The sequence below is a fragment of the Hyperoodon ampullatus genome (assembly GCF_949752795.1).
Source record: "Hyperoodon ampullatus genome assembly, chromosome: 13".
Classification (NCBI taxonomy): Eukaryota; Metazoa; Chordata; class Mammalia; order Artiodactyla; family Ziphiidae; genus Hyperoodon; species Hyperoodon ampullatus.
In genome coordinates this window covers 21,861,712-22,949,536 of record NC_136926.1, presented here as the reverse complement: position 1 = coordinate 22,949,536, position 1,087,825 = coordinate 21,861,712, and the positions used below count along the sequence as shown (strand labels likewise).

The 1,087,825-nt window shown below is 42.6% G+C and overlaps 8 protein-coding genes and 1 long non-coding RNA gene across 21 annotated transcripts; 5 read left to right on the top strand and 4 right to left on the bottom strand.

Annotated features, from left to right (window-relative positions):
• The first annotated feature begins 58,902 nt into the window (after window positions 1-58,902).
• On the top strand, window positions 58,903-64,370 carry XBP1 (X-box binding protein 1). Its single transcript, XM_079717124.1, is given in 6 exon segments — window positions 58,903-59,260; window positions 60,346-60,442; window positions 61,582-61,710; window positions 62,534-62,593; window positions 62,596-62,679; window positions 62,986-64,370. Coding segments are annotated over 6 exon segments (1,179 nt in total). The 5' UTR covers window positions 58,903-59,009; the 3' UTR covers window positions 63,544-64,370.
• Window positions 64,371-69,757: 5,387 nt separating this feature from the next.
• Window positions 69,758-79,995, bottom strand: CCDC117 (coiled-coil domain containing 117; the record flags this gene model as incomplete). 3 transcript variants are annotated; one of them, XM_079717996.1, is made up of 5 exons in its annotated part: window positions 69,758-69,995; window positions 72,481-72,618; window positions 73,091-73,315; window positions 79,077-79,127; window positions 79,814-79,995. In XM_079717996.1, the coding sequence occupies 5 exons, from the start codon at window positions 79,993-79,995 to the stop codon at window positions 69,758-69,760; spliced, it is 834 nt and encodes a 277-aa protein (XP_079574122.1). The 3 variants fall into 3 exon arrangements, with proteins under 3 accessions (XP_079574122.1, XP_079574124.1, XP_079574123.1); XM_079717998.1 differs by lacking the exon at window positions 73,091-73,315; XM_079717997.1 differs by lacking the exon at window positions 79,077-79,127.
• A 3,799-nt stretch (window positions 79,996-83,794) lies between these two features.
• Window positions 83,795-116,979, bottom strand: HSCB (HscB mitochondrial iron-sulfur cluster cochaperone). 7 transcript variants are annotated; one of them, XM_079718227.1, is made up of 6 exons: window positions 116,741-116,979; window positions 115,542-115,638; window positions 115,102-115,191; window positions 114,351-114,495; window positions 111,159-111,206; window positions 83,795-83,919 (listed from the first exon to the last, which is right to left on the bottom strand). In XM_079718227.1, the coding sequence occupies exons 1-6, from the start codon at window positions 116,959-116,961 to the stop codon at window positions 83,873-83,875; spliced, it is 648 nt and encodes a 215-aa protein (XP_079574353.1). In that variant the 5' UTR covers window positions 116,962-116,979; the 3' UTR covers window positions 83,795-83,872. The 7 variants fall into 7 exon arrangements, with proteins under 7 accessions (XP_079574353.1, XP_079574352.1, XP_079574354.1 ...); XM_079718226.1 differs by lacking the exon at window positions 83,795-83,919 and adding an exon at window positions 101,967-102,113; XM_079718228.1 differs by lacking the exons at window positions 83,795-83,919; window positions 115,102-115,191 and adding an exon at window positions 101,967-102,113.
• Window positions 116,980-119,752: 2,773 nt separating this feature from the next.
• On the top strand, window positions 119,753-157,867 carry CHEK2 (checkpoint kinase 2; the record flags this gene model as incomplete). Its single annotated transcript, XM_079717416.1, has 14 exons — window positions 119,753-120,074; window positions 129,672-129,796; window positions 129,915-130,062; window positions 132,496-132,586; window positions 135,214-135,322; window positions 138,162-138,215; window positions 144,148-144,209; window positions 145,748-145,847; window positions 147,521-147,607; window positions 148,390-148,553; window positions 148,998-149,113; window positions 150,137-150,222; window positions 156,644-156,724; window positions 157,568-157,867. The coding sequence occupies 14 exons, from the start codon at window positions 119,753-119,755 to the stop codon at window positions 157,655-157,657; spliced, it is 1,635 nt and encodes a 544-aa protein (XP_079573542.1). The 3' UTR covers window positions 157,658-157,867.
• A 4,768-nt stretch (window positions 157,868-162,635) lies between these two features.
• TTC28 (tetratricopeptide repeat domain 28) lies at window positions 162,636-779,312 on the top strand (the record flags this gene model as incomplete). Of its 2 annotated transcripts, XM_079717072.1 has the most annotated exons (23): window positions 162,636-162,737; window positions 196,339-196,617; window positions 473,479-473,626; window positions 483,136-483,408; window positions 484,306-484,436; window positions 607,550-608,057; window positions 666,407-667,748; window positions 669,018-669,541; window positions 673,133-673,242; window positions 674,923-675,052; window positions 677,179-677,397; window positions 679,592-679,769; window positions 741,208-741,348; window positions 752,468-752,612; window positions 762,569-762,748; window positions 764,404-765,124; window positions 767,703-767,827; window positions 770,084-770,315; window positions 770,909-770,985; window positions 772,506-772,529; window positions 773,109-773,238; window positions 776,361-776,468; window positions 777,685-779,312. In XM_079717072.1, 23 exons carry the CDS (start codon window positions 162,636-162,638, stop codon window positions 779,310-779,312), a joined length of 7,455 nt encoding a protein of 2,484 aa, XP_079573198.1. The 2 variants fall into 2 exon arrangements, with proteins under 2 accessions (XP_079573198.1, XP_079573199.1); XM_079717073.1 differs by lacking the exon at window positions 772,506-772,529.
• LOC307061772 (uncharacterized protein) lies at window positions 771,754-783,458 on the bottom strand. The gene is made up of 4 exons (XM_079717074.1): window positions 783,359-783,458; window positions 782,615-782,738; window positions 779,582-779,652; window positions 771,754-772,506 (listed from the first exon to the last, which is right to left on the bottom strand). The coding sequence occupies exons 1-4, from the start codon at window positions 783,415-783,417 to the stop codon at window positions 772,449-772,451; spliced, it is 312 nt and encodes a 103-aa protein (XP_079573200.1). The 5' UTR covers window positions 783,418-783,458; the 3' UTR covers window positions 771,754-772,448.
• Window positions 783,459-787,891: 4,433 nt separating this feature from the next.
• Window positions 787,892-833,785, bottom strand: LOC307061782. The gene is made up of 2 exons (XR_013811201.1): window positions 833,751-833,785; window positions 787,892-788,282 (listed from the first exon to the last, which is right to left on the bottom strand). It is a non-coding gene; the product is annotated as an uncharacterized lncRNA (long non-coding RNA).
• Window positions 833,786-834,028: 243 nt separating this feature from the next.
• PITPNB (phosphatidylinositol transfer protein beta) lies at window positions 834,029-893,429 on the top strand (the record flags this gene model as incomplete). Of its 3 annotated transcripts, none has more annotated exons than XM_079718081.1 (11): window positions 834,029-834,097; window positions 838,751-838,781; window positions 841,560-841,705; window positions 851,462-851,553; window positions 852,223-852,230; window positions 852,754-852,828; window positions 854,386-854,469; window positions 873,818-873,895; window positions 886,684-886,794; window positions 888,591-888,713; window positions 893,379-893,429. In XM_079718081.1, 11 exons carry the CDS (start codon window positions 834,078-834,080, stop codon window positions 893,427-893,429), a joined length of 819 nt encoding a protein of 272 aa, XP_079574207.1. The 3 variants fall into 3 exon arrangements, with proteins under 3 accessions (XP_079574207.1, XP_079574208.1, XP_079574206.1); XM_079718082.1 differs by lacking the exon at window positions 893,379-893,429 and adding an exon at window positions 892,097-892,144; XM_079718080.1 differs by lacking the exon at window positions 834,029-834,097 and adding an exon at window positions 835,466-835,590.
• A 46,903-nt stretch (window positions 893,430-940,332) lies between these two features.
• Window positions 940,333-983,397, top strand: MN1 (MN1 proto-oncogene, transcriptional regulator; the record flags this gene model as incomplete). 2 transcript variants are annotated; one of them, XM_079717676.1, is made up of 2 exons in its annotated part: window positions 940,333-944,077; window positions 983,216-983,397. In XM_079717676.1, the coding sequence occupies 2 exons, from the start codon at window positions 940,333-940,335 to the stop codon at window positions 983,395-983,397; spliced, it is 3,927 nt and encodes a 1,308-aa protein (XP_079573802.1). The 2 variants fall into 2 exon arrangements, with proteins under 2 accessions (XP_079573802.1, XP_079573803.1); XM_079717677.1 differs by lacking the exon at window positions 983,216-983,397 and adding an exon at window positions 944,713-944,825.
• Window positions 983,398-1,087,825: the final 104,428 nt, after the last annotated feature.

The following is a 1,087,825-nucleotide window of genomic DNA, read 5'->3' as shown; positions in this document are numbered from 1 at the left end:
CCCGCTCTCCCCTCCCTCTCAGCGCTCGACCGCCTCTGCTGCCGGGGGGAGAGGGAAGGCGGGGCGGGCGCGCCTGCGGCGGGGGCGGGGCCGGATGGCCAGGCACGCCCCCGTGTTAGCCACGCCCCTCATCCCAGCCCCGCCTCTCGCCCGCCGTCTGCGCTCCTCCCCTTGCTGTCGCACCTCCCACCGTCTCGCTCCGCCCCCTCATCCTCGCTCCGCCCCCACGCTCTAGCTCCACCCCTTGGGTCGAGCTCCGCCCCCACCGCGCTCCGCCCTCCGCGGCAGACGTTTCTCCTCGCGGTTGCTGAAGTTCGGCGGGAATGGGGACCGCATTCTGCTCTGGGCCGATGTGTGTCCTCTATGGAGACCCCACGCCTCCTGCTCCCATGCAAGATTTAGATTCTTGTCCTTCCCGGCTCCCCCTCCCCAATCTGCAGTTCCTGGGAGCGGAGCCACCGCACCTGGTCCTCCACCCCCACCCCCACCCCCAGGATCGAACGGGAACGACTCCGGCGGTCTGGGGAGGTGTGCCGCTGGGCCATGACGGGGCGTGTCCGGTTCTTGCACTGGTGTCGCTTAGACAGTTACTCTCAACTGTGTGTGTAGGAGGGGGGCGGGGGTGAGAAAGCCATTAAGTCATTTGGACTCTGATGGAAATAATCTGTCTGCAGCCCCAGAGGCTGTAACTGAAACATCCCCCTCGATAGAAGTTCTGAAACTTTGTCTCCTGTGCAGGAGTCCAGAGGATTCCAACACCATCGCACTTTATGCGCAGAGGATAGATGCTAAATTATCATACCAAAGACACGTGCTCCAGAGCCCAGGGGTTCCCAGTCACCCAAAAGATAAACTTTGAATTCTCTTTGGAACATGCCTTTTCCTTCCTCATCTATTCCTCTCTGAGAATCGAACCTTCTTTCAAAATCCAGATTCAATTCCCATTTTCTCCGTGGAGTCTTCCCTGTATGACCAGAATGACTTTGTTCAGATATTTGCAAATAGTTGGTTAGGATGATCTGCTTCTACTTGCTACCACACCCAAAATATTAAAAAGAAAACTCATTGCAAATTGTCTTGGGTAAACGACTTACCAAGGTTTACAATTTAAAGTAGAAAAAATGTGGAATAGAAAATACACTTGAAAAAAACCCACAGGTCTGTGTTGCCGCATTTGGACCACCCAGAGCTACTGCTCAGGAGGGAGGCACCTGGAAAAGCAGGGTTTTGAGTATCGTGGCTTTTTAGTTTCTCCAGAGCCAAGCCTAACCAGTGCTGACTGGACTGGGCAACATCAGTCCTGACAATGGGCTCCCTCTACATGGCACAGTCCAGTCCTTAACAGGGAGGTCCATCACTACAGCCCATCCGTGACATTCCGCAATATTTAAAATTCAAGGTCACCATCAACTGATGAATGGATAAACAAAATGTGGTATATCCATACAATGGCATATTATTCTTCAAGGAATGAAGTACTGATGCATGCTACAACATGGATGAACCTTGAAAACATGCTGAGTGAAAGAAGCCAGTCACAAAGGACCACACAGTACATGATTCCATTTATATGAAATGTCCAAAATAGGCAAATCTACAGAGACAGAAAGTAGATTAGTGGTTGCCAGGGACAGGGGGGAGGCAGGAATGGGTAGTGACTGCTAATGGGTTTCTTCTGGGGGTGATGAAAATGTTCCAGAATTAGATAACAGTGATGGTTGCACAACTCTGTAAATACACTAAAAACTATTGAATTGTACACTTTAAAAGGATGAGTTTAATGGTATGAGCATTATATCTCAGTACAGTTGTTCAACAAGTACAAAGTCATTAGTGGTCTTTTTCATGCAAACATACACATAACACACAAGATACTGTGTAAGGATATTCTGTGTTCTTTGAAGTCTTAGCTCAAATCTCACACCCTCAGCAAAAACAGCAGTATGCCCCCTGTCCCCCCAATCCCAACCTCCTTTGGCCTGCTCATCCCCCCACCCCGTAGCATTTATCACCTCCTAACATACTAAATAACTTGCTTATTTATTTTTGTCTCTCCTCCATGCCCCATAAACACACATGCTGGAGAACAAACTCTATAATGGCAAGGATCTTGTCTTGTTCACTGACTTAGGCTGAGGCTGCCTGGCCCAGAGTCCACACTCAATATAAATATTTGTTGCATGAATTAATGACTAAATGAATGAGTGATAAGCTCATTGTTGTGTAACCCTCTCATTTTGCAGGCATTTGGGGCAGCTTGTTAACAGCTGTTTAGGAGCACTGGGCTTCATGGAACCAAAATAAACTCTGAACATGGAGAAGAGCAACAGTCTTTCCCTCAGGGACTGTGATGAAAACCCAGTCAAGCGTCAAAAAAGAAACCGGTTTCGATTTTTTTTAATCTGCTTAAAGAAAGGTACAGTTAATAAGACACAGGTCATCAACACAGAGGTAATATTATTCATCTCAGCAGTGTAAAGCTGTTTAGAAATGGAGGTGTTTGCCGAGTAACGAAATGTCACCAAAATCTGCTGGGCAGTAAGGGAAGATAGAAGATAACTTCAAATAAGAGGGAAGACACATAGGCCAGGAGCAAGGGCTGGCTCAGCAAGCTGGATCAAGTGATAGGAGTGAAGAGAAGCAATGCACATTCACTATCCTTCAAGGCACATCCCTAGTCATCCCGAGTATAACTTACCTTGTTCCTTTCTCTACTTATCAGACACAGCTCAGATGAAAATAACGGAGAACAGGTGCATCAGCATCAGTTAAAGCTGCCAGCCAGACCTTGAACAAATCTCACTGACTTAGGCCAGAAACCACACAAAGCTTCAGGAAATTTTCTGCCATCAAATTTCTATTTACATGACCAAATAGCGAAGTTTGGGGATTTCAGATCCATAAAACATATGCTTTAGTACCTAAAGAGACTGTATCTGTTATAGAGAACAGACTTGTGGTTGCCGGGCGGGAGGTGGGGAGGGGAGGGAAGGAATGGGAGTTTGGGATTAGCAGAGGCAAACTATTATATATGGGATGGATAAACAACAAGGTCCTACTGTATAGCACAGAGAACTATATTCAATATCCTGTGACAAACCATAATAGAAAAGAATATGAAAAACAATATATATATGTATATATTACTGAGTCACTTTGCTGTACAGAAGAAATTAACACAACATTGTAAATCAACTATGCTTCAATAAAATCTTTAAAAAAGAGAGAGAGACTGTGTCTGCTTAAATCAAAACAGACATGGATATTCACAGCAGTATTGTCTCCCCTCTCCCTAACCCCAAGCCTTGGCGTGCGGGATCTTAGTTCAACAACCAGGGACCAGGGATCAAACCCACGTCCCCTGCAGTGGAAGAGTGGAAGCACAGAGTCTTAACCACTGGACCACCAGGGAAGTCCCACAGCCATATTGCTTTTAATAATAAAAGACAGGAAACAGTCTAAATGCTTATCAATAGGGGATTAGTTAAATAAATTCTTTTATGATACATCCATTTATTATATCATGGAACACATATTAAATAGTCATTAAAAAGAATGAAGAAGCATTCTATGAACTTTCATAGAATGATCTCCAATATATATTGCCCAGTGAAGAAGATGTGCATATGGTATTCTACAATGGAGGGGGGTGGTGAGGAGGCAACAGATACGTGAGGTATGAACTTGCAAACATGAACAATGTGTGGAAGAAGCTATAAGAAATGAATAAATGGTTGCCTCTGGAGGCATCTGGGTGACTGGGAGGCAGGGAAAGGAAGGAGATGTACTCTTCCCTGTATACCCTTTGAACGTATAGAATTTGTTCCCTGCACGTATATTACCTATTTAAAGGTAATAAAATAAAATAGAGCAACCAACCCGCTAAGTCAACAGATAACATTCATTTTCCATATGCAAACATATTCATTCAATAAACCTTATTTAAAAAATTTTTTTTGAAAGTCTTTACTGAATTTTTTAAAATATTACTTCTGTTTTATGTTTTGGCTTTTGGCCACAAGGCATATGGGATCTTAGCTCCCTGACCAGGGATTGAATCTGTACCTCCTGCATTGGAAGGCAAAGTCTTAACCACTGGACCACCAGGGAAGTCCCCTCAAAAAACTATATTGAACACCTTCTACGTGCCACTGGAATATGAAATGGGATTGGCCTACAGTTGTGGAAGGTGTTAGCATTAGTGGAATCTAGGTAATGGGAACATGGGACCTCTCTGTACTATTTTTGCAACTTCTTCTTCTAGTTATTTACAAGTAAAAATTAAAATTTTAATAATGGATTGGCCACGGGACTTCCCTGGCGGTCCAGTGATTAAGCCTTCACCTTCCAATGCAGGGGGTGCAGGTTTGATCCCTGGTCAGGGAGATAAGATCCCACATGCGTCGTGGCCAAAAAACCAAAACATAAAACAGAAGCAATATTTTAACAAATTCAATAAAACTTAAAAAATGGTCCACATAAAAAAAAGTCTTAAAAAAATCAATTGGCAAGTCCCCATATTCAAGTAGCTTCCTTCCTTTTTCTTTCCTTCCTTTCTTCTCTCCTTCCATCCTTCTGCAAACATTGATGTCTCTATGGGGCAGTTAGAGAAGTCATAAAAGATTACAATAAAGTCTACTTTATTTTACAAAGTAATTTTAAGAGTTTGAATCTCATCTTGTTTCTTTAAGGTGATTCAAATTTAAGACATGCTAGCATTCTTCCACAGTATTTATATCTATTTCTGGAAACTTTAATTTATTGTATTTAAAGATCATATAATTCTCTTGAAAGGTACAATAGATGTTACACGGACAAGTAGCGGCAGTTCTTTCAAAACTCTTAGAAGTGTCTCTTCCGCCTTTGAAGTATACCATCAATCTACGTCTACTTTGAGCCTTGAGGCAGAAGGCCAATCTGGGCCCGATTCATCAGTGGTTTAAACCCTGCTTCAACCTGTCCCTGATTTGCAATGGCCACCCAACCAGGAGTCACAAACTCAAACAATGCTCCAGGGGCCAGGCAGGGAATGTGACTGAGTGAGGTGGGCCAGGTGTAAGCAAAAATAACCAGCAAGTAAGAAGGTAAATGGCAAAGGGGCCTCAGGCAGGAACACCCTTGGGAGTGGTGGCCTGGGAACGCATGGCCGGTCCAGAGGGCCACTCCTGAGCATCATTGCTCTGGGGAACGTGGGCCCAGGTTCACAGGTCTTCCGAGTTGTTCAAAACAAGCAAAATTCCAAATGTATTTGTAGTGTCTCCTGGTTTTAAAATGTTTACAATAGATTTAAAATATTTATATTGCTGTGTGGGGCCAAATAACACACCTACAGGTCCAAAAAGCAACATATTTTGCGCTCAAAAGACACAGACGAGTGACAAAGCAGATGCTGATTGGACCAGGTCATGAAACTGTTGCTTCTAGGCTGCTAAGTTAGAAGAAGAGGAAGAAACCCCAATATCTGAGAAGTATAAATGCTGCACTATATAAAGGAGATAGCTGTATGTGTGGGCTGCACCTCTGACCACAGGAGGAACCTATCTTCAGGATGCAATATTTAATTGAGGTGGAAATGTAATCACATACCTACTTGACAAAGAAAGGCTGATAGCAGATAAGGGGGTCATTGGAGCTTTGAAAGATAGATGAGTCAGGTGGCTTTAACACTGATTATACCTCTATTTGAAGGTAAAAAGGGATTGAGTGAAAACACTAGAAGAAAGTAAAGGCCAATCACTTGTTTTTCTCCAACTGTATAGGACAAGGTGGCTTAGAACAGAGGTGAGAGAGAGAAGAGGGATTGGGGTGAGAATGCAGAAATGTATTCTCCATTCACCCTGGCTGGAAAGCCCCATCAGCTTGCAGAGAAGTGGTAATGAACAGGAATTGTTGAGTCAGCACCTCTTCCTGTGGGTACCCACCTCTTCCTGGCCCATACCATCTCTCTGGGGCTGTCAAACACAGGACTCAGCTCCCCAGCTTAGGTGGGCATGTGGCCCAGAATGGCCAGAGTACTCCACTCCTCTAGCTACAGTGATTGGTTCAGAGGTAGGCATGTGACCAAAGCAGGGGCAACCAGAGTCTTCCCTAAAATTTGATCTTTTTGGAAACTGAGGGAGAGAAGGTCTGTCTTCCCCCATGGGATCTCAAACCCTAAGAATTATGTAAATTTAAGGTATTTGTGGCCATTTTCCCCAACCACAGAGAAGATGCTGCTACTGTAGGAGAAGAAAGAGAAACAGAGGCAAGCTGAGATGAGACAAACAAGAATAAGAAGGGTACTGGCTGCATCCTTTGATCCCCTGGATCCATCCCTATGACAAAAGACTCATAGGATTTCCCTGGTGGTCCAGTGGGTAAGACTCCTTGCTCCCAATGCAGGGGACATGGGTTCGTGCCCCAGTCCGGGAAGATCCCACATGCCGTGGAGCGGCTAGGCCCGTGAGCCATGGCCGCTGAGCCTGCGCGTCCAGAGCCTGTGCTCTGCAACGGGAGAGGCCACAACAGTGAGAGGCCCGCGTACCGCAAAAAAAAAAAAAAAAAAAAAAAAGGTGCCTAGTTCAATGATAGTTGCAGCAGCAGCAATAGGAAGTAAACACACACACACACACACACACACACACACACACACACACACACATACCCATAAAACCAAAGAAACTCTGAGATTGAGGTAGATTGAGAAACCCACATTTTGCTAAAAGCAATTGAGTCAATCAGTTTCATCTTGAGATCTCTAGTATCTATCACCCCCCCCAAATTTTTGCAAGTCGAGAAAAATGAAAGAAAGAATTCCAAAACAAAAGATCTAAAATAAAGAAGTGTTCAATATATTAACTGAGTGGATGAATGAATGAATGAATGAATGAGTACATACTCAGACTAGAGTTCCTTGTCATTTCAATTTGAGAAAACTTGGAGGAAATAGCTCACTACATAGAAAACAACAAAACTGTAATCTCCAAAATGTGACATGGAATTCAGAGAGGCCTCCCATTTTACTGCTCAAAGGCACCTTAGAAATCATATAAGTGTTGTTTGTTTGACAGATAAGAAAACCAAGACCTAGAACCCACAGCAAGCTAATAATGGACACAAATTATAGAGTACAGCTTTCCCCAGCCTTCGACATCTCCTCATTTATGTACAAGTGCTGTCTGGCAACAATTAAACACTGGGCACAGAAGTGCTGTGGAAGAGAGAAATCCCACACTTCTGCTTTATTTGTTTGTATGTTTGGGGCACTGGCTTGCAGCAGTGCCACCTTCTCCCGCCCTGGTCAGCTGGAGCCTTGAGGCTCTTGGAAGCCACAGCCCTCAGGCCCCAGGGAGCTAACAGTCCTTTCCCAAGAACAGCTTTATGAGTGGTCTTACTTCTGCCTTTCATACTCTTTCTTGTCTCTGGGCATCTTTCCTGTTTTCATCTTAGATAGAAGGAAGAAGAGAAAAATCAAGAAACAGCAACCTGAAATGAATTTCTCATTATTGAATGAGAAAGAGGTTTAAAAGATGCCAAAGAACTGGACTTCCCTGGTAGTCCAGCAGTTAAGACTCCATGCTCCCAACACAGGGGGCCCAGGTTTGATCCCTGGTCAGGGAACTAGATTCCGCACGCCACAAATAAGACCCGGTGTAGCCAAATAAATAAATAAATATTTTTTTAAAAAAAGATGCCAAAGAATTGATGATGCAGAGTGGGAACTGGGGCAACCCCTTTAGGAGACAATCTGGCAAAATCTATCAGAATTTAATATTCATTTGCCCTTTGGATCAAACAAGCCCACTAGTGTAAACTTATTCTACAGATTCCCTTACACTTGCTGTAAAGATTTATTTATAAGGATGTTCACTGTAGCACTGTTCATAGAAGCCAAAGAGTGCAAACAACCTGTGTTCACCAATAGAGCGCAAGTTATGGACAAATGATAAGATAGCCAAGATTTGCTTCAAAATAATGCACTGGGGGAGGGAGCAGGGATAGGGTACAGATGAAACAAGATTGGCCAGATGATGATAATTACTGAAGCAGGGTGTTGGATACATGGAACTCCCTTTTGCTGTTCTCTTGTATATGTTTGAAATTTTCCATGATAAAAATTTTTAAGTATTTAAATTATGATATGTCCATTAACAGAATATTTTGTAACAGTTAAAAATTATATATGATGTGCTATATGCACTGATACAGCAAGAGTTCCAAGACATATTGTTACATACAAAATACAGTGTGCATTATAACATACACAGTATTTTCCCAATTTATTTTTCTCTCTGGTCCTCAGGTATATAGAATTAAATTAGCCTTGGCACACACATTATTGGACACATTATTGGTCCATATATGGCCCACTTTTATTTAGTTAGCTAATTAGTTTTAATAATAGAATACCACCCATGATCCCACTGAATTTCATTTTGGATGAAATGAAAACTAGGACCTTGAAAATAACCTATAGGCTATTGTATAATGTGACATGAATTATGTTAAGAGAAGCATTACTCACAAGAGCAAAAACTTGTGAGATAGCCCAAATGCACATCAACATAAGAAAGAAATGAATAAACTCTGACATATCTATGCAATGAAATATTATACCAGTCAAAACAAGTAAACTTCAACGACTTAGAACAATATGGATGAATACTAGCAATATAATATTAAGTGAAAAAAGATCCGCAAAGATTATATTCATTGTGATATCCTCTTATAAAGTTAAAAGTAACTAATTTGGGAAAAAACTCAGCATTATATATAAATGCAATTAAAGTATATAAAAGGAAAGCCAGGGATTCAAGATGAATAACTCAATGGGGGAAGGCAGGGTCATGAGATGGAGGTATCTTACGGTTAGATATTCCATTTCTGTAAAACAAACAAACATATATGTATATATACATTTTTTTCCCTGGAATGTACAGAAGAAACTTATTCAGAATTGTTTGAATAAAGGAAAAAATTGTAAGTCTGGGATGGGAGAGAGGCTAAACATAATCCTTTCTCTTATAACAGAAATCCAACTCAAACAGGCTTAAGCAAAAAAAAAAGGGGGGGGGGGCGGGTGGATTTAATGATTCACATAACCGCAAGGTCCAGAGATAATTTTGGTTTCAGACACAGCTGGGTTTAGGGGCTCAAAGGATGTTATCAAGCACCTTCTTTCTCCAGCTCTCAGCTCTGCTTTCTTCTATGACGTCATTTTTCTCGGTTTCTACTCAGCAACGCCTGTCTTCCAGGCTCACATCATCCACGTTGCCAACACTCCCAGGGAAGGCAGAGCTTCTTTACTCTCGTTTCCACCCCGTCATAACTTGACTATCATTGGCCAGAGCTGGTTTACGTACACCTCAGTGAACCAATCACTATGGCCAGGGGGATGGACTATGCTGATTGACTAGGCCTGGCTCAAGGCGCTCTTTGGCGCTGGAGAAGAGGGTCAGTCCTTTCCAGCCACAGGGACTGAGATTGACAGATGACTGGAGGGGGAATGGATGCTGTGCAGGCAAAACCCACAAAAGCAAAACTAGATGCCATAGTCACCTCCTCCTTCCCCGGCTCCCTACCCCTGCATGGACAGGTGTTCCTCCCCTGTTCTCCTGGCACCTTAAGCAGATCCCTTTTAGAGTTTCGATCACATTGACAACATTCCTCCATTTGTGTGTCTGTTTCCTCCTACTGGACCATTTAATTCCTTGAGGACAACGACTATGCCTTTCACTTAGGCGGTAATTCCTGCCAAAATGCCTTACATACAGTTGGCACATTATAAATATTTGCTAAATGAATGAATGGCTCTTCAGTCTACGCCAAAATAAAGTCCTGACATTCAAACCATCCCTCCTGCCTCTTCTGCGCCTTCCACAGCCTATAGGTCAGCAACCACCTCTAAGTCTTCATCCTGCTACTCCCTTGGCCTGATTGCCCTCCCTCCACACCCAAAGGGTTCACAATGGAGGGATCTGGAAAGGTTGACCAACCAGTTTTCTGACCACAGGATCTTGCAGTTGAAATTTCTGTAATAGAAACCTTTTGACTATCTGCTCAACTTCTCATCTCCACTTTTCTTTCTTTTTTATAAAGTATTATTATTATTTTAAATTATTTATCTATTTATTTGGCTGCTTCGGGTCTTAGTTGTGGCAGGCAGGATGCTTGTTGCAGCATGCAGGTTCTTCATTACAGTGCACGGGCTTCTCTCTAGTTGTGGCGCAGGCTCCAGAGCCCGCGGGCTCAGTAGTTGTGGCACGCAGGCTTAGTTGACCCACGGCACGTGGGATCTTAGTTCCCCGACCAGGGATCGAACCCATGTCCTCCGCATTGGAAGGCAGACCACCAGGGAAATCCCTCATCTCCACTTTTCTTAAAGCTAATCCACACTCACTTGAGACTGTTTGAACAAAAGCACCCTCCCTTGCGATAGCTAGTTCTCTGACTGAAGAAGTCAGGACCAGGTGCTAGTGAGTTGATGGGCAGTGTTGGAGCCGGGAGGGCTGGGGAGGCTGTTTCCTTCCATGTGAGATGATAAGAGCAACTCCTGTTTGTTGAGCATTTATTATGTGCCAGGCTTTGTGCCAAGGGCTTTGCACATGTTATCACCTTTGATCCCTCCATGGGAAGCACAACAACCCCATTTAGTGCTGGGGAAGTGGCATGCGTGCCTGAGGTTGCAGAGGTAATAAATGGTGAGGCTAGGATTGGACCCAGCTCTGATGCTATCACCCTTGCTCTTAACCCAAAAATAGAGGGAGGAATAAAATTAATGTTCAGTTAGAAGTAGAGTTGGGAGACTATGTAATCCCAGAAAAAGAGAGAGAAGGGGACAGTGGCCTCCTGGCCTCCTGATGGCTTTGCTGGTCCTGGCCCCTATCTTTTAAGAGGCCCAGCTATGCTTGCTGCCCTTAATGTCCTAAACACACCCTGAACCTTAATTCATTCCCCTTTTTGCTAAAGCCAGATCTGTTGTTTTCCCCACCACTGATAAGCTGTGTGACCGGGCCAAGTTCTCTCCCTCTCTGGGCTTGGTTTTCCTGGTCTGTGAAATGTGGGCAGTCCTCACCCTACCTCAGAGGGTTGGCATGAGGATTAGATGAGATCATGATGGGTCGTGGAGGGCACGGTGATGGCATACCCATGGTGGCACGTGGATACCCGCAATGGCTGCGAGCTCTGGTACCCCCAGCTCTGAGCTGAGGGCAGATTTTGACTGTCCATGCCTCTGTCCGCACAGCACCTGCACTGTGACTCCTTTGTAGAGAAGTTGCTCAGAAAATGCTCCCACCAGCCTGTGGGAACCTTGAGTGGCAGCCTCTCCTGAGAAGTGGGACTTCTTAACGTCCAGGCGGCTCTCACGTCCTCATGCTGGTGTGGCCTACGCTCCTGTTTCTTCAGTGAGTTAATGATTTACCTCCAGTGTTTAATTATGTTTAAACAGACATGACCCTGTTGGTGCCCAAGGCTCTATCTCCACCAAAGTGGCCCAGGGATCAAAGAAGCTCAAAGACACAGCGAGCCTCCCACTGCCCCGTCCTGGAATTGTCCTTTAGTCTGCAAGCATCCACCTCTGCACTGCTGCCCCCTGGACCTTACCTATTCTGCCGTTAGCTGCGCACTGGTTAGCCCTTAGCCTGTCTTTGAGACTCGTCTGCCGCTCTCTGGCCCACTGTCCACTCCCTCACTGCCCCATGCTCCCTGGGCCTCCCTGGGGTCCCTCCTGCCTCTCTCCTCTGTAGGTGAGGTATCTCAAGGGGTCTGGAGTGGATTCATTCATTTCACTGGGGACACTGGGAGCCAAGTTTCCTTCCATTGTGGTCCTGTCACTCACATCCTCTCCCTGGCCACTGTGCCCTCTTCCTAGAAGTGAGCGAGTGGACTTCCTCCTGGCTGGGAGTTTGGACAGGCTGCATCCTGCTGCCCACCTCATCTTCTCCAGCCCTCCAGCCTGGGTTCCCCATCCATCAGGCCCCCCCACTCCAGCTACCCACCCGTATGAGTCTTCTAGGGCTGCCAGAACAGATTCCCACAAACTTGGGGGCTTACCACAGCAGAAATATAGTCTCTCACAGTTCTGGAGGCCAGAAGTCTGAAATCAAGGCGTCCCCAGGACTATGCTCCCTCCAGAGACTCTCGGGAGAGGATCCTTCCTTGGCTCTCCCAGCTTCTGGTGGCTGCCTGAGTTCCTGGGCTTGTGGCTGCTTCACTCCAACTCTGCCTCCATCTTTACACAGCCTTCTTCTTCTCCCTGTGTGGCTTTTTGTCTTCTGTCTCTTATGAGGACACTTGGCATTGGATTTAGGGTCTACTAGGTAATCCAGGATGATCTCATCTTGAGATCTTTAACATTATTACTTTTGCAAAGACACTTTTTCCAAAGAAGATCATAGTTACGGATTCTGGGTGGATGTATCTTTTGCGGCGGGGGGGGCACCATTCAACCCACCACAACTAATATTAACTGAGACCAGAAGAATATGGACATGCTAGGTAATGAGAACAAAACCAGTGAGGGCCCGAGGTAATAGAGAGCCTGGTCCATGTGGCTGGAGCACAGAATGGTGAGAGGTGAGGAGGGAACTTTGCGGGGGGTGTATGTGCAAGACCTTGCAGACTGAAGCAAAGAAACTGGGGCCTCTCCTCATGGTATGGAGAACCACGGAAGGGTTTTAAGTAGGGGAATGACATTAGCCAATTGTCATTGATTATTGAACATCTGGTGAACAGACAACTTGTTATCCAAATAGAAAAATGAGGGGAGGGAATCCCTGCATCACAACATCCCCAAAAATCAATTCCAAGAAGATTAAATTGCTCAACTTAAAAAGCAAGACTTCAAAAGGCGAATATTGTTTTGACTCTGGAGTAGGAAAATATATCTTAAACAAGTCACACCATAAAGGAAAAGAGAGACAAATTAAACTTTAAATCTTCTCTTCAACAAAAGACATCATTAAAAAGGGAAAACACAAACCACAGATGGGAAGACTTTTGCAATATGTAATCAACAAAATATCGGTATCAGGAAGACCTAAAGAGCATCTATGAACAAATAGGATAAAGATAAGCATCCAATAGAAAAGTGGGCACAACACAATCAGGCAAGCCACAGAAGAGGCAATGTGAACGGCCAGTAAATGTGTGAAGAAACTCACTGATGAAAAGGGAAGTGCAAATTAAAACCATGGTGAGATCCATTTCATGGCCATCAGTTGGCAAAAGTTAAAAAGGCTGACAATAACAAGTGTTGGTAATGATGTGGAACCACAGAAACTCACACTGCTGGGAGCATGTAAGTTGGCATGGTGGGTTTGGAGAGTAATTTCATAGTATCTGGTAAAGCAAAAGATGTGTGCCCCAAACCACCTCTCACTCACACGCCTACATGCATATATCTGCAAAAAGTCGTGCTCATGCACACAAGGAGGTGAGTCAAAATGTTCAAAGAGCATTGTTTGTAATAGCAAAAAATTGGGGAGAAAATGTCTATTAACAGAAGAATGGATAGATGTGGTTCATTCACCATGAAACAGCATAGAGCAGGGGAAGTGAATGGACTAAGCTACATGCCTCAACTTGGTTGTTTCATAAATGCTAAATAAAAAGGTGAAGACACACTGCATGATTTCACTTAAATAAGCTGTACAAACATGCAAAACAATACTACTTTTTGGTAGGGCATACATATAGATGTAATATAGTTATAAAGAAATACATGGGAATAATAGACATCAGGCTTGGGATAGGGTTCACGTGGGGGAGAAGTGAATGGGAAGGGATGCAGAGGGAATCCTGCAGCTTGGAGAATGTTTTATTTCTTGAGCCATGTGGTGGAAATACAGGTGTTTATTGTATCATCCTTTATATATTTTGGCACATCAAATACTTTTTTTTTTGCGGTACGCGGGCCTCTCACTGTTGTGGCCTCCCCCGTTGCGGAGCACAGGTTCAGGATGCGCAGGCTCAGCGGCCATGGCTCACGGGCCCAGCCGCTCCGCGGCATGTGGGATCCTCCCGGACCGGGGCACGAACCCGTGTCCCCTGCATCGGCAGGCGGACCCCCAACCACTGCGCCACCAGGGAAGCCCAAATACTACATACTTTTAAAAGAGGGGATACCAAAGAAATAGATAAATGGCCAACAAGGTCATGAAACGATTCTCAATGTCTTTAGCCATCAGGGAAATCCAAATCAAAACCACAGTGAGATACTACTTCACAGCCACTAGGATGGCCATGATTTAAAAAACAAAAACACAAAGTAACAAGTGTTGGCAAAGATGCAGAGAAATTGAAACACTCTGCATTGCTGGTGGGAATGGAAAATAGTGCAGCTTCTATAGAAAACAGTTTGGCAGTTCCTCAAAAAGTTAAATATAGGGGCTTCCCTGGTGGTGCAGTGGTTGACAGTCCGCCTGCCGATGCAGGGGACACGGGTTCGTGCCCTGGTCCAGGAAGATCCCACATGCTGCGGAGCGGCTAGGCCCGTGAGCCATGGCTGCTGAGCCTGTGCGTCCGGAGCCTGTGCTCCGCAACGGGAGAGGCCACAACAGTGAGAGGCCCGCGTACCGTAAAAAAAGAAAAAAAAAAATTCACTGTGACTTCCCTGGTGGTCCAGTGGTTAAGGCTCTGCACTTCCGCTGCAGTGGCACGGGTTCAATCCCTGCATGGCCAAAAAAAATTCACCAAAAAAGTAAAAGGATGGGGACTTCCCTGGCAGTCTAGTGGTTGGGACTTCACCTTCCAAGGCAGGGGGTGCAGGTTCGATCCCTGGTCAGGGAGCTAGGATCCCACATGCCTCCCGGCCAAAAAAACAGAACATAAAACAGAAGCAATATTGTAACAAATTCAATGAAGTCTTTAAAAATGGTCCACATCGGGGCTTCCCTGGTGGCGCAGTGGTTGAGAGTCCGCCTGCCGATGCAGGGGATGCGGGTTCGTGCCCCGGTCCGGGAAGATCCCACATGCCGTGGAGCGGCTGGCCCGTGAGCCATGGCCGCTGAGCCTGCGTGTCTGGAGCCTGTGCTCTGCAACGTGAGAGGCCACAACAGTGAGAGGCCCGCGTACCGCAGAAAAAAAAAAAAAATGGTCCACATCAAAAAAAAAAATCTTAAAAACAAAAGTTGGTATTAAGCTATTTAAAAAATAATAATAAAAGGATGGAAAAAGATATACCAACTAAATTCTAATAAAAAGAAAACTGTAGTGACTGTATTTTTTTTAAAAAGATACTATAGCAAAGTGACACAGGGTTGAATCTAAGCTAGTTATCACCAATATTTGCTTAATAAATATTTTATTTAAAAAATGTAACTCTTTAAAGTTTCCGTGTCGGGGGCATATACATTATTTTATCAAAGATTAACCTACTTGCAGAGAAGTGCAAAAAATCATAAACGTGCACCTTGATGAATTTTTACAAAATGAACACATCTGTGTAACCAGCTACTAGATCAAGAAACAAAACATTATCCTGCCCCACCCAGAAGCCTTCTTAATACCTACCTTTCCCCAAGAGTAACCAGTATCGTGACTTTCATCACCACAAATGAGTTTTGCCTGTTTTTGAACTTAATATAAATGGAATTACATGACACATAGTCTTTTGAGTTGGCACTTTTAATTCAACATGACATTTATAAGATTCCTCCTATTGCAGTAAGTAATTTTAGTTCTTTCATTCTCACTGCTGAATAGAATCCCATTGTGCAAATATACCCGTTTATTTATCCATTCTACTGTTGATGAGCTTCGGGGCAGTTTTCAGTGTTTGCTGCTGTTACAAAGAATGCTGCTGTGAACACTCTGGTCCTTGCTTTTTGGTGCACATATGCACACATTTCTGTTGAGTGAATACCTAGGAGTGGCACTACTGGGTCATAAAATTTGTGTATATTGCCAACTTCAGTAAACAGTTTTCCAAAGTGGCTGTCCCAGTCATCACTCCTGCCAGCATCATGAGAGAGCTCCAACTGCTCCACATCCCCAACATTTGGTATTGTGTGCCTTTTTCATCTTAACACATCTTAATCTAGTGGGTGTGTGACATGCACGTTTTTGGTTTTTTGGGGTTTTTTTTGCGGTACGCGGGCCTCTCACTGTTGTGGCCTCTCCCGTTGTGGAGCACAGGCTCCGGGCGTGCAGGCTCAGCGGCCATGGCTCATGAGCCCAGCCGCTCCGCGGCATGTGGGATCTTCCCGGACCAGGGCACGAACCCGTGTCCCCTGCATCGGCAGGCGGACTCTCAACCACTGCGCCAGCAGGGAAGCCCCATGCACGTTTTTAAAAGGCTTTTGATTCATGTTGCCCAGTATATCTCTGGAGAGCTGCTCTGATTTTGTTTCTGCCAACAATGCATGAGAGCTCAGAAATCTGGCGTTCCTTTACTGAGTCCACAATGATAAATATGACCTAAGTGTCCATCAACAGATGAATGGATAAAGCTGATGTGGTATATGTATACAATGGAATATTATCTCACCATAAAAAAGAATGAAATTTTGCCATTTGCGGCAACATGGAGGGACTTGAAGGGCATTATGCTAAGTGAAAGAAGTCAGGGAAAGACAAATACTGTATGATATCACTTATATGTGGAATCTAAAAAAATACAACAAACTAAAAAAAAATACAACAAACTAGTGAATATAACAAAAAAGAAGCAGACTCACAGATATAGAAAACAAACTAGTGGTTACTAGTGGGGAGAGGGTGAGGAATGGGAGGTACAAACTATTGGGTGTAAGATAGTTTACAAGGATAAATTGTACATGAGGAATATAGTCAGTATTTTGTAATAACTGTAAATGGAAAGTAACCTTTAAAAATTGTATTAAAAATTTTTAATGTTTTTAAAGTAGAAAGAAGAGCAAAAAAAAAAAAAAAGGATGATAAATATGTCCCCAAAATTGTCCCTACAAAAATCGATATCACGTTCCCTTGGACTTGTATGGTGTATTTGCCCTTTGCAATGTAGTTTCAGGTATATGGTCTTTGACCTTCATAACCTGAGATAGGTAAAGTAGGTATAATTATCCCCATTTTATAGGTGGGGAGACTGAGGTTCTGAGACATTTAGTCATTAGGTTTATAAATAGTGAGGCCAGGAACAGAACCCAGGTCTTCTGACTTCTAGTACTAACAGGACACATTTACTTGCATCCGGTTTTAAATGGATGGTGGCTACATCATACAATGGACATATCTTTCAGGAATGAAACCCTAGTTAATTCCAAATTTCCTTAGAGGAACCTGATATTTGTGCCTAAATGTAGCCACATTCTGTACCTGGATGTGAAAATTCCAAGCAAAGTTCTGAAGGTCAAGGGCAAAGTTGCGTACATGCTCTCCTCGCATTCAGGCTGTGGTTCTTCTCTATGCATGGCCTCAGTGGACTTTCCTATCACGTGCTGGTCTTATCGGTACATCACAGCAAGAGAGTACCGCTAAACTGTTTTCTCTTCTAAACAAAATCTCAGTCTACACCCTAGTGTTCCTCCTTCTGGTTGTCTGTTTGTCATTCACAGGCCATTTATCACTCACATGCCTTCCCTCCAACTACATGTGTGATCCATGACAGATAGAAAAGTGATGAATCCAAGATTCATGGGCAATTCAACCCTGTTCCCTTTGATGGAAGTCTGAGTCTCCAGCCATCCCTGTAGAAGGTTCGGGTTTGTGAGCTTAAGGTTTCAGAAGAGGTAAGGGAACCAAAGCAGAGAGCAATCATCTTTCTGCATCAACCCCTGCATCTAACAGCACGAACTGCAATAGCAGAATGCGTTCCAATGTTCTGACCGCCCCCTAGTGCTAGAAACAAGAACAGCACACTACGGGGGTTGTAACAATTTCTAGCTGCAAAAAACTGCCCTTAGAGATCTTAATTCAATCAAAACCCTTCATTTCAAGTCTAATAAGGACACTAATCCTATTGGATTAGAGAGGAAGTTGAGGAAGGCAAGGCCCACAGAGGGAAAGGAAATCATCAGGACATACGGTAACTTAATGGTGAAGCCAGGACTAGAACCACCTCCTAAACTTGGACTCCCATATTCTGGATGCCTACCATAAAGCGATAATCCAAGAAATAATTTTCTCAAAAACCCAATATAGAACATGATATAAGACAGACAAATTCACATAAATATTTTTCTCGTTTTAGAATGCACATTATTTGAAGGCAAGAACTTTGGGTGGTGTACCCCGAGGATTAATGACAATGATGGTGGCCTTACTACCTATTATGCTATGTTCCAGACACTGAGCTTAGTAGCACTAGGCTGCTGTGACCACCACCCCATCTTCCTTCTTTCATTCACTCAACAAACACTTATGGAGCTCTTCCTCTGTACCAGGCACTGTTATTGGTTCTGGTGATGCCAAATTGACCCAAATGGAGTCCCTGCCTTCAGGGAGACTAGATTCTAATTTGGAAAGATGGGTGGTAAACAGGTCAATAACCAAACACATGGCATGTTGGTGTTATGGACTGAATGTTTGTGTCCTCCCACCCCAATTCCTAATCTTGAAGCTCTAAGCCCAGTGTGACTTTGGAGAGAGGACCTATAAGGAACTAATTAAGATTAAATGAAGTCATAAGGATGGGGCCCTGATCCAGTAGGATTAGTGTCCTCATAAGGTGAGACCCCAAAGAGCACTTGTTTGCTCTCTGTCCCCTCATGCACAAAGAGGTCATGTGAGCACACAGTGGGAAGGCAGCAGCACGCAGCCAGGAAGGGGACTCTCCCCAGAAACGGAATCAGCATGAGCCTTGAATCTCAAACTTCTCAGCCTCCAGAACTATAAGAAAACAAATGTCTGTTGTTTAGGCCACCCTGTCTGTGGTACTATGTTATGGCAGCCCGAGCTGACTAAGACAGTTGAGTAGTCATAATTACTGTGAAGAAAAATAAGACAGTGCCACAGTATCAGGATGTGGGGAGGCAATATACTACTTCCACTGAAGTTGTGAGGAAAAGTCTTTCTGATATGGAGCCAGTGTACATATACCATACTTGTGGAACATCCATCCAGATCAAGACGTGAAACATTTCCATAAATCAACTATACTTCAATTTTTTAAAAAGATATGAAATTTCTAGCACCTAAACACACTCACTTGTGGCCCCTGACAGTCAGTACCCACCTAAGGGTAACTTTTTTTTTTTTTTTGGCCGTGCCTCTCGGCTTGCAGGATCTTAGTTCCCCAACCAGGGATTGAACACCGTCCTGTCAGTGAAAACACCAAGTCTTAACCACTGGACCACCAGGGAATTCCCGGGTAACCATTATTCTGATTTCCATCATTGTGGATTAATTTTGTCTGTTTCTAAACTTTATACTAGTGGAATCTTACGTTGATGGACATTTGGGTTGTTTCCAGTTTGAGGTCATTATGAATAAAGCTGCAGAGAACATTCTTGAACATGTCCTTTGGTAGATGTAACACTCACTTCTGTTGGGTATGTGCCCAGGAATGGAATTGCTGGGTCATGGAGTATACATATATTTAGGTTTAGTAACTACTGCTGAATACTTTTTCAAAGCGGTATCAACACGTTCCCGGTATCAACACGGTATCAACAGAATGAGAAGATTCCATTGTTCCTCAGCAACACTTGGTATGTCAGTCTTTTTCACTTTAGCCATTCTGGTGAGTATACTGTGCTAGCCCTTTGTGGTGGTAATTTACATTTCTCTCATGAAGACGGTGAGCAAATTTTCATGAGTTTATTGGTCATTTTGGTATTCTTTTCTGTGAAATATCTGTGCAATTCTTTTGCCCATTTAGAAAATTGGATTGTTTACCCACAGAAGGGGAGGTGCAAATTATATATAAGGGTCTAGTATCCAGAATATATAAAGAATTCCTACAACCCAACAACAAAAATACAAACAACCCCATTTAAAAATGAGCAAAGGACTTGTGTAGACATTTCTTCAAAGATATGTAAATGGCCAACAAGCATGTGAAAAGATGTTCAACATCATTAGTCAATAGGGAAATGCAGATCAAAACCACAATGAGGTACCATTTCACACCCACTAGGATAGCCATTAGAACAAAATAATAATAATAAAAATAATAAATATGCAGGGAATTTGGAACCCTCACACATTGCTGGTGGGAATGTCTAATGGCGTAGCTCCTGTGAAAAACAGTTTGGCAGTTCCTCAAAAAGTTAAACATAGAATCACCATACGACCCAGAAATTCAACTCTCAGTTATATCCCAAAAGAATTGAAAACATACGTCCACACTTGTGCAAAAACTTGTACGCGCATGTTTATAGCAACTCTATTAACAATAGTCAAAATGTGGAAACAACCCAAGTGTCCATCAACTGATGAAGGATAAATTAAATGTAGTGCAACCATATAATGGAATATTATTCAGCCAGAAAAGAAATGAGGCACAGCCTAGATGAACCTTGAAAACATTATGCCAAGTGAAAGAAGCCAGACCCCAAAGGCCTCATGTTGTGTAATTCCATTTATATGCAATATCCAGAAAAGGCAAACCCATAGAGACAGAAAGCAGATTAGTGGTTACCAGAGGATGAGGGAGGGGGGAATAGGGAGTGACTGCTTAATGGGTATTTGAGGTAATGGAAAAGCTCTGGAATTAGATAGAGGTGATGGTTGCACAACACTGTAGATGTCCTTAATGCCACTGAACTGTACACTTTACAATTTACAATGACGAATTTTATATTATGTATATTTTACCCCATACAAAAAAGTGGGTTGTCTGTCATTTCTTATTCATTTGTAAGAGGTTTTTTTATATATTCTGGATATGAGTCTTTTGCAATATATATCTATGATAAATATCTTCTTCATCTCTGTGTCTTACCTTCCCACTCTCAGTGTTGTCTTTTTTTTTTTTTTGGCCACACCACGCACCATGCGGGATCTTAGTTCCTCGACTAGGGATCAAACCTGTGCACCCTTCAGTGGAAGCACGGAGTCTTAACCACTGGACCGTCAGGGAAGTCCTCAGTGTTGTCTTTTGATGAACGAAAGTCCTTAATTCTGATGATATCCAGTTCATCAGTCTTTTATATTAATAGTGCTTTTTGTGCCTTATTTAAGAAATCTTTGCCTATCCTAAGGTCATGAAATATTCTTCTGTATCTTTTTCTAGATGCTTGATTTGTTTCAAGTTGAAGTCTGTGATTATCCCTAATTAATTCTTGTGCACGGTATGAAGTATGAGAGAAGGTTCATTTTCTTCCATACAGAAACCAAGTTCACCCAGATCATTTATTGAAATACCATCCTTTCCCCACTGCACTGCAGTGTCACCTTTGTTAAAATCTGGTGATGAACTATGTGAGGGTCTGTTTCTGGACCCCGTGTTCCATCTGTTGGACTGTTGGCCCACCTGGCACCAGTACCAAATTATCTAATTGGCAGCAGCTTTTTACAAGGTCTCAATGTCTGGTAGTGCAGGTCTTCTAGCTTTGTTCTTCTTTGCTATTACCTTGGTTATTCTAGGTCTTTTGCATTTCCATACAAATTTTACAATCAGTTTACCAATTTACACACACACACACCTGCTGGGATTTTGACTGGGATTATACTGAAGCTATAGATCTATTGGGGAAAGGCTGATAGAAAGCCAAGAGGCCATCCTCAATCTTTCTCTCCTGCAAGCAGGCAAAGATCCTGCTCCATCAGGTTGCCATGCCTCCCCATACTCCTCTCCTCACCTTCATGTCATCAGCAAGTTTCCACTAATGCGACTTTCTCCCAGAAATGCTTGCTTTCTTCTCTGAAGTTCCACAGAAAGCTCTCCACATCTTTCTATTGTATCTCAGCACAGTCCTACATTGTGTTAAAATCCTTTGGTTATCTGGTTATCTGTGAGCTTCTAGAGAACAGGGAACAACATTGGATTCCTTTGAGAGTGGGCGGGGAAAGCAGTATGATGAAGTGGGAAAGGTATAGACCAGCACGTTCCAAGAGAACATCTGTGATGATGGATATGTGCTCTATTTGCTCTGTCCAGTCCTATGCCAGTAGCCAAGTGTGGCTTGAAATGTGACAATTGTGGCTGAGGAACTGAATTTTCAATTTTCCTTAATTGTAATTAATTAAATTGAATTTTGGAGAGGCAACTGATCCCCCACTTACCACTTACAAGCTGTTACCAAGACTTGTCCACTCTGCTTCCTGCGGGTGTTCCAAATCCACAGCCTCCTCCGCATCCCACTGTCAATCTGACTTACATCACAGCCAAAACCTGGTGCAGGTTGCTCACCTGCTGCTGCCAGACTGATCTTTTGGACTGAAAATATGATCCTGCCCCTTCTTTACTGAAAATACTTCAGTGTCCCCCACTAATAAGAACTGCTTCTGAAACCAAGAGCTAATGATGTATTCTTGGGGCTCCCTGAGCTGTCTGTGATAATTTTCTCTCTAAATCTCAAACCCACAGAAGAGTGTCAAGAACAGTCTATATAGCTTTCATTTAGAATTACAAATTATTAACCTCCTTCCCTATCTTTCTGTTCCACTTTTGCTGAACTATTTGAAAGTAAGTTACAGATATGAAAACATTTTACTCCTACACACTTCAAAATACATCTCCTAAGAATAAGGACATTTTCTTATATAACCACAATATTTTTATGTTTATGACCATTTTAGTGTTCTGTTTTAATAATATAAAAAACTTGATATAAACGTATTCTGGATCATCCAGATGACCTCTTTATATTATAGCATTGCCACTCAAATTCAGTGCCTGGATTAGACAGGTTAGATTATACTGCAGTAACAAACAGACTCCAAACCTCAGTGTCTTGCAACAAAGTTACTATCTTTATTACTATCTTATGCTACATATTCATTGCATGATGACTGGTGCTTTGTTCCACACCACCTCCCTTCAAAAGCCAGCATAATACCAAAGTAGCCCCCATTTTGAAAGTTGCTGGTTGTCATGACAGCAGAAAATAGAGCTCTGAAAGCTCTCACACCAACAATGAAATATTCTGGCTCAGTTCACCTCTCATTGGTCCATAGGTGGCCAGAAGTCAGAGAGGCAGAAATTTAGGTGAACAGAGTTAATGAGCAACACAATGCTCAAGTTTTTGTTTGTGTTTGATCCTCATGGAGATGAGACAGCACTGCCTTAATTGTCATGGGCTAGTAAGGAAAGAAAAGAGTTGGACTCAATGCTTAAAATTTATGCTTGCATCAAGCAAAGGCTGGTGATATCCCGGCAGGGTGAACAGTGGAAGGTTTCAGAGCCCCCATCTCCTCCTTTCCCTCCACCCCCTCTGCCTCCTAGCACTTCTGCTGTCACTAATACAAGCACTGTTCTAAGCATCTTACACAAATTATTTCATTTTGTTATCCGTATGAGATAGGTGTCATCACACCATTTTATTCCTGAGAAAACCATGACTCAGAGAAGTCAAGTCATTTGCCCAAAGCACATAGCTAGTAAGTGGTAAGAGTCCGGGTCTACCTCGGGCAGCCTGACTCCAGAGCTCACATTACAAAGACAAGGTGGGGTCGATACTCAGAAAAGTCGTGGGAAAATAGCGTCAGCCTGACCCACTGGACTATAAGCAGGTCACATGTAAAGAACTGAGCCATTGCAGTCAGCATCACCTCCTTGTTTTGAGTGGTAATACAGTTTGAGCAAAGCAACACCATCTGGGGCTTCCCTGGTGGTCCAGTGGTTAGGACTCCGTGCTTCCATTGCAGGGGGCACAGTTTCGATCCCTGGTTGGGGAACTGAGATCCTACCTGCTGTGAGGTGCAGGCAAACAAACAAACAAACAAAACAACATCATCTGTCACATTAGATTGTTGACAACTAATTTTTATTTGCAAATTTGGTTTTATAGCTCCGTGAGGAGTGTACAGCTAGTGCTATGTTTCTGCATTATCATAAAAGCACTTTCAGTGAATACTATGGCAAGGAGAGGGCAGGAAGAAGTATCTTCCTTTTAAAGAAGTCCATTTATACATTATCCAGGTTTAAGGAACAGAAGCCTCTGGGATAAAGCCCAAATCCCTGGGCAAAACATCAAAGGCCCTTTGTGATCTGGTCCCTGCACATGTGTCCAACCCCATCATCTCTACAGCCCCTTTTCTCCAGTCCCCTGAACCACTTCTAGCTCCGCAGCTTAACATATCTTGCTCTCTCAGGCCTTGAATAAACTAGGAATTGGTTTGGCTCCATATAACAGAAAGCCCAGCTTATGGTGGCTTAACCAAATGGGGGCCTTATTCTTCTCATGTAACAGAAAGCCCAGATTTGGGCAGCCGAGTGCTTGTTTGTGGCTCCTCGATGCCAACAGAGACCCCTTATTGAAGCATAGTTGATGTACAATGTTGTGTTAGTTTCAGGTGTACAGAAAAGTGATTCAGTTTTTTATATATATATACACACACACATATATATTTTTTGATGTATATATCTTATATATAAGATATATACATATATTCTTTTTCGGATTCTTTTCCATTATAGGTTATTACAAGATACTGAGTATAGTTCCCTGTGCTATACAGTAGGTCTTTGTTGTTTATCTATTTTATATATACAATAGTGTGTATCTGTTAATCTCCTAATTTATCCCTCCTCTTCCTTTCCCCTTTGATAACCATAAGTTTGTTTTCTATGTCTGTGAGTCTGTTTGTTTTGTAAATAAATTCATTCGTATTATTTTTTAAGATTCCACATATAAGTGAAATCATAGGATATTTGTCTTTCTCTGTCTGACTTACTTTTCTTAGTATGATAATCTCTAGGTCCATCCATGTTGCTGCAAATGGCATTATTTCATTCTTTTTTATGGCCGAGTAATATTCCATTGTATATATGTGCCACATTTTCTTTATCTATTCATCTGTTGATGGACATTTAGGTTGCTTCCATGTCTTGGCTATTGTAAATAGTGCTGCTATGAACATTGGGATGCATGTATCTTTTTGAATTAGAGTTTTCATCTTTTCTGCCCAGGAGTGGAATTGCCAGATTATATGGTAACTCTATTTTAGTTTTTTAAGGAACCTCCATACTGTTGTCCATAGTGGCTGAGCCAGGTTACATTCCCACCAACAGTGTAGGAGAGTTCCCTTTTCTCCACACCCTCTCCAGCATTTATTATTTTTGATGATGGCCATTCTGACTAATGTGAGGCAATACCTCATTGTAGTTTTTATTTGCATTTCTCTAATAATTAGCGATAATGAGCATCTTTTCATGTGCCTGTTGGTCATCTGTATGTCTTCTTTGGAGAAATGTCTATTTAGGTCTTCTGCCCACTTTTTGATTGGGTTGTTTGTTTTTTTGATATTGAGCTGAATGAGCTATTTGTATATTTGGAAATTAAGTGCTTTGACACACAAAAGTTTTAAATTTTGATGCTGTCCAATTGATCTATTTTTGCATCTTGCTTTTTACCTGGCCCTTGACTCTGATGGACTTGGGCAAAGCTAGCACTGTAAGATCCTCAGGAAACTATGTTTCTTATCGACTTGCAGCTTTTTTGTAGGACCTGCATGAATTTTTCTGCCTTTGCTATAGCCTCTCTCACTTGGAGTGCTTTCTGTTTTTGTTTTTTTTAATATTTATTTATTTGGCTTCACCGGGTTTTAGTTGCAGCACACGGGATCTTTGTTGGGGCATGTGAACCCTTAGTTGCGCCATGTGGGATCTAGTTTCCTGACCAGAGATCGAACCCAGGCCCCCAGAATTAGGAGCATGGAGTCTTAGCCACTGGACCACCAGGGAAGTCCCTGGAGTGGTTTTTATATTGGGCAAACTTAATTTATTATTAGGTTCTAGCCAGTCACAACTCACTTTTTCATTTAATCTTTGTTGCTTTCAACATGCCACCTCAACCATGTCTAGATTTGGCCACCAGGTTCTGAAACGTTTGCTTACCTGCTGGCGGTGACTGTCAGTTTCTCCGGTGAAGCTGAGAAAATGGAAAGGATTTCCACATCCTGGACAATGGCTGCTTCTACTGCAAAAAGTCCCCCAAATACACATGCGTTTGTCACATTTTCCAAGAAGGAGATGGTGAGATAGGCTTAGACGTGGGAGAGATTTATCGGAGAAACAGCTGTGGATGTTAAAGGGGAGGAGACAGAGAAGGAAAGGAGAGTCTTTAGACCTCCACACAGGTCTCAAACATGTGAAAGGGAGGGGCCGGAAGGAGGGCTGGCTGAGAAGACTCTCCGATGACCATGCAGTTCTAGTAAAGTTTCAGCCAGGCCAACGGGGAGGCCTGGAGCCAAGGCTGCCTGTTTTAGGTGTCCCAAGTCTCCTAGGAATGGGCGTGCACCAGTAACCCCACTTGCTGTGTCACTGGCTGGGAGGTGTTGGTGTGAATGTAGGCTGGACCCAGGGGGCAGCACCTGGGAGGCCAGTCAGTGATGCTTCCTGAAGCAGAAGAGCTGAGCGACGCATCTTCATGACGCCATAAGCTGTGTTAGATTTTTGGATTGAAGGACTTCTCAAAATCCTACTTCCATGATGCCTGCAGAACCAAGTCTGAAGTTCAAACTCATGTCCTGAATGTCCTGGCCTCTTCTCCCCTCCACCCAGGGTGGAGGAGGAGTCCCTTTCCCCCCTCTGTGTGTGTGGAGTTCCCTGCTAGGTAAATCTTGGAAGAACACTCTTCCCATCCCAGAAGCCCCCAGCCCCAGATGCCAGCTTGCCCTGCACCCCCAGGCAGCTAGGCTTGGCCATCCTACTGTTGGCAAGTGAGGCAACAGTACTTCGCAGAGTTGCTTTGATGACTAAATGGGGTAAAAACAAAATGGCCCCAGCACATACTTGACCCTCAATAATTGTTACTCCCTCGTCCCCACTGAGAAATGTGGAGAAATGTGGATCACCACCTCAGCCAGGTGATCAAGGTCAACATCAACAGTGATGACTCATGTTGGAAGTGTGTGCCCTGGACTGGATGTGATGAGAGTGGCACTTTATCTCTGGAGTCTTCCTCCTAAAAACTCATAACTCTGGTCTAATCGTCAGAAAATTATACCTGACCAGGGCTCCTCAAAACTGTCAAGGTCATCAAAAACAAGGGAAGTCCGAGAAACTGTCACAGCTAACAGCAGCCTAAGGAGACATGATTACTAAATATAATGTGGTCTTCCTGATGGAATCCTGGAGTAGAATGACATTAGGTAAAAACTAAGGAAATTCGAATAAAGTATGGACTTTAGTTAATAAAAACATATTGTTATGGGTCATTCATTGTAACAAATGTACCACATTGATGTAAGATTTTAATATAGGAGAAAACTGGGTATCAGGTGTGTGGGGACTCTGTGTACTATCTTTGAAATTTTTCTTGGTATATCTAAAATTTTTCTTTAAAAATTACGTTTATTTTTTTAAAAATACATATCGTGATCAGAGTTAGCAACAAACATAGAGTGGTGTGAAGTTGTCACCATAGTCACTTGCCTTAAGACGTCACCTCCTTTTCTTTTTTTAAAATACTTATTTATTTTATTTATTTGGTTGTGCTGGGTCCTAGCTGTGGCTCATGGGCTCCTTAGTTGTGGCATGCAAACTCCCGGCCACAGCATGCATGCAGGATCCCACTCCCCGACCATGGATCAAACCTGGGTCCCCCACCACCCCGCACCGGGAGTGCAGAGTCCTAACAACTGTACCACCAGGGAAATCCTGCCTCCTTTTCTTGAAGGCTAGTATATTTGAAAAGGGGATCTATGGAAAGCAGAGAGCTTAAGCTGATTGCTCAGGTGCTCCAAGGGCAGGTTTAAAGTCACAAAACAACCCCAGAGAACTGCGGGCTAAAGAGAGCTTGATAGCTTCCTTTTACCGTAACTGAAAATTTCGATTCAATTTTTAAATACCTATAGGCTGTGGTAGCCCAGACTAGCCCTGCTGCATTGAAACCTCAAGTGGGTTTAGTAGGGCAGCGAGAAATAAAATGCAGAAGTGACTGGTGACTGGGGCATTTTGAACTTTGTAAGGAATTTTGAACTTACCAATATCAGGCTCATGGCACAGTGGCTAACCGAGGTCCCTCTTCCAGAATAAAAAGAGACAAATGCCCCCCACCAGGGTTCTACACCACTCTGGTGGGTAACATTCCTCTTCCCACTAGGAAAGCTGAGGCCACTGGATTTCGGGTGCACCTCTGGGGACTAGGGGTATAAATCCATGGCCGGGGGTACCTTCCATCTCACTATCTCCTTCATGCAGCTCTTTGGCAGCTGGTCCAAGTCATCTGCCTCACCAGTCCTTGAACCTGGAGAACGTCTGGCCTAGCTCATAGTCTCACCTAGTTATGGGTGGTCACAGACTACAGAGGAGGAAATGGCTTGAAGGGTGAGATACCTCTCCAGGCAGAAGCCCTGTGAACACGAAGCATGTAGTAAGTCAGAAACGGTCACCGTCACTTTTCCCTTTACAATGCAATTTGTCACGCGGATGTTTTTAATTTTGATACAGTCAAATTTGAGAATCTTTTCTTTAATGGTTTGCACTTTTTGCATCTTATTTAAAAGGTCCTTCTCCACTCTGACATTCCAAATATATTTGTTAAAATTTTTTCTAAAATTTTAAGGTTTGGGGACTTCCCTGGGGGCGCAGTGGTTAAGAATCCGCCTGCCAATGCAGGGAACACAGGTTCGAGCCCTGGTCCGGGAAGATCCCACTTGCCACAGAACAACTAAACCCATGTGCCACAACTACTGAGCCTGCGCGCCTAGAGCCTGTGCTCCGCAACGAGAAGCCACCGCAATGAGAAGCCCGCACACCGCAACTAAGAGTAGCCCCTGCTCGCCGCAACTAGAGAAACCCCGTGGGCAGCAACGAAGACCCAACGCAGCCAAAAATAAATAAATAAATTTATAAAAAATAAAAAAATAAAATAAAATTGTAAAGTTTCATGTTTCACCTTTGGAGCTTTAATGCATCTGAAATTCATTTATGGTCTGATGGGACGGAGGGAGCCAATTCTGGTTTTCTCCAAACAAAGAGTCTGTTGTCTCAACACCACCCCTTCCATGCTGACCTGCTGGTCTGGCACCTGAGTCAAAGTGGGCCAGTTCAGCAGCTGCAGGGGAGGCCTGTCGGAGCAGCTGCCCTCTTGGGCGCTGAACTTACAGCCAACACTTTAGAAGCTGCATTGATGAAGGAGACACCTTTTATGGTTTTTAGAAAAGTTGCTGTTTAAAACTCTAGAAAGTATGGGCAGAGAGTGAAGAGTACTCCAAGGTCATAGTTACAGACCCAGGGTTTAGAGTCAGGCAGATTTAGCATCAGCTCCCACTTTCCCTCTCACACGTGTTTCCTCCTGGTGCTCCATGGCTGCCCCTCCTGGGCATCCACTGCTCCGACCACAACATCACCCCCCGCTCTTCCCTGGCTGCCTAACTCCACGCCCCCCCCACCAAGTCACAGATGGCTCAGGTGGGCTCTGGACAAAGGGAGTCCACTCTCAGAGGCTTAGGTTGGGTTCCCTAGAAGCAGAGCCTGGAGCAGGCAGGGATTCTAGTGCAAGTGATTTATTGAGGAAGGACCCTAGGGAGGAACCTGTAAGGAAGTGAAAGAAGCAGGACAGAGCCAGGGAGGAAGCCGAGAAAATGTGTGCTTTCAGGAGAGGTCTAACCACAGCCTGATCCCAGAGGGAGCGGGGTGGGGGGGGTGGGTATTTATTACACTGCAGAGTCTGTCCCGCCTTGAGGCCAGGGAGCTGGGCTTTATATCCCACCCTGTTAGTCAGCCATTGGCCATGGGCCACCCTGGCCAGTCGTGTGTTGTAACCTCCCAGGTATCTTCTGGCAGGGCAGATCCCATTAGCTAAGAGAATCCTCCAGAGAAGGATGGAGCCATGAGCTTTTAGAGCAGCTAGGAAGTGGGTGTACCAGTGGGCAGGGCACCAACAGCATCTACCCCAGAGACCAAATCTCCCTACACGCTGCAGTTCAGTGTGAATTAGAAAGAAATAGTCTAAGCAGAGTCTGAGGATGTGCTGATGGGAAAGGAATAGTGAAAAATATGTACATGGACATATCTTCACAAAGCTTTGTCTGAGAATGATCTATTTTATTGTTTGATGCTTGTTATGTTACGTTGGTTTAATTAAATCGTCCTTTGGCTTTATTTTTTCTGATGACAAAAGAAATCTAGGTTCATGGTAAATTATTCAGATGCTAAAGTAATTTAAATCTTAGCAAGTAATGTCATACAACCTCTCTCCCATTCTGAGAGAACCACTGTTAAGAGTTGGAATTATATTATCTCAGTTCTTATCTATAGGAGTCACCATTTGGAAAGGTCTAGAAAGCAGAAGACATCCCATTAAACCTGACCCTCTGGAAACCTTTAGCAAATATACTTAATGGTAACTTTGAAAGCTCTCTTTCTGAGATGGGGAAGGAGACCAAGTTATCTGCTCTCACCACAAATATTTAGCATGGTCCTTTAGGCCATTCAAGGGGCAATAATTAAGGCATAAGGTATGGACAGACAGAAGTAAAACTACCAGTATTCAGTAGTCCCATGATTGTGCATGTAGAAAGCCCAAATGAATCTAAACATAAACTGTTAAAATAAAGACATTAATTTAGCAAATTCGCTAGATACAAGGTTGATATAAAAGATGCATTTCTACACACAAGCAACAATTATAAAATGAAATGTAAAAAAGCACCGTGTATAATGGCATCAAAAGTAAAATACCCAGAAATCAGTATTAAAAAGCTGTATATGATCTCTTTACAAAGACAAACAACATACATATACTACTATATATAAAATAGATAAACAAGGACCTACTGTATAGCACAGGGAACTCTACTCAATATTTCTGTAATAACCTATATGGGAAAAAAATCTGAAAAAGAATGGATACATGTATATGTATAACTGATTCACTTGGCTGTACACCTGAAACTAATACATTGTAAATCAACTATACTCCAATATAAAATAAAAATTAAATTAAAAAAAAGACAAACAAAAAGCAACGAACAGCATCTATAAAACATTATTGAGAGGAAGTAAAGGATTTCTGAGACAATGCTTGGGCTCTTCATAGTGAGCCTTTTACAATACTTGAGCCTGTTGGGTGGATTTGTGTCCCTACCTGGGCTATGCTGTCTTTCTATAAGTACTGAACAAATTAATAGCAGAAGTTTACTTGTCAGGAACAGTGGCAAATACACAACATGTACACTTTCCTTTGTCTTCAGAACAATCCTGTCCACTGTTATCTCCATTGTGTAAGAGGAAACTGAGGGTCAGAGAGTTTGGGTAACTTGCCCAAAGTCACCCAGACAGCAAACTCACCCAGGCCTGTCTGACTTGGGTAACAGTGCTCAGAATCACCATTTACTGGCTGGAAACGCAATCTTCAGATTTATTCTGAGGCGATAATTTTAAGTCTAAGGTTGTAGGAACGTTTTTAAAATGAATTTCAGAAATTCCACAAAATGACCAAGGTTGATTCTCATGCCAGAAACCCTGAGGGGGGAATTAACCTTTGTTGGGAGCTGTGGAATAGTTGTCACTTGCACATACAGTGAGAACAAATGGCCACTAGATGGCCCTGCAGTTCTTTGCGGTGTCACCGCCCTCCACCTTGGCCTCTGCGCTCCTGGTGGCCAAGGCACAAAAAGAGCAGAGAAATGAGAAAAATATGCACAATGTGGGGCATTTTTCAAAAAGTTTAATGTACTAAATTTAAAAGACCTTTCTCTATTCTGAGATCATGTCCTTCTTACTTTGGGGGATGGTAATAGATGGTCATTCCTTAGCAAATATTCTTCCTTGGCAAAATTGACCTGCTGGAAAGTCTGGGATCAGTAAAGTACTAGCTTCTCATGAAAAATGGATCCAAGTCAAATATCTTAATACGGTTTAAAGATTCTCAGCCCTCCAAGGAGCGGCCCCTGAAATAAACAAGCTACAGTACCTGAGAAATTTCAATACAGTCACGAACACCGTATTTAGAGGCTTTTTAAAAAGTGAAATGAAGAGATGTTGATAAAAGAATCGTAAAGTTGGGCTTCCCTGGTGGCGCAGTGGTTGAGAGTCCGCCTGCCGATGCAGGGGACACGGGTTCATGCCCCGGTCCGGGAAGATCCCACGTGCCGCGGAGCAGCTAGGCCCGTGAGCCATGGCCAATGAGCCTGCGCGTCCAGAGCCTGTGCTCTGCAACGGGAGAGGCCACAACAGTGAGAGACCCACATACCGCCAAAAAAAAAAAAAAAAAAAGAGAAGAATCGTAAAGTCAAGGAAGTTCAGAGTCAGTAGGAATTTCCCAAGGGAAATATTGACTCAGTTGTTAAATAGGAGGAGTGTCAGGAAGGTATCAACAGAAACATACGTGGAGATGGTTCTAGAGAAAGTAAAGCAGCAAGCCTTTTATCACATTGCAGGTCAAGACACAACTGAGAGGTTGGTGAGAAAGCTCAGACCTGCCCAGGGTTGGGGATGTTCTGAAATGGAAGGAAGGGGAACAGGGAAGAGGAATCCTGGATGAACACAGGCTTCTGTTTTGCACTTAAAGATGGTGAGTCTTGGGCTTTCCTGGTGGCGCAGTGGTTGAGAGGCCGCCTGCCGATGCAGGGGACATGGGTTCGTGCCCCGGTCTGGGAAGATCCCACATGCCGCGGAGCGGCTGGGCCCATGAGCCATGGCCGCTGAGCCTGTGTGTCCGGAGCCTGTGCTCCGCAATGGGAGAGGCCACAACAGTGAGATGCCCGTGTACCGCAAAAAAAAAAAAAAAAAAAAAAAAAAAGATGGTGAGTCTCTAGGTGTGGCCAAATGGCATCAGAGCCCTGGGGATGGATGTAGAAGACCATCCAATTATGCACACAGCTGTTGTTCTGTATGTTTAGGTTTTTTCTTAAGAACTGTTAAAATCTGAGACCCTCACTCAGCTTGGCCTCACTTCCAGAAGTCTTGGTTGGCTCTGTCCCGCTGCCCACGCACTCACCAAAGCCAGCTGTCTGCTGCTGTTTCTTGGCCTGGCTAGAAATTCTCCTTCAGTGTTTCTTTGGCTAATAATTTCCTTAGGCCCACTCTGTGCCAGTCACAGTTAGAATTGCTGTACACCTTGAATCTTCACAACACAAATAATCTCTCCCAAGTTACCAGTGAGGGGTCTGAGACTACAGAGAGCTGTGGTGATTCTCTAGATGTGACTTTCCCTCTTGGTCATGCAGGTGGATCCTGGATTCTCCCTAGGCCAGACCTTCGGGAGCCGGGCTGGGTGCGGTTGGTCTGCAGCTGTGGGGTGTATGGAGGAATTGGAGTCTGAACCCCAAATGCGGAGAAGCAGGCAAAGTCCCAAGTGTCATGTTTAGAAAAGTAGGTTTTGGGCAAGGTCAGCTAGGAAGCCAAGATGGTCATCTGAGAGCAAGCAAACTGAGCCAGCAAGTCTGGGATGCAGTGCTGGGAAGATTCCCATAGACACAGGGATTGATGAGCAAGAACATTCTGGGGGCAGGGGTGGGGGGTGAAGGGGTGGGACTGTATGGCACCTGGAATCCATAACCTCAGAGGGAGAAGGGCAGCAAGAAATGAGGCTGGCCCCAGGAGTTAGACACAGCTGGAGGTGGAGGAGAGTGTCCCTGCGTGGGGCAGCTCACCTCCAATTCTTGCATTTTCCCCTCCCTCCTCCATTTCGGTGCTCTGAGCTCTAAAAGTAACCCCCATTTTCCTAAATAGGAAATAGGCATGCAAAAGTGTTCAGTAGGCATGCAATTTGATCATTCTAATTCTAGGTTTCCCTTTTTAAACTACATTCTAAGTAACATGTGCATATAGCTTGTTTTGGTTTTAGTCAAGGCAGACTTAAAAGGCTTACAACAAAATCCAGGTTGCCTACCCTACCTCTCCCCTCTCCCGAGTCTTACCCCTCAGAGGCAACTTCCTTGCCATTACTTCATGTTATGTCATGGGTTTATCTCTATTTCTGTAAATAATAACCTTATATTGTTCTATTTTGCTTCCTTAATTGACTTGCAGGTGAGAAATTCATTCTCTTTTTACCATCACCCCCCTCTGCCCCTCATTCTTCTGATATATATTTTATTTCACCATTTTTATTAGTGGTGTGAGTTATTATGATTGTTATTATTAGTCACAGCTGAGATGCACAGTCTATGATGATTAGATTTCCTTTCTTTCTGGAACTTTTTTGTTTTCCTGTACTTGATAATAACCTTGTTTTTTTCATTTTCTTACTTTTCTATGTAATTGTTGCTTTTAAAAAAATTTTTTTAACCAAATGCTCCTGTGGATTTTTGTTGTTATTGTTCCTATCTAGAGCCTTCCTGCTCCAATGTAGACTGTTTGCTTCCTTAGCCTGTGGTACAAACTTCCTCCTCAGATTCTCTTCACCGGCTCCTGCGTGGGAGTCCTTTATTTTCTGGATCTCATGACTTCCTCTTTCTTGGACACATTCTTATTTTCCTGAAGCACATCTGGCCTGTAGTGTCCTAAACATATGCAGTGGACATCTTTACATATGGACATCTTTAATTTACATAAAATTTACATACCATACAATTAGTCCATTTAAAGTGTAAAATTCAACGGTTTTCAGTATTTTCACAGAGTTGTGAAATCATAACCACAATCATCCCCACACCAAAAGAAACTCCATACCTTTAGCTGTTACCCCCAGTCCCTCTCACTATTCTACCACGCCAGCCCTGGGCAACCACAAACCTATTTTCTGCCTCTATGGATTTGCCTGTTATGAACATTTCATATAAATGGAATCACACAGTACATGGTTCTTTGTGACTGGCTGCTTTCACTTAGCATAAAGTTTTCAAGATTCATCCACGTTGTAGCATGTATCAGCACTTTATTTAAAAACTTTAATTATGGTAAAATACACATAATAAAATTTACCATCTTAACCATTTAAGTGTACAGTTCTGTAGTGTTAAGTACATTCACATTGTGTTGTGCATCCAGTCTCCAAAACTCTTTTTTATCTTGCAAAACTGAAACACTATACCCACTAAACATCTCCCTATTTGCCCTCCCCCTAGTCCCAGGCATTCATTGTTCTACTTTCTCTATGAATTTGATTACTCATGGGGACCTCATGTCATTTGTGACTGGCTTATTTCACTTGCCGTAACATCCTCCAGGTTTATCCGTGTCAGAGCATGTGTCACAATTTCCTTCCTTTTCCATTGTAGGTATAGACCACATTTTGTTTATCCATTCATCCATCAATGGACACTTGGGTTGCTCTCACCTTTTTGCTATTTGTGAATAACGCTGCTATGAACATGGTGTGCAAGTATCTTCAGTCCCTGCTTTCAACTCTTTATTGCCAAATATTATTCCATTGTAGAGATAAGCTACGTTTTATTTATCTACTCATCAGTTGATGGGCATAAGTTGTCTCTACTTTTTGGCTCTTATAAATAATGCTATGAAAATTTGTGTACAAGTTTTTGTATAGACATGTTTTCATTTCTCTTGGATATGTAACTAGGAGTGGAATTGCTGGGTCATAGGGTAACTCTGTTTCACATTTTGAGGAAACTGCAGACTGCTTTCCAAAGCAGCTGCACTATTTAACATTCCTACCAGCAGGGGGTGAGAGTTGATTCCAATTTCTCCACCTTCTCATCAGCACTTGTCATTTTCTGTCTTTTTAATTAAAGCCACCCTAGTTGGTATAAAGTGATATCTTATTGTGCTTTTGATTTGCATTTCCCTAAATGACTAATGATGTTGAACATCTTTTCATGTGCTTGTTGGCCATTTGTGTATCTTCTTTGGAGAAATATCTACTCAGATCCTTTTTCCATTTTTAATGGCTTGTCTTTTTATTATTAAATTATAATAGACTATATATTTTAAATACAAGTCCCTTATCAGATAAAGGATTTTCAAACATTTTCTCCCATTCTATGGGATGGCAGGATACTTTTTTTTTTTTTTGGCTGCACCACACGGCTTACAGGATCTTAGTTCCCTGACCAGGGATTGACCCAGGCCCACAGCAGTGAAAGCGCCGAGTCCTAACCACTGAACTGCCAGGAATTCCCACAAGATACATTTTTTGAGTCCTGGAATGTTTGAGGAAATTCTTTATTCCATCCTAACACTTGACTAGTGGGTTTGGCTGGGTTGTGAAGTCAAAGTTGAAAAAAATTTCCTCAAAATTTGAAGACGTTGCCCATGACTTCAAGGTTTGAATGTTGCTGTTGAGAAATTCTATCCGTTATGATTTCCAGTCTGTTGTATTTGATTGTTTTTTTTTCTAGAAATGTACTACTCTCTCTTTATTCATGGTGTTCTGAATGTAAAAATGCCTTCCTGTGGCTCTTTGCATTCTCTGTGCTGGGTAGTCAGAAAACCCTTTTAAAGATAAAGCTTCATGGCCTCTACTTTGGGGAAAATTTTTTTTTGTATTACTTCTTCAATAATTTCCTCACTTCCATTTTCTCTGTTCTTTCTTACTGGAACTTCTATTAGTTGGATATTAGAGCTCCTGGATTGAGCCACCAATAGGGAATACTTTTTTCTCTCCTATTGTCCATCTCTTTGTCTTTTTGTTCTACTCCCCCAGGCATTTCTTTGTCTCTACCTTACAAACTTTCTGGGGTTTTTTGTTGTTTTTTTTAAATTTTAGCTATCATACTGCTTCATATCAAGAGCTCTTTTAAAATTTTGTTCCTTTTTTTTAAAAATTGAAGTATAGTTGATTTACAGTGTTGTTTATTTCAGGTGTATAGCAAAGTGACTCAGTTATACATCTATATATATTCTTTTCCAGATTCTTTTCCATGATACGTTATTATAAGATACTGAATATAGTTCCCTGTGCTATACAGTAGGTCCTTGTTTATTTTATACATAGTAGTGTGAAAATTTTGTTCCTTTTTCATAACATCCTGTTCTGGAGTGATGGCAATATTTTCCCTACCTCTCTGAGGATAATGACTCTAGGTTTGGGGTTACTTGTTTATTACTGTTGTTGTTTTGTTTTCTCATAACCCCTGCATTGCTTCTGTTTTCTCAGGTTCGTTTTTCTTTTTATTTTGTTCTCAGGCTTTCATAGTGAAGAATTTCCTCAAATGTCTAAGGATCCTTAGCCATCGGTTCAAAGTTAAGAATGGAGGAACTGGGCTTCCATGGTGGCGCAGTGGTTAAGAACCTGCCTGCCAATGCAGGGGACATGGGATCGAGCCCTGGTCTGGAAGGATCCCACATGATGCGGAGCAATGAAGCCCGTGCGCCACAACTACTGAGCCTGCACTCTAGAGCCCACGAGCCACAGCTACTGAGCCTGCATGCCACAACTACTGAAGCCCACACGCCTGGAGCCTGTGCTCCGCAACAGGAGAAGCCACCGCAATGAGAAGCCCGTGCACTGCAACGAAGTCAACGCAACTGAAGAAAGCCCACCTGCAGCAACGAAGACCCAATGCAGCCAAAAATAAATAAATAGATAATTTTTTTTAAAAAGGAAAGAATGGAGGAACTAGAAACCTGATTCAAGGTTCTGTATTTGTTGGTGGGGGGGGGGCTTGTCAATCATTTGGTTTTCCCTGTAACGTGATCAAGGGAAAGCCCGTCTTTTTCGTTTGAGGGCTCCCAAAATGACAGGGCGTATAAGTCATTTATCTGGGACAATTCAGTTTTTCTGGAGAAGAACCTCCGAACTCCTGTTTTGGGATAAACTGTCTGGGACTAGGAGAGAGAATGAGGCCTGGAAGTCTAACCATTTGTTCTGAAGACTTTCCATGAATCCCTTTGTTCTTAGTTCAGAGTCTTACTTCCATCCTCTGCTGTGCCGGGGTCCCCAAATCTAAGGTCTCTGAGGCTCAGTTTTTCCAGAATCTAAATTTACCTCCACAGGTGAACTTTTCAGAGAATGAATCTGTTTATTTTTCACCAGATATATCATTTCATTTTATCCCTTAATGATGACAAGGCTTTCTATAATGCCTCAAACATAGGGTTGCCAGATTTAGCAAATGAAAATACAGGATGATCAGTTAAATGTGAATTTCAGATAAACAGTATGATATTTGATACATGCTTTGTATTAGTCAGCTTGGGCTGCCATAACGAAATACCATAGATGTGGGGGCTTAAACAACAAAAATGATTTTCTCACAGTTCTGGAGGCTAGGGGTCCAAGATCAAGGTTCTGGCTAATTCATTTTCTAGTGAGAGATCTCTTCCTGGCTTGCAGATGGCAGCCTTCTCACTGTGTCTTTACAGGATGGGGAGAGAACAGAGAGCAGCTTTCTGGTGTTTCTTCTAAGGACACTAAATTTATTGCATCAGGGCCCCACCCATCTGACCTCATTTAACCTTAATTACTTCTTCCAAATACAGGTTAGGGCTTCAACGTGTGAATTTGGGGGATGGGGGCAAACACAAACATTCAGTGCATAACACTGATATGCTAAAGATTATTTGTTGTTTATTTGAAATTCAAATGTAACTGGATGTTCTACATTTTACCTGACAATCCTACTCACACAGCCATGCTTTCTGACACCTTTTCCTGTGCTGGACTCTGGGATCAGCTGGCTCAGTCCTCAAGACAGTGCTGCTAGGGGGGCTGTTATCACTCCTGCTTTTACCCCAGGAGGAAGGCATGCCTTGAGAGATTAAGCAACTTGCCCAAAGTCACACAACTACCAAGTGGCTGAGGCAGATAGATGAGGCAGGGTCAAACCCAGAGCATCTGACTACAAAACAAGGCTGGTGACCACTTCTTCTTTTTTTTTTTTTTTTTTAATCCTTTGGCCGTGCCTCGTGGCATGCGGGATCTTAGTTCCCAGATGGAGCCGGCGCACCCTGCATTGGAAGCACGGGGTTTTAACCACTGGGCCACCAGGGAAGTCCCCAGGTGACCGTTTTTTCAAAGCCCCTCTCCAGAGAGGGCTAAACCTACTATTGTGCTCAGGACCCGGCTCCATTAGCTCAAAGCACATAGAGTTCTCCAAAATGAAATTATGTGTGTACAAAAGCCACATGCCCACAAGTGAGTAATAACGCAACCTCTTCCCCTCCAAAAACTGTACTCATAAAACAAGCAATGAAGTACCAGCAAACAGTTCTTCAGGGCAACACCTTTAAAAATGGATAAATTCCTACTGTATAGCACAGGGAACTCTACTTAATACTCTGTAAGGACCTATATGGGAATAGAATCTAAAAAAGGAAACTCTACTTAATACTCTGTAATGACCTATATGGGAATAGAATCTAAAAAAGAGTGGATATATGTATATGAATAACAGATTCACTTTGCGGTACAGCAGAAACTAACACAACATTGTAAATCAAATTTACTCCAATAAAAATTAATTTTTAAAAAATGGATGAATTGACTCCAGGGAAACTTGTCAAATCAAATATTGCTGGGACCAGGACTTCCCTAGTGGTGCAGTGGTTAGAAATCCGCCTGCCAATGCAGAGGACATGGGATCAAGCCCTGGTCTGGGAGGATTCCACATGCCGCGGAGCAGCTAAGCCCGTGTGCCATAACTGCTGAGCCCGCATGCCTAGAGCCTGTGCTCCACAAGAAGAGAAGCCACTGTGATGAGAAGCCCGCACATTGAAACGAAGAGTGGCCCCCACTGGCCGCAACTAGAGAAAGCCCGTGCGCAGTAACTAAGACCCAATGCAGCCAAAAATTAATTAATTAATTAATTAATTAAAAATAAATAAATGTTAAAAAAAATTTCGCTGGGGCCTCTGTCTTTTCTTTTTTATTTGGCTGCACCACGCGGCTTATTGGATCTTGGTTCCCCGACCAGGGATTGAACCTGGGCCCTCGGCAGTGAAAGCTGGAGTCCTAACCACTGGACCACCAGGGAATTCCCCACCTTTTCATTAAAAAAAAAAAAAATTTTAATGAGGTATAATTAACATCAATAAAATGCACAAATCTTAACATACAATTCAGTACTTTTGGACAATTGTTTATACTCTGTAACAATTGCCCAAAACAAGATGCAATTTCCATCACTCCAGAAAGTTCCCTGTGCCTCTTTCCAGCCATGCCCTTTCCTCCCCCGCTACCCCTGTTCTGATTTCTATCACCAGACACAAGCCTGTTCCCAAACTTCAGATAAATTGATTCATGCAGATCATATTCTTTTGTATCTGGCTTCGTAACATTTTTTGTTTTTGGTTGAGGTGAAATTCACATAACATAAAAGTAATCATTTTAAAGTGTGCAGTTTCATGGCATTTAGTACATTCACAATGTTTTGAAACCACCACCTCTATCAAATTCTAAAACAGTTTCATCACTCCCCCAAAGGAGACCCCGCCCCCAATAAGCACTCACCTTCCAGTCCTTCCCCACCCCCAGCACCTGGCAACCATTCATCTGCTCTCTAACCTTTACTTTTTATGGCTCATCAATCCTCAACCGTCTGGTAAAATCCCACAAGTAGAGAGGAATTATTAAAAAGGGCTCCAAGGAAGGGAAAGCAGGAGGACAGAAGCAACACTAGGTAAAGTAAAATTAAGCCACATGATCGAGCCACGAAGAAGAACAACATTCCTAACACCAGCAAGAGAAAACCTATTCTTCATCTTGAATGTAAGGCTCCTGCTCCAACCAGTCTTAAAGGCTGCTTGGTGCTATCTTAGCAAGCGGTGTTTATTTTCTTATCAACAAAGCACAATTCAGGGACAATGTTGAAACAGAAAAGCCCCGCAGCTGGCTCTCTGTACAAAAGGCATTGACATAAAGACCAAAGTAAATGTTAGCATCCTGGAAACAGCAGCAGGTGTTTTAAATACAAGAATAGCAGCCACTTGGGAGAATTGTGACCACCTGCTAAGTAGCATCTACTCAATCTAAAATGGTTATCACAGGGATGATTTCTGACCTCTAGGTGCTTTCTGCTGTTGGTCTCTTTGCTCGGTCTTTCTTTGCAGGGGATTTCTGGATAATTTTGATGTTTTCTAACCAGATTCTTGCTCACCATCATGTGCTTAGCACCTAATATCTAAGATAATGCTTGGCACACAGCAGGTGAACAATAAGACATTTTGGAGTGAAATAAATGAACTGTGCTACTGATTGTAAAAGTGGAATCATAAAATCACCGTACTTTAGACTCAGCAGAACTAGAGAGAAGGAAAACAAATGACCTCCCACAAGGGACTGTGCAAGGCAGTTTCCATACATCATCCCACTTCATCCTCACAATTACCTTAAAAGGTATCATGATGCCAACTTCACAGATGAGGAAACTGATGGTCACAGAGGCACCCTGCTATCTCCTGAAATAGCAAGTTCAAGGCTTTCGTTTGGTAACTGAGGAAACTCGGGCCCAAGGCAGTCAGGGGTCTTGACTCAGGTGACAGAGTCAAGGCTGTTTAGTTAGCAACCTACCTGGAATGTTCCCAGGTGTTGGGCTGCACCTGGCAGGCCTGAGAGCCTTGTAGTTGCCCAGCCTTGAGACCAAAGAAAGAGCCTGGAGACAGCGACAGAGACATCAATGACTTATTGGACAGAGGATCTTACACAAAGGGTCCTGGAGCTATACTGCCACCATGTACAGCAGACAGCAGGAAGGACGTGGCAGTAATCTTCCTTGCTTGGAGGAGGAGGCTGCCTTTTATAGGGGGAATTGACATCAGGTGGGCTCATCAATAAACAGGGATTAATGAAGCCCTATAATGAAGAGGGTTGGGTAGTCATGCGAGTGAAGCAGGGACTGGTAGAGCAGGGGGATGGACAGAGAGCAAGAGAACATCCATCTTGAGTGGGCAAAACTCATACCAAGTCTGTTAGCTGAAGGCAGGATGTACTGATCCTAGAAGCAAAAGGACCATTGTGTCTAGGCATAGAGTTTCCAAACCTAGTGCTTGTTTAAAAAAATAAATAAAGACCACCAGCCTCCTGGGCAGGTTTTAGGCAATTAAGCCTTTACTGGTTACACTAGTTACACCCATATCTCAGGAATCCCGGGGGATGATCATGGGTGAGCAGCAGCAGGCCGGACACTCAGGAGGCAGGCGGGCTGGGCACTGGAACACCAGGGATTAGCCAGTGGGTCCCGGCCAAGTCCCTTTTTCCTTTCTGTGCCTCAGATATGAAACAGATTAGGGATGTGCTGAGTGCCTGCCAAGCGCTCTGCCAGAAAGGGCAAACTCAGTCAAGAAAAATTACTGAGTGCAATCAAATGGCTCAGGGACACAAAAGTGCATAAGATCTGGTCCCTGCTTCTTTCTCTGATAGGTGACCAACCATCCTGGTTTGCTGGGACTCTTCCAATTTAAGCACTGAAAGTCCCGCCTCCCGGAAAACCCCTCAGTCCCTTGGCCGCCTCTGTGCGGTCTCGGTGGCCAGAGGAAAGCACACGCATGATAATGACAGCACCAGAGGGAGCACGTGACGCCATGTGTAATACAAAGACCCCAGTGGACACAGGGCAACGGTGCTGTGCCAACCTCAATAGAGCATGCAGCACAAGGAAAAACCAACAACACTGATCCGAAACAGACTCACAGACCTATAGAACGAACTCATGGTTACCAGGAGGAGGGGTGTGGGGAGGGATAGATTGGGAGTTTGGGATTGACCCGTACACACTACTATATTTAAAATAACCAACAAGGACCTACTGTATAGCACAGGGAACTCTGCTCGATATTCTGTAATAACCTAAATGGGAAAAGAATAGATACTTGTATAACCAAATCACTTTGTTGTACACCTGAAACTAACACAACATTGTTAATCAAGGATACTCCAATATAAAACATTTTAAAAAACAGTAACAAAAGATGGGATACTTTGTTCATCACAGATTTCTTTTGCAGCAATTTAGATTTTTAAAAATATTGCATCAGGGCTTCCCTGGTGGCGCAGTGGTTGAGAGTCCGCCTGCTGATGCAGGGGACATGGGTTCGTGCCCCGGTCCGGGAAGATCCCACACGCCGCGGAGCGGCTGGGCCCGTGAGCCATGGCCACTGAGCCTGTGCGTCCGGAGCCTGTGCTCCACAACGGGAGAGGCCACAACAGTGAGAGGCCCACGTACTGCAAAAAAAAAAAAAAAAAAAAAAAAAAATTGCATCAAAGTATTCTTTATCTTGACTACTAAATTTCTCTTGAATTTTGCACCTGAGGCAAGTGTCCCTCTGGCCTCATCCCTGTCCCAACCCTGCAGGGCAGCCTTCAGTGCTAGTCACCAGACCTGGGACAAATCACAGGTCTTCTCCGTCTGAATGTCTTCATCCACATGCAGAGGAGGGTGGAATACACAGCCCCTAGGGGCCCTCCAGGTCCAAATTCTTTGGTTTCACGACTAGATGTGGGAAAACTGAGAGGAGCAGGAGGTAGTGGGTCCTGGGGGTGTCAGGGAAGAGAAAGGGAAGAAGCGTGTCTGCTTGCCTCCCACCAAAGAAACAGGACCAGCAGGAGGGATGAGTCATATACATGTGTGTATATAGATAAAGACTCATATATGTATATGAATTGGCTTATGTGGTTGTGAGGCTGGCAAGTCTGAAGTTTGCAGGGTAGACTGGCAGGCTGGAAACTGGGCAGAAGCCAGTGCTGCCTGAGAAGGAATTTCTTCTTCTTCTGAGTAACTTCAGATTTGCTCCTAAGGCCTGTCTTTGATTGGAGGAGGCCAGCTCAGATGATTCCCCTTTACCTGATTGCAGATGTTAATCACGTCTACAAAATATCTTCACAGCAACACCTAGATTACTGTTTAACAGACTAACTGGGTATTATAGCTTAGCCAAATTGACTCATAAAACTAACCATCATAAGAGGAGGAAATCATTCAGAGAAGTTATGTAAATTGTCCAAGATTATCCAGCTGACCGGTGTCACGTCGGGACTGAAAACGTGCTATGGTGACCACAAAGTACACATTCTCCCCTGAGTCTTGCTGTGTCTGGGCCTCCAGAGAAGTTTCTGAAGCATCAGGGCAGCTTCCTTATCCTCTGCATGATGCTGTTACTTCTGTGTCATAACCATTTGGGCGCATCTCCTGCTGACAGTGGGTTCTTTGAGAAAAGGTCCGTGTGTTAATATCTTCATATCATCCATAGAACTAGTAAAGAGCCCTGCAGGTGCCAGGCATTCAGTGAATATTTGCAGAATTAGGGAATCACTAATAATTCCCAACATCTGTTTCCTAGATACCAGCACTGAACTAAGTTTTAACTCTAAGTGGTTAACTCTTTTTTGGTTTGTTTGTTTGTTAACTATTGCTTGAATTGAATCTCAGTTTCCACGACAACAACAAAAAGCCAAAGGAAAGAACTCTTGTAGCCAGGATGGAATATTCTCGAATTCTGTTGTGCATTCTGACTCTGATTTCTTGATAACCCTGTGAGGTGGGTCCTACTATTATTCTTGGAGGAATAATAGGAAAACAGAGGCTCTGAAAAGTTAAGGACTTGTCTAGGGTCACAGAGTTTGTAAGTGGTGAAGCTCACACTTGAACCCAGGGAGCTGGATTCTACCCTCCGCAGGCCTACCCACCAGGCCGCACTGCCCAAGGCAATCTGACCCCTGCAGCCAGATCCCTACATCATTGAGTTGATTTCCTCCACTTCCAGATGAGGGACAGAGAAGTACAAGTGGCAGCACCAGGACCAGCGCTCCGGGCTCCCGGCTCCCAGCCCACAGACCCCTTCTCCTGTTTGCCTCTCAAAATGAGGCCTCACTGGGGACCTTGCGTGCCCTGCCTGGGCCTCCAGGTGCTATTTACTCAGCTAGGTGTGGGCTCTGCCTGGATCCCAGTCTGCTGTTTGCACAGTAAATGTCACCTAGTCTATACCCCCAATGATGGAGGGGAACAGGGACCGAAAGGAATATTCTTTTGCTGGTTTCAGACGCCTTGACTTGGGTTTTCAGTTTCTTAGATACAATGCAAATCACTGAAGGTGGGGGTTGCCTCAGAAGCATCTTGTCCTAAAAGCAATAGGCCAGGCCTGGGTTCTTTCCATGCCTGTGCAACCTCCAGGAAATCGGACAATCTCCGAAGTCACAGGGATCTAAGTTTGAATCCCAGTTCTACCACATGACCTTGGGCTTAACCCCTCAGAGCCTCACCTTCCTCTTCTGAGAAATGGAGCCAATTCCTACCTTACAGAAATTAAAGAGTAGATGCCAAGGGCTCTGCACAGTTCCTGGCTCACGTCCTGTACTCATTAGCTAATGTTCCTAATACTGACTTATTTCACACATCCTCATGCTGGTTCCTTTGAAAATAAAGGGAGTAAGGAGGATACAAACAAGGCTCACTGTTCTTTATTATCCCGATTTCCCATTACCTGGCTTCTTCCTGGAAAAGCGTTCCAAGAACTTTAAGAAGTAGAGAGTAAACAAACAAGGCAGGTTTTAATCTGTGAAAGAAACATGCAGATTCTGCCTTTCTCAGGAAGGCCACTGCCTGAAGCTTGAAGCAGATCCACTAATTCAGTAACTTTACCCCGATTGATTTCCAACCAGCGGTTCCGGCTTTTGAACCAGGATGTGCAAACAAGAGCACTTACTGGAAGGGAGGTTTCGAGGCCTCTGGATTTCGTCAGCTGCCCACTCTCCCAGGAGAGCAGGTGGGACCAGTCAAGCTAGCGGCCAAGGCCAGAAAGCAAGCTGAACGTTTCAAGGTCTACGAGGCCTCTTCCTTTTGAGTTTTTAATTTCAGTGGGATACGCGTAAGAAATGCCAAGGAGGAAACAGGGTTAATTCATGGTTGCCAAACCAAGTGGGGTGCAGAGAAAAAAAAACAAGATGCAATGGAAAAGGTCAGCTACCTCATTGTACAAAGTGAGGAGAGCTGCAGGGGATGGGGGGCACAGCCTCCGGTCCTAGGACCCCGGGTTCCCACCGGGTTCCTGACCCCGAGAGATAACCCGTCCCTGGGGCTCGGGAGAGTGACAGCACTGCCTGAGCTCAGACACCCAGAAGTCCCTTCTGGCTCCTTTAAGGAGAGAAGCAGAGCAAGGAACCAGGGAGAGAGTGACTGTGCAGAATTTAAAGCCAAACAAGGGAAGGGTGGGGAGGATGGGAGGGAATCCTCTCTCTCTCTCTCTCTCACTCCTGCCTCTATTTTTAAAGAAAAGTTGTTGGTTAAGACAAAAATACCAAAGAAGTCTTGAAGGAGACTAAGGATGAGAGTAGGAAAGGGACAAAGGATGTCCCAGGAGAGCTGAAATAAGTATACAGAAATCCGGAAGGATCTTCTTATCAACTTAGTCTCAGGAATAGTAGCAGGTGTCAAAGGTTGAATACATATATGTTGTGTTAGTTTCAGGCCTTTTTTAGCCCCAGGTGAACAATTACTGCTTTCTTGAGATTCTAGCTCAGGGTCCAGGTGGCATCTAGCTCTAGCAGGGAGAAGTGGCAAGGGAAAAAGTAAAGCTAAATTCTATGCAAACTCCTACTCATCCTTCAAGGCCCTCACGAACATTGCCTCCTCTACGAGGCCTTCCCTGACGGCCCTAGGTCCTCGCTCCTCGGTACCACTCCTAAGGGCTGGTTACAGTTATACCACATTAGAATTACTTATTATCTTTCTCCTCTTCTAGATTCTGCTCCCTGAGAGAAGATAAAGGTGGCACAGCTTTCGGGATGAATGAATGACCCCAAATCAAGGTTTTCTGGCTGTGGTTCTGATCATGATGCTGGAAATATCAGTTTATTGCACGTGGACACATAAATTTTTAAAAATCCTTGAATGCAAACGTTTGAGCACAGGCAAAGGGTGGAAATTTTCAGGAGAACCTCAAGTCAGTACAAACTGCTCTCCTCGCTCTTGTCCTGGTTCCTGGAGGGGTGGGGGACATTTGCTGATCAAGATCAGGGGAGTCCCTTTAGAAAACTGTTTTCAATTCCCCCCCCTGCCAAATTTTTAAAGTGACACTTAGACAATCCATTTCCTGCAAGCCTGAACAAATTTGATTTTTTAAGACACTGATGAAACACTTCAATTGAGAAATGTTTATTCCCATTCAAAGCTGTACCCAGGGCCGCTATCTTCTCACCCCCTTTCTCTGTTCCAGAAGGTAAGAAAAAGTCAGACTCCCAGGCCCTTCGAGTTATAACCTTCTAACCTTCCCAGGTTACCTGGTCACCTGGAAAGTGACTCTAGAGGACTCCTGTCCCCCAGTATGTATCTTTGGGATGTCGGAGAATCTGTGTTTGTTCCTTCCGTGGATGCACCTGTCCCTGGACAGTGCTGCCCTGGATGGGGGTCTGAGGCTGGTGGGTGAGCACTCTGGTCACCTGCACTTTGTTCCCGGGTGCCAAAGAGGCCATTTGTGGGCAGGGGGAGTTCAAACAGGGGGTTGTCTCTGCTGCTGTCATCCTCCTTCAGATACCAAGGCAGGGCCTCCCAAGTGAAGTGAAGAGGCTCAGGCTGGGATGGGCTGCCTTTGCTCTGGAGCCTGGAACTAAATGCAAGAAGCTCCTTCCTGTGTTGAAGGCACTCTCCTAGGTTGCTTTCATGCACACTCCTGTCTTTTCTAGTAAAACAAACAACAATGAAAAAAAAAAATTTTTTTTTAACATCTTTATTGGAGTATAATGGCTTTACAATGGTGTGTTAGTTTCTTCTGTATAACAAAGTGAATCAGCTATACATATACATATATCCCCATATCTCCTCCCTCTTGCATCTCCCTCCCACCCTCCCTGTCCCACCCCTCTAGGGGGTCACAAAGCACGGAGCTGATCTCCCTGTGCTATGCGGCTGCTTCCCACTAGCTAGCTATTTTACATTTGGTAATGTATATATGTCCATGCCACTCTCTCACTTCGTCCCAGCTTACACTTCCCCCTCCCCGTGTCCTCAAGTCCATTCTTTAAGTCTGCGTCTTTATTCCTGCCCTGCCCCTAGGCTCTTCAGAACCACTCAAAAAAAAAAAACAAAACAAAACTCTTGAAGAGGTTCATGGTTTATTCCAGGTCACCCAGCAGAGTCAAGCACTAACCTCCACCGTCCTGTTCAAGTTTGGTGGTCGGTCCCCCACCTCTGGCACAGACCATGACAAGGGCTTTTGGGAGCACGTTGTGGGTGCTAAGGACTATAATAAACTCTGTAATTCTGGAACTCTAGGCTGGAAATTACAACTCATTTCCAAACAAAATGATTGTGTTTAGTAGGAAACAACATTTCCTTTTTTAAAATTGGAGATCCAACCCTCTTCTTTCCCAGATCCTGCAGGCTGGCTCACTGTTCTGTGAAGAGCAGCTCGCATAAGCCCCCCACCCCCAGGGATGGCGTCATCCAGACCCTGCCCCGGAATCTCACCGGAGGTCAGGGGTCTGTGTACCCAGGAAATGTTTGCTGCCCTCTGCTGGGAATGGTGTCCTAGGTCACACTGACAGAGCCGGTCATCAGCAGCCCATGGCCAGGTCCAGTCCACCCAGGGATCAAGTGGGCATTTTGTTCTCTGGTTGGGGGAGGGAGCAGCTGGCGAAAACTCACCTGGTGTCCATTGCTATGACACATCTCCTGCTTCATGGACCCTGTCCCTGCTTGTGACCAGTGATCAAATTTTATACTCAGACATATTTTAAAGATTTGGACCCACCATTGTCCTACTTAACCTTCTGGGACCTGTCAAACTTCCTGGCTGCCAAATATCAAAAGACAGAAGAATGGATGAGATTAATGGGGAACTAGGAAGATTGTGGGAATGGTACTTGGCATTAAGGTGGATGGCCCTCGGTAACAATAATTCTTAACATGCATGGTGTGCTTTCTCTGTGTCATGAACTGTGTTTAATACATTATCTTGGTCAACTCTTGATTCTCATTTTTCTGACAGGGAAACTGAGGCTCAGAGGGGTTAAGTAACTTGTCCAAGGTTCCCTAACTAGTGCATGTTAGAGCCGAAAACCTGCCTGATGTCCATCCACCTGTGTCACAAGCCCAGGCTCCCAGCACCTAGGTTGTAAGGACTGTTCTTACAGTGTCTGGAAATGGAAGATGGATGGTCTCTGTCCCAATATTCTCGGAGGCAATCACAATTCTACTCCTCTGCTCCCAAAGCTTTTCTCTTCTCGTATCTCCTTTATTCAACAAACCAGAGTTTCATCTATATTTTACCCAGCTGACTCTTGGAATCACATAAATCCTGGATGTTTTCATGAAAAAAAAAAGTTTATGAGACAACAGAATATGTACAGCTTGCTGTCTTTCCCCACAGGAATATCAGATGTACAAAGTCAGCTATAAATATGAGAGGATTTTTTTTTTTTTTTTTTTTTTTTAATGTTGAGAGTCCCTGGGCCATTCTCAGGAAATCTAGTCTCCTACAAGCCAGGTCATGAAAAACCTCACAGCATCACCTAAAGGCAAGGCCACCTCACCAGTTGGGGAGGGATTCAGTTGCTGTTATTTTGGAGTCAGAGCCTCAGGGTACGTATGTGTCTGGGAAGGCTGCACTTGAGTAAATCCAGAACTTCAAACAAATATCATTTACTGAAATTAGTCATGAAACATTTTGCAAAAATAGATGTTCCATACAGAAGCTAAGTAATCAAAACCAAGGCAGGATCCTGGAACAGAAAACAGACTTTAAGAGGGAAACTGTTGAAATCCAAATACAGTCTAGAGTTTAGTTAATAGCACTGTGTCAGTGTGGTTTCTGAGTTTTGACAAATGTACCAATGGTAGTGTAGGCTGATAACGTTAGGGGAAACTAGAACCAGGTTGGGGGTTGGTAGCATATGGGAATTCTCTGTACTGGCCTTGCAACTTTTCTGTCAATCTAAAATTACACCAAAAAAAAAAAAAGTTTATTAAAAACGTTTAAAACTGGTGAACTGATGTTTATTCTCTTAGTACTAATGGGGCCTACAGCGCTTAAACTTCTTTCAAGTAAGATAAAACTTGCTTCTCTTGCCACCTTTGAACCTTGGTGTCAATAAAGGTACCGACAATGCAGAGTTTGTGCTTTCTTTAAGGAGACAAAACCAAATGTTGAGCCATTTACTGCTGTGGGTCAATGCCAAGTGCAAAAGAGAGCCTGCAATATCTTTTCACTTTTCAAACGAACCTTTTTCTTTTGTTGTTGTGCCCTTTTAGGCTCTGTTTAATTTACCGAGCAAATGAACTACAGGGTTTTGTGGAAGCCAAAGGAGTACTGAATTTCTTAGAACCCTAATACACACAAATGAACTTCAAGAAGTGTTGCAACTCTTCTCTAGAAAGGGGTGGGCAGCCGCAGGATTGAAGGAAACATCCGCCAACACCACCAGGAGGATTTCCTGCCCACGCATTTGGCGTCTCAACGTTACTTAAACGGTTCAAAAATGTCCGCCTTTAAAAACACAGTCATGAAATTAAAAGCGCTAGAATCACTAGTCCTAGCAAACCAAAAGACTTCATCCATCTCTCGAGAGTACTGAATCCCTGTGCATCCAGGTCGGTTTCTTAGTTGTGACAAATGTACCATGGTTGTGTAAAAGGACATCAGGGGAAATCGGAACTGGGTGAGGGGTGTACATAGCACTTTTTGCAAGATTAAGATGCAACTTTGATTCCATTAAGGAAACAAAAATAGTAATATATAGACCTTTGCTCTTTCCCCTATCGTTCAAGGGTTTTTCATTTCTCCTTGTGAGAATATGAAAAGTTGTCTTACAGTTTTTTTAAATAAGCTTATTTATTTATTTTTGGCTGTGTTGGGTCTTCATTTCTGTGCGAGGGCTTTCTCTAGTTGTGGCGAGTGGGGGCCACTCTTCATCGCGGTGCGCGGGCCTCTCACTGTCGCGGCCTCTCTTGTTACGGAGCGCAGGCGCCAGACGCGCAGGCTCAGTAGCTGTGGCTCATGGGCCCAGTTGCTCCGCGGCATGTGGGATCTTCCCAGACCAGGGCTCGAACCTGTGTCCCCTGCATTGGCAGGCAGACTCTCAACCACTGCGCCACCAGGAAAGCCCCTTACAATTTTTGCTTTCCATTTCCATTTCACTTGTGTTTAGAACAATGAGCAACGTAGCGCTTTCCTGCTAGAATATTGACTACAGCGTGGGAGCCTGTAAAATATGACATCAAGCAAAGGCGTGGGACACAGGAATCTTTAAGAGTGAGTGTCAAAATCATGGCATCAAGGAGCCAGGATTCCTGAAATCTATTCCCATTCTTCTCCTGGACCATTTAAAAATCTATTTAGTAGATGAGCAGGGGGATTACAAAGATGAGCCAGATGCAGTCGCTGCCTTCAGGGAGCTCACAGTCTAATGTGGAGATCAAGACAGGTGGATTGTACTGCCAAGTATCACAGGTGTGTTGCTGGAAGTCTGTGCAGGGGCACAGTAGGGTGATGTTTGACACAGTTTAGAGCAGTGGATCTCAGCTGGGGGAGGTCTTGGCTCTCAGGGATATTTGGCAATGTCCAGAGACAGTTTTGGTTGTCATAACTGGGAAGAGTGGCGGGTGCTCCTGGCATCTTGTGAGTACGACCTGAGGTGCTAGTAAAATTTACAATGCACAGGACAGCCCTCACCCCAGAACAAAGAATTGTCCAGCCCGAAATGTCAGTAATGCTGAGGTTGAGAAACTACGGTGTAAACAGAGAGAGGAAAAGGGCATTCCAGGAAAACCGTAGTACTGAAGTATGGGACAGATAGATAAGCTGGAAAGGTAATCTACAGCCTTAAGATGATTATTTTGTCCCTTTGAACCTCAATTTTTCTGGCCACAAAATAGTGATGCTAATGCTAAGTGACGCATCTCTTTTCCTGGTGTCAGAAGAAAGTGCCACTGATAAAAATTATGTCCTTGGGATCCACCTACTTCCTGATGCCATACTTAAGCATACTAGTTCCTCAGCCATGCTAGTAGCCTGTTCATGAGAAAAACAAAGATGGTATTTGGAAAATCTAACTTAGGGCAGTATGGTAAGTGCCTGTAAAAGTGAGGATTTTGTTGTATGGCATGTAAGAAAAACCCAGCCACCATGATATTTCTATTTGTCACATAACTTGGGATCTGGAAGTGGGCAGTCTAGAGCTAGGTCAGGGCTAGATGGTCACTCCATGATGCCATCAGGAACCCAGACTCCTTCTGTCTTTCCCCTCTGACATCCTTAGCTTGTGGCTTCCTTCCTCATGCTTGCAGGATGGCTGCTGAACTGTCTCAACCTTTCGAACTTTCATCAGCATTTCAGGCAAGAAGAAGCACTGCCTGGGGGAAACGGGCAACAGGAAAAAGGTGAAAGGCATCCCAGTAGAGTCTTCTCCATTTAACAAGCTTTCCTGGAATTCTCTCTGCCTAGAACTTCCACTTATACATTGGCCTGAACTTTATTCCACAGCTACTCATAATTTCAAGGGAATCCAGAAGCTGAGTGTTTTCAGCTAGGCACCCTGAACAAAAATTATTATTATTATTTTTAATAAGAAAGTAGAATAGACACCATGTAAGTAACTAGAAATATTGCCTTAGTGCCTTAAAATGAGCACATTCCAGGCTTTAGTAATAAGTCCAAGATAGACCAACCTTGTGTTGAATTCTGCTTTCAAGAAAATGGTATTATGTAGCAGTCTGCCAGAGTAATTTAAAAGATGTTCTGTCTTTTAAAGCATATTGCAGACAACCTAAGTTTAATAATCATTTAAAAATATATTTATTCAATGTCTAATGTGTACTCAGCACTATACTAAACACAAAGAAGTATAACCCATGCTTCTGTTTCTAATGAGCTTTTTGAAATCCAGTTGGAAAAAAACATAGCAACATAAATGAAAAGTTGGGTAATAATGAAAGAGTTAAATAACAATCTGTTATAGTAGTCTAAGAACGCCTTGAGTTGCTGGTGGAAATGTCAAATGATAAAACCACTTTGGGAAGCTGGCAGTTTCTAAAAATGTTGAACATACACCTACCTCATGATCCTGCAGTTTCCCCACTGGGTATTGAATATTTACTCAAGAGAAATGAAAATACAAAGATTTTTTTCACACAAAGATTTGTACACAAGTGCTCACAGCAGCTTTATTCATAAAAGCTAAAACTTGGAAACAATTCCATTTCTAAACCCTGAAACACAAAGATCAATCTCACTCTGCAAGAGTAAAATGACATCAAATGTTGTGAATGTTCCTGGTGGAGAGGAAAGTTCTCTGTGAGATCACATTTGTTAATTGTGCTGTTCACATCTTTCCTGTCTGCTCTATTGGTTGATTCTGAGTGAGGTGTATTCATCTCCCACTATGATTGTGGATCTGTCAATTTCACCATTTATTTTCAGTTTTTGTTTTATACATTTCAAAATTATGCTACTGTTTATAAAATGCATGACTCATAACTTGTGCCTTTAATCAACATGAAACACCCTTCTTTGTGTTTTTTAAATGCTTTTGTCTTAAATTCTATTTTGTCTGATACAAATTTTGCTCCATATGCTTGTTTTCTGTATACATCTGCCTGGTGAGCCATTTTCCATCCTTATGCTGTTTTGTTTTATGTGTATTTCCTATAAACAGCATATAGCTGGAATTTGGATTTTTCACTTAAACCAGAGCCACCTTCTTTTATGAAGGGAATATAATCCATTCATATTTATTTTTGATTATTTATATATTTGGACGTAGTCCTACCATGTTATTTCATGTCTTCTCCTTACCATGTTTCTTGTGTTTTCCTCTTTTCTTATATGTTTTGGAATGATTGTTGTTCTCTGCCTCTCACTGGCTCACTGGCTCACTCTTGTCCTCTGTTTCTCTCTCCGAATGGTTTGGTTCTATTCTTCTGCTACAATGGTCTTAAAACTTTTTTGTTCACATGGTCCCTAAAATAATTTAGTAAAACTAGATACCACATTTTAAATACACCCCACATTTTAAACATCTAAAATTTCTCATGATAAGCTTAAATATTAGTTGCAATGGATATCATTTCTAATGCAACTGGGAGTATTATTTTAAAGTAAAACTTTTGTATCACTCTTTTAGCTGTGTTCAATGGAATCGAAATACCACAGTTATTTGCCATCCGTCATCACACATTTGGAAATATGAGTCAAGGATTTGGCTAAGAATAGCTGGCTGGGGTGAGGGGGTTTGCATATTCTGGGGCCAAGGATTCAACCAGCCATTGCCAACAGATTAATTACATACATTTGTATACATGAGAATTTAATGGGCATCTGTTTCCTTATTGTCAGAGAACAGAGTTAAAATCATGAAAAGAGGGAAGGCTAGAACAAACCCTTTGGTGTTGAACTGGAGTTGGAGTTATTGGTGTGCACTCATGAGTTTTTAATACATAAGATAGATCGATATAAAGATAGGTATAGACATACAAACATCTATATATTTCTATATCTTTTTATGTGGGTATGTATACACATATATATACAAATATTATTTCCTAGTTCTATCCACTGAGACAACCTAGAAGCAATGACACCCCAGTAGCAATAAGCACACGTAGTGCACAGATCTTTGTCACTAAATATCATTCTCCATGAAAAGGAGCCAGAGCTCCTTGGAGAAATGGCCCATTCAAGGGCTGGGCCTGGGAAAGAGTAGATGAGTCTGGAATATCTTGCTCTACCAGAAAATAAGTAAGTGGTCAAAGAATGATTGGGACATGCCAGAAAGGACGCTCGTCAGGAAGAGGCTCTCATACATGCTACAACGTGGATAACCTTGAAGCTGTTATATTACGTGAAATAAATCATACACAGAGGGACAAGTACTGTATGACTCCACTTACACTAGGTACCTAGAATAGGCAAATTCATAGAGACAGAAAGTAGAACAGAGGTAACTAGAGGCTGGGAGGATGGGGGAGTGGAGAGTTATTGTTTGATGGGTACAGAGTTTCTGCTTGGGATGATGAGAAGGTTCTGGAGATGGACAGTGGTGCTGGTTGTACAACAATGTGAATGTACCTAATGCCACTGAGTTGTATGCCTAAAAATGGTTACTGGTAAATTTTATGTTATGTATATTTTACCAAAATTAAAAATGGAGGTCGTTAAAAATGGAGACCAATGGTCTCCCACTGGTCAAGTCTGAGACAATTTGAGAATCAAAATAAATAATGTAGTAATAGTTTTTTTAAACCCACTGAGTAAAATAGTACTCTGTGAGTTGATATCGATATGAATAACTAAATAAATAAGAAGGGAAAGTTCTACCTCACAGTAGAATTCCAAGGAATAAATGCAGAAGGAATGATAGAATTAGGAAATCACTATTTGGAAATCACTATGGTAAGAATTAATTTAGGCAAGAATCGTCAATGGATCCTAGAACTGTGAGTGAAGATCTAATGAGGAACGGGATAGGTAGATATCTTAAAATATCCTTCTATAAAATAGATATTATTAATAAGTACAAAAGCTACTAATTAACTTTAGGAGACAGCATCTTAACCAATTGATAAAAGTTAATATCACTGGTTATGGGACAAATTGACATCTCCTGCCTCCTGATATGCACCGAGAAGAAAACAGCATCACTGTGTGGTATTCCTGCCCAAAACACATAAATCATGAGGTCACATCAGACAAACCCACACTGAGGGTCATTCTACAAAATAACTGACCCATACATTTCAAAAATGTCAACATCAGAAAAGACATGAGGCAGGCTTCCCTGGTGGCGCAGTGGTTAAGACTCTGCCTGCCAATGCAGGGGACACGGGTTCAAGCCCTGGTCCGGGAAGATGCCACATGCTGCGGAGCAACTAAGCCCGTGAGCCACAACTACTGAGCCCACATGCCACAACTACTGAAGCCTGCGTGCCTAGAGCCCATGCTCTGCAACGAGAGAAGCCACCTCAATGAGAAGCCCACGCACTGCAATGATGAGTAGCCCCTGCTCACCACAACTAGAGCAAGCCCACGTGCAGCAACGAAGACCCAACGCAGCCAAAAAAAAAAAAAAGTCTGGGTGAAGAGTCTGCCGAAACTCTTTGTACAATTCTTGCATCTCTTCTGTAAGTTTGAAATTATATCAAAATCAAAAGTTAAAAAAAAATCAACAAGCTCTTTATTAAGAACCAGAAAACTTACCTTATTTCTTTTCTTTTTTAAGTTATATTTCCATTCTACTTTCCTTACAGACTTTTATCTCAATGTAATATGGTTTTATGTTTAAAAGTCTACTATTGATTACTTAATAGGCTACCTTGCATAAAAATATACACATTTAAATATTTTAAAGCTTTCTTCAAACCATAAAAAAATTACTCTACATGGAGCTATCATAACAATTAAAATCAGTACAAATTTTACAAAGTTTATCAAAACAACAAATATTCCAAATTTTGATAAATGATTATTAAACGTAGAGAGTAAAATAATATTGGAAATGTATCTTTGCACCATGTATCAGTTGATTAATAATACTTATTGCTATAGTGAGGCAGGATTCAGCATTAATTTTATTCTTTTTTTTTAATTAAAAAAAGTGCCCCAAAACATTGTTCGTGTAACTAAATGGATGGGGAAGGAAGGCATTTTGTTATAACGATGTCCTTCAATTGTTTGAACATCTTTTAAGTTAGAAGCCAAGTCACATAATGACCTATTATTTAAAATTATTGTATTCCAGTCCCAGCTGACAACTCAATCTTGTCTTCCATCAATTTTGTTGAAAACAAGGAATTAGAACCAATGGAGGTGGAAAGGGATTGATACTCAGTGATGAGGGTCATTTCCTTTTTCAATCTCATCACCAATAGCTTGACCGGTCTATTTGTTCGAAGCCCCAGAGATTTTTCTACCTCAGGGCAGTGCAACTTGGGAAGATTAAGCGTGAGTGATGTGAGTGAAGAGTGCTAGAATGGAGACTGTGAAAAAGACAGGTGGGAAAAAGAATCAATAGCCACCTGTGGTCAGTGGCTACCATATTAGAGAGCAGTTCTTGAATTTTAGTTTCAGATTGCTACTGGGTTTGGTGTAGTTCTTTTACTTATTTAGACTTAATGTTCTACTGTTTCTTGCATTTCACAAAGACTAAGAACTTTGTATTTTATACATTTTATAGCTCTTATCACAAGTGCCTAGTAACTGTTTTAAAATATTACTGGCATCTGATGCAAGAATTATTAGAGAAGTGTTACAGAGAGGATATAAAACTGTTCAAAGGTTTGGACACGAGTGTTCACGATTCCACAGACAGCAATCTGCACTGGGCCCACTTACTGTTTTTGAGTATGATTTAACATGTTTATCAAAAAGATGAAAGCCTTGAAAACAAAGCTGGGGGAGTCAATTTCAACATTCCATTTCTACCCAATTAACCAAGACTAAAATGCAATCCACTGGCTTTTTCTCCTCTGCCCCAGCATCTTGTACCTTCTCCTTATGGTTACTCATTTACACCATGATGGACTAATAGAGGCCTCATGCATTTTCTTTTTATGTCTAAATGATTTAAATTTCTTCTAGTTTCCCTGAGATTTCTTACACAGTGCCAGACGTTCTTTTGGCATTCTCAAATATTAACTTAAAGACTGCATGACAATTACGTGACTTTTCTCAGAACCTCTTACAGCTTTCCAAGGTCCTTTAACAGGAACGAATAGGTCTCAACCACAAGGTATTCTGAAGAATTCTCCCCAAAGGTCCCAGGGCCAGGAGTGAGTCTCCCACCCCTGCAGGCACTTTAGGACCCAGCTAGCTCAAGGCTGATGGGAGTTAAAAAGGAGGCAGGCTGTTTTGTCCTGGTCTCTGATTAGCCCCCATCTCTTTCCCAGTCCACAGAAGCAGCCTGTGTTCAGGATGGCCTGAGCTAGGCCAGTTCAGTTTAAGTAAAGTCATTGATTTAACTCTTGCCAATTTGGAGAAGAAAATATTACGAGGCTCACAGTCCAGTCCTGGGAATGACGGAAACTATGCCCTTGAAAGGGCCTATATATCGAAATCCTGAATTGCTTTCATTCATTCCTTCTTCCCATACTGTTTTCTTCCCACCAAAATATAATTGAAGAGCTTACCTGACTTAGTAACACCGAAGAATTACTGGCAGGGTTCTATCTTTTCACTTTTTGTATATCTTCCAACCACCAGCTACGAGATTTACTCATCTCTGCATCCTTAGGACCTAGAACAGTGCTGAGCATAGAGGAAGCAGTAACTACTTATTAAAGAACGTATTGCTTTGTAATTCTAGGGAACTTAACATTTTGTAATTTGCTTCAAAAAAAGTGAAAATGCCCGTGTGGGGTGTTTCCTCGGGTTTCTCCATTTTAATATTCCCGTGTCTAAACTGGTCCCTAGCTACCGTTCGGAGGCCCCTCTTTCACAAGTCCCCCCCCCACCCACCCCGCCCCTTTGCGCCGCAACAGGCGGGCAAGAGCCCTGAACCTCCCCTCATGTCTTGTACGTGGCATTTTTTTTCATAATAATAATACTGTACGCTCATATAGCAGAAAGTTTAGAGATGCAAAGAAAAATGAAATTACACGTATTCCCGCCACTCTGAGAGAACACCACGTAAGGTTTATTAAGCCTTCACTATGAGTTAAACCTAGTTTTAAAACGCGCGATCTCATTCCCTAAAGACTTATTTCGCGGAATTTCTTTGCAGGCTTTTTTCTAACCCAAGCCCCGATTCGCGCTGGTCTTTCGATTTTCTGCTCAGCTCCGGGCCCTAAGTGGCGCACAAGATACAATTCTGTCAGGGGCGGGTAAAAATCTGTTCGTCTCAGTAAAAATTGGTCTGGAAATCTCTCGGTTTGGAAGTAAACTCTGCGTCAGCCTAGGGGGGAAATTCCATTTATTGAGGAAACTCCGCCTGGCTCCGGACCCTTCCTCACGAGCACAGGGCTTCCCTAGACCCGGCACTCCGGTGCCCCACACCCTCCCAGAGCCGAGTTACGCCTACCGGTCTCCCCGGCGAAAAACGCCCAGCACCGCGGCCGCCACGCCGGACGCCCTGGCCCCACCCCCTCCGGGTCGGCAGGACCAATGGGTGCCAAGATAGGCCTGCGTCACTCGGCGCTAGCCAATCGCGGAGGGCCACGATCGTTGAAAGGCTGGGCGCGGCGGGACCGGCCCGCTCGGCGGCGGGGGCGTGCACTCGCGTAGATACGCTCCGGCTATGGTGGTGGTGGCAGCCGCGCAGAGCCCGGCCGCCGGGGCACCCAAAGTTCTGCTTCTGTCCGGCCAGCCCGGCACCGCCGCCGCCGCCGCCGCCGCCGCCGCCGCCGGAGCCCCGGTCGGCCGGGCTCTGCCGATCATGGTGCCGGGCCAGCGAGGGGCCAGCCCGGAGGCGGCGAGCGGGGGGCCGCCCCAGGCGCGCAAACGACAGCGCCTCACGCACCTGAGCCCCGAGGAGAAGGCGCTGCGGAGGTGGGCGAGGGTCGAGGCGCGGAGCCTGAGGGCGAGGGCCTGGGGTCTGGGACCGAATCCGAAGGCGAGACAGGGACCTGGGGCCGCGCTGCCCGTCCGCAGCGCTCAGGCGTTGGTGGCCGGGCCAGTCCGGTGCCAGCGTGGCGCGGGGCGGGGCAGGAAGTCTGGACTAGCAGATCCACCGCGCTGGGTGTAGTCCAGCGCGCAGGCCTTTTTTATTTACTTCCTTTCTATCTCATTAGAGATAACCAGAGCTGGGTATAAGGGTACGTGGGTTCCAGGCCCTCTAGCTGTGACCACAAACCCGTGGTCAGCTTTTCTGAACTTGGGCTGTGACATGAAGCCAGTTGGTTAACCTACTTTTTTTGGAGGCGCACGGAACTGAAATGTCAGCAGTTGAAGGGGGCTGGGAGCGCTGTAAGGCTCACTACTCAAACTCAGCCTCTGCATCCTTAAAATGGTATCTACTTCATCAGGCTGCTGGGGAGATTGAGAAATGCCTAGTACTTAGTCCTCCGTAAATATTAGTTCTCTTATGATCGTTGTGCTTTTTGTGATTTATGAAGTGCCTCCTGGAGTAGACACGGGCCTAGGCTTTGAGCACCAGGGCGAAAGTCGCATCAGCCTCTCCCTCTTTTGAGTTGGGTTTAGGGAGGGAGGGTTTATGTCCTAGCGCGATTGCAGCCTTTACTAGATTTAATCAGTCCAGGTTGGATCCTGTTTGAGGGGATTGGAGTCAGGAAGCAACGGGGGAGTAGAAAGGGGAGGAGGAAATAGCTTATGATGCAAGGTGAATAATATTTGTGTCCAGCCTCTGTGCTGTGACCAGGGATGAGATGGAGGTGGATGACTCAGTATGGGGGAGAATAAAGTAGGTCTTCAAGCTAGATCCACAGAAGGCTGATTTTTTTTTTTTTTTTTTTTTTGGTTTGGTTTTCTTGAGGGGAGGAGCCTGAAGTGTATTTTACCATTAGTCTACCTTATACTGTAAATTAAAATGAAAGCACCAGGTGGCCAAGTTTTCAAATAAAGATATAAATAAGGTTTGAGATGACTCAGTGTGGTATATCTCTTTCTGTTCTCAGGAAACTGAAAAACAGAGTAGCAGCTCAGACTGCCAGAGACCGAAAGAAAGCTCGAATGAGTGAGCTGGAGCAACAAGTGGTAGATTTGGAAGAAGAGGTAAAAATACTTAAGGCCAAACTCGTATCTTTGATCCATTGTATATCTTTCCTTGGTTAATGGTTGCTTCATCTCCTTTAGAATACAATTGGACATATAATTAAAAGTTAAACTTTTAGTTAATCTAAGTTAGGGTAGATAGGTAGTTGGTTAAGTGGTGAAGCTTGATGAGAGCAGAAGTGATTGACCCTCTTGGCATTTGGTGCTAGCTCTATCTCAAAGCTGGTGAATTACAACATTACAACAATGTTTTATCAGTTAGTACTAAAAAATTAGTAAAAGCAGATAGGAAATCATTGCTTAAACTTGAGACCTTTTCTGGCTTATCCAAAAGTCCGCTAACGGTTCCCTTCCCCTTCTAGGGTCTACTTGTTACCTAAACTTAAATTGTTGCCAGTTACACATCTTGAATACATAAGAATTATTTGTGTTGTTCTTTTTTTTTTAACATGTTGATTTTACAGTCCACCACTACCACTTTTATTATTACCCGCCAGTTCAAGATAGGATTTTTTGGGCTTCCCTGGTGGCGCAGTGGTTAAGAATCCGCCTATCAATGCAGAGGACATGGGTTCAAGCCCTTGTCCGGGAAGAGCCCACATGCTGCGGAGCAACTAAGCCCGTGTGCCACAACTACTGAGCCTGCGCTCTAGAGCTTGCGAGCCACAACTACTGAAGCCCGCGCGCCTAGAGCCCATGCCCTGCAACAAGAGAAGCCACCGCAATGAGAAGCCCGTGCACCACAACGAAGAGTAGCCTTCGCTCGCCGCACCTAGAGAAAGCCCGCACGCTGCAACAAAGACCCAACACAGCTAAAAAAAAAAAAAAAAAAAAAGATAGGATTTTTTTAAACATCATATCTAAATTAAAGCCACAAGTCACTCTTTGTTGAAGTCTCTATTAGTAGTTGGGGGCATTGTGTTATATGTGACCCCGTGAGATGGCACTTCCTAAATAGCTTTTTTTTTTGTAATTATAACCTTGCCTTCTAATACCCACTGTGAACACATTCATAAGCATAGAGTTTTCCAAAAGACCCAGGAGAAGGAAAGGAAACCTATTGTAGTGAAACGCTGTCAGGTGGATTCTTAAGTGAAAGAATTAGATGTCTTAATAGCCTCTTCTGAACTTTCTTCCAGAACCAAAAACTTTTGCTAGAAAATCAGCTTTTACGAGAGAAAACACATGGCCTTGTAGTTGAGAACCAGGAATTGAGACAGCGCTTGGGGATGGATGCCCTAGTGACTGAAGAGGAGGCAGAGACCAAAGTAAGTCATGTCCTTTATTTGGTGCCGTATGTGAGAACTGGTTTTAAGTGACATGACCTCTTTCTTTAATGATACTTATTCATTTTTCAAGAGTGTAGTGAATAGTACTAGGTCCTAATAATTAAAATAAGTTACATGACTCTCCAAGAGCAAGTACTAACAAATGCCAGTAGTCGACAAGATATATATCTACCATGCCAACATTAAGGAGAACCAGGATAAGAGAGCCAGTCAAACCTGACTTTGAATGCTACTAAAATTATAGTGGTTCTTTGATGAATATGATTGAGAAGAGAAGGGATTCATTGTGATAGTGACACCTTTCTGATAGAAGAGTGATGTATGGGTTTTAATTTACGAATCATGGCAAATTCAGTGATAATATTTAAGTGGGCTAAGGTTGACAGCAGGGCAGTTCTACTCAGAAGATAATGTTCAGGACAAACTTTTTAAAAGATTACTATCCAAAAAGATTCTGGGCCTAAATTCACTATAGAACTTTATTACTAGGAACGTTATTCTTATTGAGAATATAAGTAAGATATTATTTAAGAATATCGGTCCTGCCTGAATCTGCTTGGGGAAGAAAAATGTTTCATTATACAGAAAATCACAGTGAAGTTAGTCTTACCCTCCTTTTCTTATCTCTTCTTGAGGAGGGCTCAAGAAAATGGAAATAACAAAGGTTTAAGGGAAAGATTTCAGCTCTAAAGAATAGTTTTCTAGCTTTCTTGAAAGTCAGGAATCACAGCTTCCTGGCAAGTATTTCCCTGGGGACTCTTAGCTGTTGGAGCTGTTCATTCACTTTGGTCTTTCCTCCCAGGGGAATGGAGCGAGGCCGGTGGCCGGGTCTGCTGAGTCCGCAGCACTCAGACTACGTGCACCTCTGCAGCAGGTGCAGGCCCAGTTGTCACCCCTCCAGAACATCTCCCCATGGATTCTGATGGTGTTGACTCTTCAGACTCTGAGGTAGGGCTTATTCAGGTTTACTAAAGAGGTGTATAACTATTTAATTCCATTTGTTTGATGCCTGACATCCCTAACCAGACAGATGAGGGCAGAGAAGATAGTTTCGGTTGAGTTGGAGGTGAACATTAACTACCTTCCTATTTCCAGGTGGTTTAGGACATGGAGTGGAGTATAGATAAATGGGTCTGGTGGGTCCTGGAGGTCATCCTATAGCCTAATGATTAATTTACATTATGGAACCTAGCACTAAGGTAGATTCTCAGTGCATTCTAATAGTTGAACTCCATTTAATTTTTCCTTTTACAGTCTGATATCCTGTTGGGCATTTTGTTCAACTTGGACCCAGTTATGTTCTTCAGATGTCCTTCTCCAGAGTCTACCAGCCTGGAGCAGCTCCCAGAAGTCGACCCAGAAGGACCCAGTTCCTTACCCGCACCCCCCTCTCCATCCCTGGGGACGTCATCAGCGAAGCTGGAAGCCATTAATGAACTGATTCGTTTTGACCACGTATATACAAAGCCCCTAGTCTTAGAGATACCCTCTGAGACAGAGAGCCAAGCTAATGTGGTAGTGAAAATTGAGGAAGCACCTTCCAGTCCCTCAGAGAAAGATCACCCTGAATTCACTGTCTCAGTGAAGGAAGAACTTGTAGATGATGACTTCATTCCAGAGCTGGGTATCTCAGATCTGCTTTCAACCAGCCACTGCCTGAAGCCATCTTCCTGCCTACTGGATGCTTATAGTGACTGTAGCTATGAAGGTTCCCCTTCTCCCTTGAGTGACATGTCCTCTCTGCTTGGTGTAGACCATTCTTGGGAGGACACTTTTGCCAGTGAACTCTTTCCCCAGCTGATTAGTGTCTAAGGAGTGATCCAATACTGATGCCCTTTTCTTGACTATTACACTGCTGGAGGATATAGCACAGAAGCCTGTGCTTCATTCAAAAAGCCAAAGTAGAGGGTGTATGGTCCTAGAGAATTCCTCTAAAGTATTTGTTCAAACCTCATAGGTCACCCCAAGTATTGTCTTTTGACATTCAGCAGTCCAGGGTACACAGATACATTACTATAATCCAGAATTAGAGATTCTGAGGTTGTACCTTTATCTAAGGGCAGTGGTTTGCCCTAAAGTATTTACGTAAGCATCACTAGAAAAGTGTCTTAGACATGGAATTAACGAATGGCCCTTTATCATTTCTCTTTACCCATCTTGGCATCCCAGGCTTGCCTCTGATCTTAGGTCCTTTAGTTTGCTTCTGCAAGCAGAGAGAACACCTACCTGAGGGGGCTCCTTTTCCCTCATCATGTACAGTTCAAGTAAAGATCAAGAATCTTTTGTAAAATAGAAATTTACTATGTAAATGCTTGATGGAATCTTTCCCTGCTAGTGTAACTTTTGGAAGGTGCTTTCTCCATTTATTTAAAACTACCTGTGCAGTTAAAAAGTACAATGCAGTGTCTTTGTTCTTTGATTCCTTCTTGAACCTCAAGTCTTATTGTTGTTATTCTCTCTCAGTTTTCACTGTATGCCATGGTAGTGATTTATCCCACTTCAGTGAGCATGCCACTTCTTAAAGTGACTGAAGGCTTTCCCCCCTTAATTACCTCCTGCTTCAATTCCTGGCTGCCTGAAGTAAACACTCTGAGCAGTTACTATATTTGAGACAGTTTCTTCAGCCTAAATGACCAATATTACAGCTAGTAAATGGCAGAGCTAGAACACTTAACAACTTTTGCTATTAACATGTTAGAGAAGGACATGCCATTAAATATCAGTACTTTTGCTATTATTATAGAGATTAAGAGCATTTTCTAGACTCAAACTCCCTGGGTTCAACTTTGCCACCAGTTCATCTGGGTAACCCTGGGCATAAATTACCACTTATTTCCTCATCTGTAAAGGGGTATAATAGTATTTCTAAAGGCTGCTAGAGGATTCAAAGAGACGATGCATTATAAGCACTTAGTATATGCCAGGCACCGTCCCAAGCACTCAAAAGTTAACTGTTATCTCCTAATCCACTTTGGAAGGGTTTTAATCTCTTACAGAATTATATACACTCTAGGACATGTTTCACAAAAGAATGAACCTGTTACAACCCCCAAACTACAGACTTGATAACCTCATCATCCAAGGTGCATCTTTTCCTTGGGAATCCACTTACAAGATATTAAAGGAGTCCCCTAATTTATAGAAATTATTTTACCCGTGCCAGCATTCTATGCCAGTATTTACTGACTACCTCTGGGGTGGTCAGAGTGAGTGAGCAGACCAAACGAGGTGGGATTCGAAGAATCCCCAGCAGCAAGGCAAAGCAAGCTATGGTTCCAGCCAAGTACAAGGGAATGCCTTTGGTGTGATTGGGGGCGTGTCCACAAGCATACTAGTAGGCAAGAGAGCCTAAGGTCCCTGGTTGCTGAAACCAGAGCCCAATCCTAGTACTTGGCAATGCAAACTTGCTTAATCTCTGAGTTTGTTTTGTAAGTGTAAGAACAATCCTCCAGCTGCCCCACAATTAAAAACCTGATCACCAGATTTTCTAGAACTGAAAACTTAAGTGCTGAGAATCTATTTAGGGATTGTGTAGGCAGATGTAATTACAGATACATTTTCGCTTTCAACATAGAACAAGCATCTGAAGACTGGGGCTCAACTAATTTACATTCAATGACATCACGTGAAAGAGACAGCTGTACAACAGGAATAACACACAGGATACAACCTGTGTAGAGTTTTCATTTCCTGCACAGATGGGTGAAAATTACTAAACACTCAGGATATCCTGTCTTCATACTGAAACACTAAATGGAATGGTTAGAAATAAAAACATCTTTCTCTGCAAAACCAAAGCAAGATTTCTATTAAATGCAGAAGGTTGTCCATAACTCAAAGAAGCAGGTGACAGGTACCTGTACACCATTTCCCTGGGCCTTGTAACACCAGTGTGTGCTTCTCTGCTTTTCTACTAGGTGTGCTAATGGAGCAGGCAAAGTAGGGATAGAACTGTAGGCAGAGGTATTTCATTTATCAAATTCTAATCTTCTAAGATTGAACCTTTACCCTCTGACTTCTAAAGTTAATTAGAGACAGGAAGACTGGCTTGTTTACCCACTAACCAGTTGCTGAAAGACAACATTCTTGTCTTGCTGGAGCTATAGTCCAACACCACGTAACTGCATGTAGCTCATCTCTCAAATGCCACTAGTAGAATATTTGAACCAAACTGATACATACAAAACTATATTCCCTCAAGGAGTTTAAAGTTACACTGCCTGAACCATACTTTATTGTAGATTATTTCAATGAAACCTAAACATGTTAGGTATGTTAGGTATTGCTGTAAAAAGACCACTGGTCAAGTAGGAACCCTGGACCTGGTGAATTGGATTATTATACTAAATTATTATACTAAATTGTCACTATCTACTTAGGCTTAGTTTCCAAATCTATAAAAATAGATAACTTTTAGCTGTGATTTCCAAATTTTGGTAAAGAAAACAATATCCTGAGTTTTCTATAGCCGCAACTCAAACTCTGCCTGCCCACAAATTAGGGATCCACATTTATCAACTAATGGTTGTAAATATGCACCCAATACCGCCACCCAGTGACCCATCAACTCAAGAAAGGAATGACCATGTAATTGAACATCAAGAGGAATTTTCCTACTATTTTTTTTTTTTTTTTTTTTTTTTTTTTGCGGTATGTGGGCCTCTCACTGTCGCGGCCTCTCCCGTTGCGGAGCACAGGCTCCGGACACGCAGGCTCAATGGCCATGGCCCACGGGCCAAGCCGCTCCGCGGCATGTGGGATCCTCCCAGACCGGGGCACGAACCCGTGTCCCCTGCACCGGCAGGCGGACTCCCAACCACTGCGCCACCAGGGAAGCCCCTACTCCCTATTTTTAAAGGTCCCAAACTTGATTTCATTTAAGTGCAGGAACACAATATCTCAAATAGTCCAAAACACTTAAGAAGTTTTATTGAAAACAAAATAAAAAAACACCAGATTCTCATTTTAAAGTAAAACTAACAGCATCTTCCACAACTTTCCAAGTACTCCACCGTCCTTATCACTATTAAAAAACAAAACCAAGTTCCAGATCCAAAATAATTAATGAACCCACTGGTGAACATTTTTCTCATGGTTCTAGCTTCCACTCATTTTTTAAATATTACATTTGCACCTTTTCAAGAATGAGTAGCAATTTTTATTTGATTAATATCTGTGAGAACCACACTTTCTTCATATGAAATAAAAAAAAACCACACACACCCTAATCAAACTCAGAGAAAATACACATTTGTTCATTAAAGCTCACCTGCTTTAGATAATTTTTTCTCTTCACACATTAGCATAGTAAGCCAATGTTTGATCCATGCTGCAAAAGCTGTACAAAATGAAAAGACCTGTTAATTCCCTAGGGAAACCTTAAGGCAAAAGCAAAAGCCTTACTGTACAAAAGAAAAACAAAGCAGAGGCATGGGGACTGTGGAGACGGCTCAGATGAGTAAGCACCACATGGATGAAGAAGACAATTTCTGTACAAACATATGCAGGATAAAGTTTAAAAAGGAGCATTGAACGTCCATGTTTCCTGCAGAAATAATGATTATGTCAGGTAAAATGACTCCTGAAACAAGTTCTGCTTGGATCTTAATTAACAGAATCTTATTAGTTCTCTCCTACATATACCCGTGGTATCTGAGCCTTGTTTCAGAGCTCTTCTTTCCTCCTGTTCACTGTACAGACCTGGATCCCAGGCCTGCCCAACAATCCCTATAGAAGACAGTGTTAGTGTGCTTGGGTCCTTCTTTGGAAAGCTGTCACCTCTCCTTCACGTGAACACTGGGACTAACTCCAAATTCCAGGCAGTCACTTCATGTTTTTGAGCTGTAGCAGAACAAATGCATGGAGGTTTCTTTAAGGCTACAAACTTTACAAGTTGGTCCCATTAACAATTACCTAGAGGCAGGAGTTTTTTAAACGGCATGAATCAAACACTTGCACATTTCAACAGAATACAGTTTACATTCATCTCTAAATCTGAGATTAAGAAACTATTAGCTGGTTTCCAACTGTTTCAATACTGGTTTGAAGTTTGAATAATTTTACTGTGTAGACATTAAATATTTTGTTTAAATATTAAACATTAAATCTTTTCCTGACTATCCAGACAGAAATAGAGAAAGCAGGAACAACAGGCAGAAGAAACAGTCTAGTTAACAGACTTGTGACTTCTACGCCATCTGTAAAAAGGGGAGGGACTTCGGCATGGGTTTCAAAATTGCCTGGGAGCTGCCTCCTAAAGTCACCTCTACTTGGCATAAACCATGTTTTCTACACAAGGTATCTGATTCCAACAAAGGCGAAAGAAACCCAGAAAACAAAACAGAAAGAACTGGGGTGGTCTCCCATTGTCTGATAAAAGAGCTAGTATTACACTCAATAAGTTATAGTGGATATTCTGTAGCACTAAAGAAATTGTCATTTTACTTCGTACTACTGAGTCCTTGCCACGCAGAAAAGCTCTTCCTGAGAAAAAACTTCAATCCTGGTTACCCTCAGAGGACGCCTTGAGCCTGGGTAAGGTCCTCAAGATGAAGATTTCCTGCTAGCAGGAAGCTATTCTCTACTTTTTTTTTTTTTTTTTGCGGTACGCGGGCCTCTCACTGTTGTGGCCTCTCCCGTTGCGGAGCACAGGCTCCGGACGTGCAGGCTCAGCGGCCATGGCTCATGGGCCCAGCTGCTCCGCGGCATGTGGGATCTTCCCGGACCGGGGCACGAACCCGTGTCCCCTGCATCGGCAGGCGGACTCTCAACCACTGCGCCACCAGGGAAGCCCTCTACTAACTTTTAGGCTTACTGCACCATAGTTGAAACAATAGGCAAATTGGCTATTTCAGTAAATCTCAATGTCACTTGCCCATATGTGCTCAGCTAATTATTCAGTCACTGTCTTCTAAATTAACATTAAAAAACTTGCTTATACAGGCACAACTTTTTTTTTAACTACAGAAGTTATATGCTGGGCTTAGCTGATACAGCACTGCCCCAGGATTACCTGAGGGATGCTTCTCCCAGAGCCAATTCGCACATGGTTTACCTCACCACCTTTTTTTTTTTTTTTTTTTTTTTTTGCGGTACGCGGGCCTCTCACTGCTGTGGCCTCTCCCGTTGCAGAGCACAGGCTCCGGACGCGCAGGCTCAGCGGCCATGGCTCATGGGCCAGCCGCTCCACGGCATGTGGGATCTTCCCAGACTGGGGCACGAACCCGCGTCCCCTGCATCGGCAGGCGGACCCTCAACCACTGCGCCACCAGAGAAGCCCTACCTCACAACCTTTTAAACTATCACTCAAAGTTAATTAAGCTGTAAACATTACTGAATAACTGGGCTTATGGATTATGCAAGGGAAACCAAGGAGCAACAGTAGCACAAGGCAAAAGAGCCTCAAAGGAAAAACCTTTTCTTTGTATTTTTCATTGCATTTTCAGAGGCAAAGAGGGGAGCCACAACGCTACTGGCTATTTAATCAATATAGCTACACTGAATTGACAACTAATATACAGGTTTCAGAGCCTCTGTTAATTTCCCCAGCATAGGCTTAAGCTACTGCCTCCTTCCTCCTTCTCCCCGATCATATATAGTCACCACTGTAAACAGAGCTCATATCTACAGATGAAGTTGTGGCTCGACTGTCAAAATACACATAGTAGGAGAGCATCCTACTTTCTTAATGCATCTTTTTCAACTCAAGTATCTGAATGATATAGACAATGTGACAGATGACTTAAAAGTCATGCTTACACATATAGCTTCTATACTTGACTTTGCAGAATGTACTCCTTATTCCTTTAATAAGACCCCTAGAAAACTGCTTTTCTCTTGAGACAAGTTTCCTTGGCAAAAGTTGAATTCAAGAAATGGCTACCCAAAATGAGAGTCCCACCCCAAATCACAGGTGGAGATATTACACCCGTTTCAAAACTTTCAAGTCCCTATACTGTACAAGCAGGCTCATGACTGAACACATAAGCCTTCTAAAATTTGACAACTTTAGTATAGAAACTGGTGTCTAGAGTTCCATCTCTTCTTCTGTGCAAGCAGCTGTCTCCAAACTAGTGTAAACAGGCAACCCTGTTTGCCGAGGTTCCAAGAACAGTTCAGTTCTTTGAGGGAAGGCAGTGCCAGCAGCTGCATGCTTAGTTTGGCTCTCTCCTGTGTAGTTCTTAGCATTAGATGACAGCTTTGGCTTATCAGAAAGGAGTTCAGGGAGAGGTTTCCAGAGCACAAGCTCCATGGAAGGACGGCTCCTAAGACATAAAATACAGATTTTTATCAATAATTTTGTAACATGAAAATAAAAGACGTACATTGAAAAACTATTGTTTGCTACCTAACATCTAAAAACTGATGGGATTAAATAGGAGATTTATGACAATCCAAATTGATCTTTACAAATGCCACTCAAGTACATTAAATTTTACAGTTCTGCATGCATTTTTAAGCAAACCAACTGGTTGTACAGATGCTGTGATTAGAATATAAACATTCAACATGAAAAACAGAGGCCCTTGATTTATTATAGTTTTTTCTTAAATTGTGGTTAGTATTAGCAGATGTGAGCTACTATCTTGCACTAAACCATTATAAACGAAAAAGAAACACTGGCCAAACACACTAAAAATACCTCAGCATGCCTTTTGCTTAGTACAGCTATGAAACATAATGCTTTTTGCAATAAGCCACTGTCTGTGCCTACCCCCACCCCCTCGCTGCCCTCTCCATCTAGTGATGGTTTGATGGTTTCTGGGACCCAAGGGCAAGTAAGGAAAAATAAAACACAATGAAGAACACACCCACACACACACAAGGCTAGCTTCTGGAAAACTACCAAGAGCAGAAAGTGCTATGTTTTAGGCTGGAGGGCAATGTGACCTGCTTACTCTTGGCTAAACTATTTACCCATCCTAAGGGCTGGGTAGTCAGAATTATAAGCTCAAGCTAGGAGGCTAATGCAAAACCCTTGTGAGCTAACATCGAGCAGCAGTGGAACCCACTGTGTCTAAAGACAATACTGCCTCATCTACCTGGCATCAGTGGGACTGGTATCCTAAGAGAGTTTTTCAGATATCTGACACTTACCCTCACTGAGTACCAAGTCCATCTGAAGTCTTTTCTAGGCAACATCTAAATGGCACTTTATAACTTGCCAACTACAGTTGGCCCTCCGTATCTGTGGGGTTTTGATTCAGACCATTTTATTTTTTAATTAATTAATTAATTAATTAATTAACTTATTTTTGGCTGTGTTGGGTCTTCATTGCTGCGTGCAGGTTCTCTCTAGTTGTGGCAAGTGGGGGCTACTCTTCGTTGCAGTGCGTGGGCTCCCCATTGTGGTGGTTTCTCTTGTTGTAGAGCACAGGCTCTAGGCGCACAGGCCTCAGCAGCTACAGCATGCGGGCTCAGTAGTTGTGGCTCAAGGGCTCTAGCATGCAGGCTCAGTAGTTGTGGCACAAGGGCTTAGTTGCTCCGCGGCATGTGGGATCTTCCCAGACCAGGGCTCAAACCCGTGTCCCCTGCATTGGCAGGCGGATTCCTAACCACTGCGCTACCAGGGAAACCCCAGACCATTTTATATAAGCGAACTGAGCATTCTTGGATTTTTTTTTTTGCGGTACGCGGGCCTCTCACTGTTGTGGCCTCTCCCGTTGCGGAGCACAGGCTCCGGACACGCAGGCTCAGCGGCCATGGCTCACGGGCCCAGCCGCTCCACGGCATGTGGGATCCTCCCGGACCGGGGCATGAACCCGTGTCCCCTGCATCGGCAGGCGGACTCTCAACCACTGCGCCACCAGGGAAGTCCAAGCATCCTTGGATTTTAGTATCCGCAGGGGGTCTTGGACCCAATCCCCCCATGGATATTAAGAGACAACTGTACTTTACAGAGTCGGTAATGACCACTTGAAATCATCTAAGCTCAAGGACTACAAGAATTACAGGGCTATCATTAGTTCTTATGTAAATGGGCTCCAGGCTGCTTTGCTTTTCAGGTTCTTATGTTTGCTTTCCAGTTGCCTCTCCTGTTCTCACACTGTACTGTCACTATTCACTACTATGAGTTTGTCTGTTCTGCTGTTTTTGTGTTTCTACTCTGATGATGGAGGAAACCAGATAACTGAGCTGATCAAACTGGGTCTAAACTAAGTGCAAAATGGCTCTTAGAGCTAAAGGCCTGAGGGGCTACACACTATGAGGTAAGAATATGAGCTGTGGATTGTGGCCTTTGTGATAACTTTTTTGACTGCTGGGAGACTTTTGTTTCCTAGGTCCTAATAGTGGTCCTAGATAACTGAGAGAGCCAGGTAAAAGGTACTTTTGAAATGTGGTTCCTACATCCTATCATAGGAATTTGAGAGAATGGATTTTTTTTTTTTAACATCTTTATTGGAGTATAATTGCTCTACAATGGTGTGTTAGTTTCTGCTGTATAACAAAGTGAATCAGCTACACATATACATATGAGAATGGGTTCTTTCTTGCCAATCCTCCCATTTCTAAATATTAGACTATTAGTGCATTTTAGGGCTTCAAAACAACCCAGGGCTGAGTACACAAGGCAGCCAACTCCTGCTTGCACAGCATTTTGCTCACCCCAATGAACTAAGAAAAGGTCTCCAACCTGGGCTAAATACAAAACGTACTGGGCTTTCACTTGGTTGGCGATCAGGAAGTGTTTAGAGACTGGGTTTTCCCTCCAAGATCATAACTGAATGGAAACCAGAAACCAAAACTTACATGGACTCAATCATTTTCTTTGTAAAGACTTCATCAAATTCCCTCTTCAAACCTGTTTTCATGGTATCAGAAAGGACGAGGCTGGGAAGATGGTTAATATTTCTGTCAGCTTCAACTTCTTCATCTTCGTCAATTATTCTAAATAAAGACAGAAGCGAAGGAAGAAAGAAAAATTATTTAGTTAAGCTATTATATATTCTATTAATTGGACAAAATTTAAAAAATAAAAAAAGGATAAATGCAACAGGTGCTACAGCAAAATATCAAGTAAAATGAGACTATATCTGAGAGAAAGAAGTAGACACAAAAGAGTTGTTCAACATTTAACCAAAATGTTTTACATTAGAGGCAATCGAATTTGAAGAATGTGTCCCTAAAAACCCTCATACCAAAAATTAATATTCAGAGATAGTAAGTGAAAATATTTAGTACAGTTCTATGAGACGAGCTTACTTTAACGTTTAAAGTGTATACTTCGAGCTTTCTGATTTTTATAGTCTGATACATTGAGAATCAAGGATTCACCAAATGATGAATTAGACTAACTTGAAAGAGTAGAGATGTTACATAGGAACAATAATACGCAGCTAGATATATGCTGCCCATTTACCTGTCCTCAATTTCCTGAAGCCTCCTTCGGGCAACTTCACACTGTGGTTCTCCCGTTGTCTGATCCATCTCTTCACAAATAACATCTAACATGTCAGGTGCAGAAAGCCCACTAGTGCACGGATTTACTCCATGACCCTCTATATCCTGATGTGCACAAAGAATCCAGTCATTAGGACCAGCACAGAGCCCTGCTTCAGTTAGCCTTTTCTTTCTTAATGGACAACTGGAAAAAAAAAAAAAATCAATGAAAATCCTGGCTAATATAAATGGAATGTGTATCATCCCCATCTCTAATCAAATTCTTCTACGAAAAACCTCTGATTTTTGACAGTGTGTGATTACAAGATGGAAAATCACACATTTTCTTTTCGGTCATTCTCACAGCCTCCCTGAGATGTTTCCCTTCCCGACATTTGTCAAATTAGGTTGCAACTGCAAGAGTTTTGCCTTTCCAGATTAGAAGTGTTCGATGTGGGAATTTAAAGGGAATTTAAAGTCGTTCTTACTTATTCAGCCCTGGAAAGGTCAAGTGAGAAGAATACAAAAATCACAAAGTAGCAATTCAGTGCCAGCCATATTTTTTCATATTGCTGCTGCTCTATTACACTGGGCATATGAGGAGGTAATCTGCAGGCATCCTATATTCTCTTAGGGCAAAAATATACGCTTCATCAGGTCTGCAGCAAGTACTACAGGTGCAAATGATATTGCTGATTTTTTCGTTCTCTCCAAAAATGGCAGAGGCTGCCATTTGCTCTATGGGTCCCTGAATAATAATGGGGTGCACTTTTCTCCTGCCTTGCAACATAAACTATCCTCACTTCCTAGAAATTTTGTATTTCCTCGAGACCTTAGAATTCATCAAATCCAATTTCTTTGTTTGGCACATGTGGAAATTAGGACCTCGAAAACTAAAGTGCTCCCTCCAAAGTGTCACGTAAGGTGAGTTGTATTGATATTTTGGGTACCAGACCCCAGAGACAGACCCTGAATCCTACCTCTATGCCATTTTCACTAAAACCTCCCGCCTTGTTAGGGAAATTCAACTGTTCAAGCTCTTACCACGAACTAGTATCTGCAAGCACTATGACCTGCCTGGTGTTTAGCTGAGACCTGTCCTGAAGCAAGTTAAATAGACAACCAGCCCTGCTCTATTTGAGTATTTAGACCAGAAGTACATTATTGGTTGGGCATCACCAAGCACAATCTCAAGACCAGAACACAGCTCTGCAACCAAAAAATTCATTAATGGCCACCACAGCTTCTGATTCTAAACTAAGAGTTAAAAGAAGAAGCATGTATTTTAGAGAGAAATTTCTATCTCATGTCAAGACTATGAAAATCAACATTCAAGTCTCTGGCAATATAAAATCTGACAAGTAATAATGCTCTCTTGAACCTAGATTTTTGACTGGAATCAACTATTAAATGAGATGTTTAGTGTATAATTATTTTTAATTCCTAAGAAAGTATTAAGAATGTCTATCCATAAATCAAACATTTCTGTAGTATTTGGATAAAGTACGTGATGTTTTCAAAAGCAGAAGAAAAAGTTATAGACATAAGAAGCCATGTTGGACTTCCCTGGTGGCTCAATACTTAAGAATCCGCCTACCAATGCAGGGGACATGGGTTTGAGCCCGGTCCGGGAAGATCCCACATGCCGCAGAGCAACTAAGCCCGTGCGCCACAACTACTGAGCCTGTGCTCTAGAGCCCATGAACCGCAACTACTGAGCCTGCGTGCCACAACTACTAAGCCCACATGCCTAGGGCCTGTGCTCCGCAACGAGAAGCCACTGCACCGCAACAAAGAGTAGCCCCCACTCACTGCAACCAGAGAAAGCCCGCGTGCAGCAATGAAGACTCACACAGCCAAAAAAAAAAAAAAAAAAGTCATGTAAGAAAAAGCAGAATAAATCTAGAAGGAACAGGTAATTTCCTAGCATATCTAACAATTCAACTATTAAATACAGCTGAGGGACTTCCTTGCTGGTCCAGTGGGTAAGACTCCATGCTCCCAGTGCAGGGGGCCTGGGTTCCATCCCTGGTGGGGGAACTAGATCCCGCATGCATGCCGCAACTAAGAGTTCAAATGCCGCAACTAAAAAATCCTGTATGCCGCAACGAAGGCCTGGAGCAGCCTAAATAAATTTTTTTTTTTTTGAAAGATCTTTAAATGCAACTGAGTATCAGAGCTGGGTTCTGATCTCTGATCTCCAACATAATTTGGGCTTAATTATTTCATGCCTCTAGGTCCACTTTGCAAATACTTAGAGATCAATGATGAGTAAGTCCCAAACAAAATGGGATATAAAAGACTTTAAAGTTCTGATAAGAGCTACGGAAGTGGCAGGCAGGCAGCACACTTTTAGGTATTTGACATCCAACTGTCCAGTCCCAGGGCCTCAATCTCTCCACGTGTATATTAAAGATGGTTAACATTTAAAGCTAATTGTTTGTACACTTCAAACTTTTTATTTATGACACTGGAACCCTTTATTCAATAATCTCCTATAAGGAACCCCAAAAGATAAAAGCAAAGAGGTCCCTGTGTATCTACAGTGATCCCAAGGCTAGAAAGAACATAAATATTGTCTGGTCCAGAGGTTTTTTATTTTATTATTTATTTATTAAAAAAAATTTTTGGCCATACGCCACAGCATTCAGGATTTTTAGTTCCCCAACCAGGGATCAAACCCATGCCCCCTGCATTGGAAGGGGAGAGTCTTAACCATTGGACTGCCAGGGAAGTCCCAGAGTGTTTTTAAACTGAGACAACTTTCAAATGTACTGTCTCATTAGTGTATGTATCAACCAGGTGAGAAAATTCAAAGTTTCTGCCGGCAAAAAAAGGAAAAAAAAAGATCATACACAAAGTTGAAAGACAAACAACAAATCTGGGGAAAACAAAACATATATAATAAACTGGCTTCCTTAATAAAATTTCTTATAGATTAACAAGAAAAAGACCAATAAGCCAATAAAAAATTTGCAGAAACATGAACAATTCACACAAAGTGAAACACAGATGGCTTAAAAGATGTTCAACATCGCCTATAATTTACAAAATACAAATTAGAACAGTGACCTAATTTAATTATAAAATGCCTACACTTATAAAAGTACATACAATAATTATGAAACAAAAATCCAGGGGCTTCCCTGGTGGCACAGTGGCTGAGAGTCCGCCTGCCGATGCAGGGGACACGGGTTCGTGCCCCTGTCCGGGAAGATCCCACATGCCGCGGAGCGGCTGGGCCCGTGAGCCATGGCCACTGAGCCTGTGCATCTGGAGCCTGTGCTCCGCAGTGGGAGAGGCCTGCGTACCACAAAAAAAAAAAAAAAAAAAAAAAAATCCATGAAACTAATATTCAAGAGATAGACTGCTGCCAGAATCCCCAAAGGGTACTCTACTCCCTCCTCCCTGTAAGTAAATACTGTCTTTTATGGTAATCACTTCATTTAAAAAAAAATACATGGTCAAGTATGTAGATATGCAATCTTCAAGGTTTTAGTTTTGCCTGGTTTTGAACCTTATATATAAGGAATTATACTGCATACACATACATTCTTGTAATGTTCCTTTTGCTCATACTATAAGACACATCTAGGTTGATAGATGTGGGTTTTTGTTTTTTTTTTTTGCTGAATTGAACTCAGCAAAAAATTTACTTTATCCATTGTACTGTTCAGAGACATTCCAATTTTGAGCTATCATGAACAAGGATGCTATGAACTTTCTTGTACACATCTCCTGATGAGCACATGTACATACTCAAGAGGAGAACTGCTGAGTAAATGGGTATGTGCACCTTCAACTCATGCGATAATGCAAAACTGTTTCCCAAAGTGTTGTAGCAATTTACATACTCATCCATAGTGTTTCAGAGTTCCTGGTGCTACAGAACCCTCCAGTATCTGGTGGTGGAGTACCTTATTGTGCCTTTAATATGCACTTCCCTAAAGACCGATGAGGTCAAACATCTTTTCATTTAGTTGGTCATTTGGATATTCCCTTTGGGGAAATCTTTTACTCATTTTTTTTTAAGACTGTCTGCCTATGAGATGCAATTTTTTACCTATCAGTTAAGTGGTGATCAAAAAGTTTGAAAATACAGTTCTGATGAGAAGATGGAGAAACAGGCATTCCCACGGTAAAAGGAGTATAAATTGGCAACAACTTTTTCCAAAATTCAACCAAATTGTCCATCAACAGATGAATGAATAACGATGTGTCCCATATATACAATGGAATATTACTCAGCCATAGAAAGGAACAAAATTCAGTTATTTGTAGTGAGGTGGATGGACCTAGAATCTTTCATACAGAGTGAAGTAAGTCAGAAAGAGAAAAACAAATACCGTATGCTAACACATATATATATGGAATCTAAAAAAAAAAAAAGGTTCTGAAGAACTTAGGGACAGGACAGGAATAAAGACGCAGACATAGAGAATGGACTTGAGGACGTGGGGAGGGGGAAGGGTAAGCTGGGACGAAGTGAGAGAGTGGCATGGCCATATATACACTACCAAATGTAAAATAGATAGCTGGTAGGAAGCAGCTGCATCGCACAGGGAGATCAGCTCCATGCTTTATGACCACCTAGAGGGGTGGGATAGGGAGGGTGGGAGGGAGATGCAAGAGGGAGGGGATACGGGGATTTATGTATACATATAGCTGATTCACTTTGTTATACAGTAGAAACTAACACAACATTGTAAAGCAATTAGACTCCAATAAAGATGTTCAAAAAAAAAAAGAATGGTGGTCATGGTAGATTTGTTAGTAATAACAAAGATTAGAATTAACTTAGAAATCCATCACTAGGAGACTGGTTAATTATCTGTACCTAGCCTTACAATAGAATTCCACTCACCTGTTGAAAGAGAAATTAGGTAGAACTCTATGTGCCCATATGCAACAAGCTACAGGAGAGTAAAATGAAAAGATCTGATGTGTTGCAGTGTGAACAGTATCTTACTTACAATGTAAAAAACCAGAAATATATACAGTTATAAACTTGTAAATTTTTACATTATCTTCCTTGGGAGACATAGGAAACAGGCAACAAGGGTAACTCCTGGGGAGAACAAGCAAGAAGTGTAAGACTTTTCAATACGTAGCCTTCTGCGAATTCTTTTATTTTGTGCATATAACAATATTCACATGGCTCAAAGTTCAAACATTCCGATCGCTTATATATATATTTTAACATCTTTATTGGAGTATAATTGTTTTACAATGTTATGTTAGTTTCTGCTGTATACCAAAGTGAATCAGCTATACATATACATATATCCCCATATCTCCTCCCTCTTGCGTCTCCTTCCCACCCTCCCTATCCCACCCTGTAGGTGGTCACAAAGCACGGAGCTGATCTCCCTGTGCTATGCAGCTGCTTCCCACTAGCTAGCTATTTTACATTTTGTAGTGTATATATGTCCATGCCACTCTCTCACTTCGTCCCAGCTTACCCTTCCCCCTCCCCATGTCCTCAAGTCCATTCTCTACGTCTGGGTCTTTATTCCTGTCCTGCCCCTAGGTTCTTCAGAACCATTTTTTTTTAGATTCCACATATATGTGTTATCATGCGGTATTTGTTTTTCTCTTTCTGACTTACTTCACTCTGTATGACAGACTCTAGGTCCATCCACCTCACTACAAATAACTCAATTTCATTTCTTTTTATGGCTGAGTAATACTCCATTGTATATATGTGCCACATCTTCTTTATCCATTCATCTGTCGATGGACACTTAGGTTGCTTCCATGTCCAGGCTATACAATTGTTTACAGAGTGACAAGTTTCCCTCTGACCTGCCCAGCTCCATTCTCTAAAACCTAACCCATGTTATCAGTTCCTTGGACCTCCTTTCAGACACCTGATGTTTCACCCTTTCACTTAAAAACAAAGTTATGGATATAAAACAGGTTAAATTAAGTGACCATTAAGTGAATAAAAGGCACCTGAAACTTACTCATCCTCCTCCTCCTCTCGCTTGTGTTTCTTTCTATGGTGAACTGAAACACTGTTGAAACAAACCAGAAAATCAGTCAGTTGAGAAATTTATTGAGCGGGTGCATTCAGCATCCACTTTCTGGCTCCGATAATCTTGCCCACCCCATTCCCACCAGCTGTCCCCTTCCTTGCCGAGTGTAATGGATATACAGGTCACAAGGTCAGTCAGGTATAGAGACTGAAATCTAAACTTCTCATTTGGTCAAGACCGGGGGAGATAAATTGAGGGGGACCACCGTAGGGAAAACGTATCGGGGCAGGCACCGGGCTAAGCACTTTATTTTATGATCCCACTAGGAGGATCCACTTTTGTCCCAAGTTGCGGATGAGAAAACTCAATGTCCGAGAGGCGCTGAAAGTTAACAGTAGCGGCGGCTCCGCCGCGGTCTGGAGGGAGCGAGGCGAGTGCGCGCCCAGGGCAGCTCCAGGCCCGGCTCGACCCGGCTCGACCCGGCTCCCTTCCTCGCACGCCCTGGGCGAGCTCGGACCGTTTCCTCACTTCCCGGGACGCAGGGGGGCCAGGGTCCGAAGCGGACCCCCGCGCTTTGCTACCTCAGATGACTTACGGTAACCGACTGTGGGGCTCAGTATCCTCATCAGCAACCTGGGGCTGAGAAGCCCCCGCCGAAGGTCGCGGGGAGGGTCAAGTAGCTCGCGCCCGCCCGCCCGCCGCCCGCCGCCCGCCGAGATCCTCACCGTCCGCGCGCCGCGCTCCCACCCGGGCTGCTCAGGGCGGCGCGGGGTTCCCACCGCAGGGCCAGCTCGGTGCCGTCCGCCCCCGGCGGGAAGGCCCGACCGGGGAAAGCCGGTGGCGGCTGTAGGAAGTCCGAGCCGCCTCTCAGCGGGAGGCCGCTGAAAGGCCGGCCAAGCGCGGCCATGGCCGGAGAGGTGAGGAGGCTGCGCCCGCGGCCCCGGCCGCCCGCGGCCCCAGACCCGGCAGCGGCTGCCACAGCGGATGCCAAGAGGCGCCAGCTTCTGAGCCCGCTCCCGACCCCACGTCACGCCTTCTAGAACCCTCCACCCCAAGCCGCCCGGGGCACGCCGGGATTTGTTGTGTGTGGAGAACTGCTGACGCGAGGTCTGCCGGGAGTTGAAGTCCTTGCGGACTACAAACAAGATGGCTGCTTGTCCCAGTCTCCGGGGCTGGGGGATGGCCCTGGCCAACCTAGAATATGATCTAGGTTTGAATCCTCACTCAGCAAGTTATGGAACCTCTGTACCTCAGTTTTCTCAGCAGTAGTACGTATGTTCATAAGACCGATGGGAGAATTAAATGGATTAAAACATCTAAAGCCCTTAGGACACTTCTTGGCACATAATACACGTTAAAAATCAGCTACTAATCCCTTCTGTGTTTTAATGTAAATGAAGTTGATGATGCCTTAGAGGGAACAGCATGGAGGATGAGGGAAAGCTTCAGAGCTCTTGTGAGAGGGACTGGCAAGACTTCCAGGCTCTATCTGGGGCATCCAGAGACAAAGTCTTGCTAAAGGGCTAGCAGAATTTGTCACCAAAACCACTGATCACAATCATTTTTCCCATCTCAGGAAATGGCACCATCATCTAGTCTGAGTTACTTATACCAAAGTCAATGCCCTTCAGCCAAAGACCACCAAGAACACACCCGTAATTGACCAAAGATGGATTTATTGACTTACTGCAGTCAGGGAGTGTCTCAGTAAGAGGGTGTTAGAAAAGGCTTCCTATAGGATTTCGGTGTGTCATAGGGGGATTTGGGGGCAGGTCAAAGAAGCAGGGCTTTGCTCTGGACTTAATACTGTCAGGAAGCAGAGATAATTCTATGGTTATCTTAGCTAATCTTTTCTAGAAGGTGGGGGGAATGAAGGGAGGCTAAACCTACAGTTGGTAAAGAAGCAACAGTCCTTGCATTAGCCAGGATGGGAGATGTTTGGTCATTTTTGTGCTTTGGACAATGTTTAGGATTGGGTTACAGACAGGATTACAAAGGGGTCTTGCTTTTATCTTGATCCATAGAGGTCACATCTCAGTCCCTGTTTGATGTTGATGTTCTGTGAAATTGTTTAACAGGAAACACCAGGGTCCACCTGATAGTACCAGGCCAGTTTCAACTGTCAGAAGATGCTTTTCTCTTTCTAACCAAAACCCTAAGCATCATCATTGATGCCTCTTTTTTGTTCACCGCCCCCCCCCATATTTAATCAGTTAGCAAGTCCTATGGGCTCGTGAAAGGCCTCCAGATTTCTCTTCATTTTTCTCCATCTCCATTGCCTTCATGGTAGTCTGGGAAAAAGTAAATGGACCCCTTTGTCTAATGTAATATGATTGATTCAGTTTAAGTTTTCTTACTGACATTTACAATGCAGTTTTGCCTCCTTAAGGTAACACCCTACTTACCTCAACTGGATATAAAAGATATTCTCCTGGGTCACTTCTACAAATGGCCAACTCATTCCTCACATGAAAAAAAAAATCCTTCCAGATGATGTTATATACACATAGACATACAAATATACATTTATAAAAGGGAGTCCTACTCTATATATTATTCTGAAACTTCTTTTCCACCTAATTATATTTCCTGAATGTCTATCCAAATTCATTCTTTTATCCTTTAATTCACAATTCTATACTAAGTTGCATGCCCCTTATCAAGCAATGTATTAGAATTAATAATTTATTAGGTACTTCCTATTTGCAGGTGCTCTTTACCCAGATAAAGTCAAGTATTCCTCATAATAATGCTATATTGCATGCTTTTATGCCCCCATTTTACATATAAGGAAATTGAGGCAGGTTATGGTTCCCAATTCCCTCAGCTATAAGTGATGGAGCCAGTGTTCAGCCCCAGGTCTGAGACCCTAGATCCTGCCTGAAACTTCTAGGCTTTGCTCCATCTCATTGAATTCCCTGGAAAAAGTGCTTTGGGGGAATGAGTGAAAGCCTCAGTATAATGTGTCTGAGAGAGACTACATGGAGCTTCGGACCCCTGGAAGAAAAAAACAGGATCACTGTGTACTGTCTCCCACACTAGCTTGGGGAGAGTGGCTATGGAACTTAACAGTGGCCACTGAGAGCATCTCTTCTTTTCAGTGACAATCCAGGCCTGCCTCCTAGAGGTGACTTCTGGATCACCTCGCATAGGATTGGTGGGTCAGAGACATACAGACACTTAGACAATCCGTTCCTGACTCCTTTTTCCTGGTGGCTAATCTTATTTATCTTTTTATTAAAAAAAAAAAGTTTTCTGGTTTTAAAACTAACACAGGGGCTTCCCTGGTGGCGCAGTGGTTGAGAGTCCGCCTGCCGATGCAGGGGGACACGAGTTCGTGCCCTGGTCCGGGAAGATCCCACATGCCACGGAGCGGCTGGGCCCGTGAGCTATGGCCACTGAGCCTGCGCGTCCAGAGCCTGTGCTCCGCAACGGGAGAGGCCACAACAGTGAGAGGCCCGCGTTGCAAAAAACAAACAAACAAACAAACAAAAACTAACACAGGTTCTTAGTAAAAAATTAGTTGAAGTGGTGATAAAAGGTTAGAGAAGCAAATAAAAATCACCTTAATAACATCCCATTAGAAGCATGATTGTTATGAATATCCTTCCAGTCTTTTTTCTTATTTGTGTGTATGTGCACACTCATGTACCTGTGTGCTAGTGTCCAATACACACATAAGAGCTCTGCACTATCGCAACTAGACCACAGATACTCATATGACTCTATATAAAGACAGCAAAACCAAACTTAGAGAGGGTAATTTGTCTACATAATTAATAGTCGTTAGTTACTAGGGCTTAGCAAGAAACAACCTCGTCAGGATGTTAATATAAAAATATTAGGCTTCATCCCCTCTGGAAGAAAAGACACCAAACCAAAATGTTGATGGCAATACCAGAACTTACACTTTCTGGGTATAAGCTTTTATTCTTTTCCAATGAATATGTACTATTTATTAGGCCATAAAGGATAAATGTTTTTGAAATAAACAATTGATGAGGTACAATGGACTGAAACTTTGTGTCCCCCCAAATTCATGTGTTGAAATCCTGACCCCCAATGTGATAGTATTAGGATAGTATTAGGCCTCTGGGAGGTGATTAGGTCATGAGGGTGGAGCCCTCACAAATGCCCTTATAAAGAGACCCTACGAAGCCCCCCTGCCCCTTCTACCATGTGAGGACACAGCAGAAAGATGGCCATCTATGAACTAGGAATGTGTTGTCACCAGACACTGAATCTGCTGGCGCCTCCATCTCAGACTTTCCAGCCTCCAGAACTGTGAGCATAAATTTCTGTTGTTTATATAACACCAAGTCTATGATATTTGTTATATCAGCCTGGATGGACTAGGACACGAGGTTAAAAACAAGAGGCTGAAGAAGCAAACACCAGCAGCAGCATGCATTTATTGAACACTTACTATGTACCAGGCACTGTGCTGAGGGCACTATTTCATGTTGGCTCCACAACAACTCTGTACTACGGTGTTAATATCACCACTTTGCAGAATTAGAGGCTAAGATTCAGTGAGGTGAAGGACCAATCTCAAGGTCTCACAGTTAGTAATGATGGTTCTGGAAAGATTTGACTGATTCCAAAACCAGGAATATCATTACCGCTTTCCACAAGCAAATAGAAACTTTTTTTTTTCCTGCTGAGGATCCTCAAATGCATATTCGAGGGAAGATCCTTGCATTAGTCAGGGTTCTGCAGAGAAACAGAAACTACAGGATATACAGGGATGTATATATAAGAGGAGACCTATTACAGGAATCGACTTACTTGGTTATGGAAGCCAGGAAGTCCCACCATCTGCCATCTGCAACTAGAAAACCAGAAAGCCAGTGATGTAATTGAGCCTGAGTCTGAAGGCTTGCCAATCAGGCGGTTGATGGTGTAAGTCTCTGAGTACCAGGAGGACCGACATCCAAGGGCAGCAGATGGATGTCTCAGCTCCAGCAGACAGAGAGAGCCAATTTGCCCTTCCTCCTCCTCTTTCTTCTATTAGAGCCCCCAGTGGATTGGCGGGTGCCCACTCACATCGAAGGGCCACCTGCAATACTCAGTTCCCCAATTCAATTTCTAATCTCTTCCAGAAACATCCTCAGAAGCACACCCAGAAATGATGTTTTACCAGCTATTGGTGCATCCCTTAGGCTAATCAAGTTAATACATAAAATTAACCATCGCAATTCCTAAGGAATTAATGCTCCTGCTTAAAAAAGGAGAACGACCTTGGCTGTCAAGGACAGAGTGAAAACTGTACGTTCAGGTGTTGCCAATGACATTCCAAATAGAGGAGCTCTTTCTCAAAAGCAGCATTTGTTCTCAGATCATAAAAGAATTGGCGTATTATGCCTACAGGCATGGAAAAAAATGTGTGCGTATGAGGATAAAAAAGGGTGTAATATGTAAATAGGAAATACTGTGTTAGGGCACGGGAATTTTTCATGATTATTTTAAAGCAAATCCCAGAATTGTATTTTATCTGTAAATGCTTTAACATTTATCTCTAACAAATATTTAAAACAAAACAAAACATAACCACAATGCTTTTATCACACCTAAACAGAATTAATAATAATTCTTTAAAATCATCTTATCTGTATTCACATTTTTCCAAATGTCCCCACATGTCTTTTTTCTGTTGGTTTGATGGCATCACAGTTCAACCTCGTATTAGGTTTGCCTGTCTCTTTTTTTTCTTTTAATTCTTTTTTTCATTTCTAATATACTAGTGGTCTTTAAAAAAAATTATTTATTTATTTATTTAATTTTTTTGGCTGAGTTGGGTCTTCGTTGCTGCGTGCGGGCCTTCTCTAGTTGTGGCAAGTGGGGGCTACTCTCTGTTGCGCTGCGCAGGCTTCTCATTGCGGTGGCTTCTCAGTGCAGAGCATGGGCTCTAGGCATGCAGGTTTCAGTAGTTATGGCACACGGGCTCAGTAGTTGTGGCTTGCAGGCTCTAGAGCGCAGCCTCAGTAGTTGTGGCACACAGGTTTAGTTGCTCTGTGGCATGTGGGATCTTCCCGGACCAGGGCTTGAACCCATGTCCCCTGCATTGGCAGGCGGATCCTTAACCACTGTGCCACCAGGGAAGCCCTTGCCTGTCTCTTGAGTCTCCGTTAGTCTAGACCTCCCGTCTGCTTTTTCCCTTTTTCATCATTTGTTGACTAATGGGTCATCTGGTCATTGGCATTGTCCTGGTGAGCACTGATGGCGGTGATGAGGTATCTTCACATGGCTTCTCGGGTTGACATCAACAAGGGAGCCTGGAGCAGAAGAGGAAGGAAAGGGCAGATACTCCCACCTGCCGGGTAAGCACAGTCCCAGTGGATGGCAGCTTCCTCGTGCAGGCAATTAGGATTTTGCAGAAGAACTGGGATATCAGTATCGCCATGACTCCAGAGGCTCTGTTTTTCTCTTCCCTACTGGAGCCTCCTAGCTGGTCTCCCTGCTCCACTCTTGCCCTCCAGCCCGTGAGCCACAGAGATATTTGTCCACCATGCAATCTTGATGTGCTCCTCCCCTGCTCTAAACCCTCTATGACTCTCTATTACTCTTAAGGGGGTCCAACCTCCTTACCAGACTCCACATTCCTTCAGGTTCCCTCCCCTTCCCACCTCCTGAGCTTTATCTCTATCCTCACCTGATGTCTGCATCCAGCAGTTTGGATTTTCTTCAATTTTCTATTGACTTCCTCTTGCTTCTTCTCTCTCACCTCCAAACTTTTGCATACATTTTTCCTTCTCCCTGGTGACAACTTCCTTCTTTTGCATCCAAACCGACCTATCCAGGATATCAGATGTTTGTGATGCTTTCGGAGGCATAAGAGGGGAGGTACTATAGATTGCAGGCAATGACAAGTGGGCCTACTTGAAGCTCTTGGAGTACTCTGGAGAATGTATTCTGCCAGGGGTAGGCTTGAAAATAGGAAATGAAGGATTTTCACACGGCTCTTTGGGGTTAGCATCAATGAGAATGCCCAGGACCTTGGTTGGTTTCCTTGGTGCCCATGACTCAGGCAGAATAAATGGGCAATAGGTGTGGGCTATGAAGCAACAGCCTTGTTTCCACATTGTCCTGAGGAACAATGGAGGAGCTCCCATACTCATTCTTAGCTATTCATTATGTGTTGTTCTCATAGCTCTGATATGTATTTAAAAAAATAAAACTGAATTTATTTATAAAGTTTTATCTAGAGATATTTTCCTATGCATTACACTGTGATGTGACCTGCAATTTTCTTTCTATTATTTCTCCACAGACTGTGTGATGGAATGTTTGTGTTGGCATTGGTCCACCCCAGGGCAGGTATGTTCCTCCCTAACCACAATACACACTCCTGGGTGGCAAGGAGATTCAATTAAAGGCAACTCTTACAAGTGCTTCAGCTGTCTTTCACTTTTCTGAACTCTAGAATTTCTGCTCATTAACATTATCAATGTTGAAATCAGTTTTTCATTGATAAGATGAGTGGTGTTTAAGACATGGACTAATTGGAATTACTTTGGGGGTGTCTTCATCCTGGCATTAATAAGGTATAAAAATCTAGTGAGCCCTTCACCCTCTTGTACTCAAGATAGCATTCTTGGTTTGATTCTTAACTAGTCCTGTGCTCCATACTAGTGGGGAGGGTTCTTGGTCATACCCTGCCACTGGAATACTTTTTCATTTGCCTCAGATGAACCTTTTGTGTAATGAATTTTGGAGAAACAAAGAGGAACAGAGCTGGGACTTGGAGATTCTAGAATAAGTCTTATCACTATTTTGTGCCTGCTTGCTAAATGTCCTTACTGAAAGAAGAATTTTTTGTGAAACTTGCTTTCATTAAAACCTAGTAGAGGGCTTCCCTGGTGGCGCAGTATGGGAAACAAGGGTTCAAGCCCTGGTCTGGGAAGATCCCACATGCCGTAGAGCAACTAAGCCCGTGTACCACAACTACTGAGCCTGTGCTCTAGAGCCTGCGAACCACAACTACTGAAGCCCCCGCACCACAACTACTGAAGCCTGCATGCCCTAGAGCCTGTGCTCCTCAACAAGAGAAGCCCCACTTGCTGCAACAAGAGAAGCCCCACTCGCTGCAACAAGAGAAGTCCCACTCGCTGCATCAAGAGAAAGCCCACACGTAGCAATGAAGACCCAACACAGCCAAAACTAATAAATAAATAAAATAAATAAATTTATTTTAAAAACCTAGTAGAAAAAGAAAACAAAAACCAAAAACCCTAGTAGAACCAAAGGGTGAAAAAGAAATCCCAGGGGAAACTGGGAAATGCTTTGAGATGAATGAAAACAAAAATACAATATACCAAGACTTATGGGATTCAGTAAAAGCAATGCCTAGAGGGAAATTTAGCTATAAACACTTCCACCTTAAGAAACTAGAAAAAGGAAGAGTAAACTAAATACAAAGCAAGCAGAAGGGAGGAAATAATAAAGACTAGAGCAAAAATAAAGAAATAAAGAGTAGAAAAAAATAGAGAGAAATCAAGGAAACTAAAAGTTGATTCTTTGAAAAGACTAACACAACTGACAAACTGACAAAGCTTTAGCTAGATGGATCAAGACACAGAGAGCAAAGACTCAAATTAATAAAATTAGGAATGAAAGAGGGAATTATAAGGGAAAATCATAAACAAATTAGATAATTTATATGAAATGGATAAATTCATAGAAAGACAAATTAAAACTGATTTGAGAAGAAATAGAAATTTTGAATAGACCTATAATAAGAGACTGAATTAGTAATTAACAATCTTCCTACAAAGAAAAGACCAGGTCCACATGGCTTCACCAGTGAGATCTACTGAATATTTAAAGAAAAATTAACAGCAATCCTTTACAAACTCTTCCAGCAAATAGAAGAGGAGGGAAAATTTCCCAATCCATTATAAGAGGCCAGTGTTACCTTGATGCCTAAATCAAATACTAACTAAAGAATGTCACTCACCAGCTTTATAAGGATTAGGTCATTAGCCACTGCAGTAGCTGACTTTCAACACACTCTGAAAGGAGTTCTGGGCAGAGATCAGGAATGGGGCACTCTGCTCTGGGAAATCTGGCAGGTGTGCAGGTAGATAGATTTTTTTATTTTATTTTATTTTATTTTGACTGAGTTGGGTCTTCATTGCTGCATGCGGTCTTTTCTCTGGTTGCAGTGAGCGGGGGCTACTCTTTGTTGTGGTGTGCGGGATGTTTACTGCAGTGGCTTCTCTTGTTGCAGAGCATGGGCTCTAGGCATGCGGGCTCAGTAATTGTGGCTCTTGGGCTGTAGAGCACAAACTCAGTAGTTGTGGCACACAGGCTTTGTTGGTCCACGGCATGTGGGATCTTCCCACACCAGGGCTCAAACCCGTGTCCCCTGCAGTGGCTGGTGGATTCTTAACCACTGCGCCACCAGGGAAGTCCCTGTTTGTAGACTTTTTGATGATGGCTATTCTGACTGGTGTGAGGTGATACCTCATTGTAGTTTTGATTTGCATTTCTCTAATAATTAGTGATGTTGAGCATCTTTTCATGTGCCTCTTGGCCATCTGTATGTCTTGTTTGGAGAAACGTTTATTTAGGTCTTCAGCATAGTTAATATTTTGATCTTGTTCCTTTCATTAATTTCTTAAGTGCAACCATCTTCACATAATTGAGATCATATTGTCTGCACAGGTTTGTATTTTGGTTTGTTTCTTTTTTTCTAAATTTATTTATTTATTTTTGGCTGTGTTGGATCTTCGTTGCTGTGCATGGGCTTTCTCTAGTTGTGGTGAGCGGGGGCTACTCTTCGTTGTGGTGCACAGGCTTCTCACTGCAGTGGCTTCTCTCGTTGCAGAGCTGGACTCTAGGCGCATGGGCTTCAGCAGTTGTGGTATGCGGGCTCAGTAGTTGTGGTTCATGGGCTCTAGAACGCAGGCTCAGTAGTTGTGGTGCTCAGTAGTTGCTCCACGGCACGTGGGATCTTCCTGGACCAGGGCTCAAATCCGTGTCCCCTGTATTAGCAGGCAGATTTTATTTTTAATTAATTAACTAACTAATTAATTAATTAATTAATTTTTGGCTGCATTAGGTCTTTGTTGCTGCGTGGGCTTTCTCTAGTTGTGGTAAGCGGGGGCTTCTCATTGCATCATTGCGGTTCACGGGCTTATTGCAGTGGCTTCTCTTGTTGTGGAGCACTGGCTCTAGGCACGTGGGCTTCAGTAGTTGGGGCTCACGGGCTTTAGAGCACAGGCTCAGAACTTGTGGTGCATGGGCTTAGTTGCTCCATAGCATGTGGGATCTTCCTGGACCAGGGATTGAACCCGTGTCCCCTGCCTTGGCAGGGGGATTCTTAACCACTGTGGCAGGCAGATTCTTAACCACTATGCCACCAGGGAAGTCCCTTTTGGTTTTTTCTTAGTATAACTTTAAATTGCCAAGGAAAAGCCTGAGTACATTTTTGCATTATTCATTCATTCTCTCAATCAAAATATACATGTATAAATATGTATGTTTATAACTATATGTATATATGTGAACACACATATATATATAGTGATACATTTGTATTTAAGGTACTATGTTGGCTGCTTCTTGGAAAGTTTATTGTCTTTCACGGCACAAAAGTTAACTATAATATAAAGCAGACTATGAAGAATGTCCATGTTCTCTTGTAATTCAGACAAGGAACCTCTCTGGATTATCTAAACGTTGTCTCACAAAGTTTCTTTGTTTGTAGATTCCTCTCTTTGGTGCTAAGACTATTGGCCGGAGAAGTCCCGATGGACTAGTACTGAGCAAAGCTGAATTTGTTGAGAAAGTTCGTCAGAATAATCAGGCCTGTCATGATGGAGATTTCCACACAGCTGTTGTTCTGTACAGTGAAGCCCTAGCTGTTGACCCTCAGAACTGCATCTTATACAGCAATAGATCTGCAGCCTATATGAAAATCCAGCAGTATGACAAGGCACTGGATGACGCAATCAAAGCCCGACTTCTCAATCCCAAATGGCCAAAGGTAGAAATTTCATTTACTTTCACAGAATCTTTTGTGCTGATTTCTTATTTTAATGTAAACTTTATTGACTGAGTGCAATTATTAATTTTTTAATAGTCTGTACTTCAGCAAGATGTGGAATGGCTTCATTGAGCTGGTACACTAGTGAATAGCTTCTTTTTTTATGCTTTGGAAATATACTTTCCATATCTAAGTTTAATTCTTTTCCTGTATGTTTGAGATATAAATTTTTTTTTCACTCAGTTTATTTTTTATTTTTCTTTATTTTTTTATTTTTTGCGGTATGTGGGCCTCTCACTGTTGTGGCCTCTCCCATAGCAGAGTACAGGCCCTGGATGCACAGGCTCAGCAGCCATGGCTCACGGGCCCAGCCACTCCATGGCATGTGGGATCTTCCCGGACCAGGGCACGAACCCGTGTCCCCTGCATCGGCAGGTGGACTCTCAACCACTGCGCCACCAGGGAAGTCCCACTCAGTTTATTGATAGGATGCGTTCTAGTTATTTCTATAGGTTTTGGACATCTCTTTTTTGCACAGATGTTTTAGATGGAGTATTATGATCAGCCACATACAATTACTTAACATAGTTCCAACCCTGTTATAAATTTTGACTATTCAGATCATATAGAAAAATACTTAGGACTTCCCTGGTGGCACAGTGGTTAAGAATCCACCTGCCAGTGCAGGTGACATGGGTTTGAGCACTGGTCCAGGAAGATCCCACATGCTGCGGAGCAACTAAGCCCGTGCACCACAACTACTGAGCCTGAGCTCTAGAGCATGAGAGCCACAGCTATGGAGCCCATGTGCCACAATGAGTGAAGCCCATGCACCTAGAGCCTGTGCTCCGCAACAGAGAAACCACCGCAATGAGAAGCTTGCGCACTGCAACGAAGAGTAGCCCCCACTTGCTGTAACTAGAGAAAGCTCACGTGCAGTAACAAAGACCCAATGCAGCCAAAAGTTAATTAATTAATTAATTAATTAAAAAAAAAAGAATTTGGTCTTTGTCTCTGGTTCCTGGAGGGAGATTCTAAAGCCTTGGAATTTCTTGAGTGATAGGTGTGTGTGTTATTCATGAGCTCCTCAGATCACTACTGAGTTTATGCTAATGAATGAGGTGACTCCAGATGGGGGCTGGTCACCAAACAGACTACCCACGTGATTAGAGGACTGTGGCTTTGAGCCAGCCCAGCCCCCAGGGAGAGGAGGGAGACTGAAGATTGAATCCAACCACAGGGCCAATGACTCAATCAATAATATTTGCACAATAAAACCCCAATAAAAACTCTGGACACCAAAGCTCATTGGCGCTTTCTGATTGGTGAACACATTGATATACTGGGAGGGTGAAACACCCTGAATCCATGGGGAGAGGGCATGGAAACTCTGCACTCAGGACCCTACCATACCTTGTACTATGTGTCACTTCATTTGTATCCTTTACAATGCAACTGTCATCATAAACATAACTTTTTCCTCAGTTCTGTGAATCATTCTAGTGAATTATTGAACCTAAGAGGTGTCACAGGAACCTCCCGGATTTGTAGCTGGTCTGTCATAAGTATAGGTGACCTGAGGACCCCACATGATGCTGGCATCTGAAATAAGGGAAATCTTGTTTGACCTAATCCTGTGCCCTTAAACTTGTGGAGTCTGATGCTAACTGTAGGTGGTTAGTGTCAGAATTACACTGCAGTATTGCACTGGTGTCAGAACAGCAAGGGACCCAGAAAGCCAAATGATCTTAAAAAAGAAGAACAAAGTTGGTGCATTCAACCTCTCTTCTGCAGTGAGAAAAACACACAGAGCTCTGAGCTGCTGCCCAGGCATTTTACAATGTGATAACCTTGCTCACATCCAGAGTCTGAACATCTAGATAAGGACTTGAGTTTAGCATCCCCACTGTTAAGTTCCCAATTTGCTTTCCCCAGGGCACCTCTTAAAGTAACTACTTGAGACTTAAGCCTGTAAAAAGTTAGTCACCTCTGCCCCAACTACCTAATAAGTAATCGGTGCTTACTACCCTGCTCTCTGTCTCCTGCTTACTCCTGACCTGGGATGGAGGACTGCCCTTCCCCCAGCTCATTGTAAACCACCTCTCTTTCTGGGATCTATAAGTAAAAATTCTTGTGACTTTACTTCCTTTGTGTGGGTATATTGAAACTTTGCCTTTAATCAAAATCACCCCGTGGGTTTCACTTCCCCAAAGTGGGAGCTCGGATGCTGAGGGAACTACCTGGGGATCCCAAGTGGGTGGTTTGTGCCCCCTTATTCAGCAGGTCATAATCTGCATATTCTTAATTCAATACACCGGCTCCAGCTTCTCAACACACTTTCCAATTTCAAAACAGTGGGGGACTGGTATAAGGATAGACATATGGATCTATAGAATAGAATTCAGAATGCAGAAATGTACTACATTTATGATCAGTTAATTTTCAACAAGGGTGCCAAGACAATTCAATGTTGGGGGGATGGACTGTTCAACAATGATTTGGGGACAATTGGATAGTCACTTGCAAGAGCAAGGTTGGACCCCTGCTTCACATCATACATAAAAATTAACTCAAAATGGAGGAGAACATTTAGAAGTAAATATTTGTGACCTTGGGTTAGGAAATGGCTTCTTAGATATGACACCAAAAGGATAAGAAAAGATTTATAAGTTGGGCTTCATCAAAATTTTTAAAAAATGTGGTTCAAAGGATATCATCAAGAAAGTGAAAAGACGGTTCACAAAATGGGAGAAAATATTTGCAAGTCATATATCCAATAAGGGACTTGTATCCAGAACACATAAAAAAAATTCTTACAACTCAGCAATAAAAAGACAACCCAGGAACTTCCCTGGTAGTCCAGCAGTTAAGAATCCACCTTAAAATGCAGGGGACGCAAGTTTGACCCCTGGTCGGGGAACTAACATGCCACGGGGCAACTAAGCCCGCGCACCACAACTAGAGAGAAGCCCGTGCACCACAACGAAGAGCCTGTGTGTCACAATTAAGACCTGACGCAGCCAATAAATAAATAAATAAATAAATAAATAATAAAAAGATAACCCGGTTTTAAAATGGGCAAAGGATGTGAATTGACATTTCTTCAAAAAAGATTTACAAATGTCTAGTAAGTACATGAAAATGTATTCAACAACATTAGTCAGAAATGCAAATCAAGACAACGAGATACCACTTTATACCTACCAGGATGGCTAAAATTAAAAAGACAGACAATAACAAGAGTTTACAAGAGTGTGGAGAAATTGGAACCTTCATACACTGCTGGTGAGATTGTAAATGGTACAACCACTTTGGAAAACAGTTTGGCAGTTCCTCAACAGATTAAACACAGGGTTACCATATAAAATTCTACTCCTAGGCATATGCCCAAGAAAAGTAAAAAATATATGCCCACACAGAAACGTGTACATTTATGCTAAGTGAAAGAAGTCAGTCACAAATGACCATTTGTCCATTATGTGAAATGTCCAGACTAGGCAAATCTACAGATTATTATGTGCCTAGGGCAGGCGGTAGGGAGGGGAAGGGGAGGTGGGTTGGGAAAGGTACAAACTCCTTTTTGAGATGACAAAAACGTTTCAAAATTAGATCCTGAACTTCCCTGGTGGCACAGTGGTTAAGAATCTGCCTGCCAATGCAGGGGACACGGGTTCGAGCCCTGGTCTGGGAAGATCCCACATGCCGAGGAGCAACTAAGCCCATGCGCTACAACTACTGAGCCTGCACTCTAGAGCCTGTGAGCCACAACTACTGAGCCCACATGCCACAACTACTGAAGCCCTCACACCCAGAGCCCATGCTCCACAACAAGAGAAGCCACTGCAATGAGAAGCCAGCGCACCGCAGCGAAGAGTAGCCCCCGCCTGCCGCAACTAGAGAAAGCCCATGCATAGCAACAAAGACCCAGTGTAGGCAAAAATAAATAAATAAATAAATAAATTAAAAAAAAGAAAATTAGATCCTGGTGATGGTTGCACAGCTCTGTAAATAGGCTTAAAGCCATTGAATTGTACACTTTGCATGGGTGAGCTTCAGGGTATATATATCTCAATGCAACTTTTTTTTTTTTTTTTTGCGGTACGCGGGCCTCTCACTGTTGTGGCCTCTCCCATTGCGGAGCACAGGCTCCGGACGTGCAGGTCCAGCGGCCATGGCTCACGGGCCCAGCCGCTCCGCGGCATGTGGGATCTTCCCAGACCGGGGTACAAACCCGTGTCCCCTGCATCAGCAGGCGGACTCTCAACCACTGCGCCACCAGGGAAGCCCTCAATGCAACTTTTTAAAAAAACAAACCCAGTAGAAAGGTAGTGGGGGAATAGCCAACCTCACCTATCTTATAGTCTTGGTGGTTTCTTACACTTACTGAAAGGAACCCTATAGTTATGCATGAGCGAGTTGGCTTAGGTCAGTGTGTGTTACAAACTACCTTGCTTGTTACTGGTATGTTCTAATATATATATGTATACCTAATATATACCAAATTTCCTAGGGAATTTGGTAACTCTTGTGACTAAGAGATCCATAGGTGTTATAGTGAGGTTTCCTCTCCTCTGAGAATTTGAAACTAAGGAAGCCAGACAAAATAGAAAATATTATCATAGGGATGAAAGCAAACATTATAAAAACAGCATAGAGGGAAATGATGGCTCCTCAGCCAATACTTGCAATATAATTGGTGGTCAGGATCACATTTTCCTTCTTTCTTTTTTTTTCATTGTGGTAAAATATATATAATATAAAATTTACCATTTTGACCCTTTTTAAGTGTACAATTTTAAGTGCATAATTCAGTGGCATTAAGCACATTTGTGTTGTGCAACCATCACCACCATCCACCTTCAGAACTTTTTCATCTCCCAAACCTACACTGTGTACCAGCTGCCCATTTTCTGAAGTTAGTGACCTGAGTTTGATTTTCCCCCAAACTATTACTATGTGAACTTGGAAGAGCTCCTCTGCTCTTCAAAGCCTTAGTTTCTCCATCCATGAAATGGGGATGATAGTTCTTGCCTGAAAGGGCCCATTTGAGGATTCAGTGAGAAGCGCAGTGTAACGTGCTTATTAAATGCCCACCCACCAGATCTGTGTCTCCTGCCCAGTCTTCCTCAGCTACAAGCCATCCTCCAGGTGCCTATCGAACATCTACAGGAAGTTCCAAGGTCACAAATACAACCTGCCAAAGTGGAGCTCAGCGCTCCCCCACCGCAAGCTGCAGCCCCTCTTCCTGGGTCAAGGCCTCTCCATCCCCCCAGTGCTCACACCAGACACTTGAGTCCCCTTAACTCAGCCCTCATCAGAGCCCTATTAGCTGCCAAGTCCTAATGGTCCCATCTCCTAGAATGCTGTTGAATCTGTCCCCTTACTGTCCCCTTACCATAATGCTGCCTTCATTAAGAAACCATCAGCTCTCAACTCTACCGAAGTCCCCAGATGGGTCTCCTTTACTCCAATGTCTACACTGCTTCTACTGATCTGGCTGCCTCCTTCTCAACAGCATCTCTACCCCTTCCCACTCCCACCCTCACCCTGTTGCAGTAAGATTCTTCTTTACTTGCATGCATGCCATTTCTCCTGCTAACCTACTTGAAAATGCAAATGCCTCTAATCCTTCAAGATCTAGCTCACTGGTCAAGGTTAGGGACCCCTCCTCTCTGCCCCCAACTCATTCTATGCTTCCCACTAATATTTGCTGAGTGTACTGCCAGGTCTTGTGCTGAGCACTCTGTGTGCATTATTTTATATTCTCTTCCCTCCCTATGTCATATCTGTACTTTGTCATGATTGAGGTTGGTGCTATGGTTATCCTTGTCTTACAGATGAGAAAAATGAAACCTAGAGAACTTAACTGCTCAAGGTCATACAGTGAGAGGAACTACCAGATACAAAAACCAATTCTGTCTGATTCTCTGAAATCTGCAGTATCACAAATATAATTTGTAACCTAACTTCTTCCTTCCTTGGTTCACTGGGTGAACTGTCTCATTTTTTACCCTACTGCTCTCATATCACTTCCTCTGCAGCCCTTTCTCACCTCTCTCCTTTCCCCAGCTGACTTAGCTCTTTCTTGCTTGGTGTTTCCATGGGCAGCCCCAGGGAAATTTCCTGTTAAAATCCCAGTTCCAGCTTCTCTTGAAACAATCCAGAGATTGTCAACACATCTGAATCTCGCCATGGCAGCAATTACCAGGGTTGAGTAGCATCTCCCGCCTCTTCCCCAGCTTTGAGATGGGGCATGTGCTCGCAATTCTTCAAAGACCTCAGCCCTCTCTGATAGCAGCCACTTCCGCCACCATCACCCGTGTGTGTTTCCTCCCTGGAGCCCTCACCCCTCTGAACTCTGCTGAGTCTCTCTTGCCTCCCAACAGTGATTCCTAGAAAGGAAAAGATGGTGTCTTCCCTTTATTTTTTCATCTGGCCACATCTGATATATCCAACATGTTATCAAAAGTGACAGGACCAAAGGAATTCTTTGTCAAAGCAAAGCTTTCGGTCTGAGTCTGCTGCAGCTATTTGTCACTTGCTGCTGAACACACTATGTGGCATGACTGCTTTGTCCACTCAGCAGCATCTTTCTCTTTGCCTGGTGGAGGCCACGGAGACAGGAAAAAGCCCTTTTGCAACGGAGGTGCTTTCCTCTCTGATTACAGATTACTTGTTATATAATTCCCTCAACTGTGACAGGACCGCCCCTTGACTTCTGTGCAGAAAAGAGTTAACCCAGCAGCCCCAAGATTGCACATCCTTATAAAGTCCTGCTTACTAGGTTGGCCCTTGGCTGGTGTCTGGGAACTTGGATTTGGGGAGGGTTTCCCTATTTCCAGAACTGATAAGAGTGGCTCAGTCGGGCTTCCCTGGTGGCGCAGTGGTTAAGAATCCGCCTGCCAATGCAGGGGACACGGGTTCGAGCCCTGGTACGGGAAGATCCCACATGCCGCGGAGCAACTAAGCCCGTAAGCCACAACTACTGAGCCTGCGCTCTAGAGCCTGTGAGCCACAGCTACTGAAGCCCGCGCGCCTAGAGCCCGTGCTCCGCAACAAGAGAAGCCACTGCAATGAGAAGCCTGCGCACTGCAAGGAAGAGGAGCCCCAGCTCACCACAACTAGAGAAAGCCCGTGTGCAGCAACGAAGACCCAATGCAGCCAAAAATAAAATAAATAAAATTTAAAAACCCAAAAAAACAAAAACTACCTAACCAATGATCTGTTAACAATTTATATTTTAAAAAAAAAAAAAAAGAGTGGCTCAGTCTGCCTAAATTGTTTGTACAAACAATGTAATTTATGCTGAATACCTGTTTTCTTTCTTGGAGTCTGGAATTTTGGCACATGCTAGACAAAGAGTGCTTATGTGACCAGCACCAAAGAAAAACTCTGGGTACTGAGTTTCTAACGAGCTTCCCTTGCAGACAGCATTTTCACACGTGTTGTCACAACTTGTTGCTGGGGAATTAAGTGTGTTCTCTGTGATTCCACTAGGGAAAGGAGCCTTGGAAGATTGTGCCTGGTTTCCGTCAGACTTCACCCCATGTGCCTTTTCTCTTTGTTGATTTAACTTTGTATCCTGTTGCTGTAATAAATCATAGCCATGAGTAGGACTATGTACCGGGTCCTGTGGGTTCTCCCCTTGAGTCGTTGAAATTGGGGGTGGTCTTGGGGACACCTGACAGTCTCTCTCTGCTTGTCTAGATGCCACTTCCCCTCTTCCCTGAAGACTTCTTCCCTGGTTACCACACCTGGGAGTGATCTTTCCCTGTGCCCAGTGAAGCTGTATGTGTAAACTTTGGAAACAGAGACTTGGATCAAATCCTGCTTTGGCTTGGCATGGATCAGGCCCTGGTAAATGGCCCCTCTTGTAAAGATTGTTTAGTCCCCTTGGCTGGTACTTAATCTTGGCCGGTTCAGCCTCCCTAAGAGCAGAGGCTTTGCAGACAAGGCCTGGGTTTGAACCCCTGCTCTTGACTCTCTTACCTTCTGGGAGCTTGCTTCTTCATCTGTAAAATGAAGAATTGGGTTTACTTTGGTGGAATTGGGTTTACTTTGATGGAATCATGCAAAGTACTGCCCATAGTGCCTGGCACAGTTAGTGCACAGCAAATGGGAACTTTTATCATTGTTTTGGTTATTGGTGTAAAAGTCTTCTCCCCCAATAGACAGGGAGCATCTCACTGTTCTGTGTTACTCTCTCAGGTTAGAGCATTCTTTTACACAAAGTAGGTGCTTGAAACTTTGTTGAAAGGAGAATATTTACTCTGCAGTGAAAGGCATGACTTTGTTGCCAAAATAAAAACAAAAGTAGTCATTACCATTTAAAAAATCACATTTGAGTGCTTATGTGCCATGCACAGGGCTAAACAACTTGCATAATTTATTCCATTTAATCTTCACAATGACCCTGTGAGTGTGTTACTGTTATTATTATCACCATTTTAAAGATGAGGAAATGAAGCTTAGCACAATCATGGACTTACAGCAGATTAGTGGCAGAGCTGTAATTCAAAACCAAGTGTAGGGGGTTCCCTGGTGGTGCAGTGGTTAAGAATCCGCCTGCCAATGCAGGGGACACAGGTTTGAGCCCTGGTCCAGAAATATCCCACATGCCGCGAAGCAACTAAGCCTGTGCACACAACTACGGAGTCTGCATGCCACAACTACTGAAGCCCACACACCTAGAGCCCGTGCTCCGCAACAAGAGAAGCCACCGCAATAAGAAGCCTGCGCACTGCAACAAAGAGTAGCCCCTGCTCACTGCAACCAGAGAAAAGCCCGTGTGCAGCAATGAAGACCCAACGCAGCCAAAAATAAAATAAATTAAATAAACAAACAAATAAACAAAAAAACCCAGGTGTATTAGTCTGCTCAGGCTGCCGTAACAAGATACCACAGATTGGGTGTCTTAAACAACAGAAATTAATTTTCTCACAGTCTGGAGGCTGGAAGTCCAAGATCAAGGTGCTGTCAGGGTCAGTTTCACTATCCGTTGAGGGGTCTCTTCCTGGTTTGTAGATGGTAGGTGTCTCCCTGGCTTTCTCAAAGGGCCTTTCCCTGGTGCATGAGTGTGGGAAGACTGAGCAAGGGTGTCTTTTCTTATAAGGACACTAATCTATAAAACCAGGGCTTCATGTTTACAACCTCATTTATCCTTAATTACTTCCCTAGAGGCACCATCTCCAAATACAGCCACACTGGAGGTTAGGGATTCAACATATGGATTTTGGGGGGGACACATTCAGTCCGTAACACCAGGCCTATTTGACACTGGAGCAGTCACAAATTAGTCAAAACTTCCGACTTGTTCTGATGCCATATTAAGAACGATGTGGGGTTAGGAGGTGGGTGCTTAATTTCCTTCACTCAGAAACTTTAACCCAAGTAGGGCTGCTAACCCTTCAGAGGTCTAGAAGCATCCCTCCCATAGGGCTTTGTCAGGGAACACTTGAAAGGGTTCCTGGATTTAGAAGTCCAGCTAAACTTGGAGTTTAGATTAAAAGGGAAAGAATTTGGAAGAGAGGGGAAAAATAAGTAATTCCACTGCCTCAGAAGCCATGTCTCAGAAATAAAGTCTTTTTTTTTTTTTTTTTTTGTGGTACGCGGGCCTCTCACTGCTGTGGCCTCTCCCGTTGCGGAGCACAGGCTCCGGACGTGCAGGCTCAGCGGCCATGGCTCACAGGCCCAGCCGCTCCGTGGCATGTGGGATCTTCCCGGACCGGGGCATGAACCCGTGTCCCCTGCATCGGCAGGCGGACTCTCAACCACTTGCGCCACCAGGAAAGCCCAGAAATAAAGTCTTTTTAATTTATTCCCCCAATCAGAAATGTTTGCTCAGGACTTCCTTGGCGGTCCAGTGGTTAAGACTCCGTGCTTCCAATGCAGGGGGCATGGGTTTGATCCCTGGTCTAGCAACTAAGATCCCACATGCTGTGCTGTGCAGCCAAAAAAAAAAAGAAAAATAAAAGAAATGGTTTGCTGGGAGGTCCAGTGGCCTTTCAGCTGATGGCAACAGGTAAGGGAAAGTTTCTTTGAAGTTCCTCCAAAGAAGTTGTTTGAAGCAAATTTGTTTATCTGATTTCTTTTTGTGGTCAGATTGTTTCGGTTTTTATCCTTGTTCGAAGGATGGAAGACTGCCTACAGGCATATTCAAACACTACTTTCATTTTCTCCTTCTTTTCAGAAGCACCCAAACTAATCAGGACATTTGCTTGCTTTGTAATTATTTACTTAAAGGACTCCGTGTGTGTGTTCAGACAAGTTAACTCACTCTTCTTGTAAATTGTGAGGGGGCTGGAGATTGTACTGATATTCCCCAGTACCATTAAGCCAGACAGCTGCTGTGGTTCATCTGCCTTCAGAAGATCCATAAATCCTGAAATGTTAACTGAGTATAACTGGATCAGGATTCACAAGATATAAATTCTTAGACAATGACAAGGGAGGATGCAAAGCTCTAGGAGTAGTATTTAAACCTTGGTTCAGAACCCTGAATTTTTTCACTTATAAACAAGCAATTTTCTCTAAGAATTTGAAGGCTGTTTCTCAGAATTTTTAATCCGAATTTTCTATTTTAATCTTCCTTGATCCAGAGACTTAAAAAAATTTTTTTTTCTTCTGGAAATGAATCAAGAGCTTAAACTGAATTTCTGAAGATCCAAAAAGGGAAGGGAAGCTGCTTCCGGTGACAGGAGAGCAGCTGTTCAGAGATAAATTAAAAATGCTCCACTCCACCAAGGTGGAGCTGAACATGTGGTTAGTGTTTAATACCAGACTAATTCATTTTTTAAAAAAAGTTACTAACTTTTTAAAACTAACTTTTATTTTTGGCTGCATTGGGTCTTAGTTGCAGGCACACGGAACCTTTCGTTGCGGCACGTGGGCTTAGTTGCCCCGTGGCTTGTGGGATCTTAGTTCCCTGACCAGGGATCGAACCCGTGTCCCCTGCATTGGTGGGCGGATTCTTAACCAATGGACCACCAGGGAAGTTCCCAGACTAATTCTTGATAATATTATCTATATTTCATGTAGATAAAATGCATTTATGTATTTAAGTGTAGACCAAAGAGACCCTTAGGCAGCTTTGCACGGTTGCCAAACAGAATTCCTTGAAGAACACACTAACAAGACTATCTATTTGTGAACATCATGCCATTGGAAGGAAGATGTGGTTCTACAGCAGAGGGTGGCAAACCCATGTCAAATCTAGCCTACTGCCTGCTTAGTAAATAACGTGCTACAAGGGCAGAGTTTATTTGCAACAGAGGCGGTATGGCCCACAAAGTCTAAAATATTTACTACTGGCCCTTTGCAGAAAAACTCCCCTCCCCTCGAGGGCCTCAAATTGGCCTTGTTTCCAACTCCTCATCCACAGGCCTAGATGAGGAACATGGTATATCAAGTATCCCATGAAGAACCGATCACTCAAACCCTGGCTGGGCTGTGCTTCTGCTGACATGACAAGCTTTGCAGTCCACTAATGCTTGAGCCACAGGTTTAATTAAGATGGTCAAAGCGGGCTTCCCTGGTGGCGCAGTGGTTAAGAATCTGCCTGCCAATGCAAGGGACACGGGTTCAAGCCCTGGCCCGGGAAGATCCCGCATGCTGCAGAGCAACTAAGCCTGTGTGCCACAACTACTGAGCCTGAGCTCTAGAGCCCGCAAGCCACAACTACTGAGCCTGCGTGCCTAGAGCCCATGCTCCGCAACAAGAGAAGCCACGACAATGAGAAGCCCACGCACCGCTAACGAAGAGTAGACCCTGCTCACCGCAACTAGAGAAAAGCCTGCGCACAGCAACGAAGACCCAACATAGCCAAAAAAAAAGAAAGAAAAGAAAGATGGTCAAAGCGGTTGAAATACCTCTACTCTGAATCAGCAGAGTCCAGAAAAGAAATAGGTAAGAACTTTATTTTTAAAACTTTAAAATTAGCAACAATTAGAGGGGAATCTTCTTTAACTTAATCTTTTCTTCAACGTTTGAAAAGTATCTCATCTTTGTTAAAAGTTCCTTGGCTTTTTCAAAATCATCTGAAATAAAGAGAGACATTAATGCGAGGCTTCATTTCAAGCAAGAATAAAATCACTCTATTATCCAAGGCAGCTGGATCAAAGCTAAGCCCCGGGCTCTGGAAGGCTGATCAATTACTCAGTAGATTTGAGAAAGAGAAAACATCTGGATTGTTCAGGGGATAAAGGGCTTAACCAAAGGGAGCAAAAGCATGCTTCTTCACAGGATTCAGAGTTTAAATGAGAAGCTGCTCTTCTTCTTCAGGACAATACCCAATAACTAAGTTGTGTTTTAAGAGTTTTCCCCTGTCATACACGGTGGTCTAACCCTGACGAGGATGTGGAAGCACCTGGTGCTTCCTCTGTGCCAGGTGCTGCGATACAGAGCTGCCCCCAGGAGGCTCGCAGGTTCAGAAGAGATGCCCTTAGACCCGTGGTTCTTGACTGCAGGTGATTTCTCGCCTGTGGGGATGTTTGGCAATGTCTGGAGACGGTTTTGGTTGTCACCCTGGGGAGGTGGCACTGACATCTAGTGGGCAGAGGCTAGAGGTGCTGCCAAACAGCCTACAGTGTACAGGACAGCCCCCCACGACAAAGAATTATCTGGCCCCAAATGTTGGTAGTGCCAAGGCTGAGAAACCCTGACTTAGATTTATGTGTAATAAAATAATACACCGTTATATTCATATATGGTTAAAACTACCAAGAAAAGCAAGGGAATGGTTAGTACAAAAATTCAGGAGAATAGTTGCTACCATGGAAGGGGAATGCAATTACAAAGGGCCTACCAGGGGCTTGAAGGCAGTGGTCATCTTTTATTTCTTTATTTCATGATTATTTTTTTGTATTTATAAATATTCTTTTAATTATGATAAAATATACATGACATAAATTTACCACTGTGAACATTTTTTTTTTTTCCGTTACGCAGGCCTCTCACTGTTGTGGCCTCTCCCGTTGCGGAGCACAGGCTCCGGACGCACAGGCTCAGCGGCCATGGCTCACGGGCCCAGCCGCTCCACGGTATGTGGGATCTTCCCGGACCAGGGCACGAACTCGTGTCCCCTGCATCGGCAGGCGGACTCTCAACCACTGTGCCACCAGGGAAGCCCACATTGTGACCATTTTTATGTGTAGAACTCAGTGGCATTAAGTACATTCACAAAACTGAAACTCTACATATGAACAATAAACTTGCTATTCCCCACTCCCCTTTGTCCCTGGCAACCACCATTCTACTTTCTGTCTCTATGAATTTGACTGCTCTAGGGACCTCATGTAAGTGAAATCATACAGTGTTTATCTTTTTGTGACTAGCTTACTTCACTTAGCATAATATCCTCAAGGTTCATCCATGTTGTAGCATGCATCAGAATTTCCTTCATTTTAAAGGCTGTATAGGGCTTCCCTGGTGGCGCAGTGGTTGGGAGTCCGCCTGCCGATGCAGGGTACACGGGTTCGTGCCCCGGTCTGGAAGGATCCCACGTGCCGCGGAGCGGCTGGGCCCATGGGCCGTGGCCACTGAGCCTGCGTGTCCGGATCCTGTGCTCCGCAACGGGAGAGGCCGCGACAGTGAGAGGCCCGCGTACCGCAAAATAAATAAATAAATAAATAAATAAATAAATAAAGGCTGTATAATATTCCCTTGTATGGATAGACCACATTTTGTTTATCCATTCATCAGTTGATGGACAGTTAGGTTGCTTTCACCTGTTAGCTATTATGAAAAATTCTATGAACGTTGGTGCTGACAAAAATTATCTCCTTCACCAAACTCTAGCCAGGCTCCTCTGAGCCCTCTTCTTGACTAGCCCTCCACCTTGGCCTATAGGGACTTGAACAAACAATAACATAGTTACTTACAGCTCAAAGGCGGCATCCCTAGGATGACCCCAGCCCCACCTTAAAATGCCTGCCTGAGAACACAGGGCTGCCAAAAGAATTTATCACAGTTTACACCCGAAGCTAGGGCCCGTCTCCCAGGGTCTGTGGGAGGGTAGGAACCTAACTTCAAGAAGTGCCTGTTAGCAAACCCAGATGGGTTTCACATGGTCCAACTCCTGCTTCCCACTTTTTGTACATTTTCACTTCCTTGGCCCTGTGCGCCACCCCACCCCCCACCGCCCCACTCCTTCATTCTCCCTTTAAAATGCCCAGTCACACATCGAAGCTGAGTTCAGTTCATGCTGGACTATTCCCCTACTGCAATGGTTATTACTGATTAGAACCTATCCTTAGCACTTTAACTAACGTCTGGCTTTGTTTATCTTTGACAGTAATCTAGTGCCGTGACTTGGATCTAGACTGGAAACACCATCAGGCCCTCAGACACGACAGCTGGACTTTTCAGTGAGCATAGAGACCTTGGTCTCCTCTCCGGCCCACCTGCTTGTTTGGGAACCTGGGGTGAGTCTGACTCCTGCTCAAATTCTGCAGACACACCTCTGTTGAAGCATGGTGAGGACAGATTTGGATTCTCACGATTCTGAGTATCCTCTCAGAAGGATAGAGTCCCAGCCTTCTTTTGAAAGGTAGCTCCAGGCTGGAATTCTTTCCGGCTCCTTGTTTTTTTTTTTTTTTTTCTGCGGTACGCGGGCCTCTCACTGTTGTGGCCTCTCCTGTTGCAGAGCACAGGCTCCGGACGCACAGGCTCAGCGGCCATGGCTCACGGGCCCAGCCGCTCCGCGGCATGTGGGATCTTCCCGGACTGGGGCACGAACCCGTGTCCCCTGCATCGGCAGGCGGACTCTCAACCACTGCACCACCAGGGAAGCCCCGGCTCCTCGTTTTGAGTAGGGATTTACTCCCGGGCTGGACATTTTCTTTTTCCTGGCTCCTTGAGAGGCCTCTACGCTCTATTTGACCCTGCTCCTCCCATGGGAACTTGTCAGTCCTCTGAAACCTCCTTCTTGAACTTCTACTGACTGTGTGTCACCATGGTGATTGGTCTACCTCTTTTCCTGTTGCTGTGACTTTATAGGCAGATCTTGTTTTATCACGCTTTGCAGATACTGCGTTTTTTACAAATTGAAGGTTTGTGGCAACCCTGCGTCGAGCAAGTCTATGTATAACATTTTCCCAACAGCATTTGCTCACTTCGTGTCCCTGTGTCAGACTTTGGTAATTCTCCCAATTTTTCAAACTTTTTCATTATTATTATATTTGTTCTGGTGATCTGTGATCAGTGATCTTTGATGTTGCCACGGCTAAAAGATTATGACTCACTGAAGGTTCAGAGGATGGTTAGCAATTTTTAGCAATAAAGTATTTTTTAATTAATTTGTTTTATTAGACATAATGCTACTGCATACTTAATAGACTACAATTAGTGTAAACATAACTTTGACATGCAGGGAAATAAAAAAAAATTCATGTGACTTGTTTTACTGCAATATTTACTTTCTTGTGGTGGTCTGGAATCAAACCCGCAGTATCTCCATGGTCTACCTGTACTTAGGAAAAATTGGAACTTCTCTGGCTTCTTTGGGAAACTTAAGATTCCCCACACTGACTCCTTTAAGACCTCTCGCCTCCTCCTCCCTCCTCTCACCACCTTCCATATTCCCTTCCGCTCCCTCGCATCCTTTGATATGCCCCCCTTCGAGCCCCTACCTCCTCAGTCCCTCTGTCCATCATACCAGACCTTTCCCTTCCCACTCCCGCCCCCCAACTCCCTACAAGCAATGGACTTTCGGGCTTCCTGTCCCCATTAGGGGCTTGCAAGGACTCAGGTACCTCCAAAAGCAACCACCTGAAGCTGAAAAGAAAAAAAAAGCTAACTGGAAGCAGATATTTAGTCCACAGACTCCATAAGATTATATATCAGGACAAAAAAACCCCGCCCCAAAACAAAAAAACAAACAACCAAACCAAAAAACCCTTAAAAAAACCTCTACAACTCACATTGAGCAGGCAACCTTTAAAACATGCTCCATCTGCCAGAAACTCAATTCAGATAAGTATATAAAATAGAGCAAAAATGAGAACTACCCATATAAACTAGAGTTTAAATTTTTTTAATTTCCCAGTTTTACTGAGATATAATTGACATAAAGTCATATTAGTTTTAGGTGTATAACATGATTTGATATATGTACATATTGCAAAATGATTACCACAAAAAGTTTAGTTAACATCCACCACCTCACATAAAGTGAGTTTTATATTATCTTATTTGTGCCTGACTTATGGCAGAATTTTTTAACGAAAACTGTAAGATCTATTTGCATCTGTCTGTATATTTATGTATCTATACATATACATAAACATATATTTCCCTACCTTCAGATGGTATTATGAAATTAATTTATAAAATCCTTTGAAGGAACTGTATCCTAATTTGCTTAGAGAAAAATTAGTACTTACATAAATTAAATCTTCCTAAAACTTTCAGAAATATAAGAACCAACTCAAATGTTTTCAATTTCATGTAATTTGGGTAAATCTTTGGTAAATAAAACTAGTGTGATGTTCTTGGTTTAATAAAATGGATATGTCTTCAGAGTTGTTAACATTAAATATAATGCAAGCATACTTTTTTTTTTTTTTTTTTGCATTACGCGGGCCTCTCACTGCTGTGGCCTCTCCCGTTGCGGAGCACAGGCTCCGGACGCGCAGGCCCAGTGGCCATGGCTCACGGGCCCAGCCGCTCCGCGGCATGTGGGATCTTCCCGGACCGGGGCACAAACCCATGTCCCCTGCATCGGCAGGCGGACTCTCAACCACTGTGCCACCAGGGAAGCCCCCAGTTATTATTTTAAAATGTGATATGTCACAGAAACAACCAGATTTCCTTTGTGTTATTTTTATAATAACCTCTCATCAGATCTTTAACTACGGCCATTTTAAGTCTTTTGCTATCCACGGAGGGTTGTTACCTTACTCTGATGCTTTCCTAAAAGCTCTTGCAACCAGCTGTAAGCCAGAGTACTTGTGATCAATAAACAGGTACTGTACCAGGTACTCTGTGGTACAGGCTTCTGATGGCATTGCTTACATTACTGAGTTCAAATCAGTCGACTAAGTCAGGATTTCCAAAACGCTAATGAAAAAGCCGATGGGTTCATGAAACTGCTAACCCAAGATCAAGCAGAACAAAATTAACTACATAGGACTGAGTAAACTGATAAGTTGATTATAATTTTTTATTCAAACTATTGCTGGCTTTTAAATGTTCTATTTTCTAATACGAGGAAATCCCCTTTCCTTTTCTCGTAAGCTATCTATGACTCATTAACAATCTAGTAAATTATACACTTTTGTAAACAAAATTAAAACTTCTTCTTCTCCCTGCCTGATCCCTCAAAAAGTTAGAAACTATTATTGAGTATTCTTGTTTTCACGGCAATATAGTTATTTGCATAGCTTCAGTAAGAATCTGTCCTCTTTGTGATAGGACATAATTAAAAATAAGGCTTTGAAGGGAATGTCATATTTGAAAATGATGCATAAAGTCATCAATTTTAAGGAAATAAGGTTGATTTTATAGAGATAATGCTTTCAAAGCCCTGTTGCAAAAACTGGCCTGGTATCTGGTTTACAGGGTTCCCAGCCTTACAGGTGATTAAGGGCACTTGGCAGGCCCATGAATCTTAGAATATTTGGGGGATGTTGGGAAGAGAGGAATTCACCTGAAACTCTAGGTAATGCAGGTGAAGAATTCTGATGGAGAAATCTTGGCTTGACTTCCTAGCAGAGAGGTTTTTCAAATCTAATCTGAGATTCCAGGCAGATTCTAATCTGAGATACAGGCAGACCTCAGAGATACTGGGGGCTGGGTTCCAGACCACTGCAACAAAGCGAATGTTGAAATAAAGCAAGTCACACAAATTTTTTGGTTTCCCAGTGCATATAAATATTGATACTGTACTATAGTCTATTAAGTGCACAACAGCATTATGTCTAAAGAAACAATGTACATACCTTAATTAAAAATATTTTATTGCGGAAAAATGCTAACCATCATCTGACAACACAGGAGTGCTACAAACCTTCAATTTGTAAAAAATGCAGTATCTGCAAAGTGCAATAAAACCAGTTATGCCTGTAAAAAGTTCCATTAGGAAAACTTAAAAAGGCCTTTATGGTCAGTTACCATTCTTGCTGCACTTAATAAATAATCAGGCCAAATTTCATGAAACTAAATTTATTTTGTAAACAAGAACAAAGTTACTTTATCTTTGATTTAAAAAAGGGGGTGATTGTGGAGAGAAATTTTATGTTTCAGTGGAAAAGAATAACACAACCTTGCGAGTTATCAGAATCCCGTCCTGTTCATTGTCTTTAAGGTTTTATTATCTACTTGTAAACTGAACTGGATCCTTACACATTTTGTTGGCCCTCAGCAAATCCTCAATTCTTCTAGTTTCTTTCAACATCTGGCTACAACTTTCCAAACCAATGTTTCCAATGTTCCTCCCTCCCTCCTGACTTACTGTCACTAAGAACTAAAACCTGACTGCCCAGATCCTCAGTGGGACTCAGGTTGTCTTATAGCTGCCCCTTTCCTCCAGGATCTGGGAAAGTCCTGCAAGCTGAAGCTGGAGGACTTGATAGAAACTTCAAAGAACTCATCACAACAAATCACGGGCAACCTTTGTGCCTGGAGCTGCTGGTACACGGGCCACTCAGAAAGCGCGCACCTTCCACACTGTGCTCTGGGGAATAACCATGACTGTGATGCTGATGTCTCTGCCATCACCACAAACATTCAAACTACAAGCCAGGAGATGCGTCAGATTGCCTCTGCTGTCCTCATGCCACCACCTAAAGACACTTAAGTGGTCAGTGTCTTCTCAGGTGGCTGCCCTCTGGACTCAGAAACTGGGGTTATAGTCGGCTCCAGACATTGACCTTTGTTTTCCTTTTCGTTTCCATAGAGATGCTCCTCATTAAATGCACATTTGCTCACGTCATCCCCCAAATATCCTCTACTATCAGGCCTCAACAGATGGCTCAGCTAGTCCTTCATAAACAAAAGACGATTGAGTGAGAAATGGACTTATGTCGTTCAGAGGAAAGAAGGTCTCTTCTGTCTCTTTCTTGCTGTTTGTTCCAGTCAACACCTGATGATAGGGCCTGTCTCCAGGCTCTGTGCGAGGGTGGGAGCCTAACTTCCATAAGGGCCAATTAACAAACCCAGATGGGTTTCATAGAACCAACTCCTTCTTCCCGCTTTTTGTAATATTTCACTTCCCCAATTCTACTGAGCCCCTCTGCACCCCCGCCCTACTCCCTCATTCTCCCTTTAAAATGCCCAGTTGCCTCTGTACAAATCGAAATTGAGTTCAGTTCACGCTGGACTCTTTTCCCTATCACCATAGTTATTACTGATTCAAATCTGTCCTTACCACGTTAACTAGTATCTGGCTTTGTTTATCTGTGACAGTGCATCTCTCTGAGTTCCTGCTGTCAATTCTTTAAGTGTACACCCAGAAGTGGAATTGCTGGATTGCACCGTAATTCTATTTTTAATTTTTTGAGGAACTGCCATACTGTTTTCCATAGTGGGTGCACTATTTTACATTCCCACCAGCAGTGCACAAAGGTCTCTACATCCTTGCCCACATTTGCTATTTTCTTTTTTTTTTAAATAGCATCCATCTTTATAGGTGTGAGGTGGTATCTCACTGTGGTTTTTGATTTTCATTTCCCTAATGATTAGTGATGTTGAGCACCTTTTTTCTATTTCTTAACCTGAGTGGTGGGGACACGGGTGTTTCTTCTGTTGTTATTCTTCCATTGTACTTATGTACTATTCATTCTTTAAGAAATTGCATTTTATAATTAAAAAAATAAAAGCCCACAAAGGTATAACAGGAGCTGGGGGTGGGCCTTGGTGGAACATAATCTGACCATCTTAACCAGTAGGCTGGGGACATGGATTTCGGCAGATACGTTGGGCCACGTTCCTGTCTTTTCTGCTATTAATCTATATTCCTCCCCATCTTTTTAGAGACACCCCTCCCTCCCCGCCACCTTCTGCCTGCTTCTCAGAATAAACTCCTACAGTCCCTACAAAGTAGGCAGTACACTGTGCAAGCTTATCTCCTTGGCCCTCAGTGATCGGACTGGAGTGGACATCTGACTCAAACTGGGGCAATCAAATCCTCCCTCCCAGGAATCTAGATTGGATCTAGAAGATTCTAGTCAGATGGTAAAAGGCCCTGTTCTTATGAGGTAATAGACCAAGGAGGACTGACGAGTCATCCAGTGGGGGAGGCCAGTTTGGAGCACTGTACACCAATAAGGAAGCAGACGGAACTGGTGTATAGCGGTGGGGAGAAGGATGGAGTGGCCAGCTAGGCCACCAAGTTCAGGACCACAGTCTTGGTTCCAGACTGCTTTCTGGTTCCCAGGTCTTGTTCTAGAAAAGCTCTTATCACACAATACTATGCTCATCTCAGGGACTTTGGATTCTGAGAGACACCCCTGATTCCTTAGAGTAACCTCCTTTTATCTGGGTTAGTATGAGTTGCATTCTCCTTTCTGTAGTCAAACGATCCCTAAGCCAAAGGGCTATTAATCTCCTATTTAAGGAGTGGCACAAGTCAGGATGGAAAGAAAGGCTGTTCTTGCTTAAAAATAGCTAGAAATAGATCTAGTCTCTTTAGCCTGAGAGCCAGGAGCAGTGGGGACAAGGATGAACATGCCCTATTTGCAATCTGGGCACAGCTCGGCCATGGGATTCTCCTCCTGGGCTTTGCAGAAGAAAGGGGTGTGTGGGCTTTGCCAAATGTTGACTGTGCAGCCTTGCCCTCAGAGTCTGCCTGTGTTGGCTTCAGCCCACATCCCTCACCTTATCTTCTCCTACTTGCTAAAGGGGAATGGGAGCACTTTCTCTCATCTCATCTTCAATGGGCATATCACTGGTTTTGGCACACCCCTTGTTTCTCTAGCAAGACTGTGAATCCTTGAAGGCAGAAATGTAGACTCATCTATATTTCATAGCTCCCATGTACCTGTCATAGGATGGGCATATAATAGCTACTTATTGAATGGATGGTTATACCTCAGTGCTTACAATTTCTTTCCATATTTAAGAAAGTCAAGAAATGAAGGAAGTACCTCTTTCAAAAGCTCTGTTCACATTGTCAGCCAATTCTTTCTGTTTAGCTGAAAAAGAAAAACATTATCTTAATTTTTCTACTTAAATAGACTCATAACATGAAGACAACACTTTGTCATTTTGTTGTGAACACAACATAGCAGGGAGTTTGGGTTCAAGGGTAAGGCCTCATAACCTCTGTCTCTACAGTTCCATGATGGCAGCTCCTGCTTAGTGCAGCTCTGGCTGATCCTAGTTACACTGTTTTTCTATCCATGAAAGGTCTGAGGGGCAATCACCAAAGCTCATAAAATGGCTATAGAAGCATTAAAAAAAAAAAAAAAAAAAGACAAGGAAGTGCCTTAGATTATCTCCACCAAGCACTCTGAGTCTTCCAGATTTCAGCTAGGAGAAAATTAACAAGCGGGACTTGCCTATCAGCAGGGCATTAGAGTGTGTCAGGCAACTACTAGCAAATTATACAGCCTCTCAGGAAAATGAAACATTTCGATCATATTGTACCACCTTAAGAGAGAAGATGCCAGATGAAGTAAAGCAGCAGCTACCTCACATTTTTATTGTTTCCTCATAAGAAAATTGTATGATAAGTGCCTTTTCCAGATACAAACAGTATCAATCATTTATATGGTGCCTGCTTTCAAAGCACTTTCAAATACATTATATCCCCATGGTAAGCAATGACAGGTACTGGGAGAACGTATATGGTCACATGGTTGGTGAGTGGAGGAGCTAAGAGCAGACCCCAAGTCACCTGACTTCTGGTCCAGTGGTTGGAAACTCGCTTCTCAGGTAGCAATGTGGTGTTAACAAAAGGACACTGGATTAGGAGTCTGGAGGCTCTGAAGTCCTGACCCCAAAACTATCTAGCTCATGCGCTTGAACGTTCACATTACCTGGGCCTTAGCAGGTAAAATGAAATTTAGGAATTACTCTAAATGAAGGTCAGTGACCTGCTCAAAACCAGATGTTAACTATAGAGCTAGAAATAACCCCCACCATTCATTGGGAACTTACCACGGGCCAGGTACTGTGTCAAGTGTTTTACATGCTTTAACTTAATCGTTGCAACAACCAGTACTAATATTATCTCCATTTTACAGATGAGGAAACTGAAGCTCAGAGGGGTGAAGTCACTTTACTGAAGGTCACACAAAAGGTCAGTGGCAGTGTTGGGACTGAACCCAAGTCCACCTCACCCAGAGCTTCATGGACCTCTGCCTTCCAAAGCCGTGCAGCTGGGTCTTTTGACGAAAAATCCCGAGTTTCTCTTTTCCCAACACCACCCAGCCCTAATGTTGCTGGTACAACCCTAGCTGACAGCTCCCCCACCACAACTTCTATTTTACTTCTTTTAACTTCTTTGTTATTTATTCACTCACTTGACAAATATTTACTGAGCCCCTATTATACTCCAAGTACTACTGCATGTGCTAAGGATGTGAGGGAAGCAAAAAGAAGACACAATTTCTGCCTCTATAGAACTTCTGGTCTAGTAGGGGAGGCTGATATTGGTCCAGTAATCTCACATAAACCAGTGATTAGTCCTACAAAGGAGGGGTACCCACAACCAAAAGGTATAGACAGAGAGGTCCTCTGCGGATTCTCTGAGGAAGTGAGGACTGCCCCCAGATCTGAAGGAGGAAGAGTTAAATAGATGGGGTAGAGGAGAAGAGGGTTTCGGGCAGAACAAACAGCATGCGCAAATGCCCTGGGTAGGGAGGTACAAGGTACAGATGAAGAACTGGAAGCAATCTGTGTGGCTGGAGTGGAAGGAGCAAATGGGAGGAAGCAGAGGCCAAGCCATGCAGGTCTCTTTAACCTGAGGTGGGGGGCGGGGAGCCACTTTAAGTTTTTAAGCAAGGCCAAGGGTGATATGATTAGATTTGGGTTTCAAAAAGACCACATATGTGACAGTGTAGGAATATATCAGATTGAAGGTAGAGACGGACCAGTGTGGAGTTACTCCAGTTGTCCGGGTGAGAGAGAATGGTAGCTTGGGACAGGGTGGTGGCAACGAAAAATGTATACACGGATCTGAGACACATTTAGAAGGTCAGCTTTTCAAGACTTGGTGATGGACTGTTTATGGGGGTAAGGGAGAATAAGTTGTGAAGGACACCTCCTCAGTGTTTTGGACTTGTACAACCACAGAGCGTCATTCACTTAGAAAGGGAACATCAGCAGAGGAGCAGAAGAGACACGCTCATGACTTCCACTTGGGACACACTGAGTTGGAATATATAAACTCCAAGAAGGTCCAGGCCATGTCTTTCTTGTTCACTGCTGTATCCTCAGTGTCTTGCACAGTGCCTGATACAGTAGGCATGCCATAACATTTGTGAAAGTTCGTATCTGCATACAATTTGAATGAGAAACCTGGAGCCTTTTCTATATGGCATGGTTAATTTTATGTGCCAACTTGTTTAGGCTGTGGTGCCCAATTGTTTGGTCAAACACTAGTCTAGATGTTGCTGTGAAGGTATTCTGTAGATGTGATTAACATTTACAGTCAGTTGACTTTAAGGAGATTATCTTTGATAACATGGGTGGGCCTCATCCAATCAGTTGAAGGTAGTAAGCAAAAACTGAGGTTTCCTGAGGAAGGAATTCTGTCTCATGACTAACATAGAAGTCCTGCCTGAGTTTCCAGCCTGCTAGTCTATCTACATATTTTGAACTTGCTAGCTCTCATAATCACATGAGCCATTCCTTAAAATAAATTTCTCTCTCTCTTTCCACATACACATACACTACTGATTCTGTTTCTCTGGAGAATCCTGACTGATACACTATGGAATAAAGTGGAAAGTAAAGCAATATGAGATCATAAGATCAAGGTTTCAATCTTTGCTCTGCTATATCTGCTGTGTGACCATGGGCATTCCCATGAACTTCTGAGGCCTGTTTTTCTTGTCAGAGATAATATTATTATCCAAAGGATGTCATGGGTGGGAAGGAGCACAGCAATCTGCAAAATACTATTACATTCTTGGTTTAAGCCCGCCTGCCAGAGAATTAGGAATTTTGCAAGTCTAACCTCTAGACAAAATGGGTTTCAGCGTAATCAAGAAAAAAAAATTCCCTGAATCATTATGAAGGCCAGTATGTACTCTTTATATCCATTTTTCACTTAGCCCCTACATGTACTCAAAATAGCAATAAAATGCAGTCGGTGGTATTTTATGTTTTACCTCTGACAATAGATTCCATCTCTTTCATGGCAGTTTCACCTTGAGCTTCTGCAAGTTTTTCATTGATTTCCATTATTTCCATGAGGAATTGACTGTCCATTTCATAATCTGTCCCTTCGGGAATCTCTACTCCACAGAGCTTTAGCTATTGGGGCATAAAGCAGGGAAAATAAGTTTAATTCAAGAAACTATGGCCAGAGTCATAAATCCTCCTCACCATTCAGAACAGAATGCCACTCACAGGGAAAACTTGAACTGTCCCAATAGTGAAAGTGTGAGGGTAGGGTGCTGGAAAGTTAGACTGAGATAGGAGTGCTGGGATGGGATCACTCTCTGCTACCTGGAACTACGTGACCCTGGGGGAGTCATTCTTCCACTTGGGAAAAAGTGGAAGGAGGTTGAATTAGATATTTGTAAAAATTCTATTAAATCCTAAAATTCTAAGGTGCTCACTTCTCCCCCCCCAAAAAACAAAAATTACTCTTCCCTAAAAGCCAGCACCATCTAATCCTTGAAATTTATAGAAAATGGTAAAAAAAAAAAAAAAAAAAGAGGCAATTGGGCAAGTAAGATTTACAGAGATACTCAGAGAAAACTATACTCATGTAATAGCATCTTTGAGGTTAATTATTGTTGGGTCCCTAGATTAGCTCAGGTCTCAAGCACTCTTCTGTTGAACACAGGGGAGCAGCTGTCCTACAGAGCAATGGGACCAGGCTGTCATGATAGAAGGGTGGGAAAATCACCTTACAAGGTATAGTCCCCTGCTCAGGGGGGCCAGAAGGGTCTTATAGGCATCATTAACAAGGGTCGAATGCTTCTCTGAGAAATCCTTTTCAGTCTGTAAGTGGAAATGAAGATAGTCATATTACCACGCAAATAGGCCATCTTACATTCACAAACTGTTTCATAAAATACTGAAGGGCAAGCACATAAGGAAGTGACCAAAGGAGAACTGGTATGGGATAAGCTGTTTTTATTTTCAGGTGATGGGTTCTAATTCTGCTGGGAAATCAGGTAAAAGTTCTGAGTGTAAGACAGGTCCAGCGTCTGGATGGCTGGGGTCAGGCTGCCTCAGGGTGAAGCTGGCTGTCCAGCTCTGTCCCTGATAATCACATAACCATAAGGACACTGCCACCCACCCAGGGTACACACGTGTTTGGGTGTGATTATGGGTGGCCAATAGGCTACCTGAGACCTCTGGCTGAAGAAATCTGGGTGGATAAGACGCTGTAGTTGCTGGTACCTATGCTGGAGCTTCGCAGTGTCAACTCTGAAGGAGCGGTTGCTGGAAGGAAATCAGGAGATGAAATTCATGCATCAAATGTTTATAGATTTGTATAGTATGGGCCTGGTTCCTGTTCTCATGGGGGATGACGCAATAAACATATAGACAGAGCTATTTCAAAAAGTGGTAGGTACTGCAAAGGAAAACAGAATAGGATCAGAGAATAGTAGATGTGGTGGACAAAGAGATGACATTTGAGCTGAGACCTGAATGATGATGAGGAGTAATCGAAGATCACAGGAAAGAGTCATTCAGGCACAGGGAACATGCAAAGGCCTTGAAGTGGGAACAAGATTAGCGTGCTTGAACAACGTAAAGAGCAGTGTTACTGCAGCCCTTCATAAGTGCTCAGTGACTGGTGGGGCCAGAGCCCAGAGTTAAGGGGAAGAGGCATTCCTGAATCCCACTCTATTTTTCTAAGGCCCAGGTCCCTTCATCTTTACCTCTCACTTTATTTTAATCGAATCCTCTTCGCTTTCTATTCCCAGAGCGTGCCCTATCTTATTAGCTTAGCTTCGCCCAAACTTCACCACCTCTCCAAGCTCCTCAACCTTCGGAGGTAAACAGAAAAAACATCTATTTCTCAGACCTTCCAATTCTCACTTTTCCCTTAGACTCTGCCCACAGCATTAAGTTTTTCTTCGCTCTTACTCTCTCATTTTGGATAACACCTCATTATTTCTTTCTTAAAAGTCTCAACCCAACTTTAAACCTCTGAACCTATTCCTCAAGACTCCATCCGCCAAGGGCCGCGCAAGCACCCTTCCCTCAGGCCCCACCTCTGAACTTCCTTCTCTCAGATCCCGCCCCTCAAGTCTCCCTCCACTGCAGGCTCCAAACCTCAATTTCCCCTAATCACACTCCTCGCCCCACCAGTCCACGCTCCACTCTCGTCACCATCCCACAAAGCTTCGCCGCTCAGTCCGGCCCCTCGATTTCCTCTCCCGACACATCTCACCCACCTTCTCCCAGGCCCCACCCCCAGCCCCTGTTCTCTAGGGCTCCGCCCACCCATGTAACTGGTCCCACCTTCTCCTCCCTTAGCCTGACCCGCCCTCCATCTCGCACTCCCCGACGCATTTCCCGAAACGGCCTCTCGTACCAGTCCATGAGGCTGAAGTAGTCTCGAGTGGGGTCAGGTGGCTGCAGCGCGCGGCACTGAGGGCAGAAGAACCGGTCCCCCCGCAAGGGGCCCCCTAGGCCGCCGCAGTTCCAACACCCCGCCAGTGACGCAGCACTGCAGTTTAGCGGTCTCCTCCTTAGCACCCCTGTCGGCCATAACCCCGACACCCGGAGCAAGGCCCTGGTCCTTCCGCACCACATCTGGCCGGCGGCCGGCCTCCCCGCGGTCACCTGTGGGGGAGAGAAAGTGGTCAACCAGACTGGTGCTGCTGATTGGCCGGGAAGCTGAGGGGGCGGGACTACCCAGGGGAAACCTGGATTCTGAGTCCCGCTCTGCGTTTTAAACTACAACTCCCAGAAAGCATTGAGGCTATGTGGGCCGCCACATCCGCTGTTTGTCATTGGTCCGGCGGGGCCGGAGGGGTGTTTTGATTGGCTGAGGGTGGAGTTTGTATCAGCGGGTTTAGCGCCACTCCGCTGGCTACGGCTGCTCTGAGTGTGCGGTTCTAGGTGGGCTTGCGGTGAGTTATAGTGGGAACTTTTCTTGGGTATTGAGGGGTTCGAATCCTGTCCTCAGGGTCTTTTTGCGAGCTGAATTTCCCGAGCTTCCGTTTTGTACTGTGTTTGAGCTTGGGAAGGGGGAGAGGAATGCGTGGGCGACTCTCTTCCTTCTTTGTAGATAAATTTCGAGGTGAAGGTCACTTCCCTTGTAACTTTAAAGCTGAAACTGGCCCAGACGTAAAGGATAAGAAAGAACAAAGTTGTCCCCTTCAAAATGAGAGCGAAGTTGCTCTGTAGAGAGTTTTATAGGTGTTAGTAATTATTTCCATATTTAGGTTCAATCTGGAAAATGCTGACTGAGAACCCATTCTTAGCTGCAAGGCGCTGCAGGAACTGGAAACACACCGACTTGTATAGGAAGATGCTCTGCGAGTGTTCCTAAGGAAGTGTGGGGGACGGGGTGGCGAGGGGAGGGTAGGAGGGCACCAGTCTTCCTTGGGAATCAGTTTCTCTATTGGAAAAAAAAAATTGTGTTGCACTTGTAAGGCCTTTTCCTGCTTTCAGATTCTTTGGGCCTGGAATTCCCAATTATGAAGCATTACCGAGGGGTGGGGGGAGGAACGTTGATGCATCATCTCATTTGATTCGCAAGCTCTATCTACTTTTCTGGGTTCAGAGAGGTTGCGATCTACGTAAAGGTTGTGCAAAGAGTTGACTTAGACATCTGACTCGACTCCAGATCTGTTTGCTTATAACCTCTCCACTATACTTTTTCCTCATGGCAGAGGCCAATGTAGTCCTGGTCTGGTGGACCCTTTTTGTCATGAACGATGATAGCAGCTACCTTTTGACATACTGTCTTTTGCCAGTTTTCAGGGCAGAGAAGTCTTGCTCAAGAAGCTGCAGGAGGACACAGCTCGGCTGAGGTGGTATTAGAGCAGCAGGTCCTGAAGTGGCGGACCTAGCTCTGGCAACACCTACCTCCCTGGTGTGCTTTCAGGAAAACTCATCAGGACCTTTGCATCTGGAAAGCTGTGTAAATGCAATAATCAGTGTGAGTCATGTTTGCTATATTCTCCTTGAGGGGTAGCCTGAGTGTGGGATTCAGGAGAGAAAGCGCTTTTTTAAAAAAAAAATCAGATTAGGGATTTAAAGTTAGGGATTGAAAGTTACTTTGACTTTACTGTAGGTTCTGTTATTGGAGTTTAACTGTCCATCAAATGAATTCTAAAGCTGGGGTGGGAACCTCTGTTATGGTCTGTGTCTCATCATGGTTTTCTTCAGGCTTCTGTTGGGCTGGGAGGCCATTTAGGATGCTGAAAAGATGAGCCCCCTAGTTAATTAGAATCACAAAGGGATAGGTGGAGTTGTTTAGAGCAGTCTTTGTGTTACGCCTCTTTAAGTGGCCCAGCTCTTAGTTTGGAGTCAAGGAATCTAGAATGAACTTAGGTCCTACCCTCCAGGAGCTGGTTTGGGGGAGAGGGGGCATCAGTGACATTTTATATATAAAATAGCCACCCCTGGGGTGATGCAGCAAATTTCTGTAGAGTTTCTTTTAGTCTATGCCAAGCCACCTGACTCTTCCCTTTCTTTCTTTTTCAAAAATACATATGAAGTTTAAGTGTAGTGTTGATTGTATTAATGACTACATTTTTAGGTTCTATTTTTAATTTTTTTTTTTTTTTTGCGGTACGCGGGCCTCTCACTGTTGTGGCCTCTCCCGTTGCGGAGCACAGGCTCCGGACACGCAGGCTCAGCGGCCATGGCTCACGGGCCCAGTCGCTCCGCGGCATGTGGGATCTTCCGGGACCGGGGCACGAACCCGTGTCCCCTGCATCGGCAGGCGGACTCTCAACCACTGCGCCACCAGGGAAGCCCTCTATTTTTAATTTAAAAAAAATTGGATGAGGGCTTCCCTGGTGGCGCAGTGGTTGAGAGTCCGCCTGCCGATGCAGGGGACACGGGTTCGTGCCCCGGTCTGGGAGGATCCCGCATGCCGCGGAGCGGCTTGGCCCATGAGCCATGGCCATTGAGCCTGCGTGTCCGGAGCCTGTGCTCCGCAACGGGAGAGGCCACAACAGTGAGAGGCCCACATACCGCAAAAAAAAAAAAAAAAAAAAAAAAAAAAAAAAAAAAAAAAAAAAAAAAATTGGATGAGTGTAAGCTGTTATGAGTCTCTCCCCCTCCCCAGTTCGGTTTCATTGCTTTTTACTTATTTACAGCCTTCAAATAATTTCTTTGTTTCTGTCCTCTGTGGTTGTGGCTGTCACACAAAAACTTGTCAGGTGAAAATGATGTGATGAAAAGCTCAGCCCAGAAGAATGATAGGTCTAAACTGTTAGAATTTTAATTTTTGCAGAGCATGCGTATCTTGGATTTTTTTTTTTTTTTTTTTGGCTGTTGTAATATACCTATCCTTTACTCTTGACCTTTATGATGTCTTGTTCTTTGAAATTCACCTTACTGTTGGACACTTATTTTTGAGGTGGTGATGTCTCGGGAGACGGATGCGGAGTGTCATCAGCCCCATGGCAGTGCCTCCCCGCAGTCCCAAGGTGGCTTCTCGCAGTCCCACGGTCCCTCCTCACAGCCACACGGCTCCTCTTCACAGTCCCAGGGCACGTCCAGCTCCTCCACCAGCACGGTGCCCACGTCCAGCCAGTCCTCTCACTCCAGCTCGGGTACGCTGAGCTCCTTGGACACAGTGTCCACGCAGGAACTCTATTCTATTCCCGAGGACCAAGAACCCGAGGAGCCTGTCCCTGCCCCTTGGGCTCGATTATGGGCCCTTCAGGATGGATTCTCTAATCTTGGTAAGACCCTTTGTAATATTTTGTTCAGAAAAACAGTTTTAGAAAGTTGTTGCAACAGACAGCTCAAGACACTCCTGGAATGATTCTAGAGTTTGAAAGTGATGAAAAATGGAACCAAGGAAGCAGTTTTGGGTTGTGCACTGGCTCTTACTTGCTGTAGAGCCCCTTCATTTATACTTTCAACAAACATTAATTGGGCGTCTGCCATGTGTTGTCCATCTGAAGAGGGTTGTGGATCTTTTCCCTAGAAAAATGCTGATTCATGCAAGCTTGCAAACATTTGTCTTCTAATCACAGAAACTTCACCACTTATCTCCTGCTGGTGGTGCAGCAGTTTCAGAGCATCAGTTTTACAGTTTCAGAATGGGGAAGGTTATTTGTTGACTCCCTGTTACTTATTTTTATCTCAAAATAGCCAACCTTGCTGTTTAAATATACTCATCCTCTCTGACACCTGGTTCCAACAGTAAGGCTTTGCTCTCGGTATGTTTTAAGTAGCATTTTTCCTCTGTCCTGAATTAAAATGACCTCTTCATTACAAAAAAAAAAAAAAAAAAAGAACTTGACATTAATGGAATAGAAAATAATAATGTAAAGAAATGAATGGCTAATGTACCGTTTTGTACCTTGTCACTCACCCTTCCCTTTTATGTCACGTGCAACTTTGATGACTTGAAAAAACAGTGAAAAATGGAGAAATAGCAATATTCATACATACAACTTTAAATTTAGAAGTAAGCATTTGAAGCTAATTTTTACTCATTTAAGCTATATATTTAAGCTAGGCTTAGGGCTGATGTATGGTGAGTGGGACACAGAAATGGTGAGTTAGGGTGAAGTTGGGTGTATCTCCTTTAAACTTAAGATTACATACACAAAGAGCTTGTTAGGGAGACCAGCATAAAGTAATTGCTCAATAAAGAGAAGCTATAATATTTTATTGTTATTATTTGTTATTGATTCACACCTATCTTTTTTTTTTTGTGTGTGGTACGTGGACCTCTCACTGTTGCGGCCTCTCCTGTTGCGGAGCACAGGCTCCAGATGCACAGGCTCAGTGGCTATGGCTCACGGGCCCAGCTGCTCGGCGGCATGTGGGATCTTCCCGGACTGGGGCACGAACCCGTGTCCCCTGCATCGGCAGGCGGACTCTGAACCACTGCGCCACCAGGGAAGCCCCCACACTTATCTTTTCTTCTAAATAATTTACAGTTTTAGCTCTTAACCCTTTTGAGTTGATTTTTGTACGTGGTATGAGGTATTGTCCAAATTCATCCTTTGGCATGGGAATGTACAGTTGTCCGAGCACTATTTCTTTTTTTTTTTTTTATAAATGTATTTATTTTTGGCTGCGTTGGGTCTTTGTTGCTGCACGTGGGCTTTCTCTAGTTGTGGTGAGTGGTGGCTACTCTTCGTTGTGGTGCATGGGCTTCTCATCACCGTGGCTTCTCTTGTTGTGGAGCATGGGCTCTAGGCATGAGGGCTTCAGTAGTTGTAGCACGTGGGCTCTAGAGCGTGGGCTCAGTAGTTGTGGCTCGCAGGCTCTAGAGCGCAGGCTCAGTAGTTGTGGCGCACGGGCTTAGCTGCTCCGCGGCATGTGGGATCTTCCCGGGCTAGAGTTCGAACCCGTGTCCCCTGCATTAGCAGGAGGATTCTTAACCATTGCGCCACCAGGGAAGCGCCCCGAGCAATATTTCTTGAAGAGACTATTCTTTCCCCCTTGAATGGTCTTGACACGCTCATTTAAGATCATTTGACCATAAATGTTGGGGTTTAATTCTGGACTTTCAGTTCTGTTCCATGGATCTATGTGTCTGTCCTTATGCCAGTACCACAAAATCTTGATTACTGTAGCTTTGTAGTAAATTTTGAAATCCAGAGTGAGTCCTGATTTGTTCTTTTTCAAGATTATTTTGACTACTATAGTTCTTTACTTTTCCATAGGAATTTTAGGATAAGCTTGTCACTTCCTGCAAAGAAGGCAGCTGGGATTAAATCTGTAGATCAATATGGGTAATATTCCCATCTTAACTGTATTAAGTCTTCCAACCTGTGAACATGGGGTAGCTTTCATTTATTTCGGTCTTCTTTAATTTCTTTCAACAGTGTTTTGTAGTTTTCAGGGTACAAGTCTTGCACTTTAAAAACTTTATTCTTTAGTATTTTTTAATGTTTACTTCTTTTCATTGTGATAAAATATATATAACATAAAATTTTGCCATTTTAACCATTAAGTATGCAGTCCATTGGCATTAATACTTTCACAATGTTGTGCAACCATCACCATTATCTATTTCCAAAATTTTTTCCTCTGGTAATTTCTTTTCCCCCCTAGCTTTATTGAGACATATATAAGTGACATATATAACATTGTGTAAGTTTAAGGTGTACAATTTGATACACTTATATATTGCAAAATGATCTCCACCATAGCCTAAGCTAACACCTCCTTCACGTCACATAATTACCATTTGTTTTCTTCTAGTTTTATAGTTTCACTTCTTCTGTTTAAGTCCTTAATCGATTTCAAATTAATTTTTGTGAGTGGTGTAAGATAGGGGTCCAATTTCATTCTTCTGCATGTGGTTATTCAGTTTTCCCAGCACCATTTATTGAAGAGATTATCCTTTCCCCATTGAGTTCTTTTGGTAATTTCTAACCTATTTTCTCTGTCTTTGAATTTATCTATTCTAGATATTTCGTTTAAGTAAAATCATAATATTTGTCCTTTTATGTCTGGCTTCTTTCATGTAGCATAATATTTTCAAAGTTCATTCATGTTGTATCATGTATCAGAACTTTGTTTCTTTTTATGTCTGAATAATATATCTGAATAATAATATTGTATAAATATATCACATTTTCTTTATCCCTTCTTCTGTTGATGGACATTTGGACCTTTTGGCCATTTTGAAAAATGCTGCTATGAATATTTGTGACAAGTATCTGTTTGAGTCTCTGTTTTCAATTTTTTGGGGGGTATTTAGTGCTTAGGAGTGGAATTGCTGGATAATATGGTTAAGTTTTTAAGAAACCACCAAACTGTTTTCCACAGCAGCTGCACTACTCCATATTCCCACTACTAATGTATGAGGGTTCTAATTTCTCCACATTTCGCCACCACTTAATATCTGTCTTTTGATTTTCATCATCATAGTAGGTGTGAAGTGGTATCTCATTGTGATTTTGTTTTACATTTCCCTGATGGTTCTAATGATGTTAAACATCTTTTCATGTGCTTATTGGTCATTTTTATGTATTTGGAGAAATGTCTATTCAGGTCCTTTGCTCATTTTTATTTTATTTTTTTTTTACATCTTTATTGGAGTATAATTGCTTTACAGTGGTGTGTAGTTTCTGCTTTATAACAAAGTGAATCAGCTATACATATACATATATCCCCATCTTTGCTAATTTTTAAATTGGATTGTTTGTCTTATTATTGAGTTGTAAGTGTCCTTTTTTATATGGTAGATATAAATCCCTTACTAGATATGTGTTTTGTAAATATTTTCCCCCATTCACTTCTTTTCGCTTTCTTGATGATGTTCTTTGATTCACACACATTTTAAATTTTAATTATGTCCAATTTTTATATTTTTTCTTTCGTTTCTTGTGCTTTGGGGTCATATCTAGACAGAATTGCTTAACCCAAGGTTACAAAGCCTTATCACTATTTTTTCTTCTTAGAGTCTTATAGTTTTAGTTCCTGCAATTAATCTTTGATTCTCTTTTAGTTGCTTTTTGCATATGGTGTGAGGTAAGTTCCAACTAGATTATTTTACATGTAGATATCCACTGTCCTAGCACCATTTGAAAAGACTATTTTTTCCCCAGTGAATTGTGTTGGCACCTTGTTGAAAATCAGTTGACTGTAAATGTGATGTATTTTCCGTCTCTTAATTTTTTTCCATTGATCTGTATGTCTAACCTTTCACTAGTACCACACTGTCTTGATTATGATAGCTTTGTGGTAAGTTTTAAAATTTTTATTTATTTATTTATTTTTGGCTGCATTGGGTCTTTGTTGCTGCGTGTGGGCTTTCTCTAGTTGCAGTGAGTGGGGGCTACTCTTCATTGCTACTCTTCATCGTGCGCTTCTCATTGTGGTACCTTCTCTTGTTGCGGAGCACAGGCTCTAGGTACGTGGGCTTCAGTAACTGTGGCACACGGGCTCAGTAGTTGTGGCTCGCGGGCTCTAGAGTGCAGGCTCAGTAGTTGTGGCGCACGGGCTTAGTTGCTCTGTGGCATGTGGGATCTTCCCGGACCAGGGCTTGAACCTGTGTCTGCTGCATTGGCAGGTGGATTCTTAACCACTGTGCCACCAGAGAAGTCCTGTAGTAAGTTTTAAAACTGCAAAATGTAAGTAAGCCCTTTGTACTTCATTTTCAAGATTGTTTTGCTATTCCGGGTCCTTGCTTTTTTATAGGAATTTTAGTTTGAGCTTTTAATTTCTGCAAAGAAGGCAGCTGGGATTTTGATAGGAATTGTGTATAGTACGGGAGTTTTGCCATCTTAACAACATTAAGTCTTTCAATCCATGCACATTTACATAGGTCTTTCAAATTTTTTCCAACAATATTTTGTAGCTTTTAGAGTATAAGATTTGCACTTCTTTTGTTAAATTTATTCCCAAGTATTTTATTCTTTTTATGCTGTTGTAAATGGAATTATTTTCTTAATTTCATTTTAAGTTGTCCATTGCTAGTGTGTAGAAATACAAGTGGTTTTTTTTTTTTTTTTTTTTTTTTTTTTTTGTGGTACGCGGGCCTCTCACTGTTGTGGCCTCTCCCGTTGCGGAGCACAGGCTCCGGATGCACAGGCTCAGCAGCCATGGCTCACGGGCCCAGCCGCTCCGCGGCATATGGGATCCTCCCAGACCGGGGCACGAACCCGTATCCCCTGCATCGGCAGGCGGACTCTCAACCACTGCGCCACCAGGGAGGCCCTACAAGTGGTTTTTGAATATTGATCTTGTATCCTGTAATGTTGCTGAACTTGTTTATTTGGGCTAATCTCTTTTAGTGGGTTCCTTAGGATTTTCTACATATAAGATTATATCATTTGTGAATAGGATTAGATAGATCTGCTTCTTCCTTTTCAATATGGATGCCTTGGCTTTTCATCTCCCTCTCCCTCACTCTGTTAACTGTCCTGGCTTGAACTTCTCACACGGAATAGAAGTTTTAAGAGCAGACATCCTTGTCTTGTTTGTGATGTTCCTCTCCCCTGTCACCATCTCACCTGTGCCCCATTCTTCACTACTAGGAGAAGGGGCCCATCCTTCCTGGGGTTCTTACTCCTAATTGCCTCACTGAGAGTTTTGGTCCCTTTGCCTCCTGCCTTGCTGTCCCCGCCCTCCTCCACACATCTGCCGGAGGGCTCCTCTAATGAGCCAAGGTCAGAGCAGGCTCTTCCATGGGCAGCCTCCCCTTCCACTCTCTGTCCATCATCCCTGGACTGTTGGTGTCCTGATAAAATCTCCATGCCTTTCCTTCTCAACTGTCCCAGAAGCTCCTGGTTTCTAGTAGAAATACCATGGTTCATTCATACCTTTCCCTGTTAATAGATGCTTAGGTTGTTGGCAGTTTTTATTCCTGCAAGCAAGACTGCAATGAATGTCCTTGTCTCCTTGGTCATTTGGACAAATGTCTCTCTAGGGTAGAGCCTGTGTTGAGTTGCTGGAGCATAGACTAGGCATGGCTTTACCTTGTAATGGGTACTGCCATGTTGCCTTCCAAAGGGCTGTTCAATCTATCCTTCCTGTCTTGCCTCATGAAGCCTTTTTGATAGTCCCAGGCAGAGTTGCCAGAGCCTTGCATCTGTGCTTCCCCTGGAGAGTCTACATGCTGTATTGTTTTTGCTTCCCTGTTTGTCTCCCCACCAGACTGCAAACTCTTTAAGCGATTAATTTAACTTTTTGAAGAGGTTATATTTGCATTAGGTGCAAAATTCAAAACAGGTGCAAGGCCTTCATCCAATTTCTGTCTTTCCCCCAACTACTTCCCAGGATTGCTGATTTCTTATGTAGCCTTCCAGAAATATTTGGTGCACATATAAGCAACTAAGTATCTATGTGTTCTTTTTTCCCCCTTTATTATTTATACCAACTGTAATTTACAACACACTGGTTGTAACCTGTTGTTTATATTTAACAATGTATCTTAGACATTCTTCTATCAGAATGTAAAGATCCCCATTTCTTTTGTGGATATATAAATTTATTGAACTAGCCCCTTACTAATGGACATTAAAGTTGTTGCTATAAGAATAATGCTATAGGTCTCCCCTGGTGGCACAGTGGTTAAGAATCTGCCTGCCGATGCAGGGGACATGGGTTCAAGCCCTGGTCCGGGAAGATCCCACATGCTGCGGAGCAACTAAGCCTGCGCTCTAGAGCCCAGGAGCCACAACTACTGAAGTCCGCATGCCTAGAGCCCATGCTCCGCAACAAGAGAAGCCACCACAATGGGAAGCCCGCGCACCGCAACGAAGAGTAGCCCCCGCTCGCCTCAACTAGAGAAAGCCCGTTTGCAGCAACGAAGACCCAGTGCAGCCAAAAATAAATAAATAAATAAATTTATTAAAAAAAAGGAATAATGCTATAGTGAATAACCTTGCACATATGTCCTCATGTCCTTTCATAATACACATGATTCTATCTGTAGGATAAATTCCTAGAAGTGGGATTTCTGGACCAATGGGTGTGTGCATATATAACTAAGGAATTGAGGTGAAATTCACATAACATAAAATTAACCATTTAAAAAAATTATTTATTTATTTATTTATTTATTTATTTATTTATTTATGGCTGCATTGGGTCTTTGTTGCTGCGTGTGGGCTTTCTCTAGTTGCGACGGGTGGGGGCTACTTTTTGCTGCAGTGCACGGGCTTCTCATTGCAGTGGCGTCTCTTGTTGCAGAGCAGAGGCTCTAGGAGCATAGGCTTCAGTAGTTGTGGCCCGCAGGCTCAGTAGTTGTGGCTTGTGGGCTCTAGAGCACAGGCTCAGTAGTTATGGCACATGGGCTTGGTTGCTCTGTGGCATGTGGGATCTTCCCAGACCAGGGATCGAACCCATGTCTCCTGCATTGGCAGGCAGATTCCTAACCATTGCGCCACCAGGGAAGTCCCTAAAATTAACGATTTTGATGTGAACAGTTCAGTGACCTTTAGTACATTCACAACATTGTGCAACCACCACTTCTGTCCAGTTCTGAAATATTTTCTTTACTCCAAAATGAAACCCTATATCCATTAAGCAGTTACTCCCCATCCCTTCCTCCTCTGCCCCTGGCAACCACCAATCTGCATTTCATATCTATGGATTTACCTATTTTAGATATTTCATATAAATACAGTCATACAGTCTGTGGCATTTTGTGTCTGGCTTCTTTCACTTAGCATAATGTTTTCAAGGTTCATCCTTGTTGTAGATGTATGAGTTTTAGCATTTATTCCTTTTTATGGGTGAAAAATAGTCCATTGTATGTAAATATCACAATTTGTTTATGCATTCACCCATTGTAGGACATTTGGTTTGTTTCCATCATTTGTCTGTTGTGACTAGTGCTGGTATGAACACTTGTGTACAAGGATTTGTTTGGGTACATGTTTTCAGTTCTTTGGGGTATATACTTAGGAGTGGAATTGCTGAGTCATAAGGCAATCCTATGTTTAACTTTTTGAGGAACCACAAAATTTTCCACAGAGGTGTACCATTTTACATTCCCACTAGCAATGTATGAGGGTTCCTATTTCTTTGCATCCTTGCCAACACTTATTATTTTCCTTTTGTTAAAAATTAAAGCCATCTTCATGGGGTGAAGTGGTTGCATATGTAATTTTTTTTAAAAGTTATTTATTTATTTAGGCTGTGTTGGGTCTTCGTTGCTGTGCACGGGCTTTCTCTAGTTGCGGCGAGTGGGGGCTACTCTTCATTGTGGTGCACAGGCTTCTCATTCCGGTGGCTTCTCTTGTTGTGGAGCACAGGCTCTAGGCACGCGGGCTTCAGTAGTTGTGGCGCATGGGCTCAGTAGTTGTGGCTGGCGGGCTCTAGAGCGCAGGCTCAGTAGTTATGGTGCACGGGTTTAGTTGCTCTGCGGCATGTGGGATCTTCCTGGAGCAGGGCTTGAACCTGTGTCCCCTGCACCGGCAGGAGGATTCTTAACCACTGTGCCACCAGGGAAGCCCCTACATATGTAATTTTGGTCTTGCCAAATTAGCCTCCCTAGATGGTGTATAAATTACATTCTTACTGGAAACGTATGGGAAATACCTGCTTTTTCATGCCTCTTGCCAACACAGTATAATATGAAACTTTTTGATTTTTGTCAATCTGAAAGTTGAAACATGGAATCTTAATGTATGATTTTCAGAATTTCTTGTATTGAGTTAGCTTGGCCATCTTTTCATATGTTTGAGCCATTTGTATTTCTGTCTCTTATAAATTTTTTTTGTATCCTTTACCTATTTTCTACTGGATTGTTTGTCTTTTTCTTGTTGCTTTGTAGAAACTTTACAGGGGCTTCCCTGGTGGCGCAATGGTTGAGAGTCCGCCTGCCGATGCAGGGGACACAGGTTCGTGCCCCGGTCCGGGAAGATCCCACATGCCGTGGAGCGGCTAGGCCTGTGAGCCATGGCCGCTGAGCCTGCGTGTCTGGAGCCTGTTCTCCACAACAGGAGAGGCCACAACAGTGAGAGGCCCATGTACCGCAAAAAAAAAAAAAAAAAAGAAACTTTACAGATACTAGGGAAATAGTCCTTTGATTGTGGCATGAGTTGGTAATATTTTCCCTAGTCTGTCTTTCCATGAACATTTTGCTTGCCTACCATATGCATCGTCCTAGGTGCTGGAGCTGTATTCTTAAACTAGAGACTCCAGGCTGCCCTTCTGGAATTTGTTCTAACGGGGATGCCAGGAGACAATATACAAATAATAAAGATAATTTTCAGTTATAGAGGGAAACAGAACAGGCTCTTGTGATTATGGTGGGTGGGTGGTGAGCTGGGAGTGTGCTTATACAGAAAGCTGAGTGGAAGATGATAATTTGCAGACACAAAAGGCAAGATGGCCATTCAAATCACTGGGAATGAAGAATTCAAAGGCCACAAGGTAGGTTGAACCCAGCATATTTGGGGCAGTGGAAGGAGGCCAGTGGAGCTGAGTGTAGCGATCAAGGGGAGAGGTACAAGGTGAAGTTGGGAGGGACGCAGGGGCGAGATCCTGAGCATCTAGCCTGCCATGCGGAGTATAGATTTCATACTAAGTATGATGGGAAGCCTCAGGAGAGTAATAAGTAGGAAGTTATTATTATATCATAAGTATTTTTCTAAGTCATTAAAAATTATTTGAGAATTTTAATGACTGCTTAGCATTTCATGGCTATGTATAAACCATAATTTGTTAAACTCGTTGGAAATATTTGGTTTTTTTCTCCCCACTGATTTTGAATCTTATAAAATCTTGATGGACAAATCTATAATTTTGATTGCCTTCTTAGGCTCTTTTCCTACAAGCAGATTTTATGAGCAGTTTTTAAAGGTGTTTGATACATGAAATTCAACAGCCCTCTGGGGTGTGCTTTTGTGTTACAGAGTGTGTTAACGACAGCTACTGGTTTGGGAGGGATAGAAACTGTGAATACTGCTTTGATGAGCCCCTGCTGAAAAGAACCGATAAATACCGGACTTACAGCAAGAAGCACTTTCGGATCTTCAGAGTAGGTGGCAAATATTCATACATTTGGGAGAACTGGTCGTCTAGACATCACTCTTAGTTGTCTCCCCACTGAAACGCCCCACCATTAAAACTTTGAAATAAAATGTTTTCTATTTTAGGAAATGGGTCCTAAAAACTCTTACATCGCATACATAGAAGATCACAGTGGGAATGGAACCTTTGTAAATAGAGATCTTGTAGGGAAAGGAAGACGCCTTCCTTTGAATAACAATTCTGAAATTGCACTTTCAGTATGGAGTAATAAAGGTAATATTATTATCGTCTGGTTACTGGAATTTTTTCTTCCTGTATAAAAGGAAAAATGACATTGTGTCCTTTGCAGAGTATGGTTAGGTACATAAAGTAAGTAGGTTAGTATTCAAGATTCACCTCAATCCTAGTTGCATTTTTTAACAATCAAAAGTTCTATCAAGACAGATTTTCTAAGGTTTAATTGGTTTGATTAGTTTTATTTAAAGCCATATGTTTTAAATTATCATTTTGCTTAGTTATCATTCATTAATTGATTCACTTTTGTTACATCAGTCTTAACTATCTATGAGTTGTTATTTTAGGCCATTAGTTCATCCCTTCCTTCCCCCTCTTTTTCTCTTCCTTCCTTATTCTTCCCTTTCTTTATTCCTTTCGGTCATTAATTTCTGCATATATTTATTGAACTATTATATATAACCCGGCATTAGGCTATGGGTTTTTCTGTAACAATCTCAATTTAGACCTTCCACCTTCTTAAATATGACGTGGTTATCCTTTGAAAGTGGAGATGTTTATCATCATTATCGGGTAGTATTTTATAAGCATTTATTCCTAAAACTTCATGAATATCACATCTAAAATGAACAGTTGTCATTCATTGTGAATAAAAACCATCTACAGAATTAAATATAGCTCACAGTGATTTTGAAATCTTGGCCAAGAGGAATACCCTCATTTCTTTAATTTGAAAAAAAACTCACAGAACTTCCCAAAATTATCTGAGAGTTGAGCGGCTTGGAATGGTATGTGTTTGTGTGGATAACACCTTAAAAATATAGATTCCCAGAGGCACTGTCCCATAAATCCTGATCCACTAGTTCCAGGGATTTAAAAAATCCTGCCCAGGTGATTCTCATGCAGCCAGTCTTCAGACTGGCATCTCGGAATTATGGCTATTCTGGACGTCCTGTAGTGTATTTTATGATTGCCTTAGTTTCTCCTGTTTTCTGACTTTTATTTCCTGTCTGATAATTATAGTCAGGACAGCTGCACAGGCTTTTGCTGTTTGTGAGCACCTGGTTAAGGTGGGCAACTGGTCGCTGAAATGTGGCCTGTCCTCTACTTGACAATTGGTGTGCCATCTTTTTCTAATTGTTCTATCTGAAGGGCACCTTTTCTTATTTGAACAAAAGTGTTATGTGGTCTGAAGCTGGCCGGATGGAAATCGATCAAACTGGTACTCTGCAGACTGATTCAGCCTATTGACATTGTTTTAGGCCTTTGCTGATATTTGTGCTTTAATATGAAAATCCAGTTTTCTTTGAAAAGATGGAATATCTGGCCGTACTTGAGCATATTATCCCTAATTCGAGGATTTGCAGGTGCTAAGTAGAGGCTGCCTCCTTTAGGTGGATGATGTTTTCCTGTTCAAGTCTCCACTGCTCCACATCTTACACTCACTCCAGCCTTACCTGTGTGTATGACCTTCCTGGCTTGTGTAGGCAACTGAGTTTACAGCCCCTGAAGTAGACCTCGACACTTGGGAAAATACATCTCCAGAGCCCCTCAAATTCCCTGATTCTCAGGTGTCACTGTAACATCTGGGTTCATCAATATCAATAAGCAGGGAGGAATGGTTGTATCCTAGGTAGCCAGCAGGTCTCATTCATTAGGCAGCTGTCTGCCTTCTGGGGACCAGCCTGGATTGAAGCATGCTGAGCTGGTTCAGATTTATGCCAGAGACTGGATCTCTATGTTACTCCAGGGAGGTCAAGACCCATCACCTGAAATCTGAGAAACTCAAGGGTCTTAACAAATTTCACTCTTTCCAGATATTATAGGCAGTTGAAAATTTACCACTTTGTTGAACTGGAATGTTTGATAACTGATTGCAGGTTTGGCCCAATGGATGGTTAAATTATGAAATGAGCGGTTTTTTGGTTTTCTTTTTCTGAGTCACAGGCCGAATAATGAAGAAATAAAGGGGATTTTTTGGGAAAGCGTTATTTAGTTAATTTTACAAGTAAGTTCAAGGTGGTTTGCACTATAAAATACCAGCTAGGTAAAGGTAGAAATGGTTGAGAGAAGATAATACTAGTATGTGACCTCTGGCCTGATTTTTTGGGGATATTTACTTGCCTAGAACATATTTTCTAGATTCAAACTAATTGCCTTTTGGTTCTGGGCCTGTGCAGTTGATAACTGTTCTGAGGTCAAAGAATAAGAATAGCATTTATGTATGAGTTTCCTGCATTATAGTGAGAATGATGCTGTGTGTTTCCATTGTGGAATGAAGCTTGGCTGTCATCATTTTTCAAGGGTTTCACGACATGCATTAGCCTAGCTAAATGATTTCTTTGGGGTTAGATGTTAAATGGAATTTAGAACGATTGTCTTATATTCCATATGTTTACTAAGTTATAGGACCATTTATCTTTTCTTTATCAAATGGATTAATGAGACCTATTTCTGCCATTTTTTCCTTAGTTTTTGTATTTTTTGATCTGACTGTAGATGATCAGTCAGTTTATCCCAAGGACTTAAGAGACGAATACATCATGTCAAAAACTCTTGGAAGGTAATTTTTTTTTTTCTTATGGAACTTGCACTTAATTTCTTTCTAAACTTTTGTCATTGGCTAGTTTTTTGTTCCTGGTTTTATGGCATTCATTATGTATTCATAACATTTGTAGGGTACCTATTTGTGATAGGTATGTTATTATAACGATCAGTTGAGTAGTTTTTCTTTATAAATTTTATTGGTGATAACTTTTTAAAAGCAGTTTTATTGAGATATAACTTGCATACCATACAATTCACTCATTAAAAAATATACAGTTCAGTGGTTTTTAGTATATTCAGAGAGCTGTGAAGCCTTTACCACAATCAGTTTTAGAGCACTTTCATTACCTTCCATAAAGAAACATTTACTGCATTTTTAAAAAAAATTTTATCTTATCTTTGTCTGCGTTGGGTCTTTGTTGCTGCACGCGGGCTTTCTCTAGCTGCGGCAAGGGGGTGCTGCTCTTCATTGCGGTGTGTGGGCTTCTCATTGAGGTGGCTTCTCTTATTGAGGAGCACGGGCTCTAGGTTTGAGGGCTTCAGTAGTTGTAGCATGTGGGCTCAGTAGTTGTGGCTCACGGGCTCTAGAGCACAGGCTCAGTAGTTGTGGCACATGGGCTTAGTTGCTCTGCAGCATGTGGGATCTTCCCAGACCAGGGCTCCAACCCGTGTCCCCTGCATTGGCAGGCGGATTCTTAACCACTGCGCCACCAGGGACGTCCCAGCAGTGGTTTCTTAAACGGCACCAAAAGCGCAAGCCACGAACGAAAAAAATAGCAAAATTAGACTTCGTCAAATTTTAAAACTTTTGCCTCAAAAGACACTATCAAGAGAGTGAAACACAAGCCATAAAATGAGAGAAAATATTGCAAATGATATATCTGATAAGAATCTAGTATTTAGAATAAAGAACTTTTACAACTCAACAACAAAAAGATAACCCAATTTAAAAATGGGCAAAGGACATTTCTCCAAAGAAGATACAGAAATGGCCAAAAACCACTTGAGAAGATACTCAGCATCATTAGTCATTAGGGAAGTGCAAATCAAAACCACAATGAGATGCTGCTTCACACCCATTAGGATGGCCATAATAAAGAGATGGAAAGTGACATGTGTTTGTGAGGATGCGGAGAAATTGGCACCCTTATGCACCGCTGTTGGGAATGTAAAATGGTGCAGCCACTGTGGGAAATAGTTTGATGTTTTCTCAAAAAGTTAAACAGAATTACTGTATGACACAGTAATTCCCCTTGTTAGGTATATACCCCCCAGATTGAAAACAGATGTTCAACAAAAACTTGTGCACGAACAGTTCACTGCATCTCTATTCACAGTAGCGAAAAGGTGGGAACAACCTAAGTGTCCATCAACAAAAGAATGGATACACAAAATGTGATATATCCATAAAATGGGCTATTATTTAGCTATAAAAAGGAACGGAATACTGATACATGCTACAGCATGGGTGAACCTTCAAAACAGTCCAAGTGAAAGAAGTCAGACACAAAAGACCACATAGTGTATGATTCCACTGATGCGAGATATTCTGAGCAGGCAAATCCATAGAGAGAGAAAGCAAATTAGAGGTTGCCAGGGGCTGGGGGCAGGGAAAAAGGAGAGTGAACACTTAATGGGTTTGGGGTTTCCATTTGTGCTGATGAAAAATTTCCGGAACTAGATAGAGGTGATGGCTGCACAACATTGTGGATGTACTTAATGCCATTGAATTGTACACTTTATAATGATATAATGGCATGTAAAGCAACTAAACACCAATTTAAAAAAAAAAGAATCTTTAAGATAAAGCAAAAAAAAAACCCCACAAAACAAAAACAAAAAAAATAAAATGCGATTTTTGTTAATAAAATGTTAATAGGATTGACAAAAAAGAATGGTTACAATGGCAAATTTTATGTTATGTATATACACAATACATAGTAAAAAAGATGTCTTGGCAACCCCCTCACCCCATCCCCCAACCCACAGTGGTTAGAAAAGTCTACTTGCGGCAGGTAACGGGTGACTGATGCTTGATTAACTGTACTGGGTGTCTGTCATCCTGGGTAGCAGTCCTCGATTTTAGCATCTCAATTAATTGCAAATCTTCAAGAGCTTGCTGCAAGCAGATTCATGGTGCACTTTTGATTTCTTATGTATTCTGATTTTATTTCGGGTGCAATTCATGGCATCAACTGCTTACGCACTTCCTTTGAAGATAGAGGATAAGAAAGAAGAGAAACGGATCAGTGAAAGTAATTCATTTGCAGTAGCTGTTTACTATTGTTTCAGGCACTCATTTTTAACTTGGACTTGGTTGTATTTGGTCTTTCTCTGGCCCCTGGGATAAATCATTTCTCTCTGATTTGTTCTTAGTGTCTTTCTGAGAGTTTCACAATCTGGGGTGACATCAAGACCTAAGTCTATATCACTCAGCTCAAAAAGTGGCATTTGGAGCTGACTCGGTGTTGCTGGATGGTCCCTATTCACTTATGCCTTTGACATTTTACACTGGTGAGGTTTCTGAAAACAGAGACAATGGGCTGTCTTTAACTCGAAATGGTTGAGCCCAGTTCAGGAGTGGTGGGTCTCAGGATTAAAAACATTTTGACAGTCAGTCACTTTCTGTGTTTTTCCCTGTAGTGGCGCCTGTGGTGAGGTGAAGCTAGCTTTCGAGAGGAAGACGTGTAAGAAAGTAGCCATAAAGATCATCAGCAAAAGGAAGTTTGCTATTGGCTCCGAGAGAGATGCAGTAAGTACCCTTGTTTGTGGCTGTTTGGTCATTCTTAACACTTCTTACCTTCCCCAAATAATTTTAGAGTGGTGATTTTCAATGTCAGGAAGGATTTATTGCTCAGAATTTGTATCAAAGAACATTGAAAATTTTTGAGTATATTCAACTAATCTAAACACTTATAGATAATTTGGTTCCAAAAATATTTGGTTATACATTATAATACACATAGCAGGAACTTGTTTTTGCTTTTTTTTTCCCTTCCAAGTTGTTACAAGACTGTTTTTACAGTAAATGAAAGGAAATTAGGGAAAAAAAAATCCAGCCGTATCCCCACCACTGTAACCCCACAGCTGTTTTCAGTTTTCTCCTTCCTTCTAGTCTTTGTTCCTATGAATTTCTATTTCTAGATGGTTGAGATCATATTGTGTATACAATTTTGCATTTTGCTTTTTCACATAAGCATTAATACATATACTTTTCCCCAATATATCCTTTTTGATGATCGAGTCTCTGTTTCACCAATTTTATCATAATTTATTCAACCATTTCTCTGGTTGATCATTTAGATAAATTAGGTCATTTAGGTAATTTCTAATTCTTTGCTCTTCCTGATAACGTGGCAATGAATACCTTCATGTTTATAGATTTTTAAAAATCTTAATTAAATTATTTTAATAGTCTCTTTATATGGTAACCACTCATTTTATTACATTTTCTGTAATACACGCTTATGCATTGCTGAAGTGGCCAAGTGTATTTGTCTTTCAACACATGACCCAACAAAGTAATGTAAAACATAGCCTCTAATCACGTTTTCCTTTGTGGCCAGCTGTTTCTGGCTATTATACTCTAACATTCTTTAAAGATCAATTTCTTTTTTTTTTTTTTCTCCCTAGACAATGCCATTCTCACACAGCAAGAGGAATTTCCTTTCAGTGTTCACATTGTTATAGATCTTTCCCCTGTGATTCTGGATTTGTTTCCCATTTTTGGGGGAAGAAAATAACCTACCAGATTCTTAATGACTTGGAGCACAATTTTACTTCTTAATTTCATCTTTCAAATCCTATCGGACTCTTTTAGACCTCTCCATCATCAGAGTACACCCGGATTTGGTAATAAGTTTACCGGCTTACAGGAAGAGGCAGGTTTTTAAAATTAAACATCTGGGTTTCTTCGCTGAAGTCCATTTTACATAAATATGTAATTCTATATCCTCTTTGCTTGTGGAGGGTGTAGCCCGTGAGGTTGAATAACTCGAGTCATCCTTTTGGAATTGTAACGGAGAGCAACTTCGCTACTCTGAAACCTCCTCCCGTTAGAGTCTCAGTAAATATCTCAGCTTGCACTTGAAATTGGAACCTGGGTCTGCTCTATTATTAAAAATGTGACTTGACGTTTTCTTTACACATTTTAATTGAATACCTTCTTGTCTATGGTTTTTGTTTGTTGTATCATTTTTATGAATGTAAGCAATTCCACAGTTGATGAGACAAGCAGAGCTTACCAGGTCAGTGTGAGAACAGTGGAAACACACTTTGTTTCTGGCTGTGGGAACTGCAGCAAGTGGCTTCCTTTCTCTGAGCCTCAGTTGTTGCATCTGTGAAACGGGGATACTTTTAGAACCCAGTTCACTTGGATTATGAGGCTTATGTGAGATGACCCTTTTAAATAAAGAGCTTGGCATAGAGCTTGGTCATTATTGAATGCTTACTATTTGCCAAGCATTTTGTAGGGTGATTTTAGGTGAGTTGTGTAATTCATCCACCTCTGTGCCTTGATTTCTCTGTATGAACAGTGCTGACTTTGGAACTCAAGCAGCCTTTTCTAAAAAAAATTAATTAATTAATTAATTAAGTTTTGGCCACGTTGGGTCTTCGTTGCTGCGCGAGGGCTTTTTCTAGTTGCGGCAAGTGGGGGTTACTCTTCATTGTGGTGTGTGGGCTTCTCATTGCGGTGGCTTCTCCTGTTGAGGAGTATGGGCTCTAGGCAGGCGGGCTTCAGTAGTTGTGGCGTGCAGGCTCAGTAGTTGTGGCTCACGGGCTCTAGAACACAGGCTCAGTTGTTGTGGCACACGGGCTTAGTTGCTCTGTGGCATGTGGGATCTTCCTGGACCAGGGCTTGAACCCATGTCCCCCGCATTGGCAGGCAGATTCTTTTTTTTTTTTTTTTTTTTTTTTGCGGTACGTGGGCCTCTCACTGTTGTGGCCTCTCCCATTGCGGAGCACAGGCTCCGGACGCACAGGCTCAGCGGCCATGGCTCACGGGCCCAGCCGCTCTGCGGCATGTGGGATCTTCCCAGACCAGGGCACGAACCCGTGTCCCCTGCATCGGCAGGCGGACTCTCAACCACTGCGCCACCAGGGAAGCCCTCTTTTTTTTAAAAAATAAATTTATTTATTTATTTGTTTTTATTTTTGGCTGTATTGGGTCTTTGTTGCTGTGTGCGAGCTTTCTCTAGTTGTGGTGAGTGGGGGCTACTCTTCGTTGCGGTGTGCGGGCTTCTCATTGTGGTGGCTTCTCTTGTTGCAGAGCACGGGGTCTAGGCGCGAGGGCTTCAGTAGTTGTGGCTCTCGGGCTCTAGAGCGCAGGTTCAGTAGTTGTGGCGCACAGGCTTAGTTGCTCCGCGGCATGTGGGATCTTCCTGGACCAGGGCTCGAAGCCGTGTCCCCTGCATTGGCAGGTGGATTCTTAACCACTGCTCTACCAGGGAAGCCCCGGCAGGCAGATTCTTAACTACTGCGCCACCAGGGAAGTCCAGGCAGCCTTTACTCAGCTAAATTGAACTGTAAGTATTTTCTGAATATTGGTTATTATTATTACTAATAAACTCTAATGTTATTTTTTTTCAAAGGATCCAGCACTCAATGTTGAAACAGAAATAGAAATTTTGAAAAAACTAAATCATGTAAGTACTGCTGTAAAAAATGACCCATACTTAAATTCATTTATGTCAAAATATGGGGAGAGTGCAAAGCACTTCAGTGTAATAAAGCTAGTATTAACCTGGGTTCCTTAATTGTGTGTGTGTACGTGTGTGTTCGTGTGTGTATGCATGCATGCATGTGTTTAGCTATCATTTAGCTGGGAAGAGCTTTACCCTGAAATTTTGAAAGGACAATACTTTTTTTTTTTTTAACATCTTTATTGGAGTATAATTGTTTTACAATGTTGTGTTAGTTTCTGCTGAATAACAAAGTGAATCAGCTATACATATACATATATCCCCATATCCCCTCCCTGTTGCGTCTCCCTCCCACCCTCCCTATCCCAGCCCTCTAGGAGGTCACAAAGCACCGAGCTGATCTCCCTGTGCTATGCCGCTGCTTCCCACTAGCTATCTGTTTTACATTTGGCAGTGTATATATGTCTATGCCACTCTCTTAGTTTGTCCCAGTTTATCCTTCCCCCTCCCCGTGAAAGGACAATACTTTATAAAGATCTTTATGATTAAATAATTATGTGATATTTCTACTGAGTTAGTTCTGGACCAAAAGACACAGTAAGTCTCCTAAATATAATGTCTTATGGGTGCTTGATCAACTGATTATGTTTGTGGAGACAATGCTCATTTGATACATTTGGTTTAATTATACCTGAAATTTTCACACCTCTTAATACCTCTTGATGGTGCTGATTTCCATTCACCTCAGTTGGAATAAATCAAATAAATCCAAGGGTATCCAATAAGTATGACAACACCCTGGATGATTAAACGGTGCTTGTGGCCTCATTGAGTATAAATAGTTCTTGTCTTTTTTGTGCAGTGATGACCTTGTCTCAATGGAAAGAATCTAAAGATGTGAAAAGAGAAAGTTGTACTAGTGGGACTGATCCCATCTTCCTTTTTATTCTTTCTGTTTTGTCATTAATTCATGGGCCCCCATGCAGTCCTGAGCTAGGTAGGCACTGGAGTTAAACTTGAAATGAAACCTCCAGTCTATCCAGCTAAGGATTGTCTGATTCTGGTTCTTAACCTCCAAACAACAAAAGGTTTCTTCTCCCTTCTCTGACCTGCTCAGACCATCCTAACAGCAAATAGAAACTAAGAACAATATCACAGGGACACAGTAATTCAACAGCTTCCTTTAGAACTCGTGATGGATCTAAAAACCCATAAGAATGTGAGTGGCTGACCTTCCTGCCTGACTTTCTTCTAATGCCCTTGCAACTTCTTCCTCTTCCCTGCATTCGCCTCCTTTTTCCATGGGATCTGGAATCTCGTTAAAGAGAGGAGCCCTCTAATTTTCTGGGGTGGTGTTGCTTCAAACATTCCCCAAAGATAAACACTTAGAATCCTCAGAAAATTTTCTCTGATGTCAGAAGATCCCCAAACATAACATTTATACAAATCCAATGTCCGCTGCGGAGGAGAGGAATTTAAAACCCTAGAAAAGATCCTTGGAGGTATTTGTTGGCAATTTACAGGGGCACTTGGAAGCCCTGGGGAATTAAAGATGGGCTCATGAGTGCATTTTGATGTTTGGGGACAATGAGTAGAGCCTAGCAGAGTCCAGTAGACCCTGGCCTTTGGAGTCCGGTGTTGATTTATCAATTGTCAAATGTTTGTTGTGCCAGCCTGTTTTCTAGGCTCCGGGCAGTGAGCACAGATGGACTTGGTCATCCCTCCTCTTATGCGGCTTCAGTCTAGTGGGAAGACAGACCTGGATTTCCATCCTTGCTCTGAGCATGTCATTTCACTTTGCAGAGCCTCTATTCCCTCATCTGTACAGTGGAGTCAGTAAGATACTTACCTCAAAGGTCAGTGTGAGACTTGAATGAGATGTGCTCATAAAGGTTTCAGCACAGGGAACACACTAGGGGAATGACAGTGGTCTGTAATTCCCTACCCTTTGCCCTGTAGGACCTAAGTGGAGGGTCTGGGTTGGTGGCTTCTGGTTTCTCAGAGACACTTTCAGCTATGACAGCTGTAGCCCATGGCCCTGGAGATAGTGGGGACTGGAGACAGCCCATGCTGGCTCCATCTAGGGGGGGGGCCTGTTCTTGCTCTGTCAGCTCCCAGCCCCACCCATTCCCAGAAGGGCACTGCCAGTGATGAAGCCAAGCAGACCAAGCAGTTTCCATTCTTTCCTCTCATGTCCTATTCCTTTTCCATGTGTGTGTCTTTGCTTCTGCTTTTCATTTTATCAAAATATCACATGCATCTCCCTACCTGCATTTTAAAACTCTTTCAGCTTTTTTTTTTTTTTGCGGTACACGGGCCTCTCATTGTTGTGGCCTCTCCCGTTGCGGAGCACAGGCCCCGGATGTGCAGGCTCAGTGGCCATGGCTCACGGGCCCAGCTGCTCTGTGGCATGTGGGATCCTCCCGGACCGGGGTACGAACCTGTGTCCCCCACATCGGCAGGTGGACTCTCAACCACTGAGCCACCAGGGAAGCCCTCAGCGTTTTTTTTTTTTAATTAATTTTTTTTGGAGTATAGTTGCTTTACAATGTTATGTTAGTTTCTGCTGTGCAGCAAAGTGAATCAGTTATACGTATACATATATCCACTCTTTTTTAGATTTGCTTTCCATTTAGGTCACCACAGAGCATTAGGTAGAGTTCCCTGTGCTCTACAGTAGGTTCTCATTCGTTAGGTCGTACATAATAGTGTATGTATGTCAGTCCCAATTCGTCCCATCCTCCCCTTCCCCCCTTGCTAACCATAAGTTTGTTCTCTACATCTGTGAGTCTATTTCTGCTTTGCAAATAAGTTCACCTGTACCATTTTTCTAGATTTCACATATAAGCAATATTATACGATATTTGTTTTTCTCTTTCTGACTTACTTCACTCTCTATGACAGTCTCTAGGTCCATCCGCATCTCTGCAAATGGCACTATTTCATTCCTTTTTATGGCTGGGTAATATTCCATTGTATATATATGTACCACATCTTCTTTATCCATTCCTCTGTCGATGGACATTTAGGTTGCTTCCATGTCCTGGCTATTGTAAATAGTGCTGTAGTGAACATCGGGGTGATTTTTAAAGAATTTACCTCTGTATTTCTACATAATACACATAAACTGCTCTCTCTTGGTTTATTAATGATAATAGCTCATTGCCTTCCTGTTATATGAAAATTTCAGCTCTCCTTTCCTTTCTGTTCCTCTTAATGTAATACTACAGTGCATATTCAGTGTTTCCATTATTGTGACAATAACAAATGGTCATGCAGAGCCAAGTATACTATGATATGATCATAGGTAAGGAGAGGTGGAAATGGTTTGCTCTCAGCCTGACCCCATGGCTGTTTAGTCCATGACCAAAATGTGGCTGGCAGGGCTCACTCTCAGTGGGTGGTGTGTCTGTTATTGATGTTGATGGTATTAATCTGGCCAGCATATGGGTGTCTCCTGTGTGCCAGCTGCTCTGCTGAGTGTTGGTCTTAGAAAGATAAATAAGACTTGACTCAGCCCATGCAGTGCCTCATGAAAGGAGACTTGTCGTGGGTGTCAGTTTCCTCATGGGGCAACACAGATTAGAGCCACTGCAGGAAGTGTGGATCTCAATTCCAAGGGGGACATTTGACCTGGGGCTTGATGCCTGAGGCCAAGGGTGCCCAGAAGGCTGGATCACCAGGCCTGGAGGGTAGTGTGAGCAAAAGTGTGACACAGGGAGAGAATCTGAGGCGGGCCGGGAGTTTTGCGGCCTGGAAAGGAGGATTTATGGGACCAGCCGCAGGAGATGAGGCTGGGGTGGTGGGTGGGGACAGGACGAGGCTGGGTCTTGAAGGGCTTGCTAATCCCTGCTGAGAAGTTGGAATTTAGCCTCTAGGCAGCAAGGTGCTAAAGGATTTCTTTTTTCTTGTCTTCCTCCCTTCCTTTCCTCCTCCTCACTCTTCTCCCTTCCTTCCTTTAAATAATTTAAAATTATATAATGTTTGACACATGTAAAATAAGTGTAAATTATAAAGCAAACACCTTTGAACTCACCATTAATTTAACAACGAAAACTTTGCCCATACAATTAAATCTACCTCATACTCTTTGATGTCTGTCGAGACTTGCCTTTTCCACTCGGTATTGTATTCCCAAGATCCATCATGCTGGGGAGGCTGTGGGGCATTCATTCACCGCTGTCTAACAGTTCATCATGGGGAGGTACCAATTGGAGGATTTTTTCTTTAAGATTTATTTATTATTTATTTATTTAATTTATGTTTGGCTGCATCAGGTCTTAGTTGCAGCACGTGGGATCTTCGCTGAGGTGTGTGGGATCTTTCATTCTGGCGCATGGGCTCTAGTTTGTGGCATGCAGGCTCTCTAGTTGAGGTGCTTGAGCTCAGTAGTTGGGACGTGCGGGCTTAGCTGCCCCGCAGTATGTGGGATCTTAGTTCCCCAACCAGGGATCGAACCTGTGTCCCCTGCCATTGTAAGGTGGATTCTTCACCACTGGACCACCAGGGAAGTCCCTACTTGGAGGATTTTAATCAGCGATGGAAGTGATGAAATTTGCTTTGTAGCAAGATCACCCTGGTAGGTTTTGCTATTCTTTTAAATCTAAAATCTAAAAATCTTATGGGACTTCCCTGGTGGTCCAGTGGTTAAGACTCTGCGGTGCCAATGCAGGGGGCACGGGTTTGATCCCTGGTTGGGGAACTAAGATCCCACATGCTGCAGGTCGTGACCAAAAATAAATAAATAAATAAGTAAAAATCTTACAGCTTTCTTCTCTTTAATTCTTTTTTTTTAAAATTTATTTATTTACTTTTGGCCACGTTGGGTCTTTGTTGCTGCGCTCTGGCTTTCTCTAGTTGTGACGAGTGGGGGCTACTCTTCGTTGCGGTGCGCGGGCTTCTCATTGTGGTGGCTTCTCTTGTTGTAGAGCATGGGCTCTAGGCACATGGGCTTCAGGAGTCGTGGCACGCGGGCTCTAGAGTGCAGGCTCAGCAGTTGTGGCACATGGGCTTAGCTGCTCCACGGCATGTGGGATCTTCCCGGACCAGGGCTTGAATCCATGTCCCCTGCATGAGAAGGTGGATTCTTAACCATTGCGCCACCAGGGAAGCCCTTCCCTTTAATTTAGACATAACCACAATCCTCTTCTCTGCTGGGTGGGAGTGTATGTCCCTAATAGATACTCACCACATCATTTTTCTACCCCGACCACTAGCTTTACTGTCAGTCATTTGTACTATGAAAACAATAGGTGTGTTTTCCAAGTATAAAATCATGCTATTAAATATGCATTTTAAACTGTACAATACTGTTCTCTGTTGTTCTTCAGCAAATGCACCCAGCATTAATCAGAGGTCACAAACTATGAGCCAAAGGTGTGTGTGTGTCTCTCTCTCCTCCACTCCACAGATGTGCTGTAGAGTTCGTATGAAACTGGAATTTCCCTCTTCTCTTGGAAAATGGAGGATCTTGTCACATGGGGTCCCCTGTGGTGCCAGTTGCTTGGAGCTGAATAGCCCTGCTGTCTGGCAGGATGGCTGGGCTCCCCACCTGGCCCGCTCCCTTTATTCATGCTACCTGCTAGGCTCCCAGGTTCCTTAGGTGTCCTTGAGTCCCTGTGCTCGGGGGTCAGTGAGGAGAGGAAGGCTGGGAGGAGACTGGCCTTCCTTCCTTGGCACCAGCCTTGTATACAAAGCGTGGACTGCTCTCTTACCAGCTTGGTGGGGTGGAGAGTTTCTTGTATTTTCTCACTCAGGAGCCAGCTGTGCTGTGTTCTGCCTTCCCCTGTGCGTGGAATTCAGAGTGTCCCAAGGCAGGGGGCCAGAGGCCTGGTCTGGGCCTCCTTGACACCTTGGGTGGATATCCTGAGTTCTGCTCTTGTGGTTTTCCTCTTGGGGAGCTTCTCAATACTTTTCCTCTTTTTTCCCCTTTTAGCCTTGTATCATCAAGATTAAAGACTTTTTTGATGCCGAAGATTATTATATTGTTTTGGAATTGTGAGTAGTAAACTTTTTTTGTTTCCATTTAAACGTTTGTAAGCCACCAAAGAGCCTAATGCTGGCTTGCATTTATCCATCCTGGGGACCCTCAGTGTATGTATGTGGTGGGGGGTTAGTATCAATTCTAAAATCCCTCTAGTGTGTCCAAAGGCATGTGGATCTGAGGCTTGTGTTTGAATCTTACTCTGCTGGTGACTGACTGTCTACCCATGGGTTAGTTTACTTCACCTCTTTGAGTCTCGTATTCCCTGTGTTAAATTGGGGTAATAATGATACCCCCAGGCACAGATGCATAAGGTTCAAATGCTGTGAGGGCTGGAAAGCCCCCAGCAGAGCACCTGGCACACTAGGTGCTTAAACACAGGTGCATATTATTACTCTGAAATAACCGGCCTGGGTGGCCCTTGCTGCTTGGGATCACAGTACCAGGTTGCATGGTGGCACCTGAGTATCTTTCAGGTGCTGGTTTTCTTGCAGGTTTATTTGGTATGATTAAAATAATTTCCTGTCTCATTCCTGGAAGAGACCTGTTTTGATGTTCGTTCTGCATAAATGTGCAGTGTTTCTGGGAGTGGCTGTCATGGCAGACAGACAAGGCTTTACTCCTGAGCGGGAAACAGTGGCTCTGCTGGCTGACCATTAAGATTATAGAGTAAACAGCAGCCCCAGTCATAGCACTAGGAGAGACTGGACGGCCCTTGTACTTAAGGGAATATCTGTTGCTATGAAATAGGAGATTGTTATTTGACTGGATCTAGTTAAAACATTTTAATAATAATAGTAATAGTAATAATAATACAATAACAGTAACTGATACTAATTAAGCACTTAATATGAGCCAAGTCCTGCTCTAAGCACGTCACAGGGATTGACTCATTTAACTTTCCTAACTGTCATCCAGATTACTTACAAGTTATTGGCGAGTTACTATTTTTAGGTCCACTTTACAGAAATGAGAACTGAATTGCAGAGGGATTGAATAATCTTGCCAAGCATCTCCACTGTGCCAGGTGCTTTACCTACATCAGTTATCTCTTAATTTTTACAACAGCCATCAAGGTAGGTGGGATTTTATCCCCATTTTTTGAGGAGGTAGAAACAAGCTCAGAGAGGTTGTGTAACTTGCCCATAGTCCCACAGCTGGGAAGTGGTGGAGCTGGGGTTCAGACCCCAGTTGTCAGATTGTAGCTTCCTGCTTTCTCCTCTACACAAATCTCAGAACCACCTGGGGTGCACAATAAAAATGCAAACTCCTGGGTCCCACCTCTGATCTACTGCATCAGATTTTTAAAAAGCTCCCCAAGCGTCTCCAATTCCCACCGTGCTCTTCCTCCATCTTTCCTTGTTCCTTAGCTTCCAATGGGCACATCTTTGTTGTGGATGAGGCTTATTACCTCACTGCTTTTACAAATGGGAGTCAAGAGTGAATGAACACTTTGCTTGTCTTAATGAGTTTGCTTTGTTTGTGTTATTCTCTTCCCTCCAAGTGAGTTTCCCTCCAGGAATGAACCCCCTGCTTTGCCTGTGTGTTTCAGGATGGAAGGAGGAGAGCTGTTTGATAGGGTGGTGGGAAGTAAGCGCCTGAAAGAAGCTACATGCAAACTCTATTTTTACCAGATGCTCCTGGCTGTGCAGGTAAGAGAAGCCCTTGCTGCTTTTGACAGTGTACTTTCTTTTAAGTGTTATTCTCCCAGTTAGGCAGAAGATGAGGGACCAGGTATAAAAACCCAGAGAACAGAGTGTGTGTGTGGGTTGTTCCATTCTTGGCAAAAACATCCCACCCCTTTGACTCAGATGAGAAAGCTCTTGCTGTGAGGCTTAAGAGAGTAAAAAAAAAAAGGAAGTTAAAGAAATAAAGTCACACATGGCCTCTCTTTAGCTTGGAGGTATTTCTGGAGGGGAAGGGATCTCTACTGCTGCCTGATCCTTGCAGAAATCCCCCTTACCTCTCAAGGGGGTGGCTGGGCAGGTATGCGGACAGATCACACCCCCGTGGCACAGTGCTAGGGGTTTCTTACACATGTAGCATCTTGTTAACTGTGGCAGGCACGCGGGCAGGCACACGCTCTGCCTTCTCTTCAATATTCGGGGCAAGTGTTGGGTGGAGGAACAGCTGATGTCACCCTGCATGCTTCAGAGAACATCACCCTTTCTCAACCCAGATTTGGTTGTGGCGATTCCCTGCCAAGGCCTCTTCCCTTGAGAACCTACTGTGTGCAAGAGACACAGTGATTGGGAGCAGCTCTTGCATTGGGTGAGGATTGAGGGAGATTTTCCAGGGGCTGGTCTACCTGGGTGCCCACCCTGGGGGCTTCACCAGATCCCTTTCCAAGTGGAGGGGTCTTGGAGGATTTTTCCTCTAGGCCAGAGGGATATCCAGAGAAAATTGAAGCCCATAAATACCTAACCACTGCTTTACTCTCTTAATGGTTTTTCCCAACCTTATATTATACCAAGAATATTAAGATGAATTGAGTGCAGATCAGTGGATGTGGGAAACTTTTTTTTCCTAAAGAAATATGACTTAGTATATAAAAAAAATGAATACACAAAGAAATATCACCATTCTATTTCAGTGATAGTTTTCAAAGACTAATCTTTGCATCAAGGAATATGTTAACTCTGGGTGTTCAAACAGATAATCTACACATGTGTACTTTACAGAGTCCCTTTAAAAATATTCTCAGGGATGGAATAACCAAATATACTATTTTGGTGGAATTTTTATAGTTTAAGATGGTCTCATAATATTTTATATCACCGATTTACATTTTTATTATTGAAATTGACATCTGTTTCTGCCAATGTGAAGGGATAGTTATTATCCTGAAGAGTGAAGTAAAGTGTCTGCTGTTATAAGTTGCCTTTTTCATTTTTCTACTTTTTTTTTTTTTTTTTTTGCGGTACGCGGGCCTCTCACTGTTGTGGCCTCTCCCGTTGTGGAGCACAGGCTCCGGACGTGCAGGCTTAGTGGCCATGGCTCACAGGCCTAGCCGCTCTGCGGCATGTGGGATCTTCCTGGACCAGGGCACGAACCTATGTCCCCTGCATCGGCAGGCGGACTCTCAACCACTGCGCCACCAGGGAAGCCCCCATTTTTCTACTTTTTTAAAGTTTCTTGCAAACAAATTTGTAAACACTAATCCATTTATCCAGTGGTTTTCTATGATTTGGGGGAATATGGTTGTGAGTAACATGGCTTACAGTTTCATCCAGCTGTAAAATGTGTGTGTGTGTGTGTATGTGTGTGTGTCTCTACTCACATACTACTCCATATATCTAAGGGTCATGCCTGTCTTTCTATGCAGTACCTTCACGAAAATGGCATTATACATCGGGACTTAAAGCCAGAGAATGTTCTACTCTCATCTCAAAAAGAGGACTGCCTTATAAAGGTAAGAAATGTATGTTCTATATGTGGCCACTCCAGTAGATTTCTGTTCAGAAACTGTTTTTAAATTCATCAAGTAAAAAGTGGGAGCGTAAAAAGGTAGAGAACTTGACCTTCCCACTCTTAGCAATTCTTTCAGAGATCAGGTGTTATTGCTCCAATCCAGATGTAATGAGCATTTATTGAGCTCCATTGTGTATAAGCCACTTTCATCTTCAGAGGGAGGAAGTAGGGGTCTAGATGGGAGAAACACATCCCCTGTCTTCCTCTGTTTAAAACAGTACTTCGCAATCCTGGCTTCATTTTAGAATCCTCTGTTGATTTAAAAAAAAACCAAACAAACCATGACACCAAGGCTATGCCTCAGAATCACTATAGGTGGCACCCAGGTGTAAATATTTTCCCCAGGCTCCTCGGGTATTCCAGTTTGCAGCCAAGGTTGAGAAACTGGGGTCTAAGGAGAACCAGGAATAACTAATTAGAATTCTAGAGTGTCTGTTTAGGGTTATAAGCCTTTTGTAAGGTTACAGAAAACCCAGATCTAAGTTGAGAAAACCTGAACCTTAAAGTTCCTTGGCTCAGGAATTTTCATTTAAGCAAAATTAAATAACTTGCAGAGTTTAAAATTACCTTACCAAAACATCAGTGTGTAGATTCCAGATTAATGGCAGCATGAACCATAGGATAGGAACTGTTCTAATCTGCATGTCTTTTGGGACTGGCAGACTATGTTACTCTTTATTTTATGATGTCATTAAAAGTGATTCCCTTTTGTCCTTACTTTAGATTACTGATTTTGGGCAGTCCAAGATTTTGGGGGAGACCTCTCTGATGAGAACCTTATGTGGTACCCCCACTTACCTGGCTCCTGAGGTTCTTAATTCTTTTGGGACTGCTGGATATAACCGTGCTGTGGACTGCTGGAGTTTAGGAGTTATTCTTTTCATTTGGTAAGAAAAAGTTTTCATCTCTTCAGACTCTGGTTGGAGGTATTTAGGTGAAATCAGAAATGTGTCCAGGTCGAGAGCTTTGTTCAATTTAGGTCACTTTTTTTTTTTTTTTTTTTGCGATACGCGGGCTTCTCACTGTTGTGGCCTCTCCCGTTGTGGAGCACAGGCTCTGGACGTGCAGGCTCAGCGGCCATGGCTCATGGGCCCAGCCACTCCGCGGCATGTGGGATCTTCCCGGACCAGGGCACGAACCCGTGTCCCCTGCATCAGCAGGCAGACTCTCAACCACTGCGCCACCAGGGAAGCCCTAGGTCACTTTTTTTGACCATCGATTTAAAGCAACACCTAATTTTTCATGATGCTGAAAAAGAAATCGATATATCCGTGAATGCCACTGAGAATGCCACTTTATTTCTTTTCCTTTCTCTCTTTACCAATATTAAGCCTTAGTGGGTATCCACCTTTCTCTGAGCATAAGACTCACGTGTCACTGAAGGATCAGATCACCAGTGGAAAATACAACTTCATTCCTGAAGTCTGGGCAGAGGTCTCAGAGAAGGGTATGGATATGAAAGGGTTAAGAATTTGTGGTTTGCTAGAATGTGTGTGTGCCGTGGTGGGAATTTCTTTTCAAATTCTGTGATGTTTTCTCCTGTCAATTCTGTTCTTATTTTCTGTTGTTAGTTTTGCACCTTTTGAGAGGCAAAGGAAATTATTAGGAACTTGGGCTCCAGAGCCAGGCTGAGGTAGGCTCGTGTCCCAGGTCGGCTACTTCCTATCTGTGTGACCTTAGGCAAGTTACTTAACATCTCTGGGTCTCCATTTCGTTTATTTGTAAAAGGGGCACAATGAACCCCTACCTTAAGGGGTTTTGTGAGGGTTAAGTGTAATATGCTCACTGTGCCTGGTATCTATTTAAGTGTGCAAAATAATGGGTAACTTTTTAGTTACAAGGTCTCCTTTGAATTAGTAAGCACAGCAAGAGCTAAATGTAATTTGTATTTTAGAATTTAAAAGGGTAACTTTGTAATTCTCAAAACAAAAAGTAGAAAGCTAAAACAATGTACCACAGATGATTGTGCTAAGTGTCACAGTGTCTAAGAAATAATATTGCAATATACAGCCAGCCTCCACTTGTTGCTGGCTGTCAAGCTTTGTTTCTGCCAAGCCTGGGGTTTCAAGGAGCGAGCTCTCGCTGGCTGAGGAGCTCTCACCATCACTCTGTGGGTCTTGGAGAGAGTTGGCTGAACATCCTGAGTTTTAGAACTGGGGGAAGTTCAGCTTTAATTAGTTTGAACTTGAGTCCAGCAAGGAGAGTAGGGACGGAGAGCTAAGAGGTTGTGATGTCTGAGCAGGGAGTGTTGGGGAGCATCATGGTCATTCCTGGTGTTCTAGAGCACGTGGACAAATACAGAATGGGGAGGATTAGGGGGCCCTGCCTACCATGCCTACTGATCACAAGGACCTCAGCCCCTCTCTCCTCTTTCTGGATGTTGGCCTGTGATTCTGGCACACTCTAATTTTGTTGATTTAATGCCTTTATCCTTCTCACTGTGATTTGCCAAATTATCTTACTGCTTTAGCTCTGGACCTCGTCAAGAAGTTGTTGATAGTGGATCCAAAGGCACGTTTTACGACAGAAGAAGCTTTAAGACACCCGTGGCTTCAGGTGTGTATGGGGCAGTGCCTGCCAGCCTAAAATACCCGGGCAGCCCTGAACTGTGCCTGAGAGATGGGGAAGAGGATGAAAACATATGTTTGCTTTGTTGGGTCTGTTTAATGCAATTTTTAAAGACAGGTTTAGGTGTGTGGGTATGTGTATGTTTGTCTATGGGTCTGAGTGTGGGTGTGTCTCATGTTTGAGTGCAACCTTTACAACTTGACTTGGATAGACAAGCTCACTTTATGGCCTGTCCTGGTTCCACTTGGCTTCCCTGAGTCTGCGGTTCAGTTGTGTTCCATTGTGTTCCTTTGAGAGATTGTTCTAGCTCCAAACTTCCACCCTAGCTATGTCCTTCTCTTCCCTCAAACACCGTACCCCAGATGGGTGGGATGGGCTGCGTTCCAGCCATCTTCAACCTTAGATCAGGGAAGCAGGGGTGGGAGGAGGGGAGCAGCCTCGTTGGGGGAGAATTTGGCTATTTCTTAAGCCCAAGTGATCGGGCATGACGGGTCCCCCTTCTCGTTCATGGTGAGTAAGCATGCCGTTAGCAGATTGTCACCTGTGCCTTTCAAGTCTGCATTTCCTCTGCTGGGGGTTGTGGCTGCCATTAGATTATGTACTGATCTCATTCGAGCTGCCAGGGTTGGAAGTCCTTAGTGGCTTTGGTGGGCTAGCCTTTGGTTTTAGAATTCACTACGGCCTCGGGCAGGCTTTTTGATGGATGCCAGGTCTTCTGTTAAGTGGAGTTCCTTTTAGCATAGCCATACGCCTTTCTGTTAACTTTCATTTGGTCTCTGTTTCCTGTGGGGATGGGGGACTTAACCAGGTTGCTTGAGCTGGAGGCTCACATACTGTGGGAATTTCTAGTCCAGGAACTCCTTGGGTTATCTAGTCTCAGCACTGTGCTTCTGGGGCTCTGGGAAGAGTGTCCTCGTTCTTTCTCTCTTCCAACCCTCCACACCGAACAGTTCTGCTCAGGCCAGCTCAGGTTGAGAACAAGAAATCCTTACAAGAAACAAAAAGTAGATATATGTGTTTGGGATGTTGCCCTGGAAACAGCAGTCCCTCCAGGAAAAAATCTGTCAGATGATTTAGCACTTAATAGACCACACAGATTTGAAATTGCAGGACCCTGGAGAAAAGGAATTTGGAAATAAAGGGTGCCTTTGCATGTGGGGACTTAATTTTGATGAAAAAGAAAAACATTCCTCTTGGCTCTTTTCATGTGCCTTAATAGGGAAACTCTTGGGGGACAGATATGGAGGTAGAGGAGCTGTGTTAGTCTTGAGGAAAACAGAGCTTGCCAGTTAGGCCTGGGAACAGGGTTTACATCTGCCCAAAATGTACAAACAGGCATAGCCTATTTTTCTTGTACTTTTTGTCTCAAAATTGTTAACAACTAAGGAAAAGGTGAAATTCAACCCTGCCACAGGGGTCTCACTTGAATACTCTTTTGTCCACATTTTATTTTTGCAGCAGAAGGTGGAGTGAACATTCAGTGAGGACGAGGATGCCAAGTGCCCACGTAAATCACCTGCTGGTGACAGTTTAGGTTTCATTTTGGGAAAATTCAGTGTTTTTGAGGAAACTAAATGGTTTTATGGGTCTGGCACTGGACTGTTTGGAATGTGAGTTCTGATCTCTTTTTTGTTATTAACAGTGTCCAATTTTGGGAGCATCCCTTATATCCACCTTTGACCTCACGTTCACCTCTTTTTTTTTTTTTTAATTAATTAATTAATTAATTTTTGGCTGCGTTGAGTCTTTGTTGCTGTGCATGGGTTTTCTCTAGCCGCGGCGCGAGGGGGCTACTCTTCGTTGCAGTGCGAGGGCTTCTCATTGCGGTGGCTTCTCTTGTTGTGGAGCACGGGCTCTAGGCACGTGGGCTTCAGTAGTTGTGGCATGCGGGCTCTAGAGTGCAGGCTTAGTAGCTGTGGTGCCCGGGCTTGGTTGCTCCGCAGCATGTGGGATCTTCCTGGACAAGGGCATGCATCCATGTCCCCTGCACTGGCAGGCAGATTCCTAATCACTCCGCCACCACGGAAGTCCATGTTTACTTCTTGAAATAGAGGATTTTTTCCTGCTTAACTTGGAGACATATTACAATGTCATATTTTTGAATAGATTGTAGACATCTCAAAGGAAGGGTATTTACAGATACACATTCTATCTGTGGTATGTAATGATCTCCTTTTTCATATTACTGCTTACCGATGACTCTTTTTATTTTCATTTTTGGCCATGCCATGGCTTGTGGGAACTTAGTTCTCCAACCAGGGACTGAATCTGGGCCCCAGCAGTGAAAGCACCGAGTCCTAACCACTTGACTGCCAGGGAATTCCCAACTGATGACTTGTTTTAAATACAGGCTTAAATAGGCTTGTGATCATTTCTGTTTGGCTGTATGGTTTCATCTCTTCATGCATTCATTCATGCTTTCAGAGGACAGGTAAGGAGCTCATGTGTCAAGCACTGTTAGGCACTGTGGATACACAGTCTAGGTGGCGGCCAACCCTGACTACAGAGCAGTGAGATACATGTGGTAATAGGGGTAGGCACAGAGTATGGAGGATCCCCAGGATAAGGACTGCCCACAGGGCTTCTGGTACCCGCAAGTTCACACGGTGTGGAGACTGTCTAAGGGCAGGGTGGCCTGGGGATGACATAGCAGTATTACTTTGCTCAGACTGCCATAACAGAGTACCATTGACTGGGTGGTTTAAACAATAGAAATTTATTTTCTCACAATTCTGGAGGCTGGAAGTCCAATTTCAAAGTGCCAGCAGGTTTGGTTTCTCCTGAGGCCTCTTTCATTGCCCTGCAGGTGGCTGCCTTCTCTCTGTGTCTTCACTTGGTCTTTTCTCTGTGTGCTCACATCCCTGGTGTCTTCTTCTTTTCTCCTGAGGACATCAGCCATAATGGATTAGGGCCCCACCCTAAGAGCCCAATTTAAACAAAAAATTTATTATATTTAAGTATGGTTGATTTACAGTGTTGTGTTGGGCTTCCCTGGTGGCACAGTGGTTAAGAATCCACCTGCCAATGCAGGGGACACGGGTTCGAGCCCTGGTCCGGGAAGATCCCACATGCCATGGAGCAGCTAAGCCTGTGCACCACAGCTACTGAGCCTGCGCTCTAGAGCCTGTGAGCCACAACTACTGAGCCCGCGAGCCACAACTACTGAGCCCGTGAGCCACAACTGCTGAAGCCCGTGTGCCTAGAGCCCGTGCTCCGTCAGAAGCCACCGCAATGAGAAGCTCACCCTCCACAACAAAGAGTAGCTCCCGCTCGCTGCAACTAGAGAAAGCCCGTGCACAGCAACAAAGACCCAATGCAGCCAAAAGTAAATAAATAAATAAATAAATTTATATGTTAAAAATTGTGTTAATTTCTGCTGTACAGCAAAGTGATTCAGTTATATATATGTATACATTCTTTTCCATATTATTTTCCATTATGGTTTATTACAGGATATTGAATATGGTTCCCTGTGCTATATGGTAGGACCTTGTTGTTTATCTATTCTCCATATAATAGTTTGCATCTGCTTATCCCAAATTCCCAGTCCATCCCTCTCCCACCCCTACTCCCCCTTGGCAACCACGAGTCTGTTCTTCATGTCTGTGAGTCTGTTTCTGTTTCATAGATAAGTTCATTTGTGTTATATTTTAGATTCCACATATAAGTGATATCATACTAAATCTCTAGGTCCATCCATGTTGCTGCAAATGGCATTATTTCATTCTTTTTTATGGCTGAGTAGTATTCCATTGTACATATGCACCACATCTTTATCCATTCATCTGTCGATGGACATTTAGGTTGTTTGGCTATTGTAAATAGTGCTGCTATGAATATACGGGTGCATATATCTTTTTGAATTATAGTTTTGTCCAGATATATGCCCAGGAGTGGGATTGCTGGATCATATGGCAACTATTTTTAGTTTTTTGAGGAGCCTGCTTACTGTTTTTCCATAGTGGCTGCACCAATTTACATTCCTACCAACAGTGTAGGAGGGTTCCCTTTTCTCCAAATCCTCTCCATCATTTTTAATTTGTAGACTTTTTAACAATGGCCATTTTGACCAGTGTGAAGTGGTACCTCATTGTAATTTTGATTTGCATCTCTCTAATAATTAGCGATGTTGAGCATCTTTTCATGTGCCTCTTGGCCATCTGTATGTCTTCTTTGGAGAAATGTCTATTTAGGTCTTCTGCCCATTTTTTGATTTTTTTTGTTATTGAGCTGTATGAGCTGTTTATGTATTTTGGAAATTAAGCCCTTGTTGCTCGAATCATTTGCAAATATTTTCTCCCAGTCTGTAGGTTGTCCTTTGGTTTTGTTTGTGGTTTCCTTTGCTGTACAAAAGCTTGTAAGTTTGATAAGGTCCCATTTGTTTATTTTTGCTTTTATTTCTATTGCCTTGGGAGGCTGACCTAAGAAAACAATGGTACGATTTATGTCAGAGAATATTTTGCCTATATTCTCTTCTAGGAGTTTTATGGTGTCATGTCTTATATTTAAGCTAAGAGCCTCATTTTAACTTAATTATCTGTTTGAAGGCCCTGTCTTCCAAATATAGTCACAATTCTGGGGGTTGGGCTTCAACATATAAATGGGGTCCGGGGGGGCACAATTCAGTCATAACTCACACAGTTCAGCCATGACAATCACAATTCAGTTGCCACAGCAACGGGGGAATAGCATTTTCAACATTGATTGGGTCCCTCTGATATGGAGGCCCCTGTGCTTACTACAGTGCCTGGTATCTAAGGGTCCTCAACTGTTCACTGAGTGAATGAGGAAGGTGGGTGGCAGGGAGACACAGAGGGCATTTCTGGCGGAGGCTGTAAGCAGGTGTAGGAGGAAATAAGGGATGGACCTTTGAGAGTGGCCTTGCTGAGAAGTGAGATCCTAGAAGACAGTGTGGAGTGGAATCCAGATGAACTTCGCACTTGGGCAGTGGGGAGCTACACTGAATGATGCAATAAACAGAGTGATGGAAGCAGGTGATTCTAGCTACTAGATGTAGAACAGGTGAATTCATCCTTGAGCACTAATTTTTCTATATCCATCAAATTGCTGAATATTGAAGGCCTTCACTCCTAGGTCCTTTCTCTGCACCCACCGTGGTGCACTTGGTGTAGTGGGAGGAGTGGAGCGGGGGTTGGATGGAAAAGTACATGGGGGTTTGGAAGTGGGCTGCTCTGGGTCTGTATTCTGCACATGCTACTTGTGAGTGGCTGAGCTCAGCTTTCAGCTGGCCCCAAAGCCCACAGTCCTAGTCATGGGTGTTTCACCTTTCTGAAGGTAGGGAGGGCTGTCACCTCTCAGGGCTCCCAGATGCAGAAGTGGGCCCTGCAGAAGTGATTATCCATGGAGGTGGGCAGGAGTTTTCGGTGTACCCTGCCCCACCCCTCATTTCCCTCTCCAGCAGCAATAAACACCTGTTCACTTTTTTTTCTCATTAGCTCTGGGATATTGTGGGCTTGAAGTCCTTCTGGCAACTTGTGCAGTGCTTGCTGGGTGAATTTTCCTAGGGTGCAGGGTTGCTTTGTTAGGGCGGCCCTGGTAACTGGTCTCATTGTTGGCAGTGGGAGGGGGGACCTCCTGGAAAGATCTGGGGAGCAGCATGGAGCCAACCCCAGCCTCTGACCTCCTGATCGCCATCTCTCAGGATCTGGGATGCTGGCTCTGAAAGATTGACTACTAAGGTCTATGGTTCTCTCTGACCCACCCGGAGCTCTTTTTTTTTTTTTTTTTTTTTGCAAAATAAAATTTATTTGCTAATGAAATTAAAATATAGTGAAAACCAAGAAAATGCTCTTTCAGAAGATTTTATCATATTTCCGCTATATTCTACTGATAATAATTACTTCTATTTTTATTATTTGTATATCACCTTTCGGTTTACAAAGTCTTTAATAATTCTCTCCTACCTTAACACTAGTCAAAACACTTGAAACCATTTGAAATAGTTTGATGGGGCTTTGTGACATAGTGTAATGCATTTTCTACCACAGATTTTCAAGGATCATATAATGAAAATAAACTTATATGACAGGTTTGGATAAGCAACTATTTCTTTGCTCCCTTGTTTTCACAGATGAAATTATGTAATTCCATAAGTATATTTTAGTCAACCAATCCTTTTGTTACCTAGTTACATAATGGAAAGGTGACAGTTGCTCATTATGTTGTAGTCAGTCTGCTAGTAGTAGACATTCACCCAGAGCTCTTAAGTGTATGGGTTTGGTTCAGCCAGTGTTGACTGAGCACCGACTGCTGATTAGACTTTTCCCTTTTCTCCACATTCATCCCCATCTTAGCCTACTTCCCTGTTTCCAGGGGCATCCTAGCACTGCCTTTCAGGAGCTTTCTTTCCCTCATTCACAGCCTACTTATGTTTTTCATTTCTTCACAGGATGAGGACATGAAGAGAAAATTTAAGAATTTGCTTTCTGAAGAAGAAAAGTCGATGACTCTGCCCCAGGTTCCCGCCCAGGTATTCTGGATCTTGGTCATTAAATGTAGGCTAAGTTTAAAGAGCCAATGAGTGGAGGATAAGGAATTTGAATAGTCTCTTTAGCAGTGATTGCTTAACATTTTTTTGGTAAGGAATAATGTAGTAGATACTTTGTTTCAGCTTGATCTGCTCTGGCACCTTTAGAAGATTTAATAATGAAGAGTATGTTTAATGCATTAGAGAAGCACAGCTAGGGGTTATCATTCAGGAAGTCTCCTGTAAGGCAAGATTGGAAGACTTATTAGAGGCTCAGATTTAAATTTGTTTGAAAAATTTTAAATTTGTTTGAAAAATTTTAAATTTGGGGGAGTGGTTGATGATTTCTGATTATAATCTTATTCCTCTAAAGTTCTTTGTAGGTATCAGTTAATATCTGTTCATTCCTGTCCTGCCTTCTTTCGGTAACACTCCTCTTCCTACTGCTCCCTTGCAATTTTATAAATGGGGAAACAAAGACACAAAAAAGATTGTCTTCTCACAAAAGAGCAAGACTTGAGGCTCCTGGGAGAGGTATTGTGGTCCCTTTACATTTCCTAATTTAGAAGACAACCAAGAGGAGCCTGGTTATGCTGCTTACTTTGAATAGACATCATTGAGTGGTTGGAAGCCCCAAGGGAGAGAAATGTCAGTCCGATCAGGGTGTCTGAGTTTGGGAGGGGTGTGGTGGGGATTCAGAGTCAATGAGGACAACCAGTATTCTTGGTCCTAGAAGTTTCACCTGAAAGGCTCCAAGTTTACTGGAAGTATATAGGGAAACTTTGATAAATTGTAACCAAGCTGGAGGTTTTCTTTGAACATTTCTCCCTTTTCCTTTACTTTCAGCCTTCTACAAGTCGAAAGCGGCTTCTTGAAGGGGAAGCAGAGGATGCCGACCCCAAAAAGCGCCTGGCTGTGTGTGCTGCTGTCTCATGAACACCAGTTGACCATGAAAGAAATGTACTTTCTTGAACCCTGCTGCCATGTTCTTTAAATCTGTTTTGCATAGCTTGTATTTTCATTATGGGAACAGTTGCTTTTCCATAATCATTGATACACAGTTCAAAATGTAATGGAACCTGGGCTTTGTGATTTTGCTTGTTGGTCAGCTCTTAATTACACGCCTTTAGTGTGTGCATATTTGAAGTTGTGTGCCTTTCGTCTGATGCCTCTACCTTGGCTGTAACCAGGCAGGTTTCTTGGGATGTATCCCTGGGTGAGCTTCATACAAATTCTAAAGTTGCAGGGGTTGGGGCACAGTGAGTCAGGGTGGGGTTTGTCGAGACTGGCCAGAGTCCTTACAAGATGGTCGGTACCTTGGTGCATCTACTATTGGCCAGTTTTATTTTTTTTTAACTTTAATTTTTTAAAATTTTATTTTTCATTTTAATTTTTTTGGCTATGCGGCTTTCGGGATCTTAGTTCCCTGACCAGGGATCGAACCCGTATCCCCTGCAGTGGAAGTGTGGAGTCCTAACCACTGGACTGCCAGGGAATTCCCCCATGGGCCAGTTTTAGAGTCCCATTCTCACCCTCATCATCTCTGAAATCACAGAGCCAGGTAAGTTGTGAAATTCAAAAATTTCCTGATTTTAGGAAGAGGATCAGGCACATCAACTGTGTTTATATGTAATACCCCACTAAATCCTATAACCAAACACTTTAATATTTCTGCAGCAAATATTCACAGTAAGAGGAATAGAGAAAACTGTAAATAGCTTCATGTCACTTCAGGTCCATCTTTTCTGCCACGAGAGTTATGGAGGACTCTCCAGTTTCAGAGCTGTTTGGATTTTGGAAATGTAACTAAGGCATGTGGGCATGTCATGTTGACCCAATGATGACCAAGGAGGCCCTGTGTAAAGCGCCTCCCTAGGTTGGTCTTGTCTAGTGATTCTATGGGCTAGGTCCTCTGATCACCTTTATGTTATAGGTGAGGAACCCAGGCTGAAGGAGTAAGGTGACTTACCCAGTGTCACACAGCTAGGAAGTGGCAGAGCTGGGACCCAACCCAGGGCTTTCTGACTCAAATTCATGTTCCTCATCTCCTCCATCCCTTATTCATTCAGACTCAGGGATGTTGACTCACACTGACAAAACTCACATGAGACTGATTTCTAAATCTTGAATGCCAGTATGTTCAATCATGATGAATGGGTACAACGCCATGATCTGTGGAAGCTGGGACATCTTGATGACAAGGAACAGAGGCCCATTCAAATTACTTCATGGAAAAGGGGATCTGTTTCAGCCTTACAGAGGGCTGGGCCTGGGAGCCATCAGGAGACCAGGCAGTTCTAATGGCTGGCTCTTGTCTCTTTCTGACCCACTGATTTTGCTTCTTTTGTAACTTTGGCTGACTGATGCTAGGCCATATTGTAGCTTGCTGACTATGCCATGAGTTGAGTGTCTTGGTTCAGATGCCACTGGTGAGCCAGCCAGGGGAGGGTGAGGGGCACACAGCTGTTGCCCCAGGCAATGAGGGTGGTGGTTGGCAATGGAAATTAGAAGGGTGTGCAAGCATTCTGAGGCTTGGCTGGCCTGTTGCTGAGGGCTAGATGGGGATTTAGGTGGTTTGCCTATTTAAAGGAATGAGGCTGAGATTGCCAAGTTAGATGGATTTTAGCTCATTTGAATATTTAATGTGAAGGCTGTGGTTTCTTAGGGCATCTTTCCCTCTTGGGGTAGTCAGGGAGCCCTTCTCTGTTTCCAGAGCACTTTGTATTAGCTCTTTGATTATACCTACCATGGTAGGATGAATAATGGCCTCCAAAGATGTTCTTATCCTAATTCCCCGAATTTATGAATACGTGCCTTTACATGGCAAAAGAGACTTTGCAGATGTGATTAAGTGAAGGATCTTGAGATGGGAAGACCATCCTGTTTTATCAAGGTGGGCACAGTGTTATCACAATGTTCCTTTTAAGAGGGACACAGGAAGAGTCAGAGTCAGAAGAGATGGAGTGGTGCTCTTTCAAAACAGAGGAAGAGGCCACAAGCCACTATAGGCAGCCACTAGAAGCTGACAAAAAGCAAGGAACTGGATTTTTCCATCGGAGCCTCCTGAAGGAACCAGTCCTTTTATTTTACACCTTGACTTTAGCCAGGTGAAACTGATTTCAGACTTATGACCTACAAAAGTTAAGAGAATAAATGTGTGTTATTTTAAGCCACCCAATTTGTGGTAATTTGTTACAGCAGCCAGAGGAAGCTAATACACTCATTACTAATGGGGAGACATCAGCTGCCAATCTGGGGACACCCAGCATCCACTTCCTCTTCTTAACCTTATACTCTGGTTTTCTTTTTGGGGAATTCTTTCTCCCTATCCCATGAAGTCATAGAGGGAGGGGGAGATGGTACCTAGGTGTCTGCCTCCCCCTCCCGCCCCCTCGCACGCTATAGAAGACAAAGGGGTGCCTAGAGGCTCCTCTGGTAGAGCTCCTCTCACTGCCCACCCAGCTGGAGGTGGGCACAGGATTTTGAAATGTGAGCAAATGGAGCTGGGATGGCAACATCAGTAGTGGGAGCAATATTGTGCTAATCTGAGCTCTCTGAACTTCCTGACCTTTGGCTTTGGACAAGTTACTTCTAATTGCTGAGCTTTTATTTCCTTATCTGTAAAATGGGTGCAATAAGAGTACCATCCTAATACAGCATTTCTGAGGATTCAGTGGTGGAGGTTTCATTTAAAGTGCCTGGTAGGGCATCTGTCAGCGTTGGCTTCTATCATTAAAGGTGGGAGGGTCACATACATAGCCAGAGGGAGCCATAGAAAGTTCTTGAGCAAGGAAGTAACATCACCTGTTTACCTTTTTTGGGTTCACACAAGATGGGTGGATAACTGAGATTCCTTTGACAAAACAGATTTGGGAAATGCCAGGTCTGGGGTGGGTGGTGGGAGCAGAGGTGGAGGGGTACCACCCAGTGACTGAAGTAACTGCTAGTCCCTTTTGAAGAACAGGCATGTTGCTTGGTGGTGGACCTCCGGTGCCTTGATGATGGTGCAGTAGACAGCTGTACTTTGTGTCTGTCCTGAACCTGATGCCTCTTATGGTAATTGCAACCCTATTTTTTCTGGGGTAGGGGAATCCCTCCTCCCACTTGCCCCAACCCCAGGTCCTTCTGGCAGGGTTGACCCCACCCCCTTCCTAGAGGGGCTCCATATAGTCAGATCTGGCCAATCTTGCTGTGATTGGCTCAGGCAGGTCACATGACCCAAATGGGTCCAGTGAAAGAAAACCCAAGACTTTGGCTGGAACTGGAACTACTGGGAAACAGCTCCTGCTTTGAATATGTAAAGTTACATATTCATAAATTCTGGGGAATTAGGATGAGAACATCTTTGGAAGCCATTTTTCACCCTACCATGGTAGGTGTGAGTTAGGAGCTGCCCAGGACACTATGTGGAGAGAACTGCATGAGAATGAAGTCATCACAGAGGGAAGCAGAGCTGAGAGATTGTAGAAACACTGAGGTTATCGTTTGAGCACCTGGATCCAGCTATGCCTTAAGTGAGGTACCACCCAGGACTTTTCAATTATTCCCTTAATTGTTTTACTCCAGGTTGAGTTTTTTAAATTAAAAAAATTTTTGTTTTAAAAATTTTTGGTTACTTGTGTCTGGAAAAGGCCAGACTAATAAATTCAACCACTTAAAACTCCAGGAGACCCTCAGGCACTCTTCTTCTTTTCTTTTTACAAGTGAAAACATTCTCTGCTGTTGTTTTTGTGCCAACTTTAGGGTTTCCAGAGAGGTTTGGGGCAGAGAATGGAAAGTGAAGATGTGGGAACTAAGTCCCTCCAGCCCCAAGGTTGAGCGAGCCCCCTCCCAGCTAATTATACCACAGGGTTTGGGAGCAGAGCCCCCTTCACTAAACTTTAGGAGTCTTGGAAGATAGGGCTGGAATTATACCACTGAAGCTTGGATAGCTTGGTGTGTGCCAGGCATTGTGCTCAGAGAGGTGTGTGCCTCATCGGAAAGCTCACCTCAACCCCGTGAAGTATTACTGCCGCTCCTCCCTTTGCAGATTTAGAGATCAAGGCTCTCTGGGTCTGTCAAGCGACCTGTTCAAGGTTTCCCAGTTTGCAAGAACCGGAGGCAAGACTTGAACCGAAATGTCCTTTTTCAAGGCCCCTTGGTTACCATAAAACAAAATTACTTAAGAGGTCTTGTCACCGGATTACCATTTGGTGAGCACTAGGTGCGGTGTTGACATTTTATCTGGATTATTTCAAGTCCTCCTAACTTGCTGGACGTTCCCGATTAAGGAGAAACAGGCTCCTGGAGACCTGACCTTAATCAGGCAAAGGTGAGTGGAGATGCGGGACTCGAACTCGGATTCTCCATTGAGTCCGGCTTTCCAGGGACATGGACATCAACTGTGCTACTTAGGCTGGCGCACGTGCTCACACACCTTCGCGATGGGGCTCTCATCACCTTAGCGGCGTCTTCCCCCGGGACTTCTTGGGATAATTCCCTCTTGGCTTGGACCATCTCCTCAAGCCCAAGTAGGTGAAGCAAAAAGGGCAGTGCCGAGGGGTCTGGTCTGGCGTCGTCCGCAGTGCGGCAGGCGGCGGCGCCCAGCCCGGAACGGCGAGCTCTCTGGCCCGGCAGGACGGCGCAGAGGGGGTGGGCGCAACGCTGGGAACAGCGGCCGGCTCCAGAGGGCGCGAGGCGGGGCGCGCGGGGAGGGGGCGCGGCGAGTGCGCGCTTGCGCGGTCGGGGGGACTAGCGGAGGCGCGCGGGGAGCGGGCGCGGCGATGCGCGCGTGCGCGGTGTTGGGTGTGTGGGGGTGTGTGGGGGTCGCCGCGGCGGCGCGCGGCACGGCGGGAACATGGCGCGCGGGGCCGGCGCGCGCGCCTAGCTGGCGGGACCGTTAGCTCGAGGCGGACGCGGCCCGGGCCCCGCGGAGATGGAGCAGTCGCCGCCGCCGGCGCTCGAGCCCACCCCGGGGTCGACCCCGGCAAGGAGTCGTAGGCGGTGGGAGCCTGAGTCACCGCCGGCGCCGCCTCCGGTGAGTGCGTGAGGGGCGCGGGCCGGGAGACTTTCTTTGTGAAACTCCGTCGGTGCGAGCCGGGCCGGGCCTCGGCGGCTGACGAGCGCCCGCGAGGCGGAACCCGCCCTGTCGTCCGGGTTCGAGCCCTGCCTCGAGCCGCTCGGCAGCGGGACCCGGTCTGTTGCCTGCCCACCTCAGTTTCCGCGGGAGTGTGTGTGCGCGCACGGGGGGCCGTATACAGTCGGCGCCTAATGCGCGCGGTGCCAATCCCTTGCCTCCGTCCCCGCTGGGCGGTGGCTGCCCGTGACTCGGGCCCACGGGAGAGGTAGACCGCAGCAGCTAGGAGACAGGTGTCGGCGCAGCCCCGGGAGGCTCAGGTGCAGACAGCCCCAGGTGGAATCTAAGGCAGTGAGCTGTCCGTTCCCGGAAGGAAGCAAGTCTGTCGGTGTCTCAGCACAGAGTGATTTTGGAATGCTTTACATCCATCTCAGCGTGGTGGTGTGTTTGGGGTATTTATCGGTCAGGGTGAAGGAAGTTGAGTGAAATGGACTTCGGAGGTGTGGCTCCGGCTGGATGGGATGGGATGCCGCCGAGCATCGGACTCCCTAAACAGCCAGGGCATAGGAATAATCTGGAGCGCTTGATAAATATACAGGCGTCATAACTCACCCCAGGCCCACGGACTCAGACTCTCCAAAGAAGAGGAGCAGATTTTGAATTTTTAACAAGTTCTTGAGTGATTATATCAGGCACATTTGACAAGCACTGTTTTAGTGTAAGCTTCCTGCGAGCAGGGACCTGATCTGTTCATTGCTCACCATGGCATCCTGGTATCAGGCGCAGTGCTTAGCACATGGTAGATGGTCAGTAAATATTTGTAGAAAGACTAAATGACTTAGGGAGTTTCCAAAATAGGAGTTCTTGTATTTTCAGGAGCTTTTTGAAGTTATTATCTCTGTCACATTTACTGTATGATGTGATTTTTCTCAGTCCCAACTTAACTTTTGTAACTGTTTATAAATGCCTTGTTTTCAGTATATTTTAGGCAAAAACAGGGTATACTTTGCTTAGTGTAAACCATCAACTATGTATAATCCTAGCTAGGTTAAAATTAATTCTGAAACTAAATTCTGAATTAAAAAATTACATTTTTCTTTCTTTTCATCATTTGGGAACACTAGGCTTATAGGATTTTGTTCTTTTCAGGCAGGTAAATATTTACATTTTCATCAAAGCAAATCTGAATTACTGTTTATTCAGAAAAGCTGGCAATTTGCTTAAACCTCTGAGTATTTGTAATTTTTATGTGGTATTTTGAAATTGAGATTTATGTTTAGTTCAGAGTCAATGCTGAAGTAGAATTGTTTGAAAGTTATTTGATATTTCAGGAGCTTTTTTTTCATGTTTTTTGAATTTCAGTACTTGATTTAATTTCAGTAGTTGTTCATGGACAAAATATGAATGTATACGAAGACAAAATTTTAGGAATATGCATGTGAAGAAGAAAAATTGAAAATTAGGTGCTTTTTTTTCTCTCAGCGTTTCATTTTTGTAGTTCATGCACATGTCTTTTTAAAAATTCCTTATTTTAATTGAGATATCAATATAATTGACATGTAACATTAGTTTCAGGTGTACAACATAATGATTTGATATTTATGTATATTACAAAGTGATCATTACAGTAAGTCTAGTTAACATCCATTACCATACATAGTTACAGATTTTTTTCTTGTGATGAGAGCTTTTAAGATCTACTCTTTTAGCAACAATCAAATATACAATACAGTGTTATAGTTCTATAGTCACCATGCTGTGCATCCCCATGACTTTTTTTTTTTAAAGTGTCTTAAAAAACCCCAGCTTTGTTGAGATACAATTAATCTTACAATATGTGGTCTTTTTGTGACTGGCTTCTTTCACTTATCAGTGTTTTTGAGGTTTAGCCATGTTGTACCTGTATCATTTATTTATAGCTGAATAATACTTAATTGAACAGATATACCACATTGTATCTTTTCATGCATTGATAGACATAGGTTCCCCCCCAACACTTTTTGGTTATAATGAATGATGCTGCTATGAACATTTGTGTACAAGCTTTAGTGTGGACATATGTTTTCATTTCTCTTGGGCATATCCCAATTGCTGGGTTATATGGTAACTCTATTTTAACCTTTTGAAGAGTTGAAAAACTGTTTCCTAAGTCATTGCATCATTTTGCATTCCCACCAGCAGTGTATGAGTTTTACAGTCTTGCCAGTACTTGTTATTGGTTTGTCTTTTTTTTTTTTTTAATTTTATTTATTTTTGGCTGTGTTGGGTCTTCATTGTTGCCCACTGGCTTTCTCTAGTTGTGGCGAGCGGAGGCTACTCTTCGTTGTGGTGCGCAGGCTTCTCATTGCAGTGTCTTCTCTTGTTGTGGAGCACCGGCTCTAGGCGTGTGGGCTTCAGTAGTTGTGGCACCCGGGCTCAGTATTTGTGGCTCACAGGCTTAGTTGCTCCGCGGCATGTGGGATCTTCCCGGACTAGGGATCGAAGCCATGTCCCCTGCATTGGCAGGCAGATTCTTAACCACTGCGCCACCAGGGAAGTCCCATGGTTTGTCTTTTTAACTTAGCCATCCTAGTAGGTGTTAAATGGTATCTTATTGCAATTTTGATTTGCATTTCCTTGATGACTAATGATGTTGGGCATATTTTTGTGTGTGTGCTTATTGGCCATTTGTATATCTTTGGAGAAATTTCTGTTCAAATCCTTTGTCCATTTTGGGGGGGGGGTCCAATTTTTAATTGGGTTATTTGTCTTTTTATTATTGAATTGTAGGAGTTTAAAAATATTTTGGATACTAAATTAGATATATGATTTGCAAATGTTTTCTCCCATTCTGTAGGTTGTGTTTTAACTTTTTTGACAGTGTCCTTTGTTGCAAAAAACATTTTAATTGTGATGAAGTTCTTTTGTTGCTCATGCTTTTGGTGTCATATCTAAGAATCTGTTGCCAAATTCAAGGTCATGAAGGTTTACCCCTTTGCTTTCTTCTAAGAATTTTATGTTTTTAGTTCTTATATTTAGGTCGTCAATCCATTTTGAGTTAATTTTTGCATATGGTGTAAGGCAGTGGTCCAACTTCATTCTTTTGCATATTGTGATCCAGTTGTCCCAGCACTATATATTGAAAAGACTGTTCTTATCCCATTGGGTGGTGTTTGCACCCTTATTGAAAAATCAGCTGAATATGTGTTAGGTTTTTTTCTGGATTCTCAACCTTATTCTATTGCCTATCCTTATGCCAGTACAACACTATTTGGTTACAGTAGCTTTGTAATAGGTTTTGAAATTAAGTGTAAGTTCTATAACTTTGTTCTTTTTCAAGACTGTTTTGACTTTTCTGGGTCCCTTACATATGGATTTTAGGATCAGCTTATCAATTTCTGCCCAAGAGTAGCTGGGATTTTTATAGAGATTGTGTTTAATCTGTCCTTTCAATGATGTTTTATAGTTTTCAGGCCCAAGTCTTACATTTCTTCCAAAAATTTATCTAAGTATTTATTTTATTCTATTAGATGCTGTTGTACATGGTACTGTTTTTAACATTTCATTTCACATCATTGTTCATCACTAGCTCGTGCTAGTGTATAGAAAAAATACAGTTGAGTTTTGGATATATCTTTTAGCTTCATCATTTAGTGGTAGTCTGTTCCAATTTTCTGTTTCAGATCTTTCCTCGAAAATAGTGAGGAAGAATGGTCTTTGAAAGCTCAAGTATGGATGCAAATCCAGGTTCATATCTCTAAGTTTTGGCTCTGCTACTTACTAGTTGAGTTTTTGACAAATCTTAAGTGTTATATATCCAGTGTTCTCATATGTATAATGGGACAGTAATATCCATCTCAAAGAATTGTTAAGTAAAAGATAATGTAGGTAGATATTTAGAACAATGCCTTGCATGTGGTAGGGATTTGGTACTTTGTTGTTTATCTTCTTTTGCTAATTAACTCTATTTAAAAGCAAGCCCCAAAGCAAACAAAACTGCCAAACCAAAAAAAAAAAAAAAAAAAAAAAAAAAATCCCTCCCCCCCAAAATAAACAAACCTAAAACTCAGACCAAAACAAACAAACACCAAACCCTCCCCCCACAAAACAAAAACCTCAAACCTCAAACCTCTTCCTGTCCCCGTCACTTTTCTGTGACCCCAGAAATCCCTGTGAGTGTTTGAGGAACAGTGAAAGAGTCTTTCACACCACACAGTTGTATTGTAAAAGGCTGCTAAATCTAGGCTGCTCTATACGATATTTGACAACGTATTTGTATGTATTATTAAAAATAATAAAAGTATAACTGAAAGCTGTTTGCTCTTACCCCATAGTTCTTATTAATGTCCTGTTCTTTTACTACTTATTTTTACTAAAAGCAGAAGCAGTATTTTTTCATTAAGTTTGTTGATTACAATTCTTGCTTCTTTTGAATGATTGCTATTTTTTTTAACATCTTTATTGGAGTCTAATTGCTTTACAATGTTGTGTTAGTTTCTGCTGTATAACAAAGTGAATCAGCTATATGTATACATATATCCCCATATCCCCTCCCTCTTGCATCTCCCTCCCACCCTCTCTATCCCACCCCTCTAGGTGGTCACACAACACTGAGCTGATCTCCCTGTGTGATGCAGCTGCTTCCCACTAGCTATCTATTTTACATTTGGTAGTGTATGTATATCACTGTTACTCTCTCACTTCATCCCAGCTTATCCTTCCCCCTCACTGTGTCCTCAAGTCCATTCTCTACGTCTGCGTTTTTATTCCTGTCCTGCCCCTAGGTTCGTCAGAACCATTTTTTTTTTTTTAGATTCCATATATATATGTGTTAGCATATGGTATTTGTTTTTCCCTTTCTGACTTACTTCACTCTGTATGACAGACTCTAGGTCTATCCACCTTCACTGCAGTACTATTTACAATAGCCAGGACATGGAAGCAACCTAAGTGTCCATTGACAGATGAATGGATAAAGAAGATGTGGCACATATATACAATGGAATATTACTCAGCCATAAAATGATTGCTGTTTTTAAAAAACTCTTAGAGACAAAGCCTGATGTTTGAATTGAAATTTAATAGTATTATTTTTATTTTGGTGCTTCTTCAGTAGCTGGAGTAGATTGCTATTTTGTGCAGGAGGAAACCAGAGACAACAATATAATGCAGATATGATGCTTGTAACATATCATGTTCATTGAATGTGTATTCACTATGAACCAAAGAAAATAATTGCTTATACTGTAAATATTATTTAAACAATATAAACTTACCTTCAGAATCACAATTATAATTAAATTTATAACCCACAGATCCACAGATTGATCTCACAGACATTTCTATAAGAAAAATTTATTTATTTATTTATTTATGGCTGTGTTGGGTCTTCATTGCTGCGCACAGGCTTTCTCTCTAGTTGTAGTGTGCGGGGGGCTACTCTTCGTTGTGGTGCGCGGGCTTCTCGTTGCAGAGCACGGGCTTCTCATTGTGGTGGCTTCTCATTGTGGTGGCTTCTCGTTGCAGATATGAGCTCTAGTTGCGTGGGCTTCAGTAGTGTGGCACGCGGGCTCAGTAGGTGTGGCTTGTGGGCTCTAGAGCGCAGGCTCAGTAGTGGTGGCACATGGACTTAGTTGCTCCGAGACGTGTGGGATCTTCCCGGACCAGGGCTCGAACCTGTGTCCCCTGCATTGGCAGGCGGATTCTTAACCGTTGTGCCACCAGGGAAGTCCCTATAAGAAAATTTTATTTTATTATTTTATTTTATTTTATTTTATTTCATTTTATTTCATTTCATTTTATTATTTTTTTATTTTTTATTTTTTTTGCGGGAGGCGGGCCTCTCACTCTTGAGACCTCTCCTGTTGCGGAGCACAGGCTCCGGATGTGCAGGCTCAGTGGCCACGGCTCATGGGCCTAGCCGCTCTGCGGCATGTGGGATCTTTCTGGACTGGGGCATGAACCCGTGTCTCCTGCATCGACAGGCGGACTCTCAACCACTGCGCCACCAGGGAAGCCCAAGAAAATTTTAAATCAAAGTGTCTGTATTTAAAAAAAAACCACACACACAGCCTTTTATTATTACAAAAACTGCATGTGTGCATGGTATAAAATTAGAAAACATAAGACAAGCAAAAATACCCCCCTCCTGTAAAATTATTAATACAGTGATTACTACTATTAATACCTTAATACATAACTTTCTGGAACTTTTTCTGTACATCTTTCTATATAACAATATTTGCACACATACTGACAAATGTATATAGGTATTTTAACTAAAATAAGACTGCACAAAATGTCTTTACTTCTAATTATATTTAAAATCATCTTTATTTAGGTATAATTTATAAAAAATAAAATTTATCAACTTTAAGTGTATAGTTGTATGAGTTCTGACAAATATGTATAGTTGTATAATCACCATCACAGTCAGTAAAAGTTGTAGAAGACTTTTCCTTTTTATTACTGAGTACTGCTCCAATGTATGTGTCCTGCAATTTGCTATCCAGTCGCTAGTCGATGAACATTTGGGTTTTTTTCTGGTTTTTAGTGATTGTGAATAGAGCTACTATGAACATTCACGTACAAGTCTTTGTGTGTTTTATAAGACATACAGACAGACACACACACACATATATATATATTGTAAGTATTTAGGAGTGGGATTGCTGGATTGTATGGTGAACATTATATAGATACTTTTTTTTTTTTTTTTTTTTGCGGTACACTGGCCTCTCACTGTTGTGGCTTCTCCCGTTGAGGAGCACAGGCTCCGGACGCACAGGCTCAGTGGCCATGGCTCACGGGCCCAGCCGATCCGCGGCATGTGGGATCTTCCCGGACCGGGGCACGAACCCGTGTCCCCTGCATCAGCAGGCGGACTCTCAACCACTGCGCCACCAGGGAAGCCCTAGATACTGTTTTGAAACCCTTTTTTTCAGGCAGTGACCCCCCTCCCCACCAACTTTCCATTTAAGTAAATTTTCCTCTTAATAAATTCTCAGACAATATTAAAAATTTTGCCTATGGGGCTTCCCTGGTGGTGCAGTGCTTAAGAATCCGCCTGCTAGTGCAGGGGACATGGCTTCGAGCCCTGGTCCAGGAAGATCCCACATGCCGCAGAGCAACTAAACCCGTGCGCCACGACTACTGAGCCTGTGCCCTAGAGCCTGTGCTCCACAACAAGAGAAGCCACTGCAGTGAGCCCGTGCACCGCAATGAATAGTAGCCCTGGCTCAACGCAACTAAAGAATACCCGCACTCAGCAATGAATACCCAACACAGCCAAAAATAAATACATAAATAAATAAATAAATAAATAAATTTTTTTTTTGCCTATCTAAGAATGTTCTTTGAAGCTGTTATGTCAAAATCAGTATCTAATCCAGGATCATGCCTTAATTAATGTCACTTAAGTTTCTTTTAACGTAGCATGGTCCCTTTTTTCGTGATTCTGAGTCACTGGGGGGACCAAACCAGTTGTCCTGCAGTTAACTTCTGGATTTGTCTGGTAGCTTCCATGTGGTGCCATTTATCTTGTTTCTTTTCCTGTAAACTAAAAGACTTGATGGATCCAAGTTAAATATTTTAGCTAGATTATACCACTGGTAATGTCTACTTAATGTTGCGATATAAGGCTTGTTTTATCATTAATATTTTCTTGCTGTTGAGATACAGAAAGCAGTTATAATATCCTTCTATTCTTTAACTAGAGATCAGAGACTAGTCCCTTTTACTAGAGGTCAAAAGTAGTATTGGGAGAATGAACAAGCAGTAACAGTAACTAGAGAGTAGAACAGTAAAAGAGGGGAAGCAGGTGTCATAGTATGGCTCCAACTGCCTTTACTGTGACCACTACCAAAAACCCCCTTTTTCTCTCATGGCTATATTACCTCTAGGAGAGGAAATTTCAGTCTGGAGAACATGCATCATTTAGTAATTAATAGTGTAAGGTTAAATTGCAGTAATCTGAAATGTGAGTTGTTGAGATTCTAGCTGACAAATAACTGTTTGTAATGAGGATGTGGTACTATGTTGTGGATAAAGAACGGATTGCTAAGAAATAGCAGGTGGTCTAAGTAAAACAGCAAACCTGACTCTGTTGTAGCTTTGCAAGAGTGAAAAGAAAGTTTAGCTGTGACTGTTAAATATGGAAGGCATCTTATTGTATATGGTTTTCCTTTTCATGATTATATATCTGGCATTGCCATGCTGTCACTGGCTAAGTTTGCCATAGTAGAAGTTCAAAAATTGCCATACTAGTGTTTCAACTTACTGTGGACTTAGTTCAGAAAATGGTAGGAAAATTTTCTTATCAGTATTCTCAGCACTTCCAGAATCGCATAAAGAACATCACTTTGATGAAGATGAAACTTACTATGATTATTATTTCCCTCTGTCAGTCATCATAAAAGGAAAGTCAGAAACCTTGATACTTATATTTTGCCAAATCATGCATATAGAAAGCCATTGGTGCCCATTTTTAGATTATAGATGTAAGAAAAAATGATTTTTGAAGATGAAGAGGGGCAAGTAAGAATAGGTTAAAAGAAAAGACATTGGAAAAGAATCATCCAAATAAATAGAAAGTAGGAGCAAGTGGAGATGAGAGAAGAGGGTAATTATTAAGTTTAAAGGACAAACATTCTAAAAATTATTATTGGGATCTCTTGTGTGACCTTTCTTTCTTTTGTGATTGAACTCTGCAGCATCAAGTAAAGCTGGAATGGATTCAGTTCTTTGGGGCTGAAGGTATTTTTCTTGGTTGTTTTATTTTAGCAGTTGGACTGGGCAGTTTAAGGAATGTGGTTTTAAAATAATAAGTCTAATCTTGACATCCTAAGTTCATGGACTAGAAGACTTAACAGTGTTAATATCGCAGTACTCCCCCAAATGATGTACAGGTTAAGTGCAATACCTATCAAAATCCCATCTGCCTTTTTTGCAGAGATTGACAAGCTGATCCTAAAATCCATATGGAAATGCAGGGTACCCAGAATAGCCAAGACAATCTTGAAAAAGAACAAACTTAGAGGTCTAACACTTCCCAATTTCAAAATCTACTATAGGGCTTCCATGGTGGTACAGTGGTTGGGAGTCCGCCTGCCGATGCAGGGGATACAGGTTCGTGCCCCGGTCCGGGAGGATCCCGCATGCCGCGGAGCGGCTGGGCCCGTGAGCCATGGCCACTGAGCCTGCGCGTCCAGAGCCTGTGCTCTGCAACGGGAGAGGCCACAACAGTGAGAGGCCCGCATACTGCAAAAAAAAAAAGCAAAATCTACTATAAAGCAACAGTAATCAAGACAATGTGATACTAGCTTAAGAATAACACAGGTCAATGGAATTGAGAGTCCAGAAATAAATCCTCACATTTATGGCCAACTGATTCTCAACAATGGTGTGAAGACCATTAAATGGGGGAAAGAATGGTCTTTTCAGTCAATGTTGCTGGACAACAGACAACTGGATATCCACGTGCAAAATGATGAATTTGGACCCCTACCTCACACCATACACAAAAATTAACTCAAAATAAATCAAAGACCTAAATGTAAGAGCAAAAACAATGAAAATCTTATCAGAAAACACAGGTCTATAAGTGACAACATTTTTATAAATTTATTTATTTATTTTTGGCTGTGTTGGTTCTTCATTGCTGTGTGCAGCTTTCTCTAGTTGCGGTGAGCGGGGGCCACTGTTCCCTGTGGTGCGTGGGCCTCTCATTACGGTGGCCTCTCCCGTTGTGGAGCACGGGCTCCAGGCATGTGGGCTCCAGCAGTTGTGGTATGTGGGCTCAGCAGTTGTGGCTCGTGGGTTCCAGAGTGCAGGCTCAGTAGTTGTGGTGCACGGGCCCAGCTGCTCCACGGCATGCGGCATCCTTCCGGACCAGGGCCTGAACCTGCGTCCCCTGCATTGGCAGGTGGATTCTCAACCACTGCACCACCAGCGAAGCCCATGACAACATTTTTAATGCAAGCATGTTAACCTCCATGTGCTTATGAGATATTATGCCAAGTTGTAGAGCAGAGGAAGCCATCAACTCCATAAGACTTAACCCTGTGACCGTCTTTTACTAAGAGCTTAGTTTCCTGAAATTTTGTTAGTGCAGTTTGATACTGAAGAGTGTATATTTAATAAGGGCAAACACTTAGGTTGAAACAGTACCTTTTATTTTGGAGTTAGTTGGTCATTCCCATTTCCCTCTCAGGAATTTGCATGCTACTAATATAATTTTGGAATTCAGGCACCTTTATTGGACATTTGGTTCTGTGTGTAGTTTCTTGTCCTTGGGAAAAGTATCTGACAGGGAATTGCACAATTTCCTGAGGGTACTAAAAAAGTACCAAAAACACTGCCACAAATGCTTTTGTTCTGTATGTAATGTTTTTGTGTAGAGTGCTGTCTTGGATCCTTATGGTTTTAGCTTATGTAGAAACAGGATTTTTGAAAGTTGCTCCACTGTCAAATAATGCTCTTCTTAAATTCATTGCTTCTTTCTTTATTTTATTTTTGGCTGCGTTGGGTCTTTGTTGCTGCGCGCGGGCTGTCTCTAGTTGCAGAGAGCGGGGGCCACTCTGTTGCGGTGTGTGGGCCTCTCATTGTGGTGGCTTCTCTTGTTGCAGAGCACGGGCTCCAGGTGTGCGGGCCTCTGTAGTTGCAGCACGCAGGCTCAGTAGTTGTGTTGCATGGGCTTAGCTGCTCTGTTGGCTGTGGGATCTTCCCAGACCAGGGCTTGAACCCGTGTCGCCTACATTGGCAGGTGGATTCTTAACCACTGTGCCACCAGGGACGTCCCAAATTCATTGCTTCTTAATCGCCACAAAGATTTATGAAAGCCATTTATAAAAATTGTTCAGGAAATTGATCATAAATTCCAAATATATTTCATAAAAAAATAAAATTTTTGTTAGGTATATTTGGAAGAACCATGTAAATTATAGAGTACTGTGTGTAGGCAGTGTTCCTTCCATAAGTATAAGGTTTGTTGGTTTCAGATTATTATCAGTAACATGTTATGCTTACTATGTGTTAAGCACTCTTCTAAGTCCTTTACATAAATTAACTCATTTAATCCTCACAACTATCTTATGAGGTAGTTACTATCGTTATCACTGTTTTACACATGAGGAAACTGAGATACAGCAAGGTTACTAAGTAGTAACTTACTCAAGCTCAACAGTTAGGAAGCTGAGTTGCCCTGCATTCTAATTTAGTAGTTTGGCTCTGGAGTCTACGTTCTTAACCATTGCCCTAGACTATCTTTGATTTGAATGATCATTAAGGATATAGTCATCAATTAGAACTTTTGCTACTGAATGTTAGACTTGTTGCAGAACAGCAGTATAGGAATTCCCCTGGATATTTTGTTAAAATCTAGTTTTCATTGTGGGGTTTAAGGTTATGTTGGCACAGTATTCTGGAATTTGAGTCCCTATAATGATGATAGAGCCAAAGAATGAGTACTTGATACTAAGTTTATTCTTTCATTTTATCAATCAAAAGATAAAATTAACTACAATGTAAGCAGTTTATTTTTAAGTATTTAAAATTATAAAAGCTGTTTATTAAACTAATGCTTAATGAAGTACCTGACATCAATGTTTCTTGAATGAATAATGGGAATTAAACCAGATAATGAAGAAAAGTATTAAACGAAATGAGTCTATATAAAAATAATAGTTTTTAAGATAGTAGAGGAATGATTCTAATTTCATATGCATCTCTGAAATAAAAGGAATTATAAAATAAAATCATAGCTTGTATCTTCCTTGTTTATTGATGAAGGGAATCAGTCTTTATAATACAAATTAAAAGTTGTTAACTTAAAACCAAAGCAAAATTAATACTATAAGTCATTTATTTTATTTTATTTATTCATTTATTTTTTTGCGGTATGCGGGCCTCTCACTGTTGTGGCCTCTCCCGTTGCGGAGCACAGGCTCCGGACGCGCAGGCTCAGCGGCCATGGCTCACGGGCCTAGCCGCTCCGCGGTATGTGGGATCTTCCCGGACTGGGGCACGAACCCGTGTCCCCTGCATCGGCAGGCGGACTCTCAACCACTGCGCCACCAGGGAAGCCCTGTAAGTCATTTATTGATTCAGAATTTTAGCCCAAGGTCAGGTTTGTGAAATTAACGTATAATTTTAGTTTCCTGAAAGAAGTTTTTGATTGTTTAAAAAAAAATGGATTCCAGAAATATATTCTTCATTTGAATTTCCTGTGAGAGTAAAATGTAAGTATTTGCTTAATAAATATCAATTTTTGAGCTTTTCCTTATTCTTGAAGGAAAAAGTTGAAATAATTGAATGTCTAGACAGTTTTACACTGCTTTTTTGTTTGTTTGTTTGTTTTTGTTGCACTGCACAGCTTGTGGGATCTCAGTTCCCCACCCAGGGATTGAACCCCGGTCCCGGCAGTGAAAGCGCTGCGTCCTAACCACTGGACCACCAGGGAATTCCCTATACTGCTTTGTTTTAAGTCATGTCTCTTTGTGAACTCAAAGCTATTTAGAGAAGGATTTAAAATTTTTATCCTTTGTGAGATGGGTTGTAAACAAATTGGCAGATATTGAGAAATACGATTACTCTTCTACTTTAGAGTACATATTTATTTCTAGTTGAAGTTGGAAGAGATAGAATTAGTCGATGTGTTTGGTAGTTAATTTTTTTCAAAATGTGGTTGGTTTCCCACCATTGTCATAGCATTTTGATTGATTTTATAGAGGGAGTTGTGAAAGTGAATTTGTGTCAATTTGGCTCAGACATTTAAAAAAAGTTTTGTTTCTTGTGTGTTTTATCACTTTTTGTTCATAGTGAGTTTAGATACAGCAGTATTTTAACATTGGCCTTTAAAAATCATGACACTAAAAACACATATTATGTTTAACAATACTGCAGAAAATAAAAGTTACTTTTATTAAATTTCCACTTATACAAAGTTTGTATGTAAGACATGTATTTACTATTAAGGATAACGAACTCTTAAATTTTATATTCTCAGCCCAAGATATTTTTGAGCTTCAGTAAACAGAAACCATAATTTATAAAATAAATTGTGTATACCTACCATGAATTACCTTACTTTTGATTTCTGAATGGGACAATAGTGAAGGTAGTAGTTTTATTTTGCAGTGTGGAAGATGATTTCATTGCCTGATTTTCTACCCATTTTGTCCTGTGTGTGTTGTCAGGTCAGATGTTCTCAACCAAGAGTCTTAAAAAATCACTCCATATGTGAGAAAATTATTTCCCTTATAGCTGCAAGTCCAGATATGAACTTTAAAAAGCATGTAAGCAAGTTGTGCTTAAGTGTTGCATTTCAAAGGCTGCCTTAAATTTAGAGAGTTGTGTGTCATGGCATTGTAGCATATGTAGTGTCAAAAGCATGAGATCTGCACCTTATTGTCCTATCCATAAAGTGAGAATGCTACCGTTGCTTATTTTACAGGGTTGTTGTCAGGATTAAATGAATTAATACATATATATTATTTAAAACACTTCCAGGCACATAGTAAGTGCTAAATAAATGCTAGATGTGTGTGTGTGTTTTGTTGTTGTTATTACTATTGTTGACCTAAAACAAATAGACTGCCAGATATTTCTCCAGGAAAGACGGGTTTATTTGGGATCAGCAGAGAATTGCAGTTTGGGGTGGGCATCCATGGTGAGCATGCACGGCAAGGGAAGGAGAACACTTTTATAGAGAGGAAGTTGGGAGGACTGTAGTAAAGGAGTCCATGGCTTTTCAGTGGTTGTGTCCTTGCCAGGAAAGAAGAGGAACCTTTCCTCTTCCTGTTGGGCTCTGCTATCGTTACAGGGTATGGGAGCTCCCTTTCCTGGTCTCCCAACTCTGTTTAACTGAGGTTTCTGTTTATTAATTTTTTTTTTTTTTTTTTTTTTTTTGCGGTACGCAGGCCTCTCACTGTTGTGGCCTCTCCTGTTGCGGAGCACAGGCTCCGGACGCGCAGGCTCAGCGGCCATGGCTCACGGGCCTAGCCGCTCCGCGGCATGTGGGATCTTCCCAGACCAGGGCACGAACCCGTGTCCCGTGCATCGGCAGGTGGACTCTCAACCACTGCGCCACCAGGGAAGCCCCCTGTTTATTAATTTTTAACATTTCTCCCTTTTGATCAAGATCTTTCTCTGAAAGCATCTTTTATCAAGAGTCAGGTTTTCTAGTTTCAGTGGCTTTTTGTCCCTCAGTGCCAGGAAGGACCTTTCCTGGGTGTAGTATCTCATGTTGGAGGGAAAGTGCACAGATTGGAAAGTTAATGATGTCGTATTTGAGTAACAAGGAGGGCTAGGAGGGAAAACTCTCAGGTACTTTTAATCTAAAATCCATATGTTATCAAGATCACAGACACTGGAGATCATCTGAAGTTCTATGTTATCATCAAAGGTTTGGTGGCAAGCTTCCAACAGGCTTGGTCCAGATATCTTGGGAAAGCTGTCTCATCAGATGTCATCTGCTTCAATTCCAGGAAATCTTTACTTTCAGATCACCAGATGATGGTGCAGGTCCATTCAGGGTTTGGTGCTTTCTTTATGTGTGTCACATGAATCCAAGAGTCTGTTCCTTGAAGTTTGGTGGTATAAGGGTTGGTTAGCAGTACCTGATAGGGGCCTCTGCAGTGAGGTTGAAGAGAGCTCTTCTGGAGGTGTCTTTTCCAGTAGATGAAATCTTCAGGTTTCAAGGTGTGATGCTTAAGTATTTTGTCTCCCGAGAGTGCACTATGAAAAGATTACTCTACCAAAGCACGGTTATTTTTATTTTTATTTATTTACTTATTTATTTAATGACATGCTACTTTAAAAAAATAAATTTATTTATTATTTATTTATTTATTTTTGGCTGCATTGGATCTTCGTTGCTGCACATGGGCTTTCTATAGTTGCTGTGAGCGGGGGCTACTCTTCGTTGTGGTGTGTGGGCTTCCCATTGCGGTGGCTTCTCTTGGTGCAGAGCACGGGCTCTAGGCATGTGGGCTTCAGTAATTGTGGCACGCAGGCTCAGTAATTGTGGCCTACGGGCTCTAGAGCGCAGGCTCAGTAATTGTGGTGCACGGGCTTAGTTGCTCCATGGCATGTGGGATCTTCGTGGACCAGGGATCAAACCCATGTCCCCTGCATTGGCAGGTGGATTTTGAACCACTGCGCCACCAGGGAAGCCCAGCATGGTTATTTTTAATATAAGCAATTGTACCTTTGCAATATTGGAGTATCTCTCCTTTTATCAGTTGTGCATCAAAAGAACCAGGAGCCAAGTGCATTAGGCATCCTGTGACTATCTCAATGGGTAAGAGTTTATGAATTCCAAAAGGGGTGGATCTAAGATTTAAGAGAACCAATGGCAATGCTTCTGGCCAAGGTATTTGGAGAGCCTCTACAGATTTTTCCAGTTGAGTCTTAATAAAGCCCTTAGTGCATTTGACTAAAGCAGAGGATTGAGGGTGGTAAGCACAGTGAAAGTATTATAAAACTGGCCAAACTGCACAGACTTGTCGAAGTACCTGGCCATTAAATGGGTTCCTGGATCACTATGAAGTTTGAGAGGCGTTCCCTAGGTAGGGATAATTTTTTCCAAAAGGACTTTTTAGCCATAAAGGAGGCAGTAGCCTGTCTGCCAGGGAAGCCTTCAGTCCAGTGTGATAACATACAGACCATAACTAAAACATATTTATATCCATGAGACAGAGGAAGTTGTATGAAATCCATTTGCCAGACCTCAAATGGTCCATTAGGCAGTTTAAAATGTCTGAGAGCAGTACGAACAGGCTTCCCTGGGTTGTACTTCAGATAAATGGGACAAGTGAGGTAGGCACTTTTGGTGGCCTTATTAATGATTTCTTACAAATATTGATTCACGAAGGCTATCATTTTGTCAGTAGACCAATGGTTTATTGCGTGTACAATGGTGAGGACTGGGAATTTTAGAGCCTCTGGTAGGACTTGGTTGTTATTTGGTCCAAACCAGAGCTTTCTCTTTTTATCAAGTCAACAGTTGTTGAGTTTCCAATCTTGTTTTTCTTTTTCTGAGGCCAATTGTTGGGCTTCTCTAGCCAGTTTTTCTAAGTTATCATTTGGAGAAATATTCCTTTCGACCATGACAGAGGTTTGGCTATTGTTGGTTCCTTTAAGGGCAGCTTTCCTTGCGGAAATATCAGCAAGGTGATTTCCCTTAAATTTCAGAGAGTCAAGTTTAGAATGCCCTGGAATCTTAATAATAGCTAAAGTGGTAGGTAAAAGTATTGCATCCAGTAATTCCTGAACATAGGGGCCATTTTAAATTTTATTTCCACTGGAAGTAAGAAAGCCATGTTGCTTCCACTACATTTCAAAATCATGAGTTATTTAAGCACATCTACTCTTAATATAAATATTGGCAGTTTTGTCATTGGCTAAAGTATGGGCATACCTCATTTTACTGTGCTTCACTTTATTGCACTTTGCAGATATTGCATATTTTACAAATTGAAGGCTTGTGGCGATTCTGCATTGAGCAAGTCTGTCGGCGACATTTTTTTCCAACAGCATTTGCTCACTTCGTATCTCTGTGTCATATTTTGGTAACTCTCACAATATTTCAAAAATTTTCATTAATTTTATATTTGTTATGGTGATCTGTGATCAGTGATCTTTGATGTTAGTATTGTGATTGTTTTGTTTTTTTTTTTTTGTGCGGTACGCGGGCCTCTCACTGTTGTGGCCTCTCCCGTTGTGGAGCACAGGCTCCGGACGCGCAGGCTCAGCGGCCATGCCTCACGGGCCCAGCCGCTCCGCGGCATGTGGGATCTTCCCGGACCGGGGCATGAACCCGTGTCCCCTGCATCGACAGGCGGACTCTCAACCACTGCGCCACCAGGGAAGCCCTTGTGATTGTTTTGGGGCACCACGAATTGTGCCCACATAAGATGTAGAACTTAATTGATAAATGTTGTGTGTTTCCTGACTTGCTCCACTCACTGGCCGTTCTCCTGTCTATCTCTGTCTCCTTGGGCCTCCCTATTTCCTGAGACACAATAGTATTGAAATTAGGCCAATGAATAAACCCTTCAGTTGGCTCTAAGTGGTCCAATCAAAGGAAGAGTTGCAAATCTTTCACTTTAAATCGAAAGCTAGAAATGATTAAGCTTAGTGAGGAAGGCATGGCAAAATCTGAGATAGGCTAAAAACTAGGCCTCTTGTGCCAGTTATCCAAGTTGTGAATGCAAAGGAAAAGTTCTTGAAGGAAATTAAAAGTGCTGCTCCAGTGAATACACAAACGATAAGGAAGCAGAACAGCCTTATTGCTGATATGAAGAAAGTTTTAATGGTCTGGATAAGAGATCAAGCTAGCCACAGCATTCCCTTAAGCCAAAGCCTAATCGAGAGCAAGGCCCTAACTCTTTTTGCTTCTGTGAAGGCTGAGAGAGGTGAGGAAGCTGCAGAAGAAAAGTCTGAGCTAGTAGAGGTTGGCTCATGAGATTTAAGGAAAGAAGCTGTCTCCATAACATAAAAGTGCAAGGTGAAGCAGCAGGTGCTGATGTAGAAGCTTCGGCAAGTTATCCAGATCTAGCTAAGATAATTAATGAATGTGGCTACACTAAACAGTAGATTTTCAATGTAGATGAAACAGCCTTCTATTGGAAGAAGATGCCATCTAGGACTTTCATAGCTAGAGAGAAGTCAGTGCCTGACTTTAAAGCTTCAAAGGACAGGCTGACTCTTATTAGGGACTAATGCAGCTAGTGACTTTAAGTTGAAGCCAATGCTATTTACTATTCAAGAAATCCTAGGGCCCTTAGGAATTATGCTAAATCTACTCTGCCTGGATGATAGCACATCTGTTGACAACACGGTTTACTGAATATTTTAAGCCCACTGTTGAGATCTGCTCAGAAAAAAAGATTCCTTTCAACATATTACTGCTCATTAACAATGCACTTGTTCACCCAAGCACCCTGATGGAGATATACAAGGAGATTAGTGTTGTTTTCATGCCTGCTAACAAAACATCATTTTGCAGCCCATGGATCAAGGAGTAATTTCGACTTTTAGGTCTTATTATTTATGAAATACATTTCTTAAGGCTGTAGTCACCATAGATGGTGATTCTAATGATGGATCTGGGCAAAGTAAATTGAAAAACATTCTGGAAAGGATTCACCATTCTGGATGCCATTAAGAACATTCATGATTCGTGGGAAGAGGTCAAAATATCAACATTAAAAAAAGTTTAGAAGAAGTTGCTTCCAACCCACGTGGATGACTTTGAGGGGTTCAAGATAGTGGAGGAAGTAACTGCAGATGTGGTAGAAACGGCAAGAGAACTAGAATTAGAAGTGGACCCTGAAGGTGTGACTGGATTGTAGCAATCTCATGATGAAACTTTAACAGATGAGGAGTGTTTCTTATAAATGAGTGAAGAAAGTGGTTTCTTGAGAATCCACTCCTGGTGAAGAAGCTGTGAAGGTTGTTGAAAGTGACAAAGGATTTAGAATATTACATGAACTTAGTTGATAGAGCAGCAGCAGGGTTTGAGAGGATTGACTCCAATTTTGACAGTTCTACTGTGGGTAAAACGCTATCAAACAGCACTGTGTGCTACAGAGAAATGGTTCATGAAAGGAAGAGTCAATTGACGAGGCAAACTTCACTGTGGTCTTATTTTCAGAAACTGTCATGGCCACCCCAGCCTTCAGCAACCACCACCCTGATCAGTCAGTAGCCGTCAACACTGAGGCAAGACCCTCCACCAGCAAAAAGATTACCACTCACTGAAGGCTCAGACAATGGTTACCATTTTTAGCAATAAAGTATTTTTAAATTAAGGTATATATAGATATATTTTTGGACATAATCCTATTACACACTTTATAGACTACAGTTTAGTGTAAACATGACTTCTAAATGCACTAGGAAACCAGAAAATTCATGAAAAACGCACTAAACGCACTAGGAAACCAGAAAATTCATGTGACTCGCTTTGTTGTGATATTTGATTTATTGCTGGGGTCTGGAACTGAACCGGCAATGTTACCAAAGTATGCTTGTATAGGCCTACCACATTTTGAAAGATGTCTGGCAAAAACAATAGAGTAGTTGCTATCAAGACGTTTTTTCTGATAACAGCAGAATTGGTTAACCAGCATAACCTTTTATTCTCTGTAGCAAGGAAACCTTGATCACTGCTTCCTACTGTTTTGTGGATTCTAAGGGAGGTCATGGTTCAATTCATATGTAGACCATCTGTAGACTGAGTAAATAAAATAACTTGTTTACACATGCCTCTGTTTTTTTCAAATGTGTATAGATACTGTTTTTTTAACTTTTTAATTTAAAAAAATTATTTAATTTTTTGCTGCATCGGGTCTTCATTGCTGCGCGCGGGCTTTCTTTAGTTGTGGCGATTGGGGGCTACTCTTCTTTGCGGTGTGGCGGGCTCATTGCGGTGGCTTCTCTTGTTGCGGAGCACAGGCTCTAGACGCACAGGATTCAGTAGTTGTGACACATGGGCTCAGTAGTTGTGGCTCACGGTCTCCAGAGAGCAGGCTCAGTAGTTGTGGCGTAAGGGCTTAGTTGCTCTGCGGCATGTGGCATCTTCCCGGACCAGGGCTCGAACCCGTGTTCCCTGCATTGACAGGCGGATTCTTAACCACTGTGCCCCCAGGGAAGCCCTATTTATAGTTTTTTAAGGAACCTCTATACTGTTCTCCATAGTGGCTGTACCAATTCACATTCCCACCAGCAGTGCAAGAGTGTTCCATTTTCTCCACACCCTCTCCAGCACTTATTACAAGTTTCTAGATTTTTTGAACATGGCCATTCTGACTGGTGTGAGATGATATCTCATTGTAGTTTTGATTTGCATTTCTCTAATGATTAATGATGTTGAACATTCTTTCATGTGTTTGTTGGCAGTCTGTATATCTTCTTTGGAGAAATGTCTGTTTAGGTCTTCTGCCCATTTTTGGATTGGGTTTTTTTTTTTTTGTTATTGAGCTGCATGAGTTGCTTGTAAATTTTGGGGATTAATCCTTTGTCAGTTTCTTCATTTGCAAATATTTTCTCCCATTCTGAGGGTTGTCTTTTGGTCTTGTTTATAGTTTCCTTTGCCGTGCAAAAGCTTTGAAGTTTCATTAGGTCCCATTTGTTTATTTTTGTTTTTATTTCCATTTCTCTAGGAGGTGGGTCAAAAAGGATCTTGCTGTGATTTATGTCGAAGAGTGTTCTGCCTATGTTTTTCTCTAAGATTTTGATAGTTTCTGGCCTTACATTTAGGTCTTTTTTTTTTTTTTTTTTTTTTTTTTGCGGTATGCGGGCCTCTCTGTTGCGACCTCTCCCGTTGCAGAGCACAGGCTCCGGACGCGCAGGCTCAGCGGCCATGGCTCACGGGCCCAGCCGCTCCGCGGCATGTGGGATCTTCCCAGACCGGGGCACGAACCCGTGTCCCCTGCATCGGCAGGCGGACTCTCAACCACTGCGCCACCAGGGAAGCCCTACATTTAGGTCTTTAATCCATTTTGAGCTTATTTTTGTGTATGGTGTTAGGGAGCGTTCTAAACTCATACTTTTACATGTACCTGTCCAGTTTTCCCAGCACCACTTATTGAAGAGACTGTCCTTTCTCCACTGTACATTCCTGCCTCCTTTATCAAAGATAAGGTGACTATATGTGCGTGGGTTTATCTCTGGGCTTTCTATCCTGTTCCATTGATCTATCTTTCTGTTTTTGTGCCAGTACCATACTCTCTTGATGACTGTAGCTTTGTAGTATAGTCTGAAGTCCGGGAGCCTGATTCCTCCAGCTCCATTTTTCGTTCTCAAGATTGCTTTGGCTATTCGGGGTCTTTTGTGTTTCCATACAAATTGTGAAATTTTTTGTTCTAGTTCTGTGAAAAATGCCAGTGGTAGTTTGAAGGGATTGCATTGAATCTGTAGATTTCTTTGGGTAGTAGAGTCATTTTCACAATGTTGATTCTTCCAATCCAAGAACATGGTATATCTCTCCATCTATTTGTATCATCTTTAATTTCTTTCATCAGTGTCTTATAATTTTCTGCATACAGGTCTTTTGTCTCCTTAGGTAGGTTTATTCCTAGATATTTTATTCTTTTTGTTGCAATGGTAAATGGGAGTGTTTTCTTGATTTCACTTTCAGATTTTTCATCATTAGTGTATAGAAATGCCAGAGATTTCTGTGCATTAATTTTGTATCCTGCTACTTTACCAAATTCATCGATTAGCTCTAGTGGTTTTCTGGTAGCATCTTTAGGATTCTCTATGTATAGTATCATGTCATCTGCAAACAGTGACAGCTTTACTTCTTCTTTTCCGATTTGGATTCCTTTTATTTCCTTTTCTTCTCTGATTGCTGTGGCTAACACTTCCAAAACTATGTTGAATAAGAGTGGTGAGAGTGGGCAACCTTGTCTTGTTCCTGATCTTAGTGGAAATGGTTTCAGTTTTTCACCATTGAGGACGATGTTGGCTGTGGGTTTGTCATATATGGCCTTTATTATGTTGAGGAAAGTTCCCTCTATGCCTACTTTCTGCAGGGTCTTTATCATAAATGGGTGTTGAATTTTGTCGAAAGCTTTCTCTGCATCTATTGAGATGATCATATGGTTTTTCTCCTTCAATTTGTTAATATGGTGTATAACATTGATTGATTTGCATATATTGAAGAATCCTTGCATTCCTGGATAAACCCCACTTGATCATGGTGTATGATCCTTTTAATGTGCTGTTGGATTCTGTTTGCTAGTATTTTGTTGAGGATTTTTACACCTATGTTCATCAGTGATATTGGCCTGTAGTTTTCTTTCTTTGTGACATCCTTGTCTGGTTTTGGTATCAAGGTGATGGTGGCCTCGTAGAATGAGTTTGGGAGTGTTCCTCCCTCTGCTATATTTTGGAAGAGTTTGAGAAGGATAGGTGTTAGCTCTTCTCTAAATGTTTGATAGAATTCGCCTGTGAAGCCATCTGGTCCTGGGCTTTTGTTTGTTGGAAGATTTTTAATCACAGTTTCAATTTCATTGCTTGTGATTGGTCTGTTCATATTTTCTATTTCTTCCTGATTCAGTCTTGGCAGGTTGTGCATTTCTAAGAATTTGTCCATTTCTTCCAGGTTGTCCATTTTATTGCCATATAGTTGCTTGTAGTAATCTCTCATGATCTTTTGTATTTCTGCAGTGTCAGTTGTTACTTCTCCTTTTTCATTTCTAATTCTATTGATTTGAGTTTTCTCCCTTTTTTACTTGATGAGTCTGGCTAATGGTTTATCAATTTTGTTTATCTTCTCAAAGAACCAGCTTTTAGTTTTATTGATCTTTGCTATTGTTTCCTTCATTTCTTTTTCATTTATTTCTGATCTGATCTTTATGATTTCTTTCCTCCTGGGGTTTTTTTGTTCTTCTTTCTCGAATTGCTTTAGGTGCAAGTTTAGGTTTATTCGAGATATTTCCTGTTTCTTTAGGTAGGATTGTATTGCTATAAACTTCCCTCTTAGAACTGCTTTTGCTGCATCCCATAGGTTTTGGGTCGTCGTGTCTCCACTGTCATTTGTTTCTAGGTTTTTTTTGATTTCCTCTTTGATTTCTTCAGTGATCACTTCGTTATTAAGTAGTGTATTGTTTAGCCTCCATGTGTTTGTATTTATTACAGATCTTTTCCTGTAATTGATATCTAGTCTCATGGCATTGTGGTCGGAAAAGATGCCTGATACAATTTCAATTTTCTTAAATTTACCAAGGCTTGATTTGTGACCCAAGATATGATCTATCCTGGAGAATGTTCCATGAGCACTTGAGAAAAATGTGTATTCTGTTGTTTTTGGATGGAATGTCCTATAAATATCAATTAAGTCCATCTTGTTTAATGTATCATTTAAAGCTTGTGTTTCCTTATTTATTTTCATTTTGGATGATCTGTCCGTTGGTGAAAGTGGGGTGTTAAAGTCCCCCACTATGAATGTGTTACTGTTGATTTCTCCTTTTATGGCTGTTAGTATTTGCCTTATGTATTGAGGTGCTCCTATGTTGGGTGCATAAATATTTACAATTGTTATATCTTCTTCTTGGATCGATCCCTTGATCGTTATGTAGAGTCCTTCTTTGTCTCTTGTAATAGTCTTTATTTTAAAGTCTATTTTGTCTGATATGAGTATCGTTACTCCAGCTTTCTTTTGATTTCCATTTGCATGGAATATCTTTTTCCATCCCCTTACTTTCAGTCTGTATGTGTCCCTAGGTCTGAAATGGGTCTGTTGTAGACAGCATATATATGGGTCTTGTTTTTGTATCCATTCAGCAAGCCTGTGTCTTTTGGTTGGAGCATTTAATCCATTCTCGTTTAAGGTAATTATCGATATGTATGTTCCTATGACCATTTTCTTAATTGTTTTGGGTTTGTTTTTGTAGGTCCTTTTCTTCTCTTGTGTTTCCCACTTAGAGAAATTCCTTTAGCATTTGTTATAGAGCTGGTTTGGTGGTGCTGAATTCTCTTAGCTTTTGCTTATCTGTAAAGCTTTTGATTTCTCCATCAAATCTGAATGAGATCCTTGCTGGGTAGAGTAATCTTGGTTGTAGGTTCTTCCCTTTCATCACTTTAAGTATATATTATGCCACTCCCTTCTGACTTATAGAGTTTCTGCTGAGAAATCAACTGTTAACCTTATGGGAGTTCCCTTGTATGTTATTTGTCGTTTTTACCTTGCTGCTTTCAATAATTTTTCTTTGTCTTTAATTTTTGCCAATTTGATTACTATGTGTCTTGATGTGTTTCTCCTTGGGTTTATTCTGTATGGGACCCACTGTGCTTTCTGGACTTGGGTGGCTATTTCCTTTCCCATGTTAGGGAAGTTTTCGACTATAATCTCTTGAGATATTTTCTCTGGTCCTTTCTCTCTCTCTTCCTCTTCTGGGACCCCTATAATGCGAATGTTGTTGTGTTTAATGTTGTCCCAGAGGTCTCTTAGGCTGTCTTCATTTCTTTTCATTCTTTTTTCTTTATTCTGTTCTGCAGCAGTGAATTCCACCATTCTGTCTTCCAGGTCACTTATCCATTCTTCTGCTTCAGTTATTCTGCTATTGATTCTTTCTAGTGTAGTTTTCATTTCAGTTTATTGTATTGTTCATCTCTGTTTGTTTGTTCTTTAATTCTTCTAGGTCTTTGTTAAACATTTCTTGCATCTTCTTGATCTTTGCCTCCATTCTTTTTCCAAGGTCCTGGGTCATCTTCACTATCATTATTCTGAATTCTTTTTCTGGAAGGTTGCCTATCTCCACTTCATTTAGTTGTTTTTCTGGGGTTTTATCTTGTTCCCCCATCTGGTACATAGCCCTCTGCCTTTTCGTCTTGTCTGTCTTTCTGTGAATGTGGTTTTTGTTCTACAGGCTGCAGGATTGTAATTCTTCTTGCTTCTTTTGTCTGCCCTCTGGTGGATGAAGCTGTCTAAGAGACTTGGGCAGGTTTCCTGATGGCAGGGACTGGTGGTGGGTAGAGCTGACTGTTGCTCTGGTGGGCAGAGCTCAGTAAAACTGTAATCTGCTTGACTGCTGATGGGTGGGGCTGGGTTCCCTCTGTGTTGGTTGTTTGGCCTGAGGCAACCCAACACTGGAGCCTACCTGGCCTCTTTGGTGGGCTAATGGCAGACTCTGAGAGGGCTCACGCCAAGGAGTACTTCCCAGAACTTCTGCTGCCAGTGTCCTTGTCCCCATGGTGAGCCACAGCCACCCCCCGCCTCTGCAGGAGACTCTCCAACACTAGCAGGTAGGTCTGGTTCAGTCTCCTGTGGGGTGACTCCTCCTTTCCCTGGGTCCCACTGTGCACAGTACTTTGTGTGTGCCCTCAAAGAGTGGAGTCTCTGTTTCCCCCAGTCCTGTCGAAGTCCTGCAATCAAATCCCACTAGGCTTCAAAGTCTGATTCTCTAGGTATTCCTCCTCCCTTTGCTGGACCTACAGGTTGGGAAGCCTGACGTGGGGCCCAGAACCTTCACTCCAGTGGGTGGACTTCTGTGGTATAAGTGTTCTCCAGTCTGTGAGTCACACACCCAGCAGTTATGGGATTAGATTTTGCTGTGATTGCGCCCCTCCTGCCGTCTCATTGTGGCTTCTCCTTTGTCTTTGGATGTGGGGTATCTTTTCTGGTGAGTTCCAGTGTCTTCCTGTCGATGATTGTCCAGCAGCTACTTGTGATTCTGGTGTTCTCACAAGAGGGAGTGAGAGCATGTTCTTCTACTCCGCCATCTTGGTTCAGGTTCTGTCTTATATATATCTTTTTTTTTTTTTTTTTGGTTGCGGTACGCGGGCTTCTCACTGCTGCAGCCTCTCCCGTTGCGGAGCACAGGCTCCGGACGCGCAGGCTCAGCAGCCACGGCCCACGGGCCCAGCCGCTCCGCGGCATGTGGGATCCTCCCAGACCGGGGCACGAACCCATGTCCCCTGCATCGGCAGGCGGACTCTCAACCACTGCGCCACCAGGGAAGCCCCTGTCTTATATATATATCTTAAACTTCACATTACAGTTACTGTTTTGTATAGCTGATGTTCATTTATATTTACTCATATATTTGCCTTTACCAGTATTATTCCTTCCTTTCTACATTTCCATATTTCTGTCTAAGATCGTTTTCCTGCAGTATTTCTTTTAGTATTTATTTTAGTGTGGGCCTGATGTTGATGAATTCCCTCAGTGTTTGTTTGTTTGAAAAAGTATTTATTTTACATTTTAAAAATTAACACACCATAAAATTCACCATTTAAAATCGTACAATTTAGTGGATTTTGGTATATTCACAACCATCACCACTGTTTAATCCCAAGAATTTCCATCACCCCAAAAAGAATTCCAGTACTTGTTAGGTGTTCCATTTCCCCCATCTCTGGCCCTTGACAACCACTAATTTGCTTTCTGCCTCTATGGATTTGCCTACTATGGACATTTAATATAAATGGAGTCATACAAATATGGCCATTTGTTTCTGGCTTCTTTCACTTAACATAGCGTTTTAAAGGTTCATCCATATTCTCGTGTGTGTTAGTGTTTTGTTCCTTTTTTTGGTTCCATTGTGTGGCTATGCCACATTTTGTTTATATACTCATCATTTGATGGATATTTGTGTTGTTATACTTTTTGGCCATTATGAATAATGCTGCTATGAACATTTGTGTACATGTTGTTGTGGGGATATACATTTTCAATTCGTTTGGGTAGATACCCAGGAGTGGAATTTCTGGGTCATATGGTAACTCTATGTTTAACTTTTTGAAGACCTGCCAACTGTTTTCCACAATGGCTGAACCATTTAAAATTCCACCAGTAATGTAGGATCAATCATATTTCCACTTCATTTTTGAATAATATTTTCTCTGGGTGTAGAATTGTAGGCTAGCTGCTAGTTCAGCTTCCATCATTCCTGTTGAGTTTGCAGCTTGTAGCCCCTTTGAAGGTAATGTGTCTTTTTTTCTCCTTTGTTTGCTTTAACATTTTCTTTGTTTTTGGTTTTTAGTGGTTTGACTGTGATGTGTGTTGGTCTAGTTTTCTTTGTGATAGCTTGAGGTTGGATGAAGTTCAGTGGGTTCAGTATTCTGAGTTGATGTCTTTCATCAGTTTTAGAAAATTCTTGGTCATGCGGTATTCAAATATTGCATCTAATCCCTTTTCTTTCCTTCTGGGATCCCAATTATATGTGTTAGACCTCTTTGGCATGTTCCTCTTATCTCTTATGCACCTGTCATTTTTCCCCATTTCCTTTTTCTATTTGAGTATATTTAATTTTGGGTATTTTCTATGGACTTTTCTTTCAGTTTATTCTGTCAGTTGTGGGTCAAATCTTGTGAACCCATCCACAAAGTTCTTAACTTCATGTATTATATATTTTATATATAATACATATATTATATACCATGTAATATATATTATATATTCTACATATATTTTGGAATGTACACTGAGTTCTTTTATTATATGGTCAATTCTCCAGTGAATTTTGTCTTATCATCTATTTAAAAAAATACATAATTAATATATAGCAGCTTATCCATATTTGGCCTTTGTGTGAATTCAAGAAAGATCCTACTCCCTAGCCATAAGAATAGCTTGGTGAGTAGAGAGTGACTTTGTAAGAAAGTGGTATCTCCATTCTAGGCTTATGTAGCTCTGGGCCAGGGTGCAAAGACTGGTTTTTAATTCCCTTTCATCTTCTTAGCCAGATACCCTTAGAAAGTGAACAGATTTTGCAACCATATATGGATACCTTGATATATAAAAGTAAGCTATGCTCTGTTTTCAGAATGATTCTTTTCATGTTTTAAAAAAGTAGGTAATATATGCATATAGTAAAATATCAGACAGTACAAAATTGAAAAGTTGGTCTCCCTACAACCTCTACCTTCCAGTCCTCAAACAACTCTCTTTTGAGTCAGTTACTCTTCTGGTTTTTATATTGTTTCTGGCATAATTAATCTATAATATATTTAAGTATGCAAGTGTATGTACATGTATATGCATTATTCCTCCCACTTACTTCATAGAAGATTACATATCCCACCTCTCTGTTTTGCATCTTGATTTTTTCTAACTTTACATATCAGTATATAAAATCTACCTCATTCTTTTGGCTGGCTTTATAGTATCAATTATATAGATCTATTAAAACTAATTTATCTATTTTCCTGTTGTCCAACATTGTGGTTTTTTTCTAACCTCATGCTAATACAAATGAGGCTGTTATTAATATCCTGGTTTATGTAACTTTGTTTACATAGGTTAATGTATCTGAAGGCTAATTTACCAGAAGTAGGAAAAATTTCTAGAATTCCAAGGGTATGTGTCTTTTACATTTTTATAAATATTCCTAAATTGTTCTATAATTACATCAGCTTACACTTCCACCAACAATGTATGGGTGGAACTTTTTCTTTGTTCCCTTATTAAAGCGTACTGATAATTTTTTTCCAGTAGTATGAGAGGTGAAAAATGATATTTTGAGGTTTGATTTTCTTTTAAAATAAAAGAAACCACACATTAAAAAATATGATTAAAAGCCATATAGATTTCCTTTCTCATGATCTGTCTGTGCATATTTTTTGTTCATTTATTCCACTAGATTTTATTTTTTAAAATTTTATTTATTTATTTATTTATTTAATTTATTTATTTATGGCTGCGTTGGGTCTTCACTGCTATGTGTGGGGTTTCTCTAGTTGTGGTGAGTGGGGGCTACTTTTCGTCATGGTGTGTGGGCTTCTCATTGTGGTGGCTTCTCTTGTGGAGCACGGGCTCTAGGTATGTGGGCTTCAGTAGTTTTGGCATGTAGGCTCAGTAGTTGTGGCTCACGGGCTCTAGAGCTCAGGCTCAGTAGTTGTGGCGCACAAGCTTAGTTGCTCCGCAGCATGTGGGATCTTCCCATACCAGGGCTCCAACCAGTGTCCCGTGCATTGGCAGGCGGATTCTTAACCACTGTGCCACCAGGGAAGTCCTCCACTAGAATTTTTTTCTGATTTATTTGTAGGAGATTTTTATATAGTAAGCAAATTAGTTTTTTATCATGTGTTACAAATAGTTTTTTTTATTACTGATTTGTGACTTATCTTTTTGCTTAGTTAAAAATCATTTTTTCTATGCAGATATTTAAAACTTTTATGTTGTCAGATTTATCAGTGTTTTCTATTATGTTTTTAGGTTTTGTGTTGTACTTAGAAATTCCTTCTTCAGTTTACATGGTAAAAAATTCTGTGTTTCCTTTTAGTACTTTTATAATTTTATCTTATCTTAAACAGTTAATTCTTTGATTCCCCTATAGTTTTTTAATGTAAAGGATGATAAGTATTTTTCTTTTTTAAAATAATTTATTCTTTTTAATTAATTAATTTATTTTTGGCTGCATTGGGTCTTTGTTGCTGCGTGCGGGCTTTCTCTAGTTGCGGTGAGCAGAGGCTACTCTTTGTTGCGGTGCATGGGCTTCTCATTGCGGTGGCTTCTCTTGTTGCGGAGCACAGGCTCTAGGCACGCGGGCTTCAATAGTTGTGGTGTGCGGGCTTCAGTAGTTGTGGCTCACCGACTCTAGAGCGCAGGCTCAGTAGTTGTGGTGCATGGGCTTAGTTGCTCCGTGGCATGTGAAATCTTCCTGGACCAGGGCTCGAACCCGTGTCCCCTGCATTGGCAGGTGGAATTTTTTTTTTTTTTTTTTTTTTTGCAGTACGCGGGCCTCTCACCGCTGCGGCCTCTCCCGTTGCGGAGCACAGGCTCCGGACGCACAGGCCCAGCAGCCACAGCTCACGGGCCCAGGCACTCCGTGGCATGTGGGATCCTCCCGGACCGGGGCACGAACCTGCGCCCCCCTCATTGGCAGGCAGACTCTCAACCACTGCGCCGGCAGGTGGATTCTTAACCACTGTGCCACCAGGGAAGCCCTGGTCCATATGTTATTGACACTTCTTCTACCCTTTTAAGATGAGTTTGTCAGAGGGTGAGAAGAAAATATCAACAATGTTAATATATGTTGACATCCATAAACTATACCTATATGAAATATATGAGGAAAGAAAGAATATCAGAGGAATTAAATGAGTATTTCAGAATTTTATTTTTCCTTGTCTCCTTAAGTAGTACTGTATATTCACCCTAGTAGTCTATGAAGTTAATATGGCTGCTTGTTCCAAGTACTATATATATATAATGTGAGAAATACATGCAAGTCTTTTTTTAATCTCTCTGTATTGCCAAGTTTTTCAATTGCCGAGAAGATAGAGAAGGACTAGGCAAATGATATCCGTTTTTAAAAACCATACACAAAAATGGCTATTTCTTAGCCTCCTAAGGACCACATTGTAACCAGCTGAGTAGATACAGGCATATTTTGACAAATTAGATTCTTCTATGGACACTTAACTAGAGTGCATTTTCTCTTAAATTTGTGGGTACTTGGTGGTGATGATGGTGTTGGAGTTCTCCTCTAGTATTTATAATCTTTCTGCACTAGCATTGACTTTTCCATGACGTTTTTCTTTGCTCTCAGAGGCCTTATATTTAATAGTTTACATCAGTGTTTCAAGCATTTTCTGGTCCAGCTAGGTACTCCACCAAAAAGATACTTTGATCTCATAATGTATGGTATCTCTTCTCTCAGGTTCACAGTGTGAAAAATAGAAGCTCTTAGAGGTCTTCCACTAAAGAAGAAACTTAATTTAACTTTGTTCATCCTAGTCTCCTGAGGACCTAGGGTTCCTTGGAACGTGTTTTGGAAAATGTTCCTTTATGTTAATGTATATGGAGGTAATAGAATGCAGACTCTTTCTTAATTTGATTCTTATCTATTTTGGCATTGAACCAAATTACCCTGGGAAGCAGGGAATGCTGTAATAGTAGGATCATGTCTTTTTCACTTTTAGGCTACCTGTGAACCTAACGATTTTACTTTTAAAGGCTGCTATTGCTATTTTTATGTTGTACCCCTGAATTTTCAAGTGTAAAATTTGTTTCTATGACGTATGGCTAGTACTGCCTTTAAGTAGAGTCATGATGACTGTATTTTCCAAAATGAAATCAGTCTTATACATTGTCACTGTCTTACGTATTAGTTTGATGATGCAGATGGAATAAATAAACATCAAGGTTGTTTAGGAAAATCCTGGTTGTTTGGTAAATGTCCCATAGTCCATTCACTTTCAAGCAATATGTTTCATGATCATAATTAAAAATAAAAAACAAAACCCTAACTAGAGTACATTATTGGTCACTTCTAGTATGAGGTAGTTGAAGGATATAACTTGGGCACTGATATTTGAAACTTATAGGATATTTTAAATTGTTCTGGAAATCTAGGATATGATACCCCTATAAGCAGAGGAAAAAATCTGGTTGCCTGTGTGAGAGATTAGCTCTGCCTTCTTCCTGCTCTCTGTGAAGTCTGCTCTTTTTAATGCAAATACCTCTGTGAGGAATGTATTACTTTTGTGTATGCTGATGTGTCACATATTAGACCTATCCACTTTTTGCAGTGGTTAAGAATCTGCCTGCCAATGCAGGAGACACGGGTTCGAGCCCTGGTCCGGGAAGATCCCACATGCCACAGAGCATCTAAGCCCGTGCACCACAACTACTGAGCCTGTGCTCTAGAGCCCGCGAGCCACAACTACTGAGCCTGCGTGCCACTACTACTGAAGCCCGCACACCTAGAGCCTGTGCTTCACAACAAGAGAAGCCACTGCAATGAGAAGCCTGCGCACCGCAACAAAGAGTAGCCCCCGCTCACTGCACCTAGAAGACCGAGCGCAGCAACAAAGACCCAATGCAGCCAAAAAAAAGAAAAAAAAGATTATGCACTTTTTTTTTTTTGCGGTATGTGGGCCTCTCACTGTTGTGGCCTCTCCCGTTGCAGAGCACAGGCTCTGGATGTGCAAGCTCAATGGCCATGGCTCACGGGCCCAGCTGCTCTGCAGCATGTGGGATCTTCCCGGACTGGGGCACGAACCCGTGTCCCCTGCACTGGCAGGCGGACTCTCAACCACTGCGCCACCAGGGAAGCCCCGATTATGCACTTTTGAATAGAGGGACTGGACTGAGTCTTAAAGGAAGACACCGGGAAGGAAATCACACTTTTTGTTGTAATTTCACTTAGGGCAAGCCTGCTTGAAATCGCAAGCTGTCTCTCTTGATACTGCTGTCTTAAGCTTCTATCCTCAGGACTCTAATGCAGTTTATAATTTTCCTGTTTTAAAAATGAATAACATTTGACTCATTCACTCCCTTTCATTTTAAAGTCACTGCTATAAAGTCATAGAAAACTTAGTGATTTGGAAAAATCAACATCAAAGGCAGGTCTTAAATTGCCAAGATACAATTTACAGCAGATTTTTTTTTCTTTTTGGTGATCTCCAAAAACTGATGTTTGTCTTTGAAATTCCATGGTAGTAGCAAAATTATAGTTACCAAATTTGCCAGTCTAAAAAGATTCATTGGTACGTGAAAATTTATTTTTAAAAAGTTTTATTTTTTTTAAATTTAAAACTTATATATGCTTATTGCCCAACATTTGGGTAAGAGAAAATTTTAAGAAAATAACTCACAATCTTATATCCAAAGATAACTTAGCATAGTTTATATATATATATATTTTTTAATTGGGGGTATAGTTGTTTTACAGTGTTGTGTTAGTTTCTGCTGTACAGTGAAGTGAATCAGCCATATGTATACATATATCCCTCTTTTTTGGATTTCCTTCCCATTTAGGTCACCACAGAGCACTAAGCAGAGTTCCCTGTGCTATACAGCAGGTTCTCATTAGTTATCTATTTTATACCTTTTAGTGTATACATGTCAATCCCAATCTCCCAGTTCATCCCACCCCCCATTTCCCGCCTTGGTGTCCATACGTTTGTTCTCTACGTATTTGTCTCTATTTCTGCCTTGCAAACAGGTTCATCTGTACCATTTTTCTAGATTCCACAAATATGCATTAATATACAATATTTGTTTTTCTCTTTCTGACTTACTTCACTCTGTATGACAGTCTCTAGGTCCATCCACGTCTTCACAAGTGACCCAATTTCGTTCCTTTTTATGCCAGAATAATATTCCATTATATATATGTACCACGTCTTTTTTATCCATTCATCTGTCAGTGGGCATTTAGGTTGCTTCCATGACGTGGCTATTGTAAATAGTGCTTCTGTGAACATTGGGGTGCATGTGTCTTTTTGAATTATGGTTTTCTCTGGGTATATGCCCAGTAGCGGGATTGCTGGGTCATATGGTAATTCTATTTTTAGTTTTTTAAGGAACCTCCATACTGGCTGTATCAGTTTACATTCCCACCAACAGTGCAAGAGGGTTCCCTTTTTCCACACCCTCTCCAGCATTTATTGTTTGTAGATTTAAAAAAAATTAACTAATTAATTTATTTTACTTTTTTCTGCATTGGGTCTTTGTTGCTGCGCACGGGCCTTCTCCAGTTGCGGCGAGCGGGGGCTACTCTTCGTTGTGGTGCAAGGGCTTCTCACTGCGGTGGCTTCTCTTGTTGCGGAGCACGGGCTCTAGGCGCGTGGGCTTTAGTGGTTGTGGCATGCGGGCTCAGTAGTTGTGGCTCACGTCCTCTAGAGCACAGGCTCAGTACTTGTGGCGCACGGGCTTAGTTGCTCTGTGGCATGTGGGATCTTCCCGGACCAGGGATTGAACCTGTGTCCCCTGCCTTGGTAAGGGGATTCTTAACCACTGTGGCAAGTAGATTCTTAACCACTATGCCACCAGGGAAGTAAGTCCTTTTTGTTTTTTTTCTTAGTATAACTTTAAATTGCCAAAGAAAAGCCTGAGTACGTTTTTGCATTTATTCATTCATTCTCTTAAAAATATATACATGTATAAATATGTATGTTTATAACTATATGTATATATATATGAACACACATACATATATAGTGATACATTTGTATTTAAGGTACTATGTTGGCTGCTTCTTAGAAAGTTTATTGTCTTTCACGGCACAAAAGTTACCTATAATATAAAGCAGACTATGAAGAATGTCCATGTTCTCTTGAAATTCAGACAAGTAACCTCTCTGGATTATCTAAACTTTGTCTCACAAAGTTTCTTTGTTTGTAGATTCCTCTCTTTGGTGCTAAGACTATTGGCCGGAGAAGTCCTGATGGACCAGTGCTGAGCAAAGCTGAATTTGTTGAGAAAGTTCGTCAGAGTAATCAGGCCTGTCATGATGGAGATTTCCACACAGCTATTGTTCTGTACAATGAAGCCCTAGCTGTTGACCCTCAGAACTGCATCTTATACAGCAATAGATCTGCAGCCTATATGAAAATCCAGCAGTATGACAAGGCACTGGACGATGCAATCAAAGCCCGACTTCTCAATCCCAAATGGCCAAAGGTAGAAATTTCATTTACTTTCACAGAATCTTTTGTGCTGATTTCGTATTTTAATGTAACACTTTATTGACTGAGTGCAGTTATTAATTTTAAATAGTCTGTACTTTTCAGCAAGATATGGAATGGCTTCATTGAGCTGGTACACTAGTGAATAGCTTCCTTTTTTTATGCTTTGGAAGTATGCTTTCTATGTCTAAGTTTAATTTTTTTCCTGTATGTTTGAGATATAAATTTTTTTTTCGCTCAGTTTCTTGATAGGATGTGTTCTAGTTATTTCTATAGGTTTTGGACATCTCTTTTTTGCACAGATGTTTTAGATGGAGTATTATGATTGTGTTTCTTTCCTTCAATTTAAAATAATTTTATTCCCTGTCAATGACTGCTTATTTTCAGAATGTTATTTAATCAGAGAAACTTTTTTTTCCTAATAAATCATTGTAATTATCTATTTTCCCTTGAATAGTTTGTCTTGAGTTGTTATCTTTGTTTTGTATATGCTTTATTTTCATTGTGCCTCTTCACCTCCTAACCCCCAGTTTATTTTAGAAATGATTTCTTAAGATGTGACTTGAAGTGTTGAGATTTTTTTTTTATTGAACCACAAAACCATTTCATCCTATTTTTGGCTTTCTGTTGGGTTAACAAAGGTTAATAGAAATTTCCTAGAAGTTTAAAAAAGATTCTTACTGTCTTAATAATATGTCATAGTCATAGCTTTCTACCTTAATTCTGGTGGGTATTTTTGGCTTCATTCAGTGGTATTTCTAGTATTGCTGCTACCTTATGAGTTGTTTAGTATTCTGTAATTCCCTAAAGGATTTCTTTGATAAGTATAATTATTGTAAATGAAACAAAATCTGTTTTAAAAAATTGTTGTATGCCAACATTTGGGAGTTAGATTGCTGTTTTCAAAGGACAGACCTAGGTTCAAGTTCCTTCTCTTCTATTAATGACAATATGGTTTTGGATAAATCTCTTAACCTCTGTGGGGTTAAGATAAATGGGATGATAATACCTATCTTGTAAGGTTATTTAAGAGTTAGAGATAATATGTTACTTGTACATACTTGGTGTTTGGTGTATAATAGCTATGATTGTGCATTTTTATTAAATGTTCAAATTAGTAAATTATTCTAGCAAGGCTTGGCCTGTGTCTTCTCTTTTTCTTTCTTTCTTTTTTTTTTTAAGCCTGTGATTGATGTAATGAGCCTGATAAATACAGAGAGCTTAAATTTCAGATCAAGTATCTTCATTCCTTTTTTATTGTGGTCCACTTAACTTGTGTCCTTCTTATATTTGTGAATAGCTATAAACTTTTATCTTTTTCCTTTTTCTATGTCATTTCTACTTTCTCTTGTCAACCTCTTGTGATTTTTACACAGAAAATGGCTGAAAAGTTGCACTTTTATGATTATAGATGAAAAATCAACTTTTTTGGATAATTTCAAGTTTTAGTCTCTGATTTTTTTCCCTTATGATAAGTAAATTTATTGTATATTTATAATTTGCATTACTATTTCAACTCCATATTTGGCCTTAAGCAATCTAACTTAGGAACATTTAGAATTATACAAAATATAAATTAGGGTTTGTTATTGAAATCATGAAGGGTCTTTCTGTATAATATGATTCATAATAAAATTAATTTATAAAGAAATTACTACTGCATAAAAAGTTGCATTTTATAAAAACTTGCTTTTATACTTACTTTTCTGGGAATATACTCATTATGTAAAAGAAAGTTCATTTATACTCTCTGTCATGAAGATATGCCTGGTAAATTTTTATCAATTCCTTTTCTTTTAATTTTGACTTTTCTAACTGACTTTTTCATTATGATCCTTTCTGAAATCTTTCTCTGAAATGTCATTGTTGTCTAGTTTGATGTGGTAAAACATACCTTCCAATTTCTCTCTCTCGCTGTAAAAGTTAATTTTTTATATTAAGATGCAAGGGCTTCAGAGGTTGGTTGGAGAGTTTTTTATTCACATTTATTTTGTCTGAATGAAAGAATGATTTTGATGTTATATGGGCTGCAAAAGAAGTATGAGCAAAAGCACTATGAGAGCCCCCCCACCCGCAGAAAAGAATAAGCCCAGTCCCATTATGATACCTTATCTCCAGCTGCCTCTTAGCTGTTGTCTGTATATGTTCATATGTGTCCTGTTTAAGAAATATTTGTCTTACTCAAAGTTATAAAGTTTTTCTTATCTTTTCTTCTAGGATTTTTATAGTTTTTGCCTTTAAGTCTGTGATTCATTTCGAGTTAATTTTGGAGTATTGTATGAAGTAAGGGTCAAGGTTTATTTATTTTCCATATAGATAACCATGTTCCAGCAACATTTGTTGAAAAGACTATCCTTTCCGCATTGAATTATCTTTGGCACCTTTGTCACAAACCATTTGATCATAAAAGTATTGGGGTATTTACTGGACTCTCTATTTTGTTTCTTTGATTTATTATCTATCTTTATCAAAACCATACTATTTTGATTACTGTAGTTTTATTTTAAGTTTCAGCATCAGATACTGTGAGTGTTCTAGCTTTATTCTTCTTTTTCTAGGTTGTTTTTGCTCTTCTGTCTTTGCATTTTTATATAAATGTAAAATCAACTTACCAATTTCTTCAAAAAACCTGCTAGGAAACTAGTGGGATTGCATTGAATTTTTAATTTGGAGAGAATTGCTATCTCAAATTCCAGTCCATAAATATGGTATATCTTTCCATTTATTTAGTTTTTCTTTTATTTCCCTTTACAAATTTTTGTAGCTTTCAGGTTTTGCACATCTTTTATTAAATTTATTCCTAAGTATTTTGTTTTTTGATGCTATTATAAATGGATTTAAAAATTTTCATTTTCTAATTTTTAATTGCTAGTCTATAGAAAAAAATGTATTTTTTACTTTGTGTCATGTAACCCTGTTGAGTTTTCTTTTAAGTTCTAGTAGGACGTTTTACAGATCCCTTAGGATCTTTTCTGTACATGATCATGTCATCTGCAGGTAATGGCATTTCTACTTCCTCCTTTTTTTTTTTGCATATGACTTTTATTTCTTTTTCTTGCTTCATTGTACTGGTTAGGATATCCATTACAATTATGCGTAGAAATGGTGAGAGCAAACTTCCTTTACTCATTCCTGATCTTAGTGCAAAAGTAGTGAGCTTTTTATTGTTGATGATGATGCCCTTAATCAGATGAAGGATATTCCCTTCAACTTCTATTACAATGGAGTGTTGAATTTTGTCAAAAATTTTCTTCATCTATTGAAATTACAATACATATTTTTTCTCATTTAGTGTGTTAATGTGGTAAATTAAATTGATTTTGTTTTGGGATGTTAAGTCAACCTTACATTCATGGGATAGATACCACTTAGTCATTATGTATTATCACTTTTATATATTGTCAAATCTGATTTGCTATAATTTTGTTAAGAATTTTTGCATCTGTGTTTATGAGGGATATTGATCTATGTTTTCTTTTCTCATGATGTCTTTGCTGGTTTGGGTATCAAAGTGATACTGGCCTCATCAATGAGTTGTGAAGTGTTCCCTCTTCTTGTGTTTTCTGAAAAAAATTTATGTAGGATTGGCATTGTTTTGTCCTTAAGTATTCGATAGAATTGACCAGTCAAGTCATCTTTACTTGGACTTTTCTTTGTGGGAAGATTTTAATTATGAATTCAATTTCTTTGTTTGATATGAGGCCATTCAAGTTTTCTAATTGTTAGTTTTGGTATTTTGTTTCAGTTAATTTTTACATTTAATCTAGGTTGCAAATTTATTGGCATGAAGTTGTTAATAACATTCCTTTATTATCCTTTTCATTTCTGTAGGAACTATAATGATGTCCTTTCTTTCATTCTTGCTGTTTTTAATTTGTATCTTCTCTCTTTTGTCTCATTAGTCTGCCCAGATGTTTATCAATTTTATTTCTAGACAATCAGTTGTTGGGTTTATTGATTTTCAGTGTTGTACATTTCCTCTTTAATCAATTTCTGCTCTTTATTATTTTCTTCTAATTATTTTACATTTAGTTTGTTCTCCTTTTCATTTCCTGAGATGGGAGGTTAGGCCATTGATTTTAAATCTTTCTTTTTTTTTAATGTAATCATTTAAAGCTAAAATGTTCTCTCCAATCACTGCTTTTGCTGTATCCCACAAATTTTGACATGTTATGTTCTGATTATCATTCAGTTAAGAATATTTTCTAATTTTCCTTATGATTACTTCTTTCATCCATGAATTATTAAAGGTTGTTACTTAATTTCCTAATATTTGGGTTTTTAAAAAAGTTATCTTATTATTGATATCTAACCTAGTTCCATTGTGGTTAAAGAACATACTTGGTATGATGTTACTGCTTTTCCATTTACTGAGGCTTGTTTCATGGCCAGCATATGATTTATCTTGGTGAACCTACTATGAGCAATTGAAAAGAATGTGTATTTTGCAGTTGTGAGGTATAATTCTATGGATATCAACTTGGTCAAGGTGGTTGATAGTGTTGTTCATATCTTCTTTGTCTTTGCTGACTTATATTTGTCTAGTTATTCCATCAATTGCTGAAATAAAGATAAATAGTTTCACTTTATTCATAAAATAAGTAGTTTCATTCTTATTTTATTGTAATAACCTTTTATTGTAACAGTTTTCTCATCAAAAACTTTCTGTTGTTCCGTATTGCCAATTGGCCTGATATTCAAGACTCTGCACAAGTGGTCACATTTCCCCATTTTTTTCTTGCTACTCTGCTGATAAACCTGCTCTTGTTGTTCCAGTCTTTTCCTTTTTCTTCCAATTAAGATTTTGGAATTGGTGATTTTCCCCTTTAATATTGTCAAATTTTGCTCCATGTTTTTTGAAGCTCTATTATTAACATATGCACTTTTATTATTATTATGTCTTATTGATCCTTTTATCATTATGCAAGGTCCCTCTTTATCTCTGGTACTAATTTTTGTCCTAAAATCTGTTTTGTCTGATATTAATATAGCCACTCTAGACATCTTTTGCTTACTTTTTGCATTATGTATCTTTTTCTATCCATATATTTTCAATCTCTCTGGGCCTTTACATTTAAAATTCATCTCTTTTGGACAGCATATAATTGTGTCTTGCTTTTTAAATCAGTTTTGGAAGCCTCTGTCTCTTAATTGGATCTTTGTCCATTAACATTTAACATGATTATCAATGCTGTTGATTTTGCCTCTACCATTTTATTTTATTTTATTTATTATTATTATTATTTTTGCGGTATGCGGGCCTCTCACTGTTGTGGCCTCTCCCGTCGCAGAACACAGGCTCCAGACGCGCAGGCTTAGCGGCCATGGCTCACAGGCCTAGCCGCGCCGCGGTATGTGGGATCTTCCCGGACCGGGGCATGAACCCGTGTCCCCTGCATCGGCAGGCAGACTCTCAACCACTGCGCCACCAGGCAAGCCCTTGCCTCTACCATTTTATTTGTTTGTCTTCTCTGTTTTTGTTCCTCTGTTACTCTTTTCTGACTATTTGTTGGTTTATTTGAATACTTTTGGAATTGATCTTTTTTCTTGAGAAAGTTTTCCATTGTTTTCTGTGGTTGTTGAAGTTGTTGTTTGGCCAGTAATTCTCTTGGTCAGAATAGAATTGCATACTTTATTTCTTTAGTTGAAGCTCCAGCTTCAGTACAGATATTTTGTCTTTAGTTGAACTGCTTTGAATTTGTTTCATACATGTTAATTCAAGGGTTATCCAAAGATGTTGGAAGATAGAATTTGTGTATCCCTTTTCTGGTTCTTTTTCTTCTGGAATCCCCTTCCTCCTTGGCCAAAGGCTATGATTTCCTGTGCTTCAGTATTCTGATTCCACAGACCAGAAAGACAGCACTCCTGTTGCTCTGCTGACCTGCAGTCAGCACCTCATCTCTGCACCCTGAAAATGGAAACTCATTTCACAGCTTTCTTCCTCCAGAATCTGCCTGCTTCTTGTTACTCTCCAGTGCTTTCAGGTAGCTTCTTTTTGGTATTATGTCTAAACTTTACAGTTGTTTTCTATGTGGGAGTGGATCCACTAGGATCTTACTCAGTCATTACTGGAAGTGGCAGTGACATCTTTTCTGTGATCTAAGGTTCCTCATGGTCAGTGGATCCCCCCAACAAACTCATCTTGCTTCTTTGGACAAGGTGGCTTTCTTGATGTTTTGAATTCTCTCATTGGGGTCATTGTTCCTAGTTACCTGGTCTCATACATTTAGGTTATTTATCTCTTTTTCCTTTTTCATTCTTTCTATCAAATTGGTCAGTAACCCCTCTGCATTCTTTCTTAAATATATTTCATATATATCTTATACAGTTTATTTCCATAGTTAGTATTATAGTCCAAGTTCTTATAGTTTCATTCTTATTTTGTTGTGATAACCTTTTATTGTAACAGTTTTCTCATCAAAAACTTTCTGTTCATATTGCCAATTGGTCTGATATTCAAGACTCTGCACAAGTGGTCACATTTCCCCATTTTTTTCTTGCTACTCTGCTGATAAACCTGCTCCTATTGGTCCAGTCTTTTTCTTTTTCTTCTTACTTCTTGTTTATGCCAAGCTCTGTGCCTGGAGTTTTCTTCCCTGCTCCCAATATTATTGGGCTACATAGGATAGGTCCAGTTCAACTCTTACTTTTGTTTGTTTTTTTTCTTTGAATTTAAGTATAGTTAATTTACAATGCTGTGTTAGTTTCAAGTGTACAGAAAAGTGATGCAGTTATATTTATATACACACATACGTATATATAGATACTCATATATTCTTTTTCAGATTATTTTCCATTATAGGTTACTACAAGATATTGAGTATAGTTCCCTGTGCTATACAGTAAATCCTTGTTGTTTACCTCTTTTATATATAGTAGTATGTATATGTTAATCCCAAACTCCTAATTTTTCCCCCATTCCCCCCTGCTATCCCCTTTGGTAACCATAAGTTTGTTTTCCATGTCTGTGAGTCTATTTCTGTTTTGTAAGTTCATTTGTGTCATTTTTTTAGATTCCACATGTAAGTGATATATGATATTTGTCTTTCCCTGTCTGACTTACTTCACTTAACATGATAATCTCTAGGTCCAGCCTTGGTTGCTGCAAATGGCATTACTTCATTCTTTTTTATGGCTGTCAACTCTTACTTTTTCCTGGAAGCTACATTGAGCTTCTGTGAATATCATTCATTGTCTGTTGCTAACTTCACTTAATTATTTATATTGTTATATAAACACGTCACTTGAATGTATCTGAGTCTTAAACTAGCTTGAGAATCCCTTGAAAGTTTGTTGTTTATTTATTTTATAGTCCTGATATTTCTGTGTACTTTTTTTTAAACCTCAGAATTTAAATCAATGAGAAAATTAGGAGACATAATTGTGAGTTTTTTTCTTGAAGACTTCTAAGGATGCAAATGTCACAGACCATAAACATCACCTTGATGTTTATTTATTTATTTTAAAATAATTAATTAATTTATTTTTGGCTGTGTTGGGTTTTTGTTGCTGCGAGTGGGCTTTCTCTAGTTGCAGCAAGCAGGGGCTACTCTTCGTTGTGGTAAGTGGGCTTCTCATTGTGGTGGCCTCTCTTGTTGTGGAGCACGGGCTCTAGGTGCACGGGCTTCAGTAGTTGTGGCACATGGGCTCATAGTTGTGGTGCATGGGCTTAGTTGCTCCACAGCATGTGGGATCTTCCCGGACCAGGGATCGAACCCGTGTCCCCTGCATTGTCAGGCAGATTCTTAACCATTGTGCCACCAGAGAAGTCCCCACCTTGATGTTTAGAAGTTCTTTTTTATTGTTAGATGAAGACCTCAATAGTTTTAGTCTACTTTTTAATCAGTTCTGGAAGCAATCTAACATTTCTTTCAAATCTCCCACATTGAAGCCTTTTGTATGTTTAGCAAGATAGCATAGTATAATGGAAACAGCATATACAGGCACTCCTTGCTTTGCATGGTAGCACAGTACCATAGAAACAACTGTGCAAGCTGAAAAATCTTGCAGTGTGATCATTGTAGCAATTTTGATTGTTCTGTGACCTTTACCAGTTTTTGTCAAAATATTAAAAACTTTCTTATTATAGATTATAAGTATATAAGGAATGGAAAATATTAAAACTATATTTATTTTTTATTTTTCTATAAAAAGCTTATCCAGAGTTATTTGAACAGTGCTTACTGCCTTCTTCTCACCATGTAATTCTCAATACAGAGTGAGCAAATACCAATGACAATATGCCTTGGCAAACTCTCATACGCCTTTCTAATTTGGATCAGCTTCTAATGTTTTAATCTTTGTACTTTCAGTTTTGTGAAATATCTCTGAGAATTCCTATAATTCCAGTAATTTTACCAGCATCACTTTCTCTGGAACATTTTCAGCTTTTTTGTCAGAACTGCTTTCTTCATTTATGTCCTTAAGTTCACTGTCACTAAGTTCTTCTGACTGAATCCCTTGAACAGTGGGTGTGTCAACATTCCCACAGTCAGCTCTTTCTCCTATAGCTCTCTTTATATTTGATTTGAATTTTACCTTCAGTGTTGTCACTTTTTATTTCTTTGCTACACTCATCTTTGTTGGTCAGTTCTCTCTTTCAAAAATTCATTTTTATAAAATGTCCACTTGGGTTTATCACTTTGAGATAAGAAGGCAATGCAACTACCTCTTTGCTGCTTGTGTATGAGCTGAATAACAGATGTGCAGTGACAAATCACTGACAGACTTTGAAACAAATGATGTTTGGTCGCTAATCATGATGCACATACCCTCATGTACCCTCATTCCTAAAATACCATATCACTTTTTAGTTGTATATACTTTAGTTTGATTTCTTACCCTTTATCTTTCTGTTTTGGAATTTTCTTGAATCACATTTTTTCAGACAAGTTAGTTGTGAAGTAGTTACTATCATTTTAGTGTGAATTATGAGTTACAGAAATAGTTATATTCTTCAAAGTTACCATAGGAAGAGAAACCCAAAGGAATGATAGTCTTCATGTGGTATAACACTACATAAGGAAAAGTTTCACAGTGGGACTTACCGATTAATTTTTAAGCATACCGTAAATACCTCCTCGTTCTGTACAGCTCTTCTCATATTCTCATTCATTGATTATACCTGATGACAGAATCCTATCATCAGGTATAATACTTGATGACAGAGTATTATACCTTATTTGTCAGGTATTATACCTGATGACAGAGTTATATGTAATAAAAAATATAAGAAATACCATGGCCTCATGTTTCCTTTTGGTTTACCTAAATTATAATAGTAACAAAATATAATAGCTTTTATTGAATGCTTATTTACCAAAGTGTTGTCTGAATCCTTTTATTTGTGATATCAATTTTATACCACATTAAGCTCATGAAGTACATATTATTATCCTAACTTTGCAAAAGCAAATGTTTATACTCAGTGAGAGGTTAAATAACTTGTCCAGGACATCCAGTTAGTAACTAGAAGAGTTAGACTTTAACCCAAGTCTGTCTGATTCTAAAGAATTTTTCCTTAATCTGTATACTATACTACTTTCCTGGACAAAGGAGTTAATTAATTAAGGAATCTTAAGAGTTCAGAATTCTCTTTCAAGTGTTAACATGATATGTCCATATAATGTTGAGCAGACTATTCAATTTCAGATTCCTGTGGTATAAACCAGAGTCTGAGATTGCAATTTATTTGCCTTTTACTTGTCATTACAAGTAAAAAAAGTGTTTTAAATGCCTTGGAACTTAATAACAGAAATGCACAAAATAATGCTGCATTTTTATAGATGATAGTATGCATTTGTTATGCACTTTTGGGGTATGTGTCCTTTTTATAATTTCAATTCATTTCTTCAGCAAGAAATAAAATTGTTTATTGAGCATTTCTATGTGCTAGGCACTATTCTAAACCTCAGTGATTCAGCCAAGAACAGCGCTGTTACAGCTAACATTCTAGTGGGGAGAAGCAGAAAATAGAGTAATAAATACATATGAAAATGATTGAAAGTGACAGGTGCTCAGAAGACTTAAAAAGACTAGACTAAAGGGAAAGAGTACTGAGAAAAGAGAATGACAGAATTATGGGAGAGTTTATGGGAGGAGATGAGATTCAGATGAGACCTGAAAGAACTAAATGTGAAGATCTGGGCAAAGTGCATTCTGGGCAGAGTAAACAGCTAATTTGAACTTGGCTAATTGAAGAAAATAGCATGAAGATCAGTGGAGCACAATGAATAAGTGAGTGAAGAGGAGATAGTAGGAGATGAGGTTGTTGATGTGGCCAGGAGCCAGGTCATGTAGGACCTTGGCCTTTTAAGCCATTTGTAGGGCTGTAATATTTTATTCAAAAAATGATGGGATGTGATCAGAAGATTTTAACTAGATGGATAACATATTTAATTTATGGTCAGTCTAGTTAAAGGTTATGGGTGTGTTTAATTTCTACATATTTGTGACTTTCCAAAATTTCTTCTGTTATTTATTTCAAATTTCATCCCATTGTGGTTGGAGAACATACTTTGTGTCATATCAGTCATTTTAAATTTATTGAGGCTTGCTTTATGGCTTAGCATATCTTTCCTCAAGAATGTTCCATCTGTACTTGAGAAAAATGTGTATTCTGATGTGTTGAGTGGGGTGTTTTTTAGATGTGCATTAGGTCTAATTAGTTTATAGTGTTGTTCAAGTCTTCTTTTTTCTTGTTAATATGATGGATGGTCCTATTCATTATTGGAAGTGGAATATGTATTGAAGTTGAATTGTTGAATTGTCTATTTCTCCCTTCAATTATGCCAGTTCTGTGTCATGTATTTTGGGAGCTCTATTGTTTGGTGCTAATATTTTTATGATTTTATGTCTTCCTGAAAGATTGATCCTTTTATCATTACAAAATATCCTTTGTCTGTAGTCACAATTTTTGCCTTAAAAGCTATTTTGTCTGATATTAACATAGCCACACCATTTCTATTTTGGTTACTGCTTATATGGTATATCATTTTTCTTACTTTTCCTTTCAACCTATTTGTGTTTTTGAAACTAAAGTGAGTGTCTTGTAGACAGCATATAGTTACATCATGGTTTTGTTTAAAAAAAAAAGTATTCTGCCAGTCCCTCTCCTTTGATTGTAGTGTCTAATCCATTTATATTTAATGTAACTGCTCATAAGGTAGGATTTACACCTGCCTCTTTGTTACATGTTTTCTATATGACTTTTTCAGAGTCTTTCATACGTTTTCTATACGTCTTTTTCTCTTCCTGCACTACTTCCTTTTTTTTTAATGTTAAATATTTTCTAGTATACCATTTATGTTCCCGTGTTATAATTGTTGTTGTTTTTTTTACTGTATATATTTTTAGTTATTTTCTTGGTTTCTAGGCATTATAATTAACATTTTTATTTAAAATAATATAGTTTGAATTTATATCAATTTAGTTTCAAAAGTATACAAAACTTTGCTGTGATATAGCTTCATTCCTTTCTCTTTCTGTTGTGCTATTATTGTCATACAAGTTACATCTTTCTTTTTTTTTTTTTGCGGTACGCGGGCCTCTCACCGCTGTGGCCCCTCCCGTCGCGGAGCACAGGCTCCGGACGCGCAGGCTCAGCGGCCATGGCCCACAGGCCCAGCCTATCCGTGGCATGTGGGATCCCCCTGGACCGGGGCTTGAACCCATGCCCCCCGCATCGGCAGGCGGACTCTCAACCACTGCGCCACCAGGGAAGCCCCAAATTACATCTTTATACATTATAAGCCCTTCAGCATGATCTTATAATTATTGCTTTATGCCATTGTCTTTTTTAAAAAAATACATTTATTTATTTATTTATTTTTGTCTGCATTGGGTCTTCATTGCTGCGTGCGGGCTGTCTCTAGTTGTGGTGAACGGGGGCCACTCCTTGCCATGGCGTGTGGGGCTTCTCACTGCGGCGGCCTCTCCCACTGTGGAGCACGGGCTCCAGGTGCGCGGGCCTCAGCAGTTGTGGTGCATGGGCCCAGCCGCTCCGCAGCATATGGGATCTTCCTGGACCAGGGATCAAACCTGTGTCCCCTGCATTGGCAGGCGGACTCTCAACCACTGCACCACCAAGGAAGCCCTATGCCATTTTCTTTTAAAACAAACAATTTCTACCTCTTTATTGATATTCTCTATTTGGTGAGACATTGTACTCTGACTTTTTTTTTTTTTAATTCCTTAGACATGGTTTTCTTTAGTACTTTGAACATGTTTATAATAAGTGACTTAAAGTCTTTGTCTTCTAAGTCCAACATCTGGGTTTCCTCAGATTCTCTTGCCTGCTTTTTTTTGCAGTGTATGGGCCATACTTACCTGTTTCTTTGGGTATCTCATAATTTTTTGTTGAAAAGTGAACATTTTAAGTAACATAATGTAGCAAGTTTGAAAAAAATCAGTTCCCTTGTTGTCCCCCTTCCCCGGGTTTATTGTTGCTGTTTGTTGTTGTTCCTGCCTTTTGTGAATTAGTGGCTTTCCTGGACTAATTTTTTTTTTTTTTTTTGCGGTACACGGGCCTCTCACTGCTGTGGCCCCTCCTGTTGTGGAGCATGGGCTCTGGACGCACAGGCTCAGAGGCCATGGCCCACGGGCCCAGCCGCTCCGCGGCATGTGTGATATTCCCAGACGGGGGCACGAACCCGTGTCCCCTGCATTGGCAGGTGGACTCTCAACCACTGCACCACGAGGGAAGCCCCTGGACTAATTTTTTAAAGTCTATATTCTTTGTCATGTGTAGCCACTGAAGTTTCTGCTTGGTTAGCTTAGTGGTCAGCTGTTGATTGGACAGAGATTCCTTAAATGCCTTGAACCAATAATTCTCCCAGCCTTTGTTGAAGAGTTCTCTGTGTTGGGGCATACTATCAACATTCTGGCAACTTGCAACTCTGTCTTAGCCTTCACTTCCTGCTTGTGTAAAACCTCATGTTCAGCCAGCGGTGAGAGATTAGTACATTCTCAGTTCTTTCTTGAGCATGCACAGAGCTGTGTACATTCCTAGATTCCCAAGGATATTTTGGAGATTTTCAAAGCCTCCTATGAACATCTGATTCTCCAGATTTTTCTTCTAAGTTTTTTCTTTGGCCTCTTGTTTACCCAACTTGTATTGCAACTTCAGGCAGCTGTGATGTTAAGCAATTGCCACTGCTTTTGTTTGACACATGCCCTGAGGGGAGGGCTGTTTGCACTGAGCCATCTTTGAGTCAGGTCAAATAAAGTCCTATGACTGGAGCTTTCTTAAGAAGCTGCCAGACAGGTCAGATAGTGGTGTTTTTCTGGGGATAGCGTGCTTTGGAAAGCCCCAAACCATTATTACTCCCACCATTGGCTCCTAAACTTCTGGTTTTCACAAGTATTTTGCTTGGGAGGCTGCTTGGTTTTCACATTTACCACAGAACTGGGAGAAGGGGATAAAAATAGTATAGGGTAAAACCCCACAAACTTGTTGTTCTTTGAGATTCAGCTGTTTCTTTTGAAGAAACACTTCTTGGGCTGCTGCAAGTCATTGGTTAATTTCCAGAATTCTGAGAAAGTTGATTTTGAAAAGTTTTGCTAATGTTCTCACTGCTTTTATGGAAAAGCAGATTTTTGGAGGTCCTTACTCTGCTATTTTGGAAGTGCTTCTTCATAATTTTCTTTATGGAAAAATATAAAAAACCACTGTGAGAGAAATGGAAAGTAGGAGGGTGAAAGCAGAAGCAGGCAGACCAGTGATGATGCTAACTTGGACTAGAGTTCTGGTGGGGAATGGAAAGAAATTGAAGGACTTGGGATGAGCTTTGTAAAAACTCACTGAATGTCATAACTGTAAGGCCATCACTGATTCTCATAACAATCATCATAGGTGGTGCTGTCTTTATTTCATAGGTAAGGTGAGGTTCAGAGAGATTTAAGCAGTTTGTCCATAGTCAGAGAGTAAGAAAAAAAATCAGAATTAGAAACTCTATTTATCTAACTCCAGTTTTCTTAACATCTGTGCATTCTGTCTCATGACATTAAAATCAAAGTTACGAGTCAAATATTAAATTCACAATAAATATTTACAATAAAGTTGACCATCTTCCTTACATAATTTCTTTGCATAATTTTATTCTTGCTTTTAAGGAGGTGAGACTTTAGTTATTCAGAAGTTTTTGGTAGACAGTTGGAATGATAATCAGGAAATGGGATTTTTCATATGCAAGAATATAACACTTCCTTTAAATTTAAGTGGACTCTATATTTTACCATAAGTGAAATCCATCACAGTCAGCTGTTTCTTCTTTTAATGTTATTGATTACCAAAACAAATGTTATTACCAATTTATCTTTGGGAATAAATGGTTTCTTGTTATTAATATAGGCCAGTAATTCATATGTCTTTTTTTTTTCCTGTGTGCAAGATGTTTATTAGAGAGTGGCCCAGGAGAGACCCTATGGAAGGGAGGGGAGGAGGCAGGGTGGGCAGACAGAAGGTGAGCTGTGTTGCAGGCCTAAACTCATATGTCTTAAAACACATGATTTTATGACAGGCTTATTATTTGTATGCATTTGAAGCTATGTTTCAGGTGTTTTGGATTAATCTATAAATTGTACATTCACCCACACAATTTTTTTATTATTACAAAAGTAAGTCAAAATTACTTTTGGAAAAATCTCAGACAATAAAAATTATATTCCTCTCATTCCATTCCTCATTCCAGTCCTAGAGTTAACTGTTTTTATTCAATTTAAATATTTTTTGAGATATTTTGTGATATATGTACAACTCTACACACACATACACATATGCTCACACACATATACCTACATACTTTTTAAATGTTAGATTTATAATGTGTTTTTTTCTCAATTTATACACCTAATTATTTTAACAGCTATATAATATTCCACATTATGAATATGCCAATTTAATATTTTTAATTTTTTATTTAAGAAGAAGATAATAATCTGTAGTAAGAGATGAGGTAAAAGTGGTAGAGGGTTTCTGTATTTTCTTGGGTGCATCTAAGAGGGTACAATGTAGTCTTTGTTTCTTTGTTATTCCAGAAAAGACTACAAAGATGACGAACAAAAGTATATTTCCTAGTTGCCACCATTTGATTGGTAGCTTTTTATATTTGTTGATGAAGTGAGTTTTAAGCTCATTGGTCATTGTTTACTTATGTATACATTAAGTTTTTATTTTATTGTTGATTTTATATGAAAATCACAGTTTTTAATGAGAGGAATTTTTCTCATTAATGTGAGCCTGAAGTAATGCAGAGTCCACAGCATCTCCTTGGAAACCAGCCTTTTGTGGGATAGAACCAAGTAATTTAAGATGGGTGCTTTATCCTTAGGAAATGATTCAGGAAGTGTGGCAAGAAGGGAAGTCATGCTGTAAACGAAATTCAGGAAATAGGAGCTCAGTTATTAAAGTCTCAGGTTTGTTTGTCATAATTCATTTCAAGAATGTTCTAATGACCAAGCTATAAACACATGATAAGTAACAAGTTTCACTTCCAGCTCCCAGATGGTACGAATTTATCACTAAGGAATGTGAATGCATTGTTTTAAATGAAGTGAAAGTTTTGTTGTCATTTATACTTGACAGTTGATTAAGCTGTGGTTGTATGCTTTGTGGGTGATATTGTTCAAAATGTATTAGGTCATTCAACTTCTAAAGATTTCTCTTTGTCTTGTTCTGTAATAAAAGGTTGGTAGCATTTTTTATGTTAATGAAAAGAGAAAACTATCCTAGGGGTTTCCACAGTCATTTCATTAAAGTATTTTCCAATAGTCTCAAAGGAATGTTTCAGATTAGAAGTTATGAAAGCAACTCCAGAAACAATGGCAAAGAAGTGTTTTTCCAAAATTTTTTTTTAAATGATAAGATTGGTAGATGGCCAATATGTGTAAAAAATGAATCTTTTTTTTTTGGAAATTGAAGTATTACTACTACCAGAATTGGAATTCTTTTTACATTTGTATTACTATAGCAACACTGGAAGTCATTGAGTAAAGCTAGTCATTGATTAAATTTAGTGATTTTTTTTTCACTTATAGGAGATTAAACTGTTTCAGTTTTGAAGGAGGCTACTAAAAGCATTATTTTTATATTTATTTACTTATTATATTTTAAAAGGTAAAAAGTATTTTACCTGCAGATTGCTGTCTAGAATGTGTACATTATTACCTTCATTTGAATTCTCTTGAAGGAGCATGGTCTCATTAATTTGAGGAAAATATTTTTTCATGTTAATTGAAGTCCAGTGAGGCTTTTAGGAATTGAGGTTAGAATTGCTCCATGTGTTTATCAGTGTAGATGCTTTTTTTTTTTTTTTTTTTTTTTTGGCGGTACGCGGGCCTCTCACTGCTGTGGCCTCTCCCGTCACAGAGCACAGGCTCCGGACGCGCAGGCTCAGCGGCCATGGCTCACGGGCCCAGCTGCTCCGCGGCATGTGGGATCTTCCCGGACCGGGGCACGAACCCGTGTCCCCTGCATCGGCAGGCGGACTCTCAACCACTGCGCCACCAGGGAAGCCCAGTGTAGATGCTTTTTGAGAAGTACTATACTCTGTTGTCAAAGCATTTCATTTCTTTTGTTTTTTTACTTTTTATTTAAAAATAATTTCATGTGTTTATTACTTTAGTTTTTTTTTTTTTTTTTTTTTTGGCTGCTTCGCGTTCCATGTGGGATCTTAGTTTCCTGGCCAGGGATTGAACCTGCGTCCCCTGCACTGGAAGCACAGGGTCTTAACCACTGGAGTGTCAGGGAAGTCCCCCAGATATTTCTTTTTTTTTTTTTTAACATCTTTATTGGAGTATAATTGCTTTACAATGGTGTGTTAGTTTCTGCTTTATAACAAAGTGAATCAGTTATACATATACATATGTTCCCATATCTGTTCCCTCTCGCATCTCCCTCCCTCCCCTACCACCCTCCCTATCCCACCCCTCTAGGTGGTCACAAAGCACCGAGCTGATCTCCCTGTGCTATGCATCTGCTTCCCACTAGCTATCTATTTTACGTTTGGTAGTGTATATATGTCCATGCCACTCTCTCACTTTGTCACAGCTTACCCTTCCCCCTCCCCATATCCTCAAGTCCATTCTCTAGTAGGTCTGTGTCTTTATTCCCATCTTACCCCTAGGTTCTTCATGACATTTTTTTTTCTTAGATTCCATATATATGTGTTAGCATACGGTATTTGTCTTTCTCTTTCTGACTTACTTCACTCTGTATGACAGACTCTGGGTCCATCCACCTCACTACAAATAACTCAATTTCGTTTCTTTTTATGGCTGAGTAATATTCCATTGAATATATGTGCCACATCTTCTTTATCCATTCATCCGATGATGGACACTTAGGTTGCTTCCATCTCCTGGCTATTGTAAATAGAGCTGCAATGAACATTGTGGTACATGACTCTTTTTGAATTATGGTTTTCTCAGGGTATCTGCCCAGTAGTGGGATTGCTGGGTCATATGGTAGTTCTATTTGTAGTTTTTTAAGGAACCTCCATACTGTTCTCCATAGTGGCTGCACCAATTCACATTCCCACCAGCAGTGCAAGAGTGTTCCCTTTTCTCCACACCCTCTCCAGCATTTATTGTTTCTAGATTTTTTTATCATGGCCATTCTGACCGGTGTGAGATGATATCTCATTGTAGTTTTGATCTGCATTTCTCTAATGATTAATGATGTTGAGCATTCTTTCATGTGTTTGTTGGCAATCTGTATATCTTCTTTGGAGAAATGTCTGTTTAGGTCTTCTGCCCATTTTTGGATTGGGTTGTTTGTTTTTTTGTTATTGAGCTGCATGAGCTGCTTGTATATTTTAGAGATTAATCCTTTGTCAGTTTCTTCATTTGCAAATATTTTCTCCCATTCGGAGGGTTGTCTTTTGGTCTTGTTTATGGTTTTCTTTCCTGTGCAAAAGCTTTGAAGTTTCATTAGGTCCCATTTGTTTATTTTTGTTTTTATTTCTATTTCTCTAGGAGGTGGGTCAAAAAGGATCTTGCTGTGATTTATGTCATAGAGTGTTCTGCCTATGTTTTCCTCTAAGAGTTTGATAGTTTCTGGCCTTACATTTAGGTCTTTATTCCATTTTGAGCTTATTTTTGTGTATGGTGTTGGGGAGTGTTCTAATCTCATACTTTTACATGTATCTGTCCAGTTTTCCCAGCACCACTTATTGAAGAGGCTGTCCTTTCTCCACTGTACATTCCTGCCTCTTTTATCAAAGATAAGGTGACCATATTTGCATGGGTTTATCTCTGAGCTTTCTATCCTGTTCCATTGATCTATCTTTCTGTTTTTGTGCCAGTACCATACTCTCTTGATTACTGTAGCTTTGTAGTATAGTCTGAAGTCCGGGAGCCTGATTCCTCCAGCTCCATTTTTCGTTCTCAAGATTGCTTTGGCTATTCGGGGTCTTTTGTGTTTCCATACAAATTGTGCAATTTTTTGTGCAAATTTATTTTAAAATATGCTACACTCCATTATCAAAGCATCTATAAATTTTATTTACTTATTTAGTTTTATATTTTTAATTTTGAAATAATGTGAAACATGCAAAAAAGTTGTGATATTAGTTCAAAGGGCTCCTATATGTCCTTCATCTAGATCCCCCAATTGTTAACATTTTACCATATTTGGCTTATAATTCTTTCTTTACCTATAATTATTATTGTTATTTTCTGAACCATTTCAGAGTGAATCATGGACATGATGTCCCATTACCCCTAAATCCTTCAGTATATTGAGAACACCCTGCTGTATAACCACAGTACAACACTTAAAATCAAGACGTTAACATTGATGCAATACTGCTGTCCAATCCACAGACCATATTCAAATTTCAGTGAGGTTCCAGTAATATTTTTTATAGATGCCCTTTCCTTTCTGGTCCAGGATCAAGTACCTGGCAAGAAGTATATTAGTCTAGTTCAGATAGATAAACTGTAGTGTCAGGTCTGTACCACCTGCTTGGATTACAAGTAACTTATTTAATTGACTGGATTCTGACCAGTCTTGGGTTCCTGATTGTTATTCCCTTGATTTGTGCCCTGACTTTTGATCGCTGAAATAATCCTTATCCTTTGTTCTGGATTGTCAGCCTTTGCCCATCCTACCTAACCTGTAGCTCACTGCTACTGGTCTGGGCTTTTTGCCTGACTCTCTTGATCCTAGCAGCCAGTTCATCTCTCTTTTTTGTTTCCTTCACAGAGTAATGTGTATGGGATAAGTAATATTCAGGTGCCTCTTCTGTGTAGGATGTAGACAACATATGAAACTACTGGCATTCAGAATAATTTCATGTGTCACAGCCTGCATTAGGACTATATAAAACTGAATTACATACCTAGAACTGTGTGTGTGTGTGTGTGTGTGTGTGTGTGTGTGTGTATAGAGTATATTCTGCTGTGAATCTTAGGGTAGGCTGAACGTGCTCTGCAGTTATTTTGGATTATTCTCCTGCCTATAGGCTCTGTAATCTTAGTCTGATTGCTTTACATACAGAAACTTCTCAGATGGTAGCTTATTATTTTATGAGGGAGTGAACTAATGAAATCATAATCTATTTGGGAGCGACTTGCAACCAATTTTGGAATGAATGTTATAGACAGAATATTAACTACTCGAGAATTAAATAGCTGATATTAGTATGACATAAATTTGCATCAGTTTCCCAAAGTTGGAGGTCTGTTTCCTATAACTAAGTTTATTATGATTCTAATCATTAAATGGAGAAGCTTTAAGTTATTTGAAAATAGGCATTTTAAGAGTTGGCTAGCTTCTAAATAGTAGGTTTTCCAAGGAGAAGTTAGATTAAAAGGTGACGTACACTTCTGATTAAAAGTCATACTTTTTCTTTTATTTATTTAAAAAATTTACTTAATTTTGGCTGCATTGGGTCTTCGTTGCTGCGCGCGGGCTTTCTCTAGTTGCGGCGAGCAGGGGCTACTCTTTGTTGCGGTGCACGGGCTTCTCATTGCGATGGCTTCTCTTGTTGCAGAGCATGGGCTCCAAGCATGTGGGCTTCAGTAGTTGGGGCACATGGGCTCAGTAGTTGTGGCTTGCGGGCTCTAGAGCGCAGCCTCAGTAGTTGTGGCACATGGGCTTAGTTGCTCCGCAGCATGTGGGATCTTCCCAGACCAGGGCTCGAACCCATGTCCCCTGCGTTGGCAGGCGGATTCTTAACCACTGCGCCACCAGGGAAGTCCCTGGCAGGCAATTGTTAACCACTGCACCACCAGAGAAGTCCCCATACTTTTTCTTAATGATAAAATACTAAAATTTAAGTTTAAAATCTATTTGCATAAGGAATTTGTGTTACAAAGAGAAGCAGTGATTTGATTTCTGGAGAGTATATTGAGAAAGGGAAATATTTTCATTGCAATTGGCCTCTAGTATGTGCACGAAGACTCCTTTGTAAATCCATGTGCCTATGTAGATGATTGAGCAAATGTGACTTGCCTTTGGTTTTATGAATTTCCTAGACTTGTGCGCCCTCTTGTGTTTATTTATAGTTAAGACTGTTCTGACTTTCAGTAGTTTGATGGGTTGGGTTGGTATATGTGCATTTTTTGAAGAGATTAAAAATTTTCAAGTATAATGATAACTATTCAATGCATATTACCTAATTTCATTATTAGAAGAGGAAAGAATGTTAAGTGTCTCCCTGGTTCTGTTCCCTACATTTACTTTCACATACTCCACGTCAAATTTTATTATATTTAGTTAATGCATTTATGAAGTATATGGTTCTGAACATAAATTATTTTTTAAAAGGCTAAGAAGGGTCTTCCTTGATGACACAGTGGTTAAGAATCCGCCTCCCAATGCAGGGGACACGGGTTGAGCCCTGGTCCGGGAAGATCCCACATGCCACGGAACACCTAAGCCTGTGAGCTACAACTACTGAGTCTGCGCTCTAGAGCCCGCGAGCCACAACTACTGGAGCTGGCATGCCTAGAGCTCGTGCTGTGCAACAAGAGAAGCCACTGCAATGAGAAGCCCGCACACCACAACGAAGAGTAGCCCCCGCTTGCCGCAACTAGAGAAAGCCCGCGCCCAGCAACAAAGACCCAACTCATACAAAAAAAAGAAAAGAGGCTAAGAAGATTTAATTATACCATTATTTTTATATGAAGGTTCTATGGCTGTTGTAGGTTCTATTGGGTGATCAAGATAGTAAGTGCTTGGCACATTGTAGGCCTTCAATAAATATTTGTTGAAAGGAAGAATGGAAGTATCATAACTGATGATACTTATTGACCAAAAGATTTGAAATTAGTTGGATAATTGCCACCTTGCTGTATTCTGAAGGACAGCTTGTTGCTCTGGTTCCAAAGGCACCTGGAGAATAAGTGGCTTTTGATCTTTGGGTCAGTATTTAATTGAAGCAGGACCTTTATACCCCATGGTACTTATAATCATGTTAAAATCTCACACTATAGCCTTTTTCTAATTGACATGGAACCCCCCCCCCCTTTATCTGGACTCATCATGGACAGAATTACTGTGATTGATTTTGTTGATCCATTAGAATCAGATCAACTTCAGTGCAGGTTTATGAGCCACTGTGCCAACTGATTGTAGGAGCTTAGCAAATAGTGTCATAAACAAAGCATTCCTTTCAAAAGGGGGAGGAATTTAAAAGGTGGTTATAAAGGGTTCGCTACCAGAGGTTCAGAATTTGAGAATGCCTTGCCTGCCTACTAGATGATAAAACCCTCTTACATTTGATTTGTATAGGCAATTATCGACTAACGCATACAATTTAGAGCTGGAAATAAATGACTTTATATGGCTTTCTTGATTATATTCTCAATTTTAATACAAGTTACCTTTTAAAGAATGAGATATAGGATTTTTCATGTAAATTCCACATAGTTTTGTAACTATATAATGTCACAGAGAAGTACTTGTGTTCTTGATTTTAGTGTTAATTTGTCCTGTACAGAATCTTGCCTGCAGTTGTGCCTTTGTAATTTTCATCAAACAATCATTCCACTGATAGTTGTTCAATCTACCAAATCACCAATTCATAAAGAAAGTACTTTTGGAAAAAGTTACACATAGTATATTTTTCTAAAGCCTCACTGTTCTGTATCATGAATAACCACACCTATAATCCTGCCCCTTTTGTTCTTATTATATGCAGTCTCTAGATTTGTATTTTGATTTTCGTTTAACTTTGACCTCACCATTAGCAGATTTAAGACAGTTCATTTTCTTTGCACCAAATGGATAGAGGAAATTTTGCTGTCTCTTCATATTCAGGACACTCTATAAATTATTTGACAAATATTTCATAAATATTAATTGCATGCATAGCACTGTGTTAACTATTTCTTTGTTACAAGTGATACATTTTTTGATTTATCTTTAGACAGTTTATATATGTATAGAAGTGTTTACAACTTTCAAATTGTGTTTATATTTATTATTTTATTCTTTTCCTTGTTTCAACCTTATGAGGTCAGCATGGTAGGCATTTTTATCTCTTTTACAGAAGAAGAAAACATCCGGAGGGATTGTGACTTAACTAAATGAATTGTTGTATGTGGAAGTTCCTGATAAAATATAAAAATAAAAGAGAAGTTTATTATTGTCTATTAGGCTATTCTCAAACTTAAGTCTTTTTATTTTAAGTCCAGTGTTCATCCTTCCTATGTACTATGTATTTTTCCATATAAATACATTGTATAGTGGCCAGTAACCTTACTTCTCTATAATAATTTTGTTAGTATTTATGGTGGATTGGAAATAGTGTAGTGTGTATTACAGTGTAATTCCTGGTCACTTCTGTGTTCTTGCCTACATTTTGGAGGCAATTCTTAGCCCTCTACTATCCACATTTTGGTTTAGGAAACAGGGATGAAATTGTGTTTAAACAAAAGCAAACCAACTAAAATACCAACTCAAAAGCTTGTATACATAGTTGCTTTTGTAGGAGCTTGTGTAGTATTACAATGTAATATTATAAGTAAAAAACACCAGGAAATGATATAGAAACACAGAGTTGAATGGTGGTTGCCAGAGGTTACGGGGAGGGGGAAACAGGCAGTTGTTCAGTGGGTATAGAATGTCAGTTTCACAAAATGAAAAAGTTCTGGAGATCCGTTGTACAGCAATGTGAATATATTTAACAATACTGAACTGTACACTTAAAAATAGCTAAGATGGTAATTTTATGTTACTTTTTTTTTTACCATAAAAATAACACATTAAAAAGGTAGAAAATACATAAAGTATAATATATCAAATGTGCCGGAACCTGCTACCTAGAATGTGCAAATGATAATATTTTCTTTGCATTGACTATTTGTGAGGTTAAATTTAACTGAATCTTGGTGTTGTAGCTTGGAATTAGCCCTGAGGCTTCCACAGCACCTATATCATCTCAGGTGAAATTTAAACCTGCACTTAATTTTTAGGCTATTGCTGTATTTTGTTCAGTTAACATGGTGAGAAGTGTTCTCTCTTCTAAGTGGATATTCCTTTTTTCATTCTGGTTTCTCTGGTAAGAGGAAGAGATTTATTATGTTTAATGACACTTCCATACTTTCACTCAGAACCTCCTCTCCAGATGTCTGTCTGGCACTCATCATGAGCTATTTGGAGATCTTAGGCTTTGCAAAATTAATAAGTGATTAGCATAAGATCCTAGTATAGTCATCTATAATGTACAGTGGTTTATGCAGGAGCTCTTCAATTTCTTCCAATAATGATTGTCAAAATCTCATTATTCTAACTTCTATTAACATGTTAGTAGACACTGCTGTTTTATCCTTCAGTCTGAAGATTTAATTATAAAATAACTTTTCACTAAAAAGTAATTTATTAAAACAGAAAGACTCCCTAACCAATAGCATAGTAATTTTCCTTTCTCAGAATTAATTTTCCTTTAGTGCTACCAACTACACAAATGCAGCAATTCAAATTGGCAAATACATATTATGGAGCCTTAAAGAATTTTCTGTTTCACTCCGAATAAAATTCTTATCATGGCCCAAGAAAGCTGTGATCTGGCCCCTGCCCACCTCTCTGATTTCATATTTTATCACTCACTCATTGGCCCACTGCTCTAACCACGATCTTTTTTTCCCCTGTTCCTTGAATATTTCCATTTCTTGCCCACTTTGGCATTTGCCACCTGGAATTGTCTTTTCCTCATATAGTTATGGCTGGTTATTTTTTATATTCAGATACCAGCTTGAATATCACTGCCTAATCTATTGTAACTACATAGCCAACTGTAGTCACATTGCCCTATTTTTATTTTCTCTATAGCTCTTCTTACTACCTGATAGTTTTTTGTTTTTGTTTTTGTTTTTTTTGGTCATCTGCCTTTGCCTCCTAGAATGCATGTTCCATGAGAGTAGGGAGCTTGGCTTTCTTTTTCACCGCTGAATCCCCTGTGTCCAAAACAGCCCCTGACTTTAATATCTGGAAAATGCCTGAATGGTTCATTGCTGTGTCTTTCTATGTGCTAGACACTGTGCAAAGTCCTGTGGAGGTACAGACTTTAGTTACAGAGACTGCCAATTCAATAACCATAATACAAAAGTGTTAAGTCTTATAATAGAGGGATCTATAAAATGTTATGGGGCCACAGTTAAAAGAGTAATTTCTCCTAGAGATAGGTCATGGGGTATTAGAGATGAATTAATGTATTAATGCTTCATATTTTACATTAAACCATTCTGTGGCACTTTGCTGATTAGAGAACTGACTAGTTCTTCAGTTTCTGATACTTCACTTAACCTTGCTGTTTACTTTTCTGTAAAAAGATGGTGGTGATATTGACCTCAAGAATGTTCTAAAGATTAATCATTTAATGTTGGCTAAGTGGTTTGAAAATGCAAAATGCTTTATAAGTCCTGATGTTCTTAATCATATCAACAACCACTTTCTATAATTAAGTTTTGTTATGTACTTTGTTCCCAATTATTCTGATAGAAATAAATATGACAGTTAAAAATAGAGATTATTTAGGAAAGGCCTACTTGTTATTTGACATGAACCTTTTGTATTGTGTTTTTAGTAGAAAATAATATTTGTGTTTTCTGTTTATGCCAGTTTTCTCAGAAGGGTAGTAATATACTATAACCCCCAGGAGGCAGTAGTATACCAAGAAGATTGTGTGCTTAGGCAAGGTAAATAGCAGTGCAAGTCTGTTAGTGATTAGTGACTTGATTTACCATGTAGAGACTTCCCTTCTTATTGATCAGATAGTGAAGGCTGCAACAAATATTTTGCCTTTCATTTTCCCATAGTATTTGTGTTATCTTGTGTTTAAGAGTTCTTCCTTCCTAAAGAGAGGATCCTATCTCTTTCAGTAGTTGAAGTGTAATGATGTCTAGGGATTGTTATACACACAGGGGTACCTCACTTTATACTATACTATACTATACTATCCTTTCCTATGCTATATTATAGATTTTCTCTAAAAGTTATGAATCGATTAGAATTCTAAATTTAAATTGAATCTTACTTTAAATTTATTTTGGCAGTGAATTTCAACCTTTGTCTCTAGCCTAAAGTACTAAGGGATAAGATATATTTAAACCTCTAACAGTGACTTGCTGCTTCAGTGATTCTCAACTTATGGCAATTTTTTTTCCAGATCTTAGAGGGCTTCATGTTTCATTATATAATTAAAGACTCCTACTTCAGAGAATTAGGGTCATTCATCTTCACAAAATAAGGGATGGCAGTCATCAAAAAGAATATTATTTTAAATGCTTTACCCCTACATCCCACTTATCCTTAAGGGTTTTTTATATTAAACACCAGCAACAGTGTTTTATAAAGTATGGAAATTTAAAAGATTCTTAACTGTGGAGCATTTGGGCATTTATAGATTCTTCTTGGGGGTCCCTATGTGTGTTCCCATAATACTCTATCCTTATCCCTACCCTAAGTATTGACTGATAACACTGTATTATAACTGTTAACCTTCTCTGTATCCCTAGACTGTGAATTTCTTGAGGGTGGGAACTTTGTCTTGTTCACGTATGTGTTCCAGGTCCGTAGTGCCTGGTACATAGTAAGTGCTCAACAAATGTTGTAAATGAATACTGGATTTGTGTAAACTTGAAATATTTTAAATAAAGATACTTCATGCAGAAACAGAAAGATGCCATTTACAGAGGTCTTCTGCTGTGGAGGGTGTTTGGGAGTTGTTTTACACAATGCATTGTATCAGTGAAATTTTAGGAAATCCTGCTGGGAATACTGGTTTCAGAGCTTTCTGAAAGCACCAATGGACATTTAAAACTGGTTTTACTCCTCTGTGACAAAGATATGGATGCTGAAAGGCTAGATAATATTTTCTGAAGGTGGTTTGGCACATTGTTTCATTGATTACTAATTTTTGGAAATTACATGGAGTTGATGAGAACTAGCATTTAAAAAAATTTATTTATTTATTTATTTATTTATTTTTGGCTGTGTTGGGTCTTCGTTGCTGCATGCGGGCTTTCTCTAGTTGCGGTGAGTGGGGGCTACTCTTCGTTGTGGTGCACAGGCTTCTCATTGTAGTGGCTTCTCTTGTTGCGGAGCACGGGCTCTAGGCACATGGGCTTTAGTAGCTGTGGCTCATGGGCTCTAGAGCGCGGACTCAGTAGTTGTGGCACACAGGCTTAGTTGCTCTGTGGCATGTGGGATCTTCCCGGACCAGGGCTTGAACCTGTGTCCCCTGCATTGGCAGGTGGATTCTTAACCACTGTGCCACCAGGGAAGTCCCGCATTTTAACTTAAATTTCAAAATAGGTGTGAGGCTTGATTTTAATGTTTAGTATTAACTTTATTTATTTATTTAATTTATTTTTGGCTGCGTTGGGTCTTTGTTGCTGCATGCGGGTTTTCTCCAGTTGTGACGAGTGGAGGCTACTCTTCGTTGTGGTGTGCGGGCTTCTCATTGCAGTGGCTTCTGTTGTTGCGGAGCACGGGCTCTAGGTGCGCTGGCTTCAGTAGTTGTGGCACGCAGGCTCAGTAGTTGTGGCTGGTGGGCTCTAGAGCGCAGGGTCAGTAGTTGTGGTGCACGGGCTTAGTTGCTCCGCAGCATGTGGGATCTTCCCGGACCAAGGCTCGAACCCGTGGCCCCTGCATTGGCAGGTGGATTCTTAACCACTGTGCCACCAGGGAAGTCCAGTATTAACTCTAAAATGTGGAATGCCTGTGTAAAAGGCATTCTACATTCTCTATGGAGATACTAAGTTGTGAAACCCCTACTCTTCCTTCTGTGGTACACCAATACATGTAGAGTCAGCACATGAATAGTTTAGGCCATGCTGTCAACTCAGGTAGCTTAAATAGATCAGTGACATAAGGTACTGTTCTGTTGTTTAGTTCTAGAAATATAGTCTTTGGCTAAAGCTTGATTGTCTGAACTTTCATTTGCTTATAGTTACGATAATTACACCCTCATTACTATCATCTGTACTAAAAACTGCACAGCTTTGTGTTGCTTAGGTTGCTTTTTGTTCTCTTTGTTTCCTGAAATCCAGAACATGAGAAAATCCTTTTAAAAATACTTGAAACTCTAGAATAAGACTTCTCACTACAATGATTAGTTGTTTGGGGCTCATTGACAGATAAGTGTAAGGAACATTTTTCCCCCATTGTGATTTACAAGAATTGAAAAAGAACTTTAAAAAAACCCTGTTCTCTTCTAAAAGCCACATAGAAACCCTGAATTCCCTGGGAGAGAGATACTACCAGTTGGTAATGACTTTGGTATTGGAAGTTAGGGAAAATATTCTAATGCTTCATTTTCCTAGATTCCCCAGAATGTGTATTTTAGGTTAAAAGATCTAGTAAACTGTGGTAATTTATGTAATCCCTGATTAAAATCTTCAATTTATTGAAATTCCCAAATTATACTTCTGAGTAGTCTCCTACTTTCAGGGTTTATTAAATGTTGGAATTATCTCATAATAAGGTCAAAAAAGCTATAACTTGGGACTTCCCTGGTGGTCCAGTGGTTACGAATCTGCCTTCCAGTGCAGGGGACATGAGTTCGATCCCTGGTCGGGGAACTAAGATCCCACATGCCGTGGGGCAACTAAGCCCGCGCTGCAACTACTGAGCACGTGAGCCACAACTTGAGAGAAGCCCCCAGGCTACAACGAAGAACCTGCTCACCTCAATGAAAGATATCGCATGTTGCAACAAAGATCCAACTGCAACTAAGACCCAACGCATCCAAAAGTAAAATAAATAAATAAATATTTTTTAAAAAAGCTATAATTCTCCTTGGGGATGAGAGATGAGATTAGCTATTAATAATTAAACAATAATGCTGGAGACTGAATGGTCTCTAAAACTCATATTGTCTTTAAAGTTTTAGGTACAGTATAGATGTCTCTCATCACAATTTCCAGCACTTTATCTGTGCCTTAATTATAGCACTGGGGACTTCTTTTTTTTTTTTTTTTTTTTTTTTGCTGTACGCGGGCCTCTCACTGTTGTGGCCTCTCCCCTTGCAGAGCACAGGCTCCGGATGAGCAGGCTCAGCGGCCATGGCTCACGGGCCTAGCCGCTCCGCGGCATGCGGGACCTTCCCGGACCGGGGCATGAACCCACGTCCCCTGCATCGGCAGGCGGACTCTCAACCACTGCGCCACCAGGGAAGCCCAGCACTGGGGACTTCTTGTTTTTATCTTTGTATCTTTCAAGGGGGGTTGTTAAATATACCAGTGAATGAATGAGAAGATATCTTCTTCCAAGCTTGAGAAGCTTTGACCAACAGCTCTGTAGCTGATCTTTCCCCTGTGAGTACAAAACCTCATTCCTGAGAAGTCATTCATCCTCTCCCTATTCTACTACTCCTTCCAGCTCAGAGCTTTGAACAGTAAAACTAATAAATGACCACAGGCAGAAAAAACCTCTGGGTCCGTGGGGCCCTTAGGGGCATAAAACAATAATTATGTGGGTAGGTAACTTTCAAATAATTACTTCATTTTTGAATAGGTGATACATGCTTATAGTATGAAGTTCAAGAAGGTACAAAAGGGTATACAGTAAAAAATAAGTTTTCCTTTCATTCCTTTCCTCTAGATATTCAGTTTCCCTCTCCAAAGGTAACTTGTTACTAGGTTGTTTTGTATCCTTCCCAGGTATTTCATAGATATATAAATCTCTCCTTTTATATTTATATCTACATATAAATATACACACAACAAAAAGTAAAATTTTATATATCTATATATCTGTCTACACATAGATATATAAATATATCTGTATATCTATACCTAATCTATTTCTTTTTTTTAATTAATTTATTTATTTATTTATTTATTTTTTCTTAGTTTCTGCTTTATAACAAAGTGAATCAGTCATACATACACATCTGTTCCCACATCCCTTCCCTATTGCGTCTCCCTCCTTCCCACCCTCCCTATCCCACCCCTCCAGGCGGTCACAAAGCACCGAGCTGATCTCCCTGTGCTCTGCGGCTGCTTCCCACTATCTATCTACCTTACGTTTGGTAGAGTATATATGTCCATGCCTCTCTTTCGCTTTGTCACAGCTTACCCTTCACCCTCCCCATATCCTCAAGTGCGTTCTCAAGTAGGTCTGTGTCTTTATTCCCGTTTTACCCCTAGGTTCTTCATGACATTTTTTTTTTTAAATTCCATATATATGTGTTAGCATACGGTATTTGTCTTTCTCTTTCTGACTTACTTCACTCTGTATGACAGACTCTAGGTCTATCCACCTCATTACAAATAGCTCAGTTTCGTTCCTTTTTATGGCTGAGTAATATTCCATTGTATATATGTGCCACATCTTCTTTATCCATTCATCCGATGATGGACACTTAGGTTGTTTCCAGCTCCGGGCTATTGTGAATAGAGCTGCAATGAACATTTTGGTACATGTCTCTTTTTGAATTATGGTTTTCTCAGGGTATATGCCTAGTAGTGGGATTGCTGGGTCATATGGTAGTTCTATTTTTAGTTTTTTAAGGAACCTCCATACTGTTCTCCATAGTGGCTGTACCAATTCACATTGCCACCAGCAGTGCAAGAGTGTTCCCTTTTCTCCACACCCTCTCCAGCATTTATTGTTTCTAGATTTCTTGATGATGGCCATTCTGACTGGTGTGAGATGATATCTCATTGTAGTTTTGATTTGCATTTCTCTAATGATTAATGATGTTGAGCATTCTTTCATGTGTTTGTTGGCAGTCTGTATATCTTCTTTGGAGAAATGCCTATTTAAGTCTTATGCCCATTTTTGGATTGGGTTGTTTGTTTTTTTGCTATTGAGCTGCATGAGCTGTTTATAAATTTTGGAGATTAATCCTTTGTCAGTTGCTTCATTTGCAAATATTTTCTCCCATTCTGAGGGTTGTCTTTTGGTCTTGTTTATGGTTTCCTTTGCTGTGCAAAAGCTTTGAAGTTTCATTAGGTCCCATTTGTTTATCTTTGTTTTTAGTTCCATTTCTCTAGGAGGTGGGTCCAAAAGGATCTTGCTGTGATTTATGTCATAGAGTGTTCTACCTATGTTTTCCTCTAAGAGTTTGATAGTTTCTGGCCTTACATTTAGGTCTTTAATCCATTTTGAGCTTATTTTTGTGTATGGTGTTAGGGAATGATCTAATCTCATACTTTTACATGTCCCTGTCCAGCTTTCCCAGCACCACTTATTGAAGAGGCTGTCCTTTCTCCACTGTACATTCCTGCCTCCTTTATCAAAGATAAGTTGGCCATATGTGCGTGGGTTTATCTCTGGGCTTTCTATCCTGATCCACTCTTCTATCTTTCTGTTTTTATGCCAGTACCACACTGTCTTAATTACTGTAGCTTTGTAGTATAGTCTGAAGTCAGGGAGCCTGATTCCTCCAGCTCCATTTTTCGTTCTCAAGATTGCTTTGGCTATTCGGGGTCTTTTGTTTTTCCAAACAAATTTTGAAATTTTTTGTTCTAGTTCTGTGAAAAATGCCAGTGGTAGTTTGATAGGGATTGCATTGAATCTGTAGATTGCTTTGGGTAGTAGAGTCATTTTAACAATATTGATTCTTCCAATCCAGGAGCATGGTATATCTCTCCATCTATTTGTATCCTCTTTAATTTCTTTCATCAGTGTCTTATAATTTTCTGCATACAGGTCTTTTGTCTCCTTAGGTAGGTTTATTCCTAGATATTTTATTCTTTTTGTTGCAATGGTAAATGGGAGTGTTTTCTTGATTTCATTTTCAGATTTTTCATCATTAGTGTACAGGAATGCCAGAGATTTCTGTGCATTAATTTTGTATCCTGCTACTTTACCAAATTCATTGATTAGCTCTAGTAGTTTTTCGGTAGCATCTTTAGGATTCTCTATGTATAGTATCATGTCATCTGCAAACAGTGACAGCTTTACTTCTTCTTTTCCAATTTGGATTCCTTTTATTTCCTTTTCTTGTCTGATTGCTGTGGCTAAAACTTCCAAAACTATGTTGAATAAGAGTGGTGAGAGTGGGCAGCCTTGTCTTGTTCCTGATCTTAGTGGAAATGGTTTCAGTTTTTCACCATTGAGGACAATGTTGGCTGTGGGTTTGTCATATATGGCCTTTATTATGTTGAGGAAAGTTCCCTCTATGCCTACTTTCTGCAGGGTTTTTATCATAAATGGGTGTTGAATTTTGTCGAAAGCTTTCTCTGCATCTATTGAGATGATCATATGGTTTTTCTCCTTCAACTTGTTAATATGGTGTATCACATTGATTGATTTGCGTATATTGAAGAATCCTTGCATTCCTGGAATAAACCCCACTTGATCATGGTGTATGATCCTTTTAATGTGCTGTTGGATTCTGTTTGCTAGTATTTTGTTGAGGATTTTTGCATCTATGTTCATCAGTGATATTGGCCTGTAGTTTTCTTTCTTTGTGACATCCTTGCCTGGTTTTGGTATCAAGGTGATGGTGGCCTCGTAGAATGAGCTTGGGAGTGTTCCTTCCTCTGATATTGTTTGGAAGAGTTTGAGAAGGATGGGTGTTAGCTCTTCTCTAAATGTTTGATAGAATTCGCCTGTGAAGCCATCTGGTCCTGGGCTTTTGTTTGATGGAAGATTTTTAATCACAGTTTCAATTTCAGTGCTTGTGATTGGTCTATTCATATTTTCTATTTCTTCCTGAGTCAGTCTTGGTAGGTTGTGCATTTCTAAGAATTTGTCCATTTCTTCCAGGTTGTCCATTTTATTGGCATAGAGTTGCTTGTAGTAATCTCTCATGATCTTTTGTATTTCTGCAGTGTCAGTTGTTACTTCTCCTTTTTCATTTCTAATTCTATTGATTTGAGTCTTCTCCCTTCTTTTCTTGATGAGTCTGGCTAATGGTTTGTCAATTTTGTTTATCTTCTCAAAGAACCAGCTTTTAGTTTTATTGATCTTTGCTATTGTTTCCTTCATTTCTTTTTCATTTATTTCTGATCTGATCTTTATGATTTCTTTCCTTCTGCTAACTTTGGGGGTTTTTTTGATCTTCTTTCTCTAATTGCTTTAGGTACAGGGTCAGGTTGTTTACTCGAGTTGTTTCATGTTTGCTCTGGGTTGATGAACTAATCCCGGAATCTCTTTATTAGTTTTAAGTCTTACATTTGAACTGGCACTTTTTTCCAAGTTTTCTTGGTTCCTGGCTGCTATTTTTTGCTCCTCTTCTGCCCCATTTTTCATGTATTTGACCTCTTCCACTGGTTTGATCCTATACTCATCACCAAACACGTCTCCATTCTGGTAGTTCTTCCCTTTCTGGGCTTCCTCTTCATTTTGAACAGTGGCAACATGCTTCGCAGAGGCACAGCCCATAGTCTCATTCGGTCAGCTTCAGCCGGGCTGAACTGCAAAGCATCTCTACAGACACGGGGACATTTTTTTCTCTTTAGACACAAGGAAAATCCACCTTCTTGCTGAGTCGGTCAAAATGTGCGCACCTTGGGCGCTCGCGGGGGGGACTGAAGGTGGTAAGCCTCCCGCCCCCCGCCCGGATCCTCCTCGCTTGTTTTCTTCCTCCCTTCTCCTCCTCTTCTTCCTCCTCCCCACGTGAGTCCGGGTCTCCCTAATCTATTTCTTTATGGTTGTTAACAGTTTGGGATTGATAAGGCAAGTATCTTAGGAATATTTAAGAGATATTAATAATATTAAATAATAATAAATTATATAAACAATATTAAAGATATTTAATATCTTTAGGAAAATAAAGGCATTTATCTTAGGAATAAGAGTTTAAATCTGGGAATTAGGGCTTACATGAATATTGGAAGAGCTGAGGGAGTCAATGTCAGGGGAGTTACTTTGGAAAGTCAGGGAAGCTTCTGCAGGAAGGTCAGGGAAGTAGACACTGAAGACCTTCAGGGTTCTCAAAAGCTGATTAGGAAATTGCTGCAATCATCAAGTATCCTTTTTTTTTTTTTTCTCTTTTTTTTTGTGGTACACGGGCCTCTCACTGTTGTGGCCTCTCCCGTTGCGGAGCACAGGCTCCCGGACGCGCAGGCCCAGCGGCCACGGCTCACGGGCCCAGCCGCTCCGCGGCATGTGGGATCCTCCCAGGCCGGGTCATGAACCTGTGTCCCCTGCATCGGCAGGCGGATTCTCAACCACTGTGCCACCAGGGAAGCCCATCAAGTATCTTTGAGAATGCTTCTGTCATGTGTCTTGGGCTGCAGCAATAAAGCAGGTGATTCTCAAGCACTTGCCCCAAAGCTACTATGAATCTAACATCTGCCTCCAGCCACTCCAAAAAGTAATGTAATGGCTTCTATTCTTTCCATATCTCACATGCATTCCTTTCACTAGTACAGTGTAACCCAGATCGATATAGGGAAGGGGTTTCTGAGAAATATAGAGGAGTCTCGGAAGAGTGGATGGTTTGTGCTAGGTTACCCAGACAATGGCCAATGAGATTTTTGACCTGGGAAAACTGCTGTGTCCCAAATGGGACTGTAATTCTTACTTGTACTCTGTGAAAGCGGTCTGAGGTTTTTGATAAAAGGCAATAGATTAGAGACAACAAAACAAGACAACAAAAAAGGAGAGTCAAGGGAGTGCAGTGTCCTAAAAGCCAATGAAGGAGAAAGTTTCCATAAGAATTAAGCAGTTAATTGTAAACAGTACTGTCATGAGGATGATAAGGAGGAGGAAAAATAAATCTACTGGGTTTGAAATTGAAGGATGGCCATTAATGAGATTCAAGAGGAGTTTTTGTGGATTAGTCAGAGCAGAGATGTCTTTATAATTGGTCTGTAGCATCATAATAACAAATCACATAAATGAAGAAAAGTTTATCAAATCAACTTTGCCCTCCTTTACCATTAATCATATCTTCAAATCCCTTTCTGTTGTAATGTTTATGTTATTAAGTATAAATACCCAAAATGGAGTGTAATACTCCTATAATTATCAGAGCAAAATAGTATATACCTAGGAATTACCTCTTAGCTTATTTATGTAAATTATTTTCACTTGAGTTAAAAAAATCTTTGAATCATATTATTTGTGATCCATTATTATTCCCAAATACTATATTAAAAAGTACATTCATGGATTTGATATCATATAATACTTATATAAGATGTAACCATTGGAGGGAACCTGGTTAAGGGCACATGAGTCCTCTGTACTATTTTTGCAACTTCCTGTGAATCTGTGATTATTTCAAAATTAAAAAAAAGATATATGGACCTGGAATTGAATCTAAGAATCTACTTATTGGCAAAGTCTCCTTGGGAAATTCTTTTAACTTCTGTTAGCTTCAGTTACCTGTCAATGAAATGGGGTTGGTGATAATACATCTCTCAGGATCGATGTAAGGATCAAATAAGGTTTTTTTCTGAAAACAGTTTATAGACAGTGGAGCTCTATGTGAATCTTACTTAAAATTATATACTTTTTATTATTAAGAATATTTTTACCTATTAAGGGTCATCTTGGTTTGTTGTTTGTTTGGTTTTTTGGCCATGTCACGTGGCTTGCAGGATCTTAGTTCCCCAACCAGGGATCGAACCTGGGCCCCGGCAGTGAGAGCGCTGAGTCCTAACCACTGGACTGCCAGGGAATTCCCTGTTTTTTGGGTTTTTTTTGTTTGTTTGTTTGTTTGGTTTTTTTGCTGTACACGGGCCTCTCACTGTTGTGGCATCTCCCGTTGCGGAGCACAGGCTCTGGACGCACAGGTTCAGCGGCCATGGCTCACGGGCCCAGCCGCCCTGCGGCGTGTGGGATCTTCCCAGACTGGGGCACGAACCTATGTCCCCTGCATCGGCAGGCGGACTCTCAACCACTGCGCCACCAGGGAAGCCCTGTTTTTTTGTTTTTGTTTTGCTTTGTTTTGTTTTTGTTTTTTTTATGGACCATTTCACAAATTCAAGGTCACTTTGAAGCTTTGAACTTTAATTCTACTTTCTAAAGTAGAATTAAATTTATAATTCTTCTAAACTTGGTTTTACCTGCAAACAATGAGTTTGCTCTCAATACTACATATAGACCAAAAATCTGCAACGGGATAAGGTCCCTTTTGGACATGTTTTTATGGTCTTAGGAACAACGTGAAGCCATAATTTGCAAGACTTGTCATTATTTGCAGGGCCAGTAGGTTTATAATCTATTTGTTAGGCTAGATTGAACAGAAAGAATAGGGCGTCATGGCTCTTAGTAGTTGTGGTCTTTTATCATTCTTTAGTCACTAACAGGCCACTGGCTTATGAGTTTTGTTTCTTTCATTCAACAAATATTAATTGGGTATCTATTTTATGCTGGATAATGTTGTAGAAACCTGGGATACATCTGTGAACCAAGAGAAAAAACTGTCATCAACTGAGATGGAGCTTTCTAATGGGACAGGAGAGAAATAAACAATAATAAAAATCAATATATGGTACATTAGAAAGTAATAAGTTCTGTAGGGGAAAAAAAGCAAAGTAAAGGTAGTGCTGGTGAGAGGGTGAGAGTGAGTGTAGGTTTTATGCAAAACATAATATTTGAGCAAAGAGTTTAAGGAAGTGAGGAAGTTAACTATGAAGTTATCTGGAGAAAGAGTACTCTAAGCAGAGGGAAGATCTAAAGCAAAGCCCCTTAGGCAGGAGGTACCTGGTGCATTTAAAGAAGGAATTTCATATGGCTGGAGAGGAATGAGCAGAGAGGAAATTAATGGGACATTAGGGGGACCAGATCATGTAGGTCACTGTAGGCTATTTTAAGAACTCTAGCTTTTCTAAACAAAATGTGAGCAGAGAAGTAATAATCTAACTTACTATTTAAGAGGATTACTCTGGCTACTGTTTTGAGACTGGACTATGGGGTATAGGAATAAGAGACCCGTTAGGAGGCCATTGAAGTAATCTATGTGAGAAATAAGGGTGGAAGTGTGGAGGTAGTGAGAAGTAGTCAGATTCTGGATATATTTTGAAGTAGTGCCAACAATATTTTCTAACAATTTGGAGGAAGTCAAGGATGATTCCAAGGCATTTTGCCTGAGTAACCGGAAGGATAGATTTGCTATCACCTGAGATGCAGAAGGTTATGGTTGGAGTTGGATTGGGAAGATCAGGAGCTCAGTTTTGGACATGTTGAATCTGAGATACCTGAAGGATATCCATGTGGAAAGTTGAGTAGGCAGTTAAATATATGAGCCTGGGATTTTAGAGGGAGATATGAACTGGAGATACAAATTTGTATTTAATTGTTCAATTTTTTTTTTTTTTTTGCCATACGCGGGCTTCTCACTGTTGTGGCCTCTCCCGTTGTGGAGCACAGGCTCCAGACGTGCAGGCTCAGAGGCCATGGCTCACGGGCCCAGCTGCTCCGCGGCATGTGGGATCTTCCCGGACTGGGGCACGAACCCGTGTACCCTGCATCGGCAGGCGGACCAAATTTGTATTTAAATCCATGATACTGGATGGAATAACCGAGGGGAGATAGAAAAGGGAAGATGTCTAAGACTGAGTCTGGAAGTGTTCTACCATTTAGAGGTCAGGGAGAAGGCAAACAACAAGCAAAAAGGAGATTGAGGAGGAGTGATGAGCAATGAAGAAATAGACAAAAGAGTGTGGCATCTTGCAGGCGGTAATATAACTCATTATTGGGTCAACTGTCATTGAGCATGATCAAGATACAGGAAATGTATTCAATATATTATATCAGAAGATGCTTTGTGAATATCATTCCTGGAAGTAGTGGGTTTACTTTAAGTGGGTGTGGAAGTTGCTGATAGCATTCTATAAATGTCCTTTAATTGAAAAATTTAAAAAAATCACAGTTTCTATAATTGTTTTGCAAATGTTCATCAATCCTGCTCATTCATTGCATAAGCAAATATTTTGCATCATTGTTGGAGATTTTGGGAGTTCTTGCAAATTTGTTCTAAATTTTCCATGGAGAGGGCTTCCCTGGTGGCGCAGTGGTTGCGAGTCCGCCTGCCGATGCAGGGGACGCGGGTTCGTGCCCCGGTCTGGGAAGATCCCACATGCCGCGGAGCGGCTGGGCCCGTGAGCCATGGCCGCTGAGCCTGCGCGTCCGGAGCCTGTGCTCCGCAACGGGAGAGGCCACAGCAGTGAGAAGCCCGCGTACTGCAAAAAAAAAAAAAAAAAAAAAATTTTCCATGGAGAAGATTACTGAGGCCTCCCAGAAGACTTAGAAATTGGATGATGCTCATGAAATCAAATAGGAGGTTATAGGAATCTTTCAAGAACTTTGTTATTTTTGTAATTCAAATAGTGAGAATTGTGGGAAGTTACTGAAAGCCCCATAGATTTCATAAAACTGGATTTAAGTACAACAGTCCCTTTCAGGGAAAGTGTCACTAAGAATGTACAACAAGTTTATTTAGATAAACTAGAGGATAAACTAGAGGACTTAGGAATGCCTGAGGTAAGAATTGGAGGGACTCATTTCAGAGTATCTCAGTGCCACTTTATTTTCCTTAAGTGGTAAAAGAGAAATGAGAGCTAAGAAGTATTGAACCTAGTATATACGGAAGTTAAGGGTGATGCTCAGTGAAAGATGCATAGTTTTTTTCTCTAGTATCTGAAAACATGAACTAGATTATATAAATATATCTCATAAATTATTTTTGAGATGTTACTTTAAAAAATCATTTATTTAGGGATTCTAGTCTTTGGAGGAGAATAACTAACCAAAAGGCAGTTTCAAAATAGGAATGAACAGGTTTTCAAGAGCCCCATGAGCAGCATACATACCCTGGGTTTAGGCATTCCTAGTCAATTTGTAAAGGAGTAAGGGTACAAAAGTCCATCCAAAATGGAAGCGTTTTCTATAGCCCTGCTATAGAATGGAGTTTGATCTATAGTGCCTTGTCTGCTACTGGTGGTTGAGGGTCTTCAAGTTCAAGAAGGTATTTCATTTTTTTGTACTGTTGTGCTAATGTCAGATCTGCGGTATTTGTACTTGATGCTAGGGAAGCAAAGAGAAATGAACTTAGCTCTTTCCTTGAAGGAACTAAGAATCAAGTTGGGGAGATAGACATAAAGCTATGCCTTTTCCATTTCAACTATTGTCATTTTGAAAAAGGTCCCTTCCAGTAGTTAATCATAGTAGTTTTAAATTCCCTATGTTAGTTTAATATCTGGGTGGATTCTGTTGATTGCATTATCTCTTGACAGTGTGTTATCTTTTCTTGGTTCTTTGTGAGTCTTACATGTTTTGTTTGAAAGCAGACATGTTGTGTAGAACAGCAGACACTGGAGTCAATAGTAGTTATGCCTGGAAAGGGTCATGCCTCTTCTTTTGCTTGGCCTTTGTTGTAGGAGTTGTGTCAGGTTAGTCAGAAGCTCAGCTGAGTTTTGGTTTTGTCGTTGCTGTTATTATTCTCAGTCTACCACAGGCTTCAAATTCCTTTAGTGTTACCTTGTGCTTAGCTGGGGGGCTGGTTTACCAGACTTTTTCTCAAAGTCTGATCTACCCTCAGCTTCCCTTTGTACCTGCATGTCAGAGAGGGTCCTTTTCATGTTCTTGCCTTTCCCCCAGCAGTAGATCTGCCACTATTTGTTACTCAGTGCCTCTTAACTTGGTATTGGGGGCCAGGGAGGGGGTGTTTTCCCCTGTCCTGGTTCAGCTTCAGCCTTTGGCAGTTACTGTGTTGGGGCCTTCTTGGTGTTCATGACCCAAGTCCCCTCAGAGGTGGGAAATGGTCTGGACCTAGAACATTTTGCTGTCTTTTCCCCCACCTCAGGTCTTCTTCTGATTCCCTCTCCCAGCTTCAGTCACCTTATGGCTTTTGTTCTGTAGGGGAGAAGGGTTTAGATGGGGCTTCATGCTTTTCTTGGAGCAGCTGCTGCTTCCCTCCCCTGGGCCTGCACCACAAGGGAGGCCTTCTCTGGTTTCTCACATTGTCCCCACTCCCCATTTCCTCCCCAGCACCAGGTAAGGTCTCTAGAGAAGAACCTGTGAGTGGGTGCAAATTCCCCTTTTTCTGTGACTCCCATGGGTTCTACACTCCTAGCCCACACACTGAGCTATTAGCAATTTTTAAACAATTTTAGCCAATTTTTTTCTACCAGATGTGTAGTACCTGATATTTGCTCCAGGTAAGGAAATTCTCACCACCTATTTCTCCTTGGAGGCATCTGTCTTTCCTTAGATTTCAGGGTAGTTGGTTATCCTACAACCTTAGCTCTCTAACGGTTTCCAGAAAAGTTATATTTGTTTAGCTTATCCATTTTTTCCTTGTTGTAAAAGTGGGAGCAACTCTTCAGCATTCTACATCCTAAATTGAAGCCAGGAATTATTTATGATGTTTTAAAATTTTAAACTTTGTTTCTATCATAGCCAAGCTTAAATTTTTGTTGTGCCATGCAGCTTGTGGGATCTCAGTTCCCCAACCAGGGATTGAGCCGGGCCACGTCATTGAAAGCTGTGAATCCTAGCCACTAGACTACCAGGGAACTCCCAAGCTTAACTGACATTTAAAGATAAATTAGTTCTAGTCATTAATGACAGAAAGTGTAATGCTTTATTACTGAAGTTTACAGCTTTATATGTACTTTAAATTATATTTTACTCTTAATAACATCATATAACATCATATACATATAAGTATATTTTTTCTACTTTAAGGAAAATCACTCATAGTTAGAAATTTAAAAAGTATTTATCTTTAAATGTTTGTTTAAATTACGAGGATTCTTTTACAGTTCAGAATTTAAGATAAATGATCTGAAAAGTCTTTATAAAAAATTCAAATTGTGGAGCAAATGCATGGTTTTAGGATTAATTGAAAAATTATCAAACACATTTAGTTTCCCCTAATTTGTGACAAGTTCAGTGAAAGGTGATGCCTCATACCTTTCTATTATTTATGAAAAAATATAGCTATTGTAAATTTTATGTTGAATTATTTTACTACAATAAAAATTTGGAAAAAATATAGCTGAAAATTATGTGTCAAAAGAATTTTGATTGCACATAAGAAAACATTAGTTTAAGAATTTTCTACATATGCTTTTAATGTGTCAGCTACCCAATATTAGCTAAACATCAAGATCAAAGGACTGATATATCACTTATGTATGGAATCTAAAAAATAAAGCAAATGAACTTATGTATAAAAGAAACAGACTCACAGACATAGAAAACAAACTTATGTTTACCAAAGGGGAAAGAGGAAGGGGGAGGGATAAATTAAGAGTATGGGATTAACAGATACACACTACTATATATAAAATAAACAACAAGGATTTACAGCACAGGGAGCTATATTCAATATCTTATAATAACCTATAATGGAAAAGAATCAGAAAAAAATATGTATAATGGAATCACTTTGCTGTACACCTGAAACTAACACAATATTGTATATGAACTATACTTCAATTAAAAAAAAAAGATCAAAGGACTGATGATAAAAGAGAAGTACCTTTTCTGGTCTCACATCCATTCCTCTGTCTTCCCATCACGGCTAGATTAAACCATCATCTTTAAACTTTTATTCTCATCTCCTCACAGAAGGTCTTGTCTTCTGCTTCGCAGGGAAAATAGAGATAATCAGGTTTTACTTTCATCTGTTTTTGTCATTCCTAAGCCCCTTGTACTATAAACATATACACATTCACACTCACTTGATTTCTATCTTTCCGTCTCAGAGGAGGTGATTTTCCTCTTCTCATCCAAGGTTAATATCTCTTGTCTAGACTGAGTTCCATTTCTACCTATCTCCTACAGAGCCTTGCTCCATCAATTATTCTATCACTCTCATCCTTAATGTTTCCACCGATCCTGCTTCAATCCTGCATTTCTCTTGTCAGTTCTGTATTGACCTTTTTTTTTTTTTTTTTTTGCGGTACATGGGCCTCTCACTGTTGTGGCTTCTCCCGTTGCGGAGCACAGGCTCCGGACGCGCAGGCTCAGCGGCCATGGCTCACGGGCCAGCCGCTCCGCGGCATGTGGGATCTTCCCGGACCGGGGCACGAACCCGTGTCCCCTGCATCGGCAGGCGGACTCTCAACCACTGCGCCACCAGGGAAGCCCTGTATTGACCTTTAAGAGAATGAATTTTGGCCTGAAAAAGACACTAGTTTTATAATCCTAGCCACACCAGTGTGTCCCTAGGCAAGGTACTTAGCCCCTTTGAGGCTTTTTATAAATGGAGATGAGGTTTACTACAGATTTGTTTTGAGAATTAAGTAAAGTTAAATGGAGTAATCAATGTGAAGTTCCTCCTTTCAAATTCTAGCACATGATGGGTTCTTCATGATGTATTTTCCCCACTTCCTTTCTTCTTTCAGAGCCAGATTTCTTGAAAGAATGGTTTGTATTTGCAGGCTCTCTTTCCAGTGAGGTTTACAACTCTGCTACTCTACCATAACTTCTCAGTCTAAAATTAGCAGTGATCTCCTAGTTGCCAGATCGAATGAGCACCTTCCAGACCTTCAGCATTTGCTTTCTGTTCCCAACCCCTAAAATCATACTCCCTTAAAGCAGCCAGAAAAAGCTTTCTAAAATGTAAATTCAATCTTTTAGTAGCTCTCCATCATTTGCATGGTAAAGTAAGTCATTTCTGGTAGGGAAAAAGACACTCTTGTTCTAGATCTGTACTGTCTAATATGGTAGAATACTAGTCATATGTGGCTATTTAAAATTAAAATCAATTTAATTAGGTCCGGATCAAGATAGCAGAGTAGGAAGATCCTGAGCTCACTTCGTCCCATGGATACCCCAAAACTACAACTACATATAGAACAACTGTTTCTGCAGAACACATTTTCTACAACCAAAGATATAAAGAAAAGGCCACGTTGAGATGGGTAAGAGGGGTAGAGACATGGTTTAGTCAGAACCCACACCACTGGTGTGGTGACCTATAAGCAGGAGAAATATCACAACCATGGAGGTGCCCTCTGTGGAGCAAGGGGCCTGAGCCCCATATCGGGCTCCCTAGCCTAGGGATCCTGCACTGGGAGGACACGTCCCCATAACATCTGGCTTTGAAAACCAGTGGAGCTTTCATCCAAGAGAACTATAAGGCTGTGGGCAACTGAGACTTCATTTTTGAAGGGCTTGCGGATAAACCCACTTACTCTGAGTTCCAGCACAGAGGCAGCAGCTTGTAAAGTGCCTGGGTCCTATGAGAAGGAGACTCATTGACTAATTTAGGGTGTAAGAGGCAGGAATCTGGTGGAACTTTCTCTGGGGATTGAAAATGATATGTTGATTACAACATAATTTATAGTGACCAAGATATGGAAGCAACTCAGTGTCCATCGATTGATGAATGGTTAAAGAAGATGTGGTATATATATGCAATGGAATATTAGTCATAAAAAGAATGCAATCTTGCCGTGTGGGACAACATGGATGGACCTTGAGAATATTATGCTAAGTGAAATAAGTTAGAGAAAGACAAATACTGTATAATTTCACTTAAATGTGGAATCTAAAAAACAAAACAAATGAACAAAGAAAACCAAACAGAAACAGACTCATAGATGCAGAGAACAAACTGGTGGTCACCAGAGGGGAGGGGCCTGTGGTGTTGGGCAAAATAGGTGAAGAGGATCAAGAGGTACAAACTTCCAGTTATAAAATAAATGTCATGGGGGTGTAGTGTACAACATAGGGAATATAGTCAGTAACATTGCAGTAACTTTGTGTGGTGACAGATGGTAACTAGACTTATTGTGGTGATCAATTTGTAATGTATATAAATGTCAAATCACTATGTTGTACACCTGAGACTAATATAATATTGTATGTCAACTATACCTTGATAAAAAAATTCAAGTTAATTACAGTTGAATAAAATATAAAAAGTTAATTCCTCTGTTACACTAGCTACATTTCAAGTATTAAATAGCCACATGTGACTAATAGCTACCATATTATTGATACATTCTCATTATCGCATAAAGTTCTGTTGGACAGTGCTGATCTAGATTCAAGACATTTTAAAAAAGGGAGACAGATTGGCATTGTACCAGACCTAGCTGGGTTGAGCAAAGGAAGCAGAGCTGATGATGCTAGAGAGCTCATATTGTTAACTGGAAGAGTTAAGGCTCCTGGAGAGAAGCTGGAGCTGCCTTGAAATGTGGAATGCTTTATTTTTTATTTTATTTTTTATTTTTTTGCGGTATGCGGGCCTCTCACTGTTGTGGCCTCTCCCATTGCGGAGCACAGGCTCCGGACATGCAGGCTCAGCGGCCATGGCTCACGGGTCCAGCCGCTCCGCGGCATGTGGGATCTTCCCGGACTGGGGCACAAACCCGTGTCCCCTGCATCGGCAGGCGGACTCTCAACCACTGCGCCACCAGGGAAGCCCAGGAGTGCTTTATTTATTTAAATTTTTATTGGGGTATAGTTGATTTACAATGTTGTGTTAGTGTCAGGTGTACAGCAAAGTGAATCAGTTATACATATATCCACTCATTTTTTTTTAGATTCTTTTCCCATATAACCCATTGCAGAGTACTGAGTAGAGTTCCCTGTGCTATACAGCAGGTTCTTATTAGTTATCTATTTTATACATGGTAATGTGTATATGTCAATCCCAATCTCCCAATTTATCCTTCCCCTCCAGCCCCTTATCCCCTGGTAACCATAAGTTTGTTTTCTACATCCATGACTCTACTTGTGTTTTGTAAGTAAGTTCATTTGTACCCTTTTTCTAAAAAATAAATTTATTTGTTTATTTATTTTTGGCTGAGTTGGGTCCTTGTTGCTGTGTGTGGGCTTTCTCTAGTTGCGGCGAATGGGGGCTACTCTTCATTGCGGTGCGTGGGCTTCTCGTTGTGGTGGCTTCTCTTGTAGGGGGGCACGGGCTCTAGGAGTGCCGGCTTCAATAGTTGTGGCTCGCAGGCTTTAGAGCGCAGGCTCAGTAGTTGTGGTGCAGGGGCTTAGTTGCTCTGTGGCATGTGGGATCTTCCTGGACCAGGGCTCGAACCCGTGTCCCCTGCATTGGGAGGCAGATTCTTAACCACTGCACCACCAGGGAAGCCCTGTACCCTTTTTTAAGATTCCACATATAAGTGATATCATATGATGTTTGTCTTTCTGTGTCTGACTTATTTCACTTAGTATGACAATCTCTAGGTCCATCCATGTTGCTGCAAATGGCATTATTTTGTTCTTTTTTATGGCTGAGAAATATTTCATTGTATATATGTACCACATCTTCTTTATCCATTTTTCTATTGATGGACATTTAGGTTGCTTCCATGTCCTGGCTATTGTAAATAGTGCTGCAGTGAACATTGGGGTACATGTATCTTTTCAAATTATGGTTTTCTCTGGGTATATGCCCAGTAGTGGGATTGCTGGGTCATATGATAATTCTATTTTTAGTTTTTTAAGGAACCTCCATACTGTTCTGCATAGTAGCTGTATCAATTTACATTCCCACCAACAGTGTAGGAGGGTTCCTTTTCTCCACACCCTCTCCAGCATTTATTGTTTGTAAATTTTTTGATGATGGCCATTTTGACAGGTGTGAGGTGATACCTCATTGTAGTTTTGATTTGCATTTGAATTGGGGAATACTTTGAAAGATCACCAGGAGTGATCACTAGGAAAGGCAGGAACTACTTCTGTCATTATGTTGGACTATGGATGAGGAGTAAAAGCAATCTTATTGATTGAGAGAAAGAAATGGAATATTGCTGGAAATTATCCTTTTTGCATCAGGTTAAGCATTTATCTCAGAAGAAGAAAGTGGTGTTTGCTTTTATTATTAAGAGAAAAGAATAAGTGATTGGGAAACGTTTTCTTGGGATTTTAACCTTTTGGTAAATAATACCTCAAACCTGCTATTAACCCATCTGCTTTTTTGGCTTAAACGAATTTCTCAAGTGATCTTGCCGAGTCAGAAGAGATATATTTATCCTTAGATTCTGTAAATAGTTATCTCCAGTCTTTAGATTTATTTTCTGTTCGGCTATAGTCAAGAATTCTGTGACTGTTTTATTCCCATCTGAATAAGTTATTATTGCTGTGATTTTTAAGCTTCTGGATATTAATGTTTTAAGTTCCTGAACTTCTGCAAGACAGGGTCCATACTGAAGGAGGCAGCTGTAAAATGCAGGTGCTGACAAGCAGAAAAACAAAGAGATTTTCACAGGGAATTGTGGGTATTTAATGTAACTCTTTAGTTCACAGTTCAATAAAACCGTGTTGTTTCCATATTACTACATTCTGCATTAACCTTCTGCTGTATTGCAAAGTTAATTTTAAGGAGGAAAGATGTGTTACATTTGTTACTTGCTTCCTCTCCAGCATTTTAACTTTCAGTCCTCAGAAGGCAGGAATTCTGCTGTACCAGCACAATTTAATCTACTTAAAGTATTTTTGTACACATATTGATAAGGAAAGTTTAGTTTGTATTTTATCATGCTTGTGAAAGTGAAAATGAATCACAAATTATAAGTGAAACTGACTTTTTATTTATACTTCCTCTGTTTTCTCATTATGTCCTTTTAAATAATGATTTTGTAAAATGAGAATACTGAAATGCTATAGAGGAAGAAAGGGAGGAGAAGTGGTTGCATTGTGAGTGTGGATAAGGAAGCAGGCACTGAAATCACTAGGCAACAGGCTGTGAGAAATGTAGCATTTCTCATTTGTGTCGTCATGTAACTATGGGAGAACCACCAGAACCTAACCTGGTATTTCTTTTTAATCAAGTCCAGCTGTTGGTCATGTGAACACACTCTTTCCTCCAAGTATTAAGGGTGTGTTTTCTCCTTTCCTGTGGTATCTTAAATGGCTGCTTACATATCACCTAGAATGTACTCACATGCTCTAGGAGCCCCTGTTATACTGGTCATTTTTCTTTATGAATCACAAGTAGAATGCTCACCCCTAGTTGCATAAAAACTTTAGAACAAAGAATGTGACTTGACCACATAAGTTTTTTTTTTCTAATTTTTTTTTTATTTTTATGAATAGAGCTCTTGTTTTTAATTTGATGAGCAGGGAACTTTCCAACTGTAACCCTCCCTTTACAATCTGTCTTTAATTTGTGAAAAAGTTGCATTCCAATTTTTCAGACGTAAAACTTTTTAATGCATTTTTTTGGATTCACTGGTTCTCCAGTCATGATGGGTTATCCTGAAATTCGGCGTATACCATTTCATGGGTTTCAATCTCCTTTTCTTATTTGCACATTTACATTTACTACTTTGATATGAAAAAGTGATTAGATGGCATCTCACCTTAGTCCTCCTTAAGTAATACACAGTTGCAGCTGTTAGACTGTTTTTATAGTGTTGTTACCAACCTGGTCTTCCTTGAAAGAAGTATGAAAGCATTTTCAACATCTTGGATCATTTAGTTCAGTTTACTTATCCTCTGTGAGGCATAATCTATGTGAATTTTGAAGGCTGCTCTGTGCTTAAGTATGAAACTTTTTAATTCTACTGTATCTTCTTGGTGGCACTAAGAAACAGTTATTTTTTTCCTCTGTTTTCTGGGATCTTCGCATTGCCCCTTAGTGTTGTAGCAAATATTTAAGATATTTTAAGTCCCAACACTGGGACAGAGCTTGGTCAGGTAATCATCCTGATATATTCAGATAAAATAAATCTAAAAATCTGTATAGTAATCATCTATTCTTAGCTAAGAAAAATGGGTAGTAATTATAGATATGAACATTTGCTTTGTAGGCCACAAAATTGTTTCAATACTATTGCTTTGTTTAAAAAAAAAGACACCACTTAAAAAAAAAAAGACACCACTTAATACTGAATATTACTTAGAGATAAAAACATTGTGCTTGTCAAAGCATTCTAAATAATGCACCCTTTCAAAAATTTATAAAGCCCATAACTGTTTTAGGCCTTATATCAGTTACTTGAGATGCCACATATACCAGTGGGTTGTTTATGATGTACGGACTACTAATAAGATGATGGCAAGTAACATAGATACCTAGGAAAGTAGCCATGTGACAAAAGGAAGAATGTTCTTACAGTGATATCCGTAGATAAAAATCATATAATTTTATTTGTGAGTGGTATCCTGCTCCTGCCTGTTGAAATTACAGATTGTATGTATGTGTTTGATAATTGCTCATGGTTATTAGTTTCCTTAAATACTTTGAATAGTTATTAGACTTTTCTTCACTAAATCATAACATGTTATATATTTATTCCTTGGAGTTTACTGCTGTTTCTTAAGTCACTACCATAGTCCTATTTTGTGACATTCTAGGGTATGTTAGTTATCTCAAGTGATGATATAAATTCTTTAAAGTAAAATTTATTTCATATAAATATAGTTTTCTTAATTATTTTTGAGGAAGAGCACTGTTGCAAAATCAGACAATGATAGAATGAGAAAATTTACTTGAAGAAATGCTAATTTTCATTTATTCCAAGATGATATAGTTTGAAGCCTCTGGGACTTAAGTTACCTAAGACAATCTTTGCAATGCTTTTAGAGTGAGTTAGATAACTGAAACCTAAAGACCCAAAATGTCATGTTTTATAAATTACTTCAGGAATGCATAGCAGATTTGTCAAAGAAGAGTAGTAGAGTCAGGTGAAAATAGTTACAATTCTATATTCAGTAGGAAGAATTTTTAATTCTAGATTTTATGCAGTGTTCAGTACTTTGATATTACTGGTATTTGGTAAATATTATTTTTATAATGTCTCTAGTAAATGCTTTATTAAACATAGCTATGTTTGAAATTTGTATAAAAATGACATTATTTCGGAGGAGATAGGTAAATTCATGGGACGCCTGAAAAAATAAATTGAATACAGTTTAAAGGGAATCTCTGTAGAGAGGTAAAGAGATAGTGCAAGATGACATGGTACCTTAAACAGAGAACAGATTGGTGGTTACCAGAGGTGAGGGTCTGGGGATGGGTAAATGAGTGAAGGTGGTCAAAACGTACAGACTTCCAGTTATAACATAAATAAGTTCTGCAAATTTAGTGAACAGCATGGTGACTATTGTTAACAGTACTGTATTGTATATTTGAAAGTTGCTAAGAGTAGATCTTCAAAGTTCTCATCACAAGAAAAAAAACTGTAGCTATGTGAGGTGATGGATGTCAACTAAACATATTGTGTTAATCATTTTGCAATATATACACATATAAAATCATTATGTTGTATACCTTAAACTTATACAATGTTGTATGTCAATTATATCTTAATAAAACTGGGAAAAAAGTGAAAATATTCACTGAGGAAAAAATAAAAAGGTGGCATGGTAGATTAAGATTTGCAGAAGAGTCATACTAAAAGTAACAGCACTGTAAGAGAAAAATAGAAATAGAAAAATATCCTTTCAGCTTATATCATTACTTATTATTTGGTAGAGAAGGAATAATAAGTCAAAAACTATCTCCAGTTTGGACAGAGTGCCCCTTCTCTGTCTTTCCTTGTTATTCTGTATGTGTGCTTATCACTGTCTTTATCACACAATACCTTGAAATTATGTTTGCCTATTTATATATATGTTTTTTTAAAGAAAGAATATAAAAAGTACAGGCAAAGTTTTTTTTCAAAAAAGATGTCTATCACAGCATTATCTAAAAATAATGAAAAACTGAAAACAACCCAAAAGTCCTATATTAGGTAGGTGGTCTATAAATTTCAGTTCATCCACATGAGGGAATGTGCTGTGTTGCAAGTTTCCCACAACAGTTCCAGACACAACAGCCTCCAGAGGGTGAAGAGGAACTCTATTTTCCTATCACTCCTTTAGCAGTTGAAAATCTTTCCTGGAAGTTCCCAGCCTTATTTCTCACAGCCTAGAATTGGGTTTCAGGCCCAGGCATTGTCAAGGGTGATAGGATCTATGATGAAAAGGATTCAATTACAGTGACTGCTATAACAGTATATACAAAATGTTAAGAGTGGTTACATTTTGTAGTGGGAATAATAGGTGTATTTTATTACCTCATTTTTACTTTCCTAGAGTTTAGAAGGTTTAAATACTGAGAATATGTTGCTTTAATCATCAGGGAAAAATAGGTATTAATTAAAATATTTATCTGTTTGTATGTCTGTGTCCCCATGCCATTGGAGGGCAGTGCAGTGGACTGAGACTTCTCTGTTATGGTACTGCCAGTGCTTAATCCATGCCTGGTGCATAATAGGTTCTTAGTAGTTGTTGAACTGAATCAAGTTAATCAAGTTAATCAAATTAACTTTTAAAGTTAAAAAGAAGTAATAGGGACTTCCCTCGTGGTGCAGTGGTTAAGAATCCGCCTGCCAATGGCGGGGTCGGGGGGACATGGGTTTGATCCTTAGTCCAGGAAGATCCCACATGCCGTGGAGCAACTAAGCCCCTGCGCCACAACTACTGAGCCGGCACTTTAGAGCCTGCGAGCCACAACTACTGAGCCCGTGTGCTGCAGCTAGTGAAACCCGCATGCTCTAGGGCCTGTGCTCTGCAACAAGAGAAGCCACCCCAATGAGAAGCCCGTGCACTGCAACGAAGAGTAGCCCCTGCTTGCCATAACTAGAGAAAGCCCACATGCAGCAACAAAGACCCAATGCAGCAAAAAAAAAAAAAAAAAAAGTAATAAAGGAATGTAAAATTCTGTTACTTTTAGGTACAGTTCACATTATGAACCACACTGTTAAGTGCTAGTAGATAAAATGAAATAATTAATGAAAAAGTTATCATTTACAATAGGTTCACATTAACTGCAATACACTTAGCTCTTCTTTTTTTTTTTTTTTTTTTTTTTTTTTTTTTGTGGTACGCGGGCCTCTCACTGCCGCGGCCTCTCCCGTTGCGGAGCACAGGCTCCGGACGCGCAGGCCCAGCAGCCACGGCTCACGGGCCCAGCCGCTCCGCGGCACATGGGATCCTCCCAGACCGGGGCACGAACCCGCATCCCCTGCATCGGCAGGCGGACTCTCAACCACTGCGCCACCAGGGAGGCCCCACTTAGCTCTTCTTGATGTTTTAATGTCTTTCTCTTTATAGAATTAATTTTTCTTTACTTTTTGTGAAATACTATATAACTATACATAAAAAATATATAACTTTACATAAAATATGTTTAACTTTAAAGATTAATTATAAAGTGAACAGTTCTCTAACCACCCCCAAAAGAAATAGAACATTACCAGTACCTTAGATGCCACGTGTATGCTCTTCTCTGCACATCTCACTTTCCTAATAATGTAAACACTTCTGTTTTTTTTAATAAATCATTCTCTTACTTTTCTTTACAGTTTTGCCATCTATCTATATGTAGATTCCTAAACAATATATTACCTAGTTTTGCTTCTTTTTGAAATTTTCATATGTGGAGTGATCTTGTAATTATTCTTCTGTGACTTCCTTCTTTAGGTCAATGTGATATTTTAATATTTATCCATTTTGATGAATGTAGCCATAGCTTGTTCATTTTCACTTCTTTATAAAATTCCATTACTACAAGCATACTACAATCTATTTACGTAATTTCTATATTTGTTTTTACCAGAGGTGAGGGTCTGGGGATGGGTAAATGAGTGAAGGTGGGTTTTAACTATTATGAACAATGCTGCCATAAACATTCTGAATGTTGCTGTGAACAATTCTTTATGAAAGAGTTTCTGTTGGAGTTAAATTGCTGGTTGCAGAGGACACACGTCTTCACCATTACTATATAATGCAAAATTGCTTTTCAAAGTTTTGTTCCAATGTACCCTGCCACCAGCAGGATAAATTTTGATAGTCCTTTTTGCTCCACATTTTTGCCAATACTTGGCTATCACAATCTAAATTATTTGCCATGGATAAGTTACAATGCATTTTTAACTACTTAAACAGCTATGTCTGAGTCTTGATTTCAAAACACAGGAAATTAATCCTTAATTTTTAAACATGTTCTTAAAAAGAATGTCTTTTCTGAATTATTATAAACTTTGATTTTGTGGTATCTAAATTGCTAAGGGAGAATTTACATAATTTCATATTAAATTCATTTATCTAGATTGTTTCTCTCAATTAGAATAGATATCCAGGGCTTCAGTTATGATATAGAAATTTCAGACAGGTGGAAGAGATGGTGCTAGAGATTTACTCTGCACAATTTTATTTTACTTAATTTGGCTACTGCCCCAAATTACATGTAGCCTCATACAACTTTGCTTTGAGTAATAGGCATAAACATATTCTTGTGAGCATAGACCTATTCAGGACATATGCTTTCCTCACATGTTCATGCATATCATTTTGTATGTTGTACTTTAAGAGCAAATGAAAAGAGTAGTCTTGGACTTCCCTGGTGGCACAGTGGTTAAGAATCCACCTGCCAATGCAGGGGACACGGGTTCGAGCCCTGGTCCGGGAAGATCCCACATGCCGCCGAGCAACTAAGCCCGTGCACCACAACTACTGAGCCTGCGCTCTAGAGCCCACGAGCCACAACAACTGAGCCCACGTGCCACAACTACTGAAGCCCTCATGCCTAGAGCACGTGCTCCGAAACAAAGAGAAACCACCACAGTGAGAAGCCTGCACACCACAACGAAGAGTAGCCCCTGCTCGTTGAAACTAGAGAAAGCCCGTGCGCAGCAATGAAGACCCAGTGCAGCCAAAAATAAATAAATAAATTTATTAAAAAAAAAAAGAGTAGTCTAAATCTTATCCATACAGACAGAAGAAAATATGCAAGCTTTAAAATTTTCTGATTACTTTTTAAAATTTAGCTTTCATTTTCATCAGAGTTATCCATATAACTCTTTTAAAGGCTCAAGGGATTCCTATACTCCCCTGCAGTGCCTTGCCCCTCCTTACCCTCCCTTAACCATTTAGCTTCCCATGCTCTTTTTTTTTAAAAATAAATTTATTTATTTATTTTTGGCTGCAGTGGGTCTTCGTTGCTGCTCATGGGCTTCTTATCGTGGGGGCTTCTCTTGTTGCAGAGCATGAGCTCTAGGTACACAGGCTTCAGTAGTTGTGGCTCGCTGGCTTCAGTACTTGTGGCCCGCAGGCTCTGGAGTTCAGGCTTGGTAGTTGTGGAGCACGGCTTAGTTGTTCCGCGGCATGTGGGATCTTCCTGGACCAGGGATTGAACCTGTGTCCCCTGCATTGGCAGGCGGATTCTTAACCACTGTGCCACCAGGGAAGCCCTTCCTGTGCTTTTAGAGGCAACAAAGTACTTCTCTTAGCAATTTGTTTTGTAATTTACTTCCCATATGCTTTTGTTTCTACCTTTTTTCCTTTTTATTGTGATAAATATACATAACATAAAATTTACCATTTTAGCCAATTTTAAGGGTACAGTTCAGTGGCATTAAATACACTCACACTGTTGTACAACCATCACCACTTTTGCTGTTACTTAATTTTAAAGTATTATCTATTGTCTTCCCGAAATGAAAGATGAGGATTTAACTCTTTTGTCCCTTTCTGGCACAAATGCACACTTCTTGTACTCCTATTCTCCCAATATAATTATATCATAAATTTGTGTAGGTTAGAGTTGATTATGTTAGTGTTACTCTGAAAAGGCCATTCACAGCTGAATCATTTGGTATACTGTGATTACATTTCCTTTCTTGTTTCCTTTCCATTCCCAAATAGCCCCTAGTTCTCTAAGTCTCCTCTCATTGCACACTGAATGTTCAGTCACCTTCTTTTTTTTTCTTTTTAACATCTTTATTGGAGTATAATTGCTTTACAATGGTGTGTTAGCTTCTGCTTCATAACAAAGTGAATCAGCTATACATATATGTATATCCCCATATCTCCTCCCTCTTGCGTCTCCCTCCCACCCTCCCTATCCCACCCCTGTAGGTGATCACAAAGCACGGAGCTGATCTCCCTGTGCTATGTCAGTCACCTTCTTAATGACGTTTGTTCATCTTCTGGAGGACATCTCTTCTGACTGGTTTCAGTTAGGACTTGTTGCTCTTCCCCCACATACACAGTTGTCATCTGGAGTCTCACTTCCTCATTGAAAATTCCCTTTGCCTGTAGCTTGTGTTGAATCCTGGTTCCCAGTCACGTATCTTCTTCATTCTGCATTTATTTCCTTGTTTTGGTTGTGTACTTTCTTTAGTAGCTTCCTAAGAAAGAGTGGATAGGAGGGGATAGGAGGTAAATTATTTGAGACAGTGTTAAGTCTGAAAAATACCTTTTTCTTCTGCCTTACACTTGATATTTTGACCGGTTGTAGAATACTAGGTTAGAATAATTTTCTGTCAGATTTTGATTGTCTTCTGCCTGGGTTGCCCTTCTACCAGGCTTTCTTAATCAGAAGACATTCTGAATCCTTATCCTTGTGTGAAACCTGTTTTTCCATATGGAAGTTTTAAAGCATTGTTTTTTATTCATAGTTTTATGACATTTCTTGGTGATGTATTTTAAGAATACTGTATTGGGTCTTTGATGATCTCTTTCAGTGTGGAAACTCATGTCATCAATTCTCTTTTCTTTATTGTTGATTTAGACCCATTTAATGTTTTTAAAAAATTCTCTTTCTGACACTTCTCTTTTACAGATATCGGATTTCCTAGATTGACTCTCTAGTTTTCTTGTCTTTTTTATTTCTATGATTTTGTCTTTTTGCTCTGCTTGTAGGATATTTTCTGTTTTATCTTCCAGTCCTTTCATTGAGCTTTTTGTTTCTGCTATCCTATTTTTAATTTCTGAGAACTTCCCTCCCTTTTTTTTAAACTACCCTGTCTTGTTTCATGGATGTAGTGTCTTACCTGAGGATATTTATGATAGAGTTTTGAATCTTGATTTGTTTTTATGAAATGGAAACAAAGGAAAATGAAATGAAAAAAAAGAGAAAAAACTAAATTAGTAAGCATTGTTAGTGTAGCTGGATTGAAAATATCTCATCCTACATTCAGATGCTCAAAGAAAATACATCTTCTTTATTTTTTGTGATAGCTCTAATCTTTCTTATAAGTATCTTACCCAATCAGGTAGTGATAGGCAAGGAGAGGGCAGAGTATTAGTTTAAACTTGCCAGTTAACATCTGTTTCAATAGGTAGTTCAGCTTCTCTTAGGTATATGCTCAGTCTTTCAGATAGTCTCTCCCCCTATCCCTTTATGCTTGCTGTGCCTCAACATGCTGTTTAAGTGCTATGGGGTGTGGTCCTTAGTTGATTTTGTGATAGTGGTAGAGAATATCTTGGAATTCTGTACCAGTCTTCACTGGTATCTGCTGGGGATAGTTTCTCCAGTCTTGCCCTGGACTGATTTGACTGCTGAGATGTTTTTTTTTTGTCCTTTGGGAGTGATGTTTCTAGAGCTTATGGAACTTCTGGATCCTCTCTCTATACGTAGGCCATGGGGAGTCAGGATTATTGCCTCAAGCTCCTTTACTTGCTACTTTCCTCTGTTAAGGCTCTGCTGTTCCTTCTAACAGACTGTATTGCCCCAGGACCATCCTGCATGATGGTCTTCTCTTAGGGTTTAATGTGGGGAGCTAGGCAAAAACCTCCCACTGCTTTTGATTTTTCTCTTGTTTACATACTAGGAGAGGAAGGGGTAGGCTTTCTTTTTCTTCCTAATGTTTGGAAGAACATTATTTCATAGCCCTTTCTTTTCCAAAGTAGTATTTGTCCAACCCTCTTGACTGGAGCCATAAAGGGGTACAGAGGGAGAAATTTACCAATAAGGGAAAATCCGAAAATATTATCGCAATTATATTAACTAATCATTTCATTATATAGCAGGAGAAATTTTGTCATCTTCTAAAATTATTTAAGCACTTCTGAATTTTTTCCATCTTTAATAGTAAATATACTTTTCCAACTCTGAATCAGTCGTTCTCAGTCATGATTTGTGAGATGTAATCTCAAAACAAAATTTGAAATTAGTAAGCAGTTAGTAAAGAGTGATTTTTATATTCTTATGGCATTTCCAGAAGTTGGCTGGGATGTGCAGATTCCATTATAGCTGCCTTTCATTTGGGAACTCTTGTATCAGATCCAGTTCTTTGAAAGATGGATTATGTGAGTATTTAAGTATGTTTTAAGAGTGTATCAAATGTGTAATCAAGGAATCCCTTTTGATAGTGTTCAAGTACTTTTAGGACTTACTACTCCAAGCACACTATCTTATTAATTCTTTAATATTCCTGCCAGGTATCATAAAGTGCCTTCTTTGGTACATTTTGGAGAAATTTAATTTTGTATGAAACTTTGGTAGATTAAAATTGTTCTTAATTTTCTTTTTCTGGAGACAGAGCATAGCCAAGTATTACCCAGGTATATGATTTCTCTTGTCTTTCCAGCTGAAGTGAGTAATAGTTGTTCTCTGCTGTGGACTATTAAGTACTGTTCTGTATATGGATGAGCCTCATTGAATATAGCAAAGATCCTCATCTTTGATTGGGGGGGTCATATTCTTCTTTGAGAGTCTGATGAAGGCTATTTATCACTTCCCTCCTGGTACCTTCACCCCAAAATAGTACCTAAACACACTTGTTTCTACTTTAGTTTTTTGCATTGGAATATATATAATTTGTAGAGCAGTGGTTCTCAAGATTGGTAGCAGAGTTGGGGCAAGGTGAGATGTGTATGGGGAGAGAGGGATCAGAATGATATGGGATATTTTGAAATTTGTACATGTTCTCTTATTTGAGGTATTCTCATATTCCTTGTTAGGTAGATATGACTAGCCATTTGAAAATCTCTGTTGCAGTGAATAACTATTCTTTATGCATTGTGTACTATTATTCAGATGTTCAGAGTGTTGGGGTGGAAAAAGTGTGGAAAACTATCTCAGACAAAAATAGAACAATTGCCTATAAAGCATTATGTTAATGTCATTTGAATGTAAACACTAATAAATTAATGGTTACTTCCTTTATTCAAGTAAAACCAAATTGTCAGGTATAATGATTAAGTCTGAATAGACCATTAAATTTGTGGAGTACTCTTTGAAGTGACATCTTGTAGTTTCTTCGACATTAATTTGAGTTCAACCTTAGGTTTTGTTAAAAAATTATTTATTTCAAATATCTTACACTTAAAGATGGAGGTGAAATTAACACTATATAAAATTAACAATTTAAAAGTGAACAGTTCAGTGGGATTTAGTACATTTTAAATATTATGCAGCCATCACCTCTATCTTATTGTTCCAAGACATTTTCACCTCAAAAGAAAACCCTATACCTATTTGTAAAAAATTTTATTTATTTATTTATTTATGGCTGCGTTGGGTCTTCATTGCTGCGTGTGGGCTTTCTCTAGTTGTGGCAAGTGGGGGCTACTCTTCCTTGTGGTGCGCAGGCTTCACATTGTGGTGGCTTCTCTTGTTGTGGAGCACAGGCTCTAGGCGTATGGGCTCAGTAGTTGTGGCTCCCAGGCTTTAGAGCACAGGCTCAGTAGTTGTGGTGCATGGGCTTAGTTGCTCCATGGCATGTGGGATCTTCCTGGACCAGGGATCAAACCCGTGTCCCCTGCATTGGCAGGTGGATTCTTAACCACTGCGCCACCAGGGAAGTCCCCCCCCACCCATTACTCCTTTTTTCAAATATCTTTCCAGTTTTACTTGCATGTTTGTGTTTTGTTAAAGATCAAGATGTCTAATTTAAATTTTTTGTTGATTATTTTAGGGACTTACATTTATAAAACAATAAAATTGTATGTCAAAGAATTGATGCCTTTATAGCATTGTCTTTCTATCCAAGATAGGATAGGTCATTACATTTAGTCAGTGTTTCTCAGTAGTTTTAAAGATTTTATCATGTAGCTCTTGTACTTTTCTTGATAACTTGATTATTAGGTCATTCATCTTTTTTTTTGTTGTTCCTATAAATGGAACAGTTTCTTCCTTTATAAGAAATAGTTGTTGCTTATATATTTGAAAATCATTTTTAATATTAATTTTGTTGCCTTTAAAAAAGTTTTTCTAGGAATGCAACCATATTATTTGCAAATATAACTTTAACTTCGCAATTTTTAAACTTTCATTCTCTTATCTAACTGCATGAAGTGTTTTAGAACAATGCTAAGTAATCATGGTGATAGTGAATATGTTTTTGGCTTTTTCCTGACTTTGGTGGGAATACTTCTAAAGTTTCCTCATTAAATATGATGCTGGTTTTTAGGTTGAGATTTCTATAAATACATATATCTATTTTATTATGTTAAGGAAATAGCTATGTTCTTTCAATTTACTGAGATTTTTATTTTAATTTTTAATTTTTTTTTTTTTTTTTTTGCGGTACGTGGGCCTCTCACTGTTGTGGCCTCTCCCGTTGCGGAGTATAGGCTCCGGACGTGCAGGCTCAGCGACCATCACGGGCCTAGCCGCTCTGCGGCATGTGGGATCTTCCTGGACTGGGGCATGAACCCATGTCCCCTGCATCGGCAGGCAGACTCTCAACCACTGCGCCACCAGGGAAGCCCTTACTGAGATTTTTTAAAAATTCAAGTTTCTACCATTTTGTGTTGATTTCATGTTACTGGTATTTTTATTTATGTGTTTCCTTGCTTATTTATTTCAGTTTAATTTCCATGCATACTTTAGACAAGTGTTCAAACTATTCTCTTTAAAGCAGTCTGTTTGAAAAATGAAAAAGAAAATCAAAGCATGATTGGTATTATAGAGATTGGATAGCAAATTAAATTTATTTCCATTGGAAATAGACTGATAGATTTGCAAAATCACTAGTATAATATGAATCAAAGTATTTCTGCATCATGTTAAATATTACAGAATTATGATATATGAACTTTAAATATTTCAATTCCTTCATTGACTTTTTTAGCTAACTTCTTTGCAGTTTTTAATATGCTACTCTAGGAATTATAATATGTGTCCTTGAGATCTACTGGTACCAATTCACGTAAAATGTAAGAACCTTGCAACAGTGTAGTTATGTTTATCACCTCCCTGTCCTTGGTGATATTGTTGTCATATATATTGCACCATACACTATCAACCCCACAATACAGTGCTTTAATTTTTGCTTTAAACAGTCATGTACTGATTGGAGGAGACTAAGGAAGCATTACAATTATATGCAAAGTGGGGTCCTAGATTGAATCCTGGAACAGAAAATGGTCTATCATTTACTTAATAGTATTGCACGAATGATAATTTCCTGATTTTGATAGTTCTACTATAGTTATATAAAACGTTTGGGCGGGCCTGAATAGAGGATACACAGGAAATCTCAGTACTATTTTTGCAACATTTCTTTAAGTCTAAAATTATTTCAAAATAAAAATTTAAACATTAAAAAAAACAAAAGCTATTGTAAGCAGTCATGTGTCCTTTAAGAAATTAAGAGAAGATTTTTTTTTGCATTTACTCACAAATATATCACTTCCTGTGCTTTTCACTCTTTCCCCAAAATGTGTTTCATATGGTATTAATTCCCTTCAGTTTGAAAAACCTCTTTTAGAATTTTCAGAGGGAAGGCTTGTAGATGATAAATTCTCTGTTTTAATTTTTCTGGAAATAAGTTTATTTTGTCTTAATTTTTGAAGAATGATTTCACTGGATATAGAATTCTAGATGTGCAGTTTTTTCTTTCAACATTTAAAGATATTCCATTGTCTTCTGGCCTCACTGTTTCTTACGTGAAATCTTTCCTATTTCAAGTCTCAGTATCCCATTCTTAATCAGTGTCCTAAATTTCACATGAGAAATTTGGTGAGACTATGAATTCAACAGTTGTTGTAATTCAGTAAACCATACAATTAAATTTTGTGTTTGATTTTTAGCAAGATCTTCCCTGTGTCTACATGGAATAAAAGATTCTTTTAGGGTGGTCATGGAAGCTCTGTGAATCTCAGACCATGACTTGGGCTGAGAGTCAACAGACTTGAATTTGTCCTTTTTCTCTTTGTTAGCACTGAAATGTAGTCAAAAGAATTCATCCCATAATACAGTCCTTATAGTTGTCATTGTCATAATTTGTGAAGTACATCAGCCACTTGAGTTACCTAGGCACTTGCTTCATTTATTTATTTATTTAATTTATTTTTTTAACATCTTTATTGGAATCTAATTGCTTTACAATGTTGTGTTAGTTTCTGCTGTATAACAAAGTGAATCAGCTATACATATACATATATCCCCATATCTCCTCCCTCTTGCATCTCTTTCCCACCCTCCCTGTTCCATCTCTATAGGTGGTCACAAAGCACAGAGCTGATCTCCCTGTGCTGTGCAGCTGCTTCCCACTAAGCTTTCTGTTTTACATTTGGCAGTGTATATAGTAGTGCTACTCTCTCACTTCATCCCAGCTTACCCTTCCCCCTCCCTGTGTCCTCAAGTTCATTCTCTACGTCTGCATCTTTATTCCTGTCCTGGGTTCATCAGAACCTTTCTTTTTTTTTTTTTAGATTCCATATATATGTGTTAGCATACAGTATTTGTTTTACTCTTTCTTACTTTACTCTGTATGACAGATTCTAGGTCCATCCACTTGACTACAAATAACTCAATTTTGTTTCTTTTTATGGCTGAGTAATACTCCACTGTATATATGTGCCACATCTTCTTTATCCATTCATCTGTTGATGGACACTTAGGTTGCTTCCATGTCCTGGCTATTGTAAATAGTGCTGCAATGAACATTGCGGTACATGTCTCTTTTCGAATTATGGTTTTCTCAGGGTATCTGCCCAGTAGTGGGATTGCTGGGTCATATGGTAGTTTTATTTTTAGTTTTTTAAGGAACCTCCATACTGTTCTCCATAGTGGCTGTATCAATTTACATTCCCACCAACAGTGCAAGAGGGTTCCCTTTTCTCCACACCCTCTCCAGCATTTATTGTTTGTAGATTTTTTTTTTTTTTTTGCTGTACGTGGGCCTCTCACTGTTGTGGCCTCTCCCATTGCGGAGCACAGGCTCCGGACGCGCAGGCTCAACGGCCATGGCTCACGGGCCCAACCGCTCCGCGGCACGTGGGATCTTCCCAGACCGGGGCACGAACCCGTGTCCCCTGCATCGGCAGGCGGACTCTCAACCACTGCGCCACCAGGGAAGCCCTGTTTGTAGATTTTTTGATGATGGCCATTCTGACTTGTGTGAGGTGATACTTCATTGTGGTTTTGATTTACATTTCTCTAATGATTAGTGATTTTGAGCATCCTTTCATGTGTTTGCTGGCAATCTGTATATCCTCTTTGGAGAAATATATAATTAGGTCTTCTGCCCATTTTTTGATTGGGTTGTTTGTTTTTTTTGATATTAAGCTGCATGAGCAGCTTGTATATTTTGGAGATTAGTCCTTATCCGCTGATTAGCTTGCAAATATTTTCTCCCATTCTGAGGGTTGTTTTTTCATCTTGTTTATGGTTTCCTTTGCTGTGCAAAAGCTTTTAAGTTTCATTAGGTCCCATTTATTTATTTTTGTTTTTATTTCCATTTTTCTAGGAGGTGGGTCACAAAGGATCTTGCTGTGATTTGTGTCATAGAGTGTTCTGCCTGTGTTTTCCTCTAAGGGTTTTACAGCGTCTGGCCTTACATTTTGGTCTTTAATCCATTTGGAGTTTATTTTAGTGTATGGTGTTAGGGAGTGTTCTAATTTCATTCTTTTACATGTAGCTGTCCAGTTTTCCCAGCACCACTTATTGAAGAGGCTGTCGTTTCTCCACTGTATATTCTTGCCTCCTTTATCAAACATAAGGTGACCTTATGTGCATGGGTTTCTCTGTGGGCTTTCTATCCTGTTCCTTTGATCTATATTTCTGTTTTTGTGCCAGTACCATATTGTCTTGATTACTGTAGCTTTGTAGTATAGTCTGAAGTCAGGGAGACTGATTCCTCCAGCTCCGTTTTTCTTTCTCAAGATTGCTTTGGCTGTTCAGGGTCTTTTGTGTTACCATATAAATTGTAAAATTTTTTGTTCTAGTTCTGTGAAAAATGCCATTGGTAGTTGGATAGGGATAGCATTGAATCTGTAGATTGCTTTGGGTAGTATAGTCATTTTCACAATGTGGATTTTTCCAATCCAAGAACATGGTATATCTCTACATCTGTTTGTATCATCTTTAATTTCTTTCATCAATGTCTTATAGTTTTCTGAGTATAGGTCTTTTCTCTTCTTAGGTAGGTTTATTCCGAGGTATTATATTCTTTTTGTTGCAATGTTAGATGGGAGTGTTTCCTTAATTTCTCTTTCAGATTTTTCGTTGTTAGTGTACAGGAATGCAGGAGGTTTCTGTGCATTAATTTTATATCCTGCTACTTTACCAAATTCATTGATTAGCTCTAGTAGTTTTCTGATAGCATCTTTAGGATTCTCTATTTATAGTATCATGTCATCGGCAACCAGTGACAGTTTTACTTCTTCTTTTCCAATTTGGATACCTTTTATTTTTCTTCTCTGATTGCCATGGCTAAAACTTCCAAAACTATGTTAAATAATAGTGGTGAGAGTGGGCAACCTTGTCTTGTTCCTGATCTTAGAGGAAATGGTTTCAGTTTCTCACCATTGAGAACGATGTTGGCTGTGTGTTTGTCATATATGGCCTTTATTGTGTTGAGGTAGGTTCCCTGTGTGCCTACTTTCTGGAGAGTTTTTTTTTTTTTTTTTTGCGGTATGCGGGCCTCTCACTGTTGTGACCTCTCCCGTCGTGGAGCATAGGCTCCGGATGCGCAGGCTCAGTGGCCATGGCTCACGGGCCCAGCCGCTCCGCGGCATGTGGGATCTTCCCGGACCGGGGCACGAACCTGTGTCCCCCGCATTGGCAGGCGGACTCTCAACCACTGTGCCACCAGGGAAACCCTGGAGAGTTTTTTTTAATCATAAATGGGTGTTGAATTTTGTTGAAAGCTTTTCCTGTATCTATTGAGATGATCATATGGTTTCTATCCTTCAATTTGTTAATATGGTGTATCACATTGATTGGTTTGCATATATTGAAAATCCTTGCATTCCTGGGATAAACCCCACTTGATCATGGTATATGATCCTTTTAATGTGCTGTTGGATTCTGTTTGCTAGTATTTTGTTGAGGATTTTTGCATCTATGTTCATCAGTGATATTGGCCTGCAGTTTTCTTTTCTTCTGTGACATCTTTGTCTGGTTTTGGTTTGGGATTGTTCCTCCCTCTGCTATATTTTGGAAGAGTTTGAGAAGGATAGGTGTTAGCTCTTCTCTAAATTTTGATAGAATTCGCCTGTGAAGCCATCTGGTCCTGGGCTTTTGTTTGTTGGAAGATTTATAATCAGTTTCAATTTCACTGCTTATGGTTGGTCAGTTCATATTTTCTGTTTCTTCCTGGTTCAGTTTTGGGAGGTTGTACTTTTCTAAGAATTTGTCCATTTCTTCCAGGTTGTCCATTTTATTGGCATATAGTTGCTTGTAGTAATCTCTCATGATCATTTGTATTTCTGCAGTGTCAGTTGTTACTTCTCCTTTTTCATTTCTAATTCTATTGATTTGAGTTTTCTCCCTTTTTTACTTGATGAGTCTGGCTAATGGTTTATCAATTTTGTTTATCTTCTCAAAGAACCAGCTTTTAGTTTGATTGATCTTTGCTATCGTTTCCTTCATTTCTTTTTCATTTATTTCTGATCTGATCTTTATGATTTCTTTCCTTCTGCTAACTTTGGGGTTTTTTTTGTTCTTCCTTCTCTAATTGCTTCAGGTGTAAGGTTAGGTTGTTTATTTGAGATTTTTCTTGTTTCTTGAGGTAGGATTGTATTGCTATAAACTTCCCTCTTAGAACTGCTTTTGCTGTATCCCATAGGTTTTAGATCATCATGTTTTCACTGTCATTTGTTTCTAGGTTGGTTTTTTTTTGTGTGTTTTTTTTGTTTGTTTGTTTGTTTTGCGGTATGCGGGCCTCTCACTGCTGTGGCCTCTCCCGTTGTGGAGCACAGGTTCCAGACGTGCAGGCCCAGCGGCCATGGCCCACGGGCCCAGCCAGTCCATGGCATGTGGGATCCTCCCGGACCGAGGCACGAACCTGTGTCCCCTGCATCGGCAGGTGGACTCTCAACCACTGCGCCTCCAGGGAAGCCCTCTAGGTATTTTTTGATTTCCTGTTTGATTTCTTCTGTGATCTCTTGGTTATTTAGTAGTGTATTGTTTAGCCTCCATGTGTTTGTATTTTTTTTTTTTTTTACAGTTTTTTCCCTGTAATTGATATCTAGTCTCATAGTGTTGTGGTCGGAAAAGATACTTGATACGTTTTCAATTTTCTTAAATTTACCAAAGCTTGATTTGTGACCCAAGATATGATTTATCCTGGGAATGTGGAGAATGTTCCATGAGCACTTGGGAAGAAAGTGTATTCTGTTGTTTTTGGATGGAATATCCTATAATTATCAATTAAGTCCCTCTGGTCTGATGTGTCATTTAAAACTTCTGTTTCCTTATTTATTTTCATTTTGGATGATCTGTCCATTGGTGAAAGTGGGGTGTTAAAGTCCCCTACTATTATTGTCTTACTGTCGATTTCCCCTTTTATGGGTGTTAGCACTTGCCTTATGTATTGAGGTGCTCCTATGTTGCGTGGATAAATATTTACAATTGTTATCTCTTCTTCTTGGATTGATCCCTTGAGCATTATGTAGTGTCCTTCTTTGTCTCTTGTAATAGTCTTTATTTTAAAGTCTATTTTGTCTGATATAAGAATTGCTATTCCATGGGGCTTCCCTGGTGGCGCAGTGGTTGAGAGTCCGCCTGCAGATGCAGGGGACACGGGTTCGTGCCCCGGTCCGGGAGGATCTCACATGCCGCGGAGCGGCTAGGCCCGTGAGCCATGGCCGCTGAGCCTGTGCGTCCGGAGCCTGTGCTCCGCAAGGGGAGAGGCCACAACAGTGAGAGGCCTGCATAACGCAAAAAAAAACAAACAAACAAAAAGAATTGCTATTCCAGCTTTCTTTTTTTTTTTTTTTTTTTTTTACGGTATGCGGGCCTCTCCCATTGTGGAGCACAGGCTCCGGATGCGCAGGCTCAGCGGGCATGGCTCACAGGCCCAGCCCCTCTGCGGCATGTGGGATCTTCCCGGATCGGGGCATGAACCCGTGTCCCCTGCATCGGCAGGCGGACTCTCAACCACTGCGCCACCTGGGAAGCCCTCCAGCTTTCTTTTGATTTCCATTTGCATGGAATATCTTTTTCTATCCCCTCCCTTTCAGTCTGTAAGTGTCCCTAGGCCTGAAGTGGGTCTCTTGTAGACAGCCTATATATTGGTCTTGTATTTTTTTGTACCATTCAGCTAGTCTGTGTCTTTTGGTTGGAGCATTTAATCCATTTACATTTAAGGTAATTATTGACATGTATGTTCCTATTACCATTTTCTTAATTGTTTTGGGCTTGTTTATGTAGGTCTTCTCTGTCTCTCGTGTTTTCTGCCTAGAGAAGTTCCTTTAGCATTTGTTGTAAAGCTCGTTTGGTGGTACTGAATTCTCTTAACTTTTCCTTGTCTGTAAAGGTTTTAATTTCTCCATCGAACTTGAATGAGATCCTTGCTGGGTAGAGTAATCTTGGTTGTAGGTTTTTCCCTTTCATCACTTTAAGTATGTCTTGCCACTCCCTTCTGGCTTGCAGAGTTTCTGCTGAAAGATCAGCTGTTAACCTTATGGGGATTCCCTTGTATGTTATTTGTTGCTTTTCCCTTGCTGCTTTTAATATTTTTTCTTTGTATTTAATTTTTGATAGTTTGATTAATATGTGTCTTGGTGTGTTTCTCCTTGGATTTATCCTGTATGGGACTCTCTGTGCTTCCTGGACTTGATTGACTATTTTCTTTCCCATGTTAGGGAAAGAAATCCTGTGTGGATTTCAACTATAGGATTATAGGATTCAACTATAATCTCTTCAAATATTTTCTCAGACCCTTTCTTTTTCTCTTCTTCTTCTGGGATCCCTATTATTCGAATGTTGCTGCATTTAATGTTGTCCCAGAGGTCTCTGAGACTGTCCTCAATTCTTTTCATTCTTTTTTCTTTATTCTGCCCTGCGGCAGTTATTTCCACTCTTTTATCTTCCAGGTCACTTATCTGTTCTGCCTCAGTTATTCTGCTATTGATTCCTTTTAGAGAATATTTAATTTCATTTATTGTGTTGTTCATCATTGTTTGTTTGCTCTTTAGTTCTTCTAGGTCCTTGTTAAACATTTCTTGTATTTTCCCCATTCTATTTCCAAGATTTTGCATCATCTTTACTATCATTACTCTGAATTCTTTTTCAGGTAGACTGCCTATTTACTCTTCATTTGTTTGTTCTGGTGGGTTTTTACCTTACTCTTTCATCTGCTGCATATTTCTCTGTCTTCTCATTTTGTTTAACTTACTGTGTTTGGGGTCTCCTTTTCGCTGGCTGCAGGTTCGTAGTTCCCATTGTTTTTGGTGTCTGCCCCCAGTGGGTGAGGTTGGTTCAGTGGCTTGTGTAGGCTTCCTGATGGAGGGGACTGGTGCCTGTGTTCTGGTGGATGGGGTTGGATCTTGTCCTTCTGGTGGGCAGGGCTGTGTCCAGTGGTGTGTTTTGCGGTGTCTGTGAACTTAGTGTGACTTTAGGCAGCCTGTCTGCTAATGGGTGGGGTTGTGTTCCTGTATTTCTAGTTGTTTGGCATAGGGTGTCCAACACTGGAGCTTGCTGGCCATTGGGTGGAGCTGGGTCTTAGTGTTGAGATGGGGATCTCTGGGAGAGCTCTCGCTGATTGTTATTACGTGGGGCCAGGAGGTCTCTGGTGGTCCAATGTCCTGGAATCAGCTCTCCCACCTCGGAGGCTGAGGCCTGACACCTGTCTAGAGCACCAGGACCCTGCCAGCCACACAGCTCGGAAGAAAAGGAAGAAAAAAAAGGATTAAAAAAAAGAACAGGTAGAACCCCAAACCAAATGGTAAAAGCAAACCTAAATAGACAAAATCACACAAAGAAACATACACATGCACACTCAGAAAAAGAGAAAAAAGAAAAAAAAATTTATAAAAAAGGAAATAAATTAAAAAAAAAAAGACGAGAGCAACCAAACCAATAAACCAATCCTTCAATGGTAACAAGCATTAAAAACTAAACTAAGATAAACATAAAAACCAGAAAGAAATCAGGTACAGAAAGCAAAACCCAAGTCTACAGTTTTTCCCAAAGTCCACCGCCTCAATTTTGGGAACATTTGTTGTCTGTTCCACAGATGCAGGGTTCATCAAGTTGATTGTGGGGATGTAATCCGGTGCTCCTGAGGTTTCATGGAGAAATTTCCCTTTCTTTTCTTTGTTTGCACAGCTCCTGGGGTTCAAGCTTTGGTTTTGGCCCCGCCTCTGTGTGTAGGCCGCCCTCAGGCATCTGTTCCCCACCAGACAGGAGGGGGTTAAAGCAGCTGCTGATTAGGGTTCTCCTGCTCACTCAAGCTGAGGAGAAGGAGGGGTACAGTAGTCATCATTGGAATGTGGGCCGAGCCTGCGGCGGCAGAGGCCAGTGTGACATTGCAACAGCCTGAGGGGAGCCGTGTGTTCTCCTGGAGAAGTTGTCCCTGGATCTCGGGGCCCTGGCAGTGGCGTGCTGCACAGGTTCCCGGGAGGGTGTGGGTATTCTTGGTGGCAAGATTCTTGGTGGCACCGTTGGCAACGTTAGCATTTCATACCCATCTCTGGGGTCCGAGCTGACAGCTGCAGGTTGCGCCCATCTCTGGAGCTTGCTTAGGCGGTGCTCTGCCTTCTGTGGGCACTTGGAGCAGGAATCCCCTCTCATCACGCACCCTGATACAATGGTCTCTTGCCTCTTCGGCAGGTCCAGACTTTTTCCCTGACTCCCTCCCGGGCAGTTGTGGCTCACCAGCCCCCTTCAGGCTGTCTTCACATAGCCAACCCCGGTCCTCTCCCTGGGGTCTGACTTCCGAATCCCGAGCCTCAGCTCCCGGCCCCCACCTGTCCCGGCCGGTGAGCAGACAAGCGTCTCGGGCTGGTGAGTGCTCGTCGTCACCGATTCTCTGTGCGGGAATCCCTCTGCTTTGCCCTCTGCACCCCTGTTGCTCTGCACTCTCCTCTGTGGCTCCGAAGCTTGCCCCAGCCCACCCCCTGTCCGTGCCAGTGAAGGGGCTTCCTAGTGTGTGGAAACTTTTCCTCCTTCACAGTTCCCTCCCAGAGGTGCAGGTACTGTCCCTATTCTTTTTTTTTTTTTTTTTTTTTGCTGTACGCGGGCCTCTCACCTCTGTGGCCTCTCCCGTTGCAGAGCACAGGCTCCGGACGCGCAGGCTCAGCGGCCATGGCTCACGGGCCCAGCCACTCCGCAGCACGTGGGATCCTCCCGGACCGGGGCACGAACCCGTGTCCCCTGCACCGGCAGGCAGACTCCCAACTACTGCGCCACCAGGGAAGCCCATGTCCCTATTCTTTTGTCTCTGTTTTTCTTTTGCTCTACCCAGGATATTGGAGAATTCCTTGCCTTTTGGGAAGTCTGAGGTCTTCTGCCAGTGTTCAGTAGGTGTTCTTTAGGAGATGTTCCACATGTAGATGTATTTTTGATGTATTTGTGCGGAAGAAGGTGATCTCCACATCTTACTCTTCCGCCATCTTGAAGGTCTCGACACTTGCTTTAGTTGGCACTTTATTACAAACAACAACAGATGATGTTTTGATTAGCTGTGACACCACTGTATACTCTGGGTTATTAACATCCCATTTTTCTATTGGCAAGGAGCTCATACTTCCCTCAAACCTGAGGGCCCAAACAGACCGATCCCAGAATCTCATCTTTAGGAGTCTATTTTCTGGGGCCACACCCTGTAATAATTCTGTATCATTCTGGTTCCAGTCAGGAGACAGTAATTTAAACAGGGAAGTTTAGTATAAAGAATTATTAAGCTATGATAAAAGTGTGTCTGTAAGATTTAAAAGGACTCTCTAGAGTATCCTAAAGTTTAGGGAGAATATCCAAGAAAGGACAGACTTGGAAGGGTGTCCCTTCCCCAAGGCTGGAGACCTTATTAGGGAAGGTGTAGCTATAGCCCATTGGATGGCAGCGAAGTTTCCAGTTTGCCTGGGCCAGAACTGGTCTGTAGTTTCTAGGCAAGCAGAAGCAACTCTTGGGCACAGGCAAGCCTTACACTGGTCACCTCACTCTGGTGACCAGTAGGATGGGAATCCAGAGGGAGTGGGGGCACCAGTGCATGCAGGAGACCTAGAGTACATGGTGTCCACATAGGTAGGCATGTGGCATTGAGATGGTTGTAGGAAACAAACCTCCAGGGGAAGGAGCAAGCAGAGGGAGTTGAGGCACCAGTGTGGGCAGGAGACATGGGGCATGCAGTATGTGTGTCGAGAGGGCTGCAGGAAGGTAATCACCAGGCTGAGCTGAGGACTGTGAATTTGCTAAGGGACTGCACGTTCTTAGCACTTGGCTGGGGGCAGAGTGCTGCCAGATATCCTCATACTGACACCACTCTTCCCCTGTGCCCCAACCAGGGAAAAATCAGAGCTCCTTCCTCTTGCAGTGGTCCTCTAGTGCCCTCTACTGAGAAAGCTCTATATGTTGACTGTAAAGGAGAATTCCATTCATTATTGCGGAACAGGTATTGAAGGGTGAATTAGGAGCCGAGAGACAACTTCATCCTCTAACCCTTCGGGCCAGTAAGACTGACTTTCTCTTTGAGTTCTAGCTGCCCTGTGCTGTGTGGACTGGGAGTGCTCTCAGATGAAAAGCCATATATAAACAATTCTTGTCAGCTGCAGTTCTCTTATTTCAAGAGTTGACTCCTTTCCATCTTCTGTCTGATTTCAGTTGTTATCTTACTTTTAATAGTTATTTTGTATAGTTTGTTCACAGTTTATAATGTTTATTTTGAGAGTGTCCATATAAGTTACTCTACCATTACTGGAAGTAGAACCTGCATTTTTATTGTGGAAAGAAAAACTTAAAGCTGTGAAAGGTATTGTTAGAATAATTATATCTAACATACATTGAACATTTACCATATATCAAACGTAATGTGTTATTTTATTTCAACCTTAAAGCTAGGTAGTTATTATGTCTAGTAGTTTTTCATATCAAGGATGTTGAAGCTTAGAGAGGTTCTCATTTTACTGAGATCATATGGCAGAGCTAGTATTTGAATGCACGTGTTCCACTCCACAGTGCACGTCCCACACTTAAAGATGTAAGCATGAACACAACTTTGTTCATAGTGTTAGTATAGGAAGCCAAAAATATGTTCTATAATTAGTGTTTTGACTTGTCCATTATAATTCTAGTCTCTTAAGTGCAAAAATGGTATGCTGTCTCATTTTTGTGATGAATTCTTATAGGACATGGAGCATAGTAGGTTGTCAGTAGGTATTTAATAAATTGGATTTATTTCAATCTAAAAAGCTATACAAATATTTGTAAGTATTGTGTTATGAAGTTATTAAATAAAAATACTTTTAGGTTTTTAATAGGTCAGTTTATTCTTCTTAAATATGTATTTTGTTGGTTTTCAGATTTATTTTCATGTTCCCTTGAGGCTTTAATAAATACTCAGGATACGAGAATGAATCCTTTATTATATTCCTGGCACCTGCCCAGACTCCATTTGTAGTATTTATGTCCTCTTTATTGGAAACCTCATGGAATATAGATAATCAGACTATTTAAACAAATAAAATTATTTATAAAAGAAAAAATGCATTCTCTTGTCTAAGCTTAAATATTTTTCCCCATTCCCCAGAGTGATCCTAATTTTAGTCATCCATTAAAAAAGATGTGAATGTGTTTCTGCCTGAAAAATCTGTACTAGAGAATAACTAATAAAAACAAAACTTCGGATTAAAAGATTTTTTAAAATACAGCACATTTTAGTTGTAGATCATTTTAAAGATACATTACAAATAATTTAACCCCCAGGAGTAAGTCCAATAAACATTTTTTCCATCTGGTGTGTCCTGAGCACTTTTTCATGGCTATAGAAACTTTTGGAAAATGTGACTTAGAATAATTAAATACTGTTTCATTATATACAGATATTATAATTTTATTATGATTTATTTGGGGACATCAAGATTGTTTCCAATTTTTCCACATTAAAATAATACATGCATGAATCTGTGCCTATGATTATTCCTTAGTATAAATTCCCAGAATTAGAATTACATGGTTCAAGAGTGTTATGATTCTTGTGGCCAACAATATGTAATTCCAAATTGTCCTCCAAAAAGGTTATACTAATTTATATTTTCATCAGCAGCATATGAGAGTACTTATTTCACCATGCCTTTGCCAATGCTGGAGGTTATAATTAAAAAAAAAAAACTTCATATTTTCGTGAGGTAAAGAATGGTTTCTTTTCAATTTGCATTTCTTTGATTTCTAGTGAGGGTAACATTTTGCATATATTTACTGGCTACTATTAATTTTTTGAGGGTAAATTACTTACTCATGTTCATTCATCACCCTTTGAGAGTGACTTTAAAAATTCAATGAGATTCTATTAAAATAATTTTAAATAAGGGTAAATATTGATGAAATTGTGAATTATTCAGAATCTGTTTTTTCATATTCTTCCTCCTGCCAGGTTTTCCTACTAAGTACTATTTTGCCTTTATGTAATATTTTAAGAAGGCAGAGGAAAAGTGGGGAAAAAGAAGGAAAAGGAGGGACAACATAAGATCATGTAAAGTTGTTTGGAATTTATTAAGCACTTTACAAAAATCATTAGTATTGCCACTGCTGTTATTGTTATTACCATAAAAACACTTGTTTTCTGTTGAATTTCTTTAGGTCCTACTTTTTAAGATTTTATCTCTTTGGGTCCTAGAGTTATGCAGATCTAGCTTCAGTTTGCTGCTTTACTATTTATAGATGTGACTTTGAACAAATAACCTAATCTCTCTGAGCCTCAGTTTTCACCTCTCTAAAATGGAAATAGCGTTTATCTCATAGGTTTCTTATGAGGGTTAAATTTGAAAATGAATAATATTTAGCTCAGTGCTAGCACATAGTAAGTGATCAATGTTTGTATTTGAAAAGTTATTCTTGATCTTTACAAGGTCTCACCAATTATATGTTTTCTTAGTAAAATGGTCTTTCTGAAAATCATGCTTCCATTAAGAAGTAACTTCACTGGTGGCGTGGGATTTCAGACAATGTGGCAGGTGGTAGGGGAAAGCTTTTTGAGTAAAGGAGCATGTTTTGGTGGTGAGGAGGAAGCCTAAGGGAAGTAATTATATTTTTGAAAAGGAAGAAGAAAATTCACTAATACAGAGAAAAATTTTGTATGAAAGGTCAGCTATTCACAGGGAGATCAGCTCGATGCTTTGTGACAACCTAGAGGGCTGGGATAGGGAGGGTGGGAGGGAGACGCAAGAGGGAGGGGATATGGGGATATATGTATACATATAGCTGATTCACTTTGTTGTACAGCAGAAACTAACACAACATTATGAAGCAATTATACTCCAATAAAGATGTAAAAAAAAAAAGGTCAGCTATTATTAAGCTTGAAGCTCTCACCTTCATAGTTGCCACTGTTGTGGTGCATTTTGAATGGTGAAAATGTGTGCTCAACAATGACTGCATAGATTGATAAGAGTGGACAAAAAACTATTAAATAATGGCATCATTAGCTTTTTATTTTCCTAAAGCATATCCTTTAGGGAAGTGACTTACTAATGAAGCTAGAAAGGTTGATTTATCTTAATCTAGGTCCTGATATAATAAGTTATGATTAGTCTCCATAGTTTCCTGCTACATAGTATTGCAGGCTTAAAAGTTTTTATTGATAGTGGTTTACAAAAGGCACAGGGAGACTGCCATATAAATAATGTTTGGCTAGTTAATTCTCTTTCTCCTGAAACTCAACAGACCTCGGGCTTTGGTAAATTATAAGGAACTGAAAAAAATGAAAAATGGAGGGGCAACATCATCATTATCTCATTCCTTGTTAAATAATTATTACTATGATCTTCTAAGTAATTTGTGTTCAGTTGCTTTCACTTAAAGGCAACTTGTCCAGTTCTTTGTGATTTTGTTTGGCTTAGAGACTTATACTTTTATCTTGTTCCTTAGATGTCTAATTTGCTCTATTTATCAGCCAGCGTTTTAAATTTTCTATTTTTTTTGATGAGAAAATAATAAAAAATTAAAAACTATAGTTCTTTTTTCCTCACTTTACCTAAATTGTCTTAAGGTAGGATACATTGCCTAAATGCTTCTTAAATTTTCCTATAAAAGTATCCCTACAGACAGAGTTTATTACTTCTTGGGAGGTTTGGTCAGAGCTGGCTGCTGTGACTGGGTGAATTCTTTTTTAAACCTAATGATTCATGTGAATTTTGTATTTTACTTCATAACATATTGGTATTTGTTTTAATAACAGACGATTCTGGTTACTATCCAGTGAGCAAAATTGATACTACAGGAAGATGCACCATTTTTTTTTAATGGTTTGAGTTTCCTCACCATCATTGCCTCTTTGCCAAGAAGTTTCCATATCAGTTTGGAAAGTACTGCCTTAGAGAGTGTTGTTTCTGCCTTTTGGATAAAGCCTAAATTAGATGGAGGACCTGCTGGAAGTTTATAGATGATCCATTGCAAAGGCTTCATGCAGGACTTGCCTTGGATCATATTAGGCTGGTTGCCCTTTTTTCTTGATTCCTTTAGGTTTTCTGGAAAGAATGTGGTCATTTTAACAATAGGCTTGTCAACCTAAATGCCCATCAACAGATGAATGGATGAAGAAGATGTGGTACATATATACAATGGAATATTACTCAGCCATAAAAAGGAACGAAATTGGGTCATTTTTAGAGACATGGATGGATCTAGAGACTGTCATACAGAGTGAAGTAAGTCAGAAAGAGAAAAACAAATATCATATATTAACGCATATATGTGGAACTTAGAAAAATGGTACAGATGAACCAGTTTGCAGGGCAGAAATTGAGACACAGATGTAGAGAACAGACGTATGGACACCAAGGGGCGAAAGCGGCGGAGGGTGGTGGTGGTGCTGTGATGAATTGGGAGATTGGGATTGACATATATACACTAATATGTATAAAATGGATAACTAATAAGAACCTGCTGTATAAAAAAGTAAATAAAATTGAAAAAAACAAAGCAAAACAATAGGCTTGGCATTGAACCGTGGCTCTACTATTTTCTCTGCTAGCTGTGTGACCATGAATTTAGCCCCCAATCTTTCTGAGGGTCTGTGTCCTTGTTTATAAAATGGGTGTAATGATACAGCTCTCTGACTGTGCCATTTCAAGGCTAAATGAGACAACATATGTGAAGTGCCGAGCACATAGAAGCCTCGCAGATACTGACTTTCCTTCCTCATCCCCACCACCCCTGACTTCCCTTTGAGAGCCTGAGAGAGCAGGACTAGAGCAAGTTCGTCCTCACTGAGGTGCCCGAAGGGTAGATCCCTGTGACTGCCCAGGCTGAGCACTGGTGATTTCAGTACTACCTGGAAGAGTGTCCTCAGAGGTCAGGCCAATCCTGTCCCAGTGATGGTGGCAGCTGTTTCAGGCTCTGCAGGTTTTCTTTTTAAACAGGCTCACACCCTTTTTACTGAAAACTTTCTATTAGTAGCAGTAAGCACACAGATAACTTAGCTTTTAATAGCATGGAGTTGGAAGGGAGCAAACACACCAAGATTCAACAATGAGGTCTCCTGGCAAACAGAGTGGGAAGACCCCAGTGTTTCTGAATTTGGATTTTAGAATTGTCAAGCCTCATTAGTGCTATAGTGAGAAAAGATCTGTGTAAATCAGCCATGAGCTTAAACTGAATTATTTATTTTAAAATTAATATACTAAGTACCTGAGAACAGGGATCTTTGGGCCCCTTTTATTTTATTTATTCTTTTATTATTTAAAAAAATTAATAAAATATAGTTGATTTACAATGTTGTGTTAGTTTCAGGTATAGAGTAAAGTGATTCAGTTATACATATATATATATATACATACATATACATATATATATTCTTTTTTTTACATTCTCTTCCATTATAGGTTTTGACAAGATATTGAGTATAGTTCCCTGTGCTCTACAGTAGGTCTTTGTTGGTTATCTATTTTATATATAGTAGTGTGTATATTTTAATACCAAACTCCTAATTTATCCCTCCCTCCCACCCCCTTGGTAACCACAAGTTGGTTTTCTATGTCTGTGAGTCTATTTCTGTTTTGTAAATAAGTTCATTTGTATCTTTTTTTTTTTTTTTTTTTTAGATTCCACATATAAGCGATATCATATGATATTTGTCTTTCTCTCTCTGGCTTATTTCACTTAGTATGATAATCTCTACGTCTATCCATGTTGCTGCAGATGACATTATTTCATTGCTTTAATGGCTGAGTAATATTCCATTGTGTATATATACCATATCTTCTTTATCCATTCATCTGTTGATGGACACTTAGGTTGCTTCCATGCCTTGGGTATTGTAAATAGTGCTGCTATGAACATTGGGGTGCGTGTATCTTTTTGAATTATGTTTTTCTCTGGATATATGCCCAGGAGTGGGATTGCAGGATCATATGGTAGCTCTATTTTTAGTTTTTTAAGGAACCTCCATACTGTTCTCCATAGTGGCTGTATCAATTTACATTCCCATCAAGAGTGTAGGAGGGTTTCTTTTTCTTCACACCTTCTCCAGCATTTATTATTTGTAGACTTTTTGATGTTGGCCATTCTGACTGGTGTGAGGTAATACCTCATTGTAGTTTTGATTTGTATTTCTCTAGTAATTAGTGATGTTGAGCATCTTTTCATGTGCCTTTTGGCCATCTCTATGTCTTTGGAGAAATGTCTTTTTAGATCTGCCCTTTTTGATTGGGTTGTTTGTTTTTTTGATATTGAACCATATGAGCTGTTTGTATATTTTGGAGATTAATCCCTTGTCAGTTGCTTCATTTGCAAATATTTACTCCTATTCTGTCTTTTTGTTTTGTTTATGGTTTCCTTTGCTGTTTAAAAGCTTTTAAGTTTAATTAGGTCCCATTTGTTTATTTTTGGTTTTGCTTCCATTACTCTAGGAGACAGATCCAAAAAGATATTGCTGAGATTTATGTCAAAGAGTGTTCTGCCTATGTTTTCCTGTAGGAGTTTTATAGTATCTGGTCTCACATTTAGGTCTTTAATTCATTTTGAGTTTATTTTTGTGTATGGTGTTAGAGAATGTTCTAATTTCATTCTTTTACATGTAGCTGTCCAGTTTTCCCAGCACCACTTATTGAAGAGGCTCTCTTTGCTCCATTGTATATTTTTGCCTCCTTTGTTGATTAATTGACCGTATGTGCATGGGTTTATTTCTGGGCTTTATTTATTTATTTATTTTATTTTAATTTTTTTTTATATTTCTGGGCTTTCTATCCTGTTCCATTGATCTATATTTCTGTTTTTGTACCAGTACCATACTGTTTTGAGTAATGTAGCTTTGTAGTATAGTCTGAAGTCAGGGAGCCTGATTCCTTCAGCTCTGTTTTTCTTTCTCAAGATTGCTTTGGCTATTCGGGGTTTTTTGTGTTTCCATACAAATTAAAAATTTTTTTGTTCTATTTCTGTGAAAAATGCCATTGTTAATTTGATAGGATTTGCACTGAGTCTGTAGATTGCCTTGGGTAGTATAGTCATTTTGACAATATTGAGTCTTCTGATCCAGGAACACAGTATATCTTTTCATTTGTTTGTGTCATCTTCGATTTCTTTCATCAGGGTCTTATAGTTTTTGGAGTACAGGTCTTTTGCCTCCTTTGGTAGGTTTATTCCTAGGTATTTGATTCTTTTTGATGCATTGGTAAATGGGATTGTGTCTTTGGGCCCGTTTTAATGGCACTTATCAGCTTCACATTGTACCTGCTTTACTTTTGACATTCTTTTATGCACTGGTGATGCAACAGTGAAAAAATAGATACAGAATCTGTGATTACAGACTTTTCATATTTATATACTAGTTGAGAAGATAGATAATAAATAAAATAAGTTGTGATAAATGCTAAGAGGTAAATACATGGAGTATTAGAAAAACAGGAGAGACCTAATATAGATAGGGTGTTTAGGAAAGACATTTCTGAGAAGATGACTTTTAACATGAGGCCTGGAAGCTAAGAAGCATCCAGCTTTGTGAAAAGCCTGGAGAACAAATGCTTTGAGGTAAGAAAAATTCTATTTGTTCTCTGCACTAACAGAGGGACTCCACGATGAAGTGTAGCGCTTGGGGGCAGAGTGGTAGGAGTTGAAATTGGGCAGGTAGGCAGGGGCCAGACCATATAGAAGCTTTATTTTAAGAGCAGTAGGAAGCCATTTGATGGTTTTAATTAGGAAAGTGGCATGACCTCGTTTGCATTTTTAAAAAGTCATTCTGGAAGCTGGGAGGAGAATAGCTTATAAGGGGGCCAGAATTGGAAATGAGGAGATAAAAGACTACTGTAGTGTCTAAGTGAAATGTGGTGATAGCTTGGACTTTGGTAGTAGCATTGAAGATGGGAAGAAGTGTAGGTGTAGGAGATAAATTTTGGAGGTGGCATTGACCTGACTTGCTAATGAAATGTGGTATAAAGAAAAGAAGGCAGGGCTTCCCTGGTGGCGCAGAGGTTGAGAGTCCGCCTGCCGATGCAGGGGACGCGGGTTCGTGCCCCGGTCTGGGAGGATCCCACGTGCCGCGGAGCGGCTGGGCCCGTGAGCTATGGCCGCTGAGCCTGCGCGTCCGGAGCCTGTGCTCCGCAACGGGAAAGGCCACAACAGTGAGAGGCCCACATACCACAAAAAAAAAAAAAAAAAAAAAAAAAAAAAAAAAAAAGAAAAGAAGGCAAAAATGACTTTGAGGTTTCTGTCCTTATTAACTGTTGGGAAGGAACAGACTCAGGAAGGAGAGGGATGAAATCAAGTGTTCTGTTTAGGACATGTTAAATTTGAGATATTTCTAATAGACTCAAGGGAAATATCAAATAGGCAGTCAGATATGTGAATCTGTAGCTCAGAGAAGAGGTCAGGGCTGGAGATAGTAATCATATAAATCGTATTTAAAGCCATGGGATAGGATGAGATTATTATGGATTATGTGTAGTTGCAGTAGGAGAATAGGGCTTGGTACTGAATCCTGTATAACACCTGCATTTAAAGACTGAGCTGAAGAGCCAGCAAAGGAGACTGAGAGGAAGCTGCCAGTGCAATAGGAGCAAAAGCAGGAGAGTGTAGTGTTATCAGAACTGAGAAAGACTGTCGTTTCAATGAAGGGTGACAGTCAGATGTGTCAAAGGCAAGTGAGAGGTTGAATAAGATGATTTCAGAGAAGTGACCATTGCATTTGGCAATAGAGAAATATTGTTGGCTTTGGTAAGTGGTTTCAGTGGAATGGCGCTGCCAGATACTATATTCGCATGAGAGGAAGAGTGAAGGGGGAGAGAGGGTTTGAGAAAGTTGGAGGTTAACCAAGTTGGGGGGACAATATTTTGGGGGAAGTATAACTTTGAAGGGAAGCAGAAAAATGAGGTGATACTTAGTACTTTACATGCCTAAGCATAGTACATGACTTTATCCCAAACCTGTGAAGGAGGCATTGAAGGTCACATTTTTTAAAGCTGAACTTCAATCTAAAAGTCAACTATACATAGGACTTGTACTTCAGTTTTAGCCTTGTTGATCAGAATATGACAGGTAATACCTTCTGCTGCAATCTCTTCTGTTAAAATGATTACAATTTTATTATTAACCAAGGAGATGTTATACCAATTTGTTATAATAAACCTAGCTGGATATTCAGTTCCTCTGTGTTTTTGTAGATTTTCTGTCTGCTTGCTCTATCAGCCATTAAAAGAGGTGTATGGGGCTTCCCTGGTGGTGCATGGTTGAGAATCTGCCTGCTAATGCAGGGGACATGGGTTCGAGCCCTGGTCTGGGAGGATCCCACATGCCGTGGAGCAACTAGGCTTGTGAGCCACAACTACTGAGCCTGCGCGTCTGGAGCCTGCGCTCCGCAACAAGAGAGGCCGTGATAGTGAGAGGCCCACACACTGCAATGAAGAGTGGCCCCTGCTTGCCACAACTAGAGAAAGCCCTCGCACAGAAACGAAGACCCAACACAGCAAAAATAAATAAATAAATAAATAAACTCCTACCCCCAACATCTAAAAAAAAAAAAAAGAGGTGTATGAAGTTTTCCACTGTAATTGTGGATTTGTCTACTTTCTCCTTTTAGTTTTGTCAATTTTTTGCATTATATATTTTGATATAGTATTGTGTTATGTTAGTTGACTTTTGCTGCATAACAAACAACCTCAGGAATCTCTGTGGCATATAACAATAAACATCTATTTTTTGTTCATGGATCTGTGGTTGACTGGGTAGTTTGCTTCAGGCTGCAGATTGAATTTATTTCTACTTCATGTGGTATTGTTTTGTAGCTCCTGCTAATGGGGTAAGGCTATCTGGGTCATTCTCTTCTTGTAGTAGATCATTGAGCACAAGACTCAGTCCAAATTGTGCAGATACATTTAAGGACTCTGCTCATGTCATGCTCACTGACAGTCCATTGGCTGATGCAAGTAACCTGGCCAAGCCTAACATTAAAGAGAGTGGAGAGACTACCTTCAGTGAGATGAAGAGGGATATATATATTTGCTGAATAATAACCCAGTTTATCATATGGATATATATAGATTTAGAATTGTGATATCTTCTTGATGGATTAACTTTTAAAATTATTACTATGGGGACTTCTCTGGTGGCGCAGTGGATAAGAATCCGCCTGCCAGTGCAGAGGACACGGGTTCAAGCCCTGTTCCGGGAAGATCCACGTGCTGCAGAGCAACTAAGGCCGTGCGCCACAACTACTGAGCCTGCGTGCCACAACTACTGAGCCCACCTGCCACAACTACTGAAGCCCATGCGCCTAGAGCCCATGCTCCGCAACAAGAGAAGCCACCGCAATGAGAAGCCCGTGCACCGCAACGAAGAGTAGCTCCTGCTCGCCGCAACTAGAGAAAGCCTGCACACAGCAATAAAGACTCAACGTAGCCAAAAAAAAAAAAAAAAAAATCTTAAAAAAAAATTATTACTATGAAATGTCTCTCTTTATCTTGAATGATATTACTTTTGTTAAAGTCTGATACTCTGGTAGTTATATCAGCCTTTTGGTTTGTGTTTACATGTTGCATCTTTTTCTATCCTTGTACTCTTGATCTTTCTGTATTTTTTATTCAGAGTGTGTCCCTTGTAAGTCATATATTGAGCTTTGTTCCATTTTTTTCAATAACAGCTTTCTTGAGATATAATTCACATGCCATTATATCCTTTTTAAAATCAGTGATTTTTAGTATATTTGTATAGTTATGCATGGATCACCACTATCTAAATCCAGAACATTTTTATCATTCCAAAAAGAAATCCTACACGCACTAGCAGTCACTCTGTATTTTCCCTACCCGCCTCAACCTCCCAGGTTCTGGCAGCTACTCATCTACTTTCTGTCTCTGTGGTTTTGCCTATTCTGGACATTTCATGTAAATAGAATCATACAGTATCTGGTCTTTTGTGCCTGGCTTCTTTCTCTTAGATTGTTTTTTAGGCTCATCTGTATCATAGCATGTATTAGTACTTCATTCTTTATTTAGTATTTTTTTTCTTGCTCTGTTTCAACTTCTTTTCTTTAAATTTAATTTTATTATTATTTGGCTGCATCGGGTCTTAGTTGTGGCACGTGGGATCTTCGTTGGGCATGTGGGATCTTTTGTTGCAGTGCATGGGCTTGTCTAGTTGCAGCGCGCGGGCTCTCTAAGTTGTGGCGCATGGGCTTAGTTGCCCCGCAGCATGTGGGATCTTAGTTCCCCTACCACAGATTGAACCTGCATCCCTTGCGTTGGAAGGTGGATTCTTAAGCACTGGACCACCAGGGAAGTCCCTGTTTCAATTAATTTTCTGTTGGCTGGCTTTCTAGTTCATCAGTAGTCTACTGTTAAACTCATCTGTTAAATTCTAATTTTAGTAGTTGTTTTTCAGTTCTACTCTTTCTGTTTTATATTTTTAATATTTTAAATCTCTGCTGAAATTCTCAATCTTTTTCTCAACATTTTCCATCTGTTTCTTCATTTTTTTAAACATGTTAATTATGGTACTTTAAAAATTCTTATTTGTTAACCCTATTTTCTCAATTGCCTGTGATTCTCTTGGTTGTCTGCCTTGTCTTTCTTGGCATATCTGGTAAATTTTGATAGAAAGGTGTCTATTGTATATAAAAATTGGTGAGTCTTCAGATAATGTTTTCTTTTGGAGAGGTTCTTTCTTTCCTAAGGTAGGCACATAAAGTGGGGCTGATCATCTTAATCCAATGAGATATTGAGTTGAGGCTAGCCTTCTAGAACTTTCTATGAAGAGCTCTGTGTGTTCATCAGGGCTTCTTTCCCCATGGGTTCTGAGCTCTAATTCTTGTCTCCTCAGCATTCTGAGACTGCTGAAAACTTTTTCCTGCTTTTTGAAGGCTTTCTACTTAGGCTGTTGTCCTGCGCTATTTAGCAGATGTCTTAAGGAGAAAGCTGGCTCTGTGTCAGGCTTAGTTCTCTACCTCCCTCTTCTTTCTGGGATCTTGGCCCCTCAAGTTTCTAATTTTGTTTTACTAGTCCCAGGAGACAAGCAAAAGCTCTGCATGTTTCTGTGTTTTCCAGAAGCAACCTTTCCTCTGAAGAGGAAAGCCTGGATGGATTCTCAGCCTCTTGACCTTTGCCCAGAATTAGCAATACCCGCAGGGAAAGAGGCAGCAGAATGTCAGCTCACCTCAGTTCCTTTCTCCTCTCTGAAATCTTGGCTGCTCTAATGCTGGTTCCTTTATCAGCTCTCTCTGATGCCTTTAAACAGTTTAAAAATATGTATTATTTAGATATTTTGGAGTATTTTTGATGGGAGAGTTGGTCTGCCACTCCATCATACCTGAAATCAGTAATTTGACCTAACTGGATAATCTCTCTGCTTTTGTTTACGAGTGGGTCAAAGCAGTGTTGGTCAGAGAAACACTAACTCTTATTTTATTTTATACTAACTTTTTTTTTTGTGTGTGTGGTATGCGGGCCTCTCACCGCTCTGGCCTCTCCTGCTGTGGAGCACAGGCCCAAAGGCCATGGCTTACGGGTCCAGCCGCTCCGCGGCATATGGGATCCTCCCGGACCGGGGCATGAACCCATGTCCCCTGCATCGGCAGGCGGACTCTCAACCACTGCGCCACCAGGGAAGCCCTATACTAACTTTTATAGTTTATTCATATCTATGCAGTTGATCTCCAGTTATTCTCTGTAAGAAGGTAAAGTTTTGATGTGAATTACTCCAAACCTTGGAGATGGAGATTTGTAAGATGTGTATGTGAGACACTAGTTTGTGAAAGGCTTTTATATAATTGTGAAACACTTTCAAAGATTTCAATTCATTTGATCTGTTCAATTTTGTGAGGATAAGTATTATTATTATCTTCTTCATTTTCCAGTTAAGAGTTGAGCGTGTAAAGACTATGACTTGTCTCCTGTCTTTCATGTGCTGCTTTTGGGTAGAATTAGGTCTCAAACCCAGAATATATGACCCCAGATCTGGTGTTTTTTCTCACATACATCCGTTTGGAACTCTAGAAACTGGTTCTTGTGTAAATAAATATGTCTTATTGCCTAATAGGGTTATTATAACTGTAAAGTAGTGTCTAACTTACAGATATACTCAGAGGACACACTTTCTCTTTAATTTTTTCTAAGTAGAACATAAGCTCACAAGTAGTTTTGTGTCTTACTTTAATTGTCAGCACTTGAAAGTGATAAATTTTATTTTTCTTGTCTGTTTTTCTTCATCATCTAGTTCAGTAAAATGACCAAAGCAAAATTGAAGTGCCATAATAGAAATAAGACCCTTGAATAGTCTATAGCTAGAACAGCTGTTTTCTTCTATTCCTAACAGACTCAGATTATTGTGAGGGTTCCTGGGTCTGATTGTTAAAATATTTCAGTCACCTCCTCCTTTGTCAGCTGCCAGTTATGCCATTATCAATGGTTTGCTTCTTGTTATACCTTCCTCTTCTCTCTGTAATTGACTATTTTTGATCTGCTATTTCTCAGAAAACTAGATAACCAAGGGTGTTAAAAATGTCTTTAGGGGCTTCCCTGGTGGCGCAGTGGTTGAGAATCTGCCTGCTAATGCAGAGGACACGGGTTCGAGCCCTGGTCTGGGAAGATCCCACATGCCGCGGAGCAATTAAGCCCGTGAGCCACAACTACTGAGCCTGCGCGTCTGGAGCCTGTGCTCTGCAACAAGAGAGGCTGCGACAGTGAGAGGCCCGCGCACCGCGATGAAGAGTGGCCCCCGCTTGCCACAACTAGAGAAAGCCCTCGCACAGAAACGAAGACCCAACACAGCAAAAATAAATTAATTAATTAAAAATGTCTTTAAAAATAAGAATACCATCTTAGGACTTTAGAGGGTAGCTGAAGTAGCTTTTCTTTATTTTATACATAATGAAATTGAGGTCCAGAGAAATTAAGTGCTTTGGCCCAGATGCACAGCCAGTTAGTTAACACAGTTAGGAAAAGAAGAACTAAATATTCTTTTCTATGGACTATAGTATGGTCTTCAATTTTTCCACCATTTTTATTTGTTTAGGGCCTGAATGAGGGCCTAGAAGACTCTAATGGATAAAGCACATCATTCTTGAATATTTAGAGACCTTGTCCTTCCTTCCTAATTGATAGATGAATTCTGCCAGACATGGTGCTTCAACATGAGTTTGGTTTGTTTGTGTGTATGTGTTTATACTTATTTAATCACATATACTAATTCTTAAAAACTTAAATTTGTCATCTGTGATCTTAGAACAGGTATCTGTTATTATAAATAAACCAGTTAACATCTCAGTTTGCTGAAGCCCATGCAATTGAAACCCTATGGCAGTCTTCATTTTCATGAATCTGAAATCTCCATGCTGAAGCCAGAAAAAGCCAATGACAGGAATATTTAAAGATATCCTCTAAAAACTGCTGAGCATAATATATCTAATATTTGTAGTAGATATGTCATAGATGCTTAATAAATGTTTGAAAAAATGCTCTTTCCGAAAAACTTCAAAAAAGGGAAAAATTGCTCAACAGTCACTTTGTATGAATTCACAAGCGTTGAAGCAATGTTGAGGAAGTAAAGAGTTGAAAGCAGTCCTAATTAGAATAGTCAGAATGTTGCTCTAATAAGTATTCAACAAGTATTTTTAAGAAATTTAAATGACTTTATGAAATGTTTCCAGTCAGGATGAATTGTGGGACTTTAGGTTAACCCAGCTGTTGGGAAGTCTGATGATTGAGACATTCTGTAGCTTAGGAGCTTAAAAGAGTTTCCTTACCACAAAGATAGCCTTGCCATTGGCTTGTATGCTAGACCCAGCTGGAAGTTCACTGGCTATGATTCTGTCTCCCCTAGGCTCTGCCTCGAGTTCTCTGTCTATATTCCTTTTTGAGGTGGAGGGGAGGGTAGGTACTTGAGTATCTTTTGTGGAAATCTTCTTTTTCACTTTAGATTGCTGATTTTCTTGGGTATACCACATCTTTAATGATGCTCTGTTTTATGTTGGGCAAAAACTGATTGGAAGAAACTCTTTAGCCACTTATTTACACTAGATTGTTTTAATATTTAGGACCCATCAATTTTTACCTTTGGGAAGGCAGTTTTATCTCTTGGTTTTAGGGGACTGTTTTCCTCAAACACTGGATAACAAATAGAATGGCAGAATTTTAGAAGTGGAATGTATCAAGGAGTCCAGTAAATATTGGGGGTTGGGGAGTAGTTTGCTTAGTGTTTTGAATTACATATATTTTAATCAAATAGTTAGAATGTGCCTTTGATCTTAGTTAATAGATTTATCATTACTTTTGGCTGTCAAAGAATGCTGGAAAATTCTGCTTTTATCCTGTTTACTTTCATATTATGGAAACTATAGTTCCAGTCTCAGTCTTCTCTGCTAACTAGTCCTTAGAGAATTTGAGCTTTATACTTTTATAGTAAGTCTCTTTACATGTGGTCAGTTTCATATAGAGGAAAGCTGGGAGGCTTTAGAGTCAGTAGCACTTGGTTTGAAAACCTAGGTCGGCTTCTTACTAACTCTGCAACCCTGGGCAAGATATTTATTGTCTCTGAGCCCAGGTTCCTCAGCTGTGAAATGGGTTGTAGTGAGTATTATCTACTTGCTATTGAGTAGTGAGTTGTAGTGAGTGTTACTGATAACATATGAAAACTATTCTATTATCCTGGAGCATGGCATGGCATGGATTTTACACTTTAATCATTGATTTTTCAGAATCATCCTTGGGTCATATATTTCTAAATAGATTTTGGTTTTGAAATGCTTACACAATTCTTAAGAAGCATCATAATATCTAGTAGGAATGCTCATGCCTCTGAAAATTCATAGCATCTCCATATTAGTTTCTTATTTACATTAAAACAAATAATGTAAATAATTTGTTACATCTCTTTTGCAAATCACATGATTTCACTGAAATTTTTTGTAAATGGAGATGTTACTATCCATTTTTATAAAAAGATATAATATGTTTGTTATGTAATACCTGGCTTATTTTGTAATTTATGATATTTCAGACCTCATGTATAGTGGTTAGCCTGTAACCCAGCTCATGTGAGAAATGCTGGCTGAACAGAGATGCTGAGGCCTTTCAAAAGGGAGTGCTCTACTCGGTTGCATTGCCCAGAGATTAGGTTTCTTGACATTTGCCTTAAAACCCTGAACAGTTTGTGTTAAAAGCTCTGCTATTTGCTAAACTACCTCAGGTAACCAGCATGCTGTGAAGCAAGACCCCACCTGAAATCTTTCAACAGTATCTTTTTTACTTTAGCTTTCCTATACTGTACTTACACGTGGTTATATCATAGACCACTGGAAAAAATTTTATGTGAGTAATGTTGCTTTTTCCTCTAATTTTTTCACTGGTTTGAAAAGTAATTAAGCAGGGCCTTTAATACCTCTTTGAAAATTATTATTGAGGTTTTTAACTATCTTGAAAGATCATGAATCCATTATATAATCTTTAAAAATTTTTTTAAATGGGATGTTTAAATTAGAAAAATCAATATTGTTGAAAGCTTTTCTTTGATAAAAAAGCTGCTTTGATTTTTATTTCATAATCATTAATAAAATATCAGTTACATGAATTATGATTTACAACTCACATAGTAATTTTCATCTGTCTTCATAATAAAAATTCACTCTGTAATCTCTTGCATAAAAAGACAGTAAACAACACCTGCCAGAGTACTGTAGCAGTAAGTGCCATCAAGTGTGTATTCACTTCACTATGCAAAACAATAGTGAAAGAGTTAATAAAAGATGAATACATTACAAGATTACAAAGGTTTTTATTTATTAGGGGATAGGGAGGGTATGGAATATATGGGATGAAACATTAATAACCTCTCCATTCTGCAGGACCGACCTGTTGCTTTGGAACTACTCGCTTAGCCCCACAGGGACTGTGAAGCTGTGTTTTGGTGGTCTATAGGAGAGGTTCGACTTGGCAAATGTAGTCGTGAATGATGTCATTGAATGCATACCATATGTATCGAGAGTCACTGAATACTATTCTAACTGCCGTGCACAGGCATATGTAAGTGTTGGAATGGAAAAATCATTTTTATGAAAATACAGAAAAGTAAAACAAGAATGTTCTGTCCCGAGCCTGATCAAATCACCAGTAGCTGCCAAGTACGAATACTCCCTATAAGGTTTTCTCTTCTTAATTCTCCAGCTTCCGGCCTTTTGTTGGCTCTCAAAGCAGTCCATTCGGAAGGCCTTATTCAGCATGTTCTTTTTATTGATATGATATGAACACCAAATGAAAGTTCCATTTTCTCCATTAAGTAAAGCTGGGAGAGTATTTTAGTGTGCATGGTTTGTAGCAGATGGAAATGATTAATTGATTTAGCTAACTTGCCAAATTGTTCTCTTTTTCCCCGTAGAACAGGGTTATCTGAGAGATTTGTACTGCTGATCATTGTTCCACTTATTAATATATCAGAAAGGATATATTTGTTGTGCTTTAATTATTCTCATTACTATTATTTAAGACATTATGCTCTAACAGTATATGAATATGTCAGTAATGGATATGTCACATAAGTAAGGCAATTGATTTCTATTGGGAACTTACAACCTGTAAGATAGAATAGAAGAATACATGGAGATGCAAAAAATGTGAAGTACCCAGTTATTTTATTCATAGTGTCCTTAGTAAAAGTCCAGTGTTGTTTTTCTTAAGCTTGAATATATGCTATCTTAAAATCTTAAACTGTTTTGTATTATATACAAAGACCACCTCATAAACAGTATGATTTTAAAATCATATAAAAATAAAAGAAGGGTGGGGGGTGGGGCAATTGGATGAAGGTAGTCAGAAGGTACAAACTTCCAGTTATAAATAAGTACTAGGGATGTAATGTACAACACAATAAACACAGTTAACACTGCTGTATGTTCCATATGAAAGTTAAGAGAGTAAATCCTGAGTTCTCATTACAAGGAGAAAACATATTTTTTTCTGTTTCTTTAATTTTGTATCTATATGAGATGATGGATGTTCACTAAACTTATTGTGGTAATCATTTCATGTTCTATATATGTCAGATTGTTGCAGGAAGGGAGACCCCTTCCAGGGCCCGAGAGTGGGCGCTTGCCTAACATTTGGAAACGAATTTTCCGAGGAGACACACATGCTGACAAAGCAAGAGACTTTATTGGGAAGGGGCACCCGGGAGAGCAGCAGCATAAGGGAACCCAGGAGAACTGCTCCTCCACGTGTCTTGCAGTCTTGGGTTTTATGGTGATGGGGTTAGTTTCTGGGTTGTTTCTGGCCAATCATTCTGACTCAGGGTCCTTCCTGGTGGCGCGTGCATCGCTCAGCCAAGATGGATTCCAGCGAGAAGGATTCTGGGAGGGTGGTAGGACATACGGACTGGCACCTCCTCTGTCCTTTTGACCTTTCCCGAATTCTTCCGGTTGGCGGTAGCTTGTTAGTTCTGCGTTCCTTACGAGGGCGTCCTGTTGTAAAATAACTCATGCAAGTGGTCACTATCAGGCCTGGCCAGGGCAGGTGGTTTTGGTCAGTGGTTCCCCTAACAAAATCATTATGCTGTACACCTTAAACTTATATAGTGCTGTATGTTAGTTATATCTCAATAAAACTGAAAGAAAAAAAGCAATATTTGCCCATTATAGGGCATTAGAACATATAGTAAATAATAAAATAAAAACTATTATGTATATTTTATATATATAACAGAATTCTGTTAATATTTGATATATTTCTTTCTAGATTTTTTCCTGTGTATGTATACATACATAAATACATGAATATATGTGTGTGTATATAAATATGGATATATACTTTTATTTTTAGAAAATTTGGAAACCCTTTGAAATTAACCCTTTGAAATTTTCTTGACTATTTTTACTTTAATAGCATGAGATTTTCTCATGTCATTAAAATGTTTTTAGAAATCTCATTTTTAATGAGAATTGAGTTTTTGTTTTTAAAAGGAAATGCTACCTTTTGGAATAGAAAAAGTCAATATACCATTTCAAATAATTTGTTTGGTTTTTTTTAATTTTATTTTTTTCTGGAAAGCTCGTCCCAGCTTATCCGGGCTCTCTCTCAGCTCCTAAAATTTGAACCAAAGAAGCAGTGGGTAGGATTAAATAGTAAGGTAGCTGAAGCTATCACTTGACACATTAACTGTCTTGTTGGCTCTTTTCATTCTGTATCAGCATGACTGCTGTAGGTAAAAAGCAAGAACTAATACCTTCCTGACTTTACATCAGAAATTCAAAGTGTGGGCTGGTTAATAACCACTACTTAACTGTGTTGTCCTGAGTATGATTATTAAAGAAAAAATTTTCAGGTGAAAATATTCAAAGAAGCATGATATATAAAATTCATATGGAAAATTACTTTTTTTCAGTTAAGAAAGCTTCATAATGGAAATTTTCAAACATATACAAAAATAGAGAGAATAGTATAATGAACTAATATCAAAAATTCATAAATTATCAGCTCATAGACAGTTTTACATCATCCTTCCCCCTTCCACTGGATTTTCTTGAAGGAAACAACAGACATTATATTGGGAAAGTATTTTTTATTAAGAGCATGTCTTCCTTCAGAGCTGGGAATGGACAACCCCAGAGGCTGACTGTGAATCAGGTGTCAGAAAAATATTATGATGGAGAGAAGGTGTAAAATCCATTTAGCAAACATTCACTGAATGTTTATTATGTTGAAACACTGTACTAGGTGCTGAGGATAATAGAGATTTAAAAGACAGTGACCATGCCTTCAAAGAGGTCACTTTCTAGGAGAGGATACAGATAAATACTACATAATTATAATACAATAGAGCAAGGGTTGACATTATATATATGTGTGTGTGTGTATGTATTGTACTTTATAATGTATGTATGTTGATGTGAGGTGAATATTTATACATACTTATATGTACACATATACACACATATATACATATATATTTACACACACATATAGGATACTATACAAATACCTATGAGAAGCATATAACCCAAGATGTAAAATTACATATGATTAGTAATTGCCCTTTGTGTATCTAGCTTTTAGTTGTTTACGTATATTTTTTTAAAGTCTTTTCATGAAGACAGTTACCAGAGATACCTGAAAGAGGTTAATGGACTATTTGATTTGTATTTATTACTCAGATGAGAGGGAAAATAGTTTTTTTCCCTTACCATATTCATTGTAGAACACAGGAAAAGAAATGTGTGTTGTTTTATTGCCAGGTTTATATTAAAGAGCAAGTCTGTAAATGTAGCAAAAATAACAAATTATTGGTTTACATGAGTCTGTTGACTCAAGCATAGTTGTGAGTGAATTGGAAAAGCTCATCTTTCCACTATTGATCCACACTTTAACTGGTGTATTTGTTCATCTGAAGCTGACTCCATAGGAAATGCTTCTTTCTGAGGCATGAATTACAGTGGGCCTGCCAGCTTTCATGTGAGATGGACAGTTATTATGAAACTGGCAATCGTTAGATCAGTGCTTGGAATCTGTCATAGGCTGCTACTGACTGGAACTAATGACCACTTATTAATTTTTGCCAGATAGTTCCATTATTTATTAGCATCTTGATAATCTGTACGATTTTTTGAAGACCTTAGCTAAGATTATTAAGATATAGCTAAAGACAACATTAGCTATAATATGATGTGGAATATCCTTGCTGAGAATAATAATAAATTAACATTTTTATACAACATTTTAAAGTTTAGAGTTCACCGTAAATCCCAACAACTCAGTAAGGTAGCCTTTTCATTATCATTGTTTCATAGATATAATAACTGAAGCTTAATGATATTAAGTGACCTTTTCAAATTTACCTAGTAAGTTGTACAGCTAGGGTTCAAACTCGTTTATTTATCAACAAAAACTCATTTTGATTCTGCTTGTTAAAGGCCCTGGGGGTAAAGTTGTGAAAACTCACGGCACTTACATCTCCAGGGAGAGCCAGATATTAAACTAATCAATCACAGGATAATTATTTAATTACAATTGTGATTAATGGTCTGGAGTACAATGTAAAAAGAGAGCAAACAACAGGAAGACCTGACCTAGTGCAGAATTCCTTGGAGACACTTCATCTGAATTCTGAAGAAAGCGGAGGAGGTGGGAGGAGCAGGGGAAGAATCTGAAATTATAGGTGTGTTTGGAGCACAAAGAATGTGTGAAAAAGATGTCTGGTGAGGTAGTTAGGGGTCAGGGTCCAAATCTCATGCTTTTCAGCAGAAAAACTCAACAAACTGTTTAGTACCTACTACCTTCCATGAGGCAATGTGTGAAGCCATATGAAAAAATACAAGTGTCCAATCTAAATTAAAAAATGCAAAAATAAAAATGCTGCCCAAAGCTGGCCATGGACTTTTATGGGTATTGTGGTATTATGTGATCAATTTTTATTAACAATATATATAACCCAAGCTAGGATATGCTTGCTTTTATCCTTGTTTTGAAGGATCAATCCCTTTCCTCTGACGTTTATAAAAATTGGAGAAGATCTGCATTATCCAAGATTTCTGCATCGACAGCCTAATTGTCAGAATCTTGTGGAAAGCTCTGTAGAAGGACTTTTGGGTGCTACATGTACATTTTCCTTTATGATTTAGAAAGGGGTTTGCACAATTCTTAATGTGTTGCCAGTCACTGAGTGATATTTAGTGATATTGATGTCAGTAGATAAACATTTTCCAAGCTGCAACTCTCTCAGATGCAGGGATAACAGGGGTTTGGCCATATTAGACAGATATTGGTGCTCCAGTATAGAAACAGCAATTATCTCTCTTTTTTTATTGGGGTATAGTTGTTTTACAGTGTTGTGTTAGTTTCTACGGTACAGTGAAGTGGAGTTCCCTGTGCTATACAGCAGATTCTTATTAGTTATCTATTTTATACATATTAGTGTTTATATGTCAATCCCAATCTCCCAATTTATTCCACTCCCCGCTTTCCACCCTTTGTGTCCATACATTTGTTCTCTACATCTGTGTCTATTTCTGCCTTGCAAACCAGTTCATGTGTACCACTTTTCTAGATTCCACAAATATGTGTTAATTAATACACGATATTTGTTTTCTCTTTCTGACTTACTTCACTCTGTATGACAGTCTCTAGGTCCATCTGCGTCTCTACAAGTGACCCAATTCCGTTCCTTTTTATGGCTGAGTAATATTCCATTGTATATATGTACCACATCTTCTTTATCCATTCGTCTGTCGATGGACATTTAAGTTGCTTCCATGACCTGGCTATTGTAAATAGTGCTGCAGTGAACCTTGGCGTTCATGTGTCTTTTTGAATTATGGTTTTCTCTGGGTATCTGCCCAGTAGTGGGATTGCTGGGTCATATGGTAATTCTATTTTTAGTTTTTTTTTTTTTTTTTTTGAATTGATACAAAGTTTACTAGGTCATACAACATGGCTCACCAAAGCGATGGGAAATCCCAATGAGCGTACTGTTTCTTGATTGGTTCGTTATTTTTAGTTTTTTAAAATAGAAAAAGGAACCTCCATACTGTTCTCCACAGTGGCTGTATCAATTTACATTCCCACCAACAGTGCAAGAGCGTTCCCTTTTCTCCACACCCTCTCCAGCATTTATTGTTTGTAGATTTTCTGATGATGCCCATTCTAACCAGTGTGAGGTGATACCTCATTGTAGTTTTGAGTTGCATTTCTCTAATAATTAGTGATGTTGGGCATCTTTTCATGTGCTTCTTGGCCATCTGTATGTCATCTTTGGAGAAATGTCTATTTAGGTCTTCTGCCCATTTTTTGATTGGGTTGTTTGTGTTTTTTTTGATGTTGAGCTGCATGAGCTGTTTATATATTTTGGAGATTAATCCTTTGTCTATTGATTCATTTGCAAATATTTTCTCCTATTCTAGCAATTCTCTCTTAACTGGTTGTTATCAGATAATTTTCAAGGCTTCAGTTATAGACCATCACCAAAAATAGTAATGCTATTCTGTTCCATTTGGGAAATATGTATGAGAATACTGTATTAATTATGTAAGTCTTAAAAGATTTGGTGAAAAAACATAATGCTTTTATAGATACTAGAGAATGCTTCTAGTACCAATCACCTCTTTAACTTAAAGCATCAGAACATACTGTAAAACCCCAAACTTAATGGCAGTTAAAAAATTCATTGCATCAACAGAGAATAGTTATAAAAAAGTGAATAGGTAAGTGATAATTTTTAAAAAGTATATTTTCCAACATTGCATAAATTATGTAAAAAAGCAAAAAGAGTAGCATTAAAAAAAGACTCCTGGGGCTTCCCTGGTGGCGCAGTGGTTGAGAGTCCGCCTGCCGATGCAGAGGACACGGGTTCGTGCCCCGGTCTGGGAAGATCCCACATGCCGCGGAGCGGCTGGGCCCGTGAGCCATGGCCGCTGGGCCTGCGCGTCCGGAGCCTGTGCTCCGCAACGGGAGAGGCCACAGCAGTGAGAGGCCTGCGTACCGCAAAAAAAAAAAAAAAAAAAAAAAAAGACTCCTGGCTCATCTATTTGCATTACTGTGAAAATATGAAGTTTCAAAATTTACTTGGGAAAGAACTGCTCAGTAAGGTTCTAATTCATTTTTTTTAAATCTGGATCAACAAATAGGATTTCTTCAAATGTATGTAAAAGTTGTTCTTGGAGGAGATCTTGTTAAGAAGTAGAATATATCATATATTTCAAACTGACTTTTATCAGATCTGCAGTACAGACATTCTGAGATTCAAAATGTGAAGCTTTTTTCTACATAGAAGTGTGAAATATAAGCTATTTGTGTTTTGAAGTAATGTCCTGCTCCTATATTTATTTTGTATCCCTTATTACATCAGATACAGCATTTGCAATTAAAAAAATTCCATCTTCTGCTGTCCATTCTCACCGCCACTTCTCTTGTTCTGAACCACATTAACATGAGAAAACTCCATTTTGTTTCCATATAATATACATACAGAAAAGTATAAAATCATGAGTGTGAATCAAGAGTGAACATACTCATATAACCACCACTCAGATTGAAGAAATGGAATATTACCAACATTTTAGAAGCACATCGTTTTGCTCCCTCCTAGTCCTCACCCACTTCATTCTTCTCTAAATGTAACCACTATTCTGATATCTAGAAGAATAGATATTGACCTTTCTTTAAATGGAATCGAACAATATGTATTGTTTGGTAGCTTTTGGTGTGTTTTGGCTCTTTTAGCTTCACTGTATGTTTGCGAGATTGACTTATGTTACATGTAACAGTAGTTTGTTCACTTTTATTGCTGAATATACAGCAATTTACTTTTACATCCTGTTGTTGGATATTTGGATTGTTTCTAGGTCTTAGTTATTATGAATAATGATACTGTGATCATTCTTGGGTAATTCTTTTTTTTGTTCACATATGTGACACACTTCCTCCCATGCATACTATTAGGTTTTGTTTTTTTGGGGTTTTTTTTTGGCTGCTTTGGGTCTTTGTTGCTGCGCGCAGGCTTTCTCTAGTTGTGGCGGGTGGGGGCTACTCTTCGTTGTGGTGCGCGGGCTTCTCATTGCGGTGGCTTCTCTTGTTGCGGAGCATGGGCTCTAGGTGCATGGGCTTCAGTAGTTGTGGCTCGCGAGCTCTAGAGCACAGGCTCAGTAGTTGTGGCACACGGGCTCAGTTGCTCTGTGGCGTGTGAGATCTTCCTGGACCAGGGCTCAAACCCGTGTCCCCTGCGTTGGCAGGCAGATTCTTAACCACTGCGCCACGAGGGAAGCCCTTTAATCCATTCTGAGTTATTTTTGTATATGGTGTAAGGTAAGTGTTCAGCTTCATTCTTTTGCATGTGGATATACAGTTTTTCCACCACTGTTTGTTGAACAGACTGTCTTTTCCCAATTTTGTGGTCTTGACACCTGTGTCAAAGATCATTTGGTTATATTCATGAGGGTTTATTCCTGGTCTCTCTGTTTTGTTTCATTTGTCTATGTGTTTGTTTTTATGCTTTACTTCACTGTTTTGATTACTATAGCTTTGCAATATGTTTTGAAATCAGGAAATGTGGGGCCTCTTTTTTTTTTTCAAGATTATTTTGGCAATTAGTAGCCCCTTAAGATTCCATAGGAATTTTAGGATTTTTTTCTATTTCTGCAAAGGATGCTATTGGGATTTTGATAGAAATTGCATGGAATCTGTAGATTGCTTTGGGTAGTATGGACATTTAAACAATATTAGGTCTTCCAGTCCATGAACACAGGATGTCTCTCCATTTATTTGTGTCATCTTACATTTCTTTCAGCATTGTTTTGTAGTTTTCAGTATATAGGTCTTTTGCCTTCTTGGTTAAATTTACTTAGTTAAATGGGCTTGTTTTCTTAAGTTCATTTGCAGATTCTTCATTGTTAGTTGATTTTTATATGTTGATTTTGTATCCTGCAACTTTGCCAAATTCATCTATTAGTTCTAAAATTTGTTTGTTTATGGAATCTTTAAGGTTTTCTATGTATAAGATTATATCATCTGTGAACAGAGATAATTTTACTTCTTCCTTTCCAATTTGAATGCCTTTGCTTTTTCTTGCCTCATTGCCCTGGCTAGGACCTAAAGTTCCATGTTGAATAGAAGTGGTAAGAGTGGGCGATCTTGCCTTGTTTTCGATCTTAAGGGAAAACTTTTAATTTTTCACCACTGAATATGAAGTTAGTTGTGGGCTTTTCATATATAGACTTCATTATGTTGAGGTAGTTTCCTTCTGTTCCTAGTTTGTTGAGTGTTTTTATCATGAAAAGGTGTTGAATTTTGTCAAATGCTTTTTCTGCATCACTTGAAATGATCATGTGGTTTTTGTCCTACATTCTGTTAATGTGTTTTATTACATTGAATAATTTTATATGATGAACTATGCTTGTATTCCAGGGATAATTCCCACTTGGTCATGGTGTAAAATTCTTTTGATGTGCTGTTGAATTTAGTTTGCAAGTATTTTTTTGAGTATTTTTACATCATTTGGTGTGTAGTTTTATTTTCTTCTAGTATCTTTGTCTGTCTTTGGTATCGGGGTAATGCTGGCCTCATAAAATGAGTTTGGAAGTGTTCTCTTCAATTTTTAAGAAGAGTTGGAGGAGGACTGCTGTTAGATCTTATTTAAATGTTTGTTAGAATTCTTTAGTGAAGTTTTTGTTTGTTGGGAGGTTTTTGATTGCCAATTCAATCTCCTTACTAGTTATAGTTCTGTTCAGATTTTTTATTTCTTTGTGATTCAATATTAGTAGGTTGTATGTTTCTAGGACTGTATCCATTTTTCTAGGTTATCCAATTTGTTGACATATAACTGTTTGTAGTAGTCTCTTATAATCTTTTTATTTCTGTTGCATCAGATGTAGTGTCTCCTGTTTCATTTCTAATTTTTGTTATTTGAGTCTTCTTTTTTTCTTAGTCTATGTAAAGGTTTTTCAGTTTTGTTGATATTTTCAAAAATCCAGCTCTTAGTTGTGTTGAATTTTTCTGTTGTTTTTCTTTTCTCTGTTTCATTTATTTCTGCTCTAATCCTTATTATTTCCTTCCTTCTTTGGGTTTAATTTGTTCATCTTTTTCTAGTTTCTTGAGATGTAAATTAGGTTTTTGGTTTTTTTTTGCGGTATGCAGGCTTCTCACTGCTGTGGCCTCTCCCGTTGAGGAGCACAGGCTCCGGATGCGTAGGCTCAGCGGCCATGGCTCACGGGCCTAGCCGTTCCGCGGAATTTGGGATCTTCCCGGACCGGGGCGCGAACCCGTGTCCCATTGGCAGGTGGACTCTCAACCACTGAGCCACCAGGGAAGCCCGTAAATTAGGTTTTTATCTGAAATATTTCTTCTTTTTAAATTTATTTATTACTACAAACTTCCCTCTTAGCATTGCTTTCACTACATCCCATGAGTTTTGGTATGTTGTGTTTTCATTTTTGTTTGTCTTAAGATATTTTCTAATTTTCCTTGTGATTTCTCCTTTGACCCATTGCCATCCTTTTTAATTTTATTTATTCTTTTGAATGTGTAATGGTATCTTATTGTGTTTTTTTTGTTTGTTTGTTTGTTTTGCGGTATGTGGGCTTCGCGCTGTTGTGGCCTCTCCCGTTGTGGAGCACAGGCTCCGGACGCGCAGGCTCAGCGGCCATGGCTCACGGACCCAGCTGCTCCGCAGCATGTGGGATCTTCCCGGACCGGGACACGAACCTGTGTCCCCTGCATTGGCAGGCGGACTCTCAACCACTGCGCCACCAGGGAAGCCCCTCTTATTGTGTTTTTAAACTTCCATTTCCCTGATGAATTTGTAGCATTATATATCTTTTTCTGTGGTTATTGACCATTAGTATATCTATTTTTGTAAAATATCTGCTCAGATTTTTTGCCCAAGTTTTAATTGGGTTGCTTCCTTATTATTATTGAAATTTAAAAAATTTATGCTAGATACAAGTCCTTCATCAGGCATATGCATGAGAATGTTTTCTCCTAGTCTGTAGTGCTTGCCTTTTGATTTTTTGATGGCATCTTTCAAAGAACAAGTTTTAAATTTGGTAAAGTCGGGTTTATCATGTATTTCTCTTATGATTCATGCTTTTTGTGTTATGTCTAGGAAATCTTTGTGTACTCAAAGACTGTGAATATTTTCTTGTAGATGTTTTATAGTTCTAGATTTTACATCTGGTCCATGATCAACTTTGGGTTAACTTTTATGTATGGTGTGAGGTAAGGTTTAAGGCGCATTTTTTCCTTGTTTTTGGTATATCTAGTGCCTAATACAATGCTTGGCATGTAGTAGGTGCTGTACAAATATTTTATGAGTTTTTGCAAAAGCTCTAGAAATAGATGGAAGAATATTTTCCAGAATGTTCAGATTTCATGCTACTAAGAAATATTCCTCTGGCCTCTGAAATTTAGTCAAATAAGATACCCCATTTTTCATGTTTGCAAGCAAATTAAAGGCAAGTATAACAGAGTATTATATGTTTTTTTTTTATTCCAACCACAGAGTGTAGTGCCTCAAGTGATCTGTTCTAGTCTCTCTTCCTCCTGTCTCATTTTGTGAAATTGTTAACTAAATCTTTATTCTTTGTACAGCTTTATGAAACTCATGTTATCAGGAATAATGCAGAAGATTGTTAATGCTAACAAATAGAAATTTTTACTGCTAATGAAAGTTATGGGATTACTGTGATAAGGAATTGTCTGTTGTAAATGTTGAGGTTTCTGCATATTGTAGACTTTAAGGTAATTAGCTGTGTCCTAGCAAGATTTTATATTACTCAAGAAGATAAAACTAATCTGAATATTAAGGATAAATTGGACCTACATTAGACTACTTCTATTGTTACCATTTGGTAATTATTTTCTCTTTGTAATAATAGATCTTTCTGTAAGAAAAATAGTTTTGAAAGGTTATTACATGTATCTGACATCACTTTTGAATTCTTCCTACTTTGTGAGCAAGCTTGATAAAGCTATATGGACATAATGATTAAAATAAATGACCTTAAATGCACTGACAGTGGAATTCTAACAGCAGAACATGTGAATGGATGATATTAGACACATGCTGCAGATGTCAGACAGCTCATGGCAGTCTTTTAGGTTTAGGTGGCGATGGTTCCTTCCTGGAGACTTCTCTCACTTTTGCAGTCTCTCCAAAGGGTTAGCACATCAATTGAACAAATATTTATTCAATACATCCTATTTGTATTGTTTGGAAAGGTGGTAGAAGTAAGATATATTATTATTTTTCAGCTTTATCAAGATATTGAAAAATAAATTTCTAAGATATTTAAAGTACATGGTAGTGATTTGACATATGTATACATTGTGAAAGGATTCTCCCCACCTAGTTAATTAACATATCCATCACCTCACATATTTGTTTATTTATTTTTGGTGAGAACACTTAAGTTCTACTCTCTTAGCAAATTTTAATTATGTAATACAGTGTTATTGACTATAGTCAGTATGTTTTACATTAGCTTCTCAGACCTTATTCATCTTATAGCTCAAAGTTTGCATGCATTGCTGAAAATGTCTTTATTTTACTCTCACAGGAGATGAATAGTTTGACTGGTTATGGTATTCTAGGTTGGGAATTATTTTCCCCTCTGAATTTTGAAGAAATTGATTTAGCCATTGTCCTCTTCTCTTTTTGATGTTGAGAATCCTGATGCAATTTAAAACCTTTATCGTTTATATGGAAAATTTCTTAGGAAGTATATAGAATCTTAATTGTTGTCTAAGGAGGATTTGTTTTCATCAACTGTGCAGGACACTTGATGGCTAACTCCCAATCTAAAAACCCATGTACTTTAATTCTGGCAAATTTCCTTGAATGATTTTGTTAATGATTTCATTTTTATGGTTTTCTCTGTTTTCTTTTTTTAACTACTTTTATTCAGATATCAAATCTCATTAGCTAATCTTCTGATATTTGTCTCTCTCGTTTTCCATCTCTCTTGTTCCGTAATCTGTTTTCTGCAGTATTTCTTCAATTTTATCATCCAACCCTTCTGTTTAGCTTTTTCATTTCTATCTTATTTTTTATAAGACCTTTGTTCTCTGGTTAGTCTCTCTTTTCTTTTTAGCATCCATTCTTGTTTTTTAAATGTAATATTTTCTCATCTCTCAAAGGGTAGTTTTGAAATTTTCTCCCTCAGTTTGTTTCTTCCAAGTCATCACCACAGGGTGAGTGACTGGGCTGCTTACCTGGGAGGAACTCATGATGTCAGTCTCTTTAGGTCTCTTATCTTGGGCTTGTGAGGCTCTATAGTGAAGACTATTTCAATTTCTGGCCCAAGGGGTATTTTTCTGACTTCCAATGCTTTTGAAGTCAAGTAGGAGAAGGAGGTTAGAGAAGAATCTCAACATTCACCAAGTAAACTTTCAAGTAATTCTCATTTCATGCAGTATCCTACACTTAACTGTTCCTGGTGTCCTTTATATGAGAGGCCCAAGTGTTTTAACCTCTCCAGAGGATAAATCTGTGCCATCTTCTGCTGGTATAGGGGGAGGAGTTATGACATAGTTTGAAAATAGGTATCTGGGTAGGGGAGTATCTAACTGCTTTTTAAACTTTTCATTGTGAATATTTCAAGCATATACAAGAAGAGATAGAACAGTTTGCATGTATAGTTACTAACTCATGTCCAATCGTTTTTTATCTGTTATTTTGAAGCAGTCCTAGACATCATTATTTAATTCATAAATATTTCTATATATATCTCTGAAGGAAAAAGGCATTTTTAAAAACAAGTAGCATAATCACAATACCATCATCACACATAAATAATAAACAGTCATTTCTCTTTACAGATAGTTTAATCAGTGTTCAGATTTCCCTCATTGTTTCAGTAATGGTTCCTATTTCCACCGCATAGCATGTTTGTTTGACTCATGATCTAAATTAATATCCATATGTTGCTCTTAAGTCTCTTAATTTCTCTCTCTCTCACTTTCACTCTCTCTTTTTCTCTTGTATATGCCCTTGCTCTCTATCACTCTGGCTTTCTTGCTCTCTTGTTTTTCCTTCCCCTGGCAAATACTTGTTGAAGAAACAGAGTCAATTGTCATATAGTTTTTCAGTCTGGACTTTGTTGATTGTATCCCTGTGGTTATGGTGTCTCTTCTGTCTCCTAAAAACTGAGAGTTGGATTTAGATGCTTTGTCAGACTCATTATTACAATTTGGGGGGTGGGGAGACTACCCCAGAAGTGTTGCATAAGTCTATCGTGAGGCACTAATGCCTTGTTTTCTCTTTTTGTGTTGTTAGCAGCCACTGATGATCATTGCCTAGATCCTTAAATGAATTTGGGGTTGCAAAATGAAGATACTCTAAATAATTTTATTCCATCTGCATTTATTAACTAGAAAACTTCTATAAAGCAGTCTTCCACTTACCAGTTATTTGGTTACCTGCGATGTGGTTCCTATAGAAAAGCAGGATGAATGTTTCTTTCTCTTATTTTCCTGTTTTCACAGTTATGAATTGGTTCCTTCATGTCCTCCAAAGGAGACCAGTGAATTTTTTTTCTTTTTCTTTTTTAAGTATTATCATGAACGCTTGTACTTAAGTGGACTCAATGTGTATCAGTCTGTTGCCATTATTATCCTTGTCAGTGACCAATCTTTGGGCCTTGAAGCCTCTTCAAGTTGGCTTCTGAGTCCTTTGACATGACTCCAGTGATCTTTGAAAGCTATCTTATTTTTTGGAATGACAAGATGTTTTGTGCACATTTTGTACATTTTCTGTCTCAGACCTGGAATCAGCCATTTCGCTAGGGAATTCTGTTCCTTTTTGGGGACATGATATTTAGAGACCACAGTCTATATTCTAGGGCTTCTTACACAGATTTTCAGCCAGTCCTTCCTTTTCCTTTTTTTTTTCTTTTTTTGGCCATGCTGTGCAGCTTGTGGGATCTTAGTTCCCCGGGCCCTTGGCAGTGAAAGCACGGAGTCCTAACCACTGGACCGCCAGGGAATTCCCCAGTCCTTCTATTTTTAAACCAACCGCCACATCTTTTTTTTCAGAAGTACCTGGTGCTATTGCTTCCCAGGCTTTGGGAGATTCATTGTTGTAAATTGGTTATTTCTTAGCTTTCTCTACTGTTGGCTTAACTTTCTTGGATATGCTTAGTCTGTTACGACTAGTTCATTGACTTTACAACTTCCAAATTTTTGTTGCCCTTTTTTTCTTTCTGTTCCAGGTTGGTTCTTTTTTTTTTTTTTTTTCTTGTGGATTTATGACAAACTCTCTCATTTTAGTTTTACAGTCTTTTTTTTTGTGCTAACTACTTATATTTAATCTGTTATCTTTAACTAGAAGCCACCCATTAACTTCTTATGAGCAACAGGTTGGCTATCTTGACTTTACCCTCTTCAAACCATCTACATATTAGGATATTTTCTTAAACCAAGACAGTGCTCTCCTTAAGAGAAACTCTTAAAAGTATCTTTTATCACTTACCTTCAATGAGGAGAAAAAGAGAGACAAAGAGATAGGAGGGAGAGAAGCAAGGGGGCAGGAAGAAATGACAAGGCTGAGGATTTCATAGATCATGCCTAAAGTTCAAAAGCTTGACAGTTTTATTGCCCATGTCTTTAAAAAAACCTTCTAGACTAAAAGGGGCTTAAACTACTATATGATTGACTTTTATGTTTTAGGCAAAAAGGCATTGCTAGTGATATCAGAGGAATTTCTTTTAAGTGCACAGTATATAATGGTGATTTTTATTTGACTTCTGTCTATTGTGGTATGTCAACCATTTTCTTCTCTGATTAGAGAAACATTAAGTAAGAGGGGTAAATTACTTGGAACAGTAGAGCCCCGGATAACTGCTGCATTTACTCAATTGATAAGGGAGCCTAGTGTCTTGAAACAGTGAACGCCTGAGGCTGTTGTCAAACCCACACTTCTCTGAGACCACCTTGTGGTTCTCCACGGAAACCTAGCAGTGGAATTATTACATAAACTTTGAACTGCATTCAGTTCAGCATTTCTTTGTTTATATTGCTAATGAAGGTGAGTTGAAATAACTGTATGTGGTGTCCCTTAGTGCTGTTCAGTATTTCTGGTTCTCCGCATGCTAGGCATGTGGTAGGCTGGTACTTCCCTACTCCTTGAATTTAGGCATGGTCATATGACTTGCTCTGACCAAGTAAATGTCAAGGGATAGGCTCACAATTTGCCATGTGCCATGTTCTCTTCTGTCTTGTGATCTGTCTTGTTCTACACGATAGAAGCTCTTGCAGCCTGTATTCCTGTGTGAGGACTGTAAAGAGCAGAGCAGTGGACATGCAGGGAGGGCAGGAAAAAAACCTTCTTACTTAAAGCCTCAGTGATTTGGAGGTTGTGTTGCTGTGGTGTAACTTAGACTTTCTTTACTAACCATACTGTAATGTAGACTTAATTACTCAAAAAAAAAAAAAGCGCCATTGTTTCCCTTGATCCCTGCTTAGGCAGTTAAGAACAAAAAGATAGAGATGAATGTTTTTGTTTGTTTGTTTGTTTGTTTTTAATTTCATGGCTATTTTAAAAATCAAGCTTCAATTTATGAAGGATGAAATTTCAGGGTGAGATTTCAGTGCTTTCAAGGTGAGATTTTGGAGGAATATGTTCTTCAGATCCTTGATAGTTATGGTTGTGTCATAGGACACAGAAATAAAACATTTGAATTCTGACCTTGTGGAAAGGTAAATATCTTTTAATGTAGTGATAAAATATAGCTTTCTTTTTATAAAAAGCAATAATACACTTGGAAGTTTAAATCTGTTGTATTGTTTTTACTCTCACTCATGGTGGCTTATTTCCTTGAGTGGTTTAGTGATTTTTAAAAACAAATTCTTTGTGCATATTTGAACTTAATCTGGAGAATCCTTACGGCCTAAATTGGGGATTGTTTATTTCAGGGAGAATTTGCATTTATTTCTATCTGAAGCTAAGGATTCTATAGATCTGGGACCAGTTTAGTATCATTCAAGAGTCTGGGCTGAATTTTGAGGCAGGAGATTCTCATTCTGTTCATCCAAGTTTAGTTTCTCTGTGCCCCCTATTCTATTTCAGCTCCTTCTTCCTTTCTCCCCCTTAGAGCTTTCCCTTACTTACTTGCTTGTAAACCCAGAAATACATTAAAATATATTTTTTATAACATATCCTGATCTATTTATAGAATAGAGGAAGAGTCTTGTTTGCCATGGAGCAAAAAAGTCCTAGAAAAGTAATTCCTACAAATATCAAGAGACAGCATATATACTTGAAATGTTCATTCAGAACCTACTATGTTTGATAATAATGATATGTTACATTCATATAATCCAGGTTTACCAAGAGTTTTCACCTCCCATTGCATTTAATCTCCATAGCAACAACGTATAAAACCTTAAAAAATAAAGCTAGGTATGTTTGTTATTAAAACGATCATTTCCAAGAATGAGGAATTGGCTTTATAAATCACAGTCAGGAAGGATACTTTGATATTAGTTCTTATGACAAAGTATCTCATTTGCTGTATTATACTTAAGTTTTTTCATGCAGCAACATAGAACATGCTTACAATGGATAAAGAATATAAAATTGTATCTTTTATGATTATAATTATGTCAGTTACATATTTATATGAACAAGCATCAGAAATGGAAGTGGCAAAAATAAAAACATTTAAGGTGTTGGGATTGTGGAAGTTTTATTTATTTTAGTGTTATTCTTTTTTTTTTTTTTTTTTTTTTTTGCGGTACGCGGGCCTCTCACTGTTGTGGCCTCTCCTGTTGCGGAGCACAGGCTCCGGACGCGCAGGCTCAGCGGCCATGGCTCACGCGCCCATCCGCTCTGTGGCATGTGGGATCCTCCTGGACCAGGGCACCAACCTGCGTCCCCTGCATCGACAGGCGGACTCTCAACCACTGTGCCACCAGGGAAGCCCCTATTTTAGTGTTATTCTTATGATCTTGTACAGTTAATAAAAGACACCCAGGGAATTCCCTGGCGGTCCAGTGGTTAGGACTCCGAGCTTCCACTGCATGGGGCCTAGATTCCATCCCTGGTTGGGGAACTAAGATCCCACAAGCTGCGCGGTATGGCCAGAATAAAAAAAAAAAAAAAAGACATCCAAAACCTATTCAAAGGGTGTTACTCTCTTAGTTTTTATTAAAACCTATATATACATTTATACAGAGAAAGAAGTCTAAGATGGGGGTATGTGTGTATGTTTATCAATCTTAATCACTATTATCTCTAGGTGGTAGGATTTCAAATGATCTCAAAAATTTATTCTTTATGATATTTTTGTAATATCCAGTTTTTAAAAATCAGAATAATTTATTAATTTTATAATGAGAAAAATGATAAAGCTATTTTCATTTTGGAAAAAATGCCCCGTGTACTGTTAAATCTAGGCTTTGATTTAAAACTTTATCTTTTAGTGGGGCTGAGGAAAAAAAAGTTTACGTGTAAAGGAAAAAGAAATTTACAACAAATCTTTCCATAAGTTTACCTCTGTATGAAAGTATCAATACATAAAAATTGAAGACTAAATTTCTCAACTAAATGTCGAGTGAGAGTCATTTGGCTTCAGAAGATCACACAGTATACTCAAAACTTTGATCATTTAAAAATATATCCCAATGTTTAAATAAATATTTGCCTGACTTGTGTACTTTATTGGAGGAATTGACATTTACTAAGGAAAGAGCTAGGTACTTTATGTATATGATATTTAAATCACAGCCATCTTTAATCTCACAACATTCCTGCAGAGCTGATGTATCCTTCATTTTGTACATTTGTGAAAATTGAGACTTGAGAGATTAAATACATGACGTAGTCATTTAACTAGGAAGTGGAAGAGTCAGAATTTAAACCCAGTTCTAAGGGATTTGAAAGGCTTTGCTCTGTCCAGCATGGCCTCCCATGAAGAGTATACCCTTCCTGCTGTTTATCTTATTTGGTTTTGCTCTGTTTTTTTACCATTTCCATTTGGTACTTGGTTATTTCAACAAAGGAAGATATTGAAAATTACACGTAAAAAAGTTGATTAGTCGTAATTCTCATGAGACTTGAAGGATTTTTTTCCTACCCCACTTTGGCAGTCTTCAAATGGTTAAACTTGATGAAATACTAATAAAGAATTACAGAGTTATTTGTTTGACTTTGCCACTTGGGACACTTGGCAAATGAGACAGTTCATCTCAGTGTGCAGCTAGTCTCATTTCTTAAAGAAAATTAATTAATGCAGTTTGTCTTCCTCCCATATCTCTGATTATAGTCCTTTTATTATACCTTCACTTTCCTGCTTTACTTTTCTTCCCTGGAAATATCTGTTTTTCCAAGGCTTCCTTGTTTCTTTCAACCTGATAAGTAAAAGCAATTTTCCTCAGTATGGGAGTGTATTTGTAATTTTAGTACACTTTAGACAAGACAAAGACATTTGTACAATATCCCATAGGAAGAAAATTCCATACTAAAGAATTTCGAAAGCATCAACCCCTCTTTTAAAGTGATTTAATCAATTTTCTTTTATACTTGTCTTTATTACTCTTTGTCTTTTTTTGGCAAGATGGGTTAGTATTGTGTATGTCTTACCACAGTTGTCTTCCAGCATAACAACTCACTACTTAAATTTATTAATAACATGATTTTGCTCTTAAAACCTTTACATTTTAAGAATAATAATACTTATGATTTTGGAGCCATATTTTAGTGATTTTTGAAGAACAGGGAGTTGTTTTCTATAATTTTAATAGTTATAATCACAAATGTAATTTCTTTGCAGGAAATGGCTAGAGCAGTTTGTTACTCAGTCTCTTTGTATTTTTCTTTATTTTCACAGTGTGGACTTCTCATTTTAAAGATAAATGACTGCATGCTCATTTTCTTTCTCTTTTGATATTCATCTGAAAAAGTAGGATTTCAGAAAAACTAGCTTTTAAATCACTTTTAACATTTTTACCACCCCACAGACCCAGCAAGGAATCAGTTTGAAAGAAATAAGATTGTTATCAATCATTTCCCATACCAATGTTGTATAAAAAATTTTTAATCATGCTGGTGAGACATGGAGAATTGGAGTTTATTTAAAGCTAACCAAACGAGAAAAGATATGGGAAAGAATGGATGGAAATGAAGTTAATTAGGAATTAAGCAGATACCTCATGTTAAGATAGCAGTTTGTATTTTAATATTAAAATTAAATAAAGGCAATATAAAAGTCACTGTTATAGATTATTTTGGTTTTCAGATTATTTTATAATATATGTAGTATATTGACTTCATATAACTAAAAATGAAATGTAACGAAATGGCTTGATTCAGTCATGATACGATACTAGTTTAACAATGGAAGGATTTTATTTTTCCTAAGATTTGGTAGTCTTTTCTAATTTTCTCATCAGACTGGGTTTTAGAATTGTTGGATCACTTCATTCACTCACAACCTTTAAAAAAATGTTGACTCTATGTAGATTACAGAAATACTACTCCATTATTTGCTCCTGTGATAGCTGATATCTGGCAGTTGAAGGAATGGTAACCTTTAAAATGAAATAACCCTGTCATAATATCATGGCAGAAAACTGACAGGGTAGTAAAAATATACTGGACTTTGAGGAGCATTCTAAGGGGAGCAGTTTACAGATATTTTTATTAAGGCGATTTACAGATGCTATGCTATTCAGTGTACTTAGTGTCAAGCTGAGGAGACAGATCAGACACATAAATCATGTTTGAGGATTCTAAGATAACCCAGAAGAGTATTCAGATTTCTGAGAATAGTTGTGAGGTTTATCTGCTATTCTTTTCTCTTTACCTTTTGCTTACTTACTCTTCTTACTATATACTTTCATTGAATTATTTCGGTACAAATCTATATAATTTTGTCATTCGAGGTTCTTTTGGGCTTGGACTTATGGAGGGTTTTCCTTTCTGGCCCCAGTCTATCATGAGTTTAATATCCATGGGGTAGATCTTTGGTAGAGGACCTAGGGAGCCGGGGAAGAGAATAATCGTAGAGTCAGACATGGGGCGTGTGTGTAGGGAACATTGCTGAGGTTGTCTACCCCTTAGGCTTCCAGGGAAGGATCAGAGGAGCTCCAGATATTAAAAATGACAAACTACGGGGTTTGCCTGTTTTTATAAAAAAGTTTCAAGTGCTAGAATCATAAAACTTTCAATAAAACTTTGGGGGTGATGGGTAATGACTATAGCAGAGCTTTTGAAGAGCAAGGACAAAAGGATATTGCTTATCAGTCTTCACAAAGTTGAATTATATATTATGAAAAAACATAACCTTATACTAACTCATACTAACCTCATAACCTTCACAATTCCTGTTGTGAAGTAGTATATTTCATATCACTTTTTTATATTAGCCAAACATTTAAGAATTTTTTTTTTTTTTTTGCGTTACGCTGGCCTCTCACTGTTGTGGCCTCTCCCGTTGGTTGCAGAGCACAGGCTCCGGACGCGCAGGCTCAGCGGCCATGGCTCACGGGCCCAGCCGCTCCACGGCATGTGGGATCCTCCCGGACCGGGGCACGAACCCGTGTCCCCTGCATCGGCAGGCGGACTTTCAACCACTGCGCCACCAGGGAAGCCCCATTTAAGAATTTTTTACACTTCTTCAGTACCCTGTTGAATTTCATATTGGATCATGTACTTAATAGTAAGCTATAAACCCAATTTCTTCCTCCAGTGATTATGAATTAAGTTTCTGCTGTACAGTTCTTTCATTGCTCAAAGATCCTTCTGGCATTGCTCTGGACCTCATAGCAGAGAAAACTATTCTGGAAGGTTACTCTGTTCTAATATCATGTAATGATTATGTCACAACTATGACCTAAATAAACTTTTGGCTTACTTAAGTTTAGTAGAACCTCAAATTCTCTGAAGAGTCATGAGTTCAAACAGATAAAATGGCAAGCTTTTTCTGAGAATCCTCAATTAGCTGATACTAATATTTGTCTTGGGGAGGAATGCCTAGGTTCAGATTTCAGCTCTGCTACTTAGTAGTTGTGTTGCATTGGGCAAGTTACTTAAGCTCTTTTTGTTTAGATCCTACATCTGTAAAATGTGAATAATGGTATTTCTTATCTCACAGAGTTGTTAGGCATATCAAATCAAATGTGAATAATGGTATTTCTTTTTTTTTTTTTTTTTTTTGTGGTACGCGGGCCTCTCACTGTTGTGGCCTCTCCCGTTGCGGAGCACAGGCTCCGGATGCGCAGGCTCAGCAGCCATGGCTCACGGGCCCAGCCGCTCCGCGGCATATGGGATCCTCCCAGACCGGGGCACGAACCCGTATCCCCTGCATCGGCAGGCGGACTCTCAACCACTGCGCCACCAGGGAGGCCCCATGAATAATGGTATTTCTTATCTCACAGAGTTGGTAGGCATTCATAAAGCATTTAGAACAAGGCCTGGTATGTACTAAATGCTCAATAAATATCAATATAAGTATATATAATTAAGTATAAGTATATAATTAAGTATATTTTAAACACTTTATTTATTTATTTATTTTAAATTAATTTATTATTTATTTTGGCTGTGTTGGGTCTTCGTTTCTGTGTGAAGGCTTTCTCTAGTTGTGGCAAGTGGGGGCCACTCTTCATCGTGGTGCGCGGGCCTCTCACTATCGCGACCTCTCCTGTTGCGGAGCACAGGCTCCAGACGTGCAGGCTCAGCAGTTGTGGCTCACGGGCCCAGTTGCTCCGCGGCATGTGGGATCCTCCCAGACCAGGGTTCAAACCCGTGTCCCCTGCATTAGCAAGCAGACTCCCAATCACTGCGCCACCAGGGAAGCCCCTATTTTAAACACTTTAGAACAAAGTTTCCTTCATTAATTTTAATCTTTTTTTTGAGAACCTACAATAATACAAGGTGCTGTATAAGTTCTCTGGAGATGGAAAGATGAATTAGACATAGATTCTACCTTCAAGTTGATAGGGTAGTATAGCAATAATTTTGACTTGTAAAAAAATATTGATACTATGTCTGTTGTGTCAATATTGTTCATTTATTCATTTCTTTATTAAATATTTATCAAGTGCATGCTATGCAATAGGGATTTTTTGTTTTTGAGGTACTTGGGATACAACAATAAACAGAACAAACCAGATTTCTGCTCTCAAAGAACTTATGTTTTTGTGGGAGGAAGCTAGATAAATACACTAGAAAAATAATCCTAGATAGTGATAATGCTCTAAAGAAATAAATTATTTGATGAGGTAGTGATTTGGTCTCACTGTGGAGGTAACATTTAAACTGAGACCTGAATAACAAGATAGATTTAGCTTCATAAAGATTTGGGGACAAAGTTTCCTGATAGGGGAAAACCACAAATACAAAGACCCTGAGACAGAAATGTACTTGGTGTACTTGAGGTACAGAAAGAGCAGCATGCTGGAGCACAGAGACTGAAGAGTTATGATAGGAAATGATGTAAGGGAGTGTGGTAAGAGACCAGGTCATGAGGTTTTGTAGTAGGACATGGCAAGACATTTGGGTTTTATTGAAGTGCAGTAGAAAGCCATTGAAGAGTTTTAAGCCTGGAAGTGCCATCATCTGATCAGTGATTTGGAAAGATCACTGTGGCTACTGTGTGGATTATAGGGAGTCAGAAAGGGAGAACAGGTAAGAGGTGATTCTTGTTGCATAGATTGAGTGAGTGATGGTGGTGAGTGATGGTGGTGACTTGTTGCATAGTTTGAGTGAGTGATGGTGGTGAGCAGTAGAGAAGAAGAGACAAGGACAGATTCTAGGGACTTCCCTGGTGGTCCAGTGGTTAAGATTCTGCACTTCCACTGCAGGGGGCATGGGTTCGGTCCCTGGTCAGGAAACTAAGATCCCACATGGCATGCAGTATGGCCAAAAAAAAAAATTAATAAAAAAGAGTGGATATATGTATATGTATAACAGAGTCACTTCGCTATACACCTGAAATTAACACAACGTTATAAATCAATTATACCCCAATAAAAATTTTAAAAAAACCTTAAAAAGTGCTGATTAGTAAAAAAAAAAAAAAAAAAAAAAGAGGACAGATTCTAAATATATTTTGGTGGTAGAGCTGATAGGGCTAGGTGATAGGATGGATATGGGGAGGAGGGAAAGTTAAGAATCAAGGATGAATCCTAAGTTTTAGTCTTGAGTGATCAGTTGGATAGAGGTGCTATATATTGCAATAGGAAGATTAGAAAATGAACAGATATGGCAAGGAAAAGATAAAATTATGTCTTGTCTTTATTCAAGTTGAGATGCTCTGAAACATCTAACTGGAAACATTTTGGAGGCCATTGGATATGAGAGTCTGCACCTCAATGGAGAGGTTAAGGCTCAAGATATAATTTGGGAGTCATAACATGTAGATGATAGGACTGAATGAAATCACCTGGGGAGAGAGTGTAGGTAGAAAATATGTTATGGAGAATTTTGTTCTAAAAGATATGTTGTCTGAAAAAAAGAAAAGTCAATTAAGTAGTTGAAAGGTAGTTTTGAATTTAGAATGTAGAAATAATGGAAGCAACTTTTAGATAAAGAAACTTACAGTTGATTTGATTTTAGCTAGGATTTTGGGTTGTGTTTACATCCTAGGTTTATTAATATAAATAAAATATTAAGAACTTAGGTGAAGAATGGTATCTTCAGTCATATTGTTAAGATCTTTCACTATGATAGCAAACTTTGAGTCATTCAGTCCTGTCTGGATCAGAATCCCATTTTTTTTTTTTTTACTACGTCTGTCTGTGTGATCGTTAACATTTACTTGATCTAAGTCTTAGTTTCTCATGTGTAAAATGGGAGTGAGGATGCTTATGCATATTAGATATGTATTTCTATATATGTTCATATACATGTATATGATGATATATATTATATATATTTTGCCTAACTATACCAGGCATGTACTAGGCATTCAGAAGACAGCTTTATGATATTCTGTGCTGAATATAATTCTTTTTGCATATTACTATATAGAAGCTTATAATTCTTTCTGTATATTACTTATAATTCTTTCTGTATATTACTATCCTTCATTATATATTATGTTGATTCTAGAATTCCTTAGCAATTTGGACAGTGATCCTTGTTTTGGGCTGTAAACTTCTGATTTCTCAATTCATCTGTTTAAACTGGGGCTATTCTCTAGGTCCGATATGGATAGCCATTTTTTCACTCAACTAAATTGACTAAAGACAGCCAAGGCACAGCTGTGTTTGCGATCCTTTAGCTCCCTCTTAGAGGCTTCCAGATATACTATTCAAATGTATTTCTTAAACTTTAGACTAGAAGGGACCTTAGACATCATCTCTTGTCCCCCCACCCCCACTGCACTTCTTGAAAATTGAGATACAGAGGAGGTAACTGACTTAGCCAAGGTAGTAAAGCAGGAAGTAGAACTGGGGTTCCTAACCCTTAGCCAAGTGTATTTTCCCCACATTTGGGATTTAATACTTTATCTGAGTTATTCATAATTTGCTAGTTACATTCTTTTGGGAAATTAATGGTTTGAAATTACTATAGAGTTCTGACATTCCACAGCATTTTATTTGATGATTACCTCTAACTGTGATGATATCAGAAATGTAGGTTTGTCACCGTAGGGCATACTGGTGATCAACAAAATTCACCAGGTGGGTTTTATTTTGTGTTGTACAAAATAAATAGCAAGAATCTTTACATAAAGTTACTAGTCTGAATTAACATTCAGAAAAAAATCACAAAGGTAACATTATTCAAGCCAAAAAGATGAAAGTATTACTTTGGAAAAATGTAACATAAGAAATAATGTTTCTTAAAAAATAAATAATGTTCCACTGACTATTGAGATATTCTAAAAATATTTAATGATCTCATTTCATGTTGTTTACATCAGAGAGGCTTTTCCTGACCATCCTATATAAAATAGTACCCTCCCATAACTCTCTGTACCCTACTCTGCTTAATTTTTTCATATCACTTACCACCATCTGACATGACATTTATATGTATATATATTTACCTATATAATAAAATTAGTGATTAACTTGGTTATTTATTTTTTTCTCACTAGAATGTAAACTTCATGAGATCGGGGACTTTAATGCATGGTTGGTGCTCAGAAATGCTTGCTTGGCTGTGGGAAACAGTTTGGCAGTTTTTCAAAAAGTTAAACATAGAATTACCGTATGATCTTGCAATTTAATTCCTAGGTATATACCCAAAAGAATTTAAAACAAGCACTCAAATAAATACAGGTACACACGTATTCATAGCACTATTCATATTAGCCAATAGGTGGAAGTGTCTGTCAATGAGTGAATGGATAAACACATTGTGATATATATGTACAATAAAATATTATTCAACCATAAAAAGAATGAATATGTGATACGTACTACAACATGGATGAACCTTAAAAGCATATGCTAAGTGAAAAAAGCTAGACACAAAATGTCATATATTGCTTGATTCCACTTACGTGAAACGTCCAGAACAGATAAATCCATAGAGACAGAATACAGATTGATGGTTTCCAGGGGCTGAAGGAGAGGGGGAAATGGGGAGAAACTGCTTAATGGGGATGGAGTTTTACTTTGGAGTGATGGAAGTGTTTTGGAGCAGTGGTGGGGTTGCACAGCATTGTGAATGTACTAAATGCCACTGAATTATTCACTTTAAATGGTTAATTTTATGTTGTGTGAATTTCACCTCAGTAGATTAATTTTAAAAATGCTTGCTTGCTTGCTGAATAATGAAAGTGGTCAGTTTGTTTTGAGGGCCTGCTGTGTAGGGTATTGTGAATAAGACTGCCAATCACTAGCCCTGTGATCTGAGCAAAATGGGAGAGTGGGAACAAGCAACGATTAGGCTAAAAATCTACAGAAGTTTTTGGTTCATATGGGGGAAGGAAAATCCTTGATTGACATGGAGCACACCTAGAAATAGTTCCTAAAACCTGATGTAATATAAGGGACAGAGCAGAATACAATTGCTGGTGCATATAGAGTCTCTGTGACTGTGACGTTCACTTGTCAAGTTCAGAAATGCTAATTCTTTGGCTCTTTCCTTCCCATGAGACTGACTGCCTGTGTGACAGAGCTCATTTTGCCTACTCTTCCTTACTTTACCCTTGTTGTGGATCCTATATTACAGCTGAAATCTTTCCAGCTTGGAGGTGCAACCCAAACCCATTCTTTAATTGGCTGGAAGTATCACTGTTGAGTGACATGATTTTTCGTCCTAGGGGAATGAAGGAGAACAGCACCAAGAAATTAATCCAAATTCTGTCTCAACATTTGAATTCAGTCATTTTACCCCAGCAGTTAGAAAATCTTGCCCTTCTTCAAAATAGAACAAATTTCCTATTCACATCTTTTCACCTGGTTTCATTCAGTAGCTTTGTTGGGCTCCACAATGATTGTCTGTCACATGCACATGTCTGCATTTTGCTAATCAGAATCTAGATTAATTTGGATTATTGTAAATTATAAGCAAGTGTCCAGACTTGGTGTTTTCCATACTAAAGTATAGCCTTTTATGTATGTTCTATAATCATAAAGTGCTATTTTTTCTTAATTTACTTGTGTTCTCTTTTTTGTTTCGTATTTCCATGTTTAATTATTAACAATAGTTTCTCTATTATAAGCATCTCTCAAAATGGGAGTCTATCCAAGCAATAAGCCGAGGGTTATTCTTAAATGTAGATTATAACTGCATTTCTATGGAAATGAATAATGAACAACCAGAATTTCTGTACATGTCACCTGTCATATAAGTGACAGAAATAAAAATTAGAAACATTTCATTCTTGCAAAAGTACGTGTCTTGATATAGCTAGATTTTTATGTTGAGTAAATTTTACAGATGTAATGCAATATATAACAAAGAATAAAATAAGAGTAGCATAGTGGTTAAGGGTATAGGATTTTAGAATCAGACCTGAACGTGCATCCCTTCTCTGCTATTTGCTGACTGTGTGACCTTGGAGAAACCATTTAACCTTAATAATACTCATTTTGTTCATTTATAGAATGAGGATGATCAACCTATCTCTTTGGTATGTAAATCTCTTTAAAAAAATAGGATCTGACATGTGGTCAGGGGTGATTATTCTTTTAAATTAGTGATTTTGAAAATACAATAAGAAAATTTGCAAGGTAACTTCTCTTTTTTGCAGGTGTGAACACTTGACTGCACTTTCTTGTTCTTGGTTTGCTTTCTTACTGTTGTCTGATTCAATAGGAAACAGTCTTAAAAGCATAAAAAAGCATTAAAGGATGCTAATCTATAAATGAAATGTCCTTTCCTCATCTAGAACCTCAGTTTTTGACTTGGCTCTTACGTATGTATGCAAATGCAACACTGAAGAACTGTAGAAAGGACCTAAATAAAACATTGGTTTACCAATCATCAGATTGTTAGTATGCTAGAGAAATGTGCCAGACTGCTTTTGACAGAACCAGAATGAAAGGCTTTTTAAACAGCATGCCAAATACTAATTAATTTTCTGAACATATCAAAATTCCTACTGAGTGTATATTTCTGTCTTTCTGTAGAGTCTGTGACCTGATATTATTGCCAGAAAGTTGATGGTGAGGTCATAAGTGTAAAACTTTAGTTTTATGGCAAGATTGCTGGCATAAAACTTTAGGATCTATGTATAGCTTAGTTACAAGAGAGACAAGTATCTGAAAAACAAGAGAAAGAAAATTGTTGGATATGTTTGCAAAAATTTCCCCAACTCATTAAACAAATGCTTTTAGAATGAATGCTTATAGCAGCACTCTTGTTTCTCATATATAGCTTTTGTGAGATTGCTGTGGTAATCATTGTGACTGACAGTTCACATCTGGAGACTTGTAAAATCTGCATATTGATAACCCCCATTTGGCTTTGCCTCATTTTCTGTAATGTGAGCTTTCTGTTTGCCTTTTTCTCTCCCTCAGGAAGGAGATGCTCAGTCTGATAGGTAAAAATGATATCTTTTTATAGTTTTATTTTTCATTTCTTATATATTATTTAATAAATATTTTAAAAATGTGAATGAGTTCATTTTAATGGAAGCTTGGAGGGGAAGGGAAGAAAGAGGGGATAAAAAAAGGGATTGAAATGGGTGTGGAGGAAAAAAGAAAGGGAATGAAAGAGATAGCTTGAGAATGGATGGCAGAATGGCAAAGATGAAGAGACTGGGGTGTTGGATGTAGGGGTGGGGAGAATGGGGAGAGAGAACAAAGATGATTATTTTGAGGTTGGTGTCAGTGAGAATTTACACACTTCTCATTTTAAGCTTTGAGGTTCTGATTATCATCTGTTACCTATTGGCCTTTGAAAATGTTTATTAATTATGATTCATCAGCTCTAATACTTAAGTCATTAGAGGTTTTATTCCAAATGGGTAAATCAGAGCAGCCCACTAGAATGGAAATTGTCTTAGGTGCAACAGCAGTGACTAGTGTAAGATCATATTAAGGTCAGATTTGTCATTGTCTTGTGATTAGATAAGTCTTTATGGTCCCAAAGAAAAGAAATACTTATTACCTTTTGAATGAGAATTTATTTTGAGGATATATGTGCATAGCACTGAAAGTTACTGTAATGGGGTTGTACTCACACCTGATGCAAACAGTGGAAATGCAAGGGTTGTTATGGAGAAACCAGCCTGCTAGTAGTTAACAACCTAAGCCAAAGTGGCTCTCCTCATTCCATCTACCGTTTGTGTATTTTCAGGACAGACAGTTTGATTGGGTCAGCTTGCCACTCTGCATTGAGTACCCCTTTTGGTTGTAGTTCTGTGAGGATACCTGAGAGGTGTTTCTTCTCCCTTGTACTTAGTCTATATTCATTGCCTTAACTTGTGCATTTGAAACTTGGTTCAGTCAGCTGTGGTTTGATTTCTTTCTTTAAGCACCTACAATGAGCCAGCTGTGTTCTAGTGGCTGGAAAATCAGAACTGAGCAAGATAGGCCTTCCCATCCCACCTCACCTTCATATTGTTTTGACATCATATTATTTTATCTAAGAATATTTCAGTGTGTGTATAAAATATAAGGACTCTTTTAAATAATATGGCCAGAATATTATTATCATAATTAGAAAAAAATTAATAATGGTTCCTTAATATCATCAAATATCTAGTCAGTGTTGAACTTCCAGTTGTCTGAAAATGCTTTATCAGTTTTCTCTTGTCACAATTATGCAGTATACCAAACAACCACAAAACCTCAGAAGTTACAAGAGCAAACATGGAGTCTGTGGAACAGCTGGGTGTTTCTGTTGTGCTAAGCTGGGCGTGGAGGGACTCACTCATGTACCTGTGGTTAGCTGTGGGTGATGTAGTTGATTTTGTTGATCTTGGTTGGGCTTTTTCACATATTTAGGGCCTGGACTGGACCATCTTGATTCTGCTCCACATGTTTTTTCCTCCAGTAAGCAATCTTGGGCATGTTTTCATGGTGAAAGCAGAGAAGTAAGAGCAAAGCCCAATTGTGCCAGAGAGCAGGTGAGAATGAGTGAGTGCTTTTCAAGCTTCTGTTTGCCTCACCTTTGCTACCATTCCATTGGTCAAAGCAAGTCAGAGTGGGAGGGGACTACAAAGGTTCAGGACAAAGTGGAGTGAATTCAGGAAAGCCATTCATTGAATTTATTGACACAATCAATCTAACACAAATGCTGTAAATGATTTTCTCTTGCATTTTGTTTGAATTAGAATCCAAATAAAGTTCACACATTATGATTAGTTACTGTTTCTAGATTCTTCCTCCTTTACTTTTTTACCTTGTATTTTATTTTATTATTTTATGATTTTATTTTATTTTTTTTGAAGATGTTGGGGGTAGGAGTTTATTAATTAACTAATTAATTATTGCTGTGTTGGGTCTTCGTTTCTGTGCAAGGGCTTTCTCCAGCTGTGGCAAGTGGGGGCCACTCTTCATTGCGGTGCACAGGCCTCTCACTATCGCGGCCTCTTTTGTTGCGGAGCACAGGCTCCAGACGCGCAGGCTCAGCAGTGGTGGCTCACGGGCCTATCTGCTTCCGCAGCATGCGGGATCCTCCCAGACCAGGGCTCGAACCCCTGTCCCTTGCATTAGCAGACAGACTCTCAACCACTGCGCCACCAGGGAAGCCCGTATTTTATTTTTTAAAACAAATTTGGGAATTTCTAATAAATATTGAGAAGGCCAATGTGACTGGAATGTAGTAATGAGGGATTGAATGATAGGCAAGGTTTGGAGGGTGTAGGCTAATTCATTCAGTGTCTTGGGCAGCCATGTTGGGTTTGGAGCTGGGGAATGACATGATCGATTTATGTTTTATTTTGTTTTGGGTAAGTCCAAGGTACATTTACATGCAGTAAAATACACAGATGAGTTTTGACAGATGTGTACACTCATGTAACCATTACCCCAATCAAGGTATCAAACATTTCCATTACCGCAACAAGTGCCCTCTTGAAGCTTTGCTGTCAGTCTCTTTTCCATTCTAGTGACCACTGATCTGATTTCTATTATCATAGATTAGTTGTACCTGTTCCAGAACTTCGTATCAATGGAATCATACTAATATCATACTTTTGTATCTGTCTCCTTTCACTCAGCATAATGTCTGTACTGTACAATCATCTATGTTGTTTCAAGCATTAGCAAATTCATTTATTTTTATTGCTATGTGATATGTAATGGTTTGACTATACCACAGTTTATTTATTTACCAGTTGATGGACATTTGGGTTGTTTCCAGCTTTCTGATTATTATGAATAAAGTTGCTATGAACATTTGTATACAAATAAGTCTTTTTGTGAACATGTTTTCATTTTTCTTGAACAAATACTTAAAAGTGGAATTGCTGAATCATATGGTTTAGTATATTTCAATTTTATAAGAAACTGTCAAACTGCTTTTCAACATTGTACCACCTCATTACAATCAAGAAAATGCAAATTAAGACCACAGTGAGATACTATGTTCACCTACTAGATTTATAGAAGTGCCATTTAACACAGTTTTGCAGGGGATGATTATCATGAGGAACTGTTAAAACTTGCTAGTGGGAATATTAACTGGTATAACTGATTTTTAAAACCGTTTGGTAATATTTTGAAAGTTTAAACTTTATACTTTACAACTCCTAGGTAGAGAAACTCTTATACAAGTGTACTAGGAGCTGTGCATTAGAATTTTGTGAGTAACACTGTTTACAATAGCAAAGAGACAGGAAACTACCCAAGTGTCCATTGACAGGATAAAGGATAAATTGTGCATAGTCACACTTACAGTATTATACATTAGGGAAAATGAATGAACTACAATTATATGCATCATTGGTAAAGTTAATAAACAAGCAAAACTAAATAATATTTTGTTCAGGCATGATGTGATAAAACTGTGGCAAAAAAGGCAAGGAAATGATAAATACAGCAGTAAGATATTTCCTCAGTCAGGAGGGAGGTAGAGGGAGGTAGATGGAATGGTGGAGGTAGGTGCAAATTATTGGCAATGTTCTGGTCTTGGATTGCGTTATAACTAAACTATAATTGTCAGTATAGCTCTTGGTATATCAAAAATTTAATTGATCATACAAATTAAACAAGTACTCTGGCTTTTGTGTAGAAGAATAGATTATAATGAGGCAAAGGAAGAACTGATTTCATTCAAATCAGAATTTGTTGCAACTATTGCAGGAAAAAACTAGTTCATGCCTTTTACTTGGAAGGGGATACTGTATTTGACAGGAGTGGACAGGCTTGGCAACCAATCCTGAACACTATGGTTCTTGGGTTAGTGATTCCCCATTCATACTTCAGTGTGTAGGTCCAAGTTTCCATTAAATCGGCATTTAGAAATGTGGAAACAATTTATTTAAAGTACGTTTATAACATTAATTCATAATTTATTAATTCATTTAGTGTCTGAGTGGCATCTCCTTAATTATAGCATTTATGTTATCACTAGGAATATAAATAAGAATAAACCTTTATTGATGGATTGATTAACTAAGCCTGATTCTACACATGTATAAGAGCCAACCCCCCAAAATAGTATTTTACTTTGCAATTTAAGCCCCTGTCTCCTGCTCTCTCTTCCCTTTCTTATTTTATCTCTGCTGCATAGCTGTTGTCAGAGGATTTCCCTTTATCATCATTTGGGGAATCTATTTGCTTCTTACCTTTTTGGATCTTCTTTTCCCTGGATCCCATCATTTTTTTTGGTTTATTCTCTCATTTTGGTAGAGCATGCTCTTCAGTACCTTCCTAAGAAAGAGAGCACAAGAGATATTTTACTCTCACAATTAATTTACTTCTAGTTTAGAAATTATTTTCCCTCAGAATTCTTTTTTTTTTTTTGCGGTACGCGGGCCTCTCACTGTTGTGGTCTCTCCCGTTGCGGAGCACAGGCTCCGGATGCGCAGGCTCAGCGGCCATGGCTCATGGGCCCAGCCGCTCCGTGGCATATGGGATCCTCCCAGACCGGGGCACGAACCCGTATCCCCTGCATCGGCAGGCGGACTCTCAACCACTGCGCCACCAGGGAGGCCCCTCCCTCAGAATTCTTAAGGCATTGATTCTTTGCTATCTAGTTTTCATTGTTGCAACTGCAAAGTCCAGTACTATTCTGATTCCTGATTCTTTGTTTGAAAGCTGTTTTTGCTTATTTTTTTATATTTTTTATTTTATTTTATTTTTGCGGTATGCGGACTTCTCACTGTTGTGGCCTCTCCCGTTGCGGAGCACAGGCTCCGGACGCGCAGGCTCAGCGGCCATGGCTCACGGGCCCAGCCGCTCCACGGCATGTGGGATCTTCCCGGACCGGGGCACGAACCCGTGTCCCCTGCGTTGGCAGGCGGACTCTCAACCACTGCGCCACCAGGGAAGCCCCTGAAAGCTGTTTTTTTCCCCCCTCTCTCCTTAGAAGCTTGTAAGATCTTTTCTTTATCCCCAGCATTCTGCGGTTTTACAACAAAATGCCTTAATGTGGATCTGTTTTTTTTTTTTTTTTTTTTTTTTTTTTTTTGTGGTATGCGGGCCTCTCACTGTTGTGGCCTCTCCCGTTGCGGAGCACAGGCTCCGGATGCGCAGGCTCAGCAGCCATGGCTCACGGGCCCAGCCGCTCCGCGGCATATGGGATCCTCCCAGACCGGGGCACGAACCCGTATCCCCTGCATCGGCAGGCGGACTCTCAACCACTGCGCCACCAGGGAGGCCCGTGGATCTGTTTTGATTCTCTGTGTTCAGGTAAATTTTTACAGAACTTACAGACATGTAGTTTGACAGTTTACCTCTTTCTAGTTTTTTCTATTCTCTCTTCCTAGAATTTCCGTTACTGGGATTTTGAACCTCATGGGCCTGCCATTTAATTTTCTTAATTTTTTTTTCCTCCTAACTTCATTATTTTTTCATTTTGCTGTACTTTGTGGGACATCTCCTCTACCTTACCTTTCAAATCTTATATTGAGTATTTCATTTCTGTTATCATATTTTTAATTTCAAAAATTCCTTTTTAAAAAATTGAGATGTAATTCACATACCATAAAATCCACCATTTAAAAAATGTATAATGCAGTGGTTTTTAGTTTACTCACTAGGTTGTGCAACCATTGTCACTTTCTAATTTCAGAACATTTTCATTATTGCAAAAGAAACCCCTACCCGTGGGTCAGTCTCTATTCCCCTTACTCCCCAACCCCTGGCAACCACTAATCTGCTTTCTGCTTCTATGGATTTGCCTATTCTGGACATTATCTTGTATGTGGAATCATATAACATGTGAATTTTTATTTCCCATATTTTTCACTTAGCATAATCTTTTCAGGGTCAATTCATGTTGTAGTGGGTATATATGTCCTTTTTCTCCTGAATGTTCTTTTTTTAGTACATCCTGTTCTTGTTTCATTCAAGCAATATTTTCTCTTATTATCTTTAAGGGTATTAATGGTAACTTTTTGGAAATTTTATCTATGTGCATATTCTTTAATTTCTCCAAGTTACTTTCTGTTTGTTTTGGTGTCTGCTTTTTATATGAGATCATTTTCTCAAAAATGTCTACCATCCTTATTTTTCTGCTTAGATTTAAGCTTGAGGTACAATAATACTTAATGGAAGCTCTCTAAGCAAGGGTGAGACTGACTGCTTTTCATCACATGGTGATCTGACTAGATAGAATTCCTTTGGGTCTTTTTCCCCCTTCTTGCATGTAGTCAGATTCTCCAGCACTAGCTCTTCCATTTTTCTGTCTGAGGATTTATGTTTGACTGCCTGTTCTGAGTGTTCTGAGAGCCAAACATATAAGCCCATAATTCAACCATATATTTTTAGTATGGAACCCTCCAACCATGCCTGTTATCTCTCAGCCCAGAGATCTCTGTTTTCCTTTATCCAGGCTTCTGCCAGAAGAGAGAGGAGCAGTCATCTGGAAATGTAACTGCTTCTTAAATAGACTTTCAACCTATCTTTTGCTTTCTAGCTTGTCTTCATCTCAGCTCCAGAGGTACATGGTTCTGCTACTTCCTGAGCCTGATAGAGATTCTGCTATATATTGGCTTTTCTTAGTGGCTTAAGTTTTGGTTCTGTCAAGTCAGTTACCACTTGTGCATCTGCTTTCTAGCTTTTAAAACTTTGCTGTTTTTGCCTCATCTTCTGATCTTTTATTTCCATTGTGAGTTTATGCCATTTATAAAATCCTTTTAATGTCATTTTAGTGGAATTTTAGGAGAAAGGAGACCTAAATGCTTATGTTTAATCCACCATGTTTAACTAGTAGTAATTATTTTAGCAGAGTATTAGGAGTATTAGCTAGCTAGGGCTGCCATAACAAAGTATCATAGACTGAATGGCTTAAACAACAGAAATTTATTTTCTCGCTGTTCTGGAGGTAGAAATCCAAGATCAAGGTGTCAGTAGGATTGATTTCTTCTGAGACCTCTCTCCTTGTCTTGTAAATGGTGGTCTTCTCCTTCTATCTTCACATGGCTTTTACTCTGTGGGTATCTGGTATCTGTGTTCTAATCTACTCTTATAAGAACACTAGCCATGGACTTCCCTGGTGGCAGTGGTTAAGAATCCACCTGCCAATGCAGGGGACGTGGGTTCGAGCCCTGGTCCAGGAAGATCCCACATGCCGTGGAGCAACTAAGCCCGTGCGCCACAACTACTGAGCCTGTGCTGTAGAGCCCGCAAGCCACAACTACTGAAGCCTGTGCACCTAGAGCCCATGCTCTGCAACAAGATAAGCCACTGCAGTGAGAACCCTGCACACTGGTCACTGCAGCTAGGGAAAGCCCGCATGCAGCAATGCAGACCCAACGCAGCCATAAAATAAGTAAATTAATTAATTAAAAAAAAAAAGAACACTAGTCATATTGGATTAGGGCCCACCCATATGACCTCATTTTACCTTAATTACCTCTTTAAAGATTCTGTCTCCAAATACAGTCACATTCTGAGGTGTTGGGGGTTAGGACTTCAATATATGGATTCAGTCCATAGTAAAAATATTTTTGACATTTATTAAGTGAATTGATTTTAGTACTTTCAGCCTGTATTCCTTTTCATTAAAAAATTTTTTTTTAAATTTATTTATTTGTTTGGCTGTGCTGGGTCTTAGTTGCAGCATGTGGGTCTTTAGCTGCAGCATGCGAACTCTTAGTTGTGGCATGTGGGGTCTGGTTCCCTGACCAGGGATCGAACCTGGACCCCCTACATTGGGAGCACAGAGTCTTAGCCACTGGACCACCAGGGAAATCCCACCTTTTCATTTTTATTTCATTATAATGTAAAAAAATGTTTTATGTTTATAGGAATAATTATGGGTCACTTTCTCTTTTTATTTTTTGATTATGCTTTCCCCAAGCACAATGAGATTAGTAATGTTTTAGCTAAGGCTCTTTTGCCATTCTTTTGCAAGGATTAGACACTCACCCAAGCTAGCTTAAATAGGGTGTTTCTGTTGAGAAGTTTAAAGCCATTCTGATTCTAAATCCTTTCTTCTTGACTCTTTAATATCTTCCTTTCTCTCAAAGCTTGTAAGATATTGAGTGTTCTGAAATTTCTGATGTGATGCCTTGATGTGAGTGTATTTTCATCCATTGCATTGGGTATTTGGTGGGCTTTGTCAATCTCCAAATTAATATCCTTTGGAATTTTCTTGAATCATTTCTTTGATGATTTCCTCCCCCTGTTTTCTTTACTCTCCTTTGCTGGAATGTTTGTTATGCAGATATTGGCACTCTGGACTGGTAATTTTTTCCCTTATCTTTTGTCTCTTGCTTTCAAACTTTTTTCCTTTTCATTATACTTGTGGAGAGACTTTCCTAGGTTTTATCGTATTACTGTCCTCCTAGTGAGTCCTTAATTTTTATTATATATTTAATTTCTAAGAGTTCTTTTTGATCCTCTGTAGTGTGTGTGTGTTTTTTAAGTAACCTGTTCTTATTTCGTGGTTGCAGTTTCTCTTTTTATATATTTGGGGATACACACACACACATTTTCTTTTTGTTAAAATGTGGTAATCTACAAGCACAAAGTGTACAAAACAAGGTGTATAATTTATCACCAAGCAAACACCTGTGAAACAACCACCCAAGATAAGTAATAGAATGCAGTTTTTCTATCCTCTCCTTTTGACCTCCTATCCCCTGTAAGAATTATTTCTTCACTGCTTGAGGCTCATAACCCCCACTGATAAAAGAATAAACTATACAAGTCAGTCTTTACCATTATTCTATATAAAGAGAATAGTAGCCATTTAACCTAAGAAATGTCATTGCACTAAAAAAAAAAAAAAAAAAAAAAGAGTGATAGGGACATCAGGAAGGAAATAATCCAGGGTGGAGAATTGGAACATGAATGGTAGATATGATGTTGATATAAATTAATAAAGGAATGATAGATATAAATGTTTCTTAGTTGGTTAGAGTATGGTATTGTTTTGGGGGCTTTAATTATGTATATAGGAAAAGCAGAATCTTTGAAGAAAGGTTTTAGATATTAACTTGTGTCATTTATTTATCAAACATATCAATTATTAAGCACTGAAGACTCAAAGATGCTTTGAGCACAGTCACTGCCCTCCAGAGGCTCAAAGAGGCTCTCTGACTTCAAATGGACCTTTCTTTAAAAAGTAGATCCTAAGAGAGATCAGAACACGAAGGATTAAGTTTTTACCCTGGCAAAAGAGTTGTATCTGAGACTAGCCTGGCAAGAGATTGGAATATTATGTTAATGTTCCCGGTGTTCTTTCTCAGAACACAGAAATCACACTTCACTGATTCTAAGGTTCAGTGGATTAAAGGAAAATCTTAAACCCAGGAAGATTAATTCAAATCCTGTATTAACCTATTTGATCATTTCACAGTATTACTAGGTAATTTGTAATTAGTGACAAGCATTTAGAGTTCATGAATAATCCTGTTTGGGTGATTGCTCCCCTGTTCTGACCTTCCATGCTCCCTGTTGTTTCCAAGAGATAAATGATCACGTTAGTTATCTGTTTTTCAGGAATTCTGCTTTTTCTTCACTAAATGATACAATATCTTCCCAATTTATGTTAAGCATGTATTTTCTCCCCTAGGTCTTTTCTTTTGTCATCGACTCCTTTCTAGGTAAGTATATCTTTATTTCCCATGATTTTTAGCTGTAGCATTTCAACCTAGATTAGGTTTCTGTTATGTTAGGATTTTGTTTTTCTGCATCACTAATCAAACAGTTTCTAATGACATCTTTCTTTTCATGTGAATTGAAGATTGAATACTAGGAATTTCAGCACTACAAAGACCTATCCCATAAAGGTACTGCAAGGAAAGATAACACTTTTAGGAGAAAGAGCTATTCACACATACCATAAAAAGGTAAATAACAGACTGATAGACTAATAATTATTCACAGAAGTACAACTTTCCAAGCTTTGAAAAATGAAAGGATTGTTTCTCATTGTTGAAAATGGAAAACTACTTCTCTCATTCTACTGAAATGTAGTGATTCATGTTGGGATAGTACAATTTCTGTACTGAGCTTTTAAAATAGGTTTCATTTTTGAAGCACATTTTGGTTTCTCTGTTGATCTTCTGAATCTGTAGGCCTTAGGCTGAAATGTGGGGAAAATCTGCTCATGTCATCTCCAGGTTTTACGTCTAACCTTCTCTAGGTACCCACTTCTCTACACTGTTCTCTACTTGCTAAAGCCTTTTTCATTGCTAGTGTGTAAGTTTTTCCCACACCAACAACCAGTTCTCTGATTATCCAGACACCAACTGAGGGTCCAACAATTCATTTCATTTCTGAACTAACTGCCTGGAGTTAATGTAGACCCCACAAGGTTAAGGGCTCAGTTTCACAAAAGTCACTTCAGACACCACTTGCAAGTCCTGGTTTGCCACCTGTACTTCTGACCAATTGACTATAAATCAGGGATTCCATGACCCTTCCTCAGGTTTGATAATTTGCTATAACAGCTCACACAACTCAGGGAAACAGTTTATGGAAGAAATGCACTGGGCAAGATATGGTGGGAGGGGCACTCTCTGGGTGTGCCACCCTTATAGTACCTCAGTGTATTCACCAACCCAGAAGCTCTCAGAACCTTACCATTTAGGGTTTTTATGGAGGTTTCATTATGTAGGCATGATTGATTAAATCATCTGCCCCTGGTGATTAACTCAACCTCCAGTGCTTTTCCCCTCCCTAGAGGTCAGAGGGTGGGGCTGAAAGTTCTAACCCTCTAATCACACCTTGATCTTTCTGAAAACCAGGGCCCAGCAAACAGTCATCTCATTAGCGTACAAAAGACACTCTTTGGGAGGCATTGGAGGTTCATTGGTAGAATTTTCGCCTCCCAAAGACACTCTCACCACTGCAGAGATACCAAGAGTTTTAGGAACTTTGTGCCAGGGACCAAAGACAAAGGCCAAATATATATTTCTTATTGTATCACAGCCACCTTACTGAATTTTGCCTTTTTACATGCTGTTTTATTTTCCAGCCTCTTACAAGTTCCTTCCTGCAAACGTAACTTTTCTTTGTTCTATTTCTTTAGGGCCAAATATAAACTTTGTTACATTATTTTGTTGACAAATCCATGTTGATGTGTTCAGTTGATGCAATTATATTGGGGAATTCCACTTTCAGGTAAAAAGAGAGTTTCATTTTAAAGCAAGGCCTTTTGGAGATAAAGCTACAAGAGTGACTGCTGGGATGGAGATTTGGGACACTGTTTTCCACCTTGTGGCAAATACATTTTTATCTGGAGACCATGCATTATTGTTCTTCTCAAATTATACTGCATAGCTTCTTTTTTTTTTTTTTTTTTTTATTTTGCTTTATAACAAATTTAATCAGTTATACATATACATATGTTCCCATATCCCCTCCCTTTTGCGTCTCCCTCCCACCCTCCCTATCCCACCCCTCCAGGCGGTCACAAAGCACCGAGCTGATCTCCCTGTGCTATGCGGCTGCTTCCCACTAGCTATCTACCTTACGTTTGGTAGTGTATATATGTCCATGCCGCTCTTTCACTTTGTCAGAGCTTACCCTTCCCCCTCCCCATATCCTCAAGTCCATTCTCTAGTAGGTCTGTGTCTTTATTCCTGTCTTACCCCTATGTTCTTCATGACATTTTTTTTTCTTAAATTCCATATATATGTGTCAGCATACAGTATTTGTCTTTCTCTTTCTGACTTACTTCACTCTGTATGACAGACTCTAGGTCCATCCACCTCATTACAAATAGCTCAATTTCATTTCTTTTTATGGCTGAGTAATATTCCATTGTATATATGTGCCACATCTTCTTTACCCATTCATCCGATGATGGACACTTAGGTTGTTTCCATCTCTGGGCTATTGTAAATAGGGCTGCTATGAACATTTTGGTACATGTCTCTTTTTGAATTATGGTTTTCTCAGGGTATATGCCCAGTAGTGGGATTGCTGGGTCATATGGTAGTTCTATTTGTAGTTTTTTAAGGAACCTCCATACCGTTCTCCATAGTGGCTGTACCAATTCACATTGCCACCAGCAGTGCAAGAGTGTTCCCTTTTTTCCACACCCTCTCCAGCATTTATTGTTTCTAGATTTTTTGATGATGGCCATTCTGACTGGTGTGAGATGATATCTCATTGTAGTTTTGATTTGCATTTCTCTAATGAGTAAAGATGTTGAGCATCCTTTCATGTGTTTGTTGGCAGTCTGTATATCTTCTGTGGAGAAATGTCTATTTAGGTCTTCTGCCCATTTTTGGATTGGGCTGTTTGTTTTTTTGTTATTGAGCTGCATGAGCTGCTTATAAATTTTGGAGATTAATCCTTTGTCAGTTGCTTCATTGGCAAATATTTTCTCCCATTCTGAGGGTTGTCTTTTGGTCTTGTTTATGGTTTCCTTTGCTGTGCAAAAGCTTTTAAGTTTCATTAGGTCCCATGTGTTTATTTTTGTCTTTATTTCCATTTCTCTAGGAGGTGGGTCCAAAAGGATCTTGCTGTGATTTATGTCATAGAGTGTTCTGCCTATGTTTTCCTCTAAGAGTTTGATAGTGTCTGGCCTTACATTTAGGTCTTTAATCCATTTTGAGCTTATTTTTGTGTATGGTGTTAGGGAGTGATCTAATCTCATACTTTTACATGTCCCTGTCCAGGTTTCCCAGCACCACTTATTGAAGAGACTGTCCTTTCTCCACTGTACATTCCTGCCTCCTTTATCAAAGATAAGGTGACCATATGTCCGTGGGTTTATCTCTGGGCTTTCTATCCTGTTCCATTGATCTATCTTTCTGTTTTTGTGCCAGTACCATACTGTCTTGATTACTGTAGCTTTGTAGTATAGTCTGAAGTCAGGGAGCCTGATTCCTCCAGCTCCATTTTTCGTTCTCAAGATTGCTTTGGCTATTCGGGGTCTTTTGTGTTTCCATACAAATTGTGAAATTTTTTGCTCTAGTTCTGTGAAAAATGCCAGTGGTAGTTTGATAGGGATTGCATTGAATCTGTAGATTGCTTTGGGTAGTAGAGTCATTTTCACAATGTTGATTCTTCCAATCCAAGAACATGGTACATCTCTCCATCTATTTGTATCATCTTTAATTTCTTTCATCAGTGTCTTATAATTTTCTGCATACAGGTCTTTTGTCTCCTTAGGTAGGTTTATTCCTAGATACTTTATTCTTTTTGTTGCAATGGTAAATGGGAGTGTTTCCTTGATTTCACTTTCAGATTTTTCATCATTAGTATATAGGAATGCCAGAGATTTCTGTGCATTAATTTTGTATCCTGCAACTTTACCAAATTCATTGATTAGCTCTAGTAGTTTTCTGGTAGCATCTTTAGGATTCTCTATGTATAGTATCATGTCATCTGCAAACAGTGACAGCTTTACTTCTTCTTTTCCGATTTGGATTCCTTTTATTTCCTTTTCTTCTCTGATTGCTGCGGCTAAAACTTCCAAAACTATGTTGAATAAGAGTGGTGAGAGTGGGCAACCTTGTCTTGTTCCTGATCTTAGTGGAAATGGTTTCAGTTTTTCACCATTGAGGACGATGCTGGCCATGGGTTTGTCATATATGGCCTTTATTATGTTGAGGAAAGTTCCCTCTATGCCTACTTTCTGCAGGGTTTTTATCATAAATGGGTGTTGAATTTTGTCGAAAGCTTTCTCTGCATCTATTGAGATGATCATATGGTTTTTCTCCTTCAATTTGTTAATATGGTGTATCACGTTGATTGATTTGCGTATATTGAAGAATCCTTGCATTCCTGGAATAAACCCCACTTGATCATGGTGTATGATCCTTTTAATGTGCTGTTGGATTCTGTTTGCTAGTATTTTGTTGAGGATTTTTGCATCTATGTTCATCAGTGATATTGGCCTGTAGTTTTCTTTCTTTGTGACATCCTTGTCTGGTTTTGGTATCAAGGTGATGGTGGCCTCGTAGAATGAGTTTGGGAGTGTTCCTCCCTCTGCTATATTTTGGAAGAGTTTGAGAAGGATAGGTGTTAGCTCTTCTCTAAATGCTTGATAGAATTCGCCTGTGAAGCCATCTGGTCCTGGGCTTTTGTTTGTTGGAAGATTTTTTATCACAGTTTCAATTTCAGTGCTTGTGATTGGTCTGCTCATATTTTCTATTTCTTCCTGATTCAGTCTTGGCAGGTTGTGCATTTCTAAGAATTTGTCCATTTCTTCCAGGTTGTCCATTTTATTGGCATAGAGTTGCTTATAGTAATCTCTCATGATCTTTTGTATTTCTGCAGTGTCAGTTGTTACTTCTCCTTTTTCATTTCTAATTCTATTGATTTGAGTCTTCTCCCTTTTTTTCTTGATGAGTCTGGCTAATGGTTTATCAATTTTGTTTATCTTCTCAAAGAACCAGCTTTTAGTTTTATTGATCTTTGCTATCGTTTCCTTCATTTCTTTTTCATTTATTTCTGATCTGATTTTTATGATTTCTTTCCTTCTGCTAACTTTGGGATGTTTTTGTTCTTCTTTCTCTAATTGCTTTAGGTGCAAGGTTAGGTTGTTTATTCGAGATGTTTCCTGTTTCTTAAGGTGGGATTGTATTGCTATAAACTTCCCTCTTAGAACTGCTTTTGCTGCATCCCATAGGTTTTGGGTCGTCGTGTCTCCATTGTCATTTGTTTCTAGGTATTTTTTAATTTCCTCTTTGATTTCTTCAGTGATCACTGTGTTATTAAGTAGTGTATTGTTTAGCCTCCATGTGTTTGTATTTTTTACAGATCTTTTCCTGTAATTGATATCTAGTCTCATAGCATTGTGGTCGGAAAAGATACTTGATACAATTTCAATTTTCTTAAATTTACCAAGGCTTGATTTGTGACCTAAGATATGATCTATCCTGGAGAATGTTCCATGAGCACTTGAGAAAAATGTGTATTCTGTTGTTTTTGGATGGAATGTCCTATAAATATCAATTAAGTCCATCTTGTTTAATGTATCATTTAAAGCTTGTGTTTCCTTATTTATTTTCATTTTGGATGATCTGTCCATTGGTGAAAGTGGGGTGTTAAAGTCCCCTACTATGATTGTGTTACTGTCGATTTCTCCTTTTATGGCTGTTAGTATTTGCCTTATGTATTGAGGTGCTCCTATGTTTGGTGCATAAATATTTACAATTGTTATATCTTCTTCTTGGATCGACCCCTTGATCATTATGTAGTGTCCTTCTTTGTCTCTTCTAGTAGTCTTTATTTTAAAGTCTATTTTGTCTGATATGAGAATTGCTACTCCAGCTTTCTTTTGGTTTCCATTTGCATGGAATATCTTTTTCCATCCCCTTACTTTCAGTCTGTATGTGTCTCTAGGTCTGAAGTGGGTCTCTTGTAGACAGCATATATATGGGTCTTGTTTTTGTATCCATTCAGCCAATCTGTGTCTTTTGGTGGGAGCATTTAGTCCATTTACATTTAAGGTAATTATTGATATGTATGTTCCTATTCCCATTTTCTTAATTGTTTTGGGTTCGTTATTGTAGGTCTTTTCCTTCTGTTGTGTTTCTTGCCTAGAAAAGTTCCTTTAGCATTTGTTGTAAAGCTGGTTTGGTGGTGCTGAACTCTCTCAGCTTTTGCTTGTCTGTAAACGTTTTAATTTCTCCATCAAATCTGAATGAGATCCTTGCTGGGTAGAGTAGTCTTGGTTGCAGGTTTTTCTCCTTCATCACTTTAATTATGTCCTGCCACTCCCTTCTGGCTTGTAGAGTTTCTGCTGAGAGATCAGCTGTTATCCTGATGGGGATTCCCTTGTGTGTTACTTGTTGTTTTTCCCTTGCTGCTTTTAATATGATTTCTTTGTGTTTAATTTTTGACAGTTTGATTAATATGTGTCTTGGTGTATTTCTCCTTGGATTTATTCTGTATGGGACTCTCTGTGCCTCCTGGACTTGATTAACTATTTCCTTTCCCATATTAGGGAAGTTTTCAACTATAATCTCTTCAAATATTTTCTCAGTCCCTTTCTTTTTCTCTTCTTCTTCTGGAACCCCTATAATTCGAATGTTGGTGCGTTTAATGTTGTCCCAGAGGTCTCTGAGACTGTCCTCTGTTCTTTTCATTCTTTTTTCTTTATTTTGCTCTGCAGCAGTTATTGCCACTATTTTATCTTCCACCTCACTTATCCGTTCTTCTGCCTCAGTTATTCTGCTATTGATCCCGTCTACAGTATTTTTTATTTCATTTATTGTGTTTTTAATCAATGCTTGGTTCATCTTTAGTTCTTCTAGGTCCTTGTTAACTGTTTCTTGCATTTTGTCTATTCTATTTCCAAGATTTTGGATCTGGGAAATAGAATCTTGGATCATTTTTACCATCATTATTCTGAATTCTTTTTCAGGTAGACTGCCTAGTACCTCTTCATTTGTTAGGTCTGGTGGGTTTTTATCTTGCTCCTTCTCCTGCCGTGTGTTTTTCTGTCTTCTCATTTTGCTTATGTTACTGTGTTTGGGGTCTCCTTTTTGCAGGCTGCAGGTTCGTGGTTCCCGTTGTTTTTGGTGTCTGTCCCCAGTGGCTAAGGTTGGTTTAGTGGGTTGTGTAGGCTTCCTGGTGGAGGGTACTAGTGCCTGTGTTCTGGTGGATGAGGCTGGATCTTGTCTTTCTGGTGGGCAGGTCCACGTCTGGTGGTGTGTTTTGGGGTGTCTGCGGACTTTTTATGATTTTAGGCCACCTCTCTGCTAATGGGTGGCGTTGTGTTCCTGTCTTGCTAGTTGTTTGGCATAGGGTGTCCAGCACTGTAGCTTGCTGGTCGTTGAGTGAAGCTGGGTGCTGGTGTTGAGATGGAGATCTCTGGAAGATTTTCGCTGTTTGATATTATGTGGAGCTGGGAGGTCTCTTGTGGACCAGTGTCCTGAGGTTGGCTCTCCCACCTCAGAGGCACAGCACTGACTCCTGGCTCCTCAATTTGGGATGATTTGTTGTCTATTCATGTATTCCACAGATGCAGGGTACATCAAGTTGATTATGGAGCTTTAATCCGCTGCTTCTGAGGCTGCTGGGAGAGGTTTCCCTTTCTCTTCTTTGTTCCCACAGCTCCTGGGTCTCAGCTTTGGATTTGGCCCCGCCTCTGCGTGTAGGTCGCCGGAGGGCGTCTGTTCTTCGCTCAGACAGGACAGGGTTAAAGGAGCAGCCTCTTCGGGGACTCTGGCTCACTCAGGCCGGGCGGGAGGGAGGGGCACGGAGTGCGGGGCGAGCCTGCAGTGGCAGAGGTCGGCGTGACGTTGCACCAGCTCGAGGCGCGCCGTGCGTTCTCCCAGGGAAGCCGCCCCTGGATCCCGGGACCCCGGCAGTGGCGGGCTGCACAGGCTCCCGGAAGGGCGGTGTGGACAGTGACCTGCGCTCGCACACAGGTTTCTTGGCGGCGGCAGCAGCAAACCCAGCGTCCCACGCCCGTCACTGGGCTCCGCGCTTTCAGTCGTGACTCGCGCCCGTCTGTGGAGCCCCTTTAAGCAGCGCTCTTAATCCCCTCTCCTCGCGCACCAGGAAACCAAGAGGGAAGAAAAAGTCTCTTGCCTCTTCGGCAGCTCCAGAGTTTTCCCGGACTCCCTCCCGGCTAGCTGTGGCGCATTAGTCCCCTTCAGGCTGAGTTCTCGCCGCCAGCCCCAGTCCTCTCCCTGTGCTCTGACCGAAGCCCGAGCCTCAGCTTCCAGCGCCGCCCGCCCCGGCGGGCGAGCAGACAAGCCTCTCGGGCTGGTGAGTGCCGCTCGGCACCGATCCTCTGTGCGGGAATCTCTCCGCTTTGCCCTACCCAGGTATGTGGGGAGTTTCTTGCCTTTTGGGAGGTCTGGGGTCTTCTGCCAGCGTTCAGTAGGTGTTCTGTAGGAGTTGTTCCACGTGTAGCTGTATTTCTGGTGTATCCGTGGGGAGGAAGGTGATCTCCGCGTCTTACTCTTCCGCCATCTTACCCGGAAGTCTGCATAGCTTCTTATACTTTACTTTATTGGCTCTCTTTACATCTTAACTAAGCCTCTGGTTGACTTAAACAAAATGTTGTTTCATTGTAGTGAAACACTGGTTTCATTGTAGTGAAACACTGGTGTTTTGTGGAACCTAATGGCAAGATGTGCCAGCTAGGCCACTTGAAGGAATAATATAGGAAGCAGTTAGAACTCAGGCATCCATTTTCCCAGACTCTCTGTCTAGGGCCACATGGCTGCTGTAACAAATTACTACACACCTAGTGGCTTAAACAATAAATTTATTCTCTTAAAAGTGTGGAGGCTCAAAGGGAACCCTCTTGCACTGTTGGTGGGAATGTAAAATGATACAGCCACTATGGAGAAAAGTATGGAGGTTCCTTAAAAAACTAAAAATAGAACTACCATATGACCCAGCAATCCCACTACTGGGCAGATACCCAGAGAAAACCATAATTCAGAAAGACACATGCACCCCAATGTTCATTGCAGCACTATTTATAATAGCCAGGTCATGGAAGCAACCTAAATGCCCATCAACGGAAGAATGGATAAAGAAGATGTGGTACATATATACAATGGAATATTACTCAGCCATAAAAAGGAATGAAATTGGGTCATTTGTAGAGATGTGGATGGACCTAGAGACTGTCATACAGAGTGAAGTAAGTCAGAAAGAGGAAAACAAATATCGTATATTAATGCATATTTGTGGAATCTAGAAAAATGGTACAGATGTACCAGTTTGAAAGGCAGAAATAGAGACACAGATGTAGAGAACAAACATATGGACACCAAGGGGGGAAAGAGGGGGTGGGATGAATTGGGAGGTTGGGATTAACATATATACACTAATATGTATAAAATAGATAACAAATAAGAACCTGCTATATAGCACAGGGAATGCTATTTCACTTCGCTGTACAGTAGAAACTAACACAACATTGTAAAACAACTATACCCCAACTAAAAAAAAAAAGTGTGGAGGCTCAGAAGTCCAAAAACACTTTCACTGGGCTCAAATCAAGGTGTTGTCAGGGCTGTGTTCCCTCTGGAGGCTTAGGGGAGAATCTGTTTCCTTGCCTTTTCCTTCTTCTAGAGCTATATTTCTTTTTTTTTTTTTTGCGGTACACAGGCCTCTCACTACCGTGGCCTCTCCCGCTGTGGAGCACAGGCTCCAGACGCACAGGCCCAGTGGCCATGGCCCACGGGCCCAGTCGCTCTGTGGCATGTGGGATCCTCCCGGACCGGGGCACGAACCCATGTCCCCTGCATTGGCAGGCAGACTCTCAACCACTGCGCCACCAGGGAAGCCCTAGAGCTATATTTCTTGTATTCCTGGCTCACATCCCTTTCCTCCATCTTCAAAGCAGCATGACATCTTTCTTCAGTGGTCACATGGCCTTCTTCTTCTGTAGAAAAATCTCCCTCTGCCTCTCTGTTATATGGGCACTTGTAATTATATTTAGGGCCTACCTGGATAAACCAGGGTACTCTCTCCAGCTCAAGATCCTTAACTTGATCACATCTGCAAAGTACTTTTGGCAATATAACATAATTTTCACAAGTTCCATGGCTTAGGCCCTGGATATCTTTGGGAGCTATTATTTAGTTTACCAATCTCTAATCACTCCTGCTCTATCTGTAGCTGTTCATGCTGCTCTGTTTTTTTCTGAAGACCACCTTTCTCTGTTTTGGCCTGACCTAGGTACCAAGCATATCTAACCCACAATGGCAGCCTTAGGTCCTGAATTCACAGGAGAATCGTCCAGACTAATAGGATAGTAGGTAATAGAATTGAGTATTGATTCCAGATTCCTACAAGGTAGTTTGAAGCCCTAACTTGGTCAGATGTCCAACACTGGTCCAGCTTCCTATGGCCAGGGGGTGCAGAACAAACACAGCTTCAGACTCTCAATCCTATTGATAAGGTGCATTTCTCAGAGAAAGAAGGATAAGTAGGGTACCTAAACTGAGGTTGTTAATTTAGTTAAAACTAAAGACAGAATAATTGCATGTTTTTGAAAATCATAATTGGAGTGTTCTGACTGTACCAAGAAGGATGAATTCTAACAAGAAATAACAGATTTCTTAGTGAGTTTTATCCCTTTGCTCTCAAAACCAAATGAGAGACAATCCTGCAATTGTGACCCTCAACATAGCATAAGAGGTAAACTCTTATATGTATAAAAGAAGTAGAGGAAGAAAGAAATGATAATCCAAAGTTGGAGGAGAGATAGGACCCACAGACAGAGATTTAGATAGTTGTGTGTCTTTACTATTTATATTTCCCTGAGATTGCTGATTTCAAATAGCTTTTCCCATGACTCAAATAGGTAGGTCCTCTGGGTCTTGGGATTGCAACCCAGACCTCTCCTTGTTTCATTGTGAACCTGAAGATACCCCCCTTAACTGCTCCCACCATTTGTAGAGCAGCTGCAGGTTTGCCATGGGGATTCAGCTTCTTCTCTGAGAGGATTGTGTCTGTTGTCCCCCACCCTGCCCCACCCACCAATCATGCTCACACCTTTGAGGATATTTTCCTTTTGGACACACCATCATATTTTCGTAACATTCTTACTGTGTAGCTTATTTCTCTAAAATAAACAGGTCTTTTCTGAGCTCTTTCAGATTTCTTTCATTTTAGGATATGACAAAAATTCTAAGCTTGTGAATGCTTAAGGCGCATCTTTATTTTATATCCGCTTGTCATGTATAGTTCCTAACACGACAGTTCCATACTGAAAACTAATTGAGGATCCATTAATTGCTGGCACTTGAGGTATAAGAAAGTGACCATATTCAACAGTATATTGTTAGTCTAGAAACAAATTGCTACCACAGCTGCCTTACTGAATAGGCTCACATGATGTGTCTGGTTGGAACTAGATGCCAACAGATCAATAAGTATAGAGTTATTATAATACTTGAAAATCAGTATTAGAATTCAACAAATAAAAGCCTTGGTTTTATAATTTTTATTGAATTTTTGACAATATCAGATATTAGCGTAGATTTTTCTTTAAAAGGTGGAATAGGATTTATACTAGTAAAATATGTAACTCTCATTTTTGGTAGGGGGTGTTAATTTTTCAGAAACAGAATAAAATGCCCATTTTCAAAATTGTCTTCCTAATGTGTTCTAAGTTAAAGTAATAGTTGCCTCTTCACGTCCTCCTAATATATTACTTAGCAAGGTTGCAGCAGATGTTGGCATAGGTGGATATTGGATGTGAGAATGCTGATCATGGGAAGTGGGGAAAAATAAGAATAAAGGGGTTATGCTAGGAAACTAATGAAGGGTGAGGGGTGGGTCCTGCCAAAGCCTGGGCACCCGTAAAGTACAGAAGATGTGGGTGCTGACCCACGAGTATATGCAGAGTGCTAGTCTCTAAAACCATCTGGCTTAATGCATTTATATGAGCAAATTAGAGATGTAAATGTGGCCATGCAGGATTAATCACACACTGTGCTGCTCTTTGCTAGTCTTAGTGCCAAATCACATTTCACATTCTTGGTACTCTGTATGATTTCTTTAGATTCTTTACTTTTGTTTGGTATGCCATCTTTTATATACCATTGATGCTTTACAGTGGAATTTTTTGATGTCTATACCTGCAACATGGCGGAAAGATCTCAAGGGGAAAGAAGAAACAGAGAGCATCAAATCAGCATTGTTTTATTTCCTTCCATTGCTCAAATGCTATTTAAAATCCTTGGGAAATTTACTGCTGTGTCTAAGTTAAGAATCTCTTGGCATTCTCAATATAACCCTGTACATTCTGGTATTTTTCTTTCTTTTTTTCCCCCCAGCTTTATTGAGGTATAATTGACATATAACATTGTGTAAACACATATACTGCAAAATGATTACCACCATAGGTCACATGATTACCGTTTATTTTCTTGTGATGAGAACATTTAAGATTTACTCTCTTAGCAACATTCAATTATATAATACAGTATTATTAACTATAATCACCATGATGTACATTAGATCCCAGAACTTACTCATATTATAACTGAAAGTTTGTATGCTTTATATTTTTCTAGTTGATATTCTTCATGCCAAGAGTTGGGAGACTTTTGATTGAGAAAATGAAATTGACTTGCCTGAGGTCTTAAGTCCTGGTGCTCAGAAACAACAAAATGTGATCATCACTGAGGCAGAAATTGCTAGCTCTTCCCCAGTATTCACTTCCTTTTTTTTTCCCCGTTATTAAATGGAATAAACTCTGCCGTTATTAACTGGACCTTTGGCCACCCAGAATAAAGACTACTCAACCTCATAGCTAGTGTGTATTCATGAAACTAAATTCTGGCCAGTGGAATGTAATCAGAAGTGTCTAGTACAATTTCTAGGACATCTTTATAGGGAGAGATGTGCTTTTCTTGCTTTCTCCTTCCTGATGGCTGGGATGTAGATATGGTGGCTGGTGCTTAAGTAGCTATTTGAACTGCAGTGAAAGCCATGTATTAAAGATTGGGGGAGGCAAGATAGGGAAATGGATTCTTGATGATAGTGGACATAATAGATCAGCTGGAACTGATCTCTGGACTTTGAACTTCTGATTTCTGGACTTTGTTTATATAGGAGAAGATTAAACTTCTCTCTTAGGTAAGCCGCTGTTATTTTGAGTTATCTACTACCTGGAGCTAAATCTAACCCTGGCTAACATAATCATCCCAAGAGAAGACTTATTTTGTGCCTATTATAAACTTGGATAATTGACCATTTCTAGAATTTAGATATATAGTTTTGAAAATTAAAAGTTAGCTTCTGGTTTTCTTCTCATTATTTATCTCTGACCTATTGTATTCCTGTAATTTTCCTACATGTAGAGTTCACCCTAATGATTGTGTTTCAGTAAGACAGCTGAAGAAAAATTTTTCCCCCAAATGAGAGAAACCAAAGTTTGTAAACCTAAGTGAGTAACCAGAAATGTAAATCTATGATGTTTTATGGTTCTGCTGATTATATATGATCATTGGACACAGAGGCACAGAGTAGCAGTAAGAAATTTGGGGGAGTCTATAAAATGGAAAGCATCTGGTGTGAAGTCTATAAAAGACTACAATATCAGGTCATTTCAAATTCTTTTGTGAGTTGAAGTTTGGCTTAATATAAATGGCTTCCAAGTGGTATTGCTTCCTTCTGTTCTGGAAGAAGATATTAAAGCAGTGAAGAATGCTGTAGTTCAGTTAGGTAGATGTAAAAATCCTGGGAGGGATAACCAGGTAAGTATCATCTCTTCCAGTGTTGAACATGAAGTGATAACAGGAGGAACTTAGAGATAGTAGAAAAAGTAGAGATAAAGAATAAGTCCTGATCCTGAAAGAGAAAGAGGATGTTTCATTTTAAATTCTGTTCTAAGGAATATACAAGCCTGAGGATTTTTTTGCCTTTTGAAGTGAGCAAATGAAGACCAATAAAATCTTATCATACACAAATTTAGTCTTTTTTCATAGATAGGAAAAATCTTTCCTAAAGAAAATTGAAAGGTAAGCATTATCAACAGATTATAAAAGATATGCACATAATCAGGAAAACAAAGGTGCTGATATGGTAAATTAGCATCTGGCTTATGGGGCTACAACCATGACATGGCTTTATTTTCCTATAATCACTTCCTTCAACCACGTTCTGTCAAATCCCTCTTTCTGGGCAGATTCCCAGTTCCATAACTTTCTGTGTACTTTGGGGTATTTAAAAAATTCCAATTTAAAACTCCAGTAGTATTTCCAGTTTAAAGTTCTTCCCTTCCCCTTTCTCCAGAGCCAGTGGCCCATCATGAAATTTTTTTCCCCATCTCTTCTGGATATCTAGCTCTTCCAGTGTATTAGAAGGAGGGAAATGGAAAGAGTTTAATGTCTCTCACTTTACTGGTGCACTTGTAGCTCACTCACTGTTGATTGTTGCAGTTTCTCTGTATCTTAATATGAGAGACTAAGTTCCAGTTCTGTCTCTTCCAACCTCTCTCAGTGTCCATCTCTAGAGATATAATCTAAAGCCTCCTGCTACCAGAATCCCCTCGTCTCCAGGCAGTCCTCTTGGGTAGGGTATCCCAAGATACCTAAGATATCTTGGCAAGATATCCCAAGCCACCTTCTCTGATACCTAATTTTGGAAGTTCTTGCATCTTTGCCATGCCAAACAATGGGAGTTTAAGCTATTCCACTGTTGCCCCCTTTCTGCTAGTTCTCTCAAATTATTGGGGCAGATCAACTATTCATTGCTTAACCTAGTAGTTCTTAGAGTGTAGTCCCTAGAGCAGCAGCAGCATCACCTAGAAATTTGTGAGAGGTGTAAATTCTTGGGCCTGGTGAGGCCCATTGGTCTGTGTTCTGATGTGCCTGAACAGCTGATTGGATTATCCAAATGGGGAATGAGATTCTCTTACCACAGGTACTCTCAATGCTTAATTTTCTTTTTTTTTTTTTAATCTTTATTGGAGTATAATTTCTTAACAATGGTGTGTTAGTTTCTGCTTTATAACAAATTTAATCAGTTATACATATACATATGTTCCCATATCCCCTCCCTCTTGCGTCTCCCTCCCACCCCAATGCTTAATTTTCTTGGAAGCCCCCAGCTCCACTTTGACTAGGGGTAGAGAAAGCCATAGGACTCCCCAAGTAACTTCTTGGAATTTCTAATGTTGTTGTTAATGTTATTGTGTAGACTGGAAAGGTAGGGGTGGGGAAAGCAGCTGCAAGAGGAGGAATATTATTTGCTATTATGCTGGGATAATAATCTCCAAATCTCAGTGGTTTACAGGTACAAAGGTTCAGTTCTCACTCAGCATGAATTGCTTATTCACATTGGTTGCAGGTCAACTGTAGGCCTGCTCCACAACTTTTTCTTCCAGGACCTAGACTGGACTCAGCCCCATATCTGAGACATGCCAGTTTCATGACAGAGGAAAAGCAGGCACTTCTACTCATATGCCACTTCTACTCATATTCTGTTGGCCAAAGCTACTTATATGGCCAAGCCTGACATCACTGGAGCAAGAATTATACTCATCTCAAAAGGAGGGATTCTTTTTAGATGGGCCAGGTAGAGTAGAGCAGTGAGTATTTTGAACAGTTAACACAATTTATCACAATTGCTCAATAAATTGTAGCTATTATATTATTGCTAAAATATAGTCCCTCCCTTCAAATATAGTAGGAGAGTAAATACTAACAAATATGCAACAATCAGAGAACAACTAATACCAAAATATATACATGAATTATAATTAAACCATGGGTTTAGAGAAGAGATGTTAAGACAATCTGCATGGTGAATGATGGCTGTGATTGGGGTGGCAGGACATGAGAAGGGAGGGGGTTCCAGAACGGGGCAACAGATTAAGCCATGAGCTGAGTAGGGGTAAGCATAACTGGTGGAAAAGACAGAGAAGAGACCAAGGGTTATGGACTCAAGTGACCTGATTTTAGAGTCAGGGAGGATAGGGTTGGTGAGAGAGGGTAGTCCCAGATTATGGAGGACCTCAAAAACCAAGGGAAATATTGGATTTGATATTGTAGGTAGTGGGGTGTTTTGTTTATTTGTTTTAAAGATAGATTCAGTAGAACCATATGATCCAATTGAAAGGGAGAGCTAGATTGAGAATTATAATGCTATTTCTGCTACTTATTAGCCTTTTTTTTTTTTGGGGGGGGGTACGCGGGCCTCTCACCGTTGTGGCCTCTCCCTTTGCGGAGCCTGTGCTCCGTAACGCGCAGGCTCAGTGGCCATGGCTCACGGGCCCAGCCGCTCCGCGGCATGTGGGATCCTCCCTGACCAGGGCACGAACCCGTGTCCCCTGCATCGGCAGGTGGACTCTAAACCACTGCGCCACCAGGGAAGCCCAGCCATTTTTCTTTGGATAAGTCAATGGTCATTCATTCATTCATTCAACAAAGTAAGTATTTAGTATTATTGTGTACTAGGCACCATTACAGGTACTGGAGATATAAAGTTGAAATGATAGAGATCCTATCTTTAACAAAGTTTTAGGCAGTTGGAAGCTAACTATAGAAAATGAAATAATGACAATAGGCAAGGAGGCCACAATGAGGAACAAGCACGGTAGTGTGCCTGATACTCCTGAAGAGGCAGACTGTAGAAAAACATATCCTACCAATGGGTCAATTAAATTATTGTATTTTGAATATGATGTAGCCATTTTATTTTATTTATTTATTTTTTTGGCCACGCCACATGGCATGTGGGATCTTAGTTCCCTGACCAGGGATTGAACCTGCACCCCCTGCATTGGAAGCACGGAGCCTTAACCACTGGACTGCCAGGGAAGTCCCTAACTGTAGCTATTTTAAATTAGTGGAGGTAGCTCATGAGATGTCATATATATTCTTTTGGGTGGAAAAGCAAGCTGTAGGTCCATATGTAAAGTATTATCTCATGTGAGTTGGAAAAAATGTTTGTATATGCATACAAGAGTTCAGGGATGGGGAGGACAAGTTAAAATTTTTATTTTATATTCTTCTATCTGTTCACATTTTACCATAATATATTTTAACTTTATAATTACAACTAATTAAACAAAAAAGTATCTCACCATAATCAACCTTTACCCATGACTTTATCTCTGGACTCAAACATCCTAATCCTAAAACCTTCATGTTCACATACTTCAACTCTGACCTGGCTTCTTTCATTTATTCAACTTTTATCCTGATAATCCTAGTTGTATCTCCTTTTAGGGTCTCATCAAAGAGCTACTCTTTTCCTATATATTCTGAGGTTCACTTCTGTTATCTGTTTTGTTTTATTTTCAATTTTTTTATTGTGGTAAAACATATGTAACATAAAACTTGTTGGTATTTAACCCTTTTTCTCAATGAACATATTCTTCCACCTCCCTATTCTTCCTCCACAGGACAAGCAACATTTCCTGAAAGGACAGCCTTGAAACTGATAGTTACAGCCAAGAGGACAATCCAGAATAGGAGATACATACAAAAGATCAGAGTCAGATAGTATATAAGTAGGTATCAAGTTGTTCTTGAGGGCAAGAGCCAGACTTTGGTTCAGGTTTCTGGGTATTTGGAGACAAGGAGGAAAAAACTTGGATAAGGAATAGGTACCAAGGCATCAATTTAGGAGATTGAACACAAGATAATTGCATCGTTAATATGGAACAACAGCAGTAACAAGAAAGAAAAGAGCTTGCTAATATATACTTTTTTTGCAAAAAGCAGAAGCTGATCTTGGAGTATGGGTGGACCGACTTGACCTGGAAGAGGGAAGCAGGTGGCACTTTGAGAGAAAGGTTGGAGGGCAAGGCAGTTTGTGTCGGGTTCCACTCACCTTCTTTAGGCTTTCTATTAGAAAAAAAAGAATAAGATCTTCCGAGTAGGAATATAAAAACTCCCGAGCCACTCCTAGCACATGCACGCACACAGCGCACACACGCGCACACACACACACACACACACACACCCCTACAGGTAGGAGATCTTTTTTACTGGAATGCATGATATGCTAATGATCTGATAAAACAAGACTACACTGTTATTATTGGGGTAAATATCTCAATACTACCTTTCAGAAACTGACTTTTAAAAAAAGATTAAGCCTCTTGTTTAGGAACATATCTTTTGATGTTTCTGTCTTTACCAAATCCTGGTTTGTATTAGAACTTCTATTTCTGGGGAGATTATTGAGAAAGTTATTGAAAACCAGGCTTAGACACATCTGGAATTTTTCAAATTGTCTCACCCATTTCAGAGTGGTTTTTCGATATAAGTTTGAATGAAGTCCATACTACCTTCAAGCTAAACTCTACTAGGTTTTGTATTTCTTTTTGGATGAATTTGTTACCTTTCTTCCCTCCCTCCCTCCCTCTCTCTCTTCCTTCCTTTCATCCTTCCTCTCTCTTTCTGTGTCTCAATCCTCAGACCCAGGTTCCTTATCCATTTAAATGCATTTTATTATTATTTTGAATTGTACTCTAAGCTTTTTGAGGTAAAACGTTTAAACGGTTTCATATAAAATTAAGACAAAAATACTTGCAGGAAACATATTTTATACCTAGAAAGTCCAAATAAGTTGATTAAGATATAGAAAAAATGAGGGTTCAATAAAATAAATAGCATTACACTTAGCAGATATGAAAATTGTGACTGTTACTTGTCATTATGATCTGACTGCTTCAGGAAGCAGAGGTTTTTTTTTTTTTTTTTTTTTTAAGATTTCTTTTTCTTAAGTTGGAACTGATTCTGACACAGAATAGTCACTGTGTTTTAGGATTGAAATTAAAAAATTTTATGTTTGAAATGGTGGTGCTAAAGTTGGTGAGAATTATAAGAAACAACGTTTCCACCTACTTTTTTGGGGGCAGTTGAGAAAGGTTTGTGTGCAGTTTTTTTTTTTTTAAAGAGATTGTAGTCATAGATGAACCGTATCAGGCTAGCATATGTTGTTATAAAGATACAGATTAGTTTCATCTTTATTTGGCCTTACTAGCTTTGTTCTGTTTCATTGGTTCTAATGTGTCTAAACAAGACACCATATAGAGCTATGGTGTTCTTAGTGGAATGCTATAAAATATTGACATTTTATTATATCTTTCAAATGCTCTATAGATGATAATTACAGAAAATGGTTTTGTGGTACATACTTACAATAAATTAATATAATCAGCACATGTCCATAAATAAAATAACCCATTTAACCAAGAATGTTGTTGATCTGTTTTCTCAACTTTTCATACTGACATTAGTTTGCTAATTTTTAACTTTTGTTGTCTGGTGCTAGAAGATGAGTGATAGCTCATGCCAAAGATTTTAAAAATTATGAGAGAAAAAGTTTTAAGTAGAGAGAATTATGTATTAACTTAATTTTTCTGTGAATTGGGGCAAGCTGATCACCTTTTAAAAAAATAACAACTTTATTGTGATATTTTTCACATATAAAATTTACCCTGTTAAAGTGTACAATTCAGTGGTTTTTCATTTATTCACTAAATTGTGCAACCACTATCCAATTCCAAATCATTTTAATCTCTCGCCAAAGAAACCCTGTACCCATTAGCAGCCACTCTTCCTTTCTCCTACTGCCCAGACCCTGGCAACCACTCACTAATCGACTTTCTGTCTCTAATCGACTTTTTGCTGGTTCTGGACATTTTATATAAATGGAATCATACAGTATGTGTCACTTTTTTTTTTTTTAGCAGCAGAACATCTGAATCCAAGTCTGGAAACACCAGCATTCTTTTTTTTTTTTTTTTTTTTTAACATATTTTATTTATTTATTTATACAGCAGGTTCTTATTAGTTATCCATTTTATACATATTAGTGTATATATGTCAATCCCAATCTCCCAGTTCATCCCACCACCACTCCCCCCTCTCCCCGCCACTTTGAAACACCAGCATTCTTAACAAAGCAAATTTGAGCAAAACTTCAGTAATATTGCTAGACTGGATTACTCATCCCAGCAGGTGGGATGATACACGAAAGTGTCGATTTGATGATAGATTCATCAACCCAGTAAACAGAACATTTCAAGGAGATGCTCTTTTGTTTAGAATTATTAGTGTTGCAAGAGGGAGGAGGAATACCTGGTGGAATACCTAGTGGAAATGTGAACATGAAAACCCTTTAAGATACTAAATGAAAAAGGAAAATAATTTAAAATAGTATTTGTATATTTTGGTTAAATCTTTAACCCTGTTTTGGTAGTTATTTGCTATTCAACTTTTGTCATTTACAGTATATAGCTAACCCCAGCTACTAACATGGAAAGTCATCCTTTGCACTGTATTCTACGTGCAGAAGACTGCCAATAATTGTGTTAGATGGTATAATTGATAAGAGTGTTTCTGTGGGGGTTGGATCTTCTGAATTACCTTCCATGCAAGTTAGTTTTTGTCTTATATGTGCATTCAGAATAAACAGAAAATTCTTTATGATCTTAATTGCTATTGCTTAATTTGTAATCAGTGTCCACTATCTGACCCATTGATATACCTTTGAAATAGGAGAAAAAGCCCTCTCTTGTTTTTATATGGATGGCCAGATAGACAGCACTTTAAAAATTAGCATATGAATGTTTTGACTATCTCACTTAAGACAGCCTGTCAGTTTGGCAGCTCTGAGCCTGTTATTTCTGTGTCTTCTCTTTTCTCATTTTCATGTTTTGACAAATGAGATTGTACTTTTGACAAGTGATTTGTACTTCATCTAAGGTTTTCAAAGTGTTTTTAATTTATTTATTAAACTATCTTAAAGATCATTTTATCTACCCATTTTTGGGTTAATGTAAGATTCTCTTTAATAGAAATGAAAATAGAAAGTGATAGCACTGGAGTTCTTAAATAAAAAACATTATTGGGCAATAATTATTTTTCAGAAGATTATATTTTTTTCTATTAAGCATCTTCAGACTTAGGCCAGGGTGTAGTACTAATTTAACGGGAAAAGCCCCTTCTGGCGTTACCTGGGAGAGTGTATCTTTCAGAACTGAATGTAATTACAAGCATCCTTTGGTAAATGAATAAATGCCATGCTGAAAATTTTATTGCAAAAGGAAATTCTATGTATTCTTATCATATAACCAACATTAATTTCACTGATTCATTGAATGAGTATTTAATGAGTACTTAATATGTGCTGGGACCTGTTCTAAATACTGGACTTAACAGTGGTGAACAATACAGATACCACTCCCTAGACCTTACATTTTGTTGGGTGACATAGTGACCAAATGAGTAAATAATGCAATTTCAGGGTTTCCCTGGTGGTGCAGTGGTTGAGAGTCTGCCTGCCGATGCAGGGGACACGGGTTCGTGCCCCGGTCCGGGAAGATCCCACATGCCGCAGAGCGGCTGGGCCCGTGAGCCATGGCCACTGGACCTGTGCGTCTGGAGCCTGTGCTCCGCAACGGGAGAGGTCACAACAGTGAGAGGCCTGCGTACTGCAAAATAAAATAAAATAAAATAAAAAAATAATAATGCAATTTCAAATTGTAATATGTGGTTTGAAGAAAACAAAGCAAAGTAAGAGAGTATGTAGTCAATTTGGGGAGGGTAGTTGATTTTGTTCAGGAGGACTTCCCTGAGGACTTGTTATTTGAAAAGAGACTTGAATATTGAGAAGGAATATCTATTCTGGAGGAAGAGATTTCCAGGCAGACATAACTGCAACTACCAAGGTCATGAAGGAAACAAAAGAAGGCAGGTCTAGCCACAGCACAGTTAAGGAAAAGTATCGGGGGAGTGGGTGGAAGGGGAAGCTGGGACAAAGTGAGAGAGTAGCATTGACATATATACACTACCAAATGTAAAACAGATAGCTAGTGGGAAGCAGCTGCATAGCACAGGGAGATCAGCTCAGTGCTTTGTGACCACCTAGAGGGGTGGAATAGGGGGGGTGGGAGGGAGGCTTAAGAGGGAGAGGATATGGGGATATATGTATACATATAGCTGATTCACTTTGTTATACAGCAGAAATTAACACAACACACCATTGTAAAGCAATTATACTCCAATAAAGATGTAAAAAAAAAGAAGTATGGTAAGAGATGAGGGTGAAAGGTAGAGGCTAGATGATGTAGGGAGGGCCTTGTGGGATGTGGTAAAGGCTTAGTATTTCTATTCTTTGTGCAAAGGGAAGCCTTAAGCAGGTTTCAGACAGGGAACTGCATGATCTGATTCACATGATTGAAAGATCATCCTGGCTACACAGAGAGACTGGATCACAGGAAGCAAAGTGAAGCTACTGTAGTAGTCCAGTTGATATTAATGACAACTGTGGCTAAAGAAGAAGGGGTAGAGGTGATGTGAAGTTGCAGGATATGAATTAGAATTTGTAGGTAGAGAGCTGAGGACTTGGTATTGGATTAGATGTTGAGGGCGAGGAAAGGAGCGGAATCAGAGGTAACTGTTTAAAGTTTTTGGCTTGAGCTGCTGGAGGAATATTGATGACATTAATTGAGATAAAATAAGACTGAAGAATGACCAGATTCTTGGGGGAAAATCAAGAATTTTGTTGAGATGTCTTAGTGAAGATGTTGAATAGGCAGTTATTTATACAAGTCTGGAGCTCAGAGAGGTAGGAATTTGAGGTATAAATATGGGTGTCATCAATTAAGAGATGGTATTTAGATGCTTGGGACTAGCTGAGATCTGAGGGAGTAATTACAGGCAGAAAAGAGAGCAGAAGACTGTGCCTTGGAGCTCTCCAGCGTACAAACATATCTGTTCATGCATATATATTCATGCAAGAAAAACTTGTGTCCCAATATAAACAAAATCAAATGTGTCTGTGTGAGTCAGCCACGGTTCTTAGTTGCAAGTAACAGAAAACAACTGTGACTTCTAATCAAAAGGTACCTGGATTTCAGCCATAATGGGCTCACAGTAACTGCTGTATCCTGGTTGCCAGAGCTGGAACCACCACTGTGGCTGGATGTTGTATATGGTGATGAGCTCCATGGCACTGATGACCGTAGCAACCGGATGTTTCTGTGGGTCCTGCTAGAGTAAATTCTCTCTGTCATTATTCTTTGAGTCACTTGCTTCACTTTCAAACTTCTGGCAAAAAACTTTGCCAGAGGTATTATGTTTTTATCCCAGCTATCGGGTGGTGGATATCAAGTAATTATCTGACCTCTTTGGTTACTGTCATGAGAGATATTTCCTACATTCCACCAAGACTCAGATAATGGAGAATTCCCCCAAAACAGAGGATGAGAGTTAAGATACCAGGCAGTTCAACAACCATAAACAGGTGTCCATTTGGTGAGTGTGATCCATTTGGTTGCTTATAAATTCATAGCAACAAGTCAGTATAGTGCCTCCAAATGGACCTCAAGAATAATATTTTTTTTCTACTGACTCTTTTCTCAAAGCCTGTTTCCTGCCATAGGATTGAAAAGAGATCTACTTTTCCTGTGTTCCTTTTAAGCATAGCCAGAGAAATATAGCTTCTTTTGGTTAAAAACACACAAGTAAATAAGCCCCCAGTTCAAGCATCTTTATTAAGTAAACCTTAATGTATTAAAACATACATGTAATTACTACCCTTGCACATTCAGGATTCCTTTAAGAAGTTTAATAAACCCAAAGCTGTATATTCTGCCCCAAATATCTGACCACTGAATTTACTCCAGGTAAATTCTCTAAATTTTAACTAAAGATAACATATGCTGAAGTTTCTACCAGATTGATAAATTATGTAATAGAAAAATTACACATGCCCTGTAGCTATGGCTACCTGGTAGAGAGAAGTAACAAGATTGTAGCCCAAAATATTATAGTCCATTGATCTGATCTATATGAGAAAATTGTAACACAGTCATAGTATTCTTCAGATGGAAGATTAGGACTTCCCTGGTGGTGCAGTGGTTAAGAATCTGCCTGCCAATTCAGGGGACACGGGTTCGAGCCTTGGTCTGGGAAGATACCACATGCCGTGGAGCAACTAAGCCTGTGCTCCACAACTACTGAGCCTGCGCTCTAGAGCCCAAGAGCCACAACTACTGAGCCCGTATGCTTAGAGCCTGAGCTCTGCAACAAGAGAAGCCACCGCAATGAGAAGCCTGCACACTGCAACGAAGAGTAGCCCCTGATTGCTGCAACTAGAGAAAGACCATGCACAGCAATGAAGACCCAACACAGCCAAAATAAATAAATAAATACATTAAAAAAAAGATTAATTGCTTACCAAAGAGATAACAAAGTATTTCCAGGCTAGTACCCATGTCCTTTAATAAGCTTCATTGGAAAATGACTGAATGCTGGACTTCTTCAGTGAGTGCTAGATTTTGTTGTCTTCCTTCAAAGAGTGCTGAACTTTGTTCTGCCAGACAGTTAAGTTACTTGTAGATTAAATGTGCTTTTTTCAAGATTTGTTTTTAAGCTTTGTTAGGGTGAGTTTACAGTATATTTTAGTTAACCTCTGCTGTTAAGAAATGACTTTTCTGAGGTCTCTACTGAATGTCCCAGGTATTCCCTCCACTCTGGCTATTGGAACTTGAAAGACTTGCAGCCCTAGAGAGTTCTGACAATTGTTCTGCTTACAGCTTCCCTTCACTTAGCCTTGTGGAGTTTTGCCCTACATTGGGCAACGTTGTATTCAACCAGAACTCAAGAAGCCCCTGTGTTGATCTCTGGAGCACCTGTCCACGTAGCCCCCTTAGAGTTCATTTTCTCCGTTTCTCTACCTGGAATGTTCCAGCTTCGTTGGCTTCCTCAAACTGATCTCTGTCTCCTCACGACCATTGTGCTCTGCTTGGGATCCCCTTCCTGCTCTGTGGTCCGGAAAGTGCCTCCAGGCAGAAATCCAGGGTGATCATAGGGGTTACCTCATTTGTTTTGCTTCTCTCAAGGTTCATAATACTGTGTGCATATTGTTGTCTGAAACAGTACGCAAACAGTGTTTTTCCTGTATTTTATCCAGTTTTCTAGTTATGCCAGGAGAGTAAGCCTGGTCCCAGTTGCTCTGTTATGAACAGAAATTCCATTAGAAAAATGATTTTACCACTGAAACACATGAAGATCAGTTCTGGCAGCTTGTGGCCCTTAATATATAATCAACACAAAATCCATGGTATGATGAAGAAAGAGAAAAAAATTAGGGTTAGCATAGTAAAACAACCACAATAACAACAATGCTAAACATATAACATTATATACAGGTTATATTATATATGTGTATAATTACATATATAGTTTCATACTCCCAATAACCATACTTAGATAGTTGCTATGATTATCTCCATTTTACAGAGTTGGAAATTGAGGTACAGAAAAATGAATTAATCCAGGGTCACACAGCTAGTATATGGTGGATCTAAGGTTTGAACCAGCATTATTAGCCAAATAAAAATTGCTGCCTCAGGAAACTGGGTAGGTCTCCCACCCATCCCAACTGAGCAGTGAATTATGTTGTATTTTTTTCTTTTTACACCAAAGCTTTATACATGTCACCATTATGTGAATGACCCACAAATCTCTTTATAGCTATAGCTGTAGACATAGATATATATCCTTACCTCCAGACAATCCCTCCACCTACCTATTTTACATTCCTGTGTATCTCTTACCACTACCTCAGACCTATAAGTCTCAAACTGAATTCAGTACCTACCTGTTCTTTCTGTGATCCATATTTTAGTTAGTAGGGTATCTCTTTTTCTAAAAGCTGACGAAAAATTTGGGGATCATCTTTAAATCCTTCCTTCTCTGTCTCTTTCATGTAACAAGTTCTTAGGACCTGTTCTACTTGTGAAATGTCTCTCAAGAAGGGCCTTTTCCCGCTTATGCTGCCCTAATTCAAGACCTCTTCATCCCTTATTGATCTTTTGTAATAGAAACTTATTTGGCCTTCCTGTCTTTATTGTTCTCATATTCTTCCTCTCCTTCACAGTACTTCCAGAGTTAGCATAAAACTCAAATAGATTTGCTAATGCCTTGATTAAAACCCTGTGCCGCTCATCATTGTATTCTAAGTCAGGGATTAATAACAAGGCTTTGGAGTCTGACTCCAATTTCCTTTCTTCTAGCCATGATTCTTTGGGAATTTACTTAACCCTTTAGCCTTAATTTCCTCTTCTGTAAAATGGGCATAATGATAGTTCCTCCTCATAAAGGTGTTAGGAAGAATCAATGAATAAAAAAAAGATATAAAAGACTTCAATGCTTACTTAGCACATACTCAACAGATGATAGTTATTATTATTATTGTTAAGGTAATAGCATTCACAGCCCTCTAACCTTAAGTCCACTATGCCTTTCCTTGTGTTATATGTGTCAGATCTGTGAGATGACTTGCTAATGTGGCCCATTTTTTCATACGTCCATGTTTTGGCTCATGCTCTTTTCCTTCAGTCTGGCACATTCCTCCCCAAACATTGTCTCAGCTTGTTGAAAGGATACTGTGCCACCTCTTCTGTAAAACCTTTCTCTGTTACCACAGTCAGAATTAATTACTCTTTAGGGCTCCCATAGTCTTAATGAGAGAATATGTCATTAATTATTTCATTCTTTTTTTTTTTGCGGTACGCGGGCCTCTCACTGTTGTGGCCTTTCCCGTCGCGGAGCACAGGCTCCGGACGCGCAGGCTCAGCGGCCATGGCTCACGGGCCTAGCCACTCCGTGGCATGTGGGATCTTCCCGGACCAGGGCACGAACCCGTGTTCCCTGCATTGGCAGGCAGACTCTCAACCACTGCGCCACCAGGGAAGCCCAGTTATTTCATTCTTTTAGCACTTAGCTTGCGCTAAGAACTTGGGCTCTCAAAGTCAGATGAATGGCAAGATCAGTAGGGTTAGCTGCTATTGTTATTGTTATTGTTATTAGTTGTGTACCTGTCTTCTCCTTCAACCTCACAAGACTGCTCTGTCCTTAAGGGCAAAAATCATCTGATTTATTTTTGTCTCCTCTCACAGTACCTAGTACAGTCCCTTGTATAGAATGAGTACTCAGTCAATATGTGTTGTGTTGAATTTACAGAATTGGGCTTCAGCCTGTCTGACACTGTCTGATGTAGTGGAAGGAAGTGAGGTGGATAAAGTTAGAGGTGATTTTCCCTGGATGTTGTAGAACAGTTTACTTCCCAAGGAATGGGAGCATGGTCCTATATCTACTTTGCTGTGTGGCAGAATTCTTATGCAACAGGTTATTTTAGTTTTCTTTTTTTAGCAAAGCAAGGCCTTTAATATTCTGAAAGCACCCAATTGTGTGAAATATCACTAATGAGGCCAAATTTTTTGGTCTCAAATGTGCTTCTATTTTTGTCTCTTTATTTTCTAATATCTCTTTAGATACTTGAAAATAATTTAGAGGTCTTTGGGAAAATTAATATATTTTCCAAATACTGTTTCACATTGAGTTTAATATTCTAAAACACAATAAATGTAAATAACTACAAAACTAGCTTTTCTGAACATTTACCCTGTGATCAATGTCAGACATATCAGTCCTTAGGAAATCTTGAAGAAATTCACAACAATGAAAAAAGGTGTGTTTTCTCCATTCATTTCCTCTTTCTTGCTTTTGTTAAGATTTGAATAGACAAGTAGTTATTGAGGAAAATACTACTTTAATAGACTGTTTTACAGTATCTCCCTTTAGGGAAGTGATTTGCAAAGTGCTATGTTTAAAAATGAAGTGGTACAAATGCCTTTTAGTAGCTGCATATCTGAGAAACTGTGTTCTTACTGTTGACATTGGATCTTTGAAACAATAAACTAAATTACAACATTTTGAGCTGTGTTAGCTTGGTACCTCTATATAAATAATCTCTAAGGGAGAAAGTACACTGGTATAATAGTAATTCTATAAATATTTCAGATATAATTACCAAGTCAGTTTGGATTAAGCAAAATAAATAAACAAAGGCACAAAGAAAAAAGCAAGATGATTTAATATAGTATTCATATTTACAGGCTTCTAGGTAATGGTCTTCTTTCGAGTGGTACCTACTAAATGAAAGCTGAAACACTCACCAGTCAGCAGGGAAAGAAATGCCATATAAATAAGTGACCCAAAGGAAATATGCCTAAAAAATTGAAAACCAGTTTAAAACTTCACTTTGAAGTCTTAGATTATGTCGAAACATAAATATATTTCCTCTGTCTCCTTTCTTGTTACAGTCCACTGTTCTCAGACTCCCTCTCCCCCAATTTAAGTAACTTTGTCTTTTATTAAGTCCAACAACATCTGAGCATGGGAGATTGCTCTTCAGTCCACAGACCATGCGTGGTATGCATATGGATTCACAGATGCCCTCAAAAAACCACCCCATAGATTAGGAACCATGTAGGTCTCTTAATTTACATATGGGAAAGTGAAGCCTTGAGTGGTTAAATCAACAGTCACAAATTATGACTTGCAGATGGAATTTAGACCTACAGGCATGTTTTGTTTGGCCTGTTAGGATGCTTTAAAACTTTTGAGCAAACAATTAAAATCAGGAAAATTTTAGCTTCTCATGAAAATTTAGAGGATCTGGCACTGTTGGACTGATATTCCTGTATGACATCAATTGACTAGCATTATGTAGCATGTAGCAACTCCCTCTTTTACATGATTTATCTTTCTCCAGATTTACAATCCTTACAATTCCCTTTTATCTTACACCTGACTCTGTTTCATTTATTCATGTCATCTGCCTTGCCTTTCTGATAATTTTTGTTGTATAGCAAGTTAGAGGCAGAGTAAAAAATAGAAATTTTTATCTTGACCTCTAAGCAATTGTAGGTTCCTGCCCCCATCACTCAGGCATTGGTTTTTAAGCTTTGGATTCTAGTCCTCCCATTACCATTGACTTGCTGGGTGGCATTGAAGGGGTCATTTAACTCCTGTGAATTTCAGTTTTGATATCTATCATATCTGTCAAATGGTCATTATAAGCATTTTAATTATGCACATAATTTAAAAATCCAAAGGTTTATATACAAAACAGCCTCATAAAATCATGGTTAATATTTTGTTATATTAGATTGCTTAAAAATGCTGCTTCAGTCATGCCTCTTGACTACTACTGTTAGTACCTTTAATGACCTGCATCCTATAGGATAAAGTCCAAATTTCTTTGCCTTACAGTGTTCCCTACCATTTGGTTCCAACATACCTTGCCAAAGTATCTTTTACTTTATATGAAATGGAATGGAATTCCCCTCATTCATCATTCAATCTCTACCCTCCCTTCATTCTTTTAGCCCATAAATATTGAGCACGTCTGCTGTGCCAGGCACTATGCTGGGCACTGAGGATTACAAAGCTGAACAAGACAAAGTTTCTGCCTCTAACATTCTCATTCTTAAGCCTTATATTTTAGGCAGGTCAATATATTTTGTATCTTGAATACATCTTGTATAGGCTTGCCTCCTTTGCTCACACTAGTCTCCCTTTTCTTTTTCTTTCATTATTTCATTCAACAAATATTTGTTGATTACTTATTGTATCAGGCACTGTTCACTGAGTGTTGGTATTACATAGAGTAAAGTCCCTGCTCCCTTGGAATTTATATTCTTGGGGATATAAGACATTAAATAAATAAAATATATGTCATAAAGGCTATGAAGTAAATGTAGCAGGGTAAGGAAGATAGAAGGTAACAGTCATAGTGCTATTATTTTAGAAGGAATGATGAGAGACCGCCTTTCTAATATGATATTTGAACTGAAGGAACTAAGGAAGGGATCCAAGAGGGTATCTGGAGGAAGGGTGATTCAGGCAGAGGGTGCAACACATATATGCTTGATATATTCAAGGGACAGTGAGGTGGCCAGTATGGCAGGGGCTGAGAAAGGGAGTGGAAGAGGGGTAGGAGATGAGTTCTGAGAGGTAGGCGGGTCCAGATCCTGAAGAACGTTACTGCCTGTGGTAAGGACCTTGGCTTTTGGCTCTAGAATGAGTTGTATCTCCTCTGAATTTCTACTTCAGATTCCTTTGTGACACCTTCCTTGACCATCCCTGTTTACAATTGTTTCTCCTTCTATCTCCTGGAATGCTACTTACCACGTAATTCATTTGTTTAACTGACCAACGCAATGTCTGATTGTCCTCTTATAGGTCTTCAGCTCTGTCCTAACTTCTTTGTAACTTCCTCTAGCGTAGGGACTTAGTTTTATACCTTTCTATCCTACATGATGTTTTGCACCTAGTTGGGTCTTAATATATGTTTGTTTTGTGAGGCTCCAGCCTCAGATTTCAGCAGTAAGAATTTGAAAGCAATGTCTAAGAAAGAAGTGAAAGGACTTCGTGATAGATTAGACATAGGAATGATGTTAATTAAGGTTTTAGTTTGTGATCCTGGAAGAATAACAGTGCTATGGACAGATACAGGAAAGCTGGGAAGATAAACTGATTTGGGGGTAGATTGATGAATTTAGTTTGGAATTTATTGAACTTCCATGTTAGTAGGATATCCAAGTTAAGCTGTGCAGAATGATTTGGATATGTTAGGACATATACAGAGTATTGGTGTTATTTGTGACTGCTGCCTGCAGTATGTAATTTCAAGAGCAGGGATAGCCTCTTACTCATATTTCTAGCATCTGGAACAGGGGCTGGCAAATAATAGGTGCTTAAATCATAGGCACTTAATAGTTTTATTGAGCAGAGAGGTAAGGTTGGTGTGTAGCTATGATGCATATCATGGCTTAACTATACTTGTTAATATTATTTTGTAAAAGACAATGATTTCACCGTTGAATTTCAGATTCTTAGGCTTAGAAAAAAATCTCAAAAGTAATTTGTTTTAGTTAACTGTTTTGGGTATTTTAATGATGTTTACAGTATATCTGATATAGTTAGTGTCCAATCTGCTTATAATCATCCACATCAGCCAGTCCTGCCAATGCATTATAGAACTCTGACATTAATAAGTTAAATATTGTTGAAACAATGGAGTGATGGTACATCAGTTGCTATTATTATGTTCATCAGTTAGTATTCTAGCAGCTTACACTACCCATTAATTCCCAGCTATCAAAGTAGCCTCATGGTGAGAGAAGAATTACTAGACATGTTGGATGACAAATAATAGAATTACATTGTATTTTGTATTTGGAGATGTGTCTCCTTAAATAGGATGGAATCATTTTTATAGAAGCTGAATGAAACTCAATCTTGATAGCAATATTTTTATAATAATAAAATTAGTGCTAAATTTAGAGAAGCAGAGTCTATTCTTGATTTAAATTTTTATTTTGTCTAATATCTTAAATCTTTTTCCTTCAAGTCACACTTTTAGATTATATAGCTTTTTGGTCTAGAAACCTTTTCTATTCCTTTTTTCTCTCGATATAATTCACAAATCTAGATCTTTTGAAATGATTTCCTTATTCCGTAGGTCTATTCTGGCTCTGATTCCTTGGGAGCTGTTAGGTGCCTCTGAAACTGTGTGCTTACTTTTTGCTTTGGAACAGATGTCGTGGCACTAAGACCCAGAAACCATTTGCTCTGTGTGGCTGGAGCTGGGCAGGCTGTGCTCACACTGAAGGGAAGGAAGTCATTAGTGCAGACTGAGCTGTGGAGTTGGGTTCTTGCAGGATTTCCTTCCAGCCTTTCCCCACTAAGGTTCTTGGGAATTAAAAAAAAAAAAAAATCTAAACACACAAACCAAGTTTTCCTATTTACAGTGTTCAGGGAAGGTAGGCATTTCGGGAAGGGCAGATCCTTTCCCCAAGCTATCCAAGAAAGAAGAGAAAACAGCGTAAAGAAGCTCTGATTACAGATCTTTGGAATTTTCTTTGCTAAATTTTACAAACAAGAAATACACCCAGAATTTTGGGAATTGCTCCAGGCTGCGCGTGAGGGTTTGATTGCTTGTCTAATCTTTTTTTGAGAAGAGGAGAATTCGCCAAAAGGGGTTTGGATGGCAGGAGCCCGGCTGGGTTCGTGCAGCAGCTTGCGTTCTCCCTCTCTTCTCTGAGGGAGGGTCTTTGCAGCCGGCTTGGAGACCCCCTGCCGCAGGCTCTTTTTCCTGGCGCTGGCCTGAGGGGAAAATGCTCCGCTCTGGCAGGAGTACGCTGGTTGCTGCTGGGACTTCCTAGCCCCGTGGGAAGTGTGTTCGTGGTTTGGGGATACTTTTCATTGAACTGAAGGCGAAAAGACTGGACTCTCCTGGGCTCTTTCCCTTCGCAGTGAATATGGGAAAGAATTAGGGGGTGGGAGGGAGGCAGCATGACTTGCAGTCGCCGCTGCCCTGCATCTGTCCCCAGCCCCCAGCCAGCATCTTGATGTTCCACGTATCGGCTGTACAAATATGATGAAATGGCAGCCCCGGAAGAAGGTAAGTGTCCCGGAGTGGGGACGGGGCCCTGATGCCCGACCCAGGGAGGGGTGACAGGGGGCGGTTGCCCTCGGGTCCCTCCACTCCTTCCGTAGTTTGCTGGACGGGCAGGTCCAAGTAGCTCTGTCCCTTTAGGGACTTACACCAGTCCCTTAGGGACGGGTTACCAAGTCTGATCTGCGTCCATTGCCCTCTTAAGTTCTTCCTTCTTGGTATGCCCAGACTCTTCAGGGGTGACAGCTCAGACACATCGCTTTGCCTTAGAAGCCCAGTGGAGCCAGCCACACGATTAGCTTTGCAGGAGCCAGCCAAGAGCTGCCAGGGTCTAAGGACTCGGTGGCGCCTTGTCTACGGGGAGCCATTTGGGGTTGTATTCCCGACACATTCCAGTGTCCCCGCAGGTGGGTGTTGTAGCACCTACTTCCCCAAGGGGTTAATAGGCTCTGAGCCGCTGGCAGCCGCTTCCCCAGGGCCCCGCTGGGGGGCGAGCATCCCTAGCACAACCGCCCAGCAGCTGGTTCCTGGGCAGCGGGGGCCGCGGGGCCTCCAGCCTGAGCTCCTGGGGCCGGGCCGGCCGGGCCTTCTGCCCGCGGGGCTCCCGGGCGGCTGCGTGGGCCCGCGCGAGTGCACGCGCCGGCCATTGTCACGGGTGTGTGTCTGTGCGTGGCAGCGTGCACGGGCGTGTGTGCATCGATCTTGGGGAAGAGGGGGAGGGGGCACTTTGCTTTTTGCGAGATTATTTCCTAATATGGCTCCTTTGTTGAGAACTCAAGAAAAAAAAATCCAGTGGTTCTATCAAAATAAATTGCTATTGGTCCCAGAAATAACGTTTCTAAATGTGGGACTGGTCGCTACCCCAGGACGTTCAGGGAGAAAGACAGCTTTCTTCAAGTTGTTGGCGGCTGTAGCTTTGGCTAGGGCTCCGTTTTGCTAACTTGTCTGACTGGCGCTGTTAGGTGAACCCAGTGGTTCACTGCATAGCAGGACTTTCCCCCCCACTTCAAATACCTCATTTGGCCGTGTTTTTTATTGACATTCTTTTGAAGGAAAACAGCGAACTGAACGTGCTGTGCCTCTCCCCAGCCATGACCTGTCTCTGTTAGCAGCTGCCTGGTGTTTTACTTGAACTAGCTAAACTGACTCTTTCTTTGTGGCATGATGTGTGATACCATGTTTTACATCAGAGCTGAAATAGAAATCATGTGTGAAATGCATGAGAAGATATTGTGCATTTGTTTTATTGCTAGAAAATCTAACAAACCCTGCTTCAGTACAGCCTGGTGAATTGAAAGGTTTTCTTTGATATCTAATTTGCTATCTGAAACGAAGTCATTTCTACTGCATTCTGAAGTCAGAATCTCTCATATATTAGTTCTCATAGAGCTTCTTTCAGTGATATTGGTTTCATGTGTTTTAGTTAAGAGATCCATGCGTCTCCCCCCACCACCCATAAAAATCAGAGTTAGGATGAGGAAAACCCATAGAAGAAACCATATAATTAAGAAATTTAAACAGATTCTGTGTATTCCTGGAGCCCTCCCCCCAATTTCTTCTATATTTGTAAATTGCATATTTATGAGTACTTTTAAGATGTCTGCAAACTATACATTCATAAATGTCTGTTTTTTCTATTTTACCCAATATGCAGTAACTCATGTGGTTATGTCTGTGGAAACCCCTCTGGGTACTGGTATTGCTTGAACCACGGAAGTATTATTCTTGGCAGTCAGGTGGATTTCTGGACTCTGGAAGATTCTGTTTCAAGTGTTAGGATTCACTCTGCAGTATTTACTCACTCTGTGTTGCTTAAATTGCTATACCAGAAGGTTGTGTTTTTTCACTACATTCATAATCCCAAATCATCATGTTATCAGATATAATTCTGCAAAGTTCATACAAGATTAAAAATTAAGCTGAGCCATTAAGTACTGTGTGATTATCTGGTGGTGGCTTGAGAACAATTCTTCCTTCTTCTACATTGGAAACGGAAGCTTCCTTGGAAGAATATTCAACTCCTGTAGGGCACCAATAAGTCTTTACAAAGATTAGGTTTATTTTTTTACTCTTGCAAGAATACTCACATGATCAGATCATTGCTGTGGTTTCTGGCTGGGTCTGCTAACACATTTGTAGTGGTACAGTCACATGCCATGTGTTTTGTCAAACTGTTTCATAAAAACCATTTACACCACAGATGAAAAGTGATACTACACTGATGTGATTTTAACAAAGCTAAGAAGATCATCCATAGAATGCTGCCCCAAGCAGCATTTGCTATAGCTGGGCTTCATGGCTAGGATTGATGGTAACTTGCTATCATGGTGCCCTGTCAGCCACTACCAGTGCTGGCTTTTGTAAATTCTGGGCTCACTATAAGAGAATGACCATAGGTTCTAGGTTTCTTTGTTTCTAACTGAGCATGCAGCTGGGGTACATGATTGAAGGGGAGTCCTTTACTCTTCTTTCCTCTGCTTATTTGCTGGGTTTAACTAAATACTGAAATTCAAGATGTGGGCTCTGGAGTATTCAATTAGGGTCTGCTACCTTTTTCACAAAGAAACCACCAGAACACGATTAATCATGTTTCACTCTCAGGACCAGTGAGGAGCTTAGTTAGCCATAGCTTTGCTCCCTCATTTCTGGATACTACCACCAAGATGCTCTTCTTCCCTCCCCTTCCTGAAGAAACAGTGATTTTTATCTACCTCTGAATTCCTGGAGCATTTAGAATCTATGCCCTTTTAGGCTGATTGTCCTTTACTGATAGTAAACTTTTTTTTATCTTAGCCTCTCAGTCATTCTTCAAGCTCCTTGAGTTCAGGAACCACACTTCACACCTCTTTTATGGTGCCAGGGATGATATAGTTGCTCAGTAAATATTTATTTGATGTAAAAGTAAATAAGAACTATTGCTTTGTAAAACTTGTATTTATTTTTAGAGTGGTGTGATCTTTAAATGTAAAAAGGTTCAGAATGTTTCAGTTGACTCATAGGTATTAGACTGTAGTGGATTATTAAAGAAAACCAGAATATTTTGGCACTCACTTCTAATCTATTGTACACAACTTCAGGGAGGGGACTGCTACACTTTCCACACAGACTCCGTGGCAGTCATTGTTAAGACACACTATCAGGCTCCGGATCCACTATCATGATCCTTTTATTAACATAACCTATTGGCCTGGCAAAATATACTTTCCCATGTTTTCACGTTAATAGGCTATCATGCAGCACATTATTTTTATCTTGTATTTGCAGAAATGATAGTAATTAAAATGTTCATCTCATAGGAACATGTTTGTTTACAATTCTGAAGTGATTTTTGCTCTTTAAAATCCAAGGATTAGTATCAGATAACACTGTGTAAATAAGACTGCAGTCAAAACCTTCAGGAAAACTGCTGCTGATTGGATTTTTTCATTCCTTATCTAATGTTATTTTACTGCTCACACATAATAAAAGATCATTAATAGGAATATGTCATATAAGCTACATTAATTATGTCATTTGAGAATTATATGATGTATTTATCTTGTTCTACTTGTCACATTAATATAATGTGAATCTGGCTTCTTAAATGACTTCTCTGATAGAGCTTCATTTATTTCAAAGCTCACTAATAAGGATTGTGTCCTGTAAATTTGTGTCTCAGAATAGCTTATTGCTTTTACAAAAGAGTGTATTTCAAATCCCTGAACTTTTTCTATGATAAAGCATTTTGTTTCTGGATTAGAAAGCTAAGTCTCAAATTTTAATACAGCTATACTAAATTACTTAGTTACCTGCCTAAATGCTGTGCTAGTTGATATTATTATATTATTCACTTTGGAACACAGTTTGTTTATAGTATAAAATTAGACTTAAAAATAAGCATTGTGGACAAAAGAAGTTTTAAAGAGAAGTCTTAGAAATTTCATGATAAAGGTCTTTCTGCAGATCGTCTATATACCATTCCCAGATCAGTGCAATCTAGAGACCCAGGTTTTGGTTCTGGCAGTTCCCATGACTTGTGTCCTTGGGCATGTCATTTAATCTTTCACATCTGACTCCCCACTGTTATAGTTTAGCACCTCATTATCATTTGCTGGATCTATTGCAAATGGTATCCTAATGATTTTTCTTTTTCTTGTCTCTTTTTTCCTCTAATTTTCCCTTCTTATTCCTTCTAGAGTAATTGTTTAAAGAAACACATGTATTTATTCACCTTCTTAAAACTCTGCCATGTCTTTCCATTGTCTAGTAGATGTCTCCAAAGTGGGATGAACACACCTTGGGCTAGGGAGTGTGCAAGAAAATGACTGGGTTATGGGGAAATATGAGGACTTTTGTTTTTGTGTATTTTTTAATCTAAAAGAATAAGAAATAAATTAAGCTGTACTCTCAATACAGTTTGCCACTCTTCCCTTGTTTGTTTGGGGGCCACAAGGGGTTCTTAGTGGTGCCCTCTCATTGTTCATGCCAGTCGTTCGTTCACCTTCAGTGTGCTGTGGTGTACTTAGTTTCCATCATAAAAGATCTTGCCTTAAGTGATTAATTTTATTAAAGAGGAGAAGAAAACAGAAGAAGAGTGTAGTGTAGGTTATATAGTATAGTGATGAAGAGGATGGGCTCTGAAGCTAGACTACCTGGGTTTGAATTCCAGTACAGCCTCTTAGTAGCTGCATAGCCAAGTTATTCAGCCTCTCTGTACTTCAGATGTCTCATCTATTTAATACGAGTGGCCACCTAGCTCTTGGTGTGACTTTGAAGATATAATGTAAAATGCTTACAGAGAGTGTCTGGCACATAAAATGTGCTTACTACACTTTTCCTGTTAGTATTATGGTACCCTGTAATCTAGCTGGACACAGCTTACCGGGCTTCTGTGCATTTGTACATACTTCTTCCTTTGCATAGAATGTCTTCTTATGCGCTTCTTAACTTGCTTCCTTTTGTCACTGCTCATACCTTAAGAACTAACTCAATCTTCTGCTCCTTAGTGAATCTTTCTACATAATTGCTGGGTATAGTTGGCCACACCCTCCTTTGACCATACTTGTATGAGCCATAGTCATAGCTCTGTACTGTAACTGTCAGTATGTCTGCCTCTATCAGTGTAAGGTTGAGGGCACAGGCACAGAGTAGGAACTGAAAGAGTGAATATTTGAAAAAATGCAACATTTATGGAATATGATGGTCAGTGATCTTCAACCAGCTGGCAAGATTCTCTGACTTGCCAGTTATTGGAAATGCCTAACTTGCAAGTTTATCTCTTTTTCTTACCCTCTCAGAACACCATATTGACTATGAGTCAGGGTGATTCATTAAAGGGATAATCTTAACTCCTTACCTATTAAAAATAAAGTCCCAGTTATGAGGTGATGGCTGCACAACATTGTGTATGTGCTGAATGCAACTGAATTGTACACTTCAAAATGGTTAATTTTATGTTATATGAACTTTACCTCAAATGAAAAAAAGGGGGAAAAAGTTACAGTTATTTGTGATACATCTCACAGCTGGATCACAAGATACAAGTGCAGCAATACCATGGTTGTAAACCACTGGAGTAAATCTTTATTCCCTTCAGCCTGAAATATTTTGGATCTTGTAAAACTGGTAGGGAATGGTCATCTATAGAAAAGTACTTCCAGGGACATTTGAGAAGCTGGGAATAGTTGATAGACTTGATACGAAGTGAAAGAAGTCAATGATGAGGAAATCTGATTTGGCACCTTTACTGTTCAGGAGCTAGCCAGTAAACATTGCCATTGTGAGAGGCTACAGAGTTGAACTGGCCCAACTTCAAGAAAAGATGCCAGCAGCCACCTTCATTTTGCTGGTCAGTCACAGTGGTGACATGCTGTGGAAAACACAGCGGAAGCAAGAGAAAACCTGAAATCCCAGCCGGCCTTGTCAGCTTTAACTTCCACAGCGAATTCATTATATCATTAATAACAATGTATGTCTCAGCTTTAAGACTGCTTTTTATTGATGTGCTAAAACCATGCAGTTTTATTGAAAGCTATAAAAATTATATCATTCAACTGACATTTTTAGGATATATATGACGCTTTTGTCCTGTACTTTCTTGTTAGTGCCCCCTTTTAGATTTTTGTAGCTAAGAGACATATTCTCACATGATTGAGCCCTTTAACTATATTCCTTTTTCAGCACACTTTGTTATTTATTCTGTTAGAGTGTTCTGTCTTTGTTATTTTGAGTATTCTATTCTTTTAGCATATATCGTAAGGAAAAACATAAAATTGTATCCTTTGGCTTACACCTTCTGTGTAATAAACTTAACATTTCTGGAAAAAGTACCTGAAATAAACTTGATCTCAGTTGTTAAAGCTGCACATAAGCTTTCTGCTGGTAGACGTCTCTCAGTTTGGACTATCAAAGGACTGAAATTTCTATAGCTTACGTCTGGTTATGTAAGCCAATGTCCATTCATGAATGCACTTATATTTCCAGCATTATTTACTTTGTGGGAGGTAACATTTTGGATTTACATCAAGTTAGAAGACTGAGGCTTGTGGAAACACAGATTTTTGAGGTAGTTCTGAGTTAGAGAGCAGGTACCATTTGGCATAGGGACAAAGTGGAGTTGGGAGCCAGGAGCTTATTGCGGGAACTCATTGTGTTTGGATATATACTCTCCTAAACACACAATATACGTAGACTTGAACCTAGAAAGGTAATAGTGGGAGTAGAGAAGGAAGAAACCTTCAAGGAAACTTTGTTGTACATCCTGGGATAACTTATGTCCTATATTGACAAAACAACATTTATTATCAATAGATAAGAAATTGGGATTTTAAAATTGATAAGTGATTCCTTATTTTGACTTGTCCAATGTAGGCGTTCCTTGTTTTAAGGAAAATCAAAATACAATATTTGAATCTGAAAACAAACTGAATGCCAACTTGTTTTATATAACTAAAAACTTTGAATGTCCATTATATTTATCTGGTTCATTATGTCATTGCTCTGACAATTAATTGTTAAGCATATTTTATATTTTAAATATTTATAAATGAACATAATGGAAATGAACACACTCATTTTCAGGATTATGTTAAATTGTGGTTATCTGTGAAAAGCTGAAATGCTTAAGCCCAGATCCGTCAGATATTTTTGGAAACGTGTTTGCAGAGTTGAGATTCTCAGGCATAAATAAATAAGATTATTATGTTTTTGAGGAGTAGAAAGAAAATGTCATAGTGAGTGATGGTGGACTCATGATCATTTTGGTGGACTTTGGGTCTTTATTACTTAATAATTAGTTTTTTTCCAACAGAGGGTGGGCTGGAGAAATAAAAGATAAATGCAAACTACTTTATTGTTAATAATTTTGGTAAATATATTAGGTTGAACCATGTGAAACTGCTGATGTTTCACCATCTTTTACCTACAAAACTAGAAATTTACTTTGGTTCAATTAGTATTGGGGGGTTAGGAATGGTGGTGATAAATATTGAAATTAAGACTAAAATGTGTTTGAGGGATTAGTTATGAATTTTAATATTCTGTAGTCACCATGGTTTTTATGGAAAATCACTATGCTAATATTTATCTGTGGTGTTCTTGTGAATTTCTTGTTAACTCAAACTTAATTCATTAACTGCCAGCCCTTGTTAAATTTCAACCATTTTTTAATGTGAAATTTTCTAAAATATACAACACATTTTCTGTCTTCTTAAACAGAAGGTACTAAGCTTCTCCTGATTACTCAGGATTATTATCACAAACATGAATTATTCTACTTTGGCATAATGCAGCACTACTATAGGAGCTTTTAAGGAATGTAGAATTATTTGTTCCTATACTGACTGACCCCAGATTGTTTTTTTGTGTCTTTTAAAATATTTTTGGGACTTCCCTGGTGGTGCAGTGGTTAAGAATCCACCTGCCAGTGCAGGGGACACGGGTTTGATCCCTGGTCCGGGAACATCCCTCATGCTGCAGGGCAACTAAGCCCATGCGCCACAACTAAGCCCATGCTCTAGAGCCTGTGAGCCACAACTGCTGAGCCCGCATGCCACAACTACTGAAGCCTGCGTGCTCTGCAGTAAGAGAAGCCACCGCAATGAGAAGCCCACACACTGCAACGAAGAGTAACCCCCGCTCGCCGCAACTAGCGAAAGCCTGCGCACAGCAACAAAGAACCAATGCAGCCAAAAATAAATAACTTTATTTAAAAAGAAATACTTTTATGATGTCTTTGTGTGGTTTTTACCTTTCTTTCCATGTTGCCCAAAGTAATGTTGCTGTCATGTGCCTACTTCTTGCAGTTCTGTTTTATGTATTTGTTTCCTGTCTGTGGTGGGTGAGAAGTGCAGCTAACTGAGCCTTAGCTTGTGACTGAGATGAAAGTAAGTAGACTCTGAATGAATGAGGGTTTCTCTTATGAGTGTATGAACTTTAGAGTATGAACTGTGACTTCTATTTTGACTACTTAAGGGTTTTCGTTTTTTTTAATACTTTCTGGTTTTAGGCTATGTTTTAGATGTTTAAGATGGTTAAATAAATGACCTTTTTTTAAAAAAAAATTATTTTGGAGGGCAGACAGCAGAAGCAAGAAGAACTACAATCCTGCAGGCTGTGGAACAAAAACCACATTCACAGGAAGACAAGATGAAAAGGCAGAGGGCTATGTACCAGATGAAGGAACAAGATAAAACCCCAGAAAAACAACTAAATGAAGTGGTGATAGGCAACCTTCCAGAAAAAGAATTCAGAATAATGATAGTGAAGATGATCCAGGACCTCGGAAAAAGAATGGAGGCAAAGATCAAGAAGATGCAAGAAATGTTTAACAAAGACCTAGAATAATTAAAGAACAAACAAACAGAGATGAACAATACAATAACTGAAATGAAAACCACACTAGAAGGAATCAATAGCAGAATAACTGAGGCAGAAGAACGGATAAGTGACCTGGAAGACAGAGTGGTGGAATTCACTGCTGCAGAACAGAATAAAGAAGAAAGAATGAAAAGAAATGAAGACAGCCTAAGAGACCTCTGGGACAACATTAAATGCAACAACATTCACATTATAGGGGTCTCAGAAGGAGAAGAGAGAGAGAAAGGACCAGAGAAAATATTTGAAGAGATCATAGTCGAAAACTTCCCTAACATGGGAAAGGAAATAGCCACCGAAGTCCACGAAGTGCAGCGAGTCCCATACAGGATAAACCCAAGGAGAAACATGCCAAGACACATAGTAATCAAATTGGCAAAAATTAAAGACAAAGAAAAATTATTGAAAGCAGCAAGGGAAAAACAACAAATAACATACAAGGGAACTCCCATAAGGTTAACAGTTGATTTCTCAGCAGAAACTCTACAAGCCAGAAGGGAGTGGCATGATATACTTAAAGTGATGAAAGGGAAGAACCTACAACCAAGATTACTCTACCCAGCAAGGATCTCATTCAGATTTGACAGAGAAATAAAAAGCTTTACAGACAAGCAAAAGCTAAGAGAATTCAGCACCACCAAACTAGCTCTACAACAAATGCTAAAGGAACTTCTCTAAGTGGGAAACACAAGAAAAGGACCTACAAAAACAAACCCAAAACAATTAAGAAAATGGTCATAGGAACATACATATCGATAATTACCTTAAATGTGAATGGATTAAATGCTCCAACGAAAAGACACAGATTGGCTGAATGGATACAAAAACAAGACCCATATATATGCTGCCTACAAGAGACCTACTTCAGACCTAGGGACACATACAGACTGAAAATGAGGTGATGGAAAAAGATATTCCCTGCAAATGGAAATCAAAAGAAAGCTGGAGTAGCAATACTCATATCAGATAAAATAGACTTTAAAATAAAAATGTTACAAGAGATAAGGAAGGACACTACATAATGATCACAGGATCAATCCAAGAAGAAGATATAACAATTATAAATATATATGCACCCAACATAGGAGCACCTCAATACATAAGGCAATTGCTAACAGCTATAAAAGAGGAAATCAACAGTAACACAATAATACTGGGGGACTTTAACACCTCACTTACACCAATGGACAGATCATCCAAACAGAAAATTAGTAAGGAAGCAGAAACTTTAAATGACACAATAGACCAGACAGATTTAATTGATATTTATAGGACATCCCATTCAAAAAGAGCAGATTACACTTTGTTCTCAAGTGTGCACGGAACATTCTCCAGGATAGATCACTTCTTGGGTCACAACTCAAGCCTCAGTAAATTTAAGAAAATTGAAATCATATCAAGCATCTTTTCTGACCACAATGCTGTGAGATTAGAAATGAATTACAGGGAAAAGAATGTAAAAAACACAGACACATGGGGGCTAAGCAATACATTACTAAATAACAAAGAGATCAGTGAAGAAATCAAAGAGGAAATCAAAAAACACCTAGAGGCAAATGACAATAAAAACACGACGATCCAAAACCTATGGGATGCAGCAAAAGCAGTTGTAAGACGGAAGTTTATAGCTATACAAGCCAACCTTAAGAAACAAGAAAAATCTCAAATAAACAATCTAACCTTACACCTAAAGGAACTAGAGAAGGAAGAACACACAAAACCCAAAGTTAGCAGAAGGAAAGAAACCATAATGTTCAGAGCAGAAATAAATGAAATAGAAACAAAGAAAACAACAACAAAGAACAATAAAACTAAAAGCTGGTTCTTTGAGAAGATAAACAAAATTGATAAACTGTTAGCCAGACTCATCAAGAAAAAGAGGGAGAAGACTCAAATCAATTAGAAATGAAAAAGGAGAAGTTACAACAGAAATACAAAGCATCCAAAGAGACTACTACCAGCAACTCTATGCCAATAAAGTGGACAACCTGGAAGAAATGGACAAATTCTTAGAAAGGTATAACTTTCCAAGACTGAACCAGGAAGAAATAGAAAATATGAACAAACCAATCACAAGGAATGAAATTGAAACTGTGATTACAAATCTTCCAACAAACAAAAGTCCAGGACCAGATGGCTTCACAGGTGAATTCTCTCAAACATTTAGAGAAGAGCTAACACCCATCCTTCTCAAACTCTTCCAAAAAATTGCAGAGGAAGGAACACTCCCAAACTCATTTTATGAGGCCACCATCACCCTGATACCAAAACCAGACAAAGATACTACAAAAAAAGAAAATTACAGACCAATATCACTGATGAATATAGATTCAAATATCCTCAACAAAATACTAGCAAACAGAATCCAACAGCACATTAAAAGGATCATACACCATGATCAAGTGGGATTTATCCCAGGGATGCAAGGATTCTTCAATATACGCAAATCAATCAATGTGATACACCATATTAACAAATTGAAGAAGAAAAGCCATATGATCATCTCAATAGATGCAGAAAATGCTTTTGACAAAATTCAACACCCATTTATGATAAAAACTCTTTAGAAATTGGGCATAGAGGGAACCTACCTCAACATAATAAAGGTCATTTACAAGAAACCCACAGCAAACATCATTCTCAGTGGTGAAAAACTGAAAGCATTTCCTGTAAGATCTGGAACAAGACAAGGATGTCCACTATCACCACTGTTATTCAACATAGTTTTGGAAGTCCTAGCCACGGCAATCAGAGAAGAAAAAGAAATTAAAGGAATACAAATTGGAAAAGAAGAAGTAAAACTGTCACTGTTTGCAGCTGACATGATACTATACATAGAAAATCCTAAAAATGCCACCAGAAAACTACTAGAGCAAATCAATGAATTTGGTAAAGTTGCAGGATACTAAATTAATGCACAGAAATCTCTTGCGTTCCTATACACTAATGATGAAAAATCTGAAAGAGAAATTAAGGAAACACTCCCATTTCCCACTGCAACAAAAAGAATAAAATACCTAGGAATAAACCTACCTAGGGAGACAAAAGACCTGTATGCAGAAAACTATAAGACACTGATGAAAGAAATTAAAGATGATACCAACAGATGGAACGATATACCATTTTCTTGGATTGGAAGGATCAATATTGTGAAAATGACTATACTACCCAAAGCAATCTACAGATTCAATGCAATCCCTATCAAATTACAAATGGCATTTTTTACAGAACTAGAACAAAAAATCTTAAAATTTGTATGGAGACACAAAAGACCCCGAATAGCCAAAGCAGTATGGAGGGAAAAAAAACAGAGCTGGAGGAATCAGACTCCCTGACTTCAGACTATACTACAAAGCTATAGTAATGAAGACAATATGGTACTGGCACAAAAACAGAAACATAGATCAATGGAACAAGATAGAAAGCCCAGAGATAAACCCACACACCTATGGTCAACTAATCTATGACAAAGGAAGCAGTCTCTTCAATAAGTGGTGCTTGGAAAACTGGACAATAACATGTAAAAGAATGAAATTAGAACACACCCTAACACCATACACAAAAATAAACTCAAAATGAATTAGAGACCTAAATGTAAGACTGCACACTATAAAACTCTTAGAGGAAAACATAGGAAGAGCACTCTTTGATATAAATCACAGCAAGATCTTTTTTGATCCACCTCCTAGAGTAATGGAAATAAATACAAAAATAAACAAATGGGACCTAATGAAACTTCAAAGCTTTTGCACAGCACAGGAAACCATAAACAAGACCAAAAGACAACCCTCAGAATGGGAGAAAATATTTGCAAATGAATCAGCGGAGAAAGGATTAATCTCCAAAATATATAAACAGCTCATGCAGCTCAATATTAAAAAAGCAGACAACCCAATCCAAAAATGGGCAGAAGACTTAAATAGACATTTCTCCAAAGAAGACATACAGATGGCCAAGAAGCACATGAAAAGCTGCTCAACATCACTAATTATTAGAGAAATGCAGATCAAAACTACAATGAGGTGTCACCTCACACCAGTTAGAATGGGCATCATCAGAAAACCTACAAAGAACAAATGCTGGAGAGGGTGTGGAGAAAAGGGAACCCTCTTGCACTGTTGGTGGGAATGTAAATTGATACAGCCACTATGGAGAACAGTATGGAGGTTCCTTAAAAAACTAAAAATAGAATTACCATATGACCCAGCGATCCCACTACTGGGCATATACCCAGAGAAAACCATAATTCAAAAAGACACATGCACCCCAACGTTCATTGCAGCACTATTTATAGTAGCCAGGTCATGGACGCAACCTAAATGCCCATCGACAGATGACTGGATAAAGAAGATGTGGTACATATACACAATGGAGTATTACTCAGCCATAAAAAGGAACGAAATTGGGTCATTTGTTGGGCCGTGGATAGATCTAGAGACTGTCATACAGAGTGAAGTAAGTCAGAAAGAGAAAAACAAATATCATATATTAACGCATATATGTGGAACCTAGAAAAATGGTACAGATGAACCGGTTTGCAGGGTAGAAACTGAGACACAGTTATAGAGAACAAACGTATGGACACCAAGGGGGGAAAGCAGCGGGGGGGTGGGGTGGTGGTGTGATGAATTGGGCGATTGGGATTGACATGTATACACTGATGTGTATAAAATTGATGACTAATAAGAACCTGCTGTATAAAAAAATTATTTATTGATTTTTGGGTGCATTTAGTCTTCATTGCTGGGTGCGGGCTTTCTCTAGTTGCGGGGAGTGGGGGCTACTCTTTGTTGCAGTGCACAGGCTTCCAATTTCTGTGGCTTCTCTTGATGCAGAGGATGGGCTCTAGGCATGTGGGCTTCAGTAGTTGTGGCACCCGGGCTCAGTAGTTGTGGCGCTTGGGCTCAGTTGCTCTGCGGCACGTGGGATCTTCCCGGACCAGGGCTTGAACATGTGTCCCCTGCACTGGCAGGTGGATTCTTAAGCACTGCGCCACCAGAGAAGCCCAATAAATGACCTTTTTTTTTTTTTTTTTTTTTTTTTTTTTTTTTTTTTTGTGGTACGCGGGCCTCTCACTGTTGCGGCCTCTCCCGTTGCGGAGCACAGGCTCCGGACGCGCAGGCCCAGCAGCCACGGCTCACGGGCCCAGCCGCTCCGCGGCATATGGGATCCTCCCAGACCGGGGCACGAACCCGTATCCCCTGCATCGGCAGGCGGACTCTCAACCACTGCGCCACCAGGGAGGCCCAATAAATGACCTTTTGATAAGTGAAATATTTATTATGCTATTGATTACTGAATGTTAGATACATTTGAGGGTGCTTGGTCACAGGGACTGAAAACATTTTGAATGATTTGATAAATACCACTCCAGTTTTTCCTTTTCTGACTTTGCTTTAGTGTGTGGCTTGGCATTTTTTTTCAATAACTTGTTCAAATATATACACATAATAATCAACTATTGTAGAGGGAACTAGTATTAGTAGTTTATGTGAAGGGTAGATTTGTATATCTTAGGGATTATAGTTGATTGCCTATGAGAAGAAATGACCAAGGAATGTGGGGTTTATTTAAATATTAATTAGTTATATATTGATTAACTAAAACATTATCTCTTTAGCTACATAAATATTAATTTTAAACAACCCTTTTTGTTTTAGCACAGGCTCTTGCTAGTCAGCATTTATAATACTGAGACTAAAACATTTTTTAGAAATGAGAGGAACTTTAAGGAGCATTTAATTTTACAGATTAGGAAGTGGAGTACCAGTAGGGTAAGCTGGCTCCCTCAGAATCATGTAGCTATTCAGAGGCTGGCGATAGACCTGGGTACTCTAAGGAGAGGGCCATATCCACTGGGCTGTACTGCTTCTATCTTTGCTCTAGGAATTCAGAATCTAGGGTGGGGCTTGTTTTGTAAAAACAAAACAAAACAAAAAACAGTTATATAGATGATATATTCTGAAGACACAAGAAATCTATTTGCTTTCAGACACCTTTTCTGTGACTTATTTTCCTAAAATTCTTTTGTGCCAATGCTTTAAAAATCTGTAGTAAAATGCAAATATGACAGTAACATTTGTTTGCTGTCTGTTAGCTTTGCTGCTCTGTCACCCAGCAAGACATTCAGAAACAGGATCCTTATAACCTCTTGATATAGCTGGTAGGGAGGGATTCATGAAACATCAGGTCCCTGGTCACTGAAAGGCCTAGTTTGAAGTGGAGGATGGGATCACTTTGTTGGGGACCCTGAGTAGAAAAGAAGTAGCATTAACGGGTAGCATTTGAGGGGACAGGAGAAAAAGATAGCTGAGAGTAGAAATAGAGGACATTGACCACAAACTCCATGTACTTTGTAATTTTAAGGTAAGACCAGCTCTCGGTGGGAGTAGGTGACACAAAAGGACCAAGAGTAAGGGAAGAAAAATTAATGATCACTATCAATAAAGACAGAATAACTTATCTGAAAAGCAAACAGTTTATGTAGGTTAACACAAATATGAAATAGACCTCATTGATAATACATTTATCAGAATATACTTGTCACGGTTCTAATTATTTCTGATGATAGCTATGGTTCTCAGGAAATTTTAATGAACCATATAAATGCTACCCCATTTTTAGTCATCATGAAACAAACAATTTAGAAGAACTGGGCTATTATGGAACCAGTGTTTCTAGTATAACTATAACTGTGGGTAAATCGTCTGTATTAATTTGAACAGAACTCTCTGACTTAATTTTTAAAAGTGAATTCATAATATATTGTTGCACTCCATCATTCTGGATTAAGAATGAATGAGAATGTAAAATCCCTAAAGCTAATTTTTAAATTATTATAAGTCTACAGAATATACTGCTGACATTTAGAAGTTGATTAAAATAGGATTAAATGTGGAGAAAGTGAGTTGATTTCTTTATCTTTTTGTTTAAAATTTAAATTAAAAATTCTAACTTTAAGAGATACCAGCTAAAGGAAGGATCTTAAATTATAGGTTATTGATAGGGGCAAGATGGGAATAAAGATGCAGACCTACTAGAGAATGGACTTGAGGATATGGGGAGGGGGAAGGGTAGGCTGGGACAAAGTGAGAGAGTGGCATGGACATATATACACTACCAAACGTAAAATAGATAGCTAGTGGGAAACAGCCGCATAGCACAGGGAGATCAGCTCAGTGCTTTGTGACCACCTAGAGGGGTGGGATAGGGAGGGAGATGCAAGAGGAAAGAGATATGGGGACATATGTATATGTATAACTGATTCACTTTGTTATAAAGCGGAAACTGACACACCATTGTAAAGCAATTATACTCTAATAAAGATGTTAAAAAAATTATAGGTTATTGACTATATGTAATTACATATGCAAATATAATTAACATTTATACTGACCAAATAAACTAGGGAAGATTGATATGCACAGAGGTTATAATATCACCGTGGACGAGTTTTAAACACTAATATAAAAATGTACGATTTTTGATTAAATAGAACCAGATATTCAGAGTTTAAAAAATATATGATTTCTTAATGGACACTGTAGCCCTTTTAGAGGCTATTTCAATAATAATATTAAAAATCAAATTTCTTTTAAATGATCAAATTAGAAAGCATTTATTAAAGCTGTTGGAGATGCAAATATGAATAAAATACATTTCCTCTAGAAGGGAGGTTAAGAGAAGTGCACAAATGTCTGAAATGTGAGGTGGCATATGTTAAGTATCACCAGAGAGAGTGACTAAAGGAGAGGGCACAGCTGAGTTGGTGGAAGAAAGGGAGGGGTTTGGAGTTCGGGGTAGGAATTAGTCGACCAAGAGAGTTTGCATGGTGGGGTGGCATTTCAGCTAGACTTGGTGGGCTTACTAGAGGGAGACAAGGAGACCATTCTAGGCAGTGAGAATAATGGAGGGAAAAACAAGCTCTGAGCATGTTTTTACAACATGGTAAGGAATCCCAGTATGGCTGGAGAATAAACTTCATATGCCAGCTGAAATCCAGACAGTAATTGGCCCCAAACATGGTGAATTAGGTTTTCACATGCTTATTCTCCTCCTAATGCTTGGTGAGTAACTGGTCTTTCTCACAATTTCTTATTAAAGAGAAATGAAAAACTGAGTAGGTTGTAAATGATGGGATTTTATTTGGCTCTGCAAGGATTTTTATAAATACTACAGCAGCTGTTTACATGTTTTTCATGATTGCCCTATGCATATCAGAATGATTTTCCTCATTGTTTCATGCATAAGTCACACTTGACTCAAGTTTATATCTGAATGTTTGCCATTCTCATGTTTGTAATCCTTTGGGTAATGTTAGTTACCTGATGATAGGAATATCATAAATTTGGAATTTCAAGCCTTTCCAACTTCAGAATGTCATCTCTTTACTACACATATTATGTAGAACTCTTAAACAATCATTTTGAGGTCTGTAGCACAATTCATAAAGCAACAATCTCTCCTGTATTTCCAAATAAAGTATTTGAAGGGAATGATATTTGCAAAATGTGCTATAGTGGTAAATTTAGAGAGTACAAGATAATTACTTGTAATTATGGCAATTTCTGTAAGGGAAATCATCTTAATTTGTTCCTACCAAGGAATAGAATTGCTCTACTCATAGCATTTGAATCTTTTTAGGAGATTAATGCTGTGTGCCTTCGTTACTTTGAATGGACATTACAGCTTTTCACTACATCTGAAATTACCCCTTTAATTCACATTTCTGTTTGAATTTCTGTTAAATGCAGTCTTTACTTTTAAAAAATCACATTCCAGAGCCCTTGTCGGAGAGAACTTATATGTCCATCCTAAGCAAGTTGTGAAAGAATAGTACATCTCTACTAGGAGAATAAACTTCCAAAGAAGTCATAGTCTGTATGGTGAAAAGAGTCTTTAACTCATCTTTGGAGCATTCTCCTGTCATGCTTCTCCCTGAAGATTTTAAAAGTTAGATGGCCTTTAGGCTGATGGGTAATTGCTGTAGCTTAAAAGAAATGCTGTATCTTTGGGCATTTTTGTGAAGACAGAATTCTGACTACTTTTTTATTTTTAAGTATTTAATTATACCATCTGGGAAAGATAACGTGTATGTAGTTAAGACAAGGAGAATATTGGAGTGGAAAGAATGGGTTTACACTAGAATATAATTAATTGGAAAGAATATTGAAAAAGAAGTGACGGACATACGTCTACATAGGTGACAAAGGTGCTAAATATGGGAAATTAACTCATTGTTAGGCTGTGATTGTCTATAAAAAAGTGATTTCAGTCTTCAGAGCTGTTGGGGTGGCTTTAAAAATTCTGAGTTTTTCAATTAGCACCTATTTCTTTACCTTGTATAGGAATTTCTTTTGGCTGCAGGGAGTTGAGAATGGTGCCTTAGTGCTGAATTTTCTGTCTCTCCTATTGCCAAGTGCAGTGCTCAGCAGCAGTCAGAAGCCAGGCTTGAGTATAGCAGCTTTTAGGAAGGATCAGGTAGAGCTAGTTCTGAGATGCAAAACTCATGAGCGATTAAAGAGTTGTTCTTAGATTTTGAACTATCCTGCCCCTCTACTAAGACCTAAACTTGCGGTCAAACTTGGGTTAATTGATTGAATGATTATTTCAATATGCATTTATTGAGGGCCTACTATGTGCCAGATGCTGGCTATTTATATCATGAGGAGGAAAAATGAGTAATGTTTAATGGTGACTCCATTATACCAACATTTTGGATATTCAGTTAATCCTTATGAATGTTTGCTAAGTAAGTTAGTAATTACTGAATTTGAGAGAACCAATTAAGTTACTAACTATAAGCACTCTAATAATTTATGAAGTGTTAGATTCAGATATAATATCCCCATTCTCAAGGAGCTTACAGTCTAGACAGGAAGTCAGATGAGAAAATAAATTATTTCAATACAATATGTTAACAGTAATACCACTTATAGGGTGCTATGGGAACATTGAAAAGCAGGAGAAAGAAGGAAGGTGGGGTGATGTGAGCTAAGCATTGAACTATGTGTGGAAGTTGTCTAGGTTAATAACTACCATGTATTTTCTGTAGTATAGATTGTCTCACCACTTATCCTGTCATTTTTATTACAGTGATTTTTAAAAGTAACTAAAGTAAACTAATTTTAAAGGAGTTCCGCATTCCTATTTCATTTATTACTTCCATGTTGTAATATTGTTGTTCATAGCTTGATTTCCTCTTAAATACTTTTGGAAGGTTGATGGATTTCCTGCATATTCACCTCTAATTAGATTAGTTTTCACAGTTGGATCTTAATAAAATGAGTGCTACCTGTAGTCACCGCCCCCCCTTTTTTTATTGCCTTGTGGCATAATGTCCTCTTTTTTCCCCAAAACTTTAATATACACACCTTTTGAATGTATTATACCCATATTAAATTTTTTCCTTAATTTTTTTTCAATTTAGGAAAACAGTTCTTAAAGTACATTCTACTGGATTCACTGAGGATGAAAAAATACTATGGTTAAATAAATTTAGAAGGAGGTGTACATAGTATCTCCTTTGGCATATTGTGAGGGTTCTGAGTAGTCCTATAATTTAAAAAATAAGAATGGAGGGGAGAAGAGAGACTTCTTTACCTTTATTCAACCAAGTATTTCCCAAATATGGCCTCTTTTTTAATAACATGAAAATATATGTGTTGGGAACTGCTTTCTTAACATATCTTTGTTTTGGATTAGGTATAAGAATTCATACACATAGTCAATATGGAAATATTCTTTTCTTCTTATGGCTGAAATTAATTAGAAGGAAATAGAAGAAAAGGCAAGAGAAGGAAATAAAATGAGACGACTATAGGTATAGAGATGTGAGAAAAATACTGGTAGCAGCAGGAAGGTAAAAAGAAAACTTATCTTGTAAAAGTTAGAAAGTGTCATTAAAATGTGTTGTAGTAAAATCCACTTATCAGGTTCTTGGATTTAACATTTCCCCAGAGATAATGAACATATTGCTAAGTGCCAAACTATTTTTCTCACATTTAATTTTTTACAGTGCTTAAAACATTTCCCTACTGTTTTTCTTGAAAAACATTATGAGGGTTTCACTTTATTATTAAAGTACTAAAAATTTTAACAATATAAAGTTAGATAAGAGGGTGTAGTTCCTTTGGTGAATTTAACAATTGGGAAAAAACATTTTCCCTTCCTGACTTTTTAAGGGCCAATAAGTTTGAGGTGGTAGGAAAAGAATCTCTGTGATGCTGCCTGTGATAGTGTGAACTGTAGTAGACTGTCTTTAAGTCATGAATGAAGGTATGAATTGTTCAATTGTTTGGTTACTTTTTTTGATGGAGTGCTGTCATTCTTTTGGAGCTCTAATGGGATGAAAGGCCATTCCTGAACTTGGTTAAGGAGAGGTCAGGGAGAGTCATTGAGTCTGTTCACCTTAGTCTTCCCAGATAGCTTAGATAAGAACAGGAGTATAGTGGGAGTAGTGTGCCCTAAGCCTTGTCAAAATATTCCAGTTAGCTACTGCATGGTGCATCACCAAGTGGTCCCTTTACATCAAAGCAACCTTAGGAAGTAGAAAGTAAGAAACTTGGGAAGTTGCAGGGAACCTTTGGGGTTAGAATGTAGCTATTTTAGGAATTAGAATGACCTGATCCAACTCCTGGGGCAAACCACCTAACTATATGAAGATAGATTTGGAAAGCTGACTGTGTAAGTCAGACTTTTTAGTTAATTGAATTAGTTAAATAATTAATGAATGATATTCTCTGCTTAGTTTTTTTAACCTTGGCATTTTGAGTCTTTTTGAAAATGTCATCAGCTGTAACTGAAGAGAATCAAAGGAAGGTTTTATTATTGTTTTTCTCTACTTCCACTAGTTGGGTCTTTCACTGAACAAATGTTTGCCAAGTGCCTGTTGAAGTTTGATGAGGGAAGCAACACATCTCTTGGTGCCAGTAAGATGATGACAGCCACTATCAAAGTGAATGGACCCCAGGGGAAAGTGAGACGAAGGAGATATTGTTAGTCTGTGTTGTTTTAGTGAGGAAGAGTTTCCCTTACTCTGTCCCCAGAGTACCCCACCTCATCTCAACTTGCCCAAATGGAGCTCATTCTTCAAAACCTAATTCAAGCCTTCCTCTCCGTGAGGCTCTCTGAGACCCACTAAGTTGGAATTAATCCCTTTTTCTTTTCTTTCTTTTTTTTTTTTTTACTCTTTTACTCTTATTAGAGCAATTATTACAGTTTGATTGATTGATTAGTTTATTTGTTCAACATGTGTTTGTTGCACACCATATATCAGCCTTACAACATATCAGGAAGGGACTGATGAGCTATCTTCAATCGTATCTTCAGGGAGCTAATTGTTCATTGCCATTGCTTGTTTATATCGGTTTGTCCCACTAGATCTTAAACCCCTAAAGAGCAGTGATGGCTGTTACTCATCCTCTCCCATGTGCCCAGCATAGTGCTTGACTGTACAAGGCATTCAGCAAGTGCCTTTGAGTATATTGAATTTGTTTTTGTTTCTGACACACAGAACTGAAGATTCATGGATATTGCTTCATTATAGTTGAAATTTGTATAATAGACTTATATTGGAGGAAACCAGCATTCTGACAGCTTATTTTTTTATATAAATTTATTTATTTTTATTTTTTAAATTATTTTTGGCTGTGTTGGGTCTTCATTGCTGTGCGTGGGCTTTCTCTAGTTGCGGCGAGCGGGGGGCTACCCTTCGTTGTGGTGCGCAGGCTTCTCATTGCGGTGACTTCTCTTGTTGCGGATCATGGGCTCTAGGCGTTTGGGCTTCAGTAGTTGAGGCACGCGGGCTCAGTAGTTGTGGCTCTCAGGCACTAGAGCACAGGCTCAGTAGTTGTGGCGCACGGGCTCAGTTGCTCCACGGCATGTGGGATCTTCCTTGGACCAGGGCTTGAACCCATGTCCCCTGCATGGGCAGGCGTATTCTTAACCACTGTGCCACCAGGGAAGCCCTGACAGCTTATATTATGACGCATCCAGCTGTATGTAGCCAGTCAGTAACACGTGAATTCATATTCTGATACTTTTTTTTTTTTTTTGCGTTACGCGGGCCTCTCACTGTTGTGGCCTCTCCCGTTGAGGAGCACAGGCTCCGGACGCACAGGTTCAGCAGTCATGGCTCACGGGCCCAGCCGGACCGGGGCATGTGGGATCTTCCCGGACCGGGGCACGAACCCGTGTCCCCTGCATCGGCAGGCGGACTCTCAACCACTGCGTCACCAGGGAAGCCCTTCTGATACTTTTTATGTTAGTTTGCAAGCCACTGAACTATCGTGCCTTACTTTAGCTTATTTTAAATAAACCAAATAACTGAAGGAACTGTGTTTTAGAAATATAAATGGTAGTAGCAACAAAGGGTTGAATCTTTGTTTATATGCACAATGATTTAGTAAGCAATAGAGTCAGATGTCAAAAGGCTTTTAGGTCACTGGTTGAGTAGCATTGTGGTTTATTATTTACCTTTTGCCTACCACAAATGTTCTTCTAATCCAAGAACCCAGAGTAAATGTTTGCTAAGAGTCTCTGCAATGCCTAAACAATGAAATATTCACATGCTTTAGTGGTAGCAAAATTGAACGGCATACAGCTGCCAGCAGCCATTCCTTACTGATCTAATCCAGGAGGTTTGTGAAAGGGGAACATGTGGATAGGGGCTAACTGGAAATTAGCAAAGATATAAATGTTTGACTAAATGTGGTTATAGTTTGGTATGGTAAAGGCCAGAGGTGAGAAATCACCTCCTATCAAAGCCAAGTGGTAAGAAAGAACTTTACTAGAAACAGCTAAGACACAAACACAGAATTGGGTATGAGATGCTTTTACCTCGGACTATAATAAAAGGAAATTGCTATCAGACTATGGCTTGGGTAAAGCAATTATACTTCAAAACAGCCTAAAAAAGGCATGATCCTTGCCAGGGTGTAGTTGGGAGGCATGTATTAATATTCAATTATAATACATTGTTCTGAGTATTCTAATGGAAGTATGTACTATGGATCATGGGTTCACTGAGAAAGAAGTGTGAGGGAAATAGAGAAGGTTCCCCACACTTGAGGGAGGTGAGAGGGTTTTGTTTCAGGCAGGCCATCACCACAGGCAAAGGCAGGAAGATGTTGAACAGTAGGACACATTTATTTATTTACTTATTTATTTGTTTATTGTGGGAATGTAAAGTGTGAGGTGCAAGTAATTACTTAGAGCCTAATTTTCTTGTGAAAGGACAACCTTTCATTGCATCTTTTTATGTGCAGTTATTTTATTAGGTATTTTTTCAAGTTATTTCATAAGGTTAATTTTACATAAGTATGCCAAAGCACCTGGCATTTCCAGGTGTATTAAGATTTAAGATTTAAATTGTTCTAGTGATCCCAGAGAGTGATATAGAAATTTGTGATCTTGATAAAGCACACAGTGGCCCATGTGCCACCTGTGAGTTGCTTAGCTAATGAGTGAGCATAGCTGGCTACCCAGCAACCTTGTATTCAGCCACTTTATAAATATACCCACTTTTGGATTACTGCTAGTGTAAACTGACTTCTCCCTGCTATACAGTATCCACTGCCATCCTTCTCTTTATCATGATGGCCTATGTGCTATATAGTGGTATAGTGGCCATCATCAGCTCTTGGAAGCACTGCTCTGGTTTTGTACAGACAGGTAAGGTTAATGTAGCTACTGTAATGATGTAACTTAATGGACTTTAGTTTATTTGCATGGCAGAATTTATTTTAATGGTATCACAAATTACTTTAGTCCATTATTTATAGAACCATCAAGGGTCTGAAAAGGGTCACCTAAAAATTTCAGTCATATTTTAGTGAATTTTATGGGGGAAGGTATATGCTATAGTATCTTTTGCAAATTTGGGGTGTTAGAATGATCCAGAGATCTTTAGGAATGTCAGGGACCTATAGTAGTTTTTAAGTTCTTGACTATTAATCTGGAATCTTTTTCTTATCAGATACATGGTTTGTAATATCTGTATTTCTTCATGAAAAATACCAAACTATGCTTTCAGTAATTTGAGTGAAGAAGTAAGTAGGTGATTGGAAATAAGAAAATGGCAATTTGTATTCTTCATTGATAGGAATTGTTAATGTTATCAATACATTCTAAAAAATATATAATTGATTTTTAAAATAAAAATTTGACTTTTAGTGTTTATGAAATAAGGGCTTTCTCTCTGACTTTTAAAATGCTTCTTACTGAGGCCTGAATAAAATATAACTTATTTAATATTATTGAATGGCAAAAGGTGCAGACTACATAGACTTTAGGTATATTTAAGGTTTTAAATCACAAGTGAAAAGATGTGAGGATCAGTGGTTGTAGTGTGAGTTATGTGACTCCAAAAAAGGCTTTTGACCACTAACCTCTGAAACCCATCCATACGTTTGTCCTTTTATATATAGAACCCCTTATTGCTCATCAAAGTCATTTAGCAGGGACATCATTCAGGTATAAAGTGAGAGGTAGATAGCTTGCTTTTCATGTTTTTGAGCATTGCGTTATTACTATTACACTGTTGAGTATAACATTTTCTGCTTTGCTGACTTAACAAATGCTTATGTTCATTTACTCCCTTCCTCTTAAAAATAATCATTGGAATTTTTAAAGAGAAATACAACTGAAGACCATAACATCCCCATCAAATCTGTTTAAAGCTTATATTAAACAACATTTCTTGCTCTTTTTTTCCTTGACTAGGCATTTATTATAACTCATCTTGATTTGAAATAGTAACTGTAGGCATTTTGATAAATGTGTTTAACAATTATATAGTTTCATCATTTCTTGTGTGTTATTTCTTCTTTAAGCAGATAATCAGCCATAAATTAATAATAATTGCTAATATAGATGGAAAAAAACCATTCCTACCTCATTAGTCAACAGAGAAATATGATACAGGGTATTTTTTTTTTGCTCCTGTTTCTTTTGATGTTATGCTTATTTGTAATTTTCTTCAAAAAGTCAGTAAATTACCACGTAAAGTAGAATCAAAACAATTCTTTTTAAAGATCTCACTCTACTACTCATATTTTCCTAGACTGAGACAAATTAGTTTTCTAGGGTTGAAGTTTTATTTGTTTCATTTTGAAAGACAATGTATGTTAAGCATGCTTTTGGATGTGTGCATATAAGGATGGAACAGGATAGGATATGCCAATTCCTTTTCTATAGTTAGTGGATATAGGACAAAAGGAAGGAAGAAAGTAAAAAGAAATACTTTGAAAATACATGGGAGCACAATTTGAGGCCATAGAGCATCTTTATAGATTGCTTCGTCAGGTAAACCAGAAATGCTGTGGCTCTTTCTTGAACATCTGGTTATTGGTTAGCAAAGCACTAGCCTCTACAGGTCACGTGCAACTCTATAGCAGAGTAAGGTCTCTCTGTACTTACACCATTTTAGTGGTAAAGAATTTTTTTATTAGGTCAGCCACAAATATGATACATAGTTTTTGGATAAAATGTGGCATTATAGATTTGAATATATATCAATTAATATAAAATATAGCAAAAAGAAGGAAGACATCTACTTTCTTTTCCAGGTGTATCTCAGCTAAAATTGTGTTTAAAATGTTGACTTTCTTGGTTTTGTGATTGTAGAAACAGAATTAAAGTTGCTTTCTTTCAGGTGCTTAGGGAGAAAAAAAGAAGTTCAGAGAGTTAAGCCATGTGCACGCTCTCCCTCTCAATCTTTCTATATTTTTAAGTGTAATTTTGAGAATTATTGTAACTGCAGAGAAGAGAAACTACCAGGAAAGTACTTAACTTTCACCTGGTTGTTTCTATTTAGTAATTTCTAATTGGTATCAAAGTTAGAAGAAGAAACCTGTTTTTTCAAAGAGATACGCTTGAACTTTTATATTATATCCTTGCTTTTTTTTTTTTTTTTTACTGCAGCCCTACTTGATTAGTTAATAGTGAATTTAAAATAGATATTTAATATGGAGGGAGAGAAATAGGCAAGTTTATTACTCAAGATGAGCAGTTAGTCATCTGGCCAAAAGCTTTCATCTGTCTTCTTTTACAATTAAAACAAAATCTATTAGTCCTGTCGATCCGCAGTCATCTGGGGTGATGACAAGCACTGTACAAACAACAGTAGCAGCTGCCAAAGAATCAAAGATGTAACTTTTTACAATCAAACTTGCCTAATACAAAATAAATCAGCCTTTCATGATAAGATTGGTAACTTGGTTACTTTACTTCTTATAAATCTTAAATTAATATCCTGTAATTGGGATTTGGGGGTATTTCCTTTTACTTAATCATCTGTAGCCCTTTTTCTTGAAAATACACTGAGTCTTAGTCTCATTTAGAGCTGCAAGTGGGAAAATAGCATTCTAAGCTATCTGGGTATTTCTAATACTTGAAAGAAGTGAAACAGAGAAAAGCTGTACAACCTTACATTTAGAGTATAACTTTGAGATTTTATTTAAAGTGAAATAAACAATTTCTTTGTCATGGTCAGTTTGCCTTTAATTGAGTGCTCTGGTTTAACCAGAATGCTGACATACCATGCCTAGAAGGTGGTGGTTTTCTTATTTAGACTGTTGATTTGCTGTTTAACATCATGTTTTCAACAAGAGTCCTGAATCAGCAGTGTTTCTTAATAATGCCCCCAGACAGAAAGAAAAGACAAGTTCTCTTCTAGTTTATAAGTTTAGTTTAATTAAACAAATATGTATGGAACATGCACTGAGCAAGGAATTAGATGCTGGAATAGATATAGAGATTCAGTAGGTGAGGTTCCATCTGTTAAAGATATTAACTTCTTGTTAGGGTGACCAATGTAAGCAACATATTGTAATGCAGGCAGAACATAAGAAACATATTGTAGGACTTCCCTGGTGGCGCAGTGGTTAAGAATCCGCCTGCCAATGCACGGGACACGGGTTCAAGCCCTGGTCCGGGAAGATCCCACATACCGTGGAGCAGCTAAGCCTGTGAACCACAACTGCTAAGCCTGCGCTCTACAGCCCGTGAGCCACAACTAGTGAGCCCGTGTGCCACAACTACTGAAGCCTGCACATCTGGAGTCCGTGCTCGGCAACAAGAGAAGCCACCGCAGTGAGAAACCTGATCACCCTAATGAACAGTAGCGCCTGCTTGCTGCAACTAGAGAAAGCCACGTACAGCAACAAAGACCCAGTGCAGCCATAAATAAATAAATAAATAAATAAATAAATTTATATTGAAAAAAAGAGACATAAAGTGCTGTGAAACACAGGGGAGGGAACAATTACTGCTGAGGGATCAGAGGAGAGTTATTGGAATAAATTGTGTTTTAATTTGTCATGAATAATCTGTAGAATTTCAACAAGTAGATATGGGAAAGTATTTTTTAAAAATATTTATTTTGTTTATTTAGCCTGCGCTGGGTCTTAGTTATGGCATGTAGGATCTTTGTTGCAGCATGTGGGATCTTTTTTTCAGTTGTGGCATGCGGACTCTTAGTTGCGGCATGCACATTCTTAGTTGCGGCATGCAGACTCTTAGTTGTGGCATGCATGTGGGATCTCGTTCTCTAACCAGGGATCGAACCCGGGCCCCCCGCATTGGGAGCACGGAGTCTTACCCACTGGACCTCCAGGGAAGTCCCAGGAAAGTATTTTATTTATCTATCTATCTATCTGTTTATTTATTTATTTATGGCTGCGTTGGGTCTTTGTTGCTGCATGCAGGCTTTCTCTAGTTGCTGCGAGCAGGGGCTACTCTTCTTTGTGGTGCATGGGCTTCTTATTGTGCTGGCTTCCCTCGTTGCGGAGCACGGACTCCAGACGTGTAGGCTTCAGTAGCTGTGGCACGCGCGCTCACTAGTTGTGGCTCAAGGGCTGTAGGGCGCGGGTTCAGTAGTTGTGGCGCACGGGCTTAGTTACTCCGTGGCATGTGGGATCTTCCTGGACCAGGGCTCGAACCCGTGTCCCCTCCATTGGCAGGTGGATTTTTAACCACTGCACCAGCAGGGAAGTCCCCAGGAAAGTATTTTAAAACAATGATATTCTTTTTTTGTCAGGTAGTGAGTTTGAAAGAAGGAGATGGTGATAAAATGAGAAATTATGGCTTCAGATAGTTCTATAGAATTCTTGGTTATGATTCAATGTTTTTTTTTTTTTTTTTTTTTTTTTTTTTGTGGTACGCGGGCCTCTCACTGTTGTGGCCTCTCCTGTTGCGGAGCACAGGCTCTGGACCCACAGGCTCAGCGGCCATGGCTCACGGGCTCAGCCACTCGCTGGCACGTGGGATCTTCGCGGAACGGGGCATGAACCCGTGTCCCCTGCATCGGCAGGTGGACTCTCAACCACTGCGCCACCAGGGAAGCTCGTATGATTCAATGTTTAATAGGGGTTATTTAGATTCTTAAGAGAGACACAGTATTCACTGGTGATTTCTAAACCTAGCCAATCATCATAATTATCTAGGCCTAGGAGTCTTAAAAACTATATGTTTCTGTACTCTGCTTCTAGAGTCTGTCTCAGTAAATGTTGGGTAGGGTTCAAAATTCTGATTTTAAGTTCTCTGTGATTCTGCCCTGCCAGGTTTGGAAGATAAGCTTCTTTATGAGCTTTCATTGCTCACAGAACATACAGCCTTCCTCCTCTCATTCCTGTGTTACCAAATCAAAATAAAACAAATGGGCATGTTTCAGTCTATGCTTAGTTATTTGATCCTTGAAATTTCAATGTTCAAGTGGGGTTGGAGTTTATTGTTAGCTATAGGCACTTAGGTGCTCAATAAATATTTGTTGAATAGATGAATGTACTAAAAAATCTTAATGGAGAGTACCCCCAATAAATTCAAGAGACTCACCTTTTTTTTTTTTTTGGTCTGTTCTGTGTTTGACCACAGTGTATCATGCTCTTAGATTTTTGGAAAAGCCCTACAGGTTCCCTGTTGTGGCCCATGTTTTGAGCACCACTGATAGCTGTGTTCCTGTAACGTTATGAAGGGCAGCTAGATAAAGTGAGTCATATTGCTGAGGATTTCTATAATTTTAAGCCTCTTTTGTAGCATGTATTTTTGCTTCTTAATCAAGAATCTGTTTTCTGGAGATTCTGAACAGGGAATGTATGCTGATGAGTATTTTGAAGTTCTAAGCAGTTCAACTGCTGTCATTGGGGGTTGAATTGTGCAGTATATTTGATTTGTTGTAGCTTCTTTATTCTACTCGCTCAGCATTTTCCTGGCAGTTAATTACACAGTGGCTTTAGGGTGCATTCCATAAGATGCTGAAGACACAGCTTTGCTGAAGTCTGACACAGTTTCCTCCTTGGTTACATAGCTAATGGCCACTCTGGGATAATTAGTGAGAAGAGACTCCAATGGCCCAATTACTGTCTTCTCAAGGTTTTCCCTTTTAATTCTACTTTGCTCAAGTCTTGAGAGATTGCCTCCATTGTAGATTATGGTTGTGTGCTGTTTAAAACTGGGTTTTCTTAGTCACAGTCAGACAAAATGTCTGTATAAAGATCTATCTGTATTTTAGTGTGTTGGGAGTACTGTAAGAAGTTGATCGTACTTTAGAGAAACCATGGCGTAGTACCACTCAGAGCAAGAGATAGCTAATATTTTCAAAGCCACAGTAATTCCTGGCTTAAGACTCATACCAACTGTCCACATCTATGTAGTGAGAGGGCTTGAGGTTTCAGGCTCAGAGCTACTAGGGTTTCCATAGCTTGGCCTGATATGTAGACTAGTAATCAAATGTAGTGCCATTTTTCTGTCAGGAAGCTTGACGTGGGGTATTATAATTTACTAATGTAATGAAAATGCATGTGCATATGCCTCGGTAATAAAACTATGTGAACATGTCTACCACAGTGTTTGGTAGGTAGACAGAATCTAAATCTTGTAAACTCCTGAGTCATCTAAGTCAGCCATATGTTGTCTGCCTTTTTAGAATTTCTTTCCAACATAGAACACAGTGATTTCATTCTTTTTCCTAAGGTCCATGTCAACATAAGGTAGTCCTTATTGGAACTGCACAAGTAAGTGTCTTTTTCTGAATTTTTTCCAAACTGGGGAAAAAAATGACTATGTTAAAAGAAACTCCTTTGAAAAATTGCTTTATGGAAAGTTATTAATATTATGCCTGTGCTATGGATGTGCTATTTTCTATGAATGTGTTCTTTATATAGAGAGAAGGTACTCAATGAGTATCTGTTGATTGAATGCATGTAATGAAGTTTTATCATAGGAGTTCTAAATCTTTCCTTTCAGTGCAGTCTTCCTGTTTGGTTGAAGTGTCCCCAGCTCCTTTGCAGAGCATGTTACTATCTCTTTTGTTTCAGTGTTGTGTGCTGTGCTTTCCCAAATGGCTCGTGAGCAATGGTAGGGGTAACTTAAAACCTTGGAGTGATGAAACTTGAGCCAAGCCATTCTGGAGCTCACCCCAACTTGTCATGTTTTATTGAAGCAATAAGATTGATAGACATAAGAAAAGAATATTCTAGGAATATTACAACAACAACAGCAACAAGTTCCTTTTTACAGCCTGACAAATCTTCCTCTGGTTTGTCTCCAGCAAAGTAAAAGTTCTTTGGGTGTGGAGGTTGAGGGGAATTGTATTCAGTATGTAATGACCACATGATGTTCAAGTAATTTCCATCACTTCAGATTGATACCTGGAGGGGCAGTGCCTGTGAGACTGTTCAGAATTCTATACGGAATTGTGACTGCACCAGTAGGCTATTTTCCTCTAGTATCCTCTCAATTAATAAATATTTTTGCTAAGAGGAAATCTTTCAAAGTGCAGAGAAAAAACAACTAATCAATCCATAGAATATTGTGATCTAATACACTGAAATCAATGGAACCAGAGATGGAGAATATATTCTTTATAACCATTGATATTGGCTTCTCCAGTGTATTTTTTCGAGTTCTGTATACTTGCATAAAGAAAAATCAGGCAATTTTTATAGTCTTCTTTCATAGATAGGTAGATATTTAGGAAAATTCAAATTTTAATCTTGAAATGTTGGAACTCTTTAACATTCTTAAACTTTTTTGAAGGTTGCAAAATATAGAAAATATATGCATTTAGTGTTTAAATATTTTTAAAAAATTATTTTGGCCCTTTTAATAAGTTACATCATTATTTGGATTTTGCCCAGTTTAGAGGCTGAAGTGCCTGATAAAGCACTGAAGGAAGATTTACGTCTATAGTAGCATAAGCTTTTCTTCCAGTGATGTGATCCCTTTCCTTTCATTGGAATAGAAGTCAGCAAATTGAGGTTTGCTGGCATTTCTTCTGTGTCCTAGCTGTATGATCATAGGCACATTTTATACCCATTCAGAGCCTCAGGCTGCTTATCTGTAAAATTGGATAAGGAACCTTGCCTGTCTCAGAGGGCTGTTATGAGGATCTCACAGCATAATATATGTGAAAGCATTTGGGAAACTGTAAAGCAATACATTATTATCATTTCTGTAAAAGGGAGTTTCAAATCATATTTACTTTTTGGTTGATATGGCCTATTACAAGAAAATCTTTATTTAAACTTCTTTTTATTAATTTCCAAATGTGATTTCACCATAGTTCTAGAGTCACATTGAACATATGTTTCAATTCTGATTCAGTAAAATGATAGATTTTTCCCTTAAATCTGTGCCATATATTATTTTTTTCTAATAAAAATTATAATTGCTTATCTGCATGCCTCCAAAGAATAGTCTCCACTTTTCTATAATTGTTTCTTCAATTAAAATTTCTCTTATTTACCCCAAGGGAATTTCATTTATCTGATATTATCTTATTTTTCTCTTGTCATTTAAGGAATGTGTTAATTAAACTCAGACCCAATACTAACCCTGGCACATGCAGCAGACCCTCCTCCCGTTTGACATATTTTCCTTTATCATTTTTCTCTATCTCAGAGCCACTTTTCAATCCATCTGGTAGTGCTCATATTAGGCCAATTTTAATTAAGCTTGTGAATTAGTCTCTGAGACCCTGTCTCAGATATTTTACTAGAATGCAGTTTTAGATCATTGGTTTTGCCATAATTCAACAAATTATGCAATTAAAATATTAAAAGTAAATTGGTCAAGTCTGTCCAACCTGATTACATGTTTTTTAAAAGTTGTAAGTATTGTATTGATTATTGCTTTTTACTCCATTTATTTCGAAGGAAAATATTTCTTGAAGTTTCTATACAGAATTGGAAATTGAACTATACAGATTGTGAATTTACTGGACAATTAGAAGAATTTTGCTCCACTTTTGGTGCTTAGATCATTGCATATTCACTTTTCCTCCCTCAGGGACTGACTTACATCCCCGTCCTGCCCATACTTCTCTCTCCAATTCTTCCCCCTTCCCACCCACTAGTATAAATATTTGGACAGACAACCTTCACTTTTGAGACACTTGTTCCTGTTCCATCCTGATTGTCTACATTGCCCTTGCATCTCTGAAGCACATGCCTCTGGGTGGTTTGTCTTCAGGGAGAATGCTTTTCCCACCATAGGCCAACTCTGCTGCAGTTTTCAACTCGGAACCGATTTCTCAATATCTTCAGATATCTTGGTCTGAAAAGAGCCAGCTCCTAAGAACATAACACATTGGGCTCTCCTCACATTCTCCATCACCTTACATTATTTTAGAGGGTTGCCGTTAGTATCCCAGATGTTTCAAATATTCCTTCCTGCAGGCACTCCCCAGTGACAGTCTGATCAACTTCAGATTTACTGCTGCTCTCTAGAGAGCTATGCTGCATCTGTGCAGGGTGTTTGTTTCTGAAAGGTCATTTTCCTGGTGTGAATTCTAACCACAGGAGATCAAGCCAGAGTACAGCCTTTTTTCTCTTGTGTACTTATTTTACGTGGAAGAGAAATTAAGGTTCCATTCAGATGTGCTGCACAGCAAACAAAATTAGATGATGATGTGACATATTAATGACTGACAGACAGAAATAGGTAAAAATAAGAATATTTAAGATCATCTAAGCTTTGACATGTTTCTAGGTTTCATAGTGAATTAGAGAATTGTTTCTGAGTTTGAATTAGTCAGTAGTTTATCTTTTTCCTCATTGTTTATAATATCCCCTTCAAAGCTTAAAGATAACATAGCTTTCCACCTCTCTGTTGGTTTTTATGTCATTTGGCTGTCATTGTACTTTGCTTTTGAACAACCCAAATCAAATAGTCCTCCTTCTTTTATTCTGCTGTCAGTATTATCATAAGTGATATAGACCACAGCTCATGGGAATGGTGAGGAGAAGTTGCCCAGTTTTTTTTGAACCCTCAATCTTAATTGAAAATTTCTAAAAACATAGATTTGTTTCTTTAGGATTCTAAATAATTTTGACAAGGTATTTTGAAGTATAACACATTCCTCCTGCATTATACATTTAAAATAAGTTTTCCTATAACAGAATTGATTCTTTTAACCCCTGTGGCTGCCTTCCAGGCTGCTTCTGGTATCAGTATAAGTACCAGAGTTCATTGTAGCATTTAAGCTTTTATCTTTCAGTATTTCATGAAAATAAAATCCAATTCACATTGTTTTTCAGTAATACATCAGATGCCTAGAAATAGTCTGATCTTAAAGGAGTTGTTAAGCATGTTGGTGCCCAAATTCTTTATAGAAGCCTACCTGAATGTGCCCCCAGGCGTTAGTGATCTAAATAATGCAGCAAGTGAGATGATTTTTTTAAAAGCTGACAACCAAGGGTTTAGATAAATATTTTAAATGGAGAAAGTTTGCCTGCAACTATTTTGCAGTCCTGTCTGCTTGCAGCCCACCTGCCCCATTCCCTGCCCATTCTGTCACCAAGCATCACCATTCCCAAATACAGAGAAAGTATTATAGAGAAACACGGTACGTGCTAAAACTGAAATGAACAGAAGAGCAGTAGAGTAAGAAACTTTAACTCTGAGAGCAGAGTTGGCACTAAAAATGGAGTAAAATTTTGTCAGGTGGCGGAAGGATGGGGGAAGGGTATTCTGGCACAGAATTGTGAAAACACCTGGCAAACCTGGTAGGTGGAGAAGATCACTGTGGCTGGTTCTTCATGAGTTTGGTGGAAAGTTATAAGGAAGCAAGGCAGGAAAGAGAGACTGGGTCATATTGTGAAGGCTTTGTATGCCAAGATGAGGAGCTTTGGTTTTGTTTAGGAGCAAGTGAAAATACAAGAAATGTTTTCCGAACTTGGTAGAGAACCATGATCACCTTTTCTCTCTCTGTCTCCTTATGGCTGCATGGTAGAAGATGAACTGGAAAGAAGCAGCTGTGGAGAAGGGGTAGCAGGAAGACCTGCTAACTACTGAGGCACTAATATTTCTAATCAAGGGGTAACAAAGCTGGACTAAGATGTTGAATCTGACCATCTGGCACAGACTTCATTCATCTTCTACGTGACAGATCTTCAGATGTCTGAAAGACAGATCTTGTGTCCTTTATCAAGGCATGTATTTGGGGAACCTTTTGAAGTCCTAGCTTCCCTCTCCAGCTGGAACAGGGTATAAGGGTCAGTGACTTGCCAACCTGCTTGTAGAACTTGGCCTTACTACCCTCTTCCCATAATTTGTGTGATTGTACTATTTTTATTTCTTTGAAATTACAGTGCTTCAAAATATTTGATTATTTTGAAATAATATTGATGTGGGTCTTTATTTTAGGAAACTCCAGCAAGGTCTAGAACTTTTGGAGAGCAGAATTCTGGAGACTTGTGTGTTATGATTCTGTTTGCCAGATCTCAGACTGGAAACTTTGGTTTTGGTTGTTTCTCATATCTCTTGTGAGGAAAACAAATGATTCAGGTGTTACCTGTGTTTCTACTTGTATACTGCTACCTAGCTCTAGTTGTAGTAGTTGTAGTTCCTACAGTGGTTAGAACTATTCTATTTTTAAGGCACTACTTTCACTGCCTTTGGAACTGAGGAGATCATCAATAGTGAAGGCCATTAAACTGACATTGTAACTGTTCTTGTGATCTCTCTTTCTAGGCATCTTATCTTTTTATCCTCACAAATGTATCCTAAACTCTTCAGTTATGCTTTCTTGTTTGTATCTCAGTAAATACCAGTTGTGTTATCCTCATTCTGCCTTAGCCTCTCGTGGGCTCCTCCCAACCTACTAGACTACTCTCTTTTTCAGTGAACTCTTTCTTTCTGGATCCCAGACCTCATCTATTAATTACTAAGGTCTGGGCTTAGAAGTCACAGTTGCCTCTTCCCTCACAGCAATACAATCAATCCATGTTCCTTCTCACAATGAAATGTTTTCTAGAGTTCTATAATTTATTTTTATTCATTATTTAGCATGTTTATGATAAGGCAGATGTAATTTAAGATGAAGATAAACTGTAGTATGCTCAGTTTAGCCACCACAGCCAAGACTGGATGACCATGTGGCTTTTCAACGATTTCAGATGAGGAATGGTAGAAGGAAATGGATATCTTTAGTAGTAGGAAGGGGCATATAATATTGTCCTCAAGTATTTGAAGGATTATCATGTAGAAGAGGAATTAGCCGTGTTCCACATTAGCCATGTTCCACATTCTCAGCTCTAATAATATAGGAGTCAGTAGACAATAGGCATGATTATGAGAGTGACCTCTTCTTTAGTTTTAAGTTTAGAACCATATTTTCTAACAATTGTTATTTTTCTTCCCATGATTATCACCAATTTTTCACAGCAGGAGAAGGGTGGAGTGAAACTCCCACATCTTGAAGGCGGATATTGTATAACATTGCAAGGAGGACAAGGAAGCAAGGCTAAGAGTCATAAATTGCAGCTGGAAGCTTGGAACTGATTCCTTTACCCTGCGGTAGCTCAGAAAGGATTCGGCTCCAAGTTTAATGAATAATGAAACATGATCTGAAGAAATTCTATGCAAGAAATACTCTGTTGCTTGGTTCTTAAGTGACTAGTAACTGTATGTTCTGCTCTACATGAGCAGCAGTTCTCTTGTTCACCTTCTCTTTCAAGAGTTTGAGATGATAGTTCAGGAGTCTCTTGCAAAGCTTATTTTAATTGCAGGTTAATTTCCAACACATGTTGGTGGCCTATGGTCATTGCCGGGCAGATGTAGAAAAGTACTGGCTTTAAAACTGAGCTTTTAAAATAAAAGTTGGGACTTTTTCCTCATAATGTTTGATGATTGTATTATGAAATGAAACATTACTTTTGAGAATCATGGAATCTTCTAGGTGGAAGGGACCTTAGAAGACACCTGATCCAATCTCCTTGTTCTTCCCGAGGAGCTAAAACAGTTCAGTGGAACTGGAAAGTTGTGTGTTTGCCACATGCAATGGTGATGTTTTAGAAACTTCCTTTATTTATTATTATTTTCTTCCATCCTTTCAACTTTTAGGGAGTCTGCTTCCTAGCATCTTATTAAGTCTATCCTATAAAAATGTGTTTACAAAGCAGGGAAAACAGAAACTATAGCTTAGTTTACAGTAATTCTTCCATAATGTAACCAAATTATAAGAGAAATTATTAAAATATAAGTGAGATTACTAAGAATTCACAAACATCTTTTCTGGAATACGATTACTAAACAGAATCAGCTGTACCTCTACTTGTCATTTTAAGAGTTAATTGACACGCTATGGCCTTAACTTCTCTATCCAACTCACATCCCTTAGAGAGGATGTTGACTCTGTAGCATTCATTTCCTTGTGTACTTGGCAATGTGCCAGAGTCAAAAGACTGGCCCTTTGGTCATTAAGCACCAATAGAAGTGATTGGCTGTGCGAGAACTAGAAAAATAGAGGAGATAAGACATTTGTCGCCAGGGTGATTCAGTCCTTGTATTCATTATATGTGCAAATCACAATGCATATTATACCACAAAAATACCTAGACTAAAAATGTTATTGTACCTAGTAACAACTGAGTTTTTTCTTTCTTGTAAAATAAGATGAGAGCTCTGAAAAACTTAATCAGTGAAGCAGTTAAATGGATTATAAGCCACACCTACCTTGACCCTCAGGCTTATAATCAAAAGACCTTCTGTCTTGTCCAAATAGCAAAACCTTGTATAAAACACTGCGTGTGTGTGCGTGTGTGTGTGTGTGTGTGTGTGTGTGTGTGTGTGTGTGAGAGAGAGAGAGAGAGAGAGAGAGAGAGAGAGGGAGAGAGAGAGAGAGAGAACAGACATAGCAATTCTTTCATATTCCCAAACCTTGCAGCCCAGGGAGCCTGGGCATGCCAGACAGAAAAACCTTCGTTCATCACACCCTTGGAGAAATACCAGGTACAGAGTACCATAAACCTTGGAAATAAGCATTATTATGCTTGTGTTTGCTTTCCTCCCTCTTCCTTTCTCCAGATGTATCTTTGTCCCAGGTCTAGAAAAAGACTAGACTGGATGGAAGAGAACTCTATTACTTTTCTTCCCACTTAGGCCAGAAAATAAGTTAAAGGAATTTAATATGCCATTTTTTGATGTATTTGCTTTCAGTAGAAAGGCAGAGACTCACCTATGAAGTACCACAAAGGATAGTACTTATCCAGCTGCTAAAGCATAAAATATATTCCTTTTTAGTTGTTGCTTTCTAACACATTTCCATCTTAATTAGGCAGGCCACATACATACCTCTTTAACATAGAATTTCCAGGGCATGTACCTCCTCAGAGGTACCGTATATATTTCTGTAAATTTTGCTAACAGCCTTTTCCAAGGTTTAAAGCATTTCCATGAATTAATAATAAAGTGAAAACAACCTCATTTCCAACAGAATGTGAAGCATAGAACAGAACTCCATTATGAGTCCTGTTTCTTGTCTGAGGGAAGGGTCTAGTAGAGGTAGAGAGCACACTCATCCAGGTTAACCAGAAGCCTGGGCTTAGACCTTGGACTCCTGATGTTCTTATTAGGTGTTCTGAGACTTTGAAATTTAGAGACTTGTTTCTGAGATGAAGCATTTCTTCATTATTAGATGTTTGCTAGTGCCAGTTTTGAACTTTTAATGTAGCAGATGTTACCAAAGTTTCTGATTGTCTTCCTGGATGTCTCTAGGCTTGTTTCGCTGAATCCCAGTGGAAAATGCGTTTCTAGGCCCACAAGGCTGTTCCTCTGCTACACAGCAGGGACAGGCTCTTCCCCATCTGTCTCAATCATAGATTTCCTCCTGAAATTCAGGAAAACGTTTGCCGTGTTAAGTCATTAACAACTGTTTCAAAACAGTCTGATTTATACCAGTTGGTGCATGTGGAGATAACTAATTAAAATAATTCCAGTGTCGTTAATAAGATAAGTATGTTTTCTAGTTGCTATGGGATTATTGCTAACAAATACAAAGGGCATGAGGCTTAGCCGAGTGAATTATGTTTGTATTCCAGTCCCTTTACCAGTTTCATTGTAATTTAAGAGTTTAAATACTTATTTTTTTTCTTATATTTTCATTTCTGTGAATGGAAGAGGTGACTTGGAGAAATGTTATAGATAGGAATACTAACAACAGATGTAATACCAAATCTTGGAGATTTTGCTACCGAGAGAAGTTCACAGAAATTGACATGCTAATATATGGTGAAAGAGCCTCTGTCTGAACTGTCCCACTACTACTGTCTCTTCCATGAGTCTGTTAACTGAAATTGATCACTTCCTTCTCTGAACTCCTGGGGTGCTTTATCTATATTCTTCATATGGTACTTTCTACTTTCTGCTGTAGCTGTTTATATACACACATTTTACAAATGCTTCTCTTTAAAGGCAGGCTCTATGACTGACGACTCTCTTGTCTTCCACGTAGCCTACAGCAATGGCTTGCACATTGTGATTTACTCGGTAACATTTGTTGAGTGAATGACCAATAGAAAGAAATAACGTTTTCCCATTGACTTTAATCTGTTTTACATAATCATATTCCAGGTCTTGCGAAGGGACTTACAACCTGTTCTTAGGTACATGAGGATGTTTTTATTCTTTTATTTATTTTTATTTTTATTTATTTATGTTTTGCGGTACGCGGGCCTCTCACCGCTGTGGGCTCTCCCATTGCGGAGCACAGGCTCCGGACGCGCAGGCTCAGTGGCCATGGCTCACGGGCCCAGCTGCTCCGCGGCATGTGGGATCTTCCCGGACCGGGGCACGAACCTGTGTCCCCTGCATAGGCAGGTGAACTGTCAACCACTGCGCCACCAGGGAAGCCCGGATGTTTTTATTTTTAAATCTCAAAAACACTAATCAAAATAATTAAGAAACTTTTGCATGCCGAATTTTATATGAGAAGAAACTGACATATGATCCTCTTAGCAGAATCAACAGTCTTGCAGACTGAATAACAAGTGTGTGAGCCTTCTTCAAGAAAATGCTGTATGGAAATAGAATTCTTCATTAATTGTACAGAGCTCAGAGCTATCACTAAAGTCTCCTGTCTTAACAACACATACTATTAAATGGTAAACTTATGGGCAAACAGAAGAAACTCACCATGCATCTGAGGAGGTATTAGAAAATAAAATATTTGATCAAGCCCTGCTTCCATTAGTCGTTGGTCATTCCCAGCCCTGTATGACTCTGAAAACAAATTGTACCACTGCTGTCTGATAGTTTTCTGCCCCTTGGTGGTGATCATTATCATCTCACTCCCCAGACCTTATCTTCCTTAAAGCTCTGCCCTCCTAGATAATTCTCATAAAACAAACATTACGATTTGGGCAGCTAATGATAATGCCATTGTTAATGCTCCTAGTAAGAAGTCATGTAGGGACACCTGAGAAGATAGTGAGAAAGAAAATCAAGGGTGGGTGGGAGAGAGGTGATAGAATGACTGGAGAGAGGGAGGAACCTGGAGGTTGGGTGCTGGCATGCAGGCTGTGAGTGAGAAGCAGCAGAGGAGATACAGGACAGGCTGACAGGCAGGCCAGTGCCTTGGAGAGGATAAGTGTGTGTAGGAGAACAGTGGTTCACATCTGCCAACATCATTCCTTTTTGTGTGTATGTCTTAAAACAAAGCATATATTCACTTTTTTTTCCCATCTTATTAATATTCAGAATGTCTTTTTGTTAGTGGTTTTGTGTCCTTTGCTTCTGGAGCCTGTCATTGTAGAAACAAAGAGATCAAAAATCAAGGCACAGTCACATGAAGATGGAAGCTTATTACTTCAGGTTTTGGGGCAGATGATTCTTTACTTAAGAAAATTTGTCTATCTCCCCAGCTCTGGCGGACCTCCTCAGACTTACAGTGTGAATGGCTGCAGAGATGGTTTTCATGACAAAATGGGACCCGTCACTCTTTTGAACCACACAAAGCTGTTTACCTCTGATGGCAAGAAGCCAAGCAAAACCTGTCTAAGGCTCTCCTATAGCCTCTCACAACCTTGTTATATGTGAAGCAGAAGAAATGGGGCCTTTGTGAGATAGGATGCTATTTAGAGTCAAGAGACAGCTTTGACTGGCTTTGATTTAATGCTTCTCCTGAAGCACTTGGGTATGGTAGCTGGAGGAAAGGCAAAATGGGCCTTCATGGAGCTTGCTGACTTGGGATAGTATCTGTACAAAGGGCCTAAAACAGGAGGTAAATGAACAAATGTTAGCCAGGCTTCGACTTTAGACCCCGAGTCATATTTAACAGGGATCAGGGCAGTTGTCCACTTAATGAGTTGAATTGTGGAATCCATCTGCCCATTCACTTCCATGTCCCCTTTTGGACCTTAGTATCTCTAATATTATAGGGAGGTAACAGCTTTGTTCATAACCTAATAGCCTGTGGCTAAAACAAAATGTTTTGGGCCAGTTTTCTTCCATGTGTCAGCCTAGTAGTAGTCATGTTGGGGATCTAATCCCAGTAGCAATAGGTGACTGCCGGTAGCAAAGAGCAGTGATTGTATTCTGTGTTGGGTTCCATAAGTTTGTCAAGAGCCTGTTGGTAAACTTCTGTGTATGTCTCTTGGTTTACTTAACGAACAGATTGATGTACAGTTAAAAGATATAAAAGCACAATATCTGTAACGTTTGAGGTTGACTACTTCCATAGGTTAAATTGCCTTCTGGAGACTGGGAGATTGTATAGATTATATAGACTCTTACTAGTCTGTGACCACAGAATAATTAGACTTACAATAAAAAGAAAATCTGAAAATCTTGGTTGTAAGAGCATGATGGAGATAAAACTTTTGAAATTCTTTTCCAGTTTCGCAGATGGAGGTAAAGCAGAGGCATAGACAAACAGGAGAAAAGTTGTCAATGCTAATGCTAATAATAGCTACGATTTACTTCGCACCTCCTGTGAGTTCGGCACTGTGCTGACATCATTGCCTCCTTCACATCCTAGCAATACTGCAGGAGGGTTTTAGAATGACTGTTTTACAGGGAAGGAGACTGAGTCTAAAACTGGGTCAGTAACTTGCTGACGACCACGAAATTAGTAAGTAGTGATCTGGGATTTGAACCCGGATCTGTCTGACACAGGTGTGGTGCACAATTCCTGTAGTTGTGAGCTTTAAGATGAAAAAAAAAATTACAGACAGGCCTATGAAGAAGTAGTGCCAAAACTTCTAAGGCATTGAAGCCCAGAAAGCAGAGCTTTCAACATGTTTTCAAAGATCACAAGCTAACAACATGTGATGATCAGAATGAATTAGAGAGTGAGTTACTTAACTAACATTCTGTGGTAATTTCAGGTAAAGGAAAGTATTAACAGCTCTTAGTTTTGCATGTGCCACCACAGGATTTTTAAGGAACTGATTTTCTATGCTTTAAATATGACAATGTGGGGCTTCCCTGGTGGAGCAGTGGTTAGGAATCTGCCTGCCAATGCAGGGGACACAGGTTCAATCCCTGGTCTGGGAAGATCCCACATGCTGCAAAGTAGCTAAGCCCGAGCGCCACAAGTACTGAGCCTGCGCTCTAGAGCCTGTGAGCCACAACTACTGAGCCTGTGTGCCACAACTACTGAAGCCCGCACGCCTAGAGCCCATGCTCTGTAACAAGAGAAGCCACCACAGTGAGAGGCCTGCACACTGCAACGAAGAGTAGCCCCCACTCACCACAACTAGAGAAGGCCTGAGCACAGCCACAAAGACCCAATGCAACCAAAAAAAAAAAAAAAAAGACAATGCTTGTGAGCCCTGTGTGTCCTTTCACTGCATTAGGCATTATTCAGTGCAGACACCAGGAACTTATTTTTCTCCTTCATCCGTTTACTGCTGCCACTGGAAACAGATGTTCCCCTAAGCCAACCATGCCAGTGCTTCCTCTGACAAGCTTGCATAAAGTGGTGGTATTGTGTTTGCTGTTCTTACCATTTCAAGAGTTAGAAGACTTCAGTCTCCAGTGTACCAGCATTTATAGATAGATGTACTCTTTGGGAACCCATATATAAGTGTAATTAGTACTGAAATTAGACTTTAAATTTGGACTAAGGGTAGGGGAACTTAATCAGTAAGCAGATGGGTGGGAGATCCTGGCTTTTATCTAAAAAAAAAAAAGGGTCAATTAAAAAATCCTGTGTCTGAAACATAGCAGCTGTGAGTTAAATGCACAGATCTTCTCCATAAAGTTGATATTTAGGTTTGGCATGGATCTCTAAATTAGTTGATTATGTCTATGTTATGCTGTGAGTCTAATGGTTTAATTTGATAATGGATGACTTTGATCTTCATTAGGAGACTTTAGCCCATTGAGAATATTATTTGAGCTGGGTAAAGTGATAAGTTGTTGTCGGTGGTGGTTTGTCATCCTCTTCTTCCTGTTCTTCCTTTTGCTCCTCTTCCTTCTCCCCCTCCCTCCACTCTCTCCCCCCTCCCCACTCCTTTTCTTGTTCTTCTTCCTCTTAAGTACATTTTATGATTTAAAAATCCTATTGATATGCTGGTATAGAGACAACATTAATTTGGGAATAATTATCTTGACATTAGGGGTGTGTGACATGTGCATGCTTATTGCTCAGCATAGTGCTTTCAACAAACAGTTGGGAATGAATGAGGAGTACCCATGTATTTCTGAATCTGACTTCTCTGAATTTCTTTTAAGCACATTTAAAAGCTTTGGTTTTTATTTTTATTTTGGTCTTGGATAATCACTTAGTGAGCAGTAACCCTGTTACTGCTAATCTAAGGAGATACCTGTAATGGAAAGGCCAGTTCAACCATTGTATATTTGCTTCTCTCTCATTGGTTCCCTGACTGGCTATAATACGCCTTTGAATTTTCCCTTTGTTTCCCTTTGTTTATGGCCCTCTAGCAATGTTTCTTTCTGCTTCGTTTTTAGACTGTCAGGTATCCTGTGTTATCTTCTTATCATACCTCCCTGATCCCCGCTTGTTCCTGCCCTTACTACTCCTATCTTCTTTCTCAACCCAAATATAAATGAGAATTAAAGAAGCTGAAACATTAATTTGAAATAAGAATAAAACTTATGCCTTTTCAATGTTTGATGAGTATGTGTATTTTTAAAAATGTTTCAGAGTCTAAGAGTTGAAGAAACTAAATTGGATCTTGTTGGATTTCTTACGTACACATACTTGTTTAGAATATAGAAGGCTGAAAGAGTAATACTAGAAATATATTAATAAGTGGCCTGAGGAGTTGGCACTACTGCTGTTACCATCTGGTCTGTCCTAAGTATTTTAGCCAATATTTATGTATTAAGTCACAAATTCATTTAGATCTTCTTGATCAGTCTGGGTAATATGGTCTCTAACTCGAAGGTTCTGTTTTTTCCAGGTTGAGGATGAGCTGCTTACTAACTCAAAGATTTTGCTTTGCATTAAGCTTTTTATGTGTGTGATAAGGAAATGTTTCCAGGTGAAAGGTGGTGGTATTGTTTCTACTGCTGCTGCTGCTACTACTGCTACTATATACAACTATACATGTAATGGGGCTTAGAGGAGGAGCACGTTTTGAGATATTGAACAGAAGGACTTGAGCTGTGCAGATTTGCAAAGGGAAGAAGGCAGGTCATACCAGACTTGGAAGAGATAGCTTAGAGTAAAAATTTGTTGATGATGATTCTAGATTTGATACTAATTGAGACAAACCAGCTGGAGTCATCTGGGATATTTGAATTTGGTTTGGATATTAGATAAGATGAAAACTTATTGAAATGGAGAGGCAGAGGCTTTAAAAAGCAGGATGCAGAAGAATGTGTAGAATATAATGTTATTTTGGTGAAAACATATATGAATATGTGTATATGGGGCAAGGGGAAAGACCTAACAGGGTTTAGCTCACGATGTTAAAAGGGCTGATCTCTGAATGATGGAAATGTGAAATGTTTATTTAGAAAATTTTTGCTCATCTTTATTTTCTAATTTCTGCAATGCATGTGCTTATACTGTTATAATAGAAGGTTGTCTTCAAAAGTGGCTATTGAAGAGGAATATATTGTAGCGTCTCCTTTTGGTAGTGGATGAGGATGACTATTGGTGTGGGCCCAGGCAAGGCAAGACAAGGAACTGGGTGCCTTGAAGGCTTAAATCTAGTGTCTTTGATAATACAAAACATCAGAATAACAAACTTATCTTTTAACTGATAGTATTTAAGATAAATTTATCAACTTGTGCGATTATGAGAAATTTACCTTCCTCATTATGTTTCACAGTGATAATAAAATTAGTTTCTATTCTCAGATTGTACACAGATTGTAGTGGAAAGGGCTCAGAAATGAGCTGGATGGATTTAAATTTTACAGAGATAATGCAGAGTTCATGGTATTAAGAGTTTGGCAGAAATCCCCAGGAGTTAAGAAATTTCAAACAAAGACTGACAGGAGACAGTTGGCTGGAAAATGAAAAAGTCTGGTAGAGTTGAAGTGCATCATATATTAGGATCATCAGCAATGCAATGAATTTTCATTGCCAAATCACTAAAGTTAGAAATAATAAAAACTGTTTTGGTTTCTTTAGTCCATATTTAAGCTTAAAAGCATCATATTCTACTTGAACCAGTTATTGTAGTCCTATTTTTCTAGGTTGGAGTAGGAAGAAGGATATAGAAATAATAAACTGGAAATTAGAAGAAGGAATAATGGCAAAAAGCTGGAGATATGCAGGGGTAGGGAAGTCATGTTTGCCCTGAGAAAAATATTATGAAGCTACCTACCTACACCTTACTTGGGCAGTAGGTTCCAAGGTCACTACCTAAAGTGAAAAATGGAATAATCAAAATTACCTTGAAAAATCTCTTTAAAAATTCCATGTTAGAAATTAGTAAGTTTAATACAGCAGATTTTTCCTCCAGTGTTAGGACAAAGCAACATTTCTTTGGTTGAGCCCCAACCTAGCTTGCGTTTATGGGCCATGATGTTTAGGGAAAAGTAATGCTCTACACACTAGAACCACCCTCAGCGTGGCCAAGGGTTCACACTATGAGAGGCTGACTGAAGGGGGAGCACATTTGTAACGTCCATCCCACACTTAAAGTTCTTGTTCCCACATTTTCCTTCCCCCTCCCCCATATTTTCTCTCTCTTCACCCCCTCTCACCATCTCTTCTGAGCACTCATGTGGGGCCAGTGTAACCACTGAACTCCACAGTCCTCAGGGTGACCATTTTAGGTACTTACCAGATCCTCTTTGGTTTGGAATGGGTTGGGGGCTATTGTTCTGGCCTGACAAGGTTTACACTGCATCTGACAATACCCATGTTTCTGGACCCATTTAGTCTTGGGGCAGCTGGGTCTAAACTGGGCTCTCAGGGTGTCCAGTCTGGTCTAGGTGCCTTTGAGATGTTAAGGCCTGATATATCTGGACAAACCGATAATTAAAAATGTTACATGCATCCCTATGTTCATAGCAACACTATTCACAATAGCCAAGACAGGGAAACAACCTTAATGTCCATCGACAGATGAATGGATAAAGATGTGGTACATATATACAGTGGAATACTACTCAGCCATAAGAAAGAATGAAATAATGCCATTTGCAGCAACATGGATGCAACTAGAGATTATCATACTAAGTGAAACAAGTCAGAGAAGAACAAATACCATATGAGATCACTTATATTTGGAATCTAAAATATGGCATCTAAAAATGAACCTATCTACAAAACAGAAACAGACTCACAGACATAGAGAACAGACTGGTGGTTGCCAGGGGGGAAGGGGAGATGGGGAGGGATGGACTGGAAGTTAGGGATTGGTAGATGCAAACTATTACATTTAGAGTAGATAAACAACAAGCTCCTACTGTATAGCACAGGGAACTATATCCAATCTCCTGGGATAAACCATAATGGAAAAGAATATAAAAAAGCATGTATATATGTATAACTGAGTCACTTTGCTGTACAGCAGAAATTAACACAACATTGTAAATCAACTGTACTGCAATTTAAAAAAAGATGTTAAGGCCTGGTTTACAAATTCTGAGGATGTGTGGGATCCTAGGGATGAATTGTGAGGCTGAGACTTGGGATGTATGCAGGGATCCTGGACTGAAAGCCTTCTGGATTATTAAAGGAGTCTTTTCCAAGGGGAAATTCGTGTGACCTGGACTTCCTTGGTACTGTCTGAGAATAGTGAAAAGAGCACTGAATGAGAGATCAAAAACTTGATTTTATACCACCACTTATCCCCTCTGTGTTCTTCGGTCAGTGTTCCTCAGCTTTTTTAATTTGTGCAACATTTTAAAAAAATTTATATATTTGTGGCATATTTTTAAATGGCACTTTGTGATATAATTGAAGGGAATAAAATCTCAAAACAGCACTAAACAAATCAGTAGCAGTTCAGTAGAGTTAGAATTAGAGTAGCACGTGGTCCTGGCACCTGTAAAAGCATCCTTGGTTGGTATACTACTTACGTCATCACTCTTTCAGTGCTGTTTTGCTGTTGGAGCTGTTCACCTTGCCAGACTGGGCTCTCTCATATAATCATGATGCAACAGTATTTGTGGTTTCATTAAATATATTTTCTTTGGCACTAGCTTTGTGGTGCGTTATTACTCTTGCCTTTTATTCATAGCAATTTTGTACTCTGAATTTGTGCTTTCATCTGTTAAGAGGAGTAGTTAGGACAGTCTTACGTACCTCAGGACTGTTGTAGAGATCAGTGAGCTATAAAGGATGCAAAAGTTTTATACAAACTTTTGTAAAGTTATGAAGGGTTATAGAACTGTAAGGGATTTTTTTTTTGTTAGATTTTTGTTTGCTCACTTGTCTCTTTGCCTTACTAGACAGTAAGATTATTGGAACCAGGGACTGGATATTTTTCCTTTACTTTGTTCCCAGCATATAACTCAATGTTTGGGATATTAAAGATAGTCAATAAATATTCATTAAACTGAAATTTAAAATTATTTTTATTCTTAATATTGGATTGGTTTGCTGCACAGCCAATATCCTTTGTGCAAAGTGGTATCAATAATGCAGAGACCCAGCTGCATACTGGTAGATCTCATCCTGTGTACAGGAACAAGGTGAGTGTTTGGTGCTTCTGGTGGGTATGGATGGGGAGCAGGGACAAAAAGGCAATCAGATTTAGGTGCTCTCTTTTGAGAAGCATTCTTCCTAAATATAGTCTGCTGGATTATCTCATGGCTGCTGTGTACAAGTAGAATGCAGCATTTTTAGTCTGGTTTGAGATGTTCTAAGTGGTTTTTATTATGATAGTATGTCTGTTGGAGGCTCTTCCACAGCCTTATAGATTTCATTTTCTTTAATTGGGATGGGAAGGGATAGAGAGAACAGCATTTACTTGGCATTCTTGCCTTTTAGAGCTGTGGGTTATTGATTCAGGGGCCCAGAATAGTAATGCTTGGAAGTAAAGTTTCCCTTGGGAGCACTGATGTTAAAGGGCAAAGGGAAAATGATTAGAATTTAAATCTCCAGACTCCACTGAATTTGTGGCTTCATTAAAAAAGTGGGGAGGAGGAAATGATCTGGGCGGCTGCTGTAGGCTTTGTTTAACACTTGCATCCTCAAACTGATAACTCAGAATTACAGCCCTAGAAGTTGAGCTACGTGGCCAAGTGGGAGCAGCCAGACAGTGGACTGCTTTTACTGTCGGGCCTCAGTTTGGGCCATGTTCAGTTAGGGACAATCAATACTAGCAAAATATCTCTTATTTTCTAAGGGAGAATGTAACCTTTGGCTTTCTTTGAACTAGTGAAATCTCTTCTGCCTGTTTGTGGAACATGTAATCACCAAATTACACACATACTTTTTCTTTGATGTGTAGCTCTTTAGAAATTCTACTTCCCCAAAGTCAGGTTTTCCTTTTAGACTATTTGTCTGATACCTAGTATTGCTACTTTAAATAGTACATTCTCTAGCTTGTGTATTAGCATAGGAGGGCAATGAGGAATAATATTAGACTGTAATGACAAATAGGTTCTACCACCAAACAGCTGTGTGACCTTAGACAAATCACTTAACCTCTCTGAGTATCAGTTTCTTTGTGTTTAAAGTGAAAGAAATTTTATCATTCTATGAAATAATACAACTTTCAACTTTCAGCTAATCAAAAAAAAATGTGTTTTCTTTTGAAATGTATGATTTCCTTTTAGAGAGGCCCTGTAAGTATAGTGGTTAAAAGCATGGGCTCAGAAGCTAGAACATCTGTTCTGCAGTTTACTAGTTGATAATCAATCCTGGCTATTTTATCTCTGTGCTTCAGTTTCTTCATCTATAAAATGGTGATATTAGTAATGCCCACCTCCTAGGGCTGGTAAGGCTTAAATTAGGTAATAAATGTAAAGCACTTATTATAGTGCCTGGCACTTAAGTGCTTACTAAGTGTTACTATTAATTTGTTGTTTTCCCAATGAATTTGCCTCACTAGTGATTCTACTTCAATAAATATTTAATGTAGCATATATTTTCTGAGCACATCCCAATAGATGGAAAAGGCTGCCAAAATTGTTTGGAGTTGCAGGGGAATGTCATATTGGTGTTAACAGATATGGAACAATTTATAAGAAGAAAATAGAGAGTTAACCAAGTACATTAGCTGAATTAGCGTATATATTTCAGAAGCTTGCCAAAGGTTTCTATCAATAATATTTTACCAGTGCTTCAATTTATTTCAAAATCTGTTTTAAAATCATTGTTTTCTGTGAGAAGAGGCATTATGGCACTCAAGAATCAGTGGACCTGGGATTCTAGCGTTGTGACTTTATACTGGTCACTTCCTTGCTATGAGATTTAATTTTCTCGTGAAAATGAAGTGGTTGGAATATCTGATCTTTAAAGTACCTTCAAGTTGATATTTTAGAATTCCAGGATTTAGGGCCTAAAAGCATAACTTGAAAGTGGTTTCTTGTTTGTCTGTATTAGCCATAGTTGTGAATATTTTTCAGATTCTGAGAAATATGAAATTTATTAGTGCCTTTCCTGATTTTGCCTGCTTTGATGAAAGATAAGCCACAGCTCATATCCATGGTGCATGGTTGCATGGTGTTTAAAAATGTTGCTTTTGTTTGAATATATTTTGTAATGTAAATAATTTGGTTGAGCAGCATATGTCAGGGATGAAATAACCCTACAAGGACATGGGGGTTGTTTACACAGGGTTTATATAAATACACAATAACAGTGAACATTGGGATTGTTACTGTTTTGTAAAGGAAAATGTTTTCTGGCACCACACCCGCCTCCCTCAAGACGAAAAAGGAAAGGAGTGAAGGAAGGAAGGAAGGAGGGAAGATTGATTTCCTCTCTCTCTCTCTCTCTCTCTCTCTAAATTATGTATGGCAGATATTTGTGTGTGTTAAAAAAAAATCACGTATCCTTGAAGATATGCACATATATGTGCACATGTCTAAATTGGGTTAAAGGAGCGTCCTCAGGCCTGATTTGCGATATAGTACAATATACTTCTGATCTCCAAGTTTTTTAATTGAAGCTCAAGTCTTAAAGATCAAAGTGTGGAGGCTTTCACTTAAAATGATATGTTGATTATTCATCTTGTTGACAATAAGTAGATCATTTAAGCTGGTTCAGTAGGAGTCATAGTTACTATTACAGCTCCAATGTGTTTCTGACTATTCTGAGGAGGAGAGAGACAAAATATCAAGCAACTGGGGACAATATAATATCCTGAAGGCTTCACTATTGAAATGCTGTGTGTTCTACATGCTATCGGTTTCATAAAAACAAAGCAAGAGACCACCCTCATTATGGAGATTGGACAGTAGCCCAAGCAGCTGTGAAAGTGAATAGAAAACTGAGCCTGTTTGTCTCCGCTTTTCCATTCATTGTGTCCAGAAGTTTAGCATCACCAAGCAGAGAGGTCACATTGCTTATTGGGGTTTGAGAGTCATACTGATGGTGTTACAGGTTAGATCTTTTTATAACAATAAGTTGAATCTTATATTAACAGAAGTGGTTTAATTTCAGTAGTGATTTTCGTGTGATGAATAGATACCTTAGCAGGGAAGGACTCCTTGTTGGGACTGGGGGTTTAGGAATCACAGAAAATGGATTTTAGATTTAAGATCATGTGAACAATGGCAAAATACAGTGTTTTTACTAGTTGTTTTCAGAATTAAATGCAATAACCTTTAAGTGTTATATTCAAGGTAATGTGCTAATGACTTGGGATAATCATGCATTTTACTATAACATGATATATATGCAATGTGTTTGTGTATATATATAAAAATAATAGGGATTATGAGAAAAATAGGGCTAGATATGGACTATTCAAAATGTATGCAACTTTGAACCATGGAACCAAAAAAACAGTAGCTTGGACAGCCCAGGCAGGTAGCTCAGCATGGGTGGAAGTTGCCATAGATATTAAAAATGCACTAAAAAAATGCTGACTTCCAGAAATGTGAGATAATGCATTTCAAAGTGGAGCCCTGAGCCAATGGGGTTGCCATTAAGGAGCACAGAAGGAAGTAAGACTTGCCCTGAGATGAGAACAAGAAATTATGCCTCTCTTAGCCTGTATACAGGCATTCACTTTTCATTTTCCTTAAGTAGAGCAAAGGGTCTTGTCTGTGTAGCAGACTCTCTGAAGCCATTTTATTTTTCCTTCTGAAGGTTATAATTCTATTCTACTATTCCAGCTCTTCTTGCCTAAGAAAAAAATCACATATGAACCAATACAACTTCCATGCTCTATTGACGTGAGCTAAGTGGTGTTGTGGAAATGTGTTGTAGCAGAACAGACTGTAAAAGTGCAAGATATGAACTTTACCTCCATAGAATTGATCATCTAGTTGAGAATATGCGAAATAAAGTTAAATGATGAAAGATTTAAAAATGGCTCAAGGAAATTCTGCAATAGTAACAAAATGCAGGATATGATTATCAGATGATTAATGTGAATATAATTGCTCTAGGAACCTAGAGATGGGAAAAGAGCTCTTCAGAGAGAGATGGTCAGGGACAGTTTATGACAAATTGATTTTAGTTTCTTATTCTAACTAACTTTCTGGCTGAAGCTAAATAAAAGCATTTAACTTAATGCTACTGAGGAGTTATACAATTCTTAAGATTCTATAGCTCTTAGATATTTAGTGTTCTCCTTCCTCGTACTTCTTCCCTTCTTCCTTTTTACTCCAAGGCATTTAAAAAAAAAGTTCTCAAAGTAGAATACTTCATGGAGTCATAGTACAGAAAGAATACTTATACCTGACTCAGTACTCATTCAAAGATAAATATTCTAGGGATGGATCTTTAGTTTTCTCCTCTAATGTTGAGTAACTTGTGATTTTGTAGTCAATATGTTCAATTGAATTCAACAGAGTTTTTCTGAATGCCAAGTATTGCACAGCACTGTGCTAATTGCTGAATAAAATGTGTTCCCTGCTCATCAAGAGAGAGTAGGAAAAGAGGCATAAACAAAATAACATGAAAGTATAGGAGAAAGAGAAATAAATGCCAACTGGTAAAACTGTGGATGTCTTCTTATAAAAAATGGGATTTGAGCTGAGCTTAGAAGGATCTCAGGTTTTGGCAGACATACTGGAGGAGAAAAAAGTATTTTTGGCAGAGATGGGGCAAAGAACAGATGTAGGAAAATGCTGAATGTGATCAGAAGTAGCGAGTAGAGTTGTGGGTGGAGTAAAATTTGCGTGGGGGGCTAGTGGATGGTGGTGTTTAGCAAAAGATAAAGCTGGAAAACTAGGTTGGAGCCAAGTTGTGGAAGTCTTTGGATACCAGACTGAAGAATTTGATTTATCTGTATATAGTGGTAAGCCAGTTAAAGTTTTGAGCCAGGGAATACATGATCAGAGTTTGGAAAGGAAAAAAAACCCTCATAATAGTTGAGTGCCTGCTATGTACATTGCTACTAACACTGCATGCTTTATATTCTTATTTTATTTACTCCTCATAATAGTTCTGAAAAGTAGGTATTATGTATGGAGGGAGAATGTGGGAACTCTCTGTACCTTCTGCTCAATCTTGGTGTGAACCTAACATTGTTTAAAAAAATAAAGCCTGTAAAATTTTCTTAAAGTAGGTTTTATTATCTCCATTTACAAATAAGCAAACTGAAACCCTGAAAATTCCAAATGTTTTGTTCAAGGTCACATAGCTGGTAATTGACTGCTCAAGGAAAGTCTATACCTGTCTAATTTTTAAAGTCCGTAATCTTTCCACTTATGAAGTGCATTAGACAAGAGATTGGATGCAGAAAGAGCACTGGTAAGCCTGTTGCAGAAGATAGATGAAGGGGGCTGAACTAGCATTGGTAATGGAAATGGAGGGATGTGAAGAAGTGTAATGGACACAGATTTGAAAGATCTTAGAGACTAATGGGATGAGGGTAATAAGGGAGAGAAAGTATTGAAGATACCCATTTAACTGAGAGAATATATTCATATGGTCACCAAATATTTAATGCACAGCTACCATATGCCTGATACTGCTTTAGGCAGTGGGGATTCAGCACTGAACAAAACAAAGGCCCTGCTTTCACAGAGTTTATATTCTAGAGGGAAACAATGCATAAATACATTGGGATGGGTTGCAGTTTTATCTTGAGTGGAATAGAAAGGCATTTCTTAAGAAGTGATGTATGAGCAAAGACTTGGAAGAAGTAAGGGGAAAAGCCATGTGGTTTCTGGGAATAAAAAAAGAGTAGTCCAAGCAGGGGGACCATCAAGGGTAAAGACCCACAGTAGGAAGTGTGCTTGCTGTACTCACAGAATAGGAAGGAGAACAATTTGGCTGGAGAGAATGAATAGCATAATGGTAGAAGATGAGGTCAAAGAGGTTGTTGAGGGGAGGGCAGATCATGTAAGATTTGAAGGCCATGGTAAGGAGTCAGGATTTTATTCTAATCAGAGGAAATCAGAGGGTTTTGAGCAAAGTAATGACATGTTCAGACTAATGCTCAAAAGGGTTATCCTAGTTGCTATGTGGAGAATAGGCTATGTGGGCCTAAGGGCCATGAGACCAATTGGGAGGCTTGGCCCAAGGTGGTAGTGGTAGAGTGGTACGTAGTGGTCAGGTTCTGGATCTGTTTTGAAAGTAGAACTAACTGGACTTCCTGAAGGATTGGATCAGGGGTATGAGAGAAAGAATGGAGCCAAGTTTTTTGGCCAGAGCCATTTATTGAGAAAGGGGAAGAATATAGATAAAGGAGGTTTGAGGGGAAGGGAGGTTGGAATTAAGATTTCAGTTTTTGACTCCTATTAGACATCTAAGTGGAGATTTGAGTACACGTTTGGAATTCAGTACAGCTATAAATTTGAGAGTTGTAGGTTTTAACTATGGTCAGTTACCCTAAAATCACAAACTGTAAATGGAGGTAGGTAAGGGGATGTGGACAGTTTAGGATAAACACATCACCAATGTGGGCAAAGGAAAGTGTCTCAAACTCAACAATGTCATTTTCATCAAAGAAAGTGCATAAGTAAAGCAATAGACATAATAGAGAAGGAGTCAAAACCAAGTACATATTAGGGACTAGAATATTTAGAAAAGAAGATAGAGTCAGAAACCAGGAAAGGAAACCACGAAGAAATGGCCAATGGATGAATGATTACAACTGCTCTTTCTGCATCCAGTCTCTTGTCTAATGCATTTCCTAACTGGAAAGATGGTAGATTTTAGAAGAATGGAGAGAGAATGGAGCCCTTGAGTCCAAAACAGAAAAATGTTTCAAGGGTGAGGAAGTGGTAGGTTAAGTAAGATAAAATGAGAATTGATCAATGGATTTGACAGCATGGAGATCACTGATCTTGCTTAGAGAAGTTTTGGTGGAGAGGATTCAAGAAAGTGGAAGATGAACTAGTGACAGAAAGAATAGATAGTTTCCTGTGTTTTGAAGTTCTGTTAATTAGGTGCATACACATTTATGATGATACAGTAATGTCTTTCTGATGAATTTGCCCTTTTGTAATTATGAAATGTACTCTTTATCTCTTTGTTTTGAAGTCTGCTTTATCTGATATTAATGTAGCCATTTGCTATAGCCACTTGTATATCTATTTGGTGTCATTTAATTCTCATATTACTTTGATTAAGGAATTAAGACTTTAAGTTGGAGGTATTTGCACAGTGATATGGGTTTGGTCTAATGTCATTTATTCTAGCTCTCCTGTTCATTTGCTCATTTACTTGTGTTGGATAGCTGATGAATTTAGGAATAGTTACCAAAGGTCAGGTCCATAGATAATCCTGTCAAAGAATCAAATCTACCCTGTTATCTATACTTTGAAGATGACACAAGGTGAATATCATTTGCTGCGCATCATTTGTGTCAGAAACAGCCTTGGGGTTCAGGGAATGCTCAACTGATGATGAAAGCAGCTCAGAGCTCTTGCCAAGTCTAGTAGAGAGTAATAAAATGCCTTGGTGTAGTTGTCATAATTGCTGCTCTGATACTGTGGATTAGGATATTCATATTTGTATCTTGAGGGAAGTTGCAGAGAATTTACTTTAATCTGACATTTGGTTGATTTGGATGATGGTTTACTTTATTCCTTTTGATAGCTTGGATCATACCAGCAATCACGTTGCTTCATGACTACAGTGCCCATCCCTTAATAAGGCTCATGTTGCTAGTTACAATAGAATAATTAAGTTCTTCTTGGGTCTGGGCTGCTTCTACAATGCTTACCTTTTGGCTGTAAATCTGAATGTCAGGCTGGCTATCTACTGGTGTCCATTTTATTCTTTAGCCAAATAACAAATAGACCCTTTCTCTTCCAGTGCCTCCTGCCAGTACACATCAAATATATCTTAGAGTAGCATGGAGATCGAAGGGATACTTAGTTTTTAATCTAATCTGTTAAGGTATCAGAGAGGTATATGTTTTGAAATATAAATATAATTTTTTAAAGGGAAAAGTAGTCCTTAAATCTTGCAGTTTTCTTTGGCAGAAGAACAGTATTAACATCTGTTACCAAACTGTGGTACCCTTAAGAGAATTGGAGGTGGTCCAATTTCCAATAAAATATTGGATTAAGTGACTTCACTTGAGTTTTTATTATTTTTAAGTACATTTTTAAACCTCTGTTCTCTCTGTAATTTGCAGTTTGCATTTACTAGCAAGCAGTGATTTTAGTTTACATGATGAATCACACTCTATACCAACATTTGTAGGATACCACAAGAAAATATCATCAGAGTGAAAATGCCAGGTTACTAAAATGCAGCAGACAGGAAGGCACCATCTACTAATAAGGCAGCTCCATCCTTGAATCCTTGTGTTGGAAGGGAGGGAACTGATACCATTGGGCACTGATCTTGTACCAGGAGCTTTACATATTTTATCTCTTTTAGGTTTACAATAAGCCTCTAAGGTAGGCTCATTCATTCTTCATAGCAATATGCTGAATCAGAAAGGTCAAATATTATAGTTTCTATTGCATTGGTTTGGAATCTTAGATAGAGAGAGGTTTGTGAGTTGCCTAAGACCACATAGCCAATCAGTGGTGGAGTTGGGACCAGATCCCAAATTCCTCATCCCTAGTCTGTTCCTTCCTCTGATGCTTTTTCTTTGAAGAATGTGATGGCAGAGCTGTAGGAAACTCTAGTGGTTCATTTTTCTAGTTAGTTCAGTCTTCTCACCTAACATTCTTTCTTTCAGCAACTGCAAATTTTGTGCACATATATGCCTAATACCAAGGTGAATACTGTCCCACCTTGTAGGAATTCAGAGTAGGAGAGGTAAGGCAGGCATGAAACAAATGCTAGCAGCGACATTTAGCAGGTGTTCATCTCTGAGGGCCCAGAGACGTGATTCAAGGTAAACTTTCCCAGTGACATAGTAGAAAAGCCAGGGCTGGAGCACTCATTTGTAAAAATGGGGATAATAGTACATTTTTCTCAGGCTTGTTGTGAGGATTAAATGGATTATCAGATAATCCATGTGTAAAGTATTTAGAACAGTACCTGGTACAGAGTAGCTGATCAATAAATACTAGTTTCAGTTTCATGCTGTTTCTACTCCATAAAACTGCCTCTCCAGATTGAAGTGGGTAAGAAGGTTGAGAATTGATACGTGGATCTCATGGACAGGAACAGTAGGGGGAAAACATCTGTCTTCTTATGGAAATTTAACCAATAAATTATTATTCTTTAGCATAAGGGATTGATTATAAGTGATTGGATTTCATACAGCACACAGAATTATGCAAACCAATCCTAAAAGCCTCTTCCTTTCTCTTGGCTCCTCCTACATTTCTTATGAACCTAGATCCCCACATTTGTTGGGTTAATTTTGGAATTTGTTTTACTGTCACAGGTATCACAACTTTGGTAAGGAGGCATTTTTTATTGTTATATATAGACCATGATTTTTATGCTGTTCCAACAGTGTTTGTTGACCTTGTTCTCCCCTATACTCCTGTTTAAAAATAAACAGACAAAACAAAATTGCCTCTCTCTCCTCTAAGTTGATCTAAAATGTGCTCACTTTGGACTTTATTCACCTATATTAACAGGGGAACTTTTAACTCTTGTTGAAGGTGGTATGCTAAGCATGCTTTCTTCTTCTTTTTAAAATTTTTTTAATTTTAAAATAATTTTAGACTCACAGAAAAGTTGCAAAAACAGAAGAGAGAGTTCCTATAATACCCTTCCCATAGCTTTCTTTAATGTTAACATTTTGGATAAGCATAGCATAATTATCAAAACTAATAAATTAACATAGGTACAATACTATTAACTAAACTATAGCCCATACAGATTTTACCAGTTTTTCCCTAATGCCCTTGTTCTGCTCTAGGATATTATCCAGGATCCCACATTGCACTTAACTGTCGTATCTCCGTTAAGTGGCCTCTGATATGTGACTTGTCTTCCTTGTCTTTATCAGTCTTTCCTTTAGCTTTTTTTTTTTTTTTTGGGGGTAGTGCAAGTCAGCTGCTGATGAATTCTTTCAGCTTAAAAAAACTTTTTATTTATTTTTTATTGTGGTAAAAATACACAAAACATAAAATTTACCATCTTAACCATTTTTAACTGTACAGTTCTGTAGTGTTAAGTGCATTCATTGTCATGCAACCAATCACCAGCACTCTTTTCATCTTGCAAAAACTGAAACTCTGTAGCCATTAAACAACTCTTCATTCCTGCTTTCCCCCCATTCCTTGCCAACTACTATCCTACTTTCTGTCTCTATAATTTGACTACTCTAGGTACCTCATATAAGTAGAATCATACTATATTTATCTTTTTGTGACAGGTTTATTTCACTTAGCAGAATGTCCTCAAGGTTTATCTTTTGTTGTAGCATGAACCTGTGTATTTGTGTATCAGAGTTTCTTTTTAAGGCAAATAATATTCCATTGTTTGTATATATCATATTTTGTTTATCTGTTCATCTCTTGGTAGAAACTTGGGTTGTTTATACCTTTTGGCTATTGTGAATAATGCTGCTATGAACACTGATGTACAAATATCTATTTGAGTCCCTGCTTTCAGTTTTTTGGGGTATATACCTAGAAGTGGAATTGCTAGATGCTATGGTAATTCTATTTTTAATTTTTTGAGGAACCACCATACTGTTTTCCATTTCAGCTTTTATATGTCTGAAAATGTTTGTTTTTTGCTATGCTATTTGAAAGATATTTTTACTAAGTCTAGAGATTTCTTTCATAGATGTAAAGATGTTGCTTCACTTGTCTCTCCTTTACGATTTCCAGTGAGAAGTCCACTGTCATTCTTAGCTTTGTTCTTGTATAAAATCTTTATTTTCTCTGGATGCTTATAAGATTTTTTTTCTTTATTAATGTGCTTAAGAACATTGATTATGATGTGCCTTGTAGTTTTTATTAAATAGTTTTTATTTTAAAAATAATGGTTTTTATTAAACCTGGATGTATTTTAGTTCTTATTTCCTTAAATAAGGAGATGTTTTCCCTGCCCTTTCCTCTTTCTCTTCTCCTTTAGAGATTCCCATTACACATACATTAGGCTGCTTGAAGTTGTACACAGCTCACTTATGTTCTGTTGAAACACTGTTTCATTTTTAGTTATTTCAGTTGGTATATCTTCAAATTTACTAATCTTTTCTTTAATTTCTAATTTGATGTTAGTCACACTCTCTGCATTTTTAAGTTTGAAACATTATGGTCTTATCTCTATACCTCTGATACATATCTTAAAAAATATATCTTCCAGGTCTCTACTTAACATGACCATGTTTTCCTCTATTTTCTTGAACATATAGAACATTGTTATAATAACTCTTTTAATATCCTGTCTACTTATCTGTGTCATTTCTGGTTTGGTTTCTATTGAATTATTCTCCTCATTTTGGATTGTATTTTCCTGCTTACTTGCTTGCCTAATAATTTTTGATTGGATGTCAGACATGGTGAATTTTACTTTGTTGAATGCTAGGCACTCCTGTATTCACAGAATATTTTTGAACTTTGTTGTGGAGCTTTGTTGCTATCAAATTATTTTGGAAATAGTTTGATCTTTCTGAGGCTCTCTTTTAACATTTGTTAGGTGGGACAGAGCAGCCTTATCTAGGCAAATTTTGCCCCACTATTGAGGCAGTGCCCTTTAGAATACTTCATGACCTGTGTATTGTGAGGCTTTTTCACTCTGGCTCATGAGAAGGCTATTCCTGGCCCTGTGTGAGTTCTAAGAGTGTTCCACCTGCTTCTTTTCTGGTGATTCTTCTCCCAGCCTTGGATAGTTTTCTCACGTAGCTGCACTACCCAGTTCTCAGGTGAAGGCTTGGGGTGGGGGGCCCCTCTTTTCTCTCTGTGTAGCTCTCTCCTCTCCAATATTCTGCCCTGTGAATTCTACCCATCATAGCCTCCTTGAGCTTCCCACTCTGTCGTCTCAACTAAGGGAGATTTCTGTGCTTTTCTTGGGTTCCCCTTCCCAGAGCTGCAGCTTAAAACTCTCCATGCAGTGAGCTTGGGCACTCATAGAGTTTACCTCGTTTTTAGACCTTTTTCAGGGATCATTGTCCTTTGCTGCCTCTTGCCCAATGTCTGAAAACTGTTATTTCTTGTATATTTCTCCCCAGTTTTTTAGTTGTTCAAGTAATTAGATAAATAAGTCTTGTCCATGGGCTTCCCTGTTGGCGCAGTGGTTGAGAGTCCGCCTGCCGATGCAGGGGACATGGGTTTGTGCCCCGGTCCGGGAGGATCCCACATGCCGTGGAGCGGCTGGGCCCATGAGCCATGGCCACTGAGCCTGCGCGTCCGGAGCCTGTGCTCCACGACGGGAGAGGCCACAACAGTGAGAGGCCCGCGTACCGCAAAAAAAAAAAAAAAAAAAAAAAAGTCTTGTCCCTGTTACTCCATCTTGCCTGGAGGCAGAATTTGAGCCAAGTTATTCAATCTCCTTATGTTCTAGTTTACTCATCTATAAAATGTAGCTAATATTTATGGATTTGTGAGGATTGAATAGATAATACACATAAAGCTCTTAGAACAGTTCCTGGCACATAGTAAATGCTCAGTAAATGTTAGTTGTTGTTATTATTGGCACCAAAAAAGGGAGAGAATGGCTTGTGCTAGTCTGGGAAACTAAGATCGCGAGCCAGTCCTTTCTATTCTGACTCACTTTCTCTGACATACAATTCAGAGTATTAAAAAGCAAGAGCTGGGACTTCCCTGGTGGCACAGTGGTTAAGAATCCACCTGTCACTACCATACTACCCAGCAATCCCAGTACTGGGCATATACCCTGAGAAAACCATAATTCAAAAAGAGTCATGTACCACAATGTTCATCGCACATCTATTTACAGTAGCCAGGACATGGAAGCAACCTAAGTGTCCATCGACAGATGAATTGATAAAGAAGATGTGGCACATATATACAATAGAATATTACTCAGCCATAAAAAGAAACAAAATTGAGTTATTTGTAGTGAGGTGGATGGACCTAGAGTCTGTCATGCAGAGTGAAGTAAGTCAGAAAGAGAAAAACAAATACCGAATGCTAACACATACATACAGAATCTGAAAAAAAAAAAAAAAAGTTTCTGAAGAACCTAGGGACAGGACAGGAATAAAGACACAGACATAGAGAATGGACTTGAGGACACGGGGAGGGGGAAGGGTAAGCTGTGACGAAGTGAGAGAGTGGCATGGACTTATATATACTACCAAATGTAAAATAGATAACTAGTGGGAAGCAGCCGCATAGCACAGAGAGATCAGCTTGGTGCTTTGTGACCACCTAGAGGGGTGAGGTAGGGAGGGTGGGAGGGAGACGCAAGAGGGAGGACATATGGGGATATATGTATAGCTGATTTACTTTGTTATGAAGCAGAAACTAACACACGATTGTAAAGCAATTATACTCCAATAAAGATGTTAAAACAAAACAAAACAAAGCAAAAGAATCTGCCTGCAAATGCAGGGGACATGGGTTTGAGCCCTGGTCCCCGAAGATCCCACATGCTGCAGAGCAACTAAGCCTGTGAGCCACAACTACTGAGCCTGCGCTCTAGAGCCTGTGAGCCACAACTACTGAAGCCTGCATGCCTAGAGCCCGTGCTCCACAGCAGTAGAAGCCACTGCAATGAGAAGCCCATGCACTGCAACGAAGAGTTGCCCCTGCTCGCCGCAGCTAGAGAAAGCCTGTGTGCAGCAACGAAGACCCAACACAGCCAAAAATAAATAAATAATGTTAAAGAAAAAAGGAAAGCAAGAGCTATAGTAAAAGTGGTTTTCTCCCTCCTCTTCCCCTGCCCTCCCCTCCTGTTCCCTCCTGTATTTATTTATTTTTACCAGGCCTAAAATATCATTCTTAATACTCTAATCATTATAGAAAGTAGTAACTTTCTCTGAAACCATTGTTATTTTCAAAGTCAGAATAGTATAGTGATTAGGAGCATAGTCTATAGCATCAGACTTAAATTGAAATCCTTGCTTCCCTTTTTACTAATCTGCAGCAAAGTTATTCTGCCTGCCTAATGCTCAGTTGCCTCATTTGTAAAATGGGGCAATATCACATATTTCATATGGTTGTTGGAAGAATTAAATAAGTTAATGTATATAAAGCCCTTTAACACAGTGTCTGTCAGAGTTAGGACTTAATAAATGATGACTATAAACTTTACTAGTAGTAAAGTTCACACCAGAGATCTAAAACTGAAATAACCCACCTAACTCCAACTTTCTAGGCCATGATTTATTTTTAGTGGCCTACTCTTTTTAATATACAACTTACTTAATAATATTTGTATATCACCTTATAGTTAATAGAATGTATTCACGTATATTATCTTATTTGATGCTTGAATCTTTGTCTCTGTTTTCCAAGGAAGAACCTGAGACTCAGAGAATATAAGCAGTGAACTTAAGGCCAAACATCTAGTAAATTACAGAACCACGACTATATCAGTGATGGGAGAACAACTGTTTAACTATTTTTTGCACTATTCATGTCGCTTCCTAGTGAAACATTTTACTTGTGTCTAGATTTACATACTGTCTCATCAACAATGGAGTTTATATTCTTTCAGGGCAAGGATCCTGAGGACTCTTACTCTTTTTATTTTGCTTAGTGACAGCATTCAATCTATAGATATTATTTGCATGATATCTATGAAAAGAAAAACATAATTTTTTTACCCACTACTTCCTCAATATGAGAATGACTATTGAGTAATTAATCCATATTTGTGACACTGTTAAATGGTAATTCTTTCTTTAAAACGTAGATGTGTAACTGTACTCTTGAAAGATTTTAATTTTGAAGGCAAATATCTTCTATGTAGGTAAATTTATTGCATTTTCTTTTCAGAATCACATCAAATGGAGCTGCTATTTGCCAATTTCATGGAAGTTATGATAATTCCTTTAGTAGATTCCATTTATAGATCAAATGTCTATGACTAAATATAATTACTTACAGCTAAATCTGATCAAAGCAATAAGCTCAAAATAACCTACATGGAATTTAAAACAAAGAAAGGAGGCAAGATGTTTCAAATGATGGACATTTCCAAGTGTTTCTTTTGAAAAATAGTCCTTATTTTGAAAAATGTCTGTGTTCCTCCATGTTTGCTTTCAGAAACAAAACAAAACAAAGAGCACCTTTAACGTTTATTTCATGGTTTTTGCCGATACTTTAGTATTCTTACAGGGAGACAGTTAAAATGACCTTGAGTAAATAGAGTTAACTGTCGTGGCGCCTGAATTACCTGGGATAGTCTTAAAAATACAGATTCTGATTTAGTGGATCCTGGGACAAGACCTGAGTTCCTGCCTTCTAACCAATTCTCAGGTGCTAAAGCTTCTGGGCCAAGGACAGCATTGTCTAACAAGGGTTTATAGTGCGGCTTCATTATCTTATTCTCCTCCTTTTCTCTTTCTTGATCTGCGTGTCTCTGCATCTCTGTCTGTCTCTCTCTCTGCTTCTGTTTCTCACTGTTTCTGTTTTACCTTCTCTGTGTATCTCTGCCTTTCTGTCTCTTTCTCTGCTTCTCTCTGCTTTCTCCTCTGCTTTCCCCTTTTTTATCTCCTCTCTGTGACAGCCTACTTCTCTGCTTATCTTCTCTTTTAACCTACCCTTTCTCTCACTCTCATTCTATTTCTCTCTCTCTTACACACCCACACACAGGCACACACACCACTCAGAGTTATAATTTAGGGAACAGAGATTCTCAGTGAAGAATGTTGACCAGTATTTAATGATGTTGATGATGTATTTCCCACTTTGAGTCTAAGCCAAACCTTTCTCCCTGTTCTCAGAGATAAGGAACAATGCCAAGGGTGCATGGGGAGTCTGAATTTTTATTCAGCATCAAGACTCTGGACTCTGAGACATCCTTCTACGGGTGATCATGGTTCCCTTAAAAGTATTAGAAAAGCACATAAATTCCCCAAGCTGGCTTGATCATTACAGAAAGCTTACACTGGTAATTCAGAATCCAGCAATCTTAGCTGATTAGCGGAATTTCTTCCCCTAATTTAAGCACTCCCCTTCAAGGAGTCATACTTCTTATAGCCATATATCTTCTTGCCCCCAGTCCTGATAGGGTTCAGACCAACTAGCTAGTAATTTTGAACTAGTTACTTAAACCTTGGGCATTAAGTTCCTCATCTGTAAAATAAGAGTTTAACTGATGGTCTCCAAGCCTCCTTTTAGCTATTACATTCTGTGATTTTTAAAATCATTAGGTAAAGAACATTTCAAATATTGGCTGGTAGTTTGTTTAAATTCTTGATTGGATCACTTCCACATCATAATATAAATTTCTTTTTCTGTATCATTCTTTTTTTTTTTTTTAATTTTTATTTTTATTTTTATTTTTTTTATTAGTTTCTGCTTTATAACAAAGTGAATCAGTCATACATATACATCTGTTCCCACATCCCCTCCCTCATGCATCTCCCTCCCTCCCACCCTCCCCATCCCACCCCTCCAGGCGGTCACAAAGCACCGAGCTGATCTCCCTGTGCTCTACGGCTGCTTCCCACTATCTATCTACCTTACGTTTGGTAGTGTATATATGTCCATGCCTCTCTTTCCCTTTGTCACAGCTTACCCTTCCCCTTCCCCATATCCTCAAGTCCATTCTCAAGTAGGTCTGTGTCTTTATTCCCGTTTTACCCCTAGGTTCTTCATGACATTTTTTTTTTTTTAAATTCCATATATATGTGTTAGCATACGGTATTTGTCTTTCTCTTTCTGACTTACTTCACTCTGTATGACAGACTCTAGGTCTATCCACCTCATTACAAATAGCTCAGTTTCGTTTCTTTTTATGGCTGAGTAATATTCCATTGTATATATGTGCCACATCTTCTTTATCCATTCATCCGATGATGGACACTTAGGTTGTTTCCAGCTCCGGGCTATTGTGAATAGAGCTGCAATGAACATTTTGGTACATGTCTCTTTTTGAATTATGGTTTTCTCAGGGTATATGCCTAGTAGTGGGATTGCTGGGTCATATGGTAGTTCTATTTTTAGTTTTTTAAGGAACCTCCATACTGTTCTCCATAGTGGCTGTACCAATTCACATTCCCACCAGCAGTGCAAGAGTGTTCCCTTTTCTCCACACCCTCTCCAGCATTTATTGTTTCTAGATTTCTTGATGATGGCCATTCTGACTGGTGTGAGATGATATCTCATTGTAGTTTTGATTTGCATTTCTCTAATGATTAATGATGTTGAGCATTCTTTCATGTGTTTGTTGGCAGTCTGTATATCTTCTTTGGAGAAATGCCTATTTAAGTCTTCTGCCCATTTTTGGATTGGGTTGTTTGTTTTTTTGCTGTTGAGCTGCATGAGCTGTTTATAAATTTTGGAGATTAATCCTTTGTCAGTTGCTTCATTTGCAAATATTTTCTCCCATTCTGAGGGTTGTCTTTTGGTCTTGTTTATGGTTTCCTTTGCTGTGCAAAAGCTTTGAAGTTTCATTAGGTCCCATTTGTTTATCTTTGTTTTTATTTGCATTTCTCTAGGAGGTGGGTCCAAAAGGATCTTGCTGTGATTTATGTCATAGAGTGTTCTACCTATGTTTTCCTCTAAGAGTTTGATAGTTTCTGGCCTTACATTTAGGTCTTCAATCCATTTTGAGCTTATTTTTGTGTATGGTGTTAGGGAATGATCTAATCTCATACTTTTACATGTCCCTGTCCAGCTTTCCCAGCACCACTTATTGAAGAGGCTGTCCTTTCTCCACTGTACATTCCTGCCTCCTTTATCAAAGATAAGTTGGCCATATGTGCGTGGGTTTATCTCTGGGCTTTCTATCCTGATCCACTGATCTATCTTTCTGTTTTTATGCCAGTACCACACTGTCTTAATTACTGTAGCTTTGTAGTATAGTCTGAAGTCAGGCAGCCTGATTCCTCCAGCTCCGTTTTTCGTTCTCAAGATTGCTTTGGCTATTCGGGGTCTTTTGTTTTTCCAAACAAATTTTGAAATTTTTTGTTCTAGTTCTGTGAAAAATGCCAGTGGTAGTTTGATAGGGATTGCATTGAATCTGTAGATTGCTTTGGGTAGTAGAGTCATTTTCACAATATTGATTCTTCCAATCCAGGAGCATGGTATATCTCTCCATCTATTTATATCCTCTTTAATTTCTTTCATCAGTGTCTTATAATTTTCTGCATACAGGTCTTTTGTCTCCTTAGGTAGGTTTATTCCTAGATATTTTATTCTTTTTGTTGCAATGGTAAATGGGAGTGTTTTCTTGATTTCATTTTCAGATTTTTCATCATTAGTATACAGGAATGCCAGAGATTTCTGTGCATTAATTTTGTATCCTGCTACTTTACCAAATTCATTGATTAGCTCTAGTAGTTTTTCGGTAGCATCTTTAGGATTCTCTATGTATAGTATCATGTCATCTGCAAACAGTGACAGCTTTACTTCTTCTTTTCCAATTTGGATTCCTTTTATTTCCTTTTCTTGTCTGATTGCTGTGGCTAAAACTTCCAAAACTATGTTGAATAAGAGTGGTGAGAGTGGGCAGCCTTGTCTTGTTCCTGATCTTAGTGGAAATGGTTTCAGTTTTTCACCATTGAGGACAATGTTGGCTGTGGGTTTGTCATATATGGCCTTTATTATGTTGAGGAAAGTTCCCTCTATGCCTACTTTCTGCAGGGTTTTTATCATAAATGGGTGTTGAATTTTGTCGAAAGCTTTCTCTGCATCTATTGAGATGATCATATGGTTTTTCTCCTTCAACTTGTTAATATGGTGTATCACATTGATTGATTTGCGTATATTGAAGAATCCTTGCATTCCTGGAATAAACCCCACTTGATCATGGTGTATGATCCTTTTAATGTGCTGTTGGATTCTGTTTGCTAGTATTTTGTTGAGGATTTTTGCATCTATGTTCATCAGTGATATTGGCCTGTAGTTTTCTTTCTTTGTGACATCCTTGCCTGGTTTTGGTATCAAGGTGATGGTGGCCTCGTAGAATGAGCTTGGGAGTGTTCCTTCCTCTGATATTGTTTGGAAGAGTTTGAGAAGGATGGGTGTTAGCTCTTCTCTAAATGTTTGATAGAATTCGCCTGTGAAGCCATCTGGTCCTGGGCTTTTGTTTGATGGAAGATTTTTAATCACAGTTTCAATTTCAGTGCTTGTGATTGGTCTATTCATATTTTCTATTTCTTCCTGAGTCAGTCTTGGTAGGTTGTGCATTTCTAAGAATTTGTCCATTTCTTCCAGGTTGTCCATTTTATTGGCATAGAGTTGCTTGTAGTAATCTCTCATGATCTTTTGTATTTCTGCAGTGTCAGTTGTTACTTCTCCTTTTTCATTTCTAATTCTACTGATTTGAGTCTTCTCCCTTCTTTTCTTGATGAGTCTGGCTAATGGTTTGTCAATTTTGTTTATCTTCTCAAAGAACCAGCTTTTAGTTTGGTTGATCTTTGCTATTGTTTCCTTCATTTCTTTTTCATTTATTTCTGATCTGATCTTTATGATTTCTTTCCTTCTGATAACTTTGGGGGTTTTTTGTTCTTCTTTCTCTAATTGCTTTAGGTGCAGGGTCAGGTTGTTTACTCGAAATGTTTCCTGTTTCTTAAGGTGGGATTGTATTGCTATAAACTTCCCCCTTAGAACTGCTTTTGCTGCGTCCCATAGGTTTTGGGTCGTCGTGTCTCCATTGTCATTTGTTTCTAAGTATTTCTTAATTTCCTCTTTGATTTCTTCAGTGATCACTTCATTATTGAGTAGTGTATTGTTTAGCCTCCATGTGTTTGTATTTTTTACAGATCTTTTCCTGTAATTGGTGTCTAGTCTCATAGCATTGTGGTCGGAAAAGATACTTGATACAATTTCAATTTTCTTAAATTTACCAAGGCTTGATTTGTGACCCAAGATATGATCTATCCTGGAGAATGTTCCATGAGCACTTGAGAAAAATGTGTATTCTGTTGTTTTTGGGTGGAATGTCCTATAAATATCAATTAAGTCCATCTTGTTTAATGTATCATTTAAAGCTTGTGTTTCCTTATTTATTTTCATTTTGGATGATCTGTCCATTGGTGAAAGTGGGGTGTTAAAGTCCCCTACTATGATTGTGTTACTGTCGATTTCCCCTTTTATGGCTGTTAGTATTTGCCTTATGTATTGAGGTGCTCCTATGTTGGGTGCATAAATATTTACAATTGTTATATCTTCTTCTTGGATCGATCCCTTTATCGTTATGTAGTGTCCTTCTTTGTCTCTTCTAATAGTCTTTATGTTAAAGTCTATTTTGTCTGATATAAGAATTGCTACTCCAGCTTTCTTTTGATTTCCATTTGCATGGAATATCTTTTTCCATCCCCTTACTTTCAATCTGTATGTGTCTCTAGGTCTGAAGTGGGTCTCTTGTAGACAGCATATATATGGGTCTTGTTTTTGTATCCATTCAGCCACTCTGTGTCTTTTGGTGGGAGCATTTAGTCCATTTACATTTAAGGTAATTATTGATATGTATGTTCCTATTCCCATTTCCTTAATGGCTTTGGGTTCGTTATTGTAGGTATAGTCCTTCTGTTGTGTTTCTTGCCTAGAGAAGTTCCTTTAGCATTTGTTGTAAAGCTGGTTTGGTGGTGCTGAACTCTCTCAGCTTTTGCTTGTCTGTAAACGTTTTAATTTCTCCATCAAATCTGAATGAGATCCTTGCTGGGTAGAGTAATCTTGGTTGCAGGTTTCTCTCCTTCATCACTTTAATTATGTCCTGCCACTCCCTTCTGGCTTGTAGAGTTTCTGCTGAGAGATCAGCTGTTAACCTGATGGGGATTCCCTTGTGTGTTATTTGTTGTTTTTCCCTTGCTGCTTTTAATATGATTTCTTTGTGTTTAATTTTTGACAGTTTGATTAATATGTGTCTTGGCGTATTTCTTCTTGGATTTATTCTGTATGGGACTCTCTGTGCCTCCTGGACTTGATTAACTATTTCCTTTCCCATATTAGGGAAGTTTTCAACTATAATCTCTTCAAATATTTTCTCAGTCCCTTTCTTTTTCTCTTCTTCTTCTGGAACCCCTATAATTCGAATGTTGGTGCGTTTAATGTTGTCCCAGAGGTCTCTGAGACTGTCCTCTGTTCTTTTCATTCTTTTTTCTTTATTTTTCTCTGCATCAGTTATTTCCACTATTTTATCTTCCACCTCACTTATCCGTTCTTCTGCCTCAGTTATTCTGCTATTGATCCCATCTAGAGTATTTTTCATTTCATTTATTGTGTTTTTAATCGATGCTTGATTCATCTTTAGTTCTTCTAGGTCCTTGTTAACTGTTTCTTGCATATTGTCTATTCTATTTCCAAGATTTTGGATCTGGGAAATAGAATCTTGAATCAGCTTTACTATCATTATTCTGAATTCTTTTTCAGGTAGACTGCCTATTACCTCTTCATTTGTTAGGTCTGGTAGGTTTTTATCTTGCTCCTTCACCTGCTGTGTGTTTTTCTGCTTTCTCATTTTGCTTATGTTACTGTGTTTGGGGTCTCCTTTTTGCAGGCTGAAGATTCGTAGTTCCCGTTGTTTTTGGTGTCTGTCCCCCGTGGCTAAGGTTGTTTCAGTAGGTTGTGTAGGCTTCCTGGTGGGGGGGACTAATGCCTGTGTTCTGGTGGTTGAAGCTCGATCTTGTCTTCTGGTGGACAGGTCCACGTCTGGTGGTGTGTTTTGGGGTGCCTGTGGCCTTATTATGTTTTTAGGTATCCTCTCTGCTAATGGGTGGGGTTGTGTTCCTGCCTTGCTAGTTGCTTGGCATAGGGTGACCAGCACTGTAGCTTGCTGGTCGTTGACTGAAGCTGGGTGCTGATGTTGAGATGGAGATTCCTGGGAGATTTTCGCTGCTTGATATTATGTGGAGCTGGGAGGTCTCTTGTGGACCCGTGTCCTGAAGTTGGCTCTCCCACTTCAGAGGCACAGCACTAACTCCTGGCTGCAGCACCAAGAGCCTTTCATCCACCCGGCTCAGAATAACAGTGAGAAAAAGTAGAAAGAAATAATTAGTAGAAGAAAGAAAGAGAGATTGAAAGAAAGGAAGAAGGGAAGTAAGGAAGGAAGGAAGGAAGAAAGAAAGAAAGGAGGGAGGGAGGAAGGATGGAAAGAAAGGAAAGAAAGGAGGGAGGGAGGGAGGAATGAAAGCAAAAGGAAGAGTGAATGGAAGAAGAGAGGGAGGGAGGGAGGAAGGAAAGAAAGAAAGAAAGACAGGAGGGAGGGAGGGAGGAAGGAAAGAAAAAGAAAGTGGAAAGAAGAAGGGTGGGAGGGAGGGAGGGATGGAGGAAAGAAAAAGAAAGAAGGAAAGGAGGAGCGGAGGGAGGGAGGGAGGAAGGGAAGGGAGGAAAAAAAGAAAGAGCAGGTAAAGTAAAATAGAATAAAGTATGAAATATAGTAGCGTTATTAAAATTAAAAAGTAATTATTGAAAAAAAACACGGACCGAAAGAACCCTGGGACATATGGTGGAAGCAAAGCTATACAGAGAGAATCTTACACAGAAGATTACACATACACATTCACAAAAAGAGAGCAGGGGGAAAAATCAAAAATCTTGCTCTCCAAGTCCACCTCCTCGATTTGGGATAATTCGTTGTAAAAAGAGGAAAAGGGCGAAAAGTCTGAAATCTTGCTAAGTCCACCTCCTTAATTTGAGATAATTCGTTGTAAAAAGAGGAAAAAAAAAGGGGGGGAAGTCTTAAATCTTGTCCTCAAGGACCAGTTCCTCAATTTGGGATGATTCGCTGTCCATTCATGCACTCCACAGACGCAGGGCACATCAAATGGACTGTGGAGCTTTAATCCGCTGCCTCGGAGGCTGCACAGAGAGATTTCCCTGTCTCTGCTCTCACAGCTCCCGGGTCTCAGCCTTGGACCTGGCCCCGCCTCTGCGCGTAGGTCGCCGGAGGGCGTCCGTTCTTCGCTCAGACAGGACGGGTTTAAAGGAGCCGCTGATTCGGGGGCTCTGGCTCACTCAGGCAGAGGGGAGGGAGGGGAATGCCCTCTCCTCGCGCACCAGGCAACAAAAGGGAAAAAAGTCTCTTGCCTCTCCGGTAGCTCCAGACCCTTTCCCCGGACTCCCTCCGGGCTAGCACTAACCCCTTCAGGGTCTCTTCCTGCCGCCAGCCCCAGACCTCTCCCTGCGCTCCGACTGAAAGCCGATACCCGAGCCTCAGCTCCCAGCCCCGCCCGCCCTGGCGGCCGAGCAGACAAGTCTCTCGGGCTGGTGTGTGCCTGAGGGCACCGATCCTCTGTGCCAAAATCTCTCTGCTTTGCCCTCCACACCCCTGTTGCTGTGCTCTCCTCCGCTACTCCGAAGCTTTCCCCCTCCGCCACCTGCAGTCTCCGCCCTCGAAGGGGCTTGTAGTGTGTAGAAACCTTCCCTCCTTCACGGCTCCCTCCCACTGGTGCAGGTCCCGTCCATATCCTATTGTCTCTGTTTATTCTTTTTTTCTTTTGACCTACCCAGGTATGTGGGGAGTTTCTTGCCTTTTGGGGGGTCTGAGGTCTTCTGTCAGCGTTCAGTAGGTGTTCTGTTGGAGTTGTTCCACGTGTAGATGAATTTCTGATGTATCTGTGGGGAGGAAGGTGATCTCCGCGTCTTACTCTTCCGCCATCTTCCTCCGGCTCCTTTTTCTGTAGAATGGGGCTAGACTTGATATGTTCTCGGTTTAATTTGAAGATTAATCAATATATTGCATTCATCTCTCAATTATCTCTACTAATATAGGTAAAGGGTAATGTAAGCCAAAAATCATTTTTATTTATTTTAGAACATATTATCTAATTACAACGGAAACCTACAAACGGTAGGTTTGCCTGGGCTAACATATTGGGTATAGTTTGTATTTTGGAGGTACCTGGAGCTATCAATATACAGATATAAAATTTAACACTAGTTAATCTAAAGCCAAAAAAGCCCAGCTGAGTGCCTTTTACTTTTCAGTGCTCTGGCTACTTTGTACTTATTGTCACTGGACAGAAGTAGAATTAATAACTATCTTAGAAGATACCATGGATTTTGGAAACACCCATTGTATTTTCTTTTGGTTTTGGTGGAGAAGAAATGATGATGTAAAGTAGAATGAATAGGGCCCTGAAAAGCTGAGTTCCTTATGTATCTGAGCTTTTCTTCTATAAACAGTCTGTATACTTATTAGATGCAGCACTCATATACTAGCACTAGTTTGAATATTCCTCGGATTCAACATCTTAAAGTTTCACAGATGATATGTTTTCTATTAAATTATTTAATTACCAAGAAACCATAGATGATTATTTTCTGAGATAAGATATTTGATTTTTTCCCAGGAAACCTTTGGATAAATATATAATTGTAAATGTGATAATGCAGATTGGTGTGTGCAGTCACTTGTATCACAATGAAGGTTCAGATAGGTAGGGAATATAAGATTGGCCAAGATGTAGCATAGTCTTTATGTAAAATGTTCATTTATCCCTCAAAACAGGACTGTCTTGCTTTAAAGACATGCAGTATGTAGAAAGTCAGGGGTTCACTGAAGAGAATTTAATGAGGACACTATTTACATAGGTTTGGGGAGGGTTAAGGAAACTGGAAAATGATAGTGAGATATCTGGGATTAGCATCCCTGGGAAGCTGTCACCACCTCCCCTAGTTCAGAAGTAGAAAAGGAAGGAACAGTGTTATTAAAGCCTGATGAGAGCTGCTATTGTTGAAGAAGAGCTATGAGGTAGAAGCTGTAGCTGCAGAGGGATGAAGCCACTGAAAACAACTGCACCGAGGCAGAGTGAGAAAGCTGAGGGGGTCTTGGGAGAGGGATCAGGAATAAATACTCTGATACCTCTCTTCTCTTGCATTCTGATTTCTTGCCAGTGCCTCCCATTGGCTGAGCCCAACCCAAAGCCAAGGGGAGAGGGTGCCCTAGTTTTCCATAGAGGTTGGCCTCCTGGTGCAGAGGGACCAGACAAGGGCAGATATGATTAAGTGGGGGTGGGGGGAGACAGACAGAATAATCAGCACAGAAAGGATACATTTTGATTTACAAATAGAAGCGAGCTTTAATGTAAAATGAAGCACATCTATGATTTCTTCTCATGCTTACTGTATATTCCTGTTAATCTTAGGTATATATATATTTTAGTATCTATCCTTTAAACTTTTTACAAATAATAATTTTCACTATGCCTTATAAATACTTTAGGAAGAGGGAGTTCTATATAAATTCTAAAAGCCAAAATCAGCTTGTTCTGTAGATTTTGTTTATTTCCGCAAATCTTTATTATACTCAAGAAAAGGATATGTGCTAGTTGATCAGGCTGACACTTTTTTTAAAGCTGATGAAAGATACTTTAAATTAAGCATGAATTTGAAGAGCCTGTATATGGACTGTATGAAGAAAGGATTCTACTTTAGTATTCAATCTTTTGGGTGATTTGTTGCTAATCTAATTATAGTACTTGTTACAACTGATCACACAGTGGATAACCTTTTTCAATTATTTCTGTAGTTGATATACCTTCATGATTCAACTTGGATCTTCCTATAACCTATCTTTCTAGAGGTTTACAAGCCCAGTTTTATTTGTGGCCCATCAGAGTCCCATACGGTGCTGTGAGACCTTATCCCTCGAATGAGACAGTTTTGTGGTAAAAACAAAACAAAATCCAACAACTGTTTATTACATTTATAAGCAAGAGCTTCAGTCTGCTGCCCTTATATGTAGCCCTTTTGTGTTCACAATATGAGAGTTCCCTAGCCTGGTGAGTCTCTCTTGCACTGTCCACTCAGAGAAAGCTACCCCTGAGAACTAATACCCCGGCCCTGATAATGGGGCCAGATATCTTGCCAGTCACCTTGGTTCATTTCTAGTCCCTGATCATCACACTCTTTAGAGCATAGTACTACTCTATTATTAGCTTTTCATATCTAAACTTTTAAGAAAAGAGCTGATGTTTTTTGTTTTTGTTTGTCTCAAAAGTGGTTTAAGACAGACAAAAAGCAGTGGATACTCTAACTAGTGACTCTTTGAAAAGCCAGACATCCTTTTAAGTCCTTGATTCAGATCTAAAGTACATTGGCTTACCATACTATTGTAGTTTGAGAAAGTAACTTCAAGTGTATGTACCTTAGCTAGGATATGACCTCATTCTGGACTGCTGGATTTCTTTCCCTTCTAGAATTGTTTAATAGTTATCTTTTTGAGAACTTTTTTTTTTTCAGGGCACGTAGAGGAGAAAGCCAAAGTATTGAAGGGTATTTATTTTGTTGGTATATTTTTATAAACTCCTGAAATAGATTTTAAAAATGTTTGTCTTCCCATTTTTTAAAATGTTTTTGCACGTTCTTTCGGTACCACCGTTTTATCAGTTTAAACACTCATCTTACTAGACAGAGTATTTACATGTTTTTGTATACACATTCAAATGTGATTTCACAGTAATATTGAAGCCTCCTATTACCATGCCGGGTTGGAAATATTCTTTGTAGTTTTTCATCATTATAGTCAAAAAATTAAAAAATAAAACTACTTGTATCACTAATTTTTTGCAGTCATGGGAAAAATAAAGAACTAAATAAATTGTTTGGGTAGTTTAAGGGAAACAAAATAAGGAAAAGTAGCTACTTTATAGATACCAGATTTCTTATGGAGGTGCCTAAAAAGTTTGGTCTCTACCAACTTGCGTATTCTATCCTTGTCTACTTTATTCACTTTATCATATGTAACTTTGTCACAAATATGGAAAACTACCAGAAAACGCAAACCTTAGATAGTGCCTTTGTTGTACTGTCTCACGTATTCAGTTCTCTTGCAAAGAAAGTATGAAAGCAGGGTAGAAATGAAATGATTGTTAATGATTGAATATACTCAATACTTTTTAAAAACAGCTTTACTGAGATATTGACATTCAATAAACTACACATATATGAAGTGTACAATTTGATAGGGTTGATATGTGTATATGTCCATGAAACAATCATCACAATCAAGATAGTGAACATATTCACCATGCCTGAAAGTTTCCTTCTGTGTGCCCTTTGTAGTTCCTCCTAGCAATGCCTTCCCCAGGCAACAACCAGTATCCTTTCTATAAATTGCTTTTCATTTTCTAGATTTTTATATAAGTGCAGTCATATAGTGTGTACTCTTTTGTGTCTAGCTTCTGTCACTCAGCATAAGTATTCATAATTATTTTGAATTTTATCCATGTTGTTGCTATATCAGTAGTTCATTACTTTTTATTGTGGAGTGGTATTCCATTGTACGGATATACCACAATGTATTTATTTATTCACATGTTAATGTGAATTTGGATTGTTTCCAGTTTCTGGCTATTATACATAAGATTGCTATAAGAATTTGTATATAAATCTTTGTATGGATATATATTTTATTTCCTCTTGGGTAAATATCTAGGAGTGGAGTGGCTGAATCATATGGTAGGTGTATGTTTAACTTTTTAAGAAACTGCCAAACTGTTTTAAAAAATAGTTGTATCATTTTACATTCCCACTGTCAGTTTATGAGAATTCTAGTTTCTCCACGTCCTTGCCAATACTTAGTATGTATGGTCAATCTTTTTTTTTTTTTTTTTTTTTTGCGGTACGCGGGCCTCTCACTGTTGTGGCCTCTCCCGTTGCGGAGCACAGGCTCCGGACGCGCAGGCTCAGCGGCCATGGCTCATGGGCCCAGCCACTCCGCGGCATGTGGGATCTTCCCAGACCGGGGCACGAACCCATGTTCCCTGCATTGGCAGGCGGGCTCTCAACCACTGCGCCACCAGGGAAGCCCTGGTCAATCTTTTTAATTTAGTCATTTTAATAGGTGTGTAGTGGTATCTCATTATGGTTTTAATTTGAATTTCTGTAATGACTAATGATGTTGAACATCTTTTCATGTGCTTATTTGCCATTCATATATCTTCTTTGGTCAGGTGTCTAAATCTTTTAGCATTTTTTCCCCATTGGGTTGTTTGTTTTCTTATTGTTGAATTTTGAGAGCTCTTCTTGCCCTGAACATAAGTCCTTTATCACATATATGCTTTGCAAAGATTTTCTCTCAGTCTCTGGCTTATCTTTTTATTCTCCTAATTGTCTTTTGAGGAGCAGCAGTTTTTAATTTTGATGAAATGCACTTTTTTATTTTTAAAATTTTATTTTTTATTTTTGGTTGCATTGGGTCTTCGTTGCTGCACACGGGCTTTCTCTAGTCGTGGTGAGTGGGGGCTACTCTTCGTTGCAGTGCGCAGGCTTCTCATTGTGGTGGCTTCTCTTGTGGAGCACGGGCTCTAGGCACGCAGGCTCAGCAGTTGTGGCTCACAGGCTCAGTCGTTGTGGCACCCAGGCTTACTTAGTTGCTCCACAGCATGTGGGATCTTCCAGGACCAGGCTGCGAACCCGTGTCTCCTGCATTGGCAGGTGGATTCTTAACCACTGCGTCATCAGGGAAGCCCTGAAATGCATTTTTAAATTTTTGTATTTTATAGATTGTGCTTTTGGTGTCATATATAAGAAATCTTTGGGAGTACCCAAGTCATAAAGATTTCTCCTATTTCTCCTATGTCTTCCAGATGTTTTTTAGTTTTAGATGTTATATTTTGGGCTATGGTTGATTTTTAATTGATTGTTGTATATAGTGTGAGGTATGGATCCACATTCTTTTTTTTTTGCACATGTATATACAGTTGTTCTAGCACCCTCTTTTCTCTACTGCATTGCTTTTGTGCCTTTGTCTAAAACCAGTGGATTGTTCTCTTCTGCTTTTCTGCTGTGTTGTTTAGCACTATGAAAACAAAAGAACAGATAAAGACAAAACTCTTTGGAAAATAAACGAGACTTTTAATAATCATGCCCAATTTATGCTTGTTCATCTCCTGCCATAACTGGTGTCTTCCCATCTACCCCTGTTTTACTGTGTGAAATTGCTCCTTGACTGTGTCATTGGCTTTCTGGTCTCTGTGCTTTTTCACAAGCTCTTCCCTCTGCCTGAGTTATCCTTTCCCTAGTGAAGTATCAACTCCTTTGTTAAATCCATCCAAATGCCACCTCTGAGAAACCTCTTATTTCCTAAGTTAACTGCTCCCTCCTTTGTATCACCAAAGCAATATAGATAGACCTCTGCTGAGCAGTTATTACTTTCTATTGTGATTGTCTGCATGCATTTCTGTCTTTCCTAACAGACTGTGAGCTCCTAAGAAGACAGGGACCAGGATCATGACTAATTCATCTTTGTATACCAGTAGGTAGAACTCACTAAGTAAGAAAATGTTAAAAGAATGGGTGACGGCTTCCCTGGTGGCGCAGTGGTTGAGAGTCCGCCTGCCAATGCAGGAGACACGGGTTTGTGCCCCGGTCCGGGAGGATCCCACATGCCATGGAGCGGCTGGGCCCGTGAGCCGTGGCCGCTGAGCCTGCGCGTCCGGAGCCTGTGCTCCACAGCAGGAGAGGCCACAATGGTGAGAGGCCCGCGTACCGCAAAAAAAAAAAAAAAAAAAAAAAAAAAAAAGAATGGGTGACTGAGAGAGGAGAGAAGAAATTAAGAGTGAATATTTTAAGAGAAAAATTAATCGAGAAGAAAATACATGGTGTTTAGATTTCATTTGCCTTTGTGTGCAGAATGTGAAGTGGGCTATAGGAAATCTTAGAACTGCATATTTTTCCATGGGTTTCTTTATCAACAGACTTCTTGGTTGAAATTTGGCATAGTTTCTTTATACAGTTAAATGCAGTTAGTAAGTGACAGAAGAAAATCACAGAAGATAAAAATCAGGAAAGGTATGTTGAGAATGGTATTTTCCACATATATATACATAAAGGAAGAGGAAAGAAGTTGTTGAATCAGTAGCTGCTTGATTTGGGGCACATACCTTTCCTTTTGGGTTCAGTTTTATATATTATTTAGCACTTAACCATGTGCAAATTGGTGTTTAATAAACATGATTGATATGTGCTGTGTTTTGTATTATTGCTTTTAAGTCTCTTGTGGTGAATGACTTTCAGTACTACTACTTTTTACACAGTTTTTTAAAACTCTTAATCCTGATGAAAGGGATTTAATTAAAAATGTCCATGGGATCTGATTTTGGTACTAATTTTACATTATATTACTCAGTAATGTTTGGCAGGATTTCTAATGACTAATAAATTCAAGTTAAAGGGAAAAGTGATCAGAAGTAATACACAGACTTATGTGCATGTGTACATATGTCGATTTCAACACATAGATTTCATTTTTTTCTTGTTTATGAGAATGGACTTCACCAGAGAGAACAAGATTTGTGTTCTAGCATCTGTAGAAAGAGCCTCTAAACAGAGTCCCTGAGCCCATTAACACTAATGAAAAGAGTCACCCAAGGGAATAAGATGGATGTTTTGTGTTTGCACGTGGTAATCTCATGTATGTCTTATGCTGAAGTTTCCCAAAGCTTGCTTCTGTGTTGTCAGGTTCATGTGCCTTTTTCCTGGTAGCTTTTAGGAATGACCCTTATGTTTCATTACTATCAATCATCTCATGTCTTTATTTCCTAATTTTAAATATCACCTAAATAAATCTGTCACATCAGATGGTTGTTCGTGTGTGCTGATGGTACTGGAAGAAAATTAATGTTTCTCAGTTTCAGATTTAATGTTGATGTCTTAAAAAAAAAACCCAAATGCAAGAAAATAACTGCCACTCCAATGTATATTTTACCAGTGTTTCAGAAAATATTAATTTTATGTAAAAATAACACAATCCCAATTAGTGTTTGAAACTAGCTTTATTGCAAGTTACTAAGGAAGAAGTTTGCCTGATCTCAGGCACATTATTCACAGGGTTCTGCCCAGGATCCCAGAGGAGGCTGCAGGCTCATTTAAGCAAGTAGGATTCTAGCACATACACTCTGTCTCCCTTCTCTGTCTGAATCTAAGCAGGCCCTTTTTAATCTGGTTTGTATATTGGACTTCTGGTTAAGATTTTGTTTGAAGATATTGGCTGCTTCAAGATGATGATGATAGGGAGAGGAAGGAGGAAGAGAGGAAAAGAGAATGAGAGAGGGAGGAGGAGAAGAAGAAGGGAGGGAAGAAGAGAAAAGTTTTGGTCTAGGCATCAGATGTTTTAGAATCAGACCTTACTCTGTTATCTCTGTGTCATCTTGGGCAAATGACTTCTGGGCCTTACTTTTCATTTCTGTAAATGGAGGGAGAGAGGGTTTAAAGTAGATGATCTCCAGGTATACCATATAATATTCTGTGTATTGCTCAGAATAGGGGCAGGCTGAGCACACGCAGATCAGAGCTCTTTGCCCTGGCCTTGTCATTCTCATACCCCCAGGCTAAATGATTTCATAAAGAGACATTGAAGCCTAACATTAGTAAGAGGGCACTCCAGTGTCTCAGAATTTCCCTCTGTGCTGAATGGTGCCCAGTAGCCTAGCCTAGCCTGATCCATAAACAGAGCTTCTCTGATTACCAACATGCATCTGCTTGACAGTTGGCAGGTGGCACATGGGCCTACCATGAACCAGGTTCTGTTTCTTGGGATCTGCCCATACCTGTTACTTGACAGGCAGGTGAATGCCACTGGGTCCAGAAAGGATTTCCCTCCCAAAAGTCTTAGCCACTACGAAAAACTGTAGCATACGCAGAAGCACTTATTCTCTAACTCCAAAAAATGTGTCTCATATGAGGTAAAATGGATTATTGGATTTGGGCTGGGTAGCTCTTTTACTACACCCAATCACTAAACCAGATTTGCCTGATCAATTCAAAATCTGATTTGAGTGCTACACAAAAGTTGTTTATTTTATTTAAATTTTTAAAATTTATTTATTTTTAATTCTTATTTATTTTTTGGCTGCGTTGGGTTGTCATTGCTGCACGCAGGCTTTCTCTAGTTGTGGCAAGCGGGGGCTACTCTTGGTTGCGGCGCATGGGCTTCTCATGGTGGTGGCTTCTCTTGTGGCTCGCGGGTTCTAAGCGTGTGGGCTTCAGTAGTTGTGGCACACAGGCTTAGCTGCTCTGCAGGGCATGTGGGATCTTCCTGGGCCAGGGCTCGAATCCGTGTCCCCTGCACCGGCAGGCACATTCTTAACCACTACGCCACCAGGGAAGTCCACAAAGGTTGTTTAAATGGGTGAGGTACATGACTACAGTCAAACATTTTTTTTCCTGATATTATCCTGATATAACACCTAAGATAGCCACTAGGGATAATGGGAAAGATTTTAAGAAGTCTTTTAGATATATTTCCTTTACTTACTATTTAGTTTTAGTCATTCCAATCCATATTCTAGAATTTAGTCCATAGGCTCAAACCTATTAGTCGTTAAAATTATGCCGAAGTGTTTTTACCCTTGAAGCGGGGTGTTCTTATTTTTTTTTGGGGGGGTGTTCTTATTAATGAAATAATCTGATTGTTAGAGTTATCATTATTCCTCTCTTTGGAATTGATTTTGTTATATAGTTCAGTAGTTTTTCTAAAAGGTTAGAGGAAACAGGGTAATTCTTGGGAAAGATCCCATCCCATTTTACTTAGAGAGCTGAAGACAGGAGATGTGAAGGCCACATAGAAAAGGGGACAGCAGAATAGTAAAAAGGAGGGAGTCAAGAATAAGAACCCACTGGGAACTGAAAAGAAGCCACAAGTGAGAGGAGGGTCAGGAATCACAGTGGTCCTTACTTCCTGTAGCTCCTCCATTATAGGCCCATGGGAACATGTGTACATCAAGCTGGAGGCAGACAATTACTTCAAGATAATAAGTTCGTTGGCATGAAATGTTTCATCTATTGAGTAGTAGAATGAATTTTGTGATACATGAGGATATTATTGGCTTAGGACAAGGCTTTCTTTCCTAATTGGAGGTGCTTTGTGGGCTCACTATTAGCATACCAGCTGATCCCTCTTGTGTTGCACTGCAAATTGCTGATTAACTGCTTTTATGTATGCAGAGCTGACAAGTTGCCTCATTTAGAAACAAACGGTAGTGCTCTAAGTAACTAGTCAGAAGTTCAAACTGACATTTAGAAATTGTAAACCCACAGACTTCATGACAAGTAATGCTGTCAGTTTAAATTATAGCTTTTCTACCTAGAGATAGGATAAAAAGAGCTAGTAATATAGCCTGTGACCAGTGTATTAGAGAGAGATTCTGCTCTAGTGAGCTGAGAGATTGTGCTATTTGGATCTAACATTCAGTTGCACTTGTTTTTCCTTGGATATTTTCTGGCTGATCAGCCAGTGTGAAGGGTCGACACTGCCAATGGTTGTAACAAATGCATATTAGTTCAACCACAAAAAATGCTCTCTTCTTGTTTTCAGGGGAGAATTTTGAGTAGCTGAATTAGGAAATTGAGATAAAGTATTATCCTTTACATTAACCTGAGGAAGTTTAGCAACAATTTCACTATCTGGAAAGATTGAATTATATAAAGTATGTGGAATGTGGGTAAGGAAGAGTCACGTTGAAGAAACTAGCTCCTTCCTTGATATTGGTATCTCCTAGCTACATGCTTCCCCATTGTCTCTGTTATTACTGTCTGGCATTTTGATGAACTTTCACCCAATGAAATCAAGGAATCATCAGCTCTCCTATAGTGAAAGTGTATTGTATCTCAGAGTGGCTTGGTCTCAAGGTGCATATTGGATGGGGTACAAGCTAACTTTACACCTGTTGCTTTTACTTTTTTTTTTCTTTTTTAGACTAGATATTTATATAAAGCCATTGAACTCTAGAGAGTAAAAGATCAAGTTTTTAAAAATCTGACTGGAATTGACAGAAGTTTGGCAGAAATACTTTCCACCTAATGACTAAACCAGTGGCTCATGCACAGAAATGGTCACTGTTCTAGTCCCTTCCCATCTGCCCTTTGCTTAGGAAGCACGTTACACTAGAAAGAATCCTGGACTTGGAGTTAGGAGGCGGGTTTAACACCTGCTCTTCCATGCCTTGGGCAGTGCATTTCACCTTTCTAAGTCACTTTTTCATCTGTAAAATGAGATACTTCTATTTATAGGTTTATTGTGGGGTTAAAATTAAATTGGAACTATTTGTGGACTGTGATGTTTTATGCAGATGTAAGGTGGTATTATTATGATTATTATGTGGTGTAGCCAGGATCAGGGTTTGCAATCATTGTAGTTACCTAAAATATCATGTTCAGAAGAGGGTCCTGTGCTTGGAATTTAATGCTGTATGGTCATCATATTGACATTCTGCCTAGCTGTATCTTTGAAATTGTATTTTGTGAGTGAAGTCAGATGGGACAATGGCAGCTATGCTGGGGGCATGGAGCTTCTAGGAGCTAGCGTTTTTCTACTTCTTAATCACTTCCCTGGGACGAATTCTCAGCTGCCCACTTCCCCTCCCCTGCCCAGAGACTGATGCCACTCTCCACCCTTGGCAGGGCCTTGGGTATGGGCATAGGAGGAGTGGGATTTGGTGTGTACCCTACACACCAAGTTGTGGGTGTTGCCTGGGTGCCTATGAGAATCTGCAATGTCATACAAACATCCTCATGCCCTAGGGAGTACACTATTAAGTAGCAAATAAACATCATAACTTGTATATAGAGAGACCACAGGGGGAAAAAAAGGAAAAAGCTCTTTTTCCTGCTTTTAAACAAGGGGTCCCGCATTTTCACTTTGTACTGGCCGCCACAAATAATGTAGCTGCCGTACAAAATATGTAACCAGACCCAAGTATAGTAGTTTTCAAACTCTGCCCTTCAGAGCCCTTAGGGATTTCTCTGGGCACCTTCCAATCCCCATGGTGTAGGTAAGAGTGACTTTGACAGGAGCAGTTTAGTAGGTGTGGAGTAGGGTATAGCCAGATAGGAGTGTATGGAGGAGTGAGTCAAAGGTGAGGGTGTTGATAGCAATTGAAACAGAAACAAAGTTGTCCAAAAGACTGGCTTTGAAGAATAGGGAAGAGAGTGGTAGCTGGGGTGGGAGATAAAATAGAGGGAGGTGTTCTTTGTTTGTTTTCTGTTTTTTAAAGAGAACTGAGAATATTTAAGTGTTAATAAGATGAAGTTAGTCCAGAGGGAAAAGTTAAATATAATCATTTCCAAAATATTTACTAAAAATTTATTGTATAGTTTTTGCTATACATTTTTTTTTTTTTTTTTTTTTTTTGCGGTACGCGGGCATCTCACTGTTGTGGCCTCTCCCGTTGCGGAGCACAGGCTCCGGACGCGCAGGCTCAGCGGCCATGGCTCACGGGCCCAGCCGCTCCGCGGCATGTGGGATCTTCCCGGACCAGAGCACGAACCCGTGTCCCCTGCATCGGCAGGCAGACTCTCAACCACTGCGCCACCAGGGAAGCCCCTGCTATACATTTTTGACATTCAAAAGTTTTCATGTTCCAAAGCAACAGAAGGTGCCTTAGATTCTATTCTTTATACCCAAGTCGGAGAGAGCAGTGTGAGCCCCCTTAATGTGGCTCAGGGTCATCCATATTTGGCTGTCTTTTCCGCTGTTGGGCTGGTGCTGGAGCAGAAGGCTACACAGTCCGTTTTTCTTGACTCAATAGTACGAGAGGGTGATCTTCTGCCCTTGCACACTGTGTTTGGGTGTGAGATCTGTTGGGCTTTTGAATACTCAGTCATGCAGCATGCTAGGGGCAGCTGTCATATTGGCTCCTTCAGGTATCTGGGATTGCTTTTGGCAGTGACCACTATTCTTTGACTTCCTAGGGAACTGGAATTAATTGGCTCCTACATGAATAAAATATTTATCAGAATTTGAAAGTAGTGAGTAGGAGTATTTTGGATTACTATATTTTTGTCCTTACCTGTAAAATGGGAATAGTAATCCCTACTTCACAAGTTGTTGAGAAGATTAAATGAGATAAAATATGCTTAGTACATTGGCATATGATTTGATGCTTGACAAATATTAGTTTCCTTCCTCATCCCTCTTCATCTCACTGGGATGAAGTGAGAGAGTGGCATTGACATATATACACTACCAAATATAAAATAGATAGCTAGTGGGAAGCAGCCGCATAGCACAGGGAGATCAGCTCAGTGCTTTGTGACCACCTAGAGGGGTAGGATAGGGAGGGTGAGAGGGAGATGCAAGGGAGAGGAGATATGGGGATATATGTATACATATAGCTGACTTACTTTGTTATACAGCAGAAACTAACACAACATTGTAAAGCAATTATACTCCTATAAAGATGTTAAAAAAATTATTGGCAAAATGTGCATGGATAAATATAGTAACACCTATATTTTAAAAGAAATTTAAATAAGAAGAAAATTACTGGTTAAAAAAAGGTAAGTGTTGTGTGACTATACCTTTCTTGATGCAACAGATGGTTGCATAAATTATGTACAAAATTAATTAAGAATTTTTAGTTAGGTTGGATGAAATTTCTGTTAAAAGAAAGCTTTCAGTGATAATTCCTTTTCCAAAGAGAGGGAAGTACTTTTGTAAAGAAAATAACTCCAGTATATTTTTAAAAATATTTTTCTGTGTAATGGCAAATAGATTTTAGCCTCTGTGGCTCCCCCTTTTCTTATCTGTAAAGTCAGAATAATAATATACAATGTGATATATTGTATGTGTTGTTATGAAGTTCTTGCAAGAATGGTGGCTAGCACATTGTAAGTGCTCAATAAATATGAGCAATAATTATTATTTTCTTCAACTGCATATTATTTTGAGACTTAGGGATCCAGTATTTTTAAATACGTATACCCATATTTGTGATAGTAAAGGAGTATTCTTTATTCTTAAAGATGTTTATGATATGTTAGTATATATCAATAACATTAGGAGGAGGCATACTGTGAGTCACATGCCATTTCGCTTTATTTATTTGTTGTGGTAAAATATACATATCATAAAATTTATCATTTTAACCATTTTTAAGTGTACATTTCAGTGGCATTAAGAACATTCACAGTTGTACAAACAGCACTACTTTCCAGTTCCAGAACTTTTCATCACCCCAAACAGAAACTTAGTACCCATTAAATACTAACCCCCCATTCCTCTTAGGTTACCCCAGTCCCCAGTAACCTCTGTGCTATTTTCTGTCTTTATGAATTTGCCTATTCCAGGTACATAATATAAGTGAAGTCATAAATTATTCTTTTGCATCTGGCTTATTTCATTCAGCATATTTTCATGGCTCAGCTATGATGTAGCATGTATCAGAATTTTGTTCCTCTATGTGACTGAATAATATTCCATTGTATGTGTATGCCACATTTTGTTTCTCCATTCATCTGTCGATGGACACTTGGTTATTTCTACCTGTTGGATATTGTGAATAATGCTGCTGTGAACATTGACATACAAGTATCTGTCTGAGTCCCTGCTTTCCAGTTTTTTTGGGTATATACTTAGAAGTGGAATTGGTTGATCATGGGAATTCTACATTTAACTTTTTGAGGAACTGTGAAACTGCTTTCCACAGTGGCTGCACCATTTTATATTCCCACTTGCAATGCACCAGAGTTCCAATTTCTCCACATCTTTGCCAACATCTGTTTTTTTTCCTGCCATTTTTTGATAATAGCCTTCCTAATGGATATAAAGTGATATCTCATTGAAGTTTTGATTTTCCTAATAATTAACAAGCACATGAACATCTTCCCACATGCTTGTAGGTCATGTATATATTTTCTTTGGGGAAATGTCTACTCAAGTCCTTGGCCCATTTTTAATATATATTTTAAAATATATTTGTTGTTGCTATATATATATATATATTTGTTGAATTATAGGAGTTCTTTATATATTCTGGATATTAATCCCTTATCAGATATATGAATTGCAAATATTTTCTCCCATTCTGTGGGTTGTCTTTTCACTCTCTTGATAGTGTCCTTTGTTACATAAAAGTGTTTGGTTTTGATGAAGTCCAATTTGTTTATTTTTTTTCTTTTGTTGCCTGTGTTTTTAGTGTCATATCCAAGAAAACATTGTCAGATCCAGTGTCGTGAATCTCTTCCCTTATGTTTTCTTTTAAGAATTTTATACTTTAAAAAAACAAAGAATTTTATACTTTTAGCTCTTATGTTTAGGTCTTTGATCCTGTTTGAGTTAATTTTTATATATTGTATAAGATAAGGATCCAGCTTCATTCTTTTGAATGTGGATATCCAGTTTTCCCAGCACAATTTGTTGAAAAGACTGTCCTTTTCTTATTGAATGATTTTGGCACCCTTGTTGAAAATTAATTGACCATGTATGTGAAGCTTTATTTCTGGGCTTTTGTATTGTATTCCACTGGTCTGTGTTTGTCTTTATGCCAGTATGACACTGTTTTGATTACTGTAGCTTTGTAGTAAGTTTTGAAATCAGGTATGGGTCTTAGAACTTTGTTCTTTTTCAAAATTGTTTTGATTATTTGGGCTTCCTTGAGATATCCATATGAATGTTCAGATAGTTTTTTTTTTAAATTAATAAATTAAGTTAGTTTAGTTTTGGCTGCATTGGGTCTTTGCTGTGCATGGGCTTTCTTTAGTTGCAGCGAGTGGGGGCTAATCTTCATTGCAGCGCATGGGCTCTCATTGCCGTGGCTTCTCTTGTTGCGGAGCACTGGCTCTAGGTGCGCGGGCTTCAGTAGTTGTGGTGTGCAGGCTTTGGTAGTTGTGGCACACGGGCTCAGCGGCCGTGGCTCGCAGGCTGTAGAGCGCAAGCTCAGTAGTTGTGGTGCACAGGCTTAGCTGCTCTGCGGCATGTGGGATCTTCCCGGACCAGGGCTTGAACCCATGTACCCTGCCTTGGCAGGCGGATTCTTAACCACTGAGCCACCAGGGAAGCCCTAGGATAGGTTTTTGTTCTATCTTCTTTTAATATAGTCATTAATTTATATGTTAAAAATAACAGGTTGAAATAGTTTGTGAGTATTCCAAAAAATAAAATCCTTGAGGCTTCCCATAGTTGTCAACATATAAGGTAATACACAATATATTAAATTGATTCATAGTACAGTCGTCCCTTGGTATCTGGGGGGATTGGTTCTGGGACCTCTCACAGATTACCAAAATCTGGGGATGTTCAAGTCCTTTATATGAAATGGCATAGTATTTGCATGTAACTTACACACATCCTCCCATATACTTTAAATCATCTCTAGATTACTTATAATCCTAAATACAATGGAAATGCTATATAAATAGTAGCCAGATTTTTCACAGAACTAGAGCAAAAAATTTCACAATTTGTATGGAAACACAAAAGACCCCGAATAGCCAAAGCAATCTTGAGAACGAAAAATGGAGCTGGAGGAATCAGGCTCCCTGACTTCAGACTATACTACAAAGCTACAGTAATCAAGACAGTATGGTACTGGCACAAAAACAGAAAGATAGATCAATGGAACAGGATAGAAAGCCCAGAGATAAACCCACGGACATATGGTCACCTTATCTTTGATAAAGGAGGCAGGAATGTACAGTGGAGAAAGGACAGTCTCTTCAATAAGTGGTGCTGGGAAACCTGGACAGGGACATGTAAAAGTATGAGATTAGATCACTCCCTAACACCATACACAAAAATAAGCTCAAAATGGATTAAAGACCTAAATGTAAGGCCAGACACTATCAAACTCTTAGAGGAAAACATAGGCAGAACACTCTATGACATAAATCACAGCAAGATCCTTTTGGACCCACCTCCTAGAGAAATGGAAATAAAGACAAAAATAAACACATGGGACCTAATGAAACTTAAAAGCTTTTGCACAGCAAAGGAAACCATAAACAAGACCAAAAGACAACCCTCAGAATGGGAGAAAATATTTGCCAATGAAGCAACTGACAAAGGATTAATCTCCAAAATTTATAAGCAGCTCATGCAGCTCAATAACAAAAAAACAAACAGCCCAATCCAAAAATGGGCAGAAGACCTAAATAGACATTTCTCCACAGAAGATATACAGACTGCCAACAAACACATGAAAGGATGCTCAACATCTTTACTCATTAGAGAAATGCAAATCAAAACTACAATGAGATATCATCTCACACCAGTCAGAATGGCCATCATCAAAAAATCTAGAAACAATAAATGCTGGAGAGGGTGTGGAAAAAAGGGAACACTCTTGCACTGCTGGTGGCAATGTGAATTGGTACAGCCACTATGGAGAACGGTATGGAGGTTCCTTAAAAAACTACAAATAGAACTACCATATGACCCAGCAATCCCACTACTGGGCATATACCCTGAGAAAACCATAATTCAAAAAGAGACATGTACCAAAATGTTCATAGCAGCCCTATTTACAATAGCCCAGAGATGGAAACAACCTAAGTGTCCATCATCGGATGAATGGGTAAAGAAGATGTGGCACATATATACAATGGAATATTACTCAGCCATAAAAAGAAATGAAATTGAGCTATTTGTAATGAGGTGGATGGACCTAGAGTCTGTCATACAGAGTGAAGTAAGTCAGAAAGAGAAAGACAAATACTGTATGCTGACACATATATATGGAATTTAAGAAAAAAAAATGTCATGAAGAACATAGGGGTAAGACAGGAATAAAGACACAGACCTACTAGAGAATGGACTTGAGGATATGGGGAGGGGGAAGGGTAAGCTCTGACAAAGTGAAAGAGCGGCATGGACATATATACACTACCAAACGTAAGGTAGATAGCTAGTGGGAAGCAGCCGCATAGCACAGGGAGATCAGCTCGGTGCTTTGTGACCGCCTGGAGGGGTGGGATAGGGAGGGTGGGAGGGAGACGCAAAAGGGAGGGGATATGGGAACATATGTATATGTATAACTGATTAAATTTGTTATAAAGCAAAATAAAAAAAAAAAAAATAGTAGCCAGTACATGACAAATTCAAATCTTGCTGTTTGGAACTTTCTGGAATTTAAAAAATATATATATTTTCCACTTGTAGTTGGTTGAATCTGTAGATAACAAAACCCGTGGATATAGAGGGCTGACTGTATTTTTTAAAGATCATACTCCAAGTGTACAGTGAGACCGTGATGTAATTAAATTGATCTTTGAATGTAAATTTTAGGGATGCCTTATTATTTTAAAGCTATATCACTATAGAAACATTGTTATATGGTGATTAAGAGTATGCCTTTTGGATATATGCACCCCAGTGTTCATAGCAGCACTATTTACAGTAGCCAAGACATGGAAGCAACCTAAATGTCCATCAACAGATGAATGGATAAAGAAGGTATGGTATCTATATACAATGGAATATTACTTAGACATAAAAAAGAATGAAATAATGCCCTTTGCAGCAACATGGATGGGCCTAGAGATTATAAGTCAGACAGAGAAAGACAAATATCATATGATACCACTTATATGTGGAATATAAAATATACAAACAGAAACAGACTCACAGACATAGAAAACAAATTTATGGTTACCAAAGGGGAAAGGGTATGGGGGAGGGATAAATTAGGAGTTTGGGATTAGCAGATACAAAATACTATATATATAAAATAGATAAACAACAAGGTCCTACTGTATAGCACAGGGTGCTATGTTCAATATCCTATGATAAACCATAATGGAAAAGAATATGAAAAATAATTTATGTGTATATAAGAATACACACACACACACACATACATAACTGAATCACTTCGCTGTATACCAGAGAGTAACCAACATTATAAATCAACTATACTTCAATTTTTTAAAAAAGTATGCGTTTTAGAATCAGACACGCATTTATTTGAATCCTGGGTCTGCCATTCACCACCTGTATGATTTTGGGCAAGTTACTCCTCTTTGAGCCTCAGTTTTCTTATCTGTAAAATGAAAATAATAATAGGGTTGTTTTGAAAAACAGTTGTAGTAACATACAAGGATTTTAGCACTATGATACACTTAAATACTCAAATAGTTTAATAACTAAAAGAAATTTCAGGCTGATGTATTTTTTTTTAATGGGGTTCTCCATTTAGAAAGATGTTTGATAACGAAAGAGTGATCAGCTAGTGATCTGTGTGCTGCCAGCTTTTCTTCTAACATGCTGTATGATTGAAGACAATTCTGGGCTGTGATTTTCTCATTATAAAATAAGGTCTGTTCTAGATACTGTTTTTCAATTATGTCTTTCATTTTTCTCTCTATTCTCTTCTGGGATCCTTCTTAGATGTATTTTGAACTATCTTATTCTGTCTTCTTTGTCTCAACCTCTTTTTCCTGTATTTATCTCCTTGTCTGTCCTGAATTTTGGGTTATTTCCTTGAGTTAATATTCCTAGTCTCTAATTATCAGCTGTGTACTGTTCAGACCACCTGTTGAGGTCCTACACCCCCTAAATCAGGTCTCCCTCCTCTTTTATTTCTAGAGTTTCTATTTGATTCTTTTTCAGATCTGCCTGATAATTTTCTATACTGTCCTTTTTTAAAAAAAAAACTTATTACTTCTCTTCCTGTCTTTATCTCTTTTAACATTTTAAAAATAATTGTTTTAAAATTTTTTAGTCTGTTGAATTATGCCTAACTCTTGTGGTGCAGATGGTCCCATCTACATCACCATTCTGGGTGGTAGGTAGAGTTTTTTCCTAGTCTCTATTTCATGCATAGACCTTGGTGATTCTTGATTTTATTCAGGTAGTTCGTGTCCACCGAGCAGCATGTGTGAAGCTGCAACCTGGGCACCTCTCACTGAGGTGGCATCAGGGCGCCCCTCCAGTGGCTGATTCTATTACTTTTCCTGGGAGCTTTATTGGCTTCACCTCCTGCTCATTATTCTGTCTTTATTTCCTCTTTTCTTCTAGCAGTTGAGGTATTTCCCTTCCTTGGATATGAGCTCAGACATGTAGCCTAAAACTATTTTAATATATTCTACACATTGTGTGTTTTCAGATCAAGAGCCGTCTCTTTCTGCAGAGGTCTAGTACACCATTTTCACAATATTGACTGGAAGCCTCTGCAGATATCTAGACATGTACATGTATATTCCCCTGTTTAATAAATCTTTAGAATATTTGGTTAAACATCTCATCTTTTTTTAGCCTTGGCATAATACTTTGTAGAGATGGTTCTCAGTAACTAGGTGTTGAATGAGTGAATGAATGAATGAAATCTAAGGCATTGGTTTCCAGTTTTGAAGTTTAATAGCCCATTGGTGAAACTTTAAACTTCCCTGTTGCTTAATTTTTCAATTTTCTTCTGCCTTATTCTCTTTTTAAAAAAAGTGAACAGAATTAGAGGTGAGCCATAGAGGGGAGAATACCCAGAAACTAAAACACAGTAGAGTTCAAAATTGCATCAAGAATTAGTGATCCAAAGAGGAAGGTAAATATCAATAAGCCACTAAAACAGAATCAGTGAAAAGTCCCCAGGGACCCTTTTGAAAGGAGAGAGCAGTGTTATCAGCTCCCCCTCTTTCAACCATTTGTGTTTTTTCATGAAATTCAACTCCTTATCTTTCTAAGCAGACTTTGATAAAAGATTGCCAACTAAGTAGTGTGTTTTTTCTTGACTTCCAAAGCTGCTTTAATTTTCTCATAAATACCAAGATAATCTCACTTAAACTAAGTGCCTCCTTCCATCTCAGACAGAGCCTGTTTTCCTGCTTTTTCAGCTTGAGGAGGGTTAATATTGGCTCTGAATGAACATCTGCTGGCCCCATATTGACACAGGAATAAATTATTCAGCATGTAGTATTTGGGAATTTAAAAGCTCCATGATGAATTCTACAAAACTATATTATGTCTCTGACGTTCTAGGGTTTCATTATTTTGTCTTCAATTATTCACAAAGGCTTTTCACCTCTCAAAGCATATATGGAATTCTTCAGATCAAGTGAGCCCAAGGCTGAAACGGTGGAAGACTATATTAAGACATGATGTTCTCCTTTCTGTTTTGGTAGTATTTTTCTTTTTAAGTGGACTAAACAATCCTTTCTCTACACATATAAAATGGAATCTGTTTGTTGTGAGAGTGAGCTCTTTTGTTTGCAGAACACAGGTTGTTAGGAGACACTCTCTTTGTGCAGTGTTGCCAGTCCTTTCCTGACACCTCTGGAGAAATGTTTCTTGAGGATTTTAACAGTAATTCTCAACCTTTATGTACTATACAGAATTATCTGTTTCCTATATGTGCATAGAGTGGTGCATTAAGATTTAAAATTGAGCAAGGGGGTCTCCTAAATACTCCTTGAATCATTTTCTGTTTCTCCACTAGCAGTACATTAACTCCAGCCCTCTTTGTTTCTGATAGCATTGCTGTGATGGCTTCCCCCTAACTCAGAGATTCGTGTGTGTGTGTGTGTGTGTGTGTGTGTTGGATTGCCTTAGCATTCTGGTGGAGCCTGTGATAACAAGAGAGAATGATTGTAGAAATACAGTTCCATCCATGGAGTCCTGTACAGCTCAAAGTGTGAAGTATCTTCTAGTTTAACCTAATCCAGACCTCAAACAATATCCCATCAAAGCTAAAACTTTCCATTCTTGTGATTAACTCCAAAGAAAATTTTTGGAGAGTTTGAGCAAAACACATTAAGCACGGAAAAAAAACCTCTTTTTTTTTGATGAACAGATAACTAAAAACTATTAGTACTTTAAAAAGACTAGAAACTGGGGCTTCCCTGGTGGCGCAGTGGTTGAGGTTCCGCCTGCCGATGCAGGGGGCACGGGTTTGTGCCCCGGTCCGGGGGATCCCTCATGCCGCGGAGCGGCTGGGCCCGTGAGCCATGGCCGCTGGCCTGCGCGTCCGGAGCCTGTGCTCTGCAGCGGGAGAGGCCACAGCACTGAGAGGCCCACGTACCGCAAAAAAAAAAAAAAAAAAAAAGACTAGAAACTGAAATAAAGATTTTCTTAACAGCATTAATCATACACACAATACATTTGAGTCCTAAAATTGCTAGTAAATCTGCTAGATACACAAAATGTATAATAGAAAAAGAAGTTGATATACTTTTGAGAAAATTGTACTTTATCTGGAATGCAGTTAATGTTTAAACTTGCCACTTTAGTACTGCTCTTATAGTCTTCTTTAGTTGCTTTTTTATATACAATGTGTGTAGGAAGGGACCAAGAAAGGTGAGAGATAATGGATCTGTTTTTCTCCAGTGCTTATGCCACTCTCTGCTAATGAGTTAGATATGAAAAGCAGTATATTTATTTACTCTTTCCCCTCCTAGGTACATACTAGACAGGTATGTCTGTGTTTTGTACATGAAGATTATTGTCCCATCTTCATTGTAACATAATGTTGAGTTAATTTTTTTAGAAGTGTTAAGCACTCTAAGGGGTTAATAGTAATGCACTGAGAATGTGTCATTCATCCACTTTTTTTTTTTTTTTTTAACCAACTGGTTAGTGGAAAGTTAATTCACATCTTTTCTGGGCTACAGTAAGTAATGATTTGTTTTCATATTTTGCCCCAAGTACATAATGGCATAAATTATAATGATTGTTTACATTTGTATCTAACTGTTTACAGAACATTTTTACTTATTTGATCTTATTTTATCCTCACAGTAACTTGTGACATGAGTATGTCAGGGATTATTTTTCTCTGTTTCACAGACAAGGAAACTGAGGCCCAGAGAGGTTGTGACTGTGGCAGAGCTGAGACTGGAACTCGTGCCTCTTGGCTCCTTTCCAGTGCTCTTTTCTGTAACTCCAGTCAGAGAGGGTTTGTTCTTTGGTTTCTCTGTAGTATCTTTTTGTACTACTCAGGCAGATGGATGAGCTTTTGTTCAGTCATGGTAATGGACATGGCTTATGTCCCCACCTGCTTGGTATACAATCAATGACTATATGGAGCAATGTCCATTTAAAATATTAAATTGCATCAAAACTTATGACATTTAAAGTACATTTACAATTCAGTTAAGATAACAATTTCATCTGTTTCTATGTAATTACAGAGCTTTTCAGTCACTTTAATTTAGCAGGCTGGAAAAATATGACCTCTGGCTACATGGCCTTTTCATTTTATGTGCGCACATGTGCGTGTTTGTGTGTGTGTAACTGATGAACTTGGAGAGGTTTCATTACTTTCTGCTCTGCTTTTCCAAGGGCTCTAATTGTCTCTACTGCAACCCCCAAGCCTCCTCCTGTCTGCTGACAGCAGTCAGGATTTCCATGTGACATAGAGCAGCAGATTATTGATTTTGTTTTTTGTGTCAGAGCACTGTGTGTGTCACCTGAGGTGGTCGTGTGGGCATTTAGTTCATCAGTGATTATGCACAGGCCCCACTTTAGCTTGAGCGAGGAAGGAAATGTCAAACAGGAAAGGACTGGGACGATTCTTTTAAGAGTGACACCAGGGAATTTATACTAGAAACACTGAGCTGTCACTTCTCCTTCTGCGTTTCACTTTGATTTCCAGTTGGCATGTTTAAAGAGGCTGACATTTCGTTTCTCCATGTTCACTTGAGCAGGGAGTATGGGATCAGAAGCCATCGATTGGTTAGAAGTAGTCTATAACTCTTAAGTAGCATTCGATCATGAATGAAAGCTCCACATGTTTGGAAGTCAGCTCCCAAACAACTGAGTGTATCTACTGCCGGTGGAGGTCTCTCTGTTCTGATTCAAACATGAAGAAGTTGTTCTAGTTCTTCTAGGCTTCAGGGAAAGCTTACTTCCTCTCAGGTGAGAGCTAATTCCAAGGATTTTAGGAAACCTCTGTGCTCTGTCTTGGGCTCAGGTAACTCTGGAGGCCTGTGAGGCTAGGCCCACACCTGGTACCCTCTGGGAGCCCCAGGGAGTGCTGAATATCATCTCTTTCCCTTGACCCTTCAGCTACATTCCACCTTTCAAGGACAGGAGGCAGATGGGAGGAATTGAGGCCACTGTGCATGTGGGGAAGGGCTAGAGTTTCATCTACTGCTTTCACATTTTTTTTGACAACCTGAGACCACATCTATAAGTTCTACAGTTGTTTCTAGTATCTAGGAGTGTAATGGTTATTTTCTTCTATAGATTTTACCCAAGGGTGAATCTTCTCCTATCACAGCCCTCAAGCACTAGGTGGACTCTCTGAAATCAAGGTACAGGTTCTATCTAGACTGACTTGGAATCGTGGAAAGGCATGTGTTTGGTTCTTTCCTGCTTGCTTCAGACTCAAGTGGCAAGCCTGCTTTTGGTTTTGATTGGTTGATGCCAATCTGATAGTTCTGAAGGGAGATGTCAAAACCCCATTGCTTTAAGTCTCTCTCTCTCACAATGTGTGAGATTGCATAGGTGCTGTTCTTCCCACTGCCCTTCCTAGTGGGCCTCACCTGCCCCAAATGGGTTAGGAGTAAATTTGATGATCTGGGGCATTAGGTGTTCTATGCACGTATATTGTTGCTGAGTAATGTATTGATCATTGCTTCTCAAGCTGCCTGTGGTGAGACTCTATTATGAAACTCTAGGGATGAAATATGAAATCAAATGGAGTGCATGTAAATGAAGAAGAGTGGTAAGTAGAAGGAGCATGTACTGAGGAGAAAAGTGATTTTCAAGAGCTTTTCCTTTAAAATCTTAGTTTGTTTCTACCCTGATCATGTCACTGAATGTTTTTTGAATTGTTTGCTTGCTTGTTTTTTGACTTTTAATTTTTTTGTTCTTTTCCTTTTGATTTAAGTTGATTTCTTTCTTGCTGTGCTATGCAGTGTGCTTGTCCAGTGCTCTCCTGCAGCTCCTGCCCCATCTCCTGGAACAAGGGGATGGGCACTTATGTTTACCCTATTCTCTCCCTGCTCCCCTTCCTCTATATTATCTGCATTGTCTGTATGTAAAAAGTCCTGTATGGTACAGAGATTGTCGATCTGTGGAGTGTATACCAAGGATGGCTATTAAACAGTTTTCATGGATATTTATTTCAACAAGTCCCACTCCTTGTCACTCGCAAGGGCTACTGTCGGCCACCTGCCCTAGCAGGTGGTAGCTTTTGGACCTTTCCCCCATAGTCTGTGGCCCATTTTCAGCCAGCTTGGATCTCTTGTTCTCAAACTCTGTTGAGAGTTTGGAGTTGGTGTGGCCCTCCTGGCTTTTAGAAGTTTCCAATTATCATGAAGTAGACCCGGTGTTTCAAATAAGAGCTGTTGGCCAGCACATGTCTTCATCCCCAGCTATTCAAGTTGCTGTCCCTGATCCAGTCTGACACATTAGAGTGAAAGCAACACACAATCACTTTGACGAGGTTGGTAATCTCTGGCATAAAGGATGATGAACTATGAACTGACAGGGGGATAGTTAGTTAGGCAACCCTGAGGTAATGTCCCAAATCTGCCACCTATTACTTTCTGGCCTCGGACATTTAATTTACCCTTCTGAACTTTAATATCTGCTAGTAAAATGGGCTAATAGTACCTATTTCACAGATTGTTGTGGAGACGAAATGATACCATATATGAAAGGTAGCCAGGGTAGTGCCTGACATTTAATGTTTGTTTTCCTTTCTTTCACACAAGCCATCCCTACCACCAACTCCCACCCCAAAGATTTAATAAGAACTCACAAGTTTATAAGGGAAAATGAGTGTTTCACATTAGCTATATGAAATAATTTGCCTGTGAATGCTGACTTTTTTTTCTGAGAGAAGGTTTTAACATTGAATAAATTCCCTATTATTTAAAATGCTTCAATAAATTTTGTTTGAAGTAAAGATGATGATCTGTGTAACTACTTAAGATCCCTTCAAGCCCGGTAATTTTATAATTCATTGTTATCTTTGAAAAACCAATATAATATGCCTTTCTGGATTTTACGTTCTAATATTTATGCAGTAAAAGTCCTTGAAAAAGAAGAGTGAGCTTCATAAGAAATTTTTCTTGTTTATGTACCCGGAGCATTAATGTTTTTGTGATGTTGTTTTCTCTTAAAAATAAAAACAACTAAAATTTAGAGTTTCTTCGCCAAACTCTCAAAGTTGCTTTGCCTTGGGCTCTGTGAGCAAACTTAGGCTGGCAGATCCATAAAAGGTCATTGCAGACACCTCAGCTAATTCAGTGACCGTAGCTCTCTGAGACGAGTGAGGCTGAGGGAAATGGGAGGGCAGGAGGGTTGGGAAAGGAGATGGTTCAGGACATGAGGACTCAGTAGTCCCACGTGCTGTGTAAGGATCTTCAGGGGGTGATTATTGGCATTTTGGCAGCAGTTATTTTTTTTCCCTACCTGTGAGTTTTTTTTTTTCAGGGGTCTAGCTTTGGAAGTTCTGTTAAACCAGCACTTCATTGGCTGTAATATGACATATCCCTTTGTGGTTACAAATATTTGTGGTTGTTGTGTTTGTTTGTTTTAATTTCAGTTCCTGTGATATTAAGACCAGCTGATTAAAGTTATTTATTTCAATAGAGAAAGGTATTATGACTAAACTGTGCTGAATAAAACTTCAGTCAGGGCAGCAGCGTACTTTCATGGAAAGAGCAGGGCCTTTGAAGTTAGATCTGAGTTTGAATCCCAACTGAATTGCTTGAGTGTGTGTGACATGGGGCAGCTGCTCAGCCTCTCAGAGGCTCCTCTCCCTCACTGGAAAAATGAATTGGTAATTCTTATGGTTTAGGGTGGTCGAGAGCATTGATTTATGTCAAGTGTCCTATATGTAAAGGTATCTCCATGTTCTTCTACTTCCCCTTCCACTCCTTATTCATAAAAGAATTCAACCTGTGGTTTCACGTGGGGCCAGGGCCTTTCCACCTCCTTTGGAGATGAAAGGAGAGAAAAAACCCTCCCTTTCTCCTCCTAATTAAGGTCAGAGAGACTCATTTTCTCACCCCTTTGGGAAACTTCCCTATCCCAATGGGCTATATCTTATTTCATGCAGATTATAGAATTAGGATGATTGTAAAATAACTTTGAGAATAGGGCATAAGTGGAGTGCCTGTGTGGTTGTTAATTGTAATAGTTCTCATCGTTAATAATACCAATCAGAAGAATGGATTTATTATTTTCAGTTATGTTTTCTTTTTTTTTTTTTTTTTTTTGCATTACACGGGCTTCTCACTGCTGTGGCCTCTCCCGTTGCGGAGCACAGGCTGTGGACGCGCAGGCCCAGCAGCCATGGCTCACGGGCCTAGCCGCTCCGCGGCATGTGGGATCTTCCCAGACCGGGGCACGAACCCGTGTCCCCTGCATTGGCAGGCGGACTCTCAACCACTGCGCCACCAGGGAAGCCCCAGTTATGTTTTCTTTAAACATTCCAAATCTTTTAACATGTTAGAGACTCAGTCCTACAATTTCCTTAATGCTTTCAGATTCTTTGGTTTGGCAGGTGGTATCATGATTTAATACTAGCAACAAGGTATTTGTTGTATGTTCATTCTTAAGCCTATTTCAAAAAGACCTTAATATCTGATTTTTTTAATCAGGAAGGAAAGCTGAAGAAATTTTGAGTTGAGATTATTTTAAAGGAAGCATGGTTGAATTTGCTGTTCTTTTCTTGGTAATGCTGCTTCAGGTAGTGAATGTTTCATTATTCTCTCTGGTCAGTGGCTGTTCTTTAAGACTCAGCTTGAAGGCACTTGTTTTAAATGTAGTCTAATTTCTGACTTGTGTTGCAAGACACCACACTAAATTTCTGGACCTGTGATCACAGGATTGGTGATGGTTAGCACACTTTTTCATAGACAGAGAGCAGAAGCCAAATGACTAGTAGAATGACTAAGGCTTTTTTAAAATAGTAAATGCTATTTGTTTCTGTTGAATTTTATAACTGCTAAAGGGTAATCGGGGATATATACATATGTGGTTATGTTCATGTATAAGCAATAGCATATACTTAATGTTGAAATAAAGAATTCTTTTATTTGTCCTTTCTGTATGCTCCCAAGGAAATTAAAAATACCAGAACACTGGGTTAATCCAAGTTTTTACTGTTCATGTAATTTTTTAAATAGGTAGAAGCTAGTTTTATATCAGCATTTGAAAGCTATAGAGCAGCTGTACTGGTGTGCAGAATACATAACTCAGTGAAAATGTTGCTGCATACAGACTCCAATAGATGTTTATAGATGGTTGCACATGTCCAAATTAAATTATATTCATCTGCAGTGCCACGTTCTACAAGTCTCACAAAAAGGACTTACCTGTGCTTGATAAAAGTAATCCTTTGGAATTCTTGAATTAGACTTAGGACAGTGTTACTCCTCTGTATCAGAAACTTTTAAAGACACATGTGATTTTCCCCATCCAGGATTTTCTGTCTTATCTCTATTGTATTTTATTCTGTATTTAAACAATTTTGGAGATGGTTCTTACTATTAAGTAAATCTGTAAGTTTAATATGCATCATTCATAAGGTGTTGTACTTTTTCATTATGTTTACATGTGTATGTATGTTCCCTTTGCCACCAATTAGAAGTTGTCACAGTGAAAATATTTCTTTTGCTTAACTTTCTTTTTTTTTTGGTGAGAATTAGCCTGGTTCTCTACTAGCAGAGGCTGATGTGAATTAAAAGTTTTTTGGAATTTCCTCTCATGGGTCTAATAAAATTTGTAGTTTAGGTCTGAGTTTGTATATGTTAATTTCTCACATTCATTTGAAAAATACTTTATACTTTAAGCTATTCCAGTTTCTCTTATCTGGTTAGTTTCCATTATATAGTTATAATACGATCAACAGTTTGTTCTACAAATTAGACATGCTGCATGGATACATTTATCTGATAAAACTGTGGTATGCCTTCAGCTCTGATATACAAATTTGATTGGATCTGTATGAAAGATATGTTCTTAACACATGCTTTTACACATATATGCATGTACATATAATTTTACACATACTTTTTTGCATGTATCATACATATATAAAATCATAAGTGTCTTATAAATTAATTTCATCTTGCTTTGTCCACTTTGATCTGTGGAGTTTATATAACCAAATGACTATTTTAAACCAATTTAAACCAACATAAAAAATTAGAGAAATTCCAAATTTTGTAAAATAATATATGTTTGAATAGAAAAATATTGGCAATATATAAGCTAAAATGAAAGTGATGATCTCTGGGTAATGAGATTAAAGGATGAGCTAAATTTTTGTTATGCTTTTTATTTTTCCTAAATTTTCTGGAATGAACATATATTCTTTAATTAGAATAATATAGATCATTTAAAAAATAAATTTATTTATCTTTTTATTTTTGGCTGCATTGGGTCTTTGTTGCTGCACACGGGCTTTCTCTAGTTGTGTTAAGTGGGGGCTACTCTGTTGCGGTGGCTTCTCTTGTTGCGGAGCACGGGCTCTGGGTGTGGGGGCTTCATTAGTTGTGGCACGTGGGCTCAGTAGTTGTGGCTCACGGGCTCTAGAGCGCAGGCTCAGTAGTTGTGGCACACAGGCTTAGTAGCTCCACAGCATGTGGGATCTTCCTGGACCAGGGCTCGAAGCTGTGTCCCCTGCATTGGCAGGCGGATTCTTAACCACTGCGCCACCAGGGAGTCCCTAAATCTTTAAAATAAGATAAATGTCGGGACCTCCCTGGCAGTCCTATGGTTAGGACTCTGCACATTCACTGCCAAGTGCGCAGGTTCAATCCCTGGTTGAGGAACTAAGATCCCACAAGCCACCCGGTAAGGCCAAAAAAACCAACCAAACAAACAAACAAATAAGATAAATGTAGTTTAAATTTTTTTGAAAGGAACATTTGAAATTTATTTATTCTACCTTTTAGTTGAGAAATGTGTTTTACTTGATTACTAATGTAATAAATATATTAGCATAAAATTTTTGAGTTTAAATTATGAAATTAACTGTAAAATAATTTTTTAGTAATGTTAACTTTTTATTGCATCATCAGATTAGCATGTTAATTATGCTCTGAGAACATAGTTCTCTAACCTAGACCATATGTAGCAATTAGGGAATTTAACACAAGAAACAATTTTAGCTTTTATAAACCAAAGATCAGTAAATTATTATTATTATTATTATTATTATTTTTGGCTGCACCACGCAGCTTGTGGAGTCTTAATTTCCCGACCAGGGATCGAACCCGTGTCCACTGCAGTGGAAGCACAGAGTCCTAACCACTGGACCACCAGGGAATTCCTCAGATCAGTAACTTTTTATTACAGAGTTTTGAAGTATGTTCAGAGTACAAATACATACCAAAATTCACTAATGTTAAAACGTGTTTATGGTATAATCTGAGCTAGTTCAAAATTGCAAAAACCCCTAGGGAAAGAATCAGGAAGTCTGACAAATTCCAAAAGAAACATAAAATTTACTCATGTTGTTATGACTTTGCAATTAATTGAGCAGCTTTTTTTTTCCTCCTCTATTGTTTTGATGTATTGGTCTCCAAATGCCCACAATTTTTGTTTGCATTTATCTTCAATTCATCTTAATTAGGGAGCTGAACAAAGGCAGTACTCTTTTGACCTTAGAGTTAGATGCTTCTTGGGATCCTCAGGGCATTAGCCATCATTAGGATTGTTTTAGCCTCTTGAAGATGCTACAGGTTGTACTCTTTGGAGACTTCAAAGTATTTTCTCTTCCTAGTCATCTAGTTTAATTCAATATTTCAGGCTATATTTAACGCTGGAAAATGACATCTGGACAATAAAAAAATGTGATATTTTTTAGAGCATTCATTAAACCTGTAAAATATTATTTTCTCTACTCTGGTCATTTTATAGAGGACCTTGATTGTAGACCCTGTTTATTAGAGACTCTTGAATGCGTAAATCAATTTTGTCATTTTCTTTGGTCTAATGATAATGTGACTTGTTAATAATTACTCTAATAACTTCCAATTAATGAGAATTGTGACTTCATATTAGATTCCTCCTAATTAGTACTTTGTCATTTTACATCATCAGAAAATGGTGTTTACTGGTCTGGAATTAAGGAAAGAATTCCATTTGGCAGTAGGTGGTTCATTAACACATGGAAAGAAATAGACTGGCTCACACCCTTCTTGCCAATTGCAAGTGTTTTTGTTAAAAGGGAAAGCTTGCCCTGCCTTGGGGGAAGGATGGTGGTGGCAGATATCTTATCCAGGACTCTTATGTTAGGTTTTCTTTTTTGGAAAAAAATGTTTGAAAAAGGAGACATTGAAATGAAACCAAGTATAATAATCACAAGATTCCAAATGATAGTGAATGTGGAAGTATTAAGGAGAAATTTAGGATGCCTCAGCAGTTAACCACTCTATAAATAATTAAAGAAGATCACATTTCATAGAACAGGATTTTAGGATGTTACACAGTTCTAAAGACCCTTAAGAGATCATTTAACCCAACCCCTCACTTTAGAAATGATGGAATTGAGGCTGGGAGAGGGAAAGTAATTGGAATTCATGTAACTGGTCATTTACAAGACTAGTACCAGCCCAAGGTTTCTTTACTACCTGTCTAGTGTTCTAGTTCACTACCATATATTATCACTGTCTTAATTAGTGTGCGATCAGGAAGATTAGGCTAAATGTGATTATGATTGAACTAGAGGCTAGAAAATACAGTGATTTGTTTTCTTTAGGTTTGTCAGAAGTTTGGTATAAAATTAGGCCAAAGAACTTTAACTTCTTTCACCATAATTGACAAAGTAAGTGATGAATAAGTATAAGGATTTTTTAAAATTTGGCATGTAAATGCTTTTTAAATTAAATGTCATAGGAATAAGGAGCCCAATTGTGTAATTTAAGAGATTTTCCTGTTAGGTATAAATGTAGCTACTATGGAAGTGGATAGAGGCACAAAATGATCAGGTCAGAATTGAATGCTAGCAGAACAGTGAACATAACCTAGGTTCATTTTCATATGGAAGACACCCCCTGGTATAGGACGGAGGGACATTCTTACTTCATCGCTTGAAGTGCTTTCTCTGCTGTTTCAATGTGAGACAAACAGCTGAAAAGATCAGGTTTTGAGTGGATACTAATGTCTCCAAACTATTTTATTTCAAGTATACTGATATCTGTATACTGTTATATCTATTTATGTTGAAATCTAGAAGCCTTCACTCTCAGGGGAGGATGAGTGAGACAGCAGGAAGAGATCAACTTTCTAAGCCTCCCTTTTGTTTTTATTACAAGGTGTTTGTACAGTTGTTACTTTTGTCCAGTTTAAAAAAATTATTCAGGTTGTTTGAAATAAACAAAAGAAAATTTGAATGATTTTCAAATAGACTAAATTGACCTCTTGTGATTTAAAATCGTTTTATTTTTGTTTGCATTGGCTCTACTTATTGCACTTAAATATTTATTCTGGAAGGACCTCTTCTGATCTGTGGTCTCATTGGCAAATGAAATCAGTGTAAGCACTTGAATTTCAAATGCATGTCTTTTACATTTAAATTGCTGTTCTCTGCTGTAGGAAGAGCTCATGAAAACCATCTATAGTTCATAAGACTGGACTCTTGCAGTGAAATTAGAGGCCATTAGAACTATTGGTCTTATTTCCGACTGAATTAGTTAACTGCCTGTTAAGGTTCAGAGCTTATTGACCAATAGGCATTTATTACCCTGGCCATAATGACACAATGATTTCCATTAAATTCCAGAGTTTATGGAAATAAAAAAGAGATCTTGCAAAGAAAGTGGTTAGTGGCTGCATTTAATTATTAGGATTAATTAGGCATTTAAATGTGGATATAAAGTATGTTTTAAAAACACGTATTTCTATTTCATTGCTCTGAGCCAATTGCTGAAGGGAATGAAGATTTTGTTGTTCTTTCTTGAAAGTACTTCTGGTTCTCTTGTTTCACAGTGTATATACTGAAATTGCTGAGCCATGTCATCAGAGAGAACTTATCAATAGTACAGGATATTTGGTAGTTTAACATTTGCCATTAATAATATTCAGGATAATTTTGAAAATAATCAACATGGTTGTTATAGGATATTAAGTGTACTCTCTGGGAGCTTAAGAAAATGATTTGTCTTTTTTTTCAAGGATTTTTTTTTTTTTTTTTTTTTTTTTTTTTTTTGCGGTACGCGGGCCTCTCACTGTTGTGGCCTCTCCCATTGCGGAGCACAGGCTCCGGACGCGCAGGCTCAGCGGCCATGGCTCACGGGCCCAGCCACTCCGCGGCACGTGGGATCTTCCCAGATCGGGGCACGAACCCACGTCCCCTGCATCGGCAGGCGGACTCTCAACCACTGCGCCACCAGGGAAGCCCTCAAGGATTTTTAACGTGAGAAATTCAGAACCTTTATTTCTATCACTTCTATATTTTTATTTAATTATAGTCACAATTGTATAATTAATAAGGATTCTTTACATAAGATACCAATTAAATTAGGGGCTTTGTACATCATTTTTGAACTTGTAGTGGTTAAAAATGTATCTTAGAAGCTAGTTAAAAGAACTTCTTAAAAAATTAATGTATCCTGAAAGAAGGTAGAGAGAATGACAGATTATGAAGTGGAACCTAGTTTTTAAGCCTTTGGGATTCTATCCATTTCATTAAATGTTGATGTGGGATCTGAATATTCATCTCTAAGACCATATGAAATGAAAAGCTGTGGAATCAGAGCTACTTCTCTGTAGAAGACTCATTTGCAAGTGTCAGCCGAAATTCCTTTCAAACAACTTGAAATGGGTTTCTTAATTTGCTTAAGAAGTGTACTTTCAGGAACTTGATGCAACTAAGTTCATTTGCATTTCCTCTGGACAAAATAAATCCACTTCATTGATACTGGTTTGGATAATTTCTCCCCAAGGGGCAGTGCATCTTTTTCAAACTCCGAGGTCCAAGAGCATTATGGGTAAAGCTTACTAGGTTAAATTCATATCTGTCCTGGCTAGGGAGCTTGCTGAGCCCATAAGAGATGTAAATATAGATTTAGTCTTCTGGATTTCAGTGTCTAAGGACAGGAAGGAGGAGAGAACTGAGATTTTGAAAGACATTGAGTTCAAGGAATGAATTTGGAAGCAGTCAGGATTACAAATTTAGGAAAAGCAGAATGAGAGGTGTGCTAGCAGGATGGAATTCTTTACTAATAAATATTTACTGATGGATAGATTATATGTCTATGGTAGGCTATATGTATTTAGATATGAATAAAAAAAAAACCCTGCTTTTGAAGAACTCATTTTCTGTTAATTTGTTGTTTGTTTGTTTGTTCATTCATTCATTCAGTAATCATTGGGTAACTACTCTGTGTGAAACACCACATTGGAGATACAAAGATGAAAAGTCATTGTTTCTGCACTTCAGGAGCTTTTGAGTTGTGAAATATATTTCTGACATTCCCATTTGGAACACGGAAAAAGTGTTCCCTTATAAATGCTGTTTTAAAGGGAAGCTGCATGTTGTAGGAATGGAGTCCTGGCTTCAGAGCCAGGCAGTTCTGGGTTTGAATCTGTTCTGTCATTTACAAGCTATTCCCTTGGGCAAGTTACTTAACCTTTATCAGCCTCAGGGTCCTTATCTTTAAAGGAAGACATAATAACCTACCTTGCAGGATTATTCAGACTAAATAACATTACTTGTGTGGAAGTGCTTGTCACATACTAATGAATATCAGTTCCATTTCTTTTCCTTTCCGTAATATTGCTAGTCTTGTAATCCAGTGGCATTTTCTATGAAGTAGGTCATTGTGAACTGGCTAGATAATATAACTACCCTTTACAGGATAATTTTTTCTTAATGGAAAGATGCTTAAAACATTCTGAACAACTGGCTTGAAAATGAACTTTTAGAAAACAATTCCTCTGTAAATTGGGGAGGATCCACATTCAATTTTATATGCACTTGTTCATATGTTACTTTGAAATAATTCTTTAATTATTTAATGTGCAGCTTTTACATATGTTCCCAAGTTGATTATATGCTTTCTGAAAGCTGAGATTAATTATCTCTTCTTATATACCTCTGTAGCACTGAATACATGATACATGGTAGAGAATATGTTACTGATGAAAGGTTAAAGTTACAGAAAAATGCCAAAGATGAATTTAATTAAAAATATGAAATCATTTTGACTCTGCAGTTTAAAACTTGTCAACAAATAACACTAGAAAATAATGTTTCAATTTAAAAGTTTTATAGAAAGAGAGCTTAAAGGATAGAGGGTACAATGTTAGCAATTTTTGATCTTTGGAAGAGGTGCGAATCACACCATTGCTGCACCAAAGGTACCTGTCAAATAGCACACCAGAATTATGTGCAAGAATAATCTAACAGGTCAAAGAACAGCATTAATCTGGAACTGTTTAGCCAGTCGAGGCATCAGTTGTCTGTGAATGTCATTCTTTGTGCATGATTACCAAGACATAGTTTTATTAGTGGAGTTATGCAGTTGTATTCAGTTGTTGTGCTTGTTTTCACATGATTTTGTAAAATACAGGTAATTACCACTGAAGAGGTAATTTTTTGCACATTGATATTATACTTCAATAAAATTTCTGAATATTTCTCAATCAAAATAACTTATTAAGTTTTCTAGTTATGTAAGAACTGCTGTGCTATTCTGATGGCTCTTTTGAAAGATAATTCATTAACCCTATTTCTGCTGTTTCTGTTTTGGAATTGCTGCCATAATTTTATAGGAATGCCTCACCAGTAGGACTGTTACACAGATGAATGAAAGCATCCTGTGCTTGTTGGCAGGCACTAAGCAGGCTCTAAGCAAACTGAAATTCGTTGAATCTTAGCAGGGCTATTAAGAAAATAAGTACAAATTGTCAGGAGAAGAGAAATTTGTTCCTTAACATCATCACTTGACTCTTGGGTAAGAAATGTTAGGCAAGAAAGAGACTGTTTCAATTTGTCATCCTCCTGAGACCTCAAGATGTTATCTGCAGTGCTGAAATAAACCATTCCTTTCTATAAGCAGAGAAAATGAGAAAATGGTTTATGCCCAGATTGGTCCATTTAGTTAGGAGGACAGTCACATAAATAACTACCTAAGAAAACAAAAACAAAGAAGGAAAATGGGAAACCTGAATCCCTGGCATAGACCCTTTCAGGATTAAATCTCTGTAAATACTACGTGCAAAACAGAACTGCCGGTTTAGGGTAACTGTGATGTGCTAAGAGGAAGACATTGTGAACTTTATTAACCTTTCTTTACCTTAGTTTTTCTATCTGTAAAAATAAAAGCCATTTTCTTTTCATGTCTCATAGGGGAAAGCTAGATTAGCTCATGATTGAGAGAAAGCACTGGCATTAAGGGGTTACAGAGATGTAATGAGGATAATAACGTAATTACTGAACATGTGTCAGCAGTAGGATGTGACTATTTAGAAGTGCATAAGGTCCCAGGATGTACACAGAGAAAGAGCATATATCAACTGTACTTGTTGGCATCAAGTCCTATTTATTACATTTCTGTGACTTAGTTATTTTTCTTTAAGGTATATAAATATATCTACCTTAGTGAGACAGGAGAATCTTTGGGGGTGAGTCATAGTATAGCAGGAAGAAAGTGGGAGGCAGCATGATGTAAGTGAAAGAGTATGGATTTTGGCATCAATCCATCCTGATTGAATTTTTGCCCACGAGCTGTGCAACTTGAGCAAGTTTCTTTACTTCTCTGAACTCTTCAAGTTCTTCATTTTAAAAATAGGGTTGATAATGCCTACTTTCCAAAGTCATTATGGGAACTAAATGACTCATCTCATGCCATTCTTTCCCACTGAGGAGGGGTTCTTTGAATTCCATGAGCATACTACACTCTTTCTAGTCTCAGGCCTTTGCACCCCTTCCTGCAGTGCTATTTCCTTGGTTGGCTTCTTACCATCCTTAACTCTCAGCTTAAATGGTACCTTTTCTGGGTATGTTTTAAAATAACGTATGTCTCCCCCACCAGTTATTCTTTATTACTCTACATGTTTTGTTTCTTTATTGTACTTTCACAACTTATTTTATTTTTTCACTGTGTATTTGTTTACTCTTGCACTAGATACGAGCTTTAGAAGTGCAGAGACAGTGTCTATCTTCTCTCCCTTGGGTTTCATTGGCACAGGGCCTGGCATGGAGCTAATCATGCAAATATTTGTTTAAAGAATGAGTGAATGAATGTAAAGAACCTGGGAGAGTGTTGGTAAATTAGGAGGCACTTAATGAGTAGTAGCTACTATGGTTATTGTTAGTAATTGTACCTCTACTTATAGGTGTAGGTATCCATTCTTTCTCTGCTTCCTGCCCTAGTGCTCCAGGAGAGAGCAAAGAACAGTAGAGCTCTTGCACATTTGCCACTTCACTGGGTGTCACAGCCAAGGGGAAAATGGTTTCCTTTTCCTCGAATTAAAATTAACAGTCAGTTCTGGTTATTCAAGGTGGTTATTATGTTCTATGAGTTGAGCAAATACTGAGTTAGCAAATACTGAACCATTGCTCCTACGGGAAACACAGGGTTAGGTTCCTGCAAGTCTCTGGTCACAACATTTTTGTCAACTGATCAACACATAACTTTGTTTTATGTGTGCTTCTGTTTAAATATACCTGAGTTAATATATATTGTTGATTCATTAATATTGAACTCATGGCCAGCAGCACTGTAAATCATTCCTGAGCAAAGCTTATCTAACACATGTATTTTCTCTCTAAGGAACATAACAGGTTTGTACTTAGGAACACTCTAGCACTACACTTGGGGGCCATTTAAAACTGAAAACACCAGTGAAAAGGATACTTGTTTACTTATGACAGCTGAAGTAAGAAGACAGTGTCAGCTTGTTTTAGGAATATGTGGATTGGGTGACTCAGATTTTTTCTGCTCTGCACTTGTCCTTGAATGAACATGAAAGCACCAGGAGTATTGATTTTAGGGTTACAAATAAATTTTAGTAAGTAGTTGAATTCACAAATATAGAATCTGTGAATAATGAGATTAACTATACATATTACTATCCATTTTTTATATTTAATCTCATAACTTCATATTTTTGGCTTTACTTTAAATAATAATTTATATAAATATAATGTTTATATAAATAACTCTACTTCCATGGTAGTTTTGTTGTTTGTTTTATACAAAGTGCATTTCATTTTTAAGTATTCTTTTTGTTTCATTATAGGGTTTGCAGTGTGTATTGTCTGTGTGTGTTTGTGCATGCTTCTCATTGAGATGCCCAAAGCATCATTTTACTTTTAAAAACACCTTTAAAATTTTTAAATCTTCCACATGACTCACAATCCTGAATTGATCTTAATAGATTTATCCCTTGACTTTATTTGGGTTGTACTTTGACCCTGTCTGGAGTAGTTGGCAAATGGGCAAAATGCTAGTAATAAAAATCAGACCTGAGGGCTTCCCTGGTGGCGCAGTGGTTGAGAGTCCGCCTGCCGATGCAGGGGACACGGGTTTGTGCCCCAGTCCTGGAGGATCCTACATGCCGCAGAGTGGCTGGGCCCGTGAGCCATGGCCGCTGAGCCTGCGTGCAACGGGAAAGGCCACAACAGTGAGAGGCCCGCATACCGAAAAAAAAAAAATCAGACCTGAAAAATAAAAGTTATCTGTTCATCCATTAGAAGGATATTTGGATTGTTCCCAGTTTGGGGAAATTATGAATAGAGCAGTGGTAAACATTCATGTACAGGTTTTGTGTGAACGTCTGTTATTTCTCTAGGATAAACACCTAGAAGTAGGATTGCTGGATTATATAGTAAATCTGTATTTTACTTTATAAGAAACCGAAAAACTATTTTCCAGACATTTGCATTATACCAACAGTGTATGAGAATTCTAGTTGCTCTGTATCTTCACCAGCACTTGGTATTGTCTTTGTTTGTCTGCTGTTCAAATAGGTATATAGTGGTTTACTTTGCATTTTCTTGACTAATGTTGGCTGATGGCTAATGATGTTGAACAGCTTTCTCTTGTGCTTATTTGCCATCTGAATATCCTCTCTGCTGAAGTGTCTGTTCAAATCTGTTGCCCATTTTTTATTGGGTTCTTTATTTTTATTTTTTTAATTTATTTGTTTTATTTATTTTTGGCTGCATTGGATCTTCGTTACTGTGCACGGGCTTCTCATTGCGGTGGTTTGTCTTGTTGCAGAGCATTGGCTCTAGCACACGGGCTTCAGTGGTTGTGGCACGTGGGCTCAGCCTGGGCTCTAGAGCGCAGGCTCGGTAGTTGTGGTGCACGGGCTTAGTTGCTCCACGGCATGTGGAATCTTCATGGACCAGAGATTGAACCTGTGTCCCCTGCATTGGCAGGTGGATTCTTAACGACTGTACCACCAGGGAAGCCCCTTTGTTTTTTAACTCTTAAGTTTTCATAGTTCTTTGTATTTCAGCATCATTCTTGAAGGATGTTTTCCTGAAGTATTATAGAATTCCAGGTTTACATTTCTTTCAGCCCTTTAAAAAATGTCTTTCCGCTGCTTTCTGGCCTCCATGGTTTCTGATGAGAAGTCTGCAGTCATTTGAAATGTTATTTCCCTGCAAATAATATGGCGTTTTTCTCGGACTGCTTTCAAGATGTTTTTCTTTGTTTTTAGTTGTCAGTATTTTGATTATGATGCTTCTAGGCATGGATTTCTTTGGGTTAATCCTATGTGGGGTTTGCCGACTTTGAATCTGAAGGTTTGTGTCTCACATATTGTAGGAAATTTTAAATCATTTCTTCAAGTTTTTTTTTTTCCTGCTCCACATTTCTTATCGTCTCCTACTGGGATACCAATGACATGAATATTAAAGCTTTTGTTATTGCCCAACATATATTCCTGAGGCTCTGAATATTTTTGGTTTTCAATTATTTTTCTCTCTGTTGTTCCGATTGGGTAATTTCTTTTGGTCTATCTTTAAATTCACTGATTCTTTTCTTTGTAATCAAAGTTCTGCTATTGAGCCCATTCCTAAATATTTCACTTTAGTTATTGTATTTTTATGTTTAAAATTTTTTATTTGGTTTTTCTTTATATCTTTTATTTCTTTGCTGGGAATGTCTGTCTTTCCATTTTTCACAAGACTATTTGCCCTTCTTGCAGCATGGATATAATAGTTGCCTGGTTATTTTAATTTCTGTGTCATTTCAGAGTTGGCATCTGTTTATTGCCTTACTTCCTTGTGAGTAGATATTTTTTTGGTTCTTCATAGGCCAAGTAATTTTGCTTATATCCTGAATGCTTTGGTATTATTCATTGCATCTTGTTTACATTTTAAGAAGAATATAGTTTGTTTTAATAGGCAATTTACCTGGTTAGGTTCAGGCTATAAGTCTCAGCCCATATTTTGTGGACTTTGGTTCCCAAGTCCGTTAAGTTTTCAGAGTTTTTGTAGTTCTACTGGGACCTTTCTTTTGTATGCACCACCCAATGGCCAGTTTGAGAACCAGGTGGTAGTCTGTTCTGTAGTTTAGTTCTCAAAGTCTTGGTATGCTATTTAAGGTCAGATCCAAACACCTCTTTATGGGATCTCTCATAAGCTCCCTCCTATGTCTTTTCAAAAATTCCCCAACACTTTCCAGCTCTCTGGCTGCCCTCCTCCCTTTCCATCCTCTAGCCAAAACTAGGGCTTTAGTTTCCCTGCTCTGCCATGCATGTCCTAGAATCATGTCTTTATGAGGCATCAAGTAGTGAGAGGGCAGAGAGAGAGAGAAAAAAAAGCATTAGGGACTCATCCTGAGCTCTGGGGACCACAGCTCCTGTGATGAGGGTCCTCTTCCTCAGAATTTTATATGCCTGCCCAGCAGCCACTGCTGTTACTGTCCTTGGCACTGTTGGTTTGCCTGGGGTGTGGACTGGGAAAGAATGGAAAGAGGATTTTAAAAATGGAATTTCTCCACTCTTTCTGACCCTTGGGAGTTCTCTTTTTTGCTTCTCTGACCAGAAGAAGAGGACTTTACTTGGAGAGCTTTCTGCTTGCACCAATGAATACTTCCTCATTTTAAGCTGCTTTTGAATCCAAGATGGGTGATACCAGATGGGAAGAATAAACAGACCAACAGAAAACCCATTGCTGATTTGGTACTGCTTTGAATTCTGGTCTCCTTCCTCAATTCATCTGCTGCCATTTACAGAGAGCTCTTCCATGAAGTCTTTCCAGGATGTGGTTGTATTCAGTGGGAGAGATTGGATGCTTACTCTATCTTGCCTAGAAATGGAACCCCTTCTCTTTTGAAAAGATGTAAAGTGTATTGTTATGTTTTTGTGCTGGTAGGTATTGAGAGGCAGACATTTTCCTTTTTCTTGTTTTTCATTTTGATGTGTGGCACCTTAACACATGTGCCAGTGTAGAAAGCTTACCTAATATAGGAAGGGGAAAGAGGTAGGCTGTGAAGTTTATTGTTTAGAAAAGCATGTGTGAAATATTTGTGTAAGTTTTTTGGGGCATATATTCTTGCCTTTCAGCCCTGCTCTTACCACTTGCTTATGTCACCCTGTCATGTCCCTCTCCCCAATACATATTCTTTTCTGGAGACTCTTTGTGTGAGCTAGCAATTGACAAAGGTAAAGGCTATCAGTGGTTTAGGCAGCACTTCTGAAACTTTGCTTTCCCAAATACCTAAAAAGTCAGAAGAGAGGTACTGTTCCAAGGACTGGGGCTATAGATGGAACAGAGATGGGTATTTATTTATGTTTTTGAAAATTGTGTGAACTCTTTTATTTTCTTCTATAATTTTCCTATAAAAATAATTCTCCATTGATTATAAGAAAGTACCACTGTGGTGCAGGAGGTTATGCATGTGTCAGAACAGTGGTTATATGGGAGTTCTCTGTACTTTTCACTCAGTTTTGTGGTGAATCTAGAACTGCTCTAAAAACAAAGTTTATTAATTAAAAAGATTATCTCCCAGAAACTTCAAATAGATTTGACATTTCAGGAGATATGTTATGTTATTGTATGACTTTGACCTTCTGTGTGGTATAATGCTGTGGACTCCCATTTGAATTATAATTTGATGAGAAAAGCAAGAGTTATCAACTATCAGCTATCACCTCAGAAAGATCAGGGAGTGAGCCACTAATGGTGGTATTTCATCTGCTCAGGGAAGCCTTATGTAGAACTGTTGTATCCTAATATACAGCACTCATGGCAATAATTTTTAATAGACTGCTTTCTGGTGGAAGTGGATTCTGATTAATCTAGCATGGTTTGGGTAGAGTTACATTATGGTAGGTGAGATACCAAGTGTTTTTTTCAATAGTTAGTGAATCCTTTAATTCCCACATTGTTGGCATCAGTGTTTTTCGTAATTCTCTCTGCCCACCATTATTTTTTTTCCATTTTGCTTCGGGTTTTAGCACTTTCCCCAGGACCAGTCTATATGCGTGAAGGCACACATGCTCTGTGTTCTGGGGTAGAGGGAGGGTGGGTAGGACATGGGCACAGAACGCATGCTGAAGCCAGATGATTTCTTGGCGATTGTTCAGAAAATTCCCTGGTTTTCTTCTTGGCATGACTTTACACTCCTCCTATGCCACACCAAAGCACAAGATATGGGCAGTTCAGAACCATTACTCTAGGGGACTTCAGACTTCTTTTGTTGTTTACTTTTAAAGTTTAAAAGGGAAACTCCAGATGATAGTAGACACATCTTATAATTTGACATAAACTTTAACACTGGGAATTCCTCCAGTGCTAGAAATTGACACCTACTTAGTTATTTAACTCCTGGTTGTCATTTCATCTTTAACTGCTTATCAGATTTCTGGTTTCTTTTCAAAATATGATTTTCCCATAAGCTTGTTACTTTAACACTTTTGATATAATTAGTTTAAAACTAATTTTGGGAAAAAAGTTGATATGATATGAAACAATTATGATTGAGAGCAGATTTCTTTTGGAAATTGATATTCAATGTACCAAAAGCCATGTTGAAGAGAAAAACAATTCACAGCTGCAGATTTGGTTAGAACATTACGTTTAGGCCATTTGAGCCTCTGACTCTGGGTTGCAAACTAAATAATGGTGTTTTCTAAAATAGCCTTCAATCTCTTGCATGTACTTTCAGCATATAAGACAGACTAGTAAAAAATAGAAGCATAGTTTTCTGGAGAGATAGGAATGATTACTCCCAGCTGAGCAGGTAAAACATTGCTACATGAAGAATGTGTTCTTTGCTGATTCTCAACGTTTTATTTATTTTTATTTTTTTTATTTTTTTAATTAAAAAAATTTTTTTTTTGCGGTATGTGGGCCTCTCATTGTTGTGGCCTCTCCCGTTGCGAAGCACAGGCTCCGGATGCGCAGGCTCACGGGCCCAGCCGCTCCACGGCATGTGGGATCTTCCCAGACCGGGGCACGAACCCGTGTCCCCGGCATCGGCAGGCGGACCCCCAACCACTGCGCCACCAGGGAAGCCCCTATTTTTATTTTTAATATAAAGTGTCAGCAAATAGAAGCAAAAGAAAATCCACTTGAAAATGTCAGAAAATAAAAGAAGCATAGCAAATTGTATTGCAGGTAAAAATCCATTTTAGCCAGCAAACAAACAAGGGTTGGCTGAGAAGCTTGCTAATGGCTCCTTTTGTTTCTCTTTGATTTAAAGCCTCATGCTTGTAATCTAATTAACATCGAACTGAGTTGCAAGTACAGTGGTCTGTTTAGTTCAGTAATAACACATTTATATGAAAGGTTAATGAAATGAATTTTCCTTCCATTCAATTCATTAAAAATTGTTCTACAATCAACGGTTGCTAATGGAATAGAGATTAAATATTCATGTTCATAAATTTTCTGTGTCATTTCTGATTTTCCTTCATTTCTGCCTCCATAGGTTGAATTTTGCAAGTATAAGAATTCCCAAACAAAAAGCTTGATTTAGAGGTTAATTGCACACCATTAATTCTTTTATCAAAGAGGTAGTGTGGGATAGTGGAAAGAGTTTTTGGCAGCAGGGGCAAGTTTCATAACCACCTCTTTTGTGCAATAGTTGTCATAAGAACTTCTTGCAGAATATTGTGACCGTTAGTGATAAACTATGGAAAACAGTTAGTGATAAACTATGGAAAACAGCTAACAGAGTAGAGGTTCAACAAATGATAGCTAGAAAGGGTTTTGGAAAATAAAACATCTGTGCACTAAAAGTTATGATAATTTATAGTGGCAAGACTGCTATGGTAAGACTGGGCTCTTGTTAATTCTAAAATAGATGTCAGGCTTGGGCCTCAGAACACCTTGTAGTAATTCTAATAATCAGTGATCAGGGTAAAGTCTCTGAGAGGAAGGACTTTTTCATGTTTCTACAGATAGATTTTTGGTCATCTATTTTTGCCACCTCTTTCTTCTTTTCCACCTAGGCCAAAGGACTTTATTTAACCTGCATATGACGTTTTTCCCAAATAACAAATTTACTAGATAATTGAAGCCTACCCAATCAACTGCCAAAAGTAAACATTTTTTTTTAAAGATTTTTTTTGATGTGTACCATTATTTAAAGTCTTTATTGTATTTGTTACAATATTGCTTCTGTTTTATGTTTTGGTTTTGTTGGCCCTGAGGCATGTGGGATCTTAGCTCCCCGACCAGGGATCGAACCCGCACCCCCTGCATTGGAAGGTGAAGTCGTAACCACTGGACTGCCAGGGAAGTCCCCAAAAGTGTAAACGTTTTTAAAAGCAATTTTGATTTAAAATTTCCCTTAAACGTATTACCTACTTTATAGGCTTTTGAAACGGAAGTTGCCAAACATAAGTTAACTGTTTCCTTAATGACTGAAGGTTATCATTAAGATCATTAATTTTTGTTTTATGCCTAATTTTTGTCAGCCCCTCACCCACTTTACCAAAAGTAATTTCTATTCTGCAAGCTGGTAAAGCAGATGAGCCACCTGATTAAATAGCAAATGCCAAACTGAGAGTGAATAGTGAGAAATTCACTTCAATTTTTAAAAATGTACCCACTCTTCATATATCATATGTGATATCAGTTAGCAATCATTGTTACAACCCTTTGAGGTCATCCCTATCATCCTCTCTGTAAGTGGAAATGGCACATGAATTTGGGTGAAGTTAAGTGCCTTGGCTAAAGGCACACAGCTAAAAAGCATCTGGGATAGGATTCTAATGTCAGCCTTATGAGTCCTTTCTCTTCTGCAACAGCTGCCCTGGGAATAAGTCACATAGTTTCAGTTCAAAGCTTTTGTAGTAGTTATTTTTATTTGTTTAGTATATACCCTTTTACTTTGTGTTTGGAAGTTTGTTGTTAAAGGAAGACCAAACTCTAGAGCTGCACTTTCCAATACAGTAGCTACTAGCCAGTTGTGGCTATTTAAATTTAATTAATTAAAATGAAAGGACATTTAAAATTTAGTTTCTTAGTCACACTAGCCATATTTCAAGTGCTCAATGGCCACATGTGGCTGGCCAGAGGCTAATGTTATTAGTACAGAGAACAGTTCCATCATTGTAGAAAGTTTTATTAATTTCCCCCTTGTTCTAAGTGAACATACATAACAAAATATATTACAAAAATAATTTGTGCTTATGTATCCATGTAGGTGCCTATTTCATGTGAGACAGTGGAAACTTACTGAGGACATGGGTTCTGTCCCTTCATGTTTATATGTCATATTTTAATGTGACATAATGTATGATTTGTAATATGTTATAAATTTTATAGTGGGTAATATGTGTTTATTTACATTTTACTTGTACGATGGATATGTTTTAAGTAATACAAGCAGTCTTATTTTCCTGTATAATGCATTCCTGAAAAATGATATGAAAGTCAAATATGTGGAATATCAAACATACAAATCTTAAACAAGAGATTGACATGTTCAGTGAGTGGGGAGCGTTAATTCCTAGAGAACTGAAAAATAAAATCTCAAATCATGTCTTTCCTTTTAAGAATCATTTTTTAATATATATATTCTCTAATTTTATATTTTCCATCAAAAATGAACATAGTTAGCTGTTCTTTGTTCATCCAGTGATGTTAAAGCTTTTCTGCTTTTGGCACCTTGTAATCATTTTCATTTTTGACCCAGTTGTGGTTAAATTATAGATTAATGCTGCTGCTTTTTAAAAACTAGAATCAGCATTTCTATTTTCCCAATCTCTACTCATTTTTAAATAAAATAATAAGGGAAAAGTCAGTAAAATAGTTATGTAATTTACAAACATTGTTGACAAAGATGGTGATGATGTGGTAGCAGGTGGTATGATTGGATTGGCTAGCAGGTTATAGTTAGAGATATTTATTCTTCAGAAGATGTAAAAAATTTCAAATTCAAACAGTGAAAGACAGGTTAGGAACATTAAAGTATAACATTTAAAAGTGCAGATTAAATCAAAAGCAGAATATTTGGGAGCACTTGAACTAAGTAATAGATTGTATTGTACATATAAGTAAACACTTAATTTTTTAAAAAATTAACTAATTTATTTATTTTTGGCTGCTTTGGGTCTTTGTTGCTGCCCATGAGCTTCTTCTAGTTGTGGCGAGTGGGGGCTACTCTTCATTGCGGTGCGCAGGCTTCTCATTGTGGTGGCTTCTCTTGTTGCGGAGCACGGGCTCTAGGCACGCAGGCTTCAGTAGTTGTGGCACGCAGGCTCAGTAGTTGTGGCTCGCGGGCTCTAGAGCACAGCCTCAGTAGTTGTGGTGCACAGGCTTAGTTGCTCCACGGCATGTGGGATCTTCCTGGACCAGGGCTGGAACCCGTGTCCCCTGCATTGACAGACGGATTCTTAACCTCTGTGCCACCAAGGAAGTCCTTAATTTCATATATCATTACATATTATATACATTTGTTCTATATTTTATGTTATAAATATACATGTGTACCTATGAGCATAGGAATTTACCTCATTACTCATTTGAGCCATGGGAGAGTAGGAAGTTTAGGTTATTATTGGGTTCAGTGATGATTTAGAATTGTGAACCCAGTAATAAAATGTTGAAAGAAAAGACTTAAAGGTGCTTCATTGCTTCCAGAGGTACTTGAAGGGTGAAATGGCTTACTGTTTCCCATGTTTAGTCTTTGAGTGTTTTTACTTTAACCGTGTCGTAGTCTGTTTGGACTGCAGTAACAAAATACCATAGACTGGGTGGCTTAAATAACATTTATTTTTCACAGTTCTGGAGGCTGGGAAGTCCAAGATCAAGGTGATGGCAGACTTGGTGTCTGGTGAGGGCCCACTTCCTGGTTAATAGGTGGCTGTCTTCTTGCTGTGCCTGTTCTCATGTGGTAGAAGGGAAGAGGGAGCTCACAGGGGTCACTTTTATAAGGGCACTAATCCCACTCATGAGGGCTCCACTCTCATTACCTAATCACTTCCCTAAAGCCCTGCCTCCAAATACCATCATAATGGGGATTAGGTTTCAACATATTAATTTTGTAGGGACACAAACATTTAGTCTATAGCAAACTCTCTGAGATGAGAAGAATGTCCACTTATTAAAGACCAAATACTAACAATTTTAACAAAAAGGCATAAATACTTTGGTGATTAGTTACATTTTTATTCCTGCCAAAATGTTACAAACCCTAACTATTAGTAAACAGTTACTGTAGGTAGCAGTCAAGACATTTATAGCTTTTTATATTCTTCCCCTCTAGACTGTGAGCACTTGAGGATACAAGTCCTGTGGTACACATCACAGTGACTGGTGCTGTAGATTTTTAGAGAATGTTAATTGAAGGCAGGATGGAAGGAATGAAAACTTATACTTGTAAACTACTTGTATTTCTGTTATTTGTGAGATTAAGTAGCATGTGTGGAATAATCACTGAAAGTTCTTTGTGGTGAACAACAAAAAATATATGAATGACTCTGCAACACTTTAAAATCTGGGCATTCCCCCTTTAGTCCAGTGTATTAACTAGCTCCCTATAAGTCTTTTTTTTTTTCCTTTGGCTGCCCTGCATGGCATGTGGCATCTTAGTTGTGTGGCATGTGGAATCTTAGTTCCCCAACCAGGGATTGAACCCGTGCCCCTTGCATTGGAAGCGCAGAGTCTTAACCCTAAGTCTTTCTTCTTGGCTAAAGCTTCAGGTTAAAACCATTGTTCTCAGGGTTTAGGTGCTCTCAATAGTCAGTCCCTATTGCATTCCCTTCTCCATCTGCTACATAACCAGTGACCAGAATGTGGGTATATGCGTGGGGAGTGCTGAGGCAGGGGGTATGTTATCTGAGGTTGGCTGGGCACCAAGTGTTCAACGTTTCTTCATAGACCCCACTATTCCTTGGTGTGCTGCACATATACTGCCTCTCCTCAATCCTAAGTGACCCAAATTTGCCCCTTTCTCAGATGACGCTGCTTCCTATGAAACCTGTGATAGTAAGAGAAATATTAGGTCACATCAATCTTCTTGAAGTTATAGTAAACAGCTGTGAAACTCAGCACTTGACCTTTGCTTTGGAAGAGGCCGGTGGAGAATCCTCTGGGTGGCTGCTACACCTCCCAAGACCTGTTAGTACCAATTTCTTTTAGTCAGGTGGTTCAGATTTTGTCTGGGAGCCTTACAGCTGTGAATTTTCCAGTTGCCAGCAGTCTTATATGGAGCAAGGGGGAGGAGTGAATAAAGCAGTGATAGGAATTGGATAATATATTGAATAATGAAATATTTTCAATATTTATTGGACTCTCCTTATATTCTCTTAGTCTATAATTATGTTTTCTTGTTATGATTATTTTCTCATTAACTAATAATCAAAATAGCTCACTTTATTAAGTATTTACTCTATGTCAGGCACTGTGCTGGATTCTTTTTATTCTATCACAGTAACCCATAATCTAGGTTTTATCGTCATCAGCTTGAACTCCATAGTGGCATATCTCTCACAGAAGTATAGATAACTAATTTTTATTCAACAGCTATTCATACATGCAATTAATATTGCATGGGAGTAAGTTGGGAGAGCCCCACTTTGTAAATTAGGTGCAGGGATATGTCAGAGCTTGACTCACTATGCTATCTTGACAAGAATGCAACTCTAAGCTTTTAACTGAGAAAATCTTATAAAGTTGGACTGGGGATTCTGGAAGGACGTAATGGAGGATCAAGGGAGACCTTGGAGCCTTCTCACCTATATCTCTTTTCAAAATCTTCTGGAGAAAGGAAGCCAAGACTATGAGCAGCATGGTCCAGTCATACCTTTTTTCATCTAATTTATGAGTGTCCTAAGAAAACAAAACATGCATGCCCTTCTTTAACTCCTTTGTGTATTTGACACCATAACTTGCCATTAACGCTGAACTTTGCCTACCTACTAGGGAGTGGGTACATGGGGAGTGGATGTCATACTTTTTGGTGATTTCATTTGGCAGATAGTAAAATCAGTTATTTTCTCAGTGAAGTAATGAACCATAATGCTTTGCTTTAAACATGCAAGAAATTATCAAAATTCATTGAGACTAATTTAAATTTTTGTGTTTTTTCTCCAGTTTTATTGAGATTTAATTGACTTACAGCACTGTATTAGTTTCAGGTGTACAGCATAATGATTTGACTTACATATACTGTGAAATGATTACCACAGTAGATTTTTGTGTTTCTTAAAATATATACCTAAAATCATTACTACAGACACGTTTTGTCTCTCTCCATAAATAATAGAGTTTACAGATATTTGGTGTGTATATATATACACACACACACATATATAAATACATTTTTTAAGTTTAGTTTTAATATAGAATTTATAGAATTATGTAAACTATAGTTAATTTTAGTTGGAATGTGGTACATATTGCCTCTTGGGTTATAGAAATCACCTAAAATGTGAAATGAAAAGGGTGGTGAAAAATGTGTATAGAGACATTAAAGATTAAAAAGTGGCTGAGTCCAGTGAAAGGAAGTGATCTTATCAATTAGTAATGAAAGTGCATTTACAGGTTATTGTCTTACTGGAGTCTGAGTTTTAACAGCTGCTAGTAGTTTAAACTAATAGAAGTCTGAATAGCTCATAATAATTGTGAGTATTCATTCTGTTTATGGATTGTTTCTTAATAGAAACACTGAATAGTATTGCCTATCTTACATTACCTCAAAGTGTAGTTACAAAAATGAAATAAGTAAATATGTTTTATAAACATGAAAGGTGCTCTCTTTCACTCTGTATGTGTGCATAATATAAAATTATAAAATTATGTATTAAATTTTTTGAGTAGTTGTTTTAGGAGTTGTTTGAAACTTCATTTATATTCCATGAATACAATTTGTTACAATTGCAAAGTATACTGGACTGAAAAAGTTACATTTGTGTTACAAACATAGAGTATTGTAAAAGTATTTAAGTTAAATAGGGGGCCAGGTATTTTAGAAGCAGGTGTCATATAAGCAATGAATGCATTAATAATATGTCAGTTTTATGTGTTATTTAATCAGGTACAAGGTCCTTTGCTGGTTAAATACTGGTAACACATTGATCATTTACTTGTTTTTACTCTGTGTTCAAAAACAAACTACACATTCTTAAGATCATTCTGAAGTTTAAATATTTTATTAATTTTCTGGCCTTTTCTGCAATTAGCTGGAAGGAGGGTTGTTTCCTTATATTCACAGTTGATAATACTAGTTTTTTTAACCAATCCAATTAAACAATACAAAGGACAGCAACCTTATTCTGTTTCTAAGCAAAGCACATGTATTTTTAATAACAGTTTTAAAATATTATGTCTGAAACACCACATTAAATGTAACCATGTTGTGTTACTCATTACAGTTATCTTAATACTAATCACATATTGATTTATCCCTTTAATTAATGAGGAGAAGTATAAAATACGTGGAATTTGAATATCTCTCATTTGTCTTGCGCTATACCAGATACTTTGGTGACATGTAAAGAAATCTCCAAACCCCTGTCCTTGAGGAGCTTATGCTATTAAAGGATAAAAGATTTTAAAAATCATCAAAAAAAGTAAAAGTACTATATGAATAAATACCAAAGAATGTGATAAAATCAATGTGTTCTAGAAGGGAAAAGAATGAAAGTTTTAAACGTAATTTGCCTGAAAGAAGTATGCTTACATTTTATGATGTTCAGAGAAATCAGATTTGATTATAAACACTTTACTAGGTTTTTGAACCAAGACCGCCTCAATTTTAGTTCTGCCGACCTGTTGTTCTAATCAAGAATCCTCATCAGCCTTGGTGGAGCATTGTGTATAAGTAAAACATGCATTATCTTTTCTTTATTTCCAGGCATACTTCCGACAGGGTGTTGCCCTCCAGTACCTTGGACGTCATGCCGATGCCCTGGCAGCCTTTGCATCTGGGCTGGCTCAGGACCCCAAGAGTCTCCAGCTTCTGGTGGGGATGGTAGAAGCAGCCATGAAATCTCCCATGAGAGGTAAATATGATGAAAGTATTTGGTCCAACACTAATTTACATTAGAACATTTCTAGGCTTTGAAGACTTTAGACTCAGGCATTGAGAATGGATAGGTTATGAAATTAGCTAAGATTGGATATTTTAGACCAAAGAAGACCAGGAATCACTGTCAATAGGTGACATTAATGAGGCACAATGGAATGGGATGGTGGTAAGGCCACTGGCCTGGAAGTTTGTGGACCTAGATTATATTTTGAATTTTTTGTTAACTAACTGTATGACTGGGTAAATGAATCAAATTCTCTGGATTTTAGGGTTACATAAGGAATCCCTATGTTTTTTGTAGTTCTAAGATTTTGTACCTCTAAACCAAAACACCTCTACTAGTAAGTTGATCTGCTCAGTTGGACCAATATGCCATCTAGAAATAAACAGATAAGAGAAGACATTAAACATTTCATGAGAGGAAATATGGATCTAACTGTAGGCTATGTCTAACATTTTTCAGAGGAGCATTAAAAGATTATGTTGACTTGAAAGAGAGAGAAACATGGTAGATACATGGTTTTCTCCTATACTACTTCTGTATTATACCAGTTGGTATTCTGGGACAACAGTAGATTGAAAATAGTACTGTGGAGGTTGGAGGAGTTCTAAGGCTCAAATCAGATTGGCTTCCCTTTGAGAAACATTGATTTTTGAGGAAGGAGTTCTTGGGAAGATTGGGTTGAAAGTGTACACCAGTTGTCATCTTTGCAGAGTGATGGAGACACTAAGGCAGGTTGATGGCAAATAGTAGACAGCTAATGACGTTCCACACTAATTAGGTACGTCAAGCAGAACTCTATTTTTGTTTCTGAAATGGTACGTTTTTGAATTAACCTAAAAATTTTGGTGGCAGTATCATTAGGTAATTTATTTAGTTTTGAAAATGTTTGCAGCATTAGATAATTTTAATATACAGGCTAGTATGGTACTTGGCTCAAAATATGTGCTAAGTAAAAGTTTGATTAACTAAATGGTACTCGTATGGCCTCTGAGCAATTCATAGCTATAAAAAAATACTTTCCTGAAAGCGAAGATTTCATGTTCCAGAAAAAAAGTGGAAAGGAAGCCTCTCTTCATGCGATTTTATAACCCCATACAAAGCTGAGTCTTTGCTGCAGGAACCTAATGGCTTCTCCCACTGGGGGACCTGCTGTTAATAAACTCTGACTTAAAGCAGATGTACTTTGGAGCTCCATGACTTGAGGATGGGGGGGGAATGGACAACAAAAAAAATCAATCTGTCTCTCCTTTCCATTTTTCTAGTATTTTCTCATTCTCTCCCTATATCCCTCTGCAAGTAATTTACATGGAACATTTTTTATTTAGTTCATGAAGATATCCCTTCTTTATTCTGAGGTATTTCTGCTGCTGCCTTAGTATACTGGAGTGAATGTGTTGAGATCAGCAGAATCATATTTACCGTTTTACCTTTGAAGCAATTTGTTTAGATAAATATAAGAAAATCTTCTCTACACTGCAAGAAACAGCTCAGTGCTTCTTTCAGCCTTAGGGTTTTCTGTGCCATGTTCTTTCCCATCTTATACTGAGTGACCTAAGGGCGACCCTGGAGAAAGCTGCATCTTACAGGTGCCTGGAGCGCTGTAATATTTTTTTCTCTTTCCTTAAAGCAATTTAACTTACTTATTTTTGGTATTGCCTTTACCACTGTAGCTATTCCAGGTGGGCTTTTCTCATCAACATTTTATAGAAAGACTGTTGCTTTGCACAGTGTTGTTCTGTGCATCATTTAACATCTTAATGACCTCTCTTTTTGTCATATGGTTATAATTCACAAAATCTGTCATCATTTGCTGCCCATTTTTTACCCACTGTTTATTTTAGCCTCCTGCAGCGTTCTCAGTTTCTGCCATTGTTGCGTAACTGTGCAGTCCAGGACACTTTACATGTAGGTCTGATCTGTTGTGTCAGTTTTTGTTTTGAAATTCTGAAATGCAATAGGGAAGCTCCCTCGTCCAGTGCTTCTGTAAGCAAACAAAGCTCCCACGGTGTGCACAGCGTTCCTGTGGTTTGGCCTTTTGGGGACGTTTCAAGATTTTTTTTATAGATAGGGCTAATCTATAGTAATATACTCTTGTTCCCAAATAAATATATTAATCCACTTTGGAACTTACTTGATTTTTAAAATATTGTTGTTGCCTATATTGCTAACTGCATTAAGTCTTTTTTACTTTACTTTTGTGGTTTCATTCATGCTCACCAACCAGATATCAGATAATCTACTTTTCCTGTAGATATATTTACATCACTATATGTAATGTATTTCCCTTAAATCATTTATGTAAATGTACAAATAAGTATTAATATAAAATGAGACTCTTTCATGACCCTCAAATTATCCTTTTACTATTTTCCATTTCTCCTCTTTAGATAGTCTTTCAGCAATTTCAGTTCGTTGTATCTTATAAATGTTTATGTAAATTTGGATGGTGTAGCATAGTACTACTGCCAACCGCAGATTTAATAATATAATTACAAAGTGAGATTGTGTTTACCTTTATTTGTTCCTCTAAAGACGCTAGGGCTGCTTCTTGCTGAGGGTTCTCTTGTGTATATTTTCTCTCCTCTTGTTAATTTGGTAATCTAAAGACTATTACATTTATGGGCTATCACCTGTCGTGGTGTTTCTACCAGCTTCAGAGGATCCAGGAAGCTGATTTTATGAAGTACTGGTAGAAAATGGCTCGAATGTATAAGCTTTTCTCTCAGAGTCAAATTGGGGCTCACCTTTTATTTACCTGATTGTCCACCCTTGGTAACTTTTTCCCTCTGATTCTCTTTTAAGTGGCAGTCACTTTGCACAGAGGGCCTGTTTCTGAAATGTTATGTTAAAAAAACCCTGACTTTTCCCCCAAAGGTTGGACTCTAATTCCAATACTGCCATTTGCTATCCCCTTGACTGAGCAAGGTTGCTTCCTTTCTCTGCACCTCAGTTCTTATCTGTAAAAGGGGTGTGATAATAAGTACCTCCTCATATTGTTTTTTTTAATATTTATTTATTTATTTGGCTGCATTGGGTCTTAGTTGTGGCACACGGGATATTCGTTGTGGCATGCAGGCTTCTCTAGTTGCAGCGAGTGGGATTCTCTCTAGTTGTGGTACACAGTCTCCAGAGTGCCCAGGCTCAGTAGTTGCGGCTCATGGGCTTCGTTGCCCTGTGGCATGTGGGGATCTTAGTTCTCCAACCAGGGATTGGACCTACGTCCCCTGCATTGGAAGGTGGATTCTTAACCACTGGACCACCAGGGAAGTCCCCTAATAATTGTTTTGAGAATCAAGCCTTGGCATGTAAAGGCAGGCCCCTTTAGGACAGTTTCCCTGTGCAGTGTCATGCCCTTCCTCTCTCTGTGGAGAGAAGAAGTAGCAGCAGTGGTAAGCTTGCTCTTGTATTTGTGTTGTGGGTGTGGAACAAACACTGCACAGCACACATCGTCCTTTTGCTGAGCACATGGTGCCTGGAAAAACTGCATTTCTCTTGAGCATTGGTGTATTTTTATCTAAAAGGTCTGGGAATTATCTGAAGTGATCCTTTATTCTTTTGCTTTGTCCTCTGTGAAGCGTTAGAGCCTAGTGTCCTGTCCACCTTTAGGAAGTGTGCCAGGACTTATAGTCTCTAAGCTGAGTTTTCCTACTTTATTTTCCACTCACTCTGACTTCTGTGTTTTCCACCTTATTTCTATAGAAGGCTTTGAATCCTTTTGTAATGAAGTAGGATATAAATAAATTCACAAATGAACCCAGAAAAATATGAAGTGGCTTAGACAAAGAGCTAAACATGTCAGTTTTTATTTTCTTTTTTGGGGGGGAGGGTTAAGTTTTCCTTTTAGTGTGAACCAAAAGTTTTTTTTTTCCAGTTGTGGTAAAATGTACATAACATAAAATTGACTATTTTTAGTTGTGCAATTCAGTGGTGTTAAGTATATTTACAGTGTTGTGCACCCATCACTGCCATCTGTCTCTAGAACTTTTTCATCTTCCCAAATTGACACTTTGTACCCATGAAACAATAATTCCTCATCGTCCCCCACCACCCCAGCTCCTGGCAACTACCAGGGTACCTCATATAAGTGGAGTCGTACAATATTTGTCCATTTGTGACAAGCCCAGTGGTTCTTAATTTAGTTTCCCCTATAAGGAGTTAGCCTAAGAAAAGGTAAAAATTAAAATTAAGTAGATATTATGAACCATACCTCTAAATTTTGGTTTTGGGGCTATACTTTACTCTCATTATACTTTGCTTACCTTCTTACCTTGTCAGTAGTTGCTGTTCTCTCTTTGGATCCCTGTTTTGGAGATTCATTCCAGAATTGTTTCTCCCAGTCTTCTGAGTTTGCAGTACAGTATTATGTTATATCCAGTAATAATTGGTAGTGGTATCACTAGGTTTTTAGGAAAGTTGAAGCTTTTTAGTCATGTATGCTAATTAAATATTATAAGGATAACTTGGAAGGTTCCAGAATGTCTTCATAGTACCTGAGACAGATTGAAGTCTGTAAAAATTTTAGTTACCTTGAAGGTGATTCATAGGAGACAGTCAGTAGAGTATCATGACTTTGGAATAAGGCATTGTGCCTATTAATGCATTTATTCCTCAAATTCTGTAAATTTTAACATTCTAAATATGTCTGAAATTTATCCCTTGCTGTCCATCTGTTTTGTCATTGCAAATACAGGACTTTTTCTCTAACTGGTTTTCCTGGCTTTTATCTCTTCCAAATCAGTCCATGCTTTGCTTCCCTTCCAGAATGAACTTTCTAAAGTGTAAGTTTGATCTGTCATTCTCTTATTCATAATTCTGCATTTTCCCCATTGCCTACAGGATAAAGGTCAACTACCTTAGTATAAAAGATCTTGCTTCTCTTTTATTCTCATTACCAAGATATTCCCAGCTAAAACTACCTGCAGTTCCTGGAAAACACTAGTTTCTCATAGCTCCGATTTCTATTCAGATGTCATTACCTCTGGAAAGCATTCCTAGACCTACCTGAGTAGGGCTAGCACCTTTCTCCTCTGTGGTCCCATAGCACATCCTACCAATGCTGAGAAATCTGGATTGAAAGTTGTGTCATTATTTTGTATATTACTAAGAAAAAAGAAAATGCTGATAAGTAAATGATGACACATTTCTTTCTTATCACTTAACTTTTTATTTTATATAAACTGAAAGAATTCTTTTAGCCCCATTTAGGCATAGAAATAACCAACCATTGTGAGGCACCATTGAGTTCATGGACATTAAATCTCAAATTCAGAAATGTTAATATATGAATAAATGTGCAGAACTGATGAAATAAATATAGTATATCTTTTAGCTGAGTGTGATTATTTGTTTATTATTAGCCTCTACTACATTCTTACAAGGTTTTCAGGTGTCAGGAAATGTGACTTTGTTTATCTTAAATTCTTAAAGCCTTTACATTTTGAAAGCACATAACTGGTGTTCAATGATTGTTGCAAAGTGCCTTTACATTCTCATGAAGTTGTTTTGACATTGGATATTTTATATATTATGCATGATTTCTATAAAGAAAAACATCTTTACATCTACAGGCTGCCAAAACTCTGTTCCATCTAGCCTGAGAAAATCACACAATTAGTCCTTTTGCTAACAGCCTAAGTTTAATGTAGAATAGGACTTAGAACCATAGAATAGTATAGTTGGGAAGAATCTTATAGATCACCTAATCCAGCCTATACAGTTTTTTTTTCTTTTTTTTGAATTTTTGAATTTTATTTTATTTATTTTTTATACAGCACGTTCTTATTCGTTATCTATTTTATACATATTAGTGTATATATCTCAGTCCCAATCTCCCAATTCATCACACCACCACCACCCCGCCCCTGCCACTCCCCCTCCTTGGTGTCCATACATTTGTGCTCTACATCTGTGTCTCTGTTTCTGCCCTGCAAACCGGTTCATCTGTACCATTTTTCTAGGTTCCACATATATGCGTTAATATACGATATTTGTTTTTCTCTTTCTGACTTAACTTCACTCTGCAGCCTATATAGTTTTTATACATTAAAAAAACTTATCTTACCACTTTTATTTATCAAATGAGTGTACAACTGCTAACCAGACCTTCTGATTAGTGAATATGGACAAATGAGACGTAATTACAGCCCAAAGCAGAGAAGTTTGACATTAAATTTTTTTAAATTTACGTCAAGTGAAATGGACGTTTTGTGTATATATCTTTACACATGCATAGATGCAAACATAGATACATTTGCATGTATATACACATATGTATTTAATATTGACATATACTTATCTATAACGTGTATAGATTTATGTAGCCATCACCACAATCATAATTGTGATACATTTGACAAAGTGAGGAAACTAAGGTTATGTGGCTTTGAAATCCAGGTCTCTTTATCCTTAGCTCAGTATTTTCTGTGTTATTCCACATCAGCTTCCTTCCCCATAAATATTCTCTGGGCCATTCAAGCTGCCTTGTTTATCATTCCTTTTCATTCCATGTACCTATCTTTCATTCCATGCACCTTTGTTTAGGACAAACCTTCTGCCTAAAATACCCTCTACTCACAGAAAAAAGTACAAAGACTTGTCTAAGTCCTACCCTTTCTTTAAGAAATCAGGTTCTGTTTTTATGAAGCTTTCTGATTACCCTTGATAATCATTCCCTTTTCCAAACTCTTATAACATATACTGTACTTGAGCTTGCATTATAATTTATCTTTTTATATATGTATAGTCTCTTCCCTGTGTACTACAAATGGAAATTTGATCTTTTACCTCTTAATCCTTCTGTTTCATTTTTATTTAGTAAAAATTTGTACAAATGAAGATTTCCTTTTCTTTTGAAAATCTTCCAGGTATTTCCGTTGGTCCTCTAACTGTGGCAATGTGCTCTCTTCTTTCTACTCTTGTGTAGTTTTAGAGGCTCTATTGGATGGCTCTTTTTTTTAACTTAACCATGGTTGCAATGGTTAAAAAAATCACCAGCTGAAAAGTAGAATCTTTGCTGGCCATCAGTCATTTTGTGCCATCTGTGTCTGAACACTCTTCCTGTGTTTTGGGAACTCCCTGTCTTTTACTTCTGCCTCCTTGCCTTCCACTATAAAATTTGAAAATATCAGATCCTAATTTTCGCATCCTCCTTTGCAGCTGGGACTCCACATTTGAGTTAGGAGCTAAAGGCTGAAAGAAGAAAGGATATACAGAATTTGTTCCAGTGGTGGCAGGTGGCAATAGTGACATCCGTTTTCCAAGGGTGGCATTTAGTAGTGGTGGAGGCAGAATTACAAGCTGCAGTGTCCTGTGTTTACTTGCAGTGGTGATGTTGCCTTCACCAGGAAGCTTTTGTGACATGATTTTGACTGTGGGTCTGGAGGCCTGGTTTTCCACCCTTCCCAGTAGCCACTCAGTGCATCTCTTCTCTGCTTAAAATCAGCTGGAATTGACTTCTTGTGTGAACAAGAATTTTGCCTGGTATGGTATCAGAGAGCCTGGACTTAGAGCCCTGCAATAGGTTCTTGTCTTGGCTTTGTCCCAAGCTATCTGACCTTGCGTGAATACTCAATACTTAAATACTCAGATTCTTCATTTCTAAAATAACGGTGTTGGGCTTCCCTGGTGGTGCAGTGGTTAAGAATATGCCTGCCAATGCAGGGGACACAGGTTCGAGCCCTGGTCCGAGAAGATCCCACATGCCGCGGAGCAACTAAGCCCATGTGCTACAACTACTGAGCCTGCACTCTAGAGCCCATGAGCCACAACTACTGAGCCCACGCACCACAACTACTGAAGCCCGCACGCCTAGAGCCTGTGGTCCGCAACAAGAGAAGCCACCGCAGTGAGAAACCCTCACACCACAACAAGGAGTAGCCCCCACTCGCCACAACTAGAGAAAGCCCACGCACAGCAACGAAGACCCAACACAGCCAAAAAAATAAATAAAAATAAATAAATTTAGGGCTTCCCTGGTGGCGCAGTGGTTGAGAGTCCACCTGCCGATGCAGGGGACACGGGTTCATGCCCTGGTCCGGGAAGATCCCACATGCCTCGGGGCGGCTGGGCCTGTGAGCCGTGGCCGCTGAGCCTGCACGTCTGGAGCTTGCGCTCCGCAACGGGAGAGGCCACAACAGTGAGAGGCCCGTGTACCGCAAAAAAAAAAAAAAAAAAAATTAAAATAAATAAATAACTTTAATAAATAAATAAAATAAGGGTGTTTTCAAGGTCTTTTCAGCTCCAAAATTCTGTTATTTTTGCTTCTGCTAATTGGCCAGTGGGATGCTAATGTGTGATCATCACTGGCTACCAAATCCATCAGTGGGTACCACCAAAATTCTGCTCACAGTTATTTCAGTATGGCATTGTTCTTTTCCTGTTCTAGCAATTCCTGGGCTCTTGTGCCTGCATGTAACCCTATTGGTTAGCAAGTGTTTACTGGTACTGTGTACTGCTTGCATCTTGATAGGTGTAAAAATGTTCTTTGTTCGCTGTTTAGTGATCTGATTGAAGGGAAAAATGCTTTAGGCACCAATAGGTTTCGAGGTTTCCGTGGTAATGTTGATTCGGATGAGAGCTCCTTAGTGGCAAGTGGGGATTTGAAGTCATAAATTGTAAAAATTACATTTTAATGCAGTACTGTTGGCTGAGAGATTCACAGTTTAAAGAGACCAACCTTTCAATAGTTTTTTTTTTCACATAGGCACAGTGGAACAACTAATGTGAAACAGTTTTTCAGGAAAGCTAACAACAAAAGTGTTACAAGTGCTACCTCATTGTAAGGTTATAGTCATTAGCTCTGCAACAGTCTTTTAAAAAAAAAAAATAAAAGTAGAGAAGGAAGAAGGAGCTTAGAGGTCATCCACTTTGAAACCTAGCTTCAAATGGAAAGAATCTCCCTGGGGCTTCCTGACCCCTAATCTGTGTCCTTTCCACAGCATGAAAATAAAATGAGATAAACATTAATTTTGTCTTTCATCTTACCTTAGTAAACCCAGACGATTTCTTTTTTCTTCTTGATATGCACAGAAACCAAAAATTTCATGTGATTTGCTTTATTGTAATACTTGCTCTGTTGCAGTGGTCTGGAAGCAGACCCACAGCATCTCTGAGGTCTGCCTGTATATAATAGGGGTGGGACTTGAGTGATGTGCCTGTAATATTTTGAGAGGGCAGGAGGTCAGATAAGGGAGAACCATTCAGGGAAAGTGGTGGGTCCTGATCAAAGAAAGACCAGAAGAGAGGACTAGTGTGGCGTATGCATGTGAAAGTGATGTAAGGAAATTACTGGAAAGACATTGGTGTTACCCAGTCGTATGAATGAGTGGACAGTAAGGGTGGTGCTAGATCGGAAGGTTGAAGAGTTTATACCTGAAACAGGCCATAAAAAGGTATGATAAACATTTGTTTCTAGAGCGTGTTGGGAAAGATTGTTTTGTGTATAAGCCTACATTCTCTTATTTTCTTTTGTTTTTCTTCAGACTCCCTCGAGCCCACTTATCAACAGCTTCAGAAAATGAAACTGGACAAGAGTCCCTTTGTGGTCGTGTCTGTGGTTGGGCAAGAACTCCTGACAGCTGGCCATCATGGGGCCTCTGTGGTTGTCTTAGAAGCCGCTCTGAAGATTGGCACCTGCAGCCTCAAACTGAGAGGTTCCGTTTTCTCTGCGCTGAGCAGTGCTTACTGGTCTCTCGGAAACACAGAGAAGAGCACTGGATACATGCAGCAGGACTTGGATGTAGCCAAGACCTTAGGTAGAGTTATGCTTTTCTCCTTTATTTCAGTACAGAAAGGAAATGAAGAAAGCCGATTAACCTGACGTGAATGGGAGTAATATGTGCAATGAAAAGTGATTGTACCTCGGGAACATTCTCTGTTTTAGAGTACTTAGGTCTTTAGGGCTTTTCATTTAACAAGGTATCAAGCTCCCAAAAGGCCAAAAGATATGGATTAACATATTCATTGCCTCCTCAGAGATATGGGCTCACAGATTTAATATCTCAAATGATAGATTTGTGGGTGAATCTTTCACCTTAATTTTCATTTTTGCCTACGTTAGAATGCACCATCATTTTGTTGGACAAAATAGTGCAGTGCAGTGGTTAAGACTGTGGACTATGGAGCCAGACTGCTGAGTTTAGAATCCTGGCGCTGCCACTTAACTAGCTGTGTGACCTTCGGCAAGTTGCCTAATCTCTGTGCTGCTGTTTCCTCATTTAAAAAAAAATGTGGTTTATGATAATCATCACAGTGATTGTTCAAGGACTTGCAGGATTGCAGTAAGAGAAGAGATATGGTGAGTCTACCATCAGCATACTTGTAAAGAAGCAACATATTATGGTAGGTGTGGAGTAAAGTGACTGAACCAACAAGCTGATAGTTGTTCAGAAACAAAGCAATGACCTCTCATTTCCAGAACACTTATGTCCCTGACTGCAGTTGTATGTTATAACATCAATAACAGTTGTCCAGAGATTTAACTTCTAGGACCATAACTTCCTACATAGAGTCTTTTAGAAGAAGAGAAGAAGGCAAGTGAAATCTTAGCTAGTAAATCTGTGGCTCTTGAATTAGGATGGCCATTATATATTATAAATAATGCTGTAACTTAGATAAATTTTATCTTTTTTTTCTTTTTAAACCCAATTCAGGTGACCAGACAGGAGAATGCCGAGCTCATGGGAATCTGGGCTCTGCATTCTTCTCCAAAGGAAATTACCGGGAGGCTCTCACTAACCACAGGCATCAGTTGGTGCTTGCCATGAAACTCAAGGATCGAGAGGTAGGAAGTTTACCTGCAGACCAAAACCAGTTTTTTTGAAACATGGGGTCTTTTTTTGCTCCTCAAAATGTTTTAGGTGTCTTAAAGTATTACTTTCAGGAGTTGATAATCATTGCTTCTAACTTTCATCAACAATGAGGTGTTGAACATCTATCACATACAGGACTTGGGGATATAGAGGTAAATGAGACATGGTCTCTGACCTCAGGATCTAACAGCTTGGTCAGATACATTGTTCTTATTCTCTTCAAATGTGCTATGGATATATGTAAAATTAGCAAAAAGCTATATCATTATGATATATTCATTAAATTAAAGAAGCACACATTATGCTTTATCTGAGATGGAGTATTATTGCTGTGAATCCTTCACATTGTTTCTTTGGTGGATTTTTAACTCTGGTGGTAGAAGCATGTTAAGTCTCACTGAGAGACCTGAATCGTAATGATAGAGAAATATCATCCGTGTCTTTTCTAGATAAATGAAATGAAATATTCTCAGAAACTTGATATCCAGTAGATGCAACATGATGGTGCCTGCAGAGTGGAAAGAGGGTGGGGTTTGGTAGGAGACAGACCCAGATTTGAATCCCTGCTTCAGTTCTTCCTGGCTCGGGGATCTTGGGGAAGTTATTATTTAACTTCTCTTTGCCTCTTATTTCTTATTTAGAAAATGACGATTCTGTTTATTCCATACACAGTTGTGATAGGATTATAAATAATACATGTAAAGTACCTAGCATGGTACCTGGAATTCATAAATGGTAGTAGTAATATAATATTATAAATAAGAATGAAGTTAATAGCAGAGGCAACAATAAATTCATGAATTAATCTATGTGTTGGGAAATATGTTTAGTTACATTTACATCTCAGAATGTCACTGTAGGACGTTATGGAGATTAACTATATTATTTAAATGACCCAGCATCTTCATGTCTCCATAACACAGTCAGGCACTAGAAAGGAATTGGGAAAGAAAAAAACCTTTACTTCAGTGGCATGCTGGAATCTCCCCTTGGGAAAACTGGACTCCTAGAAAGTCTCTCTCATCCATGGGTATCAGAAAAAAGCCTTTGAAAGCTCCAAGGGCGGTGAATTTTTGGCAATTTTATTCTCAGGAGAGTTGCCTAAACACTTTTCTCTTTACCTATTTACTCTTAGTTTACAAACATTTCTTATAAGGAAGATTATCTGATTTCTTGATGTTAAGAGAATGACAAAAGGGCTCAGATTTCTAGAGGCAGATATACTGATGGCATTAAGAAGTGAGAGCAGGTTTAAGAACTAAAACAGCATCAGTATCTAGATAGAGCCATTTAGTGTAGGGACAGATAGCTATAAATATGTCAAGAGCTGAATTTATACCACATTTTCCTAACCTTTGAGGTGTATATATTAGCTCGATTACTGGATAAGCTAGAAAGACTTTTAATTAGGGACATAGGGTTGTGATAGGTATTAAAAAGGAGAACACTCAATTGCTGCCAAGATTCTGGAATTCCAGAGGAAACAGAGACTGATACAGACCTGAGGAAGCTTTGTGAAACAGGTAGAAATCAAGCTGGCCCCCAAGTGAGATGTAGAAATTGCCATATGGGCTTCTAAAACCTGGTCAGCAGATAAGTCATGTTTTGCTGAGTGATAAGATAGTTTATTCCTTTAGCAAAGAACAGATATTTTCCACCATTCTATTATATATATTATATATATAGTCAAAGATTCTTGGTTTTTTTTTAAATTGAGTTTTGAACTTTATTTATTTATTTTTGCTGCGTTGGGTCTTCATTGCTGCACGCAGGCTTTCTCTAGCTGCGGCAAGTGGGGACTACTCTTCATTGCGGTGCTCGGGCTTCCCATTGTGGTGTCTTCTCTTGTTGTGCAGCATGGGCTGTAGGTGCACAGGCTTCAGCAGTTGTGGCACATGGGCTCAGTAGTTGTGGTGCACGGGCCCAGTTGCCCTGTGGCATGTGGGATCTTCCGGGTCCAGGGCTCGAACCCGCATCCCCTGCATTGGCAGGCGGATTCTTAACCACTGCGCCACCAGGGAAGTCCCCATGGTTTTTTTAAAAGGTGATATTTACTAGTTTTATCTAATTACATAAGAAATACATGAAAATAACCAACTGTAAGCTTACCATCCTATTAATATTTTGGGTATAATCTTTTGATCATATATGCAGTTATAATTGTTCATATGTATTCACACAAGAACTGAAATCCTATTATATATTGTTTTAACTTGTTTTTTCATTAATATTTTCTACTTATTTTTTTAACATCTTTATTGGAGTATAATTGCTTTACAGTGTTGTGTTAGTTTCTGCTGTATAAGAAAGTGAATCAGCTATATGCATATGTATATCCCCATATCCCCTCCCTCCTGCATCTCCCTCCCACCCTCCTTATCCCACCCTTCTAGGTGGTCGCAAAGCACCAAGCTGATCTCCATGTGCCATGCAGCTGCTTCCCACTAGCTATCTATTTTACATTTGGTAGTGTATGTATGTCAGTACTACTCTCTCACTTCGTCCCAGCTTACCCTTCCCCCTCCCCGTGTCCTCAAGTCCATTCTCTACGTCTATGTCTTTATTCCTGTCCTGCCCCTAGGTTCACCTTTTTATTTTTTAGATTCCATATATATGTGTTAGCATATGGTATTTGTTTATCTCTTTCTGATTTACTTCACTCTGTATGACAGACTCTAGGTCCGTCCACCTCACTAAAAATAACTCAATTTCGTTTCTTTTTATGGCTGAGTAATATTCCATTTTATGTATGTGCCACATCTTCTTTATCCATTCATCTGTCGGTGGACACTTAGGTTGCTTCCATGTCCTGGCTATTGTAAATAGTGCTGCAATGAACATTGTGGGACATGGCTCTTTCTGAATTATGGTTTTCTCAGGGCATATGCCCAGTAGTGGAATTGCTGGGTCATATGGTAGTTCTATTTCTAGTTTTTTAAGGAACCTCCACATTATTCTCCATAATGACTGTATCAATTTACATTCCCACCAGCAGTGCAAGAGGGTTCCCTTTTCTCCACACCTTCTCCAGCATTTATTGTTTGTAAATTTTTATTTTTTTTATTTTTTAACATCTTTATTAGAGTATAATTGCTTTACAATGGTGTGTCAGTTTCTGCTTTATAACAAAGTGAATCAGTTATACATATACATATGTCCCCATATCCCTTCACTCTTGCGTCTCCCTCCCTCCCACCCTCCCTATCCCACCCCTCTAGGTGTTCACAAAGCACCTAGCTGATCTCCCTGTGCTATGCGGCTGCTTCCCACTAGCTATCTATTTTATGTTTGGTAGTGTATATATGTCCATGCCACTCTCTCACTTTGTCCCAGCTTACCCTTCCCCCTCCCTGTATCCTCAAGTCCATTCTCTAGTAGGTCTGCATCTTTATTCCCATCTTGCCCCTAGGTTCTTTGAACCATTTTCTTTTTCTTTTTTTCTTTAGATTCCATATATATGTGTTAGCATACGGTATTTGTTTTTCTCTTTCTGACTTACTTCACTCTGTATGACAGATTCTAGGTCCATCCATCTCACTACAAATAACTCAGTTTCGTTTCTCTTTATGGCTGAGTAATATTCTATTGTATATATGTGCCACATCTTCTTTATCCATTCGTCTGTTGCTGGACACTTAGGTTGCTTCCATGTCCTGGCTATTGTAAATAGAGCTGCAATGAACATTTTGGTACATGACTCTTTTTGAATTATGATTTACTCAGGGTATATGCCCAGTAGTAGCATTGCTGGGTTGTATGGTAGTTCTATTTTTAGTTTTTTAAGGAACCTCCATACTGTTCTCCATAGTGGCTGTATCAATTTACATTCCCACCAACAGTGCAAGAGGGTTCCCTTTTCTCCACACCCTCTCCAGCATTTATTGTTTGTTGACTATTTGATGATAGCCATTCTGACCGGTGTGAGATGATATCTCATTGTAATTTTGATTTGCATTTCTCTAATGATTAATGATGTTGAGCATTCTTTCATGTGTTTGTTGGCAATCTGTATATCTTCTTTGGAGAAATGTCTATTTAGGTCTTCTGCCCATTTTTGGACTGGGTTGTTTTTTTGATATTGAGCTGTATGAGCCACTTGTATATTTTGGAGATTAATCCTTTGTCAGTTGCTTCATTTGCAAATATTTTCTCCCATTCTGAGGGTTGTCTTTTCGTCTTGTTTATGGTTTCCTTTGCTGTGCAAAAGCTTTTAAGCTTCATTAGGTCGCATTTGTTTATTTTTGTTTTTATTTCCATTTCTCTAGGATGTGGGTCACAAAGGATCTTGCTGTGATTTATGTCATAGAGTGTTCTGCCTATGTTTTCTTCTAAGAGTTTTATAGTGTCTGGCCTTACATTTAGGTCTTTAATCCATTTTGAGTTTATTTTTGTGTATGGTGTTAGGGAGTGTTCTAATTTCATTCTTTTACATGTAGCTGTCCAGTTTTCCCAGCATCAATTATTGAAGAGGCTGTCTTTTCTCCATTGTATATTCTTACCTCCTTTATCAAAGATAAGGTAACTATGTGTGCATGGGTTTCTCTGTGGGCTTTCTATCCTGTTCTATTGACCTATATTTCTGTTTTTGTGCCAGTACCATACCATCTTGATTGTTGTAGCTTTGTAGGATAGTCTGAAGTCTGGGAGCCTGATTCCTCCAGCTCCGTTTTTCTTTCTCGAGATTGTTTTGGCTATTCGGGGTCTTTTGTGTTTCCATACAAATTGTGCAATTTTTTGTTCTAATTCTGTGAAAAATGCCATTGGTAGTTTGATAGGGATTGCATCGAATCTGTAGATTGCTTTGGGTAGTATAGTCATTTTCACAATGTTGATTCTTGCAACCCAAGAACATAGTATATCTCTCCATCTGTTTGTATCATCTTTAATTTCTTTCATCAGTGTCTTACAGTTTTCTGCATACAGATCTTTTGTCTCCTTAGGTAGGTTTATTCCTAGGTATTTTATTCATTTTGTTGCAATGGTAAATGGGAGTGTTTCCTTAATTTCTCTTTCAGATTTTTCATCATTAGTGTATAGGAGTGCAAGAGATCTCTCTGCATTAATTTTGTATCTTGCTACTTTACCAAATTCATTAATTAGCTCTAGTAGTTTTCTGGTAGTATCTTTAGCATTCTGTACGTATAGTATCATGTCATCTGTAAACAGTGACAGTTTTACTCCTTTTCCGATTTGTATTCCTTTTATTTCTTTTTCTTCTCTGATTGCTGTGGCTAAAACTTCCAAAACTATGTTGAATAATAGTGGTGAGAGTGAGCAACCTTGTCTTTTTCCTGCTCTTAGAGGAAATGGTTTCAGTTTTTCACCATTGAGAATGATGTTGGCTGTGGGTTTGTCATATATGGCCTTTATTATGCTGAGGTAGGTTCCCTCTATGCCTACTTTATGGAGAGTTTTTATCATAAATGGGTGTTGAATTTTGTCAAAAGCTTTTTCTGCATCTATTGAGATCATCATATGGTTTTTATCTTTCACTTTGTTAATATGGTGTATCACGTTGATTAATTTGCGTATATTGAAGAATCCTTGCATTCCTGGAATAAACCCCACTTGGTCATGGTGTATGATCCTTTTAATGTGCTGTTGGATTCTGTTTGCTAGTATTTTGTTGAGGATTTTTGCATCTATGTTCATCAGTGATATTGGCCTGTAGTTTTCTGTTTTGTGACATCTTTATCTTCTTTTGGTATCAGGGTGATGGTGGCCTCATAGAATAAGTTTGGGAGTGTTCCTCCCTCTGCTGTAGTTTGGAAGAGTTTGAGAAGGATAGGTGTTAGCTCTTTTCTAAATGTTTGATAGAATTCACCTGTGAAGCCATCTAGTCCTGGGCTTTTGTTTGTTGGAAGATTTTTAATCACAGTTTCAATTTTAGTGCGTATGATTGGTCTGTTTATATTTTCTATTTCTTCCTGGTTCAGTGTTGGAAGGTTGTGCATTTCTAAGAATTTGTCCATTTCTTCCAAGTTGTCCATTTTATTGGCATGTATTTGCTTGTAGTAATCTCTCATGATCCTTTGTATTGCTGCGGCGTCAGTTGTAACTTCTCCTTTTTCATTTCTAATTCTATTGATTTGAGTCCTCTCCCTTTTTTTCTTGATGAGTCTGGCTAATGGTTTATCAATTTTGTTTATCTTCTCAAAGAACCAGCTTTTAGTTTTATTGATCTTTGCTATTGTTTCCTTCATTTCTTTTTCATTTATTTCTGATCTGATCTTTATGATTTCTTTCCTTCTGCTAACTTTGGGGTGTTTTTGTTCTTCTTTCTCTAATTGCTTTAGGTGTAAGGTTAGGTAGTTTATTTGAGATTTTTCTTGTTTCTTGAGGTAGGATTGTGTTGCTATAAACTTCCCTCTTAGAACTGCTTTTGCTGCATCCCATAAGTTTTGTGCTGTTGTGTTTTCATAGTTGTTTGTTTCTAGGTATTTTTTGATTTCCTCAATGATCTCTTGGTTATTTAGTAGTGTATTGTTTAGCCTCCATGTGTTTGTATTTTTCATAGATTTTTTCCTGTAATTGATATGTAGTCTCATAGTGTTGTGGTTGGAAAACATCCCTGATACGATTTCAGTTTTCTTAAATTCACTAAGGCTTGATTTGTGACCCAAGATATGATCTATCCTGGAGAACGTTCCATGAGCACTGGAGAAGAAAGTGTATTCTGTTGTTTTTGGATGGAATGTCCTATAAATATCAATTAAATACATCTTGTCTAATGTGTCATTTAAAGCTTGTGTTTCCTTATTTATTTTCATTTTGCATGATCTGTCCATTGGTGAAAGTGGGGTGTTAAAGTCCCGTACTATTATTTTTTTTTTTTTTTTTTTTTTTTTTTTTTTTTTTTTTTTTTTTATTTTTTGCTTTATCACAAATTTAATCAGTTATATGTATACATATGTTCCCATATCCCCTCCCTTTTGCGTCTCCCTCCCACCCTCCCTATCCCACCCCTCCAGGCGGTCACAAAGCACCGAGCTGATCTCCCTGTGCTATGCGGCTGCTTCCCACTAGCTATCTACCTTACGTTTGGTAGTGTATATATGTCCATGCCGCTCTTTCACTTTGTCACAGCTTACCCTTCCCCCTCCCCATATCCTCAAGTCCATTCTCTAGTAGGTCTGTGTCTTTATTCCTGTCTTACCCCTATGTTCTTCATGACCTTTTTTTTTCTTAAATTCCATATATATGTGTCAGCATACAGTATTTGTCTTTCTCTTTCTGACTTACTTCACTCTGTATGACAGACTCTAGGTCCATCCACCTCATTACAAATAGTTCAATTTCATTTCTTTTTATGGCTGAGTAATATTCCATTGTATGTATGTGCCACATCTTCTTTACCCATTCATCCAATGATGGACACTTAGGTTGTTTCCATCTCCGGGCTATTGTAAATAGGGCTGCTATGAACATTTTGGTACATGTCTCTTTTTGAATTATGGTTTTCTCAGGGTATATGCCCAGTAGTGGGATTGCAGGGTCATATGGTAGTTCTATTTGTAGTTTTTTAAGGAACCTCCATACCGTTCTCCATAGTGGCTGTACCAATTCACATTCCCACCAGCAGTGCAAGAGTGTTCCCTTTTTTCCACACCCTCTCCAGCATTTATTGTTTCTAGATTTTTTGATGATGGCCATTCTGACTGGTGTGAGATGATATCTCATTGTAGTTTTGATTTGCATTTCTCTAATTAGTAAAGATGTTGAGCATCCTTTCATGTGTTTGTTGGCAGTCTGTATATCTTCTGTGGAGAAATGTCTATTTAGGTCTTCTGCCCATTTTTGGATTGGGTTGTTTGTTTTTTTGTTATTGAGCTGCATGAGCTGCTTATAAATTTTGGAGATTAATCCTTTGTCAGTTGCTTCATTTGCAAATATTTTCTCCCATTCTGAGGGTTGTCTTTTGGTCTTGTTTATGGTTTCCTTTGCTGTGCAAAAGCTTTTAAGTTTCATTAGGTCCCATGTGTTTATTTTTGTCTTTATTTCCATTTCTCTAGGAGGTGGGTCAAAAAGGATCTTGCTGTGATTTATGTCATAGAGTGTTCTGCCTATGTTGTCCTCTAAGAGTTTGATAGTGTCTGGCCTTACATTTAGGTCTTTAATCCATTTTGAGCTTATTTTTGTGTATGGTGTTAGGGAGTGATCGAATCTCATACTTTTACATGTCCCTGTCCAGTTTTCCCAACACCACTTATTGAAGAGACTGTCCTTTCTCCACTGTACATTCCTGCCTCCTTTATCAAAGATAAGGTGACCATATGTCCGTGGGTTTATCTCTGGGCTTTCTATCCTGTTCCATTGATCTATCTTTCTGTTTCTGTGCCAGTACCATACTGTCTTGATTACTGCAGCTTTGTAGTATAGTCTGAAGTCAGGGAGCCTGATTCCTCCAGCTCCATTTTTCGTTCTCAAGATTGCTTTGGCTATTCGGGGTCTTTTGTGTTTCCATACAAATTGTGAAATTTTTTGTTCTAGTTCTGTGAAAAATGCCAGTGGTATTTTGATAGGGATTGCATTGAATCTGTAGATTGCTTTGGGTAGTAGAGTCATTTTCACAATGTTGATTCTTCCAATCCAAGAACATGGTACATCTCTCCATCTATTTGTATCATCTTTAATTTCTTTCATCAGTGTCTTATAATTTTCTGCATACAGGTCTTTTGTCTCCTTAGGTAGGTTTATTCCTAGATATTTTATTCTTTTTGTTGCAATGGTAAATGGGAGTGTTTCCTTGATTTCACTTTCAGATTTTTCATCATTAGTATATAGGAATGCCAGAGATTTCTGTGCATTAATTTTGTATCCTGCAACTTTACCAAATTCATTGATTAGCTCTAGTAGTTTTCTGGTAGCATCTTTAGGATTCTCTATGTATAGTATCATGTCATCTGCAAACAGTGACAGCTTTACTTCTTCTTTTCCAATTTGGATTCCTTTTATTTGCTTTTCTTCTCTGATTGCTGTGGCTAAAACTTCCAAAACTATGTTGAATAAGAGTGGTGAGAGTGGGCAACCTTGTCTTGTTCCTGATCTTAGTGGAAATGGTTTCAGTTTTTCACCATTGAGGACGATGCTGGCTGTGGGTTTGTCATATATGGCCTTTATTATGTTGAGGAAAGTTCCCTCTATGCCTACTTTCTGCAGGGTTTTTATCATGAATGGGTGTTGAATTTTGTCGAAAGCTTTCTCTGCATCTATTGAGATGATCATATGGTTTTTCTCCTTCAATTTGTTAATATGGTGTATCACGTTGATTGATTTGCGTATATTGAAGAATCCTTGCATTCCTGGGATAAACCCCACTTGATCATGGTGTATGATCCTTTTAATGTGCTGTTGGATTCTGTTTGCTAGTATTTTGTTGAGGATTTTTGCATCTATGTTCATCAGTGATATTGGCCTGTAGTTTTCTTTCTTTGTGACATCCTTGTCTGGTTTTGGTATCAAGGTGATGGTGGCCTCGTAGAATGAGTTTGGGAGTGTTCCTCCCTCTGCTATATTTTGGAAGAGTTTGAGAAGGATAGGCGTTAGCTCTTCTCTAAATGCTTGATAGAATTCGCCTGTGAAGCCATCTGGTCCTGGGCTTTTGTTTGTTGGAAGATTTTTTATCACAGTTTCAATTTCAGTGCTTGTGATTGGTCTGTTCATATGTTCTATTTCTTCCTGATTCAGTCTTGGCAGGTTGTGCATTTCTAAGAATTTGTCCATTTCTTCCAGGTTGTCCATTTTATTGACATAGAGTTGCTTATAGTAATCTCTCACGATCTTTTGTATTTCTGCAGTGTCAGTTGTTACTTCTCCTTTTTCATTTCTAATTCTATTGATTTGAGTCTTCTCCCTTTTTTTCTTGATGAGTCTGGCTAATGGTTTATCAATTTTGTTTATCTTCTCAAAGAACCAGCTTTTAGTTTTATTGATCTTTGCTATTGTTTCCTTCATTTCTTTTTCATTTATTTCTGATCTGATTTTTATGATTTCTTTCCTTCTGCTAACTTTGGGATGTTTTTGTTCTTCGTTCTCTAATTGCTTTAGGTGCAAGGTTAGGTTGTTTAGTCGAGATATTTCCTGTTTCTTAAGGTGGGATTGTATTGCTATAAACTTCCCTCTTAGAACTGCTTTTGCTGCATCCCATAGGTTTCGGGTCGTCGTGTCTCCATTGTCATTTGTTTCTAGGTATTTTTTTATTTCCTCTTTGATTTCTTCAGTGATCACTTCGTTATTAAGTAATGTATTGTTTAGCCTCCATGTGTTTGTATTTTTTATAGCTCTTTTCCTGTAATTGATATCTAGTCTCATAGCATTGTGGTCGGAAAAGATACTTGATACAATTTCAATTTTCTTAAATTTACCAAGGCTTGATTTGTGACCCAAGATATGATCTATCCTGGAGAATGTTCCATGAGCACTTGAGAAAAATGTGTATTCTGTTGTTTTTGGATGGAATGTCCTATAAATATCAATTAAGTCCATCTTGTTTAATGTATCATTTAAAGCTTGTGTTTCCTTATTTATTTTCATTTTGGATGATCTGTCCATTGGTGAAAGTGGGGTGTTAAAGTCCCCTACTATGATTGTGTTACTGTCGATTTCTCCTTTTATGGCTGTTAGTGTTTGCCTTATGTATTGAGGTGCTCCTATGTTGGGTGCATAAATATTTACAATTGTTATATCTTCTTCTTGGATCGATCCCTTGATCATTATGTAGTGTCCTTCTTTGTCTCTTCTAGTAGTCTTTATTTTAAAGTCTATTTTGTCTGATATGAGAATTGCTACTCCAGCTTTCTTTTGGTTTCCATTTGCATGGAATATCTTTTTCCATCCCCTTACTTTCAGTCTGTATGTGTCTCTAGGTCTGAAGTGGGTCTCTTGTAGACAGCATATATATGGGTCTTGTTTTTGTATCCATTCAGCCAATCTGTGTCTTTTGGTGGGAGCGTTTAGTCCATTTACATTTAAGGTAATTATCGATATGTATGTTCCTATTCCCATTTTCTTAATTGTTTTGGGTTCGTTATTGTAGGTCTTTTCCTTCTGTTGTGTTTCTTGCCTAGAGAAGTTCCTTTAGCATTTGTTGTAAAGCTGGTTTGGTGGTGCTGAACTCTCTCAGCTTTTGCTTGTCTGTAAAGGTTTTAATTTCTCCATCAAATCTGAATGAGATCCTTGCTGGGTAGAGTAATCTTGGTTGCAGGTTTCTCTCCTTCATCACTTTAATTATGTCCTGCCACTCCCTTCTGGCTTGTAGAGTTTCTGCTGAGAGATCAGCTGTTATCCTGATGGGGATTCCCTTGTGTGTTATTTGTTGTTTTTGCCTTGCTGCTTTTAATATGATTTCTTTGTGTTTAATTTTTGACAGTTTGATTAATATGTGTCTTGGCGTATTTCTCCTTGGATTTATTCTGTATGGGACTCTCTGTGCTTCTTGGACTTGATTAACTATTTCCTTTCCCATATTAGGGAAGTTTTCAACTATAATCTCTTCAAATATTTTCTCAGTCCCTTTCTTTTTCTCTTCTTCTTCTGGAACCCCTATAATTCGAATGTTGGTGCGTTTAATGTTGTCCCAGAGGTCTCTGATATTGTCCTCTGTTCTTTTCATTCTTTTCTCTTTATTTTGCTCTGCATTAGTTATTTCCACTATTTTATCTTCCACCTCACTTATCCGTTCTTCTGCCTCAGTTATTCTGCTATTGATCCCATCTAGAGTATTTTTCATTTCATTTATTGTGTTTTTAATCGATGCTTGATTCATCTTTAGTTCTACTAGGTCCTTGTTAACTGTTTCTTGCATTTTGTCTATTCTATTTCCAAGATTTTGGATCATCTTTACTATCATTATTCTGAATTCTTTTTCAGATAGACTGCCTATTACCTCTTCATTTGTTAGGTCTGGTGGGTTTTTATCTTGCTCCTTCTCCTGCTGTGTGTTTTTCTGTCTTCTCATTTTGCTTATGTTACTGTGTTTGGGGTCTCCTTTTTGCCGGCTGCAGGTTCGTAGTTCCTGTTGTTTTTGGTGTCTGTCCCCAGTGGCTAAGGTTGGTTTAGTGGGTTGTGTAGGTTTCCTGGTCGAGGGGACTAGTGCCTGTGTTCTGGTGGATGAGGCTGGATCTTGTCTTTCTGGTGGGCAGGTCCACGTCTGGTGGTGTGTTTTGGGGTGTCTGCAGACTTTTTATGATTTTAGGCCACCTCTCTGCTAATGGGTGGCGTTGTGTTCCTGTCTTGCTAGTTGTTTGGCATAGGGTGTCCAGCACTGTAGCTTGCTGGTCGTTGAGTGAAGCTGGGTGCTGGTGTTGAGATGGAGATCTCTGGAAGATTTTCGCCGTTTGATATTATGTGGAGCTGGGAGGTCTCTTGTGGACCAGTGTCCTGAAGTTGGCTCTCCCACCTCAGAGGCACTGTACTGACTCCTGGCTCCTCAATTTGGGATGATTTGTTGTCTATTCATGTATTCCACAGATGCAGGGTACATCAAGTTGATTGTGGAGCTTTAATCCGCTGCTTCTGAGGCTGCTGGGAGAGGTTTCCCTTTCTCTTCTTTGTTCTCACAGCTCCCGGGTCTCAGCTTTGGATTTGGCCCCGCCTCTGCGTGTAGGTCGCCGGAGGGCGTCTGTTCTTCGCTCAGACAGGAAAGGGTTAAAGGAGCAGCCTCTTCGGGAACTCTGGCTCACTCAGGCCGGGCGGGAGGGAGGGGCACGGAGTGCGGGGCGAGCCTGCAGCGGCAGAGGTCGGCGTGACGTTGCACCAGCCCGAGGCGCGCCGTGCGTTCTCCCAGGGAAGCCGCCCCTGGATCCCGGGACCCCGGCAGTGGCGGGCTGCTCAGGCTCCCGGAAGGGCGGTGTGGACAGTGACCTGCGCTCGCACACGGGCTTCTTGGCGGCGGCAGCAGCAGCCCCAGCGTCCCACGCCCGTCACTGGGCTCCGCGCTTTCAGTCGCGACTCGCGCCCGTCTGTGGAGCCCCTTTAAGCAGCGCTCTTAATCCCCTCTCCTCGCGCAGCAGGAAACCAAGAGGGAAGAACAAGTCTCTTGCCTCTTCGGCAGCTCCAGAGTTCTCCCGGACTCCCTCCCGGCCAGCTGTGGCACACTAGCCCCCTTCAGGCTGAGTTCTCGCCGCCAGCCCCAGTCCTCTCCCTGCGCTCTGACCGAAGCCCGAGCCTCAGCTTCCAGCGCCGCCCGCCCCGGCGGGCGAGCAGACAAGCCTCTCGGGCTGGTGAGTGCCGCTCGGCACCGATCCTCTGTGCGGGAATCTCTCCGCTTTGCCCTACCCAGGTATGTGGGGAGTTTCTTGCCTTTTGGGAGGTCTGGGGTCTTCTGCCAGCGTTCAGTAGGTGTTCTGTAGGAGTTGTTCCACGTGTAGCTGTATTTCTGGTGTATCCGTGAGGAGGAAGGTGATCTCCGCGTCTTACTCTTCCGCCATCTTACCCGGAAGTCCCCGTACTATTATTGTGTTACTGTCAATTTCCTCTTTTATGGCTGTTAGCATTTACCTTATGTATTGAGGTGCTCCTATGTTGGGTGCATAAATATTTACAATTGTTATATCTTCTTCTTGGACTGATCCCTTGATATTATGTAGTGTCCTTCTTTATCTCTTGTAGTAGTCTTTATTTTAAAGTCTATTTTGTCTGATATGAGAATTGCTACTCCAGCTTTCTTCTGGTTTCCATTTGCATGGAATATCTTTTTTCATCCCCTCCCTTTCAGTCTGTATGTGTCCCTAGGTCTGAAGTGGGTCCCTTGTAAACAGCATATATATGAGTCTTGTTTTTGTATCCCTTCAGCCAATCTGTGTCTTTTGGTTGGAGCATTTAATCCATTTACAGTTAAGGTAATTATCAATATGTATGTTCCTATTACCATTTTCTTAATTGTTTTCAGTTTGGTTTTGTAGGTCTTTTCCTTCTGTTGTGTTTCCTGAGTAGAGAAGTCCCTTTAGCATTTGTTGTAAAGCTGGTTTGGTGGTGCTGAATTCTCTTAACTTTTGCTTATCTGTAAAAGTTTTAATTTCTCCATCGAATCTGAATGAGATCCTTGCTGGGTAGAGTAATCTTGGTTGTAGGTTTTTCCCTTTCATCACTTTAAATATGTCCTGCCACTCCCTTCTGGGTTGCAGAGTTTCTGCTGAAAGATCAGTTGTTAACCTTATGGGGATTCCATTGTATGCTCTTTGTTGCTTTTCCCTTGCTGCTTTTTTTTTTTTTTTTTTTTCGGTATGCGGGCCTCTCACTGTTGTGGCCTCTCCCGTTGCGGAGCACAGGCTCCGGACCCGCAGGCCCAGCGGCCATGGCTCACGGGCCCAGCCGCTCCGCGGCATATGGGATCCTCCCAGACCGGGGCACGAACCCGTATCCCCTGCATCGGCAGGCGGACTCTCAACCACTGCGGCACCGGGGAAGCCCCCAGCCTTTACTCTTGCTCCCCCTTCCCTCCGTCCCACTCCCTCAGGACCTGTGCGGGGTCCTCGGTGGGCAGAGGATCAGGCCCAGGAACTCAACAGGTTACTAGGGGTCTAAGTGGGCAGGGGAAACCTGGCCATGGCTCCCTTTTGATCCTCTGCCCTCCCAGTGGTTTCCAGTTTTCCCCTTCGGGGGTGGGATCCCTTCCCCTCCCCCAGCTGCCTCTCAGGGGCACCAGTCCCTTCCCTTCTCCACTTCTCCTCCCGATTCACTCCCCCGACACCCCATGTCCTACCCAGTTGCTGGGGGTTCCTCCCATCTCCTTAGGTGTCTGTGGTCCCCCACCGGTGCCTGATAGGTGCCCTAGTTGTGAGGAGATGCGAATTCCACGTCTTGATAGTATGCCATCTTGGCCTGTCTTCCACTTATTTTTAAACATTTCTTCATTTTATTAAATGTTCTACTGAAGGTCTTTGGCTTTATCATAATTTATTTCATCTTTCTCCCTACTGTTATACATTTAGTTTGTTTAAAAATTTTTGGTATTATAAAATCTGGAGAAACATCTTTATGGATAAATCTTTGAACATATCTCTCATCATTTCTTTTGGTTAATGTATCAGAAGTGGGCTTGCTTAGCAAAAAACACATTAAGGCTTCTGATACTTATTGCTAAATTGCTCTCAGAAGGGCTGTATCTGTTTTCAGTTCTACAAGCAGTGTATAAAAGCTTTCATTTCCTTGCACTAGCTAACACTAGGCATTACTATTAAAACTAAAAAGTCAGTTTGATATTTTAAAAAATGATATCTTATTGTTTTAATTTGCATTTCTTTGGTCACTACTGGGTTTACTATTTTTAAAAATTTCTTTTATAAAGATCTTGAATACTCAAAATATGTTTTTCTATTGCAGTATTGGTTATTTTATATTGATCTGATTCTGGGCATTACTGTATCATTCTACTGAGTAGTTGGGCAATTTGTGTTCTAATGTATAGTTTTAATTATTGTTGCTCTATAATATATTTTACATCTGCCACAAGTCCCATATCATTATTATTATTTTTAATGTCTAGGGTATTCTTGTCTCTCTGTCCCCCATCAAATGAATTTTTAAATCATTTTGCCAAATTTTGGAGACTCTCCCATTGTAGTATTTACTGGAAGTGTATTAAATTTACTTGTTAATTATGGATAAATTGATGTCGTTTCAATAGTTTATCTTCTATTTAAGAGCCTGGTCTGTTCTTTCATTTACTCTTTATTTCCCTCACTGATCTACACTTTTGGAGAGGTTTTTCCCTAGATATTTAATATGTATTGTTGGAAATGGGATATTTTTTCCATTGTGTCTTTTCCAAAAATTAGTTATTGATGCCAAAGAGGGAAGATGTTTACTTTGCACATTTTGTAATTAACTATGTGAAAATTGTCATTATAGCTCAGTATTTTTTGTTGATTCCCTTGGATTTTCTTGTAATGCAGACTTTCTGCAAATAATGATAATTTTGTGTATTTCTTTCCTTATGTTATACCCCTACTTTTTTTCTCTTAATTATTGCACTGGTTAGAACTTTGAGAACTCTCCCCCAAAGCAATCATACCCTTTGAGTATAAAAAGTTCAGAAGATGTACTTTTTAATGATTATTCTACTCTTACATTGTATCTGTGACCTCAAATTTTATCTTGGTTTTCCTTTTGCATTATTTTGATATTGAAATAAAATACAGGAAGCTGCATTTTGAAGCAAAAATTAATCACTATGAATGCTATGATTTGTGAGAAAACCAAGCTGCATCTTTCTGCCTCTTACATCTTTGCTATAATACATTTTAAGATTTTCCCAAGTAGCAAGATAGCAGCCTCAAACCACTTTGGCCACTTACCTTAAAAAGCAAAATGTGGGCTTCCCTGGTGGCGCAGTGGTTGAGAGTCCGCCTGCCGATGCAGGGGACACGGGTTCGTGCCCCGGTCTGGGAGGATCCCACATGCTGCGGAGCGGCTGGGCCCGTGAGCCATGGCCGCTGAGCCTGCGCGTCCAGAGCCTGTACTCCGCAGCGGGAGAGGCCACAATGGTGAGAGGCCCGCGTACTGCAAAAAAAAAAAAAAAAAATGTTTGGGCTTCCCTGGTGGCGCAGTGGTTGAGAGTCCGCCTGCCGATGCAGGGGACACGGGTTCATGCCCTGGTCCAGGAGGATCCCACATGCTGCGGAGCGGCTGGGCCCGTGAGCCATGGCCACTGAGCCTGCGCGACCGGAGCCTGTGTCCTGCAACGGGAGAGGCCGCAACAGTGAGAGGCCCGTGTACCGCAAAAAAAAAAAAAAATGTTTTTCTTTTGTACGATTATTCTCAGATACTTAATAGCGGAGGTGATACCTTCGCCACAGGATTTTTCATTCTAACTAACCTTCTGTCTGCTTTAACAGTTTCAAAATTCATTTCAGATGGCCACAGAGACCTTCCTGTGAGCTAATATTAATTGTCAGAAGAATACACTATATTGTTTTAGAGATTTTATTCTCTATTCAGGGACTCTAATATGCACATATGCTGATGAATCTGAAGTTTTTTTAAATCAGTCTGATTTCTCTCCTGAGCTTCATATTTCTTTATCCAAATGCCTCCTGGACACCCGTCTTCAATTTAACATGCCTGACTTAGCCCTCAATCTCTGCCTACTTCTGCATTCACCATTTGTCCTGTTGCCCAAGCCACCTCACTAGCATGTTTGATTTGTTACTGGGTTCTCTTCTTTCTATGAAAGAAATCTCTTTTCTGCCATATCATCTTTTGTCTGGACTGTTGCAGTAACCTCCTCTCAGAACTTTCTATACTTTTTAACGCTCTCCTCCAAGCAAAGAAGAGAGCGTGTCTACTACCTGGATCTATGAGCATAGCCTGAAGCCACTGCCATAGGAATATAATTTCTTTCAGGTGTAGTGTAGTGGCTGAGAGTGTGAACTTAGATATTAGACAGCCTTGGGCTTGAACTCTGGCTTGGCCATTTATTACTCTGACCCTGAAAATTACATAACTTTTCTAAGTGTGATGGACATGTGAGTTGTTTCTGATTTTTGGCTGTTATGAAAAAGCCACTATAAACATATATATCTTTTGGTAAACATCAGCACTTATATCTGTTAAATGTTTGGTCGTATATATGTTTAGATTCATTAGATTTTTACCAGTTTTCCAAAGTAGTTGTACCAAGTTTTATCATAAGCAATATAAGGGATTGTTAAGCCTTAATTAAAAAATAAATAAAAAGTAAAAAGGTATATAGAAATTCAAAATGTCTGAGTAAATAACTATATCGTAGTTAGATAGAAGTTATTCTAATAGTACCTTCTTGCTTATTGTTGTGAGAATTAAGTGAGTTAGTTTATATAAAGGGCTTGCTTTAAACAATGCCTGAGACATAAAGATTCAAAAAATCCTTATTATTGGCATTATCATTGCCATCATCATTTAAATGATGAATGTTGCATATGCCTGTATAACATCATTGTTTATTGTAGTGTAAAATTGTTTTCCCCCAGATATTCACGTAAACTGGATACTCTTTGAAAAAGCGCTGTTTGTTAGGAGCTTTGCATACCTCTTGTCACACTGGAGTATGTAAAGATTCTAATTTGTGAAATCTGTTTTAACTCTGCCCTGATTCTAGTTTCTTATGTATCCAGTCCGTCACCTACAGAGCTCTTTGAGTTACCCTTCTAAACTTTAGTCCTGATCATGTAATTTTCCTGCTTAAAAGCCTTTGACAGATTTTTGTTTCCTTTAAGATAAAGTCCAAACCCCTTCATAACCTTTTCCTATTACTTTTCTTCAGCTGCTTTGCGTGTCAAACACCTTATAATCTGTTCATACAAGTCTACTTGCCATACTTTGTTAAACATGCCTTATACTTTATCCTCTGTATCTTTACTTATTATGGTCCCTCTGCATAGAAGACCTTATCTTTGACTCCTCAGCAGTGTTTTTCTTATCCTGGTTTGTTTGAATTGTCTCTGTTCACTAAAGCTCTCTTTCTAATGGACTTGAGGACACGGGGAAGGGGAATGGTAAGCTGGGACAAAGTGAGAGAGTGGCATGGACATATATACACTACCAAATGTAAAATAGATAGCTAGTGGGAAGCAGCCACATAGCACAGGGGGATCATCTGGGTGCTTTGTGACCACCTAGAGGGGTGGGATAGGGAGGATGGGAGGGAGACGCAAGTGGGAGGAAATATAGAGATATATGTATATGTATAGCTGATTCACTTTGTTATAAAGCAGAAACTAACACACCATTGTAAGGCAATTATACTCCAATAAAGATATTTAAAAAAAAAAAGCTCTCTTTCTCAGTTTCTGTCTTTTCTACCCAATATCATACCAATGTTGGTGAAGGCCGGTTTACCATTCCTTTCTTTAATGGTTAGTGCCTTTTGTGTCCTGTTTAAGAAAATGTTTATGTATCCCAAGGTCATGAAGATATTTTCCTGTGAGGCTTTATTATTTACCTTTTGCATTTAGCTCTGCTGCCACCTGGAATTTACTTTTGTGTTTGGTTTGGGGCAGGTATCAAAGTTCAGTTTTTCCCTCATGTGAATACCCTGTTGACCCAGCACCATATATTCACAAGATTGCACTCTGTGCCACTTTTGTCAGAAACAAGGTGATGGGTGCTGTTGATCTGTTTGTCTGTCTTTATGACAATAGCATATTGCTTAATAACTGTAGCTTTTTAATGACTCTAGAAATTATTGTAGCTTTGTTCTTCTTCAAAATTGTTTTGGCTATTCCAGGTTCTTTACATTCATGTATATGCAAGTATATATTTATATAAATTTATAAAACATATATATGTCTTAGAATTAGCTTATAGTTCCCCCTCCCTTCACTCAGACATCCTGCTGGAATTTTGATTGGGATAACTTTGAATATATAAATATATTTGAATTTCATAGTCCATGAACATGGTATATTTCTCCATTTATTAGGCCATGTAAACTCTCTTTCAGCAATGTTTTATAGTTTTCAGTGTAGAACTATTGCATATCTTCCTTTAGTTTTATCCTTAGGTTTTGTGTGTGTGTGTGTGTGTGTACATGGGTGCATGCACACACATGGGTGTGTTATTGTAAATGATATTGTTAAATTTTATTTTTCCCTGGTCCCCCTTACTCTACCTGGATATTCAGTAACTCTTGGAATAGGTATATTTGCTCAGCCATCTATATTCCCATACTGCTTGGTTTTTTACTGTTGTGTTTTTACCATTATGTAAGTAATATATGAGTTAGTTATTGATGTAAAAGATTAAACACAATCCTTTCCAGAAGTGACCACTGTTACCAGTTTGAAGTGTATCCTTCTAGACCTACACTGTCCACTTTGGTAGCCACTGCTACATGTGGCTGTTGAGCATTTAAAATGTGTGTAGTTTTAATTGAGATGTGCCATAAATGTAAAATCCACACTGCACTTTGAAGACTTAGAATGAAAAAAAGTATGTAAAGTATTTCATTACTTAGTTTGCATATTGATGACAACATAGTGATAATATTTTGGATACATTGAGTTAAATAAAATATGTTAATTTCACTTTTCTTTTACATTACTAGAAAGTTTAAATTATTGTGTTTGTGTTAGATAGCATGGCTCTAACCCATTTTCTTTCTTTTTTTAGATAAATTTATTTATTTAATTTATTTATTATTTTTGGCTGTGTTGGGTCTTTGTTGATGCACGTGGGCTTCCTCTAGTTGCGGTGAGCAGGGGCTACTCTTCGTTGTGGTGCATGGGCTTCTCATTGCAGTGGCTTCTCTTGTTGCGGAGCATGGGCTCTAGGTGCGTGGGCTTCAGTAGTTGTGGTGTGCGAGCTTCAGTAGTTGTGGCTTGCGTGCTCTTGAGTGCAGGCTCAGTAGTTGTGGTGTCTGGGCTTGGTTGATCCACGGCATGTGGGATCTTCCCAGACCAGTGCTTGAACCCGTGTCCCCTGCATTGGCAGGTGGATTCTTTGGGGGTTTTTTTGTTTGTTTTTTTTTTTGCGGTACACGGGCCTCTCACTGCTGTGGCCTCTCCCGCTGCGGAGCACAGGTTCCGGAAGCACAGGCTCAGCGGCCATGGCTCACGGACCCAGCCGCGGTGGGATCTTCCTGGACCGGGGCACGAACCCGTGTTCCCTGCATCGGCAGGCGGACTCTCAACCACTGCGCCACCAGGGAATCCCCGGCAGATGGATTCTTAACCACTGCGCCACCAGGGAAGCCCCCAGCCCATTTTCTATTATGGTTTTGTTTTTCATAGGTGGGAATATGATACGTTTTCCAAATGTTTTTTCACTTAATAGTGTTGAACCTCTTTTCATGTTAACACATACAGATCAACTACGTTCTTTTGAACTTCTGTGTAGTGATATGTATTATGGATGTACCCTTTGTCTGCTGATGGAATGTTCAGGGAGGTTTTTTTTTTTTTCCTTTTACAAACATGGTTGCAGGAAAAAAGACCTTTTACAAGTCTGTCTGTATACATTTAGGACGAGAGTAGTGTGTAACAAGTGGAATTGCTGGGTCAACAGGTGTTATACATATTTTAAATTAAAAGTTTTTTCCCAAATTGCTCACCACAAAGGCTGTTCTAAAGCCAGAAGCACTTCTTATTAATCTTTAGATTTTTTTCAAATTGTTTGGCAAATCACAGCCCTTAGTGATACCGCAGTTATGGTGCTTATTGATTATTTGTTTGTAATGGTGGTCTTCTCATTTTTAACTGGCAGCTTCTGGAGGGAAAGGAGAATAGTTTATTTATATTGATAATTTCATTCATTCATTCATTCAACACATGCTTACTGGGCACTTACTTTGTGCCAGGTGCTCTAATGCCTTTGGGTATACAGCTAAATATGCCATTGTTCATGCCCTCAAGGAGCTCAAATCTGGCAGGTCTCCTGCGGTGTGCCAGCCCAGTGTTGGTGAGTGCTTGTTGCCTGGAGGAAAAGCACTGAGGGTGTATAGTAGGTAAAGAGTGATCTCTCCTTGGCTCTTGTGAAGGGTGGTCTTTGTTTTACTCAGATCTGGAGAGGAAGCGTTTTGAAGTCCAGTAGTAAATACCAACTAAGTTTACTCATTTTTTTCTTTTCTTTGCTGTCAGTAACTAAAATCTGAAATTCACATTTAATAAGGATACTTTTTGTATTTTCATAATGCCTCCCACATTAAAGATCTTTTACAATGAAATTTTACTCTTTGTGATTTTGAAGATTTAAGGTAAATAATAATCATTATCAATTTACCACCGGTGGGTTCACAGGAACAGTTAGTGTCCCCCCAGAAAGACTACTCGACTGTGAGAAAATTGAGCTGTCTGGATTTCCTTCAGGATGTGGTACAGGAAATTGATTAGTTGATTTTTTATGACATCATCCTGACCACGGCACTTTCTCCAAAAACAATGCTGTTTATCTTGGACCTTTTTACAGACATTTTTCTACACCATGTATATTAATATATTAGTAGTGCTAGTATGAAGTCAACACAAAGGTTTGTGGGGTGTGTGTGTGTGAGAGACAGAGACAGAGAGAAAGAATGTAGTGAGGTAATTATTTTACTTCCAGCAGTATAGGAGAGTGGTTAAAAGGTAAAAAGCATTCCACTTTAGCAGAGAGCCGTATCCTCATAGGGAGTATTAAGTTCAGGAGGGGAATGCTTGGCAACCTTTCCAGTGGTGTGTGTCTTACAGGCTTTTGAGAAATAAGTGTTAAGGTGTAACTCTTCAAGTCACTGAAGACTGTAGGACTTGGAAAGTGGACACTTGGTGAAGAATGGAGGTAGGACATCAACTTCTTGATTGTGCTCTTTGTACTTTGTATAAATTGTCTGAGTCAGACCTTTTGGGCCTGTAATGAGTTATAAAAGGCTCTTTTTCTCCTACTAACAAAACAGTTATTACCTTAAAAGAAATGAGCACACCCAGTGAATATGTGTGTATGTATGTGTAATGTATGATGTGTTTGCAAATCATTCTGCTCTCAGCTGTTCCATTTTTTCCAGCTATATTTTTTCAAGTTCTAATTTATCATCACTCACCTATTATATTTTTGGTTGTCCTCTTCCAGCCATAGCATTTTGCATTCTCTTCCTCTACAGAGTAGCAGGAGCTTCAGACTAGGAATTGGGAGATCTAAATTGGAATCCTGGTTTTGTCACTAGCAGCCATGTATCATGGGCAGGCCACTTCTGGAAACTCTTAGTTGCTGGTTCATCATCTGTAAACAGAAAGACCACATCAGATGATCTTTAGAGTCATATTGCCCAATGCAGTAGCCATTAGCCTCATGTGGTTATTTTAAATTGATTAGAATTAAATAAAGTAAAAAAAAAATCAGTTCCCCAAACACAATAACCACATTTTAAGTGCCCAGTAGTCTGTGTGCCAAGTGGAGCATATTGGACAACACAGAAAAAAATCTATTATCTCAGAAAGTTCTACTGAATAGTGTTATTAGAGTCTCTTGTGGCTCTAGTCTTTAATCAGAAGACAAAAAGTACATCAGTGTGAATCATAGAACACCTTTTTTCCATAGTACTGCTACTTATAGTAGAATCACCTGTATTCTTTGTAGATACACAGGGAAAGAAGGAAGTTTCAGTTTCTAATAATGGCAAAGTAGCTTATATCAGCTCAGCTACACATAACAATTATAAACTCTAAGCAAACTGTAAAACAAACAACTATATGAAGGTACTGGAGAGTGACCAAAAGTGGCAGAAATTGGAGAATATTAGAGATGACAGAGAAAGAGGCATGAGCTTGTAGACAGGTCAATAGAAATTATATAACCTGAAAATCAGAGAAAATAGGTTGAAAAGAATTAACTGAGCCTTAGTGTCTTGTGGGACAATATGTATAGTTAAATGTGTTGCAGAAAGACAAGATAAAGAAAATAATGGAAAAAAAGAATATTTGTAGAAATAGTGGCTAAAATCTCCCTAAATTTAGTAAAAATAAATAATTTGCAGATTCTAAAAATCCAGCTAAGCTCAAGGAAATAAATACAAAGGAAACCATACCTATGCACTTTATAGTCAAACTGCTGTAAACCAATTATAAAGGGAAAATCTTGAAAGTAACCAGGATAAATGACATATTAGAAAGAGAAGGAGCAACAGTACAAATGATGGCTGATTTCTTATGAGAAGTAATGGAATGGAGAAGACAGTGGAACAGAATTTTCAAAATGCTGAAAAATGAAAACCCCAAAACTCAAAACACTGTCTACCGGGGTTTCCCTGGTGGTACAGTGGTTAAGAATCCGCCTGCCAATGCAGGGGACATGGGTTCGAGCCCTGGTCCGGGAAGATCCCACATGCTGCGGAGCAAGTAAGCCTGTGCGTCCCAACTACTGAGCCTGCGCTCTAGAGCCCGCGAGCCACAACTACTGAGCCTGTGTGCTACAACTCCTGAAGCCCACGTGCCTAGAGCCTGTGCTCCACAACAAGAGAAGCCCCTGCAACGAGAAGCCCACGCACCGCAATGAAGAGTAGCCCCTGCTCACCTCAACTAGAGAAAGCCCGCGTGCAGCAACGAAGACCCAATGCAGCCAAAAATAAATAAATAAATAAAATTAAAAAAACAAAACAAAACATTGTCTAGCCAGAATTCCATAACCAGCAAAAATATGTTTTAAGAATGAAACTAAAATACATTTTCAGATAAGTGAAAACCGAGAAAATTATCAACAGATCTGTACTATAAGAAATGCTTTGGGAAGATTTTCAGGCTGATGGAAAAATGATATCCAGTGGAAACTCAGATCTTCAGGAAAAGAGGGACAGCACCAGAAATAATACATATGTTGATAAGTATAAAAGACTACTTTTACATTTTTTCCTCATACGGTTGGCCCTCCTTATCTGTGTGGGTTCTGCATCTGCAGGTTCAACCAACCTGGATTGATTTATGTTTTATATAAGGGACTTGAGCATTGCAGATTTTGGTATTCACGGGGGTCCTGGAACCAATCCCTTGCAGATACCAAGGGATGACTCTATTTCTTTTCTATGTATATGTCTATTTAAAGCAAAATTATAACATTAAATTGTAGGATGCATGGCATACATGGATGTATATGTTTGATTCTCATATGTTGTTGTTGGAAATGTGAAACAGTACAACCACTTTAGAAAAATGTCTTGCAGTTTCTTTAGAGTGGAAACATACACTGGCCCTGTGGTCCAGCAAGTCCACTCCTAGGAATTTACCTCAGAGAATTGAAAACATAAGTCCACAAAATGATGTGTGTAAGCATGTTTATAGTATTTTTATTCATAATAGAAAAATCTGAGAATAGCCCAGGTGTTCTTTCAGTGGAAGAATGGATATATAAACTGCTGTATAGTTGTAAAATACATACAGCAAAATGAACAAATCTCAAAAACATAAGATTGTGTGAAAGAAGTCAAACACAAAAACGAAGATATTGATATTTTATGATTCCATTAGCAACAAGTTTTAGGACAACAAAACTAATCTGTGGCGAAAACAGATCAATGGTTGCCTTTGGGAGCAGAAGTGAGGGTAGGATTGACTGGAAAGGGCTATGAATGGACTTTCTAGGATGATGGGAATGTTTTCTCTCTTAATGTATGTTTGGGTTACCTAGATATACGCATTTGTCAGACTCATCAGATGGTAACACTTAAAAATTATGCATTTCACTATGTGTAAATTTTTAATAGAAAAGTAAATATTGAACTCTAGTTAGTGACATATATGCTGTGGTATTGGGGGAAAGTATACTAATGTTTGAAACTTACTTTAAATTGTATCCAAAAATGGATTGATGAAAAGATGTATAGATACGTGATAAAGCACGTTTAGCAAAGTCATATTTAATAAAATATTAGTAATTGTAGCGTCCTAATGTGAATATGTAGCTATTCATTGTGTAATTCTTTCAAGTTTTCTGTGTCTTTGTAATTTTTTACCATAAAAATGTTAGAAAAAACAGAGGATTTGGTGATGAAAGAGGGATGAGCAGTAATTCCAGTGATCAGACCTCTTGGTAGGAGTTGACCCATGTGGAATAAATTTCACTGGATGCCCCTGTCTCTACCCACCCCACCCCCAATGCCAAGAAAAAAAAAATCACACCACACCTCCCCTTTCCTTCCTGGCTATACATGCACAGTGTGTCCTGGAATACCATCACAGCAAAATATTCATATATGGGTGAAAATAGTTTCAACTAAATGTCAGAAACCAATGAATTGCACATTAGCCTTCTAGGGCACTTTGGATGGTCTAAGCGGAAGGAGGGAGTGGCAATCTCATCGTCTCTGCCTCAGTGAAGGTGGGAGTGCTCACCTTGATTTCATGGCCAGTGGCCTTTTCTTAAAACACTGTCTGTGAGGAGCCACCTCTTCCTTGCAAAAAGGTGATAGGTTGGGGCAGGGAGTAAGATGTAGGTCCCATGGAAAAAGTACTTTATGCAATTTAATAAAAATCACCGGATCTAGCCCTCTCTTTTTATCCTAAGGAATAAGAAGTTTATAGAAATGAAGTGACTTGCCCCAAGATCAACAGTGAGTTGCTTAAAGTTGTTATATTTAGGAATAGTTTTTTTTTCTTGTCATTATGTGGCACTTTACTTCTAAAGATCCTAAATTTGTCAAGTATTTTCTCTATAATGATGCAATTTTTAGAATGTTAACAGAGTCCTAGTCATTTGAAATCATGATTATCAGTGATAACTAATTAATTATATGTATGTGGTTAATGTTTACCATTTACAAATACATTTCTTATTTTCTTATACATTACTTCATTGTCACAAAACCCCAGAGCATTTTTTTGGATTTCAAGAATGGACTTTTGTATCGTTTGATATAGTTCAGTAATTTTCCAGAGAGACAGGCTCCCTGGGCTATACAAAAAGACTTTGTTTGATTATGCATGTCCTCCCCATGTGAGGGACTGCGAACTGAACCAAGAGCTGAGAGATATGGGCATAAAGAGTCAAAATTAAAAGACTCAGAGACAGGTAGAATGTGACATATTGGAGACTGCAGCATCATCCGAGGACAGAGAGGAGGAGTGTGAGTGCTACTGTTGCTGAAGGTACTGATGACCATGTGTAATGCTAAGACGCTGTCATTCCAGTATGATGGCGGCGAGCTGTCCTGACAGAATAGCTGCTGGATTAGCTTGCACTTCCTTGATTTTTAACTTTGGATTTATCTATTCTAGGGACCATGGAAACTTCAGAAACTGAAGCAAATTAGTGATATTATATCTGTTTTTTAGATGAGAAAATGAAGGCTTAAAGAGTATGGGTGCTTTTTCTTTAGGCCACACAGCTGGTAAGAGATAGAATCATGGCTTTGGAAGAAGACAATATGAAATATGTTCTGCTAGCTATTTGGAATAGAATTTTGGTACAAATGATTAATCCTTGCTGAAATGAAATTTATCCTGTGTGTCCAGTTTTTAAAAAGATAATTTCCAAAACAAAAACAACAAAAACCATAATTTCCTACAGTCCATTTTAATTTTGTAAGGACATCACTGAGATTTGTTTAATTTTATGTTATGGTGGGTTAGAACAATTAAAATCTGATGAAAGTAGATTGTAAGTACAATGCCCTTCCCATCCATTGCTACAGATGATCCAAATTAGGAATCCTTTCTTATTTTTCAATTTTAGTTCACTGTTGGGGAAAAAAAAAGTTGGTTTTCAAAGCAGTAATCAGAATCTTTTATTCCCTCTGAATAAAAGCACTTTTCTTTAATTACCATAAAACACATATGAATCTCAAAGTTCTCCTTTTCTGCAGAGAAATCACATCCCAAAGAAATCACCGTTGAATTGCTTATCGCTTTTATTCCTTAATCCACATTTTCCTGCAGACTAGCCAGGTGTCCACTGGTTTCTGGAGGTGTGTTACAGCACATCTTTGGGCCTTTCCTGGAAGATAGAGGTTGAGAGTGCTAAGAATCTTTTAAATTTTTTACCATTTTAGTCTCTGATAACACTTCACTAATTAGTTAAACTGTTTCTATTTAAAATTTGTAATTGGTTAAGCCTAAATTTTTACTTTTAACTATCTTTTAGGAGGTTTTCTAGGCAAACCAAGAGGTTAAAATATTACAGGACGAATAAATCTTGAAGATCAATAAGCATTCCCAAATTCTCCGGAAATGTTAGGCATATAAGGAGTTGATTATGCTGATTGGAATTTATGAGCAGAATGTAATTAAGATCAAATAGACTTTGGTTGAGTTCTCACTCTGACACTTATCTGGTTATGTGACCTTGAGTAAGTAACTTACATTTCTTTAAGCCTCAATCTCCTCATCCCTAAAACAGGGATAATAGGCAATAAAGTGTTTAGCATAGTGTTTAGCATAAAGTTTGTGGTCTATTGGTAAGCCGAAGGAGTCGCTGCAACCATCCTCATCATCTTCATCTTCCTCCTCTAGCCGTGAAAGCTATTAGAGAAGTTCTAGTTACTATGTATACTTGACAGTATCATAACTCTACCTGTTTATCTAATCAAATCTTATAGCTGGGACTTCCCTGGTGGCGCAGTGGTTAAGAATCCATCTGCCAATCCAGGGGACATGGATTCGAGCCCTGGTCTGGGAAGATCCCACATGCCACGGAGCAACAAAGCCCGTGCACCACAGCTACTGAGCCTGCACTCTAGAGGCCCCGAGCCACAACTGCTGAGCCCATGTGCCACAACTACTGAAGCCCGCGTGCTCTAGGGCCCATGTGCTGCAGCTACTGAGCCTGCATGCTGCAACTACTGAAGCCTTTGCACCTAGAGCCTGTGCTCCACAACAAGAGAAGCCACCGCAATGAGAAGCCCGCGCACCGCAACGAAGAGCAGCCCCCGCTCACTGCAACTAGAGAAAGCCCGTGCGCAGCAACAAATACCCAACACAGCCAAAGAAAAAAAAAAAGAATGACTTGGCCAGCATCTCTAAACCAAACCTACCAGCTCCCCCCTTATACTCCATCTAGTGATTTGATGTTTTCACCATCTCGGCATCATAAGAGAGTGGAGCGGTAGACAACAGTTGGAAAAAAAATTTTTTTAAGCTCCCTCTTCTGCCACAAATAGGTTAAAAACCTATTACTTTGCTCTACTGCAGAATACCTTTACTCTCCAGAAAAGCAGCTGGAGTGCTTTCTTTCATAAAAGAGAGGAAGAAAAGAGAATTTTCATGTAAGAACAATTATAAGGTCAAGTATGAATATTTCTATCAGTGACTGTTTCCCAAGGTTTAGCAGAGTCTGATAAAGAGTTTCCTTTTCTAAATTACCGGAGTGGAAGAATATTCAATACCTGTAAAGCCTGTACTGGGTTTCTGGTTCCTAACATTGTTCAGTTATAAAGCCACTTTTACTGCATATGAGATCCTGTAAGAAAATGACTAGAAAAAAAGAACTGCCAAATCAGTAAGATTGCTTTATTAACAGTCTGTCTCACAAAACACATAATGATTTTACTGTTTTAGGCAAACTCATGGTGGTGGCAGGAATTTACTTTAAGGGCCCTCTCTTTGTTCCAAGTGAAATATGCATGAGGTGGGGAAGGGCTTTGCTAAAGCGTTTATACCAGATTGATGGATTTTCGAAAGTTCCTCTAGAAATGTAGAATTTCTTATAAAACTTATGTAATGCAGCCTAAATAGTCTATCCTGTTTTAAAGTTCTTGTTCTTCTAGTGATTGATAAATGTTCAAATCTATTACAAATGGACACCTTACTGTGAAGTTTAAGTTACTGTATTTATTTTATTGAACCACCTTATCAAATTACTCATTTCCTAATGCTCCTTACTAGAATATTTTCCTGCAATCCATTCCGTCTCTCTCTCCCTCTCTCTTTTTCTCTGTCTCTTTTGTTACTCTTAATAAACAATTCTTTCCCTCTTCTCTTAAATTCTTTTTGTTTGGCTTATCTTTAAAATTGGTTCCTCATAGAAACAGATGTCTTTTGCAATCAAGTTCCCAGCCTGGCCATTAATACCTTAGTCACTTCATAATCTATAGATGGATTATAAGCTGAAGCTCCTATTTTTAAGACTGTCTCATTCCTGAGAGTCTTCTGAACCCAAAGAATGGGGTAGTTTGAAGATACATTAAGCAGTGAGTAAAAAGGAGGAAAGGAGGAAAGAAGTTGTATATGAATCATTTGTGAAAAGAATTTGCAATTCAAGGACTGCTGTTGTACATTAATGTGTGTATTGTTTAAATAAATGTATTGGAGTATAGCATGCACACAGAAAAGTACACCAATCATTTTTTAAATGAATTTTCACAAAGTGAACATATCTATCTAACCTCTACCCAGATGAGGAACTAGAATGTTACCAGCAACCCAGTAGTCTGGTTCTTGTCTCCCACTCCAAAGGATAACCACTATTCTGACTTATAATAGCGTGGGTTAGTTTTTCTAGTTTTTGAACTTTATACAAATGGATTCATAAAATATATCCTTTGTAGTTGGCTTCTGCTGCTGAATATAATGTTTGTTAGATTCGTTATTGTTGATACCTATAGCAGTACTATTATGTATTCTCATTTTTATAGAGTATTCTTATATGAATATATACACTTCATTTTGGTTATTTCCATTTTTTATATTGAAAAATCTGTCTCAGCATTACTGTTGATCCTTTGAAGATGTCTTTTTTTTCTCCCTCTTCTTACTTTTTCTTTTTGTCTTTGGTTTGTATCACTTTTACTATGAAGTTGCCTAGATGTGGTTTGCTTTGTATTTATCCTGTATGAAGTTTGCAGGGCTTCTTAAATTTGTGGCTTGTTGCTTTTATCAGTGTTGAAACATTCTCAGCTATCGTCTCTTCAAGTATTGCTTCCACCCCATTTTTTTCTGTCCTCCTGTTAGGAGTCCAATTGCATGTAACTTACGCCTTTTCATAATGTTCCACTTGTCTCTTATGCTTTATATGTATTTTCCATCTTTGGGAAGTTTTTAATCTCTGTGTGTTTCAGCCTAGATTTTTTTTACTATGCTATATTTATGATCATAAATATTTTCTCTTTAGCTATGTCTGACTTGCTGTTAAGGCTGTATATTACATTTGTAATTTCAGTTATTTTTCTAGAATATCAACTTGATTATTTTTTTATAGATTCCAGTTCTCTTGAAATTCTTCATCTTATCATTTTTTTTCTTGAACATATAAAGCACAATTATTTTAAATTCCATGTCTAGTAATTTGTGGGTTTGTTTCTCTTTTTCTGTTTTTTCTCTTGGTCCTATTTATATTGTGCCTGGCTCAGCTTTTTACTGACTGCTCACCATTGTGTATGAAAATATTGAGATCTCAATGTTGTTATGTTCCTCTAGGTAGAATTTTTCTTAATTATCTTGTTGGCATCTAGAGCAGGAGTAGATCATTTTAATCTAGGCAAGAATGAGATATTTCTGAGCTGGGGTTTAATCAGATCAATTTCTGGTTCAATTTTCCTCCTAGGCTTTAGTCCTTCCACTGTCCGAACTTTAAGCCTGAGGTACTTACCAGGCCCCAGCTGTTGTGGGCTCCGAACTTCAATTTTTATCTTACCAGTACCATTAACATGGTTTATTGCAATTACTTTTTACTTCTCTTCCTTGGGGTGTGTGGTAGTTATAAAATAGTGACTATCTTAAGGATAAAGATGGCTCAGACTCTTGGGCTCGCTTTTCTGTAATATTGGCCATATCCTGACTTCCTTGGTAAGTCTTTAACTTTAGGTTTTATCTCCCTAGTCCCATGTGATTGCTGAAAGCTCTGCTACTTTTTTGTGCTTCATAGTGACCACTTCATGCTTGACCTCTCAACTTTCTGCCCATGACTCTTTCAAATTGGAAATTTTCTCCAGAGAATGTCATGTTCACTTCAGTGAGTCTCCTTTTGCCCAGGATTTTGGTCTCAAATCTTGAATGCCTTGATACCACTCTAGTGCCCTTAAATGGATTTTTTTTTAAATCCATTTTTTTCCTAATTGTTCTGGGCAAATGAATTCTTCTGCTACAAACTAGTCTGTCATGACTAGGAGTAGTTTATTATTTGCTTTTTACTAACGAATGTTTAGATTCCTGATGGTTATTTATTTAGAATCACAACTTTTGGATCAAACAAGAATCTTTTTTCTTTTTAACATTTTTATTAGAGTATAATTGCTTTACAATGTGTGTTAGTTTCTGCTTTATAACAAAGTGAATCAGTTATACATATACATATATCCCCATTATCTCTTCCCTCTTGCATCTCCCTCCTTGCCACCCTCCCTATCCCACCCTTCTAGCTGGTCACAAAGCACCAAGCTGATCTCCCTGTGCTGTGCGACTGCTTCCCACTAGCTATCATATGTCCATATATACACTACCACTCTCTCACTTTGTCCCAGCTTACCCTTCCCCCTCCCCACGTCCTCAAGTCCATTCTCTAGTAGGTCTGCGTCTTTATTCCCATCTTGCCCCCAGGTTCTTCATGACCATTATTATTTTTTTTTAGATTCCATATATATGTGTTAGCGTACGGTATTTGTTTTTCTCTTTCTGACTTACTTCACTCTGTATGACAGACTCTACGTCCATCCACCTCACTACAAATAACTCGATTTCGTTTCTTTTTATGGCTGAGTAATATTCTATTGTATATATGTGCCACATCTTCTTTATCCATCCATCTGTCGATGGACACTTAGGTTGCTTCCATGTCCTGGCTATTGTAAATAGAGCTTCAGTGAACATTGTGGTACATTACTCTTTTTGAATTATGGTTTTCTCAGGGTATATGCCCAGTAGTGGCATTGCTGGGTTGTATGGTAGTTCTATTTTTAGTTTTTTAAGGAACTTCCATACTGTTCTCCATAGTGGCTGTATCAATTTACATTGCCACCAACAGTGTATGAGGGTTCCCTTTTCTCCACACCCTCTCCAGCATTTATTGTTTCTAGATTTTTTGATGATGGCCATTCTGACCGATGTGAGATGATATCGCATTATAGTTTTGATTTGCATTTCTCTAATGATTAATGATGTTGAGCATTCTTTCATGTGTTTGTTAGCAATCTGTATATCTTCTTTGGAGAAATGTCTATTTAGGTCTTCTGCCCATTTTTGGCTGGGCTTGTTTGTTTTTTTGATATTGAGCTGTATGAGCTGCTTGTATATTTTGGAGATTAATCCTTTGTCAGTTGCTTCATTTGCAAATATTTTCTCCCATTCTGGGGGTTGTCTTTTCGTCTTGTTTATGGTTTCCTTTGCTGTGCAAAAGCTTTTAAGTTTCATTAGGTCGCATTTGTTTATTTTTGTTTTTATTTCTATTTCTCTAGGATGTGGGTCACAAAGGATCTTGCTGTGATTTATGTCATAGAGTGTTCTGCCTATGTTTTCCTCTAAGAGTTTTATAGTGTCTGGCCTTACATTTAGGTCTTTAATCCATTTTGAGTTTATTTTTGTGTATGGTGTTAGGGAGTGTTCTAATTTCATTCTTTTACATGTCCAGTTTTCCCAGCATCAATTATTGAAGAGGCTGTCTTTTCTCCATTGTATATTCTTACCTCCTTTATCAAAGATAAGGTAACTATGTGTGCATGGGTTTATCTCTGGGCTTTCTATCCTGTTCCATTGATCTATATTTCTGTTTTTGTGCCTGTACCATACTATCTTGATTACTGTAGCTTTGTAGGATAGTCTGAAGTCCGGGAGCCTGATTCCTCCAGCTCCATTTTTCTTTCTCAAGATTGTTTAGGCTATTCGGGGTCTTTTGTGTTTCCATACAAATTGTGCAATTTTTTGTTCTAGTTCTGTGAAAAATGCCATTGGTAGTTTGATAGGGATTGCACTGAATCTATAGGTTGTTGAATAATAGTGGTAAGAGTGGGCAACCTTGTCTTGTTCCTGATCTTAGTGGAAATGGTTTCAGTTTTTCACCATTGAGGACGATGTTGGCTGTGGGTTTGTCATGTATGGCCTTTATTATGTTGAGGAAAGTTCCCTCTATTCCTACTTTCTGGAGGGTTTTTATCATAAATGGGTGTTGAATTTTGTCAAAAGCTTTCTCTGCATCTATTGAGATGATCCAAACAAGAATCTTAAAGAGTAACTTGTCCTCATTTTTTAGCGAGATAGTGAGGGCCCTGAGTTAGAGAGACCTATCCAAGGACACACAGCCCATTAATAGCTGTTCTCATTTCAAGGACTCCCAACTTCTAGTCCATTGAGTTTTACACTGCATCACTGGTAATATAGTGTTTGTGTCTTGTACTCACTTACTGAGGTCATAAACCATGTCTAACCAGCATTCTATAAAATCAACTCAACCTTGATCTGGTTGAGTGATGATAGTGCTCTGATGGACTTCATATTATGAGAAAAGAGCTTACATTTTGAAGTTGTGATAACATTGTCAAATTGCAGGCACATCTATGAAGCCCTATCTGGGCTATTTAATACACCCACATTTAAGACTCTAAAGTTATCTTTTCCCCTTTTGTTAGACTCTACATGTAAAATGAATTGTTTTCCAATCTAGAGTGGATAATTCATAAAGAACATTACCAGATTATGCCCATCTATCATGCTATAGAGGAGTACTTATTAACTACAATAGCTCAGCTCAGAGGTTATGCCAGAGAAGAATAAGGTATATATGACTATGGAATCACATACAGTCAAAGGGTGCTAAACCAAAGAATATTGTTTTGGACTTTTGCAGTTTACTTTTAGAATGTTTGAATAATCTTAATCTTATTTATCAGTCAAGTTGCTAGCTTCTCTTAACAAAGGATAAACTTATTTGTAAGTTTGGAGGATACACTGTAGAATGAATGGAGTTGACTCTGGCTAGAGTTTGATCTGGTTTATGGATCCCACAGAGGAGCCATTGACAGTGGCTTTATGGCAACATAGCTTGATCACCCGCTTTCTCATGCTGTACAAGGATGTATAAGGTAGCGTTTGGGTTGCATATCTGTTTGCCTTTTAGTTTTTATGTTAGGGAAAGTGAAACACAGGTAATGGAAATAGGTAAATAGAAAAGGACATTATGGGGAATAAATTCTGCTTAGCGTTTGACCTCTGTACATATAAAAGCTACTTTAAAGTGTTTTGTTTTTAATGACAGAATGTAATCTGTACTTGATGACAGTCTGAAAAAGAATTCTAGTGTTGCTTTGGGCTTTAAGCTTCTCTGTACAAAGTACATTTGTTAAGCAATGTCTGATCCGGAGATTATTACTATTTAATAGTATTGCCAGAGCCATACTTCTGTGTGCTTATGAGTTTTCTTATCTGTCTCTATTTTGTTTTGGAATAAATGTAACCCTGAAGAGTAACATTTCTAATATTTGCTCTTTTTTTAATGTAGTTTTAAGATTCAGATGCTTCCTTAATGTGTCTCTTTTTGTCTTTTGCCTCTTGGTTTTTTTCACAAGAATTAAAGGAATAATGAAGATAGTTCAGGTAAGCAACAGGAAGTAAACCAGTGATTCATTTGTATCTAGGCCTGGGAGGGACCTGTTAGAATTCTAGATACATGGAATTTTAGAGGTGGAAAGGACTTAGGGAGATAATCTATAGCACTCTTCTCATTTTATAGATGAGAACCAAGGTGCATGGGTTGTCTATGGGTCTGATTAGAACTAGATTTGGAACTAGTCTACAGCCCCTCTGACTCCCAACTCGTGTTCTTATGATCGATCAGTCCCTGCTCTTCCACCTGTGTTTTCTTTCAACTGAAAGTCAGGGTGCTTTGGTATTTATAAACGTGCAGCTTGGGCTATATCTTGGGCTTTTTTCCCTTTTTTTTTTTTTTTTTTTTTGCATTACGTGGGCTTCTCACTGCTGTGGCCTCTCCCGTTGCGGAGCACAGGCTCTGGACGCGCAGGCCCAGCAGCCATGGCTCACAGGCCTAGCCGCTCCGCGGCATGTGGGATCTTCCCAGACCGGGGCACGAACCCGTGTCCCCTGCATCGGCAGGCGGACTCTCAACCACTGCGCCACCAGGGAAGCCCCTCCCTTTTTTTTGATTAAAGAAATTGATTGGGATGATGCAGTTTGGGTCCAGGGCATTTGATTGTCAATTTCCTATGTGAGAGCTCTGCTTATCTCAGTTATTAAAAGTATGTTTCTAAGAAAAACACATGGTTCTCCCCCCCACCGTTTCATAAATATCTTCCTTTTTCCCAGTAAACCATCCTTGAAAACCACTCTACTTCTTCAAACTTTTTTTCTGATTAGCATAAATTCAGAGCAAGTCTTCCTGAAACCTCACATCCCAAAGTTACATGTAGAATGACATGAAGTAAATTTGGTATTTCTTCATGTAAGTTCTTGTTTACGTCATATGTTGTTTTGTTGTGTTACAGAAATCACCATTGGTACATTATGCAAAATGTCAAAAACTCATCCCTCAAGACAGTGTTGTTAAAAGTAGCTAAATAGGTCTGGCTAGAATGAGCAATGTACAAAAATAACTTTAAAGAACAAAACTGGGAAGAGTGTTGAGAGACCACAAGGACTTGAAAGCAGAAATTAAAAGGAAAATGCAGAGAGCAAAGCAATGTGTTTCTCGTTGGGCAGAGTTCCCATGAGGGACCCTGTGTTCAAATACTCTTTGACATTGCATTTGAATCCTTAGCTTCCAAAGGCCACTGATACCACAGAGGCCCGTGTGTAATGGTTCCTTCATCTCCTGGGCCTCTAGCCGCCTCCTATTACAGCCCCACGTTTAAAAATAGCAGGGAAATGAGGGAAAATCATAAACTAGCTATAATAAAATTAGTGCTTGCGTGAAAGACTATTGCCAGAGAACAGCTTTTAGAAGGCCCAGCGCTGCCAGAAGGCTGCTGGGTGTTGGCAGTTTTCAAGCATTCACTGGCCAGCACGCTGAGACCTGTATTAGGCGTTTTATTAAAGATAGAGTGTCTTTTCTTCGTGATCATGTAAAAGGTGTAAAAGGTTTTTTTCTGTAAGTAATAGAAAATGGATCAGAAAAAATAGATTGTCATAATAAATGTGTTACTCTTTTTCGCCAAAATAGAGAAGTAGAAATTAAATAACTTTGACTGAAGAAGTAATATTACTGCTTTTCTCAAAAAGACTGATTCAGTGAAGGGTATCTAAGAGCTAACATGTAAGAAACTAGATGTCTAGTTAAGGAACACCACCAACAACAACAAAAAACTAGCTCTTCATTAATTTGTAAAGGGGAAAAAAGTAATCTGTAAAGGGGAATTAGACATAAAGGTATGGTGAGGATCATTGCATTTCCCATTAAATGCATAGTTGTAGAAGATCTGGAATTCTCATTACCACTTGAAAGGAAAACTGATTCTCTCTTAGAATCAGATATTTTCAAACTAGTATGTCACAGAGCCTGCTCTGGTTCAATGGTTCTTGCTACTAAATATGCATTACCATGGCAATTGGCTTTCGTTCCCACATATATCATTAACACAGATGAGTCTTGAAGTAAATCTGCCTTCAAAGATGTGTTTCAGTGACCTGGATGAAAAGATTTTTCCCTAACCTCATGAATCATTGTTTTAAAAGGACTTCTGTTGGCATATGCCCCACCCTGTTTCTGCTGTTGAACTTGTAGCACTCCTTTCCTGTACCCACTGCAGGCAGTAATCTGGGTCAGATTTTTCTGCAATGTTCTTGTTTCTAGCAGCCTTGGAAAGAATAAGCTGGAGGATTTCAGTACTAATACTATTATGGGGGCCATTCGAGTGAGAACCTTTGTTAAATGTAAATAAAAAGTTGGTTCTGCATCCAAAGCTTTCATCTTAAGTAAACTCTCCCCTAGGGCTGCAGGGACCAGACCATTAATCTGGTTCATATACTCCATTTGCTTTTAAAGATTTTTTTCTTTTTTTATGTGGACCATTTTTTTAAAGTCTTTATTAAATTTGTTACAGTGTTGCTTCTGTTTTATGTTTTGGTTTTTGGGCCTTGAGGCATGTGGGATCTTAGCTCCCCTACCAGGGATCGAACCCCATACCCCCTGCATTGGAAGGCGAAGGCTTAACCACTGGACCTCCAGGGAAGTCCCTCCATTTGCTTTTAATCTCTTGAGTGTATAGAGTATGCATCTCCAGTCTGAATGACCAGAAAAGAACCCGTTAGCTCATTCTTGATGGCACACTAGGCTTTGACATGCCCTTTAGGTTTAAATAGGATAAAATATCTGATATTAAACTTTGAAAATGTCTGTAAAAGGATTTCACTGCAGCTGACCAGCTCTAGTCTCAAAGGACTTGATCTCTGTCCTGTACTCTTACTTAGAAATGTGGGAAATGAATCATTTTAGAGAGATTTGAAAAACAGTTACTGAAATCTTGAGCAAAGACATTTGAATTTAGAAAAACTAATTCGTGTTATTGGTTTTATTATTTCAGAAGAATGCCCACTTCTGATTAAGTTCTGCAGGTTTAATTCCTGTGTGGTCATCGAACAATAGGATTAATAGTACTAGGTTAATTACTATGATGATCTTCTCTGAAGAACTCAAAATATTTTATTTGTCTTAGCACATTCAGTATTATGACTCTCAGACATTCATGTTTTCTTCTTGTTCTACTTTATTTCTCTTGGTTACAGAAGGAATTGGACATAGGTAAAGGATCACAAGAAAGCAGTGACTTGGGTCCTTCTCCTACCAAATTTTAGAAACAGATATTTTGGCTTGCTTTATTCCCGTTTACTAAGTGTGATTTGCCCTGGCACCTGGCTGTTTTAGTGTCCTGTGTGGCTACTAAAAGCAATGGATTTCCCAGCTTATAAAGTTTCTTCTAGATTGATATGCGAAGATAAGGCTCTTGAATACTGGAGAAGACTTTCCAGGAAATAGGAATAGAAATCCAGCTGCTTTTTCTTCTCACTAGAAACTAGTGTTTCTGTATAGTTAGGCAACTGGGTTCTATCAAGGTATAGAATGAGAAATCACAGAAACTGGAAATAGGAAAGATACTGTAAGCATTTAGCCCAGGGTTTAGTACAGTAACCTGCTACTCCCCTACATGCAACTAGGAAGTCAACCAGCAAACAAGATTTTTTCAAATGGATATAATCTTAGCAACTCAGTATCATTGACGCCTGCTGATTTTGAGTTTAAAAGTAGTATAATAGGAAAGGTCCCATGTCTGATGAAACTCTGTTAAAATCTAACGGTTTACAAACACCTGAAGAAAAGTGATTTCCCAGACCCTTGTTCAAACACACACAACGCATGTCATAGTTGAGATGCTGTTATGTAGTCATTCTGGTGGAGTCTGGGCTTTTATAGAGTTAGTGAGTAAACAATTTTCACATGATTAATAATCATGTATATCAGTTTTCTGTTGCTACAGAAATGCCTTATGACAAAACAACCACAAAACCTCAGTGGTTTAAAACAATACACATTTATTTTTGCTTATATATCTCTGATCAGAGCTAGGCTCAGCAGGGCTAACTTATATGTCTGCAATCAGCTGAAATCAGCAGGACGCTGGCTAGGCAGCTTACCTGACCTTGCCCTGCCTTTCTCACATATCTGAGACATCCCCTGGGACCACCATATAGGGCAGGCTCTGTTCCGTGTGTCTCATTCTCCAGAGGGTCACCCTGGGCATGCTCTTATGATAAAGACAGAGCAGCAAGTCCTTGTCAAGCTTCTGCTTGAATCACATTTGCACATTTTATTGGTCTAAGCAAGCAAACTTGACTGAGCCTTGAGTGGTTACCACGACCTCAGTGAGAGGAGTAAAGAATTGGGACTATCAGTGTAATCACTCTACCACAGTGTGGTGGCTTAATTATCTGAAAATGATATACCCAGGTTACAAATTCCTTAATATGTATTGTTTTTAATATGATTCCCGTTAACTTGCTGTCCATGTCTTAAGAACAGGACAAAAGGTGAATAGAATCAGTTTATCTGGCACTTTCACATTTTTTCCCATTTAATCGGTACAAAAACCTACAAGAAGAACCCTTTTAATAACTCTAATAATTATTGCTATCCCTGAAATACTTGGGCTTTCTCACTCCTATCTGGGTGCTGTTGAAGGAATGTTGATGAGATAACTTTTAAAGGCCGTTTTCTACTCTAAGATATTTATGATTCAGTGGTTACTGCGTGGTTTTTCTGAGTCTTTGTGTCATTTACTATGTTATCTTGGCCAAATGACTTTCAATTTTTCAACATTACTCTCTCTAATATTTGTCTTGTCCCAAGAATTTTAAGTGTATAGGTAAGTTGGTATAGGTCACTCATCAGCAACCTGGCATAGGAGATGATTTTTGAGTAGTACTGCTGGTCATTTCGCAAATCTGTGACATAATAACAACAGCTACCATTTACTAAGCCTTTCTTATGTCCCATGGGGTACATGCAGTATCTCTTCTAATCCTTACAATAAGCCACAAAGTTACAGAATATAATCTTTGCTTTACATATGTGGAAACTGAGGTGCCTTATTTAAGGAAGTATTTCAGCAGGTGATCTGGTACCCACCTCTTCTCATTTCTTCCTTCCACAAAGACTGATTGGGAGGGAGTAAATTAGTGAGCACTGATAAGCCATTCGAAAAGCTATGCATAGTTACTAGTTCCTCACATAAGCAGAAAAATCACAGGATGGATAACATGGTATGCATGACCCTACAAAACACATTTGCTTGAAATTACAGTTGAGCAATCCATCAGTCTTACAGTTCCATTAATTATGTTTTGTGCAAGTTGCTAATAATAATAATTTCTCAAAATCACATTTAAACAAACAATGGGCACAGGATACATAAATGTATGTTAATTGCTTTATTTCTTCCAGGCTATTTGTGAAACATCTATTGCATATTCTATTTTACAAATACTGTATATTCACATGTTGTCATATTTCCAAAGAGCTCGTGGATAAAGTAGATTATCTTATTGAAATTGCCATTTTAGTAGATCGAAAAAATAGAATACTGGTAGTTTCATATGATTTAACCTAATATTCAGTACTGTCATCTGTGAGGGAAAATGAGGAATCACTCAGAAATCACTAGAATCACATCTTCATCCAAGACCTTGCTCTTAAGCTTCAAATCCCTATTTCCGGCTTCATTCCATACAACTCTACCAGCGTGTGTTACAGACACCTTCAGCGCATCGGGTCTCAACCCGAGCTCTTCAGCTCCTCTCCCTCCCACGTGGTCTCTCTGATTCTCCTGGCTCCCCTGATGCCCAGTGCAGGAACCCGGCAGTCGTACTAGCTTCTCACATTCTCCACAGCCAAGACAGTCCTCAGGCCCTGTCTAAGCTCACACACACGTGTTCATATGTATCATATGTGATAAATGAGATATATATGTATCTCTTTTAAATATCCTTTCTTCTCCTTTCCAGGAGACCATCATGCAGACCCTCATTATCTTTCCCTTAATTTATGTTCCGTGTTGTTCCACAAATGATGGAAAGGACAACAGTCTCTGAGTTGGTCTTTCTCCCTCCCTTCTCCCTCCTTTTGACCCATCCTCCCAAAGACTTCAGAGCAGAATTTCAAAGTGCAAATCTAAACATAGCATTTCCTTGTATCAAATCCACCAGTGACTCACCATAGGCCACAAATCAAAGTTTAAACTCCTTAGCTCTGGCCCTTCCTGGTCCAGCTCCTACTTGCCTTTCCACTGTAATTTACTGCTACTCTGTGTGGAGCCTATCCTCTAGCCTGACTAGTCTCCTGCTCTCTTTGTCCTGAGATCAAACCTTAGATCAAGGCTCATCCTCTCTGGTTAGCCTTCCCTAAATACTGCGTCAATGTCATCTCTTGCCAGATAGACTCTGAGGAAGGTTTAATGAAAGAACGTTATGCATCCCAGCTTCACTGATCTGTCAACAACACCCCATTAAGAATACACAGCACTACATTCTTTTGTCTGTTTTGCTTCACATGTATATCACAATTGACATAGGAACCTATTGAATAGTGTAGATATAGGAAAGTAGAATGATTATATGAGATAAAAGGCAGACTGCATCTGTATGTTGTGAAATTGTCCCAGTTCAGAACTGGATGTTTATTATTAAAGAAAAAATAATGTACATATTGCTGATTTTTTTGGTTGCTATTCATTTTTGTGTCACTAGGCATGAGATGCTTATTTTGGACTATTGTATATAATGTAATATGCAAAGCACAAATATAATAGAGTTTTATAATTAAAAAATTTTTATTGAGGTATAATTGACATATATTAGTTTCAAGTGTGCAACGTGATGATTTGCTAATTCTGTATATTGAGAAATGATCACCACAATAGTCTAGTTACCATACATATTTACACATGTTTTTTCTTGTGATGATAACTTTTAAGACATTCTCTCAGCAACGTTCAAATATTCAATATGGTGTTATTAACTATAATTGCTATGCTGTGTATTACCTCCCTATGACTTATTTATTGTATAACTGGAAGTTTGTACCATTTGCCCATCCACCTGCCACCATCCCTGGCAACCACCAATCTGTTCTCTGTATCTATGAGCTTGGGTTTTTGTTTGTTTGTTTGTTTGTTTTGGTTTGGCTTTTATTTATTTATTTTTGGTTCCACATATAAGTGAGATAAAACGGTATATGCTTTTCATTTTTCTGACTTATTTCATGTAGCATAATGCCCTCAAGTTCTATCCATGTTGCAAATAGCAAGATTTCATTCCTTTTTAATGGCAGGATAATATTCTAGTGTGTGTGTGTGTCACATATTCTTCATCCATTGATGACACTCAGGTTGCTTCCATGTCTTGACTATTGTAATTAATGCTGCAGTAAACATGAATTAGTGTTTTCATTTTCTTTGGATAAATATCCAGCAGTGGAATTGCTGGATCATAAGGTCATTTTTAATTTTTTGAGGAACCTCCATGCTGTTTTCCACAGTGGCTGTACCAACTTACATTCCCACCAGTAGTGCGCAAGGGTTCCCCTTTCTCCACATCCTCGCCAACACCTGTTGTTTCTTGTCTTTTTGATAACAGGTATTCTAACAGGTGTGAGGTGATATATCATTGAGGTTTTGACTTGTATTTCCCTGATGATTAGAGACATTGAGCATCTTTTCATGTACCTGTTAGCCATCTGTATGTCTTCTTTGGAAAAATGTCTATCTGAATAGACATTTCTGCCCATTTTTGAATTAGATTGTTTGGTTTTCTTTGCTATTGAGTTGTATTCGTAGAGCCTTATTATCTTAAAAAAATTCGAGTTAACTGCTCAACCACTCTCTAAATCTTTGTTTACTCATCTGTAGAATGGGGATAAAAACAGTAAATACTTCATGGGGCTATTAAAGAGATTAAATGCACATAACACATTAACATCATGCATAGTACATAGTAAGGATGTAATAGATGTTAGCCATTATTATTGTTGTTTGTCTCTTGATGCCAGAAACCATCTCATTTATCTCTTATTCATCTTATTCAACACCCAACATAAAACTTCACCATGAAAACCTATCCTGCGGCTCCCTTAGAAACCACTTTGCATATCTTAACCCTTATTCTGGAATTCTTCCAGACCACCTTCTCTGCTTGTCTGCCTTCCTCTTCCTTGTCTTTGCCAGTCCTAGTTCCTGACTCATCCTTGCCTCTCACCCCTTATTTAAGTTCTGTAACTTGGCTTCCACCCTGCATCTAATATGCTCACTTGTCAACCACATTGCACCTCTCTTGATCTCATGAGGAGCTGACTTCTGGTAGTCATTCTCAGGTCTTATGAACTACCCTTCCCCATAAGAAAAGCCCTGGTTCTTCATTGCCACTGGGGCTTGTGGGTTAACATACTTGTCATCTTTGCTTGCCCTTAGGAGAGAAAAGTTAGACCCCTTAGGCTAATATTTGGCCAATCTCTGCCTTAGAGCTTAACTGAGTTATCTGTGTATAATACGTTACTCCTTGGGATCCTTAGCAAGTAGAAGTCTTATGCCTAGATCTGTCAGTCTAGGTCCCTTCATTAAGACTGATTTTATATATATATAAAGCTTTATATATATGAGCTTTATATACACATATATATATATATATAAAGCTCATAGTTAATTGTGTCAGATATGAAGCTATAGAAATAAGCTGTTAGTTTATATTAAGTTTTAGTGACTAAGTAATATTGTGCATATATGAGACATTTGAGATACTATGATGTGAATAAGAGAAGATCAAAGAAATAAATTGCAAAATGAATGTATTGCTTTGAAAAATGTAACTTTAATTTAGCCTTGCTGCAGTGTGGAAAACTCTATTTTTCTAGTTTAGTGGCTCAGAACTAGTGTTTGCATAAAGTCTAATTTACAAAGTCAGTAGCTGAGATAAACATTTGTGTCAGATATAAATGGCTTCAGGGTTGTGTTAGTTGTTAATAGTTCAAGCTGTAAAACTACGCTTATGTGACAGAGCCACTGAGGGGGTCTCTGCTTGAACTGGTGACTTTAACTTTGATTTTGCCTAGTATCACAGTATGTTGAGGGAGATTTTAGCCCTGATTTTGCTTCCAAGTATTCATGATTCCCTTCTCTTTGTTATTATTTCACTGTAGCAAGAGAGAGAAAAAGGATAGACATCTAAAGCCCCAAGTTGTTTCATCTGTTTTTCATAACCCATTTCCTTGACCCTGTGTAATACCAATTTAGTTAGGAAACTTCTATTAAAATGTTTCTGATTAAAAAATCTTAGAATATTAGATCTCAAAGGACCTTAAAGATGATCTACCCCAGTATTTCCTGTATTCTTCACTGTATTCTGTAAGATATTTGAATAATTAAAGAATTGTATGGGCATAGTAGGTGTGTGATATCCAAGGTTAAAACGTAAGCTTAGTAGGAGTCTTTCTGCAGGAGCTCTCAGACCTTTAAATGTGCTAACGTACTTTGTTAATCATAAAGGGATTAATTAGAGAGGGTTTATTAAGTAGGGAGCGTGACTCAAATTTATTTGAATTCTTTTTAGTGGAACACTTACTAACAGACAGACAGAGTTTGTCTCTTTGATGCTCAAAACCATTGAAATAGGTTCCCATCTCACATGGAATAAAAGCCAGGATTCTTAGAGTGGCCTCCAAGACTCTTCAAGGCCTGATCTTCTGTTCTTCTCGAACCTCCTCTCTTGGCTCTCCCTGCCCTGCTCCAGGCACGCTACACCTCCTCAGGGAGGCCTGCTCAGATCATCCTGTCCAACGCAGGTATTCCCTACCCACCCTTCCTTCTCTGTTTTTCTCCATAGCACATAATGTCTTCTACTATACTAACTACATCATTGCCTTATTTATTTTTTTATTATCTGTTTCCTTCTACTAGAACGTTGTTCTACAACGACAGAATTTTTTGTGTATTTTGTTCTCTGTTGTATCCCCAGCATCTAAAATACTGCTTCACACAAGGTAGATACTCAATAATTATTTGTTGAATAATTATTTGTTGAAAAATAATTATTTGTTGAATGAGCTAATTGTCCTTGAGAGAAATCAAGCATCTAGATTAGGGTGGTATTCCTGAGGCTAGGAGGAAAGGTACAGATTTTTACCACCTCCATCCCAAGTGGGCTGAGCAGAGGCACAAGCAGAGCAGAAGAACCCCCTCTACAAAGTCCCTGTATAAGGAAATGAGTCATATTTGAGTCATATTATGATGTTGTACCATGAATGTGGTGATGATATCCTTCTCAGCACCAAGGATGAGAAGGGGAATAGGAGGAAATAGGAATGATGCTCCTGAAATAGGAGTGATGGTGCTCATCTTAGTATGCTAGGCTCTCCTGTAATTACAGCCAGTGTCCCATGAAAGGACAGGCAGCCCTCTGGCGCAGCTTGATGGTGAGCCCTGAGTCTAGAGTGGTCCTGAGTCTGGGAAACACTGGCCTGTCATTCTTTAAGTACATATTTACAGGATGCCAAATCATGCCAAACAAGTTATAGAAAGAACAGATTCATTTGGGGGATACTGTTTTTCCAGTGACTGATTTTGTTGTTGTTTTTGCAAAGCTTGTTCATTTGGTTTCTGGATTTTGATAATTTCACCTTTTTCCCCAAAATTCATGTTAAAAATGAATTCCTTTTTGGTCTTTCAAAAAATAATAGAAGGCTAAGTTGGCGATTTAGGACTATAATGATAATTCTAGTTCTTGCCACCAAGAAATAGAGCTTTTATTTTTTAGCTGTTGGGATTCCTTTCTGCTATTATATATTTATGAAAAAGATACAAATGAAAAACTTAACCTCACTCTTTTCTGTTTCATTAGCTAAAAAGAATGAATACAGTAGTGTCCTCGAGAGTTAGTCTAAAATTTGTCCCCTTTAATGCAACATGTTGTAGTACAAAATCACAACTACTAGTTTTCCACTTCTTCCACTCCTGCTTCATAAAAGGAGAATTATTTCAAAGTATGTTTATGTCCCATGAGATTATGCTTTGGGACATGTGATTGCCCTGAACAAAGCACAAGCTCTGCTAATTCCTAATAAATTATTACGTCTTCCACATCTGTTCCTGTCTTTTCTCTGAAGCATTCATCCAAGAGAACACAGCATTACCTGAAAATACCGGAATTGTCGGAAGACATTTTTCTAATAAATGCATTAACAGTTGATTTGTTGTGATTAGAAGAAAACCTCAGGAGTAGAGAGTTTGGGGCTGAAAACTGACTTTCTGCCTCTACTACCAGACAGTTGTCTCCTTGTGCCCTTTTCCCCTCTCGTCGTGATTTCTTCTGAGAGAAATCATGTGACCCTGTCACCACAGTTTTTGATGCCAAATATCTAAGTGTCTTTAAAATGCAGCACAACCCTTTTAAAGGCAAATAGTGAAGTGCTTTCATCTGACATTTCCATTATAGCTGCTCTTAGTAGATTCTAGACATCATACATAAAGGTGGCTAGCTGACTCTTTTTTTTAAAAATCATGATGCAAACCCATTGAGCTGTCTTTTTATATTTGATGCTCCATCCATTGAGCATGAACATGCAACACATTTTTTCTTAGAAATGTGACTTGATCTGAGGATATCTGCAACAGCCTGGACTAGATTTTTCTAGCATTTGTCTTATATCCTAGAGATAGAGCCATTTCTCATAGTTTTGTGACATACCTAAGTATTTCTGAACTAACATTAATTACTTTGTTATCTGTGGTACTCTGAGTCCAAACTGGGGGAAAAAAAAAACAAACCCAAAATGTTAAATCGCCACCATTATTGCAGTTACTGTCACATTGTTGTTTTATGTAGAAGTGAAAATTGTATCCTGAGACATTGTATACACTGTTTGTTTTTGCATCTTTAAAGTTTTATTAAATCCATTTTTATTCATTCATTAAATATTTAATGAACACCTATTATAGGCTAGGGACAGTGTATGATGACTTCAATACAAAGATGAACAAAATTTAGTCCCTGCCTTTGAAGAGCTCACAGTCCAGAGAAAAAGACAGATAGCTAAACAGAAAAATTACAATTACAGCAATAATAAATTGCTTCTAAAGAGCTATTGCCTGTCTGTGATATGTGCACATCCACCACATTTTACCAATTGAGCCTCCTGTAATGGACACCAAAATGTCTTCAGCTTCCCACCACCACAGCAGTACTTTGAAGATCACCTTTGGATTTGTTCCCTTCTGGACCTGATGAGAATTTCTTTGGAATATATACTCAGCGGTGAAAGTGTGAGGTAGTAGAATATACATATACTAGATTTAACCAAAAACTGCCAGATTCTTCCCTGGAGTGGCTGTATCAGTATTTATCTCCACATACGTATTCCTGTGTCCTACATCTCCATTAGCACTTGGCATTCTTCAACATTCTAATTTCTGTTGGTCTAAAAACTGTAACATGCTTCCTCATTGTTTTAATTTGCATTTCTTTCATTATTAGCCGATTCGAGCATCTGCTTACATTCTTGTTTGCCTTTAAGTTCCCTCTTCTGTAAGTTGTTAGACATTTTGCTGTTGGCGGTGGCGGTGTTGGGGTTGCCACCCTGCTATGCTCTAGGGCTCAGGTCACTTGCCAGTTTTAGACATTGCAAATGCTTTCTCCTATTGCCATCTTTGTTGTGCATGAGTTCGTGTAATTATTTGTATATTTTATTGCATATTGCCCTTATTTTATAAAAATGAGTGGGAAATTTAAATATAAAAGTGCTAATATTAACAAAAAGATATGTAGGTCTCATAAACTAATACAGTTGAGATAAAGATGGAAAACTATTGGCCCTGCTCAAAATAGTATACCTTTATCCTCAGTTTGACTTTCTTTGACGTGTCCTGGTAAAGGAAGGAAAAGATTAAGGCTAAAGAACATTTATAAAATGCTGAAAATATAACTGTGAAGATCCTATCTAATAGGTTGGGTGTAATCATAGAACCAGAACTTCCCTTATAACATGAAATTCCACTGTTTGACCTGTGCACAGTAAACCTTTGTTCATATTTTCAGCCTTTGTTCACATTTGGTGCAAATTATGCACCAAAAGTCAAGAGTTCTGTCTGAGAGACCGGTTACAAGGGCATTGCTAAGTAACGTCCACCGCTTTAGGGCACCGACTAATTCCAACTATAGTGTGTTAATTTATAGTATGTTGGTTTCTGCTAAGGAAGGTGGAAAATGGGAGGACTAAAATAAGAGTATAGAGGGCAATTATTTTATTCTATGGGGAAAATTTGGGGGCCGTCTCCTTCAAAGGAAGAAGAAGTATAAAGAAAGGAAGTAGGATTTAATTAGTATAAAGAAAAGAAGTAGGATTTCTATAAGGACAATGGTGGTAAAAATCAGTTAAGACTTCCTGTAAGATTTGCTTAAAGAGCTTAGGTGAGGTGAATAAACGATATATAGTTCTTCCTTTCTGTCTTTATCCCTTACGTTAACCTCTTTCTCTTCACCGTTAGCCCTATGAATATCTTCAGTTCTCTCCTATCTTAGGAAAAAGTTTCCCTTGACCTTGTGTTCTTTTTTAGCTACTATGCTATTTTTTTACCACCAAGGTGAGCCACATTTCTCAAAAACATAATCTACACTTGGTATCAATACTTCCTGACTTTTTAGTCATTCTTCCTTTTTTTAAAAAAACCTCTTTGATCATGTTAAATTATTTATTTTATTAGCTTTTCTAAATTATTTTCATTTCAGACAGTACAGGCTAGGTTATCCTACAATAACAACCAACCAAACAATCTCAGTCGTTTACAACAACTCAGGTGCATGTTTTGTTTATGCTGTATGTTCTTTGCAGGTCATTAGAGAGTCTCTGCTCATTATAGTCACTCAGAGACGCAGACTGAGAGATCAGCCACCATCTTGAGCATCTCCAGTTGTCATATCAGAGTGAAAAGAGGGTCTCACACTGGAAGTGACACATGTTACTTGCAGGTTGGCCCAGAGGTGCAATCTTATATGTCCTGGAGGCAAAGGGCTGGAAATATTTGGTATCAGCACTAATGACAACCACAGTTATGTTATGTCACTTTTCAGGGGTGCTAATTCTCAGTTTATTGTGTCTTGTGACTCCCTCTTGGTAAATGGCTTTCTTGTGTGATCCGTGCTTTTCTCAAATTGCAAGATCATCTTTATTGGGAGTGATTGCAGAAGTGTTCCTACAGATTGGCTTTGCATTTGCTTCTGCTGAAGAAACTCAGGGGTTTCTCTGGTCTAGGACTTGTTCTCAGTGTTGATTTCTTGTTTTGAGATTCTATACAATTTGTGAGATTTAAATTCATACTCCACAGCTGTGTATACCACGGGTCTGGGGTTTTAATTTCTGAGGTTGATACACCGTTTCTGTATAGAAGACAGATGACTAGGTTCCTTATGTCTTCCAAAGATAGTTTTTTAGTCCCCTTTTCATCGAAGGGAGAAGGCCTTTTCAGAGTCCTTGCTTTATACAAGAGTATCAGTTCTGGTTCTCTGCCTTCTGTGAACCTAAGACCAGATTCCTCCAGACCATTCGGTATTATTCCTCATCAGATGGACCCTGGGCCACCACTGTATTTGCTCCTATACTTGATATTTTGGTTTTGCGTTTCCTCTGTTTCTTGCACCTGGGGGACTTTAACATGTTATTATATCTGACATTTCTGTGTGTTCTAATGGAAGGAGGGCTACACTAGGCTTCAGTCACTCTTCAACTATTCCAGTACATCCTTTCTTTCCCTTATATACTCAACCTTTTTTCAGTGGCTACCGATTGACTTCCATTTTATCAAATCTCAGCCTTGTCTTACCAGACTTTTTCTGCACGTTCAGTATTCCTGAATAAGCAGTCTTTTTGAAATGTTCTTCTTCCTTGACTTTTCTGATTCTTTCAGTACTTGGTATTTCTTCACATTCCTGAGCTTTTCCCACTCACCAAGTGTTGATGTTCTTCAAGTTAGTTTATTTTTCACTGTGTTCTTCTCCACATTCTCTCTTTGTGTGATCCCATATATCTTCATGATTATAACTATTACCAAACTATATTTCCAACCTTATCCTATCCTTCCCTTGTATATTCAGAGGCTCACTGACATGTATTTAGGTGCCCAAAACTAAGCTTATCTAAACCTGGACTCATTACTTACCTCTCAGAACTCATTTTCTCCATGAATTCCTGATGTCACTTACAGACATCCCCTTTTTCCTGGTCATTCAAACAGGAAATCAGGCCTCCTCTCCTTCAACCACTGTGTAGTTAGATACCAGGAATTGCTCTTATTGCTCCTAAATATTTTAAAAATCAGTATTCTCTCTATCCCTACTACCATACATGGCTAAGTTCCTCATTATTCATTCATTTGTTCATACAACAAGTATGTATTGGATACTTACTATGTGCCCAGTACTGTGTGCTACGTACTGAAGTCACAGTTGTGACTAAGACAGCAAAGTCCCTGTCCCATGGAGTTTTTATTCACATGTGAGAGATAGTGAACAAATAAATATATAACATATAATATGATGTTAGAGATCAATAAGTCATTGCATTGCAATGACGTTCTTTTGTTACTTATTGGTGATTTAGGTAAATTGCAGATTTAGTTTTTTGGAATGTGAATAAAATCTCTCTTGAAGATTCAATCCATAATGAAAATAAGTTCCAGAAAATGCCATACTACAACTATTTCTCTGAGTTTTAGATATGCAAAACATAAATTTACTTAAAATTGTTTGGAAGTCTAAACAGTTGTTTCCTTTACATTATTGAAATGTATTCCTTTAAATAATCATTTGATTATATAGGTATGTTATTTTATGTGGTAGCCTTTTCTTTATATTTAGAAAATTTCCCAGGAATATATGCTCTCTCTCAAGAGTACTTATAATTTTCTTGTAGTATTTTTTTTTCAGTCCATTTTCTGAAATATCTATGTAAACTTTTTGTAGGTATCTTTAAAGTGGTGTGACTTTTTCAGAAAACAACAAACTATAGCTGTTGAGTGAGTGAGCACTGGAGTACTCAAATCCTGTCTCAGCATTTAACAAGAAGGGTGTATATTTGGGTATCTTTATGCCCACATTATGCTGTTCTTTGGCTTGCTACAGCTGGTGATGAATCAGTCAACGTGTTTCTAAAACCAGTAGCTGAACCATGTAACTAATAACTCCTGTTGGGGTAGGAGCAGAGGGTCAGAACATTGATCTAGGCTTGCTGGGTGGGTTAACTACCGTCACACCTGTCCCCACAGTCAGTCAGGTTCTGCCAGAGGATGGTGCCAGGTATTTTGTGACCTTTGAACGCAAACCTGAGTCTTTCCCCTAATGTCCACACCTTTAAAGACTTCAGCAGTGCCAATGACGATGAACCTGGCAGTGTGAAATGAGAAAAAAAAGATCCGAGCATCCAACTTATTGCACATGAATAGTTTCTCTCTGGTTTCAGTTGTTTCAATTAGATAAATGCTGCTAGGAAGATGAGACAATACCATTTGCATTTATGGTCTTAGTCATGGCAGTTAGAGCTTAACTATCTGGCTTCAGTTTTGTAGAAATATATACCATCATCTGCCTCCACCCCTCCTTTTTTTGATCTTGCAGTCATTCTCAACTCAGTACATCTCAATAGTTGAACTACAGAATAGCAGGTGTGGCAGGTTAAAAATGATGATTGGGAGACTTCGTCATCTCATTTTTCACAGTGAATTCTGGAGTTCTGTTTTTGTAGGGAGTTGTAGCTGATGTTAGCCAATGACTATCACTACTCCTGGATAATGGGACGGGAGTTGTTGAAAGTCTGTTGGAATTGCCCGTCAAATGAGTTGGAGCAAAATACAGAAATAAAATTACTCCATACTGGCCCAGGGCTGTTCTGGAAAGAGAGATGTAGCATGTTACCGTGTAGCCCTCTCATGTGCACAAATTATGATACTGAATCATTCTGTGGCTATTTCTGAATTGTGTCCTCACTGCATATAATCCAATTTAATTTCCTCTTCTGAAAAAAAAATTAGTAACTGAGTGAAGAGCAGCTCGCTGACATGGCTAATAACCAGTTGTGTTGGGGGTCTAGGATAAATGCTCGTGGTCTTTGTGTGTGTTTGTTTTGCTTTTAATCACATGGAATATGGAATACTGAGAGAAAGAGAGAGGGGAGAAATTAATTGATTCAGATTCAGGATACTTTTTTTTCCATCTAAAAATTTATTTAAAAAACTTTCAATACTAAGGAAAATAAACATTATTAAATACACAAAAAAGAAAAGTCAATTGAACTCAGCTTTAAGTACTTTTCAAGAAGCTAAGCATTTCTTTTTTTTAATTTTATTTTTTCATTAATTTTTATTGGAGTATAGTTGCTTTACAATGTTGTGTTAGTTTCTGCTGTACAGCAAAGTGAATCAGCTGTACATATACATATATCCCCTCTCAAGATACTTTTTTAATGGATAGTGGAATGGGACTACCCTATTTCATAGCCCTTGTAGTGTTTCAAAGTCTGTATTTTCTCATGTTTTCTTATCATGGATTAGAGTAAATATTACTATTACTTACATTAGGCTGTGAAACACAGCTAAAAACAGGTTAAATAAGTTGGGTAAGACTGCTCAATTAATTACTAATCATATGCCACCATATATTTGTGAATCACTTACATTTTATTAGTAATTCATACATATTGTACTTTTGTTTCTCCCAACAATGTCAGAGTTAGGTATGGAGTCCAGCTCTTTCATTTCCAGTTCTGTGGCTATTCCTCTAAACCTGGTGTTGGCAAACTTTTTTGGTAAAGGGCCAAATGGTAAATACTTCAGTTTTTTTTTTTTTTTTTTTTCTCTTGGCCAGACCATTGCAATGCTATTGTGGCATGAAAACAGCCATAGAGAGTAAATAAATGGGTATGGCTGTGTTCTGGTAAAACTTTATTTACAAAAATATGTGGTGGGCAGGATTTTGCCAACCTTTTTTATAAACCAGTAGCTGCCAAACTTCTCCTTACTAAAGGGTCTGATATGTTTTCCATCTGTGACTCCTTCTAGTCCCCATATTTTAAAAGTTGGACTTTCAAACAAACTCAATATTAAATAATAATGAGTTCACTCTCTCATTTTAAAATTAATACCAATCAAAACCTGTCATGGCCATGTTTCTTAAAAGCTGTGACCATTGAGTCACATGTTGTCTTGTGATACCCAGAGTCCATTTTCCTGTCAAGGGCACAGTCACCTAGATGATGACTTGAAAATTAGATAATGATATAACTCAAGCCCTGAGCCCCCAGGGTAGATGACTACCTCCCTCTTTAGCTTCTGTAACCTGTTATGTGCCAACTGCAAAAAGGGGCCCACCTTCCCATCAGATTCTGAGAATAATTCCCTGATATCTGCGTCTGTAAACTTGCATCCCAGCCAGTCTCTCAATTGCCATGCAGCCTTACCTAGCTAACTTAACACCCAAAATTGCTTCCAAAGATAACTCTCAATTTTGTTCGTGATGGCATAATCATTTCCTTAGGTGTAAGCATCTTTTCAGAATTATATATTGAAATATAGAGGTGATTCAAACCCAAGTATTAATATTTTTGTGTTAGGCAATATGTACTTTAAAGTTTAAGAGAATTTGGCCTATTAGATCAATGGGTCAGCCTTGTGTTCTTAATATATTCAAGTAATTGATTAGACTTATGATCTTGAGTTAGAACTCTAAGTTTATAAACTATATTGGAATATTTTAGAGAGCCCAAGAATTATCATATTTGAACATTTATTTATAAGAATTACCTATACTCTTTGAAAGGGCTTGTTTGTCAGTCAGGTAACTAGAGAACTTAAGAGAACTGAATATGTTAAATTTATAAATGTAGTTTAATGCATTTTAGTGAGTATAAGTTAACATTATAATAGTCTCTCTTTAAAGGTGATGTTATAGAAAACAAAAAAAAATTTTTTTAAGTGTTGATATAGAGAGAATAATAAGAAAAGTAAACTTGAAATCTTAAGAGTGAAGTAGAGGGCTTCCCTGGTGGCGCAGTGGTTGAGAGTCCGCCTGCCGATGCAGGGGACACGGGTTCGTGCCCCGGTCTGGGAAGATCCCACATGCCGCGGAGCGGCTGGGCCCGTGAGCCATGGCTGCTGGGCCTGCGCGTCCGGAGCCTGTGCTCCGCAACGGGAGAGGCCACAGCAGTGAGAAGCCCACGTAATGCAAAAAAAAAAAAAAAAAAAAAAAAAAAAAAAAAAAAAAAAAAAAAAAGAGTGAAGTAGAGTTTTGAATTTTGAAATATAGCAAAAGGATAAATAAACCAAAGGATGCCTGAAAGTGTTTTCTGTTTATGTCCTCTAGGGCATTAAAAGGAAAAACCTCACACTGAAGTGATCAGTATGAGTAATATTGTGACTATGCTGATGGTATTCCAGGCACAGCGAGGAAAGGTGACATTTTAGATTGCAGTTTACAGTTTCCTAGAGGCTTTTGAAGTATTGAAAATGGTTTATGAATTTGCACAACTGTCTTCCAGGACCGCGATTTGTCAGTTACTTACGTTAGACACCTCTCTTATGTGTAGAATTAACTTCTTAGTTGAGTATTAATTGAAGTGTTATATTTAAGTGGCTGAGAGTCTTCATTTTAATCACAACAAGAGGAGTGAAACCTCAGAGATGCTGCTCGGAGGCACAGTGAATTGGTCTCAACATGAAATAGCAAGTGAGTGGCTGGTCTTCAGGCCTGACCTCTGAGGTAATGTCTCAGAACTGAGTTTTCAATAAAATAGATAAAGAATTTTTATTAAGTTTCCTGAGCTGGAAACACATCCATCCTCTCATTTTGCTGAACAATGTGTTTACCATTAAGGGCCCGCCCGTCTCAGTGAGCGCTCAAGGCGTCCATGGAAGGCATGTAGCCCTGCCACAGGAGACGTGAAGCTTGGCTGAGTCCCGGTGACATTACAAGTCCTGGTGGAGGTGCTGCCCTTTACCCTTGTCCTTGGGAAATTCGTCAGTTCCTAGAGCTACTAGAGATTGCAAGACATTATCTCATTCATCCCTCTGACTCCAAGTAGGAATTCACTTAAATTATCTCTGGCAAAGGAGAATGTCTTCATGTACTACTTACATAATTCAAAATTAATTTTAAAGCTGTACTTTAAAAAAAATTACCTGTGGGAGATTTTGTTCTACCTGCTCCTAAGATCTGCAGGGATGCTGAGTCACCTTGCTACCCTTTGAGAAGTAACGATGATAAAGATAATTAGAGCTTACATATATTGAGCATTTTCTGTGTGCCAGATACTGAAGTAAAAACGTTCTATACATTCACTTATTTAATCCTCACAGCTACCCAGTGGGGCAGGTACTGTTCTCGTCCTCATTTTACAAATGAGAAAACTCAGGGTTAGAACTCCCAAGTGGCAGACTTGGGATTTGAAACCTGGGTTTGTCTCACTTAAAAAACTGTACTCTCAGCCTCTGTGTTATTCTGCCTTCACCAGTTATGGTACTTAGTTTGTCTTCTTACTGTGGTTTTTTTTTCTGGGAATAAATTAGTAGGCTCTATAAAGAATTATGTAACAGTGCAAATTGATGAATTTGGGGGATTAAAGAATTAATGTTATTTCTATGAGTCCTACCTATTATTAATTAACATGTTCATTATGGTTGGAAGGACATATTTACTTACATGGTAAAGCTGGAATAAAAGGAAAAATTTTCATAGTTCTGCAATTTCTCCTTTGCTGAATACCCCATACTGCTTTAAGTTTTTGTTTGTCTTATTATATGGAAAAGTTAGAAAAGCTAAACTAGTGAATAATTAAGCCCTGATGGAAACAGAAAACAAACCTGCAAGAAAATTTTGATTTGAAATCAGAGTGTGGACCTTTAATTCTTGGCGCCATGGAAGGCCCCTATAGGTTTATAGGGCACTTCAGGTAGCATCCTTTCTCTCTTCCCAAGTAAACATCAGTGGAGAGCTAACTCTAGTGTGGCTTCAGTGGATGCCTACTATGAAGGACAGAGCTGCAACCAGAAAAGTGGGATCATATTCCAAGTCTTTCCTCCTTTTTACTAACTATTGAACTAAAAACAACCCTCTTTATTTGGGTAGTGCATACAGTAGGGTATGTATTGGTTACCTTCACAATATTTTGATGGTTGAGTGTTGAGAACTGTGATTTGTCTTAAATTCTAATGTTCTCCTTAATTAAAGAGCACCTCTGGAATTAACTCTCATTTTTCCATGGCAAATAAGAACCTGAGAAAGTTGAAGAGATTAAAGTAAATTCCACCCCCAGCCTGGCCCCTGGTTTCCAGGCTGGCTACAAGGAGAACTGTCAGGGAGATAGATGGGGGCTCTAAGGTTTCCTGGAGTTTTCAGCCATGTGTGGGCACCACATGTGGTGTGTTCAGTGAATACAAATACAAGAACACATGCTGTTTCCATTAGGGACACTTCAGACCCCTCTCTGTCCCCAGCCTTACTGCAGAGTTGAATGGGTCATTTATCATAGGCCACTTACTGATACTGACTGGCACTCAGGCCCTGCTACAAGTAAGCAACAAACGGTGTGACTTAGTTCTTTTAGAATGTTTATCATACAAGGATATTATTTCTTAACAATTCACAGATTCATTTGTAAAGAAGAAGCATTTTACTAGCTGCTTCTTGAGGAGAAGTTATTTAAAATACAAATCTGATTATGTGTCTACCTTGCTTAAATCTTCAGTGACTCATGATAGTCAAAGTCATTCAAGACTGGGCTCTGCCTTCTCTGCAGCCTCATCCTCTTCCATTACCTCTAGGAGGCAGAATTCTGTTAGCTCTCCACATATATCATACAATTTTTGGCCTTTCCTTGACCTCTGCTTCTTTGTTCCGTTTGTTGAAAAAGTCTTTCTCTGCCTTCTTTGTCAACATGAAGCATTCTCATTTTATAAGACTTAGGTCAGATATCACCTCCCCCAGCAAGCCTTTCTCTGTTTCTCTTCCCTCAGTCTGGGTTTGCACCTGCTCTGTGTGCTCAGAGAATGGTGAGATGCCATCGGTCATGGGTAGCTCTTATCTCACGGTATTGAAATAATGTTTCTGTCTCTGTCTCATGGTGTGGGCAGCCTGAAGTCTGGCTGGTGTTTGTTCTCTTGCCTGCCCTCAGGTGCCCAGTCCGGTGCCTTGAGCAGTGCAGAGGCAGCCACTAGTGATTCTTGAACTGACTTGAACTGCCTGGTAAGCGGCTCTGAGTGTCACTCAGGCAGTCACATATGATTCTCATTATGCTCCTTATCCCAGGGCCTTACACACCCACACGATGAGAAAGTTCACATTGAAGAACTGGCCGGCAGTGTGACTCCCTCAATTTTCCATGATTGAGGAGCCCAGATATACAAACGGTACAATCTGTTTTCCTCGTGGGTATTGTCACTAGAGACACTATTTACTGGGTGTTGTCTCTGGCGGTCCTAGCAGGCACCTAGCAGCCGCATCACCTTGTTTACACTTAGGAGAAAGGTAGTATCTTAAAAGAGTGCCTGGTATCCTAATGCTCTTGTTTCCCCATCTTATTTGGCATGGCTGCCCAGGTTGGAACAGATCTTGTCCTCAGCCAAGGGTCTAGTCAAGTTTCTCACTGCTTCCATGTGTGCTTGCATGCTGTTTACTTTCACGAAGTGCATCTTCTTCCTAGCCAGGTTCTGGCAGGTATGCACAACAGTTTAAAAATGGTTTTCACTGAAGGATAGTGCATCCCCACCTTTTATTGTCTTATATTTTTACTAGTTTGCTATATTTGGTCTTCCTTCTACTTGTCATTTTTTCAAGAGGCCACATAGCACAATGGGAACAACAGGAGTTTCAAAGTCCAAGACCTGGGGTGAAAGCAGAACTCCACCACTTACTAGATTGTGATTGGCCTGTGGCTTAACATCTGTGAGCCTTAGTTTTCTCATTTGAAAGTGGAGATAGTTCCTATGTCATCGGGTTAGTGTGAGGATTCAGTGAGATAATGTATACACATAAAACGCCAAGTACTCGGTCACTGTGATCATTACCATATGCAGCTATGCTAGGGTCTGTGTGGGATATGAAATACTGTCACATGAAACAAGTAAGTAGCAATATAATGTATTATATATGAAGAGTGGCAAGATTAGCTCCTCACAGAATCACAGAATGTTAAAGACTGGAAGAGAGCCTTAGAGACTGTCTAGTATAATTGCCCTCTAAAAACCAGAGTTTAAGTTTTGACTTTTTTACATTTATTAACTGTCACCTCAGATTCAGCTTCCTTATCTACAAAACAGGGAAAATCATTAATTGTACCCCTTTACTTTGCAAAAGTGGACTAAGGGTGAAATGGTGTCATTACCGTGTGCTAGCAAAAAATCATATTGGTATTGCTGTTAATAATAGGAGCCACATAATCTTGCTACTGCATTTTGGTTTTGTATTAAATAGAGCTGGAAGTCTATGATTTTTCCCCATCATGAAGCATGGAAAACTGTTAAAATAGTTATTCAGTTCTCATGCTTCTGTTAAAGAAAATTTCGGCTTCTAAATGTTATCAAAACCCCAAAGGGAAGCTACTGTTCCTTGCCATTTGTGAATATAAGCATGACTTCTAAAAAACAGCTTTCCACAATATAAAAATGAAAGGTCTGGCTTGCTTTCTCTCTCTACCTTCTGTTCTAGTGAGCTCTAAGGGCATCTGAATGATAACTGCTTTCTCTCTTAATACATAATGTCTCCACTTGAACTTATCTTGCTTGTAGGCATGACACAAGCAACATCAAGGCTGGGTACTCTCAGTAGACCTCCTCCTAGGTGTATGTGGATGGCCAGCTAGATCACTTTCACTTCACTGAGCTGTGAAATTGACACCAAATTGTGCCATTAGCTTGTTTCTGAAGGGTATGTTGTGCTGGATGTTCTCTTCTTGCTTGCATGGTACATGAAAAAAGATGACAAGATAAAAATGTCCCATAAATGAACATGAGCGAGGAAATTTAGACGTAATTTGTCATGAATTAAAAACATTGAATAATGTATCAAGAGCCCCTGGAAGCAGAGGTGTTGAGAATTCAGAGCATGTATTTAGTACTTGGGGAAAAGAAAATGTGGAGCTTTAGGTTTCTCTTTTGAAGCTTTTTCAGATTTTCATTTGCCTTCTTTATACCCTACTAGTAAGAGGACAATCTTGCAATCAGCTGAGTCATTCAGTAGCACTTATCTGTCTGTTCACTGATTAGGTGTAGTGGTGTGTTTACATGAGCTTTATTCCTCTCTATAGCAAAATCATTCTTTGCCTACCTTTTGATTCGAAAACCAAGGTAAGCTGTTTCTCAGTAAAATCTTTCCCCTGTACTTGAAAGGAGGCAAAGGGTAACTGTAGACCTGGTGGTTGGAAGAGATTTATTTGAGTGGAACCCACATGGTCCCTGCGAAAGCATTCTGCCTGGTAAAGCTGGTCTCCATCTCACCTCTGTACTTTCCCTTTGCTCTTCTCCCAGGTACCCACTTAGCTCACTCTTTCACCTCCTCCAGGTTTTTACTCAAACCTACCCCAATCCTGCCTATCTACCTGCCCTGCTTTATTTTCCCCTCAGAACTTAGCGCTATCTAACTTATTGCCATGTTTATTGCTTATATATTATATTTCACACTTTAACATCTCTGAAATCTCACCTCTAGAATATAAGCTCCATGAGGGCAAAGATTTCTGTTTATGTTGTACATTCTGTATCTCCAGCACCTCTAGAAGTGCCTGTCACATAATAGGTGCTCAATAAATATTTGTTGAATGAATTGAATAGTTCAAGGGATTTGGGGGAAAAGCTATTCTGCATTTACTCCTCTATCCTTGTCTCACCACCCACCTCCTTATTCCTGTTCACCTTTATCTTAGCTTGCTTGTCTTTTCTGTGCCAGAGGACACTCTCATTTTATCTGGCCCCCTCCTACCCCACAGAGCTTGTGAAGTCACTAAAGCAGTGAGCTGGGTGTACAGTGGATATCTGTTCTCTATTCCCTGTAACTTAAGCCTAAAACTGTTAAGAATTTTCCTGCTGGCTCAGATCTTTCCTTATCTAGCTCTGTAGTCTGCAGTCATGATAGGAGCAAAAAAGCTTACACTGTATTAGGGCAGTACTTTTCAAACTCTCTGTGGGTAAGGATTAGTCTTAAATTTCTAACTTATCACAAATTGACACATTCGTAAAGTACAACCCTCCTAAAAAAAAAAAGCAAAAACAAAACAAAAAAATGAAATAAAATTTTTATAAAAGATACAAGCCCCAATTTTTAAATTATTAGATTAAATAGGCATAATATTACTCTGTTAAACTGATAAAAATATTTCTAAATACTTACTCTCAATTTCTGTACATGTGTCAGTGCACACCAGTAACAAACAGTTTGCAGATCAGGACTGAGGTATAAACCACAGTTTGAGAAGCACTGTGTTAGGGCGTGGTTGCTCAATCTGCTGTTTGTTCAATTTTAGCATGTTATCTAAAATGAATCTGCTTATTATTACTTCTACCTTTTACAGGCTATTTGTCGTAGATGGTAAATAAAGTTGAAACTTATCTAACCCACTCAGTACCATTAATTGATTGATTAACGTAAAAAGTCATTTAGAATAGAAATCATAACAAGGATACATATATATCCAGACATATTATTTCAACTAACAAACTTAAAAAGAAGTCTCAAAATAAATTGATCTGCAAATAAGTGATGCAGATGATGGAATTAACAGACAAGTACTTTAAAACAAGTGTTGTAAATATTTTCAAGGATTTAAAAGAAAACTTTTGATATAATGAAGAGAGAAATGAAGACATCAGAAAGAACCAAATGAAACTTCTAAATTGGAAAAATACAATACCGAGGATGAAGAATTACTGGATGGGCTTAATAACAGATTAGACACAGCTGAAGAAAAGATAAAAAAAAAAAACCTCTAAAGATGGAGCAGTAGAATCCATCCAAACTGAAGGAAAAAAGGCTAAGGAAAATGAATAGAGCCTCCGTGGTGTATTGGACATGTCAAGTGGTCTATCATATGTGTAATTGAATTCCCAGAATAAGGCATACAAATATTGAAGAAATAAAGACTAAGGAAATTCCTAATAGTGTGAAAATTATACCAAGAAGCTCAATGAATCCCATCCATACAGGATAAACACAAAGTAAACCACACCAAGGCATACCATAATCAGACTGTTGAAAACAGATGATAAAGAGAGTGACTGAAGAGCAGCCAGAGAAAAAAGATATTACATACAGAGGAACAAAGATAAGAATGATCGCTGACTTCTCGTCAGAGACAATACAAGCCAAAAAAGCAATAGAATGACATCTCTGAAGTGTTAAAAGAAAAAAAACAGTCACCCTAGAATTCTATATGTAGCAATAATACACTTCAAAAATGAAGATAAAATAAAGACATCTTCAGACAAACAAAAGCTGAGAAAAATTGTTGCCAGCAGACTTGTACTAGAGAAGTGTTAAAGGAAGTTTTTCAGGTGGAAAGAAAATGATACCAGAGAGAAACTCAAGTCTACACAAAGGAAAGAAGAGAGCTAAACATGCAAATATGCAGATAAATAGAAATGACTTTTTCCCATCATTTTTTCATTTACTTAAAAGATAATTGTGTAAAGCAGAGATAATATGAGTGTATTGTGGGGCTTATAACATGTTGAAGTAAAATGTATTATAACAATAGCTCAAAGGACAAGAGGGGGAAATGAAAGTGTACTCTTGTAGAGTTCTCACATTATTCATGAAGCAGTGTAATATTTAAAGGTGGACCCTGATAAGTTAAAGATGTATAGTGTAGACCCAGCAGCCTTTCTCAACTGGAGTTCCTCGTCTCAACATCAGAACACAGAAAATTATTTGAGTGACTGTTATCTCAATTCTCCTAAGGATGAAATGTAGTTAGTACCATTCTACGATGCATAGGAGAAGAGTAAAATCATGACATACAGTGGATGCCTTAGGGCATCGGGGCTTAAATCTGCTGTAGAATCCCAGTCAAAGAGAGCTGTGAGAGCAGCCACTGAGAGAGAGAGAGAGAGAGAGAGAGAGAGAAGAGAAGAGAGAAGGGGAGGGGAGGGGAGGGGAAGGGAGGAGGAAAAAAGAAAGTAATAAGCCAATAGAAGAGATTAAATAAATTCTAAAAACTGCTCACTTGACCCAGAAGAAGGCAGGATAAAAAGGGGAAAAAGGAGCAAATGAGAGACGAAAATTCCAGGTTTTAGTCTCAATCATCTAAATTGCTAGACCCACTCCCAGTTGCTTGGGCTCAGTGAACTTCCATGAATAAATTTGTCCTGCGTTATATTCCTTTCATCTTAACACCCTTAAGATCATTCTTACATATAGTCCTCAGGTTTCTGTTGATAGGAATTGTAAAATCTTATAATTCTACTGGTGTTTGCTACCTCCACATGTCACACTTTTGTACCTGACCCCCTGGAGCTGCCAGGATTTGTGACTAGTTATTGGCCTAGAACAGTTGTTCTCAACTGGAGGCAATTTTGGCCATGTCTGGAGACATTTTTGGTTGTCCCAACTGGGAGTGCGGGCTACTGGAATCTAGTGGATAGAAGCCAGGCGTGCTGCTAAGCATCCCACAGTGCATAGGACATTCCTACCCAACAAATGTCAATAGTGCCACAACTGAGAAACCCTAGTCTAGAAGCAATGAGAGGTGATGGTGCTGGGGTCTGGTCTCAAGATCAGCATCTTCTTCAAGGCAATTGCTTCAGGAGAGGCTGTTCACTATAGGTTATCAGGCAAAGGAAGACTAACCCTTGCAATTTGAGGTCCTCAGTTTCATCAGAATATGCCTATATGTCTTCATTCTATTTTTCAGGGTCGCATTCCTTCTCGGTCTGTGTTGTAACTAGTTTTCAGAAATCTTAAACCTGGCTTTAGAAAATAAGGACTTCTTTCAGGACAGTCATAAAAGCTTTCTGGTTCCTTCCCCTGACTTTGGGCTGGAAATTTAAAGTGCTGAGCTCATAATTTTCTTCCTTCAAGTTCTCTACCATCCTTAGGAGCAACCAAACCTACAGTCTTTATACTCTATTTCCACTAATATCTACCATGGCAGCAGCTTCTTGGTCACCCAAAGTCTTCCCCTTTATTGGCACTTGACTTCAGGTGATTCCAGGTAATACTTTTATAATGTATTTTGCCTCTATATGCCATACACTCAGTATCCCATTCAAAACTGGCAAAAAGGTCACTAATGCCTTTGAGTATAGTTAGATCAGAGAACTAATTCTAGATTCCCTTTCATTCTATTACCTTGGAATTCTACTTCCAAGACTGGTAGTTATATCAGTCATGCAAGCAAATCCACAGTGAGTGTTAGGGGATAAGGGAGTTAATATAGGAATTAGAACTACACAAATGTGGGAGTAGCTAAGGAAATGAAGGTCAAGAAGGGGGTTTGGAGGATGAGTGGAAAAGTCACACTCTGTCCTCCTGAAGCACTGGCACAGGTGGACTAGTTGGAGCTTGTGGAAGAATCTAAGAAGCTGAGCGTGTCCGGCTACTGACGGACTGTGAAGGGGGAATTCATGGAAGGGTCTGTGGGGAAGCTGTTGCCTCTGTCTACTGCCAAGCCTCTGGGGAAGGACCTGGGACTGCTGTTGGTCAGCAAGACCAGCAGTTAGGAAGAAAACCTGGGTATGGAGCAGAGGAGGAAGACAAGCTTGAACACACTAGGCGCCTCTCTGTCTGTTCACCGTCATGTCAGATCATGAAGACTCTCAGAGAGTGGTAGCTGCTGCTCACTTTCACCCCCCCAAATTTCCCATAAGTTCCTCTTTTGGCCTCCTCTAACCTGAAACCACGTAAGGAACAGGAATCTAGGAAATGTCGTTCCAGACCTAACCAAGGTAACAATAGAACAATTACATGGTTGCAGTTTTTATATTATTTTTATCTATGATCCATTTTGAGTTTATTCTTGTCTATGGTCGGAGGTATGGATCTCATTTTATCATTTTCCCAAGGCTATTCAGTTTTCCCCATCAACATTTATTAAAAGTCCATCTCTGTCTCACCGTCTTGAGATGCTACCATTATCCTGTTTCCTTATGTACTGCATTGGTTCTGGACTTTGTACTCTGTTCCATTGTTCTTTCTGTTTGTTCAGGTACCAATACCACATTGTTTCATCCTAGAGACTTTTAGTATGTTTTCATATCTGATAGGGCTAGTCTTCCTTTATAAGTTTGAAAGCCCATATTTGAACACTACTCTTATCTTACTTTAGTTAAACTCTCACTTAGATCAGTGTTTCACCTTGAATATTAGAACTTGTTAATGGAAAGGAGAAATTTGAGATTTAGAGACTGATTAACTTTGCCAGTGATTACTGTGGAGTTTCAGCTGGGGTGAAGCTTCTTTCCTATTCAGAGTTGAGCGAAGACCAGACATCAAATGCTAGGCCAAATGTTACTTCCTTCCCTGGTCTCTTGGTCTTGCCTATTTTAGAACAGGGAAAAAAACCCCACACAATCAAAAAACGAATGAGGATCTAATGAGAATAACTGGAGGAGCAGTAAAGTCTGGATGAAGAGAAAGTAATATGGGGACTGGGAGTAGCTTTGACTCTGGGAAAGTTGTTTCATCTCTTTGGGCTTTGATTTCCCATCTGCTGTATGAGTGGGCTAGATTAAACACTTCAAACAGTCTTTCCTTTTCTAATATTATATGACTAAACCTTATAATACTGTGTATCAAAAAAGCCTCGGAGAGGAAGCACTTGTAATACATAAGAGCATCTTCCTTGGAGATAATGTAAAAGATCACGACTCAAGTTGGGAGGTAATCATTGGCTGATTGTCTATCAGTGAGTATATTTTAAAGGCTTATTACCTGTAAGTTCACAACCCCACAGGAACAATTCAGCATTGCAGTTCTAATTTAGAAGTAAATTATGTATTTTTGGTGTTTTCTTAGCATGTCTCTTAGAGTTCAAGGGTTTTATTCACCCACTTCTTTCACTATGTATGGATAAACACTTCAAGGGATCTCAGCCTCTAATTCTATATAGTCTGTACGTTAGAAGATGAGGCTAGCATAATAGAAAATGGAGTTTGAGATCCTAGTGAATTCCCTTTCCCTAACAATTTTAGCAAATTCTTCCATTGTCATTTAGCCAGTGATGTATGAGTCTGTAGAATGCACATTAGTTATGGCTCCTTGTGCTCTTGTAACAAATAACACACATGGCTTTGAGTGGTGTGATGTATTGCTGGTGAATTTTTAATGTCTGAACAATACTTGGAATACATATGTTCAACAAGGGAATTAACCCCTGGGTTGTTTTTTGTTATTTTATTTTCCACTATTTTACTAGTTGTATAATGGACAAATATTCATGTATTAAATAATATGGTAATATTTTAGAAGAGTGTATAAATAATGCATTAATAAAAAATGTGTGCATTTTGTGAGGTGTAGAGAAATCTTATAATGAAGGTAAATTAATTGAAATCTGAGCATAATTATGTGATATATATGTTGTAATTTAAAAGTCATAAAGTATGAGAAAAACTGTCTAAAATTCAAATATAAATTGATGAGGAGCACTTGCAACTGTTCTTTCTACCAGTGTACTTAACTTTCTCCAAAATTATCACTGAAAAAATCCAGAATTTAAATGCTCAAATAATATTGTATTATAATAAATATAAAGCAATAAAAGGAAATACAAATCAAAATGGAAATTTTAAGAAACTAAACAATGTAATGTCATGAAAGGAACCCTAAGTAAAAGAAAGAAAAAACAGCCATAAATTTGCAAAAGATATTAGTCAAATTATTTTATCTGTTTATGCTACTTTTCTGTCTTGAGCCACATACAGGAATCAGTCCTAGCTCTACCACTTAACCAATAATTTAATTACATTAAGTCTCAGTTTCTTCATTTGTAAAATGAAACTGTACTCGGATTTTTTTCGTTTCAAGACGCAGAAATCTGTGAAAAACACATTAAGTGAAAGAGGATTTATTATGAGGATACATTTACCCTGGAATGGACACTCCAGTTAGGACCACCAGCTTTCTCTATCTGACGGGTCAGTTAATGTCTTCTGTGTTCTCTCTAGATCTTTGCTGCTCTTTGAGAATCTGTCATCATTTGGCCTTGCCATGAGCACCCATGCCCCCAAGGCTGCCTCATGAGGCTTCTCTTTTTATGCATTCTCTCAGTTTTAGTTTCACTTTTAACTGCCTAATTCTCTTAATATTTATTAGTTTAATTTCCTGAAAGTGGATTGATTTGATTGGTTGGCGCTCTTTTTTTCATTCCAGACCACAAAACAGGTCATTGGCCATCCAACTGATTGGCTGTCTTTCAGTCAGATTCCGACACCTGATTCAATCAGCTATGAGGGGTGGTTGAAATACTGTGGTACTCAACATGGCCAGCTGTGGCGCTCAGCAGGGGCTGGGATGAAGAAGCAGTTTACCTTAGAAAGGACTTGTGGGCTGGCATGCCCAGTCATTGTCTTGTCTGATATAAGAAAACCAATACCTGACCTACATGGTTATAGGTTAATACTTTAAAAAATAATCCATGGCCCCTAATTCTCTGCTGGATACTTTCTCAGACATTATGCACCACTGTAGCCCCTAGGTGTGTAAGTCTGGAATAAGTATTTAAGCCTTATATCCAATCAGAAAGAAAATGTCCCTTAAGTTTTCAAGCCATTGATTGATACTTTAAGTTTCATATAAACAAACCATTTTCCATTGTCTCTTTGCTATTATCAAGGCTGGAATTAATGTATGATTAGAGGGGTAAATGACCTGATGTTTGACTTCTTTGAATCCTTAGAACAACAAATATCTTCCTTCCAGACATTTATTTTCATGGACTTTCCTCATGGCCAGGCCTGGTCTGTTAGAGCTGAGTTCCTGATGGCTCTTGTACAGCCTCTCCCCATCAGACATGTGTAAACTGCTAACATTCCATGACCCCCCATAGGACTTGTAAAACAAACAGAACCCGGAGCTCTTCCCAGCTGTGATCTGCAGGCACCAGCCCCTCTTGTATTGGGTTTATCTTGTGATTCTAGGAGGAGTTAGAAGAGTTAGATACAAGCTGTGCATTTTGACCTCTGCAGGGATTTAGAATTAAAATTTAGAAATAAGACTCTAGGCTCATTGTCCTGTCTCCTGTTCAAAACCCAGACTCAGGTGTTATGATCTTCTATTTGAGTTTCCTTAGCTCCTGTATTAAAGTGCTTATCATATTATATAGCCATTTGTTTTATTGGGTTGGCCAAAAAATTCGTTTGGGTTTTTCCATAAGATTTTAGGAAAACCCAAACGAACTTTTTGGCCAACCCAATATATATCTCCTTCTGTAGACTGTTGGTTCCTCAAGTGCAAAGACCAGGTTTAATTCATCTGCTCATTCTCCTCCCCGCCCCTCACCCTCCTGCCTCTGTCTCTAGTGCAGTAATATATGTGCTAGGTCTGTAGACAGCATTTGTGTCATGAATAGGTTGTTGAAAGGCAAGCTAGAGATATTAACTTTAGAATATACCTAAATACGTGCAAATAGAAGGATCACCAATGTTAATATTTATTATAATTCATACCTGTAAAATACTTGATACATTTGTACCAGTACACACTTCCCATGTAGGCACACATGTCTCTCTTAAACATTTTTGCCTAAAACTCACACAAAGAATTGCATAATTCCAGTTAGACTTCGCATTAGGTCATTCCTCTTGGCTAAGGAGGGGTAGAATCCTGGGATTGGAATGAATGAGAGCTCAGTAGTTTACAGTTATGGGAAGCTTCTCCTGCCCATAAAGAAAAAATTTTTGTTCAACTCACACTTGACTTAATTTTCAGGCCCTTCCCATCTGGCACACTATAGGGTATACTTCCAAGGGAAAATATCCTGTTTTCTCTGAACTCCTCCTAGCCTCTCTCTGTAATACAGTAAAAGCTTCTGGATGAATCTGTCATGGCATGTGAAGGAAATGCTGTGGAAGAATCTCCTTTGAAGAATCTCCTGTGGTGTCCAGGTATCACTTGAGAATAAGAGGGTTGTTTTCTTTTCTGGACAATGAAAAGACAAAAAACTTCCCCTACTGTGAAGGTGCAGTCTTACGTTGCAGTCACCTGTGAATGGATAGTAATAAGTCTTGTCTGGATCTCTTGAGTTAGATTTAATAACCTGCAGAATGCTTCAGCAGGATCAATAAGCCTTTTACAGCCAACAGAGCTCTATGCGTACTGCTGCCTATCCACATGAAATTTTGTCTCAGCTTAGCTAGAAGGGGCCTTTCCATGGCTACGGATATTTGCTTTCACTCTTTGACTCTTGTACATCATACTGCCACTTGGGCTGCTGTGACCATTGCAAGTAGAAAAAGAGCCTGCATTTTTCTTTGTCAAGTTCTTTTACCTTTCACAGTAGAAGTGATGCCAGTCAGAATCTGCTGTTGCAGGATGCAGGCTACTGCCACAATGGCTTTTTCCATTCTTTCCTTTCCAACTGGTGTCTGTCAGCTGGTGACCAGGCTGGAGAGCAGGTTCCCACTATTTGAATGTTCCGTCTGGAGCCCAGACACATTGTATGTGTGCATCCTTTTTATTACCATATCATGAGGCAGTCATTAGGAATAGAATTTTTCCTTTAGATTTTTCTTCAAGAAGAATTTAAGCATTTCAAAATGTTTTATGGAACTGTAATTTTCAAAATCCTCTCATTGAGCAGGGAAAACACTGTCATCTATATCTGGTAGAAGAGGACATTTTTGAGATGTTATGCTGTGTCTAACCCAGAGAACTCAGAATGAGGCTTCAGAGTTATTCCTGTCCACCCTGGATGATCAGTCTTAACTCCTGATTCATATGGTTGTAGAATTGAAGGGATTGGTGGGGAATAAACTTTTATGACTAGCAGCCCTTAGGAACCTGCTTATTGCCTAACCACCCTGCAAACCTATAACATTGTTCTGAGGACTGCTTGACTTTAATTATACAATCACAAATAAATGGTTAGGGGAAAATGAAAATAGAGAAATTAGTTGAATCTGGAGTATTTAAGTAAGCTAGTTGGTTCCATATTTTATATGTCTATATTAGAATAGGGCTGCCAGGTTGAATTTAATAGTTTTTGAGTTGGCTTTTGCTGGGAACAATTGATAGTAGTTCTTTATGATACCTGTTAAAAGTTAATTATCTTCTTGATCCACATGGTCCCTCCTTTATTTTAGTTAGCCTGACTTAATTTTTTTGGTTTGTATTTTAAAGCCAAATGGAGAACTTATTTGTTCTTTATGTGATTTTTAAAGGCAGTAGATATTCTATTCAAGAGATACAAGAGGGCTTCCCTGGTGGCGCAGTGGTTGAGTCTGCCTGCCGATGCAGGGCACACGGGTTCGTGCCCCGGTCTGGGAAGATCCCACATGCCGCGGAGCGGCTGAGCCCATGAGCCATGGCCGCTGAGCCTGAGCGTCTGGAGCCTGTGCTCCGCGACGGGAGAGGCCACAACAGTGAGAGGCCCGCGTACTGCAAAAAAATAAATAAATAAATAAAATAAAAAAGAGATACAAGATTAGCTATCTTTTCCTTTGAAACTAACTTTATTATCTTATTGGGGGTTGTTTTTATTTTTAAACCATCTAGGAAATATTTATATTCCATTTATTGATTTAAATAAAAATTTTAAAATGGTTCCTACCAGTAGAGGGGATCTTCACTGTCTTAGAGTGACTCTCATCAAATCTGGGGTGTAGTCTGAGCATGTGTACTTTTTAAATTTTATTTTTTATTGTGGTAAAATATAACATGAAATTGACCAGTTTAACCATTTTTAAGTGTACAGTTCAGTGGCATTAAGTTTCTTCTCATTGTTGTGCAACCATCACCACCATCCATCTCCAGAACTTTTTCATCTTCTGAACTTAAACTCTGTGCCCTTAAAACACTAACTCCCCATTCCCTTCCCCATCACTCCTCCAGCCCCTGGTGACCATTATTATACTTTCTTTCTCTATGAATTTGGCTCCTCTAAATATCTATCATAAGGGGATCGTATAATATGTGTCTTTTTGTGTCTAGCTTATTTCACACAGCATACTGTCATCAAGATTCATCCATGTAGTAGCATGTATCAGAAATTCCATCCTTTTTAAGTCTGAATAATTTTTCATTGTATGTATATATTCTACATTTTGTTTATCCATTCATCTGTGATGAACACTTGGGTTGCTTCTGCCTTTTGGCTGTTGTAAATAATGCTGCTATGAACATGGCTATACAAATATCTGTTCAAGTCCCTGCTTTCAGTTCTTTTGGGTATATACCTAGAAGTGGAATTGCTGGATCATATGGTAATTCTGTGTTTAATTTTTGAAGAACTGCCGGACTGGTTTCCACAGCTGCTGCACTATTACATTCCCACCAGCAGTACACAAGGGTCCTAATTTCTTCACATCTTCACCAACACTTATTTCCTTCTCTCCTTCCTTCCTCCCTCCCTCCCTCCCTTTCTTACATGTAATAACATCCTAAAGAGTATGAAGTGGTATCTCATCATGATTTTGATTTGCACTTCCCTAATGGCTAGTGATTTTGAGCATCTTTCTATGTAGCTTGTTGACCATTTGTATATTTTCTTTGAAGAAACGTCTGTTCAAGTCCTTTAGCTATTTTTGAATTGGGTTCTTTATTTTTTGTTGTTGAGTTAGTTATAGGAGTTCTTTATATCTTCTGATATCAATCCCTCATCAGGTATATGACTTGCAAATATTTTCTCCCATTCTGGGAATTGTCTTTTCACTCTCTTGATAGTGTTCTTTGCACAAAAGTTTTAAATTTTGATGAAGTTCAGTTTCTCTATTTTTTTTCTTTTATTGCTTGTGCTTTTGGTGTTATACTTAAGAAACAACTGCCAAATCCAGGGTCATGAAGATTTCCCCCTATGTTTTCTTCTAAGAATTTTATAGTTTTAGTTCTTACATTTAGGTCTTTGATCCGTTTTGAGTGAATTTTTATATGTGGTGTAACGTGAGGGTCCAAATCATTCTTTTGCATGTAGATATCCAGTTTCCCAGCACTATTTGTTGAAAAGACTGTCATTTCGCCCATTGAATGGTTTTGGCACTGTGATGGAAAGTCAATTGACCATATATGTGAGGATTTATTCTGGGGCTCTCTGTTCTATTCTATTGGTCTATATATCTGTCTTTATGCCAGTACCACGATATTTTGATTATTGTATCTTTCTAGTAAGTTTTGAAATTAGGAAGCATTCATTCTCCAACTTTGTTTTTCTTTTTCAAGATTATTTGGCTATTTAGGGTCCCTTGAGATTCCATATGAATTCTAAGATGAATTTTTCCCTTTCTGCAAAAAAGTGCCATTGAGGTTTTGATAGGAATTGCATTGAATCTGCAGATCATTTTGGGTAGTATTATCATCTTAACAATATTATGTCTTCCAACCCATGAACATGGGATGTCGTTCCATTTATTTATGTCTTCTTTAATTTCCTTCAGTAATATTTTAAAGTTTTCAATGTTTGTGTCTTTTGTCTCTTGGTTAAATTTATTTATTTATTCAATTTATATTTACTATTTTAAAAGTTATTTTTATTCCTTTGATGTTATTGTAAATATTTTCTTGATTTCCTTTTTGTATTGTTCATTATTAATACATAGAAATGCAACTGGTTTGAGCATGTGTATTTTTGAAAAGCTTTTCGGAGTTCTAATGCATGTCTTTGGTTAGGCACCGTCCTCCTTGGCCTTTCCAAACTTCCCAGTAGTATTTGGGGCTAGAAAATGTTTAAATCTCACCTCCACCACTTATCCATTTACCAGTTTATGACCTTGGACATTTCTTCAGAATTAAGATTGAAATTCTACTATTGATCATACAGGGTTGTTGTAAGGATTAAATATGTATATTATCTGGAATTTAGTACCCCTCAACAAATATTAGCATTCATTCTGTTTATTTGTTTATTTTTAAAATTTTTATTTCACTGTTATTCCTAAATAGGTAGTGATTGAAGTGAGTTTGAAAACCAATTAGAAGTTAGGTAAAGGAAGAGTGTTACAGCAGAAATAGCCCATGTATGAAGATATGGAGGCATGAAAAGGTTTGCCATGTTGGGTAACTACATAGTGATTAAGGACATGGGCTTTGGAATTCGGTAGGTTTGGATTCAAATTCCAGCTGCTCTGCTTCTTCACTCCATGTCCCTGGGTCAGTCATTTATCCTTTCAGACACATGAATAAAAAAAAAAAAAAAAGAATTCAAAATGGAAATTAACAAGTATTTTGAACTGAATGAAAACACAACATATCAAAGTTTGTAGGATGCTGCTAAAGCAGCACTTTTGGGGGACATTCATGGCATTAGTGGCTATATTATTAAAAGGAGAAGGGTCTCAAATCAATGACTTTAGCTTTCACCTTAAGAAACTAGAAAAAGAAGAGCAAATTAAACTGAAAGTAAGCCAAAGAAAGGAAATAATAAAGATCAGAAATCAATGAAATAGAAAAAAGAAAAAAACCCAGAAAATCAATAAACCTCAAGGCTGGTACTTTGAGAAAATCAGTAAAATTGATACTCTAGCCAGACTAGTTAGGGGAGGAAAAGACACAAATAACTAGTATCAGGAATGAAAGAGCAGATATCACTACAAATATTAAAAAGTTAATAAGAGGATATTATGATTTATGCCAATTTATCCCAATAATTCTGACAACTTAGATGGAATGCACAAATTTCTTGAAAGATAAAGACGAGAAAAGCTCACTTAATAAATAGATGACCTGGATAGCCCTGTATTTACTAAAGAAATAGAATTTATAAATTGGACTTCACCAAAATAAAAACTTCTGCTCTTTGAAAGACACTGTTGAGAGAATAAAAAGAAACAAACAACAATTTAAAAATTGGCAAGAGTTGAACAGACACTTGATCAAATAATGGCAACAAATAACAAAAACAACATAAAAAGATGTTCAACATTAATAGTTTTTAGGGAAATGCACATTAAAACCCTACATACCTATTAGAATGGCTAAAATTAAAAAGTCTGACTATGCCAAGTTTTGATGAGGATGTGGAAGAACTGGAACTTGTATATGCTGCTGCTGAGAGATTAAAGTTATACCACCTCTTTCAAAAACAGTTTGGCAGTTTCCTAAAAAGTTAAACACATACCTACCATATGACCCAACCATATAACTCTGAGGTATTTCCTCTAGAGAAAAGAAAAGCACATGTTCACACAAAGTCTTGTACATGAATATTCATAGCAGCTTTATCTGTAATAGCCAAAAGAACTGGAAACAACCAAATGTCCATTAACACGTGAATGGATAAACAAATTGTGGTTATATCCAAACAATGGAATGCTTCTCACTAATAAAAAGGAACAAACTATTTATACATGCAACAACATGGATGAGTCTCAATAAGTATGTTGAATGAAAGAACCTCCCCCTATATGATTTCACCTATATAAAACTCTGGAAATCTTTAGGCATAGAAAGCAAATCAGTAGTTGCCTAGGAATAGGGGCAAGTGGGGAGGGGCAAAAGAATAGGGATTACCAAGGGGCAGGAGGAGACTTTTGGGGATGATGGGATATGTTCACTATATTGTCTGTGGTGATGGTTTCACAGGTGTTGATATCAGAGCTTATCAAGTTCTACTTCAAATATATGCTATTTATTTTGTCAGTTACCTAAGTAAATAAATTGCATGTTATTTTGAATTATCTGTGCAATTCTACCCTTCCTCAGATCATTGTTATACTTTTCCTTCATATTCGTGTTATTGTCTGTCCATGGCAGAAAAGTTAGTTTATCTCAATTTGAAAAGTCAATTGGAGACATTCCTCCAGGTGGAAGCAAGAAGGAGTAACTTGGAATCATGGAATGAAAATTTGAGTCACTCTTGTTTTTCTGTGAGATGTGGCATAGTTTCGCGTTTTATTATGGGATCATTAAAGGGCAGGCTATGTAGTTTAAGGAGCTGGGGGTTTGGAGGCAAAGAACTTGTGCTTTGCCATTTACTGGTTCTTACTAACACTGGGTAAGTTTGTTAACCTCTGAGCCATAGTTAACACTACAGCGTTGAGGATAGTCATTGTGAACACACTTTAGTCAGGTATCAGTTGTTTTAAGTGAAGACACCTCTTTAAATTAGTTTAAGCAAAAAAAAAGGAATGTAATCACAGGATGTAGAGGTATCTAATGAATTCTGGGGCAGGAAGTTCCGCTGGAGCCTCAGGAGGGACTGGAACCAGGGTGAGGTCACTCATATTTGCCTCTCATCTGGCATTCCTTCACTCCCACCCTCCCTTCTTCTTCCTCTCCTGCCTTCCCTCCCTAGTTCAGAACCTTCTGTTTCTCTGTGCACATGGACCAGACACAAAGCCATCCTGAAACCTAGCTCTGCCTTAGTGTCTGGCTCCCAGAATTGATTGCTAGCTCCTAGCTTTCAGCAGAAACTCTCTAGAGTCCCTGAGGCCTGATAACAAATTCCTAGGTCATCTGACTGCTCAGCTGGGTTCTGGGGTCCGTTGAGGTATAAGAACCACGGCTGGAAGGCTGGAGTCATGTAGCCCACTCACTATGGGCTTTGAGAGCAGGTTCTTGAGAAGGGCTGCATAGGATAGGCACACTGAATACTACATGTGATCTACAGAACCTTGATACTCCTTTGATCAGCCATCAGCATCACCTGGGAGCAGAGAGAAATGCAGAATCTCAGGGCCTGTCATAGACACTGCATTTTGACATGACCTCAAGTGATACACATGCACTTTAAAGCTCAGCACTGCTTAGAGCAGGATTTCTCCATCTCTGCATTGACATATGGGGCTGGATCATTATCTGCGGTGGGGGACTTTCCTGTGCCTTGTAGGATGTTTATCAGCACCCTTGACCTCTGCCCACCCCTACTCCAGTTGTGACAACCAAACATGTTTCCAGACATTGCCAGATGTGCCCTGGGGTTGGGGGGAGCATCACCCTGGTTAAGAACCATTGCAATAGAGGCTTAAAAGAAATAACAGGTAAAGTGTTTTATAAACTATAAATATCTGCATAAACATTAGTCGGTCTGATGGGATTTTCCCTCCAAAAGCCAAAGGCCATGTAAAAGGGTAGGTTTAATATCAGGATTTGGGTGAATTTTTATTTCTTCATAATGTTAACCTTTGTGACATTCTTGTACACTTTACTGCATTAATTTAGAAAGCCATTTATTTTCATTTTTCTGGTGTAGTGGTAAAATGTTTACTCACATAGATATCATGTACACATTAAATCTTGAACTTAGCCACTTGTTTAATTATATTTGTTTTCTATAAAATACCTCTTGTCATTTAACAGTGAGATCTTTTCAGAGAAATCTCTTTGGGAAGTTCAAGCTCTAATCATTCAGGAAGTTCCACTGCTGTGGCCAACTGTGGAGATGTAAAAACAGATCAAATCCAGTTCAAATAATTAAGTTCTAATGCACAGATGTTTGAAGCTCATAGAAATGGATTATAAAAGCCAGAATCATTTTAATAGCTTTCCTTAAACTTTTAACAATGAACAGTGGAAGTAAATATTTTTGCAATTTTGATTTCTTTTTTTGGAGAAGTAAGCCAAGTATGCTTTCCAAAGGGACTTTGTCACCTTCACCTTATGTGGTTTAAAACTTCCTTTTTTACGTCTTTAATTTCTTACTTATGCTACTATATAAATTCTATTCTTGGAGGAAGGAATCTATCGTAGTAATAGCATTGAATAAGCTTTCAATGAATATTTGTGGAATGGAAGGAAGGACTGAAGAGCAAGCAGACAAGGCACAATGGTACATGAGATGCTGGCTCTAGCTGACACCCTGCATAGGATTCACCTACTGTGTTCAGTGTCATGCTGAGGGTATCTTGACAGAAGGGCAGTCCAGTTCCTGGACACATTCTCTCCACAAGGCCAACTCTAAGGACATATTAAGCAAATTAGTTCTTTTTTTTCTCTGCATATCTAATGCTTGTCCCTCATTATGAATGAAGTTCTTTCATTGTCATAGGCCAAAGGGCCATTTTAAAACATGGATCTGTGCATATTTTAAAATAAAATGATCAGATGTGTGCATAATTTGTTCCCATTTCCAGGGTTTAATGTCTGTATTAAGAGGCCTAAAAGGCATCATGCAAATTAGCTGAGGCCTTGTTTCCAGCCACTCCCTGTTGGGGTCATCTTGAGCATTAACAATCAGATTTGAAAGATTCATTTCAACTTAAAATCTTTCAGCACAGAAAAGAATTGACTGATACTGTTCTGCATGTCTGATGATGATGAATAACCCTTTTCTCTGTTGCCCAGTAGAAGGCAGACAGCTTCTGAACATTATTTAGTGCCGAACTCAATAACCGGCCTTAGAAATAGTCATGGCTGTGTCTGTGATCCAGCTTTATGCTTGTACATTAGGTTTAGTCATTAAAGTCTCACATGCAAGGGCAGAAGGAAGCCATTCTCACATGCAGAATGAATTTTGAAGAGGAAATACTTTTACTGAGCTTCAGACACTAAAGATACCAAGTGCCAAGACTTATGTTTTTCTTGTCAGCAGAGGGAGAGGGACTTAGAATCACCTTCAGGTCATGTGGACTTTCTGGGTTGCCCACAGTGGCAGCCGTGAACTACACTTGGGATTTACTCTCTTTTGAAAACATGTGGGTGTTGTGTTCTGCTTTACCTCTCACATCTGGTGATCAGAGCTCAGGGTCAACAAGGGAAATGTCTGACTGTGCATGCAGATTTGCAGTTTGTCCATAAAAGATTTAGTGCTGTTTTTTCAGCCCTCTCTGTCAGGCTTCAACTGCATTAATGCTCATTAAAGAGCAGCAGTTATGTGAACCCAGACATATACACAGAGCTCCCGTCAATACTGCAAGAGTGGGTGTGTAGCAAAGGGATGAGAAGGGTGTCAGTGAGGGTGGGGGAACAAAATTAGGCTCCTAAGGCAAGATCAATAAAGAGTGATTTAATTCCTTCCTGGATTTGTTGTTTCAATAATTTTTATTGAGTAACCATGCAAGCCCCACCATTATTCCAGGTGGGAAGGATACAAACTTGAATGGTTAGATGTAACCTTTTCCCTCTCATACCCATAGCCTTGTAGGGTAAAGACACACTGAGTAAAGAGTAAAACTGGATAAGTGCTGCAAGAGTGGCCTGGACAGTGGGCACATTTCACAGAGAAAGTAACATTTGAACTAGGTCCTGAAAGGCAAGTAGGAATTTTCCAGATGGAGATGGAGGGGATAGGGCACTCCAGGCAGGGTAAGCAGAGGATGAGTCTCAGAGGCATGCAGGTTCATGCCAGGTTCACAGCATGGCAGGCCAGTCCAGTAGTTTCAATCTAAGGAGTGTCAACATAGATGGGCAGACTGAGGCTGGATTATGGTGGTGTTCATACTATACTGTGGATTCAGACCCCACCCAGTGTCGTAAGTGATGGAGAACCATCAAAGCCAGTTCCTGTCTTCTCTTGCTAAGCTCCCAACACCAATATCTTAAACTTCAGCCTCCCTAGTCAGTCCCTAAGTCAGTCTCTGGAGCTAAGGTAGCTTTGGGTTATTAGCCAGTGGGATCTACAGTTAGTCTTGCTGCCCTAAACTGTGGTGTGCCCAGATGTTCCCTAACTCCCTAGCTCCCTGAGCTCTGTAACTGGAACCTCACTGTATTCTTGTTCACCAGGTCCTTGTGACTGGGCTTTTGTTTGGTTTCTTACTCAGCTCTCTGATTCCCAGAGCTAGAGCTTGCTTCACGCTTTTGCCTCCTCAACTAGAGCCCAGACACTGCATCTGTCTTACCAGTCATCCTCCTCAAGCCTAGATTCTTCTTTCCATATTCCCAGCTGTTCCAACTGACACTTTCCCAGAGCCACACCATTGTCACTTGCTTATTGTGAGCGCCTGTTACTCTTACAGTGGTATCCAACTCACCAACTCAGACCTTCTTGTATATTAGTATTATCTCAGCTCTTGTCTGGATTTGTTGCATCTCTATGGACATAAATTTATATTGGTAATAAGCCTGTACCCCTCCTTTTCCATAACTGTCAAGCTCGTTAAACTCATTGGTTCTTCTCACCCTAATCTTGGCTCTTCCCAAGTTCTTATTCCCCTCTAGCCACATAGTATGCTGCAATATGTCTATGGTAAACACACTCTTAAGGTGGTCCCCATGATCCCCCTGACCCCTGCTTCCTGATATTCATGCCCTTGTAAGATCCCCACCCCTTGAATGTGGGCGGGACCTGTGACTTGCTTCTAACCAATAGAATATTTCAACGGTGCCGGAATATACATGATTATGTGTACATGGTTATGTTCTACAAGATTGTAGCATCTGTCTTGCTGGAGTCTCTTCCTTGCTGGCTATGTGGAAGCAAATAGCCATGTTGAAGAACTCCATGTGGTAAAGAACTGCAGGTGGCTTGAGGAGCTGAAGGCAGTCTGCACTCCCTACAACCACATGAGGGGAGGGGAAGCAGATTCTTCCCTACCTGAGCCTCCAAATGAGAACCCAGGCCTGGTCAACACCCTTGCAGAAGACCCAGCTAAGCAGTGCCTGGGACTCCTGACTCAAAGAACCATGAAATAATAAATGTGTGTTATTTTTAAGCTACTAAGTCTGTGGTAATTTTGTTACACAGCAATAGATAACTAATACAATGTCTCAGTGGAGCAAAACAAGATACAGCCAATAGAATGTCTATTCTAGTTAAATACTTGATATCTGGTAATTAGATGTGTAATTGTGCTTTATTAAACATTTTTCTCTCTCCTACTAACATTCCTAAGGAAATGGGAAATTTTTATTTTCTGCGAGGAAATGGTTCATCACCTTAATTGTCTCATTCCTGAAGCAGGTGTCCTAGATAAAGGACACCAGGTGGGATCCAGCAGCTGGGGTAGGAAAACTATAAAATCATGGAGATTATATTGAGTGTAACCTTGTGTGTAGCAGAGAACAAAGAAAAAACTGAATTCTTAAAAGATTTTCTTGAGAGTGTTGGGGAAGGTGTCAGTAGTGTCTGAAGCAGTAATAAGTGGTTCAGGGTGAGTACCATCGCTTGAAATTGAGGCAGTTCACAAATGCTTACTAATAGAAAATATAAACATTTGTCCAATTTATTTAAAAATCAGTTTCATAACAGCATTAGATTGATCTGTTATTTATGCATCATGCTCATAGTAATTTTTCCATTTATTTTAGTTCTTCTGATCTTCAATCATTTAACCTCTCCTGGCTTTTGAATATATTTGAAAATAGGCTAATATTCATTTCATGTAGGGGAAAGAGAGTTAAAAAAGAATATTTTGTAAACACCTACTGAGTACTTTGCTACTTGTTTCACATCTCATATGGTCTTCACAGCAGGTCTATAAAATGAGGGTTTTTTTTTCTTTTCAATCTTCATTTCGTTAAGTGAACAAACTAAGGCCAGATAAGTTATGTGCCCAAGAGCACACAGCCAGTAAGTCTCAGAGACAGAACTTTAATCCTCATGCCTTCAGAGCTGTCTTTCTTATACACCAGCAGTTTTCGAAGTTTGGTACATGGACTCCTGGGGTCCCTGAAATCTTTTCAGGGACTTCATGAGGTCAAAATTAGTTTCATATTAATACTAGAATGTTATTTTTGGGTTGTTTTATTTTTAAGCCATGCTGATGTTTTTTGCACCAGTGGTACAAAAGCAATGGTGGAAAAACTGCTGGCATCTTAGCATGAATCTGGGCAGTAGCACCAAACTACTAGAAGTTATTATATTCTTCACTGCCATAAACTTGCAGTTAAAAGGGAAAAAAGCCAGTTTCACTTAAGAATATCCTCAGTGAAGCAATAAAAAACATTAATTTTATTGAGTTTCAACCCTTGAGTACATGTCTTTTTAATATTCTGTGTGACCAAATAGGTGGTATTTTTATTTTATTTTATTTTATTTTATTTTTTTACATCTTTATTGGAGTATAATTGCTTAACAATGGTGTGTTAGTTTCTGCTTTATAACAAAATGAATCAGTTATACATATACATATGTTCCCATATCCCCTCCCTCTTGCGTCTCCCTCCCACCCTCCCTATCCCACCCCTCCAGGCAGTCACAAAGCACCGAGCTGATTTCCCTGTGCTATGGGGCTGCTTCCCACTAGCTATCTACCTTACGTTTGGTAGTGTATATATGTCCATGCCTCTCTTTCCCTTTGTCACAGCTTACCCTTCCCCCTCCCTATATCCTCAAGTCCATTCTCTAGTAGGTCTGTGTCTTTATTCCTGTCTTACCCCTATGTTCTTCATGACATTTTTTTCTCTTAAATACCATATATATGTGTCAGCATACAGTATTTGTCTTTCTCTTTCTGACTTATTTCACTCTGTGTGACAGACTCTAGGTCCATCCACCTCATTACAAATAGCTCAATTTCGTTTCTTTTTATGGCTGAGTAATATTCCATTGTATATATGTGCCACATCTTCTTTATCCATTCATCCGATGATGGACACTTAGGTTGTTTCCATCTCCGGGCTATTGTAAATAGGGCTCCTAGGAACATTTTGGTACATGACTCTTTTTGAATTATGGTTTTCTCAGGGTATATGCCCAGTAGTGGGATTGCTGGGTCGTATGGTAGTTCTTTTTGTAGTTTTTTAAGGAACCTCCATACTGTTCTCCATAGTGGCTGTACCAATTCACATTCCCACCAGCAGTGCAAGAATGTTCCCTTTTTTCCACACCCTCTCCAGCATTTATTGTTTCTAGATTTCTTGATGATGGCCATTCTGACTGGTGTGAGATGATATCTCATTGTAGTTTTGATTTGCATTTCTCTAATGATTAAAGATGTTGAGCATCCTTTCATGTGTTTGTTGGCAGTCTGTATATCTTATGTGCAGAAATGTCTATTTAGGTCTTCTGCCCATTTTTAGATTGGGTTGTTTGTTTTTTTGTTATTGAGCTGCATGAGCTGCTTATAAATTTTGGAGATTAATCCTTTGTCAGTTGCTTCATTTGCAAATATTTTCTCCCATTCTAAGGGTTGTCTTTTGGTCTTGTTTATGGTTTCCTTTGCTGTGCAAAAGCTTTGAAGTTTCATTAGGTCCCATGTGTTTATTTTTGTCTTTATTTCCATTTCTCTAGGACGTGGGTCAAAAAGGATCTTGCTGTGATTTATGTCATAGAGTGTTCTACCTATGTTTTCCTCTAAGAGTTTGATAGTGTCTGGCCTTACATTTAGGTCTTTAATCCATTTTGAGCTTATTTTTGTGTATGGTGTTAGGGAGTGATCTAATCTCATACTTTTACATGTCCCTGTCCAGTTTTCCCAGCACCACTTATTGAAGAGACTGCCCTTTCTCCACTGTACATTCCTGCCTCCTTTATCAAAGATAAGGTGACCATATGTGCGTGGGTTTATCTCTGGGCTTTCTATCCTGTTCCATTGATCTATCTTTCTGTTTTTGTGCCAGTACCATACTATCTTGATTACTGTAGCTTTGTAGTATAGTCTGAAGTCAGGGAGCCTGATTCCTCCAGCTCCGTTTTTCGTTCTCAAGATTGCTTTGGCTATTCGGGGTCTTTTGTGTTTCCATACAAATTTTGAAATTTTTTGTTCTAGTTCTGTGAAAAATGCCAGTGGTAGTTTGATAGGGATTGCATTGAATCTGTAGATTGCTTTGGGTAGTAGAGTCATTTTCACAATGTTGATTCTTCCAATCCAAGAACATGGTATATCTCTCCATCTATTCGTATCATCTTTAATTTCGTTCATCAGTGTCTTATAATTTTCTGCATACAGGTCTTTTGTCTCCTTAGGTAGGTTTATTCCTAGATATTTTATTCTTTTTGTTGCAATGGTAAATGGGGGTGTTTTCTTGATTTCACTTTCAGATTTTTCATCATTAGTGTATAGGAATCCCAGAGATTTCTGTGCATTAATTTTGTATCCTGCTACTTTACCAAATTCATTGATTAGCTCTAGTAGTTTTCTGGTAGCATCTTTAGGATTCTCTATGTATAGTATTATGTCATCTGCAAACAGTGACAGCTTTACTTCTTGTTTTCCGATTTGGATTCCTTTTATTTCCTTTTCTTCTCTGATTGCTGTGGCTAAAACTTCTAAAACTATGTTGAATAAGAGTGGTGAGAGTAGGCAACCTTGTCTTGTTCCTGATCTTAGTGGAAATGGTTTCAGTTTTTCACCATTGAGGAAGATGTTGGCTGTGGGTTTGTCATATATGGCCTTTATTATGTTGAGGAAAGTTCCCTCTATGCCTACTTCCTGCAGGGTTTTTATCATAAATGGGTGTTGAATTTTGTCAAAAGCTTTCTCTGCATCTATTGAGATGATCATATGGTTTTTCTCCCTCAGTTTGTTAATATCGTGTATCACGTTGATTAATTTGCGTATATTGAAGAATCCTTGCATTCCTGAAATAAACCCCACTTGATCATGGTGTATGATCCTTTTAATGTGCTGTCGGATTCTGTTTGCTAGTATTTTGTTGAGGATTTTTGCATCTATGTTCATCAGTGATATTGGCCTGTAGTTTTCTTTCTTTGTGACATATTTGTCTGGTTTTGGTATCAAGGTGATGGTGGCCTCGTAGAATGAGTTTGGGAGTGTTCCTCCCTCTGCTATATTTTGGAAGAGTTTGAGGATAGGTGTTAGCTCTCCTCTAAATGTTTGATAGAATTCGCCTGTGAAGCCATCTAGTCCTGGGCTTTTGTTTGATGGAAGATTTTTAATCACAGTTTCAATTTCAGTGCGTGTGATTGGTCTATTTATATTTTCTATTTCTTCCTGATTCAGTCTTGGCAGGTTGTGCATTTCTAAGAATTTGTCCATTTCTTCCAGGTTGTCCATTTTATTGGCATAGAGTTGCTTGTAGTAATCTCTCATGATCTTTTGTATTTCTGCAGTGTCAGTTGTCACTTCTCCTTTTTCATTTCTAATTCTATTGATTTGAGTCTTCTCCCTTTTTTTCTTGATGAGTCTGGCTAATGGTTTATCAATTTTGTTTATCTTCTCAAAGAACCAGCTTTTAGTTTTATTGATCTTTGCTATCATTTCCTTCATTTCTTTTTCATTTATTTCTGATCTGATTTTTATGATTTCTTTCCTTCTGCTAACTTTGGGATGTTTTTGTTCTTCTTTCTCTAATTGCTTTAGGTGCAAGGTTAGGTTGTTTATTCGAGATGTTTCCTGTTTCTTAAGGTGGGATTGTATTGCTATAAACTTCTCTCTTAGAACTGCTTTTGCTGCATCCCATAGGTTTTGGGTCGTCGTGTCTCCATTGTCATTTGTTTCTAAGTATTTTTTGATTTCCTCTTTGATTTCTTCAGTGATCACTTCGTTATTAAGTAGTGTATTGTTTAGCCTCCATGTGTTTGTATTTTTCACAGATCTTTTCCTGTAATTGATATCTAGTCTCATAGCATTGTGGTCGGAAAAGATACTTGATACAATTTCAATTTTCTTAAATTTACCAAGGCTTGATTTGTGACCCAAGATATGATCTATCCTGGAGAATGTTCCATGAGTCCTTGAGAAAAAAGTGTATTCTGTTGTTTTTGGATGGAATGTCCTATAAATATCAATTAAGTCCATCTTGCTTAATGTATCATTTAAAGCTTGTGTTTCCTTATTTATTTTCATTTTGGATGATCTGTCCATTGGTGAAAGTGGGGTGTTAAAGTCCCCTACTATGAATGTGTTACTGTCGATTTCTCCTTTTATGGCTGTTAGTATTTGCCTTATGTATTGAGGTGCTCCTATGTTGGGTGCATAAATATTTACAATTGTTATATCTTCTTCTTGGATCGATCCCTTGATCATTATGTAGTGTCCTTGTCTCTTCTAGTAGTCTTTATTTTAAAGTCTATTTTGTCTGATATGAGAATTGCTACTCCAGCTTTCTTTTGGTTTCCATTTGCATGGAATATCTTTTTCCATCCCCTTACTTTCAGTCTGTATGTGTCTCTAGGTCTGAAGTTGGTCTCTTGTAGACAGCATATATCTGGGTCTTGTTTTTGTATCCATTCAGCCAATCTGTGTCTTTTGGTGGGAGCATTTAGTCCATTTACATTTAAGGTAATTATCGATATGTATGTTCCTATTCCCATTTTCTTAATTGTTTTGGGTTCGTTATTGTAGGTCTTTTCCTTCTGTTGTGTTTCTTGCCTAGAGAAGTTCCTTTAGCATTTGTTGTAAAGCTGGTTTGGTGGTGCTGAACTCTCTCAGCTTTTGCTTGTCTGTAAACATTTTAATTTCTCCATCAAATCTGAATGAGATCCTTGCTGGGTAGAGAAATCTTGGTTGCAGGTTCTTCTCCTTCATCACTTTAAATATGTCCTGCCAGTCCCTTCTGGCTTGCAGAGTTTCTGCTGAAAGATCAGCTGTTAACCTTATGGGGATTCCCTTGTGTGTTATTTGTTGTTTTTCCCTTGCTGCTTTTAATATGTTTTCTTTGTATTTAATTTTTGACAGTTTGATTAATATGTGTCTTGGCGTATTTCTCCTTGGATTTATCCTGTATGGGACTCTCTGTGCCTCCTGGACTTGACTGACTATTTCCTTTCCCATATTAGGGAAGTTTTCAACTATAATCTCTTCAAATATTTTCTCAGTTCCTTTCTTTTTCTCTTCTTCTTCTGGAACCCCTATAATTCGAATGTTGGTGCGTTTAATTTTGTCCCAGAGGTGTCTGAGACTGTCCTCAGTTCTTTTCATTCTTTTTTCTTTCTTCTGCTCTGCAGTAGTTATTTCCACTATTTTATCTTCCACATCACTTATTTGTTCTTCTGCCTCAGTTATTCTGCTATTGATCCCATCTAGAGTATTTTTCATTTCATTTATTGTGTTTTTAATCGTTGCTTGATTCATCTTTAGTTCTTCTAGGTCCTTGTTAACGGTTTCTTGCATTTTGTCTATTCTATTTCCAAGATTTTGGATCATCTTTACTATCATTATTCTGAATTCTTTTTCAGGTAGACTGCCTATTTCCTCTTCATTTGTTAGGTCTGGTGGGTTTTTATCTTGCTCCTTCTCCTGCTGTGTGTTTTTCTGTCTTCTCATTTTGCTTATGTTACTGTGTTTGGGGTCTCCTTTTTGCAGGCTGCAGGTTCGTAGTTGCCGTTGTTTTTGGTGTCTGTCCCCAGTGGCTAAGGTTGGTTCAGTGGGTTGTGTAGGCTTCCTGGTGGAGGGGACTAGTGCCTGTGTTCTGGTGGATGAGGCTGGATCTTGTCTTTCTGGTGGGCAGGTCCACGTCTGGTGGTGTTTTGGGGTGTCTGTGGACTTTTTATGATTTTAGGCAGCCTCTCTGCTAATGGGTGGCATTGTGTTCCTGTCTTGCTAGTTGTTTGGCATAGGGCGTCCAGCACTGTAGCTTGCTGGTCGTTGAGTGAAGCTGGGTGCTGGTGCTGAGATGGAGATCTCTGTAAGATTTTCGCTATTTGATATTATGTGGAGCTGGGAGGTCTCTTGTGGACCAGTGTCCTGAAGTTGGCTCTCCCACCTCAGAGGCACAGCACTGACTCCTGGCTCCTCAATTTGGGATGATTCGTTGTCTATTTATGTATTCCACAGATGCAGGGTACATCAAGTTGATTGTGGAGCTTTAATCCGCTGCTTCTGAGGCTGCTGGGAGAGATTTCCCTTTCTCTTCTTTGTTCTAACAGCTCCCGGGGCTCAGCTTTGGATTTGGCCCCGCCTCTCCATGTAGGTCACCGGAGGGCATCTGTTCTTCGCTCAGACAGGACAGGGTTAAAGGAGCAGCCTCTTCGGGGACTCTGGCTCACTCAGGCCGGGAGGGAGGGAGGGGCACGGAGTGCGGGGCGAGCCTTCAGCGGCAGAGGCCAGCGTGACGTTGCACCAGCCCGAGGCGCGCCGTGCGTTCTCCCAGGGAAGCCGTCCCTGGATCCCGGGACCCTGGCAGTGACGTGCTGCACAGGCTCCCCGGAAGGGGGGCGTGGACAGTGACTTGCGCTCGCACACAGGCTTCTTGGCGGCGGCAGCAGCCCCAGCGTCCCACGCCCGTCTCTGGGGTCCGCGCTTTCAGCCGCGGCTCGCGCCCATCTCTGGAGCTCCTTTAAGCAGCGCTCTTAATCCCCTCTCCTCGCACCCCAGGAAACAAAGAGGCAAGAAAAAGTCTCTTGCCTCTTCGGCAGGTCTAGACTTTTTCCCGGACTCCCTCCCGGCTAGCTGTGGCGCATTAGCCCCTTCAGGCTGTGTTCACGCCGCCAACCCCAGTCCTCTCCCTGCGCTCCGACTGAAGCCCGAGCCTCAGCTCCCAGCGCCACCCGCCCCGGCGGCAGGCGAGCAGACAAGCCTCTCGGACTGATGAGTGCCAGTTGGCACCGATCCTCTGTGCGGGAATCTCTCCGCTTTGTCCTACCCAGGTACGTGGGGAGTTTCTTGCCTTTTGGGAGGTCTGAGGTCTTCTGCCAGCGTTCAGTAGGTGTTCTGTAGGAGTTCTTCCACGTGTAGCTGTATTTCTGGTGTATCTGTGGGGAGGAAGGTGATCTCTTACTCTTCCGCTATCTTAGGTGGTATTTTTAAATCAACTCTGCTGCATACCAACCAAAGTACTGTGGCTGTCTCAAAGAAAAGTACGTGTGCAGTTGTTGATTTGTGGGCTGAGTGGCTGTTTTTTTTCATGGAGCACATTTTTTACTTAAAAGAATAACTGACAAAAAGACTGTGGTCACCCAGACTTGAATATATGGAGAGGTTTTATCAAAAATGAATGAGTGGGAAAAAAAAACAGAATGAGCCTATTGCCTCAAGGAAAACTATTTATTTTCAATTCAAGGCTTCAAGGAAAAGTTAGAATTTTGGAAAACTTGTATTCACCACTGTAACTGTGAGCTTGACAATTTCCCAATTCTTAAAGATTTTTCTGATGAGATTGGTGGTGAGTGTTCGATATTGTATAATGAAATGTGTCAACATTTGGAAGATCTGAAGACTGAGTGAACAGTATTTGCAAATAACCAATGCATGATGGTACAAAGTCATGAGTAGGTGAAAGGTCCATTCAAAGTGCAAGATAGACCAATGTGTTTTAACAGAACAGAGTACGAAAACTTTGTTGATATAGTCTCAGATTCCACATTGTAGCTAACCTTTAAAAAATATCACTTGTCAAGTTTTGGTACAGTATTAAAGAGTAATATCTGCAATTATCCCTTTTCCAATTACATATATGTGTGAGGCTGGATTTTATTCATATATTTCAATCCAAACAACATATTGCCACAGATTAAATACAGAAACATATATGAAAATCCAGCTGTCTTCCATTAAGCATGTATTAAAGATTAAAAAAAAAATGCAGCGATGCCACTCTTTTCATTATTTTGTTGTTGTTTTAGAGGATCTAGTTAGTTTTCATAAAAATGTGTTATTTATATTAAACCTATAATGGGCTTATACTTATGGTTGGTAAATATTTAAAATTTTTCATAGTTTTAATTTCTCATATAATAAATATTCAAATGTAAAATCCACACACACAAAAGCTCTTTAGTGTTGTACTTGTCAAGAGTACAAAGGGGTCCTGAGACCAAAACATGTTTTTTAGAACTGATGCTTTATACTCTGTTTCCTGTACCTACACGTCTATTCTGAAACTAAAGTGAAATGTTATAGGCACTTTAAAGATGCATAGTCCTGTCACTAATGATGTTGAGCCTGTTTCACCTTTATTCAAACTATTCACCTTGATAGATTATATACAGTTACCACTTTCCTCCATCACCACAATTCCTTTTAATTGAATGGAATTCATAAATTAGACATGACTTGGCTGAACTGATATAAATAGGTATGTGGTAAAACTCGTTTTATACTCATGTGTGAATTTATTGTTAGGTCATTTGTAGATTTTTCTGGTAAGTTACACTCAATTTTAATGGTGCAAAACTGTAGACTGTTTTACTGACCAGTTTATGTAGGTTGCAATCAAACTTGCCATTGAAATAATTCCTTAGCTTTGCAATCTTGAAAGCAATATAAATTGGGGTTGTTAATTCCTCCCCTTCCATCTTTCCTGTATTGTAGAGTGATTCTTGAGACCACAACTTCAGGATGATGTATATCTTGTGTAGTCATTAACACTCAGCTATTAGGAGCAATGAGTTCTCTGACCTGGACCATTTAATGACACCTAATGAATATGCTAGAACTGACTACAGCAAATCTCTTGCCTGTATCTGAGGGTATTTAATATTTTCTCCAAACCTGAGTTTTCATCACATGAAGTTTATTCTTGAAAATGATATTTGCTGTCATTAACATCTTTAGTGGACCTCAGGATCAGTAACAACTGTGGTCTTGCTGGACCTTGGTAGAAGCTGCCAATATCTTTTCTCCCTTGGTAACTACCTCTTGCCTTGTTTTTTTAACTTTGTAAACGAGGACATGAAAGGCATATAAATTCGTCACCGTAGGCTTACACATGGCAAAGATGATATAAACACATCTATTCCTTACTGTACCCCACTTCACAACACACAACTCATGTGTTACCACATGTCTCACTCCAAACACCTTGTGGTTAAAGGACAGTTACACTTAAGAGTGAGTTTGTGCACTGAACGCTCAGTCCAAGCTCACCTCCTCTCCTGCGGCTTTTCTGACTTTCTCTCCACCCCACCCCCACTCAGTGAACCCAGTCCAGCTTGACTGATCACTCCCGCCTTCATGCCCAGACCATGTGAACTTCTTTCTCATCAGCTATGATAATTACTGCACTTGTTATGTGCCCAGTGTCCAGACTGCACTCTCCTCTCTTCAGCAGCTCCTTCACTCTGCCAACATCAAGTGCCTCTCTCTGTCTCCGTTGCTGTGCCGGGTGCTGAGGATGCAGCAGTGACCCAGGTGTGTGGTTCTCAGCCCACAGGGTCTGCTGTACAGTAAGGGCTAAACAAAGATTGTCTATTGTATGATGCTTTTCATTCACAGTGTTCTCTGGTATTTAAGTTTGTAGCCAGTTACAATTTAATGAGCCTGTACTCTGTAAGTCTGGCTTTTTTCTAAGTTCAAGGTACCTGTTGTATATATGAGTAAGAAAAGTTAATAAAAACATGCCTCATGCTTGCACTATGCCTAACAAATCTTTTTCTGTACTTCTTTCATTTGATTCTTATAGTATCCCTAAGATAAGTGAAGATGGTTTCATCCTCTTTTTGCACATGATCACTAGCGTCGTAGTCTTCTGACCCAACCCCAACATACCCACACCCACAGACCTATCCTCACACAGGTGTGCACGCTTCAAAATCACTTTAGAGATTTGTCAGCTTGATATGGCCTTGCTTTTATTTCCTTAGAGATAAATTCCGGAGTGAGGCCACTATTGTGGGAAAGAAAATTAACTGCCAAATTAGGAGACAAGGAACAAAAAGGGCAGGGGAGGCATTATTTTTCACAGTAAAGTCCAATTACTGTGATCCGTCACTGGACCCTCTACCTTCCTTCTGTAGTGTGGAAAATGGTAGCACGGCGGTGGCCCTCATGAGTGAGCCAAGTACTGGATTGCAGTGTCAGAAGGCACCATGTGACCATCTGATCCAGTCTCCTTTTTTATAGCTAAGGGGACTGAAGTACAGAGAAGTCTCATCTCTAGATCACTTGGTGTGAAAATATGAAACTATGAGAGCCGTGGTTTCTTGGTGTATATGCTAAACCTGTTTTACAAGGCTGTGTGTGTCTGAGAAACCTTTTAATTCAACTGATCTGTTTTGAGTCAGTGGCTACAAAGCACGTAATTTTCCTTGGCAGGTCCCAGATGATTCTAATGAGCAATTGCTCTTCTGAATAATTGGAGACTGACCCTCTAGTATGTAGAGGATAAGTATCTTCAATCTCAAATCTGAGCACACAATTTTCCAACAGACCTTTTCTCAGAGGCTGAAATTGGTTTTAGGTCTGTCAGTTCTTTGAGTTAGTTCCAGGTGTTGACTGCAGCCTTTTTGCATCTTTTAAGGTTTGAAATATATATATTTGGTTAGAGGTCAAAATACCATATTTTAGAAGACCATGGATTTTTGTAACTTGAATTCATAGGATATTAGTTTATGTAGAAAAAGACAAGTTACCTTTTTGTAAGTGTGGACTATAACTGTGCCTGGTAAACTAGGGGAGGTCATAAAGGTCATATGTGGGTGTGTGGCTATTTTTATTCATAGATTTCCAGAATCTTTGAATTCCGTTGTTTTCCGGTTGTGGCACAAAAGCGTTAGACACTGTTCTGATTAAACTGAGACTTGAAATTGGTTCTTCTGATTCCTCTAGTGTGGTGCCCTTTTCACTGACCCACCCTGGAAGTGTATGGCAATTCCAGCATCTCTGCCATTTCTTTGTATTAGTCACATTATTATGTGGATGAAGAACCAAATGTAGTATGAAGTTTTGTGGCCAGGGCTGGTGAAGGAGAATACTTCGAACCACAGAAAAGCACCATTAGGCTTGACTAATGCTAAGTTACTTTGCCTTTACTTACTAAGAAAGTAGTGTTCGTGGATATCAGTGGGTGCTTCTTGGGAAGTCCATGTGTCCTTTATTTATTTAAGCACCTTGCAGCATTTTAGGCAGGTTACAGAATGAAGGGAAGAGACTCCACGTACACACAGCCACATACCTACTGCAAATTCTAGATTTATTGTGTCATGTGTATAGGACTCGTGGGAACAAGTGGCTATGCAGAGTAGTCATAGGTGCATCGTAGTGTTCTTGTTGCCCATTGGTTGCCTATAGGGCACACAGCTTCCTAAGACAATCCCTGTGCAAGTCAAGTTCTGCCAGGTTGAGTACCTCCTACTCTACAGTATTTTTTTTTTTTTTTTTTTTTTTTTGCGTTATGTGGGCCTCTCACTGTTGTGGCCTCTCCCGTTGCGGAGCACAGGCTCCGGACGCACAGGCCCAGCGGCCATGGCTCACGGGCCCAGCCGCTCCGCGGCACGTGGGATCTTCCCAGACCGGGGCACGAACCCGTGTCCCCTGCATCGGCAGGCGGACTCTCAACCACTGCGCCACCAGGGAAGCCCTACAGTATTTTTTTTGAAATATCATATTTTATGTATTTATTTTAAACCACTTTATTAAGGCATGATTGACACACACAAAACTCTACATATTTAATGTATACAACTTGATGAGTCACATCTTTTTATTTTGAGGGTTTCATCGCTGTTCCAGAAGAGCTTACATGTAGAGTATATGTACTTTAAGTACATATTTACAAAGGTAGTGCTCTCCTGGATCCTCCATCAGGCTTAGTGTGAGCAAGGCCAACTCATTCTTGATGGAGAGAAAATAGAGAACATTCCTCTGTGTCCCTGAATCATGTCTCTGCCTTCAGCTTTCCAGTGTCTCTGAAGCCACACTTTGATGTAGATATTTATGGTTCTAATGCTGAGCTTAGAAAAATCTTTTTCTTATGGACACCTACTGTGTTCTAGGTGTTCTGCTAGGAGTTTACATTGTCAAGAATCTACAAGGGCAGGTATTATTGACCTTATAGCCTGAATAAACTGAGATCCAGAGGTATAAATAACTTACTGAAGGTCATACATATAAGTGGTAGAGTCTAGATTCATTTCCACATCTATCTGATTCCAAAGGTGTGGCCTTTTGCCCTTTTCAGTGTACCATGTAGTCAAGGATAGTGTTTCAGAGTCAGTGTTTTTGTGTTCCTCTAGTGGAATGCTACAGTGATTTTCAGGATGAATTAACCCATAGTGATTGTACTATGTCACAGCAGTAAACAGTTACTTATTGAAGGCCCATATACTGTGCCCCTTTTACAGCTACTTGGCCTCCACAAAATCAAGTGGCATCCTCTTCAAAGGGCTTAGTGACTTGTTAGTTATTTGCACTCAGAATTTTCTTCTTAAGGGTACTATATTTCAACTTGTAGATAATGTCCAGTAATAGATAATCCCAACTCCCCCCCCCCCGAGTGGAGACTTTCCCCCATTATCTGAAACAACGTGAGTCAGTTGCACTTAAATTACTTTTGAGTGCCTGTTTCTTGTGATAGTGCTGACTAAAGTACTAATGAGGATGGCAACTAGAATGTAGTGTGGCTCCCAGGGTAGAAATGTGTCAGTTTTCTTTTTTCTGGCTTCCCTGTAGCCAACATTCAATGATTTTTCAAACCCCTGGTAAGAGGACCCATCTCTTGTTTATGAAGCCCTAGTGCTATTTAAGGCAAAATGCAGCTCTCAGGTCTTAAATGATTTAACAGAGAAAATACTAATCAGAGCTCATCTACTGCAAGGGACATGTTAACCAGATTTGTGCTTCAGCAGAGTCAGCTGAATTTTCCCTTTTGGCCTAACCTCTGAGCAATATGATAGAATAGGTTGTCTTTACTAGCTCTGGACACTTAACTGCTGCTTGGGCTAGCACAAACACTCTAATTAGCATCTAATGTTATTAACGTTGAAAGATGATTAGAAAATGGACACATTTTGTTAATTCTCCAAAGAATTAAACAACAAAAGATCTGGAGGTGCTGTATGACCATAACTTGAGTCAGAGCCCACAGTGAGCCAATATTTTATACAAAGAAACCCGAGGGGGCTAGAGCATTTATTAACCAAAATCTTCTTAGGTTTCTCCCATCTTTTGTAAATGCATGCATTTACCGTCACTTACCAGTCCGTGATCATGGGCTTTTGTATTTTAATTAGCAGTTATTGCAGAGTATTCACAGCTGACCCAATGCATAATTAGAAAAATCGGGAGTAGATTTTGCAAGCTGGCTTCCAAGGGACTTAGGTGGAATTTTAAATGTTTTGCTTCAGGTCCTTGGACTCTAACCTCTCCCTTTCCCAATTTCTAGTAATGTTCCCCTCTTTTTTGACATCCCATGGCTATTTAGAGGTTTGTGCAGACAGTCTACAGTAACCCTCTTCTACTCATCAGATTACTTAAACCTCAGCATGAATCAGTGTGTTGTGGGGTGGGGGGGGTGGAAATAAATCAGTATTATTTCATGAAAATCAAGGTGCTCCTTCTTCCAAGGGGTTATGTCCATTTAAACCTGATCTCTAATGGTGAAATAAATGATTCTGTGGCTTGTTAAAGGAATTCATGCCTGGGGAAAGGAAGAAGATTTGGGCTTATGTGGGCTCCTTCCCTGATATAGGAAATCATACCTTCATTTCAGATGTTCTCAAATGTTTAATTTGAATATATTGATCCCACCAAATGTTTTATTCTGTTACTCATTTAACATCTTCATCATTGAAAATTCTCATTTAATTCATACCAGCCAAATAGGTGAATCATTCATCTGTCTGATATTTTCCTATGTTAATATCATTTCCCTCAGTACTTAGAAAACCACTAGATGGAAGTTTCATTTTATTAAAATTTAATATCAACTTGACCCTGAAGTGTGGGGCAGCTGGGCAGAATTATCATCAGGTGTAAATTGTAGTCTGGGTTTCAAGGTGCACATGATCTTTTTTGGTCTTGTCACGTGTTTTAATTACTGTGCTATACCACCTTGAACAGAAGTTCTGAGAAAAAATGAGTCTTGAAATTTGAGGATATTTAAAGGAAAAAATATCCAGATCTACTATGGAGAAATAAATTAGGTTGAATAGAGCCTTTTCCCTCTCTCTCTCTGTCTCTCTCTCTCTGTCTGTCTGTCTCTCTCTGTCTCTCTGTCTCTCTCTCTCTCTCTGTCTCTCTCTCTGTGTGTGTGTGTTGGGGGGTGATTCTAGCATTAACGTAAAAGAGCATCTTTTCATCTTCACTGTATTCATATAAAAGGTCTAAGCCCTTCTTTTCCCTGTTTCAGTCTAAGAAGTAGCAAAGAAACATGAAAACACTGTAGGTAGTATTTCACAAGGACCCTTATGATGGAGATAAGGCTGATAGTGAGTTGGTGGTATGCTCTCCACTAAGATCGTATTTTACTGGAACACGTTTTATTTTTTGGCCTTTTGTCTGAAATCCAAGAGAATAAATAATATACAGTTTTAAGAGAAAGGTGGGGAAAATGCAAGTAATAAAGTAGTGTTTACTGCTACCAGGAGTCCTCATCATTTAGACACTTAATTTTCTTCAAATAAGAGTGACGATATATAGCAGCATTTTTCTAGTGTTCCCTGTAGTGTCTAGCATTTATGAGTATTTAATAATTTTTTATCATAATTAATATCCTGAATGGATATTGGGATTTTCTCTGGGGGATGGAAGGACCAGAGGCTTAGGAGTCTTGGGAAAGATTAAGTGTGTTTTTTATGAATTACTGTTTGGCTGTGTCTGAGGGCATCCCAACTGACTTATTCAATGTGTTCCTTGCCTCAAGCTCAGTTACGTGTGGCAGGGTAGCCGGTTTGCAGAGCCATGAGAGTCAGACTAGTGTTTATAATGTTGGACACTTGAAGTGGGAAGAACATGGGCTTCAGAGTTAGACAGACCTGGATTTCAATTATAGTTCACTGCAGTCTGAAAAATGGGGACAATTCCACTTCTCTTACAGGATTAATATAAGAATAGAATTGATGCATATAAAGGACCAGGCATGGCAGAGGTTCCTGATTTTAGCTATTACTAATAACCTTTAGACAGAGAGATTGAATCCATGTGGACATCAGAATCAGCGGGTTGGCCTGCACTCAGTGGTGGTTATCGTTTGCATATTGGCTGCTGTCCCATCACAGTGTACCAAGTCCTAATAGTTATTGAGTTCCTGTCAGTACCTTCTTAACAAGCTCTTCTAACTCCTGTGAGAGAAGTAGGATGTCTTTCCCTGGAGAAGCTTGCAGTTTAATCAGTGCTGCATAGGGCTAAGTACGTGCTGAGCTCTGTGCAACAGGCACAGGCTCTGGATTCAGAAGAGAGAGAGAGATTACCCCCTTGGGGCAGGGGTGGAGTCAGGATGGATTTTGTGAAGGAGTTGGTAGTTGAGAGGAATCATGAAGAATGGGTGAAGTTTTGACCAGCAGAGGTTAAGCATAAGTCAGACTGAGGTATTAAAAATAAGGCAATGAATAAATGTATTTTTCTTTTTTCTTTAAAAATGGAGCAATAACATAATTAGAAGAGCTTTTGAAGGCACAATATCAATCTTCTTGTGACAGGTGAAGCCGAGATTATATAAGCACCACTATGCTTCTGCTGGTGTCAGTCCTGAGCCCATGTTTAGCAGCTTTATTGAAAACACAGATGAATGCTCATTAAATTTATGGATAACACAGAATTGTAGTGGGATGGGTTTGTCCACGGGAGAGGTGAAGGGGCTGGGGGGCAGGATTAGGCTTTAAAAGACTTCTGCAAGTTATACACAGTCATATGGAATGGCATTTGGTAGAGATCAAAGAATTAGCAGTTTAATTCTACCATTAAAATAAACAAGCCAAGGGGGCTTCCCTGGTGGCACAGTGGTTGAGAGTCTGCCTGCTGATGCAGGGGACACGGGTTCGTGCCCCGGTCCGGGAAGATCCCACATGCCACGGAGCGGCTAGGCCCGTGAGCCATGGCTGCTGAGCCTATGCGTCTGGAGCCTGTGCTCCGCAACGGGAGAGGCCACAACAGTGAGAGGCCCGCGTACAGCAAAAAAATAAAAAAATAAACAAGCCAAGCCCAGCTGGATAGGGGACTACGTAAAAATTCACAGAGACTTGACCTGGAAATTATCACACTTCCTCTTACATGAGCACAGTCAGACACTGGGGACCTTGGGGCCATTCAAGGCTTAGGATTCTCAAACAAATATAAAGAACTTTTACAGGTTACAATAAAAATAGCTCCTATTTATTGAGTGTATACTATTTTATTGTGGCAAATAATGGCTAACATTTATTGAATATCTGCTTGGTGCCAGGCCTAAAGATAGGTATTATCTTATACCTCCCAATAGCCTTGCAAGGTAGCTCTTTATCTCCATTTTACAAATCAAGAAGCTGGAGCTCTGGAAGGTTCAGTAACTTGCCTGAGGGCTTAAGTGAAAAAGCCATAGTGTCTACCTGGCTCTCCCAGAGTCCATGCTTGCCTCACTTTACCATGTTGACTTCTACCAAAAAATACAAATAGGGCTTCCCTGGTGGCACAGTGGTTGAGAGTCCGCCTACCGATGCAGGGGACACGGGTTCGTGCCCCGGTCCGGGAAGTTCCCACATGCCGTGGAGCGGCTGGGCCCGTGAGCTATGGCCGCTGAGCCTGCGCGTCCGGAGCCTGTGCTCCGCAACGGGAGAGGCCACAACAGTGAGAGGCCCGCGTACAGCAAAAAAAAAAAATAATAATAATAATGCAAATACATGTAGATAATAAAATCTACAGAATGATGTATGCAGTATGTTACCATTTCTATAAAATTTGAAAACATACAAAAATGCTAACAATTGTTGTGGATTCATATTACACAGTAATAGTATCAAATATGCATGGGAGTGGTAAACACCAGACTCAGGATAATGGTTACTCTGGAAAGGGAAGAAAGGGGTAAACTGCATCTGTAATATTTATTTTCCATAAAAAAGAAAAGAAAAAAACCTGAGGCAAATATGGGAGACCATTAAGATTTATTAAAGTTGAATCATAGGTATTCATTGTATTACTTTTCTCTGTTTGAAAATTTCAAAAACTAAAAACAGAAAGAAAACCAGTCCTGAATTACAACACAAAGCTTTGGTGGCCCTTGCATTGGAAGGACAAAAGAGCTAGACAATGCAGGCACCTTGGAAGCCCCTCTAGGACAGCTATAAAACTCTATAGTCCTCTGATGACAAAGGTCCCTGCTAGTTTGACATCTTTATAGCTTTATAAATCTAAGGTACAGAATGATGATGCAAAGAAAATTCTTTTTCCTATCCTTGTTTCTCTTGTTTTTAAACTATTGAATAAAAGCAGGAGTTTAAAGTTTCTGAATCTATTCAGATGCAGTACTATTTTGAAAAGAGCTGGGGCTTTATGAAGTCAGACTGACTAAGGTCTGAATCCCAGCCCTGCCACTTGTCAACCATGAGACTGAGGACAAGTTATGAAATCTGTCTGAGCCTCTGCCTCTTCTGTGAAGTGAGGAAAACACTAGCTCATAGGATTGTCGTGGGCTAGAGAGGACATGTTTGAAGAGTTGAGCACATAATGTGCACTCAGAGAAGGTTATTTCATTTGGCCTCTGAAGCGCTATACAAATACTAATTCCGTTAAGTTCTATGTTCTGAGTGTTCCTCATGTCTGCTCACTTCTCTAATCCCAGGGCCATCACCCCTGTTCTGGCTACATTCATCTCTCGTCTGGACTCTATGAACAGCCACTTAACTGATAATTCTGTATCCACGCTGGCTCCCCTCCAAGTTTTTGCTTCCTTTTAGTCACATCTTTCAGAAACCCAAACTGGGCCTTGCTTATTTTAGCCTGTTGGGTGCTCCCAGCTGTCCCTGTCGTCCTCTCTCATCTTCTTTCTCACAACTCTCAGTCGCACTGCATGACTCAACCATACTGAGTTTTCTTCAGTAACTTGAAAGCTTCATGCTTTCTTTTTGCCTCTTGCTTGTTGTCCTTCTCCCTCTGACCTTGCCCCACCTCACCTTTCTAATTCTCACATGTCTTTCAGGCTTCTTTTTTTTCTCCCTTTTAAAAATCAAGGTATAATTGACATATAACAAATACATGAATTTCACGTGTACAACATGATGATTTGATATTTGTATACAGTGTGAAATGATCATCACAATAACTCTAGTTCAGATCTGTCACCATACATAGAAAAATTTTTTTCTAGTGATGCCAACTTTTAAGATCAGTCTTAGCAAACTTTCAAGTATGCAATACAGTATTATTAACTACAGTCACCATGCTGTACATTACATCCCCATGACTTATTCATATTATAACTAGAAGTTTGTACCTTTTGACACCCCCCTTCACTGTTTTTGTCCCCATCCCTACGCCTACCCCTGCTTCTGGCAACTGCCAGTCTGTTCTCTGTATCTGTGAGCTTGGTTGTGTTTTGTTTTTGTTTTTGTTTTGTTTTAGATTCCATGTATAACTGAGATCACTTATTTCACTTAGCATAATGCCCCTCAAGGTCCATCCCTGTTGTTCCAGATGGCAAGATTTCATTCTTGTTTATGGCTGAGATATATATGAGTATCTATGTCTATTTCTATATCTATTTCTATATCTATCTTCTTTATCCATTCATCCATCATTGGACACTTAGATTGCTTCCATGTCTTGGCCATGTGCTGCAGTGAACATGGCGGGGTGTGTATCTTTTCGAGTTAGTGTTTTAATTTTCTTCAGATAAATACTCAGAAGTAGAATTGCTGGATCACATGGTAGTTCTATTTTTAATTTTTTGAGAAATCTCTATACTGTTTTCCATAGTGGCTGCACCAAATTACATTTCTACCAACAATGCACCAGGTTTCCCTTTTCTCTACATCCTTGACAACACTTGTTGTTTCTTGTCATTTTGATAAAAGCCATTCTAGCAGGTGTGGGTGATATCTCACTGTGGTTTTGAATTATGTTTCCCTAATGATTAGTGATGTTGAGTACTTTTTCATATACCTGTTGGCCCAGGCTTCATTTTAAATCTGCTTCTCTGGGAGGCCTCCACTGATCACTGCCCGAGGTTGAGTTCTGCTGTTTCACCTCATCTCCTACACTTCCCCAGTCTTCATCAAACACTGTGTTGTAATTTCTTGTGTGAAGTCTATGCTGTACACTAGCCTCACACTCTTCATGAAAGCAGAGTTTATCACAGTCATTGTTGTATCCCTGGCCTAGCTAGCAGGTAATAGGTGTTCAAAAATATTGCTTTGGTTGTTTGAATGAATTAATTTTGAGATTGATCAAGTGCTGCTCCTATACTTTACTCACTGTGTGTTCTTGGTTAAATGATCTGACTGATCCTCAGTTTTCCAACCTTTGAAGTGAGATAACACCATCCAACCCTAGTGTGTTCTGAGTTTCAAGTAAGCCAACATGTGTCAGCTGCCTGGCACATAGTGGATGCTGAGTGAGTACATTTTTTCTTCATAAATAGATAAGCCAGAAGATAGAGATTTTCCAAGAAATATAATTGTACTTTTTAAAAATGAAAACAGGGCTTCCCTGGTGGCGTGGTGGTTGAGAGTCCGCCTGCCGATGCAGGGGACGTGGGTTCGTGCCCCGGTCCGGGAAGATCCCACATGCCGCAGAGCGGCTGGGCCCGTGAGCCATGGCCACTGGGCCTGCGCATCTGGAGCCTGTGCTCTGCAACGGGAGAGGCCACAATAGTGAGAGGCCCGCGTACTGCAAAAAAAAAAAAAAAAAGAAAGAAAACAACCAAAAATTATTTGCATAGTAACATACAATATGACTTTATACTTGTAAATCAAGTAGAACAAGTCTCTGAGAACCTATTTTCAGCTGCTTATCTCAGCAGAGTTTGCAGTCTTTTTCCTACCAGGCCATTTCCAGCCTTCTAACTAGTCTCTCTGTTTATATTGCTCCTTAGTTGCTAGTCGGAGATGGCATGTTCAAGACTGCATCACACCCATTTGTTTGTTCCCCATTCAGGGCCCTAACTGCCTTCCCATGGTTCTTAAGCTCTCAGAGGAGCTATCTTCCTAGCCTTGCTGTTCTAAACCCAGTTCTAAACAGTTCTTTCCCAACCCTGGTGTCTGATCTTGGAGGCCAGGATTTTGAACTGCCTTGTAAAGAGGAGCCATATACCACACTATCTCTGACCCCATTTGGTCCTAATTTATTCTTTTGGTACTGTTCTTTTTAACTCAGAGTTAATAAGACTAGGATTTTTATTTTATTTATTTATTTATTTTTTGACTCATTTCTTTATTAATGTAGAAAAGGATCCCAAGGCAGCTGGACCAGTAGTACAAAGAACCAGGAGTTAATACTATTCTGGTGAAAGGGTTGGCTTTACAAAAGTGAAGGAGTAGGCAAGAGCTGCCCTGGTTCTGGGGCCAGGCCCAGCCTACTGCCCAGAACCTCAGAGCAGCACTCTCTCCCCCTGGGAGAAAGTGACAGGTAGGTCAGGGGCAGATGAGCTGGAGGTGGCAGGGATGGAGGTCCAGGCAGTGAGAACCATCCTATGGCTGATGAGGACAGCGAACTGCTGGCTGGAGGCTCCCCTCTGGACCCTGGGCACAGAGGCTCACGTGAGCCTCAGCTCTGGGGGCAGGTAGAAAAATCCTGCAGATACTAGAGAGGATGGGGATCCAGACGTGGCTCGGGGTTGAAGGGCCTTTCCCTTCACTCCACCAGGGGCCACCTTTCTCAATACTATGGGTGGGGCTTCAGGACCCAAGGAACAAAGGGAGGCCCAGAGGCCTCCCAGTGGTAGGAAGAGGGGAAAGGAAGGAAGCATTTGAGTGTCCCGGGCTTAGGCAGCCAGGATTGAGACACAGGGCAGGAAAACAGCACCCCCATACAATGAGCCTGGAATATGGGGCTGGGTTGGGCTTACCCTCTGCCAGGACCAGCCCCATGGCAATGGTGACTGCCTCAAACCTTAGCAAACAGAGTCTGCCATGAGCACTGGCTCTCAGCAGACCCGGGTGCTAGCCTTAGCTCTCCTGGAACAGAGCTAAGACTAGGATTTTTAAAAAGCAAAACTTTTTTGAATTGTAAATAAGTGCATGCTGTGGTAGAAAATTTTGAAAGCAATGGTCAAAAAGGCAAACAAAAATGGCATGTCATCTCTTTTCCCATCTGAAAGCACTATTAACATTTTTATATCTTTTTCAGTCTTTGTTCTTTTCTTCAAAAATAAGGTTAATGTTATTTAAAATTTTTTTAAATCAGTATTTTTAGATGAATTATACAGAAACAACAAATGTCATCCAGTTTCATGACTCAAAGATAATTACTGTTAATATGTTTGTATATTTTATTTCTGAAATTAAAAAAAAATGTATATAAATGTACACGGGTAAAAGACCCGGAATAGCAAAAGCAGTCTTGAGGGAAAAAAGGGGAGCTGGAGGAATCAGACTCCTTGACTTCAGACTATACTACAAAGCTACAGTAATCAAGACAATATGGTACTGGCACAAAAACAGAAATATAGATCGATGGAACAAGATAGAAAGCCCAGAGATAAACCCACGCACCTATGGTCAACTAATCTATGACAAAGGAGGCAAGGATATACAATGGAGAAAAGACAGTCTCTTCAATAAGTGGTGCTGGGAAAACTGGACAGCTACATGTAAAAGAATAAAATTAGAACACTCCCTAACACCATACACAAAAATAAACTCAAAATGGATTAGAGACCTAAATGTAAGACTGCACACTATAAAACTCTTAGAGGAAAACATAGGAAGAACACTCTTTGACATAAATCACAGCAAGATCTTTTTTGATCCACCTCCTAGAGTAATGGAAATAAAAACAAAAATTAAAAAATGGGACCTAATGAAACTTCAAAGGTTTTGCACAACAGAGGAAACCATAAACAAGACAAAAAGACAACCCTCAGAATGGGAGAAAATATTTGCAAACGAATCAAGAGACAAAGGATTAATCTCCAAAATATGTAAACAGCTCATGCAGCTCAATAATAAAAAACAAACAACCCAATCCAAAAATGGGCAGAAGACCTAAATAGACATTTCTTCAGAGAAGACACACAGATGGCCAAGAAGCACATGAAAAGCTGCTCAGCATCCTAATTATTAGAGAAATGCAAATCAAAACTACAATGAGGTATCACCTCACACCAGTTAGAATGGACATCATCAGAAAATCTACAAAGAACAAATGCTGGAGAGGGTGTGGAGAAAAGGGAACCCTCTTGCACTGTTGGTGGGAATGTAAACTGATAACAGCCACTATGGAGAACAGTATGGAGGTTCCTTAAAAACCTAAAAATAGAATTACCATATGACCAGCAATCCCACTACTGGGCATACACCCAGAGAAAACCATATCGACAGACAAATGGATAAGGAAGATGTGGTACATATATACAATGGAATATTACTCAGCCATAAAAAGGAACGAAATTGGGTCATTTGTAGAGATGTGGATGGATCTAGAGTGTGTTATACAGAGTGAAGTTAAGTCAGAAAGAGAAAAACAAGTATCGTATATTAACACATATGTGTGGAACCTAGAAAAATGGCACAGATGAACTGGTTTGCAGGGCAGAAATTGAGACACAGGTGTGGAGAACAAACGTATGGACACCAAGGGGGGAAAGTGGCGGTGGGGGTAGTGGTGGTGATGGTGTGATGAATTGGGAGATTGGGATTGACCTGTATACACGGATGTGTATAAAATTGATGACTAATAAGAACCTGCTCTATAAAAAAATAAGAAAATTAAAAAATTTTAAAAAGCAAGTAGACATGAAAAAAAATACACGGGTAGATTCTCATGGTAAATTTAAAAAATATTACAGGTAAAATGAATGTACCTTTTATTCCTCCCCCTTTTTCTTCTAAAGTAACACTTTTGTCCAGTTGGTGTGTATCCTTCCTAAAGAGTGGAGTGGGAGAGAGTTGTTACGAGTTATCTAATGGGTGGAGGTCCTGGATGCTGCTAAACATCCTCCAGTGCACAGGACACACCCCCACAGCAAAGAATTATGCAACCCCAAATACCAATAGTGCCAAAGTTGAAAATTCCTGGTCTTGAGTCTGAAGAAAAATTATTGTGTCAAAGAACATTTTTAGGGCTTTTGATTCTGTCAGGTTGCTTTTCAGAAAGGCTTAACCAGTTTATATTCCTACAACAGTGCCCTAAAGTACCTGCCTTACTCCATTTTCACCAATACAGTGAGTTTTTTTAAATTATGTTTTTACTCTTTGCTTTTTGAAAGTTGAAGTTGAATCTTTTCTTTTGTGTTTCCTTAATTACTAATGAAGATACATTTTTCATGTTTGATTTTTTTTCACATTCTTTTGGTAAATTATATGTTCTTTCATCTCTTATTTGTGACAGATTTTTTTTGCCATTTAATTTCCTTTATGATGTTTGTGACATAAATAAATTTAAATTTTTTATTCAGTCATATCTTTTGATTTTATTCTTTGGGATTTCTATCGTTTCTAGGCTTAGAAAGCCCTTCCCATTCAGAGATTAAGTAATCTCCTATATCTTCTAGTTTTTTGTGTTTTATTTTTTATGTTTAACCTTTTTTAATCTATCTGATTTTTAAAAATTCTATATTTTTAACCAATTGTTCCACCTCCATTTACTTGATAATCCTTTATTTCTGCATTGATCTTATAAACCAGGAGTTTTTAAGAAGCCTCTAGCATAATTTGAAAAAATAAACTTGCACTTAAATATTTCTTATCATTAAAAATTTAACACAAATATGGACCATGGCCTAGAAGCAGGAAATGAGGTGGATGTTTAGAGAGCAACAAATATGCCAGGAGGTCTGGGTTGTTAGGAGGGAGATAATAGTAAAAAAGAAGGTTGGCATCACAATTGTGAAAATCATTACTTGCCAACCCTAGGGGTTGGATTAGTAGGCATTGGGAAGTCATCAAAGGTTTTTAAGCAAAGGATGGCATAATCAGAGCTACACTTTAGGGAAATTAATGGAGTAGTAGATGGAGGGGGTAGAGGCTGGATGACCTGTTAAGAGGCTGTTAAAGCAATACAGGTGAGTGGTGGAATCTATGGAGAACTTGAAAGCACATACATGCAGTATCTGACAGGGACAGCCATTATTCAGTTAGGTGGTTTTTCCTGTGTGAGAGAGAATATGAGTTGGTGTTGTTAGATCTCGGTTTGTTTGTTTGTGTTTCCCTAGGGAAGTTGAAAACCTGGATTTTTGTATGAAATTTCCTAATTAAAAGAGAAACAAAAAACCCTGCGTGAACCAAATAAAGCGTGTTTGCTGGCCACCAGGCCATGTGCTACATTAGACATACATACCTCAGTAAGATTTGCCCATCATTGCCCATTACTGGATCTAGGGAAAGAAGGAGATTTAGAGGAATCAAGGTAACTTCAGAGAAGGTGATATGGTCCAGTGGTACAGGAGGCAGCACCCTATAGCGCAGCTCATTCTTAATAAGCTGGAGTGGCTGGGCTTGAATCCTAGCACTTACTAATTAGATGGCCTTCGGCAGATCACTTTATCTCTCACCTGTGAAATGGGGATGATACTAGTATCTATCTCATAAGATTGTTCTGAAGATTAAATGTGTTAACACATGTAAAATATTTAGCCCAGTGCCTGACACAGAGTACTCAGGAGGTGATAATTATTATATTAAGTAGTTATTAGAATGAACCCTGCAGTTAATTATTAAGTAGTTATTAGAATGAACCCTGCAGTTAAGAGACTAGGTTGTGGGGACAGCTGGCTTGGGTTTGAATCCTTTGACACTTTTCAGCTGGGTGACCATGGGTGCATTACTTCACCTCTCCAGGCCTCATTAGTAAAATGGGGAATAACAATACCTTCCTAATCCTGTTGCTTATGAAGGGCCAGCACAGTGGTCTAGTAGTAGCTAGATTTGTTGAGTCCTCTTGAAACTACTTAGGCATCGTAATGAGAAAAACAATGCTTAGTATTCCACCCAGTTAATTAACTGATTATGATGATGCTCCCCCCCCCTTTTTTTTTCCTTTTAAAATTCTCTTTTTGCCTTAGCTGTTCATCAGCAAGACTGTGTGGTTAAGGTTACAGATCGAACTTGCATCAGAAGTTACCCTCCTAGCTCTCCATTCCCTTAAATTGGCCTCCCCTTTATCCCTACTACTGTTGCTCTGGTTCAAGCCCTGTAACTTCTTCCACACTTTGTCACTCAACTCCTAACCTATCTCCCCTGCCTCCAGTCCTGCCCCTGCCACAGTCCATTCTTCACACTGCCCAGTGATCTTTCCCTATTGCAAAATCAGAATTAATTACTACTTTAGTTTTTGTTGTTGCTATGGTTTTGCTTGCTTTTCTGTGTGCCAGTCACTAACATAAGACTTTCCAACTAAACTAGAAAACTCCTTTCTTGAGTGCCAAACATACCAGATAATCTAAACCTTTTATTTTGTCTAGAGAAATCCTTCTTGCAGGCCTTTCTGTACTGCTCCAAACTTAACCCGTTGTTCTGTAGGCCCCTGCACAGCTGCCCTCCCCTGTGATTCTGAGAACTCCCTTTGCCTCTTTCCTGTCTTGTAGCCTTTGTTTTCTAGATTGCATCTTCTTTTTTCGTTTATACCCATATGTTACTGGAGCACACCCTCATTAGTTCCCTGAGAAAAGATGCATGATAGGTAAAGTTTTTGAGACTTTAAATGTCTGAAAATTCTTTAATTCTGCTCTCAACCTTGACTGATAGTTTGGCTAGGAATAGAATTCTAGATTAAAATGATATTCTCCCAGAATTTTGACAGTATTTGATCCATTGTCTTTTACCTTTTAATTGCTGTTGAGAAGCCCAGTGCTACTCTGATTCCTAATTATTTGTTTATTAGCAGATTTTTTTCTCTGGAATATTTCTTGTTCATAGTGGGCTTTTTCCTTTTCTTTTCATTGTCTAGGTCTCATGTGTAAAATTTCTGGGAAATTTTCTTTCTTTCTTTCTTTTTTAATATTTATTTATTTGGTTGCACTGGGTCTTAGTTGTGGCAGGAGGGCTCCTTAGTTGCGGCTCATGGGCTCCTTAGTTGCAGCATTCGAACTCTTAGTTACAGCGTGCGTGTGGGGTCTGGTTCTTATCCACTGCACCACCAGGGAAGTCCCCTGGGAAATTTTCTTAAAAAAATTTTTTTTTGACTGTTTATTCCTGTCCTTTTTCTTTGTTCTCCACAGCTAGAGCTTTATTAGTCAGACGTTAGGCTTCTTGGGTTGATCCTCTAATTGGATTATCTCTCCTTCTCCCTCTTTTCTGTTTCTTTGTTATTGTTTCAAATCCTACTTCCTGTGATGTAATATTCTTCTTCAATTTGTTCTACTTCATACACTTATTTTCTGCTGTCATTTAAAATTTTGAAGCCTTCTCTCTGAATGTTCCTCTGTGTGGTACTTTGTGTTCATGGGTGCAGCATGTTATTTTATGTCCCTGAAGATATTATTTTGAAAGGTTTTTTTTTTTTTCATCCTCTAATTGTATCTCTTCCCTCTTAATTTGTTTGTTTGTTTGTTTTGGTTGTTGTCTTTCATGTCAGAGATTTCCTCAAGTGTCTGGTAATCTTTGGCCAGCTGCGCACATTAGGAGTGAGTCACTAAGAACTGATGAGAGCCTCTGTATGGTTGGGTGGGTCTTCAATGCACATTGAAAAGACAGAGAATTTTTTTTTTAATTTGGGGAATCCCCTCATGTTAGTATGTGCACATCTTTTCTTTGGACCAATTTCCCCAGAAACTTCCAGTCCGCTGCCAGAAGATATACATGTAGCTGCCAGCTTAGCAGAAACTGAGCAGAGCAAAGGGACTTGTTATGTGGAGAGGAGTGCCGGGTGAGGAGAATCTCTACATTCAGAATGCAGATTTTTACTGATCTCCCCATTTTTTTAGTATAGCGTTTCACTTCTATCTTCATCTCTAAACATCTGCAGAAAGTAGGCTTCCATCTTTTGCCAGATTGGGGGAGCAGATCTAAGCTCTCATTGCTTCTTATATAAATTTATATCCCATCCTCTGTTTCAACCCTGCATCCCTTCCCCTGAACTTCAGAAGCCTCCGTGCGCAACTCCTGCTTCTTTCCAGCCTTCTGCAGCTGGACTTGGCACTCCTCCTTGCAGGCAGCTTAGTTTCCGTTTTCCCTGTCCTACTAAATCAGTTACCACTCATCCATCTGCTTTCCATCCTCCAGAATTTGGTGGATATCTGTCTTCTGCTGGCATCTTTCTCAATCTTTTTGTTTTTATGGGTTTGCAGGGTTTTTTATTCTTTCACTGTTGTTTTACTGAGATTTCTGACAGAAGCTGAGAAACTTGGGGATTTCTATGTGTCCTAGTCACCCAAAGGTCTATTGCATCTACTTTTCCCAGTCTGTCTCCCAGGCTGGGAGTGACTTTGCAGCAGATGCCTTGTCTCATTTGTCTTTATCTTCCCAGGGCCTAGGACATAGTAGGCTCTCAAATGTTTGTTGAATGAATGAGTGAATAAATAAATTTTAACTCTTCTTTGTTAATTTTGCAAAACATTCATTTTCTTGATGTCTCTGGAAGCAAAGTGCCTACAATGCCATTCTAGATTCTGCCATTGGATGAAGCCAGTCTCCTTTGAATGCAGCTGGTATTCACAGTATGCTCAAGTTACTTAGAATTCCTAGCAGGCATTGTTATATGGAGGATTTTATTAAGTATCCAATGATGAATATATCTCCCAGTCTCTTATTACCAACCCCCTGAAGCACGTCCTTGATGCCCCCAGCTGACTTAATCACCACATTGCTCTCAAGTACCCAACACATGTTTAAAGCACTATTCTCTTTTTTGCCTCTGATGGCACCCATGAGAAGTGTGAAGACCACTATTTATCTTGTTAGAAGATGTTAGAGGAAGCATCCCAGGGGGAAATGTAACTCACTAGGGCACATCTGGATGCTGCTGTAAAAGACGGGTAAATCCCTGACTGGAGCCTAGAGTGGTTGTGGATAGTGGCCTTTGCCTTTTATCACCAGTTCAGCAAGTTTAATGTTGTTACACTAAAAATTAGGTTTAAAAAATCCAAGTTCTGTCTTTTTGACAACTCACTGAATGCAAATCAAGGCTTTGTGTTTCTTTTAAATTAAATTCAAGTTGTCACATTTTCACATTTATGAAAAACTATTTCTGGTAGATTAATGTTTTAGTACTGTCATTTTCCACTTCTTTCCATTCTTTATTTTGCACCCCTTCTATACAAAAGAGGTTAATCTTAACCCTTACTCTCACTTAACGACTCCCTCTATTCCACATTTCTATCTAGTTTTCTTAGATTCCAGCCACATAAGTAAGCACAGAATGAAGTGGCTATCAGTAGAGTAACCTTAGAACCTGGAAAGCAAAACTTTATTTATCCTCCTGTTTTCTCCTTCATTTCCTCTTCTTCTGAACTATAAAAATTAGGTAAAATAAGCTTTAGGTGTAATAAAATATGATACAACATGTGCTTTATTTTGGGGGAAATGTGCTGCTACTTTCTTGGGCAGAAGCCAGAGCAGGAAAAGGCTGTATTCCACCCCCATCTGGAAGGGGGCATCGACAGAAGTGTCATCACTCACCACTTCTTCTTCTCCCTCCCACTGCTTTTTCTCTTTAACGGTGACCGAATCATCACCTCCCCTTTCACCATTTACTATGAGCAAGGTAAACCAATCCATTCTAATCCCTGATTTTTTTCAGAAGGAGGCTTCTGAGGTTTCCATAAAACTATACAACTTACAGCGGTTTCTATTTAATACCATAATACTTTGAATGGAACCTTCTGGAAATAGACCCTGCCATTCAAAAAGTTGGGCTAATTCTTTCTTCCTGTTCTTTCTTTCTCCCAGCACACATACATTATTACTAAGGCACATTTAAACGGTCCTGCCTGAACTCATAGCCCAATACCACTGTTGAAAGCCATCTCTGTCCCTAAATAGAATAAACTTAAACCTGAATCATAACACATCTTTCGAATGTCTGTAATTGCAGACATTTGGGAGCAGCTTTCTGGGATTTTTCAGGCATGCCAGACACATTAACCAGTCCTAGACTTGGCACATTCCTAAACTTTTCATTTCATATCTCAGCGTTTATATATAATCCTGAGGATAATATTAATCAAATAAAATACATCTCTTTTTAGACTCAAAGGTTGGTTGGCAAACTTGAAGCCATCCAAAGGTAGTTTTTACATCTAGGAGGTAGAGAGTAAAACATAATTTTACTCAGAAAACAACAATGTAGGCTAATTGTTGCAGGTTATTTTTTCCTTTGGTTCTGGAAAAATTCTGAGTCTGTATCCAGTTTGTGATAGAATTTGACAATAGCCATTTTTATTAAATATTGCAAATTAGAAACACCTGCCTGCTAAGCTGTTCTAAGCACCTAATTGTGAACAGCAATAATAACTAGTCCTTTTCAGAACAAGTGCTGTTGCCGTTTTCCTCTTTTTTTTTTTTTTTTTTTTTTTGCGGTACGCGGGCCTCTCACCACTGTGGCCTCTCCCGTTGCGGACCACAGGCTCCGGATGCTCAGGCTCAGCGGCCATGGCTCAAAGCCCAGCCACTCCGCGGCATGTGGGATCCTCCCGGACCGGGGCATGAACCCGCGTCCCCTGCATCGGCAGGCAGACCCTGAACCACTGCACCACCAGGGAAGCCCCGTTTTCCTCATTTTTTGTCTGAGATTTCTGGAGGAGGAAGTGCCGTATGATGGAAATATTCAGATTTGCAGTCAGGTAGGCCTACGTTTAAACCCCAACCTTGTCATTTTATTAGTTACCTTGACTTTGGAGCAATTGCTTAATGTGGTCTGTTTCCTCATATGCAAAATAAAGGTAAAAATTCCTACCTCTGAGAGGTCTGGTGGGGATTTGGGATGATGTAAATAAGGCACCTGATATATCATAATTTATTGACTCTGAAATACACATTGTTTCGTGTTTTAGTATCTCTGAAATCAGGATGATTAAAAAATTTTTTTTTAAATTTTATTGTGGTATGGTTGATTTACGTTGTTAATTTCTGCTGTATAGCAAAGTGACTCAGTTATACGTATATATATATGCTTTTTCATATTCTTTTCCATTATGGTTTATCATAGGATATTGAATATAGTTCCCTGTGCTATACAGTAGGACCTTGTTGTTTATTCATCCTATATATAATAGTTTGCATCTGCTAATCCCAAACTCCCAATCCTTCCCTTCCCCACTCTCCTTGGCAACCACAAGTCTGTTCTCTGTATCTGTGAGTCTGTTTCTGTTCTGTAGATATGTTCATTTGTGTTGTATTTTAGATTCCACATATAAGTGATATCATGTGGTATGTGTCTTTCTCTTTCTGACTTACTTCGCTTAGTATGATAATCTCTAGGATGATTTTACAATCAATAAGAAAGCGTGCTTTCATTGTTTAATTGTAACATTTTGGTCCCTTTATTTGTGGTACATATTGTAAAGTGCTTCTTAAATTTATGGCAACTTTGATTTGATGAAATGTGGGATGCCTGGCTCTCAATGAATAATAATCATACTTATTATTATGATATATTTTTTCTAAGAAATATTTCAATGGCTCCCAGATTAAATTCCTAGACTCCAATTGGGGGTACCATTATAATCATTCTTAGGAAAAACAGTATTATAATAAAAATAATAGTTGCTCCTGTTTAATCATTTCATGTCTCATGTGAACAACTTAAAGGTAAAAGGGAGAAGATTTCATAGGACTTAGCATGAATGTGACTGATTAGATGAGCAGCAGCAGGTAGAAGAACAAGGACAGAGATGCAGGACTGTGAGTTCTGGGTATACAGACCCCAAAGTGGCAGCTGAGAAACACCTATGTCTATGGACCTCCTATTCTTAGAGCTGTAGGAAAGTTTTAGTGCATCAGAATTTTGCTTAAATAGAACTAGACGTTGAGGTATTGGTACCGCACATTCATTCTGGCATTCTTACCTTGGAGGATGGAGTTTTCTTCTTTTATATCCTTGTGCAGACTGAAAGTCCCATGACTGTCAGTTTGGTTTGTTCTTCAAGTGTTTGCTGAGTGTCTGCTATGTGCCAGGCATTATGATAGACTCTGAAGTTTCAGAGATGAATATGACAACTCCTGGCTTCAAGAAGGCCCAGTCTGACCTATTGCATGCTGTGTTCCTCTTCCCTTCACCCATATCCTGTATCTTTTCTTATTGCTTTAAATAGAAAATATACGAATCATGTCTTTTTGCTTTAGAACATAGTTCCTTTAACACTTTAGTACATTTTCTGATATTCACTTTTATCCAAACAAGCATACCACTGAAAAACAAATTTAATAACTAATAGGATGAAGAATTTGGTCACAGTTGTAATTAAAATTTTTATCTATCAGTGTAACCTGTATTTAATCCAAACCTATCAGTTTCGATATTTTTATAATAAGCTAATATTTTAAAATGTAATTTAGGATCTTAATTAAAATTTTAGTTTTTCTTCAGTGAACTTATTGTGTTCCTTTTTTAGATCTTGGTGTGATGTCTTCTTTCTTTGGGGATTCCCAAAAAGGAATGTTTATGTGCTTGCATGCCCAAATAATTTCTGTGCCAAAGGAACAGTGACAAATGTCACACAAGGGAAATGACATTTTCAGGTTTTTAAATTAATATAATGAGAGAGAGGAAGGCAGGCACTAATTTAGTACATTTAAATTTTAAATAAATGTGCAAAACAGGTTAAATGAATGTAAATATATGACTTTAAAATTACTTAATTTACTCAATTTTATTGGTATTTAGCATCTATAATACCAGCTAGCAGTAATTGAATACTTATAATGTGCCAGGCACAATTCTGAGCTCTTTAAGTATATGCTTAAAACCATCCCAAGAGATAGATATCATTACCTCCACCTTATAGATAAGGAAACAAGGACAAAGAGTCAGGAAGATGGCCAGCAGAGACAGGATTTAAACCTAGACAGTTCTAGTCACTGTATTACCCTGGAATTACTAAGTTCATTATTATTCAGGAGACAGAATCAGTCGCTGTTAGAAAAGTTACTAAAGTTTTACTGAAGTTATTAAAGTTTGCCACTGAATTTGTCACTAAATAGCTGGCTTGGATTTTAGAGGGAAGAGCAGTATGTATTTAAAATATATTACAAACCTCATCTGTTAACATCGTCACATAACCTTAAAGATAATACTTATTATTTAAAATAACACCGGGGCTTCCCTGGTGGCGCAGTGGTTGAGAGTCCGCCTGCTGATGCAGGGGACACGTGTTCGTGCCCCGGTCCAGGAAGATCCCACATGCCGCGGAGCGGCTAGGCACGTGAGCCATGGCCACTGAGCCTGCGCGTCCGGAGCCTGTGCTCCGCAACGGGAGAGGCCACAACAGTGAGAGGCCCGCATACCACAAAAAAATAAATAAATAAAATAAAATAAAATAACACCGTCAGAAATTAATTCTAAGTGGTTCTCTTATATAAATAATTGGCATTAAAGTGAAGATTATTAAATAAAACCTAGTATAATTATAATTTCACAAGTCTAATAAAGCTGGTCTTGGGTGGCTGCCGAATATGAGGGCCAAAAGAAAGGAAAAAGTCAATGCTAACACTGAGCTTTTAACTAGTTGTTGGAAGAAATAGTGATAACGTTCACTTCTTTCATTAATCATGGAAATCACAGGACAGACTTAGGAAAGGCAGTGAGGGCTTGAGTTTGAGGTGACTGTGAGATGGTGTGATGGAATGTGGGCAAAGCACAGTGAGGAGGGTAACAGCTGGGGGCCTGAAGATTTGGGCTCTAGTCCTGCCTTTGCTGGTCATTAGCAGGTTGACCTGCTGCCAAGGTACTTGACATCTCTTGGTCTTAGTTTCTATATCTAAAGACATTGAGAAGTAACATTGGTAAGTGGTTTTCAAACCTGCAGGGTGCCATAGATTCTCCCAAGGGTGCTGGGGAGAAAAGTGCATCCTAGTCTAAGTAACCTAAACAACAACACTTTTAATCACGTAAATCACATGTCTTTTTAATATATTTTTAAAAATAAATTTATTTAAAAAAATTTTTGCTGTGTTGGGTCTTTTTTGCTGCCCGTGGGCTTTTCTCTGGTTGCCGTGAGTGGAGGCTACTCTTCGTTGAGGTGCGCGGGCTTCTCATTGGGTGGCTTCTCTTGTTGCAGAGCACGGGCTCTAGGCGCGTGGGCTTCAGTAGTTGTGGCGCACGGGCTTCAGTAGTTGTGGCGGACGGGCTTAGTTGCTCCTCGGTATGTCCTGGACCAGGGCTCGAACCCGTGTCCCCTGCATTGGTAGATGGATTCTTAACCACTGCGCCACCAGGAAAGCCCTGTATTTTTAATTTGATTTAAACAAAGTTTGAAAACCAATGAAATTAGGTGATCTATAAGGCCTCTTCCAGCTCTAAAATCCTGTCTCTTATTCTGAAATCTGAGTTTGGAATCATCCAACAGGGATAGAAGTTGAATCTGCCAGGCTAAGCGAAAGTACAGAGAGCTGAGATTGTGGACCATTTATTCCTGAACAGTTAGAAGCCATGAATTTCAGAAGCCCTCAGCCTGCATTAAGGCCTGTTCTTTAATGTGGGAGGGCCATAATGATATTCCTTCATGGATGGTAGCAGAAGTTCTCGGTTGTTTCTTAATTTCCTAACATCTTTCCAGGATCCTTGAGGACTCCTTTCTATCCAATTAAAAGATTTCTTGTTTAAATTGTTATCTGCTTGTCCTAGCAAATAAGCTGTCCTTTGCTTGGGGTTTCTTCCTTCCAAGAAATGTCTCTTCTGCCTCTTGTATTTGTACTTGAACACATATGTGTTTTCCATCTTTCTTTCTCTCCACATTTCTCCATTATATCCTGCTCAGCCAAAGCCAGATTTTATGATTCAGTCTTCAAAGGGTGATTGACTACATTCCAACTCCCTACAAAACGATGTTTTATAGTCTACTAAAATTCAGGTTGGCTGGCAAGTGTGGAATGGAATAGTTTTGACTGGACTAAAACAGCACTATGGGAGAATGTCTCTTAACCCAGGTCAAATTATTGCATAAGAAACTTGAGTGAGTTATGTCGTAAAAAACTAATTTGAAACTAAGTTATCTGCCTGTCACTCCCCCAAATAAAACTGAAGATGTAGGTGAAACTGAGAGTGGGAAATAACTTTCCAAAAATCATCTCAATTGATTATTTCAAGTGAGTGAGAGAATTTATCCCCAATCACACTCAACTCCCTAATAGGACTACCAAGTCTCTAAGATTATTACTGGGTCACCATCTTGTGGCCAAAGAGCTATGTAGAATGGAATTCTTTATAAAAATCTCTCTAAAGGGATAGCATATGGCTGCAGTGGAAGGTATTAAGATGTAAAGGAGGGAGGAGCATCCTTAAGTAACCTGGAAGAGATGTTAGGGAGGAACATCTTCTTTCCTCTGTCGTTCAGCATCAACCTCATCATTTGCAGTCCTTCATGAGGAAGTAGCACACACTCTTGCATTGGCTGCAACTTGGCAGTTACAGCACATAGCACAGATGCCTGTTGTATTGAATCAAGTTTACATGGAGCATCAAGTTTAAAAAAAATGAATTCATTATAAATTCTGGCAGTTTTTATGGTATAATTAAAATGTCTAACAGGATACCTTTGGGAAACTAAATGCAGTTTTACTGTTTATAGAGCCAGCAGAGGTAGTGTTTCTTGCCAACTTTCATATCTTATGACCTATAAATTGCTCTTAATAGCTAATCTGTCATCCCAGCTTCTCAAACAAGAAAGCTTGTTTCCTTATTAATCTGTTAATTTGCATCTGCAAAGGACATTTACAAATACTTGGTTTGAAAACATTGCTCTATTAATGCTGGGCATTATAAGTAATTTATCACCTGTGATAGCAACTCTTAGGTCTAGGTAATAGATCTTTCTGACATTGTATTATTCTTCCAACCCTAATATAGCTTTGATAAAAATAATTATTGTGAAAGCTCCTCTGGTCCCACAGTATTAGGAAAAGCTGACAGGTTACCTATGGAGAAGCTATAACTGTCACTAACTTCTCTCTAAGCTCATAGTAATAGATTCAAACCAACTATTCCAACTATGGTATAGTAATATGGTAGAAAGAATTCTGATGTACACAAATCACTGTCTTACTTTTTAGTAACAACTGCAGAATATTCCTCCAATGCTAAGTTTAGGAATTGGGACAAACTGGTTAGACTGATTATCATAAACCCAACGCCAGTTATTGAGCATGTACAGCATGAAATGATTGAAGACTACTAAAGACCATGTAATTAAAAATTTCCCTGTTTATGTGGTATTTAAATCTCTTCTTCAGGCTGTGGCTGTGAGTTCACAATTCTTAGAGATCCCATTTCAGGAGCTTTCTCCCTACCAAGAGCCTTAACATTTAACTGTTTTTTGTTTTTGTTTTGCTGATTTGTTTTTTCTCTATTGTAATCCAAGAAGGATTTGTGGGAGCAGGAAACAAAACATAAAAGGGAAGAAATCAGAGTAATGAGAGGATTAGGATCATATCATATGCTGAAGCCAGGGTAGAGTTTGAACATACTATGGGATTCTATCTGGCTGTTAAAAGGAGGCTCTGTATTAAATTATAAGCTTCCTGGTGACTCAAACAAAAAGGTAAACATGACTGCTTATATGATTCACATTTTTCTTAAGATAAAACCATAGCAGCTGCATTGAAATCTGAAAGAAATTTTTCCACTGGTCCTTATAAAGATGACATCTGGTGGTATCATGGACAACGTCCTCAACAATATAGATTATACATTTTAAAAATTATTTTTGTACAGTTGTTTTTGTGTGGCTATTGAGTAAGCAACTCTAGACATTCATGACTATCATTTAACTTTTTATACAGAATTACTTTATCAACTCAGTTGCTGACTAAGGGTAGATTTTTCAGGCTATAGTACACTCATTAAATAGGGAATGAATGGTATTTAAGACTGTAGGAAGTGTATAGACCTTATAGAACATGATTCAGTCTTCTGTTTCTACAGGTTTGTATTTGAGTGGCTATTGATTCCCGCTAAATAGATCTGCAGTGTGCGTAAATTACTACCAGGTAGACCCTTGTATCTGGGTTAATACAGATTTTTAAAGATTAGCTAAGTTTCCGTTTTTAGTACCTAATTCTCCTCAAATTTAGTTTTTCTATAAAAATGACTAAAATTTCATCACCCGGAAACCTATGGTAATTCAAATAATTGAACCACTAGATAGTGTTAACTATAACTATAGTGACTGGAGCATGAAAGTTATTAATTTATGCTCAGTATTGTACTGGTCAGGCTAGGCCAGGTTATGCTGCAATAACAGTAAATTCCCAAATCTTAGTGGCTTATTTCTTGTGCCCGCTGTGTATTCATTACAGGTCAGCCAGGGCCCACATTGCTATGATTGTCACTTAAATTTCAATTTTGATGGAGCAGTGTGTAGCAAAGAGAAGAGAAAATGTGGTGAAGTACGCACTGGTTCTTAAAGCTTTACATGGATGTGATCACATTTATTGGCCAAAGAAGGTCACGTAGCCACTCACACCTGACTTCATGCAGTCAGTGATGTGCAGTCTTACCTGCTTCGAAACAGAGATGCCAGCATATTTGTGAATATCCCTAAAACCTACCCTAATATCATTAGTGCTTAACATTGATCTTACTGTATTCTAATTAGTTGTTATTTTAGTTAAGCATTTTGTTGTTGTTGTTACGACCAATCTCCCTCCTTTTCAGCTACTTCATGGAAATACATGGAAGTATAAATCTGATCTTGTCAGTCCCCTGCTTAAACCTGTGGCTGTTATTGCTCCCTGGGTGGATTGTAAATTCTTCAATAGAGGATAAACTGTATGTAGTCAAATGAGCATGAGAGCTAGAGTCTGATGTCTGTGGACCTGAACCCTGGCTTTGCCATCAGTGCTATCAATTGTGTATTCTTAGGCATGTCATTTTATCTCTTTGAGTCTAGCGTTATCTCACAAATGGATTTAATAATAACAACACACAGTTAAAAGGATTGTTATTAATAATTAAATGAAACAACATACATGGAAAATGCGTTAGATTTTACAAATTGATGGACAGACAGAATTCATCCAAACCCGCCTTTCTAGACTCCCCTCCAACCACTATCCCCACTCCCAGGTCTAACCAGCTTCTTGGTCTCTAATCATTACACACTCTGTAATACTTCATGCCTTTGCTTGTGCTGTTTCCATTTCCTAGAATTACCCACTCCCCCAACGAGGAAAACTCCAATTTATTTATTAATTTTTAACTAATAGACTTCATTTTTAGAGCAGTTTTAGATATACAGAAAATTGAGCAGCTAGTACAGAGAGTTCCCACATTCCCTTTCTCTTCCCCATTCAGTTTCCCCTCTTAGTAACATCTTGTATCAGTGTGGTACATTTGTTACAATTGACAAACCAATATTGATATAATATTGTTAACTAAAGTTCATAGTTTACACTAGGGTTCACTGTTCGTGTTGTAAAGCCTATGGGTTTTGACAAATGTATGATGCCCTGTATCCATGATTATAGTGTCATGCAGAATAGTTTCACTGCCCTAAAAATCCCCTGTGATCCATCCTTTTCTCCTGCTGAAAACACTGATCTTTTTGCTTTCTCTATAGTTTTGCCTTTTCCAGAGTGTCATGTAGTTGAGATCATACAGTGTGTAGTCTTTTAAGACTGGATTCTTTCATTGAAGAATATACATTTAAGGTTTCCTTCATATCTCTTTGTGCCTTGGTAGATCCTTTCCTTTTAGTGCTGAATAATATTCTATTGTAAGGATGTATCAAATTTTATTTATCCATTCACCTATTGAAAGACATCTTGGTTGCTTCCAGTTTTTAACAATTATGAATAAAGGTGTTACAAACATTCGTGTGCAGGTTTTTGTGTGGATGTAAACGTTCATTTCATTAAGGTAAATACGCAGAAGCATGATTGCTGGATCATATGCTATGAGTATGTTTGTAGGAAACTACCCAACCATCTTCCAAAGTGGCTGTCCCATTTTGCATTCCCATTAGCAATGAATGAGAGTTCCTATTGCTCCACATCTTCACCAGGATTTGATATTGTCAGTTGTCTTGGATTTTCACCATTCTGATACATGTGTAGTGGTATCTCATTGTTGTTTTAACTTGCAATTCCCTGATGACATATGATGTGGAGCATCTTTTCATATGCTTCTTTGCCATCTACATACAGGCGGCCCTCCATATTTATGGGTTCTGCATCCACAGATTCAACAAACCACATATCAAAAATATTTGAAAAAATTCCAGAAAGTTCCAAAAAGCAAAATTTGAATTTGCCATGTACCAGCAACTATTTACATTGTATTTACATTGCATTAGGCATTATAAGTCATCTAGAGATGATTTAAAGAATATGAGATGATGTGCATAGGTTATATGCAAATACCATGCCATTTTACATAAGGGACTTGAGCATTCGCAGATTTTGGTATCCATGGGGGTTCCTGGAACCAATCCCTCGCAGATACTGAGGGAAAACTGTATCTTCTTTGGTGAGGTATCTGTTCAGGTCTTTTGTCCATTTTAAAATTGGGTTGTTTTCTTGTTGAGTTTTAAGTTTGTTTTTTTTTTGTGTGTGTATTTTGGATACAAGTCCTTTGTCAGATAGGTATTTTGCAAATATCTTCTCCCAGTCTGTAGCCTGTCTTTTCATTCTGTTCATGGTATCTCTTTCAGGGAACAGTTTTTAATTTTAATGAAGTCCAACTTAGCAATTTTTTCTTTCATGGGTCATGCCTTTGGTGTTTTATTTAAAAATTCATTTCCCAACCCTAGGTCCCCTAGAATTTCTCTTATCTTCTAGGAGTTTTATAGTTGTGCATTTTACATTTAGGTCTATGATCCATTTTGAGTCAATTTGTATGAAAAGTGTAAAGTCTGTGTCTAGATTCACTTTCTTTGCATGTGGATGTCCAGTTGTTCCAGCACCATTTTTTGAAAAGGCTGTCCTTTCTCCATTGAATTACCTTTGTTCCTTTGTCAAAAATTAGTTGACTCTGTTTGTGTCTAGAGAATTTTCTTGAGTACATGAATGAATGAACAAATGAACCAACCAACAGACCCCAAAACACTCTAATATCCATGTAAGCTTTGACCACTTAAAGTGCTTTTACCAACATTATGTGTTGGATATACCAATGATTCCAAAATGCCCCGGAGTAAAGGGTGAATTTTCTTATGTCTATACTTGCAGAAGAGTAATACGAGTAATATGCTTTAGCGTATGAAAATAATGACCCTTCCTGCCATCAGTGGGACACGCTTCTTGTGTTGTTTTTAGTTGTGGTGACATATAACATCATGTTCTATTTTCTGGTCATCTTCTACCACATCTTTGAAATGAATAAAGCTAAGTTAGGGTAGGAAGAGAAATGAAAATCTAAAATTTTTGAGCATCTTCTGTGAGCCTTGAAATGGGCTCTTTACAAGTTCTATCTTACTTAGTACTCATCAGAGCACTGTGAGATATTAATATTCCCATTTACAGATGAGGAAACTGAGGCTCAGAGATGTTGCAGAACTTGTGTAGTATCACACAGTTTGTCCTTTGAACCCATGCATGCCTGATTCCAGAGTCTGCCCCTATTCTTCTACATCCCTCTGCCTCTTGGGTTGCAGGTGGTTAACCCAGTACCTTGGGTTCGTGGCCACTGAACTGGCAAGGAATACAAGGTGCATGTGGATTTGGACAGTGAAGATGAAAAACTGTATTTCTGGTACTAGCTGTGGGTGTATTTCCCCTTTTCTTAAAACTACATGCAATTATTCAATCAGCAGTTTTATCAGATATTCTCTATATGTGCATTTAATCATCCCACAAAATATAACCCTTATAAAATACATACAATAAAGGGAAAAACATGCTAGTTGTGAGGAACACGTTTAATTCTGAAAAATAATGTTTAATGGTAGTATCATCAATGTGGTTTTCTGGGTAGTTTAAACTTTCTCTATTTCTTGTCTCAAACTGAAAGTCCTTAAAGGTGGTTTGAAAAAATATGAGCAAATTTCCTTCTCTAGCTCCATGTCCCACGAAACTGACTCATCAGGTGCAGTTCTTCTGCAAATATTTGGGTCACAGAGCAAGGGGTAATGACTGCTGTGTGCTAAGTCTGCAGCTGGAAATCATGCTTTGGCAAGAACATGAGTAATTTATATCTTGTAAAAAGAGAAAAGTATTGTCTTATTCCACCCAGAGAGTTTGTTAGCATAACTGTTTGTGTGCATTTTGGTATTCAAATACAGATGTTCCAAAATGTTTCCACTGTGGGAAGCAGCTGCTGCTATTCTAGCACAAAAATCTCAAAGAGATTAATATACAAAGGCAGTGTGAACCTTAGTGGCAAGTGCAGCATCTGCTTGAGGTGGGGCCTGTGTTTCCCTGTAGATAGTGGGTCTTCAGATTCTTAACAGCCTGAAACCATGTTTCAGATCTAAGCTTATTCCACAGGAACAGGAACAAAGACAAGTGATTAATTTGTAATTCACTTAGCTGATAAATATGATCACATGTTATTTGCCCAGCAGCTGTAAAACACTGGACTTCATTTCCTGTGGCAACTGATAGGAATATAGATGTTTGGTTGTAATGACTGATGTTTTTGGTGCCGTTACTAGCTTCTGCTTGGTAACAGAGCTCAGCCCAGCCGGCCTGCAGTCATAAAACATCCATCCACACCTTAATGATGCATTTACAGAGAACTTTACAGTTTACTCAGGACACTCACTTGCACTGCTTCATATGATCCCATCCTAACCTTGGAAAGTACATATGCTGTCATTATCAGAACGGTTTACATATAAAGAAAATACAGGTGAAGAAGTGAAATGACTTATCAGGGTTACACAGCCAGGGCCTCTGACTCTAAATTCTATTCCATGCTTATACTACATCAAGCTGCCTTTCTAATTTCAGAGGCTATGATGTGTGCTTCATAAACTATATTGACCTTTCTAGAGTTGCCGGTTTCCAGGACACCTGCGTGAAGAGTCCCAGCCTGATAGCGCTGCTTTGTAACTGGATGGTGCCAGGGAAGAGCTAATGCAGTAGCCCTTCCCTCTTTCCTCACAGCCCTAGAGGGGAAATGCCCCAATACTCCCTTTCCTTATGTTTGGGGGAGCTTCAGCAAATGAGCTCCTGTGTCTCCCTGGCATTTACAGAAATGAAGAACCAGAAGCAGAAGATCCCTGGGCTATCATTCGGAGTTGCCACATACCACAAGTTTCTAAGAACAGTGATGCCTGGGGTGCTGTGCCTGCCCCAGGCCTTATTAATCTATTCCCTGCAGTGTTCAAGGGCTCATTGCCTCCAACCAGATCTACTATTTGGAATTATCTAGTGAATTATTTATGGTTTACACATTTGACAGAGGCTCGTGGCTAAGTTTGAAAATACTCAGTTCCTGGGACCTAGAAACGTCTGTCTGGAAAACCAAGGCTCAGAGAAGTTAAGTTTCTGAAGGTCCCAGGGCTAGTAAACAGCAGTGCAGTTTTGAACCAAGGGTGTCTGATTCTAAGTCACACTAGCTCCATAGTGAAAGAGCCATGTGTTCTACTTTGAGGGCAACAAAGATTTGCAGGTGGGAGGGTTTGTGGACTGTGTCCTGCTCTCTAGCCTGGCTTAGGCACAGAAGGACCTCAGAGAGTAAGCAGGGGAGGGCCAATTACAGAAGAAAAGGAAAGAGACTGAGTCCCCCATCCTGCAGCAACGGAGGAAAGGAGATTGTCAGGTGTGGGGAGGGGAGTTGTGAGCAGTAGAAAGGCCTATGTGCACTGTGCCAACAAGAAGTCTTAACCTCTGATCCTGAAGAGGTTCCCAAAGTAGGAACCTGAGGCCAGTACACGTCCAAGTGGCATGCTCTTGGGTGACATCATTGCTGCGTCTGCCAGAATCACATTGCTACAGGATTGTGATTTTCATGGAATTGTTTCTGCTCTCCACCACTCAGGAAAAAAAAAACCAAAAACCCAAAAGTACATTTCTAAGTGTTTATTTCATCTCTATTTTCCTCAAGCTTTTTGTTGGAACATCTGTGAAATGATAAAAGCAACTTAAAACTATATGGAACCTTTTGCAGATACACAATTTGCAAGCATTGTAAAGATGGTCAGTCTCAGTCATTTTGATCAAAACTGCTATTTCACAGGCAAAGAAATAGGGTAGCAAATCACTCACAACTATGAAATATTAATAAAAGTGTTCTGAAGTGCACATAGAACACATCTGATAAAGAAATACCCTTACTCCAGGTGGGACGGCCTTCCCTCGTTGTTATTCCCTAGCCTGGAGGCCCTGGTGAAGATCACTTGCCTACTTGTGACAGAGTTTACCCTTTGTTCTGCCAGGATCACATATTCATGGTACGAAGAAGGAGCATCATGAAGAAAGGGGGCTACGTGGCTCTAGCTGTAGGTACGGTGTGAAGGAAGGGAAGGATAGGCAAGTTGTTGAATGAAAAGAAGTGCAGGAGAGCTCGGTGTAACTTCCCTTTTATGTCTCTGCAAAGGAGTTAGAAACTAAAGACGAGAATCTAAGACTATCTGCACTTGGTAAGATTCTAGAACCTGTGTAACATCTCCTTTGTTATTTTTGTTTCCCTTTGGTTCACTAAGCCAATATAGAGTCATTTTCATTAAAACCTTTAAAACAAAAAGGGCTCATGTTCTTTTCTTTAGACAAGAACTACTTGAGTGGCAAGCAGTGTGCGGGGACTAGGAAGATAGCATCTTTCTGCACAGAGGCTGGGGTCAGAAGAGAGAGCCTCTAGGCAAGAAAAGCAAAGCTCGAAGAGCAATGTGAGCCTAAAAAGGGGTGGTGAGGCCCCGTGGAGGCTACCCAATTCAGAGATGTAGAGATGTAGTTGTAACTCCCGTTACTTCCCTCTGGGGCTCATCTAATCTAAGCCCTCCACAGTAACCAGCACTGATGAAGTTACATTGAGGTAACAAAGATAAGAGAACAGGACCCTCCAGTGGGTCCTGGGTCACAAAATTATCAATCATCAATCTAAAGATCTCCCTTGCCGTTAATGTATCCATTTGCTTTGGGAGAAGACAAGAATTGAGAAATGCCTGGGGTGCAAAGAGCCTAGCATGGATTTCTCCTATGAATTTCCTATGCTATATTACACGTAATAATTAATTTCGATTTTCTTCAATATTTTCTTATGCTGCAGAGGTTAATAGCTATTAACAGAGATATAATATCACAATATTAGAAATGTCAAGTCTTTAAGATGAAAGTTATATATGGCACACAACCTGTTTCTATGAGATTCGGTATTGAATGTTCCTGAAAAAAATGCCATTGTCTTTTATTAGGAACTTGCTGTTTGGATGTGCTCTTTTTCAGTTCTGCATAGGTCTGCGGACCACTGATAGAAACACCATTAGAGATAGGATTGGATGGTTATGGGCAAACTCTCTAACATTTTATCTGCTGAAACAAACCAAAGCCATTTTCTGATGTGCTTTCTTTTCTCTGCCTTATCCTTTCTCTCCAGGCAGCTTCATCAGCCCTGAGCAGTCTAGGCCACGTGTACACAGCCATTGGAGACTACCCCAATGCACTGGCCAGTCACAAACAGTGTGTTCTTCTCGCCAAGCAATCCAAAGATGAGCTTTCTGAAGCCCGAGAACTCGGCAACATGGGAGCTGTGTATATTGCCATGGGTGATTTTGAGAATGCTGTTCAGTGCCATGAGCAGCACCTGAAGATAGCCAAGGACCTGGGCAACAAGCGAGAAGAGGCCCGCGCCTACAGCAATCTGGGCAGTGCCTACCACTACAGGAGGAACTTTGACAAGGCCATGTCTTACCACAACTATGTGCTGGAGCTGGCTCAGGAGTTGGTGGAGAAGGCCATTGAGATGCGGGCCTATGCTGGCCTGGGCCATGCTGCCAGGTGCATGCAGGATTTGGAGAGAGCTAAACAGTACCATGAGCAGCAGCTGGGCATCGCTGAGGATCTCAAGGACCGGGCTGCAGAGGGGCGAGCGTCTTCCAATCTGGGTAAGGACAGGATTGCTTGCGGGACCCAGGGTCAGGGCCAAGGGCTGGAAATAGCTGGAGTAACCCACTATCTTTTACAGGAATCTGTGTGTTTATATTCAAAAGAATCTCCTCATTGTGTGTGTTTTATATTTCCTTCAGATATATTTCCTTGGAGCCTGCCTGCTCTAAATCACAGGATCTTTTCTGTCATCACAGTGCTCTGAGGATTAGAACTCTGAAATACTGGAAAAACAAAACACCCCAACCTTTTAATCTGTCTAGAGAGAAGAACGACCAGATTTATCTAATTAGAGAGAAGGGGGATGAAATGAAGAGACAAAGCTATGTTTGGTTTAAATGAAAAGGAAGCTTGCTAGGAAGTCATCAATGGAAGGGAATTTGAGAGGATTTTTGTTTAGAGGGAATTCTTTACTTGGTGACTTTAACCCCAAAGGAAATGTACTTTTTCCCCTCAATGTATTTGTATTCACAAATGATGTTGATAGTTATAGTGTAAATGTAAAATTATTTTTTGAAAAATTTAAATAAGATAGATTTGCAGTCTATGTTTTGATAGTACTTGGTTACAGTTAAGATATTTATAGATTTGGGGGAATTTATGTGGAATGGTAAGAGGTGATAAGTATTAGTAACTGGCTACTTTTTAGAAGATATTGTTATCTTTTCTTGGTACCCAAACAGATGTTGGTACATAATGAATGAAAGGAACAGATGTGTTCAGAAGTATAAGCGGAACTCATCCTTGTGCCTGGAGCCCATGGTTTGTTATGTCCACAGGGACTCAGCCGGGGGAGAGGACAAGGAGACGGTGACCTTATTCTTATTAGTGTATGCTTAGCAGATATTAGTGGCAATGCACTGTAAAAGTCAGTCCCCTTTTCTTTGTGACCTACAAAACCCTATTTCTCTTTATATAATTTTAGCACTACTTCTCCCTCCCCTCTACCTCTGCTTATTGTAACCATATGTTTCGTGAATATGGTTGTTAGAAAAAGTCTGGCAAATCCGTGGAGATGATGCTGAAGATGGTATTGAGATCAGAATGAGAATCTAGAGAGCCTGATAAAAAACATAGAAATAAGTTCTTGGTATGATATATTCATTCAACAGATTTCAAGTATTTATTGAATCATTACTATGTGCTGAATCCTGGAATAATTGCCTTACGTGATAGAGAAGTTTGAAAAAAATCCTTGCCCTCAAAGAGCTTATAATTTAGTTGGGAAAATAAGATTAATACATAGGACAACAGTGTTAATGATGTTGTGTTGCCATGAAATTCCCAGAAGGGAGGCCCTGAGGGCTGGGAATAGTCTGGAAAGCTTCTTGGGGGAGATGACGCCCAGGTGGACCTTGAAGAATAGCTGAGATTTGGTCAGAAATGGGATGGCATTGATGGCAAGGGGTATGTGAAAGAAGAATTTGATGCAATAGGTTGGCATATCTGAGGGATAGTGGCATGATTAGCCTTCAGGAATGTGCTAGAGGATGGTAAAAGATTATTATGAAAACTAGGCAAGGAATTGTTAGTGAACAGGAACTCCTGAAGGTTTTGAAATGTAGAAGTGAGAACATTGACTAGATATTTAAGGAAGACAAGTCAAGCAGTGGCACATAGGATAGGTTGGAGGGCTTGACACCTGGAGTGTAGAAGACTGTGCATATTGGACAATTCATATTTTCTCTATCATTTTGTGTCAGAAATCTATCATTTTGATTAGTTGTATTTATTTTCCAAAGACTTCGTTCATTTCATCTAAATTGTTGAATTTATTGGCATAAAGTTGTTTATAATACTTGCTTTCCTTTTAATGCTTATAAGATATATAGTGATATGTCCTATTTCATTTCTGTTATTGGTAGTTTGTGTTTTGTACCTGTACTAACCCCCTCCCCCTTTTCTGCATCATTCTAGCTAGAAATTTATCAATTTTCTTGATCTTTTTAAAGAACCAACTTTTGCTTTTGTTAAGTTTTTTCTATTGCTTGTCTATTTTTTAATTTCATTTTTCTGGTCTCATTTTTATCATTTTCTTCCTGCTGCTTTCTTTGGGTCCTCTTTCTAGCCTCTCAAGGTTGAAACTTAGGTCATTGATTTTAGACTTTTTAAATTTCTAATACAAGCATTAAAAAATATATAATTTCCTCTAAACACTGCTTTAGCTGCATCTAATAATTTTTGATGTATTATGTTTTTACCTTCATTGGGTTTAAAATATTTTCTAAAATTGTCTGTGATTTCCCTTTAACCCCCGTGTTGTTTAGAAGTGCTGTTTAATTTAAAACATTTGGGATTTTCCTAGAAACTTTATTGTTATCAAATTCTAGTTTACTTCTATTGCAGTCAGAGAACATACTTTGTAGGATTGCAGTAGGTGTCTCTACAGATGTTGTTTAGGTCTAGGTAGTTGATGGTGTTGTTCAGATCATCTTTGTCTTTTTTGATTTCTTTGTCTATATGTTTTGTCAGTTGCTAAGAAGGAAGTTGTTAAAATCTACAACTGTTAGTGTGGACTTGTCTGTTTTTCCATTTAATTCTGTGAAACATGTCTTCATGTACTTTGAAGCTTTCTCTTTGGGCAAATATTCATTTATGATCGTTTTTGTCTTTCTGACAGATTGGCCCTTTTATCATTATGAAATGTCCCTTTTTATCATTGGTCATGTCTTTTTTTCTTGAACTACTTGATCTGATACAAATATATCCACTCCTACCTTCTTATGCTTACTTTTTGTGTTTTCCATTTTTTTTTCTGTCTTTACTTTCTATTTCTCGGTGTCTTTAGTTTGTCAACTGCAGATAACATCTAGCTAGGTCTTGCTTCTTTTTGATTTTCACAATTATGGCCTTTTAATTAGAGAATTTCATCATTTAACAGTTAATATAATTATTGGTTTTGTTAGATTTAGGTCTGTTATTTTACTGTTGGTTTTCTGCTTGTCCCGTTTATATTTTGTTCTCTGTTCTTCCTTTCCTGCTGTCTATGGGTTAATTTAATAATATAGATTTTATTTTAACTTGTCTATTTGCTTTTTAGCTCTATCTTTGCATTATTTTTTAATGGTTGCTCTAAGGATGGCATTATATATCCTTAACTTTTCATGGTTTACTTTGAGCTACCATTGTACCACTTCCTGTAAAATATAAGTACATTATATTTTATAATGTACTTGTAGGTCCACTTACTCCCCACTCCCTATACTTTATGCTGTAGTTGTCACATTTATAACTACACCTATATTCTTTTTAAACTCCACAGTACAATGTTAGTTGTTCTATTTTATATTATCATTTTAAATAATAAGAGGAAAAATAATGTTTTCTGTTTATCCACTTATTTATCATTTCTTGTACTTGCATTCACTCTTGAAGATATGAGTTTCCATCTGGTATTATTTCCCTTCAGCCTAAAGAACTTCATGTAGCATTTCTTGTAATGCAGGTCTGCTAGTGATGAATTCTCATTTTGTTTACTTTAAAATGTGTTTATTTCACCTCATTCTTGAAGGATATTTTTTGCTAGATACAGAATTCTAGGTTGGTAGATTTTTTTTTTTTTAATCTTTCAGTGGCTTAAAGTAGTCTTTCCAGTGTCTTTTGGCCCCCATTATTTCTGATAAGAAGTCAGTGGTATTAATAATCTGTATGGTATATGCTAATTTTTTCTTGACAGTTCACAAGATTTCTTCTAAATTTTGTTTTCAGCAGTTTATGATATGCCTAAATGTGGCTTTCTTTGTATTTTTTCCTTCCTATGGTTCTTTGAGCTTTTGAATCAGCACATATATATCTTTGTCTGAATTTAGGGAATTTTTACTTATTATTTTAAAAATACTTCTTTTTGTTCACTCCCTCTCTCCTCTGTTTATGTCTCTGCATTACTTTGGGTCTTTTGATTTTGTCCTATATATTGCTGAGGCTCTGTTCATGTTTTTAATTTTTTTTCTCTGTATTCTTCAGATTTGAAAATTTCTGTTAATCTTTCTTCAAGTTCACTAACTGTTCTGTTATCTCCAATCTTCTGTTAAACCTATCTGGTGATGCAGAGTTTGGGATTCCCCAAGACTACTCTCACTTCTGACATCAACAGCAAGCAAGGGTCACCCTCAGGTTCAGTAACTAGGAGGACTCACAGAATTCACTGGAAGTTATTGTTATACTCATGGTTATGGTCTATTACAGTGAAAGCATACAGATTAAAATCAGCCAAGGGAAGAGGCACATGGGTTAGAGTTCAGGAGAATTGTAAGCACAAAACTTCCAGTTGTGTCATGGATGGTGCTAACTCTTCCAAGCAGCAATACATGACAGTATGCACAGAGACTCCCTTGAGCTTTCTTTTCCAAAGTTTTTATTGGATCTTGGTCACAGAGATATGGTTGACCACCTGCATGAGTGACCTTAGTTTCCTGCCTCTCTGGAGGTTGAGCTGAGAGCCCCCACTGTAAATCATACTGTTAGCATTGACTCTCTGGCATGGTCAACACCCTCAGGTAAACAAAGACTCTTAGGCTGGGCATTCTGAGGGCTTCAAGATTATCTCCCAGAGCCAGGGGCAAAGGCTGGACCTCTCTGGGCAAGGTTAATTCTTTACTGCATTGGTGCATTTTAAAATTTAGATATATATTATATTTTTAGCTCTAGAATTTCCATTTGGTTCTTTTAATTAACATTTCAGTTTTCCTGCTAAGATTTATGTGTTTATTCATTACATGTATATTTTCTTTCACATAACTGGCCCTAGTTATTACAAAAGCTTATAAAACCTTGTCTGCTAATTCCATGTGGGTCATCTCAGAGTTAGACCCTATTGATTGCCTGTTGTTGATGTTGTTATTTTTTTAACAGCTTGATTGAGATATAATTCACATAGTATACTATTTATACATTTAAGGTGTGTAATTCATTGGTTTGTAGTATAGTCACAGAGTTGTGCATTGATTGCCTTTTGTTTTGAGTTGTTAATCACATTTTAATGTACTCTTTGAAAAGGGATTATATCCAACATTGTCAGTGATACTTTATAGAGACTCTGGACTCTGATATATTTCTCTTAATAGTATTGATTTTTGTTGTAGTTGTTTTACCAGTTAACTTGACTTAATTCAAGCTCCAAATTCTGTCTTCCCTGTATTGGGCAGCAGCTGAAATCTCTGTTCAGGTCTTTCAGCTTGCTTAGATTTGGCCTTGCGCATGCATATTTCATGAGTTAAACAGAGATTTGTGTAGAATTACAAATCCAAGGCTCTCCACTGTGGCTCTCTCTGGGATTTTTCCTTTGGTTCTTCAAGCCAGAAAGATGGTGTGTTTCTACCTGAGTTTTAGCCTCACCACACGGCACTAATGGGGTTTGCCCTCTGGTCCCTGCCCCTGCAAAATGTCCTCTGGCATTTCAAAATGGGAAACTTACCCAATGCCTTTCCCTTCTGCAAAGAGTCAACTCCATCCTCCCTACAGTTTCTCACTGCTTTTGGTTGCACTCCAGTGTTTTTAGATAAATTCCTCCCCCTGCTTCCTCCATGCTGGCCTCCTGCCCCCTCCATGCCAGCCCTCCTGCCCTGCCCCCTGTCAGACTTTATAGTTGTTATCTATAGGAGGGTGGCTCTGAAAGGAGGTACTTCTCCATTACTGGAAGTGGAACTCCTCCTATCCATGTTTAACCCATTGCAATTTGATTTGCACCTTTTGTCCCCTGAAAAAGATCAACAGTGATCTCCAGATGGCTCAGTTGAGAGATCTCTTGACAGTTCTAAATTTCCCTAATCAGTATGCAACATTTGGCAGCCTTTACTAAGTTTTCCTTGAAATTCTCTCCTCCTCTAGTTTCTGTGAAGCACCACTGTCCTGATTTTCTTCTTGGCTGCTCTTTCTGTACCATCTTCAGTGGCTTTTCTTATCCTTCTTTTTAAAAAATGAACAATTTTAAAAGTTACAAAAACAGTACTTACTTTGGTAAAAATTCTTATGGTATGAAAGTGTATAAAGTAGAAAAAGGAGGTCCACCTCAGTCCACCCCCTTGCATACCTTCCCATGTCCCACTCTTCAGAGTTAAGTACTGTTAACAATTTGGTTAGACTCTTTCCAGACCTTTTTACTCTGCACAGAAACACATGGTAGTATAATCATATATGTAAATATACACATGTGTGTACAGATTGTTCCTTTTATAAAAACTTGGATCATAATATATGTGCTTTTCTGCCACCTGCTTTTTTTATTCCGCCTTCCCTCTTAGGCTTCCCTCTGTGTCATTATTCAGTTTCCCTACATTATTTTTAATGGCTCTTTTCCATTGTATTGCCACTTGTTAAATGTGGGAGTTCTTGTATTTTGTTCCTTGATTCTTTCCCATTCTTTCTTTGTATCTCTCTATCATTTTTACCACTATACCTTCAACTACTGCTTCAATGTCCATTGTTTCTAAATCTATATTCACCAGCTCTGACCTCCTGCCTGAGATCATTTTCACATTTTCATATGCCTAGTAGATGCTTCGTCTGATTTTCATGCTGATCAGTCCAAGTTTGTGAGTTCAAATGTGAAATATCTTTTTCCTAAATTAACTGCTTCTCCTAGCTTTCCTTATTCTGTTGATGACAGGCCCATTCTTGTAGTTATCTCTATTAATTCACTATTGCTGCTGTAACAAATTGCCATGAACTTAGTGGCTTCAAATAACACAAATGTTTTCTCTTACAGTTCTGGAGATCAGGAGTCTGAAATCAGTTTCACCAGGCTAAGGTCAATGTCAACAAGCCTGGTTTCTTGGCTCTAGGGGAGAATCAGCTTCTAATGGCTGCCTGTATTCCTTGGCTTGCGGCCTCTTCCTCCAACTCCAGAGTGCATCACTCCAATCTCTGCTTCTGAGTCATCACATTGCCTTCTCTTCTGTCCTAACTCCTCTTGTATCCCTCTTAAAAAAAAAAAGACTGTTGTGATTACATCAAGCCCACTTGAGTAATCCAGAATAATCTTCCCAAGACCCACAGTTTAATCACACCTCCAAAATCCCTTTTGTCATGTAAAGTAACATTCACAGGTTCCTGGGATTAGAATGCAGAGATTGGGGACCGGGGAGCGGGAGGATCATTCAGCCCGTTATACAGTCCTGACTTAGAAATCTAAAGTCATCATTGATTTCTTACCCTATCCCCCTTTTTTTTCAGTTGACACTCAATCTAACAGTTGTCAAGTAAGTATTCTCATTAAGGTTTTTTCCTTCCCTTGCTCCTTCCTTGTTGCCCAGTCTGCTGCAATAACCAACTAGTTGGGTTTTCCTTGCTACCATTCCCTCCCTCCCATGTCTCCTCCATCCCACACACCAATAGTAGACTGACCTTCCTAAACTGTACCTTAAAATGGGGACTATCTTGATTTCCATTCTTTAATTCTACTACTCCTCTATACATACTCTTTACCTAAAACTGTGTTTTTCCATCTTCCCTAATTTAGCCACACTGGCTATACTTCTTGCTTTAATGTATTTTCTCAAGCTATTTCTTCTGCTTAGAAGAACTTCTCTGTCCCTATCTTGCTTATCTAAAGTTTACCCATCTTTTTAGGATTATCCCAAGTACTATCACTTCTTTTTTTTTTTTAAACTATTCACTTCTTGAAGCTTCTCTTGATAGCAAGTTCTTTACCTTGTCTGAGTCCTGAGTCCACTTTTAAAATTTCTCTTATTCTGTTTCTATTCAATCATAAAATATGGTTATTGGTGTACTTGTATAGTTACCTCCACTGGATTAAAACTCAATGGAAGTGTAAACACTATTCTACTCCACAGTCTCTGTATCTCTGAGTATAACCCCTTAGACACAGTGAGTACTCAGTGTTTATATGGTTAGATTGAATGAGTCCAAGCTTATGCCAAGATGTTGTGCCCCAGTGATTGGAAGAACAGTGGTGCCTTTGGAAAGAAACAGGAAAGCTGAGAGGAGGAACTTCCCCAAAGTAGTTCTTTATCAAACATGGTAAGTTTGTTTTGTACATGCCCAGTATGTGTTTCTCGCAATGTAACATGAGCAAATAGAATTGGAAACAAGTATTAAGATGGCATCATCCTAATGACATCTATGAGATAAGGGAGGAAAGCCAGTCAGGGAGACTGAGTCATGATCACAGAGGGTGGAGGTGACCCAGGTAGAGTTCAGGGAGAAGAGAGCTTCAGGATTTGGAGGGCTTATCACTTAAATCAGAGAAGCCAGGGAGAATGAGATTTGAGTCACTAAGAAGGTTTTTTGACATTAGAAGCTTTCTGTGCACATCTGAGGGGTAGTGGATAGAACTTATGGAGATGGAGAAAAAGAGAAGGTAGAGGGCTTCCCAGGTGGCGCAGTGGTTGAGAGTCCGCCTGCCGATGCAGGGAACACGGGTTCGTGCCCCGGTCTGGGAAGATCCCACATGCCGCGGAGCGGCTGGGCCCGTGAGCCATGGCCGCTGGGCCTGCGCGTCCGGAGCCTGTGCTCCACAATGGGAGAGGCCACAGCAGTGAGAGGCCCACGTACCACAAAAAAAAAAAAAAAAAAAAAAAAAAAAAAGAGAAGGTAGAGATGATGAGAAATCTTTATCCTTTGGTGATCAGCATATACTAATATTTACTATCCACCTTTTAGATGCTTTAAAATAAAACACATAGAAATGATTTAGACTCTTTAGATTTCTTATGAACAACAAAGAATAGCCTAGATGTTTTCTAAGTATGTCTTACTTGTGAAAATAATGCTAATGCAAATTTTGGCTTGGAAAATGTCCATCTTTTCTTTTATGCTCAAAACAACTGTAGTTGCATGACAGTGTTTCTGTAGCCTCTGGTTTTTTGGTAGCCTTCTTTATTCTTCTGATTTAGGCAGTTTGGAGTCAAATCTCAGTTAGGCTGCAAAGTAGGTCACTAGAGTAAAGCCTCAGTTAAAGTGCTCTCGCTCTGATCATCCCAGATCTTCTCATTCACTGGGGAGGCAGGCAGAAATGCCTCTCATTTTACTTTGAGATAAACTGCAATTAGGAAAATGAGACGGGAGATAATTAGAAGGATAGCCTCTTCCTTCCTTCCTCCCTCCCTCCCTCCCTCCCTCCCTTCCTTCCTTCTTTCTTTCCTTTGTTCCTTCCTTCCTTCCTTCCTCCCTCCCTCCCTTCCTCCCTCCCTTCCTTCCTCCCTCCCTTCCTTCCCTCCTCCCTCCCTTCCTTCCCTCCCTCTCTCCCTCCTTCTTTCTTTCCTACTTGCTCTCTTGCACTCTCTCTCACTTTCTTTCTCCCTCTCTTTCCCTTTCTTCCTCCCTCCCTCCTTCCCTTCCTTTTCTTTCTTTCTCTTTCCGGCTGATGGTGACCACTTAGCTTGCCACCATGTCCCTAGAATACCTACAAAAGTGAACACATTGGAGGAGCCACTTCCCATGTACAGCAGTGTAAGAGCTGTTCTGTTTCTAGTATTGGGTCAAACATGAGAGATGGAAAGTTCCTCCCACCAAGGCCTAGGGTGAAATATCTAATAATCTATCTATGGAAAATAATTCAAAATTTAAAATATCTGTACCTTTTTAGTCAAAAAGACATTTGCTATCTACAAAGTAGCTTTTTCGGGAAAGAAAGGGAAATGGGACTAGTGTTTTTTTTAATTATTTTATTTTATATTGGAGTATAGTTGATTAACAATGTTGTGTTAGTTTCAGGTGTACAGCAAAGTGATTCAGTTATACATATTCATGTATCTATTCTTTTTCAAGTTCTTTTCCCATTTAGGTTATTACAAAATATTTAGCAGAGTTCCCTGTTCTATACCGTAGGTCCTTGTTGGTTATGTATTTTAAATATAGCAGTGTGGGACTACTGTTCATTAATTCATTTGTTCACTTAATCATTCATTTGCTCAACAAATATTTATTGAACATTAGTTATGTGATAGGCACTGTGCTACATTTTATGAATAAAACTGACATAGTTCCCATCCCCATGGAGCTTATGGTTTTTCATTTAACAAGCATATATTGAGACCTGCTCTGTGTCACATATTTATATTCATTTTCATATTTAATCATCTCCACAAACCTATGAGGTCAAGAGTATTAATTAATTTTACATATGAGAAAATCACAGCCCAGGTAGGTTAAAAAAAATCTTGACCCATTTAATTTCAAGAGACCTGTAGCATAAAAGATGTATTAAGATCTCATAAAACGACGCTTGGCTTTTTTTTTTCCATGTTTTCAAACGAACCTGGTAGTCATGTGTTGAAGTAAACGTTCGGTAGCAACTCTGGTGGGTATACATCATTCCTCTTATTTATAGTGCAGCAAAATGATAGTCACCAGAAATGGTGACTCTCAGCTGTTCTAATTCTAGGATTTAAGAAATATCACCTAAGTAACTTTTATAAAAATTATATTTAAAAATTAAATTCTGGCAATCTAAATCAGAAAACTTTGAATTCCCAAGGAAAGGTGGAACAGTATTACATGTTGTATACATAACAAACACACGTTGCACCTTAATTATATAGTATTCCTGATTACATTTTATGAATTAAATATTCAATAAATACTGTGAACACATGTAAAACACAGTATCCTGAAAAAATCTTATAATAAATTTTTTTTGTAAGAGAAAAATATTTTATAATATGGCAGTCACTCTCTTTTACCTGTTTTTCACATTTCAATTTTTATATGTTGGGTTTTCTTTTTATATGTTGGGTTTTCTTTAGGTGGAGAGAGGTCTAGCTTTATGAGTAAAATGTTAATAATAATTGTAGGTAGTATTTAATTTACACTAATTAGGTGTTTTTCTTTGAAAATCCACAGTGTGATTATGGAACCATGTTCAGAATAACCATTCAAGATGTTGAAGAGTCCATGAGACCTCACATAGAAATTCTTGCTTCAGCAATGCAGTTCCATTATATTTGTGTCTTATGGTACTTGTTTGCCTTTCTAATAGCAAACAAGTATGCTATGAGTTAAAGTATTATTATTCCTTTTCACTGACGAGGATCCAGAGATTAACGAATGTCTGTAACTCACCCAGGGTTGTAGAGGCAGAGTTGAGGTTAGACTTCAGGTCTCTGATTCCATGTCCACAGATCCTGCCATGAGGAAACATTCCCACTAGGATGGTAGATTCCAGTGGGAGCCGTGCTGAGATCACTCAGCCTAGGGCTAAAAGCCAAAGATGTTTCTTCTGCACCCACCCCCACCCTCCATATACAGGAAGATGAGAAAGAAGAAACACCACTGGAAGGGCTCTAGGCCACCTTGCAACAGTGGTCCCTGCTTGTGCCCATGTACAAGACAGCCAGTGCTCCCAGAGAAGTACAGGCCCTGTCAGGATGGAACAGTCCTTTCTCTTCTTCTCCTAGAGAATCTATTTTCTGTTGATTACTTGCACTGAGCTAGATACTGTGCATACATTATTTCATTTCATCCCCATTACAAAACTATGTGGTAGGCACAGAAGTAAAGGTACTGGCCCAGAATCATACAGTTTATAAGCAGCAGAGGCAAGATCCAAACCTTGGTCTGCGTGCTGTCTTCTACGACAGCCCACAGGTCCCCTCTGAACCCCACACGTTTATTGAACTGTTAGTTCTTCTGCTTGAGAAGCATAGACGAGACTACACAGATTGTCAAAGTCTAATAATGTCCACAATACAGAAAGCCAAACCACACACCTCTGCTTTTCTTTCAAAGCAGTTCCTGTTCGGGTCATGAAAAGGAGAAAAATGTGTCCCAGAGCTTGAAACAGATTTTTCTAGACATCTAAAAGAAAGTAACAAGAATGTACTTTCCCTGTTTGAAAGGAGAAATGAAAAATGGAGAGCATCAACCAAAGCAGGAGATTTTTCTGATCAAGCACCAGAGGACTCACAGAAAATGATTCAGACCCTCATTACAGTTGTGACATGCACATCCTGTGCTGTGCCCCACACCTATCAGTACCTAATAAATATTAATAATATTTATTCTCTCCTTTAGGTCAAGATTTGTCACCCTGCTTGTCTAGACATTGCTATTTAAAAGGAGCTGTGATTTGCTTACAGATACAGTGCGTTTGTAAACATGTGAGCAGCGGCAGACAGAGCAGTAAATCTTGGTCAGAGCTGCACTTTGGATGGTTGCAGGAGAGGCTGCAAAACTCTTGTTGGAATAATGAAGTGGATGCTTACTGCCAGGTCCTAGAGTTCTGTCTCCAGCAGGCAGAGTCTAGCAGTAAATTAGCTTATGTTTCAGCTTGGCAGTTGGCACTTGGTTCATTTGTAGTTGCTAATTGTAATCTGATGTTATCAGCAGCAGGTAATTGAAATGGGCTTGATGAATTACTTAATTTCTTTTAATAGCTGAGTCTTCAAGAACTGAATAAAGAAGTTAAGGTGATCAGGAGGAAAATACAACAGCTCTGTCTTTCTAATTAGTGCTTGGAGGTTTTTTCTTCTTTACACAAATGATTATGAACATGTGAGGCTGAATAGGTGTATGAGTCAAAAGGCCCCCATGGGGGCATTTCCCATTAGGCAGCCCAGTCCTGAGCATTGATAACACTTCTGTTAGGACTTCAGAAGGGAACATTTGAGGGATCACTTTGGAGAATGTTGATTTCCGAACACCATTCTGTTTTCCCAGACTTAGGTGGGCCTTCTGGGGGTATTGCCACTTGGGCATTCACTCTACCTTCAGCTCTTCTTGTGTGGCTGTTTCCTGTGAGCAGTGCTGCCTGGCACCATGCAGTAAGCAGGGGAGCCTCGCAATGATGCTAGTCTTTGGCTTCTGCCACCCATACCTGGCACTGGCACCTCCCACACCTGCCCGTCCCTAAGTCTTTCCATCTGTAGCAGCTCCTGTGTAGCCATTTGCTTTGCCAACAATGGTGGGTGCAGATGTGACCCTGGGTCCTGCCATCTGTGCTGGACACTTCATATTGGACCTATGCCACGTGACTGCAATGAGCTTTGGGGGGGTCTTCTGGAATCATTTGGCTGTGCTTTTAGTCTCATGTTCATTCTTTAAGGAAACCATCTGTTTTGAGGTGACTCTGGAGGAATTTACTTTTGACTAATTTTTTGAGAAAATCAAATAACAGTGGAAAAAGTAGAACATTAGAACCAGGTCTCTTAGACATTCAGATCACCTCTGTTGTTCTTCTTCATGGTGAGTTCTGTTTAAAGACAGCTTATTGTTACAGGTGTTGATTCCAGGTCTCTAAGCCACCAATACAGTATTGGCAGTAAATGTGTCTGATGGTAAATTCATTGCAGGGATTCTGAGAATGTTCTACTTCTTGATCTGGGTGGTAGTTACATGGCTGTGCTCACTTTTGAAAATTTGTTGTATGCTTAAAATTTTATACATTTCTGACTATATATTATACTTTAACTAAAGGTTTACTTTTAAAAACACATTGCCTCCTGAGGGCAGAGTAGAATTGGAATGGTATGCCTTTCTTGATCCTATCCATGCCCATGGCTTTTACCACCATACACCAATTCCCCAAACCCAGACCTTACTTCCATCTGAATGTCTTTCTATTCCTGCTTCCTAGACAGCTCCATCTGCTCCAAATAGGCCTCTCTCTAAGTCTGTGATTTCATGTTGTGTATTCCCTATTTCTGAGAATGGCAGCACAAACTCAGTGCCCCACCTAGAAATCTCAAAGTTAGCCTGGGACGCCTGCCTCCTTCCCTCGTAGCCCAGATCTAGTTGGTCAAAAGTCCTGAGAATTCTGCCTCTCCAAACAAGTTCTGTTGTATCTGCCCAGCTGTGTTTTCAGCCTTCCATCAACTCTTGCCTGGATCATTGCAACAGATCCCGCCATACTGGTCTCCCAGCTTCTCCTTCAGTTCATTTTCCACATGGCTTCCAAGGTAACCTTCTCAAAACCCCAAGTGCTCAATCTTATCTATACTCAATCATTTATATGCTTAAAACCCTGCAGTGGTTCCCCATTACCTTCAGGATGAAGTCCAAAATCCTTGGCCTGGTGTGAGACAATAGAAAATATGTATATTGGTCTCTGCCCCCAGTTCCTGGCACAGAGCGCCTAAAGCCCTTGTAATTTCCTAAGGAATAAGAGCACTAGGAGCATCTTTTGTTCTAATGAGGCAACTCTGGGTGGGCTCCTATGTGGGAGCAGAAAGACCAAGCCATGATTAGAAGCTTGGAATTTTCAGTCCTGCCCTCCCCATCCTCCAGAGATAGGAGAGGCACTGGAAATGGAGTTAATAATTGATCACACCTCCATGAAGAAGCCTATAAAATCCCAATAGTAGGGAGTTCAAAGAGCTTTCAGGTTGGGGAACACATCCACACCAGAAACATTATGCACCCCAATGCCACAGAGACTCCTATGGAAAAGCTCCTGCACTCAGGATCCTTCCAAGCCTCTCCCTATGTATCTCTTCATCTGGATGTTCATCTATATCCTTTATCATGTCCTTTAATAAACTGGTATTTGTAAGTAACTGTTTCCCTGAGTTCTGTGAGCTGCTCTAGCAAGTTAATCAAACCTGAGGAGGAGATTGTGGGAACCTCCAATCTATGGCCAGTTGGTCAGAAGCACAGAGCTTGGGACCGGCATCTGAAGTAGGGGTGGGGGGCTGGTCTTATGAGACTGAGCCTGTACCTGTGGGATCTGATGCCAGCTCTGGGTAGACAGGGGCAGAATTGAATTGAATTGTAGGGGTGTCTGAGACTCTCTTGTTGTTGTGGGGAAACCCCCCCTCCCATCATACTTGGTAACCAGAAGTGTTGGAAGTGAATTGTTCTGTGTGAGTAGTAAAGGAGTCTCAGAGCGGGGACACCGTAGGGAGGAACTGGGTTTTTCCCTACACAGGATGGAAAAAACTGAGGTTTTCCATTTACACCTGGCATATATATTTTTCAACAGCGCTGAACATTCAAGAAGTATTTATTGAGCGCCTACTATGGGCCAAAAACTATTGCCAGTGGCTGTATGGTAGACAAATTTAAGTGCTTAAAGGAGAAGAAGTACTTACTGATTTCAGAAATTATTACATTGGGTGTAATTTTAATTGAGGTGGGGGTGTCAGAAAACTTCTCTAAGGAACTGGTCCCAATTTGTGTTACTAACGCCGTTTTCTGCCCCCTCACCCCTCACTCTCACTGTCCTCCAAACGTTTGTGCTCTGTCACTCCTCCATGCCTTTCCTCATGCCATTTCTACTGCTCTGACTAATCTTTCTCCTTCTGTTAAGCCTTTGAAGTCTTGCTTATTTGTCCATACTTCAGTCAAATGTCACATTACTCTTAAGCCTCTCAGGCTCTTCCAGGAAATTTAGTGTTCATCTGTGTTCCCTAACATTTTGTATATGGCACTTATTAAGTATCATAATTGTTTACCAACTAGATCATAAATGCCAAGAATGGACAGGATATGTTTCTTTGCTTTTTTGTGGCCTTATTTCCTAGTGGCTGATAAGTGGCCATCCCATACATGTATCTTGAGTAGACGAAGGGCGACAAGAGCCGAGCCCTGTGGGAAATGTCAGGAACTAACAACTGGAGTTTCATGGAAAAACGATGTATATGGAAGCTGGAATGTGAGTCCTAAAGTCTTTTAAATGAACCAAAAATGTAATCAGCTTGAGAAATAGTTAAACCAGCAGGTGGTGATTAGGTTTTATGACGCCATTTTAATTTTACTCCTTACAGCTAGTAGGGATACTGAATTGAGCAGATAGTTCTCTTTCTTTTACATAGTTCTTTGCCCTATAGCTAAATGAGGCAGTCTGAGTAGCAGGCAAACTAAATAATATATTAACCTTTTTGGATCTTTATCTAAGAAGTTTACAAAGCGTGGCTAAAATGAGGCCTTTTGTGCAGGTTTGAAGAACCGTAATATTTATTACTTCTGGACAAGAAAATCACTAAGATATCACACTCTCTCTTCTTTTTTTTTTTTTTTTTTTTTTTTTTTTTTGCGGTACGCGGGCCTCTCACTGTTGTGGCCTCTCCCATTGCGGAGCACAGGCTCCGGACGCGCAGGCTCAGCGGCCATGGCTCACGGGCCCAGCCGCTCCGCGGCATGTGGGATCCTCCCAGACCGGGGCACGAACCCGTGTCCCCTGCATTGGCAGGCGGACTCTCAACCACTGCGCCACCAGGGAAGCCCAACACTCTCTCTTCTTTTAAGTGCATAAACTTAGCAGTTTATTGTCCTCTGCATTTATTATCTAGTCTTAGGAAACTGATACTAGTTTCACTTTTTACGTATTCAAATTACAGGTTCCCTAGAGAATATATGAAAGGCCTTTGTGATCTCTCTAACACACCTTTGAAGTGGCATAAAAGTCATGATAATAATAAAAGTCATTTCACTTTTTGGAATGCCTCCAAACACTATACTTGGGGTAGCTTCCTCTGCAGTTTCATTGTTTCATTTAAAAATTCAGAAAGATTGAGCTTATTATTCCCATTTAGAAATAAAAAACCTAAAGAACAGAGAGGTTAACTTGTCAAAGGTCCCACAGCAAGTGTGTGGGGTTTGAGCCCAGAGCTCTCTGGATCTAAAGTCTGTGTTCTTATACTATGTCATGCTGCCTGCCTCTCTAAAGAGAGTGGCTACAATTATTTAGGAAAGAGCTGAAGCTCTTGATTTTGAAGTGGCTAGGACAGTTTGACATTGTAACTGGAAAAAAACTGGAAATGAGCATTTTTCACAGCTTTTTTAAAAAAATTAATTTATTTATGGCTGCGTTAGATCTTCGTTGCTGCACTCAGGCCTTCTCTAGCTGTGGCGAGCAGGGGCTACTCTTCGTTGAGGTGCGCAGGCTTCTCATTGTGGTGGCTTCGCTTGTTGTGGAGCATGGGCTCTAGGCGCGCGGGCTTCAGTAGTTCTGGTGCACGGGCTCTCTAGTTGTGGCTCGTGGGCTCTAGAGTGCAGGCTCAGTAGTTGTGGCGCACAGGCTTAGTTGCTCCACGGCATGTGGGATCTTCCTGGACCAGGGATCGAACTTGTGTCCCCTGCATTGGCAGGCGGATCCTTAACCCCTTGGCCACCAGGAAAGTCCACTCACAGCTTCTTTTCATACTCATTCACTCATCCCCACTTCATGCTGGGCGCACACAGGCACACCTTCAGACCGATGCCAGGCAGACATGTGGCTGCTCATAGACCACTACCTGAACTCACCCCTCTTTCCCAGCATGAAATACACAAGAGGCTCAAATGTTTAAGACTCTCTTCAGCATAATTAGTAATTTCATGGTGCCTTCAAAAAGTAACTTTCATCGAGAACAATTTTCAGCATGTTGTTCCAGAAATTCTTCTTAAGGCTGTCTCTGACACAGCAGAAAATGCATTTGTTGAATTGGATTAAAGCCGAAATGCGACTTTTTAGTTGGTATTGCTGACTCAGCCTGTCCCCACTTGACTTTCAAACAGCTTTGTTAGCTCCTGAATACAGACAGGCTCTCAGTTTTCAAGGGATTTCAAAAAGTGGTCTTTTCTGCCCTCCTTTGAAGAGTTAAGTTACTCTGGGAAGCAAACAGTTTCATTTTCAAGTAAAAATTGCATTGGTGCCATTTAGAATGTTTCCAAGAGCAATTAAAATGTGAAGTAAATGCTTTGTTGTTATGTGTCCAATGCGCTTGTAAAGCAAGCCCTCATCAGAACAGCCCCAGTGGCAAAAAAGTAACAGATTTGTGTTCTTGAGCCAGAATGTCAGAGTTGGCCACTTATTTGAAACAACAGCAATTCTGTAATTGAGTTTCCTTGATTCAAAAGGAAGGTCCTATCAAATCCATTATTTAATATCGAATAAGACAAAGACAGCTTATAACATGGCCCAGCTGTTGGTGTGCTCTGGAGGGAGATATAATATGCTCTGTGACTCAGTAAGCAGAAGGTAATGGACTAAAAGTTATCAAGCCCTTCACAACAAGGAGATCTGGAGTTTAACCAGAAATTTCAGACTGTCAACCTTAACAAAACAGATGGTATTCTCCAGTTCGTGGCACCATCCGGTGAGCTGGCATGTATGCCTTGACAACTCCTGGTACTTCTTAAATGCCTGATGGAGCAAGACATTCTCTTTGTCATCAGTGAAGAACTCATATCACTTGGTGTGTGACAAAGTGAATAAGGAGCACCTATGTGCTAAATCTCTCGGTGAACACTTTTATGATCTTTCTCCTCTACCCCTTCTGTCCTTCAGGGCTATGGCGTTCTGCATAAGAATCCTGTTGGACTGTTCTTTTTCTTTACCCTGGTGACATATAAACCACTCAGCTCATAAGCTGATTTCTCTCCATTTTGATCACTAAGAAGCCCCACTCACAAATGGCTCCCCTTCACTGCCAGTGTTATGGCTTTTACAGTGTTGTATAGCTAGGGTGGCTGTAGAATTTGTCACTGGGACAGTCCCAAGCACCAGCAGGATATAGGATATAGAGTCAGCCTATATCTGGTGTACTTGTAAAGAGCCTTACTGCTGAAATCAGATGGCCTGGCTTGAGATGCCAGCTATGCCACTTACTGGCTTTGTGACCTTGGACAAGGTGCTTAGTTGCTCTCTGCCTCAGTTTCTTCATCTGTGAAATGGGCATACTTATAGCACCAATCTCCCAAGATGGCTGTGAGGATTGAGTGAGTTAATGTGTGTAAAGCCCTTAGAACAATGCCTGACACATAGTAAACACTCAAAAATGTTTTCATCCTTTTCATCATCATAGTTTTATATCATGTGTGGGAAGATGCTAAGAGAAAGGTGAAAATGCTACTGAAATATGTAGCATTGCTTACCCTTCAGAATATTCTGATCTATTGAAAGTTGAAGGTGGTTATCTGGGGCCAGCAATACATGTTGTTATTTGATCTCTTCCTCTCTTTTTCCCCCAGCTTTATTGAGATATAACTGATATTTAACATTGTGTAGGTTTAAGATGTACAGTGTGATTATTTGATACACATATATATTGCAAAATGTTTTACCACAGTAAGGTTAGTTAACACACCCTCCATCTCACGTAATTACTGTTTTGTTGTTGTTGTAATGAGATCATTAAAGCCCTACTCTCATAGCAAGTTTCAAGTATACAATACAGTATTTAACTTTAGTCATCATGCCATGCATTAGATCCCTTGAACCTATTCATCTTATAACTTAAAGTTATGTACCCTTTGACCAACATCTCCCCATGTCCCCCACTCTTCAGCCACTGGTAGCCATCAGTGTGCTGTTTCTGTGAGTCTCAAGGGTTTAGACTGTACCTGTTAGTGAGATTATACAGTATTTGTCTTTTTCTGTATGACATTTCACTTGGCATAATGCTCTCATGGTCCATCCATGTTGTCACAATGGCAGGATTTCCTTCTTTTTTTAATAACTGAGTAACATTCCATTGTATGTATGTAAAACACATTTTAAAAATCCATTTATCCACTGGTGGACACTTAGGTTGTTTCCATGTCTTGGCTATTGTAATGCTGCAGTGAACATGGGATCAGATACCTCTCTGAGATAGTGATTTCATCTTAAGATAAATACCCAGAAGTGGGATTGCTGCATTATATGGTAGTTCTACTTCTAATTTTTGAGGAACCTCCATATGTTTTCCATAGTACCTGCACCAATTTGCCTTCCTACCAACAGTGCACCAGGGTTCACTTTTCTCCTCATCCTCACCAACACTTGTTATCTCTTGTTTTTTTGATGATAGCCATTCTAACTAAGGTGTGAAATGATATCTCATTGTGGTTGTTTTTGTTTTTGTTTTTGTTTTTGTTTTCTTTTGCGGTATGTGGGCCTCCTCACTGCTGTGGCCTCTCCTGTTGTGGAGCACAGGCTCCGGACACGCAGGCTCAGCGGCCATGGCTCACGGGCCTAGCTGCTCCGTGGCATGTGGGATCTTCCCGGACCGGGGCACGAACCTGTGTCCCCTGCATCGGCAGGCGGACTCTCAACCACTGTGCCACCAGGGAAGCCCCTCATTGTGGTTTTGATTTGCATTTACCTGATGATTAGTGATGTTGAACACCTTTTCATGTACTCGTTGGCCATTTAATTGTCATCTTTGGAAAAATGTCCATTCAAATCCTCTTGATTATTATTATTTTTTATAAGTTTATTTATTTATTTATTTTATTTTTGACTGTGTTGGGTCTTTGTTACTGCTCATGGGCCCTCTCCAGCTTTGGTGAGCAGGGACCACTCCTTGCCGCGGTGCATGGGCCTCTCACCACGTTGGCCTCCCCTGTTGTGGAGCACGGGCTCCAGGTGTGCAGGCTTCAGCAGTTGTAGCACGCGGGCTCAGCAGCTGCGGCTCATGGGCTCCAGAGCGCAGGCTCAGCAGCCGTGGTGCACGGGCCCAGCTGCTCTGCAGCATGTGGGATCCTGCTGGACCAGGGCTTCAACCCGTGACCCCTGCATTGGCAGGCGGGCCCTCAATCACTGTGCCACCAGGGAAGCCCTCTTGATTATTTTTTAATCAGATTGTTTCTTTGCTATTGAATTATATGAGTTACTTATACATTGTAGATATTAACCTCTTGCCAGATATATGGTTTGCAAATATTTTCTCTCATTCCTTAGGTTGCCTTTTCATTTTGTTATTTCATTTGCTGTGTATAAGCTTTTCAGGTTGAGGTAGTACCACTTGTTGACTTTTGCTTTTCTTGTTTATGCTTTTGGTGTCATATCCAAGAAATCATTGCCAAGACTGATGTCAAGGAGCTTTTCCTCTATGTTTTCTTCTAGGAGTTTTATGATTTCAGATCTTATGTTTAAATCCTTAATCCACTTCCACTTAATTTGTTGTGAATAGTGTAAGATAGCAGTCCAATTTTATTCTTCTGCGTGCAGATATCCAGTTTTCCCAGCACCATTTATTGAAGAGACTGTCATTATTTCCCCATTGAGTTTTCTTAGTTTCCTTGTCAAATATTAGTTAACCATATATGTGTGGGTTTAATTTGTGGCTCTTGATTTTGTTCTGTTGGTGTATATGTCTGCTTTTTATGCCAGTACCATACTGTTTTGATTACTATAGCTTTGTAATATAGTTTGCACTCAGACCATGTGTGTCTCCAGCTTTGTTCTTTCTCAAAATTTCTTTGCTATTTGGGTTTTTTGGTGTGTGTGTGGTTCCATATGAATTTTAGGGTTGTTTTTTCTATTTCTGTGAAGAATGCCATTTGAATTTTGATAGGGATTACATTGACTCTATAGATGGCTTTGGGTAGTATGGACATTTTAACAATATTAATTCTTCCAGTCCATGAGCATGTGATATCTTTCCATTTATTTGTGTTTTCTTCAATTTATTTCATCAGTGTCTCACGGTTTTTGTTCATAGTAACTGCCTAAAATCCTTTGGATTTCTGTCATATCAGTTAGGATGTCTCCTTTTTATTTACAGTTTTATTTATCTGGATCTGCTCCCTTTTTTTTTCCTTGATAAATCTAGCTAAAAGTTTGTCAATTTTCTTTATATTTTCAGAAAACCAACTATTAGTTTCACTGATCTTTTCTGTTGTTTTTCTGTTGTCTATTTATTTTTACTCTGATCTTTACTATCTCCTTCCTTCTTCACTTTGCGCTTAATTTGTTCTTGTTGTTCTAGTTCCTTGAGGTGTAAAGTTAGCTTGTTTATTTGAGATCTTTCTTTTTTCTTAATGTGGGTGCTTATTACTATAAAGTGATAAGCTATCACTATCACTTCCCTCTTAGAGCTGCTTTTGCCATGTTCTGTAGGTTTTGGTATGTTGTGTTTGCATTTTCATTTGTTTCAATATATTTTTTGATTTCCCTTTTCGTTTCCTCTTTGACCAATTGGTTGGTCAAGAGTGTGTTTTTTAATTTCTACATATTGTGTATTTTCTAGTTTTCCTCCTGTTATTGATTTCTAGTTTCTTACTGTTGTGGTCAGAAAAGGTTCTTGGTATAATTTCAGTCTTTTAAAATTTGCTGAGACTTTTTTTGTGACCTAAAACATGATCTATTGTGAAGAATGTTCCATGTGTGCTTGAAAAGAGTGTGTTTTCTGCTGCTGTTGGGTGGAATGTTCTATATATGTCTGTTAAGTTCATTTGATCTAAAGTGTTATTTAAGTCCAGTGTTTCCTTATTGATTTCTAGTCTAGATGACCTATCCATTGTTGACAGTGGGGTATTGAAGTCCATTACTTTTATTGTATTGTCTTTAGATCTGTTAGTATGTGCTAAATATATTTAGGTGCTCCTATGTTCAGTGCATATATATTTACAATTGTTACATCCTCTTGATGAAGTGACCCCTTTATCATTAAATAATGATCTTCTTTTTCTCTTGTTACAGTTTTTCACGTAAAGTCTGTTTTGTCTGATATAAGCTACCATTTCTCTCTTTTTGTTTCCATTTGCATGGAATATCTTTTTGATTCCTTCACTTTAAGCCTATATGTGTCCTTAAAGCTAAAGTGAGTCTCTTGTAGGCAGCATAGAGTTGGTCTTGTTTTTTCACCTATTCAACCAGTCTGTGCCTTTTGATTGGAAACTTTAATCCATTTACAATTTGGCATGTTCTCTCATGGCTGCACAGTCTCCCTTTGGTTGTGTGCACAACAGTAGAGGCCATGGATGAGGGTTGGGTTGGGGGTGTGCAGATGGATGGCTGGAGGGGCTAGCCCTGAGCATGTGCACGGTGGTGGGTGTCAGCTGCAGGGGTCTAGGCTGGCTTCTTGCACTAGCACAGCTGCAGAGGCCGGGGCTGGCTTCCTGTGCAGTTCCCAGGCTCTGGTTGAAGAAGTAGGGAGGCACTCAGGTGGCTGGCATCAGCAAACATGTATATCTGTAGGGTGAAATCCAGTGAAATCCACAGGTGGTCCATGCGCTGGTCATTGGTCTCTTCAGTGGTAAAAGCGCTGGGGTTGTCTGCAGAGCAGGTCACTAGGAAGCGCAGATGCTCCTGCTGCATGGTGGATACTGGTAGCCCCTGCTCTTCTTCCTTGTTCCTAGTCTTCTCTGTACATCTAAGCTTTTGCTGGTCTCTGGGTGGAGTGAAATGGAAACAGATCCTTCATGTGGTGCTGGGGAAGCTAGATGCTCACTCCACTCTTCCTTTCTCAACAAAAGGAACTCTTGCTAGCTGAACGGTTCCCTTTTGGTACTGAGCAATGCTGGCTTGGGGAATGGGATGATGCAGGCAAGTCGAAGCTGTTCTTCCTTCACTTTTTGTGTGATTATTCTCAAATTTTTTTGTTCCAGTATGTTGCTGAAATTTCTTAAGTGGACTCCAGAGCTCCCCCAGAGCTGTTTTTGTTCATGGATAGCTCCCTATTGATCTTTGTGAGGGACAGAGGCTGGGGTTTCCTACTCTGCCATCTTGGTGACATCACTCCTACTTCTGATCTTTTCTTTTTTTTTTTTTTTTTCTTTGCGGTACGCGAGCCTCTCACTGTTGTGGCCTCTCCCGTTGCGGAGCACAGGCTCCGGACGCGCAGGCTCAGCGGCCGTGGCTCACGAGCCCAGCCGCTCCGCGGCATGTGGGATCTTCCCGGACCGGGGCACAAACCCGTGTCCCCTGCATCGGCAGGCGGACTCTCAACCACTGCACCACCAGGGAAGCCCTGATCTTTTCATCTCTTGCTGACAAACTCTCCGATATCCCTGCCTGGCGTTTTTCTGATAAGAAACATTTCAAATGAAAGAGACCCATGAAAAAAACATCCAAACCAAAACATTGACTACAGAGACCTGACCCCAGATTCTAAATCTGCCACACTGTTCACTGATCTTTGGAGTAAGGCAAGTAGTTTGAGATACCAAGAAAGGAAAAACTCAAGCAGGTATGATAAGCTAACGTTCTGTGGCTTGGAGATTGGCTGGACTGGGAGTTAGACATTCAAGGGCCCCCAGACTGAGCTCTGAACCTTAACTTGTGCAAGTTGCTTCCCCTTCCTGGTCCTCAGTTTTCTTACATGCAAAGAAGAGCACCATATAATATCTTTGTTCTTTACAGGATGGTTATTAGGCTCAAAATGTGAATGTGAACATGAAAATGCTTTGATGACTGTTAGGTACTAAATAAGAGTCATGTCAATATGACTCTACTGCGAACCTAGAAGTTAGTGTAGGTTTTTGTTTAGTGTTTGCCCTGTAAGATAAAGGTAATCCTGTGACAGAAGCTTTAAGGAGCATATTTTCCTGTGAGGCCACAGCAAGTGATGCGAAGAGCAAGGCTCTGAAGTGAGGCGAACCTGAGCACAGTCCACCTCAGAGCTGTGCCCCTTTGCATTACTTAAATTTTCTGACCCTCAGGTTCCATCCTGAGGTGTTGTGAGGAGACCCTGCCTCTAAGGAGGCTTCCAGGATCCACATGGGTGCTCTTTGGCACCCTTGCAGTACTCTGTGCCCGACAGGCAGGGGGTGCACTTCTCACTGCTCTGCGTGGTTGGCTTTCTGCAAGCTGCGGGCCCCTGGAGAAGCTGCAGGCTCCCCCTCTGATGCATTTGTATTCCTAGGGCTTAGTGCTCTGCTTGTTAGTCTTTGATGCTGCGTGAATTGATGAGCAATGCTTAGCACATAGCAAGCACTCAGTAAATGGTTCTGCTGTTTTTATGCTCCAAAGAGAGTTGTCTCTTTTAAAATCAGCTTACAGATGTCTCCACTCATCTCAATTAGCTGGATGTTAAAATACAGACTTGGGTAAGGAATGACCATAGCACAGCAATTTTTGGCTTTCCAGAAGGTTTTTACCAAAGAAAGACAACAACTGCCAGTTGTTTTGTAATGGTAAACCCAGATTTTTGAAACTCTGACCAGCAATCTCAGATCATAGTCTTGAAAGAACTTGAAGGTATACCTGGTAGATTTCCAAACCATGTATTAAGCCTGGTAAAGCCATGGCTTTCTGGGATTCTCAGAGGGGAGGGAGACTGTGGCAGCCAGGAGACAGAAAAACCTGAGCCTTGATGTCATACCGGACTGGGCTTGAATCATAGCTCTGCCATTTATGAGCTGTGTGGCTTTGGGAAAGTTATATAAGCTCTTCAGACTTCAATTTCTTCATCTGAAACATGGAGTTAAGAGTAGAATCTCCAGGGTGGGGGTGGGGGTAGAGTTCTTGTGAAGACTAAATGAGACGATGTATGTGAGTGCTTTGTACTGTGCCTGGCACACAGTACAGGCTCAGAAATCGTGTCTGGTATTGCGCTGAGACTTCCCACGCCTCAGGGCACTAATGGTACCACTAGGCTGTTTTCCTTCTTTCTTCTGTACTCCTTTTCCCTCCTCCTCTGAGTGATGTTAAGACTCTGGGGAAATTTAAAGCAGTTCTTCTTTGTAGAAAACTTGAGGATTCCTAACCTAGACAGATGATTGGAGCTAGTTTCTTTTGTGCTCTGGGATTTGCTAGAATAAAAATTTCCTCCTATCCTGGTGAAAAAACAACTTTCTTCCCTTATATGGTTTTAACTTGTACTGAGCCCCCTTTTCCTGTTTTAACATTTTAGACCTTCTATCTTGAAAAGCATTTTGTTTTCTTCTAAATATGTTTGTAATAATTGCAGAAGCAGTACTGTGCTCAAAAAGTACATGCCTGACTTTTCATCCATCTGTGCTGGGACCTTTCCCCCTTCACCTCCTCTGTTCTCCCTCATTTATGGTGCACCTTGAAGAAGGGAGTCATACTAAATACTGCCCAATAATATCAGTCCTGCTTAAGAAACATGTTTGCCTATGTTTGTTCTCATGCTCATTACTCCTTTTGGAGTATACACACATATACATACATATGTATGCATACATACATATGTCAGTGCTCTCAAGTTATACTTGAAAAGAAAGAATTCTTGGAGTCACATTGTGAATGGTTGCTAAGCATGATCCAACTGGCTTTTCAGTTCTTTATTTTATTTCTAAAGTATTTCAACGGTATGTTCTCTTTGACATTGACCCATAGAGGATGGTTTTTTATTTCATTCATTCATCCATTTACCCATCTGTTCACCCATTCTTTCATCCATCTGCCCGTCAAATAATTTTTGAACACCTACCATGCTTAAGGCATCATTCTGCAAGATGAAACTCAGTGGGTTGGGAGTCAAGAGATGGGGTTTTAGGGCTTCCCTGGTGGCGCAGTGGTTGAGAGTCCGCCTGCCGGTGCAGGGGACACGGGTTCGTGCCCCGGTCCAGGAAGATCCCACATGCTGCAGAGTGGCTGGGCCCGTGAGCCATGGCTGCTGAGCCTGTGCGTCCGGAGCCTGTGCTCCGCAACGGGAGAGGCCACAACAGTGAGAGGCCCGTGTACCGCAAAAAAAAAAAAAAAAAAAAAAAAAAAAAGAGATGGGGTTTTAGTTCTGGCTCTGCCATTACCTCAGTTTCCACAGAGAGGAGAAATGACCTGGCGATTCAGAGCTCTTTCCCTCTGACATTTTATAATATATCTCAACAGAAAATTCGACCATTGCCTGGGTGCTATGATTGAAGGACATTTCACACCTCTTGAGAATCATGAAAAATGTACAGATGGCTCTGTTGTACATTTAGGCACTTTAATTTATATCAATATTCAAGCTTTCTTCACAAAGCTCACTTTATTCTGGGGAATCTCATAGTGGTGCTGGTGTGTATAAATGACCGTATGCCCATCATATCATTTTTGGCTTGTCTGATGGTTTCCCGAAAGTTACATTTTCATTTTGTGAAAGCATTAACAATGGCGGACAAGAAATGTCAGAAAAGTCCAACCCTGATTTTTCTTCTTTGCCTTTCTTTTGTTCTGTTTTTATGGCTCCAGTAACAGGAATTTTATTACAGCAGTTTGTGTCCTCAGCTCTTTTGCTGAGGCTCTGCATAATTTATGATCTAGATTCCAAAATGTTAGTGAATTGCTCCACCAGAAATAATGGAATGTGACAGCAATGGATTCCACATTCTTGGCCCAAATATTTGTGTCTGTGGTTTACAAGTCATTTCAGAGCACGATTGCTACATTGCTCAAGCTGTTACTGAGAATGAATTTTGACAAAAGAGGAGAATTTGGGTAATTATAAAAACACCAAATGGGTCTGCGCAGCAGTGTTCTGCTTATAGGTATCAGGAAGAAGAGCATATCTCCCTCCCCCCATGGTTCACCCCTTGATTCTAGGCCACATTGCTGAATATTGGGTATGTGATTTAGATCTCAGGGTATCTCTTATGTGAAAGGTATACATGATTGGTGAATCAACATTTATTGGACACTCATTTTGCCTGAATAAAGTAGGTATGTGCCCTAATGATGTTCCCTTGGAAGCATCACTTCCTTTTTAAGGTCTTACCTTCCCAGGGTGATGACCCAAGAGCTCCATAATCTGCTAAATTCCTTTTTGTTGAAATGTATTTTTATTAGGTATATCTTCCAACTATTTCAGAAAGATCTGGAAATAGAGCCTACATTAAATGCAAAATTATTTAAATGACCAAAAATTGCAGTTACTTCAGAAGTTCTGAAGAGACTGTTTTGGTGTAATAAATGAATCCCTTGCTCCCATGTTGATGTGGCCTTTGTTGGTGAGTCAGAATAAGTTTAGTGGTTGTGGAATTAACTGTATGAAGGATCTGGGAGGTGTGTTTGGTGTTAAATTGTTCTTCGTATGGAAAAATAAGATAAAAATCATCTTACCAAATTTTTGGACTCTTCATGAAAAGAGTACTGTATATTAATTCTTGTAACAAAGGACATAAATATAGTGTGGGCAAGAACGTGCTGCTACAGATGTAAAGATGTCCTCCAGCTTCTAGGACACAGCTGCTCTTTTCTCTTGGTAAAAAGATTGATGAGTTTTCTCCACAACCAATTTGAACCTTTACTCTGTGACCATACCACCCAGATCATGGACAGAATTATGAAGTAGAATGTATATGTATGTATGTATGTACATGTCTGCTTTCTCACTATACCCTCCAGTGAGATGTGATGAAAAACACATGCACTTAGGATATTTTATTCTTTTGTTTATTTAATATTTAGTGAGCACCATGTCTCCAGCACTCTTCTAGGCACTGGAGATAAAGCAGTGAATACAACAAAAAAATCCCTGCTTAGCTTACGTTCTAGTACAGGAGACATATTTTTAAACAGACAAATAAGTACAGTGCAGGAAAATAAAGCTGGGGAAGGAGGACAGAAAAGGACAGCGAATGGATGGAGAGGAAGGAGGGAGTCAGGGTGCCCGCTGGGATATTTTAGGTGGTGAATGAAGCAGAGTGAGCCAGACTTGGGTTTGAATTCCATCATTATAACTTACTCGCTGTCGGACCTCTCTGAGTTAGGTTCATCTTCTTGCTTGCATGAATGTATTTGGTGTTTGTTGATATTCTTTATCCTCCTCCTCCTTCTCCTCCTCTTCTTCTTTTGCAGTTAAAAATTGAATACAGCTTTATATTCTCTGACCATGCAGGTTAACCCAGAGTTTACAATATCTACAGTAATCATATTTTCCAAGTAAAAATTCAAGACTCAAGAATCTGATCTGAAAAAATACTTAAATCTGATTTATGAATTTATTTATATGAATAAATATCCAAAGGAGTTAGAAAGATTAATTATACTTAGTTATACATGTAATTAATCTTTGCCTTTATTGAGAAGAAGATTGCATGAAATTGGCCATTTCTGGAAAGTCCAGGCCCATGGGTACTTTAACTACGTTAAATGTGCACAGTCCCATAAAACTCTTCTGGGGGAATCCAGAAGTCAGTTTTAACAGGATAGAGATCTTAACTTCTTAGAACTCTGCATGGGACAGTGGGTGGCATGAATGTTGACCTAAGTGGGAAGTGACAGAAAAGTTCTACAGTTAGAGTTCTAATGTGGTATGTTCTGGAAACTATGATAATGGGATTGATGTGGACAGCATTACTGTCAGTTCACAGTAACATTAAAAGCTTCTTTAGAGAAAGAATCCGCTGGGACCTTATTAGTTCTAGAGCCACTAGCTGCTCTGGGGAGACATTCAGAGGCACATCAGCCTCAAGGCTGTGTCTGTTTTCCATCAGGTTTCCTCTCAGGGAGCAATAAAGCACACAGTTCTGTCCTGGCAAGACTTCCGGCTGGAGGAGCCCCTGAATTCAGAGCATTCAGTCATCATGGTCATCATTGTAATACTCTGTATTTGTACAGTGCTTTATGAATCACTTCATTTTGTCCCCATTAACAACCCCCATTAACAACCCTGCAGAGAGTCAGGGCAGACCCTCTTTCCCTGGTGGGTGGGGAATTCACACATCCAAGATCACCCAGAAGCCAGGACTACACCCAGATTCAAGCTTATGAGAAAGCTTCCCCTGGGCCACCATGCAGGGAAGGACCACCCTCCTTAGCATGGGAGCTGCTGCCATGTGGCAGATCCTTCTAAGAAGTCATCTGGGAGGTTACAGCTGGTGCTATGATCCTGGTCGTGTGTAGGAGGTAAGTCAGGAGAGGAGAGAAAGGAGGTTCGGCTCAAGGCCTGAAGCCAATGAGAACCTTGCAGGGGAGATGGCACCTGAGAGGGGAAAGAGGCTTTCCTTGGAACACTAGGATCTCAGATTTTAGAGCTAGAGAGGGACTGTAGTGATTGTATAATCCAGTCCCCTTAATGTTAGGAAAGCAAAACAAAACCACAGCTCAGAGGAGTTGAGGGATTTACATCACAGAGCTGGTTTGAGGCCAAGCAGTGTGAGAGTCTGGTGCTTTTAATGCCTGGGCAAACAGGTTTCTGTAGTATTTTCCTTCCTCATATCAGGCTTACTCGCCCTAATCTCCTTCCTGCAACAGAAAGCCCTTTAATTTTTGACAGTTTCATATTTTAAAATTGTTCATCTGGTGCTCATGGTTCCTAAAAGAAGTCCTGATTAAAATGTCTCTAATTGAAACAAGAGCAGTGATTAAGGGCATCCTATCCTTGTTATTGTGGGTTTATTCTCCTTACCATCTCCTCGATTTGTGAATGTACCACAGAAACGGAGCTGGCTGGGGCCTGGAGGCAGTTGCTCATTTCACAGAACCATGTTTTGTTTTCTGGTGTTTCTTGTATTACAGCGTGGTATTCTTATTTCTTTCCATGTCTGTCCTCCCATGTAGGCTATGAGCTCCTTGAAGGCCTGGCACCAGGCCTTTTGAGCCTGTGGATTATGTATGTGTGACCCTCAGAAGGCATTCATTAAATGTGCTTGTTTTATTTTTATTTTTAATTTTATTTTATTATTTTTAACATCATTATTGGAATATAATTGCTTTACAAGGGTGTGTTAGTTTCTGCTTTATAACAAAGTGAATCAGTTATACATATACATATGTTACCATATCTCTTCCCTCTTGCATCTCCCTCCCTCCCACCCTCCCTATCCCACCTCTCTAGGTGGTCACAAACCACCCAGCTGATCTCCCTGTGCTATGTGGCTACTTCCCACTAGCTATCTATTTTACGTTTGGTAGTGTATATATGTCCATGCCACTCTCTCACTTTGTCACAGCTTACCCTTCCCCCGCTATTTACAATAGCCAGGACATGGAAGCAACCTAAGTGTCCATCGACAGATGAATGGATAAAGAAGATGTGGCACATATATACAATGGAATATTACTCAGCCATAAAAAGAAACGAAATTGAGTTATTTGTAGAGAGGTGGATGGACCAAGAGTCTGTCATACGAGTGAAGTAAGAAAGAGAAAAACAAATACCGTACGCTAACACATATATATGGAATCTAAGAAAAAAATAAAAATGTGCTTGTTTTAGTAGCAGGTTAACACTGCACCTCCCTCAGTCCCCTCAACTCCACCCCATCCCCTTTTGCACCCCACCCTACTCCCCAAACTCAGGACGAAAGCAGTTGTTCTATAATCCTAATAGTTAACAGACAGGAAACACTGCAGCCTCATGATTCATGCTCATGTTTGTCTTTTTTAAGTATCTGTATTTTGAGAAGTAGTGGTCATTGTTATTCTTTGTTCATTTGAACTATACTCTATTTTTGTTCGTATCTTTGAGTTCAGTTCAACGATATTGATTTCCTTTTAATGGAATAGAAGCCACCTCAGATCTTTGCTGCATATTGAGTTATGTTTTGGTGTTTAGGAGAGACAATGCCGCCTAGTGATTAAGAGTTCAGGCTGTGGAGTCAGAGGGGCATAGGGTTGCTCATATTCTGCTTGTGGGGTTATCTCTGGGCAAGTTGTTAGGCCTTGATAAGCCTCAGGATTTTCCCAAACTATTAAAGCCAGAGCTGCTTTGACCAAATCAGTGTCATTACAGTTCTAAATAGCAATGTGTTCCTGGGTTGTTTTCTGCTTTGATCACCCATGCAGGTGGAGAGATGGGCTTCTGCCAGAGTAGGCATCTTGATGGTGGTACTGGTTAGGAGGAAAGATACAGAATATCACACCTTCAACTCTTTTATTAGTTATTAAAGCTTCCCTTGTGCAAATACTTTATAAACATTTGTTCAGTGTTTTAAAAAATTTGTGCAGAAAGAGATTTATTGGAGCATTTGAAGAGTTTGGATCTCATTCCCAAGAGTCTAGCAGTACATCCCTCTCCACCTTATTTATAAAAGCAAAGAGTTCTAACAGCTTTTGACAGTATCTTGAGATTGTAATGATTTCTGTGTCAGACATTTGTTTGATTCAGACTCTGGCTGGTTGATACTATAGTTCATTCCACAGACTGAGTTGGAAAGTTTTTAAGGAGAGTTGTGGTTTAAAATATGTCCACAGGGCTTCCCTGGTGGCGCAGTGGTTGAGAATCTGCCTGCCAATGCAGGGGACACAGGTTCGAGCCCTGGTCTGGGAAGATCCCGCATGCCGCGGAGCAACTAGGCCCGTGAGCCACAACTACTGAGCCTGCGCGTCTGGAGCCTGTGCTCCGCAACAAGAGAGGCCGCGATAGTGAGAGGCCCGCGCACCGCGATGAAGAGTGGTCCCCGCTTGCCACAACTAGGGGAAGCCCTCGCACAGAAACGAAGACCCAACACAGCAAAAATAAATTAATTAATTAATAAACTCCTACCCCCAACATCTAAAAACAAACAAACAAACAAACAAAATATGTCCACAAATTCATTAACACTTCTCCATTCAAAAAGTAGAGCCTAATTTGCCTTCCCTTGAATGTGGGCCAGACTTAATAACTCTCTTCTAAATAATAGAATATGACAGAAGTGATGCTATAGGACTTCTGAGGCAAAGTTATAAAAAGAATACAACTTCTGCTTGACTCTTTCCCTCTTGGACCACTCATTCTGGGGGAAGTCAGCTGCCATATTGTGAGGATGCTCAAACTTAACCTCCCAGTGGACAGAAGTGGGTATTTACCCTCCAAACCAAGAAGGGGCCTCCAAGAAAACTACTCACAGTGCTTGAGGTACCTGCGGAAATGGGAGTCACATTCTGCAGACACGTGTCTGACTACATAATGAACTTGCTGGTCTGCTCTCTGTACCTTCCTGAAAGGGAGAGGAGAAAGATGGAGAGAGGGGCCAGTAGTGGAGAACTGCATTCCCGTGTTTGGCAAGTCAAGCACACACTAGTTTCCCATGGACCAAGGAGTAAAGAAGTTGGTTTGAGGCAGTTCTCCAGAATCCCTCCCAAGAGGGCTACCTCTGGATGAGCAGTCCCTAGCAGCACAAAGCTCTGGAGTGTAACTCTGGATGGGATCCAAAAGAGGGTTCCCACATCAGGGAATTGTGCAGTGAGTAGATCTCCCCACAGAGCTCCAGAGAACTTGTACAAGACCCTTAAAAATGAGGGCAGCATTTCGATGCCTTCATAAAGGCAGCATCAGTAGCTAGTCTTGGGCAAAAAGTCAGCATAATCAAGAGAATACTGGTTAAGTAAGAGTCACCGTCCCTTTCCAAATCTCTTTGCCCAGTACATTGGAGGAATGAGAGGAAGAGAGAAGTAGTTCTCCACCAGTTGATTTACAGTAGAACTTCAACAGACCTTCCTCTGTGTTGCTTATGGTTAAAGCGGTGTGCTGAAGTTTCCCAGCTTCCTTGACATACGGGTGTTACTACTTCTAGCCAATAAAATGTGAGGCCATGGAAAGCACACATGGAGTTCTTCAGTGTCTGTTTTTCTACCGCAGCCACTGGGGTGGTGGGAGTGCAGAATAGAGCCTCCTGCTGACTCACCTTGGATATGCAGAGTGAGCAAGAAACACATGTGGTAAACCTCTGAGACCAGAATGTTCTTTGTGACAGCATAACCTAGCCTACCCTGATTAATACAAGCAGGGGCACAGAAATGGAATGCCCTCATGTTAGACATTTCCCTGGACATCTGGAGCTTGGCTGAGATGTCAGGTTTTGAATTTGAGGTCTGTGAAGCCTGAGTCCAGCTTTAGAGAGCAGCACTGCTGTAAGCTGAGCCAGTGCCAGTCCGTGAACTATCTATTCCCTGTCCACAAGAAGATAAGGAAAGAAAGCGAGGGTAAGCGTTTTGAAACCTTTATAGCAATTGGACATTGCTATGATATTTTGTTGCATTTTATAATAGTATTAGTTTGCAATAGATTGTAAAAAGCAAAGAATCCCCAAACTGGCCCTTCACCAAGATAGTTTTAGAATAAGTACTACTTAATAGTCTATTCAGATCAGTCTTTGATATAGTTAAAAGAGTAATCAATTTTGGAATTATTTCTTCTTTGTATTTGTTCCATATGTCCATTCTGTTTTAAGTCTTCTTGATCTTTCTTTGGAAATGACTCTAATATAGTAACAATTACAGTAGTGATATCAGGATGTAAATGTCCATAGTTCCTCCCCTTCACTTTCAAACTTGGCTTCATCTCTTTATTCCTCTTCCTCTCGGGTTCCTCTTCCTCAACTCCCATTTACTTCTCAACACCCTAAATCTGGCTTCTTCCCCTACCACTGTTTTAAATTTCTTTTGCTAAAGTCTCAGTGATCTTCTAAATGTCAGATCTGTCCACCTTGCCTTGTACTTTGTTTACTTGAGCTCCCCTCCCTGTCTGCCCCCCTGACACCCTTTCCCAGATTGCACTTTCACTTGGCTTCCAGAGCTCCTCTTAGCCCTGGGGTTTTACTTCTCAACAACTCTGCTTAGCAAAAACTGGACATAAACCATTGGGAGGGTAAAATCTTTTGAAATTTAGTTCATTAATGGATTTAATAAACCACTCTGCTTATTTCATGAAGAATACTTTTATAATGTGAATAAGCATTGTCTTAGGTTTAAATGGTAAGTTTTAAAAAAATTATAGTTTTTTTTGTTTGGAAATCAAACACACACACATGACCTGATTCACTCTTAGTTTCTCTTCACTCCAAAGCATGAATGAAACTGTGTCTTCATTTTAAGACATTTCAATTTCATTTGAATTACTTTAATCATCATTTACTGAGTCCTTTCCATTGGTTAAGCACTGGCACGTTAATTCCTTATTAGCGAGGTGAAATGACTCACTCAAGGTTGCATCACCAACTTCTGCTTTTAAGGGAATGGAATAGACATACTTTCCCTATTTCTCCCTCTATGTACAACTAAAAACTCTAAACATTATATATAAAACAAACATAAGACTCAGAAAGGTAGAGAGAAAAAAGCAGATGAGCTAGGGAACCTCAGGACCCAAGAAACAACATAATGGTGAGTTCCCTGTGTCACGTTTTGCTTCATATACCCCAGACTGGACATTGGAGAAGCCAGCCACCTGGGACTGCCATGAGTGCATTAAAAAAAAAAAAGCCCCAAGAAAAGCTTCTCTAGCTGAAGGATCAGTCTACCAAGACAGAAAACGTTTAGACAATCTGCTCTACTCCAGTACAACACCATAGAAAGAATTGAGGCTCCTCCCCCACCAGGAAAGGCTGACTGGAGAGCCTAAACTTTCACCCTTGCCAGGCTGTAACAAGGCATCTCAACGCACCTGCTGGGGTAGTGCCAGAGAAGGCCAAGTGAGGAGCCAGAACTTTCGTCCCTGCCAGGTGAAACTTTAATCTCCCCCACCTCCCAGCTCTGTAACAGCAGAAACCATGTGGGGAGCCTAGACCTCCACCTCCACCTGGTAGTAACAATGCACTCCTCCCTCTCCTTCTTGAGGTGGGGTCTGAGGAGACATAGTGGAGAGTCAAGATTTTCATCATCAATCAGTAGTAATAAGGCCGCTGTCCCCCCACTCCTACTCCATGTCAGTGAGGAACACATGATGAGCCTGGGCTTCTACCAGCAATAATGAGGTACCTCTCTCATCTCCTCTCTGAAGGCTTATTGGAGAGTCAGGACTTTCACCATCTCTCAGTAGTAACAAGGCCACCCCCTCCATGGTGTCAGTGGGAGGCCATGTGGGGAGCAATAATGAGATGACCCTACCCCTCCCAGCCAGGGTGATACAGGTGGAGGCCTGAACTTTCACCCCATCCTGCAAACAAGAAATGCCTCCTCCATCCCCTCAAGTACAACTAAAAAATCCTGAACATTATATGTAAAACAAACATAAGAACGCTCAGAAAGGTAGAGAGAAGGTAGACCAGCTAGGGACCTCAGGGTCCAAAGAATGACAAGGTAATAAGTTACCTGATAGTGAGTTCCCTCAGAAGGCTAAGTGGAGAAAACTGGACTTCTTCCCCCACCTCGCAGTGATAAGGTGGTACCGCCCCCTTTACCCACCAGAGTGATGTCAGAGGAGACCCGCTAAAACACAAGATTAAAATAAGGTCCAGAATCTTATAATATCTAAAAAGACCAGGTTTCAGTTGAAACTCACTCATCATATCAAGAACCAGGAAGATCTCAAACTTAATGAGAAGGGATAATAGACAGTAACATCATGATGGCGCAGATGTTAGAATTATCTAACAAAGATTTTTAAAGCAAACATCACAAAAGTGCTTCAGTGAGCAATTATGAACAGTTTTGAAACAGATGGAAAAAATGAAAAGCTTCAGCAAGGAAATAGAAGGTATAAAGAAGAACCAAATAGAAATTTAGAACTGAAAAATACGGTAACTGAAATAAAAATCTCAACAGATGGGCTCAGTAGCAGAATGGAGAGGACAAAGGAAAAAAATCAATGAACTTGAAGATAGAACAATAGAAATTATCCAATCTGAGCAACAGAGAGAAGAGACTGGAAAAAAAAATGAACAGAACCTTGGAGACATTTGGAACTATAACAAAAGATGCAACATTTATGTCATTTGAGTCCTGGAAAGAGGGGAGAGGGGCTAAAAATGAATATGAAGAAATAATGGCGGAAAATTTCTTGAAACTGGCAAGAAATATAAACCTCAGAAGCTGAGCAAACTTTATAGGAAAAACCCAAAGAAATCTACATCAAGACACATCCTAGTCGAACTTTGGAAAACTAAAGACAAAGAAAAAAATCTTGAAAACAACCAGACCATATGTATCCTGGACCATAAAACAAACCTCAGCAAATGTAAAACAGTTGATATCACAGTATATTCTCTGACCATAATGGAATCAAACTAGAAATCAATAACAGAAAGATAGGTAGAAGATCTTCAAGCACTTGGAAACTAAACACACTTTTAAATGATAAATGGGTTAAAGAGAAAGTCTTAAGGAAAATGAAAAAGTACATTAAACTGAATGAAAATGAAAGTGCAACATATAATTTGTTGGAATCAACTAAAGTAGTGCTGAGAGGGAAATTTATAGCACTAAATATTTATGTTAGACAAGAGGAAAAATCTCAAATCAATAATCTAAGCTCCCCCCTGAAGAAACTGGAAAAAGAAAGGCAAAATAAACCTAAAGCAAGCCAAAGGAAGGAAATAATAAATGTAAGAGCAGAAATCAGTGAAATTGAAAACAGAAAAAACAATAGAGAAATCAATAAAACTAAGCTGGTTCTTTGAAAAGATCAGTAAAATTGGAAAACCTGTAGCAACACTGACAAAGAAAAATAGAAGACACAGATTACTATTATTGGGCATAAAACAGGGAATATCATTATAGATCCTGCAAATATCAAAAGGATAAGGAAATACTATGAGCAACTTCACACCCATTATTTGACAACTTACATCAAATGGACTAATTCCTTGAAAAGTACAAACCAGGACAGCTTACCCAATGTGTACTAGATAATTTGAATAGTCTAACTACTAAGTCCTAACTACTAAGGAAATTGAATTCTTCACTGAAAACCTCCTGTCAAAGAAATCTCCAAGCCTAGACGGTTTCACTGGAGAACTCTACCAAAAATTTAAAGAAACATTAACATGAATTCTGCAATCTCTTCCAGAAAATGGAAGAGGAGGAAACACTTCCTAACTCATTCTGTGAAGCCAGTATTATCCTGATACCAAAACCAGGCAAAGACATTTAAAATAATTATATACATATATACATACATGTATAGGTAATTAATATACCTATTAATGAAAAATTCTTAACAAAATATCAGCCATTAGAATTCAGCAACATATAAAAAGAATTATATACCATGACAAGAGGAGTTTATACGGAGAATGCAAAACTTGCTCAATAGTTGAAAATCAGTCAGTGTAAGCTATCACATTAACAGGCTCAAGAAGAAAAATCACATGATTATATCAATCAATGGAGAATGGGGAAAGTGTAATTATTTCAAAGTAAAAGCTATTAAAAAAAAAAAAGATCACAGAGTCAGTTAAGGTAGAGCCAGGATTGAGAACAAAGTCTTTTTGCTCTTATCAAAAGCTTGATTATCGAGAAATTTAACTGATTTTTGCTTCTGCAATTTCAAAATGCTGAGTCTGGATGCCAGAACTGGTGAACTCTTCTAGTTCTTCAGCCTCCTTGACTTCCAGAAGCACTTGGAGCCATTTTCAAGAGCCTCTGGTATATTCTATAGTCTATTGCACTTGTTTTTGCTGAAGAGTTTGAGGCATCCTTTGCCCTTGGTGCACTTTGCTTGTGACCCGAATAAAGCTGTCAGTGGGGTGCTGCCAAACATTGTCAGAGTCACGTTAGAAAATCAGAATATTGGCGTATCCTACCATTAAAAGCATCTTAGAACTATGGGATGTTAGAACTGGAAAGGCTTTTTATAAAATATTATTCAGTCTAATTCCTTCACTTTATAAGAAAGTGAATATTTTTCACTGATAAGAGGACTTATGTTTGGGGAGATTTATTGACCAACCTGAGATCACACAACAGATTCATGGCTAAGCCAAGAGAAAACAAGCAAAAAACAAAACCCCAATACCCAGAATCCATAGGGCTGGAGGAACCACTGTAGAGGTGATCACTAATTGAGGTGATTTAATCCACTTATGTGAAAAAATCAAAATCCAGATTTTCCAAAAGACAAAGTAGACTTTCAAAGGTGGTTTTCAGAATTATCTTTCATAGAAACCTTAAATAGCCAGCTACTTTTCTGCATCTAAAATATGGTTTGATTCACCTAGAAGTTTCTCACGCTCAATTTTTTGAGGACATAATTATATGTAAAGCTGGATACATATGTATAAAACAAAAATTCCATTATCATTCAGATAGAGCACATGCAGGACTAAGATTATTATGCTCAAATGAAACTGTTGACATTGAGAAATACCACCATCATTATGATAAAGCTAGAGAAGTTTCTGAAACATCAGAGAGTTTATTGTTATTTTACCAAAGTGGTAGAAGAAGCCCAAAGCACCTTGGAGGTTGTAATGAATCTTCTGACTCTTCAGGAGCAAGCAAAGGGAGAAATAGGAGGGTAAGTGTGTTTTTCACACTTGTGATTCAGATGTGTGTTTATTAAGTTCAATCAGGTGGTGACTAATGGAGGGAATAGAACCATAAGGTGAAAAACAATGAGCTTAAACCTTCAAGTTTTTCATATAGGATCTCTAAGTATACTGCTTCCTTTATAGGCATTAAACTTGCTATAAAGTCTCTCAAAATAAAAACATTTGGGGCTTCCCTGGTGGCGCAGTGGTTGAGAGTCCGCCTGCCGATGCAGGGGACACGGGTTCGTGCCCCAGTCTGGGAGGATCCCACATGCCGCGGAGCGGCTGGGCCCGTGAGCCATGGCTGCTGGGCCTGCGCGTCCGGAGCCTGTGCTCCGCAACGGGAGAGGCCACAGCAGTGAGAGGCCCGCATACCGCAAAAAAAAATAAATAAATAAAAATAAAAATAAAAAAAAAATAAAAACATTTGAAGATTGAAGAGAGTAGGTAATATGGTGATACTTCCCAAAGGTAAGTTAAGGAAGTACTATTAGCGCTTTACTTTGGTGAAGAGCTTTACCATTTATAGCCCAGGTACTCAAACTGTGGCCCATGAATGAGTAGCGTCTCATCTCCTGGGACTTATTAGAAATGAGGACTCTCAGCCCCACCTCAGACCTAGGAAATACGCTTCCGTATGGTAACAAGGTCCCCAGTGATTCTTATGCACATTAAGGTTTGAGAAACCTTGGTCTGCAGAGTACTTTTATGTGCATCATCTCCCCTGCCACCGTAGCATGAACACAGGAGAAAGTGATACTGACCTGACCACACACAGGAATCATTTCCCTTGAGGTGAGGGAATAATGACAGTGATCGCAACTGTGGTTCCTTAAGCCCCCAGTGCACACCAGTCAGTCTGCACAGGTGATCATATTCATTTCATCCTCATCACACCCTCAAGGGAGGTATTATTAGCTTCATTTGACAGCTGAAGAAAATGAAGCTCCTGAGGGTAAGTACATAACTCTCCCAAGATCACACAGCCAGGGCTTCCCTGGTGGCACAGTGGTTAGGAATCTGCCTGCCAATTCAGGGGACATGGGTTTGAGCCCTGGTCCGGGAAGATCCCACATGCCGTGGAGGAACTAAGCCCATGCACCACAACTACTGAGGCTGTTTTGTAGAGCCCACGAGCCACAACTACTGAGCCCATGCACCACAATTACTGAAGCCCGTGTGCCTAGAGCCCGTGCTCTGCAACAAGAGAAGCCACTGCAATGAGAAGCCCGCACACCGCAAGGAAGAGTAGCACCCCCGTTTGCTGCAACTAGAGAAAGCCCGCACAGCAATGAAGACCCAGCGCGGCCAAAAATAATAAACAAATAAAATAAATAAATAAGTAAAAATAAAAGAAAAAAAATCACACAGCCAGGAAATGCTAGAGCCCCCTGATCTCAGAGCCTCTGCTTTTTCCTCATTTAAGAACATGCTAGAATGAGAAAGAGATTATCACAGTGGACTTCAGCCTTGGCTGGTTTTAGAATTGCCTGGGGAGCATCACAAAGTGCTGATGCCCACTTCTTAGTGTGTTCGGGCTGCTGTAACAAAGTACCACAGACTACATGGCTTATAGACAGCAGAAATTTATTGCTCACAGTTCTGGAGTCGGAAAGTCTGAGGTGAGGGTGCCAGCATGGTTGGGTGAGGTTGGGTGACCCTCTTCTGGGTCATGGCAGAAGAGGTTAGGAATCCCTCGGGAGCTTCTTTTATAAGGGCACTAATCTCATTCATGGGGGTTTCACTTGCATGACCTAATCACCTCCCACAGGCTCCACCTACCAGTACCATCACCTTTGGGAGTTAGGATTTCAACATAGGAATTTTGTGGGGTTAGAAACATGCAGACCATAGCAACCCCACCTTAGAGATTCTGATTTAATTGGTCTGGGGTCTGGGCTTGACACTGGGATTTTTAAAAGCTCCCTCTAAGAGTCTAACATGTTCCCCAGGGTTGAGACCCACTAGTTTACAGACTGGCTAAATGTCTCTCTATGTGGCACTGTTGACAGGACCTCCACTGGGAATAGCTCACCTGCCTTGGTTCACTTGTTGCCTGGGTAGGCTTTTAGATTGCCAGCACCAAGAATACTGGAGTGGTGGTATAAATACCTAAAGCATTTGATGCATTGCTACGTGCAATAACCTCATTGTGTTCAGGGAGAGAGAGGTTGATTAGGGCCATCTAGATCTTGCTAAATGTCTAAAGGCAGAGTAAGCATCTTTTCCAATCTTTGTGATGATTGCAAAGTTCCCCTTTCTTACTCCTCACACAGCCTGGCCCTCATCTCCAACCACCACTTACTTGAAATCATGTTTAGGTCTGCAAGTGGATCTCATTATTAGCCACAGAAGTGTTAAAAATAGATACCAGAATTCGAATCCAGCTCCATGGTTTGGCAACAGAAGTTGGCTGTTTGCTTTACATAAGTATTTCATTGAATCCTCACCTTACCCTGTTTCTCAGGTGAGCAAACTGAGGTTCAGAGAAAGTAAGCTATTTGCTGGAGCTGCAATTCGAGTTAGTTCAACAAAGACTTTTGGAGTCTCTGATGTGAGCCAAACATTGAGCTAAGTCCCAGGGCTCCAGAAATGAAGAAGGTACAGTCATTTGCTTCACGGAGCTCATCGTCTTGAAGGGTAGACAAATGGGCCAGGGCAGCATGTCCACTAGAAAGATAATGTGAGCCACATACGTAATTTAAATTGTTCTAGTGGCCACATTTTAAAAGGTAAAAAAGGTGAAAATAAATTTATTAACATATTTTGCTTAGCTCACTACATAAAACATACTATCATTTAACATATAATCAATATGAAAATTAATGACATTAATCAATATGAAAATTGAAATCCTGGGTGTGTTTTATATTACAGCACATCTCAATTTGGACTAGCCACGTTTCAAGTGCTGAGTAGCCACATATGGCCACTGTATTGGACAGTGTGCAACTAGGGAAACGTCGAGGAAACATCTTAGTTGTTTTTGGGGGAGCAGGGGTTGGGGAAGTTGGTGGTTTATTGCTACCATTTTCCTACTTTAAAAGGTACCTAAAAACCCCACCTCGGGCTAAGTATTAATGCTGTATTCCTTATGCTGTATCTTTGCATGCAGTGAAATAATGCAGTATGCATTAGAGACCCTCAGTTGTAAATGCTCTCATATATCAAAATTTTAGCAAAACGCTGATTTCAACCCTTGACAGAGAGTGTTTCCCAAGCTAGCCTAGAGAAGAGTTACCTGTGTCTCCCAGGCCTGGTGACCCACTGGTTTCTCCTGTTGGTAACTAATGTTTTTAATCGGGCTTAACTTTGTAATGATTATAGTTTTATCAAACCTTTTAAGAATCAATCTAAACAATAGTGTTTCACTTTATTAGAATATTTTAAAAATTGGCAAGATCACAAACTGTTCTATAGAACCCCTCTTCCAGGAGATGTAGATAAGGCTGTCTTTCTGTAATCAAACAATTTGGGATACTAGATCTCTCTCTAGGAAATTTATCCTGCATGTTAGCATATGAAAAGCTTTGAGAAGTCCTGTATGTTTCACACTCACTTGACCACAGAAGGCACATGAGTCTCATGACATCTTTTAGTGTCTTATGGGACACAGCTGTTCCCAAAGCAAGGTTCAGAAAACACAAAATTACTCTTGATTACTTTTGTTACTTTGCCATGACCCTATATTTACATAATGGCAGCCTCTCCCACTAGAAGGGTAAGGCATAGAACCTTTCCTTTTTCAGTCTAAATTTACAGTGTAGACTACTGAGTGACTCTTCAGGCCAACAGACCTACTTAGTCAATCTGACTGCTGGAGTCACCTGTTTAGGTGAACTGCTGTAGAGTGTGAGACTTGAAGAGGAACGTGGGACATGGATTGACCTCAAATGCCATGAGAGACTGGAAGTGCTGCCCCAAATGGGCTAGAAACAGTGGAAACCGATAGTTCTCCATGGTCAAGCCCAACTATGGTTACCTTTGTGATTTTGATGAATCTGAGTGGTATGTCCAGGGTCCAGCCCAATAATTAAACAATTTCATGATTAGATTATTTCATTATATTGAAGAAATGGCAGCTCTCTTTTTGGGGAACCATGCTTGTCCTTCACTGGCAACTCCTGGCACCATGTAGTTAGGAACTGTTTTCAGGATGGGATGTTCATTACTTCAGACTGAATGGAGGAACCGCTCCGTGCTGCACTCAGTCATTCCACACCTGCTCGGACAGAGAGCCAAACTCATTCTCTCTCTCCACTCCTCTCTAGGACCAAAGTATTCTCTCTTGTTTCGTCTGTTGCTTTTTACCTCTGGGGTACAATGTATTTCAGTGATAAAGAATATAGTGACTTTGCTGCTTTCTAATTTCCATTTCCTCGGTTCCTCTAAGGATTGTAGATGGGTATGTGCAGTCTCTAAGCTCCCAGTGTGGCTTTTTTTTTCACCTAATTTATGCAGATGCCTCATAATAGAAAACTTATCCTTTTGTCTCTTACCCAGTTTTTTGTAATGAGCTGTGCAACATTTTTGTAATTTAATGGATGGGTATGTTTAAAGCATGTGTGAATTAATTATGTACATATTTTTATGCTGAATAAATTTCATTCATCATTTTTTTAAAAAGTCATTGTTAAGCAAATTAACCTGTTTTATTAATGATTGGTAATAATCCTTTTTTTCAAACAGACCTTTAGGAACTATTACAGATAAACACATCATAAAAAGAAATATGAATCCTCTTGCTGTAAAGCCTACACGGTATTGATCTGTACTGTTTTCTGTTACCAGAGTTCAAGGTGTAAAAGCATTCTTTATTCTCTTTTTCCCCCATGTAGCAGAGCCTTTAGTGGCATCGGTGGTCGTTCAAGCGAGCACCTAGTGGCTAGGGGGCTTTGTGTGTTTTTGCGGTGCCTCCGTTCCTACACCTGTTACCCCATGTTGTGATCATGCCTCCCCCACCAGGTCCTGAGCAGGAACCCATGATCATCGTCTCTCATCCCCAATGCCCACTATGGCACTGTGGTAAATGTTTGCTGAACGAGTGATAATGGCATTTTAGCAAATTATGTCCCAGCCAACAGAGGTGAATAAATTATTTTTTACTCTGGAGGCTTCACAGGACCTCATCCTAAGGAGATGAGATAGGAACCAGGTTCATACTAACCGTAACCAGCTGTCTGACTTTGGGTAGGTTGCTCCCCTTCTTTGTACTTCAATTTCTCCATCTGGAAAATGAATGATTAATAACTTTGCATCCCCCCGCCCCGAGTAATGCTATAAAGATAAAGGGGAGAGAGAGATGAGAGCACGGTGAGCTTTTTGGAGGCGATATCTGTGTAACACTCAGTCACCGTAATTGCCACTGTTATTATTTCTCTAGGGTGTGCAGTGTATTCAACTTACTCCTTTGAAGAGCACAGAAGAGAGCTAGCTGGAGTGGAGGGTTGACTGGTGAGACATGGGAGATGAGGTTGGTTAAGCAGTTTAGAATTCACCCAGTTTAGAATCCATTTTTTCAGTATTGGAGAACCTATGGGACTTTGTCCTAAAGAGTTACCCCCCCACACTTCCATCCCAAGGTGATGAAGTGAAAGCCTCAGATAAGTGATCTAGAGATGATTTAGAAGTCACCAGGCATAGATAGTGCCTCCCCAAATCCCACCTTCTCTACCTGTATCTTGCTCACAGAAGCCTTGGTTTATTGCCCAGATGCCATTAAATGCTATCAAATATACTGGCTAAGAGCTTGAACTCTAGAATCAGGCTGCCTGGGTTCAAATCCCAGTTTGCTACTTTCTCGTCATATGACCTTGGGCAAGTTCCTTAGCCTCTCCGTGACTCGTCTGGAACATGAGGATAATTATAGTACTTAAATCATATGCTCTTGTGAGAATCACACTGACACATGTAAAATGTCTAAAATAGTGCCTGGCACATAGTAAGTCCTCAATAATTTTCACTATTAAAATGGATATTATTATACACTGGGAATTGAGCGAGGCATTATGTGCATCATCATTCTGTCATCTAATGATAGATCTGGGACCGGGATTTGGCTAGAGCCCAGGCACATGGAGGATGAGGCCAAATCCCACTGGAGCACAAACTCTGTACTTTATTTATGAGTAAATATTAGATACAGCTTGCTTCATTTGAAGGTTAAACAGGAAAAAAATAGAGATAAATGAAAAATTGCTACAAAATAAGGGAGAGGCAACAGTCATTCTCAGAAGGTAAGCAGACATTTAAATATTGTTTACCATAGGAACTAGGAGAAAAGTTTACACGAGTTTGGCATCCTTAGTAGATGCAAAAAGACATGAGACGGGAGTAGAAAACTAGAAGAAGAAAGCAGGTTAATATGGAAAAAAGGATCAGATGAAAAAGAAGATGGGTGATAGAAGGAAGAAGCGCAGGGAACCTAAAAATGTAAAATCTGCAAATAAAATTAGAACTGAGTGGTGGGAAGCTGAATCAGTGAAGTAGAGAGTGAGCTCTATCAGGATATAGAAGAGAAGAACCAAGAAACAAAGACAAGAATTAGGAAGTGTTAGTATAGGGCTCTGAGGGGTCTTTTCCTCATCTTGCTCCCACATTTCAGTTGACTGGTGTATTGTGAGGTGGCTTCTGTTGCCAAGAGAAGTTTGATCTTGCCGTGTACCTGCCAACTGCCCTTTGGCTCCTGCCCAACACCAGAAAATATGTTTCTTTTGCCACATCCTTTACCCCCCGTTTCAAATGAAACCTCTTGTCCAGTGTGATACTGGACAGCTATACTGTCCAGATACTGGAAAGCTATAACTGATGGAGTTCTGTCCCAGCACTTCCTAAGAATGGCTTATCTTTGCATTGTTAAAACACTATCAGAAGAGTTACTGAACTTAAAAACAGTTTTTATTCTACAAAGCAGAGCTGTAGAGAGCAACATAATAACTATTTTCATTACCAAGAAACTTGAGAAATGGTTGTCTACATCCTTTAAACCCGTATTGAATGACCTAATTTAGAGCATAGACCTAAATTAGGCAGATATCCATCATCAAAATTCTTTTATTCTTATTTTCCTTTAAGAACCTGGTTTTGTTTTAATTATGTTTAAAAATCGGTACGTATAGTATGATCTCAATAATATAAATGAAACAATCTACACCAACACAAAAACAGATCGTCAGGAACTATACTAAAATGTTAGCAATGATTATCTCAGACAGTCATGAAGTGAGACAGATAGGTAGGTAGATAGATACATACATACATAAATAAAGAGTTTTTGTGTTTCATATTTTCTACATTGAATATAGTAACAATAATCCATTGGCTAAAAAAGAGGAAATCTGATTTACAATGGCTTAAACAAATGAGAACTTATTCTTCTCATAAAACAGCAAGTGTGAGGCACCTGATGTTGGTTCAGAGGCTAAGGGTAACAGGGACTGTTACTCTGCAATTCTCACCCTAGTCTCTTATGCCTCATGGTTACACAGTGGCTACTAAAACTCCAAGCATCATGACCTGTTCAAATCAGGAGAAGCAAGGGATGCTGAGCCAGCTGCTTCTGTATCCATTTACCAGAAAAGCAAAAACTTTCTCTAAAATGCCAGCAGACTTTTGCTTTTGTCTGCTGACCACAGTAGTGTCACTTAACCAACCCTGACTGCAAAGAAGGCTGGGAAAGTGAATATTTAGCTTTCCAGCTCCATATTCAGAGGCAGCAAGGGAGGAGGAGGAAGTGAAAATGAATGTTGGGTGAGCCAAACTTTGTGGTCTGCTAGAAACATTTTTTTAACATGTACTATTTTTATAATTGAAAAATATTTTTGAGATTATTATGTTCAATTTTGATTATAGAATCTAAATAATGTAAAAATATGCATGCCAAAAGGACAAAAAGAAAGCCATAAAAGCATTAAAGTTGTCTGCTCTGGGTCTCAACAGCAGTAGTATTCTGCATTAGTGTTTCTGTGTGTGATAGAGGGGGAGAGATTGAGTGGTTCCTCTATTTATATGAACATGGAAGAAGTGGTTGGCCGGAGATAGGAGTGTAGACGGACAGGGGACTGGTCTGGCAGGATAGACAGACAAGGACCCACCCCTTCCTGATGTAGCAGGGTTGAGGTGTGTCAGGAACCAACAGATGTTTTGGGAAGCCCAAGTTTAGGTGATTTCTACAGATTTCTCTGATCCTGTGAGTTTACACCTTGAATAAAGGAGGGAAATGGGGTTTCACATTTAAAGCGGTTCACAAGAGGAATACGCGTTTAAATCTTCTGTGATGTGCATGAGTGAGCCAGCCTCAGGAGCCTCTAATTTCCTAAGTAAATTCCTCTCAATTAAACAGAAAGGGGAGAAAAACTGAAAGCAGTAAACGGATTCGCAATTTCAATCCCATTCCATGTTTTTGAAATTGCCCTAACCAAAAGCCCATGTTCTAATAGAAAAATGAGCAGAATATATGAATCACTTGTTTTGATAGCATTATGCTTAATCTAGCTAGAGCACTTCACACAATCATAGCGTTTGAGTTTTCTATCCAGTGTGAATTTTTAAAATGAAGCTTTTCAGACCCGATTGCCTTGGGAAAGCAGATTTCATAATTTGCTCTCCAGCCTTGCTGGAAAATCCATCTGTCTTTGCAATTGAATTTGCAAAGTGAAGTCATTTTGAAGAGCTGTTCTTTTGGCCAGCTCTTCTGCTCCTCCTCCCTTTCCCTGTTCGTTTCCAGGGCTTCCTGTTGGTCTGGGCAGACCATGCCATCCTCTCGTCCTCTCTGGGCTGACGGAATGATGTGGCCTCAGGAGATGGGCTTTGTCCTCACTGCAGACTGTACAGTTGAATTCTGTAGCAGTTGCTGCCTCAGACTTTCAGAGGGGCGAAGTAATCCAGGGGAAAAGTGCTGGGTTGGGAGGCTGTGGGCCTGAGCTCAGGTCCTAGCTGTATAACTTAGTGACCATGTGGCCTTTGTGAGTGTCTTCAAAAGCAGGCCCAGCTACCCTGCCTTTGTCCTGGAGTCAAATAAGATAATGGAGGCCTGAAGCCTTTGCAAACTGAAAAGTGCTGTAAAATGTTAGATTTAATTCTGTTCAATAATTCAGTGAACATTTTTGGAAACAGTGAGTTTTAGGTTATCTGCAGTATATCCATTAGGCAGTTAGATTTATGAGACTAATGTTTAGGAGAGAACTCTGAGCTGGAACTGCATATTTGGGAGTCACATAATTGGTTCTTGTTGTCATAGTATTGAACGAGATCACCAAGGAGAATTTTGTATATTAGTGTCATTATTACTGCTACTACTATTTTCATTATTTAGGGAAAGGTTCCCCTCTTCCTTGTTAATTATCATAATGAAATTGGGAGGAAGCCCATATATGGTGTCTTTTGATTTATATTCTCAGTGAATTATATTTCACAGGTAAGAAACTGGTAAGGGGGATCAGTCAGTACACCAGATTTTAAAATTAGGGTTTCCAGTTTCTTAGTCTTTTGCTTAAATTATTGGATACCAGCCAAAAGACTTCCTAATTTATTAGTTTTGCTGATTTATTTTAACAGCTTCAACTATATGACAGTACAGAAGTGAAGTTGTTTTTTTCAGATTATTAATGAGTGCCAGGGTATAAAATCACCTCAGCATCCAGTGTTTCTCAATGTAGTCTCTTGGCATTTGGGGATGCAATGGTTCTTCATTGTGCAGGACTTACCCACATGGTGCAGGCTGTTTGGTACCCCTGGCCTCACCCACAGCCTGCCATGGTGGGCCCCCAGATATTCTGACAACCCAAATTGCCCCTCTGCATTTCTACATGCCCTTGGGGGGCCTCCTCTCCCACATGCACACTCTGAGACCCTTAAGGAAATGGGCTCCATTTCTCTCATCACATGCAGAGCTTGGCTCTAATATTCTCAGAGCCCTTGATTTTGCACTCTCCTTAGATGATATGACCTGGTATCAAGTTCCCTTTGGTGCACTCACTTTGGAAATATGACGGCATCTTAAGGTAAAGTGAATTATATTCTATAGTAAAATAATGTTAGAGGGAGTGGCATATTTTGATTTTGTTATGTAAAATATCAAGCGCTATGGTAATTGAGCTGTTTGGAATAATACTGATACCCTAGCAAATGGAGTATCACACCTTGGTATTCACCGGTTTATTTGATCTTCATAATAGCCATCTGAGATAGATGAAAACTTGAGGCCAGGAGAAGTAGTAACTTTCCTAAGAGCATGAAACAATGAAATGGTAGAACCAAGAATAGGGAACTTCTAATTCTGGTCGCAATGTCTTTCCATCATAAAGTACTGTCTCTAAGTAACTGGCATTTCTGGGTTATTAAAGCTGGTAGAACAAGACCAATGAAACAAATTGCAGCAAAGTCAAGAAGTGACAGGCTAGGGGGGTAGGCAGATTACTGAGGTAAAGTCAGCTGAGCATACAGCAGATGTGGAAGGGGTTTTTGATTGCTTCCTTGTTTATAACTTGTTTCATTCCATAAAGGATTTTACTTAACTTATCAAATGATGATACACTAGAAATAGAAAATCAAGGAAATACAAATAAAAGTAGGAAACCAAAATTAAAGAAAAGAGCCTAAACATGCAGCCCATAAAGGCTAAAATATTTAGTTGTTAAACAGTTTCATATTCGAGTCAGAGCTTCCTGGTGACCAAAAGCAAAAATAGAAACACATAATTCTCATTACCTAAAAGATAGGAGCATAGAATTCCACAGAGGAAGGAAAACAGAATTCTGAAAGAAATATCTCAAGAGAGGTTTTATGTAAGGGAATTTGGTAACAAAATTTATACCTGTCAAAAAATTTTAACAGCAAAGATTATAATAGATTTCAGTGCGCTTTTTCTACTGTCAAACTTGAATCAAAAACAAATCAACTAATTAGGGCATTAAGATTAAACCTCAATTCACTTAAGCCTATTCTGTGTGAGTCGAAGGTAATTTGGTTCAAGTTTATAGATTTTAGTGGTCTCACTTGATCCAGGGCTAGAATTTAGAACATCCAGAGGTGTGGATGACCCCAAAACCACTCATGAAATAAATGTCTATTAATAGCTATCTCTCTTCTGACACAGAGTTTTTAGGACAGTTTGAAATTGTATGGTATGACAAGGCTTGGAGTATTGATATTGGAAGGCACATCCATCAGGATGTGTTAGGGTCTGGTGCAGTAACAACAGCCCACAAGTCTTAGTGGCCCAGAACAACAAAGTGTTGTGTTCACGCACAGCCTACCACAGGTTCATGTAGCCCTCTGGGGCAACTCACTAATCCAGGCCTGCCGTGGCTCCATCTCCCTACAGCGGCGCTGTCTGGAACACACAGCTTCCACAGTCAGTGGGGCAGTGGAGGAGAGTGTGGAATATTGTAGTCCAGCCCTTCAATGCTCTGTCTGGAAGTAACATATCACTTCTGCTCACACTTCATGGGGCAAAGCAAGTCACTTGGTCATGCCTAACTTCTAATGAGTGGGAAAATAGGTACCTGGATGTAGAAGAGAACCAGAGAACAGTGAGCATTAGTAAAGTCCATCTCAGAATGGGGAGAAAGGCAGGCCAAGCCAAGTGAGTGGGATGAGAAAGTCAGGCATCCAAGGCAGCGTGGGAGTGAGCAACAGGGCAAGGGGGCTGCTTCGTGGCTGGCACAGCGCAGGGGGCACAGGGCAGGGATGGCTGGGCTGGACCTGAATCCGGAAAGCTGGCCTGGATCCAGAAAGCTTGTAAATGCCGTTTTAATTGGCTTATTCTTTACACTACAGGCCAGAGGAACCCTCAGAAGGTGCTCCAGGGAGGTGGGACCAGTCCAGTGTCTAGAGGCTCAGCTCAAGGGAGGAGCAGAAGCAGCTATCTCTGCATTTCAGTGGTTCTACCCCAGGGCTTGAAACAAAAGAAATGTTTGTTTCATATTGAAACTAACTCCCTGTAACATTCTCAGCATTGTTAACTTATGAGGGTGCCTCCCACCTCTTATTGTGAACCAGAATGAAAACCAGGCATACTTTGCCTTTTCCAAACAGTGACTAATGGCCAGGCTTGGCCAGGCAGGCCCAGCATATTTTTCACTCTGCTCTGGGCTTCTCACCAAGTTCCCTCACAGTGGCCTGGTCACAACCGTTAGGGATGACTGTGCCTAGCACTTCCTACCTCATCATCCATCTCCAGAGCCCCCTCTGCAGCCACCTTCTTTTTAATAGGTTTAATTATTATTTCCCCTACTTCATGGCACAATTAATCTTCCCCACTGCCTCAGGATTTACAGCCGTACAGGCCCAGGGAATTACTGAGCTGTTCACCTGCAGTCTTGGTTTTTAACTATCCGAGGGAAGGTAGGAAGTGGGGCCATGTATGAAGGCAGTGAAGTATTTGTGAGCTCCAGTGGCTCCAGGCTGGCTTCTTGTCGCCTTCACTCAGCCCAGGCCTTTGGGGCGGTGGCAGGAGGGGACTACAGAGGAGCTGCCTCTGTCTCTGTTCAGCCTAAGGGAAGCCTTGAGGGCTGGGGATGGAGCAGCTAGTGCCTCTCTCTTTCTCTTTCGACTTCATTTTATTAAGTTTGGTTATAAGATGAATAAGTTCTAGGGATCTAATGTACAGCATGGTGACTATAGTTAATAATGCTGTATTGTAAGAGAGTAGATCTTAAGCATTCTCACCACAAAAAGGTGATGGATGTGTTAATTGACTTGATTGTGGTAATCATTTCACAGTGTATATGTATATCAAGTCACACTGTACATATTAAATGTATATAATTTTATTTGTCAATTATACCTCAGTAAAGCTGGAGGGTGGTAGGACAGGTAGTTTCCAGTGAAACGTGTTTATGGGAGGGAGAGGTGGCACGTGCAAGGATTTCCTCGGCTTTATTATAGCCACCTCCTCAGGATTGAGACAGAGGGAAGGGCAGTTGGGATCTGGGACAGAAGTGCCACTGTACTCTCAATGTCACTGAAGACATCCTCAGTTGCTGTTGAAACAAAAGAAGATAACAGGCTCTTAACTTCACTTACCCTTTGGAGGAACGGGAAGAGCCTGGTGGGTTTGGTAGAAAAAGTAGACAGAATGTAATTAAGATAAATGAGGGCAGAAGAGACAGATGATGGCCCAAGAGTTCTCCGGAGGTGATGCCCACACCGACAATTACATCTGCTGCCTCCCCCTACATTCCAGAGTCTCTTAGGGTTTTCTGGTCTCTAATGTATACCTCTCTGCTCTAGAAACAAATTTAGCCAGCCCATCGGTCTGTTTTTACATAGCTGCCAGAGGGTTGGTTTGCCACAACAGTATACTAATGTTAATAAAGAAGAAGTGAGTATAAAATCATGACCACCTTTCACTAGAAGGCATGCCAGCTTCATTACAGAAGGGGAGCAAGTGAAATAGCATGGACTCCTGAGTCAGAAGAACCAGGCTCCTGTATCAGTCCTGCCACTTAGAGCCATATGGGCCTGATTAAGTTCTTGAACCCTATATTGACCTCGCAAGATTGTTTTGAGGAGTGAATGAGATCATCAAGTAGACAGCCAGGCACAGGTTCTCAGGAAAAACTTACCTACCAGGAAAATGCTTGTAGCTGAAATCATATGATAAGCAATTTTGGAATGATCTGACATTTAAAAATATCTATACCTTTGCTGTCTTCCACTGGCAAAAATAATGGAGACTTGTCTCCGGGAACATAAATAGTCACCTGAAAATGAGTTAGTTAAGACATCCGGTTGGTTGTATTTATAACACAGAGCACTATGCTCTTTTGCCTTTGTAGACATTTGTTTACTAACAAGATCTGTCTCCTCCTCCCCACCCCAAGCTTTGAGATATTTTAAGTACACTGTAGAGAACTCTTATGTGGAAACTTGAGAGGGAGAGAGAGGGTCCAGGGAACCTAGAGATGTCTGGAGCTGGAATAATGGCTCCCCAGGAGAAACTGAGGCCCCTTCTGGGGAGGGGGAGGATTGGGAGAAGCAGCTGAGAATATGCAGTGCTGCAAAGTATTCTGTGGAGCAGGTTTTCTCAGCTGTTTTTACCATCCCTTCCCACTCTGCCTCTTTGATAGACAAAGTATCACCCTATCTTTAAGATGATTTGAAATTAAAGACAAAACTAAATATCATGACGATAAACAAATCAGGGCAATGGGACAAAGTGCTGTGTTGCTTTGTCTACACATGTCTTCCTCCCAGCCTGGAGAAGGATATGTATGGAGGCTGGTATAGCTGTAGAGGCTGGTGACCAGCTGGTTTCTTTTTTTCTGCTGAGGTCCCGAAGACGAAAAGTAAACTTAAACGTTCATATTGGGACTTACTTATGAGGAAGTTTCCTGATCCAAAAGGAGCTACAGACCTCTCTGCCTATCTCAGTTATTTGATTTAACTATTTATTATGGAAATTTTCAGACACATACATATACACACAGAGAAAATAGTATAATGAATCCCCAAATGACAACAATTCCCAATTATCAACATTTTGCTAATATCATTTCATCTATTTTCATAAACACAAACATGTACTTACTTTTCCCCTCTGCTGGAGTATTTTTAAAGCAAATAGTAGACACTGTGTTGTTTCATCTGTAAGTAATTCCATATGTATTCCTAGCAGATGAGAAGTTTTTAAAAGTATAGCTACTGTCCTGTGTCACACCTAGTGAGACTAAATACAGTTCCTTTATGTCTTCTGCTTATCTTGAAAGCAGGTGGGCTGGTATAGCTGAAGGTCTGTGGGTCGAGAGTCCTTCTCTCTGCTCTGTCGCTAACTCACTTCCTCTCACTGGGCCAGGGTCACGTCATTTACAAAGTTAGGAGGACTCTTCCAGTTCCCAAATCTTGATATTTCCTTTGAGAATAGCTGGTGATTTGGCTAGAATGTAGCCGAACTCAACCTGTTTGAAAGCAGTGGGAAAGAATAGATGAGCTCTTAAAGCCCCATTTGGATTGTGTACTATTAATAATCAAAATAATAATATTTTCAGTAAATGAGAAGAATGCACACATCCTTTGTAGAAGTACAATGAGGCCCTACTTTTAGAGAATTTGCAAGAGAAAAGGCTGCCAGAATTCACTGCTAAGATGCTAACTATTCTAGTTTCAGTAGAGTTCTGTTAGGCTTGTCCTGTTCACACCTCCCTTGATCTTTGCTGGTAATGGTTAACAATAGAGGCAAAATGTATTGAGCACTTATTATGTCCCAGGCGCTTGTGCTAGCTTCTCATAAGCATGACTCCTTGGCCCTCACAACAGGTCTTTGCAGTAGCTCTTATTATTCCTATGGCAGTGACCATTCCTGATGCATAGGTGGAGGTTTACTGTGGGGATGGATGTATAAATCCATAAGCATGTGTCATTTTTCTACATGCCCTGTGAGAACTGGGCTTTGTGAGGATCTTCTGCCCCACTAATCTTCATTTAATTCCCCTCCCTGCAGCACGTTGTCACCTAGCATGCCCTCTGACAGGCCCTCTGTAAGTCTTCATCTGAGTGACAGCCCTGGAAAATCAAGCTGTGGTCTCGAAAGGGAAGGAGGATCTGCAGATTATCTCCTCAGCATGCGCAGTCACTCTGCTGGCAGCTCTCAGGGCCGCTTTTATGTTGCCTCAACAAAGAGAAGAGCTGCCAAGAGTGTGTAATGTTCCGTTCAGAATTCTCCAGGCTGGCAGCTGCTGGGACAGAGCAGACACAGGGCAGAAGAAAAAATTCCCACCTCTGCCGTCCCATCTCCTCTACCCTTGCCTGTGTCTGGAAGTCTTTGCCTGGAGAATCTTCCTATGCTTCTCTAGAAACCCTTGGAAGTGTCAGCTGAGGGGGAAGGCGGGGGCGAAAGGGAGTATGTGGGCAAACTGGCTGGGGGTCAGATCATTTTGCTGTAACCAGCAGGCAGTTTCTTTCACAAATCATTGAACCCTGGGTAGCCATTATCATCCCAACTGCTCCCTATTAACTAGCCAGACTCTTGAGGCCCTGAGAGCAAGAGAAATGGAATTATTTTCCTTTGAACGCTCACTCTCTGAATACTGTTCATACTGTGTTTAGGAAGCATGCGATAGTTAGCAAAGCCTATTGATATACACTACTGTGTTTCTCATACCATTTCTTTGAGATGATTATAACCTGGCCTTATTAATAAGAAAACCAAAAACACCAAAAAGTTTTCAATTAAAAAACAAAACAAAACAAAGGCTCTGAGACAGAAACTTAGGGTCTCAAAATACTCAGCTGAATGAGGTGGGAGCCAGGCTTGTAAAATGGGGCTTCTGACTTAAAGTTCTGTGCCTTTTCCATTATAGTGTGCCTTCCAGATACTTAGCCAGCTTCTTATAGGATGGGGTACAAGTGGGGAGGATGGGGTGCTAGCCAGGTGACCTGTTTCTTTAGCGGTAGGGTGCATACAAAAAACCTGAGCTTCCTCAGTTTCCTTCTCTGAAGGTCCCACACTGCTTGCTTCCTCTTAACACTGCCTTAGCAACCAATCAGTGATCATATTGGCTTAAAAATCATTGCAGTGAAATCCAAAAGCTGTGGGGAAAAAAATCAATGTGAAGGCATTGCTGGGGGGCAAAGTGCTCAGAGGGATGTGTGGGCACTCATGCTGCCCTCCCCAGCTCTGGCTCTGTTCATGACTGTGCACTCATGATGGGTCAGGTGTCTTGCCCCTTATTTCTCCTTATGCAGAAGCTGAGGAGAGAGGGAATAAATGATTCATTTCCTCTAAGGATACTTGGAAATTTGAAACCTACAAGTTTTTTCTTTAGATAAAAGCCGTTTAGGGATACAGGCCACATTCAGGTCTTCAGAACTGAAATGTTTCTGTCACTAAGAGGGCTTCCTTCAGGTGATGCTAAGGTAGTGCCTTTTGGCACCTTAGAGTTTCTAACCTTGAGACAGGCTCTGAAGACCTGACCTTTCCAGCTAGGACGCCAGTGACATCTCCAGTCCTCAGGAATGTTGCTCTAATTAGAGCAGAGTTTCAAAAATTTGAGTAATTTTTAACCAAGTGTTGTGCATTCATCATAGAAAAACCATTTAAAACACAGATAAGCGGGCTTCCCTGGTGGCGCAGTGGTTGAGAGTCTGCCTGCTGATGCAGGGGACACGGGTTCGTGCCCCGGTCTGGAAAGATCCCACATGCCGCGGAGCGGCTGGGCCCGTAAGCCGTGGCTGCTGAGCCTGCGTGTCCGGAGCCTGTGCTCCACAACGGGAGAGGCCACAGAGTGAGAGGCCCACATACCGCAAAAAAAAAAAAACCACAGATAAGCAAAATTTCACCACTCAAAGATCACTACTGTTACCTTTTTAAAAAATGTATGCTGTATGTATAAGTGTAAACATGTATGTATATACATACATCCTATTAATGTTTTTATTAAGTGTACTGTCTGTGCCCATATAACCCCTTGATATATTATAATTTTTCCCATGTCAGTATATAAACTTCTATTTCATCTATTATTTTTTACTTCACCATTTTTAATGGCACCATGTTATTCCGTCATATAGAGTACCATGATTTGCTTAAACTATGAAATATTTTACTCATAAAAGAAAATACACAGAATTACCATAGTTTGTTTAATCTCTACCACCTCGAGAATTCCCTTTCCTAGAAGCATATAGTAATTTCAGTAACTAATATTTGAATTTCACTTTATAGTTTACAGTGCACTTGCACATACATTATTTCATTTGATCCCCACTACTATCCTCTAAGGTTGGTATCAAGATTATTATTTTCCTCAATTTATAGATGAACTAAAAAAAGCTCAAAGAGGCTAAATGATTTATCCAGTGCCCTAAATCCAGTTAATACAGATGGCTGGACCCAGAGCTCAGCAGGACTCCTGGGGCAGGGCAGACCTCCACTGCAGGCAGGGGAGGAAGTCAGGACCAGAGGAGTGGCCCTGGCATGCTCCTCTCTCTCCCACGCCCCGCTCACTTCAGCTTTTTTTGTGTGTATTGACATTATTTGTTTCATGACTGTCTCCCTTATGACCCTGTGTGCTTTCTGAGGGCAGACACGTGTCTTCATTTCTCTCTCTGTGTGCTGCCCTCCACAAGGCTTAGTACACAATAAATATTCAGTTAATATTTGTTGGGTCAGTGTGTAAGTAAATGAAGGAAGGAAGGAAAGAATGAAAGGTGTAGAGATAAGCAAATTGCAGAGGCTGGATTTCGATAGCTTGCTTTTTCAGTGCCTCTATTTTCAGTTCAGACATTTTAGCAACCCGTCCTGGTGTTTTTGAGTTCTTATACTTCTGCAGGTTTTGGTCACCAGTGCAAAGTTCACACGTTGATGCACAGAAAAGCATGTTCAAAACCAAGGGCAAAGAGAAACCTATTTGCATACTAGATCCCTCCACCTTTTCTGTGCCTCCCCATCCCAGCCCCAACTGAAATGAACCAGGCTGTCCTTAAAGGCGCTTCCCAAGTTACTTTTATTATATCCCTCGTTTGGAACTACTTTATATTTATGATATTTATGATATATCTCATTTTGAACTGCTTGTAAAAACAACAGCTTAGCTTAGCAGCTATAGCATAGTTTATGAGGGCTGTTTGAAGTGCTGTTATTGTTGACTGTAAAAGCTAGATAGCAGAATTACAAGAAATTCTGGAACAAAAATCATTCAAATCCTATCACCTAACAAGGCAACTGTTTTTATTTTTGCATAATACCCTCGAGGTCTTGTCCATGTGCACACATTCATTTTCCTAGTCATTGTCAGGGAGCGTGCAGCATTGTTTTCTGCTTTTTCCACTTAACATTATTGCAAGAACTCTTTTTTCCCCATTTTTCTGCATAGACTTCATAATTATCTTCTTAATGACTGCATAATCCCCTGGTGAGTTGATATACCAAAATGTACTCATATAATCCCCAAGTTGTTTGCCATTGAAGATGTTTCTGATTTTCCACTAATCTATAATGGTGCAGTGAAGATTGTTATGCATACAGCTTTTGCATTTGTCGTATGATTGCCTTAGAAGACATTCCCCTGAGCAGGACTGCAGGGTCTGAGCAGCACCGCAGGGTCTGAGCAGCACCGTGTGTGGTTCTTGCCATGCTGCTCCTCCAAAGGCTGTTCCCGTTTGTGTCCAGCAGTTGATGTGTTTACCAGCTTGAGGGCCACCTCATCAGTATAGGGTATTGTTTAAATTTTTTGTTTGCTAATTTAGTAGAAGTAAAATGGTACTTCAGGGTTGCTTTATTTTGCATTTCTTTGATTATTAAAAGAAATTAACATTTTCCCCTGTGGTTACTCTGTATTTCCTTGGATGTGAGTTGTCTGCTCACTTTTACTATTTTTGCCTATTTCAGTAAATTGGGGTCTTGATTTTTTAAAAAATGAAACAAGTGAAATCTTTATACAAGATAGCTATTGAATTTTTTTGTATAATTCATATCCCAGTATTGTGTTTGCCTTTTAATTTTAGATATATATTTATAGTATAAAACTTATTATTTTTGTAACCAAATCTGTCAGGTTTTTTTTTTTATTCCTGTTGCTTTGAAGCTTAGAAAGCTATCCCCCCTCTGGAGAGCTGATAAATATTTAATTCTACCTTCTGTTATTTTAAATTCTTTAATTCATCTGGATTGTAGTTGAGTATAAATTGAGTTGCAAATTACATTTTTTCTATATTGCTAATCAGTCATTTCAACCCTTTTCTATTGTTTTATTCTCTGTCTCAGGAATCATACACCAGATGAAAGGTGATTATGATACTGCGCTGAAACTCCACAAGACCCACCTGTGCATCGCCCAGGAGCTGAGTGATTACGCCGCCCAGGGCCGTGCCTATGGGAATATGGGCAATGCCTACAATGCTCTGGGCATGTACGACCAGGCTGTCAAGTACCACCGGCAGGAGCTGCAGATCTCCATGGAAGTGAATGACCGTGCCTCACAGGCATCCACACATGGGAACCTTGCCGTGGCCTACCAGGCCCTGGGTGCCCACGACCGGGCCCTGCAGCACTATCAGAATCACCTGAACATCGCTCGGGAGCTGCGTGACATCCAGAGCGAGGCCCGGGCCCTCAGCAACCTGGGCAACTTCCACTGCTCTCGAGGGGAGTACGTCCAGGCCGCCCCCTATTACGAACAGTACCTCCGGCTTGCTCCTGAGCTTCAAGACATGGAAGGAGAAGGGAAGGTCTGCCACAATCTTGGCTACGCCCATTACTGCCTTGGAAATTACCAGGAGGCGGTGAAGTACTATGAGCAGGATCTGGCCCTGGCCAAAGACCTTCATGACAAATTGAGCCAAGCAAAAGCCTACTGCAACTTGGGCTTGGCATTCAAGGCTCTGCTGAATTTTAACAAAGCCGAAGAGTGTCAGAAGTACCTGCTGTCCCTAGCCCAGTCCCTGAATAATTCCCAGGCTAAATTTCGAGCCCTGGGGAACCTGGGTGATATATTCATCTGTAAAAAAGATATCAGTGGTGCAATAAAATTCTATGAGCAGCAGCTGGGCTTGGCTCACCATGTAAAGGACAGAAGACTGGAGGCCAGTGCATATGCAGCCCTGGGCACTGCATACCGAATGATCCAGAAACACGACAAGGCCTTGGGTTATCACACACAGGAACTGGAGGTATATCAGGAGCTGAGTGACTTGCTGGGAGAGTGCAGAGCTCATGGGCACCTGGCAGCCGTCTACATGGCCCTTGGGAAATACACGATGGCATTCAAGTGTTATGAAGAGCAGCTGGATCTAGGGCAGAAGCTGAAAGATCCGAGTCTAGAAGCTCAGGTCTATGGCAACATGGGCATCACAAAGATGAACATGAATGTGATGGAAGAAGCCATCGGCTACTTCGAGCAGCAGCTGGCCATGCTGCAGCAGCTGAGTGGAAACGAGTCTGTGCTCGACAGGGGCCGGGCCTATGGCAACCTGGGGGATTGCTACGAGGCCCTGGGTGACTATGAGGAAGCTATAAAGTACTATGAACAATATTTATCTGTTGCCCAGAGTCTAAATCGCATGCAAGACCAAGCCAAGGCTTACCGGGGCCTGGGAAATGGACACAGGTAAAAATGACAGAGGACAAATGTGGTTGGTAAACCTGCACAAGGAGCAGTTGTGAAAGTAATGGCCACTTAATGTCTGCATGGCAGCTTATTGACTACAAATCATTTCCATGCATTCCTCATTTTGTTCCTCCAATAATTCTGTGAAATTAGCAGGGTATATTTTTACCCTTATGTTATATAGGAAGAAACTAAGGCCCAGAGTTTATGTCCAAGATTACACAGCTTAAAAGGGACAGCTGAGGTTAAACCCAGGGCTCTCTGACTCCAAATGCACTACCTTTTTGACTACATCATAATGAGCAGAATAAAAGAGATAATAGGAACGGGAAAGATGAATGAATCGATCTAACTTATATTTTCTGAATGCCCCTCACATTATATGGAGGTGTTCATTAATATAACACCTATACCCACCAATTACTTGGACCCCATTTTGTTGCTTTTAGGGAAAGCCACCTCATAATAGTGGGAGTGAATAAATCTATACTGTCATGCTAGCCACCTTGCATAGATACCTTGCTTATTATTTATAGCAATCCTGTATTAGTCTACATTTATTATCATCTGCTATGGGATGTGGGATTTATTAGCATCCAGAAACTGAAGCTCAGGAAAAGGGATTCATGTGTCCTACACAACTGGTTTGGTCTGCCACCAGAATCCATGCTCTTCTCACTCTTACCGTGTCATCTCTTAGCAGCACAAAAAGACACACTGTTGGCCAAGGTGGTGCTTTCCTTCTGAATGTGGGCAAACCAAGAAGGTGTCTGTGTCTGCAGAATATACGGCCTCTCCAGATAGGCAGGGGATTAGGGCTCCTGGAGTGGAGGAAGGGCAAGGGTCAGACTAAATCATCACCCACAGAGTGCTCTGAGAAGCTAAGGGTGAAAGATTTATAGCCATTGTAAAGTGAATTCAAAAACATAGTCTAAGCAGTAGTGGAAATTGGGAGGCCCAAAGAACCAAACAGTTCACTTGCTATCATTGTGCCTATTAATATATTTTATGTTTCCTCTGGGGTATATATCCCATTGAATCTCAAGCTCTTGGGAAGGTCACTAAGGGATGACTTTTGAATTGCTTTCCAGATTATGAAATTCCCCTGCATCTCACTCTAAGGGCACATGATAGATTTTAGCTAGAAGAGAAGTTAAGAGCTTCTATAGTAAGTGACAGTGACAAATGCTTTTCATTTTCTCAGGGGCTTCAGCATGTCTGCACCTGCACAAAATAATATCATTGCTTTTCTGTCTACATCCCCCACAGGGCAATGGGGAGCTTGCAGCAAGCCCTTGTGTGCTTTGAAAAGAGGCTCGTGGTTGCCCATGAGCTCGGGGAGGCCTTTAATAAAGCCCAGGCCTATGGAGAGCTGGGAAGTCTGCACAGCCAATTAGGGAATTACGAACAAGCCATTTCCTGCCTTGAACGCCAGCTGAACATTGCTAGAGAGATGAAAGACCGAGCTCTGGAAAGTGATGCTGCCTGTGGCCTGGGGGGCGTTTACCAGCAAATGGGGGAATACGATACAGCCCTGCAGTACCACCAGCTGGATCTGCAGATAGCAGAGGAAACCAACAACCCCACGTGCCAGGGACGGGCCTATGGGAACCTGGGCCTGACCTACGAGTCCCTGGGCACCTTTGAGAGGGCTGTGGTCTATCAAGAACAGCACTTGAGCATCGCTGCACAAATGAACGACTTGGTGGCCAAGACGGTGTCTTATAGTAGCCTTGGAAGGACCCATCATGCTTTGCAAAACTATTCCCAGGCAGTCATGTACTTGCAGGAAGGTAAGTGAAAAGGTCTGTTGCGGCTTCTCGGTCTACCCTGAGACTGAGCTCACAGTCTGCTCAGAAGGAGGTGTGCACGGTGTGAGTGGCCACCTCTGCATGGAGTGAGGATCTCAGAGGCCACATCATCAGTTCAACTCCAAAACCATGGTGTCCCCCACTGGGCGTTCCTTAGTAGTACAAAGGCTTTCCACTGTCCAGGATGCATTACCCAGCTTGTCTCGCTCTGCTTGCCAGCTGTCCAAGGAGCTGACACCCTCCTTGCTTTTCAGGGCCCTCTACTGAGTAAAAAACACATTCTACACAAGGTCAAGTTAGATCTAATAGTGTACAAGTTAAGTGTCTGAATCAGAGGAAAAATGCGCAGCTGTTCCGGGCCCATTGTCCCTTTAGAAAATAAGCTGTATCAAAGTTGTGTAGAAGTCCATTTCAATGTGGCAGCTGGGGTCTACTCCAGAAGCACCCGTCTGAGGGTCACTCAAGCCATCAGCCAGGTTTCCTGGTGCTGGTTACCCACGGTGCTGGGCTGGTGCCACAGTAGGCTTATCTCAGGCAGGCCCAGAAAGTGGCTGCTTCCCTCCCTCCCCTCTGTTTCACCCCCTCCCCACCCCCTCTCCTCGCCGGCAGGCTCCATGCAGTTACCTGCGCACAGTCAGGCCTTGGATGCTTCCTTCCTCGCCAAGCAGGAGCCCCACAGCAGGGTGTTTGCCCTCCACCCCTTTGTAACCCTCCTCTGGAAAGCACTTCCTCTCACACGGGCACATGGCATCCTGTCATCCTGGGAGGGAAAAACAGCAGATACGGTGTTCCTGGCTCACTAGTAAAAGGAAATGGTTGCTGATTTCAAGCAAAAACTGTCATTTATAGTTTCCAAAATTTTTTGGCATATATAGTTTATCTAATTGGATTTCATTCTCATAGTAACCATGAGAGTTGTATCTTTGTATTCCCATTGGCAGCTAAGTGACCTGAGGCTCAGAGACTATAGTGGCTTGATCCTGACCATGCGGTCAGTCAGTGGTGGCATGGGGTTCAGCCCAGGTTTCCTGACCTCAGGAACCACACAAGACCTTGTATGCAGTTCTTTCAACCTCCCAAGAACAGAGCAGGGCTGGGGCAGTCATGTCCACGATTACTTCTGATCCCCAGCTGGAAGTTGGGAGAGAGGGAAGCAGCACATGAAGTGGAGAATGGGCCAGGGGCTGATGGTCGCTGTGGTCCTCTGCACAGACCAGTCTTGCTGTGGCCTGCAGGCTGAGGGATTACTGAGAGGCTAGAAGCCACTTCCCAGACACGATTTGGCTCCCACTCAGTGGGAGCTCTGCCTCAATGCATTAAATATGAGAGGTGGCTTTTGGTTTCCTGAAACTAGACTGGTAAAATTCTAACACACTAGGGGCGATTTTCAATTGAATATGTGAAAACTACTAAATTCAGACCCAGTGTATGACAACCTTTCAACTGTGTTCTTTGGTACTTCCTGAAATGTTATTTCCATGAAGCAGCTGCTTTGCCTAAGATATTGTAACATAATTCTATATTTATGGAAAACTCTGTTTATTTTTATTGTAACTTTAAGTCTTGCAGAGATCTAAATTCTTATCGCGCCATCTCCACAGTGTCTTTTTCGTGGATGTGCTCTACCAGAGAGCCTGGTGTACCTTGTGGACCTGACCAGATGCCTCTTTGCATGAGTTGTTTCGGGTGCAGGACACCTGGAAGGCCCTTTCTGAGTGCTCTGAGTTGGGTCTGCAGCCTCTTGAAGTGAGGGGACAGTTCAGTTGGAAACCACTTTGGTACTCTCTCTCCCTCCTGGCTTTCAGACAGGCCTGTGGACTAGCATCCCCCTGCCCACATGCAATAGAATCTCACAGGCAGGCCTGGTCAGAGCCTTTGGAACAAGCTCTCTACGTGATTTGTATGGTTACCCGTGATTAAAACCACTGGTCTCATCCAGCTTTTTTTCTTTTTGCAAATGAAGAAAGGGAGGCTGGAGCAATTTAGTGACTTACCTGGAGTCATGTAACTAGTTTCTGGCAAACTAGGCTCCAGGAGGGCTGGATGGGTGGGTCAGATTCCTAAGAGGCAGAAGCAGGTAGAAACTGGGGAAGGACAGATACCATGTCTGTCCAGTGGGCTTTTAGCTCTTCATTGTTGAACTTCTGACTATGGGCCAGGGAGTGTCCTACACGCTGGGGATCCAGCAGGGAGCAAAGTCAACTCCCTCCTTGCACAGAACATACCTTCTGGAGGAACTGCCTCAATGACTTTTACTTCCAACTCAGAGGCCCAGGCCTAGCAGGGAGAGCTATATTGCTGAATGAATATGGTTAGCTTGTTGAAAGTTAAAACAACCGGTCTCCTCCTGGTTTTCACCCAAAAACCATTTCTTTTATTTCTGTTCCTACTCTATGAAGTATTTTAAAATGCGAATAATTTGCAAATACATATTGTTTTTGTTACCCGGTGACATGATTTAAATTTAAAATGCTGTTTCTAAGTTTTCTGAGTTATGTGCATTTTGAGATGCATGATATTTTATGAGTTTGAACCCGAGTATCACTTTTATTAGCCTCTCAACTGACTCAATTCCTTTTCGAAAGTCTGAAATTGTGTGGGCCCAGCATGCTCAGAGGCAGGCTCCCATGCACCCGGAATTAGATTAGAAAGAAGAAGACCTTCCTTTGTGTGTGCAGTTGTAGTGTGGGAGCCTTCCTGCTGTCTCAGCACAAGCTAACTCCTGTGTACAGAGAGCAGGATAATGAGGGCAAAGTGATGCTGAGAACTGCTTAGTGACCAATACAATAAATGGTTGCCTTCATATTTGACTCCCACAAAGCCCTGGAGGTTGCTGGTGTCCTGAAATCCAGAAGCTTGCTGTGAGTAAGTGACCCAAACTGCAGGTGCCTATCTGAAGGCCATTAGAATGAGAACAATCTCATTTAAAGCTTTCAACTCGTAATAGCTCTTGCTCTGCAACCCCGCTGAGGCACATCAAAGTCTCAGCCTTAAAGGAAAGGCAGATTGGGTGCGAAATGCCTCAGTGGCATCAGTAACAGAAGGCAGGGTCAGGCGGTGTGAGCATTCTGCTTCCAGGAGGACACCTGATGTGTCTCTTGTCAACACTGCTTGGATGCTGTGCACATGTGATAGGAAAGAGTATTAGCTGGGCTTCTGTACTTGACTATGGAACTTTCAAGAAAGACTTTTGCCAGCCAGAGAATTGGGTTAGGTAAACTTACAGGCCAGGAGTTTTCATTTGCAAAGCTAGGGATTTCACAGCTGGGAGGGCTGCCAGTTAGGTTCCATTTGTTTCAGTGTTTCTGCCTGCCCTGCAAACCTGTCTCCTGCTGATAGCCATCACCTGAGCTCTTGCTGGGGCAACTTGGAGTGACCTGGAAAGGTCACTACCGACACAGAATTTGAAAAGAATGCTTACTCTGCCTTGGCTGATTCTGCTTTTGTCCTGCATTTTAACTAGCTGTGTTGCTAACACTGTTTATATACACCTGAGCCAGTTACCCTCCAGAACTCCTCGGCAGGATGGAATTGTCTTTTATGTGTCCTCAAAATTTCTCTATCTGAATTCAGGTTTAAGGTTAGCAGAGCAGCTGGGCCGAAGAGAAGATGAAGCCAAAATTCGCCATGGTCTTGGCCTCTCCCTTTGGGCGAGTGGGAACCTGGAGGAAGCCCAACATCAGGTGAGCAGGAGAACCCTGTCCCGAGTGGATTTTGTTTCTAGAAGCATGGAAGACCTTGGGATTACTATCCTAGTAGTGATGACATTTGCCAGAGGGTGTTGACCTGTGCTCTTGGGTTTGACATACAAGATTTCCAGCCTGTATCAGCCCAGAAGTGTTGAACCATAGTAAAGACTCTTACTCACTTGTATGATAGATTTCTCAATAATTTCTTTGGAATTCTTGTATTATGTGCTACTGTTCCTCATTAAACCTTAATATGAAATTATATACATTGTATGACAGAAGTAAATAATCCAAGTATTCATAATTATTGGATTTACTGTTTTTGTAGGTTTCTAGTTATATCACTAGATGCTTCTCTCCCCTCTTCCTCTCCCTCCCTTCTCTCTCTCTCTCTCTCTCTCTCTCACACACACACACACACACACAAAGTTCATGTTTCTGCATACACACAAATAGTTGAAGAGAAGCCTGCTCTGTGCTGGCTCTGCAAATTAGAAAGATCCCTGGAATTATGGGTTCCTCTGTCAGGTTGGAGGAATTGTGAGATGGCATCTAAAATCACACACTCAACTGCTTAGGCAGCGCTTGCTGTGGAGGGTGCTGTGCTAGCAAAGGGGGCCAAGGATTGGTGAATCCAGGCTCCTGTCGTAGGTGCTCACAGGGAGTGAGGACATGATATGCTTGAACTTGTGCCACAGCATCCTGGGATGTTATGACGTTTTACAATTTAAAGAATTAATTCTCTAGTTTTCTGGTTTCAAAAATTAAAGTTTGTATTGATATAGTGATTTATAGTTTTCAAAGTACTTTCACTGACTGGATTTATTCCTTAATAACCCTGTGAGGTAGAGTGATAACCATCCCTTTACAGAGAAAAAACTGAGGTTCCGAATCTTACCAAAAGTCACCCAGCAAATTAGTGGCAGGGTTGGGAATACATTCCTCTCTCCTAGTCTAAATCCCTTAGTCTTAGAATTCTATTCTTTAAATTTGCTTGAATTTAAAATTTGATACTGTTTCCACATATAAATATCAGAGAAAGGCCTTGTCCCATTGACCTTGTGGTCCCCTCAGAGCAGCAGGACAGTGTCTCCTTAGGAGTGTCGTGTGTCTGGTACCAGGGTGTGCCTGTGAGTGGACGTGGCTCCCTGGAGCACTGCTGTGCAGAGCAGCATCTGGTTCAGCTGAACTGCCTGCAAGAAGCCTTCCTCCTGAGAGCGCGGCTGCTGTCAGGGTTTCCCCCCCAGCCTGGCTCCCCCTCACCTGCTCCAGTTGCAGCCCTTCCGCACTGTGAGGCGTTGGGGTGGTGAATTACAGTTGCTTGATGACAAGAGGAGAGGCTTTTCATTTGTTTTAATCAAAATCAGCACTTGATTGCGTACATAGCTGATTTTTTTCCCACAAGTTTCAGACTATGAGTCTATAACCCCTGTCTTTTAGATCCCCTTGTCTGTCAAAAATTGATTACACAAACTATAATTTACTGAGTAGGATCTAATTGATGCCTTTTCAGGTCCACAAAGACCTACCTGGAAATAAAGATTCGTCCTTTCAAATCTCTTAAAACAAGTTTTCTGTTGTCTACCAAGATGTGAGCAAAAATTGTCTCTCGTCGGTGAACGGCTAGACAGTGGTTTCTGGAAAACAGATAACGTTCTCTTCCCCTCCTTGCAGCTCTATAGAGCATCAGCCTTGTTTGAAACGATCCGACACGAGGTGCAGCTGAGCACGGACTACAAGCTCTCCCTCTTTGACCTGCAGACATCCTCCTACCAGGCCTTGCAGCGAGTGCTCGTCAGCCTCGGTGAGAGCAGTGGGGGTTCCCCCCTTGTGTGCGTGCATCCCTGCGTCTGAGTCGTTTAGTGAGTGCTGTGATGAAATATGACTTGTTGTCCCGGCAGACTGAAGCCACAACCACAACGCAGCCATTGAACATTCGTTAATTCAAGCAACGAATATTTGTATGTGCCGAGTGCCAGTCAAGAAGTCCCGGTTCCTGACCTCTAGAAGCTCTTAGCCTATCAGGAGACAGAAGTCGGGAGCCCAGGAGGGTGTGATTGGCACTAGAGTAAAAGGGGCTCGGGTGCTGTGGGAACGAAGTGGCTTGCCAGGCAGACCCAGGAGCCAGAGAAGGTGTCCTGGAGACAGGGATGCTTGAAACAGGTGCTCCCACCAGGTTCCCTCTGCCCATTAGTACCTGGGGACAGGTACCTGAGAAGACACTGGTCTCTTCCCTATTTTACTGCCACACATCTTTTAATGTTGCTGTCTAATAAATGTTTATACTGTCTGCCCCCAAGGCTGTGACATAGTCAGTGACGACACTCCCAGGCCTGTGGGCTGCACTGCACTGGGACAGCATCCACCTTCCCTTACCTGGGCCTTGACTGTTTCAGCCACCCTATTCCAGCCACCCTGTCCTCTGCCTCTCCTCAGGCCTGTCCATCTCTGCAGACCATTTTCGCCAACCCAGAACTTGGGTTAAGGAGGTATTCATTGGAATTAACAATGTCTTTGAAGTTGGATTTTGAGGCCTTATCAATAACCTGTCCTTTGCTTTATGGGTATGAATACTCAAACTTCCCCTTGAAAAATGTATCTAGTAACTGTGCTCATTGCCTGCGATTACAGTTTATTATCTACTATAATCACAGTGTTAAGTCTGTCTAGCACTTTGGGGCAATTTTCCAATGTGTACAGAAATCGGCCCTGCTGTTCCAGTTAATAACTTAATAGGGTAAAAGAAGACATTTGCATACACACCTACAAATCCCCACTTTCTACTGATACTCAGACGGTAGGAAGCAGGGCATCCTTGAAGGGCTTTGGGGCTGCGGCATCTGGTCTCCTGCCTCTGCCTGCCCTCTCTTTGGACCTTAGTTCTAGCAACTCTTCCATTTGTATATTTATGATGCAAGCAGATCCTTTGCATTGTGTTCCTTCTGATAATCCTAACTTGAAGGGATGTTGCTTTATCTTTTGTACTCTCATATTTGAGCATTAGCTTTTAAACTAGATATCAGACTAGTTTCTTAGATGAAGTGGGATTAGAGGTTGGATCGAAAGACGGAGGAAAAGCTTGAAGGAGAGAGAAGCAGTTTCAAAGAATTAGAGACCTCAGAGGTTTGAACCCTTTGCCCATGGGAATGAGAAGAGACGAGAAGCAAGTGTGTGGGTGCCCAGAATGGAATGAGGTATCAGCTCTAGTGATTACAATGTCACTTGTTACATATACTGTGCTTTGAATAATGCCTACCAACCACCTCCACATATAGGGCCTCGTTTAGTCTTTGAGATAGGCAGGACAGCTATCGGGGTTCCTTGTTTTCAGTAAACAGGGGAAAGGCACACTGAGCAGATGGACCAGCATGTGGGAGGGCACAGAGGTATAATTTGGTGGGAAATGTGGAAACAGGGCTGGGCAATGTGATGCACAGAGGGGCTGCATCGAGGAGAAATAGAAAGATGGTCAAGAGCTATGTCCTGGAGGGCTCATCTGCCAAGGCCAAATCAGAATCCAAGCTGAGCAGGGAAGTGAGAGGGTAAGTGCAGAGCATCAGGTCCAAAGAGCCAAGTGAATGCGGTCAGAAGCCAGGAGGCCGGGGAGTAACTCAGGATGTGGGGGGAGAGTGGGCAGGGCTGAGGATGGCTGCTCTGAACAGTCAGCTTTCCTGTGGTGTGGCTGCCAGACAGGGAAGACTGGTGGCTTACGGTGGTGTGGAATCTGAAAATGTGGGGTTTGAGCAGAGTGGTCACTGCACCTGTCATCTGAGGCAGGGGGTTGAATTTGAAACAGTCTCACTGAGAGTCTGCCACACGTTGGCGTGGAGAGGCAGTGGGGTTTCTCCCTGCCGGGGGTCTCTGTACCTGATAGCCCTCTCTGATAAGCATACTCCCCGTGAACTCCCAGCCTATCCCTTTGTCTCCTAGGCCATCATGATGAAGCCCTGGCTGTGGCAGAAAGAGGACGGACAAGGGCGTTTGCAGATCTCCTGGTAGAACGGCAGACAGGACAACAGGACTCCGACCCCTACTCCCCAGTCACTATTGATCAGATCTTAGAGATGGTTAATGGCCAGAGGGGACTAGTGCTTTACTATTCCCTGGCTGCGGGCTACCTGTACAGCTGGCTGCTTGCTCCTGGGGCAGGTAAGATCTCTTTCTGTGGGAACAGGGCAATTAAGACACTAGGTTGTGAAAGTCTAGTGAATAGAGGTGGGAGAGGTGCATTACCATAGATCAGATCAAGGAGCTAATGTCGGCTTTCAGCAAGTCTTCCGCCACGGTGGGTAGTCCGTGGTGGGGCATTCAATTAATAAGACAGCCCAGCTTTCTCATTCCCCCAAGAAATCACGGCTCCTCGCTGGTGAATGTGGAAGCATTTATCAAGGACGACTGAGAGCAGGAGGATTAATTTCACCAGCAGCCCTATTTTTAGGCAGCTGTTGTTCATTAGCTAATAAAGTAATAAGTCCGAATGAGTTCTTTCTAGATATGATTTAATAATTGTGACCCTTTGTCATGGTACAGTTAAAGAGACTAAAATGATAATGGCAACTCTATCACAGTATATAAATGAAGTCTTATGCTGGAAATTTCTGAGTTTAGCAAAACCCATTTTTAACCAGTTCATTTGTAAATCTATTTCAGAAGTAAAAATTCCCTTTGATTAAATCAGGATTAAATGTTCAGGCTTTAACAATTTCACTAAATACAGAACCACTAATTAGCTGTTAGGGCCATGTTTTTTGCATAACAAAATGCTGATGGTTTTACCATGTTGGAGACACACCAGATCCAATTAGAGTTTATTGACTGGGGAAGTGGATCTTATAATTGGGAATCTTGAAGAATGGGCTTCTTGAATACCTGTAAGCCAATTTCAAAAAGTTCAACTGCCAAGGAGAACTGACAAGATTTTCTTGATTACGTTTCTGTCCCTTTGATTTAAAAAGAAAATGATGGCTGGATGACAGATCTGAGATGCTTCCTGGGTTCTGATTACATTCTGAGAATGCTTGTATGTTCTATGCTTCAGCCTCACTTTTTTTTTTTTTTTTTTTTTGCCGTACGCGGGCCTCTCACTGTTGTGGCCTCTCCCGTTGCGGAGCATAGGCTCCGGACGCGCAGGCTCAGTGGCCATGGCTCACGGGCCCAGCCGCTCTGTGGCATGTGGGATCCTCCTGGACCGAGGCACAAACCCGTGTCCCCTGCATTGGCAGGCGGACTCTCAACCACTGCACCACCAGGGAAGCCCCAGCCTCACTTTCTATAATTTTACCCTTAATTCCATGTTTTTTATGGGCTTTCCATAAAGAACATTCTTGCCTCTGACCTTTTTATGCTAAAGGTTTTAAGTTGTGGTGTTCATGGTGACTTGGTGAACATCGTGCACAGTGGGATGAATCCCTGTGTATCCCAGCCCCCGGAGGGCCCTGATGCTCAGGAGGACACAGCTGATGATGGAGGCATTGAGCTCTTTCTCTCGGTGGTTGTTATGTTTTGGGAACATGATTTGACAGGTGGTATATCCAAATCCCTATATCAAGGAGCCATGTATAATGAGGTTCCTATTGTTTCTCTTTCCATTTCTCTTTGCTCTTAATGAGACTCTGAAGCTTTCACCAGGGCTTTAATCCAATCAGAGAGGACCAGCATTTTCCAGGGCTGACACACCTCATCACCATTTGAGAATATGTCCTGTGTTTATTGCTAGAAAACCACTGCGGATTGCCTCAGTTTCATACAGCCATCATTTTTTGCTCCTTTAATCCATTAATGACCATTGACCAGTTGGTCTTATTTAAAGATGGTTTAAAATGTTTTTATCTGGCCTTTACACTACATATTTATTTTGATTTGCTTTTGTGAAACGAAAGGTCTCTGAGTAACACAGTTTCCATTTGGCTAGCTGTATTTTTTGTCAGGAGTTCAGTTTCTGGGGAGAATACACCTTGGCATGCTCATGCACTATTCCTGAAAGGAAACTTTCCCTGTTTGGTGCTTCTGAGAAGCATCTGTTTTGAAATACGTGAACTGATGTGAACTAATCATCATTCCAGGAGCTTCTGAATATATATCGTCAAAATCAAAAGCCCTGTCTTGAATTCCCTGTTTTCAAGCACCAAACCTTCTGGTGAAAGCTGTAAAAAGCGTACTGACCAGACTTCTGAAAACCCTCTCGACACCTCGGATTTCCGGATTTCTTCACATGGTTTGGAGGACAGCATGCTTGTCAAAGAGGTCACATAGCCTCGACCTTGCTGCCCACTGTCCTCCGCCCTCCCTTCCCCCACCCCAATCATGTATAACGTTGGCTGTGCCTGTGCCTGTCTTGTTTCAGGGATTCTGAAGTTTCACGAACACTACCTGGGAGACAACACGGTGGAAAACTCCAGTGACTTCCAGGCTGGCAACAGCACAGCCCTTCCAACAGCCACCAGCTCGGCCCTAGAGCAGCACATCGCCAGCGTCCGGGAGGCCCTGGGTGTGGAATCTTACTACTCAAGGCAAGTAGTGCGGTGCTCCCAGTCCCACCTTCAGATATGATCTCAGGGGTTTTTGTCTGTTTTCTCTTTTGTAAACGTCCTGCTTGAGCTAATGGAAGAAATCTTCTGGCATTCACACATTGTGCTCAGTCTATTCACAGTTGCTGCAGCAGAAACAAATACATGTCTCTGGAGTGCAAACCCCTTAGCAGGACATCTTTATTGTTTTTGGTAATTTCCTTTCAGACAGGGAAGGGCCTTATCAGACATGCCCATTTTCTAAGATGGGTTTGTAGAATGTTTAAACATAAACACGACTTCGAATTTAACATATTAGCTAATTAAAATTGAGATGCTTTTTTGGTTATAAACAGATTCATGATGAGTTTGTTTGTACTATAGCTGAATGCCTGTTTGAGAATGTATTACCAGTGACAGGATCTGTGCATTGAGGGGCTGAGGTGAAAGAAGTTGAACTCCCAATATCGAGGATAGGGAGGAAAAGTGCTTTTTTGCAAATATTGTAAAAGTTATATACTCATGGAAATGTCTTATCGTGATTGGCTATTTTATATATAGAAAATAATTTACACAAGGACCCTGCTTCTGGGAAAATAGAAAGAAGAGAGTCCCTTAGAGCTGGGTCATAGCCAGATTTCCCAGGCGTCTCAGCCCCCCATCCTGTGATTAACAAATGTTGAGAAGATCTGTGTCAGAAAATCTGCTGTGTGAACTGGTGTCAGGTTCCAAGGACATTTGCTTTTCTCTTGAATGATTTCTTTTGTAATCATGAAAATCCTAAGATATCGCTGTGATTTCTTTAGAGATGCTTAACTCAGACTCCCCGAGTGTGTGGTAGTCATTGCCAGCAGCTGGATTGATCTTTGGGTGTTTATGAAGTCTGAGACAAGCTCTTAGATGAAAAGTAACCATTCGATAATGGAATGTCAAGGCCGGAAGGGAGGGGCTCTGGTGGTCATCTAGGCCAACTCCTTATTCGGCACCGAAATGGGACTTGCCGACAGTGAGTTAGTGTCAGAGCTGGGATCAAAACAATCTAGATCTCACCCAGACTCCCGGGCCGGTGCTTGTTCTGCTTTTAATTATCAAAATTAATATCACACTTGAGACAATAGCCAAAGCATGTAAGAATGTCATCTCTAGCTTCTGTTTTTATGAAGCATGAACAGGCGTCAGCCACATGCCCACACTGTTGTCCTATTTCTCCCATGGCTGCCGTGCGTCTTGGAGCATCCCTGTCCTTAACACTGGGTAATGGTGTGGTGTTCACAGGGGCTTCACAGTGTGGGAACCCCACGAACTTGGAAAGTAAGGCTACTCCCTGAGATTTAATTATAAATGACCATAAAATAGGTTAGGCCAGGGGTACACAGAACTGCTTCAGCAGACAGAAAGGCGCTTAGTAGTCTGACTAATCTGTAACCTGATCAAAGGTATTGCATATCCAAAGCGAGTGTTAGAGGGGAGGGGATGGCCAGCAGTAGAAACAAAAAAAAAGGGGGGAGCGAAAGCAGGGCAGACTTTAGCAGTGCCCATTTCTGACACTGTGAAAAGGGGGAGAGAATCTTGGCTAAGGGGCTCCAAGTCCCATTGGAAGGCTGTTCTTGTGGTGGACTTCGCTGTCATTATGCTCTCATCTTTCCTGCCTTCCCTCCCTTCTACAAATATTTGAGTGCCTGCTATGTGCTGTGTCTACTAGAGATGGGGGAAAGAGTGATGAATGAGGCAGGAATAGCTCCTGCTCTGAGAGAACTGAAAGAAAGTAGACACAGAGCATATACAGTCTTGTAATGAAAATCATTGTAAGTATTTAAATGAAAATGCAGGGCATAGTGAAAATGTATAAGCAGGGGTGGGGAAACCTATACTGGGAGTTGGGGAGGCTTCCTTGAGGAGGGGGTTTTTGAGCTGAGCTCAGAAGGATGATGAGAAATAAACTAAATGACGGCCACCCCAGGCAGGATGTGCAAGGTCTGCAGGAGGAGACCTCTCAGGCTGTCCCCCTCCCTTCCCTTGTTCAGGCCTCTGCTTTCTGGTTATCATTTGGCTTCTCATGACATATACTTGCAGATATAAAATGTACCTAACAAACTGGCATTCTGGTTTGTACCACTCTGTGACCTTGGTTAATGAAAATGAGCTCCCAAGAGGCAAAGTCTCTTTGAGCACATTAACAACAGCAGGTTTTCAAGCTTGTAAGGCCACAGTCCAGAGCTTGCACTGAGATGAAATTGTGAAGGGACCCGGGTGTGCAATACCTGCCATCTGAAACCCTGCCCATGTAGAGGTGCGCTTCTCCCTTACTGCAGCGTGGTGGCCACAGCCAGGGCATTGCAGTCCACACAAACCACTGAGAGGGCTCAGTCTGTGTGAAAATACAGATTTCCCTTGATCCCAATTTTCATGTACCTAGGTTAAAATTCATCATGAGAAGGAAGGGGGTTACCCTTTGACTCTTCCCAGCACCCCTCCTGTTGGACACCATGGTTTAACTCCAAACACTTGTGCCTCAGCAGTTCTTTTTTATGATACTGGAGGTTGACTAAGTTTGCTTCCTGGTGCCTTCTGAATTAAAAAAATGACTTTGGGGTTATAGTTCAGCTCTTCTTCAATGGCAGGGAGAGAGGAAGCACTGTAACTTGCTTCTGTTCCCCACCTTAATCTTTTCCCCTCTACCTTGTACAGAAAGCTCACAAGTAGGGATGAGTCCTCAGGGGTCTCTAGGATGTTGGGTGGCTTGACGCTCAGGATGAATTTGGGGGGCTGCCCTCGGTATCTTCGATCCCCAGTTTGAAAGGCAGAAGTGAGGTCTTTCCTGTTGCTTTGGACTAGTCTTATTAGAAATTGGTTCATCTTTTGTGAACTTAAACTCAAGTTCTTGATTTTGATATTAAAACTGAATACTTTAGTGGCATGGTTTGAATTCACTAAAGTGGAGTTTTTTGTGAGACTGGCTTCTGCCTCAGTTTCAAGAAAACATTTCAATGACAGCTAAATTATTTTTCATCTATAAAATTAGTAAATATTTTTAAAGTGTGGATGCAGTGAACAGTCTCATACTCTAGGGATATAAATTGGTTTAGCCTTTCTAAAAATAATTTGCTAATAGTATGAGAAATCTTAAAAATGGGCCCTTTGACCCCAAAATTCTCATTTTAGAAATGGAGTAAAGATGTATACATAAGAATATTTATAATAGTTCTATATATTATAGAAAAAAACAACTGAAATATCCATAATTAATGTCAAATTATTTTATATCAATATAATATTATTTATATCAATATAATATTATGTTGCAATTAAAATCATGTTTACAGAGAATTTTTAAGCACATAGTCAAATATTTGTGACAAAATAGTAAGTGAAAAAATAAGATTAGAATTATTGTATATAGTATAATTCAAATTTTGTAATGTATACAAAATACTGATATGAAAAGTAAGAAAAAGTCCTTGGAAGGAAATAGCCCATAGTGTTAGGGGTAATTACCGGTGGATGATGGAATTATAGTTGCTTGGTATTTTATTCTTTGTACTTTTCCTTATTTTCAGTTTTTTAACAATGAACATATATTATTTTTAAAGTCAGAAATAAATAGCCATGTATAAACAACTCTGCAATTCAAAGAGAAAAAAAGAAACCTTTCTGTAATTTCAATTTACAGAGAATAAAATCCAAGGTTTGGAGCCTGACACCACGATCTAGTTGTAGGAGGGCAATCTGTGTTTCTTTTCTGTGCTTGCCTCTTCGTGAGCGCCATGCTCCAGCCACCACACCTTCCTCTCTGTTCTCTAAATGTACCCTGTGACTCCCCCCTCCACTCTAGCTCAGGCATGTCTAACCTCTGGATCTGTAGCTGCATCTGCCCACTAACCAAAGCTGTCTCGGTATCTTCCAGGCATCTCTAGTCTAATATATCTAAAGGCCACTATTTCTCCCCCAAATCAGTCACTCTAATGCACCACATTAGCAGATCTTGAGTTCTCCTCAGACAGTTTGGACCATGTGTCTTTCTCAAATGCAAACCTCCTGCCCTTGGCTGTGGGGTGACACCACCCTCCATGGCCATACAGCATCTGGCCCCTTCGAACCTCTCCAGCCTGTTTCTAGGGGTTTCTGGGTCAAAGTTCTCCCTGGACCACTGCTGCTACCTCCCCTCTGCCCTTTCTGCTCCCTCTCACGGCCTTCCAGTCCCCTTCGGTCAGAGTGACCTTTCATAGATGTATTGGGACTATGTTTCCCTTTTTTCCCACCCATCCCAGAGCTTCCCCATCACACTTTATCCCTTCAAAGGTTCTGATGGTCTTCAGACTCCAGCTCACATTCCTCACACTGGCCTGTAAGCCCGTGTCTTCTGGCTTCTGGCTTCTGTCTGTCCCTTGAATGACACCTCTAGTTCTTCAGTTTGGCATCTCCCTGTGGCCGCCCCAGCCTCCATTCACTGCCTAGGGTAAATCGAGGGCTTTCCCATCTTAAAGTTTTGCACATGCCCTTCCTTCTCTCTGTAAAGTTCTGCCCACTGCTCTTGGTATGGCTGGTTCCTTCTCATCCTTCAAGTTCCTACTTAAATGATAACTCCTCAAAAAGGCCTTTCAGAAGCTTCACTGTCAGGTTTATTCACCTCTTCATACCCAGGCCCTCAGGCAGTCCTACAGCATAGTAGATGTTTATTAAAAGTTTGTGTGGGGCCTCCCTGGTGGCGCAGTGGTTGAGAGTCCGCCTGCCGATGCAGGGGATACGGGTTCGTGCCCCGGTCTGGGAGGATCCCATATGCCGCGGAGCGGCTGGGCCCGTGAGCCATGGCCGCTGAGCCTGCGCATCCGGAGCCTGTGCTCCGCAACGGGAGAGACCACAACAGTGAGAGGCCCGCGTACCGCAAAAAAAAAAAAAAAAAGTTTGTGTGAACAGCCAACTGATTCTGTGAATGAAGTACTTCTCCCTTCTCCAAGAACTGTCCTTCTACTTTTCCTGTAGATAGTCTAATCTCCCTTTAGATCCCTGTTCAAATCTCACACTGTTTCTATCAGGACCACCCAATCCCTGTAAGTCTAAATCAGTCTTTGCTGTTCTCTGTGGTCGCTAACAATAGCAATTATTTCATTCTTCCTTGTTTCATAATCACCTGATTTGTGTGTCTTCCCAAGCAGATGGTAATGCCATGGAAGGCAGGTGCAGTGTCCTTCTCTCTGAATTCTCACTGTCTAACACAGTGCCTGGCCCACAGTGAGACATCAGTGAATTTGAAATTTAGTCACCAGAAGGTGTGCTGTGAGTAGACTCTGTGCTTATGCTGGGCTGGCTCACTGATTCTCTTTTTCTTGTGGATGTAAAGTACACAGTGTGCCCCTAGACACTGAGTCTCGGTGCCTGGGGGAACACCTTCATTCAATTACCCACAGTCTGGCCATGATATCCTTGTTATTCTGCAGACCATTTTTGCTGTCCTTAATGGCATATTGCTGCTAAAAGGAAGTACAGTGCTACAAAAGGGTTTCTGAAAATGGATTTAAAATAAAAGAACTGCTTTTATTAAGTGTTTAATAAGAACTTCCAGTCCCTTCTTCCCAGATCAAAAGAGGCATAGATTGAAACCACCATATAGAATACGAACCTCCCATAAGGGAGATGTTATGAATTTCAGAGCACATCTTCAGCTTTTAATTCTGATATTTAGCCCAAGTCTTGCTGCTTCCTGGGCACCTGGGATGGCGCAGTGGCACTTTGGGGAAGCTAAGCTGACTGGTTAGAACACTAGCAGGGCTGTGTTCAGTGGTAGGTCTTGTCTGAAAGGTGTGCTTCCTCAGGGGTTCTAAATAAATTGCAATTGTAGACTGCCCTGATAATAGGGTAAATATTCCTTTATTGTAAATGAATATGAAACCTTGATAAACTATAGCTGTTAACAATTTTTATCTTTTGGTGCTTTTCTATATTGCTGAATTTTCTACAGTGAAAGTTATTTTTTATAATCAAATGTATTTTCTTATTTCAAAACATGTATTAATTTAGATTGCACCAATTCATAAATGCTGATGACTCCAGTTGGTTCTAGCCTGATAACACAGGGCAACTGTTAACAAGTCTGACAATCCCAAGTGTTGGAGGAGATGTGGGTCCACAGGGTATATTATATGTGGCTGGGAAGAAAGTAAATTGGCATGATGCATTGGAAGATGGTTTGGCATCACCTTCTGAGCTGCATATTTGCAAACCCTTTGACCCAGGTACACACCTTAGGTGTAATATCCAAGACAGGATCTTGTACATGAGCAAGAATTTTCAGAGCTTCACTGTAAACAATAGCAAAGTCCTGGAACCCCCCACATGCCATCAGTGAGAGAATGGATGAACAGTTAGTCCCCAAATGGAATATTAGGCAGCAGACAAAAGAGATGAGTCATAGTGAACCCCAAAATGTGCCTAAATCTTAGAAGTATAATGTTAAGTGAAAAAGTAGGTCCCAAAATACTACCTATAGGGCCTCCCTGGTGGCGCAGTGGTTGAGAGTCCGCCTGCCGATGCAGGGGACACGGGTTCATACCCCAGTCTGGGAGGATCCCACATGCTGCGGAGTGGCTGGGCCCGTGAGCCATGGCCGCTGAGCCTGCGCGTCCGGAGCCTGTGCTCCGCAACGGGAGAGGCCACAACAGTGAGAGGCCCGCGTACCGCAAAAAAAAAAAAAAAAAAAAAAAAAAAAAAAAAAAAAAAATACTACCTATAGGTTGACATCCTTTTGATAGAGTTAAAACAAATAAAATAAAAATATACTTTTAGGAATATAGCTAGATGCAATAAAACTTGTGTGGAAAGGACAGGTAGGGAATGATGGCCATGGGATTTGGGATGGCACTTGCCTCAGTCTGGGAAGGGGAGGATGGGCTCTGGGGGAGGCAACGAATGATTAGATGTCAGTTATTCTCTGTTTTTTGTTTTGGCTGGTGGGTTTGTGAGTACTTATTACATTATTAAAAATTACTCAATAAATACATGAAAACAGGCTGTTCATGGATCAATGATGAACCAAAGATTATGATTAATTCAGTTCCAAAGAGATTTTCCGCCCCCCATTTCCACTAAAAGAGGAAAAAAAACACAACGGTTTTTTTTGTTATTTATTTATTTTTTCTGTGGTACACGGGCCTCTCACTGTTGTGGCCTCTCCCGTTGCGGAGCACAGGCTCCGGACGCACAGGCCCAGCGGCCATGGCTCACGGGCCTAGCCGCTCCGCGGCATGTGGGATCTTCCCGGACCGGGGCACGAACCTGTGTCCCCTGCATCGGCAGGCGGACTCTCAACCACTGCGCCACCAGGGAAACCCAAAACGGGGTTTTTTAAACAAATGAATTGCAAAAGCAAGATTGCAACTAGGACATATTTAGTCGATGTAAATGGATACTTGATAAACTGATTTAAATTATTTGTATCTGTTCTTTTAAGCAAGTACCCAAGCACTGGTCACTGCTACATCGTTGGCTTATTTTAAATTACAGTGGGCCTTTGAAAGTTTAAAACTATATTTACGGGACTTCCCTGGTGGCGCAGTGGTTAATAATCTGCCTACCAATGCAGGGGACATGGGTTTGAGCCCTGGTCCGGGAAAATCCCACATGCCGTGGAGCAACTAAGTCTGTGCGCCACAACTACTGAGCCTGCGCTTCAGAGCCTGCGAACCAGAACTACTGAAGCCCGCACGCCCTAGAGCCCGTGCTCCGCAACAAGAGAAGCCACTGCAATGAGAAGCCTGTGCACTGCAACAAAGAGTAGCCCCTGCTCGCCGCAACTAGAGAAAGCTCATGTGCAGCAACGAAGACCCAATGCAGCAAAAATAAATAAATTCATTAAAAAAAAAAACCCACTATATTTACAATATTTTCTAATTCTGGCAAATTGCTAATCAGGGCTGACTTCCCAATTAATCCCAACTAGTAAGGTTTTATTTTACAAATCAAATTTTTTTACCCCCAATTTTTTTTTCAGAATTCTGTGGAATAAAAGTGGATATACTGGGCTTCCCTGGTGGCACAGTGGTTGAGAGTCCGCCTGCCGATGCAGGGGACTTGGGTTCGTGCTCCGGTCCGGGCGGGTCCCACGTGCCGTGGAGCGGCTGGGCCTGTGAGCCATGGCCGCTGAACCTGCGCGTCCAGAGCCTGTGCTCCGCAGCGGGAGAGGCCACAACAGTGAGAGGCCCGCGTACCGCAAAAAAAAAAAAAAAAAATTTAAAAAATAAATAAATAAATAAAAGTGGATATACTATTTTGGGGCATTTATTTTGTCCTTTAAAACAAAGAGTTTCCAATTGCATTCTAAATTAGGGCAGTGCCATTTTGAAAATATATTATGAGCATGTAGTCAGTCTGTGCCAGAGCTGGTCCTGAGCCTGGAAATATATGCATGAATAATGGCAGGAATTCTTGGCCTTACAGTAGCTCACAGTGTGGAACATGCAACAGATGTGTAAATTATCAATCCACCATGTGCGAAATGCTATGGTAAAGGTCTAAAAAAGAAGGCCATGCCTCGATCTGCCTACTTGGGGTCAAGGCAGTAGTTCAAGAGGTTTCCTGGGAGGTGACATTTGAGCTGGGCCCTGAAGAGTGAGAGAAACCATCACAGGCAGAGGCAGTTCCTCACCCAGCAAGGGCACGGAGGAAGGAAAGGGAAAAGGCTTTCAGGTGATGAGTGGTCGTTGCAAGAGGAGGGCCCCCATCCTTTGCTGCAGAAACTGTAGTCTCTACGTCACAGCCACTCAGCTGCTGCCTCCAGAGGCCCACCTCTTTCTTTTTTTTTTTTTTTTTTTGCGGTACGCGGGCTTCTCACTGCTGTGGCCTCTCCCGTTGCGGAGCACAGGCTCCGGACGCGCAGGCTCAGCGGCCATGGCTCACGGGCCCAGCCGCTCCGCGGCATGTGGGATCTTCCCAGACCGCGGCACGAACCCGCGTCCCCTGCATCGGCAGGCGGACTCTCAACCACTGCGCCACCAGGGAAGCCCCCACCTCTTTCTTGTAATATACCAAGTCCAGCTCCCTTTCTGATAGGGTGGGTTTGTCTGGCTGAATCTCTTTTGTCCTGTCTTCTGTGACACGGCTCAGTTCCAAAGGGCAGGCCTTATCTCTGAGGTGACTCACTCAGGCTCAGCTGTATCTGTTTGAGGGGAAAAAAAAGATGATGCCAGGTTAGGGCTTAGAGCACTTAAGAGACACAGCTGCAGAAATGAGTGGAACGCTCTGTAGACTCTGGTCTTATGCCCCGATTCCTGAATTTGGATTCCTTCCAAAGAGCTGAGTACAAAATGAGTACAGAAGGCTCTGGTAAGCTTCTTAGTGTAATTCAGCAGCTTAGCGAGAAGGATAAGTGTAGCTGGTCTTTCTGTATGACCTCTGAAATAGCCTAAGTTGAATCCCCTTTTGTATTTCTCATGCACTTTTTAAAAGCAGAGTTCTTGAAATTGCTAGATATGAGTTTTCCCATTATTCATGGGAGGGATAATCGATGAATGGTAGAATCAGCCTGAAGACAAAAAGCAGACAGTGGTGATACAGGGAAAACCATTTGTGCCTGTCATTGAGCAAGTGTGGGGCCCCCGGGCCTGGAACTGTGAATGGCCTGGGCTTCCCTGGGCCAGGGGCTGACACTTCAGCACCTGGGCCACAGGGCAGGGGCCACTCTGGTGGGTGTCATGGAGCCCTGGCAGGGGCACTATTGGACACCAGACACTTCTTTTATGTCTTGCCCCAGATCCTTTGTTCATGGTCCCAAAGCTTGGAATGACATTTCTGTTAGAACAAGGGCTGGGGGAGAAGGGGTGGGGTGAATCCACTGACCAATCCAGTCACTGCTTCCCCTCAGGTCCACATCAACCTTGGCTGGCTGTTGTCGTAACCAATTTTATAAAAATTCTTTGAACTAATCAAATCTCAATATCTCTGACTTTGTATATCCTGCCCTTTGCCCCAGTGAAATTCCCTGGCCTTTTCTTTCTGATTGATTCTGTGTAGCTTTATCTAACAATCAATATTTAAGACATTTAATATATAACTCTTGACTTAGCTTGCTTTGGGAAAATAGCCTCAGTATAGCCACCACGTTCCTCTTTGAACTGGCTAAAATAGGTATTGTTTTCATCCCTTTGTACTTTTATCATTTGAGCACAGTGGTAAAGAGGCCCTGGAGAGGTGCCGTCCTTAAAGCACATTTTACACGAGCACATTTTACTGTGTCAGACCCACAACTCACATGGTGCTGGTGAGGTTTTCCTCTAGTAATGCCATGTAGCACCTCAAAATTTCAGAGACTTATACCACAAACATGTATTCCTTGCTCTGGGTCTGCAGGTCAACTGGGGTGGTTCTGCTTTAGGCAGCCTGTGGGCTTAGGTCCCTGTGTCTCGTCTTTCTGTGACTGGTGGTGACCAGACAACACTCAGAGCAGAAGTCAGGATCACAAGAGACCAGGCAAAACAATCAGGCACATTTAAAGCCCTGCTCACCGCTCACTCCTGTTCCATTGGCTAAAGCAAGTCACGTACCAAGCGGGACAGCGATGGGATGGGAGTCCCTCCCGAAGTGACTGTGTGCTGAACAGTAGGCCAGCCTCCCACTCCCACCGCCCCTGGAGATTGGGGAGAGATGGGGATGATGTTCGCTCAGGCTTCATGCTCCCATTCCCTTCAGCTTCTGATGTGGACCACTTTCTGCTTCTCTCTCTCCCTTCTGAACACAGTGCACACCCAGGTGTGCAAGTGCTCCTCCGTCTCCTCTGATGGCTTCTCATCTTCCTCTTGCTCTGAAACTGTGGGCATTTCCCCTCGCTCACACTTGGTTATTGGGCTTTCCCTTGGAAATGTAGTCTTCCTCACGGACACAGATGTGCATGCCTGGCCCAGTGTCTCGCTTGATTTCTAGGCTTGACCTTCCCCCTGTATACAAGCAGGACCCCTGGAAATCACCTCAGGCTCAGCACATCCAAAGTCATACCTTTTCTCAGGTAGCACCCCAATCTGCTTCACCTTTATTTCCAGTTTTTCCTATTTATTTAAAAGTCTCCATCTTTTCCCCCCAAATTCCTTAGTTTTGAGGCCTTTGAATCATGTGTCCTTAAACTTCCCTCTCCTTCATTGCTGTTTATGTAATCTGTCACTAGCTCTGATCTTACCCATTTGCTTCTAGAATCCCCCTTTCTTCTCTTCTGCTCTGGGCCAGGCTCTTATAAGAACATGTCCACGTTACCAGCCTGGCTCTCTGCCTCCTGCCTCCTGCCTCCTCTTCCTTCAGTTCTCCTGGCCCTCTGCTGACTGAGAAGTTTTCCAGAAGCTCCACTGTCATCTGACTGCTCCTGCACACATCATAGCCTACAGAGAATGCTGGTGGCCAAGGAGTCCCTGAGATGAGTTGGTCATCAGGCCCCATTGTTCTATATGGCTTGTCCCACTCCAGCTCCTGGAGTCAACCCTCTGTTCCCACAGGGGCCAGGTTTGTCCCCTACCACCTCCACACCATGCACATTCCCCTGAATTTGCAAATACTGTCTTCTTCTGCCAGTGTGGGATCCCCTGGAGTTCTGTCCCCCAGGGCATTGCTTTTCCTGGAAGTCTTAAGCACACATTGAAGGCAGGATTTGCTTACACAGGTGGGTGGAAGCCAAAGTGGGGGAAACTATTAAGGGGAGAGGACAAGGTAGGGGATACCTGCTGGGGCTTTCCCCTTTTCTGTACTCTCAACCAGAATTTAGAAGAGTCTGGGCACATAGTACATAGAACTGTGATGTATACTCGTTGGGTAACTAGAATTAAATAGGACAAATTGGCTCAGTCCCAGTGGTGATGTCCCTGAATAGTGATCGTGTCTAGTGATCGTGTCTTATCTCTACACTCCAGCTCTTAATAGTGCCTGGTACCTAAGAGGCCCTCAATGAATGTTCCCTGGATGAGTGGATGAGTAAAGGAGGGAGAGAACAAACTGCTGGGGGTTGGGAGGACTGCTTCCCCTGAGCACATGGTCAGTATAGCATCCTTAATGTAAGGTCAGCGTGGCATCATCAATGTAGCAAAGCATGACACAAGTGAGAGCATGTTTCATAGTTACTTCTCATGTTGCTCTAGCCCTTTTCTTCCCACTTCTACCCCTGTGAAGTACTGTGAAAGCACAATGTTATCCTCAGCACTCAAAGAGGTGGACTTACCCAGATCAGATAATTAGTGCAGACTTTGAACTAACATCCACATTACAAAACTTGGCCCCTAGGCCAGCACATGAAACTCATCTGAGTGTCAGTAACACACTAAACTAGTTAAGGCTTCAAAAGTAATGAGATGTTCTTTGCTGGCTTTTGGTAGACTTATGCTAATGCAGTGAGGAGTCACTGTTAATAAACAGGGAGTGGCAGAATTGATTTAAGAACCTGTCACTTCCAAAAACATACTGTCTGATGGAGACAAAGTTATCATCGTAAACTAGTCTTTTCCTTTATTCCCATGTGTGCTGCTCATCCCCCTGCTAATTAGAAACATCAGGAAATAACACTTCATTTTCTGGCAGCCCTCATAGAAGCTTCCTGCTTTTCGGAGGGACTGGGTCCCTTCCCATCTCCGGAGTCGGCCCGTAGCTGTCCTGCCCTCGTCCCCTCCCTGCCTCCGCTCCAGGGCCTCCTGCGAGCCTGTCGCTGATATGGGCTTCAGTTCATTTTCTGTGTCCTCATCTCCAGCCTCACAGGTGGATCAAGCAACAGTGGATGCTTCCACCTAAAACTAGAAGTTGGATTGACACATCCCATCCAGGAAATGATAGAGCCATGGGATAACTTTAAGATCTCACTATAAGTTAATACATACATTTACTAATTTAGACTGATGAGGTTGACACTGTATGTGTCATGTACTGATTATCACCTCAAGGTTAGAGATGGCCTTTCTTGAGAAAATTAAATGGAAAGACTGAGTGAGATACAACATTGATTTCCTTTCCTTTAGCTAGCCACTCCAGACTTGGGTGCCACATCCCTGTAGAGAACTAAGAGAGCTCTTTGGGGTTTCCAAAAAAGCTATTTGTTAGGTCTGTGTAGTTTTAGTGTTGTGGGTTTCTACTGTTTCCTTCTATCTCAGTGCCTTGTAGGCTGCCCTAATCACAGTATTATTTATTGTATGGAGTTCATTTTGTAATGTCTCTCTCTCTCACCAGACTAGAAGTCCATTGAGTGGAGGGATTGGGTTGTCTGATCCACCATCAGTACAGTACCTGGAATGTGGTCAGCTGTCAGGAAATAGTCATTGAATGACTAAATGAAATGGACCTACCTTTTTTTTCTCACATATAAACACTGTCAATTCATAGTTATGTTAATGCTGAAGTTAGGAAAGTTTCCCATCAATGCTGGAATTGATCTGGCTACGCACGAGAAAAAAAAATTTCCAAAGAAGGACACAGATCGAGCAAACTGGACTTAATACTAGAGTGAAATGAGGAAAAAAAAAAAAAAAAAAAAAAGACAGGCGGGGACTCTCTGTGTGTGTGTGTGTGTGTGTGTGTGTGTGTGTATGTATACAACCTTTCTTTCAATCAAGCATAAGCTAATGCTTTATTATTTTTTTTCTTCTTGTCTGCTTCCTCCTACTTTAGTCCAATGTTGACTTTTAAGTCCTGGAGAGAAAAACTCAACAGAGTTTATAGTGAGTAAGGACTTTGGATTACAGTGTTTTTGAATGTTGGAAATGGCTAAGTTTAGAAGGATAGAGAATTATAGTTGGAAGACATTTACAAGGAGAAAAAAGCTATTTGTCTAACTTATCTTTGAAAATTAGTCAAATAGGCAAGAGAATCCAGGTTTTGTAAAATACGAATTGTTTCAGTTTCCCATGGCAGGTAGGATTTTTCAGTATATGCATGCAACTTTGATTTCATCTTACACTGCTAAATAATATTAACAAGCCAGGATGCATACAATGCCTTGCTGAGTGCTCTGTTAGGCCAAGTTAATGCTCATGTTTTAACTCTGACTCCCTATTAGAACCACTCAGCTTGCTTCTTTGGGAAAGAAGAGAGAAATGGCCTCTGTGGCTGATAGCAGCCATGTGCCAGACACAGGCATACATACTTTGCTAGATGTTTGCAACATCCTCTGAGGTGGTGATTGTGGTCCCATTTTACATAGCAGAAAGCCTAAAGAAACTCAGAGCCATTCAAGGAATTGTCGGGGGTTCACAGCTAGTTAAATGGTAGAACTGGAACTCAGATGTGGGCCTTAGAAAGGGTTCCTCAAAATCAGAGTGCTATACCTCCTGGGGCTCTAGAATTGCGTTTTCAATTGATTTTGTTTGAGGATGAGAAAAAGACTGACAGAAAATGACCCATTCACTGCCTTTCCAGACTTTTGCTGTCCCTTTGGAGATTTTGGTACACTTGTCTCCTCCCCTTTTGAAAACTTCCATTGAGTCTCCAAGTACTGGGTATTCTCCAGTCTCATTGGTCTTGGCAGTAAAATGGAGCAGAGAGAAATGTAGAAAAATATACAAGATGAAAAAGTAGAGAAATATTTTGTCACAGTGCAATCCAACACAGCATTTAAATAATCTTACTAAGGTGAATTTGAAAGCAAGGAGAATGGTTTCTCACTGAGAAATAAAAGTCCTTTGGCTTAAAGAATATTTTCAAAAAATAAATCCTTCATTACACAAGGTATTTCTTAAAATGAAAAGAGTACAATTTATCAAGCTATATCATGAAAGAAGTAATTCAGCAGTCCTTGAGAATTTACCTAGTTTCCATTCAAACATTAAAGTGATTGTTTAATCTTACATACAATTCCCTGAACTCTCCCTAAATAATTGCTTTGGTGATTTTAGCTCAACCTTGAAACAGACTTGCATCTGTTGTATATTTGATTTCATTTGAAAGAAAGAAACAGTTATAAGGAAATAGAGACTTCAGAGGTTTAAACCCTTTGTCCACAGGGACTAGAGGAGAGGAGAAAAGTAAGTGTGTACAAGCCCAGAATGGAATGAGGTATCAGCTCTCACAATAATAATACCACCTGTTCTATAGGTGGACTTTATATAACATCTACCAGGCATCTTCACATATATTCTTCAGTTAATCTTTACAGTAGCCCTTGGAGATAGGAAGGACAGCTATTAGGATACCTCTTTTTGGGACAAGGAAGTTGAGCCTCAAAGACTGACTTATCCAAGGTCACAAAGCTAAAGGATAAAGTTTTGTTAGATTTGCCAAGGCTCATGCAAAGTCTCTGATTATAATAGAAGTTTTCCTATGTTTGAGACAGATGGGCATTGCCTGGGATTTGTAACAGTATTTATAGAGATGGAATTTGAACTGTAATAATGAAGTTCTGAATTATTTTCTGTGTAACACTAAGCTTTCAGATGAGCTAAATTTAAGTCAATATTATATGAATAAACTGATCTACTTAACTTCTACATGGCTTGGGCATGTGGGTTCCAGGATAAACCTGAAGCCACTTAAATCAAAGTGGGATGAGAGGGACTTCCCTGGCAGTCCAGTGGTTAAGACTCTGTGCTTCCAATGCAGGGGGCGTGGGTTCGATCCCTGGTTGGGGAACTAAGATCGCACATGCCGTGAGGTGTGGCCAAAACAACAACAACAAAAACCAAACACACAGAAAACAAAGTGGGATAAGAAACAGGCAGCAGGGAATTCCCCGGCGGTCCAGTGGTTAGGACTCTGTGCTTCCACTGCCGGGGACATGGGTTTGATCCCTGGTCAGGGAACTAAGATCCTGCAATCCGCGTGGCATGGCCGGGAGGAAGGAAGGAAGGAAGGAAGGAAGGAAGGAAGGAGATGTCACTTAGTGTGATGCAACTCTAGTTAAAAGAACAGCTCTGAAGGGTTTGCAATTAATATAGCGTGGACAGTTTTAGAAGCATTTTTTCTGAGTAATTTAGCCTTTCAAATAGAGTTTGAAATTTTTTATCCATTTATTTGTTCAACAGCTATTTGCTTAGTATCCCCATAATGCCAGTTACTATACTGGGCCCCAAGAATTCAGAGAAAAGACACGTTTCCTGTCCTTAGGAGTTCACAGGCCAGTAGGTTTGTGGGTGTCATGAATAGAGACACTCGAAAGCACAGATGAAAGTTTCACAAAGGTCATTCATCTTCTGGTGGACACCAAGTTTACCTGCTCCCAAATTTTCAAGTCTTTTATTTTCTTGAAGTTGGGATTTTCAGTATTTCATATTACAAGAGATAATGCAATCACTCTAATTTGTGAGAAATCCAATTATTGAGACATTCATTCATTCAGCAAACATTTGTCAAATGTATACTATGTGTCTGGTTGTCTGCTGTGTATTGGGGTTGCAGAGATGAAACCAATAGATTTCCTGCAGTAAGGAGCTCTCAATCTAAAAGGAGAGAGACGATAAACAAATATGCCCTGTTTGGATCTGCCACTTATAGCTGCATGATCTTTGGCAAGCAATTTAATCTCATGGAGTTTTTGTAACAATAAAATGATAATGCCTGAAAAACAGCAGGAGAGAGCTGGGCACATAAGAAGCCTTCATGTAGTTGCCACTGTGACTTATGAGAGAAGCGGGAGAGGCACACAGAGGTCACGGGAGCCACTTGTGCCTCCAGGAGGGCTTAGTCAGGAGAGGCTTCCTGGAGGAGGTGCTGCTTGAGCTGCATTGGAGATGCAGTGAGTTTTTGCCAGGCCGGCAAGGCAGTGTGAAACCCAGGTGGAGCATGCAGCACAAGCTGAGGCTTGGGATGTGGGACAGCTGCCACATGCAGGGAGAAGCAAGGAGGGCAGCACAGTTGGAGTATCAAGTACAGGGAGAACTTTGACCCAAACACCCCTAGAAACAGGCTGGAGAGGTGTGAAGGGGCCAGATGCTGTGTGGCCATGGAGGGTGGTGTCACTCCAAAGCCAGGGCAGGAGGTTTGCATTTGAGAAAGGCACATGGTCCAAATTGTCCAAGGAGAACTCAAGATCATTTTGCCCTGTTCTCTCTGAGGCTCTTGGGTTAAATATTATACATGGTCTGTTATTTTAGGGGAAAAGAGAACCATTTGAAAACCTCCTGGACAGTTAAAAGTCATGTTGAGCATCTGCCTTCAACCTAGAAATATTGTACATATAAGGGAGAAGCCCCACTTTTTAGTTCTAGAGAAAACCAGAAAAATTAATATTCTGATTTGGTCCAGCAAATGCCGTAAGAGTAAGTCAAGTATAAAATATGTACATTTCCTGGTAATGTCTTTGATTGCGTTGGCAGAAAATAGCCTATCTTGGGTAAATGTTCAGGGGACAAGCAAGGTTTTAGCTGTGCATAGTCCAAACCAAAATCCCTTCTCTTTAAACCCAGGGCCAGGGCCTGACTCCGTGACAGCCTGCAATATGAAATGGTATCAAATGCTCTTTTTACCCTATTCTCTATTAGAATTAAAATTGAATACTTTCATCATGGTGTCAGTAAAAATAAATAAAAAAAGAAGACAGTAGGAAGAAATGGTCTCCTTTTTCTGAAGGGCAGACGAGGCTGTGAGGCTTGAGCTGTCTTTAAACACTGCAGCAGCACAGCTGTCAAAGGAGCTAATTTGTCCTCAGTTTAACCATAGAAAACATGTTTTCTTAAATTATTTTGGCCTTATAGGGTGTTTCTTAAATGAAAAATGATCACAGTTAGCATGCCTGACCCTTGTTGGCCCGATAATTTTATGAAGAATAATAATGTTATATGGCAGAGCAGTCTGGAAAGAATGTCAGCTCGCCTCGGTCACAGATTCTCAGTGACCTCGGAGCATATGCTAAGTCAGTGGAGGGCTAAGTATGTAGACTGTGTACTGTGACAGAGGAACCAGTACTTTCTTCGGCATCCACGGGTTTTCACTTCCTTCTTTGGAAGAATCTCATCTTGGTGGGAAGTATAATTACCCTTGCATATGCCACTTTGGGAAGAGAACGTGTGTCCATAATCACTGAAAGGAAATACCCAGTGTGGTCAGAGTCCGTCCTGGCTGGCCTCGTGAGGTTTAGCAGCTGCTGCCAAGACGCCGTGCAAGGGGGGTGGCCTGGTTGGAATACCAGAGGCGTTGTTGGTTTCTGGATGCGATAGGGAAGGCCACACATTCTTGTGTGTAATGTATCAAAATGATGCACTGATGCATTGATAGCTCTCTTCAATGCATCTCCTATTCACCATTTACATTTTTATCTTACTTTTTGAATAACTAGTACTTGGTACAAAATTCTAGGGTTCAAAAGAGAAAATGGTGAACAGTCTCCCTCCCATCTCATTTTCTCACGACCTAAGTCTCCTCCTCAGAGTTGCCAGTGTTCCAGTTTCCCAGGTACCTTCCCAGAGAAAATCTCACCCATTTACTTTTGATACGTCTGTCTCTTGCTGTTTCTTTTTTTTTTTTCTTCAAGCATGAATTTGTTTTATTTATTTATTTATTTTAAATATTTATTTATTTATTTGGCTGCGCCAGGTCTTAGTTGCGGCATGCATGTGGGATCTAGTTCCCTGACCAGGGATCGAACCTGAGCCCCCTGCATTGGGAGCATTGAGTCTTAACCACTGGACCACCAGGGAAGTCCCTGTCTCTTGCTTCTTGAGGGCAGTGATAGTGTTTGACCATAGGTGTGGTAAAACTACTTTGCAACCTTCATTCTGAACATAGAGCTGATATTGAAAGTATATGAAGTTATTTGGGGGAGGGGTGTAATTAGGCCTGTTTAACAATAAAATATTAATTTTACATGACATTTTATAGCAGTGAAATATTTTTATTCCATGTCTCATTTTACCCTTATTACAATCTAGAAAATAGATAAGAGCAGGTATTATTATTCCCATTTTACAGTTCGCAAAACTTAGGTGAAGAGAAAGTAAGTGCCTTTCATTGTGTCTTATAGCTGATCGGTGGCAGAATTAGATTAGAGATGATTCCCCTTGTGTTCATACTTCTGTCCAGTGTTGCAAGCCTGATTTTAGGGGCATGGATTCTCCATTACTGTATATTTTGAGTTGTAATGGAATCTGTTGTGATTTTAGAAATACTTTGTCTCTTGCTTTCAATAAAATATTGGAACAAGCAATATTGTGAAGGGTTATTAAAGACCTATACTAAGAAAACTATTTCATTGTAACTAGTCTCTGAGCCCTCCTCTCTTTTAGCGTTATGCTGGGTGCCTTATGTATGCCATGTATTGCCATATATTTAATTCCTGATATTCACCCATTTTACAGTTGAGGAAACTGAGATACAGAGAGATGAAGTAAACTGCCAGTGGTTATACAACTTGAAAGTGGTAGAAATGGAATTCAAATCCAGTTTGTGTCTATTTCTGCCATGAAGTGCCGTGTCCCCAGATTGGGTGGCCAGAGCAGAAATGATTATTATCTCCATAATACATATATATATTTATTTATTTATTTATTTATTTATTTATATTTATTTTATTTTTGACTGCATTGGGTCTTCATTGCTGCACGTGGGCTTTCTCTAGTTGCAGCGAGTGGGGGCTACTCTTTGTTGCGGTGCGCGGGCTCTAGGCATGCGGGCTTCAGTAGTTGTGGTGCATGGGCTTCAGTAGTTGTGGCTCACGGGCTCTAGAGCAGAGGCTCAGTAGTTGTGGCACACGAGCTTAGTTGCTCTGGGACACGTGGGATCTTCCTGGACCAGAGCTCGAACCCGTGTCCCCTGAATTGGCAGGCAGATTCTTAACCACTGCACTGCCAGGGAAGTCCCAGGTATTTTATTTATTTGAAGATCCAGCAAATGAACATGGGTCTTGATTATTAGCAGTTATTAAAAGATGATAAAAATTCAAGTGTCAAGCTCTAGTTTAAAATACCATAGAATATTAAAGAAGTAAAAGCTTGCTTCCTGCTTTCAGGATGTTACCATCAAGTTGAAGGCATAGAAGTAACACAAATGAGCTTCAGAACATAACATGATCATAAAACCACACTCGGAAACATGGAATCAGAGAGGTTTGAAGTTAGAGGGGCCCGGGAGGTTATTTAGAGACTCCATCCAAGACTGAAGTCATCCCTTTCCCTCTGATTTGTGTGTCAGTGATACCATGAGCCTCCCAAGACACCAAACCCACAGATATGGAGTTCTAGTACATTCCTTCCACTCCTTCATCTCCAGTCTTCTGAGAAGCAGCCTTGCAAACTAAATTTAAAGCGGCCGTCGCTACTATACCCCTCCCTTGTCCACAGGAAAAGTAATAAGCCCATGTCTGTCCTTTCACCTCCATGTCCAACCCTGCCAAGCATGCTTCTCCTGGTTCATATCCTGTCAAATGTGTGCGGAAAAAAGGACACCAAAAAATTGCACCCAGTCTCTGTGCAATCCAGGACAACAAACTCTCTGTGGGCACAGGATTCCTCCTGAACCATGGCTATCCTGCTGCTCCCCTGATGGAGGCTGCAGAGACCCATTCCTGCATGGGTCCCCACTCCAGCTCTTACTCAGCCTCCTCTCAGCTGTGCTAGTCTTGTCTCCTCCTCCTCACGTACCAGATTCACATCCAGGATGTGAAGGTATCTCCGTCCAGCCACCTTCCCACCACAGAGACATATGGGAGAAAGGGCCCTGGACTGTGTCGTTTGTGTTGATGGGGAGTTGGAGTCAGCCTGAGCGTCCATCACTGTAGAGGGTTGGGAAAGTGCAGTGGGAGTGCACCGTGGCATTGAGTGCAGCAGTGGATACTGCAGTTGCAGTGGCTCCACTTCCAGTATGGTAAAATAAGCTCCTCCCACAAAAAGCAACTAAAACTGTGGGGAAGAAAAATACCAAGTACCTGAAGGTACTGAGAGTGAACAGAGGCAAACAGATTCTGGAGTGGAGTCATAACTTGGAAGAAAGGGATGGCACAGAGGCCCATGTGTATGGCTTTTAGCATAAGGTCAGACCACAGTCAGCAGCCACATTTGGCATTTAGAACTCCAGTAAAACATGACACCCTTCTGGTCTGAAGAACCGGATGACAGTACCCAGGGCAACTACAGCCTGTGAAACTCTGCCCCATCTCTGGCTGACCCCTGAACTGCAAATGCACAGGACAGATTCTGTCTAAAGATAGAAGAACTGAACTGAGATTTGAACTGCCACTCAAGAGACAGAATTTTTCATTTGAATCCAATCAAGTGAACTGCCTGCTTTTAAAAAAATAAAATCAACACTCTTTAGAGGAATGTAACAGAATTCACAACATAGCTTTCACAACACCCTGGATACACCGAAAACAATTTTGACATACAAAGAACCAGGAAAATATAACTCAGTTTTAAGAGAAAAGATAGTCAACTGAGGGAAGATGGCGGAAGAGTAAGACGCGGAGATCACCTTCCTCCCCACAGATACATCAGAAATTCATCTACACGTGGAACAACTCCAACAGAACACCTACTGAACGCTGACAGAAGACCTCAGACCCCCCAAAAGGCAAGAAACTCCCCACATACCTGGGTAGGTCAAAAGAAAAAAAGAATAAACAGAGACAATAGGTTATGGACGGGACCTGCACCAGTGGGAGGGAGCCGTGAAGGAGGGAAGGTTTCTACACACTACAAGCCCCTTCGAGGGCGGAGACTGCAGGTGGCGGAGGGGGAAAGCTTCGGAGTAGCGGAGGAGAGCACAGCAACAGGGGTGTGGAGGGCAAAGCAGAGAGATTTTGGCACAGAGGATCGGTGCCCTCAGGCACACACCAGCCCGAGAGACTTGTCTGCTCGGCCGCCAGGGCGGGCGGGGCTGGGAGCTGAGGCTCGGGTATCGGCTTTCAGTCGGAGCGCAGGGAGAGGTCTGGGGCTGGCGGCAGGAAGAGACCCTGAAGGGGTTAGTGCTAGCCCGGAGGGAGTCCGGGGAAAGGGTCTGGAGCTACCGGAGAGGCAAGAGACTTTTTTCCCTTTTGTTGCCTGGTGCGCGAGGAGAGGGCATTCCCCTCCCTCCCCTCTGCCTGAGTGAGCCAGAGCCCCCGAATCAGCGGCTCCTTTAAACCCGTCCTGTCTGAGCGAAGAACGGACGCCCTCCGGCGACCTACGCGCAGAGGCGGGGCCAGGTCCAAGGCTGAGACCCGGGAGCTGTGAGAGCAGAGACAGGGAAATCTCTCTGTGCAGCCTCCGAGGCAGCGGATTAAAGCTCCACAGTCCATTTGATGTGCCCTGCGTCTGTGGAGTGCATGAATGGACAGCGAATCATCCCAAATTGAGGAAGTGGACCTTGAGGACAAGATTTAAGACTTTCCCCCCCTTTTTTTCCCTCTTTTTACAACGAATTATCTCAAATTAAGGAGGTGGACTTAGCAAGATTTCAGACTTTTCGCCCTTTTCCTCTTTTTACAACGAATTATCCCAAATCGAGGAGGTGGACTTGGAGAGCAAGATTTTTGATTTTTCCCCCTGCTCTCTTTTTGTGAATGTGTATGTGTAATCTTCTGTGTAAGATTCTCTCTGTATAGCTTTGCTTCCACCATATGTCCCAGGGTTCTTTCGGTCCGTGTTTTTTTTCAATAATTACTTTTTAATTTTAATAACGCTACTATATTTCATACTTTATTCTATTTTACTTTACCTGCTCTTTCTTTTTTTCCTCCCTTCCCTTCCTCCCTCCCTCCCTCCGCTCCTCCTTTCCTTCTTTCTTTTTCTTTCCTCCATCCCTCCCTCCCTCCCACCCTTCTTCTTTCCACTTTCTTTTTCTTTCCTTCCTCCCTCCCTCCCTCCCTCCTGTCTTTCTTTCTTTCTTTCTTTCCTTCCTCCCTCCCTCCCTCTCTTCTTCCATTCACTCTTCCTTTTGCTTTCATTCCTCCCTCCCTCCCTCCTTTCTTTCCTTTCTTTCCATCCTTCCTCCCTCCCTCCTTTCTTTCTTCCTTCCTTCCTTCCTTACTTACTTCCCTTCTTCCTTTCTTTCAATCTCTCTTTCTTTCTTCTACTAATTATTTCTTTCTACTTTTTCTCACTGTTATTCTGAGCCGGGTGGATGAAAGGCTCTTGGTGCTGCAGCCAGGAGTTAGTGTTGTGCCTCTGAAGTGGGAGAGCCAACTTCAGGACACGGGTCCACAAGAGACCTCCCAGCTCCACATAATATCAAGCAGCGAAAATCTCCCAGGGATCTCCATCTCAACACCAGCACCCAGCTTCAGTCAACGACCAGCAAGCTACAGTGCTGGTCACCCTATGCCAAGCAAATAGCAAGGCAGGAACACAACCCCACCCATTAGCAGAGAGGATACCTAAAAACATAATAAGGCCACAGGCACCCCAAAACACACCACCAGACGTGGACCTGTCCACCAGAAAGACAAGATCGAGCTTCAACCACCAGAACACAGGCATTAGTCCCCCCCACCAGGAAGCCTACACAACCTACTGAAACAACCTTAGCCACGGGGGACAGACACCAAAAACAACGGGAACTACGAATCTTCAGCCTGCAAAAAGGAGACCCCAAACACAGTAACATAAGCAAAATGAGAAAGCAGAAAAACACACAGCAGGTGAAGGAGCAAGATAAAAACCTACCAGACCTAACAAATGAAGAGGTAATAGGCAGTCTACCTGAAAAAGAATTCAGAATAATGATAGTAAAGCTGATTCAAGATTCTATTTCCCAGATCCAAAATCTTGGAAATAGAATAGACAATATGCAAGAAACAGTTAACAAGGACCTAGAAGAACTAAAGATGAATCAAGCATCGATTAAAAACACAATAAATGAAATGAAAAATACTCTAGATGGGATCAATAGCAGAATAACTGAGGCAGAAGAACGGATAAGTGAGGTGGAAGATAAAATAGTGGAAATAACTGATGCAGAGAAAAATAAAGAAAAAAGAATGAAAAGAACAGAGGACAGTCTCAGAGACCTCTGGGACAACATTAAACGCACCAACATTCGAATTATAGGGGTTCCAGAAGAAGAAGAGAAAAAGAAAGGGACTGAGAAAATATTTGAAGAGATTATAGTTGAAAACTTCCCTAATATGGGAAAGGAAATAGTTAATCAAGTCCAGGAGGCACAGAGAGTCCCATACAGAATAAATCCAAGAAGAAATACGCCAAGACACATATTAATCAAACTGTCAAAAATTAAACACAAAGAAATCATATTAAAAGCAGCAAGGGAAAAACAACAAATAACACACAAGGGAATCCCCATCAGGTTAACAGCTGATCTCTCAGCAGAAACTCTACAAGCCAGAAGGGAGTGGCAGGACATAATTAAAGTGATGAAGGAGAGAAACCTGCAACCAAGATTACTCTACCCAGCAAGGATCTCATTCAGATTTGATGGAGAAATTAAAACGTTTACAGACAAGCAAAAGCTGAGAGAGTTCAGCACCACCAAACCAGCTTTACAACAAATGCTAAAGGAACTTCTCTAGGCAAGAAACACAACAGAAGGACTATACCTACAATAACGAACCCAAAGCCATTAAGGAAATGGGAATAGGAACATACATATCAATAATTACCTTAAATGTAAATGGACTAAATGCTCCCACCAAAAGACACAGAGTGGCTGAATGGATACAAAAACAAGACCCATATATATGCTGTCTACAAGAGACCCACTTCAGACCTAGAGACACATACAGATTGAAAGTAAGGGGATGGAAAAAGATATTCCATGCAAATGGAAATCAAAAGAAAGCTGGAGTAGCAATTCTTATATCAGACAAAATAGACTTTAAAATAAAGACTATTAGAAGAGACAAAGAAGGACACTACATAACGATAAAGGGATCGATCCAAGAAGAAGATATAACAATTGTAAATATTTATGCACCCAACATAGGAGCACCTCAATACATAAGGCAAATACTAACAGCCATAAAAGGGGAAATCGACAGTAACACAATCATAGTAGGGGACTTTAACACCCCACTTTCACCAATGGACAGATCATGCAAAATGAAAATAAATAAGGAAACACAAGCTTTAAATGATACATTAAACAAGATGGACTTAATTGATATTTATAGGACATTCCACCCAAAAACAACAGAATACACATTTTTCTCAAGTGCTCATGGAACATTCTCCAGGATAGATCATATCTTGGGTCACAAATCAAGCCTTGGTAAATTTAAGAAAATTGAAATTGTATCAAGTATCTTTTCTGACCACAATGCTATGAGACTAGACATCAATTACAGGAAAAGATCTGTAAAAAATACAAACACATGGAGGCTAAACAATACACTACTCAATAATGAAGTGATCACTGAAGAAATCAAAGAGGAAATTAAGAAATACTTAGAAACAAATGACAATGGAGACATGACGACCCAAAACCTATGGGACGCAGCAAAAGCAGTTCTAAGGGGGAAGTTTATAGCAATACAATCCCACCTTAAGAAACAGGAAACATTTCGAGTAAACAACCTGACCCTGCACCTAAAGCAATTAGAGAAAGAAGAACAAAAAACCCCCAAAGTTAGCAGAAGGAAAGAAATCATAAAGATCAGATCAGAAATAAATGAAAAAGAAATGAAGGAAACGATAGCAAAGATCAACCAAACTAAAAGCTGGTTCTTTGAGAAGATAAACAAAATTGACAAACCATTAGCCAGACTCATCAAGAAAAGAAGGGAGAAGACTCAAATCAGTAGAATTAGAAATGAAAAAGGAGAAGTAACAACTGACACTGCAGAAATACAAAAGATCATGAGAGATTACTATAAGCAACTCTATGCCAATAAAATGGACAACCTGGAAGAAATGGACAAATTCTTAGAAATGCACAACCTACCAAGACTGACTCAGGAAGAAATAGAAAATATGAATAGACCAATCACAAGCACTGAAATTGAAACTGTGATTAAAAATCTTCCATCAAACAAAAGCCCAGGACCAGATGGCTTCACAGGCGAATTCTATCAAACATTTAGAGAAGAGCTAACACCCATCCTTCTCAAACTCTTCCAAACAATATCAGAGGAAGGAACACTCCCAAACTCATTCTACGAGGCCACCATCACCTTGATACCAAAACCAGGCAAGGATGTCACAAAGAAAGAAAACTACAGGCCAATATCACTGATGAACATAGATGCAAAAATCCTCAACAAAATACTAGCAAACAGAATCCAACAGCACATTAAAAGGATCATACACCATGATCAAGTGGGGTTTATTCCAGGAATGCAAGGATTCTTCAATATACGCAAATCAATCAATGTGATACACCATATTAACAAGTTGAAGGAGAAAAACCATATGATCATCTCAATAGATGCAGAGAAAGCTTTCGACAAAATTCAACACCCATTTATGATAAAAACCCTGCAGAAAGTAGGCATAGAGGGAACTTTCCTCAACATAATAAAGGCCATATATGACAAACCCACAGCCAACATTGTCCTCAATGGTGAAAAACTGAAACCATTTCCACTAAGATCAGGAACAAGACAAGGCTGCCTACTCTCACCACTCTTATTCAACATAGTTTTGGAAGTTTTAGCCACAGCAATCAGAGAAGAAAAGGAAATAAAAGGAATCCAAATTGGAAAAGAAGAAGTAAAGCTGTCACTGTTTGCAGATGACATGATACTATACATAGAGAATCCTAAAGATGCTACCGAAAAACTACTAGAGCTAATCAATGAATTTGGTAAAGTAGCAGGATACAAAATTAATGCACAGAAATCTCTGGCATTCCTGTACACTAATGATGAAAAATCTGAAAATGAAATCAAGAAAACACTCCCATTTACCATTGCAACAAAAAGAATAAAATATCTAGGAATAAACCTACCTAAGGAGACAAAAGACCTGTATGCAGAAAATTATAAGACACTGATGAAAGAAATTAAAGATGATATAAATAGATGGAGAGATATACCATGCTCCTGGATTGGAAGAATCAATATTGTGAAAATGACTCTACTACCCAAAGCAATCTACAGATTCAATGCAATCCCTATCAAACTACCACTGGCATTTTTCACAGAAGTAGAACAAAAAATTTCAAAATTTGTTTGGAAAAACAAAAGACCCCGAATAGCCAAAGCAATCTTGAGAACGAAAAACGGAGCTGGAGGAATCAGGCTGCCTGACTTCAGACTATACTACAAAGCTACAGTAATTAAGACAGTGTGGTACTGGCATAAAAGCAGAAAGATAGATCAGTGGATCAGGATAGAAAGCCCAGAGATAAACCCACGCACATATGGCCAACTTATCTTTGATAAAGGAGGCAGGAATGTACAGTGGAGAAAGGACAGCCTCTTCAATAAGTGGTGCTGGGAAAACTGGACAGGGACATGTAAAAGTATGAGATTAGATCATTCCCTAACACCATACACAAAAATAAGCTCAAAATGGATTAAAGACCTAAATGTAAGGCCAGAAACTATCAAACTCTTAGAGGAAAACATAGGTAGAACACTCTATGACATAAATCACAGCAAGATCCTTTTGGACCCACCTCCTAGAGAAATGGAACTAAAAACAAAGATAAACAAATGGGACCTAATGAAACTTCAAAGCTTTTGCACAGCAAAGGAAACCATAAACAAGACCAAAAGACAACCCTCAGAGTGGGAGAAAATATTTGCAAATGAAGCAACTGACAAAGGATTAATCTCCAAAATTTATAAACAGCTCATGCAGCTCAATAGCAAAAAAACAAACAACCCAATCCAAAAATGGGCATAAGACTTAAATAGGCATTTCTCCAAAGAAGATATACAGACTGCCAACAAACACATGAAAGAATGCTCAACATCATTAATCATTAGAGAAATGCAAATCAAAACTACAATGAGATATCATCTCACACCAGTCAGAATGGCCATCATCAAGAAATCTAGAAACAATAAATGCTGGAGAGGGTGTGGAGAAAAGGGAACACTCTTGCACTGCTGGTGGCAATGTGAATTGGTACAGCCACTATGGAGAACAGTATGGAGGTTCCTTAAAAAACTAAAAATAGAACTACCATATGACCCAGCAATCCCACTACTAGGCATATACCCTGAGAAAACCATAATTCAAAAAGAGACATGTACCAAAATGTTCATTGCAGCTCTATTCACAATAGCCCGGAGCTGGAAACAACCTAAGTGTCCATCATCGGATGAATGGATAAAGAAGATGTGGCACATATATACAATGGAATATTACTCAGCCATAAAAAGAAACGAAACTGAGCTATTTGTAATGAGGTGGATAGACCTAGAGTCTGTCATACAGAGTGAAGTAAGTCAGAAAGAGAAAGACAAATACCGTATGCTAACACATATATATGGAATTAAAAAAAAAAAATGTCATGAAGAACCTAGGGGTAAAACGGGAATAAAGACACAGACCTACTTGAGAATGGACTTGAGGATATGGGGAAGGGGAAGGGTAAGCTGTGACAAAGGGAAAGAGAGGCATGGACATATATACACTACCAAACGTAAGGTAGATAGATAGTGGGAAGCAGCCGCAGAGCACAGGGAGATCAGCTCGGTGCTTTGTGACCGCCTGGAGGGGTGGGATGGGGAGGGTGGGAGGGAGGGAGATGCATGAGGGAGGGGATGTGGGAACAGATGTATATGTATGACTGATTCACTTTGTTATAAAGCAGAAACTAATAAAAAAAAAAAAAAAAAGATAGTCAACTGATGTCAACCCTGAGCTGACTCAGATGTTGGAATTAGCAGAGATTTCAAAGCGTTTATAATGTTAAATAAACTATGCTCACAGTGAATGAAAATATAAGAATAATATTATATTTAAGTATATAAAAAATATAAAAATTTATCGAGTATATTTCAAATATACATATAAAGCAAAATATATAAAACAAAATATAGAAATATAATTTAGCAGAGAGTGAGAAACTTTTTAAAAGAATACAATGGAAATTCTAAAACTGAAAAATATAATATCTAAACTTTAAAACTCACTGGATGGGCTTAACAACAGATCGGAGTTGACAAAGGAAAGATTGAACTTGGAGATAGATCAATAGAAAATATCTAATCCTAAGAAAAGAGAGATAAAAAAAGATTGGAGAAAAAAAAGAATAGAGCCTCACAGATCTGTGGAATAATACCAAAAGATCGAACATGCCTGTAATTAGGGTCCAAGAAAAAAAGAGAGAGAGAATGAGGTAGAAAAAATATTTGAAGAAAAACATCCCCAAATTTGGTGAAAGACATACATTTAAAAATTCAAGAATCTCAGAGAACCCCCAGCAAAATAAATAAGATATTTACTTTTGTAAATAAGATAGAGAAAATTCTGAAAGTAGCTAGAGCAAGTCGACACATTGCATGGAAGGGAACAGTGATTTGAGTGATGTGGATTTCTCATCCAAAAGGATGGAGGGCAGAAGACATTGGAATGACATCTTTAAATGCTGAAGGAAGAAATCATTGATCCAGAATGTTAGGAACAGCAAAAGAAATATTTCAAGAATTAAGGCAAAATAAATATGTTTTCAGATTTTTTTAAAAAGTTGAATATTGATAATCAGAAGACCTGTACTATAGGAAGTACTAAAAGAAGCTCTTCCAGTTGAAAGGTTAATGTTGGGTGGAAACTTGAATCTTCAGGAAGAAAGAAGAAGGTCAGAAATGGAAAATAAATGGGTAAAAACAAGACCTATTTTTCCCTTATTTTTAAAAAAGTGCATAAGACTATATAAAATAAACAAAAAAATCATATTGTCCTATGGTGTTCATAATGAATATAGCTGCTATACATATCACAATTATACAGTGAAAGTTGGAGGTGGTGTTCAATGGACCAGTTGTGTGATACTTTGAAAAGTTAAGGACACATGTTCTAATCCCCACACAACCACTGTACACGACAAATGATGTCAGAGTAAAAAGCCAATATAGATTAAAATAGAATTCTAGAAAACATTCAGGTAATCCTAAAGGAGGTAGGAAAGGAGGAAAGGCAGAAAAAAACCCACAGGGGACAAACAGAAAATAATAAAATGCTAGGTTTAAATCCAACATATTAGCACTTTCATTAAATATTAAGGAATTAAATGTACCAATTAAAGGACAGACATTGTCAAATGGATTTTTAAAAAAGCAGAACCGAAATATCTGCTATTTATAAATAGATTGAAATTAAATGCATGGAAAAAGATATACCATGCAAAAAGTAAGCATAAAGAAGGATGAACTGCCTTCAATCAGGTAAAATAGACTTCAGGACAGAGTATTAACAAAGATAAAGAGGGATATTTCTTAATGATAAAAGGATCAATTGACCCAAAATACATAAAAATCATAAATGTAATCATAATCATAATGACGAAGTTTCAAATTACATGAAGCAAAATTTAACAGAATTAAAGGGAGAAACGGACATTTCTGCAATTGTATTTGGAATTTTAACACCCCTTTTTATTGCTAGAACAATTAGAAAAAAACAAAAACCAAAAAAACCATAGGTGATACAAAAACACCAATCATCTTGACTTAATTATATTTGTAGAACACTACATCCCCAAACTGAAGAATATAGGCATGCCTTATTTTATTGCATTTTGCTTTATTGCGCTTCACAGATATTGTATTTTTTACAAACTGAAGGTTTGTGGCAACCCTGCGTTGAGCACGTCTATTGGTGTCATTTTTCCAACAGCATTTGCTTACTTTGTGTCTCTATGTCACATTTTGGTAATTCTCAGCAATATTTCACGCTTTCTCATTACTGTTTGTTGTGGTAATCTGTGATCAGTGATCTTTTTTTTTTTTTTTTTTTTTTTTTGTGGTATGCGGGCCTCTCACTGTTGTGGCCTCTCCCGTTGCGGAGCACAGGCTCCGGATGCGCAGGCTCAGCAGCCATGGCTCACGGGCCCAGCCGCTCCGCGGCATATGGGATCCTCCCAGACCGGGGCACGAACCCGTATCCCCTGCATCGGCAGGCGGACTCTCAACCACTGCGCCACCAGGGAGGCCCGATCAGTGATCTTTGATGTCACTATTATAATTGTTTTGAAGCATTGACTTATTTTAAGTAGTTGCCACGGCCATCCCAACTTCCAATAACCGCCACCCTGATCAGTCAGCAGCCATCAATGTCGAGGCAAGACCCTCCACCAGCAAAAAGATTACCACTCACTGAAGGCTCAGACAATGGTTGGTATTTTTTAGCAATAAAGTATTTTTTAACTAAGGTATGTACATTGTTTAGATATAATGCTATTGCACACTTAATAGACGACAGTGTAGTGTAAACATAACTTTTATATGCACTGGGAAACCAAAACATTTATGTGAGTCACTTTATTGAGATATTTGCTTTATTGCGGTGGTCTGGAACTGAACCAGCAATATCTCCAAGGTCTGCCTGTACATATTCTTTTCAAGTGCCTATGGCACATTCAATGAGGTAGACCATAAAACAAATCTCGGCAAATTAAAAGATGATTGAAATATTATATAGAGTATGTGTTCTGACCTCAGATATTTGGAAATTAAACACACTTCTGAATAATTTATAGGTCAGAGAAGAAAACAAAAAGGAAATTTAAAAATATTTCTAATAAATAATAATGAAAATAAATATATCAAAATTTACAGTATGTAGCTAAACATACATGGAGGGAAATTTATAGCTTTAAATGTTTATATTACAAAAAGAGAAATGTAAAATCAGTGACCTATGTTTACACCTAAAGAAGCTAGAAAAAGAAGAGCACAGTAGAAAGAAGGAAATAACAAGGATAAAAGCAGAATCAGTGAAGGAGAAAGCATTAAAATGATATAGAAAGGTTCACAAAACTAAAACTTGCTTCTTTGAGAAGAGCAAACAGTGCAGAAACCTCTGGTGAGACTGGCTAAGAAGAGAGAGAACATGGATTGTGGATGTAAGAGCTGAAAGAAGCATTGTTTCTGCAGATCTTATGGACACTAAAAGGATAAGAGAAGATTAGGAACAACTTCATACCAATTAATTCTGCAACTAAGATGAAATGGAAGAATTCATTGAAAAATGCATTTTATGAAAGCCAACAGTAGGTGAAATAAAATATGAATAGACCTACATCTATTAGTGAAATTTAATTCAGTAAAAAACCGTTTAACAGCAACAACAAACTCACTTAAAGCTTGGATGGTTTCACTGATTAATTCTATTAAATACCTAAGAAAAACCCCACAATTTTACACACAAAAAGTTATATGAATGGCAATGTGCACATCAAAAAAATTTTTTTAACATCATTAGTTTTTGAGGAAATGTAGTTTAAATCATAAGAAGATACCATTACATTCCCACCAAAATGGATAAAATTTAAAAGACTGACAACACGAATGTTGGTGAGGATATAGAGCAACAGGAACACTCATGTATTATTGGAGCTACTGTAACTATATAATCACTCTGGAAAAAGTTCTAACAGTTTTTACGAAACTAAACATATACCTACCCTATAAGCCAGCAATTTCACTCCTAGGTATTTACCCAAGAGAAATGAAAATATATGTTCACAAAGAGAACTCTACGTGAATATTATCAGCAGCTTTGTTTATAATATCTCCAAACTAGAAACAGTTTCGGTGTCTGTCAATAGAACGATTAAGCAAACTGTGCTGTAGTCATACAATGGAATGGTACCCAGCAATAAAAAGTAACAAACTGCAAGTACAAATAACAGCATAGATGAATCTCAGAAATACTCTAAGTGAAAGGAGCCTTATACAGAAGAGTATATATATATATATATATATATATATATATATGAGTATGTATATTATTCTATTTATATGAAGTTGTAGAACAGGTTTAATTAACCTATGGTGGAAAGAAATCAGAACAGCAACTGCCTCTGGGGTGGGGAGGGCAAAGATTGACTAGGAAGAATCATGAAGGAACTTTCTAGGGTGAAAGTAGTGTTCTGTATCTTGATCGGGTTTTTGAACACAAGTGCATGCCTTTGTCAGAACTCACTGAATCCATAATGAAGATCTGTGTAGTTCATTTCATGTAATTGTTTTTATTCCTTTACTATATATAAATTTCACATTAAAAACTGTAAACAAATAATTGTACTCTAGCTAATAATATGCCTTCTGAAGTATTGAGGGGAACTTTAATTGAAGTCTGTAAATTTATTTTGAATTGCATCCAAAATACAAACTGAATTGATGAATGGAAAGAGAGAAAAATCATTGAACAGATATGTGATCAAGAAATTTTACTAAAATGTTAATGATAGAATCATCTAGGCAGTAAGTATTTGGGTATTCACTATAAAATTCTTTCAACTTTTCTATATGTTTAATTCTTCCATAATGAAATTTTGGGAAAATGTAGAAGTGCAACATGGACATATGGATCTTAAAAATAGAGTGGAAAAATGAGAAAGAGGAGGAAGTATATAATACAATATTATTAACATGATTAAAATACCTACATCCAGATTTGGGGGAAGAAATTCAGGCAAAATGATATACAACAAACACATTAAAACAGTTGCCAGTGGGAAAAGGAATGTGAGTGGGGTCTAGGGATGACAGGATAAGTGACAGCTGGGTGTTGGATAGGTAGGATTTGTACGGCTAAATGGTGATGATGGGGAAAGAGGGAGAGAGGGTGGATGGGTAGATGGAAAAGCATTAAACTTAGTCAAATCTTGGCCTCACTGCTTACTAACTATGCCATTTTAGACAAGTTGTTTAACATTCTTTAGACTCACTTTTCACACTATAAAATGGGGATTATGATCTCTACTTCACAGAGTTTTTGTGAGCCCTAAAATGAGAGTGTCCAGGAAGTTCCTAGCACAACCCCTAATCTATGGTAGACACGCAGCAAAGGTCTATCACCCTTTGTTTTTCTTTCCTCTCATCTAAATCCTCGGTGTCCTTCACGGGGCTTACCTTCTCTAAGTCTACAGCACCATGCCTCTTTTTCCTATTTTCCAAAGACCACTGGTACTTGCAGACCATTCCTTTCAATCCCATTTTGTCTCACACGTGTAGAGTTGCTCTCTGTATATCTATCTTATCTCTTCACTAATCATTCCATAGCTTCTTGAGGACTCAGATTGTAGTTTTGAGTGTCCCTCTGCGCAGTTGTTACCCAGGACTGTTGTTGTTTAGTCACTTGTGTGTCTCTCCCTGACTAGAAAGGCAGGGACAGTGTCTGTATTACCCCCTATTTTGTCTCCACATGGAAGGGGCTCAGCAAATGTTTGTTGAATGTATGAAAGAATAGACATTACCTTTTTTTCACTGCTCTTTTAACTCAGCGTTGTCTGGTAAGCACATTGATTTATCATTGCTTTTACCAACCGTCAGACTTGCTGAACTTCTCCAAACATACTGATGCAATTGTATGAGCCCAGTCCAGATCTGCTGCAGGATAGCACTCCAGAAACCCCACTGGACTCAAAGACAGGGACCCTCTCTTTACTATGGTAAAAGAGCACTATGGCTGTTTTTTTCAGTTATTCTGTTAAACTATGGATAACATTTTAGAGCTGGAAGTGATCTTAGATTTTATGTAATCAAACCCTTGAATACTAAATTTAGATGAGAGGATCTAAAGCCAATTGGGATTAGTCAGTGGGAGTGCCTTCATGGAGGAGGTAAATATTAAGTAGAGTTTATCGGTGGGGAGAGATGTAAGTTGTCTAAAGAGAGGGAGGAACATTCCAAGGATGTAGAGTGACATGAGCTGGGGATTGGTGATGGCAGCAGATATGTGCTGGAGGGGAGCCCACAGTGGGGTGCCAGCTGCTCATCAGGATTATCACATGACTTAAAGGGGTCAAGATGGCTAGTGGACTGGTTGGAAGCCATTCCCCTCTCTGCTCTGTCCTTTGTAACAGCCTTATCGCATCCTTGATTTGGTTCTGACCTCCTCCTCCTTTTATTTGGACCAAAGACAGGCTCAAACCCTGATTTTTAAATGAAATCCAAATAACCCATTTGGAACCCTATATTTCAGCCTGGAAGTATTGGTTTTGCATTGTGTTTGGCATAGATGGAAGCCAGCTGAAATGGCCCAAAACCCAGGAGGGACCTTTAGCACAGCCTCAGCCTGATGTCTCCTTGTCTTCAAATCAATCCAAGCTACTCATTAGGAGGCCTCGTTTCAGCAAGTGCTGTGCTGCATGTGGGCCCATCCTGGGATCACCAGAGCCTTCCCTTTGGTCCATCTCATCATTCTTTCTCCATTCCTGCCTTTGCCACATTTCTGGATCCTGGAAGACAGCTGAGGAAACCAGCCTCCTTACTTTCTCTCTGGGAGGGCCAGATACCCAGCATATGTGCCCCCTTCTTCTCCTAAAGGGGTCCATATGCTATTTTCCTAACTCAGATCATCCCCTTTAACTGGGGTTTGTATAAGCCTTCCTCTGGCTAACAGGCATCAGGTTATATTTACATTTAAAAGAATTGTTTAATGTATTCTAAAAACCTTAAAAGCAAAACTGTCCACCAAGAGGCATTACTTTTTTCTCCAAAAGGTACCAATGAACACTTTCTTCAGGTAAAAACTCTCTCCAGAAGAGCTTGCCTCTTTTTGTCCTAGGGATTTTTTTGCCTATCCTTCCTTTTCTTTTCTCATCACTAAAAAATAAAAAGAAACGTAGCTACCCCAGTAACTGCTTTCCTGGATTCCAGGGCCCCTTGGAGTATGTACAGTCGAGAGCAGGTGATCTGTGAAACACTTCAGGGTTAAGCAGGGAGAGACCATAGTTCACGGTCTTAGGGATTCCGCTTAATGGGCAACAGCATTTCTCCATTTAACATTGCTTCACAATTTATGCAATAAAAATAGCTCTGGATAAGCTGTTATTATCCTTGGTCTTTGAATTTGGATTTTCCAGTATTCCATCCTCAGTCTTAATGATGGAGATTATTGCAGTTTGTCACTTTTCATGATACACATAGTAAATCCTGGATTCAGAGGTGGCAGTTCTCAACCCTATCGTATCTTGAATGAAAACGACTTTTCTTATTTGGTTTCTCAGCAGCCACTATCGAGTTATGCTTCTTTAAGTTAAAAAAAAAAAAGAAGAAGAAGAAAAGCAGACCACCAGCAGAATAATTTGGATCCATGTAGATTCTGCTCAGATGCCCCATGGGAGAAGATAGGCTACCCTCATCCAGAGGGGCGGTGGATAAAGCCTCTGCCTCCCACGGCTCACTAAAGCCTGGTTCTCATGCCTGACACAGCAGAAGCCATTTCATTCTTTGCGTTTCTTTGTGACCAACATGCCTATACATCCACCAAGCTCTGTAGATAGTCTCTCTATCACCACCAGCTTTTATTCCTGCTCCTACCCTGTTGTAAACCTGGAAACAAATATTTAGCTAGCTGTGGAGTGCCATCTACATGAGTGCTCTCCCTCTGGGGGTCTGCCGCACACACAGCATGCCTGCCTGGTCCTTTCACATCGCACAGGACATATAATATATTTACGTCTCGTGTAACCATAGAAACCTGTTGTGTCAGAGAAGACTTTATGATTTCGCTGCTCTCCGGAAAGAGAAGAATAAAACCACAGGGCAGCATGCCACCTCTTGTTTAGTTACTTTGTAATCGTTTAGCAATTAAGACTGTAGAACATATTTACTATAATTTTCACATCTGTAGACAGTTTATAGAGTATTGAATATACATAATGAAATAAAACCACTTGAGACATTATTTTAGAAGCCCCATAGCCAACTCAGTTCTTTTTTTTTTTTTTTTCGTATTACTTATACAATTTGCACTTCATTAATTATTCTAAAAATGGCTGGTCCTTTTTTTCTTTTTCTGTGATAGGTTTTCCTTTAGAGAATCCCTGGCATAAGGAATTCATACATTTTGTTATGGTGGCTATACAAGAGGGCTGTAGAAAGAACACCAGTTTGGGAGTTGGGAAGAGTTGGATGTAAAGCCCAGTTTGAATCTGGGCTCTTCTACTTAACTGGCTGGACTTCTTAGGGCAAGTGACTGAATCTCACAGAACCTTCAGGGGCTTTTGACAAAAGCCTATGAAATGGTCATAATAATAATATCTTCCTTGATAGATCATGATGAAAGCAATAACATAGGGAAAATACCTGGCACGTGATAAAGGGCCACTATATGGCACTGTTATCATTTCTCTTATTCTTAACTTTTATGTCTTTTGATCTAATATGGAATGTACCACAGGTATATTCTGATGCTCACAAAAGCTTGTTTTGTTTAGCACATATATGGTACTTCATATTTGTCAAAGGTTTTACAAATATTTATTAATTACAAAACGCCCAAGGTTGCTAAGGAATACAAATTTCATCTCTTTTCCAATTAATTCTGCACCTTTCCATTTGGCAAATACATGTGTTTCAGGGCTTTTAATAGAGCAAGGAACCCCCTTGGCTCTTTTGTCTATGCCTTGGATTGTTTAAAGGAATTATCCACGGTGTCATGGAAGCTTGAGTTAGCTGTTAAATGGCTTGGGCGACCCCTGCTGGCTGGCTGCAAAATCAGGAGCGTCCAGCCAGCCAAAGCTGCACCCTCACCCCCAGGCCCTTTGTGAATTAGCCATGGACTGTGGGTGGTAGGGTATAATCATGGCTGCGAAGGCATGGAGTTTACTCTTATTGTTATTATTTATTTATTATTGTTATTTAAATGGAGGTATTAGAATGCAGGAGATGTTTCCCACCAGCTAATAACCATTTAAGTTGCATTTGGGGGCTTTCACGACTTGACAACAGCTTTTCAAAATCTCGAGCTGTTAAACCCCCTACTGGGTTAATGTGGCAGAAAAAGACAAGAACAACACCAGCCAGTGGCTTTTTGTACAGTGCTGTACTCCAAGCATCTGGAATAGAGGAGGGGAAACGGATCCTTTTAGAAAATCCAATTAGAGAGAGAAGGAAATATGCTTTGCTGAGAGAGAAAGAGAGAGGGAACAAGTTCTCCCCCACCCCCAGGCCAAAGACTTTGATATTAACAAAGGAAAATCCTGTATCACTTTGACTTGTTTCAGAAAACCAGTGTTTCTCCTCAGGAAACAAACACTGCAAGTGGACAGGGAACTGTTTCCACCCAGAGTTCAGTTTAGCAATAACAAACGTGACTATAACTATTCAGAAATCATCACAGAAGTCGGGGAAATCAGAGACCTTTCACCATTCCTCCTAGAAGCATAGGAGTCACATTCCCCCTCAACTAGTTTCTCTGTTTTAATTAAACGTCTTAACAAAAGATCTCAGGAATAGGGAGTGATTTTAGAAGTGATTTTAGAAGCTTTAAGGGACTGTGCCCCACATGAAAAAGAACTCCCCTCCCACGGCCTTTGCCCAGTGCTTAGCCACGCCTTGACCTTCTCTGTCCACTGGTCTCTTTACCCAGACCTATTAAACAGACTCAGTTTGGTAGTTCTTGGTGACATAATTTGTATAGAAATTTCAAATGCATGCAATTTACCTAGATTTAGAGGATTATAAATAAAACTACCATGCAGCCCCTCCCATTTTCCTCGGTAAGGAGAGACTGTGTTGCATTGGAATATGCATTTCCATTATGACATATTAGGGCTGGTTGCATTCGTCACAACTCTGAGGGGCTTTCTTACAGCATCACATGCAGGTCTAGCTGCAGGGCTCCCATTACAAGCAGACACAGTAGGAGCTTTGCTATAATATTCTCATTATCCTAAACCCTCATCTCTTTTTCATTTGTTAAAGGGCTCATTTGGCTTTTTAATATAATTTGTATTAGTGCAGTTGTAGGAAACAAAAAACTTTAAAGACTAACTCGGGCAGGTCTCTCATTAACAGCTGGTAAAGGAACGCCCACACCCCACACTTCAGCTTCCTGCCCTCAATCCCTCCACGTTTACATGATCCTAGATGATCTGTAGGGTGTTCGTCATGGATGCAAATGTTCCTCCCACAGACCTTCTTGGCTCTTAGTGGACAAGGGAAATGGACCTCGTGGTAATCTTCGAAAACCATTTTCAGTTATAATAGCCTGTGTTTTCCGCAAGAACATAGGATCAAATGAAATTAAAAGGCACGCAGAGCATACGGGAAGGGCTGCTGCTGAGAGGGCTGAGGTAATGGAACCACCTCTGTGGACTTTGGGCTCCACAGTCCCCAGTTGCCTTGGATGTTCCTTGGATCAGGCAGCTTCCGAGCCCGTGGAGGCAGGGATGGCGGCGTGGGAAGGCACAGGCCTGAATTCGCACCCCCCTGGCTCCTGGGTCCAGTTCTGCTGCTTATTCCTTATGGGGCCTAGGACAGGTGCCTGCACTCCTCTGAGTCTCCCTCTCAGCATCAAGGCCCTGGGGCTCAGTTACTGCCTTCTGCTGTTACTAAGAACATGTCCTAGCTCTGTTGCCCTTTGGACTGGGAATTGGGGGGCTCTACGGATGAGAATGGGTACCTTATTTCAGATGCCTGGGGAAGGTCCTAGAGCCACTCCCCTGATAGAATGCTTTGTCTGCACACACCCTCACCTACCCTCACAACACACACCCTTCACATGTACAGCTCTCACATGACACGCTCACTTCTCACAGTGACACACGCACTCATCTCGTGTCCTCACCACCACACGCTCTGGACACCCTCACATGCTCCGTGACGAAGTGAAGCAGGGCCATCGTGAGCCCTTAGTCTCCAACCAGGGTGGGAAAAGAATAGCCACGCCCTGTTATAGAAAGCGCCGGGCATTTGGGACCAGCCTCCAAGGGCACAGGATCCTCTGGCGCTCCAGAATTCTGGCCCCAAACCCAACCATGCTTTAAAAAAATCCTTTCTGTAGCAATTCCGCCTTTCTTTGGTCACCTCACATAAAGAAAGTTCAAGATTCAAGGAAGGAAATGGAAGAAAGGCACTTTACAGTTGCTGTAGGCACTGTTTACTTAAAGGTGCATGTTTTGCTTTTCCAGTGACTGGTGCGGTTCTCCTGGGAGGGGACTGAGGCTAACCTGTGGGTGGGTTTTGCAGTGAAGCATTTCTCCGTGGTGTTGGTGGTGCAGTGCTGGTGCTGAGATGTGTCTCCCAGGAGCTGAGCTCTGCACTGTGCTAGGCCTTGTGAGGGCCGGAGACATGTGAGAAAGGGCCGCACCTCCACCCCTGTCTGTCCAGCGCGGGGTGAAGATGAGCTGGCTGCAAGGCTCCTTTGTCTGGACCTTAGGAGTTGTCCACCTAGAAATATGCAGGGGATGGAGAGGCGTTCAGGGAAGCTTTCTAGAGGAGAAGGCCTCTGAGCTGGCTTTGACAGAAAGATGTGGTCTCCACGTGTGGAGGCAGGGCGGGGTTGGTGTGGAGGGGAGTCCAGGCCGAGGGCACGGCCGCAGCAAAGCCGAGAGGTGGCATGCTGCTCGGTGTGGGCGTGACTGGAGCACTCCCTGGTCTGGATGGAGCAGGCTTGTCTCAGGCGGTGGTGGGAGGAGAGACCCGAAAGGCGGACATGCGCCAGATGACAGTGACCTTGAACAGCCTGCGTCTGCACCCCGTCTCCTGGGACAGCATCTGTGGCACTCACACACTTAATGCTGAATCAGGGTGCTGGTTTTAGGAAGATTAGTCTGACAATAGTTATGCATTTTCCCTTAATGCCATTTTTATCCTTTCACTTCAGCTGCGTCCTCCCCGCCAGATAGTCCACTCTGTCATCCCCACCTGCCCCAGCTCTGGATCTTTCCTTCATGTGTCTCAAGTGCCGCTGCCTCTGAGGGGACGGAAAGGAACTTCCTTGACTACTCCCCTGCCCTGCAGCCCCCAGTCCCCCTGCCCTGCAGACTTCGCAGCTCCTGGCTTGTGGTAGAGTTAAGTCTGTCTGCGTTTCAGCTCCCCGCCCCCAGGCTGGGGGGTCCTGAGGCCACAGACTCTTAAACTTTGTGGGGTCTTTTGGCATCTTGCACCGTGCAGGCCCTCAGAATATCTGGGAGAATGAGCGCACCCCGTCCGGGACTATGTGTTTTTGACACTTTAGCTCCCTTACTTCACTGCTCAGAGAGCAGAAACCCATTTGTTTGTGGATTTTCCTGGCAGAAAACATCTCCCGCCTAGATAGAGTGGCTGCCACCCCAAGGCTTGTTGCACAGGATGGGCTCTGAGTGCTGGGCCCCACGTGATGAGTGGGAAGGAGCAGGGCAGTTCTCTCCTCAATTTTGAGCAAAAGCTTGACTTTAGGAAAGAATCCAGGAAGAGGATAAGGATGCTTTCCTTCCTCCATGGCTAAGGGCAAGATGGTTTCCTGGGCCAGAAGAGAAGAAAGCCCAAGATACACTCTTGTTATCAAGTAAATTAGGAGCCCATTTAAATTCCACTGGCCACTAACCTGAATGCGGTCATCTGTAGCAGCCAGGGTTGGTCCCACTATGGCCTAGGAGACACTCGCCTGGGCCTGCCTTGGGCTGGAAGGCTGCTGAGGGTGAGGGACAGGCCTCCATCCACCGTTACTGCTGTCTCAAGGGGTGGCAGGAGGGCAGGTCAGGAGACTGTTCCTGCTCAGTAGGAGGCTTTGGGAATGTTGCGTTTGACACATGGTTAAAGTGGAATATTGCTCCTTGTGGGCCCTTTGAAGGCTCTTTGGAGTTGCCCTGCAGCTTGCTGGACCCATGTGGATGTACCTCTAGTCCTCCATCTTTCTCATGCATGCTCCCTGAGATACCTTCTCAGCCCTTGGCAGCCAGTGCTGCACTTCCTCGGGCCTCTCCAGGTGGCCTTGTTGGACAGAAGCTGAGATGAGTCATGTCCGCTGTCCCCTCCCTGTGGACCACAAGTGGGCCCAACCCCAGCAAACTCTAGTAGTGCCGGCTGGTCCCTCCCCAGCTGGGCAGGGGCAAGAGTGGGACAGTGAGACTCCCCCTCCCCCAGCAAGAGTTGGGCTCCTGTCCCTCCAGTCTCTCTCCCAGCTTCAGGTGCACATTTCCAGGCTCTGTGAGTGGTACCCCCTGAAAACACCCCCACCAGGCTCGAGGTGGGAGAGGCACCCTTCACTCCTTTCCCAAGAGGGTGTGATGGGGACTCACTGTGTGGGGGGAGCTCTCACCAAAGAATCTGTTCACAAGTCTCCTTACCCCCTACTCTCTGGGCCCTCTTTGACCCTTGATCTTGCTGGGTACCCAAGAGTCCTAGAGTCCTAGGACAGGTTCTCAGAGCCATTTCCTGTGGGCATCCGCACATGGGGAGCTGAGGCAGAGTGCCTGCCCCTCAGTGGTGACGTTAACTGGCACCTCAGTTAAAAAGGTCTCTTTCTGACATTCTGTTCCCTACACACACGCATGCACGCACGCGCGCGGCTATCCTACAGGCTTCTCTGCCCACACGATGGGAGCAGCGTTCACTTGGTGGGGGGACAGAGGGGCTTTTTCATCCTCACTTGGTTTCCTTTTAAACCAATTTAAATATTTACCTCAAGTATATTTTACTTCTAGAGTTAAAAGAAAGTAAACAAGATTGCCACCATACTATTTTTTCCCTAGCTTTTGGCGTTTTCAACAGGGAAAGCGCATATTGGTATGGCTAAAAATCCTATTAAGTGCTTGTAGTACAACACAGTGATAACTCTTAACTGTACAGTCTGCCTTTTACAAAGGGCTTCACCTATACTCTCTTTTGGTGCTCAAAGCAATTCTCTGTGGTCAGGATGACTTTCTTTCCTGGATGTACCTGAGCTTGTGAATGTGTCTCCTTCTCATGCAGTGCACACATGTATTGGCAGAATTGGAAAGAGAAAAGCCTCCATTGCCTGCTGGTTCCATCATTTCAGCAGTCCCATCATTATCCCCACTTTAGAAGAGAGGCTTGCTTACCCTGGTTACAGGTGGTGACCAGGAGAGAGGGAGTCAAGCCTGGGTCTCCCCAATGCTGGGCCTTGGCTCTTTCCACTACAGCACACGGTGTCTGTGTTGGCTGAAAGGGTCTTTACTGATGTGATGAAGCCACATCGACAGTGGAGAGGGTTCTGGAGTTGCATTGTCAGGAGAGCTCTCCATTGCCAACACGTTCTCAGCAGAGATTTCAAAAATGAGAGACCAAGTAATGGGACCTTCCAATTGATTACAGTCTTTCCATCCTCCTGCACAGAGGCTATTGAGCTAGTAGTGGAAGTGAAACCTTCTCATTTGTTTGATCACTGTATTTACTGAAGGAAGAAAAACTAGGAAAAAACCCATGTTCCTCCTCTTAAGTACAGACTAGATAATTCCAGGCCGTGATATACTCAGGGTATTCACAAAGTGCTTCTGAGTTAAAACTGTGCTGGATCCCAAAGGCAGGAGGCTTTTTTGTTTTTAATTCAAATGATCACTTTAAGAAGGCATTTCAGAAGAGGACTTCTAATATCACTTTAACAACCATAGCACATATCAGAACTTACTGATTGTGTGTGTGTGTGTGTGTGTGTGTGTGTGTGTAGATTCCTGGAAGGTGAATATAATCATTTGTCTTCAGACCAACAGAAGGTTTGTTCTGTAAATACTAACTGTTAGATAATAGTGTGGATTACCATCTTGAGACGACGCAAAGAAAAGTAATTTCTAGAGTCAAGTAGAGGAGCAAGGAACTACACCTAGTTTCATCCTAATAGAAGCATTTCCAGCGAGATGAGGAGGTGCCAGTGACTTTGACTTTCTGATAAGAAACAGCAATACCCCTGGGCAGTGCTGACAGTGAATGCTGTGGTGGGGTGGGGGGAGGCAGGGGACACCAGTAGTGTGGACTTGAACCAGTGGATTTAACCTCAGAGTCTGCTCTTGCTGTACGAATTCCCTCTGGTTGTGAAGTCTGGTACATGATATGAGTGGCCTCACTGGGAAGGGTTTTCTGAGAATAGCCTTCACCTTGCTCCTGCCCTCCCGGGTGATTCTGGCACATCTTTCTCTGGTGTGCAGCTCACACCCTTCCTACCCACTGAACTCTTGCTGGCCTATCTTCTGTGTGCCCCACCATGTGGAATGATGCCAGGGCAACTTGGGCAGCTGTGGCACCGGCTCTCTGCAGTAACGCTACATAGGTCTCCAAGGACACCTCTCAATCCTCCTCTTCCTGTCCCCCAACAACAATCCTCTCAAAAGTTTGCTTAAACCAAAAAGGGGGATTTATAATAAGGTTATGGGGACGAGGAGTCCCGTGAAACCCAAGGGCAAGCTTAGGATAGGAAAGGAAAGCTGTGGGGAGCCCTGGGCTGCACGGGGCAGCCTGGTTCCCATCACTGCTCAACCACTTCCTTGTGCACCCCCTGCTGCAGACCCTCTGGTTTGCTCCTTGCTTCTAGTCCCAGAGTGGGAAAAGGGCCACCCTAAGCAGCTGCTGTGCTCACAGCCACAGGAAGTCACCCTCAGCTTTCCCTGAATTCCGACACACGAACTCTCGGGAAAGGAATCTGATTGGCTCGCTTAGAGCAGATGTCCATCTCTGGTCCAGTCAGCAGTGGGCATCATCAGGTATAAACTTGGTGCTAGGAACTCTCCTCTGTGGCACTATGGATCAGGGAGGCAATTTCTAGAAGTAGAATCGTTGTGACCAGGGCAGATGCCCCAGAGTTGTCTACTACACCACCACCTCCTCCCATCCTGAAGTTATAGCCTGTTTCCTGCTTTAAAGCCTCACATCGGCACCTCTGTTTCTTTGGTTCTTCTATATGAGACACCACGGAGTAGGACGCTTCTTCTCCAGCTCCTCCTTTCCTTGCTGTCCCTAAAAGTAAGCCCCAGGCTCTTTTCATCTTAAGTTTCACTTATAATCACTACAAAAAAACACACAGGGACTAGCAAGTAATTCACATGGGAAAATTTCAAAGGTCTCAGAAATCTCGAGTTCCCAAAGTCGCATGTCTTTAGTTTCTGAGACTCTTGCTAAGTGGCTTCTGGGATTTTCAGTTTCTGGTCTTTTCAGCTGTTGGCTGACTGGCTGTGCAAAGCCCAGTAAATGCCCATCGTACCTGTCTTCTGTGCATCTTTTCATATCTCCAAGACATTCTCTGCCACCTAGCTCTGGACTCCTGTAACGCAGGGTGCTGGCACAGTCAGACCTGGCCTCGTTATGAGGAAGCCCAAAATGATTATACACAGTGGCAGCAAATGAGCTAACTCTTGCCTCCTCAAGTTTTTTCAGTTATAAAGAGGTCTTTGTTTTGAAAGAAGGGACATTTCCTGCCCTTGAGCTGATTCCATCAGACATGGGACTAGTGACACAGGAGCTGCCTCACTGACCTGTGCACCCGAAACTGAAGATGGGGCTTCTCACCCATTGTTCTAGCTTCAGGGTTGCAAATGGTTGGTCTTTGGCAAGTAACTGGTTACCAGTGCAAAAGAAGCCTAGAGACGGTGGGGGCGTGAAGAAGGAATGAGTTAGCGAAGGGTTGTTGAAACATAAAGTGTACTTGTGTAGCGCTTCAGTCACAACTGTCAGAGGGATGACAGAGAGCGTGTACTTGGAGAGATCAGGAGGCCATCCTTGCAAATGAAAATCCTCTCTGGAGCCTCTAGCCAAGCCCTGTCCCCGAGAATAGGACAGCTCTGGCACGGCTCTGTGGCGGTTGATTCATGGGCCGTTTCTGTCTCTGGGGAAAGCTGCGTGTGAACAGCATTTTGGAGCTTGCCTCTGTGACGGCATGATTTATATTCCCCAGAGCAGGGGGCGCTGGTCTTCTCACAGGGTCCCAGGAGCAGATGCTGGCAGGGCAGGTGGGCGCCATGGAGAAGCCACTGCCCACCTACTGGACTCTCCAGCTTCCTTCTCAGCCCCTCACCAGGACCCGTGCCACCGTCCTGCACCTAGGCCAGCTTGTACTGACTTTAACCTTTGCCCTCACTGTTCTCCATGACCAAAATGATCTAAACCTCAACCTCCCGCCCATCCCCATGCAGGGAGCTGGGGCCAGGTCCAGCCAGGACTCTGGCTGCTGGGCAAATGCTAAGTCAGGGGCCTGGAGCAAGAACAGAGAACTCTACCTCCGTCGAACGTCCAGGAAAGGGCCAGGGAGGCAAGTCAGAGCCAGAATCCTTTGGCCTGGAGAGCCAGAGGGGTGGGGAGATAGTGTCAGGCCCAGGGGGCAGGACAGGCAGGCAGGCCAAGGGTCCAGAGCTGGGCCAACAGGACTGGAATGTGGGCAGAACAGGGAGAAAGGCGTTGAGTGCAGCCCCAACTTCCCAGTGCTGTGCAGCCTCCCATCTCCTCTTCTCCCACCTTGCCACCCAGCCCACATCTATTCTCTCCTTCCAGGCCTCTGGTCTCCCCTTTGCTGAACTGTGACCACCAGTTTTGTCTGCAAAGCCGGCGCTTCTCTGCCTTTCCTTCTGTTTCAGATCATGGCCATCAGAAGGGTGATCAAAACCAGGCCATGTGTCCAAGTGCTCCAGGGGCTCTCTCTGCACAACCACTGGCTGCTTATCCGTTCATATTCTCATATTTGGCCCCTCTCTCTTTCTCTCTCTCTCTCTTTCTCTCTCTCTCTCTCTCCCTCTCTCTCTCTCTCTCTCTCTCTCTCATCCCCTGCTGATACTTCATTTAATCTATCTCTATACACATACGTGGCACTATGTAATAATTTATTTTTTGTGTTGCAGAGATTAGTTTGTCAAGGTTAGAGGCTGTCTTCATTTGAAGTGATCCCAGCCCCAGCTTAGGGCCTGGCACACACTGGTTGCACAATGAATGGTTTTGAGGGTTGGTTGACCTGATGGCCAGATGGATGAATGAGTGGCACCAAAGTTTATCTTGCTTTTCTGAATTCCTTTCAGGATTTAGTAATAGCAGGATTTAGTATATGTTTTTTAATTAACGTACGGTATGTATCAGTCAGAATCAAGGCAAGAACAAGAAACCACCCAGTAATTTGAACATGGATAGATAGATACTCTAACAGAGATTAGAATGAAAAGGGATTGGCTAGTAAAAGTATTCTAAAGAATACAGGAATAGCAGGTGTAAGGAGCAGTCACTACCCCTGAGATTGAGTACCTGCGGAGGAAGACCCCAGCCCAACCCACCCCCATTGAGGGCTGAGGACCTTGTTGGAGCGGCACTGCCATGGCTCACCCAGTGGCAGAGAAGTTGCTGTGGTGCCACACCAGTGGAACTTGCTGGAAATCCACCCGCAGAATTTGCTGGAAATATGCTGTCTAGGGTGCTATGGGAAGCTGTTCACAGGGAGGTGTCTCAGTCCACTACAGAACCACCCTAGGGGTGGTCACCAGGGCAAGTTGATGGTCACTGGAGGCTGCCGGCTGCCATGCACTGCAGAACTGGGGTTGTAGGGAAACCACCCGAGCTGCAGGCACTGGACACTGGAGAAGGTACCTGCCCAGCAGGAGCCCGCCAAACAAGCACAGCAGAACCAGGAGGGCAGAACCCCTTCCTCCTGCCTGTCTCTCCAGAGCTGCCTACTGACAGTGCTCAGAACTCTGCCCGCTGGCAAAGGAAAAAATATTTAAAGGGCTGTGGTCCATTATCTCGGAGCAGGCAACACAGGGTGAATTTGGAGCACAGAGGCAATAAATGGATAACTGGCACACAGTAAATTTTATTCTTCTGGTGTCAGTTCTATGAGTTTTAATACATGTATAGATTTGTGTGACCACCACCACGATTAGGATACAGAAAAGTTCTATAACCTAAATAACTCTGTCTTCTTCTTTTTTTTTTTTTTTCCCCGGGTATGCGGGCCTCTCACTGTTGTGGCCTCTCCCGCTGTGGAGCACAGGCTCCGGACGCGCAGGCTCAGCGGCCATGGCTCAGGGGCCCAGCCGCTCCGCGGTACGTGGGATCCTCCCGGACCGGGGCACGAACCCGTGTCCCCTGCATCGGCAGGCGGACTCCCAACCACTGCGCCACCAGGGAAGCCCTCTGTCTTCTTATACTCATATCCTATACCTCCCTCTACCCCTAACCCCTGGCGACCATTTTATGGAGGTACCACAGTTTGCTTATCCATTCACTTGCTGAAGGAACTTTGGGTTGGTTCTAGTTTGGGGTAGTTATGACTAGAACTGCTATAAATATTCATTGACAGGTTTTTATGTAACATAAGTTTCCATTTCTTTAGGGTAAATAGGGTAAATAAATTCATTTCTTCAGGAGTGGAATTGCTGGGTCATATGGTAAATATGTATTTCATTTTATAAGAAACTGAAAAGTATTTTTGAGAATGACTATACCATTTTGCATCCCCACCAGCAGTATATTAGGGTCCCAGTTGATCTGTCTCACCAGCACCTGATATTGTCAGCATTTTAAAATATGAGCCATTCAAATAGATGTGTAGTGACATCTTTTAATTTGCATTTCTCTAATGGCAAAATAATATTGAACATTTCTTCATGTGCTTATTTGCCATCCGTATATTTTCTTTGGCGAAGTAGTCACTTCAAGTCTTTTGCCCATTTTTCAAATTGAGCTGTATGTTTTCTTGTTGAGTTTAAAAGTTCTTTATATATTCTAGATATTTTATATATTCTAAATATAAGTCCTCTGACAGATATGGGTTTACAAATATTTTCTCTCAGTCCATAGCTTGTCTTTTTCTTCTCTTAACAGTGTGTTTCACAGAGCAAAAGTTCTTAATTTTTATGACATCAGTTTTATCAATTTTTTCTTTCTGGATCATGCTTTTGGTGAAATGAATCTAAGAAATATGTCACTAACCCCAGGTCACAGAAATGTTCTCCTATATTTTCTTCTAAGAGTTTTATAGTTTTACATTGTTATATTTAGATCTGTGGTTCATTTTGACTTAGTTTTTGTACAGTGTGTAAGATTTAGTCTGAGGTTCATTTTTAGAAGGTTCATTTTTTTGTATGTGGATGTCCAGTTGTTCCCAAACCATTTATTGAAAAGACTTCCTCTGCTAAGCTGTCTTTGCACCTTTGTCTAAAGTTAATTGTCCATATTCAGATGGGTCTATTTTTGGACGCTATTCTGTCTCATTGATCTATATTTCTATCCTTTTACCAATACCACACTATCTTTGTTACTGTAGCTTTATAGCAAGTCTTAAAATCTGGCAGGGTCATTTCTCCAACTTTATTCTGCTTCTTCAGAATTGCTTTCCCTGCTGTAGTTCATTTGCCTTTTCATATAAATTTTCGAATCAGCTTCTCTACAGCAACATAAATGGCTTGATATTTTGACTGGAATTACGTTAAACTTATAGATCAATTTGGGAAAAACTGCTGTCATTATTGTGTTGAGTCTTAAAATCCATGAACATTGTATGTCTCTGCATTTATTTAAATCTTTTTTTGATTTCTTCCATCACATTTTGTAGTTTTCAGCATACATACCATATACATGTTTTGTTAGATTTACACCTAAGTATTTTATTTTTGGAGCTATTATAAATGGAACCATTTAAAAATTTCATTTTGTAATTGTTTGTTGCTAGTATATAGAAATGCTGAGTTTTTTGTGTTGATATTGTATCCCACAACCTTGTGAAACTCAGTGGTTTTAGGAGTCTTTTTGTATAGAGTCTTTTCTACATAGACAGTAATGTCTTGTGTAAGTAGATTCTTTTCTTCCTTTCCAATCTGTTTACTCTTTTATTTCCTTCTGTTGCCTTTTTGCACTGGCTAAGACTGCCAGGACTGTGTTGATGTGCAAATAAGCACAGGAATGGTGTGAGCTGACATCCTTACCTTGTTCCCAAGGTAAGCATTCAGTCTTTGATCATAAAGGATGGTATCAGCCGTAGGCTTGTTGTAGCTGCTCTGTATCAGGTTGATGAAGTTCTCTTTTATTCTTAGTTTGTATGTTTTCATTATGAATTGGTGTTAGATTTTGTCAAATGCTTTTCTGCATCAAATGATTTAAACATGTATTTTTTTCTTTAGTCTGTTAATATGGTGGATTATATTGATTGATTTTTCAAATATTGAACAAATTTACATTCCTGGAATAACCGTACTCCCCTTTGACTGTGGTGTAAATACTTTTTGTTTGTTATGTCTGTTTGCATTTGATCTGTGGAATATTGGTCTGCAGGGGTTTTTTCCCCATATTATCTTTGTCTGCTTTTGGTATCAGGGTAATATAAGCCTCATAAAATGAGTTGGGAAGTGTTCTTTCTTCAGGTTCCTGGAAGAGATTGTGTAGAATTGGTATTATTTCTTCTTTAAATGTTTGGTAGAATTTGCCATTGAAACCATCTGGACCTGGAGATTTCTAGTTTGGATGGTTTTCAACTATGAATATAATTCTTTAGTAGTTATAGGACTATTCAGGTTATCTATTTCATTTTGGATGCATTTTAGTACTTTGCGGTTTGTGAGTAATTGATCCATTTCATCTAAGTTGTTGAATCCATATGTGTAGAGTTGTTTGTAGTATTCCTTTTTTATCCCTTTAATTTCTGTGGGGTCAATAGTTACATTTCCTCTTTCATTCCCAATATTGATAAATTTTGCCTTTTCTCTTCTTGGTCTGCCTGGATAGAGATTTTATTGATTTTTAAAATTTTTTTCATGGAACCAACTTTTTCCTTTATCATTTTTTAAAAAAGGTATTGTTTTAATTTCATTGATCTTTTCAATTTCATTGATCCCTGCTCTATTATTTTACTGCCTCTGTTTATTTTGGTTTATTTTGCTCTATTGTTTTCTAGTTTATTAAAGTGGAAGCTTAGTTATTAATATCAGCCCTTTTTTTCTTTTTTTTAAATTGAAGTATTATTGATTTTCAATGTTGTGTTAGTTTCAAGTGTATAGCAAAGTTGTTCAGTTATATGTATATCCTTTTGCAGATTCTTTTCCATTATAGTTATTACAGGATATTGAATATAGTTTCCTGTGCTATACAGTAAATCCTTGTTTATCTATCTTATATACAGTAGTGTGTATCTTTTAATCCCATCTCCTAATTTATCCCTCCCCCCTTCCCCTTTGGTAACCATAAGTTTGTTTTCTATATCTGTGAGACTGTTTCTGTTTTGTAAATAAGTCCATTTATATCATTTTTTTAGATGCCACATACAAGTGATATCATATGATATTTGTCTTTGTCTGACTTACTTCACTTAGTATGATAATGTCTAGGTCCATCCATGTTGCTGCAAATGGCATTATTTCATTCTTATTTATGGCTGAGTAATATTCCATTGTGTGTGTGTATATATGTGTATGTATGTATATATATACACATATATACACATATGTATATACATACACACACACACACACACAAACACACACACCCCACATCTTCTTTATCCATCCCTCTGTCAATGGACATTTAGGTATTTCCATGTCTTGGCTATTGTAAATAGTGCTGCTATGAACATTGAGATGCATGTTTCTTTTTGAATTAGAGTTTTTGTCTTTTCTGGATATATGCCCAGGAGTAGGATTGTTGGATCATATGGTAACTCTATTTTTAGTTTTTTAAGGAACTTCCATACTGTTCTCCATAGTGGCTGCACCAATTTACATTCCCACCAACAGTGTAGGAGTGTTCCCTTTTCTCCAAATCCTTTCCAGGATTTATTCCTTTTTTTAAAAAAATTAATTCATTCATTCATTCATTTTTGGCTGCGTTGGGTCTTTGTTGCTGCACGCGGGCTTTATTTTTTCTAGTTGCGGTGAGCGGGGGCTACTCTTCCTTGCAGTGCGCGGGCCTCTCATTGCGGTGGCTTCTCTTGTTGCGGAGCACAGGCTCTCGGCGTGCGGGCTTCATTAGTTGTGGCATGTGGGTTCAGTAGTTGTGGCTCACAGACTCTAGAGTGCAGGCTCAGTAGTTGTGGTGCACGGACTTAGTTGCTCTGCGGCATGTGGGATCTTCCCGGACCAGGGCTTGAACCCGTGTCCCCTGCATTGGCAGGCGGATTCTTAACCACTGTGCCACCAAGGGAAGCCCCAGGATTTATTCTTTGTAGACTTTTTGATGAAGGTTGTGCTGACCAGTGTAAAGTGATTCCTTATTGTAGTTGTGGTTTGCATTTCTCTAATAATTAGTGATGTTGAGTGTCTTGTGTCTCTTGGCCATCTGTATGTCTTCTTTGGAGAAATGTCTATTTAGGTCTTCTGCTCATTTTTTGATTGGGGTTTTTTTTGTTTTGATATTGAGCTGTATGAGCTGTTTGTATATTTTGGAAATTAAGCCCTTGTTGGTCGCATCGTTTGCAAATATTTTCTACCAGTTTGTAGGTTGTCTTTTCCTTTTGTTTGTGGTTTCCTTTTCTGTGCAAAAGCTTATAAGTTTTATTAGGTCCCATTTGTTTATTTTTGTTTTTATTTCTTTTGTCTTGGGAGACTGACCTAAGAAAACATTACTACAATTTATGTCAGAGAAGGTTTTGCTTATGTTCTCTTCTAGGAGTTTTATGATGTCATGTCTTTAAGTCTTTAAGCCATTTTGAGTTTATTTTTGTGTATGGCATGAGGGAGAGTTCTAACTTCATTGATTTACATGCGGCTGTCCAGCTTTCCCAACACCACTTGCTAAAGAAACTATCTTTTCTCCATTGTATATGTTTACCTTCTTTGTTGAAGATCAACTGACCATGTGTGGTCTATTCTGTTCCATTGATCTATATGTCTGTTTTTGTGCCAATACCACACTGTTTTGATTACTGTAGCTTTGTAGTATTGTCTGAAGTCTGGGAAGGTTATGCCTCCAGCTTTGTTCTTTTTCCTCAGAATTGCTTTGGCAATTCTGGGTCTTTAGTTGTTCCATATAAATTTTAGGATTGTTTGTTCTAGTTCTGTGAAAAATTCCATGGGATAATTTGATAGGGATCACATTAAATCTTAAATTGCTTTGGGCAGTACGGCCATTTTAACAATATTAATTCTTCCACTTCAAGATCGTTGGATTTCTTTGCATTTCTTTGAATCATCTTCAGTTTCCTTTATCAATGTTTTATAGTTCTCAGCATATAAATCTTTTACCCCCTTGGTCAGGTTTATTCCCAGGTTTTTTTTTTTGGTGGTACGCAGGCCTCTCACTGTTGTGGCCTCTCCCGTTGAGGAGCACAGGCTCCGGACGTGCAGGCTCAGTGGCCATGGCTCACGGGCCCAGCCGCTCTGCGGCATGTGGGATCTTCCCAGACCGGGGCATGAACCCATGTCCCCCGCATTGGCAGGCGGACTCTCAACCACTGCGCCACTAGGAAAGCCCTCCCAGGTATTTTTTAATGGGATTTTTTTTTTTTTACTTTCTCTTTCTGATATTTCATCGTTAGTGCAGAGAAATGCAATAGATTTCTGTATGTTAATCTCGTATCCTTCTACCTTGCTGAATTCATTTATCAGTTTTAATAGTTTTTGTGTGGAGTCTTTAGGGTTTTCTATCTAGAGTATCATGTCATCTGCATATAATGACAATTTTACCTCTTCCCTTCCAATTTGGATGCCTTTTATTTATTTTTCTTGTCTGATTGCTGTAGCTAGGACTTCCAAAATACTGTGTTGAATAGAAGTGGTGATAGTGGGCATCCTTGTCTTGTTCCAGATTTTAGTGGGAAGGCTTTCAGCTTTTCACCATTGAGTGTTATGTTGGCTCTGGGTTTGTCATAAATAGCTTTTATTATGTCGTGATAAGCTCCCTCTATACCCACTTTGGTGAGAGTTTTTATCATGAATGGATGAAGCATTTTATAAAATGCTTTTTCTGCATCTATTGAGATAATCATGTGGTTTTTGTCTTTTGTTATTGTGATGTATCACATTCATTTGCATATGTTGAACCTTCCTTGTGACCTTGGAATGAATCCAACTTGATCATGGTTATGATCCTTTTTGTGTGTTGTTGGATTTGGTTTGATAATATTTTGTTGTGGATTTTTGCATCTATACATCAAAGATATTGGCCTATAACTTTCTTTTTTGGTAGTGTCTTTGTCTGGTTTTGGTATCAGGGTGATTGTTCGCTTCGTAGAATGACTTTGGGAATGTTCCCTCCTCTTCAGTCTTTTGGAAGAGTTTGAGAAGGATGGGTATAAGTTCTTTGTATGTTTGGCAGAATTCCCCAGTGAAGCCATCTGGTCCTGAACTTTTGTTTGCAGGGAAGTTTTTTTCTTTTTAATTACAGATTCTATTTCCCTTCTAGTGATTGGTCAGTTCAGAGTATCTATTTCTTCTTGATTCACTTTTGGTGGGCTGTATGTTTCTAGAAACTTGTCCATTTCTTTTAGATTGTCCAAATTGTTGGCATATAATTGTTCATATAATTGTTTTTATGCTTCTTTGTATTTCTGAGGTATTGGTTATTTATCCTTTTTCATTTCTTATTTTGTTTATTTGGGTCCTCTCTCTTTTCTTCTTGGTGAGCCAGGCCAGAAGTTTGTCAATTTTGTCTATCCTTTCAAAAAACCAGACCTTGGTTTTATTGATTTTTCTATTGTTATTTTTATCTCTATTTTATTTATTTGCTCTCTTTATTATTTCTTTTCTTCTGCTGATGTTAGGTTTTGTTCTTCTTTTTCTAATTCTTTTAGGTGGTAGGTTAGGTTATTTGAGATTTTTCTCTTTTTTTGAGGAAGGCCTGTATCACTATGGACTTACCTCTAGGACGTTTTTGCTGCATCCCATAGATTTTTTATGGTTGTGTGTTTATTGTCTTGAGGCATTTTTAAAATTTCCTCTTTGATTTCATCTTTCACCCACTGGTTTTTTAGTAGCATGTTTTTTAGTCTCCATGTAATCGTTTTTTTCTTGTTTTTCTCTCTGTGGTTGATCTCTAGTTTCATGCCGTTGTGGTCACAAAAGATGCTTGAAATAATTTCTATCCTCTTAAATTTGTTGAGGCTTGTTTTGTGTTCTAGTATGTGGTGTACCCTAGAGAATGTTCCATGTATGCTTGAAAAGAATATATATTCTGTGCCTTTGGATGTAATGTCCTGAAAATATCAATTAAGTCTAACTGTTCTATTGTGTCATTTAGGATCTCTGTTGCCTTATTGATTTTCTGTCTGAAAGATCTGTCCATTGATGTCAGTGGGGTGTTGAAGTCTCCTACTGTTATTGTATTCCCATCAGCTTCTCCCTTTATGTCTGTTAGTATTCATTTTATGTATTTAGGTGCTCCTATATTGGGTGCCTTTATGTTAATGAGTGTAATATCACCTTCTTGTATTGATCCTTTTGTCATTATATAGTGTCTTTCTTTATCTTTCTTTATGGCTTTTGTTTTAAAGTCTGTTTTGTCTGATATGAGTATTGCTACCCCCACCTTCTTGTCATTTCAGCCCTTTTTAATATAAGCATTTAATGCTATTTACTTATCTCTAAGGCTTTATCTGTGTCCCACAAATTTATGTTGTATTTTCAGTTTTGTTCAGTTCAAAATATTTTCCTAGTTTCTCCTAAGGCTTCTTCTTTGACAGTTATTTAGAAGTGTGTTGTTTGGTTTCCAAGTGTTGGGAGATTTTCCTGTTAACTTTCATTTTTTTGCTTTCAAATCTAATTCCATGGTGGGCAGAGGGCATATTTTGCATTATTTAAAATTTGTTAAGATTGTTTTATGACCCAAGGTATGGTCTATTCTAAGGAATATTCTCCATGCATTTGACAAGAATATGTGTTCTACTTTTGTTGGGTGGAGTTTTCTCTAAATTTCAATTATATTCAGTTGGTTGATGGTATTGTTCAGTTCTTCTGTATCTTGTTGATTTTCTGTCTACCAGTTCTGTCAACTACTAAGAAAGGAGTATTAAAATCCCTGTCAATTTATCCACCTCTCTTTTCAGTTCTGTCAGTTTTTACATCATGTATTTTGAAGCTCTGCTGATAGGTGAATACACATTGAGAACCATTTTATGTTCCGGTGAATTGGCCCTTTTATCAGTGTGTAATGTCCCTCTTTATCCCTGGTAATTTTCTTTGCTTTGAAGTCTACTTTGATATTAACGTAACCACTCCAGCTTTGTTTTGAATACTATTTGCATGATACATCTTTTTGTATCCTTTTACTTTAAACCTTCCTGTATCATATTTGAAGAGAATTTCTTGTAAAAGTATTTAATTAGATTGTGTTTTTAATTCCATTCTGTCAGTCTCTGTATTTAGACCATTTACTTTTAATATAATTATTGATATGTGTGGATTTATGTATGTCATATTAATATTTGTTTTTCGTTTAAGTCTCTGTTTTTCATTCCTCTGTTTCCCCTTTCTTGCCTTATTTTGGGTTATTTGAACTTTTTTTTTGAAGTCCCTTAATTTATCTCTTGTGTGTTTGACTATGTTTCTTTTTATAGCTTTTTAAGTAGTTGTTCTAGAGATTATAATATATATATACTTTTTATAGTCTGCAGTTTACTTACTATTGATACTTTATTAATTCAAGAGAAATATAAAAGTCTTATCACCATATGGGAACCTTTACCAGCACCCCTCCCCATCTTGTATTTGTCTTACATACTACATCTACCTACATTAAAACTCCGGGGATTTCCCTGGTGGTGCAATGGTTAAGAATCCGCCTGCCAGTGCAGGGGACATGGGTTTGATCTCTGGTCCGGGAAAACCCCACATGCCGTGGAGCAGCTAAGCCCATGCACCACAACTACTGAGCCTACACTCTAGAGCCTGCAAGCCACAACTACTGAAGCCCGTGTGCTACAACTACTGAAGCCCATGCGCCTACAGCCCATGCTCCACAACAAGAGAAAACACCACAATGAAAAGCCCATGCACCGCAATGAAGAGCAGTCCCCACTCACCACAACTAGAGAGAGCCTGCACACGGCAACGAAGACCCAACACAGCCAAAAATAAATAAATAAAAAATAAAACTAAATTTATAAAAAAATATATAAATAAAAATAAATAAATAAAACTCCAACAGACAGTGTTAGGAGAAGACTAGTCTATTATATCTACTTAGACATTTGATATTTCTGTTACTCTCCCTTCTTTCCTGATGTTCCTAGTTCTTTCTGGTGTCATTTCCGTTCTATCTGAATGACTTCCATTAGCAATTATTTTAGAGTAGGTCAACTGACAGGATTTGTTTGTGGCCTGGAACATGAGAACAGAAATGAAAGAATAAGAAAAATGGGAGATTTTCTGTAGTGTCTCTGAGCCAGAAACAGAGGGCTTCTCCTGGAGGTCTCTGTTCACACTGATTCCTGCTTCTACATCTGGGGGTTTCAGAGAGACCTGTCTGATGGGACAAAGAATGTGAAGCTCAGTACTGATTTGGTGGCACTTTGAATTCTGGTTTTCCTCCCTCATTTGCCTGATATTGTTTACTTTTCACATTCCTCAGATATCCTGTTTTGTGCAGCCCATCAAGAATTTATAGTTGTATTCAGTCGGAAAGGTGGGGTGGAATGTGTTTTTACTCCATTTTACCTAGAACCAGAGCGTGGTATAGCAGGATATTTATAACAAATTCTTAATAACATTTATTAAATGAATAAATGAATGAGATATCAAACAGTTGGTCCCAACCTCTCTCCTCAGCACCAGGATTTCTAATAGTCTCCAGCCCTTCTGGAAGGAAGACCATCTAAATAATTGAATCAGTATCTGCATACTTGGCATCACCAACTCAGTGTCCTGTCTGCACTTTCAGCATGTCCAAACTGAACCCCTTCCTCTTCCACTGAAGACTAGCTTCTACTTTCAGTTTCTCTGTGTGCCATAAATTAACTGCTAGTTGTCTTTTACCCTTTCCCTTCAATGAGTTTCAGGAAGATAAGTTCTCTGTTTGGTAATGTTTCTCCTGTTCGTTCTCACTTTCTCACTCTCAACCTTGCCACCCTAGTTCACAGGTCTAGACTAATGAGATAGGCGGCCCAACCACAGGACAAGCAGAACCATTGTTGGTGATAATAGAGGGCAAAGAATGAGGAGGAACCAGGAAGGTGGGTTTACAGCCAGCCTTGTCCATTTGTAGGGAGACAGGGGATGGGAGCTCGGGGCAGAGGAGGGAGCCACTACCCAGATCTCAGAGCCCGAGGGCTTGTGGAAAGCTTGCCTCACCTGGCGTGTTGAGGCCCAGGGCACATTAATGTATTAACACAGTAGTAACTCCTGAGAATGGGGTTTCTAGTAGGTGTGAGGGACCAACAGTCCCCACTGGGCTCGACCCCGGGCCTTCAGGGCTGCTTCTGAGTAGGTGCTGTTAATAGCCACCTGACTTTCTCCTTCCCTTGTAATCGGCATTCTGCAGTCTGGGCCAGTTGACTATCTCTCAGACAGCAGCCCTGAGCCCACTATGCCCTGCTTAGAGGCCTGGACTGACAGCTCTCTACTGCCTTCCAAGTTCAAGGCCTTCCACCACTCTCTCCTTCCTCTCTGCCACTCTTTCCCTCTTCTCCAGCTCACTTGGGCTATTCCCTGGGCCCCAGAGAGTCCCCACACTGTCTTATCTCCACACCTCCTCATACTGTTCCATCCCCCCACTCCCAGCCACCACCCCAGCCTCTACCTGTCAAAGTTGTATCCTTCAGATGCTGCTCAGATGCAGCTAATTCCAGGAAAGCTCTTATGCCCTCCCTCTCTTGGCTATAGGCTGATACCCTCCTGCCTCCTTCTTAACCCACCTTAGCCAGTAGTCACTAGTCATACAGGATGGTATGTGCCTTGAAGGCAGGCGTAGTGAGGCTCTCTTCTGTTTGGCCTTTGTGGTTCTTGCACGTAGGTCCTGCTCAGTAATCCTTGCTGGATCAAAGTGAATGACATCAGACTAGCTGATATGCCATCTCTAGAAAGTCTCTCAGAGAAACGAGGGGGCTGTGATTGTGATATGGCGACCGTTGATGGGAAGACACTCGGGATCCCTGCTGTGTAGATGAGGCTTGTTTTGTAAATGGGAGATTCCCTTATCTGTGACATCGCCTGTTTGTTTTTCCCTTCAGTGTTAATACTCTGAAGGGTCAGGAAATAGGAAACAACCCCATTAAGTATGAGATTCTGAGGGCTCAGTCCGCAGCTGACAGCACGAGCGGAGCTGCAAGATAATGGAGGCCGATACCGGTTCCAGTCAATTCTTCTCGCCTTTGCAAAGCACCGAATGACAGGCAGATTTCTCAGCTCCAAGCAGGCCGTCGTGTTCAGATGATAAATGTGTCCCTGGACAGAAGAGCCTGTTGAGTGATATTTACCAGTGTCTCTGTGAAGGGCCCTCAGCTCCCAAGGGAGCATTTTAAGCCTTCAGCTGCTCACCCTGTCGACTGACGCCCGTGGGGTGGCGAGAGGAATAAAACCTCGCTCCTGCTCTCCAACAGGATGGAAGCCATGGTGATTTGTTTAGGTGCTCGGAAGTTTCCTGGTTCCTTTTGTTTCCTGTATTCATCCCCTCTACCCCTAGTCAAACCCCAGCAAAGAGAGACTTGGAATGTGTGAGACACTTAGAGCCTTAGAGGGGGAGAGGCGAGGAGGTCAGGTCTGGCTCTACCACTTAGTGCTCCTTGGCCAAGTTCCTCAGCTTCTCCAGACCTCAGTCTCCTCAGAAATAAAGTGGAGATGACGAGGATTGCCTCACAGGCTTGTTGGACAGATAGGATTAAATCTGTGTAAAAATACTTTGCATGTTGTAAAATGCTCTCCAGTATAGGCATTCGTTCAGCAGTTCCTCTTTGCGTACCTGCTGTATGCTGGGCACTGTGCTGGGTTTGAAGGGTCATGTCCAGATTGTCTGGCTGGGAAGAAAGGCAGGCTAATGCCTTTACCAGCCATCGGTGTGGTTCTGGGACGAAGGACAGCAGCTGGCTCAGAAATCATACCTCTCTGCCGCCCTTGAAGACTGCCCCAGTCCTGACACTTCTCTGGGGCTCCGGCTCCTGGGATCCTCTCCCAGTGATGGGACGTTTGCGTGACCTTCTGCAAGGAGCATGGCTGAGTCGGAATCTGGTGCCTGATGCCAGGTTCTCCAGAGGAACAGATAGGGCACGTGCATGCACACACACACAGACACATGCATGGAAGTTTATTGTGAGGAATTGGCTCACACCGTTATGAAGGCTGAGAAGTCCCAAATCTGTCGTGGGCGAGCTGGACACGCAGGAGAGCCGTTGATGTAAGTTCCAATCTGTCCACATCTGAAGGGGGAGGAGACCCGTGTCCCAGCTCGAAGGCAGGTAGGCAGGCAGGGAGTGCTCTCTTACTCCCCCTTTTTGTTCTATTCAGGCCCTCAGTGGATTGAATGGGGCCCACCCACATGGGGAGGGCAGTTTGCTTTCCTCAGTCTACAGGTTCCAATGTTAATCTCTCAGAAACGCCCTCACAGCCACACCTAGGATAACGTTTCACCGAATATCCGGGCACCCCAGGGCCCAGTCAAGTTGACACATAAAATGGACATCTCACCAGGGTTGACGTTCACTTAGAGCCTTCAGGTTTACTAAGCAGCTTCACACGCTGCGTCTTATTTGGCTCTGTGACAACCCAGTGAGGGGGTCATTCCCCTTCTCTGTCCTGTAATCCTGATGCCACGGGCTCACCAGCCTAGCCATTTGAAGCAGGCCATGCTCACCTTAAACCCAAATCTCAAGGCACCGAGCCTTTTCCCTCTGGGGAGCAGGAAGTCTGTTCCTTTCCAGATCCCACTTCTCCAGCATGTGAGTGGCTTACGTGGCTGGTCTGTGCGCCTGTCCTCTGCCTCCAGTGCCCTGGCACTCTCCGCTCTTCCCCTCTGCTCCTTAGGCAGCAGGAGACTTTAAACAAAGTTGCCACGTGGTTTGGGTGTCATCCATGGGCCAGACATCACTCAGCATTTCCACAAAGTCTGCATGTAATCAGGATGCTGAAGGAAGACGGGACTCCACACAGAGGTCTGCCCTCGCTGAGCCTCAGCCTCGGTGGAGTGGTGTGCGGTGAGGACCGGAGGAGGCCAGCGCCCCCTCGGACACCTTCATGACCATGTCATCACGTCTGTCTTGGCCTCACAGGGCCACAGGACACAGCTTTTACGTTTAATATGCCCTTTGTTATTTTAATCATACTGATGAATCAGGGCACTTCTGGGTAATTCTATTTATTTAAAATCCATTGTGAGATGTTCTTTTACAGTCTGTCACAGGGGAAATATGAATTTATTAACTCAAAAATTATAACACCCTCATGCTGAGCTTGGAAATGGGCTCCAGTCAGCAACGTTTCTCAAGCCTACATTTCAAAGTCCTCCTCTGCCTGGCACTGCAGCCACTTGTGTGCATGTTTGTCTCCTCGTCTGGAAAAATGCCTTTGGGGGCTGTGTGTGCCCCCACATGGCATGGTGCCTGGCATAGGTAGGTGCTTAATTACTGGTTCTGGGCTGGAATGGACTGGGGCTCCTGCCGCACAGCACACTCGCCCAAGCTCTGCGCTGGCGGAGCGGCCGGCTGGCAGTCAGGACACAGCAAGTGGTGGTTGAGCACCCGGTCTGTGTTGGGCACACGCTGGATGCAGGGAGTGCAGCCTGGGTGCCGGACCAGCCCTTTCCTGCAGCAGGTTCACAGGGAATGCAGCCAGCGGAGTGCGACACGACTGGGCAGGGTGTAGGCTGGGGGGAGCAGGAGGGGACTCGGGAGGTGCCGTGTGGGGCCGCGCTGGTTGCTGGACTGACGGGGCCTCGGAGCAGGCTTGCAGCAGTGCTCAGCGCCCTTCCTCTGCCATTCCCCCACAGGGCCTGTGCCAGCAGTGAGACAGAGAGTGAAGCCGGAGACATCATGGACCAGCAGTTTGAGGAGATGAACAATAGGCTCAACTCGGTCACCGACCCCACTGGCTTTCTTCGGATGGTTCGCCGCAACAACCTCTTTAACAGGTATGTGTGGCCCTGCCTCCTGGGCTGGTGCCAGGCAGGGCGGCCCGGCAGCGTGGATAGCGTGCTTTCGGGGGATGCTCCTTCTGGCTGCTTGGGCTTCTGGCTGGGATGTGAGTCTGCAGGAGTGAGCGTGGTACTCCCGGGCCCCCGCTCCCCAGGGCCTGGGCGTCACAGCAGCCCCTCCGGGTGAGGGGAGGAAGCGGTAACAGGCTTGATGTGACAGTCCGCCTTGGCTGGGACGGGAGGCCCAGGGCATGGTCGGCCGCTTCTTCCCGTGACCTTGGAGCTGATTTCCCGGACACCAGGCAGAAGCCACACGGAGTGACTTCACATACTTCTTTGCCAGCTTTTGCCAGTAACTCACGGCCAGGCCCCTGTGTTGACCTTCCTGGCCTGAGACTGAGGGAGGCCCGGAAGAGTGGATGCCAGCGTTGCTGGGGGAGAGCCCGTCCAGACCCAGGCCCCATCTCCCCGTTACTTGACCAGATAGACCTCAGCGGCTCCGAGATGGGTCAGGGTTGAAATTGCCAACCAGCATACCCCTGTGCCTTTTCACCGGGGGTGACAGCCGAGCTGCATCCAGATAAACAGGGGCAGGAGGTTGGGGTTGAGGGGCACCTGTCCCGCTGTCATTTGGTTGCCTGGCAACAACCTGGGAGTCACATTTGGAGAGACCTTTCCAGAAAGACATCTCAGACTCTCTGAGGTCCCTGCCTTCGAAGGGCAGCAGGTTGAGCTAGGCACCCAGGAGGGAGTGACTGTGCTCTGGGTGGAGGCGGCCTCTGCCGGACTGCCCTGTGTGGGGGGGCATTGTGTGCCCCGTCTGCTCCTACTCCAGGCCCTGGTTTCCTCTCATTATTGTGCTGTCACGGTGACAAACGTGTGTTTACTTTCCCAGGGGCGATCCGAGTGGGACAGGAGCCAGGAGCTGGGTCTGTAGGAAGTGGCAACTTGGTTGAAAGGACGCCAGAACCTCCGTCTGGTTCACTCCCAGCTTCCTCTTCGGCCCTGCCCCCTTTGCAGGTGCCCCTCGTGGCTTTAATTTTGTGGAGGGACAGGACCAGGCGCGGGGAGGCGGGTTGGGCCTGGCTCCGCCCTCTGCCGCTGCTCCTCGGCCTCTGAGGCGGGTGATTCTCGACTCTGCCTGGTGCTGTGATCCATGGTTGTGAACTAGGGCGTGAAGAGCTTGGGACTCAGGTCTGGCCTTGCCACGTGCCAGCTGTGGGACCCTAGGCGGGTGACTTCACCACTGTCAGCCTGTTTCCTCGTTGCTGAAGTGGGAACAAGCTTCCTACTTTTCAGGGTTTCCTTAACATGGGAGTTGAGGAGCTAATGTATGAACAGCACGTGACAGGCTTCCTGACGCACATGTACTCGTGCTGACTTTCTGCTGTTTTAGGTGGGAAGGGCAGTGCGAAACGTGGATTCTTATGATAATGTGGGTGGATGGACTTTAGAAGGGATGAACTTTGTACGTACCTGTGGGACAGCTGTTGACCACTGTGGGGTGCAGCCTCACCCGCCCTTTCTCTTCCTGTCCCACGTCATGTCCTTTGCTCGCAAGAGAGAGCGAGCCAGCGGCAGGCCAGCAGGCATCCATGGCCAGCCGGATCACAGGCGTGCCTGCGGCCAGGAGCCCCTCCTCCAGGGCCTCGGGTGCCAAGGCAAGAAAGGGGTCAAACCAGGTGTACCCGGGATCCTAGCTTATCACCCCTGGATGGTAGGTGGTGTGAATTTTGGATCGTGGAGTTGCTTCCTTTGGGAAAATATTTGTTGTCTTTCTGAGCAGCTCTGGGGTAGGTCCAGTGAGCACAATACCATGGATTAGTTCATTGGTTCATTTAAACAATGCGGTCTGTGCCCAGGGCCAGGCTGAGGACTAGGCCAGCCCTGAGGCTGGGAGGGGGCAGCAAGGCCTGCAGCACGGGCGCCTGGGCCTCGCTGCCTGGCTGCTTTGTGCCCAGCTCCCTCATCAGGGCATGACCTGCTCGAAGCCTCAGGCCTGCCCTCAGGAAAACAAAGGGGTTAGAAGTGGTCTCTGCTCACCTTTCCAATCCTGACCTTCTAGAGACTTCTGAGGGCAGATCAGATGAGGGGAAACAGGCTGCATTCTTTCAGCTTCAGTGCAGGGAGCCAAGGGCCTAGGACAGTTGCCATGCTGTGTGCTCTCTGCTGTTTCCCGACAAGCCCAGGAAGAGGGTTCTCTGGCCTCCATCCTGCCAAGTGACCCACAGAGGCCAAGGTATCCTTGTTGGTTAGGATGGTGTGGGCCCTTGCAAACTTCCAGCCCATCCTCGAGTCTCGCAGCTGAGGGGCATGCACAGGCTGGGAGGGTGGAGACCTGCCCCCGCAGCAGGTGCAAAGCTGGGTTTCAGGTCCCACCTCCCAGCTGCCCTGCCGGCCTGTGTGCTGCCCTGCGTGGGGTCCCAGGCAGGCCTTTCTTGCTGCCCCTTCGTGACCAGGAGGTGGGCTGGTTTGTCACTGGCTGGGACGGCAGAGCGCTTGTCCCTGGAGCCCACAGAGGTGAAGTGGAAGCAGCCGTGTGCGTAGCAGCACCAGCTCCCCTCTGCAGGGCCCTCCAGCCCCGTGATTCATGGGCTGCTTGGCTCTTTTGTTCCAGGCAGTTTGCTGGACTGGTTTGGCAATGAGGCTGCTGCAGCAGAGGCAAGTCAAGTGAGACTTGGCCTTAGAATCCTCTTCCTCCCCCCCCCCCTCTCTCTCTCTCTCCCCCCACTGCACAGCTAGCTTGGTCTTTGTTCTTGAGGTCTCCACAACCACTATTTTTCTTCTTGCCTGTGCACTTTGGCAGAAAACACAGTTGCATGTCAAGCCCAGGGCAGGCACTGCTAGTGAGGAAATGAGCAGTCTTCTCTCGTTTAGCACCTGACCCTGGGGGCCCCCACTGGGCAAAGCAGCAGCCCCCAGAGAGGGCTCTACCCTGCATCCTGCAGAATGCTTGGGAAGTTATGCTGAGGGCTGGAAGGCCAGTGCGTGTGTGTGTGTGTGTGTGTGTGTGTGTGTGTGTGAACCTGGGGGCAGTCAGCAGATCACATTTGCTGCAGAAAAGAGGAAGAGGAGCAGGACAGGCTTTCAGCTGCACCCGGATTCTGGGTCCTAGGGCTGTGCCTTGGCATTGCAGGTGCACCCAGCCAGGATCAATTAGGACCAGAATCCCATAGAAATGTTCTGACTTCTGTTGCCACCACTGGTGCAACATGCGTGCTAGGTCTTTACTTTTTCACTTTATGGCAGTATGTGTGATATGGTGCAGAAAGGGGCTTTCCTGTTGCCCAGACATCAGTGGCTAGAGCCAAAGCAGAGGGCAACGAAGTGTCAGGGCTCCCCATTCTAGAGAGGGGGCCAGAGCCCTCCCTCAGCTTTGCAGCTTCCAGCTAGCACCCCGGCCACACACCCCCCCCAAAAGAAGACCGGGTGGGCGAATCGGCAAGTGAGCCTCCTTGGCCTGGTTGGGGTCCTCCAAGAGAGTCAGTGACCAAGACTGGGGGTCCTGCAGGAAGAGAAGGAGGCACCACCATCCTGTGGGACCAAAGAGAGGGGCAGCCATGGTGTGGTCTGGGTGCCCACGCCTAGTGTGGCACAGAGGCGTGGCTTCCCAATGGGCGGGTCACATGGGCTCAGCGACAGAGCTAGCATTAGGATCTGTGTCTGGCCATGTCCCAAGACAGTGCTCTAGCTCCCAGATCCCCACCCATCTAATGCTCCTGCCAGATGATCACTCAGCCTTTGCTTGAACTCCTCCAGTGAGAGGGAGCTCACCGCCTCCTGAGGCGGTGCATTCTGTCTTTGGACAACACTGACTAATACAGCTCTGGGTTCTTTATAAACGAGTGAGTGAGACTCCATGGCTTTGTGGGGGGACAGGCTTGGACCCACAAATCACCCATGGGTGCAAGGCCCTTTGGAAAGGGGGTTTCTGTGTTAGCATCAGCTGGGCAGGCCACCACACACAGGGTCCTCTTCTCTCCATCCCTGAGCACATAATAAGCCCGTCCCCCCATGACTGCCCAGCTTGGGCCCTGAATGGGGTCAGCAGGCAAAGCCTGTGCAAGGCTGGCCTGGGCATCAGGCTTTTCCAAGGCGACCATCCCCAGGCTTGGCCATGGAGCCTCATGCACATTGCAGCAAAGAGCAGAGTGGGCAGCAGCTGTGGTTTCTGCAGGAGGGCAGTCCCGGGCCCCTTGGTGGTACGTGTGTCACAGCCCTTGACCACCATTCCCAGAAGAGACCAAGAGCAAGAGAAGAGAAGCCTCGTGCAGCCCAGATTCATCCCTGGGCTTGAGAGGAGTTGGCGTCACTGGAAGAGCAGGGGTCTCTGCCTGAGCCCACCTCCCGAGGAGGGACCAGAGCAGTGAGCCAGGCGCTTGGTGATTAGGTAGGTGAGCAAGCAGAAAGCACCGACAGCTTATTGAATAAGCACTTAAAATGCAGCACTTGACAGCCTTCATCTCCCTGAGGAGACAACCCTTCGTGTGAGGATGTTCATGGCAGAGAGTCACTGAATACTATCAGGGTCCTTTTTTTTTTTTTAATTGAATTGAGGCATCTCTGGCTGCTTGAATATAATGGATTTGCCAATTAATCTTTCCACTGGTACCTTAAAACCCAGGTACTTGTTCAAATCTCAGGCCAGCCAGCCCCTGTTCCCTCAGAAGACGCAGTTCAGAGCCCCGGAGGGGATTTTGGAACATCCAGGTCAGGGCTGGGGGTGGGAAGGAAGGAACCCAAGTGGTTTCACAGGCAGCAGGTGCCCATGGAACAGGAGCTCAGCTCTGTCTGCCAGGGCCGCTCCCAGCTCCTTGGCTGTGAGGCAGGAGGCCCCCCTGAGAAAGGTGGGGGGCTCTCGAGGAGTGGAGGCAGGATCCCCCCCAGGCCCGGGACCCTGCTGCTGGGAGCACAGAGAGGAAGCCTCCTGAACTGGCCACTGGAAAGTGAAAACATGTGATAAAGGCCTCAGAGAAGGCGAGGAGCCAGGTGCCTGGGCAAAGCAGCCGCCCCTAGAATGAGCTCAGCACTGTGGCGGGAGGCCTCCTCCTTCTCCTGGCCCTGCACAGCCTGACCTGGGTGCGCCCCGCGCGCAGACAGCCTGGAGTACAGCGCTCAGTGCAGCGTCTGCCATCCTGGGTGACGGGGCACTCCAGATGAGGGATCAGGGCCTGAGGCTATGGCAGCGCTGGACCTTGGGCTCCCCAGCCCCCTGTTGCCTGACTGCATTGCCAGCAGGGCCCTGCCCATGACCTGGGCCTTAGGTGAGATGCTTAACCTAGAGTCTCTGTTTACTCAGCTGTGACAGTGGAGGTGCGGGGGGTGCGGGTGAGACCTGCCTGGTGGGAGGATTCCAGTGATGGCCACGGGTCAGCCCGGCCTGGCCCACCCCAGAAGAGGCCCCCTGTCCCATGGTTCTCTCCTGTCCTCTCCCTCCAGTTGCCCTAAAGATGCCAGACGTGCCCCAGTGAGTGCTCCTGGCTCAGCTCACTCTGCAGCCCTGTCAGATGGGAAGGACCCGAGTGCCTGGCGGGGAATTGAGCACAGAGGGGAGGACACGGGAAAGTGGGAAAGGAGAAGACCCTCCAAGGCGCAGGAGGGAAGTCTGCGAGGCAGGCATCCCTGCTTCTTAGCACCTGGAAGAGCAAAGCGGGCTCCTCGGTCAGCTCGCCTGTCATGCTTTCATGAAACGCCCCTTTCCTCGCTGCTCCCCTGTATTCCGCCTGGTCCTTGCCCCTCCTCAGACAAGGGAGGCCTGTTCCCAGTCCCGCCTCTGGGTGGAAGTGTGTGCAGAGCCCTGGGAAGTCCTTTGCGAATCTCTGGGATGCACCAAGCTTAGGTTTGGGCTCCTCCCTCTGCGCCGAGAGACAGGCGGACGGGCGGGACCTCTGGGCCAGGCTGGCTGCCACCATCCCTGGGGTCTTCAGCCTGGGTGGGGCCCCTCCCTTAGTCTCACCTGAGGGGGGCTGAGTCCCTGCTCCCCCATGTGCGCTGCTCTCCTCGCTCTCCGCCTTTGACTGTGAAAGCTGAGAAACCAGTGTGTGTGTTGGGGTGGGTCCCGCTGGGTCCCCCCACACACACACTGACTGCACGTGACCTCACTCCCCTCCTCAGCAGACAGGGCAACCAGCTTGTGCTGAGTGCGGCAGTTCGGGCCGAGACTTCCAAGCGCACATCCCCAGGTGTCCCACGGCCTCCCCGGATGCCCGGTAGGCGCACGCCTGCCCCAGTCAGGGCCTCGGCGTGGGGCGCGTCAGCGTGTGAGCCCGAGCGAGTCCCAGCGCACAGGGTCTTCTGCAGGCCCAGGTAGTTATAAAACCCCTGCCTGGGGAATAGATCTCTTCATCCCTGCAGGGAGATTCATGAGCCGCAAGCGCTACCCAGACCGCCTGGCTTTTGTCATCATTCCGGAGACATAAACTACCCCGATGCCTCTGCCCTGCCCGGGAGCGCTCCACATATCACCTCGTAGCTCTGCGTCCTGCTGGTGCAGAGACCAGGCGGCTCCCCCCTTGCCTGCCTGCCTGCCGTCTCCCTGGATGCGTGCTCAGTCCCTCCGTTTCCCATTACCACACAGATGGCCGAGCCGCAGAGAAAACGAATATTTCTCCAGAAGTAGATTAATAAACATCTGAGGAATGAGCTGGTAAAGACCACGATGTGGTGTGAGAAAATCCTCTCTGCTGAGAGCTGGACTGTCAATTAGCCCGATGGGATCCCTGCCAATAAATGGAGGCCTCAAGGAAAGCGAGCCAGCGCCCCCTGCTGGAGCCGCATGGCGGAGCAGCTGGGAGTCCCGGGAGCCCGGCCCTCCTTCCTGCTCTCACGAAATCTGGGAGAGGCCGCCCGCTGTCAACGTCGCCTTTGTGGACCCAGCAGCAGGGAGGGTAGGGATCAGAGGCAAGTGCAGGTTTCTCAGTGTGCCCTGAATGCTGGGAGGACACAATAAAACCCCTCCCTCCCCGGCAGGTGGGAGGCCTGACCCTGCCCTGGCCGGCAGCCTCGTCCAGGCTCTTGGCCTCTCTGATCTATAGAAGAGGAACCTCCCCACCTCCTAGGGTCCTGAGAGCGAGATGTGGGTGTGGCAGGCTTGGCAGGAGCCTGAATAGGGGCGCAGCCCCTCCTGCGGCTCACTCTCTTGCCACAGGGAAACGTTTCCACCCTGTCAAAGCACCATCCTCTCATCTGCGTCCAGATTGCCCAGGCAGAGAGAAGTCAGCCAGGCTGAAAGGGTCCGCAGAAATCAGAGCAGTGCCATCACCGAGGCCCCACCCCGTGGCCGTGCTTCCGCAGTGTGATGGATGCACTGGGCCGTGGCGACAATGCCAGGAAGGAGGACAGCAGGGAGCGGACCATCCCACACATCCGCTCACACCTGTCAACCACTCCGGCCCGGGGTTCAGAGCCCAGGGGGCTGCAGCCGCTTGGCTGTGACTCTGAATCCCGACCACGGGGACGTGCATTGGTGACGCCGACTTTCCAGACAGATCGCAGCGCCGGAGGGCTGTGCTCAGGCCCTGCCACCGACACCGGCAAGCTCAGGGAGGGCTCTAGGGCTGTGGCCAGCGGAGCAGTTAAAAGAGCCACCGCAGTTTTGATGGCTTCCTAGAGTGAGTAGATTTTTAATTTTTTAAAACTAGAAGAGACTGCAAGGCATTTAGTCTACCCCTTTCGTTTTACAAGCAAGGAAAAGTGGGGAGCACAGAAGTGACATGCCTTGGCAGAGTCACACGGCGGCAGCTGTGTTGTCCGGGAATGTCCCCCCGGCTCAGGGAAGGAGCTTGACCGCTCGGCTCCTCTGAAATATGGCGCACCTTTGTGCAGATCTCCGGGCAAGCGCACCCTTGTGAGAGCCGCTGTAGGTCACTGTGAATGTTGTAGCAAAAACAGAAGCAACACACACAGGGAGCTTGTTTGTTTTTGTTTTTGTTTTGCGGTACGCGGGCCTCTCACTGTTGTGGCCTCTCCCGTTGCGGAGCACAGGCTCCGGACGCGCAGGCTCAGCGGCCATGGCTCACGGGCCCAGCATGTGGGATCCTCCCGGACCGGGGCCCGAACCCGTGTCCCCTGCATCAGCAGGCGGATTCTCAACCACTGCACAACCAGGGAAGCCCAGGGAGCTTGTTGATCGCAGTCTGTCCAAGGCAGCTCTGTGGAGGTGAGGAAACCACTGCTCGCTACTGTGACCCTGGTGGGTCCTAGCCTGAGACCCGCCCCACCCCCCAGCCCCCGGAAGCATACAGATGCCCAGAGAGAGTGTCCCTGGAAACCTCCGCCAAGCAACACGTGACGCGACTGGCCGTGTGTTTACCAGCCCTGACTAAGGACATCGACTGGCTTCCCACCTGAACTGGCCGGGGGTGAGGGCACTGAGTCCCAGCTTGGTCCCAGCCCTGGAGACCAGCAGGAGGCCTTCCTCTGATGAGCCCTGCAAGGAATCAGCCTGGGGGAGGAGCTTCCTGTTCAGGCAGGCCTGGTGCTGCAGGGGGTGGGCCAGCCGCGGCATCGCAAGCCCAGAGACCAGCCGCCCTGCCGCCCTGCCGCCTCACCTCTCCAGCCCGCAGCCCCACCCTCCATACATTTGCCCCCAACACTCTGCCCCAAGCACCCCAGTGCTCCATTCCCAACACTGGTGCCTCCCTCTGCGCTGTTCCCTGGGCTTGGAACAGCCTTCCCCCTCCTTGTCCACAGGCAGTCTAACTCCAGATCGTCCCCTGTGCCCACAGCAAATGGTCCTCTCCCAGAAAGCCCTCCCTCGGCTCTGCCTGACCAGCAGCTAGTCAGGGCCTTATGCCCCGGACCCGTGCTGGCGCTCTTCCCTTCCCTACATACAGCCCAGTGCCGGGACCCATGGGTCAGCCCCTCTGTGGACCCACGTGCCTGGCACATCACGGGGCAGTGATGCATGTGGAGTGGGTTAGCATTGTTGGGCCCCTTTAGATGCCTCTGGCACTTCATGGGTTCAATAAAAAGGCACCCCAGCCCACTCCCACCCTCCTGCCCAGGGCTTCTCACTCATTGTCCCATCAGCTGAGACTCCCAACACCTTTCAGGTTCTGGATGCTTTGCAGCCATCCTCCCCTATCTGACACTCTCTGTAGCATTTTCTCTTTTTGCAGATGCAAAAAGTGAGGCCCAGCGGGCGAGAGACTTGCCCCAGGCTGGGACCCGTGCCCACAGGTCTGTCCATCACACAGCTCCCCACCCCCTCCTGCCTTCCCTGTGCAGCTTGGTCATGCTGGTCTCCTTGTACCAGGGGAGCTCGGGATGTGGAGCTGGGTCTCTTTCTCCAGTTGGAGCTATTTAGTTTAGGGCCTTGGGGTTTGTGGAGTGCCCCATCGGTCACTGTTAGGATTTGTGGCCACACCGTTGTCTGGGAACATGGCACTCCCGGGATGTCTGTGGACAGATTAATCAGACTCAGGTGCCTCAAGTGGGGTAACAAGCCCACAGTCCAGGAGACACATGTCTAAGGAGTGAAGTGAGGGGTGTGTGGGGCAGGGTGCTGCAGTCCTGCCACCCACCCCGTGCTGTTCTGGTGGCAGCCTGGGCTCCCCAGGCTGCAAGCGCACACAGGCCGTGTGTAGGAGCACACGGTGCCATGACAGACACTGCGCGTCACTCCAGCACATCTCTGGAGGGCAGTATGGTGCTCTCTCCTTCAGGGGAGCGATGCTCTTTGCCGTGTATTCCAGGGAATTAAGTGAGCCTCTGAGTGTCACTGCAGGGTTATCTGTGCTTCACTGGCTCTGATGGCAGAGACATGCCGCAGCCCCAGTCGCTTGTAATTACATGCTTTCTGAGTGAGGGTGATGTAGGAGCAGCCATGAGCGGGCTCGCAGCCCCTCCGAGCCCTCTCCTTTTTCTTCTCTTGCTGGAGCAGGGTAGGGGCTGAGGGTGCTCACAGCCTGGTTTGGCACGACCCTAGGATTTAGAAGTGGGACATTGCTGAGAACACCGCAAAGGGCGGGGGAAGGCCAGGGACAGAAGCCATGCCTCAAAAACGCAAACGCATCTTTCAGATCATTTCTCTAGATGGTCATGGATCCTGGCCTGGCCCAGGAGGGAAAGCCACGTTCTGCTTTTCCTTAGGTAACAACTACAGAGCTGCCACTGCCAGCCGCCCAGAGTACTTACTTGGCCATGTGTCTGGTGTGAGACCTAGTCTCTGCCTTAAGGTCCTTGAGTGCATAGCAGAAACTCCAGAACTGTGCACAGTGTCTGGATCAAGGTTGAGAGACCACTCACTATCCGATAGTCATGTGGAGACCGTCACCAGAGGCTGTGCTGAGGCCACGCTAGCCACGCCGAGGGGCTGGTTCAGAAAGACTCGTGGGGGCAGCCTGGTCCTTGCAGTGGAGATGGGTTTGTTTCCCTACCTGCCATCTCTTCTGCTCACCTGTGCCGTTTGTCCTCTGTTGGTCCCCAGGGCCTGTGTCAGTGCCTGGCAGGTAGCCGGTGCTCAGGAAACATTTTCTCAGTGCATCAGTGACTCAATGGATGTTGTTCGCCTGTGTTGGGAGTGAAACTTGGGGTCCTTGGGGTTGAAAATACCACCTGTACTAATAAAATTTTGCTTGGAAACTTTGGAACATAAATTTAAAAGGAAAACAAAACCCTGCAGCTGCGCCTGAGCTGACCGCCCACCATGCAGGGCCTCGGGCTGTGCTGGGGCTCCAGTGGGGGCCGGAGGCTGACCTGAGCCCAGGTTGGGGCCAACAGAATCCTCGTTGGCCCCAACAAGGCCAACGCCCTGGACATTAGTTGGTCTTGGGGCACCATCTTCCGAGCAGTTTGGTGGCTGCCCCGATTCTCATGGTCCTCATGTCTGCCTGCCCAGTCGCTCTACACAAGGATGTAATTAAATCCTTTGAAGAGCACTTCAGGACATTTGATTATGCAGAAAAGCTCCATAGCCGTGTAAGCTGCTGTGTGCAGCTGGTCCGCCCTGTGGTGTCTGTCAGTGCTCACTGTGCTGTGAACAGTACCTGAGGGGGAGGGGGCAAGGCCAGAGGGAGGGAGGCCGGCGCGTCCTGCTGGGAGGCCTCCCCGCTCCCTCCTCCAGGAACAGGAACGCAGCCTGTACCCGACGTCACCCATGTCCTTCTCTCCCCAGGAGCTGCCAGAGCATGACCAGCCTGGTCAGCAACGCCACGTCGCCCGTCAAGGACGGGACCTCCTCTCTTCCCAGGAGGCAGAGCTCGTTCGCCAGGCCGCCACTCCGCGCTCTGTACGACCTGCTCGTGGCACCCATGGAAGGGGTAAGTGCCCGGCCCAGGGCTCCTTGGCGTCAGGACGCATCACTTCCTGCTCAGCACCCCCACACCCCCCAGACAAAAAACAGGCTCCTGAGACAAAAGAGGTTTTCCAGACATGGGGCTTCTCCGTCCAGCTTCTCAGTCAGCATCCGGAAGCCCAAGTGGACGTGTGTTCTGGGTTGGCTGCTGGTTAGTGGATGGACCCTGAGCTCCAAGTGGGCAGATCCGGGTTCAGGTCCCAGCCCGGCTCCTTACTGGCTGGCTGGTCAGTTTGGCCTCTGTGACCTCCTCAGGTGCAAATGAGACGCTGCTCCTTCCCACCTTGCTCGTCAGACTTGGGGAGGCCTGGGGGCGCAGGGCTGCACGCATCTCCTCCATCTCCTCAGCAGTCAGCGCTCCCCCGCCCACTGCTCATCTGAGGGTCTTGCCTGAGCAGCTTCAAGCCCAGGGCCGCTTCCTGGTGAGAACAGACCCTTGGCCTCTGCCCTTGTCAGGACTCACTCCACCACAGGGTCCAGCGGCAGAGACGCCCTTGCACTTGTGATTTCTCGAGAAGGTTGAGTGCGGCTACTGACAGGTTTCTGTGGCCCTAGTCTTTGCACATCACTTTTCAATCCAGACGTGGCTATGTAACTGGCAGGAGGGTGTGGGGGGAGGGCTGCCAAAGGGCTCAGGGATCTTGTGAATCTGAATGGTGAGCCCATCAGATGCTTTTGTACGCGACTGTGTACTAGTCAGCTCTGGCTGCTGTAACAAAATGCTGCCGACTGGGGCTTAAACAACCGACATTTATTTCTCACAGTTCTGGAGGCTGGAAGTCCCAGATTCTTGGTGGGAGACCTCTTCCTGGCTTGAAAAAGCTACTTTTGCACGTGTTCTCACGTGATGGAGAGAAAGACAGAGACAGAGAGACAGGGAGAGCGAGCACACTCAGGTCTCTTCCTCTTCTTCTAAGGACACTAATCCCATCATGGAGATCCTGCCCTCATGACCTCATCTAAACTGAATTATCTCCCCAAGGTCCTACCTCCAAATACCATCATACTGGGGGCCTAGGGCATGAACATATAAATTTGGGGGGGACACAAGCATCCAGTTCATAACAGACCCCTAGGAAAGTCCAGGTACCTGCAGCAAGTGGAGGCTGTGCTCCTGGGGGGCCCAGCTCTCAGCTGGGAAGGGTGGGGATTGACGGGCCCTCAGGGAGCCAGCCTGTGTGTCCCTCCTAGCAGCTCCCCACAGACAGGTGGGAGATTTGTCTTACAGGTGTTGGAGTGGCCCATCAGCAGCTCTCTTCCACTTTAGCCGACTGACAGAGGTGAGGTGCATCCTTAAGGTGTCCTCACCTTGACAGTGATCCCTTCACCCTCAGGAAATGCCAGTGCATCTCCTGGCCTGGCCTTCCCAGGATGTGTGTCAACTTGCCTAATATTTTTCAGGAGGCTGCACTGCCTGGTGGTGCCCTCTGGACTTCCCTTGCTCAGGGACACAGGGGTGGAGGGAAGCACAGAGCCTCTAGGAGCTGGAAGCCTGGACTCGTGTCTAGCACTGCCTTTTCCTGGCTAGGTGACCTTGGCCAAGCTGGTACCCCTCCTTGAGTACCTGTGTCCTCATTAGAAATTGAGGACGATGCCACCGAGCAGAGCCATCTCTGCGTCCCTAGCAGCTGGCACTGGTGCATGTTGGCACTCAGTAAAATTTATAGATGGTACGTGGTCCAAAGCTGCATTTGGTTTTTGGGTCTAGTCTGGATACAAAGCAGAAGACCCAAGGCAGAAGTCAGCTAATGGGTTTTCTGTGGCCACTCTTTTGTGGCAGCTGGGAGCTTTTCAAGGGTTATCAAGCAGCAGAAAGGGGCTGGGCCTGCCCTGGAGCCACTTTGAGTCTGTGAGCCCCCGACCCTGTCAACCAGCCCCCTGCTGGTTCCCGCTTACTTCTGGGTAGATCCCAAGTCCAGTGACGTGCCTGCAGGGGACCCACACCTGAGCGTTGTTTGTTTCGCTGGTTGACACCAACCCTTTTGACCAGGGAAGGGGCTCTTCCCTTGTATCAAAGACAGAAATTCTCGGGGTGGAGAGCAGCGGGAAGAGGCTGGGGGCGGAGAGAGGCAACCCCTCCTTCCATCCATTGCAGCGTTTCCACCCAGGAGAGAGGCTGCTACAGCCACGAGTCATCCTTGAAGGGGTCCCATGAGTTCATAAACTCTGCCCTGTGTTTTTTAGACAGTTTTTCTCTCTGAGGACTTTCCCCTCTGACTTAAAGAATATAAACATGCCAGTGGGATTAGTGATTGCTTGTGTCTGGACATCTGTGCTCCTCCAGGGGTGCCGGGAGGGGGAAGATTTATGGACTTGAGCCCCAAACGAGTTAGAACTGTGATCCAAGTCATGTCTTTATACAGTTGACTAAGGAAGGAAACCCCGGCCCCCCAAGGTGCGTGCCGGCGTCCTGAGGCTGTGGCGGCCCTTCTGTGCTCGGGAACTGCATGTGTGAACGGGTGTGACCCTCAGGGGTGCGTCTCGTCTTGAAGTGAGGCATTTAGTTTGAAAGCATTTAGTTCCTGATATTTAGTCCTTTTGTGACTGAGGAGTTTGAACACAGTGAAGGAGTTAGGCTGCCTCACAAGAGATGTGGAGTAAAACCTTTCAGAGGTCGTTAAAGTAAATGATCAGGGCAAGAGCTTTTCCTTGGCCGACTGATGGGACTCACTGCGGTTCAGTAAAACCACTTCACCGAAGAGCTGGGATCTGATCAGGAGTTCCTTCCCTCCCCATTTCATCCCCTCATTCACGTGTTTATTGACACGTGCCAGGCACAGCCGGGCGCACACCGGGCACAGAGGAGACTGGGGGCGGGGGTGGTTTGCCGGGTATGATGCTCATGGACTGTGCTCCCGCTCAGCGCACTGCCTGGCGGAGGACGAAGACTGCTGGTTCCCGCCCTGCTCCGGAGGCCACTAGAGGGCGACACGGCACCGTCCGCTGCTCCCGCCGCTGTCAGCTGCCAGGCAGAGCCAGGCCTTCTTCACATTTTCAATGAAAATACAAATCAAAACCGAAAGTCCAAGATTATGAATTACTGACACTTCAAGACTAAAACGATTAGCCTCTTCACATGGGACGTATAATTATTTGAACAACTGCCTTTGTTTAGCCGCAGTCCTGTTGCTAAGGGACTAGGTCAGACGGTATGAAAAGTGGAACAGAATAATATTTTACCGCAGGCTTGCACCAGGACTTGATTTAATTTAGCTGAAGGGAAACACTGCCGTGGCTCTTTCCTTGAAGCACGCTGTCCTTTGCTGTCAGGACGGGTGAGCGTGTCCAGTTATCACTGAGGGGGCCCCATTCCATCTGCACATGAGCCATCATCAAACATTAAGTCAAATCCTGTCTCAGACCCAAAGGAGAAAATGTCACCAAAGTGGCACGTGCTAGTGTGAGAGGGACCGGGACCCAGTTTGTGTCCATGGCATTCGTTCTTCGTCACTGTGGAGTGAAGGGTAGTAACTCGTGCCCGAGCCTGGACTCGCCACAGGGACACGCAGAACCACGCGCCCCCAGGGCTGCTCCACGTGAAGCGCAGGCCCCGAATTACCCCTCAGTTTGCAGACGGGGCTTCGTCCAAAGCCAGAAGCTGCTAGCATTAAGGACCCGGGTGTAGAGTCTAAAATTCCCTAGGATTTGGTCAAATCACTCTTTAAATGTGATTTAACAAGTTCCTGGGCTTGTTCTAGTTATAGTCTCTGTCATCCTTATAATTATTTCCATTTATTTAAATTCCCTGTTTGCTAAGTTTACAGTCGTCAAAGCCAAGATGATAGGACAGGTGGGAGGAGTGAACGACTCTGGTCAGAAGGAATGGTCCCCCTCGTCCACCTCTGCTCTTGACTAAAGAAGCCTCCAGGCTAAGTGGAGTTATCTGGTTCCGGACCCCAGAAACGGACTTAAAACTTGCCGTTCACATCGGTTAGGTTGGTAAACTGCCTTCCTAGACACCAGAGCTCCAGGATGGCCCAGGACCTCTCCTCTGAGAACTCAAGGTAGGGGTCTGGCTCTGCCAGGGGCTTGGCCAGGAGGAGAGCTTGGCTTTGGCAGGGTCGTGACTGTGATGTCTGCTCTGGGGGAAAGGGACTCTTGTAAAGCGGTGTGATAACCTAGCTTATCCTTACCCGGTAGATGAGACCGACTGGTCAGTTGCCTGGTTTGTGAATAGACTGGAGGCTTTGGAGGTCGTCTTCGAAGGCTTGTCACACAACAGTCCGACCTTGACTCCAGAGTGTGGAGGGGGGACAAGGCCCGCGAGATGGGCACCGCCAGGCTGTCTGATTTCTGATTGGGACTCTGTGGTAACATTCACATGGATAGGACAGACGTCACCCAAAGACCACAAGTGTCACCACAGCTGATTAGGAGAAGGAAAAACAGAGGCAACGACTCGCAAGCTGTCTGGGCTGCTGAAGCAGTGGTGAGAGCGCCAGACTGATCAGCGAGCTCCTGCCAGGCAAGCGGTGTTCTCACCTAGGTCAGGGCCCCTTAGGTCGATTCGAGCTGATGTTCAACCGCCCCCGTCTCAGCAGCTTGGCCCCAGTAGGTTCTGGGGGAGCCAAGGCACGCCTTCCACTGAGGGCGTGTGGGCTCGTTTTCACCAGTTCGGCCACAGAGAGGCCTCTGTGCATGAGCAGACCCCTGGGCTGACTTGGCTGAGACTGGACCCTTGGTGGCCGGCAGGCCCCTCTGGCTCTGGTTGGCCACTGGTCATGCATCTCCCATAGCCAGATTCCTCTGGTTTGCCCCTTCTCAGAATCTCCAGGCAAACCAGTGGTTTGATTTTTGTTGCTCAGAGAGGACAGTTGAGTGGGTCGAATTTGCACTTTTGCATTTTTCTGGTTGGAAGACAGTGTCTGCAGTCCTGGTAGCTTGTAGTCATGGTTTCAGGGTTTTGTTTTGAACAGCTTTGATATTTACTGAGACTGATACCACCATCCATGACACCAATATTTCTCAGAAGCGTCACATAAAAGGTTTCTCTACCTTAAAAAGTTCTGTTTGATCAATTCGCTCAATCAAAAATATAATTCAGGAAAAAAATCCCAAGACCCGTACATGGTTCTGGGGTATCCAGATTCCCAGCAGTCAGTTCTTTGCTTCTGGAATCCTTGTTGTACACAGTGAAGTCCATTTCATCCCAAATCGAATCTGCTGGAAAGTTCATGGACCCAGGAATTTTCTTGCCCTCCCCCGTGGTGATCAGGGGTGTTCATTCTCTGGCCTGTGATGCTGCGAGGCTCTGAGAGGCCTCCTGTCCTTCCATGAAAATGGAACTCCCCGCGTATGGGGGCTGCAGGCTGCTCCTCTGAACCCTGGTGCTGTGCACAGAGCACGTAGTGCTGAAGCCAAAGTTAGGACGCATGCAACATCACGTTTGATATCGGTGCTTTCCAAACGGTTCAGCACCCCCCGGTCACCATGAGTGTATATGGGAGATCCCGTTAACCAAAATGGTGATCGAATCAGAGTTCACCACCCAGGCAAACACTTGGGACCCGTGGGGGTTGCCTGGGGGAACTGCCGACTCGGAAATTGGACGTCAGGGTAACTGCTCGGCGGTGGGTTTCACAGGTGTCAGGTGTGGTGGATACTCAGTGAAGAGCTGTGGATGATGGTGGTGGAGACGTGCAGGTGAGGAGGACCGTGGTGATGGCGGTATCCCTGAGTCCCTGGGTTCCATGTGGAGCTGGATGCTCCAAAGAGGCCATTTACGTGTTTTGGGCATGTTTACAAACACAGGAGGGAAAGGGAATGAGTTGTACTAGAAAAATGATCGAGACCCAGCAGGAAAGAATAGTATGAATAATAGGACCTGTGTTCCTCTTACTTAAAGCACCTGGAGGCAGTTGAGAATTCACGTTTGACCGGTATGTGCTGAGGGCCCGCCTAGAGCCCCACACGCTGCCTGTGAGGTCGCGGCGTCAGTGCTGTCCCGTGGGCTCGGGAACTGAGGGGCAGGGAGGTGAGAGTCTTGTCGATGTTCTCAGAACCCCCTCCACCTCTCCCCTAACCACACACCCCATCATCTAGCAGTTCTGGGTCCCCCAGAGCTCCCGACCCAGCACGCGGGCCCAGACCCCGTGGCGAAGGCCTCTCCTGGAATGTGCCTTCCCTTCCTGGTCACTGGGCAAGGCTTTCCAACCTTCCAAACCCTGCTCAACAGAGGGTCTGGGTGTGGTCCGGAGCTAGAAAGCACAGGTGGGTTAACCAGGGGAGATCAGTATCAAGACTGTTCCCTGTGGTGAAGGGGTAACTGAGATACAGGAGACTGTGCGGTTCTCCTGGGCTGAGGGAGCGAAACCCAGGAAGGACGGACACCGATGAGGTGTGGTTCCTCCTCCACCCACTCCCTGGGAGCGGGCTGTGCCCTGGTCAGGCCAGAGCCGGGCCACCCCTGAGTGCGGGGGGGAGGAGGCCAGGAGCCACCGCCGGCGGGGCCACAGCGGGGCTGCGTTCAGTACGTGCGCATGCGCACGCCCGCACGCACACGCCCGCACGCACACGCCCGCCTCAGGGCAGCACGTGTCGCTCGGGAGAACCGGCTGCAGGAAGCAGCGTGTCAAGAGCAGGTGTGGACAGGGCGTTGGGAGCTGAGGTGGGAGCTGAGAACAGCCGCCTGGAGCCCCCTGTGGAGAGGAGCCCCTTCTCCTCTGCAAAGCCTGGGCTTCACCCGTTTTCGTCCTCTCACTGCCCACCTCCCCTCCAGCCCGGCCGGCCTGGCGCCGCGAGCCCTCCAGCCGTGTCTGCTGCGACAGGCAGGGTCATGGCCCTGGTGAGAGCAAAGGGACGCTTCCTGGGGGAGTAAACAGATTTTAGGGCACTTGGCCTGGTGTTTTCTACTTCAGAAGACACCTTTCTAGAAACTGTAGGGGTCAGAGAGTCGGAGTCCTTGCTGGCATTTGTTGGACTGTGCTCGTGGCGGGTGTGGGGGCGATGTGGAGCCCTTTTGTCCTTCAGACCCAGGGCTTCAGAAGCCAGCGAGCCCTTCCCAGACTGACAGACGGAGGCGGAGAATGGCGCTTCCTTGAATTCCCTCTCCTTTTCCGTCTAACAGACGAGGTGTAGCTTGCATAGAGACATCACTGTGCTCTCTGTGTTTAAGTTCACATTGGATTATGGCTGATCCTTCCGTGCCAGGGTGACGCTCGTGTGTCCTGGAGGCAGGATGCAGAGGACAGCTTTCAGGGCCTCTGTTCCAACACGTTCGGTCAGTGTTCCCGCTGCCTTTAACCAGAGCTGCCCGTCTGCTATGCAGCCCGTCTGCCACCACCCACCTCCTTCCCCTCTGCTGGACAAGGGTCCCATTTGGAGCCCTCACCCAGGGCTGTGCGTGCCAGGTCAGTACCTGCTGCGAGGTGCTGTCCCGGGAGGACCTGGACCTATGAATTCGGGTACATGGTTCAGAGACAGGCTCGCAAGCTCCCAGGCTAGAGTTTCAGAGGTGTTTCCCTCTCCTCGCTGCTAAGGCCACTCTTCACCAAGTTCTGTCCCCTTCTCTCCGCTGCGTTTCCTCGTCTGAATTACCACGTGCAGCCCGTCTCGTTGGTGCAGGCTCCCTTTCAAGGTTCCGCAGCAGAGGATGTAGGTCCCCACAGCCTGCGAGAGCCACACTCCCGCTCAGCCTCAGGCCTCCACCATCTGGCTCCCGAGTCCCTCTGCAGCCTTGCCCTCCGTGTGCCCCATGGGCCTCGTCTGCCCAGGTGGGGCCTCCCCACCTTCACGTGCAGAGCAGCAGCCGGGGGGGCCCAGCATCGTGTCCCACCCTCTGGGGCTGGTGTTTTACACTTCCGTGGTCTCACTCAGTAGTGGTTTCTTGTGCACGCTTTATTTTCTGAGACATTGCATCATCGTGAGCTCTCAAGCAGGGACTGAGTCCTGAACTGACGTGGCTCCCCGTCGCCCAGTCACCCACCTTAGACACTAGTGGAGAGATCAGAAATCAGTCATCGGAGAAGACATCTGAGCTCCTCCCAGGACGTGACATCACCCTCTTCAGGCTTGTGCCTCAGACAAGACAGTCTTGTGGGCAGAGGTAGCAGAGTCCCTTCAGAGGCACTCTGCTTGTGGACCTTTTCTCTAAGCAGCATCCAGCCTCTTACCTGGCCCAGCACCCCTCAACTACCTTCACTTCACGTGACAGGTGCTGTTGTGACTGGGGACTTGTCTGAGAGTGCTGTGTCCCCGTGAAGTCCATGACCTCTGGAATGACAGCTGACAGAGAATTATCAGGGTTGGGCCCTGGCAGGTGGAGTCCAGGGAAGGTCTGCAGGGGTAGGGCTGCCGCCCTGTCCAGTGATGCCTGGTGACCCCGGATCAGGCAAGGATGGGTCTGGTTCTTCCCATGGCAGGTGGCCTGAGCCCCCCATTGCCCACGTGCCGGGCAGCAGTGCTCCGGCTGGGCAGTGATCACTGTCACAGCTGCTGACCCATCCCCGAGGTCAGGGTACCATCAGCCCAGCTGCTCCGGCCCGGCCCCCAGGGCCTCTGGGTGCACTGCAGCAGCCAGCAGTCTGCCCTCCAGAGGGCCTTCCAGAGCCTCCTCCCTGTGCCAGGCCAAGCAGGGGCCTCGGTGTGGCCCACGGTGGGGACACGGAGCCCAGGAGTTGACCCCTGGAGTGGGCACTGTGCACACCCTGCTTCTTCCTTCCTGGGTCGTACGTGCAGCGATACTTTTACCTTTTCTTGGAAAGTAGCTCTTAAAGAAAAAAAGAAACAGTTGGCCCAATAATTTTTACTTCTTCTTTCTTTAGATGCATCTAGAATTTTTTAAAAAAGAAAGAAAGCCACAGGGGGTGTGTACAGACAGGATGTCCCGCCAGGCGTGTGTCCCCTTGGGTGAGCTGAATGCCCTCTGCACCCTCAGCCCAGTGCCCACAGCAGCGCGGCCGTGGACACTCGCTCCTCCAGAGCGCGGTGGCTTGGGCAACAGAGGGATGGGTGGGGGGTGGACCCGGCTGTGACCCTCCCCCGAGCCAGCACCCCAGGGCTCAGGGCCGCCCAGCACCTGGCACCTGGTGCCCGCGGTCTGTGGGCCCTGCACATTCTCCCCGCAGGCTCCTGTGGCCGCTTCGTCTCTTTATTCACACCTAGCCTGTGTCTAGTCTGGTTTTCACAGTCATTGCCACTTGCGTTCTCCAGGTTCACCCGGCCCTAGTCTCCATGAGCGATCCTGTTGGGGCATGAGGGGTGTCTGTCTGCTATGGGTCCGATGCACTCACCCTTCCCTCAGGTCCCCGCCTGGGCCTTTCAGGAGTGAGTGATGGGGGTCCCATCAGTGTCAGATTCCCTGCCAGCACCGGGGGAGCGAGTGGGGACAGCCCCTGCAGAGCCTGGGGCCATGGGGCCATCCTGTCCTCGGGGGAGGGACACAGAGGCCTGAGGTGACTTGAGGTCCTGGAATCTGGAACCCTTCTCCTCCGGGGATGTCATCCTGGTTCCCAAAGCTGCTGTCTGCACGCCAGTTCTCTCGCCTCCTGTCCGCTGAAATGGACAGCACGTCCCACTTCAGTTGAGACCTCACTGCCTGTGTTACAGGGTCATCCCTACGCTGCCCGTAGGTCCCTGTGCCAACGCAGCCTCTCCTGCCCTGGTCCTTCGGGTGCACCGTGACTCACTGAGTGCTTTCTGGGACAGCTGCCCTTTGCATGAATGCCCTGCCTTCTGTAGAAACCTCTGGATGACCCGGGCTGATCCTTGTCTCTGTGGGACACCCTCCGTGACGGGGGACCACAGTCGCCCTCCTGGCCCTGCTCCTCTACCCTCCTCCTCGGGTGGCGCCTGTGAGGCAGGTGGGAGGGAGCCCCGCCCATCGCCCCCACTCCCTGAGCGGACCCCCTGGGGGCGGGGGTGCCTGGTCCTCCCCAGGCATCCCCCCCGCTGGGTGTGTCAGCCACTCCACTCACCCCGCAGGGCCTGATGCACTCCAGCGGCCCTGTGGGCCGGCACCGGCAACTGGTCCTGGTTCTGGAGGGGGAGCTCTACCTCATCCCGTTCGCCCTCCTGAAGGGAAGCTCCTCCAATGAGTACCTGTACGAGCGCTTCGCCCTCATCGCCGTCCCTTCCATCCGCTCCCTCGGTCCTCAGGCCAAGGTAAGTCAGGCCCGCCTGGGTGTTTGGGGCGCTGTCCCTCTGGCTGGGCTGGCGACTGTAAGGAGGAGGTATGGACTCCCTAGTTTGCGGCTGGTGGGGTGACTTTGGAGCAGATCCATCCGAAGGCAGGGGGACAGCCTCCCGAACACTTTGCCACCCCAGGACACACCATGTGTGTCATTTCTCTCTGCGTTGCTTTGCTGTGACACCAGGGTTGGGAGCTACTCCCAGCACTGAGTCAGGCTGGAGGCCGTGCCGCCTGTCTGAGGAAGCGGGTCACCCCCTGGGGGCCGCGCTCACCCGCCAAGCTGACCGCTGAGTGGGTGCCGAGTGTGCCCCGCAGAGGGGCCGCAGGCAGGGAGGGCAGACAGATGGGATTAGCGCCAAGTGGGCAAGGACCCCACAGGCCGACAAAGAACCGAAAACAAATGGGTGGCTTTCAGGACTTGGGCCTCATTCAGCACGAATCAGCGTGGGATGAACTCTGTGGACTCAAGGGGGTGACAGTGGCCCACCGCAGGTCAGGGCTTAGCCCACAGCCACCCCTGGCCCTGCCCACCTACCTAGAGGGCCTTCGGAGCCAGCCCTGAGCCCTCTTCCCTTCTCTAGACTCGCCCAGGTACCCTGAGACCCGGGCTCCCTCCTGCCCCGACACTCCTGCCCCAGGCCTGGGTGTGGGCGGCCCCCACAGGACCTGCCTTGGCCTCCGTTGACCTTGGTCATTGGCATGGTTCCAGCCGGGTCAGTTTCTGCCTCATGGGTCTTGGAGATCTTAGTTATGACTGTTTTTGTTGCTGAATTGTACTTCTCCTGGGACAGAATCAGTTCAAGGTGAAAGAAATGATTTTCTCCAAGTTTTCCTCATGTCCATGGTTGACTGTGAATCCCACCCGTGAGCCAGCTGTGTGCCGTCCGGCACGGGGGGTCAACTCACCTCTCCTGCTGTCAGGGCACCCTGGGAGGCAGAGATGAACCAGAGAGTGGAAGAGTCCCGTCTCCCAACAGGCACCCGAGAGGCATTTCTCTTTCCCAGTTTAAGGCATCACCAGGTGGAAGCACCAAAAAATTATTTTGAAATAATTTGATACGTGATGTTTTCCCCAAAAAACATCAGAAGGCATCGTGGGGGAAAATCAGAACTTTGTTGGGCTTCTTTATGCTGATTTGATAATTCAGTGATGTTTTTCATCTTTCCAATTGTAGTGCCTCTAAAGGACTTAATTTGGCCCTGTCTCCCCTGTGACTTGCTTTTTGCAAGTTTAAACAAAATCACCCCTCAGAGCCCCTGTTGCATCAGGAGTGGGTTCCCCCTGATTGAGGGGCTCACAGGGGAGCCTGTGGGAGGGAGATGGAGGTGGTCCTGCCCTGCACACCCTCGCCTCCTACACGCCCTGTCCCACCCCCCTCCGGCTTGACAAACATCAAGGGGTCTTCCTGCCATCTATCTGGTCTCATTGTTTTCAAGAGCTTGTCACTAGCAGGTGTGATTCTCAGTCAGACATGCACCTGTGTCAAAAAGGTCTTGAAAAGTAGAGTGAACAAGGTTATCAGGAGAACAGGTGGAGCCACGCTGGATGCAGCCCTGCTGGAGTGCTGGCATCTGCCTGCCCCAGAGAAGCCCTAATGGGTGGCCCGCTGTCTTCCTTCCCCTCCAGTCTCACCTGCGGAAGAACCCTCCCGCCTACTCCAGCTCCACGTCCATGGCGGCTGTGGTCGGCAACCCCAAGCTCCCATCGGCGGTGATGGACAGGTGGCTGTGGGGCCCGATGCCGTCAGCCGAGGAGGAGGCCTACATGGTGTCCGAGCTGCTGGGCTGCCAGCCGCTGGTGGGCAGCGTGGCCACCAAAGAGCGGGTCATGAGCGCCCTGACCCAGGCCGAGTGCGTCCACTTTGCCACCCACATCTCTTGGAAACTGTCGGCCTTGGTCCTCACGCCCAGTGTGGAAGGCACCCCTGCTGGCAGCAAGAGCTCCTTCGGCCACCCCTACACCATCCCTGAGTCCCTGCGGGTGCAGGATGACACCAGCGATGGCGAGAGCATCTCGGACTGCCCGCCGCTGCAGGAGCTGCTGCTCACGGCCGCCGACGTCCTGGACCTGCGACTGCCTGTGAAGCTGGTGGTCCTCGGCTCCTCCCAGGAGTCCAACAGCAAGGTCACAGCCGACGGGGTCATCGCGCTGACGCGGGCCTTCCTGGCAGCCGGCGCACAGTGTGTCCTCGTGTCTCTGTGGCCTGTGCCCGTGGCTGCTTCCAAGATGTTCCTGCACGCCTTGTACTCGTCCCTGCTGAATGGCCTGAAGGCCAGCGCGGCCCTGGGCGAGGCCATGAAGGTGGTACAGAGCAGCAAGGCCTTCTCACACCCCTCCAACTGGTCAGGTAGGGGCTCGGGCGCCTGTCAGAGGGGCTGGGGGTGCAGTCAGGGGTGGTGGGGGGTGAGGATGGGGGCGGGGAAGGGGCTGGGAAAGACAGTGCGGAGAGGCTCAGGGAGGGGGCCTCGCTGGCCGAGCCAAGTCAGTCTCTCCTCACTGTGGCATTAAAGTGGCCTTGTGAGCAGGAGCGTCAGAACGGTTTGCCGTCAGAGCACGTGTCAAGCCCCTCCTGATGTCGTGTATACTGGGTGACCCATTTTACGGCCCTCATAGGAAATCCCAGACTGTAGGAAAGAGCAGTCAGTGTGTTTAGAAAGACCTGAGATTTGGTCATCGGAGGACTTGGGTTTGGTCCAGCTCCGCATCAGGCTGTGTGACCTGAGACAGGTTCCTTACCCTCTCTGAAGCTCAGTGTCCTCAGTGGTACCAAGGGGATGACGGTGGTGGTGCCGGCATCTCCCTGTCCACATTTGAGACAATCTGAGGAGTGGGTTGAACGTCTTGTGATGCGTGAGGGGCCGGCGGCATGTGTGTGCCCAGTGGTCCCACCGCAGGGCCCTGTGCGGGGCATGAGGGCCTGGGAGTGGAGGGAGCATGTTCCCTGTGACATCTGGTCTGCCGCTCAGCTCCGTGCGATGATCTGCGACCCGCTCTGGACCCCCCCATGTGGGAGACCCTCCCCAACAGGCTGAGACAGAGTCCAAACCCAGACCCAGGCCTCTCATGTGGCAGGGCCATTTTGCTGACACGCTTCATGATCCTTCGGTTTGCGGTGGTCTCTCTGAATTGGCCCCTACACCTCCCCAGGACCTCCAGAGCAGAAGACAATCCCACCAATGCCACAATGAGTGTCTTAAACCTTGAGAAGCAGAGGCACACCAAAAATACTACTTTCAAACATTTATATTTTATTGTTTTAATGGCAAAAAAAATATACCATTCATTTATATGTTTAAAAGGTGGGAACAAAATGGCTTTCACCTTACTCTTCCTCTCAAAGTAAATCCAGTTGACGTGAGCTGAGGTTGCTGGTGTTGTTCCCCAAAGGCGGGTGAGCCCTGAAGTGGGGCCGTGGCGTCCCGGGCCCAGTGGCCAGCAAACAGGAGCCTGTGGGGGCCGCCCTGGGCGTGGCGCTGAGTTGCCCACGGCCAAGGGCTGGTGCCGGGTGGGTGAGCCATGTTGTTGAGGAGTGGAACGTGTTTACTTCACAAATACATCATAGCTGTGGTCTTGTTCAAAAAGGTATTCAAAATTCAAAGCAGAATCTATCCTGTTTCCTCACGTGGCTGAAGAGAAGCATTCAGTTGGTCCAGCAGGCCTCCTCTCTGGCAGCCCTCAGCTCACGGCTGGGCCCTCCCTCTGCGAGGCAGGGGGCAGGCAGGCCCTGCGGGTTTGGGCCTGGCCATGTTGCCAGACTTCTTCTGCCAGGAGATGTGGAAATCAGAGGCGATCACGCCCGTGGTTTCCATGATTGTTCTCAGCACATGGTGTCCGTTTATATCTGTTCTCAGCAGTCAGAAGGGGCTCTGAGCACCATGTGGTCCCGCAGAATGTACTGCAGGGTTTGTGGGGACCCCCCTGTGCTTGGCCATTTATTCTTTGTTTTTTTTTTTTTTTTTTTTTCGGTACGCGGGCCTCTCACTGTTGTGGCCTCTCCCGTTGCGGAGCACAGGCTCCGGATGCGCAGGCTCAGTGGCCACGGCTCACGGGCCCAGCCGCTCCACGGCATGTGGGATCTTCCTGGACCGGGGCACGAACCCGTGTCCCCTGCATCGGCAGGCAGACTCTCAACCACTGTGCCACCAGGGAAGCCCTTGGCCATTTATTCTTGACAGGGCCTCCCAACCCCACCCCACATCTTCCCAGTGTGCTTATGGACATGGTATTTTTGTCATTGTTTAGTTTCAGTGACAGACAATAGAAAAGCCAACTGTTCTGTGGGAAATGGTGTTTAATGATGCGGCCCTGTTACCCTTAAAAACAGCCTTGGCACATTCATTCTCAGAAAACCCTTCCCCTCCATTACTTGGGGCAGGTTGGTCCTAAAGTTGCCGGGGGAGGCTGCTCCACTGTGTACCTCCCCCAGGCCCTGCTTATGGAAGTGGGTGCTGGGGAAGAGGAAGGGGGACGGGATCCAGGCAGACGTGTGGCTCCTTCCTCCCCAGCCTAGGCTCCGTTTGCTCATCTTACAACTGGGGGATACCTCCTCCTGTCCCCTCATCTGGTGGCCCCGAGGAGTCAGGCACACCCGCCCCTCCATCCCCGGGCACATTCCAGACCGACACAGATTAATTTCAGGGAAAACAAGGCGGATCATTCCTCGGGATGGTGGCCAAGCCAGGGAGGGGCCCTGGGGGCCACACAGCCTTTTCCTGCCTCGCTCACTGCACAGTTACCTCAGCAGCTTTCCTGAGCAGCTCACCCAGCAAAAGAGTATCAAACTGCCCCAGTTGAGTTAGCCGTCCCGGTCCAGCCCGTGGAGCAGCTGTCCTTGGCAGGCCTCTCTCTCTCTGGCACAAATGAGCTGTAGAGACCAGCTGGGCTGGGTGAGGGCGGCTCTGAAGTGCTTTCTGGGCTCCCCACAGGGTTCTTGCTCATCGGGAGCGATGTGAAGCTCAACAGTCCCTCCTCGCTCATCGGCCAGGCCCTCACCGAGATCCTCCAGCACCCAGAGCGGGCGCGGGATGCCCTGCGAGTGCTGCTGCACCTGGTAAGGGGCGCAGGGCCCTCGCGGGAGGCAGCTGGAGATGCACAAGGAGCAGGGCGCGGCTGGAAGGATCCCACAGCACCAGGAGGCGTGAGCGGGTGGAGGGGACGTTGTCCCCAGACGTCTGTGCGGTGGGCACAGTGTGCAGTGTCACACCGATGGCTGCAGCCATCCTCGCCCAGACCCTGTGGGGGTTGGCCAAGGGGGGCCCTGGAGCAGGGCCTGACCACAGGTGCTTCCGCCCCATGGCTTTGGGCAAGTGACCTTGCTCTCCGAGCCTCAACTTCCTTGAGTAGAAGGGAGGATAAAACTTTACAAGGTCCTCGTGAGGGTTAGAGAAAAGGTGAGTAGCTGGCACATAATAGGGTCCTAGTAGCTGAGAACTGGTATTTTATAATCAAAGGACACTGGCCTTTCCCTAAACTCAATTGGAAGAGTCCAAGCCCAACCCTACTCTTGGTGGGGCCCTGGTGAGAACACAGAGGCCATACGCCATTTTCTACAGAATTGAAAGGTTATAGATAAATCTAGCCAGGAAACAGTGACATAAAACTTGTTCCACCCTTCCACCTTGATAACCTGGCAGGCAGTTTCAAATAATTTAGAATTCTTAGCTTCCTTGGAGTTCTGTGCCAGAAGGACCAGTGCAGCCCCAGCCCAGACCCCATGAGGCAGGGGGAGGTGGGGTACCGCCCACGCCACAGCTGAGCTCTTTCCAAACCCAAGGCAACAGCCACCCCGTAGCTTAGAGGTGCACACACGGCTCTGCCTGTGCTCAGGAGGGAAGGACCCAGTGAAGGCTTCTCCACGGGTCCTGGCAGTGGGCTGGGGCCGGCTTCTGGGTGGGCATGTTCCCTTGGCCAGGGGAACGCCACGGCCCATGAGGCTGGGCATCAGCTCTGTGTGGACTCCAGTGAGGGATCAGTCACGGACATTTCCTAAGCTCAGGTCTGCCTGAAGGAGGTTTTTTCAGGCCTGACAGAAATCAGTGTGTGAACAAGAATGCTGGAGCCTGAAACCTCCGACAGCTCTTGGGCCAGCCACAAGGCACCCACGCTGCCTGCCACCGGGTGGACGTGCTCTTGTGCTTTGAGAATTTGGGGGAAGACTTTCTCAACTGACTTTAACCTGTGCCTGGAAGCTGCACGGAGCCTTTATGTTGCTCAGCACTAGGACCCTTGTCAGGTCCCTCTTGCCCCGAGAGGTGCCCTCCTTCCTTGCTGTAGCCCATTTGCTTTCTCCTCCCAGGCCAGGCCGTGGAGCAAGAGCCAGGCCTCTCCGCTCCCATTCGGCCTTGAGGCCCCTCGAGTACATCTAAGGGTTTTCTCTTTCTTCTTGGCTTCATCTTCTGGGGTGAGTGTAGGGGCCATGGGTCAAGTTCACCAGTCTTTTCCTCCTTCTATCCACTGGACAGTGTCTCTAGGGCCCTTCTAGCCCAGGGCACAGCCAGTTGGCTGCCTGTCTGTCCTGCCCGGGAACGTGCGTTTCCTCCTGCCTCTGATGTCAGCCCCCAGCATCCCAAGGTTTTACTCTAAAAAAAGTCTCAAGTGACATCCTGGACAACTCTCCTTCCCCTCCAGTGACAGCACATGTACCCCAGAGCAGGTGACATCTCAGAGGGACTGAGGTTTCCCTTAGAGAGAAAAACCGCCAAGGAAAGGCCTGTGCCTGTTGCAGGTGCTGTGGATGCTCCCTGGGAGAGTTAAGGTGGCAGTTATCTGGCAGCACTGATTTAGGCCCTGGAAGGTGGGAGGGGCCCGTGTGCAGGTGGACACAGGTTCCAGAGGTCAGCGCTATAGGATGGAGGAGGAGTTGGAGGCCTGGGGGACAAAGGCCCCACGGTGGGCACTGCTTGGTGTGTGTGAGGTGCACGAGCAATGAAGAGGGTCCTGAAGGCCTGAGGGTTCATCCTAGTGATGGGGCGCAGCCATTGCAGGGTTTGGGCAGGTCCCTGGCCGGAGACTGGTTTTCAGACAAGTCACTTCAGTGTCTGTGGAGGACAGCCCGGAGCTGGGTTAGGGAAGGGACAGGACTCTTCTGAGTCTCCAGCCTCGGCTCTGATGGTAGCAGCCCCTCCCTTGCAAGACACTGGCTGCTGCTGCAGTGTGGTCCTCAGCCCTGGGTGCCTGGTGGCAGCTGCCAGCCCTGCACAGCTTCCCACATGGGCTTTGTGTTCCCCCAAAGCCACTTGGAGAGAAAACAGGGTACGCCCCCGCCCACCCCGCGCAGAGTGGCACCTCACTCCCCCCTCCCCTGCAGGTGGAGAAGTCCCTGCAGCGCATTCAGAACGGGCAGCGCAACGCCATGTACACATCCCAGCAGAGCGTGGAGAACAAAGTGGGTGGCATCCCTGGCTGGCAGGCCCTCCTCACCGCTGTGGGCTTCCGGCTGGACCCCCCGGCCAGCGGCCTGCCGGCAGCCGTCTTCTTCCCAACCTCCGACCCGGGCGACCGGCTCCAGCAGTGCAGCAGCACCATCCAGTCCCTGCTGGGTGAGCCTCAGCTGACAGCTCAAGCAGGGTAGTGGGTGGCCGCGGTCCCTGCTGGGTCTCAGACGGGGAGGAGCGAGGGTCTCTTGAGAAGTGCTGCGGAGTCCCAGACACAGACTCCTCCTGATCTGGGAGAAAGGAGTGCTCCTGACCTGGTGTTTCCATCTGATGGCAACACATCCTCTTACCCCTTCCTGGGGTGACATGAGGTCTTGCTGGGCAAACAGTAGCTGCTATTAACATTTATTCCGCAGCTTCGGATCTGACAGAGCTGTGTGGCTGACCCCAGGGTGACGCGGGGCACAGAGGCTCAGGGCTGCCCTTTGTGCTTCACTCGAAGCGGGTGATGCTGCCTGAGCAACTAGTTGGGGTCCTGGCATGTGACCGTACGCCTGGAGGACACAGCAGGGTCAGGACTGGCCCTGCCTCCATCTGCCCTTCTCAGAGACAAGTCAGACACGGATACACACGTCTGGCTGTCCCGAGCTTCTGAAAGTGCCACCAAAGCTGAGCGTTTGGGTGCGTTCCCCTCGGAAGGTGCAGGGCTGGGGGTGCAGAGGCCCCTCCGGGTAACGCCTGCCTCCTCCTTGCTTTAGGTCTGCCCAACCCTGCCCTCCAGGCCCTCTGCAAGCTCATCACTGCCTCGGAGACGGGCGAGCAGCTCATCAGCCGGGTGAGTTGAGCCAGGACAGCTGAGCCCAGGTCTGAGGACTGTGCCGGGTTGGAAAGACAGTGATTTGGCCCCAAATAGGAACCTGCACGTGATGCAGCCTCACTGCTTTTTTTCAGCTTTTGTAATGAGAAGGAAAAGGCAAGGGCTGGGAGTAGAACTGCCCTCTCTGGCAGGTGCAGGCACAGAGGAGCAAGTTCTCCCAGTGTCCTCCCTGGGCACTGAGTCCCAAGGGCCTCAGAGGATGCTTAAGGGGCCCCAGTCACCTGTAGTCTCAGGGCATTTCCTGAACTCTCCATTCAGTGGTCTCCTGCACCTTATCATCCCTAACCACCAACTGTTTCTGCTGATTGACAAGTGCTGCAGCCACCTTACCCAAGCCAGCAGGTGTAGGGCCATCCCGTCAGGGTGGCTACAGGTGCTCCAATACTTATTCTTAGGTCAAAGTATGAACCCTGCCTGAAACAAAACCACCACTGAGGCACAGTGGTGAACACAAAGTCAAGTCTCATGAAAGATACTGCTTAGCAGGTTTTCAAAAAGTGATTTCTTTTAGGAGAATGTAGATCTAATTCAGAGAATCGGAGGATTCTAACCCTTAGCATCATGTAGGCCCTTCCCAACTTGGCCTAAGAGCTTCTGATCTTCCTACTGGCCAGTGAGGGTCTGGAACAAGCACTGGGGTGACAGCATAGCAATCCCTAAAGAGCACAGAGCAATCTTCTCCAGTCACCTTAGAATGTAATAATTTGAAAAATACATGTTATTAGATATCAGCAGATTTCATTTTAGCAGAGCTGTTTCTATGTGGAAATAAAGCTGCTCCATCTAGGGTTAACCTCTGCAAATCTGATTGGTTCCTGGAGCCTCCCCCTACCTGGGGTGGTTTCCAGCTTGGATTTGGAACGTAGCTCACTGATCTGGCCCCTTCACTAAGTTTCTGCTCATTTTGTAGAAAGTGTGTTAGACCTGCTTGTCGAATAGAATCAGCAAGACACTTAAACATCCTGAACCCAGGAGGGCTACAAGCCTATGCTCTACAAAAAGAGAAAGCTAGAGTTACATTTACAGGGCCAGGCTAAGCATCCAAACAGCCAATAGCTTAATTTCTAGCTCTTGGTGGCAGCACAGGGACCTCCACAGGGAAGCGTCCTGGGCTGCCCCCAGTGGCTGGGGGATGGTAGGCATTTCCGAGTCACTCTGGAACCAGAGTGGACTTTGCTCTACAGAGTGGCCTATCCGTGCCCACTGTGCCCCTCCCCCTCTCCTGGCGAGGAAGGGCAGGGCCTGGCCGACCCTGGCCCCACCCCCACCCCCACCACGTCTGGCCTGGGCGTGGCTGTGCGTTCTCCTGTGTGTCCCTGCTGACTCTCACTCCTCTCCCCTCCGGGTCAGAGCCGCGGGCCCGGTGTGGTGCTTCCTACAGCAGTGATCAGCTTGTGTTGCGTAACTACCTGTGCTTAAGTCTAAATTCTCTTCTTTCTCTCTTTTTCTTTCTTCTTCTTATAATCTGCTGGCCGAAGGCTGTTAAAAATATGGTTGGAATGGTGAGTACCACTCTGAGTAGCACTGTTGTCAGGTGAGCCCCTCAACCCGCCCACCCCGAGGTTCCCCTGGCACTGCTGTCTCGCCAACACGCGCTCAGGCTGGGGGGGCAGTGCCGCTGGCTCAGGTGGTCTGCCCCGTCTCCGCTCTGGCTCCCCTTTCCTGCTCCACCCTTCTTGTGCTCTTGATTTGACCTTTCAAGTTCCCTCAGAAGAGCAGGGGCAGGAGCAACACACTGTGAACCCACACGAGGCCCCGGGTGGAGTTCACACATTCAGCAGGTTGTGTCGGGGAGACCCCACCCCTCCTCTAGGCCCCGAGTCCCCTCCTGCACTCATAGCCCCGTGGCCAGTGTGCGAGGGAAGAGGCTGGAAGCAGAAACCCTGCCTAGGGGCTGGCCCTGGAGCTCCCACAGAGAGGACAGCAGGACAGTAGGCATGGAGGCACTGTAAAGAGAATTTCAGGTGCTACCCACGTGTAAGGTCATTAGCGATGATAATGACAGGTGACACAAGACAAACTTGGGGACAAACCCCTGGGGGCCAGATGCAGCCGACGCTGCTGACGCTCTCCCCGCTCAGCTCCACCAGGTGCTGGTCCAGCTGCAGGCCGGCGAGAAGGAGCAGGACTTCGCATCAGCCCCCATTCAGGTCTCCATCAGCGTCCAGTTGTGGCGGCTCCCGGGATGTCACGAATTCCTGGCAGCTCTAGGTAGGATGGAGCATCCTTGACTTCATTGGCTTCTTTCATTCTATTTTTTAAAAACCTATTTTTCTAATTTCTATTGGGTAAAGTTGATAGACTCTTAGGGGGTCTTAGTGTTTTCTTAGTTTATTACTTAAAAATAGCTAATGCAAAGGCTCTAGTGCTTTAGCACAATTTCCAAATGGCCTTCCAGCTTTGTCCCACTCTCCCTACATTATGATTTCCTCTCTCCCGTTTGTAGTCATTGCGTTAAGATGCATCTGTTAGATTCAGGTATTGTTGGGAGTCAGGCCATGATTAAAGAAAATAAAGTCAAGTCATAAAATAATGATTTCAATATTGGTCCCTATCACTGGCTACTGGAACTTGGCAGAAAAAAAATACAACTGAAACCACCTCTGATTGACCACGGGGACCTAGAACTGCTTATTCCAGGATCCCCTTTCAATCCAGAACACTCTTCCATTTTCAACATTGTAACCCAACTGAGGCAGCTCCCAAAAATATGGCTCCTTTCTTACCACAGGTGCGTTTGTTGACAAAACATCTTGAGAGGCTAAGCTGCTCTCCTCCCGCCCCACTTTAGTGCCTGTGTGACTTGCCGGAGAGCCATTCACTCCACACATTTTTTGTTTGTTTTTCAACACCTGTTCTACGTCAGGCAATGTTCTAGGCACTGGGGATGCAGCAGTGAGCAAAGGACAAAAAGCCCTGCCCTCTTACCAGAGTTTTCATGCTAGAGGGGGAGACTGACAGACATAGAAAGACCTAATCTAAGGGGAGCACCTCAGAAGGTGAGGAAGCACCATGACAGACAAAAGCATCGGGGTCACAGTGATGTGCTGGAGGGGTGGAGGCAGGGAGGCTGGCAGGCCCAGAGCCTGTGGGTGAAAGATCCAGGCCGAGGGAAGAGTGTCGGTGAGCTTGGGCAAGGTGCAGGGGACACGGGGTTAGATGAGACAGAGGATGGGGTAGATCCTGGGGCTGTGAGGCCAGTGGAAGGCCCTTGGTTTTTAACCTGATGGAGTGGGGCGTCTTTGGAGGTTGACATGGCCTGGATACACTGGTACAGGGACCAGCCATCAAACATGGCAGGGCAGAGATTCCGTTTTAAGGAACTTCTCTTCTGCTTGGGAGGCCTGGATATTCAGTATTGGGCCATCTTTGCTAGCCCATTTGTAGATGACCTTTCCCCGCCCAACTCAGCTTAGGGCAGGCTCCATTTGTTTTTGAAGGTAAAGGGGGAAAGCTACACAGCCCCGCAGGGGCTCCAAATCCCCTGTGAGTAGATGCTTTGATGTCCTTTATGATTTGTATTATTTGCTTGTTTTCTGTGGACTTAAAACATAGGCTTTTTGGTGTAAACATAGTAAATTTATATCTAAATAGGTAAGTCAGGAGCAGATGGAGCAAGGCTGAGAAAGATCAGGTCCACACCCAGGCTGGGTCTCATCTTTGTGACAGGCCGCAGGGTGAGGCAAGAACGAAGCCAAGGCCCTTCTGTATAAAGGAAAAGCTCTTGTCCTCAAGCAGGGCCTCAGCCCCGCTTTGAGCGTGGGTGTGACGGAGCCAGCCCTCCTCCCCTGTGGACAGGCTGTTTCTGATGCCCCTTTACCAGGTGTGTCACTGGCTCTCTCTGGTGTTGGGATCCTGGGTGACTTTCATTGATGCTCCTCTACGTCTCTGTATTTTGAAAATCCCAGTGATACTCAAGGGGTGAGTTGGGTGCACATACTTCTGATTTTTTAAGTCCTCTGACTGAGACTGGGGAGAAGTGCCCCCTCCAGCCCTTGGCACCATCCCACCCGTCACAGAGCTGTGGTTTACTTAGAGAACTCAGTTCTATTAGAGCAACCAGTTCAAGTTACTTTGATAGAGTTTTCTAACTAAAAATGTTACATTTATATTATTAGATATTCGTTTTCAAAGTGCTGAGGTCTCTGAGACCTTCCTGTTGTTTTCAGGGACTGTTTATTTTTGAGTTCAGAGAGGAAAATGTCCCATAGCAACCCGAATGCTGAGTGGCTACTCTACTGAATCTAATTCCCAAAGGAATGATAGTGTCAGAACCAATATCAGAGTTACAAGAATAAAAAAGGCAGAGACAGATTTCTCCTTTGGCGAATGCTCTCCGTCATCCATCAAGTATCATGGGTCCCTACTGTGGGAACACTGTGAGGTCAGAGGAGGGGAAGGGCCTGGGATCACAGGGCCTTGCCCCCTGGCTGCCAGCACCGAGCATCTGCACTGTTTCAGGCAGAGCTCAGTGATCCGCTGAGAAGGTGAGTGAAGACGTTCCATGCTGAGGCTCCCAGGCAGGCCCTAACTCCTTGCTCGGTGGCACTGTCTATGGACGCAGCACTGGCTGTGGTGTCTGTCTGGCTTCTTCCTCCTACATTCTTCCCGGGAGACGTGCTGGCTGCCTCTGTAATGGCCCCTGATGAGTCTAAGTGCTGTGGCAACAGCTCGTTAGGCAGCCTCCTGCTCAGGAGGCTCCTCCCCTTGGTCGTGCCAGCTCCGTGTCTCATTAGAACTGTTAGGCTCAGGAGCAGCCCCTTAGGCTCTGGCAGAGAGGAATGGAGTGCCTGCAGGGCAGTTCAGCCAATACAGCAGATTCTGCAGCATCAGAGAGAGCTCATCTCAGAGCCCTTGTGGCAGACACTGACCACGCGTGGAGACACTGTCCTTGCCCTTGAGAAGCTTCCACCTTCCCCTGCACTAGCTTTAAATATTGGACCTAATGCCGAATGGAGTGGCCACTGTCTGTCCTGGACAGTATTCTTTAAGTGGACTGTTCCTCTGCAAAAGAATGGAGACAAGTGTTAATGAGCCTCACTAATTCCCACCCTTCCCTCTGGAGAATGCAGTTCAGCGCTCTACAAAGGGACAGAGGTCCACACACAGCAAGGGGGAGAGCCACGCTGAGCAGGTGTGATGGTCGCAGAGCTGGCCCCCGTTGGTTCACGTGACTTGACGTTCACATGATTGACGTGCAGGTGGGGGGCCCAGGCGGGGCTTTCTGAGGGGTCTGCAGGGGCTCCCCTGGGACTGTACGAGGAGCCCTAATCCTTTTTAGGACATGCAATCTTCCCTAAGGAAGCAGGTGTTTATATTCTTTGTTTCTATAGGCTTTGATCTCTGTGAGGTTGGTCAGGAGGAAGTAATCCTGAAGACCGGGAAACAAGCCAATCGACGGACGATGCACTTTGCGCTCCAAGCCCTGCTCGCACTCTTCGGTAAGAGTTCCGTGTGGCGCCACCCCAAGTGGCCCCCAGGAGCCACGGGCATGACCCTGATTATCGTTTGGGAAGAGGAAGAATTAAGTGAACGAACCTTTTCTGTGTGATACGGAATATGGTCAAGGAAACAAACTCCCTGCTCTCGTGGAACTCAACTTACGATGAGCAACATGTAGTATGTGTTAGATGAGGTGCCACCATGTGCTCTGCAGAAAACGTGCAGATTAAGGGACTAAGGAAGTGAGGGTGGCATCGCAGCAGAGGAGATGAGGGAGCAGTGGTGCCCAGAGCCGGGCCTGCGAGGCACTTTTCAGACCCTGGGGCAAGCCTGCCTGCCTGCCTGCCATTCTCAAGAGGCCAAGTGAGGCTAAATGCTGGCTCGGATGGTGGCCAAGGCTTGAAGGCAACCAGCAGGGCCTGCTGATGAATGTGCTCAGAGAAAGAGGGCCAAAGGTGATATCTTGTTCTTTGGAACAGCTGCCAGAATGGGGCTGCCTTTGCTGAGATCTTGAAAGTGGCAGAAGGAATGGGATGGGTCTGAGTTCCCTCTTGGACACCTTCATAGGCAGCTGGTTAGACGAGTCCAGCGTGGAGACATAAATGTGCACATAGGTCTGAGGGGAAGAGGGCTGTGTCCTGTGGGCACTCCTGGGGTCAGAGGTCACAGAGATAAGGAGGGGCCCGGGAAGGATCAGTCCACGAGGGCCAGGTGTGATTGTGCAGAATACCAAATTTGGTGGCCACTGTTAACCTTTACACGCACTGGGGAGGACGAAAGCCTGACTGGAGTGGGTTAAGAGCAGCTGGGAGGAGAGGCCGTGCGGAGAGGAGGTTGCTGGGGTGTGGAGCGATGGGGCCGGAACTGGAAGGGATGGCGCGTGAGGGTTTAGGACAGGGGGCATCACAGATCGCCCCATTCAGAGCAGGAGGCTGCCATGGGGTCCCGTGAGATAGGGAGCAGAGTGGAGATGGGCACATGGTGGGGTCCGCAGCACACAGGGCTGTGGGCACTCTCGGGGTGTTTTTGTTCCCAATGTAAGCTTTACTTTTCCAACGGGTCTGTGTTTTTCAGGCTTATAAGATGAATTCAAGCTGTGTATAAGTAACACTTGCATAATGCTTTGCTAGCTTCTATGCATATAAGGATGCTTGTGAAAGAAAAATAACCATACAGAATTCTAACTGTCCTCTGGGCACCTATGTTTTGTCTTAGATTCCACTGAGCTGCCCAAGCGCCTCAGCCTTGACAGCTCGTCTTCCCTGGAGTCTCTGGCCTCAGCCCAGTCTGTCTCCAATGCTCTGCCCTTGGCCTACCAGCACCCTCCTTTCTCTCCCACCAGTGCAGAGAGCATAGCCTCAGATGCCATCTCTGTGTACAGTCTGAGCTCCATCGCCTCCTCCATGAGCTTTGTGTCCAAGCCTGAGGGTGGGTCAGAGGGCGGAGGTCCTCGAGGAAGGCAGGACTACGACCGGTCCAAGAACGCCTTCCCACAGCGATGCACCCTGCCTCGGAGCCAGCTGTCCCCCCCGACCCGCCCTGCAGACAGCAAAGATGAAGAAGAATACGAAGGGTTTTCCATCATCAGCACTGAGCCTTTGGCAGCCTACCAAGAAAACAGAAAGACTCGCTTCTCACCAGATCACAAACAGTCCCGCGTCGGGACAGCTGGCGGTGTGAAAGTCTCGGTAAGCTCCAAGGGGAGCATAAGCACTCCAAACTCTCCAGTTAAAATGACTCTGATTCCCAGCCCAAACTCACCCTTCCAGAAGGTTGGAAAACTAGCAAGTTCAGATACGGGAGAATCAGACCAGTCTAGCACAGAAACAGATAGTACTGTGAAATCCCAAGAAGAAAGCAACCCAAAGCTTGATCCACAAGAGTTGGCCCAGAAGATTCTAGAGGAGACACAAAGCCATCTCATTGCGGTGGAACGTCTTCAGAGGGGCGGTGGTCAAGGTAAGGGCACTAATCCTGAGGATGGCATTTCCGTGCCCAACAGCGCTGCTGTCTTCAGAGCGTCAGAAACAAGTGCATTCAGCAGGCCTGCCCTCTCCCACCAGAAGAGCCAGCCGTCGCCAGTTACTATCAAACCAAAGCCCCCAGCCAGAAGCTCTTCCCTACCCAAGGTGAGTTCAGGATACAGCAGCCCCACCGCCTCAGAGGCGTCCATCAAAGACAGCCCAAGCCAGAACAGTGGCCGGCCGTCGCCCGGCTCTGACTCCCAGACCTCCCTGACCGACCAGCCTCTCTTTAAGCTGAAGTATCCCAGCTCTCCTTACAGTGCTCACATTTCTAAATCACCAAGGAACATGTCCCCGAGCTCAGGCCACCAGTCTCCTGCTGGAAGTGCACCGTCCCCAGCTCTCTCCTATTCCTCAGCTGGCTCCGCTCGCTCAAGTCCAGCCGACGCTCCTGACATAGACAAGCTGAAGATGGCAGCCATCGACGAGAAGGTGCAGGCTGTACACAACCTGAAGATGTTTTGGCAAAGCACGCCCCAGCATTCCACGGGACCAATGAAAATATTCCGGGGGACCCCTGGAACGATGACTTCCAAGAGAGATGTCCTCAGTCTATTAAACTTGTCACCTCGGCACAACAAGAAGGAGGAAGGAGCAGACAAGCTGGAACTTAAAGAGCTGTCTTTGCAGCAATGTGGAGAAACGCCCCCAAAAGCCCCTCCCAACGGACACTGGCATACGGAGACCACCTCGCTGAGCACGCTGCCGCTGCCTGCCAGCCCTCCTGCCGCAGTGCCCACACGCCCTTTGAGACTTCCTTCTGGAAACGGCTACAAGTTTCTGTCCCCAGGAAGATTTTTTCCTTCCTCTAAATGCTAAAACATCTTTTACACCCACCAACACCGGCTTGGAGCACAGCGGCCACAGCCCAGCTCTCTGCACTCACTTGGCCTGCTCCTGAATGTGGCCGCCCCAGCATGGGTGTGCTCTCGGGGCGCGGGCGCCGCCACTCCCAGACGCCACACACACACACACACTGGTAGCCCCTCTGGGACTCTGGGCCAGATTCACCAAAAGCCAGGACTTCTGTGGGATTGGTACAGGAGGCTCATGGAATTTTCTACACATGTCACCAAATGTTTGTTTACCTTGGAACTCCCTGCTTCTCATCTTTGATGTGATTCTTCAACAGGATTTTTGTACAAAAATGGTCATGGTTCTGGGGTGGGGAGAGAAAGGGAGCACATATTTTGCTAAGAGGTATATATGCAGTACCTTTTATACATAGAAATACAAACAGAGCTTTTTTAAGGCCTTCAGGTGCTGGTTGGGGGTAGGGTATATAAAAATCTAAGTTGAGTTCTACATGAAAGTGTTATAGTAGCCAAAAAACAGGATACTGGTTTTAAAAATGCCAATGATTTATAATTAAATTGTAGCAGTTTTGGTCTCATGATATTGTAACATCAGAGTAACAAGGCAATAATTCACTTCCTGAACTCTGCTCTTTGAGGGCTACAAATGTCCCTGGGGCCCCACTGTCAACCAAACTTGAATTTTCTTAAAAAAATTTATGTAACTCTTATCCAGGCATTTTAGAACTATGCAATTGTGATTTAAAAATGCAACTTTGTGCTTTTAAAACATTACTGACCTTTTTTGTACGTGGATAAACAACTTGGTTTTATTATCAATAGTACTTCGCATTTATAGCTATTATTTTTAAAAGCTCAAAAAGTTTTTTAAAATGTCAAATTTTGAATAGTCATCAATAAGCAATTATCAAGTTTGGAGGGGGGAGTTTGAAATTATTCAGTTTCCTTATAAGCAAAAAAAAAAAAAAAAACCCAAAAAACAAACAAACAAAAAAAACAAAAGAAAAATCCCATGGCTAACCAGATTTAACCAGAATCTAGCCTTCCAGCTCTTATTCCCTTTATTACCTGCTTAATTTTATTATCTTTTCCCAACCCAGGCTTCTAAAACCCCTTCTGTCTAAATCTGTCACCAGGTTCCCACAATCCCAGTACCTCACATCTGTGAGGTGCATTTGGACCCTCATCTTAGTGTGACCAGTGCCCCTTGCTCCTGTGGTCCGAAGGACAAATCCCCTCCCCGCCACAGAAGACTTTAATGTCCACAGCCTCAGAAGCAGGGAGCCTTCTGCTGGGATATACATCTGAATTATTGCTGAACAGGGAAAGAGAGATTCCTAAAAGTGTTGTCATAGGGGGAAAAAAAAAAAAAAAAGAGGGACTTTTCCTATAGCTATGACAGTTCACTGATACTGTTGCCAGCTGGGACAAGACAAAAGAACAGTCTAGGTAGGGGTAACCATTAACATATTTAAATAAAGAAAAGAAGTGCTGAAAATCATGTTAGTCCTAAGTTTAGTTGGAGAATTTACATAAGCCTCTTTTAGGTAATTCTAAAATTGAAATCCTACCATCCTCACTTTGAGGGTCCATCATACAACGGTGGGCAGCCTCTTGTCCCAGGACACGAGCCACCAGGGAGTGGACAGGAGGGGCCTGGCAGGAGGGACACTAACATCAAGACCTCCAGGGAGAGTTTTTAACCCTGGATAGGATCTCACTTTATAAACATACAGTGACCAGTTAGTTGCCCTGTTCCTCACTGTACTCTGAAAAGAGGAAGAGATAATATTTATTCAATTTGTCTTACTCTCCTGAGCTATGTCATAGAAGCTTTTTGTGTTTAACCCAACAGCCATGTTGACAAAAGCAAAAGAATGTCACATTCTAACCCTGATTCCAACACTGGAAGAGAAATACTTTATAAAGAAGCAAGCAACTATGAGGTTGTCTTTATGTCTTTTATAAATGGTAATAAAAGTACCAGTGTAGCAAATGAAAGCCAAGTTTATAGCACTGTGCATTTAGATAGCAAAATCAGGTCCTCAACAACAAGAAATAAACCTCAAAGTAAATTTCTGAATCCACATATAGATAGTTGGGCTATTCCTTTCTCAGCAACTCTCAGCCTCTTTCCCAAGTGCCAAGTAGCCCTGGAGGAAAGGCCGGGTCTCTGCTCCATCCCTGAGGACGAGGGCATAACCCCGTAGGCCACCCTCTAGCGCACATCCTCCACCACCCAGACGGCCTCCCCGTGGTTACCAAGCCAGCGAGGAGGACTCGTGGACCCTAACCTGGTTTTAGTCCTAAATACATTTGTTGTTGTAGGTTTCATGTTGAAAAGCCAAATGGAATATATGATTTATTTTTGGTCCTAGATATAAGTTTCAAGGAAGAAAAGCAAAGGTGATGAAATAACAGGACCAATCTAAAAATCACTGTAGAGTCGCCGCTTCTTTATGTTTACTGTCAGTCTTGGTGTTTTCTATACAAGTGAAATGGATGTAAAATCAAGGTGAAATTTTCAGGCTACCTTGAAAACAGTATGCACTTAAAAATTATGTGAGATTGTATAATTTGCAAATTCTTTGTACAGATCAGAGGTTGGCAAATGATGACCCACAGGCTAAATCTGGTCAGAGGCCCGGATTTTTACAGCCATGAGCTAGGAATAGATTTTACATTTCAAAATATTTATATAAATAAGTACCTACATAATATTTTTGATTTTACCTCTTGGTCCACAAAAACTAAAATATCTAGGCTTTTAAGAAAAAGTTTGCTGACTCCTGGTATAGATGACAGAAAACACAATTAGCATAATGTTTTGTTTCTACAATCTAGGGAAAGTGAGTGTCAGGCTGTGGATAAAACTGATAGGAATGCGTGGGAACCTGAGCCATGTGGATGGAAGCGAATGACCCCTGCATAGTCCTCGGCTCTTTGCCCCACTTGGAAGGAGTCGATGGGTGTGGGTGGAATTTACAACACTACTTTTCCTCACGGTATGCAGACAGCACTGGGGATTTTACTTCTTTTTCAGCAGGAAACTGGCACCCCTGCCCCTACTCTACTCCGTCAGATGCAAATACACCAAATACAAGCGCAATAAAATCTCCCTCTCCTAGAAACCCTGGTGTGACCACAGAGCAAGGTAGTCGAATCTGTCTTACTTCTCACCAGTGAGCCACACAACTACTTCAGTGATCTTTAACTAAGTCAATATACCAAGACAAAATTAGCTACTCAAGCTTACATTCTGCTGCATTTTGGTATTGGTGTGTAGTAAAATGAAGAAGTTCTCACCTCCATCCACTCGAAACGGTCCCTGGTCCACGTGCTGCTGCACACGCTGTCCTCGCTGTGCTTGTCTGTCCCGGTGAATCCCGGTAGGCGGTCACCTCGGCAAGTCCCCAGCTCAGTGCCTGTCCTGCCACCACCCCCACCACAAGAAGAACAGTCACTTCGTTAGTTTCAGTTCAGGCTGGAAAAAATGCCACACAATAATTTGGTTTGCATTTAGTAAGTAGGCAGAATGTGAAAAATGTATACTTTTCATCACATATTTTGTTGTTTTACCTAAAAGAACTGTACATGTGCTTTGTGAACTGGGCCCTTGTCTGTGCCAGACCCCTTTGTCAAAGATGTTCCATGTAAGGACACACGTGGTCACATCTCCCCTCCTCAGACGCCTTCCCCACTTGGCACTCATGCCCCTTGTATGCAGTGTTAGCCATCTTTGGCCTATGTGGACTTTTTTTTGTAAATTACAGTTTTCCAGATGGCATTAAACTTTTTATATTATGAAATTTACCATGTAAAAAGAACTTCATATTTTTATTGAGATTGCTAAGGCACTTGGCCTTCCTTTGTGATTTCAGTGTCTATTAAAGCATGAGTTCCTTTGGTTTTAAGTACTGTATCTGAATCACTTTCTATGCATTTTCCACACTTCCTAGGTTTCTTTGCAGTACACAAAGTGGTCATGTGTCATTAATGAGTATGTATTTCTGTCCGGAGTTTATCCTTATAGACACACTGTAGCCTCACGTTTGCCAGGAGCACAGCCAGAGAAAGCCCATAGCAGAGCGGACCTGCACGCAGCTCATCTGGCCCCGAGGCCTGGGTACCGGTCGGTGGCAGTGGTTTAGATGGCTAAATGCTTCTGATCTTCTGTGTTGCAGGACAGAAAATTCTATGGTTGTAGACAAACAGAGTTCAGTACCACTAGATCCCTGTATCTAAAAGAAACTTCCAAGGGAAGTACAGCTGACCCTCAAACAACACAGGTTTTAAGTGCGCGGGTCCACGCAGATGTGGATTTTTTTCAGTAGTAAATACTACAATATTAAACGATCCACAGTTGGCTGAATGTGCAGATGTGGAGCCACGGATATGGAGGAGCCGTGAGGAACCACATATAAAAAGCGCGGACTACGTGTTATACGCAGATTTTTACTGTGCAAAGGTTTGGTGCCCCAGCCCAGACGTTGTTCAAAGGACAACTGTATTTCAGAAAGGAAAAAAATCCTACCTGTGAAAGTCTGAGATGCATGAAGAAATAATGAACACAGAATTAGGTGAATGTGAAAAAAAATCAAAACAAGTATTGATTATACAAAAAGAGTAATGTCTCATTTGGGTAGCAATAAAAAATTAAAATAAGGAAGTTAAAGTGTTATTTGGGAAGAGAAAAGTAGATTTTTAGAGACAGTATGTTAAGTATGCATAACCACACACAAAAAATAGAAACAGAGGATTATACCAAACTAATTAGCGGAGGAGAAATAAATTTTAAAAAACTTAGTTGACTTAAAAGAAAAAAGAGGGAACAACAAAAACCATTTTAAAAGGAGAAAAGAAAGATGAAATAAATTTTAAAAGTCAGTGATAACCAATAATCATTAAAAATGTAAGTGAACTAAACTTAATTGAAAAGGAGGCTGACAGATGATGGCAACATGCCCCATGTTCTTTAAAAAAAAAATGCTGTTTGGAAAGAAAAAACCCAACTACCAAAGCACAAGGGCCCCAAATAACTGACAGTAAAGAATCAGTAAAATAGATGCTAAAGTAAAAGGCACTAATAAAAACAAAGAAGATCCATTTTCTAATGTTAAAAAAAACTTAGTAGAAAGGCAGAATTCTAAATTTGTATGCAGCTAACATTATAGCCTCAAAATTCATAAAGTAAAAATTGGCAGAACTACAAGTTTGGAAAACTACACTACTATAACGGGAGATATTACCCTTTACTCTCAGTACCTGATGGGTTAATTAGACAAATATTTAGAAAGTATATACGGTGGGTTTAAACAATCAGCAAACAGGCCTATGACTTGGGAGTGAACCTAGTTTCTGATAGTGAATCAACATTTTTCATAAGCACACACAAAATATTTCATGAAAAATAGACCATGTTCTGGCCTCTAGCAATCAATATCATTGCCACCAACCTAATGAGAGTACAATTCAGTTAGGCATCAATAACAAGAAGATAATCGAAAAGTTGCCAACCACTTAGATATTTTAAAATGCACTAAATAACATATGAACCATAGAGGAATTCATAATAGAAATGAGAAAATATTATGTATCTAAACAGATAGATGCCTCCAGTGCCACCTTGGGAGTTTCTGGGGTTTACTTTTACTAATGACAGAGATATTTCTTATTTGTTCTACTCAAGACCAGAAGTTTGCACAATAGACTACAAACAATCTCATTTTCACCTGATAAAGTAAAATATATATACTTATTTTTATTTCTGGTTACATGCCACTTTCAGGAAATCTATAAATTATATAATAGCTTAAGAATAAAATTAACTTAAAATTTCATAAAAATTAGTGGGATGCAGTTAAAGTGGCATTTTACACTTGATCTTAGCCAAAAGGCCAAGAAGCGATTAAAGTGGCATTTTAAAGAAAAAAATTATAGCCCTAAATGTTTATTTTCAAGGTTAATTTTAAACATGTAACTGTTTAAGCCCCAACCAATGAGGAGGGATGCCGTCCTAAATAGCCAGTGATGTGGTACAAGTGCGTAAAGAATGATGCCACTGAGCTAGGTGACTGATCCAAGAAGTTAGCAAAGGAATAACAAGAGAAACCCAGAGAGAAGGGAAAATCCAGAGAGAAAAGAAGGGAGGGAATAACAAGAGTCAGAAATTAATTTTAAAAAAGATAGTACAGAAGATCAAGAAGGGTAAAGTCTGCCAAAAAGAAAAAATACACCAATTCCTGGGAAGGCTGACTGTGTGCATGCGTGCACACGTGTGTGTATTTGAGACAGAAAGAGCAAAGGATAAATGGTTACAGCTAAAGATGCAGCAAAAATTAATAAGAAAATACTATGAATACGTTTATGCCAATATATGTGAAAATGAAAAATAATACCTAGTATGTTTTAGGCATACATATGTAGTTGAGGAATCCCAAAATGCAGGGGACGATGGACCTCAGATGCAGGAGTGGTGCCACCTTTGTGGAGGGAAGCAATGGAACTAGAATCAGGAGTGATAAGCAAGTGACTTCAACTGCAAAGAACTGTAGCATACATCTCCTTGTTCACACATACAAACTATTTCATAAGGAATTTAAGAATGATTGAAAAATGTTATTAGCAACTATACAACAATAAATTAGATTATATAAACTTTTAGAAAAACTATTAAAAGCTCTGGTGCAAGAAGGAAAAGAAAACTTAAAAAAAACAGAGCCCATAAAATTAAAATGGTAATCCTAACTCCTTATCCTTTATCCAACTCTCCAAAAAATACAGGCCCAGATGGTTTTACATGTATTTCACCGAACTTTCAGGGACCAGCGATACTCTGTATTTTCAAATTGTTTAAGAAAATATAAAAATAAAAGATATTAAAATCACTCCATGATGGTATTCTTAATTCTAAGATCAATAGATAGTATAAGAAAAGGATAGGCCCATTTCATTTATGAATCTAGACATAAAAATCCAAAATAAAACACTGGCCATTAAATCCTTCTGTTTTTAAAACTAGGAAAACAGGTTGAAAGTGGATCTATCTATTGGTCACTGGTGCTTATCTTTGCTGATGAACATGCACATGGTATTCTTAAGGGCCAGAGCTCCAGCCCTAAGGAGCATCTATAAACACACTCATATAAGGAAAACCAATCAGCATGAAACTACAGAGCACATTACCACCCTGAGAACTGGAGTGCTGAATCCTACAGTTTACATTGTAATTAGACAAGAAGCAAATCTATTACACTCCTAGTATAAGAACAATGAAATATGTATGCAAATGTAAGGGAAATTCCAAGCAGTTCTATCATTTCTTAAGAAACAACGTAAGAACTGTACCCTGCTATTAATGTTAAAGTAGAAATTGACTTTAGTACAATAATCTATAGCGTAGGTCTAAGGACGCAAGGTTAACATAGCACCATGCAAAGATTCTTGAGCACAATCGTGTGGTGTTTATTACCTTAGGAAATATAATTTATGTTATCTGTTAATGTTCGAGAATTTGCATGTTCAGTTATGGAATACATGCTTTGTCAGATGCTTCCCTGAAGGAGAGACTGGCCCTTAGTGAAGATCCAGTTATGTGCTGGGGACCTTGACTGACAGCTAATATGAAAGACAGGTACTACCAAGACTGTTCTTAGCTACTGTGGTGCTTTTTTTTTTTTTTTTTTTTTTTTTTTTTTTTTTTTTTTTAGTGTTTATTTTTACTTGTTGACAGTTTGCTTTATTTATTTATTTATTTTTGGCTGTGTTGGGTCTTCGTTTCTGTGCGAGGGCTTTCTCTAGCTGTGGAGGGCGGGGGCCACTCTTCATCGCGGTGCGCGGGCCTCTCACTATCGCGGCCTCTCTTGTTGCGGAGCACAGGCTCCAGACACGCAGGCTCAGTAATTTTGGCTCACGGGCCCAGTTGCTCCGCGGCATGTGGGATCTTCCCAGACCGGGGCACGAACCCGTGTCCCCTGCATCAGCAGGCAGACTCTCAACCACTGCGCCACCAGGGAAGCCCTGTGGTGCTTTTTAATATTAGTATTCTAATGCTTTATTTATAGTTACTTTGTTTTGTTGTTTTTAACCTCAGGATGTCTGGACAAGGACCACAGCTTGGTACCTTTTTCAATTTAAAGCCTTTCTTCAACTTTCCCAATGAGTATGCATGCTTAACAGCCTCTAATACTAAATAATGTCAAACAGGGAACTGACAGTCTAATGCTGCATCCACTCCAGCAAATAAGGCCGAAACATCTGGATCCAAATACATTAAAGGGACATGTTGGCATTAAGGAAACATTTTGCCTCCCAAATGAATTTGCATCCAATCTCAAGATATTTATTAGATTTGTAGCAATTGTGTATTTGGGCTTAAGGGAACAATAGTGTTCTTAAATATATAAATATTCTCAATATATTTATATTAAATAAGAAGTTCTAAAATTCTAAAATAACTTTAAATCCCAATAGCAGGGCTCAAAGTCTGCCCTTTTAGTTAATTCGGACAGGTAAATGAGTTTGAATTCTGATCTGTCTGGCAGCATTCTGCCAAAAGTCTGCCTTTTTTTCCATATACAGAGCTTTCTTTTTTTTTTTTTAATAAATTTATTTTATTTATTTATCTCTGGCTGTGTTGGGTCTTCGTTGCTGTGCGCGGGCCTTCTCTGGTTGCGTCAAGCAGGGGCTACTCTTTGTCGCGGTGCGCGGGCTTCTCATTGCAGTGGCTTCTCTTGTTACAGAGCACAGGTTCTAGGGCGCAGGCTTCAGTAGTTGTGTCATGCGGGCTCAGTTGTGGCTTGTGGGCTGTAGAGCACAGACTCAGTAGTTGTGGCGCACGGGCTTAGTTGCTCCGCGGCATGTGGGATCTTCCGGGACCAGGGCTCAAACCCGTGTCCGCTGCACTGCCAGGCGGATTCTTAACCACTGCGCCACCAGGGAAGTCCCCAGAGCTTTCTGAAGTTGTAGCCATTTTCTTTTTGAACCAAAAATGCAAACATAAAATAAAATTGCAATGTAATTAAGAAAAAAGAGGCAGTTCTTACCTAACATCTCGAAAGTCATTCATTCTACAAATATTTGCTGAGGGTTTGTTGTGATAAATAGAATGTAGCCAATAAAAATTAAACAAGCAGAAAGTTAAAATAGGTGTTAAAAAGTCCATAAAACAAACTTTGTGCACTTCACTTAATTAGATTCTGTTCTCTCCTGTATTACAAATAGTCCAAACAGCTTGATGAATGAAAATGCCAATCACTGTGCCTCCCCACCCAGTGCCCCGGCTAAGAACTGCCTTGGCTCAGCCTGAGGGATGAGACAGCATATGGAGGCAGAGGTGTTCTATGTGGAAGGACTCTACTCTCCCGCTGCAGCTGATGAGTCCTGAGCAGGGCCACCAATCCTGTGGGAGGTCAGAACCTTAGGAAAAGCCCCTGCGACCAGATTCCTTTTCTCATGAATTCAGTCCAGGTCTAGATCAGGTCTCTGCAGCTGAAGCCAAAGCCAAAGGTAGGGATGTAAACTGAGGTCAGTGGCCAGCATGGCCATATGCAGGCCAGAGTTGCAAAGGTGCAAAAACTGAGTGAGAAGAGGAAGCCAGCAGTGGAGAAAGGAGAAAAGAGCAGATGCAAAGGCACCTTGAGGGAGACAAAGTCCCTGAAGTAGCTAAGTTCCAGGCTGCTCTCCACTTCAATGTTCAGTTACTTCCCACTTGGGTTAACTTAGATGGGACTTTTTTCCTTTCGATTTAATGGCCTGAGTTGTGGATGTTTGAACATATGGTATAAAAGGAGCAAGTCAGACGTAGAGCAGGAAAGAAGGCTGTAGAGGAGGCAAACTGAAGACGGAAACTACAGCAAAGGAATAAGAAACACATGTGAAATGGAAGAACACATAAGTCTAAGGCCATCCAGTGAGGGGCCTCTATGATCTTGGATGCTTGGATGTAAAAAAAAAAAAAAAAAAAAAAAAAAGAATCAATCAGAAGAGAAGCCCCACGTCCCTTCCTGTGGCTTACGCTCAGCCTGCCCTCCCATCACTGTAGGTGGAGAAACCTGGGCCCCTCTCCAGGGCCTACACCTCTACTTGCTAGACCCGCTCTTGGTTGCCCGCTGAAGGACAGACAGCATGTCAATAATCCTCCCTCTCTCTCCCGCACTGATTTTTCCTCTCAGGTAAATCATTCCTATCAGCATATTAACGTGCTGTGATCTCTCTCGTGTGGCCCCATATCCCCGTCCTGCAAACATGTCATTTCTCCGCTTCTTTCAGAACAAAGCGACTGCTCTATACTCAGTGTCACCACTTCCACTCTTCCTCTTCTCTCTTAAACCACCCCCTCAAATCACGCTTTTGTCCGCAACACAAGATCAGGAGCTACATCCAAAATGTTGCAAAATCTAGTGGTCTTAGTTCTCTGTAATGCAGTACAAACCACATAGCATCACATAGCATCACATATGAGGTAGACCTGAAATAAAAGTGTAATCTGCATTTAATTAAGCTTTTAAATATAGGTATGTAACTTTCAATTTACTGTAAATACAGAGATTGTTAGAATGGGTTATACAACACCATGAGTAAACAGTGAGGTAACTCCCAAGGTGGGGCCACCCCATCACTCCACACAGTGCTTCTGGATACAACTTTCTGCAATGATGAAGAGCTGGGCTGTCCAATCCAGCAGCCACTAGGCACATGTGGCTACTGAGCAGCCACAACACATTCAGTGTGACCAAGGATATGAATTTTTATTCTAATTTATTTGTACATATAGTGGTCTGGACTGGTCTCTTAAGCCAATAATATAGAGAAAAAGGAGGCTATGAACTCTTCAAGAATAAAGAATTTTAAGTAAGTGACATCACAACCAAATGTAAATACAATTGTATTTCTATATACTAGCAACAAACACTAGAAAACAAAATTAAAACCCATTCTGTTTACCATTAGGTCAATAAACATAAATTGATTAAAACACACTGATCTCTATAGTCAAGATGGTTACAGTTCATAATATGTAGACTACACCTCAATAAAGTTGATTAAAAAATACTTAGGGATAAATTTAACAAAGGGCAAGTAAGATTTCTATATTAAAAATGAGAAAACACTACTGACAAAAATTAAAGAAGCCGTAAGTTGAGACAGATGTTGATGAATGGAACACTGAATATTGTTAAGATGTCAATTCTCTCGAGACTTATCTATAGAGACAACACAATTGTAATGAAAATATTAACAGGAAAAAGTCTTAGCAGACTTTTTATTAGAAACTGACAAGTTAAATTTAAAATTTATTTGGAAATGCAAAGAATCTAGAAGAGTCAAAACAAACTTGAAAAAGAAGTTGCCTTCAAAATTTACTTTGAAGTTATGGTAAATAAGATTCTGTAGTTTTGGCATATAAACAAGTAGTAGACAGAGGAGAGTCCAGAAATATATATAGAGAGAAAAGGGCCCAAATGTAGATGACTAACTGATTTTCAATAAAGGGTGCCAAGGTGATTTAATAGGGGAAAGAACAGTATTTTCAACATATGGCATTAAAACTACATTTCATTTAGAAAAATAAAACCTCAATGACTACCTCAAACCATACTCAAAAAGTAATTCAGGGCCTCCCTGGTGGCGCAGTGGTTGAGAGTCCGCCTGCCGATGCAGGGGATACGGGTTCGTGCCCCGGTCCGGGAAGATCCCATATGCCGCGGAGCGGCTGGGCCCGTGAGCCATGGCCGCTGAGCCTGCGCGTCCGGAGCCTGTGCTCCGCAACGGGAGAGGCCACAACAGTGAGGGGCCCGCATACCGCAAAAAAAAAAAAGTAATTCAAAATGGATCATAAACCTAGACATAAAAGGTGAAGTTATTATAAAGTTTCACTCATAGGAAAATACCTCTTTGACCCTAAGTCAGGCAAAGATTTCTTACAACACAAAAAGCACCAACTACAAAAGAAAAATTAATTGTAATCTATCAAAATTAAAACCTTTTGCTCTTCATAAGATATCACTAAGAAAACAAAAAGGCAAGCACAGCCTAGAAGAAAATATTCATGATAATTTTTCATGGTAACTTTACCTGACAGAAGACCTGTATCTGGAATGAATATCTATATCACCGGCAACCAACAATAAAACATCAAACAATAAAGATGAAAGATTTGAACAGAAACTTCATGAAGGAAGATATACAAATGATCAATAAGCACATGAAAATGTGCTCAGAATCATTAGTCATCTGGGAATGCAAATTAAAATCACAATGAAAATAATATTTCCCACCTTTAGAATGGCTAGAGACTGACCACACCAAGTGTTGGTGCATATACAGAACCACTAGAACTCTCATACCTTGTTAGTAGGAGTGTAAAATGATACAACCATTTTGGAAAACTGTTCAGCAATTTCTCATAAAACTTAATATACAGCCACCCAATCCTATGTCTCAGTATTTGCCTGTGAGAAATGAAAACAGATGCCCACAAAGAGACTCATACAAGAATGTTCATAGTTGTTTTATTCATAGGAGCCCCCAAGTGGGGAAGCCCAAATGGCTGTCAGCAGGTGGCTGGATAAGGAACTGTGGTATCGTCATACAATGGACACTGTGCTACAGTAAGAATGAATGAAGGATACAGGCAGCAACGGGAGCCAACATCAGAAACAACAAGTTGAGCAAAAGACGTCAAACACAAAAGAATTCAGACTTTATGATTCCATTTATATAAAGTCCTAGAACAATCAAAATGAATTTATGGTGATAAAAATCAAGAGAAGCTGCCTCTGGGAAGAAAAGGGGATTTACGGGAAAGAAACATGATGAAACTTCCTAGGGTGATGGAACTGGTCCTATATCTTGACTGGAGTGTTGATTATGTGAGTGTATACATTTGTCAACTCATCGAATTGTACCCTTAAAATTTACATATTTTATTATGTGTAAATTACATAAAAGCTTCAGAAGGGTTTTTTGAAGAGGGGGTGGGTAGAAATAAGCTGATTCTAAATTTTATATGGAAATGCAAAGGAGCCAAGAATATCCAAGGGAGTCTAGAAAAAGAACAAAGATTGAGAAGTTCCACTGCCAGAAATTAAGCTCTATTATAAAGCTACAATAAAGACAGAATGGGATTGGTGCAAGGTTAGACAAACAGATGAGTCAAACACAATAGAAAGTCTAGAAACACACACACACCTGATTTATGACAAAGATGACACTACAGTACAGTGGAGAAAGAATAAATTTCAATAAATGGAGCTGGTTCGATTGGATATACATATTTTTAAAAATCAGTCTTGACCTCCACACACCATACACAAAAATCAAGTTTTGGTGGACTATACAAAACTAAAAGGCAGAAAATCTAGGGAAAATATTAAGAATAAAACACAAGACTTTACCTCCATAACCTTAAGGTAGGCAAATGTTTCTTACACAGGATATAAAAAGTTGATAGGGCTTCCCTGGTGGCACAGCGGTTGAGAATCTGCCTGCTAATGCAGGGGACACTGGTTCGAGCCCTGGTCTGGGAAGATCCCCCATGCCGCGGAGCAATTAGGCCCGTGAGCCACAACTACTGAGCCTGCGCATCTGGAGCCTGTGCTCCACAACAAGAGAGGCCGCGATAGTGAGAGGCCCGCGCACCGCGATGAAGAGTGGCCCCCGCTTGCCACACCTAGAGAAAGCCCTCGCACAGAAATGAAGACCCAACACAGCAAAAATAAATAAATTAATTAATAAACTCCTACCCCAAACATCTTCTTAAAAAAAAAAAAAAAAAGTACGTTGTAACATCACTGGCCTAAGGCCCAGTGATAAAGTTGTCTGAGCCTTGGCTCCCTATCCTACTGGGCCCAGGATTCTCTAGCCTCGCCAGCTTTCTTAAAAAAAAAAAAAGTTGATAAACTGGACTATCAACTATAGAACGAACAAATTGATGATGGTGTATCAGACAATGGAAAATTCTATGGCAACCATGTGTAACAGCATGAATATTTCAAATAGAAGGTTGAGCAAAATAAGCCAGACAGAATATATACCATATGTTTCCATTTATATAAAGTTCAAAAACTAGCAAAATGAATTGATGCTGTTAAAAGTTAGGATATTGTTTACTCTGTGGTGGAAGACTGGGACTTGCTTACCTGGATGGGTTCACTTGGTAAAAACCCATCATGCTGTACAAGTACAATCTGTGTTCTCTTCTGTGTGTTATACATCAATATCTATAAAGTTAAAAAACCACCAACCTAATTTTTCTCCCCAGTCTTCTTCCCTCTGAAGTCTTCCACATCTCAGTAGAATGGCAATTCTATCCAGCTGTTCAGGACAATACCAGGGAAGCCATGCTCACCTTCCTCCTTTCTCTCAAGCGCCTCATATAATCCATCGCAAACTTGTTGGCTCTCTCACCTCTGCCACCTGCTGACTGGCCCGTCAGGTCTCCTCCCTGGTCTCTCCTGCTCCCACCCTTCTTCCCTTCAGTTTGATCTCCATATGGCAGCCACAGCAACCATTTTATAACATACATCGGCTCACCTTACGTGTCTGCACCAAAGCCTTCAAAGCCAAAGCTCTTCTAATGCCCATGAAGCCCTCCATGATCTGACCCCACCACTGTGCTCCCTGCTCACTCCAGCCACAGAGGCCTTCTTGTTGCTGCTTGGACGTGCCAAACATGCTCATGCCTCAGGCCTTGACACATGCTGCTCTCTCTGATGTCCACACGGCTTCCTCACTGGCCCCGTTCAGCTTCCTGCTCGCTCACCCCTCAGAGGCCGTCCCTGTATTATTGTATTATTTTATTTGCAATCACGTTCTATCCCCATTACTCCAACTTTAGTTTTCTCCACAGTTCTTACTATCAAATATAATATATTAATAGTCTGTGTAAGATCCATTAAGATAGGTACTTTTTGTTTTGTTCACAACTACGTATACCGCCACCACGTAAATAGCACATATTTTTTTACTGAGTGTTTAATTACTAAATATAATGAAAGAGACAAAAGACCTTCACGTAGAAGGACATAAAGCTTTAAAGACAGTAAAAAGAAAGATGGATCATATTCATGGACAGGAAGCCCAAATATCATAAAGAGTCAATTATCCCAAAATTAGTCTGAAAATTAGGTATAAGTTCAATTAAAATCCTGAGCTTTTCATAACATTTAGCAAGATCATCTCAAAGTTCATATGGCAATGCAAAGGACTCAGAGAAATCCTGATAACGAAAGGGTGTGTGTGCGTGCAGCCAAGGGAGGATTGTTCTAGATGTAGTGAGTCTAACAAGAATCTAGGCCAGAACGCCTGCGGGCAATTCATACCCTCACGCCCCTTCTCCAATTCACAGGGCTGGATGTCCAGGAGCTACATTTCCCTGGGCCCTGCCAGCAGGTTTCTGGTTAGATTCCCAATGAAAGGCACTCATAAAACCTGATGGCAAAAGAGAAGCAGAAGAATATTTTTGCTCCTTTGTAAGGATGGGCAGATGCACAATAAACTTTAGCAGATGTGAGATTTTGCAGCATCTTTCAGGTGTTCTTTTGTAAATCACCAGTACTGGTGACAACTGATTATTTCCAGAGATTTTCTGTAGTTTCTGCACCTTCCTGACTCCCTGAAAGTTAGTGGCGAACCTGAGGTAGCAGTCAGTCACTTCCTGCACCTTCAGTCCTCCAGTCCCGCCACTGTTTCACTAAGCACCCAATTCTCCACACTAAGTCCGGTCTTGCTTGAATACTTAGAGTGGTTGTTCTCCTGAATGGACCCTGGCTGAATGAAAAGTTATGGTAAATAAGACAGAGTGGTAATGATTAGCACAGAAATAAATATCTAGACTAAACAAAGAGAAAGCTCAGAATTAGACTCATGCATATATTGAAACTCGGTATTTACAGAAGTGAAACTGCAGATCAGTTTCATGGATAGTTCATAGATCAACAGTAGCTTATAGATCAAAATATGAACTATTCATTAAAGATTGCTTGGACCCATTTCATAAGAAATACCTATTTCAAAAGAAAAAAAACCTGGATCCCTACTACTTACATACACAAAAACCAATTCCAGGTGAATTAAAGCCTTAAATGTGAAAAATAACTTTTTCATAAAAGCTTTATAGAAGAATATTATCATTTCGAAGAAAAGATTTCTTAAAATAAGACAGAAAAAACATAAACCATAAGGGAAATTAACTTCTATGCATCAAAAAGCATCTTAAGCTCTCTCCCTCCTCTTTTCCCTCACATTCAGAACAAAATCCTGGGGTGGTTCTGAGCAAGGTAGGTATCCACATAGGAGGAGCGTGGTGGCCCGGGGCGGGGGTGGGGGCGGGGCGGTGGGGGCGATAACAGTCTCATCAGGATGAGGAAGGCAGTGCAGGGTGTCAGAGCACAGGCTGGGGGAGGAGATGCCTGCGTGAAGGAGTGGTGGTGACGACAGCCCCATGTTGGGTGCTGGGGCCTGAGTGGGTGAAGGGAGCATCCACCCAGGTCAGTGGTAGCAGTGGGACTGATCAAATACACAAATATATTAAGGATAATGGGAGTCAGGTTTCTCACTGATGGAGGAGGAGTTACAAATATAGAAAACTAGAATGAACCCTACGTGGTGTTGGACTGGAACTGGAGGTACTGGTGTAAACTGTTTACAATTTGTTGATTCATCAATTGATAAATTATATAGATATATTCCCTAGCTCCAACTTGGGGGGGCCTGGCAGCAGCAACACCCCAGTAGGAATGAAAATACCAAACACTCAGATTGTGGCTTCTAAATACCATTCTTCATTGAAAGGAACCAGGGCTCTTTGGAAAATGCCTGATTCCAGGGCTGGAACATCTTGTGCATCTGAAAGTTAAAAAGCTCTCAAAAAATGTTTGGGACATGTCAAAAGCACACAGATGACAACTTGAATGGGCTCCCACTGGCCAAGTCAGGTTCAACTTGAATATCAAAATAAATAGTACTAGTAACAATGTATAATCCATTGAATAAAATAGGAAACCAAAAGTCCAAACTGATATAAATAAATGAATAAATTGAACATTTGATGAGACATGAGATAGTTTCCATCGTAGAATTTTTTTTTTTTTTTTAAAGATTTTCCACGTCACTCTGCATCATGCTCTCCTCTACCTTCTGGGATATATGACGTACACTTGTAAGTGCTGTTTTAATGTCCCTGTTTCTTTAATTCCACCACCTGTGCCATTTCTTGTCAGTTTTGAATGCATTTTCTCCTCATTAAGGGTCATATTTTCCTACTTTGCATCCCCTAATAATTGGTTCGATGCTGAAACATTTACATTGTTGGGTGCTGGATTTTTTTGGTGGGGGGGTGGTATTCCTTTAAAATGTTTTACACTTTGTTCTGGGACATGGTTAAGTTACTTGGAAACAGTTTGATCCTTTGGAGGTTGCTTTTGAGCTTCGTCAGGTTAGGACCAGAGCAGCCTGTAGTCCAAGGCTAATTCAAATTCAGTTCCACCACTGAGGTGATCACCTTCTGAGAACAATCCAATGCCATGTATTATGAGATTTCTCCATCCTGGCTGTTGGGAACATAAACTCCAGTAGTCCTCCCTTATCTGAGGGGGATACATTCCAAGACCCCCAGTGGATGCCTGAAACCAAGGAAAGTACCGTACCCTATATACACTATGTTTTTTCCTAGGTCTCCTGTCAATAATTTCTTCAAAGGTCAATAGGGCCATTACTAAGTAAAACAGAGGTTACCTGAACACAAGCACTGCAATACTGCGATAGTCGATCTAATAACCAAGAGGGCTACTAAGTGACTAATAGGCAGGTAGCATATACAGTGTGGATATGCCAAAGGGATGATTCACGTCCTGGGCAGGATGGAGTGAGATTCATCACGCTACTCAGAAGAGCAAGGCAATTTAAATCTTATTATTTCTAGAATTTCCACTTCATATTTTCAGACTACAGTTGACTGTGGGTAAATGAAACCACAGAAAGCAAATCTGCGGATAAGGGGGGACTACTGTATTCCCAACCCTGTGAGCTCCACAAACTGTCCTTTCTGTTCATTATGGTGGTTCTATCCCCAGCCTCACAGAGGTGCTGAAGACTCGAGGAGAATCGTTTGCAGGTCTCCAGAGCTCTCTCCCTGCTGCTCTCTGCTCTCTGATACTCTGTCCTGTAAATTCCAGCCATGTCGACCTCTCCAAATCCTCAGCCTCACTCACCGAGACCTTTGAGCTTATATAAGTTCCCCTTCCCTGTGATAAGGCCTGGAAACTCTCTCCGGGCACCAAGCTGAGGCAGTCATGGGGCTCACCTCATCTGAGAGATCAACATCCACATGGCCTAGGATCCAATGTCAAGAAACCACTGTTTCCCATGTTCTGTCAGATTTTTTGTTATTAAGCTGTAGTGGTAAGTCTGGATGCTGTTATTTCATCATGGCTTGAGGTGGATGTGGAGAACAGAATGTTTTATATTGTTTCAAAATACTTTTCCATAAAATATTTACCAATTACAAAGAGAAAAAGAATGACTTTACATAAAGAAGCTTAGCAGACATCATTTTAATGGAGTGAACAAAATAAACATCATCAGAAATGGGACAATTTGGAATCATGTGCCATTTTATAAAGGTCCTCATTGGATGTAGAGCATTACTTCTGTGATACTCCTGCCAAAGATGTACAGCCTGAATCTAATCATGAGGAAACATCAGAGAAACTCAAATTGAAAGACATTCTACAACTGGCTTGTGAACTGCATAAACATTTTAGAAAGTAACTTGATAACTATGAAAGGTATTTCTACTCTATGACTCAGCAATTGAACTCCTAAATACCTATTCCAGAGAAACTCATACATGTGTACAAGAATAGACCTATTGGAAGGTCCATCATGGTGTTATTATAGTAAAATGTTAAAAGCAACTTAAATACCCACCAAGAAGAAAATGATGAAGTAGAGCAATGAAAAAGAATGAACTAGGACTTCCCTGATGGCACAGTGGTTAAGAATCCGCCTGCCAATGCAGGGGACACAGGTTTGAGCCCTGGTCCGGGAAGATCCGACACGCTGCGGGGCAACAAGCCCGTGCGCCACAACTACTGAGCCTGCACTCTAGAGCCTGCAACCCACAACTACTGAGCCCGTGTGCCACAACTATTGAAGCCCACGCGCTAGAGCCCGTGCTCTCCAACAAGAGAAGCCACCTCAAGGAGCCTGCACAACGCAATGAAGAGTAGCCCCCACTCTCCACAACTACAGAAAAGCCCGCACAGCAACGGAGACCCAACGCAGCCAAAAATAAATAAATGAAATAAATAAATTATATATATATATATATATATATATATATATATATATAAATAAAGAAGGAACTAGGGCTACACACACCAACACAGATAAAACCCATCAACAATAATGAGTAAAATTAATCTATTACAGATATGCATGGGAATTATAACGGAGACAATATAATCTGGGAGGAATATACCAGCAGTTTCAATTTTATTTATAATGTTTTATTTCCTAGGATAGATGGTAGACACATGGGTTTCCATTGTTATTCTATTTACCATTCTTTAAGCCTGAAACTTTTATATTAAAAAATTTACTAATTTAAGTTGAAAAATTTTCATCCAAAGTGGTTAAAATAAAAACCAAAATGTGTTTTATTTTAGCATACCACCAGTTTTCTGAAAAACGTACTCATAAAAGAAGTTTGATATCAGATGATAATTTCCTGATAATTTAGCTGATTCTGACAGTGTAGCAAGATCATCAACTTCATCTAGAACCTGACCAAGTTGATAATTAGTCCACATTTGAGTAACTGATAAAGCTCTAATACATCTTGAAAGACTGAGTGGGAAGGCCATCCAGAACTGACTAGTAAGACAGCTGTATATATCCAACTTCATTAAAAAAATTAGCCTACCAACCAAGAATTGTATTTTTACTCAGGAGTCATGCACACACATCAGATGAGTATAAAAGATAAGAGAACATTTTGGCATCTAACGTTTTCTATCCGAGGTTACAGGGTAGAGCTGTTTTTTTCCTAGTCTTAGGGTAAAAACAACTGCTGGAGAAGTGAAAAATTCCTTTAGGCTGGATATGGAGGCCAAAGAATGGTTACTTTGATTTTTTTTTTTTAAATCAGTAAAAGTGGTTCTGTGTACAGGATTCTAAAGATGCCAGTGACTTCACAACTGACTGAGTAGATGTCAGATTGCTTTCTGAGATTATCCCAATTCCCAGCTCTCTGTCCCCTATTCTTACCCAGATCCTGACATATACAGAATTGTGTATGTGACTTTTCAAACTTTTAGAATTCACAGAAGGATGCTGAGATTTCTACAGAAGGATATGTTTTTGATACATCTTCCTGGCCACAAAAGAGCATCTGGCATTTAGCATATTCTTTTTGAAGAATAAGTTGCAAACAATGACATTTTTTCTTTGAAAATCTGTAATCAAAGAATTCTTTTGAAAGAAAACCCACATGCAATATAATCTGCATAATGTTTTCCATAAATGAAGAACCTGTTTTTATGTGTATCAGTTTGTATATTCTTATTACAACAATGTGTTAAGAAATACATACATATTCTTCAACTTCCAAAAAGGTTTTGAGAAGCTCTAAATAAAAGCACAGAATCCATAAAAGCAAAAATAAGAGTCAAGTAATGAGGAGGGCCGAGGAAGAAAATAAGTGAATTACACACACACGAGGATTTTGTTGTCTGTGATCATTCACACAGCCTCCTCCCATCTCCTCCAAGTAGGGATGGTACAGAGCAGCAAGCATGGCAGGGCACTTCTTTTTTTTTTAATTGAAGTGTAGTTGAGTTACAATGTTGTTTTAATTTCTGTTGTGCAGCAAAGTGATTCAGTTACACACATATGTATTTTTTCATATTCTTTTCCATTATGGTTTATCACAGGATATTGACTATGGTTCCCTGTGCTATACAGTAGGACCTTGTTGTTTATCCATTCTCTATATACTAGTTTGCATCTGCTAATCCCAAACTCCCAATCTAACCCTTCCCCACATCCTCTCTCCCTTGGCAACCACAAGTCTGTTCTCTGTCTGTGAGTCTGTTTCTGTTTCATAGATATGTTCATTTGTGTCGTATTTTAGATTCCACATATAAATGATATCATATAGTATTTGCCTTTCTCTTTCTGACTTACTCGCTTAGTATGATAATCTCTAGGTCCATCCATGTTGCTGCAATGGCACTCTTCTCTTTGAATCTGTTAGCAACAAGTGGCATCCAATCTCTGTGCTCAGAGACTGGGTCTGAGTCCCACACTGTGCTCCTTCTTGAGGCTTCCACCAGCTGCCCAGGCACCTAGGAACGATCAAGTGACTCCTTCCACACAAAGGGCCAAAGCCCTTAATGATGCTGTTGCTTCCTTTCATCTTTTTTTTTTTTTTTTGAATGACTAAAAAGGCTCTGAGACGCCTTCCAGAAAACATATCTGGGGAATCCCTGAATCTTTAAGACCACAGATGAGTTACTAAGCCACTGAGAAGGAGTCTCACCACAGCCAAATTCTGCTGGTCCCAGCAGTGCACTAAGCACTGGACATCGTGTCATGAGCTTGAGGATCATAAGGTTACTGAATATTTCCTACTTACTACTTTCTGGATTTTCTGTTCTGGCTTTTTCCTCTCTCCCTTGCTGTGCTCTGAACTCTAGGCAGAGGATTTTATGTTTATTGTAGAATGAACTGATAAAGGGAAATGGTGGAACTGACAGGGCTTTCTGTTAACGTGACTCATAAACTTTAATGGTTTATTTCCCTGAAAGACATCCAATTACCACAGCTCTAATATCTTGCTAATCTTGTATTAAAAAGTTTTTTTAAAGGGCAAAATGTCAGTGAATAGTATCTCCACTTCTCATTTTCTGAAAATTAAGCTGAACCTTTAAACAATATAATGAAAGTAAACATTTTAATTAATCAGGATTAGAATATGGTTAACAGATAAACATTTCCCAACTTTTATTTTCCAAATAAGCTTAGAATTCCCTTCTCAGAGCATTATATCATAGAATAATTTGCCAACAAGAACATTCAGTATGACTTACGGAAACATCCAGGATATTCTAAATTTCTTAACTTGAGAAGCACTCTGGATTCACTGGTCCAGTTTCCATAGTTCACATGAAGCAGCAAAGTGGCCGCACCATTTTACATTCCCAGCAGCAGTATATAAGGTTTCCAATTTCTCCACATCTTCACCACCACTTGCTATTATCTATCATTTTGATTATGGCCATCCTAGTGGGTATGAAGCAGCACTGTGGTTTTGATTTGCATTTCCCTGATGGCTGATGATATGGAGCATGTTTTCATATGCTTATTGACATTTGTGTATCCCTTGGAGAAATGTCTATTGGGATCCTTTGCCCATTTTTTATGTGGGTTGTCTTTTTATTACTGAGTTGTAGGAATGCTTTATATATTCTAGATAGAAACCTGTTTTCAAATATAATTTACAAATACAGGTATACCTTGGAGATATTGCAGGTTCATTTCCAGACCATCAAAATAAAGCAAACACTGCAAGAAAGCAAGTCACACAAATGTTTTGGTTTCCCGGGGCATATGAAAGTTATGTTGACTGTAGTCTGTTAAGTGTGCAATAACATTATGTCTTTAAAAACAATGTTCATACCCTAGTTAAAAAATACTTTATTGCTAAAAAATGCCAACCATCTGAGCCTTCAGTGTGTCATAATCTTTTGGCAACAGTAACATCAAACATCACAGATCGTCATAACAAATATAATGATGAAGAAGTCTGAAATATTTCAAGAATTACAAAATGTGACACAGAGAACTGAAGTGAGCAAATGCTGTTGGCAAAATGGTGCCGACAGACTTGCTTGACAGGGTTGCAAAAAACCCTCAATTTAAAAAAATGCAGTACCTGTGAAGCTCAATAAAGCAACGTGCAATGAAATGAGGTCTGCCTGTAGTTTCTCCAATTCTGTAGGTTGCTGTTCACTTTCTTGACAGTGTCTTTGGAAGCACCTGCTGTATTCGTTTTTTCTTTTGTTACCTGTGCTTCTGGTACCATATCTTAAGAAACTGTTGCTTAATCCAAGGTCACAATGATTTTATGCCTATGTTTTCTTCTAAGAGTTTTGTAGTTTTAGCTAATATTTAGGTCTTTAATCCATTTTCAGTTAATTTTTGTATATAATAGGGGGTCCAAATCTATTCTTTTGCATGCTTGTTTTGGCAACCTTGTCAAAAAAAGTAGACCACATATGTGTGAGTTTATTTCCGGACTCTCAATCATATTCCATTGGTTTATATAGTGGAAAACCTCAGTTTTTTCCTTCCTATGTAGGGAAAAACTCAGTTCTTCCCTACTGTGTTTCCCTCCTGTGAGTCTCCTTTACTATTCACACAGAACACTTCACTTCGGATACTTCTGGTCACCAAAAGTGTGGGTTTTTTTTCTCCACAACAAGCAAATCTCCAACACCAGCTGGGTATTCCACAAATTAATTCAGTTCTGACACTATCTACGCATAGACAGCATCAGATCCCACAGGTAAGGACTCCAGGCTGCACCTCCCACCCCAACTTCAGACACCAGTCTCAAGCTCAGGTTATCACCTGGGCTTCTGACAGACTACAGATGGGAGGTTCCAACAATTCCCTCCTCAGGTTCGACTAATTCATTAGATTGGCTCACAGAACTCAGGGAAACACTTACTCATGTTTACCAGTTCATTAAACAACATGGTAAACAGTACAGATGATATGGATGAACAGCCAGATGAAGAGATACATAGGGCCAGGTATGAGAGGGTCCTGAGTGTAGGAGCTTCTGTCTCTGTGGAGTTGGGGCGCATCACCCTTCTGGATGGCTGTGTTCCACAACCTGGAAGCTCTCTGAACCCCATACTATTGACATTTTATGGGAGCTTCCTCACGTAGGTATTAAACCCATTTTTAGCCTTTCTCCCTTCTCAAGAGAATGGTGGATGGAGCTGAAAATTCCAAGCTTCTAATCATGGCTTGGTCTCTCTGGCAACCAGCTCTCATCCAGGAGTGTACCCAGAGTTGCCTCATTAGAACAAAAGACACTCCTATCAACCAAGGGTTTCAGGAGCCCTTTGTCAGGAACTGGGGTCAAAGACCAAATATTAGAACAAAAGATGTTCCTAGGCTCTTATCGTAAAGAAAATTACAAGGATTTTAGGAGCTCTGTGCCAGGAACTGGGGGCAGAAACCAATATATACATATATACATCTCACAGTCAACATGCTTACCCTTTTGCCAGCAATACACTGCTTGATTACTATAGCTTTGTAGTAAGTTTCGAAATCAGAATACGAGTCTCCTCAACGCTGTTCTTTTTCAAGATTGTTTTGGCTATTTTGGGTCCCTTGTATTTCCATATGAATTTTGGACTAGTCTGTCAATCTTTGTGTAGAAGCCAGTTGAGATTTTGATAAGGATTGACTGAATTTGTACATCAATTTACATAGTATTGCCATCTCAAAAATACTAAGTCTTCTGACCCATGAACATGGAATGTCTTTCCATATATATAAGTCTTCCTTAACTTCTATGTTTTGTACTTTCAGAGTGTAAGTGTTATGGGTTGAATTGTGTCCCCTGCAAAGGACGTTGAAATCCTAACCCCCAGTACCTGGAAATATGATCTTATTTGGAAATGGAGATGAGTTAAGATGAGATCATTAGAGTGGACACTAATTCAGTATGACTGGTGTCTTTATAAAAAAAAGAAAATTTGGACACAGAGACAGACACACACAGGGAGAACCCCATGAGATCAGGGTGCTGCAGCAGAAGCCAGGAAGGCCAAAGGTTACTAGCAAACCACCACAAGTTAGGAGAGTGGCATGGAATACATTCTCTGTCACAGCCCTGAGAAGGAACCAACCCTGCTGAAACCCCGATTTTGGACTTCTAGCCACCAGAACTATAAGACAATAAATTTTGTTTTTTAATCCACCCAGTTTGTGGTACTTTGTTACGCTACTCCTAGCAGGTTAATACAATATAATTTGCAATTTTTGGTTAAATTTATTCCTAGCTGCGGAGCAACTAAGCCTGTGCACCACAACTACTGAGCCTGTACTCTAGAGCCTGTGAGCTACAACTACTGAAGCCCACGCGCCACAACTACTGAAGCCTGCGCGCCTAGAGCCTGTGCTGTGCAACAAGAAGCCACTGCAATGAGAAGCTTGCTTGCCGCAACCAGAGAAAGCCCACATGCAGCAACAAAGACCCAATGCAGCCAAAAATAAATAAAATTAAAAAAAATTATTCCTTAGTATTTTACTCTTTTCAAAGCTACTATAAATGGAATTATGTTCTTAATTTCATTTCTGGTTTGTTCATTGCAAGTGAATAGAAATAAATGATTTCTGAATACTGGTCTTGTATCCTGTAGTCTGTTGAACTTGATTATTAAGTTCTAATAGTTTTTTTTTAGTATATTCCTTAGGATTTTCTATATTCAAGACCATGACATCTGCAAATAGAGATGGTTTTCTCCTTGTGTCCAATCTGGATGTCTTTTATTTCCTTCTTTTGCTAACTGTCCTGGCTACAACCTCCAGTACAGTATTGAACAGAAGTGGGGAGAACAGACATTCTTGTCTTGCTCATGATCTTAGGGAGAAATCATTCAGTCTCTCTCTCATTAAGTATGATGCTAGTTTTTCTAAAATGTCCTTTACCACAGAGGAAGTTCCCTTCTATTCCTAGTTGAGTGATTTTTTATCATCAAGTTATGCTGACTTTTGTCAAATGCCTTTTCTGCATCTACTGAAGTGATCATGTATTATTGTCCTGTATTCTATTATATGGAGTACTATAAGAATTGATTTGGGGATGTTAAAACCAACCTTGCATTCCTGCAATAAATCTCACTTGTTCTGGTGTTTAATACTTTAAATATATTGCAGGCTTTGGTTTGCTAGCATTTTGTTGAGGATTTTTGCATTTGTATTTGAGATGTTGGTCTATAGTTTTCTTTTTCGGTAATGTATGTCTGTTTTTGGTATTAGGGTAGCAATGGCCTCAAAGAATAAGTTGTGAAGTGTTCCTTTCTATTTTGGGGGAAAAGTTTGTGAAGAATTGGTATTAATTCTTCTCTAAGTGTTTGGTAGAATTCATCAGTAATGTTCTCCATGTGAACTGGAGCTTTTCTTTGCTGAAAGATACTTAAGTACTAATTCAATTTCTTAAATATATATATTTTCAGGGGCTTCCCTGGTGGCACAGTGGTTAAGAATCTGCCTGCCAATGCAGGGGACACGGGTTCGAGCCCTGGTCCGGGAAGATCCCACATGCCATGGAGCAACTAAGCCCGTGCGCCACAACTACTGAGCCTGCACTCTAGAGCCCGCAAGCCACAACTACTGAAGCCCGTGCGCCTAGAGCCCGTGCTCCACAACAACAGAAGCCACTGCAATGAGAAGCCCATGCACCACAATGAAGAGTAGCCCGTTTGCCACAACTAGAGAAAGCCCGCAAGCAGCAACGAAGACCCAACGCAGCCAAAAATAAATAAAATTTTAAAAAATATTTTTTTTTCAGAGTTACTATTTCTTCTTAGTTTTGGTAATTTGTGTTTTCCTAAGAATTTGTCTATTTCATCTAAGTTGTCTTTTCTGATATCTAAGTTATCTAATGTCTATTATGAACTTAAAGAAGTTCATAATATTCCAATTCTTTTAATTTATGTGGGCTTATAATCATGTCCCCTTTTCAGTCTCAATTTTGGTAATTTGTATCTTCTTTGTTCTTGGTTAGTATAGCAAAAGACAATATTTAAAATCTTTTCAGAGAACTATTATTTGGTTTCATTGATCTGCTTTTATTTTTTTTTAATATTTATTTTTTGGCTGCATCGGGTGTTAGTTGCAGCACGCAGGATCTTTCATTGTGGCGCACGGGCTCTTCACTTCATTGTGGTGCATGTGCAGGCTTCTCTCTAGTTGTGGCGCATGGGCTCCAGAGCATGTGGACTCTGTAGTTGAAGCACATGGGCTCTCTGGTTGTGCACACGGGCTTAGTTGCCCCGCGGCATGTGGGATCTTAGTTCCCGGACCAGGGGTGGAACTGGCATCCCCTGCGTTGCAAGGCAGATTCTTAACCACTGGACCACCAGGGAAGTCCCTTCTTTTGATTTTGTTTTCTGTTTCACTGACTTCTGTTCTGAATTATTTCCTTCCTTACATGAGCTTTATTTAATCCTCTGTTCCTAACTTCAGGTGGAAACTTAGGTTATTACTTTTGGATCTTTCTTTTTTTACCAAGGTGTTTAAAGCACTAACTTTCTAAGCACTATTTTTGCTGCATCCATACATTTTTAATGTTGTATATTCATTTTAACTCAGTTCAAGTAATCTATAATATTCCTTGTTATTTCTTCTTTGACTCATGGATCACTTAAAAGTATATTGAGGGCTTCCCTGGTGGCGCAGTGGTTGAGAATCTGCCTGCCGATGCAGGGGACACGGGTTCGAGCCCTGGTCTGGGAAGATCCCACATGCCGCGGAGCAACTGGGCCCGTGAGCCACAACTACTGAGCCTGCGCGTGTGGAGCCTGTGCTCCGCAACAAGAGTGGCCACAATAGTGAGAGGCCCGCACACCGCGATGAAGAGTGGCCCCCGCTTGCCGCAACTGAAGAAAGCCCTCGCACAGAAACGAAGACCCAACACAGCCAAAAATAAATAAATAATTAATAATTAAAAATGAATATCTGCTAAAAAAAAAAAGTATATTGATATTCAAGTATTCAGGGATTCCCCAAGTTTCCTTCTACTGTTAATTCTGTTGTGATTGAAAATAATAATTTGTTGTTGATTTCAAATATAATTCTCTTGCACTTAAGTACATAATCTGAGTAATTTCAATCCTGAAAAATTTGTTAATAATCGTGCTCCATATGCACTATATAAGAATGTGTATTCTACCATTGTTGGGTGGAGAGATCTATTTCAGTTAGATCAAGTTAGCTGATAATGCTGCTCAAGTTTTCTGCATCCTTAATGACACTGTCTAGTTTCCCTACCAATTACTAAGAGAAGAGTATTGAACGCTACAACTCTGTTGAATTGTCTTTTTCCTTTGAATTTTATCTGTTTTTGCTTCATATATTTCAGGACTCTGTTGTTAAGTGTATTTATAATTTTTAAATCTTTCTGAATTTTTGGCTCTTCTATCATTGTGAAATGTTACTCTTTTGTTTCTAGTAGTATTTTTAGAAGTCCATTTTGCTTGATATTACTACAACTCCTCCAGCTCTTTTACAGTCGTTTGCATTCTGTATCCTTTTCTATCCTTTTGTATTCAACATATTTGTGTTTTTGAATTTAAAGTCTCTTGTACATAGCATATATTTTGGATCTTGCAGTTTGACAAACCTTGTCTGAGGTTGGAATATTTACTCCAGTCACATTTATTTATTTATTTATTTTAAAAAAACTTTTGGCCGTGCCACACAGCAAGTGGGATCTTAGTTCCCCAACCAGGGATCAAACCTGCACCCCCTGCACTGGAAGCGCAGGGTATTAACCACTGGACCACCAGGGAAGTCCCTCCATTCATATTTAATGTAATTATACATGGCTGGATTTACATCTGCCAATCTTCTATTTTTTTTCTATGACTCACTGTTATCATTATTAATGGATTCATAGACCCTACAGTATACATGACCACAATTAACTTTATCAGTTCCCTATTTTATATTTGGATTTCCAATTTTCACTCATAACTAGTGCTGAGAAAACCTAGTGTATCTGTTTCTTTGAAATAAATTTAAGTGAGATTACTAGGTGAAAGGTTTTACATATTTTATATGTAGATATATGTAACCAAACTGCTATTCAAAGAAGCTGAATTCATTCATACTCTTACATACAACACTTGAGGCTGCTTGGTTCCCCATCTTGTGACCAGATTGAGTTTTGTCCATGTTTTGAATCTTAACCTTTGGCAATCTGATTGCATTTTATTAACTTCCATTTCTTTATTAATATAGCTGTTTTTTTCCTTTAAAATTTAAAATTTTATGATATGCTTACAAGGGCAGACCCAATTCCAAAATTATAAATGTGCATGCCACATTTTCTTGAACTCTGGTTAATAATATACAGTTGACCCTTGAACAACACAGGTTTGAAGTGTGCAGGTGCACTTATATGTGGATTTCTCACAATGATAAATACAGTACTATACAATCCATGGTTGGTTGAATCTGCAGATAAGGAACCAAGGAGGGCAGTTATATGTGGACTTTGGACCACCTGGAGGGTCTGCACCCTTAACCCCCAAGTTGTTCAAGGGTCAACTGTAAGTGTTGAAATATTTAGGTGGAATATGATATCTGAAGTTTACTTTGAAATGAATAAAAAAATTAGATTGATTGAGGGATGAATAGATGGATAGGTATGTGACACATCAAAAACACTAAAAATCTAAGTACTGAGTATATAAGTGTTTGCTTTAAAAATCTTCCAACTTTTCTGAATTTTGAAATTTTTCATAATAAAATGGTTGGAAAACCCCCCCATTTGCTTCTGGTACTTTAGTGGTTTCTTCTTTTTTAAAAAATCCAATCTGTTTCTGCCAGATATTCGCACTATTTAAAGTGCCGCAGCTCTATTAGTGCATTTTAATATTTACAGAGAAAATCCTTCTCATGCTTCTTCAAAATTTTCCATGCTCTCTTCTTCTAGATGAACTTTAAAATAAACTTATTAAAGTAAAAAATCCTGTTTTATTCTTAAAATAAACTCTTCAACTTCCAAATGATTCTGTTGTCATTTCTGTTGGAATTGCATTAAGTATAAATATTATTTAGGAGAGTGTTACAATACTGTTTTCCCATTCAAGTATGTTTCTTCATCTATTCAAATGTTTTTCATTTTCTTTATTAAAATTTTACAATATTCTTCAAATAGATCGCTGCATATTTCTTGTTAAACTTATTAATCCTAGATAGTTTATAGTTTGGTTGCTACTGCAAATGAGGTCTTTCTCACATTATAGTTTCTAAACTATTAGTTCTGATATACATACAGAAAAAACTACTAAGTTTTAAAAAATCTGCATATATCTGGCTATGTTTCTGTGTTCTTTGAGTTGATTCTTTTGGATTTTCAAAATAACTATAAACTGTTTTAATGGACGCAGTTTGATCTAAGTAAGTGGTATGATAAGGGATAGAGGAACACAATAGGAATCGGAGATTAAAAGTTGTTATCACAGCATCAAGCCAATACTTAAGGATGTTTATGAAAAGAAATTTTGCTTCATGAGAACACATGCAGGCTAGTCAGAGAAGTAAACAGTTATACTCAAGGAGAGAGACATTGCTAATTGCTAAAAGCAACTTAGTGAATATAATTGTGAATGCTTTTATAGATGCTGTGAGACACTACTATGATACAGTAACAATTTATTATAGCTACTGCTGCTTTATTTAATGTTATTTTGAGTATTTTAATCCTTCAAATGTAAAGCCAAAAATTCCAGTATTCAAAGTGTATGGTATGCTATGTGTTGTTTAGGAAGAAAATATATCTAAAAAAATAAGCTTCTGGTTAGTACTGAGTTTTGTTTTGGAGAGCTTTGTTGCTGTTCAACTAGATAGGGTGACTTTAAAGTTCATTTGGAAATATAAAACGTAGAAAAACTCTGAGGGGGGAAAATATATATATTTCTTAAAAACAAATAAGTGAGTAACAGGACAAGCCATACAAAACAGTAAAAGCCTCAAGAAGTGTGGTTCTAGCATGTAACAGGAAGGCCAATGAAGCAAAATAGAAAGAATAGAAATAGACTAACATTTGAAAAGCTAATATGTGGTAAAGGTGACATCTCAAATCACTAGGAGGAAAACAGGTTGTTCAATAAACTGTTAGGATAACTCACTATTTAAAAAAACAAGAACACTATACACCAGAATATATTCCATACGAATCAAATAGTAAAATGTAAAAAATGAAAAACACTAGAAGGAAATATGGCAAAGGTCTTTAATAACTTTAGACTGAGAAAGACCTTTTTAACTGAACTCAAAATCCACAAACTGACAAAAATAAATGGAAAGATATTCTGTGTTCATGGATTGGAAGAATTAATATTCTTAAATGTCCATACTACACAAAGCCATCTAGATTCAATCCAATCACTATCAAGATTGCAATGGCATTTTTTAAAGGAGTAGAAAAAGCAATCCTAAAATCTATATGAAACCACAAAAGACCCCAAAGAGCCAAAGCAATCCTGAGAAAGAAGAAAAAAGCAGGAGGCATCACAATTCCTGATTTTAAGCTATGTTATAAAGCTATAGTAGCCAAAACAGTACAGTACTGACATAAAAACAGACATATAGACCAGTGGAGCAGAATCGAGAGACTAGAAAGAAACCCATGCATATACAGCCAGCTAACGTTCGACAAGGGAGCCAAGAAAAGTCAATGGAGAAAAGAGTGTCTCTTCACTAAGTAGGGCTGGGAAAATGGATATTTACATGTAAAAGAATGAAGCTAAACCCCTATCTGACACCACTCACAAAAATTAATTCAAAATGGATGAAAGATTTAATTAAATGTAAGACCTGGGGCTTCCTTGGTGGTGCAGTGGTTGAGAATCTGCCTGCTACTGCAGGGGACACGGGTTCGAGCCCTGGTCTGGGAGGATCCCACATGCCACGGAGCAACTAGGCCCGTGAGCCACAACTACTGAGCCTGCGCGTCTGGAGCCTGTGCTCCGCAACAAGAGAGGCCACGACAGTGAGAGGCCCGCGCACCGCGATGAAGAGTGGCCCCCGCTTGCCACAACTAGAGAAAGCCCTCGCACAGAAACGAAGACCCAACACAGCAAAAATAAATAAATTAATTAATAAAACAAAGGACTAGTCTTTGCCAAAGAATGATTGAAGTTAAAAAAAAAAAGAATATAAATTAGAATTCAGTTAAGGGGACAGAATTTCACATGCAGAACTGGTCTGAGACTCAGGAAGTACAAGGCAGCCTTGACCCTTTACCAGTAATACACTTTGGGACACAGAAAATTTACATTAAAAAAAAAAAGTAAGACCTGAAACCATAAAACTCCTAGAAGAAATCATAGGAAAAAAGCTCCTTGATGTGGGTCTGAGCAACAATATTTTAGATATGACACCTAAAGCACAAGGAACAAAATAAAAAATAAATACGTGGGACTAAAAAGCTTCTGCACAGCAAAACAAATGATGAACAAAATGAAGACAACCTATGGAATGGGAGAAAATATTTGCAAGCCATGTATCTGATAAGCGGTTACTATCCAAAATATATAAAGAATTTATACAACTTAATAACAGAAAAGCAAATAATCTGATGTGATTTTTTTTTTTTTTTTTTTTTGCAGTACGCAGGCCTCTCACTGCTGTGGCCTCTCCCGTTGCGGAGCACAGGCTCCGGATGCGCAGGCTCAGCGGCCATGGCTCATGGGCCCAGCCACTCCGTGGCATGTGGGATCTTCCCGAACTGGGGCACGAACCCGTGTCCCCTGCATCAGCAGGCGGACTCCCAACCACTGAGTCACCATGGAAGCCCAATCTGATTTTTTTAATGGGCAAATGATTTTTCTTTTTCTGGCCACGCTGCATGGCTTGTGGGATCTTAGTTCCCTGACCAGGGATCGAACCCAGGCCCTGGCAGTTAGTCCTAACCACTGGACCACCAGGGAATTCCCAGGGGCAAAGGACTTGAATAGACATTTTCCCAAAGATGATGTTCAGATGTTCAAATGTCCAACAAGTACATGAAAAGGTGCTCAACATCACTAATCATTAGGGAAATACAAGTCAAAACCACAATGAGGTATTACTTCACAGCTGTTAGAATGACTATCATCACAAAGATGAGAGATAACAAGTCCTGGTGAGAATATAGGAAAAAGGAACCCTTGTGTACTGCTGGTGGGAATGTAAATTGGTGCAGCCACTACGGAAAATAGTATAGAGATTCCTCAAAAAATTAAAACTAGAACTGCCACATGATCCAGCAATTCCACTTCTGGGTATATATCCAAAGGAAATGAAATCACTATGTTGAAGAGATATCTGCACCTCCACGTTCACTGCAGCATTATTTACAATAGCCAAGACATGGAAACAAACTAAGCATCCATCTACAGATCAATGGATAAAGAAAATGTGGTATAGATATACACAATGGATTATTATTCAGCCATAAAAATAGGGAAATACTGCCATTTATGACAACATGGATGGACCTCAAGGGCATTAAGCTAAGTGAAACAAGTCAGAGAAAGACAAACACTGTATGATCTCACTTATGTATAGAATCTAAAAAACAAAACAAACTCCCAAAAACCCAGAACAAAAAAGCCAAACCCATAGAAAAAGAGATCAGATTTGTGGTTACCAGAAGTGAAGGGTAGGGGTAGGGGTAGGGGTACTGGATGAAGGTGGTCAAAAGGTACAAACTTCCAGTTATAAGATAACTAACTACTGGGGATGTAAAGTATTACATGATGATATAATTAACATTGCTGTATGATGTATTTACAAGTTGCTAAAAGAGAAGATCCTAAAAGTTTTCATTACAAGAAAAAAATTTTTTTTCTTCTATTTTTGGTATCTATACAAGATGATGGAAGTTAGCTAAACTTACTGTGGTCATCACTTTACAATATATGTAAGTCATTATGCTGTAAAGTTACACAGTACTGTATGTCAATTATAACTGAATAAAACCAAAAGGAAAAAATAAGTCAAAGCAAACTAGAAATAAATTTAATTACCCAATTTCCCCTCAACAAATAAAAAAAGCATGTGGCCTCAAAAAAAATAAAAAAGCCACAAACTATGAAAGAGATTTAACGTCATAAAAATAAGAAACTTCTATATATGGGGGAAAAAAAGCCCACCAAAAGCAGAGTCAAAGCACAACTGACAAAGTGGGGTAAATATCTGTAACTCATATCACAAAAGATTTAATCTCTCTAATGTATAAGATCGGCAACTTAATAGAAAACCAACCAATGGGTAAAACTAAAATACAATAAATCCAAAGACTTGGAAGCAAATTCTGCTGGCATGGCTGAGGGGAAATAGTTATTCTCATACACCAGTGGTAACAGTGAAAATTGGTATGATCCCTACTGATGGCAATTTGTTAATACTCTTCAAAATTAAACATGTACCTTTCATTTTACCTAGCAATTCTAATTATTGGAATTTATCCTACAAATATATTGCAAACATGTGAAATGGTTTTGCCTTGCAGCATTGTAATATCAAGACTGTATTAAAAAAAAAAAGACACCTTAAAGTCCATCAGAAGGAGAGTAGTTACATAATAAATTACATACCCAATGGAATATATTCTGAAGCTGTTAATAAACTTTTTTAAAAACAAGACTCCCAAACCCTACAAATAGGCTCCCCTTTATGTACTAATATATAAAGATCTCTGAGATATCTTAAGTGAAGAAAATAAAGTATGGAACAGTGTGTAAATGAGGCAGAAATCTGTGTGAAAGGGGGAAAATGTTAATGTCTACTTGCATATATATGCATTAAATAAAATCTCCATAGCATACACAAGCAACTAACAGCAGCAGTCTCTTATCGTTTGATGAGATAGGACTTAAGCAGCAAGCAAGTAGACTCCTGGAAATGGAACCGCCAGGCCAATGGATAAATGCACATGTGATTTTGTTAGATGTTACCAACTCCCCTACATAAAGGTTTACCATTTTGCACTACCACCAGCTAGGCATGAGAATGCCTGTTTCTCCACAGCATCTCCAACAGTAAAACTTTTAGATTTTTTTAATAAACTGTTAAGAAATGATACCATAGTGTGGTTTTTATTTGATTGTTTTTAAATTCAGGTATAATTTACACAAAATAACACCCATCTTTTCTGGGTTACAGTCTGATGAGTTTTGACGAACATATATTCGTTTAACACTACAACCAAAGTATAAGACATTTTCATCACTCTGAACTGTTCCCTCATGTCCCATTCCACCACCCCTACCCCCCTGACCACTACATATCTCATTTCTGTCCCTACAGTTTTGCCTTTTCCAGAATGTCATATAAATGAAATCACTGTATGAAGCCTTTGTGTCTGGCATCTTTCACATAGCATAATTTTGGTATCAACAGTTTGTTCCTTTTTATTGCTGAGTAGTACTTCACTGTATCACATCATAGTGATTTTAATTTGAACTTCACTTATTATGAGTGGGTTTGAGCATCTTTAAATATGTTCAAATGCCATCAGACATTCTTTCCTATGAACTGGAATGTTCAAGTTTCTGCCTAGTGTTGTATTGGGTTTCTGATCTCTCATTTTTTGAGAGTTCCTCGTATATTGAGATTAGCCCCTTGTGACAGAGTTTGCAAATACTATTTCTCAGTTTGCCACTGATTTGATAGTATTTTTGGTATGCAAATGCTATTTTTATGTACTCATCAAGTCACAGTTTGAAAGGCTTTTGACACTACCAAGTTATAAAAGAATTCATCCATTTTTTTCTTCTAGCTCTTGTATGGTTTCACTTATTACATTACGGTTGACCCTTGAACATGGCGTGGGGGGGATGGGGCAGTGAGGAGGGGGTTAAGGGTGCCGACCCTCTCTGCAGTCGAAAACCTGCATGTAACTTTACAGCTGACCCTCCCTATTGGCAGTTCCCCATCTATGGATTCAACCAACTGCAATTCAAACCAATGTTGTTCAAGGGTCAACTGTTTTATCTCTGACCCACCTGAATGTATTTTGGTGTGCAGTATGAGGTTTAGATCCAATATTATTTTTTTCCAAAGTGCTATCCGATGATTGCAACACTACTTATTAAAAAGTTCATCTTGGGCTTCCCTGGTGGCGCAGTGGTTGAGAGTCCGCCTGCCGATGCAGGGGGACACGGGTTCATGCCCCGGTCCAGGAAGATCCCACATGCCACGGAGCGGCTGGGCCCGTGAGCCATGGCCGCTGAGCCTGCGCGTCCGCAGCCTGTGCTCCGCAACGGGAGAGGCCACAACAGTGACAGGGCCCGCGTACCGCAAAAAAAAAAAAAAAAAGTTCATCTTTTCCATGGTGATTTGAGATGGTGATATCCATACACCAAATCTCCTTAAGTATGAAAGTCTAGTTTTGGAGTTTCTATTCTGTTCCATTGATTTATCTATGGTATTACCACACCACTCTCTTCTAATTTTAGAGGCTTTATAGTTATAGTATGTTTCAATATTTGTTGGGGCTAGCCACACGCAACTTATTGCTCTTCTCTTTCACGGATTTCCTGACTATGCCTGTTTGTTTATTTTTCCATATAAATTTTATAATTAATCTTTCTGTGTCCTAACGAAAAAAATTTGAGTTTTTTATTGGGATTGTGTTTATTTTTTAACATGGGGAGAAAGTGACAACTTTGTGATACTGAAACATCCTTTTCAATAATACAGAATATCTTTCAATTTGTTCAAGTCCACATTTGTATATTTTAGGAATATCTTTAAGTTATCTTCATATAGCTTTTAAACCTTTGCATTAACTTCATTCTTAAGCGTTTCTTTTTGTTGCTACTGAAAATGAGAATTTCTATTCCAGTGTATCTTCTAGGTGGTTACTGTATATACATAAAGGTTACAGATTTTTGTGTATTAACCTGAAGAAAACACTTTCAACTGTACAACCTAGTAATTTGATTTCAAACTAGATCAAAAATTGTTGGATTCAAAAGCATGTTACATTTGAGTTCAAAGTAGGTTTGGAGTCTTGGTTTTGTTCTCTGTAGCAAGTATTCATATCACAAAATTCATCCACACTAACAGCACATTCTATTGATAATCCTAGAAAGAAGTAAAGGACAAAATAAACCTAAAAGATAAAACTAGACATCTTTTCTGCAAGATGGTCTTTTTAGGTTAAAATTAATGCAAATGGAGGAGAATGCTCATATCAGTATCTGTTTGGAGAAAGAACTTCAGAAGTGAGCATGTTACTATGGTCACTTTTTAAAAACATGAAATGTACTTAAAATTGAGTGGAGAGAAAGAAGCACTCTCTGTTTCTCCTATATGACAGAGATACTAATAAAGACATTTGAATTAAGATCTGTCTTCAGGTAACCTGATACAGGAATGCTTGAGGGTTATACTAACGTTTAATCTAAAAACATTTTCGTCTATTCAACTATACTCATGATAGACCAGTCACAGAAGTGAAGACTTAGAATTCCAATGGAAAAAAATCATAACACGTGAAACAAAGACATGTCATACAAGAAGTTCACTGTTCATATACACAACAGCAACAACTTTACTATGTACCCATTTTTATAAGGTAGAACATGTTTCCATTGTCCATGATTATATTACTATCAACAATAAAAAGACTATATAGATTTTTTTCCTTTCTTTTCTTCTTCCCCCCACCCTGTTTTGTTTTGAACTTTATAGGTGTGCTATCAAGGTACACTAGTATTTCAATACAGACTCAATGATTATTTACTGATTGCTTCCTAACCACTTTAATTCAATAACAAATCTTTTAAAATTTGACACTTTCAAAATAGTATATATTCTGGAATCTCTCCCCTGCCACCAGCTAAACCTTATGAGAAGTGAATTGTAAGAAAAATTAGAGAAACCAGAAAACTTTATTTATTACAAATGGCAAGGAAAGGAGAACTCCAAAGTCACTGTACTACTTGGGCTTAACAGAATATTCCCTCTATCACCAAGTCTTATCTCTAACAGATAACATGTGAGAAAATTCCACATGAGTGAAAACAGAAAATGCAATTACATTTTATTGTAAGAAATTTGGAAAAGTATTTTTAACAAAGCTAGCTATTCAAAAAGTGTTACCTTAGGCTGTCTCTTAATAGCTCCTTTTCACAAGTGTGAAATTTAATGAAGGCAACAGCATTTACAAGCAAGACCAAAATGGTATCTTAATTACTAGCTGCATTTTCTTAGGCAACAAGAGGTTAAACGGAAAGAGAAATTAGTTTTACAAATGGCATCATGCATCTTTATGTTACACCCCCCCTCCATCAAGCCACAGATGGTTATGTTTCTTGAACTTACTAATATTGTAGGCAATTTTCTTTTCCTTAGGCACACTCCAATCCATCACAACTCTATACTATATATTATTTTTGAATCATTTATAAGGGCTGAAGCTGTTTATCAGAGTGATTTAACATTTACTGACCACATGAAATGGGCTTTTGCCTTACTGGGCTCTATATGAATATGAAATTAGACGCTTGTTGAAACTACTTGCCCTGTAAGTCTGCAGTGTTCTCAATACATACAGTTTGGAGGAATACTTTGACCTGACCTAATGGCCTGATCTAACTAACTCTAATAAAGGGTTCCTGGTTCAGTTACTACTGCCAAATCTAACAGCCAAACTCTGGAGTAAAGTCACGGCTAATGTTACGTCTGCCTGTCATGTAACTCATGTCTTAAAATAGGTACTAATGAAGGCCTACTGCTCTCCTCAGATGAGCATCTATAAAGCTCATGCATTACAAAGAGCCCAGAGATTTTGCTTCTAATCATGGCTGAGTAACTCTTATTGGAATAACAATTCTACATATAACAACTATAAATTCTGGACAGAAACAAAACAAAACACCAACAACTCCCTAAAAGCACTGGAGAGCAATCAGAAGCAGAAAGATTCTGTAGTGGAGGGTTGAGCTTTCATTTTCTAGCTGGGCAGGACCCAACCCGTGCCATGCCAAGAGGCTCAGATAAAAAACTTGATAGTCTTACTTTCTTGTCTCAGAGGAAAGATTTCAGGGCAAATGGCAAATGCCATTTCCTAAGGAGGAAAATGCTACAAAGGAGGGAGCAAAAAACAAGTATCCCCAAAGTGTTTATAAACAGTGCCCAAATCTCTAGCTAACCCCTGAAGCACATATGTGAAAAGCAGACTCCAAGTGGCCCTAAAAGGTTAAAAGAACTAAAGAAAAATTTCACCTGCTGCCCACTGTGGAGGAGATGAGTTTCCAGTTTCAGTTCAGCCAACCTAATGGTCTGGTTTTTTAAAAAGAAAAAATCAGTACTCTTAGGAACATAACAGAATCCAAAGTCATTACAATATATCATTCACAATGTCTAGGATGCAATCCAAATGTACTCCACATAAACAGAAACAGGAAAATGTGAACCATACTCAGAGACATTCAATGGAGACTGACCCTGAGAGGACCCCATACGCTGAACTTTACATACAAGGAATGTAAAGCAGCTATGACAGCTATGTTCAAGGACATCAAGGAGAATATGCTTGTAAGGAATGGAAAGATAAAAACTCAGCAGAGGGGCTTCCCTGGTGGCGCAGTGGTTGGGGGTCCGCCTGCCGATGCGGGGGACACGGGTTCGTGCCCTGGTCTGGGGGTGTCCCGCGTGCCGCGGAGCGGCTGGGCCGGTGGGCTGTGGCTGCTGAGCCTGCACGTCCGGAGCCTGTGCTCCGTGACGGGAGGGGCCGCAGCGGTGAGGGGCCCGCGTACCACAAAGGAAAAAAAAAAACAAAAAACAAAAAACCTCAGCAGAGAAGTAGAAACTATATAAAAGGAATAAATTGGACATTTTAGATTTGAAAATTACAATATCTGAACAGAAAACTTCACTGGATGAGCTAACAGCAGATGAAGATAACAGGAGGAGATAGGAAACTTGAAGAGACATCAACAGAGATTAGACAATATTTAGAGAGAAAAAATATTTTAAAAAACCCAGAGCCTCAGGGACCTCTGGGAGAACATGAAAAAGTATAACATGTATGTAACTGGATTCCTAGAAGGAGAGAAAATACAAAAGAAAAAATACCTGAAAGAATGAATAATGGCCAAAAACTGACTAAATATGCAAGATATAAACTTGCAAGCTCAGCAAACCCCAACAGACACAAAGAGAAATATGCCTAGGCACAGCCATAATCAAAACGATGAGAATCAAAATTAATGAGAATAATCTTGAAGCAGCCAAAAGAAAAAAACACATTACATGCAAGGAATAATGAATGATTCAAAATGTCTGCTTACTTCTCATCAGAAACAATAAAGCCCAGAAGAAACAATGGATCAACATCTTTAAAGTTCCAAAAGAATAAAAAATAATAAATCCAGAATTCTATATCCAGTAAAAATATCTCAAGGTGAGGGACTTCCCTGGTGGCGCAGTGGTTAAGAATCCACCTGCCAATGCAGGGGACATGGGTTCAAGCGCTGGTCCAGGAAGATCCCACATGCCGTGGAGCAACTACCGTAAGCCACAACTACTGAGCCCGTGCACCTAGAAACCCTGCTCCGCAACAAAGAGAAGCCATCGTAATGAGAAGCCCGTGCACCGCAATGAAGAGTAGCCCCCACTCACCACAACTAGAGAAAGCCCGCGTGTAGCAAAGACCCAAGGCAGCCAAAAAAAAAAAAAGAGTTAAGGTGAAACAGAGAATTTTAGATAAAAGAAAACAAGAAAATTCACTGTCAGCAGATCTGCATTATAAGAAATGCTAAAGGAAGTCATTAGGCAGAAGGTAAAGGATACCAGATGGAAACAGACCTTTACAAAGAAATGGATTAACTGAACCTATCTGGCTGATTCTTATATTTTATATGCTGTGGTACATAAATTTTAACTCTAAGTAGATTATAAAAAAAAGTTTATATATTTTAATTCCTAACGTAACCACTTTTAAAAATACAAAGGGGAATAGTTAAAAAGCAGAAACAGAAGAACAAAAAATAAAGGAAAGAAACAACAACCATATCAAAAATTACATTAATTTTTAGTGGATTAAACATTCCAAAAGGCAGAGGTTGTCAAAATGGATAAAAAAGACTCAGCTAGATGCTGTCTGTGAGGGATACACTTTAAATAAAAGACACAAATATGCAGAATGTGAATCGAAGAAAAGACATATCATTAAAAAATTTAAAAGTGTGGGGCTTCCCTGGTGGTGCAGTGGTTGAGAGTCCGCCTGCCGATGCAGGGGACGCGGGTTCGTGCCCCGGTCCAGGAAGATCCCACATGCCGTGGAGCAGCTGGGCCCGTGAGCCATGGCCGCTGAGCCTGCGCGTCTGGAGCCTGAGCTCCGCAACGGGAGAGGCCACAACAATGAGAGGCCCACGTACCGCAAAAAATAAAATAAAATAAAATAAAAAGTGTGAAAGAGATGGAGTGTCTACATGAATATCAAATAATGTAGACTTCAAGATAAAATATATTACCAAAGACATAGAGAAACATTCACATAATGATAACAGGTTCAATTCACCAGGAACATGTAACAACCATAATATGTACATATTAACAATTGGAAATTGAAATTTAAAAAATAACAACAGCATCCCAAAACATAAAATGCTTAGGGATAAATTTCATAAAACATGTTTCTAACCTTTACACTGAAAAGTATAAAACACTGCAGAGAATTATTAAAGAGGACCTAAAAAAAACTGGAGATAAACTATGTTCATGGATTGGAAACCTCAATACAGTTAAAACAACATGGATTTGAACTGTGCTGTTCATTTATATGTATATTTTTTCCAACAGTAAATACTACATTACTACACAATCCCCTGGTTGGTTGAATCTGTGGATGTGGAACCATAAATACAGAGGGACTGCATAGTTGAAGGAACCATGTAGTTGGAGGGCCAACTATGAGTTGCATGTGGATTTTCAACTGTGCAGAGGACTGGGGCCCCAAACCCCTGTGTTGTTCAAGGATCAACTGTATTGTTAAGATGTCAGTTCTCCCCAAACTGATTAATCAATCCAACCCCACTCAAAAGCCCAGCAGGTTTGTGTTCACAGAAATTGGCAAGCTCTTTCTAAAATTTATATAGAAATTGATGGCCAAAATATTGGAAAACAGAACAAAGATGGGAGATTGATTTCAAGATTTACAACAAACTTATAAAAATCAAAGCTGTTATTGGGTACCATATATTCTGGAACACCTGAATACGCAACTGTATAAAAAAATGAATGTCAACCCTTACTTCATACCACAGACAAAACTTTACCTGAAAAGGATGGAAGACCAAACCTTCTAAGAAGAAAATGTAAGAGAAAAATCTTTGCAACTTTGGGGTAGGAAAAGACTTCTTAAGACAGGACTCTAAAAGCATGAACTCTAAGATTTAAAAACTGATAAACTGAATTTAAAACTTAAAATTTTGTTCCTTAAAAAGGCCCCACCATTTAGTAAATAATACATTAAGTAAATTATACATATATCAAAGAACCCATATCCAGAATATATTTTTAAAAAACAACTCACAACTCAAGACAAAAATAATCCAATTCAAAAAATGGGTAAAATAATGGATTAAAACTTGAACATAAGACCTGAAACCTTAAAACTCCCAGAAGAAAAACACAGGCAATAAGCTCCTTGACATGAGTCTTGGCAATGATTTTTTTGGATTTGACACCAAAAGCAAAGGCATCAAGAACAAAAATAAACAAGGGGGACTATATCAAACTTAATAGCTTCTGCACAGCAATGGAAACCATGAACAAATTGAAAAGGCAATCTACTAAATGGGAGAAAATATTTGCAAATCATACATCTGATAAGGGATTAATATCCAAAATATATGAAGAACTCATGTAACTCAACAGCAAAAAAACATAAGCAATCCAGTTAAAAAATGGGCAGAGGATCTGAATAGACATTTTTCCAAAGAAGATATACAGATGGCCAACATACCATGAAAAGGTGCTCAATATCACGAGTCATCAGGGAAATGCAAATCAAAAGCACAATGAGAGATCACCTCACACCTGTTAGAATGGCTGCCATCAAAAAGACAAGAAATAAGAAGTGTTGGCAAGGATGTGAAGAAAAGGGAACTCTTGTGCACTGTTGATGGGAATATAAATTGGTGCAGCCACTGTAGAAAACAGTATGGAAGTCCCTCAAAAAATTAAAAATAGAACTACCATATCATCCAGCCATTCCACTTCTGGGTATTTATCTGAAGAAAATGAAAACACTAATTTGAAAAGATATATACACCCGCATGTTCACTGCAGCATTGTTTAGACTAACGGCCAAGACACGGAAGCAACCTAAGTGTCCATCAATGGATGAATGGATAAATGCCATACACATATTTAAATTTTTAAAAATGGAATATCATTCAGCCATAAAAAGAAAGAAATCTGGCCCCGTGGGACAACATGGATGGACCTTGAGGGCATTATGCTAAGTAAAATAAGTCAGACAGAGAAAGCCAAATACAGCATAATCTCACTTATATGTAGAATCTTAAATAAACAAACAAACAGATCTCATAAATACAGAGAGGAGTTTGGTGATTGCCAGAGGCAGGGGTTGGGGGATAGGAGGTGTAGGGTTGCATAAAACGGGTGAAGGGGGTCAAAAGGTAAAAACTTCCAGTTATAAAATAAATAAGTCATGGGGATATAATATACAGCATGGGGACTATAGTTAATAATACTGTATTGCATATTTGGAAGTTGCTAAGAGAGTAAATCTTAAAAGTTCTCACCACAAGAAAAAAATCTGTAACTACGGTGACAGATATTAGCTAGACTTATTGTGGTGATCATTTTGCAATATATACATATATCGAGTCATTATTTTACACCCAAAACTAATTTAATGTTATATGTTAATTACATCTCAATTAAAAACTAGGTAAAAGATGTGAACAGATATTTCACAAATGAAGATATATGAATGGCCAACAAGCACATTAGTCATCAAAGAAATTCAAATTAAAGCCACAAGATTGAGAACACCAAAGCTGATGAGTTTATGGTGCAATCAGAACCCTCATATATTTCTGGTGGGAGCATAAAATGACATAACCACTTTTGAAAACTATTAGGCAGTTTCCTACTACAAGCAATTTCACATCTAAGTATATACACAATAGAAGTTAGTATAAATGTCACTAAAAGATTAGTGTCACTATTCATAACAGTCAACAACTGGAAACAGCTCAAATGACTGACTAGTAACAGTAACATGGAATATTCTATGAGAATGAACCAAACTGCTGTGGAAGAATTTCACATAGTGCTGAGCAAAAGCAGCCAGACACAAAAGAAAGCCTATTATTTCATTTATGTAAAAGTTCAAAATAAGAAAAAACTAACCTATCATGATATAAGGTGAGACAGTGATCATTTTTAGATAGTAAATACTGGAACGGGCTACAAAGGGAGACCTCTGTGGTTCTGGTAATGCTATCTTTATATTTCTGCGTGTGGTTTTGTGAGTGTTTTTATTATTGAAAATCCACCTAGCAATATATTTATGATTTTTTGCACTTTTCTGTATGCATGTTATATTTCAATAAACCTTTTCTTAAAAAGCTAGAAAGGAAAGATGTATCACCTACAAAGGACCAGGAATTAGATGACTGATTTCTTTACTTCAACAATGAAAGCTAGAAGACAGGGCAATAGTATCTCAAATATGCCAAGAAAAAACATATCTCAGCCTAGAATTCTCTATCAAAGTGTTTTTTATGAATGAAGACAAAATATAGATATTTTCAGACAAAGAAAATATCATTTGCCACTGATAGACCCTTATTAAGGTAAATTTTAGAAGACAAATTTCAGGCAAAAGTAAAATTATCTAAGATGGAAGGGCTGAGATGTGAAAGGGAATGATGAGCAGATATACTGATTAAAATATGGACAAATCTAAATAAAATACTGATTGTATAAAGTGGTACAAAAAATGTTTGATTTGTAAGAGAAAAATAGAATGGGACCAATACAAAATCCAGTGTATTGTTCAAACTTGTATTCAAAGTTACACTATTCTAAGCTCCTTGTACTATTAATGAGAGTAAAAATACTGCTTATTTTTATACTTTACATGTATGTTATAAAAGCTAGAATAATAGTTGAAATAGACAAAAGCATATAAGTTCCGCAAAAACAGACGAACAAAATGGAGAAAAGGAGCAAAACTGAATAAGAAAATCCCTTCAACCCAAAAGATGATAAGGAGGAATAAAAGGAATACAGTGAGGTGAACCTAAAATTGTAGAAATAAATTCACAATGAATGAAATGGACAATTACATTAAAAGACAAGATATCAGAACTCTAAAAAATCAGAATGAATGTTAAACAAACATACAATCTGTTAACAAGAGCCACGCTTAAAACATAAAGGTTGAAAGGAGATGGCAAACAATAACACTTGTAGGAGAAATTATATGTCTTTGATTTGCTTTAAAATATTCCCTCCGGGGCTTCCCTGGTGGCGCAGTGGTTGAGAGTCCGCCTGCCGAGGCAGGGGACACGGGTTCGTGCCCGGGTCCAGGAAGATCCCACATGCCACGGAGCGGCTGGGCCCGTGAGCCATGGCCTCTGAGCCTGCGCATCCGGAGCCTGTGCTCCGCAACAGGAGAGGCCACAACAGTGAGAGGCCTGCGTAACGCAAAAAAAAAAAAAAAAAAATTCCCTTCAAAGAAATAAACTGGGGAGGGAGAGTAGATGAAACAAGAATGCCAAATTGATAATTGTTGAAGACAGGTGATGGACACACAGGAATTCATTACATGCTTCCAACTTTGCATATGATAAAATTGCTTTTGTAATAATAAACAAGTTTAAAAAGACAAAAAGATATCCCAGGAGAGTACTAACACAAAGTAACTTGGTATAGCTAAATGAATATCAGATAAAAGGTAAAAGCATTGCTAGAAGGACATTACATATGAGTATCAATTCACCTGAAAGAAAAAAATAAAGAACTTCTCAAACTACTGTTTTAAGTACCATCTGCCCCTCTTTGTAAAGTACTATCTGAATCTCATGATACTACTAGTTATCTTGTTAAGCCACATTCTGCTATGAAGTGTGAAATGGGAGAAATCAAACATCCACTTCAACAATAACAAATATTTCTTTCAGTAAATGGTGCTAAGATTGTTAACCACGTGAGGGAAAAAAAAGAGAAAAAAGATGTGAAAACTTGAGAAAGAAAATCCTAGTTAGAAGGTAGAGGAAGTGGGAGTAGTTAAGAACATCTCTTCAGATATGGAGCCTAGGAGAATGAGCAGAAAACCAGTCTTTGTACAGTGCCCATTATGTATGCTTTAAAAAAAACTTCAACTTAATCTTATGAAATGCTTTAAATCATATATTATTACTGTGTCACAAATAGGATTCAGATACCATAAATGGTGAGCCAGAGTTTTTCTGGCTCCAAAGCCAACATTCTTTCCATCGTAACATGCTGGCATTAACAGAAGTGATCCAGAGGGGAAGGTAACACACGTGCATATATGCAGGTGATCATCAAATAGCTTTTAAAAGATGTTTGCACACAACAAAAATTATATGGTCTTTAAATACAGCAGGGTCGCTGCCTCACCTGACAGAACCAAAAATTCACAGGATTATGGAAGTTATTCAACCCAGCATAGTTGTGCAGAAATAAAAACTTCTCAAACTACTGTTTTAAGTATCATTTGCCCCTCTTTGTAAAGTACTATCTGAATCTCATGATACTACTGGCTACCTTGTTAAGCCACATTCTGCTATAAAGTATGAAATGGGGAAAATCAAACATCCACTTCAACAATAACAAACATTTCTTTCAATAAATGATGCTAAGATTATTTGTTATCCATGTGTGTGTGTGTCGAGGGGGAAACAGGATCTCAACACCTCACACCATACACAAAAACTAAGCCAGGGTAGATTAAAGCCCCAAATGTAAAATGTGGAACTTTAAAACTTTAGAGTATCTTTATCACCTCTAGGACTTTCATAGCTAGAGAGCAGAAGTCAATGACTGACTTTAAAGCTTCAAAAGACAGGCTGACTCCCTTGTTATGGGCTAACACGACTGGTGACTTGAAGGTGAAGGCAATGCTCATTTATCCTTCCAAAAATCCTAGGACCCTTAAAAATTATGCTAAATCAACTCTGCCTGTGCTCTATAAACAGCAACAAAGCCTGGATGACAGCACATCTGTTTACAACATGGTTTACTGAGACCTACTGCTCAGAAAAAAAAAGATTCCTTTCAAAATATTACTGACATTGACAATGCACCTGGTCACCCAGGAGCTCTGATGCAGATATACAATGAGATTAATGTTGCGATCATGCCTGCTAACACAACATCCACTCTGCAGCCCATGGATCAAGGAGTCATTTCAATTTTCAAGTCTTACTATTTAAGAAATACATTTCTTAAGGCTATACCTGCCATAGATAATGATTCTTCTGATGGATCTGGGCAAAGTCAGCTGAAAACCTCTGGAAAAGATTCAGCATTCTAGATGCCACTAAGAATATTTGTGATTCAGAGGAAGAGGTCAATATATTAGTATTAACAGGGGTTTGGAAGAAGCTGATTCTAAACTTCATGGATGATTTTTGAGGGGTTCAAGACTTCATTGGAGGAAGTAACTGCAGATGTGGTAGAAATAGCAAGAGAAGTAGAGCCTGAAGATGTGACTGAATTGCTGCAATCTTATGATAAAACTTTAATGAATGAGGAGCTGCTTCTTATGGATGAGCAAAGAAGTGGTTTCTTGAGACAGAATCTATACCTGGCAAAGATGCTATGAAGATTACTGAAATGACAGCAAAGGATTTAGAATACTATGTGAACTTAGTTGATAAAGCAGCAGCAGGGTTTAAGAAGATGACTCCAATTTTAAAAGAAGTTCTAACATGGGTAAAATTCTACGAAACAGCATTGCCTGCTACAGAAAAATCATTTGTGAAAGGAAGAGTCAATTGTTGCGCCAAACTTCACTGTCATTTTATTTTAAGGAATCACCACAGCCAGCCCAGCCTTCAGCAACCGCCACCCTGATCAGTCAGCAGCCGTCAACATCGAGGGAAGACCCTCCCCCAGCAAAAAGATTAAAACTCGAGGTTCAGGTGATGGTTAGCATTTTTTATCAATAAAGTATTTTAAAATTAAGGTGTGTACATGTTTTTAGACATAATGTTATTGTACACTTAACAGACTATAGTATAGTGTATAACTTTTAAATCCACTGGGAAACCAAAAAATTCATTTGGCTTGATTTATTGTGATATGCGCTTTATACTGCGGTGGTTGGGAACCAAACCTGCATTATCTCAGAGGTATGCCTGTATTCTCAATAGCCAAAAGGTGAAAGCAACCCATGTGTCCATCAATGAATGAATAAGGAAAACGTGTATATACATATAAATGGAATATCATTCAGCCTTAAAACGGAAGAAAATTCTGACACATGTTACAATATGAACCTTCAGGATATTATGCTAAGTGAAATAAGAAGCCAGTTACAAAAAGATAAGACTGAATGAGTCCACTTATATAATATTTACAGTAGTCAAAATCATATAGACAGAAAGTAGAATGATGGTTGCCAGGGGCTGGGGAGAGGGGGAATGGAGAGTTATTGTTTAATGGGCAGAGAGTTTCAGTTTTACAAGGTGAAAAGAGCTATGGAGATGGATTCACAACATTATGAAATTAAAAATTAAAGATGGTTAAGATGATAAATTATGTATATTTTGCAATTTAAAAAAAGAGGAAAAGAAACTTATTTGAAATAGAATGCAGACCTAAATGTAAAAGGTAAAACTTTAAAACTTCTAGAAGAAAACATTATAAAATAAGATTTTTGTGACTTTGGGGTAGGCAGAGATTTCTTAGATAGGACACAAAAAGCATGAATCATAAAAGAAAAAATAACTTAAGACTTCCTAGAATTTAAAACTTCTGCTATTTGAAATATACCATCAAGAAAGTGAAAAGGTAAGCTGCTGAGAATATTCACAACAAATACCTCTGAGAAAGAACTTATATCTAGAATATATAAAGAACTGTTATGACTCAATAATAAAAAGAAAACCAATTTAAAAATGGTCAAAAGATTTGAACAGACACTTCACAAATGATGTACAAATGACCAATAAGCACATGAAAAAGTGCTCAACATCATTAATCTTCAGGAGAATGCAAATTAAACTGCAGTGAGATATTACAACACATCCACTAGAATGGCTAAAATGTTTTGAAGGGGATGTGAAGCAACTGGACTCTCATACATTGCTGGTGGGAATGTAAAATGGCACAACCACTTTGGAAATCTACTTGGCAGTTTCTCCTAGAGTTAAATGTCTACTTCCCTCATAATTAAAGAGAAATTTTCCCAAGAGAAATGAAAACATATCTACAGAAAGACTTCCACACAAATATTCATAGTAGCTTTACTTATAATGGCCAAATGCTGGGAAGAACTCAAAAGTCTATCACCAAGGAAACGGATAAACAAAAGCTGATATATCCATACAAAGGAAAATCACTCAGCAACAAAAAGGACTGAACTACACACAACATTAATGAATCTCAAAAACACGCTGAGTGTAAGAAGCCAGAAACAAAAAAGGACATAGTACAGTCATTTCTCAGTATCCACGGGGAATTGGTTCCAGGACTGGCTGCGAATAACAAAATCTGAGGCTGCTCAAGTCCCATAGTTGGCATATCTGAATTTCTGCATCTGTGTATTCAACCAAGGATCATACCATATTTACTATTGAAAGAAATCTGTGTATAAATGGACCCGTGAAGATCAAACTTGCGTTGTTCAAGGGTCAATTGTATATCATTCAATGATATGAAACTCTAGAAAAGGCAAGTCTAATATAGTCATGGAAAGCAGTTATGCGCATGCCTGGGGCTGGGAGTGTGGGGGAACCGAATGGAAAGGGGCACAAGGAAACCTTTTATTTTATCTTAATTTTTTACTTTTTGGCTGCGTCGGGTCTTAGTTTTGGCACATGGGATCTTTTGTTACGGCCCACAGGCTCTTCATTGCAGTGCATGGGCTTCTCTCTAGTTGTGGTGTGCAGGTATTCTCTCTCTAGTTGAGGCACGTGAGCTCAATAGTTGTGGCGTGCGGGCTTAGTTGCCCCGCGGCCTGTGGGATCTTACTTCCCTGACCAGGGATCAAACCCAAGTCCCCTGCATTGGAAGGCGGTTTCTTTACCACTGGACCACCAGGGAAGTCCCCAAGGAAACCTTTTAGAACGATGGAAATGTCACATATCTTGTTTTTGGTAAGGATCACCAGAAGTATATATATTTGACAAAACACTTCGAACTGTACACTTAAAATGGATACATTTTACTGTCTGTAAATTATAGCTCAGTAAAGTTGATTAACATCTCCTCTATATTGGAAGACATAAGCAAGATTTCTCTTTATAAAACAGGGATAATAATAGTACCTATTTTCTATGTGCTGTGATTAGTAAATGGGCTAAGGTTAGCATTAGGTCATATGAAACACTTAGGACCTGCCGTATAATATAAACCCAAAAAATGTTAGTGGAATAAAGTTTTCTTAAAGATAAATAACTCTGCACAAGAGTCACTATAAACCAGTGGTTTTCAACCAGGGGCAATTTTGCTCCCGGGGACAATGGGCAATGTCTGGAGACATTTTGCATCATCATGACTGGAGTGCTGCTATGGCATCTAGTGGATAGAGGTCAGGGATGCTGCTGAACATTCTACAATGTACACAACAATCTTCACAACCAAGAATTATCTGACCCAAGATGTCAATACTGCAGAGGTTGAGAAATCTTGCTGTAAACAAAGTGACACAACAATCCACATATAGAAAGAAAATTATATAAAGTGCACATAATCAACATAGAATTTCGAGTCCAAAGTGACTATAGTATATATCTTCTACAAATCAAAAAGAAAAATCAAAACCAACAGGAAAATGAGCAAAGAATAAGAACATGGCCAGTAAACATGAAAAGATCCTCTCCCTGTAGAAAAATACAAAGTGAGTGAGACAGCATTTTTAAACCAATAAAGTGGTAAAAACGAAAAACTGTGACAACACCAAATGTTGGTGCAATAGAGAAGAACAGAAATCTACACTATACACTGCAGGTGAAAGAGTAAATTACAGCCATATATCAATACATATATGAATGTATGTACATATATCAATATATGCATTCCTATTCATACATTAGTTACCCCTAGGGATGGAGAGGTGAGGAACTTAATTATATCTTAATTTAAATTACAGTTCTGCTCTCTGAAAGCTGTAAGTTTTAAAATGATACCCATTCACCGAACACCTAATACATATCAGGTAATGTGTAAGAGACACTTCATACTTTTATTCCTCACAACAAATCTATGTTGTAGATATCAGTAGCTCTTTAGGTACAGAGCCAGCTAGTGGCAGAGCCAGGATTCGGGCCAAGGGCTTTCCACTCCAAGGTCCAATCCTGTCTCTCCCACAGCAGTACAATATTATGACCTATGCCCTAATGTTTGACAATATTAATGCATTCTTGGAAATATTTCTGGTTTTCATCAAAGTATCTCAATCAAGATAATTCTGGAATGGGGAGAAGATAAAGAAAACAGGATGGCAAACTACAGAGTAAGCAAGGCAAATAAAAGCTATAGACATCTCCCCTAGAAAAATGTGCATAGACATGAAATTATGTATATAATTTCAGTGGTTCACAAATTCCCTGGGAACACCCACGAAAAGGCCTTTAGATCCAGGTTAAGAACGTCTCCTTAGGGGGGAAAAAACAGGCCATATTCACTTATAGTATTTGAAGGACCATCCAAATTTCTTTGACCAGAGTTGTACTTTATCAACTAGTGCATAAATGTTCCAAACATTGCTTGTGTTCAGAAATCTTTTGGTTTGCCGCAGTAAAATCTACTATCATTCTTACTGTAACAAGCTCTGTTCAACTGTATACGAGAAGTAATGAGACTGGTGGTTATATGAGGCTTGTAGAATTAAATTCAATTAGACATCTTGTGTGTAAAGGTTACCTTTGCTGAAGGATGAAAGTTAGAACAAGGGACAACAGATACCAGGCTTAAAAAAGAGGGTGGATCTTTTCCACATCCGGAAACAATTACTAATAAGTTATATCCCATCGTATGTCCGTATTTGCAAAAATGCATAAGATTCAACATCTTTAGTTTTAAAACAAGAAAATGCCACACAATCCATCAGCTTATTTTTTTTCATGTGTCATAATCTTTTTCTTTATATTTCCTTCTCTGTCATTTTGGGTTGATGGTTCGTCTTTCCTACTCTCTAGTCTTCTTCAATATTCCCTCATTCTGCCTTTTTTAGCTCTTAAACAGATGTACAGGTATTTAGGTATACAGATTTCATATTTTCTATCAACCTGAATTAGTATCTTTTGTTGCCCACAAATACATACATCTAAACTGGCTAATTTATCTTTTTTTTTTTAAAAAAAATTTATTTATTTTGTGCTGCACCGGGTCTTTGTTGCTGCGCATGGGCTTTCTCTAGTTGCAGCAAGTGGAGGCTACTCTTTGCTGCGGTGCCTGGGCGTCACATTGCAGTGGCTTCTCTTGTTGTGGAGCACATGCTCTAGGCGTGGGCTTCAGTAGTTGTGGTTCGTGGGCTCTAGAGCACAGGCTCAGTAGCTGCGGTGCTCGGGCTTAGTTGCTCTGCGGCATGTGGGATCCTCCTGGACCAGTGCTCGAACCCCTGTCCCTTGCATCGGCAGGTGGATTCTTAACCGCTGCGCCACCAGGGAAGTCCGTATCTTGTGGTTTTCAAATGACTGTTTTACTATGAATCTTCACATGGGGAACGGAGACAATGTCCATGCTGTACCCTAGTTCAGACTTATGCTCCACCCAGCACACTATCTCTTCATTTACTTTACAAACATATGAGAGTTACTATGAGCAGCACCCGTACTATGCAGAGAATGGAATTAGTGAACACTTGTGGGAAGACTTCAGAAGTTACAGAAATGTTCTGCAACGTTCTAATTTTTCTTAATGACTAATTAAGCACGTCAACCACAACTTTATTCACGTTTTTAAAGCTATTTATATCTTCAGCCTGCATAACATCTGGGGAGAAACTACTAAAATGACTACTTATAAGTTTGGCAACTAATATTACCTCCTTGGACCTTAAAAAAAAAAATCTTCCAGTGCTCATATTCATTGGTATAGTATTCAAATCTGTAGGTTGTCTATTCTTACCTTTAAGTATCTTCTATGTTTTGACCATAACCTCCTTCTTCCCATAACTGAGAACAATTACTTGTCCTAAATATAGTCTACGTGCCTCAACTTTTTATTTATTTTTATCTAGAAAAAAGTCAGTAGGCATACTGACAGAAGGCATACAACAGATTCCCAATCAACAGAAGCTACTCCTAGTTTCTAAGCTCCCTGAAAGTAAGAGCATGTGTTTCCTTGAATCTTCACCATCACAATAGCTAGCATAGTACTTCACACATCAAAGAAACTCAGTGGATCCCAGCGACTGCCTTAGGAGAAGATTCCAGCTTTAGGCAAATATTTCACTACTATTACTTTTTTTGGAGGCAGCCTTAACTCCACTGGGTGTATTCCATATAAATTTATGTAGAAGTGTTTTAATGATTTTTTAAATTCCTTTAAGAACCTTTCAACAACTTCTCATGGTTCTCAGCATACAACGCAAACTCTTTACTATGGCCTAGTTGCTTAGTCCCAGCTTATTCCCCCCCTGCCCCATACACTTAAGACGTCCTAGCCACACCTGGCCTCCACCTGCTCCTCAACTACTACTCTAAGCGTATTTCAGCCTCCCGGTCTATTTTCCTCTAATTGGAATGCCTCCCCCATCTTCACAGGCTGGGCTAACAACAGGCTCAACCGTGGCCTCCGGAGAGTCCTTCCCTTGATTACTCTGCCTTCGCCTCTACCCTGTGTTATCGTATTCGTGGAAGAGCACTTACCACTACGCCAAATTCTCTCTTATTTGTTTCCAAGTGAGGGCACGGACCGTGTCTATTTTGCTTCCAGGTGTATCCCAGGGCCTAGACCTGAGACTAGCACAGAGCAAGCGAGTGACCCTGCGCTACAACTCCTCCTAAGGCCACCTCCTGGCTTTCAGGCTGGCGCCCGGGTCGTGCGGGGCCTTCACCGGGACCCGCTAGCGTCTCCCCACAACAGGCCCCCTTTCCGGGACCTAAGGGCGCGCACCCCCTTTCCCCCCTGGGGGCTGGTCGGGAGGGTCGGACGCCCCTGCGGTCGGGTCACAGCCACAGCGGGATTCTGGATTCGGGGGCAGGAGGGTGTGGGCATTGGGAACTCGTGCAGCCACAGCTGTACGCGGCTTGGTTCTGGGCTCGTGGAACCGGAGCGCGAGGCGCCCACCCGTCCAACCCCTCTCCGACCCGTCTCGAGTCTTTAACACGGACTTCTGAAGTGAGGGGTCTGTGAAGAAGGCGGGCCTCCTTCTCAAGAGCAGTGAGAGAAAGTTTAGCTCTGGTCACCAGAAAACGACTTCGAGGGAACCGACTGGAAAACTCACCAGAGAGCGTAGGCTGCACAGCCGCCTCGAGAACCTGACTGAACGGAGGAAACGCGACGCGAGACGACCGAGAGCGCGCTTAGTGCGCGCTAAGCCCGCACAGCCGCAGTAGAAGCCTCGCGCGCCCAGGGTGGGGCGCGGAACTGGGGCGGGGCCAGCTCCTCTCGCGCGCTGACGTGACGGGTCGTGGCGGAAGGGTGTGGACGCGCAGGCGCCGCAGCGGCCCGGGAGGCAGGGGCGGGGCCGCGCAGGCGCCGTGAGAGGCGGTAGCGGCGGCGGCGGCGGTGGTAGAGGTAGTGGCGGCAGCTGTGAAGGGGTTCCGGGAAGATGGTGCTGATTAAAGAATTGTGAGTATGATCGGTGGGCGTGAGCGAGGTTCCGGGACGGCGGTGGTGGGAGATTCATTGATTGAGAAGTGGCGGAATATTCCTAAGAAGGAACGAGCCTCGGGCCGGCCGCTCCCTGCGCGCACCCCCTCCCCCGGCCCGCGCCCCCGGCCCGCTCGAGGCTCCTCCGCGGCGCACCCCCAGGCTCCCCTGGCGTTGTCGTGGTAACAGTGCTGCCCTCTCCCCACCCAGGGGCGGAGGCGGCAGGGTCTCAGCCGCAGCGCGTGGCTCAGGAAGGCGCGGCCGGGAGTTTCCGCTGGGACCCGCCTTCTCTCCCTAACCCCCTCACCCCCGTCTGAACCTGGGCCCATCCCCAGGCTCTCGGGTGGGACCCAGCCGAAGCCCAAGGGTGGGGGAGACGCGGCGGGTCTGTGATTTTTCGTCCGGGGTAGAGCTTGTCTGTAACCCGCGGGAGGTGGGCTTGCCAGGTAAAGGTAGCCCTGGTGTCGGGGCTGGAGGTGGGACGTAGGTGCCCTGAAGTTCATGCTGGAGTCGGGAGTCCGGAAAACATGCTCTTCACTGGGCAGTGAAGCTCTCCCTTCACGGGAGAGCCATCTTTCTGCTCTGAGTCTCAGTTTCTACATCTTTAAGATGGGGTGACACTCTGGGCTCCGTGTACTTCCCGGGGTTTAGATGAGGCGTTAACATGTGGTTGGTCAGATAAAAGGGTTTCCAGGTGCATCAGACCGGCGAAGTGGTTTTGTTGAAAAGTTACGGCATTTCCTACCAGCAGGGATTGTGAATATCACAGGAAATCTGTGTTCAGCTGTCACAGCTGGTTCGTGTTGTCAGCATCCCTTGGGTAACTAGGGATTTCGAGTGTAGCCCGTTCTTGGGTTTTTCAAATGCTCTTTTGATTTTAAACTCTTAAAATTCTTGGCTTAATTTAGCTAACTCCGGACAGCTTATTTTTAGTGTTAGTTCTCAAACTTCTTTTAAAAAGTCACTCCTGTCGCTTCTCTGCTTAACATCCTTCAGACTCCTTATCTCACTGAGAATAAAAGCCAATGCCTTTACTATAGCCTAGGAGGTCTTAACACTATTTTGTGCTGTGATTTCAGTTACTGCCCTTCCCTTGCCCCTTCCAAGCTCACAAGTTTTCTTGCTGTTCCTCCACTACTCCAGGAAAAGTTCAGTTCAGGGCCTTTCTGCTTGCTGTTCCCTCTGCATGAAGAGCTCTTCCCTCATCTCACTAACTCACCTCCTTTCAGGTCTTTGCTTAAATATCACCTTAGGGAATCCCTCTCTGAAGATCTAATTGCACCCCCCCCCCATTTGGTGTTTGCCGTCCCTGCTTTATTGTTCTGCATAGCAGTTATCACCACTAACATGCAACACAATGATTATTTTTTCTATTTTACTAGATGTGTTCTCTCACTGCATGTAAACTCCACGAATCTGTCTGTTTTGCTCACTCTCACATCCTCAGCTCTTAGAATAGTCTCCAGCACATAGTAAGTGTTCAATAAATATTTGTTAAATAAATTAATGAAAAATTATAACTTTATTCAGTGACAGGGATCCTGAGAAAAGACACATTTTCAGTTAAAGCTTATTTATAGTATTGAACTTTGGATTTATAAAATTTTTCTTCCAAGTCGTTTGTACAATGTATCATGCAAGTGTTATCTCATTTATTACTCTGAAGTTTTTGTAACTGATAAGTGGCAGGTATTAAGACTTCTGGAGGAAATAAGACAGGAGGAAATTGACTTGGCCCAAGTCACATAGCAAGTGCGTTGCAGAACTGATTTTAGGTCATAGATCTAGTCATTTTTCTTAGTTATTTCCTCCCTCCTAAAATGTGAATTAAGTGTTCAGTAGATCCCTTCGACAGTTATGTGAGTAGTATCAGGCTAAATCATGGAAAGAAATTCTCATTGGGAATTTGCATGCTGTGCTTTTTGTGAATCATTACTTTCTTTATAAAAATTTTAATGTACCGAGGTAACAAGTGTTGAAATGTGTTCAAGGTGTAATACTTTTTCTGGAGGAGTTATACAATTACATTTCTTAATGTTCACTCCTCATGTATGTCTCCCCTAGCCTTTTTTTTTCCTCCTAGAGTTTTTTTTTTTTTTGGCTGAGTCATGGCTTGTGGGATCTTAGTTCCCCAACCAGGGATTGAACCTGGGCCCTTGGCAGTAAAAGCATGGAGTCCTAACCACTGGGCCGCTAGGGAATTCCCATTTTCCTCCTAGACTTTTTGAGGTCAGAGGCTGTTGCTTATTTTATTTAAGTATTCCACAGCAGACATCCAGTCTAGCACACTGTAAGAACTCAGTGTTGTTTAACAAAAGAAATGGTTCTTCCTACTCACACGTCAACTTTCTAAAATTGTTTTTGGTCAGGAGCAATGAATAGGTCATTCCTATGTGAAGATGTTGGTAAACTGTAATATACTTTGGCAAATGTTTGTTGTCTTAAAAAATGCCATCTATTTTTGACATGAATTAAAAGGTTAGAAATAACTTTCTCAGGTTGGGGAGTTCCCTTCAGGTTGTTGCTTAAGCAATAGGTGAAATTGCCATTAGTGTAAAAGTCCTGGCTTTAAAGAACTATTTGTAGTTCGATCTGGAAAATTATTTTAGAAGGATTTTCAGAGAAGTTTGAAAAATTTCAAATTGCTCTAAAAGTTGAATACTGCCTTTAGAATAATAATACAAAATCAAAGCCTGTTTCTTTTCTCTTTTACTTTTTCTTAAGCAAATCTTGAAGAAGTTACTTGACTCATCATTCATTCACAATGTCCTTATCAGTCATTTTCATTTTGTGAAGTAAGTTTCCCTGAAAGTGTTAGTATATAAAAATAGGGATCTTCCTACTAGTGAGTAGTTGTTAAAATTACTCAGCAGTGATTCTTTGGTTTTGTGGAACTTTAGGGAAGTCTTTAACTGTTTCCTTTCTGTTCTTTCCTTCCATTTCCTCCGCATCCCAGCATCCTCATTTGGACCTTTGTACATCCTTGCCCTGCCTCCCAAAAGATGGCTTTTCCTCACCTTCCTGCTTCTCAGTGTTTTTAACCACCTACAGATGACGTCTTCAGGTTAGCTGTAGTTATGTCACTTACCTTTTGGAACAACCTTCCAGGATTCCTTGTTGTCTAATAAATTTAATAGATTTCTTACCATTGTATTCCAGACCCTGAAAATATGCTCCCAAACTGTATCTTTGTCTGTATCTCCCAAAATATGCTCCCAGCCTGTATCATAGTCTTTCCCCCTGCCTCCGCCGTAGTTCATTTTCTGTTACTGAGGCAGTGAGCAAGTTACTGTGTACCCTGAGGAGACAGCTAAAATGATTAGGTATGGAAGGATTTTGTATAACAAGTTTATTCTTGATGAGAATAAAAATTAGTAACCATTGTGACTTTGAGAATGTTTGTTGTCTTTAGATGACCGTTATCAGAAAGACAGAGTGATGAGTAACCCCCAGTAGTCAAGGAGGAGGGAGTAACAGGAGACGTGTTTTTACACGTGTTGGAGATTAAGGTGATGTGGGCTTTCAAGCATCGTTGTTTGAGGAGACTAAGGAGAGAGAAACAGGTGAAAAGTGAGCTGAAGAGAAGTTGGAATGAGGAAAACTACTGGGAATTTTCTGTAAAATGAAAATTGAGGTAAATGCCATGATATTTTTTTTTTCTCTCCTCATAGTAGAAAGAGTTAAAATAAGATTTTAAATGGCACTGCTATGGTAGCTCGATGGTTAGGAGGGAAAAGTCTGAGAATGACGAGGCCAAAAAAGAAAAAGTTGCTATCTTGGACATCAACTATTATCATGAGACATTTGATATTCAGTGATGGCCTTGGTTTTCAGAGCTTATTGTGGAAATAAGTGTGAGGGTACTTCCCTATAAAAATCTGGAGATAAAATGCAATATCCTGATATATAAAATAATTCATCATAGAATTCTTTTTTCGAATTCATCTTTAGGAGCATTATGCCTCTATACTGGTCCTTTTGTATGTACAGTAACAAACTCTTGGACAAGATCAAACACAGAAACCTTATATTGAAAAGGGGTCATGTTTATAAAGTTCAATGTATTTTCCATGGTAAAGTTTTTTCTTACTAAGTCTAAAGGACCTTTTACTTGTTTTTCTCAATAAAATTGAGAAATAATTGGGTAGTGGGGAACAATTTTTGGAGGCATTCATTCGTGAGATTCAAGACATGTATTCTGGGAGAAAGTATCATAAAAACAAAATGCATAATATATAGATGGAGAATGAAACCATACTAAAAGTTTCACAAGGGCAACCTGACCAGGCAGTCTACAAATAATATATCCTGTACCCTGCAATGTTCAGTGATGAGTTTTCTCTTGTTCCTTTACTCCTCACAAGAATCTCTACAACTGCGTTTTTGGGATCCTGGTATAATGAGGATGCTAAATGTAAGTGATTGTTGACAGCCAGGAATGGGTAGTTTTATTTCCCCCATTTAAAAACTCTTATTTAGAGCTGTAGTCATTGCAAAGACCCTCTTCCATAAAATACATCTTGTACTAAGCTATCATTGGATTTAAAACGAAAGCTCTTTAATCGTGGAGATCTGTGTTTTAAAGCCAACTATTTCATGTTTAACATATTTGTTATTCTTTTGTCTTTTTAGCCGTGTGGTTTTGCCATGTTCGGTTCAGGAGGTAAGTCTTGCTTACATAGTTTATTTTGATATGCTAATCTAAAGACATATTCTCATTGTATTCATTTACCTTTACTTTGCAGTTTATGTGACAGAGTGAATTATGATGTGTTAGAGATAATTAATTGTAAATGAATTTCTGTTAACACTGCCTTGTTTTGGAAGGGTCTCAGAATGTAGATTAACTTCCTGTCTGGTGCAGGAATTCTATCTACAGTATCCCAGAGAAAGAAGGTTCCAGCCTCAACTTAGGCACTTTAGGGTTAAGTCACTTGCTGCTTGGAGAAGCAGCCTACTTTACTGTTGCATATTTTAAACATTTGTCATTACTTTAAACCAAAATCTGCTTTCCTGTAAAGTTTGCCTGTTGTTTACAGTTCCTTGCACTTGAGCAAAGAGAAGTAAGCCTGTTCTGTCCTTGCACATGGTGACCTTTCAGGGTATTTTTTGACAATTCTCTCTCCTCCTCCTGGCCTTTTTGTTCCATCTTCTCTGCGTGAGGTCACAAGGTTAAACATTCCCAGCACATTCATTTGGCCTAATATAATGTGATCTCCAGACTTTCTCACAAGCTCGTCTCACCGCTCACTGCACGTGCTGTAGTTGTTGCTCCCAACTGAAAAAGTGTTCCCAACACAGTCTGACCACAGAACCGTGAGAGATCATTGTCTCCCTTGACCTGCACGGTACAGAAATGTATCACCTATTCAGAACTTCCATGTCCTGCAGTTGTAGCTCTCTGTAGTATAGCCAGGAATGAGGATAAAAGCAGAGACGGCTTCTGAGAAATCAAGATACATGTAGGAAAACCCATAAAGGCCTTTGGGTCCTCCTGTAACTTGCGCACAGCTTGCACTCCTAGGTTATCTGGTTTTCCTAGAGCTGACACTCGATTAGAAGCAGTGAACTGGAAGTGGGACAAAACAAACTGATAACCTAAGACGTGACAGCTGACAGAAGGCAGACAGAAAAAAAATGAAATGCAGGAACTGAAAAGGAGTAGCTAGCTGTCTGTCACTGTTTCATGTAGACTTGAACATAGCCGCATGTACCTCAGTAGTGCCTGAGGTTTCTGTATTAAAGTGAATTAGAACACTCGAGACAAGCCAGGCACCCCTATTCTTTACTTGTACAATTGTTTGAACTTGAATGTGGAAATTGACATTTGTTTCTGTTAAATTTTTCTTTTGGTTTCAGCTAGTTTCTGAGTCTTGGTATTGTCACCCAGAATAATCTCAGCTTTTTGTTATATTTGGAGTTAATAAACATGCCTCTTGTCTTTAAGTTATTCTTAAAAATGAGAATGAAAGCCTAGTAGCATGTGGCAAAATATCAGTCCATTAATAACATATTTTTGGATACTGTTGTTCTTTCTGTGTACGTTTTTGTTACTCCATTCCTGACCAAGATCAAATTTACCCTCTGGCTTAGAGACATTTTAATCATGTTTTCAAAATATCACAGTGTTGAGAAGTATATTTTGAAGGAGGTAAGGATTGTAGCATTACTGGACTAACCCTGGTGTTGTATCATGAAAACCAAAAGAAAAAAGATAGCCCTTTCTGCAGTCTAAAATCTCTACAAAAACTTTTTTGATGCGTTTAAGAAACCTTTCCAAATTGAGTGTGTGTGTGTGTGTGTGTGTGTGTGTGTGTGTGTGTGTAGATTAACCTGCAAGATAGCATCATATTCCCATGGGCTTTTTAGATATGAATATTTACTGAGCTTACAACCACCCCTCTCTTTTCATTCCTCAAATAAAATGTTAGTTTTGAATTATTACTTTTGAGAGGTAGCTTTTCTTTGAAAATATGCTTAAAAAAGAAAAAAACCTTTCTTCAGGCTGTCTTCATTGGAAAGAAGAAATTTAGCCAAATTTGTAGAGACTGGAGATAATGCCATGATTGAGTCATTAGAACACAAGAACTTTGCTTTTTATCATTTGTTGGAACTGTTAGAAACTCCAGGTTGGCATAGAACAATACTGCCCACCCACAGGTATTGGTGAAGTCCACTGAGAAGTCTCATTCACTTTAAAATGAAATAGAAACCACTATCAGCAATTTCTTGCCTTTTATGGTAATACTTGCATATTTATAAATACTTAAAAAACAGTTTCTGTTTACTGGAGAACTTCACAATTAACCGTTCTGACCCTGGATACCCAGTACTGTTTGTGTTTAGGTGGGCAAGGACCAGATCAGCCATGTCATGTACATAAGCGTGAAAAAGAACACCCCAGAGGTCTACTAAAAGTAGACTGTAATGGTTCTTTGTACTTGTAGGCTTTTATTATTACACTCTATATCCCTCCTCATTATTGAGAACGGTATTCCGATTGCTCAGCTTCCTTATTTGGCGAAGTAACAATTATGTTCCTTCCATACCTTCTTTAGAAGTTTGTGAAACTAGATGAGGTATAATAGATATGAAAATGCTTTGGAAAATACAATGTGTATTTATTATTCAAAAAACTGAAACAAGTGTCAAGATGTCTTGATAAGTGGATAGTATATGTTAAAGCACCAGAATATTTGTAACCAACAGTTTTCTTAAATAATGGAAATCTTGTGAAATATTATAGTTTCTTGAAGCTGTAGGATCATCTGGTGTTTGTCTCTCTAAACATATTGATTTCTGATTTGAGTCATGTTTTCATATAGAACATATGTGCTAAATTGTTCGGATGTGCTTTTCTATATCTACAATAAGATTTTAGCACAGGAGGTTTCTGCGTTTATGCTGACTTATTGAAATTCTGTACTCTTTGATATTTCAGTATCAGGTTGGGCAGCTTTACTCTGTTGCAGAAGCCAGTAAGAATGAGACTGGTGGTGGAGAAGGAATTGAAGTCTTAAAGAATGAACCTTATGAAAAGGATGGAGAAAAGGGACAGTATACACACAAAATTTATCACCTGAAGAGGTAAGCAGGGTGTTCACATTTGGTGCTTAGTCATCATATTAAACAATCACGCTTTGACTACCCAGCCTACTTATTCAGTATGTAACTACCTAACTCACTAGTAGATGTGCTGAGGTGCTTTAAAAAATTTTTATTGTGAGCCCCCCCCAAAAAATTTTTTTTTCATCGTGCTAATATGTTGCATTTTAATTTTTTGAGAGTGTTTCTCCCCCTTTATTAGTTATTTTTAAATTAAAAAGTGATCTGTCTGCTTATTAAAAAATTCAAACAGAAGATTATAAATTAAAAACTTAGTCCCCATCTCACATCATCACATACCCATAACTCCAGAGAGAAACTAGAAACAGCCTAGAGTTTATCCTTACAGATCATTTTCTATACATATTCAAATAAGTTTTTAAAAAACATAGAAATATGTCACTTGTATCATTTATTGTTTCCCACAGCAAATGGGATCATACCATACATATGGTTATGCACTTTGCATTAATTTTCATGCAGTGATATATCACGAGCATCCTTTCATGTTGTTATTATTTAATGCCCTTTCCATTCTTTTTAAAGCTGAGTAAAATTTCTTGGTGTGGACATAAGCATAGTTTACTTAACCATTCTCTAAATGGTAAGTTGATTTAGGTGTTTTAGGTATTTTCCTTTTTGTCTGTTACAGGTAGTATTTCTGTAAGTCTTTATGCCTTAGGTTACTATTTCTGTAGGAGAAATTCATTATAGTAGGATTGCTGGAAGTCCATGCTCTTTTAAAATTTTGATATTATTGCCAGATTGCCTTCCAAGAATTTGAGAACATTTGTTTTACCATATTTTTCTATCTTTTTAATTTTCGCCAACTTGATACACAAAAAATAGCCCCTTGTTTAAATTTGCATTTCTTTATTAGTGAACTTGAATGTCTTTTCATATTAATTTGGCCTTTTGAATTTCCTGTGTGACTTGACCCTTCAAATCCTTTGTTCATTGTTTTTATCTCTTTTGTTTGCAGAGGTTCTTTTGCACATTCTCCTAAGTTTGGCAGTCTAATCTCTGTCTTTGGCATAAATATTTTAAAATAGAAAATGCATACCAATATTTATCCAAGGGCGAAAGATCAGTAATGGTTTTTAAGAGTCTTTTTTTGTCAGTAGTGTCCCCAGTTTATCAAAGGAAGAGGGAATCTGCTCTGCTCTTGGCTTTCTTCTCTTCATGTTGATTAATGCCAGGGTTTTATAGAGGTTTTTAAAGTTGCAGATAAGCTGTGATGATTAGTATTTTTCATATTTTCTCAGTTTGAGGCTATTGCTTCATTTATAATGACACATGAATATAAAGTGGGTCATCACTTTGTAGAACCTTAAATTTTACTTTTATTTTCACTTAGAACACAGCATTTCTTTGTTTCTGATGCAGGTTTGAATGAAGGCAGTAACTTTGATTAATCAATTATCCATAAAGACTGTGTTATTCATGGTTTCTGTTAATTTGTTAGCACCTTAAGCATATCTAAAAATGTGCCATTTGAGAGAATTTTAGCATTCTAGATGGTATAGCCTATATAATATTTATAGTATTGAATTTACTTATGTTTACTCAGCTTACTTTTCTAGCATTTTACATTTACTCATTAATTGAATTTTACCAATATATAAAAACTCCCTTTATTATAAACATTCAACTCTCTGGAGCATTTAAAATAAACCAAAAAGTTTGATATATAAAATTTTCTGTTGGTCTACGATGTCCATATAAACTTGAAATAGATTCGAAATATCCTTCGTTTGTAAACTAAGAGTTGGAATATTGAGAAAATGTTTGATATATTATTACATGGAAAAGACCAGTTGCTAAATTTGTACATAAATAATATGTTGTATATAATTTTAAAAATTAATCAGAAAAACGCCTAGAAAGAGATTCATTAAAATGTTAAGAATGTTTTTCCCTTGGTGGTGGAGTTATGGGTGATTAAATTTATTTTACTCTTCTGTATTTTTGCTTAATGAGAAAGTAAAGAATGATAAATATTAATTTTGAAATATCTGATTTAGGTGACACTCCAGCCATACATAATGGATCTGTTAAGTTCAAGAGGGCTGTATAAATATGGTTAGTGCAAGAGATATTATTATTCTGGAGGGATTATTGGGATGAGGTTCGGAATTCCTTTTAGGCAGTTAAATAAAGGAAAACCTTGGCTTTGGAGGCCAGCCTCTCAGCACAATCTGGCTTCTGGAGCTGCTTCTTCATTCCTAGAAGGAGCTGGAATCATTCCACAGTACCCTTTGGTTTCACCGTTTCATGCACTCCTTTAATCCTCATTGCAGTCCTGAGACATGGGCAGTATACACATTATACATAAGAAGACACTAAGTGTCATATTTACTCGAAGTCACACAGCTAGTAAGTGGTGGGATGGAGACTGAGCCTGGATTCTCTGATTTCTAATCCCATGCTCTTCTGGTCACAAGTCACAGTCTCAAGGGCCTGCGCTGATGAGCACAGGTGTCCCATGAGAAGGGTGAGATGGGGTCTGATTGGATGGTGAGGACTATTTGATGCTCATAGAAGGCTGGCCTTGTCACACCGAGATGGCAGTTCTGGATGGAAGCATGGAGAGGCATGAGACAGGAAAGGGGAGAAGGAAAGAAGGTGGCAGTAATGGATCTCAGACAGTGTGGCAGATAATAGCCACTCTGGTGGTAATGAAAAACAATAAAAAAGCTGTCCGTTAATAAAGACAAAACAGGGACCCACTGTCACTGTGGTCCCGTGGGGGAGGTCATGGAGCAAGGGCAATCAGATGTGCACGCTCAAAGTCATCAGTGTCATACTGAAGGCACAGTAGCCCCAGGATAACTGTTATGGAAAGGTAAAGAATCGTTTAGCAGCAAGTGCTCAGGCCTTCCTGAGCCCAGGCATGGCCCAGGGCTGGCAGTACAGCCCCATCAGACTTCAGTGTCCTGCAAGGGCATCCGTTCAGCATGCTGAAGACATACCCACAGTCCCCAGAGAGTTTTAGAGCTCTCTCTCCCTGAGGAAGTTAAATTTGTATCCAGAAATATATGTTCCCTTTTCCAGGATTTATTCCATTGGGAAACCTATAGTGCTCTGTGCACTGTCACTGTATAGCATCGATAGATAGGCTTGCAAACTTGGCAAACCTTGCTGGGTAAGTTGGTTGGCTGAGGCTGCCAGCACCTTACTTTACATTTGGGACACTTGAATTCTGAGGTCTGCTTTACCCAGTGTTATCGAGGTCTCTGAATTCCCTGGTCAGTATGCTTTCCCATTTCAGAAAAAAACACTTCATGGTAAGATATACACACTTAATCTCAGCCAGAAGATTGAGAAACAATCTTGGTGAAGTATTTAAAAATTCAAAATTTAATACATCCATAACATGCTACGTTAAAGAAGGAGTTCTCAGGGCTACCAGCCTTACAGTAGAGGTTGAGGAATAGTATATTTTTCCTACATAAAAATAAAATAAATACAAAATTTAGTGATCATCGCAAGGGACATTTCAAATGTCTGGTTTCCCTGAGTCTCAGGTAATAGTCCTCTTATGGGATGATATTCTTTCCATTTCCTTTGATAACTTACAGTGAGTGTTCACCCATTGTGATTCTAAGCAGAGGATCTAGTACTTCCTGTGTACTGGTCACTGTAAGTGCTCTAAGTGGGAGCTCATTCATTCCCCATGTCAATCTTTGCTAGTGAGGGAACTAGGTCCAGTAACTAAGATTTTAGTAGCTGGCTGATATGTCACTGCTGTTTGGTAGCAGAGATAGCCCAGGAACCCAGGAGGCATTGTGGCTCCTCTTTATTGCTCTCCTTACTGCTGAGCCCTGTGGGAGGAAATTTTCCATTTCCTAAAGTGAACTCCAAAAGAGTTTACAGAGAAATTTCTTCCAAAGACCATGGATTTCACCACATCGCATTTTCTCCTAAGTCTTTAAAGTCGCCAGTCTTTATCCAAAATAAAGTTGAACTTAACAAGGTACTTACTCAAGATTACCCATGTATCTCCAATTGTTATAACTCTGTCCAAAGTAAAAACCCGTGGCTCTAAGCAAGCCCGTCTCTTTATTGTCCTCGAGAAGTGACCTGTTCCGCCTCTGTCTGGTTGCTCATAACCTGCTTGGTTTCCTGAGCACAGCTCAGATCCGTCCCGTGCATTCCTTGACTACTTTCATGCATATTGATCCTTCTTCCCTAAACACCATCACTTTTTGTCACTTCTCCATTTCACACCTAATCCGGTATTTCTGTATGCATACATATTTGTCTTGTTGTGTACCCCGTTTGCCAAAAAAGTTTGAGGACGTTTCCTAAGGTTGTTTAATATACACTTAATAGTGGATGGTGGGGAGGGGAGACAGAATTTATTGGTCGAAGAATTTTGAAGCTGATCAAGGAAATGTGCAGCTTTTAAGATGGTATTTCAGAGAAAAACTTGCAGCTGTCCTGAGACCTCATACAGACACACTGACCAATCCTTTTGCTATTGTTTTCTCTTCCTTCTTGGGGAAAATCAGCATTACTGTTTTTTATTCCCCATAAACATTATAATCTAGCCCACTTCAGTCAGTCCTGGATGATGGAGAATTCATAAAGCTTTACCAGCTCCAAAATGGCCTCGTTCCTCAAAGGTTGAAGCAGAGGTTTTATTGAAAATCATTGTTTAAAAGTTTCATGTGGTTCAAGTTAAGAGCTCATTTGTGTAATCAACAAGAGTCGTTTGCCAGGAACTTAAGTTATGTTCGTGTTTAAAAATGAGAAGTTTAAATCATCTGAGAATGCAAAGGTTGATTACGTATGATGTTTCACAGAGATATGAGCATCACTGAGTAAGTATAGTAAGTAAGAAATTAATAACTACCAGCCAAATAGAGTAATTCGTTCTTTAGTCGAGAATTAGCTGTCAACACATAATTTTTTTCTCTGTATATAGGCCTGAGTCTTAAGATTTGCATAGTTCAAAGTTTTCTACATCAGGAGTGACCCTATTTCAGAAGAATGTCAGACATTTTCCAATGTAGTTTCTTCTTTATGGTATTTTTCATTTCTCATTCCTACTTTCCTTTTGTTCTGTGAAAAATACTTCTTTCTCCTTTTGTTTTTTATAATTCTCTTGAATTTTAGAGTCTTGTTATACCTTCCAGAAGTTATTCAATTTGTGTCTGGCGATTTTATTCCTTTCCCACAAATTGGGGAATTTTAAGTCAGTTTTTAATTTTTTCCACCTTATATCTCTCCCTTTCTTCCATCTCTAGCACCACTGCATTAATGCAAGCTCCATGTCTCTCAAACTTCTCCGGTTGCCTCCCTGCATTCATCTCTTGCTGTTCATTCTTTTGACTGTTATAAATAATGCTGCTATAAACATTTGTGTACAAGTTTCTCTGTGAACATATGTTTTCATTTCTCTTGGGTATGTACATACACATGTACATGTACCTACAATTGGAATTGCATACAGTAACTCCTCACTTTTTGAAGAAGTGCCAGACTGTTTTCCAAAGTGATTTTACCATCTTACATTCCCAACAACAGTGTGTGAAGGCTCCATTTTCTCCACATCACTGCCAACCCTTGTTATTTTTGGAATTTTTTTTTTAATGGCAGCCGTACTAATGGGCGTGAGGTAGTATCTCATTGTAGTTTTGATTTGCATTTCCCTGCTGATTAAAGATGTTGAGCATCTTCTCATATGCTTATTGATCATTTGTAGATCCTTGGAGAAATATCTGTTCAAATCTTTTACCCATTTTTAAATTGGGTTGGCTTTTTATTGTAAGAGTTCTTCGTATATTCCGGATACTAGTCTCCTATCAGATACATGATTTGCAGTATTTTTCCCCCATTTGTGAGTTGTCTTTTCATTTTCTTATATCCTTTGAGGCTTAAAAAGCTTCTAATTTTGACATTCAATTTACGTTTTTTTCTAAGAATTTTATACGTTCAGCTCTTTCCTTTAGCTCTTTAATCCATTTTTAGTTAACTTTTGCTGCCGTCCATTCTTGCCCACTCCGTTTAATTTTCCACACAAAGCCAGAATGATATTAAAACTTAAATCACGTTGTGTCATTCCCCTCCTTAGAGCCTTCAGTAGCTTCCCATCATACAAAGAATAAAATCCAAACTCTTATGCCTGTGAGAGGAGCCCCGTGTGATCTGTCTGCACCCTGCCCACCTCATCATCCTTGTCTTGTATTCCTCTGTTCTTTGTTCACGACAGTCTCGCCATGCTGGAGGCCTCCCGAGTGGCCCAAGCAGACCAGATCTTTTGCTATCTTAGGACCTTTGGTCATGCTGGTCCCTCTGCCTGCTCTGGTGTTCGCTGTCTCTTCATGTAGCTGGCCCTCTGCACCCTCCAGTCGCCACTGTAGTGTCACTTCCTCAGGGAGGCCTTTCTGAGCACCCTTGCTGCAGGTACTCACTTGCCCACTGCCATGTTCCTTAAAACTCATAGCCTTCAGGAAAGGTAATTTTCATTGTCATTTGTTGTTTGCTGGCCTGTTTTCTGTTTCCCTCCCTGGAAGGTGAGCTCTGGGTAAGAATTGTCCCTGTTTGTATACCATTATGTACATGGTCCCTGGCAAAATGGACAGGCAGTAAATACTTGAGTGGATGAATGAATGAGGTCTCCAGTGTCTTTAAGGTATATTTTAGTTGGTTATAAAATGAAAGATTACTTTATTTATGGCAAATTAATGTAGTCTTCAAATTCTTCCCTATGTTTTTCTACATTTTGATGTTTATCCACAGTAGGATGGAGAAGGATGGAAAAATGGAACTTTGAACGGTTTTGTTCGTTTTGTCTACAAGAAGATGTAAACATTTCATTGGAAAAAGTGCAGTTTGAAATGATTTGCCAAGGTATTATTTATCTCAGGAGCAAGATTTTTTAAAAAAGCTCCTACATCAAAGTTCAGTGAACACAATGGTCATTTATTATGTATCTTTTAAATCATATAAGCCCTTTGTTTTCTTCTGCAACTATGACGAAGTTGTCTTACTGCACAACAGATAGGTTCACAACCATTGGTATATTGAGGTTAGATCTTAATATTGATAACACAACTGATAAAACACTTCAGTTGAATTTTACCCTGAAGTTAAGTATTCTTATTTTGTATTCAGAGATGGGGTAGGGGAAGGGCTGTGTATTGGCAAAGTACCTTTGTGCATCTGGACATTATACTATGGCTAACTCTTAAACTCTGAAATCGAGATGTGTTTACCTTGAGGTAAGCACTGTCATGAATGTTGGTTTATCATGAGAGGACAACATTTTGTGACTAGTTTGGGGGAATAAGAGGAGGAATGTCCTTTTTAATTTGTTTGGTTTTGAAGGTCTAGCTCTATTTTGTTAATTTGGTTAATATTTGTCCCTTTTCTGAGACTCTAAGCTTCTAAAACAGAGTTTCCTGCATGTTAACTAAAGTGACCTCCTAAGTGATACTGAGGTAGAAAACAAGGTATATGCTTTCAGTTGTGTACGAATGGCACACTTGACCTGCCTTGTTAGGAATATATTAAAGTTGCCATTAATGAAAATTCCTCTCCTTTAAAGTAGAAGTGAAATTCAGTTTTATTTTCTCCATTTATACATTTTCTCTAAATTTAGTCAGATTCATTGAGGAGAGATGTATGTTAATGTTCTCATGTTAAACGTAAAAAAACAGTAAATTTGAAACAAAACTAGCTCAAAGGTTTGGTCGTTTTTAACTAAGTCAAAACATAAAACGAATTGGAATTCGCATGGTAGAAAAAACATGCTGGAAATAAGACAATAGGCATTTGGAAGCAAGACGATGAAATACTAAAACTTCCTTACAGATTTGGCTCATGCTGGCCTTCAGTAACTGACTGCCAATTTTCTTGTTTGTATCAGCAAATTTTAAAACTTGATGAATATTAAGGTTTTTAGAACATTGGGCACTATAGGAATAAATACAGTAGTTCAGAGTATGTTCCTGAGCAGGTACACAGCTATTTTTCTCCTGCCTTTTTCTTAGTTGACCAAGTGAACCACTGATATAATCTGTTTGTCATTCTCTCAGATGACAGGTAATCTTGTAGCTAGTATTATAAAACATTCCCCATATGTATTATGTTATACCCTGATTAGACCTCTCCTACATTTAAAGGAGTTTTGGTTCCAGTTTTTTAGCAATGGAAGAAATAATTTGGACTGCTTAGAGATTCCTTGACTTTTAATGTGATATTATTGTCACGTATCCTGTCTTTGTTTGTTTTTTCTTTTGGTTGGAATACATTTATTTCATCTGTCTGTAAACAAGGCATTTAATAGTTACGGCATTTTTTAAAATGCATATTAAATCAGGTGAGTTAAACTGTAGGGAATTCCTAAACTGTACCATTCTTGGTACTGCAGAGGCAAGGAAAGGACTGTGCACACTACGGTAGCTGTGCAGCTCTCTGGCTGGTGTGGGGTTCATTCCATCTACCTTGCTTAGTCTCCAAAATTCAACATAAGAAGATCTTCGGTCAACTGCTCAATCTTACTATGGGGCTAGCAGTCCTCTCTGGGTCTCATGTATCTTTAGTTTGTTCTTTCTCTTAGTTTAGGAAATTAAGTTGTGCTTGAAAGTTGTCAGAAAGCAGCTCTGATGGAAAAAATATACGCAGGGCTTCAAGTTGGAGGATATCATTTTGACATACAGTTATTCAGCCACTTAAATGCTGGTTACATGAAATAATGAATTAATGCTTAACTCATAGTGTTCTTGAGGGACTAAAGTGAAGAAAGGCATGTGAAAGCACCCAGCTGCATGTCAAATTATAATTAAAAAGCAGTAACCACCATTTAGTGAGCTCTCATTGCACTGCGCCATTGCTAAATACATTACAGATACTATCTGATGGAATCCTCTCAATAACCCTGCAGAGTAGATAGTATGAACTCCGTTCAACACAGGAGGAAGTTAAGAGCGCCAAGTAATATGCCCCAGGTCACACAGCTACTAAGTGGTGATGTTGGGATTTGAATCCAACCTGTGGAAAGCCTGTGCATGTAAAACTGCTTTCTGTACTGTAGGTACCGATCAGTAAAATGGTCATTTCATGTGCACTGCTTTGAAGACTGATAAAACTGATTTTCCATGTTTGTTAACCAGTTGTGTTTTCTGTTTGTGGTGTGTCTGTGGATGTCCTTTGCCCATTTATCTGTTGGAATCTTTCCTGATTATCTCATGAATTTGCAGAAACTCATCATGTATTAATTACATATTTAACCCGTCTACTCTGACCACACTTGAGGCAGCAATTAACATTCATTTTCCAAGTCTACAAAATTTTATACTTGAACATATTTGAATATCTGACTCTCTACATGGATCCTTCACATTATCATTTTTCTTTAAGTTTATTCTGTAAAATGTATTAAAGGACTTTTATTCAGAGTCGTTATCTTATTTTGGCGACTATATACTGCATTAAGAAACAATGTGGTGTAGTCTAAACTGCAGGAGAGAACTTCTGTGTTGTATTATGTGCAGGTTGAATAGCTTCAGTTAACCCTTAGATCTCATATTAGGGGAGTAGGTTAAAAGCCATAAGAAAGAATTGCTTCTATTTTAAAAAACAACCCTCTGTTTGGTTAAACACATTCTTAATCATTTTGTTGTTTTTACAATAATTTTATATTTGAGTACTCTTTGAAGCAGTCTGATAGCAGCCAACAAGGAATTAATGGTGCTGTTGAAAACGTATCCGGTATTTCTCTCCTCAAAGCAAAGTCCCAGCATTCGTGAGGATGATTGCTCCCGAGGGCTCCTTGGTGTTTCATGAGAAAGCCTGGAACGCATATCCCTACTGTAGAACAAGTAAGTCTGGTTCCCAGAAACCGTTTCACCCTTCTACCCTGCGGCTAATGAGGAAAGGGACTGCGGTGCCCGCGCCTTAGAGAAAGGTAACAGGAAGCAAGGCCTTCTTTGGGTTGTCGGGGAGTCACTGCACGCACTGTGGCAGAGAGGCAGCTGTGCTGGGTCCCACCCCCAGGCCCTAGTGAGGGACACGTGTTCATTCCCAGATGACAGGCACCTTGAGGTCCTCCGTTGACCAAGCAGGCTCCACGGGGAGCAAATAAAAGGAATACAGAAACCTTAAAGAAAGGTCATTCTCATGCACAAGTGTCATTTGATGTAGTTTCAACAGTATTTTACTTGTATTGCCACATAGTAGAGGAGGAATATGATGGACAGACTCCTCAGACAGCTTCCTGTTGTTTGCTAAGTTAGCCTTATAAATGATGTTTTGCTTTTGTGACATTATTCTTTTACCATTGTTTTAAAATTAGATTATTGATTCCACAATCTAAAGTATCCTATGGTGTCACTGTTTAGAAGTTGTGTTTTGCAGATATAAACCAAATGTTCTGTGTTGGCAGGTAGTTTAATCTTTGTGACATTAAATATTGTGACAGACTATTTTGGCTCCAATTAATATTCTGACATTTTTCCCCTTTTGTCGCCTACCTGTTCGTTATGCCTCAGTTGTAACGGTGAGTAAAACTCTTCTTGTGTAACATACTCTTCATCTTTAAACTTTGCTTTACATAGTAATATTTTCAGCTATTTCTTGCTTTTTTCTTAAAACTGCCCACTGCTGCATGGCTGCTCCTCGGTGCTCCTGGCAGCAGCTTGCGCTCCACCTCGTGCTCCATTGTTAAGGGGCTCTTTCCAGCCTTGCCTCAAAACTCTCCCTATTCACTTTATTTTGCTTCTGCTACTTCCTTTGAATGCCAGATTCACTCGCCAAACCTCACAGCTTCTTTAATATTAGCCCTGTGTGCTGCATGACAAGCAGGGTTGTTTACATTATTTAAAAGCATGCAGCAATTGGTTTGCCTGACAAGTCTAAAAGTAGGCAGCTAATGATTCTTTGTCACTTGAGGATCAGTGTTCCTATGTCAGTCTTCCTGTAGAGTCAAAGCATGGATACTTGTGCTGGGGAAAGCTCCTGCAGACATGAGCCCCAAGAACCAGTGAAAGATCACTATCATTTTGCTGTTGTGTTTTCTGCAGAATGAATATATGAAAGATGATTTCTTCATTAAAATTGAAACATGGCACAAACCAGACTTGGGAACATTAGAAAATGTAAGTTTTGACTCTGGGCTTTCAGTGTAGAAGGCCCTGGAAATGGGAATACTGTAGTCATTTTGTCATCACCAAAGTGATGCCACCTGCCTTAGATGAGCACCTGGCCACACCGGGGTGTGTGTCAGATTGCGGTGAGGCAAGCACTCAGCCAGAAACAAATGGGCCTTCCTTGTCAGTCCCTTGCCCTGGTGTGTGAGTGGACTTTGGTGAGGTTGCTGTTTTTATCAGCAACTTTTCCTGGGACAGGGAGAGCATAGATAAAAATGTACAGATAATTTTTTTCATCTTTTCCTCTATGTATTTGCCAGAGCTGCTCTGCGTAGCAAAATTGATTGCTTTAATTTTCACCTCCATTCCATTTTGCTGGAATATGGGTTGATTTCAGAGAAATGGCCAAAAGGCAGGAGGGAGAAGGTACTTTGACTGATTTACAGAAATGTTGACAAGCTCCCGCCTTTTACAAATTGGTGCACATTTATCCCTAAAGTAAATTACCAAAAAATCAGTTAAGACTCAGTGTAGTCATTAACTTGGTAAGGTTTGGCAGGGAACTTGGGAGGGCATCCGGTATAGGTTGACGCCCTGGCCCAGTGGTTCTCAAAGGTGTGGTCTCTGGACCAGCAGCAGCATCTGGGAACTTGTTAGAAATGCAGATGGCTCAGGCCTCACTGCATACCCACTGAATCAGAATCTCTGGAAATGGGGTCCAGCATGGTGGGCATTCCAGTTTGAGAACTACCGTTCCAACCTTATGATATGCTGTTATGGGAAAGTAAGTTTATGGTAATTGTGGTAGATTCTTTTCTCCCTGTGGTTTAATGTTATTGGTGCCAATCAGTAGAACTTTAATGATAATTTGTAGTATTTGACTTGAGTTTTTCTTCGAGATGATCATTTGACTTTTCACATTTTTTTTTTACAGTAGCTCTAAAATTTAGAGTCGAAATGAGGTATTTTGGTATGCTTTAGTCTGCATGATTTAATTTGCCATTTTTAGTTTTCAAATGGGCGTATCTTTGGCAGTTTTTAAACAGTTCTTTATGGGTTCGTAGATGGAGTTTCAGAAATAAATGATTGAACAACATGAGGTATAGAGGAATTGACATCCTACTGAAACTGAATAGCTTTAGGATAATCAAATACAGGAGAGGATTTAAACCATACAGTGCACCCTCTTAAAATGTAATTATAATGTCACCCTCTGTTTGTCTAGGACTTAGAGGTTACAAGGACTTTGTCATGTACCATTTGGGTTAAACATAGGTCAGGTACATTTTTTGTATAAATCATCTCTAAGGGCTACCAGAAAATAATGGTGACAGATTTCTGTTAATTTGGCATTATCCTCTTCCCTCTCCCCCTTACCCTTTTACAGGGGTAAAAGATTTTGAGATCCCTCCAGCCTTCAGACAACTAATTTAATGAAATAGCAATTTGGATTTTTTTTATTCCTCATAATGTACTCCGAGAGTCTAAAGATAAAAGATTATGTATGTAAGTGTAGTAGTTTTGCCTAACAGTTTGCTTTGTTTCCTTTCTCTTTGTCATTTATAGGTACACGGTTTAGATCCGAACACATGGAAAACTGTTGAAATTGTCCACATAGATATTGCAGATCGAAGTCAAGTTGAACCAGCAGTAAGTATGATGTACAACTCGATGACGTTTTAACCTGTTGCCTTTTACATCTAAAAATTGTTTTATTTTTTTTCTGGTATGACCTACCTTTCTACACTGAAATAAGCCTGGAACTTAGGTCTGGGTCCAAAAAGAGATCAGAGCAGCAAAAGCGATCAGAGAATAAGAGAGAATGTGATTTGTTTTTTCGTGCAGATTTCACCTTTGCACAAGTGATCCCTCTGAGGAATCCCAGTATACCCAGGATATACATATGAGTTTGTTTTCATTGGGGGGGAAAATAACATTATTTTACAAAAGAATTTTCTCTTGAGCGTCTTTAAATACTGTGGCTCCCTTATATGTTTAAAGTCTGATTAAGAAAGCAAAAATTTAATTTACATACAAATTTTCAGTAATTCAGGGCTAAAGTTGTCATTTGTGGGAAATGGTTGATGGTAGAATATCCCAGTCTGACAGTTGTGTAGCTTTCTCTTTTGAGTCTTACTAGATGTAATTATTTGTACTCTAGACTTTTGACTTAAAAAAAATTTTTTTTCCCAAAAAGTGAGGACCCTTACTCCTCACCCCAACCCCAGCAATTAAGACCCTTGTTATTACTTTGCCCCAGTTTATAAATGTTAACTTAGTTCTTATAGTGTGTGGGGTACAGTTGTGGATTTTTTATGTGCTAAAATAACCAGTGGCCCTCTTCCTGCTAGTCTAGAGAACTAAAGCTTTGCATAAGAGTGGCACCCCTTCCTTTGTCATGGCAAAGCATGGCACATTCAGTTAGGATCCCTTTCCATTTCAATTTTGTGCTTGTTCCCTGAACTTGAGCAGTGTTGTAAGCTGAACAGAAATAACCCAGATAATAAATGTCTGGTTTTGCCATTGAAATGGAAAGGTAAGCTTTCAAAAACAAAGGTTCGACCTTTTTTCAGAAATCACTGGGGTTGGGACTGCCAGCAGTGACCCTCTGCTAGGCCAGGTCCTGTTCTGTTTAGGGCCCCCTCCCCGATAAGAAGTGTGAGCACTGATAAGGGACTCTTGTCATAGAAATTCTTAAATTTTAGTCATGCTGTGATTTGAAGTTATTTCAGTTTTAGTGATATTTCCACCTCTGAAGTTATATTGGACTTTTTTATCCTTAGAAATGAATGTATGTTCTGTTTTAAAAACAATATTCAGGTGTCTGTTTGGCCCCTTTATCTCTCTTGGTATCTCTTCCAGCCATGAGTTCGTGTATGTTAAAGAGTGGTGATAGGGTGAAAGATCACTGGGAGTGGGGTCACTAATGGCTAGGTCAGGGTAGCTCAGATGCCTGGAGCAGCAGTGCTGCCCACTGGGATTGGGTGAAGGCACTTGGATCGTATTGAGGGTGTTTGACTAAGTTGTGCTGGCCAAGCAAAACGGTCCAGTCTTGTGGCTCAGAGGTTTGCATTCCACCTTGTTCTCCAGCAGAGCACAAGGCACCTTTGATTTTGCTGGGGGCACAAGAGTAGTTCTTTGTTCCTGTCCTCAGGCTAAAATGGGCTCCCAAACAATGTTTGCAGGCAACAGTGCAAGGGGAAAGAACAGTTCAGGCCGATTGTGCAAGAGCCCTGGAGGCCCTCATTCCCTTCCTTCCACCCCAGCCTCACCTCCAGAGAGGAGGGAAGGCACTGCTGGCCTGGGATGCATGATAGCAGCATTGCCACAGGGGCTCTGGCTGGAAGGCACCACAGTGCAGAGGCTCAGCAGGTGGCTCTCTTTTTGGAAGGATGTGTGGGTGGGATAGATAGTGAGAGAGAATGGATTGGGCCCAGATGAGAGGGGTCTGCATTGTTGAGTCCATGGCGCTGTCACTGAGAACATACACTCTGAAACTAGATGGGCTTCAGATTCAAATTCTGAGGTCTTGCTGCCTGCTGGCTATTTAGTTACTTAACCTCTCTCCCTGTTTTATCTTGTGAAAAATGGAGCTAATTATCTCACAGGATTAAATTTGAGCACTTAGAGCAGTGCCTGCTTTAATAAATGTTCGCCGTTATTGTCATTATTCTTAGCAGGAGTTCTGAGAATCTGTACACCAAGCATTGTTTGGGGAGTGAATAAGTTTTCACATATGTATGTGTGGTTTTGTTTTTCACCGTTCATAGCTCCTGTTTTCCAAGTTACACTTTAAAGATTAGTTAGTTTATTTTAAAGTTTACTGAATTCACAGTACCTTTTTTTATTGTAATAAAATACACATTAAATTTACCACTTCAAACATTTTAAATGTGCAACTCAGTGGCGTTTAATACATTCACAGTGTTGTACAACCATCACCACCATCTAGTTCTAGAACATTCTCACCTCCCCGAAAGGACACCCTGTACCCATCACTCCTCACTGCTCCCTCCCCCCAACCTTTGGCTACCACTAAGTGTTTTCTGCCCCTATGGTTTTACCTGTTTGGGATATTTTATATAGATGGAATCATAGCAATATCTGGCATTCTGTTTGTGGCTTCTTTTACTTTGGTATAATGTTTTCAAGGTTCATCCACCTTGTAGCATGTGTCATTTTGTCATTCTTTTTTATGCATGAAGAATAGTCCAGTGTATGAATACCACGTTCTGTTTATGCATTATTCTGTTGGTGGACATTTGGGTTGTTTCCACCTTTTGGCGATTGTAAATAGTGCTACTGTGAACATGTGTGGCACAGTAGCTTTTTGTTTGTGTGTTTTCTCAGTTGTGGAAACTACAAGTACAAATGATATCGTGTAGGGATTCTCAAAACCTTTTGGCATTAAAAAAAAGAAAGAAAGAAAGAACCTTGACATGCCTATTTTCTGCTATAAAGGGGGGAGGGGAACTCTGGTGGGAGGTCAGGGTGCCCTTGGATGTTTGGGGCTTGGGGTGAGGGGCAGGGCACCGAGCTGCCTGGGGGCATGTGAAGGCTGAGCAGTGGGCGGAGCAGGGGGAGTCACGGGGCTCGGGCTCTGCCTCTGCCTTCTGCACAGCCTCCTCCGCCCCCTCTGCTGGCACAGACGGTTGCCCCACACTCTCCCTTCAGATTCCACCCCCCATCTGCTTGGCCTCCACTAGTTAACGTTTGCATTAGGATTAGCTTCTATTGCAAACACCTGGACCACCTGGCTATCCTTACTTCTTGCCAGATCCAGTTTGGTTTTCTGTTGAATTAATTTGTTCCTTTGATTCTGCACTTTTATGTTCCTTGGAAATTATAGCCCACGGTGTCAAAGGAAGCTTTAAGAACGCACTTGCGTTTCTGAAATGGCCATGTTGTCACAGCAGTCAACTCACATCGTGGGGCTCAGTCTGTGCTGCTGGCATAGCCCCTGGTAGCTCCTCAAGATGGTACAGTACCCTCAAGAGGCTTAACACTCTGGGTGAGACAAACCCCGTACAGTGAAATAGTTAACAAATGGTGGAGGTGTATGCTTGGTCCAGAGCGCATCAGGATTTCAGAGAAAAGAAGTGATCTGTGAGGACAGAGGTCTGAAAAGACTGAGGAAGAGTCATAATATGAGGACGAGTAGCGTTTTGATGGGTGGAGCGGCCCACCCCCACTCTCACTACAGTTTTCCCTCTTACCCGCATTGCTCTGATGTATTGTATGTTTGTTTGTTTTTCTCTCTCCCTTCTAAATAGAAATTGAACCCCAGAGGGAAGAATCTTTGTACTGTTAACCCTTGCCTCCCCAGCTCCTAGAACAGTGCCTGGGCTGTAATAGGTACTCAGTGAATGCATGTTGACTGAATGAGTGAATTGCAGGCAAGCAGAATAGAAGCAGAGGTACAGGTGCGTTATCCAACACTGAGGGAGAGGTTGGAATAATAGAGTTGAAGGGAACCTTAGCTACCTAGGCCTCAGTGCTTTCAAACTGTGCTTTCCAGAACCCTAAGTTTCTTGGAAACCACTCTGGTTGTTAGGACGAGTGCCTAGAGCATGGGGCTGGGAAGTTCCCTCTGGCCCTCTCCCAGCACAGTTCTGCATGTCTTACACTAGTCTTCACCATACGGTTTACTTTGAACACAGTTCTGCAGCTACAAATAGTTTGGTTTCAGGGCTAAACAGGGAAGTCCTGTTGTACAAGTGAGGAAACTAAGGCCAGATAAACTGCATTTTTCTCAAGGTCGTTGAGCTGATGCCTGAAGTGGAAATTCTAACTCAGTCCAGTATTCTTTCCACTGACCTGACTCCTTCCGAGCAGAGGCCCTGTCTGCTTTGTCCCTTTTCAAGCTGCCACTTGAGCACTGTCTTCCTCTCCTCAAGCTGGTCTGCCACTGGCCACGTCACACTGCTTGTTCTGGCCTCCCTTCTGGGAACCTTCCTCTCTGTCCAAAGCCTGTGTGTCCTGCAGGATCTGCCTCCGGGGGATTTCACTTTCATTGGCATCAGTCTTCCCCTCTGCTGAGTTTCAGCTCTTGTTCATTTCTTTGCTGTGCCTTGTTCTGTGTTCAGGAACCCATCCCCTCTTCACAGAGTGGTGACTTGTGAATAGGTGTCAAATGAACCTGATGAGCTTGAGGGCAATGAAGAAACTAACCTATAACACCTGGGTTGGCCGGGGGTGAGGAATCAGGCACTCACATACATTCCCTGTGGGCGTGGAAGTCGCACAACCTCTGTTGCAGAATTGCAAATGCACGCGCCTTTTGCCCCAGCAAAATTCCACTTCTAGGAATTGGTCCTACTCGATGTGAAGTACCAAATGTATAAGCATAAGATTTTTATAAGGAAACAGTCTGAAGTCTTAAATGTTTCTCCATCGATGGGGAACTGATGAAAAATGTGGTTCCACCCGTATGGTGGAGTTCAGTGTAGTCACCAGAAGGGAGTGAGTCTTTTGTACTGATAGGGTATCCTTTCCAAGACAATGTGGAGGGAAAAAGATAATATCTATATGCATGTATTTGCTTGCTTACGTATAGAGGTCAAGAAATGTGTATAAGATGGTGGTGACAGTGATTCTTCAGCAAACGGGAGCAGCTAGATTAGATGGCAGGGGGATGGGGTAGACGAGTCAGGGTCCGGCAGAGACATGCCCAGTGGACTGGGTGGGGGGATGTCCTCACTCAGTGTTCAGTTTTCTGTTGCTACATGACAGATCACCACAAATTGAGTTGCCGTGTAATGTAACCTAATCAAAGAAATGACAGCCCATCACCTTTGCCATAGTCTCTTGGTTAGAAGTCACAGCTTCCACCTGTTCTCAGGGGAGGAGATCACACAAGATTGTTACTCACTGGGGGAAAAGGGTCATCTTAGGATACGTCTGCCATACCAGTGGCCAATTTTTAGTACCTAAAGCTTGCTCTTTAAGGATTAAGTGATACTAGAATTGGGAGCTTGGTTAACTGCATGGGCCAACGAGGTGGATTTTCAGTAGGGAGACCTGAAGGTGTAGTCACCTCTCCATGCTCAGCCTGGCACCTTAACTCCTGGAGGTTTTAGTCTCAGTCTGACTTAATTCCTTGGTTTTTATTTTGTTTTTAATGAACTCTGTTTTTACTTGAATGAGCTAAATTTTCTTAAAACGTCTTAAATGGTTGAATTTCTGTCCTGCATATTACTTGCCTTAAAAGAAGTAAAAACAGTCGGTTAGTAATTTTGAGAGGATAAGTAGTCAACTCTCCCAAATCAGGACAAATGTGAAATGGTTGGGAGTTAAGAAACCAGGAAGTTGCAAGTGAAGCTTGAATCTTTTTACTCCACCTGGTGGGGGGTTTCTGTCACTGCAGCTGGATTTAATACAAATACAGCCCTGAACGTTATTCTAGTTGAGATTTAACTGTCTCTGCTGGGTTGCTTTCCTTATAGACTTGCTGGGTTTTGGTCATGCTTATGCACTGTACTTCACCATGCATAGAAGGGATGTGATTAGACCCACAGTGTAACTGAATACTTGGGTGGATGCTTTGACATATTTACATAATCGAAGGATGACATTGTCAAAATAACTCTAGGAACAAGGAGTTGTAAAAACTGTCAGTGTGATGCAGAGTCACAGAGTAATTTGCTACAGAAATCATATATACATTTAAATTTATGGGTTATTTGGTTTTTTCCTTGATGACTTATGGGAAGTCTGCATAGGACTGTTACTATAGCCACCATTCTCTGGTATTTTCTAGAAGATAACAGCACTGCCTAATGAAACAAGCTGAGCAGTCTGAGATTTCTGCTTAAATGTCCCCACCCAATTTCTTTTGGCTACCATGCAAAACAGATTTCTTGTTTTAGTGGAAAGAGGCATTGGAGTGAAGTATTAAGATGTTATATCCTTTTAGAGGGAAGGGTCCTTCTGCTTGTAATTGCAGCAGCCACTGAGCACATCACGTTCCATCAGAACACACCCCCTGCCCCCACATCTCCTCCATCCCCTCAGCTTCTTGCCCCTCCCTCATTTCAAATATAACCCAGATATCACTCTTGAAAAGCCTTCCTCAGTAAATTGGGTGCCCCTTGGGGGCCTGGACTGTACTGATCATCTCTGTATTTCTAGGACCTAACAAGATGCTCAGCGCCTGACATGCAGAGAGCTCTTCAGTAAAGGTTTGATCAGTCAAAGAGAATTTGCAGATTTTTTCCTCTGTGGTGTGAAAAAAAAAAGCAGGGCAATGGGGAGACAGTTTGGAGGAAATGAAGTTTTTATTGTTCAAATATTAAATGGACAAATGCTACTTTAGCCCATTCTTTACTAATTCTGGATCATGAAGTATATGTGACGTGCCTTCAGTTCTAAAAACTGTGTCCTTTCTGAATGAGCAGATGCCTTTCTGTCAGATTAAAAAGTGTTTCAGTTAGATCAGATTGTAAGGAGGAGTCAAGGTGTCCAGTGTAAAACACCAGAATACAAGTTTTAAAGTATTTTTAATTTCTAAAGTCGTTGTTGATACATAACCACAATAAAAAGTTGAGAATTCTTTAAATGTCCTGATGAAATGCACATGCATATCTTCAACTCATTTCCAAAATATACACAAATGAGTCAGTTGACATCTGCTTCTGCTTTTTTTTAAGGTATGAATTTGAATCTGGCCCCTTTTAATCATCTCCAGCACTTTGTCTAAGTAGCTTTCCATGATTTGTATACAAAAGTCACTTCCCAGGAGAGGAAGAGTCTTTAAAGTGTAAGCCGAAGTGTACACATGATTAACATCAGAGAGACCTTCGTTTTTGGAAGTAATTTGAAAGAAAATGAGCACAATTTAAAGAAAAGAAAAGAAAAGAAAAAGAAATTGGAACCACATTTTAGGTATTTATGTGTAACCGGGAAAGGATTGTATCAGCCTTCCTCTGTAGTCTATGCTTCCTCTGAAGTACTGCTATGGGACTTTATTTTTATAATTTATATTTTTTTTCATGGAAATAAATGTTCAATTCAAATTTTTAAGGCTCACAGGTCTAAAATTGATAAAGCTGAACATCTGCTTTTTAGATGTCAGTAATAAGCAAATATTAATGGCATAAAAGTTTGGGAGATATAGTTGAAAAATATAGATCTTTGCCAAATTAAAATGCAGCAGGTTTAAAGAGAGAATAATTTTTTTCCCTTTTTCATCATCTTAGGGTGTATTAATTAAAGGTGAAAGATTTTTCCCAAATGAGGCATTTCAAAGCCAAGAGTTGCCCAGTTTTTTAACCTTAGTGTTGTTTCACTGAAGATGGTATTCCTAAAAGGAAGAGACACAAGCTAGAAACTCACATGCCATATTGTTTCTGGGTCACAGAAAGGATGTGCAAGGTGTGGTCTGATTGATCAGGTCCTTAGTGGAGACTCCTCAAAGAGCTCAGAGGGGCACTTTCATTGTGAGTGACCCAGGAAGCTTGTGCTCTTAAGATAAAGCTCAGATTTCATACATATCTCTTCATTCTTCTGTCCTTTTTAACCCCCCTCTGCCCCATTTGTTACTCTCAGGTCCTTATCCTTACATGCTCGTGAGTATAATTGCCTTGGTTGCCATGTCGTGTTTACCCCAAGTCCTTTTTTTTTCCTCCACATTTGTGATTGTCCACCCCGGGAAGTGGTGGGGAGGAAGTATCTCACACTCTGGACTCAGAGCTCTATGCCCTCAACCCTGATGCCTGCCCCCAGTAGCCAAACCTCCCTCCCTGGGCTGTGCTCCTTGGGTTGCCACTGTTGGACTCCAGACGGCTCTGTGCCATCTCCTTCCAGTAGAAAACTTCTCCTGAGCAGCTTTTTCAGCAGGAGCTCCTGGAGCAAAGTGTGGCTCCACTCACTAGTCCCGCTTCTTTCCTTGCTACCCCAAGGGACACAGGAACTCCCAGGTGAGAGGCCAGGGCTGCTCATAAAGTTCACTCCCTCGTGGGGCCTGGAACCCCTCTGCTCCATTCCAGCCTACGTAGTTTCCCCACTTGTTTGGGCTCCTTTGGAGAACACCCCCACCACGGCCACAAGGCCGTACATGTATGGATCTCAGTTGTGGCTTGATCTGCCCACTGGTCCAGTTCTCTGAACGTTCTTTAGAGGTTACAAGCTTCTTTTTAGGGCCCCTGAGGCCCTCTGGGGAACGCTGTGGCTAAGTCCTAAGCTTGCCCCTCAGAACCTTAGCTAGGACTCTGGCCAAAACGCTTTCCTTTTAAGCAAGGTCTGCCAGTGGGCAGCTTGTTAGAGATGTAAATTCTCCTCCTCCCAGGTCAGAGCCTTCCAGGCCCTGGGCTGTCTCTGTCCAGCTCTTTAGGTGATTTCTGCTCACTCTTGGGAAGTGCTCTAGTACGCTGTTACTGGGCAACATTGTAGAGGGGGCACTCTCCTTCTAGGATTTTGGAAGCAGAAGGAATCTCAATTGGAGGCCATGGTCCCAAAACATTCACACCAGTCGCTAATTTTACTGTTTAGGAGTTTCAGCTCAGGGAAATGCTGTAACTTTTCCGCAAGCCACGTTACCAATGGACTCAAAAGCAGGGCTGCTGACTTATTTTTCTAGAACATCTCACTGTATGCTGTTCCTTCCTTTGCATTATGTTGATTAAGAGCATTCTCAATTTATTTAAAACAAGCAAGTGCTGGCTCTTCCATCCATCTTCTCTCGCCCCCGGAAATAGCGGCTTTCGTCGGTGGCCTTTGTTACCGCCATCCATAACTGCTAAACTCTGGCATATTTGGAAATTTGCATACATACAACAGAATAGAAGGATTGGAGACCCTAAGATGTCTTTTGGTGTGGGTACTTAACGGTGAGCACCACTCATATATTTTCATGTTCATTTAGCAAACATTTATTGGAACTTGCTATTTGCTCTGTGTTGGCGTGGTAAATATTTTTCCAGATAAAGTAATAATTGTATCTGTCTGAAGAGCCTACAAGATTCTTAATCAGTGAACATGTTAAAAGTGTTTCTAAGTGACTTGGAGTTCGTTCTTTCTGATTGTGTAGTCTGGTGGTGTCAAGTGCCCTCCACCAAAGAGCTTTTTTTCTCACAACTGTTAGAGACCAGTGCTGGGCTCCAGGGTGCCTGCAAAGTCCGGGTTCAAAGGCTGACTAGATGGTAGATTTGGAGTTTAGTACTTTACTAAATGAAGAGCCCCCACTGTTTAATTGCGTATCCAAAGGCAGTAATGGGATTGTTGGGCTCATCCAAGCCGCTTGTAGGAGTCCCGTGGTGATGGTGGTCTCCAGGAAAATGAATTGGCTTTTAAAGTTTGTGCTTTTTGCTTGTTCTTTCCAGCACTGACCATTTGTTCTCCGGCTATGATCCATTTGTTTGGCGAATGTGTTTTGGTGGGCCCATTTTAGTTGAGAGCAGAAGTATGCTAAGCTGTATCTGATTTCCTGAAATCTTGGTTGCCTTTGGAAATGAACATGTAAGACTTGCTTTTCCACCCATTTAGCTGTTTTCACTTTGAACACCATTCCATTATTTGAGTATTGAACAATCTGGCACTTTATTATTGTTTTAAACCATGAGTATGTATTGTTTTAAAGTTACTGCTCGTTTTAAACATACTTTTTTCCTAAATGTCAGCCATGGAAAGCTGATGAAACTTGGTTTAATTTATTTAGGCATGTAAGTTTTGGTCACACTTTTAAGCAGTGCTTGTTTCTTGTGCTCTAGGAAGGATTCGGGCATATCTTTTCTTTTGATCAGACATTCTGTGAGACAGTACCCAGATGTTACACATTTGAGTAGATAGTCTTGGCAACATATGCTTTATTGCACTGCCTTTAAAAAAAAACTTCATAATTTTAAAGAAATGTAAGAATCATAAAATATGCTTTCTAAATAATCTTTATAAGATTAAAATTTTTTCTCTTTAAAATCAGAAACATGATGAAATTCGGCTGGAAAAAGTTAAATATTTGATCAGACCATATGAAATTGTTAATATTTGTCAGCTTTTGAGCCACAAAAGTGACACTTCTGGGGTCAGTCTAATAGACTTCGGAATTAACCATTGATAGCTGATAACCCTAAATGGTCGGCGCTGACCGTCACTCCAGTTCATTCTTGCTCACAGCTTTCACAAAGCGCCTGCATCTTAGATGTTACTTTTGTTCCAGCTGTTGCCTCTCACTTCCTAAGAAGGGCTTTCTGCCTCCCAGAGCTGTGGCTGCCCCATTCTTCAGCCGTGAAGAGAGCCTTTGTTTATTGGAAGTCTGTGGCCGGGCTCCAGCAAGTGCGAGGAGCCTGTGGTTGCCAGATGCTTCAGGTCTCCTTGGCATGAGCAGACACTCAACCCAGTAGAGTACCTCTCCCTTCTGCCACTAGAATGAACCTAGACACTCATTTCTATCTTGAAAGGGTGTAACTTATCCCCGGTATACGTGCAAGAGCTCCAAAAGCCCTTTATTAAAGTGTGTGCCTCATAAAGAGGTGAGAGCTGGGATCCAGCTTCTGACTTGTAGTAGTAGCCTCCTTGACCTCTGGAGAAAAAACAGAACAACTCAAGTACAAGTTCTGAGGTAGTGGTGGTTTTGCTTTTGCTTTTTCTTAAGAAACTTCACTCGTCAAAGGCTTATCTCATCTCCCTTCGCTGTGCTGTGAAGCAAATCATTGTCAAGATCCTTTTCGTAGTGAGTTACAGAGGGTTTTTTCTTTTCTCCATTCTCAAAGAAGATATAAATAAATGTAAGCATGGTTCTTATTAAAAAGAAATGTGAAAATGTTTCCCACTTTATTCTGCTGCCTTACATGGTACTCTGGAACACTTAGATTTGCATCCAGCGGTGGATTTAGAGAATGTCCTGTGTATTTGAAGGCATAGTTGGATGGCAGTGCCCTCTTGTGGGAAAAGAGCACATTGCTTATTTCATGCTTGCTTAAATCTTAGCAAGAATTTAAAAATTTCTCTTGAAAACTCTGTGTGTACGAGCTTATGTTGCAGAAAATACTTTTTCCACTAGAACCTGTTATTGGTGTTTACTTCTAATCTCTTCCATGATTTCAAAGTAAAAAAAGCAGGGAGGGTGGTGGAGGTGGTCAGGTGTGAAGTAGTTCCTAGGGGGGAGAAATTGTCTGGTAAGAGTTAGAAAATGGTTTTTTTTTTGAGCAGCTAACGGCAGATATTTTTAAAGAAATTAGCGTAAACAGCTCCAAATCAAGTTTTTAAAGTCTATTCCTTATAAAAGCCCTTTTCAGCTGTGTAAAGCCCTCAAGGAGAGGTTCTCTAGACTGAGTGGGAGTAAACATCCCTTAGGGTACTTGAGTCTTATCAAGTGATGAAGTGTAAATCACATCGCATTTTTGCAGTAAAGTTTAGTGGTGCCTGGGTGTCCACAGAGCAGCATCTGAGTCCCGGCTCTGCTCAGCCACCGTGAACTTGGGCAAGGAACTTCACTTCCTCACCCCCAGTGACAGTGTTAGTAACTTTGTTCCAAGGTTGTGAGGGTTAACTAGGAGAAAGTGTGTGCCTGGAACATAAGTAAGTTTTCCTAAAATGGTAGCAAGAATGATGCTGCTTATCAGATTTTGCTCTTGCTGTAAAAAAAAAAAAAAAAAAAGTTAAAATTTTTTCTGCAATTATTTCCCATTTAGTGTTTGTTAAATTGGTGCTAATGGAATTAATGGGGTCCTGGGATTTAGATGCAGCTGTGCCTGAAGCCCAAATCATGAACCAAAATGGACATTTTACTGGAGAGGGCTCACCCTGTGAATTTTCAAAAGGACGTTCCCATTTTATAAGGAATTTGATGTAATATGTTCTGTGATCTGCTGTCATTTAAGGAAATAAATGCATTTATGTTCAGCAGAATTTTCCTAAACATATTGTTTATGTTTTAGGCATACGCGGTTTAATTTTAAAATATATATTTAACAATCATCTTTAATAAAACTGACTTGTTGGTATGTTGAAACTTATTTCATTGGTTTTAAGAGTTTAAAATGTCTTCATTTTAAAATGCTATACTATATAAACATATAATAATAAATATAATGTAACAGTAACAAATATATTGTATATTTGTGTATGAAACACAGGCTTATCCAAACCAGTAGCCTACTGACCCCTGAGAGGAGGGCTGGGGAGTACCCTCCAGCCCTGGGCCCTCCAGGAGCCCAGCCTCTGGAGCCCAACTATTTAGTTTCCCTGCCAGGTTGTAGGAGATGGAGTCTGTCACATCTGGCTTTTTGTTGTAACTTCTTTTTGTAACTGAAATTCTGAGTTTTTTTCTCTTTCTCTATCAATTTGCAACCTTCCAAAGGCTTTGGGGGTCTGCCTTCATAAACATGACAGTGTTGGCAGGCTCTGGCTGTGATTCGGACAAGATGAGAAGGAATGGAGGAGGCGATTACTCTAGCTGTGCTCTAGCCCAGCAGTGCTCTAGGCTGTGGCCACCTTTCAGCACAGACCTCTGCTGACAGCGTCTGTCCCCCTCCCCTGTCTGCCAAGCTCACCCACCCCAGGTCTCTGTGCAGCGTCTCTATGAGATTGAAAAGATTACAAGAAAGTGTTCTGTTTGGGTGTGTAGGTTTGACTGCATTTCTCAGTTCTCAGGGCAGTTGTTTAAAAATTCAGCTTTAAGGATTCACTGGTGGAAAGCCAGTAAGGATTAATGAGAGTGTTGAATTAGAGAATATTTTTTAATGCAGTTTTGTTCCTCTGAGGTACATTCAGTAACAGAAACTAGGCCAACAAGTTATTGACAATTAGTGGTCCTTTGGGAATCTGCTTTAATGAATAGATAAGAATGATTTGTAATTAGCATAATAATTATATGCAAATGAATGCTTCTGAATTGCTCTAAAACACTTCTGAACTGTTTAAACAGCCCTCCTGAGATCTTGTTACTCTATTAATTTGTGTAGCAAATCTTTTTTTCATAGATCATGCAAAGATAAACTTCAGTCTAGCCCCTGTCCGAATTATTATGAATTCCAAGGTGGTAGGACCTGAATTAATGAGATTTACTTATACTACATTAATGGTACTCTATGGGAACCTGAAAGGGTGAGGAGTCACTGGGGAGATGTGATTAAAAATAGGAAAGAAAACTGCTTATTTGAAAATAACTGTTGAAATGAGTTTCTTAAACAAGTTAGTAAATGTTTTCTCTTTACACCTCTGTTACTTGCAAAATTTAATGCAAACTTTTTTTTTTTTTTTTTTTTTTTTAATGGGCTTCCCTTTTAGAGTCTGGCTTGAGTTTTCTCAGCTCCAGTTAGCTATGCACTGGGTCAATGGTGATAGGATCTGGGAACTCCTTTTTTCTAAGTGCCACAGTACTGGAAAATACAGGGCAGTGCTAATAAATGATGTTGCTTGTTTATCTACATGTTTAATTCATCCCTTTCCCCCATCCTGGTCTTTACTTTTAGGATGTGATTAGAAGAAATGAGCTTTGCTAAGTTGAGCAGCAATACCTGTGCATTTTAAACTTAATGATTATCTTTGAGCTATTTGAATAGACACCTAATTAATCATCTTGTGCTAAAGGAAGGCATTTTACAGCAGGCTGCAGGATCCTAATATCTCTCTCAAGTTTTTGTTTACCCTGTAGGATTGTTTCTCTTTGGGGAGAGCAGGTGTCAAGGAGTTGCTAATGCATGTGGATTGGGCACTCTTCCTTTCCTTAGTTTACTGTAACCTCACCTGTGGTAATCCAGGCTTTTTTTTTTGTGTGTGTGTGTGTGTGGTATGTGGGCCTCTCACTGCTGTGGCCTCTCCCACTGCGGAGCACAGGCTCCGGACGCACAGGCCCAGCGGCCATGGCTCACGGGCCCAGCCGCTCCGCGGCATGTGGGATCTTCCCAGACCGGGGCACGAACCCGTTTCCCCTGCATCGGCAGGCGGACTCCCAACCACCACGCCACCAGGGAAGCCCCAGGCATGGTTTTTTAAGCAGTTTCTGGTATCTGGAGCTCATCTCGATTTTTCCACAAGCTGTTAAGAAGCTCTTACCAGCCTACCCCCATCACCTCCTCACTCCCCCATTTATAATCATGAGTTCAGTCTGGCTTGAGGACATTGGGTTGGCTCAGCACAGATTTTTTACTTGCATTTTGGGGGACAGCCACTATGCTAAAAGATTCATAAAACTAATATTCTTTGTCTTCAAAATGAATCTGGTTTCTGTTGAGAGTTTCTATTGAGAACTGTAGTGAGTAACAGATGTACACCCAAGAGGTAGCACAACTTTTGTATTCCAGTGACAGAAAACAGTTATTTATAAGAATTTAATTAATGTATTCTGTGGCTCTAGCATGGAGTCTCAGTAATCCATTTATTTACCATATTTTATTTTATTTGTTCTCCAAAGGGTGTCTTGACTTGCCTTTTTTTACTTAAATAAGAGTTTTCAATTAAATAGAGCTGTATTAACACTTATCTGAATCTACCTTATGCTGATACCATTGTGTTTTTCTGTTGTTCAGGCGCTAGCATTGGTGGAGCAAGCAGTGTCTGGGGACATTACACCTAACTTGATAATGATGGTTTTACTAAACTCTTCCTTATCCTGGCCAGGCCTCTGGGCATTATACAGACAATTAAAATTTGATCATAAAAATTTTTAAACACAGTGCACCTTAGCAATAAGATTTTTCTACTTTTAAACATGATTTTAAAACTCATTTTAAAAATACATTTCCTGGGCTTCCCTGGTGGCACAGTGGTTGAGAGTCCGCCTGCTGATGCAAGGGACACGGGTTTGTGCCCTGGTCCGGGAAGATCCCACATGCCGCAGAGCGCCTGGGCCCGTGAGCCATGGCCGCTGAGCCTGCGCGGCCGGAAGAGGCCACGGCAGTGAGAAGCCTGCGTACGGCAAAGAAAAAAAAAAAAAAAAAAAAAAAACATTTCCTTGGCCTAGTGAATTTGCTTTCTTTTTTTTCCCAAGGATTACAGAAAGTGCATAGCAAATTCAGCCTTCAGAATACCCAGGAGCTGAAGACTCAAGTAGGCTACAGCTGTCTTCACCCACAGTATTCTAAAAGAACTAATGAGATGAGAAGTCTGCAGCTGGTGGCAAGCACAATAAACCATGAGCCAAGGGCTTCTCTTCATCAGAGCCTCCCCTTTCCCCACGGGATCCCAAAGGAGACAGAATACTAACAAAGCCAGCAGGCTGTCTCATTCCACACTATTGCTCATTTGCAGCTATAATTGGTAGCGGAGGTTGCATTCTGTATGCTGAAACTGTCATACATGAAGGAATATATTTGTTCATTGTGATACGGATATAAATCGGCCGGTTTCCATATACAGAAAGACCAAACTAGCTACCCAACAATAAAATTGTAGCAAAAAAGATACTGTTCAAAAAATTAAATGTTTGTTATAGAGATACAAAACTGAGGTTGTTAAAACCACACCTGCTCCCTGCTTTTTAATATCTTGCTACTTAATTCAACTGATTAAACATTTACGTATTCAAACTAACATTAAAAAGCACAAAAAAATTCCTAGGTTTTGACAAGATGCATTATCCTCATCTGTCAAGGTTAAGGTGCTATTGTTAATAATTGGGTTTTGTTGCATTTTCAGTATATCCTTAATGTTTGCTGCTTTGTATTCAAGAGAAAAAAGCAGAGAGGGAAGACTTAGCTTTGGAGATATATGTATATATGTGTATGTGTGATATTTTATATGCACACACTCATGCCTTATAGGAAAATCCACTTTGGTATCTCTGGTGCTGCTGCTTCTTGGTGTTTTTGAAATGTGTTTTGCTTATCTGGCTTTTGTGGACACTTTTCTGCTGTCCTCCTGTGTGCTGGACTAGAATGAGCCCAGGACAGAGGGTAAGAAGGCTTGTGTTCAAGTCCTCAGGTAGGTGAGCCATGCCACCTTCTTGGTGGACTGTGGTTTCCTCATTTGTGAATTGAAGCGACTTGGGTGGTCTTCAAGGTGCAGTTCACCTCTATAATTTTGTGAATCCATAGTTCAGAAAAGTTATCCAGCAAACAGCACTAATAATGAAGTCTCGGAAATAAACTTTCAGGATCAGTATATTAGGTCCAGAGTGGAGAACTTTTAAAGTGTTATTCCATGTTCTTCAGTTAATTAATCTATGTCAGATAGGTATTGAAAATCCCTTAAGGTGTCGCCCTGGTATGGAGCTGGGTAGGGTTAGGAAGGAGAAAGGAGTGTTGTCCAAAAGTCCATCTAATCCAACTGCTTACATTTTCACATTCACTGGTGCTGTAATCATGCTTAGACCCACCTCCTGGGGTGAGTCACCCCTTAATTCGTTTACCTCTACATGAAAATAATTTATGCTGATACAATTTTTAGACCAAGCTCGCTTTTCTTAAATTAGTTCTGCCTTGGTTTATGTACTACCCTTATTGTATACTGTCAGCCCTACTGATACTTGAGTACACTTTGTTTTGTGGATTTTGTTTTTTCTTTCTCTTGGAGCTGGTGAGTTTAGCATCCTCAGAGATAGTTCTGCAGTCTCTGTTTTGTCAGATTTGTCTTCCAGTTGTGGCATGTTTTATTGGCTTAGTGTTTTCCTTCTTAATGGTACATAAAATAATGGAGCATCCTGTAACTGGCAGCCTCTTAGATTCAGGAAATGTGGTGTTTACTATTCAACTCATGCCAGGCTCCATAATATCTTCGGTTTTGTAAAAAACAAAAACTTGAGCATCATGCCCACAGTAAGGTCACACCCCAGTTAGTAAAAAAGAAAAAAGGAAGTATTTTTCCTTCAAATGGGATGAACTGTTAAATGTTAAACACTGGTCAGACCTCTGGGCATTATACAGATAATTAAAATTTTATCATCAAAAATTTTAACACAGTGTTCTTTAGCAGTAAGATTTTTCTACTTTTAAACATGATGTTAAAACTCATTTTAAAAATACATTTCCTTGGCTGGTGTCGGTTGCTTTCAATTCTTTCTATAACTCTCCTCTCCATTCTCTGTTGGCAGTCAACATGTAGTTCCTGGGGTTTCGATTACCTTTTCTTTGTCTCTCTTGCTTTGCTCCCAGCTAGACTGATTTTCTAGGAGCCAGAACCAGGTGTTGGCTCTCCTTGTGTCCTTAGATCCCTTAGACTACCTCTTAGCTTAGCATCCTGTGCACTGCATGTTGCATATGTAATGCACCTTTTCTGTGATGGCTGTTCAATAAATAGACCTTGAATCGAGGGAGATGATGTCAAAAGTGATTATTTGATATAATGTTAAATATTTTCAGTTTTGGAGGAAACTGAGTTTATCTCTGGGTTTCCAAGCCTCTAACCTAGAAGAAAATGTGTTATGGGGTTACAAGTATTTGTTAGTAGGACAGCTGATTTCTCACTGAATCCAGGTCTTGAGACCACCTGTACAGTTGATTCTTTTCTCAGTCAGCAGTGAAGTTGTTAATTTTTAGGGTGCGGTTCTAAATTGGAATTTAAGAATTCGTGTTAGCTGACAGTAATTGAACTTTCTGCTCATGTGCCCAGACACACCAGCTAACTCCAGTTGTCTGACTCCTTGCAGTTGGCTCATCCCAGTTTGTCATTCCTGGACAGTGCTGACTGACCTTGTGCCTGTAGCTGCGCCTTGTTGCGTATTTTAGCAGTAAGGCCCAGCATGGCCAGCCAAGTTTGCCTGTGTAATAGTCTTGACCCTCTGGGGGGCCTTTTTGTAGCTTCTTAGAAGACAGCGGTAGGAGTTCAAGGTCACACATTTGCCAGTTATCTTTCTTTAAAGTTTTGTTGTCTACCGAACCTCACTTTTCTCCTTCCTCACGTAATTTATTTATAACTTTCTCTTTAGGAATTATTAACATGTCATATGCATTTACTGAATAACTGTTGAGTCTTGATTGGCTGCTTCTCAGCATGTTTTCTTTGATTTTGAAAGTTTGTATTATGCTTTGGCATGTGTTCAGTGCTTGCACTGCCCCTATCTCTAAAACAATGATTTTTTTTTTCATACTGACTTGTCTGGGCATTTTTCTCAAAGTATGCGGTCCCTACATAAGTGCTGTGAAGGACCCCTGGTTTAAAAATTCTGCTCAAGAAGAAAGAGGCTCTCCTTTTGTAGTATTTTCAACTGACCTCTGTTCACTGTTACTGTTACAACTCATTTCTTTTTTTAAATCTGGATGTTAGCTCTTCAAAAGTAGTTTTTTATTTCTGTCTGTAGATTGTGTGTATGTATGTGTGTAATGACAAAAGAACTTTTGTAAAGCAGATGGGATTAAAAAGGTTTACTCCTTTCGTGTTTTCCATTCTATCAGAAAGAGGATATTAAGGGAAACAGAATTTACATACCAAAACCTCCTATAAAACCTAGATTTTAGGGCTGTTCCCTATGGCATGATATAACTGAGTCCCATATGGAGTCGTAAAGCCCTCACTCACCTCACTTGGCACTGCAGGGCTGACATGAGTGTAGTCCGTAAGGTTTGCCTGTGTACCCATGGCTCTCCACGAACAAGGCTTTGGAGTGGCTGGCCTCCTAACTGAGGCATCCACCACAGACCCAGCCGTGGCAGGGCTCAAGGGGATGCCACAGCATCTGTGGTTCTGATCGGTGTTCCCAGTCATGGTGGTTGCTCTCCAGCAGGCGTTAGAGTCCAGTGTCTTCATCTATGGGTGTTGTGAAAACTGGTATGGGTCGGCTGTATTTCTTGAGTGTGGTTATATGTATATCAAAATACTGAAACAGTTGAAAAGTTTTGGAAGATTTCTTAGAGATAGCTATCCAGCAACCAGTCATGGTGGACTGTTAGTCAGGACTTTTATTACTTTTTATTATGTAGTTGTTTTGCCACAAGGTAAAAGCTTAAAGCAAAGAGAACCAAACTGAGAACTTAATATCATATAGAAACATTTTCCTGCGTTTATGCAAAGCACAGTAAGCCCCGTCAGTTTCTGTCATGTGTTTAGTAGCTGCAAAGGGCTGTTCTGGCAAGGTTAAAGAATTTTCTCTGGTTTTCTTCTCTGCTTCTGACTTTGTTTTGCTTTGCAGGACTACAAAGCTGATGAAGACCCAGCGTTATTCCAGTCAGTCAAAACCAAGAGAGGCCCTTTGGGACCCAACTGGAAGGTACTGGATGCTGACCTTTCTGACAGGCAGAGTCTTGGCAACAGAACACTTGACAGGTCCTGAGTCTGGAAGAGCTGGTGACGTTTAAGTGAAAAACAGAAATGGCACAAAAATAGTTTTATTTGCGATAAGGACTCACAGCCAGTTGCAGTTGGCCAGCAAGTCTGTGCTGCATTAACAAACAGAACAGAGCCAGGCTGTCACTTTCAGCATAATGCTATTCTGATAACTCTTAAAAGAGACAAGTGATTTAGTCTTTGGGGATTGTAATGTTCTCTTTTGAGACTTGAAGCAGTACAAAAATCCATGTTAAGTGAAGGTTGATAGTTTAAATTTAGTCTTAGTAAAAACTGAACAAGTTCCCCTTCCCCGGTCTCGTGTTCCTGGCCTTTTAATAGTTATATTTCGGAAAGCAGGGCACCAGAGAACAATTTTGATGGCAAGTAGTTGTTTTCTAATAAAAAGCACATCCTTACTTTATTCATGGAAGTAAGAAAAGCAATGTTAAGGTAATAATTTAAATTGCTATAGAAATATAATGGATTTTAAAGACATCCGCTAAACTAAGTGACAGCCCCTTAGAGAAGGCTTAATGTGTTGATGGCAAGTTATTACAGCTAATTTGACAGGAGAAGAGGAGCATAAAAACCTAAACATGCCCAGAGCAGATTTTCCGCCAACAGGGTTTTACTTGGTAACCAATCTGTTTAAGCTGAAGCCAGTCACAGGTCATCGATAAATGATGTCTAGGTTCAAGTTGTTGCTTGCAGATAGGGGATTACTGTAACAGCCCCACAAGAAGAACCCAGTGAGTGGTTCTCCATGGGTGTTAGACTATTTTGGACAGTCTTGCACATCAATTAAAATGAAGAATAAGTCTGACTTTCTTCTATAAGAAATGATTCATAATTATTTTCACATTTGTTCTCTGGATAGAGTTTGGTTCAAGATTCTCTCAGTTTAATGGCCATGACTAGAGACTTTTAATACCCAGAAAGTGATATATGTCACTTAAAAAAAAAATTAAGGAACAAGTTCAGTATGCATGTTCTAAATTTACTCTCATGGATTAAAAAAAAAAAATTCCCCACCCCTTTCAAGATTTCTCACTGTGAACTTTAGAACTCACCCTGAGTCAGAGGAGAAGCCTTTCTCTGAGATTTAACACTGGCCTTAAAAGAGAGTGCTATGCTAGAGCAGACAGGTGTCTGCTTCTAAGGTTGCCATATCTTCTCAAAGGCCTTCTGGCCCCAATAAGTACCAGCTCTTTAGCTGATGATACTTTTCAGGGAATAGAGGGCCATGAAATTGAGACTTGGAGGTGGATTAAATATTGAATTTTCTTCAAATTGTCAATTTTTCAGGTATAAACTTGAAAAGGTGATGCTATATTATGTGGTGGGCTGTTGTGTCTGGGTGCACATCTTTCCTGTAGGACCTCCTAACCAGTTTTATAACAGGCAGCAAGGGTAGTTTGACACTATGACTTTTACCTGATTTCCAACCTTTAGGAACTTGGAATATGAGTTTTACTGCTTTTTTATTTATGATTTTTACCTTTTTAACTAACATTGCTTTGTCTTTTATTATCCATTAATGGTTACTTAAAATTCTAGAATAGGTTTTGTTTTTAGAAATTGTGAAATTTTGCATTTTTTCAGGTTGCAGTATAGCAAATTATTGCCTCATTTTGTGTGTGTGCACATGTGTGTGCATATGTGTGTGTGTGTGTGGTGAGGGGGTTAAACAATAGCTTACTTCTCAGGGAGAGTGCTGGCTGGTAGTAATACCATTCTACCTATTTGCCTGTCGGTTGTTGACTTAAGCCAAAAGATAGTAGGTGCAGCTACTCTCATAAGTTGGGTTACTGTTTAACTGAATTTCAGTGAGTTACTGTGATCTCAGAAATAACTCAGGTAGTCAAGAGTACGTCAGAGGAGAAGTCTTCCTCTGAGATTTAACACTGGCCTTAAAAGCATCGCTTACTGCTGAGATAGAAACTAAAGAGTAAGAAGGATTGACTAGCTGATGATACAACATATAGAAAAACAGGAACCTGTGCACTGACTTGCTCTTATCAGCATCTCCTGCAGCTGTTCAGCAGGCCCTATTTGCCTGGCACCAAAGGGAGCACCAGGGAAGGATAATAGTTGAAGGTTTCTGTACTTCTGAAGTATGAGAATAGGGAAGAAATACATGGTACTTAAGGCAAAAAGGAAGAAGAAACCCGGTTCTGGACCCACTCACCCAGGATCGTATAGAAGAATGCTCCAGTCTAAGTGCTGCCTGGTGGTTCCTCTGCCGCTCCAGAGGCCCTCCATGCCCCTCAGCGGAGACTCACCTTACCAGCACACATTCCAAAGGGTAGTCACAGCTAAGTGCACACCCCGTGATCGCTTTGAAACTTTCCCTTACTTATCCCACAGTGATATTTTCCTTCTGAATCATTGCAGTATTTAATGCTTGTCTGCACCAGACTGGATGAGGGAAAAGAAGCTTTTTTTTGGTGCCAGGCATTAGACAAGGTTGTATTTAATCTTCACAACCTTCCTGTGGGGTAAATACAGCTGCTTCACTTTATAGATTAGAAACTTGGCCAGAGAAACATGAATAATAGTTACAGGAGAAACGTCTGCCATTTCTGTAGCACCTGATTCAGTGCTAGTCACAGAGATGTGTAAAGGATGGAGACATAGCAGATTCTGGCTCTTAATCCAGAGACCCCGGCTCACCAATCTGCACCGTTTTGCCCTCCTGCATCATGGCAGTTGTGTGGCTCTCTTATTCATGGTATTTTCCAGAATTTGATACTTCTCTTAATACCTGTCATACGTTTCCAGTGGTCAGGGAATCTGTTAGGTGACAGTGGCACTAAGGGAGATCCATTAAAAACCCATCGTGAATCTATCACAAGTTGTGACTTAAATAACTTAACCCTAACTCTGAACCTCGGTTTCCACACCTCTAAAATGGGAATGATATTAGTAACTGCCTCAGGTTTGTGTGAGGACTAAATAATGAATGTTATAATCCCAGCAGAGAGGAAGTGCACAATAAATGGTAGCTTTTATCATTGTTGTCATGCTTTTGTCTTTGGAAATAAAAATCCTCTATCATCTCCTGGGGTTAATGAGGTCAGTGAATATGCTACGCTATTTATGACACAGTTATTCCTTTTCTTTGTCTAGTGTCCAGGGTTCCCTTGGTTCTTGTGTCTGGGGACTGTCGAACGTGTCCTGGTTCACCTGTCCTTACCCCTCGTGGTTATGAATGCTTAATGAGTGCTTGACTCGGGTCAGCCATAAAGCAGAGGCCACACAGTTTAGAGAGCCTTTGCTAGCAGGGGATCACGGGATTGCCAGGGAATAGATTTTCATATTACCTGTATGTATTAGGAGTACAGACTTTTTTTTAGTTTATGGTATGATACATACTTTAAAATTTTTTTTAAAACTACAAACCCAGAGGTGCAGACCTTAGTTGTATACGTATTCATTTTCCCTCTAAAAAAAGAATTTTTTAAATCTGAGCATGTGAATTATATTTTGTTATTTAGGGTTCAACACTTAAGATTAAATGACTCTGCATAGTAATAGGAGAGTGATTTATGACCTATAAAGATTTTGGCTTCAAGGCAAAATTGTGCATTTCTCATGGACGTAAATGTCTTCTGTGTAGCACCACACATGCATGTGTGTGTGTGTGTGCATGTGTCCATGTTTTGGTTCATTTTATGTTTCGGGGGTTGTGATGTTGGTATGACTACCAATACCAATGGTTTACCCATTTGCATGTGGATTCCTTTAGCTCTCCAGTTTGCCTTCTCTGATGAGGTGAGGAGCTGTCATTTTAACCAACTGAAACAACACTTTTGAAGATTATGGCAAGGTCTCATTTTTTTCTTCATTTAATCCAGATGCCTCATGAAGACTTCAGCCTCTGTGTCTACACATATATGATAGTTAATAATTAGGCCTGTAAAGGTCTTTGTAAGAGGCTTTGCCGAAGCATCTGCAGAGCCCTTACAGTGCTTGACATGTTTCAGAAGACTCAGTGGTGTCTGAACATTGGGGTATTAGGGGATCAGGTCGAGTAAAGAAGTTGATGCAGAAATTGTGGTGGCTTTTATATTATCTTTTTATATATCTTTATATAAATATTCTCTTTCTAATCATAAAGACATGTGCAGTTAGTCTTCTATGTCAGTTAATTCGATTCTATGTAAAAGCTCTGGCAGTTGGAGCTTGGTCTTGCAGAGCAGTTTGTTGTACAGTTCACCTGCGCAGCCACGCTTTAGATTCCTTTGGACTTACCGCAGAGGCTGTTCTGGATTCTCCAAGCCGGTGGAGGGCAGCCATCTCTGGGTTATGGGGATGCTGATTTGTTTCCTGCTGTGCTGCCAAGACTCCTTTCTCTTCTCCCCCCACACCTGTGAAAAGAAGGCAGTTTTGGTTGTCTGTGGCCTAAAGTAGAGATACCACAAGGTTCTGTTGGCTGGGGATGGGAAGAAGGGAAGTAGGGGATGAGGGAGAATTTGAAACCCCTCTGTGGAAATCTCTTCGAGGTAGAGACCGGCAGGAAAGCAGCCCAGATCATCCATCCTCGTCCTCTAGAGGCTAATGAGCACTGTCTCTTACTGAGCCGCCCAAGGAGGAAGGCTGAGGGCGCTCTCCTGTGTCTTCATCTAGACCTGGCTCTGAGTCCAGGAGGGATGTGAAGGCATTTTAAACGTGCTCCCTCCCTGTAATCTCACATTTGAAACCCATAGTGGGTGGTATAAAGAGGCTTAATAATTAGTTTCTAGTTGACCACACTGTGGCTTATGTATACTAAAGCAGACCTTAGAACATGGCTCATTTTTTTTGAGTACTTGGTTTGGCAACTAGGTTTTTAATTCAGTATAAAAAATAGGCATTTTGCCCTTAGTATGTATCAATTATGCAACTCCTAAGAGGACACCAAAAAAGCCGTTCTGTGTCTTCCAGAAGCTAAGTGCCCCAGGAGCGGTACATGTTTAGTTCTAGCTTTATCTCGGGTACCGAATGCCTCTGTTCTCAGGCAGAGCCCAAGGACTAGGCGTGGACGGATGGTATGTCTCACTCAGGTTCAAGGAGTGATTTGACAGGATGGGCCTCTTGTGGAGTGTCCTCCTGACACTGTCAGGGCCATAAAGTTTTCTTCATGAGTTTCACTTGAAGTGTGAATTTGTGATTTCAGTTGTACCTGGTGTCACTCCTGGAAGTAATTGGACACAGGCATGAAGCACATGCTTAGTAAAGTTCTGATTAGTAAAATGAGTGTGAGCTACAAAAATACTAAATTTGGAGGCATGGAAAATGTGACTGATCATTCTCTCACAGGCAGTAAGTAAGCTTTACTGTCTATTTTTGTGAAATTAGTTTAACCTACGATTAGTTTAATCTTTTGAACTTTATCTCACATTTACTTCTTCCATTTAACAGTTAGCATTTGCCCAACCAGTTAGGAATCTCCTGCCCTGAACCCTTCCGAGTCCTTTGCTGATGACCTGCTCATGGAGCTTGGTGTGTCCTGCGTCAGGTGGCGGTTCACGGGTTCATGCTCCCTTCCTTCCCCCACCTCCTCATCCCCCCCGTCACTCTCCGAACTCTCAGCCGTAGGCTCTGTGTCCGGCTCACTTGATATGTGCAGTGCTGAGCACGGGGTTTGCTCATAGTAGATATTTACAGATACTTAGTAAGTATTCGCTGAATTCAAGTTAACTATCTTAAACCAAATAAAAATCAGTGTTGGACTTGCCATGTACTTACAGAGAATATAATGTCCAGTGTTGGTCTGTCCAAATGGCTTCCAAAATCTAAACCAAATTGAGGGAATGGCTGTGAATTGTAGCATCAGGCTTTGCTTGAAATTTCGGTACGCACACTCCACATACATTCTGTAATCTTGTGTTGATATTTACTGATGGGTGCACTGGTAACAGCCCCAGCAGTGCATTTATTTTTAACTTTCTTAGTGAAATCTGGGTTGGAAACTTAACATTATGAAATCAGCAGCTGAAATTGAGCGTTCAGATTGCCTAAAATTGAAAAATTGAAATATGAAGGGAGCCTTATAAAAACTGCTGTGTCCTTGCAAAATATTAACGCTGGTTAGATGTAGCTTATACCTATTCTGTCTTTATCCCAACACATTTTAAATAGGAAAAAGTGTATGTGCAGTTGACATGTAGGATGAAGCTGTGAGAGGACTACATTTTTAGGAAATGAGTTTGAAGAATGCCTTTGGGTGGTTTTTTTCCCCCCTCTTTTGCATTTGTATGTATTTGTTTGTCACAGATATGAGGAAGTAGTTCTTGTGGAGAGCATGGGCTGATTGCTCACCATTCCAATTAAACACCCTGCGTTTTGTTTAGTTACGTTGTGTGGCTTCAGTATACATTACTCTCCCTTAGGCCTCATCCACATACCTCAGAGTAACCTAATATGTGTCGTTAAATTAAAAACATGATTTGAGCTTAGGGGTTTCATTTATAGTTAGAAAAGTGAAACGTAAGGAATTCAGTGAATACACAAACTATTTAAATACAATTTTGGAAACATTTCACAGCGAGCTAGTATTACAGATGAAATTTAAATCGTGTAGAGATGGGTGATCATTTTGGGTTCTTATGTTAGCCCATGACTTTATTTTTTATAGAACTTCTGATTCTTATCTTTTGGTGACCAACCGTTCTTTACCTTTTATTTTCAATTGTTTTTAAAATTTTTCATGCTATAATCTGTATAAAACTTGTATTTTCATTAGCAGAATAATTTTATTTACTGCTACATTAGGTTAGGAAGTGTTAGGTTTGGGCTGGATTGGAATTAGGTGTGAATGATCTGAATTCAGATTTTGCCTTTATTTGCTTTGGGGTTATTTTTTCAAATGATGAAGGAGGAAAGAATCAGAAAACATTTGTATTGTTTAAGGCCAAAGAGGAAACTTTGCTTTGCGCCAGCAGCGAGCCCCCTGAAGCCTGGGCAGACAAGCTGAAAGTCCTTTGGGCCCTCTGGATTCTAAAACACTGCTCTGAATGTGGGGTCGCAAATACTTGTCCCATTGAGATTTTTCACATTTTTTTAAAGGTTACACATTTTTTCACAAGACTACTTCTGATAACTGTCTCTGAAGCTGATAATACTTTACATGTATACCTTGTTTTTGCTTTAGAAGTTTAAGATGAGGAAAAATTAAATGTGGGCTGAACTAAAGTTACGTATTAAAGATCTTAATTCAGCTTTTAGCTTGATTCTGTTTAGCTTTGATTTATGAAACATCAAAAAGAAAAGAAGCAGGAAAATATTTAGATTGTTTATAGTCAAAGATGAATGATTTAAAATAGTACCCAGATAATTTAGGGCAAAGTAAATCTTTGTCCTAAAATACTCAGCTGAAGGCAAAAACTTTCTTAGAGTCTGTTTTTCAAGCGTGTTAATTTTTTTTTTCTGATTATAAAATAATACATATTTATGAAGTTTTGAAAATAAAAGTCAGTTGTAGTCTCAGCATTACCGCTATTTGTTATATTTCTTAATTCACATAGTTTATTTTGCTGTAGATATTTATATTATACATAGATACCTATTTATATTCGTATTATGATTTTTTTTCTTCACATTCTTTGAAAAGATGGTTTTTAATGGCTGTATTCATAGTAGCCGATTGACTGGAAGAACTATGAGGTATTTCACCAACTCTCTTTCAGTGGGTGTTGAGTTTAGTAAGTCCAAGGTTTCGCTGTAATCTACAGTGTTATTTTCTTACCTGATGAATTGGGATACATTTCTGAAAGTGGAATTATCAGGTTAAAGGGTATATGGTATATATAGGATACGAGCAGCTTTAAAACTTTTTAATTACGTAGTGTCAGACCCCACCCCAGAAAGATTATGCCAAAAGGATTATTTTACCTTTTATTTACCACATGTAGTCAAGTTTACTATTTTCTGTGTCATCATTAAAGAGACTTTTATTTATTTGTTTGTTTATTTATTTATGGCTGTGTCGGGTCTTCGTTGCTGTGTGCGGGCTTTCTCCAGTTGTGGCGAGCGGGGGCTACTCTTTGTTGCGGTGCGTGGGCTTCTCAGTGCGATGGCTTTTCTTGTTGCAGAGCATGGGCTGTAGGCGCGCGGGCTTCAGTAGTTGTGGCACATGGGCTCAGTAGTTGTGGCTCGTGGGCCCTAGAGCGCAGGCCTAGTAGTTGTGGCGCATGGGCTCAGTTGCTCTGCGGCATGTGGGATCCTCCTGGACCAGGGATCGAACTGGCATCTCCTGCTTTGGCAGGCTGAATCTCAACCACTGCACCACCAGGGAAGTCCCAAAAGAGACTTTTAAAGCTATTTTCTTAATTTAGTCACTAGTTTAAGACCATAGCACAGATTAAGAGGTGAATTGCATAAGTCATTTTTAGAATTGGATGAGACCTTAAATATCACACACATATTAATAATGATAGCTGATGAAAAATATATAGCTTCTATGTTCTCATCTTTCTCCTGGGGATCTTTGAGATTATGTTTCTGTAAGTCACCTTCTGTACCTCACACTAGAGTATTGATACTGTGGAGAATTAGGCCAAGAAATAAAGGCAGCAGGCTGTTTGTTCACTTGTTACATTTTTTTAATTGGTTTACATATTCTTCCCTGCACTTTTTTTTTTTTAATAATTGTAAATTGGATGGAAAAGAAAAATCAAATTGAGACTGAATGTACATTTTAGATCCATGGAAGATAGCTCGGTGAACTGGTTCTTGTTGTCCCATCACTTATAGTTTTTAAACTAAGTGCTATAGACCAGTGTTACTTTGTAAATTACCAGTAGTACTTTAATTGGCTTGAGCAGCCTGCCAAAGTCACTAGAAAGAATGTGAGAAACAAACTTGGGTAATTATTGAAGTCACGTGTGTGTGCTTTGTTCTTGGAGCCCCAGTTTGGTATAGGCATGTGTGTATTAAATTTAGCTTACTCTTTAATTAGAACCATGCTTCATCCTGCTGTTTTTATAAAATGGTGGGGAAATTCTGAAGAGTTGGTGTTTTAGAAACACCCAGGGTTTTCATTTAGCACAAGGTGTCCAATGATTTGGAGTTTGAGAAGGAAGCTCTCAGTAGCCCGTAATTAATAGGACCTTGGAATGTTCCATCTGGAAGGTATCTTAGGACTAATCAGTGGTGCATCAGAGGTTCTCAGTCAAGAGGAAATTTCAGCCTGAGTAGGTGGGCAGGAGGTTATTTTGTTAAGCCTAAGCATATTATAGAATAAAATGCAAAATTATAGGAAGTTGTAAGACAAGCCATCGAATGTCAGGGACATGAGCTTACCCCCTGCAGCCCTGGGCCAACCCCGACCCTCACACTCAACTCCTTCACCCCTGCTTTTAGTGGCACGTCAGTGGAAGATGAAAAGCTCTAGTGGAGCCCATCCTTTGCTTTTACTGACAGAGAAGTTAAGGCCTGGGGAGGTAAAGGATCCTGCCCACGTTACATGGGAAGTTACTTTGCATAATGGGAACTGCAACCCAAGTCCCCTTACTCTGAGTCTAGCACTACCGTTTGGCAGGTGTACCTCACAGTTTTAAGTGCCTTATTCTACATACACCCAAATTGTATTTCATGTGAAAGTTTCATGTCAGTGACACTCATTGGATGAGAGAGTACCTCCACTCTGGCTCTCTGCTTATTGAAAAAATGATCTGTAAAAGACCAACCTTGTCATTATTTCAACAAGGCTGGGTACTGAGAAGCTCGCTACATCCTGGGGAAGGCTGTGGACTGCTCTTAGAGACACCAGAGCCCAGCTTAAGTGCTGGGTCTGCAGGTCAGGGACGGGAGGGGGAGTTACAAATATGTGATTTTAGTCTGGGGCCACAGTGTCCACAACAGAGGTGTGTCCCTTCTGATAGGGATTGTTGGTACAAGGATAGTGGTTTCATCATTTTTATACATAGTCACTCTCCTCTCTACCAACCACATGTGTGTCCTCTCATACCACCTAGCACAAATTGGATTGTAAATGGTACCCACTTAATACTTGCTGAATTAAACTTGTTCATAAAGTATGGGTATGTGTGTGTGCGCACATGTGCACACGTACACATCCATGCTGAATTTTCACATTGGTACTCTTGTTTAATGGGAAGGAAATTGGAAAACTAGAGCTGAGCTAGCCAAGTCCTTCTGTTGCCATAGAACTCACCTACAGAAGGACAGTTTGCTGTATGTAATGTTTGTATTTAAATGCTTGTGGTGTTGCCTCATTGATTTAATCCATGTACCAGGTCATTATTCAGAAGATGAAATGTTATTACAGAAGACATTTTCTGAGAAAAGTTGATCAGTCATGCGGGACTCTACAGAACTTTGAGTCCTATTAATAATACCAAAATAGAATTTTTTCATATATTGTATCATAGAATTCACTTGACACTGGAACATTATTGAGGGTTTGGGGGGAAAATGTGGTCTGGTTGCTATGATTGTGTAAATGAAGAATAATCGTGAGGTTTTAGAATAAGACCTAGAAGTTCATCATTTTAAAATTTTATGTACGTGTGGCTGAATCGAAGTAATATTTGTTCACACACAACGAACTTACTGAAAGTGGGGTGTGTGTATGAGTGCAAGCTGACAAGAAGTGATAGTGGCACACAGTGTGACTGATGCCAGCACTGCAATTTGAGTGCTGTGTGAAGCTAAGAACAGTGGTGAAAAAGGGAAGAACGCTTGTAAAAGGCTGCTTAATCTTTTCACTCTGTAACTTAGTTTTTACAAAAAGGGTCCCCGTAACTTTCTACTCTTTTGAGAAACTTTATTTTAAAATTGTTTTGCAAATTCAAGGTGGTAGGTACAACTCTATGAAAGAATAAGGGAGGGAGAACTAATCTGTTTTAAGCTCCGAGTCCTACCAACTAAGCACGGAGCATACTCTGCCTTATTTAGTCTTTACAACAGTCCTGAGACATAGCTTTCTTCTTGGAATTACACCAGAACTGGGGCTGAGAGTTTACTGGATGGCCCTTTCCCTAGACCACACCTGCAGTTTGCCTCTGCCACCTGGGATTCTTTGAACCATACCTGCCTTCCATGCTAGACTGGGAGCTCCAGAGGCAGGACGATGGCTGCCTTTGCTCTGGGCCCGTCCCAGGCTCTCTCCTCGGTCAGCTCGGGAGTGGATCGGTCTCCCGCATATACCACCTTGGGAGAACAGTGGTGCTAAGTGGGTCCGTGGTGAAGACACTGATGTGTGCCGTGAGCTCCTGGTTCACCCCTCCCACACCACTCACCCCTCTCCCCCAAGTAAACATGCTAGTATATTGTGCTTAGTAGGACAGTAGCCTGCACTAAGTTTCACAGAAATCATCAGCAATACTATAGCTTGCAATCCCCCCCAACCCAGTTTTTATAATGAAAAATTTCAGAGGCAGCCATAAAACCCGTAGAACAGTAAACACCTCCACCTAGACTGGACCGTTGTTAGCACTTTGTCGTATTTGTTTTTTCCCTCCTCTTCTCCCTTTTCTGCCTCCTCTCTCTCCTCCTCTCTACCTACCTACCTATTTATTTATTTATTTATTTATTTATTCATGCATGCGTGCATGCAGAACCTAAAAATCCAGAGTAAGTTTCTATACTCTGGGCCTAGGGTGACATGTTTTGAGGATCCAAATTCTAATTGCTTTTTCATGTTTTCTTATGAAAGTAAATTGCGAACATTTTTTTCTGTTTTTTCTGTCCATATAGTCCCCCATCTCTCTCCCTTGCTCTTTTTTTTTTTTTTAATAGTTTTCCTTTTTTACCCTAACTCTTGATTTGATTCCCTACTACATTTAAACTATGAGGTGTAATCATTTATGGAAGTTAAAGTCCAGATGTATGGAATTTGCCTTCAAATACTTGATAGTTATAGATCACTTTTGCTGCTACATCCCTTTAAATGTCCCCCCTTTCGGTTGAAAAATACCTCAGTTAATAAACAGTGCCCCAGACTTCCCTGGTGGTGCAGTGGTTAAGAACCTGCCTGCCAATGCAGGGGACACGGGTTCGAGCCCTGGTCTGGGAAGATCCCACATGCTGCGGAGCAACTACGCCTGTGCACCACAACTACTGAGCCTGCGCTCTAGAGCCCGTGAGCCACAACTACTGAAGCCCACGCACCTAGAGCCCGTGCTCTGCAACAAGAGAAGCCACTGCAATGAGAAGCCTGTGCACCGCAACGAAGAGTAGCCCCTGCTCACTGCAACTAGAGAAAGCCTGCGCAGAATGAAGACCCAACACAGCCAAAAATTTAAAAATAAATTAATTTAAAAAAACACACAAAAAACAGTGCCCCTCCACTTGCCAGTGTTTGAAGGCAAGACGATGACTAATCTTCCTCATGGTTTTTTTATTGAGGCTCAATAAAATGGATGAGACCTCACCACATCCACGGTGGGAGTGCGATAATGGTGTTATGAGAACCTTTACGTATTAAAGGCTCACTATTGATATGAACTGAATTGAATTTGGTGTTTAATGTGAAATATGAATAGTGTAATTTGAGGCGGAGCACTGCGCCTATTAAATTGTAGAGCCAGGAAGTAACTTGGTCTGTGGAAGGAGGGTTTGCAGCAGGGGAATACTGCTGCTTTTGCTAAAATGATTTCAAATTTCCAAATACCTGAATTAAACACATATGAGATTGTAATTTTCTTCATGTACGTCTGTGATGTTGTTACGCAACAGTCAATTTTAAGTCACGATTGCCCATTTTCAATTTTCCTCATGCAGAAGGAGCTGGCAAGCAACCCTGACTGTCCTCAGATGTGTGCCTATAAGCTGGTGACCATCAAATTCAAGTGGTGGGGACTGCAAAGCAAAGTAGAAAACTTCATTCAGAAGGTAAAGTCTGTTCAGAGGGTGGTGACTTAAATTTAGGTTAAGAGTTGAAGTAGCTATTAATGGTATATTTTCTCTTTTGCCACTTTTTCCTTCTTGTTTAGGTGAAATTATTGCCCCTCTGTGTAATTCCTCTCTGCCCTCCTTTTTCTGCCTACAAACAGCAAAAACAGATGCCAGCAGAGGTTTTAAGGGGCTTTCTTTGGAGAAAAGCACAGCGGTTTTTGGTGCAAAGTGCTTTCCTGATGGTTTGCCCAGCTGTTCTGTAGAGCGCCCTTTCCACGTCCAGCATGTCTCCAAGGGGACCTGGGGTCCTGGCACTGGCTGGAGGGAGAGGCCACGCCTTGATGTTGAGGCTCCTCTGTCCCAGTTCAGCTGATAGCCCCTGCACACAGGTCTCTCCTGACACACACTTTCTGTGCCCTGTGCCTTCTTCAGAGATCCTCACTGAGAATAGTTACGCTGAACCTAGGGTGACATAATCTGAGGATCCAAATTCTAATTACCTCTTTTTTATGTCTTCTTTATTCAACTGAAAGTAACACAAGTATTTTGATGTAGAAAGAGGGGAGAATTGCAGTTGCATAGAAACACATGGTTGTAAACGTGTGAGGAACATGGAAAGTTTCTTTGGTATTTAATTTTCCTATAGGGTGAATAGTTCATTCCATTATCATTATATAGAGGCCCCCGTTATATCTCTGAACTTCCCACAACTAGTTGCATCTGAGTTTTACTGTAACTTTTCTACTTTTAAACTGTAACTGCTCTAACTTTTTTTTTAAAAAGTATCTTATACCTATAGCTGATTCACTTTGTTATACAGCAGAAACTAACACAACATTGTAAAGCAATTATACTCCAATAAAGATGTTTAAAAAAAAATGGATCTTAAAGTGCTGGAAACTTTCATTATTCTTGGGCCTGCTTGCCGTTGGCCACAGTAGGCACTCTGTAAATATTGGCTTCTTTTCTTCCTCTTGGATCACAATAATAGATTAATAATCCAGTTCTGATAAATAGAAGGTACACATGTAATTGATGAAGTCCATCCTGTTCATGGAAAAAAAAAATTTAAGTCGATTGTCCAAACATACTAAAGTATTATTCACTGTTCATTGCACTTTTCTCGCTTCTTGGGAAAGTATAGTAAAACTTAAATAATCCAGTAATTAAAGCCACTAATTATATATGTTAAAGCCACTAAATATATATATATATGTGTGTGTGTGTGTGTGTGTGTATATATATGTGTGTGTGTGTGTGTGTGTACCTAGTAACAATAGAGCAGAAAAATTAATGGAGAGTATATAAGAGTTCTTAATTTAATAAAACACTTTATTCTAAAGAACCCAGGACTATCTTCTTTAGGTACATGTTGTATTCTACCTCACAATATTTCTTTGAATTGCAGAGAAGTTAAGAATGACAGTGTATGGTTTTATAGCAGAAGAAATTGAGTTGACCTTTAGTCACTGACATTAGAAAAAGGTAAAAATAAGTCGGGTCCAGCAGGAGTTTGTGTTGGATCAGAATGCCCACCACATTTGTTTTCAGTTTCTGGTAAATCATTCTGCTTTTGCAAGGACTGTTTCACATTTCAAAGGGAGATTTTTCTTTTTATTTTGTTTTACAAAATGTTAATAGGACGGAATTAAGATTTTCACTAATTGAAATAGTGGTCTTTGCCAAACCAAGAATATGTAGATTTCATGGGTTAATTGGGGCATATAAAGTTAATATGTTATAAATGTTAGAGTTTTGCCGTCTTATAATCATTTTCTTCTTTGTTTTAAAAGCAAGAAAAAAGGATATTTACAAACTTTCATCGCCAGCTTTTTTGTTGGATTGACAAGTGGATTGATCTGACAATGGAAGACATTAGGAGAATGGAAGATGAAACTCAGAAAGAACTAGAAACAGTAAGACTTCCCATTCTGGGGAAATTCTCTAATTTCCCCTTTCTAAAACTGTGTGCTTAATAAGTATAGACTTAAAATTAGGAAAATTGTTATTGAAAGCCATTTCTTAATCTCTGTATCCTCAAAATCAAAATCCAGTTTCTCAGACACTAATATCCTTTTATTCCGATTTCTCTTTTGTTAGGCATCTTTCGTGAAAGTAAACTAGAACTTTGTTGATCCAGAATTTGTTACGTGTAAAATGTTCAGCGGTCTTGTATTCTTTTTCACGCATTGGTTGTCCATGCTGGTGCCTGGTTCGCAGTCCTTTTAGGCATTCACTTTATCAGGCCAAGTTGCCTTTGTCATTTTGTTATCGCAGTAAGTTATTAATGCTAGCACAGTAAGTCCTAGTTCCCTATTCTGTAGATAAGGCAAGGCTAGTAGTATTGTCATTGATTGCAGAAGTGCCTCCTCCCATCCTACAACTAGCAGTGTCTCCTTATTTCTTACAAGCTTTAGGCAGAAGTTCAGGTGATCCTTGGGCTGGAGGTCTGCGTGCCGTTTCTCAAAGTTAAGCCCACCCCAGCTCCTCCTGCACCAGAGAGCCAGCCCTGCAGCTCAAGAGCACCCCCTTTCTCCCAGAGTGGTTTCTTCCCCGACTTACTCTTGCATGCGTCTGGTTTTGCTTTTGCTCTGAGCTGCGCTTCTTTTCTGTTGGAAGTAAGGCCCCACGGGGGAAGTAAACCCGAGGAATGTCCAGGGTAGGCTGTGGTTTCCATGCAGGCATCCAGAGTCCTGCCAGCAGTCCCAGTTTGGGAAGCCCCGTGGGCAGGCGGGAGTGTTTGACGAACGCCTGTGTGTGAGGCAGGAACTCCATTTAATCACAGGAGAATGGCAACAAATCAGGTTCTTTGGCACAGAAGGAAATCTATTTGTCTGGCACATAGCATTGTAAAGAATCTGTGTTTAAAATTGCTTACTTTTGGTGATTACAGCAGATCTGCTTCTAATTAGCTTTATACAAACCTTCTGAGAGGACTAGGACATATTTTCTTTATAAGGCAATAAAATGTTTTAACCTTATCTTATACATAAAGTAAACTTTAAGCAGCCTCCAGCTTATGAATGGATTTTGTTCCAAAAGTTTTTAAGTTCAGTTTTTGAGATTTGGAACACGTTCTCCCATAGTGACAACATTATAAATTGGGGTTTGGTTTGCAGGCCAGACAATAGAGGCTTCTCTGACCTCAATTTCTCATACTAATAGTATGGCTCTGAGTTCTAGATCTTGGGAGTAAGGTGATAGGATGGCAAGCATGGAAGACCATCCCTTACACCCTTATTTTTAGGCTGGACCCAGGCAAAATATTTAAACGGACAAGAGTAAGTCATGGGTACTTGCTACCTTCCTTCCAATGCCTCTCTCCCACTTTTGTCTTCCCTTTCTCAAGAGTCAGGTTCCCTTCTCTGAGAAGCACCCCTCACCACCACCCAGTCTTAGTCCCTTTCCTCCTGCCTTGCCTGGTTTTGCTCCTTCCAGGTGCTCCAGGCTCCCGTAATAGCTGCCACCTCTGCCTCCAACCCCTCCGAGCAGCCGGCGTCAGCTGAACATCAAAAAGAAAGCAGCAGGATTACACACTCATTCTCACTAAGCTTATGGTATAGCCTTGGCATCTCCAAAAAACGATTTGCCAACACCAAGAAGAAACAGAAAATGGACTTATATTTATTGATTCGAACTCTCAGGAAGGAGGCTTTCATTTGGTTTTGATTTCTATGCTGAAGGCCCGTCCATAACACGAGGAAGAGTGGTGATGGCTGAAGGGGTAACGAATGGAGCCCTCCCTGGTTTGGGCTCTGGATCCCTCAGACCGAACTTGGCCGAGGCCTTGTCTTCCCCCAGGGGAGTGCTTACTTCCCTCACAACTTTTTAGTCTCAAGGTGCCTGAACACAGCGCCAATGGGAGAGCCCTGACAGGAGGTGGTGACTCTGGCTGCCACCTGTGGCAGAGGGCCTGCAGGCTCAGCTGCTTCTCCATGCACATCTGTTACTTGTGAGTTGGGAATCGCACTTGAAAAGAAGGTGTAAGAAGTGTTATACAGAAGCCCAGTTTATTAGAAAGCATCATTATTGTATCCACGTGGCTTAAACTGACAAATTCCCTCATAAAGTTGGTAGAAATCTGTCATTGGTTCAGGGTTGGGAATCCATGGCAGTTTCTTTGTTAAATATTTCAAAAATACTCCAAGTCAAATTGCAGGGTTAAATGCTGATCATCTTAATGTTAAACCCCATTTATTTTGTTCTAGGTCACTGGGGAGTGCTTTATTCCACATCCCATTGCTGCTGCTCTGAGTCCTAACAGTTGGTTTGTGAGCATCTCAATCTGGGCAGCATCATGCCCACAGGCCAAAATGCCTACCCAGAAAACACCTGCCTCCTGAAGAGGCTTAACATTTTCAAGTCCTCTTCACCACGGAGGAATTTCCCCTTTTCTTGAGGTCCTGTTTCCCTCACACCTGATGATAGAATTTGATGTGTTATATTCTCTTCTTAACTTGCAAATATCTGAAGAATTGGATTTCTTTCAAATGGGTTTTGGCCCTGGAGAGAAGGCGTAGCATCTCGAGAGGTTAGGCATGAGAGGAATGCCCCTGCCTGTAATCCTGCAGAGGCATACTGGGGTTAGGCCCAGCAACTGAAGGAGTACTTAGGGCAACCTTATGCCTGTGCTCAACTGGACCTTCAGGAGGGGTCGGGAGAGGGGGAAGGGTTGAGCTTCAGAAATGTGTTTATTACATGTGTTCCTTTTCTGTCCATTCTTTTCTAATTTTCTCACTGAGTTGTCTCTAGGCCGTTGTTATGAATGCCTGTCCTTTCTGATGCCTGTCCTTGTGTCCATTGTTTATCATATGTTGTTTCTGTGCTTGCTTGTTCTTCCTTTTGTCCTCCCTCTTTTTAATAAACTTCCTGTAAAGAACTCCTTTGAGGGACACTGGTCTCAGAAGCCAGAGGTGGCTACACCTCATGGCTTCCTGTCTGGTCCAGGGACTATGAAAAGGTGAACCAGACCATCGGGGCATTTTCTCACACTGTATTAGTGAACAGTTCATTTACCCTGGCTATCTTTGATAATTTCACATCATCAGTCTGCAGGCTTTTGTTTCCTAGATTCGAGAATAGATACATTTTTTGTGCTGTGGTAAGAAAAGCCTTTTGCAAGATTTACTTTAGATCTAGGTAACTAGAAGGGCCTCGGAACTTCATTTTTAACGTGGATATGCTTGTAAATAGGCAGCGGTCACTTCACAATCTCTTCTAGATCTTTTTTCTCCCCTTGCTTACTAACCCAATTTAGAGTCTGTGATTTCAGCAGCTCATGATTTTATTTTACGTTTAGATGCGTAAGAAGGGTTCCGTCCGAGGCACGTCGGCTGCTGATGTCTAGATGAGTCCCCTGTAGGGTCAGAGACAATATCAAACTGTGTAAGTGAAGACCTGGGTAAAAAGAATGTTTAAAAACCAATAATACCTTTTTGGTAATGGGTAGTTAACTTGCTGAGTGGAGACAACATATTAAGTACGGTTTAATTTTTAGAATGTAAGAGGTATATATTTCAGACCTTGACAGTGAACACCTGAGTTATTATTCTGTAAGAATTTTATCTGTGGAAGAGATTGAATTTAGTAATCCTAAGTTAGTTCTTAGTGTTACGGGTTAGAATCCAGCTGCCAAGTACACTTACTCATCATGCAGCACTGTCCTAGAAACCAGCTGAGTTTTCATCGATAGCCAGTTAATTGACCTATTTCTCACTAGGACCATTTGTGGTTAGTAAGGAAATACGTAAAAGCATTTAAAGTCAAAGATCCTTCATCCCATGCCATAAGGGCCAATCTCAATAATTCATTTTAGTAGACATTTTTTTGAATATCAGGAAGTCTTCCTTCATGTTGACTTTTCAGTTATCTTTACATTTAGCTTTAATATGTGTAAATACACTGCTTTTTGTTTACAGTGTAAAATATTTCTATGGTCTTATTTCTTTCACACAGATTTATATGCCTAGATAAGAGATTTTCCTAGAGGGGAAAAAAAGAACCTCAAAATCTACCCCACATATTGAAACCAGGATGAAAAACAAAAATCGGCAGTACACTGTCGTCATTTGTTAATATTGAGCTATGATGTTTATTGAGAAAAATGACAAGACAGAACACACTTCTTACCCCACTGTTTCTTGGCTGCCCCCTGACATGTGCTGCCTGCTCTTTAATTACTGAACACCGGAGAAACGAAATGTTCAGTCCTGAAGAAAAATACCAAATAAGAATGGATGAACTCTGCCAGGATTCCTCCAAAGCCCTTTTCTTAAAATTTAGTGTTCATTTACAATTTTTTTTAAATTTATTATTACTTTCATTAAGGTCTTCTGAGTTTCTGTGATTTATTTCTGCTTCTAATTTATTTTCCCTCTGATGAAACAAAACATTATGCCCTTAGTAAGACCAGAATCAAGAGATTAAATGTTAAAAATGCAGTAGTTGGGGTGCATTGTCTGCCAGAAGTTTTGTTACACTGAGGATTTTTTTCCTAGAGAATGTTTGTGACAAGCTGCGGTCTAACATTTTTTGCGTCTCTCTGTATTTTAACACATTGCACTGTCTCGCTTTCCTTACAGTTACGTAATCAAGGTCAAGTAAGGGGAACAAGTGCAGCCAGTGATGAGTGAAGAAGAATCTGACCATGTCTTGCAGTGTTGACGTTTCCCAGACGTGTGCTTGTGGTTATGTGCCCACAGGCACAGGTCCCAACCACGTGTGTATATATGTGTGTCTATCTGTAGCTGTATATAAAACGCATGTAGAGCTGCAGATCAAAATACACACACTAGTGTATATATGTACATACAAACATACTGAAGGGATTAGTACAATTTCTCCAAAGTACTGTACCTATCTTCAGCAAGAATGCAAAAGAAAATATTTTCAATATATATACCTGGAACAGATTTTAATAATTATCAGAGTAATACCATTAATGGACGAACTGACTGCAGTGTAATACTAGCTGGTATGTTTCATAAATGGCAAGTTGTGGACCAATATATATATATAGCCTTTTATTACTTTTCTGTTCTTTTAAATCAGTCTCTTATAAATTTTAATTTTAGTGCCATAATCAACAGACTCCCACAGAAAAATTTATTAGAAATCTTTTGGTATTCCAAGGAATTTGGAATGTAACTCTGAATGTATTTATAATCATTTATTTCTGGATTTTCATCATCATACAGCCAAACTGGATAATATCTATTAGTAAGTAGTAGAGTTACAGACCAGTTTTTACTTGTTTGCCCCAAGGAAAGGATCCTTTTAAAAAAAATTCCATTTTTTATTGGATTTTTGTATGTTGAATTTCAAGTATTTTTCTACATCAAGTCTAGCAAAAATGGAAATGACAGTCTGTGATTTATAACAAACACTATACAATTTTCAGGCTTCTGTTAGGCAAAGAAAGAAATTGATGAAGAAATTAATAGGATTGTAGGCTGTTTAGAAAAATTGGACGTACAGCACTTCCATGGAGTCTTGTTTCTGAAATGCCTGCTTTCTGAAATTACAGCTTGGAAACTATGCAAAGGATCTAGATTCCTCACAGCTTACACGGTAGAATATAGATAGTGATGACATTCTGCTCTTTTCATGTTGAAATATACTTTAAGGAGGAGATGCTGCCTTTGAGATAAGAAGAGGTTCAGAGGCAGCATGAGGCTTGTCTGCACATGGTTAGGAGGCCCTGCCAGGGGCCAGCGCAGTTCCACCCGTTGGGATGTGCTCTCAAGTAGGACGTCATTAGAACATATCCTGAAAAAGCATCATGAAAATGCCGGTTAGAAGCTGCTGCCCCCTTTTTCTTTCTTTTTTCCTTTTTTTTTTTTTTAAAGAAAGGAACAATAGCTAGGTAAGATTTTTATCATCTTTCTCTGTCCAAATCCAGTTTTTCTCCTGTCAGTCCTGGGAGCTTGAATAGAGTGATATTGTTGAAGCCTTCAAGTCACAAACCATCTTCTTTAACCTCCCGTCCCTCCTACAGCACACAGGCCCCTACGTGGTCATATCACATTAGTAATCTGATTTGCTGACAGTCCTGCCCTCCCTGCTCCTTGTTTTCCCACGACCTGTGTCCCCACTGAAGTGATCACGGTGACTTAGACAAGGATGTTTAGGATCACTCCTGCGCTGTGATACCCTTTATCCTCGGCTGCAGACCCCACGTCGCACATGTCCTCTGTGTACTCAGGATCAAGACTGATGTTTACTCTCTGGGCACTGTTGTAAGATAGGTTTTGTCAAAGCATAATCATTGTCTGCAAAGTGATGCCAGGAAGATTATTGCTAATTTTGTGAAATAAAGAGTCTAGCCTTCTCCTTTTAATGAACTTAACTCTCGCTGGCGTCTGTAGCATCATTGGGAGCTTAGGCGCACATGGAAATGAGAGCCCAGCGCATGGATTTTAATGTTTTTCTAACAACTGTGGAGATTTGAGGGAATGTGTGGTGAATGTAAAATATCTAGTTTACTTGGCAGTCTCTTGTGTAAATTACAGTAAAACAAAGTAAATGAAATTTAAACAAAAAATAAATTTGATCACAAAATGCCACTTTTGTGCCTGAGTGGTTGTTTCTCTGATGCCACGCCTGGTTTAGAACACTGTGGACCACTTCTCTGCTGTTTTTTCAAGAATTCTCCAATTTGCAGCACTACCACTCTGGGAAAAAAATTTTTTTTTTAATTTGTCTTTAAAATCTGAGCAGTAAAGAAAGATTATATATTAGTCTCAGGGGTTTGATAAAAATTATTCTTAAAGGGGGAAAATAAGGAAAATCCATAGTATTTTTTAAAGTACTCAGTAAGCATTTTGCTGTTAGATTCTGCTCATTTCAAGATCGTGGCTTTTTGGTTTGGGGCCATGTTTTACATCTCCTCTTTTAGGACTTGGTCACTTCCAATCTTCCAGTTTTGGACATGTAACAACTATTTTCTTGTGGTGCCAACTTACATTCTAGAACGGTTCAACCTTCAGACAGGTGGCCAGGTATCGGGATGGATTTAATAAAATGTTATATTTCCAGGGTGTTCTTGTGTTTGCTTTCTGAGGTGATTTTCTTAGCGTTTTATTTCAGAGGTAGTGTTTGCATTCACATGGACCGTCTGTCATTCGTGTGTTCAGCAGTGTGAGCTGTTCCACGCCCAGTACTCGGGTCCCCTGGAGGTGCCAGAGTGAGCAGCAGTGCAGAATCCAGGGTGGGAGACAGACGTGTTAATAGGTAGATGACAGCTCAGTCTGATAAGTAGTCGTTTGACAGTAGAGAATTGGTGGAGAGAGATCTTAAGACGTCATCCACATCATACAGATGAGAAAGCAAAAGTCCAGGCCAAAGGCAGCTTGGCAGTGGGGACCCTCGGAGCCCCCTCCTGGCCCCTCGCCGAGTCTTGGACTCCTTTTCTGTCACTGGGGCCCTGGTGCCCTGTAGTGTTCAGGGTCAGCTGAGGCACTGTATCCCCTAGCATATGTTGTGTCCTCTTCAGTGTGATTTCTCCCCTCCCGTTCTATCCGTTTACCAAACTGCCTCCTGGTTGATTAAAAATCACTGTGGACCTAACACCTGGCTTTTAAATAGCTCACTTTTCTCTCCCCTTTTCAACTCGCTAAGCTGTAAGTTTCACAGCCCAACTTCCCCCTCAGATCTTGTCTCTGAGGAAGTAAGAGACACTTATTAACAGTTGTTTTGTCCAGTTCCCCTCAGCAGTCAAGTTGACAAGAGGTCGGCATAGAATTCCCTGTTCCTGACGATTTGGAAGGAGAATGGTCTGACTGTTGTTAGACCCTCACACCTGGTACCATTGAGAGCCACTGAATGTTAGGAGGTAGAGTTCAGTGAGTCCAAAATTTGATTTTTTTCAACGTTGCCCTCACTGTCAACTTTAGAGTTTGGGACTTCACGTGACTGGAGGGAGGGAGGGAAGGTGCTGGGGGATAGGTTAAAGATTGTCCCGCTGATCCTGGAGCATCTACAGGGCGTGCTTCCTAGGAACCCTGCCAACATCACTTGGGGTTATGTTTTCTGACTTGGAAATATTAAACAACAGCGATCCCTTCAAAACCAGTTCTTAAACCAGAATGGATTAGGTAAAGTAGAAAATTTTGAGTGTTCTGTTATGCTAGGGCTACTGGTTCAAAAAAAATTCAGCATGTGTCAACCAGAGGTTCTCAACCTTGGCTCCACTTAGAATCATGGGGGAAGCCTTTAAAAATACCGTTGCCCACCAGTTGCCTTTCTATGGCTTGGGTTCAGTGTGCCCTGTTTTCAAAGGCCATGGAGAGAGCTTAGAGAATTCCTGCTCCTGGAAGATCGAGAAGACCTTCTCTCCAAGTAATCAGACTCCTGCCCATTCTTCAAAGCCCAGTGCAGCCTTCCTTAACCTGGAGTGACCTCTAGCAGTCTACACCCCTCCCCTGGCTCTTAACAGACTCTGCCGCCTTGGTTAATACATCTGTATATTTTGCTTCCCAAGTGAGCTCAGGAACTCCTCATGGGCAGGAGTCACACAGTTGTACCCCAGAATCACCTCTCCCGATGGCAAGTTTGACTCTGAAACTGATCCTTCTGCCCACAACAGATTCCTGCCTATGCTGTGCAAGGCCCCCTTTGAGTCCTGGAGTTAGAGTGGAGGGGAGTATGATGAAAAAATCAGTAAGATCAGATTTCTGCCCTCAGAGAATCAAATCCTGACAGCCAGCTGCAGCAGGAGGCAGCAGTTCTGGTAGCTCAGAGTACTAAGTACGTTGAGAGAACAGACGAGGGAGCTCCAGGTCCGCATTCCCTCCTCACTTTCCAGACATTAACAGGAGCTTTGGTAGAGTCTTCAAACTGAAGGAGCCTAAGACCAAACTCTTAAGTCTTTCCTCTTTCCCCTAAATGTACTTCTTTCTCCCATCAGTTAACTGTGTCACTGGCTGTGCTGCCCAAGCTAGAAATCCTAGCTGGTCACCGAGTCTTAAAAGTGCCCCCAAACGCTTGTGAAATCCTGCTCCTCTTGAATATCCTGGTCCAAGCCATGCTCCGATGAGTTGTCCTCTTATCTAGGGCAGGGGTCTGTAAACACAGTAAATATGTTAGGCTTTATAGACCACATGGTCTGTCACAGCTATTCAACTCTGCCCTTGCAATGCAAAAACGGCTGTAGACAATATGTAAAGTAAGTGTGTCTGTTCCGATAAAACTTTATTTACACAAACAGGCAGTGGGCCAGATTTGGCTGGTGAGGCCGTAGCTGCCAAGACCTGGTCTAGAGCAAGGAAAGCCTTAATCAGTCTCTGCCAGAGGTGACTTTCTGGAATGCCCCTGATGGTGCTACACCCCTGCTTGAACACCTGCATGGCTCCGTGAGGCCCAAAAGACCAGTGCAGTCAAGGCCAGTGACCAGTGAGAGCCTCATTCTGCTGTCTGTAAAGTGGAGCCAGTGATGTTCACCCACCTCATGGCTGTTGGATGGGTGAAAGGGACTGAGCGGATTTCTGCTGCCCTGGCATGGATGCTGTCCCTAGAAAGGCTCTGAGCTTAGGAAGACAGTTGCTGCTGTTTGCCATCTGATTCCCAGCCAATACCCAACCGGAAGTTGAAGGGTAGAGCTGTGGTGTGCTAATGAAAGCTGTTGATGTATAAAATACAATGAAGATAATGCTGGTTAGCTAAACTCTTCTCGATTGGCATATTTTATATCGCTGTATGTCTGTTGTCCAGAAAATACCATCTGTGGCTGTTAAACTAAAATGCTATTCTCATGGGAAAGCTCACAGATGCCCTATACATTTTCCACAATTAAAGTTTGGCTCCTTAGATACCACTGCCGACATGTTAACCTGAGCTCGGCTCCGTGGCTCCTGACTGGGCATGGTAAGGTTAGGCCTTTGCCTAGAAAAGCAGCCCGGAGTTTCCCTGAGTCAGTGACACTCAACTTTGGGTCGAATCTGTTTACTCCTTGGATTTCTGAGAAGCAGTAAAGCACCGTGACATGTCTCCGCCTCTTTGATCCCTTATATATTCTGACACCACCTGCTAATCAGCCGATAGCAGAATTGCCTTGCACTCCAGACTGAGGGAGCTTCATGAAGTGGAACGGAGGAGTGGCTTACAGTGTTTATTAATGTATGTGCTAAACAAAAGCCTCGCCTCTGGGCATCCCGTTGCACGCCGGCTCCCTGCAGCCTGGAATACTGATGGCATGTTCTCTCAGAGCCGCCTCTACTTTCCCATGGCCCTGGAAGGCCTGAAACAACTCAGCTTGCCAAGAGGTGCTGTGAGTGCTTCCCGTGCAGGGTGTTCTGTAGCCATCAGTCCAAAAATGTTCCCAGAGAGACACTGTGTAGGCTGAGACTTCTCTCAAGTAAGTCTGGAGGGAGGCTTAGGATCAAGCCCAGAACAGCCATTCGTTCATTTAGATCAGAGGGTGGCAAACTTTTTCTATAAAGGGCCATATAGTAAATATTTGGGGCTTTGTGGGCCATACAGTTTCTGTTGCAGCTACTCAACTCTGCCTTTGTAGCTTAAAAGCAGCCTCAGATGTTGTGTAAATGAATGGGTGGGGTTGTGTTCCAATAAGACTTTATTTACACAAACAGGTGGTGGGCTGCATTTAGCCCCAGGGCCCTAGTTTCCCGAGCTCTACTTTAGATTCTTTCTGGCCAAAGCAGCCAACACTTAGTAGTGTATGTCAGGCATTGTTCTAATAAGCACAACACGTAAATGGCCTCCTTTAATCTTCACTACCACCCTATGAAGTAGGTGCTGTTATCACCCCTTTTTACAGATGAGGAAACTGAGACCCAGGTAAGTGTAGTTTTGCTAGGTATTATTACAGAATGCAGGGGAGCCAGGGTTATAATCCAGGGACCACTCCGGAGTCACGCACAACCACTGCCCATCATCCCGTCTCCCTGTGTTTGAGAGTTGCAAGTTTCCATGCCTGTGGCATATACTAAGGCCAACATAAGGAGCAGCCATCACGATAAAAATTCTACTGAGGACACTCTGTGTTCTTAAACACCACTTAGGAGCAAAATTCCATGACCGATTCTTCCCAGAGCTCAGAGCCAAGAAAACTTCCTCAACAGTGTTGAATTTCCCCCTCAGTCTTGGTGTCAGGAAACTCCCATGTTGCATTTTATGTGCAACTGAGGTAACCTCTTTAGGCAGGCTTCCTGGCGTCACTCCACTGGCATCACTCCACCCCCACCCACCCAGTCCCACTTGCCACCCCTCATACTTGAATTCTGTGACGGTGCTGTGAAATTTGAGGGTTTGTGGTTCTCCTGTGTCCACGACTGCTAGGTAAGTCCCCTCAAACTCCTTGGGGGGAAAGGTTTAGTGATGATTCTGATGTATGTAGAAACACGTCTGTTCCACTGAGGTGAGAAATCAGAAGAACGGCAATCACTCCAGCTGCAGGAAATCTTGAGGCCTGTGACTACCTGGAGGGGAGCCACCAGGGTTGTTTTGTTAGCTTTGCGGGCTTGTGGGTAGTTTTTTCCTCCAAGAATTGTCCTCAGTATTTCACTTTACAAGAGACTCTTCCTTGAAACTATTTTTGTAACGCACGAGACCTTGAGAGCACTTCCCCATATGTGAATGCCCAGTCGTGCCTTCTATCACTGGGGATAAGAATTTTCAGTTCGGCATCTGGTGGCCCATGAGCTCACTCCTCTTCCTAGGTGCGTGCTAGAAAGCCGTCGTGGGGGGGGGGGGGTGCGGGGGGGGATTTCACGATTCCTCCTGGCCCCTCCCAACCCAACAGGCTCAGATTTTCCACTTGTGTGACTGAGGTCAGTGCCTGCATTCCGGCTGGCGAGCTCCCCACATACGCTAGTGCCAGGCCTTAGGCAGGGGCTTCTCTCATTTGCCCTGGAATTCACTCCCCTAGTTGGCCCTCTCCATCCTGCTTGCCACCCATGGGGTGGGGAGGCTCCATCGGAGACTGGGGACAGCCTGGCCCAGCTCTGGCTCTGGGCCACCAGGCTGAGATGCAGCCCCTGTGTTTGCTCAGGCCTAAGAGTGAGTATGGAAGAGTCCTCTGGCCAGGAGAGGAACAGTGGGATTACTGTTGCTTGCAAAGAGCTCCATCCCTTCCTTGTCAACCCACCAGAGAATGTGGAGGTCGGCAACCATGACCACTGCCATGGGGTTTACTAATGGTCACTGCCGCTGACTCTCCCAGAGAGGCCCCGCTGGACATGGGGGCTTTGCCATCCACCGCCTGCATTCCAAGCCTGCCACGTCCACTTACTGAGCAACGGGCCAGCCAGTAAGTCTTGGCCCCTCTGAGCCTCACTGTCCTGCCAGTGAAGGTTGGGGTAATAATACCAACATGGAGTGTGGCCAGGAGACACAAATGTGTAAGTAGTGTGTGAAAATCTCTCCAGCACTGGATTTGCCCCTGGGTTGGTCTACTAATCAGCTAGGGTGACCAGCCACCCTGGTTCGCTCAGGATGGAGGGGTTTCCTGGGAGGCTGAACTTTGGGTGCTACAACCAAGACAGTCCTGGGCAAATTAAGACCATTGGTCACCTTATTTTTAGCCCCAAATGTCAAGATTCTTAAAGCCAGCAGCTTTCATTTAAAAACAAATAAATAGGGCTTCCCTGGTGGCGCAGTGGTTGAGGGTCTGCCTGCCGATGCAGGGGACACGGGTTCATGCCCCGGTCCAGGAAGATCCCACATGCCGCGGAGCGGCTGGGCCCGTGAGCCATGGCCGCTGAGCCTGCGCGTCCGGAGCCTGTGCTCCGCAACGGGAGGGGCCACAGCAGTGAGAGGCCCACGTACCGCAAAAAAAAAAAAAAAAAAAAAAAAAAAACAAATAAATAAACTGAAGCCAAATTGTATAGGAAACAGACTTATTTTGTAGCCTGATGTGCCCCAAACTAACTGCCTCTCTCTCTCCAGCCCGAGGAGGTGCTGGCCAGGAGGGCCTGGAAGGGCTTTCCTCAGGTGGGATGCCTCATCAAGGACGGAGCAAATCCCTTCTCCTCCCAGGCCTCCTCTGCGCCAGCTCACAGGTTCACCCTGACACCATCCTGGGGAACAGGAAGTTCTCACATTTCCCATAGGTCAAGAAGCTGTCCTCGGCTAAAAAGAGGCTGCACCTCCTGCAGTCAAGGCCTCTCTCCCAAAGCAGGTGGGTCAGGTCATTCCATCTTTGCTTCTAGGACAGAGACCAACCTCCTCGCTGTGTGTTGGCCCGGCACCCTCTCCATCCTCACCCTCACCTCCAGGCTTCAGCCACATGTGCCTCATTCCAGGTTCTGAGACCAAAGCCCACGGTGCCCTCTAGGCCTGGAGCCCCCTTCCCTCCCCAGTTCATCCTTCAACCTCAGCCCAGGGGCCCCGTCCTCCAAGATGCCTCCCCTGACCTCCCGAATAGGCCAGCATCCCTACTGGGTGCTGCCATCTCAGCCAAGCCGGGAGCGCCATAAAGGCGGGTACCAGGAGCACTAGCGGCACTCGCCACCGTAGGCTCAGGGCCTGCCACGGAGTCATCCACACTCCACAGATCTGTTTTGAATGAATGGAGCCGAGAAGCCCCAAATTTAACCCCTCTCCTCCCACGCCTTTCCCACCGAGCAGCAGGCAGTCTCTCTCCGTCATTACCTGTTAACCATTCCCCTGACCCTGCCTGCAGCCCAGCTGAGGCCACATCCCAGTAACAGCCACCCCACCTCGCTCTCCTCCCATCATTTGCGAAGAAATATTTCTGTTTTATGACTAAACTCTGCTCCTCATTTCTCTCGCGTTATCTTAATGAATTAACTGGGTCCCCATCGTTCCCGTGGCCCCCTGCGGTTTATGAGCTGTACAGCGATATCTGCGATCTTAGTCAACCCACACAGTTGTTGTGCTGGTTCCTATTACAGTAATTGGCATAAACTTTATTCTTTTGCAGAGAGATTTTTTGGCCCGCTGAGACTGCATAACCATCTGCCATAAATTGAGACTAGTACGGCTTATTTTGGTGAATGCAAAATTGGATCCCATTCTTTACTCTGTGGCTTGATTCAACTTCCAGATGGTTAATCCACATGAAGTAATAGGAATGCACCACAGCTCTGCTTAGCTGAAGATGGAGACGTAATATTTATTTGCTGATGTGGAAGCCTCCAAATGCTGCCCTGTCGGGATGTCAGTATATAATGCAGCAGCACAAAAAAATGTCGGCTTGTCCACAGGAGCGACAGTGTTCCTCTGAGTTTTCATGGGGGACCCCTGATGTCTTTTTTTTTTTTTTTTCTGGTCTGCCCGTGACCTAATCTCAAGAGATTTTGTTCTCTCCTGGGCTGTTTCTTATCAGCTATGTCTGCCCATGTAGCCGGCTTCACATCTGCTTTGACTTTAGTGCCTGTGACATTTTCATTAATACTTCTTCAAGGTTGAGCCTTGATTCCAAATATCCTGCCGCTCACGGAAGCTGTGGCTCAGCTGTGCCCAGCTGGGGGCTGCCGGGAAGTTTGGCCCAGTGGTATCAACAAGCTTGGACATCTCCACCCGGTTGGGTTAATCAATCGTTTTTACTTTTATTTCTGCCCACACTGGCCTGCCACGCTGGGGGATGGGATGCTCTGAAAGAGATCTAGGTCAGCAGATTCGGGGGCTTAAGTCTCAATTGTGTTTCCACTCCCGCGAGTCTTGACTGCCTGATCTGCCGGAATTACGCACCCCCGCCAGCCAACCTTGCCCTTGCAAACTCACCCTGGACTTCCCAGCCCAGCCATGGTTCCCCATCTACCCTGGGGAAGACTGGGACTCAGGGCCTCCTCTCTGTACCCACCCAGGTCCCTGGGAACCACCTACATTTGAATTACCAGAGGATGTTAAAAATGCACACGCCTGGATTGAGGGAGAGAAACTGTCCCAGTTTGCTCAGGACTATCCTAGTTTTAGCACTGAAAGTCCTGTGTCCTGGAAAACCCCACCAGATCTGGGCAAAGCAGGACGGTTGGTCACCCTACTTGGGCCCTACCCCAGACCCCAGAATGAGAACCTCTGAGGGCTCAGGCCTAGGGATCTAGTTTTGATCAGTTCCCATAGGTGACTCTGAGAAGCTTGGGACCACAGGTACCCTCAGGGCCCGTGTTCTCTCACTTTGCATGAATGTAGCACACGATACCCTCATCACTTTCTTTGGTAGAGTGTTTGATTCCCTCACTGTGAGATCCTCAAGGGAAGGGATCAGCCCAGTTTGCTTTTGCCTTCAGTTCCCAGCTCTGTGTCTGGCCCACACTCGACACTCAGAACAGACCGACGGAAGAAATAATTGGATACAAGCAAATATCCATGCTGGGGAAAGTGACCCAGACCTGTTTCCCACGTACTTTTCCAAAGTTCTAGGGTGGACTCGATTAGAAATTAGATCAAGGAAATTCTAGTAGGGCAGGAATTGGATCTAGGATATTTTTTTAAGGGAGTGAAAACCTTGAACGTTCCAAGATGGAACAAATAAGCAATTAGATCTAAGAAATTCTAAAATGGAATGGACTGGAACCGTGAACGTCCTAAGACAGAATTGTTTTCTTCCTTAATTGTCATGGGAGCTTCTGCAGGCAGAGAGAACAAGAGGCCATATGCCTTGTACCTGATTATCAAAGCCTAGCATCCCTTAGTGCTTTCAAATGTTTAAAGTCTGCAGCGCCTCAAATAATCACAGCTGTGCATGAAGACGGATTCAAGTGTGAGGTCTCCAGGCTGGGCAGTGGGGATCAGGGAGCCCAGAAAACAGGCTGAGCTGAGCGGAAGGAGTGGGAGCCAGTGTCTGGCCCTGGCTGGATCCCAGCATCACAATCCTTCACCCCTCAGCCTGGACAGGGCTCAGCCAGGTGATGGCGGTCTCCCCATCACCTGAGTGCAACCCCCAGCTTAACTGAGTTGCCTCGGGCAGCGGACCCTGCTGCTTCCTAATTTAGTTTCCTTGTCTTTTCAATAAAGATGGAAAGATTCTTCTCTGGTTATGGCTTTAAAGTGGGTGCAACATAAAGGATTATTTGTATGGGTTTTATGTGTCTGTGAAAACACTGAGGTTGACCCAGGGTCCTAGTCCCAAACCCTGTTCATGATAATCCCGTTGGTAAGAGGGAGTGCACACGAGTAGAGTCTGCGAAGGTAAAAGGGAGCCCAGGGATCACCTTAACAGGGGTCACGCCCACTGGCTTGAACCCACTGGGCTTGGTGGCTGTCAGCATGCTTGTCCAAGTGGATAAAGCAAAGCCCAGTGACAGGCTGCAGTGGAGGGAGCCCGGGGTGCAGCTGAGCAGGAGATGTGCCTCCACACCGCCCTCCATCTCCCCCCTCCCAGCCCCCCACGTCCCCACCGAGTGCGTCAAGTGCGCCTCTCCCACCCCACATCCCCGCATCGGTTCCTGTGGGCTCCATCTTGAACACGCATCCAGCATCCGACCCTTCTCACCACACCCACAACGACCGTAACCCAGCCCAGCCACCATCTTCTCTCCCTGGATTGTTGCTCAAGACCTTCCTAACTGGCCCTTTCTCTTCCCATAGAGAAGCCAGAGTGGTTCTTTTAAGTATCAAACAAGTTGTGCCCCCCTCTGCTCAGAGTGCCCCTGCGTAGCTGACAGCGACCCGCTAGACCCCTCTCTGTCCCTACCGGCCCCTGCTCCTCCTCCCCCTCGCTCCACTCCAGCCACACTGGCCTCCTGCGGGCCAGTTCTCCAAAACACCAGGCAAGTCACCTCCAGGGCCTTTGCACTGACTGCTCCCACCGTCTGGAACACTTCCGCCAGAGCCCCTCCCAGTTCCCTCTCCTGCCTCACTCAGATGCTCTAATGTCCGGGAGGGCCTTCCCAGGCCACCTTATACAAAACAGCCCTCCCCCCACCTGTCATAGCTCTTTATCCTTCATAGCACTTATCACTACCTGCATGGTGTGTGTTGTGTGTGTGTGTGTATTGCTTGTCTCTTCCCACTGGACTAGAAGTTCCATGAGAGCCAATTCTGTGCTGCCCTCCATGCCTGGAACCCTGTGTGGTCTGTACTAGGTGCTCAGTAAGCATTTGCAAATGAGTAACTCCGGCGTTTCTCCCATGTGAGAAGAGGCTGGTGACTCTCAGTGAACCACACGGTAGATGCAAAGATCACAGCATAACCGAACAGGGCTGTCCAAATGTAATGATGGCCATTAGCATCTCTCCACCCCAGAGCAGCGATTCTGGAGGAATCTGTGTAATTGGAGTACAATTAAGCATATGGCAGTGTTTCCACCAGGCCACAGATCTGATTCTGAGCTTCCCCGACGTGGGCTCTGGTTTCTTTCTTTTTCCCCGTAACAACAACCTGGATGCACCATCGGGTGGGCCCCATGGTCTGGATCACAGGGGAATACTGGGGAATGAGATTCATGCTAACAGGATTTAATCCTGACACACTGGGCTATATATCCAGTGGCGATTTCCTGGATTTTGCAGCCAACATAAATAACAGCGAGAGGATTCCTGCTGCGTGACGTGAGGTGCGTCCTGCTGGTCTGGGGCAGGAAGCTGCCCAGCCCGGGCTGCTATTGATGGACGAGACTGGGCCCCTTATGGAATCGGTGGAGCTGCACACCCCTCCGCCCTCCCCCGCCACCCCCATCCCGCATGCCAGATCACTCACTGGCCTCACTCAGGAGTGCCAGGCGCTCTGCAAAGCATCCTCAGGGTGAGAGGGGCCGAAAACAGAGATGAAAATTAAGACATATATTTGGCGCCCAGTTCAGCCAAGTAGTGAAATCCCTCGTTTGTATGTACAAATCATGACTTTTCCAACTGGACTGTGAACTTCCTGGGGGTGAGTTCTGCATTTTAGGCAGCCAGCTTATGGAAACTTGGAAGTCATCTGTGGCACCTCATTTTCATAAAAGGAAATGAGGTGTCTGGTAGGGTAGGGCTAGAAATAACTTACATTGTGGGGGAATGGACAGGTAAAATAAGGGATGTTCGTAAAATGGAGTATTATATAGTAGCTAAAAGGAGTGGGCAAGGATGAACCTTGAAAATTTATATTGACAAAGAAAAGAAAATTGCAAATGAACCACAGAGGGTGATATCACTTACATTCATTTTAAAACCACCTACCCAAGGCAATGTCCATAAAGGGGTGGCCAGCATCCTGAAGTTTGAAATTACATTAAATACGTTATGCCCATGTCTATGGTAGCAAGGAGGGGAACAGATCGGGGGGGAGGGTCTGGCTAGACTGATGATGATATTGAGCTGCTCACAGATGAGTGTCCTTGAGGGAATCAGTTCATCCCTGCGCATCTGCCAATTAAAAATAAGTAAATCAGGCTCCCAGCATCTCCCAGCCTATTGTGGCACAGCCTGGGCCTGGGTCCCTGGAGCCTCAGTCTGCCTTCTCAGTGGGTCTTTAATAAATATCTGTTCAATTCATGGGACTCCTGCCTTCATAAAACCGATATACTAGGAGCATTTTCTCAGCCAACAAAAGATCCTTTATTGAACCCTAAATGTGAAAATCCACCACTTAGTGCATTCTCCTCTCTCCCTGTGAGATTCTATTGATCCCTTGATTTGCATGGAACATTGGTATGTCTGCTTGTTCTTTCTGTTGTACCCATTTTGTTTTGCTGTCTGCTTATTCTCACTACAGGAGTTTGATTCAGCCATAGCATCCCCTTCCTGGGCGGCCTTCTTTTCTCTTCCGTGACCAAAGTTCTTCTTTGGTTCTCTTTCTTCTTTTTTTTTTTTTTTTTTTTTGCGGTACGCGGGCCTCTCACTGTTGTGGCCTCTCCCGTTGCACAGCACAGGCTCCGGACACGCAGGCTCAGCAGCCATGGCTCACGGGCCCGGCCGCTCCGCGGCATGTGGGATCTTCCCGGACCCGGGCACGAACCCGTGTCCCCTGCATCAGCAGGCGGACTCTCAACCACTGCGCCACCAGGGAAGCCCCCTTTCTTCTCTTTTATTCAACCCACTTGTCTTAAAGAGCTTCTCTGTGCCATAAACTCGGCTGGGTGGGATTCAGATGTCAAAGCAAGATAGTTCCTCTTCTCATGGGACTTCAAATTCAATACCCCTCCTTCCCCAGGCAGGTCAACAAGCATAGGGCAAGGCCGGGGGTAGAGAAACAGGGATGCCCAAAGAAAGATTCTCCATTCCAAGCAGGAACTTTCAAAAATGTCATCAACAACAGGGCATGCGTGCAGAGGAGGGCGGGCAGTGGGAACTGGGTTTATGAGGAATGGTGGAAGGGCCTGAAAGTCCAAAGTCCATTTCAGAGAGAGGGGCTCTCTCCACCTGCCTGCAGCCCTCCAGGATCCAGTAATGCTTGTTTGGGGGAAGGAGGGCCTCAGCTGGGAGTCCACACAGGTTGATACAATTAGCAGGATAATTTGGGCTGAGTCATCTTGGCAGAGGCCGGGAGGAGGGTGTTGGGTGGGTGGGGCCGCCATCAGCATAATTGCTCCCAACTTCTGCTTCTCTGACACGTAGTAAAATAAATTAATCCATGGCTCAAAAAGGGCTGAGTCTCCTCTTGCAGCACAGCATTAACAGCAAAGTCTGACCGAACCTGACACCAGAATGACCTGGTGAGGACCCTGTCCCGGGGCAAGAAGCAGGGAACATAGGGGGAAAAACAGGCAAATTATATCCCTGCCCCAAGCCTCCACGCCTTAATCTGGGCAACAGGAATTATGCTGTATTCCATCAATTTAAAAAAGTTATTTTTTTCCTCTCTCGCATTTTAATATCTCTAAAATTGGGATGTGGTGTCTTAGATTTGTGACATATGGTGATAAGAAGAGAAAAATACAAGAATCACTACCGTCTATAGAATGCTTACTCCGTGCCAGGTACCATTTCTAAGAACTTTGCAGTTTAATCCTCTCAACAACTTTCTGAAACGAATACTGATGTCACGCCCATTTTGTGGATGGAAAAACCGAGGTTTCAAGGGTGATTCCCATGCCCTATGTTCCACAGCCAGTGAGTAGAGGATGCAAAATCTGGTGACATGGTTTTTAAAAAGACTATGGATTTAGGTTTTCAGCTGATGCACAGTAGGTGCTTATTTGTTCTACCCTTCCAGGCTGTCTCTGTTCAGAGCTTAGCACCACCAGGCACCTGGGGCCTCAAGAAAGGTTTGCTGCCTGCCAGACTGCATGGATGGACAAACTTCCTGTAATCGATGCCCCAGCCATATCTCCCGGCCCACCCTGGAAGTCACCTGCAGACAGCCTCTGTGCTCTCTGGCCAGATGAGTGGGCAGGCTGGCTAGAAGCCCTGGAGAGTAAACACCCACCCCAGAAACAGCCTTCAGCCATAGCAGGATGGGCTTTGGGGGATAAATACCCCAACTCCTTCATCCTTCAGGTGGGTGGGGCAACTCAGGTGGGTGGGGCAACCCAGGTGGGTGGGGGCAACACACTCTCCCAGAGGTCCCAACAGGAATGTGCCCCAGTTGCCCACAGTGGAAACCCACTCCTGAATGCAACCTCAATGGCTCTCCCCCGTCTCACTTCCTCGCTCCCCATTCTACTTCCTGTATCATCTGCCAATCGAAGTGCTTGCCTCCAAGTCCTTTCCTTGGGGCCTGCTTTTAGGGGAACCCAGAATGAGTGTGCCTAGATGCCTGATAAGGTTGGGGGGGTGTCGAAGGAATCAGGTGATAATGTGAGGGGGGGGCCAGGCCCTGAGATACTAACAGCGAGATGGCACTGGCCGCCGAGAGAGCACCTAGTTCATCAGCTGGAGGTTGCTCAGCCCACGGATCTGCAGAAGCTGCAGATAAAGCCACAGCAGCAAAGAGACGTGGAGCCAAACATGAATCCCTCACCCATGTCTGTGCACAGGGGCGGGGCTGGCTTCAGCCAACAAACATTTTGAAGCTGGTGCAACTTTGATACTGTAGAAACCGCCCTGGACTTGGGGCCAAGCCCACCGGGGTTCAGACCCCAGCTCTGCAGCTTCCAAGCTCTGTGACCTTGGAAGGGTCACACGCCCTGCCTGAGCCTCACTTTTGGTCATCTCTACGATGGGTGTAGTAAAGGTCCCTGTTTCACAGATCACAGACTCATTGAAATAATGTGTGCAAAGTGCTTCACACAGAGCCAGGCACAGTGTGACACCCCCTCAGTCAACTAAGAGTTTTAGGGAAATACCCTCACCATGGAAGCACTGGGAGGATTTAGAGATTTTGTGCAAGCAGCTCAGAGCCAGCGTGTGTTGGCCACAGGGCAAATGTTAGCTGGAATCACTTGCGTCAGGAGTTTATCAACATTTATCTTATTCCCTGGACACATCTGTGCTCCTGTCACATTGACCTTTTTGGGTCTCACCACAGGGCCTTTGCACATGCTGTTTCTGCCGCATGGAATACTGTCCCCCCCCACCACTTCTTTGCTTTGTTACCTGCCTTCAGCTCTTAGCCCATGTGGCACTTCCTTGGAGAAGCCCTTCACGGCCCCCACATTCTCATGGTATCGTGTACCCCTCCTTTCATTGTTCAGACTATAGCTTCCTGCGCTGTTGAATGTTGCCTCTCTCTTTGGTCTATAAGCTCCATGAGGGCAGGTGCTGTGTCTTTTTTGCTCATAACACCTTCCCTTCCTCCAGGCACAGATTCTGGCATATAGTCAACGCTCAATAAATGTTTGTTGAGTGAATGTCTGAAAACGGGGATTGTGTCTAAAGAAAACTCCTGAAAGAGTGACTCAGAAGCAAAGAATTTGGGGCTGGGGTAGGGGAGGGAAGACAATTGTATTTGCTTACCTGGGCTGGAGGACAGGGGCATATTGAGGGCCAGACAAGCATCCTTCATGCTCCTTGTCTGTGAAACAGGGAGAAAGACATGTACCTTAATGAGATCTCAGGAAGAGTAAATAAGTTAACATGAGAGCCTGGCCTAGCACAGCCAGCTCTATCTGTAGACACAAGTTACTTCTTCCACTTGCCTTAAAAGAAGGGGCTTTTCACCCAGTGTGTGACGCTCTAGAATTCTCTGCAGAGCCTGGAGCCTGAAGCCTGGGGATGCACACGCTGTGGTTATGAGGCCGTCGCCTACCGGGAAGTCATAATTGCTGGGTCAGATTTAATTGCGCTCTAAAGAGCAGATGGCCATGCCGGGCGGCTGTGACACATCGCTCTGTTTGCCCGACTGGCAGTGCTGCCCCAGTGAGCACAGGGGCCTTTGTTCCGAGACTCACACTAAAGTCAGGCTGTGGCCATGTGGATATTTTTCAGGCAATTCTTATCTGTCATGGGGGCTTCTCTGGCCATTGCTCCTTCTTGGTCTGCGATGGGGGACTTGAGGCCAAGTCTTAGCAGGGACAGTGAGGGTGCAGGAACAGTCTAGGAGGAGGAGAGAAGGCCCTGGAGGCAGGAGTTTTGTCTTCAGGTCCCAGGAGGGCTGCGGAAGTTGCAGGCCAGGTGGGGACAGCGGATAGGATCACAAAGGGGCTCAGAGCCAACTGCCTGGTTCGTCCCAGCAGCCACCACATGCAAATGGTTTCACCTCCCTGAGCCTCAGTTTCCTCATCCCTAAAATGGGAATAATAGTATCTGTAGGATGAGGGAATAAAACTGGAAAGAAACTTTAAAAACAACCCAAGGTGCTGCCATTCTGACCCCACAGCTATTTCCTTCCTTGCAAGTTCCCACTCCATCCTGTCTGCACACACTTGGCTTATGTGGCTGCAGGCATAACATGCATTTTGCTTTTCCTAACCTTCTGTTAGATCACAATTCCCCACATTTCTACATGGTTCTTGAGGTTTGCATTTTTAATGGTTGCTTAATTGTCCTCTATAGTTGACTCAGGAGTAACTAAAGCACAAACACTCACATATACACATCCACACAATGTATACACAAATATACACATATATACAATCTTTGCCACCTGTGAGGTGTTCAGACTGCTCCTAGATTTCCACCATGGTAGACAACACTAGAATGAACATCTTCATATGGATAATTTGTTTTTGCCACTTTTAAATTCTCTCCTGAGGATGAATTTCAAATTGGGAGATCCCTGGGTCTTGCTCTGTCATTTTGCCATTGGAGGGGGGTGGTATTAAGGACAGCATTTCCAGCATGGCTGTTCAACAAAGGGACAGACCATCTTGGTGGCAGTGAGCCTCCAGTGCCTGGGGGTGTGCAAGACAACTGAGACAGCCATTCATTGATCTAACAACTATTTGTCAGGCCTCACAGTGTGCCAGGCCTGTGTTAGGCGCTGAGGACACAGGCAATATGACCCCCGCCTTCCTGGAACTCACAGCCTGGGAAGGAGACAGAGAGGTAAAGGACAGAGACCTCGCAGCGTGTGCTGTGCTGTGTTGTTCACGGCTATTTATTCCCCTGCTCACACGGCGATGCCCCCGCTCCAGGCAGACACAGCTCTGCATGTCGGAATGAATTGTGCCCTGGCGACGGTTCACTGTGGTATCACATGCTTCATGGACCCCAGCTCCATGATCTGCAGCCCTTTCTTCATGCCTCACACAGGAAGTGATTTGTCCGGGGGGCTTCCAGGACCCGTTCAATCCTGACTCTAGACCAGAGATTTCTTGAGGCTCCCGCTCTTTTAACATATGCCTGCAGAATGATTGGATATTGAGACTGGGTGTGCAGGAGGGCAGCTTTTAGAGATACTTCTTAAACTTCTGAGAGTCCATGGGCAGCTTCTCTAGGCTGTTTTCAAGGAGTGTGCATAACTCTTACCCTGCAGGGCCCACAAGGCGGACTGCTGGCCTTAACAGTTGTCTGAACAAAGTCTGGAGACCCTGGGTTGCTGTGTGACCTTTCGCCAGTCACTTCACCTCTCTGTTTCCGCTTCAGGCAAAAGGGAATGGTAATCCGGTGGTTCCAGCCCAAGGCTGGGCTACTTCGCTCCTTCCCTTCATGGTCTATTCTTGGTTCTGAACACCAGATCAGGCAAACTTGGTCACAAGAGTTGTAAAATTATGGGGATATGTGGGAAGGCCCAAGAACAAGCATTCACAGAGCCATTAGAACGCAAACTGGATGAACACACTCCATTCCTCCCTATCCGTCCCCGAATGCCCTATACCCCTGCTAGGAAGGGATATGTTACATAAATAGGGAGTTGCTGTCCACCTATTGGGAGGCAAACTGGAGACTGGCGTCCCCTAGACAGTGGGCACAGATGACAACGTTAATAGCTGAGGACAAACCTCCCCGGACAGGGCAAGTCGACCTCCCTGGAGTAAATCCCGAAGGCTGGGCTCAGGGACCGGTGGGACGAATTGCAGGAGCCAGTCCTGTTGATAGTCCATCTAAAACCAGAACGTACACAGCTAATAGAAAACAGTACCCTCTCTGTCAGGAGGCCTTCTTGGGCATTGCCCCGTCATACAGGGCCTAATTGACCTTATTAGACCTTAATAGACCAGGGCCTTATTAGACCAGGAGAATCAGCCTTTACCACCATTCTCCCCGTAAAGAAACCCAGTGGGGGGATTTCCCTGGCAGTCTGGTGGTTAAAACTCGTGCTTCCACGGCAGGGGGCGTGGGTTTGATCCCTGGTCGGTGAACTAAGTCCCGCATGACATGCAGCGCGACCAAAAAAAAAAAAAAAAAAAATCCAGTGGGGAATACTGGATGGCACAGGACCTCAGGGCAGCCAATGAGGCCACCAATGATATACATCTGGTGGTCTCTAATCCCTACACCTTGCCAGTCACTCTACCATCCACCAGGACCTGATGTTCCGTATTAGATTTAAAAGATGCCTTCTGCATTGTTAGCCCCAGAATCACAAGACATTTTTGCTTTTGAGTGGCAGGACCCAAACACACAACACAAACAACAATACTGCTGGACAGCCCTGCCCCAATGGCTCAAACATTTCCCCACTACCTTTGGGGAAGCTTCAGCTAAAGACCTAAAAGATCTACAGCTGTAGGAGGGAACCCTCCTCCAACATGTAGACAACATTCTGATCACCAGCCCCACCAAGAAGGCCTCTGATAAAATACTGTAACCACCCTGAGCCACCTAGCTGATAAAGGATATAAGGTGTCCAAGCAAAAGGCTCAAATGTCACAAACTAGGGTGACCTACCTAGGTTTCATTCTCACAGAAGGTCAGAGAAGCCTACCCCTGGAAAGAAGTAATTTGCAGCTTAGGGGTTTCCTGGGGATGGCTGGGTTTTGCCACATCTGGATCCCTAACTATGATCTAATACCTAGGCCTCCAAATGAAACGTTGAAAGGAAAGGATGATGACCCTTTTGAATGAATTCAGAATGCAAAGGGGCCTTTCAAGAGTCAAAAAAGCAATTACTGTACTTCAGGCCCCACCCTGACCCTTCCAGATTTAGGTAAACCCCTTGACCTTTATATTCAAGAGAGAAGGGGAATAATGCACAGACGGAGAGAAGGGAAAAGGCTGGTGGGACACGCAGTGACCGCCCAGACCCAAGTCATAGAGGCACGAAGCCTCCCCCAGGGACTTCCCCCCAAAAAGGCTGAGCTGACAGCCCTCCCCCCAGCTCAGGACGCGGAAGATCTTAAATGTTTACACAGACTCCCGGGATGCACTTGCCACCCCACAGGCCCAAAACTGGGGCTCATCTCTTTCAGTAACACTCTAGCCACCATGGGTTGCTGAGGGATGCGGACAGTCAGGGCCGAGGACGGGTGAACACCAAACACATCTAAAGGCGGCCAGGGAAGCAGTTCTGCTCCTCCACCCGGTCACCACGAGGCCCGCGCTCGGCAGAAAGCAGTCACAGAAGACGGACCTGTACCCTCAGCGCCCCTGGAGAATGAGGAGCAGGAAAAAGGCAGAGGAGGCGTTAGTCACCGGCAAAGCCCACTAACAGTTCCTGGGAAATAAAAATAGAATCCGGGTATAATAACGTCTAACCTTTTTTCTCCTTTTCCTCTGGGGTCAGTCTAGTTTCGCTCACTCATAGGGGACCGCGTGCAGAGGCCTCGCACCAGGCTCTTCAGACCAGAATTCCTGTTGCAAAATGGCTGCGCAGACACGTCAGCTCGGCGGGCGGTGTGCCGAAGCGCTGCACGCGACACTTAATTCAAGATGGTGGTGGCGGGCTGTGTGCAGAGACGCTGCACCCGGCACGGCGATCTGGAGCTGTTCTGTGCAGAACTCCGCCCCCTCGCCGCTGACCCTATAAAGCAGCCCCGCCAACAGGGGCGGGGAGGCTGCTGGGGAGTTCCTGGAGTGCAGAGCTCAACCTCACATCTCTCCATTCTTTTTTTTTTTTTTTAATTTTTATTTATTTATTTATGGCTGTGTTGGGTCTTCGTTTCTGTGCGAGGGCTTTCTCTAGTTGTGGCAAGCGGGGGCCACTCTTCATCGCGGTGCGCGGGCCTCTCACTATCGCGGCCTCTCTTGTTGCGGAGCACAGGCTCCAGACGCGCAGGCTCAGTAGTTGTGGCTCACAGGCCTAGTTGCTCCGCGGCATGTGGGATCTTCCCAGACCAGGGCTCGAACCCGTGTCCCCTGCATTGGCAGGCAGCCTCTCAACCACTGTGACACCAGGGCAGCCCCTGTCTCCATTCTTAGATTAAAGAATAAAGCTTTCCTTTGCTTCTGAACCGAACTCCGTCACATTCTATTGGCTCAAACGACACTGGGCAGAAAGACCCTTGCTGGGGACCCACTTGGGAGGGTGGGTTACAAAAGTACAAATTTGATCTTGTCATTACTCTTTAAACCCTCCCACAGCTCCCCAGTTGCCCTCGGGATGAATTAAAACTTCCTTAGCCTGGCGTTCAAGCCCTCCAGACCTGGCTTTCTCAACAGCAGCCTCCTCTCCTGCTCTGTCCCTCCAGGGGATTATGTTCAGCTACACACTCACCAGCCTCCACCAACTCTGTGCCCGTCCTCATGCTATTCCCTCAGCTCAAATGCCTGTCCCCACTGAACTTGCCTTTCCACGCTCCGTTCCGAGGCCATTCCCAGCAGAGCTTGGTTGAGTTTTGCACATTGAAATTACTTGCTCATAGAATCACTGGGAGTGTGTGTTATAAGTGCGGGTCCCCAACTACCGAGTTGGGGCCCCCAGTGGTCTTCTGCTGCCCTGCTGTTTGACTTCCCCCTCTGGGTCCCAGTTGCCTGGTCTGTAGAATGAGCATAATCGACATGAAAATGTAGCTGGGGAAATGAAGTGTGACAGTATTTATATAAACCCTAGTATGACAAGGGACACTTAGCAGATGCTCTATAATGGTTATGATGGTTGTCATTATTACTCTCTTTTGTAGGGTGACCAACTGCCCCCATCTACCCTGGACTGAGGGGTTTCCTTGAATGTGAGGCTTTTAGTTTTAAAACTGGGAAGGTTTCGGGCAAATTGGGGGCATCTGGGCGCCCTACATATCTTGCTTTCTTCTCCCCAGATCAAATATCTTGCTTGCCTGCACTGGTTCCACTGGCCAGTAGGAATCATTGAATCTGGGGCCCCAATGAAAGGGCTGGAAACTCAGTAAACAAAAGCACAGTTTTTGAAAATATTAAGAATTGGTGTTTTCCTTCCAGGAGTGATGTGGTCTGCATGTTGCCCTTTATCTCCCTGAGGGGGTCACATTATAACCTTCCCCCGACCCCTCATTCCCTTGGCCTCTGAGCCTCTCCCACGTGCATGATGGGGCTGAGAAAGTCACGCTGGCCAAACTCTGGCTTGATTTTTCTGAGTTCTTGATGCTCCAAACTATACATCTAAATATTCCCTCCATTAGAGTCTTGGGGATTTTCTTTTCTGTGTTGAGTTCCTGGACTTATCTTGAGCCAAACGTCTCCTCACCCAAACTCCTCTGCCTCCTTTTAAAACCCAAGGCCACGTCCAACCTCGCAGGCCCAAACCGCGCTTACATAACCGCCAGTGACAGTAAGTGTTTGTGAGGCCAGTGGAGAGGGGCCTGGGCCGCCCGCTCTGGAGCACAGGGGATATTTTGTCCTGCAAAATGATGCTGTTTGGGGTGTGTGTGTGTGCGTGTGTGTGTTTTTCCCCTCTGAAATACAAAAACAACTCCTTTTGCTCAAGCTGTCAAAAGGAGAAGAGAAGAAGAAGAAGAAAAAAAAGGGCTGCAATAATTTCAGTGTTGGTCCCAGATCAAGAATTGCAAACGCTAAGAGAATATTTTCCAAAGTTAGGAGTTGAGTAGGAGTCTCCAAGTTACAGGAAATCAGAGACCAACCTTGCGTAATTTCCAGGGGCCCTGTCTCCTGGCCAGTTCCTCAACGGTGATGGGTTTTTTCTCTGACCATTGTACTCGCAATGATCTGGTCCTTACTGTGTGCCCCATGCTTCTATTCCTTATCTTATTTCTTCCTCACACGCAGGTCCTCTTCTTATCCCCATCTTGCTGGAGAAAAATCAAGTTCAGATAAGTGGAAGGGACTTATCCAAGGTCAGTATACTGATTATTGGAGAGTGGTGATTTGAATCCAGTTCTACCTGACTCCAAAGTCCAGACTTTCACCACTGCCTGATCCTGGATGGAAGCACCTACTGTGTGCAGATAGATACATTCTCATCTTTCATGTTGCTTTCTTGCTGAATATCCAACCAAGACAGCTCCAGGTTTCTAACCAGTCCTCCCAAGGTGGCATGTGGTGTTTCCATAGGAGGAAGCTGTGTTTGGGAAAGTGACACCTGTAACCACACTGTGCGGTTTGGACAGCTGGGCCTATGAAGAATGCTCCTATAACCTACATCTTTGATGGAGAAATCTGAGGCCTGGAATCAAACCCAAAGAGTTGCTTAACTCAGAATCTGCCTCCATGAAATAGGTCAAAGAGATAAAAGAACTGCTGTTCGGTTGAACACCTACTATGTGCATTATGGACTTTGGCTTAATTCTTGCAAGAACCTCTGAGGCCAGGTGCTGCTGAATATACCCACTTTAGAGCTGGTGACACTGGGCTCTGAGAAGGAAAGGGATTGCCCATGGTCACGTGGCCAGAAGCAATGGAGTTGGGATGGAACCCAAGCTCACCCATTCAACCAATGTTTCCCGAGTGTTCACTAGGATCTAGATGGGGACCCTGATGAGATGCAGGTGAATGAAACACACTCCCTGTCTTTAAGGAACCTAGTTGAGGAGGTGGGCCAGTCACTTTACAGGATGATGGTATTGAGATGGGGGTGACACAGGGGGCCAGGAGAGTCCAAAGGAGAAGTCGGGACAGTCAGGGAAGGCTTCCTGGAGGTGGTGATTGTCTATGCTGAGACCTGCCAGTCTAAGAGATCCATGACGGCAGAGGTTGCATTTGTCCTAGTCACTGTTTCCCCAGTACGGTGCCTGGGACATTGTAGGCACACAAGATGTATGCATTGAATCACTGAATAAGAAGGAGTTAGTTAAGGTAAGAGGAGGTGCTTGTGGCAGACAGAATAACAGCCTCCCAAGAAGCCCACATCCTAATCCCTATACCCTGTGACTACATTTCCTTGTATGGCAAAAGGGTCTTTGCAGATGGGATTAAGATTCTGGATCTGTAGATGGGGGGATTATCCTGGATTATCTGGGGCAATGTAATCGTATGAGCCCTTCAAAACAGGGAACCCTTCCTGACTCTGTTCAGAGGGAGATGTTACTATGGAAGAATGCTTGGAGAGATACAGTCCTGCTGGCTTTGAAGATGGAAGAAGAAGGCCATGAGCCAAGGAATGCAGCAGCTTCTAGAAGCTCCAAGAGGCAGTAAACTGGAATCTCTCCTAGAGCCTCCAGAAGGATACACCTTAATTTTAGCCCAGGGAGACCCTAACCTCCAGAACTGGAAAGACTTCTAACTGCCAGAACTGAAATAATAAATTTGTATTGGTTTAAGCCATTAAGTTTGTAGTAATTCATTACAGCAGCAACAGGAAACTAATACTGTGGAAGAGAGCTCCAGGCAGAGGGAACAGCATATGCAAAGGCCTGGGGGTGGGAAAGAACATGCAGAGCCATCAGGGGGCCTGAGGCTGGTGTGCCTGCTCCTACTTCGTGCCCTTACTTGCCAAGACATATTGCCAGTGAGATGGGTGGGCAGCAACCAGCACAGGCAGGCATCTGAAGGCCCCCCTCGGTACACCCATGGGGTGTGCTCTGGAAAGCTGGCCAGGGTGGATGCGCTGGCATGTTGTGCTTGGAGAACACCCCTCAGCCCTGGCCTGCCTTCTTTCCAGGGATTTCGTGAGAATAAAGTGAAGCAGGAAAAAGGAGGGAAGCTTGAGCAATGTTAGCGTGGAGCCCAAGGGTTCTATTCCTGTTTGCTCTCATTGTCATGATATGAATTTTTTGAACAATATGGTCTCCTGCATGAGCTTGCCCTGAGCCTGTGAGATCTGCAGGGCCAAGGGCAACAGGCCTGATGCACAGAGGAGAACAAAGATGCTCAGAGAGGTGCACTGACTTGCCCAAGGGTGCCCAGCAGGTTGGACAGAGCTTAGCTGGGACCTATGTCTTCTGATGCTCTTTTCCTTGTTCTCTCAGGTCACCTCTTGCCTGAAAGGGGACTGACATACAGGTGCGTGTGTGTGTGCGCGTGTGTGTGTGTGTGAGTGGGAAAATACACATAACATGAAATAATCATTTTAACCATTTTAAAGTGAATGATTCATTGGCATTAATTACATTTACAATGTTATGCAACCATCACCTCTAACTAGTTCTAGAACATTTTCACATCAAAAGGAAATCCTAGGGCTTCCCTGGTGGCGCAGTGGTTGAGAGTCCGCCCGCCGATGCAGGGGGCACGGGTTTGTGCCCCAGTCTGGGAAGATCCCACATGCCGCGGAGCGGCTGGGCCCGTGAGCCATGGCCGCTGAGCCTGCGCGTCCGGAGCCCGTGCTCCGCAATGGGAGAGGCCACAACAGTGAGAGGCCCGCGTACCAAAAAAAATAAATAAATAAGAAAAAAAAAAAAGAAATCCTATACCCACTAACAGCCACTCCCTATTCCCCTTCTCCCAGCTCCTGGCAACCACTAATCTATTTCTGTTTCTATAGATTTGCCTCTTCTGGACATTTCATATAAATGGAGTCATACAATATGTGGTCTTTGTGACTGAATTCTTTCAACAGCATAATGATTTCAAGTTCATCCTTGTTGTAGCATGCATGTGTTAGTATTCCATTCCTTTCATGGCTGAATCATATGCCACTGGATGGATAGACCATGTTTTGCTTATGCGTTCATCTGTTGATGGACGTTGGTAGTTTCCACTTTTGGCGATTGTGAATAATGCTGCTATGAACATTCATGTACGCATTTTTGTTGGAACACCTGTTTTCAATTCTTTTGGGTATATTCCTAGGCATGGAATTGCTGGGTCATATGGGTAACTATGTTAAACTTATCAAGAAATCTACAGGTTCAAGTTGAGCCACCAGAGGTTGGGTGCACCCCTGAAGGTCAATAAATGTTTGCAGACGTCTGTTAAATTCCAGCCACTGCGGTTGGGGCTGAGGCTGCAGCAGCTCCCTAGGCAGATGGGTCCTTCATCCTCATGGACCATCTAGGAAGCAAGTGAATATGATGCGTCCCCTGAGGAAGCACTGAGCTGTGTGATATTGGGTCTTCAACTAGGAGGTGGCATACAGGTGAGCTGGGACAGGTGAGGGAGAGGTGGGGAAGAGGAATGGCAGGAGAATTCCAGGCAGAGGGGACAGCATTGCAATGACCTGTAAGCTGGAGAGAGCTTTCTGTCACCCAAACTCACCCCCTTTTATAAAGAGGGAGAGACCAAAGCTCTGAGAAGGGAAGGGGCTGGTCCAAAGCTTATCATGGGTAAAGTTTAAATTATGGCCTGTGTCCACACCAGCTACTGATCGTAGTCTGAATGAGAGGATCCTGGCCAGTTTTAAGAGAATGAGAGGGGCCTCCATGTGTTGTCCCCTGGGTCCTCCTGGCGAGCGTGTGTGTGTGTACACATGTGCGTGTGCATGCACCTGTTTGTGTGAAGTGCTTGGTGCACACACTTCCTCTGCAGGCATGTTCCCTGGCCCTTGCTCCTACAAATGGCCTCCTATTAAACCTATCACATCCCCCCACCACTCTCAGCTCCTGCTGGACCCCAGCTGATACAGGCACAGAGTAATCTCTCAGTACATAAACGTGGAGAGTCTTCTCACATGCTTGCAATGCACAGAGCCCTGATTCGATGAGAAAATTCAGAAGCAAGGGTCAGACTGGGCACAGGGTCTCAAGTCCTGGTTTGACTTTGCACTGAAAAGATCAGTCAGTGGCAACATACCCAACAAAGAGTGGGGAGTTGATGGCAACTTTTAATCGGAACGTCCTCTTTTCCTGAGATGTAACCATGACAGGGTGGACACTGCTGAGGTCCAGACAGAGTAGCGTTCAGGGCCTGCCACACCTCACCCCTGAGTACTGGCTCCCTGCTCTACAAAGGGAACCAAAGAGCAGTTCTAAGAATTAAAGTAAAATAAAAGAGCTGCTGCCATTCGCTTGGTGTCAAGTTCTTTAAATATGTGATCTTCTTGGATCCTCACAATAGTGTGTGAAAGTAAGGGAAACAGGCACAGAGACAGCAAGTAAATTTTTTTCTTTTTTTTTTTTTTTAGCAGTACGCGGGCCTTTCACTGCTGTGGCCTCTCCCGTTGTGGAGCACAGGCTCCGGACGCGCAGGCCCAGCGGTCATGGCTCACGGGCTCAGCCGCTCCGCAGCATGTGGGATCCTCCCGGACCGGGGCACGAACCCGTGCCCCCTGCATCGGCAGGCGGACTCCCAACCACTGCGCCACCAGGGAAGCCCAGTAAATTTTTAAGAAATAGTAAAATTCACATATCATAAAATTCACCATATAAACTGTTTTAAAGTGAATGATTCAGTGGCATGTGGTACATTCACAATGGTGTACAAACACCACCTCTATTTATTTCCAAAATGTCTTCATCACCCCAAAAGGGAACCCCGTACCCATGAGCAATCACTCCCTATCCCCCTCTCCTCCTAGCACGAGCCCATCATTAATCTGTTTTCTGTTTCTATGGATTTGCCTGTTCTGAACGTTTCATATGGATAGAATCATATAATATGTGACGTTTTGTGTCTGGCTTTTTTACTTAGCATTATGTTTTCAAAGTTCATCTATATTGTAGCTTGTATCAGTATTTCATTCTTTTTTATTGCTGAATAATATTCCATTATATGAATGGACCACATTTTGCTTATCCATTCTTCTATTGATGGGCATTACGTTGTTTCTACCTTTTGGCTATTATGAATAATGCTGCTGTGAACATTCATGTCCAAGTTTTGTTGGAACACTTGTATTCAGTTCTCTTGGGTGTCTACCTAAGAGTGGAATTGCTGGGTCATAAGGTGATTCTAAGTTTAACTATAGAGGAACTGAATTCACTTTTAACTTGCCCACGGTCACACAGTTTGTGAAAATCTAGGTAGAGCTGGTGTTTCTGATCCAGGTCCAAGTACTTCACCTAAGTGCTCTCCCGATGCTGAGGGGTATGGAAATGTCTGCATGCTTTAGCCTACCGCACAGCCCTGAAGAACTGTCACTGTCATTTATTAAAAACTCAAGGGTAGGCATGGTCTGGAACCAGTGGAGTTGCTTCAGAGGAGGTGAGACCAGTTGGCGGGAGAGGTTTGAGGGAGGTGCTCCTGTGTGAACTTGAAGGAATAAGGTGCGTATGGGGTCAAGTGGCCATCAGCTGTCCTCCTGGGTGACCAGTAAGACAGAGCTCAGAGGTGGGGAGGTACTTTACGTCTGTGACCAACAACAGCATGAAGAGAGAACACGGGAAGCAGTTTAGAAGATCCAGCAGACCCAGTTCAAGCCTGGCTCTGTCACTTGGGCCAAGACTTCCCTAAACCTCAGTTTTCCCATCCACAGAATGGTAGCATAAGTCTAAATCTGAAGATTGGAAGTAACTGAGGAACTTCTGAGGATTGGAAGTAACAAGCGTAGGCGGGCTGGCACCTGTCCAGGGCTCTGTAAATCACAGCTGGCTTTGTTGTTATGATGGCTGTTAGGATTATTTCGCCACTGAGATTTCCCAGCCCAGGTCCAAGGGCCAAGTCTGCCCTGAGCTAATCTTGTTCCTGATAAGAAAGCACAGGGCAGATTCCATTTAAACAATCACCCCCAAATTTGAAACACGTTCCTTAAACAATTTCTGAACCAGCTTGCAGTGTGAGCTCCCCAGCGCTGCTAATATCTTTAGGGATTTAAAAAAATATATTTGCAACAAAGAGACCTTTGTCTGCTGGACTGGGCAGCCTGGCGGGGATATTACTCGAAACCTGATCGGCAGATGCTGGCCACAAACCTGCTGCATTGTGCCCCAGCTGCCACAGCAGTGATGGCGTCTGGATTAAACTGGGCCTTTTGTCGGGGTAAGGAGGGCAACCAGCCACGTGACACGGCAGGGCCTTAAACCTGCAGGGGTTGACAACCCCCTTCCCTGGTGTGTCCCGGCCTTGGTGATCCATCAGTAGCCTGGGAAAGGAGCACTAGCTTCATCCCTGCTTTCTAGATGAGGAGCTGGCGAAGGACTTGGCCAAGGTCACCCAACATGTGAATGGCACAGCTGGAATTTGTGTTTGGTTCTGAACACAAAGTTCTGAGTGCCTCTCTGGGACCAGGTATCGGGTTTCAGGTCCAATCATTTAGCAATTGTATGTTGAGTACTTACTACACGTAGCCCCGGTTCCAGGCACTGGCGATCCAGTAATGAACAAGACAAAGACATTGGTTCATCCATCCATCCATTCATTCACTCATTCATTCAACTAATATTTATTGAGCTCCTACTTTGTGCCAGGAGCTGGAGAACCAAAAGAGAAACTGCCCAGCAGGTAATCCACTTTATAATTCACACACTTCATCTCATGCTGCGTTGCAAAGAGCTCAGGGGAGCAGATATGTTTCCAGTTTATTCCCTGTTGCTTTTCCAGAGCCCAGTACCATGCCTGGCACATAGTAGATGGCTTCAAAAAGCCGCAACTTTATGTACATTTGTGTTCATAGCAGCACCCTTCACAATAACCAAAAGGTAGAAATAATCCAAGTGTCCATCAGTGGAGGAATGGATATACAAAAGTGGTCTATCTGTGCAATGGACTACTATTCAGCCATGAAAAAGAAAGAAGTACTGACCCAGGCTACAACATGGATGAACCTCAAAAACATTATACGAAGGGAAGGAAGCCTGGCACAAAGGTCATATATTGAATGATTCCATTTATAAGAAACGCCCAGAATAGGCAAATTCAGAGAGATAGAATGAAGACTAGTGGTTGCCAGAGGCTGGGGAAGGGTGGGGGGAGAAGGAATAAGGAGTAATATGGATACAGGATTTCCTTTTGAGGTGATGGAAACATTTGGAACTTGATAGAGGTGGTGGTCGCACAACATTGAGAATGTACTAATTGCTACTGAATTGTTTTCTTTAAAATGGTTAATTTCATGTTATGGGAATTTCACCCCCATTTTTAAAAATGTGGCTCTCACAGTGACTCTGGAAGGATAGGATTTCTGCAGCTCCATTTTACAGGTGAGAAAGTAGAGGTCCTGGGAGGATTCCAGGCTTGTTGGATGTACAGGGGCTGGCCTGTGGTTTTCTGGCAGTCCTGGCCTGTCTTCCACATGCCCCCTACAGTGGCCTTGGAAAGGGGTTTGCATTGTGTCCCCTCCCCAGCCCCCGGGCTTGTGTCAAGCCCTCTACATGGTTCCCCCAATGGTCCAAGGTCAGGGTGAGTGTGGGGTCCTGTCAGGAACCTGTCTTAACAATGAGGACCCCAGAGAGGTCTGGAGGGAGCCCATCAAACCAAGGTGAAGGGTCTGCTGTTACTGAAATATATTTCCATGGGATAAGGTGAACCATACTCATCAGCTGCCTTCACTATGCCTCAGGCTGCCAGGAGATACCCAAACATCTGTGCCTGGGGAATTCATGTTTCTCCAGATGTCCAGGGTGCAGTGGAAACATGACTGCAGTGAGATGTGCAAGGGAGAGCAGCCCCTTCTGACTCTTCCAACCCTGGCTTCTCCACATGTGTGCAGAACTAATCCCCGAGCTCTGGTCACCTCCAGGCCAAAATTAGATCCTGCAGGACTTCAAGTACTTCTTGGGCGGTTGTCTTTGGTTGGAGGAGTTGTGCTGACATTTCTCCTTCTAAGGGTTGCAGGAAGGGGGTTCTGATTTTCTGGGTCTAAAGAATTTCACAATCAGGGGTCAGGAGATCTGGTTTTTGCCCAGGTGGGGAGTGGTTTCTGAGTTGCTGGTGATCCCTGGAAGTCCTGCATCTTTCTCACTGTGCCATGTCTTGGCCCAAGCATGAGAAGGATCCAGAAAGGTGAGTGGGGTCTCAGCCGGCTCTTTTAGCCCATGCCACGTGCTATAGAAATATTATTGTCACCACTCAGACCCAGCCCTCGTCCTCTCCAGGCCAAAGTATTGCACACAGATTTTTTTTTTAAGTTTTAATATCTGTCTCATTTTCTGTGACTGTAAAGCTCTAAGAGTTACAGTGTATTTTTCTGTCTTGAGTTATCATTGTAGTTATTTTAGTAACTATTAGCATACAATTGATCAAAATAACAAATGGATTATACATAGTATAGTAAATATTATAAAACATTTCCTATAATACTATACGATTATAAGTATAAAACAACTATTTATGAAATAGTTTGTAACTATATATTTTGGGAACTGTATCCCATAATGAGGTGAATCACAATCAAACTTTTCCTCTGCCTTGAGTGAATGATAAATGTGTAGGCTGCTCAAACCTAACCAGTCTGCAGTTAGATTTTAAAAAAAATTTTTTTGTTAATTGTGGGTCAAACCTATTAAAATGTTGTATGAGATGAAATGCAGATTGACTGTGACGGAAATGAAATGCTTTGTGATGTTACTCGACAAAAGGTATTTTAACACCTAATTGAATAACACATGCTGAATCTGCACACAGTGGCATGAAATTTTTATCCGTGGGTTTTTTCCAGTGTGTATCAGAAAAAAAGCTGGTGTCACTGGAAAACGTTCTAGTTGATTTAAAAGAACCAGAGTGTACTGGTTTGAATAGTGTACCCCCCAAATTCATGTCCACCCAGAGCCTGTGAATGTGACCTTATTTGGAAACAGGGTCTTTGCAGATGTCATCAAGTTAAAATGTAGTCATACTAGAATAGGCTGGGCCCTGCAGCCAATATGAGTGGCGTCCTTATAAGGAGAGGGAAATTTGAATACAGAGACACACAAGGAGAATGCCACATGAAGATAGAGGCAGAGACTGAAGTGCCGTGTCTACAAGCCCAGGAATGTCAAGGGTTTCTTGGAGCCACCAGAAGCTGGACAAGGCAGGGAAGAGGCCTCCCCTAGAACCTTCAGAGAGAGCATGGCCCTGCCAACACCTTGATTTTGGACTGCTTTCCTCTAGAACTGTGAGAGAATAACTTTCTGCTGTTTGAAGCCACCTGGTTTGTGGTACTCTGTTATGGCAGGTCTAGGACACTAACACATGGGGTCACCACCCATCTTGTTCAGCTGCTTAAAGATGATTTTTCTCCAGCTGGTGATATGACATAAGAACATTGAGATTGGTGGGAAAGGATGGCTTAAGTTAAGAAAAGGGAAGGAAGGAAGGAGGGAAGGAAGGAAGGAAGGAGGGGAGAAAGGAAGGAAGGAAGGGAGGGAGGAAGGAGGGAGAGAAAAGCAAGGAAGGGAAGGAAGGAGGGAAAGAAAGGCTTAGGTGATATCACAAATCTGGTCTCGAGAGAGTCAGCTCTGTGAGTGTTGGGTCCTTGTCAATTTTATTCAGCATTGTATCTCCAGAGCCTAGAACTGAGCTGAGAAAGAGGAGCCCACAGTAGATGCTGAATGCATATTGATTTGTTGAATGAATGAATGAATAAATGAATAGATATCACTGCCCCTTAATCTTCAAAGGCTGCCTTTGGTCAGCGAGTCCTGCAGGCCTGGACCCTGTCATCGTCTCTGGCCCCTCTGATCATTTCTTGAACTTTGCATCCTGCTTCCTGCCTCAGGACCTTTGCGTATGCCATTTTCTCTGCCAGGAGCACTGTTTCCCTTTCTCTCTCTGTCTCTGTCTCTCTCTAACCTGGTTAACTCTTATTTGTTCACCCTGTGCCCCAGGTTTAGTCAGTGTCTTTTGCTGTGGGCTCTTATTGTCCAGTTTCCCTCCAGAGCCTTCAGGGCTCTGACCTCTCTGTAATACTCTGCTGTTCTTCTCATTGTCACATTAATACCTGTTTTCCTCTGGACCGTGGGCCCCTTGAAGGCTGGAACCATGCCTGTTTGAACTCATCATATTCCTTGTGCCCGGCACATAGTAGGTGTTCAATTAAAGTCCGCTGACGTGAACTGCCTTTTGTAGGAGTCCTAACCTTGTCCCCTCCCATCTCTTGGCCTCAGTTTTCCCAACTGCAGGGGCTTGCTAGAACCCACTTTGCATGGTGTCTGGCTCAGGGGTGGTCTCGATGTGTAGTTAAGACTTTGTCCGACCCTCTCAAGGGAAAGAAGCTGCGGCTATGGAAGGGATCTCTCCTGCTCTTTCATTCAGCCAGGGGGTATCTTGAATGAAGATTCTGGGTTCCCTGGGGCCAGGCAGGGCTTGTGCCTTCCTGCCTCCCCTCTAGCTGAGTTCCCTCCACTCCTCCACTCTGCCGCCATCCCTCCCTTAACCTCTTCTCTGCTTCTTCCTGCCTCCCCACCAGCTAGTGCATCCAGGACACACACACACACACGCACACACGCAAACTAGAGCGAGGACCAGCTTTGCCATCCAGCCCTCCAAGCAGGAAACAGGGAGCTATCTGGGGCTCCTCCCAGTTGGCTTGCTCTTCCACTGCCTGGAATGTCCTTTCTGCTTCTACAGCACTCTGCTTGGGTGTCACCTCCTCCAGGGGGCCTGCCCTGACCCCCTTTCCCCTCCAGGGTCTCCTCCGTGCTTCTGCAGGCCCAGAGCTTCCCCCATAAAGGCATCAGTGACCGTTCATGTGTTTATCTCCCCAGCCAGCACAGGGCTGGTCTGACACACAGTAGGGCTCATGAAGCCTTTGTGGGATGAGGAAGAAATTGATTCTTCTCTAGTCCTGGGGCTGTGACCACATGACCCTTGTAGGGAGATGGGAGGCAGCAAAGAGGCCGGGCTCAGAGTCAGACAAAAATTCCTGGCCTCAGTTTTCTTGTCTGTATAATGGGTCCTGGGAAGATTTGCTAAGATAAAGCTCCATAAAGATAAAGATCCAAGACCTGCTTGTCTTGCTCACCTTTTAAGCTCCAGGGCTGCCCGTAGTAGGTGCTCAAGCATCTGTTGAATGAATGAGTCAATGTTTATAAAACACTTAGCCTTGCATGTAGTAAGTGCTCAATAAAATATCGTAGGTAATATTATTATTATTATTATTAATGGGAACTGGAGGCCCAGAGAGGTGAAGTGACTCGTCTGAGCTCACACAGCATATCAGTGGCAGAGCTGGGACTTGGCATCACGGTGAATCTGAAGCTGGGACTGCTGTACTCACCTACTCCCTGATCATTTCTAAAAAATGCTGAGTACCTACTATGTGCCAGGCACTGGACTTGGTATCTCGAGGGCACAGAGAGGTATGAGACACAGTCCTTGGCCCTGATGAGCTTGTGGTCCAGTTCTGGTGACCAACAGATAAACGTGAGATTAGACCACAAGGGGAAGCTTGCCGAGTGCTGAGAGCCAGCACAAAGGGGCCTGGGAACAGAAGGGGCAGAACGTGACTCTGCCCGAGGTCAGGGCAGGCTTCTGAGGATCCGTGACCCCTGAGTGCAATGTTTTTCAAAATCATTTGACCTTGACCCTACGTCGGAAATATATTTTACACACACTAACACACACACGAAACAAAAGTTTCACCAGATAATTCTTACTTGTGTACTTACTTGGCTAGCTTAATGGGGTTTTTTCTTATTGTGGTAAAATATATATAATATAAAATTTACTATTTTAACCATTTTCAAGTGTGCAGTTCAGTGGCATTAAGTACATTCACAATGTTGTGCAGCTACCACCACTGTCCACTTCTAGAACTTTTTCATCATTCCAGACAGAAACTCTGTCCTCGTTAAACAATAACTCTCCATTGCCCCCTTCCTCCAGCCCCTGGTAATCTCTGTTCTGCTTTCTGTCTACAAGTTTGCTGATTCTAATTACCTCATGTAAGCAGAATCACACAATATTTGTCCTTTTGTGTCTGGCTTATTTCACTTAGCATAATGTTTTCAAGGTATTTCCGTGTTGTAGCATGTACCAGAATTTCACTTCTTTTTATGGTTAATATTCCATTGTATGTATATACCACACTCCCTAAATGATTTTTAATCTATGGATTGGTCACAACCTGCAGTTTGACAAGCACTGAGTGGGCCCTTGCAGGGTGAATAGGAGTTTATTGGGCCTGGAAGGGAAAGTAACAGTGAGACCAGAGAAAAAGGCCACAGAGGGGATGGGGCTGAACAGGGAAAACTGGAATGTAAGGGCCCTTCTTGGCCGGCAAATCTGTTGGGTTTGACCTAATAAGTCTTAGATATGCTGCTCTGGACCTAACCTTGTCACTTTCTCTGTCTGGCCCAGAGAAAGTGTCTCATTTCATTCATTCATTCATTCATTGATTCAGCAAATGCCTATGGAGTGCCTATATGGTACTAGCAAACAGCAGGGGCCCAGAAACAGGAAGAGTCCCTGCCCACCGGGCGCCGGCTATTGAGTGGGGTGGACAGAGATTCATTAAAGGATCCCAAGCGGTAATGCTACTTACTGGATGTCACGCTCCCTGCTCCTCAGGCTGGGAAAGCATCCCTAAGTCGGCTGATTGGCAGGAGTGGCTGGGAAGATTTCCCGAAGGATGTGGCAGCTGAGCAGAGGGATGGCTGTGCCTTCTTACCTGGGCAAAGGGGGCGTGGGCAGGAAGGAGCTCTCCAGCCTTGCGCACAGCACCTGCAAAGTCCGGTGAAGGGGGAAGGAAAGAAGCACAGAGTAAGGGCCAGTGTGACTCCACTGGGGAGACTGGGGTGGGCACAGTGAGGTCTCCAGGGCTGGGCAGACTGTGGCGAGGAATTTGATCTTTATTCCCAAATGATGGGATCCATTGGCTGTTTTAACGATGTAGGTGGAGCCGGAGGAGGGACAAGTGTGACTGGATTTGATCAGATTTAGATCCTGGCTCTTGTCCAGGTGGGGAGGGTAGTGACCAGGACCAGAGCAGGGATGGAGCCCAGAGAGATTTCAGCAGGACCTGGGGAGGGATAGGATTAGTGTGCCCATGTGTGTGCATGTGAGTGCGTGTGTGTGTGTGGAGGTCCACACACTCCCGGTGAGTGTCCACATTGGATAAGCACCTCCAGGCCCCCGTCCCTCCACCTGAGACTCCTCCAAAGGAGGGGCGGCCGTGACCAATGGTGGGAGGAGGTCTGGTGCCCGGTAACAGTCTCTCCCTCACGGCCCCACATTTGGAGCATCACTGGGTCCCTGTACCTCCCGCCCCTGTACTCTCTCGGCTCCCTGTGATTTAAGAGGCATTTTCCTTTGGGGTGATATAGATTCCATAATGCTGCATTCATCTCCCGGGCCTGGTGAAGCCAGCCTGTCTGAGTTATAGCAGATTGCTTTCTGCGTGTTCGAGGGGGGTGGAGGGCAGAGTTTTGCTCTTCTGCTCGCTGGGCCTGGAACATTTGAGCAAACATTCCTGGCCGCTTTGGAAGTTACCAAACCCAGATGAGCTCATCTGAGCCAGAGATGGGGGGCGGGGGTGGGCAGCTGGCGCCTGGAACCCACCCGGAGCTCACCAGGTGGCCCGGTGGCAAATGTCAGAGGCTGCTGGGCCTCAGCTGGGGAGGCGGCAGCCAGGGGAGGGTGGGCCTCGCACAGCTGCGGCCTAGCCTGGAGAACCCAGGGTGGAGTCGCCGGAGCACTGCCCCTCCTCGGAGGTGGCAGCGGGTTGGCATTGCGAGGCCTCTGGATGCAAGCTGGGAGCCTTGGGACCGCACAGCCAGGGTCTGAGAGGGAGCAAAAGTGTGACACAGGCACCTCATCAATCCATCTCAGGGCCGCCCTGTGGGAGCCGGCCCGCCCTGCAGGGGCCTTGCTCCGTGCAGTAGCACTGCTGTTTATTGAGTGTTAACTATGTGCTAAGTGCTCTCTCTGCTGGGTCCCCCCTCCCTGACAACCCTAGGAACTATCATTCTCCCCATTGGACAAATGGGGAAACTGAGGCTCTGAGAGGGAAAGCCACTATAAGCCACTATAAGCGGCCGAGGTTGAGGTTGACCCCATTCACTCCTAGGCGGTACTGTCCTCCTGGTTACAAGCAAAACAACTTTCAGAAGAAGATCTGTTCGTACTGTCACGGGCCAAACAGTGAGAATTTGTGAACTTTTCCAAGGATCTGACTCAAATAAGCACATTACTTACTCTCTGTGGGCTCTCTTTCCTCGTCAGAGTGGGAAGGGCATTCAAAGCCCACTGGTCCCAGGTCCGCTTCACAGCCTCAGTGCCTGGGTTGGGGGTTGGGGTGGGGGAGTCTGAGGCTTCCCTGGGAGTTCTGTTTGATTCCTGCTGGGGCCCTTTGGGTGACAGGTGTGGGCTTTGTTTTTGGAGGAACTCTCCCCACGCTCCTTCCCAAAGCGGTGTGCATTCCTCTACGTTCCCTTCTGCAAAATGGGCACATGCATAGGACCCTGTTGTAAGGTTGCTGTGGGAATTAGAAATAACCTTATGGCAAGGACTCAGCATGGAGCTCAGCACACCGTCAAGACTGGAGACCACTTCCCTCTTACTGTGAGCCACTGGAGGAGGGGGTGCCTTTCCTACACGGGGGTTCACACTTCCAGGAAGCCCTATAGAGGACACCTCCGTGTCCTCCGTGCGAGACTGTGACACTTAATCTATCCTCACAAGTGCCCTTTGACAACTGCTTTTCCAGATGAGGAAACTGAGGCACAGGGAAGGGAATGACCTGTTTAAGGTCACAGATCTCAGATCTGTGTGATGCTCCGAGCCACACCAGCCTGCCCCTCTGTGATGGAAAGCAAAGAGGGATGGGATAGTGCTGAGCAAATAGGGACCTACCTGGCCACCCTGGCAGCTGCGGCTGCTGCTGATACACAGAGCGGGTCCCTTCTGGGAGAGAAGTCCTTGGCCCTGGGCACTGCGGGACCAAGTCTGGGTGACCTTCCCCTTGCCTTGGGGGTGATTCTCCCAGCCCCCGTCCCAGCCCTATAGAGACACCGCGTGCAGCAGCCTTCCCAGCAGGGGAGGGGTGGGGATGGGGGAGCAACAGAGACGTGACTTGAAAAGCTTTGGCTAATGACTGGCTGGTCCAAAGTTTTCCCATCATGTATGCTTGTTTGGTTCCGTTTATGAAGCTGGTTTGCCAGCTAGATTCTCGGTGGTAATGAGCCCACACTGCTGATTGCTGCAGGGAGAGAAAACGTAGGGGTGGGGGGGATCAAGCTAAATAGGTTTGTTGAATAATTATGAACCCTCCCGAACTTCCCATTTTCTGACTAATTGTGTGGTGCGTGATGCTTTATGTACGATGCCTGTTTGTTTTTTTTTTGTTTTTTTTTTGCTGAATGGGAACTTTTTCAAGGGGAGGCTGGACTGGGCTCTGGAGTCGCCAGGGGCCTCAGTTCCAGCTCGTGGGGCTGGTTTGAGTTATTTTGGGACCAGGGCCTGGGTTCAGTGCACTCCGGTTAGAGAATGGAAAATAGAAGCTCATAGCTGGATGCCATCTGGGGAAGAGAAATCCTCATAGATGGAGAGGTCCGCTGAATCACCTCAGGATCCTATGGACCCGGGTTTGAGACTGGGCCCTGCCATGGACAAGCCTTGTGGCCTCCAGCAAGTTCCCAAGGATAATGGAGATTCTGTCCTCCTGGGATTGCTTTCAAGATTAAACGAGGTCTGGGAGAGCTTCTGTGCTCAGATAAGGGGCAGCTCTTATCAAGGTTGCTATTCATACTTCCAGGCAGTGGTCCTGTTTCTGATCCTCCAGGTCACAGCTAAGCAGGTTGCCCTGCAGTTTGAATGTCCATGCTGGCTCTGAGCTAGATCCTGGAAAGGGAGTGTGTCTGAGGAAAGGCTAGGTTGTCAGGGAGGGCTTGATGCTGGAAGCAGGCCCCTGTGTGTCTGGTTCCCTGGGAAGTCGAAATGCCTTATGGTGGCCAGAGCTCTTGTCCTGTGCAGGTGGCCCTACTTGGCCAGGTGAGCTGGAAACAGCCACTTCTTGTCCAGCTATTATTCAAGGGGAAGGTCAGTGGCTCCCTTGTATTGAAACTCTGTGTCAGACCCCGGGGGCCTCTGGGAAGCAGGGAGGTGCAGGAAGAAGCAGAAGAGGGGTATCCCTCCCCAGGCTGGGCACTCCTGGGGCAGAGGAGGGGGCGTTTCTTAGGCCCTTCCCATGCCCCTCCCTAGCCCCAAACTCTGGGACTCAGACCTGGGCCCAAGTTGTTTAGACTGTGGACTGGTTTGCAGGCTGATGGTGGGGTCACACTGGGACTGGTGTGAGTCCCACTCTGCCTTTCACTTGCTGGATGACCTGGGCCAAATCCCTTCACCTCTCTGTGCTTCAGCTTCCTCCTTTGTAAAATGGGAAAACTAACAAAACCCGCCTCACAGGGTAGCTATATAATATAATAATAGAATATATAATATACTGTGAGAATATCTATTGTATATGATACATGTTATAGAGTGTAGGCTGGGTGCTTTCCCACACTTTTAGCCTTCCGGACACCCTGGGACACAGGTATTACTATAGATCCAGAAAATGGAGCTCCAGTCCAGGGCTTGCCCAGGGTCATGTGGTCAGAACTGTGTGTGTGGCAGAATTGGGCTTTGAACCTAGAATGTCTCTCTTGGAAATGCCCCTTGGCCTCCCCCAGCTGAGGGTGGGAAGTCCTACTCAGCAGGAAGCAGCATCTGTCGTCCCTGAGGCAGGAGGGGACCCTTGTCTGTGCAAGCAGCCCTGGGGTGGAAGAGCCAGCAGGTATTGTCTTGATATGTGCTGGCTGCTTGGGGACAAACTTGGGACTTTCCCTCTCCCAGGCCTTGTTTTCCGGGAAACCAGTGAAGATGGCTTCTGGGGTCACCCTGAAAGGCAAAGAAAAGGGAGATCCTGAGGTCCTTTTCAAGCTCACCTCTGATTATGTCACTTGGCTTTGCTTAAAACGCTTTCATGGCTGGCTCCCCAGAACCATGTCCAAAACGACATCCCATCTGCCTTTGTGGTCCTCCTGATCTTGGTTCCCGTTGACCTCTTGAGCTTCAGGCCCTGCCCCTCCCTTGTCCTACTCTAAATAAAGTGCTGCCTAAAACTTCCCACACTCCTAATCTGATTCCTCTGCTTGGGAAGTCTTTTGACCCTGGTTGGGTTGTTAAACTCCTATTCTACCTTCAAAACCCACCTCTGGGAACACTTCTCAATTATCCATCTCTCCTAAGACAGTTATTTTATCCCTTATAGCGTGTAACGTAGTCTCATTTGATCTGGCTGGGACTGGATCTTCTACTTTTTCCCCAAGTTCCTAGGCTGAACCCTGACATTCAGTAGGCATTCAATATGTATTTATTCAATGGAGAAGAGACCCCAAAAGATATCAGGCATCATGCATAGAGAGAGGGAGGGGATACTGTTGCTTAGCAACTGGCAGCCTGTGGCTACATGAAGGTCTCATCCCTTCTAACCTCTAGCCAGCTACCATATCCTCTATCCTGGCCATAGCTGGACCTTCCCCAAAGGCTTCAGCCCTGGATGCTCCCTGAACAGATGCTGGGCCTGCACCCATTTACGCCAGCACAGTTGGGGGTGGGAGTTTGAGGTGACCACCTAAGAGAGTCATTCTTTCTCTCAAAGACTGGCTGGTGAGGCAAGGCTGATTTGTTAAATAAACCCAATTGCTCTGGCATCCTTGTTCTGCTTTTCACCTCCCTGGATCCAAACACAGAAGAAATAATAATGATACTAATGGTAATAAGAGGCTACCATCTAATGAATGCCCGCCATCTGCCATGCTCTGTGCCACTTTTAAAACCTTGTCTCCTTATGAGACAATCCTTATGCTCCATATGAACTGGCTATGAGTCCCCTTCCCAGCAGGGGAAACTGAGGCTCAGAAGGGGAAAGTATTTTGTCCAAGGTCACACAGATGAGAAGTGGTGAAGCCAAGATCTGACTCTGGGTGTGCAATGCCAAAGCTCACACGCTTTCCACCACTGACTCAGGAGAGAGAGGTGTCAGTGGAAGCAGGTTCCCCTCTGGGCCTCCTGGGGACTTTGCCTGCAAGAGAGACTAGGTCTGCTGTGATTCCTGTGAGTTTCCAAGCTCTAAATGGGATGGGGGTTAGTGGGGAGACGGCTGAGAACAAAAGTGTGTGTGTGTGTGCGCACTTGCACATGCGTGCACGTGCACTAATTTCTCACATTGGTGTGGTAGAGAGACACCCAGAGAATAGTACTAATCATCATCACAATAATATTAATGATGATCATAATGGCAGTAGTGATAAAAGTAGCTAACATTTCTTGGCACTTACCCTGTTCCCTGTACTGTGCTAATCGCTTTACCTGAACTAGTACATTCAGGTAGAACAGGTGGTGGTTAAGAGCCAGGGGTCAGGGTCTGGCAGATTGGTTTGGAATCCCAGCTCTGCCACTCTTTGACTTTGGGAAAGCCATTTGACCAGTCTGAGGTTCCATGTCCTCATCTGTAAAATGGGTTCAGAGTCCCAACCTTGAAGGGTTGCTACAAGGATGAAATGGGACCCTGGATGTAAAGCAGGGAGGCTTCGATAGCCAGCAGCCAGTGTGCTGATCTGTCCACTATGGAGGTGTGTGTGAGTGTGTTTGTGAGTGCGTGTGCCTGTATTGGTTTTGGGGGCCTGATGAGCAAGGGTGAAGGCTGTGTGCCCACTGAGGAAAGGGTGTTGAGTGTGGGTTGTTTTGTGCTTTTTTGTGGAGGGGGGGCTCACTAGTTGCAGTCCCCTTTGGGACTGGAGCTCCTGGGGCCATTCCGGGCAGCTCCCCACTTGTCACCAGCTGGGAGCATCCCTCTTCAGCTCTGGGGCCCCAGTCCAGCTGTGTCTCCTCCTTTCCTTGCCCGGGAGGCCCCTTGTGACTGGTGCCAGCACACTCAGTACCCCTCGAGGGAAAGGCCGAAGGAAGGGGAAGAGGAGGGAAAGGCCCTGGGGTTGGAACCCCTGCTGCTCCTGTTGCTCCAGGCTCTGCACCGGCGGGCGGGAACTTTGAATGTGTCTGAGCGCTAGGGGGCAATGTGTCTGTTTCAAAGAAGCTGCGGGCCGGTGCAGGCAGAATGCACACACAGGCACACGCAGGGGCGCCCACACCGTGGAGGCGCACACGCCAGCACATCCACGGGCACAGATGGGCACAGGCAGGGGCACGGCCTCTCACACTCGCAGAGAAAACAGACACACGTGAGCAGAGATGCAGGCAGGCAAGGTGTGAGGCAGCCACACACACACAGGTACAAACACAGAGGCATCCACAGAGAGGAGCATGGGTCTGGGGGGCAGACAGGGACGCTCACGGAGACACCCAGAGACACAGGAATGTGGGCACACACAGGCATGGACACAAACACGCACAGGTGCCCTGCACCGGCACACAAGGGCCAAGACACAAATGCAGGCACAAGCCACACACCCGCACAACATTCTTTAGTGTTAAGGAAAGGTGACCCAGACACACATTCTGAACAGAAACACAGCCGGGCCCAAACACACTCTGCTTTCAGACACTCACACACCTTGTAGACTTAACTCTTGGAAACAGCCCCAGAAAAATACTCCCACACCCCCCTCCCTGGAATGCACAGAATTATTCCACAGGAAACCTGCCCAGGTGTTCAGGGGACCCTCTCCCAGCACCGTGTGAAGTCATGCCTCAGCGAACAGCACACCCCAACCGGGGTCTCCCCAGACCTGCAGGTCTGCGGGTCATTTTTCCCATTGCCCTGGCCCACCCAGGGCTCCAGACAGGCCCCAACTGTCCCTGTTCTCTCCAGACACACAGAGACATAAAGCCCTTAAACGGTGCCTCCTGAGGCACCCAGAACCCAGAACCCACCACTCTGGACCAGGTATGTGACCAGATGTCATGGGTTTTGCAAAGGTCTTTGCCCATGCAGGGTCCTCCTTCTGGCAGCCATTCCTTCTACTGGTCTCCTTCCTGCCCAGGAGGCTCTGGGCCTCCCCAGCTCTGGCCTGGGGCCCCAGGGTGGGGGTGGGGAGGTCACTGGAGGCTTACCCACGCCCTTTATTTCTTTGTGCTGAAATCAGCCAAGCCTCAGTCTTTTCTTCGGCTCTCACTTCCCTGTCACTTTGCTAAGTAATAATTTCCATGTCCAATTCCATTTCTTTTCTAGTTCTGAAACCTCTAAGCTATCAGCAAGAGGATAGTTCACATGAAAACTAATTACACAAAATCAATATTTAATCACAGACCAACAACCTGATCCTGCAGAAAAATCCTTTTAAAACTCCACCTCCCTGTACAAATACTTCTTCCCGGATGCTTATTTATGGACCTAATTTTGGGTGGGGGTAATTTTCATTTTTAATTTCAAAAAGGAAAAAAATATCTGTAGACCTCCACAACAGGGAGGTACCATGAAGGGCCTTGGATCTGAGCTTGCTTCTGCTCTCTGAGTTTTAAAGTTGCAGGCTTTTATTGTTTGCTTTTATTTTTATTCTTATCGAGGTTATCGAGGTTATCGGGGTGTTATTTTCTCCCGGAGTCCCTGAAGACCCTGCTTCTTCCTCCCCTCCCTCTAAATTGAGCCCATTTTCCTGGCATTTTCGGTTCTGGAACACCCAGCGTCTGCCTTCCCAGCAGGAACTCTGGGGAGCGATGAATCCGCACGCTCGTCCTGGTAACTTTTTAACTCCCCGCCCCGCGACGGTGAAGTGCAATCTGAGGTTTTTAAATAAAAAGGGCTCAGGGGTTGGTTTTATTATAACGTTTATTTCATTTCAGATTTCATGCGCAATTTAGCAAACGCTAGACAGTCTTGGGCGATAAACACTTTCTTTTGTTGGGGGGAAAAGGCATTTTTATACACCATGCTTAATTTTATTTAGATTTAATAGCGATATCAGGGGCACTTCAAAGAAAGTTCCTTTTTCTCCCCTTCTCCTAAGAATGCTGGTCTGCTAGCAAGATCGCCTCGTGCTATTTTATGGCAAGGAAAATTAAAAGCCTGCTCCCCCTTCCTCCCGTACAAACGCTTTAGGGAGGAAAATACACACATGCAGGCACAGAGAATAAATACTTCCTCTACCCTCCATCACCTCTAACTCCCAACTTCTAATTGCAAGATAGATTGCAGACTCAGTGGGGATCAGGAAGATCTAAACATTTTAACTAAGATTATTGGGATAAATATTTCATAAAGAGCAGGGCAGGTATTAAATTACTCCTATTGATTTTAGTATCACAACCCAATTCCGTTCTTTGGGCTCTTCAGTTTAATTGATCTCTTAAGGAGGCCAACCTCGCGCCCCAAGAGGGCCTGGGCCTTGACCGGGGTGCCTGAACTAGGGTGATCCGGCCGGCCAGTGTGGCCCTCTGCGCGCTGGTCTTCTCGGGGCTCCTAACTGCCTCGCCGCTCTGGCGCTGGTCTCCTCCGATATGCCCCCCATAAAGTGGCCCAGTGGTTATGGTTCCTCCGGGCGGAAGCCGGCCACTGAGAACCGGGAACTCTAGACAGTGGGGATAGGAAACAATTGTGCGCGCCCTAGTGAAGGAGGAGATCCCTAACTTCAGGGTTCCCCGTCTGCTTTCACCTCCAGGAAAATCCGAGGGCCGGCTAACTTGGGTGCGACAAGTAATCAGACAGCAGTGGAGAGCCGAGGGTTCGCTCCAGCTGAAGCGCAGTCGACACTTAACGACTTTCCGCGGTGAGTCCAGTATCTTTGCCTGGCGACCCCATTGTCTGAGCGCCCCGCACCGCTTACCGCCCAGCTCCCCGCCCCTTACTCACACCGCAGGTCTCACTTCAGTTGGGGGTGGGGAGTTGGGAACTGTGGTGAATGGGAAGGGGGGTGAACAAAGCCAAGCTCCCGCCATTCTCTGCCTGCGCCCTCTCCAGACCGATGCGCGAGGAGGCCAGGGTGCGCCCGCAGCGCACTGGCACCGGACCCCGAGGCTGACCGGCGCTGGGGACCCCCGAGCTGGCGAAGTGCGGGTTCGCGGTGGGGGCCTCAGCAGTCAGCACCCAGGACCACCTTAAAAGCGGGCCCCGCCCCGGGCCCGGAGCTCGGGCTGCGCTGATTGGTGCAAATGTAATGGCTGAAATTGATTGCTGAAATGCAAAACTTGTTGCTGCTTCTCCCGGCTCTGGGCGAGAGGCAGACACAGAGAGGGGAGCCGAGACCCTCGGAACACCCCACGCAGAGCCCCCCCCCGCCAGCCAGGAGAGGGGTGCGCGGACCCCCCAGAGCTGCCCCCGCCTCCCTCCCATTCCGGGCTCCGAGAGCGCAGCCGGAAAGCCTTAGCCTGCTAGCCCAGCGTGGCCCCCAACCAGCGTACGCCCCCCTCCCTGGGTCCGAGGGCGACTTGCGAAGCACCTCGGCGCGGAGGCAGGGAACCCTAGCCTTGGAGCGACCCAACCCCTCGTCTTGCTGCCCGCCCGCGCCTGGAACGGGGCGCGGAGATCCCTGCGAACTCAGAGACCTAACAGCAGAGGACAGAAGCGTCAGGCGGCGGACGTGGCCGCGAAGCGGCGCGCCGGGGTGCAGCGCACCCGCCGCGGAACAGGGGAGCCGCGCCTTCCACCAACCCTCGGTTTCAACCCCGGGCGCCCGCCGCCTCCTCAGTCCCGCTGAGCTCTCGGCTCTGGGACCGGCACCGGTGATGCAGAGCGGAGCCTCCAGTCCTCCGACACGCTGAAGAAACAGTAGCCGCTTGCTCGGGCCGACGGGGACTGTGCGAGAGGATCCTGCTTGGCTGAGGCTCGGGCTGCGGAGCGCGGGGACTTCGGGGGGAGGGGGGAGGGACCGCTCGGTCTTTGCCCCGGCGCCAGCCACGGCTTTGAAGGGTCTCCCTGCTTGGCCCCTTAGCAGCTCCGCCACGGACTCCGGGAGGCTTCAGGCAGCGTCCAGGGGCTCCCCACCCAAACCGATCGGACTTAAGAAGGTGATTGCTCTGCTTTCCCTCCCTCCTTCCCGCCTCCTTCCCCCCACTTAACTTTTTGTCTTCAGTCACCCGCAGCTCCGTCGCCTCCTCGCAAATCCACCCGCGGCTGTGCTAACGTCCCCGGGCATGGGCCCCCCAACACGGCTCCTGGAGGCCCCGCGGCGCCGCAAGATGTGAGAGGCCCGCGTCGGGCAGAGCGAGAGCTTCGGGAGAGGAGCTGATAACCCCCAGCCTTCACAAGCCAGGGGAGGTGGCGGTGCGCGCTGCGCCCCCGCGCTGCTGAGCGTCCCGGAGCGCCCAACCCAGGGCCGGAACGAGTAGCTGGCCGGAGGCGCGCCGCGGAGAGCAGGCTGTCATGCCCTATTGATCTCCCCGCCCCCCGCCAAGTATGTTTGGGCTGGACCAATTCGAGCCCCAGATCAACAGCAGGAACGCTGGCCAGGGCGAGAGGAACTTTAACGAGGCCGGACTAAGCATGAACGCCCACTTTAAGGCCCCGGCTTTCCACGCGGGGGGACCCCCTGGCCCCGTGGACCCTGCCATGAGCGGGCTGGGCGAATCCCCGATCTTGGGCATGAACATGGAGCCTTACGGCTTTCACGCGCGCGGCCACTCGGAGTTGCACGCGGGGGGGCTGCAGGCGCAGCCGGTGCACGGATTCTTTGGAGGCCAACAGCCGCACCACGGCCACCCGGGAGGCCACCACCCCCACCAGCATCACCCCCACTTCGGGGGCAACTTCGGCGGGTCGGATCCTGGGGCCTCGTGCCTGCACGGGGGTCGTCTGCTCGGCTACGGCGGCGCGGCCGGCGGCCTGGGCAGCCAGCCGCCCTTCGCCGAGGGTTATGATCACCTGGCGGAGAGCCAGGGGCCGGAGAGCTTCGGTCCGCAGCGACCTGGGAACCTCCCAGACTTCCACAGTTCGGGCGCCTCAGGCCACGCCGTGCCTGCCCCATGCTTGCCGCTGGACCAGAGCCCTAACCGAGCCGCCTCCTTCCATGGCCTGCCCGCCTCCAGTGGCTCCGATTCCCACAGTCTGGAGCCCCGGAGGGTGGCGAACCAAGGAGCCGTCGACTCGCTGGAATACAATTACCCGGGCGAGCCGCCCTCGGGACATTTCGACATGTTTTCCCCCTCTGATTCTGAGGGGCAGCTGCCTCATTATGCAGCGGGTCGTCAGGTTCCCGGGGGCTCTTTCCCGGGTGCCTCGGCCATGCCTAGAGCTGCAGGCATGGTGGGCTTGTCCAAAATGCACGCCCAGCAGCAGCAGCAGCAGCAGCACGGAGTGTTCTTCGAGAGGTTCGGCGGGACCCGCAAGATGCCCGTGGGTCTGGAGCCTGCTGTAGGCTCCAGGCACCCGTTAATGCAGCCTCCCCAGCAGGCCCCGCCGCCGCCTCCGCAGCAACCCCCGCAGCAGCCGCCGCCGCCGCCTCCGCAGCAGCAACAGCCGCCGCCGCCGCCGCCTGGGCTTCTGGTCCGGCAAAATTCGTGTCCGCCTGCGCTCCCGCGTCCCCAGCAGGGCGAGGCGGGCACGCCCAGCGGCGGCTTGCAGGACGGGGGCCCCATGCTGCCCAGCCAACACGCGCAGTTCGAGTACCCCATCCATCGGCTGGAGAACCGGAGCATGCACCCTTATTCTGAGCCTGTATTCAACATGCAGCACCCTCCTCCGCAGCAGACGCCCAACCAGCGGCTGCAGCATTTCGACGCACCCCCCTACATGAATGTGGCCAAGAGGCCGCGCTTTGACTTCCCGGGCAGCGCGGGAGTGGATCGCTGCGCTTCGTGGAACGGCAGCATGCACAACGGCGCTCTGGACAACCACCTCTCGCCCTCCGCCTATTCCGGCCTACCCGGCGAGTTCACGCCGCCTGTGCCCGACAGCTTCCCCTCGGGGCCACCCCTGCAGCATCCGGCCCCAGACCACCAGTCCCTGCAGCAGCAGCAGCAGCAGCAGCAACAGCAGCAGCAGCAACAGCAGCAGCAACAGCAGCAGCAACGCCAAAACGCGGCCCTCATGATCAAGCAGATGGCGTCGCGGAATCAGCAGCAGCGGCTGCGCCAGCCCAACCTGGCCCAGCTAGGCCACCCCGGGGACGTGGGCCAGGGCGGCCTGGTGCACAGCGGCCCAGTGGGCGGCTTGGCCCAGCCGAACTTTGAGCGCGAAAGCGGCGGCGCGAGCGCGGGCGCCGGGCGCCTGGGCACGTTCGAGCAGCAGGCTCAGCACTTGGCGCAGGAGAGTGCATGGTTCCCAGGTCCGCACCCGCCGCCGGGTGACTTGCTGCCCCGCAGGATGGGAGGTTCAGGCCTGCCCGCTGACTGCGGCCCGCACGACCCCGGACTGGCGCCGCCCCCTCCGCCCGGTGGCTCGGGGGTGCTGTTCCGGGGCTCTCTGCAGGAGCCGCTGAGGATGCCCGGAGAGGGCCACGTGCCCGCGCTGCCCTCCCCTGGCCTGCAGTTCGGGGGCAGCCTGGCCAGCCTGGGGCAGCTGCAGTCGCCCGGGGCTGGGGTGGGGCTGCCCAGCGCTCCCTCCGAGCGCCGGCCCCAGCCGCCCGATTTCACAGCGCCCACGCTCGGGGGCCAGCCTGGCTTCCCGTTCGGCGCAGCGAACCGGCAGGCCACGCCGCACAGCGGCCCAGGCGTGAACTCGCCCCCGAGCGCGGGCGGGGGCGGCGGCAGCACGGGCGGCGGCGGCGGCGGGGGCGCATACCCGCCGCAGCCTGATTTCCAGCCCAGCCAGCGCACCTCGGCCAGTAAGCTGGGCGCGCTCTCGCTGGGCTCCTTCAACAAGCCCAGCTCCAAGGACAACCTGTTCGGCCAGAGTTGCCTGGCTGCACTCTCCACCGCCTGCCAGAACATGATCGCCAGCCTCGGGGCCCCCAACCTCAACGTTACCTTCAACAAGAAGAACCCGCCCGAGGGCAAGAGGAAACTGAGCCAGAACGAGACCGACGGCGCGGCCATGGCCAGCAACCCGGGCTCGGATTACTTCCCAGGAGGGACTGCTCCTGGGGCCCCAGGGCCCGGAGGCCAGTCGGGGACCAGTAGCAGCGGCTCCAAAGCCTCTGGGCCGCCCAATCCGCCCGCCCAGGGAGATGGCACCAGCCTCTCCCCCAACTACACCCTGGAATCAACATCGGGGAACGACGGCAAGCCGGTTCCCGGGGGCGGCGGCCGGGGACGGGGTCGCAGAAAAAGGGACAGTGGTCACGTGAGCCCCGGGACCTTCTTCGACAAGTACTCGGCAGCGCCGGACAGCGGGGGCGCGCCTGGAGTGAGCCCAGGGCAACAGCAGGCGCCAGGCGCAGCCGTCGGGGGAAGCTCCACAGGCGAGGCGCGCGGGGCGCCTACGCCTCATGAGAAGGCGCTCACGTCGCCTTCGTGGGGGAAGGGGGCCGAGCTGCTCCTGGGGGACCAGCCGGACCTCATGGCGTCCCTGGACGGTGGGGCAAAGTCGGACGGTAGTTCCCCACACGCGGGCGAGTTCGCCTCGGACGAGGTGAGCACGAGCTACGCCAACGAGGACGAGGTGTCATCCAGCTCCGACAACCCCCCAGCCCTGGCCAAAGCGAGTAGGAGCCCTCTGGTGACAGGCTCGCCCAAACTCCCTCCCCGCGGGTTGGGCGCCGGGGAACATGGACCGAAGGCGCCCCCAGCCCCACTTGGCCTGGGCATCTTGTCTACCTCTACCTCCACCCCCGACAGCTACGGCGGCGGGGGCACGGGCCATCCCGGCACGCCGGGCCTGGAGCAGGTCCGGACCCCAACGAGCAGCAGCGGTGCACCGCCGCCTGACGAGATCCACCCCCTGGAGATCCTCCAGGCACAGATCCAGCTGCAGAGGCAGCAGTTCAGCATCTCTGAGGACCAGCCCCTGGGGCTCAAGGGTGGCAAGAAGGGTGAGTGTGCCGTGGGGGCTTCTGGTGCGCAGAATGGTGACAGCGAGCTGGGCAGCTGCTGCTCCGAGGCCGTCAAGAGCGCCATGAGCACCATCGATCTGGACTCGCTGATGGCAGAGCACAGCGCCACCTGGTACCTGCCGGCCGACAAGGCTTTGGTGGACGGCGCAGACGAGGACAAGACGCTGGCACCCTGGGAGAAGGCCAAACCCCAGAACCCCAACAGCAAAGAAGGTATATGCACTCATTCCCTGTTCCCTTCTCACCTGGTGGATACCCGGCCCACCCCCATTGCAGGCCTTAGCTTCTGCCTTGAAGGCTCCATGAAAGGGGAGGGTCCCTTGGGGTCAGGAGGGTGCAGGGCCTTCCTTATGCCCAGCTCAGAGCTGGGTACCCTTCCTTTGGTTACACCTAGGGCTCTGTGGGCAGACCCCTTCCCTCCCCCCAGGTGCTGCCAGGTAGATTCTGGTTCCAGAGGGTGGTAACAACTTAGGTGGCAGCCCTTTGGGGATTATTGTAGAGCCCCACCCCCTCAAGTTTTAGCTGAGTTACTGGGTGCCCAGAGCACTAGGCCCCTTCCCTTTCACACTCAGACCCCCTCCTCACCTGCAACATTCAGGCTCGTTCCACTTTTCAGGAGTTACGTGCCACCCCGCCCCCCCTTCCTGGCAGGACACCTGGGAAGTTGTGTTAATGCCTCCCCACCTTTTCCTAGTCAGCCAACCTACAGCTTGAGTTCCCTTCTGTGTGCCAGCATCTTTGGGGAAAAAAAGTTACCAGTTCTGGTGTCTGCAGCATCATTCAGAGGCAACGCCTAATTTGACCTTTGTTCCTAATGAATAACTGTTTTGTCTCTTCTTAACTATTAGAGTTTCATTGAAAAACTGGAGACCTGTCGGGATGGTAGGAGGCAGGCAGTCTTCAGAGTGCACCTCCTTGACACTTGATGGGGGGGCCGGGGCTGGAGTGGGGTCTACTTGGCAGAGACCAGACCAATCGGCCAGGGCATCATTTGTGTATGGGGATATGGATATATATTCTTAAGACACAAAGGACCCGCGTTTGTCAATATCTCGCCTGGCTTTGGTGACAGATGTCCGGTCCCAGTTCTCCTTTGCATTCTAAGCACTCTTTCCCCACCAGGCCTGGAGGCCTTTAAGGAGGGTGGGGTGGGGGTCAGTAAATGGACCACCGTTGCCGTTAAAATAATAATAGTTTTTTTTTTAACCTAAACACGACTGGGCTGCGGTAGCTATCCATTTTATTTTTTAATGGGGCCTTTTTACGTAACATCATTTCCTACCTCACCCCCCCACCCCCCCACAATTCCTACCTTTTTCTTTTAAATACTCACTGAATTTCCTTGGTTTCACCAGGCTGAATATTACCATGGAGTCAGTAGCTGGCGATTTAACCGTGTCTTAAAAAAATACATCCCCCATCCTCGACTTCTCTTAAGGTTCTTTTCCTCTGCCTTAGTTTTCCTAGTCCACATCCTGCATCTTGCCATCTCTTGACCCAGGGTTTAAGGTGATGGTAGGTTTTAGGAGAAGGGGATGAGGGCGGGAGGAGGAGGAGGAGAAGTGCGGCAGGAGTTGGGTGGCTCAGAACTCTGGGCTTTCAAGCCTGCCTGTCCCGGGTAGCTTTCCCGCTTGGGTTTTCTAATTCATGAATGCGGCCTTGCTGCTTTTCTCTTTGTTCGCCTACTGCCCAGCCCGGGACGCCGCTCTCTCATTTGAAGCTGGGTGTTTAGCATGCACAGCAGACGCTGCGGCCAGCATCAGCATTCTCCAGGCTTCTCCCAGGCAAGGCCATAAATTGGTTAGTTTGGGACCCTCCGCTGCCTCTCTCTTTTTCCCCCCCCCTCCTTTTTAAAATGGAGTTGGACCCAGCATCCTGTTTGCTCTGCCCCCCTTCTCTTGTATTTTCTTGTACACAACATCTCGGGCCTGCCGATCAATAACTGGTTAGCACAAATCCCAGCCCCTGTCACTTCTACCTGGCTTGGTCTGGCTGCCCCTCCCCCTCCCCCTTCTCCCACCCCCCCCGCCCCCACAGTAATTAAGACCACATTGGCCAAAATGGGGTGAGAAGAGTTAAAAAGAAAAAAAAACCCCACGATTTAGAGAATTAATAAAGAAAAACCAGTAGCGCTTTGCCTGCAAGTCTTTTGAAGAGCCTTAGGTGCAGAGGAATTGGGTGGTTTTAACGAGATTTTTTTTAAGGTGTTGCACTGTTCCCTTCCCAGTCTGACTAATGTCCTCTGCAGAAAAAAAAATGCAGACTGTGAATGAAGAAATGTCATTAAAGAAATGTTTTGTTTTGTTTGTTTCATTATCACAGTCAGACGAAGGAAAAGATTTTTTTGGAAACAGATGCTAGTCACTTTGGGGTTGATTTCCCCTGTATACTAAACTCAGGCCTCCCCTGCATACGGGAGACGGAAACTTCCTCCAGGGACCCGCGTCGGGGCTGGCCGCGTTAGAAGCCTCGGTAGGGACACCCACTTGACCTCCTTTGTTTTCCACTCTGTGATGTGGGAAGGACAGTTTCCTAGATAAAGCCCCGAATTGAGGTCACTTGCAGCTTCTACAGCCTTGGGGCTGCTAGTTAAGGCTTTATAAGGTATCTGCATGTGATTCCTGCTCCCTTACTGGTAGTAAATAAGGATGATTAAACTTTTCATTATGATAACACCCTGCAGCTCCATCTGCACATGTTGTATAAATAGGTAAACAGAGCCTTCAACGGGCCCCCGAGTGCCCTGGCTGAAAATCAGAGTGAAGTGCACCACTTTGAAATAGAGTTGAGAAGAAAAGAATTGAAAGGAAAGCGTCCTGCTTTTCCATAAACACATGCCCAGGGTCCCATCAGCCATGAAGCAGCTTTGAATATACCTTTCCCAGGTTCCAGCCCCAGCGAGCACTTTCTTTGACCGCCTGCCCCCCGCCTTTCAGGCAAAGCCCAATTTTGTAATGATGTTTTATTTTGTCACGCCATAAAACACGCTAGTACTAATGTGATTAAATATTAACACTGTTTCTGAAATTCTTCGCTCCGATGACAAAATACTAGTCAGTCTTTAACAGAATGATCGTGCTCAGGTTGGAGAGAACGAATAAGTCTTTAGAACTGCACAAGCTGTGTAGCCACTGGGACGTGCCCGGATTGTCTTATGGGGTTTAGATGTCCTTTGGAGGGGAGGGAACTCTACTGGCAAGTAACACTTCTCACAAAGTCTAGGCCAGAATCACATGTGATGATGATTTTTTTTTTTAACCAGGAAAGTAAGCCTCTCCAAATTATGCTTCCTCTGACTTCTTAACCCGCCAAACAACTCATATCATAAAACTCTATGTCTCATCATGAGATTCTGTTTGCACAAAGGTGAGGTGGGGGAAGGGTGAGGTTGTGCAAAGGGGAAAAAAAAAAACAACAAAAAAACCAGCCTGAGTTTGGGTCTATTCAGATATCTATTAAATCAGTGAGGATCACATAAATTTGAAATTAGTTTGCAAAATCATCCACCTATCTTTGTAATGGCTGTGTAGCTATGGAGGAATTTCAAAACAGAGAAGGAGAAATAATGATACTTTGTAGATAAAGGATATTAAGCCTAAAAAAGTATGTCCCCCACACTCCCCCAGCCCCTTACAATTTTCAAAACTTGAATTAACTGTATTCCCGTAATAAGTTTACCATTGCCAAACTTCTATTCCGTTGGTTGTTCTCTATCTTGAAATCTGGAGATGTCTAGAAACGCTCTTTAACACAGTGAAAAGGGAGAGGTCTCTGTATACACTTTTGCATGCAATTCTGCCCTTTTTGGAGGTATGATATTTTTACAGTGATGCGGGAGAAATTTTTGGAATTTCATGCTTCTCTCAGTGTTCCAGTCGGAGCACAGTAAGCAGTGCTAAGAAATACTAGTCAGGCAGGATTTGAACATTGAATTTCCTTAGACATGGGGCAGGCTTGGGTTAAGAGCGGGAGGGCTCCTAGTGCTGTTTTTCTGAGTCATTTCCCTCACTCCTTACACCGTGGAGAGAATTTTTAAGGCTCCCTCAAAGTGGTTTTGGGAAGGCACGGAGCCTCGCACTCCTGTTTCCCCCCAAAATCACCCAGCACGGGTTGCATGCCTTCATGTGACTTTTGCAGCATCCGGAAGATGTAACCCAAAACTTCGCAGGTGTTAATCAGGGGTAATGTAAACAGATAGGAGCCCCCTTTGTGCAGCTGACGGTCTGGGTCTGCCTGCTCCCTGGCTGGTCTGGGACATACTGCTACTCTTCTTTGGTGCTTGTTCAATATTTCATGGTTGTAATAAACCAGTCTTCTTTGCCCGCATCCTGACATAAAATCCCCACCTAGCACACATCTGCAATTATACATTTCTACTAAATATTAATAAAGGACAAGGATTTCTAAGGCCCTGAAGCTTATTGGTGTTGAACTTATGGTTTCTGCCTCTGGATTTTTCTGGCTGTTTTGATTTTAAATAGCCTCTGCCTTCTTATATGTAATATATACTTACATATTCTCCTATATATATATATATATATATATATATATATATATATATATACACAATATTTGTAGATTGGAAGGCATTTTCTCAGGATTGCTTTCTTTAGCTTTCTTAATTTAAATCTAAATTCATTTAGATTTCTTGTGAGGCCCCTTCAGACCAGAAGTAAGAGACTGTTGCAATGTGCTTCTATTTTATTGAGATTTCTAGGAAAGGAGTGAGGGTTGGTTAATCTAATTTCTCTTTCTAGAAATGAAATTCTGTGATTCCTGATATGATTTTGTTTGCCTGACAGAGGTATTTAAATTTCCCCCAAAAATCTTAATAGGTCCTGAAAATATGGCTGCCCTTGCCAAGAAGTTACTTGATACTCTCTGCTGATATAAAATATACATCTTTAATAAACAGTCCAGGAGGACCAGGTGAAATTAGAGGAGGGAAATTCTTCCCACTCTGGAAGGGCAAACTTGAGTGTATCCTTGGGATTTCACAGGATCTCCTGAACTCACACTATGCTGGAAGCTTTAGCAAAATCACCTTTCTGTCCACTTGAGTGACAATAACCTTGGGTCGTGTTCTTTGCCCAGGGAGTGATATGCTTTGCCGAAAGCATTTAGGAGATAAATATTTCTAGTTAGGAATACTGTATTTGCCTCGGTTTGGTTAATTTTAGAGATTAAAAGTCGATAGCTTTATGTAATAGGATCAAATGTCCCGGGAGTGTGTAAGGGCAAGTAGGCCTCCCAAGCACACTGCAGTATAAAAACACCAAACCTCTTGTGCCAGAGGGGACCTGAATCTATGGGGGGGGGTCCCCTGTAACTAGTGGGTGCACCTTATATTCTTCCCTCGATGCCCCTCTGCTTGTTCCACCCAAGTCTTCAGTCTGGAAGGGCTGGAATAATCCAGCTTCATCGTTTTGACTCAAGTCAGATTTTGACTTGCCCAGCGATGTGTTTGTTTTAGGATGATGTCTATTTTTAGGCGTGTCTTGGGTGGACAGATTTGAGTGTGGGTTTTGATTGCTAGTGGCGGACATGTTGATACATACATGAGTGCATGATTGAGAAGAGAGACATTTGGGGAAAAATTTTCAAGTTTCCTTGCCTTCTGGTACACCCTGGGGCCCAGCAAAGTGGTCTGGGGGCTGGCTTGAAAGGGTGTGGCTGAGGTGCGATGTCCGGTCTGGGTCTATCTGCAGCCCACAGGAGGAGAGCAGGGCCCATGCAATTCAGCGTGGGAAGGAGCCCCCCCCACCAAACCCCCCACCCCACCCCAGTGTACGCACATATACATATGCATGGCCAAGTGTATTTCCATCAAATCATCCAGCTACTCCTTTAGTTTACCATTAATCTGCTTTCTGAAAGCAGAGTTGGGGGGCTTGCGGTGGCAGGGAGAGAAACTAAAGCTTCAGTCTCTTTGGCCTTAGCTGACAGGTTCTGATTCTGTAAAGGACTGAATGAGCGCAAGTCCTAAAAATAGAGGAGGATTTTGAAGATCCTAATTATGAAATCTCGGCCTCCCGGGCCTCCTGGGCTGGGGTGACTTTGATCTGGAGTATTTCAGTAGCAGACGTACGTCGCCCCTTGCTGAGTTTTGCGCGTGGAGGTGTCTCTCTGTCTGAGTTCAGCTAACACCACTCTCCAGCCGGGAGAGGAATCTTTGAATCGGTGCCCACCCACCCCTCCCCCACGCCCCCTCCCAGTTGTGGGAAGCGGGCGCTGCTTCTCATTTATGGAAATTCCTCTCCTTTATTGTAATCTTTTGGTACCAACGACTTGGCGGAGAGGACGGTGGGCTTTTGAATTAGTCACAGCTTTGCCTTCAGGGACCCTCTGTGTCCTGGTGCACAACAGCTCAGCCGATGGTCTCCTCAGCTCATGAATGGGACCGGAAGGAAGAGATGGTTCTGGGACCCTGGCACATCACGTTTTGCTGGACGGGTCGCCCAGTGCCGAGGCGGCCCTGATCATTTTCTGCCGTCTTCCAGTGACACGACAACACACATCCACACGCAGCCTCACGGGGCCATCAGTGACTTTAGGGTGTGGGTAAGAAGCTACCCCATGGATGTGCACTTCAGGGGCCCAGAACCCCCAACTTATTTTGTGACCGGGATGGAAAGGCAGAGTTAAGTTTAATATACTCGAATGAGGAGGGGCGTTTGAGAGCCATCATTCTCACGGGGGGTAATTATTGCAGGACTCCGAGGCCTGCTTTGTTTGCTGGCTTGCATTTTAATCAGCGGCCTCTGAGGTTTGGGAAGCAAGTGGAGGGTCTGCTCCCAACCTGATGTTTGCCCAGAAAGGACATGGGGTGCAGAGTGGCGGAGAGGCTTCCCAGCATCATGAAATCCAAGGGGCTCTTTCTGGGCCCTGATAGCTTCAAGTTTTGGCCCCGCAAGGCCACTTCAAACTGGCATCCCTGATACCTACTACTGGGGGGTCCATCATAGCCCCAGCATCCCAAATTCTCATTTTCCTTCTTGGCTGAGAAAGCTGGTAGGTTTTCATCACCTCCGCATCCTCGCCAAGCAGGATCAGAGGGAGAACTTTATAGTGGTCGTGTGCTGATCCTTTCACAATTTATGCATCATCATAAGGACCCAAATGCCCTTTAAACATAACGGCAATTGAATTTAAACAGTTTGGAGGTCTTAGCACATTCATGATAACAAATTGGCTCTCTGAATGTCCCAGAAGGAACATCTTATGTGGAATAGACTTTTCTCCAAAGAGGGGGAACCTCCAATAAACATCCCAACACAAACTCACATGGTAGGGGGAAAGCAGGTTTTTACGTTCTGAGCATTAAAGCTCAGGGGTCCAGCGAACTCAGCTCGTCCCACTTCCTCTGTAGCTGGTAGGATGGATTGTGTGACCCAAAGGCTCTGTCTTCTTCCTGTCTTTGACATCTCTGTGGAAGATCTTGGACCCTTCATGGAACGATTGGCCCTGGGATTCTGATTCTTGGGTGAGATCTCTGATTTTCTGGGTCTCAGTATGACTTACCTCTGCTAGTGTTCAGTTTAAGTGAATCAGGTGTGTTGGAAAATGATTTAGGAAAACAAGGAGACCTTTCTGTGAAGGCATCTTTGGGGCCCACTGACGCGGATGGTCTTTGGAAAGTTGGAGGGAACCGGCTCTTGTTTTTATCCTGCACGTGTCAAAACCCCCCTCCAGGGTGACTCAGAAACAGACGACATTGTCATGCCTTCAGAGGAGATGCGGACTAACTTGGGTGCTGAGACCCTTCTGGGCCTTACCCCACCCTGCTCCCTCTTCCAGCAGACCATCTTGTGAGAACTAAGTGGCCCAGAGATGCAATCTGAGGACTTAAAATAAGTTTTCCCTTCTAATTGCTGATGATAATTTAAAGAGTGTTTGGACACGAAGGTTTCATTTGCTCTCAGAGCTTGGGTCAACACTTTCACTGGAATGGGGTGGGCTTGGGCCTTTCTGACACAGCTGGCTTTGCCTGGTATGACTGGAGGAATCTGTCTGCCCCCAGTTTGAGAGCCCCATTGGTGGTGCTCCTGGTTGTATTTGGGAGCTCCTGCAATGAGAGGAGAGACACACACACACACACACATGCACACGCACTTGTACACAACACACACACACACACACCCTGCCCCCTGTTCATCCAATCATCGAGGGCAGGGTGAGATGTGGAAAGGATATGACCCTTTAAAGTTACCATGAAGCAGTGTTTTTCAGATGCCCTTGGATCTGGGAACACAAGTATCGTCGAGTGATTGGCAACGACCACCAGGAATAAAATACTTCTGAGGGACCATCTTATGATCAGAGAAGGGCTGGGGAAGTCGGCAGAAAACATAGCCTGCTTTGAAATCCCCAGAGCTCAGCCTTCCAGAGAAAGCCAGGCTTGGTTGAGAGTTCACTGGGAAGTAAGCGGGTTCTACCCTGACCGCATGGGCTGTTGGAAAAGTCCTTGAAATTCAAGGGCCTGAGTCCTGATGTGGACACTCTGTCCTTTCCTCTGAGCCGGAAGGCAGAGAGAGAAACAGCCCCAGTTAGGAAGACTGGATGGAGATGGGGGTGCAGTTTATTTTCTCCAGGGGCGGGGGCAGGTGATCAAGGGATAGATGGAGAGGGGAGAAGTGTGTCTCTATGAGTCGAAATGTTATTTACCGACACGGGGTTTAGGAGTGGAAAATAATTTGTAAGTGTGGAAGTCATTTATAGTAACACCTCCCGGGCGAGGCTGGGAGTGAGGGAATTGCTTGGGGGCTGGTGTTGGCCATCATAAAGGACAGAAAGTTCTTGGCTCAGCTCTCCCTGCTGGGCCTGGGGCTTCCACGTGACCACAGATGTATGGGGGAAATAGATGTGGGGAACCCAGCCTGGGGCGGATGACCACGTCATGGGTCTCTTAGCAGTCAGAGCCCCTTTCTGTGTAGTTGGTGGCCAAGCTAGCCATGCGGGGCCGGGGCGTGGGGATGAAGACCCAGATGGGCCCTGGGTGGATCGAGCCTCGTAATGTGGCTGTGGCTAACTCTTCCTGCAGAGAAGCTGGTCCCACGAGGCCTGCTGCGGAAGCATCGAGTTTCACAGATGCACCCAGATCTTTCCATAAAAGAGGGACGATGGGGGTGGGAAAAATGAGTGACCTTTTCCCTGATGACCCCGTAAAGTGACCACTGATGCTTCTCTCCCAGCACTGAGCCTCTTTAGGGATAATCTTGCCTATTACAGAACTTGCAGGCAGGTCCCACTGTCTTAAAACGCAAGCAGTGCCCTCCCACACAATACATACATTTTTTTCCATTTTCTGAATGGTAGGCAAAAAGGGAAGGCAAGTAAATGACAAATTCAGCAAGAAGAAGATTTCCCTGACTCGAGATAAGCCAAGTGTGGAAAGGAGCTGGATGAATTAGAGGTTCACTTTCCTCCCCTTCAGGGGACCCACGGTCCAGCCATCAGCAGGCCTAATTGGCTCAAAGCAAATTGACCATTTTCATCTCCTGCGATGTAACTTTTGGTGGTTGTTTAGTATTTGAGGGAAGGGAGGCTGTGGACCAAAATTTGGCTTTTTTAAACAGGAGCAATTTCACGATCCTTATGCCGTGACTATTTCTAAATTGTCTGGGCATAAAGCTCTGGATGCCTTTTGCCGGTTTCTGCTTGTGCATGCAGGCATGCGCACCCCTACTCGAGTATACACATGAGCGCGCACACACACACATGAACACACACAGGCCTGAGAAGTCTTAATAAGAAACGAAAAAATAAATTAATTTTTTCCCCAAGAAGCAGCTCATGCAAAGTTTTGGCCCTGTTCAGTTTTAAGTAGAAGCTTATTGATCTCCGTGTGGTCAATTTTTGCCGAATTTGTAATCCTGTTAGGCCTCCAGGAGAGGCGTGATTAATTTACTTGTACATTTCACTATTTGGGGTCAGTTTAGTTAATAAGCATTTATTTTGTGCTCAGTGTGTGTGAAGCATTTTGCCGGGATTAGAACTGTGTGTGTGTATGTGTGTGTGTGTGACTGTGTGCACTAATGGGCCCCCTTGGCCGTCACGGAATAAAGGCCCCCAGTTGAGGTTCCCACCACTTCCTCAGGACAGGAAGGGAGGGCGAGGCCCCTCCAAGCATCACTTGTCTGGGAGGAGGGAGGAAAAGCCCAATCCAACAAACTCAGCCCCCCAGAACCTTGGAGACGGCCAAAGAACATCCATCGGCTTCCTTCTGGTGTCTTGGTCCCCGGAAAGTTTTCAAGCATTAATTCTTAATTGACTGGGAGCTGAGCACAGACGAAGAGTAAAGAATCTTAAACCTCTCTGGGGCAGCTTCCATGCTGCTCCTTGACAAACGGTGGTGCTGGGTGTTTGTGTGTGTGTGTGTGTGTGTGTGTGTGCGCGCGCGCGTGCGCGCACGCGCAAGCGTAACTTTTAAGGAAATGCGTGATTTGACTTTCAAAGAAGGAAGAAAAAGTATGCGTAAGTCTCGAAAGCTGGGAAAAAGAAAACCAGAGCAAAACAGCCTGCAGCTTTGGCCTTTCCCAACACCGAGTCTCAGAAGGGGAGAGTGTGTCATTCTTGATGGTGCGGGCTCTTTATCCAGGCATCGCTGGGTACACCCCCTCCCTTTCTTCCTGGGCTCCCTCCAGCCTTCCTGTCTCTCTGTCTCTGGATGATGGGTTAAAATTCCACTTTTATTATTATTTTTTAAAAGACAGATTTTGGCTTAACAGTTGTAGAGCAAATGGGTTTCCTGAGCCACCCTCCCCTCCCCAGTTGCTTAATTCCTTGAACATCAGTTTCTACTGAGTCCTTGCCTTTGCAGAGCGAGGGCTGGACAGGAGTATTTTCGGCGCTGAGCCAGCCTGAAATGAACTTGAGGCGCTGGGAAAACAGGCATTTGGAGAGATGAGGATACAATTTCTTTTTTTATGTGGGCCCGTTAAAGTCTAATGGACATCGGTCTGGCCTTACATTTGGAGAGGGTCTTTATCTAACCCTTAAAACCAGAATCGTTTCCGGTAATTACGACACCCCTGGCTAGACCACTAAATCTTCCAGCAGCTTGTCTGGAAGGCGGGGGCAGAGGTGGGAGGAACAGAGGGGCACACCTGTTACCTGTATCAGCTATAATTATGACATTTCTGGGCTCCTGGTTTGAAAGGGAGAATTTATGGACTAAGCTTTGCCGGAAGAGAGCGGCCCAAGGCGTTCTGGCTCACGGCAGCGAAATCACAGGGGGCCCCACGCTCGGTGTCCATCACAGCCCTTGCATTTCCTTAATAAATTAATTTAGCTCCCCGACATTTGGTATTAAGTAAGTAGTTATTTTGGAAATCCACGAGAGAAAGAGCTGGAAGACTTTTTTTAAAAAAAACAAAAAACAAAAAACAACTTTTTGGAAAAAAGAAAAAGTATTGCATTTTGAAGTTGGAGACCACTGGGCATTCAGTCATGTGCTACTGTTGGGGCAACCCGTTTGGTGGGACGTGGTGGGACGTGGCAGTACGTGGCAGTACGTGGCAAAACCGACCGGCCCCATTCCCGCCTGTGTTTTTGCTTCTCTACGGAGGGGATTTTTCCATTGTTAAAGCCGTCGGAGGCCGCAACACCCAAGCTCCCTGCAGTTTGTTTGGAAGTATTGTTTAGATTATTCTCACTTTTCAAATTGAGAGAAACTTAGTTTAATGGGAAAATAGCAGTATTGCTATCTTGGTGTGTTTGCTTTAGTGTTTAAAAATAGTTTGTTTTCATATCCTGAATTTCATCTTTCCTTGTTTGCTTGTTTGATGGAAACCCGTGAGTGAGTGTGTGTGTGTGTGTGTGTGTGTGTGTGTGTTTGGGGTGGATACACACGCAGGCAGTCAAATGGTTGCAATCATGCAGCCAAAAATCGGTTGCAATTTTAAAGCTGGCTAAAGGGACCCAGAGCGCTTGCTTTTAACTTAAACCATCTTGTCCCTTTCTCTCCCATCAGCACACCACTCCCAACCCCCTCAGCAATATTTATTTCTTCCTTAAAAAAAGGAATGCCGGGCCTGTTTGCTGAGGTCCCTGTTGGAATAGATTTCAGGGGTTATGTATTAAATGTGTTTGAGGGCGATTTCAGCCCTCAGCCTGGTCGTCCCACTACTAATGGTAGCAGGGCCTATTATAGAGAGGCAGAGAATATTGTAAATGGCTTATGCAGAAAAACCATTTAGATAAAAATGCAATTTTCCCTTATGCATAGAGTGCTAAGAATTAATAGCGTATTCTTTCTAAATGGGTATTTTTATATTATATTTTCCTCCTAATGAAATTCTTTTCCCAAACAGGAACGTGTTTCATTTTAAACTTTAGCGTAAAATTGATCTGTTTTTAAGCCTGCAAAAACTGGTGTCCCAGTTTTCAGTAGGCCCCTTGCCTCCCTACTCTGTGCGCAAGACTTTTGAAGTTAGATCCTGCAGAGGATGGAATGGTGATTCTGTCTCTTTCCTGTCCACGTTAAGGCTGAGAACAGGGAGAGGGGCTGGGTTCGCCCACATTTTGGTTTTTTTCGTCCTTCTTCCTGGGGTGGGTTTGGGAGGGTTTGATGGTTTCCACAAACAGAGAAGCTGGTCTTGAAATTTGAACTGTCTGTGTTTGGTGCCCCTCAACCCCTCACCTTCCCTGGGTAGGAGGCTCACCTCTCTTGCCCCAGGGAACTCCCCATCATCCTCTTGGTGTGTCCCTTTCTCCCCTGCTTTTTCATTGCTTCAGAGGAAGCCTGGGTGCTCACTGCCTGCTCCCCTTTATGTGACAACTGTGAAAGAGGATGCTTTTAGCCCACCAAGGGGCGGTTCTGTGGGTCAGCTCTCTGCCAGGGCCTCTGTGGCCATTTTGGGAGGAGTGGAAATTCAGAACTTCTTAGAAGGCCTACTTTGTGCATTCCAGCAGATCTTTGCGGCAGCATTGCTGTGGAAAGTCTTTGAGAGCTTATTTTGCCGGCTGCCATGGGCCACTGTCTGCTGACCCAATTTTTCCTGCCAGGGTGTGCGTATGTGGAGATACTGGGTAGATTTGTGTTGGCAACTGAGATGTCCAGACGTGATGGAGGGTGAAGCTGCAGTGTCATGGTAGATGGATATCCTGGAAAATATGCTTGTAATTTTCACTATTGAAATAGCACGAAGGTGAACGCTTAGGCAAAATTATAGAATGGGAAAAAAACTTCTCTCATTTTTGTGCCCCTTCTCCACAACGTTTTCCATCCGAGAGATCCAAGACCCAGAGAGGGCAAGCAACTCAGCCAAGGTCACACAGCACAGCTGCACAGCAAGGATTGCACTATAGCTGAACTTCAGCCTTGACCTTGCCTTACTGCCTCTTGACCCCTCACCTGGGCGCTAGGATCTGATTTTGCTGAGCCTGTGCAAACCAGGGTCCAGGTCTTCTTAAGCCAGAAGTTTCCAAACGTTTTGTAGGAAACACCAATGTAGGACACACATTCCTGATGACAGCAGCACGGTTCCCCTTCCTCTTTCAGAGCTACAGGAGGTATAGGCTGTATAGGAGATGATTCTTGACCTTGGGGAAGCCACAGTAGCACCAGATCCTGCCAGATGGCTGGTCTAGATTTCAGGCCGGGCTCTTTGACTCTTCTGAGCTATGTGACTATCACCTCTTCAGTGCTTCCAGCTTGGTTTCCTCATAAAATTGAAAAAAGGAAAAAAAAAATAGTGCATGTCTCATGGAAGTATTATGAAGACTAAATGGGATGATTTTAGCTAAAGAGGACTAAATAGGATGATTATAATGATGTGGTTAAGAGCACAGGCTCTGGCAGATTACTTGGGTTCAAACCGAAGCAACTCCACTTCCTAGCTGTGTGACCTTGGGTAGGCTACTGAACTTCTCTGTGCCTCCATTTCCTCATCAGGGAAAGAGGATAATAGTTCATACCTCGTGGGCAGGGTGCGGGTTGGGGAGGATTTGGTGAGTTAATATATGCCTGAGTAGATGCTCAGAAGACTGCCCAACAATGAGGAAGTGCTGTGCCAGCACCAGCTTTTATTAACCTCCTGCTGTATGCCCGGTGTTTCATTTGTAGTGTCATATGACCCTTCGAAGTGCAAGATGGTGTTGCTGCTAGTGTTTGTCCTGTCTTAAGGGCGAGGAAATGAATAGCAGAGAGGCCATGTGACTTGTCCTGGGCTATGGAGTCATGCCGGCTGGAGGGGAGCCACGCCAGTCTGTACATCAGGCCCTTAGCACGGGGCCCGGCGCCTGGGGCCATGCTCAGTATATGTTACATGGCCTAGGGCAGGGCTGGTCTGGAACCTGCTGCTCCTGCAGCAGCTGTCTGAGGCCTCACCGTCAGACCCTGTCCTTGTGGGGGGCAGTCAGACCGCGTGTGGACCTTGGTGAGCTGGCCCCAGCCTGGTGTGGGCAGCCATGGTGAGGCCCGGGTCCCTGGCGGTGGGATGGCAATGGTCTGGTATTTTTCTTTCACTTGACAGCTCTCATAGGCTCTGAAGGAACAGTTTTCTGATACACATGAGGAAGGGTCAGCCTTCTCGTGGAAGGAATCTGTGAAATGAGCTGACCCACGGCCCCCGAGCACTTTGATAGGAGCCTGTGCCAGCCTTAAACAGTCTGGGAGCTGGCAATAAAGAAGTTAGACCCCCATGTCTGGCACCTCAGGTGGGGCCTCAGGAACCTGGCAGGCTCGGGCTAAACAGGAAGAGAGCAAGCATGAGAGAAAGAGAGGGAGAGAGAGAGAGAGAATGTGCCAGGGAGTGAGTGAGCGAGGTCCCTGCTCCAGGAGAGGGTGGGAGGGCTTAGCTGTCACACAGGCCTGGGTTCGAATCCCAGCTCTGCTACTTGGGTGCTGTGTGACCTTGGGCAGGTGAATCACAGGTTACAGGACCCACAACACAGGTGTAATCCCTGGGCCCCTCTCAGAGGGTTGCTGAGCCCTTTGCCCTAGGGGCCGCAAGCAGCAGGGTAGGTTGGTGAGCGCGAGGGCTTTGGACTCAGCTGGAGGAGAGTCATTCTTTGTTCCCACAGGGGACCCTCGGCCATGTCCCAGCACCTCTCCCAGCCTCAGTGGCAGACTGGGGAGAGTAACACCGCTCCCTGCGGGCCCTGGCCGTGGTCCTTACCCTGGGGTGATGTAACCTCCCAGAGGATGCTTGCCAGTGTCTAGAGACATTTTTGGTTGCCACAACTGCAGGGAAGGAGGGCACTACTGGCATTAGGGTAGAGTCCAGGGATACATCCTACAGCACACAGGGGCGGTCCTCACTCCACCTCCTCCCGACAAAGAATTATCCAGCCCCAAATGCCAAAAGTGCCAAGGTTGAGAATCCCTGAACTACAGTGAGAGATTGAGGTGAGGTTCAAAATAATACTGAAAGCATGGTAGTAAAGTCTGAATGCAAAAGGCCCGGCATATTTATTCATTCAACAAACACATATCAAGCACTTACCATGCGGCAATGCTGTTCTAGGTGCCGAGATGCAGTGGGGAACCAGATAGACAAAAGCTCCTGCCCTCACGGAGCTTACATTCTAGGGGAGGGGACAGACCGACAGACAAACAACAAACAAGAAGAATGTCACAGGGTGAGCAGGGCTGCAAACAGAGAATCAGAAGGGGATGGGCATGAGAGGTTCTAGATGGGGCCACCAGGGAGGCCTCTGTGAGGTGGTGATGGTTAAGCTGAGCCCTGAATGATGAGGAGTCAGCCAGTGGTGTGCTGCTAGCCGTTCAACAACTGGCTCTCCAGGGAGGGGGAAAGTTCGGCTTAGAGCATTTGCCGATTCCCGGGGTGTAAATACTCCAACCATGGCCCATGTCAAGCTGTAATGTCAGCTGTCAGCGGGCTTGCAGAATTCCTGAATATTTAACAATAGGTTCCCACACCTTGGAGCCAGTCTGGTCCAGCTCTGCAGGAAGGGTGTTCCAGACAAGGGGAGAGCAGGAGCCCTGAGGCAGGACTGAGCTGGCAAGTTCCAGGAACAGGAAGGGGTTGCGTAGGGGGAGAGCCTGTCCAAGCAGGAGGGGCCGGACCACTCGGGACTTGTCATCACACTCAAGTCAGGAGGGTGGGTTTGATTCCAAGTATGATGGGGGGGGGCAGGGGAGGGCCTTGGCCACAAGAGGGATGGGACCTCACGGCACATAGTAGATGTGTGATTAATGGTGGTTGCATCTGAGCCCAGAGTAGCTGAGAAATGTGTTTCCCTTCTCTTCCTTCCTGCCTGGCCCCTTCTGAGGAGGCAGAAACTCTCTTCCAATAGTTTGGCAGCACCCGGGCCGGGCCACAGGTTAGGGTAGGGTGTGTCCTCACCCTCCCCAAGGACAGGGCACTCAGGCCGCAGGGGAGCACTCAACCTGCCACAGGTGGGGGTCGTGCGGGATGTCTGTCCTTCCCCTGATCTGGGCAGGGCATGGTTCATGTCCTAGCCCAGGGAGACTGTTTCCTTCTTTTCCCAGGCATTGTTCTCCAGGCCTGACAGAGGTCACCGGACAGGAAGGCACAGGACCAGCCGGACTGAGCCTCCGGGTGACCCTGGCCTGGCGTCTACCTTCTGGAGGGTTTTCTTTTGCTTTCCTCCCTCACTCTCTGAGTTGCAAAGGAATCCTAACAGGCTGCAGTCACTGAGTGCCAATCACACCAAGCCCCATTTTATAGTTGAGAAAACTGAGGCTCAGAGAGGGAAGGTGACCTGCCTGAGGTCACCCAACTGGGAAGTGGGGAGCAGAGGGCGGATTCACACCTGGGCCTGTCTGACTTGGGAGCCCGTGCTCAGAACCACTAAGGATGAGCTGAGAAGCTGATTTCTCACCGACAGAAGCTTGAAATAATCACTTTGCTCCACACCTGAAACTAACACAATATTGCAAATCAACTATACTTCAATAAAAAAATAAATAAAAAATAAAAACAGAGACTGGCAAAAACAAACAAACAAACACCAAAACCAAACCAAAGACCAGCTCCCAGTCTCGCACACCCTCCTCCTGACAACTGTCAGTCATGTCACTGATTATCCAAATCTTCACCATCTGTTCCCCAAGGGTGAAGGGAAAGCAGTCAGAGCCCCAGGCCTGGGGGCCAGGAGGTGGCTTGGTGTGATCGGGGCAAGGCTGTGCAACCTCGCTGAGCCTCAGTGTGCCTGTCAAGTGGGTCAATTCTGGAATCCCCAGCAGTCAGAGCCCCGTGAGCAGGGAGCATCTGCCTGTGTATCTGTCACATTCTTTCTCTGCACCCTGCACCATGCTGGAATCGGTGCTGTGAACAAAACAGACACCACACCTATTGAGAGAGGGAATTACCCAGTAAATATATAGAGAAAAAGGACAGTTGCATTAATGATCCACAGGAACTTGGCCAGTGTAAGGAGAGAGGGTCTGGGGCGGGCCCATTAGCCAGGATGGCAGGGGGCTCTGATGTGTGAGTGGAAAATGGAGACAAAGCAGCATTTTTTCCCCAGGACCTGGCGTTGGCTCCATGGCCAGTAGATGCCCAGTGATTGGATGAATGAAGGAAGGGGCTTTGTCAGCAGTTGGGGTGCATCCTTATGTGGTCCCAGGGCTGGGAGTCAGTGCCACCCGAATTCTCCTGAGACCTAGCAGGGATGGTGGGGGTTTCCTCCAGAGGAGCTGGTCCAGGGTCAAGGTCCCAGCCCCCGTCTCTGCAGGGGTGAGGAGGAAAGGGAGGGAGCTGTGGGCATCGGAATTCCTCATCCCCACTTCACTTGCTCCCTCTCTCCATCCCCAACACTGGTCCTCACCAGCCCCTCCCTTCCATAGGCTCTGCTTGCCTGAGACCCAGGGGCCCAGGACATAGCCCCTGTCCCAGCCAAGGCTTGTTAGAGACATCAGGGCCTGACTGACCTTGGTGGGCTGTGAGAGGAGGCTGGAATGTCCTCTGTTAGTCACCTGACCACTGGCCATTGGAACTGGCTTTTGCATCCCAGGCCTTGGGGAGGAGGGCAGCTCAGGAAGTCAGTGCTGCAGCTGTAGCAGCCCTGCCTCTCCCTGCATCGATCCCTTCACTGCCCGCCCTGGGCCTCAGTCTCCTCATCTGTTTTTTGGGCTAAACAGGGTCTTGGTGAGGATCAGGGGAAATAGTGAGAAGCACTCAGTCCAGTGTCTGGCACATCACAGTGGTCACTAAACCCTGGCGTAAGTAAGATGCTTTCCACCTCCTGGACAAGAGGAATTGAGAACCTACAAGGGGAAGAGGTGGCACACTGCAGAAAGTGGGGGAGCGGGGGCCCCTTGACAGCATCGCTCCTTTCCTGTGACTCCTGGGAAATCTGCCTACAGAGTTTTGGAGGGTGATCCTGGGTGCCATGGATGGTAGCGATGGTGGCCACTGCAGCTGGCAGAAATTCCCCAGACAGCAGGCTAGATGTTTTAGAATGCAAGTCAGTGAGAAACAGCTCTGAGATAAAAATCGTGCATTTTCTGAAGCCCCTTAGAGTTTTCAATATCCTGGCCCCGCATACCTACTTCTTAGCATCTCTGTTTGTGTAAGGTTTGGAAAATCAGTCCCTTGCTAATGTTAGGAAACTTCGAAAAATCACAGTAGCAATGCTAATAACATGTAAAGCATGTTAATTGCACTGTATGTGGATGGTAATGTGTTCTCCGTGGGCAGTTACGAGACAAACCGTGAGTCGCCCTTCAAAACTGTGCCTGGCTGGGAGGAAGCACCCATAACTCTGACCTGCTACTTTGTCATTGGCCTGGGTCAACGACTTGGGACAGAAGTGACCCATACCCTGTAAGACTTTGCTTCTTGCTTGTGTTTCTCCCCAGATCCATGTGACAATGAGCAAGTCTGTTTGCTGGAGATTTTTTCCTAGATTTTGCTCTTGGAAAGAAATCTCTTCTCATTCTCTGCCTCAAGCGTTAATTTATAGTTTAATCAAACAAAGCTGGGTGGGGTGTGGGGCAGTGAAAAGGGTACATATAAGGAGCAAAATCCTATCTGCCCAGAGTGGGGTACATCCATGTCCCCCTTGTGTTTTAAAGACTGGTGCAAAAACTTTGCAGGCCATTCCCCAAGGGACAGAAAAACATCTCCAGCTGTGGTTCCCCAGGTGTTTGCCCCATCTCCCTCTCTGCCGTCTCCCCCCTCCTCCTTCTTTTTCCTTCTCTGCCTTTCATTCCTGGAACAATTGTCCGGGCCAGTTCCTTTGGGCTCCTCCACATTCCCTGCCAAAAACAAAAACCATTCTTAACCCCAGATGACCAAGGCCTGTAGTCATTTTGTCTGGTATGTGGCGTCCGCCTGGGGTTGGGGTTAGATGCATGCTTCCAATTTATATTCGGTGTGCCAGTTTCAAGGGGAGCAGCGGCTGGGGGAGAAAAGGCTTCAAGGAGCAGAGAGCCCAGAACTACCAGATTTCAAGAGAGGAGAGAGAAGGACCACAAGCTCAGGGTCTGAGGCCAGCCCAGGGGGCACAAGCCAGCGGATTCTGGGTCAGGCCAGTCCCCGGCCCTTCATAACCCCTGCCCCCCTCTACTTGTTAGCCACATTTTGGACTTCAGATTTTCCTCTGTATTCTATTTGGTTATTATTAATTTTTAATGAGGTCAGACTGAAAATCCATCTGCCTGGGCCTGCCTGCCTAGGTTTGAAGGCAATTAAACTGGAGACTAACCTCTTAATTAGGGTTTCCCTGTGTAAATCTCATTTGATAAATTCCTTATCATCCTTGGCTTTAACTGCAGTGTGGCCTGGAGAGGGGATTGAGCTCCTCCGGGACCTCTAAGTGAGTCCCCCCCAGAGAGGCTGTCCCGCTCTGAAAACGGGGCTCTGCCAGCCAGAACCTCCCCCAGGAAGAGCTGGGAGAGAGGCCCCTTTCAGGGTTAATTAATCAGAAAATGTAGTGGTACCCGGTGATTCCAGAGAACTTGTCTGCCACCTTTTCACTCTTCTGTTCCCCCTTCTGCCTCCCTTCTAGGTCTTTCTTTAAAAAAAATTTTTTTTGGGTGAACTGAACTCAGTTAAAGGAAATCTGCAGCATGCCCCCTCCTTCCTTGCCTACCCAAACTGTCTGTGTGGATGGTTACATTTTTTTCCTTCCCTTTTTTAAATACAAGTGCGGCTGGGAGTGGAAATGTCAGGGGTCAGGCTTCATGCAGCGGGGAGCAGGGAGGCAGCCTCAGCTGCTGTCTTTGCCATTCGGGAGAAATCAGAGCTGAGCTTAACCCTTTGGAGCCCAGCCCCTGCCTGTAGGTTCTGGGAACTTCCTCCTACTCTTTTTCACTAGAGTCAGGAGACTTTGTCACTGAGACTTCTTTTTTAGGGTTTTGGGCTGAAAACTACTCCCATGGTGTCAGGGGGAAGGGGAGTCACAGTGGGACTCCCAAATTCACTGCTCTAACCCCGTCAGCATCCCAGGAGGCGTCCTACTTCACAGATGGGAAAACTGAGGCCCAGGAGGCGTGGTGACACACTGAGTCTCCCAGCTGATAACAGGTGGGGCTGGGATTGGGGCCCAGCTCTTCTTGTTCTGAACCTTTGATTCCTATTTACTGGATTTCCCCCCTGCAAACCTCTAGGGTCCAGTAAAAGGAGAAGCCTGACTCAAGGATGGCGTTTGGACTCCTTAATCACTCTGCAGCCATTGAAAGGGCAGCGGGGGCAGTTTGAGAGCCGAGCTTGTGCCAGTGCCTCCTGTGAGCCACCCATGGCATCCTCACCCCACCATGAAGCAGCTACTTCTGTTGACCCATTTTACAGACGAGAAGGGTGAGGTGCAGCAAGGAAAAAGACCTGCTTGTGGGTGTGGCCGGCAGGTGGTGTAGCCGGATCTGCCCCCCCAACACCCATCTTTCTGCCCATTGGGCCAGGCTGCCCCTAAGCATGGGGACACTGACAGTCCATGGAAACAGGAAAAACAGTACAGAGCTCGTGCCTCGAGACCACTTGGGCTCCATCACCCATGGAGTTGCCCAAGGGCAATGGCGAGACCATATGGTGTTGATCCCCGAGCCTCGGTTCCTCATCTGTGAAGTGAGGATGATGGCAGTGTCGACCTCGCGGGGTTCTGTAGGGGGGGCTATACCCATTCATACACATTAAGCCTTATGATCAGTGATTTGTACCTGGTAAGCTTCAATACATGTTACTTGTTGTTATTATCATTATTTATTCCTAATCATGGAGGGAAAAAAATGTAGGCACTGATGAAGTCCCAAAGGGAAGAAGCCCCATGTTATGATCAGCACCTCTTCGGATAGCCAGGAGCCAGTGAGAGTTGGGAGTGGGGGGGCTCTGACCCAGCCCAGTTCTAGGGGTTGACCTTGGAACCCAGCTCCGTGGCTCTGGGCAAGTTACCTCACCTCTCTGTGCCCCCATGGTGAGGAGGGAGTGCCAACTTCCTTGGTGGGCAGTGGGATGAATCTGGACCTTGAGTCTGCAGGGGGAGGAGAGGAGCGTTGCTTCATCACTTTGCCTTTAATTGGGCAGCGGCTTTGTGATCCACCCTGCTGGCTGGGCCTCAGTTTCCCCGTCTGGAATGGGGAAGCTGCTATGAAGCTTCGAGGAAGTGATACACCCAGACGCGTTTGGCAGCCTCCAAGAAAGCTGCTCAGATGTCAGGGATTATTAGAATAATAGGACGTGGGATCGTTCTCTGCAGAGTGGAGGGAAATCTGAGCACAAGGGATGCACAGCACCCGGCAGCTCCACCTCTGTTCAGGGGTCCGTTTGCTTGGTATGTGCCCCTGAGAGGGTACCTTGAGGGTGGTGAGTGATAGTTATGTAGATAAAAGGACCAAGATGATGTTTTAGGTCCTGAGTTTGAATCTCGGTGCCCTCTTTTGTTGTGTGGCCTTGAGTGAGTCATTTTGCTACCCTGTGCCTCAGTTTTCTCATCTGTGAAGTGGGCATAGTAGAGCTCCTATTTCCTAGGGTGGTTGTGAGGCCTAAGTGAAATGAGACATTCAAGGTGTCAGCCTGGACTCCCACATGATGCCCTGCACTTGGTCCCCAGGCACCGGTCAGCGTGACGACTCAGGCTGAGCCGAGCCTGGAAAGGTCTTTGGAGCCGCCTGAAGCGGAACTTGAATTCTTTCCTTGCCGGCCTGTGGCCTCCCTTCCTCCCTCCCTCTGAAGCCAAAGCCCAGCATCTGTTTCCCCAGGAGCTGTTTAATATTCCGCCGCGGTAAAATGAACTCATTGGAGCCACCCGAAAACAGCTGAATGAACCCCCGGTGCCCGGCGCCCTTTCAGAGCAGCTCCAGACCTCCCTCGGGCCTTGGGGAGGCTGGCAACGATAGCAGCTGTGGGAGGGGGGCCCCCTTTTCTTCTTGGTGCCCGGGGGAGCCTGTGCCCCCAAATGGGGGCTCCTGGAGGACCGGGTTGGGGGCTGGAGCCTGGGGAGGGGCGGCCTGGGTTTCCCAGCCTGTTCGGGGCCTCATTTGTACTTCTTGGCTCAGAGGTTCTGTGTATGAGGCCTCCGTGGGGAGGCCGAGAAAGCTAGGCTTTCTTCAGATTCTTCTCCTGATCCTCCCCCAACCCAGCCTCAAATGGGGGCCCATGGAGGCAGGAGGCCCCAGCCTGCATGCAGCGCTGCTGGATGATGATGATGATGAAAGTGCCAGCAGCATCCTTTGAGCATTTGCTGAGCGCCCCTTGTGTTAAGTGTGTCGTCTGCACTATCTTATTGACTCTTCAAAACCACCGGGGCAGTTTACTGTCCTTATTCCCATTTGACAGATGAGGAAACTGAGGCCCAAGCTGGCTTGTCCAAGATCATACTGCTAGGAAGTGGCCAGGCAGGGCTTCAAACAGAGTCTTCAACCAGAGTCTTCAACCAGGCTCTCTCCTTGATGGCACATAGATGTCTCCTCCTATTCCTTTGGGATCCAGTGGCCTCTCCTGTAAATGGAGGGCATGGGGGGGTGTGTTCTAACATGCCCACCTACAGGATTGTCCTGAGTTAAAGTGACATGATACGAGGAGCATTTCTCACAAGCATACAGTTGGCACTCACTGAAGTGCTAGCCGTTATCTTCACTCGATTACTTTGTGATGCCTGTTGCTTGTTCAGTCCCAGTCTCAGCAGCCTCTCCCTTCTCCCCTCCCGTGGTTGCTCCTGGGGGGCCTCAGTACTCACCCCAGCTCCCTCAGAAAGCAAATGATAACAAAGTACTTCCAGATAAAGCTGAATTAATTTCATGTAATTATCCTTGATAAAATTAAATATTACTTACAATTCGTCTTGGGCAATTTCTATACCAAGAGGTGGTGAAGCATTGGGGTGAGAACAGCCTGAGTTGGTGCCTGCTGGGCCAGGTGCTGGGCTTGTTGGTGGCTGGGTGTGAGCTGCCCCCGAAGGTGCTCGACACCAGGACTTAAACCCGCTGTGGTGATTTCTCCCTAAGGTAGAGAGTGCTGGGGAGGCCTGAGCAGGAGGACACAAACAGCCCCTTTCCCCATATTTTATATCTGAGGAGCTTCAGCAAGCAGTACTGGGCTTGGTTTTTCCAGCAGGTGGCCCTACATGCGTCCTGTCCCACAAACCTCTCTGGAAGATCCTAATAGTTGACCTCCAGAAACGGAATCCAAGATTTAGTGTTTTCTCTCCAGGGTTCAAAGCCCAGCAACACCACTTCCCAGCTCTGGGACTTTGGCCAAAATACCTTCTTTCTCTGAACCTCAGTTTTTCTCATCTGTAAAATGGGGGCAATTTTGATCATTCCATGAATTAATGTGGGGGATTGTGGGATCTGTCTGCTGTGCTGGCCAGAGAGGACTTGGGGGAGTGTCTTGTAAGATGAGACCAGTGATTGTCTTGGGTTGGAGTGAGGACTGTGGAACTGTGCGTGATCAGTGCTGAATGCCAGTTATCAATATCAGATTATGATTGTCACTTAGTGATGATGCGACCTTGGGTGGGTCCCTGTGGGTCTTCCAATCTCCCTTTACTCATCATCTAGAAAACGGGAATAGTGATGTGTACATTATAGGTTGTCATGAGAATAATGGAAGGTACTGGTGAGAAGTGAGGCTTGGGGTCAGCCACAGAGCAGGTGATCAAGAACTGGCATCATCACTATTATTGCTAATATTACCATCACTCTTCTTAGTCTTTAGTCACTGCATTTCCTGGCCTCTTTTTTGAGGATTGTGAACTTGGACTATCCAGAGCTTTCATGGGGGAGATGTGATGGGGAGAACAGGAAGCAGGAGGTGTGAGTTTTTTTTTTTTTTTTGCGGTACACGGGCCTCTCACTGTTGTGGCCTCTCCCGCCGCGGAGCACAGGCCCAGGAGGTGTGAGTTTTAATCCTAGCTTGACCTTGACCCATCGTCTGACCTCAGGGAAGTCACTTTATTTCACTGGGCCTCACTTTCTTCCCCTCTGTGATTGGACTAGGTCAGATTTACAGATTCAATGTCAAGTGCTAATCTGGATGGATTGGTTCTGGCTGCCTAGAGCATTGTGTTGAGAAAGACTCTGAGGCTGTATCTGGGTTCCATGGGAGGGAGTGCCAAGGCTGATGAGCAATGTCTTCCTTGAGCTCAAGAGGAAATAAGTTTCGGTGTGAGTGCCAGGTGGTTGATGATCCTGGAAAACATGACCCTTGTGGCTCCTTCCAGCCCAAAATTTACCTCAATCTATGGAAGCTTCCTATTTGAAAGATGATAGGGCTTTCCTTTTGTAAGAAAACTGGTAGTCATGGCAGCCACTGACGCAGATTGGGAGAGACTTTGTAGATTATAATTCTGGACCAGCGCTGTCCAATAGAACCTTCTGCAGTGATGGAGATGTCCTATATCTGCAGTGTCCAGTATGGTAACCACTAGCCACAGACAGCTGTCAAACACTTGAAATGTGGTTAGTTGTGAATGAGGAATTGATGTTTAAATTTTATTTAAATTTAAAACAATTCATGTGGCTAGTGGCTACCATATCGGACAGGCTGCTTCTTGACTCCTAGAGCCCCTGAATTCGTAGCGGCCCGCAAGATCATCAGCTTGTTATACCCCAAGCGTGCCATGAGCTCTGGATAGGTTGTTGGGTGAAAGCCTGTTGCTTAGCAGCAGCCACCTGCCCCCAGGCAGCTGGAAACCACCTCTGCAATAGCTTTGCTCAGGTGGGTGAGCTCTGCACAGGACGATAAATGCTTTTCCCTTCTGCTCCGCTCGCCTCCCCAGGGGGCCTGGTTCCCCAGGACTCAGACCCTGCAGTGGGCAAGGCCTGGTCTGGATCAGATCCCCCCGTCAGGTCATGACAGGGAGGCCAGCATCTCCGCATCCTGTGGTACCCCAGGAAACAGGCAGGTGTTTCCAGACACAGAGTGGATGGGCCAAGAGGGAAGGCCAGGTGATGGCCTTTAGGAGAGTGAGCATCATTTTTTACTCTTTCCTTCCCTTCTCTCTTCCTCCCTCCCTCTCCCTCTCTTTCTGGCGTGGGGCAAAAGTAGAAAGTCTTTGGAAACTGACTTGGCTTCATCCTGCCTTGGTCACTCCCTAGCTGTGTGATGTTGGGCAAGTCACCCTGCCTCTCTGAACCTGTTTCTACATCCTTTAAAAGGAATAACGTGTGTACACACAATGAGCCAAACAATACCCAAGGGCAAACACTGAAAAAAAAAAAAAAAAAGGAATAACAGCTCCGCCCTCCAAAGATTAACAAGAGGACCCAATGCAGTGATATGCAAGAAATGTGTAGAATGGTGTCTGGGGTGTGGTTCCTTTCCCTGGAGGGTAATTTAACTGATTCCCATGCCTGGTGTCAACTTAAAGCTCATCTCAGAGGTTATCCCAGCAGATTCAGGCTCAGGGTCTGTAGGCAGGAAGGGTGGCCGCGCGAGGGTGGTGGTCGGGACTCCCTGTCATCATCCTCCAGCAGGAGGAAATTGCTGGCATTTGTCAGCCGACCCTTCGCCGTTTTTCTCTCCATTAAAGGCACCTGCTTCTTGTGCCTTCCTCGCACACCGGTGGGGTCTAAAATAAAAGGAGAGAATTCTAACCTCCAGACTTTGAAGGAAATCTGTTGGCTGGGTTGGGGATCTGGAGAGTAAATGGCTGCAGTTCCTCCATTTCTGGATAGTCTGGAGGGGGTGGCCCTCCTCAGTAGATTTTGGGGAGGGGCAGTGGGCAAACCTCCTAAAGAACTCTTGCTTCATTGGCACCCAGGAAGCCTTGAAAAGTTCCTATTTAGGTCTGTCTGGAGGCCCAGGTGATGTGGTTTGAATCTTCCTTATTTTAATGCTTCTTTAGGGTTTGTTCCTGCCCCCAGGAATTGGTACAGTCAGCACATATTGGTTGAGAGCTTTCTATGTGCCAGGTGCCAGGGCCACAGTGGTGAATAGGAGAGACAAGGCTCCTGATTTCATGGAACTCACCTTCTAGAGGCAGTAGCACAGAACAGGACAATTATGAGAAGTTGGTGTTAGCACCAGATGTTACAGCCTGGTGGGCATTGGAGCCCACTGAGGGGCTTGGAGAGACCTACCTGAGTAAGGAGAAAGTGGAATTGTTAGTTAGGTGAAGGGAGAAGTGACAGTAGTGGTCCAGGAAGAGGGGAGAGCTGGCAAGAGTGGTGTTGCCACCACTTGGTGACAGCCTACTGCAAACTCCACTGTGAAGCCTTCTGAATGAGGAGTCAACTGAGTGCTGGCTTTGGCAGGCAGGCCAGAATCCTCTGATTTGGTCACACTTCTTCACCCAGCTTAACCTTCTCTGGCCTCAGTTTCCCCAGTGTACAGCACCAGCCAGCCCAGTCTTCCTAGGATCCAGTTCTGCTTTCCTCAGATCACAGGGACAAAGGTCTGTGATCTCTGCCATGGGAGGAGAGGCACTGAGTCTTAATCCTGCTTCTCCATACCTGAGACATAGGCCAAATCTAGAAAATCCTTCCAAGAGGTGGGGTACAGGTATTGCAAAATGTGTCTGGTCCTGGGAAAATGTGACAGAAGGTGAGACTGGGGTCGGCTTAGTCACCTAACCCCCACCCTTGTGCCTGCCTCTTCCCACACTCCCTGTCTGGAAGGAATGCAGTGGCCCCCACCTTCCCAGGTCGACCTCAGAGACACACTGTGTGCGTTGTACGCCCAGCAGGAACACACAGGGCTGAGCCTGTCCCCTCCGCCATTCCAAGGTAGAGGTTAGCTAGCATTTCCCATCAGTCTATAGCATAATTTAGGGTAGGGAACACCTAGTTGGGTGGCTTCTTCTTCTTTTTTTTTTTTAATTAATTAATTAATCTCTGGCTGCGTTGGGTCTTCATTGCTGTGCGTGGGCTTTCTCTAGTTGCAGTGAGCGGGGCCTACTCTGTGTTGTGGTGCGCGTGCTTCTCATTGCGGTGGCTTCTCTTGTTGCGGAGCACGGGCTGTAGGCGCATGGGCTTCAGTAGCTGTGACACGGGGGCTCAGTAGTTGTGGCTCTAGAGCACAGGCTCAGTGGTTGTGGCGCACGGGCTTAGTTGCTCTGCGGCATGTGGGATCTTCCCAGACCAGGGATCGAACCTGTGTCCCCTGAATTGGCAGGCGGATTCTTAACCACTGCGCCACCAGGGAAGTCCCTTGGGTGGCTTCTTTAGGTCATAGAGTTACAGGCCTGGCAGCCGGGACTCCTGACACTTACAGTGGCAGGCCAGAGAGGGCAAGCGATGCACCTGAAGTCACACAGCCAGCTTCAGGTAGGGCTGGTGCTTGTCTTCCTGGAGTAGGGGAGGAGAGCCCAGTGTGGAGGGAAAGCAGGTTGGGGTTTGTTTTTGGCAGACACACCTCTAACCCAGAAAGCCCAAGTCCGGACCTATTGGAACCCCTGGGTGGGTGTGCCAGGCCGGGCGCCCCAGGAACTTTGGTCCCTGTTGTTTGGATGGGAGTGACCAACCAGCTTCTTCCAAGCCCAGACCAGCTTCTACTGCTCCACCTGTCTCCCTTCCCAGGCCAAGCAGATGCCATGGGGTGGTTAAAAGAATACAGACTCAGGACTCACACAGGCCTGGGTTTAGATTCCAGCTCTCCACTTTCTAGCTGTGTGACCTTGGTCCTCATGGGGCTGTTGAGGTGATAAATGAGATCAGCCAGGGAGAAGGTCCTGGCCCAGCCCCGGAGCGGATGCTCTGCCTGCCTGGCCTCTCACCGTCCACTTTGCGCATCCCTCTGTCCTTCCCTGAGTTGAGGCTGAGCTGAGAGGGTGGACTCAGGGGCTGTGAGTGCTGGGTGGCTGCCCAGCTCCTCCCGCCTGATGTGGGCGACTCACATTTCCTCAGAGAGCTCACCTTTCTCCTCTTTCATTGCATTTATGGATGTGCTTTTGAATGATTAAAAAAAAAAATTTTTTTTTACAACAACCCCTCTCCTCTACAAGCAGCATTTTACTGTTTTATTAATTTTTAAGTAGGAAGGCAGGACGGTTTCCACTATAGCCAGAGGAAGACCAGGGCCACATGAACGGGGAGGACATTTCTGATTCCCGAAGGGTCACCATGCAAGTCCTCACAGATCAGAGTTGTTTACATACAAACACCTTTCTCAGGAGCATGTATTGAGCACCTACTGGGTGCCTGGCTGCTCCTTCCTACTTGTGTGAACTTGGACAAGTGATATCACCTCTCTAAGCCTCAGGTTCAGGCGTTGGCAAACTTTCTCTGTAAAGGGCCTGATAGTAAATATTTAAGGCTTGTAGGTTATACAACCTCTGTCACAATGACTCAGCTCTGCCACTGTAGCATAAAAGCAGCCATAGACAAAATGTAAACATCTGAGCATAGCTGTGTTCCAATAAAACTTTATTTATAAAGACAGACGGTGGGCTGGACATACCCTGTGGGCTGGACATACCCTGTGGGCTGTAGTGTGCTGACCCTGGCTGGCTCTTCATCTGTGAAATGGGGCTAAGAGAATAGAAGCTGCCCTCCAGAGTTATGGTGAGGAAGGAGTGAATTTAAAAGAACAAACACGTGATAGGTGCTAATTAGTTCTTGTCTGTTGGTTAATTCTATCAAATGCCAATCTCCCAGCAGCACTGCCCAGTTGGTGTATGGTCTTATTTCACAGGTAGGGGAACTGAGAAGCAGAGGGATCAAGTGACTTGCCCTCAACCCTTCTACTCATCAATAGATGACCTGGGATGCAATCTTGCCCGCTTGGTGCCCCAGTTTCCCCACCTGTATCCTCAGAGAGGATTCACTGATGTAAAATCACAGGGCATGATGATCTCATCCGTTGTGCGGAGGGGACGTGGAGGCACAGAGAGGTGGAGTCTTTTGGGCCACCAGCTGAGACGTGGCAGGGCTGGGATTAGGACCCAGCCTGGGTTTCTTGGAGATGTGGGTTACAGGCGTCTGACTCAGAAGCTGCCAGGGAGGAATGGCAGGTCCAGCTGGACCAGAGCTCTGTCAGAGTACCATTCTCATGGGGCTGCAATCCAATCCTCCCACTTGCTTAGAGTTGGGGAGCAAGGGACCTTGTCCCCAACAAGGGGGTGTGTTTCTACATCGGGTGTCCTATGCCAGGGCCGGAATGGATAAGGTGCAAGCCTCTTGTTAATTCTGACAGATTCCTGATGCCCCTCCCCTGCTCGAAACCTTCTTGTCTCCTCTTTGCAGGAACAAAGCTAAACGCTTCCAGTCCTCCGTGACTGACTCCATTTGAGCTTTGCTGCCTCCTCTTCCTCTGGGTCCCCCAGGCCCTAAATCGGGGTCCCTGGGCTGGCCTCTTGCTCTTCTGAAACAGTCACAGCAGAGCTTGGAGCGCCCCCTCTCGCTTCTCTTGATGCAGAGCTTTACACTCATCCTTAAGTCCCCTTAGTGTGTTCTCTCCTCTACAAAGTTTTCCTGGATCCCCACCCGCCCCCTGGGTCCACTTTGCTCCGACAGGGATTGTCTCTGTTCTGCAGTTCCGTGTTTATCAGAACGTCTATCCACCAGGCTGGGGGCTCTCTGAGCCCAGCGCCCAGCACACAGCTGGGAGCACATGTTTGCTTGTGATGCTTTAGCTATCATCACCGTCTCGAGGACTCCCTCTTACAGGCTGCCCCAGGCCCGGGTTTGGGGAAATGATTATGGTAACTGGATATTGAGCATCCCCTGGGCACCAGGCATTTCATCCGCCTCTCCGCAAGGCAGCAATGACCAAATTCACTTTTTAGGTGAAGGAACGGAGGCTCGGGGAGTCAAAAGCAGCTGATCGTGGGTCACATAGCCCGGCAGTGACAGGGTTGGCATTTGAACCTAAGCCTCTGTCTCCAAAGTGCATGACTGTCCCATGACTGACCCCCACGCAGAGCCCTTCCTCGAGACGCAGTGGTGCTATGGGAAGTTACCTGGGCCTACGGGCCACTTGCCCCCCTGCCGACCTGCCATGGAAAGAGCACAAAGCTTCCACAGCCCAGTGGATGGGTGACCGGGGCAGATGTCCCCAAGAACCTCCACCTAAAGCATCAGTGCTTCGAAAACATACTTTTTAAAATTCAGACTTGTCACTGAATCTGTTTTTTTTTTTCCCAATGGGCTGAAAGGAATGCTGTTCTAATCCTATAGAAATACATGTGTATATTTGTCTTGTTTTATAAAGATAATGGTTGAATGGCTTACCGCACAGCAGGCAGAGTGGGGAGCTCGGTGAGGTGTTGGCCCTTCTGTAAAGTTGCCCCCAGTGTACGGGTGGGATACTGGGGCTCAGAGAGGGACAGTGTCCTGTCCAGGGCCACACAGCACCGGGCCCAATGTCATGGGGGTGAATTGTGGGTGAGAAGGCAAGAAAACAGAGTGGGAAGGGCTCTGCTGGAGACAGGGCTGGAGAGAATCTCCAATATAATAACCATACTAGAAATACTAATAGCAGCTACTATTTCTTGGGCAGCCTTGGTGCCTGGCAGTGTGTTAAGCGCTTTGCTTGCATTATCACTGGACTCTTCCCAACAGCCCTATGAGAATAATACTGTCTCCAGCCCTATTTCATGGGTGAGAAAACTGAGGCTGGGAGGAGTTAACATCCCCAAAGCCAATCCTGAAGCCTGGTGCTCTGGACGCGTGGCGCAGAGCTCCCCCTGCACAAGCACCCTTGATGCACCCCTGTGGACACTGTCAGAAGGAAGGTGCAGGCTGAGGGGTCGGCTCCCGGCCCCCCAGCCTGTCACGTCTCAGCAGCAGGCAGGCAAGGAGTGGCCCGGGGGGTGCACAGGGCTGCATCTGTCACAGGTCATTGGCCACGGGGCCGCAGGCACCAGGAGAAGGAGCCTGATGGAGGCACTCAGGCCAGGGAGAGGGACCTGCCCCGTCCATCCTTGGGCTCTGGTCCTCAAACACCACCCCAGTGCCCCCTCCTTTGGGGCTGGGGAGGATCCCTGGAATTCAGCCTCCCGCCCCAGTCCCGGTCCAGCCCCCAGCTCTCAGCAGCCTGGTCCCAGTGATGCCCTTGCTGCTTCGCCTCAGTGGAGCCCTCAGCCAGTTCTCAATCTAAATGACAGCTGCCCTCAGCCAAGTCAACTCCAATTAATTTCCGAAGGCTTTCAGGGGCCTGGCTGAGCCTCTCCCCAGGCTGAGCTACCCCAGCGGCTGGAGCAAGGCCCCTTCCTCACCCTCATGGGGCCTCCCGATTGTTGGTAGGGGCCCTACCAGCCCCTCAGGAGCCCCCGTGTGTGCGCCGTGTGCTGCCCCCCATCTGATGGGGCCAATGTGGAAATGCTCAGGCAGCGTCCGTGGAGAAAGCACTGAATGGGGCCTCGGGTTTTGTCCTTGGCTGCTGTGTCACCCAGGGTCCTTCTCATCCCACCTGTGTGCTTTAGGGCCCTTTCCCCAAAAGCAGGAGTGTTGATCCAGAGAGAGAGGGTGGGAGGGAGGGAGGGGGAGGGGGAGGAAGAGAGAAAAAGATAAAGAGGGAGGGAGGGAACAAGAGAGAGAGACTGAGCAAGAAGGAGAGGGGGGTGGGAACGAGAGAGCTGGAGAGAGGAGGAGGGACTGGGTGTACCTGCCATTTGGCTGCGACATTTTACTTTTTCCTGTGACTTTGGCATCAGACAGACCTGGGAGTTACCCTGGCTCTGCCACAGGCCGGCTGTGAGACTGTGAGCCCGTGACGTCCCCTCCCTGAACCTCGGTTTCCTCCCCTGTAAAATGCCCTCTCTCCCTGGGTGTTGGGTTGGTCCAGTGAGATCGGCCGAGGCCCGGCCCCACAGGGAGCCTGAGGTCAGTGTATCTTACTGTCCCTTGTTTTGGGAGGGCACCTGCCTTAGCCTCCTGCCTTCTTTGAATGTAAAATCTGATCACCCCAAAGGGATAGAAAGATTCAGGGGACTTGTACATCTACTCACCACCATTCATTTCTGAGAGGACCAGATAGGCCTGGAGAGGGGGAGTGACTTACCCAAGGTCACACAGCAAGCAGGTGGAGAGCTGGGATGAGAATGTGAGTCTTCATTCACATGTTTCACAAATGCTTATCAGGTGCCTACTGCATGCCAGGGCCAGAGAGACCTCGGAGAGCCCCATGGGCGTGTCTGCTCTCAGGGTCTCCATCCAGGCCAGGCTTGTCTGGTCTTTACTGGTGGGAATGTTATCCCCTTCTACAGGTGGGGAAACTGAGGCTCGGCAAGCTGAGCTTGCCCAAGGTCATGGAGCTGGTGAAGGGCAGAGTTGAGACTCAGAGGGAGGAGGGAGGATTTGAGTCCAGGTTCCTGAACATCCGGAAGCTGCCGGCTATGGGGAAGGAGGGGGTGGGAATTGGGGTGTGCTGTCTTCCTGCACGGCTGGTGGCATTATAGACCAGCTTTGTACCACCTGACATCTGGCTTAGAGTCGCTGTTCCTGCCCCTGAGGCTAGAGTCGGTGAGTCCCCCACACCCCGTCTAGCTCTCTGAAGGAGGGGACACGACCCAGGGACTGAATGTGGACAGGCAGCCAAGGCGGGGTCCTCCTTGGGGTTGTGAGGCTCTTCAGAAGGATTCCAGTTGGGGTTTGGGGACCAGTTCCACTAAGGTTGGGTCCCCCACATCCCCAGGGGTGGGTTCTTGGAGATGGGCCTTTGTGTTGCCTTAAAAAAGCCTTGGACTTTGTTAACCACCGACAAGGCTCTCTACTCCTGCTCTGATTGCTTGTGGCCTTTACCTGATAGAACCTGACGGAACTCGGTGAGGACCCGGGTGCTGACCTTATCCTATTTCGTAGGGAAAGAAGCTGAGTCTCAAGGAGGAAAAGTGACTTGCCCAAAGTTGCCCTGCTGGGAAAAGTGCCAGGGACCAAGTTACAGGCTTTGGTCATCTGACTCCAAAGTCTCCCCATGATGTTTTCCATCTTTGGTGGCCTGTTGCTAAGGGGCTCGGAACTCAGGATTCCCTCTCTGCCCGGGGAGATGTGTCAGCACTTCCCTGTACCCAGTGAGGCGGTCGCTGGTGGCATCATTACTATATGGTGGCTGGTGGTGGGGTGCCATTTGCAGGCGGGGGGTGCTGGAGAAACATCACCGTGAGGCTGACAGCCAGGTAGATGGTAGGAGTCAGCAGAGGTGAGGAGTGTGTTCTAGGCGGAAGAAACATCAGGAGCATAGGGGTGGAGGTGGGAAGGATCAGGACTTCTTCACTGAGAGGTGAGGCTGGAGGCCCAAGATGGAAGCAGGCTGCATCATGGGAAGCTGGAGACTTTATCTTGGGGGCACTGGGGAGCCATGGAAGTTTTAAGCAGGAGAGGGGCCTGCTCTGGTTGGTGCTTCAGAGTTTCTCACCTGGCTCACAGGGGAAGATGGACGTGTGGGTCAGCATAGAAGCAGAGAGAGCAGCAAGGTTGTTGCTGCAGGCGGGAGTCGGGGCCTGGACCAGGGTAGGGGAAACGGGGCGGGAGAGCAGTGGGTGAATTTTGAAGGCAGGCTCTCCCCTCCCTGGTGCTTGACTCTAGGCTTGGGGAAGAGTGATGCCCAGAGCTAGCCTGGGTGTGATGGCCCGGCCTTTCTTGGAGATGGGGACTAGGAGCTAGGAGCTTCTGGGGGGACATGGATGTGTCTGGGGGCCCTAAGGGACTCCCGGGCTGCAGGACAGAGGTGCCGAGAACAGGTGGCTCAGCCCTGTGGCTTCCAGGCCGGCCGGCCTGCCTCTGCTTCTGGGCCCAGCGGCCCAGCCCCCAGCTGAGTGGCAGCTGTCACAGACACCAGCGTCTTCCCCCCTACACCCCCTGCCAGGTCCAAATAAAGGAAAAACCAAAATACATTTCCCTTTGTCGGAATCTGGCGAGGGTGAGCCTGCGAGAGTCATTCGCTATTGTGTTCTGGGGCCCACACTGCTCCTTACATAAGCTTCAGGTTAAAAATACTCACGGAATTCTAATTCGCCTCTCTGCCTGGGATCGCACCCCGGGGGGCCTCCCAGCCTCGGAGGGCAGGGGGTGGGGCAGGCCCCTGGCACCCAAGGAAATGAAGAAACTGCCCCACGCACAAGGCGGGTGTGCGGCAATATTAGCTCTGCCTGCCTCCAAAGCCCTGGGCTGTTAAAGTATAGTAACTATAATAATCCTAAGAGCAGCTAACCTCTTCTGAAGGCTCATCATGTGCTGAAGTTTTCACCCATGTGATGTCACTTCATCGTCCTCCAAGCCTGTGAAGTAGGTTCCCATTTTACAGCCCAGGTTAACACCTTGCTTAGGTTATACCCTGGATTAGCACCCAGGGAGCCCCTGACCTGGGTGCAACTTGGAGCCCACATTTGACCCCCATAATCTGGCCTTCCCTCTGGGGGGCAGAGGGACAGGAGGTGGCCCAGCAGAAGTCCCCTTTCTGAGGGTTTGAGGACAGAGTGGCGGCCGTGCGTACCACCAAGGCAGCACTTCAGCTACTGGGGGTTGGGGGGGCTGCAGCTACCCCAACCCCCTCCCCGCCTGGAGCTGAGGATGCCTGAGCACGTGGCCCACCCAAACTGGAACCCATTCCCGGGGATACTGAGTGCAGGGCAAGGCAGTGACAAGGCCTGTTTTGCTGACTTTAAAAAAAAACTCAGCCCCCTCCACGGGTGGCACCTCCAGAAGTGAAACTAACAATGAGATGTCCCCAGGTAAAGACATGCACATCTTTTTCCCCTTCTCCCTTTACCTCAGCCGTGGCCAGCCAAAGGGTCACTCAGCCGTCCCAGTTAGCACTCCAGCCAGCCGTCCCAGCCCCGCTGGTCCCTGCAGGCTGGTCGACAACCACACAAGGCAGTCCTGGTGCTGGTGGGAGTGCACTGTGTGCTAAGCACTTTACACGGTCATTTCACTTAATCCTCGTAACTGCCTCCATGACGGCCAGTCCTATTATTTCCCCCGTTTCCTAGGACTGAGGTTCTGAGAGCTGAAGTGATGCACGAAAGTCTGTGCTCCCCAAACGGTAGGCATGATCATTGTGGAACCGTAGGAGGAGTGGAATTCCATCCGTTATTCACGCGGTCACTTTATGGGCACGGGCTCAAGGTTCTTTCCTTTCCTTTGTGGAATTTACTATCCCCTTTGTGGATAGGGAAGCACTGAAGACAAAATCTGATGTGGTCTCATGTTGGTGGCAGGGTGAGCCCAAAGCAGCCGGTACCCGGAGAGCATGATACCAAGTCTGCAGCGTTCAGCGAGGGGGTTCTGGGAAGGGGCTGGATGGATCAGCCAGGGCTTGTGCACGTGGAGAAAGGGCGGGGAGAGACTTTGTGGGAAGGAAGAGCGAGGCATCCCAGCTCCAGGCCCCACCCCTCTGCGTGGGGACTCAGGTGGTCTGTTCTGGCCAATAGGGGGATGACCTTAAAAACCGCCCCATGGTCCTTCCTTGCTGGGCAGGCACGCCAGGAAGCCTCTCATCTCAGCTCCTATGCTGCCCGGGGTGAGGCACCTCATGGTTATACATTTTGAGTGAATGTCACCCCTGCCTCAGGAACTGACCACCCACAGGCAGGGCATCATCAGCTCTTTCTCTTGTATGGTCTCCCCCAGCTGCCTTGAGCCAGGCCCATGGGAATCACCATCCCCAAGTTACAGATGAGGAAATGGGGGCCAGCTGCCGAGGTTGGGGGACCCGGGATTCCATCTCGGCTGGACCTGCGGGGAATCCTGGGCTAACAGGAGAGGGCCGGTCCCAAAGCTGGCGACTTGGCCTCGGGTGACCCCTGGGCAGCTCCCTGTCTCTTGGGGTCTCAGTCTTCCCATCTGTCAAATAGGGCTGAGCGGCCCTTCACAGTCAATGCACAGGCCCCAGCTGAGCTGAACAGGCCAAATCTGCCCCTCCCCCACACAGCCACAGTCTGATAGGGGAGTCTGACAGCCAACGGTGGAAAACAGGACAACACCCATCAGGTACTGCGGTGTCTGCCAGTGCCGGGCACTGAGTACCTCCAGGGTCTCCCCAGCCCTGGGAGCTGGGCGAGGAGGCGGTTTTATCTCTGGGTCCTGGTGTGGGAGCCGGCATGCCCGCTGCCCTGAGGAGTGGGGATGGAGGGCCTCTCCTGGGCCAGGCCGGGGCAGGCCCTGACTTGAGGCGGCTCCCGTGGGACTGATTTATCGGCAGCCACTCGGCAGCCCAGGGGAGCCGCAGTCCTAGGGTGTGTTGGGTCCCCCCAGCTGGAATGAATCCTGCGGGAGGATGAGTTTGGTCATGCTTGGGTTGTCAAGAACTGAAGAGTCATATTCTCTCCTAAAAACATTCCCCATGGATACCAGACTCGCTTGTTTGTTCCAGGCAGAGGCTGGGGAATCCTGTGCCCATGCTCTGTGATGTGGGGCAAGGCCCTCACCCTCTCTGAGCCCCAGGTGCCCCCTCTAAAGTGGGGAGAAGGGTCACCCAGCTGCCGGGCTTGCTGGGGGATGGAGTTAGATAATACACGGAAGTGTCCAACTGTGTGCCTGCAATGCCCTCATTAAATCCACCCCAAGTAAGAAGAGCAGCTGTCTGTGGTTTTGGCGCACGGCATGCGTTTGAGTCGTCTGGAACTTGGGAATAAAACATCTTTAGGAAATTTGGCCATTTGGAGTAGTCTGGAACCACTGCTGAGCAAACCCAGCTCCCATGAGAGCCCTAATCCTCCTGTGTCTACCTTCCTGGTGCTTCAGCCACAGAGCGAGGGAGCCGGGTGTCAGGAGCTCACGTGTGGGTCTTGTCTTTGTTTAGCTGTTGCAAATTTTGGCAAGGGGCCTCGGTTTCCTACCTGTAAAATGGGCACAAGCATTGCTGCGTTGGCTCCTTGAAATAATGTGTCTAAAGTGAAATAAGGAACTCCTTTCAGAATTTCTCTCTCTTTCTCTCTCTGACAGATGCTACTCCTTCCCCCAATCTAGATCTCGCAATGTTCAGAACTAAATTCCTTTTGCAGGTATTAAGCAGCAGGGTGTCACTGGGAGCAAGGCAAGCGTGGGCTCAGGAGCAGAGGTGTGAGGGCTGTGCATCAGCATGGCTGGAACCCAGGGCCCACTGTGGGTGAGGGGACCCTGAATCTGGTATCTCTAGCTAGCTGGGGTCACAGCATCCCAGCTCCACCACCTCTAACCAACTTGGGAACCTCAGGCTCAGAACCTCAGCTTCCCCGTCCATGAAATGGGTACAAAGACTCCAGATTTATGGGCAGGAACGTGCCCAGCTGGCCAGTCTCAAGGAAGGGACAAGGCTTGGAGGCTTCTAGATGGTTGCAAGGACCCCTCACCTCCTGACTCCCCTCCCCTACCTTGGACATGAATGACAGTCCCAGCAGCCCTGTCTGGGGATGTCTCTGTATGCCAGGACATCTGTTACAAGACCCCAAGGGAGACAGCATCACCCCCACTTTGCCAGTGAATAGAACTGAGGCTCAGAGAGGGAAATTGTTGGATCTCATCCACACAGTGGTGGGGCTTGGATTCAAGCCGCAGTCTGTGACTCTAAGATGACTGTGCTACAATACTGTCTCCCAGCTTCACCGTCAGATGCAGGAGGAGGAGGAAGACAGTGCCTTGTTTCCTGCTGGAATCTGCAGGCTTACACCACACCTGGCACACAGTAGGGACTCAGCTTATTAATTGAATGAAGGAAGGAAGAGGCAAAGGAGAGAATCTTCCCTCCCAGCCCCAGCTCCTCCCAAGAATGCAGGTCCCAAAGCTGGGTGTCTCTGCGGCTCCAGGGTGGGGACCCCAAACCCAGTTAGTCACGCCTGGCCTTGGTTGCCTGGGCCCATCCCTCTGAGAGGATTTTCTCTGCAGGCCATGGCTCAGCTCTTGGGGGAAGCCTCAAGGCGGATCCCAGAGGGCGGGATGGGCGGGGTGACTCCTGCTTGGCACCGGGCCCTGGCTGGGCCTGCACAGTGTACTGAGGAGGGCGGGCCAGTCATGGAGTTCAGTATCTGGGTGTGCTCCCTCGGCCGGAGCTGGGCCCCCACCGCCAATTCCAGCTTTTCTCACTTCTGCTGAGTCAGAAGTTCACCATCAGCCCATCTTCAAACCCAGCTCTGTCCCATCTTGGCTGTGTGACCTTGGGCAGGTCACCTTGCCTCTCTAAGAGTCAGGCCCTGAAAAAGGAATAACGAGAATAATCATGATTCAGTAGGCCTCAGAACAGAACTATTGGTCATTGGGCAGCAGTAAATTAGAAGTCCTCTGAAATGACTGCTCCATTCCTTCCCTGCCTCAGGACTCCCAATTCCTTGTTCTCCTCTAATATAATTCGTGCTAAGGTGTGAATGGTTGTCAAATTTCTTTCCTGTCAAGTGAGTCTAATCCAAACATTACTATGGTCTGTGCTGTTTCTGGTGCTGTGTGACTGAATGAGAAGGAAATTGAGGGGATTTTCATTGAGGGTGTAGGAGAGGAATAGACTCCCTCACCCTTACCACCTAAAGTCCTTTCATGCAGCAGCTGGGGAGGGGCAAAGGGCACTGGTGTGGTTGGGGAGTCCACACTCTTAGTCTCTGTGGCTCTGAGCAGTTTGACACTGTGTAAGGAAGTTACCAGCACACAGCAGGCCCTTAGCAAATGTCTGTCTGGAGGATGACAAGACAATGGGCTGTGTTCGAGACCTGGACAATCCTCCCCTCCTCCGTTTCACTGCATCTGTTGAACTCCTATACATCCTTCAGTGCCCAGTTTGGATGTGTCTCCTCCAGGAAGCCTTCCCAACTTACTTCAGGTCCAGTTAATCTTTTGGGAACTCTAGTCCATCAGAGGTGGCAAACCCTGAGTTTATCTGGTCTAACTCTCCTATTTCCCAAGGGGGAGGGGAAAAACAGACCCAACAGGAGGTCTTCCCTTAGCTAAGGCCTCACAGCCCAAGTCAGAGGTGACGGCAGGAGGATTTGAACCAAACGTCTTTAGATCTCCTTGGACCATCTTTAGGTGTGAAAAGAGGGCCTGGACATGGCCTCTCTTCTGCTCTGCCACTTTACCCCCATTAGGGCCTCCTGCAGAGTCAAGCACGCAGCTAACGTCCTCTCTTCCTCCTTTCTCTGCAGCCCACGACCTCCCTCCGAACAAGGCCTCGGCAACCCAGCCCGGCAGCCACTTGCAGTGCCTGTCTGTCCACTGCACAGATGACGTGGGCGATGCCAAGGCCCGAGCCTCCGTGCCCACCTGGCGGTCCCTGCACTCCGACATTTCCAACAGATTCGGGACATTCGTGGCCGCCCTAACTTGAATTGACAAGAAATACCCCCTCCCCAACCAGGCCCTTCCCTCCCCCTTTTCTCTCCTCTCCCCCCTCCACCTGACCCCACCCCTACCCGCCCTGTTAATTTGAAAGGGCCACTATTGCTGAGTGGATGATTTTTTTTCTAGGTTGGTACCTGCTTAGTGGCATATGGACCGGAAAGGGTTAATTTAAAGGGAAAAAAAAAAACCTCAAAAAAATTTTTTAAAAAAGAAATTTGTCTGCCACGGTATGTTACCAGTGTTAACCCTTCTGCAGTTAGCAAACTTTTGCTGAAGCCTTTTTCCTGCTAGATAATTCCCATTTTTCTGTAATCTTGGCATACGTTTTTTAGATGACCTCTTTCCTTGTTTTATTTTCGTGCTGCTGTATGTCCAAGTATTGTTATTTCATAATAAGACAAGAGTTGCTTTCCTTTTTTATTCTCTTTTAGTCTTGTTCCTCCCCACCTCCCTCCCCACTGCCTGTTTTTTTTTTTTTTTTTTTTTTTCCTTTTTGCTTTGTTCACTGCTTATTAAAATGGAAATCCTGGAGAATAGTAGTTCTGGAATATTGCCGGGTGAGAGTCAAATTGTCATCACAATATTATATATTGACACCCAACTGTCATCAGTCAGGCTGGAGCCAAACAATTAATGCCCCCCTTAGGTATTCCGCCTGGGATTTTGTTTTGTCTGTTCCCTAAGAAAATAGAGATATATATTTTCGTTCCCACAAACACACCCTCAGCCTTCAGCTCTGTTCTCTCTTCTGCTGGAAGCTGCCTTTCACTGCCATGGAGGTGATGACGTATCCAGTCCGCTCTGTGGGAAGGAGTCGGAATGTTCAACAGTGGTGTTTTCTCTCCTTTTCTGGGCCTCTGTAAAAACGCCCAAGCTCTGAATTTTCACGCTGTGCCGAGCAGCCCTCGTCCGCGTGGGGATGGTGCCTGTCCAGCTTGCAGAGCTTCTAGAGGCTGCAGGCTCCCGGCTCTGCTACGGCCAGGTCAGCTGGGTCTTGGGTGCTGGAGTTGAAGGATCAATTCTTAGCCCTGACCTTTCCTGACATCTGTTCCCAGCCAGGCACTGGGGGAAGAAGGAACAGGACTGGGTTATCTCCCCACTTCTCCCGTTCCATCTCCAACCTGGGCAGCCCCCCATCCCTGGGAAGGACCAGGCTTTCACCGGCACTTTTCGAGGGGCTTGTTGAGTGAAGGAGCCCCCAGGCTCTGCCTACAAAGCCCCCCTCCTCCAAGCCTGTGTGTATTCTCTGCAGGGGTTTGCAGACTCCTGAGGGCTAGAGGACGGAGAAAGGGACTGGAACTAGTGACTTTGATTCTTGGGCCTTTTTTTAAACCCAGGAATCCTCCCTACCCCTTTTGATTTAACCTCAGCCTGTTGCAAAACCAGAGCCACGTCCCGTGCATCTCATGAAGGAATAACTTCTTTGAGCAGAGGTGAGGGAGCAGCTGGGCGAGCAGGGCAGCAGAGAGCAGGGCTCCTGGACCCAGCTGAGGCCTGTCACCTGGTCCTCCCAGGGCGGTGGTCAGTGGAGGCCCAGTGTTGGCAGGGGAGGCACCTTTGGGTGCTGTTGATGACTCCCAAGGGCTTGTGTGACTCATGGGGGTGGCGCGAGGCACCCAGATTCCAGGGTGGGCCAGACAAGAAGTGACGGATATCACTTCACCCAAATCAGTAACTCTTGTAGTCGATTTCAGTTTCTGTGAACAAGCATCTTGCTAAATGTGCCATTTTGAGCCTTGCGCCCCCTCCATCCTCCCCCCGCCCCACGTCCCCAGAGTTTGCAGACCCGGCTTTTTTTAGCAAGTGACCTGAAGGCTTTGGGCTCACCGTACAACACTCACGTTGTTTATTTCAAAGAACTTTTCAACAAAGGGAGAAGAGCGTACAGAAAAATCTGTCTCTTTCCATTCCCGCCTCCTGTCTTTCCTTGGGCCGGCTTTTTCGGCTCGGGTCTGAGTCTGGACGGTCCGAGGTTCTTGCACGGGCAGTCTGACCAGGGTTGACCCTGGTCCCCACAGAGGGCAGGCAGAAGCAGGTGGTGTGAACTGATCAGTGAGAAGAAAGTGGGAGCTGACTCAGCCCCGGGTTCTGCCACCAAAGGAAAGAAAAGGTGAGGAAAAGCCCCCTCCCCACCTCCCGCCACGGGCGGCAGGAGAGCCAGCCATAGTCTGAGCGAAACTCCACGCCCCCTCTGATTCCACAACGTACAGCTGTTGGAGAGCTTCATCCTTTTATTTCTTAAACAGGCATGATTTCTCCTTAATTGCTTAAGGCCGGGGAGCCAAGTGTCTTGACTTCTGTCTTTGACTCGCCCTGTGTTGAGTCCGTCAGCACATGGCCATCATCTCATGGTCCTAGCAACCTCGGAAACCCCTGAAGTTTTAAAATTCTCGCTCCCCACGACCCCAGAATTGAACAGCTTTAAAAATAGCCTTAAGCAAAAGGATGTTATTTCATTAAATTTGGTTTAATGGAAAGAATAAAAGCAGATTAAAAACACACCCAACCCACGAGACTCCACAAACACTGGTAATCGGTACTGCATAGCAAAACTCTTCGGGAAAGAATATGAAAACGTTATTGCACATGTAAAATATGAAAACTTAACTCTGCTGTGTGTTAGGCAATCCTGTAATCTTTTTGACTCTTAAAAGAAATTCATTTCTGAAATGCTTGGTTGGAAGACTGTGACAATAGCTCATGAAATTGAGTGTTATTTTTTTCTTTCTTTTTTTAAAAAAATATGTAAAGTGCAGTCTTCTGTATTCATGCATATTGTATATACCTGTATATGTTTTCCTGAGCAGCTAAATAACAATAAATATGACGTTAATGGTGACTGTGGTACATTTGTGGGCGGGGCTTGCTTCATTTTTTTCTCCACCCCCTCCCCTTTTTCCATGGGTCTCTTCAAATTCCATGGGGGTCTGGATGCTGTATAGTGTTTGTGTGTGTGTGTGTGTGTGTGTGTGTGTGTATGTGTGCGCGCGCCTGCGCGCATGCATGTGTATGTTGATGCTGTTCTAAATTGGGTGATCTCAGAATTTCTCTAGTTTGCACTATTGACCTTTGGGCTGGATAATTCTTTGTGGTGGGGGAGGGGCCTCTGCCTTGTGCATTGTAGGATGTTTAGCAGCATCCCTGGTCTCTACCCACTAGATGCCAGTAACATCTCTTCTCCTCCCCCCTCCCTTGTGACAACCCCGAATGTCTCCAAACATTGCCCAATGTCCTGTGTGGGGCATGACCCCTGGGGCTGAGAACCACTGGTGAAGGAGGAAGGGGAGGGGCGGGGGGGGAAACTATCCAGGTGGCTGTGCTGTGTGATGGTTATTCTTTTGGGTCCCGGCGTTCAGATCCCAGTAAGCTTTGTTACCTCTTGCAAGTTTCATAGGTTCTCAGCTCCTGCTTTTCCTCATCCGTGAAATGAGTAACTTGTGGAGTCGTTATAGGAGATGGTTTGTGTGGACGCAGCCCGTGGGAGGGCTCCATATGCATAAACTGTTGACGTCACGCCATGATCAGCTCACGGCACAGCTGACAGTGTTTTGGAGGTGGGCTGTTCTGTGCTGGATGCTGCTTCCTCGGCTTACAGCCGTGGGCTATGGGCAAGTGGTTTAACCCATCTGCATTTTCTTGTCTCTACAATGGAGCAAATCACATCTAGCTTGAAGGTCACTATGAGCACTAGCTCACAGGCCCTGTAAAAGCTCTGGCTGTCCTATGGGCCACTCTTTGGGCAGCAGCTTCACTCTGGCAACTGTAGACTCAGACTTGAGGTCATTGCAGAGCCTTAGTCTACAGAGGGGGAACTGTGGTGGGGAGGAGATAAACAAGACGAGTAAATTGACAGGTAACTGTGAGGGGGATATGCCCAATAACCCATAGTGGTACAAGGGATGAATGTCACTCTGAGAGAGCCATGAACCCCATGTAGGAGGCATAGGTAAGGCTTCCTCAAGCAGGTCATGCCCAGGTAGGATTTTGAAGGATGAATAGGTGTTCACCTTATTCATTGGAACATACAATGGACCCTAATTTGGCAGAAATTTTGTTGAATTTCTTCCCTTCAGTTTCTAAAGTTTTCTTTTTCTAAAATATTATTTATTTATTTTGGCTTGGCCGGATCTTACTTGTGGCACATGGGTTCTTAGTTGCACCACGCGAACTCTTAGATGCAGCATGTAGGCTCTAGTTCCCTGACCAGGGATTGAACCCAGGCCCCCTGCATTGGGAGCGCAGAGCCTTAGCCGCTGGACCACCAGGGAAGTCCCTAAAGTTTTCTTTATACAGTTGACCCATGAACAATGTGAGTTTGAAGTGTGTGGGTCCATTTATATGCAAATTTTTTTCAATAGTAAACACTACAGTACTACACGATCAGAACTGGTAGAATCCATGGATGCAGGGCCGCAGATATGGAGGAAACACATATAAAGAAAACCGACTGTAAATTATATGCGGATTTTCGGCTGAGGGCAGGTCAGCACCCCCAAAACCCTCATTGTTCAAGGGTCAACAGTATATGCAACAGCTTATTTGTTAGAATGTAAAGTTTTAAGGACATGGCCTCTATATTCACTGTAATTTGGAGGAGCTTAAAAATCTCTTCAACCTTTAAAGGTCTCCACTCAAAGTGACAGTAGTATGTGACAGTGTTCAGTACCCAAGGAAGGGAAGAAAAGTGACAGAATGGTGACCACTGGGGGTGGGCATTTGGGAACCTTCAGGTTGGTGTGAAATGAATGGATGAATGGGTGAAGGGATTCATGTCTCAGAGGGTTCGTGAACCAAAAGGACCACGGACTGGTGTATTGTTGGCGGGGGGAATCACGTGACATGGATGGGGCTGCAACACTGAGGTGTGTGTTGGCCCTGGGAAGGGCAGGGTGGGACTCCAGCTTCAGGCTGGTGCATCTTGCAGGTTGGAGGAATGGTTGTCTCCTCCACCAAGCCATGACGATCCAGAGGGCTGAGGGTCTGTCTCACAGGGGATGATGAAGGAGCAGTCAGGTGGAAGGTGGCCCTCAGCCCTTCCAGAGATGGGGGGTGGTACAAAAAAGATACCCCATCCCACTTTCTTTTGAAAAAGATTGGAAAAGGATCCCAACACCAGAATAAAACATGATTTCCCTAACTGACGAGGGAATTAGTAGGAAGGACCCCACTTGGGGCACCACAATTGCACTGTAAAGGAGATAGAAGGTGTGAGATGCCAAGCTTTTGTCACCAGACTGGGCTGACCTGACCCGGAAGTGATTGGGAGCGAATACCCAATTCTGCATTTATAACAAAGTATCATAGGATGGGGATAAGACCCTAATATGGCAATTATAATATAGTCTGATGAGGTATCCCAGGAACCTTGGAAAAAAATTTTTGTTGAGATAAAAATTTGCATAACACAAAACTCACCATTTTAATGATTTTAACCTGTATAATTCAGTAGCTTTTAGTATATTCACAATGTCATGCAACCATCATTGCTGTCCAATTCTAGAACATTCTTATCACCCCAAAGAGAAGCCTCATACCCACTTGCAGTCAATCCCAATTACCCTAGGTAGCCCCTGGCAACCACTAATTTACTTTCTGTCTCTATGGCTTTACCTATTCTGGATATTTCATGTAAGTGGAATCATATAATATGTGGCCTTTTTGTCAGACTACTTTTACTTAGCATAATATTTTCAAGGTTCACGGCTTTCTATGGCTAAATAATATTCCATTGTATGACTATACCGCATTTTGTTTATCCATTCACCAGGTAGGTAATTAGGGTTGTCTTTACTTTTTGACTATTGTAGGAAGTGCTGCTATGAACATTCACATACAAGTATTTGTGTGGATGTACTCTTTCAATTCTCTTGGGTATCTCCTTAGGAGCAGAACTACCTGGTCATAGAAACTCTATGTTTAACTTTCTGAGGACCTGTCACACTGTTGGCTGCAGCAGCTACACCATTTTACAGCTTGGAAGGAGGTTTCAGTTTGTTTACTTAACCAGGGTTCCCCACTCCCCCTTTTTCACATTAAAAAAAATTGAGGATAATTTATGTACAAAGAAATGCACAGATCCTCAGTGTATAATCAGATGTGTTCTCACGTGTCTACACCTGTGTAACCTGAAGCTCTATCAATATTATACACTATGACACACTTCCCAGAAAGTTCCCTCCCGCTCCTTTCCAGTCACCAACCCACCCCTAAAGTAACAATGGATCGGATTTCTATCACCATTGCTTCATTTTGCCTGTTCTTTAATCCTGAACGTCCTGTAAATAGAATCAAACAGCCTGCACTCTTAAGGGTCTGATTTCTTTCACTCTGTATAATGCTTTTGAGGTTGCATGAGTCAGTAGTTTATTCCTTTTTATTGCTGGGTAGTATTTAATTGTATGGATATAACACAGTCTTTTTATTCATTCACCTGTTGATATGCATGTCAGTGGTTTCAGTTTGGGGTTACTAGGAATAAAACTACTATGAAGATTTGTGTACAACTTTTTGGCTGGGTCATATAGGAGGGGCATGTTTTCCTTCTTAAGAAACTGTCAAACCATTATTCAAAGTGGTTGTGCCACTTTGCATTCCCACTGGCAGCATCTGAGAGCTCCAGTTCCTTGTAACATCCTTTTCAACACTTGCTACTATCTATCTTTTTAACTTAGCCAGTCTAGTGTGTGTGTGTAGTGATATCTCATTGTGGTTGTAATTTTTATTTCCCTAATGATGTTTCATGTACTTTCATGTGTTTATTTGCTCTCTGTATATCTTTTTTTGGTGAAATGTCTGTTCAAATCCTTTGCCCAATTATTTATTCAGTTGCTTGTCTTTCTGTTATTGAATTCTAAAAGTTCTTTATATATTCTGGATGCAAGCCCCTTCTTTGTGTGTTGCAAATATTTTCTCCCAGTCTGTGGTTTTTCTCATAGTGTCTTCTGAAGTGCCAACGTTTTAAAATTTCACAAGTTCCACAAAGTCCATTTTATCAAGTTTCTTTTATGGTGAGAGCCATTTGTGTCTTCCCTGGGGTCCTGCTTTATTCTAGTAGCTTTATGGTTTTACATTTGGCTTTCACATTGAGCTTTCTATGATATATTTTTAAAAAAATATTTATTTATTTATTCGGCTGCGCCGGGTCTTAGTTGAGGCATGCAGGATCTTTGCTGCTGGGTGCGGGATATTTTTAGTTGCGGCATACCGGCTTCTCAGCTGCTGCATGCAAACTGCTAGTTGCGGCATGTGGGACCTAGTTCCCCGACCAGGGATTGAACCCAAGCCCCCTGCATTGGCAGTGAGGAGCCCCAGCCACTGGATCACTAGGGAAGTCCCTCTATGATACATTTTGATTGAGGTTTGCATATGGCATGAGGCAAAGGTAAGAGTTCTGTATTTCCAGAATATCCAATTGTCCCAGCATCATTGGTTGAAGAGATTTTCCATTCCTCCATTAGACTGTTTTGGCACCCTTGCTGAAAATCATTTGACTGTATATGTGAAGGGTTATTTTTGGACCCTCTGTTCTATTGATTTAGTTGCCCCTCTTTTGCCACATGGATAAATGTTAAGCTGGGGTCACATGGGAATTTTGGTATGCTATCTCTGAAGAATGGACAAGAGAGGGAGTCTAGAAGAAAGGGATCAGTGTGTCCTACCATAATTCTAAAATAAACACTTTGAAAACATGACAATGTCACTGTTGCCTGATGAAGGCCCCTGGCCTGAGAACTCGTTTTTTTTTTTTTTTTTTTTTTGGAAAATGAGGTCAACTCATCTGAGAAAGATGTTGGAGACTGAGCAGCCATGAGTGGAGACATCCTTCTTACACCAGTGGAAAGGCTTGGAGGGAGTTGAGAAAGGAGTGACTTCATCACTGTGAGGTTGGGGATTGCTCAAGGCTGCATTTGGGCACCTCATGTGCCATCCTGCCCCAGGCATCCCAGAAACATTGCTCAGTCTCTCTATTTTATACGCAAAGAAATGGAGGCTCAGAATGTCCAGTTCAAGGTCGTGCAGCAGGTCAGCAACAGAGCCAGAACCAAATACCCTGCCTCCCTGCCTCCTGCCACTAACTGTCCCTTGTCCCAAGACCTGGGCCCAAGCTAACTGGAGGGCAGGGCAGCTCCACACAGGAGGAAGTTTGTTTTGTTCACCTCAGTATCTGCAGCAGCCAGCACAGGGCCTGGCACACAGTAGAGCCACACTAGATACGGGTCGAATGAAAGGCGCTGTTGGTGGTTCCCTCTTTTTTGCTTGAAGCCCTCCTCGCCTTTGGCTGCTGTTGGGTTAATAGGTGGAGAATGGGGCTTGTGTCTGGGGGTGGGAGCTGATTGTTCAGACTCTGACTCTGGCTGATGTACACTCCTGGGGCCACTCACGCCTGTGCTCACAAAACCCACAACAGGTGATAAGTGAATCCTGTTATGAGACAGAAGATAGAGGAAGGAGAAGGAGATAGAGGGTGACAAGGGATTGCTTAGGAATGCCTCCCTGATGAAGGCCAGGGGAAGAGACAAAGAAAGTCGGGGAGCGAGCCAAGCAGATATCAGGACAGAGGGAACAGCACGTGCAAAGGCCCTGTGGTGGGAGTATCTCTGGCACGTTGGAGGAAGAGTGAGGTGGCCAGGATGATAATGTTCTGATGGGCTGAGAGTTTGTAGAGAGGCAGAACAGCAAAGAGCTTTCAGAAACTAGTCCCCGTCCTCTGAATCTCTTCCTCTGGTACATTAAAAGACAAGAACTGAAATAAACATCCTCTTTTTCTCACCGTTCTCTCCTGGGATTCCAGAGTTTTGATTCTGACCCCACTTGCTACCTTATTACCTGGGCCTGACCTGTGTCCCAGGGTCTCTGAGTCTCTGGCTCCACTCAAACCTCACTGGTTATCAGCCGTTCAACCCACTTTATTTTGCCGATGGAAGTGATACAAAGATCTGTGTGTGCAGAGGCTGCCAGGCCCAAGGGGACAGCACCAGGGTCTAGGGATGCAGGGAAGGGGACCCAGGGAATGGCTGTGATGCTCCCTGACTTGAGCTGGGAGCTCAACTTTAGGTGTTGATGGTTTGGGGTTTCAGTACAATTTCTGGCTTGCAGGGATGGGGAGGGAATTGCAAATAATGCTGCTGCTGCTGCTGCTGATACTGACTGCCGTTCACTGAGCACATGCCCGGGGACTTCCCAAGCATCAACCATAAGCCCAGGCTTCTTGTCCCCATTTTCTGGGATTCTAACCCAGGCCTGCCTGACTCCCCATCCACAATTCTGCCTGCTGCTCTGCAACCACCAGAAGGCCCTGGTCCAGCAGTGTGCACGAGGTGTGTTTTGAACAGATGGTGCGAGGAAGCCTGTGCTGAATTCCCCCCTAACCAGTCGAGCTTCCCCTCTTCAGGCCTTAGTTTTCCCATCTGAAAAATAGGCTTAAGCAAGTACCTGCCTCAGAACCTCCCAAAGCAAGGCTTCCCTGAGAGAAAAAGAGAAAGGGGGAAAGGTGAAAATGGTGAACTCCAGCGGGAGTTGGGGGAACACCCTTGTCCATTATCAGAACCTGTCCAGCCAAGGGTTATTGATCGCCCGCAGTGTTCCAAGTGCTGCCTAGGTGCTCGCCCAGCACATTCAATGCTCAGGTAGACGTGAGAGGCGGTCTCAGAATCCTTCCTAGTTTACAGATGGGGAAAGTGAAGTTTAGGGACCTGCAGTCTGCAGGCTGAGGTCGCCCAGGAGGTGAGTGGCTGGCTGGATGCACATTTGGGAAGCTCAGAGCTCCGAGCTTGGGGCTGACTGTGGGGGTGGTGGGGCTCTTCTTCTATTTGTACTTTTTATAGGGATTTGAGCAAGCAGGAATAAACTTCCCCTTCCTGCAAGGTCCTATGACTACCTTGTTTTTCTAGGGAACCCAGGAGGAACTGGAACCCAGGTCTGGCATTGTCCCCTTAGTTGTTCAGATAGGGGTGTTAGCCTCATTCTATGATGTGGGAGGTAACGGGGAGAAGGGAGGGGCTGGGTGGCAGACAGCCCATCCGCTCTAAATCTTGCTCCCTGGCTGACGGCTGCTCTCTGAGCCTCAGTTTCCTCATCTGCAAAATGGGGCTGATTTTAGCACCTACTGCATAGAGATGCAAGGATTAAATGCAGTAAGAGGGCTTTGCACAGGGCTGCTCTGAGCAAGCATCCGGTACATGTCAGCTGCTCTTGGTGGTAGAATTAACCATTATGTGCCTTGGTTTCTCCCTTTGCAAAATGGAGGTAGTGATAATGAACAATACTAGGAAACACTCATGTGATGCTATGTGCAAGGGCTTGATCGAAGCATTTTACTTCCACTGATGAGTTATAATAACAGCATAGGAGGCCGGCTCTCTTATGAGCCCCATTTTCCAGAGAAGGAAGCTGAGACACAGAGAGGTGAAGTCACTTGGCCGAGGTCACCTGGGCCAAGCTCCCCATCCTGGGGCCCAGTCATGCTCAGCGTAGGGCCAAGATAGGCCAGCCCCTAATGGGTAATAACAATGAAGCTCAGAGAGGTGTAGCCACTTACCTGAGGGCACACAGCCTGCCAGCGACAGAGCACAGGCCCAATTTGGGTCTTTCAGGTTTAAGGCGTCAGGTCGGTTTTGCTCTGCCTGCCCTGCTCTGTGCCCTGCATGCAGTAGTCACTGGACCAGTGCTCTGTCTATTCCCTGCCCAGGCCAGGTTCTGGTCAAATCTCCCATCCTTTGGACTGCTGTGGGCTAAGGAGGTGAAGAGAAGAGGCTGGGGAGGAGGAACCTCCTGATTTTCATGCCTCCCTTGCTCTGGCTCTGGCTCTGGCAGCCTCCCCTCCTGCCTTCCTGTGGGAGGTGGGAACTCCCTCCTCTTGGGGCTGGAGCCTTGCAGATCTGGCCAGTGGGATGGGGGCTGGAGTGGGGGGCTGGGGTGCCGCAGGGACTGCGGATCAGTGTCACCAAGTGCTGTGGCTGCAGCCTTGGTCCCATCATTACAGCCCCTCCTGCCGTGTTGGGGGAGCCTGACCCCATGGGAATCTCACCCGTGGGAGCACATTCTTACTGGCTGTGCCTCCGGAGCCCCACCAGCCACCCCAAGCAGGCTTTGTCCCATGGAGGAACCCTCAAGAGTTCTGAGCCCCTTGGAGGAAAAGGGGCTCACTGAGGCTCCAAGGCCAGACAGAGGGGGAGGGGAGGAGGAGGGCAGAGCCACTGACGAGGGCTGACAAGGCTGCTTGTGCCACACAAACTCCGCAGGACCTTGAAGACCTTGTCTCTGGGAGCATCGATTTACCCATCTGTGAGATAGGGTGACTGGGAGGTGCTGAGCGTCCACAGTGGCTGCTTATTACCTGTGGCTGTTATATTCATCATGTAAGGGGTTGAATATTGTTGATATAGATACTGAGCCTACCATCTTGTGTGGAACTCCTGGCACCAGCTATGTTTCCAAATCTAGAATTTGGGAGAACTTAGAAAGTTTGGGTAAAGTAGGACCTATATCACATGCTCAGCGACACGCCTGGGGGGCTGCAGTCAAATGTTAGAAACCATCAGAATAGTCTCATTAGTGGGATTAGTGGGACCTCCAGGCATGAGAATTTGACAAGAACTTTCTGTTTTTAGAGCCCTTTTGGATTTCAGGATTGTATATAATGGAATGTGATCTTTTATTGCTATAATTCATTCACTCATTCATTTATTCATTCATTCTGCAAATATTTGAGCATCTGCTGTGTGCCAGACACTGCTTCAAGTCTGGAGGACCCAGTAGGGAACAGAGCAAACCCCTGCCCCATGGAGCTCACACTGGGGTCTGGGGGAGTGATGGCTATGCCTGCGTCCACAGGTACCTGCAGGTTTGTGGGGTCATCACACCTTGTTTACCGATGAGGAAGCCAGTGTTATGCACACCGAACACTCACACTTTCTTAGAATCTTTTCCCTGTATCATGTTAAAGGTGGACATGGGGATGGGATAGTGATGGGCTTCTGAAGTGGACCCCATGGTCATGGTCAGCTTGAAGATGAGGGAACAGGCCTGCCATGAAGTGACTTCATGGCAGGCAAGGCAGGGCCTGAGTGGTCTGTGGTCCCCAGAGTCCAGCTCCATTTGGGGCTGGAGGAGTGCTGTGTGGATGTTGGGGTGTTGGATGGGCTTGGGTTTGAGTCCTGTTGGGCTTCCTGCTGGCTGTGTGACCTTAGGCAGGAGAGGCTGCCTCTGGGGCCTCAGTTTTCTCAGCTGTAAAATGGGCTCAATGATTCCTTTGAAGGGCTTCCAGAAAACTGAATTACTGAGCTGGATGCTTTAGGCCTGTAGCAGCTCAAACTCTGAAACAAAGTGGCTTTTGTCTCTGGGGTTTGGAGCAGGGTTTCCCCCTTCAGTGAGCAGCTGTACTACTTAGAGCGAGGGCGGAGGGACCTATAAGAGGCTACAGAGGCCCAGGTCCCTGTCCAGATGCTCTGACCTGATCCTCTGGTTGTGGGGTCTGACTTCTGGGCCGTGTGGTGAGCCTCAGGTTGAAAGCACCTCTCACCTCCAGCTGCTCGGTCTTGGTGACAGCTGACCCTTTGTAGTGGGGAGGAGAGTGGGTGGCCAGGCCAGCTTGGGATGGGGATAGAGGACCAAGGACTGTGAACCATGAGCTCAGACACAACTGGGCTGGCTTATTGACCATTCAGGATAGGTTGGCTACATAATTTGGGGGGCCCAGTGCAGAATAAAAATGTGGGCCCCTTGTTCAAAAGGCAGGAAAAAAAACACAAAAAAAGGCACTAACATACAGAGCTTCTCCCTTTCTTCTGTGGTGACTCCCTCAACTTCTGGGGTTTTTAATTTGTTATTTAATGTGGGTCTAAGTGAAGAAAAATTAAACTTGTGAATTATTAGCATGAATTTCACCACTCATCTTTATATTGTGCAATGCCAGTTCAAAGAACAAATATAAGAGCATTTAGTTCATGTGTGGAATCATCGAAATTACACAATTTGTATTTGTACTTGGTACATGCATGTGTACTTTGTTTTAACCAGAACTATGGAAATGCTGCTGAAAATGAACTCAACTGGTTTTTTTTTTTTTTTTTTTTTTTGGAACTCAACTGTTTTTATTTCACTTCTTGATACACGCACATTCTACCAAGACTCTCCCTTTGGAGAGAGGCTTACTGAAAGGAAGAGGAATTGTGGGTTACTCTCTCTTCCCTTTGCCATCATTTTCGGCATCAGTAAACACAAATTGGAAAGGATACCATTGTGTTCCTTGGCTGTCTGTGTTTCTTAGTGCCTTCTGTATTTGAAGTAAGTTTGGTGGAAAGGGAGGTTTCTCCGGGCTGGCAGCACCTGCACTGACTCAATCTTAGATGCAAACTGCTTCCCTTGTACTTGACTTGCCTCTCACTGAATTCCCATAATGTAGGGGTGTTTGCCCAAGTTCTGTGCTCACAGAGCATCGTGAAAGCTACACGGGTACCGGGCAACAAGAAACAGCAGCGGACATGCATTATATGTATCTCATCTGCTTGCACACATGCTCCTTTGTCCCATGGGACTTCACTTAAAACACGTTTGCAGATAAAACTATTAAGAATTTTAAGACGGCGACAGCAAAACATTAAACCAAGCGTGGGGCCCTGGTGAGCGTGGGGTGTGTAGACTGTACACATCACATGCTTGTGAAGCTGGCCCTGTTCCAGGGGCACTGCTTCCCTTGCAGATGGGGAAACTGAGGCCCTGAGAGGGGAAGGGACCCAGATGAGGTCATAGATAGCCAAACTAGGACCTCTCTGTACCTCAGCATCCTCGTGATTGGATTGGATTTGCCTCATGGGGACAGGTGCTGGTAAGGAACAGAAGTGGGACTGAGTTTACAGAAGATGAGAATCCTCCTGCCTTCTGCAGTTCAAACCCTTGCTTATTTATTCATTATGTTGGCTGACTATTTACTATGTGCCGGGCAAGACTGACCTGATCCTAGCCCTGAGGAACTTCCCATCTGGGGACAGGGCCCTTCTTCCAAGCCTGGAGACACTGTGTAGTCCAGACACTGTCCAGACCCTGAAACCAGAGGCCACAACTCTGATCACCCCTTGATAAGTGGCCAGAGGGTGGCACATTAATGACAGCAACTGACTGAGGTGTCATCGGGGACAGGCTGCGAATTTGCTGAGAGTTTCAACAGCTAAAGGAAGGCATTTCAGGAAGAGGGCATGGCCCGGGCAAAGGCTTAGGGGTTAGCAAGGGTTTCAGGGGAAAACTGCCAAAGCCTAGAACCTTGAGGAGGAGAGGTGTAGGCAGAGATGGAGGTTTGAGCCAGAGACCCCAAAGGAGATCCTCAGGGGTCATGTGACTCTAAATCCCATCCCCCATCCAGACAATTCTTGGGCCAGGCCTCCAGCCAAGATTTCTCCTTGGAACTTGGCTCTTTGTACAGAGCTGAAGGATCCCTGACAGCCCTGGCTCATGGCCTAGATGTGCCAGATCTATCTTTTTTTCCCTTTCTTTCTTCCTTTCTTTCTTCCTTCCTTCCTTTCTTTCTTTCTTCCTTTCTTTCCTTTCTTTCTTTCTTCCCTCTTTCTCTTTTCTCTTTCTTTCCTTTTTTCCTTCCTTCCCTCTTCCCTCCCTCCCTCCCTTTCTTCCTTTCTTCCTTCCTTCCTTCCTTCCTTCCTTCCCAGGCCTGGGGCCTAGACATTCCTCCACTGAGTCCCTGCACGAAAATACCAGTGACTTTGCTTATCCAGCTGACAGTGTGTTAAGCGCTGGGCCAAGCCTGTGTGTCTTCTCCCCAGATCCTCCGAACCCCGTCATCTTAGAGATGAGAAATCTGAGCTCAGAGAGCTGAAGTGACTCCCCCAAAGTCATTGTGAACGGGGGAACTGGGTTTAAGCCCAGGCCATTTGATGCTCCCCTGTGGGCCTGGAACCACCAGGCCACACTGTCACAGGCCTGCCTGCTCCCATCTCCCTGCCCTTTTTGCCTCCTTACCTCTTTTCCCTCCACCTATTGAACTCCTACTCATTCTTCAGAACCCTGCTCAAATGGCCTTTTCTTTGTGTCTTTAAGCTCCCAAGCAGGGACCATTCTACTTCTCCCTCCTGCAAATATTTGAGTTCCTCTATCTTCCAGGCATGGTGCCAAGTCCTAGGGAAACACTGATGAATAAACTTACCTGGTTCTGCCAAGTAGGAAGTAAGTACAAACCAATACATTGTTACTAGTTGTGAAAACAGGTATGAAGGACATGAACTGTGTACTTTAATAAAGAATGATAGGTTTGGATTACTCTAGGTGATCAGAGAAGTTCTTTTGAAGAGGTGAGGTTTGAAAGTGCCTTTCAGGCCCAGGAACTGGCAAGTGCAAAGGCCCTGAGGCAGGAAGTGCTTGATGTGGGCAAGAACAGCAAGGAGGCCAGGGCGGTTAGAGTGGAAGGAGAGAAGAAAGGGTGGTTGGAGGTTCATACCCATGAGATGGGCAAGCCTCACATAGAGTCGTCCCCTGAGCCACTGAGGTTTTGGGGTCTCTGCTTCCCTCCTGGAGCAGAGGGATCAGATTAAATCCTCCTGGTGTCCCCAGAGCAGGGCCTGACACTAGGAGGTGGTCAGCAGGTAGGTGACAGGCAGCTCTGCCCCCTCCCTCCTCTCTTCTGCTCAGGAAGGCAGCTGGGCCCTCCCCACTTGGCTGCCCCCTCGGGGCACCTCCTGAGGGGCACAGTGGGTCAGCTGGATGGTGGGGGGACATGAGGGGTGCTGATGTAGGACCTGAGAGAGGGCCAGGGAGGCACTCTTTTGGGAGGCAGGCAGCATCTGCAGCTCATTTTCCTGTGTCATTTGCATTTTCTCTGAAATCATTTATTTTTTACGGTTCCAGCCAAATGCTCTGTCACGAAGGCTACAGCTTTAAAGGAGCATCAGGGGAGCTAGTGGGCATCGGCTGTGGCCCCTCTGGGCGTCTAGCCTTACTGGGCTCCCTCTCCAATCCCTTCTCCTGCCCAAGGCAACTGCACTCTTGGAGCAGAGGGGATAAGAGCTGTGAGTCATGCACAGCTAGTGTTTGTGGAGGCTCCCCCCGTGCCAGGCTCCATGTTCAAAAAGCACTGCTCAGTCTCCACGAGAGCAGGGTGGAGGCCACTGTCCACACAGGTCAAAGCGTGCGGCTTCCAGCACACTGGCAGGGAAACTCCTATTCTCATGTTAAGGGTGGGCAACTCTGCCAGGTAGGTCTGCCAGCTTCACAGCCTGCATCTCCCTGCTCAGGACAGGAAGGGTTCCCTGAGGTCCTTTGCTACAATCAACCCTTGTATAGTTGAGGAGACTAGGTCCTTCAAATAGACGGGAAAGGGCGGAGTTGGGATTTAAACTAGGAATGTCTTCTTCGGAGAAGGGTAAATGATGTAACTTCAGCCGTAAATAAGGCGAAACTTCTAAAAGTGTGGGACTGGTGCTGCTCAGAGAGGATGTTGGGGAGATAGAGTCCTGCATGAAGCACCTGTGGGGCACGTCACAGCTGCCACTGGGTCTTGAAGGGTGGGGTGCAGACCCCTCAGTGGGACATGTGATGAAGCATTTTGAATTCCCTAGCGAGACGGCTATTTCTTCCCAGTTCCATGACATCAGGGAAAGACTCCTGCGGGTGCGAATGTGTCTTTAACATCTCTCTCCACCTCTTACTCATCTCACTTTTTAACAAAGAAGCCCAGAGCCTTCTGCAGGCAGTGCTGTCTGGCTAGACTTTAGTGGCAGTTTGGTTAAGAATGAACTGTCTGAGCTGATCCCAGAAAGGTCACTGGGAGTTTGCCAGGGAACAGGGAGAAGCATTCTGAGTGGAAGGAACACCTGGGGTACAGACTGGAGGCCTGGGTGTGTGTGACATATTTGGGAGAGAGGGGTACTATTTGATGTGACTAGGACTGTAGGGTGTGGGTGACAAAAGTGGGAAGGGTCTCGAGGGGGAAGGGCCCCAGTACCATATACAAAAGGGCTTGGGATTTGGTCTATGGCTGATGGGAGTTGGGGAAGGGCTTTGAGCAGGAGCAGGGGTTTTGGACAGAGTGAGACTGGAGGTAGGTAGGCAGTCTAACGATGATATGGACTTGGAGGAGGATGGTGGCTTTGGGGAAGAAGATATCAGAGCTGGCCTGACAAGTAGGCTTTGCCTAATGGTAATGGTGATGAAGATAGTGTTGATGATGGTAATGATATGGTGACAATAATGGTCATGATGAGATGGTGATGATAATGTGGTGGTGATGGTGCTGGTGGTGCTGGTGGTTATGATGATTATGATGGTGATGATGGTAATGATGGTGATGATGGTGATTATAGTAATGATGTTGATGGTGGTAATGATGGCGTTGGTTATGGTGGTGGTGATTGTGGTGGTAATAGCATAAACACTACTATCAACTGACATTGACTTTTATATTCCTCACCTCACTGATATTATTAAACCACTATCGTATGGGATTGACATCATTTTTATCCCCATTTTTCAGATGAGGAAACTGAGGCTTGCCCATGGCCAGCTAGCTAAAGAATGGCAGAGTGGGGGTGGGGTGCCAGGCTGGCCTAACAACTGAGCACTGAGCTCTGGACTCCATACCTCCTGCTTCCAGGCAATAGGTCGGAGAGTCTGTGCCCTAGCTTTCCCCCAGCCCAGGGCACCGAGATAACAGGTTTCCCTCATCTGTGGCCTTTGTCCTTCTCTGACCCTATGAGTTTAGACTTTGAAGGCATTGACTGCACCTTTGGCTGGGAGCTTGTCATCCTCTTGGCTTTGGAGCCTGTTCTCTGGTCCCCAGGGAAGGAGAAGAAGCCTTTCCATGGTCCTTAGTTCTTTTGTGCCAAAACCTTGCCCATGTGAGATGAGTGTAGAGGAATTTGGTCCATGTGGATCCAATTTCTCTTGGAATATACAGCAAATGATGCTGGACAAAGGCAGGCGGCCTTGGCTGGACCTAAAATATGTGGGCAATTGCTTCTGAGATGTTTGACAACTCCAAGACTCAGCAGAATGGCCGGCAGCACTGGGCTATGGCAACCGGTCCAGACATGAGGAACCAAGTGCCACGGCTCATCCTGTGAATGTGCCAGGGACACATGGACAGGGACCAAGATGCAGGGGAATTCAGCCAGGCTGGATGAGGTGCTGAGCAGGGCTGCTCAGACATGAGAGACTCTTCCCTCTTGGAAACACAGTATCACATTGTGTCGGGAGTGAGGTTTTTTTTTCCGGTTGTGTGACCTGTGTCCCTTGACCTTGTTTAAACTTAAGGGACTCTCTCTGTGAAATGGGGCAGGCAGAACTGGTGAGTATCAAGCATAGCCAAAGCAAGTATTCTGGTTTTATCCAACTTCCTTTTCCTTCCAGGCATCTGTTCCTCCTCTTCTTAACATGTGCTTTTAATGGGGGTTGCTAATCATAATATCCCACCCTCTGACTGCAGTGACTGGTCTAAAGATGTGCATGTGACCTACACTGGGCCAATCAGAGCCTTCCCTGGGATTTCTGCTCTTAGGCTGGGTGAAGGTAACTCCTTTTCCTCCATAGAGGGAGCTGTTCCCTGCTCTGTGGAGAGTTTGGTCTGAAAGAATGAAGGTGACCAGTAAAGAGAGAAGCAGATGAAGACAAAGGAAATGTCCAGGTGAGGTTGGAATCCTGGAGGCCTGCCTCACACCTGTCCTCCTCACAGAATTTTTGGTGACAAGAGCCAAGAACATCTTTTGCTTTGCTTAAGCTAATTGGACTTGTGTTTCTGTCCCATAAAACTAAAGCAGTGTTGATAAATGCAAGCTTTTCCTGGCTTCCAAGGTGTCTCCATGGTTCATTACCCACATTGTTCCTCAAAGCCACTCTCTGAAATAAGTATTAATATTCCTATTTACAGATAGTAATGATCATAATCACTCCTCCTATTTCCCAAGAACTCAGTGCTGTACCAGCCACTGAACTAAGCCTCTAGCTGGAATATTTTATTGCATTATATCCTGCCCTTGGAGGTAGTATTTATTAACATCTCCACTTTACAGATAAGGAAATAGAGATGCATAGGGGTTAAGGGACTCACCCAAGTTTACACAGTTGGCAAGTGGCAGAGCCAGAATTCAAACTCAGGTCAAGTTTTCCACCCTCTTGTTACTGGTCTGTGAGGGTGGTGTTGATGATGGTGAGCAGAGAGTTACTGAACACATACTGTGTAGCCATCACTTCAAATACAACGTCTTTTAGTTCTCATGATGACCTCATGAGGTAGATCCCATTTTTATCCCCATTTTTCAGATGAAGAAAAGAGGCTTAGCGAGGCTGGCAACTTACCAAATGTCACATGGTGTGAAAATGGCAGACTCGGGATGCCTGTGCTATTCCAAGATGGTGCACATAAATTCTATACCGGGGTGGCTGGTGATGTTAGATTGATTGAAAAAGACCTCAGTTCTTTATCCAGGCCCCTTCCTCTATCAATGCCTCTTTCTGATGTGGCTTTGCATCTTCTTCCACCAAGAGGCGGAGTCTCTTCCCATCCCTTGAATCTGGGTTTGGCCGTGTGACTTGTGTTAGCCAACAGAATGGGTTAAAAATGGGACTATGCCAGTTCCAAGCTGGGTTTAAAGAGGGTTTGTCGGTTTTACTCTTTCTCAGACCCCTGCCCAGCTGCCATGAGAATAAGCCTGGGCTAGACTTCTGGAGCATGAAAGTCACGTGGAACAGAACTGAGTCACCGAGGCCAGACTAGATCAGCCAACAGCCAGCTGAGCTCCAGACCAGAGAGGAAACCCAGCCAAGCATTGGATGCCACTGAGGTTGTCATTCTTTTGTCACATGGGTTTATTGGGACCAAGAGAACAAGCAGTAACAGTGGGGGAGAAGGGGAGAATATCTTTCTTAGGCCATCTCTGGCTGTGCCTTCTTTGTGGGCGCCATAAGGAAGGATCATGAGACACCGTCTTCATCCCCCCTCACACACCCACCCTTTCAACAGCTGAGAAGGTATGACACAGGTTTCTAGAGCTGTGCTTAAGTGCCTCAATTAATAGCAGGTTTGACTCAGAAGGCCTGTCCTGACTGTCCACCCCACTCAGAGTGGAGTTCGCAGGAGTTGAGTAATTGTATTGTTTATTTCACTAAATGGAACATTAATCAAGCAGCATGAAGGCGCTCAGGCTGTCCCCATGGGTCATGCTCTTTGCCGAGTATCTTGATGGTAAGTAGGGTCTTGCTGGACCTGCATGATGGATGTGGGGAATTCCAGTTCCAACCTTCTAGATGTCTCCACATCCCCTTCCCCCCTCTGCCAATGCCTCTCTGGTCTCCTTGTATTATGGGACCCATTTTACAGATGTGAAAACCAAGGCCCAGAGAGGTCAAATCACTTGTGCAAGGAAGGGAGAGGGAGAGGACTTGAACCCAGGTGCACTGGTGTTCAGAGCCAGGCTACGAGTGCTACCCTCAACCCCCCCAGGCTCCCTTGGATACCAGCTGGCCCCTTGATGACTGCAGGCATTTCTTTTCAGCCTAGCTGAGTCCTGAGAGGAGAGAGAAAGAAGCTGGCAGGAGTCATATCACTGATCCCCAGGATGACTTGCCTAAAGCAGGAGGAAGATTACCGAGCTCAGGGCTTCAGTAAATCTCCGCAAAGTTGCCTCAATGCAGCTCTGGGTGGTGAGGAGGGGGCGGCAGTGACGGGCACAGCTCTGCCACATGATGGTGACTTTCCACCTCACTCCTGTGGGTGGGGAGGGGGTGTCTCTCTTCCCTACACCTCGTGACAAGGTGGCTATTTTTAAACCCCTTTTTTTATAGTTAAAACATGTTCACGTCAAAGCCACCATGTAAGGAGCACCCCAGGCATCCTGGGAAGTGACGATCGGGCAGACAGAGGCCTCAGGCTGACGTCAGAGCAGCCCTGCTGGCAGCCTGGAGTGAGGCTCTGATGAGTCATCCGCTCTTCCTCACATCTCTTCTATCCATGGGGCTGTCTTGTTGGAGTTTCCTAAGGACAAGGGACCCTCCACTCCATCTTCTAACCGGAGTCCTGGCTTCCACTGAGCACCAAGGGCTGATGGTGCTGTCCTTTTCAGCCCCAGGATGACCAAACCCCCTCCAGTCCAGCCACACCCTCTCCCCAAATCCATCGCCCATACCATGGCCAGAGGACTCCTCCTAAAGACCGAATGTGATCACAGCTCTCCCCTCACTGCCTCCCCCCTCCCCCTTTCACAGATCTTTCCCCAGAAGATTTTATTAGAAAGAAACATTTTGCAGCCAAAGAGGAAAATATAATGATTGAAAACCTAAGTTTTCAAGTCAGGCTGCATATGTTCAAATCTTTGCTTGCTCACTTAGCTGTGACTTTGGGCAAATTACTTAACTTCTCTGAACCTCATTTTTCCTCATCTGTAAAATGGGAATAAGAATCCTACCTACCTCACAACTGTTTTGAAGGACGTGACAGACCGTATTTTCCAGAGATGATCCCAACACTATTTCCCATCCCTCATGCCCTTGGAGAACCTCACCAGTCCCTCAGCAAGAGGTGGAGTCTAAGTCCCCTGCCCTTGACCTGGATGGGCATTTGTGATTGCCTCAGCCAATAGAGTACAGTGGAAGTGATGGTATGATTTCCAAGGCTAGGCCATAAAAATGCCATTTATCGATACTTGTGCCTGGTTTTTTTGGGATGTTTATCCTTAGAACCCATCCACCATGTTGTGAGGAAGCCCAAGCAGCCTGGAGAGAGGAATGGAGACCTCCCAGCTGAGCTTCCAGCCAACAGCTAGGACCAACCTGCCAGCCATGTGAGTGAACCCTTTTGGAAGTTGATCCTCCACCCCATAGTTGAGTTGTCTCAGCTAATGCTGTGTGGAGCAGAGGTGAACTATACCTGTTGAGCCCTGCACAAATTACAGGTTCATGAGCAAACAAAATGATTGTTATTGCTTTAAGGCACTGAGTTTTGGGGTGATCTGTTATGTAGCAGTAGATTACTGGAACAGGAATAGGTAACATAATAATGCACTTAGGGGGCTTAACCCAGGACCACGTGCGTAGGAAACACTTTTTACACGGGAGAAATTGAGCACAGGGACAGTGGTGGATTGGCCCCAGGTCACACAGCTACTGTGCATGTTTTCCATCTACTTCTGCTTCTTCTCTACAAGTAGAAGGCATGACTGTTGGGTTCTGAGCCCATCCCAGAGATGGGGCCCTAACCCCTCTCCCCAAAGATTTAACTTGCTCCCGTTGCTCAGAGCAGGGTTTATCAACCAGGCATGGGCACCTCTAGACAGATTTGCTGCAAACCATCTCCTCCCTGACCCTCGATGGCTGCCCCTGGGAGGTGGGGCCAAGTGATCCAGCTGGGCATTGGCAAGTGAAGGGCCCCAGAGGCAGGGAGGGGAGCATCTCTTGGCATCAGCCCCTGTTTCCTGTCTGCCTGCAGCTCGTACTCACAAGCGTGAGTTGCTATGAGAAAGGAGCTGGGTGACTCTTTCCTCTTGGCATTAATAATACTGTTAATTAAGCGGCCAAGAGAAGAACACGGCTGGAGCCAATGAGGGGACAATGGTTTGAAAAGGGAACAGAGAGACACATCAACAGCTTCCCATGCAGGGCTTTCAAAAGAGCAGCTGTGGGGAGCAGGCAATGGAAAACAGAAGGGACGTCGCCAGAGCGGCGATCACAGCGTGGACGTGCAGGGCAGTGCTGCAAGGAGCCCACGCCAGCTGCCCAGCTGTGCTCCTCTCTGGCATCCCTGCCTGTCCAGCTAGACAAGGGCTTCTCTGGAGCTTCTGGAGAGGCTGGGTGAATCAGGCAGCCAAAGGGCACCAGCTGGTCCATATGGACTTCTCACGGGACTTTCTTTTGTTTCTATTTCCTCATCTGCAAAATAGGTAGGTTCAACTAAATCTCATTTCTTCTTCTGTGTCGATATTGATTGGAGGTGGCTACCTGGGGTGTTGACTTGAGAATATAGAAACCAAATCAATGCTCCATGGCAAAGCATGCTGGGATTGATTAGTGATGTCTGCCACGGGCACGGGATTGGCAGTTGGGGCCTGAGTGATATCCATGGATTGGATGTCCAAGGCCCATTCATTCATCCAATAAGTTGATTTTAAAAACGCCCCCTGGGGCTTCCCTGGTGGCGCAGTGGTTGAGAGTCCGCCTGCCGATGCAAGGGACGCGGGTTCGTGCCCCGGTCTGGGAAGATCCCACATGCCGCAGAGCGGCTGAGCCCGTGCGCCATGGCCGCTGAGCCTGCGCGTCCGGAGCCTGTGCTCCGCAACGGGAGAGGCCACAACAGTGAGAGGCCCGCGTACCGCAAAAAAAAAAAAAAAAAAAAAAAAAACGCCCCCTTTTCTGTGCTCGTTTCTCCAGGGGGAAGTTTGTTCTTTGCCTCTGGGCTATGGAGATAAAGAAAGTGGGAAGAACTTTCTTTAAGTAGGAAGAATTAAGAAAGTGGATACACACTCTCATCACTCCATGCATCTCTCTTTTGAAACACTCCACGAACATTGTCTCTCCCAGTAGTCTGTGAGCTCCTGGTTGGGCCCCACGCTCACATGCACACATATCACACTCATTCCCACGCTCAGCCTGGTCCGCTCACCTACACGCACCCACACTCACAGTGACATCTAGTCCTCAGACACAAACACATACACTCACACCCTCAAAGATCCCTCCAGTCACGCCCCTGCACACACTTGCACGCGTGAGCCTGCAGTCACGTATCCTGCACACACACATCTCACATGCGCACTCTAATGCTCACACACAGTAGATCACACAGAAATCAGGACATTTGCTCTTTCTCAAGTGACATGGTCTCACGGCCTCCTGCTCTCTGGGTCTGAGTGTCCAGCTCTGGCCAGCTTGACCCTGCTGTTGCCACACCCCAAAGGCAGGCTGGTGGGTCTGCTTGAAGCCTTGCTCAGACCCCCCCCCCCCGCCAGGAGTCTTGATACCTCCATAATTGGCAGTGTTGGGCGGATCAATCAGCCTCTGTGTACACTGGCCATGGGAAACATAATTAACAGTGTTTGGGATCTGTTAATTGCACTGGTTAGGAATTCCAAACAACCTAATTTGGGACTTCACTTCTGAGTGCATCTTTGCCTGGATCAAGTGCGGGAGACTGGAACTAGCTGCAGAGGGCGATTTATGTGGGTCCGGAGCCAGCAAACCCAGGCTCAGGCCCCAGCTGGGCAGACAGAAGGCCTATCTGTTGTCATAGGAGGGAGTGGAGGTCACTGAGGTAGGGGAGGAGAGGCTTCCCTCCTCTAAGAAGTCCTCCTAGATTGCCACAGCCCCCTCCATCAGCCTCTGGAATCTCCCCACATCCCAGTTCAGCTTGTGGCCTCCTGCCTCAGTGGTCTGAGGTTGTTTTATGAGGATCTGAGTAACCTCTCTTGTGGTCAGAGACCTTGTCCACAACACCCCTTCAAGGAGACTGTAGTCTGTGTTATCATTATTGCTGTTATTTACCTATTATTATTTACCTCTGTCCTCAATCTAGTCAGTGCCACAGGGCAGTGGCTTTTGTATATATATCTTCTTCGTGAAATAGGATTTAATTTATCCTAAGCTCTTTAAAAGCTCAGGTCTGAGGAGATAAAAAGTCAAATCAGTGTGGCAGTCTTAATGGGGCTGAGAAATGTTATCACCGAAAATGTTTTGAGCTTCTTAACCCCTGAGACATGAATCTCTAATTTAAAAATAAAGAAGAGGGCTTCCGTGGTGGCGCAGTGGTTGAGAGTCTGCCTGCCGATGCAGGGGACACGGGTTCGTGTCCCGGTCCGGGAAGATCCCACACGCCGCGGAACGGCTGGGCCCGTAAGCCATGGCCGCTGAGCCTGTGCGTCCGGAGCCTATGCTCCGCAACGGGAGAGGCCACAACAGTGAGAGGCCCACGTACCACAAAAAAAAAAAAAAGATACTAAAAAAAATAATAATACATAAAAAATTTAAAAAAAAAAAGAAAAGAAGAAAGAAAAACTGTAAGAAGTTTTGGAGCCACCTAGTGCATGTATTTGAACCTTAGATCTCGTGCCTGTTCCTGTCCCTGTCTTGTCCTGGAGACTGAATTGCTGAGAAACAGCTAAAGATCTGACCCCAAGGCTTAATTACTTCTCCTTTCCCAAGCATTTCTTAGGCTGAAAGGTCAGGGAAGGTGTTGTGGATGAGGAGACCTTTGACAGCATGGATTGTGCAGGATGAGTAGGAGTTCGACAACTCTAGAAAGGGGTTGGGAGAGGGCTTCTCAAGCAGAAGGAACAGCACATACAAGGTGTGCTCTGTGGAAGGTAGAAACAGCATGGCAGATGCAACTGAATACAAGACCAGACCAGAACTTGAGGAGTCTGGAAAGATTGGTCTTTAGTCTGAGGGCACTGGGCAACCAAGGCAGAGCTTATGCAGAGGGTGATATGATCAGATCTGCATGTTAGGAATTTCCCCGCCTCTGTGACGGAGGTGAGTGGGTCTGGAGGGAGTGAGACTGGAGTCCAAAAAAGAGCTCAGGAAGGGCTGCTGCTGGGGTCCAAGGGAGTTGGGGGTGACGTGGCAGAGGGTGGAGAGGATGGGAGGGCTCGAGTCTTATTTGGGAGGCTGACTCCCATCAGGGCATGGCACACACCCGCACCTTTGCCTACACTGAGCCATCTACTTATGCCTCCGGGCCTTCGCTCCTGCTGTTCCCTCTGCCAGGAATGCTCTTCCTCACTTTGTCTGCCAAGGACATTCCTACTTATTCATTGAGATCCGGCTCTGGTGTCTTTTTCTGGAAAGTCTCTCTGGTCCACGTTCTCCCCACAGGCTGGGTTGATTACCCCCTCCCCCTCCCCTCCTTCTCCCCTCCCCTCCTCTTCTCTTCCCTCCCCCTCCCTTTCCCCTCCCCCCATCACTGTGCATGTCCACCTGTTATTGCATCAGACACATAGGGACCATGAGTGAGGCCAGGGACTCCTTCCTCATCTCCACATTCAGTTTCGCACACGGGCACCCGGTGTGTGCCTGGCATCTGGTCATTGGCTGGTACACGTTTGCTGAATGAACAAATGCACGTGAATGAAGCTTCAGACCGTCTTCCTCGGTTGCCTGAAATTCCACCATCAGGGAGACATTTGGGCCTGGGGCACGAGTTGTGCACAGGTGCATGTGTGTGTGTGTGTTGTGCGTGGGCAGCCTGGAGTGCACATGGGTGGGCATGTGTGAAATGGGGCGTGTGTGCACCAGGTGGGGAGTAGAGTGTGGTGTGTCTCTGTGTGCAAGGGAGGGCACACGCGTGTGGCCGGGGCTATGAGCTGGGTGGGGGCCGTGGAGGTGTCTGGATTCATGGGTGCTTTGGGCTTGTGTGGGTTATGCTCTGACCTGTGCTTTCTGCTGATGCTTCTCAAACATGACTGTGCTCACACAGGCCTGCCTTCAGGGTGGGGTCCTGAGTTCCTGCATCTCTAACCATCTCCGAGATGCTGCCGCTGCTGCTCCATGCAACGCCTCCCCACCACGTGGTGCCACCAGGCCACTGGCACCCAGGATGGGCACAGGGCCCACCACAGCTAGGCAGTGCTGGGAGGAAACCCAGGCCTCTGCCCCCAGCTCCAGAGGCTGCTGCAGTCCTGGGGGCTCAATGGCTCCCACAAGGGCCCCCACTCTCTGCCACCCCCTGTTTTACAGGCTCTGTAAGGGTGGCTCTGGCATCAAGGGGCATCAGCGGGTGGGTTTAATGTGCCTGGGTGACTGTCAGAGCTCAGGTGCCGGTAGCCAGAACTTCCCCACTAAATTATGGCCATAAATTTCCTCAAAGAGGTGGGTCCCCAGGCAGGTGGGTGGGTTGATGCTGGTATCATTGAGCAGAGTTCAGTCTTCTGTCCTAATTAAACAGGAACACGGGCCTGTGCAGGGCCAGGCTGACCTGAGAGTTGGGCCCCGCTGCTCCTGGAGCCCCCTGTCCCTGGGCATGAGGGTGGCGGGACAGGCAGCCCATGATGGCATGGGCAGGGGAGGGAGGCTCTGGTGTGTGTGTGTGTGTGTGTGTGTGTGTGTGTGTGTGTGTGTGTGTGTAGTGGAGGGAACCAGGAGGCTTCATTCTAGGCATCAATCCTGATCCCACTTATAGTGGATCGAATGGCAGTCCCCCCAGAAGATGCCCTTGGAACCAGTGAATGGCACTATTTGGAAAAAGTCTTCGTAGATGTAATTATGTTAAGCATTTCCAGATGCGATCAATTTGGATTCGGGTGGGCCCTAAATCCAATGACAAGTGTCCTCAGAAGAAGAAGAAATAGCACAGAGGAGGAGGCCACAGGAAGATGGAAGCAGAGATTGGGGTGATGCAGCCACAAGCCAAGGAGCCCTGGAGCCACCAGAAACGGGATGAGGCAAGAAACAGTTTCCCCCTAGAGCCTGTGGGCCTGCTGACACCTTGATTTCAGACTTCTGGCTTCCAGAAGTGTGCGGGACTTGAGGTCTGCTGTCTCCAGCCACCAAGTTTGTGGTCACTTGTTAGAGCAGCCACAGGACACTAATACATGGCAGTATGACTTTGGGCAAGTCCTTCAGCCTCTCTGAGCCTCAGTTTCCTCCTCTGGCAGGTGGGGTTCATGTCCTGCCCCCCTCCCAGGCTAGGAGTAAGACACAGTTCAATGATGGCTGCAAAATGCCCATCACAGCCTGTGATTGACAGCTGGGTGCTTACAGGATGTGGACGAGGGCCTATAAAGTGGGGTCACTAGGCATGGGAGGCATCAACCATAGCCGTGCTTGGGCTTCTGTCAACTGTCACGTGAGGGCTTGCTCATGACTAGCTGGCCAGGTAGTGGCTGCCCCCATGTGCCCCAAACAGAGCCCCTGGGCCGGGGTCTCCCCGACATCCACACTCATCTGCCACTTTGCTAGTCTCCCTGATTTCACATCCACCAACGCTCCCATTTATTCAATGCTTTTCTTTATGTCAATTCATTCTTTCAACTCAAAGGAGTGTATTTACAAAAGACATTTTATACTGCTGTAGTAAACGGGAAGTGCGTTTCACTTGCCCTAAATAGAGGGCACCCTTAAACCAAAATGCAATGAAAACAGAGCAGAGCGATTCTCTGAGAATCCAGCCAGGCGTTGCAGTCCGCAGAGGGCTCTCAGCCCTGCTGAGTTTTTGTTAAAAAGGGAGGTAGCCAAAGGGGAGGTGTTAAAGACACATTAGCACCAAACTGAAACTTTCTTCTTGTTAGAAATCCGGGAAGTGATCAGAAAGGAGACAATGTTTTCATTAGGTAATTCTTAATGCTGGGTCCACACGTCTCCCTAAAATCATCTCTCAGGGCACACCGTGGGAAACCATGCTCTCATCCAACCCCCTCCCCTGTTTCTACTCCTGGAATACTGAGGCCAGGGTAGGTGGCAGGATAGACTCAGCCAAGATCAGAGTTGATAGAAAAACTGCCACTAGAACCTGGTTCTTTTAATTCCTAATCCAAGGCTCTTTCTACTGTACTAGACTCCCTTGCTGCTATGCCAAGGAGGCTTTCAGGCAATACGTTGCTTTATACCAAATGGGTGAGACTAATGGTGGGATTTTAGGCATTGGGTGGCAGACAAGTCATGCTTCTTGTGCAACACTGTCAGAACAGAGCCAACCCTGATGATTACCCTTTAGGGGTGAGGACCAATGTGCTTGGGGCTGGGTCTGTGCCTTCACCTCTTGGAGCCTTAGTTTGTCTACCTGTTAAATGGGCAGAGTCACCCCATCTGGGAAGGATTATTGAGAGGCTCAGCAGTGACAAATGGGCAGTGCCCACCTGGGGCACTGGAGCAGGCATGGGCAGGGTGCCCGCCATCAATGTGGCTCACAGAACTCAAGGCCATTGTTGTGCTGGGTGAGGGCCTGGGCCTGAGGCTGGGCTCTCTGTGTCAGCAAGTGTAGTTTAACAATGAGCAGTGCTGGTTTGGTGGATTTGCAAATTTCTGAGGTTAGCACAGAAGTAGGAAGCCCCTGCCTGTCCAGGTGGGCTCAAGGGGGCTGGGTCCCAAGATGTGGGCAGTGATTGGAGCCAAAATGTCCTGGTGGTTTTTGTGGCCACAGGAGAAGCAGCACTGGGCAGGGGCAGGGGCAGCTTCAGTGTCTGCTCTGCTCCAGACTCACTGGGGTCCTGGACCCATCGTTCCTCCTCTTGGGCCTTGCTTTGCTCATCTGTGAAATGGGGATGACCCATCACCAGACGTCCCAATTGTCCCTCAGTCACTCATTCAGGCAACACTGACTGGGCCCCTCCTCCGTGCAGGGTCAGGTGCCGGAACAGATGGAGAATAGCAACCCTACATCCAAATCCTCACCTTAGGTGACAGGAGCGAGAATTGCCTGGTGCCCAGAGGCAGATGGTGACCCAGTCCTGCTGTCAAGATGTTGTGGGGGGGTGGGAGGTCTACGAGATCCTGGGCCTGGAATCTGGGGACCCCAGGCAGGTCAGGGGTCAGTGCTAATCTGATGGCAAGCTTAGGAGTAGTTCTAAATTCTCCTCCATGGGGAGGAGGGAAGGGACAAATGATTTCAGGGGGTTGAGAGTGAACATTGATATTCCTCCAGCCTGCACCCCACAAACCACACCTTGGGGTTCTTACTCTGTCATATGAATGATGACTGTTCTCTCCACTTTCTGTAAAATGTGAAGAACCCTGTCTCATGTTACTGATCTGAAACACGCTGGGCTGGCGATGCACCTGGGGATTCCAGACGGGTCTCCAGCCCCTCCCACCCCCAGGCCCATCTGGGTGCCACCCCAGCTGTGAAACCCCTCTTGGGCGGCAAACCGGGTTCAACCACAGAGGTTTTCCGAGGGAGAAGGTGGTTGTGCCTGAAATCCTCTTTCAGACCCTCTGTCTACACCGAGGAGAACGTCTCCACGAGATGCCCATGTGTGGAGGCTCCTCTCTAGCTCTGGCTGACCCCCACTTACCTCAGAGAGAGAGCAGGCAGGTCCCCGGCTCAGCGTGTGAAGCAAACAGCAGTACTAGTTGCCTGGGACTTAGTGATATCCTTTTGTTTCATTGGATTTATCTTTATTTCCTCTTCAGGGTCTGTTATTCTGCTTTTCCAGTTTCCTCTAATGATGATATAAAGTTTTCTTGCAAAATAGATTTATGTAAGGGAATCGATTTGAAGAAAAAATAATGTCCAGACACTGTTCCTTTAGGTGCCCCGTGGATGAAGCAGGACTCAGGAAGGCGGGACTGGAGTTTGGGGACCGTTGTCCTGGGCGGTGGGAGCTACTGCAGGTCTGGGAGCAGGGGAGGGGCTGCCCATGACTGTCTCCCTGGAGATGCTAGGGACCCGTAGTCAGGCCCAGGCCTGTCCGGGGTCCATGAGGCCCCAGGTGCTGAACTTCCATGGTGATGGAGAAATAGAGAGAGACAATAAGGCAGTGAACCATGGTGGAGGGTTTATGACGTGGCCATGCTCGAATGGCTGAAAGTTAGGGAAAATGTATTTATTACAACACTTTTTATGGGCAAGTTATCATTTTGTCAAACTTTATTAGAGGGACTAATTAATGGGTTGTAAAAAGTACTAGTGCGTGGCCAGAGAAAGAGCTGGTCCCAGGGACATTTGCAGCCCCAGGATTTATAACCCTTTGGTTCCCCATTTATTAATGCAGAGAAGGCGTGTGGAGTGGGTTATATATGGGCTGGTGCAGAACTGCCACCGCTCCCGGGAGGCTGGTGGGCTTGGGAGGGGTGTGGGCAAGGGTCCTCGAGCCACTGCCCTCTGGAAAAGGTGGAGAGGCAGGTAGAGAGGAGCAGGGGCTTGGACCAGGAGGGGGACACCTGGCTGTGTGACCTTGGCTGACATTTTCCTCTCTGAGCATCAGTTTCCTCATCTATGCTCCTCAGGGCAGATGTGAGGAGCTAAAAAGATCCTGAGTAGGAACATGCCTTTTAAACTATGAAGGGCTTTGCAATATGAGACCAGCAGCAGAAGGATGGTATGGTCACATAGTGGAGAGCCAGGCAGACACCAAGATTGACCCTGATGGAGCAGGGGCTGGGCAAATCCTTCTCTCACTCTACTCCTCTCACCCATGCTCCTCCCCCAGACCTTTGCATGGCAGCTCCTTCTCATTTCTGAGCTCTCAACGCGGGGGCCTCCTCCTCCAGGCAGCCCTCCCTGACTTCCCCACGGGCTGTGCTCTCTACACAGTGCCCAGGTCACTTCTCCCATGCCTCACCCAACCTTTACTTATTTAGCGATTGGTTCGCTTACCTGTGTATTGTCTGCCTCCTCCATGTGATGATAGAGCAAGGACTGTGTCCATCTTCTGCCCTGTTCTGTCCTAAGGATCAATGGATGTGCGCTGAGGGGATGAGGGAGGATGTGTGAGTGCAAAGTCTGGGAGGTGGGATCATGAAGGGCACATGCAAGGAAGTGACAGAAAGCCACGCCCTGGGCGGCGAGCGCAGTAGGTACTCAATAAATGCAGGTCATGGGTAGGAGGGTAGATTTGGGCCTCATCCTGACCCTCCCCAGGCAGCAGCTGGGTCAACTTGGACTCAACCTCTGGCACAAGTCCCCTCCATTTGTGAGTTACAGGGGCAGCTCAGCTGGGGTCCTGAGAGGAGGAGCCCTCGGACCCTTGGTGGAGACGGACGTTCCCCAGGGGCCTTGAGTGAGAACCCACGTCTTTATTTGCCATTCCTCCCAGGCCTCCTGGCTGTACACACAGAACAAAAGTGCGAACGTGGAGGTGGGGGAGGGTGTTCCCTGGCTGAAAACACCACCGGGGGAAACTGCCAAGTTTAGGAAGCATGGAGGGTCGGGATGTCCTACAGACACGGGCTCACATTCTGACTCCCCCACTTGCTATCAGTGAAAGCTTAGGCACATCACTCGACACTCAGCCTTGGTTTCCCCATCTGTAGAGTGGGGATGCTAAGGGTACACACCTCACTGGGCTGGCATTTGGGAAGCTCATGGTTCCAGGAGGCCCTCTGGAACTGGGGGTGCCCTGCCTGCTTCTGTCTCGGTCTTGGCCAGGCCTCGGGCAGGAGGCATGAACCTCAGTGACTCTTGGGCTCAGTTTTCACCTGTGCCCAGCCTTGTGACGTCTGTGAGGATAGCTGGCCCCGGGTTGGGGACAAGTTCTCCCTTTGGTCTCTTGCCCGGCGTGGTATGAGGCCAGTGAGTGTTAACCTGGCAGGGACGGCTCGGCAGGGTCATGGGGAGGACAGAAGAGGAAGGTGGCCCGGAGGAGTAAATGGTCTGTGTTTGTACTTGCTACCTTTTTTCCCAGCAGGAGTCTGATGCACACCGGTGTCCCCTTCACCCTTACCCCGGGTGGGGTCTAGCCCTGCTCGGCCTCCCAGGCTGCGGTGAGGGGTGGCCAGTGGCTTCTCCTGACCTGTGCATCTTCCATGGGGGGCTTCACGTGCCTCGTTCATTTCCTCCTCCCCACGGTGCTGAGAGGTTTGCGTGATGATCCCATTCTCCAGTTGAGGAAACCGAGGCTCAGGACTTTAAAGTGTGAGGCTCCAAAGGACTTCCCGGTACTGGGTGCCAGCCGACCATGAGGGTGTCAGACACAGTCCCCACCCTCAAGAACCTCCCAGGCCAGTGAGAGAGGTGGACCCAGAATGACAGGCTGGAAGCAGAGACAGACTCAGGACAGAGGGACTGCCTGGAGGAGGAGACATTTTAGCTGGGTATTGAGCATAAACTTTCCAGGGTCAGAAAGAGAGGAATGATGTTGCAGGCAGAGGGATCAGTATGTGCAAAGGTGCAGAGGATAAAGGGAAACCGTTGACTGGTCTGGTGAGGCTGGAATGAGGAGGGGAAGTTGGGACATGGAAGTCGAGGCACGCAAGCTCAGCAGGTGCAAAGCCATGAAAAGCCCTGGAGGGCAGGCCAAGGACTTTGGCTGAGAGGAGAGATCTTTCTGGGAGCCCCTCATCAGGAGTTGGTGACCCTGCCCGGGTGGCTTAGTACTACCCACAGAGGTCAGGAAGCCTGGTCTGTACTAGCAGGTACTAGTTGCAGGGGGCACATTTAATCCATTTAGGAGAATAAAGTCCCTGGAGTATTTTGGCATCTCTGTTATTTGCATGCAAATGGAGGTCGCTAATTGTAGCAGGAACTTGGGCTCCATTAAAGCAGCCCCCAAGGACTAGTTAGGAGGCTGTTGGCAGTGTGAGTGCCTTGTGCTTTCCGGAGGATGCTCTGCTTTATCTAAAAACCTGATTTATTGTCAGCCACTCGACAAAGATTTATCCAGGGTGCCCAGCACACCAGGCCCTGTGCCAGGCTCCAGTGACACATGGTAAAGGAGAGGGGCACAGCCTTGCCTCCATGGGGCTGACGTTCCCAGCCGGAAGACACGGGATTACAGTTGTGTTAGGCGCTGGGAGGGCAGAGGAGGGGGTGATGAGAGAGAAAATGGGTCAGGAAGGGACTTGGTTTGGTTTGGGCAAGTGATTTATTTGAGAGATGATTTTAGAGAACACATAAAGAGGAACGAGGCAGTGAGACAGGCAGGCGAAGACAGCTCATATAAAGTGGGTGAGTTGAGCCAGTTACCATATGGGCAAGTGAAGTTACAGCATGGGGGGACCCATGGGGGGGCATGTAGAGCATGCCCCTCAGAGGTGTGCTCCCTTCAGGGAGAGGGAGTTGGGGTGTTTATATACCAGCTCCCAGACACGTTCGTTTCCCAGCACTTCCGCTGTGCCTTCTGCAGGTCTGGAACACCCTCAGATAAGTGATGCTGGGACTTGCAGCTGGATATCCCTGGAGAATACGGAGAGAGTCAGGTCTGAGGAATACAGAGGGGCACTGTATTTGTTTCCTGTTGCTGCTGTAACAAATTATCATGAACTTAGTGGCTTGAAGTAACACTCATTTATCCCCTTATAGTTCTGGACGTCAGAAGTTCTAAAATCAAGATGTCAGCAGAGTTAAGGAACAAAATTCAACGGAGTAAAATTGTAAATATCTTATTGGCTTTATTCAGTGATTCATGAATCGGGCAGCTTCTGGTGAAGCAGTAGAAAGGAGCTTTGAAGAGCTGTGAATAGAAGATGTTTACAGGTAGAAAGGAGCAGGAACAAAGAAGTTGTCCTGGACAAAAAAGCAAGTTGGTTATTGCAAGCTTACCTTCCTTTAGGGCATGGAGTCTATCAGGCAGATAACCTAACTAGTGCTGATCAGGTGATTCCTGATTGACTGGTTTAAGATTCCATTTCTGGTAGAGCTGAAACTGTAATTACGTTAATCTAGGTTTGGTGATACAGGCCTTAGCATCAGAGATTTCATTTTGGGTCTGGTGTCTTGTTTTTAACAGTAGAGATGGTTTCTCCTGGGAGCTCCAGGGAGAGAATCCGTGTCTTTGCCTTTTCTACTTTAGAAGCTACCTGCATTCCTTGGCTCATGGCCCCATCCTCCATCTGTCATCACATCACCTTTTTTGATTCTGACCCTCCTGTCTTCCTCTAATAAGGACCCACGTGATGACATTGAACCACTCAGATAATCCAGGATTATCTTCCCATCTCAAGATCCTTATCTTAATCACATCTGCAAAGAACCTATTGCCAGGGCTTCCCTGGTGGCGCAGTGGTTTAGAATCCGCCTGCCAATGCAGGGGACACTGGTTCAAGCCCTGGTCCTGGAAGAGCCCACATGCTGCAGAGCAACTAAGCCCGTGTGCCACAACTACTGAGCCTGTGCTCTAGAGCCTGTGAGCCACAACTACTGAGCCTGCGTACCACAACCACTGAAGCCTGTGTGCCCAGAGCCCGTGCTCTGCAACGAAGAGTAGCCCCCGCTCGCTGCCACTAGAGAAAGCCTGCGTGCAGCAATGAAGATGCAATGCAGCCAAAAATAAATAAATTAAATTTTAAAAAAAGAACTTATTGCCAGGTAAGGTCACATATTCCCAGTCTCTGGGGATTAGGACACAGACATCTCTGGGAGCCGTTTTATTCTATTTATCACAGGCACCCATAGCACCTGTAGGTGGGTGCAGGGAGGCCTTCCAAGGGCAAGGGCATTTAGGCTGAACTAAAAGATGAAAAGGAGATTCCTTGTAGGGAAAGGTGACTGGGCAGTGAACGTGCCTCTGTTCATGTGGCCTGAGCTGATGTCATCGTAGACCTGACACGAGGCCAGTGTGAATGGAGCAGAGTGAGTGGAGGTGGGTAGAAGGGGCAGAGTGGGTGAGGACGTAGGACTGGCCAGTGGGGACCAGGTCACCCAGGGACTTGTAGTTTATTCTGAGCATGAGGGAAACCGATGGAACAATTCAAACAGGGGGTAATCTGATTTGTATCTTGGGAAGATCACTCGGGCTGCTGGTTGGAGGGTGGGCTAGTGGGGTCAGCAGAAGAGCTGGGAGAACAGTGTTCTCAGCAAGGCCTGAGATGGTTTCCGGACAGAGGAAGGACTGGGGAAGGAGAAAGGTGGTGGGGCTTGAGGAATATTTCAGAGGTAGAAAGAAGGAGATGGTGATGGATTGATGCCAGCAGAGGAGTTAAAAAGGGCTTCCCTTCTGTTGGAGGCAATCTGGGGGCCTGGACCCCAAGTATGGATCTTAGATCAAGTGGTTGATCACTGTGTATGAAAACATCATTGGCGAGTAGGAAGGTTCCCGGCCCTATCCTATGAAGCATCACTAAAACCAGAGGTTACAGCCACAGCTGGCAAGGGTAGAGTCAGGGAGCAGTCTTGGAGGGGGGATGGGGGCACAAAAGCTAGCTGCTCTCCCTCCCTCTTTCCCCATCACTCTCCTGCATTTCTTCCTTTTTTCTTTTCTTTTTTTTTTTTTTTTTGCGGTATGTGGGCCTCTCACTGTTGTGACCTCTCCCGTTGCGGAGCACAGGCTTCGGACGCGCAGGCTCAGCGGCCATGGCTCACGGGCCCAGCCGCTCCGCGGTATGTGGGATCCTCCCGGACCGGGGCACGAACCCGCGTCCCCTGCATCGGCAGGCGGACTCTCAACCACTGCGCCACCAGGGAAGCCCCCTTTTTTTTCTTTTCAACTCAGGTATCTCTTATTTTAAAATGGAAAGAGGAAAGCAGTATAAACTCATTACTTTAAGAAACTCAACCTGCCTTAGATGTGTATTAAGTGAAAAGCCACAGCCTGGCTCCACTTTATCGGTTCATTACTGCTCTTCAAAGGCAACAGCTACCGTCAGTTCCTCCTGTGTCTTGCCAGGCATTTGTGTGGTGGTTTGCTTTCTCATACGGTTTATAATTTGGGATTGCGAGCTCATCTTTGGCATGGCTGTATCTGTGGAAATCCTGGGTGCTGTGGCTGAGGGTGTGTCTGGTACTCTCTGGGGAGGTTTAGCATTTGATTCTGCCTGGTTTGCCACGATATCATCATCCCTGATCTGTGGATGGTAACAGTTCCTACATCATAGGATTCTTGAAAGGGTTAAGTGAAGCAATAAATGTGGTATATTAAGCCCTTGATGCTGGGAATGATAACAAATGTCCTTTTGTTTTTACCCAAGTGGGAACATAGGAAATTTATTGTTCTGCATCTTGCTTTTTCTGCAGATTGTTCCATATCAGCCCAAAGCACTCCAGGTCATTCTTTTTAATAGCTGTATAGGACTCCCTTGCATGGATGCACCAGAGTTTATTTAATCCACGTCCTGTCAGTGGGCATTTCAGATGTTTTCAGTTTTTCATTATGACCAACACTACTGTGACCAGAAGCCATGTAAGTCCATCTTCACCATTCACTCATTCCAGTTTACCTCCAGACCAAGTCCAGGAAGTCGCATTGCTGGGGGAAAGCAAAGCCTCTTTCAGTGACCGTTTCCCTCCATCTTCTTTTCTTTACCGGCTTCCCTGACCAAGATTCAGGGGATGTGATGGCTTAGGGGAAATGCACAATGAAGGACCTGAAAGTTGCATGCATGAACATTTCCCCTTCTCATCTATCTTATTTTTTTTCTACAATGAAAGATATCTTAATTAGGCAGTAATTAAGAATGTTTTGGACAGCACAAGGCACTAACAGCCTCTCAGGTGCTTAATAAGTGCCAAGGCTGCCAAGAGAAAAATTTATTTAACATCATAACAGGCTCTGTGGTTGCCAAGTTTGCCTTCAACCATGGCACGGTAATGCTGGTGAGTGAAAGCGGGGTCAGGGCTTAAATGCCCACTGGAGAGGGCAACCAAGGCAGCAGTGTGGTTAAGGCAAACACACTAGGTTGGCAGCCAGACAACTCTGGGTTCTAAGCCAGTCACTGCTTCTTACTAGTTCTGTGACCATGGCCAAGTTATGGACCTCCTGTGAGACTCCGTGTCCTCACCTGTAAATCAGGGCTTGTAATAGCTACCTTATTGGGTTCTCTGGGGGTGGGGGTGGGGCGATGAGTGTAGCAACCAAGAATGTAAACTCTGGGTTCTAATCCAGATACTTCTATTTATTAGCTGATTACCCTGGCAGGCTTCTGAATGTTTTTGAGTCTCAGTTTCCTCATCTATAAAGTGGGAATAATAATAATCCTGTGAGTCCACCTTATAGAATTGTGGTTAAGACAAAGAAGAAAATATGTGCAAAGGACTTAGCCCAGATTGTTCCAGACTTGGCACAAATTAAGTTTAAAAGTTTGGTGAGTATTAAAGCAGACAATGCATATACAGCTGAAAAAATATACGTGTAATGTATATGTAATAGTTAAGGCAATGCTGGCTGCATTAAGGGATAAAATCGATGCCTCCGTAGTTTAACACAATAAAAGTTGATTTCTTGCTAATGTCACAGCCCACTGCTGTAGGTGGCCCTCAGCATGCAGTGATCCAGGCTCTTTCTATCTTGTGGCTCTACCATCTTCAACATGTGGCTTGGAGTCCACCCCATTCAGCTGGCAGATGGGGAAGAAACATTGGGGAGACACACCCACTTGTTAACTACATCAGCCCTGAAGTGATGCACACCACTTCCTCTCACCATCTATTGGCCAGAGCTAGTCACATGACCCTACCTATATGCCAGGGGTGCTGGGAAATGTAGTCCCAGCCTGATCAGCCACTTCCCAGCAACAACTCTATGATATGGAAAGAGAGCAAGATTCCTTGGTGGTCACCTCGACTTAGTCCAGCACCCTCATTTCCAGAGGGTGACCTGGAAATGGCCTGAGAGTGGGATAGTCCAGTGGGCTGGAACTGGGGGCTGTGTAGGGGTGTGTCTCCCCTCCTTGAGCCGGGATGATGTTGGAGCTGGAATCACCATCATCCCCTAGACAGACAGTAATGAGACCATTGATTCCCACTGGAGCCTTCAGGACACCGAGCACAACTACCCCCTAACTAGCCCGAACGGAGTATTTTTATTAGTACCATCACCTATGTCACAGATGAGAAAACTGGGGCACAGCATGGCTATGTGCCTTGCCCAAGGTATCACAGAGGGGCAGGGGAAGACCCAGGACTTGAACTCAGATCTCGAGTTGAATCCAGTCATTGTGGAGGCCAGGGTCACACAGAGGGTCCCATACTTGGGGCTGGGGAAGGGGACCCTCCACCACCCCCCAGGAGGTTTCAGACACCAAGGCTTGATGGACAAGGCCTGGCTCCTACGAGGCTGAACAAACAAACCAGCAGAAGAACAAAGAAAAAAGCTTGTTCATTCCGGAACCTCTAGTTTGTTTTTTGAGCAGGTTAAACATGACCCCGCAACCTCGCTGACCCTCTTCATCGGCTCTGTAAACCCCTGGGTGGTTGTCGTGGGCATTTTTGTCCATCCAGCACTTAACCCGGAGCCAGACACACACCAAGAGGCTCGGCATCTATTTGCTGAATTAAAGAAAAGAAAGCCTCAAGGGAAAATTTATCCAAATGACAACGGCGTTCATGTTTGTGTGCATTGCTGTGGGCTGTGGAGGTTGACAGAGCCCCTCCTAGGTGCTAGACCCCTGAATCCTCATTTAGCTCTGGGAGGTAGGCTCCGTTGATGGCGCCACTTAGCAGACAGGGAAACTGAGGCACTCCCCTCCTGCCGGGCTCCTTGTCCCTTGCCCTGTGAGCTGCCTGGTGCTTCCTCTTGTGGTCCAGGTCCTGCAGAGCTGGGAACAAATGGGAGTGGGCCAGCCTGTGAGCAGAGACCATGTGACCGGAGGGAGAACCTCCCTTGGGTGGGTGGCCCAAGCTTCCTTGGCCCTGGTCCTGACTCACAGGGGGCAGAAAAGTGACCTCTGGGCATCTATAATTAGGCCTTGCCTGGTGTCAGGGGTGACGGATTTTCTGTCTTGGCTCATGTTGGATGAGCACTCACTCTGTGGCAGGCACTGTGCTAAGCCTTTTCCACCCTCAGTCTGACCCTCACTATAAGCCCCTGGCAGATGCAGGAGCCTCTCCATTTTCCACTGAGGAAACTGTGGCCTGGCCCGGGAGGGGCCTTGTCTGAGATCACTCAGCTGGGAGGTGATTGAAGCAGGATTTGAACCCAGATCCCTGCAGCTGTAGCCCTCAGAGGGTAACCACCAGGCTCTGTCTATGAATGGTAGCTAGTAGCTCATTTGCAGATCAAAGCAGAGTTTCAGCTGAGTAGGCAGGAAAGAGGCATGCTGAGGGCTCTGACTGTTCTCATGTGCTTTTCCTTCTGCCTGGAATGCTCCTCACATAGATCTGCATGTCTGGCTCCTTCCCCTCCATTGGGTGTCTGTGTCGTTATCACCTCGTCCAGGAAGCCTTCCCTGACCACATCCATTCCCAATCTGCCCAGATTATTTTCTTCTCTGAACTGATCTCCAGGTGAAATTATCTCTACTTGTTTATTTCTTGTCTCCCCCACTAGATGGGAACTCCATGAGGGCAGACTGTGTTTCTCTTCTTCCCTGTGGCTCTGGGGAGCCAAATTGGCACATAGTAGGTGTTCTATAAATAGTTGTTCAGTGAGTGACTGACTGAGGGTGAGGGATCCTCAGGGGCAAGAAGCCACCAGGATGGACGGGCAGGTGAATGTCTGCGGGAACAGAGCCTCAGGCCACCTGCGTGCCCTGGAGTGGGTCCTCCTCCAGCTGTGAGGGAACGGGGAGGAGGATCAAGTCCTGGGAGAGGGAGTCAGGCAGGTGCAGGGATGCTGAAGGCAGCCAGGTCCAGGTCAGGGACAGGGTGACCTCTCCTTTCTCCAGCTCAGCCAGGGGACATCGGACATTGGCAGCTCCTGGAGCAGGGCCGGTTGAGCGTCCTGCTGAGGGCTCAGTGTCCTGCTAATCTTTGTCGGGACTGGCTCCAGGGATCTGTGTGGTGGGGCAGCTGGAAGGTGAGAAACAGGTGGGACCTGGGAGTAAGGAGAGAGGGGTGTTTGTTATGACTTGCCCAGGACTCCCCTTTCTCAAGGCCTGGCATCTCCATGAGTAAAGATTGTTAAGGGAACCTTTGAGGAATGAGGAGGTGGTCCTAGACAGACTCCAACATCCTTTTTCTTTAGCAAACACGAGATGCTTAGCACAGTTCAAAGTGCTGTTCAAACATGAATGTATTTTATTCTTGTAGCAACATGCAATTCGGGCCCTATCATTAAACCCATTTTACAGAGGAGGAAACTGAGGCACAGAGAGGGGAAGTGACTGCCCCAAAGTCACACAGCTGGAGCTGGGATTCAAACCTTTCTTCTGGCTCCAGAATCTGTGCTTTTAGCCCTCTACTCTGCTGCTTGTTTTGAGCTAAAATACTCTGACTCCAAGACCAAAAGGCAGAAGTTACCAAACTCTTGAAAAGCAGCTGGACCTTCCACAGCCACATTCTTACTCAGAAACCCAATAGCCAAATACAGAAGATGGGAGTTGCTCTGGCCAAAGTGGGACTTGGGGTACCAGAGACCTCCGTGCCCAGTCCCATACCCCCCACAAACCTACCCCCAGGGGTTCTGGCTCCAAGTCCTGTCTCGTAACCCCAAGGCATTCTATCTCCCTAAGACAGTCTAACATTCTACAGATTTTTTAAAAGTGAGAGACAATTTGTGCACAATAAAATACACAAAGATTACGTTTCCCCTGTATAACCACCACCCGAATCAAGATAAGAAATATTTCCAGCCCCTGACAGCTCCTACATGCCCGTTTCTAGTGTTCTAAATTCTTCTAACTTTCTGAGATCCTTAAGTTTTCTGAAGAAGCCACTAAAGCAGGAATCAGCAAAGTCTGGCTTGTGGGCCGACTCCCGGCCCACTGCCTGTTTTCATAAATAAAGTTTTATTGAAATGCGGCACAACCATCTGTTTACATATTGTCCATGGCTGCTTTTGTGCTGCAACGGCAGAGGTGAGTGGCTACAACAGAGGCTGTATGGTCCACAAAGTCAAAAATATCTGATTCTGTAGAGAAAAATTGTGTTGAAACCCGTTCTAAAGCAGAACTTTCTAGGAATATTCTAGGTCCATGCTATCTGATATGGTAACCATGAGCCACATGTGGCTTTTGAGCTCTTGAGATGTAGCTCATTTGACTGAGAAACTGTATTTTTTTATCTAATGCAAATTAATTTACATTGAAATCGCCTCTTGTAGCTCCAGGACTAAAGGGTCCAACCCAGGGAATCTAAAGATTCCAACATCCACACATCCTCAGAGAGACTAACATTCTGAGAAGGGACACAAATGTGTCCCCAGAGTTGGGTGTCCCGGAAGTGGCCCCACCATCTCAGGCCAGAATCTTTGGGGTTAGTGGAGAAGCAGCCTGGGACTGCTGGTATTTTCTCCAAAGATATTGTTTGTATTGATAGATTTTTGGATGATGCTCTAGGATTAAAAGAGAGAGAGAGAGAGAGAGAGAGAGAGAGAAAGGAAAAAAAAAAAAAGAAAAAGAAAATCAATGCTTGGCTGATTGTACCAGGAAGGGTAGTCGATTGGTGAAAAAGCTGCAGCCGCATATTGGGAAATAGATTTTTCTGCCCTCCAGACATTAGCTTGAAATTCTTTGAAATGAGGGACCACAATCTGTGTCAGAAATGAAAGATTAAGGAGGTTAATATGCTGGGCCTCCCCTCCCCCTTTTTAATTTCCACGTCCCGGGTGCCCTTGGCCTCCCAAGGAAGAGGCACAGACTCCTTACATACTCCATCCCTTTCCTCACTCCTCTGGGGGCTCATGGAGGGACAGATGCCCCCGGCACCTGCTCCTGGGGCTGGATGCAGACAGCGGGTAGAGGCTGGCTGGCCTGTGTTCCTGGGGGTGGACTCAGGGCCTCCAGATCTGGTGGTCTTCTCCCTGAGGAAACTTTTCTGGGGTCTGGTGGTTGGGCCCTGGTCCCAATTCCAGCTCCTCCCAGACCTCCAGGGTCCCTGGGCTTTTGGCAGCGCTTGTGCAAGCCCTGGGGGAGGCCCTGTGCTGAGGACACAGCTCCCTCCAACACCCCAATTTTATGTTACAGATGTGTGTGCATGATATGAAATTCAAATGTGTGAAAATTGAACAATAAGCTCGTATGTTAGAAGAAGGTGAGGATTTTTTTCCCATAGAGCTAAACTGTATTATTAAATCCCTGAGCAGACCATGTTTAGGCAAAGTCAGTGATAGCCTTTTTTCTAGAATTTTATGGAAAAATTCCATTAGTTCTATCCCCTAACAGTTGAGCACACAGCCAGACGACTTTCAATGCGATAAGCAGCCGATGGAGGTGAGAGATTTGCCACTTTGGGCCTATTCCATGGGGTTTCCTTCGGGGTCTCAAAAATGCCAGTTTTACGAGATCCCCCCTTCTCAGCCCTCGGATCAACCCTTCCAGATGCCTGCCCCTCATTCATTCTAAGGCCTTTACAAAATCAAGGTTAATGTGATAGTCAACCAATTGTGCAGAAAGATCCACAGAGCACCAGCGAATAGTGAGAGAGAGGTTTTAGGGAACCCAGGGCCCCAACTAGTTGAGACAGCCACGTGGTATGCACACAGAGGTACACAGGAAGAAATTCAGCTACTGGTGTGCACAGCGAGACACACACAGGGGTCATGACCCTTCCTCAGGTGGCCCGGGGACTGGGCAATTCCATCTTGGGCTACAGGTCCAGGAAGCGCCAAGACCAGCCTTGCTTTCTACTCTGCCCGTTGACCTGTGGCCACTGGACCCCTCTGGGGTGACTTCTCCCAGTTCAGCAAGTCCCCCCCACTGCAGGGTGGCTGCAGCAGCCGTGGGGAGGGGAGGACCAACCCGTGGGCGCTGTAATAGGCTGGAGCTGCCAGCTTCAGTCTGCTTCTGGATACTCACCAGGATGAAGGGTTCGTCTAGGGGAACCTCCGCCCTGAAAGTGCACTCGAGAGCAGACTGAGAAATCAGAGAGAAAAGAGGCAGAGTGTGTTTTCCAGACTCTCCCCCTCCACTGGCCAGGTCAATCCCCTGGGCTCTCTCTAGTAGCTCTGGCACCTTCTACGTAGCACATACGACTTGGCATTATTTCTTCTGTTGGTGCCTTTCCTGGGTGACGTCGGTCTCCCTCCAGACTGGAAGCTCCGCCCGGCAAGGTTGACGTCTGTTGAAACGTTCCACGTGGCTCTCTCTTGTTCATTATCATGCAGGGCAGTGGCGTGTAATAGATGTTAGGCGGATGAGCAGATGCATGGAGTCACCGTGAAGGGTGACAAAGGTGACAAAGGTAATGCCAGCAAACATTTAGTTAACGCTTACTGTGTACCAGGCACTCCTCCAAACACTTCCCTGGACTGACTCCTGCAGAAAGTAACTAGCACAGGGAAGGCTTTCAAATGCTTCCTGATGCCTTTGGGGCTAAACTCTTTGGGGGCCCTGGAGGGACCCCCAGGGCGGCCCCCCCAAACCCCCAGGCCTTCTGGATTTCAGGTGGAGCCTAGTCTGGGGTCACCCCCAGCACGTAGATTCAGTTCTCGCTTGCTCTGCAGGGATGAGAGCTGCTCCTTGTAAGCTCCTCTTGGGAAAGCCCAGATCTTTGGGGTTGCCTTGACCTAGGGCCAGGAGGCCCCAGAGGCTCTGTCTGACTGTTCCTTGGGCTGCACATTTCAGCCCGGAGCCCTGGTCTTCTGTCATTCTGGCAATGTGGATGAAACAGAACAGACAGATTTCCTGGACCAGCAGGACTTGGAATTTTATGAGAGATCTTGAACTGGAAGATACGTGAAAGATCACTTCCTTCCTTCCTTCCTTCCTTCCTTCATTCGGCTGTCCAATTCTCCTGCTCAGACTCTAGGTAACCTACTGACCATCTGATACTTGAATCCTTTCTCGAGTGTCTCCGCGAGGCTGCCTTTACTTGTCTGTCTCCAGTGACAGGGAGCTCACCGTTTAATGAGGCAGGCCACTGCATCTCTGCACAGTTCTGATGGTTCAAAGTCTTTCCTCAAGCTGCTTCCTGGGGACTTTCACTTTCACTCAGCGGCTCTGGGAGTAAATAAGGAAGTCACTCCCTCTGTCTTATGGGAGCAGGGTGGCTACTGGGTTCCAGGTGTCAGGGACACGAAGGAGAATAAAACAGGCCCTTGCTGGCAAGTAGCTCAGGGTCTTTAGGAGAAGTGAGATATACTCAGATCTCATATGACATATTATTATCATGCTATAACACTAAATTATAAATGCCAGGTTGCTTAAAGCATGGGGAAGGAAGGAAATAGAGGAATCATTCTCACTTGGGCAAACCAAGAAGGGCATCGTGGAGGAAAAGGTATTTCTGCTGACTGGAGGGCAGAGAGAGAGACCCAGGTGAGCTGGGATGGGGTGGGGTCTCCTCCCTGAGAGGAGACTGTGGTCAGGCAGTTTGTCCCAGAGTGAGCCCCAGCTCGGTGTGGGAACTGTGCTCTGAGGGTGTCAGGGTGATGCTTCAATACATTAACCAATGTCTCCTTTGCTCCCCACCCATCCTTCCTCCATTTCAGGCAGCCACAGGACATTTTCTGGCCTGGGATGGATGTAACAACAAAGAAGAAGAAAAAAGAGTTAAGTCTGTGGCTTTTTGATTTCAAAAGTCTGTCTTAAGTTCCCAGAATCTGGCTTCTGAGCTTCAGTAGTCTAAGTCTTAAAGGACCCAGGGCACAAAATTCTGACTATAATAGACAATGTAGAAGATTGTTCAGGCAAAGGTGATTATTGTCATCCCAGAAGAAAGGGCAGCAACTGGGCTGGGGGCAGAGGGAGATGAGACAGTATCCCATGGAGGGCAATGGGAACCTCATCTAGTAAGCAGAAGGCATGGGCCTGTAGATGAGCACATTTTCTTTTGAGAGGATGCAAAGATTGACTAGGGTGAAAAAGCAGTGGTGAATATCTCACAAATATCCTGTTAGGTGAGCCTGGGCGTTTGTTTCCACCTCCTGATATCCTTGTTGCTAATCAGAATTTTCTCATGTCAGTCCAGGATCTACTGGAGAGATCTATCTCTCTTCTTGCTGGGTTTGCTTAGCGACCCCAAGGGGAGCCTGCCTGAGAACAAAGTGAATCAGGAGGAAAGTTGACTTGAAAGAGACAGGCAGCAACTTACACAATGTTATATGTCCATTATATCTCAATAAACTTGGAAAATAAAGAAAAAGGAAATGAAAAAAGAGAGAGGAAATTTCTTGTTGGCATCGTTGACACCCTGGATCCAGCCATACCTGAAGTTGTAGTTTCAGGAATTTTTCAGATACGTGTGAGAAAACAAATTATTGTTCTTATTTGCGTTTTTCTTAAGCTACAATGAGTTGGGTTTCTGTTACTTGCAACCAGGAGTCCTGGTAATGCCATCTAGCCGTAAGTAGTGCAGGGGACGTGTTGCCATGTACTGAGCCAGGCAGGACACTTTCTCATTCAAGTTTCCCCTCAACCCTGTGAACTTGGGGAGCACTCTCATTTTGTAGACAGGATGGCTGAAACTCAGAGAAGGCATGACACAAGCCCAGGATTCATGGCACAGCAGTGGCGTGGCCAAGATTTGAACATGCTCTGCTTTATAATTCAGATCCACTCCATGCCCTGATGTGCTCCTCCTATGGTCTGCCCTGCTGCCGATAGCGCAGAGAGAAGATGGGAGAACGGCGTGTCCGGGGTATGCATGGAGTCTCGGAAGCAAGCCACTCTGCTGCGAGCATCTGGATTGGGGAGCAAAGCAGATGGCCCATCTGACTCCACCACATCGTGTAACTTTATGGCGTCGGCAGGTTCTCCTCCCCACTGCGTTTATAGGGATGTCTTCAGGATTTCCTTTTTGATATATGAAAGAGGCTCGTCAGCTGCACTCCCCCCCCATCAGAGCATAATCTGTGAGTAAATCACAGCAAACCAGCAGCAAGTGTTTGCACGGGGCCTGCACCCTGTGCGTGCTTTGGGATAAATCTTCTGAGTAACGTGCTTACACGTGTGACCCTGGGGACCAAGCAGCATGAAAAGGTCAAGTACAAGGGGCAAAAGGGAACTTGTCCTTTGCTCCTGCTCTGGACCAGAAGACAGAGCAGGAAGAAGATGGTTTCCCAAGGCTGCTGTAACAAAGTACCATAAAACAACAGAAATTTATTCTCTTATAGTTCTGCAGGCTAGAAGTTTGAAATCAAGGTGCCCACTGGGCTGTGCTCCCTCTGAAGGCTCTAGCGGAGAATGCTTCCTTGTTTTTTTTTCTTTTTTGGTTTGTTTGTTTTTTTGCGGTACGCGGGCCTCTCACTGTTGTGGCCTCTCCCGTTGCGGAGCACAGGCTCCGGACGCGCAGGCCCAGCGGCCATGGCTCACGGGCCCAGCCGCTCCGCGGCACGTGGGATCTTTCCAGACCAGGGGACGAACCCGTGTCCCCTGCATTGGCAGGCAGACTCTCAACCACTGCGCCACCAGGGCAGCCCAAGAGCTTCATCTTAATGTGGTTATGCAAAGACCCTATGTCTGAATAGAGTTGCATTCTGAGGTTCTGGGTGGACATGAATTTTGAGAAGGGGGCCCTATTCAATGGAATACAGAGGGTGACAGGGCAGTTCTTGCATAAAGGAGGGGCTTGTCTGGAGGTGGGAGGGGCTTCAGAATGTGCACATGCCCCTCTGGGGGATTTCCTTAAGCTAAATCTCATAGCAGCTTCTGTTCATCCTGACAAATAGTTATGTAGGCTGAGTGAAGGCATTCTCGATAACCCAGCAACTCCACCCCCTAAGAAAATCCCCAATAGAAATGAATCTCATTGTCATCAGAAGACATGCACTAAAATGTTCACAACAGAATTATTTATCTTGGCTGAAAACTGGAAATTACCAAATGCCCATCTTGGTAGATTGCAAAGCAGCTCCAATTCTTTACAGCCCATCTCATTAAGAGGCAGAGTCTATTTCTTCTCCCCTTGAATCTATTGTTGTGGCCAATAGAATGTGGCAGAAATGATGTGTGCTTCTTCTAAGGCCAGACTTCCAGAGCCCTTACACACTTCTCCTTGCTCTGTGGTCACCATGTGAAAAGTCCGGACTAGCCGGCTGGAGGATGAGAGACGGGTGGAGCAGAGATAAGCTTTCCCAGTTGACATCATCCTAGACCCTCCAGCCCCAGCTGCAGATGGCAAACACATGAGCAAGCCCAGCTGCGATCAGCCCAGTCCAGCCCAGCCCAGAAGAACCACCCAGCCGATCCCAGTCCAAATCAACTAGCAGAAGCATGTGCTAAATAAATGGCTGTTGTTTTAAGGCACTAAGCATTGGGATGCTTTGTTACACAGCAATAGCTCCTTGATCATCAAGAGTAAAATGGATACATTGTGGTACAGTTGCACAATGGAATAACATACAGCATAGAGAATGAATGAACTGCTGCTCCGCAGGACATGGATGGATCTCAGATACCTTGCAGAGCAAAAGAAGCTCAACAAAGAAGAGTGTGTACTGTATGATTCCATTTATACAAAAAGTGCAGAAATAGGGGAAAATAATCTATGATGAGGTAAGTCAGGATAGTGCTTACCCTTGAAGGATAGTGACTAGGAGGGGATGTGGGAGGACTTCCAGGGGCTGGTTATCTGGGTATGTCCACTTGGTGAACTTTTGTTGAGCTGTATACGTACGACATGTGCATTTCTATGCATATAGGCTATCCCTTGGTAGAGATTAAAAAAATGCCGGTTCTCTTGTTTCTTTTCTAATTGCCAGTAAGCCAGTGGGATCGCATCTTATGCGGAGGACAAGCGTGTAAGGGGAAATTCACGTATAGTCAACTGCCATCTCCCGATAAATCCAGTGTAGCCAGGGTTTCCTTCCACATTGAGACAGATTACGATTTCTCCTGTCAGACTCCAGATGAAGTAGAAGTTTGTGACTGTCACAGAAGCTAGAGCTGTCAGCGCTCACACTCAGAGGGACATGTGGGATGGGAGATGAGGTCTTGCCTTGGGGAAGACACACCTCAAAGCCCGGGGTGTGGGGAATCCCTCATCCTATAAACCTCCCCCCCTTGGGAGGGGGGCAGCCAATGTGTTTAGTTAGGTTGACCTTAACCAAATTGAACTTAATTCAATTTAACAATTAAATTTAACAATTTACGTATGATTCAAGGCCAAGCATATGAAGGACTTAACTCTTGATTAACCGACTCTTCTTCACCTCTAACTCCAATGCCCCCTACACCATCCGGAGCATCAGGGTTGTGTCAGAAAACCTGAACTGTGGTCTTAATGTGATCCCAGGCAAGTCACATCTTTCTGGGTCTCCGTGTCCTCATCTGTAAATGGCTGGAGGCATGGACTTGAATAAAATGGGTGCCCTCTGCCACTTTGAGAGTCTGGGGTTCTAAGCTGCCCTCTGTGAGATAAAACCACCCACGACCCAGGTTGTAAGGGCTGCCATAGACTTTCTGGGTGGTTCTGGACCAATGTTCCCTTCCCCACCCATCTCTCCATCTTTGCATGGGTGGCTTGGTCCCGTGGGTTTCTTTTTGTGGCACTGGACAGGGGTGGTTTCCAGGGCTGCAGAAGAGGACTGTGATGGCCAGGTCTGGGAGGACGGATTGCCTGGAATGAAGACAGAGGCCACGCTTTTGCAAGATGGAATCCTGGGTTCAGGCAACGTGCTTACGGCTTCAGGGTTGGGGCAGGGAGGGGGCAGCTTCTCCAGCACAAAGGCTTTCTCCTCAGCCCCAACATTCCTTTCTGACCCCATAGAGCAACCCAAACCCGGCCGGAGATTGGGTGGTCCCAACTACTGCTGGTGGGCCCAGGGGTTCCCAAGCGTGGCTGCTCACCAGAAGTGTCTGGTAGACCCTCAAAGAAACTACAGCGTCCTAGGCTGCAACTCGGGCAATTTGGCGGTAGGGCTGTGGTCCAGGGCCTGGGAATCTGTATTTCAGCAGCCTCAGCCTCTGGGGCTAGGCGGCCATGGGAGCCCAGGTGGTGGACACGTGTCCCCGGGGGGCCTCCCCGGGGGCTTCTGCTGCTGTCACAGCCACACACGTCCTTTAGCAAACACACATGGCCCATGATTGATTCTCTGCCGTTTCCCTCACAGCCCAGCGGGTCTGACTGAATGGCCGACGTGCTGCCCAAACACCCCACTGGAACCGCTTCCCTGCCCTCTGCTCCGGAAGTCGTTTGTTTGTTTTTAGACACAGCCTTTATGTCCAGCTAAAAGGCCACCGGCTTCCCTGGAGCCACCCATCCGAGCTGGAGCCAGGCTGAAGATTTTCCCGGGGCTGGGGGTTGCTGATTGGGGAAACTTGACCCCAAGGCCGGGGCTGGCTGGGCATGGTGGCCCAGGTGGGGCTGCTCGCACTGAAAGGTGGTCACTCTGGGAGCTCAGGGAGGACACCCCGTGCTCCTGCATCGAGGCAGCCCTGGACTTGTCCTGTGTGAGATCCTTCCCTCCACCCTCCACTGAGAGCAGCACTTGGGCAGCCTTCTCTCCCTCCCTTCTTCCTCCCTTCTTTTAACCACGTGTATTAATCACCTACTATGAGCCAGGTGCTTGCAGCGCCAGTGCCTTTGTTTTCTGTGTGAAATAATCCACGGGCAACCTTTGGTTGTTAAAAGACCAGGCTCTAAAACTCAGCAGACTTGGGCTTGAATCCCAGTCCCACCCCTCCTGCAGTGCCTCAGCTTCCTTGTCTACTAAATGCGGATGATAAAGCCAGCCTCCAAACGTGACTGTTTGTGGGGGGGTGTCCCAACACCCTGGATGGGAGAGAAATGCCTGGCACCAACCTGGCATGCAGTAGGAGCTCAGAATTTCTTCCTCTCTTGTCCCGCTCCATCTCCATCTCTCTTGGTCTCTATTACCCAGCCTCTCTCCCCACCTGGACCTGTGCTGTAGAGAAAGGAGCACCGGGCCAGGAGTCTAGAACCTTGGGTCCTCATTCTCACTTTGCAGTACCCTGCTGTGTGACCTTGGGTGAACATTTGTCCCTTTCTGGTCTGGTTGGATCATTTCAAAGGCTTGTTCTCAAAGACCCACCCAGGTTGTGAGTTCCTGGGGGAACTGGACTCAGTTCTATCTTTCTATCTGCCTGATACGTAGAAGGTGCTCCAAGAAGGAATGTGGAGATGAGGTGAGTGGGTCATTAGCAATGTCTGGGTCCCAAATTGTACAGATCTGGTTGGGAGGCTCTGGCTGGCAGAATGGAGCTCATTCTCCTGTTAGAGCTGCACCAGGGTAGGGGGTGGAATGGGAGAGGTTGCTGCACTTCTTATTTTCATGGAAACACTGCAGCCTCAGCCTCTGCTACTGGCAGGGCAAAATGGAGATGGGGTGGGATTAAGGGGCCAGCTCTGGCTTCAGAGAACCGCCCCCCCAAAATTGCCACAATCCTCTGGTGGGCTGGAGAGAGAACCATCCCTACCCTTCCTTCCCACCCAGGGTCCTCACCCCACTACTTTACTTCCTTCCTCCCGTTCCAGAAAATAGGGCCCTGCACATTCACCTGTTACTTCACCCGCACATCCGTCCACGCACCCGTCCGTCCATCCACTCAACTATGCATCCATCCACTCATCCACCCATCCACTCATCTGCCTATTCATCCATCCATCCATCCACCCATCCATCCACCACACACACCCATCTACCTCACAAGCACTGGCAGGGCTAGGCCAGGCCCAAGCCGGGCTCTGGGGGATGCAGCAGGGAGCAAAACAGCTGTGGTTTTGCCCTTAAGGGACTCTGAGCCTGGTGGGGGGTGACAGTAGGTCCGTAGATACGATAATTTAGGGCTTTGGGGGCTGTGATGGGGACACACGGGGCATGCGGGAGCCCATAAGAGGCCCCTAAATCAGCTGCGGGTGGTGGCTGTCAGGGCAGGCTGCCTGGAGGAGGGGGTGTTTAGGGAAACACCTGTGGGAGTTAAGCAGGGGAGGAGTGGGAGGGAACGGCATGTGCAAAGCTCTGAGAGTGGACGGAAACCAGCTCAGAAATGGCTGCAGATGGGAAACAAGTAATAACAACAATAATCACCTTCCCTGTATGCATTATCTCACTGAGCCCTCCCAGACATCCACCCGCATTTTACAGACCAGGAAACAGAGGCCCAGAGAGGAGGAGACTTGTGGAGGGACCCAGGCCTCAGCTGCGTGAGCCCACCTTCTCACCAGGATGAACAGCCCAGCCCCAATGGGGGCAGGCAAGGCCAGAGGCCCCGACAGGCTTCCTCCCAGACCTCCCCTGGGCTGGGCTGGAGGCCCCGGGGAGGCCCTGCGGGTGGGGGCAGGGCGTGGGAAGGCTGCAAACTGGTTTGGGGCGGTAAGGCTTTCCTGCCACTGGCGGTGGCCCCCGCCTTTGTCCTCATGTGTCACTGAGGAATGCAGCTACAGTCTGGATAAAGGCAGCTTTGTTTGGAGGCCTCAGGAGGGGGGAGGGGGAGGATGGTGGGAGGGAGGAGCACGGCCAGGAAAGGGTTACTGTCCCTCCCTTCTGGCTGACCCTGGACTCAGCTCTGGGCAGGAAGCACCTATGCCCTGTGGACACCCACACCCTCTGCTGCGCCCTTAATGTACTTCCTGACCTTGGGCAAGTAGTTTCCTTTTCTCTGAGCCTCAGTTTCCACATCTGGATAATGGGAATCACCCACCAACCTCTATGGATTGTTTTGAGGCTCCACCCAGATGAGCCATGTGGTTGATCGCATCTGTAAGTCCTGTTGATGAAGGCGAAAAGGACAGCCCAGAGAAGCAGAGTGACTTGCCCTAGGTTACACAGCTTGACCTTGAAAAGGGGAAGAAGTCAGGTGCTCGCCATGGGTGGTTGGGCAGGGAGATGGGCACCTGTCTGTCTCCATCTGCAAGGGGCTGGGTCTGAGGCAGGCCCTTTGCCTTGGCGAGGAAGAGTGACAGGTGTCACTTGCACGGAGTGCACTGGCTCCTAGGAGCCTCGTGAGGGTGGTGGGCGCTGTGTCTGCCCTGGGTCACCACGGCCCCCAGTGCCTGCACAAGGTGGGCAGGAAAGCCCAGTGGTTCCAGCCACAGCCTCTGTCTGACCTCTGGCTGGTCCCAACCTCTCAGCATGTCTCAGTTTCCCCCTCTGTGACATGGATCTAATATGAGGACACACGTCTTAGGCTTGTGGGGAAAGTTCAAGGAGATAATGTGAACAGAGTCCTGGCACCAGGTAGCAGGATTAGCAGGACAATGGATATCTGCTTGCTGGCTGCACAGAGGATTTTCTCAGGGTCATGGCCGAGGGGGAGCTGGGATCAGCCCAGGACTCCTCCTGGCTCTTCCTGCCCAGGAAGGAAGGATGTAAGCCTCGGAGGGGCTGCAGTCATGCTGTGGGACAGTGGAATGGAGAAGCAGGCAGGGTGAGCCGCCCAGCTCTACCCTCTTGGGAGGAGGTGTCATGTGGGGCTGGAGCTCAGGGACATGGCCCTCCACCCCCTCCCCTCAGTGACGGACGTGGACAGACAGATGGGGCAGGGCTGAGCACGCTTAGTCATGGCCCAGATATAACCTTGGCCCCAGGGGCAGCTACCTCTGTCTAGCTTCCTCCCAGCAGCTGTGGCCAATGCCAGTGAATCTGAAGCTTCAGTTTTGCTCAGTGAGTGGGGCTGAGCTCACCCTCTTTGGATGTGAGAGGAAATCGAAGCCCAGAGACGAGCAGTGACTTACCCGAAGCCACACAGCAAGAAAGGGGCAAAATCATTTACTCACTCACCAATTTGGCAAATATTTGGGGGCAGGTTAAGTCTTTCAGGAAGGGCATTCCTGGAGGAAGCCTTGGCTTATACTAAGGTACAGGGGAGAAGTCCTATGATGGTTAAGGGTGTGGGTGTTGGAGCTGATCTGTGGGGTCAAATCCTGGCTCTGCCACTTGCTGTGTGACCTGAAGCAGGTAGATGGACTGCTCTGTGCCTCCGTTTCCTCACCTGTAATTTGAAGGTATTCATGGTGCTTATATCATGGGATGACAATGAGATAATCCATGTAAGGTGTTTAGATAATCCATGAGACCTGGTACACAGTAGATGCTCAATAAATACGAGTTGTTAAGAGGGTGTGGGGAATACAAGACTTGGGAACTTGGGAACTGCCAGCCAGTGGTTGGTGGGGAATGTCTGGAGCCCAGAGTGGGAGGTGGTGGTCCAGTGGGGGAGCCTGGGGAACCAGGGAAGGGGTCCTGTGGTTTGACTTGCCCCTGGCAGGTGAGTGTGTGGGGTTGGGGGAGGTCAGGTGGAAACAATCCAGGGGGATGATACTGGGGGACTGGGCTGGAGCAGAGGCAGTGGCAGGGTAGAGAAGGAGGAGGAAGGGAAGGACTTGGTGCTCATCTGAATGTGGCAGGAGGAAGACGGGGCATCTCCCAGTATGCCACCCCCAGGTCCCAGTGGAGGTGAGAGCCAAGCGGGGAAGGGGGATCTGGAGCAGGGAGCTTTGTAGGTGCCAGGCAAAGCCTGGGAGGGGTCGTCTTGCCCAGGGCTGGCTATGTAATTGGCGGGGCCCAGTGGAAAATAAAAATGCAGGGCTCCCTATTCAAAAAGCAGGAGTCCTCCCCCTAAAGGTACTAAAATATAAAACCTTCCCTTTTTTCTGCCTGTGTCCTCTGTTCACCTTCCATTATCCCACCAGACTTCATTTACAAAACACAGGTTCAAAGATAAAATTATTACAAATATCGAGAGGCAACAGCAAAATGTGAAAGCCGGTGTGGAGCCCTTCTGACCGCAGAGAACACATGTCCATAAAGCGAACTCTGGTTGAGTCCATTTCACAAATGAGAAAAAGTGAGGCACCGGAGAGTGACATGGAGGGGACTACAGCCCTGGTATTCTCACCCATTCCGGAGCACCCTATATTTTTCCCCACCTGTGTCCACTCAACTGATTTCCACCCGCCAAACTCCAAAAAATGGTCTGAGGCAGTTTACTGTAAAACACAGGGGCTGTTAACACAGATGCAGACGTGGCCTAGGAGCTGTGTGACCTTGGACAGGATACACGAACTCTCTGTGCCCACAGTCTATCGGCGGAGACGGGCTTAGAGCCCAGAACTCCTGCTCGCCACCCCCCACCAGCAAGGCCTGTATCCCCCTCAGTGTTTGAGGCTTGACGCCATCGTAAAAAATTAAACCACAGTCCCCCAATGTTCTTGCCGGCTTCTCAGGTCTTATTTTTTTTGGCCACTAAGGAGACTAATAAATGGCTTGCCACTTGACGTAATCATTAAGGGCTCCACTGAGCTGTGGGCAGCATTTCCTCCCCTCCTTGGCTGGGCCTGGGGCGCCCAGCCACCGAGGGTGACAGTGATGGATGGTGTCATCATGGGGCTTGCCCAGCGGGGAGTGCAGCCGGGGGTTGGGCATGGCTCTCTCTCCTGCAGGCTCCTGGGCTATTCATTATGGGAAGGAGGAGTTGATGTGTGGGGTTGACGGCCAGCTTCCAGAAGGGGCACGAGCAGGACTTCCAAGGGGACCGTGGTCAGGGCGGATGTAAAGACTAGTGTTTGGGTGCAAGGAATCAAGTGACAAATGGCCAATAGCAGATGGGAGGAAAAAAGGGTGATCTCAGTAATAGGTGATCCAAAAATACACATTAAAACAAATTTTTTTTAAGTTACAAAATTGGTAAAAATTTAAAACAATTTAAATGATTAAAAAATATACGATAAATTGGTCACAAAAATGTTCTCAATTCTCTGGCCCTCCCTGTTTCTATTCCCTTTGCAATGAGGTTTGCAGTTCTTCCCATTAAGAGATAGAGTCTATTTCCCACTCTTGGTATCAGGCTCAGTCATGTGACTTGTTTTGGTCAATAGAATGTGGCAGATGTGATGCTGTGCCTGTTCTGAGCCCAGGCCTCAAGAGGCCTTGCAGCTTCTGCTTGTTCTCTTGGAATCCTGCTGACACCCTGTGAACAAGCCTGGGCTCGGATGCTGGAGGATGAGGGACCTTGTGGTGCAGAGCCAAGCTCCACACACATGAGGATGCCCCTCAAAGCCAGTAAAGCCAACCAGCGGTGCAGAAGCGAGCCTGGTAGAACTGCCTAACTGACCTGTAGACACAGAAGCAATAAGAAATGCTTATGTTTTGAGCCATTGAGTTTTGTGGTGGTTTGTTATGCAGAAATAGCTAACTGACACAAATCATAATACCCAGTGTTGGCGATGGGTAACCGTGGGGGTAAATAGGCTTAATCACATGTAACTGCCAGGGGAGCAGTTAGCTAACATTTTGCATATCCATTAAAGTAACTAAACATGAAAAGGCTTTACAAGTGCAAGGTGATATTATAATTTGGGGGCCTCAGTTTCCTAATCTGGAAAATGGGGGTAAGGGTACCCATCTCACAGGTTATTGTGGAGACTCAGTGACTGGGTCAAATGCACAGCCTAACACTTGCCACTCAAGAAATGCCCCTAAAGTGTTGGTTGGCTTCTCTATTAGCATATCATGAGGACAATAACACTCAGGGAAGCTTATTTATGGTCTCAGCTTTGGAGATTCGTTTCTTTGGAGATCCTAAAACATTTCTTTTTTGTGGACAAAGATTTATCAACAAGAATGCCCACTGCAGCATTGTTTATATTGAACAAGTAGAAACAAACTAAAAGACCAACACAAAAGAAACCATGGTTGCTTATTTGCTGTTTATTTACTATTTCTTATTGTTCACTAATTTTTACTAACATTAATTGAATATGTTAGGATATGGCTATATGCTGAAATACAGTTCAGCCATAGAAATCAGGTTTCAAAGAGAATTTGACATTACAATGTCCAGGCTATTAAATGAAAGAAAGAATCACATTACAAAATAGAACTATCACATGATCCCAACTGTAAAACTTCATTGTATATCTCTATCTCTATAAACCTGTGCAGAGAAAACATCTGGAAGGAGCTAAACCAAAATGTCTGGGTTTGTCCCTGATGGTGAAGCTATGTGTCTCTTTTTCATCTTCTTCATATTAACATGTGTATTTTGAGTTTCTTCAGTGCCAGGTACCTGGCATCCATCTGGAGACTCCTTTAGTTCTCACAATGAACCATAGAGATGGGTTCTAGGACTATACCCATTTCTCAGATGGCAACATTAAGGTCAGGAGGAGCTCAGTGCATGTGAGTTAAGGGAGAGAATGAGTGAATGAATGAATGAATGAAATCAGAAGCCTGTGGCCAAGATGAGGGGAGGGTTCTGCGGACCTTGAATGAGAAATAATAAAGGAACACATATTGATGTCTGCCCCACCAGGCTGCTGTACTCCCTGAAATTTCCCCATCTGCGCTTCATCTGTTTCAAAATAGACCAAGGTCCTTCCTGCCTTCTTTCGTTCAAGCTCCTCACTGCCTTTTCTAGACTTGGAGGAACCCTGAGAAATTATCTAGCCCTGCATTCTCAGATGATTTTTAGAGTTTTTTCTTTAAGTAATCTTTTATCTCTGATGAATAAAGAACTATTCATTGTGGAAAATTTGAAAATTGATCAAAGTATGAAGGAGAAGAACCCCCCCCCCATATTTCTACCATCAGAATAATCAAGGTTGGCATTTGGGTGTGTTTGGCACCCCCCATATTTCTCTTTACACAGCTGGCCTCATCCTGGAGGTGCAATCTGGTACCCTGCTAGTTTTATGTCACGTTGAGAGAAGTCCATGTGGATATAAACACAGCACTGGGATGTTCCAAGTGTGGGGATCCCTGATGGAAGATGACCAGTCCCTGGCGTCCGAGGAGCCCCACAGTTTTGCAGGGAAGGATGGCCAAGGAGGGACTGGGCACCCGGGGTCCCAGACCCTCCCCTCTGAGCAACTGTGTCTGGGTTGCTTTAGATATTGCAGGGCCACCCAAAATTTTGATCATAAAGGAGAATTCCTCTGCTTCGAAAAGGCCAGACCTGTCATCTAGAAAGGAGGTGTGACTTGTTCAATGTCTCCCAACAAATCAGGAGCAGCCCTGGGGCTGGAACCCAGGCTGCCTTCCTCGCACGTTCATCGGATAATCATTAGTGGGCACCATCTGTATGCCAGGAACTGGGCTGGGTCCTGCGGGATCAGCACTGAACCATACTCAGTCTCTGCTCTCCTGAAACTTCTGTTCCACGAGGGCAGCTGCAAAATCCTGGTTATCAGGCAAAGGATTGAACGGTTGCAGTTTGCGATTGGAGGGATGGGAGCTGAAGACAGAGTGAGATGGAGAAGACGGAGTGGAGCGAGAGATGGTGTCTCTGGGAGGTGACCTCTGAGCTGGGGCAGAAGGGACGGGAGGAGTGAGAAGGCCAGGGGGACCAGCAAGGGACACGGCCTGGAGCACGGCTTGGCTGAGCGAGGAGGAGGCGGGGTCAGATTCCCGGGCAGGGCCAGGACACACAGGCCACCGTCAGAGGTGAGCAGAGGGTTTAAGCAGGGGAGGGATGTGACCGGATCCACGTTCTGAAAGGTCGCTGCTGTGAGGCCGTGGCTGGCAGTCTGCCATGGCCCTGTACCTCTAGCCTCCCAGGGCAGGGACGCTCCCCTACACCCACACCTCTGGCATCCCTGGCGTGGGAGGACTGCACAGTGGGTGGGTCCATCAGCTGGGCCACAGGCCAAGGGCCCTTTGCACCTGTGGGAGTGGCGGACAGCCTGCCCCCACTGCAGGGGGATGGGAACAGCAAATCCCTTCCCCGGCCTGGCCAAAGGCCTGCCTGCTTTGCAAGGCCCCGGTGTCACCCCCGCTTCCGGGCATCACCCAGAGCCGGGCTGGCTGTACCCTGCTTTGCTCAGCCTCCCAGTCACCCTCTGACCTCAGTGTCATGGCAGGAGAAGGCCTGATGACCACTGCTCACTGGGCACCCAGGTGGGGCCAGAGCCTGGACCAAGTGCCTTCCTCTCACTTGCCCCACACGCTCAGGCTCAACAGATCTGCGGGGCCATGAAGTCACTTGCCCAGGATCACACAGCCCAGCAGGGGCGCAGCTGGACTGCTTGACAGGTCTCCACAGACCCCACATGCCCCACCCTAGGCTCTGCTTCTCAGCCACCAGGGGGATGACACCACTGGTCAGAGGAAGGGAGATGGGGAAGGGTGTTCCCACCAATGGGAACAGCGAATGCCAAGTCCTAGATAGGACAGGATATAAATATGTGGGTATTTTTATTGTAACTTCTTTGTTGAGATATGATTCACATACCATACAGTTCACCCATTTGAAGTGCTCAGTTCAGTTGTTTTTAGTATATTCAAGAACTGTACAATTATTACCACAATGAATTTTAGAACATTTTCATCACCTCAAAAAGAAACCCTGTACCCCTAGCTCTCCCCACCCCCTCCATTCCTTCATCCCCCAGCCCCTGGCAACCACTAATCTACTTTGTCTCTATAGATTTGCCTATTCTGGACATTTCATATAAACGAAACCATACAACACGATCTTCTGTGACTGGTTTCTTTTACTCAGCATAAGATTTTCCTGGTTCATCTAAATTGTAGCACGCATCAGGACATCATCCCTCTTTGTGGCTGAATAATATTCCATTGTATGAATACACACCACGTTTTGTTTACTATCCATTTGTTGATGGACATTTGGATTGTTTCCACCTTTTGACTGTTATGAGTAATGCTGCCATGAACATTTATGTACATTTTTCTGTGTTCATGTGTTTTCATTTCTCTTGGGTAGATGCCCAGCAGAGGAATTGCTGGGTCATATGGTAAATCTAGGTTTAACTTTTTGAGGAACCACCAGATTGTTTTCTGAACTTTGTTTTGAATGGTAGCAAATGTGTGTGTGTGTGTGTGTGTGAATGTGTGTGCATGGACATTTGCATTTGCACATGCGTGTTAGGTATATAAATACATTTGTATATGTGTCTGAGAGATGAATCGGCCTCAAATAGTAGCTATTGTGATAGTTCTGTCCTATTGATTGAGGTATGTGGGTGGAGCATTCCTGGCAGGGGGATGATATGGGTAAAAGCTGGGAGGTGGGAGTGAGAGAAGTGAATTCTCTCTTTGGAAAGTGCTGGAAAGTGACTGAGTCCACAGCACAATCCCCCACATTTGAGCCCACGTCTTCCTATCACCCTCCCAGCCAGGACCACCAAACCCACTGCAGCTTATGCAAATCATATGCAAATCTCTCCCCTCCCATCCACCCTGCGGCACCCAGAGGAGTGGGAAATATTCTCCTTTGGGTCCTTCCCTTCATTAATTTCTGAGCCGTAGTACATTACTCATGGATAATTAAGAGTGAGCTATTAATACAACATTTAATATTCAAGTGCAGCGAAGAGGAGAGAACTGTAAGTCACAGAATCCTGTTCGATGAGACATTGCATTTTAGCTATGAGATATTTTTTTCGTCTTCCAGAGGCTCAGGACTGCTTGCATCGAAATGTGGGCCTGAGAACTTCATTTATTGATAGAATAGGAACAAGATCTTAAATCACTGGGAAATCCATTTGAAGAACCCAGTAGAGACGGCTGGGCAGTAATTACACCCAGAAGTATAACTGTCTTCACCGGGCACATCCAGAGACAGGAGGTGGCTGGGCTGTCCCGTGGCTGGCAGGGGGATTGATGGCATACAGGTTGGGCAGAGACGGAGACAAAGGAAGAAACGTGTGTCCATCTACCTCTGGGAAGGGGAGGAGGTGAGATTGGAGCAGCTGGATTCTGGCTGCCTACACACCTTGTTCATCCTGGCTGGAGGCTAAGGCAACCTGGACTGTCCCTACTCCCCCCACATGTGACCTTGAAAATAAGGCTCCTCCCGTGTTTCAGCTTTACTGATCTCCAGCGCCTGACACAGAAACAGAGCTCAACAAATGTCTTTGAGCACCTGGAGGCCTCGGTTCCCAATGCCAGAAAATGGGGTCTCAGTGGAACTTTCTTTAAGGGCCAGTTCCCATCTTCCTCTGCCTGATGTGGAGGGTCACTTAAACGTCAGCAGCTGTCAGTCACGGAGGCCACGTGGCGTGGATGGGTGGCAGGCCTGGGTCACACCGCCAGGTGTGCGGTGAGTCCTGTGGACCCGGCTGGCACTCTCCGTCCCTGTCAGTAAGATGGGGATTGGTTGTCCCGAGGCCATCCCAGGTTAACGTGAGGTGAGGGCTGCACACGTCGTGAGCATTCGGTAGATAAGAGGTACCTGCTGCTGGGAGGATGGGGTTCTGTTGTTTTGGCAGCGGCTTTCGCTGTGGGCTGATGGAGTAGTCCAGGGAGTGGGGGCTGGGATGGTGGGCAGAGGGAGGTGGGCCTGCGGGCAGAGATGAGGAGCCAGAGGGAAAGCCAGCTCTTTGCCAAGTGTGAACGGGGGGTGGGGGGTGTTCCGTGTGAATTACCTAACTCTCGCACCCAACCTGCAACGCACAACGAGTTCTTCTATTTTACGAATGAGGCAGAGGAGACCCAGAGATGCTGAGGAACCTCCCCAAAGCCACACAGCAGAGCCCAGTTCTGGGACTCCTGGATCTCTGTCTCCAAGGTCTGTGCTATATGCTCTGCTTGGGACCCAGTGGGGTGCTTGGTAGATGGGCGAGGATGTGGTGGTAACCAGCTGGGACTCAGAGTCAGGCTGACCCAAGTTCGAATTCCAGCTTTGCCCTGTGTGATCCTGGGCACATTATTTCCTGTCTCACCACTCAGGTCCCTTGTGTTGAAGTGAGAATAACCAAGTGGGAACCAGCCTCCTTGGGTTGTTCTGAAAGGCAAATGAAGCATTGTTCTCCAGGCTGCTGCTGGGCCTGTGGGAATGTCTCAACACATCTCACTAATGGGAATGATCTCTATACCCATTTCACAGATGAGAAAACTGAGGCTCACAGGGGCAAAGAGGCCCTCAAGGTCATTAAATAGCAGGACTATGTTTGAACCCAGAGCTGTCTGAATCCAAAGTGAGCCTTACTACATCTTGGCCATGATTACATTAGCTAATATAATAACAACAGTGATATTATTATTGATTTTTTTCACCTGCTAACCACTAGACAGGCTCCCTGTTCCCATCACCTTGGTGGTGCGTGTCTGGGATTTCTCAGGGTGGGGATCCTGGTGAGGACAAATCTTGAGGGGCAGAAACACAGGTGGGCAGAACAGGCTTCTCTCCAGCCCCATTCTGTTCCCGCCCTCCCCTGGCATGAGGCAGTAAGAGGGATCTGCCACTGGGCCTCCTTTCTCTGCCCACTGCAGGCCTAACTAATGATCTATCACCTGTTTCCTCACCTGCCTGTGCCTCCTGGGCCTTTACAGCCTCACTGCCTGCCTCAACCGTTGGAGGAGGGCCAGGGTGCAGCTTGGCCTCTGGGGGTCTGGGGGGTGCTGAAGGGGGCTGAGAGCACCAGGAGGCTCACCAGAAACTGCCCTTCTCTCTGCTTCAACTCCTGAGAAGCGGTTTTGGATGAAACAAGAATTTAGCAGAGAGGATCGAAATTTAGGGCCCAGAGTCTCACACTCTTGGAATTAAGATTGGCATCTCCGAGTCAGAGATGAGGCACTGCTCAGCGTAGGGGCTTCTAATCCCACCCCCAGTTAGTCTCTGGAACTTGTTTGATGTTGCCTCAGTGGATCTTCAGAAGCTCTGTAGCCCTTGAACCGATGATGAAAATGAACCCCAGGGCATAGTGTGATGTGCCCGGGCTACACAGCTGGGGTTAGACAGAGCATGGGAGGACGGGGTGGGGATCACGTGTCGCCCTGCCACAGAGCTGGGCTTGTCTCTCGGGGTGCCTGACTCCCTGTCCAGTGCTCCCTTGCTCTCTTGGATGGGTCACCTTGCAGAAAGTTGAGGAAGGTTGATTTTCAAATGGATTACCAGAGGCCTGGCAATGTGACAACCAGGACGCCCTGCCTATGGTGCTGGCAGGGTGAGTTTGTGTTCATATTTTATTTGTGAAGCAGTGTGAGCAGGCTGTGAGCTCAGGAGCACTCACTGGAGGTGTGGGGAGGGAGCGAGGACCTCTGAGCCTACTACAAGGACCCTCAGATGATGATGATGGTAGTCTCAGTGATGATGGCCATATTTGATAATGACTGCGACGATGGTGGCCAGATTTGGTGTTGGCTGACAGCAGTGACATAAGCATGGTACTATGATCCTGGGCTACATCAAATAGTGGATTAATAAAATTTCTAGATTTTCTGCTGAGTTCCCCAGTGGTAAAGCGAGCATGGCAAGAGGAAGAGAAATCTAGGGAGCTGGAAGGACCCAGACATGGTCCAGCTCCTCATTTAATAGAGGAGGAAACAGAAGCCCAGAGAGGGACTATGTCCAGGACCACACGGTGGGTCTGTCTGCAGTGGCGACCAGACATGGGGACGAAGTGTGACCTTCCTGAACTGGTGGCTCCGTAATATATGCTTTCCTCTGAACACTGTGAACCACAAGGTGTCCTAGCCCAAGGTCACTCAGCCAGTAAAGGTGACAGCCTCAAGGCATGTCAGATCCTGAAGCCTGGCCCTTCTCTGCTAGACCCTCTGCTGAGGGAGAGTCCAGCTCTTCTGTGAGATTTGTGAAGGTGGGGACCATGCCTGCCTCCTTCCCCTTTATAACCCCAGTACCCAGACTGACCCTCAGTGCAGACGCTTCAGGAGGGCTTGCTGGATAAATGGAGGAATAAGGGAAGGATGTTAAGCTTCCCCATCCACCAATCCATCCACCCATCTACCTGTGGACTGAATGTTTGTATCCTCCCAAATCCATACACTGAAGATCTAAGCCCCAATACGCTTATGTTTGGAGATGGGGTCTCTAAGGAAGGTTAAATGAGATCCTAAGGATGGAGCCCTGATTCAATAGGATTGGTGTCCTTAAAAGATGAGACCGGGCTTCCCTGGTGGCGCAGTGGTTGAGAGTCCACCTGCCGATACAGGGGACATGGGTTCGTGCCCCGGTGCGGGAAGATCCCACATGCCGCAGAGCGGCTGGGCCCGTGAGCCATGGCCGCTGAGCCTGCGCTTCCGGAGCCTGTGCTCCGCAACGGGAGACGCCACAGCAGTGAGAGGCCTGCGTACCACAAAAAAAAAAAAAAAAGAGACCCCAGAGAGCTCTCTCTCTCTCGCTCTCTCTCTGTCCAGGTATGCACAGAGGAAAGGTCCTGTGAAGCCACAGTGAGGAGGCAGGTATCTACAAGCCAGGAAGGAAGGGCTCACCAGAAACTGAACTGGTTGGAACCTTGATCTTAGACTTCTAGATTCCAGAACAGTGAGGAAATACATTTCTGTTGTTTAAGCCTCCCAGTCTATAGTATTTTGTCATGGCAGCCCAAGCTGACTAGTACACCTTCCATTCCGCTTTCCCCTTCCTTCTTTCCTTCCACCCACCCATGCTTCCATCATTTCATTCTTCCTTCCGTCTATCCATCCACCCATCTATCCATCCATCCATCCATCCATCCATCCATCCATCCATCCATCCATCCATTATCCATCCATCCATCTATTATCCTCCCTCCCTCCCTCCTTTCTACTTTTCCTTTCCTTCTTCCCTCCACCTATCCACCCATCTTTCTGCCCCATCCTGCCTTCTAACCACCTCTCCTCCATCCCACCCCGGCACTGCTGGGGAGGGTTTTTGCAGCCCTGCCTGACACCCTCAACCTGCACCACAGCATTAAAAAGCCTGCTCTTGGGACTCAGCCCAGGGCTCGGATGGGACACCTTGACATCTTTCATCCACGGCACCTTACCATGGTACTCTCTCTTAACTCAGCTGTCACACAGGACTATCTTGTTAAGTCATCCCAGACTTACACTCCAAATTTGATTAAAAAAAAAAATCCAACTAGCCGAGGGTTGCACCATAAGATAACAAACAGGAAATTAGTTTTATTTACACAAATAGAAATGATTAAACCCCAACAGCTGTCCAGGTATCTTGTGCTGCAGAGGCCAGGGCAGTGAGGGAAACCTTCCCTGGGGGAGGCTGGCCTGGAGAAGCCTGGTACCTGGGGGAAGGGCCCCCAGGAGGGCTTCCCAGCAGCCTCTCCCACCTGCTCCACCTAGGCCCCACCCAGGTTGCTTCCATGCAAAACACCCAGGAGCCTCATTTGCATACCCATCAGCTCATTTCCATATCCCCCAGCTCTGGGTGGCAGCAGCCGCCGCAGGGCTGGCTGACAGCAGCCACTTTTGCTTTCACATGCCATCCAGGGAGTTGTTCCTTCATCCTTCGAACTGGGGGAAAAAAAAGAAAGCTGAGAAAAAAGAAAAGGGAGAAAACCTCTCAAGACAAAGAGATGGGCACCATCTGGGTAGCAGGAAGAAAATGGCACCGTCTGGAGCTGGAACCCAGGGGGAAGCAGGCAATGGGGCACAGGGCCTGGGGGCTGGCTGGAGCAGGAGATGCTAGACTTGCCAGCCTCCTTGTTTACTTGACCCTGGCATCCTGTGCAGGTGACTGTGAGGCGCGTGCCTCTGTTTCCCCATACGAGAAATGGCAGCCTCACGCCAGCGTGTGGATCCTGCCGGCATGTAACAACCCCCCAGCTCCTGCTTCCGCGTTTATTCCTGCTGCAGAGCCCAGGAAGTGAAGGGGCTGAGGGGGCTCTGCGGTGGGGCTGGCCGCTGCCCACTCCCCTCTGCCTTGCCCCTTCCCCTCTCTGCACCTTGGGTTTCTCCCCCCAAGGGCTGGCTCCCTTTCGGTCAAGAGGCAAGGTATATAGTGATGACAATTATGGTACTGATGGTGGTGATGAAGATAATATGAATACTAATAGTGTATATAGGTGAGAACTTACCACTGGGCCAAGCCTTGTACCGGTGTTTGCTCACTTTATTCTCCTAAGCATGGTGTGGTCCGTGTTTTAGTACGATCTCCAGCTTACAGACAAGGACATGGAGGTCCAAACCAAGGCCTCAGCCTATGCTTTCTTCAGGCAAACCTCTCATCTCCTAGAGGACTTTTACCATTTTCCCTCCCGTTCCCCTCCTCACAAGCAAGGACTCCAGCCACCTCCCTGCCCACAGAGCAGCCACTAGACGCCCCTGCAGTGCATTACTGGGGCTGGGTTGTACCCTGGTAGTGCCAAGGGACAGCGGGCTGGGGTTGTCCTCTCTCAGCAAGGGGGGCCTTGCCCAGAGGAGCCTTTGTTTAGGCAGGGCGGGCCTGGGGCTTGTTGGGCAAGAATTTGGAGTGCCTTGTGGGTGGGGGAAGGTCACAAATGTTTGTCCCTGACCTTGTGATTCCCCCAAGCCCTGATTCTGACCCTGCCTCTAAAACTGTCTGCCCCTCATTTCTCACTACACCCCTAAATTTCCTTCCTCCTTCAGGGTCCTGGATGAGTGAATGTGGTGCAAAAGCCCTGTAGTCCACACACCTTAGGGCCTTTCTCCCGCCTGTTCTCATACATTTGATTTCAGTGTGTGTGTGTGTGTGTGTGTGTGTCTATCCCACGAGCTGAAGAAACATGCTCAGTGAGTGTCTGTGTGCATTGATGTATGTGCAAGGGCCCTTGTATCTCCATGGTGGTTACGAACATGGATTCTGCTGCCAGCTTGCCTGGGTTCAAATCTCAACTCTGCTAGTCACCAGATGTGTGACTTCTAGCAAGCCACTTACCTTCTCTGAGCCTCAGTTGTGTCCTCTGTAAAATGGGGATGATAATAGTATTTAACCTTGTGAGAATAGAATGAGTAACATATATACAACTATGGAGAATGGTGTTTGGCTCACAGTTAGCTCTCTACATGAGTTACTTATGGTGATGATGGAGTGTGTGTTTCTGTGTGTCTGTGTGCATGTGTGCAGCAAATTGGGTCCAGAATTTTATGCGAGCACATGTGTTGTGCTCATCGCACTCGCATGTTCACACGTGCCATGTGGGTGAGTGTTATACACACATGTGCAGACACACGCGTCCATATTTTATGTACTTGTGTGCATCTGTGTGAAATGCACATTCACGATGAGTAGTTCAAACCTAGTAGACAAGAGACATTTGTAAGGTATGGATTTGTGCTTGCTCCGAACATTTCATATCAGCATTCATGAACTTAATACCTTAATTTGTGTGGAGGTGTTTGTAGGGAAAAATAACTTGCTCCTTCTGCAAAAAGTATTAGTATTTGTCTCAAGGGCCAGTATGGAGGGTCTTTCTCTCTCTCTCCTTCCATATTGGAATCAGGAACAGTGCCCTCCAGGCAGGAACCAGAGAGCAGAGAGCATCTCACGCGACCAGGGCAGGCTTGCAAAGCGAGCTGGTAACTCTCCTGCTATCTGCAAGGCTGGCTTTGGGAGCCTCTCTCTGGGTCCACCTGGGAACTACCTCCCTCTGCCGTACTCAGAGGGCCTGGGGAGGTGTCTGAAGCTCTCCATTAGGCCCCAGTTTTTCCCCCAAGTGTTTTCACTCTGTCCCGAGGTTCACATTGCAGTTTTAAATTTAGCAACAGGCAAAGCCTTGTGTAACTCTGACAGATTCATCTTTCCAACCTGGCTCCCGTGTGGGATCTGGGGACCTCTCAGAACCTTTTTGGAAGGGATAGGATTGGAATGGTCAGGAGGGGGGTCAGAGGAGCAAGAGACCCTCAAGTCCCTGTCGGACACCTCCTGGAACACATCCCCTTTCTTAGTCATTCCTCTCTGTCCAAGAGCCTCCAGGCCACGTGGCCACTTGCCTCTCTTTTGGTCAGATAAAGCTGATGCCAAGACATGGGCACTTCGCTAGAAGTCGTAAGATGCTGGAATGATACCTATGCAACTTGGGAAGGACATTTCAGCTCCATGGACCTCAATTTCCCCACGTCTCCCTGGTTGTCCTGAGGGTGGTGTGAAAGGTGAGGGTGTCTGTGATCTGTGATGAACTACAGCTTCTCCTGAGTTTCTCCAGAAGCCCTAGCTCTAGAAATCTCCATTGATTAATCTGTTGCTGGGTAGGGTGTTGGTGGGGGACCAAAAAAAGGGGTCTTTTTTATTCCCACAGAGCTTGGCACACAGAAGGTGCCGTGTGAATGGGGGTCAACAGATGACACCTTCTAGGGGTGATAATTTCTGGAATGTGGCCCGCCCAAGGTCACACAGCTGGTGAGGGCCAGCTGGTAGCTGTTGTCTCCACTGTGAGGGCACAGACCCTGGGGGTGACGGGCCACCATTGTGTAAGTCCACTGTGTGTCTGTCCAGGAGGAGGGGGAGGGATTGGCACCCAGGGGCACTGGCCACTTGAGGAGCCCGCCCGCTCCCTGGGAAGCCTAGTGCCGTGGATATTGGGCCAGCTGGTCTCGGGGGGAGGAGGGGGAGAATCTGACACCCCTGGACACTTGGCCCTGTCACTCCCAGGGGATTTGGTGAGCTGGTGGGAACCTGGTTGGGTACATGCTGTGCTGAGTGGCTGGGAGGTGGGGAAGTTGGTACATTCTTTGTGAGTCCAGTGCATGGCCAGGCACATAGTAGGTGCTCCATGAGCGTGCCTCTATGGATGGATAAACGGGAGAGCACTTGACATCCCACCTAAAATCCCAGACAGGCTTCTCCAGCTCAATCTATGTTCCCACCATGATCTCAAAGCTGAAATCCAGAAGCCTGAGCGTCACCCTTGCTTCCTGCACTGGCCCACTCTCTACAGGCCACTCACCTCCAAGACCTGACAATTCCACCTCCAAATGTGCCCGAGCCCACCCTCTGCCCACGCCCCGCCTGCCTCACCACCCTCTCTCGCCTTGCTCCATCTCTCACTCCCATCCCTGCCCCTTCCCCTCTGGGAGCAACGGTGAGCCAGGCACCGTGTCAGTGGTCAGGTCAGTCCTCTGTCCGAAACCCGTGGCTTCAAACCCAGTGCAAACTCCACCTGTGATGACTTCTTCTTCTCCTTACTTGCAAGGCCTCAGCCCCACAGCTCTCAGTTCTGCTCCTTAAATATGCCCAGTTCCACTAGGTTCCCACTTCAGGCCTTTGCTTAAGCTGTTCATTCTTCTTTATGTTCTCAGGGCTGGTTTCCTCTTGTTTGGCAGGTCTCACCAGTATTTGAAGCTTTGTTCTTATTTCCTTACAGTTCTTTCCTGCAGTCATTATCTTGATATTACGTTATAGGGATGTGTCTTGGACAGGATCGGGATGAAGAAGGTGGTAGATGACTGGAGGATTCTGGAAAAGGGCAGAGGCACCCTTCATGAGGATGTGCTGTTTGTCCTGTAGTCATCCATTAAACGATCCTCTCTCTCTCCTTCCCTTCCCTCCATCCACCCACTCACTCATCCACCTACCCATCCATCCATCCATCCACCCATCTACCTGTCCATCCATCCATCCATCCATCCACCCACTCATCCATTCATCCAATCTTTAGTAAGCTCTGTTTACTGACCTGACCAAGATGTAGAAACTTGTTGCACCTCAGTTCTCTTTTCTTTAGAATGGAACCGGCATACCTACCTTACGGGGCTGCCGTGAGGATCACAGGAGCTGATGCCTGCATGGTGCCTAAGGCATGCCTGGCTCAGAGGAAGGGCTTAGGCAGCATCCCTCTCAGAAGCGCTGGCAGCAGCACCTGCATTTGGAAAACAGGAACATCCCCCTTCCCCGGTCCGTGTGCTTGTTGGGGTTCCACCGCCTCTTCCTGCAGCAAGCTCGTTCCTAGAGGGCAAGGCCACACCTCACCACGCCTGTGGGAGGCAAGCGAGGACCCACAGCTGGCAGGGAGGGGTGGGCTAGGGCAGCCTGTCCCCTCGCCCTGGGGAAGGGCAGGAAGCGCGGGTTCATGAGGGGCCAGGTGTGTGTGGAGGTGGGGGCTGCTCTCTCTTTCCCCGGATCTCCCCACCTCTCTTTCTCTCCTTTCTGTCTCCCCCTCACTCCCTTCTCTCTGCTCTCTCTCTCTTCCCTCAATTCTCTGCTCTCTGTCTTTCCAACTCCCATCCTCTGTCTTTCTGTCTCTCTGCTTTTTCCTCTTCCTCTTGCTCTCTGCGTGTCTGCCCCCTCCTCTTCCCCCCCCACCCCCACTCACTCTCTCAGCATCAGCCAGAGGACCTGCTTCTGCAGCCTTGGTCCTGGCTGCCTCATAGCAAGCATCACACGATTACAGCCACGTTCTTAGGGTCTTAGAGCAACCGCGTACACGTCTGAGCCGCAGAGGGCCTGAGGAATGGAGAACAATAGCATTGTAGAACCACAGAGCCAAGATCCTGGGCTCCCAGCACCCTAGGACTCCAGAATCAGGGTCTGTTGAATCTTGGACAACAATAGAATATCTGGATCGGAGGATTTTAGAATCGCAGAGAAAGGGGCTGGCTCCACAAGTTTTCAATACCCCACTCCTATATCTCCACCGTCTTCATTTCACATATATTTCTTGAGCACCTACTATATGCCAAGCACTGTTCTAGGCCACTTGGGATAAATCCATGAACTAAGCAGGCAAAAATTCCTGCCTTCTGCCTCAGGGCAGAGGCAATGACATCACACTGACATATGACAGAAGAAGAGGTAATGTCTGTGGATTTGGGGGATGACTCATTACCACCTGTGTTATTTACCTAATATTTTCTTTAAGTCACTCACTTCAAGCACACAAAGAGATTTTTAAAAGGAAGCTTTATATTGCTGAACATAACAGAAAATCAGTATCAGTGGCCGTCAACAGAAGGTGTCTTCAAAAATAAACACAATGGAAAGAAAACACTGTTATGAGAAACCTGCCTTGATGGTGTTTCCTGCCTCTTTGAGATCTCACGAGGTCTGCACTCCCTTTGCTGTGAAGCGGGGTGGGCATGTGTTGGAGCTGCCAAAGACAGGAAGTTGTAAGGATATAAAGAGGGTGAAAAAGAAAAAGCTATTATTTAAAGATCCCCTCCCCATACCACTGAAATCCTCAAGTCTGGTCTCAGTCTGCCTCTTCTGCACTAATTAGCTGTGTGACCCGGGGCACGTCATCGGACCTCTCTGAGCCTCAGTTTCCCCATCTGGAAACAGGGGCATGATGAACGCACTTTCCTCCTGGGGCTGTTGAAGGGATTAATTCAAGCAGGTGCTTCAGAGGGGCTGAAGGCTTAAAAGGGTTAGTAATTCCTCCCCCTGAATGTTCCAGGCTGATCTGGATAGTGTTCCAGGCTGCATGGGGGAGGGTCCACCTCCCTGCCACCATGGGAGCCGCTCAGGAAGCCTCCTCTGGGCTGAGCCTCTAGGGCAGCAGCTCCCGGCAATTTATGAGCCTGCAGCTCTCCCCTCCCTGGTTCCTCCCAGCACTGCAGCTCTCACCCACCCCCCGGCTATACTTCATGCCCATCAAGATTTAGGGTTCCACCATTTTCCTGTAGGGAAATCGGGCTGAGGGGAGTTTGAATGCAGTTTTATCAGCTATATCATGCTCACTTTACTTGGCGGGGGAATTACAGGTGGGGTTGGACGAGTGCTCGGAATAGGCGGTAAACTTCCTACATCTTTATTCCCTGCAGGAAGGGGCTGTGGGCCGTGCAGACCCCCGGAGGCCTTGAGTTCAGACGGCTTTGAATACCTGTGTCTGGACCTTCCAAAGGATCCTGGGACTTAAATCCAGGTGTGACGGGTGTGGCTTTTTCATTCATTCATTCCTTCAACAGGTATGTAACCAGTCCCCGCCCTGGGCCCAGCACTGGGGTTACAGTTATGAACAGAACATGGTTCCTGCCCCCCTGCAGCTCACACTTCCGAGCGCAACAGGCTTTGTCTCAGGAAACCCAGGGTGCTGAGAGAGCCCCCAGGAGAAACCTGACCTAGCCTGGGAAGTCTAGGAAGGCTTCCTGGTGGTGGTGGTGGTGGTGTGGGGACTTACATATAAGCTGAGTTATTGAAGGACAAGGAGGAACCATCCAGGGTTGGTGGCTGGGGGTTGCAAAGGGGGAGGGGGAGGGGGAGGGGAAAAGGAGTGAAGGTAACAGTGTTTGCAAAGAGGGAGGGGACCTCTGAGGAAGCAACAGCGTGGGGTGGGGGGGACTGGAGGGGTGACTCTGGGAAGCGGGAGACAGGGCCTCTGGCTGGAGCACAGACCGCAGCCCCAGGGTCATGGGGGCCGTGGAGGCAGGGCCAGGAGAGGGGCCTGGTCAGCTGTAGGAGAGGGTTGGGAGTGGTCAGAGTGGTCCTAGGGGGATGAGCCCTGAGGCTGCTGCAGGGTCCGGGAGAGATGGGAACTAGGGATGGAGAAAAGTGCCTGGGAAAAATTGTGGGAGGGGGGAACCCAGGCGACCTGGGCTTGCGGGCAGAGGGTGTCTGGCTTGGTGGGTCTACGTCGGGTGGGCGACCTTGACCTCAGGCCATCGGGGGAGACCATGATGGTAAAGAACACGGTTGTTCTGGGCCCAGTGTCACTGTGTTTGTATTTCTTGGGCTACCCTGACTCAGAGATGACGAACCTCTTTCATACCAGGCAGGCGGACTCCCCGTGGCCTCATGGACCCCGTGTCCTGCCTTCTTTCCCAATAGGTGGGAGCAAGGGCTGTCCTCGTACCACAGGGTCCTGTCCCAGCTCCAGGGAGGGTGTCAGGTGCTTGGGGGTCCCTGAGTCATGAGGTGGGGCAGTGAGGACCCTCCGGGGCAGAAGTGATAAGGGGGTGGTCTTTCTCCATTTTCTCAAGCCACCCTCTGGTTTCACCTGGGGTTCTGGCGTTTTCTTTTGTATAAGGAAGGCCTTGTGTTTCTCTCTGCAATGCTAATTTATTCCCTCTCAAGCATCTTTTCTTTCCTCCCTCCCTCCCTCTTCCCCTCCCTCCCTCCTTCCCATTCAATACTCATTTACCGAGAGCCTACTCTATTCCAGGCACCATTCTAGGCTCTGGGGACACAGCACAGACCTAATCAGGACAAGATCCCTAACCTCATGGGGCTTACATTCCTGTAAGGAGCACTAATGATAAACAAAAAAGGTTAAAATACATATGTCAGATAATAATAAAACTAAAGCGGAGGGGACAGAAAGGGAGCCTTGGGGTGGCCCCCCAGGAGAACCACTCTCCTGAGCTGGTTTCTATCACTCCCTCCACCCGGTCTTCATTTCCACCATCTACGTGCGTATCCACACATGGTCTATGGCACGGCTTGGCATGTTTTAAAACTTTCTGTACATGCAAGCGTCCCATATGTGTTTTCCATGATGGCTTTTTTGGCTCGACATCCTCGTTTGAGACTGATCCTTGTTGATACGTGACGCTCCAGTTGACACACTGTCACTGCGATAGACTCGTGCACAGTATGAATATGTCATTACTCATTGAGTCATCCTCCTGCTGATGGACATTTAGGTTGTTTCCAATTTTTTTTTTCTCTTACCACCCAAGCTGTAGGAACTATCTTGTACCCATCGACACCCCCGGCCTCCAGTGTTCTCTGAAAGATAAGCACCTGGTGACAGAAAGCCAATAATATCTGTCAAACTACTCAGTGAGCTGCACAATGGCGAGGACGACGATGATACAAAATAGCTTCCAGGTCCTGAGTGCTTAGTTCATTCAGGGCTGTTCCAAGCACTCTAGCCCATCGCCTCCTTTTCCTCCTCGTACTCCATGAGGCAGATCCCAGCATGGAGCTTGTGTAACAGACACAGCTGTGGAGACCAGAGAGGTCAGGCAGTTTCCCCAAGGCCACCCAGCAAACCCAGACCCTCGAAACTGCCTGGTCCCCCTCCCTCCATCTCTCCCCTCCATCCAATCCCTCAAACACTGTCCATCTTGGTCCCAACTCTGAGCATTTGCACCAGCTGTTCCTTCGGCCCAGGTTGCTCTTCCAGCGTTATCTCCAACCCTGCCTCTCAGTACCCTTTCCTGGACCCTTTACTCTTTTTCCTTCCCAGCATTCACGACACAATAATTAACTAGCCACGTGGTTGATGGTCTGTGTCTGTAAGTTCCATGCCAGGCCCTGCGCTGAGTGCTTTACGGCTGTGATCTCATTTCAGCCTCACAGTTATCTCTTGAAGTGAGGGGATAGTCTTCATTTTACAGATGAGAAGGAGAAGTGGCTCACAGGCATTGAGTAACCTGCCTGGGGTCACACATCAAGGGCAAGCAGAGGCGAGATCTGAAACCAGGCCACCTGGCTCACGTCACCCTTGCCTTTACTTGTCTCCCCGGACACTTGAGCATCACAGAATACAGACATTGGAGCTGGGATGTAACACCTTCATTTCACAAAAGGGGAAACTGAGGCCCAGAGAGGCACCAGGACTTGCCCAGGGTCACACAGAAGGTTGGCAGCAAGCAAGGCCAAGCTCTGGTCATCTCCTGGACACCCAGGCCCCTGGCCACACTGCCCCAGGCTCCATGGCCCCATCAGAATGTCACATCTCTCTCTCCACATTGGTGGCCAGTGGCCAGGGCTGTGGCCGAGAAAGTAACCCTCAGTGGCAGAGTGTGAGAGGCCTGGGTCAGAGAGGTGTCTGTCACTGTGGCTGGATGCTCAAGGCAGCTCCATTATTCAGGTCATCAGGCTGGAGCCACCAGGTGGGGGAGGGAGGGCCCGCTGTAGCTGGGATGGTCAGCTGGCTGGGCTGCAGGGGGCCGCAGGGCCCCGGGAGCTGTCACCGCTGACTGATGGATGGGGACAGCTTCCAGTTGCCGGCCATCCCCGCCACGAGCCCCGTGGCCATCTCTGCGGCCGCCCACGCTGGCCTCCCGCCCGGTGCCTTGCTTTGAACGTCCACAAGGCCTTTTGTTCTCACAGCAGGGCCTGGGCGGGCAGCGTTGAGGGGCCCCTTTCTGAGGAAGGAGCTGCCTGCTGGGGCTTCCCCCTGCCCTCGACCCCCACTGAGTTCCTCTAATTACCTGTGGGCAGGAGGGGCCGGCTGAGGGGTCCAGCTGAGCTGTTAGGAATCCGCTCGGAGGTGGGGGGGTGGTGGCTGGCTGGAGGAGCCTCGAATTCCAGCCCCCAGATCGCAGATGGGAAACTGAGGCCTAGGGAGGGCAACAGCCCTGCTCGAGGTCACATAGCGAGTTAGAGGTAGGGCTTGGGCTGGACGCAGGTTCGTTTAGGCTCCACAAGGCAAGGGGTGGGAAGGAACTGGCACTTAATATGTTCTGAATATCAGTTATGTGCCGGGCACTTGACACCCACCTTCTTCTTGAGTTGGAAGGTAACCTGTTTCAGGTTACCCTCGCTTCCCTGCTCTGTGTCCTCAGGGGGGTTAATTTCCTTCTCTGAGCCCCATTTCTTCATCTATGAAATACGCTTATTTATTGAGCACCTCCTATATTCAGGACCACGAGGAGACATACATCAGACACAGTCTCCAACCTCGAGGAGCTCTCCACCAAGTAGGGGGACAGGTGAGTCAGTAGAAAGCCCAGTGCACGAGATAAGTGCTGTGGTGGGTGGACAGAGCAGCAGTGGAACCTTGGGGGGACCCTCACCCAGCCTGGAGTCAGGAGGGCCCCATGGAGGGCACCATGCCTGAGAATTTTATCCAGAGAGCAATGGGGTGCCATGTATGGCTCAGCCTTGGAGCCTGAGAGTTTGGAGGTGATCTCCCCAGGCTGGAGGAGCTGAGGCAGAGACGGGGCGGCAAGGAGTCTCCCGGGAAGGTTCAGGTGAGAGGTGACCAGTGCTGGGACACGGTCCCTACATCTTCTCATGGGCTGGGCTCCGAGCCAGGGGGCCACAGGCTCCTGGTGCAGCTGCAGTTTGGCAGGTCCTCAAAAAAGCTAACATAGAGTCACCCTGTGACTCAACAATTCCACTCCTAGGTACTCACTCACCCAAAGGACTTGTAAACAGGGACTCCAGCAGGTACTTGCTCACCCATGTTCACAGAAGCATTATTCATAGCAGCCAAAAGGTGGAAACAGCCCAAGTGCCCATAGCAGATGAAAATAACAAAATGTGGTCTATCCATCCAATGGAGTATTATTTAGCCTTAAAAAGGAATGAAAGGGCTTCCCTGGTGGCACAGTGGTTGAGAGTCCACCTGCCGATGCAGGGGACACGGGTTCGTGCCCCGGTCCGGGAAGATCCCACATGCCGCGGAGCGGCTGGGCCCGTGAGCCATGGCCGCTGAGCCCGCGCGTCTGGAGCCTGTGCTCCGCAACGGGAGAGGCCACAACAGTGAGAGGCCCGCGTACCGCAAAAAAAAAAAAAAAAAGGAATGAAATACTGATACATGTTACAATGTGGATGAATTTTGAAAACCCAAAGTGAAAGAAGCCAGACACAAAAGGACAAATATTGTGTGATTCCACTTATATAGGCACATTCATAGAGACAGAAAGTAGAAAAGAGGCTAACAGGGGCTGCGGGGATGAGGGAATGGGGGGGCGGTCATTGTTGATGGGTACAGAGTTTCTGTTTGGGGTGATGAAAAAGTTTTGAAAATAGTGGTGACGGTTGCACAAGATTATGACGTTATGAATGTACTTAATGCTACTGAATTGTCCACTTAAAATTGTTTAGAATGGCAAACTTTATGTTATATATATTTTACCACAATTTAAAAAGTTTATATAATATACCAAAACCCTTTGAGTTTACACTTCAAATGGGTAAATTGTGTCATATGAGAATTAAAAACAAAACAAAACGGGTGGGAGCCACTCTGGGGGCCCTCGGGCTCCGAGTGAAATGAGTAGAAGGGGAAGCTGCCCTTGGGGAGACAAAGGCCACTCCGTGTCCAGTCTGGCAAATGGTGGCCACCCGCCTCTGACCCTTCCCTGTGGAGATATCATTTCCCCAGAGCCTTCTGAGAGATTCCAGTCCTGGTCTTATGCTGACTCGCTGTGTGCCCTTTGGCAAGTCACACAACCTCTCTGGGCCTCAGTTGCCTCATCTATATATCAACTCCGTTTGCTGAGGCTGGCTGTGCGCTGGGCACAGGGTCAGGTACGGCTGTGAGCTGTCTCTCTTAGTCCTCACCATATCTGAGAGGGGGACCTGGAGGCCCAGAGAGGGTGGGAGCCTGGCCCGAGTCTCCCAGCCTTGGAGCCTGGTCTGGCACCAGCCAGAGCTTGCCTCAGCCCCTCTCCCATTGGCCGCAGTGCTCCCCAGCCAGTCCCCCCTTCCCTCCCCACTGCGTCCGTTTGGAGCTGGTCGTGGATTTTGTTCCTTCTGCAAATGATCTCCATGTGTCAGGGATTGGGTTTCCCCTCGTCTGGCCCTGTCCCTCTGGGAACCGAGGCCCCCCATGGTCCGATGCTGCTGGGGCGAGGCCTCGCCAGCCGCTCCATCGCTCCTTCTGACCTGGGATGGGGCCCAGGCGGGTTGGGGCCTGGGCATCTGGTTTCACGATCAGAGCAGGGGCTTGTTTCAGTTTCAGTGACCCATGGAGCCCCCGTGAGAGGGAGAGAGAGCGGACTGGCAAACGGGGAGCAAGGAGGCAGCAGGGGGCTCGGGAGAGCCGGAACTGAGCAAACAAACACCGGGCACGTTAACGGGGGATCCATGGCAGAAAAAACACGCTCACGCTCACGTGCGCGCACACACATGCACGGATGAAAAGCCACCTTCCACACACCTATTTGCAGACCTTCACTCATCCTGAGCTCCAGCCATCCAAATGCCTTGCTGTTCTCCACGCATGCTCCCTGCTGTCCAGCCTCCAGGCCTTTGCCTTGCCTGCTTCCTCCACCCGGAGTGCCCTTCTCGGCTATTCCTGAAAATGCCAATCCTGCATTTTCCAATGCCCAGGTTCCTGGGGGCCCTTCCCTGATCCCCATGTTCCCTGACCCTCCCTCCTCAGACCCGTGGGCCGGGTAGGAGCATCGGGAACTCACTGTGATCTCGGGCAAGTCCCTTCACTCCACCAGAGTTTCTGGTGCCTCCCCTTTCAAAAGGCAACTCCACACCCCCTGCCTCACTGGGTACTCATGACAGGCCTGCTATGATTGTCCGCATTTCCAGGAGGAGAAAAGAGAGTTCAGAAAGCTTTAGTAATGAGCCCAGGGTCACCCAGCTGGTTAGGAGGAGCCTGGATTAAACTCCAGCGCCTGTGCTTCCCCCGCTTCTGTTGTTGAGAACAGCCAGCCCGTGGGTCAGAAAAGCTCTCGCCTACTGCCTCTCAGCACTGCTAACTTGCCCCCACTGGTCCTTGTCTCCCCCTCAATGGTCACTCTGACAGTGGTGTGTGATTCGTAAGGGCCCATTTGCTCCCTGCCCAGCTGGGGGGCCTCGGGCATCTCCCAGCCCCTCCTGGTCTGTAGGCAGGGAAGCATTTTCCTGCTCACTTGACCCAGTGCTCCATGCTGGGAGGTAAACTGGGTGGGAAGACATGTTCCCACTTCTCCGAAGGGGAAGCTGAGGCTCAGAAAGGCCAGAGACCTTTCTAAGGAACCACAGCTAGTCTAGGGCAGAGCCGGAATTTGAACCCAGGCTTCCGGCTTTGCCTATCAACCCTAGCCTGCCGGCTTCCACCTGGCAGGTAGAACCAAGCCCAGAGGATGCTGTGCCTCTTGTATCTTCTTAACCCCCTTGCTGGCCTCTGCCTCAGGGGCCCGTCAGAGCAGGAATTAGGGCTGGGAGGATTTGGGGAGGTGGTCTGGGGAGGGAAAGGGTCACTGAGAACTCAGGGCTCCACAGACCCTCCGCCTGACTCCCAAGGTGGGTAGCGGCTTTATTTCAGCTATCAAATGGGCACCCTGTTAGTATCTGCTTTGTAGGTGGTCATGAGGATGAAAATGAGGTAGTAATAAAAGGTATTCGGTGCTTAGTACAAGGCCAGGTAAGTGCTGGCTGTCACAAGGATTATTAATCACCAGCTTGGCGTGGTGTTTGTTAGACACTGAGGCTGCCTTTTAAGCAAAAGTCTAGTTCATTGTCACAAGGACTTGGGGTTGACTTGGTCTATGACACTGGCCTTGGCCTCTCCAAGCCTCAGTTTCTGCACCTGTGCAAAGGGGACGATGCCACCTGCCTGGCCATTCTTTTGCGACCATGGAGTCGCAAGCTATTCGGAACCACCAGGTGACAGGTCTGACGCAGCCCACGTGGGCTTCTCCGGCCCATCTCTCACTGCAAAGCCCCCAGCCCAGGGCCCAAGGGGACCAGCTTCTCCAGGGTGAATGAAGGGTGGTGGGTCATATTCTGTTTCAGCACCTGGCTTCTTCTTTTGCAGGGCCGGCCGGCTAGGGCCAACCTGACCCTCCATGGGGACTGAAAATACCCGTGCAAATCTCCCTTATAAAATACTCAGTCTCCTCCCATTGGGCCTCCCAGGGACACACCAGAGGCTAAAATAAGACCTGAAGTCAGCAGGAGCCAGTCCTGGCTGCCACCTGATCAGCCCAGCCACTCAGGGGCTCAGTGCTCTTGGCACGGCCAGATTCTGAAATGACAGTCGGCAGGCTGGTGCCAGGCTGAGCACTCTCCACCCAGTGTGGGTTTTTAGGATCCAGATTCCCTGCCCTGATCCCAAGAGGCAGAGTCAGCGGCTTGAGGCCGGGCCTGGCAGTCTTTTTGTTTCAAGGCTCCCAAGTGATTCTTCTGCCAGCTAGTATTGGGTGTCCACCTTCTATCACCTTTGACACCGATTTGCATTTGTTTATTCTCACCTATCTCCCTCCCAGAAGCACTGGGGGACTCTGAGCACAGGCCTGGGTCTGAGTTTTCTCTGCCTGTCATTCTGCTTGGGAGAATGAATGAATGAGTGAATACCCAGCTTACCAGAGAATTCTGGACTTTCCTTGCCCTTGACAGCAGGGAGAACTTTGGGACCGATATTGCCCTTGACACCTGAGCTCAGTTTAGAGGCACGAGGAGGCGTTTTCTAGATTGCTTGGGGCCCCCTCCTCCAAGCAGTCTTCCTTGATGCCTTCCCCACTGGCTCTGCTCATGACCTCTGGACTTCCCTCACCTGTCTCATGTGATCCCTTGTTTGTCTCCCTCTCCCCAGCTCCCAACAAGGCCTGGCAGGGAGTAGGTAAGCAGTAACTGTTGGATGACCAAGAGGGTGAATGAAAGAAGGACCCACATGACTGAATCCTTCCCTGGCTTTGCCCTCTAATGTGGGAAGTTTTGGAAAATGCTGCCCTCTCTTGTCACCTTCCCCTTCTTTCGATTTGCTCCAGTCCTGTTGCACTGAGTTCTTGGCACTTTCTCCAGCCCCCAAGCCTTTGTATGTGCTGTTCCTCCTACCCGAGACCCCCTTCCCCTATAGCTAGTTCCCCTTTTCCCTCCTCCTCCTTCACATCACAGCTTCAGTGCCTCTGCTGTGAGTGTCCCTGTCTGTCCCTGCAGAGCCCCCTGTTCCAAATGAAGCCACTATCCTACTGCTTGAAGTGTGAACTCCTTGAGGCAGAGGACATGTTGCCTCTATCTCAGCTGGAATATTTGCTGAATGAAAATATGACCTTGTTGAAAAACCTCAACTGTGGCTTCTTTTTATGTTGGCTCAAAACCCCAGTGTGGCTGAGGGACCTGGGTTGGGGCCCCAGGGAGGTGGGTGATTCATGACGGAAGCAGGTGTGGCTCTGGGGCAGGGACTTTGATAGGTCCTGTCAGGTCTGGGAATGCCAGCCACCAGCCCAGGACCTCAGGCCATTTGTCCACTGAACAGTGAGTGGTTCCTTGACTTGGGGCTGCACTGACACCCCCAGAAGCCGAGCTGACCCCTCCCAGAGCTCAGAGAGGGACCAAACTGGCCAGAAGTCACACAACAATGGGTGGAGAAGCAGTGGGAGAGTTTGCTGAGTACAGCCTCAAAGCCATGCTGGAGAGAATTCTGGGCTTCCATGTCCCCTCAGAACCAGGAGGAGGAAGTGGGACAGCATCAGGGTAAGCTCTTGGTAGCTATACAAACCCGTGTGAATGTCAGGGGTTAATGTCATCGTCAAGATGAGCGGCTCCCACTACCAGGAACTGCCTGACCCATCTTCCTGAGTGATGTTGGTGATGCTGCTGCTGCTGCTGCTGATGGTGGTGGTGATGATGATGATGATGATAATGATGATGATGATGGTATACTGATTGATTAGAACCCACGAGAGCCCGGCCCAGTGCTGAGTGCTTGGGAGGAGGAGAAAAAGAATATTACAGTGACCATACTCCTGGGCGTCTGCAATGTGCCAGACACTCTCCTAATTGCACTTCGTGTATTAACTCATTTAATCCTCTGGATAACCCATTTTACAGATGAGGCAACTGAGGCCCAGAGAGGCTAAGGGAGTCTCTTGAGGTCAGAGAGCTGGTAGAGGGTAGAGGCAGGTTCTGACTCAGGGCCTCTCTGTCCCTGACAACAACACAGGCATCTGGGTCAGCCACTGTTCCTGCATTGAGGGGGCTGGGCCCACAGACGCTAAATTCAATCTCCGTCCCTGCTCTGGCCATCCTGCTCCCCACCCAGACGCTGATGCCCGATGACATCCACATCTCGAATCCGGCCTCATCATCTTCTCCCAAACCCCAGCCTGGCTGGAGATCAGCAGGCCTCCTGGCCAGTGGGGGTTGGTGAGGGGGCAGTTATCTGGCTCGGAGCAGGTGGAGGGCCGGTATGCAGGGCCTGCCGGCCGCCTGGTTTGTATTTTTAACACCCGGCTCTCTGGCGGTGACAAGGTGTCTGCTAAGTGAGGTAATAGGCAATTGAGTGGGTTCCGCTTTGCCGAGGACCCTCATAAATCACGTCTGTCAGGGCCCTGTGTCATGGTCCAGGGCAGCGGCCGCGCGTCGGCAATTAACCAGCCTGCGCCCGGTGGATGGACTGTAACCCACTCATCCGGCACCAAGTCCCTGACTGGGGAGTGGGGCTTTAGACCCCACCCCCTCTCTCTGGCCTCCCAGCCCATACCCGCTCAGCCTCAGACAGGCAAGGACAGACGGACACGGTGCAGGACCAGCCCCTAGAGGGGTGGCAACCCTGCTGCTCAGGATGCCAAGGGGTGACCTGGGAGAGTAGCTTTCTCCCTCTGGCCTCAATTTCCTCATCTGTCAAGTGGGTGAGATCATTCCTGCTTGAGGACTAGTAAGTGGAAGTGACAAGGAGGAGGATGCATCTGAACACAGGGAAGGGTTCTATGAGTGATAATAGTAATGAGCACTTTGATGGCACTCGCTCTGTGCCCGGCACTATTCATCCCCATGCCATCCTTCTTTGGCTCCAATGCTTCCTTTTTTGGGGGTGTGGGTGCAGGAAGGATGCACAGCATTTCATGTAGCATTAAAGACAGCTACTGAGGCAGAGTGGATCTCTTATAATCACCTAAAGTCCTGTGAATTAAATATCCCCATCTTACAGATGGGAAAACTGAGGCACTGCTAGGTTAGTAAGGCACAGCTGCTATGACGTGAGGCAAGTCTAGAACCCAGGCAGTCTGGCTTCTGAGTCCATATGCCCTTCCTGTGTGGCTCAACTGGCCAACAGTGCAACCTGGTGCTTTTGGAGGGAGTGAGCTCCCCATCTGGGGAGGAGTGTAAGCAGCAGTTGGGCAGATCTCTCATTGGTTATTAGGGGAAAGGGGGTGAGTCCTATATCAGGAAGGAGAATGGAATGGATTCTCCCTGAGATCTAAGCTTTTGGAAGAAGTGGTGCTGAGGGAAACAGACCAAAGAGGGCGAGGAAATTGCCCAAGGTCACACAGCCAGTTGGTGGCAGGTGTGAGACTTAAAGCCTGCTAGAGCTTCTTGGGTTGGGTTCAATTCAATTCCACAAACATTGTTGCGCTGGGCATGTGACTTAAAAAATTCAGTCCCAAAGGGAAACCTAGGTTCCTTTCTGTCTGCAGGGCAGTGTTCTCCTCAATGCCTGGTCTCGGCACCCCCACTTGGCACCTCAGCCCTGACCCCTGGCTTCTCCCAGCCTCACGCTTCTCATCTGTAAAATGAGCTCTTGTCAGTAACTGTCCCATAGGGCTGTGAGGTGAGCACTTCCTCTCAGGCACGTTTCTAAGTGGTGTCACTAGAGGTGATTTTTATTTTATTCTTTTTATATCACCTTGTCTTTCCAAATTTGTATTTCATCTGCACTTGGGCAGGGAAGCTCCCACTGCAGGCGGCTGGGGTGCTCCAGGGCCTGGAGTCTCCCAGGCAGGAAGCAAAGCCCTCAGGTCTTTTCTTAGATATACATGCTCACCCAGAGGAAGAAAACAATGCCACATGGACACGCAAATACACACACACACAAACAATCACATACTGTCATACATAGTCACGTACACTCGCATACATACCCTCTCTCTCTCTCTCTCACACTCACACACACACACACACACACACACTCCTTTACAGGCCCATTCATGGGCGCTCAGCAACACAGACCCCACATGACCCCCATCCTGTAAATAGTTCTTAACACCTACTGTGTGTCCTCATGGGGGATAACAGAGTAATCCAGACGCAGAGAAGTCCCTGCGCTCGGGCAGTGTAACCCTGAACCCCACACAATATCCCCTCACGGCCTTACCCCCAGTCCCCACATATGCAGGAGGCCCATGTCGCCTTCCTGAGTCTCCACACCCTTCTCCGGTTCCAAAGCTTCCGTCCCTCCTTCCTGGGGCGACGGGAGTTGGGTGGGACTCAGGCAGCATCCATGGTGGCAACAGAGGCAGAGGCCCCCCCGCCAGGCCTCCTCATGGTCCCCAGATGGGAGTCCGGTGGCCACCGCTGGCCCCTCCCCCAGGCCCCCTGCCAGTCTGACCAATCTTTGTGATAGGAAGGGAGCCGGGGAGGCCCGGGGAGAGGCTTCTTCAAAGAAAGCTCCCGTCTGCCTCTGCCCGGCTGCATTCAGAGCCTCTGCCGTGGCTCCCCTCGGGGGGCCGGGCCTGGTCAGAATAGGGGCCACAGGGGGCATCCGGGGGTTTGGAGGGATGAAAGATGCTCCAGTTGGGGGGGGCGGTACTTGGACCCCAGCAGGACAGTATTTCCTGAATATTTCTGATTCTTTTGGGGGATCAAACACCAAAGTCCAGCCTCCCAGGCTCATCTGGGGTCCACCAGGAGCAGAGGCCTGTCTATCCATCCACCAGCCAGCCCTGGGTCGGGCTGAGGGCAGAGGACCCTGGAGACCGCCATCTGCGGGGCTGTCTTGGCTGCCTTGCCTCCCTGGGGGTCACCAGGGGCTGGGATCAATGCGGGGCCCAGCTGCCCAGCGGTGCCCCATTATGTGCTCGGCCTGGCCTGGCTCTAATTGATTACACCAGGGCGTCTGTGAGGGCCCAGGTGGCAGGGCCTGGGCACCTCTGGCTCCCTCAAGGCACGGCCCGGCTGGGGACAGGGGAGTGGGAAAAGAAAGAAGGCAAGGGGCAAGGGCATCTGTGAGCCCCAATTAAGCCAGGAGTGGCGCAGCCCAGGCTGCTCCTAATTTGGTTGGGGATAATGAGCTGGGGAAATTGGCTCCTGTCTGACTGGAGTTTAAGCCCCATCTGGGCTGGGCCCTGGGAATAACCTCTTCTCCCGGTCCAGTGGATTGGTGGGGGGGAGGGGGCTGGTGGTAGAGCAGGCTCCTCGGGTGGGCACAGCTCTCTGCAGTGTGCAAACACTCTCTCCTTTGTGCTAACCATGCCATCTGTTTGTGGGGTGTGGGGGGGTTACCATTACATCCCCACTTTACAGATGGACAAACTGAGGCTCAGAGAAGGGAGATGAAGGAGTCCCTGGCTGGAACTAAGACTTAGACCCAGATATTCCCATACAGGTGCTTCTTTTCTTCCTGAGATAGTTTTTGGCTTTTAGGGTTGCCAGATTTAGTAAATAAAAACACACTGGATGCCCAGTGAAATTTGAATTTCAGATAAACAAGAAATAAAATGTAGTATAAGTATATCCCATACAATGTTGGGGATATACTTATACTACAAAATGTATTTATTTTGTATTTTATCTGACAGCACTGTCTACCATTCTTAAGGGACTTGTGGAGTCTGGGAGGAGCAGAAACAAATTTTGGAGCCAGTCAGGCTTGGGTTCAAACTGGTTTGGGTATTTTCTTCCTGTGTGGCTATGGAAGGCAGAATAGTGCCCCCCCACCACCCCCCACCCCAGACATCCTTGTCTTAATCCCTGGAAACGGTAACATGCTACCTTACATGGCAAAAGAGACCGTGAAGTTAAGGATCTTGAGACGGGAGATTATCCTGGATTATCTGGGTGGGTCCAATGTCATCACGAGGGTCCTTACCAGAGGAAGGGGGGAGGGTCAGACAGAGAAGGGGATATCATGAGAGCAGCAGAGGTCAGAGTGATGAGCTTTGCAGATGCAGGAAGGAGCCATGAGCCAAGGAATACAGGAGACCTGTAGAAGCTGGACAAGGTAAGGAAACCAGTCTTCTCCTAAAATGTCCAGGAAGAATGCAGCCCTGCTGATACCTTGATTTTAGCATCATGCAACTCATTTTGAGATGCTGACCTCTAGAACGGTAAGATAATACATTTGTGTTTTTCTCAGCCTAAATGTGTGGTGATATGTTACAGCAGCAACAGGAAACAATACAGTGGCCTTGGGTGAGTTGCTTAAAATCTCTGGGCCTCTGTTTTCTCATCTGTGGAATGGAGATGGTCCTCCTTTCCACATGGGGTTGATGTGAGGTTTATCCAGGGCAGAGCGGCCAGATGTCTCCCTGGGCTGTTTTATTGTAAAACCTCAGTGGGTTCTGAGGACCCAGCCACAACCTCCTTCCCCAGCACCTTGCTCAGCCACAGCTGGAAGCATCTTCAGATGCTGGGAGGGAGCAAGATAGCAGACCTGCCTCGCTGGGGAATGAGCTGGGCCCTAACTCAGAGCACCTCCGAAAAGCATGGGTACTGGGGTCTTGAGGGACCCCTAACTCTGCCATTTCCTGGCTGTGTGACCTTGAGTAACTGAGTCACCTTCTGTGGGACACATCCACCTCCCAGGGCCCTTCTGAGGATAAAATTGAATGCAATCACAGGCCCAAAGGTGGGAGGCATCCAGTAGGCAATCGACCCTGGGTTGTTCCCATTTCACAGATGAGGAAACTGAGCTCCGAGAGGATTTGCTGAAGGTGGCACAGTGTGAGGTTGCCAGGCCCTGGACTGTACCCTGGGCCTCCTGATCAGCCCCGTCTGTTCTCATAGACCCAATGCTCCCTTTTGCTGTTGGTCGGGGACGGGAGGGGAGAGATCAGAGGGTATGCGAAACCTCTAGGGTGCAAGGTTGTCAGGATCAAAAAAGAAGAGGCCCTCTTATATCAGACCGAAGGGCACAGCTCTGGGATGTACCTAACGACCTGTACGTGGGCATCAGGTGACTGTGGACCCTGCCAGGTGGTCCCAGGGGGTGGGGCTCTCACTCTGATGAGGGGCAGCTGTGCTCATCTCATGCCCAGTGCTCCTCTTTGAGAGCCACTCAGAGCCAGAAAACAAGCCAGCCATGCTCTAGCCCTGCAGGCCTAGACCCCCTCCTTCCAGGCTGGCCTCTCTCTCCCCGCCTGATGGGTTTGACGAGAGCCCTCCCTCCCTAACCCTCTCAGGGCTGCAGAGCCCAGAGGCCTTCCACCCACCATGCACCCGTGGCAGGCGTTATCCTGGTTCCCAGACTGAAAAACTAAGGCTAGGAGCAGGAAAGGGACTTGCTCAGGGCCACTCAGCTAGAAGGTGTTGGGGAGGGAATGGGACCCAGGACTTCTGGATGGGCCCCAAACCCCCTGCTCCCCACTCACCAGGAAGGAAGAATGATCTAGTGATCATAAGTGAGGTCTCTGACACCACACTGCCTGGGTGGGTTCAAATCTCATTCCTGCTTTGCACACACTGTGTGACCTCAGGCAAGTCATCTAATCTCTCTGAGCCTCAGTTTTGTCATCTGCAAAATGGGGAATTAAATAAGCTAGTAGAAGTGAAGTGCTTGGAACAGGGCGGGACATAGAAGAAACTCCCCTTGAGCCACTGATATCCTCACATAAGCTTACCTTGGAGATATCGCGGGTTCAGTTCTAGACCACCACAAAAAAGCAAATATTGCAATAAAGCACGTCACATGAAATTATTGGCTTCCCAGAGTATATAAAAGTTATGTTTACACTATACTATTAAGTGTGTAATAGCATTCTGTCTAAAAAAATGTACATACCTTAATTTAAAAAAATACTTTATTGTTAAAAAATGCCAACCATCACCTGAGCCTTCAGTGAGCCATAATCCTTTTGCGACAGTCACAGCAAAGATCACCAATCACATAACAAATATAATGATCATGAAAAAGTTTGAAATATTGTGGAAGTTACCAGAATGTGACACAGAGACACAACGTGAACAAATACTGTTGGAAATACGGCGTCACTTGACCCAGGGTTGCCACAAGCCTTCAGTTTGCAAAAAAAATAAAAAAATAACCTCCCCCCACCCCCGCCCACCCAAAACCCACCGTTGTCTGCAAAGCGCAATAAAACGAGGTCTGCCTGTATTTATTTCACAGCAAGGGACATATGCTGCCGGTGAGACAAGGGTGGCTGTTACATGGCACATTGGACATGGCAATGAGGAACATCAAACCCCAGTGAGAAATGTATTCTCTTTGTAAATTCCTGTTTGGTCCTGACTTGCTGTGGAAGCAAGCATCGAATTGGATGCCGTGGTAGCTTTCACACCTCCCTGACACTTGCTCATCTTCCTTTTTTCTCTTGCGGTACGCAGGCCTTTCACTGTTGTGGCCTCTCCCGTTGCGGAGCACAGGCTCCGGACGCGCAGGCTCAGCGGCCATAGGCTCACGGGCCCAGCCACTCCGCGGCATGTGGGATCTTCCCGGACCGGGGCACGAACCTGCGTCCCCTGCATCGGCAGGCGGACTCTCAACCACTGAGCCACCAGGGAAGCCCTCATCTTCCTTTTGAACCAAGAAGAACCAGGTGGCAGTCCAGAGAGGTGGCAGACAGAGGCAGCTGGCTGGAACTTAGTCACACGTTGCTACTGGGCTCATTTTTATGGTTACTTTTATTTTGTGACAACCGATACCAATTTCCCATGTATGAGGCTCCTACCAAATGTACTTTGAAATCACATTGCCTTGAAGAAAACAGCATCACAGAGGAAGGAAGCACTCCCTGGCATCTTCCCCAGGACCTGTCCCTGTCCCGCGATGGGTGGGCCTCTGGGTCCGCATCCCATGTGATACAGGTCAGGAAGTCAGAGAGGGAACTGTCAAAGACGTTTCAAAAATTGGGATGAAAAATCTCTTTTTGCATAATTTATCTTTCTGAGACCTGGTATCCCTGACTATATATGACGTGGAAGATATATATATAGATATCCTTCTGAGCTGAGCACATTTTGGAGAGCATGGTGTTGTGTTCTGGAAACACACAAGTGACTTTGGATCTCCAAAAGCGTCTGCGAGAAAGAAATTGTCCCTGTTGCATCGACGGGGTTTCTTCATCCTTCACTTCTCTCCCTGCCTCCTGTCTCATAGAAAATGGCCTTTAACCCATGCTTTCAACGTCTTGGGAACAATCACATACTTTTGCTTCTTAAGACTAAGAAAATCCTTAACTTTCTCCTCCCAGTCCCACCATGTCCCCTGCTCCTTTGTTTGGGGAAGTCCACATTGATACAATTTATTTTGGAGGGCAATTTGGAAGTAGACATCCAAAGCATTGTATATAAATATCTATCTATTTATCTCTCTGCTCAGCCCTTCCACTTTTAGGGCTCCATCTTTAAGAAATTAATGATCACAGTGTCTCATAAAGATTCAGCTATAAAAGCATGTTCATCTCAGCAAACGTTGAGAAGAAGTAACTTAACTGCTCAACCACAGGGGGTTGGTTAAATGAATAATGCTACATCCCCACAATGGAATATCATACGACCAGCCCATTGGTTAACAGGATGTAACAGAAGAATGTCAGCTCCATGGGAGAAAGGATTTAGTTCATCCATTCATTTTTAAACTGTTATATTTCCAGGATCTAGGACAGTGCCTGATATACAGTAGATGCTCAATAATTTGTCCAAGGAGAGTGCATGAATGAATGCTTAACAACATGGCAAGATCATTTTACTGTTGTCAAATTATCCATATTATCCCATTTTGTGTATAGATGCATAATGTGTATATGGAGAAAAAGTTTAAAGGTAATAAAATGATAAGCTTGGTGATTTCCAGACTTGCTGATTTTAGGTGGTTTTCCTTCATGACTTTACAGTTATAAGTATTTTCTAAAATTTATTCAATAAATGTATTACATCTGATACAAGAAATAACACACATTATTTCTTGGTGAAACTATGAAATCACATATAGGATGATGACGAGGCAGCCTTCCGACCCTTTTGATGAAAGGTCTCTACTGTCTAGATTCAAAGTTCTCCAATTTGAAGAGCTCACACCTTCCAAAACTCAGAGATCACAACTCCTTGAGAACATGTGGTTTCAAGTGCCAGGAGCCCCAGGTTCTTACCATCCAGCTCTGGGTTATGCTTTAACTGTCAGTTCAAAGCTCCATGACCAAGATGTCAAACCTGGAATTTTAATCCATGACATAGCAGGAGATTTCTCCTGTTTCACTGTGGAAATTCTGGACTCTGAGTATTAAGGAGCCTCGCCACCCCCATCTGGATGGAGCATTCAGGATCCACGTGGTCTTGGCCTGCACAGCCTCTCTCTGCAGCCAAACCCTGCTTCCCCAAAGGCTGGGATTGGGGCAAAGTCCCCTGATGCCCTCAGGGGGCCCCCAGGACCCACAGGAGAAGGTGCTCAGGGGTTAGGAGGGATGGGGAGTGGGGTGGGGCTGGTGGGGGGTTAGACCTCATAATAACCTAAGGAGCTTTGTAAACAAACAAACACTATTGGTTAAAGGATTTTCAGACATCAGGGCACAAAGGGGAGGGAGAGGGGAAGTCTTTGTAGGTGGGAGGCGGGGTAGGGGGGGAGGGAGAGAGGGAAGTACCCCCTGACCCCATCCCAGGTGAAGGAGGCTTTCTCCATTTGCAGGTAAAATCAGCTACACCAGACACACTAGAAATTGTTAAGAAGTAGGAAAAATCCCTGTCATTGCCTTTTTTTTTTTTAAATATAAAGTTATTTATTTATTTTTGGCTGTGTTGGGTCTTCGTTTCCGTGCGAGGGCTTTCTCTAGTTGTGGCAAGTGGGGGCCACTCTTCATCGCGATGCGCGGGCCTCTCACTGTCTCGGCCTCTCTTGTTGCGGAGCACAGGCTCCGGACGCACAGGCTCCGGACGCGCAGGCTCAGTAGTTGTGGCTCACGGGCCCAGTTGCTCCGTGGCATGTGGGATCTTCCCAGACCAGGGCTCGAACCCGTGTCCCCTGCATCGGCAGGCAGATTCTCAACCACTGCGCCACCAGGGAAGCCCCGTCATTGCCTTTTTATTCTTTTCTTTTTCTGTACATTTCTCTCCCATCGTGGGATTTGAATATACTAAGGTCGAAATTGCAGTGGTGTCTTGTCAAACTCAGGTTTCACTGGACTGCCTGTGGGTCCCATCACCAGGCCTTCGTAGGAAATCCTCGACGGCCATTTGGATGCTTCACAACAATGTTAGAAACCAGCACCTGTTTCTAACGGGACGGGGCCCCGGAAAACTTCCCAGGCCTTCCAGTGCCCATACCGTGGCTTCATGACGACCCTCAGTGAGCCTGTGGGTCCTTGGTGACAGGGTCACAGAGGGAGACATCATTTATTATTACAGTGTGACAATTTGAGGTGAGGCCCAAGCGCGGGGATGGAACGGGAAGAGTGTGATTTGGGGCTGGGGATGCACTCGAGGAAGCCTGAAGGTCACTTCTGTGTGTGTGGCCGGGCCCAGAATGCCAGGCTGCCCTTAGGAAGAACCCCGGATAGATGTGCCCACATAGCCAGAGCCTGCGGGAGGTATACCTGGGTACCCCGCAGACATCGCCCAGCAGTCCCCGGAATTCTGGGTTCGCAGTGGGGCCATAGGTCCCGGGCTCAGCCAGTGTGCTCCAGATGACGCCCACGCCTCCAGCCAGGGTTCAAGTGGCCCCCTTTACCCTTCCTTCCCAGAGCTGGGCCCCCTTCTGACCCCTGGGGATGGGGAAGGAGGCAGCCCCCCAACTTGTTTGTCAAGTTTCCACAGTGCCAGAGCCTGTATTCTTGGGGTGACGCCTGTATGATGGAAGAAAACAACTACTGATTTCTCTTCAGGAACCGGGAAATTCATCCTTGACGCGTTGAAACGCCAGCTGTGACTGCACTGCGTTTCCTTGGAGAAACACTGGTCTCCTTTCCTGCTCTCCCCTCTCCTTCTATTCTGCCTGGCTTGGTTGTTATTCTGATATTTTCTATTCATCAGTGATACTGTGGTTCAAGCAAAATCTTCCAGGATCTCAGAGATCAGATAAGCAGGGCTGTCCTGTCTGGGGAGGGGAGGGAGCCTGGAAACCCCCTCTGCTTCCTCCCATCCACACACCCCAGGGGCGCTGGAGGGGCTCCAGGGAACCCCCAGGGTCTGAGGGGGGTCTCATAGGGGAGGATTTACTCTCTCAACCTTGACAAAGACAACCCTCACCCCCTAAGGACAGGATGCTTAGGAGGAGACCAAGCTCCTCGTCTGAACCCTAGATCACATGCAGGATGGTTGAAAAGTCCTTCAAAGGTCATCTAGCTCATCCCTTTCACCCTCTTTGAGCAGATGAGGAAACTGAGACCCTGAGCAAAAAGTGACTCGCCCGAAGCCATGTGGCGATTCCATGGCCGCGTGGGGACCTAGCTCACATAACGATGCTGTCGCCTCTTATCCAGGAGACCTGCGGGTCGGGGGCCCCAGAGGCATCCGACAGCAGTGAGCCGTGGCGGATTTCTGTCACGTTACATAATGGCGGGCAGGTAATAACCACTCAGTCTCCGCCGTCTCGGCGCATAATGGGCAGGAAAATGAATTCAAATGTCATTCGTTACAATAAAAGAAAGTATTCTTAGCGCTCGCAGCGTTCAGCGGGGCTGAGGCGAGGGCGAAGTGCATTCTCAGTGAATCACCTGGTAAAGCAGGAGCAAGGGGATCTCAGTTACTCCCCGGCAACGTCAGCCCCATGAAGTGTAATCACCGAGGCTATTTGTATAAGCGAAGCTGATGAATATGTGCGTGTGTGCGCGTGTGCAAACGTTATCGGGGCCAGGCGTGTGCATGCGGGTGCCTGAGGCGTGTGTATGTGTGTGTGCACGTGGGCCCGGGAGAGCGCGAGAGTGAGCTTGTATAGGTGTGTGCAGGTGCGTGTGTGTGGCACTCACAGATGTGGGTGTATCTGTGACGTGGGCCCCCCCTGGACAGTCAGCCCCACGAGGACAGGATTCCTTCTCAGTGTCATTCAGTGTTTCCCTGGTGCCCAGCCTGGGGTCTGGCACATAGTAGGTGCTTCATAAATATCTGTTAACAGCACACAAATCACCCAGTCCCGCTGCTCCTTCTTCCAGTATAACCCTCAGATCTGACCCCTTTCCCGTACCTGCTTTCACCAGCCCAGTTGAAGCCCCCTCATCTTGACCTCCCCTCTTCCATGGTGACCACTTCCGTCCACTGTCCAAACAGTGGCTGGAGGTAGGGGGTCTGCTTAAAATTCAAACTGGAGCAAGTCACTCTCCTGATTAAGAAAAACAAAACAAAATAAAAACAACCCAGTGGCTCCCCATTGTACCCAGAACAAAACCCCAAATCTTCCCCAGAACCTTCAAGGTCTGCCTAACCTCATCTCCCACTGCCCCACCCCTTTCCCTCTTCAATTCTTCCAAGGGGCAGGGATGGCCTTTCCCTGCCTCAGGGCCTTTGCATCTGCTGTTCCCTTTGCTCTCAACAAAGCCTGCACTTTCTCGTCCCTTGGGTCCCGCTTAAGTGCTTAAGTATGGCAAGACTTCCTGTCCATCCCCCCATCCATCCCCCACCCATCCTTTGATTTCTCTAGCACAACTTTGGGTCCTCAGGACATTCATTACCATCCATGAGGATCTGATGTACTGGTTTCCCTGCTGGACCATAAGCTCCAGAGGGCAGGGCCATGTCTGTATCGCAAGCCACCAGCCCAGCACCGGGCACGTGGCGGGTACCTACTAAATGTTAGCTGAAGGCTGGTGAATGGCCCGTGTGGGCGCCCTCCTGGGGGAAGGGGAGGCCCAAAAGCTACCCATCTATTGAGCTGAGAAAAAAAACGCTTCCCAGCTGCCATCCCTCCTTCCCAATATTGCCCTTCTCTGCACCTCATCTGGACTGTTTCTTACTTACTATGTATTTAAAGGGATATCCTTTTCATTTCAGTTCAAAACTTTCGATCACTATTTTGAATTGACAATTTGCCATAAAGGAAAACTAACTACTGACTTGGAAATGCAAGTGCATTTCAGGCTAGCTGGCAGTGGTGGCTTGTTCTGAGGGTCCAGGTTGACAGCTCCCTCTGTTAGATGTTTAAGACTCAGCAGCCCTCAGGTGGGGCTTTCCGGGCCATATCAGGAGACTTGGAAGAGAACCACGAGGCTTGTGGCACCCCGACGTTCAATGGTGTTTGTCTCGATGTCTGTGAACAGCCGCCAGCCCACTCTGTGGCATCTGCTTTCCTGCCCACAACCTTCTGGTCTCCAGGAAGGAGCTAAGCATGTTTCTGGTCCCTTCTGGTCACCCCTGGTCACTCCTCGGCATCCTTACATCACTCTCTAGGGGGCAATTCTGGGTCTAGGGGGCCAGACTGGCTCCTCAGAGTCTCAGTTTTCTCTTCTGGTAAATGGGGTACCTACCTGGGACCTCTGCCTGCCTCTCGACCAACTGTGAGGATGAACTGGGATCCCGGAGGACCAGCCCTCATGCTCTGGGGGAGGAGTCTTGGCTAGGGTCTTCCCTGAACCTCCAGCTGCCTCCTGGGACAGTTTGGAATTTTTATTTTTCAGTCTTTGTCTGCAAGGGAGAAGTGTGGGCCTCTTTACATAATTTTCATTCCGCGAGGCCAGAAAGGGGGTCTGCACAGGTGTTTTCAAGAGGGAGGAGGGGGAGCTGGGAACCCTGGAGCGGCTATCTTTGGCAGAAGGCCAGATGTGCCTGTTTTTCAAGACAGAGGGAAGGGAGCATGGCAGCATGACTGAGCACCTACTGTCTACTCATCTGTGCACTAGCTGCCACACAACCCTTAACTTATTAACACCTTCAAAAACCACAGGCAAGGGCTTCCCTGGTGGCGCGGTGGTTGGGAGTCCGCCTGCCGATGCAGGGGACACGGGTTCGTGCCCCGGTCCGGGAAGATCCCGCGTGCCGCGGAGCGGCTGGGGCCGTGAGCCATGGCTGTTGAGCCTGCGCGTCCGGAGCCTGTGCTCTGCAACGGGAGAGGCCACAACAGTGAGAGGCCCGTGTACTGCAAAAAAAAAAAAAAAAAAAAACCCACAGGCAAGGACTGCTGCAACCCATTTTACAGATGCAGAAACTGAGACTCAGAGAAGGAAGGAACTTGCTCAAGGTCACACAGCTGGGAAGCAGCAGACTAGGATTTGAACCCAGGTCTCTGTGGCTCCAAATTTGTGAACCTTAACTACTGTACTGTCCTTTCAGTCTTTTTTTTTTTTTCACACGACTAACAGGAATAATACCTCTTCCATTTGAAGAGCTCTCAGGTCCAGTCCCCTGCTGCATGATGTAGGTGATCTGAGCCTGAGGATCAGAGAGATTAAGCGTCATGCCCCAGGTCACACAGCAGGTTGCTGGGGGGTGGAGGAGGGGGGCCGTCCTGGCTTGAGCCTGGCTGGTCTCTGGGGCAGGGAGGGGCTGGGTCTGAGCCAGCTGAGATTCCCCTGGGCGGCCCCCTGTCCACCCTCCGTTCTTGGACGCATCCAGGGGGCACGGCGCCCGTGACATTGGCTGGAGCATCCAGGCCCGTATTTCAGCCACCACGCCGAGGCTGCGCGCAGTTAATTAGCGGGGCTCGGAAAGTTCATCAATTATAGATCTGGCTGCAGCGGCTGATTGCCGGCGCGCGGCGGGCGGGGAGCGCCAGTAAATCAGCCTGACGGCTGCTGACCATTCGGGCCTCGCGCCACCAGAGCGCCACCCTCGGAAGCCAACGGGGCGCTGGGCGGCGGGGCAGGCCCGGGGCGGGGCTGCCCTCCAGCCCGGCCCGCCGCCCTCCGAGGCTCTCTTAGTTCGCTGGTCCTTCTCTCTCCCCGTCTCCTCACCCGACTGTCAGCCTGGTCCCCGTGGGTCCCTCCACTCCCTGCTTGCTCGAGGTGCATCCTCCGCACTTGCAGTGCCTGGGGTGGGGGTGGGGGTGGTTGGAACCCCTGCAGGACTCGCCCCTTGCCAGCCCAGCTTTGGATAGGGATTCTTATAGCCCCTCTAGGGTCAGGGTTCAAATTCCCCAGTGAGATCTTGGATGCCTAGGTTTCTGCCTCTATGAAATGTAGATAATACAAGTACCCGCCCCCCCCCCACCATGTTGGGTTAATGGGCTAATGCACAAATGGCTATGCAGTGCTGAGGACCTGTCAGCCCCCAGAAAAGGAAGATCTGCCCCTTTTCCCATCCTACCTGCGGCCATACCCAGCCCTTGCAACACATGTATGCATCGCCACCACCCCAGCCCCAGGCCCCCGGATTTTCCTGTACAAGAGACATGCCCACATGTGTGCCACGGACACAGGCTTCAGGAACCCACTCATTCACGTATGCATCATGCACACGTGGCTACATGTGTCAGCTCTACATGTGCATCCTGGCTAACTATGCAAATCATGTTTGGGGAGAAGGTTCCTCACCGCCCCCCCCCCCCAGAGGAAACAGTACGTGCAAAGGCCCTGTGGTGGGAAGGAAAAGATGTGTTTGGGGACTACAAGATTGCAGCTGCTGTGGCCACATTCCCATTTTCCCCAAAGGGACCTTAGATAAAAGGCAGTTTGTAACCTCATGTAGAGCGTGATGCTCTTTTGCACAATCTTGCCAAGTAAATGCTTCTCAGATCCAGGTCTTTCAGCTCACATCCACCCTGCCTTTAACTACAATGTTTTAGCCTCTCTTAATTCAGCCCCTCTTCCCCTACCCCACTGAAGGGCCCAGGTCTCTGTGGGACCTGAGTTTTGGTGAGAGTTGGGCTGAGGAAGGGCAGGCTAGGAGGCAGGAGGCCAGCCATAAATTTTCAGCGGAACTGCTGCTGGCAGCTCTCTGCCTGCTCTCAGAGGTCATAAAATTTTACTAGAGCAAGAGCTTCTGCCCATCAGGGCAGCCTCGGGGTGTTAGAGCCCACCAGGGTGTCAGCCCTCAATGCCTCCATCACCTGCCGGGTTGCCCCACCTCAGGGCTCATCCTCTCTGCCTGCCACCCTAAGAGACTCAGGATTGGCCACCACCTGCCCAGGGCAGAGCACTTTACAGTTTAGGAAGTAATTTCCACCAGCCTCATGAGAAATCTTCCAGACCTCCCAGGGAACTGTCAGGGCAGAGTCACCAGGCTCATTTGACAAATGAGGAAACAGGCTCAGAGAGGATGACCTCACTGACTAAGGCTACACAGTAGATGAAATTGAGGTGGCAAATGTGAATCTAGGACTCCTGAGTCCTACAGCCAAAAAGTATTTTTTCACGCTTGGTTTCTTTTTATTTATCCGCTCATCCATTCACTCATCCACCCATTCTTCTTTCCAACTACCTATCCATCTACTCTCCTATCCATCCATCTGTCCTTCCATCCACCATCCAGTCAATAAATATTTGTGAATATTTGCATATATGCAAGGCACAGAGGTAAATAAAACACAGCCCTGCCCTCAAGGAAACAAACCAATGGTGACAAGGTGAAAGGTCAGCACACACCCCTAAGGCACCCTCTGTTCACAGAACAGCTTGCTGAGTGCTGAGGATGGGAGGGTAAATACAGCAATGGGGCCATCGTCATCCACAATTGCTCTAATACTCCTTTTTGTCTGAGGCTTGCTGTGTGCCAGAAAATGCGAGGAGTATCTTACAGTCAAGCCACTGATTTGAAGCATGAACCTACCACGTGCCTGGCCTTACTTGGTTGATCTAATTTATTGATCATCTCAGCCTTGGGAGGTCTGGGTATTCTGACTCTTGTGTGGGCACTAGGGAACTGAGGCTGGTGAGATGGGGTTGTTGAGGGGTGCAGTGGGAGCCAGGTGGGGTGTCCGGGGCTCGTTCCAAGGTGGCCAAAAAGCAGAGGCTTCTGGGAAGAGCTTGCGGTGGGCACCGGGCAGGTTCTGCCTGGCTGCAGCCAGCACAGGAAACATCTTTGCCTGGCGAACAGGATGGTCGTTTGCCGTCTGAGCCCGGGTGCATGGGTGCGGGGGGAGAGGGGCCCAGAATAGTTCCTGCCTTCCCTCTGCCCCTGCCAGCCGTTCTCACCCCCGTCCCCCCAGTGCCCACAGCCGGGAAACTTCCCCAGCGAGGCTGTGTCCTCTGAGCCTCCTATAGTGGTCCTGAGCCCGCAGAAGGGAAACAGGCCGACAGAGGGGAAGTGGCTGGCCCAGCGAGACCCTGCTTCCAGCTCCAGGCCCAGGGCTCTTTCGGGGTCTGGGGTCGGGGGAGAAGGCCCTGCATTTGGGGGTCTTCCCTTCTTCTGGCAGAGCTGCCATCTGAGCAGATCTAGGTCCCCCTCCTCTTGGGGCTCCCAGCCCTGGTCTCTGCACCCCACCCCCCAGGCACTGCTCCCAGCAAGCTCTCACCATGGGGATAATGGTGCCCACCTTGCTCCCTTCCCCGCCTGCAGGGGGAGAGGTGGTGTCACTGTGGGTGATTCTCTTCTGCAGGAAAGTTGGCCCTGTGAAACACTGCCACCAGGGCTACTATTTTGGTGGGGAGACCAGGCATCAATTGGGAATGGGACAGTCCGGAGAGCCCAGCGAGGGGCCTGAGGGCCCAGGAGGCACCTTGGCGACCCCAGCCAAGCCTCAAAGGCCCATGTGGCTGTGAACCGCGGAGCTTCCGTGCTGCAGACGCCTCGAAGCCGGGCGTGAAATCTGGGCGCACGCGGCGCGGCGAAGCAAGGTCTGGGCTGACGCGGACTGTCCTTTGATGTGCTTTTGGGCTGTGTAATTAACTGTAACTGAAATATTATTTGATCTTTTATGTGGAAAATCAAATTGTGTTGTGTCAGACATGAATAAATACACACCGTTCTGTTTCTGAGGCGGCCGCAGCTCCTCCCCAGGCCCGGCTCCTCCGCTTCCCCCGCCACACCCCCTTCGCCTTGGTGGAAACGAAATTCTCGCCTTTTAAACTTTTTCCCTTTGTCTGGTTGTGAAAGGCTCTATTGTCCTGGGGGAAGGGAGGGGGCTGGGGCCCCGAGCTGAGGAACTGGGGAAGGGGTGTCCTGCCCCCGACCAGGGCTGGGGCTCAGGGGCCTAGCCTTGGAACTGCAGGTCTCTGTCCCCCTGCCGGCACTGGCTGACCTTGGGCAAAGCCTTCAGTGGACTGAGCCTCAGTTTTCCCACCTGGAGAGCACTAGGCCACTGGACCCCTTGGGCAGGGGGCGTCACATTTTGTAGGCAATGGGCCTCATGGCTCTGATGGTGGCATTTGAGGAACTGGCAGTTACTTTTACACAGAAGTAATGGCCTCTCTGGAGACCCCAAAACCAATCCCAGTAGGTGATGTGGGTTCTGACCTTTTCCTCCAGCGAGGCCAGTGGAGGGTGGGGATGTTGGAAGGATGGAGGCTGTTGGGGGGAGGGAATAGCATAGCCTAGTGGTTACAAACCAGCTTTGGAAACAGGCAGCCCTGGGTTCAAGTGGTGCCTCTGCCAATTACCAGCTATGTGACCTCTCTGAGCCTCAGTTTCCTCACCTGGAGAATGGGGATGACCTCCCTCATTGGGCTGGAAAGCACCTTAATATTCGCACATTCTGTTGCACCTGCCTAGAGTGCCCTTCCCTCCCTCTCCTCCTAGTTTACAGCTATGCATGTGTCCATGATGTTTAAACATCACTTACTTTTAGTGGAGACCTTTGCTGACTCATCTGAACTTGTCTTCTTAGGAATTTCCTCCCCCCCCCGCTTTCCCTGGACGGCCCTCATGATCCCCACCCCCACCCCATGTGCTTTCCTTGTTCTGTATCTGCCTTACCCTCTGCCCCGTGAGCGAGCAGAGGAAGCTCCCCAGAGATGCCTCTGATCTTTGCAGCAGAGTCCCAGGGCCTGGAACAGCATCAGGCACAGAGTGGGTGCTCACGAAGCAGTCACCGTGGTTACACTCTGCAAACTCCATTAGGAGTTTTGCCGGGGACCACACCGTGCCTGCCAGCCCCCTGGAAGATGTTTGGCCCATCCCTACAGGGAACTCTGGTGCTGGGAGAGGGAATCAGACATGGCCAAGTGAAAACACAGGGAGCCAGGCCCTGGCCAAGTCAAATATCCGGGAATTAAAAAAATAAACAATAAAAAAGGGAAGCCACAATTATTGTCTGAAACTGTAATATTTACTTGACTAGGGGACGAGATGATTTTTGAAGAGTGGGCTGTCCCGCTGCTGCCAGCTGGTCTGTCTCCCGGGGGTGGGACTTCTTGCTTCCCCAGGCAGAAAGGCAGAGAATGAGTTGGAAGAGGATGCCTGACTCCAGGACCCTTACTGAACAGCTGGGGAAACTGAGGCCAGCCAGGGGACGGCTTCCAAAGTTCACACAGGAGGGGACAGAGCTCAGAACAGTTCCCGCATCCTGTCTTCTAAACCAGTGCTCATCCCTCTAAGAACCACACTGACCAGAAGAACAATAAAAGGGTTTCTTGGATACATACCAGGTGCCAGGTCTCGGGCGAAAGGTTTTTGACACAGGTGCTTTTATTTTTTCTTTTCGGTACGCGGGCCTCTCACTGCTGTGGCCTCTCCCGTTGCGGAGCACAGGCTCCGGACACGCAGGTTCAGCGGCCATGGCTCACGGGCCCAGCCTCTCCGCGGCATGTGGGATCTTCCTGGACCAGGGCACGAACCCGCATCCCCTGCATCGGCAGGCGGACTCTCAACCACTGCACCACCAGGGAAGCCCACACAGGTGCTTTTTTTCTTCCCCATTCTACAGAGGCCACATTATGGCTTTTGTGGGCCTCTTTCTCCATTAAAAAATATTAAACATTATATTTTATGACAGTTGATATAAAGATGAAAATATTAATTTTAGACATTAAAGCATGATCTTCAGAAAGTTCTTTTTTTTTTTCCCTTGGAATTTTTTTTTTTTTTTTTTTTTTGCGGTACGCGGGCCTCTCACGTTGCGGAGCACAGGCTCCGGACGTGCAGGCCCAGCGGCCATGACTCATGGGCCCAGCCGCTCTGCGACATGTGGGATCTTCCCGGACCGGGTCACGAACCCGCGTCCCCTGCATCGGCAGGCAGACTCTCAACCACTGTGCCACCAGGGAAGTCCTTCCCTTGGGATTTTAAAGGAAATGAAAACATTTTCAAAGCCCCTAAAGCTGTCGTGGGCCCTAGATTCTGTGACTACCATGCCTGGTGGATAAGTTGGTTCTGTACAGAAGGGAAATGGAGGGGACAAACCTGAGGCTCAAAGAAGGATAAGGGACACACAACCTGTTAACAAAGGAGCTAGAATACCCAAGGCCCAGTGTGTGCCTGTGTGGAGGGTGGGGGATGGGTGGTGCTTCCCGCAGGTTCCCGCAGCAAAGGTTACGGCAGCCCCACTGGGCCCCAGAGGCTTGCCCCTCTCCCGAACCTCCACTGCCCACGCGTTCTCCTGGGGCTGGGCTGCAGCCATGCTGGCTGGTGGACAGTGCCTCTGAGGTCTATGGCGGTCCATAGGGTGACACATTGCCACTGTCCCCAAAAAGCCATTCTTGATTTCTGCAGTTTGGGGACCTCCTGCCCCTGCCCTGACTGTTCAGTGGGGGGCTTGGAAAAAAGCCATCATCGGGACCCCTTAGATAACCTTCTCCCTGCCTGGGTCACTGTAGGTCAGGACCTCAGAGCTTCCTGAGGGCTGGACCACCTGCCGGGGGGCCAGGAGGGATGCAACTGCTTCCCAAACCAGCGGTGAGAAAGTGGCTCCCTTCACCTTCCGGTAATACCAAGGATCATCTCTCCTGGGTGCTAATGTGTCTTTAAGACTTCTTTCTAAGGTTTGCTAATTGAAAAGACTTGGGGGGCCGGGAGAGCAACAGTGTTTGTCTCTAACGTAGTGGCATTGTTTTTCTTCATTTTTAGGGTTCCTTTTTATTTATGGCATCTAATGTTGATTTCCCATTTAAGGTGGTAATTAAAAGTTTCTTTAAAAATAAGTTTATTTCAGCAGAAGAAGGAGGTCAATTTAGAGAAAAATACTAAGTAGATCACCACAGAGAGGAAGGATGGAGAGGGCAGGAATCATGCTGGAGGCACACAAACCAGTGGAGTTTGGAAAAGCTGCTGGAGGCCACAAATACATGCTCGCTGATTTGACATTGACTGCTCAGAGAGGGGCAGTGACTTGCCTGAGGTCACACAGTAAGTGTGTGGGACTCAAACTCAGGTCTTTGTGATCCCAAAACCTTTATTTCGGGAGTTGTTCACATTTGAGGGTGGGGTGAGGTGGAGGTCAGGAACCCCTTGGTGGACTGTTCCTTCAGAAGAGCTTGTGACCGTGTGGGCATGATTTTGCTACAATTTCAGGGGTGTGGTGATTGAGGCTCAGGAGCCCTCTTCTGCATACACTCCTGCCACGTGTCCTCCGTTACCTCCACCCCTGTGTGATCCCTTCCTGAACACGCTCATAGGGTCCCAGTGGTCTTTTTCTCTAGGGACCACCATGGATGTGGCCGGAGCTAGAGGTGGTCAGGGGGACCCATGTCCCTATCTTGTGTTCCCAAGTCCCCAGAGGGCAGTGCAGGGAGGCAGGCCTTCCTCAGTGGAAGGAAACTCCTCCTCACAGACTGTCCCAGCATTGCTGCTTGGCTAGGGAGTGATCTCTCCATCTCTGGAAGTATGCAAGCAGAGGCTGTGGGCCTTGTGGTTGGAATTTGCATTCTGGGAGTGAGACTGTTTGTAAGGCTCCTCCTTCCTTAGCAGACATGTCCCCAGCATGTCCATGGGGTTGGTGGACACATCTTGGTCACTGGGACCAGGCGGGGCTGGGTGGGAGGCCCATGTCTGCCATGCTTCACCTCCCTCTGCTCCTCACATTGACTCTCCTCACTTGGCTTGATTTTTCTTTCTAGCACTCATCATTACCCCTCACCCCTTATTATTTCATAGGCCATTCTAGTTATCTGTAGCTGTGTAACAAACTACCCCATAACTTAGTTTAAAACAGCAGCAATCATTTATTTGACTCAGGAGTCTCTCAATTGGGAAGGACTCTGCAGAAACAACTCCTCTCTGCTCTTTGTGGTGTCGGCTACAACAGTTGGATTGGAGACTGGGAAATTCACATCCAAGGTAGCTCACTCCCATGGCTGACCAGATGGCCGTTGCCTGGGGACTTCTCTTCCCCTCCATGTGGGTGCCTCCACGAACTGCTTGGGCTTCCTTATAGCATGGAGGCTGGGCTCCAAGATGAGTCTCCCCAAAGAGCTCGGTGGAAGTGCATGATGTTGCTACGACCCAGCCTTGGAAGTAACAGAGCAACCCTTCAGCCCTGCTCTGTTGGTCAGGCTGTCACAAAGGCCTGCCCAGTTTCAAGGAGAAGGGGACAATGGCTCCACCTCTTGAGTAGACAGGAGAGATTATGTGGCCACCTTTGGAAAATATAATCTACTGCATATATGTATTTGCTTCCTTGCTTACTACCTGTCTCAAGAGCACAGGGACCTTGACTTACTGTGATATCCTCAGCTTCTGGAAAGTGTCTGGCAAATAGTAGGTGCTCAATGTATATTTGTTGAACACACAAGTGGGGCGATGAATGAAAAAGAGGCAGAGATGGAGACATAAAAGGCAAAGATGGAGGGCCTCCCTGGTGGCGCAGTGGTTGAGAGTCCGCCTGCCGATGCAGGGGATACGGGTTCGTGCCCCGGTCTGGGAGAATCCCATATGCCGCGGAGCGGCTGGGCCCGTGAGCCATGGCTGCTGGGCCTGCGCGTCCGGAGCCTGTGCTCCGCAACGGGAGAGGCCACAACAGTGAGAGGCCCGCGTACCACAAAAAAAAAAAAAAAAAAAAAAAGGCAAAGATGGAGAGAGACAGATAGATTTGGCAAGACATGGTCAGCGCCTGGCAGAGGGGCAGCTGATGTCCACTGGCCTGAAGACAGAGGACTCTGGGGGGCTTTCGCTGGGCTTACTGTGGGGAGATGGGAGGAGGACAGATTCCGGGCTCTAGGGCTCTACAGCCAGGTAGGGGGTGCCAGGCTGGGAAGGGTCACTGTCAAGGTAAAGAAGGCCATGTCCAGCAGATGCAGGCCTGCCAGCTGGGGCCAGATCCAGTCATGACAGTGGGTACAGGCACCCTCCCTCTGCTAGCAATTTCCCTGCGGCCAGAGCCTCGGCAACCAAGAGTAATGAAACAGAGGAATGTCGGTGACATTTTCTAAAGAGGAAAAATGTGAGGTCTCGAGTCAAACTGAAAGACTTATTGGGTTCGCAGTGAGGCTAGAGCTCCCTTTTGAGAACAAACTGCCAGATAAGGAGCACGAATGAGTCCCCGGTAATGTTCACTCCGGCCGGCTTGACGCCAGCCGACACTGTTTTGACTACATTGTTCGCACTGATTTTCCTCCAATTCCTCAGAAATGGAGGCTCGGGCATCTCTGGGGAGCATCGTCTTCGGGGAGCGTCGTCTTCGGGGAGGCTGGAGAAGGTTCTTCGTGGAGCGGAGCCAAGGATGCTTGGGCCCGGGGGGTGCGGCGGAGCTGCAGCCCCGGCTGGGTGGGCACAGCCCTGGCACCTGGGGGGTCATTGATAAAACTGATGAGAATACCAAGCATGAGTCGCCGGGCATTTTCCATGATCCCCCTGAGAAAGTTTCCTTTTTTTCCCTCTCACACACACACCGTTTTATTTCTGATCCTCATAGCAACCCCGGGAGGCTCAGAGAGCTAAAGGGACTTGCTCAAGGTGACACAATCAGCCCAACACAGGCCCAGGTCTCCTGGTTCCCAGGCCCCTGTGCCCAGAATGTGGTCTTCTGGTTAGCAGAGGTCTCTGGTTGAGAGGGCATCCTGGCCAGTCTTGGGGGTTTAGAGGCACTGGGTTCCAGAATCTGCATGTAACCCTGTTCCACTTTCCTACTGCATATGCCTGTTCTGCGGGCCTTCATGTACTGAGTCATCTGATCGACATGATTGTCAGCTTCTTCGTGCTTGTTCTGGAGCATCTGATGTGTTTAGCTGTAGAAAGCTGATGTCTTGAATTCAACACGTTCCATACTGAACCCACCGTGCCCTCCCCTTCCCTCCTCCACCTCCTCTGTGGTCGCTGTTTGTCTCATAAATAGAGGGTCCTGGAGGCCCCCTGGACTCCTTCCTTCCCCTCCCCGCCAGACTCTAACAGCTATCCCCGAGGCCTGGAGCGTCTACCTTCCGAGTCTCTCGAATCCAACTGCGTCTCCACACCCCATGGCCACCAGCCCCTCGAGGCCCCCCTCTTCTCTCTCTGTGACGGCTGCATTGGCCTCCCCGGTCCGTCTTCCACACGGCAGCCCGAGGTGTCTCTCCAAAATGCAGCTCACTCCCTGCTTCACATCCTTCCACAGGTTTCTCAGGAGCTCTGGGGTGTGGACCTTGCCCACCCACCGGCCCCGCCTCTCTTCCACAGCCCCCGTCACTCACCTGAGTCCCACCCTCATGACCAAACCTCCTTCAATCTCCCACTCTTCTTTCTTGTACCTCTACCTGTCAACGCTGCCCTTTCTGCCTGGAAGCCATGATATATTGGAAAGATCTGCTTTCCTGTCCTCCTGCCCCAGCTGGGAGCTCCTTGGAGACTAGGCTGGGCTTTACCCGATTTTGCACCCCTGGTACCTACCACACACCTTAGCCCAACACTCGGACTGGGTGCGTGTTCGCTGAAGGATGGAATGACTCCAGCCTGCTGGTCAAACAAATCCTCAGAAGAGGTGGTCTCAGGCACGGGGGGCTTGCCCAGGCACGTGGTAGTTCCCAGAGGTCTGAAGATCCAGGCTGGGGTGTGGCGGGGCCCACCTGTGCAAAGACGGTCTTAGGGGCCAGGGATAAAGTGGGGCTCACCATCTGGGAGTGTATGGTTGTTCAGGGGACATTCTCAGGCAAAGATGGGTGTAATCTTGTTTGGGGGACAGGGCAGGGAACCTTGCCTGGGGAAGGCATTCTTTGGAAGGTGTGGCAGCCTGTGCAAAGGCATGGGGGCCCGAAAAGGAAATTGCTCCAGGCCGGGAGGAGGGAGGTATCCAACACTGAGGTTGTCTGAAGCCAAGACCAGTGCAGTATCAGAAAGGCAGACTCAGAGATGGGAGGACCTGCCGTGGTCTTACAGCAGAGCTG

Coding starts and splice junctions, on each gene's coding strand:
- HSCB (XM_079718226.1), bottom strand. CDS start 116,961: ATGTGGTGCGGAAGGACCAGGGCCTTGCTCCGGGTGTCGGGGTTATGG. Junction 114,496..115,101: donor TGAGCAGGGGACTATACCTT/GTAAGGTGATTT, acceptor ATGCCCCAATAG/CTAAAGCTCTGTGGAGTAGA. Junction 111,207..114,350: donor GATGGAATCTATTGTCAGAG/GTAAAACATAAA, acceptor TTTCTTTTTCAG/CTAAACAGAAAGAATTGGCT.
- LOC307061772 (XM_079717074.1), bottom strand. CDS start 783,417: ATGAGCTGCGTGCAGGTCCGCTCTGCTATGGGCTTTCTCTGGCTGTGC. Junction 782,739..783,358: donor TGGCTGTGCTCCTGGCAAAC/GTGAGGCTACAG, acceptor GGGTGGTGGCAG/GACAGGCACTGAGCTGGGGA. Junction 772,507..779,581: donor GAGAAGCAGGGAGTTCCAAG/GTAAACAAACAT, acceptor TATTTTTAACAG/CCTTCGGCCAGCAGATTATA.